This window comes from Phymastichus coffea, unplaced genomic scaffold (assembly GCF_024137745.1).
Source record: "Phymastichus coffea isolate CEN01 unplaced genomic scaffold, Cenicafe_Pcof_1.1 PCOF00003, whole genome shotgun sequence".
Classification (NCBI taxonomy): Eukaryota; Metazoa; Arthropoda; class Insecta; order Hymenoptera; family Eulophidae; genus Phymastichus; species Phymastichus coffea.
The window spans coordinates 2,275,746-3,101,311 of NW_026706814.1; the positions used below are offsets into that span (position 1 = coordinate 2,275,746).

Consider the following 825,566-nt stretch of genomic DNA (forward strand, 5'->3'; position numbering starts at 1 on the left):
AAATATTGTAGCGGACTAAATCCCCGTTACATTTTGGTGCCCAAACGTTCTGGTGCTAGCTGCGTAGCGAAAATAGCACCGAGTGAAATTTTTCCATAGGCGTTCTCACAAGGACAAGGAGTGTGCGATCTCTCGCGGCGTGTTGTTGACAAACACGAGCCGCGCGGCGAGCCACATGTGCGACGCTAGCGAACAAGTGTAAACTCATCGAGCGATACACCGATATTCTAAGCAAAGGAGAATTATAGATTTTATTCGAATATTCGAAGTTGGAAAATCATATTTATTTTCAAGGTTGCCACGCTGGCCGTATACACGAAAATTGTATATTTCAAATACTATATGCGTGATTCGAAATCACAATAAATACTGCGCGGCTAAGCCTTATATAATTAATATTTTATACAATTTTTTTTATGATTTCAATATATATTAATTAATCTATAATTTGTTCCGATATTGTCTTTTGAGTAGTTTAATTGGCGAGGCGTTGGCTAATTCAACTCTGCGTCCAATTGGATAATTAAAATAATAATATTTAAATAATAATTAAACCAATTTTAAATATAATTATTATTAATTATAAATTTTTTTTTTCTTTCTTGTTTTCTCTTCTCTCTCTCACACCCGTTACATTCTGGCTTATACGTTACGTTGTTAATACCAGCACAAGCCTGATATTTATTTCAAATATATCGTCAATTTTTTTCCCGTTATTATTGTTTTACTGTTTTACATTCTTTTCTCTTATTATCTGTTATAGATTCTGCATTTTGACGCGAATATGAAATATTTTTTTGTAATTATTGCTGCAGTTTGACCCAGAAATATTTCATTTATATTACAATAATTTAATTGTTGTTTTTTTTTTTTTTTGGTTGGATTGTCTTGCTCTCGTTCCTTTTTTTGTTTTCGTAAAACGTCAACGTTGCGTTTAACCCATTGCTAAATAGATATACAATGGCAACAAATTGGTCAATTAGCGATCTATCAATATTCAAAGAGGATATTGATAGAAAATTAACAACTTGGATCAAAAACTTGTCTAGTGTACAAGTTGACGGCGCATTGACACAATTGGAATTGCGAACCGACGGATCGTTATACGAGCGTGCGAATCGATTATTCCGTAGGTTAAACGGCGATTATACAGCGGAAGATTTCATAGCAACGCAAGATTTAAATGAAGAAGAAGCACAAGAAAGACGAGATAATCTTAGCCGTATGTTCTTCATGTCAGACACTCTGCCAGCAGAAATTAAGAGAGATTTACAAACCGCAAGGGATGCAGAAGAAGCTCTCGACGCAACAGAACAGGTGAACTTAGATGACAACGAACAATTGACAACAAGCTCGCCACATGGCACACCCATAGATAATTCTGTAACTCTGCCTATACAAGAAGTACACAAAGATAATGACAATGAAGGTACATATGAACTGGTGAATACAAGACGTCGAAGACTTGACTTCAACAGCACAACAATCGAACCACAGCCAAATATAGGACAACATATAATGTCAACAGCAACAACAACAACAACCGTTACAACGTCAATAAATGTAGCGAATGCGAGTAGATGCTCTACAGGAATCTACGCTACTTCAGAAGAAACGCGCATGGTCAAAGTAACGATGCCAGACGCTAAAGTGCATTTTATGCCTTATGGCGCAGCATCCGAACTAACAAGGAAACCCCCCCAACCCGACCTCACCGATTTTAATAATCTTTTGATATGTTATAGTTCATCAAAAAATAAGACATACGTATTTTTTTTTATCGGCGGAAAAACACTTTGAGGGGGTAAAAACAACCCTCAAAGTTCACCCCCAAAAATAGATTTTCCAATGTATCTCAGCATCTAATTGATATTTTACGACCAAACAAATTTCATATCACTTCTCATGTGAAAAGCAAACTAGCACATGCAATTCCGACCACAAGGGATGCAACCCTTATTTTTTTTATTTAAAATACTATCTATTTCATGGCTATTTTTATGAAAAAAATTAAAATAACCCGAAAAAAATTGGAAAAAATATTACCCTACATAAAATACAAAAATAAAGTTAATCTAGTCAAGCTTTTTTTCAAACTACCCCCTTAAAGTTGAAAAACCACCACTAAAAAATTGTTTTCAATACATTACAGGTGGTGTTGATAATTTAGTGTAAAATTTGTTAAGTATCATTTATACTGTACAAAAACAACTATCTCGTGCAGTTTCGACCACAAGGGTTGCAACCCCTAATTTCTGTCATCGAAATTTTTACCTTCTTTGTACCTATTTTTGAAAAAAAGTTCATAATGAGCTTGAAAAAATTAGTAAAAATATTACCGTGAGTAGAATAAGAAAAAAAATTTACCTTTTATTTTTAAAACAACCCCTTATGTTGAAAAACCACCCCCAAAAAATTGTTTCCAATACATTACAGGTGGTGTTGATAATTTACTGTAAAATACGTTGCTCATCACTTATAATGTACAAACACAACTATCTCGTGCAGTTTCAACCACAAGGGTTGCAACCCCTAATTTCTGTCATCGAAATTTGTACCTTCTTTATTCCTATTTTTGAAAAAAAGTTCATAATGAGCTTAAAAAAATTGGAAAAAATATTACCGTGGATAGAATAAGAAAAAAAATTTACCTTTTATTTTTAAAACCACCCCTTATGTTGAAAAACCACCCCCAAAAAATTGTTTCCAATACATTACAGGTGGTGTTGATAATTTACTGTAAAATACGTTGCTCATCACTTATAATGTACAAACACAACTATCTCGTGCAGTTTCAACCACAGGGGTTGCAACCCCTAATTTCTGTCATCGAAATTTGTACCTTCTTTATTCCTATTTGTGAAAAAAAGTTCATAATGAGCTTAAAAAAATTGGAAAAAATATTACCGTGGATAGAGTAAGAATAAAAAATTTACCTGTTCAAACTTATTTTCAAAACCACCCTCAATGTTGAAAAACCATCCTAAAAAAAGTTTCTGACATATCGTTGCAATCTCTTCTAAATCAAATAAGCTATGATTCCATAGCTATTTTGTTGCTCTCTTTTAAATTTTTTACGTTCTATCGTTTATTAATTCTATCAAAAACTAAATAACTTTTATTATATAAAAAAACAAGTCAAGAATAATATAATATTATAAGTTGTGACGGTAAACGTCAAATTAGCGCTGACCATTTAGCTTAATTGCTGTCTGTGAGGGCAGCACCGGCCGGGGGGACAGAATGGGTAACGAAGGAATTCGGCACGCGAGCAGACGGAACGCGCGCGAACGAATTTGAACCAGTGAAGCATCGACCATCTTAGTGTCCGTCCGCTTACGCTATCGTTTCCATCAATTCACGTGCCCTTGACATCTACACGCTTCGAAAATAGCAGTATTTAGTGATCCAGGATTGCAGCCGCCAAGGAGCTATCCAGCTACGAGCCAGAGGCCAGAACGAGAGAGAGAGAGAGAGTGTGTGAGGTTTCGCCATCGAGGGCGAAACCAGTGTGTGCGCGCATTCGCGACCCGCGAACAAAACAATACCAAAACTGTTCCGTGCTGTGCGACTTGTCGTGGTTTTCTCCGATCGCCTGCAAGAAGAAGGTAAGCTGGCCAGCTTAATTTCGCGATCGCGATTATACGAATAATGAATTGATTCTAACATTCGATGCGTGCATGTAACGGCTCTAATAACAAAGAGCAGCGAGCGTACCGGCTAAGCGTATTGTCGACGAGCGAGCGTGCATGTAAACAAACGCGCGGGCCGACCTTTTGTGAATTTTGAGGGATAATAAAAGATCCGATTTACATTACTAACAAGTGTTTTCATTGATTCTCTCATCTCATATAGCTTCCACTCAATTTAGTATAGGTTATTACCAATTACCGCGTTGCAGCGATTGTGGGCCGGTCCTCGGGTCTCTTGGCCGGGGCTTTAACCGGTGACTCGGGTTGCAGCTGTTCCCTACCCCGAGGCTTGTTGGACATGGCCGCCGTTCGGGGTCCTGCCCGGGGCGGTGGTGCCTTAGCTGACACCCCCATGTGCTCGGGGTACAACGTGGACGTAGGCTCCAGCCTGGTCCTCGGTCGTTCGTCGTCCCGCAAAGCGGTCTCGATCTCAGTCGCCCGGGCGTGGAATTCGTCCACGTTGGAAAACGCGTTCCTCCGCAGCTGCATCCAGATGGCGGGTAGGAGATTTGCATATAACAAATCTAACTGCCGCTGCTCTGGTAACGGCGGGCGTAGCTGGGCTAACATGAAGAGGAGGTGGCAGGCATATTCTCGCACCAGCTCTCCCTTCTCCTGGTATCGGGCTTGGGCCTCTTGCAGCAATCTTTGTTGCTACAACTCACTTGACCCAAACCACCGTCGAGCGTCTGCCACGAAGTCGGCGTAACTCCTCCACTTGAACTTGTTAAGCTCGTACCAGGTTCTCGCAACGCCTTCGAGGAGCTCTGATACCGAGCACAAGATTTCGCCATCCGTTAGCCCTGAGCCCGCGCGTAGATCCTCCAGTCTTGACAAGAAGGTGTCTACGCACTCTCAAGCCATGCCAGAGTATCGCAGCTTCCATCCTCGGACAATCCTACCCGCGTCCCGAGTCGCATAGTACCCCGACGCCGCATTAGCGTCATACCAGGCGGATCCTTCCGGGATCGCCTGATCTTCACCTATGTCGGCGTCTCTTGGTCCTCTCCTTGGTGGCTGTTCCGTCCTTGAAGGCACCTGCCTTTGGGCGGCATCTCGAGGTTCGCCAGGGGTCGGTCGCTGGGGTTTCGGGGTACTTCCTGGTACCCTTGGGTCGTAGTGACACGTGTACGTGGATTGGAAGTCCACGGTTCTCCTGGGCCGCTCTGGTATGACCGTTCGTCGATTGGTGGGGTCCCTGTTCCTTAACTGTTGGACCTCCATCTGCAGAGCGGTCACCTGGTCACTCCACCGCGCGCATACCTGGTCGTGTCTTTCCAGCATCTCTAATATGCGGTTTATCCCGACCCGGTTGCGCTCGATCTCTTCCTTTAGTCGTTCGGTCACGCACCGCTCTTCCTCTTCTTCTTGAGGTTGTAGCTCCGCGTTCTCGAAACGACGGGCTCTTCGCCTATCCGGCGATCCGGTGGAGCCCTTGTGCTCACTACTGACCCCCTCCGTGGGCCCCTTGACCTCGCCGGTCCCCCCTTCCTCTGCGGGCTCTCGCTCCCCCGTCTCGCTCTGACTCTCCTCTTCTAAGTTGTCGTAGACCGCGAGAGTCCGCGTCAGGTTCGCCTCTACCACCTCATCTCTATATAGCAGCATGAGTGGGTGGGCGACAAGATCCTCAGCATCAGCTGCTTCTAATTCTTGTCGCCTGGACTCCAGCCACCTCTCTCGGCTCCTTCGCCTGCGTTGTGTCGCCTCCCTATCCAACGCCGCTCCTTGGAAGTCTAGGTCGATATATTCGCCTAGCAACCAATACGCTAATCGAACTGCCTGCATCAGCTTGGGACCATCTGTGCGCAACTTCAGTTGCGTCAGGTATCTGTCCAGCTGTGTCGAAGGCAGTTCCGAAGCCCACCGGGTTATCGCGTCGGCGGTATCCTCCATGTCGCTTATGCTGGGGCGTAGGTGACGGTTGAGGTTAATTTTCCTAGTCGACCACTACCGCCTCCTATCGCCCAAGGCGCGAGCGGGGTGTTGCGATTTTTATCGCCAACTACCCAAATACGCCTTTAATTGCAAGGCAACAATACACGTGGCTTGTGGGTGTGTGCAGGTGCCGCGTACTCTAAGGAAGTACGAACTTCCACTTCGCAACTACCTGCCTATAGGTGGAGGCTAACTGTTTGTTAGCTCCACCGGGTTAGTTAATCTAACCCTACACACACCCCAATTGCGCGCTCTGCTGGTACTGTCGCTCGGTGACTAACCCCCACTGAAATACTTTAATGTGTATTTAAACACTTAAAAAAGCAAAAAGTTAACCAAAATACGATTTGTCACCTCTTTTATTCGCGTTAGAGCGACTCCGGACGTCTCTTCGACCCCTGGGGTTAGTGTGCTCTCGGCTCACAAAAGCAGGTGTTATTGGGTCGGAGAGGCGTCTTTCCCCTACCGCAGAGCACGTACCGAACGAGCCACGCGTTATTTTACCCGCTCGCACCTTATTACGCACGCGCGCAAACGTCTCTCTCTCCCGCGCGTCGCTCTCTCTTTTTGTGCAATTTCCCTCGTGTGTGAGTCCTAATTTAGTTGGGCGCCATGTAACAGGCTGCCGTTTAGTCGTCAATCTCTTGAAAGTACCTTTATTACGACTAGACGACGCCTTGTTATCTCTGTGCTCGCAGCACAGCAACCTACCTTGTCTCGGAGTGCGCCTGCGCAGAGTCTCCTTATTATTCCGAGTTGGGTTCCCCCAACTCGCCGCTTCGCGGCGCTGTCGCCCTTACTAGTAGCGCTCGTGCGGCCGCCGCTGAAGCCCAAGTTGAAGATTCCCGCCTATCGATGTTTTCGTGATTCGTGCTACGCTACCGGCGAATTCGAATCTACTGTAAACAAATACTGACGCGACCTCCGGACAAAGGAAAGACTAAGTAACGACTATTTAATTTGAAGATGACGATTAATTTTCACTTTATTTATGCAACTTAGTTACACGAGGGTTTTGCCGAGAGACTTACGCACGCTTGCGCGAATGACAACACACGCAGATTGAGAGAGTTAGAAAACCGCGATTACCGCGAACTAACCGCTCGCACGCAACAACTAATTTTCCTCGTGCACGCTGCGCGGGATCGCACGCAAATTACAACGGTAAAAAGGGGAAGGTGCACCTACCGCGAGAACGATGAGGATACGGTGGCCAACCGTATCCGAACAACAAATTACTGGAACGCCGCTTCGCTGCTCGCTGTACCGCCTCGAATACTGTTGCTGCTGTTGTTGTTGCTGCTGTCACTGCTACTGCTGTTGCTGCTGTTGCTACTGCTGCTATTGCTGCTGCTACCGCACCCAGCGCACTGCACCAAAGTTCGCTATGTTCTCGCACTGACACCAGGAAAACGCACGAAACTTCGAAGGGCTCGGGAATAGGTTAGCTACCGTGCAGGCCGACTGAGTCACACAGTCATACTGCCGGTCGGAGCCTTCCCTCCCGGTCATTGCCCCTACGCGCTCTCTCTCTCTCGCGAACCGAACGCGGCTCCTCTCGTTTAGCCGCTCATTAACCTCGCGCGAGTCTGACGATTTTCGGCAATCGTTGCAGTACAAATAATAATAAGATACTATTCCGTTAATTCGTATTTCGTAGTACCTGCTACGTAAGTATAACTATAAAATTATTTTTTATATGCAAATAATTTTACGGCTTTTTAATATTTGTTATTAAAAAAATTGAAATTACACTGATTATGAGGATTTATTAATTAATGATGTTTATAATTATTGTTTACTTATTGATTTGTTTATTATTGTTGTTTATTAATTAATATGTTTACTTTTTAATTTATTAATTATTTTTTTTCATGAATGTTTTCTATAAGTTTGTTTATCATTATTGTTTACTTATCAATTTGTTTATTTTTTTGTTTTTATCCTAATTTGTTTATTTGTTATTCAGTTTATTTCTTATTCCCCAGCGATATCAGGAGAGACCTATACAGAGGAAAAATAAGGAAAAAAAGGGGACGGATGGATGGACGGACGCACGGAGAATTTCGCGCCTTCTGTTTAATATAATAGAAGATATATAAGATATATATATATATTTTTTTTTATTTCAGATTAAAAAATGAAAATTAACGCTCTGAACGTTTTAAATTTATTATTAGCTTACTTTCAAACTTTACAAATACCTGAAAGTGAGACAAATTATAAAGAGATTCAATTGTCGGAAAGAATTAAAAGCATTTTAATAGATTCCGTGAATGATTTCAATGAAGTAGATATGATCGTTGAAGATACATTAGATTTTCAAGAAGATTACAAAGATCATGCTGCAAAAATAGTAGAAGATGAAGTTCAACACCATTTTCCTGACGATTTCGAAGCACCCACCGACCATTGTACCAAAGACAATGAAGATGTCAGTTTTGAATATAAGCAAAGAGCCGTAGAATACTGGAGAAGTGGCAAAAAAAAACATTTAAGTGTTGAAAGTGTACGTCAAAAATTTAAGAAAGTTTCATCTGTGAGTCAGTTGAAACGTTGGGCTCATACAGTTAACAAAGGTGGTACTTATAGAGAAAAAATTGCAAGAATTTGTCAGTACACTTTTGATAATTTTAAAGCAGCAGTAGACGCTGGTTACATCATTCATGATCGTGACATACGTCGATGGGCATTGCAAGCTCAAAAGATTATAGGATCAGAAGATGTAAGATTCAAAGCTTCGGAAAACTGGCTTTGTAAATTCAAGAAAGCTCATAGAATAGTATCCCGGAAAATAAATAAGTTTATAACCAAGAAAACACTAGAAAGTAATTCAGAACTAACGATTAAAGCAAATACTTTTATTGCTGATGTTAAAGCAGGCATAAGAATAATTGGAATTCATAATGTGTTTAATTCTGATCAGAGCGGATTCCAACTGGAAATGCACTCCGGAAGAACGCTAGCGGTTGAAGGAGAAAAGCAGGTACAGTGTTTAGTACAGTCAGTTTCTTCAACAACCCACAGTTATACTATACAGCCACTCATATCAGCCACAGGAGAATTACTGTCACCACTCTTTTTAGTTTTGAAGGAATCTAGCGGTGAGTTTGGACTCATTGTTGAAACCACTTTATTTAGACCCGAAAATGTTTACGTAGAAGCATCTAAATCTGGAAAGTTGACTACAGGTATACATAATCCCATCTAGTTACAATTAATGTCATTATAAATGATTTTACAAATAAGATTTTTGATTTTAGATCTCTTTAAAATATGGCTGCAAAAAGTATATTTCCCTAATGTAGGTTCCAATACGATGCTGTTGCTTGACTCCTGGAGCGGTCATTGTGACAGTGCCATAGAAACTGTAACTCCACGTGATAAAATTATAAATTTTAAAAAAATACCGACTGGCACAACGGGAAAAATTCAGCCACTTGATGTTTTTGGATTTCGCATATGGAAGAACTTTGTCCGCCAATTTTCAGATACCGTAATTTTGATGAATTATGATTTGGATTTACATAAAAGAAACAACATTATTAAACTTCAGTCGTTAGTCCACAATCAATTATCTTCACCAAGATATACTAATCTTTTTAAATATTCCTGGTTCAAGAGTGGTTACCTTACTAAAAAACCAGAAAATTTTGACAATCCTGTTGCTTACAGTTTTGGAGATTCCTGCAATACACATTGTGACATAGAAGGATGCAAAAATGTGGCTATTATACGTTGCGGTTGGTGCAAAAAATCATTATGTTTCGAGCACTTCTATGAAGAATATCATTATTGTAAGAAGTATGAACAATAAATCCGTCCTAATTTTTTTGATTGTTTTTAATTGGTAACTGAATGACTTATAGTAACGCATATAAAAATCAATTAAATATATATTACTTGGCAGTTTACAATTTTAGTCACAAGAAAGGAGAAAAACTCAACCAACAAAAACAATGGCAATGCTATCAACCCTCCTAATCACCGAATGGCGATGGTAATAAACCTCCCCCTAATAACCCTCCTAATATCCCCCAATGGCATTGCTTACAACCCCCCCATTAACCTCCTAGTAACTCCCCCCCCCAATAAGACCCTCCCCCTAATAACCCCCTAATAACCCCAGTAGTTAGCAGGGTTGATAACGTTGCCATTATGTTATTCGGTGGGTTGCAAGCATTGCCATAAGGTTGCAAGAGGGCTCAGCTATGTCTTCGGGCTATTAGTGGGGGGCTAACGGCATTTTCATTGGAGGTTTTTAGGGGGTTATTAGGGGGGGTTGTAAGCATTCTGATAGTGCGGGTTAGTGCGGGAAATTGCCATTGGGATATAAGGGGAGTTTTAGAAATTGCTACTGGGTGATGGATCATTTTTCCGGACAGATTCGGAATCGGCGCAAAAAAATACTTTGGAAAAACATTGTCCCAGTTCTGGGTTTTGTTAGGTGATATAATCTTGAATTGGTACATATTTTTCGTATTCTATCCACGATAATAATTTTTCCAATTTTTTAAGCTCATTATGAACTTTTTTTCAAAAATAGGAATGGAGAAGGTAAAAATTTCGATGACATAAATTAGGGGTTGCAACCCTCGTGGTCGAAACTGCACGAGATAAATGTGTTTGTACATTATAAGTGATGAGCAACGTATTTTACAGTAAATTATCAACACCACCTGTAATGTATTGGAAACATTTTTTTGGGGGTGGTTTTTCAACATAAAGGGTGGTTTTAAAAATAAAAGGTAAATTTTTTTTCTTATTCTATCCACGGTAATATTTTTACTAATTTTTTAAGCTCATTATGAACTTTTTTTCAAAAATAGGAATGGAGAAGGTAAAAATTTCGATGACATAAATTAGGGGTTACAACCCTCGTGGTCGAAACTGCACGAGATAAATGTGTTTGTACATTATAAGTGATGAGCAACGTATTTTACAGTAAATTATCAACACCACCTGTAATGTATTGGAAACAATTTTTTGGGGGTGGTTTTTCAACATAAGGGGTGGTTTTAAAAATAAAAGGTAAATTTTTTTTCTTATTCTATCCACGGTAATATTTTTACTAATTTTTTAAGCTCATTATGAACTTTTTTTCAAAAATAGGAATGGAGAAGGTAAAAATTTCGATGACATAAATTAGGGGTTACAACCCTCGTGGTCGAAACTGCACGAGATAAATGTGTTTGTACATTATAAGTGATGAGCAACGTATTTTACAGTAAATTATCAACACCACCTGTAATGTATTGGAAACAATTTTTTGGGGGTGGTTTTTCAACATAATGGGTGGTTTTAAAAATAAAAGGTAAATTTTTTTTCTTATTCTATCCACGGTAATATTTTTACTAATTTTTTAAGCTCATTATGAACTTTTTTTCAAAAATAGGAATGGAGAAGGTAAAAATTTCGATGACATAAATTAGGGGTTACAACCCTCGTGGTCGAAACTGCACGAGATAAATGTGTTTGTACATTATAAGTGATGAGCAACGTATTTTACAGTAAATTATCAACACCACCTGTAATGTATTGGAAACAATTTTTTGGGGGTGGTTTTTCAACATAAGGGGTGGTTTTAAAAATAAAAGGTAAATTTTTTTTCTTATTCTATCCACGGTAATATTTTTACTAATTTTTTAAGCTCATTATGAACTTTTTTTCAAAAATAGGAATGGAGAAGGTAAAAATTTCGATGACATAAATTAGGGGTTACAACCCTCGTGGTCGAAACTGCACGAGATAAATGTGTTTGTACATTATAAGTGATGAGCAACGTATTTTACAGTAAATTATCAACACCACCTGTAATGTATTGGAAACAATTTTTTGGGGGTGGTTTTTCAACATAATGGGTGGTTTTAAAAATAAAAGGTAAATTTTTTTTCTTATTCTATCCACGGTAATATTTTTACTAATTTTTTAAGCTCATTATGAACTTTTTTTCAAAAATAGGAATGGAGAAGGTAAAAATTTCGATGACATAAATTAGGGGTTACAACCCTCGTGGTCGAAACTGCACGAGATAAATGTGTTTGTACATTATAAGTGATGAGCAACGTATTTTACAGTAAATTATCAACACCACCTGTAATGTATTGGAAACAATTTTTTGGGGGTGGTTTTTCAACATAATGGGTGGTTTTAAAAATAAAAGGTAAATTTTTTTTCTTATTCTATCCACGGTAATATTTTTACTAATTTTTTAAGCTCATTATGAACTTTTTTTCAAAAATAGGAATGGAGAAGGTAAAAATTTCGATGACATAAATTAGGGGTTACAACCCTCGTGGTCGAAACTGCACGAGATAAATGTGTTTGTACATTATAAGTGATGAGCAACGTATTTTACAGTAAATTATCAACACCACCTGTAATGTATTGGAAACAATTTTTTGGGGGTGGTTTTTCAACATAAGGGGTGGTTTTAAAAATAAAAGGTAAATTTTTTTTCTTATTCTATCCACGGTAATATTTTTACTAATTTTTTAAGCTCATTATGAACTTTTTTTCAAAAATAGGAATGGAGAAGGTAAAAATTTCGATGACATAAATTAGGGGTTACAACCCTCGTGGTCGAAACTGCACGAGATAAATGTGTTTGTACATTATAAGTGATGAGCAACGTATTTTACAGTAAATTATCAACACCACCTGTAATGTATTGGAAACAAATTTTGGGGGTGGTTTTTCAACATAAGGGGTGGTTTTAAAAATAAAAGGTAAATTTTTTTTCTTATTCTATCCACGGTAATATTTTTACTAATTTTTTAAGCTCATTATGAACTTTTTTTCAAAAATAGGAATGGAGAAGGTAAAAATTTCGATGACATAAATTAGGGGTTACAACCCTCGTGGTCGAAACTGCACGAGATAAATGTGTTTGTACATTATAAGTGATGAGCAACGTATTTTACAGTAAATTATCAACACCACCTGTAATGTATTGGAAACAATTTTTTGGGGGTGGTTTTTCAACATAAGGGGTGGTTTTAAAAATAAAAGGTAAATTTTTTTTCTTATTCTATCCACGGTAATATTTTTACTAATTTTTTAAGCTCATTATGAACTTTTTTTCAAAAATAGGAATGGAGAAGGTAAAAATTTCGATGACATAAATTAGGGGTTACAACCCTCGTGGTCGAAACTGCACGAGATAAATGTGTTTGTACATTATAAGTGATGAGCAACGTATTTTACAGTAAATTATCAACACCACCTGTAATGTATTGGAAACAATTTTTTGGGGGTGGTTTTTCAACATAAGGGGTGGTTTTAAAAATAAAAGGTAAATTTTTTTTCTTATTCTATCCACGGTAATATTTTTACTAATTTTTTAAGCTCATTATGAACTTTTTTTCAAAAATAGGAATGGAGAAGGTAAAAATTTCGATGACATAAATTAGGGGTTACAACCCTCGTGGTCGAAACTGCACGAGATAAATGTGTTTGTACATTATAAGTGATGAGCAACGTATTTTACAGTAAATTATCAACACCACCTGTAATGTATTGGAAACAATTTTTTGGGGGTGGTTTTTCAACATAAGGGGTGGTTTTAAAAATAAAAGGTAAATTTTTTTTCTTATTCTATCCACGGTAATATTTTTACTAATTTTTTAAGCTCATTATGAACTTTTTTTCAAAAATAGGAATGGAGAAGGTAAAAATTTCGATGACATAAATTAGGGGTTACAACCCTCGTGGTCGAAACTGCACGAGATAAATGTGTTTGTACATTATAAGTGATGAGCAACGTATTTTACAGTAAATTATCAACACCACCTGTAATGTATTGGAAACAAATTTTGGGGGTGGTTTTTCAACATAAGGGGTGGTTTTAAAAATAAAAGGTAAATTTTTTTTCTTATTCTATCCACGGTAATATTTTTACTAATTTTTTAAGCTCATTATGAACTTTTTTTCAAAAATAGGAATGGAGAAGGTAAAAATTTCGATGACATAAATTAGGGGTTACAACCCTCGTGGTCGAAACTGCACGAGATAAATGTGTTTGTACATTATAAGTGATGAGCAACGTATTTTACTGTAAATTATCAACACCACCTGTAATGTATTGGAAACAAATTTTGGGGGTGGTTTTTCAACATAAGGGGTGGTTTTAAAAATAAAAGGTAAATTTTTTTTCTTATTCTATCCACGGTAATATTTTTACTAATTTTTTAAGCTCATTATGAACTTTTTTTCAAAAATAGGAATGGAGAAGGTAAAAATTTCGATGACATAAATTAGGGGTTACAACCCTCGTGGTCGAAACTGCACGAGATAAATGTGTTTGTACATTATAAGTGATGAGCAACGTATTTTACAGTAAATTATCAACACCACCTGTAATGTATTGGAAACAATTTTTTGGGGGTGGTTTTTCAACATAAGGGGTGGTTTTAAAAATAAAAGGTAAATTTTTTTTCTTATTCTATCCACGGTAATATTTTTACTAATTTTTTAAGCTCATTATGAACTTTTTTTCAAAAATAGGAATGGAGAAGGTAAAAATTTCGATGACATAAATTAGGGGTTACAACCCTCGTGGTCGAAACTGCACGAGATAAATGTGTTTGTACATTATAAGTGATGAGCAACGTATTTTACAGTAAATTATCAACACCACCTGTAATGTATTGGAAACAATTTTTTGGGGGTGGTCTTTCAACATAAGGGGTGGTTTTAAAAATAAAAGGTAAATTTTTTTTCTTATTCTATCCACGGTAATATTTTTACTAATTTTTTCAAGCTCATTATGAACTTTTTTTTAAAAATAGGTACAAAGAAGGTAAAAATTTCGATGACAGAAATTAGGGGTTGCAACCCTCGTGGTCGAAACTGCACGAGATAAATGTGTTTGTACATTATAAGTGATGAGCAACGTATTTTACAGTAAATTATCAACACCACCTGTAATGTATTGGAAACAATTTTTTGGGGGTGGTTTTTCAACATAAGGGGTGGTTTTAAAAATAAAAGGTAAATTTTTTTTCTTATTCTATCCACGGTAATATTTTTACTAATTTTTTAAGCTCATTATGAACTTTTTTTCAAAAATAGGAATGGAGAAGGTAAAAATTTCGATGACATAAATTAGGGGTTACAACCCTCGTGGTCGAAACTGCACGAGATAAATGTGTTTGTACATTATAAGTGATGAGCAACGTATTTTACAGTAAATTATCAACACCACCTGTAATGTATTGGAAACAATTTTTTGGGGGTGGTTTTTCAACATAAGGGGTGGTTTTAAAAATAAAAGGTAAATTTTTTTTCTTATTCTATCCACGGTAATATTTTTACTAATTTTTTCAAGCTCATTATGAACTTTTTTTCAAAAATAGGTACAAAGAAGGTAAAAATTTCGATGACAGAAATTAGGGGTTGCAACCCTCGTGGTCGAAACTGCACGAGATAAATGTGTTTGTACAGTATAAATGATGCTTAACGTATTTTACACTAAATTATCAACACCACCTGTAATGTATTGAAAACAATTTTTTAGGGGTGGTTTTTAAACTTTAAGGGGGTAGTTTCAAAAAAAACCTTGACTAAATTAACTTTATTTTTGTATTTTATGTAGGGTAATATTTTTTCCAATTTTTTTCGGGTTATTTTAATTTTTTTCATAAAAATAGCCATGAAATAGATAGTATTTTAAATAAAAAAAATAATGGTTGCATCCCTTGTGGTCGGAAGTGCATGTGCTAGTTTGCTTTTCACATGAGAAGTGATATGAAATTTGTTTGGTCGGAAAATATCAATTAGATGCTGAGATACATTGGAAAATCTATTTTTGGGGGTGCACTTTGAGGGTTGTTTTCACCCCCTCAAAGTGTTTTTCCGCCGATAAAAAAAAATACGTATGTCTTATTTTTTGTTGAACTATAACATATCAAAAGATTATTGAAATCGGTGAGGTCGGGTTGGGGGGGTTTCCTTGTAAGACGAGCTTGGCAAGCAGAATTGGATTATTCTGCCGCACAGAAAGAATTCCTCAGACATGTAGCAGCAGAAAAACGAGAAAAGGATAAAATAATAGCAGAAGTTGCACAATTGCGAGAGAGATTAGCCAAAGCTGAAAGGGAAAAGATCGATTTAAATGCAGTTAATGAAAGTTTGCAGGAACAACTAAAAATAGTTGTGTCAACGGCTCAATTTGCAGAGCAGGAACGGCTGGCTACTGCGCAAAGTGAGAATGTACAATTCTGAGATACATTCGAATTAAATTATTATGATTTATCAAGCCAATTTGACAACACCACACATTCACAGATACAATCATCGCTCAACCCGCAAGCTCCGTTGTTTCATTCGACAACTCAACCCTCTACGGTTTTTTCTATAAGGCCAATGCCGTCGTCATTTCCGATTACTACGTCGTTTTTACCTGCAATGCCTTTTCCTGCAAGCTCGGTCAGGGGGAGGGGAACGTCCTTTAGCATTGCTTCTTCGCTCGGCCCCGTGGCATCCCTCGCAAGCTCATTCACCCCCGTGTCCTCGAGCTGGGGGAGGGGGGTCCTGCCCAGTACGTGAGCAGAAATGCCATCGCAACAAACGACGATTAGCGTTCCCATAAGTAGTCAAAGCTTCACTGCTAACCCACAACAAGCAACTACGTTTAATTCCACGTCCTCTAGGTACTCTCCCAGCAAACACTTAGGAAAAACTGTGAGAGAATGGAAGATAAAATTTTCAGGAGGCGAAGGACTAAGCATCGAAGAATTTCTGGAACGCGTTGAGGAAAACAGACGGTTGGATAGGGTGGCCGATGACGAGCTACTAGATTCAATGACTCCCCTTTTCGAGAAGGCAGCTCTCTTCTGGTATCGTGCCTTGAGGCCCTCATGGAAAACGTTTAGCGACTTTAAGGAAGCGGCCCTTCGGACTTACAGCAAATCGAAGAGGAACAAGAGGAGTCTGAAGGTAGAAGCCCAGCTGCGTACACAAGGTACTGATGAGCCTGTAGTTGAGTACATTGTCTCACTACTTACTATCATGAAAAGAGTTGATCCTCCATGGAGCATGCAGGAACAAGTTAACCTCATCATCGACAACCTGCTGCCTCAATTGAGAAAGAGATTGAAGCATTTTAGAGACAATCCCACAGATTTGCAAGTACTTCTGGCCAAGGCTCAAGAAGTCGAGGATGATGAAGATGGCCAATGGAGGCCACCTCCCTCCGCCGATCAGAGTCTATACCCCGAAACGTCCTACAAGCCGCGGGTCAAAACGACCAAGGCCAAGCCATCGTTATCCTCTCTAAGTGAGAAAACTCAGCCAGTGAAGGAGTCAGAGCTAGAGGATATGATTACGAAGATCCTGGAGAAGAAAGCCAAAGGAAATACTGACATCTCCAAGCTCCCTGCTTCATCCGAGAAGAACGAAAGTTCTAACGGAAAAGCACCCCAAACGGAACTTTTCACCGTTCGAGCGGGAACTCGCCTCGCGGCAACGGACGTGGCCGAGGTGGTAGAAGAAGCTGGGGACGATCAGGTGGCAATCGAACCACAGTAATTTCCCCTAAATCCAGTAAAAACAAGGATAAGGAGTCAGGCCCTGATGGCAATCTTCTCTGCTGGAATTGCAGTTGGCCCGGTTACACCCGAGCAACTTGCTCAGAATGCTCGACTAAACAGCCGAATGATGAGGATTCAAAAAAAGAGCGAGGGAGTCAGTAGATGAGGTCCTTACTGCTCCCTTGATCACCAGGACTTTTGATGTTAGCGGCGTAATGGGAGTAGCGCAGGTGCCGCACAACACGGTGAGTGTTGTGACTCAATGCTAGCCCGAGCTAACTCTTCCGATGTGCAGTCTACGCGCGATGGGGGTACCGTTGCGAGCGACCTAATCGATAAGTTCCCCAGGTGGTGGCTGACTGTTAAAGTCAGCGATTATATTTTTCGAGGACTTTGGGACACCGGAGCTTCTCGTACCGTCCTCGGCCCTAACGCCATTTCAATCGCAGCTGCTTTAAACAAGCGCGTGCGACCGTATGTGGGCCCAGGAGCAAAGGCAGTTGATGGCCACTACGTACCCATTGTAGGTAGCGTAGAGTTGCCCTTCACCTTGGGTGGGGTAACGCATTCGATTGACTCTCTCATTTTAAACGAAGTTGACACTGAGTGCACTTTAGGTGCCGACTTCAAGCGCGCCTTTTCGGCCATGCTAGACCCTAGATCTAACAGGCTGACGTTTGAGGGCTGCGAAGAAGATGTGCCGGCTATTCTCTCTTTGGGGAAAGCTGAAGAGGCAATGACCTTAGCCTCGCTGGGGATTGAAGATCTCACGGCTGAGCAGAGAGAAACGATCGAAAAAGTCATGCAGGATTTGCTGCCTGATCCCTCGTGCGAACGGTTAGGTTGCACGAGTTGAATCGCACATGACATAGACCTCAACTTACCGAGCCCAATTAAACAAAGATATTACTCGGTATCTAAGAGAATAGAGGATGAAATGCACGAGCAAGTATGCAAAATGTTGCAAATGGGAATAGTCCGGAAGTCCCAGAGCGAATGGTCAAGCCCCGTAGTTATGATATCGAAACCTGATGGTACGTATCGATTTTGCGTCGATTACCGTAGAGTTAATGCGGTGTCGAAAGTTTCAGCATATCCATTGCCTTATATGGACGTGATTTTACGCAAAATTCAGTACGCCAAATATATAAGTGCTTTAGATTGTTTTGGAGCCTTTTGGCAAATACCTCTCACAGAGAGATCGATACCAGTCCCAGCTTTCACAGTTCCGGGTATGGGCTTGTACGAATTCGTTCGTATGCCTTACGGCTTGGCAGGCGGCCCTGCTACGTTTCAATCGTTGGCTGACAAAATAATCACGCCCGAAATGGAGCCTCACGCTTTTGCCTATTTAGATGATTTGATCATTGCGACTGATACATTCGCTGATCACGTAAAATGGCTCACGTTAATTCTAAATAGAATTAACGAGGCGGGCCTTACCATCAATAGAAAAAAGTCGAAGATCTGCATGTCCGAGATACGTTATCTCGGCGTGCTGGTTAATCGTGAGGGCTGCAGGCCAGACCCTGAAAGAGTGCGACCCGTCCTAGAGTATCCGACGCCAAGGAATCCACGGTAATTGCGACGTTTTCTTGGCATAGCCTCGTGGTACCGCAAGTTTTTGCAGGACTTCGCTACTCTAGCCGCACCTCTAACGTCCCTCACGAAGAAGGACACAAAGTACACGTGGACCGAAGAACACTGTACAGCTTTTGAGCAGATAAAAGCACTTCTTGCTACTGCTCCTATCCTAGCTAGACCCGACTTCGCTGCTCCGTTCATCCTTGAGTGTGATGCTAGCGGTACTGGCCTTGGCAGTGTCCTATTACAGAAGATAGACGAAGAGGATCGCGTGCTTTGCTTTGCTAGTCGTGTTCTGACATCTACAGAACGCCGACTGTCAGTTACCGAACGCGAATACCTAGCGGTCATATGGTCGATAGAGAAATTCCGGCCTTATATAGAAGGTTATCACTTTACAGTGGTAACCGATCATCATAGCTTGGTATGGCTTCAGAATTTTCGGATTCTGAATTTGCCCCAATGGCAAGTTAGGTCGATGGTCGTTGCGCCTTCAGGCGTACGACTTTGATATCGTGCATCGCAAAGGTAAGGATAATGTCGTGCCCGATGCGCTCTCTCGCATGTATGAGACAGACGAAGACACGGAAGCTTCGCTAGCGTCTCTCACCGTCGACGAAGATATCATGGATCCCTGGTATCGACGCAAGCTTTCACAGGTAAAACAAGATCCGAAAGCTCATCCTTATTGGAAGATAGTCGGTAGCCGTCTGTATCTTTACCGACCGGACCCAACAGTTGATGACTTGATAGGGGACGACGACGCTTGGAAACTCGTGGTTCCTAGAGAACAACATGAGCAGGTTCTCATTGAATGCCACGAAGAGCCTACGGCCGGCCATTTAGGCCGATATAAGACCCACCATAGGGTAGTGCTTCGTTACTACTGGCCTAGTATGTATAAAGATACTGCGCATTTCGTGCGTAACTGCCAAGTGTGCCAGCAGATTAAAGTAGAGCAACGAGTCCCCGCTGGACTTATGGGCAAACACGTCGTCTCCCGTCCGTGGGAAATTGTCTGTGGCGATACGATGGGCCCTTTCCCGAGATCGCCTCGAGGCAATGAATACCTTCTCATCCTGATGGATATTTTCACGAGGTGGATTAAGTGCATTCCGATCCGTAAGGGCAATGCTAAAACGATTAAGAGAGAGATCAACCATCGGATCTTTCTACGTTTTGGAATTCCTGATAGATTTATATCGGATAATGGCACGCCTTTCAAGAATTCATTAGTGGATTCTTTCCTAGAGGCCCATGGCGTTTTTCACGGCACTTACGCTCCTTACTCCCCAAAGTCGAACCCGACTGAGCGAGTAAACCGCACGATCAAGACTATGATCGCTGCATTTATTGCTGAAAAGCACAATAAGTGGGACGAGCTCATTGGTGAATTTGCGTTCGCTTACAATACGGCCATCGACGAAACTAGTCGTTCTAGTCCAGCCTTTCTGAATTATGGACGGAATTCTGAACCTCCATATAATGTTCGACGCGAGGAAGAGCGTGCCGCCTTACGGCAGCTAGAATCTACGGCCCGTGAGGAATGGCACTCTCGCATGCAAAAGCTCGACAGATTGCGAGCCGAGGCCCAGGAGAGGAGTGAAGCCGCCCAGTTGCGACAAGAGAAGTACTATAACCAGAAACACCGAGATGTCAGTTACGACATCGGTTATAAAGTATGGGTGAAGAATAGAGTACTTTCCTCGGCCGCTAAGGCCATAGCAGCTAAACTGTGTCCGAAATACGCTGGCCCTTTTATTGTAAAGTCTCGTCTCGGCATGAATTCCTATCAGTTACAGACTGAAAATGGAGTCGACATAGGTAAAGTCGCAGTTAGCGACATGAAACCCTGTTACGATGCCGAGCAATTTCCCTTAGGCGAGACACATGACGCAGACGATGCTTCAGATAGGGAAGATCCAGAGCTTTCTCTCGATGAAAGCCTTCGAGCCGTATCTCTACCTATAAAGGGTGACTCGATAGTGGCGGATATCCCGGCGTCTGTGGAGGCTGACCCGAAGGCACAGTCAAGTTCGGGCCAGCTCCCTTAGATACCAATAGCTGTGGCTCCTCGGAAAAGGGGTCGACCACGCGGCTCCAAGAAAGCCGTACCGCCACTGGTTACAACTTCGCCTCGGCGTTTGCGTCCTAGGAGCAAGCTCGACGAATAATTCCCCAAATTCCCTGCGTCCTCACACTATACAACACCACTACAATGCTACACCACGCTCATACACTCCAAGTCGGCCCTTGGCCCCTTGGCTGGCTTACTGCTTCGCTTCTACTTATCCTACTGCCCTCGCTTTTTCACAACATCTCCTATAATGTTTATTTATTATTACGGGATTCTTTGCAGAGGATGTTACCAGTCAAGAAGGTCGAGAAGGACGAAGAGGTCCAAGTGACCATCCCTCGTGGCCTGCTGGCTCGATTGGAGGAGCTTGCCTTCCAACTGGCTAGGTCGCAAGTGTCCCTGCCGCCGGAGCTCACGCCGGAGCTACCTACCATTGAAGAGCGGACTCGGCGTTGGGCAGAAAGTTTCGCCACAAAGTGCCGGGAAGAGGAAGAGGAATGGAGGCGCGCCCGAATGGCTCTTCCGGCTTCTGACCAACAGGGAGAAAGGCAACGGCCAAGCCCTGTTCCCCGCCAGTCTCCGATACGTTTCGTCGACGTCCCGGACGAAGAGCCGAAGGAGGCCCAATCCAATGAGGACAAGTGGGCCGAAGTGGAGGCCGCGGCAAAATCGTGCAGCTCGATGCGCATCGAGGCACAAGAGAAGGAGCACCGGGCCTACGCATCCGTGATTGCCTTCGCGGACCACCCGGATGCGAGAGTCCGAGCCGTTGCTTCCCCCAGCTCCGTCCGGAAAGTAAGGGACGAGCTGGAGCGCCAGACCTTCCTGGCCCAGGCGGCAGACCGCTGGAACGAGGCCAAGGCGGTCCAAAGGGAGTGCGAGCGCCTCCTGGCCCTTCAAAAGAAGAAGCGCCAGGAGATCCAGGAGCTCCAGCACCAACTGGCGAGACTCAATGTCAAGGCCACGTCGCCGAGTGCCGCGGTCCCCGGTCCTTCACCGGCTCAGGCATCGGGCACTCCCCGCCAAGACCCGCGCCTGCTTAGCCACGAGGAGCGTAGCGAAATCGCGAAGCAGGCCCAAAGGCTACCCGGCAGATTTTGCCGAGGGAACGAGGGCCTAACACCGCAGTATTCGGCGCTCCTCCATCGAGATGCCACAAGGCCCTGTGGCAAATATGACGGCCCTGCCGTCGAGAAGAGGGGCACTCGGTTCTGCTTTGTCTGCAATTTGACGGGGGTTTCCAGAACCGAGAACTGCCCCAACTTCTTCCTCCACTGGAAATTTGAGCGAGGACTAGAGACGCGCTACGACTATGGCGACGAGTTCGGTGAACGCCACCGTATCTGAGCCGTCGACATAGTCGTCCCTTCTGCCCCAAGGCTACGCCATCAGAGGAGAAGAGAGAAGAAGACGGAAAGAAGACGAGCTCTTACTATACTCGCCTCTCCTTCCGCCATTTGGCCTGCGCGCCATACCTTGTTCGTGCCGTTGCGCTAGTATTGGGCTTAGCCGTGCCTCATTGTATGATTAGGCATTGACGCCCCTTTTGTTTATTGGCACGGCCCCGTCATCGCAGAGAGAGAGAGAGAGAGCGATGAGGAAAAGTCCCATATTTTTATTTCATTTTATTATTTATTTGAATAAAATATTTATCCATCTATGACTTGTACCTTCATTACGAGAGAGACCTAAGGTTCGAGTTGGTACCGTGCTACCAACGTCTGGGGGTGGGGTATATAACGAGTTTGTCAACAACTCGTTATGTCTCTCTCTCCACATTAATTATATAACAATAATATATGTACATATTCATGTATGTACTGTTATATTATACTACTAGCAGCCGCAGTGGACGACAGCAGCTGAACTAAGGTAAGAGAGAGAACGCTAGCAGAGAGAGATACCGCGTAGATTGGTAGGACTGGCGAGCCGGGGTGCCGTGAAAGATAGGTGCTGCTTGACAAAGGACAAGCAATTAGCTGACGCCTCTCGAATTGGTGACACGCGTGCGGCTGCGTTAGAGATTCATAGCTTGGCTGTGCCATTGACGACGACATTCGTTTTGTGATTTTGCGTCGCCTCGTGGCTAGTTCGAGTGACAGACCGAGTGCTAGGTTGAGTGCTACCGGTTGCGGCACGTATCGGCGTTTGATAGACCGAACTTTTATTGTCGAGCCTCGTGGCTAATCTCACCGACAGCGGCAGTCGATGTAAATACCAGTCATTCTTTGCGTCTCTCTCGCATTACCCGCCTTGCTTCTCTCTCTGCACTGCCCTGTACAAATATACGTAGAATATATATATTTCTATTACACCTATCGCCTCTTTTACTCTGCGCCTTCTATCATTTCTTTCGTTTCCTACACCTTCGCGATTTCAGCTACGCGACCTACGACGCTCTCCGCGGGCCGTTGCCACCCGGCGAATCCATCGGCAGTCTGTGCTACTGGGTCGATCGTGCAAAGCTGTTGCGCGAGCCCGCTTCGTCATCTATTACGCATCTCTCGGTTATTAAATATTGTAGCGGACGAAATCCCCGTTACAATGTAGTAGATGATATATAAGTATATATTTACGTTAGATAATCACATCTAAAGATTGAATTCCTTATTTCAGTCTAAGAATAAGATTTAGATGTTCTTTCAACATTGAACTTTAATCCAGATTCGAAAATTCAAGAATACCAAAAGTAACCGCTATGATGAGGTGAAAAATACCCCTTTAGTCAGGAATATTAATTACATCTGACCGGATAGTGGAAATAAAGTTTTTCAATGTATTTTTCAATGCTGAATCCAAATCTGATATCGGAAAATTCTATGAACTAAAAAATAACCCAACCCCTTTCGTAGGGTGAAAACTACCCCTTTAGTTTGTTGTAAACCAAATAAATTACCCTTGCGCATACCTAATTTGGGTCTATTTCCAAGATCCATACACTCAATACTAATCAACGAGCTCGTTTGGATCATCCCAATATACATAATCAAATAATGTTCCTTTTCTTGCTATTTTATAGTTAGGAAAAATAACTCTTCCATCAATAGTCGATTTTTGCTTCTTAGCATTACCGCTCAACGATAAATTTGGATCAATATACTTTTTGAATTTATTTACATGCTTATTGCGATATCCTCCATTTGTTTCGTATCTCTTACGATGAGCGTTAGTGATTTCAAGAATTTTTATATAATTTTCAATATCCCATGAACTGATTAATTTAGAATCAGATTATATACAAAAGAGAAGTTCCATTAAACCAAGCGTCTTGATGAATGCTTTATCATTCACAGTCACATTATCGTTTAAGAAAGAAATTGGAGAATTGCCTATGACATATGTATTTTCGTGCAAGCGAACGCCAAATATCATGTCTAAATTACTTTTCCGTTGAGGCTCATGCAATAGTCGAATATAGTTTCTTACAATAGAATCATCCAATAGCTGTTTTTGTTGTTTTGTACATTTGAACTAACTTTGTCTAAAGGCCATAGCCGACTTTCCATGGTGATTTGGACCCCGAGCCGTTTTTTAAAACTAATTACGGGACTTTGTTTGATGTGGCTAGAAACTTCTACTCACCAATTTTCAGCCCTCAAGATGCATTAGAAGTGCGGAAAATTCAAAAAAACCGATTTTCGGCACTTTTTTCACTTTTTGGCCTGTAACTCAGCCGGAAATCAATATTTTCCGGCCAATCTTTTTCAGATTTACTCCTGAGAAATTTCCCTAACAAAAACATGTATTTGCCAAATTTTTCTGATGCTTTGGAGCTCACAAAAACGCTTTATTTAACGAAAAAAAGCGATTTTTTTTTATTTTTTCTGATTATTTATCATTTTTCGGCTAGAAGCTTAAACACCGCATTCTGGAGACCTATTTCATTCGATTCCTCGGTAAAAAATACATAAGAATATATCCCGAAAATTGGAAAATTTTTGGTACAAATTATACTTTCAAACAGAAATATAACGTAGAATCACAACTATCGTCGATTCCGTAGCCTATAACTTAGCCGCTACCCAATATTTGTCGACTTTTTTTTTAATTTTACATATTGCAACGGTAGTCGATTTAATTAATCGAACCGTTCGCGATTCTGCTTCTCGCGCGTTAGTTCTAACAGTTAAGAGAGAGAGGGGGCGCGCGATCTTTTGAATAGGCAGTTTCGCCTCAGCTGTTTACGAGAGTTTACCGCCGATTTGTGTTTTGCACTTTGTTTCGCAAAAATTAAATTTTTTTTGGGTCAATTACGTGCGTGAGTGCAACGGCATTTCCGTGACAGATAATAGCAGCAGTACAGAAGCAGCAACAAAGTTATATTGAGGCAGTTCGAGGCAGCGCAGCTGATAATCGAGGGGCAGCGGCAGATGAGATTTTTTGCAACAACAATTACGGCTGATCACCGTAATTGCACCGCATGTTAGGTGCACCTTCCGTCATTATATGCGATACAAAATACATTCGGTATTTTGTCCAATCGTGTTAGCGTTATTTTTTGTATTCGCGTCGAGCGTTATTTCGCGGTAGAATTCGAATCTTCTCTCTCTCTCTTTCTCACCGAACATAGTTAATTGTAAAATTCTATTCGCGTACGTTAGACTTTCGGCCCTACAAAGACTGTAGTGATTTTTATTAATTAAAGTCTGTTAAATTTATTCGCCGTTTTCGTCATTTAATTTTCCTAATAGCTTAAGAAATTGAAAAAGGCTTAGGTTTTAATCTAATTACATCTAGGGGATTAAGAAGATTAGGAGTAAAGTTGTTCACACTTAAAACTCATCGAGTCTCAAAAGACACGTGACTTAAGGTGAGTTCAACTCCGTTTGATAGAAGACAACTAAGATAAATCATCTGACGTTAAGGCGAATATACGTACTATCATACGTGTTTAACGGAGCGGCGGTTTGCTCTGCATCGTGGGAGTTTGTTCTTAAATAAATTTTCCATTTTTCAGATAACCTCCCCCGATACAATTCGTATAATTTATTTATAGTTTATCAGTTTAGTTTATTACAGAATAAAGTTTGAAGAGTAAGTTAAAGTAAATATATATTTCTGTGTATATATTAAAAGATTATTAGTAGAGTTCATCCCAGAATTATATTTGAACTATATAACTTCAAATCTATTGCATCTACTTTAAGGATAAAATTTTGTAATTCAGAAACTAAAATTGGTGTGAAAAAAAAAAACTTGTAAAATCATGCCATATTCACACAAGATATATTCAAGTTGATAAATCGAATTAACTGAATAACTGACAGTGCACCTGGAACTTTCAAAATCTGGAGTTGAAAAACATTATCAATACAAATAAATTAAATATAAATTATGCAACAAAATATTTGCAATTGTAGTCACTGTGACCTGAAAAATTATAATTCACTCACATAACTTATAACTTTTCAAATAACAACAGAAATCAGACTTGTTAATAACAATGACAATAGTTTTTAAGACAAAAATATTAATAATACAGCACAGCTGTATATTAAGCCGTGCACACTGCACATACGAGGTGTGTTCAAAAAATAACGAGAATTTTCGTTTTATGACAAAAATATTTATTTATTCATCTACATTAATGTTGTCGCCTTCAAAGTAGTCCCCTTCGGATACAATACACTTATGCCAACGCTTTTTCCAATCCTCGAAACACTTTTGAAACTCGATCTTTGTAATAGCTTTTAGCTCTTTCAGCGATTCGCTTTTAATGTCATCTATGCTTGTAAAACGACGGCCTTTTAATGTTCTCTTTATTTTTGAAAATAGAAAAAAGTCACATGGAGCCATATCTGGCGAATATGGAGGCTGAGGCATCGTTACAGTTTCGTTTTTGGCCAAAAATTCACGAACAAGCAATGAAGTGTGAGCAGGCGCATTATCGTGGAGCAAAAGCCATGAATTGTTTTGCCACAAATCCGGGCGTTTTTTTCGGATTGCTTCACGCAAACGACGTTGAACTTGTAGGTAGTACTGCTTATTGATTGTTTGACCTTGTGGCAAGAATTCATAATACACTATGCCATTAAAATCGAAGAACACAGTGAGCATAACCTTCACATTCGACCGCACTTGTCGAGCCTTTTTCGGTCTTGGCGATCCAGAATGCCTCCACTGGGACGATTGAGCCTTAGTTTCGACATCATATCCGTAAACCCATGTTTCGTCACCTGTTATAACACGTTTTAGTAGTTCTGCATCGTTATTGACTTCATTTAGCGACTCCTGAGCAACTTCCATTCGCCGCTGTTTTTGTTCGAAATTCAACAATTCGGAACGAATTTTGCTGCCACACGTTTCATACCCAAAACATTCGAAAAAATTTGATGGTATGAGTCAACTGATATGCCAACATCATCAGCGACTTCTCTGATTGTGATTCGGCGATCGTTCATAACCATTTCTTTCACTTTTTTCACGTTTTCATCGGTTGTTGATGTGCTTGGGCGTCCGGGTCGTTCGTCATCTTCAACGTTTTCGTGGCCATCTTGGAAACGCTTATACCACTTATAAATCCTTGCTTTACTCATAGCAGACCCACTATATGCCTTTGTTAACATTTGACAAACTTTACTACACTTTATTTCATTTTTTACGCAAAATTTAATACAAATTCTTTGATCCATTTTTTTTCACAAACGAAAATCGCCGAGCACGAAAAACACGTCTAACGTTAGCGGCTGCCACTTAAAAAGTAAGCAATGAATATTGCTGAAAATTTTATCGTACTTCAGGGGCATGTGTACCAACATAATAAAAAAAAATTTTATACAAGCGGACTCTCCAAACCCGCGAAATTTAAAAATTCTCGTTACTTTTTGATCACACCTCGTATAAGGACGTTGTATTTGATTTTCATTCTCGTTAGCATTTAAGTCAACGTAATAATTCTCCTGTAGAAGAAGATTCAGATACTTTTCCTTCTTTTCAAAGGTAGTGGCAAAACTGCGTCGATGCTATTTTTCACATTTAGAAAATACACATTTACCGAAACATCATTTTATTTTAAAATTTAATGACTTATCTCCGATTATCGGGAAATGTCGATTGACGGCTAGGATCGATCTGCTCTACAGTGCGTTAACTGGAAGCTTCCTTGCTTGCTGTAGCTGCGTAGGAGTCGTGTTGGAGAGGGCAGCCCTTCGCCTTCCCCTTATTTCAGATGTTTCTCTCTCTGCTTCTTCGCTTCGTTTTTCTTCTCGCACGTGTTGCGAAGGTCGTGATTTTCGGTTCATTGAAAAGGAATTTGAAAAATTATAAAAGTGTCTTTCGTCGTATCGATGCTTTATGGGACCATTGACATTATTCGGACTCGCATCGTGAGAAAATATACAATTTAATATAATCAAGCTGAATAAAATAATAATTCAAATTGACATACACTTTTACGATCACACCTAAGGTCAAAATACGATAAGTGACAAGTTAGTATGTCACAGTAACATATTAAAAACTATTAATGATGGCGCTATACCGGACGATTGGTTCGATTTCAAAATTTCCTACTGACCTATAAGCTTTTCAGAATAATGACACCCAATATTTCAAATGTTTGTCTGCACGGTTGGTGATTTATGAAATGTATTAAATCGTCGTCCGTTAACAAAATCGATGTATCACCGCTGCTCGCTGTTTTCCTCTTCTGGCTAGCTCTGTACTTGCCGCGCAACCTGAAAACGAGCGCGAAAGCACGAAATAATAAAGAAAAGCAATGGTCGAAGATTCCTAGAAAACGGTGCGGAGGAAAAGGGAACGTAGAGAATATTTGGGACTATCGAATGAATATGCCGGCTTATTAATATATTTCTGCCGAATTTATTCACTCCTTATATCTACATTGGCGCAACTATTTACAATGGCCGAGAGATTCGCGATACGCAGCCTAATCGTACGTACGCGTGAGAGAAAGACTGAAAATACAATTTCGAATGACACGCAGCCGACGCTGTTTACATGCGCTCGCTTCCCGGAATTCTCGCTCGCAATACCGAAACAAAGAAGAAGACTTACGCGGGTGAAAGCTGCTGCTGTACGGTTTTGCTTGGGTGACCCCTGCCTCTCTTTTCAGAGATCGGGGCTCCCTGACTCTGTGGTCCTCTAGGGGGCCGCCCACGTCGTCGCCGACCTGGTGCATTCCCCGCCTCGGAATCCTCGGTTTCCGATTGTGGGGGTGCATCAATTAAGTCCGTGGTGCGTTCGGGGCCGTCCCTCTCGCAGTTACCGTCGTTCGGTTCGTCGCATGTCGCTGGCGGGTCGCACTTTGCCTCGATGTCCCTCGGCGGTCGAGTGTCTTCGCCTTCTTCTTCCTTGGTCGCCTCGTAGAATGGTTTGAGATCTTCGGCGTGTACCGTGCCTTCGATAGTGTCCTGGTGGTTGGCTATTCGGAAGATACTCGCACTCAGTTTTTCGATGATGACGTACGGGCCTTTATACAGCGGCGCCAAGCTAGCCGAGATTCCCTTTGCCGCTAATGATAGGACGCAGTTACGGTACCACACCCAGTCGCCAACCTTGAACGGGATTTGGCGTCGCTTCCGGTCGAACATTTTCGCCTGGCGTTCCTGTTCCCGTCGCGCCTTTTCAATGGCTGTTTCGAACAGCTCGGGCAGGTGACTCATGTAATCCCCCCAGTCTTCACGTGATCGGTCTTCTTCGTTCTCTGCCCTTACCAACTCCTGTTTACGCCGGACCGTCGAAGGCGGCACCGGTTGTCTCCCATAATTTAGCATGGCGGGACTAACCTTGGTTGAGCTGTGGACGGCGGTATTAAGAGCGACACAGAGATCACGAAGTTTCTCGTACGATTTGATCATGGTCTTGATGGATTCGCTCGTAGGCAATAAATTGGTGTCAGGCCTCGCGAGATGCCATTACTATCGAGATATTCTCCCACCAGTTTATTTTTAAATTCCGTGCCATTGTCCGACAGGAAGACCTCTGGCGCACCGTACCGTGTGACTATTTGATCGTGGAGTTCTCGTACGATATTCTTAGCTGTGGCCTTCCGAAGGGGGATACACTCTACCCATCGAGTGAATAGATCCACGAACATCAAGATATACTCGTGCCGTCTAGGACTTCGAGGAAGGGGTCCAGCTATATCCGCGGCCACGACCTGCCACGGCTTTTCTATCTGGCGGCGCCCCATCGTGCCATAGGGTGGGCGCTGTTCCACCTTGCACTGTTGGCACACCGTACAACTCTTTACATATTGGGCGGTGTCGTCTATGAGAGTTGGCCAGAAGTAAAAACGGCGTATCCGGGCGAGAGTCTTTTCCCGCCCAAGGTGCCCAGCCATTGGGGCGTCGTGGCACTCAGCCAAAATTGACTTCCTTTGTTCCTTGGGCACTGCTAATTTCCATGCTTCTTCGTCATCGCCCAACTCACCCAACTGCATGTCTGGGCGGTATGTATACAAATTTCCCCCCGTGACTTTCCATGTTGGGTTCTTTTCCGGCTCATCCGTCACTGCCTGCAAGGTTTCCAAGAACCACTTATCCTGAGTACACTCACTCCAGGTCATGGCACCAGGTGATGTAGGGCACCCTTACGATGTTCTACTTCTTACCTGTAGCTTAAGCTCCCATCGAGCCAAGCGGCTTGTCGGATTCTTCATGCTCCTCAGCCACCTAAGGCAACTATGATCGGTTATCACCTTGAAGTGATAACCTTCTATGTATGGCCGGAATTTCTCTATGGCCCATACGACTCCGAGGCACTCGCATTCGGAAACCGAGAAGTTCCTTTCTGGTTGGCTCAACGTATGACTGGCAAATTCGATGACTCTTTCACTCCCTTCCACTATCTGTGTCAGCACCTCCCCCAAGCTTGTATCACTCGCGTCGGTGTGCAGCACAAAGTCTCCTTTCGGATCGGGCGGTTGGAGGATTAGTGCCGTCGTCATTAATCTTTTTATCAGGTCGAATGACGTTTGTTGCTCGGGACCCCATACGAATGAAAACTTCTTTTCAGGAGCCTGTTGAGGGGTTCTACGATTGTGGCGAAGTCATCTTTGAATTTCCTGTACGACGAGGCCATACTCGTGAAGCTACGGAGTTTTCTCACATTTCTGGGAACGGGAAACTCCAGGATTGGGCGTACCTTCTCGGGATCGGGACGTATCCCGTCTCGATTTACTAGCACACCCAAGTATCGTACCTCCGATTTGCAGAAGGCACTTTTCTCCAGACTTACGGACATGCCGGCTTCCTTGAGCGCCTCTAATACCTTTCGCAAGTGCTCCTTGTGTTCTTCGAATGTCGATGAGACGATTATTATGTCATCGAGATACGCGAAGGCGAAAGGATCCATGTTGGGGCCGATTACTGAATTGATGGCCCGCTGAAAGGTCGTGCCGGCATATGAGATACCGAATGACATTCTCACAAACTGGAAGTGACCCATACCTGGTATGTGAACGCCGTCACCGGACAGGATTCCTTTTTCAGGTTAATTTGATGGTAGGCCGAATTGAGGTCGAGGGTCGATATGAACTTGGCATCCCTTAGTCTGCGTAAAATATCTTGCATGAATGGAATGGGGTAAGCGTCTGGCTCCGTGACCGCGTTCACTTCCCTGAAATCCACGCAGAACCTCCAAGTTCCGTCCCCCTTTTTGACCATCACTACGGGGCTTGACCATCCACTCTTGGATGGCTCGATGACCCCCGCCTTCAGCATTTCGTTGACCAGCCGATGCATTTCCTGTTCGACCTTCGGCGAAACTGAATAGTACCTTTGCTTAATCGGCCGGGCGCTTCCGACGTTGATTTCGTGCTCCACCCCGATAACACAACCTAGGAATTTCCCTGGCTTTGGCAAGATCTTGGAGACCATTTTGCTAATCTCTTCTTGTTGGGCATCCGTTGCTTCCGTGATGCCCACCGATGCCAGTTGAGCTAGTCCTTCGATGCTCGCCATCTCCATACGTATCCTGACCTTTTCGTCTTTGAGGAAAAGTTCATTATCTTCCGAATCTATCACGGCTTTAAACGCTTTGATGAAGTTGACTCCAGTGTAGCACTCGTCCGCTAACCTTGGGATGATTGCCACACGGATTACCTTTGTCACTCCACCTACCGTCACGGGCATGAAAACGTGATCTGTTACGGATACCTTTGTGCCATCCGGCAAACGACAGGATCTCGCATCTTTCACTTCTAGCCTCAAGCCCAAGTGCGAAGCGATTTCCAGTCCTAAGTTACCCATCGTAGTACAGGACGCTCCCGAATCGAGTAATGCTCTGATCCGGAATCCCCCTATTTTGATGGGCAAATAGATTGGCACTCGCGATGTCGAAGTCCTTTGTGGAACTCGATACCTCCATACCCTTAGATAGTCGATTTATCGCCTTGGATTCGCTATCCTCGCTCGTTTCTTGCGTGTTGATCTCGGTCGAACATTCACCTCTCACTCCTGATACTCTCGCCACCGCCTCATCAGGAGTAGCTGCCTGGTTCGTCTGTGGGATCTCACCGTCCCGCTGACTATCGGAGTGAGCGATCCTCTCTGTTTTTGGAACGGTAGGAACCCCCTCTAACCGTCCCGTCTCTCGTTTCCCAACTTTGGGCTCTCCTTACAGTCGGGGCAGTGTTTGATGCTGAAGTCCAACTTGCCACACCTTACACACGTAAGTGGCTTAGAGAAATCGATCTCTCGTCGCGAACCCTTTGGCTTCATCTTTGGGCTTTCACTTTTCTCGGGAGTCTTCGGTTTCTCGGCAGGCGGAGCCGCGCGTAGACCTCTTCTTTCACTCCTCATCCTCTTTCTCGCTCGACATGCCCGCTACCTTCGGCCGACGGTTGCTTGCTGTTACTTCTCCGCCTGTGGGTTGATACGCCCACTCTAAGAAGAGAGAAGCCTTAGGTTCCAAAAGCGTCCGTTTTTGGCGGGCGAAGGTAATGTCGTTCTGCGCTTCCGTCGCTAACCGGCATAGCTCCCTAACAGATATTGCGTCTCTCCTCTTCACGTGAATCTTTATCTCTGGAAGTAGGTTGGAGTACATCAGCTCGAGTAAATCTGCCGGTGGCATTGGTGGATGTAGTTTGCTCACCATTGCTAGTAGCTTCGTGAGGTAGACCTTGGCTGGCTCATTATCTCCATGGTATCTCGATTGAGCCTCTCTTTTGAGTCTCTGCTGCTATTGGATACTGGTGCCGAACCATTCTCTCGCATCCGAAACAAAGTCTTGGTAGTCTATCCAATCTTTATTGTTGTTTAGATACCAAGTGTGGGCTACCCCGGTAAGTACGTCAGGTAGCCCGAGAAGCATCTCGTCCTCTGAGTGACCAGCTGCTAATCTTTAAGCTTCCAGCTTTTCCAGGAAGACGTCTACACTCTGGTCGTCTCCTCCAGAGAATTTAACTCACCAGCCTCTCGCGATCCTCCCCACGTCTCGTGTGGTTGACAGACCCGGCGACGTGTTCTGCGCAAAGCTGCCCGTGTGTCTCGTAAAACCACCTTCGGCAGAATTATTCGCCGTATTCTGCTGTCCATCCCCCCCCCCCCCCCCCCCCCCCCCGAGGGCTATACTAGGGGGTCTCCCGCTATTCTGGGGTTTCATCGTGGCTGTTCCGTTGGTGGTGGTCTCTTTGGAGTGCTTCCAGGGATCACGGTGTCATAGTGCAGCGTCACTGTGTCTTGAAAGTTCACTGTTCTACCGGGCGGGTGTTCTGTTTCTTAGCTTGGCGACGATGGCTGGTCTTCCTGGAGCAAGTATATCTCGTTTTCTAAATTGCCTATCCTCTGCAGAGCCCTAGTCATCCTGGATGTTTCCGTGGCCTGGGTAGCGCATATGGTTTGTGCCATCTGTGCTATTGATAACACGTATTGGCGCTCTCTTTCCATTACCTTTTCGACTCTTTTAAGTCAACGTATCCACTCGTTCATTACTTTCTTGATCTCTGCAGGGATTGCAACGGGGTTGCCCCTTTCATTATATAGCGTGGGCATCTCAGTATCTGACGTTATCGAAGCTTGGTCTTCTTCGACCCCGTCGCTTTTTGAGATCTTTTCTGCTCCTTTTGATAGGGATTGGCTCACTGTTAGATTGAGCTTGATTGCGATTTCATCGTCGGTAAGTAGCCTATATAGGGGGTGGTTCTCGCGCATCTTCCAGTGCTTTGCATTCCTTGGAGATGTAGGCGGATCTTAATTCGTTTCTCCGAATAGGGTCTTGGGCGATTTCTTGGGCTGTCGTTTCGTCGAAATCAGCCGATGTATAGTCGCCCATTAACCAACGCTGGAGTCTCTTTGCCCTAGTTATCTTTTCACCGTCGCTTCTTAATTCCAAAATTGCTAGAGTTTGATTTAGTTGATCATTATCTAGATTACTTATCCACTCCTCTATTTCTGCTTCTATGTCATCCATGTCTCTCATGTTTGGCATATTTCTATTTATTATTATCACTTGTAACAGGCTGCCGTTTAGCCTATAATATCTCTTGAACGTACCTATATAATGACTAAACGACGCCTAGTTATCAATGTGCTCGAAGCACATCAACCTACCTTGTCTTGGAGTGCGCCTGCGCAGAGTCTCTTCGCTACTCCGAGTTGGGTTCCCCCAACTCGCCGCTTGGCGGCGCTGTCGCCCTTGCTTAGTAGCGCTCACGCGGCCGCTGCTGGAAACTATGTTGACGATTCCCGTCTACAGGTATCAGCGTGATCCATGCTACGCTACCGGCTTATTTGAATCGAAAACAAATAGACGCGACCTCCGGACAAAGGAAAGACAAAATAACGATGACTTGATTTAATGATAACGATTGACCGATTTATTCAATTAAATCAAATACACGGGGGATTTGCCGAGAGTCTTGCGCACGCTAGCGCGAATGACAGAACATCGTGTAGGAGAGAGAGAGAGAATCGCGATCGTCGCGAACTAACCGCTCGCGCGCAACAAACAATTTCTTCGCGCACGCTGCGCGGGATCGCACGCTGACAACGATAAAGAGAGTTGCACCTACCGCGAGATAGTAGAGGATACGGTGGCCAACCGTATCCGATCAATAAGCCGCCGATAAGCTGCTTCGCTGCTCTCTGCACCACCGCGATTACTGTTGTTGTGGTTGTTGCCGCTACGGTCGCTGCTGTTGCTGTTGTTGCTGTCGCTGCTACTGCTGTTGCTGCTATTGCTGCTGCTCCCTACGCACTCAGCACCCCGCACTCAAGTTCACGATGTTCGATCTCGCACCACCACAAGAAACGCGTTGACGGCACGGAAGAAGGTTAGCTACGATGCAGGCGGACTGAGTGACACAGTCATACTGCCTGTTGAACTCTCCCCTCCCGGTCATTGCCCTTACGCGCCCTCTCTCTCTCGCGAACCGATCGCGGCTCCTCTCGTTCAGCCGCTTATTAACCTCGCGCGAGTCGAACGATTTTCGGTAATCGTTGCAGCTCCCTCCTAGCTTCGGACTACCGGACCGAACTACTTCCCCGACTCGCGACCCTAAGGACAGGATTGGGAAAGGGGAGAAACTAACACAAACCATCCCCGTTACCATCGTACTTTATTCGCCCATCCCGGGCCATCACTCCCCTACATCACCTGCCGGAGCCTCCTGGCGCCTTATGCCTGGGATAGCGCCAGTGCTCCGACTTGTTGGGGCACTTCGATGTCGTGGTGATCCCGGGATGGCCACAGATGTAGCAGCCCTTCTTCGGCCACCCACTGGGGCCGGGCTCCACTCCTTGGCCTTGGCTCCCCGCTGGTGGATGTGGCGGCTGGGCTGGAGTCACCGTGGCGGCGATAAAGGTAACGCCGCCCACCGTGGCGGACGTGCGTCCCCCTTGGGTACGCACCACCACGGTAGGGTCGGAAACCGACCCGTCCACGCGGACCGTGAACTCCTGCCCGGCGTCTGCGTCGGGGGCTTGGCCGGAGTCCTGGCCGCGGCCCTATCAGCTGATGCCGTCGGTGGTAATATCGCCGGCGGGCCCGCGGCCGCTGGGGACTCTGGCCCCCGGTCTACGCGCAGCAGGGCCTCGCCATAGGCCCTCTGCCGCTGGACTACTGGAGCCCACTCCCCCAGCATCTCTTGGGCTCCGCGGAAGTCGAGGAACTCCCCCAGGTGTGCGTGTACCCGGCGCTGAAGTTCCCCGACGAATTCCCACGCGTTTTCCAATTCCTGGAGGCCCAACCTCAAGTGCCTCCAGGAATTTTCGAGCCCAACCTGCTGGGGGACCCGGGGGTGGTTGCAGACCCACTGCTCCTGGCCACAGGCCTCCTTTGGCCTGGGGCACTGCGTTGAGCCGTCAGCCATCGACGGCTTGTTCGGCTCTGGGGTCTGCACCCCCTGGTCCGTCGTGGACTTAGACCGACGGCCCTCTTCGGACGGACCGTCGGTCTGGGTGGACGCTTCCCGGGTCTCTGGCCTCCTGGTCTGGGATCTCATGCCTTCCCGGAGGAAGTCGTCCACCCGCTGGCGCGAGCGGCCCTTTCTGGCGGCCACCTCGACCTGGGCCCGGACGAATCTTCTTACTTCACCGATCAGCCGATCAGCGTCCGGACCCAGCCTTAGGTCGAGCAGCATCTGGGTGGCCGTCTCGAAGGCCTCTTCGCTCACTACCAGCTTCCTCTCCATCTGTAAAAGAAGAAGAGGGGAGTTAAGGGATGTCTCAGGTTTAGCCCTTAACCTAACCGTCGCTGCGTCACGCTCGACGCTACTGTTTACGAGGACGTCCCGGTCCCCTGCGCTTTCCTCGCGAATATGGCCCATTTGCGGGGGTAGCTGGCAGGACCACCTTCCGCACGTGCTGAGTGGTTCTACGGGGCCTGCTTCTTCCCCTTGCCGCATTGCCATTCAGGTCATCTCCACCTGGTGCCTGAGATTCGCACGCAGGGTTCTTGCGCGGCCTACCACGGCCTCGCTTAGCCGGCGCCTCGATCGGTATCTTTGGAGTCGCCACGGATTCCTCACACTCGTTCGCGGGGGCTGCAATCGCTACGCGCTCGCATATCGGATCCTCGCTGGATTCCTCAACCTTCGCTGGCGGGTCGCCTACGCCCTCCTCTTCCTCCAACGGTGTTGAGTCCCCTCCTCCTGGCTCCTTGTTGTCCTGATCCGAGAATGGACCGTAATAGGGCTTGAGATCCTTGGCGTGGATCAGCTCGGGCAACTCTTCCTGCTGGTTACCGAGGCGGTAGGTATTAGTCCCACATACCTCCTGAATGACATATGGGCCAGCATACTTCGGCGCCAACTTCGCCGAAACGCCCTGAGCTGCGGAAGACAAGATACGGTTCCGCTTCCACACCCAGTCCCCAACCCTAAAGTCGGCCTGGCGTCTCCTCCGGTTGTAGTAGACCGCCTGACGATCAGCCTCCTCCCTGGATTTAGAGCCAGCGCATTCCCATAAATTGGGTAACTGGCGCATGTGCTCACCCCATTCGGTCAGTTCTTGGCCCTCAAAAGCTTCCCGAGCCAACTGATCCTGGGCTCTCCTAAAGGTCGAGGGGGGAGTGGGCTGTCTACCGAAGACCAGCATAGCCGGGCTATAACCTGTCGCGCTATGAGTTGCCGAGTTCAACGCAAAGTTGAACTCTAGCAGGTGCTCATCCCAGCTCTTATGGTCCCGCTCCACGTACGACATGAGCATGGTCTTGAGGGTTTTATTCACTCGCTCTGTAGGGTTTGCCTGTGGGTGGTAAATTGGAGTAAGGGCGCGCCGGATGCCGTTCCTCGACAAGTAGGCATCGACCTCCTGGTTTTTAAATTCGGTCCCGTTGTCCGAAAGAAATATCTCGGGCGCGCCGAACCTGGTTACCACCCTCTCGTGCAATTCCCGTACGATGGTCCTTCCATTGGCCTTACGTACGGGTACACACTCCACCCACCGAGTGAACAGGTCTAAGAAGACCAAAATATACTCGAACCCTCTCGAGCTCTTTGGGAAAGGGCCAGTAATATCACTGGCCACCACTTGCCAGGGTCGCGAGACTTCTCGACGACCCATCAGCCCGCAAGGCGGCCTTTGTTCCGCCTTGCATTGCTGACATACCGGGCAACTCCTCACGTACTCCCTGACCTGCTCGTACATCTTTGGCCAGAAATACAGGTGTCTAGCCCGGGAGAACGTTCGTTCTCTACCCTGGTGTCCCGCTGCTGGCGCATCGTGTACCTCTTCGAGCACTTGAGGTCTTTTCTCGGCAGGAACTACTAGCTTCCAGGCTTCCTCATTGTCGATGGACCCTTCGCTCTCCTCATTCGGATTGTAGTGATACAATCTCCCTCCAACCACCTTCCAGGTAGGCTGAGAATGTGGATTCTGGCATACTTCTCTATATTTTTGAAGGTACCAGGCATCGGCAGTTTCCGGCTGATGAGTCATGGCACCCACTTCTACCACCCCCTCCTCATAGGCCCTAGATAAAGCGTCTGGCACCACTTTGAGGTCTCCCTTTCGATACTCTATATCGAAAACATGCCCTTGCAGTTCTAACGCCCAACGCGCTAGCCTTCCTGTAGGATTCCTCATACTGTGGAGCCACCTAAGGCAACTATGATCGGTGATGACTTTGAAGTGGTGCCCCTCAACATAGGGCCGGAACTTCCCGATTGCCCATACTACTGCCAGGCACTCTCGTTCGGAGACTGTATAGTTCCTTTCCGCACTGTTTAGGGAGCGACTGGCGTACTCAATTACGCGCTCCTGTCCATCGATTTCTTGCGTCAACACCGCGCCTATCCCACTATCGCTCGCGTCCGTTTGTAACACGAACTGCGCGCTGGGATCTGGCGACTGCAAGATTGGTGCCGAGACCATTGCGTCTCGTAACCTTTCGAAAGCCTGCTCCTGTTCCTGCTGCCAAGCAAACGGGATGCTCTTCTTCGTCAGGCGGTTTATCGGCTCAGCAATTGTCGCGAAGTCGGGTATAAAGCGACGATACCACGACATCATCCCCATGAATCGCTTCACCTGTCTGATCGTCCGTGGTATTGGGTACTCCATAATGGGCTTGATCTTCTCTGGATCTGGCCTTACCCCTTCACGGTTCACTAGGACCCCCAGGTACTTGACTTCCGACTTACAGAAGTGGCTTTTGGTCTTATTCACAGTGAGGCCCGCACCCAGAATTCGTTGTAAAACCAATCCCAGGTGTCGCTTATGCTCCTCAAAGGACGGCGAGATAATAATCACGTCGTCGAGGTAAGCAAAAGCGAAAGGATCTAAATCCGGGCCAATCACTCTGTCCATCAACCTCTGGAAGGTCGCGCCGGCGTAGGACAATCCTAAGGGCATTCTCTTGAACTGAAAATGCCCCAGGCCGGGGACTGTGAACGCCGTAATGGGGCGCGACTCCTTTTTAAGAAGAATCTGGTTGGACGCGCTACTCAAGTCCAGTGTCGAGATGAACTTAGCATCCCTGATCCTTCGCAGGATGTCGCTCATGAAGGGTAACGGATAGGCGTCCGGCTTGGTTACTGCGTTTACCTTCTGGTAATTTACGCAGAACCGATATTTGCCATCTGCCTTCTTAACCATCACCACTGGACTTGACCACCCGCTGGTTGCTGGTTCAATGACGTCGTTGTCCAGCATGGCCTTGACCAGTGCGTGCATTTCGTCTCGCACCCTGTCGGAGACCGGGTAGTACTTTTGTTTACAGGGTCGAGCGTCTCCGATGTCTATATCATGCTCGACCCCCACAGCACAGCCTAAACGCTCGCCTCCGTCTGGAATTAATCCGTCGACGAGGCTAGCCATTTCTTGACGCAGTGCTTCCGTGGCTTCTACCAGGCCTACGGGTGTGAGGCAGGACGTACCAGTGACGCTTGCCACTTCCAACGGTACCGCCACTTTGGCTTTCGCCAAGTACAGCTGGTCCGTGTCAGGGTTCAGGTTGGCGCTGAATTTCCTTACGAAATTCGCGCCTACATAGCAGTCATCAGACAGCAGTGGCGTTATAACGACCCTTACGTCTTTTGTGATTCCCCCTACCGTGAAGGGGAAAATCACATGACCCAAGATGGGACATGGGCGATCGTCGGCGAGCTTCGCTTCTCCCGCACGCGTCACGTCCAAACCCAGCCCCATGTCCGATGCCAATCTAAGCCCGAGTTGACCCATTACCGTCGATGAGGCCCCGGTATCGTAGAGTGCCCTCAACTTGTAGGCACCTATCCCCACCTGAAGCCACCATCTGGTTTCATCCTCGGGTCTGTACCTACGGGGAGCTTTCTCCGTCCCTCTCCCCTCTATGGACGGGAGGCTTTCACGACTCTTCTTGCCCTGGGCAGCCGCTACTCGCATCGACGTGCTCTCACCCGCTGGTTTCTGGGTCGCCGGGGTATCCTCTGGAGTGTCAGGTGGTCTCCTGGAGCTTTTGAGTCTGACGGTCTCCTCTGCGACCCATTCATACCCGTTCTCCACCACCTGAATTCGACCTCCATACCCCCGAGTCGCATATTACCCCGACGCCGCATTGGCGTCGTACCAGGCGGATCCTTCCGGGATCGCCTGCTCTTCACCTATGTCGGCGTCTCTTGGTCCTCTTCTTGGTGGCTGTTCCGTCCGTAAAGGCACCTGCCTTTGGGGAGCCTCTCGAGGTTCGCCAGGGGTCGGTCGCTGGGGTTTCGGGGTACTTCCTGGTACCCTCGGGTCGTAGTGACACGTATACGTGGATTGGAAGTCCACGGTTCTCCTGGGCCGCTCTGGTATGACCGGTCGTCGATTGGTGGGGTCCCTGTTCCTTAACTGCTGGACCTCCACCTGCAGGGCGGTTCACCTGGTCACTCCACCGCGCGCATACCTGGTCGTGCCTGTCCAGCATCTCCAATATGCAGTTAATCCCGACTCGGTTGCGCTCGATCTCTTCCTTTAATCGTTCGGTCACGCACCGATCTTCCTCTTCTTCTTGAGGTTGTAGCTCCGCGTTCTCGAAACGACGAGCTCTTCGCCTATCTGGCGATCCGGTGGAACCCTTGTGCTCACTACTGACCCCCTCCGAGGGCCCCTTGACCTCGCCGGTCCCCCCTTCCTCTGCGGGTTCTCGCTCCCCCGTCTCGCTCTGACTCTCCTCCTCTAGGTTGTCGTAGACCGCGAGAGTCCGCGTCAGGTTCGCCTCTACCACCTCATCCCTGTATAGCAGCATGAGTGGGTGGGCGACAAGATCCTCAGCATCGGCTGCTTCTAATTCCTGTCGCCTGGACTCCAGCCACCTCTCTCGGCTCCTTCGCCTGCGCTGTGTCGCCTCCCTATCCAACGCCGCTCCTTGGAAGTCCAGGTCGATATATTCGCCTAACAACCAATACGCTAGTCGAACTGCCTGCATTAGCTTGGAACCGTCTGTACGCAACTCCAGTTGCGTCAAGTATCTATCACGCTGTGTCGAAGGCAGCTCCGATGCCCACCGGGTTATCGCGTCGGCGGTATCCTCCATATCGCTTATGCTGGGGCGTAGGTGACGGTTGAGGTTAATTTCCCTAGTCGACCACTACCGCCTCCTATCGCCCAAGGCGCGAGCGGGGTGTTGCGATTTTTATCGGCAACTACCCAAATACGCCTTTAATTTCCAAGGCAACAATCCACGTGGCTCGTGGGTGTGTGCAGGTGCCGCGTACTCTAAGGAAGTACGAACTTCCACTTCGCAACTACCTGCCTATAGGTGGAGGCTAACTGTTTGCTAGCTCCACCGGGTTAGTAAATCTAACCCTACACACACCCCAATTGCGCGCGCTGCAGGTACTGTCGCTCGGTGACTAACCCCCACCTAAATACTTTAACGTGTGTATAATCACCCGCAAAAAGCAAAAAGTAAACCAAAACACGATTTGTCACCTCTTTTATTCGCGTTAGAGCGACTCCGGACGTCTCTTCGAACCCTGGGGTTAGCGTGCTCTCGGCTCACAAAAGCAGGTGTTATGGGTTCGGAGAGGCGTCTTTTCCCTACCGCAGAGCACGTACCGAACGAGCCACGCGTTATTTTACCCGCTCGCACCTTAATACGCACGCGCGCAAACGTCTCTCTCTCCCGCGCGTCGCTCTCTCTTTTTGTGCAAATTCCCTTGTGTGTGAGTCCTAATTTTAGTTGGGCGCCATGTAACAGGCTGCCTTTTAGCCTATAATATCTCTTGAACGTACCTATATAATGACTAAACGACGCCTAGTTATCTATGTGCTCGAAGCACATCAACCTACCTTGTCTTGGAGTGCGCCTGCGCAGAGTCTCTTCGCTACTCCGAGTTGGGTTCCCCCAACTCGCCGCTTGGCGGCGCTGTCGCCCTTGCTTAGTAGCGCTCACGCGGCCGCTGCTGGAAACTATGTTGACGATTCCCGTCTACAGGTATCAGCGTGATCCATGCTACGCTACCGGCTTATTTGAATCGAAAACAAATAGACGCGACCTCCGGACAAAGGAAAGACAAAATAACGATGACTTGATTTAATGATAACGATTGACCGATTTATTCAATTAAATCAAATACACGGGGGATTTGCCGAGAGTCTTGCGCACGCTAGCGCGAATGACAGAACATCGTGTAGGAGAGAGAGAGAGAATCGCGATCGTCGCGAACTAACCGCTCGCGCGCAACAAACAATTTCTTCGCGCACGCTGCGCGGGATCGCACGCTGACAACGATAAAGAGAGTTGCACCTACCGCGAGATAGTAGAGGATACGGTGGCCAACCGTATCCGATCAATAAGCCGCCGATAAGCTGCTTCGCTGCTCTCTGCACCGCCGCGATTACTGTTGTTGTGGTTGTTGCCGCTACGGTTGCTGCTGTTGCTGTTGTTGCTGTCGCTGCTACTACTGTTGCTGCTATTGCTGCTGCTCCCTACGCACTCAGCACCCCGCACTCAAGTTCACGATGTTCGATCTACCTCCAGAACCACCTCCAGAAACGCGTTGACGGCACGGAAGAAGGTTAGCTACGATGCAGGCGGACTGAGTGACACAGTCATACTGCCTGTTGAACTCTCCCCTCCCGGTCATTGCCCCTACGCGCCGTCTCTCTCTCGCGAACCGATCGCGGCTCCTCTCGTTCAGCCGCTTATTAACCTCGCGGGAGTCGAACGATTTTCGGTAATCGTTGCACACTAGATATGCACGCTGAATTAGATCCAGTGATGTTTGTTTTGTGTGTGTGTGTACTTTTATATTTTTCTAATTTTCGATACCATTTAAAGAAATATTAGAAAAAAAAATTAATCCAAAATCAAAAAAAAATATTATAATCCGTTAGGATAATTAAATTTTAATTTTTACTGTGGTATTCACCACGAAGTTTCTTAATTTGCCTTTTCTACGCTGATTTTATAATTTTCCTACCTATTAATTTTCTCTTACTGTTTGTAGGTGAAAATTTGTTAGTTTTTATCGGCGTTTTTATTTGTATAAATTTGTCGTCATACAGTGAGCAGTTTTCTATTTTCTATATTTTTCTATTTTTAAGTTTTCTATAAATGATTTAAAAAATTTGAATATTTTGAAAAAAAAATTTTATTGAAGCAAACAATTTTCTCGCGCCGTGATATTTTTGCCGAGAGAGCGGGCTCAACTTGTTTTAGTCTATTTTGAAAAGACAAAGAATGAAGAGAAAAAAATAAGTGTTACAAAAAAAAATGTGCACGTGAAATTCGATTCTCTTATTAAATATAAGTATGTTTGAATAGGTAGTATTCACTGCTCTATGCTATGCGGCGAGCCTGTTGCCGCTGTGTTTTGCTCGCTCTCTCTCTTCGCGGATTATGACGTCACGACGTCGGAGCTTCTTGAGCGCGCTGCCGTACTACAAGCTTACGCGCTCACTTTACCGTGCCCACTTTATTCCTCTCTGGCCTCGAAATTTTGTTTTCGTTAGTATATACTCTCGGCCTTGCAATGGTTTGTTTATATAATATGTTTATTTCGTGGCCAGTGTACGTTCGACAAATTTTACCGCTCTGAAACTCCGTGGTGTTTGCTTTTACACACACACACTTTTATTTTTAATTTAGCACGAGTCTTTCTCTCTCGGAATTTTCTTTGTGCGCACCCTGTCAATTCTCTCGTCGGGGTTCTTTATTTTTCATACGCTTTGTTTTCGTAAGTTTTTTGTAAGTTGGGCGCCATTGTAATGGTTGTTGATTTATTAAGTGTATTAAATCGTCGTCCGTTAACAAAATCGATGTATCACCGCTGCTCGCTGTTTTCCTCTTCTGGCTAGCTCTGTGCTTGCCGCGTAACCTAAAAACGAGCGCGAAAGCACGAAATAATAAAGAAAAGCAATGGTCGAAGATTCCTAGAAAACGGTGCGGAGGAAAAGGGAACATAGAGAATATTCGGGACTATCGAATGAATATGTCGGCTTATTAATATATTTCTGCTGAATTTATTCACTCCTTATACGAGGTGTGATCAAAAAGTAAGGTGAATTTTTATTTTTCTCAAAAAATATATATTTATTCATCAATTTTTATTTTATCTCCTTCAAAGTAATCCCCCTCGGATATAATGCACTTGTGCCACGCTTTTTCCAATCCTCAAAGCATTTCAAAAAATCATTTTTTGTGATCTTGTTTAGTTCATCCTTCGATGCCGTCTTTATCTCCTCAATCGTGGCAAAACGCCGTCCTTTCATGGGCCTCTTCAGTTTTGGGAACAAGAAGAAGTCACAGGGGGCCAGATCTGGGGAATACGGTGCCCGTGGCATCGTTACTGTGTTGGTTTTAGCCAAAAATTCGCGCACCAGCAACGATGTGTGAGCAGGGGCGTTATCATGATGCAAAAGCCAATTTTTATTTTTCCACAAATTCGGACGTTTCTGGCGGATTGCTTCGCGCAAATTGCGCATAACTTGCAGGTAATATTCTTTATTCACTGTTCTACCCTGTGGCAAGAACTCATGATGCACCACGCCCCTGCAGTCACAGAAAACTGTAAGCAAAACCTTTACATTTGATCGAACTTGGCGTGCTTTTTTTGGTCTTGGTGATCCAGAATGCCTCCACTGGGACGATTGAGTCTTAGTCTCGACGTCATAACCGTATACCCATGTTTCGTCACCTGTTATAACCCTGTTGAGTAAATCTGGATCATCGTTGACGTCATTCAGTAGCTCTTGGGTGATGCTCATGCTACGTTTCTTTTGGTCGAAATTGAGCAATTTCGGAACAAACTTCGCTGACACACGTCTCATGTCTAAAACACTCGTCAAAATTGATTGGCACGAACCAAATGAGATGCCAATATCATCAGCAATTTCTCTAATGGTAATTCGACGATTTCCCAACACTATTTTCTTCACTTCTTCAACATTCTCATCAGTTGTTGATGTGCTGGGGCGTCCAGAACGAGGTTCGTCGTCGGTATCTTCTCGGCCTTCTTGGAAGAGTTTATACCACTTGTAAACATTTTTTTGGCTTAAAGTAGACTCACCGTATGCCACTTTCAGCATTTCAAGTGTTTTGGAACATTTGATTCCATTTTTCACACAAAATTTAATGCAAACTCTTTGATCCATGTTTTTAGACAGCAGCAAATCGTGGAGCACGCAAAACACTTCTAACCTTGATGCCTCTCACAAACAAACCAAACCTACTACAAAGCTGAAATTTGTAACGTATGTTCTAGACGAGTGTACCGACATAACCAAATAAAAAAGTCGAAGATCGAACGGACGTAGCCCGCTAAATTTCAAAATTCACCTTACTTTTTGATCACACTTCGTATCTACATTGGCGCGACTATTTACGTTGGCCGAGAGATTCCCGATACGCAGCCTAATCGTACGTACACGTGAGAGAGAGACGGAAAATACAATTTCGAATGACACGCAGCCCACGCTGTTTACATGCGCTCGCTTCCCGGAATTCTCGCTCGCAATGCCGAAACAAAGAAGAAGACTTACGCGGGCGAAAGCTGCTGCAGACAGCTACGCCTTAATTCTCGAGCCCGATTGCTCGAATATCGTCGCCCAGGGTCGTCGAGTCTGGATATCCTACCGGTCGGTCCTTATGGGTGATGGGCGACGTGTCGGGTCTCTCGACTCGTGCGACAGCCTTCGTTCGGTCGCCCTTACTCGTCGATCGTTGCTGCATATTTTCAACACCCACAGCACTCGCTCCTCACAGTCACACGATTTCACTACCCGGGATCGATTCCACGCTCGGTTTTCCGAAAAACAATCGAAAGGCTTTCGTGCGTGTGCGATATCCTTGCCGGTCTCGCGTGAATTCTCTGGCCCGCATGTTTTAGCTATTCTCTCTCTCTCTCTCTCGCTGCGCGGGTCTTTTGCGCATGGCGCGCTATTTCGAAATCGCTCATCTATTTCTTAACGAGCCCGCTCTTTACAAATAATAAATATATTTCATATATGAAATAGATCTCGATGTTGCCTAAGGTTCGTATCGTGCCAAAAATAAGGAAACAAGAAAAATGAGGGATAATAAAATTTTTTCTTAACATGAAGGTTTTTTTTGGAATTCTAATAGTTTTAAAAAAATAGTTAGGGCATAAATATACATGAAAAAATTCTTCTATGTAAAATTAAAAAAAAAAGTAGACAAATATTGGGTAGCGGCTGAGTTATAAGCTACGGAATCGACGATAGTTGTGATTCTACGTTATATTTCTGTTTGAAAGTATAACTTGCACCAAAAATGTTTCGATTTTCGGAATATAATCTTATGTATCTTATGTATTTTTTACCAAGGAATCGAATGAAATAGATCTCCAGAATGCGGCGTTTAAGCTTCTAGCCAAAAAATGAGAAATAATCAGAAAAAATCCAAAAAAATCGCATTATTTCGTTAAATAAAGCGTTTTTGTAAGCTCCAAAGCATCAGAAAAATTTGGCAAATACATGATTTTGTTAGAGAAATTTCTCAGGAGTAAATCTAAAAAAGATTCGCCGGAAAATATTGATTTCCGGCTGAGTTACAGGCCAAAACGTGAAAAAAGTGCCGAAAATCGGTGTTTTTGAATTTTCCGCATTTGATAAGGCATCTTGAGAGCTGAAAATTGGTGAGTAGAAATTCCAAACCACACCAAACAATGTCCTGTAATTAGCTTTAAAAAACGGCTCGCGGTCCAAATCACTATAGAAAGTCGGCTATGTCCTTTAGACAAAGTTAGTTCAAATGTACAAAACAACAAAAACAGCTATTGGATGATTCTATTGTAAGAAACTATATTCGACTATTGCTTGAGCCTCAACAGAAAAGTAATTTAGACATGATATTGGCGTTCGTTTGCACGAAAATACATATGTCATAGGCAATTCTCCAATTTCTTTCCTAAACGATAATGTGACTGTGAATGATAAAGCATTCAGCAAGACGCTTGGTTTAATGGAACTTCTCTTTTGTATATAATCTGATTCTAAATTAATCAGTTCATGGGATATTGAAAATTATATAAAAATTATTGAAATCACTAACGCTCATCGTAAGAGATACGAAACAAATGGAAGATATCGCAATAAGCATGTAAATAAATTCAAAAAGTATATTGGACCAAATTTATCGTTGAGCGGTAATGCTAAGAAGCAAAAATCGACTATTGATGGAAGAGATATTTTTCCTAACTATAAAATAGCAAGAAAAGGAACATTATTTGATTATGTATATTGGGATGATCCAAACGAGCTTGTTGATCGATTGAGATTGCTTATCAGCGAACAAACCGCCGGTAATTCTAGTCATGTTGATGAAATTCATTCAATCATTCAAGAATTACGTGAAGCTGGCTATATATATTGAGAGATTCCTAAATATTCCTGAGTAATAAAATGAGTGTTGATGTGTTTGGACGTATATTGAATAAAAAGGAGGGTAATCGAGGTCCTCTTGGTGTAGGTATAAAATTATTAAAGACGGACAATACGACGTGAATAACAAAAGAATTTGTAATATAGCTGATCCTCAGGAGAGTAATGATGCTGTAAACTTAGGAACGTTGCAAAAAACTAGTGTAGCTAACGTTACTATGCTTACGATCACGATAAATAATCTTAGAAAATCTTTAAATACAATAACAATAGAATTACGAACATATCGAGAAGCGATTCAATATTTACAAGCAAATAATAATTATAATAATAAGGAGAAAGAAATAAAGATTACGCCGTTTGACTTTTTACATCAATTTTAACAAATAGATTGAAAATGAAACATCAAAGAGTTGTGGATGAGTTACACAAACCAGCACATCAAAACTATCCTCGTCGAAAAGTCGATATACGTGAATAGATGAGACATGGCAAGCTGATCTTGTTGAGATGCAAAGCTATTCTAGAGAGAATAAAGGTTTTCGCTATCTATTAATTATTATAGATACGTTCTCTAAATATGCTTGGTGAGTTCCAGTAAAACAGAAAACTGCGAAAAATGTCACTAACGCAATGGAGTCTGTATTAAAAAAGGGACGCATTCGTAAAAATCTCCAAGTGAATAGAGACAAAGAGTTCTTCAATACAAATTTTCAAAGTCTAATGAAAAAATATAAAATAAACCTTTCTACTTATAGCAAACTTAAAGCATCAATTTATGAATATTTCAATCGAACACTTAAAAATATTATGTGGAAAAAATTCAGTTTAATAGGAAATTATAAGTGGATTGACTTTCTTCCCAGTTTAATAAAATCTTATAATAATCCAAAACATCGTACAATAAATATAAAGCCTAAAGTCGTGACTAAAGAAAATGAAATGCAGGTCTTGACACGATTCTCTTACGATCATCATCTTTTCAAAAAACCGAAATTCCAAGTAATAGATAAGGTGCGAGTGAGTAAGTCTAAACACGTTTTTGAAAAGGGATAGACGCCTAATTGGTCTACAAAAATTTTTACTATTCATCGTATTTTGAGAACTAAATCTGTAATATGTCACCTACTAGATTATCAAGAAAATTCTATTGTTAGTGGTTTTTACGAGCAAGAACTACAGAAAGCTATATATCCTGATATCTATTTTGTAGAAAAAATTGTTAGAAGACGGAATAATGAAGTCTTCGTAAAATGGCTTGGCTTTGATAATACTCACAATTCTTGGATAAATCGGGAGACTATAAATCAATGAATTACAAATATAAATTTATATGTATCTAGCTTGTATTTAAATAAATAGTGTTGTTTTCATTTATAAATATTACATTGTTTTTTTTTATTTTAAGAATAAGAGCCCCGACCTTCGGCCTTACTTGTGAGGTACTTCCATTTTTATATTCGACACTAGTGAGTCCATTGAGACAAGTCGAAACCTGCTTTAATAGAAACACTAATGACTCATTTACCTCTCCAGGAAATAAATTTATATAATATAATCTTTATTGAGATATAATAAGATATACAAATACATTTAAATAATAAATTGAAATCGATCACATCCATGATATTGAATAAATAATGCATATTTTTGAACTCTATCAGAAAGATGAATAAAAAAATCAAAAATATCAAAATGATGAATTATCGCTCTTGACATTCGGTCCATTAGCACAATTTCGAAGTCACAATCGAGTTTAAGAATAATTCGAGATTCATCTTGCCTCATCTATGTTATTAGATAATTCTGATCTTCATGTAATTCATAATGATTCTTTTCAGGAAATATGTCGAAACGCCTCATTCCAATGTTATTCAGCATTTCAAAATTCATCTTGCTGTAGGTAAAGAGATTTAGAATGTTACGCCTTCTTCTTCTTCTACTACTACTACTACTTTTATTACTACTACTGTTCTCACTACTGCTGTTGTTGCTGTTGCTGATGCTATAATAGCTACTACTCGATTCTTGAGACAGAATGAAGCACTTCGAGGCTTACAGCTCTTTTATAACCTCTCCCCATTACTTTGGTTTTCGAGACGCCACAACCGCCTCCCTCTACTTTGAATTAGATTTCCATTTTATTTAACATATATATAGTGTGGGGATTTTCTAATATAGGACCAAGCATTCAATTCATCATCAATATACGTTTCTTAATTAATACTCGTGATATAACTTTATTCAATTCAGAAATACGAGTACGTCTTTGGAAACGTTCGTGATCTCGTGCTATCTACTCCCAAATACCTTTTCTAGATTATTTTTTTTCGTATGGAAGATATTTTAACTTTCTTCGCAAACCATACATGCTTCGAAAAGGAGCGAGATCTCTTGTTGTCTCTTATAGCTGGCATGGCTAAGCTTTTACTACTACTTCTTCTTACCGCTGCTTCAAACAGAATGGGCTTCTTATTAACGTCTTATCGCTATTTGAGAATATAACCCCACTATTATGCTTATCGAGCCGCTGAATTCGCCCCCTTCTCTCTTTTTTATTTATTTTTTATGTTAGGGAATAGTGAGAGTCCCAACCATCGCTCTCACCGATGAGGTACTTCCACTACTATCATTGCTTATGAGACCGTTACACTAAGTCGAAACTCAGCGGAAAGAACGCATAAGTAATTACTTCAACCTTCTTCTCAAAAAAAGGATTTGAAGGAATAATTAAATTAGGATTAAAGACGTGATTAAAATTTTAAATATAAATTTATTTACTATATACACTCATACATTTTAGTAATTTAATTATTAAATTCGAAATTCGAGCCTTCTCGAAGATGTAGAAATAATTCCTTCTTCTCCGTGGTCTCGTACAATTTCTGAAGCATCTTCTAATCTTTTTCTAACGCTAAGCTTACTCGTTTCGGTAGAAATACCTCAAATTCGTCATCTACTGTTATTACTACACGAAATCCGTAGCGAGTGTTAGTATACTATACATTTTACTTCGAAGGCCAATGAAATTTCTCATAATATTATCATTGCATTCATCTTTCATAATACCGAGAACTTTTTTATTAACTAACGGCATATTAAACTAATTATTTTCTGAGTAATCGGATGTATCAAATTTATTAATATCTTCTTTCATTATTTCATATATATCAACATCTTGAAATTCATACACGAGGCTATCTGTATCAGTATAAAGTAATTTTGCTTTATGAGCTAGTCTTTCTTTTATGTAGCCATAGTGGAAGTCATATACTAATGTTTTTGAGAGATCGAGCACACAAAGAAAATTGCCTACCGAACGCGACATCAGGTAAGACTCGGTCCCATTCTTTGTGATTCCGGCGTAAGTACGAGGTTATTATCGTCTTCAGAGTTCTGTTAACTCTTTCGGTAGGGTTAGCCTGTGGGGTATAGGTCGTTGTAAGGGTCCGGTTTATCCCCTGGTCTCTCAGGTATCCATCTACAAACTGGTTACGGAATTCGGTGCCATTATCGGACAGGAAGACCTTAGGTGCGTCGAAGAGCAGGATCACTCATTCCCGCAGTTCCTTCGCGATCGTCTTACCATTGGCACAACGTATAGGTATACACTCGACCCCTCGCATGAATAAATCGATGAACACTAATGCGTATTCGTGCCCTCGAGGGCTCCTCGGAAAGGGTCCGGCGATGTCGCCCGCCACCACTTGCCAAGGTGTGGACAACATCCGATCCCTCATGAGTCCGCGCGGCAGTTGTTCGACCTTACATAGCTGACAAATCTGATACTTTTAGACGTACCCTTTGACGTCCGCATACATTTCTGGCCAATAGTAGGACTGGGCGATGCGGGCGAAGGTCTTCTCACGTCCCAAATGTCCAGCGGTCTCAATGTCGTGGTTCTCGAGTGATTTAGAGAAGTCTCTCTCCCGATTTCGAGGAGCTTCTGGCTTCTTGGTGCGGTCCTCCGAGGTCAAGTTTTTCTTAACGAAATTGTGCTTCATCCCTTCCTATATTTACTTGAGGGATAATAGCACTTGGCTTAGCATATCGGTCGGTGGAGCCTTCTTCTCGCCATCAACTACTACTACTACCACTACTACCACTACTACCACTACTACCACTACTACGACTACCACTACTACTACCACTACTACTACCACTACTACCACTACTACCACTACTACCATTACTACCACTACTACCACTACTACCACTACTACCACTACTACCACTACTACCACTACTACTGGTTGTCACTGCTAAGAAAGCTAGTGAAGCAGGCTGTCTCGACAGACTGCGCTCTTTTCCAGTCGAGCACGGCTTTTAAGTACTATGGTGGCGCTGAAAGCAGCGGTTTCGGCGGTGTAGGTTGAAGAGGGTGTAGTCATACAAAAGAGTGGAGTAAAGGTTTTATTTACGTAACTTGAAATCATAGATAAATCGTAACAAATGCTAGAGAGAGAGAAAGAAGCATTAAAAATGCACCTAGCCAACATATAGCTTAGCCAATGCACCTCAAGCTAGAAATGCTACGAGAGAGAGAAAGAGAGAGAGAGAGAGAGCAGCATCCACACTATACGGCGCACATGTCTAGCAAGCTAGAAACGCTACCCACTCTCCGAGGGCCTACACGCAGCCAGCATAAGCTTACTAAGCGCCCTACTATCGAAGGAGAGCGAGAGAGCATCATATAGCTGTGGGTGAATAGGTAGGTGGGTGGGTGGGTGGGTGGTCACTTTGAAGGACCCACTGATAGACAAACAGGTGTCAAACGCGGATAAATAGGTGTCAAACACGTGTCAAACTATCCTAAATACACAACACCTTCATCGGGCGGCCTCTTTGTGTCCCAGAACATAAACATATCCCTTATATATTAGCGGCATCCTTTGTGTCTCAGAACATACACATATCCTTTACACATTGGCGGCATCTTTTGTGTCCCAGAACATACATTGCTTATCTACTGATAAAGAATCGCATAAAAATAGTAATATATAATTTCAATCTCTAGTCCATAACCAATTTTCATGATAAAGATATAAAAATCTTATTAAATACTCTTGGTACAAAATTGGTTACCTTGATGTGAACCTTGGAAAATTACAGAAACTTGTTGACTTTACCTTTGGCGATTCTTGTAAAACGTATTGTGAGATCGAAGGCTGCAGTAATTTTGCAATAATTCGCTATGCTTCGTGTAAAGAATCATTATGCTTCATTGTTTTACACTTGTTCGAAGAGTATCATTATTGTTCATCATTTAATGAATGGATAAAGCTAATTGTGAAAGTTTATAAAAATTATTAAAAATTTAAAAAATACTAGTATATATCATTATTATAAATATTTATCAGCTTGTTTATTAGTTTATACAGTACTGACAATACTAAATTTTTCATTAATGTTATAAGTATTAATTAAATTCAGAAAAACCCAAATAACCCAAATTTATATGCCCCAAACATAAATTTAAAACTAACAGTAAGACAAACCTCAAGCATACAAATCCACAAACTTTAAGTCCATTCCTAATTATATCCGTCCTGAAATAGAGTTTACAGTATAAACAGATCTTCATACTAACAAAATCTATATACTATGACAAACATTAATATAAAAATAAATCAATAAATGACAAATAATTAATACTCGTATTAACATCCGGCCTGATTAAGTTAGTTCGAAGATATTTCAATTAAATCAGGTGACAAGTAAGTGGTTATGATTTTTTTCTGTTATTTAATACAATTTTTCAATTTGATTTTATATTTTCCATTATATAAGGCTTGATTTTAATACTTTTATATCATTATGGTTAAGGAAAATCGAATATTTACGTCTGTATGCTTTTCATTATCTGGTCTCATTTTATTTTATTCAAATTTTGTCTTGAATTCCAGTTTTTATTATTATTAGAAAAAATTAAAAATTTTAAAAACCTATGTTCGATGAATTTGAAAGATATTATTCCTTTACAACTTCAAAAGCAATGTTTCACATATAACATTTGGCAAATTATCTAATAGATTATTTTTTGGTTCATTGTTCGTCTTATTTGAAGTTAACTTTTTATATCCAAAAAAATCTTAATAAACCTGAAAAAAAGTTATTATAATTAAATTCAGTTAATTTGAAAAATGGAAATAGATTTAATATAATATCAATTATTATTCTCAATATTATGTTATGATAGATAATATCTTAACATAAAATCTCTTTACCACAACTATGCAGCTAAGAAATTATTAAATTAGTAAGTTGTAACGGAGCTATCTAGATGAAACAGATGAGGCTACTCGCGATCGTCTGTGCACATTATTTTAAAAAGATGTTCGGGAGGCGCAAACACTCTCATAAGTGAATAGTGCATCGGGTATAACACTAATCGCGCGCGAAACTACTCGTATATTCAGGATACGGAAAGAGTCGGGTTTTAAATCACTGTTAGTTACGTTTATTATTTAATGTAACGCTATCACATATGATCCGTCATTTCTTTTATACTTCAGTGTTGAGTGATGAAATTTATATAATCATTTTTCGTATTTTTGATGTAATGTAAAAGAAAATGAGACATCGCGTAGATTAATTAGCGTGCGACGAATGTTCGATGACGCGTTGGAATACCAACAAGAGTGTATTCCGTATGCATTCGTACACGTAAATGAGAGAAAGGGAGAGAAAGAGAGATAGAGATGGATTTTCATTTTTTCCAACTATTCGTCGTTTCAACAAGGGGGTTGGGGAACGATTGAGGCGATGGCTGAGGAGATGTCACTAAACGTTAGAGCACATTCCTTGTCCTAAATTAATTAATAAAATATAACATAAAAGTAAATTGAATAAAAAATTAAGAGAAATTATTTGTATTATTTTAAAAAACTATCATCTACAGATCCTTTCGAGCTAGAAATTTATTTCATAACTTTACCAACGTTTCGGAAACCTTATTCATTTTTCTCTTCAAGAGCTTGAACGAGCGAAGCAATTCGACAAATTACAGCATCATCCGACAATTAAACGCACCAACAGTTTGAAACGGAAGCATGTCAATGGATTGTGACAGAGTTATAGCGAGTTTGCTGGCCTTGTACGCCGTACTCTCGCGGCGATGCATAGTGGGGGAAGAGCAGTACCTAAGGGGATAAAAAGAATCCGTAGCGGCAAAAAAAGAGATAGGGCAGTTAGGCGAAAGCTGATCGAGGGAAGGCCGCCTAAATAAAAGAGGCCGACAAAATTTAAAAAATGAAAAAACCCAGAAACCAGACAGTACGTTTCCAAACGTTTTTGGTGCGCTGAAACCGAATCTGACCTCAGAATTGTTCCATCACCCTAGGTTTTCGAGAAATTCTAACCTAAAAGTTCAAAAAACACTATTTTTCACTATATTTCGCGTAGTATTACGTCGTAAGCCAATTTTATTTTAAAAAACGAGTAATGCTATCTCAAAATACTACTCTTACCCTTCAAAACCCTTTTTTTTAGATTTAAAAAATCTTTTTTTTCCATCGAGATATCGCAGATTGAATTTGAGTGATTTAGCGATTTCGTTACAGCACGAAATAGTGGCGGATTTCCGAATAAGGTGTAATTATATATTTTTTGGGTCACTGAATCCAAATTTAACGTCAGAATGACCCTATAACCTCAATTCCCTTAACCCTAGAGCCCCATAACCTGCGACGCTGTAACCCCTGACCGACATACTCCAAAGTCCTTAACTCTCGAGCCCTTTAACCTGCTGCGGTATAACCCCCGACCCTCACACCCCAATTTCCTTAACCCTCGAGTCTTTAACCTGCGAAGCTATAACCCCCGGCCCTATTGAGGGTTAAAGAAATTCGAGTTTGGTGGACGGGGAATACCGCTGGGTCAATGGAACAACGATAGACGTTATTTCTGTGGTAAAAGAAGGTAGAAGAATTTGTGTCTGTAATAGGAAAATTCATATCCAACTTACGTATACAAGTACAATTTAGGTTTACATACAAGTGTCTATAACTTGCGAAATCGATCAGCTAGGATTTTTAATCTTACATTTTTCTGGTCTACTGATGATGAAGAAAGTATCTACGTTAGCAGATATCGGATTCACTGAGGGGCTTCCTTTCCTTACTTGAGGATAACCGTGTATGACATTGCTCAAAAACTACAAATTTTTGTGCTTCGTTCTTCATCCGTGTTAGGGATCGTGTTTGAGCGGCAGGCTAACGGATAAGTTACTGGAATTGAATTTTTGGTATTATTTCTCGTACAACACTGCGTGCAGTACTTTCATTGATTTTTATTATAACTTCATTTTTCAGAAATTTTATCATTACCCCATTCCGGTATTAGAATAAGTTTATAATATTATTCGTGTTTTAACACTGCTCGAAAACTTCAAGTTTTTGTGTTCTACTCTTCATCCCTGTTAGAGATCGTGTTTGAGCGGCAGGCTAACGGTGAAGTCACTGGAATTAAATACTTTCTATTATTTCTCATATAACACTGCGTGCAGTACTTTTACTGATCTTTATTATTACTTTGTCTTCTAGATATTTAATTATATTTACCCATTTCGTTATTAGAATAAGTTTATAATATTACTCGTGATTTCCAATTAACTTATAAGTTATTGAAGATGTCGGCATGTAGAATTCCATGCAAAGGAAAAATCAATTCCTTTTGTAATATCTGCGGTAAATTTGAGTTAGCTCGACTTCGTCGATCAATCACTGATATCATTAAAGATCAGTTTGAAGAATGTTACGAGACACCTATGAAGAATTTAGACAAACCATGGGTTCCTAAATATATTTGTGAAGACTGTCGCCGAAGATTGAAAAACTGAAATAAAACTAAAACCGAAGTTGTTCTCCAACCAACAATATAGCGTGAACCTAAAAATCACCATGATGACTGTTACTTTTGTAAATGTGATACTTTAGGTTTTAATCATAATAACAAAGCTTCTCTCCTTTATCCGAACGTTTCTAGTGTAACAGCAGCTCAGTATGGAAAAATAGAAAGAAAAAAAAATTCTGATTCTGAGCCGAAAAAACTTCAATCAATAGAAGTTCCGGTAACAGACAAAAGCATCAGTAGTGATGAAGAAGATTTTTCTGACTGAAAAGTCCAAACTTTTCGACCAAAATTCTTTGGATGATCTGATCCGTGATTTGAATCTTCCGAAAGATTCTTCAGAACTCTTAGCTTTAAGACTAAAAGAAAGAAATCTTTTATTACCTGAGACAAAAGTTTCTATTTACAGGAAGAGAGATATTCCATTTCGGCCATATTTTACTTGCGTGGATAACCTTGTTTACTGCAACGATATAAAGCATCTCATCAGTTTATATAGAGTGCAAGGAGGTTATAATCCAGAGAACTGACGACTCTTCATGGATGCATCTGTACAAAGTCTCAAGGCAGTACTTCTCCACAATGGGAATGGGTATGCAGCTATTCCCATTGCTCATTCCACTGTGATGAAAGAATCTCACGATAACTTTCGATTCCTTCTTGAGAAAATCAATTACAATGAACACAAATGACTCGTTTGTGGCGATTTCAAGATGATCAATATATTAGTTGGCTTGCAATCTAGAAATATGAAGCACCTCTGTTTTTTGTGTCTCTGGGACAGTCGTGCACGAGAAGAACATTGGGTTCGGAAAGAATGGACGAAAAGAATCGGAATGGTTGTTGGATCACACAATGTCGTCCATGAGAACCTTGTTGATACTAAACATATCTTGTTACCTCAACTCCATATAAAACTAGGCTTGTTGAAGCAATTCGTCAAGGCACTAGATAAGGAAGATGAATGTTACAAGTATCTTCAGGGCAAATTTCCTAAATTGTCTGAAGCGAAAATTAAGGAAGGCATATTTGTAGGGCCAGACATTCGAGCACTTATGAAAGATGATGAATTCCTCTTGACAATGACGACTAATGAGAGAAATGCTTGGATAAGTTTCAAAAGTGTCACCGAGAATTTTCTCGGAAACCACCGGGACCCTAAATACAAAACTATTGTGTCGACAATGCTACAGAATTTTAAAAAATTAGGGTGTTTGATGAGCCTGGAAATACAATGTTTGTTTTCACATTTGGAATACTTTCCGGACAATGTTGGTGCGTTCAGTGAAGAAATGGGTCAAAGATTTCATCAAGATTTCAGAAACAAAGAGGAACATTATCAAGGTAGATGGAATGAGAGCATGATGGCTGACTTTGCTGGGCTCTACACCGACACGATACATTGACAGATCATCATAGACGCAAATCTCTTAAACGTTCATTTTAAGATAAACGACAGCGTTATTTTATAAAAAAAAGAAGTGAAAAACTGTAGGGTTGCAGATATTCAGATGTAACACTCACAAACTGAATAAATGAGATTTAAAACGCGTAATTGAAAGCTGCGTAGAATACAAGGGTTGGATATTGAAGGGATTGAAATGCAGAGACATACGGTCATACGATAGCAGCTTGAAGTGCTGATTGAGAAAATTCTGGCAAAGGAGTCTGAGGTTGCAGACTTGCAGGGCTCGAGGGTTGAATATAATTTGGAGGCTTGAGGTATTCTGCGTAGCGAATTTCGGTATGAGGGTTGGGGGTTAAAGCGTCGCGGTAATATGGCTCGAGGGTTGAGAAAATTGGGGTGTGAGAGTCGGGAGTTATAGCTTCGCAGATTAAAGGCTCGAGGGTTGAGGAAATTGGGGTATGAGGGTCGGGGGTTATACCGCAGCAGGTTAAAGGACTCGAGGGTTAAGGAAATTGGGGTGTGAGGGTCGGGGGTTATACCGCAGCAGGTTAAAGGGCTCGAGGGTTAAGGAAATTGGAGTATGTCGGTCAGGGGTTACAGCGTCGCAGGTTATGGGGCTCTAGGGTTAAGGGAATTGAGATTATAGAGTCATTTTGACGTTACATTTGGATTCAGTGACCCAAAAAACATATAATTACACTATAACTCCTTATTCGGAAATTCGCCACTATTTCGTGCTGTAACGAAATCGCTAAATCACTCAAATTCAATCTACGATATCTCGATGGAAAAAAAAGATTTTTTAAATCTGAAAAAATGGTTTTTAAGGGTAAGAGTAGTACTTTGAGATAGCATTACTCGTTTTTTAAAATAAAATTGGCTTACGACGTAATACTACGCGAAATATAGTGAAAAATAGTGTTTTTTGAACTTTTAGGTTAGGATTTCTCGGAAACCTAGGGTGATGGAGCAATTCTGAGGTCAGATTCGGTTTCAGCGCACCAAAAACCTTTGGGAACGTACTGTCTGGTTTCTGGGTTTTTTCCTTGTCGGCTTGTGTAATTATCGCAGTAGAGTCTAAAATAATATTCTCGGCAGATATGAAAACCGAACGTCGGCATATCATTGCCGCGGGTATTCCGACTTCTTTGTCTGTTATCGGGCCTCATTGGATTTGAGTAAACTCTAAGAGCAGCCAACTATAGCTGTCACGCATCCTCGGTCCCGTGGACTTGGTCAAATGTCAGCCGTTCCCAAACCAGCGGGACTGCGATTTCGCCGTCGCCGTCTCCCCTACTACAACCCGGCAAGTCTATTGCCGAAGATTTTTGTTACTGTCACAACTGCTCTCACTTGTTCATGACAGCTTTTATTTCTCTATGCGGCTCGACGCTGACCGAATTCGCTCTCGTACTACTTTGTATTGTTGCAACTTGAGTGGAGTAATTACGATCACTCGCGCCTTGTATAGTAGATTGAGAAATTTCTTCTTCTATAATCGGACAAGAAGGACGATGATAAAAAAAGTCATCAAGATTGAAGAGAGAGAATTTGTTTCTGTAATTCTAGAACTCTATTTCTAGAAACGGGGCCATGGTTTTCATCTGCGATGATGGAAACACGACTGTCTGGCTGGAGAAGGAAGTGGAAAATTTGAACTTAGGCGAAAAGAAACTTAAAATTCGGGTAATCAGGTCAGACGAAGTACGGCTCGTCAAATTGTTAGCCCGACCGCCTTCAGCGGTTAAATCTACTCTGGAATTCTTGAAGCTGATCCAGAAGCAGAATGAGGGTGGGTGGATACCGCTAAATAGGCGGTCCTGAATCAGATTCCTAATGGCGTTCTAATTCCGGATCTAGATAAATCATCCATGGATACGCTGAAGAACCTGACGGAGGGAAGAGCGCAAAGGAAGCATAGCAGTGGATAGAGAGCTAATAATCGCTCCCATCCAGATATGCTTCTTTCAGATAAATTTGTACCATTCCAAAAGTGCCTTGCGAACTTAGCAAGGACTATGAGAAAGATGCAGACACATATAGCACTAATACAAGAACCCTGGTTATGGCGGGGTTGTATTATAAGACTGATGACAAACAGGCGAAAACTGTTTCCAGGAAGTAATTACGGAAATACACGAACGTGCATTTGCATCAAAAGTATAAATGGTTTTCTGTTACAGTGTAACGAAAGCTCCTACTCGTTATTAATTTAAAAAGGTGGGTAAGTGAGGCGTACTCGCTCATAGCAATCAAGGAGGGGGGAACAGGGGGGAGGAAAGGTAAAGAACTGAAATTAATCAATAATCACACAAATCACATAAAATCAAAATCTAATCAAATCAAAATCTAATCACACTTCAAATACCGTAAATAACAAACCATATAATTATGATCATAACCAGCTTCACAAACTCTTAACTTCTAATGAACACAACGGTGTTACAACACGTCTTAACTCTACAGTTCTTAACACTTACTACCATAAAAGAACAAAGAACAAATTACCTAATTTAACGCGTTTACAAATCTAATCGACGTACAGAACGTGTCGCCCAGCAGGTGACCGCCATGAAGACAAACTGACTTAGCCTATTTATACTAAAAGAGAAAGCCGCCCGGCGAGAAATTGCCTTGACGGTACTCTACCTGAACAAATTTATGACGCCGACCGTAATGAAGGTAGGTAGCTGGCGCGTACGCGCCTTGCTACCTACCTGACTCTTACGATTACTCGCTGTACCATATCGTTGAAGAGAGAGAGAGAGAGAGAGAGAGAGAGAGAGAGAAATTAAATTACGAGCCTTGATCTTATCGATGCAGGAACGGGAGGCCTGGATGCGCCCTGCGGATGGTGTTGCTGGCCGTCACTGGGCAACTCTTTGCCGGCTCCTTCGAGTAGCGTCCCTACCCGATGCTGGAAAGGTACTTGTTCTCTGTTTCTTCTTGGCTTTTTTTCAGCTCCTTGACGGCGGATGCGTTCGGCTGACCTTAGCGCTCTCAACTGCACTGCTGACCGACTAACAACCGCCTTCTCCTCTGATTGACTTAGAACCTTCTGTATCTCTGACCAACTAACGATCGTCTGTACACTCGTTCGCTTTCGCAATCGACAACTTCTTCGCTCGATCTTTTTCTCCCCACTTGACCTACTTATTAGGCGGCGTGCGATCAATGTGCTAATCGGTTACGCGTCGCGCGCCTGCCTAATTCTGTGTGGGGCACATACGCCCCTAACTCTCTCTTTCTCTCTTTCTAACACCTATACTTTGTCATCCACTTGACGACTTATGGCCGGCTCGGCCTCGCGCGGCAATCTCCGTCGGCTGAAATAAAGACCATGCATTAGGCGCAGTCTTAAATTCGCCTAACGCTGGTCACCTGCCTTGCCGAGAGAGGAGGATTGGGGAAAAATACCGACAAGAACAAACGCAACGCTTGCTCTCGTTACAACAGGACTAAAGTTCCAGGGACTATACAACAGAATTCAGGATGAGGAGGGACGAAGTACAACGGCAATAGTCTCCTCCGTCTACCTGATACATAAAAGGATAAAAAAGTTTATTCAGTACTGTCATCATATAACCTCGACTTAATAATAGTGTGATGCCAACGCACGTTATATGGTATGGGGAAGCGCCGATATCAATGAAAGGGACGCTAATCTACTGGTATACCTTATAGATATACAAAAAGATATTGCAAACAAAGAAAAGGAATTGAATTTTATAACGGCAGATAGGAGAGAGGTTCTAGACCATACTCTAGTTTCAATGAGCATTAAGGATATAAGACATGTGTGAGAAACAAACTTTCCATATCGTATCACAAGACCATAACATTCGAGATTGAAGTTCTCAGGCCGATTCCGGTCTCTAAAAGAAAACCCAATTATACAAATTGAGTAGAATACAGGAAATAGACTAGCTCATTTCAAAGATAAATATGCCAATAGAAAGGAACTAGAGAAGACTGGAATTCGTTCAAAAAGCTATGATAAGAATCTATGAGATCAATTGTCCATTTAAATCAAGTAGATGGGCTGGTGATACACCATGGTAGAACAAACACCTGGAAATGACAAGAAAGAAAGTCTGAAAAGCATTGAATAGGACGGTAAAGGTAAATACTTTTGAAAGATGGAAAGTATACAAAGAAACACATTGTTCAGTGTCACAATATCACAATGTGCAGTAAGGCCTGGGGAAAGTATAAAATAGGCATGCAGCCATCGGCATTCTGACGAAGGGTAGCATTTCAAGTGAACCACAAGACAGAATAGTGAAACTTACCATATTTGGGGAATATTTTAAAATGGACATACGGGAAAAGAAAGTGAAAAGAGAATGAAGCTGGGATATGGAGACATGTGGATCATAGATGGGTTTAAATCTGATAGGGACATAGGATTGGTATATGAAAACAAGCAAAGATAAGGTATAGCCTATAGCTTGAAAGAATACAACACTGTATTTCAAGCGGAAATGACCACTACGAAGATTTGTACTATGATACGAAACAGAATCTAAATCAGAATGATTAAAATCTGCACTGCCAATCAAGCATCAATAAAAGCACATGAAAATCCGATCACTACATCATCACTAGTGACCAAAAAAATGCTGAACGATCTAGCCATGAGAAACTCCATTACCATTGTATGGATATCTGGACACTCAGGTTACAAGGGTAATGAGAATGCAGATAAGCTGGTCCAAAAAGAAGCGAAGACAGATGCACTCCCGAAATGGAAGGTAGGAATGTTATACTAAAACTGGTGTAAGAGAATAGATTTCATTATGAAGGAAGAAAGGTGGACAACCTGGAAAAAATCCCAGGGATGCAGATAGACAAGAACCTTGCTTGGCCGAAACATGAATAAATGAGTAAATTACACAAAGAGCATAAGTAAGCGTAAGGCTAGAATAATACTGGGAGTATTTTCCGGAAATTTTCTACTATCTTCACAAAACACAAGAGCACAGTAATTAATGTAGATGGTGCGAAGAAGAAGAGGATACATCATTTTAATTCCTATGTAAGTGCCCAGCATTGACGGCCAAGAGACAAAATAGATGGGTAGAGGGATACTGAATTTCAAGTTATTTCAGGAGGTCGCCCTGAGAAATATACGTGTATTCTGTAAGGCAACAAGTATTATTAATACCTCTTAGATAAAATTCGGGCGGACAGAGGTACAACTATGAAAACTAAATGTTTTTGAGCAGATTTACTGCACTTCGGTTGTCTTTATTACACCTGCACAAAAAAAAGTGGTCTGCACTTTTAGGGAGACATACATATTCTTCCGTATTTTGGCCCGCTGAATCCGAATCCGTCGTCAGATATACCAATATATGTCCAAAATCTTGCGCAAAATCGAAAAAAAGCTCAATTCGTGAAAAAACGAGGAAAATCGACGTGTTTTAATGAGGCATCGAGTACTTGATTTTGTTTACAAGTAGAATACCTTTTTAATCTGGTTAAACATATTTTACAAGTATTTGAACGCGCTGAATCTACCTGTAAAATCATTTCACTGAAGATACGAACTTTTAAAATATAAAAAAATTAATAAATACTCAAAAAGAAAAGGAGTTTACAGTTACTCTTTTCTTTTCTTGTAAAACACTCTTTTCTTGGTAAACGATCTATGGAGTGGGTTTCTCTTTCTCTTCTCACACTCTCGACCTGTTTCTCTTTTCAGCTTCCAAGAGAAATCTGCCATTAAGTTGACTTTCCATCTACCTTAATATCGTTTTTTCATTTCACTTACTTCTTGTATATCTTCATGGAATCGCTCTCCTTGTTCTTCACTAAAAGCTCCCAGATTTTCAGGAAAGTAGTCAATGTGCGACTGTAAGAAGTGAAGTTTGAGATTTATCAGACAACCTATGTCTCTGTAATTTTTCAATAACCCTTTGATCAAATCCTGGTCATTTTCATCCTTTTTGTTTCCTAGAAATTTTTGACATATATCTTTGAAATTCAACCAAGCAGCCTTTTCTTTGTCATTCATCTTTATCACAAAATTTTCATCCCGGATAAGAGGTCAAATTTGAGGACCATCCAAAATAACTTCTTTCAACTTCGCATCACTAATCACTGGAAATTTTTCGCCTAAGTATCGAAAACAGTTGTCCTCTTTATCTAGAGCTTTAACTAATTGTTTTATGAGGCCAAGTTTGATATGGGATGGCGGAAGTAGATATTTTGATGGGTTGATTAATGGTGCGTGTTTGATATTCTTCGATCCTGGATTAAGCTCGGTTCTCTTTGGCTAATCTTTCTTAACGTAATGATTAGTTCGGACACTGCTATCCCATAAACATAAAGTCTAGAATTAAGGTTGCGATTTTGAGATCACCACAAAATTTGCACTGATGATTCGATTAGTTCATTTTATTCAAAACTATTTTGAGATTTTTATAAGTCTCTTTCAGCTTTATAGAATGAGTTATAGGAATTGGTGCAACATTATTTCCGTTATGAAGCAATATACCTTTGAGACTATTTTTGATGAGTCGATGAATAGTCTCCACTTTTCGTCTTTATAAATATCTGACTTTAATTCATCAATCAGTCCTTTCACATCTCAACAGTACACCAATAAATTCCCTTCGTCTCTTGAGAAAAATTTACGAAAGTCTATCTCTCTGTTCCTATAAACATAAGCTTAGATTTTCTTAGCCAGTAAATTTTTCTTCTTTAGTGATGCTACCAGATATTCTGTTCCATCTTTTGCTAATCCCAAGTCCCATCATTAAACTTCGCTTGATTGAAAGTTTGAGGAATACTATGTGATTTACCCGTTGTTAGATATTCAATTTCCTCGTCAATATCAATTTCGTCTTCTTGCTAGGTCGATTCGACAATATCCATCTCTTCATCCTCGTAGCAGTCCACATCCATAGATGCGGGAACATTCAGATCTTCTTATTATTTCTTTTGTTTTAATTTTGTGCCAGAAAGAACATCTGCACAAGAAATATAAGATTTGATAGACATTGAGATACCTTTGATATTTATGATACAAAAATAGCAGTTTTCTCAGTCGTTGAAAGAGATCATATAACTGATGTGATGAATCTCAGGTTTTCTGTTTTTCGAGACTTTTTCCATTGCATTAACATCGTTTTGCAATTATTGCAAATTACATTTGGCACGCAGACCACGTCTTGTCAGGGTGTTTCAATCTGGAAGTAATTCTGGTACAGACTTTTCACTGTTTCTGTGAAAAATTTTCGATATTTGTATACCTCATACTCACCACAAACATAACAAAAGTTATCAGGACTCGTATTACACTTGTGTAAGTTCATTCTTATATCATTACACTCTACAAAGACCAAGTTACCCACCTAATAATTAGGGTAAAACTTTAAAAAATTCTAAAAAGTAGAAAACGTCTCTACGTCAGCACACGTCAGTATACTATAAATATTTGCTTACGGTCACTAAAAATACATGTCGGTAGCGCATGACAAACAAACTTTGATAGTTTGCTCGAAAAGTGGCATTTCCAACTCTACTCCATTTTCCACTTGATCCCATTCACTTCTATGTTTTATTAACAATAAAATAATTTTTTTTTTAATACAAAGATTCAATACTCATGAAACTCTGTATAGATTTTGAACTGGTTATCGCATCTTAAAAATGTCAATGTCTTCAATAAGCTTATGCTTTTAAGTTAAAAATGCGTGGTTAAGGAAGTTTATACGTTAATTTTTACTAAATTTATAAGTATATAAGTAAAAAATAGATTGTTTTTTCAAGTACAAATATCAGCAAAAGTAATAAAAATACGGTATATAGAATACAATATAAAATACAGTATGTGCAATGTAATGCAATACATACAATAGATAATACAGTATATAAATAAGTTTTTGCAATAGAACAAATATATGTCGAAATATTTTTCTTAATAAATAAAACAAAAACGTAAAGAACTGCATTTTTATATAAGCTAACCTTTCTTTTCTTCAAAGTGATTGCCTTTGCTTTTAGTAACGATTATGCACATTTTTGGCATCCTTTTAACCCTTTACTTGCACACCTTATTTTGGCCACGTAACTGCTCGGTGGGGTAATTCTACCCAGGCCGAAAAACTTCGAATAAATCAGAGAATTTTAGATATTTTGCTATGAAAATTTTTTCTAGTATATTTCAAACATTTTACTACAAAAAAAATATTCAGGTTAACAATTTTTAATGTTACACACACTGAAAAAAATTGTTGAAAAAAAAAATTTTTATTTATTGTTAAAAATTGTCTGGGGTAAATCTACCCCACATAGCAGTTAAGGGTTAATAAGTTCTTTGAGAGTGGTTGAAGATATTTTCCTACATTCGCTTTGTAGAACGATCTACATTGTAGAAGCAGAATTGCAAATAATCTTTCTAACTACACCATCTAGCACTTAAATAGGGATTAAGTCTGGATTCTGAAGTGGCCGTTCCATAAAAGTAAGTATTTTTTTCAAGATTCGCCAAGTAACTTTTACATAGTTTCGAGGTGTACTTTCGAGGTTGTACTCATTGTCGTGCTGAAAAATAAACGGAGTACTTTACAAGCCGAGTTCCTGACAGTATAAAGTTCTTTTGTAATATTTCTTTTTATGCTTTATTTAAAATCTCATTGATTTTTATAAGATCATCAACTTGTGACTCTACGAAGCAGCTCCACACGATTATGAATTCTTTATATATATTCTTCTCCACATTTAACGTTTGTTCATAAGTACTAAACATGTACTTATGAACTTTTCACCCACTCTTTTCTTTACGTACATTTTTCTTTTACTTTCGAAAATTTCGAATTTGATCTCGTTACAATCTTTTTTAACATTTTCAGGTCATAGAAGTGATTTTTGAACGACCACTCGACCACGAAGTCTTTTGTTACAGTGTTTGGTGTACAGTACATTCGCTGACTTTATTTATTAGGTGTTCATTATATAAAAAATTTCTTGTAGGCACTATTAAACATTTGTAATAGCGTCGGCGTGCAATGCCGATAAATTCACTACTATTACCAATTATTTTTAAAGGGGGAAGGTAAGGGAGGCGGTGTATCGCTCCAAGCAAAGCAAGAAGTAGAACAGCGGGCAAAATGATTTCACACACACAACTCGTTAACAAACCGTTTATTACAAACGCACTACCTCGAGTGCCGACGAGAGTACAAATCACTTATTACTAATAACACGCGAACTTAGTCTAAACGAGATGACCGGCACGTTAGCGCCATGTCACCTCGTTAACCGGCTCAAAACAACTACTTAAATTACACACTGCCGAAAACTACGCCGGCTCGGGAAAGCCTAGCGTAGCAACGCGAACCGTGAGAATCGCCGAGGAAAAGGAGAGATATAAAGAGAGAGGGGAATGGATGACCTGACCAATTTCGGTGGACGTCGCTGTCGCCGGAAATCTGGAAGATTTAGCCACCGGCGGCCTGGCAGGAAAACCCTTGGCTGCTGTGCAGCCGGTGATCTGGCAGAAGAACCAGCCGGGTACCGTCCTGATGGTGACTTCTTGCAGGAAACCTCCTGACTGCCGCGTCGCTGACAGAGAAAATCCCGTCCGGCCAATCTGTCGAGGAATACCAACTTCTTCCCGAACAAAGGGCGCAGGCTTCGCAGCGATGGTCACCAACTAACTCATGCGGCCGATTACTCTCGCGTGCGTCGCATCACTCACTGTCGCGAGTGCATAAGAGCCGGCTTCTCACGCCTTCTCCCACCACTCGCCTCCTAATCGGCGGCACGCGGCAATGCCGGTCGCGACAAGTGCCGCGCGCCAAGCCCAACCTAGACTATAGTTTCTCTCTCTCTCTCTCACTCTGAATGTCCGATCGCGTCGTCGCGTCCACGGCTTCGCCTTCCACTCTCGTGCGTTGCTGAAAATAAAAAGGCAGGCATCAGGCACGTGAAAACAACGTGCGTTTGATGCCAGCCGTGCGCCTTTGCCTAGGAAGGAGAGAGAGATAAGCACACGGTGCAGGCCATGACAGGCCTACACCGTCACAGCCCCTCCGAAGGCCGAAGCTCTCCCTGGGAGACAAGGCCTTACCTCTCTTTAAGCTCTCTTTAAGCTCTCTCTCTCTTTCCGGCAAATGGCTCACGGCTCGGTCAAACGCTACAAACTAAAAATAGCTTATACGTAAACTTATAATACTTAAACTAGCTTAATCTAAGTTTCATTATTTAAACGAAGATTCGAATTAATGACCGATCTATACAAGCTAAGTCTTACAATATCAAACACAAGAGCAAAACGATTATTCTAAAAGAAAATGAGTCCAATAAAGAACTTTTAATTAACGCACAACCCGATCGAATCAACGGCGCACCAGGACGCCACACGTACGTATCCGCCTCATAAAGAATACTATACCTTTTGTGACGAGAGCAAGCAGTACGCTTGCTCTTCGTCTGCCCTTCTTCTCTCTCTCCCTCTTATCGCTCGGCATGGCGACGTGGTCAGCGTTCGGCGCATATATTTATTGCGCCTAACCACTGGCCTTTATGTTTTTCCAGCCGCCGAAGATTGCCAAGCAAGATTGAGAGCGCCCGAAGAAACAAGAGCGCAGCGACTATGAGGTAGAGAGAGACAGAGAGAGAGAGAGAGAGAGAGAGAGAGACAGAGAGAGAGAGAGAGAGAGTGAGAAAGAGAGAGAGAGAGAGACAGAGAGAGAGAGAGTGAGAAAGAGAGAGAGAGAGAGAAAGAGAGTATTAGGCCTATGCAGGGATTGGCAGGCGCGCAACGCGTGACCGATAAGCGACGCGTCGCGTGCCGCCTAACTAATAGGTCAAGGTAGGGAGAGGAGCGAGCGCCGCTGAGCGACTGCAAGATGCGCGCAAGAATTAGTGCGTGAGAGAGTCGCAGCCGAGCCTTACTAGAGTGAGGTAGTTCCCGAAAGAAAGTTGAGGAGAGAAGTTGGAAGTAGCAGCGCAATGAGAGAAGAAGTACACGAGCAGCAGTGACCAGACCAGGGCGAGCCGAGGCAACGTGTGGAGGCAACACCTGCAGCAGGGCATTCAGTGTCGCCCTCGCCGCCATGCACGGCATGACTTCCAGAGGATTCACCACGGGCTATGCCGAGGAAGACATCCAGCCAGCGGCCAGGTCAACTCCCCGTTGCCGGCTCATCGCCAAGGACAAAGGTCAGGTTATCTCTCTCCCCCGGTGTTTCTCTCTCTCATGGTGATGCGCGGCCGCGTAGGAACGATAGGTAGCCAGGCGATCACTTGCCGGCTACGCTCATCGTAATGCGGTAGAGAGGTTTCAACGTATTCTTTCCTTTGTAAGGAGGTAAATGGCCAAGGCGATTTAGTCGCCGGGCCATTCGTCCTCCCGCGTTAGTTTAAGTTGTTCTGTATATGTGCGCGTGATGTAAACGTTATTGTAACTGATTTTGTATTTGTTTGTCTGAATAGATTTAAGTTGTACGTTCCAAGCAAAGAAAATGATTTATTCGTTCGACCTATCCTCTCGTTCCCCGATTGTTAAAGAGCGAAAGTGCCTCTCTTACTCTCCCCTTAATTAATTAGTGACGTCAGAGCCGAATAAGGCGCTGCCCCCGTTACACTTTCATTCGGAGACTAATCTCTCCTCTCCAAATACTTGAGGCGGAGGGCTCTTAATTCCTCCGCCACCGGGGTAAGAGAGCCAGCACCACTGAGCCGTCGACCGCTCGCGACAGCTGCTACCGGCGGGCTCGCCTCCGATGTTTCCATCGGGGCAACTTCCGCCGGGAGCGAGCTCGACCCGTTGGGCGACCAAGACTCAACGTCGCTCGTCTGCTGCCGAGCGCTTTTTCGGGCCAGCCTTTCGCGGTACGCCTTTCCCGAGCGATGGCGTTTCTTCTTAGCCACTCCCGAGGTGGCCGTCGCGACTGTCGGTGGAACCGAAACTTGGGGCTCCGGTTCTCGAGGAGCCTGCTGTGGTGTGGGCCTGTCTTGTGGAACAGACACCACACTCGCCAGCGGCTCACTCGAGACCGAGGTCGGGGGGCCCCGAATCGCTCGCAACTGCGCTTGCTCCCGTGAATACGCCTGGCTACAACGCGGACAGTTGTCGACAATCGTGTCCAAACGGCCACAATTCCGACAAAAGTCGCGTCTGAGTGGCGGCCTCGTGCTGTCAGCCCTGCGGTGGGAGCCCGTCCGACAGTTGGAACACCGGTACGGTGGGAGATCTAGTTGATCGTCCCACGGCACCGAAGCCAACCCGCAGAGAAAGACTCCCCTCGCAAGCCTGACCTCAGGGTTCGAGGCGCCTACTCTAGCCGGCGTATTCATCGGCAACGACCTTTCCGCGCGTGCACCCTCGCGCTTTACTGGTGAGCACGCCTCTGATGATGTCGAGGCGCGCTCGACAGTCGGCACGGGGAGGACCGGCAACGGTGACGGAGGAGACGGCGAGGGCACCGACGGCCCGTCCACCTCCATAGCGCCGACACCACTCCCGCAGGGCCCAAGCCTTCGAGCCACAACGTGACTCGCCGCTCGACTCGCCGAAGCCCCGGTACGTTGGTCGGGGTCAATTGACGCACCGTCCGCGACCAGGCGAGTCGAAGACGGCGGCATTGGGTCCCGCGAGTGCAGCGGCGACTCTATGTTGCACGAGGATAGGTTGAGCCGGTCTCAATTTTGCCTCCGTCTCGCGTTCACGCGCTCCTCGTGCTCGCGCCTTCTCTCGTCGGCCGAGTAACCCGCCGGTGCGAAGCCACCCGGGCCACCAGTTCTTACGAACTGGTAGACCGGGTCGAGCCTCTGAAGCTCGAGAGGCTTCCACGGCAGAGGTTCGTGTACGTGCTTCTGAGGCGCCACCTTCGGTGCATCAGCGGCCCGCGCACTCTTCTCGGTCGAACTACCGTCGTCGTCGAGCATTTCGAGTACCCCGTTCGTGCCCGTGGAACGTGCCGACGAAGATGGCAACGGCGTACGGCCAACTTGTCTTCGCGAATTCGCGCGCGTCTTAGCGGCTCTCCCTATTAGCGGTCTAACGGCGCAACTGGCCGCGGGGAGTCGCTCCGGCGACGAATCACTCAGGGAGTCCTCTCCAGCCGATGGCTGGAACAAACCTGCCGAGGCGGACATCACGCGAGATCTCTCCGCGGCTTCGCGTATCGCGAGAGTCGTGAGTCGGAAGGAAGCGCACTTCCTCATTGCCTCCGACCAGGTCTGCACAGGCTTGGCTAAACGGAGTACCATTTGTGGAGCCTTGCCTCTCCTACTAAGGCGCACCTGACTACCCTCTTCGGCCGGGACCGGTCCCGCCGGCAACGGGGGAGGAATCGGCACGTCGCGGTCCGAACCGGCACTGCCAAGCTGGACAGTCGAGGCACTTGGAGGCAGTGGATGAGCCTCGGCTTGAGAGGCCGCCTGCTCTTCCTGCAAAGGAAGAGCGGCAGGTTTCTCGACCTTGCTCGATTCCACTTGCTCCAGCGCCATCGACTGTTCGACGCGAAGCGCGGCGCTCAACTCGATCGCGGCATCGGATTGCGCAGAGCGATCAGGCTCGACGGGTGCGGCTGCTCCTGACTCCATCGGCGTACCTTCCATAGTCCTAATAATATAAAACCTACAAACAAAATAAAACAGCACATACATTAAACAACTGAAATAAACAGATATACAGTCTACTCACAACCTTTAACTCTACGAGGTGGTATGTATCGCTTCAATTCCGATACATGTACTCTCGTACTACGGTGTTTGCTATCTGTTTGCAACTCATAAATCTCGGGTGAAACTACGCTAATAATCTTAAACGGACCGTCATACTTCGGATCTAATTTCGCGTTCTTACCCGCGGCAGCGTTAGAAAGCGTATGGACTTTCCGACAGACTAAATCGCCTACTTGGAAAAGTACTTGCTTTTTACCTCTATCATATTGACGTTTTTGCTTTTCTTGAGCTTCTTCAATATGTTTTGCCACTAAGTCTCGAAGCGCATTCAATCACGTTAACCGATCCGTCCACGCTTGCGTATCAATTTTCGTAATAGGCAACTTCTTTTCTAACTCTCTTCTAAGACTTTTAACCGGCTGAGGATCTCTACCAAAGTTTAAGAACGCTGGTGATACCTTAGTTGACGACTGCGTCGCGGTATTTAAAGCATGCCTAAACTCGTGCAAATAACGGTCCCAGCTTCGGTGGTCTTTATCAACGAACATAGCAATCATAGTTTTCAGCGTCTTATTGACGCGTTCAACCGGATAGCTCTGCTGATGATATGCGGGGCACAACACGTGCTCGATGCCATGCTCTCGCAACATACCCTGAAAGATCACGCTCTTGTATGCATTCGCATTGTCACTTATCAAGTACTCTGGCGTTTCCCATCTAAATAAAATTAATTCTTCCAAGGCAGTGGCGAGAGCAGGCCCGTCTGCCGACCTAAGCGGTTTCAATTCTATCCACTTAGTGAATAAATCTTGAAACAAGACCATATACCGAAACCTGTTTTTGCTACGCGGTAGCTCGACTACGTCCGTGGCTACCACGGCCCAAGGGCGTTCTACTGCACGTTTTCCCATTAGACCGAGCGGCGCCTGTTGTACAGTCTTATACTCCTGGCACTTTTTATACTCGGAAATGAAGGTACTAACGTCGTACCAAACGCCCGGCCAGTAGTACTCACGTGCTATCCTATCGGAAGTCTTTTCCCGGCCTAAATGTCCAGAGGAGGGCTCGCAATGAGCATCGCGCAACACGCGTTCTCTATGCTCAACCGGCACTACCATGCACCAACACGCTTCTCTGTTAGTGATCGGATCGAGCAAATGGTTCTGCATAAACTTATAAAGCGTGTTACCTTCTACTCTCCACGTTCTATACTTTTTCGGCCTAGACAACACATCTTGTATTCGTTGCAGATACCATTTATCGTTCGTGTCCTCAAACGCGCATACCTCATACTCGTCTTCGAATTCTCTAGATAGCGCGTCTGGCACATGGTGTAATGCTCCTTTTCTATGTACTATCTCACAGTCGTGTTGCTGAAACTCAAGTACCCACCTCTCTAACCGATCTGTAAGTTCTCTTTTATTCAAAATTTTCGTCAGCGCGCTGTGATCAGTAACTACAATAAAGTGTGACCCTTCTATGTACGGTCTATAGTAAATTTCTTTACCGCGAATAGAACGGCTAAAAACTCTATCTCACTAACCGTGTAGTTACGCTCATGAGTGTTTAGCATTCGGCTGGCGTAGCATATCGGATGCTCGCCATCGTCGAATATTTGAACTAAACACGCGCCAACCGCAAAAGATGAACCGTCGCAGTGCAAGTAGAAAGGGCGCGCAAAGTCCGGGCGCGCAAGAACAGGCGCCTCAGTCAACGCGCGCTTCAACCTTTCAAATGCGACTTGCTGAGCTTCACCCCAGTCCCACGGTTGATCTTTACGAATTAATTTTGTTAGAGAAACTTTAATATCACTTTCGTGTTCAATAAACCTAGCGTACCAGCCTACCATCCCGAGAAAGCGACGCAACTGAGCTACATTGCTCGGAGCCGGGTAGTCTACAATCGGTTGCACCTTATTGTCGTCCGGACGCAAACCCTCACTGTCTAAGCGATAGCCCAAATACGTCATTTCTGTACAGAAGAAATCCGACTTCTCGAGATTAATTTCTAGACCTACGCTCGCTAACCGTTTCAATACCTTTTCTAGCCAAAAGACATGACTTTCAAAGTCCGCGCTAACCACTAGTAAATCGTCAAGGTACCATAAAACGTGCGGTTCGTATTCAGGCCCGAAAAGTGCGTCCATAACTCTCATGAACGTTGCCGGCGCGTTTACCAAACCGAACGGCATCCTTTCAAACTCCTAGAGACCTAATCCCGGTACTGCAAAAGCTGTATACTGCTTGCTCGGTTCCGAGAGCGGAATTTGTCAGAATGCTGAATTTAAGTCGATTTTCGAAAGATGGACCGCGCCGCGCAACCTATCTAAGATTGAGTCCATGCTTGGCATTGGATAAGCGTCAATCTTTGTCACTTTATTAACCGGCCTAAAATCTAGACAAAATCTATAACCGCCGTCTTGCTTACGTACGACTACCGGCGCGCTACACCATTGACTGTTCGACGGCCTGATTATCTTTGCTTTTCACAGGCGCATCGTTTCCTCCTGCAGGAAAGCCAAGATTTTCGGCGACATTCGACGCATAGGCGTTTTAATCGGGCGCACGTCATCGACATCGATAATATGTTCGATAACGTTAGTAACTGCCGGTGAATCACCAGACTCGGGGACGATCCGGCGAACAAGCGCCATGATCGTCTCGCGCTGAGTCTCTTCGTACCTATTCAAACCTGCGCATTCAACAAACACGTCAACTGCTTTACTACCTTCGTCGGCAAATTGAGACCAATCGCTCTGATCACCTGACCGCCAAGCACGATTCCCGAAATCAATGTTAATTTGCCAGTTCTTACAGAAATCCGCGCCTAATATCAGGTCGTGTTTTAAAGTTGACACGGCCGTCACGGTCAGCCAGGCGATTCTACCACCTATCTCAACACACAGTCTGAGATCGCCTAATATTCGCGCCTTTTTACCTGAAATACCTTGCACGAATATAGTTGGCGTCCTCAAACGTTTCTCGTATCTTTGTGCAAGCCTCGGTCCTACAACTGACACCTGAGCACCTGAGTCCAGCAGCGCGTTATAGACTTCATTGCCTATCTTCACCTTCAAGAAAAACCTATTTTCTGTCATGGCTACTAACGCTTGATCCGACTCTTCCGTTCTTAGCAAAGGTACTGAGCTATCCTCAGTCTCCCCCCTCACCGAAACGGACGGTGCGTCTGTACAGACAACCGGACGCTTGCCCAAAACCACGGAGTTGGCGGGTTCGTCAAATATGTGTGCATTATCTATGCACGAATTTGTTGAGCCCGCCGTGTCGTCAGATGTGGAAGAGTCCACGTTAAGCTGAACTTTGTTTGTTCCGACCGCCTCCCACGCATCGTACTTAAGCAATGTTTTGCTTGTCGCCTCGTCCCGCTATTCATGACCGGCTCTAGCACTAACACGTTGAACCGAGGCTTTTCCGCCGCGCGAAATGCTCGATTTTTGGTTCTCTGGCTTTAGGGGCCCGTCCAACGCCGAGGAAATAAACTCTCCACTAACTACGAGATCTGGTCTCTCCAATTTCTCGTCAGCTACATCGTAAACTACCTCACTACCCGGCCTACAAACGACTTGCTTACTTTCGTTTGCATCCGACTCTAACTTCTCGTCTACACCAAATACTACCGGCCTACAAACGACTTGCTTTCTTTCGTTTGCATCCGATTCTAACTTCTCACCTACATCTAAAACTACTGGCCTACAGACGACTTGCTTTCTTTCGCCTGTATCCGATTCTATTTCTAACCTTACGTTAATGATGCGATCGGAATTCCTTATTTCCGACGCAACAACCGAGTTGCTCTTTCTTTTTAGCAACTCGTCTATCCAAACCGCCCGTTCGATTTGCTTTAAGTAGGAGTCGCTGAGCGGTCGGCGGCTCCCGCACCCGAGTTTCCCTGTCTTACTTGACTACAAGTCGGACAATTTCGGAAGACAAATCCAACGGTCCCGCAAACCTGACACTCCGGCTTGGCCTCCATCGGTCTCGGTGGGCAATTGTTCGCATAGTGCCCCGGTTGTCGGCACTTATAGCAAACAATCGACTGCGAGTTCTGCGCAGCCGGGCACTGAGACCTCTAATGGCCAACCAGACCACACGCGAAACACGCGCCTGCAAAAGGACGTGGTCCTCTCGCAGCACCTGTTTGAGCGCCATTAGCTTATCCACGCTGTTGTGGAATCAAACTCGGCGCGGAGAACATCGGCACCTGGGCGGCCGGCGGCTGCGCCGCAACGTTCGGCTGAGCTGTAATGTTCGGTTGCGCTGCAACGTTCGGTTGCGCAGCCTGCTACGAAGAACGGTTCGTCGCCTGCTGCGAAGAACGGTTCGTCGCCTGCGGCTTCGTGCCTTGGGCATTAGCCGCGGCAACTTCGCTCTTCGGCCCTTTGCCCTTGGCCTTTGCCTTTCTTCTGCTAGCGCGCGTATCTTTAGCCGGTTCTACTGTTAAAACCTCATCTAATTCGCTCGCGACCTGTTCTATTGCTACGACTGCTTTCTTTCCGGCCAGCTTCTTAGGCTCGGTATAAGCAGATTCTGGTACGAGCGTAACGTCCGCGCTCGGTGGACGTTGCCACCTTCTCCAACCTATCATACGATCTTCTAACGTTAGGCCGGCTTCCTTGAATTGGCTTAGGTCTTTAAACGCTTTCGTTTCAAGGTATCGCCTATACTGCGGATGTAATCCTTCCACAATAATAGCTACTTGCTTTTTGTCAGAAACCGGCGGATCGAAACGTCTCAAGATCGACTGGAAGGCCGCTGCATATTCAGAGATGCGTTCGCGTTCTCCTTGCGACCTCTGCATCAATTCCCTATATAACTGCTGCCTACTAAGCCGACGACAAAAATTGGCTGAAAAGCTCTTCCTGAATTCCGATAAAGTCGCCCATTGCTTTCGATTAAGCTCGTACCAAGTACGCGCCTTACCACGCAAACTAGTGCCTACTGCGTTTAACAACTCTTTATCCGGAATTCTATAAAAGCGTTGACAGTCCTCTAGTCCTGATAAATAGCTAATCGCGCTCGTATTACCATCATCCGAAAAACGAAGCGATCAGGCATTTAGCGCACTAACACCATCGGCTGGCACGCCATTGATATATTTAACGTGCTTTGGACTTTTCTTTTTCCTTTCAGCTTTTACGCGACGCGCCTTTCCTTTGCTCTCCGATCTCTGACTCGGAGGAGCTCGAGAGATCTACGGTGCTGCCATGGTCCGGCAAAGTTTTCGTCCGGCTTACACTCCGACGCTCTCGTTGAAGCTCTGGACTCCGAGTCCGAGTCTTCCTTTTCTCGCCTAAACACTCGCGTGCCTATGCTAACGGGCGCTCGCACAGCTCTTTTCCATTCAGAGATCCATGACTCTCTGTCTGATGGTGGGCACTCAGGAAAGAGGACCTGACTCACTGGCTGAGCGTTTGAGCTAATCTGGTAAGCAGGACCGGCGGCCGCTGGCACGTTGAGCGCCGCGCAGCCGATCGTCGGATCGGCTTGCAACGGCTGTTGAGCCTGTTGCGCAGCCTGATCCGCACCACCCTGCATTGCCTCTCTCTCTACCCTATACACGATATTTGTGCCGTCAGTAATGCCTTGTTGCACTTCCCGTCGGTATATCCATCGCGGAACAGCTGTTATTGCATCCCATACCTGGCTCAAGGTGCCGCCACTACGTCTCTCTATCTCGGGCGCATTCGTCGCGCGCGCGCCTCAATCTGGGGGAGTAATTCTTACTGGACTGGTTACCGGCGAGATAACCTCCTCGCGAATGGGCGTCATCGCTCTAGCACCCTGAGGCTGAGCCGTACTGACAGCGCCAGTTGCTGGCAAAATTACCTCCCCGCGATCAGGGGTCGTAATCCTAGCGCCCTGCAGCTGAGCTGGCCGATGCAGAGCGGCAACACTTTGTGATGACAAAGTCGCCTGCCCTGGCAAGCCTGGCTCTACTGCCCTTGGTGACGCGACTCTAACGTATTCGACCGGACCAGTCTGGCTTTCGTCGCTGCTAACCGCCGCGTGTGTGGGTTCGCGCTGCGAAAGGTCAAGCACGCGACCTTCTTTAAAGTCGCTCGGTTGAAGCGGTGCTCCTAACTCTGGCCTTTCTATCGCAAGCGTCAAACGCAAGTAGCGTTCCCTCAACTCCTCGATTTCGCCGTGTAAAGAAAGTTTCCTATGTCGCATTAACCGTAACAATGCGACCGGCTCTGTTGAGTCGATACGGCGCTTGACGCGAGCATCCCGGAGAATTCTACGCATGGTTAGGCGATCCTTACATGCAAGCGGCATGGTGCGATCGAATTGTTAGCGTAAAAAAAATTCAAATGAAATAAATACTTTAAAAAAAAACTATTTTCAAATCCAACGACGCGCGCGAGTTGCCAAAAGACAGCTAACACGTTAAAAGAAAAATATAAACGGAAAAACTATACTATATGTAACCAACCAAAAAAAGAAATAAATAGTTAATGAATCGAATAATAAAAAAAAAACTATGTTCCTTCAGTGTGCTAGGCCGGCAAGTTATCGCCTTGCCTAGAACCAGAAAGGAATGCAGCGTTCGAACGTAAACACACTCGAACGCTCAAATTCACGGAAGCGAACACGTGTTGGCGCGAGTGACCTTTGCGCGTCGCGACCTGATACTGATGCTTCAAATTTCTACGTTTTTTCTCAAACAAAGGCGCGTGATTTCTAACACGCTTTGCCCTTGCTAACAAAACGCGATAAAATCACTTTCACAAACCATAATACCGAATTAACCGTAAAAAAAGGAAAATGTAATCACTAATGCTACTTATTAGCTGTTCGCGCACACACATATGAGCACTGTTCTCACCTTTGCTTTGCCCTTCCCCACAAGGGATGCCATGTACACTGCCGTCCATATTTATTTGCCCACCCAGAGAAAAAATTACATAAAATTAAAAGTTTTGTTACTAAGGAAGTATTCACCCTATCGAAGCCTCCGGGAGCTCATTTTGTAGGTTCTGGCGAGTACTTTAAGATACATGTCCTCCCGAATCGATTAATAATTTTTTTCCATGTTTTATCAAGACATAAAGGTAAGTAAAAAATCAAAAATTTTTTGCCCACTTTTAAGTCCGAACATTTTTATGGGAAAAATTTCCACGATAAATCTAAAAGGAGTATTTCGAAGCTTGTTCGAAGAGCTTTCGAATGCGAGGTAGCAGGATGTTTTTTCATAATTAGCTTAAAAGTTACAGACGTTTGAAAGAAAAAAAAACACTTTTTTTCGAGAATTATTATTTTGGTACCATCTACTCGCATGGAAAAACTTTACTCGGAAAAAACGTGTAATTTGTAGCGTAGAATCAACCTAAATTTTCTCAGATTTATTTCGTAAAATTTTTTTTCCTACATTTTGGAGTCGATTATTGTACGACTTTGTGGTATTCTGTAATAACTGGAATACTTTATTATAGATTGAAATGATCATTTTCTTAACAAGGAACAATAAAAAAATCAATAGTATAGAAAATATCAAATATTCAGTTTTTATTAGTCCATTATCGAAATAAATATAATAAATAAATAAATTATCAATCCATACGTTTTGATAGCTTTAGAAATTCATGTTTCTTGGTAGTAATAATAATAATAGTAATAATAATAATATATATATGTATATATAAATATTAAGAGAAACATCTAAACAGTCAAGTCACTCCTAATAACATAACAGTATGAGAATCTCACAAAAAATTATCTATTTGAATTTGATTGAACTATAAAATTATAATACTGTAATTAAATGTTTTTTTCATCAAAATGCCAACCTTTGTTCTTGATAACTGCTTTGCAGATTCTTGGCATTCTCAGGATCAAATTTTCCAAGGTGGAAGCTGGAATCTTTTTCCATTCTTCTTGCAGGATCGTCCATAAATGTTCTCTAGACGTAGGGCAAATTTTCCGTACTGCTCGGTCGAGTTCTTCCCATAATAATTCAATAGGATTCAGATCAGGTGATTGAGGAGGCCATGTCATGACTTGTAGTATTTGCCGGTTCTGCAAGCTCTCCAAATAATTTTTACAAATGTTCGAGGTATGTTTCGGATCATTGTCCTGTTGGAAAATAAAATTGGGACCGAGCAGACGTCTTCCAGAAGGCACTACGTTCCTTTGAAGTATACTTTTGTATTTTTCTTTATTTAATATTCCTTCAATTCGGATGCAATTCCCTACTCTGGACCCTCCAAAACATCCCCAAACCATCACAGATCCTCCACCGTGTTTGACAGAAGGTACAATGCACTCCCGAGAATGACTCTCATTCTTGCGCCTCCTAACATAAACTTTTCTTTTTGAACCAAAAACTTCAAATTTCGATTCGTCACTCCACAATACTTTCCTCCAATCGTTCACAGTCCAATCCTTATGCTCTTTGGCCCATTTCAATCTCTTAGCCACATTTACTTTTCTTAAAAGTGGTTTTTTGACTGCTATTCTTCCATGAAGCCCTTTTTCTGCGAGCCTTCGTTTGACTGTAGTGACACTAATCGATTTACCAATACTTTTACTTACTTCTGATGATAATTCTACAGCTGTTAGGCGGCGATTTCGAGTACTCAAGTGAACTATATTATCATCTTGTTTCTTCGTCGTTTTCCTCGGTCTGCCTGCATTTTTTCTTGTGGTCACTGTGCCAAATTTTAAAAACTTTTTTACGTTATAATCAACCGTACGCCGTGATAACTTGAGCGTTTTAGCTATATCCCTATTGCTCTTTCCGATTTTGTGAAGAGCCACGATCTCACTACGGCTCTCTATTGATAAATTCGCAGTTTTTCCCATGCTGGCGACTAAAGAGATTGTATGAATGAACTGGCAGTTTATTAACTGAGTTACCTAGAGTATCACGGTGTCATTGTATGTTTATAAACAAAGCTGAATTACGCTTGAAGTGAAGTGACCAATTCTTAGAGTCTATCTTATTTTTATGATTCCGAAAGAATTCAACGTTGTTGATTCATTGGATATGATTTTATATTACTTATACTTTGTAATTTAGAGATGATAAAAACCTTTTGTGATAATTTTCTTGCTGTATTTATGAAAATTCCTAGATTGCTTTCGGCTTCAAAGAATTGAAAAACCGTAGAAAATAAAAATAACGATTTTTTCATTCATGGAATACCACAAAGTCGTACAATAATCGACTCCAAAATGTAGGAAAAAAAATTTTACGAAATAAATCTGAGAAAATTTAGGTTGATTCTACGCTACAAATTACACGTTTTTTCCGAGTAAAGTTTTTCCATGCGAGTAGATGGTACCAAAATAATAATTCTCGAAAAAAAGTGTTTTTTTTTCTTTCAAACGTCTGTAACTTTTAAGCTAATTATGAAAAAACATCCTGCTACCTCGCATTCGAAAGCTCTTCGAACAAGCTTCGAAATACTCCTTTTAGATTTATCGTGGAAATTTTTCCCATAAAAATGTTCGGACTTAAAAGTGGGCAAAAAATTTTTGATTTTTTACTTACCTTTATGTCTTGATAAAACATGGAAAAAAATTATTAATCGATTCGGGAGGACATGTATCTTAAAGTACTCGCCAGAACCTACAAAATGAGCTCCCGGAGGCTTCGATAGGGTGAATACTTCCTTAGTAACAAAACTTTTAATTTTATGTAATTTTTTCTCTGGGTGGGCAAATAAATATGGACGGCAGTGTAATAGCATCGGCGTGCAATGCCGATAAATTCACTACTATTACCAATTATTTATAAAGGGGGAAGTAAGGGAGGCGGTGTATCGCTCCAAGCAAAGCAGGAAGGAGAACAGCGGGCAAAATGATTTCACACACTCAACTCGTTAACAAACCGTTTATTACAAACGCACTACCTCGATCGCCGACGAGAGTACAAATCACTTATTACTAATAACACGCGAACTTAGTCTAAACGAGATGACCGGCACGTTAGCGCCATGTCACCTCGTTAACCGGCTCAAACAACTACTTAAATTACACACTGCCGAAAACTACGCCTGCTCGGGAAAGCCTGGCGTAGCAACGCGAACCGTGAGAATCGCCGAGGAAAAGGAGAGATATAAAGAGCGAGAGGAATGGATGACCTGACCAATTTCGGTGGACGTCGCTGTCGCCGGCAATCTGGAAGATTTAGCCACCGGCGGCCTGGCAGGAAAACCCTTGGATGCTGTGCAGCCGGTGATCTGGCAGAAGAACCAGCCGGGTACCGTCCTGATGGTGGCTTCTTGCAGGAAACCTCCTGACTGCCGCGTCGCTGACAGAGAAAATCCCTTCCGGCCAATCTGTCGAGGAATACCAACTTCTTCCCGAACAAAGGGCGCAGGCTTCGCAGCGATGGTCACCAACTAACTCATGCGGCCGATTACTCTCGCGTGCGTCGCATCACTCACTGTCGCGAGTGCATGAGAGCCGGCTTCTCACGCCTTCTCCCACCACTCGCCTCCTAATCGGCGTCACGCGGCAATGCCGGTCGCGACAAGTGCCGCGCGCCAAGCCCAACCTAGACTATAGTTTCTCTCTCTCTCTCTCTCTCTCACTCTGAATGTCCGATCACGTCGTCGCGTCCACGGCTTCGCCTTCCACTCTCGTGCGTTGCTGAAAATAAAAAGGGCAGGCATCAGGCACGTGAAAACAACGTGCGTTTGATGCCAGCCATGCGCCTTTGCCTAGGAAGGAGAGGGAGATAAGCACACGGTGCAGGTCATGACAGGCCTACACCGTCACACATTTATTACGAAGAAACATTGGGATAATATATTTATTTTCGATGGCATATGTTTTCCTTGAATACTTAATGTTACGTCTGTTTTCGAAACTACCCATTTCTATAAATTTTTTAACATTGTAATTTACTGTGCACCTGCTAATTTTCAATGACTTGGTGATAGCATTATTTGATAATTTGAGTTTACAAAGTGTAATGATTTCGGTGTGATTATTACAAGACACATTATTTGATTTAGCCATGCTTGCTATACAAGATAAAATTTCAGAATACACAAAATCCCATAGAATATGAATTCACTGTAACTAGTTAATTTTCTATATGTATGTATAAAATTTTGAAAATTACGTAAAGGTTAATTACGATATTTGTTTGTATACGGACAGATACATATTACATAATATACATATAACAGGATATTTGCATGAAACTTAAAATACGAGGTGTGATCAAAAAGTAAGGTGAATTTTTATTTTTCTCAAAAAATATTTATTTATTCATCAATTTTTATTTTATCTCCTTCAAAGTAATCCCCCTCCGATATAATGCACTTGTGCCAATGCTTTTTCCAATCCTCAAAGCATTTCAAAAAATCATTTTTTGTGATCTTGTTTAGTTCATCCTTCGATGCCGTCTTTATCTCCTCAATCGTGTCAAAACGCCGTCCTTTCATGGGCCTCTTCAGTTTTGGGAACAAGGAGAAGTCACAGGGGGCCAGATCTGGGGAATACGGTGCCTGTGGCATCGTTACTGTGTTGGTTTTAGCCAAAAATTCGCGCACAAGCAACGATGTGTGAGCAGGGGCGTTATCATGGTGCAAAAGCCAATTTTTATTTTTCCACAAATTCGGACGTTTCTGGCGGATTGCTTCGCGCAAATTGCGCATAACTTGCAGGTAATATTCCTTATTTACTGTTCTACCCTGTGGCAAGAACTCGTGATGCACCACGCCCCTGCAGTCAAAGAAAACTGTAAGCAAAACCTTTACATTTGATCGAACTTGGCGTGCTTTTTTTGGTCTTGGTGATCCAGAATGCCTCCACTGGGACGATTGAGTCTTAGTCTCGACGTCATAACCGTATACCCATGTTTCGTCACCTGTTATAACCCTGTTGAGTAAATCTGGATCATCGTTGACGTCATTCAGTAGCTCTTGGGCGATGCTCATGCGACGTTTCTTTTGGTCGAAATTGAGCAATTTCGGAACAAACTTCGCTGACACACGTCTCATGTCTAAAACACTCGTCAAAATTGATTGGCACGAACCAAATGAGATGCCAATATCATCAGCAATTTCTCTAATGGTAATTCGACGATTTCCCAACACTATTTTCTTCACTTCTTCAACATTCTCATCAGTTGTTGATGTGCTGGGGCGTCCAGAACGAGGTTCGTCGTCGGTGTCGTCTCGGCCTTCTTGGAAGAGTTTATACCACTTGTAAACATTTTTTTGGCTTAAAGTAGACTCACCGTATGCCACTTTCAGCATTTCAAGTGTTTTGGAACATTTTATTCCATTTTTCACACACAATTTAATGCAAACTCTTTGATCCATGTTTTTAGACAGCAGCAAATCGTGGAGCACGCAAAACACTTCTAACCTTGATGCCTCTCACAAACAAACCAAACATACTACAAAGCTGAAATTTAGAACGTATGTTCTAGACGAGTGTACCAACATAACCAAAGAAAAAAGTCGGAGATCGAACGGACATAGCCCGCTAAATTTCAAAATTCACCTTACTTTTTGATCACACCTCGTACATACGAGTGAATATTTATAGGAAACATTGATGTACATACTCACACAGATATTTATTAATGTAAACTCTATTATTTCTATTTTGAGAATCTATACAAAAAAAAGGAAAGTATTCTTTCCCAATTCCTTATTTTACTCTGTTACGTCTCAAGACGTATCTTTACTCATTTACATTCTTTAAAAGTGCAATCTCGAATTTCGTAAAATCAAAACTATATACACGTCCACCAGAAAACGATACAGCAGCAAAACACAAAGACCATACTCAGCATTACACAACACACAATGAACTCAAAAAGAAAATTACTCAACTACACAAGAAACATCAGCGATTTATTAAGCACAAATTTATGTATATAAGACGAACCACCCGAAAGGTGAGCAGTCAGTCAGTTAGAAAGAAATTATCTTTACTCCGTACACACCGGTCCGACAATTGGTGATCATTTTTCTTAATAAACTCACGACTGTTACAAGTAATATCGTGCAAGTATTATTCAAACCTATCCTATTCAATTCAACAAGCAGTTAGAGCCTGCTACATTTATTCAATTCAACAAGCAGTTAGAGCCTGCTACACTCATACAATCAACAAGCAGTTAGAGCCTGCTACATTTTATCAACAATTAAAGGTAGTACAATCATCAGACATACATTTCCACATATTATTATTATAAGTGAGACATATCCGACCACTAGTCAACATATTGGAACGTCTCATTCATTAGCTATTCGTAGTTGATGCACGAGACGTAACAATTGGTTCCGGTACGAAAAATACATTCGATTGAGATAAAAAAAAAATTATTTTTATACATATTAAAACTTATTAATGAATTAACGCATCAAACGGAAAAAAGAGAGTTCGAAAACCGTGGATATACGAGTAGGTGTTGTATTACAGAAGTAAACAGCACACGTCTCTTTCTTTCATAGTAACCGAATTTCAAAAATTGCAATCTTGCAAAATTATGAAACTAAGACAACAGCAGAAATAAGTGACCGAGAAATAATTTTCAGCCAGTAGGTCAAATACCATACGTAGATAGAATTTCCTTTTTTTTTTCTTTTCTTGTTCCCCTTTTATTTTTGCCATCTCAATAAGCAATGGTGTTTCCATATACTTCTACCATAATTTTTTTTTTTTTTTTGCTAACAATAATTTTTCTTATTTTATATATTTTCCCTGCTTCACTCTATTTTGATTTTGTCGAATTACCTTTGTTTATTCCATTTATTACGAAAGTGCGATAAATGAGCAAGAAGTCCAATACAACGAAGGACACATCCTCCATAATTAGGAAACTTACGCGATCACAAATCGACAAGAATCCAAAATTAGAAGACCTTTTAGAAAAAGGACTGGATGAGATAGCTTTCAAAATGAGTAACAAGCTACAAAGATCGCCGATTAAGACCAAGACTCAAGAAGAAATCGTAAGAAAAGAAAAAAACACAGGAGCAATAAAGAAAATCATACCAACAGTTGACCAATTAGTTGATTTAACAGAAAAACAAACAAATAAAATCGACTGCACTGATTCAGATAAATATTCACTATTAGACCAGACGTTTGACACATTTGACTCAGAAAAACACGATAGATATTCAGACATTGGAGGATTTTTAGGTGAACAAAGCCTAATATTAGGGACACCAAAAGATATATTATTTAGCATAAACACAAACGAAGAATCTGTCTACACAAAATACGCATTACCAAAAAACTCTGACGAACCTATTAACCAACAACAGAACATCGAAGATTCAAAAAAAGACATTAGAAAAATAAACAAAACACAATACATAAACGAAAAGGAGAGTGAAAGAAACACTCAGCAAATTCAAAGACAAATTCAAGAAAACCAACGTATCACAAGTCCAGCAACAAACCCAATAAACATGGCAAATTCACACCCAATCAAATTATCACTCAAAGAATTGGTAAATTATGTTCCGGACTTCGATGGCAAAAATATGCTACCCGCAAAGTACATCAGAAGACTACGACGAGTAAAAAATTTAGTAGATGACCAAGATGAACATAATGTAGTAGAATTATTGAAAGTGAGAATGAAGGGAGAGGCAGAAGAAGCTTTAGGAAACAGCTGTGTAGAAACAATAGACGAATTAATTACAGCAATACGAAGTCTGTACCCAATTCAAGAAGACATACACGAACTGCGTGCTAGGATACGCAAAATAACACAAGGAACTACAAAATCAGTTATCCAATACACAAATAGATTATGTCAATTAGTATTAGAAATAAAAGAAATATATAGAATACAAGAAACAAATGAAATAGCCAGGAAGAATTTCTACGAAGAATTAGATGCGGACGCAGCAAAATGTTTTAAAAAAGGAATGCGAACGGAAATAAAATACGAACTGGGCAATGAGACAACATTACAAGAAATGTCCAAAAAAGCCATAGAAATTGAAAATGACATAAATATTAGAAAAACAACAGATAGTATAACAATTAATAACACATATGCAGAATACAATGATTATTATAGACCTGAATTACCAAAAAAAATCATGATATGTCAAATTTGCCATGACCCTCAACACGAAGCACTATTTTGCCATTCTGCAGCATGTGTCTATTGTAAAGGATCAGATCACTTTTCTAATAATTGTAAAAATTCAGTAGACAAAATCAATTTGATATGCAAATACTGCAGCCAAAAAGGACACTCAATAAGTGCTTGCCCACTAAATAAACGAAGAAATATCCATTGCCAATACTGTCAAGAATTAGGACATGAGGTAGGTCAATGCCCCTACATTGCTGACTACATAAAATGCTGGAAATGTGGAGAAACAGGACATGAAGCCATTAAGTGTAAAAATAAGATCACATAAAAGGTAAACAAATGCGATATTTGTGACGAAGGAAGTCATTCAACGCAAGAATGCCCTGAGGTCTTTTGTAAAAAATGCAATAAAAAAGGTCACCCTATCAAATTTTGCACAACAGGTAAAAATAGATCACCTTATAGAATATGCACCCTATGCCAAGAACAGGGACACGAAGAACAAGATTGTGAAGAAGCACGAATATATTTCACAGAACAAAGAAATAAATCAAGTTACAAATGCCAATTATGTGATCAATTAGGTCACACAGCAAAATTCTGCAGAAAAATCGCGAATACACAACAATCTGCAAACCCTCTGCAAAATCAGCAAAACTATAACACTTACAATAGAAACCACAACAACGGATATAGAAACAATTTTAACAATGATCAAAGGAAAAAATTCTGCGCTTATTGCAAAAATATAGGTCACACAGCAAATGAATGTAGGAAACTACAAGCACTAAAAAATTATCCACCTCAAAATATTTCAATCACATGCGAAGGTTGCAACGAAACTGGACATAACATAGATAACTGTGAAAAAATTAAAAGATTACAAGAAGAAAGAATATTTTGCAGAATCTGTAAAGGTGTCGGTCATACAACAGAACAATGTCGCAAACATGGGACAAACTCGGAAAACTCTGGAGCTCCTTTGGGAAGGAACGCCTAAAGAAAGAGCAGACAAAAATGTTCCACGACAAAACACTCACTCTCCCAACACAAACAAAACATCACATAGATACATACAGCAAATTCAAAGAAAATATAAAGGAAATAGAGAGTACCATGCTACAGACAGATATAGCTAAAAATAGTACTGATATTAACCAACAAATTACAAATGATTATACCAAAATATACATTATCAAATTAAAAAATCTGCTCAAGTACATAGAAATAGTCGAACCAAATTCGAATAATAAACTGCAACTACTAGTAGACAGTGGAGCACAACTAAATATTATCAAAAATAGTAGCATTCCACAAAAGCAGTTAAATAGAAATGAACAAATATCTATATCAGGAATCACAGAAGACGCAATAAGAACAATAGGTTCAACACAAATGTATATTGCAGATGAACCATTTGATTTCCATGTAGCACCAGATAACTTCTCTATTCCTTACGATGGAATAATAGGAATAAATGCCTTATCCAAACACAAATTAAGATTAGACAGAGGATACTTGGAAATAAATAATCAAAAAGTGCCATTAAAAGAAATCACTAGCAGAAATCAAACAAACACATTTACAATACAAACCTCAAAAGAAATTAATGAACATCATGACACATGGAAACCCATAGCATTTGATAAAAGACACATAGTAAACAAAAATGATATTGAAACAAATACGATTACACACAGCAAAGAAGTATCAATACATAAAGATGTAATTCAAATCTTAAATATAATAAGCGACATACAAGAAGAAACGAAAAATAGTACGAATGATCAAATATATGGGAATCCAGAAACAAAAATATCTCAACCTAACTATAACTCAAGCTTGACACAATTTATTGGAAACATTAATAAAGCCCTGGAAGACGAATCTAATGAAACCAAGGAGTACTATACTATTAACGATTATTCAAACTTTTGTGACACATTGAGAGATAACGTTGCAGGAGAGATCGACAGAAAATATGACAAAATGACGAACCTTCACATTATAAATGATATAGAAAATAACTTCAAAAATATCAATGAAAAATTCACTAATTTAAAATCGACAAATATATTTACAACAACGCACAACGAAATTACACAAAAAGAGACACAAGAACACGAAATAACAATACGACGAAAGCAACTGATAGATACAATAAATTTAGAACACCTGACTCAACGGAAAAAAGAAAACATAAAAAATTTAATACTGTCATTTGAAGACATATGCTGGTTAGAAGGAGATAAACTTGGCCAATGCAACATAGAAGAACACGAAATTAATTTAACTGATGATAAACCAGTATATGTTAAACAATTTCCTCTGCCATATACACTCAAGCAAATCGCATGTGATGAGACAGAAAAGCTAATTACAAATAACTTAATTAGACCCTCAACAAGTGCATATAACGCGCCAGTATGGATTGTGCCAAAAAAGGGATTAACAAAAGACGGAAAGAAAAAATGGAGAATGGTGATAGATTATCGAAAATTGAATGCAAAAACTATTCCAGATCCATATCTTATACCCAATATATTGGAAATTTTCGACTGCATAGGAAAAAACAAAGTTTTTACCACCATCGATATGGTTTCCGGATTTCATCAACTAAAAATGAAAGAGTCAGATATACATAAAACGGCATTTAGTATCCCTGGCATGTGACGTTTTGAATTCAAAGTATTACCTTTCGGACTAATAAACTCACCTAGAGTCTTCCAAAGAGCACTAACAAAAGTACTCGGAGACCTATTGGAAAAAGGGTTCTGCTACTTGTACATCGATGATATAATTATCGTTGCAAATACAGTTGAAGAACATAATGAAAGATTCAAACTCATAGCAGAAAAATTAAGAATAGCAGGATTAAAAATTGAAACGAGTAAATGCAAATTTTTCCAAAAGGAAGTAGAATTCTTAGGCCACATTATAAGTGAAGAAGGTATCAAAACAGATCCAAAGAAAATAGAAGCAATAAAGAAATTTCCTATCCCGAAAACTATCAAAAAGATCAGAGAATTTTTAGGCCTAACAAGCTATTATAGACGCTTTATTGGACACTTTTCACAAATAGCAAAACCTATCATAGATTTACTACAAAAAGAACAACCATTTATTTGGACTGAAGAAAGACAAGAAGCTTTTGATAAATTAAAGAACGCCCTATGCACAACTCCAGTTCTTCAATACCCAGATATGGAAAAACCATTCATCATTACAACAGACGCTTCAAACTACGCGCTGGGTTGTGTACTCTCTCAAGGAGAGATCGGTGACGACAAACCAATAGCATTCGCATCAAGAATCTTAAAATCAGCAGAGAAAAAATACCATACATACGAAAAAGAAGCACTTGGCATAGTATTCGCAATAAAAACATTTAAGAATTACATATATGGAAACAAATTTACCGTCGTTAGTGATCACAAACCATTGTTATCCTTTAAATCAGCAGACAACAATTCAAGAGTACAAAAATGGAGACTAAAACTGGCAGATTATGATTATGACATTATCTACAAACCTGGCAAAATAAATACAAATGCCGATGCACTCTCACGAAATCCGATAGAAAATATAAAAATAAACGCAGTTACCAGAGCACAAAAAGCAAAACAAGAATCAAAAGAAATAGTAACAAATGAACAAGAAAAACAAGAGGAACAAATCAAAATAATAAGAAAACAAGACAAAGAAAAAAGAAATAGAAATAAAAATATTACACAAACACAAGTACATATGGAAAATGACGAAAATACAACACAGAAACAACATAACATAAGATTTACGAAAAAACCCATCGAATCAAGAAAAGACAACATTATACATTTTATCGATTACAAACATCAATCATTAGATAACACAACAGAAAGTCTAATGAAAATCAAACATATACAAGCAGACAAAAATCTACAGCCCCAAGAAATTGAAATAATACAGTCAAGAACAAAAAACATCTTCATAGCCTGTCTTGACACAAGACAGTCCGCTATAAGGATAAAGGAAAATCTCAAAAGTCTCTTCAAATTATTAAGAACATTAATAATTCGCAAGAGAATAAAAACATTCAGCATCTCAAAAGACCTAATATTAAAAAACATACACTGGATCGAAATAGAAAACATTCTAGCAACAACATTCAAAAATTCTAAAACTAAAATTATCATTTGCCTAAATTACATCGACTACGTAAAACTCACAGACCGAGACAATATATTCGACCAATATCACTCAAGCACACTAGGAGGACATTCGGGAATCAACAGAACATGGAACAGAATAAAGAACAAATACTATTGGGAAAATCTGAAAACTGATATAGAGAACCGTATTAAAAATTGTGAAATTTGTCAAAGAAACAAACTAAAAAGAATAAAAACTAGACAACCAATGATAATAACGGATACTCCCATGAAAACATTCGACAAAATCGCAATGGACATAGTAGGACCTCTAAACGTTACTAATAATCAGAACAAATACATTCTTTCTATACAAGACCTCCTCTCAAAATTCATAATAGTTGTTCCACTCAGTGATCAAATGGCAGAAACAATTGCAGATGCCCTAATTAAAAAATTTATATGTATTTTCAGTTCACCAAAAGTAGTCCTCACCGACAGAGGAGCAAACTTTACAAGTAAAATTTTAAAAGCCATTGCTCGTAGATTTAAATTTGCAAAAATAGAAACCACCGCATTTTCACCACAATCAAACGGCTCCCTAGAAAGAGCACATCACCCCCTTTGCGAATATTTAAAAAATTTTTCTAGTAAAAAAATTGAATGGGACAATTTATTAGAATTAGCCCAATTTCATTACAATACAAGCGTTCACAGCGCACATAGATTTACTCCACATGAACTGGTCTTCGCTTATCCACCACGGTTACCATCTAGTGAACCGTTAAAAACTTCAGAACAATTGCCAACATTTAATAATTATCTATCCACACTTATACAAAACATGCAGGATATTGCATGCTTAGCGCGGGAAAACCTCATAATAGCCAAAGAAAAATCAAAAAAATATTATGATCGCCACATAAACCCTTGCAATTTCAAAATAGGAGATCAAGTGTGGCTCATTAAAGAACCTAAACCAGGAAAATTAGAAAAGAATCAAAACCTGGGTCCTTTTGAAATATTAAACATCACAGACAAATATAATGTAACAATAAATAAGGGTGGAAAACCGAATACAGTTTATGCAAATAAATTAATATTACACAAAAGTATATAAAATGATAAACCTTTCTCTGTTTTAGGAAAAACAAATCATGTATTCAAAAATAACGTTATTCATTACATTTTTTCAAATTACTTATGCATACATTGGATATCACTGCGGCACCACAAACACAAACATCACAACATTCTCTCTACTGGACGCTGACGAATGCGACTTTAAAACCGAAACCATAAACTCAACAATAGCAAATATAGAACTTATCCAAGCAGCCGAATTTAGAAATATTCCAGTACATCAATGCAAAATTGAAATCCATCGGACAGTATACCAATGCGGACTATTCGGACGCCTCGAACCTGAACAAAACGGAGAACAGGAATACTTGTATGAATTGAGACATGAACAATGCCAAACTATCCACGAAACGAGAATTTTTAAGTATGACAATTTTCATACGATTGCTGATTTAAAAATAAACGCCACAACAACCAAAGGCATAGACTTCGCTGGCGATGCAGGAAGCTGCAGCGGCGTAGCCTACGCAGACAGGTTCGGATCATGGAGTAAGGTACTTGTTCAAGGCACAATTAAAATCACATTAATACAAGCCTATGCGAAAATTTGTCTGAGTAATGATAAATTACATTTAAGCTCAGGAACGATATGTAAATTTTCAGACACAACTTGCGTAGACTCTGACGGGGGTTATACATTTTGGGACATTTTACCTCAGGAAGAATGTTTTACTAACACTTACGATATTTTATATAAAGGTCCAGTAACAAAATACTTTAACACACACAATGACGACATAATATACATGGTAAATACTAGCGACACGACCTTTGCTTTGACAGCCAAAGATAAAATATTGAAATGCTACCGAGAGTTCATAAGAACAGAACATCCAAAACTCTTTATCGCGGAAGAAAACAATAACTTCAACAAATACAAATTCAATAAAGACACTGTTACTAGCAAAAACAAGGTCAACATAGATTTATTCACATACGTAAATTCGAAATTTGTATATGTCGAAAAGCATTTGGGCAGACAACTGAACGATCTTTACAGAAAAATCATTACAGATAGGTGTGAAGTAGAGAGGAAAACAATACAAAACTCCCTATCCCTTGTAACCCTCTCCTCTGACGAATTCGCATACAACATCATGAAGAAACCTGGATACATTGCCAGGATCGCAGGAGAAGCAGTTCATGTCATAAAATGCACCCCTACTGTAGTGAAGGCACAGCACCTTAACGAATGCTACAATGAATTACCAGTAATTTCAGGCAACGAAACCTGGTTTCTTACTCCAAAAACTCATATCCTCAAAAGAAGAGGTACTCCAATGAACTGCAACTCCATAATACCTACATACTACAAAGTAAACAGCAAATGGATAAAACTAACACCCAAACCAATGGAAACAATACCACCACAAGCACTCAAACCTAACACAAACATAAAATGGAAATTTGAATCCATAGATTCATTAGCAACTAGCGGCATATACTTACAACAAGAATTAGACCAATTACAACAACAAATAATGTTCCCCATGGAAAAAGCATCTCTGTTAAATATCATAGCTAAAGAAATATCAGGAGAAGGAACAACAAAGGACATCTTTACAGAAAATACACTTACAAAATTGGCTGAAAGCACGTGGAATCACATATTCAACAAACTAATCACGTGCGGATCAATCTCATCAGTAATCATAATGATATTAATATTACTGCAAATAATAAAACTAACGATTGACACCATCATCAGAGGATATACGCTGCACATGGTTTATGGCTGGTCTATGAACCTACTATGGGCCTTCTTCAGCTCAATAACCCACCTGCTAATGATACTAGGACGACAAAACCACAACAGTATGACAAAAATTAATAAACAAAATGCAGAAATTGAACTAGACACAATACACACAAACCTGAACGACACAGACGTCAAGATACAAATCTACCCTGATACCCACTGTCCTATTCTTCAACAAAACTTACCTCTCGAATCAACAATAATCAAATACAAACATGACCTATTTTCAACAAAAATCTAATTGTCATGTCGTTCAGTACCCCAAATGCTTTACGTCATGGCCACATTTTAAGCGGGGAGGGAAGCGAGATATTCGCTTAAGGAATCTAAATTAAAAACAAATTCCTTATCTAAAAAACAAAACTATATTTTTACAAAATTACAATTATGTTTACATTTACACTTATATACAATTACAATTGTATCGATGATCTACACTAGGACCTACGATTACATTATAAAACTCATTAAACACCTCCACGCATACTCGACGAAAACCATTGCAATACACTAATATATCATAAAAAAATAATTCGCGCAGATTCCAAGTGTCCTCGTCTGGACCATACTCTCCCAAGAAGAAGGCCGTCTGCGTCACTCGATCGCAATGCCTCAGAGTACGCACCAACTGCCATCTTTGAAACTAACAAGCAAATAGGAAACAAATTAATCAGACATATCAATATACCAATATACAAACATACATGGTAAAACACTTACATCTACTCTCACATATTTTCGGGTCCCAGGCTTAGGTGCGACCGGTAAAGGCAAGCCCTCCCGTCTGGCCTTCTTTACTGCACGAGAATGCTGCCAATCCGCAAACTAGAACAAAGAAATATAATGATAATAATAAAAATGAATAAGAAATCAAATTGTAAAATACTTACGCAAACCATCGAACGGCGTTTTCTCGAGAAACCATACATGTTGAATTCTGGTCACAAGCGCAGAGAACACTTTGTAAACTATCAAAGCGACGCAGCCTTTATATACCAAATAATTTGTACACCTTGCAGAAAAAAGATTCCACCGACGCAATCAAATTCCAACACTTCCGAAACTCGGAAATGCACATAACGAAATAATCTTTTCACCGAAAACCAACCATTGCAATCAATACATATTAATTGCAATATCTTATGCCCCGAGGTGTTACGTCTCAAGACGTATCTTTACTCATTTACATTCTTTAAAAGTGCAATCCCGAATTTCGTAAAATCAAAACTATATACACGTCCTCCAGAAAACGATACAGCAGCAAAACACAAAGACCATACTCAGCATTACACAACACACAATGAACTCAAAAAGAAAATTACTCAACTACACAAGAAACATCAGCGATTTATTAAGCACAAATTTATGTATATAAGACGAACCACCCGAAAGGTGAGCAGTCAGTCAGTTAGAAAGAAATTATCTTTACTCCGTACACACCGGTCCGACAATTGGTGATCATTTTTCTTAATAAACTCACGACTGTTATAAGTAATATCGTGCAAGTATTATTCAAACCTATCCTATTCAATTCAACAAGCAGTTAGAGCCTGCTACATTTTATCAACAATTAAAGGTAGTACAATCATCAGACATACATTTCCACATATTATTATTATAAGTGAGACATATCCGACCACTAGTCAACATATTGGAACGTCTCATTCATTAGCTATTCGTAGTTGATGCACGAGACGTAACAACTCAAAATTTTATTTTTTATGTATAAAGAAATTTTTGTATTTTTATTAATTTTTCAGATATTTGAACTTGAAAAAAAACAATCAATTTTTTACTTATCTACTTGTAGTCGGGTAAAAATTAACGTATAAACTTATTTGACCATGCATTTAAAAGCTAAAATCATAAACTTTCAAATGTAATCGGTTCGAAAACTATACAGAGTTTCATAAGGGTTAAATATTTTGAAGTTTTTTATTATTATTTCATTGGTAATAAAACATATATTTTTAAGTTCTTTTAGCCTGTAGTTGTTTTGAAAGCTTTGGACTCACAGAAGACGATAACGTTGAAATTGTAGAACTGCGATAATTTTTCACCAAGATACGAGAGTGGATCAATAAGTCCTTAGAAAAAGATAGAAAAACATTTTTTTTTATTTTTCAACATAATTTTCCTTTGGCTCGATACACTTTTCCAGGAATCCTTCAAGTTTTTTTAAGCCATCAGAACAAAATCATTTTGGAATTCCTCAAAATAGCCATTTATTTGTGTTATGACCTCCTCGTTCGAGAAGAATCGTTGTTCCGCAAGCCACATTTTTAGATTTGGAAATAAAAAAAAGTCATTTGGAGCCAAATCTGGTGCATATGGTGGACGGTCTACTAATTCGAACTACAATTCCTTAATTTTAGCCATTGAAACTAAGCAAACGTGCACTCGTACATTTTCTTGATGAAACAGAATTTCATTTGTTCAAATGAGAACATTTTTTCTTTATTTTCGCACTGAACCGGCCTAATAATTTCTGGTAATTGTTTGTCCTTTTTCTAAATAGTCGACGAAGATAATTCCACGTGGATCACAACAAACAGTGGCCATAACCTTGCTGGCCGATTTCACTGTCTTCTTTTCTTTGGAGCTGGTTGACCATTCATAATACACTGTTTTGACTGTTCCTGTGTATCAGAAGTGTAGTAGTATATCCACGTTTCATCTACAGTTATGAATCGACGTAAAAAGTTTTCTGGATTACGGTGGATTCACGTCAAGATGGCATCAGCGGCCACCACTCGACTGCGTCTGTTCTCTACTGAGAGCAAACGCGGCACCCATTTTGTCAAAATTTTCTCGTGTTCAATTTTCATGCAAAATCGAAATGACTGTAACTATTGAAACCCAACCCCTGTGGCCTCAACTATTTTGCGCAATTTTATTCTTCGGTTACTCAACGCCATGTTGTAGATTTTATTGATCATTTCCGGAGTACTCACGTCTATAGGACGGTTTGAACGATGTTTATCTACAGCCAATGTACGGTCACGTTTAAATTCACTTACCTAATTGTAAACAGTTGCAAACACAGGGGTACATACACCACGAACTGCATCTAACTCAGCTTTGATTTCTTTCGGTGTAAGGCCTTTTAAATAGAAATGTTTTATAGCCGATTGGAACTCACTCTTTCCATTGTTAACAAGAAACTAAAGTTGTTCACTTTGATCGACGATAAAAACGCAACTATTCGATGGATCTGGTTGAAACTTCGGCAGCACTCTTTTTAATAGTGATGCTTACTGACGCAACATAAGTTAAGATACTTTGAGAGCCATCTCTTGGATTTTCTAAGGACTTACTGACCTACCCTCGTATAAAACTTTTGTGCTTTTCAAATTTTTTCCTAAGATTGGCTAAAGCATGTGACGTTAAATATAAAAATTTTAATTTATTTACAAAGAAAAAACAAACAAGCACAAATCCTACAAATAAACAACGAACTAGTTTAGTTTAGTTTATTTATTTACAACTTATATGTTACATTTGGTTTTCATTTCTTACGTTACAATTGTGTCTCGTGTCTAGTTTGTGTAATTGATAAGGTATGTGTTTTGTGTGCGTGTATGTGTATGTGTATGTTTGCGTATGTGTGTGTTTTGTATGTATGTTTGCGTATGTAGATGTGTCTGTGAGTCTTACGTCTCTGTCTTCTGTTTCCTTCTGTCCTTAGGGTCTTGAAATTTCGTCTTCTTGTTTTTTTTTCTATCTCCGTTTCGTTTTTTCTTCTTTTCTATTTTAGCTGCATCATGCACGCTATCTTTTCTTTGCTTCCTATTATTATTTTTTCGCATTCTTCCCCATTATTTTTGCTTTTTTCACATTTTTCTACTATGTACTTCCAATTTTCTTCTTCTTTCATACACATTCTTCATCTCTTATTTTCTTCTTTTTCGCAATACCTGCTTCCTCTCGTTTCATTACCTAACCTAAACCTTTTCCTTCTTTGTAGGCCTTTTATTCTTCCCTCTCCTTGAATTTCCTTTAATCTGTACTTTTTAATTTCTTCTTTCAGTTCTTTCCACTCGTTTATGTATCTTGACTTTTCTAGCTTTTCTTCTAGTTCTTTTTCTTCGTGTTTCTTTAGCTCTTCTCTCATTTCTTCTCCCTCCACCCTCTCTCTGTATATTTTACTTTTTTCTAGCCTTTCCTCTCTCTCCTCCTTCTTACTCTTTTTATCTTTTTCATTTCTTTCCCTTTTCTTTAATTGTCTCGATGCTTCTTTTTTTATTGAGCCATCTCTTTCTTCTCTTATTTTCTTTTCATACCTTATTGCTCTTTCTAATGCTGTTTCTTTCATTTGTTGTCTTCCTGTTTCTCATCGTATTAAGTAACTTGGCGTGTTTCTATCTAATCCCAATACCCACTTTATGTATTTTAGTTGTAATCTCTCTATTTCTTCATATCTCTTCCATCCCCAGATTTCTGCTCCATACATAATCACGCTTTTCGCCAGTGCGTCGAACAGGTTCATCCTTAGCTCCCAATTTTCTCTAAATAGTTTTTCTCCTAGCCCCCATAGTCTTCCGAGTCCCATATTTATTTTCCCTTATACCTTATTTATTTGCTTTTTATTTCTGTTATTTCTGCTTATCACATATCCCAAGTAATTGTACTCTTTACCCATCTCTATCTTCTCACCTTCCCATTCGAATTCTTCTTCCTTTCCCCTTCCTGTATTTCATCATCTTTGATTTTCCTACATTTAGCTACAATCCCCTTTCTTCCAGGTACCTTTTTATTTTTTTCAGCATTACTTTCATTCCATTTTCACTCTTTGCCATCATCACTATGTCATCTGCATATCCTAATGTCCATATTTTCTTCCTTTCTATCACTACCCCTCCTTCTTGCACCTGTTTGATCTTGACTTCCAGGTCTGCGAAGGCAAGATTAAATAGCATTGTGCTTAAAGGGCACTCTTGCCTTACGCCTTTGTAAGTCTCGAACTCCCCAATTATTTCTCCTCCAACTTTTACCTTACTCCCTGTTTTCTTATATATTTCTTCTATTCTTTTCCTAATTTTTCTATTTATCCCTTTCTCTTTCATTGTTTCCCATATTTTCTTCCTCTTTATCTTGTCAAAAGCGCTTCATTCGCTTTTGTTATTTCCTCTCTGTATTCTCTCTTTGCTTCTATGTATTTGCCTCTGCCTCCTTACCCTTTTCTTACCTTATTTAACTCTGCCATCACCCTAGCCCTTTTTATCCTACATTCTTCTCTCCGCCAGCTTTTTTTCGATCCTTTTTATCCTTATCTTCTTTTTTACGACTACGTTCCTCACTCTATTTTTTATCTCTTTCCATTTTTCTGTTCCCTTTATTGCGTCTATCCATCTCTGATACTCTGTTATACCTTCTTCGCTCCAGTCGTCTATCATTCTTTCTTCCTCTTCTTTTCATTCTTCTGCTATTTTGTCTCCCAATTCCACTTCTACAGGTAAGTAGTCCGACTTTACCCTCTCTTTTATTTAAACCCTTTTTATTGCCTCATTACCACCTTCCTCGTTACCTACTATATTGCCTGTCGTTGACATTCCTCTCGCTCCTATATATGTTATTTCTTCCTCTTCATCTCCTTCTTTTCTCCCATTCGTTATCACTATGCCTATTTCTCCTAGCCATTTTATCATTTCTTCTCCCTCTGCGTTTAACACTTCATTCTTGGCCTTTATTCCTTCTAGGTTTTCTTCTGTCTCCCATTCTCTCCCTTCATTTCCTGTTCTTGCGTTGAAGTCTCCTCCTATAATCATTGTTTTTCCTCTGTTGTCCTCAATCTCTTCGCTTAGGTATTCATAATTTTCCTTTTTCTCATGTTGCATACGCACCGTTGCTATCATGTATTTCCTCCCTCCGATCTTTATTTCTCCTGCTATTACCTCACTTGTCCTTTCTTTCTTCCATTCAACCTTACTGATCCCTTTCCTCTCTCTTACCGCCATTATTCGTCCCGCTATTTCTCTCCCCCTTCTTCCTTCCCTTCTTGAGTCTCTCCACTCTATATTATACTCTTTCAGTTGCTTCTCCACACAAGTTTTTTCCCCTTGCCTCTTCACTCAGGTTTCGGTTAGCCCTATTATATCAAATTCCCTAACATATTCCCAGTCGTCTTCTTCCATGCTCGTAATACTCGCCACGTTCCAGAATAATGTATTTACTGCCTCTCATCTCTCTCTCTCCCTTCCATCCTCTCTCTCTCTCTTTTTTCCCTATTGTTTTTGAAACTCTTCCGCCCTTTTTCCTACCCTTTTTCTATCTTTCTCGCTCCACCACCATTCTTTTTCTTCTAACTTCAACCCGTTATGCCACATCTTTACTTCTTTACCTTTACTTTTTATTTCTCTCGCTGTTCTTCTTACTTCCTCTCTTATCTTCTTCTGCTTCCACGTCCAATCCTGATCTATAAAGATCTTTTTTTGCCCCAGCTTCTTTGTCCTCTTCGTAATTCCTTCTTTTTATTCCCATGAAGCGCATCTAATTTTCAATATCTTTTTTCCTCTTTCTCTCTAATCATCCCTCCCCGCTGTCCCTCCTATTCTTCTCAGATTCACTATCTCCCCTTTCATTTCGAGTTCCTCCCTTAACCAGTCCTCTGCCTCTCCCTTCTTTTCCTATCTTAACTCATCCTCTAAGTCTGTCACTATTATATCGTTTATCTTACTCTCTCCATCCATTTTTTCTCTCATATACTTTATTTCTTCCTTATTGCCGACTTCTGTTCCTCTTTGCTTCTCGTTTCCTCCTTCTATACTTTTAATTTCCCGCACGCTTCTTCCAATTGGTTCATCCTCTCTCCCCATTTTTCCTGCTGTTTCTTTTCTCTAAGTTCTGCTTTTTCCCTTTCTTCTTTCATCTCTCTCCTTCTTTCTTCTCTCTCTCTCTCTTGTTCTCTCCTAACTTTTCCTATTTCTTTCTTCTCTTCTTTTCCCCTCTGTCTCCATTCTTTCCATTTTTTCCATCATTTCTTTAAACATTTCTGTGCATTCTCTCCTTTCTTCCCTCATACCTCTCTCAAATCCCTTATATCTGCCCGTATCTATTCCATTAAATCTTCTGTACCACTACTTTTTCCTACTTCTCTTATCGTGTTGTCCAATCCCCTCCCCGTCCATCTCGCTCCCCTCACTTTCACTCTTGCATCTTTTTGCCTCTCTCATTTCTCCTCTGTGACGGAGAATCTCGGCTAGGCCGATCTCGTCCGTTTGGCTCTCTCAAATGTCCGTGCGCCGCGCCAGGCTGAGAGTGTGTACGTTTGGCACACACACTCATGCTTGGACCTTTTGTTTGCGAGGTGCTGAACGCGGGCTGAGCTGACGACTGGAGCGACGCAGATGGCGCAGAAGAAGAGAGAAAGAGAGAGAGAGAGAGAGCGCTCGAATTGCGGATCGCCGCGGAAAATTCGGGGAGTCTCTGCTAAGCGAGGAGCAGAGGAAGTCGCGCGCGCGGATAAAACCGACGGTGACGGTTTTTCAAAGTTGGCCTCGCGACCTCGTCAACGATCGTTCGTTTTGGAGACACGCTCGGTGCGCGGACGAGTATCGGAGTGTGAGGCTGGGTCGCGCCCAGCCGTGTCCCGAAGTATACCCGGCACCGGCGCGTGTGAGTTATCGGCGAGGTGCGCGGGTGCGCGCGCGAGCAGTCAGGACGTGCTGTCGTCCAGAACAATAAAAAGGCGGCGAAGACAGCAGCAACAACGATCAACGAACGGGCTGCGGTTGAGGCGGCAATATTGCGGAGCAAGCGAGAGGACGAGCGAGAAGACAGATAGCGACGACAAAAGAATATACCAGCGATACGGTCAGCGAGGAGCACACCAGTGACGTCACGGTGCAGAGCGCTCCAGCCGTCGGAGAAGCTGAAGGTCGAGGTCGGTGCCGTATTTTTCTCTTGTCTCTCTCTCTCTTGCATGTTTGGGCGTCAGTCTATGGTTGGTAGCACAGCAGACCTGCTGGCTACCGATTAATAGCCTATCAGCGAAAAGTGTTTGTCGGGCATTTGTTATAATATCTAGTTTTTATAAGGGAATCGGCAGGCTGACCAGCCACCGATTCACCTTCGCGTTCGCGTTTGTTATTGTGCCGCTCGTAGTGTGTAAGTCCGAGGTTGCCGTATTGTAATCGTTTGTTAACAATTAAAAGACTGGCGTATTAATCCGCTGTTGTGTTTATTCGCCGCTGTATCACTCCTCATCCCGACTTCGAATCTGTGCGTTTAACGTGTTTATGCTCGACGCGTTATTCAGTCGTGGGAACGTCTTTTGCTTCCCGAATCCCCGAATAAATAATTTGTGCGGACGGTCGCGAGCAACCCAGACGGGTACGGCCGGAATTCTCCGTTACACCTCTAATATTCTTTCCCAGCCCCTCTCTACTCTCTCTCCCCCTCACCATCTTTACTCTTTTCTTCTTTTCCTCCTCTGGGCCTTTCTTATCCATCCTTTCACCTTTATCTCTTTATTTTTCTGTTGTCACAAATCTTTTCATCACTATCCCGTACGCCTTAATTCGTCTCTCTCCTTCTACTCGTGATCTCACCTTTGTTCCTTGTCTTACCTTTTCTATCTCCGCCTTTACTTCTTACCTCCCCTCCTCTCTAACTACCTTTCCCGCTTCCTGATTTTCTCTCTTAACCTCAACTTTTCTTTTTTCTTTATTCCTCTCTCTCTGCTTTTTCCTGCTCTTCTCCAAGCCTCTCTCTCTCTCTCTACTCCACTTCTCTTCTGCCTCCACGCTCTTTTCACCTCTATCTCTCTCCTCAAACACTTTTCCTCTCAAACTTTCTCACCAAAACTCGCATTCACAGTCAAGACACGTCTACTCCCTTCCACGAGTCGAAACCCACTCAATAAACAGCGAACTATACTCCCTTAATTCTAGATAAGTCAACGTTTGATCTTTAAGAAGAGTAGACGCGTTTTCACTGCAATCTACTCAAAAAGTATTAGCCAATCAATCTAACTGACAGATAATTTAAATTTACTGTTAAACAACATAACACAATAAAAACTAAATAACAGTTAAAATGGACTCTTACTTAGAGGACATAACGTCTAGTCATATATAAAACCACTTCGAAGAGTGAAAATTAATAAGAAATAAAAGACAATGAAAGAACCCAAAAAAATTAATTACCGGATTACTGGGTATGCCAACTTACGAACAAATATGAGATACTACAGGAAAATGAAAATAAGAAAAACCAAATAGTGAGAATGAAGTGAACACGGTAAAAAATAAATCTCCAGTTTTCGTATATAACGTGAAAGATATCCGCCCATTTGAAAATCTACTAAACGCAATAGTTAAAGATGAATGTACATACAAAGTGATAGGGTAAAACAAAATAAAAGTACAACTAACAATATTAGACAAATATCTACCGTTAATCAAATTTTTAAAAGAGAAATATACACAATTTTGTTTATATTAGCGCAAAGAAGATATGAGATTTAAAGTAATATTGAGAAGTATACACTATAGACTTAATATTGAATAATTAAAATTTTCCAAAGATGAATACGGACATAAAGTATTAAGCATCCGGAATAATTGACATCGTGTGGCCAAGATACTACTACCACTGTTCACTGTAGAAATAGAGCATGATTAGAAAATCCAAGAAATATATAAAGTTAATAGGTGATTAAATACTGTAATTAAATTTGAACCATCGTATCTTAAAAGATGTTGTCATAATTTGATAATGTCATAATTTTCAAGAACTTGGGCATCTAAAAATCTTTGCAACAAAAGTGTAGCTTGTATTAAATGTGCTAAACAACATGCAATTGAAAACTGTCCGATTGGCGAAAAAATTAAAAAAGTAAGCAAGCACTACAATCAACAATACTTAAAATAATTAACAAAAATAAACATACATTTGAAAAAATCTACTGAATATGAAATACAACGTCGTACGATTAATAAGGAGTATTTCCTTTAAGTAATGCGTCGTTCACAAGAGGTAATACTCAAAAAACGTCCTGAACTTTGGAGAAACAATTCGTCGATTTTGCATCACGATAATGCACCTGCTCATTCATTGTTGATTGTGAGAGATTTTTTGGCCAAAACCAACACCACAGTCATACCTCAACATTCATATTTACCGAATTTGGCTCCCAGTGACTTTTTTCTTTTTCTAAAACTTAAGAAACCCATGAAACGACATCGATTTTCAACGATTGAGGAGAGATACTGCATCGCTGAACGAACTCACGGCTATACCTCAAAATGATTATCAAGTGCTTCGATGAATGGAAAAAGGACTGGCATAAGTGTATTATATCTAACGGGGATTACTTTGAAGGACACAACATAAATATTGACAAATAAATAAATATTTCTTGAGAAAACCATAAAGTCACTTTACTTTTTGAACACCCTTCGTATATAAAAATAAATAAATAACACAGAAAAATCTTATATAAGGAAATAAGAAAAGTACTACAATTACGCTAAAAAGTACAGAAAATATAGAACCTACAAAAAATACTCAAAGTTATGAAAATGTAAATCCGATGTAGAAGTTCATGAGGATATTATTTTTCCAGATAAAATATTACTAAATAAGAGTACATATAAGCACAATGCAATATTAAATTGTATTATAACAAGTTCCATACAAAAATATCAGTTTACAATTTAAATAAAAATTCAAAATCCTCCCGCAGATACCAAATCAATAAATACACACATTGCTTATCAAATAATTAACTAGTTAAAGCTAAAGAAAAAAATAAATACCAAATAAGATGAATACCAGCAACCTTTTCATTAATTCCTAATGTAAAGATATTGAGCATCTACATTTGATAAGAGCATGAAAATCTGCACGCTTTCTATCACACTCAGTCAGCACCTTATCCTCTATATATTCCACACTTTGACTGAAAATTATTCTCGATAAACATCTTGACTCAGAAAGGATATCGTGTCATGTTCTCGGGGAACAACGTCGACATGATTGATCCAGACAATCAACCCATGAGGTCGTCGCACAGGACTAGAAAGAAGCGGACAACATCTGTAAGATGTACTTCAGAATTATTATGCTAGAACTGATTACCAGCCGTAAAAGCGTATAAGTAATCCATTAGTCTCTCGAACATATGAACGTCAGACGCCTTTAGAAGATGGCTCGCATCGGTACTGTCGACAGGATTGGATTATTTAGCAACGAGAACTTTTTCTACGATGAATACCGGCTCGGTAAATCTACATGCATGCCAGGAAAATGAGTATCGACAAATAATATCGTCTTCGAGGTGGAAGAGTATGTGTATGTAGATACGTGTGACAAGATGAATGCATTATTGGATGAATCCACTTAATTTATGCTATTTAAGGATCAAATATCTGATTAAAGATATGTCTGCTTTCTTCAGCATAAGTCTTATTTATTTGCCTGTTTTAAGGATCAATTCATAACGCTGATGAATAAGTTTCGCCGTTGCATTAAGCAAGTAAGATAATGGTTTCGAGTTTATTTATTCGCCATTCAGACTTTCTGTTATCCAGAGGAGCTTAGCTCTGCATATCTGCACCACATTGTTCACAGTATACGGTTTCATCGAGCGAAACAGCCGAACAATCTTCAAGTTGGTGAGGTCTGTGCTGCATGATAGTGGGCTACCAGTACTTGTGGATCTAGACTGTAAACACGGCGATCTATGTTATGAATAAGACCATCTCCAACGCTTCTAAAGGTGGCACCCACTGTGACGCTTCATATTGCAAAAGAAGCCATCCATTTCACATATGATGCCCTTTGACATCAGAGGTTTCATGAACAATTCCCACGACAAGTTAACTAACTGAGGCTATAAAAATATATTAACATATTTAGGCTATAAACTTTGTATAAAGTTTCCGATAGCAGCACCCGGAAGATTCGAGTCCTGCGAGATGTCGATTTCGGTGTTACTGACACAATGGATTCAATCCTGATGATGGTCCAACCTAGGAAGAACCGAAACCTAAAACGTAAAGACAACACCAATTCGATTACATTAATATCCAAGTATGAGACAGAAGCTGAGATGAATGCTGAAATGTTTGTCGACCTAAGGTGAAAATGGCAGTGAATGAAGAGAGCGTTCCTGTAGAACCCAAGATTGGAGTGAAGGAGCCACGACGCAAGTAAAAGTTTGCTGACACTACCGTTATACAATCGATACTGTAAGTAACGAAACAACTCAAGAAGCCAAAGCGTTACAGATGCCACACGATTTATACCGCCGGATGCAAGCCCATCGACAATATAACTCCAGAACTTAAAATAAAATTCTCGACGAGGCGTACAGCGGTGATGACATCGCCAATAGAAAACGGTAATGTGAAGAAGCTTGCCACATACGAGAAAAATGGGACCTGGAAGATAGTTGATTATACTTTCGAGATGAAGTCTATTGATAGGAAGTGGATCTTCGCACACGAATATGACTCCTCTGCGAACATCATCCGCTACAAGGCTTAATTATGTATATGCGGGTTCATGCAGCGCTCCAGCATCGATTACCAGGAAACGTACACTTCAATCGTTATTTATTATTTATTATTTATGTGTCTCTATGTTTTATTTGAAATTTCTTTAAAAGAGGAGATGGAAAAAAGACAATCTTATATTAAAACTAAATTCCTGTAAATTCCGGTAAATTGAAGTAGGAAATATACGTCGTAATTCCACCAGGCGTAAAGATATGTAACTCCAACAAGAATCTTTGCAGACTAAGAAAATTGCTGTACGGACTTAAGCAAGTATGAAAGTGTTAGAGAAAGCGCTTTACTAAATTCTTGTCGAAATTGGGATTTTTGCGACATGAAAATGAATGATTTGTGTATGTTTGTCGTGACAAACTTATATTTCTGGCGTTGTCAACAAAATTTATCGATTAAATAAGGTTTTTTAGTTTATGGTGTTATAAAATTATAGAATTTGTTAAAAGTATGCCCGAGTAATTCTTGTGTATGTATAGGTATAAGTATATGTGTGCTTTAGATGAGACGCTGCTTTCTCAGCGTACTGACGGTAACAGTGTTTGTGTGCATCTTTCTTTCTCAGATGTTCTTTATTAATAAACTTTATTAACCTTTAGTAGTACATACAGTCATATGAACTCTCGCATCCGTTTCCCAAGTACCCAAGTCTACAGAGTGGCTATGTTTGTCAACCTCATGAGGATTTTTAGAAATCATAATTAAGTAAAAGGCAACAAATCACTGCACAAACTGTTAATTAAAAATATATTTAAAATGAAACAAGACAATAAAAACGTTTGTGTAATGATTATATAGACATGGTTCAGTTGACAGTGTCTAACGTTAAATTGTTTAATAAATGCTGCTTTTTTAAATGATTATGCCTGAGAAATTTAAAGAAGTTCTTGTTCTCTTGATTCATTTTAAATTTAAATACAATATCATCGATCTTTCAAACAGTTTGTGCTGTGATTTATTGTCTTTTACTTAATTATAATTTATAGAAACCTTTATGATGCTGACAATCATAGTTAGCGAAACGTTGGTTTCATGAAAGTACATATCTTACTTTTCGCACACTCGGCCAAAAATGTGCGTTCAAAATGAGCTTTTCACAAGTCGTATTGAAAAATACTATACAATACATGTTCGGAAAAGAGTTCCTAGTCTCGTTTATCTTTCTACCCTTGCTTCGTTCGGATGTAAACGCCACACGGTTAATACCTACCGAAACGTTAACTTTTTAGGAGTATTCAGTGCTTCGGCTGTCTATCGTCCAGTGAGGATTAATTTCGGTCCAATAAGACATGTTATGCTTATTAACGCTACTATTTAGGCAGAATATAGTTTCATCCAAAAAATTGTATATATAAAATTGTTTATGAAAGAGAGGAGTTCAAAAAAAAATATTTTCTTATGACGCAGCTGTATCTTCTAAGTATTTCTGATCTTCTGAGTTGACCTCAGTCTCGATTTCTCCATCAGTCATTTCCAAATCTTGTTCGGTGGCCGTTCCTTCTGGACAGTCAGATTCTGAATTTGGTTTTTTCATGGATATTTCAGCAACGTCCTTTCCATGTCCTGTTTGTGATTCGGTCGATGCATCAGGGGAGCTGGCGGCACCGGTGTTTGTTATTTGTACCATTATATTTGACATGTATCTAGGCCTTTCTGACAGTCGTTCAAGTGAGTTCGATGTACGTTGTTTCTTGTTAACTTTACGTTGTCTGTCGTTAGATGCAGAATTATTTTTGTTTAACCACAATGTCCTCTGGTATTGCCACTTACAAGTATAGAAGTGTTCATCTTCTAGTTTTGCATCGACATAATCGTCACATATCCAGCATAATACGGTTCGCTTCGCCTCTTGTTCACGGTCTTTAGCATATTGTGCACCATACTCAGGGTTACTGTATTGTAGAGCTCTAGTTGCATCTTTCTCATCATAGTATTGTACATTCCCCAATGAAAGTCGTCCTCTATTGTCTCTTACTACTCTATGATATAATAGTCGTCCAAATTCGACAAAATGTTCAAAGAATTCGACCTCCCTATTTTGTTCCGGGACTGCCCAAGATCGTCTACAAAATAATCTTTTCTTATTAATGGGTGTCTTTGGTTTTATTATCACACTCTTGTATATTCGAGATCTCAAGTCTGCTGAATATACGGCTACTTTTCGGGAAGTTCCAGTAATATATTGCGCCAGCTTTCTAGCCTTTTCAGCCTGTCTGGTGTCTTGATATCGGCACAGAGCCAATTGTGTATCCGGTCCTGATATACTTTCTATGGAATGGAATTCTATAATTGTCCCTACAGATTCTAGTTTTACGAGTAAGTCACTTAACTTTATATCAGCCGAGTACAAGAATCTAATGCTTCTTGGATCTTCAATACTCAAAGCAGGCTGATTGTTCATTATGTCCAAGAAGAATACTAGGGCTGAAATAGAAAATACAGATCCGTCCTTCATGTTTCTTTACATGAGATAAAGTCCGGTACTAATGGTCCCGGTTGTGTTAATTAGTAGTTTAGATTGTTACAGGACTCTGTTTCGGAAGCACCGATTTTGTCTCTTGACTGGGTAAAGAGGTAGGAATTTCGGAATCGGGTAACATATTAGTAAGGTCGTGTTGAGCGACGCTAGTTACTTCCGGAGTATTGGTGAAGGTAATTATAGTAGCAGGGTTCTGTTTCATGTCCAATTCATTATTTTTCTTAGTATTGTTAGTACATGTTCCCCATTTTTTTTTGCAACATTTATAAGCTAGCAAGAGTGTAGCAGCCAGGAATATAATTCCATTCACTCCTAACCCTCCGTAGATTAGATTCGAATGATAGGACGTTACACGTTTATGCTCGTCCACTATTTCCATTTTGTCCATTATTTCGGTTAATGTTCTTTCTTTATTTTTCCAGCCAACCAATTTAGGTGCCCATTTTATTGTTTCTTGTCGTTTAGATGATGTTATTTGGAGGTTATTAGGGGATTCGTTTAGTATAGGGTAAAGGAAAGTTACATTGAGGGTAAGGTCCGGTTTGTAGATATATAGCTCTGTAGCATTTCTATCTATTTCGGTCATTTACGTTGCATCAGTTGTGTGTCCTATACACCCTGGTGCTAATTTAATAATACCAATGCCCTCCAGACGGACATGTTCATCTTTATGAGCCGGGCAACTGATACGTAAGTTTTCGGGTTTTACCGCTGAAAACAACCAAGATCCGTCAGATTCGATGTAATTCCACTGCGTTGTTTGTTGTGTCCTAATTACCAAGTCGTAATTATAGATTTCCTTTTGCGACGGTTGTAATAGCATTCGGACTTCACAATCCTGGTTGAGGTTAATGTCCAGTAGCGGTGCCTTGGTCGGGCAAATGAATGCATGATGTGTACTTATACATTCTTTTAGAGTGGCATAATCCAAACGCATATATTGTTTTAGATCATTGTTCAGGGCTAGATATGGGTATCTGTATCTTATGTAGGCTGAATTTCCGGTAGATGCGGATGGTTGAGGAACTAATATGGAATGCAACCTGTAAATTTCTGTCCACTAAAGGCAGATGCAAAACTATGAATGTCCATCCTGATTTGTGAATTACATCTACCTTAGAAATTTTTACAATCTCTTCTATTCTTAAATATTCTGAAGGTATCGGAAAATCCAAGTCGTGATATGCGTGTTTGATATCAGAGGTTATTTGGTGTAATACGTCGGTGGTAAGCAGGTCTGGGTGTATCCTACCCTCTCTAACATTATGCAATATGTCCAATAGTCTTCTGGATTCATCAATACAATGATCTAAACGTGCTTCTAGTGCTCTTCCGTAAGAATATAAGAGCATAATGTAGTCCCATTGTTTCCGGTCGTCCTCCATTTTATTTAGTACATACGCAACTTGCGATTCTAGGTGTGTTATAATTTCGCTATGTTTGTCCATCATAGTATATAATTTGTCCATGCCAGTCAATATTACATGAGTTTTCTTTTCTACTAGGTTTGCCATAGTTTTCTGATCTGCAAATAGCCGATCTATATTTTTATTTATCTCATTAGTTTCGTCCTCTGTCACTAGTCCAAATAATCTATGGCTAAGCGTACCAATGCCTCCAAAAGGCGTTAGACGTTTAGTTCTTATACTACGTGGGTTCCTTATTTTGGGCGGAGCAATACTGTCCATTGTTTTAGAAGCATAAATGACGTCATTGTGCAAACTATTTAAAGTTTTTATTTTTAGGTCCAGTCCCTGTTCTCCCAAAGTATTGGCACAGGTCGCCATGTGTAGGTGAATAACACATTTGTCATAAAATGAGTGGAAATCTACCGATTGTCGCGACTGTGTTATTAAATAAGCGATATCGAGAGCTATATAAACTTTCCAATCAGCTCTTTTCATTTTAACCTGACTCAATTGTTCATAATACAGTCCAGGATTATTGTCTAATTTTTCCATTGTATATGTTTCCTGTCCTTTTGTCTATAAGAAAGGTAGAAATAGCAACGACAGTAGATAGAATTGAATACACATATTGGTTAATGTGAAAGAAGAGAAAAAAAAAATAGTAGGATAGTCCTGAAAATAGATGTAATCACATGTAAAGAACAAAAATCAAAAATACAGATTCGTCGTAGAAGGAGAAAAGTAAAAAATAAATAAATAAATAAATAGGAATAAAAAGAAGAGAAGAAAAGAATTTCAACATGTATAATAGTGTAACTAATAGTGATTAATAAATAAGTAATAAAAATTAAAATAAAATATATATATACCATAGTTTTAACTTAAGCTTGTCTACATGCTTTCTAATTCTATTACCATTTGGCAACTCCAAAATAACATTTTTGTGTCCTAGTATTTCAATAATTTTAAGGGGGTTCTTGTAGTAACTATCTGCCTTGCCTACGCGGGGCTCATTTAAGACCCAGGCATAATCGCCTTTCTTACCCTTAAACATGTTTACTTTACTGTTGTATCGTTTTTTAGATCGTACTTTCGCAATTATTTGGTTCGTTCCGGCAACTAATTTTAGTTCCGATAATCTATTAATGAGGTCTATTAAATACTGATTATGAGTACGCAGTTTTTCTTCCCGTGGTATCATCATTGGGAATCGGGCTACTCGTCCGTATACAAGTTCATGAGGCGTATAGCCCGTTACAGCATGAACGCTGGTGTTATAAGTAAAAACCGCAAATGGAACCAACCTGTCCTAATCATCGAAGTTTTCTGAATAAGTCCTCATAAAGTCCATAAGAGGGGCATAGCTACGTTCCAATGACCCGTTCGTTTGAGGCCTATATGCGGACGAAGTGAGGTGATTTACCTTAAAGAGGTGTAACAAAGATTCAACTATATCCGACAAGAAGCTCGTGCCTCGATCTGAAAGAATAGCCCTGGGGGCTCCGAATTGACGAATCAGATGTCTAGCGAGTGCGTCGGCTATAGTAGTCGCCTTTAAATCCTTTGTGGGAACAATGATTATATATTCCGTTAGGTGGCATTGCATTGTTAATAAATGACAATTACCACGAGGTGTCGTCCTCAGCTTGCCTACCGTGTCTATTGAGACTTTGTTAAAAGCTTCTATAGGAGTGTCGGTGACAATCATCGGTTCATGGGTTTTATGTCTGTCTATTTTCTTTTCTAGACATTTCGGACATTTCCTAACATAGTCCAATACATCATTTCTCATGCCCTGTCAGTAATATCGGGCCCTTATCTTCTGATAAGTTTGGTTTACTCCCTTATGACCTCCTATTAAGCTATCATGCAACGTTTTAACGATATTTGTTCTCTCTTCTTTGGGAGGCAAAGTCGTTTTCCCGTAACATACGGTAACTGTTATCGGACTACCTTCAAAGGCTCCGATTAATAGTTCCATTAACAGACCTGGTCCCAAATCATCTGTGTAATCACCTTTCCTAGACATGCGGAAGCTGTTAACCTTATCACGAATTAAGAGCTTCTTTAAATTAGCCAATTCGACCTTTATAGTTTCTACGCTCGTTGAGTTATAATATTTGTTTTTTACCACTATGGAATATATCTTATGTTTTTTATAATTTGTCGTTAAAATTTGTCCAATCTTAGGTTTTTTATTTTTCATATTACGTAGGTCAATAGCACCTATCTTGCTTAATAATCTGGTTATTGCCGTAGTATTATCACAATCCCGTGAAATCAAAAGTACTATATTGCCTCTCTGGTAAGTCAAGCATTGTTGAGAGTTTCTCACATTATTTTGTAAAGTGAAATACCCAGGACCCAAAAGGGTTTCGCTATCTTCTGTACTTGAGGAACTAGGATTTTTATAATCGCTAGGTCTTTTATACTGATTTATGGGTCCCTTTGCGTGAGGCAGGATGAAAAAGAAATCATCATCTATGGGAGCCTTTGAAAAGTTCAATTCGACCGGGGATTGTGTAGTCTCGCTATTTACACTTTCTTTTTCTTCCGGTATTTCTTCGAGTCCCTTAAATTTAATACCCGTTTGTCCCTTATTTAATAGAGTACTTCGGCTTTTAGGTTCACCAATTTTCACATTAGGCGTCACCGATAGTTCTCGTCTCTGCAAAGGGATTAGCTCATCCCTTTCGTTAGATTTTTCATGTTCACTGATATGAACAGAGTCGTTGTCCGACGTTATTGTATCTCTCTGTGGTTCAGAATTTCTTTGTTCTATTTCGGATTCCACAGCATGTTGCGACAATTCCACTAATTTTTTTATTCTTCTTTCCATTTCTTCGTCTGAGTTTTCGTCACTGTATGGATCCATTTCTCCTAACACATTCTGTAATTCAGAATCTACTTCGTCCCCATCAGAGAAGTGGCTGATTTCGTACGGTTCTAAATCTCTATTGTCCCAATAAAACGTCACGTCTTCGGCACTACGATGTCGTCTCAAACTCTCCTCGAACCTAGCACACGATTCCTCAAGTTCATTTTGAGTTAGGTTGGTCACGATTTCCTTTTCGGTAGAATCGTGTTTGTTCTCAAAGACGTCGTCGTCATTGGTACTATCAGTGTTATTACTCGTTTGAGGACCAGTCACTTCAATATCCAATGATCCATCACTTTCGTCAGATTGCGACGTTTGTTGTGTACTCGATTCAGCGTTTTCAACTAATGTTTTGTCCTGTATATTTTGAGCTGAATCTTCTAACTTTTCGGTTTTCTCCTGTTCCCTTATAATCCAGTACGAGTAAAATCCGGAATCGGCGGCTCGCTTTCAGAACTCCCTTGTTTACGTGTGTTAACGTCCGTTTCCTCTATACCCGTCGACGACATCATAGACCTCCGAAAAAATGTCGGGCTTTTAGTAGTGATCCTATCGGTTTCTACACTGGATTCGTCCGTTAGAGCCTCATAAGATCCTGCGGTGTCAACCTGACTCTGGATTTCTTGGACTCTCGGATGTTTTTTTATTTCAGACGTCGTTCGAGGCGTATCTTTCCGCACCAGCGGCCTCCGGGAAATGTCAGTCCTAGTTCCGCTTTCTCGGTTAGTCGAGACATTACTCGAGTTTTGACCTTGCGGTACCTTCGGTCTAGTTCCCGAAGCTCGTGTCGTAAGATCCTTTTTATTCGTAGGCAATCTAGTCCCTGCTTTTGACCTTTGACCGGATGTACTAGGCTATGGGTCGGCGGCAGTTGTCAATAGAGCAGGATTCTTACTCCTCATTCTCCCAGCTATCACACTATGTTCCAACTCCGGCCTTTGTTTGTTGGTTTTAGAGCCTAAAGGTCTACCTATCGGTCTAGGTTCGCCAGCAATCGTGTTTGCTCGTCTGCGCATTCTTTTCTTTTCTTCCTCTGACTTTTCTTTAGCGGCTTCTTGTTCTTTTGATTCGTCTTTCCATTTCTTGAACATAATTACTTATATATTAGGTATATTGTCATTGAGGTCCTGTTCACACTTTTCTTTCTCTTTTAAATACTCGTTCAGGTCCACTGGATTGCGGGAAAGTGAATCGGCATTGCAGTTCAATTTACCGGGTTTAAATTTGAAGGTGTACTGAAAATCGGTGAACTTGAACATCCACCTCATCAATCTTTGTCCTGGGTCTTTACGGTTGTGCATATGATTCAATGGCTCGTGATCGGCTATTAGGGTGAATTTCTTGCACATCAGGTATGGGCGGAATTGATTCATGGCATATAGACACGAAATGCATTCCTTTTCTGTCGTCGTATAATTTCTTTCTGATTTGTTTAATAATCTCGATAAATATGCCACCGGGCGCTCCACACCATCTACTTCCTACAATAGGATAGCTCCTACAGCATAGTCCGAAGCATCGGTAGTCAAAGTGAAAGATTTCTCGAAATCGGGGAACGTCAGTATGGGAGCTTTACATAAGAGTTCTTTTAGTGTATTGAAAGCTTCTTCTTGTTCGGATCCCCATTCGTATTCTCTGTCCTTTTTAGTTAGATCACTCAGCGGTTTTGCTATTTTCGAGTAATCTTTAATAAAACGTCGATAGTAGCCTGATAGCCCCAAAAAGAATCGGATACTTTTTACACCGATTGGACGTGGAAAGTCCATGACTGCAGAGACCAATTTTGGATCCGGTTCCACGCCTCGTTTGCTAATTATATGTCCTAGGAATTTGACTTCTCTACGCAAGAATTCTACTTTGTCCGGCTGTAGGACCAATCCTGCATTAGACAATCTTTCGAATAGTTTTCTGACCTTTCTCTCATGGTCGTCCAGGTCCTTTGCATAAACTATTATATCATCGAGGTAAACTAGCATCTCGACGTTTAACAATCCTCTTAGTAAATGGTTCATCATTCGTTGAAACGTAGCCGGAGCGTTCACCAAACCCTCGGGCATGCGTATATACTGAAAATATCCACGTAAAGTAGAAAATGCAGTTTTAGCTTTGTCCTCGGCCTTCAAAGGAATTTGTTGAAAGCCATTTGCAAGATCGAAAGTTGAAAAATAGGTACAGCCTCCTAGCTGGTCTAAAATATCTGCGATGTTAGGGAGAGGGTAAGCGTCTCCAATAGTTCTACTGTTCAATTCACGGAAGTCTATCACAATTCGCCAACGTGGTTTGCCATCGCTTCCGGCTTTCTTCGGTACAATCCATAAGGGGGAATTATAAGGGGAATTGGACTCCTCTATAATTCCATCCTTAAGTCGTTTCGTAATTTGTTCTTCTATAAACTACTTATGAGCCGGTGGGTGTCGATATTGTTTAGTGTTAATGGGCACATTGTTTTCCAGGTGAATTTCATGTTCAATAATACGAGTTCTTGTACATGGTAGCGGCTCACCTGGCAGTAAAAATACATTTGTGTATTGTTTTATCAAACGTTTAATACTTCTGTATTCGTTTGGTGCCAAATGTCCTGTTCTCAATAATTTGAGTAGCCTCCTATATTTTTGTTTGAGCTGTATTTCAGCATTCCGTGGACTAGTGCATTCGCTTTCACTTTCCGAAGGCGAACTAGCTTCGGGGTTCATATGCCCGAACGGCAGTATGATCCTCGGGTCCACCTCTATTGTTACATCTTTATCAAAATGAGTATTAACAGCCATAATTTTACAGATTCCATTTTGGTTTGTTACTACTCCTTATTCCATGTATACTCGATCGTCTCCTACGTTGATTCGGGGGAGATAACCTTCCACTAGATTTGTCCGTACCAAGTTTATTTGAATAACTTGGCGCGACCTTGCAGGTATCTTATATTTCACCTTGCTATTGTTGACGTTAGTATCATTTACATTACTTTCAGAAGAATCGGTCTCCCTTTCATAAGGAGGTATTTTACCTTCTTTCAGCATTTCTTGGTACTTGATGGGGTACATAGCGATAAGATCGTTCCGTAGATTGTTTATTGGAACATTCTCTGGCAGGAACGGCACTGGGTTCATCACATCGCTGTTTAACATTAAGGCATCGCTGTGATAAGATATCACAGCCCTTGTAGTTTTCAGAAATGCTCTTCTCAACATTCCATCTTCTTGAATTAGAAAATTGTCCCAAACAATATGAAATTTAGTACTTCGTCCATTTATGCTTAACATAACAGTCCCCAACGTCGGTACTGTATGAGCTGTAATGCCACTAAGCGAAGTAGCTTCCCTCGGATTAAAAGTCGTTGTCCACCTCAGAGTCTTAAACTTAATTATATTTACTGAAGCCCCATTGTCTACCATAAATACTGTCCATTTTTGATTAGTTTCAGGTATACAAAACCTTACTCTCGTCGGCTCATGGACTTCACAATCTCCATCGCCAGATCCCCGATTTGCGGCAATGCAGACGCCTGGTCCTGCATACTGGTAGCCAGGGGTTTCTGTAACACTGTCATTACAGGTGCCGGTGGCATTCCCTCTTTCTGACTCGGCTGGTCTGCCAGTCGTGCCAGAACTGCCTTGGCTTCCTCGATCATTGCTTGTGTTGGTTTTGCGAGGCTCGTCACCTTGATGTCGGGACGAGCCGTTTGCGAGTTTAAAGGCTCAGCATTTGTCGGTTGGTTATATGGTGGATTCGGTCTTAATTCTCGTTGATATTGTCCAACTTGTTTCAACTGACCGTTTTGTCCTTGAGGCGATCCAAGACTTGGATCATAATAATATCATCATCATAACTAATCATGCCATACCGTCTTCATGTAGGATACAGATACGTGTCTGTATCCGGATTGTATAGTCTTCCGTTATTTTGTTCATATGAGCGGCCTTGCAAGCCTTGAAATCTCGGAATCCAATTCCCAGTCCTAGACTGATATTGTCTCTGTCTTTGAAATCTATTATTCTGAGAATTATTTCCAGAGTAGCCTCCGTTATTGAAGTACTGATTATTATTGTTTTGGTAGTTATTACCGTTCTCTGAATTTTGTTGAAATTGCCTCTGTTGGTACTGGCTCTTTTGAATATAGAGTTGCTGAAATTCAGCAGGCAATTCTTCGAATTCAATGGGCAACTGTTCTTCTGATTCCAATCCTTGCTCTTGCACGTAAGCAACGTCCAAATTTTTGTTGAAACCAGTCCATTTGTTAGCTTCAAACTTAGGTTTCATATTATTTCGAGCCTCAATTCTCAAGGCTTCTTTATAAGCTTCGCTCAAACAAGTAGGGCATTTGACACCCACTAAATCCCCTATTTCTTTAGGTAAACCGTTTACGAATATTTTTACTACAGCTGACTTCAATGGTGTCAACATAATCTCGTTAAATTGTGCTCCCAATTCGTCTTTTAATGCATGTTCTGCACAATTCAACAATATATTTATTCGGTCATGGAAATCTCCGACAGTGTCGCCCTGTTTCATTCTTAACGCGTGTAATCTTGCATCATAATAAGCAAAATCCTTACACAGTGCAAATCTTTCCTTTAAAGCTTTCGTTAATTCTTCCGCAGTATTAACGGTTTTACCATACAAATAGTCCCTAGCCGGCCCCCCTAATTTTGCTATGACGGCCTTTATATAATTCGGTCTTTAGGCGACAGGTACTGTGGCAGATCCATTTTTTATATCTTGAATAAAATCTTTTAATGGAAGATTCTTTCCATCGAACTCTGGGATTCCTAACAAGGAATTTTATAAAGCAAAACTCGCTGATGCCGATTGCAACATAACGAGAATTGCTTGTTGCTGTTCTTGCGCCTGCTGTTGCGCTGCTGCTACTGCTGCAGGGTCCATTTGGTTTTGTTAAGTAATGCGAATGTGTACTATCAGTCTTATTCCTGATTTCTACACTAATCGTATAACATTATCCTCCTATTTTAACGTATTGAAAACGTTATCATAGGGATCGCTTACCGATTTAAGATACATATATAGTTAAACACATGTATGTATATATATATATGATTTAGAATATATATACTTAATTAGCTAAAATTTAATATTCCGAACGTGCGTCCTTATAGATCGTTAACGTAACGTAATTTATTACGCGTTATTTAATATTACTACTTATACCGGGGACGGTATAGTGGGTATAATAATAATAATATATTATAATATAAAATATATTATAATTATAATCATACACCCTATTTGGTAAATAATATTTTTATTATATTTATATTAAATGTTAATAATTAATTAATTAGGAGCGTTAAAACAGCAAAAAAAACAACCACGCTCTGCTACCATTTGTGACGTGTTTTCAAATAGACATACACGTCGTTAATGTACTTTCAGCAAACGAGCGACACTACAACTCGTTGTGGTGAATTGCTGCATGTATGAGACCCCGCTCACTTAACGCTTGCTAGTTAATTATTAAATATAATTTATGTATAGGTATATTTATGAGACATAAATAAAAAAAAATCAAATAACTAGAATATATTTATATCGAGGTTCTTCTACTATTATTGCAGATATAGGCACGATTATTTATATATGTATAATGAAATAATGATATAGGTCGAAACTCTCATTAGTCTCGACTCTACTAGTTAAAGACAAAGGGTATTAAAGGTAGTAATAGAGTTGCGATTTAAACTATCGAAAAATTATACGTAACAATAAATATATTATTAAATATATATATATATTTCCAAATTACGGATAATAATCTATTCGTTAAGGAAATTACTCTTGAAACCGATTTATCGTTGATTTAATTATAATTACGTATAGTCGGAGTTAAAGCTTACTCAAGAATTTTAGCAATTTGGGACCGAGTTCTTTTAAATATAGTCAAAATATTGCAGACGTATTATTTATTCCGTACACGTGTATATCATGTTATCTGGGGACGTGCTTGATTGTTAAACACTTCGTCAGCGTAGGCTATCATACTATGTTTTCGTAGAGATCGTATGACGCTAGTCCGGCCGGTCGGCGCGAGCGGTATTTATAACAATAAATAAAAAGGATCGCGAGAATAAAATGCCAAAGCCAAAATAATTAAGAATTTATTAATCATGCATATATCTAACTATATATATATAGTCGTAAGGGGGCCTCGGAATCTGATCCCTCCCCCCCCCCTCCCCATAATTTTGTCCCCTCCTTGTCCCCTCCATGCAATCTTAAAAATATCAATTGGTGAATTGATATTTTTAAGATTGCATAAAAATCAGAGAAATTCACCGTGTTTTCACCGTGTATTTGAGTGATTTGATGAAATTTTTAATTTTTCATGGCCCCTCCCCACATCAAAAAATAAAAAATGACCCCCCCCCCCTCCCCACAATTTTGGCCCCTCCCCCCCTCCCCATTTGTTCATTTACATGTTTTTATGCGAATTTTAACAAAATATATTTATGTTTGCATTTTTTTTAATGAATGCCATGTATTTACTTCTAATATTGATAGCATATCAATAGTAGAAGTTTAAAGAAAGCTTTAGCTCACGTATTGAAACCTCGCCATGCATACAGAAAGGATGAGTAAACTAAAAGTTAATCTAAAAATTTGGGATGAAGCTTCTATGATACCAAAAAATGCTTTAGAAATCGTTAATAAGACTTTGTGTGATGTATGTGATAATGAAGAATCATTTGGAGAAAAATTAGCTTTGTTAGGCGGAGATTTCAGACAAATTTTACCAGTTATGAAATATTCATTCAAAAACACCATAATAATTAATATTATAAAACATTCTTCTTTATGGCCTTTGTTTACCATATTAGAATTACACACAAATATGCGTTGCAGTAATGAAAAATTTGCTAAGTTTCTATTGGATATTGGGGAAGGAAAAATTGAAAATTTTATAATACCTAAAGAAATGAAAACTGATAATGTTTGTTCAAAAATATATAGAAATTCTAATATTTCTCATTGGTATGACCGAGTGATTTTAGCGGCTCATAATGATGATATCAATAAGTTGAATACTAAAATTTTAAAATATTTGAATGGTAAAATGGAAAGTTATTATAGTATTGATTATGCTACACATAAAGGGGTTGATCAAACAGATCATAATATATATCTCAAATATCCTATAGAAACATTAAATAAAGTAAGAGAAGGTCTCCCACCACATAAATTAGATTTGAAAATAAATGCAACAGTAATGTTGATTAGAAATTTAAATATACATGAAGGATTATGTAATGGGACTAGATTAAAAATCATACAGTTATATAAGTATAATACTGAAGTTCAAATATTAACAGGTGAAAATATGGGGAAGAAAGTTTTTATACCAAAAATAACATTGAACACTGGAGAAAATTCTACGTTACCATTTATTTTATACCGTAAACAGTTCCCTATCGTTTTAGCATTTTGTATGACAATTAATAAGGCACAAGGACAAAGTTTTGACTCAGTAGGATTGTATATTGATAAACCATAGTTTTCACATGGTCAATTATATGTTGCATTAAGTAGATGTCGAAACCGTGAAAAAATTCATATTCAAAATAATTCAAATGATGATAACTGTATTCAAAACGTTGTATGGGAAGAAATATTTTTTGATATTTGAAATTATCATGATGAAATTTTAATATAATTAATTAATTAATCCACAAGTAGTACTGTATCGATACTATATGATAAAAGAAAATATGTCAAAATATTGACACTATAAGACAAATAAAAAAATTATATTATCATATTATGTATACGCAATAAGCAAATATAGTGAGTTATCGACTTAAAAAAAGGTTTTATAAATCGAGGTATTCAATATAGAACAGTTTATATATTAAAAAATATTTTTAGTGGATTAGGCCTACGGGGGATACCACTATAAAAATAAACGCGCCATGATATTTACCTCCATGGTGGTGTGGAAATAATATCATTCATTGAATATAATATTATCAGTTCCTATTTTTTAAATTGCAACATGTAACTCAATCTTACTCAACTCTCCTTTGGGGGGTTGACGAGCGGAGCGAGTAGGGGGGCGAAGCCCCACTAGTATATATATATTCACATATATATATGTATGTAGTTATACACCAAATGAATACGTGGAATTTGCCAAATGGTAATTACTCCAAGAATTATGATTATATAAAAATAAGTAAGAAGAATACAGTTTTATGATAATGAACCTTGAGTTACTTACTTGTTAAATGTTTGTTTGTTATTATTATTAATGGACTTGTCCTCGAATTTATATAGTTATATAAATGTGTATATTGTTAAAATATTTGTCCAAGAAATATAATCCTTTTATTTTAGCTGGTCCTTATAATAACTGTTGTCCTTGTAATAAGTAATTGTGCTGGAATTCGTCTGATCGTACGCTGTATACGTATATTGTAACGGGGTAAGACCGTTTAATTAATTAAATCGCGCAATCACGCTAAAGGGACGCGCGTAAATAATTATGCTCAGTTCACGAAACGGAGAGCATGTATAGAAAGTCGCCAGTCAACCAGTAATTCGTCTTATCGAGAAAGGTGTAAACAACCTATATTCAATCGGGAGTGAGTAGAAGCTATGAGGTAAAAGCGGATCGAAAAACACTTGTTAGTAATATGCATGGTATCCTTTATTATTCCTCAAAATTCACAAAAGGTTGGCCCGCGCGTTTGTTTACATGAACGCTCGCTCGTCGACAACACGCTTTGCCGGTACACTCGCTGCTCTTTGTTGTTAGAGCTGTTACATGCACGCATCGAATGTTAGCATCAAATTATTATTCATATGATCGCGATCGCGAAATTAAGCTGGCCAGCTTACCTTATACTTGCAGACGATCGGAGAAAAACGGTGACAACTCGCACAGCACGGAACAGTTTATTATTGTTTTGCTCGCGAATCGCGGATACGCGCACACACTGGTTTCGCCCTCGATGGCGAAACCGCACACACTCTCTCTCTCGTCCTGATCTCGAACAGTCGGGTGGATGACACCTTGACGGCTGCAATTCCGGATCACTGGCTGCTGCTGATTTGGGGTGCGTAGCTATCAAGGGCACAGGAAATGGCAGATGCGGTAGCGAAAGCGGGCGGACACGACAATGGTCTATGCTTCACTGGTTCAAATTCTGTCGTGCGCGTTCCGTCTGCTCGCGTGCCGAATTCCTTCGTTACCTATTTTGTCCCCCCGGCAGGTGCTGCCCTCACAGGCAGCAATTAAGCTAAATAGTCAGCGCTAATTTGACGTTTACCGTCACAATATATATATATATATATATATATATATATATATACAGGGTGGCCCATTTTAAGTGATCCACTCAGATATCTAGATTGGAGTAAGTTTTATCGAAAAAAGTTTCAGACAAAAGTTACTCAACTTTGAGGGGGCCATGTTTCTATGACCTTGGATTTGACCTTGGAGGTCATGTTCAAGGTCATTTCAAGGTCAACTTTGTTTTTTTAAATAGGAACGCCCATTTTTGACCCCGGATTCGGAAAGAGCGAGAAATTTTACGTCCAAAACGGTATTTTAAAATTTTTTTTCATGGCCTTGAGAAGGTCGATTTAAGGTCAAATGCTTGAAAAACTGCATAAAAGCGTTTTTTTAATTTTTAAGATATCGAAAAATGACCTCTACAAAATTTGTTCAGAACAGAGTGGGCCACCCAATGCACCAAAAACCTTTGACCTTTAACCTTATTTTGAAGGTCATTTCAAGGTCGAAGTGTTTTTTGTAATGGAAATCCCTCTTTTTAACCCCGGATACGCACATATCGCGAAATCCGACGTTTGGATAAGGTATTGTGTTGAGTTTCGCGCTATGTGCGAATCCGGGGTCAAAAAGAGGGGTTTCCATTACAAAAAACACTTCGACCTTGAAATGACCTTCAAAATGAGGTTAAAGGTCAAAGGTTTTTGGTGCATTGGGTGGCCCACTCTGTTCTGAACAAATTTTGTAGAGGTCATTTTTCGATATCTTAAAAATTAAAAAAACGCTTTTATGCAGTTTTTCAAGCATATGACCTTAAATCGACCTTCTCAAGGCCATGAAAAAAAATTTAAAAATACCGGTTTGGACGTAAAATTTCCCGCTCTTTCCGAATCCGGGGTCAAAAATGGGGGTTCCTATTTAAAAAAACAAAGTTGACCTTGAAATGACCTTGAACATGACCTCCAAGGTCAAATCCAAGGTCATAGAAACATGGCCCCCTCAAAGTTGAGTAACTTTCGTCTGAAACTTTTTTCGATAAAACTCACTCCAATCTAGATATCTGAGTGGATCACTTAAAATGGGCCACCCTGTATATATATATATACGTTAATGAACGCTGTTACTTTCGTCGCGCGTATACGTTAATCACTGATAGGAAGGATATAAATATACTGATTTTAGGTATTTAACGATAAATAAAAAAAACTGATTGACAAGAAACTGAGATCAAAACTGTATGAAAAGAACTGAATAAAAACTGTACGTAAATCTGAAGAGAATTAAGCTGTGTACGACTGGTCGTGATTAACTCTGGCACGAGACTGCTTTGTTAGGCGTGGGCGATACAGTAATGCAGCGCGAGAGTGTTACTACGCCGTCACTGCATTACTACGCGGACGCCGAACCGCCCACGCGCGCTTAATGGTACGATTAATACGCGCGGCGCAATTATACATAATACTAATACATATAAATTTTACATTACATTAATACATATATCAGGATTAAGTGAATTTAAAAGTTGTCACTTAACATTAAACGACCCAATCTAGAAAGATCTTTTACATATTTAGTTTCATTAAATCGTTGTATCGTTCTATAAACAGTTGATTTTGATACCGGAACTTGAGCCACTCTGAATGATTGATTAAATAAATTTGCAACATTCTCAAATGATCTTTCATTATCACCACCCTCGCATCATAAAAATAATTATTCACTCTCGTTCATTTGGCAAAGATATTATAATTTTATAAATTCTCGTTAAAAATATTAATAAATAAAAAATAAAATCGAAGAAAAAATGAATAAAAATGAATGAATGAGTAAAAATGAACAAAAAATAGAAAAGATAAGCTGGTAGAACAAAATAATATCAATACCATACAAAAAAGCAGAATGGTGTAGCGATAAATTAAAGGGGAACAAGATAATAAAACTAAATGAATATTTATTGTAGAATTCAAAGAATTTTCACACAATAAAAACATTTAAGTGATTTTTTATTAAATTCATTTAGTATTTATACGATTAATAATCACGAAATTTTATTAAATCTTATTATTACTAAACGTAATATACTGTTTTGATTTTCTTATGAGTTGTTTAAATGATAAATTTTGTACTGATGGAACGAAGGGAAATAGTGATAGATGGAAAATCACTTAATTTTAATTATATTCAGCAACGTTTCGTCAGCACATTTGCTGACCTCTTCAGGCTGATTTCTCTCGTAGTCAAATTATTATAGGCTAAAACGAATAAATCGTAGCACAGTCAAAATTACTTATAACAAATTTAAATCAACGTTAAAAAGTAAATTTCTATCTTTTAAATGAAGAGAGAAATATGATTTAAAAAAATATTTTTTAGACCAGTGAATACAAAATCATAATTATGGAAGATTTTTTATATTTTAAATTCAAAATATTTTATTTCGTAGATAAAAACTATGGAGTCCCATGCCAAAAAGTAACGTTGATCTTTAAATGTCCTTGAAGATAATGGTCAAGATTATATCTGAATGTCAGATTTTATGTAATTTTTGTTTTGTGACGGTGTAGGCCTGTCATGGCCTGCACCGTGTGCTTGCCTCCCTCTCCTTCCTAGGCAAAGGCGCACGGCCGGCATCAAGCGCACGTTGTTATCACGTGTCTGATGCCTGCCCTTTTATTTTTCAGCAACGCACGAGAGTGGAAGGAGAAGCCGTGGACGCGACGACGCGCTCGAGTATTGAGAGTGCGAGAGAGAGAGAGAGAGAAAAGCAATAGTTTGAGTGTTGGGCTTGGCGCGCGGCACTTGTCGCGACGGGCATTGACGCGTGCCGCCGATTAGGCGAGTGGTGGGAGAAAGCGTGAGAAGCCGGCTCTCATGCACTCGCGACAGAGAGTGACGCGACGCGTGCGACAGCAATCAGTCGTACAAGAGTTAGCTGGTGACCATCGCTGCCTGCTCTTTGTTCGGGAAGAAGTCAGCATTCCTCAGCAGATTGGCCGGACGGGACTTCCTCTGCCAGCGACGCAGCAGTTGCCCTGCAAGAAGCCGTCATCGAGGCAGAACCCGACAGCCTTTTCTGCCAGGTCGCCGGCCACGCAGCAGCGAGGGGTTTTCCAGCCTAGTCGCCGGTGGGACACCTTCGAGGCTGCCAGCAACAGCGACGTCCACCCGAATTTGGTCAGGTCACCGATTCCTCTCTCTCTATATCTCTTCCTTTCCTCGGCGATTTTCACGGTTCGCGTTGCTACGCCAGGCTTTTCCGAGCCGGCGTAGTTTTCAGCAGTGCGTAATTTAAGTGATTGTTTGAGCCGGTTAACGAGGTGACATGGCGCTAACGTGCCGGTCATCTCGTTTAGACTAAGTTTCGCGTGTTATTAGTAATAAGTGATTTGTATTCTCGTCGGCACTCGGGGTAGTGCGTTTATAATAAACGTGTGTTAACGAATTGTGTGTGAAGTTATTTGCCCGCCGTTCTCCTTCCTGCTTTGCTTGGAGCGATACACCGCCTCCCTTGCCTTCCCCCTTGTAACAGCGTGGTTACGGTAAGGCAAGAAATGTACGACGATTCACGCGATTAGCGCAAGGGCGCCAGGCACTGAGGGGAAGTGAGGGAGCAGTGCCTCTCCTTTAGATAGGGCTAGCTCTAATATGGAAGAGCGGGAGCAGGTTCCTGTGAATTTACCTAGAGAAAATGGGATAAGGAACTGGAGATTGCATACAAATAGATGTTTATAATAAAAATTAAAGTAAAAGATAAATGTGAGATTTATTATAGATTGAACAAACAAATACTCGTTAATTAAACTAGGCAATTAATCGTGATGGTATTTGAACAAATAATAACATGATAATGAGCTTCGACTTACTCGGTTAATTCGACGGCTAATTAAACAAAAGATTTCAAAGTTATAATTTCAGGACTTTGGCTCTCTTCGGCTTGACCGTACGATAGTCAAGCCAGGCATAGAGGAAAACAAAAAGAGTCTAATAACGCGAGGTCACTTACAATCGCTAATGATGTAGTTGATTCGCCGATAGTCAAATTTCCATTTAGAGCAAGATTTGAGTCACACACATGAATGATTGAAGCAATTTAATAAGCATGAAATGACTGTTACCTTAATTGCTTACAGAGCTATGATAATTTACTTACTGATACATGCTCGCTGATTAACACAGAACAAGACCTTTGACGGTAGGTGATTATTTAGGCAAAATAACGGCGAACAATGAATTGTAATCACTTATGATTGAATGAGGCACACTTTAGCCATTCAAAGAATGAATTTGCAATACAATTTTGAATGCCGGAGAAAGCGTTATCTCGGCGCAGTAAGATGAACGCGGGTTTAGAACGTCCGGCGTTGACCGCAGCCTAGAACTCTCTGCCGAATTCCTTTTCTTCTCCGTCTTTGCTAGCATTGCCCCTCATCTCGTTGTACTTAGCTTCCGAGAGTGGGCTTGGTAATTGTTTGTGTGTACTTGGTAAGTGTGTTGTAAGTGTGGTGTGACGTCATATGGCCTTGACTCAGGGAAACATGAAATAAATACAAAATATGAAAATATCGTGTGACCTGTACTTTGTCAAATACGTCGCGAGAGCCAATATTACTCATTGCGCATGAGAGAGTCAGCAGCGGTCAATTAGCCTACCGCTGCCTGATCTTGTCCCATATTACACCCTTTTATAAATAATTGGTAATAGTAGTGAATATATCGGCATTGCACGCCGACGCTATTACATGGCATCCCTTGTGGGGAATGGCAAAAGCAGAATTGAGAACGGTGTTTGTATGTGTGTGCGCGAATAGTTAATAAGTAGCATTAGTAATTACATTTTTCTTTTTTTTACGGTTAATTCGGTAGCATGGTTTGTGAAAGTGATTTTGTCGCGTTTTGTTAGCAAGGGCAAAGCGTGTTAAAACAACGCGCCTTTGTTTGAGAGAAAACGTAGAAATTTGAAGCATCAGTATCAGGTCGCGACGCGCAAAGGTCGCTCGCGCCAACACGTGTTCGCTTCTGAGAATTCGAGCGTCCGAGTGTGTTTACGTTCGAACGCTGCATTCCTTTCTCGTTCTAGGCAAGGCGATAACTTGCCGGCCTAGCACACTGAAGGAACATAGTTTTTTTTTGTATTCGTTTATTATTTATTTCTTTCTTTTTTTTTGGTTGGTTACATGTAGTATAGTTTTTCCGTTTATATTTTTCTTTTAACGTGTTAGCTGTCTGTTGGCAACTCGCGCGCGTCGTTGGATTTGAAAATAGTTTTTTTTAAGTATTTGTTTCATTTGAATTTTTTTTTAAGCTAACGATTCGATCGCACCATGCCGCTTGCATGCAAGGATCGCGTAACCATGCGTAGAATTCTCCGCGATACTCGCGTCAAGGAAGTCAAGCGCCGTATCGACTCAACAGAGCCGGTCGCATTGTTACGGTTAATGCGACATAGGAGACTTTCTTTACACGGCGAAATCGAGGAGTTGAGGGAACGCTACTTGCGCTTTACGCTTGCGATAGAAAGGCCAGAGTTAGGAGCGCCGCTTCAACCGAGCGATTTTAAAGAAGGTCGCGTGCCTGATCTTTCGCACCGCGAACCCATACACGCGGCGGTTAGCAGCGACGAAAGCCGGACTGGTCCGGTCGAATACGTTAGAGTCGCGTCACCAAGGGCAGCAGAGCCAGGCTTGCCAGGGCAGGCGACTTTGACACCACAAAGTGTTGCCGCTCTGCATCGGCCAGCTCAGCTGCAGGGCGCTAGGCTTACGACTCCTGACCGCGGGGAGGTAATTTTGCCAGCAACTGGCGCTGTCAGTACGGCTCAGCCTCAGGGTGCTAGAGCGATGACGCCCATTCGCGAGGAGGTTGTTATCTCGCCGGTAACCCGTCCAGTAAGAACTACCCCCCCCCCCCCAGAGCGAGGCGCGCGCGCGACGAATGCGCCCGACACAGAGAGACGTAGTGCCGGCACCTTGAGCCAGGTATGGAATGCAATAACAGCTGTTCCGCGATGGATATACCGGCGGGAAGTGCAACAAGGCATCACTGACGGCACAAACACCGTGTATAGGGTAGAGAGAGAGGCAATGCAGGGTGGTGCGGATCAGGCTGCGCAACAGGCTCGACAGCCGTTGCAAGCCGATCCGACGACCGGCCGCGCGGCGCTCAACGTGCCAGCGGCCGCCAGCCCTGTTTACCAGGTTCACTCAAGCTCCCAGCCAGTGAGTCAGGTCCTCTTTCCTGAGTGCCCACTATCTGACAGAGAGTCATGGATCTCTGAATGGGAAAGAGCTGTGCGAGCGCCTGTTAGTGTAGGCGCGCGAGTGTTTAGGCGAGAAAAGGAAGACTCGGACTCGGAGTCCAGAGCTTCAACGAGAGTGTCGGAGTGTAAGCCGGTCAAGGCGAAAATTTTTCCGGACCATAGCAGCACCGTAGACCTCTCGAGCTCCTCCGAGTCAGAGATCGGAGAGCATAGGAAAGGCGCGTCGCGTAGAACCGACAAGATGACGAAAGCTGAAAGGAAAAAGAAAAGTCCAAAGCACGTCAAATATATCAATGGCGTGCCAGCCGATGGTGTTAGTGCGCTAAATGCCTGGTCGCTTCGTTTTTCGGATGATGGTAATACGAGCGCGATTAGCTATTTATCAGGACTAGAGGACTGTCAGCGCTTTTATAGAATTCCGGATAAAGAGTTGCTAAACGCTGTAGGCACTAGTTTGCGTGGTAAGGCGCGTACTTGGTACGAGCTTAATCGAAAGCAATGGGCGACTTTATCGGAATTCAGGAAGAGCTTTTCAGCTAATTTTTGTCGTCGGCTTAGTAGGCAGCAGTTGTATAGGGAATTGATGCAGAGGTCGCAAGGAGAACGCGAACGCATCTCTGAATATGTAGCGGCCTTCCAGTCGATCTTGAGACGTTTCGATCCGCCGGTTTCTGACAAAAAGCAAGTAGCTATTATCGTGGAAGGGTTACATCCGCAGTATAGGCGATACCTTGAAACCAAAGCGTTTAAAGACCTAAGCCAATTCAAGGAAGCCGGCCTAGCGTTAGAAGATCGTATGATAGGTTGGAGAAGGTGGCAACGTCCACCGAGCGCGGACGTTACGCTCGTACCAGAGTCTGCTTATACCGAGCCTAAGAAATTGGCTGGAAAGAAAGCAGTCTTCGCGGTAGAACAGGTCGCGAGCGAATTAGACGAGGTTTTAACAGTGGAACCGGCTAAAGAAACGCGCGCTAACAAAAAAAAGGCAAAGGCCAAGGGCAAAGGGCCGAGGAGCGAAGTTGCCGCGGCTAATGCCCAAGGTACGAAGCCGCAGGCGACGAACCGCTCTTCGCAGCAGGCTGCGCAACCGAATGTTGCAGCTCAGCAGAACGTTGCGGCGCAGCCGCCGGCCGCCCAAGTGCCGATGTTCTCCGCGCCGAGTTTGATTCCACAACAGCGTGGACAAGCTAATGGCGCTCAAACAGGTGCCGCGAGAGGACCACGTCCTTTTGCAGGCGCGTGTTTCGCGTGTGGTCTGGTTGGCCATCAAAGGTCTCAGTGCCCGGCTGCGCAGAATTCGCAGCCGATTGTTTGCTATAAGTGCCGACAACCGGGGCACTATGCGAACAATTGCCCACCGAGACCGACGGAGGCCAAGCCAGAGTGCCAGGTTTGCGGGACCGTTGGATTTGTCTTCCGAAATTGTCCGACTTGTAGCCAAGTAAGACAGGGAAACTCGGGTGCGGGGGCCGCCGACCGCTCAGCGACTCCTGCTTAAAGCAAATCAAACGGGCGGTTTGGATAGACGAGTTGCTAAGAAAGAAGAGTAACTCAATTGTTGCGTCGGAAATAAGGAATTCCGATCGCATCATTGTTGTAAGGTTAGAAATAGAACCGGATACAGGCGAAAGAAAGCAAGTCGTCTGTAGGCCAGTAGTTTTAGATGTAGGTGAGAAATTAGAATCGGATGCAAACGAAAGAAAGCAAGTCGTTTGCAGGCCGGTAGTATTTGGTGTAGACGAGAAATTAGAGTCGGATGCAAACGAAAGTAAGCAAGTCGTTTGTAGGCCGGGTAGTGAGGTCGTTTACGATGTAGCTGACGAGAAGCTGGAGAGACCAGATCTCGTAGTTAGTGGAGAGTCTATTTCCTCGGCGTTGGACGGGCCCCTAAAGCCAGAGAACCAAAAATCGAGCATTTCGCGCGGCGGAAAAGTCTCGATTCAACGTGTTAGTGCTAGGGCCGGTTGTGAACAGCGGGACGAGGCGACAAGCGGAACATTGTTTAAGTACGATGCGTGGGATGCGGTCGGAAAGAACAAAACTCAGCTGAACGTGGACTCTTCCACATCTGACGACACGGCCGGTTCAACAAATTCGCGCATAGATAATGCGCACATATTTGACGAACCCGCCAACTCCGTAGCTTTGGGCAAGCGTCCGGTTGTCTGTACAGACGCACCGTCCGTTTCGGTGAGGGGGGAGACTGAGGATAGCTCAGTACCTTTACTAAGAACGGAAGAGTCGGATCAAGCGTTAGTAGCCGTGACAGAAAATAGGTTTTTCTTCAAGGTGAAGATAGGCAATGAAGTCTATAACGCGCTGCTGGACTTAGGTGCTCAGGTGTCAGTTGTAGGACCGAGACTTGCACAAAGATACGAGGAACGTGTGAGGCCGCCAACTATATTCGTGCAAGGTATTTCAGGTGAAAAGGCGCGAACATTGGGCGATCTCAGACTGTGTGTTGAGATAGGTGGTAGAATCGCCTGGCTGACCGTGACGGCCGTGTCAACTTTAAAACACGACCTGATATTAGGCGCGGATTTCTGTAAGAACTGGCAAATCAACATTGATTTCGGGAATCGTGCTTGGCGGTCAGGTGATCAGAGTGATTGGTGTCAATTTGCTGACGAAGGTAGTGAAGCAGTTGACGTGTTTGTGGAATGCGCAGGTTTGAATCGGTACGAAGAGACTCAGCGCGAGACGATCATGGCGCTCGTCCGCCGGATCGTCCCCGAGTCTGGCGATTCACCGGCAGTCACCAACGTTATCGAACATATTATTGATGTAGGTGACGCGCGCCCGATGAAAACGCCGATGCGTCGAATGTCGCCGAAAATCTTGGCTTTCCTGCAGGAGGAAACGATGCGCCTGTGGAAAGCAAAGATAATCAGGCCGTCGAACAGTCAATGGTGTAGCGCGCCGGTAGTCGTACGTAAGCAAGACGGCGGTTATAGATTTTGTCTAGATTTTAGGCCGGTTAATAAAGTGACAAAGATTGACGCTTATCCAATGCCAAGCATGGACTCAATCTTAGATAGGTTGCGCGGCGCGGTCCATCTTTCGAAAATTGACTTAAAGTCAGCATTCTGGCAGATTCCGCTCTCGGAACCGAGCAAGCAGTATACAGCTTTTGCAGTTCCGGAGTTAGGTCTCTGGGAGTTTGAAAGGATGCCGTTCGGTTTGGTAAACGCCCCGGCAACGTTCATGAGAGTCATGGACGCACTTTTCGGGCCTGAATACGAACCGCACGTTTTCTGGTACCTTGACGATGTACTAGTGGTTAGCGCGGACTTTGAAAGTCATGTCTTTTGGCTAGAAAAGGTATTAAAGAGGTTAGGTAGCGTAGGTCTGGAAATCAATCTCGAGAAGTCGGATTTCTTCTGCACAGAAGTGACGTACTTGGGGTATCGCTTAGACAGTGAGGGTTTGCGTCCGGACGACAATAAGGTGCAACCGATTGTAGACTATCCGGCTCCGAGCAATGTAGCCCAGTTGCGTCGCTTTCTCGGGATGGTAGGCTGGTACGCTAGGTTTATTGAACACGAAAGTGATATTAATGTTCCTCTAACAAAATTAATTCGTAAAGATCAACCGTGGGACTGGGGTGAAGCTCAGCAAGTCGCATTCGAAAGGTTGAAGCGCGCGTTGACTGAGGCGCCTGTTCTTGCGTGCCCGGACTTCGCGCGCCCTTTCTACTTGCACTGCGACGGTTCATCTTTTGCGGTAGGCGCGTGTCTAGTTCAGATATACGACGATGGCGAGCATCCGATATGCTATGCCAGCCGAATGCTTAACACTCATGAGCGTAACTACACGGTTAGTGAGATAGAGTTTTTAGCCGTTCTATTCGCGGTAAAGAAATTTAGACCGTACATAGAAGGGTCACACTTTACTGTAGTTACTGATCATAGCGCGCTTACGAAAATTTTGAATAAGAGAGAACTTACAGGTCGGTTAGAGAGGTGGGTACTCGAGTTTCAGCAGCACGACTGCGAGATAGTACATAGGAAAGGGGCATTACACCATGTGCCAGACGCGCTATCTAGAGAATTCGAAGGCGAATATGAGGTATGCGCGTTTGAGGACACGAGCGATAAGTGGTATCTGCAACGAATACAGCACGTGTTATCTAGACCGAAAAAGTATAGAACTTGGAGGGTGGAGGGTAGCACGCTCTATAAATTCATGCAAAATCATTTGCTCGATCCGATCACTAACAGAGAAGAGTGTTGGCGCATGGTAGTGCCGGTCGAGCATAGAGAACGCGTGTTGCGCGATGCTCATTGCGAGCCTTCCTCTGGACATTTAGGCCGGGAAAAGACTTACGATAGGTTAGCACGTGAGTACTACTGGCCGGGCGTTTGGTACGACGTCAGTACCTTTATTGCCGAATGTAAAAAGTGCCAGGAGTACAAAAAAGTACAACAGGCGCCGCTCGGCTTAATGGGAAAGCGTGCAGTAGAACGCCCCTGGGCCGTAGTAGCCACGGACGTAGTCGAGCTACCGCGTAGCAAAAACAGGTTTCGGTATATGGTCGTGTTTCAAGATCTATTCACCAAGTGGATAGAACTGAAACCGCTTAGGTCGGCAGACGGGCCTGCTCTCGCCGCTGCCTTGGAAGAATTAATTCTATTTAGATGGGAAACGCCAGAGTACTTGATAAGCGACAATGCGAAAGCATACAAGAGCGTGATCTTCCAAGGTATGTTGCGAGAGCATGGCATCGAGCACGTGTTGTGCCCCGCATATCATCAGCAGAGCGATCCGATTGAACGCGTCAATAAGACGCTGAAAACCATGATTGCTATGTTCGTTGATAAAGACCACCGAAGCTGGGACCGTTATTTGCACGAGTTTAGGCACGCTTTAAATACCGCGACGCAGTCGTCGACTAAGGTATCACCGGCGTTCTTGAACTTTGGTAGAGATCCTCGGCCGGTTAAAAGTCTTAGAAGAGAGTTAGAAAAGAAGTTGCCTATCACGAAAATTGATACGCAAGCGTGGACGGATCGGTTAACGCGATTGAATGCGCTTCGAGACCTAGTGGCGAAACATATTGAAGAAGCTCAAGAAAGGCAGAAGCGTCTATATGATAGAGGTAGAAAGCAAGTACTTTTCCAAGTAGGCGACCTAGTCTGGCGAAAAGTCCATACGCTTTCTAACGCTGCCGCGGGTAAGAACGCGAAATTAGATCCGAAGTATGACGGTCCGTTTAAGATTATTAGCGTAGTTTCACCCGAGATTTATGAGTTGCAAACAGATAGCAAACACCGTAGCACGAGAGTACATGTATCGGAATTGAAGCGATACATACCACCTCGTAGAGTTAAAGGTTGTGAGTAGAATGTATATCTGTTTATTTTAGTTGTTTAACGTATGTGTTGTTTTATTTTGTTTGCGGATACGTGCGTGTGGCGTCCTGGTGCGTCGTTGATTCGATCGGGTTGTGCGTTAATTAAAAGTTCTTTTTTTTGGATTCATTTTCTTTTGGAATAATCGTTTTGCTCTTGTGTTTGGTGTTGTAAGACTTAGCGCGTATAGTTCGGTCATTAATTCGAATCGTCGTTTAAATAATGAAACTTAGATTAAGCTAGTTTAAGTGTTATAAGTTTATGTATAAGCTATTTTTAGTTTATAGCGTTTGACCGAGCCGTGAGCCATTTGCCGGAAAGATAGAGAGAGCTTAAAGAGAGGTAAGGCCTTGTCTCCAAGGGAGAGCTTCGGCCTTCGGAGGGGCTGTGACGGTGTAGGCCTGTCATGGCCTGCACCGTGTGCTTGCCTCCCTCTCCTTCCTAGGCAAAGGCGCACGGCCGGCATCAAGCGCACGTTGTTATCACGTGCCTGATGCCTGCCCTTTTATTTTTCAGCAACGCACGAGAGTGGAAGGAGAAGCCGTGGACGCGACGACGCGCTCGAGTATTGAGAGTGCGAGAGAGAGAGAGAGAGAAAAGCAATAGTTTGAGTATTGGGCTTGGCGCGCGGCACTTGTCGCGACGGGCATTGACGCGTGCCGCCGATTAGGCGAGTGGTGGGAGAAAGCGTGAGAAGCCGGCTCTCATGCACTCGCGACAGAGAGTGACGCGACGCGTGCGACAGCAATCAGTCGTACAAGAGTTAGCTGGTGACCATCGCTGCCTGCTCTTTGTTCGGGAAGAAGTCAGCATTCCTCAGCAGATTGGCCGGACGGGACTTCCTCTGCCAGCGACGCAGCAGTTGCCCTGCAAGAAGCCGTCATCGAGGCAGAACCCGACAGCCTTTTCTGCCAGGTCGCCGGCCACGCAGCAGCGAGGGGTTTTCCAGCCTAGTCGCCGGTGGGACACCTTCGAGGCCGCCAGCAACAGCGACGTCCACCCGAATTTGGTCAGGTCACCGATTCCTCTCTCTCTATATCTCTTCCTTTCCTCGGCGATTCTCACGGTTCGCGTTGCTACGCCAGGCTTTTCCGAGCCGGCGTAGTTTTCGGCAGTGCGTAATTTAAGTGATTGTTTGAGCCGGTTAACGAGGTGACATGGCGCTAACGTGCCGGTCATCTCGTTTAGACTAAGTTTCGCGTGTTATTAGTAATAAGTGATTTGTATTCTCGTCGGCACTCGGGGTAGTGCGTTTATAATAAACGTGTGTTAACGAATTGTGTGTGAAGTTATTTGCCCGCCGTTCTCCTTCCTGCTTTGCTTGGAGCGATACACCGCCTCCCTTGCCTTCCCCCTTTTATAAATAATTGGTAATAGTAGTGAATATATCGGCATTGCACGCCGATGCTATTACAGTTTCATAGATGGAAAGTATGGGGTTCCATTCCAAAAAATTACCTAGACTTTAAAATGACTTTGAACGCTTGATCAAGGTCATGGCCAAGGTCACCATTGGATAGCTAAGAAAAAATCCAATAACTTGTGTGTGAAAGATTTTTTTCTAAAATACAGTCCTGCCGATTTTTTCACCGTTCCACGATTTTCGGATCAGCCTATATATCAAGGTAGATAAACATGTGTATGTGTCTGTGTGTGTATATACAGATCTATAAAAAATGATATGTATATATATAATTTTTTATGAAAAAATACATCCATGCAATAAATTTTATCAAAAGATTAATGACTGTAAAAATATCGTCAAAATATTGCCTATTATTAGAACTTGTTCAGAAATTTGAAACACAGCATTCAAAAGAGTGATCTTGAAAGTAATAGAAAAGGTATTTTAGGAAAAAAATTTATAGCCAAGCTTTTCATAAAAATATATAGTTCAGGTGGTAGAGAGTCAAAAGCGATAAATAATTATCTTAATATCTAATTAAATAAATGAAACTACGAAATAATGTTAATATCAATGAAAATCAGTAAAGATAACAATAACTTTCCAACTCAAGAAAAAATTATTTTATATGATGTAATCGGGTGGTTATCTAGCAAAAATAGGAATTTATTTAAGCACAAACTCCCACGATGCAGAGCTGAGAATGTACATCGTGACCACCACTGAAGGCGCCACCTTCCAGCGGCTTGGTTTTGGCGCGGCTCGGAGGGAGAGAATAAAATGCTCTCTCTCACTCTCTGCTTAACGCTGATTACGAAAGCAACGTTTAGTCTTTGAGAAAACTTTTAAGAGTTTCTTCTAGTTCAATTGTAACTTAACAGTGTGCACAGTGTTTCTTAAGCCTATATTTATATTTAAGAGTTAATAATAAAGAGCTCAGTTAATAATCTTGTGTCCCTTAATTATATATATATATATATATATATATATATATATAAGTGCCTATATATAAATAAAGCGAGCTTTTCCAACAAGAGCTAACCGCCGCTCCGTTAAGCACGTATAGTTATACCTGTATTCTCCTTTACGTCTAATGATTTCGTTTCAGTGTCTTCCTTCCAACCGAGTTGAACTCACCTTAAGTCACTTGACTTGTTACACTTGATCTACCTTAGGTGTGATTGACTTTATGTCTAATTCGATTAATCCCCTAGATGAAATCGGATTAAAACCTAAACCTTTATAAATCGGTTAAGCTAATAGGAAATGAAATAACGTAAACGGCGAATAAATTTAACTGAGTTGAATCAATAAAAATTACAGTCTTTTATGGGCCGAAAGACTAACGCACGCGAATAAGATTTACAATTAATGATTAATATTCGGTGAGAGAGAGAGAGAATTCGAAAATTGCCGCGAAAGCTAACGCTCGGCGCAAATACAAAAAGATTCAAGATCCCGATTGACAAAATACTTTCTAACGTATTTTGTTACGCCACAATAAAGGAAATTGTACCTACCCTCCGGTGCAATTACGGTGATCAGCCGTAATTGTTGAAGAGAAGAAATCTGATCCTCGGATCAATCAGCTGGCAGCCTCGCTCTCGAATCTGTTGCTATCTGCAATACTGCTGCTGCTATCAAAAATGCTGCTGTTACCAAAATGTTGCTATTGCTGCTTCCTTGCAACTCACGCATGCACGTATCAAAGTAGTCACAGGAAACTTAATCTTTTAACGGCAAAACGCAGTGCAAAAATTTAGGCGGTATAATCGCGAAAGCAGCTGAGGCTTAACTGCCTACTTTCAAACTCTCGCGCGCACTCTCTCTCTTAATCGTTCGAACTAACACGCGAGTAATAGAATCGCGAACGGATCGATTAATTGAATCGACTATCGTTGCAATGAATAACTAGTATTTTATTTTGGAGAAACATTATTTTCGTTAGACTATTTTGTTAGCGCTACCGTCTCAATTACGCGGCTACCTGCGAGGGCAGCACCTACCGATTGGGGAAAATAGAAAAAGGGAACTCGATATGAGACGGGACGGAACGCGCGCGAATATGAAAGAACCAGTTGAGGATTAGTAATCCAAGCATACAGCTGCCTACTACAGTCATCTAAGTTTTCCGAGAGTGCTGAAGGGATTCAGCGGAATTACCGAAACATACACTGTTACGAGTGTGTGCGAGTGTGTGGGTGCAAAGTTTCGCCATCGAGGGCGTACCCGAGGGTGTGAATCGCCTCCTTCAAAAAGACTGATAGATGGACTGAAAAGCGGATAAACGAACTTGTCTCTTTCCCCCTCTAATAGTGCGACCGATACTAAGGTAAGCTGGCCAGCTTAATATCGCGACTTTTTTACATATGACTGCGCGGAACTAATTACTAATCCTTCGTACTCTGTAAGAATCGGTAGGGTGCATGTAAGCTAACTTTGTGAACAAAGAGCTGCGAACGATCCGGCGATGCATGTTATTGTCACGCGCGTGCTACGTAAACATAAACACGCGGGCCAAGTATTTTGTAGAGTATAGGATAATAAACTAACTCGCATGTGATTCAAACGATAATTTCGTTGTTGCTATTTCTAGATAGTAGTAAATTAGTTGACTGACTCCTGTCCCATCTTGCTCTCCGATTAATAAATTCGAATATTTTTATGTTACCGCACGCATTCCGATATGATTGCGTGTCGAATGAATTAAGGAATAAAAACGGAGTAATCACCCCATTATACAACTAATAAATAATAGTAATAAACAAAATAATTCAAACAGTAATAATAAATAAAATAATTTCAAAAAATACTTAGGTAGCCGGTAAAAAATATTAGTAACGAATTAGTTCTTTATTAATATCTACGCCGAATAAAATATGCTATCTGTTTAATAGTAAGTTGAAATACATTCAACAACAAGAACATTTCATTGGCTACTAATATAAAGAATGGCTTACTCATTGTCAGCAAAATTAAAAATAACTAGATGTCGTAAGAGCCAGTTACCGTGAGAAAAAAATGGAATACGGATAATATTATGATTGATATGCAATATTGCGATAGAGTTTTACCATTCAATGGAAAAATTAGGCTTATCTTCATCAATTCTTTTGGATAACTTAGAATAATTTCGTAAAAATAAGTACGAGAAAGGTAGAAATTAAAAATTTTTAAAATAAGGGTTGGAACCTTTATGCTCGGAACTGCATGTGTAAGTTCTATATTTAGATTCGGAGTAATGTTTAATATGATTCATAGTAAATTATCAACTAGAACATGTAGTACATCGAAAACTATTTCTTATTTTTCGGAGGTGGCTTTTCTATTTTGAGGGTGGTTTGATTGATAATCTTGGACAAGTCAACTTAATTCTTGTACTTAATGCACGATAATATATTTTACAATTTTTTTCGGTCATTTTTTTTTTAATTTTTTTTCATGATAATAGGCACAAAAAGTGTAATTTTATTTAAAGAATTAAGGTTTACAACCCCCTCATTGATAGAATTACATGCGTAAGTTGTATATTTACACTAAGAATAGTACGCAATTAAATTTATAGTAAATTATCACATAAAACTTGAAATATATCGTAAAATAGATTTTGTGGGATGGTCTCTTCATTTTGAGGTAGGTTTGAAAAATAATTTCGAATAGGTCAAATTTATTTTAGCATTCTATCAACGACAATATTTTTTCTAATTTTTTTTGGCTCTATTTTTTAATTTTTTTTTATAACACTAGTCATAAGAAGAGTTGAATTTTCATTAAAAAAATAAGGGTTGCATCGTTTATGGTCGAAACTGCATGCATTAGTTCTGTATTTACGTTAGCAGTGAAATGAAATTTAATTCATTGTAAAATATCAATTAGAACCTTATATATATTACAAAATACTTTTTTGGAAAGATGTACTTTGAGAGCGGATTTCACCCTCTAAAAGGGTAGAAACCAAGTTTATTCGATCTCAAGTACTCACTTTGCATGGTTAGGAGAGAATCTAACTAGTCTGTGTAAAATCGAGCCTATTTATATACAGACCTCGTGGTGTCATTTACGCTTAATATGCTCTTTTCCCAAATGTGCAAAATCGTTTTCTCTTATGTACAACAATAATAATAACGCTAAAGAAAATTAAATAGTATACAAAATATAGAGTATCATGTAGGTAATTTAGTCATATTTTCTGGTAGGTTAGGATTTTATAGACCCGATGACTTTGTGCTCGAGAAGCGAGATGCGCGTAAAACCGATTCAGTTTCCGTTGAAGAGCCGACAGCCTTGTTGCAACGCCTCGGGAATACCTCAATCTATTTTAAGAATGAAATAAATCCTTTTGTTTTTTGTATTGGGTTCGTTTGTCACCTGGTTACGGGAGTCCATCGGAGCACCAATACCCTACCTGACTTCGCTTTGGTCCAAAAGAAAAATATTTAAGGAGTACTTGTGTGATTTCTGTCGTTTAGCGCGAGATTCATTTGCTATCGGAGATTGCCATATGAAGTTGGTTGGATGACCAGAGCAGAAGTACCGAACCAAGCTCGCTTATTCTTATATATGTATATATATACGTATATGTATACGTTTTCGATACGGTATGCCTTATTTACATTTGCGCTTAAGCGCATCGCTAATCCTCCTGTTCTAATCTTGCCGCAGCACCCGTCGTATTGTTGTTTCTTAATCTACTGTTTATTGTTATGCGTAATCGGTGTTGATGTCTGTTACAATATTTCAAAATTATCGAAAAAATTGTAGTTAACAGTTAGTAACCAACAAAGTTAGTTAACCTAATAGCACAAAACTTATAATAAATTAATTGAAATTTTTTATATATTGTGATGTTAATATCACCTATGATTTATAATATTGTTCGTACTCTCGTGGTCTGTCGCGTTAATGAGTAAGAATTCGTTTTAACTTTGAAAATGCTTATGAATATCAAGTTTGAAATAAAATTACAAATGAATATCTATGATTACTTGAATTGGGCTTAAGAAAAGTTAGACTTTACCCTAGTTTCTTATGGTGCGAAATGTCCCATAAGCAGAACTCAAGTCTTTCTTGTAAAAAGGATGTAATTCAGCCCAAGTTTCTCATAGTGCGAAATGTTCTATCAGTCGAGCGTAAATTATAATAGGAAAGGAAGGAATTGCTTAGTTAATCACTTCAGAGAAAGAACTTAGGTATAAGCCAAGTTTATTCAATCTCGAGCGCTCACTTTGCAAGGCTAGAAGAGAATGCTAGCCTGTGCAAAAATCAGCGTATTTATATACAGATTTTCCTGCATATTTTCGCAGGACAGCCCTCTTCGAGCTGTTTACGCAATTGTGCGAAATCATTTTTTCTAATTTACAAGAGAATAGACACTAATAACGAAATTCTAATACATGTAAAATTTACAGAAGTAGATATGGATAATTTAAGTATACTTTACAATGATCGCAAAAAGTATAGTCAAAAGTTATTAACCAATAAAGTTAGTTGTTAATTAATCGATCCGTTCGCGATTCGGTAACTCGCGGGTTAGTACGAACAATTATGAGAGAGAGGGGGCGCGCGAGCATTTAAATTAAACAGTTACGTCTCAGCTGTTCATGTGACTTTACCGCCGATTTTGTTTTGCACTTTGTTTCGCCGAATATTAAAGATTTTTTGGGATAATATTACGTACGTGAGTGCAACGACTTTATTGCAGCGGCAAGTAGCAGCAGTGCAGAAGCAGTATAGTAGCTGATTAGAGGTAGAGCGTGGCAGCGCAGCTGATAAACAGGAGATGCAGCGGCAGTTGATATATTTCATCAACAATTACAGCTGATCACCGTAATTGCACCGCAGGGTAGGTGCACCTCTCGTTATTATTGCGTGTCAAAATATATTCGGTCTTTTGTCAATCGTGATAGCGATATTTTGTATTCGCGCCGAGCGTTAGTTCGCGGTAAATTTTGAATCTTCTCTCTCTCTCTCTCTTTCACCGAATAATATTTCATTGTAAAATCCTGTTCGCGAGCGTTAGTCTTTCGACCCAATAAAGACTGTAGTTATTTTTATTAATTAAAGTTAGTCAAATTTACTCGCTGATTACGTCATTTCATTTTCCCAGTAGCTTAAGCGATTTGTAAAAGGGTTAGGTTTTAATCCGATTACATCTAGGGGATTAAGCGGATTAGGCGTAAAGTCGCCCACACCTAAGATTCATCGAGTGTCACAAGTCACGTGACTTAAGGTGATTTCAACTCCGTTCGATAGAAGACACTTAAGCGAAATCATCTGACGTAAAGACGAATACACGTACAATCATACGTGTTTGACGGAGCGGCGGTTAGCTTTACATCGTGGGAGTTTTGGTCTCAAATAAATTTCTCATTTTTTCAGATAACCTTCCCTGTTACAGTTAATATAAGAATGCAATATTTACAATGTAACGGTCCTATATATGAGCTATTTATTAAATCACTGAATGACTACAACTAGTCTAACGTATCTATCTGTTTATTCAAAACAATACATTAAGCGGCGCTACCTCACTGTTTACGCGACTGTATACAAATAAGAGTCAAATCAAAATAAAAAGCGTGACGTCATAAAGTAATAGACATAGATATGATTTATTATAGATAATTTTAATATAACAAAGTATCGATTATATAGATTTTAGCATGTAGATTCATAATAATATAACAAAATTCACATTCAATTATGAAATAATAATGAATATCAATATGCAAAGTTGATTTATTTATTACGTTAACATATGAAATATTAGAAAAATGTAAATAAGTCATACGCAAAGTAAATAAACATAGAACATGAGTAAGAATTGGTTTCATTAATAACAGCTATATAATAACTGTTATTAATAAATAAACAATTAATAATTTATTTAAACAATAAGCTATATACAGAACGAAAATATTAAGTTTATACTTGATAATGATAACTTTATGATTTAGAAATCTTAGATAATTAATCTAATAATTGCATATTAAGATTAGAAAAAACCGTTACAAATATGAAAAATCGCTATCCCTCAGAAATTTCCACTTAAGTGTTAAAGACAATCCATATATCTATGAAATTAGGCAAAATATCCTTGAATTTCAGATCAAAAGCACTAACAATAGTTCAGTTCATCTCGTATGGATTCCAGCGCACTCAGGGATTCAGGGAAATGAACGTGCTGACTGCCTGGCCAAAGAATCCACCCTGTCAAATCCTGACTCTGACCTTAAAATCCCCTTCACTGATCTGAAAATGTACCTTAATAGCGCCGCTCGCACCAACACACTTAAAGTAATTTCTGAAGAAGGAGCCTATAAAGGAAAACATTACTTTCAGAATTTTCATAACGATAGAATTAAACCCTGGTTCTCCAAACTTAAAATTTCGCGTCATATTATTACCACCATTAACCGATGCAGATCCGGACACTATAATTTAAAATCATCCTTGTTTAAAATAAAAATTTGCAACAATACAATTTGTGAATGCGGTAATGAACTGCAAGATCTCGATCATATCCTTTGGCAATGCCCCTTGTACGATATGCACAGAATAAAATTCATCAACAATCTTAAACACTCCAGTATGCTCCTTCCTTCCTCAAGTACAGTGATATTAAGTAACAGTAATACGAAAATCGCACGTCATATTGTTAAGTTCCTCGACGACTGTAAATTAACTATCTAGACTGTAGCTCTATCGTGTATTTCATCAATATATTTATAAAGCGTATTATTTATTCTGTACACTACTCTGTATATTATACTACTCCCATGTAAATCTCGATGTAACTCACTTTTTCAGCATTATAACCCTTCTTCTGGGTTGAAAATGCTCTAATAAAAAAAAAAAAAAAAAAAAAAAAAAAATATGAAAAATTAGTCGTTTGGAGAATACTTCCAAAATTAATCAACTATAAAGTTATATGAAAATTTAATAATTTTCTATTGTAAATATTGTAATATCACGTTAATTAACTTTATTAGTTAATAACTTTTGACGACACTATTGGCGATAATTGCATATTGTATAAAATCAACAAAAAAATTCTGTAAAGTTTACATGTGTTAAAAACTTAATATTAATGGTTATTTACTTGTAAATTAAGAAAACTCATTTCTCAAGATTTGCGAATGTCTCTCGAATTTTCGATGAAATCTCTCCTGCAAAAATAAGCGGGAAAATCTGTGTATAAATAGGCCCACCTTTGCACAGGCTAGCATTCACTTCTAGCCTTGCAAGGTGACCGCATGAGTCTGAATAAACTTGGATTAATACCTAAGTTCTTTCTCTCATTGTTCTTTCTCTCATTAACTAAGCAAGACTATCCTTTCCTTATAATTTGAGCTCGACTTATAGAACATCTCGCGCTATAACAAACTTAGGCCGAATTATATCCTATCAAAGAAAGACTTTAGCTCTGCTTATGGGACAATTCGCACCATAAGAAACTAGGGCATTGTCTGACTTTCCTCGAAATATTGCACTTACTTATGTATATTTGATTTACTTATTTATTACATTTGATTTATTTATCTATTATCTTGACAATTAGAGTAAAGTCATTGGAAACAAATTCTTACTCATTAGCTAGATTACGAGAGTTCGAATTATTTTATTTATAAGTGATACGAACATCACAACAATAAAAGTTAATAATATAATGATAAAATTTGACATATAGCAATAATATATTGCTCGTAGAAGTAATTTCAAAAAAGAACTACTTAAATTATTTAATAACATTTGAATTATAATCAATTTTCGAATTCGTATACAATTATTTGTTTAAATAATTAATTAATTATTCATTTATTGATAACAGTAATAACTAAGCTGTTATTAATGAAACGAATTCTTACTCATGTTTCTTAAATAGACATCTTGTGTTTAGAGTATCCGCTTTATTATAATAATTAATATTTACAATGTAATAAACAAATTAAATTTGCACATTAAAATTCAATATAATTTATCAGTTAAAAGTAATTGAAATTATTATAATCTTAATCTATGCCCTAAAATCTATATAATAAATGCTTTGTTACATTAAAATTTCTCTTAATTAACCTATTTTAATTGAACAACAAAAACTATTATATCTATATCTATAAGTAAGTGACGTCACGTTCCTTATATGGTCATGAAATTTGACTCTAGTATTAATACAATCCTATAATATTTGAGGTGGCGCCGTTTAATATGCTAATTGATTAATATCAAAATCTACAAAAGGTCGGCCCGCGCGTTTGTTTACATGATCGCTCGCTCGTCGACAACACGCTTTGCCGGTACGCTCGCTGTTCTTTGTTAATAAAGACGCTGTTACATGCACGCATCGAATGTTAGCATCAAATTATAATTCTACGCTCGCGATCGCGAAATTAAGCTGGCCAGCTTACCTTCTACTTGCAGGCGATCGGAGAAAACCACGACAAGTCGCACAGCACGGAACAGTTTTTGTATTGTTTTGCTCGCGGGTCGCGAATGCGCGCACACACTGGTTTCGCCCTCGATGGCGAAACCTCACACACTCTCTCTCTCGTTCTGGCCTCAAACTCGTAGCTGGACAGCACCTTGGTGGCTGCAACCCTGGATCACTGACTGCTGCCTTTTTTGATGCGCGTAGACGTCAAGGGCACGTGAATTAATCGATGCGGTAGCGTAAGCGGACGGACACTATGATGGTCGGTGCTTCACTGGTTCAAATTCTATTGCGCGCGTTCCGTCTGCTCGCGTGCCGAATTCCTTCGTTACTTATTTTGTCCCCCCGGGAGGTGCTGCCCTCACAGATAGCAATTAAGTTAAATAATCAGCGCTAATTTGACGTTTACTGTCACAATATATAATATATATATATAATATATATACAGGGTGTTCCAGACCACCCGTACACCCCCTCTAGAATCCAAAATAATGGATTAATCAAAAACTGCTTCAGACAAAAGTTGCTGGGCTTCGAGGGGGACATATCTGTACGACCTTGGCTTTGACCTTGGAGGTCATGTTCAAGGTCATTTCAAGGTCAACTTTGTTTTTTTAAATAGGAACCCCCATTTTTGACCCCGGATTCGGAAAGAGCGGGAAATTTTACGTCCAAAACGGTATTTTTAAATTTTTTTTCATGGCCTTGAGAAGGTCGATTTAAGGTCAAATGCTTGAAAATCTGCCTAAAAGCGTTTTTTTAATTTTTAAGATATCGAAAACTGACCTCTACAAAATTCGACGTTTGGATAAGGTATTGTGTTGAGTTTCGCGCTATGTGCGAATCCGGGGTCAAAAAGAGGGGTTTCAATTACAAAACACACTTCGACCTTGAAATGACCTTCAAAATGAGGTTAAAGGTCAAAGGTTTTTGGTGCATTGGGTGGCCCACTCTGTTCTGAACAAATTATAAACTTTCACGATTTAAACTGCGTGATTCACGACGATCTTCGCGGGCCAATTGGCAATTTGATCTACCGGGCCGGTATATGTAGCAGAACGTAATTTCGCAGAGCTGCAATTGTACCAGCCATTACTTGATCTCGATTAAATTAATATTGTAGCGGTCTAAATCCCCGTTACAGAATAATATAGATAAAACGGCAGCAACATAAAACAGAAGCAGCACTGCAAAAAATATTAAAACGTCAAATCCTTACTGATGAGCCTAATCTGATAGAAACGTTTATGAAAACATGCGGAACATAAAAGCCATCGCTAACGCTATAAGCTAGGATGAAACACTTAGAACCATGGACAATCATGAATTCATCATGGCCCGAGGAAAACCATAGATCACCAAAGAACGTCATGTTACCATGAGGAACCATTCAGAACCATGGATCCATCGAGATTCGTGGAATACCATAAAACACCATAACATCATGGAGTACTATCGAGAACTATCTTCAAGATAACGACCAGATGCTAGGGTGATTTTCAGGTTAACCGAACACCATCCACAAGGCATAGTGTTCAGATAAAACAAAAAAGGGGAGCTTCCTTGATGCTAAAATTGACCAATGGGATGTTTTCCTAGTAATCTTAGGTACTCCAAAATGTCTTCCAAAATTCTATCTGATCATCTTCTCATTATATCCAAGGTAGATGATTTACGTTGGGTAATTTATAATGAAATCGGTTTGTTATCCTTCATAACGTTTAATTTTTATTTTTGATACCATTTCAATTACACATACACAAACACACACACACAAAAGCATAAGCATACAAATAACGCATAAACATATATTGTAACGGCAGGCGATTCAATTAATCGATACGTTCGCGATAGAGTGAACGTCTAAGAGAAAAAGGGGGCGTGCGAGAGTTCAATTTTTCAGTTAAGCCTCAGCTGTTGCTCGTGAGAGTACCGCCAAATAATTTTCAATTATATTTTGCCGTTTTTCAATCGAAAGTTTTCCTAGTATTTTGGATACGTGCGCGAGAGATTGCAAATATAAATAAAGCAGCAGCAATCCCAGTTGCAGCAGAGAAACAACAGCAGTTATCGGAGCAACAACCGATTTTTGGAGTGAGGCAACGCAGCTGGTTTCACAGGAGCATAGATTATTTTGCTGAACAACAATTACGGGTGATCACCGTAATTACACCGCAGGGTAAGTACACCTCCCTTTTTTGCGCGACAAAATACTTGTGAAAGTATTTTGTCAATCGCGACCGTTTTTGTATTCGCGCCGAGCGTTAGTTTTTGCGATAGAATTTTGAATTCTCTCTCTTTCTCTCCCCATAGTATTGACAGTTAGTGTTTGTGTGTGTCACACTTTTCCAATTTGAGGGAGGCACAGCGTAATCAAACATTACCATCCTTCTCGCTGGGCGCCAACAGGGTGGCATAGCCCACTGTCTTTCACTCCTTCGCTTTCAAACATTTTTGGAAATCCAGAAGTCAAGTTTGCTGCGATATCTCTGACGCACACAGCGAGTCGAAACCTTTTTAATCTAAGGCGGCGACCTCGTCGAAAGGAGTACCGATCTTTTCAAGGTTCGACGCTCAAGGAGAGCGGAACTAAAGGCTTAACCCTCGGTTTGGGCGCGACGGAACTCTAGTTGCCCCGACGTCTGCCGCGTCGGAAGCACGCAGCATACAAATCTTACGAGATTTGCCTGACCTGGTACCACTACCCCGCAGAGGCCAACCCAAATTGGGATGTCAGAAGAGAGACTCAGCTAGGACAGCCAGAGGAGATTCCTAAGACGATCAACCAGCTAAGCCTCCCCTCCTGGGCTTGCGTCCGAAAAACATCCTATCCAGCGTACCTGTATTAAGGGATTTCTCCCACGACTCACAGGTCCATCGCTTCGACGTACCGGGGCACGTCTTCTCATTTCGTTTCGGTCATCCCCGCTCACGCTGGTGGGTATCCGTCATTCAAAAGGTTGTTTCCCAGTTATTGTTCTAACTTCGGGCCTCGCTTTCTGAGGAGTGGTTTTTATGACTGGCTAATACTGATGTTTGCTCTTTCGATTTTTGTTTTGACTTTTAAGTCAGGGCGGGGTCTCGTCTAGCCGACAAGGCGATTCCCCAGGCAGTTCACAGTATTCGTGCCGGTCATGCCACGCATTCAAATCAGCTCCGACGGTTAGGCTAAATTGGGTAATATAGTTCGCTTTCAAGTTATCCAACTTCAGGGTTCGATTCTGAAGCTCGATGTTCAAAAATTATCATTCGAATTTCAAGCTTTACAAGCCTGTCCAAGTTCAAAAGTTATTCAAAAATTTCAGATTATTGTGCGAGTTTTTGTCCTTTGGTTAGGGATCTCGTAAGAGGCGGCGTCTTTCAACTGTAGTTTATAACTACCTTTCTGCGCTTTCTCTTTGTTATGGGTGCTCCTTCCCTGGGCTCTATGACTTTTCTAGCAAAGTCTTCAAAGGCTTTGTAGATTTTCCTGCTGGATACTAGGGCTGTTTTCAGGCAGGGCCATATGTGGCCCTCTTCTTCAACAGCCTCTATTAATGGCTTTCTTAATTCCCTTAATTCTTCGCAGTTAAAGAGAATATGACTTTCGCTTTCTATTTCTCCACAGCTACACAGTTGGTCTTCGCATAACCCTCTTTATCGAGATATGACTTAAAAGCACCATATCCAGTCATAAACTGTACTGTGTAGTAATTGGGGTTTCGCCACCTCTTCTTTAATCTATCCTTGATTACTGGGAAATAGCAGTACGTTCTCCTGCCATTTGTGGCTGACTGCCATCTCTCTTGCCATACCCTTTCGATTTCATCGTTGATGTGTTGTATGGCTTTCGAGATTTTTAGTCTGCCCGATCGAAGTTCCTCCGATTTAATTCGGATGCCGTGCATTTTAATCGATTTCCCTTTCCTGACGCAGTACTTTGCAACTCTCGCGTCAAGCTCTAAAGCTATTAGTCGGGAGCAAGCACGTGCGCCGCTTCATGAGAGATCGATTTGTAGGCTTTGAGTGTTTTGCAAAGAACTGATCGCTGCAATCGTTCTAAAGCAGATTGCTGTTTGATGTTGGTCCTTTGCCACCAGCCCGCAGCGGCATATGTTACTTTCGATAGTAGGAAGCCATTATATATCTCTTTCATAGAATTGAATTTTAGGCCCCAGTTTACTTTTGCTATTTTACTTAGCTCGAAATAGGTGCTATTGCAGTCTTGAATCACGTTTCGAATATGTTCTTCCAATCGGAAGTCTTTCGAGATTGTGATTCCTAGGTACTTGACTGTTTTGTGCGTTCTAATGTTGTCTTTCCCAAGTTTAACTGTAGGGTTCCTATTCTCGCTTATTTGGCCTTTTAGCCATATTAGTGCTGACTTTTGTATTGCCAAATTCATTTTGTCAGACTTGCACCAGTCCGTCATTATATTAATGATTTCTTGGGCTTGTCTTTCAAAATCAATGCGTGTTTTTGCCTTAATGATAGGAAGCATATCGTCTGCGTAGGCTAGTACTTCGTATCCTGCGTCCCTGATTGCCCGGAGTGGTTTGGTAAAGATAACGTTCCAGTCTACCGGTCCAAATACTGAACCCTGAGGGCACCCCTTCGTCACTGTTTTCAGTGTTTCTTCGAAGTGGGCATATATTCCCACTTCTTGATCACTGAAGTAACTCTGGAGGAGCTTATAGATGTTCCTCGGGCAGTTTCTTTCTTTCAATTGGGAGAGCAGGCTTGGCCACCATAAGGCATCGAATGCTCCTGAGACGTCCAGTGGAATAGCGGCTACATACTTGGTCGACGGATCAGATTCTGCCTCTTCTACTATTTCATATAGTCTTCTGATGGCATCCTCTGTGGATCTATTTGCCTTAAAGCCAAATTGATCCTCCGAAGACCAGTCCGAGCTGTTTAGAATGTTGGATATTCTTTGAATCTCAAGCCTCTCGAGTATCTTCCCGGCTATGGGGAGTAGACGTACGGGTCTATATGATTTAATCTCGTTCTCGGGTTTTTCAACCGCTTTGAGCAACGTGATTAGCATTCCACTTTTCCATCTTCTGGGGAACACTCCGCATTCTAGGCAGGCGTTAAAAAGTTGTGTCAGTTCCTGGTGTAATGGTTTTGCATTGACAAGCATTTCTGACTCTATTCTATCTTTGCCTGGTGATTTCCCTGCCTTGTTCGCTTTAAGGGCCATTTCGACTTCCCTTATTAGGAAAGGCTTTGCGTCGCCGGTTACTGGAACCTCCAGCATATCTCTGCGAATCTTTACATGTGTATCATTTTCGCAGCTTAGGTCGTCATTAGGCATTAATTCTTCTAGTAAAGTCATGCTTGTTTCTTTCCAGTCTTTTGTAACTGAACCATTACGGTTAACCGTGCACATTGCTTTTGAGATTCTGACTTTATTGGATGCTCGTTTGTATGGATACGCCCAAGCATTCTTTTCGCTTTCAATAGTGCAGAAGTCTCTCCAGCTGTTAAATTTGGCTTTTTTAATAGCCGTTGCATATTCAGAATTCATTTGAGTCAATTTCTCAAGTGATCTCTGGAGGGCTTTCCTTTGTTTTCTATTCGGTTCTTCCTTGTCTTTCAGAGCGACGATTTTACGTTGTTTTTGTATTGCTTGCTTCTTACTTCGCAAGTCAGGATTCCACCAGGGTAGAGAGCGCGTTGTTCTCTTTTTGGTGGAATAGAGTTCTTTGCTGCTCTTACTAAGACCTCTTCAAATTTTGAAACATATGTTTCAATGTCTTCAGAGGTTCTTAAAGGGGGTTTAGCTAGGTTCTCTTTCTCGAATTTACAAAGTTTCCCGAATTTCTTCCAATCAGCTTTTCTCGTATTGAACCTTGGTTTTAATGTTTCTTCGCTTCGTAAGAGTCTGGCTGGTTGTGAGGCAAAATCCAGTTCGATCACTATGGGCCTGTGGTCACTGGAGGTCCATTCTTTCACCGCCCAGCTAGCTAAGAGGTTTGACAGATTTGATGTGTGTAAAGTTATATCAATGTTCGTCTCACCCCTCGTACTACGGCACGTTGGAAGTTGGTCCTTCCTGTTGGAACACTATTAGCCCGTGTTGATTTATGATTCCTTCAATGACTATTCCATTCTTATTCTGTGTATTAGACCAGATCTTTGACTTGGCGTTTGCATCCATTCCGACTAAGACTCTTTTGCCTTTTAATTGCTTTAGAGTCTTAGCTAGTTTATCAAGATAGGTCTTCCTGCTGTGGCTGAACTGGCAGTAGACACTTATGAAGTAAACTTCTCCAAAGGCTCCGACTATTTGTGCACAGACACAGTAGGAGTCACATAAATTAGAAATCTTGGTAGCAGTGACCTTGTGCGGGTTGTAGAGTATCGCAGCTTGAATCATTTCGCCTTTTTTGGCTCCGTGAATGGCTGAGACACTGTCCATACCTGAAATCGCGTTATTCCAGTGATATGGTTCTTGCACCAGTGCCACCTGTATGTCAAGATTTCTGCCTGTCATGATTTCTCCGAGCTCATCGTTGGCTACTTGGCTTTTGTTGAGGTTCAATTCTATGATCCTCAGTTTCGGGCCCAGTTCAGGGTTTTGTTGTGCGTTCAAGTTAAACCTCTTAACTGGTGGGCAATCGTCTTTGCTTTCGTCAAAATTGTTTGGTTGCGAAGGAAACTGAGTTGACGCTGGACTGTTAGAGCAGTGCTCTGATTTCTCGACGGTCGCCTCCTGCTTACGTTTCCTTGCCTTTCTAAACCTAGAATGGTTGACCATACCTTTCGAGGTACAACGCAATGTCTAGATATATGTTTCCTCCTTTGGGATCGCTGCTGGCGATTCTGGAGTGTGGCTTTCGACTTTAGTTTCAACGTTAACATGCGCGTTCAAATTAGGCAAGTGGCGTTCGAGTGCAAGCAGTGAGTATGTTTGTGCGTGTTGACTTGAGCTTCGTTCGTTACCTTATCGGGTTTCTCCATGGTTTTCCATGGCTCTTATATTTACAGTTGATTAAGCTAGTTATTTTTCTAGCTTTCTAACTTTTGTTAGATTATTTAATTATTTTGATTTATTTATTTTATTCAATTTTATTTAATTTTATTTGATTTGATTAGGTAATCTTAAATCTATAATTTTTCTTATTTTTAATTTTACTTTTGATTTTGATTGGTAACTTTTCTTAATTTTATTCTTAATACTACTACTTAACTTATTGCTTAAATTAATTATTGTTAACTACTTAAAACTAATTTGATTATAATTTGATTATAATATAACTTAATACTACTTACGAGTGTACCGACGTGTTTTCGTTTCACGCTAGGTTTGATGTTAGTCAAACCTCATTTTGGTCAGATCAGAGTTATGTGTTTGACGAATTGCAACCAAAGTAGCACTTGAGTGAGCCTGTCGGGTTTTCGCCTTTTCTATCGTCTTAGCCTGTGTTTACCATTAGCAGCACTGGATTTGATGGAAATTTAGTGCATGGTTTTTGCTTTCAAAGAGAGCTGACAGCCACGAATTTCGCTTTCAATTGCAAAATTGCTTTAGCTATTAGGACTTAAACAATTCCTTAGCAGGAAGGATGCTGCCCTTCTGTGGAAATATTTTTCCTAAGGGTTTCGGCATCCGTAGTGCGTTCTAGTCATCGAGAGTTACTCGGCTCAATGGACTGTTCTCTCGCACAATGGTGTCGGGCCTTACTCCAGGAGCTCGAGGCAAAGAACTTTGGGTGGCTGCTATGACCACGGCCGCGACTCTTTACCCACAGTAGTGGCACCTACCGATTGCCAGTCGATAGGAAGTAATTTCTTATCTACCCGAATTCAATTCGGATTACCGGGACCATTGGTCCTCTGCAACTCGCTTCCGGAGCGGTCTCCCGTCCTCTAAGAGGGCGCGCGGTGCCACAATCCCGAGAGATTTCCCCTCAAGTAAATCCCGGATTTTGGCTTTTCTGGGCTCGAGTTGAGCTCTTGGGGTGTGGTAGACTCCGCGTTGAATGTTGGGGCGTTTACAGGCCGCACCTCACCACGTGTTGTCATGGTCCGTGTTGTTTCTTTTGTTTGGCCGGTTGGCCTTTTACTCTAGGGGCAAGCGTTGTGTGTTTTGCCTACTGTTTCTTTACAGAGACAGCGTTTTCAGCCCCACCGCGTAAAGGTACACACATCCGCACTTGTGATTGCAAGTCTTCGTTCAAATACACATTGCTTTCACTTCGGGTCGACTAGCATTAGTTGCTTGTCCAGGGCAATCGGTGACGCATTTTGTACTTCAGCATTTTCATATGCCCGTACACAAAAGAGAGAAGTTTACGACGTCCTCTCCCAAAACAACGAATTGTTTGTTTGAGAAGTCTCCTTTCTCTGTTGAGGAAGACAATTACTCGCCGCCGCTTTGACAAAAGATTTTTGCACAAAGTAACCTGGCCAGCCTCGCGGCTGGCCGTATGGTGCATTATGTGCATAATCTATGTTTTTGCTAAGCGGACCATAATCGAGCTTCCTGAGAGCGTCGTGATTGCAACCCCCCCGTAATATTGACAATTTGTAAATCCTATTCTCATGCGCAAGTCTTTCGGCCCTACGAAGACTGTAGTTTTTTAGTCATAAAAAATCTTAATTTTATTCGCTGCATTACGTTATTTCGTTCCTTTTTAGCTTAACGAATCCGTTACCGGTTAATTTTTAAACCGATTTCATCTAGGAAATAGTTGGAGTAAACATTAGGTCACTCAAACCTAAGATAGATCGAGTATCACAAGTCAAGTGACTTAAGGTGAGTTCAACTCGGTTGGAAAGAAGACACTGAAACGAAAGTATTAGACGTTAATGCGAATACACGTATAAGTATACGTGTTTAACGGAGCGGCGGTTAGCTCTGCATCGTGGGAGTTTGTTCTTTAATAAACCCTATTTGTACCAGCTAATCCACTCCGTTACAATATATATTTCTGTAAGCGAGCGCCCGTGTGTGTAATTGAAAGTATAAGATATTAATTAAAAATCGGTTGAATTAACTGCAATACATAGCGTGTCCCATTTTAAATTACGTATCTGAATATCTCAAAAAATTGACATCGTACGAAAAAATTTGTGTGAGAGGTATGTACGTATTGCAGTCCTTTTTTAATTTTCCAAATATTTTCAATGAAGAAATATTTTCAGTAGTGTTTTTGTTGTTAACTAATTCACTATTCACAATTCAAACTATGCAAATAAACGAAACAGTATTAGCATGGCTACATAGGTGTAGCTTTATGTTGACCATGGTACAGAAGTAACAATTTTAAATCCTCAAGAAACTGAAAGCAATGTTATTAATTTTAACTAAATCAAATAAAATTTTAACATTGTTATACGTCTCTTTAACATCAGGTACTATGCATAAAATATAATGTGACGGGAGATTTGGGAAAACAAAACTGCCAGCCGAAACCTCACCACCTAATGCGCGTCGACGACTTGTCTTCCCGACTTGTTATCGGGCGCCAGACTGCCCACAGTATGTTTTCAAAAATTTAAATCGAATTGAAACCACTCTGAATTTTCTTGTTGAATAAGATAGTAGGAACTTTCAGAAAACGTTTCCACGCGAAATCGAAATCTAGAACTTGGCCGTTTTTTTTTACACATTTAACTGTTTTTTCATCATTATATAGTATCTACACATATAGTGACGTTTGATAATTAAATAAAAAGGTAATGGAGGTTTATAAATAAATTATATAATAAATCATCATCTAAAATTAATTTATCAACGCTTTTTACAAATAAATAAAATAATTTTACTCTTTTCTTTAGAACAAAGTATTGAAACAATATAGCAAATTTCTTTATACTCTTTCAACCACATTTAACACATTTTACATATATTGTTTTCTATTTACTTAGAACACATCAAAAACACAGACTTATTCTCTCTGTTTACGTTTCACGCGTTCTTAAGTATTTACCTATATTATTTACGATAAGTGTTTTACGTATACACATAGGCTTAACTCGCAGAGCAGACTTCTATTAAATTTTATTACGATATATTAGTTATCAGTACTATTTCGTTTTTTGTTTACTGAAGAAGTATAGGCAACAATACCATCTTTCAAATTAACGTTCGGTGAGTTCTTTTACCTACTAGTGTTATCAAGCGCGCTTCGCGTGCACTTGTTATACCCCGTTTTTTCTTAAATAAATTATTTTCTACAGTCTAATTAAATTAAAACATTTTCTTTATTCCTATTTCCTATTATGTAAAAATAAAAACGGTTTGCTTAACCATATTGAATCTGTAGTGCATATATACATGTACGCGTATCTCATCTAAAAGTTAGGTTAAGATTTCTACATATTTTCAGTTCTGGAACTGGATGATTACGTTTTTCCACGTGTAAAAAAATACGTCTATGCATAATGTAATTGAAATCACATGTAACTATTGTATAACTCATGGCATAATATTTCTTTTTGAATATAGTAATTAATCAATAAAAATAACATTTGAAATCTAACGATACTTCAAATTTCCGCACCGTTTCATATCTTAACCAATGAAAATACTGGATGTTGGCGACGCATTTTCCTAATGATTCTTTTAAGAAAGGACAAGAATGAAAAATGGCTCTACATTCAAAAGATCATGCGTACTCTCACGATAAAAATCGCACAAAAATTTGTTTATTGTGTCAACAAAAGAAAAAAAATATGACAAGTATAGGGCCTAAGCTTAAAAGTTTGATTCAAAGTTATACAAATTACGATTCGAATGATATTCGTTTGCCAATTGCTTTATGTAGTACATGTTGAATTAACTTTTATCGAGAGATAAAGAAGGAAAATGTTAAAATTTTTTTTCCGGATTAATCAATGTACTCGTATACTAATCCCCTTAAATATACTAGAACAATATCTCAGGATAAGTGTCAATGTACTCTATTTAAGTTAGCGAGAGAAGAAAAATTTAAAAAACCAAAAAAAGTTTCGTCTTCAAAAACTAATTCTCAAAATCGTATTAACCGTATTTATTTAAAGCAGCGCACTGAGTATTTATCGGAAGTGAAGAAAGGGAAAGCTCATGAGTGTAACCGTATAACAAAGTATAACAATGTAAAAAACTATACGAGGTGTGATCAAAAAGTAAGGTGAATTTTTATTTTTCTCAAAAAATATTTATTTATTCATCAATTTTTATTTTATCTCCTTCAAAGTAATCCCCCTCGGATATAATGCACTTGTGCCAACGCTTTTTCCAATCCTCAAAGCATTTCAAAAAATCATTTTTTGTGATCTTGTTTAGTTCATCCTTCGATGCCGTCTTTATCTCCTCAATCGTGGCAAAACGCCGTCCTTTCATGGGCCTCTTCAGTTTTGGGAACAAGAAGAAGTCACAGGGGGCCAGATCTGGGGAATACGGTGCCTGTGGCATCGTTACTGTGTTGGTTTTAGCCAAAAATTCGCGCACAAGCAACGATGTGTGAGCAGGGGCGTTATCATGGTGCAAAAGCCAATTTTTATTTTTCCACAAATTCGGACGTTTCTGGCGGATTGCTTCGCGCAAATTGCGCATAACTTGCAGGTAATATTCCTTATTTACTGTTCTACCCTGTGGCAAGAACTCGTGATGCACCACGCCCCTGCAGTCAAAGAAAACTGTAAGCAAAACCTTTACATTTGATCGAACTTGGCGTGCTTTTTTTGGTCTTGGTGATCCAGAATGCCTCCACTGGGACGATCGAGTCTTAGTCTCGACGTCATAACCGTATACCCATGTTTCGTCACCTGTTATAACCCTGTTGAGTAAATCTGGATCATCGTTGACGTCATTCAGTAGCTCTTGGGCGATGCTCATGCGACGTTTCTTTTGGTCGAAATTGAGCAATTTCGGAACAAACTTCGCTGACACACGTCTCATGTCTAAAACACTCGTCAAAATTGATTGGCACGAACCAAATGAGATGCCAATATCATCAGCAATTTCTCTAATGGTAATTCGACGATTTCCCAACACTATTTTCTTCACTTCTTCAACATTCTCATCAGTTGTTGATGTGCTGGGGCGTCCAGAACGAGGTTCGTCGTCGGTGTTTTCTCGGCCTTCTTGGAAGAGTTTATACCACTTGTAAACATTTTTTTGGCTTAAAATAGACTCACCGTATCCCACTTTCAGCATTTCAAGTGTTTTGGAACATTTGATTCCATTTTTCACACAAAATTTAATGCAAACTCTTTGATCTATGTTTTTAGACAGCAGCAAATATACCTATTGCGGATTATAACGCGCTTAAATTAACCTGTAGCAGGTTATAGCGAATTGAGGTTAACTTACCGTGATTATGAGCTTGCAGGTTATAGCGCACTTGAGTTAACCAGCCGCGTATTATAACGCACTTAGCTTAACCTCTCGCGGGTCATAGAGCGCTTAGGTTAACTTATCGTGGTTTTAAGCTGAGTGTAGGTTATAGCGCACTTAGGCAATCCTGTCATGGTTTTGAGCTTGCAGGTTATAGCGCACTTGAATTCGTTAACCCTGTAGCCCTGACCTGTGATGTTATAACCCTCGATGCCGTTACGCAAATCCCAGTAATTTGCGCCACAAGGAATCTAGGGCTATTGTATTGCAGGTTACAGGATTCCAAGGTGAAGAAATTCGGGGTTAAGTCAGCAGGTTTTATTGCCGCACTTGTTATAACCTTCTTGGGTTAAAATATTTACGGTTAAGGGGACGGGGATTATTACATCGAAGGTCACAGGGCTCGGAGGTTAAGGGATTTAGGGTTAAGTGGGCAAGGATTATTGCCCCGCAGGTTACAATGCTCCAAGATCAGGGATTTGAGTTATAATAGTCGAAATTCATTGCGTTGCCGTATAAACCAATTGATAAGTAGTACATTTCAATTGACGATAAAAGAAGACATAAACTAAAGATTGTTTGTGCTTTTGTACGATGAGAATTGCTTTTTAGATGCCGTTGTCAATTTTGCACGAAAAAAATTATTCGCAATGTTATAAGGTACCGTATATAGCCAAAAAAACTTGATTTTCGCATTTTTAGGTTAGGATATCTCAAAATTCTGACGTACTAGCGCAATTCTGAGCTCGGATTTGGATTCAGCCCACCAAAATCTTTCGGGTGTACTATGTCTGGTCACTCGTTCTGGTGTGTCGCAGTATAAACAAATTCATAGGTGTTAAATTTCAAACAACGATATCTACATTACCAGAGGACATAAAAACAAAAATCGGTAGTTCATTTTGTAGGCCAAGAGTTGCTCTTTCAGATGCCGTCGTCAGTTTTTCATGAAAAAATTTATTCGCAATGTTATAAAGTACCGAATATAGCCAAAATACGTAATTTTCGCACATTTAGGTTAGGATATCTCAAAATCCTGACGTGCTGACGCAATTCTGAGCTTGGATTTGGATTCAGCGCACCAAAATCCTTCGAGTGTACTATGTCTGGTCTCTGGTTCTGAGACCTTGTTGGCCTGTGCTATCCTTAAATTCAAATAACATAAAAGAATCTTTTCCTGCTATTTCAGTTGATGATGTGTTAAAAATTGAAATAAACCATGTATTATGTGCTAACACAACTTGCCGTATAGTTTCTTCTCTACGTACAGCTGCAAAAAAACTAAAGTTGATTGAAAAAGATTTAAGAAAAAAAAGTACTCAAAGTCACCGTCTTGATTCGCTTTGTCACGTGAAAAAGGTCACATTTACAAAGTCTACTGATAAAAAAGTTTCTAATGAAATAAAAATAAAAAGATTTTGTTTTATGTAATAATGTATCTGCAATGTGTCAATATGTGAATGAGCATCGTGAAAATTACGAAGTGTATCTAAAAGTCGGTATAGATGGCGGTGGAGGATTCTTAAAAACATGTTTATCAGTTGAAAATAACAATCAGGCGTTCGTTGAAAAATTGAATAAAAGATCTCGTTCCAACTACAGCGATGGAATAGCACCAAACAAATTCAAAGATTCCGGTGTAAAAAAACTACTGATTTTAGGAATAGTAGAAGGACTTCAAGAAAACTATTGTTAATATTTCTACGTTTTGGCCTCTTTTGAATCTAAATGAACTCGATTGTACTATTGCCGCCGATTTGAAGATGATTAACATATTAGTAGGAATTATGCCTTACTAAAGCACTTTTCCTTGCCCATGGTGTAATGCATCAAAAAGTAAGTTACACGATTGTGGAAATTACAGAACAATAGCTCAAATTTCCAAGAAATACGAGCTTTGGATGAAAAATGGCGGTAAAAAAAATGATGCAGTTATATGAAAATTGTGTAAACTATCCGGTTTTCAAAGACAGTAAAATTTTCGGAGAAGATATTGAGATTATTAGTATAATTCCTCCTCCCGAACTGTATTTATTGATTGGTGTTGTGAACACTTTATATGATCACATATCTAAAGAATTTGAAGAAGATAGTTTGAAGTGGGTACGAGCTTGCAATATTATGAAAGAAGTCACTTATGGCGGGCCAGCTTTTGCAGGAAACTCGTGTAAGACTCTATTAAACAAAATAGATAATCTTCGTAGTAATTGCAATATAAATTGTTTGAAATACGTGAAATGCTTTTCCGACTTTCGATCAGTAGTAGATTCGTGTTTTTCATATGTATTAAAACCTAATTTTGTTGATGCAGTAAATAAATTTCGTCAAAGTTATTTAGACTTAAATGTAAATGTTACTTCCAAAGCTCATGCAGTTTTCCACCACGTACCATACTTCGTTCAAAACATAGTCTGTTCATTGTGACCTTAAAAAGACATGGAAGAAACGTAAAGTTGATAATACGCACCCTGAGTTCGCAAATCATTTATTGAAAACTGTATGTGACTATAATAGTAGTCATTTATAAGCTATCCTGAGTAACTTGCTACAGTTTTTCGTTACTATTATTTATTTAAAAAGCGTGAATAATATATATTTATTATCGTTTACGATCCGTTTATAATTATACAATTGATTGTATAATTTATTTCGAAAAATGTTCCATATTATTCTTGTTAATTTATTGTAAATAAATGAGTACGATTTATTTTATTTATATGTAGAAATGGTTAATAAATTAATTTTAGATTATAATTTATTATATAATTTATTTATAAACCTCCATTACCTCTTTATTTAATTATCAAACGTCACTATATGTGTAGATACTATATAATGATGAAAAAACAGTTAAATGTGTAAAAAAAACGGCCAAGTCCTAGATTTTGATTTCGCGTGGAAACGTTTCCTGAAAGTTCCTACTATCGTATTCAACAAGAAAATCCGGAGTAGTTTTCAATTCGATTTAAATTTTTTTAAACACACCGTGGTCTGGTCGTATCGGGTGTGTCAACCTCCCCGGATTGTTTGTGGTGAGTCCCGGGTTTGTAATGCATCCGTGATTTTATTTGTGTGCATTTTTGTTGTTTTGCGTTTGTATTTCATTTTCTTTTTCTTAAACCGACAACACTTGATCGGAAGTGTGTATGTGTGCGTGCGCTTCATTTTTCTGCGTCGTGTACTTCTTCTTTCTCGTCAGTCATCGGATTGCACTCATCGACTTGTTGCATTGTTTTCTTGGGCATGGGTGGACGAATTTGAAAATAAAAAGGTGTTTATGTTAAAGTGCGAATCGGGCATAATTATATGGTTGGTTACGAGGCGGCGAGAGACGGGGATGGCTTTTCCGAGGCGGTGCAAGTGATTCCATACTCTCATACACAGCTACACGGCCTTGAAGTTTTCTTTTTTTCAAGTACACTCTCATGTAAATCTTCATTTCATACATTCTTCTCTATAATAAATAAACAAATTTAAAAAAACCCTGACTATCATCTGTTATAATTTTGACGATATAACTACCAACATAATTACGCTTTTCTAATACAGTGTCAATAAGTTTTTCTAACTCAGCTCTAATAACAGATCTCTTTTCTTTTGTGGTACAGTCCGAAGTTTCGGATTCTAATACGCTACGTGTTACTCATTATCTAATAAATACTAACATGTTGATTTTAGGTAGTAGGAACTGTCTCTCTCTGTGCCGGTCACCTAATACTGCCCGTTCGTAACGTCTCACTCCACTCTCATCCTGTGACAAAGTAAATCTCTGTTTACTCGCGATAAACCGGCCCACTCCGATTTTCTCGGACCTCACCTCGCTCGTAACATGCTAGCTTGCTAGATTCTGCACAACTCACTTCATTACATAATATAATTATAAAAATAGTTCGTAAATTACATAGGCACAGAAAAAAAAGTCGTCTGTACTTTTGGGGAGATATATATACTCTTCTGTATTTTAACTCGCTTAATCCGAATCCATCGTCAGATATGCCAATATATGTCCAAAATCTTGTGAAAAATCGAAAAATAGCTCAAAATCGTCAAAAAAAGAGCTAAATCGACGTTTTTTACTGAGACCTTGAGCACTTAAATTTTTTTCCATGTAGAATAAACATGTTTCTTACGTATGTTGACACGCTGAATTCGAATCTGCCATCAGAATTGTTCGGACACTCTCAAATCCTTCAGAAAAGTCGAAAAACTTCTTAAAAAAGTGAAAAATAGGGAAAATTCGATATCTTTTATCATGAAAGCATGAATTTGAGATCGTTTCTACACCGAATAAGCATGTATCTTACGTAAATTGACTTGCTAAATATAAATATGAGCTGCTCTCAGTTCTTTAACCTTCCAAATTAGAAAAAATTTGGAATGCTGCATAAAAAAAATTCAAAAAATAACATAGACGAGAGTTAGAAATATTCTGTTTTAATTCTTTCGATTTGGTCAAACATATTTTTCAAGTATTTTAACGCGCTGAATCTGCCTATAAAATCATTTTATTGAAGATACGAACTCTTAAAATATAAAAAATAAGCAAATACCCAAAAAGAAAAGGAGTATACAATTACTCTCTTCTTCTCTTGTAACGCACTCTTTTCTCGTCGAACGATCTATAGAGTGGGTTTCTCAATCTCTTCTCACTTTTTCGATCTGTTTCTCTTTTTAGCGTCCAACAGAAATCTGCCATTATGTTGACGTCCCATCTACCTTAATATCGTTTTTCCATTTCACTTATATCTTGGTGGAATCGCTCTCCTTGTTCTTCACTGAAATCTTCCAGATTTTCAGGAAAGTAATCAATGTGTGAGTGTAAGAAGTGCTGTTTGAGATTCATCAGACAACCTATGTCTCTGTAATTTTTCAATAACCATTCTATCAAATCCCGGTAATTTTAATCCCTTTTGTTTCCTAGAAATGTTTGACATATAGTACATCTTTGAAACTCAATCAAGCTACCTTTTCTTTGTCACGAAGTTTTTATCCTGGATAAGAATTCGAATTTGGGAACCATAAAAAATATCTTCTTTCAATTTCGCATTACTAATCGCTAGAAATTTTTCGCCTCAGTATCGAAAACAGTCACCCTCTTTATCTAGAGCTTTAAGTAATTGTTTTATGAGGCTAAGTTTGATATGGGGTGGCAGAAGTAGATATTTCGATGGATCGATTAATGGTGCGTGTTTGATATTCTTCGATCTTGGATTAAACTTGATTCTCTTTGACTAGTCTTTCTTAACGTAATGATTAGTTAGGTCTCTGCTATCTCATAAATATAAGAAGCAGGGATTTTTTTATAACCTGATTGTTGGCTTAGAATTAAGGTTGCGATTATGAGATCACCTTGAAGTTTCCACTGATGATCTAAGTAGTTTATTTTATCTAAAATATTTTGAGGTTTTCATAAGTCTCTTTCAGTTTTATAGAATGAGCTATAGGAATCGGTGCAAAATTATTTCCGTTATGAAGTAATAAACCTTTGAGACTTATTTTTAATAAGTCAATGAAGAGTTTCCCCTCTTCGTCTTTATAAATATCTGGCTTTAATTCATCAATCAGTCCTTTTACATCTGAACAGTATACCAATGACTTCTCTTGTGAAAAATTTCCGAAAATCTTTCTCTCTGTTCCTATAAACATAAGCTTTGGTTTTCTTAGCCAGTAGATTTTTCTTCTTTAGTGCTGCTGCCATATATTCTGTTCCATCTTTTGCTAATCCCAAGTCCCATATGAAATCATTTAACTCTGCTTAATTGAAAATTTGAGGACATTACTTTACTCACTCGTTTTAAGTATTCATCTTCTTCGTCGTCTTCGGTCGATCTTTCCTCTTCATCCTTGCAGCAGTCTTCTTCTAACCCTTTTTTGGTTTTGTAACCGAAGAAACATCCGCATAAGAAATAAGAGATTTGGTAGACATAGAAAAACCTGTTATAGTAAGTAGATTGATACACTCAATTTTCTTTATTCGAAGTACACATTTTATTAATATTGATTTATAAATTTCAAACATTCTTCGGTTTCACGAACTTATCCCAAAATTCAGACAATAAAATAAATCACTATTTCTATCTAGTTCGCTGCTGCTGAGATTCCAAATAAGATTTCAACAATTAATAAGCGTTTCTCTTTTAGTGTTGGATTATCTCCTCAGTGAGAATCTAAGAATGTAAAATAACAGAAAGATGATCCCTATTGTTTATTTGTCCCAATTACTTTGAACATGAAAGTCAAAATAGATGTTTCTCCGAAATTTCACGTGATTTAATGTTATTGGTTTACGAGAGAAACGCGTTAAAATTCAAGGTTTTATTAATTTTTTGTATTTTTAGTTTTTTTGTCAATCTCTGATAAGAGTACAGTGGAAATGACCTTTCATGATATAATAATTACGTATTCTTATAGAATTTAGAATGTAGAACTCTCATCCGGTGTCAAAAATTGATTAAAATTTACCATTCGATATGAAAAACGCATTGAAAGTCGAGAATTCAGCAATTTTCATTGCTTTCCAGAGTAAACCTTGTAAATACCACTGCTTTCGTTATACTTAACATGTATTTTTTTAATTTTGGCATGTTAAATCCAACTGCATTTTTAGAAATTAATTCACAATCTGTTACACATAATTATTTATAAATTTTTATATGGTTATATTCATTTTATGTAACGATTCAACACACCAGTAGCTATTATTTTGTTTTCACATAGAGCGCGTGACGTTACTCGTGCTAGTAAACAGTAGCGTATTTTTAGCAAGTAAAAGTTTCAAGGTCACGGTTTAAATTTGAATCTGCGAAAATTTCGAATGCGTTTTAATGTGTAAATGCCATGCGACTATGAATTTCAGCTAATAAATGCGACCAAATAGCGAACATAATTTATATCTATCAAAATACAAAATGTGAATTTATATCGTTGGTAACCGTTTTTTCACTAAAAGTTATCGATAAACTATTTTAACCATGTCTGTTTCATATTTGTAATCGATCACTTGTAAAAAATAAAATTAGCAATAAACACTATGATAATGAATAACTATACTAATAAGGAAGGTACCGTAAACCGAATTCACCGATATGGATAATAATTTTTATATATGTTATAGTACAATCAAAAAACAAGAGATTCGTATTTTTTTTATCGGCAGAAAAACAAATTTATAGGATCAAATCTACCCTCACAGTTCACTAGCAAAAATAGTTTTTTTAGAATAACATTTCTTCTAATCAAGATTTTTTAGTGAAATCATATGGGTAATAATCAATATGAAAAGTAAGACAAATTCTGATGTTTTTACTTTAAGGAGCTGCAACCCCTATTTTTAATATTCCAAACATTGAAAAATTGACATAAATTTTTCCAGTGAAACAATAGTTTAATTTTGAACAGATATTTGCAATAAAAAAATAGAGTTAAACAATTTCTTTGCTTTTAATTAAATTATAGAGATTGCAACTCCTGTTTCTAATCAAAATAAACTTGAAAAATTGATATGAATTTCTATTATAACTCTTTATGGAAAAAAACTAATTTTTATACATAATGAATAAAAATAACAAATTATACTCAATCTACATTAAATATTATTTAATTTTAAATTCATTTGTGATTGTATTGATGTATTGTTCTTATTATTTTTGTATTATTATTTTTATATACTTTTATAAAAATTATGCAACGGTAGTCGATTCAATTAATCGATTCGTTCGCGATTCGGTACACTCGCGATGCTATTACGAACGACTAAGAGAGAGAGAGAGAGAGGGCGCGCGAGAGTTTGAATATAGTCAATTAAGCCTCAGCTGTTTTTTAAAGAGTACCGCCAATTTAGTTTGCATAGTGTTTTGCCGTTTTGCTACAAAGTTTTCTTGATTTTTTTGAACGTGCGTGAGAGATAGCAAGCAGCATCACAGCAGCGGCATCACAGCAGAAGCATTGCAGCAGCAACATTTATTGGAGAAAGCAGCAGATATTTGAGAGTGAGGCAGCGCAGCTGATTCTGATTCAAGGAGCACCATCTACATTTGTCTTCAACAATTAGGGCTGATCACCGTAATTGCACCGCAGGGTAGGTGCACCTCCCTTTTCATTGCGTGATAAAATACTATCGAAATTATTTTGTCTATCGAGAGCGTTTTTTTTGTATTCGTGCCGAGCGTTAGTTTTTACAGCAAAAGTTCGAATTCTCTCTCTCTCTCTCCCCGTATTATTATTAATCATTGTAAATCCTATTTGCATGCGTTAGTCTTTCGGCCCGTAAAAGACTGTAGTTTAGTTGAATTAAACATTATTAATTTTATTCGTCATATTATTTCCTAATAGTTTTACAGATCTATAAAGGATTAAGTTTCAATCCGATTTCATCTAGGAAATAGTTGGAGTAAACATTAGGTCACTCAAACCTAAGATAGATCGAGTATCACAAGTCAAGTGACTTAAGGTGAGTTCAACTCGGTTGGAAAGAAGACACTGAAACGAAAATATCAAACGTAAAGGCGAATACACGTATAAGTATACGTGTTTAACGGAGCGGCGGTTAGCTCTGCATTGTGGGAGTTTGTGCGTCAATAAATTCCTATTTTACTAGATAACCACCTCGTTACAGTTAATATAATTAGAAGAAACGGTTTTTTAACAATTTTATTTGTTAAAGTCTGGATAGTAATAATAACCATAAAAAAATGTTTGGAACATATGGACTTTTTACACCAGCCACATCATTTAATTGCAGCATTTTTACAGCTTTCATTTTCGCATTTTGAACTACAAGAATCTCCGAAACTGAAATCAACTGAATCATGAAATTTTTTTCAGTTTTCATTGAGATATTCATTTTTAAACGAAGAATATTTAGGAAGATAACAATATCTTGGTGATAAAAATTGGGTATGAACTAATGACTTAAACCTAATAATTATGTTTCTTAAATGTAAATACAAATCGTAATCCATTAAAATAACATTATCTGAAAAACATTGAACAAAATTTTTCCACACTCGAAATTTGTATACGTCTAACTATTGGATTTTTTTCTGTAATTCTAGTTACGATTTTCATAACGTTAACAATCTTATTTTCTGGTCTAGTTTCTTCAGTTATCTGTTTAGTGACCACTCCATGAATTTAGCAACAATATACTGGTAGAACCAACATTTGGATGAAAAATGTTTTTCAACCAAATTTTAAAACGATCTACAATAAAAGAATTTGTTTAACATTTTCTGTCAGCTTTCAGTTATTTTTAAATTATATTTAATTATTACTTATCTGAAGTTAATTTTATAGATTTAGATGCTTCTACGTATACATATAATATCGGATAATTGGAGGTTTGAATAATTTGGATTCTACAATTGGTTAAAATCAACCAGATTTTTCCTTCAAAACTAAAATGGGAGGTGTCAAGTTTTCCTTCACCTGATATCAGTGACTGTTTAGTATAGCTGTGTGTCATCGATGATACAGATTGTACTAGACATTGAATCTGACTTTCGCCTTCCACCGTAAGTGTTCTCCCAAAGTGAATTTCCAATTGGAATCTGACTTCCACTTTGATCTGTATTATATGTATTATGAACACTAATTTCTTCAATAGTTTTCTTCACATTAGTAACAAATCTGAGAGCTTGTTTCTTTAAATCTTGATAATCAGTGTTTTAAAGCTTTGAATCTAAAATCTTTGAACTCTAGTTACTTTTTTACGCCTAATGCCTAACCGCTAAAATCTTAATCATGCACAATAAGACCAATGTTAATAGCAGATTTTAAATTTTGTAATACATAATTACGAATTCGAGCAGTTTTTTCTCTATATGATTGACTGACTATCTTGATTGACTGTGTGAGCCCAACGCCATTTTGTACCATTTTGTAATTATTTTTCACACTCTCGAAACTCAAATTTTTTCTTTTCCCTCTCCGCTAATAATTCACTGATCTTTCTTTATAATCAAAAGATGAATCTTCTCTATCTTCTTCACACTTATTTGTTGAAAATTCTACAGGAGGAACAAAATGATGCATTATATCGTTCTCGATAATATGTGCATCAGAATCTTTGTATTTCTCCTGGAAATCTAACGTTTCATTTGAGATTATTTCTAGACTGCCGGTCACCTATTTTGGGCCCCCACCCCCGCCGGAAAATTAGTCAAAACTTTAAAGTTCAATGTCTCTGGTAGAAATTAACGTACCGAGTCCCCCTGGGCACATTTGAAAGGTTTTTCCAAAAGGTTTCAAATTATATGACTTATGGATGCCATCGCTTGTTTTTTAATTTTTTTCAAGCAATAATTCAACATTGAAATTCGGAAAATTTTTTGCTAACTTTGAAAATTTGCCAAATCTGGAAAAAAAAATCTTACAAAAATTCCAGTTAAAGCTTTTTTAGCTTTTATCAAGCTCTATCTGAATGACTGGTAACAACATTATTTTCGTTAAAACCGACGTGCGCACGGAAATTTTTTCCGGGAAGTGACAGTTTTTTTAAACATTTTTTATCTCCGCAAATTCTTAATATTAAAAAAATGTATAGGAGAAAAAATATTTGTTTTTGTAAGTAGACAACTGTAATATTTTCTTTTAATTTTTTCGAACAAAATTTTTGTCAATTTAAAAAAATTTTTTCTTACAATTGGTACACCAATAAGAAGAAAAACTACATCAAATTTTTTTTTTACTTATTCCATATTATTCCATAATAAATACCATGAATTTTGCAAAAAAATGAATTTTCTTCTTTTTTTGGCCTTAGAAAAATTGTTTTGCTAATAAAATAAAACTGGCGTATCTTTCTTCCATCTGATTTAACTAACGTTAGTAGCAACGGAAATCATTAAGTTGTCTCTAAAGTATTGTCCCAGAGTTTAGTTGAACTGAAGTTTTGAAACGCTACTATCAAAATCGAGGCTCAGGGAATGGGATTCCAATGTCCGTGGCTGCTCATTCAACATATTCACAGCTAACCAGGATTATGGAGAAATAAACTTAAATTTCACATCGTTTTAATAAAATTTTGGATATTATTGGACCTGCTATTTAGGATTTTTAAGAAAATCTATATGTAAAATGTGTGACAATATTTTTGCTTTTGAATTAAATACAAGGAGTGTAAATGTCAAAATCTGAAGTCACAGTCTTGATTTACTTCATTCACAAAGGTTTTTGAGTTTAAGGCGCCACCTTAGATCCACCATGATTATTTTATGAAATCAAAATCAGGGTATAGAACAAAAACAAACATTTACTAATGAGTTAATCATTAATGTATTAGTTTAACACTATTTCCCCCAGAATTTTACTATTTTTCTATGTTTTAATGAAATTTTTGCGTTTATTCGAGCCGCAATTTTAGATTTTCTATTTCTGAAAACTTGAATATGAAATTTGTAACCCAATTGTAGCAATTGAGATAAATTTAAAGAGTGTAAATATCAAAATCTTGAGTTACAGTCTCGATTTATATTAATTTTTGGCGATTTTTGGATTTTTAGGCGTCATCTTGAATCCGCCATATTAGATTTCGCTAACTTACCTATACAACTTTTTAAGCATGCTAATAACAGACTTTTTTCACTTAACTTCGATTGAATTGGGCATCTTTTTTTGTTTTGCTAACGTTTATCTGCAAAACCATGATTTTTCCTGATTTCCAGAAGGCATTTTGAGCCGCCATTTTGAATTTTTTAAAAAGACCACACTAGTCCATAAAGAGGGTTTATTAACAAACAGTTTTAGCTTAAGATCATTAAATTATCCATTAGCGTGAATTTTGGGCAGAGCCTTGTTCCGTTTGACACAGAACGTCCTCGATATATATACGAGAGTGGTCCGATAAGTACTGAGCCTACAAAAGAAAAACGAAAATTTTGGAAAAGTGGCGTTTTATTTTTCAACATAGTCTCCTTTTAGTTCGATACACTTGGCCCAGCGATGCTCCAACTTCTTTAACCCGTCTGAAAAATACGTTTCCTCGAGGTCTGAAAAGTAGGCTTCCATGGCAGCGATTACCTCCTCATGCGACTCAAATTTCTGCCCGGCGAGTGACTTTTTCAAGTTTGAAAACAAAAAGAAGTCGCACGGGGCTAAATCTGGAGAATACGGTGGATGGGTTTGGCTATGGCGACGGCGGAGGTGTGAGCCGGTGCGTTGTCACGGTGGAAGAACACTTTTTTCTTCGCCAAATGGGGCCGTTTTTTCTGCAATTCGACGTCGAATCGGCCCAATAATTCGGCATAGTACAGCCCTGTGACTGTTTTGCCCCTCTCCAGGTAGTCGATGTAGATCACACCTTGTGAATCCCAGAAAACGGTGGCCATCACCTTTCCGGCCGATGGGGCAGTCTTCACCTTCTTCGGAGCACTTTCACCGGGTAAAGTCCACTGTTTCGACTATTCCTTGGTCTCTGGTGTATACCAGTGGATCCATATTTCGTCGACTGTTATGAAACGACGCAGAAACTCCTTCGAATTGCGCTTAAACAGCGTCAGACATTGCTCTGAAGTTGTCTCACCGTTGCGCTTGTTGTCCGGAGTGAGCAAACGCGGCACCAATCGCGCCGACAGCTTTCTCATGCCCAAAATTTCATGCAGGACATGATCCACGCGGTCTTTTGAGATGCCTACGATCTTAGCTATCTCGCGCACCTTCAATCGTCGATCTGCCAATACGAGATCGTGAATTTTTGTCACGTTATCCTACGTGGTAGCCGTTTTCGGAGCACCTGGACGTGGCTCTTCAAAAATCGACGTGCGACCACGTTGAAACTCCTTAAACCAATTTTTGACGGTCGCCATCGAAGGAGAAGAGTCACCGTACACAGCATCCAAGCGCTTTTTGATTTCGCTACGCGATTTTCCTTCCAAAAACAAGAATCGAATCACCGATCGATACTGCTCTTTTTCCATTTTTCAAAAATCAACGGACACACTTGCTTTCACACGCTCTCAAAAATAAACTACAATTCCAATCCGGCTGAAATCTTGACAGTAACCATCGAGAAGGTTGTACTACGTGATAGAATATTTTTTTTTTGCGAGAGTGGCGCCATCGGGCGGTGAGGCTAAGTACTTATCGGATCACCCTCGTATATATATATAATTTATAATTTTCAACTATATATATATATAGTTTTTATATAATTTTCAACTATATATATATATATATATATATAGTTGAAAATTATAAATAAATTATCTTAGTTTATAATTAATCATATTATTTCTTTATAAAACAATAATCACTTGTTACTCAAACATTAAAATTACATAATACGGGTAAATTCTATAACATGTGATAAAAAACTTTAAATTAGCTACAACAAAAACCGGCTGAATTCTAGATTTAAATTTCACTTGGAATTGTTTTCTAAAGGAGCTATAAACATATTAGGAATGAAATCCATAGGTGTTTCCCATTTGATTACATTTTTTTTCATATACACCATGATTCTTGATCTCGATTAACTTTTCAGACAAAAAATGAAGAATATGACCCTGGCTATTTGAAGTTGATTTTGCCTCCAGCCGATTAAGAAAAGGATGCAAAAGTATCGTACCACTTTAGGCAATGTACTTGGTGGTCTAACCAAGTACTTACAATTAATTACCCAGATAATTAATGCTAAGTAGCAAATGTAACCAGCTAATTGAGATAAGATACTTGGTGGTCCAGTCAGTTAATGCAAGGTAACAAACGTATTCAGTTAGTTAAGACAAGGTACTTATTTGTCCAGTCGATGAAGAGAAAGCTCTTTGCTCTAAGAAAATCACGTCATTTAATTTATAGTAAATGTTGGAATTGTTCTCCGTATGCTTGTTGACAATGTGCAAAATGGTGATAGAAAGTATCTATCGGGTCAATAGTTTTCTTGACTGTTATTTTTCAAATTAGTTCGAGTTTTTGTGGGAATTCCTCATTGAGTAAATACACAACATCATTGAACGACCTTTACATATTGCCGTAACTTTTCATCATAACAGGAGTTATACGTTCTCGCTCGATAAAGCTACTTTTTGATAAATAATGAATGCATAGAATAATTTGCATTTTGAAAATTTTTTTCAAACTATTTGCTAATTAAATCTGTAGGCGGCTGGGGTGACACCTTTGGGAGTCATTAATTTTGACCCAATAAAATATCAACAAAACTAAAGCTTGAGGTACATCTATAACAACATTTAGTACTAGTAGATAATATATAGGTATATTTTCATGTGAGAAAATCACCCCTAAAGATTGAACAACCCTTATTTTATGGTTTTTGTTCTTTTAGAAATTCAATTCAATTATTTTCGTCAGGATAGTCTAAGAATAAGCTTTAGATGTTCTTCCCAATACTGAATCCTAATCCAGTTTCGAAAATTCAACGACACCGAAAGTGACCACTATGATATAGTGAAAAATACCTCTTTAGTCAGGAATATCAATTACATCCGACAGGATAGTACAAATAAAGTTTTTCAATGTATTTTTCAAAGCTCAATTCAAATTTGATCTCGAAAATTCTACGAACTCAAAAAAACTCCTTTTATGGGGTAAAAACTACTCTAGTCTAATATAAATCAAATAAATTATCCTTGCGCACATCTAGTTTGGATCTTTCTCCAAGGTTCGTACTCTCAATACAGTACTCCACTCCAGACAACACGTCCGGAGTTTCAACTATCACCAACGGGTGAAGTCTTTACTCTTGATAGTGAATGATCCCTTCGGAGGGCTTATATAAGAGAGCTCTGGGTTCATCTCGGCACTCCATTAATAAAATTTCTCTATGGCTACGGTTTGCTTTTCTGCCTTTGAAATAATACATGTTATATTCCAGATCAGTCAGTGTTAGAACCTTGAGCGGAGCAGACGTGTTTTGTATTGCGCTCTACTCAAGAATCAAAAACATCAATTAATCAGGAAAAGTGACAATTAATCTAAATAAATTTCTCAACGATATAATAACAATAGAATAAAGGCCAAATGGCAATACAAGTAGGGGACACAATGTCTACATCCACACAAAACAACACAGAAAAATGGACAACTGTAAGTGGAAAACTACAAAGAAACAGCCCAGACATTCAAATTTCAACCAAAAAACGGCAAGTCCAACTATGAGATTACTGACTCAGTCAAACCAACAATAGTTCAAGGTTCTTGAAGATAAACAAAAAATAGAAGAAAAAACGGTAAATAATGATATAAACTCTTTAAAAATTAAATCACATCCAATTTTTGTCTACAATGTAGAAAACATACGTTCACTTAAAAATCTCTTAATTGAAATAGCAAAAGATAACTACACAATAAAAGTTATAGGAAAAATCAAAATAAAAATCCAACCGTCAACAGCTGGAAAATATCTGCCTTTAGTTAATGGATTAAAAAAAACACTCAATTTTATACATATTAGCGAAAAGAAAATAAAGGATTTAAAGTAATTTTGAGAAGTATGCATCCTTCCGTGAACATTGGAGATTTAAAAACTGCTATTGAGGAATTCGGATATAAGGTAATGAACATCCGGAATATTAGGCACTGGGTGACAAAAATACCGTTACCACTATTACTGTGTAATGCGGTACATTACAAGACTTTTCCTGAGAGTGTTGCATTATTTGCTACACCTCAGGAAAGCCATTCTCGTCCCTTGCTACCCCATAACCAGTCGTACAACACGAACACAGACGCGCCCTAAAATAAACATTCAACTTTTTTCATGTCCGAACAATAAAACCGGAGATATTGGCAAAGCAAACTAGACGAACGCGATCCAATGGACACTCAAAAAAAAAGGAGCGCACCACGAGATAAGAGAGCGCACGCACACACTCACTCACGACCACGTGTTGCCGACTGAAGAAAGAAACACGGGAAACTTAACTGGGAAATGCAACGGAAATGCATGTTGATGACATATGCAGATCCGTTACATTCCCAGGCACTAACACTAACACTCGTGAAACACTAACACACCTGGCGTGAGCAGAAAATCGTCGATGAAGTGGCAGTCGGCAATCAGCTGTGTCGGGCTGCCGAACATCATCGGCGACATCCTGAGCGCCACACACACACACAACGATGACCACTAACAAACACCCGGAAACACATCACCTGACCGAAACAGGAGCGTCCCAGGAGGCGCTCCAAAAACCGTTACGGGAACACGAGGTACACGCGCGAGAGAGCGAGCGGCCATTTTGAAGCGCCGAGACAATCTGAGCATGAGCGAGCGAGCGAGCGAGACAGAGCGAACGAGATAGACTAAATAAGAGCGAGCGAGACAGACTGAGAGCAAGCGAGACAGACTGAGAGCGAGCGAGCGAGACAGAGCGAACGAAATAGACTAAATAAGAGCGAGCGAGATAGATTATATGAAATACACGAAATGATGAATAGAATTATATGTAAATGCGAATGAGATGACTTAAATATATTATTATTCGAAACTAATTAAAATTAAAATTAAAAATGTACATGGAAAAATACCGAATTATGAAAATTCCTATGCGACCGACACACCCTTTATTATAATAGCGAGCGACAAATACTCCGACAAATTTAATTGATAAATTAACCGACAAAATTCGAACTTCTGACGAAATTCGCTGGTGACATCACGACCAATAAGCGAATTAGAATAAAATTGATTAAAAGTAGGGGTAGATCTTTTCCATCACTTAATGCTAGCCAACTTAGAAGGGGGGGTGAGAGAGGGTAAATAGCGACGAAAGTAGGAAAATCAAGGAGGGTGCCGTATCTTTCTAATTTACATACGGACCAATGATGAAATATTCGGAGGGCGCTACCGATATCCAAATTAGCATACCAACCAATAATAGTATTTCTTCTCGAAAAGAGGAGAAGAAAAGCGATCTTTGACCGCGAAAAGCCGATTCTCGTCTATTTTGCCGCTGTTCTTTTAGCCACAAGAAGTGATTGCGCTAGCATTTTTCTACACTAATTTCGCTCGCCGAATCTTCAGCAGGAAAACTGTAAGTAGACAAAGTGCCACTCACTAGTAACAATCGCGGAGTGCGGGTGTGAATTTCTCGGTGCAGTAGGTCGTTGCGACGCGTGGATCCGTCGATGCCGGTGCTTATTGTTTCGAGTGATTCGTGCTGACCTTTCCGCCATTTCTTAGAATCGAACGTGAGTGTTAGAATCAGGTAAAAGAAATAGGTGCTTAGATTATTCGCGCTGACCTTTTGCCAGAACAGGTCATAACTGTCAACAAGATGGTCATACCAAAAATTATTGCTTCAAGAGTGCAATATGTGTGAAATGTACAAAGCAGCGTGGAACAAAAAACTGTACTATCAAAGAAAAAATTAAAGTAAGATGTGTGAATTGCCAAGAGAATCACACTGCAAGCTATAAAGGATATCCAATTCGCAAACAACTGCAACAAAAATCTTTTCCCAGGCTAAAAGAAAAAAGCTACATTCAAAAGACTAAACAAGAGCAACCAAACACAAACACTAATATTAATTCAAATTTAAATGCCAACAGTATCAGACAAAACAGAACATTTGCCCAAGTGACATCAAAACAAAACAACCAAAATATAACAACAGCAGAATTAAAAGATTAAAATTCACAGGTAGAGCCAAATATATATTCGAACGACTACAATAACACAGACAAACTCGAACATATGATGGAACAGCTGATGTAAAGAATGGACACTATGTTAAATCTTTTAACTATACTAGTTAACAAAATAGCACAATGATCAGCCTAAAACTCGCTATCTGGAACGCAAACGGACTTATGCAGAGGCACCTGGAATTAAAAATATTTCTAATCTACAAACACATAGACATCATGTTGATTTCAGAAACGCACTTTATAAGTAAGAACTATCTTAATATACCAAACTATGCTGTACACAAAACAAATCACCGCTTAATAAAGCACACGGAGGTTCTGCGATCATAATCAAAACAAAAATAAACCACTACATCCACTCACACATTAGCGAATTCAACCTACAAGCAACCAGTGTAAACATTACAGATAAAAACGGACAGATAACAATATAAGCTGTTTACTGTCCTCCAAACAGAACAATTAATACAGAAAATTGGACAAACTTTTTCAAAATTTTAGTAAATCGTTTTATAGCACAGGTGGTGATTACAATGCAAAGCATCAGTGGTGGGAATCTAGATCATCAACTCTAACATATAGAGGCAAAGTACTCTATGAAATAGTACAAAAAAATAATTTAATCCCTATATTAACTAAAGAACCAACATACTGGCCTACAGATGTAAACAAGCTCCCGGATTTGATTGACATTGCTATAGTAAAGGGTATAAACACGAATTATTTTGAAGTGTCATCACGCTTAGACTTGTCATTAGAACACTCACCAGTACTGATTACATTACAATAACAAGTATCTAAAAATGTATAGAAACAAACTTAAGTTGATTGGAAAAAATATCCCTCCTGTATAGAGGAACGCATAACGTGTAACGTTCCTCTTAAAACAGCTACAAATATTGAAGACAGCATAAATTCACTCAATCTGTTATTAACTGAATCAATAAGTAAATGCTCTACAGAATTAAATAAAAATAAAACACAACAAAACATGTGCAATAAAATAGCCCGAAAAATAAAGAAAAAAGATCGCTAAGAAAAAGATATTAGATATCCAGATCAAGCCAAGATAAAACAAGAGTAAATAAAGCATCTCAAGATCTAAAGAACTTGTTGTATGAAGAAAAAAATATACCAACGCAAAACTATCTGAGAACACTGAGTCTAACAGAAGCAACAGACTACTCTTTATGGAAAGCTACTAAACGACTTAAAAGATCAACCATATTTATACCGCCTATCAGCAAACCTAGTTGCAAATCATTTAAGTATAGTATTCATGACTCACCAAAGAATAATTACCGAACATAAATAAGAAATCTTACTGGAATGTTCTGACGTCCAAGACAGTTCACTGATCGATTCGATAAGAATGAAGGAAGTATTTCAAATAATTAATAATATTAAAAATAGAAAAGCCCCGGGATTAGATAATGTCACAGGAAAAATGATTAAAACTTTAACTAAAATTGCAATAAGATACTTAACAATTGTTTTCAATGCATGCTTACGTTTCTGCTATTTTCCTTCTCAGTGGAAAGTAGCAGAGATTGTCTTAATACCTAAACCTGGTAAAAAACCAGAAATGGTGACTGCATATAGACCGATTAGCCTTTTGTCAGCAGTCTCTAAAATTTTTGAAAAATTAATACTAGCTAGAATTAACCCAATAATACTAAATAGAAAACTTATCCTCAATCATCAATTCGGTTTCAGGTGTAATCACTCTACGATCGAGCAAATAAACAGAATAGTATCTGTTGCGAGGAAAGCCATAGAAGATAAACAACACTGCACTGGTATATTCCTGGATGTTGCACAAGTATTCGACAAGGTTTGGCATAAAGAGCTACTTCATAAACTGAGGACTTTATTTCCGGAGCCTCACTACAAGTTGTTGCAGTCATATATACAAAATAGAGATTTTCAAGTTAAAATAAATACATACATATCAAAACGTCAATAAAATAAATACATACAAATCAAAACGTTAATAAAAGCTGGAGTACTACAAGGCAGTTTTCTAAGCCCAACACTATACGAGGTATGTCCGGAAAGTATCGGGCCTACCTTTATATTTTCGTGCTAGCGTTATTCTTTATCATCTGGTGGGTGGCATCCTTCAAAGTAATCCCCACTTGATTGAATAACACGGTTCCGTCGATGTTTCCACTTTTCAAAACAGTCCTGGAACTCACTTTCAGGGATAGCCTTAAGTACACTCGTCGCATTGTGTTCAACCGTTGTTTTGTCATCGAATCGGTGTCTTTTGAGTGGTTTTTTTAGTTTTGGAAACAGCCAAAAGTCACAAGGGGCTATGTCGGGACTGTATGGAGATTGTCGAAGCAATGCGATATTGTGTTTGCTCAAAAACTGCTGCACAAGATTGGATGAATGCGCTGGCGCCTTATCGTGATGGAGAAATCAGTCACCACTTTCCCAAAAGTGCAGCCGTTTTCTTCTTACTGCATCACGCAAACGTTTCAAAATTGGAACGTAGTATTCTTTATTGATTGTCTGACCTGTTAATGCATATTTGTGATGTACAACACCTTCACAATCGAAAAAAACAATCAACATTGACTTAACATTGCTCGGACTTTAACGTGCTTTTTTTGGTCTTGGCGATTCAGAATGCTTCCACTGTGAAGATTGTTGTTTTGTTTCACGGTCATAACCATAAACCCATGATTCATCACCTGTAATAACTTTTTTAAGCACATTATCATCATTATTGACCATTTCCAGATTGTCCAGAGCGATTTCTAAGCGAATGTTCTTCTGCTCTGCTGTGAGCAATTTTGGGGTGAATTTCGCACACACGCGCTCCATTCCTAAATTTTCGGTTAAAATTTCTGAAATGATAGTTTGTGGTATCCCAAGGTCTTCTTCTAGTTCTCGCACAGTCATACGACGATCTTGTTCGATTGCAAGTCACACCCGCTCAATATTATCTGCGATTTTTGTCGTTGAAAGTCGGCCGGAACAAGAACCACTATCGACAGAATTGCGACCATCCTTGAACCGTTTAAACCACTGTTTTATTCGTGTTTTGCTCAGACACTCGCTTTCGAAGGCCTTTTGCATCATTTCAATAGTTTCCGAACTCGTTTTTCCGAGTTGAAAGCAAAATTTGATGCAAATTCGTTGATCTTGTTTTTCAGTCATTTTTGACAATATCAAAATCCGACGAACGCGAAAAAGGCATTGTAAACAAAGACACGCTGTGCATGAACTATAAGTCCGGCAGGCGTCAATAAGTAACCAATAGATTCATGAGGCTTTACTGTTGACATTTCTGTCCGGTAGAGGTCGATCGAATACTATGGCGCGAAGATATAAACGTAGGCCCGATACTTTCCGGACAGACCTCGTAGACAACACTTAGAAGGATATAGATAACTGGGCACTATCGCTACAAGAAGAAGAAATTAACGAGTATCTCGAACAACTGGAGCTAAGAAAAAACGGGAGCAAGCTCTCGCGAGCTGGATGATCGCCAAATTGGTTGCTAGGCGACTATTCAATGGCAGATTTCATAGAAGCTACCAAGCAAAATAACAACCCAACCCACCAATAAGGGCGGCCCTGCGCTCAGAACTAAGATCTTTCATCTGTGCTGAGCACACAGCATCTGAAGAAGAAGAAGAGCACCCGTTAACTCAATTAATGCAAAACGCAAAAGTTATATCGAGGGTACAAGAAACAGTGATAAATGTTTCAGAAGTATTAGACAATGGAAGAAACGATAGTAGCAATCAAAATATCACAACAACAGCTAATGACGGCAGCCAATTTCAACTTCCACCCGCATTTGCTGTAATCATCCAAGACCTTATCTTCCACTTCCGAGAGAATGAAAGGAAGCTCGAGCAACTAAACTCGGTAAGCGACAACTTATCAAGTCGAACAGAAGTGTTAGACAAGATATATAGTAATAGCAGCAACGTTAAGAGCCAGCTAAAAGACATATCTGCCAGAATAAGTACAGAAAATGCCTAAAAAATATGCTATAGTAAAGGGTATAGTAAAGAAATATGCTAAAAAATATATGTTTATCTTAAAAAATATTTGAAAATTTTTTGAATTTTGACATTCTTTCAAGATGATCAGCATGAACAAAGCTTAGCCTGCCGATGGTGCTTCATTAATTTTATATTGTCTTGATTTTTATATCTTCTCTCGATATACTCCATAATTGCTGTAAAATAAATTATAAATTATTATAATTGTTGAAAATAATACTATATTTTTATTAACAATATAATTTTCATATTGTTGCTGGATATTAAGGTTGAAATTTCTGATGTTATCATTCTCCGCTTGTTGAGGAAGATAATTTTGATTGCAGTGCTGTTCTTCTACAAAATATCATTTTTAAAACACTATAAAAATATTTTATAATAAACATTTATACATATAAATATATATTTACGATTGTAACGTCTCATGTGATATGGAACGTTTCATAATACACATCTAACTTCAAAAAATCTTCAAGAATAAATATCATAAGCATCGAAATTAGCTATGTATTTCATAAGCTAGAAATTTATAAATAAATAAAAATTTTAAGCGTTTTCGAGTAAACATATAATTTAATCGTTTATTTGTAAATCAATTATGGGGGTTTGGCCAGTGGAGCCAGTAGTACATATAAAAAGAAGCCTTCTTGCCAGCCAAGATTTTTTAAAATGTATATATACAGGGTGTCCCATTTTAACTTTCGGATGAAGATTACTCGGAGATTTCATGAGTATCGGAAAACATGTTTCAGATGAATGTTTCTCAACTTTGAGGGGGCCATATTAAGGTGACCTTTTCGTGACCTTGAAGGCCATTTTTAAGGTCATTTCAAGCTTAAATTCATTTTTTTAAACGGCAACCCCTATTTTTGACACCGGATTCGGAAAGAGCGGGAAATTTTACGTCTAAAACGGTATTTTAAAATTTTTTTCATGACCTTGAGAAGGTCGATTTAAGGTCAATTACTTGATAAACTGGCTACGGGTGATTTTTTTAATATTTAAGATATCGGAAAATGACCTCTACAAAATTTGTACATAATAGAGTCGGGCCCCTGAGGGTATCAACAACTTTGACCTTGAACTTTATCTACAAGGTCATTTCAAGGTCAAAGTGTTTTTTTAATGGAGACCTCTATTTTTGATATTGAATTTGAAAAAAGCGAAAAGTTTTAAATGTAAACTCACATTTTAAACATTTTACAATTACCTTTAGAAAATCAAATCAAGGGTAAATACTGAAAATTCGCTAAAAATCGTTTACTTTAAGCTTTTAAAGTTTATGAACGAGTAAATATTAAGATGAACTCATGAACCAATGACCTTGAGTATTTTGCTCTTGAATGTAGTTTTCAAGATTATTTTAAGATCAAAGTAATATTTTTTATGGCAACGCCTATCTCTGACACCGGATTACCACGATTGGAAACAATAATAATTTTTAGGCTCTAAATAACTAAATTATTATTTTTAAATTGTAACAAAATAACATAAAATTGAACATGAAATAATTGTCAAAAAATAATGATCTATGGCTATTAATTAATATTACTAAACTAATATTTTAAAATTATAAATTTGACTCGAGTGTAGTTCAATGTGTTTACGACGGTACGTGTTTATTTTCACTGCCAGTGCTTTTCGTTAATAATAATTTTTACTCAATCAACTGTCAAGAATTGAGTTGGCATCCCTTATTAGAAAATTTGCTATGACTAGTATTGTTATGTGCGCTTCATGCAATCTTTCTTAGGAAGCATGATTCTTTCGGCGTGTCTTAGTTTCTACGATACTATTTTGTTCCTCATTATTAAAATAATATGATTTCCGCAAGTTTTTGAATTTGCGATATTTTGAAAAAATATGGCAAATTATTAAGCAAATGAATGCGTTGAAATACTACTGATTCTTGGAGAATGCCGTCGTTATTATACTGCTGCTGCTCGGCTGTATGCCGAACGTTTTCCCAATCAGCGTCATCCGAGCGATGTGCAAATAAGAAATATTGAAAGACATTGTCGTACAAATGAGCTACATCGATAGAGACGTAGACAAAGAAATTTAAATAGTAATGATGGAAGACTTATTACCGTATTGACTATGGTTCATTTAAACCCTCATATAAGTACAAGAACAATTGAACGTCAAATCGGAATTCCTCATTCTTCAGCTCATTGTATGTTAAGATCAGTGCGTTACCATCCATATCATATTACACTGTATCAGGAGTTGAATGAAAATGACTATTTACTCAGAATGGATTTCTGTAGATGGGCGCTCAATCAACTAAATGAGGATCCAGATTTTTTTTGGAATGTTTGTTTTGGTGATGAGGCTACCTTTAAATGTGATGGTACCCTTAATAGACATAATTCTCACTACTGGTCTCCTGTTAATCCTCATTGGCATCGAGAAGTAATTAATCAACATCGCTGGAACGTTAACGTTTGGGACGGAATCTGTAATGGACAGATTGTTGGCCCGCATTTTTTAATGGCACTGTCAATGCTAATAGATATATCGACTTTCTGGAAAATGATCTACCTGGATATTTGGAAAACATTCCGCTGAATGTTCGACAGCAAATGTAGTGGCTACAAGATGGTGGTCCAGCTCATTTTGAAAGAAACGTAAGAGCATTTATAAATAATCAATTCTCAAATCGTTGGATAGGTCGTGCTGGGCCAGTTCCTTGGCCATCAAGGTCACCGGACCTTAATCCATTAGATAGTTATTTCTAGAGATATTGTAAAAATGTTGTTTACGAAGACGCGCCTACGACTAGATTAGATATGATCGCGAGGATCAGAAGAGCTTGTGCAGCAGTCACTCCCGAAATACTTGAAAATGTTATGAATAATTATCGACGCAGACTGGAAATTTGCTTGGCGAACAATGGAGTACCATTTGAGCATCTTATGTAATTAAATTTTTCAAATATTATTAGTTCATTTAATTCTAATTGAAAGTTTTTTTGACGATTTGGAAAATACTGTTTAGTTAAATAATTATCATTATTCCTTAAATGAAATCGTTATCGTAATTTTAAGTTTTTTTAGAAACCAAAATGACTGTAAATTTAATAAAGTTACCTTATTCTAAAATCTCTATCAACATTTATTTTTTTCTACCCATCCAACTTTTCCAATTACGAAATCAGAAATTAAAAACAACGTTTTATGCAATAAGAACCTAAGTGATAGCATTATGATTTGAAGAATTTTCACGCAAATAAAATAACCCAATAATTTACCTAAAAGGGTTAAATAGTCCCACAGTAAAATTTATAATTTTATAATATTAGTTTAGTAATATTAAAAGACCTTGGCCTTGAAATGACCTTGAAGATGAAGTTCAAGGTCAAAGTTGTTGATACCCTCAGGGGCCCGACTCTGTTATGTACAAATTTTGTAGAGGTCATTTTCCGATATCTTAAATATTAAAAAAAATCACCCGTAGCCAGTTTATCAAGTAATTGACCTTAAATCGACCTTCTCAAGGTCATGAAAAAAATTTTAAAATATCGTTTTGGACGTAAAATTTCCCGCTCTTTCCGAATCCGGTGTTAAAAATAGGGGTTGCCGTTTAAAAAAATGAATTTAACCTTGAAATGACCTTAAAAATGGCCTTCAAGGTCACGAAAAGGTCACCATAATATGGCCCCCTCAAAGTTGAGAAACATTCATCTGAAACATTTTTTCCGAACCCCATGAAATCTCCGAGTAATCTTCATCCGAAAGTTAAAATGGGATATATATAGTAACGGGGTGGTTATCTAGCAAAAATGAGAAATTTATTAACGAACAAACTCCCACGATGCAGAGCTAACTACCGCTCCATTAAGCACGTATAGTTATACATCTATTCGCCTTTACGTTTGATGATTTCGTTTCAGTGTCTTCTTTCCAACCGAGTTGAACTCATCTTAAGTCACTTGACTTGAGACACTCGATCTATCTTCAGTATGACTGACTTAATACCTAATCCGCCTAATCTCCTAGATGAAATCGGATTAAGACTTAAGCCTTTATAGATCTATTAAGCTAATAGGAAACGAAATGACGTAAACGGCGAATAAAATTAAGAAAATTTAATCAATAAAAACTACAAATCTTTTATGGGCCGAAAGTCTAACGCACGCGATGGGATTTACAATTATAAATTATAATTCAGTGAGAGAGTGAAAGAGAGGATTCGAAAATTGCCGCGAAATCTAACGGTCGGTGAGAATACAAAATTTACGATCGCGATTGACAAAATTCTTTCGAATGTATTTTGTCGCACAATAATATAGGGAGGTACACCTACCCTGCGGTGCAATTACGATGATCAGCCGTAATTGTTGTTGAAGAAAATCAACGGTCGATGCTTCTCGAATTGATCAGTTGCGCTGCCTCACTCTCCAATTTGCTGCTACTATAATGCTGCTGCTTGCTGCTGCTGTAATGCTGCTGCACTCACGCACGTATAAAAATCCCAGGAAACTTTCGGTAAAACACAGCGAAACACAGTGCAAAATATTCGGTGGTACTTTCACGAAAGCAGCTGAGGCTTAATTGAAACTTTTAAACTCTCGCGCGCCCTCTCTCTCTCTCTCTCTCTCTTAGTCGTTCAAATTATCGAATTGACTACCGTTGCAATATGTACATCTTTTCAGTGATCTGAAAATAGACCATTTCTGACGTAAAGTCGAAAATGGTCCGCACCCGGATATACATACATACACATCTCTATGTTAAGCTATCAAGGTGGTTATGAGACTAACGTTATAGTTATAGTAAAATGATGTAAGGAGGCGTGAGGAGGCACGAGGAGGAGTAAGGAGGTAAAAACCGTGAGAAGGCGTGAGGAGACAGCTACCTACATAATAACATTAAACTTGACAGAATTTGCACGCTATTTAAAGAGCTAATTCTTGAAATGAAGAGTTGTGAGGAGGCGAGAGGAGACTTGATGAAGGAAAATTTAGGCCTTACATTCTCAGGCGTGTCTGTTATTGCCTTTTTTGCCTATTATTGGCCTATGTTTTGCTTTTTGTTGCCTTTTTTTGCCTATACATTGCCTATAGTTTTGCACTTTTTAGTATAAAATTTTGATTTTTATTTCTTCTTTAAATCTTAAATGAAGTATTGGTCGAGAGTACCTGAAAGTCTTTATTTAATAGTTAGAATATCTATCAAGATATATTACAGAATAATATATGGATAGATAATTTTTGATTTTTTCGTCTTGAAGATTTAGATTGATTTGACCCAAAGTTGTTAATTTAATATACGTACATGATTGTACGTTAACTGATCCATAACATAGTATGAACAAACCATTTTCCAGTCAATAATTTGAACTAAAATATTCAATAATTGAATATTTTAATTGTTTATGGTACCCGAAATACAAAGGTTATCTAAAAAGTATCCGACCTAACTAAGAAACAACACATTTTTTCTCTAAAATCATTTTCATTTTCCACTAGCATCCTTTTTAGTCGATACACTTATTTAAATGATGCTGTAACTTCTTTAACCCTTCTAAATAATAGTTATCGTCATTCTCCTCAAAATAGGCGTTTGCTTATGCAATAGCCTCCTCGTCAGATGAAAATCTCTCTCCTGTAAGTGAAACTTTAGGGTTAGGAAACAGGAAAAAGCCACTAGGGGCCAGGGACCTCAACATGCAATAATGCGTAATACTCTCCTGTTATTGTTTTACCTTTTTGGATATAATCAATCAACATAATTTCATGACTATCCCAAAATATAGTCGCCATCACTTTGCGACGGGGGAGAGGGAGGGGAAAAATAATAGACGGGTATTTTTCCGGTCTCGCACTGTCGCCAGCGGCGCGCAGTCAGCCGAGACAACGTATGCAGCTTTATTTTTTTATTTCGTTGGGCGCCAGCTACCGTGCTCTCGCGTTAGGAGAGCAGGTAGCGCTGCAACGTTGGCTGGTTCTCGGCAAAGTCCTGCTGGTCGCTGTGAGGTCGGGTGGTTTCCCCGTTGCCTCCCTCCTCGTCGCCGTCGGTGTTCTTTGCGCGCGTGGCCGGCTATCACCTGTGAAGAATGAAGCGGGAGCGCGAAGTCCTAGGCGACGAATTCGTTCGAGTCTAAAGCGTATCGAGCGAAAAGGGGAAAGGGGGGCAACGGGTGGTTTACAAGGCCACCCACGGCTGCGGCTCGTTCGGCTAGCTAGAAGAAGTTCGGGGCATGGCGGCTCTTAACCCAGAAGCGGGTACATCGAGGGGGGCGTCGTAGGGGCGCCCCGACTGACGGACTAGTGGTTGAGGGGATAGCTCCTTCCGTGGACTGGTGGCGTGGTGGCCGCGATGGCGGCTACCGGCTAGGTGATAATCAGGGCAGTCGCGCACGCGCTTACCGATCTCAGACCGATCGCGAAAGCTACGGGGGATGAGGCGATCAAGTGGGTGCAGTCAATAACAAGTCAGACTTAAAATAATTCAGGTTTATTCGGCAAAAGAAAACTTCCAGGTCAACCCCAGTGATCTATCCCTCGCGATGGTCAGCCTGGTCTAGGTTACTGGAGGACGCGAGTGGCGTACTACGACGCGAAGTCGGCCTAGGCAGACAATAATTCAGTTGGATACTTCGGACTTCGGATACGATTACACGACGTCGGTCTGTTTACTCGCGGCGAAAATTCCAGTTCGTTCAAGGCAAATAAGTGAAGGAATTCGATCGGTCGCACGAAGGTTAGCTACTGTTCGCGGTGTTGACGGTACTTTGTAGCAACGATCGCGAGCAAAATAAAGGCGACAATGTATTCGAATTTTGCCGGTCGAACGAAGGTCTAGCACGACTCGTGTAATGTTTAGGTCGACTCGGGAAAGGAATTCATAGACGCGCACTCTAAGGAAAACTCGTTTCTCGGATGACAACAGTACGGCGACACTCAAAACGACGCTCGGAAGGTCGGTGGCAAAAACATGCGCAGCAACGGCAACGGGCGCGCGAAGGTCATACGGCATACCCGCGCGCGGACATTCGGCGATCATGCGACAATTTTAGATGCGGGACAAAGAAACGACGTGACAAAGAAAAGCTCGGAGACAACGGCAAACATGTTCGATCACAAGGCGTAATGCGCGCGAAGGTCATGCGGCACTCCCGTTCGGTAATTACGCGGCAACTTCGTCTTGCGGACAATGATAATACAACGGCTCTATAAAAGATTTTCGGAGGTCAGCAATGAATGAGCGCGAATGTTATTATATCGAACGCGCGAAGGTCGTACGGCACTCCCGAAACGCGGCGGTCGGCAATGCGCGGCAATCTCGCGATCATCGGGCATACAAAGAAAATCAGTAGTAGAAAAGAAGGTACTTACTCCTGTTAGTTTTTCGGGCAATTACTATCGCGGCTACGGCCGCCAAGGCCGCTGTAGCGGCCGCTACTATTGTCGTATGCGCCTCCGTTATTGGTGCTGTCGTTGCTTCTATTTTTCTATCGCTATTTTTCTCACTACTCTCACCGTTTTCTCTGTACTCACTGCTCTCACTATCTTCTTTCTGTATTCGCTATTACTATTTTCTCTCTGTATTCGCTACTTTCACTTTTCTCACTATCTTCTTTCTATACTCGCTGCTTTCACTATTTCCTCTACTACTCTCACTTTCTCACTATCTTCTTTCTATACTCGCTGCTTTCACTATTTCCTCTACTACTCTCACTTTTCTCTGCTTTATCTATCTTCTCTGCTTGGGTACCGCGCAACAGCGAGGCTCGGCGGGACTACTCACCGTCGAGGCTTAACGGTCACTGGCGCGCCGTTTTTCGGTGACGCGCCGCTTCTCCTAGCTTACTTCTCCTTAGTTATTGTCGATTGGCTGGCTTGTTGCTAAGCCGGGTCTCAGCGCCGTCTATATTAATGTTCTTTGCCCGCGCAATTTGTTTATTGGTCGGTCCTTCGCTCCTAATTTGCCTACTGGTCGCGAAGATAGCGTCGGTTTTCACTCATTAGTCCGACCACCCCTAAGCTGATAACGATTGGCCGGTCAACTAGCGTCGCTTGTCTATCCTCTTCTATCCACCGCTCGTTGGTCTTACCGATTCCCCTCGCTCGCTTCCGATCGGTCTAGCATCGGTGGTCTCGCTTGCTCTCACGCGCTCGGTCGCTCCTACTTCTAGTCTAGCTAGGCCTACCTTAACTAACGGGGGCTTGCTATCAGCTGATCGCAGCTGGAAACTTTAGGGGCTTCTAGCTTCCCGGGGGAGGGTCGGATCGGGTCGTGAGTGCGCGAGGGGTTGTACGCGAGCGTAAGGGTCGTGCGAATCGGTCAGGGAGGCTTCTAGAGGTCATAGTTCGCGAGATCCGGGAGTGCGTGGGTGGGTGTATGCGGTCGTGGCTGTTTTGCCGCATCGTGCCGGTAGTGTATAATTTTTCGTGTGATGACGCATCATCACAACTTTTCCGGACAATGAAACCGTCTTTGCCGTTTTCGGAGCAGATTTACCCTTTGCAATCCACTGTCTTGACCTTTTTTGCGTTTCCGGAGTGTAGTGATGAATACAAATTTCATCTACAATTATGAATCGGCGGAAAAAATCCTACTGGTTTAGCTTAACCGCGTCAATAAGGTTTTGAAATGTTCATCCGAATGAGTTTTTGATCCAAAGTGAGCAAACGCGGCACCCAACGTGTGAATAGCTTACGCATACCCAATTCTTCAGTCAGTATATGACAAATGCGTTCTTTTAATATTCCAGTTACTTCCTCTATCTCTCTAACCTTAATTCGACGATCGTTCAGTACAATTTGATAAACTTTCTCGATGGCTTTTTTATTGTTGGCTGCTGCAGTTTTTGGTCGCCCTGCACGCTCATCATCAGTCAAGCTGATACGGCCACGTTTAAACTCTGCTGCTCAACATTTTACGGTCGGAAATGATAAAGCAGAATCTCCGTAAAGAGTGTCTACCTCCTCTTTAATTTGCGTATTCACTTTTAAAAACAAATATTTAATGACAGCTCAATACTTAAGTTTTTCTATATTCAAGAAAATCTCCACAACCTCTCAGTTAAACGATTATATCAAATAAAAACTAAGCGTCTAAAATGGCTGAAATTTTTATTGGGATCTCTCAAAACATGCTTAAATATATTTTTTAACTTATGTACATAAGTGTTGCCATCTTCAGGTTGAGGTCGGAAACTTTTCAGACAGTCCTAGTAATTCAGTACAATTCACTATGTTTTAATTTTAATTCTCATTTTTTTTAACAAAAAATCATTTATTAACTTCATGCTATAATTTAAGAATTCACCATACCACCAAATATCTACGATATGACACCTAATATTTACTATATTACTAAAAATATACTATTTATCTAAAAATATACCTAAAATCACCAGATTAAAAAAAATATAACTCCATAGAAATACGAATAGGGATAAAAACGGGGGGTTAACAAACGAAGCGAGTAGACGGTACTCCCCTAGAGTATATATATATGAAATATTCTTCTATATTTCAGAGTTAATTTCATTAATTAAGTACTTACATTATAAGAAAGAAAACACCGCATTGTGTGCTAAACGTGAGCCAGAATATGCTATTTGGTCTCGTACTAATCGTAGCTTGATAAAGTTGAGTGTACATAACACCACTTGCCAAAGGAACAGCATTATCGCAGACAGATAAAATTGAAAATATTTTTCCTGAAAGTTTCAATCAACGAAATTGGGATTAATACAAAACATATATTTATATTATCAATAAAAAAAATTCACAAATGGAGCATTGTAGAGTTAATTCATAAAACAGTGTAGTTAGAATCACTTTTCTAACAATATTAATATCACTAATGCAATTAGATTTGTGGTGTAGTCGAAAATCGTTTTGTAACCGAGACATCCATTCTTCTCATTTATTATATTTTAAATTACTTTTTATAAAATAACAATTAAAATTTTTGGAACAATTTTGCTTTTTATTATTCATGTCTTACGAAAAGTAATTTATAACTAAAAATAATAATACTGTGTAACAGTAAAGTTATATACATAGTTATTAGTAACTTCGTCAAGAATATTCATGGTTGTTCATTGCGAAGCTAATTACTGTTGCAATCTGCTGTTTATACGCTTAGTGCTGTTGTGCATACGTTTAAATGAAAAAACGGCTGAAAATTAGTACAGAAGGCTCAAAATGAAGCGAAAGACCTTTAAAATCTGATTACGAGTTCTTAGAGCAAGCGAGGATTAGTAGAATATCAACAACAGATAAGCAATAAGCGTGACGTAAAAATCAAAGAGAGAATAAATAATATTTCAGAAAAAGTTAGTCCATTACCTAACAAATATTGCAAGATACTCTAAATAAGCTTCAGATGTGGATATCACACACTGATTTTATCTTCTTAAGCACTAAAACGGAATTCATGGTTTTCACAATTGACAATAACTACAGCTCTGAGGCATCACTAACATTAAAATATAATTTGGTAAATATAACACATAAGCTAAAAATACTGGTATGACTTCCGACAGAAAACTAAGTTGACAATTTCACCTCCTTGAACTCAGTAAGTAAGCCAGAGGGGCCTTAACTCAGAGGGGTATCAGCTCATTGAGTTGAAGCGTGTGAGTTGAGGTGTGTGCATGTTCAACTCAGCACTGTCACTTCACCTCCCGACCCCCTTACTGAGCCGCCCGTGCATTGTCGACTCACCTCCCCCCTCCTCCTACTGAGTTATACCGGTGTGTTCTACGCACTCCTCCCTCCTCTACTGAGTTAATCTGATGGCGTGCGTTCTCCCCCCCCTGCTCTGCTGTATTATGCTGTGCGTTCTACGCACTCTCCCCTCTCCTACACTGTGATGCCCGTGCGTTCTACGCATTCCCCCCTGTCCCATACTGTGCTGATGTGCTCTGACGCGCGTTCTCTGCACTTCCCCCTCCCTCCTCCTTCTCTCCTCGCGATTTGATGTATTCTCGATGAGCGCGTGCGTTCTGTGTTACGCGTTTTGATTTTTTTTATTGTGTATGTGTGTGTGTGTTAAATTTTTAGATTTATCGGAAAAAAAACGGACGGACGGATCGGGGGATCGAACGCGCGTCCTGCGGATCCGCAGGCCGATGCTCTACCGCTAGAGCTACTACCATTGTTACTACGGGCAATACCGTATTGTGTATACTAGGAAGACCCGGACGAAAAGAAGAACAAAGAATCATCGACATGGAAACAAAGTATTTCCAAATTTTCGAGCAATACTAAAAATTTTCCTGAACAAAAAGGCTGTCAGCAGTTCAATAACGAAAAGAAGAACTAATAATCATATGTATACATATCATCATTGTACACCACCTCAACTAATAAATAAACATTTTTTTTTCATCTAAATTCTATGTTGTATAAATTTTTTTTGTTGATAAAAAAATACAAAATTTATTATAAAAATTATGAACTGCTGCTGCTGCTGCTGCTGCTGCTGCTGCTGCTGCTGCGGTTGCTTCTGCTGCCGTCATCGTCAGAGTCAGCGAAGAATTTCGGTTTTTTTGGATGGTTTAATAAAAAAATAAAAGAATATTTTTTTGAATCAATTGAAACAAAAATTTTTTATTTATAAAAAATATATCTTATTCTACATGTTCTTAAAAAATACATATTATTCTACAAAGTATTTACTTGAAAAGCAAAATCACTATAGAAATCCTTCAACGACTTCACCGCTCTCTTCCCAATCCATACAACAGCCATCGATATAAAACTTTTTCATTAATTTAACGTTTTGATGTGCACATGTCGTTACGTATTTGCCGTTATGATTAGGGCATCAGTTACACGGTAACTGATTTTAATTTTTCGAAAGGTGAATAGCCCCAATCATTCAAATCGAAAACTTTGAGGCCATATCGTTCTAACCACTCTTTTTTCAACTCTCCGGATTCGAAAATTTTTGTGGCATCCTTGAGTGTATCTGTGATGATGAATTTATGCTCTTCGTATTTATAATAGCCAGAGTTACATGTTAATTCATGATAGTAGAGTTCTAACCAGAGATTTTCTCGCTTATATTTTTCCGTTAGTCTTCGCCATGGAAAGGGAGGTTTGAACAAGCGTACGAGCGGTTCTTCGTTGTAGTTAAGTGGAAGTATTGCTAACTCTTTCACAGAATAAGTTTTGCCAGGCATCATGAAGCCTTGCATATCTTCTACGTACTCCATTGCGATAGAAAGCTACTACTGAGCTGCTTAAGGAAAGAGTCAATTTTTTAATACCCTTCCCCCCTCTCCTAAATAAGTTTCTTCACATCTCCATTTATCGGATTTTATTGAACGATGCGATCGTGTAGAATAAGACAATACACAGTCCTTTGGGAACATTTTCTCTGATTTTGAACTCCAAGCGCACATCTACTGGAGCAGTCTTTAATGATTCGTTTTGTTTCGAACAGTCAATCACTACGAGTGGCATGTAATTTTTATATTCGAGTTTTTTGAGCATCGCTTCGGCATCATTACCGTAGTATACGTTTTAAAAATTGGCATACATATCGTACAACATTGCCTATTGGTTTTTACTGAAATCAATGTTGAGATTACCATATGGATAGCACTGAGAGTTGAGGTACAGTTTGACATTTCTAATGTTACAATGATCAAATATACTAGTCTTAGAGTTTGATTCATTTTTTCGAATGGTTTGGAAGGCTAAGATGATGTAGCGTGATTTCTCCAAATGATTTGTCGTTTTAACTGTCCAGACGTGAATTGTGTTTGCAGGCAGAGCTGGATATTCGTACAGTTCCCAACTACGAAAACTCATTAAAATACTTCGTTCGCTTTAGAAAGTCGAGTAGACGTATTTTCTCTGCATTCGATGCAGTCACATAGGGCATAAGCCATTCGAGGCATGTTACATTAATCTTGAATTCTTCGTAAGCTTCAACTCGCCCACGGTTTTCTTCGTTTGATAAACTGCATTTAAATCAGTACTCGATCTTATGAGAATTAATTCATGTTTCATATTCACTAGCACTTTACGATAGCCCTCAGCCAATCCAAATATGAAGCTCAGAGGAATCAAAATGTCAAAGTCGCATTCGTATTAGTTATTTTACGGTCCTTTTGTTCTAAGGTATTTATCCATCCGGCATTTTCGGCAATCAAGGATTGACTTTAAGTGAGAGATAACCAGTTCTTCATAACGGTTGTGAGACCAACGTTCTTACATTTATCTATTTCTATAGCATTCAGCTCATAGCTAATTTCTTCAAACATGTGACAAATGGCATTATTAACAAAATCAGTATTCGTTAACAAGGTGTTATTGTTGCTACGTAATCCGCAAATGTGTAACGAGCTGCGACATGGTAAAAGGCACAAGTCTTGATGTTGAACTGATATACGAATCTCGTCACTACGAGGGTGGTCCGATAAGTACTTAGCCTACAAAAGAAAAACTAAAATTTTGGAAATGTGGCGTTTTATTTTTCAACATAGTGTCCTTTTAGTTCGATGCACTTAGCCCAGCGATGCTCCAACATCTTTAACCCATCTGAAAAATACGTTTCCTCGAGGTCTGAAAAGTAGGCTTCCGTGGCAGCGATTACCTCCTCATTCGACTCAAATTTCTGCCCGGCAAGTGACTTTTTCAAGTTTGGAAACAAAAAGAAGTCGCATGGGGCTTAATCTGGGGAATACGGTGGACGAGGCAGCAGTTCGTAGCCTAATTCGACCAATTTGGCCATGGCGACGGCGGAGGTGTGAGCCGGTGCGTTGTCATGGTGGAAGAGCACTTTTTTCTTCGCCAAATGGGGCCGTTTTTTCTGCAATTCGACGTCGAATCGGCCCAATAATTCGGCATAGTACAGCCCTATGACCGTTTTGCCCCTCTCCAGGTAGTTGATGTAGATCACACCTTGTGAATCCCAGAAAACGGTGGCCATCACCTTTCCGGCCGATGGGTTCGGGTTGGGGCAGTCTTCGCCTTCTTCGGAGCACTTTCGCCGGGTAAAGTCCGCTGTTTCGACTGTTCCTTGGTCTCTGGTGTATACCAGTGGATCCATGTTTCGTCGACTGTCACGAAACGATGCAGAAACTCCTTCGGATTGCACTTAAACAGCGTCAGACATTGCTCTGAAGTTGTCTCACGGTTGCGCTTGTTGTTCGGAGTGAGCAAACGCGGCACCCATCGCGCCGACAGCTTTCTCATGCCCAAAATTTCATGCAGGATATGACCCACGCGGTCTTTTGAGATGCCTACGATCTTAGCTATCTCGCGCACCTCCAATCGTTGATCTGCCAATACGAGATCGTGAATTTTTGTCACGTTATCCTCCGTGGTAGCCGTTTTCGGAGCACCTGGACGTGGCTCTTGAAAAATCGACGTGCGACCACGTTGAAACTCGTTAAACCAATTTTTAACGGTCGCCATCGAAGGAGAAGAGTCACCGTACATAGCATCCAAGCGCTTTTTGATTTCGCTGCGTGATTTCCCTTCCAAAAACAAGAATCAAATCACCGACCGATACTGCTCTTTTTCCATTTTTCAAAAATCAACGGACACACTTGCTTTCACACGCTCTCAAAAATAAACTACAACTCCGATCCGGCTGAAATCTTGACAGTAACCATCGAGATGGTTGTACCACGTGACAGAATATTTCTTTTGCGAGAGTGGCGCCATCGGGCGGTGAGGCTAAGTACTTATCGGACCACCCTCGTATTTTTGAACAATGAATTAGTGTAAGGCTGATGAGCGTGGAACTCGCAATGAGTCAAAGATTCGTCGAATACGACAGGTGACTGTATTTCCTGAATGTTCTCCATTGTTTCGTTGAAAACAGCAGCAAAAAAAAATTAGGCAATTTATTTTCCACCTGGAACTACTCTTAACCCAAGACTTTTTAGAAACTTTATGCTTTGATGTGTTAAAGCTTTCGCTTTCCGAAGACGATTGATGACTGGAGGTCGTCGTGCTGACATTTTCAATTTCAGTCAACGACTGATGATGGGTTTGCATTTTTCAATGCTTAAATAGCCCTTACCACTCTTTGAATCGTAAACAATTCCCATTATACGCTTTTGAGGTTATGATCTGATGGTTATGACTTCACCGCGAAAATTAATTAAATTTACGTCTTGATTGATGATGCGTAATTGTAAATAATTTATAGACTTTTTTCTAACTGGAAGATAAATCACGTGAGAGGGAATTTCAATAATTTTATATCCAGGCGGTACTGCTGGAAAAAATTCGTGAATATGGTGAACGGTATTTCCGTTCAAGTAAGCTCCAGCGGTTATATTACAATTGACTCTGACAGTGTTCACTCCGAGAATACTGACGGGCAGATCAGAGTTGTGAGAAACGTTTGTCTCTAATGTACGTTGTGAAAAACCCAACAATCGTCCGATAGAATTTTGCGGACGAAAATCGATAGGTTTCGAACACTTGATTGTACAATGCAAGGTGTTGTTGTTTGGTTTCAAACTTAATATTATATTATTATTATTATCAGTACAGAGAGGCTGCACAACTTTGCGAAGAAATTTATCAATGTCGTCGATCTCGTAGGCCCCGACAGGTATGTCGATAATTTGATTTGCGACGAAAAATTTATTATTATGTACGTCGATATTAGGTATCGAGTTGAACGTTAGGAACTCGACTAAGCCCAACTTGTAATGTTTATGCTGTGATAGTTCGATTGGTGGGAAATAATGCGCTTCCAACAGTGAAAAATTACCCGAGAGCGTCAGAGTTAACGAATCCTCCATGACTGTGTGAACATAACTACCGATATTTTCACGTTGTCTTTATTTTTATACCCTCGCACAAAAACTGTAAGCAAAGATGACCGCATACGTGAGAATTGAAATCTTGATATCTTTTCGTATTATATTTGATCTCGATATCGCCAAGATACATCATTAAATGAATAGGTGGCCTAAGATCTCCAAAACTATCGAAATATGTGACGTTTTTTCCGATTTTGCGATAAGCCACCCAGTGCGTTCCTGTTCCTTCAACGCCATCAAGATTGACTATAGCTGATTCGTGAAAATATGGTCCAGAACTCGATAAGTCATTTCTCATGAAGACTTCGCGAAAATTTGGTATACTCACTATTTTTGCATACTTTATCAAAACGGCGTTTGTGAGGGCTCTATCCGGTAAATTTATTTTGAACTTTTTTTTTTCAAATCTGATCCCAGATAAGGTTTGTGATAAAGTCCATAGCCTTTTTCATAAGGTTTGAGATATAAGCTTTTTCCCAGAGTAATGGCCTGCATTGTTTTGTTGTGTCTCTTGTTCTCTTCCAATTGCTGTTTTGCAGACTTTGCATCACTCACGGCTTTTGCGATTCCCGCGGCGCCACCAGCTAGAGCGCCAGTTGCACTCAAGCCTGCAAAAAGTGGTATGAGGAAGGGCAAAGCTCCACCCATCTTAGTTGATATTGGCAGAATTCGTGGAACGTTGATGTTTGCTTTTCCACCAGCTTTTTTAACGGTTGTACGAGCTTATTTCAAAGCAGAACCGATGACTTTGCGCGCACATTTATCCTTGGACCATTTGAATGTGACCGCTTTGATCACGCTTTTCAAATTAACTAACTTTTTCGATTTCTTGCATCCTTTCGTCTTGGTTTTCTTTCTTTTCTTCGCTAGACCCATACCAAACTTTGATTTTAATTTCACGGCGTTAGATATAGCGTAAGCAGCTGCTTTCTCACCAAAACTAGAATCATTAGCGAAGACTCTTTTGATCGCTTTTTCAGCTAAAATTTTGTCTACGATATTTCTAGCCTGGATATTTTCTCGATTTTTCGAGTACACTATATCATGTTGCTTGTAAGCTGCGTCGAGAGGATTGATTCCTGGATTGCCGCGAGCTAAACGTATCTGTAACTTAGTTCCTGGTCCGAAATATTGATAATCTGGAATATGGACTTCAAATGGAAGTTTATTAATGATATTGACGAATCCTCGTCCTTTCTTTACTCTTTGACGTTTGCATATGATCATCACTCGATAAAGTCCAACACACGACTAACGTTTGAAACTATAAAAACAGATATATATATATATATAGCCATGTGGTCAGTTATCGTTCGAACTCTGTCTCGTGAGTATGAATTTCAAGAAACAAACTGTGAAACTTCCTATAGAAAATTTTGACGTCATCGTGCGGGAGGATAAGCAACCAAAGCGTCACGGAGATTTACTGCCGAATAGCATCAGAGCTATTTCTTGTGGTCCGTCCAACTGTGGCAAGACCAACAGTCTTTTGGCGCTTATCACTCACCCCAATGGCGTTAAATTCGAAAATGTTTACGTGTACTCGAAATCGCTTGATCAGCCAAAGTATAAATTATTGGAAGAGATGTTAAAGCCAATAGACGGAGTGAAGTATTTTCCGTTCAAGGAGCACGAATCCGTGATCGATCCCGATCATGCATTACCTAATTCAATTATGATATTCGACGACATCGCCTGTGAGAAACAGGACAATGTACGCGCTTTCTTTTGTATGGGCAGACAAGGAGCGTCGACTGTTTCTATCTCTCGCAAACGTATGCGCGTATTCCTAAGCATCTCGTGAGAGATAACGTCAATTTATTGGCAATTTTTCGACAAGGCGAAGCAAATATGAAACATATATACGACGATCATGTGAATTCAGATATGACTTACAATTAGTTTAAAGAACTTTGTGCAAAATGCTGGTTGGATGATAAATATGGGTTTTTAGTGATCGACAAAGACAGAGCTATAAACTGTGGAAGATATCGAAAGGGCTTTGATTGTTTTGTTATAAATATATCACGATAGTAATGCGGTATACAGTCTCTCGATGATCGTCGAAGCGTTAACATGGCTGATCATCAAAGGGAAAAACATGTGTTTTCTCAACTCGTAAAAGCGCAAGACGCGATAAGACGAAAATATAGTTTATTGAAGCAACACCGAGAGTATACCGACGAAATCTTGAATAAGACATTCAAACCAATAGTCGATCCTCTTAAAGTCATAATAAGTGTGAAGGAAAAAAAATCTTCCCCCCGAAACACTCGTTCCAGTTATTAAAAAGCCGAAATTTCTAAACAAAAAAAATTAAAATACGAAATCAATTCGGCTGATAATGTCGACAAGTATGAAACCACTCAGTCTAGTAGCAGAGATAGCGATGCTACTGTCACGCACAATACTACACAGTTTTATAACAGTTTATCCGACGAGCCGAGCGAGAATGAGCATTTAGCTGGTGACAAGTACACGAATGCATTGGATAAAAGTGTTTCGAATTTTGTGGACTTGATTTATGGAGGACGTAAAGAACGAAATGGATCATACACGCTAGGTAAATGTACGGTGATTTTTGACAAAAATAACGTAGACGTCGATGGTTTCAAGTATCCAAAAACATAGGGTTTAATCGAGTTACTGGTTGCAAAGCAACCTGATCAAAGTTTAACCACTTCCAATGATCTCAAGAGCTATAAAGAAATCTTGGAGATATCTAATATTCATAGGAAGAAAAATAATCCAAACGAGGCTATAAGAGCGCACAATAGTAATAAATTCAATAACATGATTGGTCCGTTATTTGGTTTGACTAAAAAAAATACAAAAGGAGGCGAGGGGCTGCTAGAGACGACTGGTATGTCTTTGCCTATCTACAAGGTTGCGCGAAACAATACTTCTATGGATTGCGTATGCTGGGATGATCTGAATGAGCTCGTAGATCGTCTTCGATTGTTAGTGGCTGAGCAATCAGCGAGTAACAATAATCACATCAACGAAATTCCTTCGATAATCGAAGAATTACGCAAGGATGGATTCATATATATAATAAGAGCACACCTATCCTTCGAGCATTATCAAAATGAACGTCGACATATTTGGACATAAATATAAAGAGCAAGGAGTCCACGGTCTTCGCGGTCCGACCAGTATTGGGTTCAAGCTCACGAGCGAGTACCATTACGATCTAGAGAATCGTTTCCGCGGTCTACCAGAGCGCTTCTTGTCTTCAACACTGCCGCTACTTTTAAATTTATTTACATTGTAGTCTACGGTTCGACGAGGAATATTGAGAATACTAGCAATCTGACGATTGCTTTTACCATTTATGTGAAATCCAATAACTTGATAACGTTTACTAAAATCTCTCGGTGCCATACTTCAATAATATGTTACTATGGTAAACAATTTTTTAGAAGATTAGAACAACATTAAAAAAAAATTTTTTTCACTAATCATTAGTTATGTCAGTTTTGGTAGATTAGATTAATTTTTCTACTTAGATTTTTCGTTGATCGAGATTTGCATACAATTAAAATTTGTCTACAATTAATATAATAGCTTCGAGTATAAATGATCTGTTTTATTATTCCAAAGTGAAATATTGAAAAAATTAGACTACTTAATATTACGACTGAAAAAAAAATGTTTTCATATGATTATGAAATTTCGTTCACGTATTCTACTTACAAAATAGAGCATTTTCTTCCAAGAAAATTTTTTTCTACAATTCGAATTTTCCGAGATACAGAGCAATGAATATAGATACTGTTTTTGAATGAAATGCTCATATAATCGCTGAATTTAGACGAAAATTATTTTTGAATGAGTGTTCTGGATAGTGCAGAAAAAGAGCTAAAAAATGCTATGTTTAGAATTTTTCTACGATTTTTATTCTCGAAATGGCAAGCGGTTAAAGAAAAAGCAAAAATTTCGTAATTTTTGTTTTGATATTCGCCGTCCTATCTGCAAGGGAAATATCTAAGCATGATTTTAATATACACCATTGAAAAGTGCTCGAAAAACCCTTTCAAATGAGCCCCAGCAGAGCTCTGTAGGTGTATTTCCAGCCGAGATATTGAGTTTCAAAGTTATAGTCGTTTTGTTCTTAGGTGGGCAAAGATTATTGGGCGGGAGTGTATATATACGAGTATATGTATGTATATCAATGTACGCATAACAAACAAAAAAGAAGAAAATAAACTTTCTTTATATTATTTTCAAATCAAAATATGTGTGTGTGTGTTTATTTATTAATTCTTCAATCTACATAGTTTTCTTTTTTTTTCTCTACAATTTGGTTCTATTTATTCAACTATTGTGCGTATCATCAAATCCTAACCACTTTACGAAAACTTGATTATCACACCTCTTAATAATCTTTTCCACTAGATAGATGTCGGGATATTTGGTTTTCTGAAGTTCCTGTTCGTAGAAGCCACATAGGCTAGGCTTATTTTAATAATCTATCAAATGATAAGTAGTTGGATTTGTTGGCGCCACGCGCACAATTGTAAATATTTCCGTTGACCAATTTGGTGTATATCCCTTTTCAAATATTTGCTTCGCTTTGCTCACTCTGACTTTGTTGCCAACTTTGAACTTTGGCTTTCTTCTTTCTCTTCTTCCAACGTATTGTATAAATTTTTTTAATACTTGAGCTTGATTCGCCGCTGTAACTTGGATACGTTTTATACCAATAGTTTTGTGTTTGCGATTATTGTAAGCAGCTGTGAGCTCCGGTAGTACGTCGAACCATTTGTAGTTCCCACGGAGACTAAACTTTTTCCACATAGCGTTCTTCAACGTGCGATTAAATCGTCCGTATATCGAAGCTTTGAGCGAACTATTGGTAGAATACAGATTGATATTATATTTTTTCACGAGAGCTTGGAAATCTGCATTGTAGAATTCCTTGCTTTTATCCATATGAAGATTCTTTGGCCGTCTACCTTTCGCTAAAATAGATTTCATGGCCGCTGTCACATCGCGACCGGTTTTCCTTTTCACTGGCACAGTTCACGCGTGCTTGCAAAAATTATCAATTATCGTGAGAAGCCAATTGTAGCCATGATTTTGTCTAGAATAGCCTGCATATTGACGAGATCGGGTTGCCACGTCTCATCGATACCTCGAACGTCGTACTTTTGTCTTGGATAATTATGTCTCGTTGGTTTGTGCAACTCCTCCACCACCGTTTCCATTTAATCGACTGTTTTCTAAATTTTCAACACTTGACTTTATTCATGGTAATTCTTCTTTGATAATTGCATTCAAATCCTCAAGATCACTCCTTAATCGTGCGATCACGTCTCTCGTAGATTTTATTGCCATCTGAACGATGTTTTCCGCAGTTTCCCAATTTATAGCATCTTTAGTCTGCAGCGGAAGAGCAAGATTTTCCAATCTTTTATTCTCTAGATCGTAATGGTACTCGCTCGTGAGCTTGAACCCAATACTGGGCGGACCGCGAAGACCGTGGATTCCTTGCTCTTTATATTTATGTCCAAATATGTCGACGTTCATTTTGATAATGCTCGAAGGATAGGTGTGCTCTTATTATATATATAAATCCATCCTTGCGTAATTCTGCGATTATCGAATGAATTTCGTTGATGTGATTATTGTTACTCGCTGATTGCTCAGCCACTAACAATCGAAGACGATCTACGAGCTCATTCAGATCATCCCAGCATACGCAATCCATAGAAGTATTGTTTCGCGCAACCTTGTAGATAGGCAAAGACGTACCAGTCGTCTCTAGCAGCCCCTCGCCTCCTTTTGTATTTTTTTTAGTCAAACCAAATAACGGACCAATCATGTTATTGAATTTATTACTATTGTGCGCTCTTATAGCCTCGTTTGGATTATTTTTCTTCCTATGAATATTAGATATCTCCAAGATTTCTTTATAGCTCTTGAGATCATTGGAAGTGGTTAAACTTTGATCAGGTTGCTTTGCAACCAGTAACTCGATTAAACCCTGTATTTTTGGATACTTGAAACCATCGACGTCTACGTTATTTTTGTCAAAAATCACCGTACATTTACCTAGCGTGTATGATCCATTTCGTTCTTTACGTACTCCATAAATCAAGTCCACAAAATTCGAAACACTTTTATCCAATGCATTCGTGTACTTGTCGCCAGCTAAATGCTCATTCTCGCTCGGCTCGTCGGATAAACTGTTATAAAACTGTGTAGTATTGTGCGTGACAGTAGCATCGCTATCTCCGCTACTAGACTGAGTGGTTTCATACTTGTCGACATTATCAGCCGAATTGATTTCGTATTTTAATTTTTTTTGTTTAGAAATTTTGGCTTTTTAATAACTGTAACGAGTGTTTCGGGGGGAAGATTTTTTTTCCTTCTCACTTATTATGACTTTAAGAGGATAGACTATTGGTTTGAATGTCTTATTCAAGATTTCGTCGGTATACTCTCGGTGTTGCTTCAATAAACTATATTTTCGTCTTATCGCGTCTTGTGCTTTTACGAGTTGAGAAAACACATGTTTTTCCCTTTATAAATATATATATATATATATTTATGCAGTTGTAAATTCTATACAACCATCACCCTTGTGGGTGAGAAATAATTTAAGTTTATTAGCGTAATCCAACATATCGTTGAACAGCTTTTCATTCACGATCAGTGCAATCGATACCTTGTTTGGTAGAAACAGCTGAAACTCCTCGTTCACTTCGTCTACGATTTTTGCACCGTATCGTGTTTCAACTTGTTTGAGTCTGGTGATAATACTCGTATACTTGGATTCTGTGTCCAATTCATAAATCTTCTTAGTGGGTTTGAATTGATTACAAGCTAAATTATTCAGCTGCGCGAGATCCATCAGTAGAAAAAAAACAATGATATTTAAACTCAGTTGACTTGAAACAAAACACACACACACACACACACACACACACACAGAAATCACAATTACCTCGAGTAATTTTTTAATCACGGAAATTTTATATTTTTCTAATTTTATCGACAAACCGAGCTTCCAGTAACTTTCTTCTCCTTGGAGTAAGTTGACTATGAATGAAATTAGAAGACTGTTGCTGTTGCTGCTGCTGCTGCTGCTGCTCACTACTCGTGGTCGTCGTCGTCGTTGTCGAAGTTGCAGGTAACTTTGTCTCAATGAGAATGAGCTGCTAAGCCTCGGGTGCCGATTGATATAACCCGTCCCCCACTCCGCTCTTTTTCGGCGACGGCGTCTCGATGGCGGCGGCGGCTGGCGTCTCGATGGTGGCTACGGCGGTGGCGGTGGCAGCGGCAGCAGCGCCCGTTGGCTCGACTGCAATCATTCCCAACGCTTCTATCCGCCCCTCCCTCTCCACCAATGGAGTGCCGTAATGGCTCCAAGGAAGCGTATCGGTGGTTCCGGGCAGCAAGAAGCGTTTATCGTCGTGCACGCTGAGCGCGATCTTTTTTTGTCTCTCGCTGTACAACTGATGATGACGCGATCTGATGGACTTTTGCTGTTGGCTCAAAATCACATTTTCTCGGAGACATTTGACGTAGTCCGCGAACTTAATCGTAGCATTCAGCACCGAATTCTTGATCCCCTTTGCCTTCTTTATTGCATCTCTATTCCGAACTCTCACGCTGTACATTTTGCTTCTGAGTCCCACGAACTCGAGCATGAGCATTCCGGCGTTCTCGTCCTTCATCTTGCCAACCACCCTCTTATTGGCTCTGGGAATCGCGAAGCGATTCGGCTCTGGAAAATCCGACGTATCGAATTCGTGAATATCACGACGCATGACCTCGTACATGTCTACTTTGGTGATTTCCTACACGAGACTGTCCGTGTTGGTGTACAGAAGCTTGCAACGCTCCTCACCAACGGTGGCACCGCGCATGTAGTCGTAGTGAAATCGATACACGAGCGTCTTGGACAAGTCGAGAACAGCGAGACCTATGTAAATGGATTTTTTCACGATGATTTCCGTACGCAACAGTTGAATCGCCACCAGTTCGTCGTCGAAAATGTCACTACTGTGGAAATTTGGTCGAACTATCAGAGCTTCAGCATCGTATCGCCCCTCCTACTTGTTCACCAACTTCACGTCGATTCGTTTCTTCTCATTTTCCATGGTCTTGCCGTATACCGCATTGTTGAACAGTTTGTACAGCATTTTTTCGAATTCGTTTGCCGCCCGCTTACGCAACTCGCTATTCAAATCGATGTACGTCTTGAGCCATGGGCTCTGCTTAAACTTTAAAACCCGATGTATCTTCGCGAGGTGCAAGCCATACCCTATTGCTTGTTTTAGAGCTCTGTAGTGGATTACGTAACGCTCCTTATCATCGAGAGTCGTCATGAGCTTTTTCTGTTTGGATCCCGGAGCGGCTTTGTGCTCTAGACAAAATGGCATATCTCTGTGCGCATCGTGAATTTCTTCTGGATACTCCAAATCCACTTCGAGTATGTAACCGAAGGATGAGTCATCGGGAATATCGAAGGAAAAGTTGGCGGCGGCGTCAATGTCGCACCATTCGAAATCACCGAGTGGAAGTGGCTCGATCATACTCCAGCTGTAAAGGTTATTGACGTCGAAATACATCAAATATTTGTCATATTTCTGTGGATCGTAGTCACCGTCGTCGTCGTCGTCGCCCATGTATGGATTGTTCGCGGCAGCATACCTGTTGCAACACTGGCTAATTCCACCGCGAATGCCGCGTTCGACAAATATGAGCATGTCGATATCCGTCAAGAGCTCCAACCTTACACCCGTATACTTTAACATGGCGTCCCAACTCAATCCGGGCGTCGTATAGTAGTAGGCCGGATCCAAACGATACGCCGCTCGACACTTGGCTTTGAAAATTTCAAAAACTTCGGCCGAGATCGGTGATGTCGAATGTTCTCCAAACGTTCTCCGCGTGACTGTACTCTTCGTCGCTGATATCCGAATCGTACAGACTGCTGTAAAAATCTTGCTTTCGTGGAAGCGTCGTCGTCTTCTCGAGTTTTGTAAACGACGACACATAGTCATACGGAAATACACCTTTTCTCTTGAATAGGGCAATCTGCGGCAGTGTGTATCCGTCATCTTGCTGAAAATGTCGATTTAGAATATCGTGTTTTTCCAAGTACGACGATAGTTTGTCGAGCGAAGACGCCATAAATCGAAACAAATCGACGAAACGCAGCTTTATATCGGTACCTTCCACGTACTTCGTAAAAGATATGTAATTTTCTTGGTTTGAGGAATGAGGCTCACTCGACCGGGAAATTCGTTCGCGATTTCCCGGATAAATAAATGCGCATCGTATCCATTGAGATTGTGAAAAAAAACGAGTATAGTTCGCGTTTCTTGATAAGCAATGTTATACGTGCTGTGAGCAGCTCCACGATACTTTCCCATAAAGTGACAATGATCGCGAACTTTTCTGTCTTTTTTTTCTCGACAAAAGGCCTATTACATATGTGACATAGCGTAACACGAAGAAAGTTAAATGACTCTTAGAACTTTGAATTTTCCATAGGCTGAGGGCTTCTATACAACTCGTGCTGATATTTGGCCAAATCGTGAAGATTGCGAACGAACCACTTGGCCGGACCAACATCATCGACAGTTTTCTGTGTGTAGCTTCGATAACGCGAAAGAGAGTCATCGTAGCTACACTTGACGAAAAATCCAACGCTGTACGGTTTATGACGTTGATAGATCCACTCGTCGTTGGATACCGCTACCAAGAGACTCTCAAAATCGGCGTACACGACGAACGGTACCGCGCACTCATTTTTAAAGTTTTCAAATTGTAAATATTTATCCTTGCCACTGGGAAGCACAATTTTACACATATTCACATTTTTACAGTCGATCTCGTGCGTTTTCAATCTCTCTTCAGTTAGAAAATAGTGCAAGAACGATCGCATATGTACGACTTACATTTGCGAAATGACAACTGTCGATACATCAATCGAGATAAGTCTTTTATCCAAACCTAGTGCACTTTGTAAGGTATACCAGGACGTTCCATTTACTGCTGCTGCTGCTGCTGCTGCTGCTGCTGCTGCTGCTGCTGCTGCTGCTGCTGCTACTGCTGCTGCTGTTCTTCGTTCACATCGGCATTAACATCGATATAATAATTTTTCACTAGAAGAAGATTCACGTGCCTGTCTTTTTTCTCATCGGTCAAATGTTGCGGCAACACATCGTCGGACCCATTATTCAAATTTAAAAAGTACACGTTCACTGAAACGTTGTTTTGCTTTTCAAATTTCACGGCTTCTTTCGGGTGTACTGGAAATTATAGATATTTGAAATTATATTTATCTTAATGAGTAGTATAGGCAGTGACACGGCATGCATTCCTTGCGACTGGATGTATCGCCGAAAGGATGGCCCATTTGAAGCATTCGTTGTCGTTGTTCCGCACGTTCACACAGACTTTTAATAGACTCTTTCTTTTAATAGGCTTGGGCAATTCAATGTAAGAACCAGCCCTCATAGGATTGTACTTGCTGATATTTACGGTTAAGTTTAATATAACGCGAAGAGACCAGTCCGAGTCTTGCTCTTGAAATTCTTCCGTTCTCTTACTAATTGGTTGTAAAACGTTTTCAACGAACCACTCGTCTATGTCTGTGGTTAGTTATATCGGCGCCATCTTCGTAGTGAAATGCTTCACATCGAACTTTTCATCGCAATTATTCTTTTCGACTGCATACTCGGCATCCAGTACGGCATTCACTTTTAAAGAACTATGTTTCTTCAAGGTCTCCTTAATTTGAGCATGGAATAATGGTTTGGCATGCCTCAAAAACGCATTCAAATCCAGATGTTTCAGATTGGTTATCACACCAGTCTTTATTCTGCCTTTGAACGCACTATTGATGTCGTTCCAGCGAACTGTTGAGTCTTGAGCTGGATTGACAACAGCCGTTGTAGTGGTAGTAGTAGTAGTAATGGTAGTGGTAGTAGTAGTAGTAGTGGTAGTAGTAGTAGTAATGGTAGTGGTAGTAGTAGTAGTAGTGGTAGTAGTAGTAGTGGTAGTAGTAGTAGTGGTAGTAGATGCGTGGTAGTAGTAGTGGTGGTAGTAGAAGTGGTGGTAGTAATAGTAGTGGTAGTAGAAGTCGTGGTAGTAGTAGTAGTGGTAGTAGAAGTCGTGGTAGTAGTAGTAGTGGTAGTAGTAGTAGTGGTAGTAGTAGTATTGGTAGTAGTAGTAGTGGTAGTAGTAGTAGTGGTAGTAGTAGTATTGGTAGTAGTAGTAGTGGTAGTAGTAGTAGTGGTAGTAGTAGTGGTAGTAGTAGTAGTGGTAGTAGTAGTCGTGGTAGTAGTAGTGGTGGTAGTAGTAGTGGTGGTAGTAATAGTATTGGTAGTAGAAGTCGTGGTAGTAGTAGTAGTGGTAGTAGTAGTAGTGGTATTAGTAGTAGTGGTAGTAGTAGTGGTAGTAGTAGTGGTAGTAGTAGTAGTACTAGTAGCAGTAGTAGTAGTACTAGCCGGTTCGAGACCTTCACCAACTACATCCAAAATAACAAGAGGTTCGTATATCGATTGTTCGCTATGCTTGCTCACCACAGGTTCGGCAATCGATGAGGTGGTAATAGGGGGCTCTGCCAACAGCTTACTCTTGTATTCGTTTAGCAGATGTAAAACGCTTCTTATCATGCACATAGCTGCCTGCAGCTTCTTTCTACCAGACACGATCAAGCTAGGCGAACGAGAAAGCTCATCGGCTTTGCGCAAAGCCAATGAACCCAGTGTCAACCATCTTTCGATGTCTTCGACACTAGCATAACCTGCATTCGTCAGACGATGTGCGCGCAAGAGCAACAAAGCTGTGTTCTTGAAATACTCAGCCATGATGCTAGTTACTCAACTGAGCAGATTTGACAAATCCATCGCGTTATATTCACTATTCGTCAATGCTGATTGGTTGGAAAAAGTATGGAGGGGGTGAACGATTTTGATTGATCAAAAAATTATAGTGGGGCATCAACAAGTGCAAGCTCAGTATAAAAAGACATTCATTCGACTGTATTGACGCAGTCGTCGACGTCGATTCCTTAGTTACTACGATAAATTTTGTTGTAGACGTACAGGGCTTCAAAACTACCTTAAACGAATTCGTATTCAAGGAGATTGCTGTTTGTCCTTAGGAAGAAGATCCAACTCCATCGGTACTTCTGTTTAAACCACCTTACCCATGGGAGTGGTTATTAAAGAAAAATCAGTGTAAAAACCGGTGGTTAGCAGGAAATTTTCATGGTATCCCGTGGGAATATGGCGATTTACCGTACAACGATCTTGGAGAAATAATGAAAAAAACACTTTTTGGAGCAACTATTTTTGTCAAAGGTCTTGAAAAAACAAAATGGCTGAGAAATTTGTTGACCAATGCACAGTAAGTGTCTTTTTGTCGCGTATCATCTTAAAGAGAAAAAATGATATCTAATGATTTTTTTTTACAGAACGACTGTGGTTCACGTTGAAGATTTGGGTTGTCCATCACTCAAGAATCTTTCAAACGATAGCATTTCCGTATGCAGTAACTACAACGCGTATCTATCAAATCCACCGTGTGCCTTTAAAAACGCGCTGGTTATCAGTAGATGGATGCTCGCTCGCAAAAGTCGTGATATATAATTTGATTTTTTATATCTAATTTTGAAAATAAATTTAAAAAAAATTAACGTATCGATCAATCCTTGTTTTTTACTCACTTATAATATATATAAATTTTAGAAATGTGTATTATTATTATATATAAGAAACAAAAAAAATCATATTTCCAAAAATAAAAAATTTAACATTAAAATACAAAAAATATTAAATTGAAAGAGAAAAAAAGTACACAAACATTTTTTAAAAATAATAGGAACTTTATTAAAACCAAACAAGAACAAATTTACGCAAAATAAGCATGAACGCGTTTGGTAGTAGTTTGACGACATATTGGACAATCGTCAATTCTTGATGCACATTCTATGCATACAGTGATATGTCCACAAGGTAAAAATAGTACAGCGACCCTAGCATCCGAACATATCTTACATCTGGTAATTTCAAGTTGACGCAAAATATTGCCTATATCTCGCTGCGACTTTTCAACCCTTTTGCGAATTTTATTCATTTTTTCATTTTGTTTATCTATACTCTTCTTATAACCACGTACAAATTCTTCGCAAACAGATACCATACCAATAGTTGCATTTGATATGGTTTTCGAAGCACATTTCTCCGTCAAATGTAAATCGAAAAAAAGCTTTGTAACAAGGCTCTCTATCGATAACGATAACGCAGGCTCTTCTGTACTCGAAGGTGGGCTAGTTGTTGCGCACGCTGTTGCTACCCGATACTCGAGCTTATACGGTCCTCAAAGATCTTTACTATTTCTTCGAGGAGGTACCGGTACGGGGCTCGATCCAATCGGCACATTGCCGCAACTTCTGTTACGAATGAAAAGGCAGTCGCCATCTCAGCCCTTATGTCCCGTCATAGGGTCGTCACATTCTTCCCAACGACAGACTTCCATACCACATTCAAAACAGCGCACTTGATCGATCTGCCCCGTATAATAAAAGCTTGCCGCAGCAAGATCTGCTGGTCGTACGTGTGCGCATGTCCATTGAGACGTGAAGCTATCCAGCCTCGCTTGCTCAAATCTGCACAAATAAAAAAAATATTGAAAAGAATATATAAAGTATGTTCTATAAACAATAAAACAAATAATTACCTATAGTCAATCTTGTTGAAGCTCATTGTAGAATGTCCGTATAACCTTTTTTTCTTTCACATTTTACACTAGTTCACTCTGGATGCGAATGCGACTGCTGATGAGATGCAGCTCATTTTTATAACGGACGATTGAGATTTCCCCCCTCCAATAAAAAAAATTCCATACATACCGTACGTGCCATACATTCCATTCATTCCATACATGCCATACATTCCATACAAAAAAAAAATTCATTTAATTTGTTGAGTTATACATATATGTGCGCGCGCGCGTGCGCGTATGTACACTGCCCGTCAATCACTTTTGCCATGCTTACCTCAAAATTAGGTAAGCTTGAAAGTTTTGTATCTCGGTCGGAAATCATCGTATCACAAAAAACCGCAGGGAATTTTAAAGGTAATTGCAAAAGCTTCCATTAAAGACGCGCAGAGACTTAAAAATGAAAATGTCTAGGGGCGTAGAAAATCACAAAAATTAAAAGACATTTTAAAACTAAGCGTAAAAAAAAGTTAAATTCCTTTATTTTTTTAATGCGCAAAAAAACCGAAAAAAAAGTTTTTCTCTATTTCTTTATTTTGACTTTATTTTCGTATTCTTGGACACAAAATGAAACTTTTTTCTCTTTGGCATTTTTTTCCAAAACGTACGCAAATCGAAGTAATTGAGGATTGGAAAAAAAGGTTGTTTTTTACAAAAAACGCCGTAACTCGGTTAAAAAACATCGGATAGAACACCGCGGGAGCTCATTTTAAAGGGAAAGACATTACCCTCTGAACCCCTTAAGGCGATTTGCCCTCCACCGCCTGGTTCTAAATTGGCATTGATTTAAGTCGGGGTTAAAAAAAGTGAAATTTTTTTAATCAGTTTTTTTACTGTATAAAACACATATTTTCATTTTTAAGTCTCTGCACGTCTTAAATGGAAGTTTTTGCAATTACTTTTAAAATGCCGTGCGGTTTTTTGTGATACGATGATTTCCGACCGAGATACAAAACTTTCAAATTTGCCTAATTTTGAGGTAAGCATGGCAAAAGTGATTGACGGGCAGTGTATGCGTATGTAAAGCATACAACTTGTGGCGAATTGACTCAACGGTCTGTGCGAGTGACGTCATTTATATCTGTCGCATATACGCACTGATTTTAGAGATATTTTCTTATTGTTATTGTTTTTTTAATAATGATATTTCAATTATTTTAATTAAGAAGAAATTACCTGTCCTTTCTGTTAAATTTCATTGTTGACAATTTACATATAAATAATTAAATTGTCTACATCTAATACTCTATAAGAAAAAATTTGTAACATTATTTATCGAATTTTTTTCTCGTAATAATCTTTCAGTAATAGACATACAGGAGAATCAAACCTAGCCTCCTTTGCATCTACAAGACAGTGGTCTACCGTCTGAGCTATTGTCGCTCTTTCTATAGATAGTGCGTAATAACTGTATATTACTTCATGATTTAGGAAAAAATTATCATTTTTTTTAGTATTATTTTGTACACTAAATTAACTATTTTAATATAGTATATTTTTTTAACTAATTAAAAAATACTTACCTTATACTTACCTGCTTGTTTCGCTGAAAATGGAGGGGTAAGAATAAAGAAAAAACACAAGGCTGAATTCATTCGTAATTTGAAATTGTTATTGTTTTTTTGTTGAAACGTTTGTTTTTTAGTACTTACCTTTGCGGCTACGATATATTTGCGCATACGTTTGAATAGCACTTAAAAGTGCTGATTTATAAAAAATTATATAAGTTTTTTTATTGAACAAATAGTTAGGCTATGTTATATTTAAACATACGTTTTAATAGCACTGAAAAGTGCTGATTTATAAATATAAGTTTTTTATTGAAGAAATAGTTTGTCTATAATTGAAATTTAGCACTGAAAAGTTCTGTTTTTAAATTTATATTAATTGATGATATCAATTAACTGTCGGAATTGTATAGCTTCGCCAACTTGAAAAAAGTGGCCCAGAAAAGGGCCGATCGTTGGTTCACTGCAACTTGTCACTACCAACGGCTTGCCATCACCTACTCTTCGTCCGTTGCGTGAGAAAAAGAGCGTATGCGCTATCGCGATCCTGTATTAATACACACTGGCGTCTTTTCTCCGTACTAATCGCTTTTTCTTCAGCTACTCCCACCACTAATTATGATCGTCTTATACGCGCAACAAAATCAGTGCTGTCGCGTAGTCTTGCACCCATACTCCCAAATCTTCGACCAATGACCGAAGCGCGGCAGGTGTTTTCAAAAATGAATAAAATTCGAACGCCTCGCAACGTTACGTCATAGTGATTTTTTTGGTTGGAAAGTCAACTTTGGTGAAGCAAGATGCAGCGCGAAGATAATAGTGAAGTAAGAGATCGAGTTCTGTAGCAATTGTTTGCGCCAGACGATAGGCTGTGGCAAGACGCATTGGATCAAGCTATGGAAGCATTTGGCGAGGACGGCGATCTTTCCGAAGATGAAGTCTTCGGAGTGATGTTACCAGTGAATGAAGCAACGGTGGACGAAGTCGTCAAGCAGCCGCGAACACCTTTGCTGAGGAGAGACGACGACGACGGCATCCACGAAGCGGAAACAATTCGGCTGACGCCTCCACCAACAACAATATTGTAAGTACCTATTTTTTTCATTCTCTTTTACTCTCTCTCTCTCTGTCATTCTGTTTTTATAATATAAAGAACAAAATCATTTAAATGTAAATAGATATGTTATTATTATTATAAAATTTATATATAATTAATACCATTATACTAATAACACAATTATATTTAAATTTTATTAATTTATCAATATAATGGTATTAGTTATACATAAATTTTTTATAATAATAAAGTAGTAAGTAAAGAGCATATATGCTTTTTACATTAAAAAGAGGTTCTGTTCTTTTTTCATTGAATAAGGAATGTGAGAGTATGTAATTTTCACGATGCTCATTCACATATTGACACATTGCAGATACATTATTACATAAAACAAAATCTTTTTATTTTTATTTCATTAGAAACTTTTTTATCAGTAGACTTTGTAAATGTGACCTTTTTCACGTGACAAAGCGAATCAAGACGGTGACTTTGAGTACTTTTTTTTCTTAAATCTTTTTCAATCAACTTTCGTTTTTTTGTAGCTGTACGTAGAGAAGAAACTATACTGCAAGTTGTGTTAGCACTTAATCCATGGTTTATTTCGATTTTTAACATATCATCAACTGAAATAGCATGAAAAGATTCTTTTTTGTTATTTGAATTTAAGAATACTTTAAGAGGTTTACCGTGTTCGTCTGATAAGTTTATTACGTCACTTTTACTTGACTCACTTGAAAGTGTAGATACCTCCTTACTTTTTATTAGCTCACTTATTAAATTTTCTTTAGTTTTAGAGGGCAATTCATTATTTATATAGTTTTTTACATTGTTATACTTTATTATACGGTTACACTCATGAGCTTTCCCTTTCTTCACTTCCGATAAACACTCAGTGCACCGCTTTAAATAAATACGGTTAATACGGTCTTGAGAATTAACTTGTGAAGACGAAACTTTTTTTGGTTTTTTAAATTTTTCTTCTCTCGCAAAAATTAAAATGAGTACATTGACACTTACCCTGAGATGTTGTTCTAGTATATTTATGAGGATTAGTATACATTGAGTAATCTGGAAAACAAATTTTAACATTTTCCTTCTTTATCTCTCGATAAAAGTTAATTCCACATGGACTACATAAAGCAATTGGCAAACGAACATCATTCGAATCGTAATCTGTATAACTTTGAATCAAACTTTTAAGCGTATGTCCTATACTTGTCATTTCTTTTCTTTTGTTGACGCAATAAACATATTTTTGTGCGATTTTCATCGTGAGAGTACGCATGATCTTTTGAATGTAGAGCCATTTTTCATTCTTGTCCTTTCTTAAACGAATCATGAGGAAATTACGTCGCCAACATCCAGTATTTTCATTTGTTGAGATATGAAATGGTGCGGAAATTTGAAGTATCGTTAGATTTCAAATATTATTTTTATTGATCAATTGCTATATTAAAAAAGAAATATTATGCCATGAGTTATACAATAGTTACATGTGATTTCAATTACATTATGCATAGACGTATTTTTTTACACGTGGAATAACGTAATCATCTAGTTCCAAAACTGAAAATATGTAGAAATCTTAACCTAACGTTTAGATGAGATACGCGTACATGTATATATGCACTACTGATTCAATATGGTTAAGCAAACTGTTTTTATTTTTACATAATAGGAAATAGGAATAAGGAAAATGTTTTAATTTAATTAGTCTGTAGAAAATAATTTATTTAAGAAAAAAAGGGGTATAACAAGTGCGCGCGAAGCGCGTTTCACAACACTAGTAGGTAAAAAAACTTACCGAACGTTAATTTGAAAGATGGTATTGTTGCCTATACTTCTTCAGTAAACTAAAAACGAAATAGCACTGATAACTAATATATCGTAATAAAATTTAATAGAAGTCTGCTCTGCGAGTTAAGCCTATATGTATACGTAAAAAACTTATCGTAAATAATATAGGTAAATACTTAAGAACGCGTGAAACGTAAACAGAGAGAATAAGTCTGTGTTCTAAGTAAATAGAAAACAATGTATGTAAAATGTGTTAAATGTGGTTGAAAGAGTGTAAAGCTATTTGCTATATTTTTTCAATACTTTGTTCTAAAGAAAAGAGTAATTGCAATATAAATTGTTTGAAATACGTGAAATGCTTTTCCGACTTTCGATCAGTAGTAGATTCGTGTTTTCATATGTACGAGATGTGTTCAAAAAATACCCGGAATTTTTAAATTTCGCGGGTCTGGAGAGTCCGATTGTCAAAATTTTTTTTTATTGTGTTAGTATACATGCCCCTGAAGTATGATAAAATTTTCAGCTATATTCACTGTTTACTTTGTCTGTGGTAGTCGCTAAGATTTGACGTGTTTTTATGAGCTCGGCGATTTTCGTTTTTTAAAAGAAATGGATTAAAGAATTTGTATTAAATTTTGCGTAAAAAATGAAATAAAGTGTAACAAAGTGTGTGAAATGTTACAAAAAGCCTATGGTGAGTCTACTATAAAAAAACAAGTGTTTATGAGTGGTTTATAAGCGTTTCCCAGATGGCCGCGAAGACGTTGAAGATGACGAACGCTCCGGTTGACCCAGCACGTCAACAATCGATGACAATGTGAAAAAAGTGGAAAAAACGGTTCTGAATGATCGCCGAATCACAATTAGAAAAGTTGTTGATGAAGTTGGCATATCAATTGGCTCATGTCATAACATTTTTTAAAATGTTTTGGGCATGAAACGGGTGGCAGCAAAATTCATTCCAAAACTGCTGAACTTTGACCAAAAAAACAATCGCATGAACATCGCTCAGGAGCTGTTAAACGACGTCAACGACGATCCAAGTTTGCTTGAAAGGGTCATAACTGGTGATGAAACATGGGTGTACGGTTATGATGTCGAAACCTAAGCACAATCGTCCACTTGGAAGCATTCAACGTCACAAGAGCGAAAAAAGCATGTCAAGTTCGATCAAATGTGAAGGTTTTGCTTACAGTTTTCTTTGACTGCAAGGGCGTGGTGCATCATGAGTTCTTATCACAATGTCGTACGGTAAATAAGGAGTATTACCTTGAAGTTATGCGACGTTTGCGTGAAGGAATCCGAAAAAACGCCCCGATTTATGGAAAAACAATTCATGGCTTTTGCATCACGATAACGCACCTGCTCACTCGTCGTTACTTGTTCATAATTTTTTGGCCAAAATCAATACCGTAGTCGTGCCCCAACCTCCATATTCACCAGATATGGCTCCGTGTGACTTTTTCCTGTTCCCAAAGTTGATGAGACCCATGAAAGGACGGCGTTTTTCCTCGATTGAAGAAATAAAGGCCGAATCGCTGAGAGTGCTCAAGGACATACCAAAAAGTGAATATCAAGAGTGCTTCGAAGATTGGAAAAAACGCTGGCATAAGTGTATTATATCTGGGGAGGATTACTTTGAAGGGGACCACATTGATATAAACGAATAAATAAATATTTTTTTGGAAAAACGATAATTCCGGGTACTTTTTGAACACACCTCGTATTAAAACCTAATTATGTTGATGCAATAAATAAATTTCGTCAAAAAGACATGGAAGAAACGTAAAGTTGCTAATACGCACCTTGAGTTCGCAAATCATTTATTGAAAACTGTATGTGACTATAACAGTTGTCATTTATAAGCTATCCTGAGTAACTTGCTACAGTTTTTCGTTACTATTATTCATTTAAAAAGCGTGAATAATATATGTTTATTATCGTTTACGATCCGTTTATAATTATACCATTGATTGTATAATTTATTTCGAAAAATGTTCCATATTATTCTTGTTAATTTATTGTAAATAAATGAGTACGATTTATTTTATTTATATGTAGAAAATGTTAATAAATTAATTTTAGATTATAATTTATTATATAATTTATTTATAAACCTCCATTACCTCTTTATTTAATTATCAAACGTCACTATATGTGTAGATACTATATAATGATGAAAAAACAGTTAAATGTGTAAAAAAAAACGGCCAAGTCCTAGATTTTGATTTCGCGTGGAAACGTTTTCTGAAAGTTCCTACTATCGTATTCAACAAGAAAATCCAGAGTAGTTTTCAATTCGATTTAAATTTTTTAAAACACACCGTGGCAGTCCATGAGAGTTTGATATTTTCTATCTGTAAATGAGTAATTTCTACTTAGTCATTGCGCGTGAGTGATTGAGCGTCAAATTTTTTGAAAATGTTGTTTCTAAGAAAAAGGAAATACATGAAATTGATTTTAGACCACTCTTTGTTCTAGCAATTTATAGTAGATTTTATGAGGGCCTGTTGCACAATAGTTATAGGAAGAAGGAGAAGGGTTTTAGAGAGGCAAAGATTGGAGGTTTAGTTATCTAGTAATAATGTTTTATTGCAGAGATCATCTTCTTTATTTAAAATTGTTAGAGAAATTTTTATGTTTTGTTTTTATAATTGAGTAAGACTATTTTGGATATTTTTTATTTTAGGAATTTTAGCGTATGAATTTGAGATTTCTTCGATAATGCTTTTAGAGTTTATGTAGAGGATAGCTGAATAAAGGTTATTTCTAACAATAAATAAGATAGCTTGTGCAATAGCTGTAGTTCTTGCTATACTGTAGAAGTAGACCGGGTGAAGTTTCAATAGTAGCTGGCTAGTGACAATGTTAATAGGTAGGCGAAATTTTTATTTTTTACTATTTCTTTTATATAGATATGTGAGACTATGTGATTTTTTGGAAATTGTAATTCTACTTGAAAACTGTCTAACTATCCACGAATATCTTCGTACATGCTGGGTTGTCCAGTATGGCAAAGAATTTGCATACATATTTGCATTAAAGTCCTTTGTCGGCATGTGAAGGAAGAAAAATTAGCTTCAACTAGTAGATTATACACAGGGCTGGTATGGAAAGTACTGATATGAGTTTACCCGTATTCAAAAATCATAAATCGAGTCAAGTATTGAGGCTTTGCTAAATAATCTGTAAATAATACTGTCATAGTTTAATCTTGATATGATGGTGGTTTTGTAAGTATTCAAGAGTTTAATTGTCAGTTTCCTATTTTTTCGCAGCAATAATCTCTAGAGTACAAAGTTTATGGATAGCTTTACTGTTGAGTTCAGTAGGTAAACCAGACGGGCCTTAACTCAGAGGGGTATCAGCTTACTGTGTTGAAGCGTGTGAGTTGAGGTGTGTGCATGTTCAACTCAGCAAAAATAAAAAAAATTACTGGTTGAAATTTATTTTAATTTCATAAAAAGACTTTATTTAACACGAAGTCAAGCAATTTACTAAAATATTTTTTTATAATTATACAGTATCACTGACTCTTTTAAAATAATAAATTTGATATATGATAAAATTAATGTAATGACTTATTTTTAACTTTGAACATTTCATCATAAACGTTTTTTTATTATCAGTTTTATATACTGACATATGTATATCTATAAAGTAGGGTCATTAATAATTTAGGAACTTTTTTTACAATATGCATACGAGGTCTGTCTCAAAAGTATCCGACCTACATTCATATCTTCGCGTGGAGAAACTACGGCGACCTCTGGAAGGTACGAACGTCACTAGTAACTCCTAACCTTTTTGACAGATGCCCGAGATACCGATGAAATGCCTTCGTTCCCGTGCAACGTGTATTTGTTTTCAACGACTTGTTTGCGTTTATCGCATTTCATGTAGTGCTAAAAATGGCAGAATGAACCGAACAGCGAATTTGCATAATATTTTGCTTTAATCTCGATGGAAGTTATACAGAAAATATTGAAATGTTGCAAAAGGCCTTTAAAGATGAGTGTATGGGCAAAACACAAGTAAAAGAACGGTATAGGCGGTTCAAAATTGGGCGCACATCTGTTAACAATGATCCTCGTTCTGGTCATAATTATACGAGGTGTGTGCAAAAAGTAAGGTGACTTTTCAAATTTCACGGGCAACGTACTTTCGATTATCGATTTTTTTATTTTGTTATGTTGGTACACTCTTCCCGAACATCTGTACCAAGTTTCAAGTTATAGCATTTTTTGTTTGGTTGTGAGAGGCGTAAAGGTTATAAGTGTTTTGCGTGCTCGGCGATTTCTTGCTATCGAAAAATATGGATCAAAGGATTTGCATCAAATTTTGTGTAAAAAATAAAATAAAGAGCTCCGAAACACTTGAAATGTTGACGGTGTCATACGGTAAAACTGTTATGAGTAAAAAAAATGTTTACAAGTGGTACAAACTCTTCCAAGATGGCCGGAAAGATGCCAATGACGAGCCTCGCTCTGGACGCCCAAGCACGTCGACAACTGATGAAAACGTTCAAGCAGTGAAGAAAATTGTTCTGGAAAATCGTCGAATCACTATCAGAGAAGTTGCTGAGGATGTTGGTATATCGCTTGGCTCGTGCCATGAAATTTTTTCTAACGTTTTGGGCATGAGACATGTGTCAGCGAAGTTTGTTCCGAAATTGCTAAATTTTGACCAAAAGAACCGTCGCATGAGCATCGCTCAAGAACTGTTGAATGACGTCGACGACGACCCAGATTTACTCAAAAGAGTCATAACTTGTGACGAATCATGGGTATATGGTTATGATATCGAAACCAAAGTCTAATCGTCCCAATGGAAGAGCCCAGATGAGCCAAGACCGGAAAAAGCACGCCAAGTTCGATAAAATGTCAAAGTTTTGCACATTGTTTTCTTCGATTACCATGGCGTGGTGCATCAGGAGTTCTTACCATGTGGACGTACGGTCAATAAACAGTATTATCTTGAAGTTATGCGCCGTTTGCGAGAAACAATACGAAGAAAACGCCTAGAATTGTGGAAAAACAATTCATGGCTTTTGCATCACGATAATGCCCCTGCTCACTCATCTTTGCTTGTGAGAGATTTTTTGGCAAAAAACACCACAATCATGCCTCAGCCACCATATTCACCGGATTTGACCCCATGTGACATTTTCTTGTTCCCAAAACTAAAGAGACCTATGAAAGGACGGAGATTTGCAACGATTGAAGAGATAAAGACTGCATCGCTGGAAGAGCTCAAGGCTATACCGAAAAGTGCTTATGAGAAGTGCTTTGAGGATTGGAAAAACCGTTGGCATAAGTGTATTGTATCTCAGGGGGATTACTTTGAAGGGGACAACATAAATATTGATAAATAAATAAATATTTTTTCTGTAATAGAGTCGGCCTACAACGACGATGAATCTATCGCTATTACCAATTATTTAGAAGGGGGAAGGCAAGGGAGGCGGTATATTGCTCCTGACAAGGTAAAGAGAAAGGTGGTCGCAATAATCATTCCTCTTATCTTAATAAATCCCTTTATTACACCATGCTACCCTGAGCATACAGTTCGGACATTCAATCGCGCGCCTTACTTATCCATACTACAATCTACGATCGCTAAAAGAGATGGCCGGCACGTTAGCGCCTTGCCATCTCGATACCGACTCGATACAATCCAACTTATGCTAATAACCGAACCAGCCGTGCCGGCCCGTGAGAGCCTGGCACAGCGCACAAGCCGCGAGTAGCCGTAGAGTGAGAATTAGAGAGAGAGATTAGAAATTGACCTGACGATTGAAGATCTTCGATGCAGGGCCTCGTCGAAGATGGTGATGGCGTCTAATTGCAGGCAAATCTGTCCGTGGTCGGAAGAACTCAGCGAAAGATAGGCTGGATCCTGGCCGATACTGATGCCGTCTCGATTTCCTCTTATCTTTCTTTGCGGTTGACTGCAGGGGATCCGTGCACCTCTCTCTGCTAATGGCCACTCTCTACTGCCCGCCGCGAGTATGCTTCCGAGAGCGTGAGAGACTGCTTCTCACGCTCTCGCCACTCACTTGCCTAATCGGCGGCACGCGGCACCGCCAAGTGCGGCTAATGTCACGCGCCTGCCTGCACTAATCGTGTTCTTTCTTTCTCTCTTATCTCTCTCTTTCTCTCACTCTCATTCTTTCTCTCTTACAAGAGCGCCTGTTACTATGCGCTCTTGTCGACCAATGCCACTGCCTCTCTCTATCTTTCTTCTCCTTACTCGTTGCGGTGGCGATGCTGAAAACATAAAGGCAGGCATCAGGCACGTGAATTATGCGCTATAGGTCTGCCATGAGTCCACGCCGATGGTAGAGAGAGATAGGAGACACACGGTGCAGGTCAAATCCACCGGCACCGTTACATTTCTTAAAAATACAAAGTCACCTTACTTTTTGAACACACCTCGTATATACATCTAATAAAATTTTCCGTGAGCTTCGTCGTAAATTTAGTAGAATGTACGATAGAGAAAATGGAATAAAGATTGAAAATCTAAGCATATAATACGAAACCTGACAATTTCAAGTAAACTAACCAATATGGTTGCCGCTTTGCGTCTGCTTCGCGAGGCATTATATACATACGTTGTGGATATGAGTACGCTTAGTACAGTATAGTACCAATCAATTATTTAATCAATAAATATATAGTTAATATTAAAAATAAGTGGCAAGTTCATAAATAAATATACCTGTAAAAATAGAATTCTTACCGAGGTACAGAAAAGTAAATGATTTTATTCGCAAAGGAAGTGCTTCTTGTGTCAGTAATTGTGATTCAAAAAAGAACATTAACGCTAATTTGAGGTTCAACAAAATCCCTAAGTCTGGTTCTGTTACTATTGAGATTAACAATTCTGATGTAGAAATTGTTATAATAGATAAACAATCAGAGTGGCTAAAACAATTAAATATAAAAGATACTGGTAACCAACTACTAGTATGTTCTTTACATTTCAGTGTTACCTGTTTCCTGTTTAGTAATATAGACATTTTTGTAATATACTATTATTTTGTATACACAATAAAATCAATCATTAATTATTTCCAGATAATTTTACAAATTCCAATTCCTGTCAAAGTTTCTCTGAAAAAGAGAAAAAGTCACATAACAAGAGTAAAGTGACTTGTAAGATAAAATTTTTGTATTTTGTGTTTTATATCATGAAATTGTTATTTCCATTTTTAGACAAATATTACCCTCAAAAAAGAAAACGCCTACTTACCACTCGGAAGAGCATAATTTTAACAACTGCTAAATTGAAACTAAATTTATCATTTAGTGCTCTTAGCATAATGTTCAATCAAGTGAGTGGAAGAACGATTTTAAATATTTGTTGATAGAGTTAAAAAAATAGCTACCATTCTGCAATCCATGCTTATACGAGTTTCCAAAAAGGAAATTTTACAGAATATCCCCAAGTATTTAAAAAAATATCGAATATAACTTCTTTTATGAAAAGATAGCCACACTTTTATGTGGCTATCTTTTCTTTCTTTGATAGTACCTTCTCTGGAAATTCATTAACATACAGTTTTCTTTACGCAACAATATTGGTCATCCCTCAGAGCAACCCTGAGCTTACGCTTACTCCAAGCATACCTGAGAGTGACCACAATGTCACATCCATTTAATTAACACCGATTGCTTACATAAATCGCTTATAATTTTTGTTTAAAAATTGCGACTTATAAGAGATTTATGGAAAAAATGAGAAATATCCCACTGTGCACCGGTCACATTTATTGTCAAATGTCGCGAATAGCAAGAACGCAAAGCTTGATCTTATGTATCGATCTGTATAAGCTTCTGAAGGTGATTTCTCTGGAAATCTACATTTTGACAGCTGATAGTAATAAGAAGGTTACTCGCGTTCATGTAAAGGAACTGAAATGGTATGTTTCGCCATGTAACGGCTAAGACACGACCCGGATAGTCGTAGAAGTTCGTTGGCATAGTTGTTTCACGATCGTTATGTGTATTTATGTCGTCGAATTATTGGTTTTTATTTTATTATTATTATTATTGACTTTTCTTGGTTACCAATTATGTGGTAGTTAGTCTTTTATTTGCGCATGTATCGTCTATTTTAAGATACGGATCGATTGGACGACAGCGCCTTGGTGCAAAAGTTATAGAGGACAAGCTCCGATCCTGATGTAAAAGAATTGGATGCCTACAGGGGAGCGGAGGGGATTGTGAGAGAAAACTGTTTTGCTAATTATTTCCCCTTTGTTCATTGTCTCTCGGTACGTGCATGTGTGCCCTTACTAGATCGGATGCATGTGCGTGTGCGTGAACGTACCACTCATGCACTTTTTGTTTGGTTGTTCCTTTGAGGTGCCGAATATCGGAGCCGTTAGTAAGCGAATTTCAGCTGGTCGTACAGGCGGAGACTCGCGGGAGAGAGAAAGATAGAGATCTGTAGAGAGAGAGAGAGAGAGAGAGAGAGAGATAGTTCTTACTGTATATATTAGCTACACAGCTTAAAAGCAACTAGAATGGCGTCCCCGCGCCTCGTCCTCCCTCCCCGCCCCGCCAAGTTAATCCGTATATGTGTGCGTTTTAAAATCATGCGTTATCATTTGTACAGGGTGTCCCATTTAAGTAACGGACCAGAATATCTCGAAGAGTTCACGTTGTACGAAAAAATTGTTCATACAAAAGTTGTTTAGGACAATGAGAGTCATTTACTTGTCAGATCAGTGTTCACCTTGAGAATGATTTTCAAGGTTATTTGAAAGTCAACTTTGTTTTTTTAAATGGATAACCCTATTTCTTATCCTGGATTCGGATATAGAGGGAAATTTTACATTCAAATCATGTTACATATGTGGGGTCCAATTGACCCCCACCTCACCCCCAAAGTTATTTCGAGGTCAATCTTACTTTTTAAATGGGACCCCTCATTTTTCGTCGCAGGTTTGAATTCTGCGTGAAATTGTACGTTCAGAAGATGGGATATTTATGGGGTCCGAATGACTCCCCACCCCACCCACAAATCATGAATTCAAACCTGCAACGAAAAATGAGAGTTCCCATTAAAAAAGTAAGGTTAACCTTGAAATGACTTCGACATCAAGTGACGAATTAAGATGATCAATTTAAGTGAGTCGAAAATACTAGCGTTGTTAAAAATTATGCTACATAGCGGAATACAAACTACGCTACTCATAGACAATTTGGAAAAATACCATACTTTTTTTTTTGTTATTTGTTAATGATTATAAAAATACCTTCAATAAATGGGTCAAAAATTTTTTATTTATAAAAATATTTGGTGTTATTTTTGATCATGATGTTTTAATAATAAAATAATGCACATAAATAAACTAAAAAGCACAAAAAATGAATGAAATTAAATTAAATGCACGAGCTTGCTTTCTCGAGCGTGCGAAAATCGAGTATTCACGCTCGGAACATCAAAAAAATACAAGAACAGTACTGCTAACGAATATCATATTTAGTGAGCAACATTACAATAGTACAAATATAGCATGCTACACTTTATTCACGTGTACGATTCACGCGTATGTATAAATTCTATGGTCTGAATTGTGAATAACTAACTAAAATTACAATTCGCTTTATTCTTGATACGGGTGAGTTAATAAGCACAATTACAGGAGTAAAGGTATGTAAAACAATTTTTCAATAAAGATTACTCTGGAAAAGATAGCTTAGTTAGTTTTTACATAAACTATGTTATTTATCTTAACATTTTTTTTATTCTTATCTAACGTAGTATCAATACTAATCAATACTAATATCCTTATTAATATGCTAAAATTCGACAAATCTTTATTAATTAAAAAAAAATTGCATAATGCGTGCTAGAATTTACAGACAAATGAAGTTCAGTCCTGTCTTAATTATTCACTTGTTTAAACCTTTTTTTGATGTCGTTTATTAATTTATCGCGTCAACGTGTTACCATCCGTGGTCATAGTGCGCGTACGATATACCGCCGCGGAGTATACCAATATGGTATTATGTCTTGGTTGGGCGGAAAGTAATCGCATAGAGGGAACTCGAGAATACCATCGTCGTTTTGAGGTTATATGAGAGAATATGCCCACACCTAAAACTATTTCGGTAACGGAACGGATGTTACGCGAGACATGCAACACGACCGTGCGGAATCCTGACGGTGAACGTACAAGAGAGCTACGCGATGCCCTTCACGATCCGGTAGTCAAAGCTTTTCACCGGGACCCAACCAACAGCTTGCGCAACGTTATCCGTGAAATGTGGGACAATTTTGGCATGAGATGCTCGTACAGTATGGCACAGCGGATCATGAAAGACGACAAACAACATCCTTATCATTATAGACGCGTTGAGGAACTCGGTTTGATGCTAATTATTTAAAATATGAATTCATATAATTTGGATCCCACAACTAAATATTTTTAATTAAATTATTTAAATCTTAAAGAAATATATTCATTTTTAAAATTAAAAATTATAAGATGAACTATAATATTAATATAATTAAATATTCTAAAATATTATTTCTATTGCTATATTTTATTGAAGAAATAAAATTACTATCATAAATTGAAGAAATTAAATAAACACAATATAATGCTCTTATTGAATTATCGCACTTCCACAAGTGCGCATTTGCACTCACATTCACTAAATACATGCACGTACATGCGTAGATATATACATATAAGCTACATTGTTAGTATTTCATTTATACGCATTTAATATAATTAAAATTGATGGAGGTGCTAAAAAACGCGTAGCTTACAGTCGATGGCTGTTTGGTGAAATCGAAATCGATAAGGGTATCTTGGATCGGATTTTATGGACGGATGAGTCGACTTATGGAAGACTTGGAATATTTAACTAACATAATGACCATTCGTGGGATTATGAAAATCCTAATTTGATCAAAGAAGGTATATCGCTTCATAACTCATTAAACCATTAACGGAACCAGCCAATGTTGTATAAGAAAAATTTAAAATCAACTTTATTTGTTATAAAAGTCATTATAATGACAATATCATCATGAAATTTATTTAGTTCTAAAGGGTCTAGCATAATCTTCTATTTCTGTTACTTGTAATTATTTGAAGAACATTTAAGGTTCCTTGATAGTTTCCTTAAATGTAACCTGTGTTATTTTCGAAGAATCTTAGCGCTTTACAAGTTTTATGGCATTGCAATAAATGCAAGTGTTTTTAAGAGGCATAATTTGATTTGCTAATATCTCTGTTCTCACTTGAGCAAAGCAATTTTGTCAATAAAATTTTTCAGCTGACTTTCAACATCGCTTCTCCGTAAATATTTGGGCAGGATTGATCGGCAATAGAATAATTGGCCCATACGAGATAACGTAACCTCTAAATGCGTAAAATTATTTACATTTTCTTCAAAATGATCTCCGGGTTTACTAAACGATCACTTGATGCAAGAGCAGGAGAACAACATGATCTTCATGCATGACGGAGCACCAGCACATTTTGCTATGAATGTCCGAAATCATCTCGATCCAGTAAAACTTCGTTTACACAACTTTCAGACATATACATGTAACACATCCATACACGAATACACACATATGTAATACACATTCGCACACACACACACACGTAATACTCACATGCAATACACGCATAAACAAACACGCAACAAATACACAAGGAAGTACGCGCGCATGCGCCTGTAGCAGATACGAATACTGTATATGTGATTTGACACACATAGACTCTCGCACGCTATTTGCATACATAACATTTAACCTATAAACATACTACCTAATTTATGAATTTCATAATCGGAACCATGGGAATTGGGTACAGATATATCCTGAAGCCTAGATTGGTCGTAATGGTCCAATTAAATGGCCTGCAAGATCCCCAAATTGTAATCCATGCGATTTTTTTATGTGGGGGTCATCGAAGGAAAAAGTTTACCACGTCTAAGTACCTCAGAACATTGATGAATTGCGTCTACGAATAGAGGACTTCGCCAATTATCTTGAACCGGACGTCATCGAAAGAAAGTCATGACATGTAAGGCGTAGAGCTACCATGTATATTTAACAGCACGACGGCCATTTTGAGTAAGGTTTAGATAGCCCGAACCCAATAGATAAGGGAAATCAGAACGATGATGATGACGAAGACATTGATGATGACGATGACGATCCTGATTGGGAAATAAATAAGTGAATGTATGCTTACGAGTGTGTTAGCTTGCGAGTGAGTAAGTATGTGTATAAATAATTGTTCTTTTTAGAAAAGTCGTAAAAAAAGCGTAAAAAAGTCGTCGAAAATTCACAGAATAGTAGGAAATTAATTGAAAAATCAATTTATATTAGTAATGTTCAACAAAATAAATAAAACTTAATAGGATAGACAAAAAAAGAAAGAAACAGACAAACAAATCTGTAACGAAAAAATTATTTTTTATTTCTCCACGCATTGAGGCATAATCTTGTCAGCACAAGCCTATACGTTGCTGCCAACGTCATTTACTCTTCACAAACACTTTAGTTTGTTTCTAATATTATCTTATAAGTTATTTATGTACCCAATACTCCGTCGTAAATAACTTTGGGAATGGCCACCGTGCCACCTTTCCCAGTTGGAGTCACACGACGGAGCTCTTCCTTTTCGATTGTCAACTACATTAATTTGTTGACCGTCTTTGGCTGTTATATTTATATTTTGCGGTTATATTATCCAAATCAATTTGGACAACATAAACTGCACAATCATCGCAAAACCGTACCTATAACAATAATAAATAATACATTCTGTTACAATATACTACATACTATTTTCTCAATATCAGTTGAATGTGCAAACGTGTACACGAATGCCTAAGTGTATGGGCGAGTATGCGTGGCGGTATATGCGCATGTGTACAAGCTTGAAAATGTGCGCGGACCCATGTGCAAGCGTGTTTGGTATGTGAGCTTGCAAGCCTGCGTGAGGATGTGTGTGCATGCGAGCGTGCGCGGCTGTATACAAGCTTAAAAACGTGGGCGGATCCGTGTGCAAAGGTATTTGGTGTGTGAGCTTGCAAGCGTACGTGAGGATCTGTGTATATACGAGTGCGTGTGAGTACATATGCTGTATACGAGCTTACGCCTTAGTACCTTACCGTTTCCGGGTTCCACTCCGGCGAACTTCTTCCTCAAAAATCTTCTTAAAAGTATCTCCTATTCATTATCTTCCGATCCTGCAATAAAAATCTTTTATTATTATAATTCACGTATTAATTTGTTATTTAAATTACTTTCACTGTGTGTATCTCCATGAATCAACTTTCCAGAGATCAAAACCTCCAAACTATTTAAATAACCTCCATTATATAAATAAAATTCTCAATTACAAGTTTCAATTTTGTGATATAATTTAATAATATAATATAATACGCGAGCGCGGTTGTATGCGAGCTTATAAGCACGTGTGTCCTACGTGTTATGCGCGAGTATGTTTGTATTTACTTACCGTTCGTTGCCACCAAATAAATGTCGAACCATTTCCATCCGAATTTGACTTTCCGTTGCTGCGTCTTACATTATTTGATGCCACAACACTAAATTCCGCTTGGTCACACGAGTTCCACAACACCAAGGAGAACATTTCGAAGTGAGTAAATGCAATACTCTAACCGCGTTTTGTTAATTAGGTTGGATAAATAACCTGAAGTTACCGTTGCTGCTAATTTATTAGTCTTTAACACCGAATTCGAATTTCATCAATGTTTCTATTAATTTCTTATTTACTCGTTAGATTATAGTCATATTTATTTCACTCGGCTTTTTCCCATGAATTCTTCTTAAAATTAAACATAAGTTTTGTTATGTAAAAATTAAATCAATTTATCCTTGTCATTTGCAATCAGTATAACATTATCAAACAATTGTTACAATATGCAGTCAGTAATGTAGAACGCAGTGGCAATCGAGTTGAGCAACGCTATCACGTGTTGATTAATATGCGCGCGTCAATTTGCCTACTCCGTCGCGTTGCGCGGCCCGTCGGCCGTAATCAGCCGCCCATTGGCTAACATTGAATCGCAATTATCTATCTAATTATAAAGAAAAAATTAATTGTGCCATCTTATTTAATTTTTTAAGAAGAATCCAATGGTACCAAACACTTGAATCAACCTTATAGAGGCGATTTTCTCGGGGAAAGAGTGGATATTTCAAAAAAACAGTTTCTTTAAAATCCGCTGAATATTTATTAAGATCAAGAAAACGCTATCGGAAATTGGGAAATCTGAAAATTAAATGGTGAGAAATGCCTTTGGTGTGGTTCAAAAAATTGCAAAAAATAAACGTGTAGGACTATTTAATATAGCTCGGAAAAAGAAAGAAAACGAGCGACCGCAGAGTTCCAAGGTTCAATTCTAAGGGTTAAAAAAAGTCTTGTAAAGATCGATATACTATAATCCTGTAGTTATGCTTATTAATACACCCGTATCAAGAATAAATCGAGTTGTAATTTGGGTTAGTCATTCACAATTCACACCATAGACTTTATACATACGCGAGAATCGTATGCGTGACTAAAATATGGTATGCTATACTATAGCATGCTATGTCCAATAGCCATCCACTGTAAGCTACGCGTCGTTCAGCATTGCCATCAACTTTAATTATATTTAAGTGTGTATAAACGGAGTACTAACAATATAGCATGTATGTATATGTCTACGCTTGTGCGTGTGAGCGTGCATGTGTTTAGTGAATGTGAGTGCAAATGCGCACTTGTGGAAGTGCGATAATTCAATAAGAGCATTATATTGTGTTTATTTAATTTCTTCAATTTATGATAGTAATTTTATTTCTTCAATAAAATATAGCAATAGAAATAATATTTTAGAATATTTAATTATATTAATATTATAGTTCATCTTATAATTTTTAATTTTAAAAATGAATATATTTCTTTAAGATTTAAATAATTTAATTAAAAATATTTAGTTGTGGGATCCAAATTATATGAATTCATATTTTAAATAATTAGCATCAAACCGAGTTCCTCAACGCGTCTATAATGATAAGGATGTTGTTTGTCGTCTTTCATGATCCGCTGTGCCATACTGTACGAGCATCTCATGCCAAAATTGTCCCACATTTCACGGATAACGTTGCGCAAGCTGTTGGTTGGGTCCCGGTGAAAAGCTTTGACTACCGGATCGTGAAGGGCATCGCGTAGCTCTCTTGAACGTTCACCGTCAGGATTCCGCACGGTCGTGTTGCATGTCTCGCGTAACATCCATTCCGTTACCGAAATAGTTTTAGGTGTGGGCATATTCTCTCTTATAACCTCAAAACGACGATGGTATTCTCGAGTTCCCTCTATGCGATTACTTTCCGCCCAACCAAGACATAATACCACATTGGTATACTCCGCGGCGGTATATTGTAAGCGAAACATGACCACGGATAGTAAAACGTTCACGCGATAAATTAATAAACGACAACAAAAAAAGCTTTAAACAAATGAATAATTAGGACAGGACTGAACTGCATTTGCCTGTGAGTTCTGGCATGCATTATGCAATTATTTTTTTAAGTAACAAAGATTTTTCGAATTTTAGTACATTAGTATTGATATTAATATTAATTAGTATTGATCCTACGTTAGATAAGAATAAAAAAAGTTAAGATAAATAACATAATTTATGTAAAAACGAACAAAGCTTTCTTTTCCAAAGTAATTTTTACTTAAAAAATGTTTTACTTACTTTCACTCCTGTAATTGTGTTTATCAACACACCCGTAGCAATAATAAAGCGAGTTGTAATTTTAGTTAGTCATTCACAATTCACACAATTTACAATATACTTGTACTATTGTCATATTGCTCACTAAATATGATATTCGTTAGCAGTACTGTTCTTGTATTTTTCTGATGTTCCGGTTCGCGAAGACTCGATTTATGAGTGCTCAAGAAAGCAAGCTCGTGCATTTAATTTAATTTCATTCATTAATTTGTGCTTTTTAGTTTATTTTCATGCATTATTTTATTATTAAAACATCATGATCAGAAATGACACCAAATATTTTTAGAAATAAGAAATTTTCGATCCATTTATTGAAAATATTTTTATAATCATTATCAAATAATAAAAGAAAAAAAAAACAGTATTTTTCCTAATTATCTATGAATAGCGTAGTTTGTATTCCGATATGTAGCATAATGTTTAAAAATGCTAATAATTTTAACTTATATTCATCATCTTGATTCGTTACTTGATGTCGAATAAAATGATTCAAGTAAATTCAAGTAATTGGGGAATTACTGAAAATTGCAGTTAGTTAGCAAAATTCATTACGCGCATAAATGTAGTTAAGCACCGTTTTCAGTTGACTGCGGCGCGCACATGTCAGCTCTCACACCGCTTTGCTCTCGCCAAGCTGCGTTCTACATTCTAAAGTTGGCCGCTGATTGGCTACTCTTTAAAGTTGATTATCTCATTACTTAATTACCAAAAAAATTTTTATATAATTTTATCTTAAATAATTTTTCAAAGTGACTCTAGTGATATAAGTTTCATCCAATGTTTCAGAATCACCTTGTATATTGTTTTCATATATGAATAAATATTGTATGCGCAATTAAACACAACGTATGATTATTAATTAATGAAATATTGGAGTAGGGGGGCGTTAATCGTAAATATATAAATTGTTTTTTTCTTAAACGACATTTTTTTTATTGATAAAAAATAAATCTTACTCTACAAGTCATTTATTAAAAGAATACTTATAGAAATCCTTCAATAATTTCATCGCTCTCTTCCCAATCCATGCAGCAACAATTTAAGTAAAACTTTTTCATAAATTTGACATTTTATTTTTGTGCACGTCGTTACTCATTTACCGTTATGATTAGGACACACAGTAACTGCTTTCATGTTTTCGAAAGAGGAATAGCCTCAATCATTCAAGTGGAAAACTTTCAGGCCATATCGTTCTAACCACTCTTTTTTCAGATCTCCGAAAACGAAAATTTTCGTCGCATCTTTGAGTGTGTCTGTGATCATGAATTTATGCTTTTCGTACTTTAGATCACCCATTACTGATCCAGGGTAGTAGAATTCCATCCAAAGATTATGAGGCTTATAATTATTATTATAATAATTAAGGATATAATTATTATTATAATAATTATTATTATAATAATTATGATTATAATTAAGGCTTATAACAATGATCTCCACTCCCTAAATAAGTTTCTTCATATTTCCACTTATTGAATTGTATTGAACGATGCGATCATGTAAAATGAGTAAAATATGCTGAAGCTCCATCAGGATTATTTTCCCTTGTTTCAAACTCCAAGCGTACATCCACTGCAGAGCTCTTCAATGTCTCATTTTGTTTACAGCAATCAATAACAATGAGTTGTACTTGTTTTATGAACTGTAACGGGCAGATAAATCTGCAAAATGAGAAATTTATTTAAGAGTAAGCTCCCACGATGCAGAGCAAACCGCCGCTCCGTTAACATACGTGATGTTAATACGCGTATTCGCGTTAACGTCAGCTGACTTAACTTAATTGTCTTCGATCAAGCGGAGTTGAACTCACCTTAAGTCACGTTTCTTGTGATACTCGATGAGTTTTCAGTGTAAGCGACTTTACTCCTAATCCACTTAATCCCCTAGCTATAATCGGATTAAAACCTAAGCCTTTTTCGATTGCTTAAACTACTAGGAAAATTATATGACGAAATCGGCGAATAAATTTAACAGATTTTATTAATAAAAAATCTCTACAGTCTTTGTCGGGCCGAAAGACTGACGCACGCGAGTAGGATTTACAATTAAATAATTTTCGGTGAGAAAGAGAGAGAGAGAGAAGATTCGATTATTGGCGCGATCTAACGCTCGGCGCGAATTCAAAAAATCAACGCTAACTCGGTTGGAACAAAAAAAATGTATTTTGTCACGTAATAATTAAGGGAGGTGGACCTACCCTGCGGTGCAATTACGGTGATCAGCCGTAATTGTTGAAGCAAATTAAAGGTGCTCCTCAGATCAGAATCAGCTGTGCTGCCTCGATCGCAAATCTGCTGTATAATAGCTGTTGCTTTTGTTGCTGCTTCCGTGATGCTGCTACTGTCGCTGCTTCCTCGCTCACCCTTGCACACGTATCCAAAATCCAAGTAAATTTTTTATTGGCAAATCGGTGAAACACTGTGCTAAACTATTTTGGCGGTACTTCACAAGTAACAGCTGAGGCTTAACTGCCAATTCAAAAGATCGCGCGCCCCCTCTCTCTCTCAATACTTAGAACTAACGCGCGAAAATCAGAATCGCGAACGGTTCGATTAATTGAATCTACTACCGTTGCAGAACGTAGATTTTTATAGCATAGCTTCAGAGTCTTTTCCGTAGTATGCCTTTTGGAAATTGGCATATGGGCAAATCCACGGAATTCTTAACTTTAGAAATCAAGAAAATTTGGAAAAAAATTTAATCGCACACTCTTGTTATTTTGCACATATGTTTATCTACCATCGAGGAGTAATATTTCACGTTTGTGCAACATTTTTACAGAGGGCCGTCAAGGTCAGAAGGTCAAATATAAATAATTCGAACAAAAATTAAATTTTATTAAATTATATCATTCTTTATAATCTCTCATTGATATATAACGTAAATAAACTCAGTGACAATAATAAATAACGCAAATAAGCACAACTATACATAACAATAACAATAATTATTTATAACAAGAAAAATCGCAAACAAAATTATTTAAAAAATATAATATGTCGCGTAAAGAAAAAATTCATTTGCTTGTAATTTCAACTGCAAGTATTCATTTTATACTACTTTTCTCCACATGCAATTTTTGTTTTCTTTGGGAATGTATAACTTTGACTTTATCGTCGTTTTATTAATATATATATGCATTTTATTTGATAGCAACGGTATAATAACAGGGGTTCTTGCGGCCCTCGTATTTTATGATCATAATTAATGGATTAATGGAATCACAAGGCAACAGAAATCATATTAAAATATTTTTAAAGATGTGCTATACGATATTATGGAATTTTTTATGGTTGCACGAATTTTCTTATCTACTTAAAACTCATCTTGTCACGCGTATATCATGCGCACATATTCGTGTCACGGCTAGATCTCTTTGTTTTGGTATCAGGAATAAGTAATACGTTAAAATAGTTGGTTATATTGCGGGCCGCGACCACAAAAGAATAAAATATTGATAAAACATCGATTTCACATAAAGTTATTACACGTCATTGGCATGGTGTAGGATTGTTATGGGGATTCGCACATCGACATGACTCATGCCACGATTCCCCATTATGGTCAGTTATCTATCTAAAGTTTAATCAATATGATCCTTGAAGGGCCGCGAGTAGGGCATGCGAAAGATTGAAAAAAATTTAGGTTATTTCATTGAAAAATTTCCAGGTTTCAAGGTTTTAACGGCCTATTTTTTTTAAATAAAAAAGACTTGGGCACTCAACTTTTTGTATAAATGTTAGTAATATGATGCTCTATCGAAATGGCATATAAGTAGTTAGTTTATTTATTTACAACTTATCTGCTACATTTGGTTTACATTTCTTAAATTTCTATTTGTGTGTCGTATCTAGTTTGTGTAGTTGATTATGTATGTGTTTTGTGTGTGTGTGTGTGTGTGAGTGCGCGCATGCGTGTGTGTGTGTATGTGTTGTGTAAATATGTGCCTTTGTAGGTGTGTCTGTAACTCTTCTGTCCCTGTCTTCTGCGCCTGCCTGTTCCTCTTTTCTTCTCATTTTTCTTCTGATTAATCTTCTCTTCCTCTTTCTCTGTCCAAGATCTGCCTTTTCCGCTCTTCTGTTTTCTTTTCAGCTTTTCCTTTATTACTTTCTTTTACCTTTTCACCTTTGCCTTTCCTTTGCTTTTGCTCTCCTTCTTGCTAATCATTTCATCTATCTTTCTTCTTGTTAAGGCTTTGACACCTTTTTCTTGTTTCCTATTGCTCCCTCTGCCTTTCCTTTCCTCAACCTCACTTATTTTTCCTTAGTATCTTATGGTTTGCCTTCTAGTTTACCTTTTTCTTTCTCTTCTTCGATTCTTCTTCTTTTCCATTTGGCTCCATCCTCCAATACCTGCTTCCTCTCGCTTGTGTAGTTGCTTTTACTTGTGTCTTGTGTGTGTGTGTGTGTGCATGTGTATGTTTATGTTTGCGCGTATGTTTGTGTTTTGTGTGTATGTGTGTGTAGATGTGTCTGCGAGTCTTGCTTATCTGTCTTCTGTTTCCGTTTCTCCTTAGGGTCTTGTAGCTTCGTCTTCTCGCTTTTCTTCTTCTTTCTTCTCTTCATTTCTTCTTTTCCATTTCAACTCCATCATCCACGCTATCTTTTCTTTGCTTCCTTGTATTATTTTTTCCCATTCTTCCCCTTCCTTTCTACTTTTTTCACATTTTTCTACCATGTGTTTCCAATTTTCTTCCTCTTTCATACACATTCTGCATCTCTTATTTTCTTCTTTTTCCCAATACCTGCTTCCTCTCGTTTCATTACCTAACCTAAACCTTTCCCTTATTTGCAGGCCTTTTATTCTTCCCTCTCCTTGAATTTCCTTTAACCTATAACTTTTCATTTCTTCTTTCAGCTCTTTCCACTCGTTGATGTATCTTGATTTTTCTAGCTTTTCTTCTAATTCTTTTTCATCTTTTTTCTTCAGCTCATCTCTTATTTCTTCCCAAAACTCTTCCCTCATTTCATCTCCCTCTTCTTTCTCTCTGTATATTTTACTTTTTTCCAGCCTTTCCTCTCTCTCCTCCTTCTTACCCTTTTTATCTATTTCATTCCTTTCCCTTTTCTTTAATTCTCTCAATGCTTCTTTTCTTATTGAGCCATCTCTTTCTTCTTTAATTTTGTTTTCATACTTCATTGCTCTTTCTAATGCTGTTTCTTTCATTTCCTGTCTTCCTGTTTCCCATCGTATTAGGTAACTTGGCGTGTTTCTATCTAATCCTAATACCCACTTTATGTATTTTAGTTGTAGTCTCTCTATTTCCTCATATCTCTTCCATCCTCAGATTTCTGTTCCATACATAATCACGTTTTTCGCCAGAGCATCGAACAGGTTCATCCTTAGCTCCCAGTTTTCTCTAAATAGCCTTTCTCCTAGCCCCCCATAACTTTCCGAGTCCCATATTTATTTTTCCTTCTACCTTCTTTATCTGCTTTTTATTTCCGTTATTTCTGCCTATCACATATCCTAAGTAGTTGTACTCTTTTACCATCTCTATCTTCTCATCTTCCCATTCGAATTCTTCGTCCTTCCCCCTTCCTCCTCCTCTCCTGCATTTCATCATCTTTGATTTTCCTACATTTAACTCTAACCCCCTTTCTTCCAGGTATCTTTTTAATTTTTTCAGCATTGCTTTCATTCTACTTTCACTCTTTGCCATCATCACTATATCATCTGCGTATCCTAATGTCCATATTTTCTTCCTTCCTATCACTACCCCTCCTTCCTGCACCTGCTTGATCTTCACTTCCAGGTCGGCGAAGGCAAGATTAAATAGCGTAGTGCTCAAAGGGCACCCTTGCCTTACGCCTTTGTAAGTCTCAAACTCCCCAATTATTTCTCCTCCAACTTTTACCTTACTCCCTGTTTTCTTGTATATTTCTTCTATTCTTTTCCTAATTTTTCTATTTATCCCTTTCTCTTTTATTGTTTTCCATATTTTCTTCCTCTTTATTTTATCAAAAGCGGCCTTCATGTCTGCAAAGAATACGAACAGTTTTCCTCCTTTTTCCCTTATTTCCTTTCCTATTATAGTTTTTAATATAAATATCGCGTCCATTGTTCCTCTTTTCTTCCTAAATCCCATCTGCGGATCACTTAGCGTTTCTTTAGCTTCTAGTTCTCTTTCCAGCTTTTTTCTCAGTATTTCCGCATATATTTTATGTTGAATTTCCTAACATATTCCCAGTCGTCTTCCTCCATGCTCCTCACCCCTGCCATGTTCCAGAATAGTATTTTTACTGCCTTTCGCCCCTCTCTCTCCTTCTCTTCTCTCACTCTCTTTTATCCCTATTGTTTTCGAAACCCTTCCATCCCCTTTCCTACCATTTTTCCCTCTCTCTCGCTCCACCACCATTCTTCTTCCTCTGATTTCACCCCGTTATGCCACATCTTTACCTCTTTACCTTTACTTCTTATTTCTTTCGCTTTCCTTATTACTTCCTCTCTTATCTTTCTCTGCTTCCACGTCCAGTCCTGATCTATGTATATCTTTTTCTGTGCCAGATTCTTTTTCTTCTTCATAATTCCTTCTTTTTGTTCCCATGACGCGCATCTAATTTGCCATATGTTTTTTCTTCTTTCTCTCCGATCATCTCTCTCCGCTGTTCCTCCTATTCTTCTCAGATTCACTATCTCTCCTTTCAATTCTAGTACCTCCCTTAACCAGACCTCTGCCTCTCCCTTCTTTTCCCATCTTAACTCACCCTCTAAGTCTGTTACTATTATATTGTTTATCCTACTTTCTCTATCCATTTTTTCTCTCATATGCTCTAATTCTTCCTTATTGCCTACTTCTGTTCCTCTTTGCTTCTTGTTTCATCCTTCTATGCTTTCTTTTAGTTTCACGCACTCACTTCCAACTGGTCCATCCTCTCTCCCCATTTTTCCTGCAGTTTCTTTTCCCTACGTTCTGCTTTTTCCCTATCTTCTTTCGTCTCTTTCTTTCTTTCTTCTCTCTCTCTCTTGTTCTTTCCTAACTTTTCATATTTCCTTCTCCCACCTTTCTTCTCTTCTTTTCCCCTCTACCTCCATTCTTTCCATTTTTCCCATTATTTCTTTAAACATTTCTGTGCATTCTTTCCTTTCCTCCTCCCATACCTCTCTCAATTCCCTTATGTCTGTCCGTATCTTTTCCATTATTTCTTCTGCACCACTACTTTTTCCCACTTCTCTTAACGTGTTGTCCAATCCTCCTCCCCCCTCCCCATCCATCTCGCTTCCCTCGCTCTCACTCTTGCATCTCTTTGCCTCTCTCATTTCTCCTCTATTATTCTCCCTCAGCCCCTCCCCGCTCTCTCGCCCCCTCACCACCTTTATTCTTTTCTTCTTTTCCTCCTCTGGGCCTTTCTTATCCAACCTTCCACCTTTATCTCTTAATTTTTCTGTTGTCACAAAGCTTTCCATCCTATTCCGTACGCCTTAATTCGACTCTCTATATCTACCCGTGATCCCACCTTTATTCCCTGTTTTACCTTTTCTGTCTCTGCCTTTACATCTTACCGCCCCTCCTCTCTGCCTGCCTTTCCCGCTTTCTGATTTTCTCTCTTAACCTCAACTTTTATTTTTTTCTTTATTCCTTTCTCTCTGCTTTTTCCTGCTCTTTTCCACGCCTCTGTCTCTCTTCTCCACTCCTCCTCCACCTCCACGCTCTTTTCACCTCTATTTCTCTCCGCAAACACTTTTCCTCTTTGACTTTATCACCAAAACTCGCGCTCACATCCAAGACACTCCCCCAAGGGGAGTGTTCCCCTCGAGTGAAATCTAACCTCCCAAATGGCATATAAGTATTTGCTTACAATTTCACATAGCTACAATAATTGCAGTGTTATGGCTATTTCACAAAATTTAAGAGTTCCGTGAATTTGCCCATATATATCGTACAACATTGCAAACTGATGCTTATTTATGTCAATATTAATATTACCATACAGATAACACTGAGAGATGAGGAAAATTTTCACGTTACTAAAGTTGTAATGATCGAATACGCTAGCATTAACTGTTGGAATATTTGTTCGTTTAGTTTGAAAAGCTAAGATGACATAACGTGGTTTCTCCAGTTACTTATATAGCCCCACTGATGGGTGACCTACTCGCGCGAGGCGAGTTTGCCCGTGCGAAGGCCTTTCAACAGCCGAGCGGCCTTTGACTCGGGCGGCAATCAGGCTCTCGGAAACCCCGTCCCGTTCGCGCGTGAATGGGACATTCGATCGGGCGTATATACACTACCGTCCATAAAGATTTGCCATCCCCTTGCTGAAATCATCAAAAGTTTAGAGTTTTATGGCTCAGTTTCTATAAGAGCTAGAAAATCTTGCGGGGTCTCATTTGAAAGATCTTGCCAAGACCTTTCAAATGTTGTAAAATATAATTGATTTTATTTGTTTTTTGTACAAGTTGTGACGTCATAAACAAATTGTTTTTTTTTATTTTTTTACATCAACTTCGACCCCGATTTATTTATATAACGGATTCTACGATGGAAAAACTGTATAAGCCATTCGATAGAGCTTTCAAAAAGCTACAGAATCCATATCCGGAAAATTTTTTTACCTTTATTTTTTATGAGCTATATGGTGATTTATACAAAAACAAAGATTTTCAAAAAATGGGCTGTATTTTTTTTATTTTCAACTCTAAAGAAAAAACTCTCAGAAGAAAAAATTTAGTATTTTGCAAGAGCTATCAAATGCGCTACTCAGAATTTAAAAAAAAAAATTTTTTTTTTCACGTTTTTTAGAATTGAAATTTTTCTAGAAAAAAAACTGAAATTACATATATTTAATAAAATTAGTAAGTAACTAGTATTTATAACTGAATGGGCTTACAAACAATGATAACAAGATACATTTGTTGGACCATAATTTATTACTTACTCAGAATAGATTAACATAATTTGGTTACAATTTTTCTACAAAATTTATTTATTACAACGTTTCAATAATAACATAACAATAATAATTTTATTTTTTATAATACTAATAATGCTTGTAATTAATATATTATCACAATCTGAATATAAATTTCAGTTGTAAACAAAAACGAAACAATACTAATTATTTAAACGTTTTTTTCATCGAAATGTCCACCTTTGCTTGCTATAACTACTTTACAAATTCGAGGCATTCGTGCTACAAGTTTCTCTAAAGTTTCTGCACTTATTTTCTTCCACTCATTTTCTAAGATATTCCAAAAATCCTTCTGGGAAGTAGGTCCTACCTTCCTTACAGCTCTATCTGGATCATCCCACAATAGTTCGATAGGGTTAAGATCAGGAGAGTACGGTGGCCATTCCATCACTACTAATTTTTTTTTCTTCTCCAATTGAGCAAGATAACTTTTACATAACTTTGAAGTATGCTTTGGGTCGTTATCTTGTTGGAACGTAAATTTGCGACCAATTATTCTTGTTCTGGAAGATACAACATTTTTTTCAAGAATTTTTTTGTAACCTTCTTTTTTCAACTTGCCATCAATTTTAAGAAGGCCGCCAACCTTAGAACCACAAAAATAACCCCATACCATTACTGAGCCGCCACCATGTTTAACCGAAGCACACATATTTTTCTCTAAATGTTTTTGCTTATTTTTTCTCCGCACAAAACATCTGCATTTACTACCAAAAACCTCGAATTTGCTCTCATCAGACCACAAAACTTTTTTCCAATCATCAATGGTCCAAATTTTATGTTTTCTGGCCCAAGCCAATCATTTCTTTTTATTAATCGGTTTTAGTAAAGGCTTTTTAATTGCTATTCGACAATATAGTCCATCTTCATGAAGTCGTCTCTTTATCGTAGTAACACTAAGTTTAACATCATACGCTTTTTGAGTTTCAACAGCAAGTTCGGGTACCGTCAGTCTTGGATTATATATACTTGTACTACAAATGTGATTATCAGTAGCACTCGTAGTTTTCCTAGGCCTTCCTGAAATTTTTTTGTTTTTGATATTTCCTTGAGTTATGAATTTTTTAATGTTATAATCAACTGTTCTTCTTGGAATATTCAAAATTTTGGAAATTTCATTATTACTTTTATTCACTTTATGCAAGGCTACTATCTCAGATCACTCTTCAATGCTTAAGTTTCTTTTTTTCGTCATTTTTAATGAACAAAAAATACATGCATAATTTACTGACTAGATTGGACACATTGATATTTCACTCATTAAAGCTGATAAGAGACTGAATTTCCATACGTATTCTCTGCTATATGTATTGTAACGGGGTTGCTTACCGTTTAATTATTTTTATTCGCGCGAATTTATTGAAGGGCGAATGTAATCATCTATGCTCAATACATAATCCGGAGAGCATGGGGAAACAGGTGTCAGTCAACCAATAGATCTACTAATCTACGAAAATAAGTGGAAGCAATATGGAATAAGCGAGTCGAAAGCACTTGTTAATAACACGAACAGAACCTTTTATTGTCTATCAAATGTTACATTGGATCGGCCCGCGTGTTTATGTTGACATCGGCGCTCGCTCATCGACAACACACAGTGTCGGGACGCTCGCTGCTCTTTGTTAACAGAGCTATTGCATGCACACTTCGAACACGAGAAATTAATTGTTATGCATGCGATCACGGGATTTTAGTGGTACAAGGAAGCAAATAAAGGTCATGGAAACCCCCATTTTCGACAGCGGCAATCGAAAGAGCGGAAAATTTCACATCCAAATATCTACTTAGATCATAAGTCAAGGGCGAACTTAAAGTTTAAGGTCAGTCGAAGGTCATCCAAACTTAAAGACGCCCTAAATTTTTTTAAAGTATTTTTCATAATCGAGAAGGGTATTTATTTAGTAATTGCCCATCGGAGATCCGTGACCTTGAATTTAACCTTCAACCTCATTATCAAGGTTTTTTCAAGATCAATTTTTTTTACTTTTAGCGTTACCCAGGAACAACGACGTGGACGTAGTAAAATCCGTCCCTTTGGGGTGCTTTATTTTCGTGAGTTCGCCTCGCCTCTCACGATCGGGGTGCTTGATTTTCATGAGTTCCCCTCGCCTATCAACAATGATTTTTTACGCTTATTTTCTTAATAACTTGATTAGCCGGTTAAACTTTTTAAGGTTACTATCCCATACCTATTCATTGAAAATCCACTAACAATTTCACTTGGTTCTATCCTTAGGAAATGTACTATGCCTAACTTTATCGTTTTGAGCTTATTCTTCGGGACAATTGCATTTTAAAAATTAATATTTAAAAAAGCAACATATTTGAAAAGATTTTACCATTCGAAAATCTCCATAAAGCATTAGTGCATTAGTCGGACTGTAGTAGAACTTTTTTGTAAAAGTACTCAAATTATAATTTTCATTTTTTGAAAACATTTATTTGGGTTGCAAACTTTTTGTTTTTAATTCTGATTGATTTTTGAGTAAATTTTGATTCGCTGACTTAAAATGGAACGCCTCACTGAACGAGAAAGAATATCACTTCTTATGATGAGAGGTTGGGGTGGAGTAGACAGATCTTACAGGGCAGTGAGAAATCTTTTTAATGAGACATTTCGGGTTAATAGAACTCCAATTGCTGTGTCTACTGTTCAGAATACTATTTCAAGGTTTGTAAATTTTGGCCATGTCAGAAATCTATCTAAGTCAGGCAGACCACGCTCAGCAACAAATGAAGAGAATTTATTAAATGTTCTATTATCATTCACTGAAAATCCATATAATTCCATCCGCAGAGTTGCTCAAGAGCATGACATAAGTACATCGTCCGTACATATCATTTTAAAAACAGCAAAATTCCATTCGTTTAAAGTACACCTGGTTCACAAGTTGAATAAAGACGATTTCGATCGTCGTGTTGAGTTTTGTGAAGATATGATGGCACGCATAATTGAAAATCCAAATCTTCCATCAAACATAGTTTTCTCTGATGAAGCAACTTTTCAACTTGACGGAACATTAAATCGACATAATTGCAGGTACTGGGCTGCGGAAAATCCACATTGGATGCGAGAAGATAAATCGCAATATCCGCAGAAGTTGAATGTTTGGGCTGGAATAGTGAATAATCGAATCATAGGGCTATTCTTTATTGATGGTAACTTAAACGCTCAAAATTATGAAGAGATGCTTTGTAATCAAATAGTTTCAGCAATTAGAGAAATAGTCGGAGACAACTTCGAAAATACATGGTATCAGCAGGATGGTGCTGCAGCTCACTATGGACGAGACGTTCGAATTTACTTAGATGAGGTGTTTGATAATCGGTGGATAGGAAGGAGAGGCACAATTGAATGGCCAGCTAGGTCCCCCGATTTGACGCCTTTAGATTATTTCTATTGGGGTTATCTAAAGGATCGGGAACTAAACCCCAAAACTTGGACGAATTGCGTCAAAGGATCATAGACGAATCAGCTCTCATTCCCACTGAAATGATCCAAAATGCTGTTGATGCTTTTTACCACCAATTAGCTTACTGTCAAGAAGTGAACGGTGAACAATTCGAGCACTTAAAATAAGATGTGCTGATGTAAGATAAATCATACGTGAGAGGCCAGGGGAACTCACGAAAATCAAGCACCCCGATCGTGAGAGGCGAGGGGAACTCACGAAAATCAAGCACCCCGATCGTGAGAGGCGAGGGGAACTCACGAAAATCAAGCAACCCGATCGTGAGAAGCGAGGGGAACTTACGAAAATCAAGTACCCCGATCGTGAGAGGCGAGGGGAACTCACGAAAATCAAGCACCCCGATCGTGAGAGGCGAGGGGAACTCACGAAAATAAAGCACCCCAAGGGGACAGATTTTACTACGTCCACGTCGTTGTTCCTGGGTAACGCTAAAAAGTAAAAAAAATTGATCTTGAAAAAACCTTGATAATGAGGTTGAAGGTTAAATTCAAGGTCACGGATCTCCGATGGGCAATTACTAAATAAATACCTTTCTCGATTATGAAAAATACTTTAAAAAAATTTAGGGCGTCTTTAAGTTTGGATGACCTTCGACTGACCTTAAACTTTAAGTTCGCCCTTGACTTATGATCTAAGTAGATATTTGGATGTGAAATTTTCCGCTCTTTCGATTGCCGCTGTCGAAAATGGGGGTTTCCATGACCTTTATTTGCTTCCTTGTACCTCTAAAATCCCGGTACTATTACAAAGCCACAGTTCGACCTTCATCTGACCCCTAAAGGTCACATTAACCTCAAACCTCAACTCATCCATACGTAAGAGTCTTCACTTTTTTCGATTCCGCCATAAAAAATAGGGGTACCCATTAAAAAAAATGAGGTTGACCTCAAAATAACCTTGAAAATGAGGTTCAAGGACAAATTAAAGAGCACCGTTGAAAGTTACCTGGGGTTATCCTTTTGTTTGTTTTGTTTAACCACTGAATTCGCGAGATTTTTAAGAATTCATACTTTGACCTCCAGTTGACCTCTAGGGGTTACCTCAACCTCATACCTCAATACATATCTGGACGTAAAATTTTCCGCTCTTTCCGATTCCGCCATAAAAAATAGGGGTTTCCATTTAAAAAAATGAGGTTGACCTCAAAATAACCTTGAAAATGAGGTTCAAGGCAAATCCAAGGTTACCATCGGATTCCTCGTAAAAAGTTACTTCAAGAACAACCTTCACCCGGTTAAAAAAATAACCGGCTTAGAAAATTTCTCAGGTGTATCGTTACTTTTTGGACACCCTGTATAAATGAATTGGGGTCGAAGTTGATGTGAAAAAATTAAAAAAAACAATTTGTTTATGACGTCACAAGTTGTACAAAAAACGAATAAAATCAATTATATTTTACAACATTTGAAAGGTCTTGCCAAGACCTTTCAAATGAGACCCCGCAAGATTTTCTAGCTCTTATAGAAACTGAGCCATAAAACTCTAAAGTTTTGATGATTTCAGCAAGGGGATGGCAAATCTTTATGGACGGTAGTGTATTTATCCGTAATCAATTATATATAGAATAAACAATGGGGAAGCATATGGATACCCTCGACTGCGTTTAATAATACTTATAAAATTTATTGTTTAAAGCTCGAGTACATGAATAAATGATAGAGCGAGAATAGAAAAAGATATAAATAAATATAGGCGCGTGTCCTTCGCTTCGCGTTATCTATAATTAATTTACAAACAATATGGTTGTCACTTATTATTTTTTTTAAATAATATTACTGACAATCGGTTCTTTATATATTAATATTATTTCCTATTTATTGGTCCTCTCTCCTTTCTGTTTTCAAGCGGATCGTATGGTCCGTTATATGTATGTATATTATAATTATGTGTCCAGTGGATCAAGATATTTTCTAAGGTCCTAATAGCGTCAACAAATTTCCTGTATAATGGTTGTGTTTCCCAGGGTTTTTTATTAACACTAGAACTCTGCTGACGTGATCTGAACTGAAGCTTTCAATTAAACTTTCAATTAACTAAAATAATGATGCCGAATAACAAGGACAAATCAAACTCAATTTATCTTTTAGTCAGCGAGATAAACTCTATAATGCGGCCTAGTTTCTCTGGCGCTCAGTCGTGACTGACTAATCCAGCCCCCGTTGTTTTCACCGGTTTATTATATATTCTTTGTCCCTCGCATTCCGTCTCTCTCTCGCACATATGCATTAGACGTTTACACATCTCGAATCGGCTCGTATTACTTATAGTTAGCTAAGTACGCTGACTGCAGCATGCTGTCGCAGCATGCTGCAGCAGCGTGAATCAGCCTCTGCCGCTCATTCCCACTGAGCCGCGCACACGAATACTGCTAGCTATAGTGTTTTATTGCTGTGTCCGAACGGAATTCTCGAGAGCGAAATCTTAATCGTAAAATATAATTATAACATAATGGAACGTCACGTAACATCCCTCCCCCATTAGAATTGTTGCCGTCCTCGGTAATGTTTTGGGTCCAATTAAGGTAGTACAGGAAGAAAATAATAATATACATAATAATGATAAATAATAATAGTAAAATAATATAAATGATCCCCTTTATTGATATACAAACAAAATAGTTAATAGAAGGAGGCAAAAGCTCGTCAATTTGGTCCAATCTTTATTTGCGCAACGCAAGTTGGCGGTTATCCTGTCCAGTTGTTAGATCTAGCCCCTCTAAGTCTTGTAGGCAGGAAGTTTGGTCCTGCAGTAACAAAATTTGGTCCTTTGGTTTGGTTGAGGGAATTTGCAGAGAGAAGGTCAGCTTGTTTATACTATTAAAGGGGGACCCGTTGTAGTCGTAGGTCCTTAGATTACAGTCTTGCAAATGTTGGTCCCAATTGGAAAGATACACTGCTCTTCCACAGAATCAATGCGTTCTCAGCACATTTCTGTTTTGGTATTGGCAAATGGTCCTATGTGCTTCCAATTCTGTCTTAGTAACATAGTGTCTGCAGGCACTATGATAAACGTACATGGACCTGTTCCGGAGTTTGGCTGTCAGATGTCGAGGTAGTGAATGTTTCGTCTTATAACGTTTATTTAAGTTGCTCAATGCCGAAGTGACACTCCAACTAAATATGTATTTGATTACTTCCATAGGCCCGCAAGAGCTTTGCCATGTTTTAATATAATCTACTGGTCCAAATTGCATGAAGTCGTCGTGGACCCGCTGTTCTGGCCATGGTTTATATTGTTTATCGCGGTGCGGTATGAGGAAATGCAGTCATCGGTCGGCGTCATCCTCCTTCGCATAGGCCGGTGTAGTTGATCGTGGCATGAACCCAAATGGGTCCATTGTTTCCTCGTATTCGTCTTCCGAAGAATGCTCATCTGAAGTATAAGGTGACCATTCCCCTACGGTACACGGCAAGAATCTTAGTATCGCCGCAAGGTAATCAACCTCGAGAAGAAATTCTATAATGATTTCTTCATAATGTGAGGAGGATGGGCCTGCTATCGTTGTAGTAGAGCGTATGGTCCCTACAGTACTAAATAATTTGATGACCGCAGCTTCTTGTTGAGGGTCATCAAATTTCACTCGATTTGCAGTGGAGGAGTCATCTACTGGTGCCACAGCTCGGAGGCGAATTCCGTTAATTTCTTCCATCCTAAGGTAGAAATATGGTCCAGTTAGTTGCGTGGTCAAGAGGAGAGAAAAAAAAAGTACAAAGATTTAAGACTAGACATAAACAAGAGTAAAGAAATAGATCAAAGATTAAAGAGTTATGGGATGGCAAATCTTAAGTTAAGTAAAATAATAATAATATAATTGAATGGTTCAATAATTTTTTTTTTCTTTTTTCTTTTTTTTTCTACGACTTATAATTTATATAGCTGATTCGAAGTATCTTCTATGTTTATCTTCAGGGTCAATTCCTGTTTCACGTCTTCTTCCGTTAGGTCAATTCGTCGGGCTTTTCGTAGGGTTGCCCGTGGATTAGGAGTAGGGTCCATTAATTTAATTTCCGTGAGCGTAACAAGATCTGTAGAGGGTTCATTTTTGTCTAATCCTATGTTAGATCGGCTTGTTTTAGTAGAATTCACCTTATACACTCTTCTCACTTCTGATTTTAGGGTATTGTATTTTAATTTTTCCTTCCCTGAGTTTATTTTGGTGCTGCCACCTGTAGGTGGTATTGTGATCCTCATAGATTGATGCGTCTGTCCATTTTTCGCAAAGCCAGTGGTGCCTAGTTTCATCACTGTGGTCCCATCTTCTTTTCCTTATATCAGCATATCTAGCGCCGTAAATAGGATCGCATTCTCTTAACGCTGTTGCGGCATCAGCAGCTTTATAATACTGAGCATAGCCTATAGCAAGGGCTCCTTTGTTATCTCGCACCACTTTATGATACACAAAGGGTCCGAATTGTACGAAGTGTTGGAAAAATGAGATTTCCCTATAACTCTCTTCCATTATCCACGGAAGTCGACAAAATAGTCGGGTTTTCTCCGTGGGCCTAGAATCGTTTGTTCGTAACGATTTCGGTTTTCCAATACGGGCACGACTTATCGCGCTTAAGTTCCAATTTTTTATTTTTCTGCATATTTAATCCTGGTAAATTTACAGAGAATAATTCTTGTACTGTTGTTTGTGAGATTTTGTAGAGAATGAAACTCCTCTATGGGTCCGATACTCTCTAATCGTGTCAAGAGTTCGCTCAGCGGCTTATGCTTTAAGTACCGTATCTTGATGCAAGTCGGGTCTATTATCAAGTGCTCAGACATGTCACTCATGACGATATTGGGTACTGAAACAAATGATCAATAATTTACTGATTAAATAAAAAAAAAATTTATACAGACTCCGCCGTCTGGATTTGTAAGCCCGAAGAATTTTAAGATTTTATCAACGGATTAGGTATAGTCGCGGAGGGTTTCAGTTTCTTCGAGGGTTGAATGTGAAGGATTTCGATTTGAGCTTGTTTCTTAGATCGTTCTTCAGACATCCGGGCAGGCGTTTGCTTATTCGTAATCAGTCCGAAGCTATGAAGAATTCATCTGTGTCGAGGATCCCGTGTAATGCACGTGAGGTGATTCGTGTACTATGGTATTATTTAACGCTTTTGTGCGTACGATGCAACATTTATAAATTATACTCATAATTATTATGATTAGGATATTAATACTGAATCCTCCATAAATCAGTCCTGATTGCGTTGTTGTGATTTTTTTATGATTTCTTATCAACTACGCCTTTTCGATGATGTTGCTTAATGTTTTTTCTTGGCTGGTCCAGGTTTCAGCTTGTGGAGTCCATTCTTCCAATTTAATATCTGTTTCAGACAAGTAGGTTAGTGTCGGGTAAAGATTCGTTAGGTTAAGGGTTAAGTTTAGTTGATATAGGTAAACATTTGTATTGTCTTTGCCCATTTCCGTAAACAAGGTCGTATCTTTGGTATAACCGATGCACCGCGGAGTAATTCTTAATATTCCTACCCCTTGTATTTCGATTTTTTGGTCCACTTGATTCGGCAAACAATTCAGACTGTATCTTGTTGGTTGGTTGAGTATATCCATGACCCATCCGTTGATATATAATTCCAACTGGTAATTCGTTGTATTCTCAGAACTATGTCACAATGGTATAGTTCATGACTGGATGGTTGTAAGAGCAATCCTAGTTCGCATTTTCTATTTAGATTAGCATCTAAAACAGGTCCTCCTACCGGACATATAAAGGTATAGTGTGTTCGCACCCAACTTTGTAGTGAATGGTCCATCTGTATATACTGTTTTTGATCCGAACTTAATGCCAAGTACGGGTATTCGTGTCTAATATATGCAGATTTTCCAGTTAGGCTTGGTGATTGCGGTATCAATACTGAGTGCAGACGGTATAGATTATAGTAATTTCTGTCAACTAGAGGTAAATGAATGACAATATATATCTTCCTTTCTCGCTGGATCGCTGGTCAATGCTGGAAATTTTAATAATTTCTTCAATTCGAAGTGTTCGGTTGGAATTGGGAAATTGAGGTCCGTTACCATGAATTTTATATGATTTGCTATCTGGTGCAACATGTTAGAATCTATAAGGTCCGGATGTATTTTGCCCCTTTTGAATGCATGAATCATTTCAAGAAGTTTTTCCGAGCTTTAGATAAAATGATCTAATTTTGCCTCTATCATTCTTCCAAGTGAATGTACTGAAATCATATATTCCAGTCGGGCATTTTCATTTTCTAATTTCCTGAATTTTTATCGCATTTGGAGGTTTAAATTATAAATTCTGCCCCCGTGGACGTCCATCATTTTGTATAGTTTATCCATTCCTGTGGTAATTATATGGGTCCTATCATTAAAGAGTTTAATGATATCTTTTTGGTCTGCATATTGATTTATGTTGGCTTCTATTTTATCAGTTTCGTCAATGGTCACTAATCCAACTAAACTATGACTCAGTCTTCCTATGCCTCCAAAAGGTACTAGTCTTTTTGGCCTGATATTTTTAGGTCCTTGGATATGGGGTGGCTGAATATGTCGCATGTTCTCAATAGCTCCTTGAATCTTCATTCGTATTTGTTCAAGAGCGATTGTCTTCAGATCAATGTGACCCTTGCCGATTATATTACTGCAAGTTTCCTCATTGAGATGCCCAGTACAATTTTGTAGTAGTGACTGTAGGTCAATTATAACAGTGGTCTTCGCCAAGCACAAATTGAAGTCGATGGATATGTATACTTTCCAATCTGCCCTCTTTATTCTCATTGGATCTATTTTTTCGTAGTAAATTCCTGGGTTGCTGTCTAACTTTTCTATAGAATAAGCTTGGGGGTCCATAATAGATGCGGCGAATACGGAGAGAAAGGAAAGTAAGATTAGATACATATTAAATGAAAGGAAGTCTATTAAGAGAAATAGTACCTGAAAGAACAGAACAAAGTAAATAGTATAGGCGAAGAATATAGAACAGATAAGATAAGTGAGTAATTGAATTTATATAGCTACGCCTGAAGTTTATGTTTATCCATATGCTTCCGCACCGTTTTTCCATTGGGTAATTCTAATAAAACGTTCTTATGATTTAAAATTTCGACGATTTTTAGGGGTTTTTTATAATGACTATCGGCTTTTCCTACCCGAGGTTCGTTTAATATCCAGGCGTAATCACCGACTTTCCCTTTACAGGGTCTAGCGTGTTTATCATATTGGTTTTTAGATTTTTCCTTTTCACGAAGTTGATTATCACCCGCTGCTATCTTTAGTTCTGTCAAATGTAAGACTAGATCACGTAGGTATTGGTTATAGGTCCCTAATTTTTCCTCCCTAGGTATTTTCATGGGGAAACGAGCGATTCGTCCATAAACTAGTTCAAAGGGGGTGTAACTAGTTCCATTGTGTATACTTGTATTATATATAAAAACCGCCAAGGGGATTGACCGATCCCAGTCGTCGAAACGCTCCGAATATATCCGTAAGAAATTGATTAATGGTGCATGGCTTCTCTCAAGAGACCCATTAGTCTGAGGTCTATATCCGGAAGTTGTTAAATGATGAATTTTGAATAAGTGTAATAGTGATTCTACAATCTCCGAAAGAATGCTTGTCCCGCGATCTGACAATATTGCTTTAGGGGCACCGAATAGGTATATTAAGTGTCTGGCTAATGCGTCAGCGATAGTGGTTGCTCTAAGGTCCTTTATTGGTACTACAATTAAGTATTTGGTCAGATTACATTGCATAGTCAGCAGGTAAGAATTTCTACTAGGAGAGGTTCGTAATTTTCCTACAGTGTCTATCGATACCTTGTCGAACGCCTCGATTGGTGTGTCCGTAATCATCATCGGTTACCTAGTCTTGTGACGATCAATTTTCTTCTCAAGACAACTCGGACATTTCCGACGTAATTTAATATGTCCTTTCGTAGTCCTGGCCAATAATATCTTGCTCGAATTTTTTGGTATGTCCGGTTAATACCTTTATCACCACCCACTAGGCTGTCATGTAGTGTTTTAATTATTTCCGTCCGCTGGTTTGCCGGTGGGAGAACCATGTTCCCATAACAAACAATTACTTTTATAGGACTCTTCTCAAAAATTTTTATTAATATTTCTGTTAGTAATCCAGGTTCAAGGTCATCGGTATAGTCCCCTCGTCCAGCAATCCGGAAACTTACTATATTTCTTTTAATCAGTATCTTCTTTAAATTTGGAAGTCCAACTTTTATAGCCTCTATAGTAATGGAGTCATTATATCTGTATTTTATGACTACAGAGAAAATATTATGGTTTTTATATTTGGTCGTTAGTATTTGTCCAACCTTAGATTTCAAAGATTTCATATTGCGTAGGTCTATAGCCCCAATTTCACTTAATAATTTCGAGATAGCAGTTTGGTCATTACAGTCTCGTGATATAAAATGTACAATGTTATCTCGTCGATAGGTTAAACATTGTTGGCTCGTGCTTACATTATTTTGTAAGATATATTTTGCAGGTCCTATTGAAGAATTTCCGCTCCCGGTTTCACTGCTTGAGCTTGGTCTTCCGGTCTTCGATATTGGTTAATTGGTCCTGTCGGCGGTAACAAGAAGAATAATTCATCATCTACGGGTGTTTTTGAAAAGTGTAATTCTACAGGGCTCTTGTTTCTAGGATTTGACTTTTCGGGTATGCCCTCAAGCCCTTCGAATCTTACCATGAGTCGAGGTCCTTTAACCATAGGAGTACTTCTGGATCCCGGTATTCCTGTTTTAATAGTTGGGGTTACTGATATCTCTCGATATCGTGGCTGTCTTAAAGTTTCTTCAGCTTCCTTAATTCTTTCGGGACTTTCTACTTTAGTCCTATCCGAGAGACGTTGATTTTCATCTTCATTCGGGCGATCTGTGTCCGAGCCACTGTTGTGTTCTAAGTGAGTTTCCATTAATTTTTGCGAATCTTCCACTGACTTCGTTATTCTACTCGCCATTACCTCATCAGAATCATTTATTTCATCATATAGGTCAAGACTCCATAGTGTTTCTTTTAGTTCTTGGGGGGGGGGGGGTCGTCTCCATCTGAGAAATGAGAAGTCATTTCTATGGTTCGGTTGTTTCGCGAAAGGCCCATGTCTTCCCAATAGTACGATTCATTATCTAAACTTTTATGTCTTCGCAAACTCGCTTCGAATTTTTCTGCTGCTTACCTCTGTGCCGGGGCTCTTTCTTCGCATCCTTTCGTAGAACTTTCATTTTCTGCTAATTCATCGTCTTCTCCAGGATTCCCGCTAGTTTGAGGTCCACTAACTTCTAGCTCTACTCTTTCATTAAATTCCGATTTATCACTCTGAACTTCATCGCTTGAGTTGTCCCCTTCCGTTTCGGTTTCCTTTCTCAGCCCACTATGTCGCGGATCTTCTATCGGGGGTCTGTCATCCGTACTGTCTTGGACATTTTTCGGATCTTTATCTTCCATCCTAGTTGATGATAACAAAGGTCCCCGAGAGGAGCTTGCCTGTTTCAATCCGATCTCGCTATAAGAATCCGAAACACTGGCGCTGATGTTTTCCCTTTCCAGTCGATCTATAATATCCTGTACCCGTTTGTGTCGTCCACTCGGCAGATATTGTCCTAAAGACGAATCTTTAACGAACTCGTTGCTATCGACCTCCTTCACGGCAATTTCGATAGCAGATTCATCAGTCGACGTTACTCCTTCCCGCTCTGTAACTTTAGGCTGGGTTTCCTTGTCCGATTTACCAGTTTTCGATCCGGAATCATCTATTGCCGCATCCGATGTAGTTCTTCGTAACGCCTTTAGCCTCTTGGGTAAGGGTTTATCCTTGTCTAGTTTGGCCCCTTTTTCAATCTCCAATTTAAGTTTAGAAGTGCCAGGTCTGGGTTTATTCGGTAGTCGGAGAGATTTTCCTGCGGTTTTCACAGACTTTTTGCTTCGAGTGTTTTCAGCAATGGTACTGTGATCTAAATTTGGTTTTTCTTTATTCGTCTTGGCCCCAACAGGCCTTCCTTTTGTCCTTGGTTCATTCGAAATAGTATGTGCCCTCTTCCGTTTACCAATCGATTTCCGTGGCTCTACTTTCTCTTTCTCATCTGTTTCTTTTCCTCCAGTCTTACGCTTTAGCATCATTACCTGAATCTTCGGGATATTTTCATTCAGCTCCTTTTCTTTCTGAACCTTTTCGTCTAAATACTCTTGCAAGTTAATCGGGTTCCTTGAGAGTACATCTGCGTTGCAATTCAATTTTCCGGGTTTATATTTGAATGTATATTGGCAGTCTGTAAATTTAAACATCCACTTCATTAGCCTTTGTCCTGTGTCCTTGCGATTATGCATAATGTTTAAAGGTTCATGATCAGCAATCAGGGTAAATTTCTTGCACAAGAGATAAGGTCTAAACTGATTCATCGCGTATAAAACTGCAACACACTCCTTTTCCGTGGTAGTATAGTTTCTTTCCGCTTTATTCAACAACCTTGAAAGATACGCTACAGGTCTTTCACGACCATCCACTTCTTGTGATAAAATCGCTCCTATTGCATAATCCGAAGCATCCGTGGTTAAGGTAAAGGCCTTCTCAAAATCAGGAAAAGCTAGGATAGGAGCCTCACAAAGCATCTGCTTCAGCTTTTCGAAAGCCTCTTCCTATGGCGGTTCCCAGTTATATGCTTGGTCTTTTTTCGTTAAATCACTGAGAGGCTTGGCTATCTTCGAGTAGTAGTAGCTTCCTGGATAAAGCGACGGTAATATCCGGAGAGTCCAAGAAAAGATCTGACACTTTTCACTCCACTGGGCGTTGGAAATTTCTTTACGGCTTCAATCAATTTTGAGTCCGGCTCAAGTCCTTGTGCACTAACAATGTGTCCCAAGAATTTTACTTCTCGACATAGGAAATTTACCTTGTCCAGTTGTAAGACTAATCCTGCGTCGGTAAGTCTTTCAAACAATTTTCCTACTTTAACTTCATGTTCGTGTAAATTCTTAGCGTAAACTATCACGTCATCCAAATACACTAATATTTCTACGTTCAACAGTCCTCGCAGCAACGCATTCATCATTCGTTGAAAGGTCGCTAGCGCGTTCATTAGTCCTTCTGGCATTCTGATATAATGAAAATGTCCATCAAAAGTTGAAAATGCCGTCTTCTCCCTGTCCTCAACTCTTAAGGGAATTTGTTGAAATCCACTGATTAAGTCAAACGTTGAGAAATACATCGAACCTCCCAAATGATCTAGAATATCAGCAATATTAGGTAAAGGGTAGGCGTCACCAATAGTCCTTTTATTTCATTCTCTAAAGTCGGTAACTATCTTCCACCTTGGTGTGCCATCACTCGCCAGGCTTTTAGGGATAATTCAGAGCGGCAAGTTACGAGTATAAGGTGAGTTAGATTCTTCGATTATTCCTTCCCTTAAACATTTTTTAATTTGTTCCGATATAAATTCTCGGTGCACAGGAGGATGCCTATACCGTTTGGTATTAACTGGTACTCTGTTCTCTAAGTGTATTTCATGTTCTATCAAGTTAGTACATGGTAAAGGTTCTCCAGGGAGTAAAAACACATTCGGATATTTCTTCAATAAGCGTTTAACACTCTTGAGTTCATACGAGTTAAGATGTCCTGTTCTAATCAATTGCAATAATTGATTACGCCATTTCTCGGGTTGATCCATAGTCCGTGGTCCCTGGAGGCTACCTTTCTGAATTCCGATTTGTAATATTCAAATGGAATAATTTCCTTTGGGTCCACTTCTATGGTTACTTCTCTCTCATGGGTATTGATAGCCATAATCTTGCAGGTCTCATGATCATTAATGACTATGCCTTCCCCCAGAAACACTTTTTCGTCGCCCACATTTATTCTAGGTAGATACCCTTGTGCGAGCGTACTCTTCAGCAAATTAATCTGTATAACTTGACGAGTCCTTGGTGCTAATGTATATCGTACCGTGCCAACCACCAGTCTCTTTTTGCTATCTGTAATCTTATTACTCGCATTTTCTTTAAAAGCCAGTCGTTCTATTCCTCTATCTAGGTCCACTGCAGTTTCAATATTCGATATTTCATCCTCACAAGCTCTAATACTCATTGTTTGTATCAGATCATCTTGTAGTCGGTAAATGGGAACATCATTCGGTAAGAACGATATCGGGTTCATTACATCACTATTTACCATTAGGCGGTTTTGATAATACGAAATCACTGCGTTGGTGTCTATCAAATAATCTCTGCCTGACATTCCATCCTCTTCAATAGGAAAATTGTTCCATACTATGTGGAATTTAGCGGATTATCCATTAATAGTTAATATTGCCGTACCTATGGTCGGAACGGTGTGTGCCGTAATACCGCTCAAGCTAGTGACCTCCCTCGGATCAAACCTCATAGTCCAATTTAATGCACTAAACTTAATTAAGTTCACGACTGATCCATTATCAACCATGAACACGGTCCACTTTTTACAGAAAAAGTAAATAGTAGCTAAATTTAAATAAAATTTTTAATAATAGTAAATTTAAATATGGTCTCTGGTATGCGAAACCTTACTCTTGTTGGCGCATAGATCTGATTATTTCCTGTGCCAAGTCCCCAATTTGTGGCAACTACGATGACTGGTTCATTAACGATTGCGGATTCCTTAGGACCGTCATTACTTTTGCCGGAGGTACTCCCGGCTTTTCGGACGTTGATTCTTCCTGGATATCGGTCAACATCGTCTTCGAATTCGATTGTTGATGTTGAATTTTGTCTTGGTCCTGGCGGCAAGTCTGATAGGGGCCCGTTCCATTCGCTGCTGGGCGAGCCCCATCCGAGTTTAAATTATTTGCATTATTCTGTTACTGGTACTTTGGATAAGGTCTAAGCTCGCCTCTTTGTTGCTGGTCATAGGCTATTGTTGCATAACGTTTTCCAGAGGGATGGTGATACGAGTCTGTGTCCAGGTTATATAACCATCCTACATGCTGTTCATTATGCTGATAATTTTTGTAACGAGGCTTCCAGTTCCTATTTTGGTACGGTCTCTGCCCTTGAAATCGATTCTATTGCTGTCTTTGGTAATTCTGGTTATTTGTATACGACTGCTATCCGTTATTCCTTTGTACGAGCAATTGTTGAATTTCTGCGGGTAATTCCTCCCACTCGTCCTCTAATTGTTCCTCTTAATCATTTTGTTGGTTTTATACGAAGTTAACATTGAGGCTGCGCAATAAATTTGTCCATTTGTTAGGGTTCGCCTCCCCATGCGTTGCCCTTGACTTATTTCTTGTTTCTATGGGAAATGCTTCTTTATAAGCATCCTCCAAGATTTTAGGCTGTTTAATATCCATTAAATCTCCAATTTCTTTTGGCAATCCATCTATGAACGTCGAGTTGCGCATTGGAGTTATCATCGTCTCGGTGTACTCTTCTCCGAGCTCTTCTTTTAGCGCATTCTCTGCACAGTTCAAAAGGATGTTTATCCTGTCGTGAAAGTCTCCAACAGTGTCCCCTTGCTTTATACGCAGACTATGGATTTTGGAATCGCAGTATGCGAAGTCTTTGCAAGGTGCGAACCGTTCCTTTAAGATTCTGATTAAGTCATCAACTGCCTTAATGGATTTTCCATAAATGCAGTCACGTGTGGGTCCTCGTAGTTTAGCAATTATTAACCGGACAAAATTTTGTTCCTGTGAATCTGTTATCAATGCTCTTCCATTGCGAATATCCTGGATGAAGTCTTTAAGCGGCACCTTTTTTCATCGAACTCCGTAATTCCTTGTACTATATTCTGTAGGGTAAAACTGGCCGACATACTAGTCAATAACTGTAAAGTAGCCGACTCCATTTCGTTACGGTCCTATGTACCTTGCTTTCTTTTTCATATAAGGTCGCACTAAATTTTCCCCGCATTAGTTTATGGATTATATGTGGCCCAGGGTCTTATTATTATTTTTAATATCGTAGAAAAGAAAAGAAAAAAAAAATAATAATAATAAAAAAAAAATAAATAAAGGCGACAATACAATAAAATTTTCCGTTGTCAATAAAGAAACAAGGTAATAATTAGTTTATTAAATTATTCGAATAATAATTAATCAACTAATTATTCACGATCAATTTACTAATCAATAATTTAATTAAATTATTCAAATGATAATTATTAACAAAATACTAATTATTAATAGTTAATATATGTTGTAACAGGCTGCCGTTTAGTCTGTAATCTCGTAAACGTACCTTTATTACGACTAGACGACGCCTTGGTATCTCTGTGCTCAAAGCACAGCAACCTACCTTGTCTCGGAGTGCGCCTGCGCAGAGTCTCCTTACTATTCCGAGTTGGGTTCCCCCAACTCGCCGCTTGGCGGCGCTGTCGCCCTTACTAGTAGCGCTAGTGCGGCCGCCGCTGGAACCTAAGATGTCGATTCGCGTCTACCGGTATTCGCGTGATTCGTGCTACGCTACAGGCGAATTCGAATCAACTGTAAACAAATATAGACGCGACCTCCGGACAAAGGAAAGACACAATAATGATTACTAGATCAAATAAAGGCTAACGTTCACTTTATTCATGCAAGTTAATTACACGGGGGTTTTGCCGAGAGTCTTGCGCACGCTTGCGCGAATAACAATGCACGCCGTATGAGAAAGAGAGAGAAAACCGCGACTACCGCGAACTAACCGCTCGCATGCAACAACTAATTTCCTCGCGCACACTGCGCGGGATCGCACGCCAATTACAACAATAAAAGGGAGGAAGGTGCACCTACCGCGAGAACGATGAGGATACGGTGGCCAACCGTATCCGAACAACCAATTGCTGGAACGCCGCTTCGCTGCTCGCTACACCGCCGCGATTACTGTTGCTGCTGTTGTTGTTGCTGCTGTCGCTGCTACTGCTGTTGTTGCTGTTACTGCTGCTGCTATCGCTACTATTGCTGCTGATGCTGCACCCACGCACACAAGTCACGCCGTTCGCTTGAGCACCACCAAACGAAAACGCGTTAAAGGCACGGAGAAAAAGGTTAGCGACACTGTAGGCCGACTGAGTGACACAGTCATACTGCCGGTCGGAGCCTCCCCTCCCGGTCATTGCCCCTACGCGCTCTCTCTCTCTCGCGAACCGAACGCGGCTCCTCTCGTTTAGCCGCTCATTAACCTCGCTCGAGTCTAACGATTTTCGGTAATCGTTGCAATGTATGGTACGGTATAATGTCAAGTATCAGTCCCCTATTAGAACCGAATAATAAAAAAAATAAATTCGTCTATTTCACAGAAGGGAAATATTTCGCAAACGCGCACATCAAATTTTGAACGATCGTTTATGAAATAATATCCCAAAGAAATTTTGCTAAGCTGCGTTTAAAATTTTACGTTGACAATACTAGTCGGTCAACTAAGCACAAAATGTGGGAACGGAAGAAGCACACACCCGATCTTGGAAACAAAAACTCTAATTACGCTCACGCAACCAAAAACGAAACTCCGCTGAATTCCGGAGCGTCCGATCGTGTGAAAAACAATTTTCCACGTCTCCGGCGTGGCCTTTCGCCTGCTGGTGAAATGAGCGTCTTATTCACCCGTATCGTATTTCACTAGCACAGGAAAGAAGTTATATTTTTCCGATCGCGATTATAATTACATATAACTTAAATATTATACAAAATTAAAGGGAAACAATATATGAAATTAAAAAAAAATAAAATATTAATAATAATGATAATGACGGCGGATTAATTAATATGTATTGTAACGGGGTTGATACCGTTTATTTAATTTAATGCGCTCGATTGTCGCGAAGAGCGCGCGTGATTACCTATACATTCAAACACGAAAAACCGGAGAGCAGGAGGGAACAGGTATCAGTCAACCAACTATCTACTATTAAAATAAATACGATGAAATTCTAATCAATATCACATGCGAGATCATTTATTTCCTCTAAGTTGTACACTGTATTCGGCCCGCGTGTTTATGTTTACACTACGCTCGCGCGACAATAACATGCGGAGTCGGATCGCTCGCCGCTCTTTGTTTGCCGAGATAATACATGCACGTTTTATAGCGAGTACGAGAAATTAGTTATTTAGTAATTCTGTCGCGATCGCGAAATTAAACTGGCCAGCTTACCTTATTAATTCTCGCACGGGAAACAAGTAATACGAAGAAGGAGGCCCTTGCAGCGCACACTAGTCTTTCGGCAAATGTTTATATGTGAGTGATACTGTCTCTCGTTCTCGGTTTCGCCCTCGATGGCGAAACTCTCCACTCACGAACGCTTGCACACACACTCGCTGGACGTAAGCTAGGTCACCGCTTTTCTCTCTCGTTTCTGCCTTCGGAAAAAAACTCGGGAAAATATTCAAGGTACTCGCTGCACTGCTCGGCGATCGAATTCTAATCTTCGACTGGTTCATATTCGCACGCGCGCGTTCCGTCACGTCTCGTGCCGAATTCCCTCAATACATTTAGCCCCAACCGGCAGGTGCTGCCCTCGCCGGCAACCGCATGGTTGGGCTGATAGCGCTAATATGACGTTTACCGTCACAGTATCAATATTAATTAATACGCATCAAAATATACTAACACTATGTAACAATGATATATATTTTACACACTAGTCAACACGTATAGTGTATTAATATCAATTGCATAAATACACGTGCTAGCCTATATACCTATATAAATCAATATGAAATAAATTTATAAAGTTATTCAATAAATTATTAAAATTTTATCAACACGAGAGAAAAGCGAAAAGTTAAAGCCTGAGTAACCACGCTCTGCTACCAGTTGATGGGTGACTACTCGCGCGACGCGAGTTTGTCCCGTGCGAAGGCCTTTCAACAGCCGAGCGGCCTTTGACTCGGGCGGCAATCAGGCTCTCGGAAACCCCGTCCCGTTCGCGCGTCAATAGGATATTCGATCGGGCGTATATATTTATCTGTAATCAATTATATATAGAATAAACAATGGGGAAGCATATGGATACCCTCGAGTGCGTTTAATAATAGAAAGCTTTGAACGATAGGAATGAAACCTATAGATGTTACTGCAAATAATGAAAACGAAGTAAAAAAAAATTTGTAAGCGATAACGCTTGTTTAGTGAAGTAAAATTCAAAACTGGCAACAAAGTTCGCGTGAGCAAGTCAAAACATGTATTTAAAAAAGGTTACAGACTTATTTAGTCTACCGAGATCTTTACTATTGATCGAGTCATCAAAACCAAGCCGGTAACTTATCATTTGCGAAATTATCAAGATACCCATCGCTGGTAGGTTTTATTAACAGGAACTTCAAAAATCCATGTATCTGGATGTGTATCTATTTGAAAAAGTTCTTAAGACGCGTGGAAATAAAATCTATGTGAAATAGCTTGGATTACACAACTCACAATAGCTAGATCACAAAAGAATTGAATCATCGAAAAAAAAAATTTTTTTAGGAAAGTTGAGAGTTCCAACCTTTGTTCTCAACTGTGAGATACTGCCATTCTAAATAACTTTGTTTGTATTTTCTTTACAAATAATAATACAGAAGATTTAAGAAACTAATACCTCTCCTGAGGAAGTTTTTTTCTTTATTAATAAAAAACTTATTTTATACAGACATCGGCCATTTCTTATTGACGTTGAGTTACATAGTTGAGAGGTTCGTGCTTTCTGCTCCACTTTCAAATTTAAAAAAAGAGCTAAAATTAATACAAAGCTGATATTCAATAGAATGAAAGAGAGAGAAAGAGAGAGAGAGAGAGAGAGAGAGAGCTGTATTACGACGTCTGCGATGAAGCTGTTTGTCCAAGGTACTTTTGAAATTGATTATATGATGTGTAACGAGCAGGCTCGTTAAGAGGTAGATGAGCGAGATTTGAAATAGCGCGCCATGCGCAAAAGACCCGCGCAGCGAGAAAGAGAGAGAGAGATAACTACGTCACGCGGGCTCCAGAGAGTACACGTGAGACCAGCAAGCGGGCAAGGCACGCTGGAGATCCTTTTCGTTTTCTCGGTGCGGAAAGAAAATTGAATAGAAGAGAATCGGTTCTGTGCGGTGACCGACGAAAGCGGTGCGGAACGAATACTGTGAAGGTACGGAGAGATCAACTACGAGTGAGGATCAACGGGAGCCGATCCAAGATCACCGTACGACCCGAGGGCCTCGATACGTCGCCCACCACCCATAAGGACGGGCCGACAGAACACTCACCTCGGCGACTCTGGGCGACGTCGATCGAGCATTTAGGTTCGAAACCCAAGGCGTAGCTGTCTGCAGCAGCGTTCGCCCGCGTAAGTTTCTTCCGTTGTATCAATATCGCATGCGAGAGTCCCGGGAAGCGAGCGTATATAAACTGCGTCAGCTGCGTGCCATTCGTAATATTATTGTCTGTCTCTCTCTCTCACGCGTACGTATGATTAGGCTGTGCGCCGCGAGTCTCTCGGTCAATATGGAATGTGCGTTAACGTGTAAATAAGTAATGAATAAAATCCGCTGTGAATATACTGAATAAATCGGCAAATTCATTCGATAGCACCGAATTTTCTCTACGTTCCCTTCTCCCTCGCAACGTTTTCTAAGAACCTACAACCACCGCTCTTTCGTATTGTTCCGTGCTTTCGCGTTCGTTTTCAGGTTGCGCGTCCAGCACAGAGCTAGCCAAAAGAGGAAAACGGCGGTGACATAGATATTTTGTTAACGGACGGCGATTCACTTCCGAAGAAATCACCAACCGTTACAGATGATTATGTCTCTGTATTTCTGATTTTTCGATCGTATACCCCTTTTTCCTACGTGCCTTTGATCTTTCAATCAAGGCATTCATGATTGCTCGAGCTGTTCGAAGAGTACAGTCTTCATTTCTGCATCTACGCTTCAACTGTAACAATCTCTTTGCATTCAGTCTTCTTTCCATTAATTGTTAGATAATCTTCTTGATAAATTTCCTCCACTTGTTCACATTTAATTTCATATTCAAGTCTGAACGAAGCTTTTTGATTGGTTTAGAAGCCTTTTGATAGAGGCGTATTGAAGCCATACTGTAGAGACTGCTGCTACTGTTGCTGTAAAAGAATGATGTTTGACTGCATAGAAATTCGCTTATGTAGCCTAGTCCCTACTTTTTTTTATTTTCACAGCACCGAAACCGCTGCGTAAATGTAGCCCCTACTCTTGCTACATCGCCGAAACCGCACGCAGGTACTGCTGTTTTTCTTAAATGTTAATATGAATAAATATTTCTTTTTTTAAGGTAATGAGAGCTCAAACCTCGCCCTCATCTGTGAAGCACTCCATTCGTTCGTTACTCCTCCAATCATTTATTTACAAACTTACAAAACTACTGTACAGAGAATTTAAATTTGTTTCCTTCGATGTAATCGACGAAAAGCTTGTAGTACTACATCTTGTCGAGTAGTTCATCTTAGAGATTGTTGTTTTTCACCAATGTTCTAGAAACACGATTCGGGAGAAAGACTTGAAACTCCCCTTTGAACTCCGTCACAACATTAGTTTCAGATCAGGTAGCAACCTGTCACAACATGGTTACGATGTAAGGAGTACCATTCTCCAAGTCACTAAAGTCCTTCTTGGGAAGGAATGGACCCATAGCAACTTTATTCAGGCTTTCGAAATTCATTCCAAAATGAGAGAAATTTATTAGAGATCTGCTTATTGCTTCGAAAGCGTTGTCGTAATCGATATTACCCTTACTCTGATTCAGAGTTAATATTCACTTCTTGAATCTCTTGCTTGAAGATTCTTTGCTATGCTGCTGCTGCTGCTGCTACTGGAACTCGTCCTCACTACTGGAACCGAAGCTAATGATGCTCTGGCCAGCTGCGCGTCGCTTAACTAGCCAACCCCCCACACCTGAATATCGAGCCACCGATTTCGTTTCTTCCTCTCCATTATTCTCTTCTCTCTTCCTTCGAAAGTGAGCGACAACTTTCTCTTTGAACTTAGATGACAGACGACTCCTATAGTACTCCCAGAGATGCGTATCTGAAGAACCGAGCATTAAGCAACACCTGTGAGTACTCAGCGCCACCTTTTCTTCTCGTTTCGTCCGAACCCGATGGGATTTACTGCGGATAGTAAATGGCGTCGGTAATCCTCGATGTTAATGCTATTCTTTACGGTACACCATTTGATGTCCTTGGCCTTCTTAATGGAATCCTGGCCTTCTATGTTGATAGCATACATTTTACTGCTGAGGCCGATAAATTCAAGCATAAGTTTACCGGCTCAGTCGTCCTTAATTATCCCAAAAAGTTTCTTATTGACCAATAGAAGATCATATAGATTTTCTTTGGAATAATCTAACGTGTTGAACTTGTCGAGGTTATGTTTCATCACCTTGTAGACGTCCATTTTCTTCAATTCGTAGATGAGACTATTGGTATCGGTATAGAGTAATTTACATTTATTGTCGAACAACGTTTTTCATGAAGCTGTAATGGAAGTTGTAGACTAGAATCTTGAACAAGTCAAAAACGCAGAGTCCGACGTATATAGGTTTGCTAATGGAGATGCTTGTCCATTGAAGATGAATCACCACTAAGTTCTCATCAAAGATTGAGCTGCTGTGGAAGTTGGGTGCAGCGATACGAGCCTCAGCATCATATCGTCTCTCCCATTTGTTGACGAGTCTGACATGTATCCTTTTCTTCTCACATTCCATCGTCTTACCGTGGCTGCATTGATCATCTATTTGTAGAAGAGTTTTTCAAACTCGTTTCGAGATCGCTTTCTCTTCTCCGTATTAAGATCAACGTAAGTATTGAGCCAGGGAATTTGCTAGAAGCTGATCACTCAATGTAATTTACGCAGCTTAAGTCCATTGATAAGAGCTTGCATCAGCGCTTGGTAGTCGATGATCTAACGCTCCTTATGATAGAGAGTAGTGAGAAGCTTCTTCTGTATAGATCATGGAGGAGCTCGATGTTCTGAACAAAGAAGAAAATCCTTATGAATATCTTGTAGTTCCTCGATATATTCCAAATCAACTTCCAGGATGTAACCAATGAGACTATCGTATGCCACGTAGAAGTTGAGTAATCCGGATGCTCAAACCAATGAAAGTTCGTATAGGGTAGAGGTTGCGTCATCGCCTAACCGTAGAGATTGTTCACGTCGTAGTATATCAGGTACTTTATCTCCTCATTATTGTTGTAGTCCTTAGCTAGTCTTTGCTGTAGTCTGTAGTTTTGACATATCTGTTAGAACACTGGCTAACTCCTCCTCGAATTCCCTTTTCGATAAACATTACCATATCGATGCCTGTCAACAGTTAGTGTATGCGTTGTACACACTTTTCCGTTTTGAGGGAGGCAGATCGAATCAAACACTACCACCCCTCTCTCTGGGCGCCAATAGGTTGGCATAGCTCACTGTCTTTCACTCCTTCGCTTTCAAACTTTGGAGATCCGGAAGTCAAGTTTGCTACGACATCCCTGACGCACACAGTGAGTCGGAGCCTTTTTAATCTAAGGCAGCGACCTCCTCGAAAGGAGTACCGATCTTTTTAAAGTTCGACGCTCAGGGAGAGCGGAACTAAAGGCTTGACCCTCGGTTTGGGCGCGACGGGACTCTAGTTGCCCCAACGTCTACCGCGTCGGAAGCACGCAGCATACAAATCTTACAAGATTTGCTTGACCTGGTACCACCACCCCGCAGAGGCGAACCCAAATTGGGATGTCAGAAGAGAGACTCTGCTAGGAGAGCCCGAGGAGATTCCTAAGACGATCAACCAGTTAAGCCTCCCCTCCTGGACTCACGTTCGAAAACATCCCACCCTGCGTACCTGGATTAAGGGATTGCTCCCACGACTCACAGGTTCATCGCTTCGACGTACCGAGGCACGTCTTCCCACTGCGTTTCGGTCATTCCCGTTCACGCTGGTGGGTATCCGTCATTCGAGAAGTTGTTTCCCGGTTTTTGCCCTAATTTCGGACTTCGCTTTCGAAGGAATGGCTTTTATGACTGGCTGATACTGATGTTTGCTCTTTCGATTTAATGTCTAGCCGACAAGGCGATTCCCCAGGCAGTTTTCAGTATTCGTGCCAGTTATGCCACACATTCGAATCAAACTCTAACATTAGGCTAGATCGGGTATTCTAATTTGCGTTCAAATTATCGAACTTCAGAGTTCAATTCTGAAGTTGGATGTTCAAAATTATCGTTCAAATTTCAAGCTTTATAAGCTTGCCTAAGTTCAAAAATTAGATTATTGTGCGAGTTTTTGTCCTTTGGTTAGGGACCTTGTAAGAGGCGGCGTCTTTCTGCCGTAGTTTGTAACTACTTTTCTGCGCTTTCTCTTAGTTATAGCTGCTCCTTCCCTGGGCTCTATGACTTTTCTAGCAAAGTCTTCAAAGTCTTTGTAGATTTTCCTGCTAGATACTAGGGCCGTTTCCGAGCAAGGTCATGTGTGTAATTCTTCGAAGTTAAAGAGAATATGACTTTCGCTTTCTATTTCTCCACAAATATACAGTTGGTCTTCGCATAATCCTCTTTTATGGAGGTATGACTTAAAAGCACCATGTCCAGTCATGAACTGTACTGTGTAATGATTGGGATTTAGCCACCTCTTCTTTAATCTATCCTTGATTACTAGGAAATGGCAGTACGTTCTCCTGCCATCTGTGGCTGACTGCCATCTCTCATGCCATACCCTTTCGATTTCATCGTTAATGAGTTGTATGGCTTTCGCGATTTTTAGTCTGCCCGATCGAAGTTCCTCCGATTTTATTCGGATGCCGTGCATTTTTATCGATGTCCCTTTCCTGACGCAGTACTTTGCAACTCTCGCATCGAGCTCGAGAGCTATTGGTCGGAAAGCTGCAAGCACGTGCGCCGCTTCATGAGAGATCGATTTGTAGGCTTTGAGTATTTTGCAAAGAACTGATTGCTGCAATCTTTCTAAAGCAGATTGCTGTTTGATCTTGGTCCTTTGTCACCAGCCCGCAGCGGCATATATAACTTTCGATAGTAGGAAGCCATTATATATCTTTTTCATAGAATTGAATTTTAGGCCCCAGTTCGCTTTTGCTATTTTACTTAACTCGAAATAGGTGTTGTTGCAGTCTTGAACCACGTTTCGAATATGTTCTTCCGATCGGAAGCCCTTCGAGATCGTTATTCCTAGGTACTTGACTGTTTTGTGCGTTCTAATGTTGTATTTCCCAATTTTGACTGTAGGGCTCCTATTCTCGCTTAGTTGGCCTTTTAGCCATATTAGTGGTGACTTTTGTACTGCCAAATTCATTTTGTCAGACTTGCACTAGTCCGTCATTATATTAATGATTTCTTGGCTTGTCTTTCGAAATCAATGCGTGTCGTCGCCTTAATAATGGAAAGCACATCGTCTGCGTAGGCTAGTACTTCGTATCTTGCGTGCCTGATTGCCCGGAGTGATTTGTTGAAGATGACGTTCCAGCCTACCGATTCAAATACTGAACCCTTCGTGACTGTTTTTAGTATTTCTTCGAAGTGAGCATATATGCCCACTTCTCGATCACTGAAGTAGCTGTGGAGGAGCTCGTAGATGTTCTTCGAGCAATTTCTTTCTTTCAATTAGGAGAGCAGGCTTGGCCACCACAAGGCATCGAATGCTCCTGAGACGTCCAGTGGAATAGCGGCTACGTACTTGGTCGACGGATCAGATTCTGCCTCTTCTACTATTTCATACAGTCTTCTGATGGCATCCTCTATGGATCTATTTGCTTTAAAGCCAAATTGATCCTCCGAAGACCAGTCCGAGGACCAGTCTTCCCGGCTATGGGGAGTAGACGTACAGGTCTATATGATTTAATCTCGTTCTCGGGTTTTTCAACCCCTTTGAGCAACGTGATTAGCATTTCACTTTTGCATCTTCTGGGGAACACTCCGCATTCTAGGCAGGCGTTAAAAAGTCGTGTCAGTTACTGGTGTAATGGTTTTGCATTGACAAGCATTTCTGACTCTATTCTATCTTTTCCTGGTGATTTCCCTGCCTTGTTCGCTTTAAGGACCATTTCGACTTCCCTTATTACGAAAGGCTTTGCGTCACCGGTTACTGAAACCTCCCGCATATCTCTGCGAATCTTTGCATGTGCATCGTTTTCGCAGTTTGGGTCGTCATCAAGCATTAATCCTTCTAGTAGAGCCATGCTTGTTTCTTTCCAGTCTTTTGTAACTGAACCATTACGATAACCGTGCACATCGCTTTTGAGATTCTGACTTTATTGGATGCTCGTTTGGATGGATACGCCCAAGCATTCTTTTCGCTTTCAATAGTGCAGAAATCTCGCCAGCTGTTGCTTTTGGCTCTTTTAATAGCCGTTGCATATTCAGAATTCATTTGAGTCAATTTCTCAAATGATCTCTGGAGGGTTTTCCTTTGTTTTCTATTCGGTCCTTCCTTGTCTTTCAGAGCGACGATTTTGCGTTGTCTTTGTATCGCTCGCTTCTTATTTCGCAAGTCAGGATTTCACCTGGGTTGAGAGCGCGTTCTTCTCATTTTTGATGGAATAGAGTCCTTTGCTGCCCTTATTAAAACCTCTTCAAATTTTGAAACATATCTTTCAATGTCTTCAGAGGTTTCTAAAGGGAGCTTAGATAGGTTCTCTTTCTCGAATTTACAAAGTCTCCCGAATTTCTCCCAATCAGCTTTTCTCATGTTGAACCTTGGTTCTATTGTTTCAACGGTTCGTGTGAGTCTGGCTGGTTGTGAGGCAAAATCCAGTTCGATCACTATGGGCCTGTGGTCACTGGTGGTCCATTCTTTCACCGCCCAGCTAGCCAATAGGTTCGACAGATTTGATGTATGTAAAGTTACATCGATATCCGTCTCACCCCTCGTACTACGGCACGTTGGAAGATGGCTCCTCCTGTTAGCCACTATTAGCCCGTATCGGTCTATGAATTCTTCAATGACTACTCCATTCTTATCCTGTGTATTAGATTATATCTTTGACTTGGCGTTTGCATCCATTCCAACTAAGACTCTTTTGCCTTTCAATTGCTTGAGAGTCTCAGCTAGTTTGTCAAGATAGGTCTTCCTGCTGTGGCTGAACTGGCAGTAGACGCTTATGAAATAAATTTCACCAAAGACTCCGACTACTTTTGCACAAACACAGTAAGAGTCACACAGATTAGAAATCTTGGTAGCAGTAACCTTAGATTGCGCGCGTGTCAACTGCTTGCTTTTCTCGGAGACGTTATTGCGAATTTAATGTAAAGAGTCCAAACTATTATTTTAATAACGCGAGATACACTCAAACGTTACATTTGGCGCCCGAACAGGGACTCTTTAGAAGTTTATTAACAGTTTTCGAGCGAAAGATCCTTGATTTGTCGCGTGCATATTCGAATCTTCATTATGACGAATAGCCGAAAATTAAAGCTAGCGAAACGCAAAAATGCTGCGTTGAGAAAAGAAGTGCAGGAATTGCGAGAAAGAATAAGTTTATTGGAATCGCAATTCGAAACGGTATGTCATGTAACGGCGACAAACATTCGCACCTTACACGAGGACCTGTTGTTTGTACACAATATGTGTACATTCATGGTCGATTCGTTGCCCGTTCCAGCAGCGTAATGACTAGCGTTTGATATAAACAAGCTTTACTTCTTACTCTATTATTCAAATATATTCATGTAGTTAGAAAATATAGCATAGTCTTTCATTGGTTTATTGTTAATTAAATTTGAGTAATTAAGGCACGATCTCTTATGTTTTGACTCTCTCAATATTTCTTTGATCAAGGCGACGTTTTAAGCTAATTTCCAAAATGTCGGGAAATAAACGACGCTCTATTTTCACGTCAACTAAAATCACTTCAGAAGCGATCCTAAACGAGTTAAATAATGATGTTCTGGATGATGATTTGAACGATCATGATAAGAAAACTCGAGAATGGGAAAAAGCCGTTGTAGGGGAGTTAAAACAACTAGATTGTGAACAAACGAAACTATTTCATGATTTCGCGACAATATCTGAAACAATCAACAAACTTTGCAATAAAGTCGAAAGACTAACATGCAAAGTAAATGAACAAGAGACATTGATCTCTACATTAAAATCGAATTTGAATGACTCAAATGCAGTTATCGAACAATTGAAAGAACGTTGCGATGAAAACTTAAATGATATTATCCGCGCTAAGGATAATATTGTTGACGAAATGAAAGATAACATTTCAGATCTTAGAGTAGAAGTAGAGAAATCAATAGCAAATGAAAACAGTAAACATACGGTCAACGAGACGATAGTAGAGACTTTCAAACAGCCCACGTTGACGTGTCCAAAGTTTGATGACAGCTACAAATATCGTCCCATTAAATATCTGAATGACTTTAAAAGATATTTACAAGCAAGTAATTGTAATACGGCTCAGTTGCTCTGTTTAATTTCCCAATCAATAGCCGGTGTGAATTCTGCTTGGTATGATCTAGTACAACGGGAAATCAATAATTTTAATGATTTTGAACGCTTGTTTAGAGAAAAATTTTGGAATGCAGAAATCCGTAGAAACATTATGCGGGAAATTGAATTTGGAAAGTATTACCCTAGTGGTAAAATATCTAGGTATAACTATGCAATTCGCAAAATAAATTTAGCTTATGATATTAGCGAGAGCTTAGAGGAGGAAGAACTCATCGATAAACTCTCACGTCATTTTGATAAGGATGTACGCTTACTAGTGCAAGCTAAAAGTGTACGCAAAGTATCTGAATTTATTAGAATACTTTCTTCATTTGATAACGACGATTATGTGAGTAATCGTAACTCATCCAAAGAGAATGCTAATGAACACCAAGTCAATAGCATTTCAATCAATTCCTCGGTTCAAAAATCTCAAAGTAAACGGCGAGAGCGCAAGCCCAAAGCTTCCCTTGAGGAGATCAGTGAAGACTCAGTAAAACTACTTGAAAACACTGCATCCTCGGGAAACGAGTAAGCGTTGCTCCTCGTAACTCGGATAAGAAAAAAAAATCTCAGCGAGTAGCAACGGTAAAAATTTACGATTCGAGCAAAGATTCGAAGGAATGATCACTATGCACTATATTTGATGATCCCCGGGATGAGATTAAGAATGAGCTCGAAAACAACGAAGATAACAATTATATCAGAAAATGCCCTGAAATTAAAATTATTATAGAAGGCATTTCGGTTAACGCGTTGATTGATTCGGGTAGCGAGATTTCAGCTATCTCCGACGAATTTTACAATCAAAATGCATCTATTTTTAAACTAAAACCGACTTTGCCTATTAGTGGACATGTAATTAAAGTGGCCACTGGACAAAAAACGGTTAAGTTGAAAAAGCAAAGTTATTTAAATGTTAGATTAGGTGACCTTTACGTAGATCTAACCTTTCTCATTATTCCACATTTAGTAAAAGATTGCATCATTGGCTATGATACTATGAGAAGTATAAGGATGAAAATGGATACTGAGCAGGAGAGTGTAACTTTTCAAATAAATAATATAGTGGGTTGTTTGAGATATAATGAAACGTCTTTAGATGAAAAGACATATCAGAGCCTGTCGACTTGGCATGAGTATGACCAGAATTTTAGCGAAGAAGCATCCTTATTCGGAAATCTGACCCAAAACCACATAGACGTAGGAGCCGCAAAAGACGACGATACGAATCTAACGTGGACGGAGATTAACGAAAAAATTAGCGTATGCTCAAGCTTAACTGAGAGTCAGAAAAACGAATTAGCAGCATTGGTATATGAATTCAAAGACGTATTCCGCAAAAAACCCGGACTATTGAAAATTTACACTCATAAGTTAGTACTCCAGGACGAAAAACCTTACTTTTCTAATCAGTATCCGGTGCCTTTGAAACATCGCGAGAACGTGAGAACTGCAATCAAAGAAATGTTGAGAGATGGTATCATCCGTAGGTCAAAAAGCAACTTTATAAATCCAGTTGTTATCAGCGTGAAGAAAGATGGATCCGTTCGATTCTGTCTCGACGCTAGACAACTGAACAAAAAACTGATAAAAGATTATGAAACTCCATAACGTATGGAAGACATTTTTCAGCAATGTTCTGGAATTAACTATATGTCGAGCTTTGATTTAACGAGTAGTTTTTGGCAAGTCCCATTGGACGAAAAGAGTAAGAAGTATACAGCCTTTATAATTGAAGGAAATACATACGAATTTAACGTCGTACCTTTTGGTACGTGCACTAGCACAGCTGCTCTGGTAAGAGCTTTGAATCTATCCATTGGCGATTTAAAACAATTTGTAATCCCGTTTGTAGACGACATTCTTTGTATCTCAAAAACATTCGCAGAACATATGTATCACCTCCGTGCGTTATTCACTTGTTGCCGTAGGGACAATTATACTTTGAAATTTTCAAAATCGAAGCTAGTGCAAAACGAGATGGAATTTTTAGGTCATGTTATTACACCCTCGGGCATCAAGCCCCAAAGGGAAAAATTACAGCTTCTAAAAGAATTCAAAGCTCCTAAAAATCTGAAAAGCTTGCAAAGCTTTCTCGGTTTTGTCAATTTTTATACAAAATTCGCTAAGAATTATGCGGCCGTTTGTAGACCTCTAATGGATTTGTTGCGGAAAAGCAGTGGTTACCAATGGCTACCTGAGCACCAAGTGGCTTTTGAGGAAACAAAAAAGTTATTCATTGAAAATATCACTCTGATATATCCAGATCCTGAAAAACCATATATCCTAACCACTGATGCCAGTTACCATACTGTAGCTGCAGCTCTCTCGCAACTGAATCAGGAAGGCGAAGAAGAAGTCATAACTTTCATTTCGCGAACATTAAAAGGAGCTGAGCTGAATTATTTTACTACCGAGAAGGAGCTTTTAGCTATCGCATGGTCTTGTTCAAAATTAGATACATATTTAAGAGGCGCGAAGAAAATTGTCGTTCGCACGGATCACGAAGCCCTTAAATTTTTGTCTACTTGTAAGTTCACTAACTCGCGATTGATGCGTTGGTGCCTATTCCTACAAGACTACAACTTGACGTGCGAGTATTTGCCATGAAGTCAGAATAAAGCAGCAGACTTTTTATCCAAATATATACTTAACGATAGCGACGATGAAGAAGGCGTGATTAGTATAGCCAGTTTGATGAAAAAACCATCACAAGCTCTTATAAAAAACTTTATCAATCTTCAATATCTTCAAGAACAGGACGCTTTCATTAATAGGATCAAGAAACGAGGAAGTTTTCACAACCGATTCGTGGTCCAGCAGAATTTAGTGTTCAAAAGGGACAAAAGTAAAACCAAACTTGTGCTCCCAGAACACATCATTAATGATTTAATAACTGAACTTCACGAAATGTACGGGCATGTAGGATGTCGGAAAATCTTCAAAATGATAGAGGAAGACTTCTATATCGAAAAAGTACGGAAAAAAGTTAGCAGCATAATTAAACGCTGTGACTTGTGCCAACGTACCAAGTACTACAATCAGAAAATAGATACAGTAATGCAACCAATTCTAGTGAATGAACCTGGAGAACTATTGTCGATTGATTTTTATGGTCCTCTGCTAACTTCAACTGGAGGAGTCAAGTACATTTTGACTACCATTGATGTTTTTAGGAAATACGTCGTAATGTATCCTATGAGACGTGCTACTACCTATACAACCATCAAAAAGATCTTTGAAGATTATGTGCCAAAATATGGGAAACCAAAATCAATCATTAGCGATCATGGTACTCAATTCACATCATAGAATTGGAAAGAAAAACTGGTATCTACGAACATAAATCTGATATTCTCTAGTATACGCCATGCGCAAAGTAACTCAGTAGAGCGTATTCACAGAGAGTTGGGGCGCTTTTTAAGAGCATATGCCCATGAAAATCCAAAAGGCTGGGCCTCGTTAGTCCCAAAAATACAAGATATAATGAATTCTGTTTACCATGATACAACCGAATATACACCTATGGAAATCCACCTAGGAAGGAAGCCAGACCGCTTTTGGCATCGCTGGTTTTCCCCAAATAATTCAACAGTATCTAACAGAATCACTGATATTCGCGAAAAGGTTCATGAAAAGCTAAGCAAAAGAGCTCTAGAACACAACATGAATTCCGAACATAAACCATACAAAATAAACGACATTGTGTTACTAAAAAGTCACGATGCGACAGATAAATCCGAAGAACGCTTCAAAAAATTTTATAAGACTATACGAAGGACCATACTTAGTGCAATCAATCATAGGTATGGATACATACTTACTCCGTCACAAGAATGGAAAAAATCGGGGAAAATTTCACACCTCGTTATTAAAGCCGTATCACTATTAGTCGCCAGAGGTCGATTCAATATATGCAAATAGATTCTCCGAATTCATGCCTATATACTAGTCTTCATCGAGAAGAATTCTAAACAATTTTTGGCCATGGCCTCTTTAATAAAAGATAAGAGCACCCAGACCGATCTCTCGGATTTGAGGGACTTTATTCCTCATCCGCAGGGTCGGCCCTTTATGCCCTCTTCCAACCTGGTACCTTGGCTGGAGTGCAAGAGAACGCAAACTCCAGCCAGGTTCCCCCAGGTGGATTCCCCTATGGTGAAGCCACCAAAACCAAGGGTGAAGGAAGCCCCTATCCTTTTTCTGCCCTCCAGCGTTCCCCGACCTGCCAACACCGAGCCTGTTGCGGAAGAAAAAAAGGCTTCCAAGCAACAGCTCCGCAGGGTGAGGAAACGCATCGCCAAGCTAGGGGCAAGGATAGCAGAAAAAGAAGAGGAGATTAAGCGGCTAAGGGAGGAAGAAACCACCAGCGCCAAGAGTAAAAATAAATTGTAAATAAAATGAAAAAAAAAAAAAAAAAAAAAAAAAAAAAAAAAATCAGACACCATTAATCACATTAGAATGGCTCATTCGATTCGCCGTTCTAATGGGGGGCTATGTAAGCTATGTTCTAATGTGGATACATATGTAACGGTCCAGTCTGATTTGTCTCCTATTTTCCTCTGCAAAACGGCAACCCGTCACACACGAGACAATTAGAAAAAATCGGTAATTGAGCGTAGGCGCTTTTCACACGTATATGCAAATGTGTTAGGGCAACTTTGCGAAAACATTACTATATAAGGAGCGTGACGTCACGACCGTGGGAAAATTTATTGTTTACAACAGAAAATCGTCAATTATAAAGTTTTTAAACAAACAAAAGTATTTCTTAGTTAAATTTGATGCGCTGATTCTGGATTTCATGTTGATATAACTCTCAAATCGATATTTGTTAGTCAAATCTAATCTACAAGTTAATATTGTTAGTTATTTTGCAATAAACAATGATATTATTATTTCGAGCATACGATTACAATCTCGACGTATTGAAACAGAAAAACAAGAATTTGACACTTTGATAACTAATTACCCATTAAGTTATCAATAAATAAACAATTTATAATTTTTTAAACAATTAAAATAACACGGTTAGATAGAGAATCGATCATACGTATCTGTAAAATTGATGATTATGATTGTTACTAATTTGCTGATTTTTAAACCGCTAAAAAAGAAATTTGCAAATCTGTTTTTCAATTATTATTCAAAATTAAAAAGCAACATTAATCATCTTTTATTTAAATAACATGCTTCTAACCACAAGCGATTTTTTCATGTAAAAATTTTCCATAATTTTATTGTAAAAACGGCGTAATTTGATTATTAAATTGTATAACTTATAACTTTGAGAGGCGATTTTTCCTCGAGATGAAATTTATATTAAAAAATTCATCTTTTCTAGCTTAATTTTTTAAATCACATAATTGCAATTTCGATCGAGCCATTTTGCAATAAAACATGTACAAAATTTGCGTCAAAGACAAAAATAGCGTTGTAGGGGCTACCAAGCGTAGAAAGGAGCCCATTTCGCATGTATAAATTCGCTCTTCGCTGCGGCAAAAGGACTCACTTTCCTACCTTGCTTAGCAGCGCGAGCACTGTGTAGAAATAAAGCCTCAGCTATTTTCTGAGACGAATTTCTTTTCAGTGGTTAGCCTGTTGAACTCCTTTCCTACTGATCTCTAAGAGCTCAACTCATGAGACTATTTCTCCCATGAGAAAAAAGCAGCCTTAGAGATCTTCCCTCCTGAAACATATCTATTGTTGAGAAGTCAAATTGAGTAGTATTTGCGGCGCTGTCGGGCCTCTCCCCGATAGATGCCATTGCTATCAATTGCACTTCGAAGCAGCTCATCGAGTTGGCAAGCCTGGTGGTTTGCCACTCGAAAGATTTTCTTTTGTTATTTAGATTGCGCGCGTGTCAACTTCTTGCTTTTCTCGGAGACGTTATTGCGAATTTAAAGTCCAAACTATTATTTTAATAACGCGAGATACACTCAAACGTTACAGTACTTTTTCTTATTTTCTGCGAGAAGTGTAACTCGACCCATGAAGTTATTTGCAGTCCCGACCTCTTTGATAATGAAGGGCGAGTGAGGCTGCGGAATACTATGGGAATGAACGATGCGTTTTGATAGTTGACGTTGCACGAATTATGCGCTGCTCCCCTGTAACTAAAATAAACGAGGTAGGTAAGTAACATTAAGGTAAGTAATTTATTTTATTTACTCACTAGCCAATAAGATAACAGTAATCTCTGACTTTCCTTTGATCCTCTTTGAAAGATTTATGACAAATGTGACAGGTCTTAACCACAAATAACAAAAATGTCTCTTGATCCGAGGGTCGCATCTTTTTAATATTCTTGTATCTCTCCTATAAATCAGTCAATAGAGTCTGAAGTTGCTGAACGAGCCATTCTGCAGGAGATAATTCCTCATCTGACACCTTTCTTTATGTTTTTTAAATGGAGCGATTATCGTTAAAGCTGCATTTCATGTATAAACCAATGCTGTAAGCCTCGTGTTCTTCATCGATACGTTCATCATCTTTTACTGGTTTCAAGACACTCTCTAAGTCGGTATATATAACAAATGGTACCAATTCTCTGTGATTATGATTTTTGAGCTGTATGTAAGGGTCCTATCTATAAGCTCTTAGACTATTTTCTCATTTTCGCTGTATTACGGCAATCCGCTAAACTCACAAACCTACACCTATCAATTAGTATATTAAACGGTGCCATCTCGTGTATTGTATGATTGTTTTAGAGCAAGAGTCAAATTTTATGATTAGATAAGGAGCGTGACGTCAGTATACTTATAGATATATATATGCCAATTTTTATTATTCAATGAAAATGCGTTATTAATAGTAATTTCAATGAACCAAAGTATTTTTCACGTAAATTTTAGGACATAGATTAATATTGTCATGTTTTCAAATATTTTAAATCCTAGAACATTATTGAATTTTAATGTACAAACTTCATTTATTTATCACTTTGCAAATCTTAATTATTTTAATAAAGCGGATACTCTGAGCTCGAGATGACAATCTTAGGAACATGAGTAAGAATTCGTTTTATTGATAGCAACTTAGTTACTATTGTTATAAATAAATAAAAAAATCAATAATTTATATAAACAAATAAAAGTATATAAATCAAAAGCGTTGATTTTGCACTTGCTGACATAATTGTTAGAATTGATAATTTTTTATTAGCCGATTTTATTTTACATTATAAGATTTCGCCAAAAACATAAATTAATTATTATTCAAGTATTATTAAATAATTTAAGTATTTCTTATTAGTAATGATGTCTATAAGCGACAAGTTATTTTTCTATGTAAAAAATTTCAAATATTTTATTGTAAAATTTGCGCTATTGGATTAACTAATTTTGTTATTAACTAACTTTGTTAGTTAATAACTCTTAACTACGATTTTTGTGATAAATGAAAATTATGCTTAAATGATCTATATTACATTTGTATTTTTTTGTAATGGTCCAGTCTGATTTGTCCCTTTTTCCCTCTGCAAAATAGCAACCCGTCGTGCACGAGAAAACAAAAGAAAAGCGGTAATTGAGAAAAGGCGCTCTTCTCACATATATGTAAATGTGTTAGGGCAATTCAGCGAAAACAAGACCATATAAAGAGCGTGACGTCACGACCGTGGGAAATTTATTGTTTACAATGCAAAATTGACAATTGCAAAGATTTCAAATGAACAAAAGCATTTTTTTAATCAATTTTGATGCGCTGATCTTGAATTTCGTGTTGTTGTAGTTATCAAATATGTATTTATTAGTTTAATTTAATTTACAAGTTAATAATATTAGTTATTTTCCAAAACAAATAATTATATTGTTAATTCGAATATGCAATTGCATTCGTAACGTATTGAAACAGAGAAGCAAGAATTTGACACTTTGGTAATTAATTTTTTACTGAGTTATCAATAAATAAATAATTTATAATTTATTTAAACAATTAAAATTGCGTTGTTAGATAGCGATTGGATTGTATATATCTGTAAAATTAATAAAAATGATTGTCACTCATTTGCTGATTTCTAAATGGCTAAAAAAGAAATTTGCAAATTTATTTTTAAATTATTATTCAAAATTGGATAGTTATATTAATCGTTTTTAATTTAAATAATGTTCCACTAATCACAAGCAATTTTTTGATGTAAAAATTTTCCGTAAATTTATTGTAAAATTAGTGTTATTTGATTATCAAATTGTATTACTTATAACTCTAAAAGGCGATTTTTCCTCGAGAAAAGATTTATATTAAAAAATTCGTTATTTCATACTTAATTTTTTAAATCATAAAATGGCAATTTCGATCAAGCCATTTTGCGACAAAACATGTGCAAAGTTTGTATCAATTTTAAAAATAGCGTTGTAGGGGCTACCAAGCGTAGAAAGGAGCCGATTTCGCAAGTATCAATTCGCTCGTCGCTGCGGCAAGAGGATTCACTATCCTACCTTGGTTAGCAGCGCGAGCATTGATTTGAAATAAAGACTCAGCAATTTTCTGAGACTAATTTCTTTATTCAGTGGTTAGCCTGCTAATTCCTTTCCTTGCGATACCTAAGCGCCCAACTCATAAGACTATCTCTCTTCTGAGAAAGAAGTAGCCTTAGATATCTTCTCTCTTCAAATTCATTAACTGCTAAGAAATTAAATTGAGTGTTTATTGCGGCGCTGTCGGGCTTCTCCCGGATAGATGCAATCATACTCAATAGTATTTCAAAACGATTCATTGAAATAGAAAACTTTGTGTTTGCTATACGATGAATTTTGATATTTCATTTCTTGTAGAATATATGAGGTCTGTCCGGAAAGTATCGGGCCTACCTTTATATTTCCGTGCTAGCGTTATTCTTTATCATCTGGTGGGTGGCATCCTTCAAAGTAATTCCCACTTGATTGAATAACACGGTTCCATCGATGTTTCCACTTTTCAAAACAGTCGTGGAACTCACTTTTAGGGATAGCCTTAAGTACACACGTCGCATTGTTTTCAACCGTTGTTTTGTCATCGAATCGGTGTCCTTTGAGTGGTTTTTTTAGTTTTGGAAACAGCCAAAAGTCACAAGGGGCTATGTCGGGACTGTATGGAGGTTGTCAAAGCAATGCGATATTGTGTTTGCTCAAAAACTGCTGCACAAGCGGACGTGGACTTCCACTACGGCGCTCTCTCCTAAGGTCAGGTACCCTTGTTCATTTCTTGGTGCGCGCCTCGATTTCTCTCTCTCTCTCTCTCTCTCTCTCTCTCTCTCTCTCTCTCTGAGCATCATATCGGCCGGACGCGGATGAGTGGCTGCGTGCGTGAATTCGCACCGCACTCGCGGGAACTCGCGGGAAAGTTGTAAGGCGATGTTCTGTCTCCTGTGCGTTAATTCACACGGAACAGACTCGTTCGGACTTGGCCGACGCACAAGTCGAATGCCGTACGTGTAGAATAAGGTTTGGAATAAAATGTAAAGGACTATTTAAAAAGATGAATTTCTTTATATAACCTGTCTCTTTTGTAATTAGATAAACCGCGATTATTGATACTGCCGGATGATTGAAGCCCTCATTAATTTTCCGCGACGAAGCGAATACGCCTTCCGAGCCTTACCCTTGAAAATAATTTGTGACGCGACGTTGTTTGGGCTTATTTTCCACGCAAAACTTGAAAATTATTAACGTACGTGTTACATAGTCTAGGAGTTCACAGATAGGACCGTTACAACCGAGTTCATCAATAATGCTCTTTATTATTTATTTGAAGAAATACGTTATGAAATAAATGCAATTGAGATAGATAAAACAAAAAATGTTGGTTTGACAACTCTTATGAAGAATTAGCTTTCACTCATTCCCAGTCAGAATTCAATTACTGAAAATGCAGGATGGTTTGGCAGTAATATGGTTACAATTACAAATGATCATGGTGATTTTGACATTGCTATTGCCTTTAGTATGTTATTGGAATTAGCTAAAGACTATCGGAGAATTGTTGTAAACATCAAGCATGAGGTTATTCTTAAAAGATCTGGAAATGATATGAATACTGTTAAAGTTACCTGAACAGCAGGCGCTACATCTACTCTTGAAAGATTTAAACTTCATTTGATTAAAGTAAAAAGGCTGATGCTTTATGTAATAGTGGCTGATAGGAAAAAAAATCAAACTACTCAATTATATTGAATGCAGTAAAGCAATAACTGTGAATTATCACACTTGGGAGATGTTCAAGTATCCAAAATTACATTTCACATCAAAGCATGTTTGGAGTATGAAAACGTCAAATCCATTGGAAAAGTCTCGCTTTGTCATCTTAGCCTTTCAAACTAAACGAAAAAGTTCAGTGACTGCTGATGATAGTAAATCTGATCACTGTAATATCAGCAATATAAAACTATTTCTCAATTCTCAATGCTATCCATATGGAAATCTAAATCTATATACATAAAAAAATCAGTACGCAGTACTTTATAACATGTATGGTAATTTCCAAAACGCTTACTATAGGAATGAAAATGAGCCATTATTCAACAAGAATTATTTTATCAATAACATTTCTCTAATAGTCATTGATTGTTCAAAACAAAATGAATCAATGAAAACTGCACCTGTAGATGTACGCCTTGAATTTGACACAAGAGTATAATTTTCCTGATAATACTGCTGCCTGCTGTTTAATTCTATATGAGCGAATCGTGGAGTACAATCCAATCAGCGGTAATATGAGAAAATTAGTTTTGTATATTCTTTTGTATATTAGTTTAGTATATTACTAATGAAAAAATCATTTAAAAACAATATTTATAATGTAATATCAATTACATTTGTATTAAATTATATTAATAAATGGAAGTTGAATTAAAAAATGACTATCTTTTATTATAGTTATAATATCCCCTTTACCAGCTATAATTGAAATATATTTAGATTTCTTAAGTGAGATGGGGGGGAGAGAGAGAGAGAGAAGCATCCACATTATTGGAGACTCGCTTAGCCAGCACATAACTTAGCAAGCGCACCTCAAGCTAGAGACGCTACCCCCTCTCCGAAGGCCCACGCCGAGTCAGCATATAGTTGACCGAGCGCTCTACCAGCTTTTATAGGGTCCTATCTTAATAACCTATATAGAAGGAATCTACCTTGTATAATAAGCAGACTCATTAGTCACAATTTTTGGGATATATGCGGGATTGAGCTAGATGGTGATATATGTGTGAGTGCTTTGTATATCTGTATGTATGAGAGAGAGAGAGAGAGACAGAGAGAAACAAAATATCGAAAAAACAAGCTGTAAAAAAATAACGACGATTGGGAGAAGCGCGTATACGTACCTATGAAGCAACTTCTAAACGACTAATAAATAAAGCACTCAACGTATTGGGGATATGCCGATAGATTTATAATAAAAGATATTGACTGATAACTTTTTTTATGTGATATGCTACTCTTGTTTTAAATTACAGAAATAAATTATTTTTATATAAATAAAATCGCCTATATAATAAGAAAACCAAACATCATAAGATATTTGTTATTTAAAGCATTTTTTAGCGAAATTCTTTATTAATTATTCATGTTATCTGTGAGTATTATTAACGTTATACTTAAAAAAATATTACCTCGCTCTTCTACAGGAACAATTTTTGAAGCGATCGATCTTAAAGCTGGCGCTGCAATTGGACCTAGAGCTGCGATGATGGCACCTGCAAAATCAGAAACTTTATAATATATTTTTCTTTGTATTTAGCATTTAAGATAGGTAAAAAAAGAAAGTTTTATGTACAGTGACCTCATAGGCTTAAAAAAATTTAATTCTTATTGTTCGTGAATAGTAAGTGGTTTATTCTGTATAGTTCTGAATTTTGTTCTATATAATTTTGAATTTGGAAATTAGACAATACCGTACAAGATCAATATTTTGTTGAAATTTGAATCCAAAATTTTAGAGCAATTTTTTAATTTAAATCGGTTTCATTTTGATAGGTGACAACTCGCGCGAGGCGAGTTTGTCCCATACGAAGGCCTTTTTAACAGCCGAGCGGCCTTAGACTCGGGCGGCAGTCAGGCTTTCGGGCACCCCGGCCCGTTCGCGCGTCAATAATGAAATCCCTGTTAATTATAATTCGACACTCGATATCGTTTTTGTAAAACAAATAATTGAACGTTTATAACGTTTTTCGCTTATTTATTAAAAGGAAAAGTGTAATAGCGATTTTCTTTAATATAGTGGGGAAGCATATGGATACACGTACAGGCGTTTATAATTATAATATTTATTCTAGTCTCTTTCACAACATAAATAAGTTAAGCAGAATAGAGAGATATATATATATAAATTCTCAGACGCGTAATTTTCACCCCTCGATGTCTATTATTTTTTTGGTTACATAAAAAGTATTACTCACTTTGTATTAATATTGTAAATATAAATTGGTCCAAAATATTATTCGCTTCGTGATGTGGCCAATCACTTTTTCTTTGAATCTGATAAGATCAACTGGTCCAATATATTTTTTTATACAATACTTTAGCAACACGCAAGAAAATGATAATTCCTATGATTTTCGTTGTCCAATATATTCTTTATCCAATAGTGTAGCAACACGCAAGAAAATGATAATTCCTATGATTTTCGTTTACACAAAATTATTAAAACAATTGTACTCGACACTTCTAATACTTAATCGCAACTCAAACAATTATATTCTCAAACTCTTATTACGGATTTAACTCCAGTAGGAAAATATGCGGCCTTCTTAGTCGAGCGCTCACTCCTAACTGACTAATCTCCTTGTCTACGGTCGTTGTTTTCGCCGGTTCATTATATATCTTTTTTCATCGAATTCCGTCTCTTTCTCGCACATACGCTTTAGACGTTTACGCTTCTCGTATCGGCTCGTCTTACCTAGCTAAGCACGCTGACCAAAGCAGGCTGTCGCAGCATGCTGCCGCAGCGTGAATCAGCCTCTGCCGCACATTCCTACCGAGTCGCGCACACGAATACTGCTAGCTGTACTATGTCCGAACGGAAATCTCGGGTCCGAAATATTATTCAACAAAATACAATTATAACACAATGAAGTGTCACGTAACATCCCTCCCCCCTTAGAATCGTTGCCGTCCTCGGCCATGTATCAAGAGCCACAGGGTCTGCAATGGGTCGGTAAGGAATAAATTAGTGACTAAATTAGTAAATATATAGGTCCTTTATTCCTAGTCCATTATTATAATTAATGATAGCGTATAAAGAAGGGGGTGTGTACATATATTTAATAAGGGAATAACCCGGTCCTAGATTGCTATCCGCGCTAAATCATCCGTGATGGCCTGCGCCGTGTTGTTGGTCCTTGCCGCTGATTCTGTAGGTCCAGCGAGGTCGATTAATGTTTGTTCTGGTTTTACTTTACTAACATAATCAAAATTCCTAATACTACAGACCTCCAGGTGCTAGTCCCATTCTCTTAATTCTATGGACCTGCCGCAGAAGTAATGCTTTCTTAAATTACCACCGATCTGCATATCGCAGAGTAACACGTGCTTGCTACGTTCATTAGAGGTGATCCAGTGGCCGCAGAGATCATGTTTTTCGTAGAGGTCCAACGCGTTTTCGCCGTACCTTACGATCCTCGGGCGAATAAGTCTGGCTTTTAAATACTGGCCAAGCTTATTCGCGACCACCCTTTCTGCGTCGGAGGTATAAATAAATGCGGCGAATCCCATTGAACCTTTCCCATTCCGCATTGGTACGTAATTTATGTAGTCCATAGGGCCAAATTTTAGTAAGGCCTTATTTGCCATTACTTCGGTCCAATTATAGGGTAGTAAGAAGTTAATCCTATTTAAGCGATCGTGTTTAGGACCAAGGTTTTTTGTTTGGGGGACCAGAGCGGCACTACTCAGGCCGGTGTTTTGCCCATCCTCGTCATCAGATGAGTCTGGTACATTGGCGGTTTTCGAGAGGTCGTAGTCGTCAAATATTGCCTTCTCAAGCTAATAATAAGTCGGCAATTCCTCTTCCAGTCCTAGAACTTCCTTGGAAAACGGTTTTCGATCGTTGAATAACTGCTCGATTGCCTCCACGGCATGAATGGGGTTCACAAAGTAGAAGACCGTGCATCCTAGGCTTTCCCTGAATTTCTCGGGAATCACCACGTCGATCATCTTCTCTAGAGGTCCATATTGGCAAGCGAGCCACATTGCTTCCGCTTTCCTGTTTGGGTCCATGTATACCATTGTAAGCCCATAGTTCTCATTAAGCATCGGCTCAACGTCATATATGAGCCGTGGGTCCATGTTAAAGATCTTCTGTAAATTTTAAGTATGGTCCTTTAGAAAGATGAATGATAAAATATAGATAAATCGGAAGCGAAATGTACTACGAGAAGCGTTAGACGGGGTATTACAATTATTTCACGGGTAGTATCTACAATCATGCGGTTATTCAAGGTATTATCTAATCGTCGGCGCGTGTATATAACTAAGATTAACAAAAGTGACAAAGATGATCACACTTAGTTTGAAAGAATTCCCTTTAAGCTATAAAATATTTATTTTTAGATAACGTTTTAGTGTAATTAACTTTCTCCCTTTTGCCCCATTTTATACATAAGTTTCTAAATATACTCGCTTTTGGTCAATGTTTGTGCTTATTTCATCTTCAGGTGGAGTATCAGCTTGGTCCATGGACTTCGCGTTTTTCGCGGGCTGCTGAATCAAGGTGGTCAATTGTTTGGTACCGGCTGAAGAGATCGATTGTGTATTTACCTTGGGTTCAGGGTCAATTGTGGTTTTAGTTGTGCTTACGACTATAAGGTGTGACGGTGGTCTTCTAACTTCTGATTTTGGATAACGTTCGTTAGCCTTTTTCTCCCTTATCCTTTTCTGATGCTGCCACATGCAAGTCCTATCATGGTCTTCGTAAATCGTAAGCTCTATTTGTTTATCACATAACCAGTGGTGTTTGGTTACATGATCCCGATTCCAATGTCGTTTCCGTACCTGTGCGAATTCTGCGCCATATATTGGATCACACCTTTCTACTGCCCTGTTAGCGTCAGCTGCATCGTAGTATTGGACGTATCCCAAGGCCAATGATCCTCTCGAATCTTTCAATACTTTGTGATATAGCAAGGGTCCGAATTCTACGAAATGCTCGAAAAAGGCCACTTCTCTTTGTTTTTCTTCTATAATCCACGGTAGTCTGCAGAATAAGAGTGTGTTATCAGTTGGTCTTGGTGAAGATTTCCTAAAGACTCTGGTCCTTTCTATACGCGATGAATGTTTAGTTATAGGGTCAGGGGTCCATGATTTAGTCCTCCTAGCTATTCTAGCATGTTCGATTTGATCGAATTTACATAACACAATTTTTACGCTGCTATTGGCCATTTTTTTCAGTGCATGAAACTCCTGAACTAGTCCGATCTGTTCCAATCTGCGTAGAAGTTCATTTAATAGCAGGTGGTCAGGGTAAAGAATTTTTATACTTTTAGGATCCTGTACCGTATTACTGGTTATTTCACTCATGTCGTGTTTTCTTCTCTTTTTTTTCTGAAACAGATCGTGAGTTGGTCATATAAGTATGTTAGTAGTCATTAAGTTAATTCTGCGATTTGGGTTTGCAGTGCAAGAGTATTGTCGTGTCGCTTTTGGGGGTTAGGTTTCGGTGTAGATGATGCTATTGATTTTGTTTCATTTTGGTCCAATGAGCCCTAGCTTTACGTATGACCAACGGGTTTTCTTGGTTCATCCGTCCGTTTAGAATCCCTCCTAGTCTTAGTCATTTTTAGATTTTGGAAAATCGATGTGGTTCTTGCGATAGGGTCTCGATTAGGTCTACGAACGTCGGGTGATTTGTGAGTTTTAGTGCTATGTGAGGTTCATGTGCAGTTAGTGCACCATTTATACGCAAGTGCAATTAGTAATATTATCATAATAATATTGATACTTAGTCCTCCGTAGATCAGTCGGGATTGATAGGTAGTAATTTTATTGTGTTGAATTATAGTTTCTGCCTTCTCCAAAATGTCATTTAAAGCCTTTTCCTGGCTAGTCCACATTCCAGATTGCGGGACCCATTTTTCTAATTTTATATCTGAATCGAATAAGAGATGTACGGTAGGATATAGAGTCGTTAAGTTGAGGTTCAAATTTGGTTTATATAGATAAATGTTTGTATCATTCTGTTTTGCTTCTGTTAACAGAGTCGCGTCGCTCGTGTATCCAATACAGCCTGGGGCGATTTTGAGTATCCCTAGCCCTTGTATGTGGATCATCTGGTTCATTCGGTCCGGACAAGCGATTCGTATAGTGTCCAATTGATGAGCAGAGAAAATCCACGACCCGTCCATCGAAATATAATTCCACTGCGTCGTTTCCTGACTTTTCAATACTATATCACAATGATTCAACTTATGGTTGGATGGTTGTATTAGCATTCTTAATTCACAATTCTTATTCAGATTAACATCTAGAAGGGGTCCTTTTACTGAGCATACAAAGGTGTAGTGAGTTCGAATGCAATCTGATAGAGATTAATGGTCCATTTGCATATACTGTTTTTGATCCGAGCTCAAGGCTAAGTAAGGGTAATTATATTTTATATATGCCGACCTTCTTTTAGAGATCGATAATTGTGGTACTAATATAGAATGCAATCTATATAAATTATAGTCATTTCTGTCCACAAGGGGCAAGTGCACCACTATATATGTCCTTCCTTCGCGATGCGATGCATCAATTTTTGAAATTCTAACAACTTCTTCCGCTCTAAGATACTCCGTTGGAATGGGAAAATCAAGTTCCATTACAGTACAGTGCCGCTCACGCACTTTTACCCCCCCACGGACAAAATCAGTCTAACTTCAAAGTTTTATATCTCTGGTAGAAATTAACGTACAGAGACGCGCGTGGGTGCGTTTGAAAGGTCTTTCGGAGAGCTTTCAAATGATATGATTCACGGTTGCCATCGATTGTTTTTTTAAAATTTTGCAACAATTATGCAAAATTGAAAATTCTGAAATTTTTTTATTATTTTTGACAATTAGCCAATTTTGGAAAAAAAATCGTACGAAAATTTGAAGTACACCATTTTTTAGCTATTACCAAGCCCTATCTGAATCACTCATCAAAAATTTATTTTCGTCAAATATGACGCGCGCACGGACATTTTTTCCTGGAAGTGACAGTTTTTTTCAACATTTTTTATCTCCGTCAAATTGTAACAATCGAAAAAAATTTATAGGAGAAAAAATGTTTGTTGTTTCACGTAGAATACTGCAATAATTTTTTTTTTGGTTTTTCGAAAAATTTCTTTTTTCGGTTTAAATTATTTTTCAAGGTCGAAAAAAAAAAGATTTTTTTTTTTTATATAATTTACGATACTTGTTATGTAGTATTATTGAATGGATGGAAAAAAATTTTTTTTGTGGTTTCTCATCTTTTTAGCGTACCGACTGTGAGAAAAAAAAATTGAAAAAAACCGAAAAAAAAAATTTTTCGAAAAACCAAAAAAAAAAATTATTGCAGTATTCTACGTGAAAAAACAAACATTTTTTCTCCTATAAATTTTTTTCGATTGTTACAATTTGACGGAGATAAAAAATGTTGAAAAAAACTGTCACTTCCAGGAAAAAATGTCCGTGCGCGCGTCATATTTGACGAAAATAAATTTTTGATGAGTGATTCAGATAGGGCTTGGCACTAGCTAAAAAATGGTGTACTTCAAATTTTCGTACGATTTTTTTTCCAAAATTGGCTAATTGTCAAAAATAATAAAAAAATTTCAGAATTTTCAATTTTGCATAATTGTTGCAAAATTTAAAAAAACAATCGATGGCAACCGTGAATCATATCATTTGAAAGCTCTCCGAAAGACCTTTCAAACGCACCCACGCGCGTCTCTGTACGTTAATTTCTACCAGAGATATAAAACTTTGAAGTTAGACTGATTTTGTCCGTGGGGGGGGGGGGGGGGGGGGGGGTAAAAGTGCGTGAGCGGCACTGTATGTTTGATATCATTAACTATTTGATGCAGCATATCAGTGTCTATTAAATCTGGGTGCACTTTTCCTTCTTTTAATGCGTGGAGAATTTCTAGAAATCTTTCTGAACCTTTAATGAAATAATCTAACCCATTAAGTGGCAAACGTCCATGGCTGCAATGCTTCGATTTGACATTATGCCATTCGTACAATTCTCAATAGATTTGGATGAAATTTGGTTTCCTTATGTTTTAGTGTATGCTCTTTCGAAAAATCACCAAGTTTTTTTGAAAATCTTGACAGAAAAAAAATATGGCCGATTTTTTTGAAAAAATTCCAAATTTTTTTCAATTTTTCTCCAAATTTCGCTCTGCTGAAAAGAAATGGACGGTAAAATAGGCTCCCTAAATAATTTTTTTCGCGACATGGGACAATTATCTTTCAAGCGCATTCGACTTTATTAAAAAATATTGATTAGAAAAAAAAATATGGCGGTTTTTGTTATGTTTTATCTATGAGCGAAGCTTTACTTTCATCAATTTCTAGAAAGAAAATTGAAGAATACCATCTTTGGTTTGATAATTACTACACAAATCCAGACTTACTTGTTCATTTAAAAAAGCTTGGCTTACGAGCTACTGGTGTAATGAGGAAAGATCGTATACCAGTAAAAAATGAAATTGATAAAAAAGCTCCTCGTGGAACTTTTAAAGTTCAATTTGAAAAAAATAGCGGAATGAACTTCGTAACCGTGGTAGATTCTAAACAAGTTTCGATTATTTCAACTACAGCTGGTGTTACACCAACAAAAGAAGTGAAACGCTACTCCAAAGAAAAAAAAATAAGAACTGACATTTCTATGCCACTTGTGTTTTCACTTTACAACTTATTTATAGGAGGTGTTGACCTACACGATCAGTACTGTAGTGCTTTATTACCTATTATTAGAAGTAAGAGATGGACTTGGCCAATATTGATGAGAATTATCCAGTCTTCTATTGCAAATGCAGTAATACTCTATAATGCTTGTTCAGGCAAAAAAAAGTAAGCGCAAAGAAATTCGCTTTGAGTATTGTAGATAGTTATGTCAAAAACGCTAAATTAGGTGATTTGAAAAACCACAATTTGAGCCTAACTATCAGAAGAAGAGCTTGCAATGGACACGAATGTGCTACTCGTACGTTTTACATGTGCAAAGAGTGTAAAAAGTATTATTGTAGTCAATGCTTTGCTAATTTACACAAGTAAATAATTGGTAACAAATGATTGTCAAAAAGAAATATTTCTAAAAACATAAAACTTGAATACAAAAAAATACAAAAAAACAAAAATTATAAAATACAAAAATACAAACAAAAATACAAACAAAAAAAATATTAAAGCGGAGATCTTTTAATTTAAAAAATTTTATTTAGCTGCGTAAATTCACAAAACTTGGATTGTATTTCCGTTACATTTTCGGTTGAATTCAAATACATACCAGCCATAAAATCACTAAGAATTGTCAAAAAAACATGTTTGGAGAGAAACTTAATTATTATAAAATTTTTCAAAAATTTTCAATTTTTTATTTTTAAAAAAATTTTCAAATTTCGAAAATTCTCACATGTTTCTTGACCACTTCTAAGCACTTTTTGTTCTATAATATTTTTTTCAAAAGTTGATATTTTTCGAGTAAAAAAATCATGAATTTCTAAATTACACTACGATACAAAAACCGCCATATTTTTTTTTCTAATCAACATTTTTTAATAAAGTCGAATGCGCTTGAAAGATAATTATCCCATGTCGCAAAAAAAATTATTTAGGGAGCCTATTTTACGGTCCATTTCTTTTCAGCAGAGCGAAATTTGGAGAAAAATTGAAAAAAATTTGGAATTTTTTCGAAAAAATCGGCCATATTTTTTTTTCTGTCAAGATTTCCAAAAAAACTTGGTGATTTTTCGAAAGAGCATACACTAAAACATAAGGAAAACAAATTTCATCCAAATCTATTGAGAATTGTACGAATGGCATAATGTCAAATAGAAGCATTGCAGCCATGAACGTTTGCCACTTAATGGGCTAATCTAGATTCCAACATTCTTCCAAAAGATTGTACAGAAATCATATATTCTAAGCATGCGTTTTCATTTTCTAATTTTTCGAATTTCTGCTGCAGCTGGGTTCCAAGCTGAAAGATTTTGTCACCTTGTATGTCTATCATTTTGAATAATTTGTTTATTCCCGTGGTAATAATGTGTGTCCTTTTATTAAAGAGGTTGATTAACGATTTCTGGTCTTGGTATAATTGATCGATGTTTGCGTCTATTTTATTCGTTTAGTCCACAGTTTCCAATCCAAACAAACTGTGGCTTAAGCTTCCTATCCCTCCAAATGGTATTAGTCTTTTGTTCCTGATGCTTCCGGGTCCCCGAACCCTGGGTGGTTGGATGTTTCCCATGTTTCCGATTGATTCAGTAATTTCCGTTTGTAGTTGTTGAAGCGTGAGCTCTTTCACATCCAAAATATCTTTGTTTAACATGTTGTTGCACGTCATTCCATCTAGGTGTTTGGTGCAATTCCCAAGTAATATATGAAGGTCATGTATTATGGTTGTCCTTGCCAAGAAGTACTTCGTATCAACTGTAATTTATACTTTCCAATCCGCTCTTTTTATTCTCATGGAGTCCAATTTTTCATAATATAATCCTGGGTTTTGGCTCAAATTTTCTATCGTGTAAGCTTGGAGGTCCGTAACAGATAATGCGAATACGGAGAGAAAGGAAAGTAAGATTAGATACATATTAAATGAAAGGAAATATATTAAAAGAAATAGTACCTGAAAGAACAGAACAAAATAAATAGTATAGGCGAAGAATATAGAACAGATAAGATAAGTGAGTAATTGAATTTATATAGCTACGCCTGAAGTTTATGTTTATCCATATGCTTCCGCACCGTTTTTCCATTGGGTAATTCTAATAAAACGTTCTTATAATTCAAAATTTCAACGATTTTTAGAGGTTTTTTATAATAACTATCAGCTTTTCCTACCCGAGGTTCGTTTAGTATCCAGGCGTAATCACCGATTTTCCCTTTAAAGGGTCTAGCGTGTTTATCATATTGGTCTTTAGATTTTTCCTTTTCACGAATTTGATTATCACCCGCCGCTATCTTTAGTTCTGTCAAACGTAAGACTAGATCGCGTAGGTATTGATTATAGGTCCCTAATTTTTCCTCCTGATCATTTTGTTGCTTTTGTACGAAGTTAACATTGAGACTGCGCAATAAATTTGTCCATATGTTAGGGTTCGAGTCCCCATGCTTTGCCCTTGACTTATTTCTTGATTCTATACGCAACGCTTCTTTATAAGCATTCTCCAAGGTTTTAGGGTGTTTGATGTCCACTAAGTCTCCAATTTCTTTTGGCAATCCATCTATGAAAGTCTTAATAATTGAGTTGCGCATTGGAGTCATCATCGTCTCAGTGTACTCTTATAGGTTAATCGGATTCCTTGAAAGTGCGTCTGCGTTGCAGTTTAATTTTCCAGGTTTATACTTGAATGTATATTGGTAATCTGTGAATTTAAACATCCGTCTCATAAGCCTTTGTCCTGGGTCCTTGCGATTATACATAAAGTTTAGAGGTTCGTGATCAGCAACCAGAGTAAACTTCTTACATAGGAGATAAGGTCTGAACTAATTCATCGCATATAAAACTGCAACACACTCCTTTTCCGTGGTAGTATAGTTTCTTTCCGCTTTATTCAATAATCTTGAAAGATACGCTACAGGTCTTTCATGGCCATCCACTTCCTGCGATAGGACCGCTCCTATCGCATAATCCGAAGCATCTGTGGTTAAGGTAAAAGTCTTCCTAAAATCAGGAAAGGCTAGGATCGGAGCCTTACAAAGCATCTGCTTCAGCTTTTCGAAAGCCTCTTCCTGCTCTGGTCCCCAGATATAGGCAACTGCGATGACTGGTTCATTAACGATTGTGGATTCTTTAGTATTGTCATTACTTTTGCTGGAGGTACTCCCGGTTTTTCGGACGTCGATACTTCCTGAATTTCGGTCAACATCGTCTTCGCATTCGGTTGAACTTTCTCTTGGTTCTGGCGGCACGTCTGACAGGGGCCCGTTCCATTCGCCGCTGGGCGAGCCCCATCTGAGTTTAAATTACTTGCATAATTATGTTGCTGGTACTTTGGATTAGGTCTAAGCTCGCCTCTTTGCTGCTGGTCGTAAGCTATTGTTCCATAGCGTTTTCCAGAGGGATGATGATAAGAGTCTGTATCTGGATTATACAGCCGTCCTGCATGTGGTCCATTGTCCTGATAATTTTTGTAACGAGGCTTCCAATTCCTATTTTGGTTCAGTCTCTGCCCTTGAGGTCGAACCTGTTGCTGTCCTTGATTTCTCTGTACAAATAATTGTTGGATTTCTACGGGTAATTGATCCCACTCACCCTCTAATTGTTCCTCTTGGTCGTTTTGTTGGTAGAATTCACCTTATATATTTTTCTCACTTCTGATTTAGGGTATCGTTTTTTTTTTTATTTTTTCTTCCCTGAGTTTATTTTGGTGCTGCCACCTGTAGGTGGTATTGTGATCCTCATAGATTGATGCGTCTATCCATTTGTTGCAAAGCCAGTGGTGCCTAGTTTCATCACTGTGGTCCCATCTTCTTTTCCTTATATCAGCATATCTAGCGCCGTAAATAGGGTTGCATTCTTTTAAAGCTGTTGCGGCATCAGCAGCTTTGTAATACTGAGCGTAGCCTATAGCAAGGGCTCCCTTGTTATCTCGTACCACTTTATGATACACTAAGGGTCCGAATTATACGAAGTGTTGGAAAAACGAGATTTCCCTATAACTCTCTTCAATTGTCCAGGGGAGTCGACAAAATAGTCGGGTTTTCTCTGTGGGCCTAGAGTTGTTTGTTCGTGACGGTTTTGGTTTTCCAATGCAGACACGACTCATCTCGCTTATGTTCCAGTTTTTTTATTTTTCTTGCTTCAATTGCATATTTAATTCTAGTAAATTTGTAGAGAATAATTCTTGTACTATTGTTCGTGAGATTTTGTAATGAATGAAACTCCTCTATGGGTCCGATACTCTCTAATCGTGTCAGGAGTTCGCTCAGCGGTTTATGCTTTAAGTACCGTATTTTGATGCGAGTCGGGTCTATTATCAAGTGGTCGGTCATGTCACTCATGACGATATTGGGTACTGAAACAAATGATCAATAATTTACTGATTAAATAAAAAAAAAATTTATACAGACTCCGCCGTCTGGATTTGTAAGCCCGAAGAATTTTCAGATTTTATCAACGGATTAGGTATAGTCACGGGGGGTTTCGGTTTCTTAGAGGGTTGAATGCGAAAGGTTTCAATTGGAGCTTGTTTTTTTTTCTTAGGTCGTTCTTCAGGCATCCGGGCAGGCAATTCGGACTGTATCTTGTTGGTTGTCTGAGTATATCCACGATCCATCCGTTGATATATAATTCCAACTGGTAATTCGTCGTATTCTCAGAACTATGTCACAATGATATAGTTCATGTTTGGATGGTTGTAATAGCAGTCCTAGTTCGCATTAGCTATTTAGATTAACATCTAAAACAGGTCCTCCTACCGGGCATATAAAGGTATAGTGTGTTAATTCTGTTTCCCATTAGAAGGATCAGTTGCCTCTTAGCCAGGGCCAGCCTCAGCCCATATCTAGACATTTATCTGTTAATTCGTAGCATCGTACGGTTCGGTATCATTTATGCCAACTCTGTGGTGCGTACTGTTATCACTGCTGCGATGTCGCCGGCGTAGGTGACCATCTTCACTCCCGACGGCATCCTCAGTCTCAGTAATGCGTCATATACTATATTCCAGAATTTCAGATCCAAGATAGATCCCTGCGTACACATGAGGTATATGGAGAGTCGAGGCTTTCAAGGGCCTCAAGTATATCACTCCATTTGGCTAGGTTAAGGCATCTTGATGTCCACTGTCTCTATTGGTCTCGCCCTGTAGCAAATGCGCTTCGTCTACGAAAAACTATCCGTGATCTGTCGTATTACCCTTATTGTCGAGCATTGCCTTAGAAAACCATGCCGGTTGTCCGCGGTTCTCCGTTGATGTTACCACATCCGTTAGTTTCGGTTTTATTAGCGCTTCGTACAGTTTACCCGCTGTCTCTAGCAGACTCAGGGGTCTATAGGAAGACGAGGCATTCGGCTTTCTTTTTTTTTTTCATATAAGGTCGCAGTAAATTTTCCCGCAGTGGTTTACGGATTATATATGACCCAGGGTCCTTTTTATATATAGATAAATATATATATATATATATATATATATATATATATATATATATTGTGACGGTAAACGTCAAATTAGCGCTGATAATATGACTTAATTGTTGCCTGTGAGGGCAGCACCTACCGGGGGGACGAAATTCGTAACGAAGGAATTCGGCACGCGAGCAGACGGAACGCGCGCGATTGAAACCGAACTATTGAAGCTTCGACTATCATTGAGTCCGCCCGCTTTCGCTATCGCTATCGCTGATTCACGAGCCGTCAACATCAACACGTAAAGCAGCAACAGCCAGTTATCCAGTTATCCGTGATTGCAGCCGCCAAGGTGCCATCCAGCTGCCAGTTCGGAGCCAGGTCAAGAAAGTGTGTGGGAGGTTTCGCCATCGAGGGCGAAATCATATCCGTGTGCGCGCGTTCGCGACCGGCGACAAACATTCAAAAACAGTTCCGCCCTGTGCGATTTATCCGTGTTTCCTTCGATCGCCTGCAATAATAAGGTAAGCTGGCCAGCTTAATATCGCGATCGCGGGTGCATGATTAATAATTAATTTTCGATATTCGAAGTGTGCATGTAGCGGCTCTAGTAACAAAGAGCAGCGAGCGTCCCGGCAATACGTGTTGTCGATGAGCGAGCGTAGATGTAAACAAACGCGCGGGCCGACTTTGTGTAGTATTTGAGGAATAATAAAAGGTTTAGTTCGTATTACTAACAAGTGTTTTTCGATTCGCTTACACCTCATAGCTTCCACTCAATTTATTATAGGTTATTTACAATTACCGGTTGACTGACGCACGTTTCCACATGCTCTCCGATTTATGTATTGAGCCTAAATAATTACGCGCGTCCTTTTAGTATAATTGCGCGAATAAAATAATTAAACGGTTTTACCCCGTTACAATATATATATATATATATATTATAGATATTAATATTATAGATAATAAATAAATAAAGCCGATAATACAATGATAATAATTCCTAACAAGATAATAATTTATTCAAATAATACTAACCAATAAAATACTAATTATTATTATCAATCAATAACAATTTATTATATATATATAATTATAAATTTCCTTATTTTAATAATTAATTTATATTATTCCATTAATCAATAAATAAATTATATTAATAAAATATATAAATTATTAATTAATAAATTAATTTATTAACCAAAAAATATTTATATCCCATTAACTAATGTACGAGGTGTGATCAAAAAGTAAGGTGAATTTTGAAATTTAGCGGGCTACGTCCGTTCGATCTTCGACTTTTTTATTTGGTTATGTTGGTACACTCGTCTAGAATATACGTTCCAAATTTCAGCTTTGTAGTATGTTTGGTTTGTTTGTGAGAGGCATCAAGGTTAGAAGTGTTTTGCATGCTCCACGATTTGCTGCTGTCTAAAAACATGGATCAAAGAGTTTGCATTAAATTTTGTGTGAAAAATGGAATCAAATGTTCCAAAACACTTGAAATACTGAAAGTGGCATACGGTGAGTCTACTTTAAGCCAAAAAAATGTTTACAAGTGGTATAAACTCTTCCAAGAAGGCCGAGAAGACACCGACGACGAACCTCGTTCTGGATGCCCCAGCACATCAACAACTGATGAGAATGTTGAAGAAGTGAAGAAAATAGTGTTGGGAAATCGTCGAATTACCATTAGAGAAATTGCTGATGATATTGGCATCTCATTTGGTTGGTGCCAATTAATTTTGATGAGTGTTTTAGACCTGAGACGTGTGTCAGCGAAGTTTGTTCCGAAATTGCTCAATTTCCACCAAAAGAAACGTCGCATGAGCATCGCCCAAGAGCTACTGAATGACGTCAACGATGATCCAGATTTACTCAACATGGTTATAACAGGTGACGAAACATGGGTATACGGTTATGACGTCGAGACTAAGACTCAATCGTCCCAGTGGAGGCATTCTGGATCACCAAGACCAAAAAAAGCACGCCAAGTTCGATCAAATTTAAAGGTTTTGCTTACAGTTTTCTTTGACTGCAGGGGCGTGGTGCATCACGAGTTCTTGCCACAGGGTAGAACAGTAAATAAGGAATATTACCTGCAAGTTATGCGCAATTTGCGCGAAGCAATCCGCCAGAAACGTCCGAATTTGTGGAAAAATAAAAATTGGCTTTTGCACCATGATAACGCCCCTGCTCACACATCGTTGCTTGTGCGCGAATTTTTGGCTAAAACCAACACAGTAACGATGCCACAGGCACCGTATTCCCCAGATCTGGCCCCCTGTGACTTCTTCTTGTTCCCAAAACTGAAGGGGCCCATGAAAGGACGGCGTTTTGCCACGATTGAGGAGATAAAGACGGCATCGAAGGATGAACTAAACAAGATCACAAAAAATGATTTTTTGAAATGCTTTGAGGATTCGAAAAAGCGTTGGCACAAGTGCATTATATCCGAAGGGGATTACTTTGAAGGAGATAAAATAAAAATTGATGAATAAATAAATATTTTTTGAGAAAAATAAAAATTCACCTTACTTTTTGATCACACCTCGTATATCTATTGTTTAGTAATAAAAGTAAAAGTAAAAATAATTAAGGGAAATTTTAATAACGGAATGGTACGGGATAATGCCAAGTGTCAGTCCCCTATTACAACAGAATAAAAAAAAAGGAATAAAATATTTCGCAAACGCGCACATCAAAATTTTAAGCGATCGTTCATAACTAATACCCCAAGGGAATTTTCCTAAGCCGCGTTTCGACTTTCAAATATTTTTAAGCAAAAGGATCACGTTGCCAATGCTATTCCGTCAACTAATCATGAAATGTGGGAACGGAAAAAGGATGCACCCGGTTTCAGACGCGAAGACTCTAATTACGCTTACGCGACCAAAAAAACGAAACTCCGATGAATTCCTGAGCGCCCGATCGTGTGAAAAACAATTTTTCCACGTCTCCGGCGTTGCTTTAGCCTGCTAAAAAACGAGCGTCTTATTCACCCGTATCGCGTTTCGTACAGCACGGGAAAGAAATTATATTTTTCTAATCGTAAATATTACATAAAACTAAGGTGTGAGATATGAGAGGAAAAAAAAATAATATTAATAATGATGATAAAGACGGCGGATTAATTAATATGTATTAATATTAATTAATACGCCTCAACATATATTAACACTATGTAATACTATATATTACACACCAATTAATACTTATTATAATAATCAATGTGTATTAATTTTGTGAAGTTATTCACTTAATTATTAAGATTTTATCAACGCGAGAAAAGCGAAAAGATAAAGCCTGAGAAACCACGCTCTGCTACCAATTGATAGGTGACAACTCGCGTGAGGCGAGTTTGTCCCGTAGAAGGGTTTTTAACAGCCGAGCGGCCTTAGACTCGGGCGGCAGTCAGGCTTTCGGGCACCCCGGCTCGTTCGCGCGTCAATAATGAAATCCTTGTTAATTATAATTCGACACTCGATATCGTTTTTATAAAATAAATAATTGAACGTTTATAACGTTTTTCGCTTATTTATTAAAAGGAAAAGTGTAATAGCGATTTTCTTTAATATAGTGGGGAAGCATATGGATACACTTATAGGCGTTTATAATTATAATATTTATTCTAGTCTCTTTCACAACATAAATAAGTTAAGTAGAATAGAGAGATATATATATAAATTCTCAGACGCGTAATTTTCACCCCTCGATGTCTATTATTTTTTTGGTTACATAAAAAGTATTACTCACTTTGTATTAATATTGTAAATATAAATTGGTCCAAAATATTATTCGCTTCGTGATGTGGCCAATCACTTTTTCTTTGAATCTGATAAGATCAACTGGTCCAATATATTTTTTTATACAATACTTTAGCAACACGCAAGAAAATGATAATTCCTATGATTTTCGTTGTCCAATATATTCTTTATCCAATAGTGTAGCAACACGCAAGAAAATGATAATTCCTATGATTTTCGTTTACACAAAATTATTAAAACAATTGTACTCGACACTTCTAATACTTAATCGCAACTCAAACAATTATATTCTCAAACTCTTATTACGGATTTAACTCCAGTAGGAAAATATGCGGCCTTCTTAGTCGAGCGCTCACTCCTAACTGACTAATCTCCTTGTCTACGGTCGTTGTTTTCGCCGGTTCATTATATATCTTTTTTCATCGAATTCCGTCTCTTTCTCGCACATACGCTTTAGACGTTTACGCTTCTCGTATCGGCTCGTCTTACCTAGCTAAGCACGCTGACCAAAGCAGGCTGTCGCAGCATGCTGCCGCAGCGTGAATCAGCCTCTGCCACACATTCCTACCGAGTCGCGCACACGAATACTGCTAGCTATACTATGTCCGAACGGAAATCTCGGGTCCGAAATATTATTCGACAAAATACAATTATAATACAATGAAGTGTCACGTAACACATTTTTTTTTAGTTTAGATCTGAAAACCTTGACTTTTTTCATAATTTTTGTATATATAGCAACGTGCTGAACATTTCCAGATTTTTACGAGTGATAAAGCAGATTTTTTTAATTCAAACTTATTGAAAACTGTTACCATATTCTTTATCAAATGTCTTGAATATATCAACTATGTAATTTATATATAATTAGTTTTAGTTTACGATCATAGAATTTATAATTTTGTAGATTTTACGATCTTTTCAGACGAACTAGGAGATGGAAAATAATAAATAGCACCGGCCGATCCAAAGGATGAGATAGTATATTTTCGAAGATATTCGATGTGTTGAATCCGAATTTGGCTACAGAATTGATCCATCAGCTAAAGTTCTCAAGATATTCTAACCTAAAAGTATAAAAGTTACGAATATTTACTATGTTCGAGATTATGTAACATTGTGAATACATTTTTTCCAAAAACAAGGAAAACCATGAAAAAATAGCATTCTTCTCTTTAAACTTTTACTTTTTGGATTAGAGATATATTATTTTCATCAAGGTATCATTGATTGATGTTAAATATTTAAGCAATATCACGATAACGTAAAAATCACAAGTTACAGGGATCGATGGTTAAGGTAATTGAAGCTCAGGAGTCTGAAATTACGAGTATATGGTGATAGGTTACAGAAGTTATAGAATTAAGGCAATCAAGGTTCAAGAGTCTGAAATTATATCGTCACAGGTTACAAAAGTCGGTGATTGTGTTAAGGCAATTGTGGTTACGGGATCCAGGTTCATATGGTCATAGGTTACAGAGTTGGGGCTGTTTTAATGTTGTTGCGAAACTGCTGAAGACTTGATTTCAATAAATGATGTATCAATGAAAGGAAGAGATAAATAACCCAAAAAATGGATTTTAATGAACAAGAGTACTGGTTTTTCATGACTCGACCTGTTTTTAAGAAGAAAATTTATTCACGGTGTTACATAACTACATAGCATAGCAAAATATCGTAATTTTCGCACCTTTAGGTTAAGATATTATGATTACCATAGATGATGGATAAATTCTGAAACCAAATTGCAATTTAGCTTTGCGAAAACTTATGAAAATATATTAACACATTTATAAATTTTTTCCATTTTGAAATTTTGTCGACCCGCGCTATTAATTCACCATTAATATTTATATTCCAACGTTTCGACCGCGGATGAGTAGTCTCCTTCAAGGAAATCTTTATTGAAACAATATAATTAATAAGCATGTGATGTTCGTATCACTTATAAATAAGAATTCGTACTCTCGTATCTAGTTGCGTTAATGAGTAAGAATTCGTTTCTAGTAAAATTACTCTACTTGTTAATAAAATAAATTGATATATCAAATATATGCGAATATGAATAAGGTTTCAAGGAAAGTTAGACTATGCCCTAGTTTCTTATGGCGCGAATTGTTCCATAAGCAGAGCTAAAGTCTTCCTTGTAGAGGAAATAATTCGGCCCAAGTTTCTTATAGCGCGAGATGTTCTATAAGTTGAGCTCGAATTATAGGAAAGGAAAAGTCTTGCTCAGTTAATTACAATGAGAGAAATAACTTAGGTATTAGCCAAGTTTATTCAATTTCATGCGCTCACTTTGCAAGGCTAGAAGTGAATACCAGCCTGTGCAATAGTGGGGGTATTTATACACAGATTTTCCCGCCTATTTCCGCAGGAGAGTTCTCTTCGAGAAGTTTTCGAATCTTAGAGAAATATTCGCGAATTTTGAGAAATGAATTTTCTTAATTTACAAGTAAATAAACATCAATACTAAACTTTCAACACATGTGAACTTTACAGAATTAGTTATTGGTTGATTTAGTATAATTTACAATTATCATAAATAGTATAGTCAAAAGTGATTAACTAATAAAGTTAATTAATGCAATATTACAATATTTACAATAGAAAATTATTAAATTTTTATATAACTTTATCGTTTATTAATTTTAGAAGTAATTTCTAAAAAGAAATATTCAAATTAGTTAATAACATTTGAATTATAACAAATTTTCATATTTGTAACGGTTTTTTCTATAATCTTATAACGCAATTACTAGATTAATTATCTAAGATTTATAAATTACAAAGCTATCATTATTAAGTATAAGATTAACGCTTTCGTTCTATATACAACTTATTGTTTAAATAAATTATTAATTATTTATTTATTCATAACAGTTAATATTAAGCTGTTATTAATGAAACCTATTCTTACTCATGTTCTTTAGTTATTCATTTTAAATATGGACTATTTACATTTTTCTAATAATTTATATTTATAGTGTAATAAATAAATTAACTTTGCATATTAAAATTCATTATTATTTAATAATTAAACGCAATTCGTATTACTGTAACGTCGGGCCGTTTATTATCAAAAAAATTTTTTTTTTGAGTACTTTTGCGTGTATGCGCATTTAATACGTGACTTAGATTTTATTAAAGAGTGAGAAAAGAGAGCATTCAGCTGAAGCGGCAAAAGAACACATGAAAACACCCATCCCTTTGTCGCGCACTTTCCGAATTTTACTCCGAAAGATCGTAGAGTTTTTTTTGAGTAGGTTTAGACATAGAGTAAAGGAGCCGCGGAATTCTGCCTGCATTCTGTTACACGACAACTCCCAAAAGTTTCCACTTTTAGAAGCTAAAACTTTTACCATAGAGAAAAAATCTAATAATTATTTTTGTATAAATGAATTGAGAAAATAACTACATGATAGGAGAATTTCGCAGCTTCTTAAAACCTCCCGCACACTTTTTGATTAAAGACGTAGTTTCGGCACAATTAACGAAAATATCCAAAAGTTTTGAAGCTATAAATTGGAAAATTTAATAAATATTCAGAAAACAATTACATAAATGAACTATAGTACATTAGTCAAACATGCGACATAAATTAAAATTATGTTTGTAATAAATAAAATTGAATTTCATTAGATAAAATAATAAATACAAGTTTTTAACAATTTTCCATTTACGTTCAAATATTTAAATTAATTGTGCAGAAATTAAGTTAATCAAAGCGCCAACACATCTCAAATAAACAAAAGAAAAAGACAACAAGACATTTTCTTTGTTACAATATGTGACGAGAGCAGGCCGTGTGCCGGTCTCTCGTCTGCGTTCTCCCTCCTCCACTCGGCAAGGCGTGTTGGCCAACGTTAGGCGCATTAAAGTATGCGCCTAACACTTGGTCTTTTTGTTTCAGCGCCAAGGACGGGCCAGCGCAGTTGAGCGTAAGAAAAAGTTGAGGAGCGCGGAGAGAGAGTGAGAAAAAGAGAGAGAGAGAGAGTATTAGGCCCATGCAGGGATTGGCAGGCGCGCAACGCGTGACCGATAAGCGGCGCGTCGCGTGCCGCCTAACTAATAGGTCAAGGTAGGGAGAGGAGCGAGCGCCGCTGAGCGGCTGCAAGACGAGCGCAAGAATAAGTGCGTGTAGGAGTCGAAGCCTAGTCCTACTAGAGTGCAGGAGTCCAAGCCCAGTCCTGCTAGAGTGTAGAGAGTGTAGTTTGGGATAGCTGGAAGGAAGGTCAACCCTACCGGCAACAGCTTTGTCTGCGACCGCAGCCAGCCCACCCCTGCAAGGAGAGTCAACGTCGCTTGTGGATACCTGGTCAGCGATAGCAGCCAGCAGCTAGCAACGATCTAACCAGCGACGACGACCGGTACTTTCTGCGGCAGCACATCGCCCGGGATCCACGACGTTGCTAGGAGCGGTGAACAAAGGTCAAGCCTTCTTTTCTTCCTTCTCTCTACACTCTCTCTCTCTCTGGTGATGCGACGACCGGTGCGCGTTGAATAGGATAGCCAGGCATCCACGTGCCGGCTATCTAAAGGTTCGCGCTTAAGCTTAATTTTTAGTAACGTAAGTTGCGACCGGCGAATTGTCCAGGCGCCCACATGCCGGGCAGTTCATCCGGTATAGGTTCGCGTAATTTAAATAAGTTTGTAATAGGTTAAGTGCGCGATTGGATATTAAGACGAAATGCGAAATATTCATTTGTGAATACTATGAGTAGTTTATTATTCTATTGTGTAGTTGGTTAGTTAGTAATTAGACCATGTTATGCGCGCGTATGTTTAGTTTGAACAATGATTAATAATAATAGGTTGTAAGTGAGATTTGATTTCTGTCTTTGTATAATTCATTTATCAACCTCTTCTCGTTCTTCTTCCTCAATTGCCTTGAGCGAAAGTGCCTCACTTACCCCGCAAAGAATTGGTATCAAAGGATCGAGTTTTGTTACAAATAAATCAATTAGATAGTCCACAATCAACTATATATATTAAGCTTCATGTAAACGAATGCGATTCCTAAATAATGCAAAATCTCTCCTTTCTCATTCCATATTATTTAAACAACAAATTTAGTTAATTATTTAAGTTATTCATTGTAAACGCGTAGGATTAGAGATTTTCGCATAAAATATGTTTAGATATTAATAAAACTGCGTTATTATTAAGACTTAATTATAACAATTTATGTAAAGGCATAAATTAATAATTATAAGAAAATTTGTGACGAAAATGGTACTTGGAGAGCCATCTAACGACATAGGGCCCATACCCTTGAACGCACGCCCCCGATTCTCACCACGCCCTTGAACCAATTAAAGCCTGAAAACTGAAAGAGAATAGTGGGAAAATCTCAGTCTGCCAATTAAAATTTGCTGCTATTTCCACTCTTCCCAAATTTTGAGGAACTGAAAGAGGGATTATCCTCCCAACCACCAGGCTTTAAAAGGGTGTGCGCGAACGAAAAACTCTCACTCTCGCTTTTCCAGCTTTCCAGTTTTTTTATCTTGTTCCACAAAGTTCGACCAAGTACCAGGTCCAGATTCAACTCTCCAAGTACCAAACAATTACGAGGAATAAAAAGAAAAAGTAAGTTGAAACTATAAATTTTTATCATTATCTCTCCTTTTCCTCTTCTTATTAGAGTAGCCAATCGAAACTCGTGAGAATAAGTCTTCGAAAAGTATGTCAGCAGGAATTGGGATACTTTTCTATAAGACAATCGCGCCGGTAGAAAATAAATTAAATTCTTTTGTGTGACAATTCCAGTAAGGTCTGGGATATTCACATGCAAGTCCCGATTCCATTGGATCCTGGTGTTTGATGGAAGACTTGCAGTCCAAACTTTTTTTTCTCTTTTAGCGCGAAACGCGAAATAGGAAACTCTAATTCTCCAATTGCTCATCCTGGTTTAAGCGTACGCACGCAGACCAAAAAAGAGCACCTGAGATAACGTCCGCCTCAGACGTACCTGAGATAGTGACCAGGACGTCACATTACTATATTCTGAATCTACGAACTAAAATCTACAGGGTGGCCCATTTTAAGTGATCCACTCAGATATCTAGATTGGAGTGAGTTTTATCGAAAAAAGTTTCAGACAAAAGTTACTCAACTTTGAGGGGGCCATGTTTCTATGACCTTGGATTTGACCTTGGAGGTCATGTTCAAGGTCATTTCAAGGTCAACTTTGTTTTTTTAAATAGTAACCCCCATTTTTGACCCCGGATTCGGAAAGAGCGGGAAATTTTACGTCCAAAACGGTATTTTTAAATTTTTTTTCATGGCCTAGAGAAGGTCGATTTAAGGTCAAATGCTTGAAAAACTGCATAAAAGCGTTTTTTTAATTTTTAAGATATCGAAAAATGACCTCTACAAAATTTGTTCAGAACAGAGTGGGCCACCCAATGCACCAAAAACCTTTGACCTTTAACCTCATTTTGAAGGTCATTTCAAGGTCGAAGTGTTTTTTGTAATGGAAATCCCTCTTTTTAACCCCGGATACGCACATAGCGCGAAATCCGACGTTTGGATAAGGTATTGTGTTGAGTTTCGCGCTATGTGCGAATCCGGGGTCAAAAAGAGGGGTTTCCATTACAAAAAACACTTCGACCTTGAAATGACCTTCAAAATGAGGTTAAAGGTCAAAGGTTTTTGGTGCATTGGGTGGCCCACTCTATTCTGAACAAATTTTGTAGAGGTCATTTTTCGATATCTTAAAAATTAAAAAAACACTTTTAGGCAGTTTTTCAAGCATTTGACCTTAAATCGACCTTCTCTAGGCCATGAAAAAAAATTTAAAAATACCGTTTTGGACGTAAAATTTCCCGCTCTTTCCGAATCCGGGGTCAAAAATGGGGGTTCCTATTTAAAAAAACAAAGTTGACCTTGAAATGACCTTGAACATGACCTCCAAGGTCAAATCCAAGGTCATAGAAACATGGCCCCCTCAAAGTTGAGTAACTTTCATCTGAAACTTTTTTCGATAAAACTCACTCCAATCTAGATATCTGAGTGGATCACTTAAAATGGGCCACCCTGTATATAAGAAATACTTTGTTATGTCAAAATTACATCTAATTAACATATTTTTCTCAAATAACAAAAATCATTATATCTATATCTATTACTTTGTGACGTCACGTTCCTTATTTGGTTATAAAATTAGACTCTTGTACTAAGACAATCGAATAATCGGTGAGGTGGCGCCGTTTAAGGTGCTAATTTGGGTAAACAGATAGATGCGTTTGACGGATTGTGGTGATTCAGTTACATAATAAACTAGCTCATAGATAGGACCGTTACAAACAAGATAATATTTTTTTTGTAATATTGTAACAATTATTAGTACCATGAGTAACATTTAATTTCAATATTTGGTGAGAAATCATAATTATATGATACGTTATTATTGCGTATTATAGTGTAATTCGAAAGTAATAAGCTAGTCGATTTGGCGATTTCTTTTATTCGTACACGTCTGTTCGACAATTTGGTGACTTACTTATATTTCAACTTTCATTGTCAATCGTTACATTTTATATTTTTACGAATTGATTGTACGTTACTTACAATAAACTCACGATTATCACAAGTGATATTATGTAACGACCTATCCATATACGATTCTCAACGAGCAGTTAGAGCCTGCTATCAAACTAAGGGTACTGTAATTACATTATCTAAATACACATTTTCCCAACATATATGAATATATACATATACTTGTTCGTGAGCCTTAATTAGCCACTAATAAACATATTGGAACATCCCGTTCATTTATTATTCATAGACTATGCAAGAGACGTAACAATTGTTTCCGCTACGAAATTGAGAAAAAATTACACTATTTTACAAATTCAAGTATCTTAAGACTTTTTAAAATAATCTTCAGTAACCAATTAAAAATTGGTTCTAGTACAAATTTAAATTATTATTTTCATATTTGAATCGACTTTCCTTTGCACTGAAAATACATTTAATATTCTCCTCGATTAATAAATCGTGTCACTTTATAAGAAACAGCGCCTTGATGTTTCACAACGAAATAAATCGATGCAAACACCTACATAATTCGCGCATACACGGATACGTGTAGTTTTACGAAATTAAGCACCACGCACTACTTTCTCCTACTACACCAAGCTCGGTGATTGAATGCCGAAAACTGCAACTTTACAAAATCAAGAAATCTAGTACAACAGAAAACTAGGTTACTGTAGCACAAAATAACTTGGACTTATCAGATCAAATAACATAAAACAGAGAATTTTATTAAAAATGTTTTTTCTCTTTCCCCTAGTATTTTAAAACCTTTTTGACCGCGCTAACCATCCGTGATTCTGACCGACCACGTATCCTAACTTAACTAATTAGCCAAAGGAATGCAGTGAATCTCCAAGGGACAACACCTAAAAATTCAGGACATCCATCAAGCAGCTTATAGCTTGCGAGCGCTTTACCTCCGCTTTCTTCTATGCAGATAAGGGAATCGGTTCCGTCGAAAACGATGCCAGGCTGCTATCGAACAATAATTACTAGGTGAAAGAATGAATAATTCTAGTTGCTTCAACATCAATATTCCACTCAACGTGATGTTAGATTTTGCATATTGAAAAATTGTCGTCAACATGAAACATAAACTAATTATAATTAAATCAAGAAATGAACTTTGTAAATGAAATGCCCACAAGTAATTCTATGTATAATTTAAAATTGAATCTGTGAACTTTCATGCATGAAAATTGCATGAATATCTAGATTTATTGTAGATAACGAGACATATTTGGGCTGTAAAATCCATAGAAAGTTGGAAAAACTACGATTTATTCTTTTAGCATTTCAATCGACTCAAAAAGATCAGAAAAGAATGCTAGTAACTTCGATCACCGCGATATCTGCGATGTCATTGACGTAATAAATTTTTTATAAATTCAAAATACTATCCATATAATAATCTAAATCTTAATGTTGCTGAAAATTAGTATAGTGAAATGTAACCGATATGTGTTATTTATGCCGCGTTGACTTTTCCTTTCAAAAATACATGCTAATTTTATTTTCAGCCGCGGACGGTTTGTAGCGAGGATTATTTTTTCTAAAACAGTTCCGAACGTAAGGTGACTGTACGCGTTAACTCTATCGAACCCTCAATTAGCCTTCAATCGGCTTAGACCCCCCGAAATCCCCCGACATAATACAAAAACAGATAGCAAATCAGAAGACTAGTCAAAAAGAAATAGAAGAGACTATACAACGCACAAATACAGTTAAAGACAATACTGAAAATGATCAACAAAATACAAATGGTAATACAAAGATATACGTACTGAAATTCAAGAACCTTTTCAAATACATAGAAACGTTTGAACCAAACCCTAACAAGAAACTCTGTCTACTTGTACGAGTAGATAGTCGAGTACAATTGAACATTATAAAAAACAGCAGTGTTCCATGGAAACACTTGAACCACAACGAGCAAATATCGATATCAGGCATTCAGAAGACTATAAAAACTTTTGGCTCAATACAAATACGTATTGCCAACAAACCATTCGACTTCCATGTAGTCTCAGACAGCTTTTCCATTCCTTACGACAGAATAATAGGAATAAAAGCTCTAAGTGAACATAAACTAAGAGTAGGCAGAGGATACTTGCAAATAAACAATCAAAAAGTAATTTCAAAAGAAGCAACAAAAAAATATCAAGCAAATATACCTATTGAACAAACAACAAAGGAAAATATCAAAAACCATGGTACATGGGAACCTGTCGCATTAGATAAAAAGTATATAGTAGACAAAAACTCTACTGAAATAAAAATAACAATGCACAACGAAGAGGTGTCACTACCCAAGGACGTAGTGCAGATCTTGAATAGAATAAGTAAAATATAAGAGCAAACAGTAGAGAAAAACACACAAGAACAGGCATATAATGAGGTAAGACAGAAAATAAATGCCAATTTATCTATCAGTCTAATATAGAATAATTTATAGGAAATATTAGCAAAGCTCTCGAAGACAAATCCGAAGAAACATATGATAATTACGTCATTGATAATTATTTAAGTTTCTACACAATCTTGGAAGACAATGTCAACATGGAAACTGAAGGAAAATACGACAAGATGACAAACCAGAACAATTACCTTATGCGCGATATAGAAGATATAAAAGGAAATTCTGTAGAAACTAATGAGATACCAACATTAGAAGAAAGAAAAACTCTAAATTGTAGATCTATTAACTCAATATCAGAAACACAAAAAGAAATGAACAAGAAAAAGTTCAAGAAGTAAATATAATGGAAATATCGAATTTACTAATGAATACAGTAAGCCTAAATTACCTGACACAGAAAAAGAGGAAAGCTATAGAAAACTTGATAATGTCATTTGAAGACATATGCTGGTTTGAAGGGGAAAAACTCGGCGTGTGCAATATAGAAGAACATGAAATTACCCTAACTGATTAAAAACCAGTATACATCAAGCAGTTTCCTTTGGCCTATACGCTAAAATAAGTTGCAGTGGACGAAACAAAAAACTAATCGCAAATGAACTGGTTAGACCTTCAACAAGCTTATTTAGCGCACCAGTGTGGATTGTGCCAAAAAAAGCCTGACTAAAGAAGAAAAGAAAAAATAGATAAGGCCAATTCCATCTCAGATCATGCAGAGCTCCCCACACACCTGTCACTAAGCTACTCCAAAGTATTTTTTTATTGTTCTAGGTCAAAAATAAGAGGACCCGTATTTTTTCTTTTTTCTCTCAGATGCATAGTTCCGTCAATAATGCAATCGGAAAATGCACTGCTGAAAAGGGAAAATTGAGAAAATTTTTCCAATTAAATTTGGTTTCCTCAATATTTTTTTTATTTTTCGATACAATTAAATAATTTTTATGTCATCTATAGTAGAAACGAAGTTCTTCAAGTCTAATTTATCAAAAATATGAATGTATGCATTTTTCGGGAGAAAATGCATGTTTTCGAAAAAGTGCATCTTGGAGAAAAAATTGTGTATCTCAAAAAGGCCATAATTTTTTGCGCTCAAATTTTTTTTATATATTCTTAATACCAATACCTTCAAATCCATTCGATCAAAATTTGCTGTTTTTTCGTTATATCGCTTAAAAAAATTAAAAAAAAAAGTTTTACATTTTCAAGTCAAAAGCGATAAATACATAGGTACAGCGAATGGAAATCAAAGCTGAGAAAGAAAGGGTGACGTTAAATTATCAACATTTGCTGATGCATATAGATTTTGCTGAGAATTGGTCTGTAATTTTGAAAAATCCAGTTCAAGGGAATCATTGGGTGAATAAACAGATTTCAATTTTCACTGCTGTTTGCTACATAGGCGGAATTACAAAGAGTTATACTGTAATTAGTGAAGACTTAAAACATGATTATTCTCATGCATTGGCAGCAATACAAATAATTCTTGAACATATAACTAGATACACACAAGAAACGTATGGAAATTCGATTGATTCTATAACTTTAGTATCTGATGGCGCTGCAAGTCATTTCAAAAATAGATTCCAGTTAAATGAATTTTTAAATGCAAGTATGAGTAAAAAATGGATATTCTCTGCTACTGGTCATGGAAAGGGTGCTGTAGATGGTATAGGTGGTTTGGTAAAGCATTATGCAACAGTGCATAATTTACGCAGTACTGAATCTGATGCTATTCAAACTGCTAAAAGTTTTGTTGAAAATGTATCAAAATACACAACTTCTATAGAGCTGATTTTGATGGAAACTGCAGAGATAAACAATTTTCGTAGTAGTCAAATGGAGCAAAGACACAAATGCCAGAAATATCAGGGTATTCAACGTTGCCACATGTGGAAATCTGTTGTCTCGGAAGGGAGGAGCGAATGTATTATAGCTCGAACGGCTGCGCATCCATGGATTGAAGTGAAAAAAGATGAAAAAAAAAAGAAAAGTACTCATAAGAAGAAAAACGAAAATGTAAACAAGGGCAAGAAAGTGAAAGTTGTATCTAAAAAAGTGAAGAGAGTTGTAAAAGTAATCAACTCAAACAGAAAAAAATGATCGTGTAATTTTACATTTCTTGCAGACATGATTGAATAAAAGTGAGCTTTTTCTTTGAGTTACATGTTATTGTAGTTCAGTTATTAACCTACATAGTCGCTAACATGAATTCCTGAATGTATTTATCGCGTTTGACTTGAAAATGTGAAACTTTTTTTTTTAATTTTTTTAAGCGATATAACGAAAAAACAGCAAATTTTGATCGAATGGATTTGAAGGTATTGGTACTAAGAATATATGAAAAAAATTTGAGCGCAAAAAATTATGGCCTTTTTGAGATACACAATTTTTTCTCCAAGATGCACTTTTTCGAAAACATGCATTTTCTCCCGAAAAATGCATACATTCATATTTTTGATAAATTAGACTTGAAGCACTTCGTTTCTACTATAGATGACATAAAAATTATTTAATTGTATCGAAAAATAAAAAAAATATTGAGGAAACCAAATTTAATTGGAAAAATTTTCTCAATTTTCCCTTTTCAGTAGTGCATTTTCCGATTGCATTATTGACGGAACTATGCATCTGAGAGAAAAAAGAAAAAATACGGGTCCTCTTATTTTTGACCTAGAACAATAAAAAAATACTTTGGAGTAGCTTGGTGACAGGTGTGTGGGGAGCTCTGCATGATCTGAGATGGAATTGGCCATAATAGTAATAGAATATCGAAAATTGAACGCTAAAACTATTCCAGATCCTTATCTAATACTTAACACATTAGAAATTTTCGATAGCATTGGAAAAAACAAATTTTTTACCACAATTAATATGGTTTCTGAATTTTCATCAACTAACAATGAAAAATTCAGATATACTCAAAACCGTGTTCAGCATTCCTGGCCTAAAACGTTTCGAATTTGAGGTTCTACCCTTCGGACTAATCATTTCACCTAGAGTCTTCCAGAGAGCACTAACAAAAATACGTAGAGACTTGAGCGAAAAAGGATTTTGTTATGTGTATATTAACAACATAGTTATTGTAGCAAATACGGTAGAAGAACATAACGAAAGATTTAAGCTTATAGCACAAAAACTCAGAAAAGCAGGGCTAAAACTCTAATCGAGTAAATGCAAATTTTTTCAGAAAGAAGTAGAATTTTCAGGTCATAGAATAAGCGAAGAAGGTATCAAAACTGACCCAAAGAAGATAAAAGATATCGTGAAATTTCCTATACCTTGAAATGTTAAAAATATTAGAGAATTTTAACGATTGACAAGCTACTACAGACGTTTTATAGAGAACTTTTCACGAATAACCACATTTATCATCCAATTACTGTAAAAAAACACGACATTCATTTGGAAAGATGAGAGACAAAAAGCATTCAAACATTTGAAAAACGCTCTATGTAAAGCCCCGGTTCTTCAATTCCACGATATGAAAAAACCTTTCATCATTAAAACTAACGCCTCTAATTTCGTCCTGAGCTGCGTACTATCTCAAGGAGAAATTGGTGAAGATAGGCCAATAGCGTTCGCATTAAGAGTCCTAGAATCAGCCGAAAAAAGATACCACACCTATGATCGTGAACCTCTTGGAATAGTGTTCGCAATAAAAACATTTAGATACTTTATATGCGGAAACAAATTCATTATTATTAGTGGCCACAAATCACTGTTATCTTTTAAATCGGCAGACAATAATTCAAGGGTGCAAAGGTGAAGATTTAAACTAGTAGACTATAACTATGACATTATCTACAAACCCGACAAAATAAATACAAGCACCGACGTACTATTAAGAAATCCAGTAGATGAAATAAAAATAAATGCAATTACCAGAGCCCAAAGAGCCAAATAAGACGCAAATCTATAAGCAATCAAAATACCAACAAACGAGCACAAAGCAAAGAAAATAAATTAAAAAAAGGATGAAATAGAACAAGAAGAAATAAAAATAATACACAAACAAAAACACATGATGAAAAAGAGAAAACTAATGATAATGAGGTAAAAATAGGAAAACACGATAACATTTTATTTACGAAAAAAATCCATGGAATCAAGAAATGACAACATTATATATTTCATCGATAATTTACACAGATCATTAGACAAAATCATAAAAAGACTAATAAAGAATAAACTAATATTACCAGACAGAGATTTACAGCCTAATAAAATCAAAGTAGTACAAGCAGGGAAAAAAGTTTTTTTTTTTTTTTTTTTTTTTCATCGCTTGTCTTGATACAAGACAGTCCGTTGTAACGATGAAAAAAAATTTCAAAGATATCTTTAAGTTATTGATAGAATTAATAATCTATCAGAAAATAAGAAGATTCAGTATATCTAGAAATCTACAATTGAAAAACATACATTGGACAGAAATAGAAAATATTCTATCAACAGCATTTGAAAATTCCGAAATCAACATTATCATTTGCCTGAATTACATCGATTATATAGAATCTAAAGATCGAGACAAAATATTTAAGGGGTTAGGTCCAGTTGTAAGGCTAAAAAAAAACGCTTTTTTTGCACATTTTTTGTGAAGACGGGTTTTATTATTCATGAATAAATCTTTTTATACATTAAAGATACACATTTCAAGAAGTTACAGACAAATTTTTATGTCAAAATGTCCATAATATTAGGAGATATAGTCAATTTGCTGAGAGTCCAAAAAAAAAGACGTTTTGCGGTGATCACGATTGCAGCATTCTGGATCATCTGAAATAAAAAAAACGAATGAGGATCTTTAGTAAATCAGTTAATGCTCCGGATGGACGAAGGGTTTAGTTATATTTTGATTTTTCGTAACATGGCGGACGTTCAAAGTCAAATTTTTTTTTTACCCAAATTTTCGTCACATTTTCGGCTGTAAAAAAAAAACTTTCATCGTACGAAAAAATCCTTCGTCCATCCGGAGGACAATTATACGTAAAATAAGTCGTTAAAATTTAAAGAGGATGGATATAACCATTTTCGAGTTTCAGTGATCACCGACTTGGAGAACGTGGTTTCGAGAAAAACGCGTTTAAAGTTTTGAGTATAGTTTACATGCAGATAAAAATTTTTTGTACATACCTATACAGTATCATCTATTCCAGTACCATACAATGTACCTTCCTTTTGCTTATCAGCTGCCCCAGCAGCTTTTCATTTTCTTCCGTCGCAGAACAACTCTGGCTTCTCGAGTGTTTTCCAACGAACGTCGGTTCAACACTTTTAAGTTCGACGTTTTTAAGCACTCGAGGTAGGTGTGTTCTAAGTTGGATATCTCGGTGAATAATGGTCACAGACAACCGATGATCTTAACAGATACCCCCTTTAAAACATTCGATAAAATTGCAATGGATATAGTAGAACCTTTTGTACAACCTTAAAGATAACCAACAACCAAAACAAATATATTCTCTCTATAAAAGATCTCTCAAAATTTCTGATAGTTGTTCCACTCATAAAAAGATTTATATGTATTTTCAGTTCTCCAAAGGTTGTTCTCACTAACGAACTCTACAAGTAAAATCTTAAAAGCCATCGCTCGTAGATTCAAACTTTTAAAACTCGAAACAACAGCATTTTTACCACAATCTAATTGTTCTCTAGAAAGAACAGACCATTCTATTTGTGAATATTTGAAAATTCTTCCAGCAAAAAAATAGAATGGGATAATTTACTATAACTAGCTTAATTTCAGTATAACATAAGTGTCTATAACGCACACAGATTCACTCCGCATAAACTCGTATTTGCCTATCCATCCCGATTACCATCTAGGGAATCACTAAGAATTTCAGAACAATTACCAACTTTCAATAACTATGTATCGACTCTTATAGAAAATATACAAGACATTGCTTGCTCAGCGCGAGAAAATTTGATACTATGAAAAGAAAGATTAAAAAATATTATGATCACCATACAAACTCTTGCAATTTTAAAATAGAAGACCTAGTATGGCTTATAAAAGAACCAAAATCAGGGAAGTTAGATAAAAATTAAAACATACCCACACAGCATGAAATATTTCAAAATAATCTTACAAGAAATATTTCAGAGAAATATTTATAAAACGTTTCATAAATATTATAAAAATATTTCGAAATATTTCTATGAAATCTTTCAAAATTATGTTTCAATAAGATCGTTGAAATATATTATGAAATATTTTTCTGAAACTTTCATGAAATATTTCATGAAATATTTCTGGAAGATTGAGTTATTATTTCAACAAATATTTCTTAATTATATCACTCAAATATATCTTGAGATATGGGGGAAATAATTTCTGAAATATTACTGAAAGTTATTAAAAAATGTTTCACCGCAACATTCCGAAAATATTTTTGAAATATTTTCATGGAATATAATATTTTACTTTCACGAATTATTTCGGGAAATATTTCGGAAAGATTGCTGGATACTGGCATAGAATATTTCCAAAAAACTCGCTGAAATATTACTCGGAACATGTCTAATAAGTGTTTTGAAATATTTCTGCAAGATTGAGTGAAACATTTCTTTGCAATCTATTACAAAGGTTTCTAAGAGGTTTCAGTTCGAGATTGAATTATACATTTTTGCAACCTTTCGAGAAACATTTCGGCAAAAATTGCTGGATACTACTAGCATGGAATATTTCCAAAAAGTTCGCTGAAATATTATTCGGAACATGTCTAATAAGTGTTTTGAAATATTCTGCAAGATTGAGTGAAACATTTATCTGCAATCTTTCAGAAAGATTTCTGAGAGGTTCCAATCCAAGATAGATTTTGCTTGTTTACAATATTTTTAAGAAATATTTCGGAAAGATTGCCGAAATATTATTTGAAACACGTCGCCAGCGACATCGCTCAGTTAGATTTGTAGTCCAAACTTTACTTCTCACTGCAAACTGTCATTTCGTCGTTTGTACTGATACTGACGGGGCATATCTGCACGAGGCACAATAATTACTAAAAGTATTTATCTACTCGTATACGTAATTATTAAAGAATAAAAAAATCCACTATATAAACCAGCTACTATCATTCTTCTGAATCATCAGGTAAGTTATATTATTTATTGATAGTATTAGAACTCATCATTGTTAAGTATGTAGAAAGTATAAGAATGGAAGAGTTAATCCTTTAAGTTGGAGAAACTCAACAAATAAATAAATTCAAATCTTTTTCATGATAACGTTTCCTTGGCCTGGACACCAACCTCTTCATATCTTAATTAACAAAACAAATAATTATTAAAATACATTTACAAACAAGGTCAATACATAATACATTAAAAATTACAAGCCAAATAAATTTTGACAAATATCATGCTATATATAAATACCAGCAAAAACTATGAACATACAGTTAGTGTATGTGTTGTTCACACTTTTCGGTTTTAAGGGTGGCACAGCGTAATCAAACATTACCACCCCTCTCTCTGAGCGCCAATAGGTTGACATAGCCCACTGTTTATCACTCCTTCGCTTTCAAACACTTTGTAGATCCGGAAGTTAAGTTTGCTACGACATCCCTGACGCAGACAGTGAGTCGGAGCCTTTTTTATCTAAGGCGGCGACCTCCTCGAAAGGAGTACCGATCTTTTTAAAGTTCGACGCTCAGGGAGAGCGGAACTAAAGGCTTGACCCTCGGTTTGGGCGCGACGGGACTCTAGTTGCCCCAACGTTTACCGCGTCGGAAGCACGCAGCATACAAATCTTACAAGATTTACTTGACCTGGTACCACTACCCCGCAGAGGCCAACCGAAATTGGGATGTCAGAAGAAAGACTCAGCTAGGACAGTCAGAGGAGATTCCTAAGGCGATCAACCAGCTAAGCCTCCCTTCCTGGGCTCGCGTTCGAAAAACATCCCGTCTGCGTACCTGTATTAAAGGATTCCTCCCACGACTCACAGGTCCATCGCTTCGACGTACCAAGACACGTCTTCCCATTGCGTTTCGGTCATCCCCGCTCACGCTGGTGGGTATCCGTCATTCGAAAAGTTATTTTCCGGTTTTCACCCTAATTTCGGATTTCGCTTTCTAAGGAATGGCTTTTATGACTGGCTGATACTGATGTTTGCTCTTTCGATTTAATGTTTTTGACTTTTAGGTCAGGGCAGGGTCTCGTCTATCTGACAAGGCGATTCCCCAGGCAGTTTTCAGTATTCATGCCAGTCATGCCACACATTCGAATAAACTCCGACATTAGGCTAAATCGGGTATTCTAATTCGCGTTCAGATTATTGAACTTCAGAGTTTAATTCTGAAGTTCGATGTTCAAAATTATCGTTCAAATTTCAAGCTTTATAAGTTTGCCTAAGTTCAAAAATTAGATTATTGTGCGAGTTTTTGTCCTTTAGTAAGGGACCTTGCAAGAAGCGACATCTTTCTGCCGTAGTTTGTAACTACTTTTCTGCGCTTTCTCTTTGTTATAGGTGCTCCTTCCCTGGGCTCTATGACTTTTCTAGCAAAGTCTTCAAAGACTTTATCGATTTTTCTGCTAGATACTAGGGCCGTTTCCGGGCAAGGTCATGTGTGGCCCTCCTCTTCAACGGCCTCTATTAATGGCTTTCTTAGTTCCCTTAATTCTTCGAAGTTAAAGAGAATATGACTTTCGCTTTCTATTTCTCCACAACTACACAGTTGGTCTTCGCATAATCCTCTTTTATGGAGGTATGACTTAAAAGCACCATGTCCAGTCATGAACTGTACTGTGTAATGATTAGGATTTAGCCACCTCTTCTTTAATCTATCCTTGATTACTAGGAAATGGCAGTACGTTCTCCTGCCATCTGTGGCTGACTGCCATCTCTCATGCCATACCCTTTCGATTTCATTGTTAATGAGTTGTATGGCTTTCGAGATTTTTAGTCTGCCCGATCGAAATTCCTCCGATTTTATTCGGATGCCGTGCATTTTTATCGATTTCCCTTTCCTGACGCAGTACTTTGCAACTCTCGCATTGAGCTCAAGAGCTATTGGTCGGGAAGCTGCAAGCACGTGCGCCGCTTCATGAGAGATCGATTTGTAGGCTTTGAGTATTTTGCAAAGAACTGATCGCTGCAATCTTTCTAAAGCAGATTGCTGTATGATGTTGGTCCTTTGTCGCCAGCCGGCAGCGGCATATATAACTTTCGATAGTAGGAAGCCATTATATATCTATTTCATAGAATTAAATTTTAGGCCCCAGTTCGCTTTTGCTATTTTACTTAGCTCGAAATAGGTGTTGTTGCAGTCTTGAACCACGTTTCGAATATGTTCTTCCAATCGGAAGCCCTTCGAGATAGTTATTCCTAGGTACTTGACTGTTTTGTGCGTTCTAGTGTTGTATTTCCCAATTTTGACTGTAGGGCTCCTATTCTCGCTTAGTTGGCCATTTAGCCATATTAGTGCTGACTTTTGTACTGCCAAATTCATTTTGTCACTATGAATATACATTCAATAAATGGCAGTCAAACAAACAAGAACAATTCAATTTACAATTAAAATGTAATTCATTATGATCACCCCAGGGATCGTATCGCAACTTTGTATTGCACTGAATATATCACTAAGTCTATACAAAACAGAGCAGCAATCAAGCAGAGAATTATTGACTAGTTAACCACCCCGACGCTCCGCCTCCGATTTTTCTGCAATTGAGATATGTTATAGTTCATAAAAAAATAAAAGAACAGAATTTTTTTTTATCGGCGGAAAAAGCTATCTAAGGGATGAAGCCCACAATAAAAAACAGTCACAAAAGCAGTTCTATAGCAATATCTTTAGATGTAATGAATATTTTTTTATGAAACAAAAATACACAAGATACTTATAAAAAAACTAACAGACACACATTAATTTGGTCCCCGGGGGTTGCAACCGCTACGTTGTATAAAGGAAAAACTGTATTTTTAAGTGTATTTTTCCCTTACAAACTCAAAAAATTATGTTAAAAAAGTTTAAAAAATGATATTTTAGTAGAAAATGATAAAACAAAATTGACTTGTTTCAGGGTTTTCCTATTATCTATTATTTCGAGGGCGAACTACGCCTTAATGTTATAAATCAATATAAGCAGTAGTTAGTCGCAGATTATGCTGGTTATTTCATGTTCTATGATGCTCAAAAAAACCAAAGACATGTATACTTTTGTTTTACCGAATAAACTATTTAGAGGGTAAAAACTACCCCCGCAAGTTATCACTCAGCACCATTTTATAGCGAAATTTTCGTATTTTATTCACAGTTTTCGACCAAACAAACTCTGAAAAATTCTTTTAAAAAATTTCAGATAAATATATGGATTTCGTCTACAGGAGTTGTAACCGCAGTAAAGCTATGTTTTCAAATATTTTCTTGCAAAATTTTTTCAGAAGAAATGAAATTTATGAAATTCCATTCAAAATCTAAGACAAAAGTATACAATATCCGTCACCAGAGGAAACTACCCCTTCATTGGAGAGTGAACAGAGCATTCATTTGTTACCCTGATCCCCTACCTCCCCGAACCCAATTTCCTAGAGCTAGTTAACCTGCCACGCTGTAACCCCAAACTCTTAACGCCAATTTCTTCAATCGTCGAGCTGGTGACCCTGCCACTGTTTAACCCCGATCTCCTACACCCGAATTTCATCAATTCTCGAGCTAGTTACCCTGCCATACTTTAACCCCGAACTCCTACACCCGAATTTCATCAATCCACGAGCTGCTTACCCTGCGACGCTGTAACCCTGAACTTCTACACCCGAATATCATCAACCCTCCAGCTGGTTACCCTGCCACGCTTTAAGCCCAAACTCCTAGACCCGAATTTCAACAACCCTCGAGCTGGTTACCCTGCAACGCTGTGACCCCAAACTTTTGACCCCAATTTCCTTAATCCTCGAGCTGGTTACGTTGCCACGCTCTAACCCCGAACTCCTACATCCGAATTTCATCAATCCACGAGCTGGTTACCCTGCGAAGCTGTAACCCTGAACTTCTACACCCGAATTTCATCAATCCTAGACCTGGTTACCCTGGGACGCTGTAACCCCGAACCCCTACACCCGAATATCATCAACCCTGCAGCTGGTTCACCTGCCACAATGTAACTGCAATTTCTTAGTCTCCATTTCCTTAACCCTCGAGCTGGTTACCCTGCCACGATCTAAGCCCGAACTTCTACACCCAAATTCCATCAATCCTCGAGCTAGTTATCCTGCCACGCTCTAACCCCGAACTCCAACACCCGAATTTCATCAATCCTAGACCTGGATACCCTGCGACGCTCTAACCCCAAATTCCTACATTCGAAATCCATCAATCCTGAATCTAGTTGCTCTACCACGCTTTAACCCCGAACTCCTACACACGAATTTCATGAATCCACGAGCTGATTAGCCTGCGACGCTGTAACTCTGAACTTCTACACCCGAATTTCATGAATTCTCGAATTAGTTACCCTGCCACGCTTTAACCCCGAAATCCTACACCCAAATTTCATCAATCCAAGAGCTAGATACCCTGCCACGTTGTAAACCGAAACTTTTACACCCCAATTTCATCAACTATCGATCTGGTTACCCTGCCACGCTTTAACCCCGAACTCCTACACCCGAATTTCAACAACCCTTGAGCTGGTTACCCTGCCACGCTGTAATCCCAAACTCTTAACCCCGATTTCCTTTACCGACGATCTAATTACCCTGCCACGCTCTAACCCCAAACTCCTACACACGAATTCCATCAATCCTGGATCTAATTACTCTACCACAATGTAACACCAAATCTTAACCCTAATTTCCTCAACCCTTGAGCTAGTAACCCTGCCACGCTGTAACCCCGAACCCCTACACACAAATTTCTTCAATCATCGAGCTGGTTACCCTGCCACGCTCTAACCCCGAACTCTTAACCTCCATTTCCTTAACCCACGAGCTGCTTACCTTGCCACGCTCTAACCCCGAAATCCTACACCGTAATTTCATCAATCCCCGAGCTGGTTAACCTGCCACGCTGTAACCAAAATTTCTTAACCTCAATTTCCTGAACCCTCGAGCTGGTTACCCTGTCACGCTGTAATCCCAAACTCTTAACCTCGATTTCCTTTACCGACGATCTGATTACCCAGCCACGCTTTAACCCGAAACTCCTACACCGGAATTTCATCAATCCAAGAGCTAGATACCCTGCCACGTTGTAAACCGAAACTTTTACACCCCAATTTCATCAACTCTCGATCTGGTTACCCTGCCACGCTTTAACCCCGAACTCCTACACCCGAATTTCATCAACCCTTGAGCTCGTTACCCTGCCACGCTGTAATCCCAAACTCTTAACCTCGATTTCCTTTACCGACGATCTGATTACCCTGCCACGCTCTAACCCCAAACTCCTACACACGAATTCCATCAATCCTGGATCTAATTACTCTACCACAATGTAACACCAAAATCTTAACCCGAATTTCCTCAACCCTTGAGCTAGTGACCCTGCCACACTGTAACCCCGAAACCCTACACACAAATTTCTTCAATCATCGAGCTGGTTACCCTGCCACGCTCTAACCCCGAACTCTTAACCTACATTTCCTTAACCCACGAGCTGCTTACCTTGCCACGCTCTAACCCCGAAATCCTACACCCCAATTTCATCAATCCTCGAGCTGTATACCTGCCACGCAGTAACCAAAATTTCTTAACCTCAATTTCCTGAACCCTTGAGCTGGTTACCCTGTCACGTTGTAATCCCAAACTCTTAACCTCGATTTCCTTTACCGACGATCTGATTACCCTGCCACGCTTTAACCCCGAACTCCTACACCCGAATTTCATCAATCCAAGAGCTAGATACCCTGCCACGTTGTAAACCGAAACTTTTACACCCCGATTTCATCAACTCTCGATCTGGTAACCCTGCCACGCTTTAACCCCGAACTCCTACACCCGAATTTCATCAACCCTTGAGCTCGTTACCCTGCCACGCTGTAATCCCAAACTCTTAACCTCGATTTCCTTTACCGACGATCTGATTACCCTGCCACGCTCTAACCCCAAACTCCTACACACGAATTTCATCAATCCTCGAGCTGGTTAACCTGCCACGCAGTAACCAAAATTTCTTAACCTCAATTTACAGAACCCTCGAGCTGGTTACCCTGTCACGCTGTAATCCCAAACTCTTAACCTCGATTTCCTTTACCGACGATCTGATTACACTGCCACGCTCTAACCCCAAACTCCTACACACGAATTCCATCAATCCTGGATCTAATTACTCTACCACAATGTAACACCAAAATCTTAACCCCAATTTCATCAATCGCCAAGCTGGTGACCCTGCCTCTGTTTAAGCCCGAACTCCTATACCTGAATTTCATCAACATTGGAGCTGGTTACCCTGCGACGCTGTAACCCTGAACTTCTTCACCGGAATTGAATCAATCCACGAGCTAGGTGCCCTGCCACGCTTTAAACCCGAACTCCTACACCGGAATTTCGTCAATCTACGAGCTGGTTACCCTGCCACGTTGTAAACCGAAACTTTTACACCCCAATTTCATCAACTATCGATCTGGATACCCTGCCACGCTTTAACCCCGAACTCCTACACCCGAATTTCATCAACCCTTGAGCTGGTTACCCTGCCACGCTGTAGTTCCGAACTCTTAACCTCGATTTCCTTTACCGACGATCTAATTACCCTGCCACGCTCTAACCCCAAACTCCTACACACGAATTCCATCAATCCTGGAACTAATTACTCTACCACAATGTAACACCAAAATCTTAACCCTATTTTCCTCAACACTTGAGCTAGTGACCCTGCCACGCTGTAATCCCGAACCCCTACACACAAATTTCTTCAATCATCGAGCTGGTTACCCTGCCACGCTCTAACCCCGAACTCTTAATCTCCATTTCCTTAACCCACGAGCTGCTTACCTTGCCACGCTCTAACCCCAAACTCCTACACACGAATTTCATCAATCCTCGAGCTGGATAACCTGCCACGCAGTAACCAAAATTTCTTAACCTCAATTTCCTGAACCCTCGAGCTGGTTACCCTGTCACGCTGTAATCCCAAACTCTTAACCTCGATTTCCTTTACCGACGATCTGATTACCCTGCCACGCTCTAACCCCAAACTCCTACACACGAATTCCATCAATCCTGGATCTAATTACTCTACCACAATGTAACACCAAAATCTTAACCCCAATTTCATCAATCGCCGAGCTGGTGACCCTGCCTCTGTTTAAGCCCAAACTCCTGTACCTGAATTTCATCAACCTTGGAGCTGGTTACCCTGCGACGCTGTAACCCTGAACTTCTTCACCGGAATTGAATCAATCCACGAGCTAGGTGCCCTGCCACGCTTTAACCCCGACTCCTACACCAGAATTTCGTCAACCCACGAGCTGGTTACCCTGCCACGTTGTAAACCGTAACTCCTACACCCCAATTTTATCAACTTTCGATCTGGTTAGCCTGCCACGCTCTAACCCCGAACAACTAGAACCGAATTTCGGCAATCCTCGAGCTAGTTACCCTGCAATGCTGTAACCCTGAACCCCTACACCAAAATTTCATCAATCCACGAACTTAACCTCGTTCACAACCAGCACGAGGGTTAAGGAAATTAGGATTAAGAGTTTGGGGTTATAACGTGGCAGGGTAACAAGCTGGAGGGTTTATGATATTCGGATGTAGGGGTTCGGGGTTAGAGTGTGACAGGGAAACTAGCTTGAGAATTCATGAAATTCGGATGTCGGATATCGGGGTTACAGCGTTGCAGGGTAACCAACTCGAGCGTTGATGAAGATCGGGTTTAGGCGTTCGGGCTTAGAGCGTGACAGGGTAACCAGCGCGAGGGTTAAGGAAATTGAGGTCAAGAAATTGGGGTTACAACGTGGCAGGTTAACCAGCTGGTTGGTTGATATTCGGGTTTAGGGGTCTATGGTAAGAGCGTGGCAGGGTAACTAGCTCGAGATTTCATGAAATTCGGGTGTGGGATATCGTGGTTACAGCGTCGCAGGGTAACCAGCTCGAGGGTTGATGAAGATCGGGTTTAGGCGTTCGGGCTTAGAGCGTGACAGGCTAACTAGCTCAAGGGTTGATGAAATTCGGGTTTAAGAGTTTGGGCTTAAAGCGTAGCAAAGTAACCAGCCGGATGGTGGATGAAATTCGGGTGTAGGAGTTCGGGGTTAAAGCGTGGCAGGGTAACCAGCTCGTGGATTGATGAAATTCGGGTGTAGGAGTTGGGCGGGAAGCAGTTGTAGTAGAGTGTAGTAGTATCCCCAATTTCTTAACCTCAATTTCCTTAACCCTCGAGCTCGTTATCCTGTCACGCTGTAACCCCAATCTCTTCACCTCAATTTCTTCAATCCTCGAGCTGGTTACCTTGTCTCGTTGTTAACCGTTACTTCTTCACTCCAATTTCATCAACTCCCGATCTGGTTACCCTTCCATGCTCTAACCCCTAATTCCTACCCACGAATTTCATTCACCCTCGAGCTCATTTCCCTGCCCTGTTAAATATTCTTGTCCGAATCCCGGTTCTCTGTTAGTCATAATCCCAATTTCGACAACATTGTAATATCTCTGAAGGAAAGGAGATAGGCGACTTAATTGTAGAAGATAACGTTAAATTTATTTAATTTTTAAAATAAATTTCCAGCTTGTTACCCTGCCACGTTGTAACCCCAAACTCTTAATCCCAATTTTCTTAACCCTCGAGCTGGTTGTGAAGGAGGTTAAGCTCGTGGATTGATGAAATTCGGGTGTATGGGTTCAGGGTAACACTGAACTTCTACACCCGAATATCATCAACCCTCCAGCTGGTAACCCTGCCACGCGCTACAACCGAAATCCTACACCCGAATTTCATCAATCCTAGACCTGGTTACCCCGCGACGCTGTAACCCTGAACCCCTACACCCGAATATCATCAACCCTCCAGCTGGTTAACCTGCCACGCTTTAACCCCGGACTCCTACACGGGAATTTCATCAATCCACGAGCTGGTTACCCTGCCACGTTGTAAACCGTAACTTCTACACCCCAAATTCATCAACTCTCGAGCTGGTTACCCTGCCTCGCTGAAACCCCTAATGTCTTAACCTCAATTTCTTTAATCCTCGAGCTGGTTACCCTGCCACGCTCAAACCCCAAAATTCTACACCCGAATTTCCTCAACCCATGAGCTGATAACCCTGCCACGCTGTATCCCCGAACCCCTACACTTAAATTTCTTTAATCCTCGAGCTGGCTACATTGCCACGTTGTTAACCGTAACTTCTTCACTCCAATTTCATTAACTCTCGATATGGTTACACTACCACGCTCTAACCCCTAATTCCTACTCCCAAATTTCATAAACCCTTGAGCTGGTTACCCTGCGACACTGTAACCCCGAACCTCTACACCCGAATTTCAACAACCCTCGAGCTGGTTACTCTATTTCGTTGTAAACCGTTATTTCTAGACCCCAATTTCATCAATTCTCGAGCTGGTTGCCTTGCCACGCTCTAACCCCGAAATACTACACCCGAATTTCCTCAACCCTTGAGCTGGTTACCCTGCCACGCTGTAACCCCGAACCCCTACACACAAATTTCTTCAATCATCGAGCTGCTTACCTTGCCACGCTCTAACCCCGAAATCCTACACCCCAATTTCATCAATCCTCGAGCTGGTTAACCTGCCACGCAGTAACCAAAATTTCTTAACCCCAATTTCCTGAACCCTCGAGCTGGTTACCCTGTCACGCTGTAACCCCAATCTCTTAACCTCAATTTCTTTAATCCTCGAGCTAGATACCCTGCCACGCTCTAAGCACGAACCCCTGTACCCAAATTTCATCAAACTTCGAGCTGGTTACCCTGCCACGCTGTAACCCCAATATCTTAACCCCAATTTCCTTAACCCTCGAGCTGATTACCCTGCCACGCTCGATCCCTGAACCCTACAACCGAATTTCATCAACCCTCGAGCTGTCTACCCTGCCACGTTGTAAACTCGAACTCCTACATCCCAATTTCATCAATTCTCGAGCTGGTTACCCTGCCATGCTCTAACCCCGAACTCTTAACCTCTATTTTCTTAAACCACGAGCTGGTTACCTTGTCACGCTCTAACCCCGAAATCCTACACCCGAATTTCCTCAACCCTTGAGCTGGTTACCCTGCCACGCTGTAACCCCGAACCCCTACACTCTAATTTCTTCAATCCTCTAGCTGGCTACATTGTCACGTTGTTAACCGTAACTTCTTCACTCCAATTTCATCAACTCCCGATCTGGTTGCCCTTCCATGCTCTAACCCCTAACTCCTACCCACGAATTTCATTAACCCTCGAGCTCATTTCCCTGCCCTGTTAAATATTCTTGTCCGAATCCCGGTTCTCTGTTAGTCATAATCCCAATTTCGACAACATTGTAATATCTCTGAAGGAAAGGAGATAGGCGACTTAATTGTAGAAGATAACGTTAAATTTATTTAATTTTTAAAATAAATTTCCAGCTTGTTACCCTGCCACGTTGTAACCCCAAACTCTTAATCCCAATTTTCTTAACCCTCGAGCTGGTTGTGAAGGAGGTTAAGCTCGTGGATTGATGAAATTCGGGTGTATGGGTTCAGGGTAACACTGAACTTCTACACCCGAATATCATCAACCCTCCAGCTGGTAACCCTGCCACGCGCTACAACCGAAATCCTACACCCGAATTTCATCAATCCTAGACCTGGTTACCCCGCGACGCTGTAACCCTGAACCCCTACACCCGAATATCATCAACCCTCCAGCTGGTTAACCTGCCACGCTTTAACCCCGGACTCCTACACGGGAATTTCATCAATCCACGAGCTGGTTACCCTGCCACGTTGTAAACCGTAACTTCTACACCCCAAATTCATCAACTCTCGAGCTGGTTACCCTGCCTCGCTGAAACCCCTAATGTCTTAACCTCAATTTCTTTAATCCTCGAGCTGGTTACCCTGCCACGCTCAAACCCCAAAATTCTACACCCGAATTTCCTCAACCCATGAGCTGATAACCCTGCCACGCTGTATCCCCGAACCCCTACACTTAAATTTCTTTAATCCTCGAGCTGGCTACATTGCCACGTTGTTAACCGTAACTTCTTCACTCCAATTTCATTAACTCTCGATATGGTTACACTACCACGCTCTAACCCCTAATTCCTACTCCCAAATTTCATAAACCCTTGAGCTGGTTACCCTGCGACACTGTAACCCCGAACCTCTACACCCGAATTTCAACAACCCTCGAGCTGGTTACTCTATTTCGTTGTAAACCGTTATTTCTAGACCCCAATTTCATCAATTCTCGAGCTGGTTGCCTTGCCACGCTCTAACCCCGAAATACTACACCCGAATTTCCTCAACCCTTGAGCTGGTTACCCTGCCACGCTGTAACCCCGAACCCCTACACACAAATTTCTTCAATCATCGAGCTGCTTACCTTGCCACGCTCTAACCCCGAAATCCTACACCCCAATTTCATCAATCCTCGAGCTGGTTAACCTGCCACGCAGTAACCAAAATTTCTTAACCCCAATTTCCTGAACCCTCGAGCTGGTTACCCTGTCACGCTGTAACCCCAATCTCTTAACCTCAATTTCTTTAATCCTCGAGCTAGTTACCCTGCCACGCTCTAAGCACGAACCCCTGTACCCAAATTTCATCAAACTTCGAGCTGGTTACCCTGCCACGCTGTAACCCCAATATCTTAACCCCAATTTCCTTAACCCTCGAGCTGATTACCCTGCCACGCTCGATCCCTGAACCCTACAACCGAATTTCATCAACCCTCGAGCTGTCTACCCTGCCACGTTGTAAACTCGAACTCCTACATCCCAATTTCATCAATTCTCGAGCTGGTTACCCTGCCATGCTCTAACCCCGAACTCTTAACCTCTATTTTCTTAAACCACGAGCTGGTTACCTTGTCACGCTCTAACCCCGAAATCCTACACCCGAATTTCCTCAACCCTTGAGCTGGTTACCCTGCCACGCTGTAACCCCGAACCCCTACACTCTAATTTCTTCAATCCTCTAGCTGGCTACATTGTCACGTTGTTAACCGTAACTTCTTCACTCCAATTTCATCAACTCCCGATCTGGTTGCCCTTCCATGCTCTAACCCCTAACTCCTACCCACGAATTTCATTAACCCTCGAGCTCATTTCCCTGCCCTGTTAAATATTCTTGTCCGAATCCCGGTTCTCTGTTAGTCATAATCCCAATTTCGACAACATTGTAATATCTCTGAAGGAAAGGAGATAGGCGACTTAATTGTAGAAGATAACGTTAAATTTATTTAATTTTTAAAATAAATTTCCAGCTTGTTACCCTGCCACGTTGTAACCCCAAACTCTTAATCCCAATTTTCTTAACCCTCGAGCTGGTTGTGAAGGAGGTTAAGCTCGTGGATTGATGAAATTCGGGTGTATGGGTTCAGGGTAACACTGAACTTCTACACCCGAATATCATCAACCCTCCAGCTGGTAACCCTGCCACGCGCTACAACCGAAATCCTACACCCGAATTTCATCAATCCTAGACCTGGTTACCCCGCGACGCTGTAACCCTGAACCCCTACACCCGAATATCATCAACCCTCCAGCTGGTTAACCTGCCACGCTTTAACCCCGGACTCCTACACGGGAATTTCATCAATCCACGAGCTGGTTACCCTGCCACGTTGTAAACCGTAACTTCTACACCCCAAATTCATCAACTCTCGAGCTGGTTACCCTGCCTCGCTGAAACCCCTAATGTCTTAACCTCAATTTCTTTAATCCTCGAGCTGGTTACCCTGCCACGCTCAAACCCCAAAATTCTACACCCGAATTTCCTCAACCCATGAGCTGATAACCCTGCCACGCTGTATCCCCGAACCCCTACACTTAAATTTCTTTAATCCTCGAGCTGGCTACATTGCCACGTTGTTAACCGTAACTTCTTCACTCCAATTTCATTAACTCTCGATATGGTTACCCTACCACGCTCTAACCCCTAATTCCTACTCCCAAATTTCATAAACCCTTGAGCTGGTTACCCTGCGACACTGTAACCCCGAACCTCTACACCCGAATTTCAACAACCCTCGAGCTGGTTACTCTATTTCGTTGTAAACCGTTATTTCTAGACCCCAATTTCATCAATTCTCGAGCTGGTTGCCTTGCCACGCTCTAACCCCGAAATACTACACCCGAATTTCCTCAACCCTTGAGCTGGTTACCCTGCCACGCTGTAATCCCGAACCCCTACACACAAATTTCTTCAATCATCGAGCTGCTTACCTTGCCACGCTCTAACCCCGAAATCCTACACCCCAATTTCATCAATCCTCGAGCTGGTTAACCTGCCACGCAGTAACCAAAATTTCTTAACCTCAATTTCCTGAACCCTCGAGCTCGTTACCCTGTCACGCTGTAACCCCAATCTCTTAACCTCAATTTCTTTAATCCTCGAGCTAGTTACCCTGCCACGCTCTAAGCACGAACCCCTGTACCCAAATTTCATCAAACTTCGAGCTGGTTACCCTGCCACGCTGTAACCCCAATATCTTAACCCCAATTTCCTTAACCCTCGAGCTGATTACCCTGCCACGCTCGATCCCTGAACCCTACAACCGAATTTCATCAACCCTCGAGCTGTCTACCCTGCCACGTTGTAAACTCGAACTCCTACATCCCAATTTCATCAATTCTCGAGCTGGTTACCCTGCCATGCTCTAACCCCGAACTCTTAACCTCTATTTTCTTAAACCACGAGCTGGTTACCTTGTCACGCTCTAACCCCGAAATCCTACACCCGAATTTCCTCAACCCTTGAGCTGGTTACCCTGCCACGCTGTAACCCCGAACCCCTACACTCTAATTTCTTCAATCCTCTAGCTGGCTACATTGTCACGTTGTTAACCGTAACTTCTTCACTCCAATTTCATCAACTCCCGATCTGGTTGCCCTTCCATGCTCTAACCCCTAACTCCTACCCACGAATTTCATTAACCCTCGAGCTCATTTCCCTGCCCTTTCAAATATTCTAGTCCGAAACCCGGTTCTCTGTTAGTCATAATCCCAATTTCGACAACATTGTAATATCTCTGAAGAAAAGGAGATAGGCGACTTAATTGTAGAAGATAACGTTAAATTTATTTTATTTTTATGTTATATTCAAGTTATATTAATTCGTCATTTCATCTGATATTGAGATTACATTTTTTGAAAAGAAAAATACGATCCGTGCTTGTTATCACTGTACATATTGTGAAGAATAATGATTCTCTATAAATAAATGTTGTAGACATATTAGATTCTTGCACCATGCACATTTTATAATTGCTATTTTCTCACAAATCTCGCAGATAGACTGTTCTGTAATTTCGAAGCAATATTCAACAGGATTGTCGAACGAATTAGGTTCATTATCCAAGTACCCACTTTTGTACCAAGCATATATAAATACGTTTTTGAATCTAGGTGAAGATAATTGATTATGTGTGATAGACTATAATTTTATAATATTATTCCTCTTATGTAAACTGATGTCTCATCCAAATAATATAATGGCATCAAATATTTTTCTTACAAAGTTTTTCCAAAATCGAAAACCGAATACATCCAGCAGTTAAATTTTGCCTGTTGTACACTTAGGATTTTTCATCAATCGAAAATTTATTTGTGCTGGTGTCACTTCTCTCACAGTTCGTTCACACTGTCCACTCCATGAGTCTAGTAATACAACTGCTGTTTTCCCACAGTTAGGAAAAAATATATGTTGCTACCATGTTTGAAGTAATTCTCTCGATTGCTTTCCTGATACACTTTCTCGCAAAAATATATTAGGTGCATTGAATAGTTTTCTGAAACAATGGATCCAAACTCTCCGTTTGTTTCTTTTAATACTATAAAAAGGTGTGATAGCAATGTACCTTCTGCAGATGTTGTCGGTTGAATCGTATATCTATACGTAGTCGTTGATACTGATTGTAATACTGATTCGACTATCTTTTTGCCTTTTTTGCTCAATATTCTGCCAGTATGCATTTCTAAATTGCTTCCACTTTGATCGGAATTATACATGTTACTTGCACTTTTGGTTGATAATTCTGTTTTTATGAGGTTGATGATTTAAAAATGAAATTCCCCGTAGCTATTTAGAAATTCAAAAATTTGCATGATTTCGTAGTTGCATTTGCTATTTCCTACCTATACATAAATATACGTAATTAATTAAACATTATCTTCTACAAAAAATGTTCAGATATCCTTTTATTTGAAGAGACTATAAATATTTCGAAATCGGGATTGTGATTGACAGGGAGCTGAGTTCCGGATTTCAGAAAATTGGAATGCAGGATTTCGGGGTGAAGGGTTGAAATAACCAGCATAATCTGCGATTAACAACTGCTTATATTGTATTAATAAGATTAAGGGGTAGATCACCCTCGAAATTATAGATAATAGGAATACCCCGAAATACGTCAAGTTTATTTTATCATTTTCTACTAATATTATTTTTTAAATTTTTTTAACATAATTTGTTGATTTTGAAAGGTAAAAATACATTTAAAAATACAGTTCTTCCTCTTTATAACGTAGGGGTAGCAACCTCCGGGGACCAAATTGATGTATGTCTGTTACTTTTTTTATAAGTATCTTGTGTTTTTTTGTTTCCTAAAAAAATGTACATTACAACTGAAGATATTGCTATAGAACTACTTTTGGGGCTATTTTTGGGGGTGGGTTTCATCCCTTAGATAGCTTTTTCCGCCGATAACAAAAATACGTGTCTTTTATTTTGTTACGAACTATAACATATCTCAATTGCAGAAAAATCGGTGGCAGAGGGTTGGGGTGGTTCCCCAGTGAGACAGAGAAAACAGGCAAATCAGATAACAACGTTACCCACCTTTCCAATTTTTTCCCCATCTACATAGAACTAATTTACAAAGTATTCATACATTCTTTGGTGTTGTTTCCTCAAAAAATTGGTATCATCTTGCCTATTAATAGCATTCTTATGTACATTAATATAAATCATTTCTGCAGTTAGTCTTTTTTGTTTATTACTCTCTCTATGCAAAATTTTAAACTTGTCAAATTCCAAACTATGAGAGGGGTTTTGTTTGATATGCAACGGTATCGGTAATAGTTTGTGTTGAGATGTATTTTTATGGTCATAAATTCTAGTTTTTAAATTTCTTTATGTTTGGCCAACATAAGAACAATTACAATCTTTACAAGAGAATTTATATATCATATTAGTTTCAGACCACTTAATCAAAGTATCCTTTCCCAATGTGACAATATTGTTGAATGGTCTTAGATAATAGGAAATATCATGGTTGTGCATAATAAAAATAGTCACACTATATGAGAGATTCGTTATTAATCTCACATATGTTAATAGTTTATAAACATGTAGTATATATAACAAATAGTTAGTATAGACAATTGTCATTGTTATATTACACATTATATACAACAATTATATATTATTGATATATAATATGTACCCTATAGTGAGAATATAACATATAGCTTTTAGTGTATATTGCTAAATAAATGCGTAAAGTTAATAAAAAGGCTATGTCTCAAGTAGGACAGAGTTTAGTCGAGGTCCAAAATTCTTGCCAAAATCTTAAGATAATCGAACAATAGCTCTTGTCACTCAAATCCAGAAATGAAAAAGACAGCAATTATCCAAAAAAAGGAAAAAGTAAAATCTATTAATTATTTATTTTATTAAAGTTTTAATTTTATGAAATCTCGACCTTCCAAAATTAAGGCAAGCTCAAGTCTCTATTCATATAAGAAGGTATACATTTATCTGACTTGCTCTGTTATTTATGAGGCTTGCCCAATTTTTATATTGATAGACTTACTGTTTTTTTGTTAATTAACACCTGCAGAAATATTGACCAACTGCTATTCCCACTCAAATCCAAGAAATATCTGAAATCAAAAATTAATAAAAACCACAAAGTATTTATTATGTAAAACATTAAATTTTATGTAAACTGAAAATAATACAAGCTCAAGTCTCAAATTATAAAAAGGTATACATATCTGACAAAATTTTTTTTAAATTTCAATATGAAACAAAAATCCTGCCTACAATAGTAAACATCTTGTTTTTCATCCATGAATTTAAAATCGTTTTTTCCTATCAGGTCCCAATTTTTTCAAAATCCATAAAATTACTAAATTTATGGTATTTTATAAACTGTTTGTGGTATTCTGAAATTTGACAAAATCTGACAAGTTGAAGCATTGATTTGAAATGATAATGAAGCTGCTTATAATTTGACAAGGAACACCCTCATATTTTGCCAAATTTTATGAAAAAAATTTCAAAATATTGGAAATTTTTTTGAAAAGTTTTCTAAATAATGTGGAAAAATTAGAGTGATGTTTTACTAATTCTAAGACTTTTTCGTTCTTTTAAAATTCCCCCAAAGCTTATAGTTTTAAGAACAAAAAAGTCTTATAATTACTGTAAGAAAACTATTTTTTCTATATTTCTTTGAAAACTTTTTTGAAAATTTCAATTTTTGGATTTAAAACAAAACATTATCTCCAAAAAATCTGGAAAAATGTGCCCTACTTATATTTTAGTCCCGGAAATACAGCGTTTTTGCATGTTTTAATAAGACTTCTTTTTTTTTAGTTCGATTACCGGTAAATTATTTCTATGAGTAGTTTCAGTAAGTAATATTACATAATATAATCGTTTTTGGGAAGGATCGCATGTGTAGTTTTAAATTATTAGAATATCCGTTATTGCACGTAATGTACCTCTTATCTTACTAATGTAAAACCGCTGGAATTTGATCATTTATTTCTATTCAGTATGGTCGGCAACCTCCATTTTTTGTAATGGTATCTGAAAGCTGATGCGAAATTCTTAGCATATAAAAATTTCTTTTCCGCACACTGCGCGCACAGTGGCGACTGTAAGCCTCAAGCGGCCGCGAGAAACCGACGTGTCCTCTTAGCAGGGAGCACAGAACTATCGAAATGACCCTGGCAGAAAAATGATTGATTTAAAACAAAAAAATATACCATTAGCTTCGTCTTAATTTGTACCATTCGAAAATTGCTTTTTTGGAATTTGTATCCCCCCAAAATGTTAAAAGAAAGCGAAAAAAACGATATTATGGAAAACTCATACTCCTGGCAGAAAAATGATAGATATCTTAAAAGAAAAAAATACCACTAGTTTCAGTTTAATTTGTACCAGCAGAAAAGTGCTTTTTCGGAATTTGTACCATCTCTAAAAATAGAGAATAAAAAGATTTTTGTACAGTAGATTAGCATTTCAAATTAATGTATTGCTGGGCATGCGCAGCGGAAAATCTATCTTCCAGCAGAAAAATATGCGATTTAAAAAAAAAATATATGAATGCCTTCTTCTTAATTTGTACCATGTAAAAAATACATAAAACTAATTTGTATCCCCGTAGAATTTGAATAATACAATGTTTTTTGTGCGATTGTAATACTGATAAATTTTACAGGAAAATCTTTTATTTCTTAAGAAAAAAATATATTTCTAGCTTTACCTTAAATTTTACCAACTGAATACAGTTTTATTGTAATTTTTACACACTAAAATTTAATTAGTCATGTTAATATACAAAGTCCTAAGTTAACGTATGTTCTTAAACTCCTACATCCGCAAAAACAGCTGATTACTCGGATGATAAAGATGGAAACTCTATAGCAAAAATATTTATTTCCTAAAACAAAATACACCACCAGCCTTGCCTTAATCAGTATCATTTGAAAAATAGTTATTTTGGAATTTAAACCCCTCGAAAATATTGAGAAAAAAATTAATTCGTAGTCTAATTCGACGATTCTAATTTCGTGTCTTCCGCACTACGGAAAATCTCTTTTCTCGGCGGAAAAAGCGCGAAATTTTAATGTAAAAGATTATGAATGTCTTCTACTTAATTTGTACCATCTACGAAATCCAAAAATATAATTTGTACCCCTGTAGAATTTGAATAATACAGCGTTTTTCATAGAAACACAGTAAAATACAAAAAATTAATAAAATTTGTGATCCTGACAGAGTAATGGTGAATTTTCTTAAAAAATTTTAAGTAAATAGCTTTATGTCTATTTGGATTATTCAAAATTATCTAAATTTTCTTTTCTGTACCCCCCCAAATTCCAAATCCAAAATTATATTGATGTTATAAGAGCTGCATTAATAAGAATAGGTTATTTTCTGAAATACCCCATTCCTATTAATTAATACAGCTTGTAACAGGGGGGAGATAAATCTGAAAAATGAGAAATTTATTTAAGAACAACTTCCCACGATACAGAGCAAACCGCCGCGCCTCTTTGTTAAACACGTATGATAGTACGTGTATTCGCCTTAACGTCAGATGATTTATCTTAGTTGTCTTCTATCAAACGGAGTTGAACTCACCTTAAGTCAGCGACTTTACTCCTAATCTTCTTAATCCTCTAGATGTAATCAGATTAAAACCTAAGCCTTTTCAAATTACTTAAGCTACTAGGAAAATTAAATGACGAAAACGGTGAATAAATTTAACAGACTTTAATTAATAAAAATCACTACAGTCTTTGTAGGGCCGAAAGACTAACGCACGCGAATAGGATTTTACAATTAACTATGTTCGGTGAGAAAGAGAGAGAGAGAAGATTCGAATTCTACCGCGAACTAACGCTCGATGCGAATACAAAAAAATAACTATAAAACGATTAGACAAAATAACGAATATATTTTGTATCGCATATAATGACGGAAGGTGCACCTACCATGCGGTACAATTACGGTATTCAGCCGTAATTGTTTATGCAAAATATCAACTGCCGCTGCCCCTCTGTTATCAGCTGCGCTACCTTGATCTGCCTCAATATAACTTTGATGCTGCTTCTATACTGCTGCTATTAACTGTCACGGAAATGCCGTTGCACACACGCACGTAATTGTCCCAAGAAAACTTAATTTTGTACCGATGCGAAAAAAGTCATACCATCAATTCCAGCCACTTCCATCGGTACTTTCACCTGGGCGTCCTTAAGCCATAATTTATCCTCGTCGGGATCCAAAACTGCGCGGAACTCTCTTATAAAGTTCGCGCCTACATAGCAGTGATCCGTGAGCAGTGGCGTAATGGCGACTCTGATTTCCTTCGTGATTTCTCCTACTTTAAAGGGGAACGTCACGTGACCAATTATAGGGCATGGGTGCCCATCAGCGACCCCTGCATAGCCTGCTCTAGTCACATTCAATCCGAGTCCCATCTCCGATGCCAATCTTAGCCCTAATAGACCCATGACCGTGGATAAGGCGCCGATATCATAGAGTGCTCTAATTTTAAAGTCACCTATGTCTACCCGAAACCACCACCTGGTCTCATACTCAGGGTCATATCCACGAGTCGCATCTTTTCCTCCCTTCGTCGTGCTTTTCAGCGGCTTTTTCCCTTCCGCTGCTGCGACGACGGTAGGCTTGCTTCTACTAGTGGATTTCTTCGGTAGAGGAGCTTTTTGTGTGGAGAGGCTTTCCCTGGAGTCTTCCCCCTCCTCCACAACCTGTATGTGACCATCTGGTCCTTCCAGAATGACCACCCCTGCAGAGCTGGACCGGTGAGTGCTAACCCCCTCGCTGGGCAAATGCCATCTTCTTACGTCCTCGTCGTGCTCTGCGGAAACGTGTCCGTCGCGTCAACGCTCCTAGCAGCAACGCTATAACGGACACGGCTAAAAGGAAGCCTGGCTCACATATGACGCAAGGATAGTGGTGACTTGAGGATGTGATCAACCACTCATCATGACACACATACACATACTCCGCCACTGCCAGTCCCTAGCCCGGGGCCCCGCTACGCAAGAAGCAGAGCAGGATGAGGGGAAGGAGTATCAACCTCGTTAAAAAACCAAGGCTCACCTGGCCCGGATGATAGCACCTTGTTAGAGGGCCCCTGTCCAGGATAACGGGTCTCCGAAGCTGAAGGTGTGAAGCGATCCGTGCCGATGTAGCCTGATTGGCTCTCGGGGGTAACAGAGAATCACAAACGGAGCCTTGGAAGCACCTGGCGAAACTCCCTCGTATCTAGCCTTACTCCGGCAACCGGGGTTTTGCCGGGGCGGACCGATAATTCCCTAGATACTCGTGGGAACAACAATGAGCGAAAATAATTTTTTAAACATGGAAGTAGAAGAAGGAGTTACAGCTTAAGAAGCCGACAAAAGCTTGAAGAGCTTGGAAAAAAGGTCAGGGATCTGGTGGAGTTCATTTTGAAGAAGAAAAATATCGCTCCACGCCAAACTCAAGAAGATGGTCAGAGGAACGGATCGTATGCTCAAGGAGTACAGTAAGCTACGGACTGATAGCCGGAGAGCGGTTCCTAGGATGCAGACGGCAAGGGATAGCGAGACCCAAACGTCGCCCGTTTTTAGGAGGGAAAGGAACGGTAAAAATAAGAGGGATCCAATGTCACCGAAGATACCGCCAGTAACGAAGAAGGCCAAAAACGACAAGAAAACCCCGGTTACAAGGGAAAAGGGACGCGAAGAGGAGACTGCCGAAACAAGAGCCTCCGAATAGAAGGAGGTTAAAAAGAAGGGCAAAGCCGAAAAAACGGAAGAGGCCATGAAGGAGGGCAACAAGAATTGATAAGCAGAGAGGACAAAAGCAACAAAACCGCGAGCAGAAAACCTCGCCCAGAAGCCATTAAGATTAAGGCACTGGGAGAGACGTCGTATGCCGACATCTTGAGGAAGGTTAAAACAGCACCTAATATAAAGGAGATAGGGGAACGAGTTACCCGAATACGGCGCAAAAGAGCGGGAGAATTACTCCTTGAACTGGGAAAACCAGGATCGGGATCCCCAAACATAGAAGAGACGGTCCTGGCCACACTACAGAAATCTGCAGAAGTCCACCTGCTAACTGACAAGGAAGCCCTTAGAATCAAAGATATGGATAAGACCACCACATCTGAGGAATTGATGAAAGCAGTGGCAGCAGTCAGGGCCGGAGATAGCTGCAAGCTGCAACATCAAAATCAGAGGGCTCTACAACGGCACCCAAATGGCACATATTCAGCTCCCGGTAGCAGCGGCCAAAAAGATGCTTGAAAACGGGAAGCTGAGAATAGGATGGGTGAACTGTAGAGTTCAGCCCTATACACCGACCCAAAGATGCTACCGGTGCTTCGAGAGTGGTCATATTGCAACGGACTGCAAAAGCGACGTTGATCGCTCCAGGCAGTGTTTCCGGTGTGGTCAGGAGGGGCATAAGGCAGTAAACTGCACGGCTACAAAGCGGGCAGAAGAACCCCACGTCAAGGATGACTAAAGTGCTACAAATCAACCTCAACCACTGTGCAGTGGCCCAAGACCTGCTGCACCAGTTGATAAGACAAGAAAAGGCCGATATCGTCATCATCAGTGAGAAGTATCGTGACCTTAATGAGCCGAACTGGGTGAAGGATTCTACGGGCAGAGCGGTTATTTGGGTATGCAATAACCTGCACGTATCTGCAAGGATGAACGACCAGACCCAAAATTATACATGGATAGAAGTGTCTGGCATGCGAGTATACAGCTGCTATCTCCCACCCAGCGAAGAGATGAGCGAGTTTAAGGGATCTCTAGATGACATTGTTACCAGCGCCATCACGCATACCAGTGGTCATTGGAGGCGACTTTAATGTATGGGCAGTGGACTGGGGGGAGTGCCAAGACAAATGCCCGAGGACACGCGCTGCTCGAGGCCTTTGGAGTATTGGAGCTTGAGTTGGCGAACATAGGAACGACCCCCACCTATACTAAGGCTGGAAAATCGTCCATAGTGGATCTTACGATTGTGTACGCGAGACTACTGGCAGAGGGGCTCAACTGGAGAGTTAGCGATCGGTACACTGGCAGTGACCACCAAGCCATAACGTACCTGCTCCAGTTGACCAAAAAAGCGGTACCCACCAGGACAATGGAAAACAAAAGGAGATGGGCACCAAATACTTTAGCCAGAGAGTCATTTCTCTACTCTCTAGAAGGAATATCATTAGCCGGAACCACTGAGGAAAAGGTGCAGAGCCTCACGTGAGCTCTGAAAACTGCATGTGATGCATTCATGGCCGCAAAAAATAACGCAAGGGGCCGACTACCGGTATACTGGTGGAACCAAGACATTGCAAGCCTGAGGCATAAGTGTCTCACAGCCAGAAGACGCCACCAAAGAGGACGGAATAAGCCCGACTTCCGGGCCCAAACTAAAAAATATAAGGAGCTGCGATCACTGCTCAAAGTCACCATCAAAGCAGCTAAGAGACAGTGCTGGCGAGACTTCTGCGAGGAAGTAGATAATGACCCCTGGGGCCGGCCATATAAAACGATCATGCACAAGATCAAGCCCAGGAATCGCGCACCACCATCTTGCCCATTATTCCTCGACAGAGTAGTGCGACATTTGTTCCCAAGTCATCGGGAGAGACCAGAACAAACAGGCCTAACGGAGATCGACGATGAAACCGAGTTTACAGAAGTAACCCAAGCAGAAATGATAGTAGCCGCGAAGAGAATTCGAACCCGTAAAGCGCCAGGGCCGGATGGGATACTGGGAATCGCTATCAAGACGGCAGCACTGAATGCCCCTGAAATAATTCGCGATACATTTAGTGCATGCGTGCGAGAAGGACATTTTCCAAACTCGTGGAAGCTGCAAAGGCTGGTACTGCTATCCAAGGGAAATAATCCGAGCAACCTTCGTCTTACCGACCACTGTGCATGCTGGACATTATAGGAAAACTGCTGGAAAGAGTAATCCATGCCAGATTGGAGGCAGCTATATCTGAAGCGGGGGACCTCTCTGGAAACCAGTTCGGCTTCAGAAAAGGCCGCTCAACCTTAGGCGCTACTGGTCGAGTTGTGGACCTGGCCAAAGATGCCATTAGCAGAGGACGGAGCACAAGACGCATGTGCGCTGTGATCGCATTAGACATCCGAAATGCGTTTAACTCGACAAGATGGGACATCATTATGACAGCCCTGAATGAAGGTGCCGATGTATTTGCGTAGAGCCCTATCGAGCTACCTAAGCGACCGAACCCTGCACTATAACACCAACGATGGCACACACGCATACAACATCACGGGAGGAGTGCCGCAGGGATCGGTGCTTGGCCCCTTGCTATGGAATGTCCTATACGATGGACTGGTGAGACAGCAGTTCCCAGGGGGAGTAGAGATAGTAGCATTCGCCGATGACGTTGCATTAGTGATCACTGCCAAGAGCATTGAAGAGACAGAGTATCTGGGAGATATCTCAATCGAGGTGGTTGCTCGATGGCTAAGAGAGCACGGGTTGAGTTTGGCGGCGAAAAAGACGGAGGCGGTGCTCATCTCCTGCACGAAAGCCCGAAAGTACGCCGTTTTCACGGTAGAAAATAAACGAGTGCAGACGGTGGACACGGTGAAGTACCTTGGAGTCATCTTAGATGCGCGACTATCTTTCAAGGACCACCTATAAAAAACAGGTGTCAAAGCCACAAACGTTGCTAGGGCGTTGGCAGGTATTATGCCAAATGTCGGGTGGCCAAAGCAACCGCGCAGAACCCTCCTATCGTCGGTGATAAGCTCGGTAATCCTCTACGGAGCTCCTATATGGGCGGATGCATTAAGGAATAATCCAAGCTACGGAGGGCCGTGTCGAAGAGCCTGCAGAACAGCAGCGCTACGAGTTGCTCGTTCATACCGAACGGTATCGAACATAGCAGTCTCGGTAATCGCCGGGATAGCGCCTATCGACCTATTAGCATGCGACAGAGCAGAAAAATACTGTGAAAGAGGGCGTACCGAGGAGAATCATGCTGATAGGCATGTCCAAAGCAAAAGATGGACGCAAAATCTAATGCAAGAATGGCAGAGAAGATGGGACAATGCAGTAAAAGGTCGCTGGACTCATCGCATTATCCCGGATATTGACAAGTGGACAGGCAGGAGCAACGGACACTTCACTTACTAACTGACACAGGTGCTCACCGGTCATGGCTACTTCCGCAGTTATCTCCACCTTATCAGTGTCTATGCGAGTGCCGAATGCCCAGCCTGTCCAGGCATGGACGAGGACGTAGAACATGTCTTATTTGTGTGTCCCCGCTTCGCTGAAGAGCGGATTCATTTCCACACGGAGAGGAATGACCCTGTTAAGACTTTGGATGAAATGAATTGATTTAAATTTGAAACAATGATAAACTTTAATTAATCAACAATTGAAAGTATGTACAAAATAAAACTCTATATCAGAGACACGGCCTGCCTCTTGCAGCCGCTCTCTCGTAACCAACTTTCATGTCTAAGTGTTAGTGTGCGCTCGCTCTACATGCGTTATCACATACAGTTGCACTCGCGCTTCTCATCCGTGTGCGCGCATGCGCACTCGCTTACTTGATATAGCGGGAAAATATAAATTCATAATTTAACACGCCTCCTTGAATTTATATTTCCTTGCTTCTTTTCATTTTCAAAATTCATAGTGTTACATATTGTTTATTAAATTTTTCGCATTAGAAATTTTCTTATAATATATTTAATTTTTCTCGAAAATTTTGAAACTTAACTTTTCCTAAAGCCTTTGTAAAAATGTCAGCAATATTATTTTCACTGTCTACCTTTAATATATTAATCTCTTTTCTTTCATAACTCTCATTTACAAAGTGAAAGTGAGTTTCTACATACTTTGATTTCTTCGTTAAGTTTCCAAATTTTTTATTACCTTCAACTCGCTCACAGCATCTGACAACGCTACATATTCTGCTGCCGTTGAAGACTTCGCAACACTACCTTGCTTCTTAGCTTTCCAATAGATCGCGTTTCCAAAATATCTTATTACATAACCTGTTGTTAATTGTCTGTTATTTTTATCTCCAGCCCAATCTGCGTCAACATAACAATCTAACATATCAAGATCAGAGTTTCTTAGAAAATTTAATTTTTTCTCTTTAGTTAAGTACAAATATTTTAGTACTCTCAAAGCGTATTTATAATGTGATTTATCGTAACAATTTTAAAACCTACTTAAGTAATTTATGCTATAACTAATATCTGGTCGTGTACAAGTGCTAATATATAATAAAGCTCCAATTAGATATCTAAATTTTATTTCATTTGATACTGTTTGAGTTGCACTTAAGTGTAAATTTTTCTCCATAGGTGTTTCATACAATTTGCTATTTTCCAAATGATATGCTACACCCAATGACTGTATGTATCCACTTTGATCCAGACTTAATTCCCCTTTTTCAATATCATATTCTATATTTATTCCTAAATATGTTTTAATTTTCCCCAAATCTTTCATAGCAAATTTACTCATTAATCTATTTTTTAATTCTATAATTCTTTTCTTATTCTTAGCACAAATTAATAGGTCATCAACAAATAACAAAATAAATATTTTATCACCATTTTCAATTTTTATATATAAGCAGTAATCACTCTTACTTCTCTCAAAACCTAAACTCGTAATGTATCCATCGAAGCATTCATACCATGCTCTCGGACTTTCGCTAAGTCCATATAAAGCTTTTTCTAACTTTAGAACTTCTCCAATATTATCATCAAAACCTGGTGGTTGTTTTACGTAAACTTCAGACTTTACTCGCCCATTCAAAAAAGCTGTCTCAACATCCATCTGTTCAATTTAAAATTTATTTTGATTACAATGTGATAAAAGTAATTTTAATGTTTGTAATCTAGCTACAGGCGAATAAACATCTTCCATTTGTTCATCTTGTTGAAAACCACGTACAACTAATCTTGTTTTTTTTCTACCATCATGTTTGTTTGTGTAAACCAATTTTAAATCTAGAATTTTTTTATCTTTTGGTCTTTCAACCTTTTTCCAAGTTTTATTTTTTTTAATACATTCTAATTCTTTATTCATTGCTTCTTCCCACAACTCTGACTCATCCTTATTTATCGCGTCTTTATATGACTTTGGGGAATCGGCACTGACAGTATTTACATAAATAAAATTTGAAATGGGATTACCATACCAATCTGGTTTTTTTTTCTCTCTTGTTGACCTACGTCTCTCTGTTTCTTTATTTTCGATGTTTTCATACTTAATATCCTCATCAAACACCTCATCCTCACTCATACTTTCATATGTTGTTACACTTTCTTTATCACTTTCTTTATCACTATCATTATCGCTTTCGAGACCAATCCATTCTACATCATTTTCAACTATATCTACATGTCTCGCAATGATTATTCTATTGTTCATTAACACTCTATATCCAACATTGTCGTAACCAACCAAAACACCTAAATCAGCTTTTCTGTCCCATTTGGAATGTCTTTTCTCTTCGGGAACTCTTACAAAAATTTTGCTACCAAATATTTTTAAATACTTCATACTTGGTCTTTTGCCAACAAATATTTCAAAAGGTGTTTTATTTTCTACTGTGTTCGCAATTGTACGGTTTTTTAAATAAGCTGCAGTTTTTACTGCTTCTGGCCAAAATTTTATATTCAATTTTGACTCTGACATTAGACATCTCGCAATGTCCATTACCGTTCTGTTGTAACGTTCTGCTGTACCGTTTAACGGATGTACATAAGGAGGACATGGCTCAAGATAAATTCCCTTTTCTCTAATCAAATTGAAGATATCATTATTTATATATTCTCTACCATTGTCACATCTAAATTTTTTTTATTTTCTTACCAGTTATATTTTCAACTAAATTTATGTATTCTAAAAAACAATTGTAAACTTCATTTTTAGACTTTATTGGAAAAATTAGTGTGCATTTACTGTAATCATCTACGAAACTTAGGAAATATTTTGAACCATCGTACCCTGTATTTCTATGTGGACCATTCAAGTCTGTGTGAACTAATTGAAGAATTTCCATTGCTCTTGTTCTGATATTTCTAAAAGGTAAATTGTGCATTTTGTTTTTGATGCAAATTGCACACTTCATGAAATCTGACTTTAACTTTTTAGGTAATCCTTCAAGCAATTCGTATTTACAAAGTCTTTCCAAATATTTGAAATTTACATGCCCAAGAGTTTTATGCAATTTTTCCTTTTTAGTCATTATAGCAGTTTTATTTACACAAATATTATCTCGTTCAACAATTGATGATAGTTTATATAAACCATTTTCTTTGTATGCAATGCAAATTTTTTTATCAAATTTATTGTAAATTTCAGTTCTATTACCTTGTGATAAAAGTTTGTAATTTGTATTGTTTGTTATTTTTGATACGCTCAACAAGTTTCTGTCTAATTCCTTTACGAAAAATACATTTGTCATTTTTATTTCTGTTTTATAATTATTCTCAACAAAAAATGTTGTAATATTTCCTATTTTATTACATTTTATTTTACGACCATCAGCAATTGTTATATCGATTGGTCTTTCCAATTTTCTTGACTCCGAAAAATAAATATCATTATTTACTATATGATCTGTGCAGCCACTATCGAGAATCCAATCAATTTAAAAATTTTTTTCAAATGTATTTTTCGTTTTCTCGCAAATTTCCCTATTTATAAAATTAACTCTATTTTTGTAATTCTCAACATTCCCCGTTCTTACAAAAAATGTGTGTGGTAAATTTGACAAATTATCATAATACCCATCGTGGTAGTTGAGCCTTGCGTCGTGTTGTTGTTGACCTTGCTGATGATAGCCTCTTTGTGAATGGTAACCTCGTTGTGAACCACGATGATTGTTTCCTCTATTATTGGAGTTGTTGCCTCTGTTGTTGAAATTACCTCTGCTGTTGTTGCCAAATTGATAATGAGAGTGGAAGTCGCCTTGTCGACTACCTTGTTGTTGTAGCCTCTGTTGTCCTCGCCAGTGGCCTCGAGTTGGAGCACCTCCTCGCCAGTTTCCTCGAGAATTCGAATATGCATTTGTTTTACAATCTTTTTGCAAATGACCAATTTTGTGGCAGTTAAAACATTCAACGTCTTTTTTCTCTGTTTTAAATAAACTGGATTTTTTACTATTATTTTCTGATGAGCGTTGTAATTCATACATCTCAATTTTGTTTTTAACATATCCACAATTTCTTTCTTCTTCTTTTAACATATCTATCAAGTCTCCTATGTGACATAAAGAGTCAGGCAAAGTTTTCAACATATAATCAAGTTTTTCTCCTTCTGAAATTGTTCTTCCCGCATTTTTCAAATCATTAATCAATCTTTCAAATTCCGAAAAAAATGTATGTGAACTCTCAAAATCTTTCAATTTGAGTCTATCTAGTTTATTTCTAATGACAATTTGTAATGATGTTGATGATTTCAGATATAATTGATCGAATTTGTTTATAATTTTTTTTGCAGTATCTTCATCGATAACGAATTGCAATTGTTGATTTGATATGCTCGAGTATATGATATGGATAGCTTTTAATTCATGCTGGTCCCACTCTGTATCTTTAGTATCTTTATCTCTCAAAATTACCTCATCACAGTGCTTCCATTTTAAATACATCATAATTCGCTTTCTCCATAAAGCATACTCTGTACCGTCAAAAATTGGAACTTTTACATCGGCTTCTTTGTCATTTGCCATCTTTCAAACTTTATTTAAATCCTTACCTCAAAAAAAATTTACTTTGACTCGTTACTTGAATTTTGTAATATTTTCTGTTCTCGAGCCAACACGTGCTTTCCTCGCAGCTGCAACGTGTGGTGTGCTCGATTCGGAATTTCGTATCTATCGCAATCGTGACGAAAACGTGTAAATTTTCTTGATTTTTGTTAATATCGTATTCTCCATTAGTTGCTCTTGCAGTTAGTAACAATATATTTCTTCTCTTATTAACACTTTTTTTTTTTACAACTATTTGTCAATAACTTTGCATTTCAACGTGGACGTTTTAGCAATTAACGTTTCGCACAATGAATTTTTCGTAGCTCTGCTACCATGTTAAGACTTTGGATGAAATGAATTGATTTAAATTTGAAACAATGATAAACTTTAATTAATCAACAATAGAAAGTACGTACAAAATAAAACTCTATATCAGAGACACGGCCTGCCTCGTGCAGCCGCTCTCTCGTAACCAACTTTCATGTCTAAGTGTTAGTGTGCGCTCGCTCTACATGCGTTATCACATACAGTTGCACTGGCGCTTCTCATCCGTGTGCGCGCATGCGTACTCGCTTACTTGATATAGCGGGAAAATATAAATTCTTAATTTAACAGACCCAATAAGTCTCGAAGGGCTCGGAACTTGCCTGCTTGGCTCGCCAGAAGGATGAGAAACGGTAGTGACCTTCGTCACGTCAGTGGAAATCGGCTGACCGACACAAGAAAAGATGAAGAGAGAAGACGCGACAGATCTATCATGCATAGATAAAGCGAAGTGCCAGACTATGGGACTAGAATACGTTCCTAAATTGCCACAGAGTAGTTGGTAGAGCGCAGGTACCCCATCCGATGCAGAGGAACGTAGGATCTGGGGTCACCTGTGTCTGGGGTCACCTGGGTCGAGCCCAGACTTCTTCACCCAATGCAAAGGAACGTAAGTGTCGAAGTAGAGTCTGTCCAGAGGATGACCGGACGGTGCCGATAGAAAAAAACGACCGGACGATGTCGAAAGAAGTAGATGAAATTAACGACGGCGAAAGAAAATGACGAGGCTGCTCTAGCCGAAGACGATGGAGACAGAAGAAATTGACAAATACGACGAATAACCATGACAACAAGGCTGACACAGCAGAAGCCCCCCGCACCCGCGAAATAATGCCTAGCGGCGGTTTCCGCGGGGGATACAGGCTGGATACAGAGAGATGGGAGTTTAGTGGCTATACCATGCTTAGGAGACTCCTACACAGGACGAGCCTGACGGCCGCTATCGTGCATAAGATATTCTCCAACTCTCTTACAAAAAAAAACCTTCTGCTCCAACGTACCACTAGGCCCTGGGCTCTCTTGATGCACTTCCAGGACCTGTTTGGATCCCGGGGTCGCCGACAACTTGCTGTTTGCCATCGGTGACCCGCAGCGAGAGGTCGACTCTACTGGAGGCGCGAAGATGACCTCTTCTCTTCGCTCTCCTTGCCGTTTCCCTTGTTGCAATCTGGGCAGAATTTACGACTAAATCCCAGTTTGCCACAAGCGGAACACTGGAGAGGCTTGGTGAAGTCAATCTTCCGCCTCTGTCCTTCTCGCCGCTCGCCAGGAGACCTGGGAGAAGGAGAATTTTTCCTTCCCCCACGCCATCGGCTCTTACGCTGTTCTGAAGAGCTGCCTTGCTTTTCATTGGCCAACTTGCGTAACATCCGCTCGATGCCCTCCAGACGTTCCTTCATCTTCTTGTCAGAAGCAGAAGCTTACGTAGCCGATACAGCTGCTTGTTCGGTAGACCTCCTGGCAGGGTTCTCCACGCCCTGTCCTCGCTGCGTATCTCTCTCCTTCTTCGCACGCGCCTTCCCTTCGCTGGCCACTGCATCGGTTTGGGATTTACTACCAGCCGTTCTTTAGCGGCTGGTAGGCGTACTGAGGGAAAACAGTCGAGTTCGGATCCGCGAATACGCGTGGACGAAGACCATACGACAAGACGTTTTGAAGTTTGGTCGCCTTCCTGTTAAATTCGCCTGTTGACGTCAACTCGCTCCGACGAAGCTGAATCTGGATGTTTGGAAGAAGTTTTGCATGCAGCAGGTCCAATAAACTTTTCAAGGCCATTGGTGGTTCTAGTCTATTGACAAGAGCCACCAGGTTGGACACGTAGTCTCGCACTAGTTCGTCCTCACCCTGGAACCGGTTCTGGGCTTCCTGCAACAGCCTTTGTTGTTGTTGCGTACTAGTGCCGAACCAATCCCGGGCGTCAGCGACGAACTCTGCATAACTAAGCCACTGGTACTTGTTGTTATCGTACCAGGTCCTCGCGTTACCTTCGAGGATCTCTGATACGGAACAAAGCACTTCGTCATCAGTTAGCCCTGCGCCCACGCGCAGATCTTCCAACAATATTTCCAACATCTCGGGTCGTGGAGCGCTCTGAGGATAGTTCAGGACCGGTGCCAGATGATCCGCTTCGACTCCTCTGTCGAACAGGTGCGGATCTCCCATATTCTTCCGGATCCTCTTCACCACCTCTTCTTTGGAGGGCTTTCGATGGGGTGACGTCCTTTCTTCTGGGTAGTGGTCTTGGAGGAGCCGATGTGCTTCCCGGAATCCCGGAATCGTAGTGACAGGTGAATGTGTCCTGAAAGTCCACATTACGTCCGAAGCGCGGTTGAACCGAGTCGCGCTGAGAAGAACGGCTAGCATTGGGTCTGTAGGGTTTCTTGAATTCGACCTACCAGCTTGCGGTTGCGGTCGACTCCTTCCTTCAGGTACTCTATTTCCCGGAAGGCTTCACTCAAGGATAATTCTTCCTGAGATTCCTTCCGGGTGCAGGATTCCTGCGACTTGAGATCCGGATTGCTCCGTCTCCTCTCCCCCTCCTCCTGCTCCTAAGTGTAGAGGGCCTTGCGGATGAGTTCATCCACTTCTTGGCGGCTGGCTTCACCTTCAGAGTTCTCATCTGGGCTGGCGAATGTCCTTGACATATCTTTCAAGGATATTTCCCCCCCCCCCCTATTGATAATTCTCAGGCCATGGTCGCTGTTCACATCTGCACTGTGATTTTCCAACTCGCAAAAAATGTAACGTTGCAAATGCGCGTGCCGTTACCTCTTTGTTACGAATGAGAAGCGAAGGAGACCGACACTTGCCACTACCACTTTCATTACATATCCCCACTCCGAGCGTTCTCTCTCCTTCTTTCGCTTGCTAACATACTTTATATGTCTCTTTATCTCTCTCTCCTTCTTTCTTTCTTTCTCTTTCTTTCTTTCGCCCTCTCGTTGCGTCTGTCTCCTTCGTACGCGCGCTCAAGTTTTTAGCCTGTCTTAAAAATATAACGGCTGCCAATGGGATATTCTTAATTAATAAGATGTTTTAAAATACTATTTTTAGTTTTGTTTAATATATTATTTAACGAACATTGATTTGTTTCGATTCCTCACTCTCTCTCTTTATTTCAGTTACCATTGGTTTGTTATATCAATGATTGAATTTTCTAATTAGATTTGCTTTTTATAAACATCGTTATATTATGAAAATTCTTAACAATTCCATTTAATTATATTTGTGTATTAATGTAAAATGTATACATATCTTGTACTATGAAATATAAATTTATCTATTAAAAATATTTAACGCAAAAATCCACTAGGACTCTGCTAACGTGATCTGAACTGAAGCTTTCAATTAAATTTTCAATTAACTAAAATAATGACGCCGAATAACATGGACAAATCAAACTCAATTTATATTTTAGTCGGCGAGATAAATTCTATAATGCGGCCTAGTTGCTCTGGCTCTCAGTCCTGACTGACTAATTCAAGCTCCATTGTTTTCACCGGTTTATTATATATTCTTTGTCCCTCGCATTCCGTCTCTCTCTCACACATATGCTTTAGACGTTTATACTTCTCGAATCGGCTCGTATTACTTAGCTAAGCACGCTGACTACGGCATGCTGTCGCAGCATGCTGCAGTAGCGTGAATCAGCCTCTGCCGCTCATTCCTGCCGAGCCGTGCACACGAATATTGCTAGCTATAGTGTTTTATTGCTATGTCCGAACGGAATTCTCGAGAGCGAAATCTTAATCGTAAAATATAATTATAAACTTTTTTATAACATAATGAAACTTCACGTAACAATAATATTAATTATTCAATATTCAATAACGCATGATTACTACCATATTACAAATATAAAATAATGATTTATATACCAATAAATATATTTTCTAAAGTTCATTGCTCAATCTACTAGTGCTATCTCTTGGAGTCTGAAAGGTGCGTTAGAGATTATTTTTTGAAGAACTACGTGTGTACATTTAATTGTGCACTACCGTTTGATTAAAGTATGAGTGTACACTTTTGTTTTCCACTGTGCACAATTCTCTTCCACAATATTAAGATAAAATTTAATCAATTTCCTGTGTGCACGATGGATATTCTACAAAAAATCGGTAAATATTGTTGGTGCACTATCAATTAATGTAAGTGCATAATTTCTTTGTGCACAATCAGCAGTCCCCTTTGATTATTTATTTTTTAAGGAATGTACAATGTCCAGTGCACGACTGTATCTCTTAATTATTTGCCTTAATGATTGTGTGCATAATATTATTGAGATATATTATTCATTGAAATTATGGTGCACAATCAATTTATTCTTATGTAAGAAATAAATTACGGATTTGTTTGTGTACAATGATTATGTGTTGCAACGGTAGTCGATTTAATTAATCGAACCATTCGCGATTCTGCTTCTCGCGCGTTAGTTCGAACTATTGAGAGAGAGAGGGGGCGCGCGATCTTTTGAATAGGCAGTTTCGCCTCAGCTGTTCAAGAGAGTTTACCGCCGTTTTGTGTTTTGCACTTTGTTTCGCAAAAAGTAAAGTTTTCTTTGGGTCAATTACGTGCGTGAGTGCAACGGCATTTTCGTGACAGATAATAGCAGCAGTACAGAAGCAGCAACAAAGATATATTGAGGCAGATCGAGGCAGCGCAGTTGATAACAGAGGGGCAGCGGCAGTTCAAATTTTTACAACAACAATTACGGCTGATCACCGTAATTGCACCGCATGGTAGGTGCACCTTCCGTCATATTAAGCGATACAAAATACTTTCGATATTTTGTATATTCGTGATATTGTTATTTTTTGTATTCGCGCCGAGCGTTGGTTCGCGGTAATATTCCAATCTTCTCTCTCTCTCTTTCTCACAGAAAATAGTTAATTGTAAAATCCTATTCGCGAGCGTTAGTCTTTCGGCCCTCCAAAGACTGTAGTGATTTTTGTTAATTAAAGTTTATTAAATTTATTCGCCGTTTACTTCATTTGATTTTCCTAGTAGCTTAAGTAATTGGAAAAGGCTTAGGTTTTAATCTGATTAACTCTAGGGGATTAAGAAGATTAGGAGTAAAGTCGCTCACACTTAAAACTCATCAAGTGTAACAAGACACGTGACTTAAGGTGAGTTCAACTCCGATCGATAGAAGACAACTAGGATAAATCACCTGACGTTAAGGCGAATACACGTATTATCATACATGTTCAACGGAGTGGCGGTTTACTCTGCATCGTGGGAATTTGTTCTTAAATAAATTTCTCATTTTTCAGATTTATCTCCCCCCGTTACATGGCGCCCAACTGATATTGAGACCCGTTTAGTGCGAATAGGATTGTGCGTCGAAGGTAATCGACGCACGAGAGAGAGAGACTATTGCGCGAGCGCTTAGGAAGGTTTGAGCGGGTGGTAGCGCGAGATCGTGAGCGGTACGCTCTCTGCTGGGGAAAAAACGAAATCACTTCGAACTTTTTACTTAAATAATTGTAAAGTTGATTGTAAAAAGGGCCGAAAGCGATAATTATAAGTGGGTCGAAGTGATTTCAGATCGTGGAGTAATTAGGTATTAACCCATTTTAGACATAGTTTGATGGATAAAGGGGGGTTGGAAGCACCTGAACGACGATAAAAGCAGAGAGCGCAACCCAAGCGTGCAGTCAGAAAATATTAGCCAGGCGGAGCAAGCAAACAACAGGCTCCAACCTTAGGTGAGATATTTTTACGATATTTATAGATAGTTTGCGGAGACTGCGCGCGCTCATAATCTCGCGAGTTTGTGCCTTATAAAAAGGAGGCATTAAGGGTAGTTACACTAAATAGTGTATACCCTGCTCATACCTTGGGTGATAGGAAGAGGTAGTGGTTGATTAGGCCGATAAATTCAAACCTCGACCGCATCCTACACTCGTGCGGAGGCAAGATGGCTCTGTTGTAAGCTCAGATCGACAATTGGGCATGAGAGTTGACCTCCGCACAGCGCGAAAGCTATTTGGCGGATGAAGAGCTGCGCAAGGATGGAAGTGTTATCCAGCAGGCGGCTAGGCTTGGGAGATGGTTACAGTTTCAGCTGCGTCGGAGCGAGATGAAGTCGATACGCGAATTCAACAGGAGGGCGACCGAGGTACAGAATACCTTATCTTACGGTCGTCGTCCACGTGTGCTCGCCGACCCCAACTCGACGATCTTCCCTCAGCTCGCCTACCAGCCGAGCAAAAGAACGGCTGGTAATAAATCCTAAACCGCTGCAATGGCCAGCGAAGGGAAGGCGCGTGCGAAGAAGGAGGGAGATCCGTAGCGCGGACAGGGCGTGGAGAACCCTACCAGGAGGCCTACCGAACAAGCATCGGTATCGGCTACGCAAGCTTCCACTTCTGATAAGAAAATAGAAGAGCGTCTGGAGGGCATCGAGCGGATGTTGCGCAAGTTGGCCAAAGAGAAGCACGGCAGCCCTCCAGAACAGTGTAAGAGCCGATGGCGTGGGGAAAGGAAAAATTCTCCTTCTCCCAGGTCTCCTGGCGAGCGGCGAGAAGGACAGAGGCGGAAGATCGACTTCACCAAACCTTTCCAGTGTTCCGCTTGTGGCAAACTGGGATTTAGTCGTAAATTCTGTCCAGATTGCAACAAGGGAAACGGCAAGGAGAGCGAAGAGAAGAAGTCATCTTCGCGCCTCCAGTAGATTCGACCTCTCGCTGCAAATCGCCGATGGGAAACAGCAAGGTGTCGGCGACCCAGGGATCCAAACAGGTCCTAGAAGGGCATCAAGAGAGCCCGGGGCCTAGCGGTATGTTGGAGCAGAAGCCGATCGATCCTGATGCCAGCCCTCGGCAGAATAGAGGAGTGGTCATTCTGGAGGGACCAGATGACCACATACAAATTGTGGAGGAGGGGGAAGACTTCAGGGACCAGATGGCCACATACAAATTGTGGAGGAGGGGGAAGACTTCAGGGAGAGCATCTCCACACAAAAAGCTGCTCTGCCGATAGGATCCACGAGCAGAAGCAAGCCCACCGTCGTCGCAGCAACGGAAGGGAAAAAGCCGCTGAAAAGCACGACGATGGGAGGCAAAGATGCGACTCGTGGATATGACCCTGAGGATGAGACCAGGTGGTGGTTGCGGGTAGACATAGGTGACTTTAAAATTAGAGCACTCTATGATACCGGCGCCTCATCCACGGTCATGGGTCAATTATGGCTGAGACTGGCGGAGGTCAGGCTTTAGACTGTGCCGTGGGGGTTGAGCACGAAATAGATGTTGGAAATGCTCGAGCCATCAAACAGAAATACTAGCCTGTCTCTGATAGAGTGCGAGAGGAAATGCACGCGCTGGTCAAAGATATGCTGGAAAAAGATGTAATCGAACCAGCGACCAGCGGATGGTCAAGTCCAAAAGTAATGGTAAGGAAGGCTGATGGAAAATATAGGTTTTGCGTGAATTACCAAAAGGTAAATGCGATTACCAAACCTGATGCCTACCCTTTACCATATATGAACGACATCCTAAGACGGATAAGGGATGCAAAGTTCATATCTACTCTGGACTTGAGCAGTGCGTACCATCAAATTCCCCTAAAGGAAGAATCGCGTCCGATATCAACGTTTACAGTACCTGGATTAGGGCACTTTCAATTGAAGAGAATGCCCTGCCGACTGTCATACGCAGGAGCAACATTCCAGAGGTTGTTGGGCAAGGTGATAAGCCCGGATATGGATCCATTCGCTTTTGCTTATCTTGACGACGTAATTGTGGTTTCGTCGTCATTTGAGGAGCATAAGCGGCACCTAGATATGGTATTAAAGAGAATTCTAGGTGCGGGCTTAACCATCAACAAAGTCAAAAGTCACTTCTGCAAGACGGAAGTCAGGTACTTGGGAGTTCTTGTAAACCAGGACGGAGTAAGACCAGATCCAGAGAAGATACGACCGATATTGGAATATCCAACACCCTAGACTGTCAAACAGGTGAAGCGATTCATGGGAATGACCTCGTAGAATAGACGTTTTATACCCGACTTCGCCATGATCGTTGAACATATAAACCGCCTGGCAAAGAAGAATGTACGTTTCTCTTGGGAGGAGGAGCAAGAGCGAGCTTTCACGAGGTTGCAGGAGGCGATGACTTCCACCCCAATACTGCAATCTCCCGATTCTAACCGTCAGTTTATACTACAAACTTATGCTAGTGACAGTGGGATCGGGGCAGTCCTCACGCAAGATGTCGATGGAGAAGAGCGTGTGATAGAATACGCTAGCCGATCACTCAACAGCGCTGAGAGAAATTATACGGTCTCCGAAAAAGACTGCTTGGCAGTGGTATGGGCTATTGGAAAGTTCCGGCCGTACATTGAAGGGCATCACTTCAGGGTCATCACTGATCATAGTTGCCTGAAATGGCTCCACAATATGAGAAATCCCACGGGAAGACTAGCGCGATGGGCGCTAGCATTGCAAGGCAATGTCTTCGATATTGAATATCGAAAAGGGGATCTCAATGTGGTATCTGACGCATTGTCTAGGGCCTATGAGGAGGAGGGGATTGAAGTGAATGCCATAAATAGTCGGCCGGAGACCACTGACGCCTGGTATTTGCAACAATACCAGGAAGTATGCCAAGACCCACACTCTCTGCCTACTTGAAAGGTAGATGGAGGAAGGCTGTATCATTATCAGCCTGATGAGGACGGTGAAGGGTCCATCGACAACGATGAAGCGTGGAAGCTTGCGGTGCCTAGGGAGAAAATGCACCAGGTGCTCCAGGAGGTCCATGATGCTCCTACAGCAGGACATCAGGGACGAGAGCGTACGTTCTCCAGGGCTAGGCGCTTGTACTACTGGCCTAAGATATATGATGAGGTCAGGGAGTACGTAAAGAGTTGCCCGGTGTGTCAGCAATGCAAGGTGGAACAAAGAGCACCTTGCGTGCTGATGGGTCGTAGACAAATGTCACGACCCTGGCAGGTGGTGGCCGGTGATATCACTGGTCCATTTCCCAAAAGCTCTCGAGGTTTTGAGTAAATCTTAGTCTTTGTAGACTTGTTTACTCGCGGGTAGAGTGTGTTGCAATACGCAAAGCAAATCGGAAGACAATCGCAAGGGAATTACACGAGAGAATTGTCACTAGGTTTGGCCCGCCCGAGGTATTCTTGTCGGATAATGGAACCAAATTCAAGAATCAGGAAGTCGATTGATACCTCCAAACGAATGGGATGCAGCGCGCCTTGACTCCCGTGTATCATCCCCAAGCGAATCCCACAGAGCGAGTAAACAGGACACTCAAATCATGATCACGTCTTACGTAAGCCGTGATCATAAGAGCTGGGATGAACACCTGTCAGAGTTCAACTTCGCGTTGAACTCGGCCACTCATAGCGCCACGGGATATAGTCCTGCGATGCTCATGTTTGGACGTCAGCCGGTACCTCCTTTGACGTTCAGAAGAACCCAAGATCAGCAGGCCCTTGAATGTTCGGAGGGTCAAGCTGTGGTGGATTGGGCTGAACATATGGAGAAGCTCCCTAATTTATGGGAGAGAGCCAACTCCAAGTCAAAGGAGGAAGCTGCGCGTTAGGCGGCTTATTATGACCAGAAGAGACGGCAACCCGAGTTGAAGGTCGGAGATTGGGTTTGGAAGAGGAACAGGATTCTCTCTTCAGCTGCCCAAGGTATTTCAGCCAAATTGGCGCCGAAATATGCCGGTCCGTACGTGATTGAAGAGGTTTATGGATCCAACACGTACAGACTAGGCAATCAGCTAGAGATCCTGTCCGAGCTCTTCCATGCCAAAGATCTTAAATCGTACTACGATCCGGGTGAGGATGAGGAAAGCGAGGAGGTCATCGATCCTCGCGAGCCGCAAGTTGAACAGTCGGAGGAGACGAACGATTCGGCGATCGCGTGCGAAGATCCGGGAAGGGATTTACCAAGCGAGCGGATCGAATTAGCAGCTCCCACGGCCGTAGATAAGGATCCCACCGAGACGTCGGATTTACCGGTATCTGCCCCAACCAAGAGAGGTCGAGGTCGACATCGAAAGGTCCCAAAGACGGTCACCGGTCCAGTAAGTGGCAACAACTCTTCCATGAGGGAAACAAGAGGGAGAGATAGGCCTCGAAAGACCGTGCCCGTTGTGCAAAGGATGGTTGGGCCGATAAACACGAACGGTAACCGACGAGGGCCAGGACTTTCCCACAAAGAATCGGGAGGGAACGTATAACTCGGTGGGATTCGGCGTATATTAGGGTTTTTCTTCGCGCAGGGAGATTCATCCGAGATTTTTTTGTTTTTGATGTTTCAGATGGACCGGAGAATCGTCGTCGAAGAGGAGACCTTCGAGGTGGTCATTCAGATGCTGTTAGATCTGCAACTGGGCCTATGATATATATATATATATATATATATATATATAGATGCGACGTAGTTAATTGAAGATCTGCGGAGCTTCGCCAGGGTCCAGTTGGTGGGGACCACCCGAAGGGAGCGACATAATGCTTCGGTGGCAGACGATCTCCGGGACACATCGTGGGTCGCTCCAAAGAAGGCTTCCCGGGACGCTTCGACACAGACGGAGGACAATGACAGTGTCGAGCGTCCCAAGACCACAGTGGACCAGGGGGTGCAGACCCTCAAGTCCGGCGTACCCCAGACGTCGGACAGTGCGAGCCAGTGCCCAGGACCCAGGGAAACCTGTGGGGCAACTCACTGGGTCTGCAACCACCTCCGCATCCCGGAGCAGCCTACTCTCCTCCTCGACTTCAGACAAGTACGTCTGAGGATCAACGAGGTGGAGAGTGCCTGGCGGTTCGCTCAAGAACTCCAGTTTCAGGTGCAGGAGCACCTGAGACGCTTCATGAGCCGCTAGGGTGCAGAAGAACTGCTGGGGGAGTGGGCAGAGATGGCTCAGCGTCAGAGGGCCTACGGAGAGGCCCTGCTGCGGGTAGACAAAGGACAGGAGTTCCTCGTAGCGCTCCCGGCGCCGGCTCAGAAGAAGAGAGCCCCGGAAGCTACTGACGCTGGACCAATGCTCACGGTCCATATGGCTCCAGATACCACAATCGTGGTCAGGTCCCAAGATGGTCGTGCGACCGCTACGGTGGGAGGCGTCACTATTACCATTTTGTTAAGATTTAACAAAAATCAGTACCGACACTTCAAAAACAATTATTATTGAAGACTTTACTACCTTCTAATCCAGCATTAATTTAGTATGTAAAAAGAGTATATTATCAAATACAAACGTGAACAGGAAAAGTAAAACGAATTAATACCAGAAAATTGAGTGCTGATTGGGGTGACAAAGAACTACTTTTGTGCTAATACGAATATATAATGGCCACAGAATCACAAACGCGTTAAAAACTTCTAAAACAGATAATTTAGAGAAATTTGAATTGAAGCATATCGCTTTTAAATTTGTGACAGGGTTACAGCTAGTTCGCTGACCCTATACGTGGCACTCTTATCGCGTTAAAACACAATAACGTACGATGCCAAGGAGTACGTGCATGTGTCACTGCAGGGCCAGGAGAAGGGAGCGTAGCAGCCGGCGAAATAACGCCGTAAGCGAGAACGAGCAAAGCAAGAGAGAGAGAGAGAGAGAGAGTCAACATCGGCGCTCATTTGTCACCTGGTCACCAACATCTAGGATTGTCTACCAAGGTCGATGGCGGCCAAAGCCATGATTCTACGTCCGAGAAGCGCGAACCGCGCTGCGGCTACTCTCAAGCCGGCGCAGGTCATCGCCGCCAAGGCGCCATTGCCACTCAGGGTTTGCTTCCGTCGACGCCGCCTCTCCATCAACAAACTGTCGACACCTGGTGGGTTGCTCTTCTGAGCATATTCTATCTCTCGCGCCAGCTTTTGCTCATCTACAGAGCTCGGCCCTGACGCGCGGAAGCCGGCTAGTCTTACAAATTTAAACAAATTTTATGCATCAATAACATTTACAGGTAATTTGTAGTTTTCAAAGTAATAGTCATTCATCATGATGCTATTGTAAAAAAACTGGAATAGCTTGTACTCTATTTTGTACTAACTACAAAGGATAAACATGTGAAAATCAATTATATTCAAGAGACAAAATTGAGGAAAACGAAGCACTAGGATTAACAGATGACGACGAGTATTACGTAGATGTCAATGACGATGATTTGTAACTTAGTATAATGTTTTTATCTCAACAATTACAATTATTCTAACGTTTTCTAATTAAAATGCTGTATCATTCCAATTTAGTAACATAAATATTAGTCCGAGGGCTAGGTATGATTCCGTATGCAATTCAAATGCACTGAATAAAAACCCATTATTTTTATGTATCTTGATCTGATGAACCCGAATTCAGTGCTTTATTTTTCGAAAAATACGTGGAAATTTGCTTAAAATACAGTTGTTTAAATAAACTATGAAAAAATGATTTTTTCGTACTGAATAAATTCTTTTTAGAAAACATGACTTATTTAGTGGAGGAAAGCTTCTAAGTAATTTTTTCGTAACTTCCAAAGTTATGAATTTTTAAAGGTCGAAAATTTTACGATTTTTAATAAGTTTGAATATTTATAACTTTTGATCTATTTAATATTTCTTCAAACTGAAAAAATCTACGTATTCTATCAACCTTCCTTTACAAATTGATGTAGATTAAAATTATTGTAAGTCATCCATAGACGTTCATTTTTCAATTAACAATAGCGCTTTTTTTATACTTGATCGATTGATTTCATAGTATACAAATATTTTTACTTTAACTTCGCCTATATAACTTTGCTACAATTTTCTATCGTTAAAATTAAGTATTATTATTATGACTAATATATTAAATATTTTAACAGGACTTTTTCTCCAGGAGTTTCGAACAGAAGGCGAAACAAAAATTAGTAATTATTCACGGATGAAAATTGTATGCAGCGGACGTTGTCACTATCCTGTACAACTATGTGCTCCTGTATAGGCGCGTCCAGGGTCCAGCTGCTTCAGGTTGCCTCCTTCGTCAAAAGAGAGAAATCGGCTCGCGGAGAATGTCGTGAGGTACGCAAAGATTCACCAGTGAATAACCGAGAGGGAACAAGGCGCGAATCAATAATGCGACTGACTTATAAGAAGAGCGGGAGTGGTTAGGTTAATAACTCAGCACGAATTTCAGCTAAACAACAGTTTATATTAGCAAGAGGGAAGTTAATACAAATTTTTAACTTGTAGAACACAAACTCGGTACAAATCGGGTGACGTGCCTGCGTCACACACTGTTGTATTATATTAAAACATCAAAAAATTATATTCAAAATAAAATATCTCAACTTAGAATTGACGGATTTTGATAAAATCGATTTCAATGTAAAGCTGATTACTTATAGAATACAGGAAAACTTACAACGAGTGTCGAAATAGATTTCCTATCCTTCAAAAAGTTCGTGGAAATGCAAAATTACAAATAATTGTTTTTAATAAGAAAATATAAGTTTGAAGATAATTTACTGAATAAAGAGAAGTTGAAATTCATCAAATGTTAGGTAACAACAAATTCTTGGTGGTAAAATTGTATTTAAATATGAAAATTCTGTTTGGCCGATAGTTGAAAAGTATTTAATAAGCCACACAAAGGAAATCACAGTATTGAACTTTTAATTATACGTCTGGGTGTTTAAAGTACTTAAAAATTCTATAAAAATATATGATGAATTTCAACTTCTATTTATTCAGTAAATTATCTTTAAACTAACATTTTCTTATTAAAAACAATTATTTTTAATTTTTACTCTATAACGAGTTTGTCAACAACTCGTTATGTCTCTCTCTCCACATTAATTATATAACAATAACATATGTACATATTCATGTATCTACTTTTATATTATACTACTAGCAGCCGCAGTGGACGACAGTAGCTGAACTAAGGTAAGAGAGAGAACGCTAGCAGAGAGAGAGAGAGAGACCGCGTAGGTTGGTAGGACAGGCGAGCCGAGGTGCCGCGAAAGAGAGGTGCGGCTTGACAACGGAGGCAATTAGCTGACGCCTCTCGAATTGGTGACACGCGTGCGACTGCGTTAGAAATTCATAGCTTGGCTGTGCCATTGACGACTAGATTCGTTTTGTGATTTTGCGTCGCCTCGTGGCTAGTTTGAGTGATAGATCGAGTGCTAAATTAAGTGCTACTGGTTGCGGCGTGTATCGGCGTTCGATAGACCGAACTTTTATTGTCGAGCCTCGTGGCTAATCTCACCGACAGCGGCAGCTGATGTAAGTACCACTCGTTCTTTGCGTCTCTCTCGCATTATCCGCTTTGCTTCTCTTTCTGCACCGTCCTGTACAAATACACGTAGAATATATATTTCTATTACACCTATCGCCTCTTTCACTCTGCGCCTTCTATCATTCCTTTCGTTTCCTACACCTTCGCGATTTCAGCTACGCGACCTACGACGCTCTCCGCGGGCCGTTGCCACCCGGCGAATCCATCGGCAGTCTATGCTACTGGGTCAGTCGTGCAAATCCTTTGCGCGAGCCCGCTTCGTCATCTATTACGCATCTCTCGGTTATTAAATATTGTAGCGGACTAAATCCCCGTTACAACTCTAAAGATCTACAACCTCAAAAAATTTTGCATTTTCACGAACTTTTTGAAGGATAGGAAATCTATTTCGACACTCGTTGTAGGTTTTCCTGTATTCTATAAGTAATTAGCTTTACATTGAAATCGATTTTATAAAAATCCGTCAATTCTAAGTTAAGATATTTCATTTTGAATATAATTTTTTGATGTTTTAATATAATACCACAGTGTGCGTCATATAGACCAGTGCAATACAAATACTCGTAGATATGTATTCGAGAGAAGAGATATGCATACGAGTATAGCGCACGCGCCACGTGAGTGAAGCAAACGCGGGCTCACACCACGTTATGAGCCGCCACTGGTAGAAAGCGAACCGATGCGCCCTATGTGAATATGTAAACTGATACGCTCACTCAGTAGCACTCGCAGGCGATTGACAGTTGTTGCGACAAAGCGTTAATACTCCGAACAAAGAAATGATAACATGCGCCCGATGCACTAGAAGCAGTAGCAAGCAGATCAAACTAAAAGTTATACAAGGCGAGCGTGAGGAGAGATAGCGTAAAAGAGAGAAAGCCAAGTGACGAGACGGTATTTACGGTGCTGATCGCTCGCTTAATCGGTCAGGATTCGGTAGCGCACTCGCTTCGCAGAATTAGCTTGCGTATCCGCACCTCCACTGGTAAGCGATCGTCTTAACCCATTAACTCTCATTAAAACTATAGTACAGAACAAATGTTAAGGATTATATTTATCTGAAAGCAAACAAGATTTTAATAGTTTTAACTATTAATTAATTACCAAAAACCCATAAGAAATACTAAAAAATCAGAGTTAATTATTATGAATATAGTTTAGTTAGTTTAGTTTATTTATTTACAACTTATATGTTACATTACTTTACATCTCTTATATTACTATTTGTGTCTCGTATCCAGTTTGTGTAGTTGATTATGTGTGTGTGTGTGTGTGTGTGTGTGTGTGTGTGTGTGTGTGTGTGTGTGTGTATGTGTGTGTGTGCGTGTGTGTGTATATGTTGTGTAAATATGTGCCTTTGTAGGTGTGTCTGCAACTCTTGTGGCCTCGTCTTCTACGCCTGCCTGTTCCTCTTTTCTTCTCATTTTTCTTCTGATTACTCTTCTCTTCCTCTTTCTCTCTCCAAGATCTGCTTTTTCCTCTCTTCTGTTTTTCTCTTTCTTGCATATTTTCTTTTGCCTTTTCACCTTTGCCTTTCCTTTGCTTTTGCTCTCATTCTTGCTAATCATTTCCTCTATCTTTCTCGTTATTAAGGCATTGACACCTTTTTCTTGTTTCGTATTGCTCCCTCTGCCTTTCCTTTCCTCAACCTCACTTATTTTTCCTTAGTATCTTATAATTTGCCTTTTTCTTTCTCTTCTTCGAATCATCTTCTTTCCCATTTTGCTCCGTCCTCCAATACTGCTTTCTCTCGCTTATGTAGTTGCTGTTACTTGTGCTTGTGTGTGTGTGTGTGCATGAGTATGTTTATGATTGCGCGTATGTTTGTGTTTTGTGTGTGTGTGTGTGTGTATGTGTGTGTGTGTCGATGTGTCTGCGAGTCTTGCTTCTCTGTCTTCTGTTTCCGTCTCTCCTTAAGGTCTTGTAGCTTCGTCTTCTTGCTTTTCTTTTTCTTTCTTCTCTTCATTTCTTCTTCTTTTCCATTTCAACTCCATCATCCACGCTATCTTTTCTTTGCTTCCTATTATTATTTTTTCCCATTCTTCCCCTTCCATTCTGCTTTTTTCACATTTTTCTACTATGTGCTTCCAATTTTCTTCCTCTTTTATACACATTCTGCATCTCTTATTTTCTTCTTTTTCCCAATACTTGCTTCCTCTCGTTTCATTACCTAGCCTAAACCTTTCCCTTATTTGCAGGCCTTTTATTCTTCCCTCTCCTTGAATTTCCTTTAACCTATACCTTTTCATTTCTTCTTTCAGCTCTTTCCACTCGTTTATGTATCTTGATTTTTCTAGCTTTTCTTCTAGTTCTTTTTCATCTTTTTTCTTCAGCTCATCTCTTATTTCTTCCCAAAACTCTTCCCTCATTTCATCTCCCTCTTCTCTCTCTCTCTGTAAATTTTACTTTTTTCCAGCCTTTCCTCTCTCTCCTCCTTCTTACCCTTTTTATCTTTTTCATTTCTTTCCCTTTTCTTTAGTTCTCTCCATGCTTCTTTTCTTACTGAGCCATCTATTTCTTCTCTTATTTTGTTTTCATACTTCATTGCTCTTTCTAATGCTGTTTCTTTCATTTCTTGTCTTCCTGTTTCCCATCGTATTAGGTAACTTGGCGTGTTTCTATCTAATCCTAAAACTCACTTTATATATTTAAGTTGTAGTCTTTCTATTTCATCATATCTCTTCCATCCCCAGATTTCTGCTCCATACATAATCACGCTTTTCGCCAGAGCATCGAACAGATTCATCCTTAGCTCCCAGTTTTCTCTAAATAGCTTTTCTCCTAGCCCCCATAACTTTCCGAGTCTCATATTTATTTTCCCTTCTACCTTCTTTATCTACTTTTTGTTTCCGTTATTTCTGCTTATCACATATCCTAAGTAGTTGTACTCTTTCACCATCTCTATCTTCTCATCTTCCCATTCGAATTCTTCTTCCTTCCCCCTTCTTCCTCCTCTCCTGCATTTCATCATCTTTGATTTTCCTACATTTAACTCTAATCCCCTTTCTTCCAGGTATCTTTTTAATTTTTTCAGCATTACTTTCATTTCACTTTCACTCTTTGCCATCACTAATTATTATGAATATAATCATTAACTTTCGTTCAAGCCATTCTTAAATTTTCTAACGCAAAGTTGAGTGTATTCAACGATTAAACACACAAAATTCACAATAAAAATCTTAATTAATACGGAAATGTATAATGAATTATTATATATTTTTATATTTATATTTATATATAAAACTAAAGCTATTCGAGCAATAAACAAAAAACTATTAATCAAAATAGTCCTTGTTAATTACTTGAATACTACTTGAAACAGACAAGTCTCGCATATTTTTGAGAGATCTGCAAGCAAATGTGCTTCTTTTAATTTAAAAGAAATTAATAAAATTGAAAATAAATTAATTAAAATAAAATAATGGTATTATGGATAGGATGCACATGTGCGCTGCAGCTCTCCATTTTCCTGAGATTTTCGAAATCTGGCTATTCCGGATGGCGCGGTTGTAAACTCGCTCTGATTATTATGGTACACTTATTATGGTGCCAGATGCGTGAGACGAAAACTGTCATTCACGAAGAAAATTTTCTTTTCTCAGCTGTACGCGATTTATAATCCTAATTTACGAGCTAAGTGTGTAGCCTCTTCCTGGTCTCTTTTTATGTCGAGCCGCCGTTACAATATATTAACTGTACGTATGTGAATTTTGGGATAACTTCAAAAATTAACTAAAAAGCTTATCCGCTGCCATTTTCACGGTCTAATTTCCGGTCAATGAAGTAATCGTTGAAAGAATATTCTACATAGTCGTAGAGTACTACAGAGTACACAATTGTATTACTAGATTCTGCATGGCCATATCACCGTACGAGAATCAACTCCAAAAAGACACACGTTTTGTAAAACTCGTGGATAGCTGATTTCATTGTATAAGTATTGTGACGGTAAACGTCAAATTAGCGCTGATTATTTAGCTTAATTGCTGTCTGTGAGGGCAGCACCTGCCGCGGGGACGAAATTCGTAACTAAGGAATTCGGCACGCGAGCAGGCGGAACGCGCGCGATTGAATTCGAACCAGTGAAGCTTAGACCATCGTTGTGTCCGCCCGCTTTCACTATCGTTATCGCCGATTCACGAGCCATCAACGTCAACGCATCAAAACAGCAGCAGCCAGTTACCCGAGATTGTAGCCGCCAAGGTGCCATCCAGCTACCAGTTTGAAGCCAGGACGAGTGTGCGTGTGAGGTTTCGCCATCGAGGGCGAAACCATAACGTGCGCGAACTCGCGACTCGCGAAATAGACAAAAGAAACTGTTCCGCTCTGTGCGAGTTATTTGTGTTTTCTCCGATCGCCTGCAAATATAAGGTAAGCTGGCCAGCTTAATTTCGCGATCGCGATCGTATGAATAATAATTTAATTCTAATATTTGATGCGTGCATGTAACGGCTCTAATAACAAAGAGCAGCGAGCGTACCGGCAAAGCGTGTTGTCGATGAGCGAGCGTCAACGTAAGCAAACGCGCGGGCCGACCTTCTGTAGAGTATAAGGAATAATAAAAGATCTAGTTCATTTTACTAACAAGTGTTTTCTTTTGATTCGCTTATATCTCATAGCTTCCACTCACTTTCCTTCGATAAGAGAATTTACTGGTTGACTGGCGCCTATCTTTGCATGCTCTCCGATTTACGTACTGAGCATAATTAACTGCGCGCGTCCTTTTAGTGTATTTGCGCGCATAAAATTATTAAACGGTTTTACCCCGTTACAGTATACTTCTTCAATTATAATTTCATTTGAACATCTGTAAAATATGCTAAAAAAGAAATCAAGTGATCCTTCTTTTAAATCTAATTCTGCAGAAAAATTGAATTTTCATTTGACAATGGTAACGCACACTAAGAAAAAGAGGATAGAAGCTGTTGAAAAAAAAAGTTGTTGATGCTATTTTTATCCTAGATGCTGATGGTTCTGGAAAATCAAATTCTGATAAATCTGATGAATGTAATGTATCTGACAAATGTGACGAATTTGATGATGACCTTTCCGAGGCGAATAATAGTGATTTGGAAGATGAGTTTACGAGAAAGTATTAAGTAACTATTCTGCAACAAAGAAAAAGTTAGAGATGAATTATGAGTAAAAATGGGAACAGGGGGAATAGGGAAATAAAATTTTTATTCCTTTGAATAAAAGTTTGACTAATGAAATATTGTTGTCTAACAAAGATAAAGTTGGAATAACATCTCGATCATTTACGGAACTATTTGAGTTATTTTTTTCAACAGAATTGTGAAACCACATTATATCGTATACTCAAGCTAACGAGTATTCTTTTTTTTAAAATGAACTAAATATTTTATCGGAATAGTAGTATTCACTATCTTTAATAAAAGAATAAAAGAGACTATTAGTCTACTGATCCTTTATTGAAGATGGAAGTGATAATATCAGCAATGTCTCGGCACAATTTTGAAAAAATAAAGTCGTCTAAAAAATATTCGGTTCCTGAAGATCAAAACGATGATAACAAAGTGTGGCGGGTCAGAAAAATGGTAGATATTTTTCTACAAAAGTCATTTGTCTCGTGAGTAACTTATGAGATATGTCACAGGAAAATCAATGAAAAATAAATAAATACATGGAAAAACTGAAAAAAATTAACATAAAATTTCAAAAATTAAAAAAAAAAAACAAAAATTATTAAAAAAATGTAAAGGAAAGAGATTCTCGGTAACGTTTACTTTCCGTGGTGATAATTGGGCAACATTTGTATAATATGAATGGCTGAAGACGTTTTTTTTATACCTTCGTTAGATTGGTAGAGTAAATTTAAAGGGTATTTCGTTCGAAAACTATAATATTTACAAAAAATTTTCCAAGTACAAAAATGTCTTAAAATTGATCGAAAAATAATATAGAATTATTTCAGAATTTTTCGATACAATTTTATAATTTTCAATTTTGGGACTCTTCGAAAATTTAAAAATTTCCCGGACCATTCTGTCATAACCATTCATATTATAATATAATATACATTTAATGTAAAATAATGTGTATACATTCAATTTAATTTCAGATTTCATGCTGCATCATGAAAGCTGAATAAAAACTAAATACAAGTGTTTCAAAAAAATCGGTTTTGTAGCCCGTTTAATGAGCTTCGTCATATGCAGTATCATCTTCTAGAAAAAAAGTAATTTGATCAGATAGCATGTTTATCGGCATCACTTAAATTACACATTATTCAACTTTATTGTTCAGTTATGATAAAAGAAATTATTTATTAGAATCAAAAAGAAATATATTCTACTGCCACTCTTAACTAAAATTGTCCCGGATTGCAGAACTTGTGCAAGTAAAAAATGTCCTTATGTTAAATATCAAATTAAATGTTGTTCATATTACACATATGCCAAAGATAACTAATGTAGAAATAAAAGTAATTTATTTATCATAAAACCTCGCTTATTTATTTTTCTTTTATTTAGTTCACAAATATTTACAATTTGTCTCATAGATTGAGACAATCAGCAAATGATATTACTATTAGATATACAGGGTGATTCAGACGGATTATAGTTCCCGAAAATGGGCTGTAGAACAAAATTTTCTGAATCGATTGCCGTTTTCAAAAAATTTTTATCATCAATACTTTCCGAGAAAATTAATTTCAAAAATTAATAATTTCGACCAATCAGAGCGCCATTTCGGTCGACTACCAAATTTCTCCTCTTTTGCTGTTTTCCCCTCCACTTGGCCTTAGCAACCGAAGCGGTGATTGAGACGACGCGGTAACTAACATTGCAAAATATAATTGGTTGCTGAGCAGGGCATCGAAGAAAGAACCGCCTTGTAAAGACGTCATTTTCTTAGAATAAACCGTCTACTAATGTCTTATAATTAATTATTTTATAACTTTATAACAAACATAAAAGTAATTTTACGTAATTTTATAATAATTTTACGTAATAAGCGTACGAAAGTACGCGACTTCGATGTCGATCTTGGCAATATTTTGCCACTTTAATTCGAATGAAACCTTTTTCATTCAAAAGGTCATGATAAGATGTGTTCACGAATCTTTTTCTGACGCTCGGAAAAGTCTCTGACATTAACCGGAGAAGAGAGGGAGAAAGCCGTGCGGCCGCACACTCGTGAGTATCCACCTTCAATCGCGTTTTTGGCAATGTTTTGCCACTTTTATTCGAATGAAATGTATTTTATTCGAATGATCATAGAGGAGAGAGGCTGTAAAATTTTCCTAGCGCTCGGAAAAGCCTCTGACATTAACCGGAGAGGAGAGGAAGAAAGCCGCGCAGCCGCAGCCTCGTGAGTATCCACCTTCGATGGCGTTTTCGGCAATGTTTTGCCACTGTTATTCGAATGAAATCTATTTCATTCAAATGATCATAGAGGAGAGAGGCTGTAAAATTTTGCCGGCGCTCGGAAAAGCCTCTGACATTAACCAGAGAGGAGAGAGGGAAAGTTTTATAATTTATTTTTGTTAATAACTTTATAACAATCATAAATTTACAGTAATTTTTCTAATCAAATCAAAAGTAATTCTTTTAGTTATTACTAGAAATACAAATAAAGAGCATTTAAGTAAAAATTTAATACTGAGACTTTTTATTTTTAATTATTGCTTATTGAGTGAGATTAATTGTATCTCGCTCACCATTCGGTATTACTGACGGTGACATTACTATCCGTGAAACTTTTGCCGACACTCGGAAAAGCCTCTCACATTAGCTACAGAGGAGAGGGGAAATACGCGCGGACAAGCGTACGAAAGTACGCGACTTCGACGTCAATTTTGGAAATTTTTTGCCATTTCTATCGGAATAAAACTTTTTTTCTTTATCATTCGCTGTTGTTTATAAAAAATATTTTGAATCAGTTATTCAACAATTTTTTATTTTTAAAAATTCAAAGTACAAAAAAAACAAACTTCATAAATTAAAATTTTGAATTTGACGGAAACTTTTGTATTTAAAATTAAATATGTTTATTGATAAATTTGATGCGTTTTTGTTGTCAAAGTTTTTTTTTACAAACATGTGGTGGCGCTATCCTTTACAATAAGTTTCATCATAGTGTGCAACCAATTTTGTTTAAGTTGCGTTCGGTGCGAATAAAAGTGGAAATTTCTAAACAACATTCTGGCATTAATTATGGGTGATCGCGGGGGTCGTGGCGGTAGAGGTGGAGGTCGAGCTGGAGGTCATGCGGGTGGCCGAGGAAGGCCTGTCGGTCGTGGTGCACCGTATATGGGAGCCGAGTATACGGAGATGATCATTTTTTACGGCGGGCGCAATGCTAACGAAGCCGCGCGTTTGTACGCGGCTGCGTTGGACCGCAGGAACCCGCCTGATTTAAGAAGACGTCCGGATGCAAATGTTATTTTGGGAGTGGTACGTCGTGGTCGAGAGGACGGTAACCTTATTCCCCTTGCTCATCGAGGTGCTGAACAAGGAGTAGTCGGTGCTCCACGTGTTGTACGCAACGTGGAAAATGAAGAAAATGTTTTAGAGTGTTTAGAAGAGGATCCGACTAGGAGCATTAGAAACGTGGCAGGCATGCTGAATCTAACCTACTCTACGGTAGGTAACATAAATTATGTTCAGGTGAGGTGGGTGAAAATAATCGAATCATGATTCAATTTTTATAACACTCTAGATTTATTTAATTTCACAAATTCAAGGAACCGTTTGACGATGAATATTACAAAAAACAAGCAATTTAAAACTACGAGAATATTACAGATATAAAAACAAAAAGAACGCTTATGCAACAAAATACGCAAACTTTGAATTACTCAAAAATCGCGGAATAGAGAAAAGATCCATAAAACGTCTGGAAGGTGTCCGACCATCCCTCGCTAAATTTACGCGAAGTCGCCTCCAAAATCGCTAAAGCCCGTTCGTTGTTTTTGTCTCTCGATTCGGTTTTAACTACTCCGAAATTTTCCATTTCTATATAGTCGTGAACTAATTTTTCTAATTCCGCGAGCTTTTGTTGTTCCGTCATCTCCTCCTCGGTAGCGATAAAACATTTCGCGAGTATTTGCGAATCTCTGTTCGAATTCTGCCTGTTTTCGATGTATCCGTGTACCGACCAGCCCAATCGCGTGTGTGAAACAACGAGCACGCTATCCCCAATCCGCCGCGATTCGTCACACATAATCAACGGCCAATTGTCCTGTCCTATCAAGATGCTTAACTTAGCGTCTTTGTACGGGTATATCGGGATATCGTGTTCCTCTTTAACGTCCTGTACGAGTTCTATCGACAACGTTTGCAGAGGCAGATCTAGCTTTGGTACAATTAGCGTACGAGCGATCTTTTCTTGGCCAAACGGCCCGCTGACTAAAAACTAACTCTCTCGCAACGAACCACACTCATACAATACAAGCCGCGTATGCTTGTCCTAAAGGGCTCCCCCGTCAAACCGACATGATCCGCGAATCCCCTGTCGATTAGCGTAGCCGTTGCTCCACAGTCCAACAATGCGCACGTCGTCGTTTTCCTTTTCGGCCCGTCAATGTTTAGCGGTACGGCGCGTATAAGGCCCGTGCGAGCCGCTAGTCAATTTCTTCGAGAAGTTGACTTGCGATTTCGGGTGCGTGATTCGTCGCGACGCCTTCTCTCGTCGCGGTCTCTCTTATCGCCACGGTCTCTCTCATTGTTGCGACCCCTCTTGTCGCGATCTTCCCTTCGATCAGCATTATCACGTCAGTCTTCGCGGTCAGAATTATTCCGGCGGTCGTGGCTACCGAAAGAATGCAAGAGAGTGTGGTGGTGTTTACGGCAAGTTTCGCAAGTTTCCTTCGCGTCGCAGTCCCTTCGCGAGTGCTTGTCGCCCAGATACTTGAAGCAGAGTCACCACTGCTTGACCAAAAACCACCTGCGCCTAGTACTATCGTTTTTAACCTCGCGGCAGTTTCTCAATTCATGGTTCCCGCGGCGACAATGCAGACATCTGTTCCCCGCAAGTGGTCTTTCTTCATCGTCCCCTTGTCCCTCCGCTGCAGCGCATATCACGGCAGCTCTCGGCCTCCTCGCTGAACCGTCGCTGCCCCTTGATGACGCTATCTAGATGTCGAATATCCCAGCACGCACTGCCATATCCGACTCCCTGCTCATAAATTTCGCGAGCTTTTCCAGAGACGATGCGTCGAACAGCAAGTCGCTCGCATTTTCGACGTATCGATAGTATGTCGATTTCAATTCGTCCGGGATCTTACTAGCCACGCTTAATAGCAAATCCATGCTATGCAAATATTCGTTCAGTTTCAGTAACTTCAGCCCGTCAATAATGCGTTTCAGCTGAGTCGCGAACGAAACCAATTTGCCTTTGCCAGATTTCAGAGACGGCAGCGCATACAGGTCACGAACGAAATCCTGAGCTATCATAAACCTATTTCCGAAGTGTTTTTCTAACTCGGTTATGACATCTTTCGGATCCTCGGTTGTTGCCAAAAGTGTCTTCACGAGGTCGTAGGCTCGTCCTTTCAACGCTCTTTTTAAGCGCCCGATGTTACGACGATCGCTAAAATTACTCGCGGACTCGGCGTACGTCCTATGAAAATGAATCCATTGCAGAGACTTTCCGGAAAACTCCGGTAATCGCTTGTCATAATCTAATTGATCGTTCGCCAGAACATTATTTGCTGCGCTCTCGCGGATTACATTGGCTGTACTGATTAAACTACCGGATAACAATGATACCGCTCTTTCGAGTAAATTTACGTCTTGAAAATCGCTAACGCTTGCGCTACCTTGATCGTGAAGTTAACGATTCGCCTCGCTGGTGACCACGTAACTCGTTGATGCTGCTGTTGAAGACGCTGTACTAGTGACGTTGACCTCCGGCTCGAGCGAAGGACTCAGCTGCGGTCGTTGCCGTTCATCAGATGGAGTCGATTCTGTCGGTGACACTACAGGTGACTCGGTTGTTCGCTTCCGTTGACGGCGGGTGGGCCTTGGTGCCCTTTGCGCACCACCACGCCCTGACCTCGTGCGGGTGACTTCCCTTGGCAGAGCTGCTACAGGAGTTGCAGGTGCCGCAGGTGCAGCTGCTGGCACAGCTGCGACAACCTCTCGCTGGACTTGCTTCGCAGGTGACCCCTGCTTGTTGGCCGGCGCGCGTCGTTTTCTCATCACCATCGTAGAGACACAGATGAACTTCACGAACACCAGAAACCGCACAACAAACCACTATAGCAGCAATCTCGACTTCGCACAATTTGAACGATGTTCCTCACCCGGGGCACCAATTTGTTAGGGGTGAGCAATTGTGCGGGAGAGATTGAATAAAGGAGTACACTGAGTTTAATATTTCTTTTTTTTTTAATAAACTAAGTTACAATTAAATTAGAACTAAATAGTCGGCGTAAAAAACCTCACCGTGTGAGGAAACAGCCGCTATTTTACAAATTAAAGATCTCGACTAGGATCGAGTTAACGCGCACGAGTCCAAAGAGAGGCACAACTCGCCTCGTTAGAATCTGGACGTAAAGTGACTCGCATTTCAGTTTCACGTCGCATGTTGCCGAATTTTCTCGCCAGCCTCGCCGTCAACGCTGCCCCGCCGCGTGCACATATTTACTTTTGGGCCTTGCGCGCTTTGGCACTCTGGCACGCTTATCGCGTTCCCGCTCTCTCGCCCTCCGACTGTCTCGCTCGCTCTCACTCGCCAGCCTGCCGGTCCTAGGAGCAATCTCAACATTGCCCTATCCGTAAAATTCATCAAGTAAGATGAAGTGACCCACACAACCAAGAGTAAAACTCCAAATGGGGTCTGCAGCCTTCGGGGAGCAAGCTCCGCGAATCTGAAAATTTTGGCTTCACGGACACGTAATGCATCCCGCGCTCGTGCACGTCCATGGGTCGAGTTTGAGCTCCGAGAACAGTACCGCTGGCTGGGTCGCAGGTTCGCAACAAGCCGCCCCGGTGTACATCCTTGCGACATTCGTTCTCGTTTGTCCGTTCACACTCAACATCGACGATCGCACTCGTACGTCCATTCCTATCAAGCAAACGATTACAAGAAATTGTCGTAAGCCGCTCGATCCTGAGTTCGTTACATCTTATCCTCTAACCGTAAGCTAACTATCATAATTAAAGTAACTCATCAATTACTCAGTCGTGGATTCATTTTCCTACTTGTCGGGCCGCGTGATAATACCCAGACTCGAGAGCAGCAGTTAATTTTTTGAAGGTTCGAAGTCGAGCAGTGTGTGCGGTGACTATGATTCACACTTCTCGTGAACGTTCATGTCTCATCTCACGCGACCCATTTCGTCCATTCTTTGATTTTTAATGCCTTCCTTGACGTTTTTTACAAGTGTTATTAATTTCCTAAATTGTTCTTCGGTGGCTTTAAAGCAATTTCTCTTTTGAGGAAACAGGCGACAACGAACACAACCCTTGCGCTTTCTCTTTAAAAAAGAAAAGGTGATAGTTAATACAATCCTTATACTTTCTCTTAAAAAAAAAACAGACCAAAGTGAACACAACCCTTACACGTGTGCCTAACCCGCTCGGGCGCGTTAATTTCCCTATTTCCCAATGTGCTACGCTTTCATTTTCAAAGGTCCATCCTGCACACCACGTGTACAACTCAAAAACTCTTTCTCGTCTGCATAATCCCTTGCTCGATATTTGGAACGTCCGGAACAAATTATGAATGTGAAGTTCGTAACATTAATTTGCACGTAAAACATTATTTTTAAATTAATTTTTAACTATTTTAGTCGACTCGTGTGACCTTAATAGTGATATAAAACTACATATTAATCAATAATAACCCTTAATAACAGCCCTGAAATAACTAACCCTAAGAGTCTAGTTCGCTCTATGACGATATCGGAGTACACGACTTCGATAGCATTTTTGGCAATGTTTTACCACTTTTGTTGCAATGACATCTTTTTCGTTCCAAAGATCATAGTGGAAAGAGGCTGTAAAACTTTTGCTGGTGCTCGGAAAAGACTCTGTCCCTTGCAACATAGAAGGGAAAGCGCGCGGCCGAGAATACGAAATTACGCGAATTCGATGGCGTTTTTGGCAAAGGTGTGACACTTTTATTGGAATGGCACCTTCTTCATTCGGACATAAAGTATTCGTGAAACTTTTGCCGATGCTCGGAAAAGCCTCTGACATTAACCAGAGAGGTGTGGGAGAAAACGTATTCATCTTCAATTTACTCAGTGAATAATGGTAGTGGTATGGTTGTTATGCGATGCCAAATATTCCGAATACTTAAGACTTTATATCTACGTTCCGTATGGCAGATTTTAAATCGTCAATTATGACTGACGGATGCATAGACTTCTCAATATCACTTAAAATCCTTTCTATTCTTTACGCTGTTATGTTTTTTTTTCTTTTAATCCATTTATTATTGGTAGATATTTTTCAGATGCTGTTGGTTGCATATTTATTTTGTTTTGTCCCAATATTTTCAAAAGATAGTTTTCTTTGGCTATTCTGTTTAGTAGTTTTTCCAATGTCCAACGAGAAACTTAGAAATAAAACAATTAAGAGAAAGTGACCGGCTGCTCAAATAATTTTATTGTGTAGAGCCTTTGTGTATTACATTTACAGCATCATCGTTAAATGGTTTCATTTGTAATACATTAGTAATAGCAGTAAATGTAAATCCACAAAACATGTTTTATTTTTCGTTAGATTAATCTAATTTATATTCGATAATTTATATCTAATCACTATTCTATATTTTTAACTTAGGTACAACGGATCATTAAGGACAACTTCCTCCATGCGTATCACTTTCGCAAAGTTCAACAACTGAACGAAGCAGATTACCATGTGCGGGTTGAATTTTGCCAAAGGTTATTACGTAGAATCGAAAACGATGAACATTTTTTAGAAAATATTTTATTTACCGATGAATCGACGTTTGGGAGAGACGGAACGTTCAACATGCATAATAACCATTATTATGCTGTAGAAAATCCAAGATTAGCTATTGTAAATAGACACCAGAATCGATTTTCCTTAAATTACTGGTGTGGAATCGTGAAAAATGAAGTTGTAAGTACATACAAATATATTTCTACACAAAAATATATATTTTTTATTTATTTACAAAATTTATTTACAATCTGTCAACCTTAAATAAAAAGGACAATCAGTAAATTATTTTACGATATAGACAATTTTACATGTTATCAGCAGAGTACTCCACTAAGTATTCTATCTTGATTTTGGAATGCGAAGGTACTGCTTTTTATCTTGAGTTATATTGTGTCTTCTTTATTTTACGTTTCTTAAGTCCTGTATTGGTAATCGATTCCGAAAGAAGTTTGCTAATACGTTTGTTTGAATGGTTTCCTAGTTTTGTGTAGTATTTTGCGAATAAAGTTTGAATTTCTTCTTTCTCTATTGCGATCTGTACATCATTTGGAATAATTTCGTTTGGAACGAACCACGGCGTGTGTGTTATGCCGTGTAGGACTTTCGATTGGAATCTTTCTAGGATTTTAATGTTCGAGTTTGAAGCGGCTCTCCATAGTTGAATGGCGTAGGTCCAGACTGACTTGAATACTGCTTTATATAGCAGAAGTTTATTTTCAATTGTTAGCTCCGATTTTTCCTCAATAAGCTAGTACATTTTCCTCCATTTCAATCCTAGTTGTTTCCTCTTTGTGAATATATGTTCTTTCCATGTCAACCTTCTATCCAGATGTATACCTAAGGATTTGACATGGTCTTTCTGCGTATGTATTTGTCATTCAACGAAATATGTGGACATATATTTTTACGGAGAGTAAATGTGGTGTGAATTGATTTACTCTCGTTTACTATTATTCTCCACGTATTTAGCCAGTTTTGGAGATAGTTATTAACGTAATTTTATACTGTTTCCCATGCTATTGCTGTTTCTTGACGTGTTGTTAATATTGCTGTATCGTCTGCATATGTTACTGTCAGAATATTTGGAGACTTTGGTAGGTCCGATGGGTCCGATGTGTATAGCAGGTATAGCGTTGATCCTAAAACACTGCCCTGTTGTACACCTGCTTTTATTATTTGCCATGTTGATACTTTTTTATTGATTTTTACCTGAAATGTTCTGTCTTGCAGGTAAGATTGTAGTAAATCACTGTAACATTTGGGAAAAAATCCCCCTATGTTAAGAAATATGCCTATATAGTACAGTTTGTTTTCTATGAATTTCCTTGCTGTTGATACTATTCTTTTCACTTGTTCGATCGTGGAATGATGACTTCTGAATCCGAATTGGTGGTCCGGGATAAGTTTTCTATCTATTACGATTTCATTTATTCTTGCTGGTATGTTTTTTTCATAGACTTTTCAGAGTACAGGCAGTAGACTAATTGATCTGTATGAGGTCACAAGTTCATTTTCTTTACCAGGTTTAGGTATTAAGATAATCTCTGCTACTTTCCATTGAGAAGGTAAATAGCAATGACGGAAGCATGCATTAAATATTATTGTTATATATCGAATTGCTATCGTGGGAAGCTTTTTAATCATTTTTCCTGTAACGATATCATAACCGAGGGCTTTTTTATTATTTATGTTATTAATGATTTTGAGTACTTCCTTTAGTTTAACTAGTTTCGATGGAGTGTTATCCTGTGCATTATGATCTTCTAGTAAGATTTCTTTTTCTTGTTCAGTGATTATACGTTGATGTGGTTTGAACACTTCGCTTAGATGATTTGCAAAAGTTGCCATTTTTTCCTCGTCCGATCTGGCCTATTTTCCACAGTTTTTACGTATGGGTGGAAGAAATGAGGTTGGTCTATTTAATCTTTTTATCGCTTTTCATAGTGAGTAATCCGTTGCTTCGATTGGACAAAGTGCTTCTTCTGTATTTCTGCATTTTTCTGTACGAACAATACTTTCTTCAGTTCTTTAACTGCTCTATTCTAGATTCGTTTTATCTTGGCTCAATCTTGTAATCTAATACCTTTTTCTCAGTAGTCGTTTTTCTTTGATTTTTTGTTCTACTACTACTATAAAAATGATTTATTGATATTCTGTCTTCATTACAGTAGTAGAGCATTGGTTAATAGCTACAGTTAGAGGTGAGTTTAATGTTTGTATACTGTTTTCTATGACAGTAGTTGATTTGAGAGGTACATTACATTTATACGTTCCTCTAGGAAGCTTGTATATTTTTTCTAATCTGTTATTGTGAGGTTGTTTATAGTTTTGTGCACAGTAGAGTTTAGAGTGACTATTATCGGTGAATGATCTAATGTAAGGTCAATGCATGAGGAAGCTTACATATGTGTTTTATTCATACCTTCAACTATTGCGAAGTCAATCAAATCTGGTTTCCTGAACATGTCCGTTGGCTAATATGTTGGTTCTCCAGTGGATGTTGGAATGTATTTGTTTAATTGTAATATTTCGTATAGTACTTTGTTTATCCTCGATTATTACATTGATTGCTTGAAGGTAAATTTCGCTGGTGTGTGTATAAACGTAGTGGATTATTTTTGTTTTTATTCTTATTGCAGTTCCTCCGTATGCTTTATTGAGTGGATGATTCGTTTTATATAAGGTGTAGTTTGGTATACTGAGATAGTTCTTGCTTGTAAAGTGTGTTTATGATATCAACATGATGTTTATATTTTCATAGTTTAAGAACGATTTTAATTCCAAGTACCTTTGCATTAGACCACTTGCGTTACAGATATCGAGTTTTAAACTACTCATTTTGATAGTTTGTTTACTAATATGGTTAAGGGATTGAGCATAGTGTTCATTCTTTGCATCAGCTGCTGCATGATATGTTCAAGTTTATTTGTGTTATTATTGTTGGAGTGTTTACTGGGCTTTTGTGTAGCACTTGTAAATCAGCCTGATAAATAAATACAATAATGAATAATAATAATTAAACTTAAATCTTATTGCGTTTGATGTATATACAATTTTTTTTAAATCAGTCTCTGTATCTCAAGTATATTGAAAATACAATTTTTTTATTATATTCACATTCAGATTGGTCCAGTACAAATGCCCAATTATTTGGGCGCTGATAATTACATAGACTTCCTGCAAAATCAGCTTCCGAGATTGTTGCGCCATTTACCAAATGAAGATCGGCAAAACATATGGTATCAGCATGATGGAGCTCCCGCTCATCGAGCTGCTGGAGTGATTAATCTGCTGAACCATATGTTTCCGAACAGATGGATTGGCCAAGGTGGAGAAATCCATTGGCCTCCACGATCACCGGATTTAAACCCACTTGATTTTTTTTTATGGGGTTATTTTAAAGACTGTATGTACGGAACAGAGATAGAAAATTTAGAAGATCTGGAAAACAAAATAACAATGGCGTTTGAAAGCGTAACGCCTGAAATGTTAGCTGCAGTAAGACGAAATTTTGTACGCCGGCTGCAGTGCTGCATTGAAAACGGAGGACGACAATTTGAAAACTGTCTCTAAGTTAGTTATTATAATTTTCAAAGTAATATAATAACAAATTTGAGGTTATAAACGTGTCGTATTATTTCAGATCAGCATACTCAAGCAATTGTATATATTTTGTTTTTCGAGCTTTGTTCGCGATAAGCGTAGTGTAAATAAAAACAATTATTACTGAACAAATTGGACAATTCTTTAGTAGAAATTCCAAGTTAAATATAATCAACACAGAAATTCGAATCACCTATAAGAAAGAATTTATAAGTCTCATGTATATCAAGTTCTTTGAAAATTAATACGGATATGGTGCGTGAATATTGAATAAATAAAGGATATGGATTTAATTTTATTATATTTTTATCAAGTATAATTAGGCTCGTATTTATCCGGCATAAAAACCCCAGTCATAAGTAGGGAAAAGCCATCTAAATATTAGCAAATACAATCGACAAATGTACAAAGAGTTATACTACTTATTTACAATTAATAGATTTCGGTAGGCTCACTTTGCCTGTGAATGGCCATTCAAGTTAAAACTACTCGCTTACCACACGACGCTAATTGCACCTTGTACGAGAAGGAAGGTCGTCTCCTAGAGCAGCACAGTGCCAACGTCTTGATCACGGGCACGGCCCGCACTATACTGCCCCTAAGAGTAGGGCCGAGTTGCTGCTGTTTGAGCTGCCCAGGGTCGGAGACGCCTCAGAGGATATCACGCATATCCTCAGCTAGGAGCAACTAGGTAACTGAAAGAGAGTGCAACGAGGTGCCGAGAGAGAAAGAGAGAGAAAGATGCGAGGTGCAAGGATCGAGTTCTCGAGAACTACTGACTGCTTCCTCCTTCCTGAAGAAGGATCAGAGAATTTTCTCCAGCATTGGGCCTGTTCGTAGGGCCAATTAGAGATGCCAAGGTTATAGTGCCGAATTTCCCTCCAAACGTTTATCTGCGCGACAATTGCTGGACGACCATACCCTTTTTTTTTGCATCGCGCGCGCACCGTTGGAAATGCCGCACATGTTCATATTCTGGGTTTTCCCCATCCGCAAAAAAAAAAAAAACATTAAGCAACAAAGGACCGCATCTCCAAATAAACTTTCACTTTTACAACAACCAAAAAAAATGTTATAAATTATTACTCTCTACTTTCGTGCTACGCACATGAAGCGCAGATGCCGCGAACAATTACAAAATTATATCTAATTTATTATTATGACAAAAAATTATTAGTATTTATTAATTATAAATAAACAAATGAAATCAAATTGTCAAAAAAGTCCTCAAAAAAGTCCTCCAAATAGTCCTCAAAAAAGTCCTCAAAATAGTCCTCAAAAAAGTCCTCAAATTAGTCCTCGAAAAAGTCCTCAAAAAAGGCCTCGAAAAAGTCCTCGAAAAAGTCCTCAAATTAGTCCTCAAAAAAGTCCTCAAAAAAGTTCTCAAAAAAGTCCTCAAAATAGTCCTCAAAAAAGTCCTCAAAATAGTCCTCAAAAAAGTCCTCAAATTAGTCCTCGAAAAAGTCCTCAAAAAAGGCCTCGAAAAAGTCCTCGAAAAAGTCCTCGAAAAAGTCCTCAAATTAGTCCTCAACAAAGTCCTCGAAAAAGTCCTCAAAAAAGTCCTCAAAAAAGTCCTCAAAAAAGTCCTCGAAAAAGTCCTCGAAAAAGTCCTCAAATTAGTCCTCAACAAAGTCCTCGAAAAAGTCCTCAAAAAAGTCCTCAAAAAAGTCCTCAAAAAAGTCCTCAAAAAAGTCCTCAAAAAAGTCCTCAAATTAGTCCTCGAAAAAGTCCTCAAAAAAGTCCTCAAAAAAGTCCTCAAAATAGTCCTCAAAAAAGTCCTCAAATTAGTCCTCGAAAAAGTCCTCAAAAAAGGCCTCGAAAAAGTCCTCGAAAAAGTCCTCGAAAAAGTCCTCAAATTAGTCCTCAACAAAGTCCTCGAAAAAGTCCTCAAAAAAGTCCTCAAAAAAGTCCTCAAAAAAGTCCTCAAAAAAGTCCTCAAAATAGTCCTCAAAAAAGTCCTCAAATTAGTCCTCGAAAAAGTCCTCAAAAAAGGCCTCGAAAAAGTCCTCGAAAAAGTCCTCGAAAAAGTCCTCAAATTAGTCCTCAAAAAAGTCCTCAAAAAAGTCCACAAAAAAGTCCTCAAAATAGTCCTCAAAAAAGTCCTCAAAATAGTCCTCAAAAAAGTCCTCAAATTAGTCCTCGAAAAAGTCCTCAAAAAAGGCCTCGAAAAAGTCCTCGAAAAAGTCCTCGAAAAAGTCCTCAAATTAGTCCTCAACAAAGTCCTCGAAAAAGTCCTCAAAAAAGTCCTCAAAAAAGTCCTCAAAAAAGTCCTCGAAAAAGTCCTCGAAAAAGTCCTCAAATTAGTCCTCAACAAAGTCCTCGAAAAAGTCCTCAAAAAAGTCCTCAAAAAAGTCCTCAAAAAAGTCCTCAAAAAAGTCCTCAAAAAAGTCCTCAAATTAGTCCTCGAAAAAGTCCTCAAAAAAGTCCTCAAAAAAGTCCTCAAAATAGTCCTCAAAAAAGTCCTCAAATTAGTCCTCGAAAAAGTCCTCAAAAAAGGCCTCGAAAAAGTCCTCGAAAAAGTCCTCGAAAAAGTCCTCAAATTAGTCCTCAACAAAGTCCTCGAAAAAGTCCTCAAAAAAGTCCTCAAAAAAGTCCTCAAAAAAGTCCTCAAAAAAGTCCTCAAAAAAGTCCTCAAATTAGTCCTCGAAAAAGTCCTCAAAAAAGGCCTCGAAAAAGTCCTCGAAAAAGTCCTCGAAAAAGTCCTCAAATTAGTCCTCAACAAAGTCCTCGAAAAAGTCCTCAAAAAAGTCCTCAAAAAAGTCCTCAAAATAGTCCTCAAAAAAGTCCTCAAAATAGTCCTCGAAAAAGTCCTCAAAAAAGGCCTCGAAAAAGTCCTCGAAAAAGTCCTCGAAAAAGTCCTCAAATTAGTCCTCAACAAAGTCCTCGAAAAAGTCCTCAAAAAAGTCCTCAAAAAAGTCCTCAAAAAAGTCCTCGAAAAAGTCCTCGAAAAAGTCCTCAAATTAGTCCTCAACAAAGTCCTCGAAAAAGTCCTCAAAAAAGTCCTCAAAAAAGTCCTCAAAAAAGTCCTCAAAAAAGTCCTCAAAAAAGTCCTCAAATTAGTCCTCGAAAAAGTCCTCAAAAAAGTCCTCAAAAAAGTCCTCAAAATAGTCCTCAAAAAAGTCCTCAAATTAGTCCTCGAAAAAGTCCTCAAAAAAGGCCTCGAAAAAGTCCTCGAAAAAGTCCTCAAATTAGTCCTCAAAAAAGTCCTCAAAAAAGTTCTCAAAAAAGTCCTCAAAATAGTCCTCAAAAAAGTCCTCAAAATAGTCCTCAAAAAAGTCCTCAAATTAGTCCTCGAAAAAGTCCTCAAAAAAGGCCTCGAAAAAGTCCTCGAAAAAGTCCTCGAAAAAGTCCTCAAATTAGTCCTCAACAAAGTCCTCGAAAAAGTCCTCAAAAAAGTCCTCAAAAAAGTCCTCAAAAAAGTCCTCGAAAAAGTCCTCGAAAAAGTCCTCAAATTAGTCCTCAACAAAGTCCTCGAAAAAGTCCTCAAAAAAGTCCTCAAAAAAGTCCTCAAAAAAGTCCTCAAAAAAGTCCTCAAAAAAGTCCTCAAATTAGTCCTCGAAAAAGTCCTCAAAAAAGTCCTCAAAAAAGTCCTCAAAATAGTCCTCAAAAAAGTCCTCAAATTAGTCCTCGAAAAAGTCCTCAAAAAAGGCCTCGAAAAAGTCCTCGAAAAAGTCCTCGAAAAAGTCCTCAAATTAGTCCTCAACAAAGTCCTCGAAAAAGTCCTCAAAAAAGTCCTCAAAAAAGTCCTCAAAAAAGTCCTCAAAAAAGTCCTCAAAATAGTCCTCAAAAAAGTCCTCAAATTAGTCCTCGAAAAAGTCCTCAAAAAAGGCCTCGAAAAAGTCCTCGAAAAAGTCCTCGAAAAAGTCCTCAAATTAGTCCTCAAAAAAGTCCTCAAAAAAGTCCACAAAAAAGTCCTCAAAATAGTCCTCAAAAAAGTCCTCAAAATAGTCCTCAAAAAAGTCCTCAAATTAGTCCTCGAAAAAGTCCTCAAAAAAGGCCTCGAAAAAGTCCTCGAAAAAGTCCTCGAAAAAGTCCTCAAATTAGTCCTCAACAAAGTCCTCGAAAAAGTCCTCAAAAAAGTCCTCAAAAAAGTCCTCAAAAAAGTCCTCGAAAAAGTCCTCGAAAAAGTCCTCAAATTAGTCCTCAACAAAGTCCTCGAAAAAGTCCTCAAAAAAGTCCTCAAAAAAGTCCTCAAAAAAGTCCTCAAAAAAGTCCTCAAAAAAGTCCTCAAATTAGTCCTCGAAAAAGTCCTCAAAAAAGTCCTCAAAAAAGTCCTCAAAATAGTCCTCAAAAAAGTCCTCAAATTAGTCCTCGAAAAAGTCCTCAAAAAAGGCCTCGAAAAAGTCCTCGAAAAAGTCCTCGAAAAAGTCCTCAAATTAGTCCTCAACAAAGTCCTCGAAAAAGTCCTCAAAAAAGTCCTCAAAAAAGTCCTCAAAAAAGTCCTCAAAAAAGTCCTCAAAAAAGTCCTCAAATTAGTCCTCGAAAAAGTCCTCAAAAAAGGCCTCGAAAAAGTCCTCGAAAAAGTCCTCGAAAAAGTCCTCAAATTAGTCCTCAACAAAGTCCTCGAAAAAGTCCTCAAAAAAGTCCTCAAAAAAGTCCTCAAAATAGTCCTCAAAAAAGTCCTCAAAATAGTCCTCAAAAAAGTCCTCAAATTAGTCCTCGAAAAAGTCCTCAAAAAAGGCCTCGAAAAAGTCCTCGAAAAAGTCCTCGAAAAAGTCCTCAAATTAGTCCTCAACAAAGTCCTCGAAAAAGTCCTCAAAAAAGTCCTCAAAAAAGTCCTCAAAAAAGTCCTCGAAAAAGTCCTCGAAAAAGTCCTCAAATTAGTCCTCAACAAAGTCCTCGAAAAAGTCCTCAAAAAAGTCCTCAAAAAAGTCCTCAAAAAAGTCCTCAAAAAAGTCCTCAAAAAAGTCCTCAAATTAGTCCTCGAAAAAGTCCTCAAAAAAGTCCTCAAAAAAGTCCTCAAAATAGTCCTCAAAAAAGTCCTCAAATTAGTCCTCGAAAAAGTCCTCAAAAAAGGCCTCGAAAAAGTCCTCGAAAAAGTCCTCGAAAAAGTCCTCAAATTAGTCCTCAACAAAGTCCTCGAAAAAGTCCTCAAAAAAGTCCTCAAAAAAGTCCTCAAAAAAGTCCTCAAAAAAGTCCTCAAAATAGTCCTCAAAAAAGTCCTCAAATTAGTCCTCGAAAAAGTCCTCAAAAAAGGCCTCGAAAAAGTCCTCGAAAAAGTCCTCGAAAAAGTCCTCAAATTAGTCCTCAAAAAAGTCCTCAAAAAAGTCCACAAAAAAGTCCTCAAAATAGTCCTCAAAAAAGTCCTCAAAATAGTCCTCAAAAAAGTCCTCAAATTAGTCCTCGAAAAAGTCCTCAAAAAAGGCCTCGAAAAAGTCCTCGAAAAAGTCCTCGAAAAAGTCCTCAAATTAGTCCTCAACAAAGTCCTCGAAAAAGTCCTCAAAAAAGTCCTCAAAAAAGTCCTCAAAAAAGTCCTCGAAAAAGTCCTCGAAAAAGTCCTCAAATTAGTCCTCAACAAAGTCCTCGAAAAAGTCCTCAAAAAAGTCCTCAAAAAAGTCCTCAAAAAAGTCCTCAAAAAAGTCCTCAAAAAAGTCCTCAAATTAGTCCTCGAAAAAGTCCTCAAAAAAGTCCTCAAAAAAGTCCTCAAAATAGTCCTCAAAAAAGTCCTCAAATTAGTCCTCGAAAAAGTCCTCAAAAAAGGCCTCGAAAAAGTCCTCGAAAAAGTCCTCGAAAAAGTCCTCAAATTAGTCCTCAACAAAGTCCTCGAAAAAGTCCTCAAAAAAGTCCTCAAAAAAGTCCTCAAAAAAGTCCTCAAAAAAGTCCTCAAAAAAGTCCTCAAATTAGTCCTCGAAAAAGTCCTCAAAAAAGGCCTCGAAAAAGTCCTCGAAAAAGTCCTCGAAAAAGTCCTCAAATTAGTCCTCAACAAAGTCCTCGAAAAAGTCCTCAAAAAAGTCCTCAAAAAAGTCCTCAAAATAGTCCTCAAAAAAGTCCTCAAAATAGTCCTCAAAAAAGTCCTCAAATTAGTCCTCGAAAAAGTCCTCAAAAAAGGCCTCGAAAAAGTCCTCGAAAAAGTCCTCGAAAAAGTCCTCAAATTAGTCCTCAACAAAGTCCTCGAAAAAGTCCTCAAAAAAGTCCTCAAAAAAGTCCTCAAAAAAGTCCTCGAAAAAGTCCTCGAAAAAGTCCTCAAATTAGTCCTCAACAAAGTCCTCGAAAAAGTCCTCAAAAAAGTCCTCAAAAAAGTCCTCAAAAAAGTCCTCAAAAAAGTCCTCAAAAAAGTCCTCAAATTAGTCCTCGAAAAAGTCCTCAAAAAAGTCCTCAAAAAAGTCCTCAAAATAGTCCTCAAAAAAGTCCTCAAATTAGTCCTCGAAAAAGTCCTCAAAAAAGGCCTCGAAAAAGTCCTCGAAAAAGTCCTCGAAAAAGTCCTCAAATTAGTCCTCAACAAAGTCCTCGAAAAAGTCCTCAAAAAAGTCCTCAAAAAAGTCCTCAAAAAAGTCCTCAAAAAAGTCCTCAAAAAAGTCCTCAAATTAGTCCTCGAAAAAGTCCTCAAAAAAGGCCTCGAAAAAGTCCTCGAAAAAGTCCTCGAAAAAGTCCTCAAATTAGTCCTCAACAAAGTCCTCGAAAAAGTCCTCAAAAAAGTCCTCAAAAAAGTCCTCAAAAAAGTCCTCGAAAAAGTCCTCGAAAAAGTCCTCAAATTAGTCCTCAACAAAGTCCTCGAAAAAGTCCTCAAAAAAGTCCTCAAAAAAGTCCTCAAAAAAGTCCTCAAAAAAGTCCTCAAAAAAGTCCTCAAATTAGTCCTCGAAAAAGTCCTCAAAAAAGTCCTCAAAAAAGTCCTCAAAATAGTCCTCAAAAAAGTCCTCAAATTAGTCCTCGAAAAAGTCCTCAAAAAAGGCCTCGAAAAAGTCCTCGAAAAAGTCCTCGAAAAAGTCCTCAAATTAGTCCTCAACAAAGTCCTCGAAAAAGTCCTCAAAAAAGTCCTCAAAAAAGTCCTCAAAAAAGTCCTCAAAAAAGTCCTCAAAAAAGTCCTCAAATTAGTCCTCGAAAAAGTCCTCAAAAAAGTCCTTTTTTTTATTATTCGACTTTAAAAGAAAAAGAACAACTAATGCAGGTGGATTAGGTTTTCGGCAGGGACTGAGAAAAATAATTTATATTTCCACCGAATGAATAAAGAGATTGACTCAAAAATGTTCTGAAAACTCCAACCGATTATAGTTTGTTAAACAGTCATTAATTAAACGACAATTATATCAATGATGTTATAAAAGCTGAACAATTTTCAATTAAGCGATCTAAGATTTACATCATGCTTGAAAGAATAATTTTTTACTGTTTGGTTAGTATAGTGAAGTTCAGACTTTCTAGACGACTGAAAGACCCTTTGGAGTTTCTCTTGATGACTAAGAATACCTCTGGAGCCCTTTTGATAAATGAAAAAACCTTCGGAGTATCACTCGATAACTGGGGATACCTCTGGAGTATTTTTCGAATTTTCAGACGGTTGTTAAGACCTTCGGAGCCTTCCTCGACAACGAAAAGATTTCCGGAGTATCCCATAGGACACAAAAGGCCTCCGAACTATTTCTCAAGGTCTGAAAAAATCTTTGGGGTATTTTTAAAATTTCCTGACGGCTGTTACGGAGCCTTTCTCGATAGCGAAAAGTATTCTTCGAAGACTGATAATACCTCCGAAATTTCTCTTGACGACTAAGAATACCTCCGCAGTATTTTTCGAGGACTGAAAAGCCCTCTGGAACTATTTCTCGAATCTTTAGACGATTGAGTATACCTCTGGGGCCCGTATCGACAACTGAGGATACCTCCGGAGTATTTTTCGAACCTCCCCAGGGGTTTAAAGACCTATGAAGCCTTGCTCGACAACGAAAGATCTAGCAATAATGAAAATATATATTTAAAACATTGAGTAATAAGTTTGATTTAGTGTCATCGAAAATGTCTTTGAGGCAATGCTTCTAGCATTTAAAAAAAGCGTCTTTCAAAATATTGCAACTTGCATCTTTCAATATAATTCCGAGTACTTATCGATCATCATTTAATTATGTTTTGCAACCAAAAATAGTAATGAAGAAGTTCAACTTGCTATAGTCTGGTTATGCAGGAGGACGTCTTCGACGAATGTGACGAGGTATTTTCAGTCGTCGAAAGGTTCAAGAAATACTGCAGCCGTTTTTTCAGTCGTCGAGAGGTACTCTGGAGGTCTTTTCTGTCGTCGAGACAGGCTCCAGAGGTATTCTCAGTCGACGAGAAATACTCTAGGGTATAAAAGAACACTTGCATTAGTTGTTCTTTCTCTTTTGAAGTCGAATTTATATTTAAGATGAAAAGTGTGAGGAGGACGGAGAAAAAAAGAGTGAGTAATTTCTTTTCCTCTAATTAGACAATTTGTTTAGGGCGTGAGGGCCTGAGGAAGGGGCTTCTTGCCCTTGTCTATAACAGTCGAGTTTTTTCATAATGCAGGCAGATCAGTTTTTTTGGGCGTTGAAGGGCCGAGGAAGGGGCTTTAAGTCCTTGCTTATTAAAGAGATCAATTAAGTTTTCAGATTAATAAGCAGTACAATTCAATTCAATTTGGTTAGTAGTGCAGTTGCAGTTGCAATTTAGTTCGGTTAGTGAGTCAGTTGTACTTTTCATCAAGGGTCTTAGAGCAAGAACAGCCTAGGCCATATTTCAAACCATTTATAAGTAAGTCAAAGAATAAATACAAATTAAAATTAAATTACTTTTACTTTTCTCTTCTTCACTTTTCTATTAGCTAAAACGCGAGTTATGATCTTTTCAGTCAACCTTTATAGTCACGAAAAGCCTTTTAGAAAACCATTCCAATTATATCCTTGTTGGGTCCTTTCTTATTTTCATTCAATTTTGATGAATTCTACAATAAGTGAGATAAATATGAATGTAAAAATATTTGATAATTGAACCAGTAATTGTTTAGGGTAATGACTTGGAGTAAATTTTATACGCAGTAAACAGGCTAATACAGCAAATCGAATAGTCATTTGAGTCATAAGTTGCAAATATTTTTAATAAATTCATAATAAAATACTTTATTTTTGCAATTATGGAAAATTTATCTGAAGACAAAGACCATTTGGTTCATAAAAACTATGTACTGCTGAAAATGAATTCATGAATTTGAGATTAAAAGATGAAATAGACGAAGGTAAATTCAATTTTTTTCGTTTGTATTAGCTTATAATAATTTATTTAAAATTATAAACACATTTATTGATATTGAATAAAATAATGATAGAATGTTTCAAATTTTCTAATTCGAGAACTCATTCGAGGACTTTTTCGAGGACTAATTTGAGGACTTTTTTGAGGACTTTTTCGAGGACTTTGTTGAGGACTAATTTGAGGACTTTTTGGAGGACTTTTTCGAGGACTTTTTCGAGGACTTTTTTGAGGACTTTTTCGAGGACTAATTTGAGGACTTTTTTGAGGACTATTTTGAGGACTTTTTGGAGGACTTTTTCGAGGACTTTTTCGAGGACTTTTTTGAGGACTTTTTTAAGGACTTTTTTGAGGGCTTTATTTACGATTTTATTGACAACTTTATTGTGGACTTTTTTGAGGACTTATTTCAAGATTTATTTGAGGACTAATTCGAGGACTTTTTAGAGAACTTTTTTGAGGAGTTTTCCGCGGACTTTATTGAGAACTTTTCGGTTGATTTTGTTGGTGACTTTTGTGAAAATATTACTAGGATTAATTATATCATTAATAAATTATCCAAACGCTGTAGAGTTTTTCTTATAATAAAACAAGAACATAAATTTACTAATTTAATTTTGACATCTGTTTAATTCTAACGATATCGCAAGTTATTGCAAAATTTAGTGAGCAGGAGCCTGTATCTATTTCTCGAAATTTGCTGGTCCTCTTCGACTACGCCATTTACAAACTCTAGAAGAATATAGCATTTTCAAATTTCTTTTCGGATTTCATTTAATTGAATACAATAAATTATGATAAGTGGTATGAGTGGTTACCAAGAACTCCTTCGAATATCGACGTTGGGATTGGTTCACTATCTCCTTTGCCAGTTGGCGTCATCTTGATTAAATATTCTCGTTTTATCAAGGATATCATTAGTTTGCTGACCATACGGTGGCTATTTTTTATAAACTTTGCCTTAATTTATTCTATTTCCACTTTCGAAACGTAATATTCTAGGCTTTGCGTTAATCGTATCTGAATATAGTAATAGAAATATAGTAATTTTCAGTGTAATAGGACTATAATCGTTTATGATTGGGTGAGTTTTTATTTGAGTGTATGCGTATGTGCTTAAGTCTTTGTTTTAGTGTATGCGTATATGTATATTCATACATACGTTGCCAGCCTTTGGTTCGCAACTCGCAAACTCTCGTCTCAAAATGCGATTCAAACCTCCATTTTCATCATAATATTCTGATCCTTTCATATTCTTTCTTTCTTTCACGTCTTCATTTCTATTTTTGCCTCCTTTTTTCCCTTTCATGCCTACCCTTCCTTCTCTTTCTTCTTCACTATCTTCTTCCTCGTCTTTTCCCTTTTTTCTTTTTTCCATAGATTCTCCTTTCTCTATTTTATCTCCCATTACTCCTTCTTCCCCTCCATTTCCTTGGCTTTCTCCTCCTTCCATGTCTTCTCTTTGTTCTTCGATTCCTTCTCCGTCTACTTCTACTTTCATCTCTTCTTCCAGTTCTTCTCCTTCGCTCTTCTTGTTTATCGTTTAGTAAGGTGCGGTCCGTCAGCGCGTCAATTTCACAATGATGTTGTTTCCGAAATACATATGGGAATGAACGATAAGGACCCCTTTGATGGAACGCCGAAAAAAACAATACTGCCTTCACCGCACTTATTGTGCAAAGTAAATGAAATATCGGTATGGTCGCTTATCTATACGGGGAGTCAAATCAGCGTTATTTCTGAAGAATTTTATAAGAAAATTAGTAAAATAAGAAAATGTTTAGAGCTTCCAGTAACAGGCATACAAGTTTCAGCGGCTTTAGGAAAGAAATAAACTACAATAAAAAAGCAAACACAACTGAAAATCCAATTCATCCATTTATGAATTTATCTTTTTGGTTGTTGTATTCTTAACAAGTTAAATCATAGTAGGAAATAATATTCACACGTCGATAGGCTTGCTCATAAATCGCTGGCATATGTCAATACACAGAAAATATAAAACATTACCAAATTTGTCGACTTTGTTTGAACCGGGCGTGTCAGAGAGACTATGCATAATAAAGGAAAAAGATAAAACACTCATATACAAAATTATTTGCGATAGAGAAATCATCGAAAATGAAAAAATATCAGAAAAAGAAAGAAGTGAAAAGGATGAAACTTTGCAACTAAATGATATAAATAACGAAGAGCATAATGGTGAATTATCCAAGGAAATAAAGCAATTGAACTTGATGAATATATAAATGGAATAGACAGGATAATGAATACAAAGAAAGTTGGAATAAATGCATGCACGCGGAAAAGTGAAGAGCGAACCAGCCTTTCTAAACAACTTGATTCAGTCACGAAAAATTTTTCAAATATTGACGAAAGACAAAAACAGATATTTTTCACCATGTTAAGACAGTTTGAGTATCTGCTTTCCGACAAACCTGGATGCGTAAATAATTACACACAAACTGAGATAAAAAATCAAAATCCTACATTAAAGCAAAAGTATCCTGTGTTGTATGCTCTGCGTGACAAAGTCGAGGCGTGCCCAAACAAAATGATGGAAGCTAAAATTATCGAACCAGCAGTAAGTCCGTACTGCAATCCGCTCCGAATCGTTCGCAAGGACGATGACACAGTGCGAATCTGTCTTGACACTTGAAATCTGAACAAATACTTAGAAGCTGATCATGAGGCCCAACCTATCGTAGATAACAAAATGCAATTTTTTTACAGATGTAAATTTTTCTTGAAGGTAGATATGACAATGGGCTATAGGCAGATTCTGCTTGACGAACAATCACGTCCCCTTACAGCGTTCGTTTTCAAAGGTAGAATGTACTAATTGATTCGCGTCCTTTTTGGAATTAGTACTGCGGGCAGCGCTTGTTTTCGCGCTTCTTCCTTGGCGCTACTTAAAGAAGTAAAAATAATCGATATCTTTGAAATACATCCGGAGTTATAGAGTTATGTTAATAAAGACCAGAAAGACATTGTTAGCCTCAAGGGGCGGTTGCAATCACGACGCTCTCAGGAAGCTCGATTATAATCTGCTTAGCAAAAACATGGATGATGCATATAGTGCACCATATGGCCAGCCGCGAGGCTGGCCAGGTCACTTTGTGCAAAAATCTTTTGTCAAAGCGGCGGACGATAGTTGTCTTCCTTAGTAGAGAACGGAGACTCCTCAAACAAACAACTCGTTGTTTTGGGCGAGGACGTCGAAACTTCTCTCTTTTGTGTACGGGCATAAATAAATGCTGAAGTACAAAATGCGTCACCGATTGCCCTCGACAAGCAACTAATGCTAGTCGACCCGAAGTGAATGCAATGTATATTTGAACGAAGACTTGCAATCACAAGTGTGGATGTGTGTACCTTCACGTGGTGGGGCTGAAAACGCTGTCTCTGCAAAGAAACAGTAGGCAAAACACACAACGCTTGCCCTCAGGGCTACAGGCCAACTGGCCAAACAAAATATAACAACACGGACCATAACAATACGTGGTGAGGTGCGGCCTGCAAACGCCCAAACATTCATCGCGGAGTCTGCCACACCTCAAGAGCTCAACTCGAGCCCAGAAAAGCCAAAATCCGGGAGTCACTTGAGGGGAAATCTCTTGGGATTGTGGTACCGCGCGCCCTCTTAGAGGACGGGAGACCGCTCCGGGAGCTAGTTGCAAAGGGCCAATGGTCCCGGCAATCCGAATATTCGGGTAGATAACAAATTTCCCCCTATCGACTGGCAATCGGTAGGTGCCACTACTGTGGGTAAAGAGTCGCGGCCGTGGTCATAGCAGCCACCCAAAGTTCTTTGCCTCGAGCTCCCGGAGTAAGGCCCGACACCAAATTGTGCGAGAGAACAGTCCATTGGGCCGAGTAACTCTCGATGACTAGAACGCACTACGGATGCTAAAACCCTTAGGAAAAATGTTTCCACAGAAGGGCAGCATCCTTCCTGCTAAGGAATTGTTTTGAGCCTTAATAAATAAAGCAATTTTGCAATTGAAAGCGAAATTAGTGGCTGTCAGCTCCTTTCGAAAGCGAAAACCATGCACTGCAAGTCCATCAGATCCAGTGCTGCTAATGGCGAACACAGGCTAAGATGATAGTAAAGGCGGAAACCCGACATGCTCATTCAAATGCTACTTTGGTTGCAACTCGTCAAATACCTAACCCTGACCAAGACAAGGTTTGAACAATATCAAACCTAGCGTGGAATTAAACACGCCTGTACATTCGTAAGTAGTTCTAAGTTATATCATAATTAAATTAGTTCTAAGCCGTTAACTATTAATTAAGCAGTAATCTTAAGCAGTAGTATAAGAATAAGAAAGTTACCGATAAGTCAAAAATCAAAATTAAAAACCAAAATCAAAACAAGAATCAAAATTTAAAATTAAAATCAAAATCGAAATAAAATGAAATCAAACAAATTAAATCAAACAATGATCAAAACACACAAAAGAACTAACAAAAGTTAGAAAGCTAGAAAAATAACTAGCACAATCAACTATAAATATACTAGAGCCATGAAAACCATGGAGAAACCCGATAAGGGAACAACCAAAGCTCAAAGTCAACACACACAAACATACTCACTGCTCGCACTTGAACGCCGCTCGAACGCCACTCGCTTAATCTTGAACGCGCACGTTAACACTAAAACGAACGATCGAAAGCCAGACTCCGGAAACGCCATTAGCGATTCCAAGGAGGAGATATAACTAGACATTGTGTTGTACCTCGAAAGCGAAATGGTCAACCACTCTAGGTATAATAAGGCGAGGAAACGTAAGCAGGAGACGACCGTTGAGAAACCAGAGCACTGCTCTAACACTCCGGTGTCAACTCAGTTTCCCTCGCAACCAATCAAAGACGAAAGCAAAGACGATTGCCCACCAGTTAAAAGGTTTAAATTGAACGCAAAACATAACCCCGAACTGGGCCCGAAATTGAGGATCATACAATTGAACCTCAACAAAAGGCAAGTAGCCAACGATGAGCTGGGAGAAATCATGACAGACAGAAATCTTGACATACAGGTGGCACTGGTGCAAGAACCATATCACTGGAATAACGCGATTTCAGGTATGGGCAGCATTGCAGCTATTCATGGCGCCAAAGAAGGCGAAAGAATTCAAGCTGCGATACTTTACAATCCGCACAAAGTCACCGCTACCAAGATCTCTAATCTGTGTGACTCCCATTGTGTTTGCGCACAAATAATCGGAGCCTTTGGTGAAATTTATTTCATAAGCATCTATTGCCAGTTCAGCCACAGCAGGAAGACCTATCTTGACAAACTAGCTAGGACTCTAAAGCAATTGAAAGGCAAAAGAGTCTTAATTGGAATGGATGCAAATGCCAAGTCGAAGATCTGGTCTAACACACAGGACAAGAATGGAACAGTCATTGAAGAATTCATAGACCAATTTGGGCTAATAGTGGCCAATAGAAGAGACCAACTTCCAACGTGCCGTAGCACGAGAGGCGAGACGAATATCGATGTAACTTTACACACGTCGAACCTGTCAAACCTCTTGGCTAGCTGGGCGGTGAAAGAATGGACCACCAGTGACCACAGGCCCATAGTGATCGAACTGGATTTTGCCTCACAACCAGCCAGACTCATACGAACCGAAGAAACATTAGAACCAAGGTTTAACACGAGAAAAGCTGACTGGGAGAAATTCGGTAAACTTTGTAAATTCGAGAAAGAGAACCTAGCTAAACTCCCTTTGAAAACCTCCGAAGACATTGAAACATATGTTTCAAAACTTGAAGAGGTCTTAGTAAGGGCAGCAAGGAACTCTATTCCACCCAAAAAGAGAAAAACGCGCTCTCTACCCTGGTGGAACCCTGACTTGCGAAGTAAGAGGCGAGCGATACAAAGAGAACGCAAAATCGTCGCTCTGAAAGACAAGGAAGGACCGAATAGGAAACAAAGAAAAGCCCTCCAGAGATCACTTGAAAAATTGAGTCAAATGAAATCTGAATATGCATTGGCTATTAAAAAAGCCAAACGCAACAGCTGGAGAGACTTCTGCACTATCGAAAGCAAAAAGAATGCTTGGGCGTATCCATACAAACGAGCATCCAACAAAGTCAGAATCTCGAAAGCAATGTGCACGGTTAACCGTAATGGTTCAGTCACAAAAGACTGGAAAGAAACAAGTACGGCTCTACTAGAAGGATTAATGCCTGATGACGACCCAAGCTGCGAAAACGATACACATGCAGAGATTCGCAGAGATATGCGGGAGGTTCCAGTAACCGGCAACGCAAAGCCTTTCCTGATAAGGGAAGTAGAAATGGCCCTTAAAGCGAACAAGGCAGGGAAATCACCAGGCAAAGATAGAATAGAGTCGGAAATGCTTGTTAACGCAAAACCATTACACCAGGAACTGACACGACTTTTCAACGCCTGCCTAAAATGCGGAGTGTTCCCCAGAAGATGGAAAAGTGGAATGCTAATCACGTTGCTCAAAGGGGTTGAAAAACCCGAGAACGAGATTAAATCATATAGACCCGTATGTCTACTCCCCATAGCCGGGAAGACACTCGAGAGGCTTGTGATTCGAAGAATTTCCAACATTCTAAACAGCTCGGACTGGTCTTCGGAGGATCAATTTGGCTTCAAGGCAAACAGATCCACAGAGGACGCCATCAGAAGACTATATGAAATAGTAGAAGAGGCAGAATCTGATCCGTCGATTAAGTACGTAGCCGCTATTTCACTAGACGTCTCAGGAGCATTCGATGCCTTATGGTGGCCAAGCCTACTCTCCCAATTGAAAGAAAGAAACTGCCCAAGAAATATCTATAAGCTCCTCCAGAGTTACTTCAGTGATAGAGAAGTGGGCATATATGCCTACTTCGAAGAAACACTGAAAACAGTGACGAAGGGGTGCCCCCAGGGTTCAGTTTTCGGACCGGTAGGCTGGAACGTCATCTTTGACAAACCACTCCGGTCAATCAGGGACGCAAGATACGAAGTACTAGCCTATGCAGACGATGTGCTTCCTATCATTAAGGCAAAAACGCGCATTGACTTTGAAAGACAAGCCCAAGAAATCATTAATATAATGATGGACTGGTGCAAGTCTGACAAAATGAACTTGGCAGTACAAAAGTCAGCACTAATATGGCTAAAAGGCCAACTAAGCGAGAATAGGAACCCTACAGTCAAAATTGGGAAAGACAACATTAGAACGCACAAAACAGTCAAGTACCTAGGAATCACAATCTCGAAAGGCTTCCGATTGGAAGAACATATTCGAAACGTGATTCAAGACTGCAACAGTACCTACTTCGAGCTAAGCAAAATAGCAAGAGTAAATTGGGGCCTAAAATTCAATTCTTTGAAAGAGATATATAATGGCTTCTTAGTATCGAAAGTTACATATGCTGCTGCGGGCTGGTGGCAAAGGACCAACACCAAACAGCAATCTGCTTTAGAAGGATTGCAACGATCGGTCCTCTGCAAAACACTCAAAGCCTACAGATCGATCTCTCATGAAGCAGCACACGTGCTTGCAGCCTCCCGACCGATAGCTCTAGAGCTTGACGCGAGAGTTGCAAAGTACTGCGTCAGGAAAGGGAGATCGATTAAAATGCACGGCATCCGAATTACATCGGAAGAACTTCGATCGGGCAGACTAAAAATCTCGAAAGCCATACAACTCATCAACGATGAAATCGAAAGGGTATGGCAAGAGAGATGGCAGTCAGCCACAAATGGCAGGAGAACGTACTGCTATTTCCCAGTAATCAAAGATAGATTAAAGAAGAGGTGGCTAAACCCCAACCACTACACAGTACAGTTCATGACTGGACATGGTGCTTTTAAGTCATACCTCCATAAAAGAGGACTATGCGAAGACCAACTGTGTAGCTGTGGAGAAATAGAAAGCGAAAGCCACATTCTCTTTAACTGCGAAGAATTAAGGGAACTAAGAAAGCCATTAATAGAGGCTGTTGAAGAAGAAGGTCACATATGGCCTTGCCCAGAATCAGCCCTAGTATCCAGCAGGAAAATCTACAAAGCCTTTGGAGACTTTGCCAGAAAAGTCATAGAGCCCAGGGAAGGAGCACCCATAAAAAGGAGGAAGCGAAGAAATGTAGCTACAAACTACGGTAGAAAGACGCCGCCTCTTACAAGGTCCCTAACCAAAGGACAAAAACTCGCACAATAACCTAATTTTTGAACCCAGACAAGCTCATAAAGCTTGAAATTTTTGAACAAAAATTTTCAACATCAACTTCAGAACTAAATTCCGAAGCTTGAATACTTGAACGCGATGAACCCCGTTCTGACCCAATGACAGAGTTTTGAACTGAATGCGTGGCACAACAGGCAAGAATACTGAAAACTGCCTGGGGAGTCGCCTTGTCGGCTAGACGAAACCCCGCCCTGACACAACAGTCGAGAATCAAATCGAAAGAGCAAACATCAGTATCAGCCAAGCCATAAAACCATTCTTTAGAAAGCGAGATCTGACTTTGGGACAAAACGGGGTAACAACAACCTTTCGAATGACGGATACCCACCAGCGTGAGGGGGGATGACCGAAACGCAATGGGGAGACGTACTTCGGTATGTCGAAGCGATGGACCTGTGAGTCGCGGGAAAAATCCCTTAATACAGGTACGCAGGGTGGGATGTTTTTCGAACGCGAGCCCAGGAGGGGAACTTAGTTGGTCGATCGTCTTAGGAATCTTCCTCTGACTGTCCTGGCTGAATCTCCCTTCCGATATCCCAATTTAGGTTGGCCTCTGCGGGGTAGTGGTACCAGGTCAAGCAAATCTCGTAAGATTTGTACGCTGCGTGCTTCCGACGCAGTAGATGTTGGGGCAACTAGAGTCCCGTCGCGCCCAAACCGAGGGTCAAGCCTTTAGTTCCGCTCTCCTTGAGCGTCGAACCGTGAAAAGATCGGTACTCCTTTCGAGGAGGTCTTGACTTCCGGATCTCCAAAAATGTTTGAAAGCGAAGGAGTGAAAGACAGTGGGCTATGCCAACCTATTGGCGCCCAGAGAGAAGGGCGGTAATGTCTTGAAGACGCTATACCCCCTCAAATCGGATAAGCTTGAAATAACGCAAACACTAGCTGTTAGCCTCAAGGATATAAATATTTACGAAGAATCAGCCACATACGTTGATGACTGTGCGATCGGAACGCAAACTTTCAACCATCAAATATTAGTCCTTCAATGATTTTCTCGAAAGTAATGGTAAGCGGATTTACTATTAATTTTAAAAAATGTCAATTCTTATCAAGCAAAATCCTTTTTCTCAGTTTCGTTTTATGATTTCACGGGATCAAAGCTAACCCGGATCGTATTCAGGTAATAGTAAATTTTTTAATTTCAAGAAACAATCAACGGCTGCAACATATTTTTGGCGTATGCAACTACTACAGACGTTTTGCGATAAGATATAACGACTTTATTACCCCTTTTCGTGATCTATTGAAGAATGATAATGGCTGGTTTTGTACAAAGGAGCATACCAACGCATTTGACGTTTTCAAACAAAACTTTATAATGCCGTTTGTTTGAGTCATGTCATGTCGAATGTGTAGTTGGAAGTCTTTTCTCAGATTGACGAAAACGGGGATAGATGCATAGTTTCCCTCGCGAGCAGATGTTTGACAGATACAAAAACAAGGTGTACGACCACAGAGCTGGAGCTTTTAGCAATCATTTACAGTATATCAAAATTTAGTATGTATCTGATCGGACAGAACTTTGAAATCGTGACCGATAACAAATCATTGGAATTTTTGAATTCTACGATTTTTCACAATTCTCGTTTGATCAGGTAATCGCTTTGCCTTCAACAATTTACATACACAATTGTAGATTCCCGGGGAAAGGACAACACAATAATTGATTTTTTTAGTAGAAATCCCGACGTAAAATTACATTACATAAACACACCAAGGAAACAATCGTTATTTCATCGCTACATAATTACAGCAAACTAATCATAAAAATCATCGGCAAAATGCAAAAAAATTATGTTGCCCGTCAAAAGATTCTAGAGATAATAGAAAGTAAAGGAAATGGAAATAACTGTTTGCAGTTATACAACGAATACAATGTCAAACCACTTATAAAAGAGAATAAAAACAAATGTTGGCGCATAATAGTCCCAAACGAATTAGAAAAAGATTTAATAGAGATAAGGCATTTGCAACTAGAACACCCCGGTACTTATAAAATAACATGCTACCTGAAACGGTATTACTATTGGCAAGCTATGTCAAAAGACGTACATCGGACGAAGACCGTTTCCCTTATCAACATCTAAAACATCGCATCATCGCCAGAAACGCAGCGAATCCGATTAACTTAGGTAACAGAGGACTCAACATCTCCATGCCATGTAAGCATAAAATCGCCTTTCCGATACGGGGTTTTGATAATGTCTGTAAGTTAGCAATGTTTGCGAATTAATGCGCCACGGAAATCCGAATATGATGATAAAGACTCGACTCCAAGATTAATATAATTGTCACGCGATTTTAATGAAAACGAGAAACGAAATGTTTTGTTTGCCGAAATAAAATTCAAGTTGGAAAAGAAAAGTGCTCGCTGATTATCTTTTATAATTGACTTTAAATCCCGTCACCGCGCACTCTCTGGCGTCGACTTGCTTTGTGATAATCGAGTCTAATAGCAAGTAAAATTTACAGATTGCAAAGACGTAAAATCATCAAAGCGCTGATCGAGTTTGATCTCATATACATCTAAGTTATAAAGTATGTAACGGGAAATGCTCGCTCACGAGCTTGCCCAGTTTCTCGCTCCACCGTGCCTGTCCGTCGCCACAAGGTCATGAGCAAGGAGAATTCTTGCTGATGCGTTGTGTTTTCATTTTGGAGATGCGACGGACCAACGGCAACGACAACGGCGACGAGGAGGGCAAAGCTAAGACGTGAGAGAAAAAGAGAAAAGCATGTGTGGTGCACGCGCACACAGCGGGGTCCGCGCGTTGAGAGCGACTTTACGTGTGTCCGCGCCGCGAGCGGAGATGTTCTTCTCCATCCGGCGGTAGTGGCAAGCAGACGCATCCCGCAGCAACAAGCGAACAACACAAGATTTGTGTACGACGACGACGAAGTATCGTGGGCGATACATCTGAGAGGGCAACTAGACCTGAGTGCCGCAGCTAAGCAATAAAAACTCAGCAACAGCTTATCAACAACAGTATTAACAGCCTCAACTACGGTGAGCCCCTTCGCTCTCTCTCTCTCTCTCTCTCTCTCGCTCGCGCGCGAACACTAGCAGTCGCCGGATCGCACCATTATTGCGACATGGTGTGCAGTTCTTGCGGCCACGCGCAGTATTTGACGTTTTCGTCACAGGCTTTCCTCGGGGCAGCCGTCGCATCGGTACATTAGAGCGGGCTGCGATTCGGTATTCTCGGGTGAATCACGAAAGCGAAGCAATTGTCGGGTCATCTGCTAATTCGTAGGGCAGAGTGAATATTTTTATACGAATAATGTCACCAAATAATAATATAATTGTTATTTTTTACGATGCAGAAGATACCATATTAAACCAAGTAACTTGTACATACTGCGCCACAAAAAGCATAAAGCTCCAGTTTCAGCATAATTTTATGTAATAAAATAATAACCTTATTACTCACTACTACTTTTTATTATTTCCGCTTCAAACCATTTCTTCCCAAATTTTACTTCGATTTTGTTCCTACTCTGTCTCACGTTTTTGCTTTGCACAACACTATACTCTTTCGGGTCACTTTTCCACAGAACCAAAATATACTTATTTTCCGCCATAGCCAAAGAAATACAATTGCCAACTAACCACTTCGCTATCAGCAATTTGGTTATAAACATTTAACAGATACTAAGACATCGATTTGTTCGAATATTCCCAACAACAAAAGAAAAAATAATTTTTCAATATGATTGAATATACTTCAATATGATATTTTTCAATATGATTAAATTAAATAGCATAGTATATTTAACGCTATGTAGCATAAATTTTCAATTTAATGATCTTTCGAATGAAAAGTTTCATTCCGATAGAAATGGCAAAGCATTGCCTAAATCGACATCGAAGTCGCGTTCTTTCGTACGCTTGTCCGCGCGCCATTCACCCTCTCCTCTGTAGCTAATGTTGAAGGCTTTTCCGAGCGTCGGAAAAAGATTGGTGGACACATCTTATCATGACCTTTCGAATGAAAAAGGTTTCATTTGAATAAAAGTGGCAAAATGTTGCTAAGATCGACATCGAAGTCGCGTACTTTCGTACGCTTGTCCGCGCGTATTTTCCCTGTTATGTAGCTAATGTGAGAGGCTTTTCCGAGTGTCGACAAAAGTGTCTGCAAAAGTTTTACGAATAGTAATGTCACCGTCAGTAATACTGAATGGTGAGCGAGAAACAATTAATCTCACTCAATAAAAAGTCTTAGTATTAAATTTTTACTTAAATGCTCATAATTTGTATTTCTAAAAATAACTAAAAGAGTCACTTTTCTATTGATTAGAAAAATTACTTTAAATTTATATGTTTATTATAAAGTTATAAAAAAAATAAATTATAAGACAAGGCGGTTCTTTCTTCGATGCGTTGTTAAGCAGTCAATGATATTTTGCAATATTAGTTACCGTGTCGTCTCAATCACCGCTTCGGTTACTACGGCCAAGTGGAGGGGAAAACAGCAAAAGAGGAGAAATTTGGTAGTCGACCGAAACGGCGCTCTGATTGGTCGAAATTATTAATTTTTGAAATTAATTTTCTCGAAAAGTATTGATGATAAAAATTTTTTGAAAACGGCAATCGATTCAGAAAATTTTGTTCTACAGCCCATTTTCGGGAACTATAATCCTTCTGAATCACCTTGTATATATATATATATATATATTAACATTTAGCTAGTATACTCCAATGTGTATTCGGACTTTGTTTTACAATGGATTTTAACAATTTAATTTAATTTATTTTATTTGCGTATTGATAATAATTGATGCAGTCGTCCATACTTTATCCATAAGTTTATGTTTTTTAAAGTCTGGTGTTTGTGATAGATGTCTTAAGGAGTCTACTCGCAAGGATGTTTGGGTGGTTTTTCAGTCTGGAGTTATATTTTGCATAGAAATTTTTAATTTCTTCTTTGACTTTTGTAACCTGTAGATGGTATCGGATAATTTCGTTCGGTACGAACTATGGGGCCCGTACTATATTTCATAAGACTTTCGATTGAAATCTTTCCAGGATTTCAATATTCGAGTTTGAAACAGCTCCCCACAGTTAAATGCCATAAGTCCAGACTGGTTTCAGCACAGCTTTGTACAACAGCAGTTTGTTTTCAATTGACAGCTCCAATTTTGTTCGGATGAGCCACTACATTTTCCTCCATTTTAGACCCAACTGTTTACATTTGGTGAATATATGCTCCTTGCATTTAAGTCTTCGGTCTAGGTGGACACCTAGATATTTTACCTGATTATTTTGCGGAATGAATTTTTCGTTTAATTTAATGGGGGGCAGGTATCTTTTCGAAGTGTGAATATCGTATGCATTGATTTACTATCATTTACTATTATTCTCCAGGAGTTAAACCAGTTTTGAAAGTGGTTATTTATGTAGTTTTGTAACGTTTTGGATGCTATTATTGCCTCTGAGTGAAATATTGATATTGCTATATCATCTGCGTAACTTGCTGTTAAGATATTTGTAGACTTTGTTAGATCTGATATGTACAACAAATATAGTGTTGGGCCTAGAACATTGCATTGAGGTACTCCAGCTTTTATTAAATGACGTTTTGATATGTATGTATTTATTTTAACTTGAAGCTCTCTATATTGTAGGTATGACTGCAACAGTTTGTAGCGAGGTTCCGGAAAAAAAGTCTTCAGCTTATGAAATAGCCCTTTATGCCAAACCTATTGTCGAAAGCTTGTGCAACATCTAGGAATATACCAGTGGGAGTGTTGTTTATCTTCGATGGCTTTCCTCACAACATATACTATTCTGTTTACTTGCTCGATCGTAGAGTGATTACACCTGAAACCGTATTGATGATCGGGGATAAGTTTTCTATTAAGTATCATTGGGTTAATTCTAGCTAGTATTAATTTGTCAAAAATTTTAGACACTGTTGACAAAAGGCTAATTGGTCTATATGAAGTCACCATTTCTGGTTCTTTACCAGGTTCAGGTATTAAGACAATCTCTGCTACTTTCCACTGAGAAGGAAAATAGCAGAGACCCAAGCATGTATTGAAAACAATTGTTAAGTATCTTATTGCAATTTTAGGTAAAGTTTTAATCATTTTTCTAGTGACATTATCTCATACCGGGGGTTTTCTATTTTTAATATTATTAATTATTTGTAATACTTCCTTTATTTTTATCGATTCGATTACTGAACTGTCTGGAACGTCAGAAAATTTCAGTAAGATTTCTTCTTCATGTTCGGAGATTATTCTTTAGTGAAGCGTGAATACTATACTTAAATGATTTGCAAACGTTTCAGTTTTTTCCTCGTCCGATCTTGCCTAGTTTCCGCCACGTTTTCTGATAGGCGGTATAAATATGGTTGGTCTTTTAAGTCGTTTAGTAGCTTTCCATAAAAAGTACTCTGTTGCTTCTATTGGACTTAGTGTTTAGGGATAGTTTTGCGTTTGTATATTTTTTTTCGACACTCCGTGCGGGAAGTGCGTTTTTCCCGCACGCTCGGCAAAAGGCCTGCATTGAAAATCGCACTTTCCACACGACGTATAAAAAAATACGGTACGGCACATGTTCGGGAAAGAGTTTCTCGTCTCGTGTACCTTTCCACCCTCGCTTCGCTCGGGCGTAAACGCGACACGAGACGAGAATGTACTTTCCCGCACTTGTATCGTAATGTACTATTTCTTCATATAACAATTTCTTTAAATGTTTAGGTGTTTTATTTACTCTTGATTTATCTTGACTTGATCTGGTTATCTGATATCTTTTTTCTTTTATTTTTTGGGCTATTTTATTGGACGTGTTTTGCTGTTTTTATTTTTATTTATTTCTGTAGAGCATTTACTTATCGATTTAGTTAGTAGCAGATTGAGTAAATTTATGCTGTATTCAATATTTGTAGATGTTTTAAGAGGAACGTTATACGTTATGCGTTCCTCTATATAGGAGGCATATTTTTTCCAATCAACTTTAGTTTGTTTGCAAACATTTACTAAATACTTTTCTAAATACTTGTTGCTGTAATGTAATCAGTACTGGCGAGTTATCTGATGACAAGTTTAAGCATGATAACACTTCAAAATAATTCTTATTTATACCCTCTACTATAGCAAAGTCAATCAAATCCGGGAGCTTGTTTATGTCTGTAGGCCAGTATATTGAGTCTCCAGTTGATATCAGGATGAAATTATCTTTTTGTCTATTTCACAGAGTACTTTGCCTCTATATGTTGGAGTTGATGATCTACGCAGGAGGGTCAATAAGTCTTTACATAATCCAAGAAATGGCGCTCGTCTCGCTTACATTATGATGTTTTTGGCAAGAAATACTACTAACTAGATATCGTACAAAGTTTCAGCTCGATTCATTAAGTCATTTTTTTGTGAGCGTTGATAGAACAAAAAGTTATTGGTTTATTTGAAAAATGGAAAAAACAGAGTTTCGAGCGGTGATAATACATTATCATTTGAAAGGCCTTACACCAAAAGAAATCACAGTTGAGTTGAACGCCGTTCATGGCAAGTCTGCCCCTGTGTTTAAGACTGTTTATAACTGGGTAAATGAATTTAAACGCGGCCGTACAACAAAAGATGAACCTCGTTCAAGACGCCCCGTAGAAGTGAGTACGCCCGAAATGGTCAACAAAATCTACGATATGTTGTTAAGTGATAGAAGATTAAAATTACGAGAATTAGTTGAGGGCACAGGGGTATCAAAAGGTACAATCATTTCAATTTTGCATGAAAAATTGGCGATGAAAAAAATATCAGCAAGATGGGTGCCGCGTTTGCTCACTGTTGAAAATAAACGAACCCGCGTGGTCACCTCTGAGGCTCTTTTGGCACGCATACGTCGTAATCCGGAAGACTTTTGGCGTCGACTCGTAACTGAAGACAAAACATGGGTACACCAGTACACTCCTGAAATCAAAGAACAGTCCAAACACTAGATTACCGCAGGAGAACCAGCCTCAAAGAAGGCAAAGACAGTAAAGTCAGCTGGCAAGATTATGGCCTCGGTTTTCTGGGATGCGTATGGAATCATCTACATCGACTACTTGGAAAAGGGCCAGACGATCACTGGACAATATTATGCGTCATTATTAGGTCAGCTAAAAGAAAAAATCAGAGAAGAACGTCCTCACTTAAACAAAAAAAAATACCTCTTTCTTCAAGAGAATGCTCGAGTTCACACGTGTCCAGTTTCGATGGCATAAATTAACGATTAAAGTTCGAATTAATTAACCATTCACCATATTCGTCTAATTTGGCTCCCAGTGACTTTTTCTTATTTCCTAACCTCAAAAAATGGCTTGCCGGACAACGGTTCACGTCGAATGAAGAAGTCGTCGCAGAAACAAATGCCTATTTTGAGGGATTTCAGAAATCATATTTTTCTGATGGCTTAAAAAAACGGGAAGGCCGTTTAATAAAATATATTGACCTTTAAGAAGATTATGTTGAAAAATAAAAAAAATACATACGCAAAACTTTCTCGTCCTTCTTTTTGTAAAGACTTATTGACCCCCCTCGTAGATCCTCACCATAGATGCTTCGCATTGTAATCGCCACCTGCTATAAAGCGATTCCCTAAAGTTTTAAAAAAGTCTGTCCAGTTTTCTGTAATAATTGTTTTGGTGCTTGTAGGTTGATTTCGCTAATGTGTGAGTGGATGTAGTGATTAATTTTTGTTTTGATTATGATCGTAGTACCTCCGTGTGCTTTATTAAGCGGATGATTTGTTTTGTGTTCGGTATAATTTGGTATGTTAAGATAGTTCTTACTTGTAAAATGCGTTTCTGAGATTATCATGTCTATGTTTTCGTAGATTTGAAATATTTTTAATTCTGGGTGCCTCTGCATAAGTCCGTTTGCGTTCCAGATAGCGAGTTTTAGGCTGATCATTGTGCTATTTTGTTAACTAGTATAGTTAAAAGATTTAACATAGTGTCCATTCTTTACATCAGCTGTTCCATCATATGTTCGAGTTTGTTCGTGTTATTGTAGTCGTTCGAATATATATTTGGCTCTACCTGTGAATTTTAATCTTTTAATTCTGCTGTTGTTATATTTTGGTTGTTTTGTTTTGATGTCACTTGGGCAAATGTTCTGTTTTATCTGATACTGTTGGCATTTAAATTTGAGTTAGTTTAGTGTTTGTGTTTGGTTGCCCTTGTTTACTGTTTTGAATGTAACATTTTTCTCTCAGCTTGGGAAATAATTTTTGTTGCAGTTGTTTGCGAATTGGAAATCCTTTTTAGCTTGCAATGTTTTCCTTGGCAATTCACACATCGTATTTCTTTAATTATTTCTTTGATAGTACAGTTTTCTGTTGCGTGCTGCTTTGCACATTTCACACATATTGCACTCCTGAAGCAATAATTTTTGGTATGCCTATATTCTTAGCAGTTATGACATTGAGGGATATCTCTTTTGACATTCGTCGGCTTAAACTTTATTACGGTATTTAGCAATCTGTTTACTTTATAGATATCTTGGCTTTTGTAGTCATATTCAATTTTTACAGTAAATAGTGGTAACGGTATTTTTGTTATCAGGTGCCTAATATTCCGGATGCTCATTACCTTATGTCCGAATTCCTCAATGACAGTTTTTAAATCTTTAATGTTCACGAAAGGATGCATACTTCTTAAAATTACTTTAAATTCTTTATCTTGTTTTCGCTGATATGTGTAAAATTGAGTATTTTTTTCTTTTAATCCATTAACTATAGGCAGATATTTTTCAGCTGTTGACGGTTGGATTTTAGTTTGTATTGTCCTATAACTTTTATTGTCTAGTTATCTTTTTCTTTTTCATTTAAGATATTTTCAAGTGGACGTATGTTTTCTACATTGTAGACAAAAATTAGAGGTGATTTAATTTTTAAAGCGTTTATAACACAAGAGCTGCGGTGGCTCAGTGGATAGAGCGCGGGACTTCCATGAAGGGGTCCCGGGTTCGATTCTCGGCGGGTACCAATGGCTTTTTTCGCAAGAAAAAAGTGTATGTACAAAAATCAACACCACGGTTCTCGCAGTGGTTCGGATTTCACTGGGTTACATAATGTAAATTATTGACCATTAAACTGTAGGTCCAGTAATCAGGAACTGACAAGCCCGGTTAGCTATAGGGGGTTGCGTCCAGTAAAATCACGCCGTAGAAGCAATAGCATCTATGACTACTAGATATATAGTAGTCCAAAGGCATCTCGGAAAAACGCAAGTTTGGGGTGGGAAAAAAGAAACACCTCCCACACTACGGTGGTGAGTGAGGTACCCTAAAAGCTCATGAGGAGGCATAGGGAGTGCAAAAAAGATAGTAGTAGTAGTAGAGTTTATATCACTATTTACCGTGTTTTCTTCTGTTTTTTGTTTATCTTCAAGAACCTCGAATCTATTGGTGGTTTGACTCAGCCTGTAATCTGATAGCTGGGCTTGCCGTTTTTCGTTTGGTATTTAAATGTTTGGGCTATTTCCTTGTCGTTTTTCACTTACAGTTGTCCATTTTTCTGTGTTGTTTTGTGTGGGTGTAGACTTGTATCCCCTACTTCTGTGGCCATTTGGCCTTTATTCTATTGTTATTATAAAGTTAAGAAATTTATTTGGATTAACTATATCTTTTCCTGATTAACTGATATTTTTGATTTTTAAATAGAGCGCAATACAAAACACGTCCGCTCCGCTGAAGGTTCAAACACTGTCTGAATCTCACTTATTATAATTATTATTCTTTATATAATACGGACATCGATATTATTAATACGTGAATGAATCGAATAAAAAATGTTATAAATAATCGTGGTGTAATGTATGGTTCATTCGTATGCGTATTATTATGAACATTAAATAGGTACTATTGTTAATTGCAAAAGAAATGTCTACGGATGATTCACAATAATTTTGATCTATATTAATTTATAAAAGAAAATAGATAAAAAAAAAGGTTTTTTCAGTTTAACTGGCACACCTCATTTTGGCCACGTAACTGCTCGGTTGGGTAAATCTACCCCAGCCCGAAAAACATTGAATAAATCAAAGAATTTTAGATATTTTGTTATGAAAATTTTTTCTAGTATATTTCAAACCTTTGACTACAAAAAAAAATATTTAGCTTAACAATTTTTAATGTTACACACACTGAAAAAAATTGTAGAAAAAAAAAACCAAATTTTATTTATTGTTAAAAATTGTCTGGGGTAAATCTACCCCACATAGCAGTTAAGGGTTAAAGAAATATTGAATAGATCGAAAGTTATCAATATCAGATTATCTATTAAATATAAAAGCCAACAAAATTTTCCGAAAGTCTAGAAACTGAAACCAAACATAGATTTTCATGTGCTGATTCCGAATCTAAGCTCTATCACCCGTCGTTTTCCAGATATCTTAACCTAAAACCAGAACATTTGACGGTATCACATCAAGCCGTCGCCTATACTGCTGGTCGAGTTTCGAAAGCACGGTAAATTGAGTTTCGTGTTATTATAAGCCTAAAGTAGAATGTTTCGATCCAACATTTTTCTAACGACCATATCTCCGCTAAAAAAATATAAAATAATTTTGAATTGTGCTTTTTGTAGCCAAAGAGATGATTTTTTAAGAACTGTGGTCAGAATTGCGCAGAAAAAATCCTTCGTCATGTTACAGGTGATAAAATATGGCAAAAAAGAATGTTTTTGATGCTTATAAGTTAAGATATCTGGAAAACTAAGGGTGATAGAGCAATTGTGAGCTCAGACTTGTAATTAGTGCATGAAAATTTATTAAGTATGCTATGTCTAGTTTCAGGTTCTTAAAATTGTTGGCCTATGTATTCAAAGTTAGAAAAAACACAAGATTTTTGACCTTCAAAAATTCATAGCTTTTAAATTATGCAAGTTACGAAACAATTACTAAGAAGCTTTCTTCCACTAAATAAGTCATATTTTATAAATAAAATTTTTCCAGTACAAAAAGATAATTTTTCTATGGCTTGCTTAATCAATTACTTTTTAAATAAATTTCCACGCATTTTTCGAAAAATATAGCAGTGAATTCGGATTCCTCTGGTCAAAATACATAACAATAATGAATTTTTATTCAATGCATTTAAAATGCATATGGAATCATATCCAGCATCCGGGTGTTATACGCTCTAAAAATAGATTTAATTATATTTTGAAGTTGGTTGCGCCAAAAAATTTCTCAAAATTCAAATGCCGTATAAAAATAAATAACAGCATTTTTCCTGTTCGAATACAGCATCTGTTAATAACTTTTTTAATATCCTTCATATACATTAAATCAACATTTTATATACTACTTATAATTATATAATTTTGTATTATGCTCAGTGAATAATGAGTCGCGTAGCTAGATTATAAATTACTTTTATAAATATCAGTGAAACTATATGAAAAAAATATTATAAACTTGTGACGGAGAATCTCGGCTAGGCCGATCTCGTCTGTTTGGCTCTCGCAAATGTCCGTGCGCCGCGCCAGGCTGAGAGTGTGTACGTTTGGTACACACACTCATGCTTGGACCTTTTGTTTACGAGGTGCTGAACACGGGCTGAGCTGACGACTGGAGCGATGCAGATGGCGCAGAAGAAGAGAGAAAGAGAGAGAGAGCGCTCGAATTGCGGATCGCCGCAGAAAATTAGAGAGTCTCTGCTGAGCTATGAGCAGAGGAAGTCGCGCGCGCGGATAAAACCGAAAGGTCACGGTTTTTCCAAGTTGGCCTCGCGACCTCGTCGACGATCGTTCGTTGCGGAGACACGCCCGGTGCGCGGACGAGGATTGGAGCGTAGGCTGGGTCGCGCCCAGCCGTGTCCCGAAGTATACCCGGCACCGGTGCGTGTGGGTAACCGGCGAGGATCGCGGGTGCGCGCGCGAGCAGTCAGGACGTGCTGCAGTCCCGAACAGTAGAGAGGCGGCGAAGACAACAGCGACAACAATCAACGAGCGAGTTGCAGGTGAGGCAACAGTATTGGGGAGCGAACGAGAGGACGAGAAGGAGGAAGATAGCGACGCCAAAAGAAGATACCAGCGAGACGGTCAGTGAGGAGCACACCAGTGACGTCACGGTGCAGAGCCGTCGGAGAGGCTGAAGGTCGAGGTCGGTGCCGTATTTTTCTCTTGTCTCTCTCTTTCGCATGTTTGGGCGTCAGTCTATGGCTGGTAGCACAGCAGACCTGCTGGCTACCCGTTGATAGTCTATCAGCGAAAAGTGTTTGTCGGGCATTTGTTATAATATCTAGTTTTTATAAGGGAATCGACAGGCTGACTCGTAGTGTGTAAGTCCGAGGTTACCGTATTGTAATCGTTTGTTGACAATTAAAAGACTAGCGTATTAATCCGCTGTTGTGTTTATTCGCCGCTGTATCACTCCTCATCCCGACTTCGAATGTGTGCGTTTAACGTGTTTATGTTCGACGCGTTATTCAGTCGTGGGAACGTCTTTTGCTTCCCGAATCCCTGAATAAATAATTTGTGCGGACGGTCGCGAGCAACCCAGACGGGTACGGCCGGAATTCTCCGTTACAAACTCTATAAAAAAAATTAAACTGAAATACCGCATCCTTCCCATTCAGCAACGAAAATATTCTTCCTGAAAATAGACCATAATATGTCAGCATATAATCATTTAAAAATTATTATTACAATTTATCAACGACAGAACACTGCTCCTAAAGCAAATTCAAAGGCCGCTGCTAGCCGCTAGTCGTTACTCGCCAAGATATAGACAAGCTGTATGCTATACCATAACAGTCTGAGCTGCGTACTCCGCAGCCAGTGCCGTCGCCTGTCACTAATTTCATTGAACATCTTTACCATTTTTATCGGCGCTATTTACAAAAATTTTAGTGAATAAGCCGTTTTCGAATAAAACGCGAAAAATTGATAAATTTTCCATTTTCTCGGATTTCCTGCCGTGTTAGAAAAAAAGAGGTATATTCGTGCTTCTGAGGATTGAAAGCTTATCCCCTTGGCAACATGTTAGTAATATTTTCGCGACACTTTTTAAAATCAGACTCCTGTTTGACTGGACTATTATTGTGTCAGTGTACCTAGAACTGTAGAAATTAAAATTAAGAAAATATAACTATAATGAGTACAAATATACAAGTATCTAGGAATCACAGTAGATTACAATTAAAAATATAATAGTCTATACTACATACTGTGACGGTAAACGTTCGATTTGCGCTACCGTCGCGATCGCGCGGCTGCCTGCGAGGGCAGCACCTATCGGCCCGGGTAAGACCAAGACGGGAACTCGGTCCGAATTGGGAAGGAACGCGCGCGAAGAGAAAAGGACCAGTGGGATAGCGCCTTTGACACCGGCAACAGCGTACAAGAGTCCAGGAGCACTAACGCGAGAGTTAAACAGATACCCGAAATTCGTGAATAACGAGTCCGAACCCAAGAGTGCCTCTAGCACCGGCAACGTCGTGCATGCGTGTGAACGCCACAAGGAGCGTGAACGTTAGTCGGCTAATAGTTCTTTGTTGTTGCTGCGAGTTCGAGTGGCTAACTGAGACGCCATCGGAGGCCAGCCACGAGGTTGCTGAATTCGTTCGACGGAAGCAGCACGACGACAGAGAGAACCTCGTGTTAAGCGGAATAGTGGCAATCTGAGCCACGCGTTGAACTACGACATTGAACTGCTCCCCTTGACAGCGCGACTAATCGCATAAGGTAAGCTGGCCAGTTTCGCGTTATTGTTTTCAATAAGCGACCGCGCATAATATCTTAGCTCTCACCTCACATCTACGAATATGAGAAAATCAGTAACGAGCGAGCATGCAAGCGAATAACTCGACCGAATGATTGAAAATGAAATGACGATACGTAAGATTGTCGCGCACCATCGTATAAGCGTAAATGTGCGAGCCAAGTGCGTTGTAAATTACGTGACGAATAAACTAGTCAGTGCATGATTGAAACGTTAATTTACTGTTGTCTTTGCTATTAATAAGTTGGTTGACTGACAACCGTCCTCTCCTACTCCTCGGTTAGCTAGCAAAAGTTGATTATTTCTATCTCGTCACGCGCATTCCGGTAAGACTGCGCATCGGGCGAGACAAAGAAATTAAAACGGAATTCACACCCCGTTACATGGCACTCAACGTAAAAGAACCTACAGCGTTTGTGATTGTTTAAAACGCCGGTTCCATTAGACACTGACCTTGCGCTCAGTCAACCAACGACCCAGGTGGCAATCAAAGTATTGTTGTGCACACTTTGAACGCATGCCACAGAGGAAACAACGTAAACCGTAATCTAACTCGCGAGGGCCCGCCGTGACGATAGTTTGTAAACAGTCAGTGTAAGCGCGTGCGAGTGCGATCGAACGACTCTTGATAAGTTACCTCACAATCACCAATAGGTTTGAAGGTTGTCGAAGAATAACAACATTGTACCCGTTGGCCCGGGGAAAAGACTAATACCGGCAACATTTAAAGCGCAATAAACACAGCTCAAATGTTATCTTTCGTTTTAATTTCAGTGTAGTTATATCTTTCAAGAGTTGCTAACTGAGATTATTGGTGATTGCGGAGAGATATGCTCGCTGTATTAATTTAGAAACTAACCAACACAGACGCGCTAACAAACAGTTAGTGCGCCTGATAGGCAGGATTATTATATTGCGGAAAAGCGAGCAAAAGAGTTTTTCGACTAACGCAATAGTAAATAACTTGTACCTTTTGAACCTTTTGTTGGCTAATAGAATCTAAATTTTTTGTTTATAAAAGAATTAATTGTAGCCCTCGCACTCGCATTCTTCTTCAAGGAAGTGTAAGATTCATTAATAAAATTAATCGCAGCGATAATAAAACAAAGCGTGACATAATAAATAAAAATGGAAAGCACTCAGAAGGAAATTGAAAACTGGGTATTGTCGCTCCAAGACGAAGAAATCAACGAATACCTCGAGCAATTAGAGCTAAGGAAAAACGGGAGTAAACTCTCACGAGCAGGCTGATTGCAAAATTGGTTGCGAGGCGACTACTCAGCAGCAGATTTCGACGAAGTTGGCAACCAAAACAGCAACCCAGCAAGAAGGGCAGTCCTACGCTCACAGCTGATTACGTTCATCTGCGCTGATCATACAGAATCTGAAGAGAAAGGAGAGCACCCGTTAACTCAGTTGATGCAAAACGCAGAAGTCATATCGCGGGTACAAGAAACAGCGATAAATGTAGCAGATGTATTAAACAATGGCGGAAGCGGTAATAGTAATAAAAATATTACAATAACGGCTAATGATGGCAGCCAGTTTCAACTTCCGCCTACGTTCGCCTTAATGATCTAGGACTTCATTTTCCGGTCCGAAGAGAATGAAAGGAAGCTCGAGAAGCTAGACTCGCTAAGAGTCAACGTATCAAGTCTAACAAAGATGTTAGATAAGATATATAGTAATTGCAGTAACGTTAAGAGCTAGCTTGATCTGCTAGAATAAGTATATTGGAAAATGCAGAAAATAGAAATGCACAGCAAGATGATACGAGCCATTCAAGTAAATTAAGGCAACAAGAAAGTATGCGTAGGAGCATAGCATTTCAAGATACCTTTACGACATACATTTTGACACGCGATTACCTCAAAGTACTCCAGCTGGACCCGGACAGAGGCCCACGGAGGCCACCGACAGGACCCCCCGTCGGACGCTCCCTTTCGGAGAGGGAGAGGGTGGACAGCATCAACTTAATGGAGTTAATGCTGAAATGGATAATCATACGCCGAGCACGTGGTCACCTCAACAGACAACAAACCCTTGGTCGACTACAAGAGATGTTGATCGTATTGTCCGTGGATGAAAACTCAAGTTATCCGGAGAGGGTAACGCGAGTGTGGACACCTTCCTGCCTAGGCTTGACAATTTCAGGAACGGTGCCGGACTCACGGAGGATGAAATGCTCTTATTAGTATCAGAGCTGCTCGTCGGTCCCGCCCTTACCTGATACGAGGTAATAAAGGAAAAGTGGCACTCCTATGCTGAATTTGAAGCAGATGCACGGGAATAGTTTGGAACCAGGGTGCAACAGTAACAGAGATTGATGAGGGAAGTGCAAAGTCGATATCAGGGCCCAGATCAACCGGTTAACGCATACATTACCAACATGATGGGCCTAATGAAACGACTGAATCCACCGATGGCGTATGAACGCCAATTGGATCTGTTACACACTAACCTCCTTATCGATATTCAGAGCCAAGTGCGTAGAGCGGAAGTAAATTCCAAACACGTTCTGAATACGTTAGCCACGACGGCACAGAACTCCTTGAACCAAAGAAAGGTGGAACGTGTGGTACCTGACCCCCAGTCGACTCAGTATCCGGAGTTAGCATAGCACCCTCACACCGATGGAAGGAAGGGCCGCAAGAGCAAAGTAGCAGCAATATCCAGCGATAACCCAGAGATTAGTGATCTGTTAGATCGTATGGAGAAGGTCCTGGAAAAGGTAACGCACCAGGTTGTCTATACACCGACGCCATCGGGGGCGACGCCTGGTCCGAATATTGAAGCGGTTGATAGCGACAAGAAAGCTCCGTCAGTTGATTTGTTGAACCAATAGTCCAGTCGAATTATACCAAAAAGTATTGAAACATGGATGTAAAACCGAGAGCTTTCGTTATTAATGAAATTAGTCCAGAAGCTCATGTAGACTGACGGAAAATTAGTTGCCTCGCCAATTTTGCGCCGCTATTTGCAAAATGCATGTTTATAGCTAAAAAGATAAAAAAAATGCCATTTTTTCGTCACTTTATGCAATTTTGTTCGTTAAATATCAGGTTAATGACAAATATGTATGGAAACAAAGTTGTAGAGCGCGAAATTTTCTATCGAATTCCATGGTTCAAAGTTGCAAAATTCATTCTACCGTTGCCGCAATAGTTGAATTAAAAAAAAAAGTAGCTGAAAATTGCTGTTTTTGTATGCACGATTGTTATTAACAATGTCAACATACCTTGTTTCGTATAAACTTTTTAAAAAGCTCTATTCTCTATGAACCGATTGCAACAAACCCGGATTTATACCTTTTATAGTTGCTGAGTTATCGCATTTGATTATTAGGATTATGCAAATTAGATAATCTTTTTGCAATCACCTGGAGCCCGGATTTTTTTTTTCAAAAGATGCCGCGATTTTTTTACACAACTTGCAGGGTATAAAGTATAATATCCCGTAGGTTAATCAATAATTTTTCAATTTTAACACACTTTTAAAATTAATTGAAATAAAGTCGCAATTTTGACGTTATAAACAAATAAAATATCATCGCGGTTTTTTGTTCAAATCAAAATCGAGAAAATTCGCTATAAAGTGCTCGGAAAAATGAAACTTTTGACGCCTAACACGTTAAATTTTGATGATTTAGTCCCGAGTTATTAAATGTCAAAGTCTACAAGCTGTACGCGGTTATGTAGCCATTATTTCGCAAACAAAAAAAGACCGTCGTATTAGTTTACCCACGTACTTTGCATGTACGTTAAGAAAAAACAATTTTCACTCCTAGTTTCTTCACAAATAAATTAAAAACAAGGGCCAACGCGCGAGAAATCCGCTCTCAGCCGGCAGAGTCGGCGTGGTGGGGGAAGCTTGGCTCAACGAAGAAAAACTGAATCGGTGAGTTCAAAATCACTGCGCGCTCTTTACCTCTACTTATCTTCGCTTCTAATTAACCGATTTTGATGTTTCTTTTTTTAATTTGATATAGCAAATCTCAAGGAACTTGAATATTAAATTAGTATTTCACTTTCTCAATTTTTTGACGAGCTATAATTATTATAAAATTTTTTTTATATTCTCGCTCACACTAACGATATTATTTTTTTAAATAAATAAAAGGTAAGTGGTTGTTCAATAATGCCGAGCTAAAATTTATTAAAACTTGCAAAATCGTGAGTGTAAAATGATTTTTATTGTTAATATTTTTTAAATCCAAGAATTTCGAACAGGTTTACTTACAAATCAAAATGAAATTCATGTAATAGTCAATTTTTTTGATTAATAATATTTTTTTATATTATAAGCTTGCACAGCATTAATAATCATTGGAGTATTAAAACGGTTTGGCTTAAAAATAATTATAAATTTATTTCAGAGTTACAATTTATTCAACAGGATGCACAAATAATATGTTACATTTTTACAATATACAATATATACACTATATATACAATCATTGTACGCAATAGTTATACAATATAAACTTATAATATTATTTACATAAACACGGGTTCAATACGCATTTAAAAACGAAAACTATTCATCATCATTCATTCATTCTCGCTCTCTTAGGATCTAGCAATCCCGTATCAGAGAAAATTGGCGATAAAAATGATCTTGGACGAGTTGCAGAAATGATAATGTGTGATAAAGTTGTTATTACCGGTTCTAATTCTTGTGCTTGCTCTTATTTTTTAAAATAATCTCTTCGAGTATCAATTTTAGAGAAGGTGGTATATCATCATTAACTTGATCAACAAAATTCGCTGGCGCAGGGTAGCTATCTGTTCTGTAAACTTTTTTTCTAATATCTTCTGCAATAATTTTACCTGCTAATGTACAAATATTGTCACGTTCAGTTTGACTATCAACATTTGCTTTTGTCTTGTACCAATTTTCAGTTAAGATTTTCGCGCTTGCATCAACGTACGTAATAATATACCCATCTCTAGAACTGTAAATTAAAATGTCATTGTCAAAAATTTTCTCCGAGTGATGTTTCAAGTATTTAATATCCACATTCTTGTCGCCCGTAAAATTTTCCAAGATAGATTTGATACTAAACTGACATTCGTCTTTGTTCTCTTGTAAATAAGTCGCAATAAATTGAGCAGCTAGAGCAGTGTTAGTTGATTCTACCGAAGAATCTTTTGTAGTGCTATAATGGAAAGATATTTGACAATTATGATGATATCTAGCCCCGACATCAACTAAATTCTCAACCCTTTCTACGCGAGCTAATACCTCTATCGATAACTTATTTTTTAATACGCCACATCTCTTTACTATAGTATCTTTCAAATCATTTTTAACTACGGTCCTAACAACTATTCGCTTCTCGACACGTGATTTTTTTTGTGATTCGATATAATCATCAGACGCATCTTCTCCGCAATACAAACAAAGTTCTCTAAAATTAAACGGTACCATATGTGTTGATCGGGTAGCACGTAGAGTTTCACCTTTCTTTTTCTCTTTCTCCTTTTGTCGCAAATATGCTTCGATTTTAGCCTGCGTTGTGTAGTTTTTGGCACATGGCGTGTGGAAGTTGATACTGCTGTGTACTTTAAAATTCAAATGCCTATGATCCCCTCGTTGTTTACTTGCACTGATGAATTTTTCCAATCCATCACCTTTGATTGTGCGGACATCAGCATCACTGGCTATTGTTTTGTCACATAAAAGACAAACACCTAGATCGTCAGCCATCCTGTTTATTGCTGCAATAGAAAAAGTTGTGTTCTTAAAATAATGTTATACAATTGATATAATCGATGGAGCTTATTGTCGCGAACGAATATCAATTGTTTTTTAACAGCTATTGTATTCAATTTAACTGGTATTGTTTCAATCTAACTCGAATTCCAATATATGAATAAGGCTTATAGTATTTTAAAATAATATAAACTGTTAGGTTGTAATGTAATTTTGGTCAAGAGTATTTTTTATATTTAATTAATGTATTTGTCTCGATCTACATGATTAAAAAATTTGATTGTGTAGTAAGAATTAATAATTGTTATAAAAATATTATTGATTGACTAATGAACGCTTCAAACAGACGAAGAAATGTTTTTGGTAGGTTTAGTAGTGTCAGACCTCCTACGGTGCACTCAGTCCAGGTAGACGCGCGCACTATAGAACAATAATAATCTTTCACCTTTCAATTGGCGCCATTCTTGCTTGGCTATGCTAGTCAGACTGCATGCAATACAATTTTATGAATCACACATATTATGTACAACTTAACAAGAAAATAGTATTTTTATATAACAAATTAATAGATTGAATATAAAGACAGTTCAGTAAACAACAACTATTATTTTTTTGATCATTTCGTTCTATTTTCAAAATTCATTTTCTCAACTGCTTATATAAAAACCGACCAGATTTGATTTTTTCTAAATTTTACGTTTTTTCAGAAATTGTTGAAGAATGTTGTACTTACCATTCACATTGAAACAGAACGTTGCACATCAAAGAGACGATGGAAAACTCCAAAATGACATTCAGAGGAATAACACTCGATATTGCAAGGATGCCGCCACTAATAATGGCGTATCACTCTTAGACAAACTTCTCAAGAACAACTGTCACTCACAAAATCCGGGGATAGAATGACCCTCCGTCAGCGCATACCTGGCTATAGTCCTATACATTCTACAGGTAACCGTTTGAACCTGGCGAACCAACGCGCCATCTTTCCTTTTTCGAAATACAACTCTTGAATGCTTCCTTGTGAACGATTATACGTTGTCAAAACGTATAATATATATAACCCCGCGTTTTTTGTAAACTTATTTTAAATTATTCTATTTATGTTTCCGGACAAAAAAATGGTTAAATGACTTTCAAATTATAATTATTAATAAATTGGTTCCTTGGATTTAAAAAATATTAACAATAAAAATCATTTTACGCTCACGATTTTGCAAGTTTTAATAAATTTTAGCTCAGCATTATTGAACAACCACTTACCTTTTATTTATTTAAAAAAATAATATCGTTAGTGTGAGCGAGAATATAAAAAAAATTTTATAATAATTATAGCTCGTCAAAAAATTAAGAAAGTGAAAAACTAATTTCATATTCGAGTTCCTTGAGATTTGCTATATATCAAATTAAAAAAAGAAACTGTAACGAGTGTCACTCCTTAAAGGTGAAACCTAAGCGCCTCTATCGTGGGGGGGCTACGTAAAAGCCGGCCCGCGAAAACAAATCCGAGAAGGAGAAGCGCCCGCGAGACGAACGAGCGAAAAAGTGGGAGAGAGGAGAGAGATTAGGACGCCGACCAGCGCGAGTCAGGCGTGCGTATCGCGGGACACTAGGAATAAGGGGAAGGGGAAAGAGAGCGATGAGGCCGCCGGCCGGCGTGCGCGCGACAAGGGAGTGATGAGTGCGTAGAGCTAGTCAAGTCCGGACCTGCGGGCAAGAAAAACGTAAGTGACAAGTGATTGAGTCAGAAATTCGAGGGGTTTCTCGGCCGATAGCATACGAAGACCCAGTGACCCAGAGATCGCTGGGAAATCGCCACTCAGAGAAAGGTCATTCGCTGCCTATTATTATCAGTTGCCCGGAGCGATCTGAGGCAACAGTCAAAGATCGCGGGCAACTGCAGACTCGGGCGGTGAAAACCCCGACTGAGAGGCCTGTTGCGAGGAAGGGTCAGAAGCTAGCGCGACCTGTGCACACCGCCGAGGCTACCTGACCAGCAGTGACTCGTCCCCGCAGCGTAAGTCCCCGACTCTAAATGCGAATGCGTGCGACCGGAAAGCGAAGTTACATAGTGCGTTTCTTTCTCTCTCTCGTCGCGAGCGCGAGATACCCGACAAAATCTCTCGGCCACAGCGTCACCGTTATAAGATTGAAGCGAGAGACGTGAATAAAGACTTCAATTCTCCCGATAACTGGCTAAGAGTTCTTCTTCCGAATCCCTTTTGGTTTTCCTCTCCTAACGCCCACGACAGAACCTGCCCGACCTTGAGTCACTGGGCAACCCGGATCGCCGCACGTGTCTCCCACGTGTGGGTTTCCATGGGGTCTGGGGTGAAAGCTCGGAAGATCAAGGCTGTTCCAACGAGCGGATCGAGGCGGTGGTCAGCCTCTCAACGCTGGGAGCATCCTTTCTTTAACGGGTGAGACTTTTGTCGACTCCCCGACCGAAATCACCCGTTACAGTGCCGCCCAACTAGTGGTAAGGGTAAGGAGTGGAAACCTCCATTAAACACTCGCGTTTCTTTTACAACCCGAGAGAGAAAGACAAAGATAGGTCGAACAAACAAATTGTAAGAGCGCACGTGTAAAGCTCGAGAACGCACGACTCAAAAATACAAGTTCGCCGGAAAATTCCAGCCTGATCGGAAATAAAAATTGCGTAACTCTTGTAAGGCCGAGAGTACATAATAACAACACCGAGCAGGCAGGATAAAGAGCGGTCACGAGTGAAACAAAAGCATTAAATTTCAAGAATTCGATAGAGCTAGGCTTGGGCCGATGTAAACATCGGCCGAGGTCGAGCTCACAATAACATAACACGCGAAGACACAATCCTAAGAATTTCACTCGAATATTACTTTTTTGCTGTTTTCCTTTTTTTCACTCAACCGCCCAGCGACGAGCTTGTACAGAACGGGGCGCCCAGGAAACTAACAATAATTTCGCCAGCAAATAGCTGACGAAATTAATAGGTAGGACAATTGTTAACAAAAAGCGTAGCAGGACGCGCCTACGAGTCGCGCGCGCACAAATCGGCCAGTCAACAAAATAGTCCGTATTGTCGAAGTCATCCCGACAAGTAGAAAACGACTAGCCGTATATTACCAAAATAAAAAAAAGCAAATACACGTGCGCACAATAAGCGAAACCCAAAAACAGAGAAACAAACACGCGTTTTTGTCTCCCTGTTGACAAAGAGTTTCGTAACTAAAATGTCCAATCTCGACGACACAACATCGGAAATCGAAACTTTCCTCGAAGGCATGTCCAAACCAGAGCTCGAGCGAACACTCAATCAACTAGAGCTCAAACAGGCAGGAGAGCGCACCGACCAGGAAGAAAGATTAAAAAACTGGTTGATAGGAGACTACACAGCAGCCGATTTTGATATAACGAAGACAGCAAACAAGACATCGGACACGATGAGAAGGATAGCCCTCCGAACCAGATACATAGAACAAGAGTGCACAGCACTAGAAAAAACGCAAGCAGCAGAAGCAAGTAGCCACCCTCTGTACAGGCTTATAACCGACGACGAAATTAATACAAAACTAAGCCTCACAACAGGAGCAGCAATGCAAAACGCAGCAGCAAAGAATGCGCGGGGCGAGGAAGACGACGAGCCGACTCGCCCAAACGCGCAAACATCAGAGCCCACTGACGTCGAAAAGCGCCTACAGCAAACGCCACCCGAGTTGCTAAGCCTATTCGGCAAATATAAAGAGCGAATAGACTATTTGGAAAAAGCGCTAACGCGAGCGATGGAAAATACATCGTCAATAGCATCAATGTGCCAATCAATATGCGCTACCCAAGCAATAGAAGCGGATAAACTAAATAGAGCTTTACATCGGATAGGTATACTGGAAAATGACCTCGATGATATGGTGGAAACAAACAAGGCAAATAATCAAAGCCGACAACCTCCGGCGAAATCGGTAAACTTCGCGGACACCTTCACGCTCCACTACGATCCCACTCTGCCGGGAAGCACTCCCCTCCGGGCGAACCCGACCCCGGGCGCTCGGTGGCCCAACGAGCGCCCCCCGGTTCCGCCCTCAGGAGGGAGTGGACAGCAGAGGACTAACGACTCCTCAGCTGATCGCGCCGCCGGACAAACAAACAATTTCCCGCACAACGCGATGGCCAGTTTTGCTTTCCCAAAAGACGTCGGCAGGATAGTCCGAGGCTGGCGAAATAAATTCTCGGAGGAGGATCAGCAGAGCATCGACGTATTTTTGGAGAAACTCGAGGCACAAAGGATATCAGCGGGGCTGACTGAAGACGAAACGCTAAACGGGCTAGCGGATTTAGCTATCGGATGACCGAACCTGAGGCTTATCCCATCCCGTACATGCAGGATATTTTGCGACGTCTGAGAAATGCGCAATATATATAGACGCTCGATCTCAGCTCGGCTTACCATCAGATCAGCCTGAAGAAAGAGTCTCGCCCGATCACCGCATTCACGGTACCGGGCATGGGTCACTTTCAATTTCGGCGTATGCCCTTCGGGCTATCGTACGCGGGGGCGACCGTTCAGAGAGCGATCGACTCAGTGATCGGACCCGAAATGGATCCGTTTGCTTTCGCTTACCTAGATGACATTATAATAGTATCGGCTACGTTCGAAGATCATAAAGAACATCTGAGGCGAGTACTGTTGAAATTGAAAAGCGCAGGTCTCACGGTAAACCAGGACAAGAGCGTTTTCTGCAAATCAGAAGTGAGATACTTGGGAGTGCTGGTCAACCGAGAAGGAATCAGGCCGGATCCCGAAAAAGTCAAACCCATCGTCGAGTATCCGATACCCCGATCAATCCGCAAATTGCGCAGTTTTATGGGAATGGCATCCTGGTACAGGAGGTTTATCGATGACTTCGCGACTATTGTCGAGCCGTTGATAAAGCTCACAAGAAAAAAGGAACCTTACGTATGGGGCGACGAACAACAGACAGCTTTTATGAAAATTAAAAGCCGCATGATTTCGGCCCCTATTCTCCAGCCTCCCGATCCTGACGGCGATTTTGTCCTGCAAACTGATGCAAGCGACTCCGGATTGGGAGCGGTCCTGACGTAGACCGTGGAAGGGGAGGAGAGAGTGATTGAATTTGCCAGTCGGGCACTCTCCAAAGCGGAAAGGAATTTTTCAGTGTCGGAGCGGGAGTGTCTTGCGGTAGTTTGGGCCACCGAAAAGTTCAGAGCATACTTGGAAGGTTACCATTTCACCTTCGGAGTAGAACATCGTAAGGGGGCACTCCATGCAGTACCCGACGCCTTATCCAGGATGTTTGAAGAAGAAAAGCCCGGGGCGGCAGTAAACGCCCTCACTTGGGCAAATCAAACCACGGACAAATGGTTTATGGATCGCAGGAAGCAAATCATCGAGAGCCCGGAGTCGTGGCCTACGTGGAAGATTGCCGGGGAGAATTTGTACTTTTATTCCCCCGACCGGGACTCGACCGACGACATGAGCGAGGACGAAAATTGGAAGCTGGTCGTGCCCAGCGAATACCGGAAAAAGGTATTGGAGGAGTGCCACGACGCCCCCACTGCCGGCCACTTAGGGCGAGAGAAAACACTCGCCCGCGTTCGGCGCTTCTACTTTTGGCCCTCACTACTCAAAGACGTCCAAAATTACGTACGAGTCTGTCAGATTTTCCAGCAATGCAAGGTGGAACAGCGTCCCCCTTACGGGTGTATGGGGCGTCGCTCGATAAGCCGCCCGTGGCAAGTCGTGGCGGGCGATATATCCGGACCACTGCCCAGAACGGCACGTGGATATTCGTATATGCTTGTCTTCATGGATCTTTTCACGCGCTGGGTAGAGTGTGTACCGATCCGAAAAGCCAACGCTAAGACGATAACGAAGGAGTTCCACGAGAAAATATTGACGCATTTCGGCACGCCGGAGACGTTCCTGTCGGACAATGGAACAGAATTCAAAAACCGGCACTTCGACGAATATCTGTCGGAGCAGGGTATTCTCCATGAGTTGACGCCTGTTTACTGTCCAAGGGCGAACCCTACGGAGCGGTATAATCGCACTCTCAAGACAATGATTAAGTCGTATCTCGAAGGGCGACACAATGAGTGGGACATAAAACTCAGTGACTTGGTATTGGCATTAAACACAGCGAAACATAGCACGACGAAAGTGAGCCCAGCGATGTTGAATTACGGGCGGCAACCGATCCTGCCCCGTACGTTGCGCCGTACTCAAGACGCTCTCATTAGCGGAAAGGAAGACGAGAGAGAGCGGCAGAACTGGGCAGACCACATGGGAGGTCTACCCACGCTATATCAGGAAGCGGTAAACAGATCAGAAATAGAGCAAGGGCGACAGGCGAGCTTTTTCGATCGGAAGCGCCGCCCTACTCCCTTCAAAGTTGGAGATTAGGTTTGGCGAGTGAACCGCGTCCTATCTTCAACAGATAGCGGAATCACGGCAAAATTGGCGCCGACGTTCGCGGGGCCTTATACGGTGAGAGAAAAACTCAGCCCCAGTACATATCACCTGGCGAATCATCAAGATGACCTCGACGGAGTAGTCCATGCCGAAGACTTGAAGCCCTTCTATCAAGAGTGGGATGATGAAGAGGACGAACATACCCAACCACCGGAGGGAAGCGACGCGAAGCGCGACCTGCCCCAGGAAAGTAATCGGTCACCGCAAGACGTAAACGCGAGTCCGGATAGAGAACCACCGCCTGAAAACAAGGGCGACGACGCATCAGGCGGAGACCCGGGAGGTCAAAACCCCGCCGGATCGGTTAAGAGGGAGCGAGGCCGTCCGCGGAAAATCCCCACCCCAGTTCTCGAATTGCGCCGGACGAGCGTGCGAGTTAGAGCAAAGCGAGTGGGCGAATCGGCTCATTAAATCATCTAAACTTCATCTTTTTCCTTCAGCCTGATGGGCTCCCTATCCTACCTCTTCATCAAAACCATATAACTCCTTTACAGGATGGAAAGCGCCCTTCACGAGGCCGTGGAATGGCTCGTCGAGAATGTGGAGCGCCTACAGCTCGAGCCCGAGAAGAGGGTTATTTTCATCGCGGCCCGTAGGCGATTTCGCGATGCCCTGCGGCGCGCCTCGTCTATCGAAGACGATGAGAGCCGAGATTCGGAGCTGCTGGAAGCCGCGAACTTGCTGGCCGACGCCCTGTGGGCATCCCAACTAGGACGGGCGCTCCAACATTTGTTGGACGGGGCGAAGGCTCGCTTCGCCCTTGGGTTGTAGCGCGCACGGAAGGAACCAGATCTTCCGGCGTACCTGCAGAAAACAGTGCCAGAGGCAACCATCCACGAGGCTCGTGGGGCCACGGAGGGATTACCTATAAATACCGCGGGGCGGCCCGGGCTTTGCCCACCGCCCAAGAACGATCTCCGCAAGGAGTTGTTCTCGCGGTACATACCAATGGGGACCTCCAAACCAAGGCCCAACCCCACGTCATAGAACTGATAGACCTCGTGGATGACGAGGAGGATGGACAGGACACCCACATCGAGGAAGAGGAAACCTCTCCCCCTTCCAAACCACCCGTGGAAAAAGAGATACCGCCGGAGCCCGCCTCTCCTGAAGGAGGTCGGTCCATCCCCGGCAGGAAAACCTCGCGGACGGAGGTACCGCGTCCCACCGAGTCGTCCATGGAAAAAGGAAGGAGCAAGCACGTGGTACCAGAAGATCCGGACCGTGCACCCACTTCAACCAAGAGAGAAGGCGAAACCCCCAGCGCCGTCGGAGATACAGGACCATCATCCGACGCTGGGGAACCCGCCCGCGCGGCCCGGCGGGGCCACGGGACACCGACGCCCGACCGCCCCTTCGATGAAGAGGACTGGCCTACCTCGTCTCTATCGTGGAGCGAGGCGACATCGCCGGAGGAACGGTGGCAAGTGATGGAGAGGGGCCTTCGAGAGCTGGAAAACGCCTGGAAGTTCATTAGCCGCTTACACACGCGGGTAATGGCGAAATTCCAGGCGTACAACGAGCTACCGGGGACCCATCCCTCCGTCGAGATCTGGATGGACCGGGTGTTAAGATGGCAGGCGTATCGCGACGCCATCGTAAGCATCCGGCGAACCCAGAAATTCACAAGGCAGACACCTTGGGAGATGCCCGAACACCCGACCTCAGCCACCCGGACGGCAGGGCGAAGTCGAAACTCTTCGCCCTGCAGAATAAGCGTTGATGCGTCCCCGTCGGGCCTTGGCTCCGTCAACATCACGATCAACCTGGATGGCGGACGATCTGGGGAGCGGGCGAAGGAAAAATCGCGTCCTCGCCCTAATCAAACTCACCAGACACAAGGTCGGGCGCATCTGAGGCAGCCCAACCCCAACGTCGTCGATCCTTCGGGGGTACGCGAGGGGAAGTCGCGGAAGGACGATCAGGGCTGCTACATCTGCGGACATCCTGGGGTAGCTAAGTCCAGCTGGTGCCCACGGATAGAAGAACACGGGGCTATCCGACGAGACAGGAGGAAGAGGAGAAGAACCGGACCCGAAGAACAGGCGAACAGATTATACGACGGCGGATAAAAAGTAATAAATAAAACGAAACGAGAAAGAGATAAGTTCGAAGTCTATTTCCCCTGGTCATTTCAATCCCGCCGAAAATCCCTATCCGTCCATCCCTCACTCATGATATCACCAAGGCGATCGAACGCCGATCGTCGCCGATGTCGACCCCGCATCGGTCGACTAGGGGGAGGCTGTAACGAGTGTCACTCGTTAAAGGTGAAACCTAAGCGCCTCTATCGCGAGGGGGCTACGTAAAAGCCGGCCCGCGAAAACAAATCCGAGAAGGAGAAGCGCCCGCGAGACGAACGAGTGACCCAGAGATCGCTGGGAAATCGCCACTCAGAGAAAGGTCATTCGCTGCCTATTATTATCAGTTGCCCGGAGCGATCTGAGGCAACAGTCAAAGATCGCGGGCAACTGCAGACTCGGGCGGTGAAAACCCCGACTGAGAGGCCTGTCCCGAGGAAGGGTCAGAAGCCAGCGCAACCTGTGCACACCGCCGAGGCTACCTGACCAGCAGTGACTCGTCCCCGCAGCGTAAGTCCCCGACTCTAAATGCGAATGCGTGCGACCGGAAAGCGAAGTTACATAGTGCGTTTCTTTCTCTCTCTCGTCGTGAGCGCGAGATACCCGACAAAATCTCTCGGCCACAGCGTCACCGTTATAAGATTGAAGCGAGAGACGTGAATAAAGACTTCAATTCTCCCGATAACTGGCTAAGAGTTCTTCTTCCGAATCCCTTTTGGTTTTCCTCTCCTAACGCCCACGACAGAACCTGCCCGACCTTGAGTCACTGGGCAACCCGGATCGCCGCACGTGTCTCTCACGTGTGGGTTTCCACGGGGTCTGGGGCGAAAGCTCGGAGGATCAAGGCTGTTCCAACGAGCGGATCGAGGCGGTGGTCAGCCTCGCAACGCTGGGAGCATCCTTTCTTTAACGGGTGAGACTTTTGTCGACTCCCCGACCGAAATCACCCGTTACAAAACATCAAAATCGGTTAATTAGAAGCGAAGATAAGTAGAGGTAAAGAGCGCGCAGTGATTTTGAACTCACCGATTCAGTTTTTCTTCGTTGAGCCATGCTTCCCCCACCACGCCGACTCTGCCGGCTAAGAGCGGATTTCTCGCGCGTTGGCCCTTGTTTTTAATTTATTTGTGAAGAAACTAGGAGTGAAAATTGTTTTTTCTTAACGTACATGCAAAGTACGTGGGTAAACTAATACGACGGTCTTTTTTTGTTTGCGAAATAATGGCTACATAACCGCGTACAGCTTGTAGACTTTGACATTTAATAACTCGGGACTAAATCATCAAAATTTTACGTGTTAGGCGTCAAAAGTTTTGTTTTTTCGAGCACTTTATAGCGAATTTTCTCGATTTTGATTTGAACAAAGAACCGCGATGATATTTTATTTGTTTATAACGTCAAAATTGCGACTTTATTTCAATTAATTTTAAAGGTGTGTTAAAATTGAAAAATTATTGATTAACCTACGGGATATTATACTTTATACCCTGCAAGTTGTGTAAAAAAATTGCAGCATCTTTTGAAAAAAAAAATCCGGGCTCCAGGTGATTGCAAAAAGATTATCTAATTTGCATAATCCTAATAATCAAATGCGATAACTCAGCAACTAAAAAATTTTTTCGGCTACTTTTTTTTTAAATTCAACTATTGCGACAACGGTAGAATGAATTTTGCAACTTTGAACCATGGAATTCGATAGCAAATTTCGCGCTCTACAACTTTGTTTCCATGCATATTTATCATTAAGTTGATATTTAACGAACAAAATTGCATAAAGTGACAAAAAAATAGCATTTTTTTATTCTTTTTAGCTATAAACATGCATTTTGCAAATAGCGGCGCAAAATTGGCGAGGCAACTAATTTTCCGTCAGTCTACATGAGCTTCTGGACTGATTTCATTAATAACGAAAGCTCTCGGTTTTACATCCATCTCAAATTATAATTCGACTGGTCTACAAGTGCTATTGTTCTTTAAAGAAGTATCAGAAGAGATGAAGCACAACTTTGTTAGGAGAAACTCGATCTCAGAGGACCGCGCTAAGAAACATGCAGCTCCTCGAAAGCAGGAAAGAGATTTCTCTAAACTATTCAAATGTGTCGAGTGTGGATTGCTGGGGTACAGTAAAAGGTATTGTCCCCAATGTAATAAGGGAAACGAGGAAAGGAGTGTTTAGGAGGGGTTGACCCCACTCCTTTGTCCCTTGAAACGAACCCCGTGAATGAAACTTTGCGGCCCTCGCCAACACAATCAGTACTGGTAGTAACAAATGTGTTGAGCGATGAGAGCGAGGATTGTTATCGTTATGTTAATGATGAGAACGTCGGTAAAGTGAACACGGAGAAGGGGAGTATTGACGATAGTAAAGCCCAGGACTATAGACCGGCCGAGGTAGTGTCGAATGAATTGCCCACGCCCTCGAAGGGGCTTCCTGTTCGAGCCCAGTAGTAATGAGACGCAAGAAGGATGGCTCGTACCGATTTTGTATAGACTTTCGGAAGGTTAACAAGGTCACTGAGACAAACGCGTACCCCTTACCATTCATGCAGGATATATTGAGATGTTTGCGAAACATACGCTGTATCTCCACGCTCGATCTTAGTAGCGCGTATCACCAGATACCACTCAAACCCGAATCTCGACCTATCACTGCCTTTACCGTGCCCGGATTAAGGCATTTTCAGTTCGTACGAATGCCATTCGGTCTCTCGTAGCCGGCGCCACCTTCCAACGGTTAATAGATAGCGTGATCGGACCTGAGCTTGGCGATTTCGCCTTCGCCCATCTGGACGATATCATCGTAGTATCGTCCAAATTCGAAGATCACCTACAACATCTTAAAACCGTGTTGGGTAGGTTATGTCGAGCCGGACAAGAACAATCTTTCGCCAAACTTAAGGCACTCATGATATCCGCACCGTGCCTTGGATTACTAGAACCCGATGGACTGTATGTGTTGGAAACAGACGCTAGCGCTACGGGAATCGGTACCGTTCTGATTCAGAGAGTACGAGACGAAGACCAGATCATCGAGTACGCTAGTAGAGTCCTTAACTTGGCGGAGCAGAACTACTTAGCCACGGAGCGCGAATGCTTGGCGGCCGTATGGGCTATACAGAAGTTCCGTCCATATATAGAAACGTACTGATTCAAGGTCGTGACGGATCACAACAGTCTGAAATGACTGTATAATTTGAAAAACCCGATAGGACGTCTAGCCCGATGGGCCTTGCAATTCCAAGGCCATACTTTCGAGACGGAATATCGAAAGGGGGCTGATAATGTATTGCCCGATGCGCTATAACGCGCGTTCGAGCCCGCGAAGGCGGAGGTCAGTGCGATAGACCAGCCTAAAGTAAGGGACGACGCTTGTACTCGGAGCAGTTCCGACGCGTCGAAGCCAATCCGGAGGAATACCCAGATTGGAAGGTACTCGGCAGGGTGATATATCACCAAAACCCCAACAGTGATTATCGAGATGAAAACGGGTACGAGGATACCTGGAACATTGAGACCGCCGGACATTTGAAGCGAGAGAAAACCTTCGGCAGCATCGCCCAATTATTGGCCACTATGTAAATACTATTGGCCAGGTATGTACGCGGATGTCGGAAGGTACGTCCGAAAATGTCAGATATGTCAGCAGTGTAAAGTTGAACAGCGACTGCCGCGCGGACACATGAAGGATCGGATGTTGTCCACGCCTTGACAAGCGGTGGCGGGCGACATTGCCGGGCCATTCCCGAGGAACCCGTACTCGATTCGATTAATTGATCCGATCGCGATTCTTTTACTCGCGTGTTAGTTCGAATGATTAAGAGAGAGAGAGAGAGGGCGCGCGAGAGTTTGAAAATAGACAGCTAAGTCTCAGCTGCTATCGCGAAAATACCGCCGAAGTTTTTTGGCACTGTGATTCACCGTTAAGTTAAAAGTTTCCTGGGACTATTTGATACGTGCGTGAGTTACAAGGAAGCAGCAGCATTTTAGCAGCGACAGCAGCATTGCAGTAGCAGTAGATAGCAGCAGATTCGAGAGCGAAGCAGCACAGCTGATTGATCCGAGGAGAATATTTCATCGTCGCTTCAACAATTACGACTGATTACCGTAATTGCACCGCAGGGTAGGCGCATCTCCCTTTATTGTTGCGCGACAAAATAATTTCGAAAGTATTTTGTCAACGCGATCTTAAATTTTTGTATTCGCGCCGAGCATTAGTTTTCGCGGCAATTTTCGAATTCTCTCTCTCTCTCTCTCTCTCTCACCGAATTATAATTTATAATTATGAATCCTATCGCGTGCGTTAGTCTTTCGGCCCATAAAAGACTGTAGTTTTTTATTGATTAAACTTTGTTAATTTTATTCGCAGTTTCCGTCATTTCGTTTCCTATTAGTTTATTCGATCTATAAAGGCTTAAGTCTTAATATGAGTTCATCTAGGGGATTAGGCGGATTAGGCATTAAGTCAGTTACACCTAAGATAGATCGAGGGTCACAAGTCAAGTGACTTAAGGTGAGTTCAACTCGGTTGGAAAGAAAACACTGAAACGAGATCATCAGAGGTAAAGGCGAATACACGTATAACTATACGTGTTTAACTCTACATCGTAGGAGTTTGTGCTTAAATAAATTTCTCATTTTTGCTAGATAATCACCTTGTTACAATCTATATTTTCGGCGTGATTTAATGAAAGTCAGTAAAAATATCGACGTTTTAAAGTAGAATTTTTTAACTAACTGATCTACTTATTATAAATATTGGAAAACTTTTTTTTGTATTCATGTTGTACAAATATTTGATACAAAATGATATAATAGAAAAATCTGAATTCAATAAATACAATAAGCTATAGCTAAAGAATATGATAAATAGTCGATATAATAAAACAGTAACAAGTTCGATACGGTATTGACTTTGAAATTGATTTATGTAAAATAATTGTAAGAAGGATAAAAGAATTTTGCCTTGTGTACAGTAATTAAACATTCCTCTATAATTCATTATTTATTAAGATAATCTTAAATAGAACTTAAAAATCATGTTCATTAAATCATTGTTTATATAAGCTTGACAATGATCTTAATAATCTCTATAATAAAATTATGTAAGCTTTGCTCAACTATAACTGTTTACAGAAAATATTAACATTTAGTCAAAAATAGGGACATGTGGGACCATCTCTCGCATAAGGCCCAAAGTTCATAAGAAACACCCCTATTATCTCACGCTTCTGCAACAATTAGGATATGAAAATAGGACAAAGATATTGAAGGAAAATGTTGCGGCCAATGAAACTTTTGCCGGTATCTTCACTTTCCTTGACTTTGAGATGGCGGAGAGGGATTTTCCACTTAACCACCCCCAACGGTTATTGAAGCCCTCGGGTGGGCCCTATCTAAATAGTCTACCGACCAGAGCATGCTTAAGAATGAATCAGATGAGTAAAACCGAAATTCTAAAATAAAAAAATGAGTAACAAATTAACTAATTTTCTACTTCCTTTCTCTCCTATTTAAGTTCACGAGTAAATTCTAATTTGGAAAATTTAGTTCTTCAAGTAGCGGTAACAAGGTTTGGCTACTACTCTGTAAGACAGAGTAACTTCCTGTTTTTCTTTTATTTTGAAAGCTAAGCGCAAATAGCTTATCCAAATCCAGGTGTGATTCTGTTAATTCATGGTATGACACAGTACACCTGGTTAGAGTAAAACTTCTTTTTTTATAATCGAAGCTTTCTAATTTACACAATGCCTATCCCATTTTAGGTGCAACGAGCGCAAACCAAATGAAGACACTTGAGACTACGTCAGCCTCGATGTACCTGAGAGCTATCCGGACGTAGCACTAAAAACGTATAATTTGTTACGAAAAGAATTAAAATTATTAAATACCAGCAAAAGTAATATTAAATATAAGCCTAAAGAATGGATACAAAAGCAAATATGAACTGTTACATTATTATTAAAGTTTATTAAAATTATAATTTTTTTTTAGTATGTAAGGTTTAGTTATATCAATTAAATAAGAGTTTTATATTTACCATCCAATACTACACACATGGCATAAATCCCCTTCAGTAAGTATCAATCAATATAACTGTCACCCGCGGTATCTTTTATACATTCATTCAGATTCTAGCTGTCCTCGTCGTGTAACATTTTCATCACAGTATTGTCCAGCGTGATTCTACCAGTTTTCGTTTCCAGTTGCAGTCTATCCGTGGTCTATCGTGAATATTTGTAAAAAATGTGCTCTACGTTGTATTTGTCAAGTCCGCAATATTTGTAGTCCAGCGTCCGTATTCGGTTGCATCTAAATAAGTAGTGTCTGAAGTATCCATGTCCAGTGAAGAATTGGATTAAGTAGAAGTTAACCTCCCCGAATCCTCATAGCGTCCACGGTTTCAGGCCACATATCAAGGTCTTGTCCATGTTTCCGTGTCGTTTCTTATCCATCATTTGTTTCAATCGTTTAGTGTTCTGTCTCGTTCCATAACTGCCGCGTTGGTTCTCCCCACGTCAGCGCTTGTCTCGTACGTCCGTTTCCGATCATTGGCGAGCAAGTCTATGGGAGTTACGCTCACCACGACCAGGACTGCCTCGGCCAAGACAATCCCATAGGCGCATGTTATCTGCAACGCCCTCCTTCTCCCTGTACGTTGATTAGTCGTTTGCTGTATTTTTTAACGTTGAGCACGTTAGCCCAGAGTTTTGCACCGTACAACATGATCGACTGGGCCGTCAACATTAATAGACGTCTCTTCTCCTTTCTCAGTTCGTATGTATTTGTCATGAGGCGGAAGAGCGAAGAGACCTTCGATGCCGCCTTATCAACTGTTTCCTGTATATAAGGCCAAAAATTCAGCTTTATATCCAGGGTCACTTTTAAATATTTCACCTTCCCCTTAGTGTTCATTCGTTCCATCCCTACTGATATTGGGATGAAGTTTGAATCCTCTTTCCGGTCAGCAGGATTAACTCTGTTTTCTCCAAAGCCAACGGTAGTCCGTACTCTGTCATCCACCTGTCTATCCGTCGTATGACTAGGCTCAGCGTCAGCTGTGTCAACTCTGGGTCTCTCTGGATGATCACCACCGCTAGGCGTTCTCCGGTATATCCAATCTTAGCAGGCCGTCGTAAACCGTATTCCAGAAATCTGGTCCCAGAATGAACTTCTGCGTGACGCCCGTAGTGATGCATCTGTTAGTCTGTCCTTCAGTCGTCTCGTACGTGATCCATCTGTCTCATAGGTATTTTTTCGTCACTCGCACGAGGTAGGGGGAACTCAGGAAGCTCATAAAACAGCCAGAATGTCCTCCTACCTAGTAGAGTGAAAGGCATTCTTAACATCTAATGTCATAAGTGAAACCAGTGGTCTCGCGCCGTAACATACACGGTTTATTCATTGAGGTCTCGGTATCCTCCCTTATTGCGCCTAACTTCGAGTATCCTTTACGGGAGCCGTGTTAATTGTCAGCTAGTCTTCCGGTATTTGTGATCGCGCTTCCGTAGATTCTAGAACAACTAGATCGCGATAGTTCGTGGGCTTCTCCTTCACCGGGTGGGTCGGGAAGAGATCGCTCACTATCGCGTCCATTGTCGTCATGTCTTTGCGCTCGGGTGGGCTGAGACGTCCAAGTTTCTGGACTACTATCTTGTAATCCAGTCCCCAGGAGTCTCTGTTCACACCTTTACACACTCGTCGTTGAAAAGAAATCTACCATCAACACCGAAAAATCGAAAGCGTAATCCACTTCGTAGATAATTTGATAATAAAATAGTTTTTTATCATAAAAAAGAGTAATACGCTTAAATTTTTATAGATATTTTATCGAATTGCATATACTTCAAACAAATTTCAATGTAATTACTATGATACAGTTTTATGTCCATGACCTTGGACTGATATTGAACTGATCTTAAATATAACCTTATGGGATAGTACTGACGCTTCATTTAGAATTGGCGACCGAAAGAACACAAGATACCATACTTTTAGTTAACTTTTTATAAATTTTGATAATTTGACCTTCAACTGACTTTGAAAAAAATGTGATAGGGCCAAACTTATCCCGAATTCGGATTTAGCGACAACAACATTTAAGTACCATGGTAACGTGTCTGGGACTGGCAACTTTTTTTTGAAAGGCTGTTATCGATTTTTAATTAAATGTATATTTTGGGTAACCGGTGGCTATTTTCTCAATTAAAAATGCTGCTTAAGAGACATCAATTCGACGATAAAGAGACTGTTAAAACTAATGCGACGAATGCTCTGTCGAACTTTCGAAGTCTAACTTTCAAGAGTGCTTAAATAAATGGAAATATCGATATGGGCGTTTTATTCAATCAAATGGGAACTATTTTAATGGATGCTCCCTCCCTCCCTCGAATGACGGAGATTAAATCAAAAGCTGAGAAATCGAAGTAGGTAAGATACTTTTGGGATAGACCCCGTATCAAACTAATTAAGATTCATTTCTATAGAATTATTATACAATTCTTTGATATGAGCTAATAATATCTTAAATTGTTTCGGAAGTCAATCTGTTAGTATCTTATTTTTATTTCTAATTTTCCTATAACATTGAAACATTGCGTTTACTATCATTTACTATCATCAAAACTACATTTTACATAAAAACCTATACAGAAGGCTTCGTGCTCTTGAAAGGCGCGACCATTATCCATAGTTTTCTATAAGCATTCAAAGTCTGCACAGATGATGAATGGAACTACTTCTTTACGTTTGAAATATTTAAATTTAAATATAGAATAAGTAGATAAATCACCTCTATATTTATTTATGTTCGAACAGTCTATATAAATTTGTTCTGTATGACTCCTTAACTGAGAACAAACAAGAGCAGATACATTTTTATCCATATGTAATAGTATTTCGTTATAAAATGTTCCTTATCACATTGTATAGTATGATTTTTATTACTATATTCATCAATAGAATCACTTTGTAATAAGAAAATGTTAACATGCCTGGTTTACTTCAAACTAGTTCGATGACATGATAACCTTTCAAATCTTTTTCTGTATTTTTTAATAATGTGAACATTTATTAATGCACTGTTCAATTTTAAAAATTAACATTTTTTATAATCTCTACTGGAAATATTATATTACTCGTATCAAATTTTAGTTCTTGCTTATAATCCCCGTATGTTTTCACTCTATCACTATTATAATTAGTAGGATAAAGACATGGTAGTATATCCTATTCAAAACATTCATTTTCCTTATTCTTAACATTGATACAGGTTTTTTATTTGTTCTGAGGTAATGGAATGTATGAAAAAGGTCTAATAGGATTATGTTTGTTTATATTAACTGTAACGACGATAGTTTTTATTGATCATCCAGAGTCTCTTTTTTGACATTCATCTATATTCTTAAGTATAACATATTTAATACTATTTTTTAATTAATCCTCTAGATCAGTAGTTTTATAAATACATACATTTTGACTATTAAAATATTGAACTTGAATATCCTCATTATTAGTCTTTTTAGGTATTTGAATTTGTAAATTCTTATTTGTAGCAGTTAAAAACACTTTCATATTCAAATCATCTTCCTTGATTATGATTATAGTGGTAATCTGATTCTCAAAAGCAGAATTAATTGGTTGCCAAATAACTCCATCTTCTTGAATTACTCTAGTGGTGCTCGTAATAACTGTATGCTTCCACCAACTTTTAAAATATTAATTAAATGGATTTTAAGAAAATTCAAATACGAAGCACACGATTAACATCTTTGTCTTGTTGCTCTAGTTAAATTAGGAAGTTCTGAGTATGAATTGAGTACCTTTAAAACAGAACTTGTTAGATTTTTCCAGCTAATAAAATCATCTACCTTTGCATTATCAAATTAGTAATAAGATTTCCATAAATTCTCATAGTATATCCAAAGTACTCACTAGAAGTCATATTTTTTATATACTATAAGTACGATATAGTTACTTCTACTACTACTACTAATACTGATGAGAGTATAGGACACTGTAGTTACTAGGTAAAAGAAAAGGATACCAACCAAGGAAGCTGGCTATCTCAAGACTTTTACAGATACCCCTTCCCTTTAATTTTATTCAGGAATAAAATTCATTTTCGACGGTGGGCGTTGTACAAAAAAATTGTTCAGACAACAGTTGTTTGGGACAAAGGGAACAACGTTTCTGAGAAATCCGATTTGACCTTGAGATTCATTTTCAAGGTCATTTGAAGGTCAAAGTCATTTTTTGAATAGGAACCCATATTTTTCATCCCGGATTCGGAAAGAGAGGAAAATTCTACGTTCAGATAACGTATTATGTGGGGGGTGCGGTTACCCCCCCCCCCACCCGCCTAATGTAGGGGTTAAATTTATGATTTTCTACATCTATGCACAGGGATGATCGGGCAAGAGTAAGGTTAATTGTAATAACCCAATAACTCGATAACCCAAATAACCCAATAATCCAATAACCCGATAACCCCAATAATTTAATAACCCCAATATCCAAAAAAATGGTAGGGTCAAACAACAGTGACCTTGAGCTTAAACTTCAGGTTGATTTTCAAAGTCGACTTCATGTATTCAAAGCCTTCATGAGAAGTGTCATTTTCCATTTTGTGGGATAACATGTTATTTCCAATCTTTTTTCCGTTGTGATTCCGGACAAGCCTACAAAGTTTCAACTAAATTGTTTAATAACACTTTTTTAGTATTGTTTATGACAATAGTGATTCGCGAACAGTCCTTCTCAGGATAGTTCAGGTGTAATTTTCTTAGTCGACTGAAAAGGAGGGAATATGCCGGATTATTCGAGAAACGAAATTGCTGATATTCTGTTGTCTTCGGGGCATGTCAAGGCCGATATCGTGCTGCAGCAAGGTATTACCGCCAAAATTACCCAGGAAGGCTTCACTACCCGAACCACGTGAGAATCCGAATCATCGAGCAAAGAGAGAGACGTCGACCCCGAATACGCAGAAATCGTCGTCGCATTACGATGCCGAACAACGATGATCAACGAATTCTCGTCGTTTTGGCAATGGTTGATTTGGATCATCATATCTCGTTGCGTGAAATTCAGAGACGTACTGGAATCCCAAGATCAACAGCCGCTAGATTTTTGCGGCTGTACAGTTTCACATAACTTTGACTCAAGCTTTGATGCCAGATGATCTCCGCCGCAGACTCGAATTCTGCAATTGGGCACAAGCAAGGATTCGTGAAGATCCTGAATTTTTCAGATACGTCATGTTTTCGGACGAAGCTACATTTCATGGTAATGGACAACTCAATCGCCATAATAGTCATTATTGGTCTATTCAGAACCCTCATTGGGTACGTATGTTGATAATCAGCATAGATGGAGCCTCGTAGTTTGGTGCGGTATAATAAATGGTTATCCGATAGGACCGTATTTTTTCGATGGGAATGTCAACGGCACAGCATATCTTGATTTCCTGCAGAATGAATTACCAGAATTATTGGAAGATGTGGACTTGGAAACCAGAAGACGAATATGGCTTCAACAGGATGGTGCACCGTGTCATCGCTCACTAATGGTTCGTCACTTCTTGAACCAACGATACCGAAGACGATGGATAGGCATTGGTAGTGACACATTACTGAGTGGTGTCCAAGATCACCAGATCTGACAAGTTCAGATTTCTTATGTGGGCCTATTTGAAAAATGTTGTTTATGCACAGCAACCAACAACACGGCAAGATACGATGCAACGCATCATACAAGCTTACAGAGCTATTCCGCATTACGTTTTGATGTCCACAGTTGAAAATTTTAAACGTAGAATTCAACACTGCATAAATTTGAACGGGGGTATTTTTGAACTTCTTATGAGAGAAATGTTTGTGTTACAATCTTGACCATAACTCTATCTGTAGTCAACGTCTTGTCTTGATCGGCTGAGCATTCCCACCTTGCCTTCACTGGCTGGGTAATCAATACCTTGCCTTCACTGGCTGGATAATCAATACCTTGCCTTCATTGGCTGGGTAATTGATACCTTACCTTCATTGGCTGGGTAGTCGATATCTTGCCTTCATTGGCTGGGTAATCGATACCTTAACTTCATTGGCTGGGTAATCAATACCTTGCCTTCACTGACTGGGTAATCAATACCTTATTAACCTCACCCTTGCCCCGGTGGGATAGGGGGTGAACCGCTCCCCCAACATAATACTTTATCTAAACGTAGAATTTCCCGCTCTTTTCGAATCCGGGATAAAAAATGGAGGTCCTCATTCAAAATATCTCTTGGTTATTAGGTTAGTGGGGTTATTGGGGTTATTGGGGTTATCGAATCATTGGGTATTGGAGTTATTGGGTTATTACAATTAACCTTACCCTTGCCCGATCATCCCTGTGCATAGATGAAGAAAATCATAAATTTGACCCCTACATGACCTTAGGCGAAGGGGGGGGGGGTTAACTGCACCCACACATAATATGTTATCTGAACGTAGAATTTTCCGCTCTTTCCGAATCCGGGATCAAAAATATGGGTTCCTATTCAAAAAATGACTTTAACCTTCAAATAACCTTTCAAATAAATCTGAAGGTCAAATCGGATTTCACAGAAAGGTTGCCCCCATTGTCCCAAACAACTGTTGTCTGAACAATTTTTTTGTACAACGCCATCCATCGAAAATTTCGGGGTGGTTCCTTTAAAATGGAACACCCTGTATATATCGGTATTATTAAACCATTTATACCATGAATTAACTGTAGCCCCGACGATAAAATTTCTCAATCGATATAATAAATTTGTCATTATCTATCATCAATTCTGTATCCTTTAACTACATCTGATACCGAAATTGCAGAACACTATAATGTCATCTGCCGCTGTATTATTCGTCGCGTATACTGACTTTGTAACTGACCCTAATTTGTAAGCTAATCACGATTTGATCCAATGACTTTTGGTGAATCAGCGTGTGAATTTAAATTAATAGTTAGCCAGCGTGGATATTAAAGCAGCGTTTCGCTACTGCATACTCTCTTGCTTTTTGGTTCTTGTCCCCTTGTCACTTATCTTTGCGCTCTGATGATTCTGAACTCTTGACTGTTCACCTATTAAACGTCTCTTTGTTTCTCAGTTCAAAAATTATAAATAACTTAGTATAAGTAGTACTTTTTATTTCTTATTTTGGATTAAAGATTTTAACTAAAGTACCTGCTACTTTTTATTTGACCTTTACCATTTAAATTAACTTGCGTTTCGTGCAAATTATTAATCGGATAAACTGTTAACGTGGCATGACGTATTTATAGGTGCATTATAATTATTGAATAAAAATGTAATCAGAAAGTTTTTTTTATTTGTAACAGGCTGTCATTTAGTCGGTAATCTCCTAAAAGTGCCCGTACTCTAACTATATGAAGCCTTGTTATCTATGCGCTCGATGCGCATTAACCTACCTTGCCTAGGAGTGCGCCTGCGCAGAGTCTCTTCGAAGTTCCGAGTTGGGTTCCCCCAACTCGCCACTTGGCGGCGCTGTCGCTCGTACTATTAGCGCTCGTGCGGCCACCACCGGAACCTAGGATGTCGACTCGCGTCTAGCGATACTTACGCGATTCGTGCTTCGCAACCGGCGAATTCGAATCGGAACGTAAACAAATATGCGCGACCTCCGGACAAAGGGAAACACAATAACGGAAACTCGTTCGAATAAAGACCAAGGGATGATTTATTTAATAAGATCACTAACACGGGTAAATAGCCGAGAGTCTAACGCACGCACGCGTGAATGACAATACACGCTTTTTGAGAGAGAGAGAGAAAAACCGCGAATGCCGCGAACTACCTGCTCGCACGCAAAACAATAAACTCTTCGCGCTCGCTGCGCGGATTCGCACGCAAAATTAACAACAATTAGAAACAGGGAAGGTGCACCTACCGCAACGACGGTGTGGATACGGTGGCCAACCGTATCCGAATAACACGCTGTTATTAAACTACTCTGCTGCTTGCTGCCCTGCCTCGATTTCTATGCCTGCTGTTGTTGTTGCTGCTACTGGTGCTGCTGTTATTGCTGTTGTTGCTGCCACTGCAGTTGTCACCGCTGCTACTGCTGCTGTTGCTGCTGCTGCTGCTGCTAGCTCCCACCCACGCAAGTTCGCAGTATCACCAGGAACAATGTCAATGGCAAACACAAAACTCAGGAACACGGACGGAGGTTAGGCGCGCCAACTGACTGAGTGACACAGTCGTACTGGCGCTCGGAGCCTCCCCTCCCGGTCGTTGCCCCTTACGCGCTCTCTCTCTCTCGCGAACCGAACGCGGCTCACCTCGCTTAACCGCTAATTCCATCGCGCGAGTCAAACGATTTTCGGTAATCGTTGCAGCCCCCTCCTAGCTTCGAACTACCGGATCGAACTACCCTATTGACTCGCGACCCCAAGGATAGGATTGGGGAAGGAGAGAAATCAATATCAACTATCCTCAATTTACACATTTTATTGGCCCATCCCGGGCCACCAATGCCCCCCCGTCACCTGCCGGAGCCCCCTGGCGCCTTATGTCTGGGGTAGCGCCAGTGCTCCGCCTTGTTGGGGCACTTTGACGTTGTGGTGATGCCGGGATGGCCGCAAATGTAGCAGCCCCGGCCCGGTCTCCTGGTGAGGCTGGGCTCCGCCCCGTGGCCCTGGCTTCCTGTCGGTTGTTGGGGCGGCGTGGCTGCTGAAGCCGGGGCGGCGATGAATGTAACGCCGCCCACCGTGGCGGATGTGCGTCCCCCCTCGGTTCGCACCACCACGGTAGGGTCGGAAACCGACCCGTCCACGCGGACCACGAATTCCTGCCCGGCGCCGGGGGCCCCCGACGCTCTCTTGTGTTGAGCCTTGGTCGGGGGCTTGGCTGGAGCCCTGGCCGCATCCCTGCTCGTCGGGGCCGCCGGTGGCAACACTGCCGGCGGGCCCGCGGCCTCTGGGGACTCCAGCCCCCGGTCAACGCGCTGGAGGGCCTCTCCGTAGGCCCTCTGCCGCCGGACTACAGGAGCCCACTCCCCCAGCAGTTCCTGGGCACCTCGAAAGTCGAGGAACTCTCCCAGGTGCGCATGCACCTGGCGCTGGAGTTCCCCGACGAACTCCCAGGCATTCTCGAGCTCCTGGAGGCCCAATCTCACGTGCCTCCAGGTGTTCTCGAGACCCACCTGCTGGGGGACTCGTGGGTGGGTGCAGACCCAGTGCTGGCTGCCGCAGGCCTCCCTTGGCCCGGGGCACTGGGTCGAGTTCTCCACCGTGGACGCGCTCGACCCTTGGGTCTGCGTACCCTGGTCTCGCGTGGACTGTGACCGACGACCCTCTTCGGATGGGCCGTCGGTCTGGGTGGATACTTCCCGGGTCGAGGGCTTGGATGCCTGGGCCCTCATCCCTTCCCGGAGGAAGTCATCCACCCGCTGGCGAGAGCGGCCCTCGCGAGCGGCCGTCTCGACCTGGGCCCGGATGAAGCGACGTAAGTCGCCGATCAGCCGATCGGCGCCCGGGCCCAATCCCAGGTCGAGCAGCAGCTGGGTTGCCGTCTCGAGGGCCTCCTCACTGATGACCAGCTTCCTCTCCATCTGTAAAAGAGAAGAAGTGGGGTCAAGGGATTTCTCAGGCTCAGCCCTTAACCTACCCGTCGCCGTGTAACGCTCGACGCTATTCTTTACGAGGACGTCCCGGTCCCCGGCGCTTTCCTCGCGAACATGGCCCATTTGCGGGGGTAGCTGGCAGCACCACCTTCCGCACGTGCTGGGCGGTTCTACGTGGTCTGCCCCTTCCCTTTACCGCATTGCCATCCAGGTCGTCTCCACCTGGTTCTCGAGGTTCGCACGCGGGGTTTTTGCGCGGCCTTCCTCGGCCACGCTTAACCGGCGCCTCGATCGGTACTTCCGGAGCCGCCGCGGGTTTCTCACGCTCGTTCGAGGGGGCTGCATTCGCGACGCGTTCGCATATCGGATCCTCGCTGGATCCCTCGATCTTCGCTGGCGGGTCGCCTACGCCCTCCTCCTCGTCCAGCGGTGCTGAGTCCCCGCCTCCTGGTTCCTCGTCGTCCTCATCAGAGTATGGGCCGAAATAGGGCTTGAGATCCTTGGCGTGGATCAGCTCGGGCAACTCCTCCTGCTGGTTACCTAGGCGGTAGGTATTCGTCCCGCATACCTCCAAAATCACGTAGGGACCAGCATATTTCGGTGCCAACTTCGCCGAAACGCCCTGAGCTGCGGAAGACAAGATGCGGTTCCGCTTCCACACCCAGTCCCCAACCCTAAAGTCGGCCTGACGTCTCCTCCGGTTGTAGTAGACCGCCTGACGAGCCGCCTCCTCCCTGGACTTAGAGCCAGCGCGTTCCCACAAGTTTGGTAACTGACGCATGTGCTCGCCCCATTCGGTCAGTTCTTGGCCCTCGGAAGCTTCCCGAGCCAACTGATCCTGGGCCCTTCTAAAGGTCGAGGGGGGAGTAGGCTGTCTACCGAAGACCAGCATGGCCGGGCTATACCCTGTCGCGCTGTGAGTTGCCGAGTTCAACGCAAAGTTGAACTCAGGCAGGTGCTCGTCCCAGCTCTTATGGTCCCGCTCCACGTACGATATGAGCATGGCCTTGAGGGTTCGGTTCACTCGCTCCGTCGGGTTTGCCTGTGGGTGGTAAACTGGGGTAAGGGCGCGCTGGATGCCGTTCCTCGACAGGTAGGCATCGACCTCTTGATTTTTAAATTCGGTCCCGTTGTCCGAAAGGAAAATCTCTGGCGCCCCAAACCTGGCGACCACTCTCTCGTGCAATTCCCGTACGATGGTCCTTCCGTTGGCCTTGCGCACGGGCACGCACTCCACCCACCGAGTGAACAGGTCTAAAAAGACCAAAATATACTTGAACCCTCGTGAGCTCTTTGGGAAGGGGCCAGTGATGTCACTGGCCACCACCTGCCAGGGTCGCGAGACCTCTCGACGACCCATCAGCCCGCAAGGCGGCCTTTGCTCTGCCTTGCATTGCTGACATACCGGGCAACTCCGCACGTATTCTCTGACCTGATCGTACATCTTTGGCCAGAAATACAGGTGCCTAGCCCGGGAGAACGTTCGTTCTCTCCCCTGGTGTCCCGCTGCTGGCGCATCGTGCACCTCCTCAAGCACTTGATGCCTCTTCTCGGCAGGAACCACTAGCTTCCAGGCTTCCTCGTTGTCGATGGACCCTTCGCTCTCCTCAGTCGGATGGTAATGGTACAGTCTCCCACCCACTACCTTCCAGGTAGGCTGAGAATGTGGGTCCTGGCATACCTCCCTGTATCTCTGAAGGTACCAGGCATCGGCAGTCTCCGGCTGACGCGTCATGGCACCCACTTCCACCACCCCCTCCTCATAGGCCCTAGATAAAGCGTCTGACACCACGTTGAGGTCTCCTTTTCGATACTCTATATCGAACACGTGCCCTTGTAATGCTAACGCCCAACGCGCTAGCCTTCCTGTAGGATTCCTCATACTGTGGAGCCACTTAAGGCAACTATGATCGGTGATGACTTTGAAGTGGTGCCCCTCAACATAAGGCCGGAACTTGCCGATCGCCCATACTACCGCCAGGCATTCTCGTTCGGAGACTGTATAATTCCTCTCCGCACTGTTTAAGGAGCGGCTGGCGTACTCGATTACGCGCTCCTGTCCATCGACTTCTTGCGTCAATACCGCGCCTATCCCACTATCGCTCGCGTCCGTTTGTAACACGAACTGCGCGCTGGGATCCGGCGACTGCAAGATCGGTGCCGAGACCATTGCATCTCGCAACCGTTCGAACGCCTGTTCCTGTTCCTGCTGCCAAGCAAACGGGATGCTCTTCTTCGTCAGGCGGTTTATCGGTTCAGCGATGGTTGCGAAGTCGGGTATGAAGCGACGATACCACGACGTCATCCCCATGAATCGCTTCACCTGCCTGATCGTCCGTGGTACTGGGTACTCTATGATGGGCTTGATCTTCTCTGGATCTGGCCTTACCCCTTCACGGTTTACCAGGACCCCCAGGTACTTGACTTCCGACTTACAGAAGTGGCTTTTGGTCTTATTCACAGTGAGGCCCGCCCCCAGGATTCGTTGTAAAACCAACCCCAGGTGTCGCTTATGCTCCTCAAAAGACGGCGAGATAATAATCACGTCGTCGAGGTACGCAAAAGCGAAAGGATCTAAATCCGGGCCAATCACTCTGTCCATCAACCTCTGGAATGTCGCGCCGGCGTAGGACAATCCGAAGGGCATTCTCTTGAACTGAAAATGCCCCAGGCCGGGGACTGTAAACGCCGTAATTGGGCGCGACTCCTTTTTAAGAGGTATCTGGTGGTACGCGCTACTCAAGTCCAGTGTCGAGATGAACTTCGCATCCCTGATCCTTCGCAGGATGTCGCTCATGAAGGGTAATGGGTAGGCGTCCGGCTTGGTTACTGCGTTTACCTTCTGGTAATTTACGCAGAACCGATATTTGCCGTCTGCCTTCTTAACCATCACCACTGGACTTGACCACCCGCTGGTCGCTGGTTCAATGACGTCGTTGTCCAGCATGGCCTTGACCAGCGCGTGCATTTCGTCTCGCACCCTGTCGGAGACCGGGTAGTATTTCTGTTTACAGGGTCGAGCGTCTCCGATGTCTATCTCATGCTCGACCCCCACAGCACAGCCTAAACACTCGCCTCCGTCTGAAATTAATCCATCGACGAGGCTAGCCACTTCTTGACGCTGTGCTTCCGTGGCTTCTACCAGGCCTACGGGTGCGAGGCACGACGTACCAGTGACGCTTGCCACTTCCAACGGTACCGCCACTTTGGCTTTCGCCAAGTACAGCTGGTCCGTGTCAGGGTTCAGGTTGGCGCTGAATTCCCTCACGAAGTTCGCGCCGACGTAGCAGTCATCCGACAGCAATGGCGTTATAGCGACCCTTACATCTTTTGTGATTCCCCCTACTGTGAAGGGGAAAATCACATGACCCAAGATGGGACATGGGCGACCGTCAGCGAGCTTCGCCTCTCCCGCTCGCGTGACGTCCAGGCCCAGCCCCATATCAGATGCCAACCTAAGCCCGAGTTGACCCATTACCGTTGATGAGGCCCCGGTGTCGTAGAGTGCCCTTAATTTATAGGCACCTATTCCCACCTGAAGCCACCACCTGGTCTCATCCTCGGGTCTGTACCTGCGGGGAGCTTTCGCCGTCTCTCTCCCCTCTGTGAACGGGAGGCTTTCACGGCTCTTCTTGCCTTGGGCACCGCTACTCGCGTCGACGTGCTCTCGCCCGCAGGTGTCTGGGTCGCCGGCGTATCCTCCGGAGCGTCAGGTGGTCTCCTGGAGCTTTTGGGTCCGGTGGTCTCCTCTCCGGCCCACTCAAACCCCTGCTCCACCACCTGAATCCGGCCTCCGTACCCTTCGAGGATACAGAATGTCCGGTTACCCAGATCTGGCATCTGTTCGGTCGCTGTCGCCTCTAACGCCGCTGCACTGCTGGGTCTCGCGGGGTCCGCTACCCCTGTCGAGACCTCCCTGAATCCTGAGGTCGTTGACGGGCCCCTGCCACGTTCCAACGACCTGCGACGAGAGGTCACCTTTACTGGGGACGCGGAGGGGACCTCCGTCCTCCGCTTCCCTGCCCGTTTCCCTTGTTGCAATCCGGGCAGTACCTTCTGGTAAAGCCCAGTTTGCCACAAGACGAGCACTTGATGGGTTGGGAGTAATCTATCTTCCTCCGCTGACCCTCTCGTCGCTGGCCAGGAGACCCTGGGGGGGTTTTGTTCCTCCCCTTCTCTTGTGGCCGACCCCTCGGCCGCCTGGGAGAGTTAGCCTTCCTCTCCTTAAGGTACCGGTCCATATCGCGCCGCAGGGTCGCAATTTGCGACGACAGATCCTCAATGGGGTCTGTTGCCTGCGCTGCAGCGATTGTGGGCCGGTCCTCGGGTCTCTTGGCCGGGGTTTTAACCGGCGACTCGGGTTGCCGCTGCTCCCTACCCCGAGGCTTGCTGGACATGGCCGCCGTTCGGGGTCCTGGGCGGTGGTGCCTTAGCTGACACCCCCATGTGCTCGGGGTATAACGTGGACGTTGGCTCCAACCTGGTCCTCGGGCGCTCGTCGTCCCGCAAAGCGGTTTCGGATTTCGGTCGCCCGGGCGTGAAACTCGTCCACGTTGGAGAACGCGTTCCTTCGCAGCTGCATCCGGATGGCGGGTAGGAGATTTGCATATAGCAAATCTAGCTGCCTCTGCTCTGGTAACGGGGGACGCAGCTGGGCTAACATGAAAAGGAGGTGGCAGGCATATTCTCGTACCAGCTCTCCCTTCTCCTGGTACCGAGCTTGGGCCTCTTGCAGCAACCTCTGTTGCTGAAGCTCACTCGACCCAAACCAACGTCGAGCGCCTGCCACGAAGTCGGCGTAGTTCTCTCCATTTAAGCTTGTTAAGCTCGTACCAGGTCCTCGCAACGCCTTCGTGGAGCTCTGATACCGAGCACAAGATTTCGCCCGTCCGTTAGCCCCAGACCCCGCGCGTAGATCTTCTAGCCTAGACAAGAAGGTATCTACGCACTCTGAAGCCGTACCAGAGTATCGCAGCTTCCACCCTCTCACAATCCTACCCGCGTCCCGAGTCGCGTAGTAGCCCGACGCCGCGTTGGCGTCGTACCAGGCAGATCCTTCTGGGATCATCTGCTCTTCTTCAGCGTCGGAGTCTCTTGGACCTCTTCTCGGTGGCTGCTCTGTCCTTGAAGGCACCTGCCTTTGGGGAGCCGCTCGAGGTTCGCCAGGGGTCGGTCGCTGGGGTTCCGGGGTACTACCTGGCACCCTTGGGTCGTAGTGGCACGTATACGTGGACTGGAAGTCCACGGTCCTCCGGGGCCGCTCTGGTATGACCGTTCGTCGGTTGGTGGGGTCCCTGCTTCTAAACTGCTGGAACTCCACCTGCAGAGCGGTCAACTGGTCGCTCCACCGAGCGCATACCTGGTCGTGCTTTTCCAGCATCTCCAATATGCGGTTTATCCCGACCCGGTTGCACTCGATTTCCTCCTTTAGTCGCTCGGTCACGCAGCGCTCTTCCTCTTCCTCTGGAGGTTGTAGCTCCGCGTTCTCGAAGCGACGGGCTCTTCGCCTATCCGGCGATCCGGTGGAGCCCTTGTGCTCACTACCGACCCCCTCCGTGGGCCCCTTGACCTCCGCCGGTCCCCCCCTCTTCTGCGGGCTCTCGCTCCCCCATCTCGCCCTGGCTCTCCTCTTCCAAGTTCTCGTAGACGGCGAGAGTCCGCGTTAGGTTCGCCTCCACCGCCTCATCACTATATAGCAGCATGAGTGGGTGGGCGACAAGATCCTCGGCGTCGGCTGCTTCCAACTCGCGTCGCTTGGCCTCCAGCCACCTCTCTCGGCTCCGTCGCCTGCGTTGTGTGGCCTCCCTATCCAACGCCGCTCCTTGGAAGTCTAGGTCGATGTACTCGCCTAGCAACCAATACGCTAATCGGACTGCCTGCATCAGCCTGGGACCATCTGTGCGCAACTCCAGTTGCGTCAGGTATCTGTCCAGCTGTGTCGAAGGCAGTTCCGAAGCCCACCGGGTTATCGCGTCGGCGGTATCCTCCATAACGCTTATGTTAGGGCGTAGGTGACGGTTGAGGTTAGTTTTCGTACTCGACCGCTACCGCCTCCTATCGCCCAAGGCGCGAGCGGGGTGTTGCGATTTTTATCGCCAACTACCCAGTTACGCCTTTATTTACAAGGCAGCAATACGCGTCGCTTGTGGGTGTGTGCAGGTATCGCGCAGTCTAAGGAAGTACTAACTTCCGCTTCGCAGCTACCTGCCTATAGGTGGAGGCTAACTGTTTGTTAGGTCCACCGGGTTAGTTGGTCTAACCCTACACACACCCTAATTGCGCGCTCCGCTGGTACTGTCGCTCGGTGACTAACCCCCTCTTAACTACTTTAATGTGTAATGAAACACTTAAAAAAGCAAAAAGTTAACCTAAATACACTTAGTCACCTTTTGTTTTCACGTTAGAGCGACTACGGACGTCTCTTCGACCCCTGGGGTTAGTGTGCTCTCGGCTCACAAAAGCAGTTATTATTGGGTCGGAGAGGCGTCTTTCCCCTACCGCAGAGCACGTACCGAACGAGCCACGCGTTGTTTTACCCCGCTCGCACCTTATTACGCACGCGCGCAAACGTCTCTCTCTCGCGCGCGTTGCTCTCTTTTTTCTCGTGTGTGAGTCCTAATTCTAGTTGGGCGCCATGTAACAGGCTGTCATTTAGTCGGTAATCTCCTAAAAGTGCCCGTACTCTAACTATATGAAGCCTTGTTATCTATGCGCTCGATGCGCATTAACCTACCTTGCCTAGGAGTGCGCCTGCGCAGAGTCTCTTCGAAGTTCCGAGTTGGGTTCCCCCAACTCGCCACTTGGCGGCGCTGTCGCTCGTACTATTAGCGCTCGTGCGGCCACCACCGGAACCTAGGATGTCGACTCGCGTCTAGCGATACTTACGCGATTCGTGCTTCGCAACCGGCGAATTCGAATCGGAACGTAAACAAATATGCGCGACCTCCGGACAAAGGGAAACACAATAACGGAAACTCGTTCGAATAAAGACCAAGGGATGATTTATTTAATAAGATCACTAACACGGGTAAATAGCCGAGAGTCTAACGCACGCACGCGTGAATGACAATACACGCTTTTTGAGAGAGAGAGAGAAAAACCGCGAATGCCGCGAACTACCTGCTCGCACGCAAAACAATAAACTCTTCGCGCTCGCTGCGCGGATTCGCACGCAAAATTAACAACAATTAGAAACAGGGAAGGTGCACCTACCGCAACGACGGTGTGGATACGGTGGCCAACCGTATCCGAATAACACGCTGTTATTAAACTACTCTGCTGCTTGCTGCCCTGCCTCGATTTCTATGCCTGCTGTTGTTGTTGCTGCTACTGGTGCTGCTGTTATTGCTGTTGTTGCTGCCACTGCAGTTGTCACCGCTGCTACTGCTGCTGTTGCTGCTGCTGCTGCTGCTAGCTCCCACCCACGCAAGTTCGCAGTATCACCAGGAACAATGTCAATGGCAAACACAAAACTCAGGAACACGGACGGAGGTTAGGCGCGCCAACTGACTGAGTGACACAGTCGTACTGGCGCTCGGAGCCTCCCCTCCCGGTCGTTGCCCCTTACGCGCTCTCTCTCTCTCGCGAACCGAACGCGGCTCACCTCGCTTAACCGCTAATTCCATCGCGCGAGTCAAACGATTTTCGGTAATCGTTGCATATTATTGATAAATCTATGATTCTTAGAACGAAATGAGGCGTTTTTATTGAAAAAATTACCTCTTCCATTAAAAACATCCTGTTCATATCATTATGAGAATCAAACCGACTTTACTTGTGCTGTTACAAATATGATAACATTATCTACGTGGATCAAAGAGAAACAAAAGCAGACTAAACTATAAAAAGTAGATGAAGTTGATTTTAATATATTTAAAAAGTCAGTTCAACATTTCTAAATAGCTATCTTTGCATTTAGAAAGCATTTTGAAAAAATGTTGCTATAAATAATTATATCAAAGTAGATGTTTACAGGGAAAGCTGAATTGACTTTCATGTTGAAGATAAAAACTTTACCAAGATACCAGCTAGTACATGTGGACTAATAAATTATTTCTCTCCATATTTTTTGAAGTTATAACGAGTTTGTCAACAACTCGTTATGTCTCTCTCTCCACATTAATCATATAACAATAATATATGTACTTATTCATGTATCTACTTTTATATTATACTACTAGCAGCCGCAGTGGACGACAGCAGCTGAACTAAGGTAAGAGAGAGAACGCTAGCAGAGAGAGAGACCGCGTAGGTTGGTAGGACTGGCGAGCCGGGGTGCCGCGAAAGAGAGGTGCTGCTTGACAAAGGACAAGCAATTAGCTGACGCCTCTCGAATTGGTGACACGCGTGCGACTGCGTTAGAGATTGATAGCTTGGCTGTGCCATTGACGACGACATTCGTTTTGTGATTTTGCGTCGCTTCATGGCTAGTTTGAGTGACAGACCGAGTGCTAGGTTGAGTGCTACCGGTTGCGGCGTGTATCGGCGTTTGATAGACCGAACTTTTATTGTCGAGCCTCGTGACTAATCTCACCGACAGCGGCAGCCGATGTAAGTACTACTCGTTCTTTGCGTCTCTCTCGCATTACCCGCTTTGCTTCTCTCTCTGCACTGTTTTGTACAAATACACGTAGAATATATATATTTCTATTATACCTATCGCCTCTTTCACTCTGCGCCTTCTATCATTCCTTTCGTTTCCTACACCTTCGCGATTTCAGCTACGCGACCTACGACGCTCTCCGCGGGCCGTTGCCACCCGGCGAATCCATCGGCAGTCTGTGCTACTGGGTCGGTCGTGCAAAGCCGTTGCGCGAACCCGCTTCGTCATCTATTACGCATCTCTCGGTTGTTAAATATTGTAGCGGACTAAATCCCCGTTACAAAGTACAATAATTACATCATTTTTTCTTGGTGTATAGCTTTTTTTAGTATCACGTTGGATTGACGTTATAATATATGCCAAATGTGCTCTATTAAATGCATGAGTGTTCGCCCAAGTGTATTCGACTATTCGCTATTGACGTTCGTTGTCGAAGATTACATACCATCTTATTTGTTGTAAAAATGAAAAAATTTTGAATTCATTAGCAGAATTCCATATTATATAAAACAATACAATCTAGCTACTATTAATTTTGCATAAGTAAATTAGAAACTATGTGAAAATGTTAATTTTTTAATCAATGAATAATTTTTATATGAAAAATACATCATCAACAAATGAATACTAGAAGTATCGAAAAAGTATCAATAAGCTCAATAATTTCTACTTATTTAAGATTTTTTTTTCATCCAATTCAAAACTAAAACCAGATAATTCAATTTCATTATTTTCTTATAGATACTCGTAGATCAGAATTTTAACATTAAAAAATATTTAAAAAAAATAATGCTCAAACAGAGAACAAAATTGTGAAAAATCTAATAATATATGAATAAATAATGAAATTAATAAAAAAATTACACACTCACCAAAATAAAAAATTTGCCAAATTGGTGCTAAGGCAAAAGCTATCCTACCAATGGCATGAGAAATAGTTCCAATCATCACAATATAACTATCTTCCAGCAAAATACATTTGTTCATTATTGGAACGGTCACTAGCATAGCTGAAATTTGAAATCGACTTCTTATATTCTTGATAGTTGTTTTATTTTAACATTAAAATGAAATTATATACTGTGACGGTAAACGTCGAATTAGCGTTAATAGCCTAACCTAGTGGCTGCCTGCGGGGGCAGCACTTACCGATGGACCAAAAATGTAATGAGGGAATTCGGCACGCGACGAAGCGGAACGCGCGCGATTGAAAACGAACCAGTGAAGGATTAGCCATGGACACGCTTAGTCGAAAGTGCAGAGTCAGCTACCGTAGCCAAAAGTATATACGTGAGCCAAAAGTCGAGGATTAGAACCCGATCGCAGAACTGCGCTACCAAGACTCTTGACGTTTCCCGAGTTTTTCCCGAGTGCCGATACGAGCCGAGTCGGAGCTGCAACAACGGTGCCTCCGCCTGCCTGAAAAGAGTATGTGTGAGAGTGCGCGTGTGAGGAGTTTCGCCAGCGAGGGCGAAACCGAAAACGCGAGCTTCCTCGTAATAAAGACAGACTTTCCCGCAACGAGAGTGCGAACCGTTTCTTTCGTTCTTCGTACGACTGCAAAAAAAAGGTAAGCTGACCAGCTTAATTTCGCGATCGCGATATTATTGACAAATAACTAATTCCTCGACTCGAGAAAAAGCGTGCATGTAACATCTCGGCAAACAAAGAGCGGCGAGCTATCCGACACTGCATGTTGTTGTCGTGCGCGCGGCATGTAAACATAAACACGCGGGCCGAATAGGATGTAATGTTAAGAGGTAATAAAAGTTCTCGTATGTGATATTAACAGTACTTTCGAAGTGTTCATTTCGTATTTGTAGATAGTTGGTTGACTGACACCCGTTCCCTCCTGCTCTCCGATTTTCGTATTTAACATAGGTAATTACGTGCGCTTTTTGATACGATTACGTGGATCAATTAATTAAACGGAATACCCACCCCGTTACATGGCGCCCAACATAAAAGAACCTATGGTGTTTATGATTGTTCAAAACACCAGTTCTTAACATTAACCTTGCGCTCAGTCAACCAGCGACGCCGCGGTGAAAAATTGTAAACAGTAGCTGTAAGCGCGTGCGAGTGCGACCGAACGACTCTAAGATAAGTGTAAACACCAATAAGTTTTGAAAGTTGCCACAAATCAATAATATTGTACCCGTTGGCCCGGGGAAATCTAACACCGGCAACTTTCAAATATAAGAAACTTAAATTGATAATTTTATTTGATATCGTGTTGCCTCAACGTAAATGTGTTTTTTTTAAATATTATTAGCTGCGGTTATTGATGATTACGCGCAACGCTCGTTATAATATTTTAGATACTAACCAACACAGCCGCGCTAACAAACAGTTAGTGCGCCTGATAGGCAGGATCATTATATTGCGCAATAACGAGTGAAGAGTCTTTCGGTAAATACACTATTAAACGCCCTTGATCGAGCATAGTGTCGGCTAATAAAATCTAAATTTTTACTTGCGTACGGATTTTTAGTACAGCGGGTAGAAAACTGGATGTTGACACTCCAGGTGGAGGAAATCAACGAGTACCTCGAACACCTGGAGCTTAAAACAAGCGGGAACAAGCTCTCGAGAGCTGGACGACTGCAAAACTGGTTGCTAGACGACTACTCCGCGGCAGATTTCGCAGAAGTCGACAACCAGCACAGCAATCCGGCAAAAAGGGCAGCTCTACGCTCGGAACTGATAGTATCCTTATGCGCGGAACACACAGCATCCGAGTAAGAAGGAGAACACCCGCTAGCCCAGCTAATGCAGAGTGCAGAAGTGATATCACGGATTCAGGAAAGAGCGATAAACATCACAAACGTACCGGACGACGGCGAGAGTACGAGCAGTAATAAGTATATTACTATAACGGCTAATGATGGTAGCCAGTTTCAACTCCCGCCGACATTTGCAGTAATAATCCAAGACCTCATTTTCCGGTCCAGAGAAAATAAGAAGAAGTTAAAGCTGCTAAATTCGTTAAGAGTGAATGTGTCCAGTCTAACGAAGGTATTAGTCCAAATATATAACAACAACAGCAATGTTAAGAGCCAACTGGATGACCTATCTGCCAGGATAAACGCACTGGAAAATGCCGAAAACAGATATTTACGGCAAGACAATACCAATAATTCCAGCGAAATGCGTCACCAAGAGAATACGCGTAGGAGCGTAGCATTCCAGGATACCTTCACATACCATTACGACACCAGGCTACCTCAAAGTACTCCAGCTGGACCCGGACAGAGGCCCACGGGGGCCACCGGCAGGACCCCCCCCCCCCCTCGACCGGACGCTCCCTTTTGGAGAGGGTGGACAGCATCAACACAGTGGAGTTAATGCTGAAGTAAATAACCACCCACCGAGCACGTGGTCATCTCAGCCGACACCAAACCCCTGGTCGGCTACAAGGGATGTCGGTTGCATTGTCCGAGGATGGAAACTCAAGTTTTCAGGAGAGGGCAATGCAAGCATCGACACCTTCCTGTCTAGACTAGACAACTTTAGGAGTGGCGCAGGACTCACGGAAGACGAGATGCTCCTAGCCGTATCAGAGCTACTCGTCGGTCCTGCCCTCACCTGATACGAGGCGATGAGGGAGGAATGCCTCTCCTACGCTGAGTTCGAGATGGCCGAGAGAGAGTGGTTCGGAACCAGCGTGCAGCAGCAACAGCGTCTAATGAAGGAGATTCAGAGCCGATATCAGGGCCCGGACGAACTAGTGAACGTCTACGTCGCTAACATGATGGGCCTGATGAAGCGGCTGAACCTTAAGATGACGCCTGATAGCCAATTGGACCAACCTTCTCCCGGACATTCAAGGTCAAGTACGGAGGTCCGAAGTAAATTCCATACGGACCCTGAATGCGCTGGCCACGGCGCGCCAGTTCGGAGCGGACCACAACGGCCTTTCGATACCTACCACAAGATTTATGTGGATGGGTCCCGTTAGTAGATAAGCAATGTATGTTCTGGGACACAAAGGAGCCGACAAAGGATGCCGCCAATGTATAAGGATACGTGTATGTTCTGGGACACAAAGGAGCCGCCCGATGAAGGTGTGAAGGTAGTGACACCTTTTAATTAATGGTCAGACCCCATGGTGAGTGTCTAAAAGGGATTTGATGTACCTTTGACACCTTCCGCGTGCCAGTGGGCCCCATGCTGAGTGTTAAGGGGCATTTGATGTTGGTTTGACACCTCGTGCGCGCCGCCAATGTATAAGGATACGTGTATGTTCTGGGACACAATGGAGCCGCCCGATGAAGGTGTGAAGGTAGTGACACCTTTTAATCGCGATAAGGTAAGACCCCATGCCGAGTGTTGCATTTGATGTTCGTTCGACACCTCCCGCGTGCCAGTGGGCCCTTCGAGGGGGCCAGTCTCCCCCCCCCTCGATAGTAGGGCGCTTCACTCACCCACCCACCCCCCACCCACAGAGGTTGTTAAGGTAGGATGCTGTAGAAGTCGGTAGGGTGTTTGGTAAACTATATGCTTATGCTGGCTGAGTGTGGACCCTCGGAGAGGGGGTAGCGTCTCTAGCTTGCTAGGCGCGTACGCCGTATAGTGAGGATGCTGTTCTCTATCTCTCTCTCTCTCTCTCTCTCTCTCTATCCCTCTCTCTCGCTCTCCTTCGATAGTAGGGCGCTTCACCCACCCGCCTACCCACCCACAGAGGTTGTTAAGGTAGGATGCTGTAGAAGTCGGTAGGGTGTTTGGTAAACTATATGCTTATGCTGGCTGAGTGTGGACCCTCGGAGAGGGGGTAGCGTCTCTAGCTTGCTAGGCGCGTACTCCGTATAGTGAGGATGCTGTTCTCTATCTCTCTCTCTCTCTCTCTCTCTATCCCTCTCTCTCGCTCTCTTTCGATAGTAGGGCGCTATGGGGCCCCTTCGACAGAGCGAGACCCCATGCTGAGTGTCTAAAAGGCATTTGATGTACCTTTGACTTCACCCACTCTCCCACCCACCTACAGAGGTTGTTAAGGTAGGTTGCTGTAGAAGTCGTTGCTAAGAGTCTAAAGCATAACCGATGTTCCTTTTTTAAATGAAGATGCGTTCTAGCAGCGTGCACTATCCTTTTTCAGGGCCACACATATAATTTAGGAAACTTTCGACTACCCACACCAGCTTGCACTTTCTCCAATAACGCTTTACCTCATGCTGAGGGTTAAAAAGCATTCGATGTTCCTTTTTCAATGAAGTTCGAAAGTATGTACGCAGCAGGTGATTGGAGATAGAGTAATCTTAATGATGAATTGTCTGTTAGTCATTTTATTGCTTTTTTTTTTGCCTTAGAGATAAGGTTTTTGAGTTAGCCTTGTTTAGTTGCGTTAACATCCTCCAACATGCTGAGCGTCTAAAGCGAAATCAATGTTCTTCTTCCTTTAAAGATTTTTATCAATTTGACTAGAGTTTCTTTTGGAGAGTAGGAATCATCCTGATTTTTCCGAAAAGCTTTTCCGGAGCCAATCGTTCGGTAGTGCTCAAGAAGTATACATCGACGAAGCATTTAATATTTTTAGTAACTATTCTTTGCTTTTTATAAAAAATTAAAATGGATAGTGTACAAATAATAAGTACAATAAATGCCATGATTATTTTCATGGTTAATGTAAGTATTTTTATCTATATATTCTATTAATTATTTAAGACAGTTTTTATAATAAATTTTTTATTTTTTCAGACTCCTCCGATCCTGCTAGCTAGTTTACCAACTAGCATATTTTATTGCTTAATGATTGCCATTTTAAGAGTGGTAGGTATTTTTTATATAATATTAAATATATTTATTTTTAATCTTTTTATTTTTGCTTTTCAGCTAAATATAATCGTGACGGAGCCGTCGCATAGGCGACATATTCAACAGATATTAACAGTAGTCATAAAGGTATGTATATAAATAATTATATTTAAATAAGTATTTTTAAATAAGTATATATATTGTTTTCTTAGTTACAGAGCGATGTTCAGAGAATAGAAAGGGCTGCAGTCGAGAGAGCTGCGTTCGAAAGAGCTGCGGTCGAAAGAGCTGCAGCCGAAAGAGCTGCAGCCGAAAAAGCTGCAGCCGAAAAAGCTGCAACTGAAAGGGCCGCAAGCGAGAGGGCCGCTGAGCTCGAAAGGGCCGCGGCTAAAAGAACAGCAAAGGCTGCAAAATATGCAGCTGAAAGGGCTGAAAGGGCTGCAAAGTCTGCAGCCGAAAAGGCTGCGAGGGCTGCGAACGAAACGACAGCCGTAAAAGCAGCCAAAAAAAGATGTGTAAACGCTGTTCCGTTAGCAGCGTTTACATCTCTTCCACCAAAGAAGAAATTTCTTAAGGTAAGATTATTTATTATAGATAAATACATTTTTTTATTTAATAACTAAATTTTTTTTTAAATATTATTTTTTAGATGAATGTTGCTACTGATGCTGTGGATCGAAATGAACCATCGAGATGCCCTATGAGTAGCATCGAAAATGCCCTTCCACCGGCAGTCATCGCTACCAGCAGCAGCAGCAGCAGCAGCAGCAGCAACAGTATAATTTTACCTACCACGAGCAAGCAGAAAGTGGTACCTAAGGTAAAATGTATTAAAATACATGTGGTAGGAAAAATAATTGAAAATTAAAAAATTTTTGTAATTTAATTAAATTTAATGTAATGTAATAAAATTAAATAAATTGATTTAAATTTAAAAAAAAATATCTCTCTCTCTCTCTCCCTTCCTCTCTCACTCTCCTTCAACGGTAAACATGCTGACTAGATGCATGTCCTAGGAGAGGGGGTAGCATCTCTAGCTGCTTGCTAGCAGCGTACACCGTATAGCCCTTGGAGAGGGGGATAGCGTCTCTAGCTTGCTAGACGCATACGCTGTATAGTGTAGATGCTGCTCTCTCTCTCTCTCTCTCGCTCTCCTTTAATAGTAGGGTATTTGGGCCCTTGGAGAGAGGGTAGCATATAGCTTGGTAAGCTATATGCTGCTCTCTCTCTCTTTCTCTAAGCAAGCGCTATAGTATTTTCATTAGATTTCGGGAACCTTTCAACCTCGATTATTATTTTATTCGAATATTAATTAATAAAACTTATAGAATTTTCGTTTAGTTATTAATTTATTGTTCATTCAACTATACATTGAATATAATACAGTCTGTCTATAATCTTTATTTTCAGTAGTTGACATCGCTATATTGAAATATTGAATTGAATTTTTATATGTAATATTGTCCACTTCATCAATACCTTCCATTTCAGATTGCTTCAGTCTAGCTTTTATCCATGAAAACAATCTTTGTGCATTTGTAACGGCACATACAAAGTTAGCTGGTTTATTATAATGATATGTACATATTATTTCTAATGGGTAAGGTAATGCGCTCATTGGCGGACATCTCATCTCGCTTTCAAGTTCTAAAATTTTTCTAAAAAAGGAAAAAAAAATTTAATTAATAATGATCTTAATTTCTAACAAAAAAATAAATAAATAAAAATACTTACTTTTCAGGTAAAATTTTTTGTAACCATTGTTTCTTTGTTAATCCTTTTACATAAATATTTCTAGAATTATTTAAATGATTGTTTAGTACACGTGCTAAATTTTTATATGGAATAAGACCGGATCTCCATAATAAACCATGATGACACGTTTCTAAGAAATGATTCACTTTTCGATACTTGATAGGAAGTTGAAACCAATGATATGGTGGTTCGAAGAAAAACACAGTTGGAACAGTATCTATATCTAATGGTAGATATGCGAGTTCTTTACAAACAAAAGTCTCGTTTAAACTTTGAAAGCCTTGAAAATCTATTACGAAATCCATTTGAAAAGATGCTGAAGTTAATGTGAACTCTACTAGTTCCCAAAACCGTTATGAGAGTAGAGGCACGTGTTTGTTCTATATAAAGCCTATACCTCACTATTCGAAAGTAGAGGGCACCATAGTCACCATACCTCACCAATCGAAAGTATAGGGCGTCATAGACACTATATAGTATGGTTATAGGTAGTTTTTATTAAATTCCAACAATATATATAATTTATTTTCTTTTTTATTGAAAAGCATTGTATACATTGATTACATAATGTCTTGTTAATTTCAAACTAATTTTTTAACATCACCACTAATCGGGTTATATTGTACAATACGATCGTGTAATATTAAGCAGTAGGCTGCAGTATCTTCAGGAAAATCAGTCCGAGTTTCAAATTCTAGGCGAACATCGACTGGCGAGCTTTTTAATGTTTCATTTTGTTTGGAGCAGTCTATAACTATTAGCGGCACTTTATTAATGAAATCTTTTTTATTGAGTAACGGCTCGTTTTCTTTACCATAATAAGCGTTTTGAAAATTAGTATACATATCGTAGAGAACAGCATACTGATTTTGATTGATATTCAAATTGAGATTTCCATACGGATAGCATTGTGAATTGAGGAATAGCTTCACATTACTAATATTACAATGATCAAAATTACTAGAATTAACACTCGCTGAACTTTTACGTTTAGTTTGAAAAGCTAAAATAACAAAGCGAGGCTTTTCCAATTGATTGGAAGTCTTAACACTCCAAACATGCTTTGATGTACGTGGTAATTTTGGATACTCATACATTTCCCAAGTACGATAACTCATTGTAATTGCACGATCTCGTCCGATCTGATTGAGTAATTTGATTTTTTCTTTGTCTGCAACCAACACATATGTCATTAGCCATTCAACCTTAGTTAAAGTAATCTTTGTTTTTTCTGAAGCAGCAGGATTTCCAATTGGAGCAGACAAAATAGCATTCAAATCATCTCTTGATCTTGTGAGAATAAGTTCATGCTTGACATTGACTACAATTTTCCGATAATCTTCAGCAAAGCCCATCAACATACTGAGAGGTATAGTCACATCAAAAAAACCTTGAGCGTTACATATTAAAACTTCATTGTTATCACCATTCCATCCGGCATTTTCAGCGATAGAGCTCTGACATGGATTGAGTGAAAGCCAATTTTTCATGAGAGTTGTTAAGCCTACATTTTTCACTTTATCAATTTCAATAGCATTTATTTCATATCGTATTTCCTCGAACAAATGACAGATGGCGTTGTTGACTAATAAAGTGTTCTCCACTGGCGTAGTACCGTCCGGCTTGGTTAACCTACCACAAATATGAATCATACTGCGCGATGGAAGCAGAGATAAATCTTGATGTTGAATTGCTATATGAATTTCATAGCTATTATTGAAATATGATAATGAATAAGGCTGATGCGCATGAACTTCATAATGAGCTATAGACTCATCGAAAGCGACAGCTGAATGAATGTCTAGAATTCCCTCCATATTGTTGTTGTTGTTTTATACAACACACTAATATGCACAATATTTTCTTCCACGATTTTCGACGACTTTTAATCTCAAGCTTTTCAGGAATTGAATTTTCTGAGGTGTGAGCAGTCTGATAGCTCGCTGTTGACTGATTGCTATTCGACATTTTTGTCTTTTAATATAGCCTCGGCCGCTCTTTATATTGTAAATGATACCCATTACTAAGATATGGTCTTTATATGCACTCGCACTGTGATGACTTCTCCTCGAAAGTTAACTAGGTTTCCGTCTTGATCAACTATACGAATTTGAAAATGATCAATGCTCCTCACAGCAACTGGAAGGTAAATGACGTGAGAGGGAACTTCTATAATCTTATATCCAGGTGGGACTGCTGGGAAAAATTCATGTATAGTATGTACTTGGCGATCGTTTATGTAAGAGCCTGTAGTAATATTACACTCTACACGTAAAGCATTGACTTTGAGTATAGTGACGGGTAAGTCAGAACTATGTGTTTCGTTTTCAACGAGCGTGCGTTTAGTGAAGCCTAAAATTGATCCAATAGAATCTTCTGGTTCAAAATGTATTTTTTGACTGCACCGAATGACACTACGTAAAGTATTATTATTTGGTTTTAGGCTAAACGATATACCTTTAGGTGCTAATTCGTCTATGAGAAAGTTTTCAATATCTTCTATTTCGTAGCTACCAGTCGGTAAAGTGATAGCTTCTTGACCTTCAATGTAAAATTTATTACAACCAACGTCAATGTTTGGTATTGAATTAAATGTCAATAGCTCAACTAGACCAAGAACGTATTTTTTGTTTGCTATCAATTCGATCGGTGGAAAATAATATGATTCGAGTACGGATGATGTTCCCGAGAGACTCAATGTTAGTGTATTCTCCATGACAGATTCATATCAAATGACAGTCATTCTTTGCATGAGTATTTTATATACTAGTCGTCTTTTCTATAGTTTGTTTAAAAGAAATTTGAGACAAAGATGGCCGCAATTATATGTATTAAAATCTTGATATCTAATATAATTATACATGATTCAATTAACTTTGAGATAAAGCAATAGATCTATAGGCGGCTGTAGATTACCAAAACTATCAAAATACATAACCTCATCGCCTTTCTTTTTATATGCTACCCAATGAGTACCTGGCCCTCGTTTATTATCCAAATTTACAATAGCTGTCTCTTGATATCGAGGCCCATCGGTCGGTAGAGCATCACGCATAAAAACACCTCGAAAATTTGCAATTTTTAGTATTTTAGCATATTTTCTTATATCATGATCTGTCAGTGCTCGATTAGGTAAAGTTATTTCGAGCTTTTTTTTTTTAAACCTTTTCCACTTGAATATGGTTTCAGATGAAGACCATAACCTTTACGATGTGGTTTCAAATAAAGTCCTTTACCAATAGCAATAGCTTCCATAGTTTTATTGTGTCTATGAGCTTCTTTCAATTCATTTTGAGCGGCCTTAGCACTGTTAACGGCTTTTGCTATTGAAGCAGCTCCTCCAGCTAAAGCTCCAGTGGCGCTCAAAGCGGCAAATAATGGAATTAAAAAAGGAAGAGCTCCATCCACTTTACTAGGAATTGGTAGAATACGAGGAATATTTATTTTTCTTCTTCCTCCAGCCTTCTTCACAGCTTCTTTAGCGCCTTTTATAGCCGAACGAATGACAAAGAGTGATTTATTACTAGGTACAACACTTCTCGAGGCAGCGTTAATAATTTTTTTCAATGCAATTGATAGATTTTTACTTTTTACATGTGTCTTTCGTCGCTGTCGTTGTTGTTGGCGATTTTTTAATCCCTTACCTCGTTTCTTTCCTCGTTTTAAAATTTTAACACCCATACCAAGTTTACTTTTAACTTTCATTATTTTGGCTACAGCAAATGCAACAACTTTCTCACCAAAACTACTATCTTTCGCTTGCACTCAATCCCAGGCTTGTTTTGCTAGAATTTTGTCGGCTTCGTTTCTCGCCTCAATGTTCTCTCGACTTTGAGAATAAGCAATATCGTGATGTTTACAAGCAGCGTCTAGCGGATTTTTTCCAGGATCACCACGAGCAAGTCGTTTTTTCAATTTAGTTCCCGGTCCGCAATACTGATAACCAGGCAAATGAGCTTCGAATGGTAAGTTATTAATAATCTTATTCACTAAGCCAGCACCACCAGTCTTTCTTTTGTAACAAATGATCATACCTCATCAGAAGACAAAGTCTTAATGAAACTAAAAATATATAAACAGTCTTTTTATAGTTAGTAGTCTCATTCGTCCTTCGATCGGTGATTAGAAAACAATATGGACTTCAAAGAGCAACCACTTAAGTTGCAAGTCATAAATTTTGATAATGTGGTTGAGACGGAAAAACGAGAAAAAAGACATGGTGAACTACTGCCTGATAGTATACGAGCAGTTTTCTGTGGTCCTAGTAACTGTGGGAAAACTAACTGTTTGCTAACACTAATCACACATCCTAATGGACTTAGATTTGAAAACATTTATGTTTATTCAAAGTCCCTCAATCAACCAAAGTATAAGTTTTTAAAAGATTTATTGGAACCGATTGATGGTATACAGTATTATGCATTCAGCGAGCATGAGGCAGTTGTTTCACCGGATAAAGCTAATCCAAATTCCATCATGATTTTTGACGATATAGCCACTGAAAAGCAGGACAACGTGAGAGCATTCTTCTGTATGGGACGACATAAAAAGGTAGATAGTTTCTATCTCTGTCAATCATACGCTCGCATACCGAAGCACCTCATTCGAGATAATGTGAATTTACTAGTTTTGTTTCGACAAGATGACGTGAATATTAAATATATTTATAACGATCATGTTAACTCAGATATGACTTTTGAGAAGTTTAAAGCAATTTGTTCAAAATGTTGGAGAGACGATAATCATGGATTTATAGTTATTGATACAGATAGACCAATCAATCATGGACGGTATAGAAAAGGATTCGATTCTTTTGCTATAAATATAACGGAGTGAACGCAAGCGTCAACATGGCTAATTTTGAAAAAGAAAAGAAGATGCTCGAGCAATTATCTGAGGCTCGTGATGCCATCAGACGTAAGTATCAACTAATAAAACGTGACAAAGCTGATTTAGAAAATACATTGAATGTAACTTTTAAACCTATGGTTGATCCATTGAACAAACTTGTGGAGGTAGCTATTGATAAAACTAACGATAATACTGAACAGGAAACGAACAAGGAGAAGAAAATTACGTTCGATAAAGTTTTCAAGTCAAAAACAACAGCTGACTCTCCCTATAAATCTCCATATTTCAATAGTACTGTTAATGACTTAAATTCAACATTACATCCGCTTGATTCTACATTTGAATCCGCTATGTCTATTACTGATGATGGTGATGAAGACGAATTTAGTAAGACTAGTGAATGAACACTTGATAGAACCGCAATAAATTTAGACAATGTTAGTTCAAAACAATAAAAACAGCTATTGGATGACTCGATTGTAGGAAACTATATTCGACTATTGCATGAACCGCAACAGAAAAGTAATTTAGACAAGACATTTGGCGTTCGCTTGCATGAAAATACATATGTCATAGGCAATTCTCCAATTTCTTTCCAAAACGATAATGTGACTGTGAATGATAAAGCATTCAGCAAGACGCCTGGATTAATGGAACTTCTCTTTCGTAAAGAACCTAATTCTAAATTAATCAGTTCATCAGATATTGAAAATTATATAAAAATTCTTGAAATCACTAACGCTCATCGTAAGAGATATGAAACAAATGGAGAATATCGCAATAAGCATGTAAATAAATTCAAAAAGTATATTGGTCCAAATTTATCTTTAAGTGGTAGTGCTAAGAAGCGAAAATTGACTATTGATGGAAGAGATCTTTTTCCTAACTATAAAATAGCAAGAAAAGGAACATTATTTGATTATGTATATTGGGATGATCCAAACGAGCTCGTTGATCGATTGAGATTGCTTATCGCCGAACAAACCGCTGGTAATCCTAGTCATATTAATGAAATTCATTCAATCATTGAAGAATTACGTGAAGCTGGCTATATATATTAAGACAATTCTAAATATTCCTCAGTAATAAAATGAGTGTTGATGTGTTTGGACGTACATTGAAAAAAAAGGAGGGTAATCAAGGTCCTCCTGGTATAGGGTATAATATCACTAAAGACGGACAATACGACGCGAATGACAAAAGAATTTGTTATATAGCCGATCCTCAGGAGAGTAACGATGCTGTAAACTTACGAACGTTGCAAAAAACTATTATAGCTAACGTTACTACGCTTACGAGTATGATAAATGATCTCTCAAAATCATTGGATACAATAAGATTAGAATTAGTAAAGCATCAACTAATTCTTACTCAGTTAGAAAAAGATAATATTAGTAATCATAAAGAGAAAGAGAAAGAGAAAGAGATAGAAAAAACTATTGGACCGTTTGACATTTTAAAAACTATTGGACCGTTTGAAATTTAAAAAAAAAAACTTTAAAATGAAACATCAAAGAGTGGTGGATGAGTTACACAAACCAGCACGTCGAAACTATTCTCGTTGAAAAGTCGATATACGCGGAATAGATGAGACGTGGCAAGCTGATCTTGTTGAGATGCAAAACTATTCTAGAGAGAATAAAGGTTTTCACTATCTATTAACTATTATAGATACGTTCTCTAAATATGCTTGGGGAGTTCCAGCAAAACAGAAAACTGCTACAGATGTCACTAACGCAATGGAGTCTGTATTAAAAAAGGGACGCATTCCTAAAAATCTCCAAGTGGATAGAGGCAAAGAGTTCTACAATACAAATTTTCAAAGTTTAATGAAAAAATATAAAATAAACCTTTATTCTACTTATAGCAATCTTAAAGCATCAATTTGTGAACGTTTCAATCGAACACTAAAAAATATTATGTGGAAAAAATTCAGTTTAATAGGAAATTATAAGTGGATTGACTTTCTCCCCAGTTTAATAGAATCTTATAATAATCAAAAACATCGTACAATAAATATGAAGCCTAAAGACGTGACTAAAGAAAATGAAATGCAGGTCTTGACACGATTCTCTTACGATCATCGTCTTTTCAAAAAACCGAAATTCCAGGTAGGAGATAAAGTGCGAGTAAGCAAGTCTAAACACATTTTTGAAAAAGGATATACGCCTAATTGGTCTAAAGAAATTTTTACTATTCATCGTATTTCGAGAACTAAACCTGTAACATATCACCTACTAGATTATCAAGAAAATCCCATACTTGGAGGTTTTTATGAGCAAGAACTACAGAAAGCTATGTATCCTGATATTTATCTTGTAGAAAAAATTCTCAGAAGACGGGGTAATGAAGTCTATGTAAAATGGCTTGGCTTTGATAATACTCACAATTCTTGGATAAATAAGGAGACTATACAACAATGAATTACAAATATAAATTTATATGTATCTAGCTTGTATTTAAATAAATAATTGTTTTCATTTATAAATATAAACATTACATAAATATTACAACATTACAAACATTTATAAATGTTTTTTTATTTTAAGGATAAGAGCCCCAACCTTCGCTCTTATCTGTGAGGTACTTCCATTTTTTATATTCGACACTAGTGAGTCCATTAAGACAAGTCGAAACCTTCTTTAATAGAAACACTAATGACTCATTTACCTCTCCAGAAAATAAATTTATATAATACAATCTTTATTGAGATCTAATAAGATATACAAATACATTTACTTAATATTAAATTGAAATCGATCACATCCATAATATTGAATAAATAATGCATATTTTTGTACTCTATCAGAAAGATAAATAAAAAGATCCAAATGATGAATTATCGCTCTTGACATTCGGTCCGGTAGAACAATTTCGAACTCACAATCGAGTTCAAGAATAATTCGAGATTCATCTTGTCTCATGAATGTTATTAGATAATTCTCATCTTCATGCAATTCATAATGACTTTTTTCAAGGAAGTATATCGAAAAGCTTCATTCCAATGTTATTCAACATTTTAAAATTCATCTTGCTGTAGGTCAAGAAATCTAGAATGTCACGTATTCTTCTTCTTCTAATACTACTTCTACTACTACTACTACTTCTACTACTGCTCTCACTGCTGTTTATACTGTTACTGCTGCTGCTGCTGCTGCTACTGCTGCTGCTGCTACTACTGCTACTACTGCTACTACTGCTACTACTGCTACTACTCGATTCTTGAGGCAGAATGAAGCTCTTCGAGGCTCACAGCTCTTTTAAAACCTTTCCCCACTACTTTGGTTTTCGAGCCGCCACAACCGCCTCCCTCTACCTTAAATTAGATTTCCATTTTATTTAACATATATATAGTGTGATGATTTTCTAATATAGGACCATCTCGTGCTATTTGCTCCCAAATACCTTTTCTAGAGTCTTTTTCTTCGTATGGAAGATGATGTATTTTAACATTCTTCGCAAACCATACATGCTTAGAAGAGGAGTGAGATCTCCTGTTGTCTCTTATAGCTGGCATGGCTAAGCTTCTACTACTACTACTTCTTCTTCTTACCAATGCTTCGAACAGAATGGTAGTCCTATTAACATCTTATCGATATTTTAAAATATAACCCCACTACTTCGCTTTTCGAGCCGCCGAAATCCCCCCCCTCTCTTTCTTATTTTTTATTAGGGAATGGTGAGAGCCCCAACCATCGCTCTCACCTGTGAGGTGCTTCCACTACTAACATTGCTTATGAGACCTTTACACTAAGACGAAACTCAGCAGAAAGAACGCATAAGTAATTACTTCAACCTCTCCAAAAAAAAAAAAGGATTTGAAGGATTAATTAAATTAGGATTAAAGAGATAATTAAAATTTTAAATATAAATTTATTTACTATTTATACATTTACATATTATGCTAGATTAATTTTTAAATTCAAAATTCGAGCCTTCTCGATGGTAAATAAACAACTCCTTTCTTTCCATGGTCTCGAATAATTTTTTCAGCATATCTTCATCTTTTTCTAATGCTAAGCTTACTCGCTTAGGTAGAAATATTTCGAATTCGTCGTCTACTGTTATAACTACACTAAATCCATAACAAGTATTAAGCCATCTTAATCTCGTCATCATGTAGGTACAGTTATTTTCTAATTGTGCCATCGTTTTTCTTGGAAAAAATGCCGATTTGGCTATTTTATTAATTGATGAAAAGTCCATTCTACAATAACCAAAAATCAATCAATAATTAATACTACTAGGATGTATAGTTAGAGAGCTACTAGTATACAAGAAACTTACTTTTAAGAGAAAATCTAGAAGTTTAATAGGAGAATTAGGAAGAGAGACTACTGCTGTTGCTTCAACCTACTGCTGAAGAACTGCGACGGACTGAGGTGTGTTCTCCGTTTTGTACCATGCGTCCCCTCTCAGAGAACTCGAGCCGCCGTAATTTCCCTCTCTTTTCGTCTTATCCCCACTTGAGTAATTTCTCATATGATTCCATTGCCCATACTCCTCAGACTTCAGTCGCCATGTTTGCCGTTGTCCCCCACTCTACCGTTGTCCCCACTCTCTCACTATTCTATCCTTAGTCTTTTCCTAACTGAGCCTTCTTCCTCCCCACTATTACTACTCTGTTCTGAGCGACTTCTGTCGGAGGTTGGAAGAAGCTTACAACTTTCTTGAGGATTTTCTTTCATACTACTCTGTTCTGAGCGACTTCTGTCGGAGGCTAGAGGAAGCTTACAACTTTCTTGAGGATTTTCTTCCATTTCTATGATCTTTCTTTTCCTGCGTTGTTCCGCACTCTTGATTTTAAGCTTTGACGTTTCAATAGTTTTGTAATGACCCCATGGAAGTGTATCAGGATTTTTATCGAATATACATCGTTTATCATCATATGGACTTAGTACTACTTTCTGCACTCTTTCTGTTATTACTTGATGTAATACACTTCGTATATTACATTGCTCACGCCTAATAATTTCTAAATCCAATAAACAGTTTCGAAAATCTTCATGATCTATTGTTTTTATGACAGTATGTGTTTTTACGCCTTTTGCTTTCTTTATTGCTTGATGGTTTTCTATTAGTATACTATACATTTTACTTCGAAGTCCAATGAATTCTCTCATAATATTACCATTGCATTCATCTTTCATAATACCGAGAACCTTTTTATTAACTAACGGCATATTAAACTGATTATTTTTTGAGTAATCTGATGTATCAAATTTATTGATATCTTCTTTCATTATTTCATATATATCAACATCTTTAAATTCATATACGAGGCTATCTGTATCAGTATAAAGTAATTTTGCTTTATGAGGTAGTCTTTCTTTTATGTAGCCATAGTGGAAGTCATATACTAATGTTTTTGAGAGATCTCGCACACAAAGTCGAATATATATTGGTTTTTTAATACTAATAGACCTCCATGATAACTGTATTGCTACTAAATTTTCATCAAAGATTGAACTACTATGAAAGTTGGGTTGCGCGATCCGTGCTTCTGCTCCATATCTTCCACTCCATGTACTAATTAATTTAACGTCTTTTCGTTTCCTTTCATCCTCCATAGTCTTTCCGTATACTGCATTAATCATGAGTTTATAGAATAACTTTTCAAATTCATTTTTAGCTTGTTTTCTTTTTTCTGTACTCAAATCTACATAAGTTTTAAGCCAAGGCTTTTGATTAAACTGAAGTGCTCTGTGTATTTGTTTTATTTTGAGTCCGTATTTAATAGCCTGCTTTAGCGCTCTATAATGAATGACATATCGTTCTTTATCATACAGTGTTGTTAAAAGTTTTTTTGTCTTGATCCAGGTGATGTGTTGTATTCAGGACAAAGTGGAAGGTCCTTATGTTCGTCGTGTAGTTCTTTTCGATACTCTAGATCAACTTCTAAAATATATCCAACCTCATTGTTATCGGAAACATTGAAAAAATGAGGCTCATCGATGTTAGAGACCCACTTAAAATTTTTATATGGTAATGATTGCGTCATCGCCCATCCATATAAATTGTTAATGTCAAAGTACATCAAAGTCTTGCTAGGTTCTTTTTCATTATATTCTGAGCCCATATATCGATTATTAGCTTTTGAGTATCTATTACAGCATTGACTAATACCTCCTCGAATGCCTTTTTGGATGAATAAAACCATGTCTATATCGGTTAAAAGTTCTAGCTCAATTTTTGGACACTTTAACATAGCATCCCATGTTAATCCAGGAGTAGTATAATAGTGTGCCGGGTCGAGTTGATACGCGTCCATACACGTTTTACGAAAATTTTCAAAAATATCGGCCAAGAGTAATATGTCAGTTTTTAAATATAAATCAGAATACTGTCCTAAATCAATGATGTCAAATGCATACCACACTTTTTGAGCATGCTCATAGTCAGCTTCAGAGATGTTGCTATCTATCAATTGACTATGAAAATCTTCGATAGGTGGTAATTGAGTCTGTTTTAATCTTTCAAAACTGTTAACATACTCATATGGAAAAACGCCTTTTCTCTTCAATAATTCTATTTGTGTTTTTGTATATTTATCTATCTTGAATTCATGCTCTACGATATTTAGTTTGGTTAAGCATGAAGACAGTTTTTCGAGAGATGATGGCATAAAACGAAACGAATCAATAAATCGAAAATTTATAGTACTACCGTCCACGTGTTTTGTGAAAGCTATATATCTTTCCTTGTTTTCAGCTAAAACAGTCACATTTCCCTCAAGATCAGAGCTAGTAGCTATTTCTTTTATTATAAAATGAGAATCATATCCAGTAAGGTTATGGAAGACAACTGGTATAGAATAAGGATTCTTATAATTTAAATTACAGGATGCGTGAGCAACACCTCTAAATCGACCCGTCAAATGACAATGATCTCTAACTCTTGTTTCATCAGATTAAAAATATTTTCTACAAATATGACACATTTTGCTCATCTTGAAATCCATTTGATTACGCCATGAAAGATTCATTTCTATTGCATTCTTATATATTTGATTCATTTCATCTAACAAAATCTGAAATTGTTTGATAATCCATTGTGCGGGTGATTGTTCTTCATTCAGTTTTTTTCTATACATCTTAAAGACTGATTTGGAATCATCATAACTACATTTTATATAAAGCCCCACACTAAAGGCTTCATGATCTTGGAAGGATCGTCCGTTATTTACTGATTTCAATAAGCACTCTAAATCAGCATAGATAATAAACGGAACCATTTCTTTTCGATCATAATCATTAAATTTCAGAAGAGGAAAATTGGGTAGATTAACTCTATATTTATTTAATTTTGAACAATCTGTCTCATGAATATTTAATTTTTCTTTATTATTAAAATAGTGGAGACAGCGTTCACAGAGATAAATTTGTGCAGTATGTTTCGTTACTTGACTTCTAACAAGAGCAGATAAGTTTTTAATCCATACATAGTGGAATTTTAATTTGAAATTATCACTGTTATTTGATCTATTAGATTTTTCTGTTTCATTCTCATCAATATAATCGCTTTGTAGAAACAAAAGATTTACATGCTTATCTTGTTTTAAAGTTGATATATAATATGGTGAGACTTCGAATTTAAAACGGTATTTTTTTAGTATGTATAGATTTATTGAAATACTATTTAATTTTTCAAATTTAGAAATATTCTTTACCTCAACAGGAAAGTTTATATCATCGAATTTCAATTCATTCGCAAATGGCATATAATTTTGAACTCTTTCGCTATGAAATCTAACTGGATGAAGACAGGCAAGCACAGCCCATTTAAAACATTCATTATCTGTATTTTGAACGTTGATAATTTCTTTTTTATCTGCTATTTGTTTTGGTAGTTGAATATATGAGCCAGGTTTGAAAGGATTAAATTTATTTATATTAACAGTAATACCGATGATAGTTTTTAATGTCCAACCGGAATCTTTTTCTTGAAATTCTTCTAAATTTTTAAGTATAACATCTTCAATATTTTCTGTAAACCATAATTTAAGATCTGTCGTTTTATAAATAGAAACATTTTCGGTGATGAAATACTTTACTTGAATGTTCTCTACATTATCTTTTATTATGGTAAATTAAGCTGACATTTCTATATTTATTTTTAGAGCATTATGAATTGAAAGATATTTTGGTATTTGTAGTTGTAATAATTTATTTGCTGCTTTTAAGAATGACTTTATATCTCTATGTTCTTGATTGGCTATGAATGCAGTAATGATACGTTTTTCAAATGCTGAATTTATTTCACGCCAAATAACTCCGTCCCCTTCAATTTGGTTTGGAATGACTCGTAATGAATTAACATTTCCTCCGACTTTTATGGAATTATTTAAATTAATTTCGATTGAATTCAAATGAGTAGCGCATGTTTGACATCTCTGTCGTATTGCTCTACTTAAGTTAGGCCGTAACATATATTCTTCAAGAGAATGCAAAGCGGTAATTATTATATTTTTCCATCTAATAAAATCATCCTTATTAGCGTCTGAGTTGTAATAGGCTTTCCATAAATCGCGTACTGTATTTTCAAAATAAGAAATAGAAGCCATTGTAATGAAAATGCACGTAGGATAACTAGTAATACTACTACTACTACTAGTACTACTACTACTACTACTACTACTACTACTACTACTACTACTGCTTGTCACTGTTAAGAAAGCTAGTGAAGCGGGCTGTCTCGAAAGACTGCGCTCTTTTCCCATCGAGCACGGCTTTTAAGCACTATGGTGGCGCTGAAAGCAGCGGTTTTGGCGCTGTAGGTTGGAGAGGGTCAGACGAAAGGTAGGAGGTGGGTGGGTGGGTGGGTGGTGGCTGCGCCTAGCAAGTTAGAGACGCTACCCCCTCTCCGAGGGCCCACACTCAGCTAGCATAAGCTTACTAAGCGCCCTACTATCGAAGGAGAGCGAGAGAGAGAAAGAACGGCATCCACACTATACGACGTACGCGTCTAGCAAGCTAGAGACGCTACCCCCTCTATGAGGGCCCACACTCAGCCAGCATAAGCTTACTAAGGAGAGCGAGAGAGAGAGAGAACGGCATCCACACTATACGGCGTACGCGCCTAGCAAGCTAGAGACGCTACCCCCTCTCCGAGGGTCCACACTCAGCCAGCATAAGCGCCCTACTATCGAAGGAGAGTGAGAGAGAGAGGGATAGGGAGAGAGAGAGAACAGCATCCTCACTATACGGCGTACGCGCCTAGCAAGCTAGAGACGCTACACCCTCTCCGAGGGTCCACAATCAGCCAGCATAAGCATATAGTTTACCAAACACTCTACCGACTTCTACAGCATCCTACCTTAACAACCTCTGTGGGTGGGTGGGCGGGTGGGTGAAGCGCCCTACTATCGAAGGAGAGCGAGAGAGAGAGAGAGAGAGAGAGAGAGAGAGAGAGAGAGAGAACAGCATCCTCACTATACGGCGTACGCGCCTAGCAAGCTAGAGACGCTACCCCCTCTCCGATGGTCCACACTCAGCCAGCATAAGCATATAGTTTACCAAACACCCTACCGACTTCCACAGCATCCTACCTTAACAATCTCTGTGGGTGGGTGGGTGAAGCGCCCTACTATTGAAGGGGGGGGGAGACTGGCCCCTTCGAACGAACATCAAATGCAACACTCGGCATGGGGTCTCACCTTATCGCGATTAAAAGGTGTCACTACCTTCACACCTTCATCGGGCGGCTCCTTTGTGTCCCAGAACATACACGTATCCTTATACATTGGCGGCGCGCGCGAGGTGTCAAACCAACATCAAATGCCCCTTAACACTCAGCATGGGGCCCACTGGCACGCGGAAGGTGTCAAAGGTACATCAAATCCCTTTTAGACAGTCACCATTGGGTCTGACCATTAAATAAAAGGTGTCACTACCATCACACCTTCATCGGGCGGCTCCTTTGTGTCCCAGAACATACACGTATCCTTATACATTGGCGGCATCCTTTGTCGGCTCCTTTGTGTCCCAGAACATACATTGCTTATCTACTCCCGTTGATTGGCCCCCATTGCTGCCGTCCACATTGACCACCAGGTTTACCCCGCACGTCCGCGGACCCTGGTGTGTCGGGGCCCTTGACCCGGTCTCCGGAGCCGCTGGTTTGGCTCCGACGGTTGAAGGCTGGGAGAGGCCAATAGTTATGTCACCCGCCGGGCCCTCGAGGGCCATGCAGTGACGGCGCTGGACCTCCTTTAGTGCCTGCCCGAACTGGCGCCGGCGGGACATCACCTTACTCCAATGATCCATATCATCGTTGCGGTGTCCTGCAGCCGTGTACGCGTCGTACTCCGCATACACGGCTCGTTGGAGGGTGTTAAGGATCGTCCAGCCTTGCTCGACCTCCCTCAACCCCTCCACTATCTCCTCCCAGGTTCGTTTGCCAGGCGAGGATGCCTGGCTGGTGAACCTGGAGCGCCAGGTCGCGTCGACGAAACCCCCCTCCGTTTGGGTGCCAACGGAGGTTGGTTGGGCCTTCAGCGGGATGGCTTCTGCTGGGGGTCAAGGTAGCGGCACGGTCTCGACGCGCGTAATGCCGGACGTCATCGACGCGAGCGTGGTTGTCTCTTCTGTGGGGAGCTCCTCTATAAGCACGGATGACAAGCTCTCGTGAGCTCGCACCCGTGCTTGCTCCTTCTCCTTCGTCCTGATGCTGAGGAGGTATAGAGCGGCGTGGACCACCCCTTCTACGGCGGGGCCCAAATCTAGTCCGATGAGGGCGGCCGCCGCCTGCTCGAATTGCTCGAGCGTGAACTGCATCCTGTAACAATCCCACTCATCAGTATTCATAATCTTTCCTCGGGTATCGAAGGTGGGCACCTGTTCAGATGCTCAGGGCCTTCGTCGCCGGGGTTGAAGGTGGGGTCCTTGGCGTCGGTGTCCCAGGTCCTTCGTTCGCTGGGCCTCATGCATCCACAGTCGGTGTTCTCGGCGGTCTACCCCTCTTCCTTTTCCCGACGATGGGAGGGGGAACCCGTGGATTCTGTCGATGTGGTGTAGTGTGTGTGGTTAGTGCGTACTTGCGAGGTCTCCCTCGTGGGCGCTTTACCGCGCTAGTTGAAGAGGTCGTTATTGGGATCTTGTCGGAGGGATCGGGACGGGCGTGACGAGGTGAGCTCAGAGTTGTCGCGTCATTATTCCGGAGTGTGTTATCCGTAATGTCGGCGCGCCCGTTTCCCCGTATCGTCGCATCGCTCGCATTAGGCGCGACGCTCGTCGCCTTAGTTCCCTCGGTGGTAGAGATCTCGTCGTCATCTCGTCGTCGGGTCCCATCTTCCGGTAAGTCATCCTCTTGTCCATAGTAGGGCTTGAGATCCTTGGCGTGTATCAATTCCGTGACCTCTTCCTGTTGGTTGGCAAGGCGATACGAGTTGGCACCGAGTACTTTCGTGACGATAAAGGGACCTATGAACTTGGGCGCTAACTTCGCGGAAATATCCTGCGCCGCACAGGACAATACGCGATTCTTCTTCCATACCCAGTCCCCTTCATTAAACCTGGGGCCCTGTGCTTTGCGTTATAATATCTCGCCTGCCTCAGGGACTCATCGGAAGCGCTCTCGTGAGCTTGCTGAATAACGAAACGATTATTCTGCATATGCTCGTTCCATTGCCCGATTCGGAGCAAACCTTCCTCTCGAGCTACAAGCTCGTTCATTCGTCTCCGAAGAGTGTTTGGGGCTTTCGGTTGCCTGCCGTAGTTGAGCATGGCAGGGCTGGTCCCCGTGGAACTATGGACGGCAGTGTTCAATGCTCGGTCCTATTTCTTGTGATTTCCTCGCAGGTACGAGGTAATCATCGTCTTCAACGTTCGGTTAACCCTTTCCGTAGGGTTAGCCTGCGGGGTATAGGTTGGGGTAAAGGTCCGTTTTATCCCTTGGTCTCTCAGGTACCCGTCTACCAGCTGGTTGCGGAACTCGGTGCCATTATCGGACAGGAAGATCTTCGGCGCACCGAAGCGCAGGATTACCCGTTCCCGGAGTTCCTTCGGGATCGTCTTGCCGTTGGCACTACGTATGGGTATGCACTCGACCCATCGTGTGAACAAATCGATGAATACCAACACGTATTCGTGCCCTCGAGGGCTCCTCGGAAAGGGTCCGGCGATGTCGCCCGCTACCACTTGCCAAGGCGTGGACAACATCCGATTCTGCATGAAGCCGCGCGGCAGCAGCTGTTCAACCTTACACTGCTGACAGACCTGACATTTTTGGACGTAACACTTGACGTCCGCGTACATCTCTGGCCTGGGACTGGGCGACGCGGGCGAAGGTCTTCCCGCGTCCCAAATGTCCTGCAGTCTCAAGATCGTAGCTCTCAAACAATACCGCCTTGCGTTCCTCCGGTGGCACGAGAAGTTTCCATACGTCCTCGTACCCATCATCGTCTTGGCAGTCCCAGCTCGATTTATGGTGATACATCACCTTGCCGACTACTTTCCAGTCTGGGTAGTCTTCCGGGTGGTTCTCGACGCGCCGGAACTGTTCGGTGTACCAGGCATCGTCCCCTGACTTCGGTTGATCCATTGCTCCAACCTCAGCCTTCGTGAGCTCAAAAGCGCGTGATAATGCGTCGGGCAACACGTTGTCTGCCCCCTTTCGATATTCGATCTCAAAAGTATGGCCTTGGAGTTGCAAGGCCTATCGGGCTAGACGTCCAATCGGGTTCTTCAGGTATTATAGCCATTTCAGACTGTTATGGTCTGTTACCACCCTGAATCGGTACGCCTCTACGTATGGGCGGATCTTCTGTATGGCCCATACGACCGCCAAGCACTCGCACTCCGTAGCAGAGTAATTTTGCTCCGCTGGGTTAAGGACTCTGCTAGCGTACTCGATGATCCGGTCTCCGTCTCCTACTCTTTGAATCAGGACGGCCCCGATTCCCGTAGCGCTAGCATCTGTTTCCAACACGTACTGCCCGTCGGGTTCTGGTAACCCGAGGCATGGAGCGGATATCATGAGTGCCTTAAGTTTAGCGAAGGCTTGTTATTGGTCCGGTTCCCACACATATTCGCTCTTTTTCCCCGTCAACTTCGTTAACGGTTGAGCGTGAGTGGCGAAATCACTCAAGAATCGGCGGTACCATGAAGCAACCCCCAGGAAGGTGCGCAGCTGTCGCACGTTTCCTGGTCGTGGGTACTCCACGATAGAGTATACCTTTTCAGAGTCTGGCCTGGTACGCTCGCGGTTAATCAACAAGCCCAGGTATTTGGCCTCAGGCTTGCAGAAGACGCTCTTCTCTCGGTTGATCGAGAGGCCAGCTCTACACAACCTATCCAACACGGTCTTGAGATGTTGTAAGTGATCTTCAAATTTGGACGATACTACGATGATATCGTCCAAATAGGCGAAGGCGAAATTGCCAAGCTCGGGTCCGATCACACTCTCTATCAACCGTTGAAAGGTGGCGCCAGCGTACGAGAGACCGAAAGGCATTCGCACGAACTGGAAATGTCCCAGTCCGGGTACGGTAAAGGCAATGATAGGTCAAGATTCGGTCTTGAGTGGAATTTGGTGATACGCGCTACTGAGGTCGAACGTGGAGATATAGCGCGCGTTTCGTAAGCGCCTCAGTATATCTTGCATAAACGGTAGGGGATACGCGTTTGGCTCGGTGATCTTGTTGACCTTCCTAAAGTCTATACAAAATCGGTACGAGCCATCCTTCTTGCGTATCATAACCACCGGGCACGACCAGCCCCTATCCGCTGGTTCGATCACCTCTTGGTCTAACATCTCCCTCACCAGTCTATGCATTTCTTGCTCGACCTTGTGTGATACCGGATAGTAGCGCTGTTTGATTGGTTTCGTATCATCGACCCGAATCTCGTGTTCAATGCCTGCCGCACATCCCAAGCCCACAGGAGCTTGCGATAAGGCCTCGTCGATGGTCCTCTGCAATGTCGCCTGTTGAGAGGCCGTCACCTCGGCTAGTAAGATTGTAGCTAATCTCGGACCAGCCTCCAAGCTAGCTACCTCTAGCTCCGTCTTGGCTTGTGATTCCTTGAACAGCAACGTATTATCGTCGGGGTCAAGTACCGCTCTAAACAATCTGACAAAATTCACTCCTAGGATACATTCCTCGAAGAGGGTTGGGAGGATAGCTACCCTCGTCGGCATTGTCATCTCCCTACGGTGAACGGTAACCTGGTATGGCCAACGATCGTCAACTTACGACCATCGGGTAGCCCTGCCGTACCCGCGTGGGTGGTATCTAACCTGACGCCTAACACAGACGCTATCTGCAGAGTATTACTACCCATCGCTGTGGTGGAAGCTCCCCGATCATAGAGAGCCCGTAAGTGGAAATCTCTTATTTTCACCGGTAACCACCAGCGCGTTTCCTGTTCCGGGGAATATTGGGAAACAGATTCGGCGGCTCCACAGCTCTGCTCCTAGCATACCATAGCGCTAGCCACTGTGCTCTTGTGTGGTAAAGTGACGTCACTTGTCGTTCGAACCACCTTGGTTCGGACGATCGGAGTTTCCATAGGGTTACCTTTCGACGATTTATCTGCCGCTACCCGCGCCCCCGAGGGTGTGTGCGATCCATTCGCCACCACCTCGGCCGGTCCAGGGTCTTTATTAACGACGATACCCTCTCTCTCCGCGTTCACTCTACCGCCATGTTCTTCGTTGGCGTCACCAGGGGAGTTCTCGCTCTCGTCGCTCAACATGCTTGCTACTAACGGTGCGGACTGTGTTGACGAAGGCCGCGAGATCTCGTTAACGGGGTTTGGGATAGGGGATGAAGGAGTGGGGTCAACCCCACCTAACCACTCCTTTCCTCATTTCCCTTGTTGCATTGGGGACAGTACTCCCTGCTGTACCCCAGTAAACCACACTCGATGCATTTGAGTGGCTTAGGGAAATCCCTCTCTCGTCTGCGAGGAGTTTCCGGCTTCTTAGCTCGGTCCTCGGAGGTCAGGTTTTTGCCGGCGAAGTTATTCTTCATTCCTTCCGATATCTCCTTGAGAGATAGCAGCACTTGGCTCAATATATCAGTGGGTGGAGCCTTCTTCTCGCCATCGACCGCCTCCAGGCTCGGACTAGGTGTCGCCCCCGAGGTCGTCGGCGTGTAGACAACCTGGTGCGTCACCTTCTCGAGCACTTTCTCCAGACAGTCCAACCTGTCGCTAACCTCCGGTTTGTCACTGGACATGGCTACCACTTTGCCCTTATGACCCTTGCTTGCATCGGTGCGAGGGTGGTACGCTAACTCCAGGTACAGAGTTGACTGAGGGTCTGGTACTACCCGTTCTACCCTTCGCTGATGTAAGCTGTTCTGGGCCGCCGCACATTGTGGTCAATAGGTTCAAAACCACCTAGAGGCCAGAAATCTTGTTCAAACTTTATAATTTTTGGTGAGGATCTTTTTTATACTATATGAAAGAGAGCTACGAAGCCCATTCTCCAAACTCACAAACCCAAAACACCAAACCCACAAACACCAAACCCCAACCCACAAACCCAATAAAACCCACAAACCCAAAACCCCAAACCCCCAAACACACAAACTCCAAACTTACAAACCCAAACCCACAAACACCAAACCCCAAACCCACAAACCCACAAACCCAAACCCCCAAATCCACAAATCCACAAACCCAAAACCCATAAAATCAATAAAACCCACAAACCCAAAACCCCAAACCCCCAAACCCACTGTGACGTCGGGGTCACTCTCAGGTACGCTTGGAGCAAGCGTAAACTCAGGGTTGCTCTGATTTGGCTATCGTGTAACACATAAGCCGGGACGAGCAATATTGTTGCGTTAAGAAAACTGTATGCTAACGCGGAATGTAATAACCAAATGTTATTACGAACACACCAGACTCACGCTTAATGTGTTCTTAAGGGACTTTAATGGAAATTCACCAGACTCATGCTTAATGAATTTCCAAAAGAAAGGCGGATTACTTAAAGAAAGAAAAGGATAGCCAGGTTTAAGATTTTACTTACTTTTATTTTATCAATTTAGTTATTATTAAAGTTGCGTTCTCTCTCTGCTCTTTGGCCTCTTTCTCTCTCTATATGCTCTGAATATACTTGGGTGATTTTTCTTCTTTGATGCTTCCTCCGGGACTCACTCACTGGTAAAAACTTCTTATTAGGGACTTCCTGGTGCTCACTCCGCACTTACTCTATCTGAACTTAACTTCCTCTAACTTACTCTCCAGCCTTGTACAGAGCTTTTTATAAGCCGTGGGTGGTTGGGTGGAAATCCCTTTCCTCAGGCCCATGAAGCGATAACGGCCAAATTTTGTATTGGTGGGAAATTTTCTAATCATATCCAGAATTTCTTTATTGGTCTGTGGGCGTGAATTTTCAGAGAGAGAAAGGGCGGTCCCTTTTTAACTTGGGCCCTTTTCTCCAGAGATGGCTCTCGGAGTGCCACTTTTAAGAGCAAGAGTAACGCTATAGCTTATAATTACTTATACATAATTGTACTAAACTTAATTAATTATGACGATACATAGTGACTATTATGAACATTCAGAAAAATTCAAACCTTTTACGATTTATTATAAAATACATTATTGTTCTATTTATTGGTTATTCGGTGACAAAAAGATGCGCATTATAATGGCTTACAAAATTGATGAAAATCTATTTAATATTACGGATATTTTCTTAAAAATCGGTGGGAAAGAAAAAAGGATAGATTGCATTTTTATGGTCCCCTTCCATTATCAGCGTGATAACACTTCACGATGTATACGCGATGATCGTAGGCCCCTGTCAACACATGCGTGTGGGACAAAGCAGGATAGAGCGTTGATTGTAAGCTTGAGTACGCAGGCTCGGGCCACTATCAAAGTTTATATTTCGAATGCGTTTTCATCGTGGGAAATCAGGAAGGTTCCCACTCCGTTCGTCATATTTAATAATTAAAAAAATAAAAAAACTAAGTTACGGCTAGCCGTCACACCACAAACCTCAAACCCACAAACCCAATACACTAAACCCACAAACCCCAAACCCCAAACTCCCAAACCCACAAACCTCAAACCCACAAACCTCAAACCCACAAACCCAATACTCCAAACCCAATACTCCAAACCCACAAACCCAAAACCCCAAATCCCAAACCCACAAACCCCCAACCTACAAAACCAAACCCACAAACACCAAACCCCAAACCCACAAACCCAAACCCACATACCCTATACTCCAAACCCACAAACCCAAAACCCCAATCCCACAAATCCACTAACCCAAAACCCCGAACCTCCAAACCCACAAATCCCAAACCCACAAACCCAATACTCCAAACCCACAAACCCCAAACCCCAAACCCACAAACCCCCATCCTACAAACCCAAACCCACAAACATCAAACCCCAAACCGACAAACCCACAAACCCAAACCCACAAATCCATAAACCCAAAACCCATAAACTCAATAAAACCCACAAACCCAAACCCCCAAACACACAAACCCAAACCCCCAAACACACAAACTCAATACTCCAAACCCAAAAATCCCAAAACCCCAAACCCCAAACTCCCAAACCCACAATCCCTAAACCCACAAACCCAATACTCCAAACCCACAAACCCATAACCCCAAACCCAATACTCCAAACCCACAAACTCAATACTCCAAACCCACAAACCTCTCTCTCTCGTAAAATTCATTTAACACATTGCACTTCATTATGTCTTTTTATCCTGACTTCATCATTTTTTTTTAAATAACAGATTTCAATATGTAAGCTCTGTGTTAATTATAAATTTAAATTTCTTAATCGTGTAATTTCAAATACTTATATAGTAAATTATAATCCCAATTTATTCTACATCATTGAAAGCTTATAATGGTGATAGTTTGAAAGTTACTGTTTTATGTTTATGGTGAAAATCTAAAACAACTATGTATGGCTGTCTATTTTCCTTTCTATAGTATGCAACTTATTATAATGTCTTACGAGTTGATCGATTTACAAACCTAAATCAGTTATATTACAAGAAAAAACTATAGATAAAATAATATTTTTTTAATTAGAACAAGCAAAATTGAATATGTCAAATTCAAGTAACTCAAATTGTAAATGAAATGGAATAACAGTAGTTGTTATCAAGAAGAATAAGATGTATAAAAAATTTAACCACATATAACGTTTAAGTTAAAATTTGCTAAATAATTTTCTTTAATATTAGTAATATTCATTAGTAATACTTATAAGTCATATTTGTATTGTATTATCTATAATCAGTCACATCACATTCATTTATCACAATCATTCGAGAGCCCATTTTTTTAAATTTTAGTATTTTAAAAAAATAAAGACTTGTGCATACTTGCAGTATTATTAGTATTCTTACATCACACTTACATCACACTTAATATTTTAAAATGGAATCTCTTACTCTACCCCACTTAAACTTATGTGACGTATTGTTCAAAGTCGATAAAAATGAACAAAATGTTGATTGCTTAATCAGTTATGTTAATACGATTTATCCTGACTTAGACGAAGAACAGTTATCGCGCGTGAAAAAAAAACTTAGTATTAGTTTTCTGCGCATCTTCAAAATGAAATTATCTTCTGCATTTTACAAAGAAAATGTATTTAGAAATACAAATTGCCCGTGGTTATCAGAAAATGTTATTATTGATCTTAAAGAGGATGCCCCAAGTGGTGGCAGACCATCATTAGATAATTACGAAGGTAGTTCTACATCTACTAAGCGCAGAAAAATACTACTTCTGTCTAAAAGTTATTCAGAAGAAGAAATAAAACAGACTTTTTATAAAAACTTAAGAGATTCTGGAAAGAAACAGTTGATACATGTTATTGAATGCCTTTTAAACAATGAAGAATGCAACCTACTTACATTTACCGAAACTGAATCATTAGCTCTTATTGAGGATACAAAGTTATCTCGGTGGCAGTATGATACGATTCGAAAACGATCTAAAGAGAAGAATGCAGATATTTTTATACCTTATAAAAAGCTTGCAGAAGCAAAAGCAGAATGCTATCCTGTACCTTCAAGTCTATTAATAACTGAGAAACACGTTTCCATTGATTTGCAAGCTTTATTAGATCATACATGTAAGCGATTACTACAAATACCTACTGTTATTTCTCTCATACCTAAAAATGTAACTCAAGTATCTCTTATAATGACTTGTAAATAGGGATGTGATGGTGCTTCTGATCAGAGTGAATATAAACAAAAATTTACTGATGGCACTACATCAGACAGTAGTATTTTTATGATCTCTATGGTACCGCTTACATTAGAACAAAATATACCAAATTTAAGAAAAAAAATTTGGTCTGATCCACAATCTGGCTCGACTAGATATTGCCGAGTTATCAGTTTCGAATATATCAAAGAAACACCAGAGAACACTCGTGATAAAATAGCTCGAATAAAATTTGAAATCAACGCTCTATCACCAACGTCACTAGATATTGCTGGTATAAAAATTCATGTAAAGCACTCGCTGCATCTAACTATGATAGATGGAAAAGTCGTACAGACATTAACAGATACACCTTCATCCGCATCTTGTGTAATATGTAAAGCAACACCATCACAAATGAATAATTTGAATGAGTTATCGAAAAAAACTGAGATACTTGATAATTTTAAATATGGCTTATCAAGTTTGCATGCATGGATACGATTTATGGAATGTATTCTTCATATAGCATATAGATTAGATTTCTGCAAGTGGGCTGCAAAATCGATTGAAGAAAAAGAACAAATGAAATTAGCTAAAACTAGGATCCAAAAAATGTTCAAAGATAAAACAGGTTTACTTATAGATTACCCGAAACAAGGGACAGGATCTTCCAATGACGGTAATACTGCAAGAAGATTTTTTCGTGATCCTGATTTGGCATCCCAAATAACAGGTGTCGACAAACAATTAATCGTTAGATTTGGAATCATATTACAAACTATTGCATGTGGTATAAAAATTGACACCATGAAATTCAAGTTTTATGCAAAAGAAACTTTACAATTATATATAAATTTATATAATTGGTACTATATGCCAGCATCTGTGCATAAGATACTTTATCATGGAGATAAAATCATTGACCATTTTGCACTAATTCCAATAGGTTTATTATCTGAAGAATCTCAGGAATCTCGAAACAAGGACGTGAAGCATTACCGAAAGTTCAATACAAGAAAGTGTAGTAGAATCGCTACTAATACCGATTTGATTCATAAATTACTCATTTCATCTAATCCATACGTCTCTAGTTTGAGATACAAAATGAAAAACACTAAACTTGAAATAGATAAGGCTGCAAAAAATATGTTAATATTGGAATAAAGGTGAATTATGATTACAAGAAGAACCTTTTTAGTTTTAATCAAGCACCCCAAACAGTGAGAGGCAAGGGGACTCACTTTAATCAAGCACCCCAAAGGAAACAATCCTTACTACGTCTACGTCGTTGTTTCTGGGTAGCGCTAAAAGTAAGATTAGCTCATTTAAAGCAACAGCTTCTGAGCACTTGGGAAAAATGAAATTTTAAAGTACAATTTCAGACTTAAAATTTCTCGCTCTTTTCGAATTCGGTATCAAAATAGAGGTTTTCTTTTAAAAAACTCTGACCTTCAAATGACCTTGAAAATTATTCTAAAATCTTTGCACAGACAGATGACTCTGATTATCCTAAATATATTTTGCCTAAAACATGTTCTGGAACCATTCTTAGGAACGGATATGAAATGGACATATATATGTTCGACTATATAGCTAAGGGGTTATGGATTTGGGGTTTCGAATTCATGGTTTCAGGGCTTAAGGTTTATGATTTACAAAAATAACGCTTCGTAGATCTCTGACGAATTGAATTACCAATAATCTCGTTCAAGAAATTTTTAATTCCATCAAATATTGTTTCATCTAGGTGGTTTTGAACCAACCCGCCTCTATAGCTCCAATGTGCGGCGGGACAGGTTGTCACTGACCACCAGAGAGCGAGGCCTCCCACGGGGCACCCTCTCCCGCGCTCAATGGGAAGGGTGCAACGTGTGTCATAATCCCGGGGTGACCCGCACAGACCGCTGTCCCCGTGTGCGGCAACACGTCGACCTGGTCCAGTAGAGGCTGGGATGGGAGGCACGTGGGCGTCCCCCATTAGACGAAGAAGGCCTGGAAGAACCGACAAGACCAGCCAGGTGAACGATCCCTGCCCCCGTGGGTAGGGCCGCACATACACTTTCTCCAAATAAAAATTGCTCCAAATATCACATGAACTATGACCCTTTATTATCCTTTCTCCTCTCCACCTCAGAAGGAACAGCGCTAATATAGTTATCGTCGAGGACCCCGTAGGCCCAGACTGGACGGGGCTGTGACGGTAAACGTCGAATTAGCGCTAATAGCGTAACCTAGTGGCTGCCTGCGGGGGCAGCACTTACCGGTAGACCAAAAATGTAATGAGGGAATTCGGCACGCGACGAGGCGGAACGCGCGCGATTGAAAACGAACCAGTGAAGGATTAGCCATCGACACGCTTAGTCGAAAGTGCAGAATCAGCTACCGATACGTGAGCCAAAAGTCGAGGATTAGAACCCGATCGCAGAACTGCGCTACCAAGACTCTTGACGTTTCCCGAGTTTTTCCCGAGTGCCGATACGAGCCGAGTCGGAGCTGCGACAACGGTGCCTCCGCCTGCCTGAAAAGAGTGTGTGTGAGACTGCGCGTGTGACGAGTTTCGCCAGCGAGGGCGAAACCGAAAACGCGAGCTTCCTCGTAATAAAGACAGGCTTTCCCGCAACGAGAGTGCGAACCGTTTCTTTCGTTCTTCGTACGACTGCAAAAAAAAGGTAAGCTGACCAGCTTAATTTCGCGATCGCGATATAATTGACAAATAACTAATTCCTCGACTCGAGAAAAAGCGTGCATGTAACATCTCGGCAAACAAAGAGCGGCGAGCGATCCGACTTTGCATGTTGTCGTGCGCGCGGCATGTAAACATAAACACGCGGGCCGAATACGATGTAATGTTAAGAGGTAATAAAAGTTCTCGTATGTGATATTAACAGTACTTTCGAAGTGTTCATTTCGTATTTATAGATAGTTGGTTGACTAACACCCGTTCCCTCCTGCTCTCCGATTTTCGTATTTAACATAGGTAATTACGTGATTATGCAGGATGAGGATCGTGATTTTACGTTCCTCAATGGCCCTGCGGATGTCATCAAGGATGTCCAGGAGTGTATACCATTAAATTACTTTATCGAATTATATTGTTTGAATAAAATCTTTTCCCCGCCAGCCATTTTTTCATATTAGGGAACAAATAGTAGTCCGACGGAGCCAAGTCTGGAGAATAGGGAGGATGTGAAACGAGTTGGAATTCTATCTCCATCAGTTTTGCGGCCACAACTGCTGAGGCGTGAGCTGGCGCATTGTCGTGGTGGAAGAGGACTTTTTTGTGGGACCAATCGTGGACGTTTCTCTAGCAACTCGGTTTTCAAACGATCCAATAACGATGAATAATATTCGCCTGTAATGGTTTTACCCTTTTCCAGATAGTCGATGAAGATTATTCCTTGCGAAACCCAAAAGACAGTCTCCATAACCTTCCCGGCCGAAGGAATTGTCTTCGCCTTTTTCGGAGCAGATTCCCCCTTGGTAACCCATTGTTTAGATTGTTCTTTGGTCTCAGGAGTGTAGTGATGTATCCATGTTTTATCTACAGTGATGAAACGACGCTTAAAGTCTTGCGGATTTTGCTGGAACAGCTGCAAACCATTCTTGCAACACTTCACACGATCTCGTTTTTGGTCAATCGTGAGCAATCGCGGCACCCATCTAGCGGATAGCTTTTTCATGTCCAAATGTTGGTGCAAAATATTATGTACCCGTTCACTCGAGATGCCTACAGTACTAGCAATCTCACGCACCTTCACTCTTCTGTCAGCCTTCACCATATCATGGATTTTATCAATGATTTCTGAAGTGGTAACCTCAACACGGTGTCCAGAATGTTCAGCGTCTTTTGTGCTCATATGGTCACTCCGAAAATTTTGAAACCACTTACAAGTTATTCTAATCGAAAGTGCACAATCACCATAATGTTTATCAAGCTTCTGTTTAATCTCCTGAGGCGTTTTGCCTTTGAAAAAGTAATGTTTAATCAATACATGAAATTCTTTTTCGCCCATTTTTTTACAACCACTCGATTTCTTTGATTGAAACGAATGTAAAACGCAAAGTAATTGGCCGATCTGGCTGAAACTTGGTGTGTGCTCTTCCAAGATATGCCACTAACTGAAAATAACCTTGATACGCACTAGTAGCGCCATCTCTCTGACTTTGGACGGACTTTTCAAACGACCCTCGTAGACAAGAGATCTCAAAGCTCGAGCATCAGGAAGAGAGCTAGAACTTCGGTCGGTGTTAAAATCACCGGTAATAATGACATTTCCGTACAGGGGAAGGTAAGTGATCAGGCAGTTGAAGAAATGTGTGGGAGAACATACAGAAGGACGTCTGTATACCACCGCCATCAAAAGCTTGGTCTTGTCGGACTTTATTTTACGAAGGATGAATTCAGGTGTGTTATCAAAGACTGAATCTAAAGTGGCTAAAAACCAAATTTTAGGTGAGATCTAATGTACAGGCGCACTCCGCCACCTCGCTTTCCAATTCGGTCAAGCCTGAAAAAATTGAAATCGGGGAGAGAGAGGTATGAGTCAGGGATGTTAGGTGAGAGGAAGGTTTCAGTAATGGCTATGACGTCAAAATAAGTAGAATGGGCTTGTGCTTTGAAAAGAGCAAAGTGACAGAGAGAATTTAGTCTATTTATATTAATATGAGCGACAAGAAAGAAAGCAGAGGGTGGGGTATGGTCCTGGGTTAGCTGTTATCATGGACCAGAAACTGGAGGAAATGGATTTCGCACCGCTTCAGATAGCTAAGCTGGAAAAATAGACACTGTCGGGCTAAAACAACCGTTGGTTTTGTTAAGTTACGGAGCGGAGTTTTTCGGGATGATGGCAGTGGATTGCTGTTTGTTAACCTGGAGCGCGAAATTGAGGTTGAGCGACGCGTGTCTTCGAGTGCCGATCGGAGTGCCAGCTACTGACATGGCACCAGAGCGCTGTGCAGACGGAACAGCAAGCTGACCGAGAGGTAAAAGCGTACAGCTATCAAGGTCGCTTTCCGACATTATGAGGATAGGAGTGGAACTCGTGTTTTTCCGCATGTGGATGATCATGCCCGAGATGAAAGGGCGCGCGAAACCCAGCTCGCGACTACGTGCAAGCGCCTTCACAAATAGATTGCGGATCGGCTGCTGTGACACCTGGCTGATGAAGACGGGATTACCAAAACCACACTTAAAGAAGTCCATAGCCGTCTTCCCAGCTAACTTCCCAGAGCGCTCCAAAATAATGTCACGCACCACCCTTGAGTCGATGCGCACGACGAAAGCGGACGTAGTAACGTACGTCTGACCCCGCAGGGCAGTCTCGGTCGGGTTTGGATGTGAGCGAGTGGCAATCCATTTTCTGGTGGCCGCAATGCAACTCCGAGCGTTTAGGTAACCAATCGCTTCAAAAAGTATATCGGCAGCATCCTCCAACGAACCCTGGAACTCCTGCCGAAGGCCTAGTATAAGGAGCTCGGAACGATCCTTCTCGATCGATCTAATCTCGTTGCGAAACTCGATAAATTCGTTATTTACAAAACCGGTATACTATGCTGGCGGTTGGTCGCCCATGGTAGGAGTAATACTATCGAGCAAGAGGATTTAGTCCGCACTGGGGGAAGAAATAGTGGGAACGGCAACCGATCGGGCAGTGTTCAAGGAATCACTCCGCGATTCTACTTTCAACGTCTTCGACGGGAAAAGCTCGTAAGGTCTCGCTTGTCTCTTTCGTCCTAAAGCTTCGACGAGAGAAAAGGTGCCAGCTGAAGCAGAGTCGATTTGAGTGGAAGGAGGGGATGGTAAAAACGCGCCACCGATTTGACGAGGGTTATCCGAGACCGCAGACTCAAAAGAACAGGTACGGTAAATAAAGATTGCGAGATCAGGGTTTGAGGTTATATCAATATAGTGCTGATGGTGGAAAAATCTAGCACAAGCTTCGCACTACGAGATATTGCTACCCCGGTAACTCAGTACTTCACCACACTCCGCGCACAAAGACAAGACCATTTGATAAAAGTGAGTAGTTTGGAAACTAAGAACAAATTACGACAAATAATAGAAATTCATAGATTTTGTCAAATGTTTCTCATTTCTCCTCCTCGGGTCTCAAAACTTCACAAGAAAACTGTATTAAAAGAGATAATTTGTAAAGGACAGATTGATACGGAAAATTGAAATGTTTCAATTTCACGTGAAAATTTGAGTCACTGACCAGTCATAAACAGGATCTAAAAAAAGTCAGGATTTGAAAGATTTGAAAATTAGTGCCTTAGTGGCACCAACTCTGTTAGTTAAAGATCGAAATTGGCGGGAGATTTGGGAGTAAAAACATGCTATTTACTGGAGGCAAAAAAGGGATTCGCAAGTTAACCTGAAACGACTATTACGCAAAACAAACAAATAGCACATACGCAAATGAAATGAGAAAATCTAGTTGAAAAAAGAAAAAAACAATGATTGATGAAAACAAACAGAGGAATTACATTTAAAATGAAATTAACTGTAGAAAAAGAACGCGATTTGACATTGTCGATAAAATTAAAATTAAAATCAAAAATTAAAATTGTTTAGCGTGTAGATAGCGCTAGATGAAAAATAGAGCAAAAATTAAAATTAAAGAAAACAAAACAAGATAAAGTAGAATAGAAATAAAATAACCATTGCGATAACTAAACGCGAGATAATTTAAAGTGATGAGATGTAATGCAGCATAAAATAACACCGGTAATGAGGAGTCTCTCCGAGTAGATCATAATATGTGGAATAACGGTAAAATTGTTGACACAGGTACTTAGCAGCAAAAATTTAGAGGTGTTGCAATCAGTAAGATGCGTTGTTGTTAGCGTTATTAGCAGAGGTGTGTAGCTCGAAACTCGTGAAAGTTGGTGATTTGGTGAAGGTTATGTTATAACAAGGCAAGTGAATAATTCATTCACTGGCTAAAAGATTGACTAAAAGCCAAGAATTTTTAGCAGAAAGAGCAGGGGCCAGTTGGATGAACTTGCCTGCAAAAGTATGCCGCTCGAGGAAGTGGCAAGAGTAAAGAAAATGTTAGCAAAAGAAGAGCGCCTCAAAAACCAGTGTGCCGCTATTCACCGAGAGAGAGAGTGATCAATTACATTTAAAGAGAGAGTCAGAAGGCCAACTTCCTAAGACTCAGCAAAAGTTACAAGTAGAGAGAAGCCCCTCTCAACTATCTAACTCACTTTCTGAGTTCCATCTTATCAGAGGTATCAAAGAGAAGAGTGTAGAATTATTTTTTAAAAGTATGCTGGAATAATGATTAATTAATATAAAGAGTACACGAAGAATTTATTAACACGACGAACTACAGTCTCAATCATCATCGGAAAATTCCTAGAACGTTTGGGTTTAAAAGTAATTTCTAGTCGAAAATAACTTGCATTATTTTTTGTTGCGTTCATTGAAAAATGTTAAATGTTTTAGCAATTTATTTTTTGAGAATAGCGATGAAATTCGCATATCAATTCAATTCAAAGACTTATGTCTTGTACCATCACGCAGTTCATTACGCATTTATTGTCGATTGTATGACAAAGATAATGCAATCTTTTGAAATAATTTTATTTTTTATTTTAACTGACAGTGCCATCTGTGACTGGTTTCAGAAAATTATTATAAACTAAATACCATAGTAATCTATAAATGGAAAAATATTGGTCAACAAATGTTATTGAAAAATCGGCTATCACTAAATCTAAGTTTAAATTAAATTATTGAAAATCTTAAATGAACAGTAAAAGAAGATAAATAGAATATAATCAATAAGAAAGAATACGTACTTCGACATCACTAGTGTTTTAATCTACATTCTCGGATTATAATAAAGTTTCGGTAAGCATTAACTAATTCTCACACAACTCACCAATGTGCACGGTGTTCTGTAGACACTTTAAATAAATAAGAGTCTAACCTCATCGATTTTTACGCGATTACGCTTCTAATAATACATATAATGAAAACAAACTTGATTTTAAATCGCGAATGATACATTTTTTATACACTATAAAAGCACGAAAAAGCTTGGGTAGCTACTGGCTACTTTGTTTTGATTATTTTGTTTACATTCAGATGTATGTAAATATGAATGAGACGAGTAGTCACTATAATATTTTTTCAATATCATAAAACATTACAGAAGTTAAATATTGAATTTTCGTAGCTTTTCCAATCAGTGTTAATTTGAAATTGTTAAGTGTAGGGTGCTTTTCATTCTCTGTATGCGAAAATTTAGTCACAATAATTGTTATAAAATACCACTTTCGAAAGTGGTATTTTATACCACCATGAAAAAAAAGTTATATTTCACCTACAAATGAAGATAACAAAAAAACACTCTGCTTATTTTGTGTTTCTTCAAATAAAGCATTCAAAATAATTCAAGGAAAGTTTCAATTGAAAATTCCTAATCTTCTTATTCTCTTAAATTCTTTTTTTGAGAGGTAGAAGTAAATACTTATGCGTCGTTTCCGCTGCGTTTCGACTTAGTATAAAAGTCTCATAAGTAATGATAGTAGTAGAAGTATCTCACAGGTGAGAACACGAAGGTTGGGACTCTCACTATTCGTTAATAAAAAAAATAAATAAATTAAGTAAGAGAGGTAGGCATTTTTGACGACTCGAAAAGCATAGTAGCAGAAATAGATGAATATAGGACAAAACGTCCAAACCGAAAAGTCCAGACCAAAAAGCCCAGACCGAAAAGTCCAAAAGTAATGTAGGTCCAAACCGAAATATCCAAACCGAAAAATCCAAAATATAAAATGTCCAATATAATTTATTACGTCCACGTTTACATGTGAATATAGTAACCGAGAGTTTTAATGTATTCAAGTTCGTTTTCTTCATCGACGTATTCTTGGTAATTTTTTACAATGCTGGTAATACGATCCTCAACTCGCTGAAGCCTGGTTGTAGGCAAACTTTTCAATTTTTTTCCTAGACTTAACTCACGCAGCATGTACTCGATATCAGCCTGTTCTTTCTGTAACTCGCGCAAGAAGCTGTAGAGGCTAGGGTGGCGCCTCCCAACTAATATCTGAAATCGATTATGCCAACCTTCTGAGGCATTGTTAGTCCGCGCTGTCCCTTGGAGAACTGCATGATATTGGTTCCATAACGCAGGTTCATATCGTACTTTCACAGCTTTTCTTCTACCAATATCTCGTATACCTCGTACGTAATTTATTTCAAAGTATTGAGCTATATGAATGAAATTTTCTCGTATTTCGTTTACCAAAGCGTCAAAAGTATCAGGAACATCTTCAGGAGGTACGAAAGCTAAACTACACATGCTACGTGCAGCTTCACGGATGCTCGGATCATTTTCATCGCCGTACTGTTGCTGAAGAACTTCTGCTTGAATTTTGCGATACACGCTTTGACAGAGATGAAAAAAACAAAGTCTTATAATATCTGCTTCGAAATGCTTCTTTACAGCATTGATAATTGCCATTTCAAAATCTGTCATAACAGTTACAGGATGTCTTACTCGAATACCTGCTGCTTCAGCGAGCGATAGAGTTACTTCGAGTACTTTCGAGTAGGCCTCTTCTTTTTTAGTTTCCATAAGTGCGTAGACGAGGGGCAGAGCAATTTTACGCTCCGCTCTGTATTTTTGCACTACCGATCCCATTATAGTAAATAATTGAAAAAAGATAGAGGGCACCGTTTGAAACGTTCCATCCAAAAACCAAATGACAGATTTAAAAAGAATATTCAAATTCTCACGAGTAGCGAATACCAAAATTCTGCCACAGCCAACTAAATTATAATTGTCATCTTCGTACGAATCATACAACAAGAATTTTTCACCAGCTAAAGACTTTATGAACTCATCGGGTATTTCTGAAATATGAACATGAAGTCAGAAAAGAAACGAGAATATTATTTTCATTGTAGTGCATTATAACCTTGTAAATCTTGAATATTTGTAGGATTTGTAGGTAAGTGTCGCAAACGTTCCCGCTGTATTCGTTTTCGAATGTTGTCGCGGTTGGGGAGACGAGCTTGTACGGTTAAGTCGGCTTCTTGTACCTCTAGCATAACTGCCGACGGCGGACGTTCCGGATTTTCCCGGGCAATACGCGTAACATTTGACATCACGCGGAGTGATGAAACTTCTTCAGGCTCAGCTCCGTGTCCAACGTGCGAGCTTGGTGAGCCACCTTTACGTACCATCAGACTGCGTCCGGTATTTACAGTGGTTAAACGCGCTGGGCACTGCGGGATGTACCGACACTTCCAATACTTCACGCAGCCTTTGGAATCGGACCCTCGATACAAGAAGCCGTCAAGATGCCCGTAAATTTTATTACCACTCGGATAATTTCCAACGTCGCCAGTGCCATTACGGAAAATTTAGACAAAATGTATATGAAGGTTATGAATAGTGAAAAAAAAAAAAACAAAAACAAATTCACATCCCGGAAATTGTTTCTATTGTTTTAAGAATGAATTAAAAAATTTTATTTTGGACTTTTAATTACTTTGGACTTTTTGGTCTGGGCTTTTTGGTTTGGACTTTTTGTCCAGATACCGAAATAGATCTTAAAATACCGACGATAAGCTAACAGTAGGCTCATTATGTTAGAAGCAGCGGTTAAAAGAAGTAGTAGTAGAAGCTTAGCCATGTCAACTATAAGAAACGACAAAAGATTTTGCTCCTGTTCATCTTTTAACATTCTAAACGGTTTGCAAAAAATGTTAGAATACATCATATTTTCCCTATGAAGAAAAAGACTCTAGAAAAGGAATTTGAAAGCAGGTAGTACGATATCGCGTGCACTTTCAAATCTGAAAATGCATGCGTATTGCCGAATTGAATCGAGTTATATCGCGAGTATTGTTCAAGAAACGCATACTAATGATGAATCAAAAACTTGACCCGATATTAGAAAATCATTATATGTCATATATGTTAAATAGAATAGAAATCTAATTCAAAGTAGAGGGAGGCTATTGTGATGGGTCGAAAAAAAAATAGTGGGGGTAGATCTTAAAAGAGTTGCAAGCTGCGAAGATCTTCATTCTATCTTAAGAATCGAATAATAGTACTTGTGGCAGTAGTAGTGGACATAACATTCTCTATCTCTAAACCTATAGCAAGATGAATTTTAAATTTACGAATAAAATTACAACGAAGTCCTTCTAAATACTTTCTGAAATAAAATCCCGCGACCGTAAGGGAAAGTAAACGAGGAGAAGCGACGCGATGCCGCGAAAAGCCGCGGCAGTAGCCGCTGAACTCTGAAGAGGCGCGGAAGCCCAGAGCATAAGTGAGTGAGTGAGTAGCAGAACAAAGGACAGCAGCAGCAGATATACTATAGTAGCAGTAGATATAGCAGCAGCAGCAGATAATACAGCAGCAGCAGATATAGCATACAGCAGCAATAGGACAAAGTAGCAGCAATAAATTCAGAACCGGCAGCAGCGATAAAGAGTAAAAGTGAGAACTTCCCTCTCTCACCTTTTCTTTTATATACGTGATCGTTTTAGACCTCGCGCATTAACGGGAGTACCGTCCGACCTTCGCGCAACCGACGAATTCCTCGCACGCGTTAGACTGCCACCTGTATTACTTGTGCAATCGTTTTAGATCTTCACGTATTAACGAGAGTGTCGTCTGACCTTAGCGCAGTCACCGAATACCTCGCGCGCGCGTTAAACTGCCACCAAATTTCTTTGTGCGATCATTTGAATTCTCGCGCATCAACGAAAGTGCCGTCTGACCTTCGTGCGATCGACGAATTCCTCGCACGCGTGTTAGATTGCCGCCAAATTTCTTTGAGTGATCGCTTAAGCCCTCGCGTAAACAGAAGTGCCGAATGACCTTCACGCGATCGCGAAATTCCCCGCACGTGCATTAGATTACCGCCGATACTTTTGTGCTATTGTTAAATATTCGCGCATCGATGGAATACCGCATGACCATCACGAAATCCTCGACATCGTCCGCGCATTAGTCCGTGCCACTTAATCTTCGCGCGATCGCCACGAAAACGGATCGCAATCGCGTTGCGGTGCGCCATCCGCGTTTTCAAGGGAATTTAGACGAGGCAGACCACCGTGAATAGTCATCTTAAACAGAACGTAGAAAAAGCCGAATTACATAAGGACGCGATGACCGGATACCATTAGCATTTTCCCCACTCTTTTTCCCTGTTTTCGCTTTGACCTGAGATATGACCGACCTTGGACTGACTCGGGTAGAACGAACTTGATTTATCAATAAATATGAATCCCAGCTTAAATTCTTGTTGTCATTGACTCAACCTCGTTTGACTTTTCCATATCCCCCGTAGCTATCGCGATCGGGTGTGCGAAGCTAGCTATCGCGTCGACGCTCCAACGCCGTTTCAGTCTATGTGAACGATTGATCCGAACCTTTTTACTACCCCTGGATCGTTAACGTGGCGCCCTGAGACGCCACTCCGATTATCCGCTGCTGAGAAAAGAACCCTTGCACCGACATATTGACTAGCCGTTGCCGCCCCTTTGATTTTCTTCGCACGTTGGTTAGGACTTCGCGCTCTTTTTTTACATCCTATAGGTAGCCAACGAAGCCAGCGTACGGAGGAAACAACGAGACCGCCCGAATCACAGCGACCAGAATTAGCCGATCTGCAGCGTTACCCGCCCTCCTAACACGAGGACTATAGCTCGCGCCCAACGATAAAACGATAATAAAAGCTGCAATTATCCGCTGACTACGCCGCTAGTGGCAATTGAGGCCGTGAAAAATCACAATAAATTGTTTTTCTCCTGTCCTCTCCCGTCACAACTTCATTGCCATGTCTTGTGAGAACTTTTTCTACAAGATAGTTATCAGGATATATAGCTTTCTATAGTTCTTGTTTGTAAAGACCGCCAACAAAGGGTTTTTTTGGTAATACGAGTATAGTAGGTGATATGTTACTGATTTTGTTCTCGAAATACGATGTATAGTAAAAATTTTTGTAGATCAATTAGACGTATATCCTTTTTCAAAAACATGTTTTGACTTGCTCACTCGCACTTTCTCACCTATTTGAAATTTCAGTTTCTTAAAAAACCGATGATTGTAAAAAAATCGTCTCAATACATATATTTCATTCTCTTTAGTCACCTCTTTAAGCTTCGTATCTATTGTACGATGTTTGTGATTATTGTAAAATTTTAATAAATCAGACAAATTATTCACCTAATTGTAATTTCCTTGCAGACTGAATGTTTTCCACATAATATTTCCAATGTTCAATGGAAACATTCACAGATTAAGGCTCTCAGATTGCTATAAGTAGAATATAGGTTTATTTTATGTTTTCCATTAGACTATGGAAATTTTTATTGTAGAACTCTATCCATTTAGAGATTTTCAGGAATACATCTCTTCCATAGTACAGATTCCATTACATTATCGTCATCTGTACGAGTGGTCTGTGTTACTGGAACTCCCTGAGCATATTTTAAGAATGTATCTAAAATAGTTAATAGATAGCGAAAATCTTTGATCTCTCTGGAATAGTCTTGCATCTCAATAAGATCTGCTTGCCATATCTCATCTATTCCTCACTGATAAGTGCTAATTCGCGTGGAGCGAATTCATCCCGTAAAATGTAGATCCTTTTAACAGCCGAGCCGCCTCGGACTCGGATTTTCAAACTTTCACGGGCACCTCCGCCCATCTTCGCTTTGATTGTATGATATTCGATTATTAGAGGACCGTGCGGTACCATGATTCAAATTTATAGACTCTATTATTTTCTATCGCCTTAATAACAAATACCAAAATTGCTAGTTGCAAGAGGGAATTCGGGTACAGGCTCATTAAACAGAGAAACACGTATCGTAATATCGAAGGTTCTTGTTTTATTACACAGCAACAATAACGAAGAAAAATCAGAATTTCTATTGATTCAATTATTTAAAAGTAGGTGGTCCGAATTAGATTGGATAACATTCAACTTATAGCTATATGCCATAATAATAAAACTTAAAGAGAGAGAGATAGATAGATATGAATTTCACCGTGCAAAGTCTATTACAAAGAGAAATTATATGAGTACTCACTTCTTTAGTTGAAATTCCCTTTAGTTTTAGTAGTAAGTATACATATTTATTTTTTATTCTTTTTTCACAAGTCCAATAAATTTAAATGAATTGCAGTAGAATCGAACGAGTCCAGTAAATCTGATTTATCCAGTAAATTTGATACACGATACTGTATTAATATTCAACGTAATATGTCTTATTTATTATAATCAATAAATTCAATACTAGGTGTATATATATATGTGTGTGTTTATATGTGTGACTATTGAGAACAAAATTAGTGCCAAAGAAAATAAATGCAGCCTTTTTAATTGGGTGCTCACTTCTGACTAACTACTCTCGCCCTCGCCATTCCTCCGCACACTTTGTTTCCCACTCCCTCTCCTTCTCTCTCTGATTTACTTTAATCACTGGTTTAGTCCTTGGTAAACACGCTGACTGTGGCATGCTGTCGGAGCATGCTGACGCAGCACGCCACAGCAGTGCGCTTCGTCTTTCTCATCCATTCTCGCTGAGGCGCCCAAATGTGTCGCTGACCATAGCATCTTATCGCCATGCTCTCGGCTCTGGCACGACCTAAGTGAACTTTTCGCAGGCAACCTCTCTCTCTCTTTGTACATTAAGTATAAAATAAAAAAAAGAATGGTCCGTCACATAACACACGTGTATCGATTTTTCGACGCTGATAGTTACGACGTGCTGGTTTGTGTAACTCATCAACTAGTTTTTAATGTTTCATTTTTAATATATTCATTATTGATATTGCAGAAAGCCATACGATGAAATCCCTGGAATTCTTTTCTTATTATTTTCTTTTATGTTGTTTTCTCGTAAATTTATACGAAGTTTATCCCAAAAGTATTCGATCTACGTTCATATCTTTGCGCGAAAAGACTCAGGCGACCTTTTCGGCGTTCCTCACAATTCGTTTATTGCTAAAAATGGACGAACAAATCGAACAGCGAATTCGCATAAATTTTGCTTTAATCTCAGTTAAAGTTATGTGAAAACTATTAAAATGTTGCAAAAGATTTTTGAAAATGAGTTTATGGGCAAAGCACAATAAAAAGATTGGTATAGGCGGTTTAATTTGTTCACAGGAATCCTCGTTTTTGTCGACCTCGACGGGAACATCGTCGGATAATGTTGAGCGTCCACGTGTGGCAGTTAAACAAGATCATCGTTTGACTGTGAGAGAACTGAAAGATGAAATTGGAATACTAAAAAGTACTGTTTAGTGAATTTGAACCAAGAATTTGGAAATGACTCGTGTATGTGCAATACTTATTCCGAAATTGTTCTCAGACCAGAAAAAAAGCCTTCGATTTGAAATCGTTCAGAACAATCTGGAAACGATCGAAGCAACATCAAGTCAATGTTAATTGTTTTTTTCGGTTATAAGGGCTTTGTGCACTACCAATATACTCCTACAAGTCAAACAGTTAACAAAGAATACTACGTTGAAGTTTTGAAAAGATTGCGTGATGCAATCAGGAGAGAACGACCACAACTTTGGGAAATCGGTGACTGGCTTCTTCATCACGACAATGCTCCAGCGCAAGCATCAAACTTTGTACAGTAGTATTCATTGAAACACAGCGTTTCTAAGCTTCGCCAGCCTCCATATAGTCCCGATATAGCTCCCTGTAACTTTTGGCTATTTCCTCAATTGAAAATACCGCATAAAGGACATTGATTCACCGATAAACAGACTATTGAAACTAATGCGACGAATGCACTAAAGGCGATTCCAAAGCTAACTTTCAAGAGAGCTTTAATAAATGCTAACAACGATATGTGTATTTTATTCAATCAAATGGGGACTACTTTGAAGGATACCATCTCCCCTTATGACGAAGATTTAATCAAGTGCCGAGAAATTGAGGTTTATCGAATACTTTTGGGATAGACCTCGTATAAATATCTTTTTATTCATATTTTGATATTTTGGTTCTCTATCCTAACCTTGAATTTATTATATAAATATTTTATTATTACATTTTATATGCTTTCATTAACAATAATTTTCCTATATTTTATGAACAAAATATTGATTAAACCTATTAAAATTCAACATTTAAACGTATTACAAAGCAGAATAGAAATTCAAATGAGTAGGAAAAAGCATTGATCTTTAAATACACTATATCTGATTACGCACTGATCTAGTATCTCTAATTAAGGCCCTAATTAACATATCTAATTTATGGTCTCCATTGTCTAATTACTTCGAAGATTTACATGTTATTACAAATTCTTAATATAACAGTGCTATTAATTTAATTAAAGGTATATGTAATACTATTAGAAAGATATAATTAGTCGTATAGACAAAATTGGTAATCACAAAAAAGTTAACAATGACTTTGATATGTCTGTAGCGACAGATTCGAAAATAGAATTTAAAAACAAAAACGTGTTGTTGGCATAGCAACAAAAAAATTATTAATCAATTGTTATTCGTTAGTTAGTTGTCGTCCAATTGATATCACTTGTAACATACAAATAAAATATTAAAATAGTAAAACGATTATTCATTTTGCTATATGTCCACATATTTCCTAGAGAATTTTTTATATGATTCTTTGCTTGAGATTTTACTCAATTTTATAGAATATTTTTCTATCGAGGGAGTTAATGACTGAAGTTTTTTATGTTGGTATAACACTATATTAATTATTCTAATTTGATTAGGCAATATAAAAAATATTTGTACATAATTACATTATAAAATTTTTCCATAAAAAAACTTCATTAAAAATACGAAAATAGAATATCTACTAGTATGCACATGCCAAATTTTTCATTTTGATTATATTATTCATAAATATTTACGTACCTGTTACAAATAAACCCGAGTAAAACGTCCGAAAATGACTGAATTCTACAACGTCCCAATTGAATACTAGTTGTGTATACAAATAACTGATTGGCTTCTCATCTCTTTGAAATGTGTACAATATCATACAAAATAAAATAATCCACAAATATGTTCTACCACGAAATTGACGCTTCTTAAGAAGCGTTTTATATGTTTCTAGTATGTGATTTTTATCAAAAAAGTCAAATATTATACTATTCCAACTTATTCTAATTTGATTATCTGAAGTCTGCCATTTCAATTTGTACAACGAATATGCTATGGCTAATATTACCATGATAGAATTTATACCAAACATCAAGGTATAAGGAGCAAAATTAAAACAGGAAAATATAAATGATCCAACAGCTACGCCTGTAACATCATATACAAAATGTTATACTTTTTTATTAATATCTTAGCCATAACGTATGATATACAGGATGTCCACAAAGTAACGAAACATCTCAAAAATTTACCTAATAAACTATTATTTTGAAAAGGCCAAGGATAACTTTTCACAAGAAATGATTGGTAAATTTGAATTTGAACTTTAGTATTTCCTTCAATGATATTGTAAGGTCATGGGGATCCAAGCCTCAAGTTTTTAGAACCGCAATCGAGAAAGCGGGAAATTTTACGTTTAATATTGTAATGATGTTTTGGGTCAATGAAGACCTTCAAAATTAGCTGATCCAAGTATGGACTGGGTACACGTGACCTTCAAGGTCATTAGTTTTACATTTAGCGTTTTTCAGGAACAACATTGTGAACGTAGTAAAATCTGTTCCTTTTAGGGTTTTCAATTTACCTGAGGCACCTTACACCTCATAATAAAGACACTAGATTTGTGTAATTTCTTCAGAGTCTAACTTTAAAATATTAATATCGATTACCATATTCTCTCTGACGCTTTGTTTACAGATACCATTCATTTAATATCTAGCTTGTGGAGTGATAACTCAAAAGTCAATTTTGAAATAAAAAATTTAATTTTTATGTATTTTAACGAGAAAGTATTAAGCTTGAAATATTTATTTCAAAAATCTAGAACGTTATTTAAAAAAAAAATTAGAAAGTAAGAACCAAAAAATTGATAAAATAATAAACAAATAGATAAAAATTAAGGGACTGCATAGTTACTACTTGAAACATCGTCATTGAGACTTGGTACGAAAATAAGCAAATTTCAATTTCTTTTACCCTACAAACTATTTTATTAATTGTGAATGTACTATTATAGTTTTCAAATAAAAATGAGGTACATTATTCAAATCTAAATAGTAGATTACGATTACCAGCTTTTTCAATTTTCATCTGCTTTTCAAGTTCAACCTTCTTAACTCAGAATGGATATAAAATACTGATTAGACGTGAAAGCTAAAGTGGAACACCTCACTGAAAGAGAAAGAATAACACTTCATATGATAAGAGGTTGGGGTCAATTACAAAGGTTATCAATTACAAAGGTCTCTTAGAGCAGTAAGGACGGCTTTCGATGCCACATTCAGGTTTGGAAAAACTCCGATCACATTATCGACCGCTCAAAATACTCTTCATAGATTTGTGAATTTCGGCCATATCAGAGACTTACCTCGATCAGGCAGACAAAGGTCAGCAACAAATGAAAATTCACTAGATGTTTTATTATCATTTACTGACAATGCACATAATTCCATCAGCAAAGCCTCCCAAGAGCATGGAATTAGTAAATCTTCTATATGCAACATACTCGAAAAAGTAAAATTCCATCCTTAAAAAGTAAAACTTAATCACAAATTGAATGAAAACGATTTCGATCGTCGCATTAAATTTTGTAAAGATACGAGGGGGGGGTCAATAACTTTTTACAAAAAGAATGAAAAAAAAGTTTTGCATATGTAATTTTTTTTTATTTTTCAACATAATCTCCTTGAAGGTCGATACATTTTATTAAACGGCCTTCCAGTTTTTTTAAGCCATCAGAAAAATGTGATTTCTGAAAACCCTCAAAATAGGCATTTGTTTCGGCGATGACTTCTTCATTCGACGTGAATTGTTGTCCGGCAAGCCATTTTTTGACGTTAGAAAATAAGAAAAAATCACTGGGAGCCAAATTAGACTAATATGGTGAATGGTCAATTAATTCGAACTTTAATCGTTAATTTTTGCCATCGAAACTGGACACGTGTGAACTCGAGCATACTCTTGAAGAAAGAGGTATTTTTTTTTTGTTTAAGTGAGGACGTTTTTCTCTGATTTTTTCTTTTAGCTGACCTAATAATGAAGCAGAATATTGTCCAGTGATCGTCTGGCCCTTATCCAAGTAGTTGATGTAGATGATTCCATACGCATCCCAGAAAACTGGGGCCATAATCTTGCCAGCTGACTTTACTGTCTTTGCCTTCTTTGTGGCTGGTTCTCCTGCGGTAATCCATTGTTTGGACTGTTCTTTGGTTTCAGGAGTGTACTGGTGTACCCATATTTTGTCTTCAGTTACGAGTCGACGCCAAAAGTCTACCGGATTACGACGTATGCGTACCAAAAGAGCCTCAGAGGTGACCACGCGGGTTCGTTTATTTTAGACAGTGAGCAAACGCGGCACCCATCTTGCTGATATTTTTTTCATCGCCAATTTTTCATGCAAAATTGAAATGATTGTACCTTTTGATACCCCTGTATCCTCAACTAATTCTCGTAATTTTAATCTTCTATCACTTAATAACATATAGTAGATTTTTTGACCATTTCGGGCGTACTCACTTCTACGGGGCGTCTTGAACGAGGTTCATCTTTTGTTGTACGGCCGCGTTTAAATTCATTTACCCAGTTATAAACAATCTTAAACACAGGGGCAGACTTGCCATGAATGGCGTTCAACTCAACTGTGATTTCTTTTGGTGTAAGGCCTTTCAAATGATAATGTTTTATCACCGCTCGAAACGCTGTTTTTTCAGTTTTTCAAATAAACCAATAACTTTTTGTTCAATCAACGCTCACAAAAAAACGACTTAATGAATCGAGCTGAAACTTTGTACGATATCTAGTTAGTAGTATTGCTTGCCAAAAACATCATAATTTAAGCATGACGAGCGCCATCTCTTGTCTTTTGTAAAGACTTATTGACCCCCCCCGTATGATAACATAGATGATGATTCTATCTTTCCATCTAATGTAGCCTTTTTAGATGAAGCAACTTTTGAACTTGATGGAACATTGAATAGACATAATTCTAGATATTGTTCAGATGAAAATCCTCACTGGATGGGGGAAAATAGATCACAGTATCCGCAGAAATTGAATGTTTGTATAGGAATCGTTAACAACAGAATCATCGGATCATTTTTTATTGATGGTAACTTATATACTCAAAAGTATGAAGGTTTGTTTCGAAATAATTCCTGCAATTAGAAAGATAACTGGAGACAATTTTGAAGAAATATGGTTTGAGTAAGACGATGCATCAGCTCATTATACAAGACTTTTTGCTTACTTAGATGAAGTATTCTTTGATCGGTGGATAGGAGGAAGGAGCACAATTGATTAACCGCCAGGTTATCTAACTTGACGTCTCTAGATTACTTTTATTGGAGTTATTTAAAGGATAGGGTATTCAAAAGGAAACCCCAAAATTTAGATGAATTACGACAAAGGATCATGGATGAGTCAGCCCTCATTTCCACTTAAATGATTCACAATGTTGTTGCTGCTTTTTATGATCACTTTGCCTATTGTCAAGAGGTATATTGAGAGCATTTCGAGCATTTGAAATAAAATTATGTTCTGATTAATGATAGTCATAAAATACCAAAGAGAGGATAAACAAATAAATAATAGGCAAGGGGACTCACGTAAATTAAGCACCCTGGATGGAAAAGATTTTACTACATGCACGTTATTGTTCCTCGCAAACGTTAAATGTAATACTAATGACCTTGAAGGTCACGTGTACCCAGCTCATACTTGAATCAAGTCTAAAAACCATCAGCTAATCTTGAAGGTCTTTGTTGACCCAATAATCTGAGTATAATTTTAAACGTAAAATTTCTCGCTCTCTCAATTGCCGTTCTTAAGACTAGTGGCATGGATCCTCATGACCCAATGGGTCATTACCCTATGAACCTATGATCCATAACCTAAATATATTTTTAAATGTAAAATTTCCTGATCTTTCGATTGCCGTTCTCTAAAATAGAGTTTCTATTAAAAAAAAAGAAAGTTGAACTTAAAATATCATTAAAGGACACGCTCAAGGTTGAGTTCAAGCTTACCAATCGGTTCCTTGTGAAAAGTTACCCATAGAACAAACTTGATCTTTTCAAAATAATAGTTTACTAGGACAATTTTTCGGGGTATTTCATTGCTTTTTAAATACTCTGTAAAAATCGATAAATAGGTATAAGCCTTATAGATATATATTATTATATAATTCTTCGATTTATAATCTTCATTGATATCGTATGGCGATGCAAGACTCAAGAAAGTCGGTTGGACTGTGTCTCCTTATCGATAAAATAGAATGTTTTACAAATTCAAGTCTATATGTGCTTAATTATAAACTCGAAAAATCATTATTAATAAGCAATTACTTTCAGTGTTATTTGGTAAAAATGAAACAATCGGGCAAGTTCTTTCAATCACGACGGTCGAAATAAATAGAGTTTTATGTCAATGCGTCAGAAAACGAGAATCGTCGGCTTCCTCAAATAAAAGGGCTACATATAATCTGTAGCATAAGATATAGGAGTTACTTATGAGGGTCTTTCGATGCTTCAGTATAATTTTATTCAAAAAATTTATGAAAAGAGTTCACATAACATAGTCGAAAAATTGCTTTCCCGAGAACAACAACCTTATTTTTTACCGTGTATTCTATATGCAAAGAAACATCATTTGTCGCAAATCCAACTTTTCTAGACTTCTACCAAATGAGTAGATATTGAAAAAATTGACTTTTATATAAGTTTCTTTTCCGAAAGTAGTTTCTAGAATTAAAAAAAATTATATATATATATATATTTCTCAATTAAATATAAACTCATTGTTATGTCTCTATAAGGCTGTCACAGGCAAGATCGATATGGGGACGCCGTCAATTCGGGTGTCTTTGTTGCTGACTCTGTGGGAGAAGTCTTAAAAGTCTTCTCATGGAGTTAAGAAGCAGAGACAGGCGAAATTAGTTAACGAAGCAAAAATTACAATTGATTCGCGAGAACAGACTAGACGAAAAATGATTCCTTCTGCCCAAACGTAGGCAAAAGCGGAGTGCACTCCCTTCACACGCAAATATCAAATTTCACTAATTCGCGATAAGCCAAGTCGGAAAAATTAGCACTCCCGCGATGCATCTTTTGTTAGGGAGAGTAGTCTAGCTCGAGTATCGTTTCGAAAATGTACAACTCTCTTTTGATAAGTAGTATATAAGATATTGTTCAGTTCTTAGTTTATATATCATTCCCTTTTTTTTGACAACTAAACATCTCCAACCATACAAGTACAACCAACAGCTTCACACATATTTATTTTACAATTGCCGTTTCTTCCGCCAATCTTTTGACGAACTTCTACTAAGTGAGACTAGCTGTGAATAGCACGTTTGTGCAATCGTTGTCGCATATAGAAGGAATAATACGTAATCCAAAACATTGTTAATAAGGAAGCTGAAGCACATTCACTAGTAAAAGGAGTACCAAATCCAGGCGAACAAAAATATTAAAGTTAACTTACAGAATTGATCCAACACATCGATAGGTAATGAGAGCTAAAATTTCTCATCACCTGAGGTTATATTTTTGTTTATTATTTTATTTTATTAATAATATTCTTGTTAGCTTTATTTAATAAGAATATAAAAACTTCATCCACACTATTTAAGGTAATACTCCTTAGACAATTCGCTATTCACGCGACATGCAAATTATAACACAAAATCAAAATGTAATACTCATGTAAATTTTTTCAGATCACAGTATCCATTTGGCCTACTATAAAAAAAATCGAATGTATTTAGACCGCACACGGTGTTCTGTAGACAATTTAAATGAATCGGTCTCCCACCCCGCCGATTCTTGCGTCATTATGTTTCTTATATCATATACAATGAGAATTAAGTTGATTCAAAATCGCGAATGATACACTTTTTGAGAAAAACAAATAAAAGCGTTTTTTATAAAAAAAAATGTAAAGTATCATTTTATGGATTCAAATTAATTAAAAAAAACATGCTTACAATGACAAATGTAGGCGCATATTCATATAGATATGTGCATCCTACACATATTTACGCATACACACACATATATATATATATATATATCTTCTTTTGATCGGTGCTCAAAGCTTATTCGACAGACTCATTCACTGTGTTAATTGAATTGGGCCCACACTTAGTAGGCCGATCCCTCGCACGTATTGCACAGATGTCCAGTATGTACGACAGTCGTCGGACGAGTTACAGCGCGCGCTGTTCATTCGTGTTTTTAACAATACTACTTGTAATAATATTGTAGATTAATAGTTTTCTCCTGAATCAATTTCACATAATCCTCGCTACGCTCGCTGTCTCGGCTGTTATGCTATCCTGCGATGAAAACATTTTCTCCTCTGGTGTAATGGTACTCGATATATTGCTGCCATATAAATTACTAATATATATATATATATATATATATATATTGCAACGATTAGCGTAAATCGTTCGACTCGCGCGAGGTTAATGAGCGGCTGATCGAGAAAAGCCGCGATCGGTTCGCGAGAGAGAGGGCGCGTAGGGGCAATGACCGGGAGGGGAGCGTTCAACAGGCAGTATGACTGTGTCACTCAGTCCGCCTGTGTCGAACTAACCTTCGTTCCCTGAGCCGTTCGAAGTTTTCGTGCGTTTTCTTTTGGTGGTGCGAGAGCGTAGCGAACTTTGGTGTGGTGCGTTGGGTGCAACAGCAGCAGCAGTAGCTATAGCAGCAGCAGCAGCAACAGCAACAACAGCAGTAGCAGCGACAGCAGCAACAACAACAGCAGCAACAGTAATCGCGGCGGTGCGGCGAGCGGCGAAGCGGCGTTTCAGCAGTGTTGTTCGGATACGGTTGGCCACCGTATCCTCATCGTTATCGCGGTAGGTGCACCTTCCCCTTTTTATTGTTGTTAATAGCGTGCGATCCCGCGCAGCGTGCGCGAGGAAATCAATTGTTGCGTGCGAGCGGTTAGTTCGCGGTGATCGCGGTTTTCTCTCTCTCTCTCTCAATCTGCGTATATTGTCATTCGCGCAAGCGTGCGCAAGACTCTCGGCAAAACCCCCGTGTAATTAAATTGCATTAATAAAGTGAACGTTAGCCTTTATTAAATCAAGTAATCGTTATTGTGTCTTTCCTTTGTCCGGAGGTCGCGTCTATATTTGTTTGTTTTGATTCGAATTCGCCGGTAGCGTAGCACGGGTCACGCGGATACCGGTAGGCGGGAATCGTCAACGGAGTTTCCAGCAGCAGCCGCGCGAGCGCCACTAAGCAAGGGCGACAGCGCCGGGAAGCGGCGAGTTGGGGGAACCCAACTCGGAATAGTGAAGAGACTCTGCGCAGGCGCACTCCGAGACAAGGTAGGTTGATGTGCTTTGAGCACATAGATAACTAGGCGTCGTCTAGTCATTATAAAGGTACATTCAAGAGATTATAGACTAAACGGCAGCCTGTTACAATATATATATATATATATATATATATATATGCAAAGATGAAAATACAATTATAAATATAAACCATTATAACAAGTTATAAATCTATTAACTTTGATTATATTTACGATCAATGTATATACATTATTCTTACATGTAACAACTATATAACAATGGAAGAGTACTTTCACAAATGACGACATTGAATTGCCGAATTGCTTTTAGTAAAGAATTGGCATATCTAGGATTCTGTCGATTTTTTACTAAATAGTTTGACCATATTTTATTGAAATCGTGGTGAATGCTTTCGACAGCCTGTTCACTATAAAATCCAAGCTACGATTATTATCTTTACAAAAGTCTAGAACATGAAAAAATATCGCATGAATTTTTGGTGTAATAGATAAACCTGTCGATAAATAATTTTTTTGGAATTTTTTAATACTTATTTCGAATGTAGATTTCAAATCGTTCCCGAAACAGTCATGTATTACATCTTTTAAATCTTGCAGTATCTGTACATACTTTATTATGAGAAAAATATTTTTTTTAGATCGTAGAGTGTCAAGTGAAGTAAGTAATTTTTTACATGAATTTCCTTCTAAAGAACAACCACGATAAGTCACTTTTCTCTCTACAAAACATTCTTTCATCCATTCATCTATATCATTTTTGCATTGCTTATCATTATGAATATGATCAATGATACTATTAACCTCTCCTAGCATGAGATGTAATTCGGGAGAAGGTAATACATCCAAAATTTTTTTATCAAAAATATCATGAAAAATAGGCATGTTGATGCAACTTTCAAAATCTTTAGCTTTTTTTGGATTCGAACCAGGAGCAGAGTAGTTTTTATAATTATTTATTATGTTACTAATTTTTCTCTGCGTACCTTTCAAATGTAATTTATTTTTTTCAGCTGTACACCATGTACAAGGAAATTTACTGGCATGCGTTCCAATGCCACAAAGCATATTAGCTAGTTTTAAATCAGTGGAAATAGTTGCATCATTTTCCAATAATTTACTTAAGCTCAGTTTATTCCAAATTTTATTTAAATTACAATAATTTTCTTGTACAGGTGCAACAGCTAGTAGACACATTTTTTTTACGCCTGAGTCTTTAAATATTTCTTTTTTACATTTTTCTGTATTGTTCATTAATTGAATTGACAAACACACTTTAAAAAAGCCGCCACCGCCGTTTGTACCTATCTTAAGATGAACTTTTTCGTTGGTAATTCGTCGCTGTTTTTTAATATGATCAATGAAGCCCATCACGTCATTACAATACACCAAAGGTTCCATTACTGAAGTTTCAACTGTCGCTTTCGAATGAATAAATTCAATTTTTTCCATTTGAAAAAATTTATCCACATCGTGATTTTTAGATACGAGTTTATTTATGACATCTGTTTCAAAAATTTTTTTATCACTTGTGGCATTTTTGAAAAACGAAACAACGCCTTTTGTAGTTCTCAAACTGAAGTTATAGGTATTTTGTAAATTTGAAACATCTTCGACAGAGATTGTTTTATTTTTGGCTTTCACCGGTTTTATCAACACTTTTAACGGTTTACCGTGAGTTTGCGAGAGAGAAATACTTCTGCTATCTGCATTGGTATATCATTAAATATATCATAGCGTATATCATTAAATGTAAAAATATTATCACTATCCAAGATCCCACATATATATGTGTGTGTATGCGTGTATATGTGCGTGTCTGTGTGTGTACGATGTACATATCTATATGAATATGCGCTTACATTTGTCATTAAAGCATGTTTTTTTAATTAATTTGAATCCGTAAAATGATACTTTACATTTTTTTTTATAAAAAACGCTTTTATTTGTTTTTCTCAAAAAGTGTATCATTCGCGATTTTGAGTCAACTTAATTCTCATTGTATATGATATAAGAAACATAATGATGCAAGAATTGGCGGGGTGGGAGACCGATTCATTTAAATTGTCTACAGAACACCGTGCGCAGTTATTTAGATTTTTTAATAGTCTGCATGGAATTTTATGTCTTCAAATTATGTAATCTTTACGGTAAATTATATGATGTGCTCAAAAAATTAATTATCAGCTTTGTGATAAGAGTAGGCAGTAGCCTGTCTCTCGCTAGTCCTTTTCCCTATCCTCTCTACTCTTGGCTAGGCGCAGTGATCAGTATTGAGCGCATTGTTTTTATGCATATAATATTGTACCTCTTTTCCAGCCGCCGAAGATTGCCGAGTCCGGTCGAGATGACTCAAAGAGAAAGAGAGAGAACGCTGCAGCTGAAAAGAGAAAGAGAGAAAGGCGTAGACAGGTTGAGGAAGGCATGTGACGCGCGACCAATTAGCGTTTTCGTTGCACCCCGCCTAATAAATTGGGCTCAGTAGGGATAGCCCGGTAACAGCGTGGTCATTGGCTGCGCGCTGGGCGCTTTTGACTGTTACTTTTTTTGGGAGAGTCTTTTTGTTCTGCCTATCAAAAGAAACTTTTTTCCACGCTTGCCTTGGGTCTTGAATAATCGAGTGGTGATTTATTTCCTCACCTTCCCCCCTCCCCCTATTACATTTAGAGCAAAAGTGCCACTCTTGCCATTTCCCTTTTTAAAATAGGTAGCAGCGCGTCAATTCTGTTATAGCTTGAATACTTGTTCAAAATTCAAATAACTAATTTTTTTTACTTTGTTCATAGCATTTATTCATTCAATATTTACAAATAATTATGGCAATAAAACTTTCTGCATCATTCAATTTATAGAAAAAATTACATAAACAAGAAATAATATCTTATAAAATAATATTAGGTCAATTTTAATACAGAAAATCTTAGGTCATTGTTGAAAAATTAAGAAAATGAAATAATCAAGACTAAATTCGATGGATGTTTTATAAAATCCGACATTATATAAGCTAAATAGATATAACCTCTTACATTTAAAATACATAATGATATTTGAAAGCATTTTTCGAGTAATAAATAAAAGTATAATCTTCATTAATGGCAAATTCTACATTGTTGACGTCAAACAATTTAGTTAGTTATACTGTTGGTTTTGGGATATATGAGAAGTATCGGGCACGAGACAAATAAATATTAATAGATACAACATAAGAGCATCTGACGGTCATGTTATTATTAGAACAGTTGGAATAGAATCTTTTTGTACCTGAATAATTTAGCTAGTAAATTAAGAAAGAAAGAAAGAAATATTGGTAAAAGAGTTAAAAACTAAAGGTTGAGGATCTCTGATGATTGCGTGTATTATGCGAATAAAAAACAGAACTGAATTTAATGCTAAGACTTACTTTTATTGAAAATGAATCAAATGAAACAAAATTCAGCCGGCATAAAAAACCCTAGTCACAAGTAGGGGTAAAGCCATTTGAATATTGAGAATTACAAATAAAATACAAGTAAATTAACACGAATAAAACGAAGATCAAACTAAACGCAGATACAGGATTATTAATAATTTGACGCAACTAAATGACGGAACAGTGTAAAAACATGAAGGTACCGATTGACGCTAAATACGCATACGCTCAATACGACGATTGAATGGCCACTCAAATAAAATAAATACGTACTTACCAGCCTGACATACGCTCGAATTAGTTTGTCTTTGATTGAGGGAAGTGCCTCCAGCTCGTGTAGAGAACGCAGCCACAACGACTCGTTCCGCAAAGGTGAATCCCAACTAGGCGCAATGCCGCAAGTGCAGAGACACTCCAGAGGAAGATAGGATCTTCCTCTGCTAAGGCAGCAGGCAATCCTGTCCTTAGCCCTGGTGTAGAGGTCGCTGGCAATAAGTGCACGTCTGCACTCTCGTACCCACACAGATTGCACACACAAAGCAACTTCAGATCGCGAACGCAGTCGCACGCACGAATACAGTATCTCGGTTTCCTGGCGAGCTGAACACGACGATGTTTTACGGCGAACTAACTATTCTTCGAGTATTCGGATTTAGGAAAACGCAGCCATTCCTCTTTCCCTACCCTTGAGTCCCTGGATATTAACCAATCATAATTTGCGGAGGGCGGTCTTCAAGACCAGCCCCCGTTCGGATTCACTCATCGCACCCTCTCTACTTCCCTCTTTTCTTAGAGAAACTTGAGTTTTCCCAGACAGCACTGCCAGTGACAACCATCTGTTTTTCCCCAAACTACACTAACAGTGCTAACGATCTGGGGTTTCCCCGAACTGCACACCTTCGGCATGAGGTGCACATCTGTTAAAGAAAAATCCAGACAAATATTCTTATCTCTATGAGAGAAACGCAGATGGTACGAACAGTACCTTTTATGCCATAAGTATTTAGTTTGTAGTGCATACAGGACTTGTACGTTTTACAAATGATAATAACAACTCTAGATCTGAGGGATGCCACTGGCTTCAGCCGATGGTGATTTCGCAAGTCGGGTGCTGCTGGACAACAATACTTGGCAGTAATCCCTGGATAACAGGTTGATAACAATCCTTCAATGGCAAGTTGATGGCGATCCTTGAATGGCGCTGATCGGTATCTTTATTTCTCCGTTCGGCTCAATGCGGTTAGACACTGTCACGGATGATGGCTACTCAATCAGGGATAATTGCTTACGCGAGCGTTCTCAGCCATCACGATCGATACTCTCCCCAATATCTCAATTCGTTCTCTCTCCCTACCACGCGTGCCCGCGAGAACAATGCCAGCGGCTTCACTCTCGTGAGAAGATTGCCGCGGATAGTTTTGCTCTCATTTTTTCGCCCACGCGACAACTTGGCTTTCATTCCCTTTGATCGCCGTTGCCATTCTCGTCCCACATTAGCTCCGCGTGACGATACCGCTCACAGGTACAGGATCCGAAAGAAAGCGTGGCAAGCATCGGTATCGGTTCTCAATTTCCATTGCGCTCACCATGGCCACCATGAAGGAGCGAGTCGCGGGACAGAAAGAGAGAAAGAGAGAGAGAGAGAGAGAGAGTGAGCCAGACAGGGCTGGCCAACTTGGCCAGAACCCCGTCATAAGGCTACTACTCTTGCAATGGCAATATCAGCCTCTGATTGGATTGAAACTTATAATAAATCCAAAAATAATATTGTTTTGAATTTGAGTAACAAGATTACATGAGAATTATAACGATATCTTACAATTATAGAGTGATCCAACACGTGTCGAAAAAAAAGGCGTTAAAAAAGTTGAATCATGATGCATCACATGAAGAAAATAAAGAACGTATTTGTTTATTATGCATGATTCAACTTTTTTAACACTCTTTTTTCGACACACGATGGATCACTCAATATTTGGAATTCATTCATATTTTATTATATATTATATACTCTCACGTCATAATTAGTTTTCTCTGCTGTTGCTCAGCCCATATTAAAATAGGAATCAAACGAAATTACTACATTGGGTGTATATACATGTAACAGAGGTAGCAAGGATGAAAACGAAATATTAGAAATATAGAGCTAGAATTAGCATATTATCAACTCCTACTACATATTCTCAAGCTTATCTTCTATCCCTCGCTTCCGTATATTATAATGTGGTACAATTGATTTCCTATTATTTTCAACATCCATGACATCAACAACGTTTCTATAACAACTTTTTAATTTTATGCTATTCAATTGTCGATTAATATTAGCTGTGTAATTATAAATATGGAGCATTTCAGAAAACATTCGTCTATCTTTGTACATTTCACAATCCAAAATATGAATATTATAAAAATTAATTACATATTCAGTAATTTTTTCATGTTCAGCTAATGCAGAAGTAGTGTCATTGCATCAAAGACTACGATGGTTTCACAAACTGGACAAGGATATTTTTATAATTTTTCAAATAAAAGGATATTCTATTAACGACTTCAAAAACATGCACGAAGTATTAAAAATAATGATAATAAATATGCCTTGGCGGCACATGCTTTATTTAATAATCCCAATATTATACAATACTAGACGTCTGCATTAATGCTTTGTAACGGTCCTATCTATGAACTAGTTTATTATTTCACTGAATCACTGTATCCCGTTAAACTCATCTATCTGTTTACATCAATGAGCATATTAAACGGCGCCACCTCACCTATTATTTGATTGCTTAGTACCAGAGTCTAATTTCATGACCATATAAGGAGCGTGACGTCATAGATTGATAGATACAGATATAATGATTTTGTTATTTGAATAAAATATGTTAATTAGACGTAATTTTGATATAACAAAGTATACCTTATATAGATTTTAGTATATAGATTTAGAATATAATAATACGAATTGTGTTTAATTATTAAATAATAAGGAATTTTAATATGCAAAGTTAATTTGTTTATTACACTATAAATATTAATTATTAGAAAAATGTAAATACTCCATATTCAAAATGAATATTTAAGAAACATGAGTAAGAATTGGTTTCATTAATAACAGTTAAATAATAACTGTTACACAGGCACACAAAAAAAACAAGTCTCTGATATTTGAACGCGACACATATATTCCCATGTAATTTGATCCGCTGATCACGAATCCGCGGTCCAATTGACCCCATGACGTCTGGGTCAAGGGCATTTGAAGGTCAAAATTGAACACACACATTTGAGTTGAAAAAAATGACTAATCTTAATGTTTTTTGGGTCGCTGAATAATAATTCGAGGTCGGTTTGACCTCAAGTAGTAAAGGTCAAGGTCATTTGAAGGTCAAAAGTGTTTATTTTGGAAATAATGCATTTTTGACTGCAGATTCTGAAAGAACGGAAAATTTTACGTCGAAAACTGTATTTTTTTAATTTTTTTAATATGATCCAAAGGTCATTTCAAGGTCATTATAAGTGGTGATGTGGAGAATCAATTTAATCACTGCAAAAATACGAAAATATGATTTCCTTTACCTAATCTACTGTGGTAATATATTTTAGTGGTTGCTGGATCAGAATACGAGGTCTTTTTGACCCCATCACACCTGGGTCAAGGGCATTTGAAGGTCGAAATTGGGAAAACTATCGTTTTAGTGGAATAAACTACTTATCATTATGTTTTTTGGTTCGCTGAATTCGAATTTGAGGTCGGTTTGATCTCAAGCTGTGAAGGTCAAGGTCATTTTAAGGTCAAACTTGTTTATTTTGAAAAAAAACTGCATTTTTGACTCCAGATTCTGAAAGAACGGAGGAGTATCTATCAGTAATACTTATCTTGTGTCAGCACCCAGGGCACCTCCACATGGTGACGACGGAAACGACTTTGTTTTTCTTGTTTGTTTTCCGGCTAAGCCCTGGGGTGAAGGCATGACGCCGTCATGGCTGGCACAGGAAAGTCTACGATGCAGGTCCTTGGATGCCCAGTATCGGCGGTTGGTCAGGGTGAGCAAGCGGGCCCGCAATCGTCGTCATCAAGTGACCGCAGCTCTTTACTAGTTGATGACTTGGCTAATAAGGAGTATGATGCAACGAGAAGAATTGAAGATGCTGCAAGCCACTTTTGTGGCACTGATAAAAATGTTTTTTGTTACGTTTGCGGGAAATATGAAGTAAGCAAATATCGTAGGTCAATGAAAAAAAAATGTACAGATATATATGAGAAATGTTATAAAAAAGAACTTTCTGTTCAAAATTCAACGTTTGCTCCAGAAACTATTTGCTGCTCTTGTTTTAATATGCTTATCCGATGGGATAAAACCAGAAATGATAAAATTTTGAAATATACTTCACCAGTAATATGGTCAATACCTGAATCCGAGAAAGATTGTTATTTTTGCAATACCAATGTTAAAGGATTCAACGTTAAAACAAAGTCACGGATATCATACGCACTAGTATCTTCCGTTGTACCAGCAAAATCTAGGGTAGAGTGTGCTGACGAAAAAATGGATACGAGTCCATCAATGAATGAAGCTTCAACGAGTAAAGAAACTGATAGGAAGGAATGGTTTGACAGTGTAGAAGAATCTTTCGATAGCTCCGACCAAGATGATCATAAAGAAGAATATATTCCAAAATTGAGGGAGGAAAAAAATAAACCTGTAAAACTATTCAATCAAGAAAGTTTAAGTAATTTTATCAGGGATATGGGGCTTCCTAAAGATGCTTCTGAATACATGGCCGCTGTGTTGAAAAATCGAGGAATGCTTGAACGGGGAACGAAGTCATCAGTCTACAGAAATAGAGAAAAAGAATTCCGACAATATTTCAAGAAAGACGAAGAAGGCACTCTGGTATATTGCACAGATGTTTTAGGTTTGATGAACGAAATGAAAGAAGGTATTTATGTTCCTGAAGAATGGAGATTGTTTATAGATTCCTCAAAACGGAGTCTGAAGGCAGTGCTTCTCAATAATGGAAATGGGTACACAAGTCTACCTTTAGCGCACTCAACGCAATAGAAAGAAAGTTACGAAAATGTGGAATACGTATTGGATAAAATACGATATAAAGAACATAATTGGCAGATTTGTGGCGATCTAAAAATAATAACGATTCTTCTTGGTCAACAGTCAGGATTTACAAAGTATCCCTGCTTCCTATGTTTATGGGATAGTAGAGATCTCGAAAACCATTATGTAAAAAAAAATTGGCAATCAAGAGCACAACTAGTTCCTGGAAGTTACAATATACTGAAACTGCCTTTAGTTGATCCCTCAAAAGTTTTACTTCCGCCTGTTCACATAAAACTTAGGCTGATGAAACAGTTTGTCAAAGCGTTGGATAAAGGTGAAAAATGTTTTAAGTACTTAGTGGAGCGATTCCCTCGATTAAGTGAAGCGAAATTGAAGGAAGGGATATTCGATGGACCTCAAATCCGTAAAATGTTTAACGACAAAAAATTCATTGATACCATGAATGACTTAGAGAAAGCTGTATGGCTCAGTTTCCGAGATGTTTGTCAGAAATTTTTGGGAAATAACAAAAGCGATGACTACAAAACTATTGTAGCAAATATGATAAGAAACTATAAGTGTTTGGGATGTTTGATGAGTCACAAAGTTCATTTCATGGATGCTCATCTGAGCTATTTCCCTGATAACTTGGGAGATTACAGCGAAGAACAAGGGGAACGATTCCATCAAGATCTGAAAGAGGCTGAAACTAGATGGCAAGGGAAATGGGACGTAAATATGTTGGCGGACTACTGTTGGTTACTGAAAAGAGATCGAGTGTCAGATGATGAAGAAGATGATGAGAGCGCAAAAAGAATTAGAAATCCGCTACACAGATCCTTCGAAAGTAAAAGAAAGCGTTATAGAAGAAAAAATAATAGCTAAGTCTCATATTTATAGTTCTGCAGAGATTCTGTTCTTTTTTTACCTTGATGGGGCGACCCTTGTCTTGTCCTTGAGGAGACAGACGAACCTTGTATTCTGGTTCAACGATCACCAAAATATATTACCGCAATAGTTTAGGTGAAGGGAACCATATTTTCGTATTTCTGCATTCATCAAATTAATTCCCCACATCACCACTTATAATGACCTTGAAATGATCTTTGGATCATATTAAAAAAATAAAAAAAATACAGTTTTGGACGTAAAATTTTTCGTTCTTTCAGAATCTGCAGTCAAAAATGCATTATTTCTAAAATAAACACGTTTGACCTTCAAATGACCTTGACCTTTACTACTTGAGGTCAAACCGACCTCGAATTATTATTCAGCGACCCAAAAAACATAAAGATTAGTCATTTTTTTCAACTCAAATGTGTGTGTTCAATTTTGACCTTCAAATGCCCTTGACCCAGACGTCATGGGGTCAATTGGAGCGCGGATTCGTGATCAGCGGATCAAATTACATGGGAATATATGTGTCGCGTTCAAATATCAGAGACTTGGTTTTTTTTGTGTGCCTGTGTTATTAATAAATAAGTAATTAATAATTTATTTAAACAGAAAGTTGTATATAGAACGAAAGCGTTAATTTTATACGTAATATTGATAGCTTTGTAATTTATAAATCTTAGATAATTAATCTAGTAATTGCGTTATAAGATGATAGAAAAAACCCTTACAAAAATGAAAATTTGTTAATATTCAAATGTTAATAACTAATTTGAATATTTCTTTTTAGAAATTACTTCTAATATTAATAAACGATAAAGTTATTGTAAAAATTTAATATTGTTCTATTGTAAATATTGTAATATTGTATTAATTAACTTTATTAGTTAATAACTTTTGACAATACTATTTGTGATAATTGTAAATTATACTAAATCGACCAATAACGAATTTTGTAAAGTTTACATGTGTTGAAAGTTTAGTATTGATGTTTATTTACTTGTAAATTGAGAAAATTCATTTCTCAAAATTCGCGAATGTTTCTCGAAGATTCGAAAACTTCTCGAAGAGAACTCTCCTGCGAAAATAGACGGGAAAATCTATGTATAATTACGCCCATTATTGCACAGACTGGCATTCACTTCTAGCCTTGCAAACTGAGCGCATGAGATTGAAGAAACTTGGCTAATACCTAAGTTCTTTCTCTCATTCTAATTAACTGAGCAAGACCTTTCCTTTCCTATAATTCGTGCTCAACTTATAGAACATCTCGCGCTATAAGAAACTTGGGATGAATTACGAGGGTGGATTGATAAGTTTCCGGCCTGACCAAGAAAAACAACGGTTTTAAGAATTTTTTTTTTATTTCTCAACATAATCTCCTCCAAGGCTGATACATTCCTCATAGCGGTGTTCTAGTCTAGTAATGCCATCTCTGACTGATTCATCAAGCTCCTCAAAATACCCATTTACAGCTTCGATTACTTCTTTATTGTCCGCAAATCTCTTACCGCCAAGCCATTTTTTGAGGTTAGAAAACAGATAATAGTCACTCGGGGCTAGGTCTGGAGAGTAGGGAGGGTGCGGCATCAATTCAAACTTCAGATCGTTGATTTTAGCCATCGCAACGATTGACTTGTGCGCTGATGCGTTATCGTGATGAAACAAGATTCTTTTCTTCGTCAGATGAGGTCGTTTAATTTTCACCTCGTGGCACAATCGTTGTAATAAGTCTGCGTAGTATTGATCAGTAATAGTTTTACCCTTTTCAAGGTAATTAATGTATATAATACCTCCTGCATCCCAAAAAACAGTAGCCATAACCTTGTTCGCCGAAAAAATTGTTTTTGTCTTCTTTGGAGTTGGTTCCCCTGGTCCAATCAACTGTTTAGACTGTTCTTTGGTTTCAGGAGTGTAGTGATGGACCCAAGTTTCTTCAACGGTTACGAATCGACGCAAAAATTCGCTTAGATTACGCTTATACAACGCCAAATTGGCGGTAGAAATGTTTTTTCGAATCAATTTTTGGTCGACTGTTAGCAAACGCGGCACCCATCTTGCACAGAGCTTTTCCATATGCAAATGTTGGTGCAAAATATTTTGCACACGTTCATATGACATCTTACAGGTCTCAGCTATCTCACGCACTTTTAATCTGCGGTCTTCCAGCACTATGGATTTTTTCGATCATATCTGGAGTTGTGACCTCAACAGGGCGTCCTGAGCGAGGCTCATCAGAGGTGCTCACACGACCCTTTTTAAACTCGGAAACCCACTGCTTAATGGTTGAATATGATGGGGAGGATGTCCCCAGTGTTGAGTCCATCTCTTCTTTGATTTCCTTCGGCTTTCATCCTTTCAAATAGAAGTATTTGATGACAGCACGATTTTCCAACTTTTCCATTTTTAAGAAAAACACAGAGGCGTCTTGTTCAGTGTGCTCTCAAACCTAAACTAACATGGCGATCGGGGTGAAACTATAGCTACAAGCTATCTAAGGATGGTACTATAGAACGCCACCTCAAGGTAGGCCGACTGGCGCCATCTCTTGGTCAGGCCGGAAATTTATCAATCCACCCTCGTATATCCTTTACAAGGAAGACTTAGCTCTGCTTATGGTACAATTCGCACCATAAGAAACTAGGCATAGTCTGATTTCCTTGGAACTTTACTCATATTTACATATACTTAATTTGTCGATTTATTTCAGATAGACAATTAGATTAAATTTGAAAAGAAACGAATTCTTACTCATTAATGCGACTAGACCACAAGAGTGTGAATTATTAATTATACCATAAGTGATACGAACGTCACAACTTTGAGCACAGTAATTGTATGGTATATACAGTACTTAAATAATACTTGTTTTATATTACATTTATTACAAAATTCAATTTTTAAGGTGGTAAGCACGGTAGGTTTAGAGAATTAAGATATTCAAGCATAATAATGAGATCTGATTCACCATTTGTAACGGGATGGTTATTTATCAAAATAGGAAATTTATTAACGTACAAACTCCCACGATGCAGAGCTAACCGCCACTCCGTTAAACACGTATCGTTATACGTGTATTCGCCTTTACGTTTGATATTTTCGTTTCAGTGTCTTCTTTCCAACCGAGTTGAACTCACCTTAAGTCACTTGACTTGTAACACTCGATCTATTTTAGGTGTGAGTGACCTAATGCTTAATCCGATTAATCCCCTAGTCGAAATCGGATTAAAACTCAATTCTTTATAGATCTGTTAAGATATTAGGAAACGAAATGACGTAAACGGCGAATAAAATTAATAATGTTTAATTCATAAAAAACTACAGTCTTTTACGGGCCGAAAGACTAACTCACGTGAATAGGATTTACAATGATTAATAATAATACGGGGAGAGAGAGAGAGAGAATTTGAACTTTGCCGCGAAAACTAACGCTCGGCGCGAATACAAAAATAACGCTTGCGATAGACAAAATACTTTCGAAAGTATTTTGTCGCGCAATAATAGGGAGGTGCACCTACCTTGCGGTGCAATTACGGTGATCAGCCGTAATTGCTGAATCAGCAAACTCAACTGTTGGTGCTCCTCGAATCCAAATCAGCTGCGCTGCCTCGCTCACAAATCTGCTGCTGCTTAAGATGCTCATGCTGTAAATGCTGCTGCTGTGGTGTTTCCTTGCTACACTTGCACGTATTGAAAATCCCAGAAAACTTTATAACAAATGGCGAAACACTGTGCAAAATAACTGACGGTACTACACACGTAACAGCTGAGGCTTAACTGACTATTTTCAAACTCTCGCGTTTCTTCTCTCTCTCTCTCTCTGTCTCTCTTAGTCGTTCGAACTAACATCGCGAGTATACGAATCGCGAAAGGATCGATTAATCAAATCGTTTACCGTTGCACATTATTATTATTTATTACCTATAAAATGTATATACATTATAAATTATAGTATACAATTATTCATTGGTATAACTAACAAGATGAAAATATGTTTCTTAATATTATCTACATCTTTATTCCTATTTGATAATATTGCAAAACTTCTGTTTCATCAAGATTCTTATCACGAATAAGTTTGCCAAAAATACCATCAACAAAGCGTGTAACAAAGTTTTTTTAATGGTAATAAATAATCTTAATTATAATCATAGGAATTTGGTGTGCTGAATTTGGATCCGGGTTCAAGATCGCTCCATCACACCTAGGTTTTGAGATCTTAATTTAAAAATGCACAAACTACTGGATTTTTATTCTAGTGTAATCTGAAAACGGCATCGAAAACTCTACTTATGTTTTTGAAACCGATTATTATAACCAGAGATATTCATTGAAATGTATAAAATTTAGTTTTCAGGTATAAACGTAATATATGACAAAAATTTATCACATTAGTTAAACGCATTTTGATACATCACGCGATAAATTTTAAACACCAAAAATGTATTATACTTTAAAGAGAATGATGAAAATGTCATCGTAGTTTATTAAGGAAAATTGCAATGTAGAAGATATTTAAGTTAAGTATTGTAATACTGAGAATGTTTTTATTCATAAAACGTGCAATCTAGAAGTATGGTTTACGAACGATATCGAAGACGTTATACTCGAGAATTTAAAAGAATTTTAAAATAGAGATTCAGGTTGGTTTTTCAAAAATATCATTAGAATTCATATTAACATAATAAAATATAATACTCTCAAAGCTGGCTCATATATTCCATTACTAAAACAAATAACTGATAAAATTGCATGTATCGATGTTGAAAATACTGACAATGAATTTTTCAAATGGTCTGTGCTTGGCTGCTTTCATTCAATAAAATATCTTAGTAAAGGAGTTAGTACTTATCAAATCTATGCTGATGAATTGAAATTCGATGGTATAAGCTTTCCTGTACAGATTAAAAGTATTCCCGAATTTATACGATTGGATTGTATTCAAATAAATTTATATATACTTAAAAAATATAGATCTAAATAAAAATCTCACCTTATCATATAACCACGACAGACTAAACTACGAGTAAGTATATAAATCTTCCCTTGCTACAAAGTGATTATATTGATGAAAATGAAGAAGCGGAAAATTCTCGTAATTTAACTGATAATGAATATTTCAAATTGAAATTTTATTATGTGGGGATTAAAAATTTATCTGTTTTAGTTTGAAGTCAAATAACAAGACATAGTTAAAATATTTATTTATGCGAACGCTGCCTCCAATATTTTATCGATAAGGAAAAACTTGAAATTTGTAATAGCGTCGGCCGTCCTTGGCCGGCAATTCTTTTCCGCTATTACCTAATTATTTAAGGAGGAGGTAAAGGAGGCGGCATATCGATCCCAGCAAGGCAGAAGAGGAAAGGCGATCGCAATAACTACTCTCCCTTTTTACCAACGAATTATATTTATTATAAAATCGCTACCTCGAGCGATGACGATCAAAACACTTTAGCAAACCTTAACCTAATACACAAGAAATTCTTATCAACTAAATGAGGTAGCCGGCACGTGAGCGCCTTGCCATCTCATTATCGATTTGATACACAATAATAAAAGGAAAACTTAACCACTAACGCGACTTGTGCGCCGTGCTCGCGAGAGCCTCGCAAGGCGCACAAGTCGCGAATAGCCAAAAAGGGTTAGACCGATTAAGAAAGAGAAACGAGATGAGAGAGGATGACCTGTATAATTGGCGAAGTCCGCTGGGCTGGTACGTTGATCTTTATTTTCTGCCGGCTTGTGACTCCGTGAGATATGGTGTGACTGGTGGACAAAGACCGCTACCTCGAAAAATACTGTGCCGGTGCATTAGGCTGGTATACTCTCACTCGCGAGGTCACTTCCTTAATGCTCGCAAAAGACGACTCAATAGTGCGTGAGAGACTGCTTCTCACGCCCTCCCCACCACTCACTTACCTAATCGGCGGCACGCGGCACCGCCAAGCGTGGCCAGTGCCGCGCGCCTAGCCGCACTATAGCTGCACTCTCTCTCTCTCCCTCTCTCTCTCTCACTTTCGGTGACTGACGAGAGCGCATGTTGTTGCGCGCTCCTGCCCACTAGTACTGCTCAGATGCCTGCCATGAGCCCTTGCCAATGTCGGAGAGAGAGAAGGGACGCACGGTGTAGGCCATGACCAGCCTACACCGTTACTAATTCATAACGTAGATTGCTTGAATTTAAATAAATGTAGAGTTAATCTATATGATCATTCTATTCATAAATTTAAACATAATAATCGATAAGAAACTGTGCTATTTATTATATTGTTACGTCCCGAGACGTAACTATTTCTTCATTTTGATTTCATCAGCAATCAATTGAAAAACGAAATAATGTATAAACAACGAACGGCATTTTTACAAAATACAAACTCAGCGAAATTAAAAGATGAGTAGTCCGAAAATTTGGGGCGCCCGACATTTTGATTTTTTGATTACTCAACACATTAATATGGGCCGAAGAGTCAATATAAAAACAGAAGACTCGACTATTCGGCAGTTGATTCGCGACGCGCGACTACTCAATAATATTAAAATTTGTTAAAGTTCTTACGGGCTGATTCGCGACGCGCGACAGCCGAATAAAGTATAATTCACCTATTGTTATTTTTGAGAAACCATTTCTGTCTTTGAATAAATAAATAATTACTTGAATCGAGTGTTCGTGCATCATTACCGACCGACCTCATATATACTTTATCAAGATAGAGCTAAACAGCCAACTTAACTCGAAATAATAACCCAGATAAGTTCCTGTCACTATAATAATTACTAATAAATGATTGATCATACATATTCTAAAACTACACGTCACGGCTACGTAGTCGCGACATAACAATATAAGCTGGTTTTGAATGTTTGTTAAAAACAGTGTAAAATGGATGAACCTTTTAAAAGCATGAAGCTTTTGTTGTTAGTATTTATATAAAATGCAATTATTATGATTCTAAGTCTATATTTAAATTATACAGAAAAATTACAAAAGAAGAAGAATTACCATCACAATAGATAATAATACAATTCAAAATATTGCAAGCTCTGATACAAGAAGTATATAATAATGCTATAGAAATGAATCTTTCATGACGCAATGTAATAGATTTCAAAATGGTTAAAATATCTCAAATTTATAAAAAATATGTTTAATCTAGTCAAAGAAGAGTAAGATTTAGAGGGGTAGTCTACAAAAGCTACAATTTAAACTATAAGCCTCTTATTTTATACCTGTCGTCTTCCATAATCTTATTGGATATGACTCCTCTCCATTTATTATAATTTATATCGCTATTATCCCAGACATCGAAGGAAAAGTAAGTGTTTTAGCCGAAAATAAGAAGTGATATATATTATTAACAAAAAAAGTTAAGGATAATATCATTAGTTTTAGCTTTATTTATTTGTTTCTTTTTATGCCATTATATCTATAAAAGTTAACGTCATACTTGACCAAGCTTGATAATTTATAGCATAAATGTGATAAAGACAAATATAGAAGAATACAAATAGAATTGCTTAACAGGAGAGGCATTGTTCCATATTAGTATGTGAATAGTTTTGACAAATTGAAACAGACCGTACTACCTTCTATTGAAAACTTTTATACCCAGGTGACTGATAGCAACGTCTCTCAGGCTGAATCTTCATTAGTATGCGCAAAGTATATGGAATGCTTTTAGTATTAAAGATTTGGAAGAGTATTCTAATTTATATCTAAAAATAGATGTACTACTTTAGCTGAAATCTGAGAATTTCCATAGAATACTACTAGCATACTACTAAAAATATTGAACTAAAACTTGTGACGGACGAATCGACCGTTGAGTTCGCTCGCCCTGTCCGCCTCTCTCTCTCTCTTTCTTCCGCATGCCTTCCCCTGAGCCGCTGCCACATCGGTCTTGGTTGATTAAAACCGAGTATCGACGCACGATGTGGCTTTGTTGCAGGTTTGATTCCTGATCGGCGGAGATGCCTGGCATTGGAGAGATGGAGCGAGAGCGGGGAGCAGAGGAGGAGAGAGAGAAATAGTGTCGCCGGCATGAGTCGCACATGTGTGCGTAGCCGGCGGCGCTCGGCCGATTGGGTATCTGTAGGGAGGGGCGCGTAAGACGTCACGAAAAGCGCGAGATCGCGGCGTTAGTATGGCTTTGACCAGCAACTAATTTCTAGCTAGTTAAGCCTCGCGACTAAGAAGTGCGTGAATAGTTAATTGCCACCGAGTAAACAGTATCGAAGAGGAGGACCAGCTGCATCCACATAGAGATCTTTTGAGGACTACGTAGTTGGCCCAGCGGACGTGGACTTCCTCAGCAGCGTTCCCTCCTAAGGTTAGGTACCTTTTTTCGTTTCTCGGTGCGCACCTCGATTTCTCTCTCTCTCTCTCTCTCTCTCTCTCTCTCTCTCTCTCTCTCTCTCTCTCTCTCTAATAATTTGTGACACGACGTTGTTCGGGCTTATTTCCCATGCGGAATTCAAAATTATTAATGTACGTTTTACAAACTTGTAACGGGCGGTTTTATATAATAATAACAGTCGGTGAATTACTGCAAGGTGGTCCAGGAAAGGCCAGCGACAGCTCCCCTTACTCCGAATTGCACTAGCGCAGTGAATTGTAAAATAATTTACAATTATCAATTTATTTATTTATTTCTTTTTCATGTGCTGTTACGCGATGAGCACCAGCGGTACTATTAATAAATAATTATTATAACCTGCTATTCTTCCAAAACCTTTTCCGAAAGTCGTCATACCAATAAAGGTTGTTCACTTCAAGAACAAGAAATTAACCAACGCTGCCGTCAACATATATTGCAAGAAAGAAAATAAGGAATTACGGAGCAATCAACTCAGACATGTCGATTAACTCAAGAAGAGCGTTCGAAAAATATATTTAATATGTATTTTATTTTTGCGTAATTCACTGTTTAATTTTACGTGAATGTATAGTAAATTTTCTTTATGCTACCAACGTAGATAAAATATTTTCTTGAATTTTGCCTATATAAATGTAGGGTAGCTTTTATGATTCGGTCTGCGTACTCAATTGAGACTAAATATTTCTGACGGCAAAAATACGTAAAAGTGTCTTAATATTTGCCGCAGAAGTGTATGTCAAAATATTGAAATTATCTTCTCATAATTATCTATCAAAAATAATTGTAAAATCTATTTAATATATCCTGAGTGTAATAGCAATTAAAATGCTGCTTGATATATATATATTCATATGCTGCATTAGCCACCCCCACCTATATCTATGCCTACGTTAAATAGACAGAGATAGCTTAATAGATAGAAAAGGACGGCGCATCGCACTCAACTTTCCTAATAGATAGGGACAAGCCTGTATACGTATTGATACGATAGAGAGAGATAACATTAAACACCAAAAATCATCGAAACCGAAAATATATTGCGACTACGAAAAGTTACGACTACGAGAAAGAGGGAGGGGAAGAATTAGCCGGAGATTGCCGATGGCTTTTGACTGACACAGACGTATAGTCTGTGTCCTTGAACCGCTTTGCAGCTTCTTCCCGTGGTTTTCCTAGAATCGAAGTGCAATTATTTAGAAACACCATAGCTCGCTCGTGCTCACCGTGCCTGATTTCTAACTGTACAAAGTCACGTTGCTAAATGTGGAAGCTGCTAATTTAACGATAGACAATTTAGATTGAATAGAAATATCAAATCTACTCCAGTTTAAAAATGAGTACCGCAAGACTTATTGTTAACCAGCGATTTTACGTTTATTCATTTCACTGCATTGCACATTAGCGAAATTAAGAGTTAGGTAAATAGTGCAAAGAGGAGTACGTAATAGCGCGTTAGCGTTCGAAACTCATTGTACCGGTGCCTAATTTCAAAGTTTAAATTTTTTATTATGTTATTAGTTTTAAGTTATAAGTGCCTAACCTAACGGTTATTTCGATGGTCATTAATTTTGCACGAGATAATTACATAAATTGTTATTTAATAAATTGGCTCAATTTTATACCACTCCAATTATTTTACTTATTCCAATAACCTGCTTCCTCTGTCTACCAACCTTGGATATTATTCAAATCCCACAGAGAATAAGAGGAGCTAGTAAATATTTTGAGCTGGACCTTCTCCGACTGTTTGCTATCAAGGTAAGTCACGACCTAGCATCAAAGTGAGCTTAGCCGCGGATAAGTATCGCGGATAAACAAATCTATTCACGTATTGATTCGCGAATAATATTTTGTCAGCTCCGTAGTTCAAGGGGATTAGCCTGACGAAATATTAAACTGCTCTATATAAAATTACTTGCAGTGTTAGCTAAAATTCTTAACACCAATCATTATTATTCAGGGCGGCACTCCTCTGAAAAATTATTTATGTCTAATTAATTAGTAGTAGTGCCTGGCGCCCAATAATTTGATAAACTAATTATCGTAACTTGTAATTTATATTACGCCGAGTACCATGGTGATTGTTAGTCGGTAAGACACCATGATACAAACTTTTAACTTATATATGTATGTATGTGTGTATGTATATATACAGGGTGGGCCATTTTAAATGACCCAGTCGATTTTCTCGGAAACTATGGGGGTTAGCGAAAAATAGTTGAGATGAAAGTTGCCCAACTTTGAGAGGGACATATCCCTGTGACCTTGCCTTTGACCTCTAAGATCATGTTCAAGGTCATTTAAAGGTCAACTTTGTTTTTTTAAATAGGAACCCCTATTTTTGAACCCGGATTCGGAAAGAGCAGAAAATTCTACGTTTAGATAAGGTAATATATGTGGGATTCGCATGAACCCCAAGGCCATGTACAGGTCATTTTTCCGGCCCGAATAATCTGGGACGCCTTAGGTTAAGCGTAAAATCTTCAAACAAGTTTCTTCAACTTTCAAGGGTACATATCTGTATGACCTTGCCTTTGAACTTTCAGGTTATGTTCAAGGTCATTCCGCCTTCATCTTCGGTTACAGACTAAGCTTTCGTTTTTATGTTTTTCTCATTAAAGAATTATGTGGATATTTATTGTCATATTCTGACATCACCATTCCAAAATTCAGATGATAATCTTAAAGTTATTATTTGTATTTTGTAATTACATAAAATCAGAATGATGTTACATGTAAATTAAATATTCATTGCAAAAAATTACTAATGCAACATCATACTACAAATGTATGACAAATTCTTCAACTTAATAAAAACAAAATAACTTCAATTCCTTTACGTTCCAAATTTTGGAAAATCATCAAAAGGAAATTAATCATGACATTTGAGTAATTTTTAAAATTTTCTATTTCCATCAGTCTTGGAAGTTCCGATTGAAATTACGTGATCTTAATTTTGTTTGAGTGATTGAAACCTCTAAAAATGCCTGACTATCAGCCGAATGAGATTATGGATATGTTATTGGTTTTAGGGACTAGTCATAATAATTATCGTGCTGCAGCTAGACTTTACGCTGAACGCTTTCCTCACCAACAACACCCAGATCATAGACAAATAAGTCGCATAACACAGAGAGCTCGTCGTGGACGTTTGGTTAGGCAACGCAAGCGTCACGTGTATGACGCAAATGATGTACGTGTTCTGGTTGTTCTTGCAATCATTCACCTTGATCCTCATACCAGCAGTCGCCGAATTGAAAGAGGGCATGGTATAGCAAGAAGAACAGTTTTAAGAATTCTCAGAGTCCTAAAATATCATGCTTATCATATTACTTTGGTCCAGGAGTTACAACCTGCACATTTCCAACAGCGAATTGCGTTTTGCCAATGGGCCTTACAGATGATACAGAATGATCCAATTTTTTTCAACTATGTCCTTTTTTCTGATGAGGCTAAATTCCAAAGTGACGGAGAACTTAATAGGAATAATTGTCACTATTGGTCGAATGAAAATCCTCATTGGCACAGAACTGTGAATCACCAGAGGCGTTGGAGCCTGATAGTTTGGTGTGGAATCATCAATGGTTATTTGATCGGTCCTTATTTTTTTGAAGAAAACGTTAACGGGAATAGTTATTTACAGCTAATAAGAGATCAGTTACCTGCAATGATGGAAGATGTTGATTTACATACGCGACAAATAATGTGGCTTCAGCAGGACGGTGCAGCACCACATTTCGCTCGAATTGTACGGGCTTTTTGGATGAAAACTATAATGGTAGATGGATCGGACGAGGAGGTCCAGTTAACTGGCCTGCAAGTTCACCTGACCTCATATCCCTAGACTTTTATTTATGGAGTTATTTGAAGAATGTTGTTTTTGAACAGCAGCCGACAACTAGAGAAGACATGCAGGATCGCATTCGCCGAGCATGCGCTACAATACCAAGAGAAACTTTGCTTGGCACTGTGTGCCATTTCCAGAGGCGGTTCGATTTATGCCTCCAAGCAAATGGAGGTAACTTCGAACATTTGCTTCGAGGTTAAATGAATGATATTTAAAATATGCTTAATAAATGACTTCATAAATAGCAGACATAAGTTGTATTTAACCTTGTAATCCTCCGATACAATAAAATAAACATTACAATTTTACTTTATTCCAATTTCAAACCCTGACCCCACTCATATTACCTCATCTGAACGTAGAATTTTCCGCTCTTTTCGAATCCGGGGACAAAAATAGGGGTTCCTATTTATAAAAACAAAGTTGACCTTCAAATGACCTTAAACATGACCTTAGAGGTCAAAGGCAAGGTCACAGGGATATGTCCCCCTCAAAGTTGGGCAACTTTCATCTGAACTATTTTTCGCTAACCCCCATAGTTTCCGAGAAAATCGACTGGGTCATTTAAAATGGCCCACCCTGTATATATATATATATATATATATTGTGACGGTAAACGTCTTATTAGCGCTAACGGCCCAACCGTGCGGCTGCCCGCGAGGGCAGCACCTACCGGTTGGGGAAAATGTGTGTGTGACGAGGTCATTCGGCACGCGACGGGACGGAACGCGTGCGTATGGAAATGAGGCGGTCGAGGATCAGCTATCGATATCGCCGAAGGGAGTCGAAGATTAGCATCCGGTCGCTGAGCTGTGCAAGGTGGGATAGTTGATAGTTCTCGAGCTTTCCCGAGTGCCGAGACGAACAGATCAAGAGTGCAGGCCTAACTACCGATACGAGGAGCGGCAAGTGAAGGATCAGCCATCGACACGTTTAGCCGAAAGTGCGGAATAAGTTGCCGATACACGAGCCAAAAAACATCAGATTAGCTACTGATCGCAGAATCGTGCGACATAACCTTCTGACGTTGTTCCGAGTTTTCCCGGGAGCGTGAAGACAGATCAACCTCGAGGATCAAGGGGAGACAGTTTGACGGAACCGAGTGTATACGAGTGTGTGTGTGAGTAGAAGGTTTCGCCATCGAGGGCGAAACTGTGAGCGAGAGGCATCGCATCCGATAGACGAACAGTACATAAAGACATAGCGTGCTATACGAGCCTCCCTCTTCTCCCTAGCAACCCGTGTGAGAGTTAAAATAAAAAGGTAAGCTAGCCAGCTTAATTCCGCGGTCGCGATATAATTGCTATACGACTAATCCCTCGAATCGACAAAAAGCGTGCATGTAACATCTCGGCAAACAAAGAGCGGCGAGCGATCCGACACTGCATGTTGTTGTCGTGCGCGCGGCATGTAAACATAAACACGCGGGCCGAATTTGATGTAATATTAAGAGATAATAAAAGTCCTCGTGTGTGATATTACGAGGGTTGCTACTTATATTTTGAGCCTAATAATGAAAAGACAGTAATTTATTATCTAAAATGGCTTTATTGTTTTTCGAAGTATTCTCCATGATGATAAATGCACTTTTGCATGCGCTCGAACCAATTTTCGTAAAACTTTTTCCACTCTGATTGAGGTACCTCCAAAACGTGGTTTTTGAATGCATCAACATCTTCAGGCTTCTTCAGGCGCCGAAAAACGTTGTCCACGCAATTTATTCTTGATATGCGGGAATAAAAAGAAATCATTTGGTGCTAAATCAGGGCTGTATGGAGGATGACCCATCAATTCAACGTTTTGGCCAGTCAAATAGGAGGTTGTTTTAGCTGATGTGTGAGAGCTTGCATTGTCATGATGAAGAATGATCCTTCGTTGTCGCTTCTTTTTTCGTATTTCACCAAGCACTTCTGGCAAACAAATGGTTGTGTACCATTCAGAATTCACTGTTCTACGATGCTCTAAACGGTACAGTTGCCACATGTCCAGTTATTCCAAGGAATCAGGCGATCATTTGCTTCGAAGTGCTTCGCGCACGAATCACTTTTGTTGGATTCGGCTCATCTTGGAAGACCCATACAGTGGATTGCTGTTTTGTTTCGGGCTCATATGCATAGATCCAAGATTCGTCACCTGTGTAGATGTTATACACAGCGTTTGATGCACCGCGATTGTATTTTTTGAGCATTTCTTTGCACCAATTGATGCGAGCATCTTTTTGAGCTTTTGTTAAATTATGGGGGATCCAACGCGAACAAATCTTTTTTACAGCTAAATGTTCATGCAATATCTTATTGATGCTCGTCATACTAATGCCCAAGGATGCCTCAATCTCACGATATGTTACATGCCGATCTTGCTTTATTAGTTCGTGCACAGCATCAATGTTTTCTGGCACAACAACTGATTTTGGACGACCTTCACGACTTTCATTCCCGAGCGAACTACGGCCACGATTAAATTCGTTATACCAGCGTTTCACAGTGGCAAGGGATGGGACTTCATCGCGAAAAGTCGAAGTAAGTTGATTGATGCACTCCTGTCTTGATAGCCCACGTCGAAAGTCGTAGAAAATCATCGCACGAAAATGCTCACGAGTTAATTCCATTTTTTGCCCGAGATGAATTTTTCAAGTTACTGTGAACAACACAAATTGCACTCAAATGAAAAACTGTTCTGAAGAAGGTTATGGTTAAAAATGTCAAACTTTCCACTGGAAACGTCAGATGACGCCTCTAAACACTTAGTATTGCCAAGGCTCAAAATATAAGTAGCAACCCTCGTAACAGTACTTTCGAAGTGTTCTTCTCGTATTTGTAGATAGTTGGTTGACTGACACCCGTTCCCTCTTGCTCTCCGATTTTCGTATTTAACATAGATAATTACGTGCGCTTTTCAATACGATTACGCGGATAAAATTAATTAAACGGTATCCACCCCGTTACAATATATATATATATATATATGGTGTTATTCATTTACAAAAGTATTAGAAGAGCCAATGCCGTAATCAATATTCAAAAGCTAATAATCGTTGCATGGGCGCAGACTACAATAAGAAATAGAAAAGTAAGATCTTGATGTATTTTGATGTTAATAATCTATACTGATGGAACATGATATAGGTATTACCATATAAAAAGTTCCAGTGGGTTTCTGTCATTAACAAGTTACATTTTTATAATAGTTCTAATGATAATCAGGTTGGTTATACACTAGTGAAAAAATTAAGGGATCAAAAAAAAATTCAAATATTTAGTAATTTTTCAAATAGCTGTATATTAGTTAAAAATGATCTTATGTAAAATTCAAAAAGATGTCTTGTTTTCTAATCTTAGAGTCAAAAAGTTTTTCAATCCACTTGCGCATTCCTAATGAATATTGCGAGAAAAAATTTTTCGAAATTTTTTTGGATTTTCTTTGGTTCGCAAACGTGGATAACATTTTCTTATTTAAACGATTATATGGAATGGATAGCTTGTTAATTTAGCTTCAATTTGAGAGATTGTAAAACTCGATACAACAATTTGTCTCAGAATAATCGAAATTCGAATGAAAAAGCAACATTTTTTCTTTTTCATTTAAACTTCTGTGATCATTAATATCTCAGCACCAAACGATCGCACAGAAAAATTAAGGTTAGTTTCAAAATTTTAAATAAAGTATATACAAAGATTGTCCATTCATTTTTCAATAAAAAATATTTTTCATACTTAACGTAAATTTGAACAAACAAGAAAAAGTCTTTTGGTGAGATTTTGAAAAACCATGCGTTGAATTAACAGTATCGCGAATACTAATTACATGTGTTTTTTATAATTTAGTATACCTACAAGAATCTTCCATAGTTTTAATTAAATCTATCGAGTCGGTTTTTCTTTTATTCGATTAAATTTTTGAAAAAATGGATCACTTTTTTGCGGTTAAATGCCTATAATTCTGTTATTGTTCGATCGGCCGCTTGTTTGTCTATTCTAATGACAATTTATTTAATCAATAGCGAGTAATGCCGACTCTGTTTTCAATAACGGCTTTCAGATGTTCAGTTACGTTGATTCAACGGGTAATATCGGGTTATGGGATAGTGTTCAAAATATACAGGAGAGTGCATTCTAATGCGGCTGAGTTCTGCAAATTTAGATACTCCCTGCGCAACCGACGGCCTATTATGTTCCAAACATGCTCAATAGGGTTGAGGTCTAGACTCATTGGTGAGTGTCTCATTAATGTGATGTGCCGTTAAAAAAAATGCCTCGTGATATTGGCCTAGTATCAGCGTCCATTATCTTGCATAAAAATGAACGACCTAGATATCTACGTAAAACGATTGATCTTAAAATTTGATCAATATAACACTGAGCTATTAAATTTTCATGAACGATCATCAAATGTATTTTCCAATTTTAGGAAGCACCACGCTACTTACCATGACTGATCCACTGCCGTAAGCCACGTCCGAATGGATGGAGATCTGGCAAAAACGTTCTCTATAACAGCACTAAATAAACGATCATTTGTTACCACCATGAAGTTTGAAATACAGTTCATCACTGAATAAAACATTATCCCATTGTCTTAAGACCCATTTTGATAAGCATTAGTATACGTTAAATGAGATCGGTGATGTTTCGCTATCAGCATGGGTATACGATGAGGGTGACGTGCATTTAAGCCAGTTTTATGAAAACGGTTGATAATCGTTTGGAAGAAATTGTTTTACAGTGATGTTTTTGTCATTAATACGTACATAACATACTGTCTTGATTCCCTTATAGTTTTCTTAAATGATAAATTTTGTAATAATGGAAAGAAAGGAAATAGTGAGAGATGGAAATTCACTCAATTTTAATTATATTCAGCAATGTTTCGTCAGCACATTTGCTAACCTCTTCAGGCTTTATTAACAGAAAAACAACAAATTATTAACAATAAAGTTGCAAATGTAATTTTAAAGGCACATATATATGTATATGTGTGTACCTGATTTCTCTCGTAGTCAAATTATTATAAGCTAAAACGAATAGCTCGTAGCCAGTCACGTTACAATACAGTAAGAAATCAAGTATTTCAACACACATATATATATATAGTTTTGTTATTCTTGACACTCTCCATTTTGTTAAGCAAAATTCTTTTAAACCAATTTTAGAGCCAACCCGTTGTGAAAAAAATAATAATCAAACAATCATCTCAGGTTACAACACGTGTGTTTCGTTGGTAAATATCCATGAGTCTGAAGTTTGTAACGTTATTCAATAACGAAAGAATCAACAACAAAAAAATGACTAATTAATTATTTTTATTGGTTCAAAAGATTATTATAATGATATATATCAAGGTGATACATCGCAATTACTAAATTTACCCTTAAAACGGACCCTTAGGATATTTACATGGCAAACTATAGGGACATGGGATAAAATTGTATGTACATATTATTAACAAAAAAATATTGAGTAAATGAACACTTTCGTTGTACATATTGATTATATGTACTTGCATACTACGTTTCATTTATCACCCTCAATATTAACTACCCTTACGGCCCTTAGAAATGCCAACTCCCAGCGAATTACAAAGATATTTCCTTCAGCATTCCCCAGCAACACAATATTTTTTAATAAAAGGTGGTTTTCCCGATAGACAAAACTCAGGGCTAGATGCATGCCAAGTTTCGTTTGTCGCGCTCCCTAATAACCACCCCCGCAGCCCTTAGAAATGAGAACTCCCAGCGAATTACAAAGATATTTCCTGTAGCATTCCCCAGCAACACAATATTTTTTTATAAAAGGTGGTTTTCCTGATAGACCAAACTCAGGGCTATATGCTAGCCAAGTTTCGTTTGTCGCGCTCCCTAATAACCACCCCTGCAGCCCTTAGAAATGCCAACTCCCAGCGATTTTCAAAGATATTTCCTTCAGCATTCCCCAGCAACACAATATTTTTTAATAAAAGGTGGTTTTCCCGATAGACAAAACTCAGGGCTAGTTGCATGCCAAGTTTCGTTTGTCGCGCTCCCTAATAACCACCCCCGCAGCCCTTAGAAATGTCAACTTCCAGCGAATTACAAAGATATTTCCTGTAGCATTCCCCAGCAACACAATATTTTTTTATAAAAGGTGGTTTTCCTGATAGACAAAACTCAGGGCTAGATGCATGCCAAGTTTCGTTTGTCGCGCTCCCTAATAACCACCCCTGCAGCCCTTAGAAATGTAAAGCAAGCAAAACTGTAGTAGTAATGTGACCTATACAAATCATAACATTGGCCGCCGTCGCGCATCTTATATTTCTCGATTTTCGTGGAGTGATCAGCCGGTTGGAATCCTTTTATAGGCCAACCAATGAAGCCAAAAATGAAGTATTTTGTGACATTAATACTAACAGCAAACCGATTATGCAAATTTGTTTATTACTATGCGTAGATGAAAACGTATATGTTTCCAACTCGCAACTTTCATTTAATAACTTTTTACAGCCGTTTGAAATTTGCAAAAACATGTTTTTCACGTATAAAACCAAAACTATTGAAGTTAGGTATGTACCTCAATGGAATAAGTTATAGATAATAGAATTATCTATAAAATGAGCTATCGCTCATCTCAATCGAATAATTAATAATCAATATAATTACAAAAAACATCAAAAATGATCAAAAAAGGTTACATTTCAAAAATTCATATCTCCACATAGAGTGATGTTGAAAGAATTAGCTTATGATATTTTGTAGATTGCATTGTCTTCTTCATGTATGCTAAATCTGAGCTATATATAGTTATTACTTTCGGCACTATAGTCATGACAATCAAACCTTTTTTTTATTTAGTACATCTTGCATAATGCCCTATGGCTCAGCCGTTAGAGTTAAACATTATTTGAAAAAAGTTTTTTAAATCTCAATCATCAAACTACAACTTTGTCAGTTGGACTTTTGCTCTAAAATCAGTTTAAAAGGGTTAAATTTGTCGTTGAATATCGGGCAAAATGTGCCCGAGCGTGAAAGAAAGCGAGCGGCGGGCGATACAGATCCCGCGGAGGGGAAGTATATATAGTAATAGAAAAGCCAGGCGCTCGGTGGTTGACTGTATTATTACTTATTTTTATATATGTATATTTTACTGAAATTTAATTAACAGTTGGAGATATTATTTATAATAATTATATTTACAATGTTATTTACAATAAATTTTAATTTGTTTCATTATACTTAAATGATAAATGTATTAAAAATAAATATAAATTACTATTTGCCTACATTATAATAAAATATACACATATATTTATATGTTTCGTATTATTTATTTAACAAATATCGAATGCGTACTTAATTAACTTGAAAACGAAAAAAAATTTCAGTAAAATAGCGTAAATAATATCAAAATAAGTAATATTACAGTCAAACGCCGAGCGCCTGGCTTTTCTATTACTGTATATACTTCCCCTCCGCGGGATCTGTATCTCCCGCCGCTCGCTTTCTTTCACGCTCGGGCACATTTTGCCCGATATTCAACGACAAATTTAACCCTTTTAAACTGATTTTAGAGCAAAAGTCCAACTGACAAAGTTGTAGTTTGATGATTGAGATTTAAAAAACTTTTTTCAAATAATGTTTAACTCTAACGGCTGAGCCATAGGGCATTATGCAAGATGTACTAAATAAAAAAAAGGTTTGATTGTCATGACTATAGTGCCGAAAGTAATAACTATATATAGCTCAGATTTAGCATACATGAAGAAGACAATGCAATCTACAAAATATCATAAGCTAATTCTTTCAACATCACTCTATGTGGAGATATGAATTTTTGAAATGTAACCTTTTTTGATCATTTTTGATGTTTTTTGTAATTATATTGATTATTAATTATTCGATTGAGATGAGCGATAGCTCATTTTATAGATAATTCTATTATCTATAACTTATTCCATTGAGGTACATACCTAACTTCAATAGTTTTGGTTTTATACGTGAAAAACATGTTTTTGCAAATTTCAAACGGCTGTAAAAAGTTATTAAATGAAAGTTGCGAGTTGGAAACATATACGTTTTCATCTACGCATAGTAATAAACAAATTTGCATAATCGGTTTGCTGTTAGTATTAATGTCACAAAATACTTCATTTTTGGCTTCATTGGTTGGCCTATAAAAGGATTCCAACCGGCTGATCACTCCACGAAAATCGAGAAATATAAGATGCGCGACGGCGGCCAATGTTATGATTTGTATAAGTCACATTACTACTACAGTTTAGGCGGCACGAAATCCCAAACATTACATCAAACTGTACTTGATACAGATTAATACATATAACATTCTGTAAATCAAATCTCAGCGACACATTAGAAAGAAAGATAGATAGATAGATAGAGAGAGAGAGAGAAAGAGAGTTGCTCTTTTTAAAAAACTTAATTGCCTTAATTTGCGTGACAAATCAAACAAGAACAACATTACCTCGCAAAGATTCAAACTATTGCAGTATTAAAAACTACTTATTTGTCATTTTCATGTTGTATGAAAAAACTGCTTGAAAAAATTGTTATTAATTTAGAAATAAAGTTATTGAACAAGATGCGATAATTTTTTAAAATTTTACTTTTTTTTGAACTATTTTATATTATTTAATAACTTTAACCAATATTTTTATTCATCTCAGCTTAAAATTCTATATTACAGCATATCCAATGTCTATATTTCGAGTAATAAAGTACCGAACTGACTGACTTTGTGTACGTCACAGATACACTCGGAGGTTAAAACAAGGCTGATTTCACCTTTGCGCGCATGAGACGCCATGCTTTGCAAGGGTGTCAGAGTGTACAGAGTGCGTTCCGACGCATGAAACTTCGCTCACGGATAGCTAGTTGTATCCTCTCCATGATAAAATGCTTTTGAGTCCTTCATTTTTGGGTGTTTTGGAAAAAATAAATTAAATCGAGCTGATTTCACCTTTACGCGCATGAGACGCCATGCTTTGCAAGGGTGTCAGAGTGTACAGGGTGCGTTCCGACGCACGAAACTTCGCTCACGGATAGATAATTGTATGCTTTCTATGATAAAATACTTTTGGTAAAATTGATTTTGGGTGTTTTAGAATAAATATATTAAAACGTGCTGATTTCGCCTTTGCGCGCATGAGACGCCATGCTTTGCAAGGGTGTCAGAGTGTACAGGGTGCGTTCCAAGGCACGAAACTTCGCTCACGGATAGATAATTGTATGCTTTCTATGATAAAATACTTTTGGTGAAATTATTTTTGGGTGTTTTAGAATAAATATATTAAAGCGTGCTGATTTCGCCTTTGCGCGTATGGGATACCATGCTTTGAAAGAGTGTCAGGGTGAGTAGGGTGCGTTCCGACCCCGGAAACATTTTACACATGTAGAGAGTATTATTCTCTCCTTCATAAAATTCTTTTAAGCGCTGAATTTTGTGGTGTTTTTTAATACACAAATTTATAGGAGCCAACTTCGCCTTTGCTCGTGTGTAAACTGTCTTAAGGGTGGTTTTGAGGCATTGGAAATCGAATCAACTACTGACTATAGTATTTTATATTGTTAGTTTCATATTTATAGCAATATATGGTGTCAAATCCTCATATTTAAATTTTCGATTTTTTCGTTCACGATGAACATGGCAAACTTCACAATCATATAAGGCAAGGATAACGATAGGATAGAACCATTAGCTGCGCCTAACAATTTCATTTTGTTGCTTTTATAACGTATTGGTTCATGGTATCAAGTTTGCCATAGGATTCCCCTGTATCAACAGATAGATTGATCTTGTAGGAAAACCACCTTTTATTAAAATATATTGTGTTGCTGGGGAATGCTGAAGGAACTATCTTTGAAATTCGCAGGGAGTTGACATTTCTAAGGGCTGCAGGGGTGGTTATCAGGGAGCCTGACAAACGATACTTGGCGTGCATATAGCCCTGAGTTTCGTCTATCAGGAAAACCACCTTTTATAAAAAAATATTGTGTTGCTGGGGATTGCTGGAGGAAATATCTTTGAAAATCGATGGGAGTTGGCATTTTTAAGGGCTGCAGGGGTGGTTATTAGGGAGCGCGACAAACGATACTTGGCGTGCATATAGCCCTGAGTTTCGTCTATCAGGAAAACTACCTTTTATTAAAAAATATTGTGTTGCTGGGGAATGCTGAAGGAACTATCTTTGAAATTCGCAGGGAGTTGACATTTCTAAGGGCGGCAGGGGTGGTTATTAGGGAGCGCGACAAATGAAACTTGGCATGCATATAGATCTGAGTTTCGTCTATCAGGAAAACCACCTTTTATTAAACAATATTGTGTTGCTGGGGAATGCTGAAGGAACTATCTTTGAAATTCGCAGGGAGTTGACATTTCTAACGGCTGCAGGGGTGGTTATTAGGGAGCGCGACAAATGAAACTTGGCATGTATATAGATCTGAGTTTCGTATATCAGGAAAACCACCTTTTATTAAAAAATATTGTGTTGCTGGGGAATGATGAAGGAAATATCTTTGAAAATCGCTGGGAGTTGGCATTTCTAAGGGCTGCAGGGGTGGTTATTAGGGAGCGCGACAAACGAAACTTGGCATGCATCTAGCCCTGAGTTTCGTCTATCAGGAAAACCACCTTTTATAAAAAAATATTGTGTTGCTGGGGATTGCTGGAGGAAATATCTTTGAAAATCGATGGGAGTTGGCATTTTTAAGGGCTGCAGGGGTGGTTATTAGGGAGCGCGACAAATGAAACTTGGCATGTATATAGATCTGAGTTTCGTATATCAGGAAAACCACCTTTTATTAAAAAATATTGTGTTGCTGGGGAATGATGAAGGAAATATCTTTGAAAATCGCTGGGAGTTGGCATTTCTAAGGGCTGCAGGGGTGGTTATTAGGGAGCTCGACAAACGAAACTTGGCATGCATATAGCTCTGAGTTTCGTCTATCAGGAATACCAAGTTTTATTAAAAAATATTGTGTTGCTGGGGAATGCTACAGGAAATATCTTTGAAATTCGCTGGGAGTTGGCATTTCTAAGGGCTGCAGGGGTGGTTATCAGGGAGCCTGACAAACGATACTTGGCGTGCATATAGCCCTGAGTTTCGTCTATCAGGAAAACCACCTTTTATAAAAAAATATTGTGTTGCTGGGGATTGCTGGAGGAAATATCTTTGAAAATCGATGGGAGTTGGCATTTTTAAGGGCTGCAGCGGTGGTTATTAGGGAGCGCGACAAACGATACTTGGCGTGCATATAGCCCTGAGTTTCGTCTATCAGGAAAACTACCTTTTATTAAAAAATATTGTGTTGCTGGGGAATGCTGAAGGAACTATCTTTGAAATTCGCAGGGAGTTGACATTTCTAAGGGCGGCAGGGGTGGTTATTAGGGAGCGCGACAAATGAAACTTGGCATGCATATAGATCTGAGTTTCGTCTATCAGGAAAACCACCTTTTATTAAACAATATTGTGTTGCTGGGGAATGCTGAAGGAACTATCTTTGAAATTCGCAGGGAGTTGACATTTCTAACGGCTGCAGGGGTGGTTATTAGGGAGCGCGACAAATGAAACTTGGCATGTATATAGATCTGAGTTTCGTATATCAGGAAAACCACCTTTTATTAAAAAATATTGTGTTGCTGGGGAATGATGAAGGAAATATCTTTGAAAATCGCTGGGAGTTGGCATTTCTAAGGGCTGCAGGGGTGGTTATTAGGGAGCGCGACAAACGAAACTTGGCATGCATCTAGCCCTGAGTTTCGTCTATCAGGAAAACCACCTTTTATAAAAAAATATTGTGTTGCTGGGGATTGCTGGAGGAAATATCTTTGAAAATCGATGGGAGTTGGCATTTTTAAGGGCTGCAGGGGTGGTTATTAGGGAGCGCGACAAACGATACTTGGCGTGCATATAGCCCTGAGTTTCGTCTATCAGGAAAACTACCTTTTATTAAAAAATATTGTGTTGCTGGGGAATGCTGAAGGAACTATCTTTGAAATTCGCAGGGAGTTGACATTTCTAAGGGCGGCAGGGGTGGTTATTAGGGAGCGCGACAAATGAAACTTGGCATGCATATAGATCTGAGTTTCGTCTATCAGGAAAACCACCTTTTATTAAACAATATTGTGTTGCTGGGGAATGCTGAAGGAACTATCTTTGAAATTCGCAGGGAGTTGACATTTCTAACGGCTGCAGGGGTGGTTATTAGGGAGCGCGACAAATGAAACTTGGCATGTATATAGATCTGAGTTTCGTATATCAGGAAAACCACCTTTTATTAAAAAATATTGTGTTGCTGGGGAATGATGAAGGAAATATCTTTGAAAATCGCTGGGAGTTGGCATTTCTAAGGGCTGCAGGGGTGGTTATTAGGGAGCGCGACAAACGAAACTTGGCATGCATCTAGCCCTGAGTTTCGTCTATCAGGAAAACCACCTTTTATAAAAAAATATTGTGTTGCTGGGGATTGCTGGAGGAAATATCTTTGAAAATCGATGGGAGTTGGCATTTTTAAGGGCTGCAGGGGTGGTTATTAGGGAGCGCGACAAATGAAACTTGGCATGCATATAGATCTGAGTTTCGTCTATCAGGAAAACCACCTTTTATTAAACAATATTGTGTTGCTGGGGAATGCTGAAGGAACTATCTTTGAAATTCGCAGGGAGTTGACATTTCTAACGGCTGCAGGGGTGGTTATTAGGGAGCGCGACAAATGAAACTTGGCATGTATATAGATCTGAGTTTCGTATATCAGGAAAACCACCTTTTATTAAAAAATATTGTGTTGCTGGGGAATGATGAAGGAAATATCTTTGAAAATCGCTGGGAGTTGGCATTTCTAAGGGCTGCAGGGGTGGTTATTAGGGAGCGCGACAAACGAAACTTGGCATGCATCTAGCCCTGAGTTTCGTCTATCAGGAAAACCACCTTTTATAAAAAAATATTGTGTTGCTGGGGATTGCTGGAGGAAATATCTTTGAAAATCGATGGGAGTTGGCATTTTTAAGGGCTGCAGGGGTGGTTATTAGGGAGCGCGACAAATGAAACTTGGCATGTATATAGATCTGAGTTTCGTATATCAGGAAAACCACCTTTTATTAAAAAATATTGTGTTGCTGGGGAATGATGAAGGAAATATCTTTGAAAATCGCTGGGAGTTGGCATTTCTAAGGGCTGCAGGGGTGGTTATTAGGGAGCTCGACAAACGAAACTTGGCATGCATATAGCTCTGAGTTTCGTCTATCAGGAAAACCACCTTTTATTAAAAAATATTGTGTTGCTGGGGAATGATGAAGGAAATATCTTTGAAAATCGCTGGGAGTTGGCATTTCTAAGGGCTGCAGGGGTGGTTATTAGGGAGCGCGACAAACGAAACTTGGCATGCATCTAGCCCTGAGTTTCGTCTATCAGGAAAACCACCTTTTATAAAAAAATATTGTGTTGCTGGGGATTGCTGGAGGAAATATCTTTGAAAATCGATGGGAGTTGGCATTTTTAAGGGCTGCAGGGGTGGTTATTAGGGAGCGCGACAAATGAAACTTGGCATGTATATAGATCTGAGTTTCGTATATCAGGAAAACCACCTTTTATTAAAAAATATTGTGTTGCTGGGGAATGATGAAGGAAATATCTTTGAAATTCGCAGGGAGTTGACATTTCTAACGGCTGCAGGGGTGGTTATTAGGGAGCGCGACAAATGAAACTTGGCATGTATATAGATCTGAGTTTCGTATATCAGGAAAACCACCTTTTATTAAAAAATATTGTGTTGCTGGGGAATGATGAAGGAAATATCTTTGAAAATCGCTGGGAGTTGGCATTTCTAAGGGCTGCAGGGGTGGTTATTAGGGAGCGCGACAAACGAAACTTGGCATGCATCTAGCCCTGAGTTTCGTCTATCAGGAAAACCACCTTTTATAAAAAAATATTGTGTTGCTGGGGATTGCTGGAGGAAATATCTTTGAAAATCGATGGGAGTTGGCATTTTTAAGGGCTGCAGGGGTGGTTATTAGGGAGCGCGACAAATGAAACTTGGCATGTTTATAGATCTGAGTTTCGTATATCAGGAAAACCACCTTTTATTAAAAAATATTGTGTTGCTGGGGAATGATGAAGGAAATATCTTTGAAAATCGCTGGGAGTTGGCATTTCTAAGGGCTGCAGGGGTGGTTATTAGGGAGCTCGACAAACGAAACTTGGCATGCATATAGCTCTGAGTTTCGTCTATCAGGAATACCAAGTTTTATTAAAAAATATTGTGTTGCTGGGGAATGCTACAGGAAATATCTTTGAAATTCGCTGGGAGTTGGCATTTCTAAGGGCTGCAGGGGTGGTTATCAGGGAGCCTGACAAACGATACTTGGCGTGCATATAGCTCTGAGTTTCGTCTATCAGGAATACCAAGTTTTATTAAAAAATATTGTGTTGCTGGGGAATGCTACAGGAAATATCTTTGAAATTCGCTGGGAGTTGGCATTTCTAAGGGCTGCAGGGGTGGTTATCAGGGAGCCTGACAAACGATACTTCGCGTGCATATAGCCCTGAGTTTCGTCTATCAGGAAAACCACCTTTTATAAAAAAATATTGTGTTGCTGGGGATTGCTGGAGGAAATATCTTTGAAAATCGATGGGAGTTGGCATTTTTAAGGGCTGCAGGGGTGGTTATTAGGGAGCGCGACAAACGATACTTGGCGTGCATATAGCCCTGAGTTTCGTCTATCAGGAAAACTACCTTTTATTAAAAAATATTGTGTTGCTGGGGAATGCTGAAGGAACTATCTTTGAAATTCGCAGGGAGTTGACATTTCTAAGGGCGGCAGGGGTGGTTATTAGGGAGCGCGACAAATGAAACTTGGCATGCATATAGATCTGAGTTTCGTCTATCAGGAAAACCACCTTTTATTAAACAATATTGTGTTGCTGGGGAATGCTGAAGGAACTATCTTTGAAATTCGCAGGGAGTTGACATTTCTAACGGCTGCAGGGGTGGTTATTAGGGAGCGCGACAAATGAAACTTGGCATGTATATAGATCTGAGTTTCGTATATCAGGAAAACCACCTTTTATTAAAAAATATTGTGTTGCTGGGGAATGATGAAGGAAATATCTTTGAAAATCGCTGGGAGTTGGCATTTCTAAGGGCTGCAGGGGTGGTTATTAGGGAGCGCGACATACGAAACTTGGCATGCATCTAGCCCTGAGTTTCGTCTATCAGGAAAACCACCTTTTATAAAAAAATATTGTGTTGCTGGGGATTGCTGGAGGAAATATCTTTGAAAATCGATGGGAGTTGGCATTTTTAAGGGCTGCAGGGGTGGTTATTAGGGAGCGCGACAAATGAAACTTGGCATGTATATAGATCTGAGTTTCGTATATCAGGAAAACCACCTTTTATTAAAAAATATTGTGTTGCTGGGGAATGATGAAGGAAATATCTTTGAAAATCGCTGGGAGTTGGCATTTCTAAGGGCTGCAGGGGTGGTTATTAGGGAGCTCGACAAACGAAACTTGGCATGCATATAGCTCTGAGTTTCGTCTATCAGGAATACCAAGTTTTATTAAAAAATATTGTGTTGCTGGGGAATGCTACAGGAAATATCTTTGAAATTCGCTGGGAGTTGGCATTTCTAAGGGCTGCAGGGGTGGTTATCAGGGAGCCTGACAAACGATACTTGGCGTGCATATAGCCCTGAGTTTCGTCTATCAGGAAAACCACCTTTTATAAAAAAATATTGTGTTGCTGGGGATTGCTGGAGGAAATATCTTTGAAAATCGATGGGAGTTGGCATTTTTAAGGGCTGCAGGGGTGGTTATTAGGGAGCGCGACAAACGATACTTGGCGTGCATATAGCCCTGAGTTTCGTCTATCAGGAAAACTACCTTTTATTAAAAAATATTGTGTTGCTGGGGAATGCTGAAGGAACTATCTTTGAAATTCGCAGGGAGTTGACATTTCTAAGGGCGGCAGGGGTGGTTATTAGGGAGCGCGACAAATGAAACTTGGCATGCATATAGATCTGAGTTTCGTCTATCAGGAAAACCACCTTTTATAAAAAAATATTGTGTTGCTGGGGATTGCTGGAGGAAATATCTTTGAAAATCGATGGGAGTTGGCATTTTTAAGGGCTGCAGGGGTGGTTATTAGGGAGCGCGACAAATGAAACTTGGCATGCATATAGATCTGAGTTTCGTCTATCAGGAAAACCACCTTTTATTAAACAATATTGTGTTGCTGGGGAATGCTGAAGGAACTATCTTTGAAATTCGCAGGGAGTTGACATTTCTAACGGCTGCAGGGGTGGTTATTAGGGAGCGCGACAAATGAAACTTGGCATGTATATAGATCTGAGTTTCGTATATCAGGAAAACCACCTTTTATTAAAAAATATTGTGTTGCTGGGGAATGATGAAGGAAATATCTTTGAAAATCGCTGGGAGTTGGCATTTCTAAGGGCTGCAGGGGTGGTTATTAGGGAGCGCGACAAACGAAACTTGGCATGCATCTAGCCCTGAGTTTCGTCTATCAGGAAAACCACCTTTTATAAAAAAATATTGTGTTGCTGGGGATTGCTGGAGGAAATATCTTTGAAAATCGATGGGAGTTGGCATTTTTAAGGGCTGCAGGGGTGGTTATTAGGGAGCGCGACAAACGATACTTGGCGTGCATATAGCCCTGAGTTTCGTCTATCAGGAAAACTACCTTTTATTAAAAAATATTGTGTTGCTGGGGAATGCTGAAGGAACTATCTTTGAAATTCGCAGGGAGTTGACATTTCTAAGGGCGGCAGGGGTGGTTATTAGGGAGCGCGACAAATGAAACTTGGCATGCATCTAGCCCTGAGTTTCGTCTATCAGGAAAACCACCTTTTATAAAAAAATATTGTGTTGCTGGGGATTGCTGGAGGAAATATCTTTGAAAATCGATGGGAGTTGGCATTTTTAAGGGCTGCAGGGGTGGTTATTAGGGAGCGCGACAAATGAAACTTGGCATGCATATAGATCTGAGTTTCGTCTATCAGGAAAACCACCTTTTATTAAACAATATTGTGTTGCTGGGGAATGCTGAAGGAACTATCTTTGAAATTCGCAGGGAGTTGACATTTCTAACGGCTGCAGGGGTGGTTATTAGGGAGCGCGACAAATGAAACTTGGCATGTATATAGATCTGAGTTTCGTATATCAGGAAAACCACCTTTTATTAAAAAATATTGTGTTGCTGGGGAATGATGAAGGAAATATCTTTGAAAATCGCTGGGAGTTGGCATTTCTAAGGGCTGCAGGGGTGGTTATTAGGGAGCGCGACAAACGAAACTTGGCATGCATCTAGCCCTGAGTTTCGTCTATCAGGAAAACCACCTTTTATAAAAAAATATTGTGTTGCTGGGGATTGCTGGAGGAAATATCTTTGAAAATCGATGGGAGTTGGCATTTTTAAGGGCTGCAGGGGTGGTTATTAGGGAGCGCGACAAATGAAACTTGGCATGTATATAGATCTGAGTTTCGTATATCAGGAAAACCACCTTTTATTAAAAAATATTGTGTTGCTGGGGAATGATGAAGGAAATATCTTTGAAAATCGCTGGGAGTTGGCATTTCTAAGGGCTGCAGGGGTGGTTATTAGGGAGCTCGACAAACGAAACTTGGCATGCATATAGCTCTGAGTTTCGTCTATCAGGAAAACCACCTTTTATTAAAAAATATTGTGTTGCTGGGGAATGATGAAGGAAATATCTTTGAAAATCGCTGGGAGTTGGCATTTCTAAGGGCTGCAGGGGTGGTTATTAGGGAGCGCGACAAACGAAACTTGGCATGCATCTAGCCCTGAGTTTCGTCTATCAGGAAAACCACCTTTTATAAAAAAATATTGTGTTGCTGGGGATTGCTGGAGGAAATATCTTTGAAAATCGATGGGAGTTGGCATTTTTAAGGGCTGCAGGGGTGGTTATTAGGGAGCGCGACAAATGAAACTTGGCATGTATATAGATCTGAGTTTCGTATATCAGGAAAACCACCTTTTATTAAAAAATATTGTGTTGCTGGGGAATGATGAAGGAAATATCTTTGAAATTCGCAGGGAGTTGACATTTCTAACGGCTGCAGGGGTGGTTATTAGGGAGCGCGACAAATGAAACTTGGCATGTATATAGATCTGAGTTTCGTATATCAGGAAAACCACCTTTTATTAAAAAATATTGTGTTGCTGGGGAATGATGAAGGAAATATCTTTGAAAATCGCTGGGAGTTGGCATTTCTAAGGGCTGCAGGGGTGGTTATTAGGGAGCGCGACAAACGAAACTTGGCATGCATCTAGCCCTGAGTTTCGTCTATCAGGAAAACCACCTTTTATAAAAAAATATTGTGTTGCTGGGGATTGCTGGAGGAAATATCTTTGAAAATCGATGGGAGTTGGCATTTTTAAGGGCTGCAGGGGTGGTTATTAGGGAGCGCGACAAATGAAACTTGGCATGTTTATAGATCTGAGTTTCGTATATCAGGAAAACCACCTTTTATTAAAAAATATTGTGTTGCTGGGGAATGATGAAGGAAATATCTTTGAAAATCGCTGGGAGTTGGCATTTCTAAGGGCTGCAGGGGTGGTTATTAGGGAGCTCGACAAACGAAACTTGGCATGCATATAGCTCTGAGTTTCGTCTATCAGGAATACCAAGTTTTATTAAAAAATATTGTGTTGCTGGGGAATGCTACAGGAAATATCTTTGAAATTCGCTGGGAGTTGGCATTTCTAAGGGCTGCAGGGGTGGTTATCAGGGAGCCTGACAAACGATACTTGGCGTGCATATAGCTCTGAGTTTCGTCTATCAGGAATACCAAGTTTTATTAAAAAATATTGTGTTGCTGGGGAATGCTACAGGAAATATCTTTGAAATTCGCTGGGAGTTGGCATTTCTAAGGGCTGCAGGGGTGGTTATCAGGGAGCCTGACAAACGATACTTCGCGTGCATATAGCCCTGAGTTTCGTCTATCAGGAAAACCACCTTTTATAAAAAAATATTGTGTTGCTGGGGATTGCTGGAGGAAATATCTTTGAAAATCGATGGGAGTTGGCATTTTTAAGGGCTGCAGGGGTGGTTATTAGGGAGCGCGACAAACGATACTTGGCGTGCATATAGCCCTGAGTTTCGTCTATCAGGAAAACTACCTTTTATTAAAAAATATTGTGTTGCTGGGGAATGCTGAAGGAACTATCTTTGAAATTCGCAGGGAGTTGACATTTCTAAGGGCGGCAGGGGTGGTTATTAGGGAGCGCGACAAATGAAACTTGGCATGCATATAGATCTGAGTTTCGTCTATCAGGAAAACCACCTTTTATTAAACAATATTGTGTTGCTGGGGAATGCTGAAGGAACTATCTTTGAAATTCGCAGGGAGTTGACATTTCTAACGGCTGCAGGGGTGGTTATTAGGGAGCGCGACAAATGAAACTTGGCATGTATATAGATCTGAGTTTCGTATATCAGGAAAACCACCTTTTATTAAAAAATATTGTGTTGCTGGGGAATGATGAAGGAAATATCTTTGAAAATCGCTGGGAGTTGGCATTTCTAAGGGCTGCAGGGGTGGTTATTAGGGAGCGCGACATACGAAACTTGGCATGCATCTAGCCCTGAGTTTCGTCTATCAGGAAAACCACCTTTTATAAAAAAATATTGTGTTGCTGGGGATTGCTGGAGGAAATATCTTTGAAAATCGATGGGAGTTGGCATTTTTAAGGGCTGCAGGGGTGGTTATTAGGGAGCGCGACAAATGAAACTTGGCATGTATATAGATCTGAGTTTCGTATATCAGGAAAACCACCTTTTATTAAAAAATATTGTGTTGCTGGGGAATGATGAAGGAAATATCTTTGAAAATCGCTGGGAGTTGGCATTTCTAAGGGCTGCAGGGGTGGTTATTAGGGAGCTCGACAAACGAAACTTGGCATGCATATAGCTCTGAGTTTCGTCTATCAGGAATACCAAGTTTTATTAAAAAATATTGTGTTGCTGGGGAATGCTACAGGAAATATCTTTGAAATTCGCTGGGAGTTGGCATTTCTAAGGGCTGCAGGGGTGGTTATCAGGGAGCCTGACAAACGATACTTGGCGTGCATATAGCCCTGAGTTTCGTCTATCAGGAAAACCACCTTTTATAAAAAAATATTGTGTTGCTGGGGATTGCTGGAGGAAATATCTTTGAAAATCGATGGGAGTTGGCATTTTTAAGGGCTGCAGGGGTGGTTATTAGGGAGCGCGACAAACGATACTTGGCGTGCATATAGCCCTGAGTTTCGTCTATCAGGAAAACTACCTTTTATTAAAAAATATTGTGTTGCTGGGGAATGCTGAAGGAACTATCTTTGAAATTCGCAGGGAGTTGACATTTCTAAGGGCGGCAGGGGTGGTTATTAGGGAGCGCGACAAATGAAACTTGGCATGCATATAGATCTGAGTTTCGTCTATCAGGAAAACCACCTTTTATTAAACAATATTGTGTTGCTGGGGAATGCTGAAGGAACTATCTTTGAAAATCGCAGGGAGTTGACATTTCTAACGGCTGCAGGGGTGGTTATTAGGGAGCGCGACAAATGAAACTTGGCATGTATATAGATCTGAGTTTCGTATATCAGGAAAACCACCTTTTATTAAAAAATATTGTGTTGCTGGGGAATGATGAAGGAAATATCTTTGAAAATCGCTGGGAGTTGGCATTTCTAAGGGCTGCAGGGGTGGTTATTAGGGAGCGCGACAAACGAAACTTGGCATGCATCTAGCCCTGAGTTTCGTCTATCAGGAAAACCACCTTTTATAAAAAAAGATTGTGTTGCTGGGGATTGCTGGAGGAAATATCTTTGAAAATCGATGGGAGTTGGCATTTTTAAGGGCTGCAGGGGTGGTTATTAGGGAGCGCGACAAACGATACTTGGCGTGCATATAGCCCTGAGTTTCGTCTATCAGGAAAACTACCTTTTATTAAAAAATATTGTGTTGCTGGGGAATGCTGAAGAAAATATCTTTGAAATTCGCAGGGAGTTGACATTTCTAAGGGCTGCAGGGGTGGTTATTAGGGAGCGCGACAAACGAAACTTGGCATGCATCTAGCTCTGAGTTTTGTCTATCAGGTAAACCACCTTTTATTAAAAAATATTGTGTTGCTGGGGAATGCTACTGGAAATATCTTTGTAATTCGCTGGGAGTTGGCATTTCTAAGGGCCGTAAGGGTAGTTAATATTGAGGGTGATAAATGAAACGTAGTATGCAAGTGCATATAATCAATATGTACAACGAAAGTTTTCATTTACTCGATATTTTTTTGTTAATAATATGTACATACAATTTTATCCCATGTCCCTATAGTCTGTCATGTAAATATCCTAAGGGTCCGTTTTAAGGGTAAATTTAGTAATTGCGATGTATCACCTTGATATATATCATTATAATAATCTTTTGAACCAATAAAAATAATTAATTAGTCATTTTTTTTTTTATTTTTTCGTCATTGAATAACGTTACAAACTTCAGACTCATTAATATCCAACCTCATCAGATCTTTATTAAAAAAACAAAACGAGAAAATGGTTACAATAACAGATATAAACCAAAAACAAACAAAAATCACGCTAACAAAACATTTACCTCAATTCGCAAGTCACAATCAAATTAAATATCACAATAAAGTCAAAAATACACTGTCAAACATAATATTCGCTCAACTACACAAATTTCGTATTTTTTACGAAATGAATCTTATGTTAATGAGGATGGTGATGTTGATATTGTGGATGATACTGCTTCGCGGAAAAAAGAAATAAAAATGGCTATACAATTAGAGATACTATAATAAAGAATTTGAAAGGAGTTTCTAGCAACGCTTTGCATTTATCAAAGTTTGAGAGGGAATTGAAACAAAAAATAGATCACACAAAGCAATTTCTTAGAGATAATGACAATATATTTTTTACAAGAGCTGATAAGGGTAATTATCGGTTTGTTTGAATGTCGGGGATTATAAATCAAAAATGATTGAATTATTGAAGGATATGAATACATATAAAATTGTAACTGGTAAGAATGTTTTGAGATCGTTGCAATTAAGGGTTTATAAAATTCTCCGTGATTTTAATGAAAAGGGTTATTTAAATTTTAAGTATAATAAATATGCTCTCACGCAAACTAACACGGTACTCTCAAAAGCGTATGGCTTTCCCAAAATTCATAAAGCTGGATATCCACTTAGACCTATTATTTCAACTGTTAATAGCCCGGTTCATTTTTTATCTACAGTTTTAGACAAAGAAATAAAAAAATGTAATTTATGGCCTTTTTCACATATTGATAATAGTTTTCAACTTATAAAAAAACTTCAGAACATAACAGTTCCGTCAAATTATATGTTAATTTCATTAGATGTCAGCTCTTTGTTTACAAACTTTCCGTGTGATTTAGTCATTGAGAGTCTTGATAGGCGATTTAACAAGATTCACTCTGTTTCGGAGATACCTTTTACTGAAATAGTTGATACGGTAAAGTTTTTGTTTGATAATACTTTTTTCCAGTTTGATGGAATAATTTACAAACAGATTTTTGGTACACCGATGGGTTCTCCAATATCGCCGTTGTTTGCTGATTTAGTTATGGATGATTTGGAGACAGATTGTTTAAATGTTTTGCGAGAAAAATTTAATTGTTCACCACTTTTTCATTTTAGATATGTAGATGACACTATTTTATGTATAAAAAGGGATAATTTGCAATTGGTTTTGGACATTTTTAATAATTACAATAATCATTTAAATTTTACACATGAAATCCAGTGCAATAATAGTATAACTTTTTTAGACATTTCGTTAATAATCAAAAACGGTAAAATTGTTACTAATTGGTACCAAAAACCGACTTGTTCAGGCAGAATTTTGAATTTTTATTCTATCCATACAACTCAGCAAAAAAGAAACATTGTATATAATCTGATTGATAGATCTTTATTACTATCTGATGCAACTTTTCATGAAGACAATATAAAAATTGTTAGGAGCATTTTAAAAAATAATGATTACCCGGATAAATTTGTTAAAACATGTATATTGGATCGCATTCGTAAACATAGATGTTGGAATAGTAGTGCTACTCAGGATGATAGAAAAAATGCGAATATCAAATCGATGGTTTTAACGTTGCCTTTTCATAAAAAATTTTTTAACTTATGTAACCATAGTTTAAGAAAGTTTAATATTCATTGTATACCTTTAATTAATCATAAGCTGGACAACATAATAAAACTGGGTAAAGATGTTACAGAAAAATGGAATGAGACAAATGTAGTATACAAATTTTGTTGTGATAGTTGCCCGTCTGTATATATTGGTCAAACTAAGAGATGTTTAAAAAAACCCATAGAGGAGCATAGGAAGACACCTTTAGATAAATCTCTTCCGGTTTCGATGCATTTGAAAAATTATCCTACACATTCGTTTGACTGGGACAACACAATTATTTTAGATAGAGAGTCTAACTATTGTAAGAGATTAATTTCGGAAATGATTTATATTAATTTGTCTAATAACACTATAAATAGACAAGAAGACACTAGTTTACTGAGTAAACAATATAAAGGTTTATTTGATATCTTAGCTGACTGATCTCATATTTATTTACAATATATTTTTTATTATTTTGTTTTGATGTACAATGATGCTTAATGTACCGTTTTCATGCATAGGAGAGGGGATACATCTGATTGTGTCTACCGGTGGTTTGTTTTGGTATAAAAGGCAACGGACACTGTTTTGATTTGCATTATTTCATAGTCGTTGTCAGATTTGAATTTTGTGTAGTTGAGCGAATATTATGTTTGACAGTGTATTTTTGACTTTATTGTGATATTTAATTTGATTGTGACTTGCGAATTGAGGTAAATGTTTTGTTAGCGTGATTTTTGTTTGTTTTTGGTTTATATCTGTTATTGTAACCATTTTCTCGTTTTGTTTTTTTAATAAAGATCTGATGAGGTTGGATATTTACCAACGAAACACACGTGTTGTAACCTGAGATGATTGTTTGATTATTATTTTTTTCACAACGGGTTGGCTCTAAAATTGGTTTAAAAGAATTTTGCATATATATATATATATATATATATATGCAAAATTCTTTTAAATTAGTATATATATATAAGTATATATATATACTATATATGGTATATATATGGTATATATATATATATAATGGTAAAAGCAATCGTCAGATTGCTAGTATTCTCAATATTCCTCGGCGAACCGTAGACTACAATGTAAATAAATTTAAAAGTAGCGGCAGTGTTGAAGACAAGAAGCGCTCTGGTAGACCGCGGAAACGATTGCTTTTACCATTTATGTGAAATCCAATAACTTGATAACGTTTACTAAAATCTCTCGGTGCCATACTTCAATAATATGTTACTATGGTAAACAATTTTTTAGAAGATTAGAACAACATTAAAAAAAAATTTTTTTCACTAATCATTAGTTATGTCAGTTTTGGTAGATTAGATTAATTTTTCTACTTAGATTTTTCGTTGATCGAGATTTGCATACAATTAAAATTTGTCTACAATTAATAGAATAGCTTCGAGTATAAATGATCTGTTTTATTATTCCAAAGTGAAATATTGAAAAAATTAGACTACTTGATATTACGACTGAAAAAAAAATGTTTTCATATGATTATGAAATTTCGTTCACGTATTCTACTTACAAAATAGAGCATTTTCTTCCAAGAAAATTTTTTTCTACAATTCGAATTTTCCGAGATACAGAGCAATGAATATAGATGCTGTTTTTGAATGAAATGCTCATATAATCGCTGAATTTAGACGAAAATTATTTTTGATTGAGTGTTTTGGATAGTGCAGAAAAAGAGCTAAAAAATGCTATGTTTAGAATTTTTCTACGATTTTTGTTCTCGAAATGGCGAGCGGTTAAAGAAAAAGCAAAAATTTCGTAATTTTTGTTTTGATATTCGCCGTCCTATCTGCAAGGGAAATATCTAAGCATGATTTTAATATACACCATTGAAAATTGCTCGAAAAACCCTTTCAAATGAGCCCCCGCAGAGCTCTGTAGGTGTATTTCCAGCCGAGATATGGAGTTTCAAAGCTATAGTCGTTTTGTTCTTAGGTGGGCAAAGATTATTGGGCGGGAGTGTGTATATATATATATATATATATATATATATATATATTCTTCATCTATCATCCCTTCCTCATCGATCTTAATAAAGGCTCATAAATATGACTAAGATATTGTATATCCTCTTTTCTATTTAAAGTGTTTTTATGTAAGCCAATGTGCAACATTTCTGATATTCTGCGTTTCTTATAATTCTTTTCATAATCCAATATCTTAGCTTTGACCCAGTCAAATTTGTGTGAGAAAGTTCTTCTATGTTTAGCTACTACTGTATCTGAATCAATATTTTTTTTGTGTTCGTTTAATCTAATTTTTAAGGATCGTTTACTTTCACCCATGTAGACAGCTGAACATTGTTTGCAGTTAAAACTGTAGACAATACCAGTGTCGTCTAATAAATCAGATTTGTCTTTTCTTAAACGTATAAACTCTTGTAATGGTTTTTATAATAAAGAAATAGGAGTAATTTCATGTTTTTTTAACACAGAAGAACATTTTTTAATTAAGATGTTGCAATTATTTGGAATAGCGAATGTAGGTAGTTTTTAATTTATTAATTTGTTAGATTTATTCTTCCCTTTTTTATATTTGTTAATCCGTTTGTGTATGTGTTTTTTGATAAATGCAGATGGATAATTTATCTTTTTCAAGATATATATATATTAGTAACTATTTTTAAATTGTGTGAACGAAATTTTTTGTCAGCAAGTAAAAATACCCGGTCAACTAAACTTGAAACTATATTTTTTGATGAATTGTATGTTCCGAGTTAAATTTAAAATTCTGTAAGTTTGTGTTATTTTTCTAAACCAGTCAAATTCTAATTTATTATTATTTCTGAACAATTTTAAGTCGAGAAATGGAATAAAATTATTCATTTCAATTTCAAACGTAAATTGTAGTCTATTATGATAAGAATTAAACGACTCGACAACTAAATCAATTTTATCTTTCGGAATGCACATCAAAGTATCATCAACATATGTATAGTAGAAAACAGGATTAATTTGATATGTATTCCACAACACGTTCAGGTAGTGTTTCTCTAAGTCTTCTATTACAATATTAGTTTATAAAGGAGAGATGGAGGAGTCCATCGGGCTTCCAAAAATTTGTGGATAATAAATTCTCTTGAACACAAAATATGTGTTATTAAATAAAAATTTTATACCTTTCTGAATCTCTTCTATTGGAATCTCACAATTTTTAATTTGTTCATAACGTTTGTCCAATCCCTCCAAGACTAAATCACAAGATATGTTCGTGAATAAGAAACTTACATCTAATGATATTGAAACGTGATCGTTTGGAATAAAAATATCTTTCAATTTCTGTTTTAACTGTCCACTGTTTAAAATGTGAGAGTCAGGTTTATTTATAACGTTTATTTATAGGTTTATTTATAATGTTTTTGTCGTTGTTGTTGTCGCTGTTGCTGGTGTTTTCTATTCGAGAAATTTCGTGCCACAAAATTCGCATTGACGAAAGGTTCACGTCTAACTTCACGATACATCTCTCAAATCAAAATAGAAAATACTTCTAACGACGCTCTGTGATAAAGAACTTTAGATCATTCGTTACAGAGGGTTAAAGCAAGATCTTAAGTACAGACTCACTGAACTGAAAAAGATAAGTAAAGTTCTAGAATTTAATAAAAAATCATGGCTTAAAAATTATTTAGATTTCAATATTGATAAAAGAAAAATAGCTAAAAATGAAATTGAAAAATTATTTTATATATTATAAGCTAATAATTATAAGTTAATGCAGTATATGAAAAAAATATGGAGGATGAAAGGAAGCAAAAAGACGTTAAATTAATGAACAAATGGGGTGATCGATATGGAACAGAAGCATGAATTGCACAACCCAACTTTTATAGTAGCTCCATCTTTCATAAAAATTTAGTAGCAATTCAATTAACATGGATGTCTATTAATATTAGAAAACCTATATATATCGGACTTTGTGTGCTACATCTTTCAAAAACCATAATGTACGACTTTCACTATAAATACGAGGGTCGTTCAATAACTTCATGACCTCTCGGAAGATGATGGTGTTATTGTAACGTATTTTACAGTTTAAGAGAATCACATCTAGTATAAGTGCATAAAGTTTCGAGTTAGTATGTTGGTTTGGAAAAATTTTTTCAGTCATTTGAATTTAGTTTTTCATTGTCTAAACAAAATCATAGAAAAAAAATAAGTTTCGTGGGCTTATTAAACATTATTTCCTACGGGAAAAATCAATTAAAGAAACCGAAGAAAAGTTCAAGAAATATTATAAAGGCTCTGCTCCATCGCATAGCATGGTTCAAAACTGGTTTACTAAATTTCATTGTGATTGTAAGAGCATAAATGATGCTGAGAATCCTAGCCGTCCAAAAGAAGTGACTCAAGACATAATAAATAAAGTTCGTGATATTTTACTCGCCGATCGTCGATTGAAAGTGCGTGATGTTAGTGAGGCTCTTAACATTTCAGTAGGATACATATGTATCATTTTACACGAATGTTTAAGTATGTTTCAACCTAATCCAAAGAAGTTTTTACGACGGTACGTCACTGCTGATGAAATATGGATTTATTGCTATATATTCTAAACGAAATCTGCACCAAAAAAAGCCAAAACCGTGTGATCAACGGTAAAAATCATGGTTTCAATTTTTTACGACTCAAGTGGTATAATATTAATCGATTACCTACAAAATGAAAGAATTATTATAGGAGAATATTATGAATCATTATTAGATCGCTTTGATATCATACAGAAGGAAAAAAGGCCCTATATAGTGACAAAAAAAGTTCTTTTCTACCAGGGCAATGCAGCAACTCACGAGTTCCATTGCAATGGCCAAATTATTTGATTTATGCTACAAAATACTTCCTCATTCACCTTATTATCCAGATTTGGCCCCTTCCAATTATTTTTTGTTTCCTGAGATGAAAATTTGGCTTGAAGGTAAAAAATTTTTATCCAATGAAGAGATTGTTCTTGATGAATGAACCGATGAATGAACCGTTCTTGACCGATGAAATTCTTGAAAAAATCGAGATAGATCGACATATTTCATCCTGCTCCAGCTACAGTTTTAAATCATTTTAATCATCATTTAAATCATTCATAATCATAAAGCATAAATTTGGATACCAAAAGAAGTATTTAGGTAGAATAACTGTTGAAACGAAACAAAATCGAACCACTTTTTAAACAAACGATTACGCGCAATGAAGCCCGAATAAGCTTCACAAACAGTTACGAAACCCATATTGACACGAAGGAAGGTGTTCCTGAGTGTTTGAAGGGTATCGTTTATCATTAGCTGCTCAAACCTGATCAAATCCATTAATTCTGCTGTCTACTGTTAGCAAATAATACGATTGAAGTAGATGATTGAAGAAAGATGGCCGGAATTGATCAATAGGAAAGGAGTTGTCTTCCATCACAATAACGCTAGATCTCACACATCTTTAGTGACTCGTTAAAAATTGAGAGAATTTGGCTGGAAAGTTTTAATGCATCTACCATGTAGTCCAGTCCTTGCCCCGTCGGACTGACATTTGTTCTAGTCTCTATCAAATTCGATTAATAGTGTAAAGCTGACTTATAAAGGGGCTTGTGAAAATCAATTGGTTCAATTTTTCGCCTAGAAACCTGAGAAGTTCAGACAGAATTAATGTTTTGCCAAAAAAAGTAGCAAAAAGTCCTCGAAACGGCACATACATATTTCATTCATTACTGTTTAAAATTTTTATTAATAAATTCACCCTGAAAAATATGGAAAACCCGAAATTACTTTTTTCTCTAATATTTTAGATCCTGTAAAATTATCAAATTTACTTTTTTTCCTAATATTTGAGGTTCCGTAACATCATGGAAAATATTTTTTCTGAAAACAGGGAGAACTATCTGAAAGATCTACCATTACCCTTAAAAATCGATTTTTAAGATTTGATATACATTTTTTTTACCGAGATATGGTTCATTGAAATCAAGTATTTTAAAGTTGAAGGTTACAAGGTTATAGGGCTCGAAGGGTTTTTTTTTAAGTAGAAGAAAACAAGCGAAGTTTTATTAAGACCCAGAATCCTCCTTTGTATCCAAGGACAAGTTCTGAAAACCATTGTCTCCGGGGCAAATTTCACGACTAACAATGAGTGCGCTAGGTTGATTCACACCTGCGCAGTGCCAATTAACAAAACCTGCTCTTACTTGGCCTTGGCTCTGCAAGCGGATGTTCAGTCAAGGATGAGACCCACTGTCACTTACCTTTCAACGTGAAACCGCGTTAAAATTATTTCACCGTCGAAGCGTCATATCAGTAAAATATATTTTCGGCCATATATTTATCATCACTTGTTAAAATATTGTCGTGAGTTCCTATTAAGCTCACGATTTATATTTCTACCAAAGCTTATTCCTAGCTAAACTTGCAGGCTGCATTCGGCTTTCTTACGCCTGAGACTACTTTCTACGAATGTAGCTATTTTATCTTAGTTCTGCTTACTTATCAGTTCTGTCACGCTATTGGATGTGATATTTATACTAAACTCTCTCTATCTTCATTCCAATAAGGGCACTCGAATAAGGTTTTTCCTTTCCATTCCCGCACAGCAAACAGTCTTGCGATCGACCTCTCTTCATTCTATACAAATAAGACCTAATATAACCCTGGCCCGTGGGTATTTGTATGAGGGAAAAATTTGCCTCTCCGAATTTCCTACCTATTTACGCTCTCCAATCGCGAATGAATCTCTTTGTCCAGGCGCCTTTCCCGTCCTCCAAAGCTAGCGCTCTCGCAAATCATCAATCGTTCTATCTATTTCATCTCTGATTACCACTTCCCTAGGCTCGTTTGACCTCCTTTCATAAATCCTCTTGCGTTCCTTAGCCAGAAGATCTACGGAAATCAAGCCAGCGACCACCAGTATGGTCTCTATAGAAATCTTCCTATATGCGCTTATTATCCTGAGGGTCCCTCGTCTCTGCACACTCAATAGACTTTTACGGTATACCTTGAAGTTCAACACGGCGGCTCAAACCTACGTTCCATAAAGAAGAATTGAGTTGGCCGTCGAAATCAATTTGCTCTTTCAGACCATATCTATTCGTCATAAGCCAGTTAAGATCGGCTACCGTAGTCAAAGCCCTTTCTGTTACCCTACTTATGTGCAGCCTGAAAGTTAGTGTCTAATATAATTCCAAGCTGCTTCATTTCTTGTTTCGTTTGCATCTGGACGCCACCTACCGTAGTCGGAAGTATGGTTTCTATCATTCGTGTCGTCAGAATTATCAGCTCCGTCTTGTGTGTCGCCAGTACGAGACCGTACGCTCTCATCCAGTTCCATATAATCAACATGACGGTATCCAACTTCTATTTTGTAAAACTTATATTTTTTGCTACAATCATAATGGCTATGTCATACACGTATCCGACCAGCAATATTCAATTCGGCATTCATAGCGTACACAGGCTATCATAGATCAGATTCCAGATAAGTGGGCCCAGACTAGAGCCCTCAGCCACATATACTGTTACGAGTATGTCCCCTATGACCTACTTATCTAATGTTTTAAATATAGCCTTTCTCTCTTTCAAATAATCCCTTAAAACCCTAACCAGGTAATCGGGTACTCTACGAGCTTGTAAGGCTCTCAACATGTTCTTCCACCATACTGACAAGGAAACTACCCCAGATACACCTCATTGATTTTCTTGAAATTGTAATATCTTGTAGTGCTTTGAAAAATATTCGATACGCATTTTTTTATATGTGCTCATACGCCCTAAGAAGTGATAAAAAATGTCCGAAAGAATACCCTCAAAAACCGTTTTTTTTTTATTTCTCAAAAATAAGAATTTTTTGATGAAACATATTGGACATCGTTCTCTTATAAAAAATAAATATTTGTATAATATTTCTAATCAAAGAGGTGTAACGGGAGCAGGCGACGACGTTTTGTCATGCGCTGCTCTCTCCCTTTTCTCTGCTCTCAGCTGACCTAACAACCGACGTTGGGCGCATTCTAGAGTGCACTTAATGCGGTTTGTTTTCTTTCAGTGGCCAATAATGATCAGCGAGCCGAGAGTGAGGCCATCGAGGGCAACAACAAGAGTAAAGGAGAGAGAGCGAAGAAAGAGAGAGAGAGATAAGAGACAAGTGCCGGTATTGGGCAATGGTTCGCGGTCGGCGCGCGACAGATTGGCGACGTCACATGCCGCCGCGAAATTAGGTCAAGAGGGGATACGTCGAGCATTAAGAAAGAAAAAAGTTGAGCGACAGTCAGGAAGGAGGACTCAAGGAGTCAGGTAGAAGCAAGAGTGGAATAAGGCAGAGGCGAGAGTCGAATCTGGAAGAAGGACTCGAGAGTTGAGAAGCAAACAGTGAATCAGTCAGCTAAGGACGCCATCGGCCAAACGAGTGCGAGAAGGAGTACGGCAGAGATCGTCGAAGGAGAGCTGACCACAAGGAGCAAAGAACCGAGGAGAGAGCTGCCGGAGGGAAGATGATGACACACCTATGAGGAAGGTGGTTCATAGCTTCCAGCTCATACAGGAGCTGCGGCAAATAAAGGTCAAGTGCTCTTCTAGATTCTCTCTTTCTCTTTCTCTCTATCTCTCTCTCTCTCTCAGATGTGGCGATCGCCCTCGCCCGTTACAGGTGCTGCAATAGTTAGGCGTTCATGCACCAACTATTACTATTACACCGGTATCCGTGCCGTTGCCGCAGCGATATCTCGCCAGACAACGTGCTGACTGATTGTCGGGCTTCGTTGTACAGTAGATTAAGTTGTTATGAGCATATAGAATAAGATTTGGTAGTTTTGAGTTCTTTACAGCTTTAATTTCCCTTTCAATTACCTCTAACACGGTGTTCTGTAGACAATTTAAATGAATCGGTCTCCCACCCCGCCGATTCTTGCGTCATTATGTTTCTTATATCATATACAATGAGACTTAAGTTGATTCAAAATCGCGAATGATACACTTTTTGAGAAAAACAAATAAAAGCGTTTTTTATCAAAAAAAAATGTAAAGTATTATTTTACGGATTTAAATTAATTAAAAAAAACATGCTTCAATGACAAATGTAGGAGCATATTCATATAGATATGTACATCGTACACATATTTACGCATACACACACAGATATATATACATGCAAAGATGAAAATACAATTATAAATAGAAACCATTATAACAAGTTATAAATCTATTAACTTTGATTATATTTACGATCAATGTATATACATTATTCTTACATGTAACAACTATATAACAATGGAAGAGTACTTTCACAAATGACGAGCATTGCATTGCCGAATTGCTTTTAGTAAAGAATTGGCATATCTAGGATTGTGTCGATTTTTTACTAAATATTTTGACCATATTTTATTGAAATCGTGGTGAATGCTTTCGATAGCCTGTTCACTATAAAATACAAGGCTACGATTATTATCTTTACAAAAGTCTAGAACATGAAAAAATATCGCATGAATTTTTGGTGTAATAGATAAACCTGTCGATAAATAATTTTACTACCGTACAAAAGTAGTTTTTTAATATTATGTGGAAAAGGAGAATTTATCCATCAGAAAAGCGTTGGTCTTGCAGAAACTAAATATTACGATAGTTTCAGTGAGAATTTCATGGATAGAAACTCGCTACAGCATCAACGCATTCGGAACGGGAAGCCGAGATGTTTCGTGGCGCTGTAGAGATCTCTATCACGATTATTGCGCAAACAGGGATGTTCCACTGCTATCAAGTACCTGTGGGGACGGGAAACACACAGGAACGACTCATGAGGAGGTAAGGTAGGAAGGTACGAGAGAACTTTCAGTAGGGAGCAAAACATTTAACTCAGCGATCAGGTATTTAAGCTGATTTATTAAGCACAACGTTTGTTCGACCTTACTGCGCTATAGCCGGAACTAGAGTAATTCCAGTGTATCAAGCTACTTCTTTTATCCCATTCCAAATGGAACATCTTACTTTTAAACTCCGTTTTTATGATCTTTTTGATTTTTGTCCGCCAATTGGATCCGCCATCTTGGATTCAAGAAATCAATCATTTAGTTCATGATCAGTGACTACGAAAGCCCCCATATACCAAATTCGATAAGAAACTGTTAATTTTTCAAAAATCTTGACGTGTCACGTGGTTTGGGGTGCCATATTGGATTTTACCCCAAACGGAAAAATTTGTACCATATGGTTTTTGAAAGTAGAGCTCAAAACCTTCATTTGGGACGTTTTAGAGCTTAATAAGTTTTATGATGCTGGTTTTATTATTAATTTAATAAACAAAAAAGTAGTATCATGTGATTTTAACGGTCATATTTGATCAAATGTGAATTTTCAGGGAAAAGGTCACTCGAATTTCAAAAGTAGACTTCAAGACTTTGCGGTCGACTACCTAAAGAAATTTGATAAACAAAATGATTTTTGGCTTGCAAGGGGACATTCGTTGAGAAAGAATGGCTCATATATATGTTTCTCCCCAAAATACTGGAAAATTTCTATTTTCGTTTTACGGCCGTTAAGATGAGTCTATTAAAATAATGTTAAATGAATAAAATAATATTCATTTTAAGCTCCGAATCAAATCATAGTATTTAAAACTAAACAAATATTGTTATTAATATTATTAAAAAAAACTAAATTTTAGCAGCCATAGTAGTTTCATAATAAATCAGACGAGTTCACAAATAATTAATCATAAGATTTTTGTATTTTTGCGTCATATAAATTTAGTATTGATTCCCTAGTCTTAAATAACAATGTTGAATTGCAATTAAGTACTGCGACAAACACCTATTTGCTGATATTAATTAATAATTATTGATAATAAGAGGACTCTTTCCAGGACTTTTTCGACGATTTTTTTGAGGACTTTTTCGAGGACTGTTTTGAGGACTTTTTCGAGGACTTTTTTGAGGACATTTTCGAGGACTTTTTGGAGGACTTTTTCATTTTGAAATATAATATTTATTTTTTAAATTATTTTCGAGCATTATTTTGACATTTTTTAATAACTAATTAAATACTTATTATATTGTTAAACTTTTCATAGCTAGTTATTTTTATTTCGGTTACGTAAGTTATTACACATTTTGGTGAGTAATTCTCTGTAATCTTCACTCACGAGCTTTTGATCTGCTGCCAATGCATAAAGGTAGAAGTATAAAATCCAATATTTTCAAAATTGAACATCTACATACGTAATACTCTATTGTAAATCATTTATAGGTTTGTCGGTGTCTTTTCTTTACCAGTTGGGGTCATTTTGAGAAGCTCTTCTTTTTTTATTATTAGCTTCATTAACTGGGTTACCATCTTATGGCTATCTATCCCGAATTTGGTAGCCACTTTTTCCAATTCTAACTTAGCTACGTAAATGTTAGAACCTTCAACCAGTAATATCTATGAAATTTTTTGATCATAATTAAATGTATTAACATGTTCATATGCCTGTAAATATACGTTTTAAGGATAGCACGAGTAACTGCGGTGCATGTAAGTCCGTGCGTCTTGATATTACGCGTAGTGTAAGTGATGGACCTATGTGTGTATGTGCGCGCGTGCGTGAGTGTGAGTGTACGTGCGAGCGTGCGCGCGCGCTTGTATGTGTGTGTGTATGTGTATGTCTTTATTTACGCGTACGTGCGTATTAACGTGTTTGTCATTGTATTTCTGTGAGTCTTTGTCCTTATGCGTCATAAATGTTTAGTATATACTTTTCCATCCCCTGCTTCGCAAGCTGCGACCTCCAGCCTCAATATGTCCTTTAAATCGTGTAATTTATCTTCTTTATTTTCTCTTCCTTTTCCTTTCCCTGCTTCTTCTTGTTTTTCTTCTCTGTTTCCTGGTTCTAAGAATTGATTGTTTTATTTCGTCAAGCTTTTTGAATCAAATATATTATATTTGTAATATTAACCTGTTAACCGAGCGCGACGTATAAATACGCCCAAAGTAAACAATATCGGGTACGGATAGGACATATGAATACGTCCTCGATATTTATATTGCGCCCTGGAACGGGCGGGACGTATATTTTACTATTACTATGGTAATACGTCATTCATACACGTCTTAGTGGAAAAGGACGCGCCCGTTATATGTTGCGTAATTAGAAAGGGATTTCCCCGGTTAACAGGTTAACAAGCCTCTGATTTTCGACTGTAGAGTTTCATCAGTGTAAACATGTAATGTATCCAGGTACGCCTCATCATCTATTTAAAGAATTGTAAATTCATGCAATCATCTTAGTCATTACATAGTGTCTTTTTTTATTGTTACATCACATAATTTATAAGTAGCTTTAAGTTGTTTAGTTTATAAGGTTTAAGTTTATAAGTTTATGAGGTTATAGGTATATGGTTAAATAATTGCACGTAGTTAATTTAGCGGAAGATAGACAGTAGTCGTTCCATAGCCGAGATGCGTACAAACTCAAATTTGAAAACCGCCTCGATAATTTTATACAGCTGCCACCCCAGCACTTATGTGAATGGTAGAAATAAAATCCGTCACGCTTTCAAACTTGAAAGATCTTTATTCAGTGCTGAGGCAGCAATATTAACAAAATCATCGATGCGCAGTTCAAATTGCAATTTATACGTATCTCGGTTATTCCGTAACCGAGAACACTACTGTTTCACTTTCGTTACATTGCCGGCGTTTAAGTGTTGAACCACGTGCTCTTAACATTTAAACTTATGCGCATCTGCGAACGCCAAAACTGATTATTAATTATTAATATTAATTCTTATTATTAATTCCTATTAATTAATTAGGATAAAAAAACCCTCGACGAAGTCCTCAATAAAGTCCTTGAAAAAGTCCTCAAAACAGTTCTCAAAAAAGTCCTCGTAAAAGTCCTCAAAAAAGTCCTCAAAAAAATCGTCGAAAGACCTAGAAAAAGTCCTCTTATTATCAATAATTATTAATTAATTACAGCAAATAGGTGTTTGTCGCAGTACTTAATTGCAATTTAACATTGATACTTAAGACTAGGGAATCAATAATAAATTTATATGACGCAAAAATACAGAAATATTCTGATTAATTATTTGTGAACTCGTCTGATTTATTATGAAACTACTATAGCTGCTAAAACACTATTTAGTTTTTTTTTATAATATTAATTACAATATTTGTTTAGTTTTAAATACTATGATTTGATTCGGAGCTTAAAATGAATATTATTTTATTCATTTAATATTATTTTAATATACTCATCTTAACGGCCGTAAAACGAAAATAGAAATTTTCCAGTATTTCGGGGAGAAATTTTCTCAGGAAAATTTACGCAACTCCAGGCTAGTCGAAAAATTAACCCAACACCCGGAACCCAACACCAAAAACATCACTTTACAAGGGACGTAATTACATGATTGCAGTCTTGTAATTACCATAATCTTGGTGCGAATAATCACGTTGACAAATTTATCATTTAACAATCTGGTTTTTAGGCGCTGCTTTTCGCATGGATTAAATCGTATATGATGCTATATTATTGACGTGGTCTATGAAATAATTATAATTGGATTATTGATTTTGTCAATTAATCGTACGTCCTCATAATTTTATATTACTCGTATTGTCGATCAATCGATAGGACTCGATCTATAAAATGAATATGAGTCTATCGGCTTGGGGAGCTCATGTCGCGCATCAAGGTTGAGCACCGCTCATACCGCGGCGCGGGCTGGCTAGCCCCCCTAGCCGCTCCGCGCTCGCCCTGGCTTTTAAAGTCGCACGCTGTTTGGTCGATCTTTCAAGTTAATTATCTAATTACCTAATTATCGGAAAAAAAAACTAATAATAGCGTCTTGAATAACTTTTCAAGACGAATCCAACAGTATCCATACTTACATATATTTTTGATTCACCCCGTATATATAAACATATAGTACAAACTTGCAGTGCAAAGGTAGAAAGAGACCTAAATATTGAGAGGGTACTTACATTAAAAGTCGTGCGAGCCCTCGTAATGACACCTGCACTTGTGCTTTAGAAATCGCGGAGGTGGGTGGCTACTTGGCTAGATATCTGGTGATGACTGTGTTACTCCCACAAAAGAATATTCCAGTAACACTCTCACTCTGACTTACAGTCTTTTTTACAGGCTTCGAGACAGCGTGTTCTTGTCTATTGCGCGACATTCGCTTGCATGCATTAAAGTCTATATTCTCTCTCGCTGCTTTACGCATTGTATATGTAAGTTCCCTTTTTTTCTTATCTTATCGTGTGCTATTTTCTGCTGCTTTGGCTGCTTAATATTAATACGTGATATATTAAATAATGGAAATATATAAATATATAATAATATTCGGAGGTGAAGAGAGACACATCGAGTTGATATGAAAATCGTTTATTGTTTATTATTTATTATTTATTATTTATTATTTATTCCATTTCCACACTTTAGTAACGAGAGCATTACCATCTCAAGACTCTGGTCTCTCTAAATAGAAAACTCAAACATGTAAAAAAATTAAATAAACTATTTATTATAACATCAATTATAAAAAATAAATAAACTTATAATAAAAATGATACCCTGTCTAAAACTCTCTCTGTACTAATAGCGAAACATTTAGTAACTAGGCATAGTCGTATGTCGATCATTGAAAATTTAAGAGAAAAAATGTATCAATACCTAAATAAAAACTTTTAACGACACATGAAATTATGATATAATATAATTATAATATAATATAATTTTTAAACGCTATAGACTATAGAAATAAATAGCCGAATAACGAAATATATGAAGTTATTTTCGTTTTCTTCACTTTTCATATAGGCAGTGCGGCCTTGAGGAGGAGATGAAAGCAGTAGCTGCTGAGACTAGTATTGTGATCTGGCGCGGAACTCAAAGCCACATTCATAGATAGGCAGTATGCCTTGCTCGAATTTCCAATGTTGGAAGAAATTTGGATAATTTTCGATCCTTGTTACAGCTGTAAGGTGGCAGATGTAGCAGAACTGAGTTCCTTTTTTCTCAAGGACTGGGCCATCATACTTATCACATGGCCTTGTGGCATTCATATGAAGCAAGGCATGATACTGCAGGGTTAGATCCCCATTGCCTTCACACAGCTGGCCGGAAGTATTTGAAACCTCTTTGCTAACTCATGGCACTTTTCATGCTTTAAGAGCCGTGGATGGACGGGAGGTGTAGTACCCCTGGCTTGACCATTAGCAGAGGAAGTCGAGGCAATAGCACTCGAAGATCTAAAGGTTAGAGCAGATGAAGGGCCAGTAAGCACAGTGACCTATAAAACAGTAGTCTACTGAAGGTTCAGCTTCTCCAGTTGGCATTGGGTGGTCATTAGCTTTTGGCGCTTTTGTTTCTGAATTTCTAATAGGTGTTCATATTTCTCTATCCCTCTGGAGAGCTTTAGCCTCATTCTAGCGAGCGTCGACCGCAGTCATGAAGACCCGACATTCCAACTCGTCCTTAATTTTGCGAATAAAGTTAGATGGCATTACAGACTTCACGCGAGCATCATTATGTTTCGCAAAGACCAAGGTCTCGGTATAAGCCTAGCATTCTTCTTCCTGGGTCTTTAGACGAGCCGAGCGGAGGACTTGAACCTTGATTTCGAGCTGGGCCAACTTTTTTGAAGAGTAAGACTTCTCGTCGCATCTTGTGGCCTGTGCCTTTTCTGCTCTTCTCCGGTGGCTGATGAAGAAAGAGCCGGAAGCTGAGGCTGCCTTGGGGCTTCGCGATCAGCGCACTGTGGAGCATTCATCTCTGCCAAACTAAGAAAGAGCTCCTCAGTTGAATCTTCCTTCTTTAGTTAGAGCAGCATGTTGTCAATAATGGGATTTATTTGATCCTGCCGTCCCAAGGCGGATCTATTCTTTTCATTATGGTGAGTAACGAGACAGTTTACTTGACTACAGGATCATCAATGCCTTATATACATGAATGTGCTTTCACAGTTAAACTTCTCTTTTTTCTTTTCGTTTTGCTGTATATCTTGAAAGCAGCTTCTTTAAATCATTATACATAGCTCACGAGGGCTTTAAGGTGTGGTAGCAAAAGAGGGCTACTTTCTCGAACAGGGGAGTCATTGAGTTCAATAATTTATCGTCTGTCACTCTATCCAACCGTTGGTTTTCCTCAAGACGCTCCAAAAATTCTTGAATACTAAGACAGTTTCCGCTCTCTTACTGTCTTATTCAAGTGCTTACTGGGCAAGTACCGACAAGACGCCGAGGAATTGAACGAGGTCGTTTGGCCTGTTGGCATACCAGGCGTTATTTATAATAACGACTTGCTTATAGCATTAGTAAGATCCCTCTCCCTAAGCTCGAGCACAATAGGGCGAATGAGCTTGTGAGTGACGCCACATAGCTGAGTGAAGGAATGGTGCTTGCAGGAGTGTCTCTCTTGTCGAAACCTGCGGGTAACCTGCGTAGCTAAGATTTGCAGATACATATTGAAATAGTGGATGACCCGAGTGAATTTCTTTGAGAGACCAATAATGATGGCCTTGTTATCGAAATATCGACGCTGTTAGTTGAGTGATGACAGTTGAAAGTGGCCCAATACCATCAAATTGGCTCAACAACTCGTAGTAGTTCGGTTCAAACATATTTGTGAATTGAACTTTGTTACGAATGGCCTCAAGGTAGGCCTTTTCGGCTGCTTCGTGCTGTGCAGTGAACACTTCCTTGCGTAGCTAGGCCTATAGGTCCTGTTCGATAGGTTTGTTTCGACACAGTTTCGAGGCACTCATATTCTTTTTCTAATTTTACCTGACTGGCTCGCAATTGTTCGGCGTATTCATCGAATTAAGCATTAATCATTAGTACATTATATAGCTCGTTTTGTTGGGCCCTGAATCATTTTATTAATAGCTTTTACGATGCACCAGCTTGCAATTCTATTTGCAAAGCTCTTTTTAATTTGCATGCAATTACTTAATTCTTGACGTGTTACCATTTAGCAGTCGTTATATCGGTACATTGTGATATTAATAAATTTATTACTATAGTGATATGAACGCATGTGTACGAACCCCCTCCACATGTGCATGGAATAGTAATATGAACATCAGTTTTTTTAAAATGAGTTGCAATGTAATAATGCAATTACGCAAGTAATTACTGCACATTGTGCAAATACTCGAGTAGTTGCAACGTACTAAATTATTGCATACGAAACAAATAACGGAAATAATTGAAATAAATAACTACACGAAGAGTTGCAATACGCATGACTCACATTACAACTACATGTGTTACGTACATTGCGTGTATAGCTGCTACAATCACGCACGCTCCCTCGTGCATGTATACATATGCGTTACAGGGTGATTTGATTCCATATTCTAGCAATTTTATGATAATTTTAAACACATTATAAATAAAAAAATAAATCGATTGTCAATTAATTATTATTACTCATGAATTACAATACATGAGTATAATAAATGAACATGAATTTATTTAAATTTTATAATAATTTAGAAAAACCAAAGGCTAGGATAATGAGTTAATACAAAATTAATGGAATTATTCATGAAATTTCCAATTCGATCTAAAACACTAACGAATTGCAAGCAACTGTGACTTCAGATTATTTATCGAAACAAAAAGATTTTTATTTCATGTTGAATGATATTTCGTACTATGAAAATCTGAGATGTTTTGTATTATGCTGTAAAAAACCGGTCAACCGGTTTAGTTTAGCGTTGTCGCTACAAAGAAAGTAAGGCTCACTGGTGAACATTATCAAGCCAAATAAGGAAGAAAATACAGCATGCACACAGGCATGCACACTCGCACACACCTACAATTGCTCACACGAGAATTATGCACATACTTGAGTGTTTTTATTTAGATCATGAGGATTATTTGAACAGCTTGAAGATTTTGAATGATGGAAAAGTTATTCACCCGAAATAACGCAGAAAAGGTAATTTAATTTAAAAAATTAAAAAATTATATATAATTAATAACTAAAATTATTATTTTTATTACTAAATTTGGAAGATATTTATGAAAAGATGTCCCTGAAGAAAGTGGTAAAAAAAATTTTGCTGGATTGGAAGCACAAAATAGAAAGGTAATTTAGAAACGCGCTTGCTGGCACATACATACTGTAACGGGGATTTAGACCGTTTACATAAAAATATTTATCGAGAGGATTGTAGAAAATTGCAGCTCGTTGCGGGCATGCAACAACCATACGAGGTTGTGCCCGATAGTTCAGTTTCGCCTTATGGGCCGCGGAGAGCGTCATGAGTCACACAGCAAGAATTCGCGATCTTGATTATTTAACGAGTTCAGCGCGACGCTAAGGGAATGGAGGGGAGTCAGGCGCAAAGAAAGCAAGAGCGTGTAATAAATAAAATGACGAACTTTATATGCATAAATGAAAAATGTACAATAAAGGTAGTGCAGCGGTAGAGAGAGAAGCGAAAGCAAGCGAGAGAGAAACCTAAATGACAAGAAGGCACTTACATATATATATCGCTGAGCCCTCGTGCTAAAAATTAAGCTCGTGTCCTTGGATGAGAACAATAGCCTGACGGCAAAAACTGTGGCAATGGCTTTGCCGCTCTCGCAGGAAAAGAATCTAAACACCACCTCATTCACACTTCTTTCACACACGAATCTGTCTTACACGGAAAAGTCCAGTACAAAAATGCTGCAAAGTCTTGTAAAAAAAGGAATCGCTGAGATTCTTCGCCACGAGGCAAAACAAAAAAGGAAAAGCACACACAGCGCGGCAAACACGTGTGTATCGGTCGACAGCCTGCTAGTTAATTTTCGCGGAAGAGCTCCCCACTCTCTCTCCTTCTAGTCGGCGCGTTCACTCCTGTAGAGCGACACACTCACACATACGCACACGCACTCTATCTCTAACATGTAATATATAATATATATGAGGTAGAGAGAGACATAACGAGTTGATATGAAACTCGTTATAATACTTAAATTATACGCATATTCATATATACATACATACATACATACATACAAACATACCAGATCTGTTCAAAAAGTACCGCGAATTTTGTATGTTTTAAAAAATTATTTATTTATTCATGAATATCTATTTTATCCCCTTTAAAGTAATCCCCCTCGGATTTAATGCACTCGTACCAAAGTTTTTTCCAATCCTCGAAGCACTTCAAAAAATCATTTTTTGTAATCTTGTTCAGCTTCTCTTTCGATGCCATCTTTATCTCCTCAATTGTGGCGTAGCGTCGTCCTTTTATGGGCCTCTTCGGTTTTGGGAACAGGAAAAAGTCACAGAGGGTCAGGTCTGAGGAATACGGTGGCTGCGGCACCATTACTGTGCTGTTTTTGGCCAAATATTTGCGCACAAGCAACAATGTGTGAGCAAGGGCGTTATCATGGTGCAAAAGTCAGTTTTTGTTCTTCCACAAATCCGGACGTTTCTGGCGGATTGCTTCGCGTAAATCGCGCATGACTAGCAGGTAATATTTCTTATTAACCGTCCTACCTTGTGGCAAGAACTCATGATACACTACGCTCCTGTAATCGAAGAAAACTGTGAGCAAAACCTTCACGTTCGACCTAACTTGGTGCGCTTTTTTCGGTTTTGTCTAATGCGGCAGCTTCTATTGGAATGATTGAGCTTTGGTTTCCACATCATAACCATAAACCCATGATTCATCTCCAGTTATGATTCTCTGGAGCACATTTAGATCGTCACGGACCGAGTCCAACATCTCCCAAGGAATGTTAACGCCATGCTGTTTTTGGTCGAAATTGAGCAGTTTTGGCACAAATTTCGCGGCGACGCGACCCGTGCCCAAATAATTAGCAAAAATCAAATGGCATGAGACAATCGATATGTTTAGATCCTCAGAAACTTCTCTAACGGTGATTCGACGATTGGCCAATACTATTTTCTTCACTTTATCAATGTTTTCGTCTGTTGTTGACGTGCTTGGGCATTCGGCACGTTGTTCGTCGTTCACATCTTCTCGGCCCTCTGAGAACATTTTGTATCACTGATAAACGTTGCTTTGATGCAAGGTAGCTTCACCATATGCAACAGTCAACATTCGGAATGCGTCCGCGCACTTTATTTTGTTTTTGATACAAAATTTGATACAGATTCTTTGATCCATTTTTTAGAATAGGCAAAAATCGAGGACGAGCCAAAACACATCCAAGCAAACCAGCTGTCAAAAATTAACTAAACATCCAAAATGGCCGATTTTGTCAGCATAAGTAGACATGAGTACCAACATAACGCTACAAAAAAATCAAAAATCAAATTTACGTAGCCCGCGGAAATTCAAAATTCGCGATACATTTTGAAAAGACCTCGTATATACGTACATACATACATACATTCCAAGACGGTTGTTGGTCCACTATTAGACACTTCCTCGGATGGTGGATAGGGGAAAGTTCCCCAGATGTGGAGTGTACTAAGAAAAATGAAACATCCAAAGGGAGAACTAAAAGATAGGGAAAAAAATCCTGAAAAGAAATAAAAAATGGGAGATGAAGTCACGAAAACAACTACCCATGGGGGTTATCCGTCAAACGGAGGTCCCCTCAGAAGCTCCGATTGGGGTAGCAATCAATAACTAGACCCGATGGCCGCGGTAGGTCTTCAAAATGGATATGGGAAAGACTAATTATCCATTGGTGCTGGAAATAATAGTTTGAGTCTCCAGTTGCCGGTCAATGGCTATCAGAACTCTACCGACAGTGCGGCACATTTGACTGCGTCGGCAGTAACACCTATAAGTGAAAGTGGATTGGATAATCTACTGAAGAATTGGGCGAAAGTAACAGATAGGGATATAGATGAAAGAAAACTATTTGTGGGGCTAGAAGATAGGATCAATGCTATCCATGCAATTATTGACCAGGCCAAGAATATCCATAAGTTAGTGAAAGAAGTGCTGAAGGTCACCATGTCCTTCTTGAGGTGAATTACGGAGAAGAGAGAGGAATTACGAGCAGATAAGCTCCAGTTCCGAAAAGACCTCAACGAAGTGTCTATGGACTGGCAAAAAGATGGCACAGCAGTCCAAAAAGAAGAGACCAGCCGTTAGCTCTCCTCTTTCAAGCAAGACCAGGAAGATTAGGATCGCTGATGACAGAAGACCAACTACGCTGGTAAAGGATTCTGGCAACAGATCAGCGACTAGGAATAATCAAATAAAAGCAACGGCAGTCAAAATAAGGCCTGACCAGAACCCTGGAAGAAGCACACCATCATCACACCGCAAAGAAGATTATGATGAGTGAAAAAAAGTCTCGAAACAGAGAAAAAAAAAAGAAGTAAAGAAACACATGAAACAGAAAAGAAGCCGAAGTCCGAAAAAGTACCTGAGAGGAAAAAGTTCCCGAGGCCCAGGGCAGAAGCGGTGCTAATAAGAGCAAATGGTAACCACAAAAACTCCTACTCGGATATACTAAAGGAGGTTAAGCAGAAGGTCAGCATGGAACAGGTGGGTTCCCAAGTCTGTAAGGTGCGAGAAACAAAGGACTGCAACCTATTGCTAGAACTACTAAAAGGTTCTAAATTAGACGACGTCAGCGTAGCGATACGCTCGGCTATCAGTGACCAGCTAAGGGTAAGAGCATTGGTCCCGACAGCGACGATAGAGCTACGAGATCTGGGAGACGGCATAACGAAAGCGGAGATAAAACAAACCCTATTTACAATCCTTGAAGAGGCTGCCTCAGATCAGATCGAAGTAAAAGTACTTAGAGCAGGTCCAAGAGGCACCTAGGTGAAACTTGTGACAGCGCCAAGATTCTTGGCAGGAAAAAAGGGCTTTAACTGGGAAAAGTCAGAGTAGGATAGGTCTACGGTCGCGCACACGAAAAGAAGATGGTAATCAGATGTTACAAGTGTCTGGAATACGGGCATATTGCGATGAGTGCTCGAAGAAAATTCAGGAGAAGCTGTGCTACAGATGCCGAAAAACACGATATTCAGCAGCAGAATGCAAAAACCGTATAAGTACCTAGCCTGCGATGCGTCAGGGAAACCACAGAACAGGCGATGCTATGTGCGCTGCACTGAGGAAAGCTGAGGAGAAGCTCGATCCAAAAATCGGAAATGGTCAATCTTCCTAGCATGAATGTCCTGCAGATAAACCTCAACTAGTTTCGAGTAGCTCAAGACCTTGCCTTACAGACCGCGAGGAACAGAGGAGCAGACATCCTTCTCATCATAGAGAAAACTCGAGATTTTCAAGATACGTTGTGATTTAGAGACACTAGAGAAGACGCGGCAATATACGCTAGGAATGACGATAACTTGTAACATGGTATTTTGCCGACTAACAATCACCATGGTACTCGGAGTAATATAAATTACAAATTACGATAATTAATTTATCAGATTATTGTGCGCCAGGCACTACTACTAATTAATTGGGCATAATTCATTTTTCAGGGGAGTGCCGCCCTGAATAATAATTGGTGTTAAGAATTTTAGCTAACACTGTAAGTAATTTCATATACAGCAGATTAATATTTTGGCAGACTAATCCATTTGAACTATGAAGCTGACAAAATATTATTCGCGGATTAATAGGTGTATAGATGTGTTTACCCGCGATACGTATCCGCGGCTAGCTCAATTTGATGTTAGGTCGTGGCTTACCTTGATAGCAAATAGTCGGAGAAGATTCAGCTCAAAATGTTTACTAACTTCTTTTGTTCTCTGTGAGATTTGAATAATACCTAAGGTCGGATAGACAGAGGAAGCAGATTTTTGGAATAAATAAAGTAATTGGATTGGTATCAAATTGAGCCGATTTATTAAATGACAATCTACGTAATTGTCTTGTGTAAAGACTAATAACAAAATGACAAATTTAAACTTTGAAATTAGGCATACGTACAATGAGTTTCGAACGCTAACGCACTAGTATGTACTCTTCTTTGCACTATTTTCCTAACTTTTAATTTCGTTGATGTGCAATGTATTGAAATGAATAAACCTGAGATTACTGGTTAACAATAAGTCGTACAGTACTCTTTTTTAGACTGGGGTAGATTTGATATCTTTATTCAATCTAAATTTTCTATCGTCCATTTAGCGACTTCCGTATTTAGCAACGTGATTTTAATACAATTTCAAATCAGACACGGTGAGCTCGAGCGAGCTATGGTGCTTCTAAATAAATTCACTCCGATTCTAGGAAAATCACGGGGAAAATCTGCAAAGCAATTGAAGGACACAAAACTATACGCCTGTATCAGTTAAAAGCCATCAGCAAACTCCGGCTAATTCTCCCCCTCCCTCTTTCTGTTAGTCATAAATTTTCGTAATCGCAATATAATTTCGATTTCGATGATTTTTGTGCTTAATGTTATCTCTCTCTTTTGCATCAATCCATATACAAGCTTGTTTCTGTCTATTAGGCAAGTTGAGTGTGATGCGCCGACCTTTTCTATCGATTAAGCTATCTCTTTGTATATCACATAGGCATAGATGTAAGCGGGCGTGGCTAATGCAGCATATGAATATGTATATCAAGCAGCATTTTAATTGCTATTACACTCAGGATATATTAGATAGATTTTACAATTATTTTTGATAGATAATTGTGAGAGGATAATTTCAATATTTTGACATACACTTCTGCGGCAAATATTAACACGCTTTCGCATATTTTATTTTGATATTGCAAATATGAAATATTAATTGCGTACACAGGATAAATCAGTAAAGCTGCCCTGTATACATATAGGTAAAGTCAAGGAAGTGTTTTTAACATACGCTTTCGAAAAATTAAAGTAAAATAAAATACATGTTAGATGTATTTTCCGGACGCGCTTCTTGAGTTATTCGACGTATTTGAGATGATTGTTCAGTAATTCCATATTCTTCTTTCTTGTAATTTATATTTACGGCAGCGTTAGTTAGTTTCTGTTTCTTAAAGTGAACAATCTTTATTGGTATGATGACTTTCGCGGAGGTTTTAGAAAAATAGAAGGTTAGAATAATCATTTAATAATAGTACCGCTAGTGCTCATCGTGTAACAGCACATGAAAAAAATGAATAAATAAATTGATAATTGTAAATTATTTCACAATTCACTATGCTAGTGAAATTTGAAGTACGGAGAGCTGTTGCTGGCCTTTCCTGGACCACCTTGCAGTAATTCACTAATTTTTATTATTAATTATCAAACAGCCCGTTACAAACTATGACATAAGAGGGCTGTCAGCTGGAAACAGATTTGTAGGTGTAGTAATTGGACAGTTAGACATATACAGCTGTTACTTCTCCCCAAATGCCCCAGATATCATAGTGGAGCAAGATTTGACCGCGCTACTGTAAGGGATAAGCAAATGGAAAAGCTCACTTATAGTGGCAGGCGACTTTAATGCTAATGAAAGGGCTTGGACAGGAGAGCTCCAAGACCATAGAGGTAACTAGCTAGAGGAAATGATGGCAACACTCAACCTGACGGCGGTGAACACACCAGGAGTTCACATCTTCGAAAGAGGAGACTCCAGGTCGGTCCTGACCTCACTTTTGCTTCGACGACAACGATGAAAATCATCTCATCGTAGGAAAAACTAGAAGAGGAGCTGCTAAGCGATCACTGATACATATTGATAAACATTGCAGGAAATCTACGGAAGCAGCACCGAACGAAAGGGGAAAGCTAGCTTACTGGTGAAATGCAGAGCTGGCGGTGCTAAGAAGACAGTGAAATAAATGCTGTCAGAGGCATCACTGAGCGAGAAAAGCGAGCCGACCGAATGCGGCAGAAGCACAATAGGTTTACAAACAAGCTAGAAGAATCCTGCGGATAGCAATCATGTTAAGCAAAAACAAATGTTGAAAGGACCTTATCGAGACGATATACCGAGACCCTTGGGGATAACCTTATAAGATAGTGATGAAAAAACTGCGTAAGACATCAGGGACGAAACTCGGAATAGGTTCCCTATCTTCCCAAATGAAGCAAGTGGTCCACTAGAAGAATCGATCACCCTAAAAAAGCTAAAGACCGCAGCCAATAAATTGAATACTGGAAAAAGCTCAGAATTAAATGGCATTCCAAACAAGGTTTTGCGATTGAAGACACTAGAGAACCCTCATATACTACTAAGTGTCTTCAATAGATGTCTAGCCGAAGGAATCTTTCCGACTAGGTGGAAGAGACAAAAACTGATAATGATATCCAAGGGAAAAGCAGGCTCCGTGGCGGATCCCTCATCGTACAGACCATTGGGAATGATAAATTCAACGGGAAAGTTGCTTGAACGATTGATTCTGAATAGAATGGATATGTTGATTGCAGAAGAAGGTAGCGAAGAAATTTCTCCGAATCAATTCGGTTTTCAAAAGTGCATGTACACTCATCATACACTATAAAAAGTGCAAGAACGAGTAGCAGAAGCCCTGTACAAAATGCCCGATCGAGGAGGATATTGTGCTACTCGTATCATAGCATTGGATGACAAGAATGCGTTTAACTCTGCTAGCTAGGAGCGCATCTATCAATCTCTCTCGAAAGAGAAGAAGATACCGCATTATCTGCTGAAAATATTAATAGCTACCCTAAGGATAGGACATAAGTGATAGTGACCGAGAATGGCAGAATAGTTGTCGATCTGTTAGCGGGAGTACCGCAGGGATCAATAAAGGGGCCCTTCTTGTCGATCTTCATGTATGATGGATTGCTAAAACTGAAAATACCTAACGGAGCATCGTTAGTTGGGTTTGCTAATGACCTGCCTTTGATAGTAGTAGCAGAAATGGTAGAGATAGTAGATGTCATCACTAACGAAGCTCTGGAGCTAGTTTCTGAATAGCTAGCTATCTGGTTCTTACAGCTAACGGTGCGTAAATGCAAAGCTATCTTGGCGACACGGAGAAGAAAGTTCAGCTTTCCCTAGTTTGTTTTAAACGGGGAAAAAATTCCTTTAAAGAGCGAAATAAAGTACCTGGGAGTATGGCTGGACAGTAAGTAGTCTTTTAAGCACCATATCTAACAAGCAGCATCAAAAGCATAGTTTGCACGTCACTTCGAAGCTAATATCTAACATAGGAGATCCATGGCCGGCACGCAGAAAACTGCCGTCAACAGTTGTAGACTCGATTCAACTATATGGTGCCTCAACGTGGGCAGCACGGACCTTGCTAGCTGATGTAGACAGACATATAGAAGTGATTTTTTTAATGATCTACAATTTGGACAGAGTCATTATACGTTTGATGTGAATTAACTCATATATATATATATATATATATATATATATATATATATATATATATATATATATATATATATATGTGTGTGTGTGTGTGCATGTCTGTGTGTGTGTATTTTTTTTAATATAGAGAGTTGGAGAATACTTTATGCACTATAGTGGCCGTCAGGCTCGTCATGTGTGAGATTCTCCTAAGCAGGGCACACCCACTAAACTCCCATCTTTCTCTATCCTGCCTTTATCCCCCGCGGAAACCGCCGCTAGACACTTAGACTACTTCGCGGGGAGGCTTATGCTGTATCAGTCTTGTTTTCTTTGTTGCATGTCGGTTTTGTTAATTTCTTCTATCTTCATCATCTTCGGCTAAATCAGCCTCGTCATCTTCTTTCGGTATCGTTAATTTTCGACTTCTCTTAACAGTATCGTCCGGTTATTCTCTGAACAGACTTGACCTCGACACCTACGTTCCTCTGCATCGATTGAGAGAGTCTGGGCTCAACCCAATGACCTTTGTTCTTTTCACAAGGACAGGAAATCGCTTAGGATAGGCTGGTGCTTTGTTATCCCATGAACATAAGTGATCCCAGAGCCTACGTTCCTCTGCATCGGATGGGGTAACCGCGCTCTACCAACTACTCTGTGGTGTTATAGGAGCGCCTTTTATTCCCCTAACCTCGCACTATCTATGCATAATAGACCTATCACACCTTCTCTTCTCTTCCTCTTTCCTTATGTTGGTCAACTGGTTCACTATAGATGTGGCAAAAGCAACTACCGCCTCCCATCCTTTTGGTAAACTATGAGCTCCTGTATTAGTTGGAATGTGACGAGTCTGTGGCTCCTACCTGTCCACTAGTCGATGTCCTGGATGATACGGTGAGTCCAGTGCTTCTTCATAGGATGATTCCATCTTCTCTGACATTCTTGTATTGTGTTTTTTATCCAATGCTTGCTATGGATATGTTCATGATCATGATTCTCTTCGGTACATCCTCCTTCACGATATTTTTCTGCTCTGTAGTATGATAGTAGGTCGATAGGTGCTATTCCGACGATCACTGGAGAGCCATGTCAAACACGGTTCTATATGCACGGGCAACTCGTAGCGTTGCTACCTTGTAGGCTCTGTGGCACGGCCTTCCATAACTTGCATTATTCCTCAATGCATCCGTCCACATGGGAGCCCAGTAAAGAATCATCGAGCTCACCACCGAAGATAGGAGAACTCTGTGCGGTTAATTTGGCCCCTCGACATTTGGCATGATATCTGCCAATGCTCTAGCAACATTAGCCGCTTTGATTCCTGTTTTTGCGAGATAGTCCTCAAACGATAACCATACATCAAAGGTGACTCCCAGATACTTCACCATGTCGATTGACTGCATTCGATTACCTTCCACCATGAAGGTAACGTACTTTTTGATTTTCGTGCGGGAAATGAGTACCACCTCCGTCTTTTCCGTAGCCAAACTCAGTCTATGCTCTCTTTGCCATTGTGCTACCACCTCAATTGAGACGTCTCCCAGATACTCTATCTCCTCAATGTTCTTAGCCATAACCACTAGCGCAACATCATCGGCAAATGCTACGATCTCTACTTCCGCAGCATACTTTTTTCTGAGAAGTCCGTCATATAAAATGTTCCATAGCACGGGCCCTAAAACCGATCCCTGCGGTACCCCTCTCGTGATTTTGTGGGAGTGTGTGCCATTGTCGTTGTCATAATTTGTATACGGCTGGTCCCAAGGGTCATTATCTACTTCCTCACAGAAGTCTTGCCAGCACTGTTGCTTAGCTAATTTTATGGCGGCCTGAGAAGTGATCGCAGTTCTTCATATTTCTCATAGTCGAATAAAAATAGGTGTGAAAAAACTTTACAGAAAATTACAGAATTGGATGAATTTTAGATATATGATAAATTAGGATCGGAAAAGCCGATTCTGAAATTTTCAGATCCCTAGGTTAAGGGGTTTTACGAGAAAATCACATTTCAAACTTATTTTTATTATATTTCGCGAACGGTTGAACCAACGATGAAATAACATGCACCAATAAAAAGAGGAATAAATTTTACATCAGTAATAATATTTTGCACGATTTCAATAAGTATAAAATGAGGAAATGAAAAATAAATAATAAACGTTACGTGAATAAAATGGAAGGAGAAGATACGATACAGCTGACACTCTCCTCTACCGCCCTTCCACACGGATGCCGATAGTTGACGACACTCGACAATCCTCGACCAGGCAGCCAAACTCCACTATAACTTTCCAGCGAACTATTACCGCAGATATAGATGCCTATATATGAGAAGTTTTGTATTCCGTAATAGCGTGGCATTTCGTTAAAATAAAGAAAAGAATAATTCTTAATATGAAAATGCTTGATAAACAAATAATTTTGTTATTTAATATTGTTCAATTGGCTATATTTAAATAATTATTTTTATTGATTTCTTGATATAAATTTTTTACTACATCAAAAAGTTTCAACAAATCAAAAACGTAATAAACAATGATTATTATTTAGAATGAAGCCTGGCATTAGTTTTAACTTTTACTTGTATGAAATAAACTTAAAATAATTATGTACAACTCATATTGAAGGTTAAAAAGGAAAAACTTAAAAAAAGTTATTTCCATATTTTAATGACTTTATATTTCAGTTATATTTAATGAATTATAAAATGTGAAATAATGGCTATTCTATTTCATAAAAGATAAAGTAATTGTCAATTGGAAATGTTTAACAGATAAATTACTTTTTCTTTTTTTATGGGTTCGATTTACTTCAGAATAACGTTAACTGTGCAGCGGTGATCTACTCAAACGTACTATCATCAAATGTTTAAATATTTGAAAGCTAGACCATGTTTTCGTCTTCATTCATATACATTCTGTCACGTGTCCTATTTTTCATGTAAACCACATCGATATATAATATCTATAACAAAAACTTCATTTAAAAATAATTTTATGATACTAATGTAGACTTTTGTATAAATTAGTTATTGTAAAAAGAATGAAACGGAATAATATACGAGGTGTGTTTAAAAAGTAAGGTGACTTTGTATTTAAAAAAAAAAATATTTATTTATTTATCAATATTTATGTTGTCCCCTTCAAAGTAATCCCCCTCAGATACAATACACTTATGCCAACGGTTTTTCCAATCCTCAAAGCACTTCTCATAAGCTCTTTTCGGTATAGCCTTGAGCTCTTCCAGCGATGCTTTATCTCTTCAATCGCTGCAAATCTCCGTCCTTTCATAGGTCTCTTTAGTTTTGGGAACAAGAAAAAGTCACATGGTGTGAAATCCGGTGAATATGGTGGCTGAGGCATGATTGTGGTGTTGTTTTTGGCCAAAAAATCTCTCACAAGGAAAGATAAGTGAGCAGGGGCATTATCGTGATGCAACAGCCATGAATTGTTTTTCCATAATTCTGGGCGTTTTCTTCGTATTGCTTCTCGCAAACGGCGCATAACTTCAAGATAATACTGTTTATTGACCGTACGTCCATATGGTAAGAACTCCTGATGCACCACGCCATGGTAATCGAAGAAAACAGTGAGCAAAACTTTGACATTTGATCGAACTTGGCGTGCTTTTTCCGGTCTTAGCTCATCTGAGCTCTTCCATTGGGACGATTGGATTTTGGTATCGATATCATAACCATATACCCATGATTCGTCACCAGTTATGACCCTTTTGAGTAAATCTGGGTCGTCGTTGACGTCATTCAACAGTTCTTGAGCGATGCTCATGCGACGGTTCTTTTGGTCAAAATTTAGCAATTTCGGAACAAACTTCGCTGACACACGTCTCATGCTCAAAACGTTAGAAAAAATTTCATGGCACGAGCCAAGCGATATACCAACATCCTCAGCAACTTCTCTGATAGTGATTCGACGATTTTCCAGAACAATTTTCTTCACTGCTTGAACGTTTTCATCAGTTGTTGACGTGCTTGGGTGTCCAGAGCGAGGCTCGTCATTGGCATCTTCCCGGCCATCTTGGAAGAGTTCGTACCCCTTGTAAACATTTTGTTTACTCAGAACAGTTTCACCGTATGCCACCGTCAACATTTTAAGTGTTTCGGAGCACTTTATTTTATTTTTTACACAAAATTTGATGCAAATCCTTTGATCCATATTTTTCGATAGCAAGAAATCGCCGAGCACGCAAAACACTTATAACCTTTACGCCTCTTACAACCAAACAAAAAATGTTATACACTTGAAACTTGGTACAGATGTTTTGGAAGAGTGTACCAACATAACAAAACAAAAAAATCGATAATCGAAAGTACGTTGCCCGTGAAATTTGAAAAGTAACCTTACTTTTTGAACACACTTCGTAAATGAAATAAATAAATAAAATGAATCAATGAGATAAGTGAAATAAATAAACTGTATAATTAAGATAAATTGTAACAAGGTAGATTAGCTATTACAAAAAAAGTTTATTAAAGTACAAATTACCACGATGTAGAGCTGACCGCCGCTCCGTTAAACACGTATAGGTATACGTGTATTCGCCTTTACGTTTGATACTTTCGTTTCAGTGTCTTCTTTCCTACAGAGTTGAACTCACCTTAAGTCACCTGATTTTTGACACTCGATCTATCTTAGGTGTGAGTGACCTAATGCTTAATCCGACTAATCCACTAGATGAAATCCGATTACAATTTAATCCGTGATAGATCTGTTAAACTATTAAGAAACGAAATGACGTGATGCGGCGAATAAAATTAATAATGTTTCCTTGAAATAAGCTACAGTCTGTTATGGGCCGAAAGGCTAACGCACGCGAATAGGATTTACAATGATTAATAATAATACGGGAAGAGAGAGAGAGAGAGAGAAAATTCGAACTTTGCCGCGAAAACTAATGCTCGTCGCGAATACAAAAAAATAACTATCGCGATAGACAAAATACTCTCGCAAGTATTATGTCGCGCAATAGAAGGGAGATGAACCTAATCTGCGGTGCAATTACGCTGATCAGCCGTAATTGTTGAAGAGAATAAAAGGTGCTCCTCAAATCAGCTACGCTGCCTTGCTCACTACCAAACTGCTGCTGCTTTATTACTGTCGCTTTGGTTGCTGCTACTGTAATGCTGCTGCTGTGATTTTTCCTTGCTAACACTCGCACGTAAAAATCCAGGAATACTTTGTAAAAAAATAACAGCGAAACACTGTGCAAAATAATTGATGGTACTCTCGTAAAAGCAGCTGAGGCTTAACTGAAAACTTTTAAACTCTCGCGCGCCCTCTTTCTCTCTTAATCATTTGCTCTAGCATCGTGAGTGTACCGAATCGCGAACAAATCGATTAATCGAATCGACTACCGTTGCAATAAACATATATAATGTATTTAATTCATTTCTTTATTTAATTTATTTATTTCATTTTATTTATTTATTTTAATTATTCGTTTTATTTATTTATTTTATTTATTTTATTCTATTTCTTTCTTTTCTCAAAAACTGATTTATACAAAACTCTGCATTGGTATCATAAAATTATTTTTAAATAAAGTCTTTGTTATAGATATTATAGATCGATGTGGCTTACATGAAAAGTAGGGAACGCGACAGAATGTATATGAAAGAAGAGGAAACTATGGTCTAATTTTCAAATATATAAACCGTAACGGGGTGTTAATCCGTTTTATTCCTTTGTCTCACGCGATGCGCAGTCGTACCGGAATACGCACGGAGAAATCGAAATATTCACTTTTTGCTAACCGGTGAGCAGGAGGGGCCAGGAGTCACTCAACCAACTTACTACTAATGACAACGGTAAATTATCGTTTCAATTAAACGTGGACTTGTTTATTTTCCATAAACTCTACAATACGCTTGGCCCGCGTTTTTATGTTTATATAGTGCGCACGACAATATCATGCAACGCCAGTTCGTTCACAATCCTTTGTTCTCGACATTCGTTTGCATGCCCGCTACCGATTCTGTCATAATCGCCGGTACAAGGGGAGAGCAATCGAGTGCGGTCGTTTGATAAAAATCGCAACGCAAAGCTGGCCAGCTTACTTTATTTTAATGGTCGCACTGTCAGGGGGAGCAGGTTATTATTATCTCTGATATCTCAGATGGCCGTCTGTATTGCAATATAGTGTTTAATATGAAAGAATAGCCGCAACCTACGCTAAGCTCGAACGAGAAAGAGAAAGCACGTGCTCTCCCACTAACTCATTTAAAAAAATGTACAAGAAAACATACTTTTCATCACACGAGGCTCTTCATCGCTTACGCAAAAAATTCTAACAAAGGCATCTTATTAGAGAGTCCCAACCCACGAGTTGGAAGGAGAAAGAGAGAAAGTACGCGTTCGGGTTCTATGCCAAATATGTACCTAATATACGAGGTGTGATCAAAAAGTAAGGTGAATTTTTATTTTTCTCAAAAAATATTTATTTATTCATCAATTTTTATTTTATCTCCTTCAAAGTAATCCCCCTCGGATATAATTCACTTGTGCCAACGCTTTTTCCAATCCTCAAAGCATTTCAAAAAATCATTTTTTGTGATCTTGTTTAGTTCATCCTTCGATGCCGTCTTTATCTCCTCAATCGTGGCAAAACGCCGTCCTTTCATGGACCTCTTCAGTTTTGGGAACAAGAAGAAGTCACAGGGGGCCAGATCTGGGGAATACGGTGCCTGTGGCATCGTTACTGTGTTGGTTTTAGCTAAAAATTTGCGCACAAGCAACGATGTGTGAGCAGGGGCGTTATCATGGTGCAAAAGCCAATTTTTATTTTTCCACAAATTCGGACGTTTCTGGCGGATTGCTTCGCGCAAATTGCGCATAACTTGCAGGTAATATTCCTTATTTACTGTTCTACCCTGTGGCAAGAACTCATGATGCATCACGCCCCTGCAGTCAAAGAAAACTGTAAGCAAAACCTTTACATTTGATCGAACTTGGCGTGCTTTTTTTGGTCTTGGTGATCCAGAATGCCTCCACTGGGACGATTGAGTCTTAGTCTCGACGTCATAATCGTATACCCATGTTTCGTCACCTGTTATAACCCTGTTGAGTAAATCTGGATCATCGTTGACGTCATTCAGTAGCTCTTGGGCGATGCTCATGCGACGTTTCTTTTGGTCGAAATTGAGCAATTTCGGAACAAACTTCGCTGACACACGTCTCTTGTCTAAAACGCTCGTCAAAATTGATTGGCACGAACCAAATGAGATGCCAATATCATCAGCAATTTCTCTAATGGTAATTCGACGATTTCCCAACACTATTTTCTTCACTTCTTCAACATTCTCATCAATTGTTGATATGCTGGGGCGTCCAGAACGAGGTTCGTCGTCGGTGTCTTCTCGGCCTTCTTGGAAGAGTTTATACCACTTGTAAACATTTTTTTGGCTTAAAGTAGACTCACCGTATGCCACTTTCAGCATTTCAAGTGTTTTGGAACATTTGATTCCATTTTTCACACAAAATTTAATGCAAACTCTTTGATCCATGTTTTTAGACAGCAGCAAATCGTGGAGCATGCAAAACACTTCTAACCTTGATGCCTCTCACAAACAAACCAAACATACTACAAAGCTGAAATTTGGAACGTATGTTCTAGACGAGTGTACCGACATAACCAAATAAAAAAGTCGAAGATCGAACGGACGTAGCCCGCTAAATTTCAAAATTCACCTTACTTTTTGATCACACCTCGTATACACTGGTAGAGCGTTGGCCTATGGGATCAGAGGACTCAAGTTAGTTCTCCGACGCGTCCATTCATTTTTTGTATATTAGTTGCTAAGCCAAATACGTAACGAAGACTATATTCTCCTATATTCAATATTAAATTGATCAATAAAAATAATGATTGAAATGAAATTAATTAATCAGTTTTACTGATCAAAAGTCGATAATCAGCTCTGTCAGGTTGCTGTTATTTCTTCAATAGTGGACGAATTATATTTTTTTTAGATGGTAGAAAAAAAGAAAATTAACCTGAACTAATCGAAATAATAAATAGATTAGTCAGATAAAGGGCATCTTCATGAACGAATAGGTTTAACATTTTTTATGAGACTTCGTCGAGATCTTGGTCAGATGACGTATCCACAGTAGGGGCTTTCTTAACATCATAAACAGGAACTGAGATGAAGGTAAACTTACAAGGAAACCCCCCCAACCCGGCCTCACCGATTTCAATAATCTTTTGATATGTTATAGTTCATCAAAAAATAAGACATACGTATTTTTTTTTATCGGCGGAAAAACACTTTGAGGGGGTGAAAACAACCCTCAAAATTCACCCCCAAAAATAGATTTTCCAATGTATCTCAGCATCTAATTGATATTTTACGACCAAACAAATTTCATATCACTTCTCATGTGAAAAGCAAACTAGCACACGCAATTCCGACCACAAGAGATGCAACCCTTATTTTTTTTATTTAAAATACTATCTATTTCATGGCTATTTTTATGAAAAAAATTAAAATAACCTGAAAAAAATTGGAAAAAAATATTACCCTACATAAAATACAAAAATAAAGTTAATCTAGTCAAGGTTTTTTTTGAAACTACCCCCTTAAAGTTGAAAAACCACCCCTAAAAAATTGTTTTCAATACATTACAGGTGGTGTTGATAATTTAGTCTAAAATACGTTAAGCATCATTTATACTGTACAAACACAACTATCTCGTGCAGTTTCGACCACAAGGGTTGCAACCCCTAATTTCTGTCATCGAAATTTTTACCTTCTTTGTACCTATTTTTGAAAAAAAGTTCATAATGAGCTTAAAAAATTGGAAAAATTATTATCGTGGATAGAATACGAAAAATATGTACCAATTCAAGATTATATCACCCAACAAGACCCAGAACTGGGACAACGTTTTTCCAAAGTATTTTGTTGCGCCGATTCCGAATCTGTCCGGAAAAATGATCCATCACCCAGTAGCAATTTCTAAAACTCCCCTTATATCCCAATGGCAATTTCCCGCACTAACCCGCACTATCAGAATGCTTACAACCCCCCCTAATAACCCCCTAAAAACCTCCAATGAAAATGCCGTTAGCCCCCCACTAATAGCCCGAAGACATAGCTGAGCCCCCTTGCAACCTTATGGCAATGCTTGCAACCCACCGAATAACATAATGGCAACGTTATCAACCCTGCTAACTACTGGGGTTATTAGGGGGTTATTAGGGGGAGGGTCTTATTGGGGGGGGGGAGTTATTAGGAGGTTAATGGGGGGTTGTAAGCAATGCCATTGGGGGATATTAGGAGGGTTATTAGGGGGAGGTTTATTACCATCGCCATTCGGTGATTAGGAGGGTTGATAGCATTGCCATTGTTTTTGTTGGTTGAGTTTTCCTCCTTTCTTGTGACTAAAATTGTAAACTGCCAAGTAATATATATTTAATTGATTTTTATATGCGTTACTATAATTCATTCAGTTACCAATTAAAAACAATCAAAAAAATTAGGACGGATTTATTGTTCATACTTCTTACAATAATGATATTCTTCATAGAAGTGCTCGAAACATAATGATTTTTTGCACCAACCGCAACGTATAATAGCCACATTTTTGCATCCTTCTATGTCACAATGTGTATTGCAGGAATCTCCAAAACTGTAAGCAACAGGATTGTCAAAATTTTCTGGTTTTTTAGTGAGGTAACCACTCTTGAACCAGGAATATTTAAAAAGATTAGTATATTTTGGTGAAGATAATTGATTGTGGACTAACGACTGAAGTTTAATAATGTTGTTTCTTTTATGTAAATCCAAATCATAATTCATCAAAATTACGGTATCTGAAAATTGGCGGACAAAGTTCTTCCATATGCGAAATCCAAAAACATCAAGTGGCTGAATTTTTCCCGTTGTGCCAGTCGGTATTTTTTTAAAATTTATAATTTTATCACGTGGAGTTACAGTTTCTATGGCACTGTCACAATGACCGCTCCAGGAGTCAAGCAACAGCATCGTATTGGAACCTACATTAGGGAAATATACTTTTTGCAGCCATATTTTAAAGAGATCTAAAATCAAAAATGTTATTTGTAAAATCATTTATAATGACATTAATTGTAACTAGATGGGATTATGTATACCTGTAGTCAACTTTCCAGATTTAGATGCTTCTACGTAAACATTTTCGGGTCTAAATAAAGTGGTTTCAACAATGGGTCCAAACTCACCGCTAGATTCCTTCAAAACTAAAAAGAGTGGTGACAGTAATTCTCCTGTGGCTGATATGAGTGGCTGTATAGTATAACAGTGGGTTGTTGAAGAAACTGACTGTACTAAACACTGTACCTGCTTTTCTCCTTCAACCGCTAGTGTTCTAGAGTGCATTTCCAGTTGGAATCCGCTCTGATCAGAATTAAACACATTATGAATTCCAATTATTCTTATGCCTGCTTTAACATCAGCAATAAAAGTATTTGCTTTAATCGTTAGTTCTGAATTACTTTCTAGTGTTTTCTTGGTTATAAACTTATTTATTTTCCGGGATACTATTCTATGAGCTTTCTTGAATTTACAAAGCCAGTTATCCGAAGCTTTGAATCTTACATCTTCTGATCCTATAATCTTTTGAGCTTGCAATGCCCATCGACGTATGTCACGATCATGAATGATGTAACCAGCGTCTACTGCTGCTTTAAAATTATCAAAAGTGTACTGACAAATTCTTGCAATTTTTTCTCTATAAGTACCACCTTTGTTGACTGTATGAGCCCAACGTTTCAACTGACTCACAGATGAAACTTTCTTAAATTTTTGACGTACACTTTCAACACTTAAATTTTTTTTTGCCATTTCTCCAGTATTCTACGGCTCTTTGCTTATATTCAAAACTGACATCTTCATTGTCTTTGGTACAATGGTCGGTGGGTGCTTCGAAATCGTCAGGAAAATGGTGTTGAACTTCATCTTCTACTATTTTTGCAGCATAATCTTTGTAATCTTCTTGAAAATCTAATGTATCTTCAACGATCATATCTACTTCATTGAAATCATTCACGGAATCTATTAAAATGCTTTTAATTCTTTCCGACAATTGAATCTCTTTATAATTTGTCTCACTTTCAGGTATTTGTAGAGTTTGAAAGTAAGCTAATAATAAATTTAAAACGTTCAGAGCGTTAATTTTCATTTTTTAATCTGAAATAAAAAAAAATATATATATATATATATATATATATATCTTATACTACTGTGGGCAAAAAGTAAGGTGAATTTTCAATTTAAACTTCGCGGGCTTAACATTTCGGGCTAGTTCTTTTTTTCTTGAGTTGGTAGGACTGCGAATGACATCTGGGACAAATTTCATGTCAATGTCATCATCAGTAATATATTTACGCTTGTGTTTACCAAACGACCAAGAGTGCATGTTTCGATTTTTACAATGTCTGATTTAATTGAGCAAAGAAGTGCCATCAAATTTTGTTTGCGGAATGAAATTTCGGCTGCGGAAACGTTGAGGATGTTGCGGAAGGCCTTTGGTGATTCTACCATGTCGCAGAAAAATGTTTATAAGTGGTACAAAGACTTCAAAGAGGGTCGAGAACGTGTTGATGACTTGGAGCGCTCCGGACGACCATCGACGTCAACAGATGACCAACACGTCAATAAAGTGAAGGAATTAGTGCTGGAAAATCGTCGGTTGACTGTTAGATACCTTACTGATATGATCGGAATATCAGAAGGATCTGTGAAAACAATTTTGAAAGACCATTTGGGCCTACGAAAAGTCAAATCTCGTTTGGTACCGAAAACGCTCAATTTCTTGCAAAAAATTCGCCAAAAATTCGACGCATATCGTTCCGCAACCACCGTATTCGCCTGATTTGGCTCCGTGTGACTTCTGGCTATTCCCAAAACTCAAGAGACCACTCCGGGGAACGCGTTTCGAGTCGATTGAGGAGATAAGAGCTGAATTGAAGAAGGCGCTGATGGCTATACCGGAAAGGGACTATTTGGCATGTTTCGAGGATTGGAAAAAACGTTGGCATAAGTGTATTTTATCGGGAGGGGATTACTTCGAAGGGGATGACATTGATGTAGAAGAATAAATAAAGATTTTTCATTTTACAAACAAATTCACCTTACTTTTTGCCCACAGTAGTATATCTTCTATTATATTAAACAGAAGGCGCGAAATTCTCCGTGCGTCCGTCCATCCATCTGTCCCCTTTTTTTCCTTATTTTTCCTCTGTATAGGTCTCTCCTGATATCGCTGGGGAATAAGAAATAAACTGAATAACAAATAAACAAATTAGGATAAAAACAAATAAATAAACAAATTGATAAGTAAACAATAATGATAAACAAACTTATAGAAAACATTCATCATAAAAATTAATTAATAAATTAAAAAGTAAACATATTAATTAATAAACAATAATAATAAACAAATCAATAAGTAAACAATAATTATAAACATCATTAATTAATAAATCCTCATAATCAGTGTAATTTCAATTTTTTTAATAACAAATATTAAAAAGCCGTAAAATTATTTGCATATAAAAAATAATTTTATAGTTATACTTACGTAGCAGGTACTACGAAATACGAATTAACGGAATAGTATCTTATTATTATTTGTACTTATAATCTTATATTCTTATTACTATTTATTATGCTGTTAGTTCAATAGTCGATACAATACGTCCAACAACAAGAAAGTTGTGTTGGCTACTGATGAAGAATTACTTACTCATATTTATCAATCATGAAAATAACAGACAATCGTCAGAGACGCTGATAGTAGGACGTAAATAAAATTCTGATAATACTATCATTCATATACCAAAATTTTTCGCATCCGAGAAACTATACTTATCTTCTAGGTATACTTCTAATATTATATTATTCTTGATTTGTTTTTTTCTATAATAAAAGTTATTTATTTTTTGATAGAATTAATAAACGATAGAACGTAAAAAATTTAAAAGAGAGCAACAAAATAGCTATGGAATCATAGCTTATTTGATTTAGAAGAGATTGCAACGATATGTCAGAAACTTTTTTTAGGATGGTTTTTCAACATTGAGGGTGGTTTTGAAAATAAGTTTGAACAGGTAAATTTTTTATTCTTATTCTATCCACGGTAATATTTTTTCCAATTTTTTTAAGCTCATTATGAACTTTTTTTCAAAAATAGGAATAAAGAAGGTACAAATTTCGATGACAGAAATTAGGGGTTGCAACCCTTGTGGTTGAAACTGCACGAGATAGTTGTGTTTGTACATTATAAATGATACGCAACGTATTTTACAGTAAATTATCAACACCACCTGTAATGTATTGGAAACAATTTTTTGGGGGTGGTTTTTCAACATAAGGGGTGGTTTTAAAAATAAAAGGTAAATTTTTTTTCTTATTCTATCCACGGTAATATTTTTACTAATTTTTTCAAGCTCATTATGAACTTTTTTTCAAAAATAGGTACAAAGAAGGTAAAAATTTCGATGACAGAAATTAGGGGTTGCAACCCTTGTGGTCGAAACTGCACGAGATAGTTGTTTTTGTACAGTATAAATGATACTTAACAAATTTTACACTAAATTATCAACACCACCTGTAATGTATTGAAAACAATTTTTTAGGGGTGGTTTTTCAACTTTAAGGGGGTAGTTTGAAAAAAAAGCTTGACTAGATTAACTTTATTTTTGTATTTTATGTAGGATAATATTTTTTCCAATTTTTTGCATAAAAATAGCCATGAAATAGATAGTATTTTAAATAAAAAAAATAAGGGTTGCATCCCTTGTGGTCGGAATTGCATGTGCTAGTTTGCTTTTCACATGAGAAGTGATATGAAATTTGTTTGGTCGTAAAATATCAATTAGATGCTGAGATACATTGGAAAATCTATTTTTGGGGGTGAACTTTGAGGGTTGTTTTCACCCCCTCAAAGTGTTTTTCCGCCGATAAAAAAAAAATACGTATGTCTTATTTTTTGATGAACTATAACATATCAAAAGATTATTGAAATCGGTGAGGTCGGGTTGGGGGGGTTTCCTTATTAGGCAAGTTGATTTGTATAATCTGGATTGTTAAAATAGATTTATAATTGGAATATGTAAGGAAAGAATGCCGATTTGAACCATAAGCATAATAATGCCTGTTTACGAGAGTGTTACTGTCTAAGAAGTATTGTTTAACTGCCTACAATGGTATGAAATTATCTTTACTTAGCTTTAGTATGTTTTAGATTGGAGAGTTTATTGCTTATCTCAGATCCTAGACTTTTATATCTAACAACGTTACTGGCATCATTAATTAACTAAGCATGCTTATATGTCTGGTCACCAAACTTCATTTATCTGAGATGTAACCCAAGGCCTGATTGATAATACAACTTTTCTAAATAGCGCAACAACATCGTACGTATCTATTATTATAGACGTAATAGTTCATTCTATAGAATTTACATATAGTATAGAGACATCTATATCCGAATGAAAATAGATAGATATACACTGGGAAGAAATCGAAAGAAAATTCTGTTATAGATTAATAGATAATTTCTCTGAGTTGATAGAATCAAGTTAGCACGTGTAAAATCAATCAAATACTAATGAAGTTGTATCTCGTAAAAATCGAAGTATATGATTTTGAAAATTTTTTTAGAGTTCAAATCCTTTACAATAGAAAGGTCAAGAATCGTGTAGGACGGAAAGGTTTCCTACTAGTACAGTACTGAATAGACTCAAGGAAGACGTTAAAAAGAGCATTACGCAACGTTTTTGCTTTATAGGAAATGGTAAAAAAAAAGATCATCAGTGTTAAAGTTACCAGTAATAATGACATCATGATAAAACGACAGATGAGCAGACATACAGTTGAAAAAATGAAAAGGAGAGGATACAGATGCACGGTGATATTTAACAGTATATAATAATTAAAATTTTTTACATTTAATTTCTGTAATAAGAAAAGTCAAGTGTGTTATCGAATTCTGGATAGAAGATAACTCAGGATTTATTTGTATAAAAATCACGCACGTAGATAGCTACATCTCCACCCTCCTTTCCAGCACGGTCGACTCGAAAAAAGTTAAAACCGATAATAGATAAACATAATTTTCTGGAACAGTTTTGGTCAAAAACGTTTCAGTAACAACAATAATATCAAAATATTTCTCAGTCAATCCTGCTTGCAGAAGTGGAAAGTAAGAAAACAAATCGAGCTTATTTATATTTATATTTCCATCGCTTAGCGAACCTGTATGTGACAATTCAACTGATCAGTTTCCAATTGTTATTTTTTCCCGGCCAAGTTAAGTATACTAGCGTCATTGGTATTACTAAGCGCGTTAGTAAAGCTTTAACTGTTGCCAATACTAATAAGCTCATCGATAGATAAATTCTAATGTTATAAATCATCAGACCCAAAAGATGATAACTCAGGAGCCGATGAAATAAGAATAAATTCGAACCGAAGATTTTCCTCGTGCAATCACGCATTATATTTCTTATTTCTCATTAAATTTTTCATTATAAATCTAGCATAATTAATTTCCTTGCTACGCTTCAATGCCTCTATACAGGGTGAGGAAAAATATGGAAATCCCGGAAAATTCGGAAAACCGCATGAAGTTAGTCATGAAACAAAGGTCATATCCTATGTAACTTTCAACGAGGAACCCAACGGTGAACTCTGATTTGACCTTGAAACTTATTTTCAAGGCTATTTCTCGGTCAACCTCATTTTTTTATATGGGAACCCCTATTTTTTATTCTAGAATCAAAAAGAGCGATAAAATTTACGGGTGGGAACGATTCAAGTCCGAAGATATCGTAACTGCTAATACTTCTTTTAGCGCTATCCAGGAATAAGGACGTGGACATAGAAGGCTTTTTTATACAGTCGAACCTCCATAACTCGAACTACAAGGGACCGAGACATAAGTTCGAGTTATAGAGGTGTGCGAGTTAGGGAGGGGGAGCTTCGACGTGTAGTATGTATGTACATATAAAGATGATTTTTAACATAAAAATATAAAAAATTAAAATTCATTCATAAATAGTTATAATAAGAACAATATACATACAGATATATTCAAATAAATGTTTTGCAACGATTACCGAAAATCGTTCGACTCGCGCGAGGTTAATGAGCGGCTGAACGAGAGAAGCCGCGATCGGTTCGCGAGAGAGAGAGGGCGTGTAGGGGCAATGACCGGGAGGGGAGCGTTCAACAGGCAGTATGACTGTGTCACTCAGTCGGCCTACATCGTAGCTAACCCTTTCCCGTGTCGTTATCGCGTTTTCGTTTTGGTGGTGCGAAGTGCGAGGTCAGAGGTGCGAACGTTGGTGCGGTGTGCTGAGTGCAGCAACAGCAGCAATAGCAGCAGCAGCAATAGCAGCAACAGCAGTAGCAGCGACAGCTACAACAGTAATCGCGGCGGTGCGGCAAGCAGCGAAGCAGCTTATTAGCAGCGTGTTGATCGGATACGGTTGGCCACCGTATCCTCATCGTTCTCGCGGTAGGTGCACCTTCCCCTATTATTGTTAATAGCGTGCGATCCCGCGCAGCGTGCGCGAAGAGATTAATTGTTGCGGGCGAGCGGTTAGTTCGCGGCGAACGGGTTTTCTCTCTCTCTCTCTCTCATACTGCGTATATTGCCATTCGCGCTAGCGTGCGCAAGACTCTCGGCAAATCCCCCGTGTACCCGAATTGCATGAATAAAGTGAACGTTAGTCTTTACTAAATCTAGTCATCGTTATTTAGTCTTTCCTTTGTCCGGAGGTCGCGTCTATATTTGTTTACATTCGATTCGAATTAGCCGGTAGCGTAGCACGGATCACGAGGATACCGGTAGACGGGAATCGTCAACAGAGTTTCCAGCAGCGGCCGCGCGAGCGCCACTAAGCAAGGGCGACAGCGCCGCCAAGCGGCGAGTTGGGGGAACCCAACTCGGAGTATCGAAGAGACTCTGCGCAGGCGCACTCCAAGACAAGGTAGGTTGATGTGCTTCGAGCACATAGATAACTAGGCGTCGTTTGGTTATTATATAGGTACGTTCAAGAGATATTATAGACTAAACGGCAGCCTGTTACATGGCGCCCAACTAAAATTAGGACTCACACACAAGGGAATTTGCACAAAAAGAGAGAGCGACGCGCGGGAGAGAGAGACGTTTGCGCGCGTGCGTAATAAGGTGCGAGCGGGTAAAATAACGCGTGGCTCGTTCGGTACGTGCTCTGCTGTAGGGAAAAGACGCCTCTCCGACCCAATAACACCTGCTTTCGTGAGCCGAGAGCACACTAACCCCAGGGGTCGAAGAGACGTCCGGAGTCGCTCTAACGCGGATAGAAGAGGTGACAAATCGTATTTTGGTTTAGTTTTGCTTTTTAAGTGGTTATATACACGTTAAAGCAGTTAGGTGGGGGTTAGTCACCGAGCGACAGTACCTGCAGAGCGCGCAATTGGGGTGTGTGTAGGGTTAGATTTACTAACCCGGTGGAGCTAGCAAACAGTTAGCCTCCACCTATAGGCAGGTAGTTGCGAAGTGGAAGTTCGTACTTCCTTAGAGTACGCGGTACCTGCACACACCCACAAGCCACGTGTATTGTTGCCTTGGAATTAAAGGCGTATTTGGGTAATTGCCGATAAAAATCGCAACACTCCGCTCGCGCCTTGGGCGATAGGAAGCGGTAGTGGTCGACTAGGTAAATTAACCTCGACCATCACCTACGCCCTAGCGTAAGCGAAATGGAGGATACCGCCGACGCGATAACCCGGTGGGCTTCGGAACTACCTTCGACACAGCTGGATAGATACCTGACGCAACTGGAGTTGCGTACAGACGGTCCCAAGCTGATGCAGGCAGTTCGACTAGCGTATTGGTTGCTAGGCGAATATATCGACCTAGACTTCCAAGGAGCGGCGTTGGATAGGGAGGCAACACAACGCAGGCGAAGGAGCCGAGAGAGGTGGCTGGAGTCCAGGCGACAAGAATTAGAAGCAGCTGATGCTGAGGATCTTGTCGCCCACCCACTCATGCTGCTATACAGGGATGAGGTGGTAGAGGCGAACCTGACGCGGACTCTCGCGGTCTACGACAACCTAGAGGAGGAGAGTCAGAGCGAGACGGAGGAGCGAGAGCCCGCAGAGGAAGGGGGGACCGGCGAGGTCAAGGGGCCCTCGGAGGGGGTCAGTAGTGAGTACAAGGGTTCCACCGGATCGCCGGATAGGCGAAGAGCTCGTCGTTTCGAGAACGCGGAGCTACAACCTCAAGAAGAAGAGGAAGAGCGGTACGTGACCGAACGATTAAAGGAAGAGATCGAGCGCAACCGTGTCGGGATTAACCGCATACTTGAGATGCTGGAAAGGCACGATCAGGTATGCGCGCGGTGGAGCGACCAGGTGACCGCCCTGCAGGTGGAAGTCCAGCAGCTGAGAAGCAGGGATCCCACCAATCGACGAACAGTCATACCAGAGCGGCCTAGGAGAACCGTGGACTTCCAGTCCACGTATACGTGTCACTACGACCCGAGGGTACCAGGAAGTACTCCGGAACCCCAGCGACCGACCCCTGGCGAACCTCGAGAGGCTCCCCAAAGGCAGGTGCCTTTAAGGACGGAACAGCCACCAAGAAGAGGACCAAGAGACGCCGACATAGGTGAAGAGCAGGCGATCCCGGAAGGATCCGCCTGGTATGACGCCAATGCGGCGTCAGGGTACTATGCAACTCGGGATGCGGGTAGGATAGTCCGAGGATGGAAGCTGCGATACTCAGGCACGGCTTCAGAGTGCGTCGACACCTTCCTGTCAAGGCTGGAGGATCTACGCGCGGGCTCCGGGCTAACGGACGGCGAAATCTTGTGCTCGGTATCAGAGCTCCTCGAAGGTGTTGCGAGGACCTGGTACGAGCTTAACAAGTTCAAGTGGAGGAGTTACGCCGACTTCGTGGCTGGCGCACGACGTTGGTTTCGGTCAAGTGAATTGCAGCAACAACGATTGCTGCAAGAGGCCCAAGCCCGGTACCAGGAGAAAGGAGAGCTGGTACGAGAATATGCCTGCCACCTCCTCTTCATGCTGGCCCAGCTACGCCCGCCGTTACCGGAGCAACGACAATTGGATTTGCTGTACGCAAATCTCCTACCCGCCATCCGAAAGCAGCTGCGGAGGAATGCGTTCTCCAACGTGGACGAATTCCACGCCCGGGCGACTGAGATCGAGGAGACTTTGCGGGACGACGAGCGCCCGAGGACCAGGCTGGAGCCTACGTCCACGTTATATCCCGAGCACATGGGGGTGTCAGCAAAGGCACCACCGCCCCGGGCAGGACCCCGAACGGCGGCCATGTCCAACAAGCCTCGGGGTAGGGAACAGCTGCAACCCGAGTCATCGGTTAAAGCACAGGCCAGGAAACCCGAGGACCGGCCCACAGTCGCTGCAACGCAGGCGACAGACCGAATTGAAGACCTGTCGTCGCAGATTGCGACCCTGCGACGCGAAATGGACCGGTACTTCAAAGAGAGGAAGGCTAACTCTCCCAGGCGGCCGAGGGGTCGGCCGCAAGAAAAGGGGAGGAATAAAACCCCCCCTGGGTCTCCTGGCCAGCGACGAGAGGGTCAGCGGAGAAAAATAGTATTCTCCCAACCAATCAAGTGCTCGTCTTGTGGCAAACTGAGCTTTACCAAGAGGTACTGCCCGGATTGCAACAAGGGAAACGGGCAGGGAAACGGAGGACGGAGGTCCCCTCCGCGTCCCCAGTAAAGGTGACCTCTCGTCGCGGGTCGCTGGAATGTGGCAGGGGCCCGTCAGCGACCCCAGGGTTCAGGAAGGTCTCGCCAGGGATATCGGACCCTACGAGACCTGGCAGTGCGGTGGCATTAGAAGCGACAGCGACCGAGCAGATGCCTGATCTGGGTAACCAGGCATTTTGTATCCTCGAAGGGTACGGAGGTCGGATTCAGGTGGTAGAGCAGGGGTTTGAATGGGTCGGAGAGGAGACCGTCAGACCCAAAAGCTCCAGGAGACCACCTGACACTCCAGAGGATACGCCGGCGACCCAGACACCTGCAGGGCAGAGCACGTCGATGCGAGTAGCGGCTGCCCAGGGCAAGAAGAGCCGTGAAAGCCTCCCGTCCACAGAGGAGAGAGGGACGGAGAAAGCTCCCCGTAGGTATAGACCCGAGGATGAGACCAGATGGTGGCTTCAGGTGGGGATAGGTGCTTACAAGTTGAGGGCACTCTACGATACCGGGGCCTTATCGACGGTAATGGGTCAACTCGGGCTTAGATTGGCATCGGACATGGGGCTGGGCCTGGACGTGACGCGTGCGGGAGAAGCGAAGCTCGCCGACGGTCGCCCATGTCCCATCTTGGGTCATGTGATTTTCCCCTTCACGGTAGGGGGAATCACAAAAGATGTAAGGGTCGCTATAACGCCACTGTTTTCTGATGACTGCTATGTCGGCGCGAATTTCGTAAGGGAATTCAGCGCCAACCTGAACCCTGACACGGACCAGCTGTACTTGGCGAAAGCCAAAGTGGCGGTACCGTTGGAAGTGGCAAGCGTCACTGGTACGTCGTGCCTCGCACCCGTAGGCCTGGTAGAAGCCACGGAAGCACAGCGTCAAGAAGTGGCTAGCCTCGTCGACGGATTAATTCCAGACGGAGGCGAGTGTTTAGGCTGTGCTGTGGGGGTCGAGCATGAGATAGACATCGGAGACGCTCGACCCTGTAAACAAAAGTACTACCCGGTCTCCGACAGGGTGCGAGACAAAATGCACGCGCTGGTCAAGGCCATGCTGGACAACGACGTCATTGAACCAGCAACCAGCGGGTGGTCAAGTCCAGTGGTAATGGTGAAGAAGGCAGATGGCAAATATCGGTTCTGCGTAAATTACCAGAAGGTAAACGCGGTAACCAAGCCGGACGCCTATCCATTGCCCTTCATGAGCGACATCCTGCGAAGGATCAGGGATGCCAAGTTCATCTCGACGCTGGACTTGAGTAGCGCGTACCACCAGATTCCTCTTAAAAAGGAGTCGCGCCCTATTACGGCGTTCACAGTCCCCGGCCTGGGGCATTTTCAGTTCAAGAGAATGTCCTTTGGATTGTCCTACGCCGGCGCGACCTTCCAGAGGTTGATGGACAGAGTGATTGGCCCGGATTTAGATCCTTTCGCTTTTGCGTACCTCGACGACGTGATTATTATCTCGCCGTCCTTTGAGGAGCTTAAGCGACACCTGGGATTAGTTTTACAACGAATCCTAGGTACGGGCCTCACCGTGAATAAGACCAAAAGCCACTTCTGTAAGTCGGAAGTCAAGTACCTGGGGATCCTAGTGAACCGTGATGGGGTAAGGCCAGATCCAGAGAAGATCAAGCCCATAATGGAGTACCCAATACCACGGACGATCAGACAGGTGAAGCGATTCATGGGGATGATGTCGTGGTATCGTCGCTTTATACCCGACTTCGCGACAATCGCTGAGCCGATAAACCGCCTGACGAAGAAGAGCATCCCGTTTGCTTGGCAGCAGGAACAGGAGCAGGCTTTCGAAAGGCTACGAGACGCCATGGTCTCGGCACCAATCTTGCAGTCGCCAGATCCCAGCGCACATTTCGTGTTACAAACGGATGCGAGCGATAGTGGGATAGGCGCGGTGTTGACGCAAGAAATCGATGGACAGGAGCGCGTAATTGAGTACGCCAGTCGCTCCCTAAACAGTGCGGAAAGGAATTATACAGTCTCCGAACGAGAGTGCCTGGCAGTAGTATGGGCTATCGGGAAGTTCCGGTCATATGTTGAGGGGCACCACTTCAAAGTCATCACCGATCATAGTTGCCTTAGGTGGCTCCACAGTATGAGGAATCCTACAGGAAGGCTAGCGCGTTGGGCGTTAGCACTGCAAGGGCATGTTTTCGATATAGAGTATCGAAAAGGAGACCTCAACGTGGTGCCAGACGCTTTATCTAGGGCCTATGAGGAGGGGGTGGTAGAAGTGGGTGCCATGACTCATCAGCCGGAAGCTGCCGATGCCTGGTACCTTCAGAAATACAGAGAAGTATGCCAGGATCCACATTCTCAGCCTACCTGGAAGGTAGTTGGAGGGAGATTGTATCACTACAATCCGACTGAGGAGAGCGAAGGGTCCATCGACAATGAGGAAGCCTGGAAGCTAGTGGTTCCTGCTGAGAAAAGACCTCAAGTGCTCGAGGAGGTACACGATGCGCCAGCAGCGGGACACCAGAGGAGAGAACGAACGTTCTCCCGGGCTAGGCACCTGTATTTCTGGCCAAAGATGTACGAGCAGGTCAGAGAGTACGTGAGGAGTTGCCCGGTATGTCAGCAGTGCAAGGCAGAACAAAGGCCGCCTTGCGGGCTGATGGGTCGTCGAGAGGTCTCGCGACCCTGGCAGGTGGTGGCCAGTGATATTAGTAGCCCGTTCCCAAAGAGCTCGAGAGGGTTCGAGTATATTTTGGTCTTCTTAGACCTGTTCACTCGGTGGGTGGAGTGTGTACCCGTACGTAAGGCCAATGGAAGGACCATCGTACGGGAATTTCACGAGAGGGTGGTAACCAGGTTCGGCGCGCCCGAGATATTTCTTTCGGACAACGGGACCGAATTTAAAAATCAGGAGGTCGATGCCTACTTGTTGAGGAACTGCATCCGGCGCGCCCTTACTCCAGTTTACCACCCAGAGGCAAACCCTACAGAGCGAGTGAACAAAACCCTCAAGGCCATGCTCATTTCGTACGTGGAGCGTGACCATAAGAGCTGGGATGAGCACCTGCCAGAGTTCAACTTCGCGTTGAACTCGGCAACTCATAGCGCGACAGGTTATAGCCCGGCTATGCTGGTCTTCGGTAGACAGCCCACTCCCCCTTCGACCTTTAGGAGAGCCCAGGATCAGTTGGCTCGGGAAGCTTCTGAGGACCAAGAACTGACCGAACGGGGCGAGTACATGCGCCAGTTACCCAATTTATGGGAACGCGCTGGCTCTAAGTCCAGGGAGGAGGCTGACCGTCAGGCGGTCTACTATAACCGCAGGAGACGCCAGGCCGACTTTAGGGTTGGGGACTGGGTGTGGAAGCGGAACCGTATCTAGTCTTCCGCAGCTCAGGGCGTTTCGGCGAAGTTGGCGCCGAAGTATGCTGGTCCATATGTAATTCAGGAGGTATGTGGAACTAATACCTACCGCCTCGGTAACCAGCAGGAAGAGTTACCCGAGCTGATCCACGCCAAGGATCTCAAGCCCTATTTCGGCCCATTCTCGGACCAGGATGACGAGGAACTGGGAGTCGGGGACTCAACACCGTTGGAGGAAGAGGAGGGCGTAGGCGACCCGCCAGCGAAGATTGAGGAATCCAGCGAGGATCCGATATGCGAGCGCGTCGCGATTGCAGAGCCCGCGAACGAGTGTGAGGAACCCGTGACGGCCCCAAAGGTACCGATCGAGGCGCCGGCAAAGCGAGGCCGTGGTAGGCCGCGCAAGAACCCTGCACGCGAATCTCAGGCACCAGGTGGAGATGACCTGAATGGCAATGCGGCAAGGGGAAGAGGCAGGCCCCGTAGAACCACTCAGCACGTGCGGAAGGTGGTCCTGCCAGCTACCCCCGCAAATGGGCCACATTCGCGAGGAAAGCGCAGGGGACCGGGACGTCCTCGTAAACAGTAGCGTCGAGCGTGACGCAGCGACGGTTAGGTTAAGGGCTAAACCTGAGACATCCCTTAACTCCCCTCTTCTTCTTTTACAGATGGAGAGGAAGCTGGTAGTGAGCGAAGAGGCCTTCGAGACGGCCACTCAGATGTTGCTCGACCTAAGGCTGGGTCCGGACGCCGATCGGCTCATCGGCGATGTCAGAAGATTTGTCCGGGCCCAGGTCGAGGTGGCCGCCAGAGAGGGCCGCTCGCGCCAGCGGGTGGACGACTTCCTCCAGGAAGGTATGAGGGCCCAGACCAGGAGGCCTGAGACCCGGGAAGCGTCCACCCAGACCGACGGCCCGTCCGAAGAGGGTCGTCGGTCTAAGTCCACGACGGACCAGGGGATGCAGACCCCAGAGCCGAACAAGCCGACGACGGCTGACGGATCAACACAGTGCCCCCGGCCTAAAGAGGCCTGTGGCCAGGGGCAGTGGGTCTGCAACTACCCCCGGGTCCCCCAGCAGGTTGGGCTTGAAAATTCCTGGAGGCATGTGAGGTTGGGCCTCCAGGAATTAGAAAACGCATGGGAGTTCGTCGGGGAACTTCAGCGCCGGGTGCACGCACACCTGGGGGAGTTCCTCGACTTCCGCGGCGCCCAAGAGATGCTGGGGGAGTGGTCTCCTGTGGTCCGGCGGCAGAGGGCATATGGCGAGGCCCTGCTGCGCGTAGACCGGGGATCGGAGTCCCCAGCGGCCGCGGGCCCGCCGGCGGTGTTACCACCGACGGCATCAGCTGATAGGGCCGCGGCCAGGACTCCGGCCAGGCCCCCGACGCAGACTCAGGCCAAGAGAGTCTCGGGGGCCCCCGGCGCCGGGCAGGAGTTCACGGTCCGCGTGGACGGGTCGGTTTCCGACCCTACCGTGGTGGTGCGCACCCAAGGGGGGCGCACATCCGCCACGGTGGGCGGCGTTACGTTTATCGCCGCCCCGGTAGCTGCAGCCCAGCCGCCCCATCCACCAGCAGGGAGCCAGGGCCATGGAGCGGAGCCTGGCCCCAGTGGGCGGCCGAAGAAGGGCTGCTACATCTGCGGCCATCCCGGGATAACCACAACATTCAAGTGCCCCAACAAGTCGGAGCTCTGGCGCTATCCCAGGCATAAGGCGCCAGGAGGCTCCAGCAGATGAGGTAGGGGAGTGGTGGCTCGGGATGGGCGAATAAAGTATTATGTAAATGAGGATGGATTGTGTTAGTTTCTCCCCTTTCCCAATCCTGTTCTTAGGGTCGCGAGTCGGTGAAGTAATTCGGTCCGGTAGTCCAAAGCTAGGAGGGGGCTGCAACGATTACCGAAAATCGTTCGACTCGCGCGAGGTTAATGAGCGGCTGAACGAGAGAAGCCGCGATCGGTTCGCGAGAGAGAGAGGGCGCGTAGGGGCAATGACCGGGAGGGGAGCGTTCAACAGGCAGTATGACTGTGTCACTCAGTCGGCCTACATCGTAGCTAACCCTTTCCCGTGTCGTTATCGCGTTTTCGTTTTGGTGGTGCGAAGTGCGAGGTCAGAGGTGCGAACGTTGGTGCGGTGTGCTGAGTGCAGCAACAGCAGCAATAGCAGCAGCAGCAATAGCAGCAACAGCAGTAGCAGCGACAGCAGCAACAGCAACAGCAATATCCGCAGCGGCAGCAACAGTAACAGCTACAACAGTAATCGCGGCGGTGCGGCAAGCAGCGAAGCAGCTTATTAGCAGCGTGTTGATCGGATATGCTTGGCCACCGTTTCCTCATCGTTTTCGCGGTAGGTGCACCTTCTCCTATTATTGTTAATAGCGTGCGATCCCGCGCAGCGTGCGCGAAGAGATTAATTGTTGCGTGCGAGCGGTTAGTTCGCGGCGAACGGGTTTTCTCTCTCTCTCTCTCATACTGCGTATATTGTCATTCGCGCTAGCGTGCCCAAGACTCTCGGCAAATCCCCCGTGTACCCGAATTGCATGAATAAAGTGAACGTTAGTCTTTACTAAATCTAGTCATCGTTATTTAGTCTTTCCTTTGTCCGGAGGTCGCGTCTATATTTGTTTACATTCGATTCGAATTAGCCGGTAGCGTAGCACGGATCACGAGGATACCGGTAGACGGGAATCGTCAACAGAGTTTCCAGCAGCGGCCGCGCGAGCGCCACTAAGCAAGGGCGACAGCGCCGCCAAGCGGCGAGTTGGGGGAACCCAACTCGGAGTATCGAAGAGACTCTGCGCAGGCGCACTCCAAGACAAGGTAGGTTGATGTGCTTCGAGCATATAGATAACTAGGCGTCGTTTGGTCATTATATAGGTACGTTCAAGAGATATTATAGACTAAACGGCAGCCTGTTACAGTTTATATAAAATAATTTTTCATGAATTATTTGTTTAACGTTCGAATAATTGTTGGTTCTTAGAAGGACCGATTGTTTATAATGTGGGGAGGAGAGGGGGGATTTTATTTTTTTGTGAAGAAGTCAGAGATGCTGAATTGCTTCAAACTGGCAACTTCCTCTTTTGTTGCAAATTTATCGAGTTTGCTGAGAGCCACAAAAATTTCTTCATTCACATCTAAGCGTGATTCAGTAAACACTCTAAATTTTGCAAGACATTCCAAAGCTTCAGTGGAAAATGAATCTACTGGAAATGGCTCTTGATTTTCTCCTTCTTCTTCATCGGGTAACTATTGAGCCATTTTCTCCTTGACTTCTTCTAAAATTTCGGAGTCCGTAAGCTCTCCGCAAATAGCTACGTCTTCGTCGATCCTCACGTACTCCTCATCCGACTTCGGTTCTTCAAGTAGGCTTTCTTCGGCGATGACGGCGTTCTCTTTTGCAACAGGAAATCTTGCTTTTTTAAATCCATTCCTAATTGTTTGTGCACTAACTTCTCGCCACGCTTCCGTACACATCGTTAAAGCTTACAAAACGTTGATTTTCACCTGAATTCTGCTCGATGTTGCATTTTCATTGAAGACGTTGCGCACTAAAATGGACCGATAGTACGAGGGTGGTCAGATAAGTACTTAACCTACAAAAGAAAAACGAAAATTTTGGAAAAGTGGCGTTTTATTTTTCAACATAGTCTCCTTTTAGTTCGATACACTTGGCCCAGCGATGCTCCAACTTCTTTAACCCGTCTGAAAAATACGTTTCCTCGAAGTCTGAAAAGTAAGCTTCCGTGGCAGCGATTACCTCCTCATTCGGCTCAAATTTCTGCCCGGCGAGTGACTTTTTCAAGTTTGGAAACAAAAAGAAGTCGCACGAGGCTAAATCTGGAGAATACGGTGGATGGGGCAGCAGTTCGTAGCCTAATTCGACCAATTTGGCCATGGCGACGGCGGAGGTGTGATCCGGTGCGTTGTCATCGTGAAAGAGCACTTTTTTCTTCGCCAAATGGGGCCGTTTTTTCTGCAATTCGACGTCGAATCGGCCCAATAATTTGCTATAGTACAGCCCTGTGACCGTTTTGCCCCTTTCCAGGTAGTCGATGTAGATCATACCTTGTGAATCCCAGAAAACGGTGGCCATCACCTTTCCGGCCGATGGGGCAGTCTTCGCCTTCTTCGGAGCACTTTCGCCGGGTAAAGTCCACTGTTTCGACTGTTCCTTGGTCTCCGGTGTATACCAGTGGATCCATGTCTAGTCGACTGTCACGAAAGGACGCAGAAACTCCTTCGGATTGCTTAAACAGCGTCAGACATTGCTCTGAGGTTGTCTCACGGTTGCGCTTGTTGTCCGGAGTGAGCAAACTCTCGACATCTTTTTCTACTCTGATTCGTCTGAGAATTCGAATAATTTTGAATAATTGTATCCTTATTTTTCAGATAAGTGGAAAGAGTATTTCGAGGAATTCCGAAATCAGCAGCAATTTCCGACTTTTTCTTCACCCCTTTTTGAACTTCTCTAATCACAGTAACTTTTTTTAGATGATGTGCTCAGCATACAAGTCATTTTGTAACTGACAAAAACACAAAGAACGTAGATAGAACGAAGATAAAAACTGAATTTAGACACGTACTCAACGAAAAACCGATGAAGACTGTTGCCTCTGCAGATTTTCGATTTCCTTTTAACGGTTCGAAGAACGGTGACTGCGATTGGTGTGGGGGAGGCAAAGAAAACCAGCATACGAGGTCTGTCCGGAAAGTATCGGGCCTACGTTTATATCTTCGCGCCATAGTGTTCGAGCAACCTCTACCGGACAGAAACGTCAACAGTAGAGCCTCACGAATCTATTGGTTACTTACTGACACCTGCCGGACGTATAGTTCATGCGCAGCGTGTCTTTGTTTACAGTGCCTTTTTCGCGTTCGTCGGATTTTGATATTGTCAAATATAACTGAAAAATAAGATCAACGAATTTGCATCAAATTTTGCTTTCAACTCGGAAAAAACGAGTTCGGAAACTATTGAAATGATGCAAAAGGCCTTCGGAAGCGAGTGTATGAGCAAAACACGAATAAAATAATGGTATAAACGGTTCAAGGATGATCGCACTTCTGTCAATAGTGATTCTCGACGACAAAAACCGCAGATAATATTGAGCGGGTGCGACTTGCAATCGAACAAGATCGTCGCATGACTGTGCGAGAACTAGAAGAAGACCTTGGGATACCAAAACCTATCATTTCAGAAATTTTAACCGAAAATTTAGAAATGAAACACGTGTGTGCGAAATTCATCCCAAAATTGCTCACAGCAGAGCAGAAGAACATTTGCTTAGAAATCGCTCTGAACAATCTGGAAATGGTCAATAATGATGATAATGTGCTTAGAAAAGTTATTACAGGTGATGAATCATGGGTTTATAGTTATGATCCTGAAACAAAACAACAATCTTCACAGTGGAAGCATTCTGAATCGCCAAGACCAAAAAAAGCACGTGAAAGTCAGAGCAATGTTAAGTCAATGTTGATTGTTTTTTTCGATTGTGAAGGTGTTGTACATCACGAATATGCACCAACAGGTCAGACAATCAATAAAGAATACTACGTTCAAATTTTGAAACGTTTGCGCGATGCAGTAAGAAGAAAACGGCCGCACTTTTGGGAAAGTGGTGACTGGCTTCTCCATCACGATAATGCGCCAGCGCATTCATCTAATCTTGTGCAGCAGTTTTTGAGCAAACACAATATCGCATTGCTTCGACAACCTCCATACAGTCCCGACATAGTCCTTGTGACTTTTGGCTGTTTCTAAAACTAAAAAAACCACTCAAAGGACATCGATTCGATGACAAAACAACAGTTGAAAACAATGCGACGAGTGCACTTAAGGCTATCCCTAAAAGCGAGTTCCAGGACTGTTTTAAAAAGTGGAAACATCGATGGAACCGTGTTATTCAATCAAATGGGGATTACTTTAAAGGATGCCACCCACCAGATGATAAAGAATAACGCTAGCACGAAAATATAAAGGTAGGCCCGATACTTTCCGGACAGATCTCGAATACCATGCAATAAAAATTTCAGTCATTCCAGCGATGACAAGTATGTATGTATGTAGAGCGAAGTGAGTAATAAAATCGGCACAACAGTTTCGGGTAAAAACCGTGCGCCACCTGAGCATCGCAATTATGTCCCGCGAGTTTGTGGGAAATCCAAAGAATCGTCTATGCTCCAAAGTACGTGTGAGTAAATGCCATAATAAAAGAAAGACATGTAGGGCAATAAAGTTAGGGCGACAGTCGTTGGGAAGAAACCCAGGGAAAGCCCAGAGACTATCTGCGCCCTATTCACGTTTAAAGCCTATGCAAAATTATGATCTCGAATTCGTAAAGTTCGAGTTAGGGAGGTTTGAGTTTGAGTTATAGAGATTTTTTTACATGTGTGAGTATTGAAATGTCAAGGGACTAGGGCAAGAGTTCGACTTAGAGAGGAATTCGAGTTATGGGTGTTCGAGTTATGGAGGTTCGACTGTACTTAGTTCCCCTTGCCTCTCATTTCCGGGTGCTTTTTAATAGTGAGTTCCCCTTGCCTCTCACTTCGGAGTACTTTTTAATAGTGAGTTCTCCTTGCCTTTCACGTATATAAATTGACAACAGATGTTTAAATTGTTCTCCATTCGCTTTTTGACAGTAACCAATCCTATTGTAGAATGATTGAGTTGCATTTTGGATCATCTGCCGTGGAATGGCATTAATTTCTTGAACTATTCTACGTCTTAATTCTTCAAGATTTTGTGGATTACTTCTGTATACGCGATTTTTTAAATACCCCCACAAAAAATAGTCCAAATGGCTCAAATCTGAAGATCTTGGAGCCCACTCTACTGCACCTTTTCTACCTATCTATCTATCAAAAAATGTTTCATTAAGGTATTCTCTGACATTTTCACCGTAATGAGCTGGAGCACCATCTTGCTGAAACCATGTATTTTCAAAATCATCACCTCTTAAGGCCTGGATAGCTAGAACAATTTGATTTCACAAAAGTAGTTCATAACTTACAGCGTTCAAATTTCCTTCGATAAAAAAGTGACCAATTATTGTATCGCCTACTATTCCTGTCCACACGTTTAATGTTTTAGGATATTGAGTATGACATTCTCTCATCCAATGAGGATTTGTGTTGGACCAATATCTAAAGTTATGACGATTGACTTCATCATTTAATTAAAATGTCGCTTCATTTCAAAAACAATATTTTGTAAAAATCTAGAGGCTGTTTGAAGCCGGCGTCGATGACAAGGCCAAAATCGCTATTCTTCTTAACGGAAAAGCCGTACAAAATCAGCAAGGCCTCAAAAGCCGTGCATCAATCGACACGTGTTCGCGGCTTCGAGTTGAACAGCTAATTATCGGTGTTCCCTCTCTTACTTCTGATTGCTCATGACGCCCTCAGCGCGACGTATATATTAGGGCATATCGCTCTCTCTCTCTTTCTCTCTAATGCGACTCTCTGTTGCTCTCTCTCTCTCTCCCTCACCTTTTGGCTGTGTCGGCTGCTGCTACGTTGGATACCTATATAATTGCATATTAAGGATATTGACATAATTTATATAAATGATACGGATTATATGAAGGTAGAGAGAGATGTAACGAGTTTAGGTATGAACTCTTTATACTTTGTATATTACTTGATTGAACTTTTTGCAGTTGAGATAAGAAAAGCTCGATTTACTTGGGCGAATGCACAGATAGATGCTAAATCTTTGTTGTGAATAATTTCTTTATGACTACCTAATCTTATTTTCAATAATTAAATTTTTAAAAATGACTCTAAAATTTAGTGTGTTTTTTCTGATAACGCTAATGAATTAAAAATAGTAAATCGTTATCAGTGAATATGTTATTTTATTGTTGTAAAACGGTATTTAAATTGCAATTAAAATATAATATAATAATCAAGTCCTCACCAGTGGGCATGGCACTAAGATAAACGACATCCAAAATCGTTATTCTGAATGTTCTATTTCTTGTCGTTGAAACATCAGAAATATATGCGAAACAAGATGCAAAAATTGAAATATCGCCTCCAAGTAAGCCCATCGGAAGAGTAGCAGTATATGTAATCATATTTAAACTCCAATGTGGTATAACTGAGTTGATTATAATCATAAAAGAATATATAAATTTTCCAATTAGTCCGATAATTAATGGTAATTTTCTCCCATAACGGTCACTCCAATTACCAATAAACATAGCTAAAATAATCGGAATAGTATGACCAGCAATATTATTCCATTGATGAAATTCTGAAACAATAACCTGAAAAAGTTTGAAGCTGATTAATTAAAATTTTTCAATATGAATAAAATATCATTTATTTTAATAAAAAATGAATAAGAAAAATAGACAGAATATCAAATCAGACTATTGAATGACTATAATTTAATTATTCTGTTATAAAAACCTGATAAAAATCAGCAAAAATGAATACTAAATATTCAGGATGTCCTATTTTAAAGGAACCACACCGAAATTTTCTACGGTTGGCGTTCTACAAAAAATTGTTCAGACAAAAGTTGTTTGGGACAATGAAGGACATCTTCCCTAGTAAATCGGATTTGACCTAGAGATTTATTTTCAAGGTCATTTGAAGGTCAAAGTCATTTGAAGGTCAGAGTCATTTTTTGAAAAGGAACCTAAAAATTTTGATCCCGGATTCGGAAAGAGTGAGAAATTCTACGTTCAGATAAGGTATTATGTGTAGGGTGTAGCAACCTCCCCACCCCTCGCGTAAGGTCATGTAGGGGTCAAATTGATTATTTTCTTCATCTACGCACAAGGATGATCGGGTAAGGGTAAGAATAATTGTAATAACCAAATAACTTGCTGGTAATATCTTACCCCCCAACCCAATAACTAGACGGTAATATCTTGCTGCAGCACGATATCAGCTTTGACCGTCAAAATTACCCGGGGTGGCTTCGGCACCTAAACCACCTAAGAATCTGAATGATTTGACGTAGAGAGAGACGTCAACCACAAATACGCCCCGAGAGACAACAGAATGTCAAAAATTAGGAAGTTTACACTCTCTTTGCATATTGGATAGATTGGTTCACGTTACTAAATGTGACACGAAGACACAATGATTAAATGAAAAACGACCTTGATAATCGAACTTTTATTTATCTTGGGTATTGGGGTATTTTTTTTTTTTTTTACAAGGAGTTGCGGAATCCTTTTTGCGGATTACCCTTAGCCTTCCTGACTGAGGGGTTATGTGGAACTCCCCGAAAAAAAAATAGGCCTACCCACTAAACCGCCATCTCCTTGGTGTCCTTCCCCCCAGCCAGGGACTATGTTGATATTACTTCTGACTAGAGGTTCTGTCTGTGTTCGTCCGTTCGTGTCGTTCCTCCGTAACTCGTTACGTCGCATCACTTCGTCTGCTCAGTCATCTGTCAGACAGCCATCCGCGTTCTTACATCTCAGTATAGATTCCGTATAGGTAGAGACTAAGCGCCACCATTCGGGTTCACGCAGCATCAGAGCCACGATGTTATCGGGGGTGATGCGGCCGACCGTTTCTTCCAGTTCCTGTCTGAGTCTTGTCCAGCGGTCACACGCGAAAAACGTGTATTCCGCGTCGTCTCGTTCGTGTCCACAGTACTTACAGTCGGGTGTTCGTAGTCTGTTCATATTGTAAAGGTACCGTCGGAAGTACCCGTACCCCGTCAGGAGCTGGGTGACGTAGAAATTTACATCACCAAATTTCCTTCCGAGCCAGAGCCTCAAGTCCCGTATCAATCGTCTCGTCCAGTTACCACCTCGTTCCTCTGTCCATCGGCCTTGCCAAATGTCAATTGTCCTGTCACGCTCAACGATTGCCGCACTCTTTCGTCCTATGTCCGCGCTGCTCCCGTAGATCCTTTTGCATTCAAAGGCCAGAAGATCCACGGGTATTACGCCAGCCACCACCAAAACAGCCTGCGCAGAGACTGTTCGGTAGGAGCAAGCGATACGCAGTGCGCCCTGTCTCTGTACCATCATCATCGTCTTACAGTATTTTTTTGTTTTCAGGGAGTCTGCCCATATCTCCGCGCCGTATAGAAGGATCGAGTGAGCTGTCGCCATTAACAGTCGTCGTTTTCCCGATCTCGGTCCCGTCGTATTTGCCATCAAGCGACTCAAGGATGCTATCCTCTCTGCCGCTTTCCGGGTTGTTTTCTGTATATGAGGCCAGAAGGTCATCTTCGTATATCGAGGGTTACCCCAAGGTACTTGACTTCCCTCTTGGTCTCCATCTCGCATGTCCCCACCCTAATGTGCAGTATCGTCTGTATGCGTCTTCTCGTGAGAAACATCAGTTCCGTTTTTTCCGTTGCGAGTTGTAGTCCGTGGTCTGTCATCCATCGTCCGACTCGTCTCATGGTCTGGTTCAACGCCAGCTGCGCCAGATCGGGGGATTTCTCCTTAACCACCGCCGCCACGTCATCAGCGTAAGCGACGAGGGTCACTCCGAGCGACATCCCAAGCCGAAGCAAGCTATCGCATAAGCCATTCCCGAAGTCAGGTCCCAGTATCGACCCCTGTGCTACCCCAGCGGTGACCTGTCTCGTTACTTGTCCTTCGATCGTCTCGTACGTTATCCGTCTATTTGTTAGGTAATCCTCCACAACCCGAAGCAGGTATGGCTGGATCCCGAAGTTGCTTTTCAGCGCCACCAAGATATCCTTTCACCTGGCCGAATTGAAAGCATTCCTAATGTCGAGCGTCGCCAGCAACACTATAAGTCGCGCAGCGTGGGAGTGTCTGTCTAGTTCCAGGAAAGAATCGACCACCTTTTGGATCGCTCCAATCGTCGACCGACCCCTCCTGAAGCCGAATTGCAAATCTGAGAGACCCCCTCCGGCCTGTATCGATTATTATTATTATTATTATTATTATTATTATTATTATTATTATTAACCTCACCCTTGCCCCGGTGGGATATAAGCAGAGGTTTTCCGTACCCCACACATAATACCTTACATGAACGTAGAATTCCCGCTCTTTCCGAATCCATGATAAAAAATGGGGGTTCTTATTAAAAAAAATCACACGGTTATTTGGTTATTGGGGTGAATGGGGTTGGTTTATTTGGTTATTTGAGTTTTTGGGTTATTAAAGTTAATCTTACGCTTGCCCGATCATACCTATGCATAGATGAAGAAAATAATGAATTTGACCCCTACAACACCTTACGCGGGAGGGGGGGTTAACCGCACTCCACACATAATACCTTATCCGAACGAAAAATTTCTTGCTCTTTCCGAAATTGGGAGCAAAATTGTAGGTTCCTGTTTAAAAAATGACTTTGACCTTCAAATGACTTTGACCTTCAAATGACCTTGAAAATAAATCTCTAGGTCAATTCCGATTTCTGGAAAAGGTGTCCCTCATTGTCCCAAACAACTTTTATCTGAACATTTTTTTTTTTAAATGCCAACCGTAGAAAATTTCGGGGTGGTTCCTTTAAAATGGGTCATCCTGTATATTTTAAATATAACCTCAACTTCAAATGAATTAAAATCATATTATAACCAAGATATATAACATAGATCGTTATTTTATTAACGAATTTTCACGAGAGAAAAATATTTTTTATAATGAAGTTCTTACAGTGTTATATAAAATATGTAATGACATAGTACGGTAACTGATCACTAGAGGGACATCCGATAGAATAGAACTCAAAGAGAGGCTAGATAGTCGGGAACGATTCCTCTCATATCGTACATTTTACCAAGTTTTAGGGAGTTGATCCTTTGACTTCATCCTTGATGAGTGATGTCTAAAACACTCTCTAGTTGCACTAGTTTTCTATATAGTTTCCTAATATATTGATGCACTTTATTACTTCCACCATTTTTTTAGTTCGCGACTGTGGACTAATTTTCACTATAGTAACTGCCTCAAGGTCACCTTTCGAGAACTTACACTCAGTTTGTAGTTTATTCAGGACCTAGTGCATCTTCCCAACTATATCATCTATTTTTTTATTCATGTAATATCTATGTAATTTCTAGTGGTACATCAACTTGTGGACCATTGCTTGCTTGTAACTGAAAGAAATTCAGGTTTTACCTTTTGCGGGCTATAATACAGAGCTACATATGTGAGATTGGTGTTTTCTCTGTATATGATATTTTGTCGGTGATAACAACCAGTGTGTCGGTTCCATCACATCGTCCTTTTTAATTTGATGCTATGGGTGAGATTAGAGTTTCTTGTCTTCCGCTTGCTATTATTTAACTCATTATACGTCGGGGTGAGTCACGCTGGGTGCTTTTCTTGCGCCGTACAGGGACATTGCTAGCATTCGTCATATGATTAAAATATTCCGCCAAATAATTCTACGCTAACCATTTCGTATGTCTGACTGTCATCAGTAATCGTGAATAATTGTTATAGAGCTCTAATAATTCAAAATGGTCAATAATCTGGTTACTTATTAGTCTTAGATTCACTCATTAAGATTTTGCCCGATACTTTCCCATGATATTTAGATAGAACAAAATAGGTGATCTACCTTGATGTTGAAAATTCACTCGTAGAATGTTTTCCTAATATTTTTAGGTGCTATAGACTGTCTTTCTCAAAAGTCTGTCTGATTTATTTCTCGTTTTATACAAGGTAGAAGATACGTTGGGCAGTTTATCATTAAATTTATTAGTTACCCTGTATAACGTTCTAGCTTAATATTTTTGATACCGCTTTGATTTTATACATAAACACTCACACACACACACATCTATATACACATATATATGTATATATATGTATGTGTATGTGTACATATAACATAAACACACATATATACATAAATGTAAAGGGTGTTCCACGTTAACCCGGACAGTAGGATAAATCAAAACTTTGCAAAATATTCCAAAAATAGTTAAAATAAAAGTTATATGGTTGAAAGATGGTCAACCCGGGATGACCTCAAACTTGACCTTGATCTTAATCCAGGGTTAACTTTGTTTTTATGTTGTGATATAAGTTATTTTCCTCTACATCGTTCAAGCGTGTGTTGGGCTGTTTCTTGGTTCATTCTCATCTAAGCAGTCAAGGAGCCTGACTCACAACTGGCTGCTTATCTCAGTAATAAGTTACTCACATAGCTTAAAATTCCTGACTCTGACTGCTTTAGTTCAGTGCTTAAGTTTTCCCACCAATTACAAGATCTTACAGCCTCTTGGGAAGGTTAAGCGCTGACGCAATGTGTGTACGCGAGTGCATCAATTTATAATTCACTTAAGTAAGCAAGCTCGTCTAAAGATCGAAGTAAGATCGTGTAGTAATCCAGTCAGTCAAGACAAGATCTTGTAGAGATCCAACCATTCTAGGTAAAGTGGTGTAGAGATTCAACCAGTCAAGGTAAGATCGTATAGCAATTTAACGAGGCAAGATAACATTTTGTGGTGATTCGTCCAGTCAAGGTAAGGTGTAGAAGTGCATACATTTAATTATGAATTAAATGTTCAAAGTGTCTACTGTTATTCTCCAAACACAACTGTAAAGTTTTGCTGCATATTTGTAAGTATTTCAGAAGTTATCGCATCACAAATTCTTCTAATTTTATCCATTATATCCAGTAGTGTTGTTGAAGGTTCATTAAAAACAACACTTTTCCCCTGTCCCCATAAAAAGACTCAAGTTAGGTTACCTAGGAGGCCACGTGATTGATCCACCCTACCTTATCCACCGATCTGAAAATCGCTGATTTAAGAACACTCGTACAATACTAGCAAAGTGAGTAGGAGCACCATCTTGTTGAAGCCATAAAATCAATCTAAATACGAGTGTAATATTTTCAATGTATTCTGGTAAATCATTCTAGAGGAATGCTAAATACATTGGATCTTTAATAGTCCGTTCAAAAAAAGTGAAGCCCAATCACTTCACCATTGCACATGCCAAACCATGAATGTAAGTTTTAACAATATTAACTGAACATCTTACTATACCTATGTGCATTTATTGATGACCAATTATCGTTGTTATGCCTAGTCAGACTCACACTATTACTGAATGTAGCTTCATCGCTGAAACAAAGATTCCAAAAAAAATCGGGATTTTCATCCAATACGTTAAGAGCCCACCTATAAAATTGTACCTTAAGTATATAATCTTCTGAGATTAATTCCTGTACTAGATTAATGTGTTAAGGATGGTATCGTATAGATCTTAATAATCTATGAGCTGTAATTCTGGAACTTTCTATTTGTCTTTCAATCCGACGCGTACTAACATTTGTATTTCAATGCACTGACGTTATAATTGTAAGTAGCCTTTGATCGTTATTATTTTTGAATCTATTTCTTCGTTTTTGGCAATGCAGTGGATTATTCTGTGATGTTCTTTGAATATTTATCACTTCTTAAGAGGAAGGATGACGCCAATTGAGATGTTTTTTGGCGTAGGTACAGTCTGTAATTCCTGTTGCATTCACCTAGCATTATTAGAATGTCAACTATTTCATTAGAAGTGTAGTTAGCCATTCTCCATACATATATACAAAAATATTTTATAAGATGAATTGATTGTCAGTAATTCTGCTTCAATAATAATCACAGGGCAATAATTATTACATCCATAAACCAAACCTCACTTGTTCAAAGGTTTTTAGTGCACTGAATCCGAATCTGGCGTCAGAATTGCTCCTATACCCTAGGTTTCCGAGATACCCTAATCTATTTGTGCAAAAATGCGTATTTCTACTATATTTGAGCTTATGTCACGAAGCGAAAATACTTTTTCTAAAAACGAATAAGGCCCTCTAAAACTAACACTTTAAACTTCCAAAACACTTCTCGATTTAAAAAGTATATTTTATCCTCTAAGATATTGGATGAAGTTAAATACCTTAGTGTTTTCGTAAAACTAGTATAAAAATTGAAAAAATTACTTTAGTGAACGGAAGTAAAATATTTCACTGTTTTTCGGATCGCCTGATCCGGAACAGAACGCTAAATTATTCCCAAAACTGAAAAATTAACGATTTTAGACAGAGCAATTACTATTAAACTCTATAACTTTAACATAGATCTATTTAATGTAAAAATGTGTAAGTTGTAAACGCTAAACCCGACACAAGTTAATCAAACAGCACATCAACCTGTAAATGTTAAACCCCAGGGGGGTTGGGTTAATCCAAGAGCCTGTAAACGTTAAACCCAAGAAAAATTAATGCAAGTATGTTATTTTTCACTCACGCGATGGATTCTCGAGCTCCAACAGTATGATTTTGAGATCATTTATAAGAAAGGTCGCCTGCATCACACTCCGGACGTGTTATCGCGCGCCTATGAAGACGGTGAGAAAGTAGCGTCATTCGCATTTATCACGGATCCTGATTTTACAGTGCATTAAAGATGTACTTGCGAGACCGGATATATTTAGAAATTGGCGAGTGGAAGACGGAATGCTCGATAAATTTTCGTCAGATAGGCTACTCGATCCAGTTACGAACCGCGAACAACATTGGAGCTTAGTAGAACCGCTAAAATATAGAGCTCGGGTGATGCGAGACGCACACTGCGAACCATTAGCGGGACATTTCGGCAGGGACAAAACGTACGATATGGTTGAGAAGGAGTACTCGTGGCATGGTATGTATCACAATATTATTGAATTTATACGATCGTGTAAAGAATGCCAGAAGTACAAGATTGAGCAGCAGTTACCGATGGCATTGCTGAGCAAACGCGTAGTCGAGCGACCATGGCTAGTGGTAGCAGCGGATGTGATTGAGCTGCCAAGAAGCAAAAATAGGTTTACATATTTAGTCGTATTTCAAGATCTATTTACGAAATACGTGGAGTTTAAGCCTCTCGTGTCAGCTACGGGGAAGGCCCTCGCGCAGGCTCTTGAAGAGCTTATTTTGTTCAGGTGGAAGATCCCGGGTTACTTACAAGGAAACCACCCCAACCCGACCTCACTGATTTGAATGATTTTGGGATATGTTATAGTACTTGAAAAAAAATTAGACACGTGTTTCTTTTATCGGCCCATAGGGGCTTTTAAGGGGTGAAATCTACCCTGAAAATCAATCCCTAAAATCAGTTTTTTTAATATTTCTCAGCATCAAATGAATATTTTTAAGTAAACACAACGTTAAAAAATTTCTTATGAAAAGGTGCTTTTAAGGACATAACATAAGGACGTAAATACACTATTTTTTGTACTGTTTTACGACATGTAATATAGTAAATCAGCTCGAGTGATTTAAAAATCGCACTGATAATGAGAAAAAACCAAAATTAAATTGACGTGTTTCCGGATTTAAAAAAAAATTTATTTAAGGATTGTTTCATCCCCCAGAAACCACCCCTCATCAAACTATCAGCAGGTTAATCCACCTAACATTGGGATAAATAAGTTTAGTCGCTTGTTATTTCTTGAAATAATTTAATCCTATGCATGAGCGAGCTAAGCGAGCTACCTGAAATAACCAACCTGCCTCTAACCCACCAAATCCCCATAAACCACCCTTACCGAACCACATGCAGGCTAACCCACCTAATCCTGTGAAAAGCAACTTTAGTCGTTTGCTATTTCTTGAAATAATTGAATTTTACACCATAAGCGAGTTATCTCAGCTGTATAACATACCTCTTATCCAGCTACCCCTAACCTATCTAACCCCCCACTCTTATAAACCACCCTTACTGAAACACAAGCAGGCTAAACCTCCTAACCCTGGGAAACACGAGTTAAGTAGTTTGTTACTTCCTGAAATAATTTAATCCTACGCCTGAGCGAGCTACCTCAACTAACCAACCTGCCTCTAACCCACCAAACCCTCATAAACCACCCATACCCAATCAAATGTAGGCTAATAGACCTAACTTTGGGAGAATTGAGTTTATCAGTTGCTTTTTCTTCAAATAATTGATTTCTACACCGTACGTGAGGTATCCCATTTTTTTTAATAAAATATATCTGTACCAAAATGGCGAGAAATATCTCTTAAAAATAAACACGACAATAACACGAGGTCTAATTATCATTTATAGATCTATACATATATATTTATATTCGTATGTAGATACATAAATATATTTACGTAAGAGAAACCGTACGCGATCCTACATATACTCGTATATTAATTTTTCGTAATAATTTTCATCTTTTTATTTTTTTATTTAATTGAAAATTAAAATGTATCATTGAACGAATTCCTTACAGAAATGATAATCATCGAAAAAGTGTTTGAAACATAATGATCTTTTACACCAACCACACCGTATTATAGCAACATTTTTACATGCTTCTACTTCGCAATGTATATTGCAAGAATCTCCAAAACTAAAATCAACAGGGTTATCAGTTTTAGCTGGTTTTTCAGCAATGTAGCCGCTTTTATACTAAGCGTATTTAAAAAATATTTGTAAATCTTGGTGAAGAAAGCTGGTTATGGACAAGAGACTGTATTTTTATGATGTTATTTCTTAAATGTAGATTCATTTCATAGCTCATCAAAATTACTTGATCTGATAAACGTCGAACGAAGTTTTTCCAGATACGAAATCCATAAACATCGAGTTGATGGATGTTCCCTGTCGTTCCTGTGGGAATTTTTTTTATATTAACAATTTTGTTTGTCGGCATCGTTTTCCTTACAGCTTTATCGCAATGTCCACTCCAAGAGTGGAGTAAAAGTACAGATTGAGGTCCAACATTTGGGTAAAAAACTTCTTTCAACCAAATTTTAAAATGATCTAAAATAAACAAATGTCAAAATTTTTTTATGTCATTGCATTATAATAAACAAAAATATACTAACTCGTCGTTATTTTCCAGATTTAGATGCTTCCACATGAACATTTTCTTGTCTAAATAATGAAGATTCCACTATGGGACCGAATTGACCACTTTTTTCTTTTAATACTATAAAAAGTGGTGATAAAAGTTTCCCGGTTGCTGATATAGTTGGCTGAATTGTATAACTGTGCGTTGTCGATGAAACCGACTGTACCAGACATTTCACCTGCTTTTCTCCTTCAACTGCTAATGTTCTTCCCGAGTGCATTTCTAATTGGAAACCACTGTGATCTGAATTATAAAAGTTTGCAATGCCGATTTCTGGTATACATGATTTAACATCAGCTACAAATGTATCAGCATTAGTTTGTAGTTCTTCTTTACTTTCTAATGTTTTTTTGGTGATAAATTTATTTATTTTTCTAGATACTATTCTATGAGCTTTTTTAAATTTTAGTAACCAATTTTGAGAAGCCTTAAATCTTATATCTTCATGGCCAACAATTTTTTGAGCTTGCAATGCCCATTTCCGGATATCTCGATCATGCACTATCGTACCAGCTGCAATAGCGGCTTTTAAATTATCAAACGTGTATCGGCAAATTTGCGCAATTTTTTCTCGGTAAGTTCCATTTTTATTAATTGTTTTCGCCCAACGTTTAAGTTGACTTATAGATGAAACTTTTTTGAATCTATGTTATACAGTATCCAGTTTTAAGTTTTTGTTTTTTCTGCTCCTCCACAAGTCTATGGCTCTTTGTTTATAATCAAATGTGATTTCTTCATCATCATTTGTGCACTGATTTGTTGGTACAAAATCAGGATTAGGAAAGTGATGTTGAACTTCATCTTCGATTATTTTAGCATCAGTATCTTTATAATCTTCATGAAAATCGAACGTCTCTTCAACAATCATATCAATACTCGTACCATTAAACTCATACACGGCATCTATTAATATTTCTTTCAACTTTTCTGACAATTTAATTTCTTTGAAATTAATCTCGCTATCTGGTCTTTGTAAACTTTGAAAATATGCTAATAATAAATTGACTACGTTCAAAAGATTGATCTTCAATGTTTTAATCTAAAACAAAATCAAGATATAAATACTCTTTTTTGCAGTTGAATAATTTTACAAAAGACAAAAGAAAACCTAGTCTATAGATAGAATTCGATCATACGTTTTATATTTACTATATAATATAACAGTTATATTTCACATGTTTACAAATCAACATATTTGAATAAAATTATATATGATAAGTGACATAAATACTTACGTAGTAGACAAAAACTTTTCTTCTCGTTATGTACTATATTTTCGTGTTCGGGAAATTTGTATGTAAATATAGAAATAAGGTTATTTATAAATTCAGCACTATAAAAACACTTTAACTTTTTAAATACTTGACTTTTCTTCAACTCCTATGAATAATGAAATATGTATCGAATGTCTTATTATCGTAAGGGGCGTAGATTTGATATAACTTATCTTCTTCGAGCCATTGATAAGATAAAATTGTAAATAAGATAAAATGTACAGCAAAGTAAAGTACCAACAAAAAGTAAACTAAACCACAAGTGACAATTGAAAAAAGTAAACAGTTTATAAGTATAGGAATTGAGACTATAATAACTATTTATAATTATTACTATAATCAATTATTTGTTATAATTTCTTTTCTCATTGACAAATTGTAAATGATTAAAAAAGAAATAATAACTATATTAAACTTCCACTTTTGAAATTAATAATTTTTACCTGTTATTACTTGTTATTTTTCTTTATTACGAATTAAATTTACGTTTAAAAAATAATAACTATTATTATTACTCTTTTATACACAGCTATATGTAATATAATGCAAATAATATTAAAAAAAACTGATACTATAACTGTTATTATTAATTTTGAAAAAACAAAATAGTTAATAATTATTTATAATTTTTTTTAGTCTCAAATCTTATATTTATAAGCCGTTATTAATTATTATTATCTTTTTTGTATTTATAATGAAAAGAAAATAATAATTATTACATAAAATTTGTAATACTTGGGACATATTTTTATGCAACATGAATGTTATTCAAGAAATACATTTATTTTTCGCTATTTATATAAGGTTAGCCCGCATGTGGTTCGGAAAGGGTGATTTATAAGGGTGGGGGTTAGATAGGTTAGGGGTTTGGTTGTACGTTCGAATGAAACCTCTTAACTGGTGGGCAATCGTCTTTGATTTCGTCTAAATTGGTTAGTTTTGAAGGAAACTGGGTTGAGACCGGAGTGTTAGAGCAATGCTCTGATTTCTTAACTGTCGCCTCCTGCTTACGTTTCCTCGCCTTTCTATACCTAGAATGTTTGACCATTTCGCTTTCGAGGTACAACGCAATATCTAGTTATAGTTGATCTCCTTGGAATTGCTTGTAGCATTTCTGGAGTGGGACGTTCGACTATTAGTTTTAGCGTGTTAACGTATGCGTTCAAAATAAGCGAGTAGCGTGCGAACGTGCGAGCAGTGAGTGAGTAAGATTATGCGAGTTGACTACGAGCTTAGTTACCTTTTCGTGTTTCTCTATGGTTTTCCATGGCTCTATTAATTACATTGATTTAGCTAGCTATTTTCGTAGCTTTTACTAACTTATTGTTAGTTGATTTATATTCATTGATTTCATTTTATTTGATTTTTGATTTGATATTTGATTTTGATTTTTGATTTTTAATTTTTAATTAGATTGTTTGTTCCTACTTATTTCTCAATTTCTAAATTTGTTTCCTAATTTTAATTGGTAACTATTACTACTATTGCTTATATTACTATTAACTACTTAAAACTAATTCGAATTGTAACATATAACTTAATACTACTTACGAATGTACCGGCGTGTTTGTTTTCACGCTAGGTTTGAAATTAATCAAACCTGGTCTTAGTCAGGGCTTAAGTGTTTCGACGAATTGCAACTAAAGTAGCGCTTGAGTGAGCTTATCGGGTTTCTGCCTTTTCTTTCGTCTTAACCTGTGTTCATGTATAGCAACACTGGATTTGATGGGCGTTTAGTGCACGGCTTTTCGCTTTCAAAGGGAGCTGACTTCACTAATTTCGCTTACAATTGTAAAACTGCTTTAGCTATCAGGGCTTAAACAATTCTTTAGCAGGAAGGAAGCTGCCCTTCTGTGGAAATAATTCTCCTGAGGGTTTTGGCATCCGTAGTGCGTTCTAATCATCGAGAGTTACTTAGCCCAATGGACTATGTTCTCTCGCACAATGGTGTCGGGCCTTACTCCAGGAGCTCGAGGCAAAGAATTTTGGGTGGCTGCTATGACCACGGCCGCCACTCTTTACCTACAGTAGTGGCACCTACCGATTGCCAGTCGGAAAAGAGTAATTTCTTATCTACCCGAAATAAATTCGGATTGCCGGGACCATTGGTCCTTTGCAACTAGCTTTCAGAGCGGTCTCCCGTCCTCTAAAAACGGCGCGCGGTACCATAATCCCGAGAGATTTCCCCTAAAGTGACTCCCGGATTTTGGCTTGTCTGGGCTCGAGTTGAGCTCTTGGGGTGTGGTAGACTCCGCGTTAAATTTTTGGGCGTTTGCAAGCCGCATCTCACGGCGTGTTTTCATGGTCCGTGTTGGTATTGCTTTGTTTGGCCAATCGGCCTATTGCCCTAGGGGCAAGCGTTGTGTGTTTTGCCTACTGTCGCTTTACAGAGACCGCGTTATCAGCCCCACCACGTGAAGGTACAATCATCTGCACTTGTGACTGCAAGTCTTCTTTCAAATATACATTGCATTCACTTCGGATCGACTTGCATTTACTGCTTGTCGAGGGCAATCGGTGACGCATTTTGTACATCAGCATTTGCATTTGCATATGCTCGTACAGAAAAGAGAAGTTTATGTCATTCTCTCCCAACAACAACGAATTGTTTGTTTGAGAAGTCTCCATTCTCTGTTGAGGAAGACAATCATAATCCGCCGCTTTAACAAAAAGATTTTTGCACAAAGTGACCTGGCCAGCCGAGTGGCTGGCCATATGGTGCACTATGTGCATCATCTATGTTTTTGCTAAGCGGATCGTAATCGAGCTTCCTGAGAGCGTCGTGACTGCAACAGCCTTTCTGCTGAGGACACTCGGATGCTCCCAGCATTCTCTACATCTACCATCATTAGGCGAACCAGGAGCCGAGGACGTCTGCCAGCCGATCATCGCCGGTGATGGTACGAGTTCCACTTTCAGCAGGGCTACGTTTTCGACGACGATGGCTCTCCACCAGCGAGCCGCGGGCGGAGTTACCGAGTAGGTCGCACAAATTATTTTCTCGCGGACTCTATCCCGCACCAACTCTCGCCCGGCGTAACACTGCGATCTGTAGTTGTCGCGCTAATTTAGTTGAACAAATATGCTCCTAAACGTTGTTGAATCGTCGCGTTTACATAGTCGAGCGAATGCGCTCCTGAGTTTCGCCTGTTGTTGCATCTTAATGGTTTGAGCGTGTGCGCTCACTATTATTATTATTATTATTATATTAGAGATAGTCTCATGTGTTTTATTGTATTGGCGTAATAAAGAGATCGCCTTTTTGTAATTATACCGACTTGCTTCCTTCATCTTTCCCGTCATCGCGTTAGATTCACGCTCCTGAGAGATCACGCCGCCTCTGCTACCGACTCTGCGCCGACTGTACTAAGATTTATTCGTTTTAGCCTATAATAATTTGACTACGAGAGAAATCAGGTATACTCATATACTTATAACTATATACTTTTAAAATTACTTGTGAAAACTCTATTGATATTAATTTGCTGTGTTTTTTAATAAAGCCTGAATAAGTCAGCAAATGTGCTGACGAAACGTTGCTGAATATAATTAAAATTAAGTGATTTTCCATCTATCACTATTTCCCTTCGATCCATCATTACAAAATTTATCATTTATGAAATAAATGTATGTTAGGCTCAAAAATACAATGCACTACGTGGAATGCAAAGTAAAGCAGTGTGATGCATTCTTTGTAGTTTTTGTAAGAGATGAGTTGCCTAATTGCAACTTAGCGGTAAAAAGGCACCGAAGTCAAGCATGCCGAGTCAGTGTATCTGAATATTGTAAAAACATAAGTCTGTTATAATGCCACTTAATATAATGTCAAGTATATTAAATAAATATCAAGAATAATTGTCTCTACAACTTAAACCATAATTCAATCATTTTCTCATGCTCGTGACGTCACGCTCCTTATATGGTCTTGTTTTCACCGAATTGCCTTAACACATTTACGCGTATATGAGAAGAGCGCCTTAGCTCAAGTATCGCTTTTCTTCAGTTTTCTTGCGTACAACAAGTTGCTGTTTTACATTGCTGTTTTGTGGAAGACAAAAGATAAGGCAAATCAAACTGGACCGTTACAATATAGTACTTTACCTCTAGGGGTTGTAATTTGTGATCTTGATCCCCACCATGGATGCCTCGTATTATAATCGCCTCCTGTTATAAAGCAATTTTCTAGTGAATGAAAGATTTTTTTTTCTTTTGTTATCGTTTTGTTTGGAGGATAATATACACCTGACACTGTTATAGGGCTTTTCTTGTCATAATTATACTGGTTGATTGTATGTATATTTCACTAGTGCATGTGTATTCATAATGATTCATATTTGTTTTAATAATGATTGTAATGCCTCCGTGTGCTTTATCGAGTGGAGATTTGTATTGTGTACCATGTAATTTCGAATGTCTATAAAGTTTTTGCTTGTAAATTATGTTTTTGATAATAGCATTAAGTTCATATTTTCGTGAATTAGTATATAAGTAAATATAATCGATTTATAGACGCTCCGACAACGTCGAAATGAATTATAGGGTTACATATCTGACTGATATCAGAAATATACTGTAACTAATAATTCGTTCAATCTCCTGATAGTAATGATTATAAAACATTATTCGATAATTTAACCAGTTTATGACCACTTCTGAAGACTGAGAAAACAATTTGGTGTCACATGTTGTCGGTATCTGAAACAGATCGTAACCCATCATTGATTTCTATCTGGTAATCGATTGTTTTTGAACAATATCGGTAAATGATTTGTGGCGGGGAATTTCGGGAGGTCTAGGTCACGCACACGAAATACTTTCGCTACAAGACCTGATTGGACCATTTTCTCGAGTAGTAATAAGGGCGCCAGACCGCCTTTCCTTGATTACGGTGATCGTCGGGGATAAGGTCGGAAATCGGCGCGTAGGACTAGATATCCACTGTGCGACTGCGCAGAGTGGATAAGTAGTTGCTTCACACGTCGATAACTTTTTTTCAGGCCGCTTCAACAACCAATAGTTAATTTTCTCCGTTTTCTGCACGTCCTGGGAATCCCGACAGCTCAGGAAGCAACTCTTTGTCTCTGGCCAAGGGTATGTTACCAAACGTTCGGAACTAGTAAGGAAAAATTCTCGCTACAGTCCATCTACGCCTGAAAATAATATCAGCATGCAGGGATGGAAAAGTTAAGGAAGCATAAATAAGAGATCGATTACACTTCACTTCACTTTTTTCGCTAGCTACGGTACATCAACGATCAGAATGGCGGATGGTCAGCGCGATTCAAGGCGATTTAATACACGGCGGCAACGGATTCACACGTCTCGGCGAATCAAACACGCGACAAAATTATGCGCACAATCCCTAATTCTCGACGGCGAGTGGCACTTCGCCTAGCTATCAGAATTCTACACTGCCTACGCTCAAGTTAGTCAGAAAAATGGTGGTTGATCAGCGCGATTCGGTCGGAGCACTCTATTTCCGGCGTCAATGGATCCACGCGTCACGACGGAATTAATGGTATGGCAAAGCACGCGCAGCAACACCTAACTCTCACTAATGAGTGGCACTTTGCCTACTTACGTTCTCAAACTGGAGACTCACTCGATTGCTTCCTAAATCACTCAACTTTCTCGGCTGGTAGCGGATCTGCTTGCAGTGGAGCTCACGATCAATGACAAAATGGACGAGAAACAGCTCTTCACGGTCAAATATCTTCTATTTTTTCTCTTTCCGAGAATAAAACATTTTATTATCCAATATGCTAATTCGGAATCGGTAGCGCCCTCCGAATGTCCCCATCATTGGTCAATATGCAAATTAGAAAAGTCACAGCGCCCTCATTTTCTCACCTACCTCATCACTATTTTCCCTGTCTTAGATAAAATCTTATCTCGGTCAGCATTGATTGATGAGAAAGATCTACCCCTACTCCTATTTATTTTTCTATGCGGACGAAAATCAAATTTTATTCTAATTTGCTTATTGGCCATGACGTCACCGGCGAATTTCGTCAAAAGTTCAAATTTCAGCAGTTAATTCTGTTGATTTAATTTAACAGACTACTTGTCGCTTATGAGTATGCCAATAGAATTATAGCGGTCGCGTAGATGTATTTTCCAATTTTTCTCATGTACATTACATATTTTAAGTCACATTGCTAAGTATTTTGCCAAATAATATAATAGTCGTAGATCGATTTCACTTTCGTATCGCCCTCATCATCGAGTTTGCGTTCGAATTAGTATTTTATTTAAATTCTAGTTCGCTTGCTTTCATATGGTCTAACTTGGTTGCTCTTGTTTAGCCTGTCTCGCTCACTTCCGCTTTGTCTATCTCGGTGCCTCAAAATAGCCGCCCTCACTCCCGCGTGTAGACCTCGTGCTCTACTGCCGGTCTCTGGAGCGTCTCCTGGAGCGCTCCCCCTCGGTCGTATGTTGTGTGTGTACATCCGGATGTTCGCCAGTATTCAGCAGCAGTGAGTGTGGCGCTTAGGGTGTCGTAAATGGAACACAGCAGCCTAACATAGTTGATTGCCGTCGGCCGCTTGATCGGCGATATCTGGTTACCCCAGGTGTGACAGCTTCCCCAGAGTGTCTGTGCTAGTGCCTGGATGTGTAACGTGTTCACAGGTTTTCCTCGCATGCATTTTTGTTGCATTTTTAAGTCAAATTTCCCGTGTGTTTTCCTCTAGCTGATAACACATAGTCGGGAGTGTGTGAGTGCGTGCGCTCTCTTTTTTTTGTCGTGCGCTCTCTTCTTTTTCGTCGTGCACTCCATTTTTCACTTATCCGTCGGATTACGCGGTTTGCCTTGTTACATCGTTTTTCCGGGAGTGAGCGTTAATATGGAAATAAAGTAGAGTTTATATTAGAGCGCGAGTAGAATAATTTTATTCGGTTGATTACGGGGCGGCAAGGGACGGGGATGGCACTTCTGAGGTGTTGCAAGTAATGGAACACTTGCAGGCAAACCTTGTAATGCACCGCATTACAAATTTCAGTGTTCGTCGGGTTGCGATGACTTCAAAAAGAAAAATAACGTTACACATCTGATTGGTATCTGAGATCTAATCTAACTAAAAAATAGTCCTGATTTCCCAAATTAATATTTTGAAACATTATTCGTCAATTTCATCATGTATGGCAGCTTCTAGCCTTTCAATGAGATATTATTTAGTTCACTTTCGATAAGAATCTGAGCTGTAATGTAACTAACAAACATTCCCGATTTTCCAAATGATGATTTTGAAACATTATTCGTCAATTTTTTTACCGTATGGCCGCTTCCGATGATTACAAAAACAATTTGGTATTATATCTGATTGGTATCTGAAACAGATTATAATCCATCAATGGTTTCTATCTTACAATCTCTTTCACAAGTATCATCTAGTTGAAGATAAGTACATTGGACTCATAATATGGAATTTGATTCGAATGATTCTACGTAATCATTATGGTATTTTTATTATAATTATAAATTCCAGTTTCTTCCTAGATAAGTCGTCCAATATAGTTTTACGCTCTTTGTATAAATTGTCTGAATAGGTTGCTCATATGAATCAGCATAGATGACTAAACGGCTTCTAAATGGCAATAGTCGTTGAAACCGGCTTATTATCAGTGGAAAAGTCATTGAAAGCAGTACTTTCTATATAGACACATACACACACACACACACACAATATAAATTATATACTTGCATTAAGGAAACCAACCATGTAATAGAAATAACTTACATTATAACGAGCGGCCAGACCCTCGTTATGTCTCTCTCTCCCCATACATAATTATAATTATTCTTATGTATATAATTGTCTTATATTTATCCCACATGTATGGCAGCCAAAGGTAAGTCAGAGAGAGCGCTAATAGAGGGCGAGCTAGAGAGAGAGAATTCGGGAGGCTGGCGCGACGCGCGCGAGTAGGAGAGTAGGGCAGAGGCGCGCGATAAGGACTCGCTCTTGTACCGGCGACTTCGAAGCACGTGGACGTGTGACGAGCGGCTATACTCGTGCTTGCGATCTTTTGCTGACCAACTTTTCGCGACTAACTTTTGTGACTGACACTTCGGTTGCCTGCGAATACGCGAGTGTCTACTCGGTGTAAGATACCGGTGCTGAGATTGCCCCTAGTGTCTTTGGCGGGCTAGTTCCTGCGACCGCGCGTGCGAGTCTTTAAGGCCGCCCGCTTCTTGATTACACCCGAGCTGCACACTGCGCGTCATCGCGAGCCACGTGCGAGGCTGAGGACATCGCTTGCAGGGCTAACGCCGAGATATTATTGTAAGTACCTTCTCGAATACATGTCTCTCTCGCTAGCTTTTCGCCACTCTCTCTCCCGCTTACGCTGCGTATTAATTTTGTATTACTTTCCGTAGTAAACTCGATGCTATTTGTATATCTTTTTTCTTCTTTTGCGCTTCCTTTTACCTATCGTAATCAATCCCGTTCCGTCCGGCTTTCGCACCTAAATTTCGTGATTATTCCAAAGCGCCCATAGGACTACACGACGCTCTCCGCGGGCCAAGGTAACAGACGCTGCACCACAACGTTCCTGTTGCCGCTGGGCTAGGCTTTGCGCAGCCTATTACGAGGCCCACACCGAGCTGTTTATTCCCCTCGTAATTTATATAACGAGTGACCCGCGCTGGGTCAAAACCCCGTTATAACATATATAAGAGCCAAATTATAAGAGGAAGCTTTAGCTTATCAGCTGTTCTTTTTGTATATACACAACTACCAAATATTGTGTATCCAACAAAATTTATATCGTGGTGACAATTTATAAATACTTAGGTCTATAAATACTTATCATACTGATACATTAAATGAAGTCTCCTTACTCCAATATAGACTTTTCAATCAAAGTTAAATAGCATACCAAAAAACTAAATGCGTCTTTACCAATTTTAAAATGATTTAATTTGCAACCATTTAGTTCATTGGAATTGTATTATCGATTGTAATTAAAATGCTTCAATTTTAAACATAATAAGAATATGTATCAAGGCCGTCTATACAAGTAGCAAAACGGACTACAATCAATGTTCAAATTGGTGCTTCTTAAATGCTCTTCTCTTTGCTTGTACCAAACAATTAATTTCAAAATGTTATAGCCACCCATATTCTGCTCACTTGCCAATTGTACTTTTTATTGTAAGATGGATGTATGAGCAAAAGATATTATTTATAAAAGTGAGGAAATACTAGTAATACCAATTTAAAAATTATTATTTAGATAATAATTACGATTAATATTAATAAAAAATTTAAGTATTTATATTCCTTTTAATTATATTCTAGTTTAGTACTTTTAGTATGATTTCTCTCACAGAGAATAATCTAGTAATTGACAAATATTGGTCTGATGCGTATTTGAAATATTTCCGCATTCTGATCCCCCAATCGTACTTTCGGCAATTGTTTTCGAATATCAAAAATACTGTCTCTAACTAATACGAACAGACTTTTTGATCAAATTCATTGTAGTATTTACATCCAGCTTGCGCCATCAACCTTTCTCGTCATCATAAAGGATTTAGCGTATCCGTTAAGAAATATATTATATTATTACACAATACATAGATGATCATACAATACCTGTACTTTTTCCTTAATCTGCTTGTTTTTATCTCGGTTTAAGTTTGAACAAATCAATTCAGAATATCCAAGATCAGCGCTACAAGCTTTCTGAATGAAAAATGCTTGTTCAACAATAGACGTAATCATATAGGCCATCATATATAACCACATCGTAGGTTCAACAGAAATAAACTTGATCAAATGTATAAATTTTTTTTTGTACATTTTGAAAGTTGGTCTACTGCTATTCAATTATCTGAAAGGTATTGCAAGATTAATCTTTATGTAGTAAAATATTTGTTGATAATTAGCTTTCAAAGCATATTATTCAGAATCTTAAATAGATGTGAAACTGGATATGAAAAGACAGAGTACCAGGAATGTGCTACGGTAGTTAAAAAGAAGCAACAATATCAGCAGCAATCACGAAGAGGATAACACAGGCCAACAATTTTAAAAACCTGAAACCAGACATAGTATACTTAATAAATTTTCATACGCTTATTCCGAATCTGGACTCAGAATTGCTCTGTCATCCTTGGTTTTCGAGATATCTTAATTAAAACTATCAAAAACATGTTTTCTACTATATATGACCACCTGTAGCATAAAGAAGGGTTTTTTCTGCATAATTCTGACCACAATTCCTAAAATAGCAACTCTTGGGTTACAAAAAGCACTATTCAAAATTAATTTTATAATTTTTTCAATGGAGATATGGCCCTTTGAAAAATGTTGGATCTGAACATTCTATTATAGGCTTATAATAACACGATACTCAATATTCACTTCTAATATCTATAAATGCTCATGTATAATAAAATCAGAAGTACAAGAGTCCGTATATAACATAGTGTTCAGTTTGCTGAAATCCCATAACTTCAAACTCAATATTTTCTAAGCCAGTAGGAATTCACATGTCATTTCTTGATTAATCCTCAAATCAGAACATTTGACGAAATTACATCAAGCCTATGCCTAGTCTGGCACTGCTCGTCGAGTTTCGAAAGCACGGTAAATATTGAGTTTCGTGTTATTATAAGCCTATAGTAGAATGTTTAGATCCAATATTTTTCAAAGGACCATATCTCCGTTGAAAAAATTATAAAATTAATTTTGAATAGTGCTGTTTGTGGCCCAAAAGTTTCTCTTTTAGAAATTATGGTCAGAATTGTGCAAAAAAAATCTTTCGTCATGTTACAGGTGGTCATATATAGTAAAAAAGCGTGTTTTTGATACTTTTAATTAAGATATCTCGAAAACCAAGAAAGAGCAATTCTGAGCCCATGTTGGAATTAGCGCATGAAAATCTATTAAGTATACTATGTCTAGTTCCAAGTTTGTGACTTTTTTTAAATTTTGTTGGCCTGTGTAATCAGCAGTAGGTGAAATGGTGAAGGAGGAAAATATGAGTACACTAAGATCACTACGTCCAGATGCCATTAAAATCGAGACGTAGTACGATCGTTCATATACAGACATTCGACCAAAAATGAAAGCAATATCTAATTTGAAAGCCTTGAGGGCAAAAGTTATCATATATTAAACACGTCGTAGCAAATAAGCTATTGATATAACTTGGGAGAGATGCCGTAGAAATACCAGAACTACAATGCTGGTCACAAAATCCTCCGTAAGTAAAATGTATTAAATTTAAAAATCTTATATCTTTGTGAAAATCTATCTACAAAAATGGATGGGAGTAAGTTTGGAAGCTCTTTCGAATTTTTAAACGGGAGACATCATGAAATTAATTAATTATCAAAAATTTAATTACTTCGTCACCGCAACCATTTACCCTAATCAAACGGTTTAATTGCGCAATCAACGTCGTCCTTACGGTCACCTTCCAGTCCTCCACCACCGTCTCCTCGGAAGCAACACTCGTCCATACTCTCGAGGCCTACGCCATAAGAGTCCCCGAGGATGCCGTAATACACGTTGTGTCCACAACGACTGCCACCCGAGGCAACGACGGAGTCTGTCCGGAAGATGGCCTCTTGAAGTTGCACGTAGATAGATTGAAACGCATAATACATTTTCTTCTGCCTGAGTTCTGTCGGGCTTCAACCCTTTCTCTTCTATCCTCCTTTACATAATTAGCCGGTAAAAAGCAAGCGAGTCTACCCTTATGGATGAACAGATAGGTGGGGTCATGCCTCTGCAGCGGGAGCGGCTTAAATGGAAGAGGAGCATGAACGTGCGGCTGTAGAGCCAGGCGAAGCATCTCCCGAGGTGACGCCGTCTCATCCTTCGAGTTACTCGAGCTCAAAATCATCTGCCGAATGCCGTTGCTAGCAGATTGCATCGGACAACTGACACCTTCTGCCCTATCACCAGTAAAAGCTTGCGATTCCGATTTTCCGTCCTACTAGAAGGACGTTCTACCACGCTGAATTGAGGACTCGGCGTGTACCACCAGAGTCACTCACCTCCTCTAAAGGGAAAATAATTCCTCTAGTTGCCTCTATAACCTGTGATCTATCGACTGCCTCATGGAAGCATAGAGTAGCGAGACGGAAACTTGCGCATCGACCTACAGCCTTGTCTCACATACGTGTAGGCACTGCTAAACGTAGAATGGATCCTGCTCTTCTATTTCTTATTAACAACCATACTCCGCTCTTGTTGCCAAAAATAGGTATCGGCGGCGAAGGCAGAGGCGGTGGCAAAGGTATCTTCGCCTGCTCGCACACGACCTCAGCGACGGATACCTAAGACCGACTGCGAGGTACAGGAGGCGATCATAACTTCCGAGACATTCGATGTTTGGGGGAAGTTAAAGGTTGAGTCTGAGTAGTTTTTGAATTAAGATAGAACGGTGAGTCTTATATATTTCGCATTGCTACAGAGCGTGGTTTAAATTTTCCAATTCTTGTCCGCATTTACATAGAGGGCTATCATCTACTTTAATTTTGACCAGAGATTCAGATAATTATTTTTTCATTGTGTAACATGGGACAAGATCAGGCAGCGGTAGGCTAATTGACCGCTGCTGACTCTCTCATGCGCAATGAGTAATATTGGCTCTCGCGACGTATTTGACAAAGTACAGGTCACACGATATTTTCATATTTTGTATTTATTTCATGTTTCCCTGAGTCAAGGCCATATGACGTCACACCACACTTACAACACACTTACCAAGTACACACAAACAATTACCCAGCCCACTCTCGGAAGCTAAGTACAACGAGATGAGGGGCAATGCTAGCAAAGACGGAGAAGAAAAGGAATTCGGGAGAGAGTTCTAGGCTGCGGTCAACGCCGGACGTTCTAAACCCGCGCTCATCATACTGCGCCGAGATAACGCTTTCTCCGGCATTCGAAATTGCATTGCAAATTCAGTCTTTGATTGGCTAAAGTGTGCCTCATTCAATCATAAGTGATCACAATGCATTGTTTGCCGTTATTTTGCCTAAATAATCACCTACCGTCAAAGGTCTTGTTCCGTGTTAATCAGCGAGCATGTATCAGTAAGTGAATTATCAGAGCTTTGTAAGCAATTAAGGTAACAGTCATTTCAAGCTTATTAAATTGCTTCAATCATTCATGTGTTTGACTCAAATCTTACTCTAAATGGAAATTTGACTATCGGCGAATCAATTATATCATTAGCGATTGTAAGTGACCTCGCGTTATTAGAATCTTTTGTTTTCCTCTATGCCTGGCTTGACTATCGTACGGTCAAGCCGAAGAGAGCCAAAGTTCTAAAATTACAATTTTGAAATATTTAATTTAATTAGCCGTCGAATTAAACGAGTAAGTCGAAGCTCATTATCGAGTTATTATTCGTTCAAATACCATCACGATTAATTGCCTAGTTTAATTAACGAGTATTTGTTTGTTCAATCTATAATAAATCTCATATTTATCATTTACTTTAATTTTTATTATAGACATTTAATTGTATGCAATCCCCAGTTCCTTATCCCATTTTCTCTAGGTAAATTCACAGGAACCTGCTCCCGCTCTTCAATATTAGAGCTAGCCATATCTAAAGGAGAGGCACTGCTCCCTCACTTCCCCTCAGTGCCTGGCGCCCTTGCGCTAATCGCGTGAATCATCGTACATTTCTTGCCTTACCGTAACCACGCTGTTATAATTGTAATACCATTTAAAATAATTTATCCCTTTAAATTACCTCAGATTTTTGATAATCTCTTTTGTTTTGTTCATAATGACTTCTTTAATATCATGATATCAATCAGAATAAAGGAATTACATTGATTTGTTTAAATTTTATTTTTAGTAGTTTTCTTGGTGAGAGAGTCAACATTTTCATTTCCTATTATTTCGTGATATGAGGGTATTCAGAAAAATTATAGATTAGAAGGAAGGCATGTTTCTGTGACGAGAGCAGGCCGTGCGCTGGCTTCTCGTCTGTGTTTCTTCCGCCTTCTCCACTCGGCAAGGCTTGGTGTCCAACGTTGGGCGCATTAAAGTATGATCCTAACACTCGGCCTTCTTGTTTTAGCGCTAAGAACAGGCCAGCGGAGCTGAGCGCGAGAAAAAGTTGAGGAGCGTGGAGAGAGAGAGAGAGAGAGAGGGAGAGGGAGAGGGAGAGGGAGAGGGAGAGGGAGAGAGGGGGGGGGAAGGGAGAGGGAGAGGGAGAGGGAGAGAGAGAGAGAGAGAGAGCATTAGGCCTATGCAGGGTTAGGCAGGCGCGCGACGCGTGACCGATAAGTGGCGTGTCGCGTGCCACCTAACTAATAAGTCAAGAAGGGATGGGAGCGAGCACTGCTGAGCGGCCGCGAGACGGTCAGCGCAAGAAAAAGTGCGTGCGTCAGTTAGTCCAGTTTTGAGCAGAGAGTGCAGTTTTGGGATAGCTGGAAGGAAGGCCAACTCTACCGGCAACAGCTTTGTCTGCGACTACAGCCAGCCCCACCTACAAGGAGAGCCAACATCGCCTGCAGATACTGGACCTGCGACAACGACCAACGTCGCCTGCAGATACATCGTCAGCGACAACAGCCAGCATCGCTAGCAACATTCTGACCAGCAGTATTTCCTGCAACAGCATATCGCTTGAAATCCACGACGTTGCGAGGAGCATTGGATAAAAGGTCAAGCCTTCTTTCTTTCTCTCTACACTCTCTCTCTCTCTTTCTCTCTCTGTGATGATGCGACGACCGGTGCGCATTGAGTAAGATAGTCAGGCATTCACGTGCCGGCTATCTGGAGGTTCACGCTTAGTTTTAATTTGTATTAGTGTTAGTTGCGACCGGCGAATTGTCAAGGTGCTCACGTGCCGTGCAATTCATCCGGTACAGGGTTTTGCGTAAAATTTAAGTAAATTTGTAATAGGATAAGTGTGCGATTAGTTATTCGTTAGGATAGACCGTGAAAAATTTATTTGTGATTATCCTAAGTTGTTCTTTCGTTCTATTTCTTCGTTAGTTGGTCAATAATTTTAGATTATATTATGCGCACGTCTGTTTAGTGTGAATAACTGTTAGTAATAATAGGTTGTAAGTTTCATTTGATCTATCTTTGTGTAATTTATTTTATGGCCTTCCCTCTCTTTTCTCCTTCAATTGCCGTGAGCGAAAGTGCTTCACTTACCCCGCAAAAGAATTGGTGACAGCGAGAGAATTTTGTAACATGGCATCCCTTGTGAGTTTGGCAATTGAGAGACAAAGGAGAGAAACGGTTTAGTAATAAATTTTAGAAATAACGATTAATTGATTTTCTTTGTGAACTAAGGGCAAAGAGTGCGCGTAAAAGAATTGCGAGTTTTCGGTATTTTGAATTCTTTGTTAGTGGTTGCCAGTGACCTTTCTTAATAGCGGTGTCGGGTGACCGGGGTGCGTCATTGAGTCGCTTTGACGCTAGACGAATACGTTCTTTTCTCGTTTTAGTTTTTTCTTTGTTTTAAGAATTTTACTAAACTGCCTATTTAAAAATTACGGTAAGTAAATTTTGATACATTATAATTTCTTTCTATAGGCGTAAGCAAGGCGATTTCTTGCCGGCTTATAGCTTAGAAAGAAATTAGTCCGTAAGGTATCAGGTTACATGGATTTTTTAGCTCCTATAAGCTCGCGTTGTAGTTAATTTACGGATTTTCGTTTTCAGAAATAATAATGTCGCTAGCGTGTAGAGATAAAATAATCATGTGCAGATTATTACGCAATACGCATGCGAAAAAATTAAAACGTAAAATTGATTCCACAGAACCGGCTGTTCTGTTGGAATTAATGCGCTATCGCGAACTTAGCTTACACAGTGATCTTGAGGAGTTACGAACCCGGTAATTCCGATATATGCTGTTAAGAGAGCGGCCAGATTTGCCGCCACCGTTGCGCTCGGACGATTTTGCGTCAGGCCGAATCCCGGAAAGGCTGTACGACGAACAGCAAGAAACAACGGTAAGCAGCGCGCGGAACGCGAACGTGGGCGATGAATTCGCGGTAGCTACAACGCCCTTGGCGGCCGAATTATCATGTGAACAAGAGCAGGTGACACAGTCAAGAGCAGGTGTTGCCGCTCCTTGTGAACAAATTCGACCGCCGGGCGAAAATACAGTTGCGCTCGGTAATAACGACGTATTACTGATGGCGGCTAACTCGCCGTCGGACAGCAGGACCGAACGCGCAAGCGAACAAGTCGCTCAAAACCAAGGTGAGCGTAGCACTAGCGCCATAAACCAGATTTGGGGGGCTCTCACAGCAGTACCGCGATGGATATATAGATGAGAAGTGGGACAAGGTGTTACAGACAGCGCGAATACAGTATTTAGAGTTGACAGAGAGGCGATGCACGGTAGAGCGGCTCAGGCCGAACAGCAGGCTTCATTGCCGCCTCAGGCTAAGCCGCTTGGCGACCGCGAGGCGCTAAATGTGCCAGCGGTTGCGACTGAGCCATCGGCCCACGCGAACGCATCAAACAATAGAGCAGGTAGTACGTTCCTCTATGCCGATTCAAGTAGATCGGCGAGCACGAAATATCACGCGCCTAGAGTAAGTTCGTGGGTTGAAAACTGGGAGCGCGAGGTACGGACAGCTACTAGAGAGGAAGCGCAAATACTAGCCCCATTAGGCGAAGGTTCGATTATTAGCAAGAAAAGCGTAATTAGTGTAAGGCGACCTAAACAAAAGCAGGCGAGACAGGTAGAAAATGTTAGTGGAAGCGACTCAAGCTCGAGTTTATCGGACACTGATAGTTGCAACACTAATAAAGTTAAATCGCGGCGGAAAACTAGGCAAGTTAAAGCGGAAAGACCAAGCAAAGAAAGTGCTCCTCCAAGAATCAAGTATATAAATGGTATACCTGCGGATGGAGTAAGCGCACTCAATGCCTGGTCTCTCCGTTTTTCCGGTAAGGACAGTACAAACGCACTAAGTTTTCTATCAGGTTTGAGTGATTGCCAGCGCTATTATGGCATCTCGGATGAAGAGATGCTGATAGCAATAGGCACTGCATTCCGCGATAAGGTACGTCCGTGCTACGAGGTTAATCGCGGTATGTGGAAGACGCTGAAAGACTTTAATAAGAGTTTTTCTAGCGAATTCTGTCGATGATTGAATAGAGAACTACTTTACGGTGAATTGCGTCAAAGGACACAGGGCGAGAACGAGAAAATTACGGACTATGTCGCGGCTTTTCAGACGAATTTGCGCCGTTTCAATCCGCCGGTTTCGGTGAAACGCCAGTTAGCTATGATTATACAGGGTCTACATCCAAGATATAAGCGATATCTTGAAACTAAGACCTTTTCTGATCTAAATAGTTTTAAAGAACCGAGTATGGCACTCGAAGATCGCATGGCCGGTTGGAAAAGGTGGCAAAAGCCGCCGGCGGCTTATGTAACGCTAATTCCGGAATCTGTGTACGCAGAGACGAAGAAGTCACCCGGTAATCAAAAATCGGTCGAAACTATTGACGATTTAAACGACGCGATTGACGAGGTCTTAACAGTCGAACCTCCTAAAAATAAAGCGCAGCAGCAAAACAAGAAACTAGGTAAAAAGGGCAAGCAGCAGAACGGTTAAATTGTCGTGGCTACTGCCGATAGGCAACAGCCACAGGCAATAAACCAGTCTGTGAACGAAGCCGCGCCTGCACGTCAGAGCGCGCAGGCTTCGTTAACCCCGGCTGCAGGTGTAGCCCCTAGTCTGGTCCCGCAGCAGCGCAATCATGGAGGTAGCAACTTAAATAGGCCATTTACGGGAGCTTGCTTCAATTGCAACGCGGTAGGACATAGGAGGGCGCAATGCCCGATAGTTCAGGTTAATCCGCGGGTAGTTTGTTATAATTGCCGACAACCTGGGCATTATGCTATTAACTGCCCAATGCGAAATTCAGAGCCGACATTATATTGCCAGGTTTGTGGGACAATCGGTTACGTGTTTAGAGAATGCCCTACTTGTAACCAGGTGAAGCAGGGAAACCTCAGCGCGGGAGCCGTCGACCGCTCGATCGCCATCCGAGGCCTGTGAAAAGATTGCGCAGAGAGGAATATATACATTTTTTATATTTATATAAATTTTTTTTCTATTACAATGAACCTTTATCACATTTAATATACATATAAGCGATATTGTATTTTTTGGTAAAATTTTTATATCTGTACGAGGTCTGTCCGGAAAGTATCGGGCCTACCTTTATATTTTCGTGTTAGCGTTATTGTTTATCATCTGGTGGGTGGCATCCTTCAAAGTAATCACCACTTGATTGAATAACATGGTTCCATCGATGTTTCCACTTTTCAAAACAGTCCTGGAACTCACTTTTAGGGATAGCCTTAAGTACACTCGTCGCATTGTTTTCAACCGTTGTTTTGTCATCGAATCGGTGTCCTTTGAGTGGTTTTTTTAGTTTTGGAAACAGCCAAAAATCACAAGGGGCTATATCGGGACTGTATGGAGGTTGTCGAAGCAATGCGATATTGTGTTTGCTTAAAAACTGCTGCACAAGATTGGATTAATGCGCTGGCACATTATCGTGATGGAGAAGCCAGTCACCACTTTCCCAAAAGTGCGGCCGTTTTCTTCTTACTGCATCACGCAAACGTTTCAAAATTTGAACGTAGTATTCTTTATTGATTGTCTGACCTGTTGGTGCATATTTGTGATGTACAACACCTTCACAATCGAAAAAAACAATTAACATTGACTTAACATTGCTCCGACTTTGACGCGCTTTTTTTAGCCTTGGCGATTCAGAATGCTTCGACTGTGAAGATTGTTGTTTTGTTTCAGGATCATAACCATAAACCCATTATTCATCACCTGTAATAACTTTTCGAAGCACATCATCATCATTATTGACCATGTCCAGATTGTCCAGAGCGATTTCTAAGCGAATGTTCTTCTGCTCTGCTGTGAGCAATTTTGGGATGAATTTCACACACACGCGTTTCATTCCTAAATTTTCGGTTAAAATTTCTGAAATGATAATTTTTAGTATCCCGAGGTCTTCTTCTAGTTCTTGCACAGTCATGCGACGATCTTGTTCGATTGCAAGTCGTACCCGCTCAATATTATCTGCGGTTTTTGTCGTCGAGAATCACTATTGACAGAAGTGCGACCATCCTTGAACCGTTTATACCATTATTTTATTCGTGTTTTGCTCATACACTCGCTTCCGAAGGCCTTTTGCATCATTTCAATAGTTTCCGAACTCGTTTTTCCGAGTTGAAAGCAAAATTTGATGCAAATTCGTTGATCTTGTTTTTCAGTCATTTTTGACAATATCAAAATCCGACGAACACGAAAAAGGCACTGTAAACAAAGACACGCTGCGCATGAACTATACGTCCGGCAGGTGTCAGTAAGTAACCAATAGATTCGTGAGGCTTTACTGTTGACGTTTCTGTCCGGTAGAGGTCGCTCGAACACTATGGCACGAAGATATAAACGTAGGCCCAATACTTTCCGGACAGACCGCATATAGTCACCATAAAACAAAAGTTTTCAAAACTCAATCATTATTATTATTTTATTGTTGTTTTTAACACTGAGCGCAAAATATATAAATTTATTTATCAATTATATTAACTATGTATAATAAATAGTTCTAACATAATAATAATTTCATCATTAATAAATAACATTGAACTAGAGAATAAATTAAACATTACTTTCATCAAAGTGTCTACCTTTACTGTTAATTACTAATCGGCAAATTATAGACATCTTGTGAACAAGCTTGTTTAGCATATTTTCTACAATTTTATTCCATAATATAGCTGATAGATATGTCCGTAACTTAGGGCATAACTTTCATACAGTATGATCAAGCTCTTTCTATAATAATTTCATGGCATCTAAATCTGGAGATTGAGAAAGCTAAACTAAATATTTAAGATACTTTCTTGTTTAAGACTCTTTAGGTAATTCTTACAAAGGTTAGATGTGTTGTAACGGGGTAAGACCGTTTAATAAATATGTCGCGTGATTATACAAAGGGGACACGCGTGAATCGTTACTGCTCACTATTAATACGGGAGAGCACGAGGAAGCATACGCCGGTCAACCGATTGTTGTTTATAACCTAAACAGAATTGAGTGGAAGCCACGTGAGGATAGAATCAACGAAAACACTTGTTAGTATTATAAATCGGACGTTTTATTATCTTTCTTACTCTCACAAAAGGTCGGCCCGCGAGTTTGTTTACACGCACGCTCGCTCATCGGCAACACGCTTTGCCGGTTCGTTCGCTGCTCTCTGATATTAGAGCCTCACATGCACGCATCGAATACCGAAAGTTATTTATCCGACATGCAATTCCGATCGCGTAATTAAGCTGGCCAGCTTACCTTATAATCGCGAGCGGTCGGAGACAATCACAGCAACTCGCACAGCACGGAACAGTCGCTTATTGTTTTTAGTATTCGCGAGTCGCGAACGCGCGCACGCACTGGTTTCGCCCTCGATGGCGAAACCTCACACACTCTCTCTGGATCTCTTGATCGGGCCTGGTTTGCAGCTTGGCAGCTCCTCGGCGGCTACGATCCTGGATCACTGGCTGCAATTTCGCGAAGCGTACAGACGGCTGGGGCACGTAAATCGGCGGCGGTATCAATAGAAGCGGGCGGACTTGGCTACAGTCGATGCTTCACTAGTTCAAATTCGTTCGCGCGCGTTCCGTCTGCTCGCGTGCCGAATTCCTTCGTTACATATTTTTGTCCCCCCGGGAGGTGCTGCCCTCACGGACAACAATAAGGTTAAGTAATTAGCGCTAACTTGACGTTTACCGTCACAGCCCCCTTCCAGTCTGGACCTATAGGGTCCTTGACGATGATACCGTTAGCGCCATACTTTCCGAGGAGGGGGTGAGGAAGGATAATAAAGGATCATAGTCCGAGTAATATCAAATCCATGTTTTATTGGACGACAGGGCGACGTATCGGTGGTCCTGCCCACGGGGGCAGGACATCATCACCTAGCTGGCCTTGGTGATATCTCCTGGCCCTGGTCGTCCAATGGAGGTCGGCCGCGTGCCTCCCACCCCAGTCTCTCCTGGACCAGGTCGGCGTGTTGCCGCACGCGTGGGCAGCGGTCCGTACGGGTCACCCCGGGGTAGTGGCACACGTTGCACCCCTCCCACTGAGCGCGGGAGAGAGTGCCCCGTGGGAGCCCTCGCTCACGGGGGGTCAAAGGCAACCCGTTCCTACGGTTCGGGGCGGACCACAATGGTCTTTCGACCGTGGAATCCGCACCCGAGGGGCCCAGGACCACATTAATGTGGATGGGCCCCGTTGCCTGACCGCTTTGGCTCCCGTCCACGTTGACCACCAGGGTTACCCCGCCTTCTTGTGGACCCTGGTGCGGCGTCATCTCCGACCTGGTTTCCGGAACCGTTGTTCTGATCCCGGCGGCCGGAGACTGGGGGAGGCTGTTGGTGTCGCCACTCGCCGGGCCCTCGATGGCCTGGCGGAGGCGCTGCTGCACGCCCCTGATCGCCGACGCGAACTGGCGACGGCGGGACACCACCTTCTCCCAGTAGTCCAAGTCTTCCGGGTGGTGTCCCGCGGCTGTGTACGCATCGAACTCTGCGTACACAGTCCGTTGGAGGGTGTTGAGGGTCGTCCAGCCACTCTCGACTTCCCTCAACCCCTCGACGATGTCTCCCCAAGTCCGCCCGCCAGACGGGGGTGTCTGACTGGTGAACCTGGGGCGCCAGGTCGCGTCGGTGGCACCCTCCTCCGTCTGGGTGCCGATGGTCGCGGTCGGGGCTTTCCGGGGAATTGGTCCTCCCCGGGGTCCGGGCAGCGGCGTGGCGTCATCTCGTGCGATGCCGTGAGTCTTCGACGGCATCGCGGTCGAATCGTCGGCCGGGAGCTCTTCAATGAGCACGGATGACGAGCTCTCGTGAGCTCGCACCCGTGCTCGCTCCTCTTCCTCCTTTTTCTCGGCCAGCAGATGGAGCGCGGCATGGACCACCCCCTCGACGGCGGGACCTAAGTCCAGGCCGATGAGGGCGGCTGCCGCCTGCTCGAATTGATCGAGGGTGATCTGCATCCTGTAAAGGTCCGGCGAGTTAGTATCCTAAAAATAACTTTGAATACCGAAGTTGGAGGCCTGTTCGGCTGCCCAGGGCCTTCGTCGCCGGAATCGAAGGTGGGGTCCTTGGCGTCGGTCTCCCAGGTCCTTCGTTCGCCGTGTATCATGCATCCACGGTTGTCGCTTTCGGTGGTCTGCCCCTCTTCCTCTTCACGATGATGGGAGGAGGGGCTCGTGTCGTTTGTCGATGTTGTGTGGTGTGTGTTGTTAGCGCGGACTTACGAGGTCTTCCTCGTGGGCGCTTCGTCTGATTAGTAGGAGGGATATGTAGCGGGACTCGGCTGGGGGGATTACGGCGAGTACGGCGAGGTGAGTTCGGGATTGTCGCGTCGTCATTTCGGAGTGTATTATCTGAAGTGTTGGCGCGCCCGTTTCCGTGTATCGATGTATCGCTCGCATTAGGCGGGACGTTCATCGCCTCGGCTCCCTCGGTGGTAGAGGTCTCGTCGTCATCTCGCGTTCGATGCCCATTTGCCGGTATGTCGTCGTCTCGTCCATAATAGGGTTTGAGGTCCTTAGCATGTACTAGCTCTGTGACCTCTTCCTGTTGATTGGCGAGGCGATATGAGTTGGCGCCGAGTACCTTTGTGACGATAAAGGGGCCGATGAACTTGGGTGCTAACTTCGCGGAAATGCCCTGTGCCGCACAGGACAGTATGCGGTTCTTTTTCCACACCCAATCACCTTCTTTGAACCTGTGGTCCCTGTGTTTGGCATTATAGTACTTAGACTGCCTCAGGGACTCATCCGAGGCGCTCTCGTGAGCTTGTTGAATGGCGGAACGGCTCTTCTGCATGTGCTCGTTCCATTGTCCAATTCGAAACAAACTCTCTTCCTGTTCGGCGAGCTCGTCCATCCGTTTCCGGAGAGTGTTCGGGGCTCCCGGTTGTCTGCCGTAATTGAGCATGGCCGGACTAACCCCGGTGGAACTATGGACGGCCGTATTCAGCGCGAACATGAGTTCGGGTAGCGGTCGGTCCCATTCCCTATGGTTCCCCTGCAGATACGATGTTATCATCGTCTTCAGGGTGCGGTTAACCCTTTCCGTAGGGTTAGCCTGCGGGGTATAGGTTGGGGTGAAGGTCCGTTTTATCCCCTGATCCCTCAGGTACCCGTCCACCAACTGATTGCGGAACTCGGTGCCGTTGTCAGACAAGAAGATCTTGGGTGTGCCGAAACGCAGGATTATTCGTTCCCGAAGTTCCTTCACGATCGTCTTGCCGTTAGCACTACGTATGGGTATGCATTCGATCCAACGTGTGAATACGTCGATGAATACCAAGACGTATTCGTGCCCTCGTGGGCTCTTTGGGAAGGGTCCGGCGATGTCGCCCGCGACCACTTGCCAAGGCATAGACCATGTTCGGTCCTGCATGAGCCCGCGCGGTGGCCGTTGCTCGACCTTGCACTGCTGGCAGACCTGGCACTTCTGGACGTATCCTTTTACATCCGAGTACATTCCCGGCCAATAATAGGACTGGGCGATACGGGCTAAGGTCTTCTCGCGTCCCAAGTGTCCTGCTGTCTCTAGATCGTGATTTTCGAACAGCACCGCTTTGCGTTCTTCTGGGGGCACGACGAGTTTCCATTCATCGCCATACTGATCTCCTCCTGGATGGTCATAATTCGGCTTTCGATGATACATCACCCGGCCGACCACCTTCCAATCCGGGTATTGCTCTGGTTGACCCTCGACGCGTCGGAATTGATCCGTGTACCAGGCGCTGTCCCTTGGCTTCGGCTGATCCATTGCGCCAACCTCTGCCTTCGTGGGCTCGAAAGCGCGTGATAAGGCGTCGGGCAATACGTTGTCTGCCCCCTTTCGGTATTCAATCTCGAAAGTATGGCCTTGAAGTTGTAAGGCCCATCGGGCAAGACGTCCAATTGGATTCTTCAGGTTGTATAGCCATTTCAGGCTATTGTGGTCAGTTACCACCCTGAACGGGTACGCTTCTATGTATGGGCGAAACTTTTGGATGGCCCACACGACCGCCAAGCATTCGCGCTCCGTAGCTGAGTAGTTTTGCTCAGCCGGATTAAGGACTCTGCTAGCGTACTCTATGATTCGGTCGCCGTCTCCTGCCTTTTGTAACAGGACGGCCCCGATTCCGGTAGCGCTAGCATCTGTCTCCAGCACGTACTGCCCATCTGGTTCTGATAATCCCAGGCATGGCGCGGACATCATGAGTGCCTTAATTTTGGCGAAGGCTTGTTCCTGTTCCTCTCCCCACACATATTCGCTCTTTTTTCCTGTTAACCTCGTTAACGGTTGAGCGTGTGTGGCGAAGTCGGTCAAGAATCTGCGGTACCACGAAGCTACCCCCAGGAAGGTGCGCAGCTGTCGCACGTTCCCTGGTCTTGGGTACTCCATGATAGAGCGCACTTTTTCAGGGTCCGGTCTGATCCCTTCACGGTTGATCAGCAGGCCGAGGTATTTGGCTTCAGACTTGCAGAAGACGCTTTTCTCTCGATTGATCGAGAGGCCGGCTTCGCACACCCTGTCCAGGACGGTTTTTAAGTGTCGTAGGTGATCCTCGAAACTGGACGATACCACTATGATATCGTCCAAATAGGCGAAGGCAAATTCGCCTAATTCGGGACCGATCACACTATCGATCAACCGCTGGAAGGTGGCACCGGCGTACGAGAGACCGAACGGCATCCGTACGAACTGGTAATGTCCCAGTCCAGGTACGGTAAAGGCCGTAATCGGTCGAGACTCGATCTTGAGCGGGATCTGGTGATACGCGCTACTGAGGTCGAGCGTAGATATATAGCGCGCATTTCGCAAGCGTCTTAATATATCTTGCATAAACGGTAAGGGATACGCATTCGGCTCGGTGACTTTATTGACCTTTCGAAAGTCAATACAAAATCTATATGAGCCGTCCTTCTTGCGTATCATGACGACTGGGCTCGACCAGCCACTGTCGGCTGGCTCGATTACCCCTTGGGTCAACATCTCCCTTACCAGTCTATGCATTTCTTGCTCGACCTTGTGCGATACTGGATAGTAACGCTGTTTAATCGGCTTCGTATCACCGACCCGAATCTCGTGCTCGATGCCTGCCGCACATCCCAAGCCCATCGGGGCTCGGGATAGGGCCTCGTTGATGGTCTTCTGCAGCATGGTCTGTTGTGTAGCCGTAACCTCGGCTAGTCCGATTGTGGCTAATCTCGGACCAGCCTCCAAACTAGCTACTTCCAGCTCCATTTTGGCCTGCGATCCCTTGAACAGCAACGTGTTGTCGTCTGGATCAAGTACCGCTCTGAACAACCTGACGAAATTCACTCCTAAAATACAATCTTCGACGAGGGTAGGGAGGATGGCTACTCTCGTCGGCATCGTCAATCCTCCCACGGTGAAAGGTAGCATGGCGTGACCGACGATCGTTAATTTACGACCGTCTGGTAAGCCTGCTGTTCCCGCGTGGGTGGTATCTAATCTGACGCCCAGCACAGACGCTATTTGTAGAGCATTACTACCCATGGCTGTGGTGGAAGCTCCCGGATCATAGAGGGCCCGTATTTGGAAGTCCCCTATCTTCACCGGTAGCCACCAACGCGTCTCCTGTTCCGGGGAATATCGGGAAACAGTGTCGACGGCTCCACAGCTTTGCTCTTTATTTGTTATAGCGCTAACCGTTGTGCTCTTGCGTGGTCGAGTGACGTTACTAGTCGCCCGAGACCCTTTGGCTCGGACGATCGGAGTTTCCTTGAGGTTTTTCTTCGACGGTTTATTTGCCTTAGCCCGTGCCCCCGAGGGCGTGTGCGATCCGTACGTCACCGCCTCGGCTGGTCCAGGGTCTGTGGCTTTACCAGCGTCGAAACCTTTCTTCTCCGGGTGCACTCTTCCGCCACGCTCGTCTTTGGCGCCAGCAATAGAGTTCTCGTCCTCGACGCCCAACACGCCCGCTGTTAACGGCGTAGGCTGTGTTGGCGGAGGCCGCGAGATCTCTTTGACGGGGTCTGGGTTATTGGATGAAGGAGTGGGATCAACCCCACCTATCCACTCCTTTGGTCGTTTCCCTTATTACACTGGGGACAGAACTTCCTGTAATAACCCAGTAGGCCGCACTCGGCACATTTGATCGGTCCAGAGAACTCTCTTCCTCGTTTACCGGGAGTCTCCGGCCTTTTATTTCGGTCCTCGGAAGTCGAGCTTTTATCGGTGCGGTTACACTTCATTTCCGCCGATATTTCTTTAAGGGACAGCAGGATTTGGTTGAATGCGTCGATGGGTGGGATTTTCTTTTCACCCTCGACGGCTTCCAGGCTCGGATTAGGTGCTGCCCCCGAGGGCGTCGGTGTGTAGACGACCTGGTGCGTCACCTTCTCGAGTACCTTCTCCATGCGTTCCAATCTATCGCTGACTTCCGGTTTATCACCGGACATGGAAGCCACTTTCCCTTTACGCGCCTTGCTCGCGTCGGTGCGGGGATGATACGCCATCTCAGGGTACAACGTCGACTGAGGGTCTGGCATCGTCCGCTCCATCCTCCGCTGATGCAAGTTGTGCTGGGCCGTCATGGCCAGGACGTTTAGGGTTCGTACGGAGTCCACTTCTGATCTCCGTATCTGGCTTTGGATTTCCGGTAGGAGGTTGGTATGAAGCAGGTCTAGCTGACTCTCGTGCGTCATCCTGGGGTTTAGCCGGCTCATTAGGCCCATCAGGTTCGCGATATACACGTTCGCGGGTTCGTCTGGGCCCTGATATCGGCCTTGTACCTCTTTGATTAGACGCTGCTGCTGTTGCCTGCTGGTTCCAAACCATACTCTGGCGTCTGCCTCGAAATCTGCGAAGGAGAACCATTCACTCCTCATCGCCTCGAACCATACAAGGGCAGGACCGGTGAGCAACTCGGAGACAGCCGTGAGCATCTCGTCTTCCGTGAGTCCAGCGCTGCTCCTCGAGTTTTCTAATCTCGTTAAGAAGGTGTCGATGCTCGCGTTGCCCTCTCCGGAGAACCTGAGCTTCCATCCCCTGACGATGCGGCCGACGTCCCTTGTTGTGGATAACGGGCTTGACGTCTGCTGGGATGACCACATGCTCGGCGGGTGGTTGCTCGCTTCAGCATTAACTCCACCGAGTTGATGCTGTCCACCCTCTCCAAAAGGGGGCGTTCGGCGGGGGGTCCTGTCGGGGGCCCCCGTGGGCCTCAGGCCTGGTCCGGCTGGAGTGCTCTGGGGTAGCCTTGCGTCGTAATGGCATGTGAAAGTGTCCTGGAATGCGACACTCCTACGCGTGTTTTCGGGTTGCGGTTCCTCCTTGGAATTGTTTGACTCGTCTTGCCGCGTACTTTTGTTCGCGGCATTCTCCAGTTCCGTAATCCTGGTTGCAAGGTTGTCCATGTGTTCCTGAGCCCTGACGTTGGTCTGGACGATTTCTTGCATAACTTGGGTAAGGTCAGACGCATTTTTATTTCGCGATTCCTGTACCTCCCATTTCCTCTCATGTTCCCTGCATCGGAAAATGAGGTCTTGAATCATAATTGCGAATGCCGGCGGGAGTTTAAACTGGTATCCTTCGTCAGTTGTTATAGTAATTTCTCTTTTACTATTGATTTCCTCTCCGCTGTCCAGGGCATTCGCGATGTTTATCGCGGTTTTTTGAACCCGCGATATTACGTCCGCACTCTGTAGTAATTGGGCTAGCGGGTGTTCTCCTTCCTGCTCGGATGCTGTGTGTTCCTGGCATAGGGACACAATTAGCTCCGAGCGTAGGGCGGCTCTTTTGGCTGGACTGCTTTTTTGGTGTTCGACTTCCGCGAAATCTGCTGCGGAATAGTCGCCGAGTAGCCAGTTATGCAGTCGGGCAGCTCTCGAGAGCTTGCTCCCGCTAGTCTTGAGCTCCAGCTGGTCGAGGTATTCTTCTATCTCCTCTTCCTGGAGCGTCCATACCCAATTCTCTATTTCATTTTGAGTGCGGTCCATGATTTGCTGTTAGGTTACTTGCGTTGGATTTGTTTGTAAAAAAAAATACAGGTATTATACGCGCGTGCGAGTGTTATATTAAAATTCGTGCGCCGAATTGAAAAATAAAAAAAATTTTTATTTACCAACACTGGGCTTGATCAAGGGCGCTTAATGAATTAATTGCCGAAAGATTCTTTGTTCGTAAATACGCAATATAATGATCCTACCTATCAGACGTACTAACTGTTTGTTAGCACGGCTGTGTGAGTTAGTATCTAAAATATTGTCGCGAGCGTTGTGCGTAAACACCAATAACCGCAGACAATAATATTAAAAAAAACTATGTTAACACAATACAATGTCGAACAAAATTATTCAATTGAATTAATCCCGTTTGAAAATTGCCGGTGTTAGTTTTTCCCCGGGCCAACGGGTATAATATTATTTGCGGCAATTTTCAAAATTCGTTGGTGTTTACGTACTAGAATCTTTCGGTCGCACTCGCACGCGTTCACAGGTTTTGTTTACACTTGTGGCTTTCGGTGTCGAGTGCGCACAACAACACTTGACTGCCACCTGAGCTATTGGTTGACCGAGCGCGAGGTTAATATAAAGAACCGGTGTTTTGCACAATCAAAAACACCGTAGGTTCTTTGACGTTGGGCGCCATGTAACGGGGTAAGACCGTTTAATAAATATGTCGCGTGATTATACAAAGGGGACACGCGTGAATCGTTACTGCTCACTATTAATACGGGAGAGCACGAGGAAGCATACGCCGGTCAACCGATTGTTGTTTATAACCTAAACAGAATTGAGTGGAAGCCACGTGAGGATAGAATCAACGAAAACACTTGTTAGTATTATAAATCGGACGTTTTATTATCTTTCTTACTCTCACAAAAGGTCGGCCCGCGAGTTTGTTTACACGCACGCTCGCTCATCGGCAACACGCTTTGCCGGTTCGTTCGCTGCTCTCTGATATTAGAGCCTCACATGCACGCATCGAATACCGAAAGTTATTTATCCGACATGCAATTCCGATCGCGTAATTAAGCTGGCCAGCTTACCTTATAATCGCGAGCGGTCGGAGACAATCACAGCAACTCGCACAGCACGGAACAGTCGCTTATTGTTTTTAGTATTCGCGAGTCGCGAACGCGCGCACGCACTGGTTTCGCCCTCGATGGCGAAACCTCACACACTCTCTCTGGATCTCTTGATCGGGCCTGGTTTGCAGCTTGGCAGCTCCTCGGCGGCTACGATCCTGGATCACTGGCTGCAATTTCGCGAAGCGTACAGACGGCTGGGGCACGTAAATCGGCGGCGGTATCAATAGAAGCGGGCGGACTTGGCTACAGTCGATGCTTCACTAGTTCAAATTCGTTCGCGCGCGTTCCGTCTGCTCGCGTGCCGAATTCCTTCGTTACATATTTTTGTCCCCCCGGGAGGTGCTGCCCTCACGGACAACAATAAGGTTAAGTAATTAGCGCTAACTTGACGTTTACCGTCACAGTGTGTTTTGAGTCATTGTCTTAGAATATAAAACTAGAGTCAATTATTATAGTTTCTGAAGGAACAACATGCCTTTGAATGATATTGTGATAGCTTTCTTTCTTTAAAATTCCATTTATTTTTACAAGGTCGCCACATGGAAACCTCTCGAAATATCTCCAAACTATTACTGTTCCATCATCATGCTTAACTATGGGTACAATACAATTTTCTGAAAAATTTTCATTCTCTCTTCGACGCACATAAATTTTCCTTTGTTTCCAAATATTTCGAATTCAGATTTATCACTCCATAGAACTTTTTCTCAAATAGCTATAATGCAATGTTTATGTTCTCTGGCATAAAATTTTTTTTTTTTGTTAACTTAAACTTTTTATTGTTAAACGTTTTTTTTGTTAACTTCTCGAATTTAAGGTTTCTTCACAGCAACTTGACCAAAAATATCACGTTATTGAAGTCTTCTTTTAATAGTTGTTTCACTTATTTTCATATTCAAATTAGTTTGAACTTGAGATTTAAGCAGCAGTTAATTGTCTATCGCGTAAATTAACTTGTGCTATATAATTATCATTTGGCTTGGTTGTTACTCTTGGTCTTCCTCCCCCATGTCTATCTTTGGTGTTCCCATGCTTAAATAATTTACATAGTTTATAATCCACACTACGTCTTCTTAAATAAGTTTTCTTCTTTAATCAAAAGAACTTTTCAAAGCTTAATTTAATTCTGATATTACTTATGAAATTTGACACTGAAATTTAATACTTACCGAAATTCATACGATTTACCTGCTCTTGACTGCAATATTATTTTTTTGCGAAAATACGATGTGTTTACTATTAGTACAGAAATTCTTAATATTATGATGAGAACATCGATTTTGTCTCATTTCTTAATTGAATAAAGTATTTAAAAAATTTTAGAAACTAGTTTCAGAATAAATGTTACAATATACACCAACAGCAGATAAAAAAAAGTAAAAATTTTTTTTTCGTACAAAGATCTAAAAGAATTTTGTTGAATTCTGCTTGGATTAACAAACATTTTCTTTCAGTTTGTGATGTTACTATTACTTATTATTTTATATTGTTGGTACTCTTGTGGTTGTCGCGTTAATGAGTAAGAACTCGTTTGAATTTTAAGTATTAAATTTGAAAAATTATGCAATAAAATATAGTAATAGTAGTAGTAGTAGTAGTATTTATTACTTATGTATAGCCTTCACGGCCTTTTACAAAATTTTCCTTTTACAATATCTCTTATATTCTAAAGCGCTTAAAACTACTTTCGCGCAACCGCTTTGCTACAATATAATCCGCTTATAATTCGCTTTAACAATATAAATATTTGCACATGTATACCTTCCCTCTCCCTTATTTGCTCTATACCCTACTACCTCTGCTCTTATTCAGGATGCTCACTATCTCTCCTCGATTTGGCCAACTTCTTGAAAATAAATACATAGTTACGAGTTGCTCCATTAGGATTCCCTTTTAATATTCTTTCAGTTTTTTATAAAGTTCGCTATATGTTGACCCGCCTATTTTGCCCCACAGGCTTTTTAGTTCTTGTTCTGCTTTTCTTTCTATCCCTCTCTCTCTATTTTGCATTTTATTTTTTCTACTTCTTTTTTTCCCATATCATTTTTAAAATTTCCCCATCCCCTATCCCTTCCAATAGCATTAATACCTTTTTTCTCCATTTTGTCGGATTCTTATTTAGTATGCTCCTCACTTCTTCCCTCAAACAAATTTTTAGCCATCTCCCTTCTTCCATTTTTTCTATCTCAACCAAATACTCCACCGCCCTTCTGCAACTCCATCGACGCCCTACCTGTATTTTTATAAACTTCCTTTGTACCTTTTCTAGATTTTTCCATTTCTGCCACCCCCAAATCCCTACCCCATATAAACATCCCGCTTTTATTATACTGTCCATCAGATATAGCCTTTTCCTTAGGTTTTCTATTTTCGCCATTTTTAAAATACCCCACACCGCATTAATTGCCCTACTTGCTTTCTCTGCTATTTTATTTATATGTGTCGTATTCACATTTTTTGAGTAAACGAAGTATTTGAATTCCTTAACTACCTCCACCTTTCTGCCTTTATATAAAAAGATTTTCTCTTTATCTATTTTTCCTTCACAACAAATCATTATCTTAGTTTTCTCTATATTAACTTCCATTCCTATTCCCTCACTATTAAACTCCGTTTCTTTTAACATTTTCCTCATTCCATTCTCATTATCCGTTACAATTACAATATCGTCCGTGAACTTTAAACAATAGAATTTTTTCCCTCCCACTACCGCTCCTCCTATTTCTTTCTTTTCCAAAATATCATCCATATCGTCCATGAACGAATAGAATAGGTTAGGGCTTAATGGGCACCCCTGCCTTACCCCCTGGTGCGTCTCGAAACTCTCCGATAACCCCTCACTAGTTATTACCTCATTCCTTGTTGATTTGTAAATTGTTTTTATCATCTGCAGCATTTTCCCTCTTATCCCCTTCTTTTGTAATTTTTTCAACATGTTATCCCTGTCTATTCTGTCAAACGTATTTTTGAAATCAATGAATCCGAAATACAATTTCCCTCCTTTCCTTTTTAGCTTATTGTCTATAATCGAGTTCGATACGAAAATGTGCTCGCTCGTCTCTCTTTTTCCTCTGAATCCTGCTTAACTTTCCCTATATACCTTGTTGCTCTCTGCCCATTCACTGATTCTTCCGGACATTATTTTCGCCATTAATTTATAGCTCATGTCTTGCAGTGATACCCCCCTATAATTTCTAGCCCCCTCCTCCTCACCACTTTTAAATATTAGGTAAATTCGTGCTATTTCCCATCCCTCTAAAATCTCGCTTCTGTCCCATAATTCATTAAAAATTTCTACTATTGTTTTAATCCAAATATCCGGTAGTCCCTTTATGAATTCAATGGTGAGTCCGTCCTGACCCGCTCCTTTCCATTTTTCATTTGTTTGAAGGCATGTCTAAATTCTTTCTCACTTATCCTCCTACTTAACATGTCCTCAACCTCCCCATCTTCTGGTCTCTCGTTCGCTTCTCTTACCTGGTTCACGCTTCCCCTCTCATTCTTGTTCACCCTTTTGTTCTACGTATCCTTTCCTCCTTGTTCGGGTTCCTCCTCCCGTCTCCTGTTGCTCCTAGTAAATTCTTAAAGTGTTCAGCCCACTCCTGTCTTTTAATTGTTTTCCCCTTTCCGCTTGTCTTCGACCTTTCTTTATTTACTATTCTCCAGAATTCCTCCATGTCCCTGCGCGTGACCATGACTTCGATCTTTTTTTCGTTTTCCTTTCTTACTTTTCTCGCTACATCTCTTTTAATTTGTTTTTCTCTCTTTTCCAAATCACTCTCTTCTCCACCGTTCTATCTGCTCTCCATATATTCAACTCTTCCCATACTCTCTTTTTTTGCATCCTTATCTCTCTATCTTTATTTCTACTCGACCTCCCCCCCTTCTGCTACATTTCATGTTCAATTCTTCAGCTGTTACTTTTATTTACATTACCAAATTATTCCACTTATCCTGCAGCGATTTGCCCTTCAGTTCTTCTATCCTCCATTTTTTCCCTATCAAAACCTCATATTCCTCTGCCTTTTCTTTCCTCCATATAAATCTTTCTCTAGCCTCTCCTTCCCATTCTTCCTCCCTTTTTTCACTTTTCCCCAACTCAAAAATTACTGGTAGGTGGTCAGATTCTATCCGTGTTACTATTTCTATCCATATCACTATCTTTGTCAGCTCAATTCCTCCTTCTATTACCAAATCGAGAACCGATGAGCCCGCATCCCCAATAAAAATAATTCTCCCTCTTTCGTCTCTGTTGATACATCCGTTTTTTATTTCCGCGTTACAGTATTTCAGGCTTTCTATCAGTTTTATTCCCTCCTACGTCGTTTTTTTTGTCCTCCGAATTCCTCTTTCTGCCCTTAGTTATCTGTTCGCTTCCCACCCTTACATTGAAATCCCCTGCTATAATAAATTCCTTTCCTTCAACTAAACTCACCTCTATTACCTCTTTTAATTTGCAGACCATTCTTCTCGTTTTCGCGTTGTTGTAAATCGTTATAACATCAATTTTTTCTTTCTCCATCCAAATATTTCTTATTACTATTCCATATTCCCGTTCTTTGATCTCCGCGTTTTTACCTATCTCTCTCTTAATCCCTACCATAACCCCCCTCCCCCACTAGCTCTCCCTCTCGTTTTTACTTTGCCCGCCGCCTTCATTTTCCACCTACGAGTATATTTTTTGTTCAACTTTTTAATTAAATTTAGATCTTTACTTTTTTCTACTCAATCTCCTGTAATAAAATAATGTCAAACTTATTTAAAAAATCTTTGCATTTTAATATATTTTTACTCCCCGCTACATTCCATGATACGCATTTATAACCTACCCCTCGTTATTCGCCGATCTCTCCGCTCGTCGTTGCTTCTCTCCTTGTCCTCTCCATCGTTTTGTCATCTTCTTGAATCTCTAAGCTGCCGTTTTCCTCTTCCTCGATTGCTGCTTCTTCACTCATTCTGAAACCTGTCGTTGAACTGTTCCGTGATTGCCCGCCATGGTATCCCTCTCCGTTCCCGCTGCTCCTCTTCTTATCTTCTGCTCTGAATAAACATTCTCTCTTTTGCCACTAAGAGACTCTCTCTTCTTTCGTCCCATAAGCTCATTTTTCCGTTGATTGTTATTTTTAGGTAGCCCACCTACACTTGTTTTTGTTTTTTCCTTTCTTGATTTGCTACCATCTCAATCCATTTTTGAACTTCTAATTCTCTGCATGTTCTATCTTCCTCTACACTTATTCCTATTTTTTCCAAAATTTCCGCTTGTTTTATAAATGCCATTTTTTCACCAAAATTTTCAAATGTCAAAAGTAGTCCTCCTTTCAACGGCCGAATCCTTCTTATTCCAAACTGCCTTCTTGTAGTTCCCATTGTTATTTCTTCTGCTTCTTCCTTCCATCTTCTTCCCCATGTCCTCACTCCTCTGATAAACACATTATTCTTCCTATCTCTCCTCTCTTTCATTTCAAACTCGTATTCCGATTTTTTCATCGCATCCGGCTTATTCACTTCCAGCTCTCTCTCTCCCTCCACGCCGTACTTGTCCGCGTTTACTTATTGCTCTTCGTCTGCTCGTTGTGCCGCATCCTCTTCTTGCCTTTCGCTGCTCTTGTTTTCTGCGCTCTCGTTTGCCTGCTTTCCTTTCTCCCTCCTACACTTAGCACATCTAACCATTTTTCCTATTTCCTCCCCCAACCTCTCTTTTTGTTCTATCTCCTTATCTCCTATTTGTTTTATCAATTCTGACATTTTTCTATCCAACTTCTCTACTGCCATTCATATCGTTTTTTTCGTCATTTCTACTGCTTCATTCATCAATTCTTCTTTGCTCTTTCATTTCCCCCATTCTATCCTATAGTTTCTTCAATTTCTCTCCTACTCTGCTTCTCTCATCCTCGCTCATGTCCGTGCTCTTGTCTGTGTTTACTTCCGTCCCTCGGTCTTCTATTCTCCTTGCTTTATTTTCTTCCTTATCGACCTCACCTTCTTTACAATTCAGCTCCTGTGCATCTTTTATCTCCTGCTCCTTCCGTATTTCCTCACTTTTATCTTTCGCCAAATTCTCTTTTCGCTTTCCTTCACTATCCTTCTCCTTCCCCGCCTCATCTTGTTCGTTTTCCTCTGCTACCTGGTCATCGTCAGCCTTTATTTTCTCTGCCTGCTCAATTATTTCACTGTGATTTTTCCCTACGCTATCGTATGACCTTTCATCTGGCTTCCTCGGTGGTGTATGCACTAATTTGACACGTGTGCACTGTTTTCCTTCTTCTCGTTTCCTACATTCTTTGGTCTGCCCGGCCCCGCTTTGTCCACTCTTGCTCTCCACTATTCGTCTCCTTCCTGCTCGCTGCCGCCATAACCACACTTTTGCTGATCTTCGTACTTTCACTCATTTTCTTCGTACTCGCCCTTATCTTTCACTTGTTTATCACTCCTTCGCAACCTACCCTCTCACTCGTCCTGCTAGTCCACTTTTCGATTGTTTATTCTCTCCTTAATCTTAATATCACCACGTGAATTGCTATACTTACACCACACACATCTTTCCCGTCCGAGCTCTCGACCGGCAGTCTGCAATAAAAAAAAATATATATATATATTGTTATGTGTGGCTCATCTGAAGAGCAAAAGAACGTTTACGTTGCTAAGCAACCTCTCTCTCGTCGGTGTTATGATTTTTTCAGTTAGTTGTATTAATAGCTCGATTCTAATAATACTTGTTGTTAACCTATTTCTGAGTTTCGAAAACAAAACTCGTTATCATTCTTTAATAATAAAGTTGTTATCATCTTTTGTGAGTGTGTGAGTTTAACATTTTGGGGACTCGTCCGAAGATTTTCTTGAAGACTACTATGTCTGGAAAAACGCCACGAACACCGCCTCGAGTACCATTTCAAATAAAAACGAGATCTCGAACTGATGCTGACGCTACTCCTGCTAATGTCGAGGGAGCTGCTGCTGTTACTGCTACCAATGCCACGGACATCGAGTTTGCCGCTGCTAATAACCAACAACATCAAGCAGGTACTCTTGACCGTGTACGTGCTCATCCAGTACTCAGCGATTTAAACAGTCCACTACGTTACAAGTGAACGATAGAAGAGATGGTTATGACCCGAGCACACAATTACACACACCAAATCCAGTTACGACTGTCGATTTAGGGTTAGGTTACAGTCTGAAGCCCGACACTTATGATGGCTCAAGCCCTTTGTCTGAATACCTCAATCAATTCAACTTGGTTGCTAGAGCTAATAATTGGAGTGATGAAAAACAGGTTTAGCCACTTCTCTGCGAAAACCGGCAACGAGCGTGCTGAATAACTTTAAGAATACAGAGATTTTAAATTTAAAATTACTTCTTGAAAAATTAGAGGCACGTTTTGGTGAAAATTTGGGAGCGAATAGCTATTCATTATTTCAAAATAGACGTCAAAAACTCGGTGAAGATCTAGCTACTTTGGCATCCGATATAGAAAAATTAGCTGCATTAGCTTACCCAGAATGTTCGATAGAAGTTCAGGATAAAATTGCTTGTTTTCAATTCATCAATGGAATTTATCACACGGGGGTCAGAGAAACTCTACAATTAGAACGTATTACTTTTCTCAAAGTAGTTCTTGCACGAGCCTTGGAAGTGAAAGTTATTAAAGAACAAAATAAGAATTTGGCTTCTCAACGTTTGAAAGGTTCTTCAAATAATAATCAAAATTCTTCACAAAAGAGGTTTGACGATGACGCAAAAAGTTCTGACAAACAAGCCCAAAAAAAGGACACACGCGTTCTCGTTGTCCTGAACAGGGAAACTAGCTCGTGTCAAATTTTCAGGGGCAAGTTTAACACCCGATAAAGAGGTTCCTACTGATTTTACTGGTGAATCAGATTATAAGAGTTTGCATGTTAGTGGGGTTCTTCAGAATTTAAAAACTTTTGAATTTGAAGGTAGCATAAATAAAAAATCGTGTATTTGGAAAATTGATTCAGGTTCCGACGTTACTATTCTGAATTCTAAATTTATTACTCCGAATTGCCATCAAATCTCTCTCAATAAAAAAAATTTGAAGTATCCCACTGGTGAAAATGTTCCTCTTAAGTTTAAAACACTTACTAGAATTGATTTAGGTCAGTATTCGAGCGAAGGAACAGCCCGCTTGAAGAGGATGCCATTTTCGAGAAGTAAAAGATTTTGAGAAGACTGTGCTAATTTTTAAGAGACGGGCCTTTGGTTGAGAAAACCAAGACTCAACCCGCTTGATGTCATCGGTCTTTTCTTCCCTTTCTTTTTGAGATTGTCGGGACGACAATCTGAAAGACGGGGGGATAATGTTATGTGTGGCTCATCTGAAGAGCAAAAGAACGTTTACGTTGCTAAGCAACCTCTCTCTCGTCGGTGTTATGATTTTTTCAATTAGTTGTATTAATAGCTCGATTCTAATAATACCTGTTGTTAACCTATTTCTGAGTTTCGAAAACAAAACTCGTTATCATTCTTTAATAATAAAGTTGTTATCATCTTTTGTGAGTGTGTGAGTTTAACAATATATATATATATATATATATATATATATATATATATGATGATTTGAAATATAATCAAGGATGGACTTTACTCTTGTTTCTTATGGCGCGAAGTATTTCATTAGTAGAGTTCAAGTCTTTTCTTTGAGAGGATGTGATTCAGCCCAAGTTTCTCATAACGCGAAATGTTCTATAAGTCGAGCGTAAATTACAATAGAAAAGGGAAGCATGGCTAAGCTAATCACTAAAGAGAAATAACTTAGGTATAAGCCAAATTTATTCAGTCACGAGCGCTCGCTTTGCAAGGCTACGAGAGATTACAAGTCTGTGCAAAATTTAGCGTATTTATACACAAATTTTTCCGCCCATTTTTGCAAGAGAGCCCTCTTCATGCTGTTTACGTAAGTGTGCAAAATCATTATCTCTTATTTATAATAAAATAGACAGCGCTAAAGAAAATTTAAATCGTGTAAAAAATACAGAAGTTGATATAGATAATTTAAGCATCATTTACACTTATCGCAAAAATCGGAGTTAAAAGTTATTAACTAATGAAGCTAATTAAGATAATAGCGCAAAATTTAGAATAAAATAATGAGAAATGTTTACATATAAAAATAGTTTATCACTTATAGATGTAATTACAAAAAAGAACTACTTAAATTAGTTAATAATATTTGAATAATAATTAATTTTCGTATTTTTGCAAAATTTTATAACGTGTGACGGTAAACGTCGTATTAGCGCTAACAGCCCAACTATGCGGCTGCCGGCGAGGGCAGCACCTGCCGGTTGGGGCGAAATGTATTGAGGGAATTCGGCACGAGACGTAACGGAACGCGCGCGTACGAAAACGAACGAGTCGAGGATTGGAATCCGATCGCCGAGCCGTGCAGAAAATACCTTTGACGTTTTCCCGAGTGCAGAGACGATAAGAGAGAAGCTGTGCCATAACCTGACGGAGTGGAGTGCGTACAAGTGTGCGTGAGCGGAGAGTTTCGCCATCGAGGTCGAAACCGTAAGCGAGAGACAATATCGCCGGCAAATAAACATTACCGAAAGACATAGCGTGTGCTGTACGAGCCTCCTTCATCTTACTTGTTACCCGTGTGAGAATTAATAAGGTAAGCTGGCCAGCTTAATTTCGCGATCGCGATAGAATTGTATATAACTAATCTCTCGTACTCGACAAAAAGCGTGCATGTAATAACTCTGCGAACTATAAGCGGCGAGCGATCCGACACTGCATGTTGTTGTCGTTCGCGCGGCATGTAAACATAAACACGCGGGCTGAATGAAGTGTAATATTAAGAGGCAATAAAAGTTCTAGCTTGTGATACTAACGATATTTCCGACGTATTTATTTCGCATTAGTAGATAGTTGGTTGATTGACACCCGTTCCCTCCTGCTCTCCGGTTTTCGTGTTTGAACGTGTAGGTAATCACGCGCGCTCTTCAATACGATCGCGCGCATAAAAATAAATAAACGGTATTAACCGCGTTACAAATGTAAATATAAAATCGGTTGATTAGAATTAATAAATTATCACAATATTGTCATTATATACAGAATTAACGCTTTCGATTCTTATACTCCTATTGGTTTAAATAAATTATTAATTATTTATTTATTGATAACAGTAATAACTAAGTTGTTATCAATGAAACGAATTCTTACTCATGTTTCTCAGACAGTCATCTTGAGTTCAGAGTATCCGCTTTATTACAATAATCAACATTTACAAAATTATAAAAAAATTAAGTTTAACATTAAAATTCAATACTATCAATAGTTAACCCTTAACTGCTATGTGGGGAAGATTTACCACAGACAATTTTTAACAATTAATAAATTTTATTTCTTTTTTTTTCTCAACATTTTTTCAACAATTTTTTCACATTTTTTTCAACAATTTTATTCAGTATGTGTAACATTAAAAATTGTTAACCTGAATATTTTTTTTTGTAGTCAAAGGTTTGAAATATACTAGAAAAAATTTTCATAGTAAAATATCTAAAATTCTCTGATTTATTCAATGTTTTTCGGACTGGGGTAGAATACCCCACCGAGCAGTTACGTGGCCAAAATGAGGTGTGCAAGTTAAGGGTTAAAAGTACTTGGAAATATTATAATCTTAATCTATGGCCTAAAATCTATATAAAAAATACTTTGTTACATTGAAGCTACTCTTAATAAGGCATTTTAATTGAACAATAAAACTAGCATATCTATATCTATAAGTAGAATGACGTCACGCACCTTACATAGTCATAAAATTTGTCTCTAGCACTAATACAATCATATAATATATGAGGTGGCGTCATTTAATATAGATAATTGATATATGTAGATTCATGAGTTTAGCGGGTTGCAATAATACAATGAAAATAAGAGAATTGTTTAAGAGCTCATAAATAGGACCGTTACAAGTAAAATATGTTTCTAATACGTAACATACTATCTTGATTCCCTTATAGTTTTCTTAAATGATAAATTTTGTAATAATGGAAAGAAGGGAAATAGTAAGAGATGGAAATTCACTTAATTTTAATTATATTCAGTAACGTTTCGTCAGCACATTTGCTGACCTCTTCAGACTTTATTAACAGAAAAACAAATTATTAACAATAAAGTTGTAAATGTAATTTTAAAGGCATATAATTATATGTATATGCGTACCTGATTTCTCTCGTACTCAAATTATTATAGGTTAAAACGAATAGCTCGTAGCTAGTCACGTTACAATACAGTAAGAAATCAAGTATTTCAACATATATACAGGGTGACTCAGAAGGATTGTAGTTCCCGAAAATGGGCTGTAGAAAAAAATTTTCTGAATCGATTGCCGTTTTCAAAAAATTTTTATCATCAATACTTTCCGAGAAAATTAATTTGAAAAATTAATAATTTCGTCCAATCAGAGCGCCGTTTCGGTCGACTACCAAAGTTCTCCTCTCCACTTGGCCGTAGCAACCAAAGCGGTGATTGAGACGACGCGATAACTAACATTGCAAAATATCATTGGTTGCTTAGCAGCGCATCGAAGAAAGAACCACCTTGTAAAGGCGTCATTTTCTTAAAATAAACCGTCTAACAATGTTTTATAATTTATTTTTTTTATAACTTTATAACAAACATATTCATTTAAAGTAATTTTACGTAATTTTATAACAATTTTACGTAATAAGCGTACGAAAGTACGCGACTTCGATGTCAATCTTGGTAATATTTTGCCACTATAATTCGAATGAAACCTTTTTTATTCAAAAGGTCATGATAAGATGTGTTCGCGAATTTTTTTCTGACGCTCGGAAAACCTTCTGACATTAACCGGAGAAGAGAGGGAGAAATCCGAGCGGCCGCACACTCGTGAGTACACGACTTCGATGGCTATTTTGGCAACGATTTACCACTTGTATTCGAATGAAATCTATTTCAATTGAATGATCATAGAGGAGAGAGGCTGTAAAAGTTTGCCGGCGCTCGGAAAAACCTCTGACATGAACTAGAGAGGAAGAGGGAAAGTTTTATAATGTATTTTTGTTAATAACTTTGTAACAAATATTATAAATTTGAAGTAATTTTTTTAATTAAATCAAAAGTCATTCTTTTAGTTATTACTAGAAATACAAATAAAGAGCATTTAAGTAAAAATTTAATACTGAGACTTTTTATTTTCAATTATTGCTTATTAAGTGAGATTAATTGTATCTCGCTCACCATTCGATATTACTGACGGTGACATTACTATCCGCTTAACTTTTGACGACACTCGGAAAAGCCTTTCACATTAGCTACAGAGAAGAGGGGAAATACGCGCGGACAAGCATACGAAAGTACGCGACTTCGATGTCGATTTTGGAAATTTTTTGCCATTTCTATCGGAATAAAACTTTTTTTCTTTATCATTCGCTGTTGTTTATAAAAAATTGCAACGATTATCGAAAATCGTTTAGATCCGCGTACCGCATTAAGAGCGAGCGCGTTCGGTTCGCGAGAGAGAGAGAGCGCGTAGGGGCAATGACCGGGAGGGGAGGCTCCGACCGGCAGTATGACTGTGCCACTCAGTCTGTCAGCGTCGCGCTAACCTCCGATTTTCCCCGAGTTTCTCGTTCTGCCAGTGACATTGCGAACTTGAGTGCGTGGGTGGGTGAGCAGCAGCAATAGCAGCAGCAATAGCAGCAGCAGCAGCGGTAGCAGCAGCTATACCGGCGGCAGCCCTAGCAGCAACAACAGTAGCTGCGATAGCGGCAACAACAACAGTAGCAACAGCAAACGAGGCGGTGCAGCAGGCAGCGGATCAGCTTATTAACAACGTGTTAGTTGGATACGGTTGGCCACCGTATCCTCGTCGTTCTTGCGGTAGGTGCACCTTTTCTCCCTTTCTATTGTTATTACAATTTGCGTGCGAATCCGCGCAGCGAGCGCGAAGAATTTGTTTGTTACGCGCGAGCGGTTAGTTCGCGGTAATCGCGGTTTTCTCTCTCTCTCAATCTGCGTGTCTTGTCATTCACGCGAGCGTGCGTAAGTCTCTCGGCCAAACCCTCGTGTAAATAAGTCGCATGAATAAAGTGCATATTGATCGTTACATTTAAATCAAATAGTCGTTATTTAGTCTTTCCTTTGTCCGGAGGTCGCGTCAGTGTTTATTTACGTTCGATTCGAATTCGCCGGTAACGTAGCACGGAGCACGTGAATCGTTAGGCGGGAATCGACAACTTAGGTTCCAGCGGCGGCCGCACGAGCGCTACTAGCAAGGGGCGACAGCGCCGCCAAGCGGTGAGTTGGGGGAACCCAACTTGGAATCGTAAGGAGACTCTGCGCAGGCGCACTCCGAGGCAAGGTAGGTTACTGTGCTTCGAGCACAGAGATAACAAAGCTTCGTCTAGTCGTAATACGGGCACTTTCAAGAGATTATCGACTAGGCGGCAGCCTGTTACAAAATATTTTGAATTAATTATTCAACAATTTTTTAGTTTTAAAAATTCAAAGTACAAAAAAAAACATAAACTTCGTAAATTAAAATCTTAAATTTGACGGAAACTTTTGTATTTAATATTAAATATCAGAACATGTTTATTGATAAATTTGATGCGTTTTTTTGTCAAAGTTTTTTTTACAAACATGTGGTGGCGTTATCTTTTACAATAAGTTTCATCATAGTGTGCAACCAATTTTGTTTAAGTTGCGTTCAGTATGAATAAAAATGGCAATTTCTAAACTACATTCCGGCATTAATTATGGGTGATCGGGGGGGTCTTGGCGGTAGAGATGGAGGTCGAGCTGGAGGTCGTGCGGGTGGCCTGGAAAGGCCTGTCGGTCGAGGTGCACCGTATATGGCAGTCGAGTATACGGAGGTGATCATTTTTTACGGTGAGGTCAGGCGCAATGCCAACGAAGTTGCGCGTTTGTACCGCCGGCTGTTTGGACCGCAGGAACCCGCCTGATTTAGGAAGGCGTCCGGATGCAAATGTCATTTTGGGAGCGGTATATCGTGGTGGAGAGGACGGTAATCTCATTCCCCTTGCTCATCGAGGTGCCGGACAAGGAGTAATCGGTGCTCCACGTGTTGTACGCAATGTGGAAAATGAAGAAAATTTGTTAGAGTGCTTAGAAGGGGATCCGACTAGGAGCATTAGAAACGTGGCAGGCATACTGGATCTAACCTACTCCAGGGTAAGTAACATAAATTATGTTCAGGTGAGGTGGGTGGAAATAATCGAATCATGATTCACTTTTTATAACACTTTAGATTTATTTTATTTCACAAATACAAGGAACCGTTTGACGATGAATATAACAAAAAACAAGCACCGTAAAACTACGAGAATATTACAGATATAAAAAGAAAAAGAACGCTTATACAACAAAATACGCAAACTTTGAATTACTCAAAAATCGCGGAATCGAGAAAAGATCCAGAAAACGTCTGGAAGGTGTCCGGCCGAACATTAGGTCTGCTTTCCGAGTGCCCCCGAATATATACTAAAAATCCGGCCTCTCACCAGACTTTCCCTACTTGCAGCCATCTCCCGTTTATGGCCAAAAAAACCAGAAGAAAGCTCTTTGGGCCCTAAATCATTTTTTGCGCGGCCTGACGCCCTGCTCCTCTTCCGAGTCTTGGGACTCGATACACGTGGCGGCTCACTGCCTGCCTGTCTAATCGAGGTACAGGAGTCTTTTTTTTTACTTTTCCTCGCTTTTTATTTGTTTTCCAACTCCGGGATTTTTATCTCCCAAGTTGCAATTACGTGGCTCCCTTAATCAAGTAAGAAGTCACACGTAGATCTGAGAGCAGTGACGGCGACCATGCAATGCGCTTTCCTGCGCTTAATCCTTTTCTTTATGGGCCCCGCAAGGAGGATTTTTGTCGACTGTTTGCGGCCGCGTATATCTCCGCGAAGGGTGCATCAGAAAACGTCACTAATTCCCGCATAGAATTGAGAGTATCCGCTCGATTTACATTTCAAAGATCGCAGTAGCTTTATTAATTTCCTAAATTGTTTTTCAGTGGCCTTAAAGCAATTTCTCTCTTTTGAGGAAACAAGCGAAAATGAACACAACCCTTGCGCTTTCTCTTTTAAAAAAAATAGATGAAAGCTAATACAATCCTTACGCTTTCTCTTAAAAAAAAAAAAAAAAAAACAGGCGAAAGTGAACACAACCCTTATACGTGTGCCTAACCCACTCGGGCGCGTTCATTTCCCTATTTTCCAAAGTGCTACGCTTTCATTTTCAAAGGTCCGTCCTGCACACCACGTGTACAACTCAAAAACTCTTTTTTGTCTGCATAATCCCTTGCTCGATATTTGGAACGTCCGGAACAAATTATGTATGTGAAGTTCGTAACATTAATTTGCACGAAAAATATTTTAAATTAATTTTTAACCAGTAGTGATATAAAACTACATATTAATCAATAATAACCCTTAATAACAGCCCTGAAATAACTAGCCCTAAGAGCCTAGTTCGGTCTATGACGATATCGGAGTACGCGACTGCGATGGCATTTTTGGCAATGTTTTGCCACTTTTATCGGAATGAAACCGTTTTCCTTCGAATGATCATAGACGTAAGAGGCTGTAAAACTTTTGCCTACGTTCGGAAAAGGCTCTGTCCCTTGCAACATAGAAGAAATAGCGCGCGGCCGAGAATACGTAGTTACGCGACTTCGATGTCGATTTTGGCAACGTTTTGCCACATTTACCGGAATGAAACCTTTCCCATTCGGACATAAAGTATTCGTGAAACTTTTACCGATGCTCGGAAAAGCCTCTGACATTAACCAGAGAGGAGAGGGAGAAAGTGTAGTCATCTTCAATTTACTCAGTGAATAATGGTAGTGGTATTGTTGTTATGCGATGCCGAATATTCTGAATGGTTAAGACTTTACATCCACGTTCCGTATGGCAGATTTCGAATCGTCAATGATGACCGACGGATATCACTTCTCAATATCACTTTAAATCCTTTCTATTCTTTACGCTATTATGTTTTTTTTTCATTTAATCCATTTATTATTGTTATATATTTTTTAGATGCTGTTGGTTGAATATTTATCTTGTTTTGTCCCAATATTTTGAAAATATAGTTTTCTTTGGTTATTTCGTTTAGTAGTTTTTCCAATGTCCAACGAGAAACTTTATAATAAAACATTTAAGAGAAAATGGCCGGCTGCTCAAATAATTTTATTGTATAGAGCCTTTGTGTATTACAGCATCATCGATAAATGGTTTCATTTGTAATACATTAGTAGTAGCAGTAAATGTAAATTCCAAATCATGTTTGATTTGTCGTTAGATTAATCTAATTCATATTCGATAATTTATGTCTAATGACTATTCTATATTTTTAACTTAGGTACAACGGATAATTAAGGACAACTTCCTCCATGCGTATCGTTTTTGCAAAGTTCAACAACTGAACGAAGCAGATTATCATGTGCGGGTTGAATAATGCCAAAGGTTATTACGTAGAATCAAAAACGATGAACATTTTTTAGAAAACATTTTATTTACCGATGAATCGACGTTTGGAAGAGACGGAACGTTCAAGATGCATAATAACCGTTATTATGCTGTAGAAAATCCCAGATTAGTTATTGTAAATAGGCACCAGAATCAGTTTTCCTTGAATTATTGGTGTGGAATCGTGAAAAATGAAGTTGTAAGTATAAACAAATATATTTCTACACAAATATATGTATATTTTTTACTTATTTACAAAGTTTATTTACAATCTGTCAACCTTAAATAAAAAGGACAATCAGTAAATTATTTTACGATCTAGATAATTTTACATGTTATGAGCAGAGTACTCCAGTAAGTACTCTTATTCTATCTTGATCTTGTAATGCGAAGGTACTGCTTTTTATCTTGAGTTATATTGTATCTTCTTTATTTTACGTTTCTTAAGTCTAGTATTGGTAATCGATTCCGAAAGAAGTTTGCTAATACGTTTGTTTGAATGGTTTCCTAGTTTTGTGTAGTATTTTGCGAATAAAGTTTGAATTTCTTCTTTCTCTGTTGCGATCTGTATATCATTTGGAATAATTTCACCTGGAACGAACCACGGCGCGTGTGTTATGCTGTGTAGGACTTTCAATTGGAATCTTTCTAGGATTTTAATATTCGAGTTTGAAGCGGCTCCCCATAGTTGAATGGCGTAAGTCCAGACTGGCTTAAATACTGCTTTATATAGCAGAAGTTTATTTTCAATTGTTAGCTCCGATTTTTCTTCAATAAGCTAGTACATTTTCCTCCATTTCAATCCGAGTTGTTTCCTCTTTGTGAATATGTTCTTTCCATGTCAACCTTCTATCCAGATATATACCTAAGGATTTGACATGGTCTTTCTACGTATGTATTTATCATTCAACGAAATATGTGGACACGTATTTTTACGGAGACTAAATGTCGTGTGAATTGATTTACTCTCGTTTACTATCAATTTCCACGCATTTAGCCAGTTTTGGAGATAGTTATTAACGTAATTTTATAGTGTTTCCCATGCTATTGTTGTTTCTTGATGTGTTGTTAATATTGCTGTATCATCTGTATATGTTACTATCGGAATATTTGGAGGATTTGGTAGGTCCGATGTATATAGCAGGTATAGCGTTGGGCCTAAAGCACTGCCCTGTTGTACACCTGCTTTTATTACTTGCTGTGTTGATACTTTTTTATTGAATTTTACCTGAAATGTTCTGTCTTGCAGCTAAGATTGTAGTAAATCACTGTAACATTTGGGAAAAAATCCCTTCAGTTTGTGTGAAAGTCCCCTATGCTAGACTTTATCAAACGCCTGCGAGATGTTGAGAAATATGCCTGTACAGTGCAGTTTCTTTTCTATGGATTTCTTCGCTGTTGATACTATTCTTTTCACTTGTTCGATCGTGAAATGATGACTTCTGAATCCGAATTGGTGGTCCGGGATGAGTTTTCTATCTATTACGATTTGATTTATTTTTGCTGGCATGATTTTTTTATAGATTTTTCAGAGTACAGGTAGTAGACTAGTTGGTATGTATGAGGTCACAAGTTCATTTTCACAAGTTCACGGGTCTAGGTATTAAGATCATCTCTGCTACTTTTCATTGAGAAGGTAAATAGCAATGACGGAAGCATACATTAAATATTATTGTTATACAGGGTGTCCCATTTTAATTTACCGCCCCCTAAAACAGGTTAATAATTTGCTCTGAGAAAAAAATGTTTCAAATAAAATTTGTTGAGTTCGAAGGGGAGCATCTTTTGGCTATTTCAGCTGCGACCTTGAACATGACCTTCAAGGTCATTTGAAAGTCAAGACCAAATTTTCATATGAAATGTGCATATTTTATGGCGGATTCGGATTCTACTAAAAAAGAGAAACACTTTTTGTATGAATCATTTTTTGAAAAAATCCCAAATTTTTGTTGTAAACGGCTTTAAAAAAGTAGAAAAAATCACTAGATATCTCTACCTTAAACTGAGGTTAGAATTTTTCCCACAGTTAAGAATGATTTTGATGAATGTTACTAGATTCAATGAGGGACATACTGTAGTGACCTTCACCACGAACTTGCTTAAGAGCCATCAATGTCATTTGAAGGTCATCAAGATTTTTTGAAGGTCAAATGTTTATTTACAGGTAACCATTACATTTTATCCGAGGAATTAGAATATTAGAATTAGAATATTTTTCTCGTAAATGCTTTATTTCTCGCTAAAAGACATTTTTTTGCTTCGTTATCGTTCTATTGGTAAGGCTTGTAAATTCTTACAGCTCCTCAAAGCTTCTCATCATTAGGTTTTCATTGACTTTCTGAATTTCAGATTAAAGAAAAATTAAATTATTAATTTAAGATTAAATATTCGCTAAAAAATCTACCTACAACAGATAATGGCGGACTACACGCCAGTAGAGATAGTCAACATGATCAAGATTCTGGGAGAATGTCACGACAATTATAAGGCTGCAGCGAGGCTGTACGCTGAAAGGTATCCGGACGCTCGTCATCCTACTAGGAGGAATATTAAACTTCTAACGATAAGAGCTCAAGGAGGTAACTTAAGAAGGAAGAGGCGACGGACGGGCCCAAGAGAGCATATTGCGCTTGGGGTTCGTGCTGTAATTGCCGAGGATCCTCATATTTCGACGCGACAAATTCAGCGAATGCATGGAGTACCCAGATCAACAGTTTCCCGTGTATTGCGTCATTTTAGATTTCATCCATATCACTTGCACCTTACACATGCCATTGAGCCTGGTGATCCTGCCAGGCGACTTAGATTCTGCCAATGGGCGGAAACACGAATGCGCATAGATCCATTTTTCTTTGATCGGACTCTCTTTACAGACGAGGCAAAGTTCGACAATATGGGAGGAGTTAATCTTCATAACGCGCATTATTATGCAGAAGAAAATCAACATTGGCAGCGAGATCACCGTACACAAAGACGGTGGTTAATTAATGTTTGGACGGGCATAGTTGGGGAATCGTTGTGGGTCCAATTTTTTATGACCGTAATTTAAACGGCGAGCTTTATTTAGATATTCTCGAGAACCAAATTCCACCTCTTCTAGAAAACATTCCGCTAGAAATAAGGCGAGACATGTGGTTCCAGCAAGATGGTGTTCCCGCTCATCGTCGACTACTTGTCAGGAGATTTCTGAACGCGACATACCCAAATAGTTGGATTGGAATAGGTAGTCCCATCTGTGAATTCCCTGCGCGATCGCCAGATTTGACCCCATTGGACTTCTTTCTGTGGGGGGGCCGTGAAGCAGAGAGTTTACGGGGAAGCCCCGACGACGGCACAAAATATGATGGAGAGAATTGTTGCAGCATTCCAGGCGTTAACCCCACAAACATTAATAGATGTCCAAAGAAGTTTTCGGCAGAGAATACAAATGTGCATTCAACAAAATGGACAATTGATAGAGCACTTGAGACATTGAAATTTCCGTGACTAGCTGAACGAAGGGGTCTTGCCTTAAGTGGTTGGACGTGAAGGTCTTGCCTTAAGTGATCCAAAGGATACCTCTGTCTTTGTTTGAAGCTAGTAACATTCATCTAAAACATCTTATTTCTAGAACAAATTCTCTTTTCAGTTAAAGGGAGAGCTACCTACCTATTGATGATCAAAAAATGATTCAGACAAAAAATGTTTCTCTTTTTTAGTAGAATCCGAATCCGCCATAAAATATGCACATTTCATATGAAAATTTGGTCTTGACTTTCATGTTCAAGGTCATGTTCAAGGTCGCAGCTGAAATAGCCAAAAGATGCCCCCCTTCGAACCCAACAAATTTTATTTGAAACATTTTTTTCTCAGAGCAAATTATTAACCTGTTTTAGGGGGTGGTAAATTAAAATGGGACACCCTGTATATCGAGATGCTATCGTGGAAAGCTTTTGAATCATTTTTCCTGTAATGATATCATAACCGAGGGCTTTTTTATTATTTATGTTATTAATGATTTTGAGTACTGCCTTTAGTTTAACTGGTTTCGATGGAGTGTTATCCTGTGCATTATGATCTTCTAGTAAGATTTCTTTTTCTTGTTCAGTGATTATACGTTGATGTGGTTTGAACACTTCGCTTAGATAATTTGCAAAAGTTGCCATTTTTTCCTCGTCCGATCTGACCCATTTTCCACAGTTTTTACGTATGGGTGGAAGGAATGAGGTTGGTCTATTTAATCTTTTTGTCGCTTTTCATAGTGAGTAATCCGTTGCTTCGATTAGACAAAGTGTTTCTTCTGTATTTCTGCATTTTTCTGTACGAACAATACTTTATTCAGTTCTTTAACTACTCTATTTTAGATTCGTTTTATCCTGACTCGATCTTGTAATCTAATACCTTTTTCTCAGTAGTCGTTTTTCTTTGATTTTTTGTTCTACTACCACTATAAAGATGATTTGTTGATATTCTGTCTTTATTATAGTTGATAGATACAGTTAGGAGTGAGTTTAATGTTTGTATACTGTTTTCTACGACAGTAGTTGATTTGAGAGGTACATTACATTTAAACGTTCCTCTAGGAAGCTTGTATATTTTTTCCAGTCTATAATTGTGAGGTTGTTTACAGTTTTGTGCACAGTAGAGTTTAGAGTGGTTATTATCGGTGAATGATCTGATGTAAGGTCAAAGCATGAGGAAGCTTACATATGTGTTTTATTCATACCTTCAACTATTGCGAAGTCAATCAAATCTGGTTTCTTGAATATGTCCGTTGGCCAATATGTTGGTTCTCCAATGGATATTGGAATGTATCTGTTTAATTGTAATATTTCGTATAGTACTTTGCCTCTATATGTTGGAGTTGTTGATATTGAACCCCACCACGAATGTTTAGCGTTATAGTAGCTTCCTGCTATAAAGCCATCTCCTAGTGAAGGAAATAAATCTGTCCAACTTTGTATATCCTCGATTGTTACATTGGTTGCTTGAAGGTAGATTTCGCTGGTGTGTGTGTGAATGTAGTGGATTATTTTGTTTTGATTATTATTGCAGTTCCACCGTATGCTTTATTGAGTGGATGATTCGTTTTATATAAGGTGTAGTTTGGTATACTGAGATAGTTTTCGCTTGTAAAGTGTGTTTCTGATATCAACATTTTTTTTTTTTTTTGTTTTTTTATTTAGCAGTTTGAACTATGTGTTCATTGCTGCTGCAGTTGAGAATACAGTTGAATTATTTACATGAGTTTGCATTGTAAAATTACATGTTGATCTTTTTATACAGTAGATATCTTATCTATAAATTTTTAGATTACAATCTTTGAAGAAGTTTACAATATATTTACATGGTTCGCTGTAGGGGTTAGCTAGGAGAGATTCCACATTTATAGGAAATTGTACCTTTGCTACTTTGAGGAATTGGTACAGTTTTTCTCTCTGTTTGTTGTAAAGCTTGCAGCTCCAGATCACGTGATTTAGATTTTCATTCTCAGTGTTACATATACACTTCGGGTTATCAATATATCCCAGACGGTGTAGGGATTCAGCCATGTTATAATGATTTGCACGTGCTCTGTTAATGCTTACAATAAATTCCCTGTTCAGTTTTTTCCGGCAAACCACGGCTTTTTGCTGTTACTGTGGAATAATTGGAAATATAGCGAGCCTGTTTGGTTACTACGCTGTAGAATTTGTTTATCGGTTTCAACAGAAGCCTCTCTTTTGTAAAGTTCAAATAAATGGGTATGAGGGATAGATTGTACAAGTTGTTCACAAGTTTGGGTTGCTTTTTTCGCAAGACCATCGACGGTCTCATTTCCTAATATACCGATGTGCGCTGGAATCCAACAGAATTGTAGCTTATAATTGCTATTTAGTTTTGTAAAGGTATTGTATTTTTCTTTAATTTGAAAGATGTGCTTGTTGATTTTAACATTTGTTTTTGTAGAGTGTAATGATTGTAACGCACTCAATGAGTCGGATAGTATAATAATGTTGCGAATTGTAATGTTTAGCGCTATATCTAGTGCATCATTTAGAGCGATGCACTCTGCAGTATACACCGACGCTTGACTATCAATTGATTTGGTCAGTGAGAGGTTAGGGTCTGGGCAATAACAAGCCGAGCCAACATAGGGCGCACCTGATATTTTGCTACCGTCGGTGTATATAGAGACTGCGTCGTTCTGTACAATATATTTTGTAAGAGCTGCTGTTGGGTCAAGTTCTTTTTTGATTTTTAAACCGATCTCAATATTGATTGGAATAGGCGTGATAGCCGTCTCGTAGTTATACTCATATATGATCCAGTTATTGTGAAAATCAATTCGATTAAACATATTTGAGGCGTGTGTAGCGCTGATGCATATTAAGCTTTTGAGTGTGAACGGTTTCGTTTTTCTTTTACATAGTTTAACAAATTTATTTATGCTTTTTGCAGTTAGAGAATTTTGATTTGCTAATGATTTGGCCAGGAAGCAGTTGCATAGATATTTGGCTCTTTCTTTAATTAAGCTTAGTTTCGACTCAGCAATCACAATATTATTTGGCGTGCTGTTCCGGTATCCTAGAGCCCGTCTAATGGCAGTTCTTTGTAATTTTTCAATTTTATCAGCGAGTATAGATGTTGAAGGGTAGTAGATTTGTATGCCATATTCTAATATTGACCGGACAAAACTCTTGTGCAAAGTGATTAAGGTAGAGGGATCGGAGCCCCACCAAGTGCCGCAAAGAAATTTAATAATATTTAAGTTTGGTATACTGAGATAGTTCTCGCTTGTAAAGTGTGTTTCTGATATCAACATGATATTTATATTTTCATAGTTTAAAAATGATTTTAATTCCAAGTGCCTTTGCATTAGATCACTTGCGTTACAGATATCGAGTTTTAAACTACTCATTTTGATAGTTTGTTTGAGCATAGTGTCCATTCTTTGCATCAGCTGCTGAATGATATGTTCAAGTTTATTTGTGTTATTATTGTTGGAGTGTTTACTTGGCTTTTGTGTAACACTTGAAAATCAGCCTGATAAATAAATACAATAATGAATAATAATAATTAAATTTAAATCTTATTACGTTTTACGTTTGATGTATATAAAATTTTTTTTTTTTTAATCAGTCTCTGTATCTCAAGTATATTGAAAATGTTATGTTGTGTTACGGATATAATGATTCGTTGAATATAAAAAATACAATTTTTTTTATTGTGTTTACATTCAGATTTGTCCAGTAAAAATGCCTAATTATATAGGTGCTGATAATTACATAGAGTTTCTGCAAAACCAGCTTCCGAGATTGTTACGCTATTTACCTGATGAAGATCGACAAAACATATGGTATCAGCATGATGGAGCTCCTGTTCATCGAGCTGGTGGAGTGGTTAATCTACCGAACCATATGTTCCTAAACAGATGGATTGGTTAAGGTGGAGAAACCCACTGGCCTCCACGATCACCAGATTTAAACCCACTTGATTTTTTTCTATGGGGTTATGTTAAAGATTATATATACGGCACAGAGATAGAAAATTTAGAAGATCTATAAAACAAAATAACGATGGCATTTGAAAGCGTAACACCTGTAATGTTAGCTGCAGTAAGACGGAATTTTGTACGCCGGCTACAGTGCTGCATCGAAAACGGAGGACAAATTGAAAACTGTCTCTAAGTTAGTAAATATAATTTTCAAAGTAATATAATAACAAATTTGAGATAATAACGTGTCGTATTTTTTCAGATCAGCATACTTAAGCACTTGTATATACGAGGTATGTCCGGAAAGTATCGGGCCTACCTTTATATTTTCGTGCTAACGTTATTCTTTATCATCTGATGGGTGGCATCCTTCAAAGTAATCCCCACTTAATTGAATAACACGGTTCCAACGATGTTTCCACTTTTCAAAACAGTCCTGGAACTCACTTTTAGGGATAGCCTTAAGTACACTCGTCGCATTGTTTTCAACAGTTGTTGTGTCAACGAATCGGTGTCCTTTGAGTGGTTTTTTTAGTTTTAGAAACAGCCAAAAGTCACAAGGGCTATGTCGGGACTGTATGGAGGTTGTCGAAGTAATGCGATATTGTGTTTGTTCAAAAACTGCTGCACAAGATTGGATAAATTCGCTGGCGCATTATCGTGATGGAGAAGACAGTCACCACTTTTCAAAAAGTGCGGCCGTTTTCTTCTTACTACATCACGCAAACGTTTCAAAATTGGAACATAGTATTCTTTATGGATTGTCTGACCTGTTGGTGCATTTCGTGATGTACAACACCTTCACAATCGAAAAAAACAATCAACATTGACTTAACATTGCTCCGACTTTGACGTGCTTATTTTGGTCTTGGCGATTCAGAATGCTTCCACTGTGAAGATTGTTGTTTTGTTTCAGGATCATAACCATAAACCCATGATTCATCTCCTGTAATAACTTTTCTAAGCACATTATCATCATTATTGACCATTTCCAGATTGTCCAGAGCGATTTCAAAGAGAATGTTCTTCTGCTCTGCTATGAGTAATTTAGGGATGAATTTCGCACACACGCGATTCATTCCTAGATTTTCGGATAAAATTTCTGAAATGATAGTTTTTGGTATCCCAAGGTCTTCTTCTAGTTCTCGCACAGTCATACGACGATCTTGTTCGATCGCAAGTCACACCCGCTCAATATTATCTGCGGTTTTTGTAGTCGAAGGTCGGCCGGAACGAGAATCACTATCGACAGAAGTGCGACAATCCTTCGAGGTTTTTTTGAGGACTTTATTAAGGACTTTTAGAAGACTTTTTTGAGGACTTTTTCGAGGACTTTTTTGAGTACTTTTTCGAGGACTTTTTTGAGCACTTTTTCGAGGATTAATTCGAGGACTTTTTTGAGAACTTTTTCAAGAGTTCTTTCGAGGACTAATTCTTGGACTGTTATAGGCCTTTTTTAATGACTATATTTGAGGACTTTTTTGAGGACTTCACGCAGTAAGAGAGACTTTATTGAATGCTCATCTGAGGACTTTTTTCAGTACTTTTTCGAGGACTATTTTTGAGGATTTTTTTGAGGTCTTTTTCGAGGAATTTTTTGAGTACTTTTTCGATGACTAATTTTGAGGATTTTTTTGAGGTCTTTTTCGAGGACTTTTTTGAGTACTTTTTCGAGGTTTTTATTTGAGTACTTTTTGGGGATTTTTTTGTGGACTTTATTAAGGAATTTTCTGGGGACTTTTTTGAGGACATTTTTGAGGTCTTTTTCAAGGACTCTTTTGAGGACTTTTTCGAGGACTTTTTTGAGGTCTTTTTCAAGGACTCTTACGAGGTCTAATTATAGGTCTTTTATAGGCCTTTTTTAATGACTTCACGCAGTAAGAGAGGCTTTGTTGAAGTCTCATCTTAGGTCTTTTTTAAGTTCTTTTACTAGGACTAATTATGAGGACTCTTTTAAGGACTTTTACGATGACTAATTCGAGGACTTTTTTGAGTACTTTGTTTAGGATTTTATTAAGGACTTTTGTGGGGACTCTTTCGTAGACTAAATGGAGGACTTTTTCGAGAACTTTTATGCGACTTTTTTGACGACTTTCTAGAGGATAAATTCGATGACTTTTCTGAACATTTTTTTGAGGACTTTTTCGAGGACTTTTTTGAGCACTTTTTCGAGGACTAATTCTAGGACTGTTATAGAACTTTTTTGATGACTATATTTGAGGAGTTTTTTGAGGAGTTTTTTGAGGACTTTATTAACGATTTTATTGTCGACTTTACTCTGGACTTTTTTGAGGACTTATATCAAGATTTATTTGAGGACTAATTCGAGGACTTTTATGAGGACTTTTTTGAGGAGTTTTCCGCGGACTTTATTGAGGACTTTTCGGTGGATTTTATTGGTGACTTTTTTGAGGATATTACTAGGACTAATAAGAGGATTAATAAATTATCCAAACGCTGTAGAGTTTTTCTTATAATAAAACAAGAACATAAATTTACTAATTCAATTATGAAATCATTTTAATTTTAACGATATCGCAAGATCTTGCGAAATTTAGTGAGCAGGAATCTGTATCTATTTCTTGAAATTCTCTGATCCTCTTCGACAACGTCATTTACAAACTCTAGAAAAATATAACATTTTCAGTTTTCATTTCGGATTTCATTTAATTTAATATAATAAATTATGATAAGTGGTATGAATGCTTACTAAGAACTCCTGGGAATATCGACTTTGGGATTGGTTCACTATCTCCTTTGCCAGTTGGCGTCATCTTGATCAAATATTCTCGTTTTATCAAGGAATTCATCAGTTTGCTGACCTATTTGCTGGCTATTTTTCATAAACTTTGCCTTAATTTCTTCAATTTCCACCTTCGAAACGTAAATTTCTAGGCTTTGCGTTAATCGTATCTGAATATTGTAATAGAAATATAGTAATATTCAGTGTAATAGGACTATAATCGTATGCATGATTGGGTGAGTTTTTGTTTAATTGTATTCGTATGTGATTAAATTTTTGTTTCAGTGTATGCGTATATGTACGTTCATACATACGATGCCAGCCTTTGGTTCGCAACTGGCAAACTCTCGTCTCAAAATACAATTCAAACCTTCATTTTCATCATAATATTCTGATCCTTTCATATTCTTTCTTTCTTTTACGTCTTAATTCCTATTTTTGTCTCCTTTCTTCCCTTTCATTCCTACCTATCCTTCTCTTTTTTTTTCACTATCCTCTTTCGCGTCCTTTTTTTCTCTTTTCCATAGATTCTCCTTTCTCGATTTCATCTGCCATTACTCCTTCTTCCCCTTCATTTCCTTTGCTTTCTCCTCCTTCCACGTCTTCTCTTTGTTCCTCGATTTCTTCTCCATCTACTTCTTCTACTTTCATCTCTTCTTTCAGTTCTTCTCCTTCGCTCTTCTAGTTTATCTCTTCTTTCTTTCCTTTTCTGTTTCCTACTTTACACCAAAAATCGAATTATTCAGTTATATAAATTTAACTACATGTTTACGAACCTTGGTAACTTGATTGTGTAGTCCCATCTGTAAATACCTCGATACTCTCCGGATATTTCTTATTATCTATGTAAAAATTATAATGTTAACATTGATTTAATCAAATAATATTAATGTACTGAAGTGGTACTTTCGAAATAACAACTGCATTTTCTTCGGCGCCATTAATACATAAAAATATTTACTCCGCCCCCGAACTAGCACGTTCCTCAATAAAAAAAAAAAAAAAAACTAGCACGTTCAGTTATTAGTGTACAAGAAATAATATTTACTTTGTAACGGGGAAAGTCGCTTTAGAGCACTTTCTATTGTTTCACCATTGCTTTGCACGGGAAGGCTAGACATTGGTACGATTTATATTTTCCTTTCAACTCGTACGAACATTTTTCAAAAAGCTTTTAAGACTAATTTTATAATACAAACATTTAAATCGATTTCAAAAATTAATTACCGAACACAAGATTTAATAGTAGAGAGTATACACATTTACAAACATTTTACTAAAGACAATTGAAACAAGCTAATTTCTTAAGGCCGGTATGGACGTTATAAAAAAATAATATAACTATAATCAGGCAACTCCCTATATCAGTGAGAAGAAGCTTAGTTCTTATCGACTGCAATAATTCAAATGATCTAATAAAGTCAATGATAAATTTAGACAATTTGTTTACAGAAAGAATAAGAAACTATGAATTCGGGCAAAATAGACGTGGATATAATAAGCAAGAAAATATTCAAATAAGCCAGATTATCATTAAAAAAGTATTATAATTCAAATTATAGAGGTAGACAAAATTATAACAGGCTTCGGACACGTGGTAGGCCACGTGGTTCATACAATCGAAACTTTTCTCATCAAAATTTGTCGAATGAAAACGCTTTTAATCAGATCCCCCTAAGCTATAACTATCCGACTCAAACGTACACAAACCAGCAAGATCCATCAGTTCAATTAACACACAGCCATTATCTTCACTAATACCCAGCACTCGGTTTCCGGCTCCAATACATAACAATACAAATCATCACACAGCTAGTAATGTCCAAACACAACAAAATAATTTAAACGCAAAATAGGCGCGTTAAAGTGCGGGCCGTCAGCACGTCAATTTCATAATGATGCTGTTTCCGAAATACATAAGGGAATGAACGATAAGAACCCCTGTGATAGAACGCCGAAAAAAACAATACTACCTTCACCGCACTTATTATGCAAAGTAAATGAAATATCGCTATAGTCGCTTATCGATACGGGGAGTTAAATCAGCGTTATTTCTGAAGAATTTTATAAGGAAATTAGTAAAATAAGAAAATGTTTAGAGCTTCCAGTAAGTCAAATCAGCGTTATTTCTGAAGAATTTTATCAGGAAATTAGTAAAATAAGAAAATGTTTAGAGCTTCCAGTAACAGGCATACAAGTTTCAGTGGCTTTCGGAAAGAAATAAACTACAATAAAAAAGCAAACACAACTGAAAATCCAATTCATCCATTTGTGAATTTATCTTTTTCCTTGTTGCATTCTTAGCAAGTTAAATCATATTAGGAAATAATATTCACACGTCGATAGGCTTGTTCATAAATTGCTGGCATATGTTAATACACATAAAAAATAAAACATTACCAAATTCGTCGATTTGGTTTGAACTGGGCGTGTCAGAGAGACTATGCATAATAAAGGAAAAAGATAAAACACGCATATACATAATTATTTACGATAGAGAAATCATCGAAAATGAAAAAATATTAGAAAAAGAAAGAAGTGAAAAGGATGAAACTTTTCAACTAAATGATATAAATAATGAAGAACATAATGGTAAATTATCCAAGGAAATAAAGCAATTGAATTGATGAATATATAAATGGAATACACAGGATAATGAATACAAATAAAGTTGGAATAAATGCATGCACGCGGAAAAGCGAAGAGCGAACCAGCCTTTCTAAACAACTTGATTCAGTCGCGAAAAATCTCTCAAATATTAACGAAAGACAAAAACAGATTTTTTTCACCATTTTAAGACAGTTTGAGTATCTTTTTTCCGACAAACCTGGATGCGTAAATAATTACACACAAACTGAAAAAATCAAAATCCTACAATGAAGCAAAAGTATCCTGAGTTGTATGCTCTGCGTGACAAAGTCGAAGCGTGCCTAAACAAAATGATGGAAGCTAAAATTATCGAACCAGCAGTAAGTCCGTACTGCAATCCGCTCCGGATCGTTCGCAAGGACGATGGCACAGTGCGAATCCGTCTTGACACTTGAAATCTCAACAAATACTCAGAAGCTGATCATGAGGCTCAACCTATCATAGATGACAAAATGCAATTTTTTTACAGATGTAAATTTTTCTTGAAGGTAGATATGACAATGGGCTATAGGCAGATTCTGCTTGACGAACAATCACGTCCCCTTACAGCGTTCGTTTTCAAAGGTAGAATGTACTAATTAATTCGCGTCCTTTTTGGAATTAGTACTACGGGCAGCGCTTGTTTTCGCGCTTTTTCCTTGCCGTTACTTAAAGAAGTAAAAATAATCGATATCTTTCAAATACATCTGGAGTTAAAGAGTTATGTTAATAAAGACCAGAAAGACAATGCTAGCCCCAAGGATATAAATATTCACAAAGAATCAGCCACATACGTTGATGACTGTGCGATCGGAACGCAAACTTTCAAACATCAAATATTAATCCTGCAAGTGATTTTCGCGAAACTAATGGTAAGTGGATTTACTATTAATTTAAAAAAATTTTAATTCTTATTAAGCAAAATCCTTTTTCTCAGTTTCGTTTTATGATTTCACGGGGTGAAAGCTAACCCGAATCGTATTCAGGTAATAGTAAATTTTTTGATTCCAAGAAACAAACAACGGTTGCAACATATTTTTGGCGTATGCAACTACTACAGACGTTTTGCGATAAGATATAACGACTATATTGCCCCTTTTCGTGATCTATTGAAGGATGATAGTGGCTGGTTTTGTACAAAGGAGCATACCAACGCATTTGACGTTTTCAAACAAAACTTTATAACGCCGTTTGTTTGAGTCATGTTATGCTGAATGTGTAGTAGGAAGTTTTTTTTCAGATTGATGAAAACGGGGATAGATGCATAGCTTCCCTCGCGAGCAGATGTTTGAAAGATACAAAAACAAGGTGTACCACCACAGAGCTGGAACTTTTAGCAATCATTTACAGTATATCAAAATTTAGTATATATCTGATCGGACAGAACTTTGAAATCTTGACAGATCACAAATCATTGGAATTTTTGAATTCTACGATTTTTAACAATTCTCGTTTGATCAGGTAGTCGCTTTGTCTTCATCAATTTACATACACAATTGTACATTCTCGGGGAAAGGACAACAGAATAGTTGATTTTTTTAGTAGAAACCCCGACGTAAAATTATATAAACACACCAAGGATACAATCATTATTTCATCGCTACATAATTACAGCTTTCCAGCAGAAAAATCGCACAAACATTCACCTCTTATTATAATATCTCTTTTCGAAAACGATTTCATCGGCAAAATGCAAAAAAATGATGTTGCCCGTCAAAAGATTCTAGAGATAATCGAAAATAAAGGAAATGGAAATAACTGTTTGCAGTTATACGAGTACAATATCATACCACTTATAAAAGAGAATAAAAACAACTGTTGGCGTATAATAGTCCCAAACGAATTAGAAAAAGATTTAATAGAGATAAGGCATTTGCAACTAGAACACCCCGGTATTTATAAAACAATATGATATCTGAAACGGTATTACTATTGGCGAGCTATGTCAAAAGACGTACATCGGACGAAGACCGTTTCCCTTATCAACATCTCAAACATCGCATCATCGACAGAAACGCAGCGAATCCGATTAACTTGGGTAACAGAGAACTCAACATCTCCATGCCATGTAATCATCAAATCGCCTTTCCGATACGGGGTTTTGATAATGTCTGTAAATTAGCAATGTTTGCGGATTAATGCGCCACGGAAATCTGAATATGATAATCAAGACTCATCTCCGAGATTAATATAACGAAAAACGAAATGTTTTGTTGTCGAAATAAAATTCAAGTTGGAAAAGAAAAGTGCTCGCTGATTATCTTTTATAATTGACTTTAAATCCCGTCACCGCACACCCTCTGGCGTCGACTTGCTTTAGAATCATCGAGTCTAATAGCAAATAAAATTTACAGATTGCAAAGACGTAAAATCATCAAAGCACTGATCGGGTTTGATCTCATACACATCTAAGTTATAAAGTATGTGACGGGGACTCGCTCACGAGCTTACCCAGTTTCTCGCTCCACCGTGCCTATCCATCACCACAAGGTCATGAGCAAGGAGAATTCTTGTTGATGCGTTATGTTTTCATTTTGGAGATGCGACGCGACAACGTGGCGACGGACCAACGGCAACGATAACGGCGACGAGGAGGGCAGAGCTAAAACGTGAGAGAAAAAGAGAAAAGCATGTGTAGTGTACGCGCACACAGCGAGTACGCGCGTTGGGGGCGACTTTACGCATGCTCGCGCCGCGAGCGGAGATGTTCTTCTCCATCCGGCGGTGGCGGCAAGCAGACGCATCCCGCAGTAACAAGCGAGCAACACAAGATTTGTGTACGACGAAGACGAAGTATCGTGGGCGATACATCTAAGAGGGCAACTAGACCTGAGTGCCGCAGCTCAGAAACAAAAACTTAGCAATAGCTTAGCAACAACAGTATTAACAGCTTCAACTACGGTGAGTCCCTTCGGTCGTTTTCTCTCTCACGAACACTAGCAGTCGCCGGATCACGCCATTGTTGCGACATGGTGTGCAGTTCTTGCGGCCACGCGCAGTATTTGAGGTTTTCGTCACAGGCTTTCCTCGGGGCAGCTGTCGCAGCGGTACAATAGAGCGCGCTGCGATTCAGTATTCTCGGGTGAATCGCGACAGCGAAGCAATTGTTGGGTCATCTGCTAGTTCGTAGGGCAGGGTGAATATTTTTATGTGGATAATGTCACCAAATAATAATATAATTGTTATTTTTTTATACGATGCAGAAGATACCATATTAAATCAAGTAACTTGTACATACTGCGCCGCAAAAAGCATAAAGCTCCAGTTTCAGCATATTTATTTAATAAAATAATAACTTTAATTACGCGCTACTACTTTCTATTATTTCCGCTTCAAACCATTTCTTCCCAAATTTTACTTCGATTCTATTCCCATTCTGTCTCACATTTTTGCTTTGCACAACACTATACTCTTTCGGGTCACCTTTCCACAGAACCAAAATATACTTATTTTCCGCCATAGCCAAAGAAAATACAATTGCCAACTAACCGCTTTGCTATCAGCAATTTGGTTATAAACATTGAACAGTTACTAAGACATCGATTTGTTCGAATATTCTCAACAACAAAAGAAAGAATAAGGATATTTTTCAATATGATTAAATTAAATAGCATAGTATATTTAACGCTATGTAGCATAAATTTTCAATTTAATGATCATTCGAATGAAAAAGGTTTCATTCGAATAAAAATGGCAAAATACTGCCAAGATCGACATCGAAGTCGCGTACTTTCGTACGTTTGTCCGCGCGTATTTCCCCTCTGCTCTGTAGCTAACATAAGAGGCTTTTCCGAGTGTCGGCAAAAGTGTGGGCAAAAGTTTCACGGATAGTAATGTCACCGTCAGTAATACCGAATGGTGAGTGATAAACAATTAATCTCACTCAATAAACAATAATTGAAAATAAAAAGTCTTAGTATTAAATTTTTACATAAATGCACATTATTTGTATATCTAATAATGACTAAAAGAGTCGCTTTTCTATTAATTAGAAAAATTACTTTAAATTTATATGTTTGTTATAAAGTTATAAAAAAAAATAAATTATAAGACATTGTTAGACGGTTTATTCTATGAAAATGGCGTCTTTACAAGGTGGTTCTTTCTTCGATGCACTGCTAAGCAACCAATGATATTTTGCAATGTTAGTTACGGCGTCGTCTCAATCACCGCTTCGGTTGCTATGGCCAAGTGGAGGGGAAAACAGCAAAAGAGGAGATATTTGGTAGTCGACCGAAACGGCGCTCTGATTGGTCGAAATTATTAATTTTTTAAATTAATTTTCATGGAAAGTATTGATGATAAAAATTTTTTGAAAACGGCAATCGATTCAGAAACTTTTTTTCTATAGCCCATTTTCGGGAACTATAATCCTTCTGAATCACCCTGTATATATATTCTTCATCTATCATCCCTTCTTCATCGATCTTAATAAAGGCTTATAAATATGACTAAGATATTGTATATCCTCTTTTCTATTTAAGGTGTTTTTATGTAAGCCGATGTGCAACATTTCGGATATTCTGCGTTTCTTATAATTCTTTTCATAATCCAATATCTTAGCTTTGTCCCAGTCCAACTCGTGTGAGAGAGTTCTTCTATGTGTAGCTACTGCTGTATCTGAGTCAATGTTTTTTTTTGTGTTCATTTAATCTAATTTTTAAGGATCGTTTACTTTCACCTATGTAGACAGCTGAACATTGTTTGCAGTTAAAACTGTAGACAATACCAGTGTTGTTTAATAAATCAGACTTGTCTTTTCCTAAACGTATAAACTCTTGTAATGGTTTTCGTAATAAAGAGATAGGAGTAGTGTCAAGTTTTTTTAACACAGAAGAACATTTTTTTAAGATGTTGTAATTATTTGTAATGGCGACTGTAGGTAGTTTTTTATTTATTAATTTTTTAGAATTAGTCTTCCCTTTTTTATATTTGTTAATCCGTTTGTGTATGTTTTTTGATAAATTCAAAATACCCTGTCAACTAAATTTGAAACTCTATTAACTTTTGGATGAATTGTATGTTCTGAGTTAAAATTTCAAATTCTGTCAGTTCATGTTGTTTATCTAAACCAGTCAAATTCTATTTTATTATTATTTCTGACCAATTTTAAGTCGAAAAATGGAATAAAATTATTCATTTCAATTTCAAACGTAAATTGTAATCTATTATGATAAGAAATGAACGTCTCGACAACTAAATCAATTTTATCTTTCGGAACGCACATCAAAGTATCATCAACATATCTATAGTAGAAAACAAGATTAAGTTGATATTCATCCCACAACACGTTCAGACAGTGTTTCTCTTCCATTACAATATCAGCCAATATAGGAGATATGGGGGAAGCTCATCGGGCTTCCAAATATTTGTTTGTAATAAATTTTGTTGAACACAAAATATGTCTTATTAAATAAAAATTTTATACCTTTCCGAATCTCTTCTATTGGAATCTCACAATTTTTAATTTGTTCATAACGTTTGTCCAATCCCTCCAAGACTAAATCACAAGATATGTTCGTGAATAAGGAACTTACATCTAATTATATTAAAACATGATCGTTTGGAATAAATATATCTTTCAATTTCTGTTTTAATTGTCGACTGTTTAAAATGTGAGTGTTAAGTTTATTTATAACTGTTTTAAGAATATTATATAAAAATTTTGCTAATTTGTGAGTAGGGCTATTAATTAATTAAATTAGTGGTCGTAGTGGCACATTTTCTTTATGTTTTTTTGGTAATCCATAGCAGTTTGCTATAGATGTGTCGGTTTGAGTCAAATCATTATTATGCCAATATTTATTCAGAAAACCATTATCATTACAATCTTTTAAAATTATTTTTACGTCTCCTTGTAATTTTTTGACAGGGTTTGATTTAACTTTGATATAAGTGATATTATCATCTAATAAAGAATTCATTTTTTCTAAATATTCTTTTTTCGACATAACTACTGTGACATTACCTTTGTCTGCATTTGTAAACATAATATCTGGATACATTTTCAGAAAATTTTTTGTTAATTTTATTTTTTTGTTGAATTCTTTTTGTTCAATAGATATGGAACGTTTTACGTTAACCGAATCACCTGCGTACCCAAAATTTGTGTTGATGGATCTTGACGTTTGAGGTATCAAAATGTATGTTTGGACAAGAATTTTCACAATTTTACCGGCGAAATTCAAAATTCAATATGGCGGCTACAATATGGCGGCCGTAAGCTGGAAAAAAACCGCGTGTAAGGCATAAAAAGCTTGCAGAAAGAAAAATGCGAAACCTATCGGGTCATTTTTAGGCTCAAATTGTAGCTTAGGGATACCCTTTATTAGCTGTTGGGGTTGGATGAAAAAATCCAACATGGCGGTTCCAATATGGCGGTCGAAATTCTCTATGGCGGACAAATTTTTAAAAATCAACAAATTTATACCAAATTCGATATATGGGGGTTTTTAGGGTCGCTGTTCACAAATCCGGGGTTAGATTTACAAAATTAAAGATGGCGGATCTAATATAGCAGACAAAATTTTAAAAATTAACCGACTTTTCTTAAATTCGTTATAGGGAGATTTTTGGGATCGCTGTTCATAAATCTGCGGTCGGATGTACAAAATTGAAGATGTTAAATACAGGATGATGGACCTAATTTAAAAAAATCAATCGATGCCCCCAAATTCGGTATATTGGGATTTTCGGGGTTGCAAAATTCAGTGTGGCGGATGTAAGTGTATAGACCACTATTTTTAGTGAAAATTGCTACTCTTAGCACTACCCAGGAGCAAGGACGTGGACGTAGTAGTTTTCTGCTCCCTTTGGGGTGCTTGTTTTTAGTGAGTCTCCTTGCCTCTTACTATCAGGATGCTTATTAATTTTTAAAAATCAACTTATTTGTAATTATAATCAATTTTTGCAAGTAGTTTTTTTGCATGAGAGTATTCTAGTACAGGTAGAGTTTTATCTGTATTCGGAACGAATCCATGCGATGATTGGATTTTTGTAACTTTTGGACATTTATCAAATCTCTTTTTCAGAACTGAAAGGACTTTTTCATGATCCTTCTTAGAATATAAGAAAAATTTTATGCCAAATTCTCGTTTATTAGCCCAACTAAAGAGGCTCTGAACATTCAAAATTGCTTCATTTTCTGAAACTTGCAAGCTCGCTCTTGTAGCTTCTCTTTTTACAATGGCTCCGACGCCATCTGGAGCTCCTTTTCCGTGAGCAGTGGCAGAAGTATGCCATTCAGCATCCACTCCAAAATCCATCTTGTGGTTCATTAGATTAACCATCTGATAACGATTTTTGAAGTGCTGTTTGGCACCGTCACTGATATATATGATCTTTTTAATATTCAGTATGACTTTGCAGATTTCAGGTACAAGTTTTTTTTGCATCAAGTATACAGCAGCGGCATCGTGCTTAGTACACTCCGACATCGATAAACAGCTAAAATGTTTTAATTCACCTTCTGATTTATAGTAAACAACAGCTGGAAATATTGTAGATTGATCATTATTATAATGAAATTGCTGGGCGGCATTTTGAGCAACGTAAGCATAATTTTCTGGAAAATCTAATTGTACGAGCACTTCACCAGCTGAAAGATTATTCTTTTTTTCTTCAATAAACTTAGACTGTTGCTTAGCAATAAAGTGATGAGTTATCAACTTTTTCAATGTAGAAGAAAGAAGTTCAATGAAATCTTGCATTGATAGACACTGCTTTATCAGTGTACATCAGTCGGTTGCCTGCCAGGTACTGAAGATTACTTGACTAATATTATTCTCTTCCATAACATTTTCAACGTAGTCTATGAATTTTTGAATTTTCGGACAAAGATCACACTGCTCCAAATAACAGTTTTCTGTCGGATTCTTACAAAGAACATAATTTATACAGTCTTTATAATCTTTGAGAGTACCATTAGCGATATTTTCTAGATTAACCCATTAACGCTCACAGGACGGTTTTTCGAGACCTGAGTTTGAACTATTCTCATGTCATGAATTCTCGTGGAAAAAATTCAGGAACCATTGTTTCTTATGTTTTCGAGTGTCCTCTTTCCAATGATGCTGGTTAAAATTGTCGCTGAAAAACTTTTACGGTCCAAAAATCAAAAATAAATAAAAAAAACATGATTATCTGATTTAATTTTTTTTTTAAATCGACTTTTCGTTCCCTAAGCATTTTTTTTAATGCCTAAAACCCTTATAGATCGCGGCCTCGAAGTTTTAACTACAAGTTACTATGGTTCTCCGGATATGAAAATTTTTCGTATAAACAAAATGGCGGCCGAAGTGAAAATATTTATCTAAAACTTTACAAATTTTTTTCTCGAATACTATAGATTTTCATGAAAATTTTTAAAGAACAAAAATGTCTTAGAATTAGTTATAAAATACTCTCAAATTTTTTCAGAATCATCCGAGAAAATTTTGGGATTTCGGAAAAGTCCCTGAATTGAAAATTTAAAAATTATGTCGGAAAATTTTGAAATAATTTGAGAGCGTTCTTTGTTTGTTTTTAAGACATTTCTATTCTCAGAAAAACTTTCGTAAAGTGCATGGTTTTTGGTAAACAAAATATTTATTTAGCAAACTTTAACATTTTTTTTCTCGCAAAGTATACTCTTTAGGAACATTTTTCTGAGAATAGAAATATCTTAAAAACAAACAAAGAACGCTTTCAAATTATTTCAAAATTTTCCGACATAATTTTAAAATTTTCAATTCAGAGACTTTTCCGAAATCCCAAAATTTTCTCGGATGATTCTGAAAAAATTTGAAAGTATTTTATAACTAATTCTAAGACATTTTTGTTCTTTAAAAATTTTCATGAAAATCTATAGTATTCGAGAAAAAAATTTGTAAAGTTTTAGATAAATATTTTCACTTCGGCCGCCATTTTGTTTATACGAAAAATTTTCATATCCGGAGAACCATAGTAACTTGTAGTTAAAACCTCGAGGCCGCGATCTATAAGGGTTTTAGGCATTAAAAAAAATGCTTAGGGAACGAAAAGTCGATTTAAAAAAAAAATTAAATCAGATAATCATGTTTTTTTTATTTATTTTTGATTTTTGGACCGTAAAAGTTTTTCAGCGACAATTTTAACCAGCATCATTGGAAAGAGGACACTCGAAAACATAAGAAACAATGGTTCCTGAATTTTTTCCACGAGAATTCATGACATGAGAATAGTTCAAACTCAGGTCTCGAAAAACCGTCCTGTGAGCGTTAATGGGTTAATAGCGTCAATCATCGCTTTGAAGTTTTCATGTATAATACACACGCATACATTATGCGTACCAGCGGATCCTGCGAGTACACACCACCTTGGTCTGAGATCGTCAAATTTGGTAAGACCAATCGGATATTCAGGAAAATTCTTTTTAAACTCTATGTGAAGATTTTTAATATCATTTATTAATAATCTTTTTTGTCTTTTTGTCTTTTTATCATCAATACGAACAGTAACAGTATCTTTTTTATTGGACATGATTCTGCTGTTAATATCGTTTTCATAATAATCTATAACTGCTTTTATGGTTTCTGGCGGTAAAGTTTTTCTAGATTTTGCAACTGGAGACGCCAAAATCCCAGCTGATTTTTTTAACTGTTTGGATATACGTGCCTTCCTATAAGATGTATCAAATTCCTCGGCAATTCTACGTATACTCCATCTTTCAGGCAAAATAGTGAGTATACTCGTACGTAATGGGTCATTCTGTGGAAGAGAATTAAATTTGTTTTTAAGTTAAGTTAAAATGTCTTTAAGATCATCAGTAGTATTTGAATCCTCCTTTGTCTCATTTGAGTCAGAAGGAGGCTCACTATCTTGTAATTCGGCATTATTACAAGAGTCCTGCTCAGAATCGAGACTCATATCGTTTGCTGAAGATGAGGTATATAGTGTATCAAAAGATTTTCTGCATGCATCACAAATTACTGACCATTCTGGAAATTCAGGATGTATTTCGTGAATTTTCTTAGAGATCTTCCTGATAATTTTGCTATGTCCTCTTTCAATACCGAAAGGGTTAATACATCTGTCTCCACGGAATTTTTTTTCTGGAGGAGACATTGTTCAGAAAACGGACGAACAAATTGGAAAAAAACGAAAATATAAATAAAACTGAGAAAATAAAAATAAAAAAACCAAAAAATGTGTGAATGATAAAATAAAATTTAGAAAGACTGACCTACCAATTATCCTAAAAAGAACGATTGGAAAAAAAGTTGCCTACAAGTTGGTATTAAATGTCGCTGTTGGATTCTGAAAAAGACCTTTGAAAAACTCAGATAGAAATAGTAAACATCGATAAAAATTGCTGTATTTATAATTTTGACAATGTAAATCACTTGTGTCTAGTCATGCATCACCTAATGATGATAATTTGAAGTTTAACTATCGTATGATGACCAAAATGGAAAATTCAAATTAACTTGATTCTGCACAAGTTTGCTCTAAAAGAGTGTCAAAATTCAACGTTGTAACTCTAATTTCCTATATGGGGGTGTTTTGAATCATGAATCCAGATCTGCAAAATTTAAGATGGCCAATGCAAGATAGCGGAAGAAATCTTTAAAATTTGACTGATTTACTCAAAATTTGGTATACAGGCGGTTTTGGGGTAGCTGATTGTGAATTCGTAGTCAGATTTTCAAAATTCAAGATGATAAATTAAAGATGGCAGTACATATTTGCACATTTGTTCCGCATCTTGGATCTGTCATATTTAACCCTTAATTGGCACTGTGGGTAAAAAATATCCCAAGTAATTTTTGAGCTTAAAATATACGTACGTACCAAATTCGATAAAATGGATCATGTGGTGACATCTATCAGTAGTTGATATTACTAACTACAGGTACAATAGGTACGCGTAGTGCAGCAGGCGTCAGTGTATGTTGGGCAGTCGCTCAAAGTAGACGCCAAAAATTGTTGGGAAATTGATTACCCTGTGTATTTTGCAAAATGAATACCTTTTTTCGGAAGCATCAATGTCGCAGTAAATTTTTTCTTAAAGTATAATATCTCAAGCATTTACCCATAAATTTATAGCTAAAAATATTAAAAATTATGCGACTTATGATTATTTAAGTGAAATTTTTTTCATGTTTTTTTGCAAACAATTTTTCAAAAATTTTTTTTACTAGATTAATTTAAATAAATGACTATGAAACTAATTAGACTTCGAAAAACATACCCTAAAGTACATTATATAATGTTTTTGAGCAAAAATATTAGATATTAGCTGAAGAAAACTTATTTTAACGCGTTAGGATATTAAATACCCTATGTGTCAGTTACGTATATTGGAACCAATAGTGCCAATTACGGGATAATTCCAAATTTGACATTCAATTTATGAATAGCAACTTTAACAATCCCATATACCGAATTTTAGGGCAATCAGTTGATTTTTGAAAATTTTGTCCGCCATATTGGATCCGCCATCTTGAATTTTGTAAATTTGACCCCGGATTTGAGAACAGTGACCCTAAAAATCCCATCCATTTTTCTTTCTGCAAGCTTTTTATGCCTTACACGCGGTTTTTTTCCAGCTTCCGGCCGCCATATTGTAGCCGCCATATTGAATTTTGAATTTCGCCGGTAAAATTGTGAAAATTCTTGTCCAAACATACATTTTAATACCTCAAACGTCAAGATCCATCAACACAAATTTTGGGTACGCAGGTGATTCGGTTAACGTGAAACGTCCCATATCGTATGTCTTACGTTTTTATTAGCTGTTTCTAATATTCTCGTTATTTTACTGCGGATATCTTGTTCACCATAAGTCGTTTTTATATAGTGTGTTTCTAATAGCCCTTCTACATTTTTTATAGTAGTTAATATTGGTGGTTTAAAAACCTCAATGAAGTAACAAAATTTTGGACCAAGTAAAATTATTTGAGAAACCTCATTAGTAAGATCAATGTTTCTTAAATTTTTTATCCAACTTTTGCAACCAGTGAGTTTATGTTGTTTTTTGTTATGATTCTTTGACATCAAGTTCTGGAATTTCATTTTATGTGATAAGTCAATCTTTCTTCTAAAATTGTTCAAGTTCAATTCAGTCATGTAGAAATAATTGCCTAAAATGTTATTGTCATTTTTTTATTTCCTTCATAAGGACATCGTATTGTCTAATTGTTTTTCCAAGAATTTAATATGTCTATTTATATTCTGTATTTCAATTTTTAAGATTTTCGATGCAAGAGTTAACAGAACTGTATTAAATTCATTTTTGGAATGTCTATTTACGAGAGAGATATTCTTTAGTTTTGTCATATGTTGAAAAATGTGTGACGATAGAATGTGATTGCTTCTGCATCTTAACAAAAAGTAGCGTTTGGACAAGGAAACCATTAATTGTTTCTTAGTCAACTTCCATCGTTTAAGCGTTCTCGTAATTTGTTGTCCGAAATTCGATCTTATGAATTCAAAGAAACCAGTTGTTCTGTTTTAAGACGTAACATACTGTCTTGATTCTCTTATAGTTTTCTTAAATGATAAATTTTGTAATAATGGAAAGAAGGGAAATAGTGAGATACAAATTCACTTAATTTTAATTATATTCAGCAACGTTTCGTCAGCACATTTGCTGACCCTTCAAGCTTTATTAACAGAAAAACAACAAATTATTAACAATAAAGTTGCAAATGTAATTTTAAAGGCATGTAATTATATGTATACGTGTGTACCTGATTTCTCTCGTACTCAAATTATTATAGCCTAAAACAAATAGCTCGTAGCCAGTCACGTTACAATACATAAAATTGATTTAGTTGTCGAGACGTTCAATTCTTACGAGCATCATAATAGACTACAATTTTACGTTTGAAATTGAAATGAATAATTTTATTCCATTTCTCGACTTAAAATTGATCAGAAATAACACTTCGAAATAAAGGTGACCGTATTCATATACGAGGTCTGTCCGGAAAGTATCGGGCCTACGTTTATATCTTCGCACCATAGTGTTCGAGCGACCTCTACCGGACAGAAACGTCAACAGTAAAGCCTCACGAATCTATTGGTTACTTACTGACACCTGCCGGACTTATAGTTCATGCACAGCGTGTCTTTGTTTACCGTGCCTTTTTCGCGTTCGTCGGATTTTGATATTGTCAAAAATGACTGAAAAACAAGATCAACGAATTTGCATCAAATTTTGCTTTCAACTCGGAAAAACGAGTTCGCTCACTCTTTTTCTCCCGTTCCCACTCTCGCTATAGCTTAAGCATGCTACCGAGCGCATCGCAACATAGCCGCCGCTCAGCTCACGCGATAGCGTCGCGCCCCGTTACCGTTCTTTGTACCTGCTTTCCGATGCTCGGAAGGTCGGTTAGTGTGCGCATATGTGTGTGCTTTGGACGATCCCTGGGTTGTGCTGATTGGATGACAAGCAGTGTTAGTGCGCGTACGAGGCTTTCCTTGCGACGTTAACCAGCAGGATCAGCTGATCTCGTCTCCAAACTTCCTCATCACCTAGCTTCCTGAAGGAGCGTTGATCCGGCTTCCTGTGTGTGAAAAACGGGGGTGTAAGGGTGGTACGCATCAATCGGGCGGGTCCTGAGATATCGTGATTCGCGAGGTGTCGAGGTGCTAAATTACGCGTATGTGAGCTAAGCGGTATCAGCTGATCATCCGTTCCCGTCCTCTTGTCGGAAGTGGATTTCGCACGAGCCCTGTAGGTCAGGCTTTTCGCATGATGACGCATCATCACATAATCCCCCCCCCCCCCAATAGCCGGTGCATTACCAATGCACCACGATTGATCGGTCATCATTTCGCTAACGAGCGTTACCTCTCTTAACGTGGTGTGTTGGCTGCGGCTTCTTGCTGGTCTTCGGCTGCTAGCTCGGCTACCTAAGAGCTATTAGGAAAGGTTGGGTAAGGTCAAATAATGAAGCCTGATATAATTAATAGACCTAGTGGCCCGTTTATTAGGTTACAGGCGGTTATCCGCTGCTAAAGTCTTCACGGTGGTTGGAGCCGCGGTGCCGTCTTGACTGCTCCAGGTGGCGGTGTTCTGCTATTGCCGGTCCGTGGCAGGCGGAATCAGCCTCTCGGTCACTTCGTTCAGTCTTTCGGTCTGGGTGGTCGTCATTTCAACTAACCCCGCGCATTCCGCAAAGAATACTGCATTGTCTCTTGATCCCCACGGATTTAAATAATACCATTTTCCGCCGTCTACTCTCCATTTCTTGTCGTTAAATAACACTACCATGTCCCATTCTATCAGAAAGTCGAACTCTAAACTAATTGGTGGTCCTATAAAATTAGCCATAGTTTTGAATTCAAATTTTGCCGTACGTCTATCACAGCTTATTTGGAGGGGTAGAACACCCTCCGTTGTCTTTATCATACCAGTCACCCCCTGTCCTTCGCTCTAACGTGGTATCAGTCGATCGTTATACCGGCTAGTGATAGCTGATCCTATTATATTGTAGATACTGAGGAACCTGAGTCTATCAGGGCGCCGTAAACTATATTTCCGATAACGATGAGAATAAAGTAACGGTTGTCGCAATATGCGCCTTTAATCTGGAGAATCCTTGGCTTATCCGTAGCCCCAAGCTGGTCAGTCTTGGATTCGTCTGGTCGATCGGTCTGTCTAGCGTCGATCGACGTAGTCTTCCCTGAGCAGTCGGCCGGTCCATATAGCTGGCCGTCCTCCTCCCTTTGAGGTTTTGCTTGATACACTGAGTTTATGCAGCTGTCTTCAGGGTCAGAGAAGGTCACCGTTTTACTCCTTTTCGTGATGCCAGCAACTATCTGGCCTGGCTCTCAAGGGTCCGTCGTTTTGCCTACTACCCGCGACTCTGAGTTATTTTTGCTGTCCTCAGAATCGGAAAATTTCTTCGCTTTATCTTTCCTCTTGGGGCTTACAACTGTCTGGCCTGACTCCCAAGGGTACATTCGTGCACCTATTGCTTGCTCTTTTGCAGGTCGGTTGCTGGTATCTTGTACTTTCTTGCTGACTCTAGGGTCCGATAGGTCCACGGCCCGGTCTACGATGGTCGGATTGTCCAGCTTTCCCTCGCTCAGGGGTGGAAACGAAGCATTTTCTACCCGTGAGTTAGTCAGGATTGATTTGGTAGCAAGCTGTAGGATGAAAGTCTCAGGCGTGTCGAGCTTGTGCCGTAGCTTGCTCAGAGGCTCGTCGTCTCTCCAGAGAAGTATCTAACTCGTCTGCAGGGTCCTTGAAGACGTTTCGGTCGCTGCCAACTCCATTGGTTCTACATCCATTGTCGGTCCATCGCGCCTGTTTCACCAATTTTCTATTTTTTCATCCTCCTTCCTTCATCCTAACTCACTCTGTAAGCCCTTTAATTCGCTCCGTCGGTTTAGGACAGTAGCGGGCTGGCCTGTTCCCCCGAAGCCTCATTTCCCAAGAGTCCATCGCAACGACTACTGCAGTTTTCGTAGTAATCAAATGGCGCTCCTGGTATCTTGCATATCTTACAAAATATTCCTCTTTGCTCTCATGGTAAATCTTTCAGAAATAACATGGCTTTTTTCGGGTATTGTCCGGCCATATGTCATAGCTCATAGCAAAAATAGCATCTTCTCTTCGGGCATCTTCTGTAATCGTGTTTATCTGCACAGGCTCGATATTTCTCTAGTCTAGGGGGCGGACGGCCTTGCATGGACTGTTGGTGATGGCTGGAAGGTTGTAAAGACAGAATTGAGGGTCGCAATCATCTGTCTTCGAATCCTTCGCTGAAGCGTGTGACCTTCCAATTCCTAGGGCTGGTCAAAACGATTTCCGGGATCATCTGAGTGGGAGGCGGTATCTCTAGATATTGACTCGCGTTCACGGATGCAATTGTCGCCGTAAGCGTCGGGGTCTCTACCGGTTCACTGAGCTTCGCGACCACTTCAACTTCGACTGGCTTCCTGGTCTTTGGCTTCTGGCTTGGCTCAGGTTCCGGGTCAGGCTGCATTCTATTATCTTAATTTGCATCTTGTCTATTGGTCCGTACTGCAGAAATCTTGGTTACCCTTTTGCTGGTCTTAGGGGTTGCCACAGGAAACCGTGTTTTGGTCGAAGGAGGGTGGTACTGTTCTTCCATATCCTCCAAACTTTCCCACTTATGACCATAATGAATCAGATCACTAAAATGGTAGATGTGCTTATCAGCCATGTACTTGCGATAGCCGTGCAGTAGATTTCGCTGGACGATCTTCAGCATAGGTAGCGGGTGTATAAAAAAACTCGCTATATGTCGGAAAGCATCCAGGTAGTCGGTGATGGTCTCTCCTCATGCTTGCGACCTGCGTCGCAGTTCGTCCTCGACATCATCGTCGGACAGTCGGTGGCCGTAATGATCCCTATGAGCTCGCTTTAAGTCTCGCCAGCTATGTACCTACCGGACCAAACTACGGTATCACGAGGCTAGCTCTCTGGTAAATACCAAGGGTATCACGTGCAGCAAATCGTCACCTATTATTCCTGCCCGAGCCTTAACATCTTCGACTTGGCTGATGAATTCCTCTGGTCCATCCATCCCACTGTACTTTAACTTCCGGCTCTCCAAAATCCTAAGATTCCTCAGGTCTTGTTTGGTAAGTTCATAACCTTGACGGTTATCGGGCAGATACGAATGATGTCGAACAGGACTACTGCATGAATCGTCAGAATAATCGGACTTACTAGTATCAGAAGCGTAATTCTGTGGCTCTCTCCATTGGTCGCGGTCGTTTCTCCTTCGCAGTCTTGCATAACCTCTGTTGTCGGGAAGGGTACACTGGTCTGTCTCTTTCACAGCTGCTATCGATACTGCAGGATGAATCTCGGTTCCGCTTGGAGTGTGGCGAATATTTGTTAGTTCTCTTATGGCTTTTCGCTTCACCAGTACTATATCAGTGGTGATGTTCGTGAGCGTAATATCCTTGGTCCCTTGATGCCTTGTGATGATGTCGTTTGGGCCGTCTATGGCTTAAAGCAGAACTTTGACTCGTCCGAGCTCGGTGCGTGGAATGTCTCTCAGGTCGACGATCTCCGGTCTTGTGACGTCTATCTGGATCTCGGTTTCGGAAAGCTGTGTGTCTATCGCTGGTTCGTTTCTCGCTCCTGTCAATGCTATCGCTGCGAGGGTGCCCCTTTTCCGATTTGATAGGCGGTGGCCTACGTCGAGAGGTTCTCAGTTTGGTCTCACTGATGTCTTCATCTGAGATCTCCGAATCTGGACTACTATCTTGATCCCGATTTTCTAGGTTCATCACCCGCTGGGTCTTAAAAGGAGTACAGATGTCGGCTCTGATCACTCCACACGAATGGGCTAAAACACGGTCTGACTGATGGTGGTCTAAAATATCAGCTAGTCGCGAAGGCTCCTCAGTTGTATCATTCTTTGATACCATCTCAGTCGCCCTTGTGATGGCATCCCTTTCTCTCAATACTTTTGTTGTTGTTCAGGCTAGAGGTTCCCTTCATGACCCGATTGATCTTTCGCGCCGCTCCAGTTTGTATGAGTGGTTCCAGGTCAATATCGGTATCTAGTATTCTATCCGTTGGCGGGGGCTTCCGTGTTCTCTTGCACTTACCGGTCAACTATTCAGAAACATCGTCCATCTTCCCACTGTTGAGCCCTCCACCGATTGCTACCTCACAGCGCGTACGCTTCGAACGCCTCAGTTTACTCGCTTGGTCGGTCACGTCTCCTTCGGTGGTACTGTTCGCACCATCTTCCGGTTGTTCGTGTAGACTCAGTGATCCAATACACTGACGGGTTTTGAGTGCTGCCGTAATTGATTGGTCATCTGCTTCGCGGTCGCTTCCTCCAGTAGCCTTTTTTGATCGTGGCTTCGGTCAAATGCATTCCCCTATAGCCGTGGGTTCCGAGTGCTTTGTCTGCGCATCACAATACTGTGCAATACGCCGGAAAGGTGCTGAGATGTAGGAATCCCTTAATTCGTAGGCCTGGTTTTATCTGTTCCTCCCACAGTCGGTACCGCAAGTACTACAGGCGGTCAACATCGGGCAATTCAGCTATGGGGAGTCCAAGTCGTTCCATCTCTCCATGTATTTCGTCGAGGGTCATCTCTTTAATCGTCACAGCTATCTCGCGTCCGACATGAGATTTCCTTAGAATATCCCACATCCTCATATTATCCCAAGGTTAATCGTCTAGTCCTACCAGAGCAGCTGCACCGTCGGTCCTCAAAGCTTGTATCTCTGTATTATTTATAAATGCCATCTTACGCTAGACTGTCAACGTACTATATACTGCAGTCTCCTGGACTTAATAATACTCGGTCCAGCTCCGTTATGACTGAGGGAATCAAGTCTCATCGAGGCTTGTTACTAGGCTCTATGATGGCGAGGTCATTCGATTCCCGGTGGTCAAACGCTTTCCCACTAGCAGCTGGCTAATAATTTGATCTTGCCTGACTCCACTTAATCAAGATCTAGCTCAATTGAGAAATTTTCACAAGATCAAGCCACTTATCAAGGTGAACCCAATACCCAGGTCAGACATGGAAATAACAAAGAAAAAAATTCTAATTCTCTCGCTAATCGCTAATTTTCCGATGGCGTGGGCCCCACGTTGGGCGCTAATTGGTACGGAGAGAGGGGGATGGAAAAATAATGCAATTTGTTCCGACCTCAACCGTCACTAGCGCGTGTAGTATTTAACGAATTTGAATTTACAATGAGTGTTTTAGATAGTGTTTAGAAAAAGCTAAAAAACGATGTATCTCAAATTTTGCTACGATTTTTTACGATACAGGCCGGAACAAAAAATGAACAAAAAATTTTTGAATTTTCAAATTTGAATTATCGTTAGAAAAAGTTAGAGCAAGGCATTAACCGCATTTGGTGTATACGTTATTTGAAAGATCTTTTTAAGAGATTTCAAATGCACTGTCATTGGTCTCTGTACGTTCATTGTTGACTCATATATAATACTCGTACTTATAACTTTGGAATAATTTTGTTTTGAGTGGGTAAAAGCAATGGACCGGCGTGTATAAATCACTTTCTAAGAAAAAATCGTAAAAAGAAGTTATAATTGTTTGAAGTTAGATAATTGTATATAATAAAAACATAGAAAATGTTTACATCAAATTAGAGCTAATGATTAGGAGAACTAATTTCAAGTTAAAGCTCGAAAATTCCACTTACAGAATTTAAATAACAATCGATTCAAGAAATTCGCTAATTATTTTTGTGTAAATATTAAATTAACTGACGGATTACGATGACAATCATTTTTCACATTAAGTATACGCTAGTCGCTACTTCATCAATTAACTATGATTAATGAATAAATTATAAATTGTTTATTTATCGATAATTTGGTTCAGTAATGTGTTATCAATATGCTGAATTCTTGTTTATATTCTCATCATCGCATTCTACGATGATAATACCCATCATAAAGGTGAACAATAGATCTTAAGAGATAAGCACAAGAATTTATGAGAATAATAACGCAGTGGTGCTGGTCAGACAGGATGAAATTAATGAAATTAGTGATTAGTGACAGTAAAAATAAGGTCTTATATTATTGATAGAAAGCTTGAGCCAAATAAGGTATCCAACAGTTAAAATTGAAAAAGAAAACGTAAAGATGAAAGAGATAATCAAATATCCAAATTTCTTTGAGTAACATTTGAAAGAGGCTACATGGTACTGAGCCAAACTAAAACTGTTGGAAAAGCCCGTGGACAAACTTATGACGCAATCAGAAACATTGCAAGAGAGACATGGAAATTCAAAAGGGAGGGTCATATATCGCCTTGCCCGGAACAAGTCAAAGTGTCAAGTAAAGAGATTTTTTAAAGGTTCAGTAATTTTGCAATAAGATACATAGAACCGTTAGAAAGTACAAAACAAAGAAGTTCCAATTACAAAAAAATAAAAAGACAAAGAACTTCACCTATAATGAGATCAAAAACAAGAATATAACATCGAAATAATACAAAAAGTAGAAAGACTGTACTGGATAATACTTATATAAATAAAAATGGTTTTTAACTTTTTTGTCTTTATTCTACCATTTGAAAAAAATCTGAAAAAAATCAGGTACGCTTCTTTGGATACGAGAAATATGAAAATAATTTTTTTTGAGTTGCAGGTTCAAGCAAAAAAAAATAATGCAGCAGAAGAAGTAGCCCCTTGACTGTGTTGCACTAGAACTAACTACGAGGGATATTGAAAAAGTAAGGCGACTTTTTGGGTTTCCCAAAAAATATTTATTTATTGGTCAATATTTATGTTGTCCCCTTCAAAGTAATTCCCGTTAGATATAATACATTTGTGCCAGCGCTTTTTTCAATTATCGAAGCACTTCCGATAATCATTTTGAGGTATAGCCTTGAGTTCTTTCAGCGATACAGTTTTTATTTTCTCAATCGTTGAAAATCGATGTCCTTTCACGGGTTTGTTAAGTTTTAGGAAAAGAAAAAAGTCACTGGGAGCCAAATCCCGTGAATATGGATGCTAAGACATGATTGTGATGTTGGCTATTGGGTTCTTTTTTGACCAAAAAATCTCTCACCAGCAACGATGAATGAGCAGGTGCATTATCGTGATGCAAAATCCAAGAATTGTTTTTCCAAAGTTCTGGACGTTTTTTACATATTACCTCTTGCAAACAACGTATAACTTCAAGATAATACTTCTTATTGACCGTAGGACCTGGTGGTAAGAATTTCTGATGAACTACGCTACGGTAATCAAAGAAGACAGTAAGCAAAACTTTGACATTTGATCGAACTTGGTGTGCTTTATTGGGTGTTGGCTCTTCTGAGATGATTGGACTTTAGTTTCGACATCATAACATCATACCCATGATTCATCACTAGTTATAACCCAACCCAACCTATCCTTTTGAGAAAATTAGGAACTTCATTGACTTTATTCAACACCTTCTGAGCGATGATCATGCGATTATTCTTCTGATCAAAATTAAGCGATTTTGGAACTAATATCACTGACATACGTCTCATGCTTAAAACGTCCGAAAAGTATCATGGCATGAGCCAACTAATATGCCACCATCTTCTGTAACTTCTCTGATGGGGCTTCGACGATTTTTTAACACAATTTCTTTTACTGCTTCAACATTTTCATCTGTCGTTTGTGTACTGGAACGTCCAAGGCGAGGTTAGTCTTCGACATTTTCTCGGCCTTCTTGGAATAGCTTATACCACTTATACACATTTTTCTTACTCAGAATAGACTCACCGTATGCAATTGTCAACATTTCAAGAGCTTTAGAGCACTGGATTCCAATTTCACAAAAAATGTATTGCGAACTCTTTACTCCATTCTTTTCGATAGAAGAAAATGGCCGAGCACATCAAACAACACATGTTATATAATCAAAACTGTAAATATATGATTGTAGTGAGTGTACCAACACAACAACAACAATAATTCAAAACTTAAATGTACGTAGCCCGCGAAAATTGAATAGTCACCTTATTTTTTGAACACCCCTCGTATTTGGCGTGAACCACGGGATCAAGATAACTGATTAAATATCCTGATGTGAAAAGTGTTATCCCAGCCAAAATTGGTGCTAAAAATTTTTCCAAAGAAGAAAATGTTCATTCTAATGAACAATCGTTGGATATTGCAAATATCGATAAAACCGAATACATTTTTTTTGAAAATAGTTCTAAAGAAGAAAATCTGAAATTGTTTGATCAAGTTGGATGAAGAAGAAGCTGAGTTGGGTGCTTCAAGTCTCAAGAAAAGAAATTTCGTATTATCTGGAACAAAAATATCTGTATACAGAAAAAGAGGACATGAGTTTGTTAAGTGTTTTTCGATGGGAAAGGGGATTGTCTATTGCAACGATATTAAAGGCCTTTTTGGTTTATATAAATTAGGTATATATAAGCCAGAAGACTGGCATCTTTTCATAGATTACTCTATGGACAACCTTCAAGCAGTCTTGTTACATAACGGGAACAAATACGCATCTCTTCCTGTAGGTCATTCAACTATACTGAAAGAATCTTACGATAATTTTCAATTTCTTCTTCAAAAACTGCAATAAAACACATATAGATGACTTATTTATGGTAATTTTAAAATGATTAACCTTGTGCTAAGTTTACAATCAGGAAACACAAAATATTCTTGCTTTCTGTGTCTTTGTCATAGCCCTACAAGAAATAAATACTCAGTAACAACAAAATGGCCAGAGAGAAAAGATTGAAAAATTAAAGAACATAATTTAGCTTATGAAAGCTTTGTTGAAAGGAAAAACATGTTATTACCACCACTTCACATTAAACTCCTTTAATCATACAATTTGTTAAAGCTTTGAATATTGAAGGAAAATGCTTCGAATACATCAAAAAAGCATTTCCTTAAATAAGTGATGGAAAACTAAAGGAAGATATTTCCGTTGTCCCTGACATAAGGAAATTTATAAAAGACGATAAATTTATTAAAACTATGATATCTGTTGAAAAGAGTGCTTAGGTAGTTTTAAAAAGTTGGTAGAAAAGTTTATGGATAACAATCTAGATCAAAGATATTAATCTATGGTGTCTACCATGTTAAAGAACTACGAAAATATGAAATATTTGATGAGTCTGAAATTACAATTGCTTAAATCTCATTTAGACTATTTCCCAGAAAATGTTTCAGTCTACAGCGAAGAAATAGGGGAACGTTTTCATCAAGACTTCTATGAAAAAGAGCAACATTACCAAGGACGATGAGATAAGAATATGATGACAGTTTACTGCTGGTCTTTGAAAGATCCTGCTAGTAAAATAAATGGGAGTCCTTACAATAATCCTGATGAACCCCTTGATTAGCCCCACTCGCATACCACCTGATCAACCTCAACCCCGATCAACCCCACTTGCATACCCCGTGATCAACCTCATTCGCATACCCCCCCGATGAACCCCACTCGCATACCTCTGAACACTCCCTCATTAACTTCACTCGCTTATTCCCTGAATACCCCTGATCAACTCCACTCGCGTAGCCACTGATTAACCCCACGGTGAATCTCTGATCGTCTCGATGAAGAAAAATGAATTCTTAATCTGTAAAGTAGATTTTGAAGGGTAGGAGTACTACTTTATGGTGTATGGTCCGTTTGTAGAAATAAAATTCATTCACGATGTCACATAACTTTGTATATAGGTAAAAATCTAGCCTAAAGGCTTTAGCACGTTGCAGCCTCCTAGAATATGCACAATCCCGTTTTTTACTATTCATGTAGTTCTAACTGCAAAACTTGTTTTGTTCACTTAAGTTACGTATGTGATAGTATTTTGTCAGCCTATTTTACTGAATAGGAAGAAACTGTTATGACAGAATTTCCATCTTGGTTTGCCTCGTTAACCCCAATCAAACCGAATTTTAATCTTGGTTTGCGGCGTTAAGCGCAATGATATGCGACACGTATACAGGGTGTCCCATTTTAACTTTCGGATGAAGATTACTCGGAGATTCCATGGGTATCGGAAAAAATGTTTCAGATGAATATTTCTCAACTTTGAGGGGGTCATATTATGGTGACTTTTTCAGGACCTCGAAAGCCATTTTTAAGGTCATTTCATGGTTAAATTCATTTTTATAAATGGCAACGCCTATCTCTGACACCGAATTACCACGATTGGAAACAATAATAATGTTTAGGCTCTAGATAACTAAATTATTCTTTTTAAATTGTAACAAAATAACGTAAAATTGAACATGAAATAATTGTCAAAAAATAATGATCTATGGCTATTAATTAATATTACTAAACTAATATTTTAAAATTATAAATTTAACTCGAGTGTAGTTCAATGTGTTTACGACGGTACGTGTTTATTTTCACTGTCAGTGCTTTTCGTTAATAATAATTTTTACTCAATCAACTGTCAAGAATTGAGTTGGTATCCCTTATTAGAAAATTGGCTATGACTAGTATTGTTATGTGCGCTTCATGCAATCTTTCTTAGGAAGCATGATTCTTTCGGTGTGTCTTAGTTTCTACGATACTATTTTGTTCCTCATTATTAAAATAATATGACTTCCGCAAGTTTTTGAATTTGCAATATTTTGAAAAAATATGGCAAATTATTTAGCAAATGAATGCGTTGAAATACTACTGATTCTTGGAGAATGCCGTCGTTATTATACTGCTGTTGCTCGGCTATATGCCGAACGTTTTCCCAACCAGCGTCATCCGAGCGATGTGCAAATAAGAAATATTGAAAGACGCTGTCGTACAAATGAGCTACATCGACAGAGACGTAGACAAAGAAATTTAAATAGTAATGATGGAAGACTTATTGGCTGTGGTTCATTAAAACCCTCATATAAGTACAAGAACAATTGAACGTCAATTCGGAATTTTTCATTCTACAGCTCGTCGTATGTTAAGATCAGTGCGTTACCACCCATATCATATTACACTGCATCAGGAGTTGAATGAAAATCACTATTTACTCAGAATGGATTTCTGTAGATGGGCGCTCAATCAACTAAATGAGGATCCAGATTTTTTTTGGAATGTTTGTTTTGGTGATAAGGCTACCTTTAAAAGTGATGGTACCCTTAATAGACATAATTCTCACTACTGGTCTCCTGTTAATCCTCATTGGCATCGAGAAGTAATTAATCAACATCGTTGGAACGTTAATGTTTGGGTCGGAATCTGTAATGAACAGATCGTTAGCCCGCATTTTTTTAATGGCACTGTCAACGCTAATAGATATATCGACTTTCTGGAAAATGATCTACCTGGATATTTGGAAAACATTCCGCTGAATGTTCGACAAAAAATGTGGTGGCTACAAGATGGTACTGCAGCTCATTTTGAAAGAAACGTAAGAGCATTTATAAATAATCGATTCCCAAATCGTTGGATAGGTCGTGCTGGGCCAGTTCCTTGGCCATCAAGGTCACTGGACTTTAATCCGTTAGATAGTTATTTCTAGGGATATTGTAAAAATGTTGTTTACGAAGATACGCCTACGACTAGATTAGATATGATCGCGAGGATCAGAAGAGCTTGTGCAGCAGTCACTCCCGAAATACTTGAAAATGTTATGAATAATTATCGACGCAGACTGGAAATTTGCTTGGCGAACAATGGAGGACCATTTGAGCATTTTATGTAATTAAATTTTTCAAATATTATTCGTTCATTTAAATCTAATTGAAAGTTTTTTTGTCGATTTGGAAAATATTGTTTAGTTAAATAATTATCATTATTCGTTAAATGAAATCGTTATCGTAATTTTAAGTTTTTTAAGAAACCAAAATTACTGTAAATTTAATAAAGTTACCTTATTCTAAAATCTCTATCAACATTTATTTTTTTCTACCCAACCAACTTTTCCAATTACAAAATCAGAAATTAAAAAGATCGTTTTATGCAATAAGAACCTAAGTGATAGCATTATGATTTGAAGAATTTTCACGCAAATAAAATAACCCAATAATTTATCTTAAAAGGTTAAATAGTCCCACAGTAAAATTTATAATTTTATAATATTAGTTTAGTAATATTAAAAGACCTTGGCCTTGAAATGACCTTGAAGATGAAGCTCAAGGTCAAAGTTGTTAATACCCTCAGGGGCCCGACTCTATTATGTAGAAATTTTGTAGAGGTCAATTTCCGATATCTTAAATATTAAGAAAAATCACCCGTAGCCAGTTTATCAAGTAATTGACCTTAAATCGACCTTCTCAAGGTCATGAAAAAAATTTTGAAATACCGTTTTGGACGTAAAATTTCCCGCTCTTTCCGAATCCAGTGTCAAAAATAGGGGTTGCCATTTAAAAAAATGAATTTAACCTTGAAATGACCTTAACCCATTAACGTCCAAAATGTCAAAATTTCTTGCACGTTTTCAAAGTGATTTTTTCCTATGTAATTGGCATTGAAAAAATTCTTGAACCACATATTCTGATGTAAGATTGCATGCTCTTTTAGAATCCGTTGCCAGAATCATGATAAAACTCACAGGAAAAGAGATATGCTCGATTGAAACATAAAAAACCCCTAAATTTTCGAAAAAAAAAAATTGTTAGGATTTTTTTTCGAAGTGTTACGGTGAAGATATCACCTTGCGACCGTAATCAAAGGTGATCATGGGATTTGAAGTTTAACAGGGAATTTTTTTGTTTACCTTGAACCATCGCTTCTTTACAAAATGGCGGAAAAAACAAATTTTTTTTTTTCAATCTTCATCAACTTTTTTCTTAAAATCTATGGTCTTTAGAAAAAAATTCATAAAAACAAAAATGCCTTAGAATCGCTCGAGGAACATTCTCAAATTTTTTCAGAATTTTTTGAGACAATTTTTGATTTTCCGGGAAACTTGGGAAATGGAATTTTCAAAAATTCATGAAATCTCCGAGTAATCTTCATCCGAAAGTTAAAATGGGACACCCTGTATATACAGGGTGGACCATTTTAAGTGAGCCAGTACGTTTTCTCGGAAACTAGTGGGGATAGCGAAAAATGTTTCAAACAAAAGTGTTCCAACTTGGAGGGGGACATACCCTCATGACCTTGCCTGTGTCCTTGGATGTAAGGTTCAAGGTCATTTCAAGGTCAACTTTGTTTTCTTAAACGGGACCCCCTATTTTTGACCCTGGATTTGGAAAGAACGGGAAATTCTACGTTCAGATGACCTATTATACGTGGGGTCTGGGGTGACCCTCAAGGTTATTTGAACGTCATTTTTATTTTTTTACGAGTGTAAGATTTACGAAAAATAGTTTCATACAAAAGTTGCTCAACTTGAGGACATGTCCTTATGACCTTGCCTGTGACCTTGGAGGTCATGTTCAAGATTATTTCAAGGTCAACTTTGTTTTTTTAAACGGGGCCCCTCATTTTGACCCCGGATTCGGAAAGACCGGAAATTCTACTCAACGTCTTGTTTAGCCGTCACGTGTGCGGTCTATGTTGCCCTGTTTATTCATGGTCGTAATGTGATGAAGAAGATAAGTGATTAAAGTTTTTTAGATTTACTATTTATTTACCAAATTAATCAATTGTTAATTACATGTGAAATATTTTACAGTAAGTGTTCAAAGACATTTCCTTCTCCTTGAATGCATAATTCAATTCTCGGATGAAAATTATCTACTGTTCTTAGTAGTACATCCTGCGGTATGTTCTGACATGCGATCCTGATCCTATCCATCATGTCTTCTCGGGTAGTTGGTTGTTCTTGATAAACGACATTCTTGAAGTATCCTCATAAGTAAAAGTCAGGAGATGTCAAGTCGGGAGATCGTGGTGGCCATGCAACTGGTCCACCGCGACCGATCCATCTACCATTGAATCTGTTGTCCAGGTAAGCTCTAACATTTCTGTGGAAATGCGCAGGAGCTCCATCTAACTGCATCCACATTCTCAGTCTTGTTTGGAGGTCAACTTCTTCCAGTAGTGCATCTACTTCATTTTGTAAAAATCAAGAAAAGTTTTCCCCATTAAAATGGTCCACTCTGTATATACACGGCAACTCAAGATTAATCAATTGCTTTTTATATGGTCCAAACTTTAACGCATGTTTTGTTAACTCGAAACGTATATATATATAAAACACACACACATATATATTTCATATATATGTATGTCAACATATTTCAGTCGGATAGTAATACAATTTCGTTAACATCGTATATATTTATTGAATATCAATATTGTGTGATATAGGTAATCGAAATTCACAATATCATCCAAAGTTTATTAACACATTCCATGTAACTGTAATAGTGGAAAATATATCAAAATTGAACGACGCAGAGAAACAGCTGCACAACTATATCGAAGATGTATTGAAGAAAAGTATTGAAGGTAATTATTCAGGCGTTTAGTATGAAACAAGTGACAATTGTTTCCTAGATGATGATTTTGATATCAATCCAGAAGTGATTGACGATAGTTTTGAGAAAATAAATGCTGAAGATTATGCTGAGGTGCCTAATTATATCATAACTAATACAACAGTTGATAATAGATACAAAAGAAAAGCTGTTGAATACTAGGAAAGTGGAAAAAAAAGAAGTTGTCTTTAAGTTCCGTTCAAAGTAATTATAAATTAGTCACGTCAGAGCGTTAGTTAAGAATATGGAAACAGCAAATTTCTGCAGGCGGAACTAGAAGAGATAATTTGTTTAAAATTTCAGAGTATAATCTATAAAAAATTAAAGATTCTCTAAATTGGAAGTTAACAGTTTAAAGATTCAAGATTTAGATCTTAGAAGATGGGCTTTAGAAAAGAAGCATGAATTGAATGTGCCTCAGTTTAAAGTATCACCAAAGTGAATATTGTTATTTAAAAGTAAACATAAAATTATATCACCTAAAATAATGAAACATGTTGTAACGTGGTAAGCGATAGCTTACGACGTCACACATATTAATACCACAGACAAGCGTCAGGAGCCGCGCACACGAGCTGCTGACGAACTTACGACCTGTACAGAGAGAGAGAGAGAGCTAGGACCGAAGAGAGGGCAGCGCGCTCGCGACTATCAAGCACACATAGGTAACCACGAAGCGCGAATTAGAAACAGAGTGGGGAGCGGCGAAGATATCGGCCGCCGAATATCACACGAGCGAGGCCCCGTCGCTTTTTCGCTCCGTTCGCGGCACGCGACGCATCTTCCGCGACAGCACCGAAGACTCGTCGCTCGCGCGTGACCTTGACGACGAACGACCCTAACGGACGACTTCACCGTCGGCCCAGCAAGCGCACGCGGCGAAGGCCCCTCCTGGCAGCGCATATCGAGGAGGTAAAATATCGGACGAGCGAGTGCAAACCGAGGGAAGGACCGTGATGTCCATCGCATAAGCGTAAGCATTGCCGTACTTTACTCTCTCTCTCTCTCTCCCAACAAGCACATAGCTGTGCTAGAGTCAGCTCGGCGGAGCCGACTAGTTTTGTACATTAGCGAGGCGAGGCGAGCCGATGTGGAAATAGCGACAACCGCTGCGAAAGGTTGACGCGTGTCTTTGGTACTGTAAGAGTAACGATTCAATAAAGGGATATGGAAGTCAATTCCGGACCGTCTTTTACTGGACGCTCGCATTCCTCTCCAATTGCATGTACATTACAGGTTTAAGCAGGAGTACGAACGCACGCCTCTCCGCGGGCAATCGCTAGCGCTGCGATTGTGTACACCTGAGCTAACCGGAACTCCTCCTGCGACGTGTGGTGCGATGCTAATTGTTGTCGACATTAGCTAGTCCGGGAGTACTAATACTATCGCACAGAGCACGTTACAATGTAACAAAGATATCTATTGATAATGAGCCGAATCTACAGCTGAACTGTCAAAATTTTCGTAATGAAGAGAAATCTGAACTATCTGAAAAAAGAGCAAGTAATGTATATAATTCTGATCAAAGTGGGTTTAATTTAGAAATACACATAGCAGGACATTAAATGAGAAAGGGATAGACAGTTGAAACGGTTGTACAATCAATATCGTCTACTACATATAATTATACGATACAACAGACAATAACTGCAGAAGGTATGTTGCTCCCGCCTCTTCTTATGGTTTTAAAAAAACCAAAGGACAAATTTGGGCTTACTGTTGTAAAATATTATTCCAAGCACCTAATATATATTTGCAAGCAAGTGTTTCTGGAAAACTGTAGAGTGAATTACTTCAAACATGGTTATAAGATGTCTTTTTCTAATTGTGGAAAAACTGTAGTTTTGTTACTAGACTCATGGAGTGGGGAATGTGAACGCACTGTACAAGAAATTATACCTCAAGATAAAAATTTTTGATTGATTACAATGCCTAAGGGTACCACAGGCAAAATTTAACCATTGAATGTATTTGGTTTTACGGGGGGGGGGGGGTCAATAAGTCTTTACAAAAAGAAGGAAAAAAAAGTTTTGCGTATGTAATTTTTTTTAATTTTTCAATATAATCTCCTTGAAAGTCGATACATTTTATTAAACGGTCTTTCAGTTGAACCTAATAATGACGCATAATATTGTCCAGTAATCGTCTGGGCCTTATCCCAATTAGTCCATGTAGATGATTCCATACGCATCCCAGAACACCGTGGCCATAATCTTGCGTGCTGATTTTACTGTCTTTGCCTTCTTTGGAGCTGGTTCTCCTGCGGTAATCCATTGTTTGGACTATTCTTTGGTTTTAGGAGTGTAGTGGTGTATCTATGTTTCGTCTACAGTTACGAGTCGACGACAAAAGTCTTCCGGATTACGACGTATGCGTGCCAAAAGAGCCTCAGAAGTGACCTCGCGGATTTGTTTGTTTTCAACAGTGAGTAAACAAGGCTCGCATCTTGCTGATATTTTTTTATCCCCAATTTTTCATGCAAAATTGAAATGATTGTACCCTTTAATACCCCTGGAATCTCACCTGATTCTCGCAATCTTAATCTTCTATCACTCAACACCATATCGTGGATTTCGTTGAACATTTCGGGCGTACTCACTTCTACGGAGCGTTCTGAACGAGGTTCATCTTTTGTTGTTGTACAGCCGCGTTTAAATTCATTTACCCAGTTATAAACAGTCTTAAACACAGGGGCAGACTTGCCATGAACGGCGTTCAACTCAACTGTAATTTCTTTCGGTGTAAGGCCTTTCAAATGAAAATGTTTTATCAGCGCTCGAAACTCTGTTTTTCCATTTTTCAAGTAAACCAATAACTTTTCGTTCAACCAACGCTCACAAAAAAAAACGACTTAATGAATCGAGCTGAAACTTTGTACAATATCTAGTTAGTAGTATTGCTTGCCAAAAATATCATAATTTAAGCGTGACATGCGCCATCTCTTAGATTTTGTAAAGACTTATTGACCCCCCCTCATAGAATTTGGAAAAGCTGTGTGGAAAACATTTGATCCTGTTATCATATTCGGATCGAACATAAATTTACATGAAAGAAATAATATTATAAACTTACAATCTATTACACATAATTAATTATCTTCACCTAGATTCCAAAGCGTATTCAAATATGCTTGGTACAAGAGTGGATATTTGGATGAGAAACCTCCTAAATTCGATAATCCTGCAGAATATTGCTTCGCAATTGAAGAAGATCCTATCAGCAAAATTTATGATAATATAGCAATTATGAAATATGCATGGTGCAAGACACTATTATACCTGCGGCATTTATTTATAGAGTATCGTTAGTGCTCACAATATCAACAGTGACTAGAAGACGAATCTTATATACAATACAATCATTAACTTTGAAAATTTGATTGAATTTCAAGAATATGATGATACCATCAAACGTATTAATATTGTATTAATAAAATAAATAAACATACATCCCTTTTTCTGAATCAACTTGTATAGGGTTTAATATTTCTGCGGATTATTCTGTTTACAGAAATATTTGTCAAGCGGTTGATCGGCCTGGGGGTATATCCGTCCGATAACCATTCATTGGGTTAAGCCTTCTAGAGGTGAAACTGTCTTGGTGATGAACAGGGCGCTTACGTTTATGAGGGTTCACTTGACGAGTGGAGTTATTCAGGGCGTATTGAGTGGGGTTGATAAAGGGGTGAGGTTAATCAGAGTGTATGTGAATGGGCTTAATCACGGTGTAAGCGAGTGAGGTTAATCAGGAAATGAGGTTGATCAGAAGGTATGCGCTTGGGATTAATCAGGGGATATGAAAGTGGACTTGATGAGGGAATGATGTTAATCAGGGGGTACATGAGTGCGGTTGATCAGGGTTGATCAAAGGGTATGCGAGTGTGGTTAATGAGAGTTAATCGACGAGTATACGAGTGAGGTTGATCCGGGGGTATGCGAGCGAGGTTGATCAGGTAGTATGTGAGTGGGGCTAATCAGGAGATTAATCAGGAAGTTGGTTAGGGGATAAGCGTATGGAGTTAATCACCAGGGTGTTTAGGAGATATACGGGAACGCTTTAGGTGTATTCGTATTATTTTTCACAAGATAGATCGTTTTTTTAATTTTTTTATGATCCGTTTTTGAATTTGGACGGCAAAAATATACACTCTAAATATAGTTTCACCTCTGTACAATATAGGGCTGGCAACCCCCAGTGACAAAACCTGTATGGTTACGTTTCTCTTTTATATAGATTTTTCAAATTTCTTTTGTCGAAAAAATCATATATACCGAAGATATTGCTGTAACAGGGTGTCTTTTGAGGGTGGTTTCGAGACCCAAAATTGTTTTTCTAGCATAACAACAGTATAATTCTCTCATCAATTTTTAAGCATCATAGCAAATGAAAAATCATCGAAATTGGTGTTTGGCAACTATTTATATAGTAATAGTAGAGTTTAGGGGTGGTTCACCGTCGAAAGATTTAATAATGACAAAACTCGGAAACTGGTGAATATTATATTATTATTTTCTAGATGAAAATTTATTTTTTCATTTTTATGGTAATTTCGTGAGTTTTTTACGTGAACAATCCAATCGAAAAGGTTGTTCTTTCCCATCACATCGTAGAGGTTGCAACCCCCAGAGACAAAACCTACGTATATAGTTACGAGGTGTGTTCAAAAAATAACGAGAATTTTCGTTTTATGAAAAAAATATTTATTTATTCATCTACATTAATATTGTCGCCTTCAAAGTAGTCCCCTTCGGATACAATACACTTATGCCAACGCTTTTTCCAATCCTCGAAACACTTTTGAAACTCGATCTTTGTAATAGCTTTTAGCTCTTTCAGCGATTCGCTTTTAATGTCATCTATGCTTGTAAAACGACGGCCTTTTAATGTTCTCTTTATTTTTGGAAATAGAAAAAAGTCACATGGAGCCATATCTGGCGAATATGGAGGCTGAGGCATCGTTACAGTTTCGTTTTTGGCCAAAAATTCACGAACAAGCAATGAAGTGTGAGCAGGCGCATTATCGTGGTGCAAAAGCCATGAATTGTTTTGCCACAAATCCGGGCGTTTTTTTCGGATTGCTTCACGCAAACGACGTTGAACTTGTAGGTAGTACTGCTTATTGATTGTTTGACCTTGTGGCAAGAATTCATAATGCACTATGCCATTAAAATCGAAGAACACAGTGAGCATAACCTTCACATTCGACCGCACTTGTCGAGCCTTTTTCGGTCTTGGCGATCCAGAATGCCTCCACTGGGACGATTGAATCTTAGTTTCGACATCATATCCATAAACCCATGTTTCGTCACCTGTTATAACACGTTTTAGTAGTTCTGCATCGTTATTGACTTCATTTAGCGACTCCTGAGCAACTTCCATTCGCCGCTGTTTTTGTTCGAAATTCAACAATTTTGGAACGAATTTTGCTGCCACACGTTTCATACCCAAAACATTCGAAAAAATTTGATGGCATGAGCCAACTGATATGCCAACATCATCAGCGACTTCTCTGATTGTGATTCGGCGATCGTTCATAACCATTTCTTTCAATTTTTTCACGTTTTCATCGGTTGTTGATGTGCTTGGGCGTCCGGGTCGTTCGTCATCTTCAACGTTTTCGTGGCCATCTTGGAAACGCTTATACCACTCATAAATCCTTGCTTTACTCATAGCAGACTCACTATATGCCTTTGTTAACATTTGACAAACTTTACTACACTTTATTTAATTTTTTACGCAAAATTTAATACAAATTCTTTGATCCATTTTTTTTCACAAACGAAAATCGCCGAGCTCGAAAAACACGTCTAACGTTAGCGGCTGCCACTTAAAAAGTAAGCAATGAATTTTCGTTACTTTTTGAACACACCTCGTATATTCAGTTTTTTATAACGAATTTTTCAAAGTTTTTGTTGTTGAAAAATATTGATATAAACCGAAGATATTGCTGTAATAGTGTTTTAGGGGTAGTTTTTGAGGGTGGTCTTCAGCTCTTATATTTATTTTCCTACAGACTAAGAGTGTCATTGTCTAGCCCACTTTTAAACGATATAGCAGATGGAAAATCAGTAAAATTGGTGATCGGCAACTATTCATATAGTATTAAAAGGGTTTAGGGGTAGTTCAGCCTTGAAATACATAAAAATGTATCATTTCCTAGATAAAATTTTATTTTTCAATTTTTTTATGATAATTTTGTGATTTCATACACAAAAAATCCACTCAAAAATGTAGTTTTTCCCCTTACATTGCACGGGTTGCAAGCCCCCGAGTCCAAAACTATGCGGTTTTGTTATTTTTTAAGTAAGAAATTTTTTCCAGTTTGCTTCATCAGAAAAGGTTCATTACAACCAAAGTTATTACTGTTTAACTGTTTTTAGAGGTAACTTTTGAAGGTGATTTTCACGCTTTAGACAGCCTTTTCCGCCGATAAAGAAAATACGTATCTCTAATTTTTTTTTGACACTTCGTGTGCAAAGTACGAGTACGTCTTTCCTGCACGCTCGGCAAAAACGTGCGTTGAAAATCGCACTTTTCACACGTCGTATCAAAAAAGACGGTACGGTACATGTTCGGGAAAGAGTTTCTTGTCTCGTGTAGCTTTTCACCCTCACTTCGCTCGGGCGTAAGCGCCACATGAGACAACAATCTACTTTCCCGCACTTGTATCGTAATGTACTATTATAAAGTATAACATATCTCAATTGCAACAAAATTGAAGGCGGGCGGTTGGGAATGTTCTCTTGTTAGAGGCATTTTTTACAAATATAAAATAACATATGGGTTTAAAAGTTGCGAACCTCGTACATAGATGGCGCTAGTTTTATTGCATTCACCTCATTTTCAGTTAGTGCAAACTTTTAAAAGATAGCTGTTCAAATTTCATGAAATTCTATTGAGTAGTTTGGGAGTTATTATGCTAAGAATAATGCTACATCTGTTATTTGTAACGGTGTAGGCTGGTCATAGCTTACATCGTATGTCCCTTCCCTCTCTCTGACCTTGGTGAGGGCTCACGCCTGGCATCAGACACATGCCTATTCTTCATTGCCTGATGCCTGCCTTTGTTTTTCAGCGTTAATACCTGAACAAGAAGGAGAGAGAACGCCCTACTACAATGCGAGCCGGCTAGAGAGAGAGAGAGAGAGAGTCTTAAAGAATGTTATTCTATAGACGCGCGGCATTAGCCAAGCTCGACAGTGTCGCGCGCCTCGAATTAGGAAAGTGAGTGGTGGGAGAAGTTGCGAGAGAGAGCGGCTCTTACGCAATCGTGGCTCGTCAATGCCACTCATTAGTAAAGAGAACTCGCCACCAACAACACGCATCGCCACTAGCAGAGTCAGGAGCCTTTGTCTACCAACCCAACAGTGTGAAATCTAGTTGCCATGCGGAGAGCTGCGCCTTTTAGTTATTTATTGCTGCCGGTCCTGCTCAGTTTTCCAGCGAGCCATCAGGGTACATCAAGTGTCTGCATGACAAGCTACTTCGACACCGCTAATCAGGTCACTATTTCTTTTCTCTCTCTCTTTCTCTCTCAATCATTTTCTTTTCTTTCTGGCATCCGCGGTTTGTGTGCTGTGCCAGGCTTTCACGGACCGACACAGTTAGTTTATTTTATTATGTCTTTGTTTGAGTCGGTAACTAGGATCGCAAGGCGCTCACATGCCGGTCATCTTATTCAATAATATTGTCAATTAGGTTAAGAGATATATATATGTGATTTTCGTCGGTACTCAAGGTAGTACCTTTGTAATAAAGTGAGTTATTTGGAACTGCGTAAAGGTTATTGCGTTCACCTATCCTTTTCTGCTTTGCTGGAAGCGATACACTGCCTCCCTTGCCTTCCCTTTCTAAACAATTGCTAATAGTATAAATATTGTCGGCTATCGACGCCTGACGCTATTACATACTTTCAAAACATCGAATGAAAAACAATTTCACGTTTTAATTTTACACTGCTTGATTACACAGGTCAACATGATTTATATCGCACGAACATGAGCAACATATTCCGAAGGTTTTTGATGCGCTGAACACGAACCTGGCATCAAAAATGCTTTATCACGTCACATTTTCGAGATATTTTAACCTAAAAGTGCGAAAAACACGTATTTATGCTGTTTTAGAAGCTATATTACACCGAAAAAATTTTTTTACTGAAAACTAATATGACCATCTAAAAGTATTGCTTCTGCCCTTTCCAACGCAATTTTCAAATTTAACAAATCTTTTTTTTTCGAGGAGATATCATCGAATGAAGTTCACCACTTTAGCGATTTCATAACAACAGTACCATCAATACAAATATGACAGCCCCACGAAAAAGTCATATGTGAACAAAAGTGCAAAAGGTAATAAAATTACATTAATGTTTTTCGGGTCGCTGAATCCGAATCCACGATTCATTTGACCCGATTAGCTCAGGGGTCAAATTCAGATCAAGGTCAAATCAAGATTATCCCATTAATCTTGGTCCAGGTACTGTTTCTATAGGTTATTGAGGTCGCTGAATTCGAATCGGGGGTGCGTTTAACCTGATCGGCACAGAGTCAAGGTTAGATCAAGATAAAATCCAAAAAATGCATTTAATGAATCCGAATTTAAGGTTTATCTGACCAATAACCCCCCTAATATAAACTATGCTATAAACCCCCTAATAACACAATTACGATGCTTTAAACCCCCAATAAAGTAATGACAGTGCTATCAACCCCCTAATAAACCTCTAATAACCCCCTAATATAAACTATGCTATAAACCCCCTAAAAACCCAATGGTAATCTTATCAACCCCTTTATAACTCACCCCCTAATAACCCCCTAATAAGAACTATGCTAATAACCCCCTGATGACGCAATGACAGTGTTATCATCCCTCTAGTAACCCCCTAATAACCCCCTAATATAAACGGTTCTATGAACCCCTTAATAGCGTGATGGCAATGCTAAAATGCCCCTAATCACCCAATGGCAATCCTATCAACCCTCTAATAGCTCCCCTCCCCCTATATACTTCCCTCCTAATAACCCTCGAATATGAACGAAGCTAATAAGCCCCTAATAACCCAATGACAATCCTATCAACCTCCAATTATGCAATGGCAGTGCCATCAACCCCTAATAACCTCCTAATAACCGCATTAATAAGAACTATGCTATGAACCCCTTAATAACCGCATTAATAAGAACTATGCTATGAACCCCCTAATAGCGCGATGGCAATCCTATCAACCCCTTAATAGTGCAAAGGTAAACATTACTCCTTTCAGTCAAGCGGGATTTTCACAACAGGATAGTTGTGAGTCCGGTTTCCGTTGATCATACGCACTTCTTTTCAACAGTCCTTTTCAAAATAGTTGAAAGGTTCGGCGTATTTCTTGCGATCGAGTGGCATTTTCTCGATAGTTCTTTTCAGGATAGTTGAGAATTCTGCTTTGGTCCACCTTACGCGCATCTTTTCAACAGTCCTTTTCAGAATAGTTGAAAGGTTCGGCGTATTTCTTGCGATCGAGCGGCATTTTCTCGACAGTTCTTTTCAGGATAGTTGAGAATTCTGCTTTGGTCCACCTTACGCGCATCTTTTCAACAGTCCTTTTGAGGATAGTTGAAAGATTCGGCGTAATTCTTGCGATCGAGCGGCATTTTCTCGACAGTTCTTTTCAGGATAGTTGAGAATCCCAGTTGAAGTTTCTAGTAATCTTCATCGTCCTCGTGTTCCTGAGATCTATTTTATATTGTCTCCCCAGAGTTGCGTGAACGATCCTAACAAGTTCTGCAACGTATGCTACTAAAAACCAAAAGAGAAACATTACGCCTTCAATCGAAACTGCTTACAAAAACTATTTCGGCTATTTTATCGTAAATGTAGACAAATCTTGGGTGCCAAACACAATTTGTGTAAGTTGCCATACAATATTAAGTCGTTGGAATAAAGACGACGCTTCGCAAAAATTGCCTTTCAGTTCTCCGATGATCTGGCGTGAGCCACGTGATCATAATGACTGTTACTTTTGTTCTATGGACCTGAAAGGTTTCAACAGTAATAATAAATCTGCAATTTTGTATCCTAATGTCTCATCTGTTACTAAACCAGTTTTACAGGGGACTCTTGTCTGTGAGAAATCGTCACCCCTAAAAAAAGCAGAATGTTTACCTACTACTTCCAGGAGCCCAGACGAAATAAATGATATCGAGGTGGACGACGAAGATCCGCCGAAGTCAGATGATAGTGCACATTTCGATACAACCGAAGGTCCTCAATTGTTTACACAAGCTCTTCTGAATAATTTGGTTAAAGATTTGGACCTGCCAAAAAATAAATCAGAATTGTTAGGTTCTAGGTTGGAAAAAATGAATCTGTTGACTCCAAAAACAACTTTTTCTTGGTACAGAAACAGAGAGCAAGAATATATCAGATATTTCGCAGAGAAAGATGGATTGACTTACTGTCATGACGTGACTGGCTTAATGACAATATTAGGCTTGATATACGTCGCTACTGAATGGCGTCTCTTCATCGATTCTTCTAAAAGAAGTTTAAAGGCTGTCCTCCTTCACAATAGAAATAAATATGCTTCGATTCCACTCGCCCATTCAGTGTATCTAAAAGAATCTTACGAGAATATGTAGATAGTTCTTGAGAAAATTAAATATGAAGATTATAAATGGCTCATATGTGGTGATTTGAAAGTAATAACTATACTTCTTGAACAGCAGTCGGAGTATACCAAATACCCATGTTACATTTGTTTGTGGGATAGTAGAGCTACTACACGTCATTGGGAAGAATCTAAGTGGCCACTTCGCACGGCTCTGAAGCCAGGATCACACAATATTCTCAAAAAACCCTTGTGTGATCCAAAAAAAATACTTTTACCACCCCTCCACATAAAATTAGGATTAATTAAGCAATTCATCAAAGCCCTTGATCAAAATGGAAAATGCTTCCACTACTTATTGGATAAATTCCCAGGATTATCTAATGCAAAAATAAAGGAAGGTATTTTCACAGGTCCGGATATAAGAAAGATGATGAAATCGGCTGATTTTCAACAAACGATGACAAGAAAAGAGAAGGCTGCATGGGTGAATTTTGCAGCGGTTGTAGAAGGATTTTTGGGAAATAGAAAAGTAGAAAATTATCACGTAGTCGTTCAAAATATGCTTACCAGTTTCAAAGAGTTGGGTTGTAACATGAGTTTAAAAGTACACTTCCTGAATTCTCATTTAGATTCTTTTCCTGAGAATCTTGGAGCTCTAAGTGAGGAACAAGGAGAAAGATTCCACCAAGATATCTAAGAGATGGAAAGAAAATATCAAGGTAGATGGAATGTTAATATGTTAGCTGACTACTGCTGGGCTCTTAAACGTGAAGATGATGGTCTACAGCATAAGAGAAAGTCAGGAATCAGAAGCCTAGACGAAAAAAGGAAACGATTCCACAAATCAGAAAATTGATAACATTGAAGCATCTGACATAATGTGGTTAATAGCATTGCTATTGGGTAATTAGGGGGTTGCTAGCATTCTCATTGTGTCATTAGGGGCTTATTAGCTTAGTTTATATTCGAGGGTTATTAGGGGGGAAGTATATAGGGGGAGGGGAGCTATTAGAGGGTTGATAGAATTGCCATTGAGTCATTAGGGGCATTTTAGCATTGCCATTACGCTATTAAGGGGTTCATAGAACCGTTTATATTAGGGGGTTATTAGGGGGTTACTAGAGGGATGATAGCACTGTCATTGCGTCATCAGGGGGTTATTAGCATAGTTCTTATTAGGGGGTTATTAGGGGGTGAGTTATTAAGGGGTTGATAAGATTACCATAGGGTTTTTAGGGGGTTTATAGCATAGTTTATATTAGGGGTTATTAGAGGTTTATTAGGGGGTTGATAGCACTGTCATTACTTTATTGGGGGTTTGAAGCATCGTAATTGTGTTATTAGGGGGTTGCTAACATTGCTATAGAAATATTAGGGGGTTATTGGTCAGATAAACCTTAAATTCGGATTCATTAAATGCATTTTTTGGATTTTACCTTGACCTAACCTTGACTTTGAGCCGACCAGGTCAAACGCACCCCAGATTCGAATTCAGCGACCTGAAAAACCTATAGAAACAGTACCTGGACCAAGATTAATGGGATAATCTTGATTTGACCTAGATCTAACTTTGACCCCTGAGCTAATCGGGTCAAATGAATCGTGGATTCGGATTCAGCGACCCCAAAAACATAAATGTAATGGTATTACCTTTTGCACTTTTGCTCACATATGACTGTTTTCGTGGGGCTGTTATATTTGTATTGTTGGTACTGTTGTTATGAAATCGTTAAAGTGGTGAACTTCATTCGATGATATCTCCGCGAAAAAAAAAGATTTCTTAAATTTGAAAAATGCGTTGAAAAGGGCAGAAGAGGTACTTTGAGATGGTTAGATTCGTTTTAGCAAAAAAAAATGTTTTGCGGTGTAATATAGCTTCTAAAACAGCGAAAATACGTGTTTTTCGCACTTTTAGGTTAGAATATTTGTAATAGGTGACGTAATAGAGCATTTCTGATACCTGTTTCGTGTTCAGCGCATCAAAAACCTTCGGAATACGTGAATAGCGTTCTTGCAATAACTTAAAACTTTTTTTTTGCAGACCTGTGTTATTGATTATTATTGATTATTATTAATTATTGATTATTGATTATTATTAATTATTGATTATTAATTATTGATTATTAATTATTGATTATTATTGATTATTAATTATTGATTATTATTGATTATTGATTGTTGATGATTCAAAGCAGTGTTTGGTTATGTTTCAACGTAACGAACCGGAATTTTGGTGTCGATGTGTAACTATGGATGAAACATAAATCCATCACTTCACTCCGGAATCAAATCGTAATCTTAGTGAACAGCAACTGGTGCACCTCGTTCGAAGTGCCCGAAAGCACAACAATCTCTTCGAAAGGTTATGACCATAGTATTTTAGAATGTCCGTGATATAATATTTATCGACTACCTTGAGAAGGAAAATATCAACAGTAAATATTATATAGTATTATTGGAACATTTTAAGGCCGAAATTGCAAAATAACGTTTGCATATGGCAAAGAAAAAATTTTGTATCATCAAGACAATGCACCGAGTCACAAGTTAATCAAAATAACGGCAAATCTACCTAAATTAAATTTGAAATTGCTCCCGAATTCACCATATTCTCCAGAATTAGCTTCCAGCGTCGACTGGCTGTTTACAGACCTAAAAAAAATTCTGGCGGTTAAGAAAATTTGCTCGAATGAAGAACTAAAATTTTCGCTTTGGAACGAAATTAAATATCATGAGATTGAGCGGACATAAGCAAATTATTGAACGACATTTTGAAGCTCCAATAATATCAAATAGAGGAAACAAAGTCCGATTCATTGAAAACAAATATTTAATCTTGACGCCGAAGGTTTAAGTTACAATTTTTTTAAATTACGGCTTTCTCTTCGATTTGACCATAGTTAGAAATTTAAAAAAATGTAACTAAATATACTTGTTTCTCTCGGAAAAGCATGAGAAATTCATTTTCAAATTTTTGTTTCCTTTAGTGTTTATAGAGATAATGAGGGTCAAATCGTGTAGTTACTAGATATTGGTTTATTTAATTTTTTTAATTTCGTAATGTACGTTACCTGATCCGTAACATGGTATAAACAAATTTTTGCTAGTCAATCATTTGAAGCTCAATTCAACAATTAAATGTTAACATTAGATATTTTAATCCTTTATGGCATCCTAAATAATTCAGTACAATTTATTATTCTCTAATTCAATTTAAGAAAATCTAATTTAACTTAAGAATCTACCATACCACCATAGATATCTATGATATACTATATGACATCTAATGTTTACTATATCACTAAAAATATACTATTTGGCTAAAAATATACCTGATATTATCAGATTCATAACTCCATAGAAATGCGAATAGGAATGAAAACGGAGAGTTGACGAGCTAAAGGAGTAGGGGAACCCCTATTGTGTGTGTGTGTATATATATATATATATATATATATATATATATATATATATATATATATATATATATATATATATATATATATATATGTGACGGTAAACGTCAAATTAGCGCTGATTATTTAACTTAATTGCTGCCTGTGACAGCAGCACCTGCCGGGGGGACAAAATACGTAACGAAGGAATTCGGCACGCGAGCAGACGGAACGCGCGCGATTGAAATCGAACTAGTGAAGCTTAGACCATCATAGTGTCCGCCCGCTTTCGCTATTGTTATCGCCGATTCACGTGCCCTTGACGACTACACGCCAGATCAGTGATATTCAGCTTGTGTCAGATAGCCGTGACAGCTACCCCGAGGTGCCAGACATCCACTGGCTTGATTGCAGAGGAAGGAGAGCACGAGCTGTCGGAAGTGTGTGTGAGGTTTCGCCAACGAGGGCGAAACCACAACGTGCGCGAACTCGCGACTCGCGAAAGAAACAATAAAAACAGTTCCGCACTGTGCGAGGTATTTGTGACTTCTCCGATCGCCTGCAAATATAAGGTAAGCTGGCCAGCTTAATCTCGCGATCGCGGTTATCTAATTGACGAATAAATATCATTCTCAAAGCGTGCATGTAATAGCGTCTCTATTAACGAAGAACAGCGAGCGTACCGGCAAAGCGTGTTGCCGATGAGCGAGCGTGAACGTAAACAAACGCGCGGGCCGACCTTCTGTAGAGTATGAGGGATAATAAAAGATCCAATTTATATTACTAACAAGTGTTTTCTTTGATTCTCTCATATCTTATAGCTTCCACTCACTCCCGATTGATCCCCGATTGATCCCCGATTGATCCGATGGGTTATCCCCAATTACTGGTTGACTGGCACCTATCTTTACATGCTCTCCGATTTATATACTGAGCATTATTAACTGCGCGCGTCCTTTTAGTGTATTTGCGCGCATAAAAATAATTAAACGGTTTTACCCCGTTACAATATATATATATATATATATAACTTACTTCTCTTGAATATATTGATGAACTGCAGCTGAAATACGATGTTTACGAAGAGAAACACTAATATAATTTATAAAATAAATAAAATCATATAAATTATTAATATTAAGAGAGATATTAAAGGATCGCTCATCTTAATTGCTCTATTATAGAGATCTCGCTCTATTATATTAGTGCGAGAGTCTCGAGAAATTTGACGACAATAATCATTTTTTTTAGTTCTAAAATATTTATGCTACGACTTTAATCCATCTTCAGCCAAGTATGCCATAAGAAGAAAGAAATTCTCAACAATTTCATAGCCATGAATCAAAAGATTGTGTACTGAAGACTTCATTTTTGCCCATGGGTATAATGTATAATATAATTTATCATTTTATCTAAATTTAATTTCTTTTTGCATTTAAATACAGTAAGAAGAGTAACTATATTTGTAATTAATTGAACATAAAGTTTTAAAACTTCTGGAAATGTACATGAATCCCTCAACATATCTTAGCTATATTGTCTGTATTGCCTGTTCTAATGCCTTGAAGCAACTGATCTGCTTAAATAGTAAATTTTTGATATAATCTATCTTTCACAATGTTTTCTCTCTCTCTCTTCGTACTGATCTGTAAAAGAAGAATATTTTACACTAACAATCTCTATTAAAGTGGATTTATACCTCAAATATTATCGATAAACCAATTTATTTTTAGTACAAAAATATATTCTACATATCTTGTAGAATAAGAAAAACAAAATCCTAATACTGAAAACTTTGTTACTACGAGAAATCTATGTACAGGCAAATAAATATGTAATGCCATCAAACAGGGTTCTATTTAATTTAAAATTGCTTGTAAAATGATTTTAAACTTCTGAAAAATTCTGGTTATGCCTAAAATTACTAATTTATCTCTGTTTTAGGCATCCTTTAAGTGATCAATTTAAAACAATATTAATTTTTGAAATATACTACTGAATTCATAAACTGGTTAAAGAGAGTGTGACGAGAGCAGGCCATGTGCCGGTCTCTCGTCTGCGTTCTCCCTCCTTCACTCGGCAAGGTGTGTTGGCCAACGTTGGGCGCATTAAAGTATGCGCCTAACACTTGGCCTTTTTGTTTCAGCGCCAAGGACAAGCCAGCGCAGTTGAGCGCAAGAAAAAGTTGAGGAGCGCGGTGAGAGAGTGAGAAAGAGAGAGAGAGAGAGAGAGAGAGTATTAGGCCCATGCAGGGATTGACAGGCGCGCAACGCGTGACCGATAAGCGGCGCGTCGCGTGCCGCCTAACTAATAGGTCAAGGTAGGGAGAGGAGCGAGCGCCGCTGAGCGACTGCAAGACGAGCGCAAGAATTAGTGCGTGTGGGAGTCGAAGTCTAGTCCTACTAGAATGCAGTAGTCCTGCTAGAGAGTGCAGTTTGGGATAGCCGGAAGGAAGGTCAACCCTACCGGCAACAGCTTTGTCTGCGACCTCAGCCAGCCCACCCCTGCAAGGATAGTCAACGTCGCCTGTGGATACCTGGTCAGCGATAGCAGCCAGCAGCTAGCAACGATCTGACCAGCGACGACGACCGGTATTTCCTGCGGCAGCACATCGCCCGGGATCCGCAACGTTACTAGGAGCGGTGAACAAAAGTCAAGCCTTCTTTTCTTCTTTCTCTCTATACTCTCTCTCTCTCTCTCTCTGGTGATGCGACGGCCGGTGCGCGTTGAATAGGATAGCCAGGTATCCACGTGCCGGCTATCTAAAGGTCCACGTTTAAGTCTAATTTGTAGTAACGTAAAGTGCGACCGGCGAATTGTCCAGGCGCCCACGTGCCGGGCAGTTCATCCAGTATAGGTTCGCGTAATTTAAGTAAGTTTGTAATAGGTTAAGTGCGCGATTGGAGATTAAGACGAGATGCGAAATATTCATTTGTGAATATTATGAGTAGTTTATTATTCTATTGTGTAGTTGGTTAGTTAGTAATTAGACCATGTTATGAGCGCGTATGTTTAGTTTGAATAATGATTAATAATAATAGGTTGTAAGTGAGATTTGATTTCTGTCTTTCTATAATTCATTCATCAACCTCTCCTCGTTCTTCTCCCTCAATTGCCTTGAGCGAAAGTGTCTCACTTACCCCGCAAAGAATTGGTAACAAAGGATAGAGTTTTGTTACAAGAATAGAACAAAATATTACCTTAAAGAATATACATACCCAATCGTCAAACGGCAAACGATAACTTATATTCATAAGTGCTCAAAAACTTTCATCTCGCAATGTAGGCCCAATCCATGTTTCAGTGAACCTTCTTTTGCTGTGAATTTATTTATTAATTTGTCGAATTAAGCTGTTGTGAGGAAACAACACGAATATCTGAATAAAGAAGGATTACCCAGAATAGTATTCAAATACTTTCCGTCGAACAAAGTAGGGAAAACTTCATACTTCAAACGTATTGATCGTCCATGTGATGAAATGAATGATAACAAGTAAGAAACTTTATTTCGTTCAAAATTCGATTGTACTCTTCTTTTGTAGACACAGTAGCTTCTTCTGATAAGAAATTCTTACCAACCTAAAAAAACTTAACGCTCATGGGAGTAGGGTTCGGGTTTACCTATTTATACTCGATATTTCTGAAGTCGGAAAATTGATTTACAATAACTATTGCTGGGCCAATTGAGTACAACTGCTTCACACAATTGCTCGCCAGTTATATTGAGAAGCTTTTGTAAAGACATACAGATCTATCAAAGAGGAAAATAAAGTACTAAGTCTTAGAGTGACAATTAACGTGATAAAATTAGGGTAATAGAAAATTGATCGAGTAGCATATTTTTAGAAACATTCTATTTTTATAAAATATTCTGTAAAAATCGTATAAATTATTTGCATTAAATGAAATATTGCAATTTTTACCTCTATGCCATTCTGTATCTCATATTTACGTGGATAACACTTCTTCTTTTCTTGACGAATAGTATCGTAATTAGGATAAATATTATATCCTAATGATTTTATATCAGAAAACATTGCTTTATACTGTGTTGTAGTGTAATTATTCTCTATGAGAAAAGCTAAAACCGAACTAAGTATACGCTTCTTTGCAAGTGGATCATTCTTAAGCTCTGCATTTTGTGTTGAGTTTTGAGAACTTATCTGCTTATTTGCAATAGATATTGCTACAGTATTATAATTAGGGTTATTCAGCAGATCTTAAACTCGTCTATTCAAATTTGTTCGCGAGACATTACTTAATATGTTTACATTTTTGCGACCACTGTTAATTCTGCAACGACTGACTTTTTTCAGCCTAACTTTTCTTTTCATTTGCTTATTTGCTATTCGACCCATCTTGTATATCTGAATGTAAATACTATTGAATAATATAAATCAATTAAGATTTATGTGATGTTCTCAAGAAAAGTTACGAATCTATTGACACCTTTCTCGCAAACATTTAGTGTTATTAAAAAAAATTTGTTTGAAAATTCAATAATTATATAATTATATTGTTGATTAAATCGATGTGAAATAAAATCCAGATATATAAAGCAAAACACATTATCTTTGAAAAGAATCAATCATCAGTCATTGGTTTACCTACGAATATAACAATGTCATTTTTTCCAATTTCCAAATAATCAAAAACTTATGATATGTATTGTATATACAATCAAAAAAAAATATTCCGATAATGTCTTATTCATTTCTACACTGACAAAAACGTTCATTTTATATCAATCTCAACTTGGTTTAAAGTTAAGATTGAACAATTAAAATAAATTCAATTATCGTTTGAAGGCAAAAGGACTATTTTTTAAGAAAAAATAAATCTTTATGAGGAAAAAGTGCCGTTAATAAATTTTGTAAGCATCAAATAAATTGAATTATTCACACATAGTAAATTAGATCTCTTTAGACTTTCATTTGCTTAAAAGTATTACATTATTCTTACCTTCTCTTTATATTACACCTATACAATAATTTTCGTTGAGCTCGATACACTATTATGATCAATAAATCGTGATGGAAGACTTACAAAACTAGCTCTTCGATGCGTTCACTTCAACTCGCAGTTTTACGCAAAAAAAAATTTCTAAAATAAATCAAGAAAACAAGACTTCCAAAGTTTTCTGAAAAGAACTCTTCGGTTCAGTGAAAAACATTTTTTTGGTTTTTTGTTGCAGTTTTACGTCGAGCATCAACTGCAGTTATTGTATGTATTATCCTTGCATCTGTCTATGCTTACGAACGTTCTGGTTACTACTTTATTTATGTAGCTATATATTTCGCATTAGACGAATACAAATATAAAATGTTACGATACCCATGCATGCGCGCACGTGTGTGATTTTTACAATATGAAATAGTATTGGTTAGGTCATTCAGAAGTCAAATACTTTCTCGTGTGGAGTTTGAACTGCACTGGGAAATAAATTGACTTTGATATAATTGCAGAATACCACTTTATAGAAAAGACGTTAATTTTTTTTTTTTTTTTAATAAATCAATATCACGTAAGTAGATGATTTGATCTTTATTATCTCTATAAGCATTGAAGGAAAAGAAAAATTTGAAAACGTATTTCCCATTCTTTTTTCGAGAGGAATAAGAATATCAAGTTACTTTTTAAAAAAATTTTTTTAATTATGGCTAAATTGAAGAAGAAGCGGTAATTTAAAAAAAATGGTAACTTAGACCTTTAACGTGAAGGTAAAATATTTATTTTAAATGAACCGGACTATTTTTTCTCTGTTTAGCATTACTAGAGCTTCAAAATGCTGGTTCAATCATTTGCTTATATCTGCTTAGTTTCAAGATATTTGCTTTTATTCAAAAACGAAAATTTTAGCCCACTGTGCGGCACTGAAACGATCGTGTTACTTTTGATGGATATTACATTAATGAGTAAAGTCAATTTTAAATAAAAGAAACTGAATTTTCATTGTTAGGCTTGGGAATTTTCAGCTCACATATTATCACAAATATTTTTAAATTTCACATAATAATGAAGTGAATCGCAAATAAGCGAGTCCGATTTCCGCAAATAGAGAAACTGTTCTTCAATTGATAAACCGCAAATTTGCGAAACCTCGAAAATACTAGAAATATCGAGGGATTCCTGTAATTCATGTATTGTAAAGGGGCGATTATGCGGGCTGAAGGCAAGGTTAGGAGTGTAACTAAACGCGCATTGACCGATGAGCGATGTGGCCTCGCGCAAAGTCGAGCATAACGCCGTTTAGCAATAATTGGTGGCTCATACGGGGACAACGAGCCTTCCAGGCCCTCCTCTTCGTTATCTATCCTTGCCTTATTAGACTCAGATGGCCGTTGCCCTATTATTGTGCTCGAACGTGCTGTCGCGCAGCTGGTCTGCGGTGAGCTGAAAGAAACTCAAAAGTTAATGAATATATATAATCATCGCAACTTCGCTGAGAAGTTAGCTGATTTACAGCTTTTTTGATTGGAAGAGAGAGAGAAAGAGAGAGAGAGTAAACGGGCTAAATTAGCTTACTTAATTAGACGATTTACGCTACGCCTCGATCTCGTCACCGTATTATACTTTCTCGCGATGGCGCTGCCTGGGAGGTCTTCGATCGCGTAATATGTACCCGATATAAAGAGAGGCCGTCGAAGTGTCGTCCTATTAATCGCTCGGAAGCTCTTAATGTCGCGTCGATTGTCACTCAATTGACGTGTGGTGCGTCCTATAATCGGAGCCGAAAAAGCGATCACTCCCGCGGTCGCGCTCGCGTTTTCGGCATCGCTTCTTTTCCCAGTTTTGTGCCACTCGTCTTAGCCCTAGCGTCTAGCGTTGCCTCTCTCTTCCTATATGTCACATCTTCTATTGCTTGTATGCGCAGCTCATAGATTTTCATATTTCAGAGAAAAATGTTTCACTTTTTTTTTATTGAAAATTTTTCGCTTGATGATGATATGCCCTAAAAAAATATAATACATATTTTCATTACATTCAAAATATCACTGCTGACTAACATCTCCATGAAGAAAATAAATTGTAATGCTGGGTCAAATAAATAATAATTTTTTTTAACTTCGTCAAAGTTATTGTCATTCCTCGCTGTGAGGGTAACCGCCGCCTCGGTCTGTTCCTATAAAACCCGATACTGATGCGCACACATTTCGCGCTACTGAAAACGAGCGCAAAATCATGAAGTAAAGCGAGTGATGGAAAGAAATGTAGTAAGATTCTCTACAGCCGTTGTGGATTTATACAATGTTAGCTTGCCGAACATCAACAGTAGTATAGCAATGTCTGTTTCAGGCCACCCTGCGGGGGGTCCGTGACCTTTTCGGCCCCTGGCCTAACCCTTTCATGTTAATAATAATTATTAATAATATCTGCGGGGGTTCTTGGCTTTTGGTTCTCTGGCCTAACCCTTCCATGTTAATTATTATTAATGTTAATAATTATTTACAATTTTTGAGGAAGGGTTTTATATTGAAAAAGGTTTCTAGGGCTTCTAGTCCCTATGGACCCTACTGCTTTCTATCTAATTTATTTAAATGTATTTTGAAAAGTTATAAATATTATTGATAATTTAATGACTACATTGAAAATGAATAGAAAGTGATCATTGAAAAAATGAAGAGACAGATCGAAGAATTGAACCGGCGTCCTCTGGGTTGGCAGGCTAGCGCTCTAGGGCCAATGCCACATTTACCTTAGAGAATCCTTATTGTGTATATTAGAGTGTGCGGTGAAGGGGAGCGCGTTTTCAGCTTGGCTTGGCGGCGTTCTTTCTCTATCTCTCTCCCTCTCTCTTTCTCTCTCTCCCTCTCGCTCTGGCTCAATGTGGCTTGGGACCATGGTGCGCGGAGGAGGAGGGTAGCGCATGCTGTCTATAGTTTTGGTTTGGGGATGCGCTGGTATAGTAGTAAACGCGTGCTCTCTCTTTCTCTCTCTCTCTCTCTCTCTCTCTCCACGGAGGGAGCTTCACTTACTACCATAGCTGTTTTCGTGAAAATGGTAGAGACTGCCAGCACAGTCGATCAACTGTCACCTCCTTGAGATGTTCCTCCTAAATATCTCTACTAGGAGAGAACCTTATTTCCATCCATTCACCCTTTCTTGTAATCGCTTGGTTGTTCACTCCTTGAAATACTAAGAGAGTCTCTACTAAGAGAGTATCCTATCCTTCTCACCCATGACTATTTTATTATTGTAATTAGTTATATATTAGTTAAGTAAGTTCACATTTTATTCTTTACTTAATATTTATTATTTTTAATTATACATTGAGTAGAGTACACTTTGTCTATAATATTTATGTTCAGTATCCAACATAGCTATTTTAAAATATTCAGTTGAATTTTTATACAAATTATAGTGATCTGTAAATCTTTCAACTATATCGATTCCTTTTGATTTTACTTGTTTTTGTCTTTCCATCACCCAATCGTATATCCTTTGTGTATTTACCGCAGCACATGCTATATTCTCTCGATTTTAACTATGATATATGCATGATGATTTAAATTTAACACTTAAATCTTCCAATCGCGGGCATCTCATTTCAGTTTCGATATCTAAAATGTTTCTGTAATTGAAAAAATAATTAAATTCAAATTTATAATTACATTCTACTATAAATTATTTAAACCTACTTTTCAGGAATAATTTTTTTGAGCCATTGCTTCTTTTGTAATCTTTTCATATAAATATTTCTACAATAATGTAAATGACTACTTATATTGTAATTGAAAAGATTATATGTTATTATACCATTTCTCCATAATATACCTATAAAATTGAATATATTAAATATTTGAAATAAAATCAATGTTAATTAACGATAATAAAAAATAAATACCATGATAATGTAATTCCAATCACTTATTAACACTTTGATATTCAATAGGCAGTTTGAGCCAACGTTATGGAGGTTTAAAAAGTAGTACTGTAGGTGAAGTATTAATACATACTGGTATATAGGCAAACTCCTTACAAATAAAAATATTATTAGGACTCTGAAAGCCTTGAATATCTAAAATATAGTCCATCTTAGAGTATAAATCCAATTATTCTCTATGATATGTGAGCTGAATCGTATCTCAAGGCAATAATGACTATATTTTTATTTTGAAGATCTATATTTAAACCCTTTAATAATAAATTGATAAGTTAGAGGGTGCTACAGTCGGTTCTCCCCCACTATTTCGCTTTAGGTATCCCTTCCATATGCTATCTAGACAGCCAATAGTGTTGCTTGCAGTGCCTTCACTTTGCTAGCAGTGCCCTCACTCTACCGGCAGCGTCCTCACTTTATCGGCAGTGCCCTAACTTAGCCTTTATAAACCGGTTCGGCCTAGCAAAAGAGTGCAGTCTGTCGAGACAACCTACGAGCTAAGCTTGCCTTACCTTACTCCATTTGCAAGATTTTTTAAACAAATATTAATTACCAACTAAGAACGAGTTCATTTTAGAGCTATTCGCTACCTTTCTCATCCTTTATCATAATAATCCTTTATACAACTACAGACAAGTGACTCTACGAGACAATAAACCAGATAACTAACATAACTTCTATCGCTTATTTTGAAGATACAATTAAAAATTTGTGGAAAGCTTATAATTATTCGAAAGACTTAGACATAGATGATTGTATTAGATGGAGAAATCTAGCAATTAATGCTATTCAATTAATGAATTCATGAAACGGCCTGATTTAAGAGGAGCAATTCGGCAAAAATGTCAAACTTGTGCTTGTCTTTTGAATTCTCTTGAAGTCAATTTAAGAAAATCTATAAAAGCTGGCTGAAGTGTATATCCTTTAACGGCTATTTAAAATGAAATTTCAGGAGATGGAGTTGTTTGGAGACCAATTCATTCAACTTTTGAAAATCGAATTAGTACGGCATATATAGTTAATCAACATCACTTCGATATAAAAACGTTTCTAGTTGCTGCAAATCAATTCTTACAAATTGAAATACCACAATTTCTTGCTATTCACAATAACTTAAAAGCAAATACAGAAATGGCAGCACAATTTATATTCATAAAGAAAAACCAAGAAGAAGATATTCAAATCAAGTATTTCAATACAAAAAAATTTTGCATTTATAAAACTACTAGCATTTATAAAATTATGAACTATTAACAGATATAGATATGATATTATTCATTCAAAAAGGTATTCGCGAAGGTATTAGTCAATGCTGCAATAGATTTTCAAAGGCAAACAATAAATATATGGGAGAAGAACTCAATAAGGACGAGCCAAGTAAAATTTTAATGCATTATGACGTAAATAAGCTTTACGGTTAGGCTACGGCTCAATCACTACCATATGAGGGCTTTAAATGGGTTTCAAATGTAGACGAGTCAAATTTTTACAATGTAACCGTTGGTAGTGACGTTGGCTATATTTCAAAAGTAGATCAGAGTATCCGTAAGAGCTACATGATGATTATAAAGACCATCCTCTTTGTCTAGAACATACTAGATCACCTGGATCAAAACAAAAAAAATTTTTAACAACGTTTTATGATAAAGAACGATACATTATTCATTATAGAGCATTAAAATAAGCTCTTAAATATGAACACAAACTCAAAAAAATATATAAAGCGTTAAAATTCAATAACAAAAACTATGGCTGAAACTATACGTTGATTTAAATACAGAAAAAAGCTACAAAAAGGAAACAAGCTAAAAATGAGTTTGAAAAATTATTTTACAAGCTCATGATTAATGTAGTATATATAAAAACGAAAGAAAAAGAAAATATGTCAAACTAGTCAATCAGTAGAGTGGTAGATATGGTGCTGAAGCTCGAATTGCACAGCCAAATTTTCATAGTAGTTCCATCTTTCATGAAAATTTAGCAGCTATTCAATTATCCTGGACAACTATCAGTATTAGAAAACCTATATAAATTGTACTATATCTACATGTACTAGATCTTTCAAAAACATTAGTCTGTCACTTTCATTATGGATATATGAAGCGACGAATTGGTGAAAAATGCAAATTACTCTATATTGATAGGACAGTCTCATTTATGAAATTCAATACGTTGATATATATGAGATCATGAAAGCAGACATTAATAAATTTGACACATTACACTTTCCAGTTGATAATCAATTTGGTATGCCTCTCGCTAACAAAAAAGTTCTCGGAGTCATGAAAGATGAGTGCAATGCTGCTATTATGAGAGAGTACATTGGGTTATTAAGTAAACTATACAGTATTGAAATAGCAAATAAAGAAAATGGAGTGAAAAAACGTACAGTAAAAAATACAATCACTCAGTCAGATTATCGAAAGTGTTTAAATGAAATAGAAATTATTAAACGTACCCAATGTAATATTCGATTTAAATTAAATTAAATAATAACAGCGAGAGAGGAAAAGACAGCACTAAGCCCTCATGTTGATAAACGCTGCATTTTTGATAATAATCCGGACACACTTCGTAAGAGTGTGAGAGTGTAAGTAAGAGGCACAGAGAAGAAGATGAAATGATAGAAAAAAACAGCAATGCGAAAAGATCGAGAATTAAAGAAAATGATTGTAGAAGGCAACACTAGCGAGAGAACTCTACTCCTTCGACAGTTAACAGATGTCACTCACAACCAGTAATTAAGAGGGAGAAACAATAGATACCAGAATCTACGGAATGAGAGAATAGCTTCAGAGGAAGAATCGTTAGAGACGGGAGACTGAAAGAGAGGGAAGCAGTGACGGCGATTTGAGCTTTAAGAGTGGGGTTGCCACTAATAAAACCGAGAGCTCACTCTTGTTCAGTACACTTGCTCAGCTTTCGCTCAACCAGCAGTCTTACCCTTAACCTCGAGTAGATCTACTACCAACCATTGAAACAAGTAAGACATTTAAATAATTTTAGTTCATTAATACCCTAGTAATAAATAAATAATCAACTAATTCTTTGATTTTTATTTTATAGAATGGATTTCTCATCAATAAACAAAGTTTCAAATACGGCTTTCTTTCCCCGTAAGGCCATGCTAACTTACAAAGGATAATATATAGGGTGAGGAAAAAGTATGGAAACCCCGGAAAATTCGGAAAACCGCATGAGGTTAGTCATGAAACAAAGGTTATATGTAACTTTCAACGAGGAACCCAATGGTAACCTTACATTTGACCTTTAACCTTAATTTCAAGGTTATTTCAAGGTCAACCTTATTTTTTCATATGGGAACCCTTATTTTTTATAGTGGAATCAAAAAGAGCGATAAATTTTACGGGTGGGAACGATTCAAGTTCGAAGATATCGTGACTCCTAATCCTCCTTTTAGCGCTATCCAGGAACAACGACGTGGACGTAGAAGGAATCTGTTCCCTTCGGGGTGCTTTTTTATAGTGAGTTCCCCTTGCCTCTCACTTCGGGATACTTTTTAATAGTGAGTTCCCCTTGCCTCTCACTTCGGGGTGCTTTTTAATAGTGAGTTCCTCTTGCCTTTCGCGTAAATGAATTTACAACAGATGGTCAAATTATTGTCCATTCGCTTCTTGACAGTAACCAATCCTATTGTAGAATGATTGAGTTGCATTTTGGATCATCTGCCGTGGAATGACATTAATTTCTTGAACTATTCTACGTCTTAATTCTTCAAGATTTTGTGGATTACTTCTGTATACCCGATCTTTAAATACCCTCATAAAAAATAGTCCAAAGGGCTTAAGTCTGGAGATCTTGGAGCCTACTCTACTGTACCTCTTCTACTTATCCATCTATCAAAAAATGTTTCATTGAGGTATTGTCTAACATTTACACCGTAATGAGCTGGAGCACCATCTTGTTGAAACCATGTATTTTCAAAATCATCACCTCTTAAGGCTTGGATAGCTGGAACAATTTCATTTCGCAAAAGTTGTTTATAACTTACAGCGTTCAAATTTCCTTCGATAAAAAAGAAGAGATCTATTATTGTATCGCTTACTATTCCTACCCACACGTTTAATTTTTTAGGATAATGAGTGTGACTTTCTCTCATCCAATGAGGATTTGTGTTGGACCAATATCCTAAGTTATGACGATTGACTTCGCCAATTAATTGAAATGTCGCTTCGTCTAAAAAAACATTTTGTAAAAATATTGAATTTTCAGTAATCATTTGCATCGTTGTCTCACAAAATTCTCCTCGACGATCAGGATTATCCTCATTCCATTCCTATACAAATTTCATTGTATAAGGATGAAACTTGTGTACCTTTAAAATTTCAAGAACAGCTTTTTGATCGATCTCCTGTTGTAAAGCTACTGATCGAGATGATTCGTGTGAATTTTTCACAAAAGACAGTAAAACATCTAAAGATTTTTCTTCTTTTGTTGCTGTTCGTGGTCTTCCAGTAACTGAACGATTTTTAATAGACCCCGTTTCCTGAAAACGTCTTAAGGTTTTTAAAACTGTGGATTTAGACAGAGTTTCGCCATTGCCGTTTCGAAATGTTCTATTAAAGAGATTAACAATATTAGCATACGACCTTTGCTCATCACCCCAACCCCTCATCATTAGAAGAGATGTTCATTCTCTTTCGGACAAACGAAACAATTTAAAAGTTTGCAAAAAACAAAAATTTAATATTGTTATTGTAACTAAAATGTAACAAAACTCGATCCTTTGTTACCAATTCTTTTGCGGGGTAAGTGAGGCACTTTCGCTCATGACAATTGAGAGAGAAGAACGAGGGGAGGTTGATAAATAAATTATACACAGACAAGAATCAAATCTCACTTACAACCTATTATTATTAATAATTATTCACACAGAACATACGCGCGCATAACATAATCTAAATTACCGACCAACAAACTACAAATCGAACAATAAACTACTTAAGATAATCACAAATGAACATTTCGCATTTTATCCTAATACCAAATCGCATACTTAACCTATTACAAACTTACTTAAAACTACGCGAACTAATACCGGGTAAATTGCCCGGCACGTGGGCGCCTGGACAATTCACCGGTCGCAACTTACGTCACTATGAATTAAACCTAGCGCGAACCTTCAGATAGCCGGCACGTGAGTGCCAGGCTATCTCTTTCAACGCGCACCGGCCGTCGCATCATCAGAGAGAGAGAGAGTGTAGAGAGAAAGAAGAAAAGGAAGGCTTGACCTTTATTCTCCTGTTCCTCGCAACGTCGGGAATCCTGAGCGATGTGCTGCCGCAGGAAGTACCAGGTGTCGTCGCTGGTCAGATCGTCGCTAACCGCTGTCGCTGACCAGGTATCCGTAGGCGACGTTGACTCTCTTGGCAGGTGGGCTGGCTGCAGTTGCTGGCAAAGCCGTTTCCGGAAGGGTTGATCTTCCTTCCTCCCGGCTATCCCAAACTGCTCTCTCTGCTGGGCTCGGACTTCCGCACTCTCGTAGGACTAGGCTTAGACTCCCTCACTCTAGTAGGGCTCGGCTGCGACTCTCTCACGCACTAATTCTTGCACGCATCTTGCAGTCGCTCAGCGGCGCTCGCTCCTCTCCCTACCTTGACCTATTAGTTAGGCGGCACGCGACGCGTCGCTTATCGGTCACGCGTTGCGCGCCTGCCAATCCCGGCATAGGCCTAATACTCTCTCTCTCTCTCTCTTTCTCACTCTCTCTCCGCGCTCTTCAACTTTTCTTGCGCTCAACTGCGCTGGCTCGTCCTTGGCGCTGAAACAAAAGGCCAAGTGTTAGACGCATACTTAAATGCGCCCAACGTTGGCCACCACGCCTAACCGAGTGGGGGAGGGAGAAACGCGGACGAGAGACCGGCACGCGGCCTGCTCTCGTCACAAAAAAAAAAACTATGAAATATTTGACGAATTTGTCAAAATTGTTTTTTTTTATTGGTCTAGTATTTTTTTTTCTAGAGCCTATTTACTATGAAAACAACAAAATATGGTTTCAACTTCTGATTAGTAGAAGTCAAGAACAAATAAGATTTTAAAATCTAAATGATAACAATTTTTTAATTATTATTTGTAAAAGCACTTATATTTTATTTTTAAATTTTCACTTCTATCAATACCTTTAAAATAATTTTGTATTTCTAATAAACATATTAGCTTTACAGCCCATGAAAGAGGAGAAAACGTAACTTTTGACGAAAAAAAATGTGGCTTTCCAGTTTTTGACTTAATTATTTTAATGATATTTTATGATTAAAGTAGTGACTTTCTATTTTCTAAAATGAAAGATGAAGACTGCGAATAAAATGAGATCCAGATAAACTGTGTAGTGTGAAAAAAGAGTTATCTTCTTCTTTCAAAATTCTAAAAAAATACGAGAAAGACAGATCTTCAAATTGCTTTTTATTCGTTTTCTAGCAAAAATCAACCCTGTTTTTGTATTTTTAAAAAAATATTGCTTACATACAATGAAACTTGTGTAGGAATGGAATGAGGATAATCCTGATCGTCGACAATGATGCAAATGATTACTGAAAATCCAATATTCTTACAAAATGTTTTTTCAGGCGAAACTACATGTCAATTAAATGGTGAAGTCAATCGCCATAACCTTAGATATTGGTGTGACAAAATTCTCATTGGATGAGAGAAAGTCACACTCATTATCCTAAAAAATTAAACGTGTGGGCAGGAATAGTAGGCGATACAATAATAGATCTCTTCTTTTTTATCGAAGGAAATTTGAACGCTGTAACTTTTGTGAAATCAAATTGATTCAGCTATCCAGGCGTTAAGATGTGATGATTTTGAAAATACATGGTTTATCTTTGAATTTTATCTTTGAATCGTTTCTACCCGTAAAATTTATTGCTCTTTTACATCTATCAATACAAATAAGTATAATAATTTGTAGGCATTAAACTGTAAATGACTTCTGTAGAAAACATGTAAGAAGACTACCCCGTCTACCTGACATTGGAGAAAGGACGCTAGAGCATCTGGGAGTCATATAACGACATACAACGGTAGATATACACGACAGGCGACCCAAACAAAGCGTGCGCATGAATAGCCTGAGGACGAGCGGTCCAAGCAATTAAGAGCGATTATGACCGTAATTTAAAACACATGTCGAGTCGCTTAAGGAAATATGTATCGCGTGAGTTTAAGGCAAATATGTGTAAGTGTAAGAGGAGATCGGGTTGATCGTCCGGTCTGATATAGCGTGAATGGAAAAACGTGTTGAACTCGCTTGCGCTCTCGGTCCGACCCATTAACGTAGGCGTGTGCCGGGTGCACATCGTCACCGTGAAGCCACAATTTGCAGCTTCAAGAAATTAGTTCTTGAAGGCTGCAGACCTCGCAGGAAGATTATCTCCTTGATATGCAGGTCATATGTTTACGGGCAGGGTAGGCTTCGTATCAACTCTGGGTCTGGAGGTTGGCGGGCAGGGGCGCAAGCAGTAACGAAAGTAGTAGAAAACAAAAGCGAGAATATATTGCACATGTTACGGTATAAATATAGCTTGCTAAGACGCGTTCAGGGGAGTCCTCGGAAAACTTTGACAAGGACAGTCACACCGGTCTCCTCTTATAATTTGCGTGCGTCAATGTTTTGTAAACTGGCTTTTTCCCGTTCAATACCGGGTTTTATTATGCTGGTCTATTGTTAAATAATAAATAAACCAATAATAATTATAAATAATCATTTCTGCTGCTCTTCACCCCTTATAAATTCAGTGCCCCGGGTGAGGAAACTGAAAAAGAGTAAGCAGAAAGTGAAGAAAACGGAAGTGAACTGTGCAGTGTTGCGAAAATTAAGTGAATAATTGTGCAACACTAGACACCATGGCCGCAAGAAAACGACAAGCTACCACAAAAATTGCAGCCACCAACTCTAAAAGACGTCAACCTAACGCAAACCAAGAGGTCCCAGCGACAAATCTACCACTCGCTCCTGCAACTGCCCCCATAGAGGAAGCAACAGCACCTACTTGAACGGATCCACCTCTAAGGACGCCATGAGCAATTACGGCGCCGAAACAGCGTGGTCGACCAACAACACGGGGACAACTGCATCATTCGACACCAGCACCGGAGAATCAGCGACCAACACCCATTTACCCGCTGGAATCACAGGTCGATGTTGTCGAACCATCATCCCCGACAACTGTTCGCGCGAGGAATCAACCTGACATCAACGACATCAGTGCAGCCGACGACGTAAGTGCTAGCAGCATGCGTGATGACGCTAATAACTTGCGCGGGAACTCAGTCGAGAACACGTTACTCTTATTGTCCGAAACGTTAGTTGAAACAATAAATGTAATGCGTAATACTGCGAAAAATAGTGAAAATTCACGAGCGTCCGTACAGCTAGAATTAGATAAAAAGCTACCTGAATTTTCCGGAAAACCGTTGCAGTGGATGCTTTTCGCTAGGACGTCCACAGAAACTGCGGACAATTACAGCAATCGTCAAAATATCGGACGTTTAGATCGGGCGTTAAAAGGTAAAGCGTACGAATTAGTAAAAATGCTACTAGCTACGACGGACAATCCCGGAGACGTTATGAATGAATTAGAGGTGCATTTCGGAAATCAAAAGCTGATCGCGAACGACATAGAGAAAAACTTGCGCGCGTTACCGTGTCTTAAAAGCGGGAAATGTAGTTTGGCTTTATTTGCGATGCATCTCAGAAGCGGCGTCAACGCGCTTAAAACACTGAATATGATAAGCAAGCTAGCTAGCGAAGACTTGCTCGCGAGCGTCGTGAACAAATTGCCGGGCGAAGTAAAGTCCGCATATAGTAGGTTTGCGAGCCAAACGACGGAAGTACCGGCGAACGCTTCTATTCTAGAAAAATTGTCGATATTCGCGAAAAAAGAGGCGGAAATGAATGCGAATTCGGGTATTTTCAACATCGAAGAGCTTTCCGCTAGAAATGAGTCCACTAGAAGGCAGCCGCGAGAGACACGCGCGGCGATTATATGCGCATCAGTCAGAAATGAACAAGGAAGCGAGCGAAATAACGAAGAAGAATGCGAATCCCGCATCGAGGGATGTCTTTTTTGCCATCGCCGCGGTCATAAGATCACGGATTGTCGCGAGTTCGAAACACAAAGTAGACAGCGTAAATGGGGTGTAGCAAAGCGCTTGAGACTTTGTTTCGTGTGTTTAGGCAGCGGACATGTGCGCGAAAAATGTAGCTCGAAAAGTACTTGCAACGTGTGTAAAAAACACCACCACACGCAATTGCATACCTTTGGAAATGACTGGAAGCGGGGCGCTTCGAAAGAAAAAGGCCGAAATCAGCGGGAACGTAACTCCGGAAAAGATCAAGACGAACGCTTGGACGACAGGAACCGAGGTCGCTCTCCTACGCGAGATCAAGCATCACAATCGCGGAAGGATTGACTATTACCAAGAAGGGGATATCTACGCGTGGTACCAATAAATGCTATGAGGCCGAAGGGAGAAATAGTGACACATGCGTTGTTAGACGGAGGCGCGACGGTCACTCTGATAGACTCACGATTTGCACAACAACTAGGTTTAAAAGGGCGGTCGATTAGGGTAACCTTAAGAGGCGTATACGGCACAGAACAGGTAAACTGCGAAAGAGTTAGGTTAGCCGTAAGAGGTGTGTTCGGCGAGCAGCAGATAGAACACGCGCTTATTATTCCCTCGTTAAACTTGCTACATCATTCCTTGTCCGAAGATTTAGCTTTGCTAATCAACAAAAAAGCGAATGTTAATTTACGCGCATATCGCGAAACACCTTTAAAAATTCTAATAGGGCAAAATAACTAGCATCTTATAATGGCTGAAGAATCATGAAAACTCGACAATAGTGGGCTCATCATTTCACGTACGCGACTTGGTTGGACGGTTCACGGATTTACGGAAGTAAGAAACGACGAGAATAGAAGCGTAGAATTAGATGCAACATGCCTTAACGTAAAAGGACGGCACAGCCAAGAGCAACATAGATTATTGGACCTAGAAAAACTAGTGCGAGATTACATCGAAGCAGAAAATTTCGGTATTGTAATAAGAACGACAGACGATTTCAAGTTTGAAAGACGTACTTAAGGAAAAATACAGACCAACGAAACGCGAGTTTTTTAGTATCGCGATGTCGGTGTACTACCCTCTTGGAATTATCGCGCCATTTACGCTACAAGTGAAACTCATCATGCAATACGTATGGCGGAGTGGAATTAAATGGGACTCGCGGATACGTGAAGAGGAGTCCGAAGCATTGCATACTTGGCTGGGAAATTTGCGCGAGATGAAACAATTAGAGATACCGCGTTGTTATTTAGGTAAAGGCGATACATACGCAAAGACGCAGTTACACGTGTTTTGCGATGCGAGCCTGAAAGCGTTCGCGGCAGCAGCATATTTACGGTCAGAGACACCCACCGGAACGATACACCTGTCTCTCGTTATGTCAAAATCATGAGTCGCACCGAAGAAACCTATAACCATCCCGCGTTTAGAACTACAAGCTGCGCTGCTCGGGACGAGATTAGCCGTAATGATCGAGGAACAACTCAGCATCGAAATCAACGAACGTGTATTTTGGTCTGACTCGACGACCGTTCTACAATGGATCAGGGGAGAACCACGCGAGAAACAAATGTTCGTCGCGAACCGGCTTGGAGAGATCGGAGAAAGAACCAAGGTCACCGAGTGGCGTTGGGTACCCACAAAAGAGAACCCCGCGGACAACGCGACGCGACTGACGGACAAACCGATGCAGTCGAACGATCGATTGCTCATAGGTCCAACATTCTTATTAGAGAAATCGGATTTATGGCCTAAACAAAAAACGCTAACTGCCAAAGAGAAAAAAGAAGCAAAAGAGCTAGAAGCGCGTAAAGAATATATCGGCGTTGCATTAGTAAGTGAACCAGAAAAGGTATGGCAGGCACCAGCTAGGATACAACTACTCGGTTGGCCAGGGATTAGGAAAACAATTGAGCACGTGCGAAAGTATTTTTATCTTTGACAGCGCAACGCGCGCGAGAAGATTAGGAAGCGTATATCGGAACAAACAGACAAAATGTCGACAGGGAACAGGGAAAGGCGCGTATTACCATCGTAAATCTCGAGAAACAGAGAGGAAACACGGATAGAAAAGATTCGTAAAGCAGAAAAAATGTGATTTCGCATGATACAAACATCTTGTTTCCCTGCGGAATTAGAAGCATTGTGCAAGGGAAAGGAAATAACCACAGGGCAGCAAATTCGTGGGCCTATAACCATACATCGACAGTGAGGGGATATTACGCGCGAAGGGACGTGTGTCGAAATTAGCATCTTCCCTATTTCAAAATCGCCCAATAATTTTAGACGCGAATTACTACGCCACACAACTACTCATAAATGAGTATCACTGTCGCTATGACCACACGAATAATGAGACCGTGATAAATGAATTGCGTCAGGAATTCTACATCGTCGGGTTGCGCACAAGATTGCGGTGGTTGGCACGGAATTGTACGATATGTCGCTTACGCCGCGCGAAACCTTTTAATCCGCCAATGGCCGATCTGCCAGAATGTCGTGTAGCATACGGGGCGCGATCCTTTACGCACTGCGGCATCGATTACTTTGGACCAATTTTAGTGAAAATCGGCCGTAGAAGAGAGAAACGTTGGGGAGTGCTCTTCACATGCATGACGACACGAGCGGTACATGTAGAAATGGCCTACACTCTCAACACGAGCTCCGCGATTATGGCAATACAGAGGTTCGCGAATATACGCGGGTGTCCTAGTCATATATACAGCGACAATGGAACCAACTTCGTGCGAGCGAATAAAGAATTAAAAGACGCGCTAATAGGTATCGACAACGCGCACGAAAAATTCGCGAGGGAAAATCGCGTAGAATGGCATTTCAACCGACCTTTTGCAGCTCACATGGAGGGAGCATGGGAGCGGATGATTAGAATGGTTAAAGTTGCGCTTAAGCATTCACTTAAAGAACAAGTACCCAGCGAAGAAGCGCTCATCACTTTGTTAACCGAAATTTAACACATGATTTATTCCAGACCCCTGACGCATGTATCGGTCGACCCGCGGGATGAGGAGGCGTTAACGCCAAATCATTTTTTATTCGGAAGTTCATCGGGCAACTTAAGATTCGACAAATACGAACTTGAAATGCGAAACCCGAGAAAAAACTTCGAGCTAACACAACAACTCGCCAACGGCTTCTGGAAGCGGTGGATCCGAGAATATTTTCCGACGTTATTACCCCGTCAAAAATGGAATACAGCGACACCGATCTTAGACATTGGAGATATCGTCTTAATTGCTGATTATTAAGCGCCGCGAAATCATTGGAGGAAAGGGAAAATAATTGAAATATTTCCAAACAAAAGCGATAATGTGACTAGGATAGTCAGAGTACGCTCTGGAAAAAAGAACTCGTGCGACCGGTAAATAAGTTAGTCAAGATCTTCGGTTCAAGAGAGGAAGTCTAAAAATTACGTGAATTTTTAGACTGGGGGGAGATTGTAGAAAACATGTAAGAAGGCTACCCCGTCTACCTGACATCGGAGAAAGGACGCTAGAGCATCTGGGAGTCTGGTCCACATACGCGACAGGCGACCCAAACAAAGCGTGTGCATGAATAGCCTGAGGACGAGCAGTCCAAGCAATTAAGAGCGATTATGACCGTAATTTAAAACACATGTCGAGTCGCTTAAGGAAATATGTATCGCGTTAGTTTAAGGAAAAGTTTAAGTGTAAGGGGAGAGCGGGTTGATCGTCCGATCTGATATAGCGTGAATGGAAAAACGTGTTGAACTCGCTTACGCTCTTGGTCCGACCCATTAACGTGGGCGTGTACCGGGTGCACATCGTCACCGTGAAGCCACAATTTGCAGCTTCAAGAAATTAGTTCTTGAAGACTGCCGACCTCGCAGGAAGATTATCTCCTTGATATGCAGGTCATATGTTTATGGGCAGGGTAGTTTCGTGTCGACTCTGGGTCCGGAGGCTGACGGACAGGGGCGCAAGCAGTAACGAAAGTAGTAGAAAACAAAGGCGAGAATCTATTGCACATGTTCGGTATAAATATAGCTTGCTAAGACGCGTTCAAGGGAGTCCTCGGAAAACTTTGACAAGGACAGTCACACCGGTCTCCTCTTATAATTTGCGTGCGTCAATTTTTTGTAAACTAGCTTTTTCCCGTTCAATACCGGGTTTTTTATGCTGGTCTATTGTTAAATAATAAATAAACCAATGAAAATTATAAATAATCATTTCTGCTGCTCCTCACCCCTTACAACTTCCACATTCTCTCAATGGCCTAACCTTAAAAAAATACGATAAAGTAATCTTAATGCACTTCAATTGCATTTATTTATTGGACATATAAATTAATTGAATATATCTTTATAGTAAAGTTTAGCTTCGGATAAATATGATTAATATTGAGAAGAATGGTAAATTGATATTTTACATGAAATTCTGCTAATTTATTTCGGTGCAGTCGACACCGTTAATTTATTGTAAATAAATTTTGAAATTTACTTTATAAATGTAAATAAACTCTCCGAATGGTTTCATATGAACAATGGAATAAACAGTTAAATTAAAATAATATATCTGTTGATATGGAGAAATCCTATGGAAAGCTTGATACCATGAACCAATACGTTAAAAAAGAAACAAAATTAAATTGTTAGGCGCAGCTGATGGTTCTATCCTACCCTCATCCTTGCCTTATATTTATTTTTATTTTTTATATTTATACTTTTTACATATTTTATTTCTATCTTATCTTTAAAAAAAGATGAGTCGCTGACATCCAGCGTTGAGATTTGTTGATGCAAAAATATAAACGCGAAATTTTGAATTTTCCTATACATTGAAATATTATAATTATTATATATCAAAGAGTGTAAAATTTCTATTTTAGCGATAAATTCAATTTATGAATAATTAACATGGATAATAAACTGCAAGAATGGAAATATGTTAGTAAATAAGAAATAGGAAACAAAGAGTTAAAATTAATGGTGAATATAGTCAATATCAACACGTCAACATTGGTGTACCACAAGGTACAATATTGGGACCTTTATTTTTCATAATCTACATTAATGAGATGTTATTATTGCTACCAAATGATAATGTGTTGGCTTTTGCTGATGACACGGTAATTATCGTGAAAGGCGAAACATGGCATGAAGTCGAAAGAAATATGAACTTCTACTTAAACAAACTATCCATTTGACTAGCATTGAATAAACTGTCATTAAACATTGACAAAACAGTATACATGGCATTTGGAAATAACTGCAATAGCAACTCAACATATCTACATATAAATATAAAGGGTGCATCCATTCGAAAAGTTGATAACACTAAATACCTTGGAGTGCATTTCGATAGCCATATGAGATGGGACATGCATACAAACATGCTATACAATAGACTAAAATATCTAACTTATATTTTCTACAAATTATCTAGGATAATGAGCACAGATAATCTACGTATGATTTACTATGCACTTTTCCATAGCATAACAACATACGGTATTATAGCATGGAGTGGAGCATACATTGGAAGACTCAAATATATACAAACTCTACAAACACGACCATTACAAATAATAAATAAAAACAAGTTTATAAATGAAAAAAATCCACTAAACATATTACAAATAATAAATAAAAACAAGTTTATAAATGAAAAAAATCCACTAAACATAGATCAAACATTCACCATGGAATCTCTAGTGTATCACTATGACAACCTGCAAGATATGTTCCTGAAGAAAAATTCCGTAACAAGGAAAAAAACTATACAGCCCCTTAAAAGAAAATTAACAATCAGCATTAAAGATAGCTATACAAGAGCTTTAGCCACCTTCAATCAACTACCTTCTCACCTCAAAACTTTAAATGGCAATACAAAAACAATAAAGGACAAAATAAAAAAATGGATAAAAGGCCAACCATTCTAGATACAGAAATACAATGAACCACAAAATACATTGCAACAATTTACAACAAATATATTACAAACTAAAGCAACAAGGGAACTTTGATAATAGTCTACATTCAGCATTGGAAGTCCATGTGGATGTGGATAGGGATAAGTTTCTCTTGGATGTAAGGACATATTTGTGTTCACAAGGCACTTGTACACTTCATTACAATCGTTCTCATCGTCGAATGTCTGAATATAACATGAAAAAAATTAATGTATCAGATAACTACAGAAAAATAATAGAAACAATTGCTAATGTGATTAACATAGCTTGGAACTCACAACGGATAACTATTAATACCAAAACAAAAAACGGACTTAAAGAGGGAAAAAGAAAAGAAACTTACATTCAAACAAAAACAGATACAACCAACATAAATTTCATTAATAAATGTGAGTATTGCACATACAAACAATTAATTGGTAAAAAACATATACATTTCATAAAAGAAGAAAACAAAGAAGATCACAAAGAACCAAATACAGATAAAGTAAGATATAAACCCATAGAAACAGTATTTAAACAAATAGATGACATTGCAGACAATAATAGTATGCAAATAGAAACAAGTAAACCAAAAAATACACCAGGAAAACCGATTCTACAAACAAATAATATTCGAATGACCTATGGAGACATCAATTATCTTGGAAACAATAAAGCATTATTATATTTTTATAGAGGTATCAGAGGATATCAAACTTTCACTAATTCATTGTACTCACTTGAGCAACAACCTAAATATAAAGATTTGATAGTCTTAGATGACATAGTATTCACAGCAACATGTAAATGTGATTCACATAGACAACATACTGAAATGTTCCCTCACTATAGAGTCATGTGTGCTACAGGACTTACTTGTCCTGTTAGACTAAATACATACGAAAGAATATCATATGCAAGAAAAATGTAAGCATCAATGACGACAATCGTAACGGCCAGACAAATGTTAATTAGATATTGGAGATAGCAGAACAAAATCGAAGATAATTGGTAAAGTAAGCTTTTATAGGAAGCATTCTTGCTACCAATATTAAGCCATACTTCATCTGTGAAATATTATAATCTATTACAAACCGACTCTTAGTTTTAAGTTTTTTGTTTTTTTTTATTTTTTTCTTAATTTTCTTTCAGTGTTTAGTAGTTTTAAAATACCAGACCAGCGAACAGGTTTATCCTCTGCCGGGTTACAAATTTGTAATTGTAAAATTGTATAATTATTACTACTTGTTGTAATATTTTGTACTATACTCTGGTTAATAATAATAATAATAATAATAATAATAATTGGTTTAAGAACATAATACGTTATGTTTTGAAATTATTTGTACAAATTGTTAATTTTATAACCATCTCTGATACTATACTATCAATATCGGTGTGTTAAAATTTGGTAGAAAGAAAAAGAGAATGAATAAAAATAAAATAGAGACTACATATTTATTTTTTTTTATATTTTAAATTAAGACGTATGCGAACAAAGGAAATTAATTATCAAAATATTAAACCCGTTAAATTAGAAGAATATTCACGGGTGTTTTCATAGTGGCAGCAAAAAGTACACGATGTTAAATGTATAACTCATACTAATATAAGATTGAAGTCATAATCACTACTATTGAATATGTAAGTTTAGTGTTGTATAATAGTATAATAGTATAATAGCATTATCGATCTTAGGTTGAATTAATCTTTTGAATAATTTTTCCGATATATCTTGAAATGAGTAAAACCATCGATTTTTGAGAAATAATGGATGCATGTTCTATTTTTATTCATCAATAAATATTGACGTATGTAGTCTATTTTAAACAGTATGACTTATTCGTGTCCATTGAAATCTTGAAGTTGACATGTAAAAGGTTCAAATAATGTAATAAATAATAGTAAAACATATTAAAAAAAGCGCGCGAAGCGCGCTAAATAACACTAGTGTTGTTAAATTACACGTATTTTATTAAATTTTTTATTTCAGATTAAAAAATGAAAATTAACCCTCTAAACGTCTTGAATTGATTTAGCTTATTTCCAAACTATACACATACCTGAAAGCAAGACAAATTATGAAGAAACTGAATACGCCGAAGGAATTGAAAGCATTTCATTAGATTCAATCAATGATTGCAATGAGGTTGATATAACCGTTGAAGATACATTGGATTTTTAAGAAGTGTATTTAACTGTATATGTTAAGTGTATATCTATTCAAAAATAGTAGAGAATGAAGTTTAACACTACACTCCTGACCTTTTCGAAGCACCTACAGACCACTGTACAGAAGAAATTGAAGATATTACTTTTGAATACAAGTAAAGAACTGTAAAATACTAGAGAAGTAGTAAAAAAAAATTTAAGTATTGAAAGTGTACTTCAAACTTAGAAAAGTTAGGTCTTTAAGTCAGTGACATCGTTGGGCTTACACGTTTAATAAAGGTGGTACTTATAGAGAGAAAATTGCAACAATTTGTCAGTACACTCTTGATAATTTTAAAGCAACAGTAAACGCTGACTACATTACTTATAATCGAGAAATACGTCGATAGGCATTACATACTCAAAGACTTTAAAAAATTGGGTTTTGAAATTCAAGGCACCTCATAGAATAGTATCTTGGAATGTAAATAAGTTTGTAACTAAGAAAATACTAGAAAGTAATTCAGAACTAATGACTAAAGCAGATGTCTTTATTACTGATGTCAAAGCAGGCATAGAAATAATTGGAATTCATAATGTGTTTAATTCTGATCAGAGTGGATTCCAATTGAATATGCACTCCGGAAGAATTGGTTTCAAATTGATTTCAATTAATAAATATCAATTTGTTTTCAATCAAGCATTAATTAAATATTATCAAGAACGGGAACTTTGTCCGTAACTTCGGAACCTATATTTCTTTTAATTTTAACAGTAAAATTTAAATCGTTTGTATAGATTTGATTGCCAAAGAGTATAAATATAGGAGTATATTATGGAAATAACTAAGTTGAGAAAATAGTTCTGACGGTAAAGAATGAAGCTGAAGAGTAGGACGTCTCGCGTTCAAGCCACGCTCGAATCCTTAATTATTTTTTTCATTAATATTAATATTTTAGAAGATTATAAAGTTATTTAAAATATTAATTTCATAAAAGAAGCTATTATAAATAATGAAAATCCACCTTGATTCCACTTTAATATCCATGTGGAAATTCAGCTTGGAATTTTTTAACCGGCCTAATACCATAATTTGATGTCTGAAGGAATGTAGTTGACAAATTCTTATGAAGAAGCTATGTCAAGTTAATTTCAGTAGACTTATATTAATCAAGCATTAATTATAACAATCAAATAAAATTTGTATAGATACAGTTTACTGTCTTAGTTGTGATATGAATTAAATATATACTACTTTTAACATGTAGACATAAACAATTATTTCAAATGAGACAGTGTAAACTGTATCCATACTAATATTCTTTAATAGCTGTAATATTAATGATCGATTAATAATTCCATTGAAATAAAGTGTTGGACACAACTTGATAATAAGTATATAATTTGACAACACATGGCTTTGAACAAGATGCGATGAATATACTTACAAAGAAGCTTTGTGAAACACTTGGTTTCAATAAACTTGTTAATAGATCTTCAATCACAACTATGATAGAATATTTATGTGGATTGTAAAAGTGCATCTTAGAACAGCAATTGTTTTCCTACGTATCTCAATGGAGACAGTGGCAATAGTATATGTCCATAAACATTTTTGTATAGTTGTAATTAATGCTCAATATAACAAATCTGTCAAAGCGAAGTGTTGGAACACAACTTTGTTATAAGTATTTTTATATACAGTACAAGGCCATCAATTCAAAATCTACTAACTATAAAGCTATACAAGCTTGATTTTAATAGACTTGTTAATCAAACATCAGTCAGAGTTATCAAAAAATATCTGCAATTGTCACTGTATTATTTGTAATTGTCTGAAAGACACTGATATATATTAAAATGCAATTGCTTCCAATCCTCACTATATACTTATTATATTTTGCAATCTATATGACAAAATAGAATAAGTATGTAGAAAAATGGCCTAGGCATACATTTGTATTTTAAAATTCAACTGAGATAATAGTGTATGTACAAATCTTCTTTGATAGTTGTGACTGATGCTTGACTAACAAGTCCATTGAAACCAATCTTGAGAGGCTTGATACAGCCTGTCCATAAGTAATATTTGTATTCTCTCTAAAGCATAGTATCAAACTATGTTCATCATCAAATTGTGCCCAGATCTTGGTTTCCATGGACTTATTAATCAAGCATTATTTATAGATATCAAAGAATATTTGTATGAATACAAATGAGTACGTATAAGTACAGATGAGAATACTAAGACTGTGACAACTGTATCTATACAAATTTTTATTTGGTTGCTGTAATTAATGCTAGATTAATAAGTTCATTGAAACTAAGTTGACACAGCCTTTTCATGAGTATTTTTCATGTCAACTCGATTCTTTCAAACATCAAATCCTGGTATTTGGTTTGTTTGGATACAGTGTATTCTAGAGGCATTCATATGGGACTTTATATAGAATCCTCAGGTAATCCTTACACCCAGACTAAATCCTTATATAAGATCCTGAAAAGAAACACAAAAATTCATATTGTCCATATAACTTAAAATAAAATAGGTAAAATAATACTTATCTAAATTAAATGCTGCTGACATTCGATGATTTCCAATTGAATATAACATTTTACTTATTCATTACATATATATATGTATATTTTTTCTGTTATTTTTATCTGTTTGCATGCAATTCATCACATAATGCAATATTTAGTAGTTTAAAATTTGGTTAAAATTACATGCCTATGTAGCAAAAGAAAAATTTTAATTCATGCTATGTTGCCAGATTTGCAGACAGCACTTTCAATTTCAAATGAGGTGGATCGAATCAACCTTCGCGGGGACATTAATGGTTCTCTTGAGTTTTTTTAGGTTTCTACATAGCGATATCGATTACATGATGGAGTCTCTGGAATTCGCATATGAAAATCTTGCAGAATTTGAGTATTGGTTGTATATGGGTATCCTATCTGTTTTTTATCTCGATTTTATACTGAAAAGATAATATTCTATACATTGTTTTTCATTTATTTCGTACGATTATCATCTTTCAAAAAAATTATTAAATATAAAATTGTAGTTACGGATTTTAGTTACGGAGGCAACAAATTCTCTTAGACTAGATATGATAATAACAGTTTTTTATTTAAGCATTCTAAATCATTTTTGATTAATTTAGTTATACATTTTACGTAGTCATTCTTCTTATGCGCTAAGCTAAAGTACAGATATTAATAGCTCAAACTTTGAGTTGCTGTCACAAAAACTATCATTAATTTTATGAACTTGATAACTGTATAAATAATATGAACATATAAAAATATAATGAATAATGGATTAATTTTATATTAAGGTGTAATTTATGAGCAATGTAAGCAACTTATAAAATATTCATAAATATAAATATTATTTGAATCGTTTCTCAGAAATTTGCAATGTATATATATAATTTAAGACAACTTAAAATTAATCTTTTATTTGAGTTTTTTTTATTACAATGGAGTTAATTTATAAAAGAAAATTTTAACAAACCTTCATGAACAGTGAACTTGAACTGTAATACAAAGACTAATTTAACGATAGTTAATACACCTAGATTACACTTATTTTAGTAAAAGTGAAAAAATAACTATTGCAATTGAATTTATTATAAAATAATAATAATTACATATGTGATAAGAAAATCATACGGGTATCGTATTGAAACCTTACGGATCGTCATAAGAAAGTCCTACGAAAAATGTACGATAATGATATGTTTTTCGAATGGTTATCGTAGTTTTTCTCTTCAAAAAATCCATGCGGTTTCTATATAGTTTTCATACGAATCCCACATTCAAATTTTTTACGTGTTTCCTAAAATTTATATATACAATCTTAAAAATTTTACACAGATTAAATTTAATTTTAGATAGAACTAAATCGCATAAATTTGTATTGAACTTTTTGTTTGGTCGATGTTTCCATTCATAAAAGAGAGCTAAAACTTATCCCACACAGCATGAATTAATTCTAAAATAATTCAAAATTAATTCATGAAATAATATAATTATTTTAGAATTAATTCAATGAATTAATTCTGTATTAATTTTATGTCCGTTTTTTTTCCTTCAGAAATATAACGAATATTATTACTACATTAATTGACTAAAATAATTTTCAAATATTACATGCATTTTAGAAGAATTATTTTATGAAATATTAACGTAATAGTTTTGAAATTATTACAGTTAGAATATTTTGAATTGTTTCAAAATTAATTTTTAAAATGATATTGAAGAAATAAAAAGCGGACATAAAATAAATACAGAATTGATTCACTGAAATAATTTTCAAATATTACATGCATTTTAGAAGAATTATTTTATGAAATATTATCATAATAATTTTGAAATCATTACAGTAAGAATGTTTTGAATTGTTTCAAAATTAATTTTCAAAATGATACTTAAGTAATAAAAAGCTGGCGTAAAATTAATACAGAATTGATTCACTGAAATAATTTTAAAAGATTATATCCATTTCACAAGAATTATTTTATAAAATACTATCCAATTACTTTTAGAATTATTATAGAAAATATTTAAAATTATATAACACAACTAGATATACTATAAATAAATTATTTACTGAATATATAAGTAAAATTTTAAAAATTATTAAAAGTGCTATATTTTATATAATTATGGAAGAACACGAAATAAAATAATTGATAAACGTACAGTATTTTATTTAATGTTTACTTTAATATTATCTAGTATATGGTGTAACGGGGTTTCTTACCGTTTAATTATTTTTATTCGCGCGAGTTTATTGAAGGGAGAATGTAATCATCTACGCTCAATACATAATCCGGAGAGCATGGGGAAACAGGTGTGAGTCAACCAATCTACTAAAATGAGTGGAAGCAATATGGAATAAGCGAGTCGAAAGCACTTGTTAATAACACGATCAGAATCTTTTATTGTCTATCAAATATTACACTGGATCGGCCCGCGTGTTTATGTTGACATCGGCGCTCGCTCATCGAGGACACACAGTGACGGGACGCTCGCTGCTCTTTGTTAACAGAGCTATTGCATGCACGCTTCGAACACGAGAAATTAATTGTTATACATGCAACCACGATCGCGAGATTAAGCTGGCCAGCTTACCTTTGTTTTGCGGACGCTCGAAGATGACACCAATAAGGAAAAGGTTTATTCCCCGTCAGAAATATAAGTACGGAAACCGTACGGATTTCCCTACATAATCCGTACGTCTTCCGTGCGTTTTACGCACGGATTCCGTACGGTGTTTGTCCGAAAAAAACCGTACGTTTTTCGTGCGTTTTCCGTACGGATTCCGTACGGTTTCCGTACGGAAAACGCACGGAAAACATACGAAAAATGTACGGATTTCGCACGGATTAATACAAATTTTAGAAAAAAAATAATTTAATTGTAAATTTTAATTTTTTTTTTATATCGATAAGATAGTGTCAAAATAATAGAATGAATATTTCATAATCAACAACACTAGTCATATTTTATTTATTTTACTTATGTTAAGTTGTACATATATTGTGATAAATTTTGCATGTCTGTAAAAACATGTCCTACATCGCTAACAATGATAAGATGAACAGTCGTCGTCATTTAACATAAACGATATTATTATTAAAAGTTATGCAATGTTTACTCTAATCGCAACAGTAAGAAAAAGTGAATATGAATGCCTTATTCAGTCTCACGTACTATCTCGCAAAAATTTTTTTTTCAATTTTTTTTTTTCACTAGGATTCCATTCCATTCTCGACACAATATAAATGGCAAAAGTATGATCTGTTTTAATTCCACAACTAGAATTTGATGCAAGACATGTGATTGCAGGTTCGTTTTCTATTTGAGTTTTTCAACAAAGTTAAAATGATTGTTAAAATAATGAAAATACATATCTAATAAAATGATTAAGAAGTCGCACTGAAAACATATTTTTCATCAAAACTAACATTATTTTTTTACTTTGAAATAGAATTAGTTGTAATAATCTTGAATTTCTTTTTCAACTAGTATAATATTACGTTAATATTAGCTAAGTATACATATTGTGATAAGTTTTCAGTATCTTTTTACAATCTATTAATAAACAGTAATTAGAACTATGCGGCGATGAAAAATTAGAACTACAAACAGTTTCAATTATATACAATTATGAGCTACATACAATTATGAACAATTTCAATCAATATTTTTCAAGTTTTGTAACACATACATGATCGTGATAAGATACGGTGAAAGTAGCTAATTTCAGGATGTTGCTGAAAATAACAATAGCATTCGTAAAATTCGAACAAAATATGTAACAAAAATTGAAAATCAATAATGTAAAATATTCGTTACGGCAGAAATGTATTGACCCAATGGTGTATTAACACAGACAGCAATTTTGGATATATTTTTTGTAGGAATAGCTATTTCTCTTGTTTGGATGTTCACAATTTTCTATATTTTTTGGCACTCTTGAAAGGCATCTTCTATATTTATATAATTACATATAGCGTACCCTACCGAAAATCGCCATATGGGATTCCAGATAAGATGTCGGCCGAGATCTCAGTTGAGATCTCAGTTCACATAGCAGTATCTCATCTGAGGAGTATTCTAATATCTCAGATGCGAACCCGAAGCGAGATCTCGTCTGCGATTCCAACTGAGATCTCAGCTCGAAAAACTATTCGAAATAGAGCATTCTCTGAGATCTCAGTTGGAATCACAGTGGAGATTCGAATTGCGATCTCATCAGGTGAATCCTATAAGAGATTTGTGCAGAGATCTCAGTTCCCAAAAAAATTTTTTTTAAGCTGGCGAGTAACGTGAGATCTATTTGGAGATCTCAGAAAACGACATAAAAAAATTATTTTTTTTAAATCACGTGAAAAATATTTCTTTTGTTTTCTTTGTATTTGAAAAAGAATTACAATGATGTTGATAAATATTTATTGAGTATAATCGTGAAATTTGACAAAAATACACATTACTTGAAAATACAAGTGTTACGGAGTATAAGTCAGTTTTTAAAAAAAATTTACAATCTTAGCGTTTAAGAGGGAAAAAATAGTATGCTCTAGAGATCCTGAATAAAATAACCTACATATTTGAATGAAGTAACAAGTTGCGAGCTTACTTCACAAGAAATTAAAAAAAAATTCCTACAAAAAATAGCCTTTTTGGCTAACAACGTCAACGGATTTTTCCATACGCTGTACAATATTTTGACGCAGACTTAAAATAAAAAAAATATATATATATATATATACATTATTAAAAAAAAAGAATGGTCACAGCGAGCTTGAAAATGATCACAGACGACGATACAATCATTTATCAAAATAAGTCGACTACCCGGAAAATAAGTCGACAGAAGCAATATCTACTGCCGAAGTCGGCTGTCGCGACACCTTTCTCCAAGCGTTTTTGAAACGCGTTGTAGCGCGATGTGCCGATCGATGTCCGGATGAACCTCACTCAGGAAGTCGTTGTAGAGAGCTGTAAGTAAGTAGAAAAAATTAATCATTCAGAATATTACTTTATAATGTCTGATGGTTATTCCATCATAAAAATTTGCTTCTTACTACTTACAATACAACAGCTGCAGCTCAACCTCGACGAATTCATGAATTGGTCGACCTTCGTGCTGGAGATTTTTCAGTCTGCTGCGGCACAGGCAGCTCGTGGACAACACATCCTCAGGCCATATGCAGCTGATGAGGAAATTCAAATATAAATTTGTTTTCCTTGCCCGATTGATGTTGTAGGCTTGCTGGCCGATGTGAATTCCTAAGCCCAAGTATACCTAGAGAAGAAAAAAACAGATAGGAATTACGTTCACTCGCAAAATTTATAAAACCTAAACATAACGTGAGATATAGACTTACTTTTCCATCTGCTTGCGCTGACCCTCGCGTTCTCTGCTGCCCTTCGAAAATTTCTTCCAATTTAAGGTGGCTCTGCAGAGCGGTCTCCATAATACGCATCATGCGCGTACTGTAGCTGTTCGGGTCGGCAGCTAGAAAACAATTTAAAGTAAACCCCTAATCAAACAAACAGAAAATGAAAAAAACATTGTTTATTATCAAATACGTACCTCGGCGACGTCTCCTGTGTCCGTGGACTCTTGCGGCGACATGGAGGTGCTCTTCGTCGTTGTTCTTGTTGTTCTCGTTGTCAGCCGGGATACGCTCGCGTTCTTGCTGCTGCCGCCGCTGCTGCTGCTGCGGCCCACGTTGTCTTCCCTGTTCTTGCTGCTGCTGTTGCTGTTGCTGTGGTAGCTGCTGTTGCTGTCGATCGAGGTCCGGTGGCGTTGGCGAGCGGATCGGCGAAACCATGCCGTCAAGGAACGGGCTGTCAGCCGACAAGCGAGGGTGTGTGGGAGATGTCGGGCGAGCTGGAGATACCGAAGAAGAGTAATGCGTCAGTGAAGCTACTGGTGATGGTGTGCGCAAGAACGATTGCCTCGATGTGCTCGGCTGCTGGATAGACTGGTACGCCGCTGCCGCAGCCGACGAAGGATCACCGAAGGTCGTCTTCGCTGCTCGCTCATTGAGCGACATCTCCTTCAAGATGGTCTGCGAGTCCGCTTGACTCGCCTCCTTGGTAAGTCTTTTGCGCTTAGCCTATAAAAAAATACATAAATTAAAGTAACTCGTCGGGGGTAATTTTTAAAACTTCATTTCGACTTCAAGTGTCAAACTTACCGTCTCGTTCTCTTTGTTAGCCTTGCGTTTGTTGCTCTTCTTGTTGGTGGCTGCCTCCGGCGTAGTTGATTTTAGCCTCTCCGGTACCCGAGGCAGACGTTCTTTGTACTCCTTCAGCTCCGCCGTCGCAGCACTGCGTGAGTCTGAAATTTCACGTAACTCTACTTTAAAAGATAAGCAAAGGAAAAAAGTACTTCATACATGCTTGCCTACAAAATTACAGCTGCAATTTTATTGCACAACCCTGTTCAGTAGCCGTACCTGAATAACTGCTAATGTTTAATGTTTAATTAAATTAATATCACTCACCAGCAAGTAAAATAATGTAGGCCCGCCGACGGCGATCGTGAACGTGCTCAATGCGACACCTTCGTGAACACGTCTTCTCGGCCAAGTACGTCTTGCGCCGCTGAAAGTCCGTCTTGCTTTCAAAAACGATAGATTCCCCTTGATCGTCCCATATTTGACCGGTATTTACGACGACGGGATTCTTGTCGTCGTGCCAGAACAAGACGGCAGCATGGCTCACAATAACCATTCTTCAACTTGGCACTAATTTCTGTTACTCACGAATTAAATTTCATTACGACTTACAGAAAACAAAAGACGAAAAGCGTCCGCCCGCAAAACACTGAAAAGAACTCGTACTTGCGACTGCGCAAGTGATGACCAACTGACAGCGACTAACTCTCTTGGTGGCTGGATACGTACTGGCTACTCAAAGCGCACCGCGCATCTTCAGTGGAAGAGCAACTGAAATATGTTCAACGAGAGAGGGTAACAGAGTGAGAGAAAAAGTGTGAGTGAAAAATGGGACAAAAAAAAAGCAAGAAAGAGAGAGAGAGAAAACGGGCCGTATCCATCCCCGCAGCTTCCCGAGTTTCCACTAGTCTGGCTCCGCCCTTTAAAGACAATGGCGCGTCAAAGATCTGTGCGCACAGATACGCCACACGTGTACGAAAAAAGCAGTATTTAGCCATAACCGTGCGCCTGGTAACAGACCCAAATTATGAGTATGTCAGTGGCCTTATCCTCGGTGCATTTTCACGGGAATATATTTTTTTTGCACTGCCCGCTGTGACGGCTAGCCATAACTTAGTTTTTTTTATATTTAATTATTAAATATGACGAACGGAGTGGGAACCTTCCTGATTTCCCACGATGAAAACGCATTCGAAATATAAACTTTGATAGTGGCCCGAGCCTGCGTACTCAAGCTTACAATCAACGCTCTATCCTGCTTTGTCCCACACGTATGTGTTGACAGGGGCCTACGATCATCGCGTATACATCGTGAAGTGTTATCACGCCGATAATGGAAGGGGACCATAAAAATGCAATCTATCTTTTTTTTTTCCCACCGATTTTTAAGAAAATATCCGTAATATTAAATAGATTTTCATCAATTTTGTAAGCCATTATAATGCGCACCTTTTTGTCACCGAATAACCAATAAATAGAACAATAATGTATTTTATAATAAATCGTAAAAGGTTTGAATTTTTCTGAATGTTCATAATAGTCACTATGTATCGTCATAATTAATTAAGTTTAGTACAATTATGTATAAGTAATTATAAGCTATAGCGTTACTCTTGCTCTTAAAAGTGGCACTCCGAGAGCCATCTCTGGAGAAAAGGGCCCAAGTTAAAAAGGGACCGCCCTTTCTCTCTCTGAAAATTCACGCCCACAGACCAATAAAGAAATTCTGGATATGATTAGAAAATTTCCGACCAATACAAAATTTAGCCGTTATCGCTTCATGGGCCTGAGGAAAGGGATTTCCACCCAACCACCCACGGCTTATAAAAAGCTCTGTACAAGGCTGGAGAGGAAGTTAAGTGAAGTTAAGCTCAGTTCAGTCAGTTAAGTTAGAGGAAGTCAAGTTCAGATAGAGTAAGTGCGGAGTGAGCACCAGGAAGTCCGTAATAAGAAGTTTTTACTAGTGAGCGAGTCCCGGAGCAAGCATCAAATCACCCAACTATATTCAGAACATATAGAGAGAGAAAGAGGCCAAAGAGCAGAGAGAGAACGCAACATTAATAATAACTAAATTGATAAAATAAAAGTAAGTAAAATCTTAAACCTGGCTATCCTTTTCTTTCTTTAAGTAATCCGCCTTTCTTTTGGAAATTCATTAAGCGTGAGTCTGGTGAATTTCCATTAAAGTCCCTTAAGAACACATTAAGCGTGAGTCTGGTGTGTTCGTAATAACATTTGGTTATTACATTCCCCGTTAGCATACAGTTTTCTCAACGCAACAATATTGCTCGTCCCGGCTTGTGTGTTACACGATAGCCAAATCAGAGCAACCCTGAGTTTACGCTTGCTCCAAGCGTACCTGAGAGTGACCCCGACGTCACATAAAAATTTTGGAGGCCCCGGAGGGATTAAATTGTTGCAAAGAAAACTGTTAGGGTTTTCCTTTCTTAAATTATATCAGTGATCAGTTAGAGTAAAAGAAAATTAAGAATAGATACTACTTAAAGTATTTTATTGAATTTGAAATCTGTGAAGAATAAAATAAAGTAATAAAATTTTTTTTGAATAAGAATACAAATTTATTAGTCAGAAAATCACTGATTTAATTGAGAAAATAGAAAATAAGTTTTGTGTTAAACAAGGAGATAGGTTAAATTGAAAGTGAAAATTAATTGGAGTTTATTTGGATTGAACTTAGGAAAATTTTGGGAAAATTAATGGGAATTTATTTTGTAATAAAGAATAGTGAAATAATTTAGAAAATATTGAAATTTGAATGAGTAAATTAATAGAAGAGTTAGAGAAAAATAAAGAAAATTAAGTTGTTTAAGAAAAGAGTTTGAAAAATATTTGAAATTTGAAAAAATTTTCAGAGAAGAATCATTTTTTATGAAAGTAAAATTATAAATCAGAATAGAAAATTCGTCCAAAGAAAAGTCTTCTTTTGTGCCTTGAAGAGAGAAATAAGAATAAATGCTTATTATAGAAAAAAGAGGGTTTTGAATTTATGTTTTGTTCTAAAAATTGTATTTAAAAATAAAAAGGTTAATTTAGAAAGATTGAAAATAACATACAGGAAAATTTTTTGAGATAATATTACGAATCTTGTCTGAGTCGGAAAGAAATACATTAGCAATAAAAATTAATTAGAGAAATTAGAAATCTTGCGGAAGAAAACTTAAAAATAAATAAATAAATAAAACTCGGAGTAAAAATAAAAGAGTATTGTGTTTAAAAGAAATTTAGGAAATCTTGCTGAGAAAAATAATATAAAAGTAGAAATTTTGAAATAAATAATTTTGCAAACTAGAAAAATTTAAATAAGAAAATTGCCTGTTATAAGTAAAATAAATAATTTTAAAAACAAATAGTATCAAAGAATGAAAGGTTTAATTAAGAAAGTTTAAGTAAAAATAAAGATAAATATCTTTCTGTAGGAATCAAAATTTATATCTAAGAAATGAATTGCCGCAATATATCTGTAAAAATAAAATTTTAATAAAACGTTCACATACAGTTTTCATAATTCTACAAACGAATAAGTTTTAATAAAATTTCGTTGTTTAGATAAATAAGATTTTTGGTCTTTCTTTTAGTTGTAATGCCACCGTTCGTAAGTTTTAATACTTTTTCTAACGAAGTAGTCGACACGGTAGATGAATTAATCGAAGATATTACACATTTAAAGGACAGTCAAATATCCGTAATTGATAGGGTTAATAATCATAGTTCCAATATCACAAGAATAAATAATAACGGTCGTAGTCTTAGCGCGCGTGTCGCGAAACTTGAATTAGAAAATAAGCATAGAATTGAACAGATAGCTAGTTTGGGAAATATTTGTGTAGACTTAATAAAAACAAATACTGCCCTAAAGAAACAAGTTAAAAATCTTAGGAAGCAAGTAAAAATTAATAACAAATTAATTAATAGGAATACGATTTCAAAAAGGGCTTTAGCAAATAAAGTAGATAAATTAGCAAAGTCATTTGAAAATTTACAATTATAAGTAAAATAATTCGCGATAATCCTTAGTTTATACACAGAAATAGATAAGGTTTTATTACGATAAATTAGATTGAGATTTCTAGTAAAAGTATGAAGTTCAGACTTTTTTTAAAATCATTCTAATTATTGAAATATAGTATTAATATAAGTTTGGTGTCTTTGTTTCGATATTGTTCTAGTGGAACTAGGATATAGAACAACTAGAAAACGGCTAACTAAAACACAACGAAGAGCTCTCGGGAGAGAGATTCGAAAACACGAGTTAGGATTGCCAAAGGACAAGTATGAAAATGGATTAAAAGAGATATCTAAGCAGAATAAAATAGAGTTAGCTCGTCCGATAGAGATTTGGTCAACACCAAAAGACGAGGTACAGGGTCCACCCAAACAATCTGCACCTTCATCAAGTAACTCGCCTACAACATTAGAAGAAAAGGTCGCCCAATTTCGAAGATGTTTATGTCGACATTTTGTTATCCCGGAAAAGTGTGTTCGTTGTCAACAAACATTTAGGAGGGAATACAAAATACCGTTTTGCGAAAATCAAAAATTAAAAAAAAAAGCATAATATTAAAGACGCCGTTATTAAAATTGCAAAAAGTGACGAAAAACTTAAAATACTGAAGGATGGTACAAAAGTAAACCCGGAGGTTTACGAAGTTTTACAAAGATCCTTGCGCGCGATTAAAAAAATTAAGATACAAAAGAAATCTTCAGAGCCTCCTTCTATCCCTAAAGCTCTTTTGAGTCCGCCTTTACCACTTATAACAAAAAAGAATGTAAATTGTAAGGCTTCTCCCAATTTATCCTCTGCTAGTGAGCCGATATCTAGAATAGACAAATTTTTCGGATTAATAGAAGATTATAAGAATTCCTTAATTAAGCTGTAATTACTTAACAATTTGTCAACATAAAATTATGTAAAAATATATAAGTACTTGTAATATTTAGCAAAATAAAACACCAAATAAATTTATACCTTCTAGTACAAATTTCATTTTTTTTTTTCTCTTCTCCCTTTGTCTGACATATATAAATGCATATTTAAGTATATAAGCTATATAAGTATATTTATTAATGAGCGAAAGCAAGGATAAGCGACTTACACGCAGCCAGTCGAGAACCTCGAGTGTCAGCTGGACAATTAGTAAAGTTGGCGGAAATCTAAAGCGATCAACAGAATCACTCCCTGACTTAAATGATATTCAAGACAGTCCTGCTTTAGATCCAGATTTTAATCGAAACAGATCTTTACACCAAGTCGAAACTGCGTCCACTTCACATACCTTAAACGACTCTATTATTGATTTACCGATCCCTTTTATTAATTATAACAAAATGCCGCCGAAAATCAATAGCGAAGCAGAAATATACGCCGAAACCAAAGCATTACCAGGACATGTAGTATCGTTAAATGATGCATTAAGTGTAGTACCAACATTTGATGGAAGACCAAACCAATGGACCCAATTTGTAGAAGGATGCAAAGAGGCATTAAGTATAATACCGCCAAACATAGAAGAAAATTTAACCAAACGCTTAAGATCGAAATTAGAAGGAGAAGCACGTGCTACAGTAGTAGGACTAACATTTTCCACTGTAGATGAATTATTAAATCATTTAGCTGACATATTCGGTCCTATCCAAACACTAAATCAATTATTAGGTGAATTAGGCAATGAGTTTCAAAGAAACGAGGAAAAGGTATTAACTTTTGGAAATAGGTTACGACTGTTAAGTAGTAAAATTATTGAAGCCAAAAAGAAAGAAGAGAATCTAGAATCTTTAACGCCTACACAAAAACAGATAATTGAACAAAACATATTTGAATGCTTTAGAAGAGGACTAAAGCCCGAAATTCGGCTAAATTTACCTAGTGACACCACTATCCTGAATGCGCTAAAGAATGCCATAAAAGTCGAAAAAGACCTGGAATTACAATCAACATTGCGAGCACGAGCCTCTAATAATTCTCGTTGTTTCAGATCAATAACCCTCTGTCAAAATTGCAATAAAGAAGGCCACAATGCCCTAAATTGCAATAGTATAATTAGAGAAAGTAAACGATGTAATTTCTGCAAAAAGGTCGGTCATGAAGAAAATTCATGCTTCTCCAAGTTAAGGAATAATATTACAACATGTCAAATTTGCAATAGGAAAGGTCACGTTGCTAGTGATTGTCGAACACATCTCAAATGTCAAATATGCAATAGAAACGGCCATATAGCTGCAGACTGCCGAACTCGAACACAAATAAGAATGATAAATCAGGTTATTTGTCAAATTTGTGATAAACCTGGCCACTCAGCGAAAGAGTGTCGCAAAAACTTAAGCATCAACCGTGATACAGAAGTTATTTGCCAAGTTTGTCGCAAGTCAGGCCATTCAGCAAAAGAATGCTATAATAGTAATAGTGTTACTCCAAACACTAATTGTGTTTATTGCAAGCAACCAGGCCATTATATCGCTAATTGTCCAAAAAGACAACCATATCGCCATCAGTTTCAGGGAAACGGGCAGCAGTCCTCTCATCAGAGCGCGATGCAGAGGACCAATTCGAATCAAGCGCATCAATTACAAGAGACGGAAGTATCGCTCAGTCTTATACCGTAACAAATGAACCAAAAATTTCAGCCAAAGTCCCAATAATTAACGCAAACTTCTTAGGTGATATTAAATTTCAAATTATGATTGATACAGGCTCAGAAGCTAATATAATGAAAATAGGAATGATTCAAAGTTACACAGAACATATAAATAGTACTAGATGCAAACAATTAAAGGGAATAGGGTCAGAGGTCTTTATCACATTAGGAACAATTACACTATCAATATTTGGTTTACCGACGGAATTTCAATTAGTACCAGATGATTTTCCAATACCTTGTGAAGTAGTTTTAGGGGCTACATATTTTTCAGAAAGCAATTCTGTAATAAATTTCGCAACACGACAATTTATTGTAGGAGATCATGTCATACGATTTCAAGAAAATAATGTTCAATGTAGCAATTTTTGTTATTTACATAGTACAGAAGGAATAGAAGAAGTTAGTATAAATGCAATACAAAAGATTTCTCCAAAAGTCAAAGTTTTAAATCCAGCAACTAGTACCAAAGAATATTTCCTAATAGACACCGGGTCCGAAGTCAATCTAATAAAGAAACGTCTTCTGTCACCTGGAAACGAAATTGATAACACGCAAAAAACACAAGTCCGAGGAATAGGAAAAGAAATAATATCAACTCTTGGTACAACCGAAATAAGGATATTTGACACTTACACTATCTTTCATGTAGTCGATGATGCTTTTGGAATGACTTACGAAGGAATATTAGGCGCTTTATTTCTCGAAGAAGCTAAAGCCATCATAGACTTTGGATTTAATAATTTTAGAGGAGAAAACTTTGTTGTACCTCTATTATTAGAACGAGATCTCGGAAAAATCATGCCAAGACCACAAGTCAATAAAGTGCAGCTTAGTCCTGATGAGTTTGACAGAATATTAAACGAATTGATACCCTTAGATTTTGGAGTACCGTTTAATTCGGCCGTCAGACACGTTTATAGTATTGCACAAGACAGCGTTAACGAAGAATTAGATATAGAAGATGTAGATAATGATTTAGGGATAGCCGACGTAATCTTAGATGAAACCAACGAAGATAGTAATAAAAACATAGAAGATTATTTAGATTTAGGTCACCTGAACGATACTGAAAAATGTTACATTGTTAGTCTCATTAAGGAAGTACGAGATGTGTTCTATCTTCCTAGCGACAAGTTACCGGGAACCGATCTTGTCTTGCATGAGATAAGAACAATCGATGATGTACCAGTAAATAGTAGACAGTATCAATTTCCTCACGCGATGAAGGATAAGATTAACTATCATGTCGAAAAATTACTAAAAGCTGGTATAATACAAGAATCTACTTCACCATACAACATCCCCATATGGATCGTACCTAAGGCAACAGACAGTAATGGAAGAATGGTGTTGGACATGAGAGGATTGAACGAAAAAACAATCGCTGATTCGTATCCAATACCTAACATTACACAAATTTTTGACCAAGTAGGAGGTGCTAGATTCTATTCCGTACTTGATCTCGCCATGGGATTTTACCAAATCAAGATGCACCCAAAAGATGCGCATAAAACGGCTTTCAGTACTCCTTTCGGTCACTATGAGTTTGTGCGTATGCCATTCGGATTGAAGAATGCACCCGCGACTTTTCAACGTTTAATGGATACGTTGCTCCGCGGACTTCAAGGGTTAGATCTGTTCGTGTATTTAGACGATATAGTTATATATGCAAATACACTTGAAGAACATGATCGCAAATTCCGAATGTTAGTAGAAAGATTACGAAAAGCAGGATTGAAATTGCAGATTGGAAAATGCAAATTTTTAATGCGACGAGTTAATTACTTAGGTCACATAATAAGTGAAAATGGTCTAGAACCAGATCCGAAAAAAATTGAAGCAGTTAAGGAATTCCCAAGACCAAAGTCGGTTAAAGCTGTACGTCAATTTTTAGGGTTATGTGGCTATTATCGTAGATTCATTAAAGATTTTGCGAAAATTGCTAAACCTTTGACCAGACTTTTGCAAAAAGATACGGTGTTTGAATGGACAGATAAAATCGAAAGTTCATTTTGTGAACTTAAAGAGTTGCTGTGTAGCGCTCCATTATTACAATTCCCAAATCTTGATAAAGATTACATAATCCGTACGGATGCCTCTGGAATTGCAATAGCAGGAATACTTTCACAAGGCACTATTGGATCAGACCAACCTATCGCATACACCTCTCGAGTACTACGTGGTCCGGAGTTGAATTACGAGGTTTACGAAAAAGAAGCACTCGCAATTATTCACAGTATCAAAGCATTCAAATCATATGTCTTCGGAAGGAAAATCACCATTATTACTGATCACCAACCTTTAGTTTGGTTTAAGTCAGCCGACCTCAATACCAGGGTTTTGAAATGGCGTTTCCAAATTTCTGAATATGACTATGAGATAATTTATCGCCCAGGTAAAGCCAATGCGACAGCCGATGCATTATCTCGGAATCCGATAGAACCAATTAATGTAAAACATATACGTCAGAATGATAGAGAAATTAAAAATCTAGTTTACTCTTATATCAGCAAACAGACAAGTGAAGAGGTTCAATTCTTAATTGATTCTACTTCCACTACCAATATCATTAAATCCTGTTGTGTACCGGACGATATACCTATCCAAATGTCCAATATCTTACCCATGCAGAGTATTTTTGCTGAAGATGATTACCAAGAATGTGGATTTGTCAAGTTAACAATAGCCGGGAATGAAATAGTATTTTATGTTGTTGCAAATTGTCAAATGCCATATCACGGAATCATAGGTAAAAATTTTTTATACAACACCAGTACGAAGATAAACTATAATAACAATAGCATAAACGAAAGTAACGCAATAAAACCTGTTGTTAGTGATAGTAACATGAAAAAATATAGAAAAATTTATAATTTATATACGCCACTCGTTGATGAGGAACCTCCTTTATTGAATATATATAATCCAAAATACGGATGGACACAGTATATGATTAATAGTTTATCTGAACAGAGTCTAATAAAGGAAAAGTATGCTTTAGGAATTCGTGATGAGACCGATCAAATTGACTTAATAGATATTAATGGTTTAACCTATAGAACTTTAGGATCAATAACACTGAAATTATTTGAGATATCAATGAAATTCCGTATTGTACAAAATGACTTTCCTGTAAATTGCGAAGGTATAATAGGATCTGATTTCCTTTTTTCTAGTAAAGCAAGTGTTAATTTTGACACAAAGACAATAAAAATAGGAGACACTTACATTCCTTTTAGAAGACGGAAAATACCAACACAAGAAAATAATAGTTACATATCTGTAATCACCGAAGCAGACAAAACTCATCAAATACCCGAAATAAATGTAGTTACTAGAAGGCAAAGGCAACGATTGGAACAGTCATCTGATCCTTTGATAGTTCAAAAGGAAACTGAAGAAATCAAACCAATAAAACGTCCACGCGGACGACCCCGGAAAAGTCCTATTAATAATGATAATAAAAATATTATCCCACACCCAAGAACACCTCCCGTAGAGAAGTTGCCTATACCTGAATCTGTCGAAGTTGTTTCAAAACGTTACCCCGAAAGAACTCGAAATGAGATAGTTGATTACGTAGAAAGTGATCTAGACGATAGTGAACTTGAAGGTGAGGCACGAGTTATACCCAAAATACCTGTGCAACCCAATCAGAATCTACCTCACAATATACAAGATCCCGATTCCGAAGAGGACTCAATGAATAATAGTTCGGATGAGTCCGTAAATAACAACAACGATACCGCTAATATAGTTAAGGTTAAAGAAGCCATACATGTGCGCAACGACAATGTTGCTTATTTTATAAGCAGCAATGGACAACCTTGTGATGAAGGCGCTCGAAAATTAATAGAAAATAAGAAAATTAATACTAAGGTAATCTTACAAGTGGGTGAAGTCTCAAAAGAAAAGAAGAAGAAGAATTATCATCAATTTGGACTCTGCATACGAGGAGACCGCCCAGAATCGTTAACTTATATTAAGGATTATATACATATTACTTTAAAAATATTAAGAGACTTACTAATTAATACTAATCAAACTGAAGTCTGTATTGCTCAGAGTAAACATGTAGAAAATTTAAGTTGGATAGAAATAGAGTATTTATTAGATAGTGTCTTTAGAAATAGTGGAATAAAATTAATAATTTGTACAGATAAGTTAAAGTATGTACCCTTAGAACAACGCGACGGAATCTTTTATGAATTCCATAAATCCCCAATTGGAGGACATCGTGGCGTTTCAAAAACCTTTCACCGGATTAGACAAGAATATTATTGGGAAAATCTAAAAGACGATATACAAAGGCGAATCCAACAGTGTCTAGAATGTCAATTAAAGAAATTAACTCGTTTACAAACCAAACAACCTATGATAATAACTGATACATGTGCTACAGTGTTTGATAAAATTGCTATGGATATTGTAGGCCCTCTAAAAAGAACAATAAAAGGAAACGAATACATTTTAACCTTACAGGATCAATTAAGTAAATTTTGTCTAGCTGTCCCATTAGCAGACACCTTATCATCAACAATAGCGGATGCATTTCTTAAGAAATTCATTTGTGTTTTTGGATGTCCGAAAGCTGTGCTTACTGATCAAGGCAGAAATTTTTTGAGTTCGCTAATGACGCGTATTTCCAAGCGATTCAAAATAAAGAAATTAAAAACCACAGCATTCATGCCTCAGTCGAACGGTTACCTAGAAAGATCTCATCACGTGTTAATTGAGTACTTAAAGCAATACACCGATCTTGACAACGATTGGGATGATTGGCTCGACCTAGCTATCCTAAACTACAATACCTGTGTACAAGAAAGTACCAAACATACGCCGTATGAAGTTGTATTTGGCCGCTTAGCTCGAATGCCCTCAAATAATCCCCTTCGTGAAAGCGATACGTTACCTACATATAAAGGATATATAATAGATTTAGTTGCGCGTTTATGTAGTATACGAAAATTAGCTTACGAAAATTTAGTTAGCTCTAAAGAAAAATCAAAAAAATATTACGATAGACATATAAATCCAAAAGACTTTAGTTTAGGTGATTACGTTTTCTTAAAATCCGGACCTAAACCGGGGAAATTCGGGGATCATTACTCAGGGCCTTATAAAATAGTTGGTATTCTTCCAAAACATAATGTAAAAATAGAGACTAAAAAGGGCACAAAAATAGTTCATTCAAATAGACTCCGAATTTCACATATAAACAAATCAACCAAAGAAAATAAGCCGAAATAGAAAAAGGGGTAGAGAGGAAAAATATAATATAATATAAAATAAAATGAGATAAATCATAAAACAAAATATATATATATTATGAAACAAACAAAAGATCAAAAGGAACATATAATGAAATATTTTCTGATTACAGAACCGAAAACATGATGCATTCTTCTCTGTTATCACTAATATTTTTAACAATAACTAATCCAGTTACAGCCATCATAGGATACGACTGCGGAGCAAGATCTCTTAATATAACCACTATATCTTTATTAAGTGTGGAAGAATGTGAAATGCCTTCTACAAAAATAAACGCAACAAGAAAGTACATTCAATTGTTACAGTTAAATAACTATGAAACTGCTCAAGTGATTCAATGTAAAGTCCAAGTAGACCGAACTGTTTATTATTGTGGAATGCATTCACATAATTCCATAATAGAGAATGGCGCAATAGAATATTTAATGGATGTAAGCCAACAAACGTGTTATGATTTACACAAAAGCGGTACATTTTATTTTGACAATTCACATGTATTTCGAGATATTAAAGTTAATCAAACCACGGTTAGACCCGCTATACTTGCAGGAAGTGTAGATCATAATGGAGAATGTACCTATGGTAGTTATTCCGATGCTTATGGAAGCTGGAATTCCGTAGTTGTCCAAGCTAAAATAAAAGTAACTTTACAAGAATACACCGCTTCTGTCGATTTAGATAATAACCAAATAATATTACGTAGTGGCGTTAGATGTATTTTAGGTAGTGAACATTGTGTAGATTCTGAAGGAGGATACACTTTTTGGGAAAGTGTACCTAAAGATGTATGCAAATTTAATCGGTATCAAATATTGTATGAAGGAACAGCTAATCAAATTGAAGGTGAAATAGAACAAACATTATACTCGTTAGTAACACAAGACATTGCTTTTGCGTTAATATCCAAATCTAAACGTAATCTATGTGGTTACGAAATTATAGTTACTGAACACCCAAAATTATTCGTTTATATTGTCGAAAATAATGCATTTTTTCTAAGTAAGAAAATATCAATGAACAACCTAGATATATTTGCGTATGTAAATTCTAAATTTGTATATGTAGAACGTCACATAAAAGTACAATTAAGTCGTATGTACAAGGATGTTGTCGTACATCGCTGTAAGCAAGAAAGAGAAATTATGAAAAATGCACTTGCAATTGCTAGTCAATCTCCCGATCAGTTTGCCTATAATCTCATGAAAGGACCCGGATACATGGCTGTGACAGCAGGAGAGGTAGTACACATCGTTAAGTGTATACCCGTTGATGTGAAGGTATCGCAAGGAGACGAATGTTATGCTGAACTAAAAGTAATCCATAACAACCATACCAAATTTTTATCTCCAAAAACACATATTTTGAAGGCTTATGGGACAGTAGTTGATTGTAATGCTCTCCTACCCACATTTTTTTACTTTAATGATGACTGGTATAAGTTTTTACCAAGAGCAGTAGAAGCAAAAACTCCCACCACTCTTAAGCCTTTTTCTGGATTAACTTGGAAGTACCAGAATATTCCCTCACTAGCCACCAGCGGAATATATACAGAAAAGGATCTACAAGATTTAATGAACAGAATCCTGTTCCCCTTGGAGCAACCTGCAGTAATAAATGATGTAACCAGAGAAATTCGTGGACACACCATAAGAGACAGTAATGGAATAATTGGAAGGTTAATGAACGAGAATGTAATGGAGCAGTTAATAGTCAATACCTGGAGCAAAATGTGGATGAAATTTATGACCTTTGGTACTTTCAGTGCCGGTATACTTGCAATTATACTAATTGTCCAAACTACAAAAAAATTAATAGAAGTCCTCATCAATGGAATAACTCTACATAGCATTTATGGATGGTCTTTTCATCTGATTGGGGCCATATGGAACAGTTTAACTACGTTTCTGATACATTTAGCACCAAAACCCACAGAAGCGAAAAGGGATGTAGAATCACCAGCAAATATTGCCACCGCTCCTGGACAGGAGTTATATCCGACTCTACATACAACAGAAAATGAAATAACACAACACAACCAGAGTAATTCGATTCCAGCATCACAATCTCAAGCAGTTAAACCATCGTTTGGGTTCCTCCCATGTTAGGGTAAGATCTTCGAGATTAATAAAATAATAAAAATAATAATAAAACCTTGATTACAGCATGATACGACAAGATCTTTATAATTAGAATAAAAATTTCGATTGCTCTTCCTCGTTGCACTCCTCTAGCAATCGTTTAAGTGTGGGGGTGTGACGGCTAGCCATAACTTAGTTTTTTTTATATTTAATTATTAAATATGACGAACGGAGTGGGAACCTTCCTGATTTCCCACGATGAAAACGCATTCGAAATATAAACTTTGATAGTGGCCCGAGCCTGCGTACTCAAGCTTACAATCAACGCTCTATCCTGCTTTGTCCCACACGTATGTGTTGACAGGGGCCTACGATCATCGCGTATACATCGTGAAGTGTTATCACGCCGATAATGGAAGGGGACCATAAAAATGCAATCTATCTTTTTTTTTTCCCACCGATTTTTAAGAAAATATCCGTAATATTAAATAGATTTTCATCAATTTTGTAAGCCATTATAATGCGCACCTTTTTGTCACCGAATAACCAATAAATAGAACAATAATGTATTTTATAATAAATCGTAAAAGGTTTGAATTTTTCTGAATGTTCATAATAGTCACTATGTATCGTCATAATTAATTAAGTTTAGTACAATTATGTATAAGTAATTATAAGCTATAGCGTTACTCTTGCTCTTAAAAGTGGCACTCCGAGAGCCATCTCTGGAGAAAAGGGCCCAAGTTAAAAAGGGACCGCCCTTTCTCTCTCTGAAAATTCACGCCCACAGACCAATAAAGAAATTCTGGATATGATTAGAAAATTTCCGACCAATACAAAATTTAGCCGTTATCGCTTCATGGGCCTGAGGAAAGGGATTTCCACCCAACCACCCACGGCTTATAAAAAGCTCTGTACAAGGCTGGAGAGGAAGTTAAGTGAAGTTAAGCTCAGTTCAGTCAGTTAAGTTAGAGGAAGTCAAGTTCAGATAGAGTAAGTGCGGAGTGAGCACCAGGAAGTCCGTAATAAGAAGTTTTTACTAGTGAGCGAGTCCCGGAGCAAGCATCAAATCACCCAACTATATTCAGAACATATAGAGAGAGAAAGAGGCCAAAGAGCAGAGAGAGAACGCAACATTAATAATAACTAAATTGATAAAATAAAAGTAAGTAAAATCTTAAACCTGGCTATCCTTTTCTTTCTTTAAGTAATCCGCCTTTCTTTTGGAAATTCATTAAGCGTGAGTCTGGTGAATTTCCATTAAAGTCCCTTAAGAACACATTAAGCGTGAGTCTGGTGTGTTCGTAATAACATTTGGTTATTACATTCCCCGTTAGCATACAGTTTTCTCAACGCAACAATATTGCTCGTCCCGGCTTGTGTGTTACACGATAGCCAAATCAGAGCAACCCTGAGTTTACGCTTGCTCCAAGCGTACCTGAGAGTGACCCCGACGTCACACCGCTTTTGAGTTGCTTTGAAACTGCGACGAGCACGTTTCTTGGATGCTACATTTTTTTTAATCTTTTGGTTTCTGTCTTGCAGTTATTTTTGCTTCTAAAAAAATGTTTCAAGTCAATGTGTAAAATGGAAAGAAAATTTCAATTATTTTTTAAAAATGATTAAACGGGGGATTTTTCAAAATAAATGTATCGTCAATTCACATCAGTCGTGTATAGAGTATTTCAAATACTATCAAGAAAATTTATTAGAAAAAAGAGTGATTCAAGTTGACTAGAGATCAACATTATTATCTCTTGTCGCCAAGAATGTTCATTTTTATACAAAAAGAAAATTGATATATCTTTCTGGTACATTCATTTTCTTGCACAAGCAACGTGTCTAATGAGTTAGTTTGCGATGTCGCGTAATGAAGAACAACAATACCCACGCGAGAGAGCTTTATCGCGAATTTTTGGATCACAAGTATCTTGCTTAATTTTCGATTTTTGTGTTGATTGCACTTTCTGCATACGCTGCGACAACAGCCGTGTTTCGGGGTTGCTTGGCGAAGCACACGAGCGCGTATATATGGCCAGTATTATAGAGAGGTTGACTCAGGTATACATCAAAGAAAATAGAATGCCCAAACGCAAGAGTCGCCATTTTTCGAGTCGCGAGACTGCAGTTTTATATGGTCGAATCATTCTGGGAATTTGCTCTCTACTTTTCATTTTGATATTTCCTCGATCCTACGTTGCGATTTAAAAGTGAAGCACATCGACTCGTATACTGCGTGAGGAAGGCTGAATGAAAATAAATAAATAAAAAACCAAATGCTTCTATTACTAACGAAACTGCAAAAGCAGCAAAATCTCCTTTTTTACAAATATCGCGTGACAAAAAAGATGAATGCTACGTTTTTTTTTTAGAACAGATACGCGCATAAGCGCCGAGCGGCTTAGATCGCCGGCGCGCGCGTCGCTATCAAACCGGCGTGGTTTGGATAATTATCTGAGAAGCGAGCCGCAATTTTTCACTTACATTTGCCTATCGTTCCGGAACCACTTTGCCGCTGACAGTTTTTCGGCAATCGAATTTCTCCCTATACTTTTGTCGACTGAAATAGCAAGACTCACTTTTTGGCTGTACTCAATTAAACAATCAATATTTTACGTTCGTTGACAATTTTTCAACATCAAGCGTAATTTTGTCGCTACCACTCAACTGCCCTGGATACCCATACCAAATTTCAAAATGCTTCGATAGCTCTTTAGAAATCCAGAGCGCGATATTTGTAAGACAAACTAATTTAGCAGCCCGTAAAGAAAAACATTTTTACATCTTTCAACGTCGTTTTTTTTTTTTTTGTAATTGAAAAAATGATTGCATGCTTTTGTTACAAAGATAAGTTGATTATTTAAAAAAAATAAAGGTTAGAATTGAAAATAACACGAAGCCCGAAAGAAACCGTTTTTTTCAAGGGATATGCGCAATTGGTATTTGAATGGGGGAAAAAAATTTTTCGTATTCATTTCAGAATCTGAAGTAGTTACATGCAACTATGGGTATCGAAGCCTAAAAAATAAGATAGGCTTCTCTCAATAGAAAAAAAAAACTTTTCTTAGAAAAAACAATATATAGGCCATAAAACAATGCCAACGCGCCGCCGCAGCTTGTAAATTTGCCGCAGACTGGCGGCGGGAATTCCCCAAAACATGAAAACCCAATTAGCGAACACGTGTTGCTTAAGTTCGACGTCGTCAATAATAGCCGCAGCGAAACGGCCGCCTTTCTTTTTCACTCTAGCTCGATTTTCTTTCTCCCTCTCGGTCTCTACCTTTCTCTCTCTCTCTCCGTTCCTTCTTGTGCATTAATTTCCAAATTTCCTTTTAACTACGCCAAACAGGTGGCGGCACAAACATTTTTCCAATACGGCATCGGTAGTAGCGTTCATTTCTACGTAACATTTGGCAATACACCGCACTCCACAGGGTATTAGTACGGCATCTTAGACTATCGTTAAAGTGCAAGACTCCTTTCCTTTGCCACTGTGATCTTATTAATTATATTTGTGACAAAGTATTGATAACATGGCAAGAAATGAAGCGGCGAATCCAAAGTTCCTAAATCGTCAAAAGAAATATATACAGTTGGGTGATGCAGCAATTAGTCGTTCAGCTTTATATCAATACAACCGTCATCTCAAAGGCCTTAAGAAAAGTACGTCGTCGGTAAGTATTACAAGAATTTTATGTGTACAATTACTCAAAATGGGTTGATTTTACTTTATAAAAACGTTAACATCTGAAAAAGTTTAATAATCAATTCATTTCATTGAACGTTACGTCGAAAAAACTGCAGTACGAAGCTGTACAGAAAAACTTGAGAGAAGAATCCAAGAGAGTGACAGACAGACAGAGACAGAGATAGAGAAAGAGCTCTCCCTTTCTCTGTCTCTCTCTCTCTCCCCCTCTCTCCCTCGCTCTTTATCTTGCTAGCAGAATGCAAATCATTTTACAACGAAAGATTGGAACTGTACTTTCAAAATTGCTACGATTGGCTTCGTTATTATTTCTCTGTTGCAGATGTTCGTGTGACAAAAAAAGTTAATAACAGACGGTTTTTTAAGCAATGAATAAGGGCGCATAGCGCTGAGCGGCTTCATCCACCGATGCGCGCGTACGCTATAAAACCGGCATGGCTAATTGGCTCGGGCCGTCTAACAGTTGAGCCACCGTTTGGTCATTAACCAATTGATAGGAATCAATTAACAAAAAATACCATCATATTCCTTGTTAAAAATGAAGACTAGTTTGCATTCGCAGTTTTTTCCTAGCTTGCTTTGTTTCTGTTAAAAAAATTAAAAATCAAGTAACTGCAAGGCCGCGGTTTTTACCATTTTTTTTAAACATAACTCGCTCTAGCTCGCTTGGATTTCCAATAAATCTCTTGACATTTGGTTTCCCTACCGACAAAATTTACGTGAAAATGCACGTGAAAATTCACGTGTCGTTTTTGCGTGAATTTTTACGTGATTTGTTACGTAAATCCACGTGAATATCTGGTGAGTCTCGAAAATAAAAAGCTATGTGATTTCACGTGATTGTTTACGTATATTTTCACGTCACGTAAATTTATAAAAATAAATAATCCAGATCGAAGTTGATTATTTATTTTTGTATTTACGTGAAAATGTACGTAATGTACGTAAAAATAAATGATCGAAATTGATCATTTATTTTTGTAAATTTATGTTAAAATGTACGTAAACAATCACGTGAAATCACATAGCTTTCTATTTTCGAGATTCACCAGATATTCACGTGAATTTACGTAACAAATCACGTAAAAATTCACGCAAAAACGACACGTGAATTTTCACGTGAATTTTTTCAGTAGGGTTACAAACGCAATATACCCCAGCAATGACGGTGGATGTATCAGAAAATTAAGTTTACAAAATGGAAACTAATTATTTAATTGTAAAACTAAGCCGAGTGCTTATTCAATTTCCGTAACTTCAATGACAAAAACTATCGAGGGAGTTTAAGCTACGAAAAACTATCAGCGAGACATTTGTTCATCAACAGATAAACAAGTTTTTGTAAAAGTTTCAGATCAATCGGATAAGAATTGACAGAGATACAAAATTTTAAACAAATTAGCTCATTTTTAATAAGGGATATGATGGTATTTTTTTTAATCGATTCTTATCAATTTTTTATTGACCAAACGGTGACTCAACTGTTAGCCGGCCCGAGCACTAAGCCCCTTATTCCATCGAGACCTTCAATTATATATTATAATGCAGTAAAATTCAATCTTCCATCAGTTTAGATGCGTTGATTAGCAAAATTATAAATCTTGTGAATTATCGAAAAGTAATGACTTTTTATGGAAATCAGTTTTTAAATAATAATTTTTTTTTTCAGCGAAATCAGGATTTTATTCATCAGAACCATGCTGCTCCAAATACTGAAAATTGTTTGGATAACATTGGTTCGTTTGTCAATAATGTCAATCCCAAAAATAATTCGAGTAATAAATCATCCACAACACCAGTACACCCAGTGGAATTCATCGCAGCAATGGGAAATTTACGTGTAAATGTGTCAACTATTACAGTGGTGAGTTGCAGAATCTTTTGACGAGAACTGTCGTGCAATTTAATTTATTGGATAACTATTGTAGATCGGTGTGCGTGGAGGAAAGAGGGGCACAATTTTCATAGATCGGTAAACAGTGAGATTTGTAGAGACATTTTTCGACAATCTTTTTTCATGAAAATCTTGTTATTTTAGAAAATAGTTTCAATCGTTGCAAGCGTTCGTTTTTCGAATTGAATTAATTTTTTTCATACGATTCCCGATTATGATAGCTACTGATGGAAATACAACTTTTCCCAATTGATATTGTCTAATTGAAAATGATCGTAGCCATAATTAAAAAAAAATGTTTTCAAACGGTGACGTGAAATTGTAAAGACAAATGATGACTAATTTTAATCGGAGCGCTCGCAAGAGGGAAAACGCTGCATGATAAATCATAATTTTTTAAATATTTTTTCTATATAACTAACGTTCATGAAAAATTTTAAAATAAAAATTCCGATTTGAAGCTTAGATTAAAGTTATCCTGTATAGCATCCTCGCAAAGATTATAAGAAATAAGATTTTTTAAATACATTTTTTCATTTGTTTCTATCATTGCAGAATGCAGATCGTAATATTCCACCAAACATCCCGAACGACATTGAAGATATTAATCAAACATACCATACTGACGCAAGTACACCACCGCGAGTTCTGCAGAATACAGCTTTCGAGAAATTGTTGAACAGTCCACATTTTTATGAAAGTGTGCTACCTACAAGTGCTCTAACGAAGGCCGAGCTGACTTTGATGACTTTAAAATTCGGCCTAAGAAATCACCTTTGCCATAGCGGACTCTCAGAATTTTCACACTTAGTGAATACAATTTATGGGAAAGATATATTGCCACAATCTCGGTATATGCTCGATCAAACCTTCAATAATATCATTAATGTTGAGTACCACGCCCTGTGTCATGTATGTAGCAAATACTTAGGCGAGATAGAAGAGGCCAGCGCATACACACAATGTCCAATTTGCGAAGCAAAACTAGAATTAACAAATTTATCAAGCATTAATTATTTTATTGTAATGGACCCTTCTGAATCAATCAGAAGACTTTTAGAAGACTGTCAAGATTATTATCATAATACTGTTAATGGAAGACAGACTGAGAGAGGTCATATTAAAGACATTTATGACGGTTATTGCTATCAAACGTTCCTTAGAAAATTGAGTGCTGATGAGAGAAGGCAATACTTGACTGTGAATTTCAATACAGATGGAGCACCAAGATTTGAAAGTTCAACTCTATCGATTTGGCCTATTTATATAATGCCGAATGAAGTTCCCATGGAGTATCGACGCCCAATACCGTGTGGTATTTATTATGGACATCATAAACCAAACATGATTCCTTTTTTGACGCCATACTGTAAATTTATGAACAAATTATCGCGAGATGGTATAGCGTGCACTATAAAAGGTCAACAATTACAAATTAAAGTATTTCCAATTTGTGCGCCCGTAGATTCTGTAGCTAGAGCTCCAATGCAAGGCCTAAAACAGTTTAACGGCTATTTTGGTTGTAATTGGTGCGAGCAAGAAGGAACGTTTGAAAATGGCGTACGTTATCCATATGACGAAACCGCACCGAGAAGAACCCCAGAATCTATGCGAGAATACATGGAAGCAGCCGTTAACTCTAACTCTAATGAACAAGTTTGTATTCAAGGTGTTCAATCACTTTCCCCCTTGATTCAGATTCCGTGCTTAGACATGGTAGAAAGCTTCCCGCCCGATTATCTGCATATTTTTGAAGGCATAGGCCCGCAATTCACAGAAATTTTGGCAAAAAAATTAAGTACTGATGATGTAGAGCGCATGAATCTACTTTTATTAAATATTAAAGCTCCGTATCAGATCATCCGCTTATCTCGAAAATTTTCTGATAGATCTCAGTGGAAAGCTAGAGAATGGGAGAATTGGATTTTATATTATAGTTTGCCGCTTTTCTCTTTATTTTTACAAGATAAACATCCTGAAAAAGTTCTTCATTGGAGCTTTTTTGTCAGAAGCATGCACATACTCTTAGGAAGCGACATAACTATTGATCAATTAAATGAAGCAGACAATATGCTCCATAATTTTGTCAAGCTCATACCGACAGCTTATAAATCGTTAGGTCTGAAACCATTTACTTTTAATGTACATCAATTATTACATTTAGCTACAAGCGTGTACGATTGGGGCCTTCTTTACACTCATTCAACATATGCATTCGAATCCGGAAATATGCACGTATTACAAGCAATTAAATGTGCGAAAGGAGTTATACAACAAGTGGCTAGGTTTATCAATTTGCAGCATTGTTTGTCTATCCTAGAAATGAGGGTCTACCCGACATCATCACCAGCGGTTCAAGAATATTACAACAGATACAAAGTGCAAAAAACATTTAAATCAACACGTTATGGCCCAACTTATTTCGGCACAGCCACTAAAATCGGAAATGATATATTACTAAAATTCAAATTATCTACAAGACGATCAAGAGGATTTTTGAAAATGGTAAAAAGTGGATGTCTATACAATGCATCGAAGAGAGATGACAACGATCGATCTTGTAATTATTACGCTCGACTTATCGATGGCCGATTCATCAAAATTTACTTATTTATCATCGATGAAGAACAGGGAGAAGAATATACAATATGCCACATTGTCGAGACAAAAATTTCAGTAGATCTTCCATCTAATCCAATAGAAGTAGTTGACCAAGTAGAAGCGGACTATATTTGTGTACATACACGCGATATTACAACAGTATGCATTTTCCAAACCATTGATCAGGTTTCATACATTTGTCCAATACCAAACCTATACCATTATTGAATTCACTCTCATGTAACTACTTTATGTAAAAGAAAACAGTAAAATGATGTTCTCAATCTTTTGACGTACAAATTTTGAAATGCTGTTCAATTTAATAAATAAGTTCATATGTATATATTTTAAAGTTATAATTCGAAAAAAAGCTAAAGAAGTCGAAATTTTATGAAGTAATTTTCGAATTTCATTTTCGTTGAATTGATAAACTAAGAATAAAATATCCATCCTGTGTTCTGTTGTAAAATGCAATAAGCGAATATATTGTTTTAACGAAAAACAAAAAAATGTGATTTTAAAAATCGATGCAGCATGATTCTTTTGTAAATTTCTTCAATTATTTGCGATGCTCGAGTATTTCTGAAGAAATATGAATAATTGTACGATTCGATATCCTTTTTTTCCTTTTTTCGATATCCCTTGAAAAAAACGGTTTCTTTCGGGCTTCGTGTTATTTTCAATTCTAACCTTTATTTTTTTTAAATAATCAACTTATCTTTGTAACAAAAGCATGCAATCATTTTTTCAATTACAAAAAAAAAAAAAACGACGTTGAAAGATGTAAAAATGTTTTTCTTTACGGGCTGCTAAATTAGTTTGTCTTACAAATATCGCGCTCTGGATTTCTAAAGAGCTATCGAAGCATTTTGAAATTTGGTATGGGTATCCAGGGCAGTTGAGTGGTAGCGACAAAATTACGCTTGATGTTGAAAAATTGTCAACGAACGTAAAATATTGATTGTTTAATTGAGTACAGCCAAAAAGTGAGTCTTGCTATTTCAGTCGACAAAAGTATAGGGAGAAATTCGATTGCCGAAAAACTGTCAGCGGCAAAGTGGTTCCGGAACGATAGGCAAATGTAAGTGAAAAATTGCGGCTCGCTTCTCAGATAATTATCCAAACCACGCCGGTTTGATAGCGACGCGCGCGCCGGCGATCTAAGCCGCTCGGCGCTTATGCGCGTATCTGTTCTAAAAAAAAAACGTAGCATTCATCTTTTTTGTCACGCGATATTTGTAAAAAAGGAGATTTTGCTGCTTTTGCAGTTTCGTTAGTAATAGAAGCATTTGGTTTTTTATTTATTTATTTTCATTCAGCCTTCCTCACGCAGTATACGAGTCGATGTGCTTCACTTTTAAATCGCAACGTAGGATCGAGGAAATATCAAAATGAAAAGTAGAGAGCAAATTCCCAGAATGATTCGACCATATAAAACTGCAGTCTCGCGACTCGAAAAATGGCGACTCTTGCGTTTGGGCATTCTATTTTCTTTGATGTATACCTGAGTCAACCTCTCTATAATACTGGCCATATATACGCGCTCGTGTGCTTCGCCAAGCAACCCCGAAACACGGCTGTTGTCGCAGCGTATGCAGAAAGTGCAATCAACACAAAAATCGAAAATTAAGCAAGATACTTGTGATCCAAAAATTCGCGATAAAGCTCTCTCGCGTGGGTATTGTTGTTCTTCATTACGCGACATCGCAAACTAACTCATTAGACACGTTGCTTGTGCAAGAAAATGAATGTACCAGAAAGATATATCAATTTTCTTTTTGTATAAAAATGAACATTCTTGGCGACAAGAGATAATAATGTTGATCTCTAGTCAACTTGAATCACTCTTTTTTCTAATAAATTTTCTTGATAGTATTTGAAATACTCTATACACGACTGATGTGAATTGACGATACATTTATTTTGAAAAATCCCCCGTTTAATCATTTTTAAAAAATAATTGAAATTTTCTTTCCATTTTACACATTGACTTGAAACATTTTTTTAGAAGCAAAAATAACTGCAAGACAGAAACCAAAAGATTAAAAAAAATGTAGCATCCAAGAAACGTGCTCGTCGCAGTTTCAAAGCAACTCAAAAGCGGGCAGTGCAAAAAAAATATATTCCCGTGAAAATGCACCGAGGATAAGGCCACTGACATACTCATAATTTGGGTCTGTTACCAGGCGCACGGTTATGGCTAAATACTGCTTTTTTCGTACACGTGTGGCGTATCTGTGCGCACAGATCTTTGACGCGCCATTGTCTTTAAAGGGCGGAGCCAGACTAGTGGAAACTCGGGAAGCTGCGGGGATGGATACGGCCCGTTTTCTCTCTCTCTCTTTCTTGCTTTTTTTTTGTCCCATTTTTCACTCACACTTTTTCTCTCACTCTGTTACCCTCTCTCGTTGAACATATTTCAGTTGCTCTTCCACTGAAGATGCGCGGTGCGCTTTGAGTAGCCAGTACGTATCCAGCCACCAAGAGAGTTAGTCGCTGTCAGTTGGTCATCACTTGCGCAGTCGCAAGTACGAGTTCTTTTCAGTGTTTTGCGGGCGGACGCTTTTCGTCTTTTGTTTTCTGTAAGTCGTAATGAAATTTAATTCGTGAGTAACAGAAATTAGTGCCAAGTTGAAGAATGGTTATTGTGAGCCATGCTGCCGTCTTGTTCTGGCACGACGACAAGAATCCCGTCGTCGTAAATACCGGTCAAATATGGGACGATCAAGGGGAATCTATCGTTTTTGAAAGCAAGACGGACTTTCAGCGGCGCAAGACGTACTTGGCCGAGAAGACGTGTTCACGAAGGTGTCGCATTGAGCACGTTCACGATCGCCGTCGGCGGGCCTACATTATTTTACTTGCTGGTGAGTGATATTAATTTAATTAAACATTAAACATTAGCAGTTATTCAGGTACGGCTACTGAACAGGGTTGTGCAATAAAATTGCAGCTGTAATTTTGTAGGCAAGCATGTATGAAGTACTTTTTTCCTTTGCTTATCTTTTAAAGTAGAGTTACGTGAAATTTCAGACTCACGCAGTGCTGCGACGGCGGAGCTGAAGGAGTACAAAGAACGTCTGCCTCGGGTACCGGAGAGGCTAAAATCAACTACGCCGGAGGCAGCCACCAACAAGAAGAGCAACAAACGCAAGGCTAACAAAGAGAACGAGACGGTAAGTTTGACACTTGAAGTCGAAATGAAGTTTTAAAAATTACCCCCGACGAGTTACTTTAATTTATGTATTTTTTTATAGGCTAAGCGCAAAAGACTTACCAAGGAGGCGAGTCAAGCGGACTCGCAGACCATCTTGAAGGAGATGTCGCTCAATGAGCGAGCAGCGAAGACGACCTTCGGTGATCCTTCGTCGGCTGCGGCAGCGGCGTACCAGTCTATCCAGCAGCCGAGCACATCGAGGCAATCGTTCTTGCGCACACCATCACCAGTAGCTTCACTGACGCATTACTCTTCTTCGGTATCTCCAGCTCGCCCGACATCTCCCACACACCCTCGCTTGTCGGCTGACAGCCCGTTCCTTGACGGCATGGTTTCGCCGATCCGCTCGCCAACGCCACCGGACCTCGATCGACAGCAACAGCAGCTACCACAGCAACAGCAACAGCAGCAGCAAGAACAGGGAAGACAACGTGGGCCGCAGCAGCAGCAGCGGCGGCAGCAGCAAGAACGCGAGCGTATCCCGGCTGACAACGAGAACAACAAGAACAACGACGAAGAGCACCTCCATGTCGCCGCAAGAGTCCACGGACACAGGAGACGTCGCCGAGGTACGTATTTGATAATAAACAATGTTTTTTTCATTTTCTGTTTGTTTGATTAGGGGTTTACTTTAAATTGTTTTCTAGCTGCCGACCCGAACAGCTACAGTACGCGCATGATGCGTATTATGGAGACCGCTCTGCAGAGCCACCTTAAATTGGAAGAAATTTTCGAAGGGCAGCAGAGAACGCGAGGGTCAGCGCAAGCAGATGGAAAAGTAAGTCTATATCTCACGTTATGTTTAGGTTTTATAAATTTTGCGAGTGAACGTAATTCCTATCTGTTTTTTTCTTCTCTAGGTATACTTGGGCTTAGGAATTCACATCGGCCAGCAAGCCTACAACATCAATCGGGCAAGGAAAACAAATTTATATTTGAATTTCCTCATCAGCTGCATATGGCCTGAGGATGTGTTGTCCACGAGCTGCCTGTGCCGCAGCAGACTGAAAAATCTCCAGCACGAAGGTCGACCAATTCATGAATTCGTCGAGGTTGAGCTGCAGCTGTTGTATTGTAAGTAGTAAGAAGCAAATTTTTATGATGGAATAACCATCAGACATTATAAAGTAATATTCTGAATGATTAATTTTTTCTACTTACTTACAGCTCTCTACAACGACTTCCTGAGTGAGGTTCATCCGGACATCGATCGGCACATCGCGCTACAACGCGTTTCAAAAACGCTTGGAGAAAGGTGTCGCGACAGCCGACTTCGGCAGTAGATATTGCTTCTGTCGACTTATTTTCCGGGTAGTCGACTTATTTTGATAAATGATTGTATCGTCGTCTGTGATCATTTTCAAGCTCGCTGTGACCATTCTTTTTTTTTTAATAATGTATATATATATATATATATATATTTTTTATTTTAAGTCTGCGTCAAAATATTGTACAGCGTATGGAAAAATCCGTTGACGTTGTTAGCCAAAAAGGCTATTTTTTGTAGGAATTTTTTTTTAATTTCTTGTGAAGTAAGCTCGCAACTTGTTACTTCATTCAAATATGTAGGTTATTTTATTCAGGATCTCTAGAGCATACTATTTTTTCCCTCTTAAACGCTAAGATTGTAAATTTTTTTTAAAAACTGACTTATACTCCGTAACACTTGTATTTTCAAGTAATGTGTATTTTTGTCAAATTTCACGATTATACTCAATAAATATTTATCAACATCATTGTAATTCTTTTTCAAATACAAAGAAAACAAAAGAAATATTTTTCACGTGATTTAAAAAAAATAATTTTTTTATGTCGTTTTCTGAGATCTCCAAATAGATCTCACGTTACTCGCCAGCTCAAAAAAATTTTTTTGGGAACTGAGATCTCTGCACAAATCTCTTATAGGATTCACCTGATGAGATCGCAATTCGAATCTCCACTGTGATTCCAACTGAGATCTCAGAGAATGCTCTATTTCGAATAGTTTTTCGAGCTGAGATCTCAGTTGGAATCGCAGACGAGATCTCGCTTCGGGTTCGCATCTGAGATATTAGAATACTCCTCAGATGAGATACTGCTATGTGAACTGAGATCTCAACTGAGATCTCGGCCGACATCTCATCTGGAATCCCATATGGCGATTTTCGGTAGGGTACTCTTTTTGATTGACTCTATCGACTATGAACTTAGCTATTTTTATGAAGGTTCCATTTTCTAATTGTGCGAAAGAATTATTTGAGCGTAACCCTTCTTTCTTGCAGCAAGCAAAAATACAATTATCTTTAATCATTCTATCGTACGACTTTGTGAAGTTTTTGTCAAGTTCTTTCAAGCTAATCCATTTTTCATCAGTATAAACAGACGCACCAAAATACCTATTGTTTTCAATTTTAATAGATTTTTCAGTATAATCATTCATTACGTGTGAATTTTCGTAATTTTCCATAATATGTGTTTCTAATAAAATTGAACTATTTTTATAATCAAGTTTTCGACAAATTTGGTGTATAACTCCGTTAGCTGATTTGATCATTTTAAGAATTTTTCCATTTCCTGATTCAAATGGATAGCCATTATGAAACCAAAGTGGCCCCCAGTTTATGACACTGTCTATCAAATGGAGGAGTTGATGAACATTATAGGTCATCGCGGTTTAAATTGACCGTACAGTTTTTCTGTTTGTGCCACAAATTTTTTTAAAGAGTTGTCAGCTTTTATAAGATCCGCTCTGCTTATTGACTCCATTTTTGAAACGTGCATCGCCTCAACGAGGAGTTGCCAATGTTTTTCATAAGTTTCAAAATTAGGCATCAATTTTAAAACAGGTAAACTATAATAAAGCAACCAGTTCTCCCATTCACGGGCCATCCAGTGTTTTCTATCAGTTAGTGATCGTGATAATCGTGTTATTTGATTTGGTACTTGAATCTTTGACAATATCAGATCGATTTCTGCTACTTTATCTTTGAGTGAGTACGGTAAACCCGATTTATCAAACCACATACGCGCAAATTGTCGGCCAACTCCTAATGAACCGAAGTGCATTTTATCAGGGACGAAACCTTCTATTATATCGAAACATGGGAGGTGTACTAAAGGAGATACTCCGGTCACACCCTTCATATCTTTCGACATAGTTACTGTCTTTGACGCCTTTTCCAACCCCCGTTACCCTAGCCTGCAAAGTGTAATGGACAGTGAAAAAAAAAATACCATTCGAAACATCTCTAATTGAACCCTCCAAAAATGCTCAATATTTTAATTGAACCCCTTCAGTTGCCCCAAAAAAAATTAAAAACTATGATGATTTTTTCGTTTTTTGCAACTGCGATATCTTTAGTAATACTTAATATTTTTGCAAAAGAAACAAGGCAAAAAATTGAACCTTTGCTCGATTTAATTGCACCCCTCTCACTTTTTCAAAATTATTAATATATATGTCAAAAACAACAATCTAACTTTATTGTATGTTCTTTCCAAATAACCCAATAACCCAATAATCTATTTGAAAAGAACATACAATAAAGTTAGATTGTTGTTTTTGACATATATATTAATAATTTTGAAAAAGTGAGAGGGGTGCAATTAACACGAGCAAAGGTTCAATTTTTTGCCTTGTTTCTTTTACAAAAATATTAAGTATTACTAAAGATATCGCAGTTACAAAAAACAAAAAAATTATCATAGTTTTTAATTTTTTTTGGGACAACTGAAGGGGTTCAATTAAAATAATGAGCATTTTTGGAGGGTTCAATTAGAGATGTTTCGAATGGTATTTTTTATTTTTACTGTCCATTATACTTTGCAGGCTGGGGTAAGGGAGGTCCTTTTCCATAAGTTTCAATGTATCCAATAGAGGTCGTTTTTCCGGTACATAATCAAGAAGCGGATATTTAACTACTTTTTTTTTTTTATGTAGCACTGGTACACCGGGATGAAGGCACCAATTGCAACCATAATATCCATTGAACTGTATAATTGCTTGCATTGGTGCCCGTGCCACAGCGTCTGTGCAACAACATATTGGATATATTTTCATTGTTCTCAACCGATTTCCAATTTCGCAAGCTATACCTTCTTCATTAACAATATTAACGTGCTTAGCAAAAGTCTTAATGAAAATATCCATATCGGGCTTACTTTTCCCATACCACAGAGCAGCTGTTATTGTATTACTAAATCGTACATCAGAAGGCAATTCATTTATTACAACCTGTATAGGCCATATTGAATAATTTGTGCTTTTCCAAACGGGAGCCCCGTCGCTATTGATAATCAATGTAACGTACGAATCTTTACAGTCATCGCTCAACGAAGAAATGAATTCTTTGTACTTTAAACCATCATGAATATCTTTCAAATCTTCTCGCACACGATTTTGATCACTTGTCAGTGCCGTATAGTACTGATCGTTCTTCTCTAACAAATGCCTTATTTTTTCTTTGATATCAAAAATTACGAAAGAGTTAACATTATTACCGTTAACAGGTACATCTGCTTTACAATTTTCGCAAAATACACTGCGCTCAGTGTTTTTAAAGGCTCTAAGATACTTTTTACACGTGGGACAAACGGCATGGAAATTCGCGTTGTTATTGGATCTTAGCAATTTATCAATTTCGTAAATTGTATTAGGTAAAACCGGTGAATTCAAAAAACTATTAAACAATTTGCACACATTTTCAAATGCACATAAAGGTAAGGAATAATGTGAACTAAAATTTTCGATGCCGCATAACATTTCCGCTTGACTTGCTGTTACCTCAGCCGGTAAGATTTTATCCAATGTTCCATTAGCCAATTTTTCAGTGAGCGTTGGAAACTTTCCTTCTTCAGCCTCATTCCAACATTCTTTTTCTGCTGGATCATCTGCAGACTCATAAATTTCCAAGGTGCTGCAATCATCAACCTATAATAAACGTAAATAAATGATATCAATGCGGATTTTGAACACTCGATTTAACAAAAGTCAAAATTAATGCGGACCCATTTATATAAGTTTGTTGAACAAATTTCTTATAATTTAATAAAGAAGTGAGAAAATGATATGAAATATCTGTGAAACCTACTATACTACAGTTAAACTCGGCAAGTATGCCTTTTTCATTTCCTTCTTCGATATTTGGTTTTTCATTTTATAATTTGAATTTGTAATTGTAAAATGGAATTCAAGAAAGTAGAGATCTACCTATTTGCTGGCAAGCATTGAAAAAAAAAATTACTATGTTTAAATTATTATCTTTTTATGCACGTACTTGTGCTGGGCCTAATATGAACTATACAACGACAGGCCCAGCACAAGTACGTGCATAAAAAGATAATAATTTAAACATAGTAATTTTTTTTTTTTTTTAATGCTTGCCAACAAATAGGTAGATATCACTACTTTCCTGAATTCCATTTTACAATTACAAATTCAAATTATAAAATGCAAAACCAAATAACGAAGAAGGAAATGAAAAAGGCATACTTGCCGAGTTTAACTGTAGTACAGTAGGTTTCAGAGATATCACTAACATTCCTATAGTCATTGACTCTCTTATGAAGAATTTTATAAATGACAAACATCAAAGTAAAATAGAGTAAAGTTCAATGTTTCCAAACCAAATCAGTGAGACGCAGTCTAGTTATACACTTTATTAAACATATGGAGTGAACTAGCATGACACAATGAACAATAAACTTGTGGTGGAATCAAACTACTGAGCATTGCCAATTCTGGACTACGCTTAGAATTTTCTAAAGTGCACTCACTGTCAGTCACATTAGAAATCAACGGTGTATTGGAAAATTGTAAATGGAACATGGAACATGACAGAAACACAGCAACAATATAATGTGACAGAACAAGGTTAAAAGACTCGAATAGCTTTGTGAACACCTTTTTCAGTGACCGGTACATGAATTATGTGCACTCAGTCAAAGTGGAAATCTGCATAATGATGACTACAACAAAATTATCTCATAGACCTTTATTGCTTTGATCGTAGACTAACTCCAGAAATCATGATTTTTCTCGTTGAATGGTCGTAACTGCTATGTGTGTACAATTTTGTTGTAGTCATCATTGTATATTGATAATAGTACACATAATTCATGTAACGGTCACCGAATAAGGTATTCACAAGACTTGAAATTGACATAATTCATGTACCGGTCAGAAAAGCAGAAAACTGAGAACGCTGCAATACTCAATTCCTACAAATCTAGTCAGCTCTTCTGGTGAATCCTTTGAATGAAAATTTTGTCACAAAAAAACACAAAAACAGAAGTGGCAAAGTTCAAGGTGCACAAGTACATTCTTGCAGCTTAGTCATCATTATGTATTGATTTCCACTTTGACAGAGTGCACATAATTCATGTACCTGTCAGTGAATCATTTATTTATCAATATTTACAAATATAATTCAAAATTCAAAAAGTCTGCATGTTTTTTAAGTTTTTCGATACACACCGGAAAGATGTTATTATTTCTTGGATTATCTTAATATTTCTCTTGAGAGATTTTGATAAAAATTCGTTTTGCGTAATTAATTACTATAAATTAAAGTAATGAAAGTAATTTTAGTAATTAATTAATTACTATTAATTTAAAGTTTTCTATGAGATCATTTAATTATACGATGTGCTTTCAATTAATTTTAACAGTTCTTATAAAAGATCTCAGAAAGAGAAGTCATCGCCCTGAATCAACCAAGCTTTATGAGATTCCTTATGAGATTCATTATGACAACTCCTATGAGATGGAGGCCAATAAGGATGCATTACGTCTGATAAGAGTTCTCAAAACCCCACATTAAACAGGAATTTTTAATCATAAACTTTCCATAAGCGTGGTGCTTACAGTATACTTACAGTAGAGATACCAAGTCGAGTTTCCATAGATACTGGCATGTCATCGTCGCTCAAATCAAATTGATCATCTTCTGATGTACTTATAAACTGGACTGTTGAATGGCTGGCTTCATCACTATTTATAAACTGGCCTGCTGAATGTGTGTACAATTCCTTGCTGCTGTCTGGAATGATTGCCTCTTTATATATTGGTAGAGCACCAAATGACGTTTCATCGTCATAGTAGGTAGAATTACTTTTTCTGTCTGGAGATAAGTTGTTTCCAACTTCATGCAGTTTGATTTTCTGGTGGCGTCTACTATAGAACTCCTATCAAAACATTAATGACAATAAAATTATATAATTGCCTTTTGAAATATGACTATTATGTAAAACAAATTTCTGATATTTTCAGTTTTTGAATAGATTCAAATTGCATTTCATGTACACATAATTTACTATATCGATGAAGTAATTTGAGCAATGCTAATTATTATGTATTAGTTTGGTGAGAGAAGACATTTAGTGAAACCAACCTCCATATCATCTGTATCAGAACTGCTGCTACTTGACATCCGCCTTTTTTTCGCTGCATGATCATATTTTGTAGATCTTGGAGGACTATCTCCTGTATCTAGATATCGTTTATACTTTTTTGGCCTATTAGCCATGTTCTTATATCAATATGATAAAAATCAGTTTGATATGGCTGAGAGACAATGAGATTATTTTAAAAGCAATGTGAAAATCACAAGCTTCTTATGCCGACTGTACCTACAACGTGAATGAAGTTTTGATAATTCAATTTATTGTTATCGCTTTATAACTCAAATACTCAATCTATCACAACAGTACCTTTCGTATTCAGGACGTTAGACAAATTAATTTTTCGAAAATTCGAATGGCGTCATTGCGTCTAATTTTAATAGCATTGGCCGTTAGCGAGCAGCGAATTGTTGGCCTGAGGTGGCCCTAGTGCGTATATAGAGGTTGCGTTCGATTATCGCTCGGTGTACTGTTCGGTTCGCTCGTTTCAACTGTTCGCTCGTTCGAAAGTCATTTCGAGTCATCGTTCCAACCCATTAATAATGTAATTAATAAATATTTTGACACATTTACCTTGTCCTATGCACTTATTGTCGAAGCAGAATGACAGCAAGGGGTTAAATTACAGTGAAAAATGTCAAGTTCTCAAAAATAACCTGCCAATATTGTAACCGGAATAAGCGAAAGGAGCGAACCGAAAAGTACACCGAGCAATCGAACGCAACCTCTCTCTCTCTCTTTCTCACTCATCTGTGCTGCTGTGGTCTCTCTCGAGTCTCAAGACTCAAGACTCAAGTCCCGAACAAAGAATAAAAACAAAGAGGGAAGCCGAAGAGAAAGTCAAAAATTGCCGGTGGTTGCCGGTGCTGGTGCGTGTATGTATTATGTACGCAAGTTTGTTTATAAATGCACGGTGATTAATAAATAACTTGTTCGTGAATCAACAGTATCTGTGGAAATAAGTGTTGTTTTACACAAACATGGCTCAAACAGTATCGCATGCTTTCGTGTGGATCACAAAGGAGAAAATTCTTCAAGTGGTCACTGTTGAAGAGTTATGCGATTTTCTAGTACCGGAAAATAAGAATGATCTTTTAAGAAACAAATTTGTTCAAATGCGTGCAGGAAAAAAATCAACTAAGGACGCTATCCTTTTAGATTTAGGAAGTAAGTAGGTTATGATCAGAACTTGCAGAATTTCTTATGAACACATCAAATCTTTAAACAAAATGAATAAAATGAACGTGATCTTATAATCTGATATAAACTTCCCGTGTGTGCAGCATTTTTAAATTAACAATAGCAGTAATTTGTAAGATCATCTTTTCTTATTATTTTCCAGGTCAAGATGAAATGATAGCTGCATCTATTGATAGCGAGTTATCCACAATTACACATGCTGTAGTTAATTTCTTGAATAAGGAACAAATAGCAGTTATCGATGTTCAAAATGTTCAGCATTTTTGTGATACCCCACCAAAGCATGCACTTCAATTTTTAGAGTATACTACTTACCATGGTAAAGAAAAGGATGAAGATGATTATGAAAAAATATACATCTTTGCGTTAGGAGGTAAGATCTTGGAAAATTGAGTTTTATTTAGTGTAATGAAATTACAATATTGTTATTCAATTTACAGATGATGAGAAAGTATCGATAGCATTCAATGAATTCAAGCACAACATTCATCATGCACTTGTACGTGTCATTGATGATGATTCATTACAAGTAGCGTCCATTGAAAAAATTGAGGGTCTCGAACCAGAGAATAGATCAGATTACAATCAGTGGGAAGTTTATGCTGGACTAGAAATTACCGCTGAAGAATATACCAATTATCAAATCTTAAGATTAGGATGTAAGTTACAATTATTTATATTTCAGTAACCTTTTTAATAGTTTTTTCTTATTTGTTTCTTAAAGGTTTTCTAGAATGTTCAAGTTTTATTGATATGTATAATGGCTTCGCACATGCTTTGGTTATTTTCAAACCAAGTAATCAGAAGGAAGTCATTCCAATTGATTTTGTGTACGAGTTCAAAAGAAGCCCTCTTGAAACGGCACAAGACTTTGATAAGAATAAACCTTATTCCGGTCGTTTAACTTCTTCTAGCAGATACAGCGCTATACAAATATTTAAATTGGGCCGTAAGTACTGTTGTAGAAGTATAAATTTATAAAATAAACTTATATAATAAATAATTATATTTTAGATGAACAAATATTGAATTTCAAGAAAATGAACGAGAAAAAAACATTGAACATGAAAAAGTTCAATTCTAGTGATCTTCGAAAATGTGACAGAACTGTATCAGACTACAGGAGTGACAAAGAAGATTTAGAATATGACAGCGAGCAAAGTATCTTTGAACCTGCACCAAAACGAACTCGGCAGACAGTAAGAAAATTAAAATTATGTCTATAACTGTATGTAAAATCTGAATTTTTTAATTTTTTTAGAAGCATAAGAAAAAACTTAGTTCATCTGAAGAAAGTGATGCAAAACATCAACGGAGGGCAGATATTTTGTTAAGTTCATGATCAAGGAACATGCCTCAACAAAAAGAGTCTCACGCACATTACGACATGGATGATAATGAAGTTCTGAACAACAGAATTGCGAATCATGTGCATGCAGTTATTCCACCTACTTCCTTAACAATGCCACGTAAAAGAACTCCTTTGGGGCCTAACAATTCATTATACCATACAACAGCAAAGAGTAAAAAATATAAATAATTTACTGGATCATTTTGATATTTTTATTTGATTTAATGTACATGTAAATGAATTTTCGAAACTTCATAATCGTAAAGCACAAAACAAAGTTATCGATCACAGCTCCAATGATGAGAACAATCTTCCAAGTTCAGCAGTGAAACAAACACAAAGATATAGAAAAAAAAATAGAAATTTGGCAAGATTCAAACGTCAAACAGACTCTACCAGGACAGTTTACCGTGAAAAATATTACACAAACGATGGAAATCGATTTCATCTATCATGACAGGATTCTGACTCTGATGATGGGACCACGGAAGAGCGTGAAGTCTTCAAGCGTTTTGATGTCCAAAATCCAAATTCTGAACAGGTTAGTTTCAAATCAAACGTTAAACCTTGAGTTTAAAAGTAAGAAATAATAATGAACTGTTCTACAGGCTGTGGGATACATTCATCTAGGTTGGAATATCAACATACTGTATTCTGATTGGAAAAGATGTAAAGTAGAGTCTACAGATGAGTATTCTTTTATATCAAATCTATCAGACACGATGTTTGGTAAAGGAATCCTCCAATTATTTTTACAAATCAAACCTTATATGAAAGTGGCTGATGGAAAGCCTAGAAGAGAAGTCACTGAAACCGAGTTGAAAGTTATAAAACATAAGTAAGTTTCGCTCTTAATATTCGGTACTTTCTATTATTTATCGCACATCAAATAAATTTTTTTGTAGATTGTCTTAGATACTGGATAAATACTAAATGCCCAGTATTATTGACTGAAAGACCAATGGACATTATACTAAGTACCACAAGGGTGATATTATCAAACAAGATATCAGCTGAATTCAAGAAGTATGAGCAAAAAAAACCAAAGAATGTTTCTTACATGAAATCTACAAATTTTATTAGAAATTCAATCACGTCGAAGTATACTGAAGACTGAGTCAATCTACTTTTATAAAAATAGTCAATTCTTGTCAATCCTTGTAGCTAATATTGACGTAATATTATACTAGTTGAAAAAGAAATTCAAGATTATTACAACTAATTCTATTTAAAAGTAAAAAAATAATGTTAGTTTTGATGAAAAATATGTTTTCAGTGCGACTTCTTAATCATTTTATTAGATATGTATTTTCATTATTTTAACAATCATTTTAACTTTGTTGAAAAACTCAAATAGAAAACGAACCTGCAATCACATGTCTTGCATCAAATTCTAGTTGTGGAATTAAAACAGATCATACTTTTGCCATTTATATTGTGTCGAGAATGGAATGGAATCCTAGTGAAAAAAAAAAATTGAAAAAAAAATTTTTGCGAGATAGTACGTGAGACTGAATAAGGCATTCATATTCACTTTTTCTTACTGTTGCGATTAGAGTAAACATTGCATAACTTTTAATAATAATATCGTTTATGTTAAATGACGACGACTGTTCATCTTATCATTGTTAGCGATGTAGGACATGTTTTTACAGACATGCAAAATTTATCACAATATATGTACAACTTAACATAAGTAAAATAAATAAAATATGACTAGTGTTGTTGATTATGAAATATTCATTCTATTATTTTGACACTATCTTATCGATATAAAAAAAAAATTAAAATTTACAATTAAATTATTTTTTTTCTAAAATTTGTATTAATCCGTGCGAAATCCGTACATTTTTCGTATGTTTTCCGTGCGTTTTCCGTACGGAAACCGTACGGAATCCGTACGGAAAACGCACGAAAAACGTACGGTTTTTTTCGGACAAACACCGTACGGAATCCGTGCGTGAAACGCACGGAAGACGTACGGATTATGTAGGGAAATCCGTACGGTTTCCGTACGTATATTTCTGGCGGGGTTGTTTGTTTGTGTCGCGAGTCGCGAACTTAAAAGTACGTGGCTTCGCCCTCAATGGCGAAACCTCACGCACGCACTAGCGTTATCACCGCGCACGGCGCCTTTGTCTGCTGGCTCAAGCCTTAGCCCTTGTGAGCTGCACGGCACCTCGGCTGCGACGATCTCTGGAACTCAGGTCTTGGTGCTCTGCGAACGGAATTCTGCTCCGGTAACTCGGGTAGTGACAGCTGATCTCGTACACACCGGCGAACTCGTTGATGGTCAAAGCTTCACTGGTTCAATTCCAATCGCGCGCGTTCCGTCTGCTCGCGTGCCGAATTCTTTCGTTACGTTTTTCGTCTCTCCGGTAGGTGCTGCCCCCGCAGGCAGCAATTAGGTTATATTATTAGTGCTAATTTGACGTTTACCGTCACAATGGATATACATTAGATATATATTATAAATATTACATTAAGCAGATTTCTTATCGAATTTTCACATTGACTTTCTTTCAATTTTAACGAATAATAATAAAAAATGGAAGTGCTTAACGCAATGCTAGGGGTTTAAATAATCCTGAATTAAAATTCCCTTAAGGAGATATGAAACGCCCCTGATAACACCTCGAAGAAATTAAGATTTGGTGCTGCTTGACCAAATTTTGAAAGAACCACTCGATAGAATTGTGTGAAATTTGAACTGAGTAATTCTTGGACATATATCTACACCCTAAAAAAAAGTTTTTATTTTTAATCTAACTTTGATTCTGCAATATTTCAAGTTCTGTAAATGCCGGTAAGGTAGGTGCTTTCATGAACGTTTCATATGCTCAGTAATGCGTACAAAAGCTTTTTTACGAGATTAAAACCTATAATATTTTTTGGATTATTGGTACGTTAATTTGTAAATTAATTAGTGCATTTTTACAAAAATCATATCAAGAATTAATTAAGAAATAATTTTGAATTATTTTCTGAAATAATTCGGGTGAATCGAAATTTTGCATTTTCATTTAATTCAAAAATTAATTCAGAATTAATTCAGAATCATTCCTTCCGTTAATTTCGAAATTAAAACCTATAATATTTCTTTGATTATCGGTACGTTAATTCGTAAATTAATTAGTGCATTTTTAGAAAAATCATATCACGAATTAATTCAGAAATAATTTTATATTAATTTCTGAAATAATTCAGGAAAATCAAAATTTTCCATTTTAATATAATGCAAGCATTAATGTATTGTTACGTTTAAACTTAAAGACTTAGACTTTACTTTATTAATTTTAAAAAGTGTTTACAAACAGATAACCAAGTGTTAACTAACTATTCTGTGTTTTCTATCACAAACATAAACAAACAACATATACAAATTAATGTTGCAGCGGATACATATTCGAATAAGAACTATTCGAAAGATGCACTCGTAACAAAATAATTAATTTATAATTATATCTTGCGTTAATTTGTAACTTTAAACTTATAATTTTTCTTGGACTAATTCAACATTAATCCGTGAATTAATGTGTATGTTTGTACAAAAATCATATCACGAATTAATTCAGAAATAATTTTGAATTATTTTCTGAAATAATTCGGGTGAATCGAAATTTTGCATTTTCATATAATTTAAGAATTAATTTTAAATGAATTCAGAATCATTTGTTGCGTTAGTTTCGAGATTAAAACCTATAATATTTCTTGGATTAATTCAACATTAATGAATGATTTAATTCATGTATTTTTACAAAAATCATATCACGAAATAATTTTGAAATAGTTTTAAATTTTTTCAAGATATAATTTTAGTTTTATGTTGTAAATTAATTCATGGTTCCTTTCAAAATCCTTTCTAAATTAATTCATGTATTAATTTGTTTATTTTTACAGGAATCATTACCTGAATTATTTTTAATAGAATTTTAGAATATTTCTTTGTAATATTTCATGTATTAATTAAGAAATAATTTTCTTTTCTTAGAAAATTATTTTTATATTAATTCTTTGCGTTAATTCAAGAATTAATTCAGTGAATTAATTCATGCTCTGTGGGATAAATAGGACGCGACCATATTGGCTCTTGAAGGCTTCTATGTTAAATACAGTAGTCCAATAAAAATAGGTCTGAAAAAACTTTCTCACAGAAGTGGATACATTTTGGATATATGGTAAGTTAGAGTCAGAAAGCCGATTCTGAAATTTTCAGATCTCTACGTCTAGGGGTTCTATGAGAAAATCACATTTCAAACTTATTTATACTTATATCTCACGAACGGTTGAACCTATCATGAAATAACGTGCACCGATCGAAAGAGCAATAAATTTTACATCAGAATCAATATTTTACACGATTTTGATAAGTGTAAAATGTTGAAATAAAAAATAAATAGGAAACTTTACGAGAATAAAGTGGAAGGAGAAGACGCGATACAGCTGACGCGATACAGCCGACGCACTCCTCTGCCGCCCCTCCAGATACGCGCCGATAGTTGACGGCACTCGGCAATCCTCGGCTTAACAGCCGAATTGCCATTTGTGATGTGCCATTTTGTGATTTGATATTGTTCAATTGCCGTTATAAAATAATTATTTTTATTGTTTGTTTGATATAAATTTTTACTTTATTAAACAGTTTCAATAAATAAAAGATGTAATAAACAATGATTATCTAGATTAAAGTCTGGCATTAGTTTTAACTTTTACATGTATGAAGTAAACTTAAAATAATTATGTACAACTGATATTAAGGATTTAAAAGGAAATACTTTAAAAAAGTTATTTCCTTTATGATGAGAGCCACGGCTTCGATTAGCCGGCCTCATAACGTTATAATCCCTGCCCCTTTAAATTCGACGCCTTTGTCGAGAGTCGAGAGCAAGCATAGGTAATTCGACACCTAGCTACGCTCGACTATGTTTACAAGAGTGACAGCAGTATATTTTGGAAAGACAAGAAAACACAAAAAATCGTGCAAGTGTGAACCCGTCTGATTCTAGTCACGGCGGGGGAGAGAGAATCAGACAGGGTTCATGCGTCTCAGCAATTGACCGCGCATCAATTGAGATACTTTCGTTGCGTTCGCTGTCTCGCGTTTATGCACTAAGTCCTTCAGCTGTTTCTGCGATTGCAGTGGGCCGTAGCTATTAAGAGACTAATACGAGGGGGGGTCAATAAGTCTTTACAAAATTCAAGAGACGGCGCTTGTCACGCTTAAATTATGATGTTTTTGGCAAGCAATACTATTAACTAGATATCGTACAAAGTTTTAGCTCGATTCATTAAGTCGTTTTTTTGTGAGCGTTGATTGAACAAAAAGTTATTGGTTTATTTGAAAAATGGAAAAAACAGAGTTTCAAGCGGTGATAAAACATTTTCATTTAAAAGGCAAAATTTTCAGATCTCTACGTCCAGGGGTTCTAACAGAAAATCACATTTCAAACTTATTTATACTTATATCTCGCGAACGGTCGAACATACGATAAAATAACATGCACCGATCGAAAGAGCAATAAATTTGATATCAGAATCAATATTTTACACGATTTCGATAAGTATAAAATAATGAGATAAAAAATAAATTTTACTTTATCAAACAGTTTCAACAAATAAAAAACGTAATAAACAATGATTATCTAGACTAAAGTCTGGCATTAGTTTTAACTTTTACTTCTATGAAGTAAACTTAACCTGTTAACCGGGGAAATCCCTTTCTAATTACGCAACATATAACGGGCGCGTCCTTTTCCACTAAGACGTGTATGAATGACGTATTACCATAGTAGTAGTAAAATATACGTCCCGTCTGTTCTAGGGCGCAATATAAATTTCAAGGACGTATTCATATGTCCTACCCGTACTTATTGTTGTTTAATTGGACGTATTTATACGTCCCACTCGGTTAACAGGTTAAAATAATTATGTACAACTCATATTAAGGGTTGAAATGGAAATATTTAAGAAAAGTTATTTCCTTATTTTAATGACTATTAAATGTCTTGTACATGAACATTTACCTCAAAATTACACGTACAAATTAAGCTTACATTATACTATTCTACTTCATGAAAGTTAAAATGTTTTTCAAATGGAAATTTTTAACAGATAAATTACTGTTTCTTTTTTTATGAGTTCGATTCAGTTTAAAATAACGTAAACTATACAGCAGTAATGTACCCAAATGTAATGTCATCAAATGTTTATCTATTTGAAAGGTAGACCATATTTTCCTCTTCAATCATATATATAATTCTGTCACATGTCCTACTTTTTATGTAAGCCACATCGATCTATCATATCTATAACAAAGACTTCATTTTAAAATAATTTTATGATACCAATGTAGAGTTTTGTATATAACTCAGTTTTTGAAAAAAGAAAGAAATAGAATAAAATAAATTAATAAAAGGAATAAAAAAGATAAATGGAATAAATAAAATGAATAATTAAAATAAATAAATAAAATCAATTAAATCAGTTAATAAAATAAATGAAATATAAGTGTAGAGTTTTGTGTCAATCAGTTTATGTTTTACTAACAGTACCATTACGGTTAGTAGAACAGAATTTTTTATATATTCATGCACGTAAGAAATACCCAGGCGAAAATGATTTTTTCAAAAAAATTTTCAAATAGTTCTGATTACTCTCTGCAACGGTAGTCGATTCAATTAATCGAACCGTTCGCGATTCTGATTTTCGCGCGTTAGTTCTAAGTATTGAGAGAGAGAGGGGGCGCGCGATCTTTTAAATTAGCAGTTACGTCTCAGCTGTTACTTGTGTAGTACCGCCAAAATAGTTTAGCACAGTGTTCCAACGATTTGCCAATAAAAAAGTTTATTTGGATTTTGGATACGTGTGCAAGGGTGAGCGAGGAAGCAGCAACAGTAGCAGCATCACGGAAGCAGCAGCAAAATCGACAGCAATTATACAGTAGATTTGCGATCGAGGCAGCATAGCTGATTCGGATCGGAGGAGCATCTTTAATTTGCTTCAACAATTACGGCTGATCACCGTAATTGCACCGCAGGGTAGGTGCACCTCCCTTAATTATCGCGTGACAAAATACATTTGATATTTTATACAACGGTGTTAGCGTTAATTTTTTGTATTCGCGTCGAGCGTTAGATCGCGCCAATTTTCGTATCTTCTCTCTCTCTCTTTCTCACCGAAAGTAATTTAATTGTAAATCCTATTCACGTGCGCCAGTCTTTCGGCCCGACAAAGACTGTAGAGATTTTTATTAATAATATCTATTAAACTTATTCGCCGATTTCGTCATATAATTTTTCCTAGTAGTTTAAACAATTGGAAAAAGCTTAGGTTTTAATCCTATTATAGCTAGGGGATTAAGTGGATTAGGAGTAAAGTCGATTACACTTAAAACTCATCGAGTATCACAAGGCACGTGACTTAAGGTGAGTTCAACTCTGCTTGATCGAAGACAACTAAGTTAAGGCAGCTGACGTTAAGGCGAATACACGTATTAACATACGTGTTAACGGAGCGGCGGTTTGCTCTGCATCGTGGGAGTTTGCTCTTAAATAAATTTCTCATTTTGCAGCTTTACCCCCCCGTTACATCTCATAAAATTTAAAATTAGTTTTGTTTAGTTATTTTTAGTTGTTACCGTGTAGAATAATTTTTTTTGTATTTAATAATAGTTATAAAAAATAATAACTGGTACTAGCTATTTTTAATGGTTCAACACAATCGATTAAATATGTTGACCGTTTATGTTTGTCTGTAAATGCAGAAAAGCGTCGTCGTTATTATTATGTTTATAGGTAAAAATATGTTGCGCATTCAGTACGATTCTGCTTCTGAAATAATAATAACAGGCGAGGAGACGCGCAAAGACCATGATGAGCGTACAAAGAACGAGCGCACAAAGACGGGGGCGCTAAGAATCGCGTGCGCGTACCGAACAGTTTCGGAAAACGCGATATTAGCGATCGTGGGCGTTATCCCGATCGACCTCTTGGCAGGCGAGAGGAAACGCATTTACGACAGAAGTATGACCGTAGGGAGGGCCGACGCTGCAACAGAGGAACGAACGAAAACGACAGAATAATGGCAGACAAGATGGACGGCAGACGTTCAAGGATGATGGACCCATAGACTGATACCAGACGTTGGTCCGTGGAAAGACAGAAAACACGGGGAGGTGGATTTATCTCTCAACCAGTTTCTGTCCGGACACGGATACTTCCGAAAGTACCTGCACAGAATGGGTAACTTCCCCAGACTGTGTGTACTGTAGGGGGTCTTGGGACGACGCGGAGCACACGTTTTTCGTGGGCGACTATTGGGCCCGACAAATATTGAAACTAAAGACAGAATTAGGGCCGATTACTCCAGAAAACGTGACGAACGTAATGTTGACAACAGCCGACGCCTGGCGTAAGATCGCGCTGTACGCTACGAATGTGTTACGAAACAAAAAGACGGATAGATGCTTGGAAAATTGAATGAATGAGAAAACTTCAGAGCCTATTTGGGAATGAATGAGTATTAAAGGGATGACAGATTGGACACGCCAATGACCGCCGCCCAGTCTGAAGTAATGCGATAAACAGTTCCGGGCTGGTTGCAGTGCGAACAAGGAGAGATATGTTTGGTGGGTATTAGTGGCCTATGCTACTGAGTCCTACACTTGGCGGGTTTCCGTCAATTGTCCGTAAATGGATTCAGACTCTACTCAAAAAAAAAAAAATAAATAAATAAATAAATAAAACTAATTACGTGCACAAATGGCCGCTAGTTAAATTAATGTTGTAAAAAAGGAATGGATTATCAATTAGCATATTGAAACTATCAAAATAAAATAATAAAAATTACTAAACTTTTCTAACCGTTTTCACCACTTGATCAACCATTTTGATATTTACGCGATTTTTTTCACATGAGTACTATAAGAATATTGTTACATTACAGTATTCATAATATAAAGTCTAGATATTTTCTTTGTAATCATTAAAATTTAACTTCAGTTAGTATACCTCAGAAGTAGCTGTCATATAAAAATTTTTCAATCACTCTTGGTTTTTGCAAGAGCCTCTGTAAGTTTAAAAAAATCATTCGATATCAGCTATCGATATAATAAGTGATGTAATTATATGTACTGATTAAAAAACTGAAAAATGACATTCCCCAGACGTCGATCATGGGGCTGTATATCAGTTACTCTTTCTCGTTTTTAAAATATGAGTCTGATATATGAATCTGATCATGATGATCGCATTCAATACAGTCATTAGTCTTTTGACTAAAGTCATCGTAGATAGACGTGCCTATCTTCATGTTAGAACAAAATGTAATGATTCCTAGATACATTTGAATAATCGCATTGAAATCAAAAGTACTTTATTAGGTTGTCAAATATTGTTCAATATTTGTCAAATATTTGTTCAATAGTCTTGATAGTTTTATACAACAGTATTATGTTTCACAGAAAGATTGTCCAATTCAAAATCTCTCAAGTACATAGTACTTACTTACATTAGTAGCAATTTGATTCTCATCACTGTGAGGATCTATATAATGATTTTTTCAATACTTGGCTATATATATTGTCACGTCGATACTAATAAAACGCACGTAACGGGCTATGGTAACTGATCAGGTATGGGTAATTTAACTTCCTATCATACCACATGTCAACTTTGCTGGGAAGATTTGTAAATCTATCTAGCGAGATAGATTAGGCTTAGCACTTTCTCCATAGCATTACTCATCAAATCTTAATTTGGCAAAAAGAAATGGAAGGAAGACGTCAGCCTATGGTATAAAAAAGGCTGGATCAGGATCTACAGAAAGGCAGTAGTAGTTCAGTAATTCTGTAGTTAGTACTATTGTATTATTTTTAAGTTTCGCTACCCGGCTACTCTGAACCGGAATTGTACTCTAAAATTGTCTTTTCAAACAATAAATCTAAATCAAGTGTAAACACCTGAAACTCTTTCATAAAATCTCCTGTAAACCCGGTTCTAACAAGGCAAAAAACTTAGTCATCTCCCTAAACACACCAGATATAATAAAGGCGTTATCCCTTTAACCAACCTCTGCTTACCTCCTGACTAAGATCCAACATTTACGTACCTACATGATAGTATTTTAAACACTATTGCGTCTAGCCATAACACCACCACGTATAGACACAACAATTGGGGGCTCCTTATTCTTGGTAATTAGGATCTTATCGCAAAAAAATTATAATGGTCGAAACACCCTACGAGCGAGAACTAATTACACACAAAATACTAATTAAAAAAATTAGCGAAATAGAACCAAACTTAGCAACAAACAGGGAACTTACGTTTACAGAATGTCTCGTATTTCTACATCAAAGATATCCACCCGTCGAAACAAAGCAAATTACCCGAGTCGAGGAATTACAAAGATTAAAATTTAATTTACAAGATTACATTGATACAAGCCCATTGGACTTACTATGCAAAGATGACCGAATATTCGACATCCTCATTGAAATGACTAGCAAAAATTTAAATACAGCACTTGTCCTTAACGCTATTACGGATATACACTTCAAAAAATTAAAATTAGATAAAACTCAAATTCCCGTACTTGAACTCATTGAAAACCAAACATCTTACGAAACAGCAACTGAAAATTCAGACACGTACAACGCGCCCACTACAAACGTGTCTATGACTAATACACCATTCGCTTTCAAATCACCGAAGATGACTCATAATCAATCGGAAAAAGTTGATTTCACTCCAACTAGACATTTTGCCACAACAAACCAAATTAATTTTTCAAGCAGCCCATTCACCACGTATTATACGCCGGGGACCTTCAGAGCAGGACTAATAAATTCCACACAAAACATAGTATCACCAGTAAAAAATTTTAGCTTAAATGATGCTGTTAATTTCGTACTAAAATTCGATGGATTCAATATACCATTGCACTTATTTATCGACGGTTGTCGGAAGGCACGCAACATAGTCACAACAATTAATGAAAATGATCTCGCAAAATTAATTAAAATCAAACTAAGTGGTGAGGCACTCAAAAGCGTAGAAGGAAAAACGTTTGATAATGTAGAAAAAATCATTAAATATTTAGACTTGCCGTTCGGATCAGTAAAAACGTGTAATCATATAACAGGCGAATTAGCAACCTTAAAGCAAAAATGTGGTGATAATATAGTCACTTTTTCTAATAGAGTAAAAACAGTGACTGATGAACTTTTTGAAGCAGCAGTAAGGGAAAATCGAAAACATGCTGGATTTAGAAGCCAACTTGAAAAAGATAAAGTAAAATTCTTCATCCGCGGTTTATATTGGGTCATCAAGGCGCGTATGGGGGAAGCTGACAATTTAGAATTAGCCACAACTAAAGCAATAGAAATTGAACGACAATTTAACGTACAGGAACCTGAGGAAATAACCGAATGAGTAAAAGCGCTATCCCAACCTAAAGTGGAACCGGTTCGATTAATGAAAGCGGAAGATAGTAGCATATGCCAAATTTGTAATAAGCCAAAACACATAGCTAAAGACTGTTGGTATCGGATATTGCAGAATCAAAATCGGACTCAGGTTACTATGCAACAGCAACGGCAGCAGCCCAAAGAACAGCCTTGGGCGGAGCCTCATGCTGACGTTAACAATAGCACTAGTCCCCTCTCCAACCAGCAGCCACAGTAGGCCGCCCAAAATGAAGTAAAAACAAGCGTACCAGCTAATTTAAATTCGCATAAAAAATCGCAACAAGCAAATCCCTCGATTTGCAATTACTGTAAGGAATCAGGTCACTGAAAGAGTGATTGCGAAAAAAGAAAACTTAAAAATTAAAAGTTGCAACAGGCGGAAAAAGACGAGGGTTCCAACACACATGGCGCTACTCGGGAACCCCTGTAAATATAGCGTCTCAAACTTCGTATGCACAAAAAATTATCTTTTTACATCTTAACAGTCAGTCATCCACAATACAGCTTGAAATAAATACAACTGTTACATCTTACGACGCATTCTTTTTGTAACAAATGCACATTCATGAAATTCAAAGCTGCTAAACTACTCGCACGTCAGCAAAAAGCTGACGAAACGCGAGGTAAATGACACTCCGAAATAAAGTCACCGAACGCAAGAATTTATATTCAGCAAAAACAAAATGTCACACCATATCGCAGTACTGAGCTGAAAAGAGCTGTAAAAGATATAAAAAGGAATGAACAAAATTACTCGGGGGGCAGTTGATCAGTAGTCCGTTAGTCAGTCAATAAGTACCTGTGAGACTCAACACCGTACACACCGGTCCGACAATTGATGATTACTTTACTTAATAAACTCGCGACTGTTACAAAGTAATATCGTGCAAGTATTATTCAACGACCTATCCAATACAATTCAACAAGCAGTTAGAGCCTGCTGCATTTCTATCAACAATTAAAAACTACGATTATCAAAGTAGTGCAATTATCATACATACATATTTACATTTCCACATACATTTATTATAAGTGAGACATATCTAACCACTAGTCAACATATTGGAACGTCTCATTCATTAGCTATTCGTAGTTGATGCACGAGACGTAACAATTGGTTCTGGTACAAAAATCAAACAATATATATATTATTATTTATCTAACAATTTCATTGTTACAATTTTTTTTTTTGTTGCCATCTTAATAAGTAATTGTGCTTCTATATATTTCTACCATAATTTTTTTTGCTAACAATAATTTTTCTTATATGTTCCCTGCTTCACTCTATTTTGATTTTGTCGAATTCCCTTTGTTTATAAAAAAAAAAAAAAAATGCCCAAATGAGCAAGAAGTCCAGCACAACGAAGGACACATTATCCGTAATTAGGAAACTTACGCGATCACAAATTGACAAGAATCCAAAATTAGAAGACCTTTTAGAAAAAGGACTGGATGAATTAGCTTTCAAAAAGAGTAACAAACTACGAAGATCGCCGACTAAGACCAAAGAAAAAATCGCAGAAAAAGAGAAAATCACAGGAGCAATAAAGAAAATCATACCAACAGCTAACCAATTAGTTGATTTAACAGAAAAGCAAACAAACATAACAGACTACACTGAGTCAGACAGATACTCACTATTAGACCAGACGTTTGACACATTTGACTCAGAAAAATACGATAGATATTCAGACATTGGAGGATTTTTAGGTGAACAAAGTCTAATATTAGGGACACCAAAGGACATATTATTCACCATATACAAAAACGAAGAATCAGTCTACACACAATACGCATTATCAAAAATCTCTGACAAATCTATTAACCAACACCAGAACAGTGAAGACTCAAAAAAAGACATTAGGCAAATATAGAAAACACAATACACAAAAGAAAAAGAGGGTGAAAGAAATACTCAGCAAATTCAAGGAAAACAAATTCAAGAAAACCAACGTATCACAAGCCCAGCAACAAACCCAATAAATATGGCAAATTCACATCCAATCAAATAAACTCTCAAAGAATTGGTAAATTATGTCCCGGACTTCGATTGTAAAAATATAACGCCCGCAAAGTACATCAGGAGAATACGACGAGTAAAAAATCTAGTAGATAACCAAGATGAACACAATGTAGTAGAACTATTGAAAGTGAGAATGAAGGGAGAAGCAGAAGAAGCTTTAGGAAACAGCTGTGTGGAAACAATAGAGGAATTAATTACAGCAATACGAAGTCTATATCCAATTCAAGAAGACATACACGAACTGCGTGCTAGGATACGCAAAATAACAGAAGGAAATACAGAATCAATTATTCAATATACAAATAGATTACGTCAACTAGTATTAGAAATAAAAGAAATATACAGAATACAAGTAACAAATGAAACATCCAGAAAAAATTCCAATGAAAAATTAGATGCAGACGCAGCAAAATGCTTTAAAAAAGGAATGTGAGCGGAAATAAAATACGAATTGGGCAACGAGACAACATTACAAGAAATGTCCAAAACAGCTATAGAAATTGAAAATGACATAAATATTAGAAAAGCAACAGACAATGTGACAATTAATAACACATATGCCGACTACAATGATTATTATAATAGACCTGAACTACCAAAAAAAATTATGATATGTCAAATTTGTCATGACCCCCAACACGAAGCGCTATTTTGCCATTCTGCAGCATGCGTCTATTGCAAAGGATCAGATCACTTTTCCAATAACTGTAAAAATTCAGTAGACAAAATCAATTTGATATGCAAATACTACAGCCAAAAAGGACACTCAATAAGCGCTTGCCCGCTAAACAAACGAAGAAATATCCATTGCCAATATTGTCAAGAATTAGGACATGAGGTAGGTCAATGCCCCTACATTGCCGACTACATAAAATGTTGGAAATGTGGAGAAACGGGACATGAAGCCATCAAGTGTAAAAATAAGATCACACAAAAAGTAAACAAATGCGATATTTGCGAAGAGGGAAGTCATTCAACGCAAGAGTGCCCTGAAGTCTTTTGTAAAAAATGCAACAAAAAAGGTCACTCTATCAAATTTTGCACAACAGGTAAAAATAGATCACCTTATAGAATATGCACCCTATGCCAAGAACAGGGACATGAAGAACAAGATTGTGAAGAAGCGCGAATATATTTCACAGAACAAAGAAGCAAATCAAGTTACAAGTGCCAATTATGTGATCAATTACGTCACACAGCAATGTTCTGCAGAAAAATTGCGAATACACAACAATCTGCAAATCCTCAGCAAAGTCCACAAAACTACAATGCCTACAATAAAAACTACAATAACGGCTACAGAAACAATTTTAACAACGATCAAAGAAAAAAATTCTGCGCCTATTGCAAAAATATGGGTCACACAGCGAGTGAATGTAGGAAACTACAAGCACTAAAAAATTACCCACTTCAAAATATTTCAATCACATGCGAAGGTTGCAACGAAACAGGACATAACATAGATAACTGTGAAAAAATTAAAAGATTACAAGAAGAAAGAGTATTTTGCAGAACCTGTAAAGGTGTCGGTCATACAATAGAACAATGCCGCAAATCTGGGGTAAACTCGGAAAACTCTGGAGCTCCTTTAGGAAGGAACGCCTAAGGAATGAGCAGACAATAAAAACGTTCCACGACGAAACATCCACTCTCCCAACACAAACAAAACAACACATAGATATATACAGCAAATTCGAAGGAAATGTAAAGAAAATAGAGAGTACCATGCTACAGACAGATATAGCTAAAACCAGTACTGATATTAATCAACAAATTACAAACGACTGTACCAAAATATACATTGTCAAACTTAAAAACCTTCTCAAGTACATAGAAATATTTGAACCAAATTCGAATAACAAACTGCAACTACTAGTAGACAGTGGAGCACAACTAAACATTATCAAGAATACCAGCATTCCACAAAAGCATTTAAATAGAAACGAACAAATATCTATATCAGGAATCACAGAAGACGCCATAAGAACAATAGGCTCAACACAAATGCATATTGCAGATGAACCATTTGATTTCCATATAGCACCAGATAACTTTTCTATTCCTTACGATGGAATAATAGGAATAAATGCTTTATCCAAACACAAATTAAGATTAGATAGAAGTTACTTGGAAATAAACAATCAAAAAGTGCCATTAAAAGAAACTACTAGCAGAAATCAAACAAACATATTTACAGTACAAACATCAAAAGAAATTAATAAACATCATGACACATGGGAACCCATAGCATTTGACAAAAATTACATAGTAGACAAAAATGATATCGAAACAAATACGACAACACACAGCAAAGAAGTATCAATACATAAAGATGTAACACAAATCTTAAATATAATAAGTGACATACAAAAAGAAACGAAAAATAGTACGTATGATCAAATATATGGGAATCCAAAAACAAAAATATTATCTCAACCTAACTATCACTCAAGCTTGGCACAATTTATTGGAAATATTAGTAAAGCCCTGGAAAACGAATCCAATGAAACCGAAGAAAATTATACTATTAATGATTATTCAAATTTTTGCGACACATTAAAAGATAACGTTGCAGGAGAGATTGACAGAAAATATGACAAAATAATGAACCAGCAAATTCACATTATGAATGATATAGAAAATAACTTCGAAAACATTAATGAAAAATTCACAGCTAAAGAAACTAATTTAAAATCGACACATATATTTACAACTACACACAACAAAATCGCACAAAAAGAGACACAAGAACACGAAATAAAAATACGACGAAAGCAATTGATAAATACAATAAACTTAGAACACCTGACTCAACGTAAAAAAGAAAACAGAAAATTTAATACTGTCGTTCGAAGAAATATGCTGGTTAGAAGGAGATAAACTTGGCAAATGCAACATAGAAGAACATGAAATTAATACAACTGATGATAAACCAGTATATGTTAAACAATTTCCTCTGCCATATACACTCAAATAAGTCGCATGTGATGAAACAAAGAAGCTAATTGCAAATAACTTAATTAGACCCTCAACAAGTGCATTTAAAGCGCCAGTATGGATCGTGCCAAAAAAGGGAATAACAAAAGATGGAAAGAAAAAATGAAGAATGGTAATAGATTATCGAAAATTGAATGCAAAAACTATTCCAGACCCATATCTTATACCCAACATATTAGAAATTTTCGACTGCATAGGAAAAAACAAAGTTTTCACCACCATCGATATGGTTTCTGAATTTCATCAACTAAAAATGAAAGAATCAGATATACATAAAACGGCGTTTAGTATCCCTGGCTTGGGACGTTTTGAATTCAAAGTATTACTTTTCGGACTAATAAACTCACCTAGGGTCTTCCAAAGAGCACTAACAAAAGTACTCGGAAACCTATTGGAAAAAGGGTTCTGCTACCTGTACATCGATGATATAATTATCGTTGCAAATACGGTTGAAGAACATAATAAAAGATTCAAACTCATAGCAGAAAAATTAAGAATGGCAGGATTAAAAATTAAAACGAGTAAATGCAAATTTCTCCAAAAGGAAGTATAATTCTTAGGCCACATTATAAGTGAAGAAGGCATCAAAACAGACCCAACGAAAATAGAAGCAATAAAAAAATTTCCTATCCCGAAAACTATCAAAAATATCAGAGAATTCTTAGGCCTAACAAGCTACTACAGACGCTTTATTGGACACTTCTCACAAATAGCAAAACCTATCATAGATTTACTGCAAAAAGAATAACCATTTATTTGGACTGAAGAAAGACAAAAAGCATTTGAAAAATTAAGAAATGCCCTATGCACAACTCCAGTTTTTCAATACCCAGATATGAAAAAACCATTCATCATTACAACAGATGCTTCAAACTACGCGCTGGGTTGTGTACTCTCTCAAGGAGAGATTGGTGATGACAGACCAATAGCATTTGCATCAAGAATCTTAAAATCAGCAGAGAAAAAATACCATACATACGAAAAAGAAGCACTTGCATTCGCAATAAGGACGTTTAAGAATTACATATACGGAAACAAATTTACCATCGTTAGTGATCACAAACCATTGTTATCCTTCAAATCAGCAGATAACAATTCAAGAGTACAAAAATGGAGACTAAAACTAGCAGATTATGATTATGATATTATCTACAAACCTGGCAAAATAAATACAAATGCCGATGCACTATCACGAAATCCGATGGAAGATATAAAAATAAATGTAGTTACCAGAGCACAAAAAGCAAAACAAGAATCAATAGAAATAATAACAAATGAACGACAAGTACAAGAAAAACAAGAGGAACAAATCAAAATAACAAGAAAACAAGACAAAGAAAAAGAAAATAGAAATAAAAATATTACACAAGCACAAGTACATATGGAAAATGAAGAAAATACAAATAATGAAGCAAAAATACAGAAACAACATAACATTCGATTTACGATAAAACCCATCGAATCAAGAAAAGACAACATTATACATTTTATCGACAACAAACATCAATCATTAGATAACGCAGCAGAAAGACTAATAAAAATCAAACAGATACAACCAGACAAAAATATACAGCCCCAGGAAATTAAAATAATACAGTCAGGAACAAAAAATATCTTCATAGCTTGTCTTGACACAAGACAGTCCGCTATGAGGATAAAGGAGAATCTCAAAGGTCTCTTCAAATTATTAAGAACATTAATAATTTCCAAGAAAATAACAACATTCAGCATCTCAAGAGACCTACAATTAAAAAACATACATTGGGCTGAAATAGAAAACATTCTAGCAACAACATTCGAAACTTCTGAAACTAAAATTATCATTTGCCTAAACTACATCGACTACGTAAAACTCGCAGACCGAGACAATATATTCGACCAATATCACTCAAGTGCACTAGGAGGACATTCGGGAATCAACAGAACATGGAACAGAATAAAGAACAAATGCTATTGGGAAAACCTGAAAACTGATATAGAGAACCGTATCAAAAATTGTAAAACTTGTCAAAGAAATAAACTAAAAAGAATAAAAACTAGACAACCAATGATAATAACGGACACTCCCATGAAAACATTCGACAAAATCGCAATGGACATAGTAGGACCTCTAAACGTTACTAATAATCAGAACAAATACATTCTTTCTATACAAGACCTACTCTTAAAATTCATAATAGTTGTTCCACTCATTAATCAAACCGCAGAAACAATTACAGACGCCCTAATCAAAAGATTTATATGTATTTTCAGTTCACCAAAAGTAATCCTCACCGACAGAGGAGCGAACTTTACAAGTGAAATCTTAAAAGCCATTGCTCGTAGATTTAAGTTTGCAAAAATAGAAACAACCGCATTTTCACCACAATCAAACGGCTCCCTAGAAAGAGCACATCACCCCCTTTGTGAATATTTGAAAATTTTTTCTAGTAAAAAAATTGAATGGGACAATATATTAGAATTAGCCCAATTTCATTACAACACAAGCGTTCACAGCGCACATAGATTTACTCCGCATGAACTGGTCTTCGCTTACCCACCACGATTACCGTCTAGTGAACCATTAAAAATTTCAGAACAATTGCCAACATTCAATAATTATCTATCAACACTTATACAAAACATGCAGGATATTGCATGCTTAGCGCGAGAAAACCTCGTAACAGCAAAAGAAAAATCAAAAAAATACTATGTTCGCCACATAAACCCTTGCAATTTCAAAATAGGAGATCAAGTGTGGCTCATTAAAGAACCTAAACCAAGAAAATTAGAAAAGAATCACAACCTGGGTCCCTTTGAAATATTAAACATCACAGATAAATATAACGTAACAATAAATAAGGGTGGAAAACCGAATACAGTTCATGCAAATAAATTAATATTACACAAGAGTATATAAACTGATAAACTTTTCTCTGTTTTAGGACAAAGAAATCATGTTTTCAAAAATAACGTTATTCATTACATTCTTTCAAATTACTTATGCATACATTGGATATCACTGCGGCACCACAAACACTAACATCACAACATTCTCCCTACTGGACGCTGACGAATGCGACTTTAACACCGAAACCATAAACTCAACAATAGTAAATGTAGAACTTATCCAAGCAGCCGAATTTAGAGATGTTCCAGTACATCAATGCAAAATTGAAATCCATCGGACAGTATACGAATGCGGATTATTCGGACATCTCGAACCTGAACAAAACGGAGAACAAGAATACTTGTATGAATTGAGCCATGAAATATGCCAAACTATCCACGAAACGAGAATTTTTAAATATGACAATTTTCATACGATTGCTGATTTAAAAATAAACGCCACAACAACCAAGGGCATGGACTTCGCTGGCGATGCAGGAAGCTGCAGCGGCGTAGCCTACGCAGACAGGTTCGGATCATGGAGTAAGGTACTTGTTCAAAGCACAATTAAAATCACATTATTACAAGCCTATGCGAAAATTTGTCTGAGTAATGACAAATTACATTTAAGCTCAGGAACGACGTGTAAATTTTCAGATACAACTTGCGTAGACTCTGACGGGGGTTATACATTTTGGGACATTTTACCTCAGGAAGAATGTTTTACTAACACTTATGATATTTTATATAAAGGTCCAGTAACAAAATATTTTAACACACACAATGACGACATAATATACATGGTAAACATTAGCGACACAACCTTTGCTTTAACAGCCAAAGATAAAATATTGAAATGCTACAGAGAGTTCATAAGAACAGAACACCCAAAACTCTTTATCGCGGAAGAAAACAATAACTTCAACAAATACAAATTCGATAAAGATACTGTTACTAGCAAAAGCAAGGTCAACATAGATTTATTCACATACGTAAATTCTAAATTTGTATATGTCGAAAAGCATTTGGGCAGACAGCTGAACGACCTTTACAGAAAAGTCATTACAGATAGGTGCGAAGTAGAGAGAAAAACAATACAAAACTCCGTATCCCTTGCAACCCTCTCCCCTGACGAATTTGCATACAACATCATGAAGAAACCTGGATACATTGCCAGGATCGCAGGAGAAGCAGTTCATGTCATAAAATGCACCCCTACTGTAGTGAAGGCACAGCACCTCAGCGAATGCTACAACGAATTACCAGTAATTTCAGGCAATAAAACCTGGTTTCTTACTCCAAAAACACATATCCTCAAAAGAAGAGGTACTCCAATGAACTGCAACTCCATAATACCTACATACTACAAAGTAAACAACAAATAGATAAAACTAACGCCCAAACCAATGGAAACAATACCACCACAAGCACTCAAACCTAACACAAACATAAAATGGAAATTTGAATCCATAGATTCATTAGCAACTAACGGCATATACTCACAACAAGAATTGGACCAACTACAACAACAAATAATGTTCCCCATGGAAAAAGCATCTCTGTTAAATATTATAGCTAAAGAGATATCAGGAAGAGGAACAACAAAGAACATTTTTACAGAAAATACACTTGCGAAATTGGCTGAAAGCACTTGGAATCACATGTTCAACAAACTAATCACGTGCGGATCAATCTCATCAGTAATCATAATGATATTAATATTACTGCAAATAATAAAATTGACGATTGATACCATCATCAGAGGATATACGCTGCACATGGTTTATGGCTGGTCTATGAACCTACTATGGGCCTTCTTCAGCTCAATAACCCACCTGCTAGTGATACTAGGACGACAAAACCATGACAGTATGACAAAAAATAACAAACAAAACGCAGAAATTCAACTGGACACAGTGCACACAAACCTGAACGACACAGACGTCAAGATACAAATTTACCCTGATACCCACTGTCCTATTCCTCAACAAAGCTTACCTCTCGAATCAACACTAATCAAATACAAACATGACCTATTTTTAACAAAAGTCTAATTGTTGTATCATTCAGTACCCCAAATGCTTTACGTCATGGCTAGATTTTAAGCGGGGAGGGAAGCGAGATATTCGCTTTAGGATATTAGGCTAAGACTGCAAAGGAATTTAAATTAAAAAACAAATTTTTTATCTAAAAACAAAAGAAAAAGAGATATTTATTTTTACAAAATTACAATTATGTTTACAAATATAATTGCACTTATATACAATTGCAATTATATCGATGGTCCGCACTTGGACCTATGATTGCATTGTGGAAATCATTAGGAGCCTCCACGCGTGCTCGACGAGGGCCGTTGCAATGTGCTGGCAAATCATAAAAGAGTAATCCGCAAACTAGAAAAAGGAAAATTTAATGATAATAATAACAACCAATAAAAAAAAAAAAAACTAACAAGAACTACAATCAATTTGTAAAATACTTACGTAGACCATCAAATGATGCTTCCTTGGAGGTCCAAGCATTGTAAATTACAAGTCAAAATCGAACTGTATAAAGTCGAGCAACCATGCTCCTTATATACTAAATAAAGTGCCCACACCGCAAAATTTCTGTATAAACCGCTAGTAGCTTTGAATTTCAGAAGTATTTTCATGCAAACATTGCAATGTCTGGCCCTGGGGTGTTACGTCTTACGACGCATTCTTTTTGTAACAAATGCAGATTCATGAAATTCAAAGCTGTTAAACTACTCGCACGTCAGCAAAAAGCTGACGAAACGCGAGGTAAATGACACTCCGAAATAAAGTCACCGAACGCAAGAATTTATATTCAGCAAAAACAAAATGTCACACCATATCGCAATACTGAGCTGAAAAGAGCTGTAAAAGATATAAAAAGGAATGAACAAAATTACTCGGGGGGCTGTTGATCAGTAGTCCGTTAGTCAGTCAATAAGTACCTGTGAGACTCAACTTCGTACATACCGGTCCGACAATTGGTGATTACTTTACTTAATAAACTCGCGACTGTTACAAAGTAATATCGTGCAAGTATTATTCAACGACCTATCCAATACAATTCAACAAGCAGTTAGAGCCTGCTGCATTTCTATCAACAATTAAAAACTACGATTATCAAAGTAGTGCAATTATCATACATACATATTTACATTTCCACATACATTTATTATAAGTGAGACATATCTAACCACTAGTCAATATATTGGAACGTCTCATTCATTAGCTATTCGTAGTTGATGCACGAGACGTAACACAACAAAACAAAAATTTAGCTTAATCGTAGACACCGGGGCAGCAGTCTCGCTACTAAAAATTTCAAGCAAACCAGACGGTGTCCACATAGATATTTTAGACAGATACGAACTACGAGGGATCTCGCAATTATAATGATCAATATTATAATGTCAATAGGATGTATCGCGATATTAGGAAAAGTTTCACTAACCTTTTATAACTTTGTACTAGATTTTTACCTAGTACCGAAAAATTTTCTAATATTAGAAGACGGTGTAATAGGACGCGAGTCATTAAGAAAATACAAGGCGCATATTGATTACGCCAGGAATCTCTTAAAAATTAACGAGTTCTTCTTCCCAATTCTCACCGAAAATAAATTCCATCACATTAAAACTATTCCCATGGCAAAAACAATTAACCAGGCACCCAGCAAGATACCTCTTGCAAACGAGGGGCAAGCACGGCCTAGCGATAACTCCTTGTATTCGGTCGACGGCCCTAGCGGGAAATTGCCACACCTAGCGTTCGAAACTTAGGGGACGAACGCGCCTATGTATGAAACTCATGTAAAAAAAATGGTCACAATGCCATAAAACAGAACGGCACACTGACTCCTAAAGAAGATATACCTCAGCTGTCCGAAGACAAAATCCAAGAAACATAAAAAAAAATCAGAGCCCGACAATCTGTACCACCTACCTGTTAACCACTTTTCCGAGAACTCAAAAGAAAATGAACGCTCTAACTTTTGACATACGCATGCAAAGTCTGGAAAAGGAATTTGATTTACTCTACGCTTTAAACAAAGTATCAGAAATGATTAAAAAATCCAGAAAATCAGAAAAATTAGAATCAGATCATCCGCTAATACAAGAATTAACTAACAGTATTATAAGTTGTTTAAACAATAAAGAATCTGAAATTGATAGCGATCGCGTATACTTGCTCGAAATGCTAAATAGATACCTCGATCCAATTAATAAATCACAAAGTAACTTACAAAAACCAAATATAGTTAGTGATGCATTCAACGCATTATTAACAGTCCACTCGATTATTAAGGGAAAATTACCCAGAGCGCGCCATGCGACGCAGACCCTACTTATTAACCCAAAAATTAATAATCGTGATGAAAAAGTCAAAAAGTTACTTCAATTGATTAAATTGGACCATATCAAACAAGATCAACGGACAAAAGTTGAGAAAATCGTCGAAAATTACAGCGACAGATTTTTTGTTAAAGGCGACAAGCTCGGGGCCACGAGTATTATTGAGCAGGAAATCTATACTACCTCCGAAGTACCAAGCAAACTTCAACAGTTTAGGCACCCTCAGCAGATTAGTAAATTTATAAATGAACAAGCGCAAGAATTATTAGAAAGAGGAATTATCGAAAAATCAACTAGTGCATACTGCGGACCAGTCTTTTGCGTGCCCGAAAAGAATACGGAAGATGGTGAACCGCAACCGCCACGCATGGTGTTTGGCTATCACATGCTAAATAAAGTTAGTAATTGAAAAATTATGTTTCAGATGAAAGCAGTAATTCTCAGCATCTTTTTCCAATAATACATCAAAATAGTTACTCCTTTCATAGCTTACGATTATTTTCAACGTTTTACTAACTTTACTACCTTTCCACTTGTAGACATTGCTGAATGCCACATTCCTAATCAATTCAACTGTAACTGAAATATCCCTCCTCCAACTTAATGATTTTGCAACTGTCAAAGTTCGTTATTGCAAAGTAGAGGTTAAACGATCAGCCAAAACATGCGGCGCAGTCTTTCATGAATGGGCTCCCCTTTTTTCCGAAATAGAATACATTAAGGAAGTAACATGAGAAGAATGTATTAAAATGCACTCTTACCAAATAATGACGATCGGAGATAATCTAATACAAAACTTAATGATTAATGAAACAAACGTACACCCGATAGAGTTAGCTGGATACGTTGCCCCTGATAGCACGTACACTAACGGGGGAAGTTTCTCCGACCCCTACGGTACCTTCAGCAATGTAAACGTTACTGGCTATGTTAAAGTATCACTCGAGGAAAGATTTAATTCTGTAACGTTGGAAACAAATAAAATTAAACTTGAGTCCGGAACTTCGTGTTAATTTACCGAAGAACGTTAAATTGATAGCCTATTCGGATATGCATTCTGGGACCGAACCGAGTCTCTAGCATGCCAAGTCAGCAAGTATACTAATCTATATTCAGGACCGGTCACTAAAGTAACAGAAGTCGGTAATGAACGAAGACCACTTTCGGTATTGGATTCTGAGGATATATCTTTTGCTTTCAAAGATCTTGGTAAAATGATACAGTGCAGTTTTGAAATTATTAAAACAGAACACCCGAGATTATTCATATTAGAAAATAGGCTCGGTGAGCATTTCATTTCTAACAAAGTTTAAAATATGCACGATCTGGATCTTTTTACTTGTGTAATTTCAAAAATATTGTTCGTTGAAAAACATTAAAAATTACCTACAAAAGTTATAGCATGATGTACTGTTACAGCTATGCGAACTAGAAAGAAAAGTTATTAAAACGCATTAAATATTGCCACTCTATCACCGGATCTTTTAGCATACTATTTAATAAGAGAACCCGTACACATGGTAATGATGGAGTGTGATGCAGTACACATTATCAAATACGTATCAGCAGAAGTCAAAGCTAGAAAAGCTGAAAATTTCTACCAAGAACTAGCGGTCACGCGCGGCGAAACCCCGATGTTTATTACACCTCGAACGCATATAATAAAACAATATGGAACCAAAATAGCTTGCAATACTAAAATGTCCGTAATGTATAAATTCGGTGACACATGGATAAAGGTCATACTGGACGTCACTAGCCAAGAAGCTCCACACGTAATCCAACCTCAAGCCAAGCAAAGTTGGGAATATAATAGCTCCATAAACATGGCAATAAGCGGAATCTATACATATAACGATATCAAACACCTTCGTACGTTTATTATGTTCCCTACAGAACGGAACGCAGTCCTTAATCAAATTGCGCTCGGTTTCGCTGAAAAATTCAATTTAGCTCCGGGAATATCCGTCTCTAAACTACTTGACGAGGATACTCTGAACCGTATTGCAAATTCCATGTGGGAATCGCTATGGAGTCGATTCATAACGTTCGGATCAGCGAGCGCCGCTGTTTTGGCCATCCTCGTGATCTTTAGAGCAATTAAATTTGTCCTTGATACCATTATACATAGTTATGCCCTTAATTTCTTCTATGGCTTTAGTATACACCTGCTTGGCGCATTCTGGAACTCATTAACTAACTTGATATCTTACCTAGCCAGGAAATCTGAAAGAAAAACAAACACAGACAAACTAAACAAGGAAGCCCCGCCGGCAACACAGCTCGAAGAACGAACCACCATCATGAAAATTGAACGTGACGATCAACTGACCCAGTTGAAGCCTGAGAAACCAAGCTACACACAAAAATTCCACCGTTATTTAACAGAACATAAAAATCAATAAATAACTATATGTCTAAGAACATGGATCACAGAGCCAAAAGAAAATTACTTGAAGACTTAATAATAGAAAAAAAAAGACTAAGTGTATCAACACAAATGTAGGAAGACACCGCAATGGAATTTGGGCACAGAATAAACACATCTTTACAAAAATACATGGTAATGGGAAAAACCGCGCAAATGTTCTTATTGGAAGTCATGGGAAATGAAATTCAGGCAGAAAAATTAGTTTTCCTACACAAACACATTACACCACTGGTCATCATCACGCAAAAAGCACTGACGTCCGAGATAAAAATACAACAATACTCAGTGAGCTACTCAAACCTAATATTAATGATCCTTTAGACACGTTCTCACGAGAGGCACCACTCCTGCTCCGTAGAAATAATAACACCTCCTCAACCACACTAATGAACATTTTTGATAAAATAGAGAATTGGGAATGGATTAAGCTTTTCAACAAAATTGCTATCAACGCAGGACAAAATTTTAATAACCACCACTCTTCCAGCTAATACTAGCAAAATGCTGTTACCCAGAGTACTTTTTATCAGTCTACTAACTACTGTTATATGCCAAAACCAGCCAACTACAAAACAATATGATAATCAACCTGGAATTGCTTTTAAAAAAGGACCTAACATACGATTTGTTAAAAAAAATGGAATATTATCACCGCTCTTGACGTCAACTCAGTACTTAACTCACATTACAACTACATCCAAACCCTGGAAAAAATAATTACAGCTTGCAAGACAATCGATATAAACGATTTCATCAAAAATTCTATATACACAGCCTACGAAGAAACAAAAAAACTTGAACATGTAAACGATGCAATCAGCACCTCTCTTAACGCATACGCTTCTGACACACCCAACGGGGGACAGGATGCCTAGTATCGCCAGATAGCCTATTACTCGAACATTCCGATAAGGCTCTTGAAGATGTTTTGTATATGCGCGAGAATAATTTAACCGAACACATGGGCGAGTATGATTTATCTTACATCACCGAAAATAATTTACAATTAAAAACAAATCTTTTGCTTTTTAGAAAAGCTCGCGCAGATTTCATTACAAGCGGAATGAGCCCAGTATATAATTCTACACACGTTAGCCTTATTTTATTTGAAATTAACGACATGTTACATAAATTTATTTACATATCAAATGAAGTACGTCAACTCCTGCAAAACAAACAATTTTCTTTTAATCCGCAATTTTTGCTGAATGCACTAAAAACTGTCAGGGCAATTACTAATTCAAGGTTACCTATACATATGTCAAAAATTAATATCATATCCCTACAATAAATTGCAGAAGTTAACGTAGTTTACTTTCGTAAAAACATTATTGACGAAGTAATTTTTCCCCTTGTCGCAAGCAGCAATACGCAGAATTTCAAATTATATTCACTACCAGTATTTCAGTATCTTAACGAAACTAACCAAGTCAATAACTTTATTAGTCCACAGGGTGATTACCTGACTTTGACAGAGGGGGAAACTACCCATGCCTTTGTAAGCGATAATTTCATTAATAACGAGTGTAAACGTATTTTTTCCTTTGACCTGTGTCCGCACCCAACTTTGCGCAGATTAAACAATAATTCCTGCGAGTTTAATCTGTTAACATTGTTGAGATTTGTGGTTTGTATGTAAGAACAAATACTTTATTATTAACAAAGAGATTTTAATAAGGCCGTGTATAAGTACAAGCGGAGCCGCACACTTCGGCTCAAGCAAGTGTTGCTCCGTCGGTGGTTAGTTCTTGAGAGAGAGCGCGTGTCAGAGCTCGCCACTACGGCTGGCGTACATCGATCATACAAAGTATATTGGAGGGGATACGCATATGTGTGTGTATACACATCATACACCTGACGCAGCTTAGTAGTGCGTAAACTACTCTCGAATGTATAATATAACATGTACCTTTTCAACACGCCTCCGTACATTTATATTATACAATCCATTACTTCATTTTATATTTAATAAATTTCTGAACTTGATAAATTTATCTTTACATAATGCCATTGTACAAATATCCGCAATATTCTCATTTGAATTAACTTTTACCATTTCAATTTCTTTGTCTTTTACACTTTCATGAACAAAATGATAATGTATTTCAATGTGTTTAGAGTTTTTTGTAAAGTTTTCATTATTTGCAATATTTATTGCTCCTATATTATCTTCATATATTCTAATCGAATTTTTCAATTTTAAATCAAAAATACTTATTAATTCTTTGATAAATTTGATCTCGCTTACAGCTTCCGATAAAGCTATATACTCTGCATAAGTGGATGCTTTAACAACACATTTTTGTTTTCTCGATTTCCAATCGATTACATTACCAAAAACTCTAATTACATAACTTGAAGTAGATTTCCTATCTGTATTATCGCCTGCCCAATCGGAATCTACAAAAGAGTCAATTAAAGCACAATCATCACTTCTTTTATAATACAATTTCAACCCTTTGGTCGCATATAAATATTTGAGTATTCGCAATGCATACTTATAATGAGTTTCACTATAACTATTTTGGAAACGACTGAAATAATTAACACTACTCCTATAACTAATATCTGGTCTAGTACCTGCACTTATATATAAGAGAGCTCCTATAAGATTTCTATACTTTATATTTGGTTCATTACTTTCAAACTTTTCAATCTTTAAATTTGTTTCCATTGGTGTATTGTATAATCTAGTATCTCTAATTTAATATTTATCTGCTAATGAGTCAATATATCGTTTTTGACTTAGTTTCATTTTACAATCTTTATAATCTTGATTTATATTTATTCCAAGATAATCTTTTATTTCTCCTAGATCTTTAATCTTAAATTTATTTGATAATGACCTTTTTACTTGTTCTATCAATTTCTTATTTTTGCAACATATTAATAGATCATCAACGTAAATCAAAATATAAACAATGCTCTTTTCTTTTTTGTTCATATACTATATAAACAAAAATCTAAATTACGTCTCTCAAAGCCTAATTCTGACAAGTATTCATCCAAACACTCATACCAGTCTCGTGGACTTTCTCTTAATCTATATAATGCTTTATTTAATCTTAATATCTTTTTTGTACCATCGTCATAGCCTTTAGGTTGATTGACATATACCTCTGTAATTACTTTGCCATTAAGAAATGCAGTCTCAACATCCATTTGTTCTATAATTAAGCCAAATTGATAACAATATGAAAATAGAATTTTTAACGTCTGACTTTTGGCTACTGGGGCTATATGTCATCAATAACATCAGTTTATTGAAAGCCTCTTACAACTAATCTAACATTATATCTATTATCAAGTTTTTTTGTAAATGTCCATTTCACATCTAAGACCTTTTTATTTTCTTTTCCGTCAACTAATTTCCAAGTTTTGTTTTTATTTATGCATTTAATTTCATTATCCATGGCTTCTTGCTATTTTTTATTTTCTTTACAATTTATCGCCTCCTCAAATGTTGGCGGTACATTTGCATCAGTATAATTGATATAAATACAATATGCTATGGAATTACCATACCTATTACTGGACTTCTCTTTCTGTCGGATTTACGTGGTACTTTTAATGTATCCTCATTTCGATGGATCACATTTTCCTTCTCATTCTCTATATCACCACTTTCATCAATTTGGTTATCATCAACATTATTATCATTTTTGCTATCAGATTCATTTGATTCTATAATTACTCTACTTTCAAGGTCTGTTTGTTCATTTTCTAAGCAGATTAATTTTATATTTTCTTCAACTATATCAACGTGTCTAGCTATTATCACTCTATTATTGACTAGAACTTTATATCCATTTTCAACATATCCTAACAATACTCCTAATTTAGACTTATCGTCCTATTTGCCTTCTCTTAATGTTTATGGAGTTCTTACAAATACTCTACTTCCATACATTTTTAAATTTTCAACATTAGGTTTGTTACCAAAGAATATTTCGTAAGGAGTCTTATTTTCTTTTGTGTTTGCGATTAATCGATTTTTCAAGTACGCAACTGTTTTCATTATTTCCGGCCAATATCTTCTATGTACTTTGGCTTCTTTCATTAAACATCTACCCCTATCCATTGGCGATCTATTATATCTTTCTGCTACCCCATTTAATTCATGAACATATGCAGGACATGGTGATAATTCTATCCCTTTAGATTTAACAAATTCGAAAAATTTATTGTTCATATATTCTCTTCCATTATCACATCTTAATTTCTTTATTCTCTTATTGAATTTATTCTCGGCTAAATTCACAAACTCTTTGAAACAATCTAAAGTCTCTGATTTATTTTTGATACAAAATATCCTAGCACATTTACTATAATCATCTATAAAGTATAAAAAATATTTTTCATCACCATATCCCGTTGTATCATGTGGACCGTTTAAATCGGTGTGTATCAACTCTAAGATTTCTTTTGTCCTACTTCTATTATTTTCAAAAGGTAAGTTTGACATTTTGCTTTCAATGCATGTCGCACATTTAATGTTAATATTTTCTAGCTTCTCTGGTAATCCATTGACTAATTTGACTTTTACTAACTTATTCAAATAATTAAAATTCACATGTCCGAGTGCTCTATACCATTTTTTTCTATCTGTTAATTTTACTGAATTTAAATAATTCTTTCTAGTTTTATTTGTTATTGTGTAGCTTTTTAGATAGTACAAATCTTCACTTTTATTTTCAATTGCTACCAATTCTCTATACTCATTATAAATTTTTGCAGTATTGCCAATCGCAACTATTTTGGCTTTTTCTGTTATTTTTGCAAAACTCAGTATATTTTGCTTAATGCCTTCTACATAATATACTGTGACGGTAAACGTCAGATTAGCGCCAACAATATAACCTAATTGCTGCCTGGGAGGGCAGCACCTACCGGGAGGACGAAAAACGTAACGAAGGAATTCGGCGCGCGAGCAGACGGAACGCGCGCGATTGAAACCGAACCAGTGAAGCACTGACCATCGTTACGTTCGCCCGCTTTTCTTTTCGCTATTGTCGATCCGTGTGCCGTTAAAGCCAATTATTGAGAGAAGAACGCCCAGATCAGTACCAGCTAGCAGTGATCGCTGTCGCCAAGGTGCCATTCAACCACGAGGGGGAGAGACCCGAGCCGACGGAGAAACGTCGCCCGCGAAGAGATCGAGAGAGTGTGTGTGAGGTTTCGCCATCGAGGGCGAAACCACGTGTGCGCGAACTAGCGATCCGCGACATAAACAATAAGACAATTTTCTCGCTGTGCGACTCGTCAGTGTCACCTTTGTACGCCTGCGATATTAAGGTAAGCTGGCCAGCTTAATCTCGCGATCGCGGTTGCATGATTAACAATCGATTTATAAAATCCGCAGCGTGCATGTAACGGCTCCAATAACGAAGAACAGCGAGCATCCCGACAATACGTGTTGTCGATGAGCGAGCGTCGATGTAAACAAACGCGCGGGCCGACCTTATGTAGTATTTGAGTGATAATAAAAGGTTCTGTTCGTGTTACTAACAAGTGTTTTCGACTCGCTTACTTCTTTTTGCTTCCAGTCACTTTCTTATAGCTTAATAGAATTACTGGTTGACTGACGCCTGTCTCCCCATGCTCTCCGGATTGCGTTTTGAGCATAGATAATTACATTCGCCCTTTCAACAAAACCGCGCGAATAAAAATATAATTAAACGGTGCAACCCCGTTACAATACATTATTCAAATCAATGTATTTTTCACCATAATAAGTTTTTACTTTAATTTTAACAGTCCCAATTTTTGTTGCTTTCAACATTTTACCATCTGGCATTTTAACATTTACTGAATTTTCCAATATTTCAAACTTATGAAAATATTTATCAGTTCTAATAATATTGTCTGTACAATCACTATCTAACAGCCAAATTATCTCATCAATTTTACAGTTATTTAATTTTATATTCTCATTTGGTTCTAATATACGTTTCCCGAAGGTATTCGTATATATAGAAGACTGTTTATTTACCTTATCCATATCAGTATCGCATACTTGAGTAACCCATGATTCCGACTATCCTCTCTGCTCGGCGGCTGCTGGCTGATTCTCGTTCATGTTGTCTTTGTGTTGACCTCGTCCTCGACCTCTGCCTCTGCTGAAGCCGCGCTAACTATAGTTTAGGCGTCTACGTTGAGCTCCTCTGCCCCGGCTAATATTTTGTTGACTTTGTTGACTGCGTTGACTCCAGCAATTCTGTTGTTTGTGGCCTGTTTTTCCGCAGACGTAGCATTTTCCTTCGAACTTAGCTGTATATATACTCATATTACTTTTCTTATCATAAGTTTTTGTAAGATTCTTTTCTTTAATTTTCGATTTAACATAGTCAACCATCCTTTGTTCCTCGGGAATGATATCGATGAAATCCCCTATGTAGCTGTAGCTTGTCGGTAATGCTCGGATTAAATATCTCATTTTCTCTGTTTCTTTAATTTCTCCACCAGCTGCTTTGAATTCATTCACAGATTTCTCGAAATCTATGAAGAAATCATCTACTTGATCGTAATCCTTTAGTTTCAACTCTTTTAATTTTACTCTGCATATTATCTGTAGTGACGTGGATTTCGTTAAATACATTTTATCAAATGTTTCTATCATTTGATGTGCAGTCTCGCACTCTCCTATAAATTCCAATTGTTTGTCGGATACTGTACTGATCAATATGTTTCTTGTTTTCAAATCTTTTTTCATCCATTCATCTCTCTTATCTTCACTAGTTATTTTTCTTTGTGTTTACTCTTTGCATTCCTTGTATTTCAATAAAGTCATTAAACGAAATTTCCAACTCGAGTAATTTATTCCATTGAAAATTGGAATCATTATATCTTCAAATTTTGCTTGTTTCGCCATTTCAAAATCTTCAACTTTCAGACTTCCGTATATTTTATTCTTAAGCAATATAATTTTTTCCAATTCTTTCAAAAACAACTTTCGTAAATTATTTCTAGTATCTTTACTCAATTTACTATACTTTTCATCTGGTTTCATGTATAGACTTTCTGATACGTGCTCTTATATCAAATTCTAATCTCTTTGTATCCTTATAATCTTACTTTATTTGGCAAAATGCTTTTCACAATTCTTTACTTTGTTCACTCGACTAAATTTTTGGAACTATATTTTTTTTATATTCTAGGCCTTTCATGCTTATTTTCTCGTTTGCTTTCTTTCACGTTTCCACGTAGGAGAAGATGACGTTTTTATACTTACAAACCACTTATTGACCACGAACCACGCTCTGCTCCCATGTTGAGATTTGTGGGTTTGTATGTAAGAACAAATACTTTATTATTAACAAAGAGATTTTAATAAGGCCGTGTATAAATACAAGCGGAGCCGCACACTTCGGCTCAAGCAAGTACATTTTCAACAAACATCATCGGATGAATCAAATCTTGTATCTTGCCAACTTGAAGCTAGCACCGACACTGACTACTACCTTATACCGACATTAGAAAATAATGTTTTATTATACTCTGTTGCTCTCAATACTTCTTTTAATGTAAATTGTAACGGCATAATACAGCCTATGTTCTTTAGTGGCACTGGGATAATATAGATTCCCCAGTTGTGCGAACATAGAATGGGCCATCATATTTATTTGTAGACTAAGAAAAAACTAAGGACAGAAAATTTTGTGATTCCGAAAGTATCACTATTATCTACACACGAAAAAATAATGAGAAGCTCAAAAATAAATAATAATCAGAACAAATACGAACACTCGGACCGTGTAAAACTATTACACGCGTATTTAGCATTAGGAGTAACCATCATAATCGTTATTGCATCTGTAATAGAAGTAGGTGGCGTATTCTGCGCATATAGAGTATATGCAGTATAGAGTATATGCGCATATGCAGTAATAACAGTTATAAACTCGAAAATATATCGATGCAAAAGTTGAATCAGCCTTTAAACCCTCAAATAAGAATGATCTGCAAATCTGCAAAAACATTACTTGACGGAAAATATTTCATGTCACCAACCAACTACGACACTCCTCACTCCCCACCCATAGCCGTACAAGTAATTCCACTCCTAGAACCCGAAAGAAGACACTCCACGACCACTCTCCACTTTCTAAAAATTAAAAAAAAGAAAGAAAGAAAGGTTAAAGAACAGAACATACCTCCTATCAGATATCAGTCATCAGCACAATGAAACGTACCGCAACTACCGCATTCAGCCCACCGCATAAACGATCTAAAAGGACTTAGACACCAGAAGAAATCCAAACAGCCCGGACATCAACACCCACCATGGACAAACTAGCGCAGCGATGGGAAAACAGGGAGGCACAAATTACCATAGAACATCCCGAAATCCCATAGTTCGATGATAAGGTAGGTTGGGGTTATTACCAACTAACAGATTATATATTCAGGGAAGCCCACCACGGCCACTTACAGCTACAATTTCTTTTCGAAGAAAACTACGGCGGTCAGGGATTCCATGTCGCCTCTGCGGACAAGACACAGCGCACTGGCAAGGGTATTTCCATTGTCGAGCACGTGTAGCAGCCGCACCAGTGTACCGACAACTAGCCGTGGAGGCCGAGTGCGTAAGGCCCGAACATTTAATACTTTTTACGAGGGTGGTCCGATAAGTACTTAGCCTCACCGCCCGATGGCGCCAGTCTCGCAAAAGAAATATTCTATCACGTAGTACAACCTTCTCGATGGTTACTGTCATGATTTCAGCCGGATCGGAGTTGTAGTTTATTTTTGAGAGCGTGTGAAAGCAAGTGTGTCCGTTGATTTTTGAAAAATGGAAAAAGAGCAGTATCGGTCGGTGATTCGATTCTTGTTTTTGGAAGGGAAATCGTGCAGCGAAATCAAAAAGCGCTTGGGTGCTGTGAACGGTGACTCTTCTCCTTCGATGGCGACCGTCAAAAATTGGTTTAACGAGTTTCAACGTGGTCGCACGTCGATTTTTGAAGAGCCACGTCCAGGTGCTCCGAAAACGGCTACCACGGAGGATAACGTGACAAAAATTCACGATGTCGTATTGGCAGATCGACGATTGAAGGTGCGCGAGATAGCTATGATCGTAGGCATCTCAAAAGACCGCATGGGTCATGTTCTGCATGAAATTTTGGGCATGAGAAAGCTGTCGACGCGATGGGGGCCGTGTTTGCTCACTCTGGACAACAAGCGCAACCGTGAGACAACTTCAGAGCAATGTCTGACGCTGTTTAAGCGCAATCCGAAGGAGTTTCTGCGTCGTTTCGTGACAGCCGACGAAACATGGATCCACTGGTATACACCAGAGACCAAGGAACAGTCGAAACAGCGAAAGTGCTCCGAAGAAGGCGAAGACTGCCCCATCGGCCGGAAAGGTGATGGCCACCGTTTTCTGGGATTCACAAGTTGTGATCTACATCGACTACCTGGAGAGGGGCAAAACGGTCACAGGGCTGTACTATGCCGAATTATTGGGCCGATTCGACGTCGAATTACAGAAAAAACGGCCCCATTTGGCGAAGAAAAAAGTGCTTTTCCACTATGACAGCGCACCGGCTCACACCTCCGTCGTCGCCATGGCCAAATTGGTCGAATTAGGCTACGAACTGCTGCCCAATCTACCGTATTCTCCAGATTTAGCCCCGTGCGACATCTATTTGTTTCCAAACTTGAGAAAATCACTCGCCAGGCAGAAATTTGAGTCGAATGAGGAGGTAATCGCTGCCACGGAAGCCTACTTTTCAGACCTCGAGGAAACGTATTTTTCAGACGGGTTAAAGAAGTTGGAGCATCGCTGGGCCAAGTGTATCGAACTAAAAGGAGACTATGTTGAAAAATAAAACACCACTTTTCCAAAATTTTCGTTTTTTTTTGTAGGCTAGGACTTATCGGACCACCCTCATAATGCTCCTTGCGCCAAATTTATCGGCCAGGAAGTTTTATCTAAATTCCACCGCAACCTTCGAGTTCACCGCCTAGAATTACTGTAATCCTTTCCCTACTCCTTTTTGTTTTTAGTACTCTTCATAAATAATATATATATATATATATAAAACAACAAAATACATATATATGATGATAACACAAAAAATATATATAATAATAAAATATATATAAAAAAAAGATAATAAAAAGAAAACTCAATAAACTATTATATATACAGCAGCACTCGGAGAGCGCTAGTCCCTTGCCTCATTAGCAAAGGACTTCGAGGGGTGGGCATGTCACGTCGATACTAATAGAACGTACGTGACGGGCTATGGTAGCTGATCAGGTGTCGGTAATTTAACTTCCTATCATACCAATTGTCAACTTGCCCGGGAAGATTTGTAAATCTATCTAGCGAGATAGATTAGGCTAAGCACTTTCTCCATGGCATTACTCATCACATCTTAGTTTGGCAAAAAAAAAGAGAAGGGCGACGTCAGCCCACGGTTTAAAAAAGGCTGGATCAGGATTCGTGAAAGTCAGTAGTAGTTGAGTAATTCTGTAGTATAGTACTATTGTATTATTTCTAAGTTTTGCTACCTGGCTACTCAGAACCGGAAATGTACTCTAAACTTTTCAAACAATAAATCTAAATCAAGTCCAAACACCTCAGACTCTTTCATAAAATCTCATCTAAGCCTGGTCCTAACAAGGTAAGAAACTTAGTGATCTACCTAAACACGCCAGATATAATAAAGGCGTTATCCCTTTAACCAACCTCTGTTTACCCCCTGACTAAGATCCAACCTTTACCTACGCGGCAGTATTTTAAACATTATTCCGTTTAGCCATAACACCACCTTATCTAGACATAACAATATGATTGTTGTATTTTTGAATACTTATAGCAACAAATACCATTATTAAATTAAATAAATTTTTGTCTATTGAGAATTTGCAAATGATGACTTTTAAAGAGAAAGAGCGAAGAGAAATAGTATAATAAATATAAAAATAATAAATAATAAAAATTACTATATTATATAGAAAAGTGTAACATTTTTGTGTTACAATAATTTTTGCTGTATAGTCTAGTAAAATTTCTTTACAAAAGTTTTTACTAGATGCAAAGTGAGTAGTTTTCTAGTTATAATTAAAAATATATACATATATAATATTTTCATATAAACTCCTATATGCATACTATCTTGTGTTTATAATGCAAAGGGGGAAATTATTTCTCAGCTTATTACACCAATGCTGCGCCCCTGCAATTTAATGTGGGCTCTATTTCGGTAAATGGAGTCGGCGCAAACTCCCACGAGCGCGAATCTAACGCGATGACAAGAAAGGTGAAGGAAGCCACCCGGTATTATTACAAAAGGCGATCTCTTTATTACGCTAATGCCACCGATACAATACACGGAACTATATCTAATATAATAATGGTAAGCGCACACACTCAAACCGTTCAGACGCGACAAACAGGCGAAAGTTAGGAGCGCATTCGCTCTACTATATAGATGCGACGAATAAGCAAAGTTTAAGAGCGCATTCACTCAACTAACTTAGCACGACAAATACAAAATCGTGGCGATGCACCGAGCGAGAGCTGGTGCGGGCGAGAGTTAGCGAGAAAATATTTTTGTGCGACCCACCGGACAACTCCGTCCGTGGCTTGCTGGTGGAGAGCCGCTGTCATCGGAAACGTAGCTTCACTGGCAGTGGAGCTCGTGGAATCACAGGCGATGGTCTGCTGACCGCTGGCGGGCGTCCTCGGCTCTTTATTCGCCTAATGATAGTAGACGAAGGAAGCTGCTGGAAGCAGCCGAGTATCCACAGACGAAAGATCTCATCCTCAGTAATAGCAGTCGGTGCGCCCTCGGTCCAACAAGTAACTCTCGTGACCTGATTATCGAATTGTCTAGGTCGTTCTGCCGGTTCACACTTGTTCGCTCTATTTTCTTTATTAGTAGTATAGCAAAATTGAAATGATTGTACCCTTTGACACCCCTGTGGCCTAAACTAATTCTCGTAATTTTAATCTTCTATCACTCAACACCATATCGTGGATTTTATTGACCATTTCGGGTGTACTCACTTCTACGGGGCGTCCTGAACGAGGTTCATCTTTTGTTGTTATACGGCCGCGTTTAAATTCATTTACCCAGTTATAAACAGTCTTAAACATAGGGGCGGACTTGCTATGAACGGCGTTTAACTCAACTGTAACTTCTTTCGGTGTAAGGCCTTTCAAATGAAAATGTTTTATCAGTCTATAAAGTGAACCAAAAATAGAGTTGTCCGAACATCACAAAGTGGAAGGAGAATTCTTCTCCAATGCATAAATTAATGATTTGATTCAATTTACATTCACTCGTTTTATTCTGGTAGAAATGTAGCAGTAGTGCCTTACATGAAAAAACACAGCTTGTATAAATTTTACTGCTTGTTTTTATTTCAGATTGAAAAATGAAAATTAATCTCTTAAGCATTCTAAACTTATTATTAGCATACTTTCAAGCGTTAAACATACCAGATAGCGTCACGAATTATCATGAAACAGAGTTGGCCGAAAAAATAAAAGAAATTTTAATAGATGCAACACATGATTTCAACTATGTAGAAATGATTACTGATTACTCTTGGGATTTTCAAGAAGAGTATAAAGACCGTAATGCGAAAATAATTGAGGATGAAGTGCAACATCAGTTTCCTGATCCGAATATAGCACCAACAAATCAATGTACAGCAGATAATGAAGAACTAGATTTTGAATACAAAAAAAGAGCTGTAGATTTTTGGAGAAGTAGCAAAACGAAGCAAAATTTAAGTCTCAAAACAGTGCAAAACAGATTCAAAAAAGTATCATCTATTAGTCAACTACGTCGTTGGGCTCATTCAATTAATAAAGGTGGCACGTATAGAGAAAAAGTAGCACAAATTTGTCAGTATACCCTGGATAATTTTAAAGCAGTTGTCGACAGTGGTTCAATTATCCATGATGAAGATATAATTCGATGGGCCTTACAAGCTAATAAAGAAATTGGTTTTGATGATATTAGATTCAAAGCTTCTAAACATTGGTTACTCAAATTTAAGCAAGCACACAGAATAGTTTCTAGGAAAATAAATAAGTTCATAACAAGAAAAACGCTAGAAAGTAGTGCAGAACTTACGGCTAAAGCTGAAGCGTTTGTCGATGACGTTAAATCGTGTATACCAAGGGTTGGTCTCGAAAATTTGTATGCGGATTTACAGGCTACAAAGATCACACATTTGTAAACAAGTTTTTATGAAAGTTAAAATTTTTTTTCGACATTTTCGTCCACCACATTGGTTCTGCCATTTTGAATTTTCAAAATCGGGATACCAGATTTCTAAAGAGCGATCTCGAAAACCCCTATATATAAACCTTGCAACGATTATCGAAAATCGTTCGACTCGCGCGAGGTTAATAAGCGGCTGAACGAGAGGAGCCGCGATCGAGAGAGAGAGGGCGCGTGGGGGCAATGACCCGGAGGGGAGAGTTCAACAGGCAGTATGACTGTGTCACTCAGTCCGCCTGCATCGTAGCTAACCTTCTTCCGTGCCTTCAACGCGTTTCTTGTGGTGGTGCGAGGTTGAACATCGCGAACTTGAGTGCGGGGTGCTGAGTGCGTGGGGCGCAGCAGCAATAGCAGCAACAACAGCAGCAGCAATAGCAGCAACAGCAGCAACAGCAACAGCAACAACAGCAGTAGCAGCAACCGTAGCAGCAACAACAACAGCAGCAATAACAGCGGAGTGCGGCGAGTAGCGGAGCAGCAAATTAGCGACGCGTACTTCGGATACGGTTGGCCACCGTATCCTCAACTATCCCGCGGTAGGTGCACCTTCCCATTATTGTTAACAGCGTGCGATCCCGCGCAGCGTGCGCGAAGAGATTAATTGTTGCGTGCGAGCGGTTAGTTCGCGGCGATCGCGGTTTTCTCTCTCTCTCATACAGCGTATATTGTCATTCGTGCTAGCGTGCGCAAGACTCTCGGCAAATCCCCCGTGTATTTGATTTAATTGAATAAATCGGTCAATCATTATCATTAAATCAAGTTATCGTTATTTTGTCTTTCCTTTGTCCGGAGGTCGCGTCTATTTGTTTTTGATTCAAATAAGCCGGTAGCGTAGCACGGATCACGCGAATACCGGTAGACAGGAATCGTTAACATAGTTCCCAGCAGCGGCCGCGCGAGCGCTACTAAGCAAGGGCGACAGCGCCGCCAAGCGGCGAGTTGGGGGAACCCAACTCGGAGTAGCGAAGAGACTCTGCGCAGGCGCACTCCAAGACAAGGTAGGTTGATGTGCTTCGAGCACATAGATAACTAGGCGTCGTTTAGTCATTATATAGGTACGTTCAAGAGATATTGTAGGCTAAACGGCAGCCTGTTACAACCTTCTACAAAATATTATGGATTGAAGTATACTTATAGTTATTTTGTGTTAGGGGCGGTTTACCCCTCCTTAGGGATAGTATCTATGAAAAAACCAAAAAATTAATTTGTTTATTATAGATGTTTACAAATTTTTTCCAATTTTTTTAGTCGTTTAAAACTTTTTTATTATATAAAATTTTTTTTTCGATATTTCCGTCCGCCATATTGGTTCCGCCATTCTAAATTTTCAAAATCTGATAACAGATTTGTAATCAGCGACCTCGAAAACCTCTATATACAAACTTTCTACGAAATATTATGTATTGAATGACATATTTATAGTTATTTTGTGTTAGGAGTGGTTTACCCCCCTTAGGGGTAATATTTATTGAAACACTGAAAGACGTCAACTAAATTTTTTTATTATGGATGTTTAAACATTTTTTCCAATTTTTTTTAGTCGGTTTAAATTTTTTTATTATAAAATTATGCCAAAAAATATATGTTTTCAACCTAAAAAATAAGGGATGCTACCCTTACTCTTCAAATCACCATGAAATACTTGTTCGTTTTGTAAGAAATAACCTCCAATTTGTTTCACTGAAAAATATTAATTTTAAGCCGAGATATTAAAAAAAAACGCTTTTTGGGGGTTAACTTTAAGAGAGGTTTTTACCCCTTAAAAGTAAAAATTAGCGGATAAAAAAATACGTGTCTCTTATTTTTTTATGTTCTACAATATGTATCAAAATCATCAAAATCGGTGAGTTCGGGTTGGGTACCTTTCCTTGTAAGGCGTCCTTTATTGTTACGCGATACACTTACAATCTTCTGCCCTGCGCTGCTATCGTGCTACATGTATCTATTTGCTACACGTAGCCTATTTGGGGGCGCCACCATCTTATTCGCTGCCGCACATGAGTCGCTCTTAATCGCTCCCACTATAACGCAATACGCGCGCGATCGCTATTAACGCAAAGCTGGCTAATTTACTCTACGAGAACAGCTTTTAATTATGTCGTCGCTCAGATTAACCTCGCTTTGTATCCCGGTCTCGCTGGAGAAGTTGCCGATGTCGAGTTGGACGTTCGCCGTATCCCTTGCGCACGTCCTCTCAGTATGCCCTTCTCTTCTTAGCTAATGTCCTTCGCAAAACTGCTGCACACTCTTCAAACGCGAGGAAACATTCGCGCTCCGTAAGGGCCACAACCGTCCGGCGCGAGCAGCTATCGTAGACTCTCGTCTTTTCGCTATCTCTGTCTCACTCTTCCCGCGTAGAGTTCGCCCTCAACTCATATCCGGCAGGTGCTGCCCATCGCGGGCAGTCGTCCTAATGAGGTGAGAGCGCGGATGTAACATTAATCATTGCAATATATGGAGGGAATCACACAGATCTGGAACGGTTTCTTTTTCGTTGGCTTCTGCACGATTTTCGTGATACCACAATAAGGGAATCTCTTGCTATCTTGCGATTTTAGATGTAACAGATCATATTTATCGAGCTTTTTATGCTTATAAATCCTAGACTATGAATTGATAGTGACCACTAGGTT

General features: G+C 38.9%; 1 protein-coding gene and 1 long non-coding RNA gene across 6 annotated transcripts; both read right to left on the minus strand.

Moving 5' to 3' along the window:
- Positions 1 to 53,079: 53,079 nt before the first annotated feature.
- On the minus strand, positions 53,080 to 743,170 carry LOC131664658 (proton-coupled folate transporter). Of its 5 annotated transcripts, none has more exons than XM_058935965.1 (8): positions 742,996 to 743,170; positions 622,765 to 622,996; positions 601,994 to 602,345; positions 492,487 to 492,882; positions 444,948 to 445,085; positions 278,427 to 278,510; positions 187,934 to 188,090; positions 53,080 to 53,625 (listed from the first exon to the last, which is right to left on the minus strand). In XM_058935965.1, the coding sequence occupies exons 2-8, from the start codon at positions 622,963 to 622,965 to the stop codon at positions 53,592 to 53,594; spliced, it is 1,362 nt and encodes a 453-aa protein (XP_058791948.1). In that variant the 5' UTR covers positions 622,966 to 622,996; positions 742,996 to 743,170; the 3' UTR covers positions 53,080 to 53,591. The 5 variants fall into 5 exon arrangements, 4 of the variants coding, with proteins under 4 accessions (XP_058791948.1, XP_058791940.1, XP_058791963.1 ...); XM_058935957.1 differs by having other exon boundaries at positions 622,759 to 622,996; XM_058935980.1 differs by lacking the exon at positions 622,765 to 622,996.
- Positions 721,813 to 741,826, minus strand: LOC131664687 (uncharacterized). The gene is made up of 4 exons (XR_009301962.1): positions 740,501 to 741,826; positions 722,262 to 722,391; positions 722,056 to 722,191; positions 721,813 to 721,988 (listed from the first exon to the last, which is right to left on the minus strand). It is a non-coding gene; the product is annotated as an uncharacterized LOC131664687 (long non-coding RNA).
- Positions 743,171 to 825,566: the final 82,396 nt, after the last annotated feature.

What these genes read in the sequence shown, in the direction of transcription:
- LOC131664658 (XM_058935957.1), bottom strand. Translation starts at nt 622,965, where the DNA reads ATGTACAAAAAAAAATTTATACATTTGATCAAGTTTATTTCTGTTGAA. An exon ending in TTGGCAAATTTTTTATTTTG is followed by an intron (nt 278,511 to 444,947) that starts GTGAGTGTGTAA and finishes CTGATTTTGCAG; the next exon opens with GTGCCATCATCGCAGCTCTA. An exon ending in TGTTCCTGTAGAAGAGCGAG is followed by an intron (nt 188,091 to 278,426) that starts GTAATATTTTTT and finishes TGAAACTTTCAG; the next exon opens with GAAAAATATTTTCAATTTTA.